The following is a 1,134,237-nucleotide window of genomic DNA, read 5'->3' as shown; positions in this document are numbered from 1 at the left end:
TGCGAGGCTCCCTCCTTTCCTGCTCCCCGCCCTCCGTCGTAGCGGCCTCCCTGCGCCCTTCTCTGCGCTCCTAAGGCGGGCTGGGAGGCGAGACCTGAGCTGGAGGGCTGCTGTGAGGGTGAAGCCCTCTTCTGCAAAGTTAATTGGGTGACTGACGTTGGCAGTAGGGTGATGGTTGGACCAGATGATCTTGAAGGTCTCTTCCAACCTTAAGGGAAGGGAAAAAGGGAAGGGAAAAAGGGAAGGGAAAAAGGGAAGGGAAAAAGGGAAGGGAAAAAGGGAAGGGAAAAAGGGAAGGGAAAAAGGGAAGGGAAAAAGGGAAGGGAAAAAGGGAAGGGAAAAAGGGAAGGGAAAAAGGGAAGGGAAAAAGGGAAGGGAAAAAGGGAAGGGAAAAAGGGAAGGGAAAAAGGGAAGGGAAAAAGGGAAGGGAAAAAGGGAAGGGAAAAAGGGAAGGGAAAAAGGGAAGGGAAAAGGGAAGGGAAGGGGACTCATAGAAATCAAACGCAGGACTTAGTTTTGCACAAAAATAGCATGACTAAGACAGCTTCTACACAAATCCAGCACAAGGGAGAGGAGCACAAGGAAAAATCTGTACCTTACACAGTGGATGAAAGGAAACAGAGAACTGATCAAGCTGCTCATTGCTCTGTGAAATGTTTGCAGCTTGCGTGACATCCTTTCAGACCAATAGCATTAAATTCTGCAGATTCCCCAGGACCTCTCTGTCCTGATCCCTTTATGCCTGTTCTGTGCCAGCCAGCCAATTCCAGAACAAATTGCCTATGCTGTCCAGCTAAAATGAACCACCATAACAGCTGTTTTTACACGCAGCCCAAAGAAACAGATTTCTCCGTCTGGAATTTAATTTCAGATTATTCATGACAACTCTGGCAGGAACTTCCAACTGTGTATCAAAAAAAAAAAACTGTACATGGCATAACATGGAGTTGGGGGTCACCTACAGAGAAGAAAACCAGCAAATAACCCTTTTGCAGCTATCCTAGGAGCACAGTGGTTTTACAGGCAGGCTTAAAAGGGCAGTACAAGAAATACCCCAAGAGAAAAAAGAAAAAAAGTCCTGTTAGTCTTCAAATATTCTACAATTTATTGTTAGGATACAGTCTCTCTCATTTAGAGCAAAATACTGGTTTATCTCCCTTTACAGAGTTGTCATCCAAATTAGCATTCTGTATTGTGATCATTCTGAATTGATATCATTTCTACTCAGCTCCATTATAGGAATCTGCACAAATTTTTGAAAAGTTACTTGATGAAATTCAAGTGGAGAAAATGAAAGACTGTTAATCGTTATTTGCAATCTGCTTTAGATACACACCAAACACAAAGTGATTTCTCTCTGTTAATTAGTAATGCTTACTGGAGCTTGGCACATGATTATAACTAGTCAGCAGCTATATGGCAACAAAGAACTTATTGACATTCTTGCATTTGACATATTTGCTCACAAAAAAAAAAAAAGAAAAAGAAAAGAAAAACAAAGATGCAGCCAGACCTTTTCGAAGATGTCAGACACTTTGATGTGGGGGCAAAGAAGCAGCTTTATCCTTTTTCCAGCAAGAGCATTTTCAGAGTATCCATTATATTGTCACCATCTCACCACCTTCTCCAACTGTGCCATTATTACAGTATTACTCATACCTTTATGTGGCATCCATAAAACGGTGACAGCTAAGCAACCTAAAGTTAATTTATTCCAGTAAAGTATGAACTACTTTTTCTTCCTCTAAGCAGTTGCAAATTCATATATAAAATCCTGAATTGGGTCCCCACAAAACAGCAGGGAGGAGATGGAAGAAATTGGATTGATTGAAATTCTTCCCTTTTATTTAGTGTTAAAATTTTTACCTGTTTCAAACTCCAGAATTACCTGGTCTGATTCTTTTAAGCTTTTCACAGAATTTGTTCCATTTCAGGAAGCTTAAAGTCAAAATTAATTGCTTGAATTCCTTTTTTCCTCAATCAAATCTATCTGCTCACTCATCTATTAAGCAAAATGGTTTAATTGTTTTACATTTCATCAGGAACAAGCCTTTTTTGGTAATATTTTCTCATAGTCAATGAAGTTTTTACATTTTTATTTGTAATAGAAAGCATAATAATGAATCCAGAGTTCACTCTCAGCCCACAGCAGTGCTTTGTGATGGCTTCAACATTCACTGCATTATTAGGTGGGTTCTGTGTGACATTCCCCCACCTCTTAAGTGATCTAGTATAAAATGAACACACATTCTGCATAGGACAAAGGTCTGCCAGGATTGCCTGCAGCCCTCACTTCAGCTTTCAGTTATCAGCATCATAGTTTGCTGGCAGCACTGACCTGTTCAGGCGGTATCAGGCACCACCGGGCCAGGCACAGCACTCACCTGACAATTTCTTAAGTTAATTTACATGGTCACAGATAGGTTTTGCTTCCACTGGAGAATGTCCACCATCCTCCTTGCCACCCTTGCCAGGTGCTGGCTGGAGCCACAAAGGCAGCCATCTACGCTAGTCCTGGCACTGCCCACAGCTGATGTGTGCAAACATCAGGATGCCCAAATTATTATTTTGAGCCAAAGGGAACACATACAGAGCTAAGAATGTATTGGTAGTCCAAGTACCAATTAACAGTCTGATAGTCTATTTAATACAGAAAAGACTCATGAATAATATAGCAAGATTTGTTATGCAAAAACAAAACAAAACAAAACAAAACAAACTTCTGAGTATCAACCCTTTTCTCCAATGTCATGCTTAACCTGCCCCAGGAGTTTCTAAGGGCTGGGAGAGGAGGATCTCTGTTCCTGCACAAATAAAGGCATAGCAGAGTGTGGGAAGCCGGCTTGTGTGGGTGTGCTGCCGGACACAGGCACTGTCTGACTGGGTAATAGGCAGTAATCAGAGAGGAAGGCAGCCCTAAATCACGGTCTTCGGACTTATATCATGAGGTTCTGTCACATAATGGCCTTAGGTATGTGCAATATGTGACAGGCCTGGCACAAGCATGTCAGATGCGTAGGGCGAGGGCTACAGGAAAAACACAAGGTTCTTTGGGAGGTATCGTGTCCTAGGGTTTCCACCGCAGCTGTGCTTTGTGGACATGCCTAGAGATGAACCATTTTTGAGCACCAGTTAACACAAAACATTCATGCAATCATTGATTTTTAAAATAAAAGAGATTTAAAAACAGAAGTTAGTAGTAACGGGCACAAGCTGCAGCAAATATAATTCTGACAAGACATACAAATAATATCCACAGTGATAGCAGTTAAACACTGGAGCAGTCTGCCCAGGAAAGCTGTAGGATAGCCTTGGAGATATTCAAAACTCAGCTGGACAAGACCCTGAACAACCTGACCAAATATTAAAGCTAGTCCTGGGTTAGACTATATGATCCCTTCCAATCTAAAGTTCATGCAAGATTCAAATTCAATGTCCTAGCCATTCATCCCATATCCATGTCATTTGGGCAGGTGAGAAAGAAAGAGCGTGTTAGCTCTTCAAGAATTAAACCACGTACGCAGATATCATGGACACCAAAGGGGAAAGCTGTCAAGTCTGCAGACACGGAGCTTTGCTGAGATCCAGTTGAAAAGAGCAAATGAAAAAGCAATGAAGCCACGACAGCTGCACGAAGACTTACAGCAGGAAATAGATGGGCAAAGCAAGAGATTCTGTTTGAAGTGGGAACGTAATACACCAACTCCCCTGCACTGTGCAGATGGCAGCTGCAGCCACAGCAAACACAGGGGCAGCCGACTGCTTGCCAATTACTGCTGTGCCCTGAAACACCACGGTGTATGGTGTACGTGGTGCTGGGGGGCAGGAGCTGGGGCTCTGCCATTAAGCATTTCACAGCACACCTTTCTCCCTGCCTAAGGGCTTCATCCCGAATGAAAAACAAGCATAAAAGGACTGGCAGAGCAGGTTAGCTGCAATGCTGAGGGCAGATGGAAGACAAGGAAGATAAAAGTGTACCTGAGAGGTGTTAAAGAGTCCAAGAAAAGAAATGGGGCTCAAGACCGTGGCCTTAATCCATTCATACATGCTGCCTTATCTACTCCTGTTATATCTTCCTATGTCCTGGTAAATTCCTAATATTTTGTAAAACAGGGAAAAAAAACAGACAGAGACCCGCTCTGTAGGATGAGAAAAAAACAGTAGCAGCACAATATACATATGTAAGATCTCTCAGCAGGATAGGCCCCTTGTTATTAACTGGAAGGTCACATCAGCGCAGACCGTATGCCAGGCTAGTATGCAGCTTTTGCTGATTTTTCGTTTGGTCCATATTGCAGACAGAAATGGTATTTTCAAAAAGTCATCTAAAAGATAATCTTTGAAGTTTCTGCTTCCTATTGAGAAACTAATTTACTGAATAGGGATCCACAATCCACATCATTAAAAAACTTATTGAAAAGCACTTCAGAGGCAAATCACATTAGAAAAGCAAGGAACATGAACAAACACAGTCATTTGCTATGCCTTTTCCTTTTAAAGCGCTCCAGAGGTTTGAAGTGCACCTGATGCTGTATCTGACAGACAATATTTTACAGAATGTCCTGGCAAAATACAGAAGCTCTGGAAAATCTGTTAGCCCCAGCTTATCTGCAGGAAGCCATTTTCCGCTTCTACATACAGCTTTCCACAGTAAACAAAAAGTCTCATAAAAACCAAATAGTGGCACCCGTTTCACTGCTGCTGAGAAGGGAGAAACTTCAGGGTTCAGCCTTTACAAACACAAATACATCTGCACAAAGAAGAAACTTGATAAAGGTTTTCCCTCTGCTACACAAAAGTTTAACTGCTTCAAGGTCATATAAATGTGAAGCCGCCTTTAAACCAGGGGTTTCTCTGGTTCATTTTCAACAAAACAATGATGTGGGTTCCCACATGGAAGACAGGGTTCCAGGTTATGCATTTTAGTCTTTTCTCCAAAAGGCATCAGGCCTCTAGTCCCAATGCAGGGGCCAAAGACCCCCTGAAGCGGCAAGATTTCCGACACACTCGTTGGAATTCCCTACCACTAATTAACCAGCTACTGCTCAGCATGTTGTCAGCTGAGGATCCCATACCGACCTTCCCCACAGGCAGCCACACAGAAGTCTCGCCCACCTCTTGGCAGGTCTGAGTACTGTTCTTGTCACGGGTTTCTTCACGAACCTAGCTCAAACTGGGCAGATCCATAAAGCAGGATCAATAGATTTCACTGTTTATTTAATGCAAGAACTTTGCTCTCCGAGAATACCCAGCTGCATACCTCTCTGTCAAGTAAGAGTTGAGATTTACCCATTGATCTGTTGTGACAGTGCCTGCCCGACACAGCGCAATGCCACCGAGGTGTCCTGCAGGCAGCAGAGCTCTTGAACGCCGGGTAGCTCTGAAATTCAAATCGGCCTGCCTTCAGTAACAAAATTTGACTCAAGCGATTTTATATGCATTTTTCTCACAGATTTTCTGTTTAACTTCAGAATTCAAATGGCTGAAAACAGGATAATTATAGTCCTGTGGATCAACTGGCATTTGATAACTCTGCTAAAGATCATAAAAGTCATTTTGCATTTATGCCATTGCTGCAAGCGTGTTTTTATTGTGCAAAATCATTGGGAGAAGCCTTCTTCTTCAGAGATCATGAATTCACTCTTCAACAAACAATAACAATTAATTAACTCCGCATTAGCGTACCATAGAATCAGGCCAAGAAATCTGTTCAGATATATCCAAACTAACTTGCTCTGGTCCCCTGAGTGATTAATTCACAAGTTAAAGTCTGGTTTGGCCTAATTTGAGCCAGCAACAAATCTCTCTTAGCCTTATGATTTTCTTTCCATTACACTTCTATTTACCTCATCCAAATTTAGGGAGGAAAAAAAATGCAAACCTTTTTGAATTAATATAAATTAAGAAAAACTAAAAATGTATGGTGAAAAAGATCTTTTCCCAAATCTTAGTATGGTATGGAGAAGGAATTAATTAGCCCAAGAGAAATATAATTGCCTTTGGGGGGAGGGATTGTGAAGGAAAACCTTGGTCTTTGACTTCCAAGTGTTTTCTTAATATATACCACATCAGTTCCTGTAAATTTAATCATAAAATCTACTTAGATCTTGCTTATTATGCATTGTACCAGCATGTTAGCATTTCATTTTCTGAGTGTTTCAGCTGTTTTTGTATTAGTATACCAATCCAGACAAACATACACCTCCTAACATTTTTCCAACACTTTCTATTCAAAACAACATCATGTTTCCTTGCTCTCCACTGAACTCTCCCTCACATTTTTCTCCATGCTTATTTATTGAGCTGAGTTTCACAGAGCAAACGAAATATGTCACCCATTAAATTATATCTTTTTCAAAGTTCTAGAAAGTTGTAAGCTAAGCAATACAATAAGTCTCCCATGGCACCACCATACAGCTTATTGTATTTCACTGGAACTAATACAAATTACTAGCATAGAAAATACATTACAACCATCAAAACAAAAACAAAACAAAAAAAACAACAGTTTTGATTGATTATTCAACCACACTTTTTCAGATCATTAAGTAAATGTGTGCACTAAGGTTTGTGTACCCTCAATCCAGAAACCTTTTCATTTCTCCTCCCAAAACAGTGGGGCTGTCTTGTTTAATGCTGATGTTTGAGGTATTTTGAGAGCAACACTGCCATAAAGTAATGCAGGATTGTCATAGCAAGTCCCTTTCCTTCCTGGCATGCTTTCTCAGCTCCAGTTTTGGAAGGCAGAGCTCTTCCATGATGAACCCTCTTTCTGGCTACTCAGTAGCCTGCCAAGGTCTGAAAACATGTGCAAAAACAGAGTTTCTTAAAACCATGCTTCCTTTCCCCATCAGAGATGATTTCCCAAGACTATGAGGCTCAACCTCCAAAAAACTTTATTTTTTTTAGCTCAGTCATCAGCCTCCCCCCCATCTACTTGCTGTGCTCAGCACTCCACAGACGTACCACACAAATCATCCCTCTTTCCCTCTCAAGATCTGGCAAGCGCAGTGCAACACACTCCTCCGACCAGCTGCTTAAGAGAAATGCAAGCCAAAGGGGTCTGCCTACCTCACCCAGAGGAAGGAGAGGACACTCTGAAATGCCTCCCAAGCCTTACAGCAGAGCTCCTCTTCTCCAGCTTGTAAGCAGCTGCTGCTGCTCCTTCCAGCAGAAACCTCAGGGGCTTGGGTGTGGAGCTTCAGGCACGTGGAGGGAGGAAATGGCGGCATTTCTGAACACAGCCAGATGGTTGACCGTGCAGAGTGAAGGAAAGGACTTATTCCCTTTTAACACCGAAAACCATGGCATGGTATGGCAGTAGCCTCACCTTGAATCCAAGGAGGACATAGAAACTCCAAAATCAGAGTTAGCCATACCCCAAAAAGGAGTGCCTTCTGAAACACACACAGCTGGCATGCTTGCACCACCACATACCATTCTTCACCCAGTTTTGCAATGGATGTGCTGAGGTATCTAAGCTAGAGAGCAGCCCCTGAGAAACAGGATGCTCTTCGAAAGCAATCTGAAGTACTGCAAGAGCCAGACAGAAAACCTATCACCTTCTTTGCTTAATTCCTTGTCCTATGTAAACTGAGTGGGAGATTGCTGTGTGCACCCTTCTCACACGTGTCAGACTGACCAGACATCAGGTCCTGATGCTGCCGACTTGCTCCCTGCAGCCATTTTATGACAATCACAGAACTGTAGGGGCTGGAAGGGGCCTCAAGAGATCACTGGGTCCAACCCCCCTGCCAAAGCAGGTTCCCTAGAGCAGGTTGCCCATGCTACATGCATATTCTGCATGTAGCATATTCATGCTACAGCATATTCTGCATTCGTACCTCATTTAGGTGGCCTCAGGACCTGGTTGTCAGGTTGATTAGGCTGGTGAGATGAGAATCCTGATGACAGAGTGGTCACACACGCCCAGATAAGAGATGTGCCTGATACTCCCTGAAAAGTGACTGCCCATACTCCCTGAAAAGTGACTGCCCACCTGATGTCAAAGTTAATGTGTTCCATGTCTCCTCTTTTCTTCCACCGCCTTCATGACTTCCCCCGTCTCCTCTCACTTCTTTGCGTCTTTCATCTCTGCAGGTCCTGGAAACAGTCATATACTGGAACAAGAATGATGTGTTAGGGCCTAAAAATCTCTGTAAAATATAAGTCGTGACTGCATATTAGAAAAGATAGAAAAGAAATTGAATTCAACCATAAGTCAAGAAAGGACATATTGATTATCTGCACTTACCTTTTCACGAAGAGCCACCCTTGTATTTCATGCGATTATTTAAATGTGAATTAGCCCAAGGCACTCCAATCATAATGAAGTTACAAGGAACTGCAGCTGCCACAGGCTAGATCTCTGCTCTCAGTTACTGTGAAGAAGTCACTGTTTCATACATAGACAGATTCTCACAGATTTTAAAAATTCATCATCATATTTGAGAACATCTTGTCCAGCTGGTCCGTGTTCTGATGCCAACAGCTACAGGAAACAGAAACCAAAGTGCCGTCCCTGAACTCACAGGAGCTGAAGCACTAAAACACAGTGTGCAACTCTGGGCGGAGAGGGAGGTCCTGAGCATCTCCACAGCCCAGAAAACTGGTATAGAGAAGAGATTGCCCCAGGGTGGGAATGGCCAGGCTGGGAGCTTCGTCACAGTGGAAAGGCTGCAACCCTGGAGAAGGGAACGAAGAGGCAGCCCCACAGCAGGTCTGGCCAGGTGGAGGCACCCCTGGCTGCATGGGCTGCCAGGGGTGCCACAGAGCCCCAGGAAGGAGAAACCCCAGCCTTGCTCCTTCAGCCCAGAGGAAGAGGAAGAAGAGCAGCAGATGGTTTTAATTTTATTAAAAAAAATATTCCCAAATGGTAACCGTGTCTAATGAAAGAGTAGTCCTAAGCCAACCTACAAAGAGATTTTACACAAATGGTGTGTTCAGGCATGTTGGAAGTCACACATTCAGCCTACACGATCCCAAGTTCTCAGTGATCTCCATCTCATTAAGAAGTTGTGCCATCTTGTTAGATGTGACATCTCACAGTTCACATCTGAAAATGTACCTGTATAATACACAGTATCTGTATAACAGAAGTGGTAGTTTGTTATGATCTAATTTCTAGCTATCAGTGCACTATTGGCATCTCCTGTAAGATATTCTGGCAAGTTGTGAAGTCTGAACAGCTGAAATTATGCAGTTTCTTGTTGGAGCATTTCCATCTGTCTTCACAGTTTCAACGCTCACCATCAATATCAAAAATGAGAAGAACTTTTATCTTCTGTGCTGGCAGAGTTGCCTCCTATTGCGCAGGTCCCTGTCAGAGATAAAGAAAGCACAGAGGTGGAGAAGAGCTATTTTTCCACTTTTAGCAGAGTGACTTCTACCAATTACTAATCATCTCAGGAAACTCTGCTCTTATCTGTTAGTGTTTTCAAGACCTCCCTCGGCTGGCAAACACACAACAAAAAATAAGCATTTATAGAATGTGCTGTTTGACGATTTAGGAGTTTATTCATCATTTAGCTAAGATCCATTTCCAGTTGCCCACAGCAGAGATCCATGAGCAGAACACCCATTTAGTTTTATCAAGCTCTATTAAGTATACTACAGAGAAGGAATTCAGTTGCATATAATAAAGTCAGATGAACCAATGCCAGTCAACAGCTGAATAAGACTGCATGCAGAAGTACCAGTTCGGTATATTTTCCAGCTCAGTAGTTCTTTCTTGTCTACGTGTAACAGTATTGCCATTAAAATGATAGATGAGGTGACAAAAGTTGACATCTCTCATACTTCCAACCAGAGTTCCCATGCAACGACCATTAGAAATTCACGCACACAATATTGACATGCCTCGTGTCATCAGTTAACATTTCTGCAGTGTTGTCAGCATTTTTTTGGCTTAATAACCATGATGCCAGAAAGGAAAGGAGGAAAACTCTCACTCACTTGCTCTGTGTCGAAACTGGACAAGACACTTGGATTTTTGCTTCCTTTTTCCCCAACTACAGAAAGAACAAAATTCAGTTTTCTTTTGCAAAAGGCTGCCTCATGGGTCATGGAGACAGATAAAGAGACACCTTTGTTGCAAATTCTGGTTGGTTTTCGGTGGGAGAGACTGAGCTATGACAGAATTGAGGCATTTCTGAGCATGTCCAAAGATAGATATTAAGCATTTAAGCACCTTTTAAGCATTTTCTGAGCTTGAGTATCTGTGACTTAGAGGTTCTCTTCAATGACATTACGTTCTGAAGTTGGCAGTGTATTTCTAAAGCAATGATGACTGCAGCTATTCACTTCTAAGTCCTGTTAATTACAAATAATGTTAGCATTAAAGTGTTCCTCATCTTTACTCCTCCTTCAAGGTGTTCCCGAGAGGAAACACGAGTGCCAAACCCCAACTAGTAAGAGAGAAGCCACAAATTTGGACTACACGATCAAGATGCAGGTAGCCAGCCTTTCAGAAGAAAATACGGAAGGCTGAAGAAGCAGCTCACATCTGCATCATCTATACAAGATAACACTAGGGATCGTCAGTGGATTTTCCATCAACAATACAGGAGTAAATCAGCATAGGATTAGGCCACGATTCAAACACACAATTATAACCCTTTCAAACCTACCAGGATCCCAATCACTCCATTATTTCACTAATTCCCCAAATCATTATCCACTTGGATTTAGAAATCCAAATTCACCCTGAGGTTTTAATATAATCATGATGTTTACGTCAACCATTTCTCTTCTTGCATTTAAAATCACAATTTTCACACAAACGACGCCCAGATTTTTAGCACCAGTCCCACTTTCCAATTGTTTTGGTTTCTGAAGCAATGAGATCACAGGGCAGCCACAGAAATCTGGTCAGAGGAACAAAAATAAAATAAATAATAATAAATAATAAATAATAGTGGATCAAACCTATGCTGCTTAGGCTACCTATAGGCTTTTATTGCAAGAGAATATACTAGGCTCTATTTTGTAAGTACGTAACAGTAAACTAATGGTCTTCTAAATAACTGGCAGTTCAGAATGGATGTTATTTCTCCCTGTTCATACTGAGTTTCTGTAATATGTACTCTTTGTTAATGCAAGTCTTGCTAGAAAAAGATAATTGTAAAAGTCAGATTACTCAGTCCGATACTGAAAGCAATATTTTCAAGCCATGATATTCAGTAGGTTTTCATTATCTGAGGATCACAGAGAAAGAAAAGCAATCAAAAACTGCTCTTTAAGTGCTGTAAAGCCATGGCTTGTTCCCATCACCCTCCTTCTCATGAAACTTGCCCACACTACAGCTTTCAGTGTACTGTGACTTGACACAATTTCTTAACCCTAATCATGGCTATCGTCTTGTAATTGCTTTGCCACACGGTCTGACTGCAGGACTGACTGCGTGTTTATAAAATCAAAACCACTTCTCCTCATCCCTCCCAGGTCTCTATGCTAGCCAAAGGGTAGTCAATATCCAAGATGCTGAACACTGCTCGGTACCCATCACTGCGGCACCTGCTACAGCATTACGGGATTTCTCCAGCGTGTACTAACCACAGGCACGTTCACAGGCTGTAGGAGGTACCAGTACACAAACATACTTTTTTGTAGTAACGCTTCCACACAGACAGACTGAAACGATGTATTTTGTAAATCAAAGGAACCATGTGAAACTACATCGAAAGGACAAAGGCAGACACGCAAAAAGAAATTTCCTGTGTGATCTCTGTGTAAAACAGATCACCTTCAGACATAGCTGGTCTTGCCAGGGATGCCACACCACAATAAATAGCATTCTAAGGTTTTAAAACAGACAATTTTTCTAGCTACAGTTCTGAAAATCTTGGCAAAGCAGTCAGTAAAAAGCTGAATAATTCTGTGCATATCTGAGTTTAGAGCACCTTTAAATTCTGGGTCTGCAGATTATGAAACAGCTGTTGAAAACTTCCCCAGGGACCCAAGTGGTAAAATGTGCAGAGTCTACCAAAGATTAATTCACTTGCCCAATGAAAGAGGGTCCTGTTGGTGCTCGCCACCAAACTGCATTCAAAATGCAACAAATGTAACAGCAAGTTCTGCAATTTAATCACAACAGGCGAAAATTTATTTTCAGTTTGTTTCTAAATTTATTACCTGGCAATGTTACTGAGCATCCCTGGCTCTTCTAGTGTGGCAAGAGTAAATACTGATTCCTGATCTTCTGCAGGTCATTTGTCTCTTCATTGTCTTCTCTCGTCCCTGGTCTCCACCAGCCACATCTCCTAGCTGCAGTGCCTGCATCCTTGCAGTCTCTAAGGAGCTTATCAGCCACAGTAATGCCAGAGCTCTACCTGCATGTGGAGTGAAGCAAACTGTGACAAGTTATCTTCTGCCTAAATGCAGTGCCATCTTGAACCACGCTTGCTGAGAGTGGTGCTTGGATCCCGCTCTGCAGAAGAAGAGCCTGCTAAGATAGATCAGAAAGGAAAACAGGGACTCCAAACCCAGATGAAGATACATCAGCCTTCAGTGAAGGTGACACAGTAGGTTCTGGGGCAAAGCAAAATGTTGTTTAAGCAGATAAAATAATTAAGCTTTCACGTTGACTGTTTTTCATTTACTTTTTCAAGAAGGTGCCTCTGATGGATATTATGTTTTTACTTCACCATAAATGGCATTAGGAGGTGGCTGTTTTAGTTTATCTTTAAGGATAATAGGATTTTTTTTACCAGTTTTACTACCTGTGCTCTTCATGAAGCGGCAAGTTAGATTTCCTGAAGACAACAGAATCTACAAAATGTTTTATAATCTTAGCATAAAGTGGGAGAAAAAAAAAAAAAAGGAAAAAAAAAGTCACGTTCTTCTCTTCACAAGTCACAACAATTAGGTCTATATTGCTGCTAAGGAAAATTTTGTCTGTGTCTAATAAGGAAAAACCTGAGACACCATTTCCAGTAAAGCCTGCGCACAGGTCAGTGTATAACTCAAGCAGTGCTATTGAGATGGCAAGTAAAATAAAAGTGTAAGGTGAGATTAAACTCTCATTTGCTCACTGAGTTTGTTTGTTAGTAGAAGTAAATGGCAACACTGGATAAATCAGCTCTACTCCTAAGCTTGTCGTTGCTGAATGACGCTAAAAATTAGTGTGCTACTTTTTTTTCTTTTAATATCCATATTCACTTTGTGGTGCCACCATCAGTCAGGATCTATAAACTCTTCCTCCATCCTTCTTTTTTAGAGAACTGCTCTTTGAAGGCAGATACAAAATGCCAGAAGAGTGGGCACAGATAAAAAGGTAGAACATACTTCATGAAGCTTTAGTGGAATCCACAGAGCAACTATGCTGATTTAAAAGGTCAGCACACAAAGACAAAGCAGTCAGTGTGAAAGAGTCTAACAGGGGTTGAGTACTTGATAACTAACACAGAGCAAGACTTCCAGCTACTTTTCACTAGATTTCAGAGATACTGTTGTGCCTTGTAGGCCTCGTTACATGCAGCCTGTAGCATGTCATTACTGAAAGAGGGTTTGAGAAGAGGAAGATTAAGAAGAAACTACACATACTGCAAGTTATGTGAAAATTGCCACCTACACAGGTTGCCTGTTTTCAGCTCCCTCGGGTTACCTCACTGTCACGACACACTTCATAGATGTATGTAAAAGCATGACCAAGACTCAGACATCTTGTGCCACAACACTGCTATCTGTTGAAATTAAGCATAAAATTAGCCAAAAAGTTGACCTACCAGACTAATCTGTGGATGAAATTCATGTACTACATACTCCAAATGTAGAAGTATTTAGCAGCCTGTTTCCCATGGGTATCAGTGGAAGATACACGTTGAATGTTTTCTTTACAGACCTGGGCTGAAACTTTGGCATACACAGAATATCACAGCATTTAACTCATAAAAAAAACTGCAGAAAAACCTGAGGCCATCTGTTTTACTGTTCCTTCTGGTAGGAGAAATATGCTTTTTCTCTGTGCATCAAAAAACTCTCCATAATTTATGTTGCAACAGATCTGACAAAAAATAATTAGGAATACAGTTCCTCTGACAATTGAAGCACGTTAAGTAGAAAATGACCAAAGCCTTCTTCAGACAGCAAACTAGATTAGGCCATATCTTGCAGCATCCTTCCTCTTTCCTATTCTAAGTTTGTCATCACATTGTAGAATTGCCATCTCTGTTACCACAAGTGCTTAAAATTCAACAACTTGTCTTTCCACTCATTTCTGCTCCGTTAAGGAGTGTTTACCTGCTACTTGCACAATGACCATTTAAAATATCAGATTCTCCAAGGTCTTATAATTTCTCTAGAAAGAGCAAGCCAATCACATTGGCACTTAAAGGATATGAAAGAATGCCATAGACTTAACTAAAGCATGTTAATAATCTGCAGACCAAAAGTTTTAAATCTCTGTATATTTAAAACAATACTGCACAACAAAATCTGTTCCATTCAACTCACAAATTGGAAATGTGTGAGTTTAACAAAAATTTTCTTGTTTCTCCTAAGTGCGAGGGGGGAGGAATAATAGATATTTTGTATGTTTCAGATTGCAGAAGGTAAGCATTCAACATTAAGAATGGTGTTGTGCCTAAATTCAGTTTCTATTTCTAATAATATATTTTGCTCATTATTCCCCACACGTAAGCACGCTCTTATTCTCTACTGAAAACCAGAGTATATTATAACATTCTGAAAATATATGGGGGGAAAAAAATGAATCCTTTTCAGACCTGTGTTTCAGGTTGAGCAAACGAGATAAAACAATCTGGGAGAAGTACAAAAGCCAGTAAAGAAGGGATAGGAGAAAGGAGCAAATAACCCCGAGCAGCACCGCGGGCTGCATGCGACTGCCTGACCAACAGCACCACCCGGTGCCCGCACGGCGGCTGGCACAGGCACCGCCGGGAGAGAGGAGAAGGCAGCTCTCCCTCCTTGGGCAGTGGGAAGAGAAGGATGCAAGGCCCAGTCCGGGTGTCCCACCTCATGTGGCACCGCCAGCCATGATTTTTTAACACGTGTAGATGCTTTGCTGAACAGGCACAAGAGTGAAGCTGATCAACAGCTTTACCAAGTCGAGAAGATGAAGCCTTTCATTTCTGAGTCAGAAAAGCAACACTGGTAATAATGAACTAGAAGCATGTAACAGGTAAGTTGCCTATGAAGTGCTTTTTGGTCACATTCCAACTCTGTTTGGGATCTTTTCAACACTAACATGTTTTAACACTTTTTGAAGGGTTCCCACCACTCCCCTCATTTAAAACTCGCAAGTCACAAAGGATTCATCTCAGAGACGGAAGTTACCATTTCCGATGAAAGCATCCCAGAGCAGCTGTACGTTCTGCACCGGTCACCTCACCTCTCTGAATGCCAAATGGAGGAAGATAAAAACCTGACTGCTCTGCCTGGCCTAAGCACTGGCGTGGGGATTTCACAGGAATGATAGGACTTGGACTTCATAACCGTGCCAGAAAATGAACACAAATCTTCATGAATCAAAATCAGAAGTTATACAGAGAAAAAACAAACACACGTATGATTAACAATTGCCATAAAGAGAGCAATTGATTCATAGGCAGCCGTAGTTCAAAGTTACCTTAGGATGAACTCTCCAATACAGTGCAACATTTTGTATTCCTAAAGGAAAGTTATATAACAAATACTAGAAACTTTATAATTGGATAAACTTCTTTCCATTTTAATTAGACCTGAGAGAAAGCACAAGTTCTCAGACTTTGTCATCTCTGTTTAACTATTTCAAAATGCAATTTCAAATGCTTCTGCACCGTTTACATCTTATAATTTTTTGTGTATGAGCGATACTATACTCAGTCCTACACAAAACTCCTATTCAGAGTTACTAATCATAGGTTCTGGTAGTAGTTTAGATCACTCAGTTTAAGCTGTAAGCAGCAGCTTTGTGACAACAGTCAACCTTTGCTGGAATACCTTCAGACAATAGTCAAAGACACTTCTACCTTTTGTTGAAGGAAACACCACAGGAGCCTTCTTTACATAGCAAACACTGGACGATCCATTTTCCGTATCAAGAAAAAATATGCAACCAAATCTACAAAAGGACCAGCAACAAGTCATGAAGACTCAAGTCAAGAAGAAAGTCTCACTCCTTAAACCTTCTCAAATCTTTGGAGAAGTCAATAAACATATGGACAAGGAAGACAACTATTTCTAGGTAGAACTCTCCAAGAAGATCTGGTCCCATGGAGACATTTTCACAGCCTTTCATAGCTTCTCACTAGCAGTTATTCTGTACTTCATTTTAATTCTGCAAATACTAACTCATTAAAAAAAAAAAAAAGACTTTCTATTATCACAAGATATTTCTCGGCAGTGGTCATGCTGAACTTGTAATGTGTGCAGCTGGCCATGTTATTCAAGGATGACTAACACGCTATCTTAATGCATTTTGTAAGGACATGACAGAAAGCAAAAATGCAAAATGCTGAAAATAAATCCTTGGAAACAGAAGAAAACAAAATCCAAACACATACTATAGATTTTTCTTCTGCCAAACACTTAAAGACCTAAATAAAAATATTACTGCTTGAACACTACTACCATTATATTATGATTTTTGAAAAACAGTTGATCATATTCCAAAGCACTACACTGTTCTGCTGTGACAGCCTGGTAAACACAACACAGATAAACAGAGTCTCTAACTGGTCGAGTAGCAAACCATACAAACAGCTTAGATATGTCTGGACTGACTGTATTTAAGTCTTCCCGTATTAAGCGTCAAATATATTTTATGCATATTTGCGTACATTATGCTTAAGTAGTTTCTCTACATCTATGTTTTGCCTCCATTTCCCTCAGAGCAAGATAGAAGTGGAAAAGGAAAAGATTTGATTAATGTAACAGTCATGAGATCCTTGTAATCTGATTTCAAGCACCACCTTTGACTTCACATGCAACCTAAACTTCGTAATTTGGGTCTATACCTGCAGGAAGAAATTTGAAGAATCCCTTTACAAACATTGGTAAGGCTCTTATAAGCCTGGGTGGTTTGTGACAGCAGACAGCAATTCAGGACGACCCAGCTTGAGTCCCATCTGTCTTCCCACAATTTTTTTTTGCCTCATCCTGCACTTTCCTAGCCCATCCATCCATCAGCAGCAGCCCTCACCAGATGCCACAGTGAGTTATTGAGGATACTGTGCTGTACCTCTGTGGCTGGATGCTGTCAGCCCAGGGCCCTGGATCAGCTCACCAGAGGGTCACAGGAACATGCAGCCTGAAAAACAGGGCAGGGCAGGATTATGGCAGCACCACTTTAGATTAGTTTAAATTACACAAGTGGAGATACAAACCGCACCCACTCCGTCCTCGCTTACAGGGAGTGACATGGAAAATTCAGCAAACTGTCCAGGAAGAGCAGAGAGGAGCACTTAACTGTCTCTAAGAAAATCACCTGTGCTGGTTTTAAGTCTGTAAGTCTCCAGTTTGGACAAAAAGAAGTGGGGAAGACGGAGACAGCGTGAGGGGGAAAGTGAGTATGCAAGAGCGTAAGTATGCAAGAGAACTGAAAACAAGGTTTTAGAGTAGATCAGGCTTTAGTTAACATATTTACTTATAAGAAGTTGTCATATTTTACATCAGAAACCAAGTACCTATTAACGAGACTTGACAGTAAAAATTCACAATTATAATGTCAAAATCTTAAAACTTCAATACTTATTCAATCTGAAAGTTTAAAAGCTCTTAATCTGTGAAGAATCAATTTCAATAGGACTTTAAAACATGCAGTTTCTACAGCTCTTGTACGTGACTAACTGATAAGCTAAGTTTAGAATCATGGTGTTTAGACTCTACAATGCATGAAACGGTTTATTCTTCACACACATCAATTTAATTTTCAAAGCCGTTCATAAATGGTAAACTAAAGCAGCACATTTAAGGCAGCTTATATAGCAGACGGCTGTTTCTCTCATGCTGTGCTCTGCTCCGTTAACTTGATCAGAGTGGTGCTGCAACATTCCCTTTTTTCCATGCAAGATTCCTAAAGTATGGATCACTTTCTTCCCGTCTTCATCAGCTGCCCCTATCACAGAAGTCTAGTACTAGGCATCATGACATGCAGCTGGAAAACATCATATATACTTATAAACCTGCATAGTAGCAGGGAAAAAAGGAACAACTGTTTAAAGTAGTAGAATCAGGAAAAAAGAAAAAGGATCTTTGCCCATTAAAAACCACATACAACTTTGCTGAGAGGGAAAAAATTTATTGGTTCTTTAGACTTCCAATGACTGGTTTTATTATGATCAGCAAATTCATTCAAATATTACATACAAAGGATACCTTTTCTTCATTTGCAATGTTAAAACTAGCTTAACATTCAGTGGAAACGTAGAGAATAAAAGCAAAAAAAGGTCTTTAAATTATTAGTGGAAATACATGATTTTTTTTTTTTCCCTATTTCAGCAAAACACTTGCAAATAACTGGGTTCTGTGTTCAGGACCCATCTTGCACGATGAGGACTTCTGCATACTCTCCAAAGGCACTTGAAGGAGGGACTGATTATCAGCTGGATAATACATTCGTTTTTACTAAGTGCAATACTAGTATAAATTCAAACAGCCAGAAAGCATTAAGATGCAAAAACTTAGCTAGGCATGCTAACTGAAGGGCTGCAAAGCTGGAATACAACAAATTCTTCGTGTCATTGTCACCATTACTCATCATCTCCACCACAGAGGAGCAGGAGTGCTTTCCTGTAGTCCCCAGACGTATCCTTCTGTTAATATAACAAACCAGTCACCGTGAGTCACAACCACAGAAATGCAAGGAAAAGCAGCCGCCAATGAAGACTAACGGATTACGCATTTGTCCCACCCACAGGAAATCCACTTGGATTACTCCCGGCTCAGGAATGATGAAAAAAAAAAATTCTCCACCTCTTCTGTTAGAGCTATATTTACACAGACAGACTTCCAGAGACAATAAAAGCTCCTGAAAGCTTCACTAGAACTGAGCTACCTATTGCACATTAAAAAGCATTCAACTGCAAACGAGAAAGTCCAAGAAAAGGAGAAGCCAGAAGCAGCACCAGAAGCACAGAACTTTATGTTGTAACAGACAGATCATCAAGTAAGGAGTAATAACAAAAAAAGGTAAAAAAAAGCAGCACTTAAAATAAAATATACCCCCAAAAAATTACAAGGAAAAAAGGCATTTTGGTCTAACTTTGCAGCAAATACACGACAATCCTGCAACCGCTGGCTCTGGATTTCCTGCTAGCTCTTTCCCTTTCTGCTCCTTCCCACCCACTCAAAGGAGATTATGATTCAGATAATGATTCCAGTGAAATTTCTTCCACTTTAAACAGTGCTAAAGGTTCCACACACCACAATCAGAGATTTCAGCTCTGACTTCATGGTAATACGGACTCCCAACCCCACTGCTGTTTCTCTGGAGCCAGCACCCTCTCTAAAGCATTGAAAATCAGAAGGAACCCAGACAAGAAAAAGGAAATGAAGCAGCAACTAAAAATGGAAAAAAATGAGTAAGTGTAATTTCAGAAAACTACATCTGCTCTCCTAGCAAACACTGGAAAGAAACGTTCAGCTTTTCTTAGGAAATGTCTCCCACTTAAATGACACTACTTGGTACTTCATAAAACTGCAGATCAGCCACTGCTGCTCTCAGAGAACACTGTGATGTCCAGCCCTACACACATCCGCCTCCCTCCCTTCCACAAAAACAAACAATGGAAACAATTGGGTCTTAAATACCCCTAATTTCCCTGACAACAAAATAGAAATTTTACCTGAATCATTTGATGCAACGATTTAGCAAAATTCTTTCTGAACTCTTGTCTAATATCCAACAGATCGATTTCACTTCTCGAAACCATAACTCTGATCAGGGTGTCATCATCAGTGCCAGCCCCCTACAAAGAGAAGTTTAAATATTACACTATGAGTTTGTCATGGACAGTTACTGTCATAGAACAACAAATAAAAACAAGCAAGTGGTGTCTCAAAACACTTGTGCTTTACATTTCTACTCTGCAACAGAGTATTTGGGACAGTATCACAAGGCATTCACACTGCAATGCGAAGAACAGAGGACCAACCATGTGAGGTGCTCTAAGCCCCAAGAGTTTGGTGAAGTGCCACACAGTCAGCCCTCTAATTTTGTGTTTCATCTTCGCAGATCCCAACTGCCAATGCCCAGATAAATTTAAAATAAGCCAGTCCCAAGATTACACAGTAGTATATCTGATTGCTACAATCAGAATCACATGCATATCACCATCTCAGTGAAGTCTCAGACTGTAGAAGTGCAGTCAGTTCTGGAAGGGGGCACATAAATCCTAACTAATGACTAAAACCAAGTATGTAACATTGTAGAGCAAGACACAGGCAGAGCAACCCATTCCACAAGTTAGCTATGCGTTTATTATGAAGACAAACTTCATATCCCCTTTCCAACCACAGAACTCTTTTATTCATCTTCACTGCTTTAAATATTTTAAGTTTCTGCACTAGCAAGCGGTGTCAGACTGACATACCGACCCCTCCTGCTCAGACAAGTCAGACTCCACACAAGCTGAAGCAATACACATTTTCACATGCTGACCTGCTAATGCACCTCAAGGAAGGACTTGGCAGAGCCCCCACGATCATCTTCAGCCTAATGTCCAGGGTCACTCAATCCTTCGACTGGCTGTAACATTCTTGGGTTACATCTAAAAATGCCCTAAAGCTGCTCAAAAGTTATGCCGTGAGTCCAGTTGTTCCTGAGTAGGATTTGACATTAAAATCTGCTAAAAGCCAGGCTCTGCCCCACCCTATCATGAAAGCAGACACATTGTAGAACCTTATCATGTCAAACTGCTAAACAACAAGAACAAACTCTTCTGCCAAAGTTATAAATAATGATTATTTTTTTTCTTACCAAGAGAGGTTAATGATTTTATTTTAAAAAATTGGATCTCACCAACAGGCTTGAGTCACGCTCTTCACAACAGAAATCAGAAAGATTCTTAAATCCACAGAAAAAAAGAGTTTTCTACCACATTCTTTAAAAAATAAAAATAAATAAGAAAAAAAGTGGTCCTCCTCACATAGTTCAGCATACTGGTAGCATGTTTTGGATTTTCCATCTGAACCATTTTTTAAACAGATGCTTATTAAAGCAGTAAAGCAGCTTTTAAAAATTAAGTTACCATTTCATCTCTTCATTAATTCTCATGCTGACACCTCATCAGCACAACCACCTGGTGACAAACACACCAGTGCTTTTTCAGGGGAAGGGAGGAATATATTCAGGGAAGATGATAATTTGCTTGAAAACAAAAGACTACCTACCTCGTCTCTCCTAGGGTTTTAATAACTATTAGTCACTGTGATTAAAAAATACGGATTTCCTGCTTCTCTCTTCCTATTCAAGGGAAGAAAAGGACAACAGAAACACAGCTGTTCTGCTGATGGGGTTCCCCTCCAGAGTCTTTCATAGCTGTTTAGACCTCTTTTCTTTTTTCTCTTAAAAGTTACTTTTCCTTCTCAAAATGGGATGGATAAGCCATTAAATTTGTGTTTCAAAGCTAACTGCACCTTCAGTCTGTAAATACTCTTTTCTAAAACAAAGAGCACTAAATCTACACAATCTGCAGTTCAGCTTTTGGTCATCTTTACTCCCTAAAGACATCCGTCACCTTAAGGCACTGTGGTCCTTATCTAGCTGAAGGCATGCAATGGATCTAGCCAGACGTTTTCCATTGTAAGAAGATCAAGTCCAAAAACAGCTGATGAGACTGATGTTTCCAGTCAAATACTTATGGTCTGATAAACTTACGATCAACCCAAAGAAAGGCACATGAATTGTTTGTAGCCTGTTCCAGATCTGCATACCCCAAACCTTTTGCAGATGCTTAGTGATACGGTATCCTGTTGGCATTTGCAGTGAAAGAAGAAATGAAAAACAAGCGAAAGGGTGAGGAACAGTAGTCAGGGGAGAAGGAAAGTGACATGCGGAAAACATATACATACTTTCATGGAATAATATAGAGTCTCAGCAAAATAGGCAGGCACACTTCGGATGCATTTCACTGAAAAAAAGGCAAAGGATTAAATTACTGATTGCTATTCAACATGAGACAATCTTTCACTGGCAAGACAAGGTGCGTGCTTCTGCACCATTCTCTCCAATGCTGACAATTGAGCACACAGCCAGCTAGACTGTTCCTCTGCTACAACTCTCTGGGTTCTAGGAGTTAAAATACTGTAATAGAAGAGACCTGACTAGCCAAGTTCTACTACCAGTCACAAGTCTACTGTAGCATTGTCCAAAAATGAGATGCCAGGAATACAAAGGCAGAGCTTTGTCTCACTTTCTGGTGGCGGTGCCCATCATGAACAGAATGCAGTTCCCACCACCACTCCTTCCCACCATCCCACCCTTTCCCCCATCTATTAAAAAAAGAGTAGAGGCTTATTCTCTAAACACAAAAATTGGGTCTATTAAGACCCTGCTAAGAAGGAACCATGTTTTCATGCCACTTCCTGTAACGGGTGGAATTCGCGGGATTAAAACAGAGAAGGCCAGTTTGAGATTTATTAATTCTGTAATTACCAACTGCCAGAAGCAGCTTCTCCAAATCACCAGAGGTTTCACGGTCAATGGTCTCTTCAATTTGAAAGCCGGAAATAGTCATATATTTGTCAAATACTGGAAAACAGAAAGCGTGCTTACTGTCACATGTATAGTCAGATTTTTCCCCAGTATCTTTCCCAGTACAGGTTAATGACATCTGTATCTCATCATCCACTGTTCAAATGCTGTTGTCCACTCATTCTTCCCTCTGACCTATTTTAAATGTCTATTTCCGACTGGATTGCTATTATACAACACGTTCCTACACCTGGGGAGGAGTAACCCCATGCACCAGAACATGCTGGGGCCACACAGCTGGAAAGCAGCTTTGCAGAAAAGGACCTGGAGGTCCTGAGGGACCAAGAACCAAGCTGAGCATGAGACAGCAATGGGCCCTTGCTGCAAAGGCGGCTAATGGTATCCTGGAGTGCATTGGGAAGAATATTGCCAGAAGGCTGCCAGCAGGTGATCCTTCCCCTCTGAGGGAAGATAGGAAGCTGTACGAAGTGATAAGCATTTTGTCGCAGAGCATAGCTATCATTTAGCCTGAGTCTAAGATCTTGTCTGTGCTGAGCTACCCCACCCACTTAACTTCATGCAAGCTGTCCTACTGGCAGTCTGTGTTCATGAGTATCGGTAAGACAACTTGTCTTTGAAGCATTACATTTCTATCATGCTAAGTACATGTTGGATGAATGTAAACAAACTTTAGGACTGCTTTAATGCCAGTAACACTAAAAATAAATAAATATTTAAAATCACAAATCAAATTAGCTTTGAAAATCCAACTAATCCAAAAGCTAAAGGAAAAACAAAGAGACTGGAGAACCAAAGCAAAATTTAGTGGTCCTTAATCCCAATGCCCTAAGCAGCTTAATAAAACAGACTTATGAATGGATGAGGAACAGGAAAAATATTATTGTCTCTTTATTAACAGCTAATAGAATATGCACCTATAAAGAGTTTGATCTTTTCAGGGCTGATCTCCATCAGATTGTGGTGACTCATAACAGGCTCTCAGAATCACTTTATTGCCATGACCTCTTCCAAAACGAAAAAAAAAATAAACACGCATCCAGAAAGAAGTACTCCAGCTGTTCCTCAGATCTACTGCACCACTCCAAGCAGCAGATCACTTCTTGCTGTGGAAGAAGTGAATTATAGGAAACAAAAATAAAGTAGAGGGAAGAAGTGAATAAAGGTTACCGGACTTGACAAATGCAGTACCAGAAATGGTTCTTCTACCATTTCTACCACCACCTGGGTAACACCGGGACTTCAGGCAGAAGTTTTCAGTCATACACGGACCATATTACCTACCCCTCCTTAGGTGGGAAACGCTTCGGGTTCCCAAGATGGTAATGAACTTCTCTTCATCCGTTCCCCATTTCAGCTCCCCAGCTCTAAACAAGACCTGTTGTAAATTGAACAGATTAAAACAACAGCATTTGTGATATGGTTGCACATCCTGTTAAAAAGCTCCATTTGTCTTACTCTAAGGAAGATTATTAACAAGTTATAGCTGGAGGAAAAAAAAAAATGTAAAATGGCCAAATACTAAACTGACTTTAGAAAGGAATAAATGATAAAGTCTGAAATTGACTGCAAAAGCATTTACATAAATAATACTGCTTAAGGCCCTAACTGACTGGGTACGTAGTCCCTTTCATAAGCCTCAAGTTTTCTGAAACTGTCATAATCCAAGAAATAAAATCCATTCCTAATACTGCTTTTTTTTTCCCTTCCCCTATTTTAAATCAAACTGGCAAAACTTTATTACATTATGACTCATCTCAATGGAAGAACCCTGCTAACTCTGCCCAGGAGGAAGTTTTCCAAAAAAGAGGGGCAAAAGGATTTTAAAGCCCTCAGAAACACGATTTGTCAGATGCTAAATTCTTAACCAATGTAAAACTAGACCATTAACAGATTTTAATCATTTTAGAGTACAGTGATTGCTCCTCAGGTTAGTCTGAAGGCTACTAGCAAACTTTAGGAAAGTGAAATGCTTCCAAAAATTCGTGTAAACAACAGAGGAAAAAAAAAAGAAGATGAAACTCAGAATCCTTTCTCCAAATTGCGTGCTAAACATCACACAATGTAAGGAGAAAGGTCTTAGATATTAGAGCATACAGCTTCTTTTCTCCCTCCTCAGTGAATAGAAGGCAGGCAAACAAGTTACCACCTGTACTAAGACAATCAAATATTTCCTAGAAAAACCCATTCAACCAAATCTCCTGCATAGCAATGCTGTTGGCCAGCTGTCTGTCCGTACTGTAAAACTTGAATGCAAAGCTACCAATTTTCTATTTATGTTTGCCCCACGATCCTATATAAAGTACATTTGTGACTGCTGATATATTAATGACACAGAGCACAGAAGGGGGGAAAAAAGGCCATTAAAGCATTGCAAGGATATTTAGTTTAAAATATATGCTAAGCTCTTCAAATGAATACCAGCACTCTCCATCCATGTCCCACCACAGCATTTAGAGACTCCAGGAATGCATTTCTTTGGAGATACCTGAAGCTGTGAATGGCATTTTATGTAAGCTCTAACAGTTACTAACAACTAGGCTGCATTTTCCCACCTTATATTCCCATGGACTAAAGGCACTGTTACAAACGTTCTGTTTTAGAAATAATGTCTTAAAACTACAGCATGATCATCTAGCCTGATCTCAGAGTTTCTTAATGGCAAGTAACAGATCTCCATACGTTCTCCCACCGTCATGTATAAATAAAAGAAGTTCTTCCCCTAAACTGAATCACCAATGTGGTGTAGTAGCTGTCTTAAGCAGTGTTCTGAATAACAGTTCAAACAAGCGTTAAATCAGGGCAGTGTCTTACAAGCAGGGACGTGTCCGTTCACTTACAAAGAAACTGGAAACAAGTGTTAAGCCAGGTGCTATTCATATTGATCTTATTGTCAGGAACAAAGTTCATAATTGTAAAAATAGCTAAACTGCATCAAACTTTCACTGGCCTTGCAACTACGCAATACCTAAAGTGTACTTCAACTGTATAACTTAAAAAAGTGATATTCACAAAACGTCTTGCAAGAAGTTACACTTCCCCCTTTAAGTATTCTCAGAAAAATCTTACAAGTTCCCTACACATCCACACCACCTCAAATGCCTTTTCCCCAACCACTTTGAATTAACTTGTATGTTTAGTGATCAAAGATCAAATAAATAAATAATCACTACTGAGTAAAAAGGTTGCCACCATACCCTTCCCAAAACATCGCAGTAATCAAGGCAAACATCTGGAAGCAAAAAACAGTCTTGCATTTTTACAGTCAGCTGCTGCAATTCAGATCACCTGCACCTGGCAATAATCATTAGAAAATGCTCTGAATCTATTCCAGCTATGTTAACAGTATCTTTGCATAAAACAGCTAACAGAAATGTGACAAAACACTTCTCTGTATGGGTCCCAGCTCAAGCCAAACGTACGTAACAAACCAGAGACACCATTTAGAAAACTACTTTTCTACATTTAGGTATGGTGTCTCCTTAATCTCCAGGCTCCAGTTTTCACAGTATGAGTTTTAATAGAAGGAGAATGATGCTTTCTGAATTTACATAACAAAGGATTGGCAAAATATATCTTATTGGCACAGGTCTCTCTCTCTCTCTCTCTCTCCGTCTTGCCCTGCTATCAAGAGAACGTTTTATTGATCCGGTATCCTGTTTTTCCCCCTTGTCACCTTGAACAATTCATACATTTTCTTTAATCTTGACTGACAATTTACAAGAGAAAATCTCTGACCCAGAGCTATCTGAAACAACTGAGAAGAAACATCCATTAGTTCTGTAATCGAATCTCTGAAATATTGACCACAACTACAACAACAAAGCCTACAGAATCCAGCAAAAGACTTCATCACGGATACAAGTTTATTGCTGGTACTTCTCTTCCTGTGTACAACATAGGTTTAGTGATCAGTGACAAAGTCATGGAAAATACTCACAAATGGCAATGGGTGGGTCCCTAGAAACTCCACAGAGGACAATTCTTGGACTGTCAATTTGTTACAGTAGCACAAAGTATTAAGAAGAAAATATTCCAAATATTTCAACCTCTCTGGATGTATCCCTTACTGAATAGCATTAGTATTTCTCTGTGACATGTATATGACACAAGATACATTTACATTAGGATTAAGTTTAGAGAGAAGCCCAAATCAGATGTTAAACAATGAACTAGTAACACACTGCTGAGTTTTTCAGCAGTCAAGGCCTCAGCATCGCACAGCCTCAACAATCACAACTCTCTCTTCTTATGACCTAGTCACTGTTCTGTTCAGGCACCTCAACAAGTAATAAATAAAACAAGACGTGGTTTACACTGAAACACAGAAGTGCCAGAAGTCTTGACCCCAACATTTCACCTTTTGTCACTTCTTTTGTTCAAAACATATAAAAGTGCAGCAAAATGTATTAAAAAAATAAACGCACACAATCATAAAAATTCTCTCTCACATGTGAACTATATTTACGCATGTTCTTTTTGAGGTAACTTGTAGAAATACCATCTCCCCACACAAAAAAAAAATCATTCACCCACCTGAGCATCCTGCTCAACAAGACCCTCATCAACTCTGCCATCGGGATCTCTATTTGCCTAAAAACAAGTATAAAAAATTGTTAAGCTGACAGGTGAATAAAAAAAAACCCTACCTAATATATCGAGATTGTAAAATTTGCTGTGAGAAGTCAATCCCTAATGTACCTTATCCAAAAACAGCCCCACTTTTCATTTCTGCTTGGATGTGTCTTCATGAAATAAACGTTCTGTTTTATTACCTTCAGAAACCTATGCAGCAGGCATTCTGCTATACCCAGAAGTATCATAGAAGCTTTTCAAGCCAGAGCTGTGGAAATGGCTCATTACAGAGCTCAAGATCATAAGTTCAGGGAGAGTTATTCAGTTTCTGAACCAATCTTGCCTATCACCAAGTCTGTCTAGAAACCCTAGTCAGTAAGCAGAAAGTAACAAGAGTACATCAGACATCAAAAAGGGAAAATCATACACACACGTAGGCATACAAAGAGATACTGACCTGCAGAAGGACCACCAGCATTCTCTGAAAATAGCCTGATGTTTCTCCTGTGATCTTATCCTCCAAGTTAGCCTCATACTCTGTAAAAGAACACCCATTCACCACCTTACAGACTTCCTCACTATTTTGATGAGAAAACAGGGAAAAGCAGAAAGTGGATTTGACTCACAGCTTGTGGAATCGTTTGTCAGAAACAGTTTTAACAATTGGACATATTCTGCCTTCCCTTACAACCTAACATTATTCTAAAACAGATGGAAAGGTGCCATCTCACACCCAGTTTCAGGCACAGATTACTTAAAATATTTTGAAATACAGAATGACGTACACTGGTTCAGCTCTTTAAGGAACTAAAGAGCATACAGATCTGGAGTTATACAGAAATATGGCAGTCTCACAACTGTCTAACAGAAAGGAGCTTATAAAAGTCTTGCTCCAAAAACTGTTGTCCTTGGGAAATCTAAGTTTTGTCTTGAACTTTGTTAAGATATGAGAATTTCTTGTGTGGAAGGAATCTGCATAGATACAAGAGTGTTGAAGTAAATATTGCCTTAAAAAAGTAACCCATGCATTCACAGGGTGAGAGCATGTACTCCTGTGGACAATCAAAAAAATGCAATACATTTGAACAAAATGAAAAAATAAAATAAAAAATCCTGTTTCTTTACAGGATGCCAGTTTTTAAAAACCCTCTTTTATTCAAAAGAAAGAAAAAAATGGGTGGAATAAAGAAATACATTTGAATGAATTCTAACTATGAAGCACAAAAAGACCAAACACTGCATATCCCAGTCATAGCCCCAAAATAAAAAGAATTTTAGCTTGCAATCCATACTCTAGTTTCTTGCAATACAAAGTTTCCAACTCATCAGAACAAAATTTCACTTGTTGGATACATGCCTCAGTTCACAGATATGTCCTGTTACAAACGCGTTAAAATCATCTTGAAAGAACTGAAAGGAGAACTCAAAACTTTATTTTATACTGAACTTTACCTTGCAGATAAACCTGTTTAATATTCCGCACTTCAGCAGGTGTTCTGGAGGCAAGAATTTCAGTCAACACTTTCTCATTGGTTCCTGCTCCCTACAAGAGTGCAAGAAGAAATCAGCTGATTGAGTAACAGAAGGAAAACAAGTATTCCCTTTGACAACCAAAGGCAAGCATCACCTCATACATCTGGATCAAAGAAAGAAAAAATATTTTTCTGGTAATATCTAGTCTATCCTGGGAGGCTTGGAAAGATAAATTTCTTTCCATTCTGCCATGGTTGTTTTCAAAATCAACCCAACACTTACAAGAAGCTCACTGCTGCAGGGCTCAGATGAGCCTCTCCACAGTCAAGTACACCCAGATATACCTCCGTTCTTCACTGTTACAGTTGATGACGTGACAGTAACTGAATGAATAGTTTCCATCTCGGCTCTAGTTCACACACTGCCCTTCACTGATTAGCACACAGATGAACAGTCACCCAGCATCCCTTCCACTGTAAGCAAACACATTTTACAATAGAATTGCTAACCCAGGCCCCCAAATAGTTGCTGCACTCTAATTATACATATCCATAACAGGCACTCTTTGCTTTCACAAGGATAAAATTTACAAAAGCCAAGGCAATATCTTCTTGCCACATATCTGAGTCTACTTTGCCTATAAGAATAAGCCATTGCTGGTTACACTCCAAAGGGAGCCCTTACCCTGTGTATTTTTTATTATTTTTTGCTGCGGTGTGTTATTTACAGTTCTTCCTATAGAGAAAACTTCCTATAGGGAAAAAAAAATCAATATACTGTGTACAAAGATATTCAAAATATAAATCTAACAGGATACATGTAAACATTTTCAAAATACAGATTGTTTTAAGAATATGCCTACTCAACAAGTAAGGCAAGCACTATTACATTAGTTCTCTAAGGAGCCTTGTAGCAGCAGCAGTAGATAACTCAATCTTCAGCACAGACAATGCCCTTAGCTGAGTTGTCATCCTGCAGTGAAGTTCCTGCTGCCACATCTTCTTTAGTGCTCTTATCCACTTTAGCTGAATTGCAGCTAGTGTCAACATTTCGTCCTGCGCAGAGACATTCCCTGAGATGCTATGATCTTGTGTTTAATACCATTTGTTGTAACTAACAAGAACAAAAACGCTCTTGTTCCACTCTCTCTGTTTTCCTCCTGTACCAACTGTTCTGTCATTTCCCTATCAGTCTTTGACCCTTAAGTCAACACAAGAAGCTTGGGAATACTTTCATTCCTTTCAGTCAGCAAGGTTTTTATCAGTTTATCTGTCAGGTGCCATGTTCCCTTCCCCCAGTGCACATAAAGACATTACAAAAATTTCCAGGATTACAGCTTCTGTTGTCTGAGACACTATTTGCTGGGTCATGGGTTCATAATCACTAGCTTGCACAGCTGACTACATATTAACCAGCTGCTCATCAAGGATTTGGGGAGTGCTAGTGTCACCCAACCAGGCACTAGCTGACACCAGTCAACTTCAATGTCATCTACTTTAATCAACAGGTTTCTGCAGACAACCCAGGGATATCCAATTCCTGAATTTCCACAGGCTGAGGATATCAAACAGGTGAGATCAAGGGGGACAAAATAGGAACACATGAAAAAACACACTAAGATACATGAAAAAACACACTAAGATATCTAAACATACAGACTGCAAATTGTTTTTTTTTTTCCTAGCCTTCCCAGAAAGGTAATAAATGCACTCACCAAAGAGAGAAATGTTAAAAAAAAGTACCACTGACAGGATCTGTCAACTCTTGTCTCTGTATTACTGGAGGGAGCTTTTAGAACACATTCAACACAGAAAACGTCCCCTAATAATTCTGGTGCTTGATGTGAGTTTACACAGGCATGCTAGCCCACCAATTTTGGAGTTGGACTGTCTTCATCAGGTGCTAAAAGCTCTCATGCTTAAATAACAGTCAACAAGAGACAACCGAAAACCACCACATTAATGAAATGCTATGAACTGATTTGCAGACCATGCAGACAGCTGTACAGCTACAAATCCTAGGTTGCTCACAGCAGAAAAACTAGCGTCCACTGGACTTTAGCAGCAAAAAAGAATTTAAAAACACCACTGATCTGCTTGTTAAACCTAAATCAAAACAAGTCTTATGCTATGCAAATTTTAATTGAAACAATTGCATTAGTGATATTAGCAGGTGTTAGTGTAACATTACTAATTAAAAGCCAACTTTATCATCATTTCCCTTACTAACTGAATGTTCATTCCTATACACAACAAAAGAGCAACAAACACTGTATATGATATACTCAATCTCTTCTTTCATTCTCCTTACCTTGATTGCATGCTTCAGTGCATGAGCATCAAAAATATACGTTGGTCTCATCAAAGATACCATCAGTGTTTCAAACTTGCCAGTGAGTTCTGATTTCAGGTCATCTACAAGATCCTAATGCGGAACAAACAGCACTGTAATGAATTCTGTAAAGAAAATTCTCTTCCTGCTATCACTTTACATGGCAGACTTCGAGCCAAAGTATTTGATAACTCCTTCCATACTGAGGATGAGGTCAGTACCAGTACTAGAAGCATACTAACAGGAAGCTATATAAGCTTTTGCACAAAAACCTATGGTGTATTTTAATAATGTGCAGAAAAAAAGCCACTTCTTCATGATAATCTAAATGGAATATTCCAACCTAGCCTGACTTAAGGATTTCCCATTTTTAAAAAGGGAAACAAAGGAAGACCCGGGGAGCTACAGACCAGTCAGTCTCACCTCTGTGCCTGGGGAGATCACGGAGCAGATCCTCCTGGAAACTGCTATGGCACACGGAAAATAAGGAGGTGACTGGAGACAGCCAGCATGGCTTCACTAACGGCAGATGGTGCCTGACAAAGCTGGTGGCCTTCTACAATGGGGTTACAGCACTGGTGGACAGAGGAAGAGCTACTGGCATCATCTACCTGGACTTGTGCAAAGCATTTGACACTGTCCCCCATGATGCCCTTGTCTGCAAATTGGAGAGATGTGGATTTGACAGATGGACCACTCGGTGGGTAAGGAACTGGTTGGATCATTGCCCTCAAGGAGTTGCGGTCAGTGGCCCAGCGTCCAGGCGGATCAGTGATGAGTGGTGCTCCTCAGGGGGGCAGTATTGGGACCGGCGCAGTTTAATACCTTTGTCAGTGACATGGACACTAGGATTGAGTGCACCCTCAGCAAGTTAGCCGATGACACCAAGCTGTGTCATGTGGTTGACACACACGAGGACAGGGATGCCATCCAGAGGGACGTGGGCAGGCCTGAGAGGTGGGCCTGTGTGAACCTCATGAGGTTCAACAACACCAAGGGCAACGCCCTGCACCTGGGCCAGGGCAATTCCAAGCACAAATACAGGCTGGGCAGAGAATGGATTGAGAGCAGCCACGAGGAGAAGGACACGGGGGCACTGACTGAACGAGAAGCTTGATACGAGCCAGCAATGTGCACTTGCAGCCCTGAAAGCCAACCACATCCTGGGCTGCATCAAAAGCAGCAGGAAAAGGGAGGTGATTCTCCCCCTCCGCTCTGCTCTTGTGAGACCTGGACCCAGAATCCTGCACCCAGTTCTGGGGCCCCCAGCACAAGAAGGATGTGGATTGTGGGGGAGAGTCCAGAGGAGGGCCACAAGGATGATCATAGGGCTGGAGCACCTCTCCTCTGAAGACAGGCTGTGGGAGTTGGCATTGTTCAGCTTGGATGATCAGCTGTGGATGCCCCACCCCTGGAGGTATTTAAGGCCAGCCTGGATGGGGCTTTGAGCAGCCTGGTCTAGTGGAAGGTGTCCCTGCCCATGGCAGGGGGTTTGCAATTTGATGACCTTTAAGGTCCCTTCCAACCCAAACCATTCTATCATTCTATATGGAGAAGGGGGAGACAGTAACTGAACTATATTTTCTTCCAAGGAATCTTTTACAGAGAGCATGATGAATCCACCTCATGGTTTTAACTAATCATCATAGGCCAAATTCAGCTCATTTCTAGAGTTTTTTGTTCGTTTGTTTTTTCTCACCCTGCCAAATAGTGTTTTAAAGGCAGATGCAATTTCTTGACGCTGAGCATTATTTCTGCTGGTAAGGATCTTCAGAATAGTGTCCTCATCAGTCCCTGAGGTTAGAAAGAAAGAACAACAACAGTTACAAGCACATTCTAAAAACAACAATAACAAAAACCAGCAGTAACACAAACTAAAAAGACAATGAAAGACACTTTGAAAATAAAAATCTACTGATAAACAGCAAAATCATTTAAATAACAAATGTCCACACATCAAGCTGAGCCACCAGGTTTGGTGTTCTGCTGTAGCAAGAACATGACTGGAGAATACGCATTGTTCTCCATCAGTGCCCTGTTCCAGACACTGCCCCCAGCACCCCAGCCATCAGGTATAAAACAGTTAGTTACAATCTTTATTCTATAAATTGGGCTGCTTTCAGGCTCCCCAAGAGACTTCAGAATAAATGCTCTGTCAACTCCCAGAAAACCGCAGTCCAGTAACCCCCCAAAAAAACACCCCAGAGTAGGGAAGTGTGGAGCTATTATTGGTTTTACATGCAGTAGTTTACAAATTTATCCTCACAACATAGCACCTTGCTAGCTCTATTGAATTTGTCCATAGACCTGAGGTTTACTGTACTCCGTTTTTCCTTTCCCTCTGCTTCTTCCCACAGGCAGCTTCAAAGAAAGTATCAAATTAGAATTTATTCTCACAGCAAAATTTTGGAGTAGAAAGCTACAGCGTGGGCTTACAGATCACTTGTTAGGCTACATTCCTTCTGTGTGCTTGTATTCTTTGGTCACAATAACTGCCCCGTGTTTAGCCACTTCCAGACTGAGAGAGCTGTCACCCCTTTTCCAAGCACAGAGCTTCTGCTATTCTGTGATAATTCTCCACAGTTGTTCCCTTAAAATTCATAGTCTATCTTACTGCACAATAAAACCACATGTGCAGAGAAGCCTGTGGAGCATCAAATTTTAAATGGGCGATGTCCAAACCATCATTTTTAACTCGTGCTAATCTAAAAATCAACACCCTTGAGAGACACTAGGACATGCCCAGACTCCTGTAGTCCCGGGGCTGTCATTCCATAGCATGTGGACACATGCCCTATCCTCATCTGCTAACATAAAAAATGAGTTCAGAAAGGATGTTTTCAAAGCAGGAGTGAGAGCTCTTTCTTCTTCACAAAATAAATTGTTCTTACCCATTCCCTTCATGGCCTTACGAAGGGCTTCTGCATCAGCTCTGGCATCAAAAGGAGAGAACGCTGTCACGGTGCCTCTTGTGGACTAGAGGGAGGAGAAAAAAAAAAAGGTGGGAAAAGGGAAAAAAAACATGAAATAGAACATGAAATAGAAGATAACAGCATCTTTCAGTTCTCCATACACAAGCTCAGGCTAGATTTGAATCCAAGATCCAAAAAACAATAGCATTTTTCATGCAATTGTCTGTCTAAATAGCAGTTTGTGGGTATTTAAACACAGCTCTACTAGAAAGGTTCGGCAGTAGACCAGCTAAGTTCAGGTTTATTTACATAAAGGTAGTTTGCAGGATTGGTTCTCACAACACTGGAGCATGAACGCAGGAAAATGACTAAGAAATTATCATTTCCTGGAATCATTTGGGAAATTAATTGCACAAATCACGTAGGCCAGATAAGCCATACAAGGATCCAAGACACATTCGGAAATAAGAACTTCCTTCCCTCAAGAAAAGCCTGATGGAGGTTTCAACCAGTATCACACTGATTTTTTCCATCACCCTGCAAACGAGACCTACTGAACTCCTCAATGACCTTCAATTTTTCCATCATGTTTCTTTCGGCGTAAGCACCTTTTTACTCATGTGATTCAGCTACATTGCTCATAGTAGTTCGCAGCCAAAAAGAAATAACAGTTCAAACGAAAGATAAAAGATGAGCCCATCCAAACACAAACAGAATTCCACTAGGTTTCCATGGAAAATGATTCTTCAGGGACTTTCTGCTTGAGACAAACACAAGAAGATACTCATCACCCTCACAGAACAGTCTTGCCTTTATTTAAACATGACAGTTCAAGAACCTACTGTGCTATACACGTATAGGTAATTTATAAACTACAAAGGCCAAGAAACAGCCAAGAGGGGAAACAGCTGGGTTTTGGGAATAGGGAGGCTTTCCAACAGCTGAAGAAGGAAAATTTAATGTAGGTATTGGCATACTAAAGTAACAATCAGTGCAGGCAGGGCATTTTTCCACTCTCAAGGAAGAACACAAAAGGAAATGCCAAGACTTCCACCGAGACTGACACCAGACTATTTCACAGGCAGCACAGCCATCTGGCCTCTGTGACACGGCCTTTCCCTCGAGTTAACAATTTCAGCCTCACAGTGCTGTGGTTTCAAGCCAATTTACTCATCTAGGGTAGGGTCAGCCAGAAAAGCACGGAGAGAAAAGAACTGGTGAGCACGTACCAGAAACTGCCCTGAAGCACTGCTGCCTCTCAGGCCACCAGTGTGTTATTGCCAACAGGGAATCCCTATCCCTCCCGCTGCTGCAGTAGTAATGGGTTAGGCTTACCCCCACTGTACATCAGAAATCCAGAACACAAAGTACCACGGTGTTTAAGAGCAACAACAAACTTCCTTCTCGTAGATGTTTTCCGATAGCCAGCCTATTTTAAAAACATGTCAATTCCCCTGGAGCAGTCTGTTTTTCCCATTACAAGTAAGCTTTTAGGCAGTACTTCAAATTTAGCTACAGTAATATGTACTTAGAGTCTTATTCCTAGCTTATTCCAAAAGCTATAATGAAGAAACCTCAAGGATCTGGGTATCAAATAAATAAAACGGAATTTAATCTGGTAGAACAGATAAAGTCTGAAAAGCCTCTATTTTCCTCCTCCTCCGTTATTACTGTACCAGCCAGAACGGGGTTATTTAGAAGGGTATTTCCTACTGCTTTCATATCATTGAGTATTATACAACTACCGCAATCCTCCTTTGAAAATCACCCTCTGGTCAATAGGTCTTGGATAAAACAATCACTTAATTTAAAGTTTTCTTTTGCTTATTTTGTTATAAGCAAGGGGCATTTCCTGAAGTGATTCCTAAGTCGTGTGACAACGGCCCAACATCGCTGTGTGGCTGTTTTAGAGCAAGTATGCGCAAACATTGTGCATACACAGATTAAAAGTCACTCTGAATCATCCTTCTTATTTTTATTAAGAAACTTTCTGCTCTCTTTCAAAGCACATAGTGGAAAGCCTTACCATATACTAAGTTTGATGAACAGTTCCTGAAATACTTCTGGTGCACCTGCAACCTAACAACAGCTTTCTTGATGAACCTTTTACATTCCAGGCATTCCCTTCTAACACGCAGCATTTACTGGAGTTTGGCTACACCATCCCCCTCAAGCAGTACTTGAGTGGCACTTAGCTTGCAAATCAGAAATAGTGCTGCAACTTGCAAATCAGAAATAGTGCTGCAACTCTGCCATCGGCAGGGACTGCTCGTACAAGACTATGTTGGATACAGTTTTGCAGGCACGAGTCCAACCTGCAGTCCAAAAGCACCTTCAGAAGCCACCTATGGGCAGACGTGACACTGACAATAGTAAATATCAACTTAGTAAATATCAACACTCCACATTGGGGTTAGTAAAACAAAGAGAAGGACAACAGGCCTCAACAGAAAGAATATTGCAAGACTGTAACACCCCAAACCTACCCACGCTTTTCACTTTCTACATACCCCAATATACTGCCTGCTGTTAAGCGGTCATGGGTAGCACAAGGACAATTTGAGATGATAGACTAGAAATAAACAGCGGCTTCCATTTTCTCCAGGCAGCTACCAACAGGACCAATGAAGACACAAGTTAGCGTGAAAAGAAAAGGAAAAAATATATATATATTTATATATATATATATATATATATATATTCATATAACATACGTATAAACATATAACTCTCAATGCAAGAGAAGATCTGGCTTTAGAGCTCATGCCCCTCCAACAAAGAAATTCATGTTGTTGGTTGAATTTTTCATATTTATTCTGCTCTAACAACAGCTTGCAGAAGAACAGGAAGATGCAATCTCACCAGGCAAATAGTTTCTAACCAGCACCTCAGCTATTTTAATTTCTCCCAACAGACAACTTTGCTTCACAGTTTGATGTCATGTGGCCACATACCCTGGCAACAGCCAAGGAAATGTGCAAAATCAACAATAGCCACTTAACAAGGTTCCTTTTAATTTTTCCCCACCAAGCACACACAAGATTTCCTACCCACAAGACATTTAGCCACTGTTCAATACAAAGCATTCATTATCAGCAAACAAAAGAGCATACTTGAACTGATTCAGACTTATTTCCAGTCGCCCTTGCTCTGTACCCTCTCACAGCAAGTTCATACCAGCCAGATATCCTATACGTGACAAGCTACCCCCTTTCATGATGCTGCACAGCAGCAACAGAAGTAGGGTCTCATCAATTTACCACTGGAAAGGCCAGTGTCTAGTGCAGAGTAGGTGATATGTGACATGATTTTTACCTAAATCAGCCACCTGTTTACAAGATGGCACAGGAAAACTGTGGAGTGCTGAGAATGGAAATGGAGAATGTTTTCCAGCACACAGGTTGGCAAACAGAATAGGCACGCTATTTTCAGAACACTGAAAGAACCCAGAAGGTCACGAGTTAGAGTAAATTAAAGACTAACTTGAGATTTTTATTTTTTTTTAAATGAGCATACCCATCTCGCAGATAAAGCACAACACAGTGTCCACTGGCAAAGCGAAAGCCTTTGTGGTCATTGAAGACCAGGCACAGAGCCCTGTTCAAACTATGCATTAAAGCCAATGCCATATAAGAATTAGATTATACATCCCTACCAAAATTTCAACAGCAGTAGGACATAAGTGATGTCGCGAGTGGATGCATACAGCCATGGAGCTAGTATGAATATGTAACTACTTTAAAGAGACTTCTACAAAAACCCTCTATAAGTTTAGCAATGCTTCAGATTGCCCACTTAAAGGGAAGGAGTAAGCTCTGGTCAGCAGACCATACTCACATCTGCCCTACTATATTTGCACTTCTGACAAAAAGACGGAATTGCACAACAGCTGTGCTGAACTATGAGTCAATACACCATAGAGATACCAAAGATAATGAGGACAGAAAGAAAGGAAAAAAAAAAAGCAGAAGCAGAAAAGAGAGAGTGAGAAGATAAGATCAAGCAATGGCAACTTGGGAACCAACGCAGGGACATTTGCAAAAACTGTCAGAGAACCTGTCCTTGCAAATAACCCCAACAAAGCCAAAGAACTGCTCAGGACACAACTCTAAAAAGGCATTTGTACTTCAGAATGTGAGAAATAATCCTCTAAAGCAATACTGGAGTTAGCAATACTACTCCTGTGCTGCCAGTCACACGCGCACTTTGGCAGACCGGGAGCTGCGGATACTGCACACAGCAGCCACACCTCCACCTTCCTGCCAGTTTATAAATAGACACACAACACGGTCCCAACTTCATTGCAGGGAAACCTTTGGGAGTAGCAGACCAAAACAGGCCAGTCCTCAACATACAGATTATAATTCTTGTTGCTTTCTTTCAAGGTTTCCAAATTAGCAAGCACAGAGCAGCACTTCCAGACGATAGTTCAGCAAGCAGGAAGAGTTCTGCATACACATCTATGCATTAACAAAGATCACTATGTACACAGATGTGTGAGAAAAGACACCTTGTTAGGACTTCAGCATTCCTCCAACGAAAGCAGATAAACACAGGCATGGAGGGACCAGTCTGTACAGCACATTATGGCATGCTGCAGTTTTCCCACAAAATGAATGAACCTTTTCTTCTGGACACGGAGCACATGCCATCCTTTTCCTAAGCAAAACCAGCAACAGAGACTAAAGATAGATAGACCAAAGATAAAGATAAAGATAGACCAAAGATAACTTACCTTCTTCAAAGGTTTTATTCTTCAGAGATATGTCTAGACTACACCAGAGTTTAGTACACTGTGCTGTCAAGTCTTTTTGAACATTGAACCTTCAATTGCACATATAAATAACTACTGTCAATTGATACTCTACATTTCATAATTAATTGATGTGTATTTTCATGTCTTACCATTACTTCATGGTGCAATAAAATTAAGAACAGATACCTGCCATGAGGAACAGAGCTTATTCTTCAATTTTTTTAAAATTTTATTAATTACAAGCTGCAAAGCTTTAACACTGTTTCAGTCTCTCTCTTTTTTGACTGCATAATCGCACAGGTAAAGAATGCTACTTAAGTCAGTGGGAAGCAGCCATTTGAACGTGGAAACTGGAGGGCTGGACCTACCTGGTACAAGACTACATAGTTCCAGTGACTTCAGCCCAGTACATCTCACCCCAGTCAGTAGCTCAAGCGTCACCTCAGGCAGCAGAAAGTTCTGCTGCACAAGGACAAGAAGAGCTGGTTTACACTAACAAAGAACGAAATATTCCTTTTAAAAAGATTGAGAGCTAGTGTGTCTGTGGAACAGACTACAGGTGAATTGCAAATTTGCATGTTTTTACTAAGAGGAAGTTAGCCCCAAACATATATGCAACATTACATGGACAGTAATAAAAGGCTGTTCAGGTAAATCTCTGCTCTGATGCCCTGCACAGACTTGGATAGGGGTCCTTATTTTCCTAAGATGCATCCTAAACAAACCACGCTTGATGCTTGAATAAGAAAACAGAATCCCCTCTTTATCCACCCCCCCAAAAAAAAAAAAAAAAAAAAAAGATTTAGCAGAACACTATTAAAAATAACTTTTTTGAAAACTAATTTCTTTCTCTTAAAAATAAATCCAGACAGAATATGGGTAAATATTTGCTGCAGTGTTAAACCCCTGCTAACTATGTTAGAATAAGAACAGATTAGCTTAGTCAGAAGGGACCTTTGAGGATCACCTAGTTCACCTGCCACCGAATTACTAGCACATAATTGCACAATCACCCAGACTTTTGCTAAGGCAGTCCTGCAATTTGATGGCTTCCCCTTTCCACAGCCGTACAAAGCCCATAAATAAGCAATCCAACCCTTGTACTGCTCAGAGCATATGGTGGATGTATTTGACACAACGCTAAAACAAACAGGTTTGCCTCGTACTGCCAGCCTCCATCCAGGTTCAAACGTAACACCGACACAAGAAAAAAGGCTCAGGCGATGTCCTGGTCTCGTAGCTGCAAAACTTTCAGAAAAATTAAGTGGGATGGAGCAAAGCAATAGGAGGAGGGCCCGACGAGGAGGAGCACCGCTGGGTTTTTCTCCTCCCTCGCCCAGCGGAGAGCGCCAACGCCCAGGCGCAATATAAACACGCGGCACCGAAAACTTGGCCAAATGAGTGGAAACTAACCGAAAAAAAAATAATAAAGTTGTGCCTGACGTGTTCCTCACATGACTGAGCCGCTTTCCCCGTCCTCCTCCTCTCCACGTCCCCCGCCAGGCTGATTTAAGGCAGAGCAGCAATAAATTAGTGGGGTAAAGGAAAAGGGATGGAGCCCAGAACCGAGCGGGGCGGCGGCCATCCCTCCCCTCACGGCGGCCGGCACCCACCTTCGCCATTTCGCAGCTCGCCGGGTCGGGACCGAGTCCGAGTCTGCAGAAAGCGAATGAGGACGGTCGGTGCCCGCTCACCACCACAGCCGGAGCCTCCGGGAGCAGGCAGTGAGGCGAGGGGAGGCGGGAGGCAGCCCCGCTCCGCCCGGGGGCCGGGCCGGCACCGCCCGGGGCGGGCCGAGGCTGTGGGGGCCCGGTGGGGTTAGGGGCTCGCCCCGCCAGGGAACGGGGTCCCAGGGCTTTAAAGCAGGCATTTTACTTCGGTTAGCTTCCGAGTAAAGTGGGTTAACAGAGTGAGCCCAGCCTTGTAACGGGGTTATAGTGCCAGAGCGCGATGATGGGTTTTACCTCTCCAGTTTTTACTTTTACAGAGGGACCGCCTCAGGGGAGCGGGAGCAGAGGACATAGAGCCGGGAGGGGACAGACGGGGGAAGCAGCGTGCACGGCGGTTCCATAAGCGTTTTCGTCTGGTGCTGAAAGCTTGCTCCCTCACCCATGCTAATGCAATCCAGCTGCGCGTTAGATGAAAGGAGGAAAAGAGACTACAACACAAATGGAATTCAGTGTTTCTGCCAAAATAAGGCACAACCTCATTACGTGAGGTTTTTAACATGCAGTGGTCACTTTTGTCTTAGAGTGAGTGGTGGTTTTTTTGCTCTGAAAATACTGACAGAATTGCAGATCATGATGTAAACTTCAATCTTTTGCCCATCGTTTCTTGTTGTCCCAGAAGAGTGCATACAGCTCAGGAAAAACAGGAGATCCACCCAGCTGGCTTTATTTGCAGGACCAAGAGCCAAAAGATTTGATAAAATGGCCTGATGTTCTTACTAAAATCTCATTTGCTTCTAATCCATGGGAAGTGGCAATCTAGATGAGATGACAGACAAACGAAGGGAATAGCGAGTTCCTTGTAGTATGCGTCTAGAAGTGCACACATGAATTAATGTAGGATCAAGGTTTTTAAGGAAACAGTGAGTTATGAAATGGTTTCAAAAATAGTGGTTAAAGTTCAGACTGGTTGCTTTTAGTTTAAGCACAGCCTAGCTCACACACACACACATCCCTTTCTGCAAGAGTAAAAGCCCTTTTCTTCTTACACATTATATCCAGAGCAGATGCGGGTCACGGTGGGATCACATTTCAAGCTTTGCCATCTAGAAAGTGCACCCACAAAACAACATAAAACTGCCCTCTTTAACACACTCCACAATTGTATCGATTAGACTGAGGCGTGTACACAGAGTACCAAAAGCCCCAGGTGTGAGCACAGCCAAATGGAATTCAAATTTCGTTGGTGACTCAGATGTGTGATAAGGAGCAGTTGTTGGGTAATGAGAAAGTTAGAAAGGCTCTATCAGTATCGTGTGAACAATTATCGACATATCTAGAAATTAACAGAGCTGTAATCCTCTTCACTTTGAAATAGGTTTGTAGAATCTCTCTACTACAGCAAACACACAAAGATAGGGATATTGCCTTTAATGATATAAATGTATCTATGAAGCTTCACAAACAATAAAACAAGCTCTTGAAAAAAAAATAGAAAAATATACACATATTGGTCTAGCAAGTTATTTAGCAGTTAGCATCTGACCACCTCGAATGTGACTGCACCACCTGGGAGAAACAACAGTCCTCGCTCTCCTTCCCTCCCCTCCGCTGCAGCAAGCCCCTCCTGGCTCCCGCAGAGCTGCAATACAAGCTTTGAATTCTTGGCTTTCTGTAACTCCAGGCATAGTTTAAACTAGGCAGCATGACACAAAATTTCTGCTAGATTAAACAAAGCATTGCAAAATGTTGATGTGTGTAATAGCATATTAAAAAGGAAGAAAAAAAGCTTGCTTTCTCCTCAGCTCTTCTCGTACCTTCTGAGCTACGAGGGTGGATTTTTCTGGATCATATGACTTCTGTTTCCTGTGTGTTATTTAATATTTTACTGATTTCAAGCAACTCCCAAATTTAAGAAAAGTATCAAATAGTATCAAATAGTAAGAGATGTATTTAATTCCACTTTCCTCCTTAAATATCGTGTTGGAGGTTGTGGATTTGGGAGGCTATTACTTTTTTTTTTTTCCCTTGAGGTAAGTGTGTGTACACTTTGCTTCTCATTTATTGTGGAGGAAGTTTACCTTCTTTCATTTCAAGGTGTTTGAAATAGTTTTCATATCTTCTACCTTTGAGCAGATTACACACAGTAGCTTGTTATTTCACCCTGTGTGTAGTCTTACCCCCAGCCAAACATGAGGTAACATTCAGCCAAAGGTAACCTCTTGATTTCAAATCCACAAAGAACAGGGAAAAGAACCTTGGATGTGCGAACAGAGCATTTATTTTCCCTCTCTGGATGAGGTCTGAAATACCTGCTGCAAGATGAACTGCAACTGTAGCAACGGAAAAGGTTAAAGTGAGCAGAAAACAGTGGTCTCGTTGCCAACAGATGAAGTTAGGAGTAGAACATCTAGCCAAACTAAAATGTCACCAATATTTGATTAAGCAAGTAAATATTTGCACAACTTCATGGAGTGAGGAGGCCTAGAGGGGGCTGAAATTAGATTATTAAAATTTGTCGGTCCATTTGCCAAAAGCAGATTTCTGAAAAAATCTAGTGACCACAGAACTTTAGCCTTTGCATTGATTTGAATGCAAGGAGAAGAGGTGAGAATAGCTGTACCAGCAAAACCAGAATCAACCTGAAGAAGACACGAGTGCATAACTGGAAGGGAATTGCCTTAACTGCCTTCAGTGGGAAAAAAAAGAAATTAAGTTGGGCTCGAAGAGTTACAGATGGTGACCCCTGACATCAGATACAGGACCTTCATGGACACCATGGGCATGTATTTAACCTGACCGCTGCTCTAGTATGAAATAGTGTTCACCTAAAAATAAGAAATAACCTTTTAGATTTAGGGGGTTGTTTGTTTCGTTTTCAATAAAGCCTAATTTTCACACAAGGAAAAAAAAAAAAAAAAAAACATTATGTGAAAACAGTTTTTCACCCACCCAAGCCCTTCCCTGTCCTTCAGATTTTCATACAAGCAGGATCGTACCAGGCTGTAACAGTCCGCTTCCCAGTGCTGGTGCTGCTGGCACATGCCAATATTTCCTTAGCCCAGGGTTGCAAACACCTGGAATAATAAAAACCAATGAAATATGGTGACAATCAGAGTAGCAATGCCTTAATGATTTATTTAGCTCTAACACACACAGTGACTGGGAACCAGCAGAGCCCTGCTTCCAAGCCCAGGCCTTGCCCACAGAGTGGGAAATTCTGAGGCTGGTCTCAAAATCATGCTCTCAAAGCGAAAAAACATGCTGAAATACCGCACTGAAGCTGAGACTGTTTTGGTTGGGCAACCAAGTGTTGAGCAGGCAGAAAACCAAAGTAAGCTCAGGAGCACAGATTACATTAGGTACCTTGCACTTCCTCGGGAGACAAGGGTGGGATTGTGTCAGTCTGGGGATGCATTCTGAGCTCAGCTTCGTGCTTTGGAGACACTGGCTGCTGTGTCAGAGCCTACCGCCCCCGGACCTAAGCTCTTGAAAAAGGTCTTTAAAAGCTACACGTTAATGCAAAACAGCACAATAACAACAGAATTAGATGATTAATCTAGATCAAGGCTTGCTCACTGAGTATTTCTGTTCCCCTGAGGTGAGGACCCGTGGAACACACGGTAAGTCTGAAATCCTACTTTGTGGTTATTCACGGCATCATCCTGCAGAGGAGGTGGTGGGAGAGGAGGACAGAAGACTAACCCAGGGCCCATCTTCACGTGTGAAACACTTCTCTACTAGAAGAGGATGGGTTCTGTTGCTTCTCAAAGAAGAGCTCTGCTTCAGGACAGGTAGCTGAAAGAGCTTCAGTCTCAACGGGCAACAACAGGACTCTGAGGAAATTATTGTGTTCTGGCTTCGAAAGGCTTTCAGGCTTCAAAAGCCACCTTCTGTTCTCCAAAGTTTTTGCTCTGCTTATTTTTTTTCTCTTAAATAAAGCTAAAAACTCAGTATGACCTATACTCCTTGGCCTGCAGGCAGGACTGCAAATTATGTAGGACAAAAATAGTATGTACACACTACCCAAAGAAGCATGAGCTCAGTAAACCTTTTTGCTTCTGTATGAAATTTGGATGTGCAAGTAGTCTAGGTATATTTGTTCATAATAAATAAGCAAGCAAATTTTCCCTGGGTGCTGACCACTGTATAAAGTCTAAAATTGCCGTTATGCCACAGTGACACAACAGAGTGGTTATAGTTGTAAAAGGGAAACAGTGATTGCATGTAACACCCACCAGGTATGTCAAATAATTAACTTGGCATGGGGTTTCTAAAAGGGGACTGGAAAGAGTTTTCAAAGATGGGTTGTAGTGCTAGGCTGCATCTGCATGATTTTTTTTCTCCAGAAACAAGGTAAAAGTATAAGAGGATGAAAACTCAGGACAAAAGCAGTTCATTTCAAAAGCATGACCTCTTACTGTCAAGAGCATGCTGCTGGATTGCAGCAAGAGCAATAGTTTCAAGTCTGTTTGTTTTTAAATAAATAAAGGGATGGATAGTTTGCAGTATTAGAGCAGTCTTCCACTGTGTGTCATCTCCTGCCCCAAAGCATCATTTTGCTCCCAACAATATTTCTGAGGTGTTATATGACACAACATAGGCAAGTCTGCTTTGCTCTGTATCAGATGGCTGCTAAAAAGGAAAAGGCCCTTCAGTTAACCTCACAGTCAGAGCACAATAATCACATAAGAGCCATTTACACATGATACAGGAAGGCCAAGGACAGTTAGAGTCCCAGATAAAATGTTCTCTCAAGAAAAAAAATGCCTCTGCAAAATATTTGAAAAGCCCATTGTAGAAGGACTGAAGGGCAATAGGCTTACCGAAGAAGATTTTCAGGCTTGGGAAACTTCATGGAGCAGACTTTAATGCTTGTAGTTACAGTTTCATTATGAAGTTATAACTGAAGATCAATCTTAGATGCTTTTCACATTTTAATATCTCTTTGGAAGTGAAACAGTAAAAAAAGCTTGATGAACCACGACTCAGAAGCAAAGGTGAGGTAGGGGGAAAAGTGCAATTTCATGTTCATCCTTTGATTGATACTAACAGAGAAGAAATTCTGTTCCAGACTGAATGCTGTAGGACTGCAATTTCTCAAAGCCTCATTTCCCCCAATGCTTACATGAGCCCAGCAAACAGTTCAACTGCTGGCACAAATGGAGAGAGCTTTACACTGTGCTCAAGCACCTCGGGTGGAAGGTACAAGGCAAAGAGTGAACAGTAACACTATTAAAATAAGGGAGAGGGCAGAGGGGTTACATTGTTTATAGGCAGGGAGAAAAGGTTCAGATTTTATTACTGACAGAAAGTTTATAAATTATTTCATGCTGCATGTGCTGGCATCAAGGGGCTGCTGAAGGACAGCCTAAGAGTACAAAATAGGGGAAGATGAATTTTTTTTTCAAAGCACTTTGAGACTTGCTTTCAAGACTAAATATTGGTTTATATTCCAGCAAAGACACCTTCCTGTAAGTGATTCATTACTTCTGATCCACAGCTCATTATGGAGCAGTGCTCTGTCAGGTTCTTGATTTCTCCTGGGACACCAGTACAATGTGAAAAGGTTAATAGGAGCTAGGAGCGTTCATACCAGTTATAGCAGCAGCCAGCTAAATTCACCTTACTGGAAAAATGTTTCATTTTCTTTTAGTCCGGGGAGGTACAGCTTTCTTTGAAATTGTCTTTATAGAAAGATATGTCACAAGGATGTCATCAATGCAATAATCTGAATTCAAACAGTTAAATCACTTGAGCCAGACTCCAACACTTGTCCTGGAAGCTTGCCTTCATTACCGGGACAGCCCTGCAGCACCATGCTAAAGCAAGGCTTGCTGTCCAGGCTGCCTAATTCTCCCCAAGAAACAGAATTTCCATCCCTGATGGCTAGGAATGTGGACTGACTCATCCAGGGCGAACAGAGACAAAAGGAGGCAGGCGCTTTGGTTATATTTCTGGATTTCTGGCTGATCTGCACTGCAGTTTTTATCAGGAGCAGATAACTTTGTGACATACACACACACACAAAGCGTGTATGAGGGGACATCCCATCAATAATAGCAGAACACTGCTTTTGTTCCCAAGGAGGAAGTTCTAGCACTGTGTAAAGAATTTAAAAGTAACTACAAACCTTTGAGATAGCACTAAGTAAATATCAGGATTAACCAGTGCAAGATCAGAAACCTATTTCCCTTAACCAATTAGGCCATTAATTATACTTAGGAAAGAGAAGCAGAGAGAAAAACATTCAGTTCTGTTTGGTGGAGGTTTAGCTTAATGGAAATTTGAAAAAAAAAATGAGAGAAGAAAAAAATCAGCCTTGAGTGCATGTCTCTCTCTCTATGGAAGAGAGAAATAAGAGTCAATTTAGCTGAAATGAACTGGCATAACATCACTAAGTAAATTTGCCTTTTGCATTTTTTTTTCCACAAACAGTTCTAGGTGAGGTCCCGTAATGAGACCTCGTTTTTGTCTAGGGACCTACCTAGCATCCCCATGAAAGTCTTGAGATACAGCAGCACTGCTATTCTCATTTTCAAATGGAGAATAAAGGTAAGCTCACGCTCAGTGGTTTCACCAAGGTGACAGCCGGTTACTGGTAACTGAAGCCAGGTTTCAAGTCACGAGCTACTGACTTGCACTGATCTGTTCTTTCTTTCTTTACACTGCTGAAGGGCCTCTGCCACTGAAAGCTGCCTCCTTGGTTTACATATTCACTAGCAAAGAAAAAGAAGCCATAAATTATTCTGAAGGTGTCAGGAGAAGAAGCACGCTCCCATCTCTGCATGGCCGTTCTCACCTGAAACAGCACAAACTGACTCCCATAAGTAAGAGCAGAATCAGGCCCACGAACATTTTACTTTAATTATGAGGAAATAAATCTGGAGGCAAAACCAAACAAAGCCTACATTGGCTTGTTTTCTCTTCAGCCTTTCATTACATTTCTAAAACATGTTGATCTCAATATTCCAAGCCACCATTCATCAGAAACCCATATAATAGAGTGCTTCATTTTCAGTCTGTGTGCAATCAACACCACCACCTAAATAACCCCACGGTTTTATCAGGAGGCACTAGTGTCTTAAAGAGCTTACATCATTTCCCTTGATCTTAATTTACTTCTTTCTTTCCAGAAGTTCTTATAAATCCCCCAGCTCCCGCAAACAGAAGGAACAACTCCAGCAATTAACTCGAGACCTCCAAAGTCCTTTTCCTGCATATGTTTTGACATCTGAACTAGGATAAATCTACCTAAACTGTCAGCACATAGATGTTATCTCTCAATTGCTCTTGATAAGTCATCACCACTGTGCTCACAGACACTCTATATTAAAACCACCCTTTTTACTCAATTTTGGAACTTTAAAAGACGAGCAAGGCTTTCAAAGGTTTATGCATGGACAAAGGCACACAAATGTGAGGATTTAGGTGTAGCCTTGTACAGGATGAGAGTCCATAAACCTTCTCTTGCTTACTCTCATACAGGGTTGAAGGGCCTGCCGTAGACAAAAGCCAAGGCTCTCCTCAAGAGGAATTTAAAAGACTTTCACACAGCACTTCTTAGCATTCTCCTGTTGCCAGCTTGACCGTTGCCAGGCACAAGGATTTTTCCTCCACGGATCATTGACCCTGCAGTCCAAAACCAGCACTGGGTTTCTAGTGATGTGATATGTGCTTCTTTCATAGCTACCTGGATCACGCCGCAAATCCATAGCCAAAACTGCTGGGTATTTGGGGGCTTTGTTCATTTTAATGGAAAGTGAGATTTCCAGGTGATAATATGGTTCAGGGATTCAAGGGGCCCAAGTTTTATCAAAGCAAGTTGGCAAATGCAATGGACTTCTGGTAAATTCTATGTGTAGTCAACAGAGGCAGCAGTTTAAACTTCTTAACCCCATTGTGTTTTTAACAGCTGACTGTAAGACAGAATATTTTTGTTCTTCCTAAACTACTTGTTTGCCTGAAAATAAAATACTGGTTTGGGAGTAATGCCTGTGGTAATATTGCTCTAAAAACCCTCATTGCCTCTGCATCTTGGAGGCTTTTGGTAGCGTTTTCATCTTCATTTGCATTTTCAAGCATAAGCTAATTACAGTAGCACACCACCAACTCCCAGTAGCAATAATCACAGCAAAGCTTTAAGTAAAATAGAGATGGGAACATAGTAATAAGTTGCATCCTGATGCAAGCTGCAATTCTGGTCATTTCAAAGCAGTTCTCCCCACCCTGCTGTAAGAACTGATATGTAGCTATTATTCACATAACAGCAATTAAGGGAAAATCTGATTTTCCTTGATCTTATTGACAGCTTTTTGTAATTTTTTTTTTTCCAGAGTCGAGGAATGAAGTAAGAGTCCTTTTCAAGATCCATTACTAGGCTACCATAAAGGCTTCAAGTCTCTTCTTCCAGGACTGATACATGTCAGATCTTGCTCCTACATAAACTGCACACCTCTCAGCTCTGCACTGGTGCGACCAGAGAAAAACCGGGGAAAAAGGGAGGAATTTCTGATCCCTCCAACCCTTTTAAAGCCCTCCAGCCCACTGACAGAGGCAGGATCTGCAGCATCAGGCTGTCCAACAGCAGACTTGCAGAAGCATGAGACATTTTCCCACGGAGCAGTCATACAGCATACAAACTGTGTGCTGGTATCCTGGCTGTCCCTGATGTTTATTTGGTCCACTGTCTGCTCTTCCAGGAAGGTCGTCAACCTCTGCTCAAGACAGAATTAGAAGTTTGCTGCTCTAACAGTCATTTTCTAGCTCTCATTTGCTAAACAGCCAAGGGGAAGAACAGCTATCAAAGCTAACCCCAGGCAGTCTGGTGATAAATTGTGACAATCCCACCTTTTTATTCCTTCTGTAATTTCACTAGCTCTCTCATTCCTGCCTGTACACTTCAGTTATCTCCTGTCATTAGGAACATATATAAAGCATTCCTCTGTACATTTTATCCTAGTTTTAACCCTTTTATTTCTGCTTTTCATACCAACATCTTCAGGAGCAAGAACTTTCTCTTCCACATGTACGTAGCAGGCAGTGTAACAGGTCCCAGTTTTGTCCTTCAAACACCAAATAGGCCTTTTGAAACGCATTTGCTGTTGTTCCATGTGTTTTGCAGAAACTTCATCTATGAGGTGTCAGTGAGAAGTCAGGGGCAGCTGTTAATGAAGAATCATCTGAATTCATTTTATAAAATGCTCAACACAATGATACGTGCCACTGAAGTGTCACTTATGTCACTGGCTTCAAGGCACTACCTAAGGAGTGAGTTATTAGTAAAAATAAACAAAGGTCAGGCCCTCAGACAGTTGCCATGAAAAAAGTCAAAACTTAGTTCATAAGAAAACTGACAGTAGCAAAAACTTCATCAAAAAAAAAAAAAAGCATTAGGGCACAACCCTGCCAACTGTCTAATAAAACTAATACCAGCAGGAGCTGTAAGTGCTGAGCACTATCTAGAATTAGGCATTAAGGAGAGCCTGCATACAGCTAGAGATGCATATTAGATATTATCAGAAATGACTGCAGTAATTAAATGAACCTGAATGGCAGTGTCCCTGATTTTCTCTAGTGAGACATTATAGCATCTATATACCTGGGAAAGTTACACTGTTTGCCTTGGGAAAAGGTGGTGATTTCACATTTGTGCAATGGGACTGGGTGAACCAGCACATCTAAACTTTGCATCCAGACTACTGAACAGGAACAGATGTATTTTACTCATTTAATACCAAACTCTTTTGCTTCCTGGTATGATATTACTTGCTGAAGACAGCTGCAACCATAAATTACCTTTTTTCCTTCAGCCAAAATAAATAGATATTTATGGCTAATTAGGACTTCCCTTTCCCACTTGCAAGCACTCCTTCACCTTTCTGAACTGCTGCTTTAAGAGGCAGGATATAAGAGAGGGTGAGCACAGCAGGGTACGTCCCGGAAAGGGAGAGCGGCCGCTGTGCCTCTCACCGCAGGAGGAAGCCAGCAGACATGCAGATATCTGCGCAGCCATCAATGGCAAGCACTCCATCGCAGCTCTGTGGGTCACAGCCGCAGAGAGCTCCCGTGCACACTGCAGGGGGGCTCAGGGCAAACTTCCAGGGGTGATGGCAAGAAAACCATGAAGCAGACCTTTGGGATCCAGAGGCCAGAATCCATATTGGCTGTGTCCACCTGGTTTTGGAGCCCTAGTGCGTGTAATCTGCGCTGGGGAAGCAGTGAATGTCACCATCGGGGTGTGCACTGGTTATATTTTGCAGCCCAATTCCCATACCTCTGCATGGAGACTCAGACCCACCCCCTGCTCAGACCCACACACAGTGCAGCTCACAGCAGAATTTACGCATAGCTTTGCCTCAAAATGATTGCTTTGGTTTTTGCTTTAAATTCAAAGGAACCCACAAAGTTTAGTTTATGCTGAATACCACCTGCCATTGGTTGTAGCTGCAGAGCCAGGAGTTTGGTTTTTGTACGAGGATTTCATTCAAATGTATATCCCAGCACAGCAGCACTGCTATACAGTAATTCCAGAACAAGTTATCACGAGTCACCCTGCTGAATACAGTGACAGAAGGATGCCGGCAGTTTGTGTCAGACCCACGTTCCCAGTCCCGGCCCCTGTAGGAAGTGTAGTTAAACAACATTAAACCACTCTTAGCAACGCTTTTGTTCAAAAATACCTACAGTAATCATCAAAGAGGAAGCGAAAATATGAAAAATGTAAATGCTGATATACTGACACCCCTTCCCATACTCCAAACAAAATAACACCAGTGATTTTTAAAGCAGCATTGACCATGTAGAAAATGGGACATCTAGTGGCAATGCCCTGGGATTGAAACTGCAGAGGAGAGGGTCTGAGCTCTCCCCTGAGCAGGTATAAAGTCTGCGATGAAGCAGAGGAATGACAGGGATGATACATGAGTCCTCCAAAATCCTGACACATGGTAAAACCTTATTTCAGGAGCCCCCTGGCAGCAGGTCCCCCGCTACCTTTTCAGTATGCAACCGAGCAGGTTCCTGACAGTAATCACTAAGTCAAATGCTCTGATAGATCATCTCATGCCAAGAGCTTGCATTTGAATCAGGAAAGCTGGCTTCTGAGCTGGAAGTGGGCCTGATCCAAATGAAGTAGAGTAAATAGAGGGGGAAAAAAAAATGCAGTAGAGTAAATAGAGAGAGAAGAAAAAAAAAAGTCCTGAGCTTTTGGATTATTTGTCAACAGTCCTAGGCAAGACTTTGCACGTAAGTTTGGCTCATGTGATACACACTGAGGAATTGGATTTCATGCCAGAGAAGCTACACACTAGCAAATCCTACAGTAGCGTGGAAAATGATGAACAAATAAGTAGAAAACAGTAAAGCCTGTAGATAAGGCTGGTTACTCCAGTATAGATTGCAACTGAATCCATCATAGTTCATAAAAGCATTTGGTTTCTTCCACCTCACTAGCAATAGATACAGTTTCAGTACCCCCTGGCATTTCAAGTAGTCCGTGTCTGCATAGTCGAGGCAGATTTCAGTCAAGCAAAGCTTTTTAAATTAATATTTCATAAAGGCATCAAGCAAAACGGCTTTCAAATGGTCAGTGAGAAACCAGACCATGCACAGAATATGCTCGAAGAACTGGGCTAAATTGAAGATACCAGATTTTAGAAAAAAAAAAAAAAGACTAATTTGAATGTAATTTCTCCTTAAATTAACATTGCAGTTACAGAATTATTTGTTTATTTTAAAAGCTGAAATATTTCCTACAGAAGCTCCCAAGCAATACTTCATTTTGCAGAGCTGCAGGCTAAGACAAGCAAGCAGATTAGGTTGTTACATGTCTTCTCACATCAGGTGGCTCTGCCTCTGACATGGGTATTTGCTTATGCTTGAAGCCTTTACCTTCTAAAGCATCGTAGCTGTCAGGTTTTCCCTGGAGCCTGACATTATTACAGAGCTGGCAGCGAAAAGGGGAGGTCAAAAATGAATTTATTTAGGGATTTAGTGCTACCACCATGAGCTAAGGCTCATCAAGCAGAGTCTCCTCGACTCCTCTCCCAGTAACCAGCCACCCACGTGGCAAAACAAACCTGTGTTGGGGTGAGCACTCCTTACCCCCTACGCAGTTTCACCTGGCATTCAAGCAGCAACAGGACGCAGGAAGAAAACACTATGCCTTCCAGACCTGACGGCCAAATCACAAACTTTGAGCCCACAGTGGGTGGCCCCTACCACAAGGTCACGCTGTAGCCCTACTAATAACCCTGACTTTCCGCATGCTCAGAGGCAGGTTATGCCTCAGTTTCCCACCTGAGGGATTGGGGTGGTGAGGTTTAGCCAACCACCACCCTCAGCAGCACGCACACAGATCAGAGGCAGCACCTTTCCCTCCCAGCTTTAGCCTTGTGCGAGGTGATTGAATTCAGCTGAGTTGGAATGAATTATCTGAATATAGGACAGGTGTAGATCACTGATAAATCATCTTTTCTCCATGCTTACTCTTTGGGCAATAATTTATTGAGGACCTCTAATTCTTCTGCTAAATATCCAGTGCTCTGAGAGCTGAAGAGTTTTCAGCGATTTCACATTTGGCCAGGGCAATAGACGCAGACAGGACAGCTAACGCAGACCTTAGGAAGTCAGTTACAAAGTCAGCTACAGACAAATTACCTAGTCTTTCAGCTACAGACAAATTACCATAAATCACTCTTGGCGAGATCATTTCATTGGGGGATTATGAAAAGACCGTCAAGACTTACTCTCAAACTAGGGAGCAAAGAGAGAGCAAGAGGGCACCTCACTGAGAGGCAGCAGGGTGCTGAGCTGTGCCCACAGCTGGGCAGAAAACCTCTGGGCAGGCCCCCGAAGTCCCGAAGAAGTGCCAGGCCATGTCCTAACAAGCCCCTTCACGTCTCCCTGCCAGGCAGCATCTTGTGCGCTGGCTTGGGGTCCCCCTGCCAGACACGAGGGCGTTGAGGCAGAAGGAGGCCGATTCCTCTCGGAGGGTCTGGAGCTGAAGAGCAAGGCAGCAAGTCTGAGCTGGGCTTTGGGAGGCATTTCTCAGTTTTGGCAGGAAAATATTGAGTTTTCATCCCATGTCCCGTGTTAACGTGGCAATTGTATCATGGCGATTGTATCATGTGGAAAGGATTGACTTGAGTACATCAGTCACCCCAAAGAAAGAAAAAAACAAAGAGGAAAAGTATGTGCTTAGCAAAGCTTAGCAGAATAGCTAAATTTGCCTTCAGCAATCAATCAAGGCACCAGTAAAACCTGTTCTAGCAAAGACAGCTGATCTTTTGCAAAAGAATGGGTACCTCTGAATGCTTCATTGCCATTAGTTAAGACAAAGAGTTGCCTCAACGTCTCCTTAATGCAGCATAAATATTAACAAGGCACACACACACAACCAGTTACAGTGCAGCTCGCAGGCTCTGCCGACCTTTAGAAATACAATTCTCTGACTCCTTTCCACCTCCTCTCCTGGCACTGCTGAAAATCTCTGCTGCTAATCACATACAGGAGAAAGAGCAGCAAGTGTGTACAGTTTCCAGGTCTGGTTTTAAGTTCACATCCATCATGCTCTTTCTAATAACTACTTGTCTCACATTAGCAGCTACAAAAGTCACTTAGATAATCCAAATTGCTTTTTTTTTGAACCATTAGCCACGTAACCAAAACACTATTAAAAGGAGATGTAGCCTCCTCCTAGGAGAGCATACCCAGCTGTATGCAGTACAGGTCACTTTTGTCGCTTTGCAAACTCAGGAATAATTTACTACTTATGATTGTATCTTGTGTTTCTCTCACCCCACAGTTTATTTGTCTACATCATCCCAAGAGGAGTCATCTGACAAATCTTTTAAAGCCATTGGCTCTTCATTGATTAAACAAAATGGTACGGGTCTTTCATTGTGAAGTTGGACACTGGGGCAGTAGAAACTTCTAAGAAGAGCTCTGGAAGGTGGGACAGGCACTCTTTACACAAGAGGTGGCCTTTCCTCCGCTCTAAGCAAAAGGACACGGGGCTACCAGCAGCATCAACCTTCATTTGGAAAGACAGGCGATCAGATACAACAGAGGAGCTGAACCGCCATTCACGTTTCTGCCCTGTGACCACACCAGCGGATGGGAAGGCATTGCCTCCACAGCTGTGCCCTAAAATTCATACCCAGAAATGGAAATCCATTTGAACAGTGAAGATGTTTGATGTTTCATGCACAAGCTGTGACACCTTCCCTCTAAGAAATAAGGAACAAACACGCTTACAGCTGTGCTTCAGATAGAGAGCTTGTTTAAGTGCTTCTTTGGATCAGGGCCAGAATACCCAGTGCCTCCCTGCACCGAGCTGCTCAGCAGGCTATCTACTGTTCCAGTCCTATTTCTGCAGGCTGCTCTGCTCACAGTGGTTACCTACCCTCCCATTCAAGTGGAGATGATGTGTTTCAAGGTCTCAGAAGCTTTTATAAAATCAAATGATAAATGATATTATTTAATCTATGTGAAGCCTTTCTTCCCAAGCAATTTTATATGCTGAATACTATATACATCACTCTGCGCACACATGTAAATGTGTATACTGGAGACACTGTGGAGAGCAGGACCTGCAGCTAAGTAGCATGGGGCACATTACAGTTAAGGGTACCATGAAAAGAGATCAATTATTTATCTATTTTTATAAGGCCATAAAGCATGGTTGCTGGAGGCTTGCAGTCAAGATGCTGAGATTCTGATGCAGTTTCTTTTTTTTTCCTTCAGTCCTCAAATGTGATTTTCCCTCATGGTTCAGTTTGGTAAGATAATCCAATTCAAGCATTTCAGCCTGAAGAGCACTCATCACAAATTAAGAAATACTTCTATGCAATATTAATTATAATAAGTACTAATAAAAATACTAATAGTAAAAACAAACAAACAAACAAAAAACCAGTAACTCCACTTTCCTTTCTTATTTGTTTGCACTTTTGTGACTGCATCTGTACTGCTTTACATCATGAAGATGATTAATGGTTTGGAACATTGGACGTATGAGGAAAAGCTTGAGACTTTCAGCCTCAACTGCTTTGGGAAAAAAAACCTATATCAAAGTGTGTGTGTATGTGTATGGGGAGGACATGACTTAAAGGATATTGTTTTAAAGTGCACGTACACATTCTAACTGCTTCAGTTCAGCCCCAGGTATGATAACACAGAACCATGTATTCTTATACACCCCTCTAACTGAATGCATGTGTCCCTCTAGTGGAAAAAAAATATCATTCTCACAATGATTTCTTTTCAAGGCTTTATATATATATATATATATATATATATATATATATATATATATATATGTATTTCTTGAACATGCAAATTAAATACTTCTTCAATACAACTGAAGTGAAATTTGTAGTGAACTTCTGTGAAAGCATTACAAAGGCTTTGGTAAAACAAATGAAAAGTATCGGTGTGATACAAAAGGATTTACAGTAATACACTAGGCAAAAAGTTTAAATTAGACATTTGAAATGCAAAGCTTACAGTTGCATCTCACTTCTTTAAGAAGACTCTCTTTTTGGTTATTCAACTTACATATTTACCAAAGTTTGACCATCAGCATTTACCAAGCTTTATTTTACACATTGTATCTTCCTGCTAATTATAAATGAAATTACTCCAAATATACTTATCTTCAGTGATTTAGAAACTCTACTTGTATATGAGTTTTCCAACTGTACACAAGTCAAAATGAACTCTATTAAAATTAACTCTTAGAAAATAATTTCCTTCTTATCAAGTCTTAAGGGATTGCAAGTCATTGTACCTAACGTTTCCTTTTCATGTAAAAAGTTGTTTCAGCCAAAGCACAGCAGGGTTTAGGGCTATGAATATGGAGCAAACTTGGTCCTAGTGCAGTGTTCTCCCTCAGTGATTGCAAAACTGCCAGAATTTAACCCCAAGACTTCACTAATGAATATCATCACTAAATTTAAGCAATGAAAAAAGTAGAAGCAGAATTTTCTACCAAAGGCCTGCTATTCAGACTCCAAGGAAAATATCTGATCGTCCATATAGCAGCAATGAGAGAGAATGTTGCTCCAAATGTTACTGTGTTTGTGGCTACAGGAAAAGTTGCCAGTGTTAAATCATTTTGTTCCTTAGTGTTGCTTCATATGTGGTACCATTTAGAAAAAATACTTGCTTATTTTTGTCCACGGAGCAAGGCAGTATGTATAATCTCATGTCCGTATTCTCTTCGACTAAATATTTTTGAAGTTATTGCTAATGAAAATATAAAACTAGCATGGAGAATCTGACAGCACTTGTCTTCACTCACACAAACTTGAAGTTTCTGAAGTGTGCCTCACTTTTTAGTTTGTCTAGAACTTTGTGTGTCAAGAAGGTTTAAAAAGAAAGTATAATTAAGATATTTCAACAATTCTGTGTGAGAAAAGGCTGATCGTCTGTGTTTTAGTAATGTTGGTGGGAAAACACAGTAAAGAAATTTCTTGTTCCAGCTCAAACTAAGCATAAAAGCCTCTTATGAAGCCTCGAGTTTTCACTTGCGGGCCGCATTTCAGAACGACAGGAAAGGGTGTTCTTCAGACGATGGGCGAAGGTAAACCCTGAGGGCAGCCCAAACGGCGGCCATAACCGTACCACAGCCCCGCCTGAGGCGCGGGCGGGAGGGGCAGCCGCTGGCCCCTAGGGGGCGCGAGGCGGTTGTAGCCCGCCCTCCTGCCCTCCCCCTAACGGTCGCCGCGCGCTGATGACGCCAAGGCGCTGCGCCACCAACGGCCGGGCCTCGCGACTCAACGGCCGCGCCTCGAGGCCAACGGCCGCGCCTCGCGACTCAACGGCCGCTCCGCCATGAGGGAGCCGCCGCTGTCCAACTGCGAGCGGCGCTTCTTGCTGCGCGCCGTGCGGGAGGGCAAGGTGCGGGGCCGCCTGCCCTCACCCCCCCCGCCCCCGCCCCTGCCCCTTCACACCGCCCCGGGGCCGGCCGCCCCCGCGGTAACCGGCCCCCCCATGTCTGTCTGTCTGTGTGTGTGACCCCCTGTCCGTCTGTGTGTCTCTCTGTGTGTGTCCGTTCCCCACAGCGGCTGGACGGGCGGCAGTGCTACGACTATCGGAACGTGCGCATCTCCTTCGGGCCCGACCGCGGCTGCTGCGTGGTGGAGCTGGGCAGGACCAGGTGGCTGCGGCCGGCACGGCTCTCCGAGAGGGGCACCGTGGGGAAGTGGGGGCCGCGGGGGTGGGGGGGTGGGGACACTGTGTTTGGGTGCAGACCATAGATTACAAATAATTTATATAATACGGATGGATAACAAGTCTAACTTTGTATCCCTTTATCCAGCAATCTTCTGTTATGTTTTATTGCCTTCCATGTATCAAACGCCCTTCTGTGTATGTGGAAAAGTGAAATACATGCACTTACATAAATGTTCAGTTACTGATTCCCCAGCGTTTATGTCCAGTTTTAATTCTGAAATTTAGGAGAAAGTGCTGATCTCAGCAGTTAGTTCTCTGCATTGTTGACTATAACTTAAACATGTTGACTTGACTGAGAAATACAAAATAAAAGCCCAAATGTACATATTTTGTTTCTAGCGGTAGGTTTTTCTCCTGCCAAATTCTGTAGCTTAGTGGTTTGTTGCCCTCCGCAGGGTTCTTGGCCAAGTATCATGTGAACTTGTGCCCCCAAAGCCAAATCGGGCTACAGAAGGGATACTGTTCTTTAACCTTGAGCTGTCACCCATGGCTGCGCCTGGTTTTGAGCCTGGCAGGTATGTATCTTTCTTAAAAAAAACTTATAAAAGGGCCACTGTTCTGAAACATGTAAGTGTGCAGAATAATTATATTCAGTTTGGGTTAATTTTGTTTTAACAGGCAGTCTGAGTTACTGGTGAAACTGAACAGATTAATAGAGCGATGCCTGAGAAATTCCAAATGTATAGATACTGAATCTCTCTGCGTTGTTGCTGGTGAAAAGGTATGAAAAACTATCAACTTCAAATGGTTTTAAACTAAAGGGTATGTGTAGTCAGTTTTTCAGGTGGTCTGTTTTGTTTTGAAAACTAGAAATTAAGACTTCAGGTTAATGTAAGGATCCATCTGACTATAGGTATTTTTAACTTGCAGATCTATACAGAATTTTTGAAATAATTGGAATCCTGCACACTTGAATATTTCTTTGCAAAACAAATTTTAAGTCATACTTAACTATTGTGTATCTTGTCAAATTAACCAGGTTTTAAATCTAGCACACTGGGTGTCTTGCGTATACCAAGATTTTTCATGCTAATTTCTTAAGGAAATAACCAAAGAATATATGTTGGTCCTTTTTATGATTCAAAAACTGAAAGTGTCTTGAAAAGCAATAGCTTCTCTGGAATCACGTTTACTCATTACAAAGCAGTTACGTTTGGTTTTTCTCAGGTTTGGCAAATCCGTGTGGACCTGCACCTGTTAAATCACGACGGTAACATTATTGATGCTGCTAGCATAGCAGCAATAGTAGCCCTGTGTCATTTTCGCAGACCAGATGTCTCTGTGCAAGGAGAGGAAGTGACAGTGGTAAGTCATACTAGATCCCAGTACAGTATCTCGGGTAGCTGTTCCTTTCTGTCTGAAAGGAAGGAATTAATTGTTGATATAAGCAGATGAATTCCAAGATACGTAGAGTTTGGGGGTGCATGTGTTCCTATTCAAAATGTAAAAGGGTAGTAAGCAAGCCCGCTGAGTGTAAAACTATATCAACTTCAATTTATGGCAACATTAATTGGAAAAAGATAGGTATTTTACAGACTGTTTTAACGGACGAGCAATGTTTCAGCCATATCTTGTATAAGAGTGATGAATGTGCTGAATTTGCCTATGTAGGTAGTAAACAGGATTACACAAGAAGAGCAGTAAGATTGTTAATATTTAGATGATGAATGTTTGCCTTTTTTCTTGCTTGTTACTTCTTTAAATACCTCTTGTGCGATACATCATTTTAAAACCAAATGAATTTTGTAAATAATTGTCTTCTGGGCTAATTCTTTTCCAAGTATTCTCCTGAGGAGCGTGATCCTGTCCCCTTGAGTATCCACCACATGCCTATTTGCGTCAGTTTTGCCTTCTTCCAGCAGGGGTAAGGTGGTTTTTTTTCTTAAGTCTTTTTTTTTGACAGAAACAACTTATTGTCAGTTCTGCAGAATTAACTTTAAACATAGAGATTTGTAGAAAAAAAAAGCAACTCATGTTGACAGACAGATTTCTTAAAGCATTTTATCAGAAGTGAGGAGCCACAGACATACGTATGTGTACTGTGTGGTGCTGGTAGCCAGCTGCTTTCACAGGTGATAAGAAAACTTTCTTGGGGGAGTCAAACTCAGCTTCAAACTTATATTGTTGCGTTATATTTAAAACTTTGATTCTAGGACATATTTGTTGGTGGATCCAAGCGAACGAGAAGAACGTGTAATGGACGGCCTCCTTGTAATTGCCATGAATAAACATCGTGAAATTTGTACCATCCAGTCCAGTGGAGGGATTATGCTACTAAAGGATCAGGTAAACCTTTTCCTCGACCGGTCTTTGTCTCAGGTGTAAACTGCTTCCTGGGTTGTAATCTTGATATTGTAATATCCTTAATATTTTGAAGCTAAGGAAACAGTTAGCTGTCAGATTTCACTGGAAAACATCAAGTATTTTTAGACCCAGTGGAAGAGTGTGCTACTGTGCATCTATGCTGAAGAACAGATGTAGAAAAGGACCATTGTTTGGTCAGATAGGCGTTTTTTTCCCTGTGATTTGGCTGTTGGAGGCTGTAAACAAATTCAGACTGCGTCTTCTTGCACAGCTAAAGGTTGTTGTATTAACCTGTTGGATCACCTCATCGTGTATCCGGTCCCTTTTCCTTAGATACCATATTTTAAGTGTTACTCCTGTGATCTGTCCTACAGCTCTAGTTAAAAATACCGTGCTTTCATGACTGTAAATTGTTGTTGTGTATGTAACAAACAGGTTCTGAGATGCAGTAAAATAACAGCTGTTAAGGTTGCTGAAATAACAGAACTAATTCAGAAAGCCTTGGAGAACGACCAGAAAGTTAGGTGAGTGCTTTGGGAAGGGGATGGAGACGAGCATTTAAGAAATACGCTAAAAATTGATGCTAACTTGTAACATGAACAACAAATTGTTTTTCTTTGTAGTTGTTTTAAAGAGCAAGTATTTGTATATTTGAACTTTGAGAGAAAACATTTATAAATGTGAAATAACCTTGAAATAATGTCTGTCGTTATTGACTAGGAAAGAAGGCGGGAAGTTCGGCTTTGCAGAATCTATACCAAATCAAAAGATCACTGCCTTCAAAATGGAAAGTGCTGCTGTAGACACCAACAACGTGGAAGAACAAGCAGAAGAAATCATAACTAAAGCTGACCCTCCTTCAGAAGTGTATGTTTTCTGTTTCTTGTCCAGGAAAAAAGCAGGCTTCCCCCTCCCTGCGTTAGTCCCACTAGCAGCTAAACACCCAAGGTTTCTCCCAGCTCAGGGTAGCCATATAGCCGTCAGAGGGAATATCAACATTGTATTGGTTTTGGTTCTAACTGCTTTTAGGTAACTTAATTCTTAGTATCTCCAAAATTTTTCTTAACTACTGCAGTTTTGCCACACCAATATTGCACACTCCTGGGACAGCCCAAATTGGGGAAGGAATAGAGAACTCCTGGGGAGACCTTGAAGAATCGGAGAGGGAAGAGGCAGTGGAAGAGGAGAGTGAAATTGATGCTGCCGCTTTTGAATGCCAGAGAATGGAAACAGAGGACACAAGTACAATGAGCAAAGCTAAGGGTGAGTATTCGTTTGTCTCAATACTGCATACACTTACACCACTTTGTTAATAGTCTAGAATTAAAAAGTGCAAGATGTCCCTATTGTAGCTCTGTGTGAGAGTTGGCTACTTTGACTTCACCTGGACAGGTCTTGTTTTCTTCAAAAGAAAACTTGTTTTTTCTACTATAGCAAGACTGTCAGGTTAAGCACTAGCAATTGTGAGCCTGCTTTTCCCCTTTCAATATCTTTTTTAAAATGCTGTGATTATTAGTTACAGGACTTGTTACAGAAACTGATCAGTTTTTTTTTTTTTTTTTTCCTTCCAGATGAACCTATTGTGCTGTCTGACAGTGAAGAGGAAGAAGTTGTCATCCTGGAACCGCAGGAAGTACCAAACAAAACAAGGTAACCGTCAGGTGAAATTAAGAGGGGGAAGGAGCTGGTAAGGAATACCCAACAACAGAACGATGACAATCTGTGCTGAGAACTTTAGCAAGGCCAAGAAAGGTCTCCGTTATTCGAGGGGATTATATAGCAGTGAGGAGCTTTAAATCAGGGCTAGTTTGTTCCCCTCTTGGAGGCCAGTCACCCAGCTGACCTGCAGCTGTCTGAGGTAGTTACAGAGACTTGACTGGTGTTAATCCCTCCACTGGTGTTAATCCCTCCAAAGGGAATGAGAGCGTATACGTGGATCTCAATCAGATGCTCCTTACAGATGCTGTAGAGACTTTACAGGCTATGCTACAGCTAACTTTAAAGTGTATCTCAGAGAAGTTAGTTTTACTGCTGTATCTCTACTCTAGCCTAAACCTTCACTGTTGTATTTAGAACGTTTTCGAGGAAGTGTTTGAACTTTGCACTGAGCATGGTGAGTGGTTGCCCAGTTACAGATGATCAACCCGTGTTCCTTTGAAATAAAACAATACATTTATTTGATTAAAAATGTTGTTTGCTCACAGAACACAGACCACCTTGAAACAAGAAAATACAAGTAAGAAAGCATTTAACAAAAGGAGGAGAAAGAAGAGAGCTGCTCGTTAGTCATCTCTCCTTCAGTAATGTATAATAAATAATCTGGTTTGTTATTACTGAACTTATTTTTGTAGATAATCCCTCCCTCCCCCCCAAGTCTGGTCCTGTTTCTATGTATATTTTATAAACGTACTGTGTGTAGGTTAAAATAAAAAGTCTCCGTAAGTGAAATGCTTTGGTAGCACCCAGCTGTAGCACAGAACACCCAGGTCCCAGGTGTATGATGCATAGTTTTCTTAACAAAACAGCCTCAGCAACTACTGAATTCTGAAGTGAGCTATATCTAGTCAAGAGGAATTACAGTTCTAGTTTAATGCCCTGAATAGCTGCCTTTGATTAGCATAGGTGTTAACACAGCGTGGAATTATTTAATTCCTTGGAACGGTCTTCATAGGGGGAAGTGGTGTGCTGTGCCTGTGACCTTTCCCTGGTTACTCCGTATCTTAAGGCTTTGTACAAAAAGCAGCAGAAATGCAAGTGCTTGACAGTGTAGGACGTCTGGCCAAATCCCAGGAGGCTGGCAACATTTTCCATATACAGGCAACCCATACTTCAGTAAGTTTTAATAAAAAGTTTAATTAAATATTACATGCAACAGACATGAATGCTTCTTGAACTATATTCAAAGAATTGTGCAGTTTAAAATGAGGCAAAACAGAAGAGGTTTCCACAGTAGTTCACCTGCCTGTTTTGTTTGAAGACCAAGTCACATTAGAAACGTGCACATATTTACAAGAGCAGTTAGGACTATTTTACATACAACCATAGATCTTTATGAAATACAGGCAAGAGAAAAGTTACGGTCACATACTATATCCCAGAGTTACTTTTAGAATTTAATGCAAAAAAACACAAAATTGTTCTCCCCTGCCCCTCCAGGAGCTAAACCAGTGTATTTGCTTAGTGTCAGTTCTTCCAATCCAAAACTGTTACCAAGAGCACGAGAAGTGAAGTGAAGAACAGAAGCGAAGATTTTCTTCTTCTGCAGCACCACAAGACCTTGAACTTCTTCAGGAAAAAGAATGATATTTTGCCACTGTTCTTTCTCTCTTCTTCATATGTAACAGCTTATACCCTACATCCATAGAGGCTTTATTTTGAAAGAAAGCAGAGGACTTATAGTGGATAGGCAAAACACTAGGACAGCACAGCCTGGGATGTTTTGGACCAAGCTTAGTCGCAAGAGCTAGAATTTCCTTTAAAATTAGGTTTAGAAAATGAAAGCTGTGAAGAATGATATTGCAGCAGGAAGAGCTGCTAATACAGATGAAGGGACATAATCATACTGGGCAAAAAGGCCAGCCTATGACTGAGGCTTTTTTATTTTTTAAGGCTGTAGAGGAAGCTGTATCAGACACTGTATGCTGAAAACAAAGCTTAGGGAGCAGGGGAGAACTTTTCTCTGTGCTATTAGAACAATAGTAGAATGGCTTCCATCCAAAACAGAGCAAGGCAACATTTCTCAAGTAGTAAATAATACCATGAACTGAAGCCTTTTCACTTCAGTACTAATACGTGCTCTTTTCTGGGGTTCATGAGTGTTTCTTAAACTATTCATCTTCCACAGTTACCAGTAGATGGCCAGCCACCATTTTAGGTTGACTTTCCAAGGTCACCAGCTGCTGTCACAGCTGTGGCACACATGTTCCACTATGTACCAATTCCCTCTCCTGCAAGGTTAGAGCATTTCCAATGCTAAGCACCAGACATGATACACGGTGTAGTTTTTCCCCAACTAGTTTTAGCTTTTTCCAGTGGCAAGGTACTGAAATTAAGCTGACAACTACTGGAGAACATGGTAGCCCAATGAAATGTGGCTCTCCATTAAACATTAGAACAAAGCACATCCTAAAAAAGCTTAGATTAGCCAAAAAGGCAGCCTCTGCTGCATCCATCTGCCTTAACCGGATGAGCTGCCGCCCCGTGGATAGACCAGTTTTGTAGCTGAGTTGGTCCATGAAGGGCTCAGACTGCAGAGCAGGGGGGAGGCAGGACAGCAGGTTCTTAGTTACCACATCAAGGCATGTAAATTGTCTCACCATAACTCATGCCTGTCCACTTGATGGAGGTCTGGGTATTTATTTTCATTACTTTTTTTTTTTAATATAGCCCTCGCAGACTGCTTCACACCTATGTAGAATTCATACTGCTACCATTAGCTGTGCAGATCCCCAGTGCTGAGTCAACTCTTAGTTAAAGTGGCACAGGTTTCTGCCCTTCCACAGATCTAGAAATGAATTCCGATTTAAGATGGTAGTACTAACACTCAGTGATTTTAAGGTATTGGCAAGACCACTAATATCAGATGTAAAATTTGTTTATTTGCCAACCTGGAAATGGCTCTGTTAAACCCACTTCCATGCATTGACTACTTTACATACACAAAGAACGGGGTAGGGGGCACATCACTCACTCCATTGATACAGGTTGAAGGTAGTCGTCCATTTCATCTAGTGACAGTTATGTGCTACTTTGCTCATGTAACAGTTCTAGTAACTAAGGAGTAAGACCAGTTGCTTTACATTTTTGCTGCACGCCACAGAGGAGCCCCTCCCCCGTGAGAAGGATGTACAGAATTTGTACCATTCTGCACATCGCCCACACACCCCCCGAGGACATCATCTCCTCTCAGGGGCACAGAGCAGCAGTTCACGTACTGCAGCTCTGAAGAGGTGCAAGCTCAGCAGGCTGGTGGCTACAGTGTTCTTACTAGACATAGACGGGCTGCAGGGACAGCTAACACATTAGTGGGAATATTTTCTGCATATCCTACTCCCAGCTGTGCAGTCCCTGCAGCAGAGCACCCAACCTGATGAAGAGCTGGCAATCATTAAATACAAATCATGGCACATCCTAGGCAGTCTCACAGAAGTCACTTTCAGGGAGGTGTTCTGCTCGTAGCTATACGGTTTCTTCCAGTATTACATCTGTTAAGCCACATTTTGGATCTATACTAAGTCTCAACATTAACTAGACAGTACAAAAATACTGCTGTGGTGTCCAAGTCACTCTTGGAAGGAGAACAAGCCCAACTATAATAATGCACTGCTAGTGGTACTGTCTAATCTCTACTTAGATAAGCCATCTCAGACTTCACTTGGTCTGCATGGTTAATCCTGTGCTTGAAGACAACATTCTTATTACAACACAGCGAAGTATTTTAACAAGATTGCATGTACAAAAGATTTACATTAAAACCACATAAAACTAACTTCATAATTAAGCTCATCAGAACCTGTATTAATATTTTGAGTGATCACACCTAGAATTTTGAACCATTTTTAAAACTGTACATCATTTTCTTGTAATATACATTTCTCTAAAAGATCAGTCTCTTGATCATTACAATAAATTTAGTGTCTCTGGTGGGTCAATAAGTGATACTCCATGGTACCTAGAGAGGAGGGAAAAAAAAGATGCAGGATGTAATCTCGCTCAAGTGCTCTCTGCTGTAAAGAATAACACAGATACTGCAGCAAAGCACATTTCTCACAAGGCACAGCCAGCAGGAAACGTTTTGGAGCTCCTCAGCCACCATGCCAATACAGATTTTTAGGAGCATTAGGTACCAACTCCTGCCCACCAGTTGCAGGAATTTCAAGAGAACTCCTCCGGTGTCTACCTGACCACTCAGGCAGCGCTTTGGGTAGTGCCCGCAGGCCTGCTGAACAGGAAGCACTGCTCAGCAAAGCGTTGGGCAAAAGCCTTGAGAAGTCTCGCCGCCATTTCACTTACAGAGGCCTGGTTTGACTTTAGTTAACCCCCCCCAGCCCTTGTTAAGCAGTCACATGCTAGAGCAACTCCAGCATAACTACTGGCTTGCTGCAAGGCCCTACCAATACTTACTTTGTACTCTTGTACTTTTCCCTTATGGACTGTTGTGTGTGTTGTGCTGCTTTGAGGTAGGTCCTGTGTAGGTCCACGAGGCAAGGCTTGATGTGTTCAAGGGTGTAGCCTGTCGCTTTGCACAGAGATTCAGGCTGAGAGAAGAGAAAAGCAAGAGGAACGTTTGAAGACGTTTGTCACACAGATGAGCTGGTGGAGGTTTTCAGCTTCCTATTAAAACTGTGCTTTCCTAGTAGGTTGAGATAAGGAGGCGCTGCCAAGCACTGAGTAGCTTAATACCTGCTGCTCAGATTTCAGCAGTTCCTGTAGATTTACGGTACTCCTGAAACTCTCATATTCTTTACAAGGCAAAAGCTGAAGTATTCCCTTGCCCCCTTTGTGCAGGCTTTCTGCCCCCTTCCTCATCCCAAGGAAGCTGCTTACAGCTTTGAGGAGTATCCCCAGAACAGTGCCTCCACAGATGCCTCTGCGTTCCCAGAAAAGGCTCCCCCCCACTTTTTCCAATACCACAGGAAGCAATCCCTCGTTAACAGGCTACTGGTGTGGAGGGGCTGCGACTGCTGCAGCCCAAACTGAGAGCACAACTTGGGCTCAGCGCTCAGAACGCCGCATAACACACCAAGCACACGTGCGAAGGCTCAGGGCATAGTGCTACGTACCCAAGTTTGTCCAGTGATCGTATAGCCTGCTAGATGAAACGCTGCAGCAGCGATGACTGACGGCAAGTATTTCAGGTAGGGATCAGCATCAATGAGAGTGAGCTCTCCCAGATACTGCAAGAAGACAAGAGTGAGAATCATCTGCTTCCGAAGGGAAGTAGGAGAGCATTCAACAGCTTCACTAGGACCATTAATTAAGCTTCCAGTCCTGCCACCAAGTGGAGGAACAGCTTTTACAAGTTTCCACGCAGAGCCGGCCCACAGGTTTGTTCCTTTCAATTAATGCCGCTACTCTCTTCAAGACAAGGTTGACACCAATAAAAGCAGGCAGCGGCACAGAAAGAGAGCGAGTGCACCGAGCCACCTCTGGCTCTGAGCATCTCTAAACAGCAACAAAACATGAGGAGTACAATCAAAAATACTTCTCTTTTAGCCTCTACTGTTAGCCACTGTCAAACACTGTTCTCATGCATGCTTTTCCAGCACCACATCTTCTCTCAGAGGCATCCAAGACCAAGAGGGAAGGGTGCAGTTTGGTCTGACCTCTGCACAATGAGACAAAGGCTTCCATTTTTAGGAGCTCTGGTACCTGCGATACAGTTAGGATGTCAGATAACTCCAGCTGAGACTTTGTCTGTGCTCTGCTGGGAAACTGGCCTCAGGACTTAGGGCTCACTTCGAGTTAAGGGGAAAAACAAAAGTCCTTTCTGCCAAATGGGTGGGCGGGTGCGTGTGTGGCAACGTTAGATAGGAACGAGGGAAATACCCAGCAGTGAAACAAACCCTGGATTAAAATTCATCAATCTTGGCCTGCTTTGAGTAAGCATTAATGCTTGGGCCCGGCCAAGTGCCAGACCGCAACAGTAATGGAGTATCTCAAGCAGTAGCAACAAAACCTTTGTCTCCAGGAGTGCAGCACCACTTCTGGAGGAGCATGCAGCACATCGTGCACACTCACGTGTAAAAATACCAGGAGATGAGAAAGTCTGGACAGAAGAACCCCATGCCATTTGTTTTCTACAAATACAGATCCTGTAAGGCGCGTTAATGATTACGTAACTCTCAAGTTGCACAGACCAAGCTAGTAATTCTTACCATCGATAAGCTCTCAACTTTAGCATTTGTCTGCTGATGCAGGAAATACTGAGTGAGGAACTGGTTGATTGTTGGAGCTGCCAAGTCAAACGACAAAACCTTCAAAATTAAGTGCTCCATCCTTAGAACTTGCTTCTTGTTGTAGGTGTCATCCGTGATGTAGACGAATTCTGCTACTTCAGGAGGGTAGATTTCCTCAAATTTTCTGCCATGAGAAACAGTTAAAAGCAAATATTTAGGTACTAGAGAATCAGTCAACTAGCAACATTTAATGAAAACCAGCATGCCAAATTAAATTCTGACTTGTGAAGTAGTCAGGTACAGTTACTGAGTAACTTTACTGCACTCAGTTCAGTAGGTCTTGAATCACCAGAACTTGAAATTAGAGAGCGCTACAATAGGCTGCTTTTCTAGGACTAAGCCATCTGGGACTCAAGAGTTACTAAAATTCCAGAAGAACCCACTACACTGATAATTGATGCAGACGAAATTTTCTTTTATGTCTTTGTGCACATTCTCTCAAATACCATTTAGAAGCCCTTTGCTGCTGTAGCTAGAAATAACAAATCCTCGCATTAGGCCAATCTACAAAGATATCCCAGAACCATGCTTGCAGTGGTTCATATAAATTGCCAAGCTCAGAAGTAGAAAACTGCTGCCTTTTCACCTAGTGTGAAGCCCTCCCCAGTCAACCCAACTACACAGGCATCAAAAACGTGACAGCCGCAAGATTTCTGCCTATATGAGACCAGCAGAAACACTTTTAAACTAAGGAATTTCACTTACGATGCAAGCAGCATAGCTGCAGTACCCACAAGCTGAAGCTTTCCTCTCAAAACAGACATTGAAGAAAGAAACCTATCAATGTAGTTTACAGCTAAGTGCAGGGTTTCGTTCTGCAATTTGTATTCTTCTCCAACTTCCACCAGCCAGTCCACAAGAATAGCCCGCATGTTGTTTGTGATATCAGGTTGCTTCTTCATGTAGCCTATTTTAGGCTTGCATTTCACCTGTAGGTTTAGATGACAGACAAGACTGAGTTTGGACGAAGTGCCTGTAGGGAAACACTTATTTATGCTCCATTTACCACAGGTAAAGAGATTTTTAACAGGTCAGAAGTAAACATTGGTAAATGTAGCATCAATTACTTCAGTTTCTGTAATCTTCCTAACTTGTGTTGAGTGCATAGCACAGTCAACTTTACCACAAGAAACTGGTCTTGTGTTCACAGCAATAAGCACAGTATTTAGCTATTTCTACCAAGCTTTACTTTAGTCACTCTAGCAGTAACTAGTGTTTAGATTCTTTACTCAGCCCCAAATTTCTCCCCCCAGTAAGCTGCATGCAAACAAGAAAACAGGCGGCATCTCACCTCCATTTCCCTAAGGTAGGTATGGATATCACTGATATAGTCTGGCACATTATTAACGTTTGGTCTTTTCTCTTCCACTTCTGAGGTTATTGAAATATCCATAATACTTGGAGAATCTACATGGAAGATAACAGCTACATGAAAACAGGCACCGTCAGACCGCTCCCTGGCAGTGCAGGGAACTACCCTGTCCCCTAACATGTGGATGGGGGCTCTCCACGAGCATTTGGGCTGTCACTCAACCAGGCTGGGAGTTGAGGAGACTATAGGGAAGCCAAAAGGTTACTGCAAGAAGCTTCCTGTTCCCCTTGCTCTTCTTTCCCCTAGGAATAAAGGGATGGAGAACGCTTTTGCAGATATGTAGTGCTCAGTGCACCCTGTGCTATCTTGTTCCTTAGATGTGCATCTTAAGGACGCAACTATTGAGACTGGAAACGGGTCAGGAGAACCAGAACTTTCCGTAGATGCAGAACTGGAGCATGACGAAACCAGCCCTCGGGCATTCACAGGGGCACTGCAGAAGGCTGCTGCGGCACCTCCCGCTTGTTATGTGCTAGGAAGAGCTCACAATGCCCACGCAGGACGTTACAGGGAGAAAGTTTTGTCAAGCACTGCCGGAGTAAAGCCCCCTCCAGCGCTACGCGGGTAGCGAAGGGGGAAGCTCAACCTGCGGCCAGCAGCCGAGGGGCTGGGCCAGACGGCGGTGCCTGGGGTTCCCGCTCTGCCTCCCGCAGGCAGCACGGCGGCGCCACGCCGCCCCCCGCCCCGGTAGGTCCCGCCCGCCCCGCACGTACCGAAGCTGAGCTCCATGGCGTTGCCCAGGGGCGCCAGGGGCCGCCGCTCCCCGAGGGCCCCGACGGCGGCCCGCAGCCCCATGCCCAGCGCTGCCTCCTCATCCTCCTCCTCCTCCTTCCTCCGCCGCTGCGCCGCGGGGCCGCCCCGCCGCCGCTCTCCGTCGGGCTCATCCCGGTACACGCTGAAGGGCTGCGGCTGCGGCTGCTGCCGCCGCCTGGGGCCGTGCTCCCCGCCGCCCCCGGGCGCGGCTGACAGCTCCCCGCCGCCGCAAAATGGCGCCCGCCCGCCGCCCTGCTGCGCGCCCCGCAGCGGGCCCAGCGCCACGCGGGCGGCGGCGGCGGGCGGCGGCCCCCCCTTGGAGGCGGCGGCGGGCGGCACGTTCTCCTGGTCCTCGCGGGTCTCCTGCTCCGCCAGCATGGCGCCGCGCGGCCGGCAGCGGGGAGCGCGGGGAGCGCGGGGCGGCTGCAGCCGGCGTCCCGCCGCCGCCCGGAGTGGCGCCGCGCTCTCGCCGTTCAAGCGGCCCGCGACTATTGAACGGGCCAATGGGCGCCGGGGGCGGCGCGGACAGAGCGGGCGGGGCCGGGCGGGCTGCGAGGCGCTTTATGGGAGCGGGAGGGGCGCGGCGGTACAATGGGGGGGGCGGGGACGGACGGACCGACTGTCCCGGGGTAGCGCGGCTGAGGAGCCGTGCTCCGGCTCAGGCCGCCGCCTCGAAGAAAGCGATCAGGCCGTCCTGGTCGCAGCCGTCGAGCATCTCCAGCAGGAGGGGAACTTTGGTTTTCACGTTGGTGCCTTTGAACTTGAACTTGTCGATGAAGAGGTCGGTGATCATGCCTGCAACGGGACATACAACGGGACATCGCACCTGTCCTACCCCACAGGGGCTTCAGAAACAACTTTTATAAGCTACGTGCTTTAAACAATGATTTTCTTTTAAACTAACCCCAAACCATCGTAGTTCTCCAGGGGGTATTTCTGATTATCTGAGACACTGAGGAGGAAGGAGCCAATCTCACGGGGCATGCAAGGAGGACTACGTTCACACTGCATAGACATGGGCTTAGTACAGGTAGTGTCTGGCAGAGGTTCCCTAAGCTGAAGGCTGCATAGAGAACACCACAAAAGGTCACAATTTCCTGCACTAAATTTGATGTTCTCCTAACATTCTCCCTTTCCATCCCACCTGCATTGTTCTGCTTTTCTGCTGTTTTGTAACACTTCACCACCCAGAACTTAATCACTCACTTAACTTGTATACGCTCTTAATGCCACCCTGGTCTCGCACGTGTTCCTCGATCGTGTCCAAGAAGCCAAGCATCATACAAATTAAAAATGCTGCCCAGCAGAAACTGTAACAGTCTCTTGCAAATAATCCTCATACTTCTCAGTACTATGCTTGCGATAACAAATCGATTTCAGTAATTCTCAGGTGAACAATTCTTGAAGGCCTTTAGAGAGTTCCTCCAAGTTAACAGTGGCATAAAACAACCAGTTTTAATACATGCTGTGTTTTGATGCCTTACCTTTAACTTCGGAGTTTCATGATCATTTACACGTTTATATTGTGCAGACATGCAGCCTTAGCTTAGCTTTGTAAGCCCACTTACCAAGTTGTTTCAATTCTACTAATGCTGACTTCGTAACTATTTCAGTAACGGGCAGTGTGCTCTCTGGACATTAATTTGCATTTAGACCAAAAAGTCAAACTGATCAACAAACCATAAAGTCTCTCAAGATGTGCAGGCTGTTTCTTGTACTCCTCAAGCAGCTGATCCGCCTCTTCCAAAATACTGCGGTATTTCGGCAGCAGGAAGTCCACATTTCCTTCATGAACTTGTAATTCCTCAAAGAGATTTTAAATCATAAAAATCAAAAGGCAGTTAAGTATAGAAACATAAAAGTAAAACAGAAATGAAGCTTTGATTTGACAAGAGGAAGTACTTCAGAGACGAGACAATCCCCTTCTAAACTAGCAAGAATTACTTTCAAAGAGCCTCATTTTTTAGGTCTTCTAATGAAATGCCAGATGTTACTTGTCACTTCATACACTCGATTTGCAAAATTCCGTGTATTAGAGCTTCCAGCTCCTGCCAAACAGCATTGCTCCACAGCTCTGCCCCTACAGAATCACACCTATTGAAGGCTCAAAGCCTTCACCATGCCTTCATTTTTAGGCAAAGTATATTCCTGGAAAGTGTAACACATGTTAAAAGTCTGAAGGTAAAAGTAACTTCTGGAAGCATCACCAAACTCATGAGAGCAAAAGATTTTAAAGACTTCTTCTAAAATGCCCCTGGCTACTGTCAGATCAATTTAAGATGGTCAATAGGGCAGTCCTGCTGCCACCCACAGAAATACCGTTTTCTAGATTAAAGGTTACGCACCTCGAGTCTACTGGGATAATGGCTTTCGTCAGGCACTAGATTCTTTTACTGCCTATTATCCAAAAGGTGAGTGACAAAAAAAGATTTGCTGACCAAAAGAGAAACTACAAGCACTAAACACTTTCTCTAAGACGTTCAACTTCACTATTATTGCATAAGCAAAACATGCATTAAAAATAAATTCTCTTATCTTCCCACTTGGTCAAATCAAGCTTAAGTAAAATACTTTTAGCGATAATAACAAAGATACACACAGTGATCATTGGTAGTCCTTTTTCCTACTGACTAAAGAGTTCCGACAATTAGTATTTGATTCCACCAAGAGATAACTGGTTGTCCGTTTTCTCTCACATCCACACCAAATAATACACCAAAAGAGATGACAGCAAGTTTCTGACTATAAAATCCTGGTTGTTGGAGAACTCCGACAAGCTGCCTAAGTGGTACCTCCCAGAGACTAATCACTGAGGAGAGAATTAAGCAAAGACTAATAAGCAGATAGAGAAACTTCAGAAATTATGACACACTGGGATGACATTACAAAGCAAGGAAGACTTATTTAGCGTGAATGATCACCTCCAGATCTAAAAAAAAAAAAAAAAGGACTTTTAAAGGTTAGTGAAGAGAGACAAAGATGGAACTGGAAAATAACAGCAAGCAAAAAGAATGTTAGATGGCAAAGCTGGCTGCCTTCTACTCTCTGATTTAAGCCTCCTCAACATCAGTCAGTAATCCTACATGTTATTCACTAGTTATATGGTACAAATCGGAATTTTACTTTGAGAAGGCTGTCTCCCAGATAATTAAAGTACATGTCCTGGGAATAGAAACAGAACAGATACCCATATGACACGCATCTGACTTTAGCTATACAGCTTGGTATCTGACAACATAATCCCCACAAAAATCCTTCCACAGGAGTTCAGATACTTACTCTCAAAGCATCTATTAAGTGAACCTTCTTGGCCAACAGCTGCTGATACTCTAATTTGGGGTGGATGAGCTTTAATGTGTGCCTCACGGATTCTTCATTTATATCTAGCACAGAGTCAGGAAAAAAAAAGAATTTATTTATGAGAATATAAAATGAAACCAAGGATAATAAAACACCTAAGCAAGTTTTACCATATGATATGTTGAGATTAATCTTCCTTTTCGTAGCCTCTTTGGAAAGCACATCTTTTAGGATGGATATTGTAGAAATGTTGTCAGACTTAAAACATCCCTCACCTTTTCTATAAAGGAAGAAAAACTTCACATGAACAAACTTACAAGCGCACGCATGCATTAGGTTTGTCCTTATATTAAGATGTAAGATTTACAAATGAATGCTCATATTAATTAGCCTCCACATAGGTCATAATGACTCTCCGTACATTAGGTGGCTGTATACACCTATGCTAGTCTTTTCTTTCCTATTCAGACTGTAATCCTCTCAGAGGACATTTGCTCCAGGACACAAGACAAAGCAGCATCTGTATACAAAGACAAAGCAGTTTTATCTCCTACACATGGCACTAAGGTTACACAAGTAAGACTTCTGATGGTATTCATTCCTCCCAAGTTTTATCATTACAATACTTTGAAGACAAATAGCAAGCTTCAACATCAGAAAGGAGGAAAACAATCAATCAGAAACATATTACCCTCCTAAAGCCCACCACCCAACAACTTTCTACGTTACGAGTAGACAATACGTATATTAAACTGGATGCAGGCTGGAATCCATTTAAGTGCAATAATTATTTTTTTCCCCACTTTGCAGCTCCATTTCCAGGCAGAAATATATAATTTGCAGAAGGAAGATATAACTAATCAATTTGTGAACAGAGTATTAGCCTTGAACACATGAAACATCAGTCTAATCTAAGTTGCAAAAATAGCTTTTCAGCTAAATGCTTATTAATGTTTTTGTTTGCATGAATATTAAATGCCTTTCAAGTTATTTCTGCTCCTTAGTACAAAAAAAAAACAGCACGCATCACAAAACAACTTCACTATATTAATTATTTATGTTCTTCAAATTCCAAAAAAAACCCAAGCCACCATCCTAAAAACATATCAAGCCTTTCCTCCCTGGCAATTTTGGGTTTGGAGCAACTTCAGGAGAAGCCTATTAAAGATTCTATTAAAGATTGTAACCTTACTGGATAGTGCTCACCCCAGTAATGTTTGACGATGGTTTCTACAAAAGATTCCTGTTCTCACTAACAGGAGTTCTGCTGGAACTGGAGAGGGCAACAGCAGTATGTGCATGAAATGGTACTCACAGACTGGTCGAGAATGAAAAAGACAAAAAGCCAAGCACAGACGCATTGCGCTTTATTAATTGTATTTTACCTGTAAGAACTTTCAAGCTGGGTTCCCAGGAAGGTATTTTGAAAATAAAAGGTGACACTGTCTCCAGCTGGAGTCTTTTCAGGGATTTCAGGCAAGCAAAACACAACCCAAGAGTGAATTTCAGCGAAACTGAACTGGCCTTTGAGCATCAGTGTGTTCATTGGTCTATGACATCATGAAAGTAAAAAAAAAAAAAAGTCTATTAGTTACAAAGGATGTGCATTGTCAGTGCAACCCATACGTGAAAAGAGTTTAGTTCCCAGTGGTTGTCTCTTAAATCAATATAGGGCATGAAGTCAGGAACCTTGCTAAGCAGTTGTGTAGCACAGGTCGGACATACAGGTAGTTTTCTGTATTTCAAGACTAAGAGCTGTGTGTACACACAGGTTTTATCTCACAGTAGGCACGTCAGAACTGGATAACAAACCAGTTGGAAGCTTTTGGCATATCCCATTTCAAACTGTTAAACCTGAAACTTATGTCAAAGGTAAGTAACTAACAACATAGAAAATATGACTAAGCCTCAACGGTCTCCCATACTGTAAACCACAGATGTAACATTTATATCAAGAACAAGGCATGAAGGAACACATTTGCATTTCAAGTCAATGCATTTGGTATCAGTCCTTCAATCTTTCAGTTTTGTTTTAATGCAAGCAATACCTTGGCAGCAACACAAGATGTTAACTGAGGATAGGGAAATCAAGTTGAAATTGAATAAAATAGTAGATTCCAAACACAAGAATAAGGAAGAGAAGTCTTGGCTCAATTTTGCAGTCAAATTAACTATGGGAAAAAGTTACATGAAAGGGGTGGAGGGAAGACTGAGGCCGAAACTGAAAAGACTGCGGTTACTGTCACAGGAGGGTTTCCTTTCTACCACGCCCTCAGCTCTACTAATACATGGGGCTGCACAACAGCCCAGGTCAGCAAAGTGAAAAATAACCTGAAAACAGGTTAAGAACAGCAAGGAAAACAGGAACCTGTTAAATCTGCTTTTTTTTTTTTCCTGAAAAAAACATAAAACCCATAAAATCCAATACAGGCTCAGAAGTGTAGGTTAGGAATGACACACTTATGTGTATAGAGTTAAGCGTTTTGACTGGACTGTGGTAGTTTTTCAACACAAAAAAGGATCAATTTCTCTTTGCAGATACCTGTCATGGTCAATAGAATGAGTTCTCTGATGAAGTGAAAGTGGTTTAATTTGGTATTGATGAACTTGGCAGGTTTTGGGTTGAATTCTTGGAGTTACGTATGCCTGAAGTGTTCCATACTGTCCTTCAATTGATCGGATCTGAAGAGGAAAAAGTAGAAACCACAAGAAAGAACGAGAGGAAATAGATTGATTTACCAAGATTTGGAAAACTGTTGTTTATTCAAAACATATTAAAGAAAATTTGGAGATTTTCTGCAGTACTTCAAGAATATTTAGAGTACTACATTTACTTGATAGTGCCACTATATAAAGAGCAGATCAAGAAATGTTTTTCTTTAGACAAAGTGGTGTCTAATGAATTGCTGTCATAATAGTTGAACACAGTAGGTTTTATTTTCTTAATTTCTGGTTAGTTAAAATAAGGAGTTCGTGACTTGTTTTTAATTCTTCAGTGGCCCCATTACTATTACCTTTTATTTTTTTCCTAAAAAAATAAAATCATATAGCTGTTAAGGAGTAAGATAGAAGAAATTTAAAGAGTCAACAGAATTCAAAGGTATTGTCTGTACACCGTTCACCTCATCCTAACAATCAAAGTTACCCATGAGCTGTTTTTGGAAAACGAGGAGACCGGATTTAAATTCAATTCTCAGAATACCCAATAAGCAGGATGTGCGAACACATTCAAGACAGTATGCACTCTCTGTACCTCTGAAGAGGCAGCACTGCGACAATTGCTTATGTGCAGAGACCAGTTGCACAGGCTGTGGAAAGAAGTCTGTCACGTGCCAATAACTCACGCAGAATCAACAAGAAACAGTATCCCATATATCTGGGTAGCTTTGAAACCAGGCAGAAGAGCAATTGAAACAGCTTTACACAAACAGAAGACCAGACTGGAGTTCAAGTACAGGTGTGCTTTCTAATCTTGATTATGTCACCTGGGAGACATCCACCTCAATACGTTTTAGTAAAAATAAATTAGTAGAGAGAGTCCTTTTTGAAAATGAAATCATCACAACGAAGTTCTTGTACAGTTTGTATGTGCATATAGGAAATAAAAAAATAAATAAAAATAAACACCATGTGGCAGGTGCTGGGTAACTCACTCCCTGGGCATCCACAGTGTACTGAGGTGAGGTGGCAGGAGAACCCGCGCAGAGCGGATCCATCACAACAGGATCCACGTGCAGGAGTGGTACTACAGCGTTTTGACAACAGGCTGCACTATGACGACACATGGCAGCAAGTTTACAAAAGTTTTCGGTGGGAAGGTAACCAAACTTTTTTAATGTATTGTGAAGACTTTTTTTTTTTTTTTTTAAACTTGTGACATTTACTCTTTAGCTTCTATTTTTACTAGTAAAAGTGGCCAGGGTCATATCCCTAAATTAAAAGAATAAAGACATGGGCAGATAAAGTGACCTGCTCAGAGTCAAAAAGCACCCAACAGCATTTCTTAAGAAAGGAACCCAGAAAATAAGTGTCTTAATTCTGTCCACTAGGCCTGTGATTGTGACCTCAACAAAAACAAACCTGAACTCTCTGAGATTTGATGCCTCTTATACAGGCTTGAATTTCTAAAAATCTTTAGACTGCTGATTTTACATAAATGCACTTCAGATTAGGAAGCTGAAGAGTCATATGAGTGCACGAAGTGAAAACCTACAGTCTGTGTGCACCTTGAGGATTACCTTTACTAAGCATAATTTTCTTTATTATTTTCCCCAGTGGAAGCCATAAAAAAGTTTCGATCTGTTGTGTTGTCAAAAAGAAACCCAACACCCACATACCTTTAGCATAAGCATGGAACTACAGGATTTGCATCCTCTCCAAAATATAAATACTGGTTATATTCCCTGGTCAGTGTAACTTCCCTCAAACACTTCTGAGGACAAAAAGTGCCAGAGCTTTTCTTCCCACACCTCTCCACTTTCAGTCCCACGCAGTCTCCAGAATCAAGTACTTTCACTACTGGGGATTTCCCAACTGCTTTCCTTCTAGGGACACTCAAAGGATTTCAGGCTGTCCTCTGAAGTAATACATTTTTAGAAGCCTTTAGAAACTCTATACACAAATATAAAGGAATACTAGCCCCAGACTAGAAACTTCTCAGGAAACAAGCAGCAGCAGAAACTGGATAGATCATTTGCTCAGGTTAAATAGTCAGTCCAGGTGAAGATCTCTCCATCCCACAGCAGAATTTCTTATGGAAAACATTTTGGAGCACTTTACCTTAAGTTCAAGTCTTGTAGTATTTGCTTGGCATCGGTAAGTTGCAAGAAGGAAATTGCTATTGGGCTGTGAACACAAAAAAAGAAAAAAGAGGAAAGATAATACAAAACAGGTCTATTATAACCAAAGATGTACCGTAAAGTTTTTGGTATTTATGCACAGCTATTTTACACAAGTTAAAAGCGAAAACTGTAACCTTCAGTTCCCTTGAAAATTCCAATTAGTTTTAATGGTGACAGAGTTTCAAAAATTTCTCTGTATACACACAAATCATCTGAAGTCTCTCTTATTCCTAAATACCACCACAAAAATTATACAGATAGAAACTTTTCATCTGACGAATGCATCTGTCAGCCTTACCACTCATCTGCAGTATTATCCCAACATCCAAAAACTAAAGATCAGTAAGAAAACACAAAGGAAAATAAATAAATAAAAAGCTAAATCGAATGACAAGAAACAAAGTAATTTGATTTCTGAAAGCTCCAGTATAGACCAATGATGTGCAAAATTCAGTTCTTGAAACCAGAATACTTCAGTGGACCATTACTAAAGACATTAGGAAAGATTTTGCATAATACCAAGGTAGTTTCTCGATTCCCAGCTTGCCTCTCCTCCCCAAAGAAGCATCATAAATAATTCTGTAAGTAATTTAGTTTATAATTATTAGATTAAAAATTCACTCAAACACACGACTCTTCTCACAGCAAAATTTTCATGCTTTAAAGTGTTTTTTCCGTGATACAGTAAATAAAAGGATACTGACAAATGACGAAGACTGGAGAACAACACTGAGTGTGCCTTCAACATTCCAAATTAGGCAGGAAAAAAGTGCAACAGCAGTCACTCCCAGATCCTTTCATGCATATTTTGCTTTGCCCTGTGTCAAGACCTGCCACAAACACCTAATTCTGCAGTATTTCTAATCAAATTAAGCTCTCCAAATTACCAAATAAGTAGTTTTGTTCCATGTATTTTAAGTTACAAATATATAAATACAAATTCTGTTTTCATATACTGTATTGAGATCTTTCATCATACCATTCATATAAACATCATTATCTCCTTTGTTTCACTTACCTCAGAATCACAGCTGCTAAAACTAACAACAGCAGAATTTTTATCCACATCCAGCAAGTCTATTGGGACATCACTCTGCAGAACATATGAAGAAAGAAAAATAAAGAGCTTAAGTTCCTGCATAGCTTCTAATGCACTTATCCTCTAACTGTCATCAGTTCTTTTAAAAAGGGTGATTGCTTCATCATCTATATGCAAGTGATAAAAGCTTAGTAGACATGCAGCTTACTCCTGAAAATTTAATCCCGGAGTAACATGATCTTTCTCTTATTCTTGTATGGTGCCCTGAACTCTTGTGTGGGTGGCTTACAGCAACGTCAATGTAAGATGTGCAACTTTATCTTTCAGACATGCATGAAGTATATACTCAGGACTGAAGTGTTTCTCTATTTTCACCAGGGGATTACAGCACTCATTCAGGAAACTACGGATCACGTTAGATAACTATTAACAATCCTTTTACTTACACTAATACTTCTGACACAGACCACTTCTTATCTAGGTATGTTTTTACTGGAATTAAAATGAAATCTAACACTGTTTTGAAAACAAGATTGAAGTGTTTTAAAAATGATTAATTACTTGATTCGATACTGCCTTGTAACTTCACAGAAGTGCCAGGAAATACTGATAAAAAGACAACATACTTCCTAAAAAAATTATAAACAGTTTTATTGCCTTCTTCAACAGCAGAAGAATATTGGGCAGAACTTTTTATTTCTTTAAAGAAAAAGCCTTAAGCTTTAAAACCTATAATAAGTTCAGGCCTAGATCAAACAATTTCATTATTCCTTGCTTAGGTAAGGAAACTGCAGATATTATAGACCTGAAAATTAGCTGTAGTTTAGCATTGCTCTAGTAACATCTTTATTTTTTTTTTAATTAAAAACTTAAAAATACATGCATACAGTAGTTCTCTTACATTTGTTATGGCAAGTTCACCTAACAAATTCCTCTTTCTCAGGTTTCTCTCCATCCGTATCCCAAAAGAAGTTAATTCAGTCCCACTATTCTTTCTAAGTACCAAAGGTAACATTTATTTCAGCTGATGCAGCAGCAGGATGTTTTGTTACGGCTACTTGACTTGCCAGAAGTATTTGTCACAGGTAACATATAGATCAAACGCTGTTCCACACTGGAAGTGCACACATGGCCCATACCATTTCAAAACTAATTTTCCTCTACAGAATGTACTTAAAAAGCTAGTGAGAAGCTGCACCCCTCATTTAATAGTTACTGAGCTAATTGCTATTTAAATAAGAAGGGACAGGCAAGAGTAAACACAAAAATTACATATAAACCTGGTAGTACTACACGTGTTTTGGTCTACTTTGGCAGATTAATGTTGTTCTGTTCATTAAAGATTTAAGTTGCATTTGTTCCATAACAATATACAAGTTACTTCAAGATTGCAAGGCTATTCACATCAATTCCCTCCTACAACTCTTCAGATAGTTAAACACAAACACATACTTAACCTATTATCACCTGGCTTTTTAACCAGGAAGGGTGATTGTTTTATTTATAGATCAAGAAAGCCAACAAGAATAGAAACATGCTCACCTGTACTAGGACATTATCAATAGCTGTCTGCACCTCCAAGATGAGACTGTAGCTAGCATCATCCTTATTTAACGTAAACTTATCGTTCACGCTAAATGCAGGTACTGAAGAAACAGCAGTACTGGACTGAGAAGACTGCTGGTACTTTTCACGCTCCTGAAGTACTTTCATCTGTAAGTGTTCCAGTTCATTCCTAGAAAAGAGTAATCAGGTATAATGTCTTCAAAAAAAATTAGCAATAAAAGCTACTATAGAAATTAAGTATATTATGCTTGCAAGGCAACCATGTTTCTTTTCTGTCCACTGTTTTCCAACCAGAAGTGACCGGTAACTCCCCTTCCACATACGTAACATCAAAGATAAAACAAACTACATAACATGAAAATGTAGATTCTACTGAACTTTGACAAAATAAATTTCCTTGAGCCAGAGGAAGGAGCAACGTTTTCCTTCAAGAGGACAACGTATTTTTAAAGATACACTAGTGACTGCTTTCCTCCCATCGTTTAGAAGCTATAGATCACATGGGAGAAGGGAATCTCATCCTGCTGAAACTGAATAAGGCGGCTTTATAACCTCACTACCTGAAGGAAAGATAGAAAAGAACTATGAGATGAGACTGCTGTTCATTTCTACTTTGAGAAGGCCTGGTTCTACTTCTAGATACACTCATGATACAGAAAATCTAACGAGAGAGGAAGGAAAGATGACAGCTCAGCTTTTAACACTTCAATTCTTCCATTTAAATTTATTTCTAGTGAAATTACCTTAAGGATGAAATCTTGCTCTGCATTTCTTGACTTAATTTTAGTTCTTCACCTGATCCACCTTCTCTATGGACAGGTTCTGTAGTCAGTCCTGTCAGCCAGCCTAAACCAATATATGAAGTTTATATTCCTTATAAGCTATAAAGAAAAGTCTACACTCAGCTTTTGTACACGTAGAGTGATGTTCATCTCTGACACTAGGTAGAGAGAATCAAGATTTAATTTTACCCTGTTTTGGAGGATTAACCTAGACAACAAGCAAAGAATTTTATGGTCAGTCTTAATTTACAAATTGGAAAACATAAATTATCATTTTTCAGAAAGTACTTTGAGCAATAAATACCTCTATAGCAGTTTTTTTTTTTATAAGTTTCATTTTTCCCACCTCTGAAAAAACCTTCTCTAATACCTTGAATAATTTGCTATTGTTAATCAGTATTATTGTTGAAAATAAAACAAAAAAAATGTGCAATGTGAACACAGCAAACTACATATTGCACAGTGCATTTTGAGATAGAACGCTGCTGGCTGAAGAGAAAAAATCTTTTATTTTCTTAACTACACTTACTTACAAAAGCAAAAATTAATTGACTATGTCCTGACACCTCAGATACGATATGCTGACTTGATTAAATAGGCGTTTCTAGCTCCAGTTACCTCCTCTAATGAATAAAATCCACCCTAAAAGTTGATATGCCCACAGTCCTTAGCTACCCAGTTTAAGTAACAAGAAAGCCTAACACTGTGAAAACCCACAGGTGAACACTGGGTTTTTCTTCTGTGATTGATAGTTTTTTAGAACATTCCCACAGGCACTAAATAAGCCACCAAGGACTTCAGCCACAATATTGCTGCAGCCTGTCACACCAAAACAATCCATACCAGCTCACATATAAACACCTTTTAATCCTACTTAGACTATTAAAATACAAAAAACTTGAACACCATTATTATTATTATTATTTTTTTTTTTTATAAATGATTGAGAATTGTATCTTGGCACGATACACCATTTTGAATTTGAGAGGTTTCAGTAGGCTATTTTTTTTAGCCCTGAAGATAAGTTAAGTCAGGGAACTGAGTATTTTGGCTCCCAGCAGTTCACATACGTAGTTTGCTAATTATGGCCTCTGACAGGCCAACAGTTGGGAGGGGCTGCTGAAAAGCCTCACTTGCAGAAGCTCTACTTTCTACTAAAATTAAAATCATTCTTATGCAGAGCCCCAAAAAGCTGAAATGAATGGAAAATGATGACAAATGAAAAAAAAGCATATCTATCAACACTTTTAATACTACAAAAAAAACAAATTCCTTTGGACATAAGACATTTACGTCATCATAGGCAGCAGTCTACACTAGAGAATAACGAATCACTGTGTTACAGTGTAGAATACATTATAAATATCTTGAAATATATTTTAAATGGAGGAAACATTTTTTGAAGTGGAAAGATCTCTCTGAATTTAATATTTACAACAAAACATTATCCCGGTTCCCATCAGGACAGAATTTTGAGATACGAGCTGCACTAATGACACAGCTTGCTTCATTTTTATCACTTCACCAAATCCAAATCTTATTGGAATAAATGATATGAAGCTTACCTGAATACGTGGACGCTAAAACTTCATCATACCCATCTTTTCCTACACAGCCACCCTGGATTGACGCAATGCTCTCTGATAAAGCCTTCAAATAAATACATTCAAGCAGAAAGAAATATCACTGCACTTGTTTTAGAAGTTTGTGGGTTTTTTTGTGGGAACTTTAAAGGCTTCTCTCCTCCTTTTACCTGCACCACAAAATACCTACATAGATGCAGAGTATCTAGACCCACAAAGGAGTAAGCTAGCTGATAACTATTACAGATAAATCTAGACGTTTTAAGAAATGCATTCTGATTCTACTCGGCATGACACAGACAGTAAAAGATAGATAAAAGCAAAAAGCTGATGGACAATATCTTTGCAGCACGAATTAGCAGTCTGACTGAAGGCTGAAGTCATCACTGTGGATCAAATCCAGTATTTCAACAATTCAAACCAAAGAAATTACGCTCAGTAAAGTCCTAACAGCTAACACATTACTATTTTATAAGCAAAACAGACCACATGCAATATGGTGTTGCTTTTTTTTTCCCCTGAGAGAGAAACACCGTATTAGGTTTCATTCAGTAGCTTTAGCAGTTAGGAGAGCCAGAGCTTTAACATATCCTCCACACAACTTTGATTTTTGCTGTAATCAAGACCATTTCCATTTCTGTTTCTTAAATATTAGCATAGTGCTACAAAGTTTGTGCTGTCAGCATTACAGAGCATATCAAATTAAAAGCAAAAACCAAAAAATACATTTTAGCAGTAGTAATCTTGTAATACTTGAAGCTTTGAAACACAGAGTTTTGAAATTAATTTTTCCAGCAAATAAGAGAAAAATGAATGTGGGCCTACATAATCATATCGAAGGACAGGCTCATCTACATTCTCAAAGCTGTAGATTTCCAGCACTCCATCATCTCGTCCAATAAGCAATTCTTTAACTCCATCTCCCAGAATGTCAAAACTATCAATACACAGGATACCTAATGGAAAAGGAAACAAAGTGTTTATTTTGTCTTAATTGTTTACAACACAGTAATATCCCAGCTAAACTACTGTCCTGGTTTCAGGTAGGACAGAGTTAATTTTCCTCCTAGTAGCTGGCAGGGTGCTATGTTTTGGATTAGAATGAGAAGAGCGCTGATAACATGCTGATGTTTTAATTGTTGTAGAGCAGTGCTTACACCAAGCCAAGGACTTTTCAGCTTCTCGCTCTGTCCTGCCAGCGAGCAGGCTAGGGGTGCAGCAGGAGCTGGGAGGGGACAGACCCAGGACAGCTGACCCAAACTGGCCAAAGGGGTATTCCATACCTTATGGCGTCATGCTAAACAATACATAGGGGTGGCTAGCCGGGGTGGGGGGCCGGCTGCTCAGGGATAGGCTGGCCATCGGTCAACAGGTGGTGAGCAATTGCATTGTGCATCACTTGTTTCGTACACAGTATTAGTAGTAGTACTATTATCATTATTATTATTATTTTCCTGTCTTAATAAACTGTCTTTATCTCAACTCACAGGCTTCACCTTCCCGTTTCTCTCCCCCATCCCAGAGAGGGAGGGGGGAGGGTGAGCGAACGGCTGTGTGGTGTTTAGCTGCCGGCCGGGTTAAACCACAACAACTACACAGAAATTCTTGGTTGGCTTTATCGATGCTATTTCCGAAAGGGTCCACTAGAGGGCTGAAGTCTCTCACGAGTGCCTGAGGTTCACGATCATGAAGGGGTTTTAAGGCCACCGAAGATACTACAGTTCCCTCGTGAGAAGCAGTGAACAGACTCCCTTCTACTGTTCAAACAGCTCACTTCTGAAGGGTTTAGCACCCCACTTTAAATTTTCCTCCGGATTAAGTATTTGTCTGTCCAACTTTGCCAGGCGAAGAGGCAAGCAGTCAACCTCCTACAGCTGACAGAAAGCCCCTCATAAATGGACTGCTGTGAATTCTAATTCTGGCTGAAGAGACAGACACAGGGTTCAGGCCTGCGTGGACATGGGTTAAGTTTGTGCTGCTACACGTCATCTTAGTGGAAAAACCCACAAGCAGGCCATTACAACAACAACTAATCATGGCTGGACTGGACACAAAGATAGGGTCTGGAAGAAGGAGAAAGCAGCACAAGATTTTGTACAAAAAAATGAGATGGATTTTAACTTTTATGCCTTGTTCCTATTCCATATGAAAAGCAAGGACATACTAAGAGAGGCATTTTAAGAAAACAGGTTAGCAATATATTTCATGAGATCATTAAATTTAAGAAAAAACATCTATCCCTGTTCTCCTTTACAGAGGAATAACTACTGCAAAAGCAGCGTATCAAGGCTAAAATGGGGAAAATATTGTACCATGCCCTAACAAGTTACATCACATTACGGAGGTTTAAGGAGGCCCTTATTCCATCTTCAGACAAAAATCCTAATAATGGCTTTGTTTTGGACATCTTCCACAGAAGATGCTAACATTGAATCTGAAGGGACTTTTAAGGCCACTGCATATCTGAAAAAATCTGGCAGGTATATTTGCATTCAAAATAGTCACCAAAATTATAAAAACCTCGAGTGATCGTACAAATAAACTGTTTTACAAATGGCACTTTAAAATTATATTTAAAAATAAAAGTATACTGAAGTACAGAAAACCCAATGCAAAACAAAACGATTAGAATTATAAGATTATCAGAAGAATGAGAGTTTATTCATTAATATCACATATCAACAAAATTACAATATACCTCCTAAAGATCTATGAATTATATTTCCTGATTATTATATTGTAATAAAGCCCCAGCTGCGCCTGAAAACATACCTCCTGAGAAACCTGAGAAACATACCTCCTCTCTTTTTTTCATTTCCTATTTCCCACTTATGCACAGGAGCGGAACTGGTAATCTGGGTAAGACCTAGTTTACCATCAGAAGTTCCATATACAATTTCTTCTCCAGAATCACCTAAAATCATAAATCAAATTTAGAATCAATACTATTAAGCACACCTATTTAAAAGGCTTGAAAATATTGTGTAGTTACACTCTACATCCCATCTGGGGAAAAAGAAAATACTAATATTAATACGGTGTAACGGAATTGTCAGGCTTTAAAAGAAATGGTGCCCCTGTACTAGAGTTCTGCCTAAAAACCATTCATAATCCAATACTTTAAATTTAAGGAACAATAGGCTATTTAATTTCCTTTAGAGAAGAGAAGAATTTGCTCATTCAGAGCACACATCTAATCGTGAATGTTGTACCAAGACTTAAGCAAATAAGAACTATTTTCCAAAACTAGACCTGAACATTGTCAAATAACCTAACAGAAACTAAATTAAGCACCACATTAACACACTAAAGCGATTTATATCAGGTTAGAACAGATTACCAAAAAGGATGATCAAACTATTTTAAGCCTGATCCTTTCACAGTCTTAGCTGATGTAAGGTCTACTCAATATTCTCATCCATCCAGGGACAGATGGAAGTAGTGATTCTAGTCCTGAAAATCCACATGTACAAGAAACCCAATCCCAGCACTTTGGCAAGACCCCAGAAGTCCAGTTCTCCTCTTTACACGATGAGATCACCTTACATCTCACTGCTGCACTGAGAGGCTTTCAATCAAACATGAATAATATTTAGAATTAAAACAGTCGTGTGCGTATATACGTATATATAGAGTGTATCTGTTTTGTGTATGTTTATAAATACACACATATGTATCAACACGAGAATCAAAATTAGAACAGAAAAACAGAAGTAATCCCTACTTCCAAACCTCCACAACAATTTTGCTAGCATCTCAGCCTAAAACTATTGTACTACTCCTCCCCTCTGCCTCTCAAATCTAATCTAGAGCCTCTCACTCTTGCCTCATGAGTAGAAATACTGCAACTGTGACTCAAACAGTGATCTTTTGCATGAAAAAGGAAACTTCAAATTCAAGATTTCTATTACCCTCAACACAATTTTTATCCTATTTTCCATGTATGAACCTTTTCTATTACAAGAACAGCAACAAAAAAGTCAGTATTATTATTAAAAGTGGGTTTGGTCCTCCACTTTTCTAAATAGGAGTAAGTTATGCAAGTAACTTCAACTTTTTTTTCCCTGAAAACTTACTAGTTGTTCAACATTTCTGTTTAAGTATACAGTACAAGATTCCAATCTAATCAGAATAGATCTACATAGATACACTATCCTGTATCTTTGTTCTATAGATAGAATACATATGTAAGAAATGGCTTCACATAGTTTTCTATTACATTTTCAAAATCAGATTCAAAATCCAGGAAAAACGTCATTAACAAATAGAAGCTTTTAAATCTCAAAAACACATTAAAAGAACATTATTTAGTAGAGTGTACATACAAAATTCCATTACCTCCATTTCCATTGTTTAAAGCAAGAACAGTAGGTGGTCCAGGGACTTCTACTTCATACAGTAAATCAGATCCCTAAAGACGAGAACTATCTTGAATAAGTAAAAATGCACAAAGACAAAACAGTTTTATGTATATGGCGATCTTTCATTTTTACAAATTTCCTTGTGGGAAAAGCATTTCTAAGCCAAAGCAGAGTAAAGTTTATATAAATGTGTTTTTTTAAGATCTTGAAACATGTTACCATTAAAAAAATTTATGACAAAATCTAAGAACGTCTGTCAGTAAGAAATAATTGTTACCATTTGACACCACTGAGACTTGCTACAAAAGTAATTTGCAAGTAAGATTTTCCAATGAATTGTACATTTAATTCCCTTGTGTAAGCACTTTCTAGGTAAAAGTGGAAAATGGACCCATTTTTTAACTACTTCCATAATGACTTCCAAAGCCTATTCGTAGCAGAGTTTTATCAACCCTCATTTTGCAAGTTTACAACCATGATTTTCTATTAAAAAGAAAAAAAAAAAAGTACCAGCACTATAGACAGCACTGCCAAATAGGGTGCAACATGCATATATTTATAGCTAAACCATGCTGATTCCCATAAGAATTAATCCAATAATACAGCATCAATACATAAAACAAAAACAAGCAAGTATTTTAACCTGTAGAACTCTGAGGAGTCTATCCTGACATGCAAGTACCGGTGTAATGGAATTCACTTTATCTACAGGAAGGCAGAGAACATCATTGATTTTATCTCCTGATAGGTAGTAGTGTTTGTCTTTGCAGTCGCAGTAATGGTTATAGATATAGCTCGCACAAAGAAAGAGGTCTGCTCCTGAAATATGCCTGAGAAAAAGAAAACACTTCCTGTAGCGTTTTGCCAGAATATTTGCAGTGATATTCTTTTAGGTATAGTAATACGCGTACATTACTGCTTTGAGCCCTGCAAGCTACTTCAATTAAAATAAAAAGTTTCTTACAAACGCTAGTATTATGTGATTTCTATAGCTCTAAAATTGCGTATTTTATCTTCACGTAAAATCTTAAGAATATCTTTACAGAAATGCCATTAATACACTCTTATTATATTAATTTTTCTCAAGCTGTTTATCACAAGGCAAGCATCTTAAATCGAGATCAAAGAATCAAACAAAAAAAACAACAAAGGTAGCTCCTGGTCTTCTACAGCAAGGGTACAGGGACATAATACACAAAGCCAATAACCCCAGCTATGCTCATCTACATTTGCACTGATTAGAAGGCCTCTAGAACGGCCCCGAGCCTGCATAACCTTTTTCAACTTCACAATAATTTTCTAAATTCCTTCCTTCATGTCAAGGCACAAGCTAAAGCTGGACTGACATGTAGTATTACCTACATGTACATAATATGGTTAAAAAATCATGAAACTATAAACTGACAATCTGCTACAGGTATGAAACAAATACAAAATATTATACATACATAGCTTTGATATTTTCTGTGAGGTTAGTTTCAAAGGAAAGGAACTGCTTTCCTCTTTTTGTGAAACCTCTAACTTCTGATCCTGTAGCCACAAAAATTTTCTCTTGCGGTGTATTAAGAGCTCCTCCCAACTCCAATCTTGCAATTTTTTGGCCTGGCAGTGTTTTGAACACTGGCTATAAAAAAAGAAAAAAAAAGAAAAGCAATCACAATTTTATATTTACGGTCATCTTTTAACAAAAAGGGTAATAAATCTGCTTTAAAATTTCTGGCAAAACTATGGATACTGCAGAGTATATACAGAGAAAAATCATCTGTATGTTTCTCTTCGGCATTGGAAAGAAATCTAAGTTAAGAAGCATAAAAACCTGTAATAATAAATAAATTACGATTTGTTATTAGCGTTACTCATCTGTAGGACAGCTGGCAGCTATAAAAAGCACTTTGTTGTTTTTGTTTTCCTTAAAAACAAACAGCAACAAGCTCTCTCTCCCTCCTGTGTGTTCCACTCTTATTCCAGAGGACGTACAGATTTCTTTCTGTTTCTGTAGAGTCTTTGCGAACTGGCTACCAACCTCAATAGGGGAATAATATATATGTAATAAAAGGATAATTTTTCATTAAGCTGAACCTTGGGTCACAGAAGGGAAAAAGAACTGAAACCACGTAAGGCAGGTTAAAGATATGTATATATAAGGGAACGTTTACACTTACCACAGGTTCTCCCTTTTTCATGCCGAAGCAGGTAACGACCCCATCCTGATCTCCGACGACCACCTTCAGTAACAGAGCACACCGTTACGCCTTACCCCCCCCTCCCCAGCCCCCCAAAACCGCTGCCCCCCGCTCCCCGCTACCTTCTGCGTGGCCGCCCGGCCGGAGGCGGGGAGCAGCCGCATCGTCTTCTGCGCCGTGACCCCCACCTGCAAACACAGCGGCCCTCACTCACCTCCCCTCACCTCACCTCCCCGACCCCCGCAGGCGGTCGGTCGGTCGGTCAGGGGGCAGCCCGCCGGCCCTACCTGCAGGTAGTCGACGCGGGCCAGGCTGAGCTCCATGCCGCCGCCACCGCCCCAGCCGCCGTTACCGCGGCAACCCCAGACATGGCGCCGGCCGCCTCCCCTCAGCGCCTCCCCGCCGCCGCCGGGAGGAGCCTCCAAAGGGGCCGCCCCCCCCCCGGTGCCGAGCACCCTTCCAGGCCGGTGGCAAAGCAGCGGGACAACAGCGCGGATGAGGAAAAAATGGAGGTTTTTATTTAACAAGTAAGCAGCAGAGGCGTGGGGCAGAACAGGGTGACGGAACAGCAGCCCTGCGCGGAGTCGGGATCTTAAAAAATCATCTCTACCACGTGAAGAGACTGAGATCGCGGTACCTTGGAAAGTCATTAAAAATACACAAGTCTAGTCCTTACGAGTGAAAGTCAGTATGCTGAATTAAGAAACGGGAGGGCAGGTACGTGTATGTACAGAGGCGTTAGACAGTGCTACTACACTTACAGTCACACTTACCCGATTTTCATTAACTCCTTGTAATCATACCGTGAGGTCTCAGCTTCTACATACTACTAGCATCGCTAATAAAGAATAAAGATTTCAAGTAACCCTTCGCTGCTCTCTACTTGATTTACTGTATTATCAAAGGTCCTATTCATACAAGGAACAGAATACTACACTGTAGCCATTATTTTAATTTTTTCTTGCAAATTTAGTGCAAAGAAGTTTCAGTATGTATTCAGAAACCTGTTAAAATATCAGCAACTCATAAAATTACCTTCTTAATGCATAAGTGCCAAAAAAAAGTTGGATAGTTCTTGCTTTTAGATGACTAAAATTAAGACAGCAATCTTTTTATGGTGTGTTAATAAAATTTCCTAAGACTAAATTCCAGAGAAGCTGTACATAAAGTTATTGAGTGCTAAAAATCTACAATACATTTTTCAAGTATAAGATACTGAAATATTATTGCCAATAAATAGTTGTGCTGTAGTCGAAGCCACGGTTCGTTTGTTGAATCATTCACATCTCAACATATTAGGATTTAGTTTCTCGCTGAGTTTATGTATTAGAATTGCTAACTCTTCTGTTGCTTGGGACTTATCCTCTAAGAGTTCGTAGCGAAGACTGGAGATATCTTGTTTGATTTCCTTTAATTCACCTGTAGTGGAAAAAAAAACACTTGTTAGCAAAGTCTGTTTAGCGTTCTTTAAATAATGTTAAGTCACATCAGTGCCCGCTTCAAATTATTCCCTGCTGGTTGAAATGTCCATGGGAGCAGGTGGTGGGGTGGGGCAGAAGGCTTTACCTCTTCCTCATTCTCTGAGAGATGTCCACCCCTAGAGAGCACCAAAGGTATTTTGATACTCCAGTGTTGTGCTCCACATGTATACAGAACACCAAGGATTCAAAAAGCCCTTTACATAGGTTAATGCATTAATCACAGCAACACTGCTGAACAGCTGGTAAATATTAGTACCCCCCTTTTAGAGAGAAAAGGCAGAGATTTTTTTTCTGACGTGATATGCTGAGATCACACAGGAAAAGTGTGGCAGAGCTGGCGATAAAACTCACAGCTTCTGGGTGTCTCTCCTCTTCCTTACCAATAGCCTTTGAATTAGAAAGAGTCAACCAATTTAAAATTGTTAGAATTTGACACAAGGACAAAAACAGCATTTAAATGGAAACAATAGTGGAGGCCAGGCTAGTAACACCCCTCACATCATACATGCGTGCAATTGCCTGATCCATCTGTGCCAGTAAAAGCTGTTCTTGTCCCAAGTTGTTCATCACTCCCACCAGTTGGAGAGCACACACCCAAGCTGCTCAGCGGGCAGGTAACTGAAATCATCCCAGCTACCCAGACTAGAACTGCTCATGCTAAGCACGTGTGTCTTACTGGTGGCCGTCAGCTCCATGCTGCGTGCACCCTCATTATTTCATCTGGTGGCCTGCCCAGGCAAGGACAGGACGTCAAGGACAGGACATGCCTTAGTCTCAGCTCAATGGGAGCATGCACCAGGGATGCTCCCAAGGCCCTGCAGTTCTGACACAGACACAAACCTTAGATACATCATCTCTCAAAAGATCTCTGGTTGTACACTAAAAAAAGCGGCTACAATTCTCATTTTTCCCTCACCATACAGGTAAGTACACAGCTTTTTTTTTTTTCCTCTCAAAATGATGTGCAACAACAGATGAGTATTCCACACAGCTTATCAAAGATGGGAACACGAGTGGTTCGTGGTCTGGTTAATTGTGTGTTCAGTTAAATGAAACAGAGAGAAAGATATCTTGTAGCTCTGACAAGGACTGTGGAAGCGTGAATACTTTGTGAGTTATTCCTCACAAGTTTCCTCTATGACTGCAGGTGTGTCACATGTGTACCCCAGTTTTCCGTCTGTAAGATGGAGCCCATAACATTTCTCAGAAGTTCTACTTCTTCAGTCCTAATTGTCTATTTTTATTGTTACAGGGGTAACTCCATTATTATCTATGTGAGTTGGGTGCACTTGAAGTAGGCAAACTCATTTTAACTGAAGCCTCCATGCACCACTGTAATACTTCCAAATAAACAAGACAAAAATTCTCTGGAATTTGGAAAATGCTGTCTTACCTTCATTTACTTCGTCATTTTCTCTGTCCACTTGTGCTTTCAGAACATAACGTTTGATCAGTCTTTTCATTATTTGCTGCCAGATAAAAACAGTTATATGATCAGGTTAGGCACACATTATGAAACTATTCACTTTTCCTTCTGAGGTTGTGAGAGAGGTAGGCAAGTGAAAGAATGACTAGCCCCAGATGAAGCAGTTGCTTCGTATGTGTTTTTTTTTTTTTTTGGTGGCATGCAGAGATTCATCATTACAAATAAGCACCTTTCTCATCCAGTTACCTCTTAATTTACAAAATACCACAATTGTTGGGATGGAACAGGACAACAGGAAAATATAGAATGTAATTTTGTTTCTTTCTGTGCAGCTAGCAAGTGGAAACGAGCAAGTTTGGCTTTTTGTCACCAATTCGCTTTTTACGAAGTCATCAGATGCACCATCGGGCTGCAAACTGATGATGCACGGTAGCATGGTGTCTAAGCATACCTAATTTAGACTTTAAGTAGCTTCAGAATAGGTCTACTCTTTGTTAAACTCAGTTCACGTTAGGATTTGTCTGAAATAGTAATAAATAGATATTTACCTTTAAAAAAACACAACAGTATGATAGTGCAACATCAGCCATGAAAACTGTATTTTTTTACTGCAACTGCAAGGATTCCTCATATTTACTAATACTCTTGGTACTGTGCTATCATAATTAATGTAACTTGCCTTACAGAATTTGTACAGGTGCATTATGTATCTTCCACATGCTCACTAGGGGAAGAAGAGCTTCTATTTACTCTTTTATTTCTAAACTGGAAAGAACACAGGAAGTTAATATCCAGCAGGCTCCTCTTAATAGACAGGAATATTCCCATCTGCAGAATTTCTGAACGTCACATCATGAGAAGAAAGGAAGATAAAGTAATGCTAACCTACGCAGTCCAATGCTTCCATAGCTCTTTCCCAGAAATCAGTTTCCAAAGTTTGCTTCCTAGACTTTCAGAACTGGGACGTCAAAGAAAAATCTAAGTTTTGTCTGGGTCAGTTTTTTTAAATGCTTGCAATAATCAGGCTTGAACAACGACAGCCTTTTTTTTCCAGTAGCATCCTGGGGTTTGTTTTCTACAGAATGTTTTCTTCATCTCATGAAGGCAAAAAATCATTCTGCTAGTACCTTCACACACTTCTATTACTCAAAACAGTGACCAGTGGATGTACTTACCTGATAGCGTGTCGGCTGATTGAGAATGCTGTTAAAGCTGTGTGATTCAAAAACTCTGGAGTTCGACTGAGTGAAAAGGTTTAACTAGAAAACAATAAGAAAAAGTTAATACACATGATAGAATTAACATTTAGAAATCAGCCCCTCTGACCCCCACCACCACTTCGGTATGTCTGATTTTATAAATTGAAAAAAAACAATTATTTTAGCTATTCTGTTCACAGCACAGCTCCAAAACAATTATGTTTACACAGCTGAGGAAATGAACTATGTCTTGGAGGTGAGGATGAGTGACCATAGCAAGAAGAGAGAGTCTGGCTTTAACAGAGCTGTTGTGCTCTGTGTTTAACATCCACACACTTAGGCGTATATTTAACTGCAAATACATGCTCAAAACCACTCCCCTGCTCAGTACAAAGTATTCTTCTAAAGCACAATTATCAGGAATAGTAATACAGCTAGGAAACAGTCAGTGTTCAATTATTTACAGATCAGCAAATTCCACCACAAAGTCATCAGGTCCCAAATAATTCATTATTTTTGTACCATTGAGTGAGAAACAGGAAAAAAGTCATTTCGGACAAGATGCTTTTGTGACTAAGGCCAAAGGTTTGTAATTACCAACTCAGGGACCTAATTCTTACCTCAGATGCACCGATGAGAGTGAAGTAAAAATGTGTATCCATAGAAGAAGGCCCTAATCTGTATCTGTCATTAGTTTTCTGTGTGACCAGTTAGTCATTCAGTCAATGATGGCTGACCTCTCTGGTGGGCTAGGGGAACAAAGTGAAGTCAGCCTGCACCTACACAATAAGTTGGATGCTTTCACATATATTGCGCCTATAATGCACACAGCCTGTCACTTAAGGTGGGCCACAAGTTGGGTGTTTCTACCTACTCCAGGCTGCCCGCTTTCCTGCGGGCAATCCATGGACTGGGCCAGGATTTATCTTTGTACACAGTGTAAAACTGTGCTAGTTCAGCCTGACTCAGAAGAGGCTGTGGGCTGCCTTTCCCAGAGAAAGATTATTTGGTTTGTAGTTCAAGAAAACTAGTTCAACCTGACTTGTCTCAGCAGTGACTCAGACAGAATTTTTGTTCTTTAGTGACTTAAAGTCTAAGCTGCTGCTGTATGATATGGAAGTACTACTGAACACTTTGTTATAATAGCATATCTTAGGGAATCAAGGATTTTTGTTATTTTAAACACCTCTTCTGAACAGTGAGCACAGAGGACTTCTGAAGTTCAGGCATTTGGAGCACTAGAGAGTGAGTGAGTAGTTAGTATCTAAAAGAAGTGCTTTCAGCTAAACTGATTAAAATTGACATTTTAGAAAATATGTATCTACTTTCACTGCCTACAGAAAACTGGAGAAAATATTTTCTTTATGGAAGATTCAGTAGCACCAACAGATCAAAACATCCAGGCTCTAGAAAAGATCTTTTCTAAAAGATAACTGGACTTGCCATTTCTGGTAATTTACAGTAAACCAAATCAACATGTATCTTCAAAAATATAGAGTCCTTATAATATACAGGACTTCTAGCCTAACTTATTAAAAGAGAAAAAGAAAAAAGAAAAAACCAAATGAAACCTCTTTTACCTGAAAAATCAGAGAAATTATCCAATTCTCACATGGGTGTTGTGACACTGCATTCATTAATGTTTGTAAAAAAACACTTAGATACCTAAATTCAGAATGTCATGGAAGTGCTAAAGATTATTACCACCTATTTTGCCTCTTTCCTGTTGTCCTCTGTTGAGGACATAGCTTGTGGCAGTAGGAAGTACGTATCATACAGCATTTTCTGTTTACCTAGTTTAGTGAAAGAAAAAGTTCTAACTTTTTTTTTTCTTCCATCCTGAACTAAAAGTCTTTCCAGTGGAGGATGAAAGCATCTTTGTTCAATATTTAGGTCATTCCTTGTGGGAATTAATTGCATCTTTGAAGAGTCAGTTATTTAACTGTGTTTTTCTAATCATTGGACATTGTCGTCCTAAGAAAATTTATTGCCATTCTTTGCCTAGACGTACTGGTTCAAAACAATCTGAGTTACAGATCTATAAATATAAATGCTTACATTTATCACTGTACTATCATCAGAAGTACAAATTACACACTGAAATTTAAAGAAAAGTAAAGTGCTGGAATGGAAATACATTCCTTCATGATGATAAAAAGATTTCAGTACCTACCCTAGATTTGGAATTGCCCATTCCCATTTCAATGTCCTTCTGTAGCCGTCTTCTCCTGCACTTAGAAAAGTTAATGATCCTCATGACGAAATAGAAAAAAGATTTGGGGCTTGGTACAAGACTAAATGGTGGAGGTAATGTTTTTCCATCATCAAAATATGATAACCAAAGTTTAGAACGAGCAAACTTCCACTCTACATCACTGTCATCCTGTATTGAGGAAAAAAACAGTATATACTTTTTAAAAAATGAAATGCAAAAACTTCCTCCCAAATAAAACTCTTTAAATACCTACTCTCTGTTTTCGTGTAAATGTTATCTGCTTGCTAGTAAGAGTCCCAATAGCTCTGCAAAAATGTAACCATTCTATCAAGACTATTTTAAATAAATTTCAGCTGTCTCTTTATGTCAACATCTCATTGTCAGTACTTAGTTCAAGCATCTGAACAATTTAAACAAGTGTTATTTTTGCACTGAGTGAAAGCTACCATATAAACTCCTTGCTATTTAAAGTCAAACTTTACTTTAATTAAATCTTTTTTTTTTCTTTAACTTGGTCACATGAACCTGGTACTCAAACAAGTGACAAAGTATTGGCTTCAAGGCAGACGTTGCTTAAAGTGGTAGTACTCACAGCTTTTCACATAAACCATGAAAAGTAATGCTGATTTATAATAGAGCACACAAAATAGGAACTTCACTGTCATGAAGAAATTGTTAAAAAGTGACAAACCCATTTTGTCCTAGTACATCCTTACTGAAGTATTGCAAGGCTCAACTTGGTCTACTAAAAAGTGGAAAAGCTGGTTTAATATAACCAGCCTTCTCCAGCTGAATTCCCTGACGTTCCCCAGAAGTCACTGAAAGTACTGGAAGCATCATATTAATTTGTACACTAAGTCTGAGATTTTCTTCTTTTTTTCCTTCTGCTGATGCGTGCACACGTTCATGAATGTAGTACTCTGAATAATATCAGGACTTATGGTCTGGAAAACTATAATTATCCTTTTATTTTCATTTCAGCAACTTGGGTTTGATTTCTAAAAGCAAGTACCTTCTCCAATTTGAATTTTCCCAAATTTTTAGTGGAGATGTATGCTAATTACCCTGCTTTAATTAATTACCTTTAAAAATGAAGATATTTTATCATCATACTGAAATTCAAATAAGACATCTCTCTTTTAATAAGCAATGCAACCAAGAACTTCGAATTCTGAAATTCAAATATTTGTTCAACCAAGTCATTTGGTAGATTTGGAGAAACACTGCTGCCGTGTTTCAGGGCATATGGAAAAGCTCAGCAAACCTACAATCAAATTTTAATATTGTATCTAAAGCAGAAAAAAAATACATATTACAAGCAAAGCTTGTAAACACTGCAAAGTGTGACTCAGTCACAACAGCCATGAAGTTAAAATACCTACATCAGACTCCAAGTACAAGCAGGCATATAAATGTAACAAAGTGTGCACAGTAGTGGTGTAAGGACTGAAGTGTCTAACTCCTGCACATTTAGATAGAAAGGCTAAAGATTGGTACTGAAAACCAGGTTTCCATTAAAGAACACATCAAAATACATTTAATCCATATCCTAATGATCCATCAAAGATTGAAGTGCACTACATAAAGAAAACATGCTATATGCACCCTAAGCGAACAGAGAATGAATTAGCCATGTCTAAAATGTTATGCCCAGTAGCTTTGTTTTCTACTTCACAGCAGTCTTCATTTGAACATTAGTTTTTTTTTTTTTTTTTAAAACTTCTGGATGGATGCCATCTCCTCAGACGCATACATTTGCTGCAAGATGAACTACTTGTTCAGATCCTGTAAGGATTCACGGCTTAGCTGGATTGTTTGAGTCAGTCCAAAACCAGTGTTTTTTGTGATCTCTTTTACTGAAGTAATCCCTTGATCATACTTTTGCATCATGTAAAAGATGCAATCGCTAAAATAATAATTAATAATTCTGCCCTTTTTCAACATGAGAAGAGAGAACAATTTGAGAACAGAGCCCTACCTCAATTTCTTGATAGGAACTGTTGATCATAGCGATCAGCATGTTGAGCAGAACTACCACCATCGTTACATTGTATATGCCATAAAGAACATAACCAATGTTCTCTATGAACTTATGATCGTATTTCAAGACAACAGAGGTTACTTCAGACAAGCCAAATATTGACCAAAATAAGGTTTTGAAACTTTCTTCCACTCTAAGGGAAAAAAAAGACAACATTATTACTACTACACAAATAAATATAAACTGTGTTTACAGTAATTGATAAACAATCTCAAGCAACTTGTCCATGAATCAGGTTTGTAGAGAATTGATCAAAATAAATACGCAAGAAAATATTTTTCACAGTATGCTCAGTTTCCTCACTGAGCTCCATCTACAGCTAATATAGGTGTGACACTGATAAAACATGCAAAAGAACAGGAATTAGAAAGCCATCATATTTTCAGGTTTCGAGATATTCTCATTATTTTCCAGTCTAACTCTGCAGGGGGCAGACCTTCCCTGTCCTAACAAAGGTAAAAATGGGACTGATGGGAAGAAGACCACTGCACTCCTTTCAATAGTTTCTGATTAAACCTTCCATTAAGAAGGGTGCACTCCAAAATGGGTAGCAACAGGTTTAGCAACAAAACCAAGAATACAAAGAGATCTCACAGGATTTGCTCAAGACTGCTGTTGAAATCAGCGTAACATTGCTGCTGGCTGACTTCCACATCACTGGGACACAGCTATATGAATGGGTATATTGTCTAGTAAAATAGCACTGCTGTTTAAGCAATTAATATTAATGGTTTGATTTCTAGATGGTCCTGTGTGGAGCCAGAAGTTGGACTCGATGATCCTTGTGGGTCCCAACTCAGAATATTCTATGATTCTAAAAAGCATTCAAATATTATGCATATTAGACACCTGATATCAAATACTGTAAAATAAATTACAAGTGCAAAAATCATATTCAAATTAAGGAAAAGTCATGGAATTAGCTACATTAAAATGCAACAGTGTTCAAGGAAGTCACACCTCCTCCTGTATGAACATGGGAAAAAGGGAAGAATTCAGAATTTTATCATCCTGTGGAACTACCTCTGGTTTGTAATACCCTTAGTAGTTTCCACTTCCAGCACCACTTTGTCACGAAGTAAAATAAATAAGGAAATGAAAAAAATGAAAGCTTCAGAGAAAATCATGGCAAGCAAACCATCTCATTGCATGAAAACGGACATAATTGTCTTTCTTCTGTACTCACCTAATGATAAGAAGTTACCATGTAGACTGCAAATCTGATCCAAAAGAATCCAGTGCAGTTTATAGATTTGTTTCAGTACTGAACTAAGATAGAAATACACCATCTACATAACCAGTAAGTCCCTTTCTTGAAAAACTAAAGTGTTATTTGGAGACTTACCATTGACACCTAGGCTGAATCTCTCTGTTTATCACATAAGTCTGACAGAGCCCATATGGAGATTACAATTATAGCAATTGCTTTAGGAAAATGTCATTCAGGAGAAATCAATAACAGTTTGCTGCAGTCAGTTGTCTACAAGCCCGTATGATTATCACAATATACTAGTACAATCATTTTAGAATGCAGTGACAGTTTCCATTATTCAAGTCGGAAAGAATTGGTCTTTTGTATTCTGCTTTCCACGCTTTTGAGATACCTGATTTCTCACAAACTCCTGTTGTCTTCAGTTTAATTTTAACACCAGGAGAGAGCATATAGTACCTCAGACTTTGTTACCTTACTGGTAAACTCAAAATTTCATAGCTGCTTTTTAATTAAACATTATTGCGTACTTACGTTGTAAAGGCTGGGTTTAGCTTAGCTCCAAGGTAGTAGGAATACAGTATGAACATTCCAATCATAAATGCAAGAAATACCATAATAAAAAGGACCATAAATTTGAAGATGTCTTTAACAGTCCTTCCAAGTGAAATCTGCAAGGGCCCAAAACTCTCATTTGCAGGCAGGATATATGCAATCCGAGAAAAGCTAAGAACGACAGCAATTGCATAAAGGCCTTCAGATATTATCTGAGGATCAGATGGGAGCCATTTATCTCTAGCTGGAAGATACGAAATACAGAGGTAAATACAAAGTGTTACTCCTTTATCGCAATGTTTAAAAATAAATCTTGATAGGATTTGCCGTAAACATGTCTGAATTTAGCAAAGGCAAATATTGGAAGAGTCTAGCAGCTGCTACTCTCTTCCTATTTCCTGTAAGTAACACAGCATGAAAATAAACTAAATTACCTTTTACTAGAAGAAAAATTATACTTGAAAAAACACAACATTTTCTTCTACAGTTTGCACTTTAATCTAAACTATAATAAGAATAAGCAATGCCTTGTTGCTTTTCTTAGCATTACTGTTTTATTAGCTATGTAAATAAGCAGTATGCTAAGGCCAGGAATTTATTCATATTGGGGGTTTTATTCATGAGAAGTTAACAGTGTTGGCTGACGAACAATATCACTCATTAACCACACCAAGCTTTTGCCATTGTTAAAAATTTAGGATATAACCAAGGCCTCACTGAAGTCACAGACAATATTGCCATTGAAAGTAGACAGCAGAGGGTGTAGGATCATGATTTTTACCCACAATATACACAGAAACAATAGTTATATTGAATCATATATATATATATAGTTATATAGAATCATAAATTGTTTATTGCATAAATTACTGTACCATCTTAGCACAACACTGCTGACTGAAAGCTTTTGATATCAAAATACCACATTTCTAAGTGTGTATTTACATAGATCCAAAGTCAAATTGATTATATAGCAATTAAAGTAAACAACAAAACCAAATTTGCTATTGTAATATATCGAAGGAGCCGTCAGGAGCAAATACAGCCTTTGCTGCTGCTGCAAATAGAAATTCATCACATCTCTAATTTCTGCACTGCAATAACCAACTGTTTATTACTTCCATTCTATTTGAACAGATTACTGGGTCTCGCATCCTTCCTTTATCAAGAAATATTGAATTACAATATTGAAACAACTGAACCAAGCAAAAAAAAAATCACATGAAAATTGTATCTGCTGTGCATTATGTGGAGAATAAAATAAAGTTTGCAAATGTTTAAAATTAAGACAGTCAAATTTAGCTCTGTATAAATAGTTACAACAAAAGGCAGTTAAATAATGAAGTTACATTTGAACTTTTGTCCTTATGCACATTGTTTGATTTGGTAAACATTTGCCAAATTAGCATCATAACAACTGTTGTTTAAATAGTATAGAATGAAAGATAGGGAGATAGGAACAGATAGTCACAGAATCACAGAATTGTAGGGGTTCGAAGGGACCTCGAGAGATCATCAGGTCCAATCCCCAAAAAAGCCAGGGGAGAGCACAAACGCAGTCCCCAACCTCCCCCCCCCCAAATTCTGCAGTCGAGTTTCCCGCATTTGGGGAAATCGCAGGGGTCAGCACACCCGGAATGCAGGGGATGAGCCTCGCCCTGGGAAAACCACCGGCCTGATCATGGTGTCTCCCCTACCAGGTAAGCATAAACAATGCTATGAACACAAACACAAGCGAAAATCAATTTTAGGCTTCAAATGCTAGTTTTTCTACTTTAACATCCAAGCTGCAGAAAATTTAAACTCACCATAAGTAAAATACTCTATTTCTGGAGGAAGCGTGACCTCAGAGAGGTCACTCTCCACAATGTAGTTGTCCACATATTGTTGTGCTTTTGTGGCCTGCAGGAATGCTAGAAGCCTCGCCGTGAAAGCTGCAATGAAAATGGACAGCATCCCAAAATCCAAAACATTCCATAACTGCAAAATATATTCCCTGGGTCCTTCCAGCCACAGCTCTTTGCATTCTGACCACATCATACCTGCAACAAGAAATGACAAAACATAGCAAAGCTGGCCACATCATTTCCATTTAAATTTCCTGCATTCTCCCATTCCATGAAACCACGTGGCACCAGCAGAACAAAAATTCACTTACTTGCAGCATCACAGGGTTGTCACACACCTTGAGTAAGGCTGTCTTGGTTTCAACAGGATTGATCAAATGGCAAGACATAAATAAATATGCAAGGATAAAGCTCAGCTGTCTCCATACAGGATAGTATAGAGCCACAACTTCGCACTGCAAGTGTTATAGCCCAACAACATGACAACATGCTAGGCTTCTAAAGAAGAAAAATGTTAAATGTGGAAAAAGAACCTCCCATTTCCTTACCATTTGCATTCATAAAATGCTCATGAATCAGAAGGATTTTTTACTTATTTATTTATTTAACACAGAGAAGCACAATAACCCAGCTACAGAGATGCCCAAATATAAATGGCACAGTTTCAATACTGGTTCTCTACTTTACAGAATAAGATGCTTTTCAGCACAGAAAGTAGAATTTGGCTGTAACTCAGCTTTCTTACTCAAACTCCTCAGAAATTCGTTCATGTGGGATTAATCCAGGTCACAGCCTGATCAAGACTTTGAGATATAATTGTTGTGAATCAAGACCTTCTCTTACTTCAAAAAGGTTTGTTAGCAAGAACAAAATAAAAGAAAAAACTTTCTCCTTGATTCCCTGGCTGTGTAGTTCGGAGGGAGTACTGCTCTGCTGCAGGCTTGAGCCATGGATTCTCCAATCTAAATTGCAATTTTGCTGTCACCCCAACCACATGCATAGCAGCCACAGATTGGATTGGCTTGGGGCTGGTTGTCTCTTGAGTGTCTAAGAAATTTCTCACAGTGACTGAGTCCTAAAGACCACCAAAACCTCAGTCCTTGCCTTCTGTCACACAAAGAGGCTGCTCTCCATCAGGATATAATGGGACTACCACCAGGCAGCATACCAGGTATGCTGATCTCCATACCCTAACAGAGTTTGACATTAAGCAGTGCTTAAGCCAGAAGATACAGATGATTCAAAAGGCAGAGTGAGGAACTTGTAGCAGCCAAAGAAGTATTCCCTTTCTCTTCTGCAGCCTCTAAAAGCTGAGAATGCTACATTATCAAGTAGCTGTTTTCCTACATAAAGCACCTAACTTTGATGAAAAGCTAGAAAACGGCATTTTCTGCCATACATAGTTTCAATCAGACCAACAGCTGATTAGCTTTTGTGAAAAATATTGAGTAATGAGAACTGACTCATTAGCCCCTTGACACGGGTAGAATCAGTGATTTCTCCAAACCCTACCTAAGCAGCAAAGCCACACAAGCACTGATGTACCAGCTCATTAACACTGAGGTCACCTTCTCGCACACAGAGCAGCACAGTACACTTGCTGATCCTACTTAAGAAAACCAAAGTAAAATTTCTCTGGTGTTCTCTTCAGCAAGCCTGTGTTCCTGTTACAAAAGCCAGAATTACTGAACTGCAGCAAAGTCACTGCCAATCAACAAACAAGTATTTACCCCATGCTACGAGAGGGGCCAGCACAGAGATGCTTTCACCAGTTCCAATGTACTGTTATCTGCCCTAAGGACTTAATTTTAACTGTGCTGCAGCTAGAGCGAAGGTTCGGGACCTGGGCTTCTCTCCTTTCTTTTAGGAATTTCTACCTTCAGGCAAACAGTGACAGAGATGGAAGGGGCATTATACTTACCAAGTACCCACACCATGATCAGCATTTCTGTCCAGGTGAACTGAGTAGTCTTCACCCTAAAGATCTGCTTAGGGTAATCAGTAACGGTGACATTTGGTAGCGTTGTTATGCCTTCAAATCTGTCTGAAGCATTGAACACCAGCAGGCCTAGGAAAATAATGAAGGATGCTGCATGTGCCACAAATTTCATAAACGGGCTTCGAAGAATTCTTCCAAGCTGCAAAGGCAGAATGAAAGCAGTCATATTTTTTTCAAAGAAACAAACTCTTTTGTCAAGTATTTCAGAAGCATTTATGGCACTCAGTGCTCAGAACAGTCTGAAACTTTGTTTTCGAACGATACTCCTTCAAGTGCCCTGAACTGTGGTGCTTTACCATTTCAGACAAAACCCTCTCAAACGCAGTCTCATGGACTATATTGTCCTGTTAGTGTGTGTTTATGTTATTCCATAAACTCTAAATGGCAATATTTATTGGGAAACACTCCAAGGAGTTACAAGTGTACACTGGCACTCTCAGAAAAAATTAGATCTAATGCCCACAGATGCCAATGGGGGGGCTGGAGCAAGCCTATGGCAAATAATTAAAAGCCCCAAGTAGCAGAACACTTCCCCTACCAACAAGAAAGTATTATTAGCTTGTCTGTGACTATAACCTAACTCTAGGAAAAAAAAAAAAAATCAGACTCATCTTCTCATCTCTGGCTACTGTTTTCCATCCACTGAACATTTTTTCAGAGCAGAAGGTCCCAAACAAATAACCTGCAAATGTCTACTAAAACTAATGACAATTCCATCACAGTGGACTAAGAAAGAAAGTATCAGAGATATTACTTCCAAATAAATTCAGCTAATTCATTTCAACATCTGCACCTGCTAGGACAGAATAGACACAACATAGGCAGCCCTTCTGTAGCTCAGGAGAGGAACAGCTGACTCCAGAAGACAATGCTGGGAAGAGCAATGGGCCTGTTGCTGTTACTCGCTTTACAAAAAAGAAGAGTCTGTGATTCCACCTGTACTAGCCTCATCCTGCAAGCCAGGGTCAAAAGTGCCAAGTCCATCCCTCTGAGGGCGATACTGCCAGCGCCCTTAATTTAGACAGTGAAGGTCTAACGTTGCCAATGCTGCTTGGACTCCCCGAGCCCTGTCCTCAAAGAAGGCAAGTACCAGTGAGGCTGCACCACAGGCAGCAACGCGTGCATCAGCTCAGGCACAGAGATGGAACTGAGATCCCCTAGCAGTGCTCTTCAGAGACCTCCGGACACAACTGCACGTTTGAGTTGGCATGTCCCTCCCACTATCATAAAATCCCCTGTGGAGTGCTGCATTATCAGCAGCATTGTATATGAAGAAAAAAAAAATGAGTTCAGCAGGTGGGAAACTGTAAGTAGCATTCTTATTTCAAGGAGTGGCTCTCAGAAACTGGGGTCAGCTACTATGCACTAAGCAGACCAGCACACACTAAACAGCATTTACTACCTGTGCAAACAATCCCAGGTTCCTTTCCTGCTGATGACCTTTAGAAAGCATTTTGAAAATACAATATCAAATAACCCATCTGAAGGTACACTGCATTTGTTTGACATGAGAACTATGAAAAATGTCAGGTGTTTCTGGTACTGAGAATTAAAGCTCAAGCACAAATGTTACTTTTCCACATTAGACACTACCAAAAAAAGAGTATTAATGTTTCTATGACATGGAGCTGTGAGGAATATCTTCACTAAAGATAAGCACAGAAAACAACATTTCAGATAATAATCAGAACAACAATTATACTATTTCATACACATTTATCTTAAAAGTAAACAAATATTTAACCCAGAGAAAACACCAGGTTCCCCTGAAATATGCAAGAGATGAGCAAACTTCCTTTTTGAAGTGAATTGCAAGGAAAACATAGGAGTGAAATGCATTTCTTTGCTGTAGACTAAAAATATCATTAATCGGTTAAAAATTGGAAACAACAGAATTAGAGGCACATCTTTAAATTTTGAAAGCCATAAACTTGAAAACAGCACCCAGAATAGTATAGGATACACAATTTATAAGAGTCAGTACCCTGCTACATGGCGCAATCCAATAACCAATGGCTAGAAAAGGAAGGCCCAACGCCACAACCAGCACAACCAGACACTTGATAGCTATGGTCTGCTCCCGCAGTCCTGAGAGATTTTCATACCAGATAGTCAGTAGTTGTTGCTGACAGTTTGGATGGGCCACAAACTGCAGAAAAAAGACAGAAAACCAAGACATTAAATTTTATAGTATGAGTTATATGACTGCTACGTACAGGATCAGTAAACCTTAAATATCTGATGTTAATTCAGACCTTAAGAACCACGCCTCTTTTTCTTTCCTTTAAAATAATGGTTAACAAATAAAGAAGAAACTGCTGAGCTCATTAAAAGAAGCATTTTGAGGACAGAGTCACACACATGGACAGCAATCACCGACGAAAGTCTTTTACACATCGTTAGAACAACTTTGCATACCCAACTGGATCGGGTCAGAGTTGAGCCTTATTGCTAACTTCCAACAATTTTTCAGGAAATCCAGCTGATCCAAGGTACATGCAGAGTCTGAGTGGAGCTCAGACATTCTGGGGGACCCAGAATTCACCTTGAGCCCCTCCCTTTCTGCACATCCACTTCCTCAAACATCACTGCCCTGTGATTTGGTTCTTCTACAAAGGCTCCAAATATCTCCTTAACCATCTATACATTTTAAGTCTAAAACTTACTAAGGCAAGAAATAAATGAAGTGAAACTATAGCACAGAATTTTAAACCTCAACAAAGGCACAGAGATGGATAATGAAAGGGTTTCTTCTCTTATTAGCATCAATGGTGCTAGGTACCGCTTCTACTTGGATGCACCTGGGATTAGAAATACAGTAAGAAGCCAGGTCCTACCAAGACATTTTGGTGTGTTGTGGAAAATAACAGTTATTATTCAGTGACTCAAGGAAATTCTATTTTGTGAGTCAGATGAAAAGACGCTCCTATGGTTTTAATGATGCTCTAAGTATGCTAATAGATTGCATTTTGCAATAGATTGCATAGTTTTGTATATTCTCTATTTTAAGTTCATACCTTTGATACTCAAATTTCACATTTTTGAAAAATAATTGTTCCTTTATACTACTTTAATACTTTAGAGGATCCTGAGTGTATACAATCTATAGCAAGCATCAGACAGAATTGGGGAAGCCACAAGAGTACATTTGTACAAATATTTGAATAAATATAGTTTCTGATATAAAGACCAAAGGTTGATATTTTCAAATCTGCACACTTAACTTTGAGAGAATATTTAAGCATTTAAACAAAATGTCCTGATTGTAGTAGTCTAAGCATGCACAGCTACCACTTATACTCAAACATGGACATGTGAAAGACAACTGTCAAATATATGCTTACTCTGTTTTGACCTGACTCTGATGTCCACTGATTTCAATGATAAAATTTCAACTGACTTCAACCAAGCAGGGCCAAGACATCATCAAGCACTTTTGTAACCATGTGCTTTAAGACAGAAAACAAAACACGCCCCCAAAAAACAAACAAACAAAAAAAGAAAAAAAACATACAACCACACAAATAAGCCAGACAAACATTAAGACCATTAAGACAAAGAAATTGGGCATTCAAGTGAATTTATCAGGGTCTACTCAAGAAAAGACAAACAGATAAGCAGAAAAATGCACCTGAGATTAATGTTCAGCTTCTTCTCAAGACAGTTATTACAAAACAAACTTGCTTTCCTGAGCCTTTTATATTGTTTCACTAAACAAGTTTCATTAGTCCCTAGTTTCCACAGATTCCTCACTAAGTGTCCAAAAATTGAAAGCAAGCACTGACTGAGACGTTTAGATATTAAAACGGCAAATATTACGGATCTAGTACTCACAAAAAAAAAAAACATGCAACTTCCAACTTTCTCCCGTGCAGCATCAGGAAGACTTCACCATGGATATATTTATCGAAGCAATTATGGAATGATAAAAAAAAGCTGTGGCCACCTACTGCACTTGTTTTGATATGCTTAAAGCTTAATTTTACTGAGAACACTCTTGGTTAAGTTGAAGGATGAACATGTGTTGCCCCGTTTTTAAAGAACTGTTCTAATTCAGTAGGATTAAGCAATGGGATACTTGCAAAGAAAAGACCATACAGTCGCTCCCACGTCGTACAACCAAGAGCGTGCAGAAGAAACGCAAGGAGTTGGAGGGAATAGTCCTATGGCTGCCTGCGCTCCTGTTATATTTACATTTCTGAAGTATTACCACACTCATCAGTATTACTGTAATTATGCCATGCCCCATGAGACTGCCACATTAGAAGAGCATGTGGGACACTGGTTAAGCACAAGGGTAAAAAGCCTAGTTATCACAGCCCTTTGAAGAAATCAGGTAACTACTTGTCAAACTGGTTGACAGTTACTAGTAAATTGGACTGAAGAATGCTAGTTGGTATCACCAATTACTAGTAAATTGGAGTGAAGAATGCTAGTTGGTATCACAAAAAGGATTTGAAAATAATTCTGATAACTCCACGTTGGATTAACAGTGAGATTTGACATGAGTTACTTATAGTTAAAAAATACTGTAAATGTCGTATATCAATTTTATTAGGCTTTGTACTCTGTTGAGATCATAACGTACTATATACACTTTTTTGCCAGGTCTTTTCTGCAAAACTCCATTCATATTCCAAAACTCATTAATAAGTGCATACAGTAGGGCAGACTTCTTCAAAAAATAAAATTAACTCATTGGCAATGAGAACAGGGAACCTTAAATCTCTCAGGAGGAAAAAATTGAAGCTGTTGCATGTACTTGAAACAGGGAAGTAATTTGCATATTTTAATCTACTTTTCTTTAAAACAGAAGTCCCTAAGTATTTTGGTGCGTGATTCGGTAGCCAGTTAGATCACACATAAACACAGTTTGTTCCTATAGTTGCATGGCCAACAAAAAACAAACAAACAAAGAGATTTTAGAAGTCCTTCAGAAACTGATGTCAACTCGAATTGTATTTTTATTCTCTTTAATAGGCTGTCACCTTTGAAGCTTATGTACCATAGAAGCTTCTAACCTGGCCAGAGGAAAAGAGACTTTTTTGTCTGTTTGTGTAAAGCACACATTCTGACATACTCGTCTCCTCTTTGGGAGCATACGTTTCCTTTTCAACTCAGGCCATCAAAGGACAAATACCTCAGCAGATTAACTGTGAGCAAAGACAGAAAAATAAATAATAATTTCAAATTACAAAGACATGTTTAAAAAGCAGACTTAAAACTGTAGGGAAGAGGAGAGAAAAGAAACACCCACGTTATTCCTCCTGTTGCCAGAGGAAATGGGAAAAAGCAGAAAAGGAGGTTTAAGGGAGCTTGCCGAAGGCTATGAATCAGCCTGAGGGCCCTCTTTCATCTATCCAGAGCTGTGTGCTAGTTTATTTCTCATGGTCTATCAACATTCTCATCTGACGCCGAGAGGAGATCTGCCTGGGCTATAATTTTCCCCAGAAAAGGGAGAAGTTAGCGACTAAGATGCCAATGGTTACAGCGAGTTCTTCTTTGGAAATAAGTCTAAGGGTTCTTTAAACATCTTAGCAATGTATTTAACTGTTGGTAATTGCAAGAATACACACCACTTCCAGTTCCTCATAGCAACTCATGTCACTTGTCCCATCCATAATAGCTCAGCAATTCATCCTTCTGTCTCAGTTAAAGTATTTGATTTTTATTTATTTATTTTGAAAGCAATTGCAACCTCTTCTGTTTTTTTTCCCCTGCATATCCACCTGCCCCCCTGCTTCATCTCCTCACAGCACAGTAGTTCACGTCACCTTTTACCTACCAGCCATATCATCCTGCAACCTTCTTCCTTCTGCATCTCTTCTCTCATCCTACTTTCCATGCAGTCTCTTATTTTTCATTACTTATGCTGATTTTACTTAATTATTACGTTTGTCTAATACGTTACGACCCAATCCAAACCCCAGTGTACAATAAAGACGCATGAGGCCTGTATCTGGTCACTAAGGAATTCCCAAATTTAATTTATCTGCTTTAATTTTATCTGTGTGTAACTGACTGTAACATTTTAGGTGCATTCTGTTTTATGACCATGAACCGAATGATCAGTATGTAAATATTTTTTTCTGTATGACTAAGGGTGATTAGAATGTTATTTATTCCTAACATCCTAATGACTGAGTTGGGACCTAGCAGGAGCAGATCCTCGCATACTCTGATACACAAGCACATAACACAGAGATTTCCCAATTTTCGTTCCTATCAATGAGAAACTTCAGTGTCTGAAAATTAAACATTGTAATTTTACTCAAACCGTATTGGTTTCACTTGGAAATATCATTTTGATTAAAAATTGCAGAATGTGGCCCTATGTCAGCAAGTTCTCTGAAATTGTGTTGGCATTCTACAGAGTTAAGATACAATACTAAAAGCAATACTGCAGCAACAATTCAGCACAGAGCACAGTACTTGTAACCAATTTTCTTGGCTTCTGATTCCCTTAGATGTTCACTGTTGGGGTTGCAGTTCCAGCCTGAACCTTAACACCAAAAATCACCACCTGTTTCCAGGATGGGCTTCAATTAGTGCAGTGCCTAGGGTATTAAGTGCAAAAATTTCATTACTAACAGAATTAAAATCTGCATTTCCCAGCAGTGAACATTTGAGAGCATTTGCTCACTTGTCATATGCTGTTCTCCGTCTCTCCTCCCTCCGCAAAGGACACTCTGCTCATTAACCGTTCCATGAACTGCAGCTCCGTTTGGCTGCGTTACCTATCTTGCAATGGTGAACTGACCGTAGTGCTCCTGACCCAGAAGCATAGCTAGAAATACTGCAACCTAAGAAACATAAGTCACATCCTTGCCTGCTTCCTATAGTTTCAGGGTTCAAAGTACCCCTTGTGGAGTTCCCACATCTAAATCTGTTCTGAAGTCAGAGCATTGCAATGATCTGCCACAGCTGTAGAGAGCCAATCCCAGCATCAAAGGACCACAGCAGCAGAGAAATGTCCTGGCTTGACCTTTGCCATGCCCTCTGTAATGGCCACTTAGACAGAACAGCACGTGTATGAATATGGTAACAGCCCTGCACCATCTGTTTATGTCCTCCCACCACGATCATTAGTCTTGTAGAGTCGGAACTGTATTTGTCAGGAACTGGAGCCAAAACCCTGAGTTCATCTACAAATAACTAATCTCTTGCAGGAGACGCGAACAAGTTTGCTACATGGAACTGTCTTTTTTGCACCATGTAGATCTTCGCTATTCTTAACAGACCTGGGTGGCCCTTTGCTCAGCAATGAATTTAATCAGCAACAACGAACTCTCAGAAGAGAACCACGGTCTTCAGCAAGAAAGCAGAGACGTGAATCTCAGAAAAGGTTTGGTACACACCGAAACACAAAACAAAGAATCCATACATTATTTAGACATGATAACTTATATGCTTATGTGCTTTTATTTTTCCCTGTTCCACTCTTTTAATTAATGTAATGCTTTATATATATTACTTTGGATTTTGGCAATTAATATGCATTTATCAGCTGTAGAACAATTCTATACCAGAAACAAGGATTTATTGTTTGGAATCCGTCTACAATTTGTTTCCATATTTTGGGGACATGATAAACACCACCGTTTCCCAACTTGGTGGAACCTGTAAGCAGGTTGCTTACAATTAATTTTATATGGCAGATTGGCTCAATAGGCGGCCACATAATACAGTGTTTTTTTATTCTGAAAGGCACAAGACTTCTTGCAGAGATGATGAAAGTATAATGTCTGTTAAGAATGGAAACTATAGTAACTATGTAAATAGGTAGCTGTAAATAACGTACATAGATATCACTATTTCTTGAGTCTTCTCACAGTAGGACACTATATTAACTATTTTCTGTGCTAGTGCTGTGGGATCTTGAAGAGAACGACACGGGTAGATATCAAAGACTGCTACAACAAATGGATATGCATCACATCAAATGTGTGAGACTGAGCTCCATTTTCTTTTACGTAACACTCATTCATAAAATTTTAAATGAACTCACGTTCCTTAAAAATGCTGACAAATACCAGTGCATAAATGACAAACTGAAAGTAACTGATGAATTAACCACAAACATATTCCCTAATTTTCAGGACTGATTTTTAGATTTTTTAAAGGAATACACAAAGTAGATCATTCAAGATTTCTCACCGTAATACCACTTCTTGAAATCCACACAGTTGTTTATGAGCTCTTTGATTTACTGTCATATTTTAGACTAAATGGAAGAAAAATATATTTAATGGCAACTTAAATGTTCTCTTTTCCATTTTCAAAGTAGTAAAAGGAAGTCCTTTCTTTCCAAAAATACGTGTTCACAGAACACTAGTAGAAAGCTGTCAGACTTTCAGAAATCTACTTTCCAGAATTTACTTGCCCTATTTAAGTCAGAAAACAAAGGTAACAAGAAGCAATAATGAACATTCCTGGTCTTTTCTTTGGTTGAAACCAACTCGTTTATAAGAACAGCCTTCTCTTTTGAGTAGATATTATCACAGACTGGCAGGAAGATACATCTTTACTTTCACTAAGTGAAAATCTGTCTCTGCTTTTTTTTTTTAATCACTAGAAGAATCTGATCAACTGTGCATAACCCTGCTAACACAGCTGATTTATGTCATTAAAATCTCCTGCCAATTCTCAGCTGTGCAATATACATTAAACATAACTCCTTCATTGTAGCCCCCTTCTGCCAGCTTCTGCCTTGTGAGAATCTTGATTACACACACTATGGCTGCCTCTAATGCAACAGAGCATCAGTTCGTAACCTGTGGGACAGTGAGATGACATGGTGTTCCTATCATGTTGTCTGAAAGCACTTACCTTTTTGACTTCATACTTGATGGCCAGTTTCACACGGCTCAGTGACGCTCTGTGTCGCTGCGTTTCAACTGGCTCTGAATTCAAATCCCCATTCAGAATGGCCTCCACTTCTTCCGAGTCTCGGCAGAGATCGAGAACACCAACCACAAAATCCTTGCATTGCATAGACAGCTTGCGATAGTCATTCTGAAACAGAAGGGTTAGAGAAAACAGCCCATGAGGAACAGGCTTGAATCAACAGCAAGGAAAAAAAAAAGTACCTTTGTGCTGCTTCCCTATAAAGCAACATTTGTGGTTACTTTTCAAAAACTTAAGCTAACGGTTTAACATGCAAATTCAAGTCTTTGTTTGCACTTTTTAAATGCTTGCAGGTCTTCCACCACCGCTGTGACATTAGGTTTAAGCTTTTATCTGATATCTACCTTGGCAGAAACCTCAATCTTCATGCATATCTGTGACCTCTCAGCCAGATTTCCGTGACTTCGTGTGATGCAGCCTCCAAACTCCTCACAAAAAGCTATAGCTGTAGGAGGAAACTTGACTGTACCTGTTTTGCCCTGTTATATCAAATGTTTCAGAATCCAGCTCAAAGTAGCATAGCCTTCTTTTTTGACTACTCCACAGCTTTTCTTCATTTTTCCCCATCAGAATGCTATTCTGAGTCCTCTGTCTCTTTGTTTTTCCTGTGTTCACTGTTCATCAGTGAACTGTTCATTTTCAATCACTACCTTTTTTAAAATCACTTTTGGATACACTGATTTTTCCTTTGTGGCTCCCACTTTCCCAAAAATACTTCATTAAAACTTCTGTCTTCATCATGTGAAAAAAAATTCAATTTTTCTTCCCCCAAAACCTAATTTCTCTCCCCTTTGCCTAAGTACATTGCTTATACTGCTAAGTTTTATTAAATTTTTAACTTAGCATTTATAAAACATGATAGAGGAACTAACATGCTCTCACTAGCATCAAATTATTTTGGGAAAAGAAGCTGCATAGGGTAATTGCAGGAATCAGCTAACAATCCCATAAGTCAGATTCAGATACAAATCAAAATGAAACATTACTGGATACAGAAAAATACTACCAGGAATTATCTTACTATGGAAGACTGACATCCCAGATACAGAGTTGGAAACAAGCAGTCCTAATCATAGACCTAAACAGGACCCAGTTATTTTCTTTGGTCATAGATGAGCTTGAACAACTTTGAACCAACAAAGCTATTTTAGTTTAATTTTTGGTAATCAAGGGGAATAGCACAGAAGAACCAATTATAAAAAACCAAGGTGCAGGATCAAATTCAGTGAAAGGATAAGCAAGCAACCAAGATTTAGGACTTCAAAAAAGCAAAGTCTGGTAAGAAAGCGAGTCAAAGGAGTTACACATACTTATAAGCATGGAGGTCTGAAGGTAGAGAAGGCTTTCAAGTAAAAGATGTGAAAATTATTAGTCATCAAATCCTACATAGCTAAAGGCCTTGCAGAGGAGGGCTCCGCAACTGTCGGCCTCAATAGCAATCTTGGAAGAGACAAGAGGGAGCCAGTCTACTCAAGAAAGAAAGTTTCATCATAGAAGCCAAGTACTATAAAGATAAACTCTTAAGAGCCAGGCTTGTGAAGGATATTAAGTAAAGCACACACAGGTTCTTTATCATATTAGCAAGACAACATGAAAAGAAGATGAGTATTTTGCCAGTGAAGACAAAGCAGAGATTAAAGACAACCATAGTAGGGGCAAAAGCAATACCTTCAGTTCAGTTTACCTAAGTCCTATGTTCTTAGCATTGTTTATATGAAGTTGCTTTCAAAACGTAATTACTATGCATCAGTGATTGAAAACTTCCCCTTCAATTTCCCATTTCAAACAGGAGTTGCTTCCGTATTTTCACTACAGCTAGAAAAAGCATTTACTGAAATAGTTCAGAAAAAAACACACACACAAAACAAACAAACAATAACCCACAAAAAAAATCAGATGCAGCATAACATTAGCCAAACAGGAATAAGATTGATAATCCACTTTCCTTTAGCACTATAAAGTAGCTGTAAAATCACTACTCATGGCACATGGGAAGATACAGGAAGTTCACTGACTTCAGTAGTAGTACTATATAAAAAGAAACCAAAAAGCTGAAAGAAGCTATGTTCTTTCTCACCTGAATTTGCAGGCACTTGTAAATTTACCAGAGAAAAAGAGATCCCTGTTTTAGTATTGTTATTTATCCTATGCTCAAAGGTGACATCTCATTAAGGTTTAATAAAGTTTAGTTTGGATGGTTTTGTATTATTCAAGTGCTTTATGACGCATCACTAATTTTGTCCTTGGATGAATGAGTATGTGCTGTCTATTTGTGAGACGTATCTTCATCCCATCTTAAAATATTTTTTCCTCATTCCTTTGCTAACTGTGAAGAAACAGAAGGAGAAGTAGTAACTCTTGCTATAGGTTCACTGTTTTCTTTACCATTTAGTTATCCTCTTTTTCCTTAAAAGAGCACAGAAACATTGTGCAAGAAGTTACATTCCCAAGAAGTAACTTTTCAACAAATTCCAGTATAGAATTTTATTTCCCTGCATGTAAGTTGTCACCAAATCTCGTACACGCACAGGTACACAAGTATACCTGGCATCACTTTCATAAAACGTGAACATCGAAGTAAGTTTCTGCTACAGTCACACACAGAGCAACTGCTCAGTGAACACAGTTTTCTCAATCAGCATGAACTAAGCAGGCAGAATACATTTTTACTGGTAGCTACAATTGTGAAATATTGCCTGCAAACAGCAAAGCGATGTAAAATCATGCTACCACAGTAAGAAGGGAAATGAATTGTGACGGCAGTAGCATCACATGCAGACTGCTGTCTCAACAGACTACACGATGTTTCGTTTCGCCGTTCTCTCTCACGAACAGGGACTCATTCCCACATGCACATCAGGCTTCCTGACTCATCCTGGCACAGGGTGCAAAGTTTCTTTCCTCGCAGCTCAGGCTCTGCTATCTGGCACTCCAGAAAATACACCTATCTGCTCCGTGAACAGCCCTGCTGGTTGCTGGAGGCCAGGCTGCTTTGCACAGACTATTTGCCTACTATACAAGAGTTACCTACATTTCAACTGAAAAAATTAACAGTGCTAGTGATTCTTCATAGGTGGATAGATCACTTGCTTATAAAAGCTATGCTTTTGCTAGGCAAGGTAAGACATACGATGGATTAAGCTTAATTCTGTGAATTTAATTATTAAATATAGGCTATAATATTTACAGATGCTGCTATGAGAACTGAAAACCAGTCTGTGCATTGTTAACATCCAGCTGAGGCTTTGAACCTTACAGTAGGAAAACTTGCCAGATTTCCCTCTCCAGGTCCTTACTTATTTATTTATTAGTAAAATCAAGTTTCTCTCAGGATATTTGATTGCTTCATAGAATTAAACAGCCAAATGTTATCCACACTGTAATCACAGGACCCAATTCTCAAGCAATCTTCTGCCTCTGGGGTGTTGCGTGAACAGCAGAAAGCAGAATCTGTGGTCTCAGTCATCCACACACTCCTTTGCTTTCTCCTGAGAAGACAGTGAGCGTGAACAAAGCCACCAGATCACTCGTTCCTTCCTCGTCCTAAATGATGCCACCAGAACTCCTTTTCTGAAGCATCCAAGCCCATGTTTGAAAATGTTTGAAAAGCCCTGCTATATGCTGCACAAGTTGCCAATTCCTTAAAGTGGAGCTACTCTTCAGGGGAATGCCAAACCAGGAGTAATGCACTAACAGAGCTGCTTATACAGCGGGGCTCTTTGCCTGTTTTTCATGATAATATGGGGACTCTGCTTCCCTGATCAACAAAATGCTTCTTCAACGAAGTCACAGCCTGACTCACCTGGTTTTGCTAGCTTTATCATCTTAAATGATCTCTCTCCAAAAAATTAACAACTATGTGGACATCTTTGTAACATCAAAAATATCAGCCTGTATTCCACATCTCGCAGATACCACAGCTGACACCGGTGGATAATGGCCAACTGCTCACGAGTGGAGCTGCAGAACCATGCCTCACTGCCAGTTCATCACATACCACTCGTTGGACCTCAGCCCGTCCACCTCTGCGTACTCTGTTCTCCTTAACGATACTAAAGATCACCTCATGAGTTCATGCAGAATTTTGTACAAAGAAATTATTAACACGTGCAAAGAATGAATCAAATGAATACAACTCTTAAGCGGATTTCATCCGTAAGATTTCAAACTGTTCTAAAGAAAACGTAACAAGTAACTACATGTAGCCAAGCAAAATGTATGTATCTGTTTCCTGTTATCCAAAAGGCACATTTCTGTGAGCACCATAGTTCATGACTATGCACAACTGCAGGACTATTTCAAACACAGCATATACAATTATTCATACACGCATGTTAAGCATAAAGTATTAAATGGCCCTTTTGAGATCAACTACTTCGCTAGCCAGTTTGCATATATAACTGTAGGAACTGTATATGCAAATCAAGGACATCATTGCACTAATGATTATGGACCTGAGCCCTGTCATTTGAAAGTTGGACCTAAACGTAGCTTAAGCTTGAACAGTCTTTGTTAGTTCAGCTGAGATAACACTATGTAAATTTACTTGGAACAGAGACAAGTGCCGCTTTTAGATGCACGTCCACATCTTCCGCTGGTTTCAGTGGGAGCTTTTAGCAGAACTGGGAACGGGGATTTATCCCATATATAGGATATATAAAGAGCTAGGACCTTTGTGATACTTGCTCTGGTCGACCGAATTTGGATGTGTCATCAGTGAGTGCAATTCTCACTGACAGAACTGAGCTGGCCTCCACAGGACTGCATTTAGCTGAGAGCTGCTATACACACACCATCACGTGGCTTTTCAGTCACCTTGCCCTGCATCCCTCTGGTCACTCCAAAGAAAAGTTCCATCAGCTGCTCTGACTGCTAGAAATTCTCCCATCACCGTGCAGTAACATTTTCAAAGGTCTCAAGGAAGAGGGTAAATATCAATTAACTTCAGGAATCCATAGCAGTGCAGTGGCCAGGGTCTGCTAAAAGTAGAACAAGGAAACAAAAAATTGGAATATTTGTATCACGCAGCATTTTGTGGTGCTACTGGGATTTGAAAACCTAATTCTCCAACTGTTGTAATGAACGCTTGTTTACATTAAGACAAGATATAGCTCCAGATTGAGCTTCTCTAGCCAATCTCTCAAGTACAAAGCAGCACACCTTAGAAGTCTCTAACCACTCATAAAGACAGATACCAGTAGAATGTCACTCCATAACGTTTTCTAACTTAATGGGTTTTGTCTTTTTCAACAAAAGAACAGAATCAAATCATCGGTTTCAGCACATCTTGAAATCTGTTTCTGAGCAGGCACGTTGGTTATAAAATCACTTACAAACATCAAAGTCAACGAAGAAGCCTGGAGCGATGCAGAATTCTGGTCCAGAATCTTAAACACAGAACTTCATCAGCATTGCTGCTTTCTAATTATCTCTACTACTAATGTAAAACATTCCTGAAAACATGACAGGAGAGAATTTAATCAGCTCCTTTTATAGACTGATGTTTAGTGTGAAAGCAATAGGTATGGCGGAGTGAAGGGATTTTTCTTTATGATTTGGTAGCAGTCTTGACTTGGACAAAAACTGAAATTTCTGAAATCCTGCTGTAATGAGGACTGAGATCAGCAGGGAAGAGAAACGCTGCAGTTCTTGCTCTGGCCAGAGGTACGATATGCTGTTATACCAGTCACTAAAACACCATCTTGCTGCTTTGACTGCCAGGCACTGATAATCTAAAGAGGAGTCACCAGCACATTCAGACAAGCTATCCCAATTTTACCAGGACTAGAAAGCCCAAGATTAAACCTAAGGGGAGGATGACAGATTTTTATTTTTTTTTTTTAAATTAGAGAATTAAAAAGAAAAAAGGAGAAAATTAGAAGAGCACTTACAAGGGAGACAAGAAAAAGAAAATCTGAGAAGGTAACTAAATAGTAGAAAACAAAAAGATAAGTGGAAGCCAAGAACAAAAAGTAGCAACAGGATCGAGAAGAAACTCTACAACGAAATAGATGAAGAGTAGCAAAACAAGCAACTGGGGCTTAGAACAAGGATTTCACAAAGAAGTACAAAGTAGGGAAGTAAGGAAGGACAGAAAAAAGAGTAAAGTGGTCTTCAGGGCTCCCGTTTCCCCATCTACTTTTTTTATTTTATTACTCCTTTTCAGTACTTTTTAGCTACATGGCTTGCATCTTCCAAGAAAAATGTGGGTTCATGGGTTTCTTTGAATCCTTTCTCATGAGGTAAACCTGGTATCGGCATAATTAAGTTTTTTAATTGCACTGGAGAACTGACTGTCCTGACTGAATGTCTTAAGCTACTTTCCCACATCTTCAATGCACTTGTGCAAACGCTGGTTTGCACGTGAACATCAGAATTTGTTAGTGCAAATCCTAACTGACAGAAGCAGACTGGACTTTGCATACACAGAAGATGTAAAGTTCAGATCAGCAAGCATATACTGGGAAGCTTTGTCCTCAGGCATTTTTAAGCAGCTTCACCTCATATTCTTCCTCTGTGGGAAAGCCACCTAGAGAGGAATTTGCTGTGTGACTGCTCCATGCCCAGGAAGTGCAGTGCTGAAAGCATGCAGAGGTGATGTGATGGGCCATAGATAGTAGGAATAAATAATGAATGTCATTAGAAGTCCCTTTAAGTAGATCCATCCATCCATTTTCTGTGGGAAAGTGATTTCGTCCATTTTTCTCTCCCCTGAAACAATTATGCTCAGTGTTGTGCAATGGTTAGAGTTTGGCTGGAATAATTAAGCATTTCCCATGATGATACTAAAGGAGAAGGCACCAACAGCCTATCAGTCATTCTCCCTTGCAGGGTGTGCAAATGTCAGACTAGAAGCCTTCTCCCATGGGACATGACAATGCACACAGTTATTAGCAAAACACGTTCGGATGATGTACATACAGAAAAGAAAGCACTGAACATACAGCTACAAACTGGAATTGCATCAAACGTGGCAAGCTCTCACAATCGACTTCTGTCAGACACAGAAACACTGCTTGATTTCTCCTAAATTTACCTCTGCAGCTGTCAGCACAGCGTCTTGTATAACATTCATGCTACCACCAGCCCCGTAATACCTGTCCACAGCCCCAGAGGAACATGCATGTTCCCAGAGGAACATTCTCGTCAGTTGTGCGATTTCAGCCTTTCCTGGACTGAGCGCGACAGCGATGCTAAAAAAATTCCTTGCTCATTTTTCCTCCTCCTCACTTTTCCATTCCCCCTTCCTCCAAAGAAGGGCAGCTAACAACAGATGCCGGAGACAAACAAGCACCCCTTCTGCCTGGGGTGAGGGAACAGACGAATGCCCTGACACTCATAAGAAACAGAGGGAAAAGTGATCAATGGAAGGCCAACAAGGAAACCAGTGCTTCCACTGGAATGCTGTCATTTTGGTAAGAAGCTAGAATTCCCAGACTAACAAGGAGCCAGGAAGTTTCTACAATAGGAACTGAAACTGAATTATACTGTACACGTGGGAAGGTTAGCTACTGTGTAAGTGGTATTCACAAATGGAAAAATCTGTGTGAGCAGTGGATTTCTTGGGTTCTAGGCATCCCCAAAATATCAAGAGGCTAAACAGTTCAAGAAAACAAAAACAAAAAAAATCAGAATATTTTTATTCTGTGTCAATTTAATATTTAAAAAATTAAAGCAACTTAAGTTCTATTTTGAAATAAGTCCAACTGAAACATGCTGCTTTTTCTCCTTCAAAATTTCATTCTACTTCTTAGACTAACCTCATGTCAACGGTATCAGTGCCAAGGACACGCAAGTTTCTCGTGACTTTATAATTTTATTGAAATTTTTCTGTTCAGTTCTTGTCATCCACATCCTCCCCAAAAACAAAAACAAAAAAAAAAATCACCATAAGGCTTGCCTTACTTTAGCATTTGGTGACAGAGGTTGTATTTTGGGAGCCTACAAAGTTGTGTGATGCTTCAGTTGAGGCCCTGAACCCACCAGTGTTTCTGAACAGCTACGCTCACACCTTATATGCAGTATCACAAAGTAGACAGATAGTAGAGTCACTGAGGTGTCAACCCAGAGAAGTTCTCCCTAAAAAACTGGGAGGAAAAAAAAAAGTTGCATCCCCAACTGCTGAAGCATTACTCAGAAGCCCCATAAGTTTCCATCTTAAGCACATGATTCTGGACACCCTGTGGCTCTTCAGTTGTTGCCCTAGTTGAGAAGAAATTAATGATAAACCAGACTGAGTTGCACACATCAGAGATGGAACCTTCTATAATGGCCTCTAAGTGAGGCATGTAATTAATTCACTGTGTGAAACACACAAGCCAACAGGCTCTGCATATATAAAAATCTCCTACTCTTCAATTTTACGTTCACAAAGAGCTTTCCCAGTTTAGTACTTTCTCAGCAGAGGATAAGAAAAAGCTGACATTTTTGCTATACTCCTGAATAAATACATTCCAGTAAATACTCAATCCATTTTCCAAATCACACAATACGCAGCATGGTATCCAGAGGTTCCTTCAGCAAAGGAAGAAGAGAAAAGGTTTAAGCTGACTTTTATACTTTATTAGTGAGTGGTAATATTTGAACCTTCCTCAACACAGGAGCTTCCTTTTTTCCCCTCTTAGCTCTGTCTGGAGCTTTTCTTTTTCAGGCGTCTAAATCTGATTCTTTCTCCTGCGATAAAGTTGACTTTTTTCATTTCTGCCTATTTTCCTCTAGGTTGTTCCATGCTTCTTCTGAGTACTCCAGCGTTAGCAATGCTTGCTGTTGTTTGAAAAGATTAATGCATCTCTTGCCTCTCTCAGATCAGTTATGAAGATATTATTTAAACAAGTGGCACCCAACACTGACCCTGAAGAACCCCATTAAAATTTTTGCTACAGCTAGATACAGTGCTATTAATATCACTACTCACTGAGAACAATCTGTCATTCCCCAAGCTAAGCTTATCTTATTACATGCAGTCTGCTGCTGCTACGAGGGCTAAGGTTCATATGTTTGGGGTGTTTTGTTTGTTTGTGGTTTTGGTTTATTTTTACAACGCAGGGAAAGCTGTACTTTTCAAGGTACTAAACAGAAGTGCAAATCAAAAAAAAAGTCAAGATGCTGACATACTAAACCAGATATAGCTCTAAACCAGTACCAAGAGCTACATCTTTAATCAGCTTAACAACCAGTTGTGAACAAGTGACATTTCTAAAAGACTGATTAAAAAAATCCTTCCTGTGTTCTTAACAATTTAGAGACCTCATTCAAAAATTAGTATAAATAGCAAAATGGGAAGAAGGTCAGTGCTGCAGTAGGCTTAAGAAAAGCACAATGCTTCTGCTCCCTGCATTTATGCTACTCAGCATCTGTAACTAAAAACAGTATTTGTCTGCTACAGCAAAGTCGGTTTTCATCTTATGCAAGTTTATCAGAATACACTGTGCCTTTCTCCATTTTTCTCCATGCACAGCAGGCACAAAAGCACTTTTATTTATTAAAAATTATTTTAAAAGGCTTATGTATTGAGAATTCAAAATCAAGAGCGAGAAAGAATATAAAAGCATTTGCAATTGAAAAAGTTCAGGCAGGAAATAATTTCAAACACCTAAGGACATTATAAAGTACCATCAGCTTGAAAAAAATAAAGAGAGAGAAGAACAAAACCAGCATTACCTTGAACTCTTTTTCAATGTTGGCCAACTTGGCAAGCTCATTGCTGAGTTCCAGAGCAGTGAGTACAGGATCTTCACTGGAGAGGGACAGGTAAGCCGGACTGGCCAGTCCTTTGTAGGCATTTATTCTTGACCTAGAGTGACTGAAAGAATCATGCTTTTGCTTCTCTGTGCAGTCATTACATTTGCAGAAATAATCATGAGGTCTTTCTATCCTTGCTCCTTTCATCAACAGCATGTGCACAACTTCGTATTTTTGGCAGTGGGCAGCTAAAATGATGGGAGTGATGTCCGGAGAAAAGCGGGTGCCGTCTTCATCATAGGAATAAAAATCATCGTCCTGGAGCTCCTGCTCGCAAGGGCTCAGAGTCAGTCGCTTATTTACTGAAAAGCCAGGGTGATTCAAAATTGCTTCCACTATCCTAATGTAGCCCTTGCTGATTGCGAGCAGCAGGGCATCTCCAATCCGTGCCAAGTTCTCTTTTTTTAACAGAAGTTCTGTCACTTCCAAATGTTCATTCCCTACAGCAAGCTGCAAGGCGTTTTGGCCCATGTAGTCAACACAGTTGACATTCAGTGTTTTTGACTCCTCTAGCATTTTGCGCACCACAGGTATGTTCCCATACTCTGCTGCATCCAGAAAGCGCTCTTCTTCAGCAGTTAGACTAGTGCCTCTGTTGTTGAACATGAATGCCGGGCCTCTAATGGCCTGCCGCCTTCCCTTTTCCCTCATCATCGTCATTCGCCTCAGAGATGGACTTTCTTCAATGTACCTAATGAGGGAGAGAAATAAAAAGGTCACAAAATTTCAGTGTTGGCTATTTGCAGCTTCCACCTCTCCCGAGGCTACAAAAACAGCTACGTACCTCATTTTGTCCTGTGTCATTTGCCCACCTATTAACTAGAAGCGTTCCTTCAGGGATCTTTCTGCCTTCAGGTATTTTGTATGCAATCTAAAGGCACTCACAGGTTCAATTCCACAGGCCATTTCTGTTCTGTTAGTATGGTCATTTTTTTTTCTTCAATATCAGATGTCACTTCTCTTCAGAAATCCCTCCCAAGACGCTTTTATATATAAAATATAAACACATCTACTATACCAAGCTGCACTTTCAATAGCAATTAATAACCTCCACCATAGGGATTCAAGCTGATGGTTCAAGGTAGGCAATATTTACACTCGCCATACTGTACTTTGCCTAAGTTAGAGGTGAAGACAAGTTTTCTTCCCACTGTTTTGCTGAGCAACACGCAGTGAAGCCTGATCTCATGCCTTTTAGTGTTTACTACTAGAAACGTTAAACGAATCTGGAAGGATCTACTCACAGGTGAGCGTGGTCCAGTTAGATGTCTTTGAAGAACAGAAGTTCACACATGTCGAGCAGACTTTCTGGATACTAGTAACTAAACTGCTCACAGATTCCAGACCTTGGGTACTATCCTATCTAGATGGGATCAGCTCTCACTCCAACCGGAGCTCTGCAATGCTACGCGCTATGTGGGGCCTACCTCTATTAGAGCATCTACTTTTCAAGGAGCTGAACGGAAGAAGCTGTCTAATGTCACCATAGGAGCATATATTAAAAACAAAACAAACAAAAAAAAGCATTCTTGTAATATAACCCCTTATGACCCCCCCCAAAATAGGAAAGTGAGTTACTGAATGAAAATTGGGATGGCAGGTTACACTGGGAAGAAGAAATCGAGGTGTAGTGATGTGAGATTGTTTAGGAAAGGGAACTGAGAACCAACTGGGAAAGCTGAAGAAACGAAGAAATTAGATCTATGAGGCAATTAAAAATAAATAAAATACTGGCTAAGAGCAACAGGGACAAACGTGAACAGGCTGAGAAAATAGCCGCATCAGATGATAAGCTGGAACTAGCTAGGGAAGAAAACTACAGAGGAAAAGAGAGCTTCAGAGAAGCGAGTCTAGGAGCTGGCATGAAAACTAGGCCTGAGCTAAGAGATTGAGGAGCAAACATTACCTAGCTGGAGAAAACAACAAGAAACAATTGTCTGGAGAGGTCTGAAACAACAGAATAGATGGGATCAGGCTGAAGAGGTCACAGCTGCAGGGGGAAACAAAGGCATTTTTGCCTGCCAGAGCACAGGTCAAAGACCTGAAAAGGTACTTTAAGATACCATAACCTTCCTTGGCTACTGCCTGCAGATAGACATGAAGCCTACCAGCAGTCCCCCTTTCCTTTCTAGTCCAGCTCAGCATTTGGGAAGACAGCCTTCAGCTGCTTTCAGTTAATCCACTAACTGCAGGGACAGAGATCACCTGAGCTGATTTGATGGGCACAGAGGCATCAGTGCAGCTGATAAATATGAGTTAATGGAGGGTGTGCTTAGAATACATATAACACAAATATATGTGTACATATATATATAGATAGATAGATATATAAAAGCTACATAGTCTGAGACAAACAGGCCTTATAAATCTCCGATTTGGGCCTCGAGTCCTCTGTGCCTCTGTTCCTCATCTATAAGAAAAAGAACAATTGCCTCCCATTTTACAGGAGCACTGTGAAAATGAATTTATACACCTCACTGAAAAAAATCAGATATGAGAATAAACAGCCATGCAGAAAAACTGCAGAGGAAATTAATCCTTCCGCCCTCAGTGCAAAAGCCAAGTAAGGTGCATTGGAAAACGGGTCCACATAAACACTGAGAGCAAAACAGAATAATAAACAGTGCTTTTTAAGCAAACCCTGTCAGTCTGCAAAAAGACCAAACCAAGGGAAATAACGGCACTTAGACCTTGGGCACACACAGGCTATGCATTTAACAGAACACAGGGGAAGGTGCAGACAGCTTTAAAAGTTGGATGTCCTGAGTGCTGTGTGTTGAAACCCACCACCTGAGCAACGTTCTCTCAAATGCAGCATGCACTTGTGTGGTTTTTTTTTTTTTTTTTGACATACCTGGATTTCCCCATACACTGCAATGTCAGCCCTCCTGGTTTTCATTGGGCTTATCTAATTCTATTCAGATTATAAGAATATGCTTGGCCTCTCAGCTATCTGCATCAGATATAATAAATTTAGCAAAATATTACATTTCCAGCACTTTATCAAAGCTCCATGCACCACAAAAGGTAGCCCCCACACAATATTGCAGTTAGCACAAATGGGAAGTTCCATTTCACACCAAGTGAGGAGATTCATTACCAAGGGCAGCGCCCCCCTGGGATGTAGCACTGGATCTACATTTTGTATTTTCATGTGTGGTTGGTATTTCCAGACTGCCAGAAATGACCTGGGTGGCACTGTAGTGTAAGTAATGCTAAATGGTACTTACTTCTTGAAATAAGTGCCAAAACTCCTTTGCCACATATGACAGATATTTTTTTTCCTCATTCTTGTACCACCTTCCTTAAATCTATGAAAATTTATCTTGCATAACAGACAGGATTTGTGACTGTGTTAAACACAGAATTGATTTAATACCTAAAGCTTGGGTATATTTCACATTTGGAAACATTCAGATATGATGCCTTGAGCCCAGAGTGCTTATAGTGAACTGCCACAGTATGCTACTGCCTTTTTCCCCCCACAAAATCAAGAAGTATAATAAGAAATAGTCTTTTCATAGTTACCTTTCAAACAAGGTAACAAGACCTTATTGCCTGCTACGCTATTAGGTTTCCATTCTTCCACCTCCTAAAACATATAGCTACAAAAATGTATTTGTTTACTATCATATTATACAGGAAAAAAAAGTGAGCATACAAAACCAAGAAATAAACACAGAACTGACAGACTCATGCTGATTTCTTGATTTAAGACTCTGAACAGTCACCCTGAATCTCATTTATCTTTTTATGGAATACAGAACAATATATTCAGTATAATTTTTCAGTATAATTTATAATATGCCACTTTTATTTTCAGTTATATCTATCCTTCTTTCAAAATCCATTGTCTGACTGAGGTGACTCATCTGACATCTGTATAAACAGATACATCGTTCCAAAGGTGTTGCACTGGAATATCTTCTCAACGAGGAAGATTTCCTTAGCTATAAATCTTGTTACAGAAATGATGTATTTGAAGTGACTGCAATATCTTATCAAAATAAAGATGAAAGTTGCTTGGTGTTTTCATGACTAAAATATCATCAAGGCCTTCTGGAAAAAAAATGAAGAGAACAAAAAATTGTGTACAGCTCCACATACAGCCAGCAAACTGTCAGGGTCATCCATACCTCCCTTCTGTCTCCTCCTCCTCTTCCTTCAGCAAATTCAAAGATCTTGAAGGCAATGCAGCTCTGGCCAGAGTACTGCATGCAGCAAGTATCAGGTACAGGGCCGCCTATTCCATTTTCTGCTTTCCTGTTCTTACAACTAAGATTTTTTAAGCTATCCCAAAATATCAAGAAAATGGTTTAAGTGGCTTATTTAAGAAAAAAATATTTAAGTTTTAATCAAAAAAAAAAGTATGCTGCATTTGTCAACTTCAGTAATCAAAACAAAATGTCAACCCCTATCTCTAAATATCATTAGAGTGGCTTAAAACTGAGATTAAAATAGAAGTAAATTTGTATTGTGTTCTATTTTCTAGAGCTTTTAAAGTTCATTTTCTCAACCCTGACTCTGTAAGGGGGTGACAACTCATATTAAAAGAAAGAAGAGATGGAGAGCATGATGTTCTTCCTGCCTGATGCCAATAGTTGAAGAAAAAAACAAAAAAACAAACCACACCAAAACCAACAAAATAAGAATCTGTGGCAAACAAGACCTGAACAGAACACCAAGCAAGAGAAGTGTCCAATTATTATACCTTAATCCTTCACCAGAGATGCACCGCAGCGTTATGTGAATTCCAGTCCTAGTACCCAGGCTGTGTAATTACGCTACATACTATGCAGCACAAAGGTAAAAAAGAGCAGAATTCAGCCTCCATTTGCTGACGTGAAGCAGCAGCTGAACCCCCCCATTTTTTCCCCACCCGTGTTTTTCACATTTCATTGCAAGAAAAGGGGTCTATAAAGCCTCAAGCCTCTGTTTGCTGCTCAGCACAAATAAGAAGGATGGAATTGGAAAAAAGCAATGATGTTAACTGAAGCACACCAGTTTCACCCCATCAGGACATGTTTCCCTTGGCCCTAAGCACACACCAGTTCTGCTGCTGTTCTGAGGAGCCAAATGGCTTCACTGGCAAGATGGAAGAACTCCAGTAACTGTACAGAAAACTTCACAATCTTTCAGTTATCAGAATAAAACAAGGATGTTCTTGCAGGTTTTATTTTCTTAACTATTCTGTATCTAATACATTTAAGTTTACCTTAAATGTTTTGTCTAAAAAGCCTGACCTTTATATGTGCAATAAAAAAAGAGAGGTATTCTTTTCCCCACTAAGCAAGCAATGACCTCTCTGTCTCTTGTGCCTTGCATGCATCACACTCACTACGACTTTATACCGCTTTGTAGTGTTGCCTGACACTGGACAGTATTCCTGAAATTGATTATTTTTTCCTCTGGATGTAGTTATTTCTAAAGTACAATAGTAGAAACCTGAGTAGCACACTGACTAAGGACTCAAGAAGCATTATGATTCCTCTGCTTCTACCAAGGATTTTTGCTGATTTCTACTCTGTTAATCTACCCATCTCTTTTCACTTCCAAGCTTTCAGAATTGTAGCAGAAGGGCAGAAATGTGGGACAAATGACATTTGCCTGTGTTCTGCTGTTTATCTTATGAACAGCAATCCAGAAGACTTATAATCACGCTTCCAAGTCTACTTTTTAATGCTGCAAACTGTATAAGCCATTTTTAAAAAGAGAAAAGTTGGAGAAAGAAGTTTCATCCTGGGCCTTCCCAAACCTAAAGAGCAAGTTTACAACATTCACGCTGAATAACAAGCTGTTATTCTACCTGAATTATTCAATGCAATAAAAGCTGGCATCAATGACTTAGAAGCATTTTACTCCACTGCTAACCTGCGGTACAACACGAGCAATCTTGGTTCTGTTCTAGCCCTGAAAAGGAAGCACAGGCTTGTGATTACAGGCAGATCAGACAAGCACATTGCTCAAACAGCAATGCACACACACATTCAGAAGCAATACACTATCACCTGCCACACAGCAGACACAGACTGTGCCTCTAGTTCTGCCAGAAGCAACCTCTGAGATCCCAGCTATAAACCTAAAGAACGATAACTGCCTTACTCCCAGAACTAAGCGTTCAGACATGCACATACGCATGAGCAGCGTTTTAGCTCATTACTCCTGAGATCTTTTAAACTAAGCGATCTCAAACACGTGCTTTGCTACCTCCACAAAGAGGCTGTGCAGTTCCACATGCAGTGCCCCAGGCCGCATTAGATGGGCAATCCCTCCAGATGACAGCCTCGCTCAAGTGAGGCCTTTGCCATCCCTCCAAACCCTGCTACAGTCACGTGTCAAAAGAGGCTGTTGGTTAATTTTTTTTTTCAACCAGTAAAAATGGTGTCACGTTCCTACATCTTTGCATACTGCACTCTGAAGAAGCTTGCATGTGTTTCACACAATTTGGGAATCTCCGCACCAAACGTAAAATGTATTAAATGACAGCTTCTTTCTCCCTTCTGGGAAGCCCAGGCAGTAATCTGCAAGAGACAGGGTAATTCAGCTGAAGAACAGAACATAAATCAGGCCAGCTGCAAAATCTGACCCTAGTCTATGCACTCCCACTGCTCCAAAATGACATAATCCATCATCCAAAACACCCTCATGTCAGCTTACAGAAGTTGTGGCTCAGAACTGGAAAGAGCTACAGTCAAAAATGGAACAAAGCCCTATGAGATATCGGGAGGAGGTATACACAACACTTAATTTGTTCCTTGCCCCCGCTCCCCAAACTATGCAGAGCTTTTTCCTACCATTACTCACCACTAATTCCTCAACCAAAAAAAATACCACTTGTCTGAACTCCTGTGGAAATGAAAGCTCTGCATTTTGGTGAGAACGAATCTGCATGCATACAAGAAAAGGCAAACAGGCCTCAGCAGGAAAGAACCAAGCAAAGAGGGCTGCGGCAGCACACAATTTTAAAGCCACTTTTACACTGTCTTTCATTTGTATTCTCTCATTCTGCTCAGGAAAACTTCGTTATGGTTTTGAGAGAGTCTCAGGAAGTCAGGCGTGAGATGCCCACTACACTTAATTTGCAATTTTTGTCCACGTTTTTCTCTCTAGGACATATCGTACCACGTGTAACAGAAGCATTACATCCAGTCTGCAGTCTTGGTGGAAATCCAAGGTTAATTACTTTTTCTAGCAATATTTGGCACAGGAGTGAGCCAATGTACATTGACAGGTACCTTGCACAAGTTACAAGCTTTCAGGGTGAAGACATTTCAAACATCATCTAAGTGTATCTCCCCATGCAAACCGCTTCATATTCTCTTGCCTCCTTCCCCTTCCACTTGTCAGTGCTGAATATTTAGATCACAAATTCTTCCAGTCTAGGACTCTCATATTCTGCACACACCAAAGCCTTACGCGTATCAATCTGAGCACATCACAAGCAAACTGGTGCTCATCCTTCCTATTTACGGACACTTTTAGGCTTTAGCAGCAAACACAAAACGTTACTCTGGAAGAAAAAGCCTAGTGCTATACCATGGATGACCATGGGTATGTGACAAGCAGTGGGTCTCTCACTGATGCCCTGTCACTTCCACTGCATGGCTCAACTGCAGCCATTTCATCAACCCAGAGGACAGCAGCTTGCTGTCACTGCTGCGACAACCCCCAGGACAGGCTCACAAGGGTTATGTACTGGTATGAAACTCCACCAGACACAGCTCACTACAGGCTGAGGACGCACAGCTACATACGTCTGAACTCCAGTTTCAGTCCTTGTTGGCATCAATTTGTCAAGGAAAAGAATACACCAACAGTTCTGAGGACGCTAACCAAAAAGAGATCCAGAAATTTAAGACTGAAGGCTAACAATTCGTCTGCCCAGCTCCAGCTGTACCAAAATTAAGTGTCTGAGCCTGAACTAATCTTCTAGGCTCCTTTTATGGTGACAGGGAAAAGACAGGCACCTCAAGGAAGAAGATAAATGACTAAGCTGGCGTACCCACTGCCATTTCCTCTCTCATCCCATCGACTACAGAGGAAGCTTAGACAAACAACTTGAGCACAACTAACTTTCAGGCAGCTATATGCAGGTGAAAGACTCCTTCGCTTGAGGTCTAGATTGCTGGGTACAAGGCATTGGTGCAGAATTTCTGCACCGGCATGGCAGAAACCACTTTAATTGCGATTATCACATTCTCAGCCCTACTCTAACTATTCCTGTACTTCACAGTCATCTCTAGGGTGATTTTATTTAAGGCTCTTTCTGTATATGCTATGTTATCTTAAAACTCAAGCCAAAGCATTTGTTATTTATTAATCAAGATATTTAATTAAGAATCAAATGTTGTCCTGCAAGTATAAAATACCCAAGAAATCCTCAGAGGGGAGCCTAACTAAACTGCAGCGCGTTACAAAATGAGTGAACCCATAGGCAGGCAACATTCAGTAAATCAGAGAAAAGAAAGTTAACGTTCCTATTAGTAAAATTGAATTTATCCCTTTTACAGCAAGTCCTGGTTGCAGGTGCTATTCATATATATGGTTGTGTCTTTAAAACCAAGGAACTGAAACTCTTTAAGACATCAAATGTAGATGGAGAAAACATATCTCAAAAACAGGTTTTCCAACACAGGCGTCCTAGATTTCTGTGAGGAGTCAGGTTTTCATCTCTATCCAAATTATTTTAAAAGATACAAAAGCAAATGTGTGAGGAGGACTGGGAGGTGAGCGAGGCTGTGTAAACCTTTGCCGAGCCAACAATTTGGATTTCCCAGCACCCACGCCGGTGGTCGGCACAGAACGAGCTGTATAACACACCGCACGGAGACAAGGTAAACCAAACGTGCTCACAACCCCGTTTCTCCAAATCGCTCCCGAACAGCCAACAAAGTTTTAGAAAGCGCTGGGCTGCGGATTTAAGCAGGGCACCTCGTTACAGGAGGAAAAGCGCAGGGGAGAGGCGGGTGTGAGGGGCGGCTCGGCGGGGCGCGGAGCGGCGCGAAATGGCCGCCAGGGGGCGCGGCGGGGCCGGGGCGCAGGGGTGCGGGTGCCGGTGCCGGGCTCGGCGGGGCTGAGCGGGGCTGCCCCGGGGAATTTGGCGGCCGGCACCCCTCTAACCCGCCCCCCGGCCCGACTTACATGGTGCTGGCAAAGGGCGGCGGCGGATAGTAGCCGAAGGGCTCCCGGAGGGTTTTCACGGCGCGCTGAGGTGGCGGAGGGGGCTCCAGCCCGCCGTTGACGCCTCTCCAGCCGCGGCGCCGGCGCTGCTGCTCCTCTTCCTCTGCCCCTTCCTCCTCCTCCTCCTCCTCCTCCTCGTCCTGCTGCTGGTGCTGCGGGGGGAAGGTCACTCTCCCCTGCTCCTTGCTCTTCCGGCTCTTGCTGGACATGGTCGGCGGCCCCTACTGCTGCTGCTGCTCGTCCGGCAGCACTGGGGAAGGCGGCAGGAGGAGGAGGCGGAGGAAGAAAGCCCTGCCCGGCGGCGGACAGAGCACCTGGAGGGACCAAAACCCTCCCCGCAAGCCCCCCGCCGCCCCTCTGCCCTCTCCTCCCGCCGCCGCTCCGGGAGGCGGCGCGGCGCGCAGCCCGGCGGGTGCCGGCGAGCGGGGAGGCGAGCGAGAGACGGGGCTCCCGGCGGCGGCGGCTCTGCCCCTCTCCTCCCCCTGGCATCCTCCTTCGCTAGGGCACCATCGCTACTGAGGCGGCGGCACCGGGAACCGGGCGAGGAGGGGCCGGGGCCGCCTCCGCCACCTGCGGCCACCACCAGCAACGACCCCGCCCAGCGGCCGCCCCGGGGCGGGGCGGCAACCACCCGTTATCGAGCGGCACCCCTGGTTTTAAGAGGCTGGATTCGCCCCTGTAGGGAGCCCTGGAAGGCGGCGACAGTTTTGGGGGGGGGGACCCCCGGAGCAGCGCCCGGCACCCCAGCCAGGGGCGGGCAGGAACGCCGTGAGGCGGTGTAAGGCGGCGGCTGCCTCGGTGCTCCGCGCCTGAGGGGCCCGCGCCCCACAGCGGTGCCCGGCCCCGAAAAGTCCCCCAAAAGCTAACTTGCTCCTCTCAGAAACAGTTTTGCCCCGCGCTAGGGGTAGTCGAAGGAAGATTTTTCTAGTGAAAATAGCGGATTTTTGTCTGGCTTTGCCGCTGGTGAGAGTCCAGCTTTCCAAAAGTATTCCGAGTACCTGGGTGACTGATTTGAGGCTACGGTGGTGTAAAGCTAACAACGGTGGGAGGATGTGAAGACGCCTATTGCATGCAATCAGAGCTAATTACGCTCTATAGATACCCGTCGTGAAGGTTCTTGCTGTACAGAGACACGTTACAACTCTGCGAGATTTTCAGTGCATTATGCGGTAGGGAAAATACTCTATCACAAAACTGCGACCCCATTAAATTCAAGGCAGACTATGGGTATTGTCATACACAGAATATGCAGAAGAGTAGGTACACAGAAACTACATGTGTTGATTTACATATACAATTCAGCTATTCCTTTACCTGCATACTGCTGAGGTGACATTTTTCTCTCGCTTTAAACTTTCTCAAAGCATTCTGTGGCCGTCAGCGTGAATTTGCATGAACCTGTATTCAAAAACTCCGATCCCAGTGAAATCGAAATTCGTGCAGGTTTTCCAATTACTTCAGAGAAAGTGGACTTTAAATCCAAATGCAACTGCGTAGATGGATTTCTCACTGCTGAGCAACAGTAAATAGACACAGAACCAAATGCTCACTACCTCATGCTGTATGCTTTTCAGGATCAGCCAAGCTTTTGCCTTTATTGTTTTCCATACATAGAAAATTTGTACTGATGAAGCAAAGGAAAAGGCAACCATGAGTTTCAAAAAGATGATTTAGTCTGCTGCAACTTTGAAGAAAGAACTGCTTTGGATTTTTTTTCGTAAGTTTAATTAGTTTGCATTTTAAACTATTTATGGAGGTGGGTTTTTATGTCTTTCGTCTCATGAAAAGCCCATTTAGCTTCACTGGAATGACATACATGGTATGTATGGAAAGAGGAAATTTTGCTTTCTAAGGAACTGATGTATTATACAGCTCCTGTAACTTTGAACTACTTGGGGTTGTTCCTTTAGGACAGTCTAGGTGTCTAGGCTAGTTATACATAACAAATAAGTGTTATAGAATATAGGCATGCAACAATCTGTTTGTTTGCATCAAACTTGGTGTTCTGGCAGGGGCCCTTTGGCTTAAAACAAGGATACTGCCCATATTGTATTCCGTTTTCCTCTGTTTTCACAGTGGGTTACACAAATGTGCTTTCTATTGCCTCTACAGTTTCTCCTGAGAACAAAATATAGAAGTAGAACTGAAAGTAGATGAAAAATGCTCTTGCTTCCCAAATGTATGCTCAAAGTGAGGTTCCCACATATCACAGTTTATTTTCTTTTCTTTTCAGAAACAGATAAAAGGATTATTTAATGTTGTTTCTTTGCTGTAAGAAAGTCACATTGCTGCTTTGTCTGTTGTGCTTCATATCACTAATTTGTATTAGGTGTTCTACAGACTGTATTTTTCATGATTTGAGTATTGTCTAAAGAGAAATTGGTTTGCTGTTTCTACAGTAAAGGTTAATGACTACTATCTATTCAATTATCCAAGCCACTAAAATACTGCACTTGGAAGGGATCCTTGCAGAAGCCTTCTTGATGCATCCCTCCTTTTTGAGGGGTAAATTGCTGATAACTCTCCAAGCAATTACAATGCTATGTATTACAGTATATAATTCATCCCACAGAACTTTCACCTGAACTGTTTCCAAAGTCTGGTAACTTTTTTACAGCGTAATACCCTAGCAACATGGACTTCTGACAAATCTGTTTCACCTCACCACAATCACTGTGTTCTCCTCAATGTCCATGTTAGAGGGGAAGTGCCGGTCAAGTTTTTCATAGAGGGGAACATTTTGTCTTGATTTTGAAGAAGGATAATACAAGAAAAAATGACCAAATCATCTTTCTCATCATACTGTTCCAAAGCCGCCCAGCCAAAATGCAGTGCTCCTAATGTGCATTTAGATTAAGTGCTCTTCTTCATCCTGCCCTTCCTGCTTTGCTTGCTTTCTGGTCAATTTTGGCCAGAACTTGCTTGCATGTGAACTCTCCAGCCCAATAACGGTGGAGAATTTTTTCTCTTTGTTTATTTGAAGGAAATGCTACCCAAAAAAACAATCAGGATGGCAAGAAGAGAATGCATTATATATCTCAAATGCACTTTGTATGGTTATAGTCTTAGAATTATTTTGTATTCCCGACCGAAATATGTAGAAAAACAACCTCAGTCATATTAAAATTATATATAGAAAATTTACCCCAGTTTGAAGAATCAGGCTGCTACTAGAACGCAGTATCAGGACAGGGATATGAGAATCTTTGATTAGACTTCAGCCATTGCTGCCTTTACCTGATGGTAAGAATTTAAGAATCATTGCTGTGTCCAAGTGCCAGATTCAGACAAATAAGATGCATTAAGCTACAATTTTGAAACACCAGAACAAGCAAGGAACCTGTCTAGTGAAACTGCACCTTCAAAATTCAGGGCATGGCCAAATGTTCTTGAAGAAGGACTTCTGATCATGAGTCATTTACACATTTTTGAAAATGTTAATGATGTTAGTAGTCCTGTCTTCCAAAATCATTATTCTTCCCCAAAATATTTAATGTTATCAAAGTATCAGATGTCAATGCAAGCAAGCTATGAAACATGAGTGAAATACCAGGCAGACCAACGCAGGAAGGCTTGTGCCGTCTGTTGCTACAGCTGGTTAAAGACTGTACAGTCAATGCCAATCTTGTACATTTTGTGAACACTGACTTGAATTTACAGGGTTTTGAAGTGATGTCATTTTAATTTAGAAAACCGTTTCCTGGAAGTTGCTTAGACAGAGTTAAAAAAAAAAGCATACTACTGTAAGGACAGAGACTGATAGAAAAGCCTGACAGATTTACAGCAAACAGTGAAGCACAGCAGATACAATATGATATTACCAAAGGTGCTGTTTGCGAGATGATTCTTCATGCTTTTGTTTGTTGGGGACATTAAATCCATAGTACTAATCCATAAGTATTTCATGTTCAAATTGTACTGCAGCCAGAATACACACCCTTGTTCTTTTCACCAGGTGGGCTTGATCAAGACAGGTTGAAGTAAGATTGAAATAGGGTTTTGTTTGCATGGATCAACTACTCTGCTGGAATTTTTCTGTCTCCAACATTATGAAAAATATACAATTCAGATTTAAAAATTTCCGTTGGTAGTATTCTTCAGCTGAAAGTGAGTCATCAAAAATAACATTTATAAGTAGAAGTAAGGTGTCTAAAGAACCGACAGTAATAAATTTCCTTGAAACACTGTTGAAAACATGAGTTCCAAATTTATCTTTCTCTTTTTTTTTTTCAGTTTCTTTAAAGTAGGCAAATGAATGGCATAAATATCTGAAATGCAATAACAGGTATCACAGCTGGCATTCATGAGCCAGACATATCAGGAAATACATTCAGATTTTAGCCTAAACTAGCATAGCAGTAATGCTTTTCAGATCTGTGAAGCACCTAGCTGAGTGGAGATGCAAATCAGTAGGGCTGTGACAAGTGATGGTGAAAAAGGTCATTTAATGAATATGCTTGGGGGGTTTCTTGTGGCAGAAGTTTTCTGGGAGGCACATTTAAAAAATATTAATTCGAAGATAAATTTACCCTGCCTGTTGAAACGTGGATTGTTGACATTAAAACCTTCTTGTTGAAGCAAAGTGATTTAGATTTAACACTCAGCAATATACAAGAAACCTCTAGTAACAATTTCCCTTGCAGAATAACCTTGTATGTCATACAATTATGCCAAATGATTGTTTTGCAGCTTTATAAAGAAGTCAGATTATCTTCTCTCAAGAGACAAAACGGTGTTTCTTTATTTGCTTGAAGGGATGGGTAAAGAGAGGCAAAAAGACACTCACGGTAATGCTAGAAATAGAATCCAGGTCGTGCAGTACACAGAACCCTTCTCTAACGTGTGTGTGTACTACTTTCATGAAAATTGGGAAGTTGGTGGGAATAGCAACAGTGTAATGAAAGCAAAATTGGCCTTCTTTGCCTCATACTGGGAATTTGCCTACTTGCCAAGAACCCAGTGTTTTCAAGGACATTTAGCTCCTACACCAAGGACTTCTATGAAAGTCTAAACAGGTTAATCAGCATGAAGAAAAAAGAAAGAGTGATGTGATGTCACTGATCTGTAAGCAGATCTCAGCCTCAGAACTAATATTATGATTTAAGGTTTTAAAATTAGATGAAAAGATAAATTCCTGAGGCTTGAGCCTGTATTTTCATGCACACTGTGCAGCCGTTCGGGCCCAGGCAATGTGGGGGGAGGTATAAAATACTGTCAAATCACCCACTTGAAACCAGGCTCTCAGAGCTGGGTATTGCAGTTGTATTATGTGGTCTACTTTATGATATTAAAAAGGCTACTGAAGTCTCCTGCCAATAAAACCATTAGATAGATACTAGCTACATTTCCTAAGGCCTGCAAAATGTCTATCTGCACAAAATGTGCAAATATCCTTATTTATTTATTTATTTATTTTTACATTAAGTGGCAACTGTGTGTACATTTACATATTTGCACCTGTTATTTCCATTTTTCTAAGGCAAGCCAGATACTTCTTTGAACACATCCAATGTCTTTGCACACCTCTGAACAAATCCACAGGATCCTGAACCTATATGAGTAGTTTTATTCCTCTCTTTCACCCATTCTAGTAGAAACTGGAAGTTAATGAATGTGCTACTAGGAAACGGACTGCAGAATCAATTCCCTTATCTGTACATTGCCCCGAAAACTGTATATAGCTTATAAACTTGAAAAAGTACACTTTTCTATGCAGTAAGAATTCCTTTACTTATCATTTTTGTATAAGGCTGGATTTTCTTCCTTGTATTAGTTTCTCTGTCCCTGTCTCATTCAATACTCCTTGCAAATGCAAACAGGAACCTTACCCTATTGCTAAGTGGATGCTGGCAACCATGTGATAAGTAAAATTTTTGTCGCAGGACAACATCTTTAACAACTGCACGTTTTTTCTGACAGGGTCGCAAATATGGGTGAATGAACACTATGCATCCTACTACGCCCTTGCCAGTTGACAGAGAAAAGTTTATCACATGGATGTATTCAGTGTTTCAGTTTATTATTTGATGTATTTATTTTTTCTGTAATTAGACAGCGAAATAGTCTGAGCTGAAGACAATCTACATGATATTTATAGGGTGAGCACTAGGTAACATTAGCAGCAGGGACTCATGTAGGATACCAAAATCTCAGTCATCCACTGACTTGAATGCTGTGTAAGATATGCCTGGGCTGCCATTTCTGATCGTTGTTACTGATGAATCCTCATCAACTTGAATTTAGAGAATACACTTAGTCTGCCTTTCCCTAGTCCTGCATTTTAAAAAGTCTGATATGTGTTCTGACCCTCAGTGTGGGACTAGCATCCCTTTCTCTTCAAGGTCATCGAGTTGAGTATAGAACAATAAGAGAACCATGGTGCCTCAAATTAGCCCCAGATACAGGTAATAAGGGCCAGGTCTGGCAAGGCACAAGCTGTAATCCCCTAGAATTTTGTCAGCATTGGCATCATGAGACCGCTCCCCACGTGAATGCTAAATCAGGAATTGTAAAGTTCAGGAGTTTTGCTAGGATGATGCATTTTGCAGGGATAAGCTCAGGAAAGACTGTTATCGTGAGGCACATGTACACATCCCGGTGGCTCTGTCATACTCGGGTTTTGTTCCTCTTCATCACTGCTCAGTGTAAAACCCCTGAGTTTTGTGTGAGTAAGGAAGGCACACTGGGAAAATCACAACTGAACACACCCTGTTTTTCAGACAGATTTCTGAGGAGTTGCTAGATTGACAGCCCCAAATCAAAGTCTCATGGAAATCCTTGGGACACCGTTTGGGAAGCAGTAGCACCATGCTTCCCACTTTATCTTGCTGATACTTTGTCTTGCTCTGGAGGGACCACTTCTGACAATAACTGATTTATTGTGTGCAACTCTAAGGAAACGCTCTGAAGGCACAGACCATGGTTAGGCATTCAGCCCTACCTGAAACCCAGCAGAAGTGGGGTTCGGAGCCAGTGTCTGTCATCCATCTCTGGCTTCCAGACATTGCCCTCCAGCGTGCCGGTGGTACCGATAAAGAAGACAGGCATTTGCCTTCGGGAAGTGGGCTACAGTGGTTGCTTCAACCTCATGCAGGGCATCGGCTGGGGAAACCTTCTGGCCACCGCCATGTTTTACCATATTTCAGCAAGGGACCTCCAGCTGAAGGGCTGTCCCTTCTGCTTACTCCGTACCTTGCCCTCCATTCTTGCAGGACACATTCTGTAAACAACTAATGAGACTGAGTGTCACGGTGGATGTATGGAGTGCAGAGTAGCTCCTATTTTAGCAAATTAGCAATGATTTCTGTCCAGTGTGAGTAATTAAGTCTGAATGTATTTGGACACAATTCAGTCTTTCTCTAATTGGGGGAGCGGGATCTGAGTCACTGTGGGGATGAGAATAGGAGAAGCGGGACATCATAAAAATAATAGCATGTTAAACAGGCCATGTAACAAACTATAACAGTGCACAATGGTTTTTAGATTCAGAAACAAGTAGATTTTTCAAGTTGTTTTTTTAATTGATACTGAAATTTATTTTAATTTATGAGCACATTTACTCTCGTGACACCTTAAAAGAAAGAAACTTAAGTAGCAGCTTACTGTTATAAAAGACAAATCTGAGTGACAAGCATGGCTCCCTGAGGAGGAGAAAATCCTCCATCCTGGTTTTCACCACTGAAAGCTCCTTTGCCCAGGATGGCTGGTGGTTGGGGTTGGAAGATTACCTGATTCTGTCATAGTTTTCTGCCTAATTTTCTTAAATCACATCAGAGCCCCTGGATGAATACCATATGGTACAAACTACTTGATGTACCTCAAAGCATTAGATTCCTCTTGTTGAAAGAGAAGCAAAAACCACAGCGCAGAGTGTTTTGTGTGCTGATTGAAAATATAATCCTTCCTTCCATGAACTGCTGCGGGACAGGCGATAATACACCGCTGCTAACCACGTGAGTGACAGCAACCCAGTGGGTCGTCGGAACCTCTTTGTTTCTGTACTGGAGGAACGGACAACTAACTGCAAGGGGAGTAGACTGAAGGAAGATCCCGTTAAGTAGTGTAGCTGTGCTGTGAAGGGGCAAACACCCTCCTGCAGAGCTCCCCAGTCATTTGCGACTAAGTGAAAAAATAGTTCAGTATCTGGTATGGCAAAAATCAGGCTTCCGACTCTCCCAGATAATTCTTATTCTTGAAACGGTTTGCTGCTCAGTGTACAGGGAAGCACAGAGCACTTTGAATATCATCACTCCCAAGTGACCAGTAGATGATGATGGCAACTGGTGGATTAGTCTTAAGCCTGTTGGTAATAAGCTTATTATGAAGAGGGCACATCTTATCTCAGAAGTAAGATGTGCTCTGAGATGTTGAATAGGAAGTAATCAGAATCCGTATGAGAGACAATGAAGCTACATACGCATCTGATAAAAGCAGCCACCAGCTGCCAGCTGTCTGCTTTTGTATAGCACACAATACCTTCAACTCCCACCAAGTTCATGCGTCCTACAAGGTTGGGGATCCCATGTACATATTCTGTGCTATAAAATGAAATAAGCTCCCATACGTACCTTAATTACAGCTTCCCTCCTTGTATGTAAGAGAAGACACTTTTCAGAAAATGGAGTGAGGAGATGCCAAAGTTTCTAGCAACTTAGAAGTGCTCAATAACAGAAAAAAGAATGGAAATGAAGAAACGGGTTTCTGTGCAAACAGACTTACTTGCTGGCAACTGTCTTCCAAGCAACAAACAGGGAAAGTGTGAAAAAAGAGAGATATGACTGTACTTATACATTATTCCCTGAAGCTTATCCAAAATCTACTGACAATACAATATCTTCTCCCATGAAAATCAGCAAAACTCCACTGCTGTCAGTAAGAGGTAGATGTCCTATTCAGTTAATACATATTTTGGGGAGGAAGATGGTTGGAAAGGTAGAAGTAGGGTTAGAGAACCTCAGTGCTGCTGCCTTCCAGCAGTCTGCGTGTACCATTGCATGTGTGACCAGGTGCTGACACAGAGAGATGGAGGCCACATTTCCCCTACCGGTATTCTCAGGACTTCATTTTCAAACTTCAGGAATTATTTAGGAAAGAAAACCTAGAAGGATGTTGTCACCTTTTTGGTGAGTTCAGATCAATGGCAATGTTGCAGCCACTTTCAATGGAGTTTGAATTTCCTATTTTTCTTTTCATAAGAACGGTAACCCAAGCTCATGAAAAAAATGGAAGAATTTTTCCCGGGATTTTAGAACACAGCCAAATTCAACCAGACTGGTACCTCAGACAAATCAAGGAGAAAAAGTAAATCTCAGGACACCCTTGCAGATTGCATTAATTTTTAAAAGGCACATGTCCTGGTTTTTAGGAGTAAATAGTAACTACGGTTCCCATTAAAACTCAAAATGAAACCAGAGATGCTTATTCAGCAAAAGAGCAGTAGAATATGAACTATTTTGCAATAGCATGACAGACATAAGAAAATGTCTTTCATGTAGAAAGCATTTGTATGTCCACAGTAGAGGTATTTCCACTTCCCTTAGTACTTTTCAATCCACTAACAGTTGAGTGTGAACTGAATGCAACAAAGGAGTCTTTGTCTAGGAATGCCCCCCTCCTGGACTTCTAAATTCAACTAAAGGGTACTGTTTTGGTACTACTAGAGAGCTCAAATAAAGTTTCTTCTTAATAGCAAGAGGCAAGCACTGAAAAATTGGAATTTGAGCATCTATATCAGTCTATGAGCAAAAAGCGATACAAGTGGTTTCTTTATGAGATGAAACAGTTGTTGATAGAAACATATGACTGGCAAGTCAGAAATTTTGCAAAACTGGGAATCTGTAATTTGGACTTTGATGTGGGCATCATGTGAAAGCCATGGAACAGATCCAAAGGCTTTTTCAAGGGTTTGTTAAAAACACACATGCAAATATACATTCTGGGTGTAAAAATACCATGTTAAAGGACATACAGGATTATTTTAAAAACTGGTAGAAATAAAAATATGGCTTAAATCGGATTCTGAAATTAATAAAAACACTTTTATAAGAGTAGTCTTCAAAAAATAACTAACCTGTAGTATTAGATGAAATAATTTCAAGAGCCTCACACTTCCTATTTTCAAAATTATATCATAAGCCATCAAAGGGGAATCCTTTAACTTCTTAACAGTGAAACCACTTTCACTTAAAAGCAGCTATTAGATTTGTCCATTTAGAATAGTCTATTTTCAGATTCAGGCAGTGCTGAACATAATTCAGGATAATTTGAGCAAACCTTTTAATAAGAGTGAATCCGTTGTGTTACCCACTCTGTATGACACTCAAAAATGGAAAGGAGTGATTGCAAATCAGTGTATGACTATCTGATAGAAATGGTGTTTCAGTCATATATGAGTGATAGCAATGTTTCTTGACTTACCTGCTTTTTCTTCTTGACACTTTGTAATGCAGATACTTGTGTCAGATAAAAATGACCCCAAATTATAAACCTAAGCGTTTTAAAAAGGGAAGGGTAAAATAATTGTGAATACAAGCAAAGTTCTACGATGATACAATGACTTTTCCAAAACCAGTGCGGTGCACAGAAAAAAATGAAAAAATTTTGCAGAGAAGACAATATTTGGTTCAGTCATCTTCAGAGATGACATTACCACAGAAATGAAGTAGATATTTAGATGGAATGGAGGGAAGAAAGGATCAGTGTCTGGGCATTTTCTTCCTTTTTTCCCCGTGAACCACCTCCCCAATTATCACTATGCAGCTCATTAGATCATGAAAGGGCTGCTGGATACTTTCCTTAATAGTGCCTCCCTGTAGCCCTATTACATTCCCCACTGTCTGATTATGCTGAGCCAATTAAATAGTCAGCATTCAGTTTTGTGAAAACCACAAATGATATCCAGATAAATGGCATGAGGATATCTTTGATTTTTGCAGGAACTTTGAAGGAGAAAAGTAAGAGGGAAATTTTGCGTAGAAAATCAAATAAAGCTTCCCATACCCAAGTAAGTTTCCTCCTTACATTTCTTTACTTTACCCGTCTTTCCTCTTCCCCCCTACCCTGCCATCCCCACGCAGCAGAGTAACAATTATTAGTAGCCCAGGCATTTGAAGCTCACTTCAGCAGCAAAGCCCTGGCAGCAAACACCTGGCATTGCCATGAGTTTTGTCGGAAACTGGGAAGGGAGATGTTAAGGGAAATGTTACCTGGGCATTTTGATCAGTCCTTGCTACATTCGATGTATTGTTTAGCTGTCCTTCAGTCAAAGCTGTGATTGTTCTCTTCTGTGTTCTCAGCCACTCCATGTATTGTATAAACCTTTTCTTCATTTGTCTCCTCTATATTTTTTGTCTCCCACGAGAGTTGTCTCCTCTATATTTTTTGTTTCCCTTAGAGTTATCAGATCCCTCAGATACTCTGTCATGCAGTGTTAAACAAGAGAAGCTACACCCTCATTTAGCCTAGATGAGAAAAAAAAATTGTTATTGTTTCCGTTTGTTGTCTCTTTCCATGTAGTTAATCTTGAAAGATTTTTGCTTCTGCTTTTTAAATGCATATACTGTGATCGTGTCATAGCGACCACTTTCCTCTATTGCAGGGAGTCAGAGCACAACAGTATAGAATATAAATTATATTGATTCCATTTATTTTGTATAATCTATATATAGATATAAAATGTACCGCTCACTAGAGTACTGCTTATGGCCTTCTGATACCTGTGCGTTGCCCAGAATATAAGATACTCTTGTTGTAGGAGAGTATACCTAGCCAACATGTCTGAGATGGCTTGACAAACCCCGATTACTAAGTTATAACCAAAGTCCAAGACAGCGAGAGGAAAAGAAAAGTGAAAACATTGCAAAATAGATCCCAGGCCCTAAAGCAGTAAATGAAATCCTGAAGGTAAACAGCAGAGAACAAGAATAGAAAAAAATATTATGTTTATAAAATGATAAATAGAGAAATAAGCAAAATATATCAAAAGAAATAATGAAAACATCTTGTGTTTTCTAGTATCTCACAACACAATGTGTCCCTTAGCCAGCAATTTACTAGCACAGGTGATAACTGTGAAGTAATGAGCCTTTTCTCCCCTCAGAAATGAAAAGATACTCATGTCCAACATTAGAATATAATTCAAATGAAGGAACTTCAGTGGGGCACTTGTGTAACGCTCTGATTGGTGCATAATGGTTTGTAATGCCGAGCAGCTAATAGAAATGTCCCTTAATTGCTATTTACAAATCATAACTGACTTTTTAGTAGATGTAAATTTGTAAGGACTTGTGAATACACTTGATTTGCTTAGCTGCTGGATTGAGGTGTAGTAGAAAGTGGAGATGTAATGAGAATGAATGTGAGGAGCATTGGACACAAAACCAGTTGACAGTTCAAGAGAAACAGACCAGATCAGAGCATAAATGTAACCCTAAATACTATTAAAATAGTACATTGGGTCATTCATGTCACTTGATTACTTTAACATTTGTAGCCATATGGGACAAGGACTTGACATGAAGAATGGAGTGGCTTTTGCACAATGGCCTACTCAAACTGAAAAATTGGCCAAGTGCACGATGGGCACTTTGCCTTCCTTTGAAGCGTCTTGCATTTGCCAAGCAGAGTGGAGAATATTGGGCTTGATGGATCATTGCCTTAATGTAGCGTGGCAGATTCCATGTTCCTATTAAAAGTGACGGGAGGAGGGCATTGTTCCAAACTCAAATTTGATATTAAAAGTAAGTGTATATGTCCTTCTGAACTTCCATATATTTAAATTACAAGATTTGTGTTAAAGCATATTTATTCCGTGTAACCTTGTGGTTTCAGTGCTGCAGTCTGGTTTACAGATGACCTCAGAATAACTATAATTTATTAATGAGACTGAATGAGAAGAAAAAGAACTCTTCGGAAATCTTAAAGGGAAAAGTGCTGCCAGTGAGTTATTTTATTTAAGTCACATTTCGAGCCTGCTTTGCTAGAACAAGATCAGGCGAGGAGGCTGCTCTTCTAAATTGCCCTGTGAAAAATGAGACACAATTCAGTGATCACTTGTCTCTATTATCATTCAGGAAGTACAATGCCACAAACCTACTTAGCTCACTTCCATAAAACCTCTTCTCAGAATTAACTCAGCATTAAGAAATAAAAAAACATATAAATGTTTTTGCAGGTGAAGGCAGGGCTGGATTAGGTACATATCTCAGAATTATGTCATTCTCCACTGTATTCTCTGTGGCGAGTCCATGCCCTTAGAGAAAGCGCAAGGCAGGGCATCTAGTGTGGTTGCCTGCCTGCCTGCCAGTTGGTGTGACAAAATCCTCTCCCTAAATTTACAGGGAGCTGTCTTGAAAGTAGTTAGGTGTTCTACCCACCTCTCTCTCCTCCTTTGTTAGGAAGCTGTTGCAGAATATTAACCCTTTGTCCAAATAATTCATTTTCCATGGCTGGTCCCCTGCTGAACACCATCATCGTGGTCTAGTGACTACAGCACCTCCATGCAGTAATGCAGCACTGTACAGCTGATCTGTGCACATCATTTTTTCAGGGCACAAATTATAAAGCTATCACAGTAATAAATGCAAAAAGCCTTTAGAATCCATCTGCCTCCAAGTCACTTACATCATAATTATTAAATTACTTCGGAGCTTGGGGTGGACATCCTGCAGTGAGCAGTTAGAGGAGCAAAGGAGACTGTTACACTGCCTAGCTTCTGGTATCCACTTAAAGGAATTAAGAGTCTGTCTTCCTAGCTTCTTTATATATCATCGAAAGAAAGTCTCCTCCAAACACTCAGTCTAGATGTCCACATTAGCGAATCTAAGAAGAGCTTTCCAATTTAGCCACCTATATTTGGTCCCTGAAGTTTGGTGGTGCATTGTAGTGACTAAGTGGAAGCTCTTAAAGAAATTGTAAATCTTACAATCTCTGTCTTACTGTGACAGAGAATATAACTTTTCATTAGCAAAAAAAATGGAGATGGAAGAATTCTAGAATTTTATGAAATAAAGAAGTGCCAAAGTCACTGTATTTTAATGCGGATTTTATGTGATATCATAACAGAACTACTACTTATATAACTGTTAACACTCAATTTACAATTGTGCCTTGGTCCTTCTTACTAAGAAATCATATTTTGAAATCTTGAAACATTGACAGAATTAAAGCCAGAACTGAAACACTATGGGAATTATTTGGGTCCAGAGCTCACTTTCCAAACACTTGGTATCTATTCCTAAATGTTTTATTTTTAGTAAGATGAAAACAAGTGCAACTCAAACATTTATGTTAGTCTTGATACTTCCTTTTCCCTCTGTGCTGTCCTCCTTCCTCTTTCTCATATTCGTTAAAAAAATATGTATATATGTTTTAAATATATATATATTATTTATATATATAATTATGCAGAGGTTTTAAAAGAACAATTCTGTCTGACAGCCTCTGAGCTGGTATCACAGGTCCTTGCTAGGAAGGGGAGGAATTTGTTATGGTAATTCTTGTTCTTTTTTTTTTTTTTTTTTTTTATCAAACTCAGTTCTATTATTAATTGAAACAAGGGAGAAGAATTTACAAAAATAGAAAGAAATCTGTCAAAGGCTACCATAAGTGAAGAAAAAAACAGCTACTGTCAATGGTGCTTGCACTTAATCCATTCTTGAATCATAGAAAACTGGAACAGAAGTTTTGTTTTTCCAGCTTTATCTATGTTCTTTTGTATTATCACAGACATACTACTGCCGTATTAAGAACTCTGAGACAGCAACCATACTAGAATCCATCACTGTAAGTTGATTTTTAGATGCCAAATAGGTTAGCACAAGGTTAGTTCTGACTTCTGTCAGGCTTGGGCACTTCCTTGGGAGAAGGAAGCAAGAAAAACACAAGTAGAGGACATGAGGAAGAAGATGGAATAGAATCATATGTCCTAGAGAGAGTATATGAGATAGCCATCTTTTGACTGGTATGTCGGGAAAATGCTGATGGCGTCTGGTTCAACATTTGCATCTGAGCAGGATATCTGTCAGCTATAGGTAAAGGGAAGTTGTACAGCATCACGTTCCCTGGATGGAATGTGCAATGTTCTTTTTTGATAGTGAAAGATTCGAGAAGGTGTTGGCTACTTCCAGTTAAATCTGATAACAAGAACAAGGTTCCAATGATCAGTTTGGAAATTGCATGAAAATTCTGGTGTCATACTATATTATAAGCTCTCCAGGGTGCTTGAATACTCTTGAAGTGGCAATTTTCATCAGACCACTCAAAAGTGTTTTGTTGTTGTTTCAGTACGTGGCTCCTTTCAAATATAAAATTATACAGTGTATTTGCAAAATAAAATCATATTCAAACACCTTACATCTCTTTTGAGCATTTAAAAAATGCAGTCTAGACTACTAGTTACCATTCTGTTGCTGTTCAGAAATGCAGAGATAGCGTAGCTGGATGGCATTTAGACAGGCAGGAGAAAATTGCCCTGATAGAGTCATTCTGCCAGCCTTCACTCAGGGTGTTAACTGCCAGGTATTCCAGTGTGTTGAATGAGGGTAGAAACAGAGAAGTTTCGCAGCCAGCTGAGAGGCAACAAATAGAGCCTTTATGTCTCCCTGATTTAACAACTGCTGTTAGAAAAATCACTTTACATATCACCATTTGAGAACTGGAAATATATTCCTCTGAATGCAATGGCAACAATTCTCTTCCCTACAAAATGCATACCAACATCATAAGCTTTTCTGCACTGGCTATGGTATGAAGTGATCTTTGTATAACACTTCTAAGTCTGTATGTGAAACTTCAGGTCATCTAGTTGCTGAAGATTTTACAGGGCAGCAGCTGCCAGCTTTTCTTTCTAAAATCCAAATAGTAGAGAAAAACTTTTGAGAGCTTCCTTTTATAGGGTCCTCAAAACAAAACGAAACAAAACAAAACAAAATAAAACAACCCCACAACAAACAAACACAAAAAATAAGCAAACAAAACACCAACCCAACACCTAAGCTGTACTGACGTACTGAAAGGCAGATGTGTTTTTTTGTTGTTGTAACTTATCTTTAATAATTGTCTCTTCTCACCCTAAATATTAATTTTGTTCACCATGAAAATGGCAAAAACAGAAAATCACCAGGTACTTTTCTTCTGTATCAACGGTCTACTTGCAATGAATTATACTTCCAGAAATCTTTCATTTGAACGTCACAGCATGCAGAGACAGTCCAATGAGTTTAGCTTCAAAACCCTATTTTTTCACTGATAAAGTACTTCTGTCCTCAGTGTTTATGTACGGAAATAAACAACAGCTTATATCTGTAGGGACAACAAAACACAGCTTTGCTTAATTGTGAGACCATTGTATGTGGCAGAAAAGATTTATTCTCACTTCAGGTGTTAAAGGGATACATTTGAGTCTTGTCTGGAGAAGTCTGGAGCACAAAATCTGCTTTAAAGCCTACTAAAATCTGTATCTGCACAAGACTAATTCCCGTGTAATCACCCGTTGTAGGACATGGAGACTGCAAATGGATCACACCTGTGTTCGCTGATGACTGACTTTAAAGAAAAATGCTCTGTTAAATTTGGAATTACTGAAATGAATAGTCACTTTCTCTTACTTTCATTTCAAGAACTAAACTCCTTACTTTTTTTTCCCCCGTCTCTATCTATTTATTGTGCAAGAGATCATTTTGGATTCCATTTCTCACCTTTTTTTCTGACTTCCTACCAGGCCCCAAGTACAAAGCTGCTTCTCCTTTCTATTCAAAGCTGGCAGGATTTAGCTCCCTCTGTTCTGCTAATACCACACTCAGGCGAAGATCTTCATTTGCAAGGAATGACATGGACATGAGGAGTGGGCATTGCTTAGGAAGGCAAGCACTTGCAGGTCTGTGAGCAAAGTACAAAAAGGAGACCTGAGTGTATCTGAATTTTTGCTGCTTAAAAATGTTTTCCTTCAGACCTTTCAATGCTGTGCAAGAATTAGCTTGGGAATGGTTGGATTGCCATACATACAGATTTTTAATGCTTGCAGAATACTTTATATTTTTAAAAAGTTTAAAGAACATAAATAATTCCTACAATGCACCCACTACTCAAAATGTTAGGCAAAATCTAATTTCATAACAAGTTTACGGACAGATCATCTCCTCCACAGCGAAAAAAGTCTTGGAATCGTTTTCAACAGCAGTCGTATTTGGCTGGTATAAAAAGATGAGAGAGGACAACAAAAAGGCATAAGCTGTCAGAGCTAACAACTTCCCTGTCATAGGACACGCAAGATTTTGGGAGAGGTAGAAAACAATGAGCAAAGTGGTCACTTTTCAGACTGATGATGTCTCGGGCACAAACTTGAGTCACTTCTGAAAACTGTGATGATCAAAGTGGGATAACAGAGACGATTGTGGGTAATAAGCCAAGACAGCTGCATGAAGAGGTTGATTCTCAAATTGCCTGGCCTAATGCCTTCTGCATTTTGAATCTGTTTCTTTGGAGCTTGTGGGTAAGCAGAATTACATTCCTTGATGCTGCATATGCCTGCAAACCTCTCCCATCTTCCAGACTGTAGTTAAACCTAAGGTTTACTACAGCTTTCAGGTAGCAGAAATTTATGTGAGGCTTGCCTCCATCTGTGCAGTTCTGTGCAGCCAGGGAATATGGGGTCTCAAGGGCTTTATGTCTTGTTCTTTGCTGTTTATTAGAACAAAACCATTAATTTTATGAGCTTTTAAATAAATCATTGGCAAATATATATATATTAGTTGCTATAAAATATGTACACATTTTTATCTCTGCATGAGAAATTAAATTTTCATTAATTTTCAAGGATAAAAAATAACTTTGACATACAATTAAAATCAGGACAGGCTGGGGATAAGGCAAATAAAGCACTCCGTGTGAGAGCTGATCTCAACCAAAATGCTCATTTCTTGTTCATCAATTCACAGCTCAGGAAAAATATATTTGGGTCATTGCCCAACTTCTTTTGCCCTGAATTTGGATTGGCCATCTTGCTGCTGTATTAACAGGCCCTGCTCTATTCCAGGGAACACTTCTGGGAATATGTTTCTGTTTTGTAATTGCAATAACAGTAAATACAACTGGTCCTTCAGATTATGAAACACTGAATGTGTGCAGTTCACTCCACTTAGTGCTGGCCACTTTTAAAATGTATTTTCTCTCCTGTGTTTTTAGGCAGTGAAGTGAATAGGTTTACAAACATGATAAGAGTTTCACAGTCAGATTGTGGAAATGCATGTTAGTATATATCCATCACCAGAGTGCAAGATATTTATCAATTATGCATTAAACTTTCTTACCTAGGAAACTATTCGATGACCATTTTATGGTAATAATGTAGTGTAGCTGGAGCTGATGATACCTGTGGGTCACTACATTGCTAGTAGGTGTAATACAAGATACCACATTTAAATTAAGGTCTAATTCATTAAATAGAGGTCTCAGAAACCCTAGAAATGTAGTACTAGGTATAATCCAATCCATCAGTTCCGTTAGCTGGGATCAAGCGTAGTAACTGTCACAGATACCTGTAGTCTGTTCTTAGGCATGTCCAATAATACAGATTCCATAGATTCTGTAAATAATCTCTTTGCTAAATGCTAAAACACAATTAGAAAGTTAATCTTAATATTTGAGATGATAGATTTTTCCCTTGCCATAAAGAAAGTAGATTGATTCTTGTTCTATTCTTGAGGGCGTAGAGAATAACAGATGGTCACCATGCTCTTTTAACTACTTTTTATCCATCTGATGTCACCTTTCTTTCTCCAAATCTTCACTTTCCTATGAAAAACAAACAAACAAACAAGACCACCAACAAAAAAAACAGTTTTTTCAACTCTCCTTTGTAGCCCTTATTTTCTAAACCTCTCAACACTCATTCACCAGTCCAATTTGTCCTAATCATTTCTGAGATTGAGATTGGTACTCAAATGTGGAAGTATTGTGTTCTGAATCAGGTCATGTCGAGTTCCGAGTACAATGGAGTATCTCACTTACATGTTACGTTTCTTTTGAAACATAGAGAAACTTCTGTTTTTCTTTGGAAAGAGTGTTACATAAATGCACTCCCTATGCTTTTAGGTTGTTAATTAAAACATTAAATAAGCCCACATCCAGGTCTGACACAGTCAAGACCCAGCTTTGGAACTCTTTTGAATATGAGCTTTCAACTCTCACCTGAACATGTAAGACTGTGTCAATGGTCTTAATTAAAGTGAAGTTACACCGTGCTTACAGGTTAACCCTTATCTATTAGACAAGGTGTTGCATGTAGGAAACAGAAGAGCCTGGCTTGACCTCTACTGGATGAGTCCACGTTGGCTGATTTTATCCCCTTATTGTCCTCTGGATGAATACAGAGTGAGTGCTTTATAATTTGTTCCATTATCAGAGTCCCACTGACTGGTCTGTAATTCCTCCACTCCTATTCTCCTGAGCTATCTCCAGCGAATATTAAGTAATAACTGGGGAGCAAGAGAAAGGGCGGTGAACCTGAAACTAAGGGGTGACCACAAAACCAGCAGGGTGGTCACCTCACTGACTCGGGCCCAGTCCTCCAGGGCTCAGGCACAGGCTCATTCTTATCCACCTTCCCATATTTGAATAGGCTGGTATATACATAATTACATTCATACTGGATGGACTATTATACTGTTATTATCCAAGCACAGTGATACAGCTTTTTACGCTTAAAAAGTGTTTTTAAGTCTCTTCCTTTAGCTCTTTTTTTCATTTACATCTTGCTTGCAGTAGGGAAGTATCAGGCTGCTTCACTATCTCTAGACAAGTAATATAAACAGAAAGATTTTAAGTGTTCTTAAGAACAGTGAAACAATTTTTCTAGACATTAGTAATAAGTAAATAATTATTGAATTAGTAAGTCAGAAGATTTAGTCTATTCAAGCATTATTTTTAAATGAGTGCAGTCCTAGCAGCTTGGTGTTGGACTGCTTCGCCTTAGCACATGCATTTATCAAAGTTTTGAGGCTAATATCACTGTTTTAGCAAGAGAAATATTGTATGTTTTCATTGGCAGGCAGGAAACATTTTTCACTAACAATGTAAGGACCTGTATTATCAGGCATGGGGTTGAATGCACAGAGATTAACAGTGTAACTCTACCATCTGATAAAGCTCACAAGCACTTACATTATATGCTAACCAACTAGCTGAAGGAGATGCAAAATATTTGGCCAAATAGAATATGTGCATACCCTTTACAGAAGCATATAAAATAAACTTTTATTAAAAAACATTTCCTTCAGAATCTGGAGTAGAAGAAGAGACTGCCTGCCTCGACCGCCAGATACATAAAAGTGGAGCTGTACGAGGGCTGTCACCTGCTCCAGTTTGGCTGAAGACTTCAGTGACAAAAAGTTGTTACCACCTAATGGTTGTTGAATCCCCCATTCAAAACTAGCTGGTAGTTAGCTTAGTTAGTTCTCTGCGGGCAAATACCCACTTCATGAAGATCCCAGTCCTGCCCTACCCTACAGTTCTGTTAGCAACCTTGGGGCAGTAGCTGAGTGACTTGGAGCACGAGATCTTCTCCCAGTACTACCTCCAGGCAGCTTGGAAACGTGCTGGCAGGTCTCAGCAGTACTGCTGCTTCTGCTCTACCTGCCCATGAACAGGCAGTGTCAATCGATTTCCGGAACTTTTAGTCAGGCTTTTCAGAATTAATACATCCACTCCTTCACATTTCTGAGAAAAAATGCTTGCTGGGGAATTGCAGCTTTGCCTCATTCTTTCTTCCTGTTCTGCCACAAGTCTTAGGGATGGGCTGAAATAACGTCAGTCATCCCGATAATAGGAAATGCTTATTTCCTTGCCTCTGTGAAGAAAACAATAAGTTGCTTTAAGATAATATTTGCCTCTAACCACACTAACAGAATGCACTGAATTTTACTGAAAGGCTAAACTAATGCTTTAAACTCAGCTCCATGGGTTATTTTTAGATCCTCTGCTGGCTGGTGATAATGATCCTCCTCAGGCTTAAGTCACAGGCAGAATAATCCTCTGAATTCTAGACCCTTTATTAATCATTCGTGTATTTTTGCTTTGTAGGAGGAGAGCTACATCCCACCTGCGTGCTGGGATGCTATTAACAAAACAACTCAAAGTATTGTATTTTTCCAAAGCAGTCTTACCTCAGAGATCAGGGAACTGTATTATTTTGGATCCTGCAAACGTAATCTCAAGACACTGCACAAGCAATTGTTTTTATCTTGAGAATGTTTGTGCTTGGAACCACCATTACTGTCCTTCACGTGCCCAGATGCAAAAGTTGAGAGTAGCTGTCCCAAAACACACCATCTGGTATCTTACAGAGAAGTACTTATCTGGTAAGTACTAAACAGATAATAGAAAGGATTGCTCATTGTTCAGAAAGACACAGAGCAAATGCTCCCTCTTCTCTAAGATGCCTTTGAGAACAAGGAAGGAGGCAAATTGGAGCAGAGAGCCCTATGCTCTTCAAAAGGGAGGAATGATGTATAGCTTTCGCTGTACAGCTTCTTTTGCCACCCTTGTGCAAGTTTCTCCCATGCAGTCCACTCTCATGGAGTAGTACAGGTCCTACACAGACACTTTGGAGCAGGAGCGTAAATGGCAGTGCGAAAAGTCACTGAATTTCATTGCCAGGCCAGCAAGCATTTGTATGCTGTGCATTAAACCTTCACTACTCATATTGTTTCAGTGAGACTAGGAATCTCCAGAAGGCATCGGTTTCTGTGTGTTGCATTGCATGAGCCCTCATATATTTCTTGGAGAATCAGCTGAAAAATGGTTAAGAAAGTCATATTCTGGTGTTATCCCCCTAAGATGTGTATAAATTTATAGGAGAAAAATAAAGTTCTTTGTGCTGAGCTGTATCACACTGATTTCTAGAAAAAGGATATGTTTATTTTTATTTTTTAAATTTAGCAAGAATTTATTTTCAAGTGCGTAGCATGCTAGAAAACAAATACTTTCCTAAGTTATAAAAAGTGTTGTGGTTTTTCTTTTCTTCAGTTTTCCACATATGTAAATGTGGAAAAAGAAAAAGCATTCAAGGAAAATTTGAAGAAGATGGAAGCATTTGGAAAATCATTGGCAAATCATTACAGAGTCCTTACCAGCAGTTCCACTGTGACTCTTCAGAAGAGCAAACAGTATTTAAATCTTCTAGTGAGAAAGAAAATGGCAGATTACTTCCCCTCACTTTTCATGATGCTAAACTCTGCTTAGAGTTACAGGTGAGAAGTAATATCATCATAAAGACAGTAAAAACTAGTCTCATTTTGCTCTGCAGAATAGCAAAGGTCAAATCACTGATAGAGGATCAGATTCTACACTTAAGGTAGAAAACAAAAGTAGATTTAATTTATTGACCAGAGGTTAACCATACCAAAAGCAAAGAAGCATGCTGAAAAACAGATCAGAAAATGGAGATTGAAATACCCTGCAAGGTACTCAGATCTCACAGTGAGCAGGGGAAGCTGAGGAAGGTAAATTATCAGACGATATTGGAAAGTATTAATACCACAAGAACAAAGAACAGCAGGAAATACAGATAATGATCGCGAAACTCTCGTTATTTAGTCCTTCACAAGACAGATTATCTCCTCAGCAGAAAAAGCCTCAGTGTGTACAGAAAGAACTTGGCCAAATGTTGTGGTCTTTAATCAGAGAGATTTCTGGAGGGCAATTGGTTGGGGCAGACAAGTTTTGAGACCATCAGCAATGCATGCCTTCCAGCATTAGTGATTTTTTCCAGTTGTGAACATCCCAAATTCTGTAATCAGCCAATTCATTGGTGACAGAATGCTACTTGCACCAGTAATAGCTGCTAAAATGCTGCTCCAATCAGGAAAATAAGTTTAAAATTAATTTCTAATAGGCCATGCTTGCCATACAAGAACAGATAAGTTCTGATAAGAATCCTTTAGAGAAACGTCTTATTAAAGGATATGAGGATAAATCTGTTTGGAAAAACTCTTTAAAATTGCATTCAAAAATAGAATTTTGTACAACCAGATAAAAAGAGAAAGATAAAAGTACCATTTGTCAGTTCAGCTGACAGGAACGGTACCTACGGAAATTTCTTCATGGTTTCCCATAGAAGTTGAAAACATACACATTCCAAATGTTGAAGGAAAGAGTCTCTGCTACTCGGCTGCAATATTTGGAAGAGACAGGGGTTGTATACTGGGGTGCTGGACGGGATCCCTGCTGCAGCTGTTACAAGGCCTGAGGGGAGCGGGCTTAGGGCCGGCACACGTGCTGGTGGCAGGCCTGGGGGCAGCCAGAGAAACCTTCAAACTCAGTGAGATTTGGCTCTTTTTTTTTAATGTAGAAAGCAGAAGGCCCATCTGTGACACAAAGACTAATCTCCAGGCAAATTTAAGCCCTTAGGCCGCAGGACGGGGAGACAACTAGAACTTTCCAAAGAAAAGGAAATCCTAATTTTTTAATACCGACCATTTTCCCTGTGTTCCACATAGCAAAATTATTCTATCAAGTTTTCACAGAGAAGGACCCCATTAACCTCACCTGGAGAAGCTGGCAGCCCATGGCTTGGACAGGTACACTCTTTGCTGGGTTAAAAATTGTCTGGCCGGTCAGGCCCAGAGAATGGTGAACAGAGTGAAATCCAGCTGGTGACTGGTCACCAGTAGTGTTCCCCAGGGGTCAGTGTTGGGGCCCATCCTCTTTAATATCTTTATTGGTGCTTTGGATGAGGGAATTGAGTGCACCCTCAGTAAGTCTGCAGATGACACCAAGCTGGGGGGAAGTGTCAATCTTCCACATGGTAGGAAGGCCCTGCAGAGGGACCTGGACAGGTTGGGTTGATGGCCAGAGGCCAATGGGATGAGGTTCAACATGGCTAAGTGCTGGGTCCTGCACTTTGGCCACAACAACCCCATGCAATTCTAGAGGCTTGGGGGAGTGGCTGGAAAGCTGTGCAGAGGAAAAGGATCTGGGGGTGCTGATTGTTGCTCACCTGAACGTGAGCCGGCAGTGTGCCCAGGTGGCCAAGAAGGCCAACGGCATCCTGGCTTGTATCAGGAATAGTGTAGCCAGCAGGACCAGGGAGGTGATCGTCCCCCTGTACTCGGCTCTGGTGAGGCCGCACCTCGAGTATTGTGTTCAGTTTTGGGCCCCTCAGTACAAGAAGGACATCGAGGCTCTGGAGCGTGTCCAGAGAAGGGCTATGAAGCTGGTGAAGGGCCTGGAGCACAAGACCCATGGGGACCGGCTGAGGGAACTGGGGTTGTTTAGTCTGGAGAAGAGAAGGCTCAGGGGAGACCTTACTGCCCTCTACAACTACCTGAAAGGAAGGTGTGGGGAGCTGGGGGTCGGCCTCTTTTTGCAGATAACTAGTGATAGGACTAGAGGGAATGACCTCAAGTTGTGCCAGGGGAGGTTCAGGTTGGAAATTAGGAGGCATTTCTTCTCAGAAAGATCAGTCAGGCATTGGGACGGGTTGCCCAGGGAAGTGGTGGTGTCACCGTCCCTGGGGGTGTTCAAAGAAAGGTTGGACCTGGCGCTTAGGGACATGGTTTAGTGGGTGACATTGGTGGCAAGGTGATGGTTGGACCAGATGATCTTAAAGGTCTTTTCAAACCTTAATGATTCTATGGTTCTATTTTAAGAATTCAAATTTAATAGAATTTGGTTGAAAAATGAAAAAAATTGAATCCGATAAGAATTGTTGGATGGTATTGCTGTTAGTTAACATCACAGAAAAATACATTTGTAACCATGTTTGTTGTGTCAGTGTTGTGTTGTGTTGGTAAATATGGAAAGGAATCACGTAACCAGAGGCCTCATTTGATTTCAAAGGACTAAGCTAGTAGCAACACAGTGAACATTAAACATATTATTTGGTCACAGTTTTGCAAAGCTTCTGCAAAATAAATACATAAATAAAAACCCAGAGATTCTGTTAAAATTCTTCAAATGAGCTTACAAAACAACACGTATCATAGAACTTCATTAAAGAGAATAAATCGCATAATCTCTGTGTGTTTACTTCTTCAGAACAATTACTTGAGGCAGGAAATCTTTAGATAAAAACATCTAATGATGCTAAGTCTCCTATCTAACCTCCTTCCCAAAAACATTACAGTTAATGATGACAAATTCTTTCCTTTTGTATCATAATAAAATTCAGTCTTTGTATATGGTTCAATAAGAACAATAGCCTGTTTGGCCTTCTTCTTCCTAATTTTAAATTTCAACTGGTAATTAACTTCTAAGAATCTTACAAAGGTGGAAAAATGTTTTTCTTCTTTTTTTTTTTGCTCTAGTTTTTATTTGTTCTGAACTTTCAGTAACTAACAAATCAATTCAAAAAGGCCAGTGAATTCACAAGTTCAGGGGCATAGCAAATGTGGAAATCCGCATGTGCTTTTCTCTTTCACAAGCTGCAGAGAAAATGAGATGAACCTACAAGGTATGGTCATGGAAGGCTCTGGAAACCTCTGGTAAACCATGATATTATCATGTACTCCTGAGAAAATGGTACTGTGTTTTAACTCCCGACAGTAATTTAAGCGTTTCCTATACTAAAGCTGTGAACTGACAATCATTGCTGGAAAGATGGAGGTAGCTTAAGACATAGCTATCCACAGCTGCTTGTTCCTCCTCTGCCAGAAATTACCCGTACAGTTCAGCTCGTGGAACAAATCACTTGAGTGCTCCTCATCAACAGCTTTGCAGAAGTCAGCTGATCAAATTGAAACTGATGCCGTGGCTGTGTCAAGTAACTCAGCTGATTTTGTGCTGGAGTGGGTGAGGAGAGCTCCTATACTCTGTTCCCTGGCTGAACTGTGAGGATATGACTGTCTGCAGATAGCTGCTAACAAATAGGAGAGAAGATAGGTTGTCTGATGGTGGCCTAATGCTGCTGCCGGTGCTACCTTTGGCAGACTGGAACCAATAGCAGTTGCTGTAAAGAGGCCTTATCAGTCTGGATAAAGACAGAGACTTTACAGAAGCAGCAACTTAAATGCTTGAAAAGCATACAGCTGATGTTTGAGGCAAGGTAGCTCAGCAGATACCGCGATTCTTTATGAAAGCTTTTACTGAAACAGTCTATGAAATTATGCAAAATAGTTTGTCTGAGTGTGCCCTTTTGCATTTGCACCTGAGAAGGAAAAAGAAATATGTTTAGTTCAATATTGCATTTGTCTTTTACAGGAATTGTGCAACAGTAAAGTGCTGACAAAGTTTTTATAAGGTCATCTGGAAGTTGCTAGCTGAAAGGAAGGAGGGCCGTTGTAGTCACTTTGTTACTTGAACCAAGCTAAGAGGACAGAGGAAGAACTCACACAGCCCAGAGAGTTGCCGTTTTTGTTGTGGTTGTTGTTGTTTGTTTATAAGAGGTTTAGCACAGAGTGTAAAAGAATGTGTTTTAGCATCAGATGTATGATAATCTTTTGAAGTACGTGCTGGAACTTTCTACTTTCTGAATCTAAAATCTAAAACACAGCTCAGTTGTTAAGGCAAGAAAAACAAAACAGCACAGAAAAGAATATGCTTTGTTTGCAGAGACTCTTCTGAGCCCGAAATGCAAATACCCCCACTGCATCCCCCAGAAAAATACAGCCCTACAAACCTTGTGGTATTGCATGAAGAGGGCCCAAGAGCAGCCATTCTGAGGTACTGAATTTTGCTGTTTTCTACAGATGTTAGCAGCTTTTATTAGTTGTGCCTGGTAGATTAGCGCTGGAAGTTCTCATCACACGTAGCTGCTAGGCAGGGTAGACCTCACCCATATGTCCCAGGCAGACCCAGTTTGAAGAAAATATGTCCTGAGTGCAGGAAGGCTCTCGATGCCCACAAAAGGCCATGTCAGGGTGCCAGGCTAGGATTGTTTGCAATACAGACCAGCAATGCAGCTGGCAAACCTCACCCCTACTCTCACTGCATCTTTCCAGTCCCTCAGCATCAACCTCCTCCATCCCAAACTTGCCTACATCCACAGATGTGCAGGGCTCTGGAGCTGGGGATGGGGTGGTGAGAGACACAGCAGCAGGTGGCAAAAAAAGAAAATCATGAAGAAAATGGAGAACAATTTAAAAAAAAAAAAAAAGTCAGCCCTCAGGAGGGTTACATGATTTCAGATAGTTGTACCAAATCCATTACTTCCATCATTTGTCATCAGACCCCGTCAGGGCCTATCCCCATCGATTTCAGTGGGTTTGGGGCTAGGTCCAGAATCAATATGAAGTATTGAAAGAGCTGGTTAAAAACAGTGGTGATTCTAGGGGCTCTGCCAGTCAAACGCCATCTTAATGCCCGAATGATATACCCTGCTCAGCAGTCAGCTGCATCGCTGCCGGGCCATTGGCTTTCAGAGGAAATGTCTGTGGGTGACAGTGACAAAGACAAATACATCTGGGGGGTGACCATTTGATCTAAAGCTTTGACAGGGCTGCTCCCTGCCAGCAAGAGCTGACTCTGGACTGACGCAAATGTTCATTCTGGATTGAAATATGAACTTGGCATATACAGTGCACCGAAGCCAAAATTGAGAAGGTTTGCTGTTTAGTGGAAGTGCTGGTGCTAAAGTAAGCAGTTCTCCTTCTTGCTAGGTCTGCAAAACTAGTGACCAATATGGTCAAAATCAGAGGAATGCTGTCAATTTAGCACAAGCATAATTCTAAAGAATTTTAAGTCGTACTTGTAAAATCTGGTACGAGAAGAGTTGTTTATACTGTACAGCTAATACTGGAAACAGTTTCCATAATAAGTTTGCTTTTCAATTGCTCTCCTTCCCTGTCCCTTGCAAATGTAAATTTAATAATAATAAAATGTAAACTCTGTAAAAAGGCTTCAAAGCAGAAATCTAAAAACCTCCAGTGTTCCCTGAAACTTCATGTCACATCTTGTCTTCTAGTAGCATCTCTAAGGGAAGTTCACTAAAGAAATATACAATGGTTAGGAAGTGAATCTTTAGACTTTTTAACAGTTTTCTACTATTTTTTGACTCGTGGCAAAACCTGGTATTTGTTGGCACTTGTGTGAAAAGCCTAGATTTGTTTTGTTGACTGACAAAATAGTAAAAGGCTGTTTCTTTAGCTACCTATTGGGCATCTAAGGGAAAATGTGTTAATGTTTGACACATTGTTGTCACATTTTTCACAACACAGTGTTATCTGAAGTACAAAAAAACATCTCTCTGGAAAGAATAATATGATTTATTTCTGTGAGAATTTACAGATGTTTATGAAGAACCCTTAAGAAACAGGAAGGACATTGAAACAGAGGTGAAAGCAAACAACTTGCGGATCTCCCCCTTTACAAACTCTCTGGATCAGTGCTGTGCCGATTTCCTAACACATTTTTTTTTTAATTATACTGCTTGGAAAAAAGCATAAACATTTCCTGAAAGTGCACCCTAGAGATAACCAGTTCCCAGAGTGTTACTGACTCTTTCCTTGCTTAAAAATAAAGCTGTCTTTGCATCCTGGGCAATGGGTAAGTCTACAGACAAACTCTTTTTCCTGTGCACTTGTTGGCCCCTGGGAAGGAGGCTAACCGCACGCTGAAAGGGAAATGGTGCAGCTCCTTTTGCTAGGAGATAGGCAGCACTTCACTGCCTCCCCAGAGCCAGCATCCATGTGTTGCTCCTGCGCTGTGTTGCTCAGAGACCTGGAAATGTGGGAATGTTTGAAATGCTGGACAGAGCCCAATCCAAGCAGATCAGCTGTGCTGTCTTTTGCTCTCTCAAATAAATGTAGTTAGCTTGCTGTTCAATTTTGTTTTATGTTCTTCCAGTGCTGGGGAATTAGCCTGTGGTCGGAAAGGTTCCCTTTCACCCTGAGCTGAAACCTGCTGTCATAACAGGGAAAACTGTTTTCACCACTGTCAGAAGAAGCATCCAGCATTTGAGAAAACAGCTTTTGAAACAGCACAGAAACAGTTATCAGTTTTGTCTTTTTAACACTGGCAGTTTAAATAACTTTCACCCTTAGTTCAGGGATACTTGCTGGTGAGAGCTGTTTTCAAGGGTAGCTTAGGACCTTCAGGTAGGCAGAGAGGACACAGTGTGCAAACAGAGAACGTTGAGCTATCGTTTTCCAATTACATGTGAGAAAAATAAAATGAAGAGAGCAAAAGGCAAAAAAACCTTATATAAGGCACCCAGCCTTGCACAGTGGCAATCACCACAATTCAGGGTGCAATACAATGTTCAGGGTACAAGCAGGGAAGCTACACAGTTTAACAAAAGCAAACCTGAGAAGTTGCTTATTTATAAATTGTTTGTTGCTTGTAAATACAATTTGTGAAGTATTTATTAGCTAAAATCCTCAAAATCAAATGTGCCTAAGGTTATGAGCTGAGTGTTAGCACTGGTTGCCAGATTATTATTAAACATTACTGCTGGTCAGTTTTCATCATATTACCAACAACGCACATTTATTTGTACTGCTTTACGAACGACGTGGGGTAACCGGGGATCTGGTCTGGTTACACAGTGATCCTGTCAACTGTGCTTGGCCCGGGGAACACGACGGGCCTGTGTCCTGCCTCGGCTCACGGCCAGACCTTGCGGGGCCTTCGCCGAGAGCAGGAGCAGGCCCTGCCCCAGCTGCTCCGCTCTCCTCACCCGGCACCGCTGGGTCAGTGAATTCACTGAACACAGGGAGTCTTCAACCTGCTCCTCTTCTATTTCTGTCACTGCTTGCTGTTTCAGTGGCATTTTAAATGTCACCTTGCTCATTCTTAGGTGTTGTAAGCCCTGAAGGTGAGAAGCACCGCACCTCGCGTGAAGCTTTCTAAGGGGCAGAGAAGCATGACTGCTACGACTTTCTGTAAGCTGCGCTATCTTTCCAATCCAATGCTACAGCCTTTGTGTGTGGAGGTACCTACAGTGAATTTAAGACACTGCTCTCACAGTTTTGGCCATGCTCCACCAGTATTTCTCCCTTTTAACCCAGAAGATTCTCAGAAGACCTGGAAAATGCCTGCATGGCCATCGCTTCCCCCACGGACAGGAGCAGGCGCTGCTCTACTCGAGCGTGTTCATTGCTGTGCCCCAGTACCAAAGCTGCACAGGCAGCTGTCCCAGGAGACGAGGAACAGATGACACTACCAATGTACAGCGTGTCAGAGGATCTCCCGGGCAACTTCCAAAGCCACTGGTTACACAGGGCACAAGGATTTCAAGCACCAAATGTGGGTAAGTTGTATGGCACTATAATTTGTTGCACAGCCGACTATCTACTGCCTCACGTGTTCTCCATCGGCACCATTTTGAGAACCTCTGGTCTGGTTCTCAGTGCCGTGATTATTGCCTTCACACAGTTACCTTTCTTCTCCTTCCAGTATGTTTTATTTTTTCCTCATCATCTCTTCTTTCCCCTCTAACTCATTTTCATAACAACTGCACCTAAGTGTGATTATTCCTTCATTTGCGCAAGTACATCGCCCCTTAAAATCCATGTTATATTTGTGCATGGAGAATTCACTGTTGGATTCCCCCACCCCTTCTTCTTTTCTTAAAAACAAAAATGAACAAGCAATGAGAGGAATAAACCCCCACAAAGTCTCAGTATTATCCTGCAACACAGCAGTCATTAAGACAGCAAGTGAAATGTAGCTTCTCCAACAAAAACGCTAGAGGAGGTTGAAAAAAATGTAGGTGGGTATTTGTTCTTACAAAAGGCTTATTGTATAGATCTAGTATTAAACATGGGGTGGTATCCTGTGTATGTCTTTGTACACCCAAACTCCAAGTCTGTGGGAATTTCCAAAGTGCAAAAGGCACGGAGTCTAAGTCAGAATTATTTGTAAACATGGGATAGATGAGATTTATGTAACAGGCTACTGCAGATTTATGAATCCGGGAAAGGAAATAATTACAAAGGAAATTGAAGTTAAAAATAATCATGAACCACCAAAAAGCCTGTGCTTTCTCCTCTTTCTCTGGCAACACAGTGTTACACCCACTTGCTGTGTGCCAGTTCATTCTTCCTTATAACTACTGGGGCCAGTAATGGAGGCTCCAGTTTAAAAAAGAAACTTTACCTGGTGAATGATTATTATATGTTCAAACTAGGTTTTAGATTACTTAGACAAAAAACATATACAATTTGCCTATACATCTAGCACAAAAAGACTTCTAATAGTGTGTTTTGGTACAATGCACTTCTTCTGAGAGCAGAAATAACTAAAAATAAGTGAAATTAAAAAAAAAAAACTAGAGCTAACCTACAATCTCACGAAATTTATTGCCAGGAGAACAGCATAAAACGTAATCAGCAAGACACAGCTGCACTGTCCGTTGTACTCGAGACAACTTTCTAGGCAACTTTTTTCTTTCTTTTATGTAACAAATTCCTCCCTTTGCGTTCTCTGCATGTGGTCCCATTTTAGCAGGGACCAAATGCTTTGCTCTCTTCTGTGCTGTTGTGAGCCAGGACCCGTCAGTATTGCCGTGGGAGCTGCACAACCAGGCAAGCCCGGTGCCTTTCTGCTGGAAGGGGTTTCCGAATTGTGCTCCGCGTTCTCCTGGGGTGTCCTGGCTCTGTGGTCTGGAAAAGGATAATTGATAACCATCCCTAAAGGGATGATTGATAACCTTTCCTCTAGAACAGGTGCTAGATCTAGCCAGAATTTGCCCCTGGAGGGCCTTCTAGTTTGTAGACCTCTGTAGACCACTTTTCGTATTCAAAGTAAGAACATGTTGATAATAAAGTGACACGTGGAGCTGTGATATGCGAACAGTGAAGGAAAGAACTGCTTATAGTTCCCCAACAAGTACTGGTAGGGTTACAGGCACCCAATAAAATCGAATCTAAACCAATACCACAGCTAGACAGAAACTAAATGAGGAGAAAAGCTCAAGGCATAACTCCACAGCGCTGGACACTGATGTTGCGCACAGTGCACGTGATAATGCTGGTGGCCATGCCAGGGAGCAGGGAAATGGTGCACCATCCGAATGCACACCCAAAGCTGGGCACAGGTTTTTAACGGGTTCAGAGGAGAGATCGCAGGAAAATGCAACAGGATGAAGGAAGTCTCAGGGACCGTAATAACAACAATAACTTCCTTAATAGCAACAATCTCCTTAATAGTAAGGAAGTTGTAATCTGCACCAAAAAAGGAAGCTGCAGCACCATTAAGCTTCCTGTGTGCATGCCTAGCAAGTGATGTGGGGGAAAGCTGAGGAAGGAGGGCTTTTAACATACCATGTGAAGGATTTGGGGAAAAACCTGTACAGGTGCCACATAAGGACACTCAAGTGTGTTTTAATAATTGCCAAGACATGGTGATGGGTTTGATGGGATCTTTAGATGTTTGCGTGTTTTCACCTGTCTTATTTTCTGAAATTAAAAGTAACAGTTTCTTCACAGGTATGTGATTTCTAATGCTGTCTGAAAACGGTTTTGATAGAAGAATTTTAACAAGTTGTAGGTAAAGGCTTTTGGCTTCTGCAAGCTAATTCCTGGACGGGCAGAAATCAGTGTTCATTTTAGAGGGTTTGATGCCTGGTTCCTCACAGAATAATCTGCACGACAGAGGTCTGAATGAGATGCACGAGATCTTTTCTGCACATTTTGCTGAACAGTACCTGTCTAAAATACAGATTTTATTATAGGTGTTGGTTTACAATCACACTCGCTAGTGACATTGGAAGGAAAAAGTTTGCTAAAATGATTCTTTGAAGAAAGTAAAATAGCCGTGTGTTGTCAGCAACTTTAATACACCACACTTACTGCTGATTGACTTTAAAACTACATTATTTGGTTTAGAGGAACATGGCAGCATGTGGAGTAAATAATATTTTCTTACAGATTTTTTTTTAGCGATTTATTGAAGAATAGCTTTAACCTTCACTGTGTTTCCTATATTCATTTAAGATTTGGGAGCACAGATCTGGTATGAACTGTTCAGAGCTAGGAGGATTTCTTCCAAGGGAATCTGTTTTGGAATCAGTTTTCAGATACAACAGGAGACTAACAACTTCCACTGAAAGGCTGACAACCTTCCGTGAAGCTACTTGGATGAAGCTACTTTGCAATAAAAACTAAGACCCTGCAAGTACCGAAGGTCAAGTATGAACTAAGTTAATTCTGTAATTGGTAACAAGCGACTTCCAGCTCTGGCAAATTATATACTTAATACAAAGTATTAATATTTGTTGTTTTGTTGAAATGAGTGTCTGTGATTTTATCCTCGAAAGAAAAGAACCAAAGAACTTAAGATTTCGCCACTAAGCTAAGGCACGGGTGTGTTTCTGGGCCACTGGCTGCTGGCTTTTGGCTTATGCTATAGGGAGCATCTCAAATATTTTGTACAAAGGAGTTGGATATGTATTTATACAACTTATACAGTATTTATGCCTAAGCTCAGTGTTTGTTTTGAATGCAATTGAGAATGAACTCGTACAGTAAACATTGGTGGCATTTAGAGATAGCACAAACCAAGTAGCACTTCTGTTCATATGCTTACTGCTCCACCGGCTTCAAAGCACTCGCTGAAGCACAGCTGGAGACAGAATGTAGTTTCATAAAGCACAGATCCCGCTTTTTCCCTACCGATCTGTGATAATTTTCTCAGAGCTAGGAGAAAGAAATGTTTGAAATTCTGAGCTGGTTACCATGCTGCTCTCAGTCCAAGTGAGCCCAACCCAAGATGTGAGACGCCCGCATCTGCACTTCAGCAGCCTCTTGTGATATTGAGCACAGCATCAGGAAAACAATTTCCCAACCATATATCATTAGAGAGCTCAGTGCAAGAGGATTGTCTGACAAAGGCTTTTCAATCTGATAGAGACTGTGAAGGCTCTTTACAGTTTCCTGATTAAATGAATTGTCTCTTAAACCGACTGATGACAATGAATCAGCTTCCAGCTCCTCAACCACAGGTGCGTGATCCTGCCCACCCTGCTGGCAGAGGACTTTTGTAGGCCCCTGATGCTTTTTGGGGTGAGGAAGGGTTGTGGTGGTGGTTGGGGCAGGAGGATGCACGGACTGGAGGCTCTGCAGCTGTGTTTTGGGCTGGCTCCCTGCCCTCTCTGCCCGCTGCTTGGGGAGAGGATCCTGGATCTTGGGGAAAATACCTCCGGGATTAGTGGGCTGAAGGGGGAAACAAGATCCTTGCTGCTCAAGCAGTTGCATACGGCAGCTCAGTGAAGTGTTGCTTGCTTAATTTGTTTTCTTTTTGACTTTCTGTCATGTTTCTGTTGGAGGAGCACTGATGTGCCCAGTGCTGATCCTTAGAGGGGCTGTTCCCGCGGGCTGGAAGGTCACATCAGCTGGAGCAGTGGCTGCTTGCTTCCCTTGGAAACAGCGGTAATACCCAGCTGCCTTAAAAAGGTAAATTGTAAGTCCAAGAAATGGGAATTAAAGTTTCCAGTCACATTTTTGCTGTTGTTAAATAGTGTCATGTACCCAGGATCTTCTGTTTTTGTATAAATACATTCTGACAACCTCAAAATTAGCTTGACTTTGACCCTTGAGTGGCATCAACCAAAGACAAAACATGAATTAACAGACTTGGCAGCATTTAGAACAATGTTTGGAGAAATGTCTTTGGCTGAAAAACAGAAGAGGTACAGATAATTTAGAGATGGTGCTTTCACTCAACCACTCCTCTTTCAAGAAAAAACACACACAACCAACCAAAAAAAAAAAAAGGAAAAAAAAATCAAAACAGAAACAAATGAAAAAAAAAAAACTCGGAGTCTTAGGCACAAAAATAAACATTCTGAGGCAAATGGGAATGCCACCTCATTTAAAATAAGTTCAAGTGTAGAGGACAGGGTTATAATTTTCCTCAACTTGAAAGTTATATGATGAGACAACATTTATAAAATCTCTTGTCAATTCCCATGCTGATAACTGGAGACGCAACATCATTCGCTGAAAAGAATTAAGCATGAATGATTCGCTGTTTCCTAGACCATGAGAAAAATCTGGGCAAGCCTGAAAAGTTATGCCCCAGGGACAGCGTTCAAGCCGGGGCTGATCGTGCTGTGTGCGTGCGCGCAATGCCATCGCAAGCTGTCTGCTTCCCCTACAAAGCGGCTGAGCCTCTGGTACAGCCCAGAGAGGATGTGGTGAAAGAACCCCCTGAACTACCTCCCCTCTACGGAAATTTGAATCTAGGTGTGACAATCATCCTGTTGCACGACTTTTAAGGTACTGAATTGTGTTACAGTGCATTGTGTATTTCATCTGTTAGCCTCCAGGCACCTCGAGAATGGCTAGATGTGTCAGGAGAAGCTCTCTTGGTGCTTCAGATGTGAATCATTGACTCATTGACTGGGTTATAAAAGGCAAAGTCAATTAATCAGCTCCTCCCTTCTGTTACCCGAGAGTTTTTGTTTATGCAAATAACATATCTTGAACCTTTGGTTATTTGTGTACCCTTTCAAAAGTAATTTCTACAAATGTCAAACATATTTTACCATTTAGCATCAGTGTATAGCAGGAAGAGGTGAAAGAAGCAATCCAGCATCGTTACTTATTGGGAAGAAAATTAAGGGAAAATTCTTTAAAGAAGAGAGAGAAGAAACAGAAAGCTGGAGGAAAATATCAGGAGCTCATTTGTGGACACTCCCCCGAAAGGTCACGGGAGGCAATGGAAGGAATGAAACTGTTGATGGAAATCAGCAACACAGACAAACATCCAAAAAAATGCAATCTTCAAAAAAGCAGCAGGCAATCAGGCAGGGGTGCTGTGAGAATCCACAAACCTCAAGTCAGTGCTAAAATAGGACAGCCACCCAGCTCTGTGGAACAAGGGGCGTCAGCGCAGCCCCAGGCGCCCACCTGGGCAAGAAGAGAGCCCGCAGGGACAGGGTTTGTCCAGCCCGCCTCCAAGGACACTGGCAAAAGAGCACCGACCTCTCAGGTGTGGAGATGGTAGGGGCCAAATACTGGGCTCCAAGACACACAAACCTGAAAGTGAAATAAGGCTGTTGCCTCTGACTGCTAAAACTGCTCCTGTTATCAGTTTTGGAAATAGTTCCTACTGCTGCTGCACAAGCAAAGGGACCAAAGACATTTTACACAGAAGTACTGCAGGCCATCGTAAGGCGAAAGGAAGCATGCTGTTAGAGAGACTGTGCTATAAATACACACGTGTATTAACTTGTTACATAAACTCAGTGGCATGTTGGACTTAAGCTGGCCTTTCTGTGAAAATACTTTGTGGAACAACTTATCTTCTTGATTCGATCATGTGCAGACCCAAAGACCCTGCGCTTCCTCCCGGTCACTGCCGCAGTTATGGCCCAGCAATCCAGGCTCTTGGGGTGTGATCTCGGTAGCTTTAGATTGTGGTATCCCTCCAAGGACAGCAGCAATTTCTGTCTCGACTGGATTTTGGTTGTTGTGGCTGAGAGAGCTGGGGCTGTTCAGCCTAGAGAAGAGAAAAGGCTCCAGGGAGACCTCATTGCGGCCTTTCAGTACTTGAAGGGGACTCACAAAAAAGATGGAGAGCAACTCTTTGCTCCATTGGATAATGACAGGATGAGGGGGAATGGCTTCAAACTGAAAGAGGGTAGGTTTAGATTAGATGTAAGGAGGAAGTTCCTCACTCAGAGGGTGGTGAGAGACTGGCACAGGCTGCCCAGGGAAGCTGTGGATGCCCCATCCCTGGAGGTGCTCAAGGCCAGGCTGGATGGGGCTTTGGGCAACCTGGTCCTGTGGGAGGTGTCCCTGCCCATGGCAGGGGGGTGGAACTGGGTGGGCTTGGAGGTCCCTTCCAACCCGAGCTGTTCTATGGTTCTGTGATTGTATGATTGTGGGACTCACTCTGCCCTGTAACTTAAAGAATTTAAGAAAAATTTCGGTCTTGTTTTTCAAACATGAGAAGATTTTCCTGGGAAGAAAGCCCAAGTTTCTCTCACAGAGAAGGCAAGCATGGGTGCCCCTTGTGATACAAACAGCCTCTAAGCAGCAGAGGGGGACAGATTTTTCTTCAAGCGAGCCCTGTGCACCATGTTCCTGGCCAGGAGCATATCAGCACCAGAGCTTCCCTTTTCCTTTTCCTTTTCCTTTTCCTTTTCCTTTCCTCTTATCCCTTTCCCTTGTCCTTTTCCCTTTCCCATATCATTTTCCCTTTCCCTTCTCCTTTTCCTTTTCCCTTATCCCTTTCCCTTGCCTTTTTCCCTTCCCCTTTCTCCTCTCCCTTTCCCTTTCCTTTCCCCTCTCCCTCTCCCTCCCCCGCCCACAGCCCCGCCCTCTCCCAGCCTCCTGCCCCCGCGCGGAGTCACCCCCCGCCCCGCGCATGCGCAGCGCCTCCCACAGCCGGGCGGAAGAAGGGCGTGGTTTCTCCCCCCCCACACACACACCCACCCACCCACTCCTCCACCCGCGCCTCGCGATTGGCCCCCTCCACCCCCCCGTATCGCGCCTCCTCCCTTACCGTTGGCCCTACCTCCCGGCGGCGCTTACCCATTGGCTGCGGCGGCGCTGCGGCCGGGGCGGGGGCGGTGCCCGCCGGGAGGTGCGGGAAGGCCCGGGCCGCCGCCGCTTCCGGGTCCGTGGTGGAGCCGCGGCGGAGGAAAATGGCGTAAGTGCGGGGCGTGGGGGGGGGTGGGTGAGGGGGCGCGGGGGGGGCCGTGAGGGCGGCGGGGCTGTGATGGCGGCCGCGGCGCGGGGCGAGCACTTGTTGCTGCCGCCCCAAAAGCTGCGGGTCGGCCTGGCGCAGCCCCCGGCGAACAGCCCGGTCTGGTTCGCTGAGGGGTGGTAGCGCAGGTGGCTGGGGGGGCTGCCTGGGGGCTGTGCGGTTTGGCAGGCTTCTCCCCTTCCCCGAGCTGCGGCGGTGTGTCAGGGAGGCGTTGGGAGAAATGCCGGAAAAATGCACGCGTGAGGTAGAGAGTGTTAGTTTCGGAGGGTATTCCTGAGGTACAAAGCTCTGGTCCAAACACACACATAAAAAACGAAGTCAGTCTCCTCACTGAGACCAGCCCCAACAGGGATTTTACCCCCTAAATAGAGGAGCATCCGTAACAGAAACTTCTATTTATCCCCACTGTTACAAGCCTTTAGGTTCTGGTGTGGTTTTGCTTGGTTTTTCTTCCTCAGCAGCCAAAACTGGCAATGTTAGCAGCAAAACAACCCCCTCCCCTGAAGAAGCCTGGGACACATGGCTAGGCATTTTTTTTTTTAATTTGAAGTAAAAGTAAGTGAAAAAGCAGTCAAAGTTCAGTTGGGCACTGCCTGACAAGCAGTGAAGTGATGCAAGGGGTATGTTGCTTGCCACACCAGGAATTTCTTTAATTCCTCTTGTGTTAAGATTTGTGTCCTGCACTTTGACAAATAAATGAACAAAAATGGTCTGTTCTTGTTTTGGGGGGAAGGAGGGGAAATCATCTATTACAGTAACTCATTTTTTTGTTATAATTTTGAAGTACTTAGAGCATCAGTGTTTTCAAAAGGATTGAAATAAAATAAAATTGGATTTTTTGGACCCTGAATCAGTAGATGTGAAAGGTTTTTTTTTTTTTTTTACTCCTTTTGGACAATGATACTTGTGTAAACCACTCAAACTAGATTTTTTTTTTCCTCCTCAAGCAGCGTTATATATATTTGCAATGTAGATGCTTTTCTAGTAGTTGCTATTTCTCTGTTAGATAAAATATATCTCATCAGGTAGACTGCTGCAAGAATCATTTTTGTATCTCACAGCTTCTTTGAACAAGACTTTTAATTTTAACTCATTTTCTAAGCACACACATTATTTACTAAGGTAAGCTCCTGTAGTGCAAATGTGGTGTAAGTAATGCTGTCCACACAGCAGTTTGACTGGGGTGGCTCCCAGCTCTGCTCTGTTTGGAGTTGAGCCGTTTCCGCTTGAGGTCGGAGCAAGATTTCATTAAAGCAATTAACGCAGTCGTTCAGCTTGTTTACAGTTTACCACTACCGTTGCTTCAAGCACTGGCTCAAGGGTAGGAACTTGGGCCCGAATCTCAGTTCTTCTGCTGAAAATGATGCCAGTCTTCAATTGCCTGTAGGATGTGAAGCAAATGCAACGCTTTGGATAGTAGAATTGCTGTGTAAGTGCTATCCCGTAGCTTATTTAGTGTGTGTGTGCTTTGAGAACAACTTCTCTTCCTTCCCCTTTACCATACTTGTTGATTAAGGACTTAACTGAGCTTCCTACACTGTCTGGGGCTGGCTTGAAGTCTCCAGACCTAGCCGGAATACTTTGGGAAAGACGCCAAGGTTGGCAGCTTTTTGTTTTATAAAATGTGCTGAAAGTGCGCCTAGGTGCTGATAACATCGCGTGCCCTCAGAGGGAAGTTCAGCTGAGTTATGTTTGCATTTGTGAGACTGCTGTTGAACATCGCTGAATTACGTGAGGCTCTGACTTGGTACCAGCTCTTGCTGGAGACCCTTTAAAAGAAAGTGACGAAGCGGGTAGGACATGGAAACGCCATTTCTTTGCCTTAAGGACCTCTTGTGGGCATGGCTCCCTTAGTGGAGATGTGAAGCATCCGTGTGTGTTTCCTAAGTTCATTTATTTAGACTAGGGGAATTTACCTCCTCTGGTTTAATCTTATGTCTTGGGCGCAATTGCAGCTCTGCTGTCTTGTAAATGCTGCAGAAACTGGGAGTTGTGCCCTCCGACTGGAAGTTAACTTTTAAGGAATTAAATGTGGACATTATTTTAGAGAGCAGATTTTGCTTTGCTTTCCAATTAACAAATACTTGGTAAACACCTGATTTCTCTGAACTGAAGATCTGAGGAATGTCCCTGATAAACTTTAACTCCCATTTATTTCCCCCATAAATTCCAGTCATAATAGTAAGGGGATTGGCAGCATCCTTTACATCACTACTTGCTTCATAACCGTATAGAAGTTTTTTTTCCTCAGCCTTACGAAATGTTAGTTTTTGTTCACATCTTTGGATACTGTTTTAGTCAGCCATCTCTGCAAGGTGTGCCAGAAAAAAGGAGTATTCCAAAGGATGGGATTAAAAAGACATTTCCTTTTTTCCTCTCCTTTTCTATCAGCCTGAGACCGGTATTACTCTGACGTTCCCAGGCACCAAGTAAAATACCTGTTGCTTTCATCTTCAGTTGCAGGTGTAGGACAGAGCCCTTGCGGCCGCGTTGCTGTTCCCTTGGCTTCAGCTCTCCGCCAGGCGGAGAGGATGCTGGAAGGCCTCTGTCAGCAGCGGGTCCGCCGGCTCCTCATCTTGCTCCCCTGCCCCTGCAGAGCTCACGTGCTGGGGGCTTTGTCCAGCCAGCCGCCTGAATGAAGCCAAAGTATGAGACGGGATCTGCAGTGGTTTTTTGTGTTGACCATCCACCTTTTGGATGGGCTTCTATTTTATTTTTTTGGGGGGTCAACCCTTTTATACGTGCGTGCTTTCTGTAACTTTTGTTTTGTTCTAGCAGGGTTTTTTTTTTTTTCCTCAGGCTCAGTGTTAGCACTTCATGCTGAAGTTAACACTAGTTTATGTATTTGATGTAACTGAAATATATTTATAAAGGCTTGATGCAGGTACTTCTGAGTGAGTGGCTTTTTCGGGAATGGAGTGTTTGCTGAGAGCCTGGTCCAGGTTGGAATACTGGGAGCAGGCTGGAAATAAAGCACATCCCCCAGGACTGTCAGATGACTTCCCTCAGTTTCCATCAATTACATCCTTTTAGTACTGATAAAATTTGAATAATACATGACTCAAGTAATTAAAACTTGTACATTTTCTGTTAAGTGTGTGTTTCTCCTCTAAAGAATGCCTGTCTGACCGGGAGGAGCAAGTCTAGGTAACATCGAACCCTCACATCTTCAATTCAATCTAAACATGCACCTGGAAAGCAGGCCCCAAGTATTTTGTGTGGGCATCACAAACCGAGGGCTGGGCCTCCTCTCTCTCCTCGTTCTCATTTGCAGAAGGGTGACTACACAACACCTTAAAGGACTGATGTGAAAATAAATGAGTGGTGTGATTCTGTCACTGCAGTGCCCCGAAATCCCGTGCTTCTCCTTTCTTCCTCTCAGGAGAAGTCACACAACTTTCTGTGTGTAGCACACCAGGCAGCTGATGCAAGCCACAAGTGACATTTGGAATAGTAAAGATGTTTTTAAAAAAAGGGGGGGGGGGTCATTATAGTTTTGGACCATATTCTGGCTTGTTTTTGGGGATCATCATCACAAAACAGTAGAGACTTTGAGAACATACTGTAAAAAATGCAGAGATGCATGTGGATTTCTGGGTTTCTCTTTCCCACTGATATGTGCTCTGTCTGGTACTGGCAGGGCTGGTAAGGGTCAGCTTCCCATCCACTCTCGTGCTTTCCAGAGTACTCCCCTAAGACTTGTCAAGTGTGCTGTTCCTTCAGAAGAACACGCTGGCAGCTTGCTTTGAAACCGCAGGCACACCAAGCCACCAGTCAGTGTCCCTGCAGAGTGCCCAGTCAGCGTTCTGTTGCTGCCCTCTGAGGGTGGCAGAGACACCGCGTGTGTGAGGTGTGAGCAGGTGGACGACCTGCTCAGCCTGGTGGCGGAGCTCAAGGGGGAGGTGGAGAGGTTGAGGGCTATCAGCGAGTGTGAGCAGGAGATAGACCGGTGGGGCAGCTCCCGGCCAGGCTTGGTGTGGGGTCTGGAGAACAAGTCATACGAGGAGCGGCTGAGGGAGCTGGGTTTGTTCAGCCTGGAGAAGAGGAGGCTCAGGGGCGACCTTGTCGCTCTCTACAGGTACCTTAAAGGAGGCTGTAGCGAGGTGGGGGTTGGTCTATTCTCCCACGTGCCTGGTGACAGGACGAGGGGGAATGGGCTAAAGTTGCGCCAGGGGAGGTTTAGGTTGGATATTAGGAAGAACTTCTTTACCGAAAGGGTTGTGAGGCACTGGAATAGGCTGCCCAGGGAAGTGGTTGAGTCGCCATCCCTGGAGGTCTTTAAAAGACGTTTAGATGTAGAGCTTAGTGATATGGTTTAGTGGAGGACTTGTTAGTGTTAGGTCAGAGGTTGGACTCGGTGATCTTGGAGGTCTCTTCCAACCTAGATGATTCTGTGGACTGCAAAGGAGTTTTGCCCTTGGGGTGAGCATAACGGAGGAAGGATGTGTGCAGATAGCTGGGCCACGTGCACAATGCAGAGGGCACGGAGGGTGGAGGCAGGTAGGAGCAGGACTGTCAATGGAAAGTAGCTCATGGTTGTCCTGGAAAGGCTGCATCTCTGCCTCCTAATGCTGCTGATCCTGCCTCTGCATCCTCCACGCCATGTAAATGCCCAAGGACGACATCGGTAGCTTGTCCTGCTGAAGTCTCTGCCTGCAGCGGCTGTCTGTTGCCCTAAGTCTTAGAGGTGCAGTTGCTTCATAATCAAAATGGATTAAGCACTTGTGTCCTCTGAGACACATGTGCATCCAGTGCAGGTGGTAGTGCTGCCTGTTTCTGGAAACTTACGCTCCCATCCTCTTCCTCCTCCTTCTCAGGTGCCTCAGTTGAGGGCAGGGGGTGCCATCAGCGGGCCGGGGCCTCAAAGGATCCGTGGTGGAGCTCCAAAACTTGCAAACGTTGTCTGATGCGGGATTCCCTTGTTCATTTGCGTGTGAATAGCAAAAATATTCCAGAAAACTTCCAAGGATACCCATCTTATGGTTGGGCTAGTGATGGCAAAAAGCGATGAACGCAGTCTTTGTTTCAGCAGGCCAATATCAGCATCCCATCGCTTGCGGTCTCGTCTTGCCACAGTCCTACAGAGCCATAACAACATTCAATTTCCTGCCTTAGTGTTGTTTAACAATAGCTTATTTCTTAGGAAGTATCTTAGGAAACATGTAATTTCCTAAATTGATAAGAATTTTGATGATAATTTCTTAGGAAATTTATTAGGAATAGATAAATGTCTAGGAAAATCACAAGTTGCTTTCTTAGGGTTGTTAGTGTTGTTCACTAAGGTGATCCTGACCACTTGACAACACTTCCACAGTGGTCTTGATCACAAAAGGAGGGTTTGATTTTTCTCTTGAATGGAAGAAACAAATTCTCCCTGTTGTGCTGACAGCTTGGTGTCTCAGTTTCCCTGGTTCCTCTGCCATTCCCAGGTTAAAAGCTCCTAGAGGCTGCCTGCGGAGCATCATCTACTTTGTAATACAAGCTGGCATGTGGGTTTTTTATTAGGGTATTGTGAATGTCTTAAAGCAAATCACGGTACCATTACATAATTTAATTTGCCATTGTAACATCCCTTTAAAACAAGGACTTATTCTTAAAAAACATGTGTGTGTCATGCTGCTTAGTCCTGCTGGTAGGGGAGCTGCCATGGCGGCTGCTTTGTCACCACTCCTGGAGGCAATGAATGGTTTTTCTTTTGGTGGTTTTTCTTTTGTAGTTTGTTTAGTGTTTTGTTTAGTACTTTCCTCATCTTTCCCCCCCATTCTATTCTCTCTCATCAGAAGAGGTAGGGAGCAAATTGCTAGTGCTTGTTAGTGGGACTGTACTTGTTTTACTTCAAAACACAGGCTCCTAATTTGAGGTACTACTTACCCAGATGCAGGACAGACAAATGCATTAAAGGCAAGTTTTTTTCAGCTTCTCTTCCATGTTTTGTTCTCAAGTTACAACAGTGAGAGATGGCGTGGATTTATTTATTACAGGAAAACCTGGATAAATATTAGTTCCTTTGCTAACACTTAGAAATAGTGACATTTCAGAAATGTTATCACAGAATCATCTAGGTTGGAAGGGATCCAAGATCACCGAGTCCAACCTCAGACCTAACGCTAACAAGGCCCCCACTAAACCATATCACTAAGCTAAATGTTTATGCTGCTCAAAACCCAAGATCTTGTCGATGACATTTCGTTTTGTGTTCCCCATCTGATGGAGAGCGTCAGAGACTTCACAAGGAAAGGAAACGAAACCTACCTGGATTTGTTTGAGGGTTGAAGGCTGACAGCCAGACAGGCTGCCAGAGCTGGAAGGTGTTTAAAAAAAGAAAAAGGGGAGGAAAAGGAAAAGAAAAAAAAAAAGAAACAAAGCAGAATGATCTCCCTGTAAGAAGGCTTGACAGATGATGTCCAAGGGAGAAAACTTCAAATGAAAGTAATGCAAGTAAAATAGTGCCGGATGATTATGAATGTTACAGAATTGAGCTACTCCCTGTTAATCACAATTAATATAACCCACTTGCGAGATGATTTGTGCATGTTTTGAATAAGCGCGTGAGATCAGAAGGACTGGGTTTCTGCGCTCCGTGTAACAGTGACATGATGTAGCCAGTTTTTATAAGCTGATGCAAATCCATCACGAAGCAAGGGAATTAATGGGCACGCCGGATTAAGAGGTTATGGAAATATTTCATTGCTCTTGAAGGTTGCCTGGCCGTGCACCACCCGTGATCCTTGCCTTCCAGGAGTGCAGGGGTCTGCGCCGCTGGCCCCAGCGTGTGAGGAAGTGGCTGTGGGGTGCGGGATGGCGGTGCTGGAGCAAAGCCCCAGAGCTGCCTCAAGCAGCAATGCCTGAGGGCAACCTTGTGCTGCGTTAAGCAGCGATACCTGAAGGCAGCTGAATTTTTCATCCCTGAGTTTTACTGCGTGCACAAGTGTGGCCGTATAGGCACTTGCTTGGGGAGAGGGTGCGTGGTCAGAGAGCCGCGTGGCCGCTGCTGCTCTGCTGAGCGAGCTGTACTGCTCTGGGACGGCTTCAAGACGAGGGATTGAACTTTTTTTTTTTTGTGTGTGTGTGTGAATTAAACATTGGTTTAGTGCAGTTCACAAATGGGGAATGAAAGCTTTGTAACAGGTTTAATTACCTTTCAACTCTTGGGCATCTGCATGTATCCATAAACAGTCTGCAGCCCCCAGATTCTGAGATATTTATGTACTGCTTTCCTCACCTACAGAAACAAATGGACTAGATGAGCTTGGAGGTCTCTTCCAACCTAGATGATTCTGTGATTCTGTGAAATCAGGTTTCCTTACTTAGTTGCTTAAAGAAACCATCAGACGTGAACAAATACTTCCATAGGTCTCTGTTCCCTTAGGAATTAAAACCCGAACTTCTGAATCGTTGTCCTGGGCTAGGACTTTTGCCCCTTTGTTGGTACGAAGAACTGCCGCCTTTTCACTCCAGTGTCACCCGTTAAAATGAGGAGAAAAGTTCATATGTAAGCACTCGGGGGGAAAAAACAGGAATTACGCAGTTGGTTAAGAAATGTAATGGTACATGAACAGAGGTTTGAACAGAAATGACCTTTAGGGAGTGGTTCATCTTTGCAAGAAATAGCATGTGTCCTTTTTGTTTTCAAATGATCTGTTTGCCATTCTGCATGTAAGAAGTAAGTGGTATAAAAGACATAAGTTACTGGGGGATTAAGTTACAGCACTGAGTCGAGAGATTCTTAATGCACAAGTGCAATAGAGCAATTATCTTGAAATAAACTGCAATTAATGCTTCTCTGACAGGAACATCTTATGGAACAAACCTCTACTAAGTGAACACAGTGTGCACTTAGTCTCGTGTTACATTTTTAGAATGTTTAACAATTTTACTTCTATGTTCAGTTGCCTTTTAACTTAGTGCTATGGTACAACAGCCTTTTAAACTTGTTTGCTATTATATGCTGTATAGGGCAGTCAGAGTACTAAATTTAGAGAGCATAGTCTGGGATTTTGTTGATCTGCACTCTGTTTTAGGGAAGCACGTGCCTGGAAACTTCGTTTCAGCAGATAGGAGTGTTCTGCTCTGGGTGGAAACAGTTCTGCTCTAGAGGAGAAAAAAAGGGTAGCTGAGAATCATAAAGATGCTATTAAAGGAATAAAATGTATTCATATTTGTTTGAAGCAGACTGTTACACCACGTTAAACATTCCTAAAGTTCTCCACGCGGTACTGTGCTTATTACTCTTTTTTTTTTTCCCTTCAGTTCTATAGGTGCTGACACAACAACAGTTTAGCAATGGATCAAAGGAAAAATGATAGTTTTGTCCCAAGTATCACACAGTTGGAGGACTTCCTAACAGAACATGACTCCAATGTTGTTTGGCTGTTAGTAGGTAAGGTGAATTTATTCTGTTTTGGGTAAGTGTTGTTTTTTTGTTTGTGTGTACTTTTAAACACGCTTCTCAAAACGTTGTTATACCAATAGAGAATTTCTTGCCAAAAGACATCAAAGCATTGAAAACAGATTTTTACTTGCCATATAACTGCTTAGTGATGTACGACAATGCTATTTAAGTAATTCAGAAAGAAAATACAGTATTGTTTCCAATACTAATATTGCTGGGACCCTTGGGAGTGAAGTCCAGTGTGCAAAGGATGATGCTGTACAACTGCTGCTCTGCAAAATAAGAGCTCAGTGAGAACTCTCTGCAAAGTAAGTTTTTTCTAACACCAGAATAAGCTGTTGATTAACTGTAATGCAATAACAGGATTGGCATTGTAGCACACGACAGGCAGATACAGTAACTTCACTCTACAGATATTTAATACAGTATGCATCCTTTGAATCATGATACCAAAGGCACTTGCGTTCAATGACATAACTTTTACACCAAATTGTGTGTCACAATAAGCCTTTAAGGATAGGGTTCTCAGTTATAGGTAGTTTTTGTAAATGTTCTTTAGTTAGACTTACGTTAGTCTTCATAACACTGGTGTTGTTGGTGGTGCTGTTGTTTATATTTGTGTGTACGAACTCTTATTTCCTGAAAATGTAAACAACTGGGGCAGGGAGAGCAAAATAACGATTGAGTTACATTCAGGTCTGGATGAAAGCTTTAGACGTGTGTTGAATTGAGACTTTTCCAAGAATAGGTAATACCTGCTTTTCAGCCTTGATTCCTGGACCCAGAGCAAAGGGCGGCAGAGAAAAAAGCAGAAAAAGTTTCATTTTTGACTTTTGGGAATTGGGTGCGTATGTGTTGGCTATTGGTGCACTGCAATTATTTTTCAGTGGGCCAAGTTGAATGAAATGGATATAGGCAGATAGCTTAGGCTGCTTCCAGAATATTATTCATTTTCACTTTTAATACAATGAAGTGGAAAATTTGCTCTCAACGTAAAGTTTAAGTGTAATCCAGATGAAAATAAGAGAAGTCACCATGCCAGTAGTTGCTCGTGATAAAATATGGAAAGGACATGGAACAGATCTGCAAATTCTGTCTCCAGATGCTTTGAATTAAGACCTAGGGATGTTCAGGTCTTTCACCAAAGAATAAAAGTGTCAAATGGCAGTCTGCAGATTTTTTTTTCTTCCTCTGGTTTTCACTTTCTGCACTGGATTCACAGAACAAACAATTAGTAATACTACTCGGGAAGTATGTAGGACATAAGCAATTCCATTTAACAACTATAAATCAAACCAAAGGCTTTGCTTAGCTTTCTTATTTGCTTGAACATATTAAACTTACAAATTTATGTTCCAAGGAAGAGTGGGTGGAACTTCAAGACATAATCTAGTCTGTTCCCTTTTTCTAAGGGCAGATCGATCTATGTACATCTACGCAGTTTTGGGGAGCTGCTGATCTCTTCATTCGTAAGAAGGTGCCTGGTATTCTAAAAACAAGGACACAAACAGAAAATTTTGGGTAGCCTCCTGTTATTATGAAGTTTGGTTACAAAGGCATTAAAGTAATGTTTATTAATCTTGACCCAGTTTCAACCAGTCGGTCCTTCCCTGCTTTCATCTGCTGACCTATGGCATCCCGTTATAAGAGAACAAAAAAAGACGTCAACAGTTTATCTTCTGTTTAATCCTGAAACAGCTAAATATTGATTCAAGTAAGAGGTGGTGAATTTCAGAAATGAACATGCTCTTCAAAGAGTTGTTGCGCAATTCTAGAACAATCTGTTTAAGAAAAATCACATGTAGTAAAATGTTTCAAATGTAATTTCCAAAAATGTAATTGCAGTGAAGAGGCTTTTAAAATCAAGGAATATAATAATGAGATTAATAGAGTTTATAGGATCTGTCATTTAGTAGTGGAGACCAAATTTGGTGAGTGGGGAAAAAAAAAAGGGGTGAAATTTGGGGCAGATGTGAGACGAGTTATATAGGCAGTGGATAGGACCGTGGTGCCTGGAAAGTGTATTAGTTTGCTGATTTTCTTCAGAATGTCACCTTGAGAGGAGACCTTCTTGGCTTTAGGTTTAGTGCCTAGATGAACTTTAATCTCAAATTAAGTTTTACGACTGGAATGAGACCCTTTGAGTGTGAGTCATGCCACCTTTCTCCTTCACTGATAGAGCAGCTTACTCATCTAAAAGCAAGGTGAGGTAAATGCTGCCCTTGCAGTATGCCTTCTCTGAATGCCAACAGCACTTTCTTTTCTGGAGTTTAGTTTTAACCCTCCATGCCTTGTTCCTGTGGAATCACCACCCGTGCAGAGCTTTGACCTAAGATTTGATTTGTTTTACATGGCAAGCAGCTTACTTGCCCAGGTGTATGTGCTACTTCAATTTTGATCAGACTGGATCCATTTTCCAGTAACGAAAAGACAAAGTCATACAAGTCTTTCTCTTCTCCCTTTTCTTCCTCATCTTTCAACAAAGTGCAGGCACTGTGGTGGAACAGATGACTGCAAAAATTTTAAGGTCTAGTAAATGGACAGGTTGTTTTTGTAAATTTTTTATTAATTACCTGAAATCTCTGCAGAGTGAAGACATCATACCTGTATGTTTTTCTGCACTTCAGTTTTCCCATAAAAAGCACAATAAATCTGAGTTTTTAAGTATAAAATATATATAAAAGGAAAACTTTTGTTATAAAGGTCAGTTAATATAATGAACAGAGGTACCTTAAATACAAAAATTGCATTATTCCCTATTCTGCTCTGGACTAGCAGGTTGATAATTTATAGAGTGAGAGTTAGAAGTAGTCCATTCCCTGGCAGCCCCATTGCTTTTGGGTTTGTCCTTCTGGAATCTTTGAGAACCCTTGTAGTTAGAAATAGGTTACCAGCTCTTAATCAACTAAAGTGAAAATTACTTTGGGGATTAGCAGACCTAATTCTTTTTTTTTTTTTTTTTTAGCATGTTTTTCACTAGATTGCTTTTTCCTCTTCCCCCCTACCCCCATCAAATTCCGTGTTCAAACTGCTGACAGATTTCTGCTATCCCAAAGACTGGTCTGTTTCTCTCAGGGTCCAGCAGCTTAGGAAATAGTTTCAGGTGTGAGAGTAAAATTTTCTGTGTTCAGGAAATTTAAGTTACAGTTCATGGTTTGGAAAAGGATGGAGAAGGAATGTAATTTGACTTCTGTAGATCATATTTTCTTCAGGTATTTTGAAATAAAATGATTGTGTGGTATAATGCTTGCTATGATTTGATCTGTGAAATTTATCAGCTTGGGTGATAGGAGATGACAGTGAAACGTATGGTACCTGTTGCCTGCCCTCAATAGGCCAGTTTTTCAAATTGGGGAATAACAGACTATACTTTTCTGAACTTTGCATTTTGCTTTTTTCCCCTTTTCACACCTTTCTCATACCCTCTTTCTGGAAACACACATTAAAATGCCCCATCAGTTTTTTTTTTTTTTTTTTTTTTTGGAGAGTGGGAAGAACATTATGCTTTATAGTTTTAATAGGTAAGGGTTTTATAGTCTTAATAGGTAAGGCTTTTATCTGGGTCAGAATGCTTTAAAAATATTTTAATTCATTTTAATCTTTCAACAGCAACAATATTGTCTTGTGGATGGATTATCTACCTAACTTATTATAATTCCCGGAACATTGGACTCATTTTAACATTGGTTCTTAACAGGCTATATAAGCATGGCTACATCCATATTGGTAAGTTACGATTGCTGTAATGCTGTTGCTTTTACCTACTGCTTTTAATTATACTCTTGATTTGCTGAAAACCAAGTGGAGGTAAACTCCATGTTCCCTTGTTACAGTAATTTGGAAGTTATCAGTATGGTTTTAATTTAAGAAGGAAACAAGTTCAATGACATGCTTCAGGAAATGATTTCTGGTGTAGGTAGGAAAACACCCTCTTTTTCATTGATGTCTAATTGTTTTGTATTAAAGTTCACTTGATGGATTTTTACTGTCAGGTGTACTTTTTTCTGTTTAGTCTTTATACTTCTGTATGTAAAGCCTGTACGTTTCCCATTACCTTTTTCAAAGCCCTATATCATAACGGTCCACCTCCTAAAAGGTGAAGGTTGGCCCCAAGGAGCCTACTTGAGCCGCTTGACTTTGCCTGGTGATTTGGTGTCCAGGAGCACAGCTTCCCACTCCCCCACACCTCTGGGGCTGGTTATATGGCATCTGAAGCAGGCAGAGAAACTGTTTGGTTGGGCTCAGAGGAGCATGGTGGAGTCTCAAGGCTTGGCTCCTTGTTATAGCAGTGTCCTTGCTTTCTAAATAAGCTGTCAGAACAACTAATGATGTTAGTCCATACCGGGAATGTGATAAGTTGAATTTATACTGGCTAGAACATTTCCATCAAAATCCATTAACTTTTTTTTTTTCTTTTTTTATAACTTTAAAACACTTTTGAATAAAACAGGTCAGTACAAATCACTTGGGCACTCACCCACATTACAAAAATATCTGATGTTGAGTCACAGAGGGCTGTATCCCACAACCTCACTCTGACTGCACTTCTGACTTTCATTTATTCTTCCATGCCTTCCTCTCTCTGCTTTCCAGAATGGCTACTACTTTACTTCTGGACTTTTTCTGCAACTATTGATCATAAATGGAGTGATAACTTTAAAACAAACAACCAAAAACCACAACCTCTGCCATACCCACCTACCAAAGAGGCCCCTGTATTAATTTACATATGTCCTCAAGAATTTAAGAACTGTAATCCAAACTATCTTGAAATCCAGCTTTTTGAACAGCAATATAGCTGAAAATCGTACTGGCTGCTACACTTGATCTATAGGCTTTTATTATAATGTCTATGTGAAATTGCTATTAAGTAAAGACAGCTGGACGTAGCTAGCCAAATATATGGTGTTTTTTATCAACTTAATCAGTAAGAAGAACATAACATGAATTAAATCCCATGATTAACAGCTTGGCTTCAATCGATTAATGGTGGTTTTTTGCTTTAACAAATCATGGTTTACTTAACTGTTTGTGAGTGAAATGAAAAGCGTTAGGAAAATTATGGGCTATTGCACTACCTGCTGATCTTTTCATACTTATTAATTCCTTCCTGCTGTAAACACAATTTGTCCAAGCAATTGCACTGAAAACTTGATAGCTATTTAAAATTTGAAAAATTCTTCAATCAGGAATCTTTATTTCTCTAACATAGTTCTTGCATACAATAGCTTGATAGGAAAATTATTCAAAATAGCTTTCCTAAATTGTCTTACGAGTTTTGTGAGGTACTTGGGTGTTCCTGAGTGACTCGTGTTTCTCAGATGGTCCGTTGTGTTCTTGGATGATGCCAAACCTCTTAGAGCCCTGTACTTGTCGCGTGTGTTCTGAATCTCTGACTTCCCTTCTCCTCTGAATGTCAATGTGTTTTTGAAGCTCAAGATACCAAGTAAACACATATCAGATAATTGACCACTGTATTCTTCCTGTTCAGAAGTTAAAATATCAACAATTTCAGACTAACACCCTGTAAATTCTCTCAAATTAGGTTCCTTTTCGTTCTCTGTGCTGTCTGGAAAAGTCATGGTTCGGGAAATCTATTTCATCACAGAAGACATGTCTATCAGGTACAGATTTCCAAGGGAGTCACTGTTCTAAATACTGATATTAAATACAGGAAATGTGTATATCGAAGTAACACATCCAAGTGCCATTTTACAAATGAGTAGTACGTACACTCATAAATGTTAAAAATAAACTATTTTGATGAAAGTGTTTTGACGTTCTTAGAGATGCACGTTTTGTTAGCTGATTTGCTGTTTGAGCATTATCAATTGTGAGTGAGTACTGAATAAGATTCTAGTGGCCCTTAATACGTGTAAAAGAAAACATTTTAGAGTTTAAAGGAGAACTGTTTTTAATTAATGGCTTTCAGTCCACGCTTCTGTGCTTAAGTCTTGAAGATTTGCTTGGGCCAAATAGTTTTGCATTTGTAGCCTGGAAGCGAGAATAATTTGTTTCATGAACTGCTAATTAGCAAATAGCTTATAACTTTGATTCCTATCGTAAAAGTTGTACCACCTGAAGTAGACAATGGATATAGGGTTCTATACAAGTTCAGCTAATGTGGTAATTGTATAACACTGTACTATGAGACTCACATTTCTCTGTGCTTTACTGTTGCTTGTACACTGTTGAAATTGCAGATCTCTGCAGTGCGTAAGGCAGAACATCATGCAGCTACACAGAGGATTTTGGATTATTAATATTTTAACTTCTGTTTTATCTAATTTATTTAACTTAGAATCCAGGACGGATTTATCATATTTCGCTGGTGGAAGATGTACAACCCTAAGCAGAAGCAGCATGGTAGGCATCTCAAAAAAGCTTAAAATTTTAAATTAAGTTTACGGGTAGTCTACACAAAAATATTTCCTTTGCACAATTGCGTGCATGTAGTTCAATTGTTATTATGTACCCGAAGTACATCGAAAAATTGGAAGGTATGAGTTCTTTTAACCGGTTCACCTACATTAGTGGATTAGAACAACACAATGAAATAAATAAAGGATTTATAGTCAGGGACTCAAGGCCTTCTCAAGACAACGCTATTAATCTTAATAGTAGACTTCATTAGCTGTAGTCTAAGCATAATTGACTCGGTATTGAAGTTTATAACCATGACAAATAGAGACTTCTGAGGTTCTGAAACTTGATTTTAGTTTTCAAGTTCTGCTGTTTTGTCAGTATTTCAGCAGAAGTGTTACAATAAGGGATATTCTTTACTATTTGATAACCCTGTGTCTTGATGACATCTGTGGTCATAGAAGTGCAGAAGTGGGGAAAAACTCACTTATTTTTCTTCCTTATCTATGGCTGAAGAAGGAGGCATAACACTGGATACAAGAGATTAATTGTATCTGCAGAAAACACTTTGAGAAAACATAAATAACCTTGTGATGTGTGCTTAGACATTTATAGGATTAGAATCTAGTTGGATGAGTGTCTCAAGGGCTGCCTCTCTTGACTTCTCAAGTGTCACAGTTCCATTGCTAATTCAAGGAGGTCCAGAAGTGGCATTTGTATGCCGCTTGAGGAGGGCACTAATTGAGAAGGCGACTGAACTTTGGAGGGCCTTCTTTCCCCTTGCTATGCCTCTCTCCCTTGGAATGGCCTCTGATGGCATGATGCCTCTTAGATTTGCCAGGAAGCTTATACAGCTGTAGCTTTTTCAGGACCAGCTCAGCAGTGGTAAGAGTACTGCATACACGTTATGCAGGTAAATATGAGACACCTTTCAAAATATTGATATAAATTGGGAAAAGTCTCCCACATTTTTTTTGATCGAGACATTACATAATTCAAATTCTTTATACTGTAAGAAGACTAGTTCAGGAAGTAGAAGCTAGTCTTAAAGTTAATTACATTCTTGTAACCACAGGTTATCATCCAGCAGGTTTTCATAGAATTTTTTCCGTCTGCTAGTTAAAACATATTTCTCTAGTGGCTTACAGAATGAAAAACGAATTGAACTTATTGCAGTAAGGATAGCTGTGTCTGTCTTTGGTGGTGTTTTTGCTTGGCGGTGTTCCAAAACTTTAACCATTTCTGCTGGCATTTAAGACTGCATAATTAGCAGACAAATAATCCAAGTAATTGAGGAGGTCAGAGGTCTATAGGTCTGACAACAAAGTAATGTGAATAAAGTGCTCTCTTAAATAATTGCTTTCTCTTAGGAAAAATAGCCTTGCTTACTTTACATTGCAACTATTTATCAGAGATTATTTCATTTTTAAAAGGAAAATTAAAATCTTCAAAAATTCTTAGCCCGTTGTATTATATTCTTCCCCATACTTTTTAATCTGCTTCATCACAACCTAAATACCTAACCAAATCGCTAAGGCTGCTGGTAAATTGCATGCTAAGGATTTCTCTGGTTTCTTTGAGGATTACTATTGCAGCTGTCACAAAGTGATTGGTAAACCTGTTGTAGCTAGACATTACTGATGCATACCTTTGTTTCAGATACCTCATAAAAGGAAAAACAGAATAGACATGAAATGTTCCTATAGGAAAATGCATAGACTGAAACGGGCCTATTAAATATTTAAAAATGCCACCAGATTCTTATAAAAACACAAACCTTAAGTCTTTTAAGATTTTTGCTTGGAAAAAGTAACATCTTGTGAAGGGTTAATGTAAGCAGTAGTGATTAGTTCATGTTTTTGTGTTTTGTTTTATTTTTTTGTTTTGAAGTTTTACACCTGAGGTGCTGAGTGGTGCTATGATGAGAAATGGAGCAGGAATGGGAATTTGTTGTTAATAGTGGTGATAAACTTGGTCCTGCTGGTACAGAAATGATGTGACCTCAATCTGTTTTCATTCTGACATATTTAAGGGTGTTAGAAGAGTTGGGTTTTTGTTGTTATTTATTAAGAGAAGGCTAGTGAAGGATCCTGAAGTACTCATAGGCCTCACTAAGGCGTTCCTTCTCAGTGGCTCCTAGCACGTACTGTACGGGATTATTCCTCCCCAGGTGCAGGACTTTGCACTTCCCCTTGATGAGCTGCATGATGTTCCTGTTGGTCCCTTTCTCTGACAAGTAAAGTCGAGATCTCTAAACATTGGCTCTTGGGCACAAACGCAATGGGCTGCTGGGTTTCTTCTCTTGCCCCTGACTACAGCAGCGGTAGCTCTGACTTTCTCATTTCTAGTGTCTGTGGGAAATGTTGCCCTCAGTTTCATCCCCGATTGGTGACTCCTGTGATAAGCATTGATGTTTCAGTTACCTAAAGTGTGTTTGGCTTAGAAAGACCAGATCAGCTTTTAAAGCAATTGAGATCTCTTGGGTAAATGTGTAGTGGGCACTCTTTTAACTAGGTAATCAGGCGGACGTTGTGTGAGCATTTTCCTCACATTAACTACGTAATTAGGTCATACTATCCAAGGTGAAAGTAGGTCACAAACAGCTCTATATGCAACCAGCAGATGTTAAACTCATTTTTATGTATTAAAGAGCCAAGTTGATATTACAGTTAAAATCTTAAATTCATGAAAATGTTGACTGACTGCATGAAATAAGTATGCTTCTTGTTAGTTCTCCGTATTTATGCTTTATGTTTCTCTATAAAACGAAGATGCTTCTCGGTTTGGCACTGAGGATTCAGTGGTGTGTGTCAAGTGATTTTTTTTTTTTTTTTTGGTTTTATATATGAGACTGAATAACCCTCATTTACCATTTTGTGCAGCTCCTTTCTGGATTTATTTTTGCATTGTGACCAAAGGGTGAAATTCCCTTCGGGTTTTATGTTTTGTATACAACTGCTTTACTTGCCAAGTTTCACTGATTTGCTTGGAATGGCATAAATATTTTGTGTGTTTTTTTCTGTTTCTTGATATGTAGTTCAGCAGCTGTTAACTACCACATAGACAGTTTTTGCAAAATGTACGTATCTGTAAAACTGTAAATACGTAAAGGAAATGTTGGGGTAGAATTTGGAACTCTTTTCCTACTGTTCATTTAGATCCAAAGGCAGAAACAAGACTGTATATCATGGTGAATGACTTTGAATTTCACGTGTACAACCGTTCTGAGCTTTATGGACAACTTCAAGAATTATTTGGCTTGGATCCCACAATAATTCCAGCAAAGAAAGATGATGAAAAAGCACAAGTGAACGGAAGGCAAAGAACACATGCCAATCTTGAAAGGTAAATTATTATTCATTTTGCTATTTTGTTGATGCTTTGTTCTGTGAAGTGCTGAACTAATTGGGTAATGTTTTGTTAACATATGCTCTGGAGGCCAAATGGTTGAAGCACAGTGGAGAGAGAAATTGCATTGACAGGTCTGACAGTCTGAATATTTTTCCTTCCCTCAGACTTTCTACCACAACAATTAAAAAAAACACAATTGAACAAACCAAATACCCCTTGCTTAATGATCAGAGAAAGGTTGGAAAATTTATTTGAAGCACTCCGTAGAAAGGGAGGATGTGTTGAAAAGGATTATGCTTGCAGAATAATAACGACATTGCTCAGTAGAAGTAACAGTCCCTCAGGACACTGAATAGACAAAATGTGAGGATCCATATGGTGTTGGGAGGACTAAATGGTTTTTGAGCTTTACGCTCAGGCTGATTTTCATCACATTTTTAGCAGTGTGTGATTGTGTCTGTAGATGCATAAACTTAATTATTTTTTTCCTCTTTCTGGGTACCCCATAAAACATGGTGTGGACGTACAGTGTTTCTCTATTTAGGTTATTTGTAGTGGTGTCAGGTATTCAATCACAAGCCTCTTTTTGGGCAGAATCACATCACACTGATTTATTGGCAGGAGGAGAGACGTTCTAATGAGACTTGAATCCTTCCAATGCTGCTGGCCAGGCCAGTATGTGTTACTAAATTATGTAGTAGGCTGCTTGCAGCATGCTGTGGCAGTCCTGAATCTGGGTAGGGGCTGCGCCTTCGAGCCAATCTCTTCATACTTCTATTTTAACACCCCTACCAACATATGCATGAAGGACTTCTCCCTTTGGGAAGTGACAGATCCTTCACCAAAGACTTAAAAGGAGTATTTGAGGTGTTTTTAGAACAAACCAAGTTCCCCTTAGGAAGATGTATTTAACTTGCTCTGTGTTAAAACATGGCATGTTTATTTTCTACCTGTGTTAGCTCGCAATACACCAGCACCAAAGTGTAACTGCACGTGTTTCCAGGCTCTGAGTCTGTCGGCTGCTAGCAGGTCCTTGAGAGGAGGCACCCTCATGGGAAGAAGTATTCCCCAAGAGCTGTGCACTGCAGATACCTAGAAAAAAAGCTTGGTTAGTTCTTCTGCAGAAAAGAGAAAATAATAAAAACAATTTTTTCCGTAGTGTTAAAGTAAAAACAGAATCTCAAGACCCTTCTTCCTCATGGAGATCGCTTATTCCTGTCATTAAAGTCAATGTGAGCACGGTAAGTCAAACAAGTCCCTGATACATTCATAAAAATCAGGCTTGTGACTCATTTTTCTTTTACATTCTATTTAATTTTTGTTTTCCATCATGATTTATAATAGTTTTGGTGCTCATAGAAACAAAGTTATGTTCTCTGTTTTGGGAAGGACTTGTTTCTTAGGCTTGTAATGATTTCAAGAATATCACGTAATTAAGCTAGGTAATGGGTGTTACACATTTTTTTCTGTTTGTTTCCATACATCTTTTAATAGGGATATTTGGCCATTTTGCTTAAGAGTTAATGCTGCCTCACAAAAACAGGGAAACTGTTACTGACATAATAGGATATTACCTTGCACAAAATTCCAATATTTTATATTTTAGTTATGCACAGATTATGGACAAGATTTTGGTCCCTAATCTTTGCATAGGGATGGTTAAACTGTATTATTGTAGGTGAATTATATATACATATATGCAATAAGCAGTGTATTACATGCAATTGGGTCTTCTTTTTAATTTAGGGTCGCTTGGCGTTTGGGAATCATTATCAGCCACAAACACTTTGTATTAACTTTGATGATGCTTTTTTGACATATACCACAAAACCACCTTCAAGCCACCTTGATCAGTTTATGCATATTGTGAAAGGAAAATTGGAAAATGTTAGAGTCATGCTGGTTCCGAGTCCAAGATACGTTGGTCTTCAAAATGATGAGTAAGTTTTGCTGTTTTTTGTTGTTGTTGTTGTTGTTCAGATTCCTTATTTCATAATTTATTTTAAGAAAATCAAGAAAAAGTTGGTTGTGTTTCTGTGACTTTTGTAGTGGGTTTAGGTGGCTGGCATTTTTAACACCCTGAAGTTATTAGATGTTGGATCTTTGAAACTATTTGCTGATGAAAAAAAGTGTTGGTTTTCTGTCATTGCAGATTTTTTTGTCTGTTATGCTGTATGATTAGTATTCTGTATTTAGTTATTATTTTCCTTCACTTGGATATTATAGCTATATGCAGGCTTTGACAACAGTAAAATTTTAGGATTTACGCAAGATTTAAGGTGTTTAGTTCTGTAGAGGTGATTTGCATATAGTTTGGAAAATGATAAAAAAAAAAAAAGAAAAAAGGGAAAAACAGCACAATATTTGATATAGTAGAAATGAGGTTATCTTCCGAAGGCAGATTGCTGATCCTTTTACCTCTTCGTATTCTGTTCTTAGACAGCCAGGTTTATGAAGCTTTAACAAACTAAATAATACTAACACAAGCAACCAAAAAATGGGGTGCTTGCATGACGTATTTTGCCACTAGGTTTCAGGTTTTATTACACTTGAACCAGACAGACATTCATGTGCATGCTATATTAATACTCTCGATATGGTATGAATTTCATAGCCAGAATTTTCAACATCATCTTATTCAATGGTTATAAAATTATATATTCAACAGATAATTTGGACAAAGCTGCTAAATTTCAAAGTCTTTCACAGGTATTATTTGGTCAACAAAAGGTATATAATGCATACTATCCTTGGACAATTGCATGTATGAATTCATGTTAAATGGTTTTATCTATCTATATAGCTTCTAAGCAACAGTATCCAGAGAATTAATTATGATGCTTCGAAGTAAACTGTGCTTCATTTGACTTTACCTTAGTTAGATTTGTATCAGCCAAATCCTGCCACCTATAAAATACCTTTATATTTTTTCAGTTTTAAATAATACTCAGTGGGTATATACAGAATCTCACTCTTCAAACATGACAACAAAGGAAACTTCTCCAACTAATAATGAAAACAAGCTAACAACATTAAAACAAAATAGGATTAAGATACTGAAACTATTAGCTTTTTCTCGTGCTTCCGCTAAGTATTTTCCTTTTATGCTATTACCATCCCTACAGCTCCTGATGGCTGAAGGATAATGTGCGCAGAAAACATGTGCCCTAATTTACTGCAGATTCAACAAATGACCCAGTTCACTGAAAAATGGGAATGCTTTTGAATCTTGAGAGCCTGCCCTCTTGTGCTTCTTTGGCTTAAAAATTAAGCCACGTGTCTTAACTTTCAGAAATTCCTGCAGGCAATATATGTATAGAAAACAGTTAAGTGACAACAAAATTTGTAGCAGACCGACTAATTAATACAAACATCAAAAAGCAGCCTTGACAGCAGTGATTTATAAAGGAATCCTCAACACCTCCATCACTTTTTACAAATAAATACTCCGAAACACAAGTTAAAAAAAAGTGCTAGGAAAAGCAGGTCAGGATGAGTTTGGAGATCTGTGACTAAGTCAGCATGCTCAAAGCGGAGGCTTCAGGTAGATATTAGGTAATAGTCTTGGATGACGATGGTAATGACAGTGGAGGAGATGATTATCTAACCCGTCTTTGTGAATGGCCTGTGGTGGGGTTTCTAGGGTTCTGCCACCTCAGTCAGGCGAGGTGTAACTAACTATTCCTGCTGAGGGAGGAGAAGAGATCAGGTCAGATGGCCTCATTAGGTCTTCCTCTCCCATGTTATTTGCAGATAGTTTCAGGTGTGCTTTAGGTTGAGAATACTGGTAGAGGAAGCAGTGCTGTTGTCTTGTTTGCATGGCTGTGCAGTGAACACTGATAAGGGAATTCATCTTTGTTAAGAAAAATGCATCTTGGTCTTAAATCTGAATCAGTTCTGGGTTCACTACCTGTCACTTGTCACCCTAACATATGACCATCCTAGGACTGGCATAAGCAAAGGTATTATGAAAGAAAAGACTGGTTTTCTTGGCTGCTGTGTTGTTTGCTGTGGCCTCTGACTTCTTGGTAATGTAAAATGACAAGTTGCTTGAGTTACCTACTCTGTATTTTCGTAGTGTCCTTCAGAGAATCAAACCGCTGACACACGACAATACAGAACTGAACTTTCCTTTTTGTATATGAACGAGGGAAACACATTGAACAGGCAAAAAATTTTTTTTGTTTACAAGTGTAGTGAGTTCAGACAGGTCAAAACAAGAGCAAGGAGGAAAAGGGTTTAATTGAATATGAAGACCCAGTAAAGATTCGCTCTAGAAGAATGTGAGGAGGAGGACCGAGGAAAGTGTCCAGCTACCATGTGCTAATCCCTTCTCCTCCTCCACTTCTGTTTAGTGTAAGAGCTCAGAGATGTTCTGCAGAAAGTGGAGCAGTGCGAAGGTGAAGAGGATGGTGTGAGCCCGGGTCTTTGATGGGAGGGTTTGGCCCTTCTCTCAGCTGCTAAGGCTTTCCTGTCAACACTTCCCGCTTTTCTTACAGCCAAGTGGCAGTGGCTGGCAGGCCGTGGACTTGATGAATTCAGATTGTGTTGAAGAAGGCTTAGCTCGAAATCTTTATATATAATTCTATATAAAATCTTAACAATTTTGTTGTAAGCTTTAATCTCAACGCTAAGTCTGTATAGGTGAATGCTGTTGGGAAGGCAGAAGTAAACAGTTGTTTGGCGTGCTGTATGCATTCATATTGTACAACTACACCCAGTTTTGTTAAAACAGGGAGCACACTTCATGTGAGAGGGGTGTATTATTCTGTACTTTACAGAGCAAAATGCATACCAGATAGAGCAGAAAAGTAAAATTTGGCATCATACACAGGCCACCTCACACAGCAGCTGGTTGACCTTCATGGTGAAATGAAGTTTCTTAAATAAGACACAAACTTTGCCTGACAAAAGGTGGCCTGCTAAGGTGGTATAGCCAGACAATAGCAGCTGGTGGCATTGCTCAGAGGAGTTAGTTGTGTGGCAGAGGCAGGCAGCTGTTACGCTGTGAGCTTCTCCTCTCCTGCATTACAAGGCAGAGCGGCTTCCTTGAAATTTGTGAGGCTGAAGTGACCGCCTGGTGCTGCTGAGCAGCAGTGAGCTTTTTGGACTTGCTGGCCCGAGCGTGTGCGTTGTGGAGCAGAGGCGGAATGAACTGAGCTCCCCCCATAAACTGCTATTATTATAAATCTCTAAGTACTTTTCTTCCCTGTTCTATTCAGGAACTGCTAAACAATTGTTTTTCCAGATCTCGCTATATTTACATCTCATTGGGGAGGCCAATTCAATTTTACACAGGAAAAACAACTAATTGGAAAATTAAAATGAATAGGAAGTATTTCATCTTTTGCTGCTGCCATTTACAGTAAAATTGATTTAGACTTTCTCACTCTGCTGCTTATGAAGCAGAGAGTGCGTGGGCTCTGCGTCTGCGTCTGCCATGTTCCCCGAGCTTTCCTGCCTTTGAGATGAGGTGCGGTGCGATGAGCAACATGCTTCTGCCAGGTCACAGTCTTTGACCATGTATTTTTGTCATCAGGTTTTCTTCTTTTTGATAAGAAGTGCAAATATATAGAAGTGGTTGAAAAGTGAGAAAGATGTGTCTTGCAGTGAAAATATGAATTTCACATTATAATGTTTTTATTAGGAGTATAAAATATTATGTATGAATGTGTATATGTTGTAATACTCTGAGAAATGTGTCATAGTATGGCTAGCATACTAATGTTGGGGAAAGTGTTTGATTTATTAGTTTTAGCATTTGGGTCCTTTTGAGGGAAATGCTATTAAGGAAGAAGGGAGCGTTTCTTTCCCCTCTTAACTAATGGTCTAATTACTGAAGATGGCTTGTCCCTCTGGTTCTGGGTGCTATTTTAGTAAGAAAACAATTAGCAGGTGAAAGAACGTGTTGTAGGACAAGGAGAAAGGAACTCTTGATGAAGAAGAAACAGTGAAAGTAGAACTTTGGTAGCTGATTGAGGGTTATGACGCTTGAGAAATGTCTTTGTGCAGAGGGGAACCTGTGATTTTAATGCATGAGTTAACTAAACCTCTAAGCTATTTTATGTAGTAATAATAATGTAATGATCAAATAGTTTCTGCAATTTGGGGTAGACACCGCCCAGCAATATGACAGCAGCCTTTGTCGAGGGGAGACTTGAGACCAGACTGAGCGTTCACCATTTATTTTCAGAAGCCCATTTAATTTAGGTAGCACATAGACCTGGAAGAGCAGCAGTGATAGGGAGGGAAAGAGAGTAACCGAAGTTATAACCTGCACTTGGAATGGACTCCAAAACAACTGCATCCAGACAGCCTGTGGTGTGTGCCCTGACTGGGCTGTGCCCCTCCACGTGCTATACCTACCCTTCTGGTCATGCCTTGTGACCAAAGCCTAGCAGATAAGGTAGCTCTGGCTCTTGTAGTCACCCTAAAGTCAGGCTGCTGCCAAGAGTGGCATAGACACATAGAGCTGCTGTCTAGAGAAGGCATCAAATTGGAGTCCTTCCCACAAAACCCTCCTGGATGCCATATACAGTGTATCTCCAGCGCTACAGGTCTTTTTGTTCAGCGAACATAATGGGCATCAGAGGTTCAGCAATAAAGGCAAATTGCACATAGGTGACTTCTGAAAATGGGTTTTAATGTGTCTGTGTGGTTTTCTGCTTGGATCTGGCTTTTCTTCAACCTGCTCATATGTGGACAAAACTGCATGAATGCTTGTACTTGCCGTGAGGACGTAGAACTACGCATAGTATAGCCCCTTCTGTTGTTCTTTGTAGATATATGATGTGGCTTTTTTCAGCATGGCTGCTGAAATCTCTTGAAATCAGAAGGCTTTTCCAAGTGTATGACATGTTGCTTGTGGGTTAGCATTGGCATTCAGTTTGTTCAAGCCTGTAAAATACTTTGGAATCTGATTTTTTTTTTATTTTTTTAAATTGGCATTATTGAGCAGAAATGTATGCAACATGGTCTGCAGTGACATTCCACTGAATTGGAAGACCCTGGAGGAATTGATCACTAAGAGGTTTTCCACAAACCTTTATACCTTCTCAGTTTTTAAAAATAATAGTTGTATTAGACTTGTGTAAGTCTATACAGATACTCTCAGTACAATATTTTTTAGAATGGCTTGTTTGATGCAGTTAGCAATTTTATTCATGATACTTAAATAAGTACTACGTGCAAGTTACAAGTGAATCTGACCTATGTTATTTCTACCATTATGTTTAACTTGTTACATTTAATATTATTTGAATTTATAAAGGTGAATCTCAGTGTTTTTATTTTTAATCTTTGCACTTTTTTCCATTACAGACCACCGAGGCTGATGGGTGAAGGTTTTGTGGTAATGCAGTCCAATGATGTTGATATCTATTATTATATGGATGAACCAGGTACGTTCTGTTAAAGTTTTAAGGGATGTGAAGGTTGTTTATTTAATTATCTGCACTTGCTAGATAATTTCTTTTCATACTGAAACAGTTACTGTAATGTTTTGAAGCGAATAAAAGCATTCATAAGTATTACTACCTAGGTTTGTACTTAATTTTTTCTGCAAATTAAAAAAAAAAGTCCCCCACCTCCCCAAATTTCTTGGAAACAAATGGGAGACTGGTGCATTTCATAACTAGGAGATTGTGAAATTTTGAAACGTTTTCTTTTTAATGGTTTTTGTCAGCATATAGACCGGTCCGTCTAGGAGGCCTGGGGAATTCCAAGGGTGAAATAACTACATGTAGAACTAATGGTTTTATTGACGAGTATTTTTATATAGATGTAGGCACTCAGTCAGCAGTGCCTTTCTTCAGTCTATATGCAATGTGCAACAATGAATATTGATACTTAAAACAAGTGTTTTTTTGAAGATGTAAACTTAAATGATGCAGGTTTCCAAAAGGGGCAGTTTATATTTTTATTGCCTATTACTATATTTTGTGTTTTTTTTTGGTGTGTTTTTTTTTTAAAGGTTATTTGATGCCTTTATTTCTGAATGTTGTAGTGTCTGTCTTTTTCACTTTAAATCCAGTGCATTATGTTACCGCTTTATTTTGCAGGTTTTTTTTGTTTGTTTGCAAAAGCATTTACTGTGAATCCACTTAAAGCATTTTCTGAATCTTGAACAGATTCAATAAAACAAATAAAAAGTAAAACATTCAATAAAATAAAAAGTAAATCATTCAGTAATGATGTTTATTGGTAGAGGATAGGAGGCTACTTTGGATCATTGCTGAAAAACTGATTGAATTTTTACTAGTAATTCTGGGTCTACTGTAGTATATTTTTTCTTTTTATTTTCTTGTGTTGTCTGTGGAAATTATTTTTACTTGGTCATCAAAACTTGGTTTTTAAGTAGGACTGGGAACTGAATGTGGGTACACGAAAGCCTGTACTGGTAAAAAGCATACTTACCAGATAAAACTGCTGTTTATGCCAGCATTTCACTGACATTAGTGAGCAGTACTTCAGAAAATCCCAAGTATTTTTGGTCATTTCTTGCTCTTCCCATGTGAGTCGGTATTGAATTGTGGCTTGATAACTCTGTACTATAGTGGTCTCAAATAAAACTGACATCAGAATACATTAATTGTATTGTGCTTAGCGAACATTTTTCATGCTAACTTGAAGCAGCTTCCTTTGATAATCTGTTTATTATATTATGTAATATAGGTCTTGTACCAGAGGAGACAGAGGAAAGTAATGATGGAGAAGCAAACAACGAAGATAGCAAATTACAGGATCTGCCACCATGTTGGGGTTTGGACATTGTTTGTGGAAAAGGAACAGATTTCAACTATGGGCCTTGGGCAGATAGACAGAGGTATTATGATGATTTATGTCTTCAATTTTATCCTTAATATCTCTTACTATTATGAAACATTCCAGAGTTTCCAGTATGTGATTGCTCGGTCTTGGCATTTGTAGGGGTTTGGCTAGGGAGCCTAAGAGAAGAGTTTTGCCACAATGGTTTAGGATTAATAAATTCATTGTTGTTTAGGATGTTGTCCTTGTAAAGCTAGTGAATTTTTATTATTAATTAATCATCCATGTTCCTATTTTTGTTAAGTAGTTTTATTAGTTATCAAGTGTTACATACTTAAGGGTTTAATCTTGTAATTGAAAGTAATAATCTGGCTATGAAAATGAGGTGTTATCATTTATCACTGCTTGGGAGAATGAACCACTTTATGCAGTCTCCAAAGTATTTATTATCTAGATACTTTAGTGATAAAATACTAGGCCAGAGCTCTATTGCTGTTCTTCACTCAGCCTTCTATATTTCACATAGGAATATTTCTGTTGGAGACTGTAGGATTGTTTAGAGAGTCAAGGACTATTAAGTAAAAATGGCATAATCAGTGCCTTCCCTTTTTTTCCCTTACTAATTACAGATTAATACTTCTCTTGGCTTTGTTAATTCTCCTGTGAAACTATTTTGATTAACTGTCTCTTAGGAGTGTGAAGATGGCAGACCAAAGAGAAGTCATTAGATACAACAGTGTCTTACTGAACTTAAGAGAAAACTCCAATTTCTAGAAGAGTGCTTTGCTAGGAACATGAAGTCAGTGAATCATTAACGATATTTTTAAGAAATAGTACCAAGAAAGCTGGATCTTTGATGATATGTTTTTTATAATTTTAACTGGCTAGGCAAAAGGCAGTTTGGTGCCTATGTAATGTGCATAGAGTTCATAGGTACGTACCTGGGAAAACTTTGTCATCATGCCATAGATAGAAGATAACTTTGGAAAGCGCCTGAACTTTTTAGAAGCACTAATCTGTAGAGATTCTGTGGACTTTGTTCTCTCAGTTCATAGAAGGGCTTCTAAAAATATTTGTTTTTGTTCCTTCATGTAATAATGAGTTGGGTTTCCCTGGGCAGGTGTCACTATTTTAGATTTGACTGTGTGCATGTGTTGTGTTGTTAGTTTTTCGTTGTTTAATGTTTATGTTGCTTTAGTGGTCAGGTGCTGGGTGCACGGAAACTGTTTAAAGACTTGCTTCCTCCCCCTTGAGAACCAAAGAAGCTAAGCTGTCTGTACTACATCGCTGTGGCTGTCCTTTCATGTAGTTACATGTTCAGATATGAGTCTGTGGAAATGTAGGCTTCATTTCATTCCCATTATGAAATCCCAAGCATTTTAATGTTTTGTTTATTTCTGACAGTACGTTGATTATTTATGCGCAAACCAAAGCATAAACAGATTACTTATGTTTTTTTTTTTTTTGTAGTAGATTTGTAAACCAAAGATTAGGAGTAAGAAGAAAGACATAGTTTGCCATCTGAGTTAGGATATTTTTGTTCTAAAATTTTTAAGGTCTGACTTACGGCTTTCATCCAATAGGCATTTCTTACAATTTGGAATTTTTGGAGTTTTATTTTGGTAATGAGTTAGTCTCGTCATCAGGAAGTCTTCCAAATAAGCAGTCTTTTTACACTATTTACTGCTTGTCTTAAGACTCAGCAGCATAACTAAGTGGGAAATCATTAAGTGAACTAAATAAATACATAAATGTATATATATTTCTGTTGTGAATAAAAACATTTTTTTTTCCCCACTAGGGATTGCTTGTGGAAATTTTTCTTCCCGCCAGACTACCAAGTTATGAAAGTCTCAGAAATCGCTCAGCCTGGGAAACCAAGACAGATTCTCGCTTTTGAGCTGCGGATGAATATAATTGCAGATGCCACCATTGATTTGCTTTTTACCAAAAATAGGGTGAATAATGAAGTCTTGTCTGGAAAATCATTTTTTCTACTGTGATTACAGTGTGCTTTTTGGCTGTACATATTTTTAGTTGTCTCACGTGTTTGTTATGTTTTAAAAGCTGGTAGGGATTGTACTAATCTTCTGTGATTAGGTGTAAACCCTTCAAAGAGAAATATTGGCTGAAAGGCATTAATATTTGTTGGCTTATTTTAAGTTTCTTTTAGCCTTGAAGCTATATCTTAAGCTATGACAGCTCCTACAGTCATGGAAATATTTCATCTGGACATTTCCTGTGCATTCAGTCTTCCATTAGGATGGAGCTCACATTGATAAGAGACAATCTTTTCTGATATTGGGTGAATACCTGGTATCACTGGGGAGAGAGAATACAGGGGGGAACAAAAAATGCGTATACGTGGTGGGGTTGGATTTTTTCCTTGTTGCTATTCTTATAAATAGGGTTTAGTGTGACTTTATGTCTGGTTTCATTGCACATAGTTAGTTCATTAGTAATTTTTCGGCAGACAAGAAAGACTTCAGTTATCAGGTTCTTTAATCTGGGTGTGGATAATGTTAGCTAGAGGCATAAAGTACACACTGGTTGATGTTGATGGCCTAGAAATAACGCTTGGACTTTTTTCTTTATTTTTTTTTATTTTTTTTTTATTTTTAACCATGTAGGAAACTAATGCTGTACATGTAAATGTTGGCGCAGGATCATATTTGGAGATAAATATTCCCATGACAGTAGGTGAAAATGGTGAGTTAAGGCTAAGTGTAATTTGTTTCCTTAATGTTTTTCCTGAGCAGTTGTGTTAATTCACATAAGTGTGAGCATCTTGCAGCGTTTTACCTTTAACTGTAAGATACATATATGTTCTTATGTAAGTTATATATAATTCATACATATGCAAAGAAATATATATATATACACATATAAATATATACATACAGTTAAATAAGGAAACAAGAAGAATTTCCTTGTATGTTTCACTGCAAGTCATTAGATCATTTATGTATTTAAATGATTAAGTCACTTTCATTATTTATTTGGGTTAAGAAAACCAAAAGAAAATTTTTAATTACTAGAAAGTTCATCATTAAACTGTGTGTGTATTGAAGCAGGTTACATATACAGTGTCAAATCAAAGCGGGAAGACATCTTTGGTAGGATTAGTGTAGTTGTTGAATCATGCTGAGAAATGCATACTAATAATTTAGCAGTATTTTTTTTAAATAAAGCAAATTCCAAAGTTGGAGATGAAGATAAGATAAATGTAAAGTTAAGGGTTTGTTTTTGGATTTATTAATTTTGTTGGCTGGTTTGAAGCCCTTTTGCTGAACTGTTTGTTCTCTTGATTGAGAATATATTTGTATATTTAATTTTCATTCATGCATTCTGCAATTTAAGCTGAGATCTCCAGAACCCAAGCCTTTCCAGACCCAGCGAGACTTCTGTCATCCCTCCTATATGCAGACAGAACATGTTAATCTCTTGATTGACTGAAGTCAGAGGACAGAGTTATCACAGTGCTAATTTCCACCATGATATTTCTTAGTTTTGTTAGGAGACTGTTGAAATCACTGGTTATAACTTCTTAAAATGTGTGTAACTGTTACATTGGAATATTTGTTTTATATTTTTTATCTACTAGGTTATTCACCTACAATTAAAGGACAGCTTCTACATGTTGATGCGACCAGCAGTATGCAGTACCGCACTCTCTTAGAAGCTGAAATGCTGGCTGTAAGTTTGCATTATTAAGCACAAAGCTTCAGCCTTCGAAGAATTTTTAATAAAGAGCATATTTTTCTGTCTATAGGGCAGTTCCTCAGGATCATAGGCAGTGCAGAAATATGCCTTTTAAATTTATTTTACAAGACTTTGATATCTAAGGAACTTTATATATATACACGTAACTGTATACATGTAACTGGGGGAGCAGCCGCTACTCGGGGCTGGCTGGGCGTTGGTCAGTAGGGGGTGAGCAATTGCATTGTGCGTCACTTGTTTTGTATATTTATTATTTCTATTGATAGTTTTTAAATGACTTTACTAAAGTAATGAATTTAATGTTTAATTTTTGAGCATCATATCAGTTGTCGGGTACATCTAGAGTAACAGATGGTGTATTCGTTGAGCAGCATCAGAAGTTTGTGGTACCCCTTTCCACATAAATGAATACACTAACACTTGACCTTCAAACACCAAAAGACAGAGTGAGATTAAATTATTAAGGAACTGGAGAGGCATTCTGTTCATCCCAGCAGGAAAAGTGTTTTAATTATTCAGCAGAGTACATGTGTGAAAACTGCTGAGCTACAGGGTCAAGCATTGTCACGTTTTCAAATAATTCTGATGCTTTAATATCTCGTTCACAGTTTCATATTAATGCCAGTTATCCCCGGATATGGAACATGCCACAGACATGGCAATGTGAACTTGAGGTTTATAAAGCAACATATCATTTTATCTTTGCTCAGAAAAGCTTCTTCACAGGTATGTGCTGTATTAAATAAGTTATATATGAAATTAAATATTATTTCTTTAAAATTTCTTCAAATTTTACAAAGGTATACAAAGGCGGGTGATGTGTTTTCACATATTTAGGACAACAGATTATTTCTGAGGACAAAGTTCCTGATGTCTTTTGTGGGCTATTATTGTCTAATTGCACAGTAATCTTATATATGAATAGAGATACTGAATAATTGATTTTTTAACATCTAAACTAAATTTGATCTGCAGTTTTGTTAAGTGATCCTAAATTTCAAATTAATTTATTTTACCAGAGCTATTGATTTGTTTAATAATTGTCACCGAGGATGTTGATTTCTCTGATACTTCTCTTCTTTGGTTGACTGAGTTTCAACTATTCAAGGTTTAGGTCATGTCCCTGTGGCTGACAGATGATGAGAGAAAGTAATTTGCTGCTTAGGATTTTGGCTGTGAAGAAGAATACATGTACTCAAGGCAGCCCTGCATCACCAAATTATGCTGAATGTTCCAGCTGCAGTAATAGAAAGAATATATCCCCATCAATGTGGCACTATCTGCGCTAATTAGCCCTGCTGGATGGAGGATTAATTAGTGCAGGCATAGTGCCATGCTAATAAAGTTATCCTCCTAGTTGGGCCAGAGTCATCCTTTGTAAAGTGCTGTAGTACACAGTATAGTCTACCAACATGTGCAGAGCAAACCCCTGAGCTTCTACAGCAACATTGTTTGCTGTATTAGACCTGGTGGTAGGGATATATGACTCACGTACATGTTCATAGTATTTGAGGGGAAAACCGAAGGATTTGGTAGTCCATTTGGAAGATATTTGGTAGTCCAGTGCTTATAGGTAAATGGGTAACTGCTACTGAATAAAGGTGAACTAGAAAGCACGATTAAACCTATGGCATTCTAGCTTATAAAGCAAGCGAGAAATAAGAGATGGATTCAGAGCAAGTGTTGATGGAATATTTGCCTGAGAAATGGATGTGATGCTGCATGTAGTTATATTAATTTTCACAGAATTTCCTTTTTCTATAAAGGGACAAATGGTTAAGATTTACAATTTATGAAAAGCCAGGTTAACTAGAAGAAGAAATTTTTCACTTGATTGCTACTAACTTATCTTTTATTACTTTATGTAATTTTAGATTTGATCCAAGACTGGTCCAGTGATAGTGCACCTGACATTTTTTCATTTGTTCCTTATATGTGGAACTTCAAAGTCATGTTTCATCAATTTGAAATGATTTGGGCAGCAAATCAGCACAACTGGATTGACTGTTCCACCAAACAACAAGAAAATGGTGAGGTCAATTTTTTTAATTTGAAAGAAGTGTATGTACAAGTGATAAAAATGGTAGGATATTTACTATGAAACACGTTCAGTGATAACCACCCATTTTGCTACTGTTGTTATGCATAAGCCAGCCATCCTTCTAGTGCTGCATGTCCTCACTTATTTTGTGCATTTTGTACAAATATATACCTTTTCTTGGGAATGTAGTTCTAGATCACATTTTAGCATTCATTTTTGAGGACACTTTGAATATTTGACTTAATAAAGCAGATGGCTTGTAAACAGAAACCATGAGATCTTGACATCTTCAGTAAGACAGCTGAAAGCATCAAAAAACTTTTTTTTTGTCTTATTGTTAAAAATACGGCTCACTACTTTATCAGAAGCCTGGAACTTGCCCTGTGTTTTGTTGTTGTTGTTTTTTGTGTTCTGTTTTTGTCCAAGAACTGGTGTGTGAAGCAATAAAGAAAGTCATGAGATATTAGTTGCAGTTGACTTTCTTCTGCTTGCAGTTTCCTTGTACAATGCCCTTATATAAGGGACAAGGTGTGGCAGGTAAATACTTTCATAGTAACATAGTAATTTATACTCTAAATGCATAGCAGTTTCCTTTGTCATGAGTTCACAAACATTTTTTTCCTTAATTTTTACCTCTATGTTTGATAATCTGCCTGAGAACAAAATAGGGAGTGATTCTAACAGTGTTTTTCTTGTTTTTCTTCTCTCACAGTTTATCTAGCAGCTTGTGGAGAAACATTAAACATTGTTTTCTCTCTGCCTTTCACTGACTTTGTTCCAACTACATGCAATACTAGATTCTCTTTAAAGGTAAGTTCTCTTCCCTCATTGCCCAGCCCCATTGTCTTTTAAATGTGAAACAGTTTCACTTCATTTTCTTCTTCAGTTAGGAACTTTTGCATAAACTCTTTCCTGAAAGAAAAATAGTATCTTTCACTTTCTGTTCATAGAATTTTTCTTTAACTAACCCAGAAATAAATTTATTTGCCTTGATTACATGAAGCATCCAATCATAGGCTGTTTTATTTTTTTTCATTGTATACACGTACATACAAACACACATACATGCATGTAATATTTATATATAATATATACACACACATACAGTATGTATATTTATTATATATAGTTATATTGTGGGTGTCTATATATATATATTTTATCACTTGGAAGTCTGTTCTCCTTAGAGATTGAAAGTCAAACACATGTTTAAAGATAAAATTCTGGAATGGGTAACCGAAACTATTTTGGAAAGTTGTCCTCAGATTTTTCACAGTTTTTTTTACATACACAACAAATTCTTTGGAACACTGTAATTCTTGATTTGTTTTACCTAAAATAGAAGCAGTGTGGGGTTACTAACAATAAAAACTATTTGAAGGTGATGTTGTTAAGTTTGTATAATTTGATAGCAAAGTAAGCAAGGTTATTTTTGAAAGAAAGGAAAGAAAAAAAAAAGTGTAGTTTATTTAAGGTGCGGGATGGTCTTGTGCCAGTCCCTAACTTTGCATTATGAGTTGAACAACAGAAGAACAAGAATCCCTGAGAGCCATGCACCTGTGTTTTACAGCTTATGATGTGTTCTTATGTTCAAGTTACTGGACTCGAAACTGCTAAGAACTACAAAGCTCTTAGGATTTTATTACAGATTGGAGGGAGCTGTGGTCAGCAATCACATGAAAATTCAGACTTGTGCATCGCTTTGCCTGTTAAAGTGAAGATGATGGTACATATGAGCATGCAAATAGCATGAGCAGCATTATACGTAAAGTGAATGTACATAAACTCTTCTGTTATTAATGTTTGGTTTTAGGGAGAAGATGTTGATCTTCGCTTGTATCTACCAGATTGTCATCCTAGTAAATACTCCCTTTTTATGTTGGTGAAAGATTGTCAGCCTAATAAAATAAATCCCGAATCTTGCATTTCTGCTGAATGTCAGAGTGGTCAGAAAACAGGCAAACCCAAGTGGCGCAACATCACTCACGAAGAGTGAGTTTTATTTTGATATATGTTTATGTATCTATATTGGCTTGTGATAGTTACTTATTTTGTTAGTAGAAGAAACAACCTCATGTTAATGGGAAATTATTTGTGCTTCAAATAAAAGTATGCTGTTTCTCCTTGAAAGGGCTGGATGGGTTGAATGCTGGACAGTCCCGAGTGTTGTGTTTACAATTGACTACTCGTGGCACCCAATTTATCCTCAAAAGGCAGATGAGCAGTTAAAACAATCCTGTAAGTGCCAATACCTTCTTCTTAGCATGTTTCATTTCAGGAAGTGCTGCAACTTTGTTGGGTTGGGTTTAACTGCTTAAATTTACAGAAATTGATTTTGAACTGTACTATTCTTTTTCCAAATGGGAGAATGCTAATATTTAGAATGCACTAGTTTTGATTTAAAACCTGTCAACATCTCTTTCAATGCAAAATTTCAGGAAGTGTCCCAGTTCCCTGTGGAAAAAGAGGATACTGTCTGTAGTTAATTTCTCCTTGTCCTTAGCAAAGTAGATCTCTTACATGGGTTACTGCATAAAGTATCACTTAGTATATTAAATATGAAGTACAGTATTTTGGGCAGTATTATAGTACTTAAACTTTCTAAGCCTTTTTTCCCCTGAATGTTATGACATTTGTCTTATGATTTTAATATTAAAAACTATAAATATGAGATACAGTAACATCATGTTACATTTATGTATATGGAACTCTGAGATTTCATTGTAGCTAGCACTGTTGAAGTGAACCATGGCAGGCAGGTAGGAGTGTTAGACTAACAAGTCTAAGAATAATTTCAAAATTCAAAATTTAAATTTAAATTTTGAAAATGTTTGAATGCTTGTTTTGAAGTTCTAAAGATGAAATATATATATATATATGTGCTTGCAAAAAAAAAAAAGCTACGGAATACCTTACTTTTATCTCTGTGTTCAAGTATTTTAAGTGCAGAGGGAGGTATGCAAGAAGTTATGGGGTTATATAAAAGTCTTTCAGGTTGAGAATAAAGAAAGAAGAACTGAGGAAGGAGAGAGGTATTTTCTAATAATAATGAGAGCTAATTTGAATGGGCCTCAATGAGCAGGTGTTAGAAGACAGGAGACTAAACAGGGTTTTTAGGTTTTGAGTTCCAGCAATTCAAATCTAAAAACTCAAATTTTAGAGTATGAAACAGGATAAATAAGATTCATCTTGCAGATGTTTATTAAGTGCTCTTTTGAGACTCTGTCAGTTTGTGTCAAATTTGCATATTTGAAATTTGAAAACATTCACTTGTAATCATAGCAATTGAACCTGGTTTTGGAAGTTTGTGTATACACAGGTAATTTCACCTGGAGCTTCCTTCAAGGAATAATCCTTCAAAGAATCAAGTTGAGTTCACTTCTACAGTTGGATTTGATCCTGTGTTGCTGACACAATGTGTTTGTTACAGTAATATCCATCTGTGCTTTCTTCTGTGTCAATTGACAGAACACTAAGCTTCTGAGGAATAAATATGTTGCATAACAAAGAGGTGCAGTTTCCAAATAAGTGGTGTCCTCACTGTGGCATTTAGCTAACTTCTGTAACATAATGCAGGCACTGAACAAGCATTATAGGCAATAAATGGTAGGTTAAAGCCTTGAAGGTAGTTTGCTGGCTACATGTGTGTATTCAGTGTAGTTCTGCATGTGCTGGTTCTTCCAGTTAAACTAGCACCTGAAGTCTAACTCCATAAGGAGCAACAATTTTATATCGTTTTCCCATAAAGTTCTTTGCTTCTTGGCAATCACTTCCAGTTATTCACTTCCTTCTATTGGCCTTTCCTCACTTAAAGAAGACAAAGCACTTCTGTTTTGCTCCAAGTAAAAAGAAGAAATGGAAAATAAAATTTTGAATTTCTGAACTCTTTTGTGACTAGAGTAGTTGAGTTGAGGGGAAATGTTGAGTTGAGGGCCTACAAAATTGTTGGTTCAGAATACATTTCTAATACAACTTCTAAAATGTGCCTGCCTCTTTATCCACTTTTGTTTGTTCTGCGATAGATATGTGGTTGTGGGAAATCCACTGCACTGAAATAAAAGCAGGTCTTTGTTTAACTTGAAAAGCAAGATAAATAAATTGATCTTTTTTCATAATTTGGAGGATTGTTTTCTCTTGCATAGTTCATGTTGACTAAAATATTCTCTATTTTCCTGTCTTCTCATAGCTACTAAGCATGAGAAACCTGTTCTGTAGCATAGCTATGTTAACATAGTTATAGAATCCAAATTAGAAAGTTGCAGAAAGTTGTATATTTATTACACGTTTGTATTTGTAGAATTTCATCCATTAGAAGCCTAACATAATCAAAATCTGTTTTCTTCTTTCTTTTACTCCCAAGTGTCAGAAATGGAAGAAACGATGTTATCTGTGCTGAGGCCATCGCAGAAAACAGCTGAGAGTGTGATTTCATCTCCCACAGCTTCAACCCGCCTTCCCCTCGACCCCTCAGAGCTGCCCCCGGATAAGCTCCATGTGGAACTGGAACTCTCCCCAGATTCCCAGATAACCCTGTACGGACCCCTGCTCAAAGCCTTTCTGTCTATAAAGGTAAGCATGTAAGCATGTAGGAAACAGGAGTGGTTCGTTTGAAACAGAAAAATGAGAATTCTGCAGAATATGTGGACTTAGATGAAAATTTTCATAAGGGCTTGTTTGGAATGATTTTGGTGATAGGGCATGGCTGGGATAAGTTCAGTTGGCACAGGCTTATGAGGAGACTTGCAGTATAGATGTGGAGACTTATATCAGCATAATTTTCCTTTTGTAGAGTTCTTTATATATAAACGTATAGGATCATAAAAATCCATGGTTATGACTAGAGTTTACATTAACAACTACTTTTATGCAAAGATGTATTAGAACCTGTGCCTTTAGGGCATGTGAAGTTCTACAGAGCATGGCGCTGTATTTCCATGCAAGCTCACGTCTGCAGTGCTCATTTCCTCTGGAGATATATGTAAGCAGTGCTATGTTAGGTCCCTTGATTCTATGATGATTTAATTTTTGAAGTGCAGATTTCTCAGCTTTAAACTGGCCTTTATCTTCTAAATCTCAAGAGAAAGTTTAGATAACTCGTTTTTGAAAATGCATATTTACTGTACTTTTTAATATTTTTGTTGCTGTTTACATCTGTTTGTCCAGCTGTGCTGGCAGCATCTTTTAGTAGATATCTAGGTTTGTTTTCTTTAATGCTTATTTTCCTGTCTTGTGGTTCAATTGTTATTGTCAGTATGTTTTCATTGATCTTTTTAAATACACATGGGAGAGATTCCTGTATGTGCATTGTTTGTGCAGTTTTGAAAAGTTTTCTGTTCTTTGGAAGTAGTTTGTGGTGTAGTGCACTGTGCTCCGTACTGGATGGCTTACTGGCTTGGAATGAATGATATATGAATCTCTGCATCCCTGGCAGAAGGTACCAGGAGTAAGTTACTGGAGTTCATAGCACCCTCTGCTGGGTCTGCATAGTAAAAATACTTCATGGTCTGTCTCCTAACGCTGTCTTTTATCTTTTCCCTTTGTTAAAAAGCAAAGCCAGTTAGCTTTGCTTAACTTCGGAGAGATTTTGTTCTGTGTACTGAGCAGTGCTTAATTCATACATAGTTTATTAACATGAAAAATACTGTGGAGACTCAGTACAAGATAATAAAATCATGTGTCCAGGGCAGTCATCATTTCAAGGCTAATAACGCCTGCCTTTTCTGCAGACCTTTTTCAAGGACATGGATACTTGGCAATTACTTTTTTTCCTCTGCGTTGCACGCTTCCTCTTTGCTTGTTTGCTTTGTAGACTTGTGCTTAGAAAAGGACGGGGAAGTCTGGCAGGCAAATGAGGCACAGAAAAGGGAAGAGGGAAGCAATACACTTTGCAAAATTCAAATCTGCTTCAGTTTGATCTTCTGTCTAGTATCAGTTGGTCTGTATCTCACAAATCAACAGTGGGGTTTGTAATAGGTGGAATACTTCTGTCAGTGTGAGAGGCTGATGGACTGAATGACTTTCTCAGGACGAAGGTGGGAGCAGTGTTCGTGTCCACGTCATAACCTCTTTGCTTGGAAAGGATTTTGCTCCACAGAATGTTTAAGCCCCAGCACTTGCCACATACTGACTTAATGTGAAAATACAATTTGCATCATTGAAAAAAATTGTTCTCGAGAGACTTAATTTGCTCATTACATTTGCTTTTATATCAGGCTAACGTTTTGAGGGCAGGAAGAGCAACAAAATTTCAGAAATTTCCAGGTGGATAAGTGTGACTTCCTTTGTGTTCTTACTCTCTTGAAGTTTTTTATCTTGAAGAGCACAGAATGTATTTAAAAATGTCAGTAATAGTGCTTCAGGATAGTTACTTGTACTGCATGCATCTGGAATACCACTGCTTTGGGAACTGTTAAGAGCCAGTTCTGCAAAGCACATGGCATGAATTTGCTCACTTAAGTTACCTATTTTTCATAAAATAAAACTATTTATGTTTCTTCAGCTACAGGTTGTAGATATATGGCTTATTTTAAGGAGGACTGACGTACAGAAGAAGGTTGGATTTGTATTTCATTATTTGCCTGTATGTTTTTAGTTTGTTTTCCCTATGGTCATAGTAAATAATTCCTTTTCTCAGGAAAATTATTTTGGAGAAGATGACATGTACACTGATTTTGAAGAAGTTATTTCAAGCCCTGTTTTGTCACTCTCTACGTCTTCAAGCTCTGGGTGGACAGCTGTTGGAGTGGAAAATGACAAAAAGGAAAATGAAAGTTCAGTCAAGCCAGTTCACCCTCTTACTTTACGTCCCTGGGATATTACTGTACTTGTTAACTTGTACAAAGTGCATGGGCGGTTGCCAGTGGTAAGTGCGTTAGAATCTTAAAATATTTTGCTGCTATAAGCAGCGGGTTTTTTTTTCCAGTTTTGTAATCTGGAGTTAAATGTAACTCCCTGGAACATTAGGTTAGGGAGGTGCTTTTTAAAAGGTCTGACTACTCTTTAGTACGGTTGTGGCTATCTAAAGCAATTTGAGATGTGATTGGTTTTGCTTATCTGGAAGGTGAACTGGAGATTTTTTAAAATGACTTTGTTTTTCAATAAACTTGATTTGTGTCATCAGTTGTTCATTATTTTGGATTGACCATTATGATTTCTCTGCTAATTAACAATGCTGTCCTCTAATGGTGCATCCTGCTTTGCACAGCTGCATTGTGAGGGATCCCCAGGAATTTAAATAATAGTCTAGATAAAGGTTTGGGTTCACCCAAATGGGTTTGTATGTAATTGTTGAAAAGTTTTTGAAGTTGCATGGGCTTCTTTTTAAGTATCAACTTGAAGGAAACTTAGCACACTTCCAGCTTACAGCTTTGCTTCTAATCTGACAATTTCAACAGTATTGTGTGTTTTCAGTTTCTGAAATGGTTTTGTTTGATTTCTACTTTAGCATTGCAGTCCAGATGGTCCTGAATGCCCTACAGCTTTCTTGGAAAGGTTGTGTTTTGAGATGAAGAAAGGTTTTAGAGAAACAATGCTTCAACTTGTACTGTCTCCAGTGAATTTGTTTCTGAATGACAACTATCAGGTAGTAGTCCAGTTGGGTGTTTTTGTGGGTGTGTATGTATTGGGGAAGTTGTAATGATCTTAAAATTGAATTTTGGGGAAGGAAAAGTTGATGATGGTTGCTGTTGGTTAAAACAAACTTGGGTTAGATGAGGATCCCTTCCACCCATAGGATTTGCATATATGTTGTTGCATGCTTAATGGTGAGAAGTCTTGGGACAGACTAAATGTATAATCATAGAATCATAGAAAAATCAACAGGATTTAAGAGGTGAAAATGAATGTGTGCGAAATATCTCTGACTACAGTTTTTTGCACTTTCTAATGATATACTCTTGAAAATATTAATTGTAACTTAAATGTTACCTTGTCTTTAACAGAGACCTTCAGTGGATGAAGTTCTTCGAGAGGGACACATTAGTCTGTCAGGTCTGCAGCTGCGTGCTCACGCGATGTTTTCAGCAGAAGGTTTGCCTCTTGGAAGTGATACTTTGGAATATGCATGGCTGATAGATGTGCAGGCTGGAAGTCTCACAGCCAAAGTCACAGCACCACAGGTACCATCTAGCAATTCGCTATAAAGTATTACCTTTTTTCTTCCTTGCAGAACTGGCATAGCATGGATTTTGGAAAGCATGTGGTCTCAGTTGAATTGGATGCATTAACATATTTCCAATGCCTTAAATAACCTTAAGTTTATAGTTTGAAAATACAGCCATTTCTATGGATAGAAGGTGCCAAATGAGCTGAATCTGATGGTCATCTTACATCTAGATGTAACAGGGTGGCTGGTGTTTTATGAGCAGTTGGTTACGGTGTTTTATGAAAGGGTGATCGTAACAGAGTATGAGCAAATACTGTTGTCACTGTGTAAACACCTGCATGTTACATCTATATAAGTTAATGTACTTAAATACTGATTAGAAAAGCAACCACAGTATCTGTGTGTACTCTAAGTGATTTAATTGTAGAATAAATACTACTATTCTAAACAGAGCCGGTGTTTTGAGACCCTTTCAGCCATAAACTAGGTAACATGACAAAGAGGAGAAAGAAAAATCTATTGAATAAATTTAGATAAGAGATTTTAAGATAAGTTGTCTTTGACTTCCTCTCAGGTTACTTTGATTTTATGATGCTGAATTCTGGAGATGCAGGTTTGTTACCCTACTGGTTAACACTCTGGAAAGGGCAAATGAAGTACCCAGTTGTGATTGCAGTCTGAAAAGCGATTTGTCATCCCTCACATGTAAGGTTCATGCAGATATGTAGGCATTTGTTTGCAGGGATGCTACCAGTAAGAAGGATATCAAATGGAGCAGCTGGCAAGGATTTATCTTGCAGATGAAGTTTTGGCATTCTGCAGAAAGCTACTGACAAAGCCAAGTTTTAAAGTAGGAGATAAATGAGATGATCTGTTGGAAGACAGAATGGGCAAACCTCAGCAGAAGAGTAGCTAGTAGCTTCATAACTTTTGATGCTTGGTCTCACTGGACCATGGTTTGCTTTCACAGTGTTCAAGTTTCTTAGGTCAGTCTTCGTATTAACTACTTTTAGTTCTTGCCATTTTTGCTGCTTTCATTTTTCAATATATAGTAGTGGCTCCAAGCACATATTAGACAAATCACTTTGATTTCTGATGTGCGCTGTGAGATCTTTAGAAAAGATTGTTTTATCACTGTGTTCTGAAACGTGAGAAAAATACATAAATTCTATTTCCTGGTTACAGTTTGATTATTAAGGCACTTCTGCATCCTCTTATTAATTGAAACAAAAAGGCGTTTTCTGGCTTTAAACAACTCTTTCAGTAGAAGACTTCTGCAGCAAATAAAATAAAAATCAGGCTTACATGTAATTTCAGTAAATTTAAAGAAGAGAGTCCAGATACATCTTCGTGCTGCATGTACAGACTTCTGTAGAAATGTATTTCCCCAAATGCTACTACTGATTTACACAAGCTATTGCTTTTACTCTAGTGCTATAAGCTTCAAGATTACACCTAGTAAATCAAAAGTATTATAAGATTTAGAGGACTCTTCTAAATGTTTGACGGAACTTGAGGGTTTTCTTCCCATAGAAAGCCATTCTCAATTTTATATTTAATACAGGAATTTTATTTTACTTTCTTGTTAGCACGGCTGTGAAGCAGAACTTGAACTTGCTCTTTCAAGGTCATTGTCTTTTTCCTTCCCCAGTGTGATGTATTGCAAGAATTTGTGAAGGTATACAACTAAATGGAGAAAGAGAGATCTTGCGCAGGACAGTCATAGCTATATTAAATTCCAGTTAAATTACTCCTGATTTAAAGTGCCCTTTCCTTTGGTTAGCCAAAGAAAACCCATTTCCCTCTCATAATAGAGACAGACAGTTATGATTCATTTCCTTTATGAATAAGCTAACTATATAAAAGATTTAAATCGGCAATTGGCTAATTACCAGATCCAGAGAGATTCAGCGGTGTTCTGTTCGGCCAGTTTCCTCCTATGCTTTCTAAATGTAACCTTGTTACTTATATGCAAGGAAGTCTGACATTTAAATTATGAATGGTGTTAGGGTATTTAGAGGCGTTTTATGAGGTGAAATAAGGTGAGCTGTGTCTTTACAATGAGGAGACTGGTTGACCATAAGAATAAAGCTATTTTCTTATATTAAGACATGATTTAGAGTTAGCCATAGGCTAGGTGTAAGCAAGGTAATGAAGCCAGAATTATATGGTGGTACTTCCGTTTGATTTTACTCTTGCTCACCTTCTGACCTTTGGTGATGTTCTTTCAGTAATCTGTTGAATCCTGTTCCTAAGTTCCTAAGTTCATTTTGCATACTTACTATTAGACAACATCTTTCCTTACAGCTTGCATGTCTTTTGGAATGGGGGCAGACCTTTGTGTTTCATGTAGTGTGCCGTGAGTTTGAACTGGAAAGACCAAAATCTGTTATAATATGCCAGCATGGAATTGATCGTCGTTTTTGTGACTCTAAGGTAACCTTTCATCCATCTTAATTGCTCACTATATTCGTGCAGGCTCTTTGGAACAATTTCCAAATCCAGTCCTAGTTATCAAGACGCATGGAATATGTACTCAGATTGGATATCCTCTTTGATAATTGATGTGTTTTAGAAAGAAAAGCGATTCTATCTGTATTTTCCTGTGGATTTACACCATGTTTTAGTGCTGTATGAATTATTTTGAGAAACAATGCCTGCAGGAGTCATGCATGGTTCTTACCTGTACAGTGACAGTTAAGAGGCACGTGCCATATTTCAGTTTCTCTTAAGAAACAAGGATCATACTTCCCTTTGCATTCCTTGAACACTTCTTCCCCTTACCCCCTCTATCCCCTCTGTTGATGAAACTGTGCTTTGATGAGGGACTTAAGTCAACAGCTTGTGGCTTCCACGGACCTTTTTTTTAACATGGGACTCCTACTGCTATGCCCCAAGCAAACAGATAACAATTTGTCTGTCATCGTGAATTCTGCTTTTGGTGCTTGTCTCTTGGAATCTATATGGGCAATCACTTGAAGACTTAAGGAGACTTGTGATATATAAAGCATGATTCCTGAATTTCATCTCTTGACCTCCTCCTTGTTTTAATGTATAGGTTCCAGTTTATGTGAAGTTCTCTATTAGGGGGCTTAATTTTCTTTTTGCTGGTGGAAGCCAGGAGAGCCATGTGGGTCTGCTCATGTTGCTGGACAGACGGAACATCCCATCTCATATTCATGCTGCAATTGTGGCATAAGTAACTTTTTATTGCCCTAGTTTTAGGCCTCTGTTAAACAGAACATAAGTAAAAGGATAAGAAATAAAATTCAGTTTAAACTCCTTATGTATGTTTAAATCTATTTCTGTTTTTAGATGAACTGTGTCCCTGGGCCATGCCCAACATCTGATGACTTAAAGTACACTATGACACGCTTAGCCATGGATGGAGCAGATCTGTATGTGGTAGAACATGGCTGTGCCACCAATATAAAGGTAAAAAATATTTATCTTTACAGCACTTAAAATATTTTGGTCAGTAGAGTTCTTTGTATTTTTTGATAGAATAGCTGCCTGATTTTATTGCCTGCCTACATGCAGTGGACTAAGCAGAATATTCAAAACTAAATGGTAGAAGGTTGGCGTTAAAATGGTTGGACTGGGCCAGAAGTAGGTCAATTTGGGTCATATTTAATACTTTCATTAATGATATTGGAAAATGGTTAGGCGGGGTAGATGTCTGCCAGAATAAGAATGTGAGCTGCAAGACTGGTGTAATAAATTAAAATAATACTGGGCAATATAAACACTAGTGTCTGTATGTGATGGTTAGTAAAAACTTCTACTGTAAGTTACTAACTCAGCAACTGGAAATGTTTGAGAAGGAATGTATGCAAGTCACTGTGCGATAACTCATGGTTGTCTTATGTGAGACAGCTGCTTGAATTAAGATATATAATTGGTAGAGCTGGGAGAAGTATTAGTGCTGCTGCCTGACTGAATCTGGAATACTGCATGGTGTCTCTGTTCAAAAAAGGATGTGGAGAGAAGAGCTGATATTCTCTCTCATCTTATATAAGAGAAAATTGTAGCTAAGTAAAAGTTAAGAGACAGTAAAGTACAGTAACACAAGAAAAGGAGAAAAGCATTGTACTGCTAATGACTAATAGTTGGGCTGTCCATTAATAAATTCAGTTTTAAAAGGTAGGCTTAATACGTGACACTCTGGAGACAGCTTCACATTCTGAGCAAGAATCTAACTGAAGGAGAGCAGCAATTATTTTATACATTTTGAGTGATGTGATATCTTGTCATTTGAATGGCTTGCTACCTTGTGGCAGTTAAAAAAGAAAAAAAGCATTTTAGTCTTCAAAATCTTTTGATTCTAATATTATAAAGCATCAGCACAAATATCAACTGTGTTTGCAGGCATAAATATGAATGTCAGTATTTTCAAAGGCTGCTTAATAACCCGAACCACTATAGAAAATTATATCCCTGATGAGTTTCATTCATATTTAAAAAAGGATTTCCGGTGCTTCTTTTATAGTTTGTAACAAAGGAGAGAAGTAATAATTTAATATTAGCCCTATGAATAGCTCTTCCATGGGTGGGTTCTTTTCACAGGGCAAGTAAGGACAGCTGCAAAAGTTGGAAAATTAAATTGGAAAAATTCAGGTACTTCATGGTGACTTTTTGGAGATGACTGAAGCTGTGCAGGGAGCTTCATCCGCCTTCAAGAATAATTGAAGGAAACTTCATATAATTCGAAGTTTTAAAATTAAGCATGTGTGGCAGGGCTACATCATCTTTTATGTACCCTAATGTCGGGGAGGATTGGCTGTGTCTGGGCAGGTGTGCTGGTTGTACAGTGATGTGTTTCCACAGCTAAGTGTGAGAGCAAAGCAAGAACTTCTCCAGATACAGGAGAGAGGGTAGCCTCCTGTTTGGTTCCACAAAATTACTGGAGCTATACCAATAAAAGAAGTAGAATATGATCACGGAAACAAAGGTATTATAACACAAAGGATCAGAGTTGAGGTTCAGGATTTGGAATTTCTTGTATCTAGAATTTTGCACCATTTAACTCAGTTCTCTCACTGAGGTGTACATTAATTGTGGAGTTGAATGTCCATGTTCCATCAGTTAATACAGCTGTGTATTTGAAGTATATAATCTATATTTTAGTCTAAATTATAGTAATAAATCATGGATCTGTGAATTCAGAAATTGAAGATATATTGTTTTTTATGATTACACCAAAGAATTTAATATTGATTAAATTTTTCAAAGGTTCATTATAACATGTCTACAGTTGGGAATTCTCTTTGGATCCCTTTACAGCAGGAGACTCCCAAGTACAGACTTTATTTTTGTTATTTGGAAACTGTCTGAAGCTAATTTCTAAGCTTGCTTTCTTATGTGTGTATGCCTGTGCGTGTATATAAAAAGCTGTTCCCATGTCATCTTTGGAGAGAGTAGTTTACTGAGACTTTCCTGGGTTGTAATAGGTGATGTGTTAACTGGATTAAGGCTACTTTATCTTTGCTTCACTTGTAAGTATTCAGACTTCATGTTTTTACTCGTGTTTTCAGATGGGTACTATCCGTATTGCAAACTGCAACCTCCACAACCAGTCTGTTGGAGAAGGTGTAAGTGCTGCTATTCAAGACTTACAATTGAGACAATACGTTGAGCAGGTGAACAATTGCAGAACTGGTCTTCAGCCAATATTAAGGAGGGCGTATTGGTTGGAAGCTGGATCTGTCAACTTGGGGCTCATCACTGCTGACATTGCTTTAGCTGCAGATCATCCTTCCAAACACGAAGTACAGAGACATTTCTTGGAGACACATGATAACCGAACAAAGAGGTAAGAGATTGATTTGAACGAGATGGATTTGAATGTTTTTCAGTGTAAGTTAATAGAGTCATCTAAAGATGGATTTTTTTTTTGAAGTATGTTGACTACTTAGCTATCAAGTTGGTGGTTTGAATGTGCTTGGACTATACAAAACTATTATTTTTGGCAAAACTTTTCTGTCTGTTTTCCCTCATCTCCCAAAATTAAGGTCATGGAGAGGAAGGGAATTCCGTTTGTCCTTTTTTCTCAAGCTGGACTGAAAATAGGCCTTACAGATTTCTGAACAGACTGAGCAGCTGTGAATAAGATGTCTGGTCTAACTGTGACTCTGCGTTTCCCCTAAGAGTAATTGCCTCTGCCATGAGCAACACACACGAGCGTGGAGTGTTTGCAGTGCTTGCTTCTGTGCTGAGAGAATGAGTTGTTACTATTAATGTATATTGTGGCAGGTGGATATAATCTGTGGCTGAGCACAGTTGCATCAGCATCGCATATGTTTTTGATTTGCTCCTTTCTGGAGCTAATCATTCATTTTGTGTGACATCTGTGTTTCAGATAGAAATCTTGCTTAACTTGTTTCATGCTAAATTAAACAGGAGCTTACAAATAAGTGTGATAGATTTTAATCTGGTTTTCACTGAATTTAAATGTACTAAATCTGATGTGGTCTCATTGTTGTTTTTTCTTTTTTTTTCTGCCTTTGTGTAGATTGTGGTTTTTGTGGCCTGATGATAATTTGAAGAATAAGAGAAGCAAGAACAAGTGTGGCTGTCTTGGTGGTTGTCGCTTCTTTGGTGGCACGTTAACAGGACTAGACTTTTTCAAACTTGAGGAACTGACGCCTTCAAGCAGCTCTGCTTTCTCAAGTACAAGTGCAGAATCTGATATGTTTTATGGGCAGTCATTACTGCAGCCAGGAGAATGGATTATTACTAAGGAGATTCCTAAAATTTTGGATGGTGAGAATGCATTGTTCTCTAACTTAATTCTTATTTGCCCAAAAGTATAATTCACTAACAGCACATTGGTTTTTGTGGTCTATCTGATTCTGGTTAATGAGTAGTATATGTTGCATTCTTGTGTAAGAGGTCCTGTAGTGGTATGGGCCCTTCTGAGTGCAGACAGTGCCTTGATAATAGTGAGTAAACTTTCATATGCTGAATTTTTGTATCAACATGCAGATCCTTTCTGAGTAAAAAGAAGCTTTTTGACTTGCATTTGTTTTACTTGTCTAGAAAGCAGTCTGTTAAGAGAATTTGATGTTTTGCTGCTATGATTTTATTAATTTTTATTAAATATGCTAGTCTACGTTTTCAAAACCAGGGCTTTTATTTAATAAGGATTTTTATTTGAATGGGTGGAAAAGAAGCCATTGTAGATGTGTTATCATATGTTCAATTTTTCTTTCCTGTTTCATGATCCTAGGCAAAGCAAATGGTGTAAAACGAAAAGATTGGGATTGTAGATCTATGGGTATAGAAATAGAAAGAAAAGCGCAACATCTAAGCCTACAAGTGCCACTGCGCTCCCATAGCTCCTCATCGTCTTCAGAGGAAACAAGCAGTTCTAGTGCTGCTCTCCCCTTGCTGGCAGGTGAGAAAGACAGCCCGTCTTCTACTACCGAGGATCACTTGGGACAGAAGGAGTTCTTGTCTGGTGCAAAAAGAGAAGATGGTCGTGGAAGGTTAGTGCTCTCTGTGTCCGGGTGGGAGTATAATTGGACTCTTGAATATGTTAATACAGAACATACCTTATATTTAGCAACTTACTGAGTATTAGTTATTTTCAATGGCACTGCCAACATCCATTTCCTAGTTTGAATGCAGATTTGGATAACTAATAGGGGACAATTATAAAAATAACAATAGGAATCTGGGTAGAAAATATCCCTAACAATAGGGATCTGGGTAGAAAACCCAGCATGTATGACAATAACACTTGCCATTACCATTTGTTTATATCTCCTCTTATGTAGACAAGCGGACTAGCAAGTGGCAGAATTTAATATGCCATCAGCGTTATGAAAATAATTGCTATACTAACAGAAAATCACAGAATCACTGCAGCATTTGACAGCTCTTATAATGTAAAGAGAAGCACAGGGAATAAAATAAGCAAATGAAATGTCCATTGTATTTTTTTTTCCAGTGTTGCAGGTGAGGGTGTAGAGGGTAGCCCTGCATCCCCTAGCAGCCAGGAAAGGCCTGTTGGTCAGTCTCCCATGAGGTCTCCGCTGAAACGGCAGGCGTCAGTGTGCTCCACCCGGCTCGGCAGCACTAAGAGCCTCACAGCAGCCTTCTACGGAGACAAGCAGCCTGTTGCAGTTGGTGTGCAGTTCAGCAGTGATGTGTCTCGCAGTGATGAGAATGTCTTGGACTCCCCAAAGCAGAGGAGGAGCTTTGGTTCTTTTCCGTATACACCGTCTGCAGATTCAAATTCATTTCACCAGTACCGCTCAATGGATTCTAGTATGTCAATGGCTGACAGTGAAGCCTACTTTTCTGCAGCAGAAGAGTTTGAGCCAATAAGTAGTGATGAAGGACCAGGAACTTATCCGGGGAGGAAGAAGAGAAAAAAGCAAGCTCAGAAAATTGAATACAGTAGAGGGTCTATTTATCACAGTGTGGAAGGGCCCTTAACAAGTACTGTCCATGGAGAAATGAGTCAAGACATTAAAACGTTGCCAATTAAGACTCATCCTTCACAGGCTTCATTTGTTTCGGCTCTAGGTGGAGAAGATGAGCATGTTGAGAATATGTATGTTATGGAATCTGAAAAGACTGTAGAAAGTGAGCAAATAACTTCCCAGCAGCCTGTAATGGCGTGTTATCAAAACTATCTTACACAGTTCCAGGTGATCAACTGGTCGGTAAAGCATCCAACTAACAAAAGAACTTCAAAATCCTCCTTACATCGCCCCTTAGACCTTGACACGCCAACCAGTGAAGAAAGTTCATCATCTTTTGAGCAGCTTTCTATCCCAACTTTTAAGGTACGAAAGATAGAGGAAGGAAGAGTAGAGAAACAAGTAAGAATTCAAGACAAGTTCAAATTGTTTAATATACACGTTGTATAAAGTCATGAGACACTTGAAACTTTCTGGCTTTTAGTCAAGAAATACTTTGGAATTCTGACTTCAAGTCTTCAACTGTGTGGCTGGGAGACTGGAAAAGAAAATGATTGTTAGATTATGTGAATAGGATGCGTGTTCTGAATTATCGTTATTGTATTAGAAATGCTACTTGTTGAACGATATACAGCTGAAGGATATTTACATGAGTTTTGTTTAAAATATATATTATAAAGAAATTTTAGTAGCAGTACATTTAATACTGACAGAATACATGCTGAGTGGTAAATGAGTTACTTTAGAGTAAATTTGAAATGAATAGTTTGATAAAATTATTTTTGTACATTTGCATTTTTTTTCCAGTGTGATACAAGCATACGTATTTAAGGAAAGAACTGAAATGAAATGTATGAAACGTAAGGGAAATGACTTGATAGATAATAGGTGTATAAGCTCTGAATTTCATCTTGTTGTCACTTTGTAGCAAAAGCTTTATATGTTTATGCAGTTCTTTCGTAGAATATTATTTGAAGTCCCTTTTAAGCAATTAGTAACTATCCACCTATGATTTAACTTTTTCAACAGCTTGAGATTAGATTATGAAGTTTTTGCAAAGTTTTATTTTTTTACACTATATTGGAGTATGTGCATATGAAGGATTCTTTTAAGAAAAAAAAAACTGTAAGGAGAATCTTCATTTGAATATTCCTTGGGTAATTTTTGATATATAGAAGGAATGTAATATATTTCTTTGTACTTTTCTCTTAGATTGTTAAGCAGGGTCTCACAGCTAATTCATTACTGGACAGAGGCATGCAGCTTACAGGATCAACATCCAAGTAAGTTGAAAATTGTGTAACATTGTTAAAACATTTTTTTTCCTGATACTCTAGTAAAGTATTTTGGCTCTTGCTAGCCCATTCAAAATTTGATTTGTAGCATTAGTTTTAGTACAGGTCTATTTCAAAGCAGGGTATTTTATTACAAAATGTTTGGTTTTGGTCAAAATGAAAGTACAAAGGCAATTTACTTACGTGATTTTGGGAAGTGCTTATAGAAAGTGCCCATTGCATTGCCTAAAGCTGAACTTGAATCTCAGTAAGGGCCTTGCCCTGAAATTGTTTGTTTGCTTTCTGAGCTATGCAGAAAAAGAAACCTGTCATTGTATGCCTTTTACTGAGTATTAAAATGATACCTACAGTGCTTCAGGAGAATTTACACAAGCTGAAGACCTGTTTATACGTTGTTCATGACAAGGAACATTTTCTAATATGTGGCTATAACCTCACATCAGTTTATTATGCATAGTCTCATTATTAAGGAGTTAACTCTTTTAATGCCTGTAGACTCTTCCCTTGGATTGGATGAATTTTGATTTAGTCTTGGGCCTACCATCCAAGACTAATGTTTTGGTACTGTTGGAGTCCTATTAAAGTATTAAAAAAATATACAAGATGCAAGCATTTAGTGATGTACACTTTTGTATTTCTTTCACAAATCTGGATTATTAATATGTATTTGACTTGTTTAGTACACCTTACACTCCTTTGGATAAGAAGTCTGCAGAAAACACAGATGATGAAACAATAACAGAAGAATGGACATTGGATCACCCAGTCTTCCAGACAAGGACAACAGCAATAGTAGAAGTCAAAGGAACTGTAGATGTAGTTCTGACTCCTCTCGTAGCAGAAGCGTTGGACAGGTAATTAATTTTATTTTTACTCCTTTGGTGTTAATTGGTTATACTAAAAATTGTCTCAAAACTGTTAGGCTGAGCAGAGGTTTAGGTAAAAGGATTGAATAATACATGACTGATGGAACGGCAGTGCCTTGCAGCCATTGAATATTATTCTGCTTGTCCTATAAAGAAGCTAGAAGGACGTCATTGTGACCTTGAAAGTACACTTTCTCTCTGTGTGCTTAATTTTTCTCTTTGCAGTGTTAATTAAATACTACAGATGGTGTGTTACGTGAAACTGGAAGTTTAAGTGTCCTGTTGTGGGCTTGTTCCCTCTCACAGGTATATAGAAGCAATGGTGCATTGTGCGAGCTCTCGACACCCAGCAGCTATTGTTGATGATCTGCACTGCAAAGTTCTTCAAGATGCTGTACAGAACAGCAAAACAAGCTTCTCAGAAAACGTAAGGAAGGGAACAAGAAAATTATCCAAAATTTTGAAAGAATAGTCATTTCTTTATTTTACATAGGAAAAGATTTAATTGAATTCATTTTTTTGAGGTACAGTAGCTAAATGCTATATTAATCTAGCTTGAAAAGAATTTTGTGGTAGTTGTACTGAGTTAAGAGTTCTTTCTGTCCAAGTTAATGACTAAATTTATATATTTTTTATTTGGCGTTTCTTAGACTTCACAGTATAATTGACACTACTTATTTACTTCATAACAACTTTTTCTGTATAACTGATATATGTAGGACTCAAGCTTTTAGCTGAAATCTGGTCATTAGAAAGTTTATTTTAGAATGACATTGCTACCCTTTGGTATCTAAACATAACATACCTGTACGTGCTACAGTCCTTGTTCTAGAAATGATGGCATTGTGCTTTAAATGCAGTCAGAATCTCTTTGTAGTTCAGTGCTGCTGAACAGTTCAGAGCTGCTCAACACTTCAGCTTAGCAGTTCCAAGTTTCAATGAGAATAAATTATTAAGTGCTACCACCTTTTTCCCCTCCAAGTTATCTTCCAAGCAGGATATTAGAGGAACAAAAATAGATGCCACTACTACAGGAACAACAAACCAGGGACCAGCACAGACAAATCTCTCACTTAAGCAAGATAATGTGACAATTAAAGGCCTTCAGGCCAACGTTAGTGTACCAAAGGTAAGAATTTTTGTTTAGCTTATTGGTAGACATGTAACTCATAAATTACCCTTATTGTGTGTACTGGAAAGCTTAAGTGAAGTTACGTATTTGTGATAGATAACTGATGTGATGAGTAGGGTAGACTGTTTTGGAGATGTTCGATCTTAGGGTAGGTAAAGGTATGCAAGTTAAATAATAATTGCTATGGAGATAACTGACTGCAATGTCTGTAAGTGATGTTTTTACCTCTTGGTGTGGAGGTTTTATCTTTAAAAGTTTGATTTTACTCATAAGTTTAAGACAAGATTGTATCAGAAGTTTGTGATGTATGATTAATGTAACATGTTTTTCTAAATTTCTTTACTCTTTGGGGAAATTTTACATATAGGTGAACCTGTGTTTACTACAAGCATCCGTTGATGAATCCCCAGGGGTTTCTTCTGGTAAAACTGTGACTCATGTTTCATTAGTAGCTTTGTGCTTTGATAGAATTGCTACACAAGTTCGTATGAATAGGTAAGAATAAAATATGTCACTGTTGGTGGCTTTTTTATTGTTATGTTAGCCAAAAGACTTAGTGTTAACAATTTTTTTTGAAATATAGCCTGCAGTTCTGAAAGGAAGTGTTTTAAAAAGTCATGAATGAATTAAACAATAAAATGTCTCTTCAGTGTGCTATAAATTAACACCTAATATCTAGTTAAAACTGCAGTTTCTTTGAGAAGTAGAGGAACCCTTCTGGAATCATTTTGGAACCTAAGATTTAACTCACATTATGCAGGATAAAATTGAAATTTTCAGTAATTTTCTACCAAAGTATAATTATCTTCTGACTTTACAAAGAATTCTTAATACTGCTGTGCTTATGTCACTTAATGTCACTCAAAAATTTTTTAAAAAAAGTAAATAAGAGTAGCATGTCTATCAGAGATTTGCTTAATTGTTTTTTCTCCCTTGTTTTCCTTTCCCCCTTGTTCAAAGGGGTATAGTGGAGGAGTCTTCGAACAGTGCAGAAACCGGGAGGAATTCTGTCACATTTGATCGTTATATCCAAGCCAGTAAAATGCAGCCCCAGTCCTCTGGCTCACTGAGATCCAATGCTGGAGCAGAAAAAGGAAAAGAAATTGCTGCTAAGTTGAACATCCATCGTGTTCATGGACAACTTAGAGGCCTTGATACGACAGGTAAGCCTTTTTTTTTTTTATTGTGAAAATGTCATTTTTCATAGAAGCAAGTGGTGATAGTTTGCCTTAAGCTCATTTTTTATCAACACAAATAAAAAGACATTTGAAACTAGAGATTATGCAATAGTCCAAAAAGAAGTTTAGGATGGTTACTCTGAATTGTTTGCTGTTATTTCACTAGTATGATGATTTTAAACGTAGACAGAGGGAAAACATCGCCTGATTTCTAAGCGTTTTTTGTGGCAAACAGGTTGCATGGTAAATATTGACCGATAAAATTTCATGTCTAGGCTCCCTTCTTTCCAGTTGATCTCCTTTCCTTCTCAGCTGCTGTTTTTTTTCACCCAACGCAGCAAATGAATTACACTTACTAGCTTTCTTAGTACTTTCTAACTATTTCAAGATAGGTATAACATGAATGTACTGGCACTTTCAGCTTGACAAGCTGTAGATTTTTAACAATAGTGCCTATAAAACAGAAAATGAGATCTACGTGATTGTGTTCATTCTTGTTTTTGTTAAGGAAATGCCTTCAAGAGCTCGTGAATTAACTTTGGTTACTATAATTTCTGATCATGGAAAAGATGAAGATAGGCAAAAGTAGAGACTGTTCTTATGTTGTGGTTTGGCAAGAAGTCTTGAGTACCTTTTACATGCTGACATTTTTATTGCTTTCTAAGTTAAATCTGACTCAGTTTTGATGCAATCTGTATCAGCTAGTGCCATGTTTTACTGTGTCCCATGAAGAGCAGGAGTCTTTAGGACATGAGGAAATGCACTGAAACAAGTATGAATAAAAACCACACAACAAAAAAGCCTGTGTAAAGATGAGTGAGCAAATTAAACTGGAGGAAAACAAAATAAATTGGAGAAGATAAAAGGGATTAGCTCAATTTTTATTTAGTTGGGTGAAATCTCAGCTGTAGTGTCTTGTGTGAGGTATGCTGCAGACTTCTGAGAAGGCCAGGTAATTCTTGACTTGTAACCAAAAAGCTCATCTTCTATTTAAAAGGGTTGAGGAATGTCTTTCTAGAGAACTTAGCATTTCACGTATGCTTTGAAAGTGATTGCTGTTAATCAGTTGGGGGCACAGATTGAGGATTGTATGGACAGAATATAAATTGACTTAGTGTGGTTCTTTTCCCCAGATATTTGACATTTAACTCTGTGTGAGAGGTAATAGGAAACAGGTATAAATTTTCTTAAAATGTTCCTTCAGAAATGTCACTAGAAGAAAGGATTTATATTTAATCTACATCCTAATATCAAAGAAATGAAGGTGGCATAGTCCCCTCCTGGATCTTAGATAGCAAAGATCGTAATGAATCAAAAACTACTTGAGGCAGTGTTTTCTTAGGAATCAGTGAGACTTACTTCTTTCTGTTCTTCCAGTATAGACAAAGGCATGTTTCCAACCGAGAAGCAGTCTCTGAATTAAATTCAGAAATTTATTTTAAAATATCCATTAATTATGCTATAGTTAATACCAAATGCATTTCTATTCAAACATATTATCCAAGAGCACTGTCAGTATTACTGTTATTTGTTGCTGTTAAACTTTAGGTATTTATTAAGAATGTTTTTGATAAAAATTTTGGGCTAATAGGCACTTTGAGATAAAAATCTGAAGAGCTTGTTTGTACGTATATCTTTGGAACCATGACTGTAAAAAGATGAAGAAGGCAGATATGTTAGGATTGGTAACATCTAAAAGTTTGAACTTTGAGTTGCTCCATTCTTGCTTTTCCAGACTTAAAAATTACCCTGACCAAATAAAATAAACTTTCTGGGAGGAAGGGTTTTGGGCTTTATGAACAATTTTTTTTTCTTGCTTGTACTTTGATTTTTTTTTCTTTTTTTTTCTTCCTGTTTGAGGAATACTTAAGAGTATTCCAAAATACTTTACTTGCAAGTAGATACTGTAAACTTGAGGGCTGTTTGAAGATACAAAGTTTTTCCATTTTGTAACAGAATGCTAAATGTGTTTATTTTAAGATATTGGAACTTGTGCAATAACAGCTATTCCCTTTGGGAAATCAAAAGTTCTTTTTACTTTGGAAGAGTTGGATGAGTTTGCTTTTGTGGATGAAACAGACCAACAAGCTGTACCAGATGTAACTCGAATCGGTCCTAGTCAAGAGAAGTGGGGTTGGATAATGTTCGAGTGTGGAATTGAAAATTTAACTATAAAAGGTAAGACTATATAGGCTTTGTATTACTTTGTATTATGAAACTGATAGCAACTATGTTGTTGAGTCTTCTATTTTAGACATTATTTGATTTCAAATACATGAATATAGGTGATAATAAATAATATGTCTATAGTACATAAATTATATCACACAGTAAATTCTATAATACAGGAGCTTTTAGTCCTTGCTGCTTATGACAGTGTAAGAAATAATTCCATATACATTATTTTCAACAGTTCTGGAAGCTAAAGTGAAGGTAGAAATTTGTGCTTTCACTGATTATTTAAATCCTGACCTTGCAATCATACCCACACTAAGTGTCTGAATGTAGGACTGGAATTCTGCTTTCAGGAGGAAAGCTGGCTTCATAACGAAAAAGAGCATATATGTATTTTCTGTCATTCAAGTTGTTCTTGTCAGGGAATAGTGTTTAAAAGCAGCCTCCATGCATTGTGATTACTCTTCATCTACTTGGAACAAACTATAGGAAGCTCTACAACTAGCTTTTAAGTTGTACATAAAATTGGTAATGCATCTTGTTTAACCAAAATCATATGTGTTTATCTTCTAAGTGTACCTTTTTTTTTTTCTGTGGGATGTAACTTATAGAAGTTTGTGCGTGGCAAACATTTGCAGCTGTAGTGTGTCTGCTTTTCTAGGAGGAAGACAATCTGGTGCAGTATTGTATAATACATTCGGAGTCATGGGGAAATCAAGTGCTACAGAGAGAGGTGGATTGCTTGCATCAAATAACTCTTCAGATTCTCCAACTGGTAGTGGTTATAATACTGATGTGTCTGACGATAACCTTCCTTGCGATAGAATAAGTCCCTCTTCAGATATTAATGGAAACTCAGTTTCAGATGAACAGGTATGTATACTGGGCTGAATTGATTGGTCTTAGGTTGTGTTTCTTTAAAGTGATTATGATTTGTAGTATAAAACTGAAAATTGACAGATCTGTTGCTGTACCAACTGATTCAAACTGCCTTCTTGTGCATTAAATTTTAAGCTTTCTCTAAGGTCTATTAGTGTTGTCTTGGGAGAGTTGATGAACAGCATTAGGTTATTTTTCTTTGCCTAAATGGATATGAAACTATTTTTTGTGAACAGTGCACAGCAGGCTAGTGCCTTTAAATACTTTGTAAAAGACTTTGTGTTTTGTTTTTTAAGGATGAAGGGGTTGAATCTGATGATCTGAAAAAAGACATACCCTTGATGCCTCCTCCCCCTGACTCCTGCAGCATGAAGCTAACAATCAAAGAAATTTGGTTTAGTTTTGCAGCTCCTACCAATGTGCGTTCTCCAGCCCATGTATTTTCAAGGTATGACTCTATCTGATTTAAGAGAAAGAAAATAACAATTCTGGTTTGGTAAATTACAGTTGTATTTGGTAGATTCTGAATGTAACTTCAATAATTGTTGAAGCTTCTCTGGAAATGCTGGTTTTGGAATTTACATATGTCACAGTAGTTCTTGCTTCAATTTGTAACAGCCATCATGTATATGAAAGTGTTGCTAGAAAAAAATTAATTAGATATGATAGAAATAAAAAAAAAAAAAAAAAAAGAATTACTTCCAGTGAGAATGAGATGTATGAAGGAGAGCAAGGGGTGTGAGTGAGAATATTTGTTTTGACTAGGAGAGAACCACTCACTGCTTTGGTCTTCAACATAATGCTTAAACCTTGATCTTATTGACTTTGCACTCTAAGGTTCAAGATAAATCTTTCTAAGATAGTTTTTTCATACTCTGTGTCAACACTTGAAAATTTCTGTTACATACTCTAGAATGGATACTAAGCATCTCTAAAGGTCAAAGCAAACTTAATGAAACTTTGTATGTGTATAGAACAAGTACATTGTAAACATACAATTCAACAAACTAAATATTCCTATCTGTCAGTATATAACTATAAATTAGAAAGTCTTTCTGTGATTTTTTCCCTAATATTCTTGCCTCAGTCCTTCAGCAAAATCTCATCACAATACCTTGTATAACAATTAACGTGGGATTCAATTAATGTTCTCATATTCCACCTATTTGAATGTCGTTCGTAGCAGTAGTAGAAAATCTTGCTAATTGCTGCTGCTGAATGTGAATACCTAACACTTGTTATTTTTCTCAATTAGGCAACTGAACCTCCTGAGTACTGCAACTCCTGCAGTTGGTGCTTGGCTTGTTCCCATTGATCAAGTGAAGTCATCTTTAAATAAGCTAGAAACTGAAGGAACACTGCGAATCTGTGCTGTTATGGGTTGCATAATGACAGAAGCACTAGAGGTAAATGACCTTTCTAAAATCAAGAGGCCAATCAGAACGGAGCAGTGTAATATGTAATATGTATTCATTTGGGGATCTGAATATTTTCACTGAAACTTACAGTGCCTCTTAAGACAGTTTTTCAAGAATTGGTTACAAGAATTTACTGCCTGTGCTTTTTGCACGGAATCTAAATTTCAGTGGGGGAAAAAAAAAACAGCTATTACTAGTGATGAAGTCTTGTGCTTCGTACAGGTGTGCATCTCCATGTAAAATAATTGGAGATTCTGTCTGTTGAAAGAAGTATGGCTTTGATATCTGATATATCTTACGAAATATGAAAGTGTGCTTGAATCATGAAATATTCAGGGTATCTTTTAGGAGAAAATGTGAACTTCTATGCCCCTGCAGTGTATTGAATTACTGCGCTCATCAGATCCACTTGTTAGAGAAAGCAAAGTGAGGGTGAACAATTCTAGTGAGAAGAGCAAAATAGACTTTTTTTCATTGTTGAAAACTATTATTGGTAGAGCTGTTATAAAAATTGGGTCTTAGTGTGATTTGCTAAGGAGCTTTTGTGTGTGTAGGCAGTTTTCTGCTGTTTGTTTAATTAGCACCATCTAGTGGGAAGATTTTGAGAAGTGATACCTCTTGGTGAGATCCCATCTTGTATTGCAAGACTGAGAGCTTAGTGTCATACTAGTTTTATGCTCTACTAATTGCCCTTTGCAGCATTCCCCTATTGTTACCTCCCTTTATTTTTTTCTACTCTTTTTTCTACCAATAAGCCAAATTAGAGAAGTATTTTTTTATCTAACTAGGAATTCGCAGTTCATTTGGAAATCTCAGCTAGTTTAGCAAATATATTCTTTAGTCCAGAAGTAACTTTGCAAAAGCGTGGGATTTGAATCCAGCTTTATTACTGCATATAAATAAACAAACTTCAAATATGATTATTTTCAGATAGCACTTTTAAAAATACGGTAGTTATCCATGTGTCAATTTTATTGTAGAAGTTCAAAATGGAGTTAAAGGTTTGTGCTATCGTAGCTGAAATTATAATTCATGTGCGTGTTCTTTTTGCGAGTACGTTCATGTGTGAAAAATATTTGCATTTTAATCTAGAATAAAAGCGTGCACTTTCCCCTGAGAAGCAAGTACAACAGGCTAACCAAAGTGGCTCGTTTCTTGCAAGAAAATCCTTCCTGTTTACTGTGTAATATATTGCACCATTACCTTCACCAAGCAAATTACTCTATTATTGAGGATGCCACCATGGTGAGTTACCCTGTAAACATGTAAATAACTCAGCATGTTAGTTTAAACCAATTCTAGTATCTCCAGTTAGGTAACTGCATAAGGAAAGCTGTAAAACAAGGAAGTAAACCTAAACTGGTGTATATGTACTTCATTTGCTAAGTAGACATGGCTTCTCACATGTCACTTTCTTTTAGGTCTGCTGTTTTTCTTGTGGCCTGTGTGTATGCTTGATTTTTGTTTAGCTATTTTATTGGCAAATATATATGAAATCATAACAATTTTAAATACATGCCTTTTTATTTAGTGGTCTCTTTAATAAAATTTATTTTTTCTTAAAGCTAAAAGTGAAGTAGTAAAAATTTGTAGTTTTAAAATGAAATCTCAGTTATTGATGCAAGTACGTGGAAGAATTAGATTATATTTCAATTATTTTTTTCTGAGAACTAGACTTCATGTCTTTTAGAAATATTTTAATAATACAGGCACTTCACTGGTTTAAAAAAGCTAGAATTGTAAAAAATTTAAGACTTAAGGATCTAATCTTTTTGGTGGCTTTAGAATGTAAATACTTGGATTGTAATGGTAAATAGTTGTTTGGACACATATATTGGGCATAAGGAGGAGTGTTTGTCCCTGATTTTGCATCATTTTCATAATCCATTTGCATGGCCGACAGATTTCAACAATATGTTTTTCCCTGTGTTCAACTGAGAGCCCAGTGATCAGAAATAGCACAATTTGTGGCAGAAATAGCCCTGTTTGATTTGTGGTAAAAATAAAGGTGTGTGTTTTTTTTTTTTTTTTAAGCACTATTCAGTGGTGCAATCAAAACAATCCCTGTTTTTACCTCAGTTCTATGTTTTTAAATGACTGCTTACCAACAAAGGAAAAAAATAGTTTTTAATTTCAGTTGTTTCTACAGACACTCTAGGGCTGCTCTGATTTTTAGTTTATAGTTTAAAGCCTTATAATTACTTCAGCACTTCTTGTTTCATATTTGATAATCTTGTTTCCTGTTGTTTGTTCTTGGCCCACTGGGCTAGATACTCAGGATTGAATGTATTGTAAATGAATGTATTTACTGTGTTTAATGAAGCTATAGTTCTTCTTATCTGTTAGGCCTGTGACTACTTATACAGGTAAAGTGTACTGTGCAAGCTCAGTTCTATCATAAGCTGGGAATGGGAGTATTTTGTCTACTAAAAAATATTTTTATAATGTTGATTTTTTATACACAGTTTGTTAAAATGCATTTTTGTTCACTTTTTAAGAGTGATGGCCTTCCTGCCCTAGTTACCTTAAAGAAAGGTCTAGTTGCACTGGCAAGGCAATGGATGAAGTTCATTGTGGTGACCCCAGCCTTTAAAGGAGTCAGCTTACACAGACCAGCTCAGCCAGTGAAACTGCAGACAAATGCCTGCCACGAGAATGAGGATGGGCTTGGATTAGACAACGGAGGGGGTCTTCAGAGTGACACAAGTGCTGATGGAGCAGAGTTTGAATTTGATGCAGGTATTTTAGTGTTTTTGCCCTCTAAAAGTTCATAGGAATAAGTAGCTCCTCTCAGAGCATTTGTATCTTACTTAGTTCTAATGCCTGAATGTATGATATTCTTTTCTTAGAATCATCAAGCTTCTTTTATAAAATCGTCTTCATTTTGAAGCTGCTGGTAATAATATTATTGTAATGTTGTAATTGTCACTCATTTGGGGAAAAACAAAAGAGAAGACCTCATTTCTTGCTTCACATGCCTTGTCTTATTATTTACAGCAGAAAATACATCGACCTTATTATTTGCTAGCTTGCAATTAGCATTTTGTTTTGCAGCTTCTGATCTTGTTTTAGAATTGTAACACAATTCTATGAAGTCTTCCAGGAGTAGCTTCAAATCTACCTTCTTACCTTTGTGAAGACATATTCTCATAAATCCTATTTTTTTCCCATTTTTTACTACTTTGTCTATGGTATATTTTGTTGCCAACTTACACACTGCCAGTGTAACAAAATCTACTGATACAGCTCTCTATTTGATATAGAGCTGACTTAAATAAGAACCACAAAAAAGGAAGGGAACAAATATATGTTGCTAGAATGCTCTTTTTAGCTGTCTTGAGTTGGCTGACTTATTTTGTGTTTTTAGCATCTATGAGCAGTGTTACTGTTCTCAGAAATACAGTATTTGTTTTTCTTTTCTCAAATATGAGTTACGTAACATTGATGAAAAAATAGTTAAAATCAGGAGAAGAATCTGCTTTTGCTTAAGAGTCCAGCAGCAGCCATGAGCTTAAAGACAACAACAGTGAAGATGTACTTGTTTGAAGCTTTTTAATTATACTGTATGAAGGAATTTCTTGCCACTTTGTATGTGGCAATTTTGCCTTCTTGTGTAGACTTAATTGTAGAAGTAATTGATGGTACATGGAAATGCCACAATTCAAAAAATGATCAGCCATGCCAGAAGTGGCAAAAAAGTGAAATTTGTTTCATTATGGAAAATTACATTTTGGTATTTTAATTGTCTGTGTTCTCCGGGCAGCTCTTCTAAAATAACAAAAAAGGTATGGGCTCCCCTGTATTGAAATTTGAGGTAACAGAAGCATCTTTGTCTTCTTGAACCAAAATTTTATTCCCCCAGCTATGAAAAGATAGAGAATAACAGTAGTATGTAGTAATAAGTGTACCTGTTTATTTTTGCAGGTGTGAGATTTGACTGGGCTCAGCATGAGGATAGGTTAAAAGCAATCCTGTAGTGGATGCTGCCCCCTGTGAGAACTCTTAGGAAGGGATTAGTTGCAAAGAGAGAGATACGCAGGAGTTTTGTGTGCAAATGAGCTCACCTACAGTATAGCAAGTTTATTTTGGATCTGTAGCACAGAGCAACAGTTGTATGGCGTTTGAAGGACAAAAAGATTTGTACTTGTATTATCAAACAAATTCCACTAAGCCGGTGTTTGAGGTTTTCTTATGTGTCTTAATTCCCTTGAATTCCCTAGATAGTTGTGTGTCAGAACCTGGAAGTTCATGACTGCTTGTAAATAAATGTGTCTAATAATAGACAATCTTGGTTCCTTATAATATATCCAAATGAGGAAAAGTCGTTTGCTTGGTTCCAGCTACTGTCAGTGAGCATACAATGCTCTTGGAAGGAACAGCTAATCGTCCTCCACCTGCTGGTGGCTCTTCTGGGCCTGTAACTGGTGCTGAGATCATGAGGAAGTTATCCAAGACTCACACTCACAGTGATTCTGTTCTGAAAATAAAGGTAAGCTTATAGCATAACTAATACATGGAGGGTGTGCTCCTTATCCCATAAAAGCAATGTTTGTGTGCTCCTTATCCCATAAAAGCAATGTTTGATTAGTTAATATATATTCTGCATCTGTTCTTTATTGGTTTTCTTGCCAGTTACCTTCAGAGTCCACTTAAAAACAACATAAATGTGCATCATGTAAGGATGTGTATTAACTTTACTGGCTTTCTGGCTTTTAATCTATGGGAGCAGAAGTGAAATTTTAAACTCTCATTACACAAAATATAATTGACAAAGCACTTCAATAATTTGTAGTAAAATAATTTTTTTTTCTTTTTCCACAAGATGTTCAGAAAGCTGCAAGATTTTATTTTTATTTCTAGTTTCTGAACAGAAAGTTTGTGGATTTTCTTTTTAGCCATTTGTTGTCTTGCAGAGCACCCCCCAAACAGCAAACCTCTCTAGATGATAAGTCAGCTCAGCGGATGTGTGCCTCTGTCCTCTGCAGCAGGGAGCCATCCACTGATACCACTCACTGCTTCCTTCTGATGGTCTTGCATGGTTTAGGGTTAAGTAGCCCAGATGCTTTGCACATCTGGCTCCTCTTCAACTGTGAGGGCAGAGATCCTTTTTGCAGTTGTATGCCTTCAGGTGGAGCATGAGCCTTCTTGGTGTCAGAAGTCACCAGCTTCCATTCTTTGCTTTTCCTGGAGGCTGCACTTACATTATACTAGGGATGCAAGGGATTCAAACAAAGATTAAATCCAAATGAGGTTTATAGTCAGTGGTTGGTATTGTTTCTTCTGGAGATTTGTCTTAGATGAATTCTACACATCTGCAATTTCACTTGTTACATGTCGTGGCTTTTTAAACTGTTTTTGCACTTTAATTTTCAAGTTTTAAAATAATTTTGCTAGCACCTTTATACACAATAGTTGTATGGCATATAACCTGCCCCAAGTGAAATGCTACATGACTAAACTTTCTGGGAATGAGACTTTGTAGTTACTGTGTTCCAATCTTATATTCAGAACAAATTTCACTTCCATTTTTACAGTTTACACAATACTTCATTAGTTTCTTTGTTTTGTCTACAAGGGTATACATCCATATCATTCCTTAAGTTACACTAGTGGAGACACAGCTACGGATTCACCAGTGCATGTTGGCCGTTCTGGCATGGCAGTCAAGGAAAGTCCAAGAAAAGAGAGTCTGCTCAGCTATCTTACTGGAAGCTTTCCTAGCTTGCATAATCTTTTGGAAGGAACTCCTCAAAGAAGTACAACTGCAGTTAAAAGTAGTTCTTTAACAAGAACAGGTATGATGTAGCTGAAATTGCGGGAGGGAGGGCAAGAGAGGGCTAACTTTAAGGATTTAAGTAGAAAAGGTACTATATTTTCTACAGATCACTGCACCATATAGTTACGTATAAGTAAACACCAAGTACAGCAGGTTAGGAAAAAATATGACAGCTAATGAACTAAAATGTTTTCCTTTTACACAGCTTTGTTAGTTTCTGAGGGCATATATGTAGATACATAATTACATAAGTAAGTCTTTCTGAATTAATAAGGAAATTAAGTGATCAATCTGTATTTGTTAGGTGGTTTTTGACCTTGTAAGTAGGTCAAAAAGTGGACCAAAATGAATGTTCCAGTAAGTTAGTTTGTATATAACAGTAATTTGCTTATTTTTAATAATGGTTCTTCAAACAAATGTGCTTTGTAGAAATTTGAAATGCATGTATTGAAATTTTTACATTCTGTGTTACTGTTCACCATGCACTGTTACTATTTATATAAAGACAAATGGGTAAGTTAGACGTTGCATTTTCTCTAAAACCTCTTTCTTTTGGTATCAGGGGATGAAATACAGAGAAAGAAAGGTATTTTGGTTTCTTAATGAGTTCTTTGGCCTAATTATGGTAGAAATGAACAAATGCAATGACATTTGTAGTGCAACATCTATTAGTGTCACAGTGGAAGTTCTGTGGTAGCATATATAGTTTGTAAGGGTTCTTCCTGACCCGTAATTCATTGGAATAAAACTTGAGGGCTAGCCTTACTGTTTTAATAGTAGATGTGTATTCTCAGTAAAATTGTGCTGTGTTTCTGCTTTTGCTGACTTTGATTCAACAAATGCTAAAGCTTCTGATTTGTTTGTATAGGAAACATGGTGGCCACAGATATGTTATCTGAACATCCTTTGCTGTCTGAACCATCTTCTGTGAGTTTCTATAACTGGATGTCAAATGCCGTGGGCAACAGAGGAAGCGTAGTACAGGAAAGTCCAGCCACCAAATCTGGACACAACAGTCTTCCAACAGGTATAGTTGTTAACAGCTGGATTTAAGATATGACTCTGGGTTGGCTGTTCCTGTGTTTATTACTACTTTTTCTGAAAGTAATAGAGCAAGTGACTTAAGTTTAATAGACATAAATACTACTTGTGGGACTTCTCAGCAAACCAAAAAATGGAAAAAAGTCATTAAAACATTTTTTTTCATTTCTCTCACCCTCACTCCAAAAAAAATTCTTTTCCTTACATCTGTAAATGTTATTGCCAAGACCATGTGTAGCTGTGAAAAGGTAAGCTGTACAATCATCCTTAGTTGCAAGGTTCCTTGCATTTTGTTAGTTAGTTCTCATCTGTAATTTGCATATGATGTTTTTGCAATGAAGATTTTGAACATTGGAATCCTTGATCTTTCTCAGTTCAATTTTGAAGCAGAGTATAAACATTTTTTGGCTATGTTGAGAGTAGTGTTATTCCCTAATCTTCAGGGATGGGAAATAGTCATCAGGTTTAAAGGAATGGAGAAAAGGAGAGATACACTACTGAAGCACTTAAGTGTACTGGAGAAAGATATGTAACAACTTGTTGCAGCTTATTTATTATTATTGTATGCCTGCCGTTTATAATTTTCAAACATGTCAATTTTTATTCTCTGCAACACTAAATTTGAATTTTTCTTTGATTAACAGTCTTTCGACCACTTCTTGTTTGTTTTCAATATTGAACGAATAGTCTGATTCCACAAAACATCTTTGTGCTTGACTTATTGCTCAACCAGTGTGGCCCTTCTGAAAACTGTAATGTGCTTTTCTGCAAAAAGAATCACAGGGTAGAAGTATAGCTTTCAATTTTGCTTTCAGAGAAAGGAATATTTTTTTCATGCTGAGATTGTCATAGTTTGTTCACAAGCTTACACTCCTGAAATTAGACTTAATGATTCTTACTCAGACACAGATCTATCCAGATCATTCTTCTGTGAACACGTGTAGCCGTGGCTCTCTGATAAGTGCTGTAAACTGGAGTTCTGGAGATTCAGCCTGGACATACACTGGCAGAGCAGCTCTGTCTCATGCAGGCCAGTCCAATCCAGACTCAAGGCACAAATAATTCAGTATTGCAGAGCATGTTTTCTAAAGACTAATCTATAAAGATCTAATTAGCGGGTCTTGCATTGGTCCTAATAAAAAACAGACATAGCACATTGAAAGCTAGAAGTAATTACCTGTAACTGTGGTTGATCGTTGCTTTTTTTTGATGGTACAGGCAAATTAGTTTTTTGTTGCAGCTCAAACACATGTATTAAATACCCTGTAGAGTGCAACACAGACAAGAGGCCGTGGGAAGGAGGAAAAATCTCTGCTTTTCAAATATGAGTTTTGAACAATATCAGACTTGATACCCTGAATGCCATTTTTGTGAGGTTGTGGACCAGATCAGGAGTCTGATGTCCTGTGTGTATAGCATGTGTGTCTGCATTAATTAACTTTGAGTTTTCATTAGAGAGTTGGTGGTGTTGAAAATTGCTATGGTGTTAGTGTTCCATGGGTATTTATTTTTTAGGTGTTGCACCAAATCTTCCTACAATACCCTCTGCTTCAGACTTCAACACCGTTTTGTCTAGTGACCAGAACACCCTGGATGGCACACACTCACAGCACAGCACCAGTCAGGATGACATTGCAGGTGTAGAAGAGGGTAACCAGGGGTTTCCTGCTGTCCAGCTAGCAGATGCACAGGTAGGGGTGGTTTACAGATGTATTTTGGAGTTCTATAAGAGAAAACTAGTTATTATTTATTAAAATCCTAAAATGATGAGTGTTATCCTGGTTTTGTATGTGTTTATCTTATGCATTCCTATACAAAGATGGATAGGTTCAAGAAACCTCTGAGGTTTCTTTAGCAAATTTTGTTAATGGTGAATAATGGAACATGATTTAATAACTTCAAAGAATGTTTGGAGCATTTATGAGAACAGCGTAGTTCGCCAGTGTACTTTTTACTGGGGGGAACATCCAACTGTACTGCAGAAAGCTTACTCCTAAAGCTAAGCGCTCAATGTTAGCTTGCTGTGTAGTCAATCTTTATACTCAAAAAGTGCATAAAACTTCATTTTTTTCCTTGTTTGTTGTTTTACACCAGTGTAATAATATCTTACTTTTTTCCATATTACATAGCTAATTTACTGTAAATATTATAGGTCAACAAATGATGGAGTGGGGAAACGGGAATATAGGAATAATCTAGACAGTGAGAAATAAATTGGTGGATTTTGTTTTTGTAGGTTGTCTTCAAACCTCTTCTAAGTTACACAGGAATTCAGTCTCAGGATGCAATGCCACTCTGCTACAGAATGTACTTTGGAGAGTACCTTTCTTTCTCAGGAACTTTGGACTGCTTAAGAGCAGATATTGTTGATTCAGATACAGCAAAGGAAAGAAAAAGCAAGCGAGCTCGAAGGTATGTCATGTATTTGAAAATACATGTATTGGTTAAAGAAGATGAATAAGGGCTTTCATTGTGAAGTAGAAGTCAAATGGAGTTCTAAAGCACTTCCAGAGAATAAGGAGCAGGTTTTTTTTTTTTTTCTTCTGATCTTACCTGTTTTCTCTTCTGTTAAAATATTTTCTTTTTTATCTTCCTGTGTAGTGGTTTGGAAATTTCAAGTCTTTGAATCTCACCTACTTTTGTAAATGGGAGACTGGGGTGGGGAAGGGGGTGCAGGTGGGAATAACAGTGGGAGAAATTTGAAAGGCTATGAAGTGCTATTTTGTGATTAATCCTATAACGAGATTGTTATTTTGAGTGTAAATGCTGAGTCATTTTTCTTTTTTTCTTCCCCTTGAGTGTTTTGGGTTATAAGTTTCTATCATAACTTGATGTTATGATAGAAAAATTGCATGCCAAACTAAGTTTTCATAGAACTAAATGATTATTGTGTTAGTAACACACAGTGTGGAAGTATGAAAGTTCATTTTCAATATTTAAACTGTGTTAAGAATGTAATACTCTAAGGGAAGTGAAACTTTGGATTTGGTAAATCAGATGTACCATCATGTAAAAAGTATTTGACTCCATGCTAGCCATGAAGAGAAACAAAGTGTAACTTTTACCTTCTCTTTCCTAGGCAAGGAGCTGTCAACCTTCCTCCTCTTGAATTCAAACCAGCTTTAATGTTGGAAACTTTCAGTATTAGTGCTGTTGTAATGGAGAAATCCATGTGCACGCCTCATAACTCCACCAATGCCCTTTCTTTTCATGACTTGAATAAACGCTATTACAATACTTTTCACTGTAACTTTACAATTTCTTGCCAGTCCATAAGCCAGCACGTGGATATGGCACTGGTTCGTCTCATTCATCAGTTCAGTACAATGATTGATGATATCAAAGCCACACAGACGGACATCAAGCTTAGCAGATACACAGCTGGATCAGCTTCTCCAACACCTACTTTTAAAACCCGCAAACACAGAGACTTCCGCTCCTCTGATTTTAGCCGAAGCTCTCGAGGAAGTCTTAATGGAGGTAACAGGGTGAACAACACCAAGAGCAAACGAACAAACAATGAGAACAATAAAAAAGAATCTCGAAACAAGAATTCCCTGGGCAGGTCAGAAAGAAGAACTTCTAAAGTGTCCAGGAAAGGTTCAAAAGATGTAGTTGACCACGTGACTATTCATATGGATGACTCTGACTCTATTACTGTGTCAGAACAGAGTGAACCTTCTGCAGAGTGTTGGCAAAATATGTATAAACTGTTGAACTTCTATTCACTCATTTCTGATCCAACCGGAATTTTAGAGAAGTCTTCAGAAACTTTCGGACCAACAGGTAAACCAGTTCACGAATCCAAATAATTTAGAGTGCGTGAGTTTGCAGAAGTCTATTCTTTTACAGCATGACCAGAAGGGGTTTTTGAAAATTGTCTACCTCATCTAACTTTGAACAAAGGAGCAGGGGGTGGGACTGAGGATCTTGTAGTTAACTCACCAAGATGGTGTACAAAGACAAAGTATTTTCCCAGCTGTATATTATGCTTTGATTCTTTCAATCTCAGACTTAGTCAAGTAAGTGTTAATCAACTGATTTTAAATTCGATCCCTTGATACTCTTGTAAGTGTATCATACTGAAATGGGAGTTTGTTAAAGACAGGAATATCATTCTTGTACAGAATACCATACCCACAAATATGATACCTGCAGAAAATGTAACTTTTCTTATTGTTTTTATTCTGAGTGTTGAAAAGGAAAACTTGCTCATCCAAACTAAATTATAACAACCACCTTTGGGCTCTGACATGATCCAAAAAGGTCAAGGAAATCTAATTAAAGACTCCACACCCCCCTCCCCCCTCAAAAAAAAACACACAACAAAAAACACAAGAACAAAACAACAACAACAACAAGCAAACAAAACAAAACAAAAAACACAAACAGGGCAGTTGGAAACTGTCAGAGCTGTATAACAATAAAATGGCATAAATATGAATGTGTAAATAAAGTGCATAAGAATGTCTATGAATAATAAAGGAGCCACATCATTTATTCATTTATTATTGTCCCCATTGTGTCTTGGATTTGGTTCACTTGCCAACATTATTAGAAAGGAATAAATGATTTGCCTAAAGAGTTCCCTTTATGTGCAAGATGTATGGTCTTTGGTTTCAAACACAAAAGTAAATCAGATATGTTAAGGATTTCTTCTAAAATATCCTTAAATTACTGATTTGTGTTTTTGTAGGTGTTCGAAGCCCAACTGAACCTGCTTGTAGAGTTGTGTTTGAAAACGAGCAGGATAATGGCAGAGATGCGCAGAGGAAGCGCAGCCTGGTGACTTCGGAGCCACAGCACGTGACCCTCATAGTCTTTGGCATCGGCATGGTAAATCGAACCCACCTGGAGGCGGATATTGGGGGTCTCACAATGGAGTCAGAGCTGAAGAGAATCCACGGCAGTTTCACCCTGAAAGAAAAAATGAAAGGTGAGATAAATGAAGTAAGATGTACTCTGTAGGTAAATTCAGTAGCAGCTTTACCTTGTACGTGTGCCTGTGCATACCTGCATATGTATTTGTAATGTTTTATTTGTAAACAGATGTACATTGTGTCTGGGTGTGGATAGTATAACAGTCAGTATGTTCTTTTTAAAAACTATTGCTAAGATGCTGAGAAAATTAAAAGGATGCAGGATTTTCAGAAAATGACTAGTGAAGAAAATTCTTTCGGAAGATGAAGTTACTCCTTTTGTTTTCAAAAGCTTTCTTCTGGCCAGAGTTTAAATTTGATATAGCATAATGTGATTACCAAGACTCTAATTTTTGAATTACTTTGTTGCTACTGTATTTTTGAAAGCAGTAGGCATACCTGGAGGTATTATACTGAATCAAGTACTGTTAAATATCTTTTTTTTTTAAAGATGTACTGCATCAAAAGATGACTGAGACATGTGCCACTGCTCACATAGGAGGTGTCAATATTGTCCTGCTGGAGGGAATCACCCCAAATATTCAGTAAGTATGAAGCCTGATGATTTTAAAATAACTCAAGTAGCAATGCTTAGAAATGGTATCAGTTGTGTGACCGTAAAGCTGTGTAGCTTACTGTGGAGAAAGCCTTGAAGAAATGTTTCTAGATAGAATCCGTTAAGTTACAGAGTCTGACAATCATGCAGCTGTTGCAGAGCTTGGCCTGAGTTTGCCTCTTGAATCTAATGGTGTGTGCCTGTTGGCAGGAAGCTTTTCTATGAAAGGCGTATCTCTGAGTGAGCTGAGGATTGTGGCCTAGAGGACATTGGTAGGTTTCAGTCTAGGGTGCCCAATCACAGAAGTTTTACTTGTAATTCTATAAACGGGAACACTCCTGTTCCTTTTTATTTCTAGTGAAAGGTATTCGTAAGTTGTAGGATTGTAGGTTCACAGTGTAAATGGGTGACATGACTGGAAAAAATGTAGGGTCTTTTTATATAAATGATCATACAGTCAGATCTTACTGCACCAATTTTATTCCATGTGATGTACACATAGAAACTTTGGTATTTACTGTTTCTGCTATGCTTCTAATTGTTTTGGAAGCTTGTAGGTTTGTCTAAACAAAACAAGATTTTATAGGCAATATTTAACCTAATGACACTGTTTTACCCTATTTAAGATCCGTATTGTTACTCAAACAGGTATCTTTTTGAACTCCCATGTTGCATGATTCTTTTGTTATTTTTACCATTCTAATATTCATTCTCCACCCTTTATGTAAATAACATAATCGGAGAAAGAAAAGAAAAATCACTTTTTGTGCATGAACATCTCGAATGACTTGCTCAGCATCCACATTGCTGTTTTTGTTTTGCCAGGTACACAGACTTAAAAAAGGCGTGCATTTATTTTTCTTCGTTTCTAGCTGAATTCTTTGAGTTGCAAAACAACAGTTAAACCACAAATCTTTGTAACATAGAACACCCTCACACAATTTGAATGTTAGTTGGGTAACCCTCAGTATGTGATCTGGTTTTAGGATATTAATAATGTTGTTGAAAAGGGGCTAAATAACATGACTCTTTCTCTTTTTTTCTTTTCTCTTTTATTTATTCCTGCTTAGTTTAGAAGATATTATAAATAAGTTAAATAGTACAGAATTTTACTAATACCCCCAGATAAATTGTGCCTGATAAATGTGTTTCAGAAGGATAATTACAAGTTCTAATCTGACAGCCATGTAGTGTTTCTGAAGATGGCTGGGGTTCTTCAGGTCTGTTTTATGCTGTAATCTTACTGAACTTCTATATAGGAGTGGTAGAAAAGGGGGAAAATAATGATTAAATCTTTAACAACGACAAAAATTAACAAACACCAAACCTTCAACTTGTTAACTTTGAAAGTGTCATATTGTGGGTTACAAATAATTAACTGACTAATTTTGCATGAATGTTTATTCTTTATTTGCTTTGTTTTTGTTTTTCTTGCTTTCTCTTCAATCTTCATCTCTAGACTGGAGGATTTTCCTACATCTCCTACAAGCACAGCCAAACAAGAATTTCTGTATGTCATATTATAATGTTTAATAGTCTTGCAATTACCTGTGTTGTGTAGCTAATGGCTGCATTCCCAGTGTGTGTGATTGTCTAGGCAGATGTTGCTTGAATACATTTTAGATTAACATCTAATAGTAGCTAGATAAGCTTTTCATGTAGTCTGCAAATATCTGTCCAAAAAAACTCCAACTTTTAAGTTTTCATTTAACAATCTAGCTTTAGGGGCAGACATTATAACACTGTACTGTCACTACTGTAACACTAGAACGGCTTCACTGACTGTTCAGTTCTTTAGATGTGCTTCTGTGCTTATTTTAATGAGGCGAAACAATGCTGATAAATGTGGAGGACCAGAGAGGTTAGATTTATTTTTAATTTGGTAAGAAACTGCTGTGCTTGGAGTGATAATACTGATTGTGATTTGATCAGGACCACTTCTTTTGTCTTTACATACCTCAGTGCTGGGTTAAGCTACCAGCTATGCTGACTAGGCTGTGCTAACAAAATGTTTTCCTTAAAATCGTGCCTGTGCATCTACTGCAAATGAAGGTGAACCTTTTCATGTCCCCCAGTTCCCTATGTGTGAATGCAGGTGTCTTTTTTTTTTTTTTCCTCAGGAAAAAATGCAGTGTTTTCTCTCTAGTTGCTTTCTTCCTTCCTGATGCTAAGCTCAGAGGAGGGTCTCACTGGAGTAGTGGTCAAGGTGGGAATTGGTACATCGGACAAACTAGAAGCCCTCTTCTTATAGTTCCCTAACATGGGTTAGGCTGAGTGGAGGCCTTGTAGCCAGTTCTGTAGTGGGACAAAGCCTTTGGTCACGGGTTAACCCGGAGAGTTGTCGTTTATGGAATTGGTGTAAGAACATAGGATTACTTCTGAATGTGTTCCTTGTCTGTAACTTAAATGTTATTTTTTATAACGATATTCAACGAGGTCTGTTATAGGTGTATCACCATATGTAAGCAAACTACAGATAAGTAATGTGCAGTGCTCGTTCAGAATAAATACACAGCCACCCAGGTCTGCATTCTGTTCTGTCATGGAAGTAAGCTTTGGGTAGACTGTACAGTGAAATTCATTAGTTACATGAAATAAGCCAATATCTAAGCAGAGAAGCACAGTTAATTTTGCTGAATACTTGGGAAGTCCAGACTGAGGAAATTCTTTTCAATCTGATTCTTCCATGACAGCTGTATTGGTGTGAGTTTTTTTTCTGTTTTCTTTTTTTTAAATTAAGGAAATGCTTAAAGTGGCATGAATTCATACCTTCAGATTTGATTATAAACTCAGTACAGCCTTTAACTCCAATTATATTTGCTTTTAACTTTTAAGCAAAGCACAGTTAAGACTACACTGTCTATCCAGTATGCATCAGGAAAAGATCTTGCAGCTTCCCATGAGTTGAAAGTTGTCCATCAAACCCTAAATACTTCAACTGTTAATCTGGTACTATTTTGCATTATTGATTAGAAAAAATACATATTCTTGATTTGCTACAATAGTTCAATCAGAAGCTTAACAGGAGGAGATGATTTGTGCAGGAAATACGGAAACATCAACAGAGATGCAATTTTTTCTTTTAAAGAGGTGGAATAAAATAAGCCTTCCCTTTTCTTCAGTATATATTTAGGTAATTTTATTTTTTTCTGAAAATACTTGTGAATTAAGATTTCATTCCTCCTTCGTATTTATGTTAATTCTTAAAAAAAAATCGAAATAATTTCTACTTGACCTTCCACCGTGAAATTTTAATTCATATCTGCACTTAGATGTGAAAATCTGAACATGTTTCTAGATCTTCAGTAAATTAATCCACTGTTGATAGGCCTGTGGTTGCCCAATAGTGCTGTGGACTTCTTTGTTGTAAGCAGAGGGAAGATGGCTTTTTTCGTATTTCCACACCAGGGATGCTTTGGGCTAGCCAATGTTTAACATGCAGTAATTGGCCCTTTGCTAGGGCTTCAAAGAGGAAACATTACTTAGGGAGTAGAATTCATAGAATAATGTAGCTTTCAGCATGAAACCAAACTGTCTACATAACAGCTTAAATCATGATGCAAAAATTACTTTGGTTATGTCCATTAAGTTAGTATTTGAGAAACTTTAGTTGAATGGTGCAATCTTACAGAGGCTATTTTTTGGTCATTTTAGCTAACGTCCTGCATCTCCAAAACTGTGTGTCTTTCTCTCTGAGGCTGTTTTTCTCTCTGCTGGCTACATAATATATTCCCATTGGGCAGCCCTCCAGTAATTAACCTGAAATGAGAAACAATGTGTTACCCCTTGTGTTGTTTTTAATAGGAGTTTAGTGAAATCTGATAATGCCAAAACTTCATTCTGCAGTCAACAACTGGCAGCTTTGTACAGTTGAATTTCTATCTTATGTAATCATTGTGGACCAAATCCTCGTTCAAATAACATTAAAATCAAGTTTTGACTCATACTATTCCAAAATATGAAGTCTATTAAACATCAGGATTAATTTGTTAAGCCATTTATCGCTTACTATGTATATCACATTGCTAAGTGAGTGTTTTTTCCATTGACCGTTTTGGATGCTGAAGTCAGATTTTACTAAGTCATCTTACCCAAAGGATGAGTTGGGTATATCCCTGAAAAGGAATAGAGATGGAAGGCTCTTGTTTCTGTATGTGAAAATTTGTCTGTGTCTGTGCCTAGTGTGCATAAATTCCACTGGTCTTTTGTTATGCCAGAATAACAGTTTAACAGGTATTTTTGCAATGCATGCCTTGTAGTTCTCTTATAATTTAGTTGTCTGTGGCATGTAGTGCATCTGTGTGTGTAAAATGGAAGAAAAAGTAATGTGTATGTAGCTTATAAACAATCAGCTGAATTTCTAAGTATTCAAATAACTCTTAAAAACCCATTTTAACATAAAGCTGTAACTATTTTAAAGGGTGTGCAAGTAAGTCCTATTTCCGTTTCTGTTAGAACTGTAGTGAAATGCAGCATTGCCAAATCCCAGGCCCTGTATAGTGCCCAGAGGGGGCTGAAAACAAACAACGCTGCTGTGGTCAAGGTTGGAGCCATCAGCATCAACATTCCTCAGCACCCCGCCACACTGCACAGCATGATGGTGCGCAGTTCTCACCAGCTCTCCAAGCAGATTTCAGATCTCATCAGGCAACCATCAACTGCGTAAGTGATGTTGGCCTGGCATTTCTGAAGACCACCAACTGCGTTGTGCTACTTGGAGCATATGTGGGGGAGTCAGGCTAGAATAATGAGGTGTTTTCTGATCTTTGTCTTGGTATCTAGTCCCCAGCCTACAAAAGAAGACGTTGCAACTCCTTTGCCCTCTGAAAAGACTCCAACGAGTATTAATCAAACACCTGTTGAAACAAATGAATTCCCACAGCTGCCAGAAGGCTTAGAAAAGAAGCCTATAGTTCTTAAATTCAGTGCCATGATAGATGGTATAGCTATTGGAGCAGCACTCTTGCCCTCTTTAAAGGCGGAATATAAAATGGGAAGAATGAGGAGTCACGGAATGACAGGTAACAGCTCTCTGACACTTTAGAAACGTTATGGCTTTTCATTTGGTCTTGAAAAAAGAATCCAAGAGGACTGGATATTTCCGTTGAGTCATTTTGATAGGTTTGACTCTGTTGCTGTTGGCTTTTTTAATCTGTACTTCAATCAAGTGGGGCCATAGGGAGAACTTACCCTGCTTTAATACATGATTGTTGAAGGCAGAATACAAGATCAGATTAAGAAATGTATGCATTCATATACATAGCTTTCTCCCTCTGTTAAAATCAGTTTATGATGCTTGATTAACTAAATTCTGATTGGTAAGGCTAGTCAAGAATACTCTTACAGAGCCTCAGTACAGATGAGTTAGACTCACTTTTCTGTCAAAGTATAGTCAAGTCTTCATTTTCTTTAAAAATTAAGAGAACCCAGAATCTTGTGGGTGGATATGTATAGCTGTAGAGATATGTGCCCTTTAGTAACACCTTCAGATTTTTATTATCCCAAAAGTGTTCTTAAATTTAAAATAATTAAAATTCTTTTGCCAGATCATATGTTTTTCCCTGTTTTCCTTTTACAGGTGCCCAGACAAGATTTAATTTTGAGCTTCCAAGTCACAGATTGCGCTTCACTTCAAAAGTCTCTGCCACTGATATGTCAACCATTCCTCCTTCAGCAAGTCTTAACCTTCCTCCTGTCACTATGTCAGGCAAATATATCATGGAAGAACATGATACTTACTCAGACCAAATATGGAGCATAGATGAACTACCTGCTAAACAGGGTTATTATCTACAAGGGAACTACTTACGTTGTGTGGCTGAGGTAGGTGTTCAAAAGAGTAGACAGCTTTGATAAGTTATTTCCATTCTGTTGGATTTCTGTCTGTGCAACTTCACCTTATTTTAATTATCTGCCTTCTCTAAAACTCTTGGGTTTACGGGTTGATCCAAATATAACATTTGCTATTGCATGAAATAGAAATAGAACTTTGAGTTCTTAGTCTGATGAGCAACCAACATATTAAACAGTCAAGAACGCTATATTTGGAGGATTTTGAATATATTACTTTGTGCAAATAAATAAGAAAAATTTATTTAGTAACATTTTTTTGTTTTTATTTTTGGAATGAATATTTCTCATCAGTCAGGTTGAATAAAAGCATAGTACGCTGATGATTCAAATAAAACTTCTAAACTGGTATCTTATGCTTCTATTTCAGATAATTGTCATACACTGTGCAAAAGATACTTAAAGATTTGTATTTGAATTGGTTTATTTCTTTATGCTTAGGTAGCTGCATAGATAAAAAGGAGCAGATATATACACCCTCAGTGAATGATCTAAAATTTTCTGTTTGTACACAGTGTTAGACACAAGTTCTATTTGCATACCAATATGCACAGATACTTTTCACAGAGAAAAATCTTGCTGCTTAAAAGAAACTGATCTGGTGGGGAAGAGTGGCGCTTTTCTGTATTTCTTCAGTCAAAAAAATTGTTTAGCATGTTTGTGAGTGAGATTTCTGATGTTTGCATCCTTATGGGAGAAGATTATGGGTGCTGCTCTTTGTTCAACCCATTTGGGTTATTTCCTGGCTGAAGAAATACCCACAGATCACTGAATTTGTTCAGTGTATAAATCTAAGCAGGGAGGCACTGCTTAGCAAAGGCAAAAGCCAAGCCCAAGTAATTTTATAAAATATCTATGTTTTGATTTTATTTAAAAAAATATCTAATGAAAAACTTAAACAGTCTCAGGAAGACTCTAGTTCCTTAGGAATATTCTTTAAGATTGGATTGGACACATTAAGTTTACCATTGTAGATATCAGTAATCTTGTTCATCTGTAATAATTAGAAAAATAGACTTCTAGAAGTGGACAGCTCACTTCTATATTTGTTCTGATTTACTATCTGAAATTAAGTAGAATTTTGCATACTTTTCTGAACCTTAATGAGCTCCTGCATTTTGGTGTTTAAGCTAAACTTAAGCAGGAGAATAAACTTTTTTGTATAATAGTGTATGTCCCTCAGTTTTCTCCTGTGGTGTTCACAGCAGAAAAATTGCAAGACAAAACTTTTTTTTTTTTTTTTTTTAAATGCCAATAATGTTATGATTGGGATTGAAAATATATATACCTGAAAGTTTAAAAAAAAAAAAAAAAAAAAAAAAAAGAAAGAAAACATAGCTGTGATAACTGTTTTAAAGTTTTGTTTTGCTTTTATTTCTGTAGGTTGGTTCCTTTGAACATAATCTCACAACTGATCTCTTAAATCATTTAGTATTTGTGCAAAAAGTGTTCATGAAGGAGGTAAATGAAGTCATACAGAAGGTTTCAGGTAAGCAGAAACACTTAAAACCAACTTTTCAATAAAATCTTTAACCCTTGTTTGATGGCAACATTATATAGTTGTCTAGATAAGCTCTTTATTTCACAGGCACCATTACTTTGCATCTAGCACTGAACAGAAGGAAGCAGTAGAGGCTGAGTTTGAAGTAAGAACAGAGGCTCTGGAAGTTTTTGTATCTATTTCAGAGTCAGGATGTTTTATTGGGAAACCTGGTAACTTGTTATTCTGGACACAAGCCTCTCTGTCTGCTTTTGACAGACGTGATTACGTTCTGTATTCGCTTTGCTCCCCTGCAAAACAAAGGTCATAATCTACTGCATTATGTAAAATAATTTCAGCATATTATTTTAAGGAAAACAGCTGTGTCTGGGGAAAATGGTAAATACCAATAGTGATACTGGTATTTTTCCAGCATCTCCCTATTCCTAGCTCTTTGTTTTTTTTTTTAATTATTATTAGAGAATGTTTCAGTATTGTATGAAAAAGACACTTGGCTATTCATTAGGTTGATTTGTCAGTCATGCTGTATACTGCAGAAATGGCTGTTTTATTTCATCTTTTCCAAAAATGTTTCAGAAGAAACAAGCATTATCATAGAAACCAAAGCAGAGAACAGTTGCAAAATCACTTGATGCTGTCTCTTTTTCAGTATCAAATGGAAATATTTGTGTTCAGCTGTTTGAGTAGACAGCCAAAGTTACAAAGCGTTTATTTTCTTACGTAACCTGGTGGAGGGTTTTTTTTATGTAGGCTGAATCAGAATTTGCACAGCATTTAAAAATAGGTCCAAGCGCTTCCAGCTGTTAGTGTTAGAGACTTCATCTGTCTGAAATCTGAAAGAGAATTCAAAACCCTCCAAAACTGAAAGAGAACCAAAAATCTCATGCCATGCAGGGGTATTTCACTTCAGCAAAAAAGTTCTGTCACCCCAAAGACAGGAAGAAAAATATAAAATAGTGTGGTTTTTTGTTGTTGTTGTTGTTGTTGTTGTTTTTAAACTGATATGGGATTACCCTGAAGGGAAATGTAAGGACTGGAAGCTTTGTTTTACAAACTAGTTATCCTTTGGTAGTTTAAAAAATACATGAATGAAATTTACTGTGGATATTACACAATAGATGAGGAGGTGAACAGAAAAGCAAAGAAATAAAGAACAGTAGAAATGGGGTGGAATTTCAAGTAGTTGAATTTTAATAGTTTTTTTAGTTATCTTAAAAAACTCTTATAGAAGTATAGCTGCTTTTTAGTGGAAAGATTCATTAATAGTTGGAAACATCATGAGGAAAGGTAATCTAGAAAGTGGTGACTAAATGAAAGGTGTGTGTGTATACACACTGATGTACAGGTTTGTATGCGTATGCATATTCACACACACAAATATACATAAATGAAATCTGCGGGTCAAGATGACATACACTTGGGGGGTTAAAAGATGCAGTGGAGAAAAAGGAACATGTCAGAATCTCTGAATGGTAGAAAGAAACTAATTTTGCCCAGCCAGATGTTTGTTTCAAGCAAAATGTCAGCGTTGCATACTAAGAGAACACTTGGGGGAAGAATAAACCTTTAACAGCTGCCATTATTCTATTAGAACACTTTATATAGAGGAGAATGAAGTGGTATTTTAGGAAAGGCATATTAGATTTAGTTTACATGATTCCTCAGTCTCTAGTGTTTAGTCTCTTCTCTGTTTTTATGTGAGGGATTTATTACCATTTGCTGGTTCTTTGCTTTTCCAGACTACAAATTTGTATTGGGAATAGCAGCCTGATGTTGTTTGAAATGTGACTGCTACCTTCTGTACTGTGGTAATTCAGCAGGAACGTGGTTGGGTGCCAGCAATCCAGACCCGGGGTCTGGATGCAGAATGCAGAACGATGTGGGAGGAAAAACAGCTTTTGTTCTTCCAGCTTGTAACAGAGTAATTTACATGGCTGGAGCTTCCCAATTAGTGTAATATACTGAAGTGGATTTTCTAAATACGGTTTCTGTTGCAGTATAATACTGATTGCATACTACATAAGATGGAGTTGCACAGATGCAAATCTAGTTAATGAACACAGTAGTTCCTGCTATAAGACGTAGGGTAGTGTTGATTTTAATACAATTGACCATTTGTAGTAGGTGGCTGTTAGCTGCATTTAATGAGGTGAATCTGCACCTGTGTACATCTCATCTTCTGTCTTCAACCTGTATTTGTTTTTAGAAATCTTTAGCAAATTACTGTTTGAAAGGAGGCTGAATTCAACGTCACCTTTTTTTATATCTACATGTCTTAAAGTGCTTTCTGTGTTAGAACTCTGAATGTGAATATTTGATGTGTATAGGAGGGGAGCAGCCAATACCTCTTTGGAATGAACATGATGGCACAACTGATGGAGAAAAACCAAAAATTCTTCTTTACTCATTGAGCCTACAGTTTAAGGTAATCCTGTAATGGCAAAACTGTGGTTCTAGATGCTACTAATGGCTGAATAGTTTGGTTTCTACGTGACAGCTAATTGCATCAAGAGTATCTGCATGAAGAAAAAGATCTAACTCCAAGTTTGGTCCCTGTAATCTTTTAAGATAGCTTAGTGGCATTGCATAAAAATGAATTAGAAAAAATCATTATGCCCTCTTTTTTTTGGCTGTGCAATGAAAAGAGTTTTTTGTTTTTATTACCCCCTTCTCTTTCTGTCTCTGAACCACATCCTAACAACTGTCTTCCTTATTCATTAGGGAATTCAAGTGACAGCTACAACTCCCTCAATGCGAGCTGTGAGATTTGAAACTGGATTGATAGAACTTGAACTCTCAAACAGACTACAAACCAAAGCAATGCCTGGAAGTAGCAGCTACCTCAAACTGTTTGGGAAATGCCAGGTCGATTTAAATCTGGCACTAGGACAGATTGTTAAACATCAGGTTAGTGCTCAACATCCTTCCTTCCACGTGGTGTTCAGACCCAGTAGAGCGTGATCCTAAAAATACAGAACCAAGCCAAGAGGCTGTCCTAAACTGCTGTTGTGTTTTGTTTTGTTTTTTTTTTTTCCTTTTTTCTGATCAGGCTATGGAGTAAGTATAAACTGTGGAGGGCTTTCTTGTTTTGTCATTTTTTTTTGTTTGTTTGATAGAAACTTAAGCATTCTGCAGTGCACAATTAGAGAAATGCTTCCTGAATATACTCTTGTTTTTTTTAAATAGTTTAAAATAAATCTTCTCACTTGAGTCAAGAAGTGGCTGAAGATAGCTTTTCAGAAGAAATAGAAAATTTTCAGCTACAGGCATCAAAGTAGTAAGGAGTCAACTGTGGAATTTTGTTCCATACTGTTAATAGTCTTAAAATTTACTAGTTCTTTGTAGCAGTAATGGCCTTGCTATAGAGTCAAATTCAAAATTTTCATTGATATTGTTATCATTGTTAGGGTACATGCATGAAGTAATAAGGTTGGATAAGATCCAAGGTTTGCTAGACCTACATTCTGGCCTAGTTTGTCTGTCATAGTCTGACAGTTTTAGCTTTTTCATTTTTAAACCCACTTGCACCTCTAATCGCCGACTCTATGATACAAAAATATTTTGTGATGCCTAGAAAAAAAAACAAGTCTTAGCATCTATAAATGTACTGTCTCCATAAAGGATATGGATATATAAATAGTTACTTTAGTTAACATTATATGATAAATAAGAAAAATAACACTGATTAGAATCTAATAGGAGGAAACTGAATATCTTCAAAGGAGGTTTGGATAGAAAAGAAAAAGGGGAAAGAAGAGTTTTTTACTTCTTGTTATAATCTTATATTTTGTCAAATAAAGTAATTTATTTTTCCTCCTCTCTGTCACAAACCGTTCCCCCTTCCCATTTTTGAATGTTCTAAGGTATATGAAGAAGCTGGCTCAGATTTTCATCAAGTTGCATATTTTAAGACAAGAATTGGATTAAGAAATGCTCTCCGAGAAGAAATCAGTGGCTCATCAGATAGAGAAGCTGTCCTTATTACTTTGAACAGACCAATTGTTTTTGCTCAGCCTGTGGCCTTTGATAGAGGTATGGAAGAGACAATTGCTACAAATCTGTTTTCATACTGAGTAAGCTACATTTTTTTGCAAAGAGGCTTGATTATTGATGATTTAGTTTATTTCAAGCCAAATCAAAATGTTTGGTAAAATAAACTAGCTGAGAAATTGAGGAGATCTACTGCATGCCAACAGATCAATAATTGCTAATGTCAAAAATTTCATTTGCTGAGTGATTAGTTCTCGGGTGGTTTGGAGGAGGTTACTTCTGTAAGTATTTTCTATATATGAGAACAGCATTGTTTTCTGTATTTTAGTGTTAGTCTTGTCCTTTGCAATATGAGCCTCTTCAGTACATCCTCAGTGTGTGCATGTGTTTGTATATGCACTCGTGTCCGTTGTTGCACATCTACAGTCTTAAAATTGAAAAAAAGAAGATTTTTTAGTGAATGTGCATTTTTCTGTTATGTTTTCATTTCAATTAAGCATTTCTGTTTTCTTTGTAAAGCTGTGCTGTTTTGGCTGAATTACAAAGCTGCATATGACAACTGGAATGAGCAGAGAATGGCTTTGCATAAAGATATTCATATGGCCACAAAAGAAGTAGTAGATATGCTGCCTGGAATCCAGCAAACCTCTGCGCAGGCTTTTGGGACCCTATTTCTTCAGCTGACTGTCAATGACTTAGGAATTTGTCTGCCAATCACAAACACACCTCAGGTAATTGTGTTTACTAGAAAGCAGCAATTCAAGATATTGTTTGGATAGATGTGATGCTTTTGAAACTTTCTGCAGAGGAAGAAGGAAAAATAGAGAAGGAAAAAGTACGAGAAGATATGCGAACAGGATTGGTTTTCTAAGTGGGAAAGATAAACATTATTGAATGTATATACGACATCACTTTAACTTTGCAATCTTCAGTCAATTCTCTCGGATTTTCTTTTTCCAGTCTAACCACACTGCAGATCTTGACACTGGCTCTGCTTTAGTCCTGACTATTGAAAGCACATTAATCACTGCCTGCTCCTCAGAGTCCTTAGTTAGCAAAGGTCACTTTAAAAACTTCTGTATCCGCTTTGCTGATGGCTTTGAGACAAGTTGGGATGACTGGAAACCAGAAATAAGAGGAGATCTAGTCATGAATGCATGTAAGTGGCTCTGATTTCATACTGCGCAGTAGTATTTCAGATGTAAATCCCCTTTTTTACCCCTTGCTGTGCCTTTTAAACTGCTGATTTTTCCCCATAAATGTAAAGAAAAGACTTTGGCCTGTTGAAAGCAAAATAATACAAGTCTAAAAGGTTATATTACTGTTAAAATATGTTGCTTTCCTTTATTAAGAGATTTGTTACTGTATGTCTTCCACAAGTGTTGATTTTTTAGTTTTGTCTGAGATGTTGGAAGAGGTACTTTTATGTAAGAGGTAGCTTTTATGTAATGTCATAAGATCCAAATAAGTTTTTAGTGTTCTAATATAGATCTTAATTTACATCACACTGAAGTTTCAAACATTTATATAGAATTTCAAGTTGATATAAACTTGGATGTAACCACATAAATTCACTTTACCAAATAAGAATGAAGTCATTCAGTGGGAATTAAAACTAAAACTCCGATCCAATACCAACTACACTTAAGTTGCAGAGGGACTTGAGGGGGGATTTTGAAAGGCTGATCTAAAGCAACTTTGACTCTGCCTAACCAGTATATGTGCTTTGTATATAGGTGTTGTACCAGATGGTACATATGAAGTATGTTCTAGGACAACAGGGCAAGCTGCAGCAGGTAATACACTTTTAAAATAATTAAATTCCTGTATAAATAAAGCTTTCATAAATCATGAAAATTAAATCCTTCAATAACCATGTTGTAATTTAATTGGTGCTTTTGTTTTTTGTGGATTTTTTTTTTTGTCCTTAGTATCTTGTTTTCTTTTGTAGAACTGCTCTGCTATTCCAGGTTTTAAGTCCAGTCAGTAACACTGGCTTTAGATTTTTGCCTCTAGGGAAACACAGTGTGTGTGACTTTGCCCATTGGTTGGAGGATAGTCCTTTATAACAGCAGTGCTGTTCTTCCAGAGACAGCTCCTGGTCTTCCCAAACTCGCTGTCCTGCTGAGTTCTGACATTCTTCAAAGTCTTGAAAAATACTTGGCACTGTCTGTCTTAGTCATCATATCTGCTGCTTGATGGTTCTCATCTGTCTAGCCAGATGTTGAACCTGCGATGTCTCCTATCCCCATAGTTTTGCTTGGGATGACACTCACTCATGGTGGCACTCATTAGAAAAATCCGGGGAAGATGTGGTATCATGGTATTTGACAGACACATTATATGTATATTATAACATTTTCAAGCATCACTGTTAAAGGACTTAAAATGGTTTAAAAAGAAAGGAAAAAGTGACTGTTTTTTCATGCAGATGGACATCCTTTAGGCTTCCTGCTGCTAGAAATCCTGTTCTGCACTCTGAGTTCTACTGAGTGTATATATAATATATATATATATTTATATATATATATATAAGAAATATTAACTTAGTACCTATGAAGTAGTTAAAACATGCGTTTCAGCTGTAGATTATTTTTTCATCAAAGTTATTCCCAAGTGGGCAGAAAAGACAGAGCTTCATAACTGACAAATGCTGTATTGTCTAACTCATACAAAACTCACTGCGGGGAATTTTTTTTGTTTGTTTGTTTTCATTTTGTTTTCTTTTAAGAGGATAAACTGGTTAAGCATTACATATATATTTTAAATAATTACAGAAAGTAGTAGTGCTGGAACCTGGACACTGAATGTGTTATGGAAGATGTGTGGTATCGATGTTCATATGGATCCAAACATTGGAAAAAGACTGAATGCTTTAGGCAACACCCTCACAACACTGACAGGAGAAGAAGATATTGATGATATTGCTGACCTCAACTCTGTGAACATAGCTGATCTGTCAGATGAGGATGAAGTTGACACTATGTCACCTACTATACATGCAGTAAGTGAATCAACCAAAATAAGTCCTATTGATTGAAGAAGTCTTGACAAAGATTTCAGTCATATGGAAAGGTCTTAGTCTTGAGTTTTTTGAGCATAACATGGTAGTCTTTATGGCTCATATAACTTGTGTTCTAAAAAAAAAAAAAGTGTTATCTTTCTAACACCGTACTTCAAAGGCAAGAAGTCACAGAATGTATTTCTGCTGTTGTTATATATAAATTTGGATTTGGAAACATGGAAGTACGGCACGTAACTTAGGAACCTGAACTGGAAAAGCTGTGACTATAGATAGTTCTTTTTGATAGTAAATTATTAACATAAGCAAATTAGGAAAACTTTTTTTGGTACTTCTGCTCAATGTGCTGCTAACCTTGTTTTTTTGGTTTCACATTAAGCTATTTTAACAGGTGTTCTTTAATGGCTGTCTTAAATGTCTCTTGCCTGCCAATGTTGAAAACATCCCAGAACACTAATGTTCCTGTTTGTTGTTTAGAAATCAGGTGGAGGTTCATTATATGGAGATGCACGCAAGCTAACATTTGGGCAGCGGATTGTAAATCACCTGCTGGGTTTGAGCCCCCCAAACCATCGATACTCTGTTCCTGTAGAATATCTGTGGGGGTCAGCGAAGTGTGATTCTCTTCAGTCTAGCAGATCACATATGAAAGCAGGCAGATCCTGCTCATGGGGACATGTATGTAGTAGTTACAGTGTGTCTAACTGAATGATGGGGTTTGGATCACTGGAAGAATTCCAATCAGCTGCCTTTTGAGTTGAAATGATTCTTTTGCATGCACTAGTCCAAATTTTAAGGTGTGAAATTCACAGTTGAATCATATTCATGTCCGATTTTTGATGAGGGCATTAACTAAATCTTCATTTTAAATAGGAAATTGTTGATCACCGACGGCAGGGAGCTTCTACTATCCAAACTGGAGAACAGCGAGGAAGAAAGTTTGTGAAACGTTTAGTTGATATTAGAGAACTCAATGAGCAAGCTAAAGTTATTGATGACTTGAAGTAAGTTGGATTTTGCTTTAACTCGCACAAAGTTTGGGAATAACAAACAGTAGCTGACTTCTTTTCTTTTCTTTCCTTATCATGTATCTTGCAGCGCTCTGATTTTCAAGTGTGAATTGCTTTTTTTCTTCCCTTCTTTATTTAATAAATACAAAATGTCCTTTCTGATTCTGTAACAAAAAATTATGTATGCAAGTACTCTATCAAATTTCTCAAGTTCTTTCCCAAGTGTCAAATTAGTCTATATTCTTTCTGGTTCTCCATTACAGCTATGATTATGGTCAGTTTCCTGCTGATTCAAAGTTGTAGTTACTCCTTGACTTATTATTGTGACTGCTTTAACAAAGTGTATTGCTTTATAACTGTAATAAGCTTAGTCTTCTTCACTGGAAGAAGAAACATTATAATCAACTCTTTGTATAGTGTACGTGATATTTTAAAATTAAATCACGTATGCTGTACTTAATAAAAACCCCAATGAATGAATTATGTAAAATTTCTTTATCTGTGAATGTTAGTATTTTTCAGTCATGGTTTGGGCTTTTTTTTTTTTTATCATCTAAGACAGGCTAAGACTTACTTATTTATCTGTCTGGGGTGGGAATATAGAGCGTGGTGATTGTGCTAAATAATAAAGTGGAGATGTTCACTTTTTGTACTTGGAATAAAAGCGTTGTTAGCATCCACCAGAGAGCACTCATATCTGAACTTTGGATTTTAGGTTAAATGTTTCTTCTAATGTGAGTTCAAGAATCAAAGTTATGTTTTGTCTCTCTGTCTTCTCAGTGTACAAGAGCTACAAGAAAGTGTGATTCTTTGAGAATAGCAGAAACTTCACAGTTTTCTAAATTATTCAGTGGTGTGCGTTTTGTTTTTCTTCAGAATGTAGTCTGCTGTAGAAGGCTGTCATAGATGTGACAGGACTTTGGACTATTACAACAGAAGGACTTTTCTTCATTCTGCTGAGGAGTCTCAGATTTGCCCATCATGTTTGGGTGTAATTAAACAACTGTCACATGATTGAAAGTATATACGAAGTTCTTAAATCTAGTGTTACAGCTAGTGCTTTTTGAAATAAGAGAGTTGCATAGCCATTCTTATTCTACACCTTAGTTAGCATAATGTTAGAACTGTTGTTTGTGGTCTCTGTGCATGCTGCTTTGTTCTACGTCCTCTGTCTACATTGCTAATTGATTTGGAGACCAAAACGTTAAAATCAAAAAGTTCTCTTCAAGGACAAAATGTACCTGACAAAAAGTTGTGTGATGAAACAAGGATAAATCTTTCTAGAGCTGTATTTGGCACTGATGAAACTACTGAAAAAATGAGAAAATGGGATATTTTCCAGGGAAAGCAGAACATCATTGCAACACAGATTTTGAAATGGTGAACATAGTGCTACATATTTCTAAGATAACCCTCCCATAATTTTTCTCCAGAAAATTAGGTGCAAGTGAAGGAACCATAAATCAAGAAATTCAGCGCTATCAGCAACTGGAATCAGTGGCTGTGAACGATATCCGCCGAGATGTGCGAAAAAAGTTGCGTCGATCCAGTATGAGGGTGAGCAGGATGAATTGACTTCAAAAATATAATAGCACTTGCATTGCATATTTCTTTTCTGGAAAAACAAACAAACAAACAAACAAAAAAAAAACAAAAATGCTTTAAAAAAAGATTAAGAAAAAGATTAAGAATATCAAACAATTTAGGTGCCCTTTTAGCCGTAGGAGGAGGTGGGAAAGGGTGTTTTCTTCCCTATAATAACAGGGATAGAAAGATGGAAATTTTACAAGTACTGTAATGTAGATGGGTTTATTGCACATTCACAAGATCAGAAAATATGTATTTGAAGATGTAGCCTGCCTTCACTCTTAGAGCATTTTGAAATGGTTCTTTATTGGACTGATGAATACAAATGCAAGCACATTAACAGCCTGGGCAAGCGATAGATACGTATTGTATTCCATTTGGTATGTATGTTTTCTCTAAGCAAGTTCTATATATAAATGAACATTAAATTTCTAGAATTAAGTGATGTAAAAATAAAAACAAGCTACTAAGGCAGTAGAAGAAACTGCACAAAAAAGCAACAACTTTTGCAGCTAGTCCACAAATTCGTGGCTGTCACCCCAGACCATGGTAACAAAAGTGACAGAACATTATTTTCAGCATGCACTAGTGCATCAGCTTCAAGTATGATGCTTCATTAAAGAGGGAAGTAAAATAATAATTTGTTTGCAGCTCTGTCACAGGTGTTCTCATTGTAGCTCATGTTCTTCTGTTGTTATAAGTGGTATGTAGGGAGGATGTCTGTCAGAGTGGTTGGATTATTAACTTTGGGCATACTTTTCTACCAATTCCAGCAAGTGTAAAAGGTGAAAGTTTATCAGCATTTGCCAGTGTTTCCATCTTTGCCTCTGGATAGAGATGCATTTTAATTATTATGGAACAAAAATATCTTTTTGCTTTACTGCCACACCTGCGTAAAGTAAGACTTCAGCTTTCCAGAATTTCTTTCTCACTAACCTCAGTGTTGCATTTAAATATTCTTCTTGATTTAGGCTGCTTCATTGAAAGACAAATGGGGTCTCAGCTACAAACCCAGCTACAGCCGATCAAAGAGTATTTCAGCGTCAGGAAGACCACCTCTGAAGAGAATGGATAGAACAAGGTAAACCGGGAATTTCAGATCTGTGATGGCAACAACAGCATGTGGAAGAGGAACCATTGGTCTTAGGCCATTAGAATTTTCTTACTATACAGCAGGAGTTGTATGTGGTTGAACTAGATAGGAGGAGGTCATTTTGGAAGATGGACAAATTCATTCGAAAAAGTAATTTTTCACTCTTAGGCAGACTTATGTGGCATGTCAAATAAATGTTTCTACTTGCACACAGAGAAAAAAAAACACGGCTTTTTTATAGAATCCTGCTTTTGTGACATATTGAAGAAAACTTGCATATGAGGCAAAAAAAGCATAGTGTAAATAAATTTGATTTTTACATTTGATTCTCGATCGTCTACTTTTGAAAAGGGCTGTTTTAATGAGAGAAGGGAAGGGGCATTCTTTTAGTTTGTGAATGATAACTTGCTGTTAGTCTCCTCGCCTATATAATATGTGCATTTTTTGTTTCATCATTTAATGTCTGCTGAGCAAACTGCACTTGCATAATGACACCTTTCAGTAAAGTATTTGCATTGGTTTTAGAATATCCACATTTGAGTCTGTTGCTTCTGTAGATCCAGCTGTTGAGTTCAGAGTTTGGAATTAAAGATATGCTGTGTAATTATGTATTAAATATAAAAGATTTTAAAATAAAGGTGGAGATGAATGTTAGAATTCTTTGATTTTTTTTTTAAATATAAGAATAATAATTCTTTGTAGAAATTTGTTTTAAATTTGAACACTTAAATAAGTGAACGGAAACTTATAAATAATTCAGGTGTGAAAAATATCAGACAGCAGAAATTCCAGAATAAAAACCAGCTTTAAATAAAGGTATTCAGAAGTTTATTTTTCAAGGTACCTTTGAAAAGAAATTGTTCTTCTGAATTAATTAGCATAATTGATGATTAAAGCCAAATAAGAGTTGAAGATATGAATGTTCTAGTTCAAGATCTGTTGGATGAAACCCACTTTTCTACCTTTTCACAAGGTTACCTGAAGAGAACTAGAAGTTGTGTAGGAAATATAATTAGGCTTTTGTGTTGCTCTGTAAATTATTCTTCTGGCTAGGATGATAAGAAACAAAGCAGTGGAAAAACTTAAGTACTTTGGTTGTGAATGAATAGTAGTAGTATGTATGTAAGGCCAAATAATTCATTTCACTTGGATGAGAAAACGCATAATCTGCCAATGTGTTTTATGCACTATGTGGTAGATCATGTGTATCTTGCTTTTTTCTATAATTTCTGCATGTTGGCTCAGGATTAAAAAAGTTACATAAGTAAATAAGGCAGATATTGTTTAGCGATAGACTACTTGCCAAGTAATGTGTAGCTGCCTTCTCTCTCCTTCGCCCCTCCTTTTTTCCTTTTTGTGTACCATTTCATGAGTGCTCCAATTATGATATAATACTTGTCTTCTTAACAAAATTTTAAGTATTGACTGTGCTTTTTTATTGCCTTGTATTTGTGTAGGTAAATGTTTGCATGAATGTAAAATCTTGTAGGAAAACTAAACAAGATGTTGTGTTTTGGTTTTTGTTTGTAGCTCTCGACTAGGAGACAGTGAAGATCTCCCAGATATCCGGGTAGATGCTGCATCTCCTGGGCCAAGAGTAACTTTCAACATCCAAGATTCTGTAAGAATTACTTTATATGCCATACAATTGTATGCCCTATGCCATTTGATCGCAAGTTCCATGAGATGGGTACACCTAGACAGACCTGAATTGCTTCTATGTTTTTTTGTGTGTGTGCCTCAAATGATTGATGTTAGAAAGATAGGTTTGTTTTGACAGAAGATAGATGTGTTTGGAGTTCCTAACGAAGCAATCAATTGAAACATTAGGGAAAATATTAGTATTATTTTGTTGGGTTCTTTAGGTTGGCATAATAATAATACAGTTATGTTGGAATTTTTACTAGATGTGTGCAAAAATCATCTAATAGCGTTTATGTTTAAATATATTTAAATTTTGGAAACAGGTATTAATAAGTTTGGTATAGCCCTACAGGTATAGCCTTTTGTGTGTCTGGGACTGATTGTTGAATCTTCAATTTTGTTTCAGTTGCTATGTTTTCTTATTTTAAAAATGTTCCTGTTATGTTGTTTTTTCATGGCTGAGATTACTGCAATTGTTTTAATTTTTCTTTTTCTTTTCACTTCTAATTAAGTTGAATAAAACAGTTTTGGGGATTGCACAACAATCCAGCTGTCCGGGGGAAGGGTATTTTCAGGTATTTCTGAGAAGGAACAATCTTTGCCAGAGAACTAATTTATCTTGCAGGGAGCTGCTTTTCAGTATTCCATCTCTTTAGCATGCAGCTAAACAGAATGTATATCAAATCTAGAAGTATTTAAATATGTAAAGTAAGCAGAAGAATATGATAGGCTGTTGGTGAACTTTCCAGGTCTATCCTTGCGTACACCTAAAACTTAGTAGCCTATTAAAAATGAATTACTGGACTTTTGTTCATATGTCTGTGCTTTGGACGTGCTTTGGAAGGATTTTAGTGTGTGCAGGTGTCCTCATCTGTTGCATTGTGTTAAGATTGCAGTCATCAACACCAGTACGAAATAACTGGTAGGTGGGAGGATGTCTCCTCACACTTCATTCTGTTGGAATTCCTGTATTTAATACAGAGAAAGACATTTTCAAGTCCTAGTGAGCAAGAAATGTTTCAAAACTTAACACATTGAGAACAAATAGATTTTTTTTAACATGCTTTAAAAAAACAAACATGTTTAGGGATAACAACAGCAAAGTTTGTAGTTTTTTTTTTTCTTTAAATAAATGAAAACCAAAAAGAACCCCCAAACAACTTTAGAGATAGCAACATGCCTTTTACACCTTCCAACTCACCTTATCCTTTTAGGAAATAAATCCTTGTTTCTGAGAGGGAAGGAGAAATCAAATGTAGAAATGTGCTTTGCACATTTAAATATCTTCACCATCCTGCCTTTTTTTGTTGTTGTTGTTCCTTAAAGCTATCCTACCTTTTATATATATAAAATACATAAAATAAACTATATATATATATATATATATACACATAAATATATATTAAAAAAAGCCCAGTTAGGTTAAGTTTTGTTGGTGTAACAAAATGTTACCAAATACTTAGAAGTGTCAAATGTTGAATATTCCTCCCTCTCATGCCCCCAAATTCTTACTGACATTATAATGCCAGTTCTTAACTTCAGCACAGTTCTCATTTGGATTTGCAGATGATGACTGTGTAGCTCTATAATAAGACTGTATAGGTAGTGCTGGTGTTATTTTTTTAGATATTTTTTCACGTACATGTTAAAGAAGTTAACGTTTGAAAATTCCTTGTGGTGTTCTTTATGGTAGAAATAAAGATAGGACCCTTTTAGAAAAGTGACCTGAAATTCATTTCATGTCAAAGTACTTTTGTTCAAGATGTTGAGGAGGAGATCAGCCCGGAATTGCAAATTGAGACCGTACATTCTGTGTTAGCGTTCTGCATGCACACCTCACTAACGCTTCTGGATACTTCACCCCTTTACAAGGTTGATGATGATTTTTCCTTTTGTTCTTTTCTTTCAAAATATGTTTACAATTTACGTGAAATGTTTCCATTCCTACTGATTGTATGAATTGATCAGAGCATGATACATCTTTAGCTAACAGCTTGAGCTCAATCACTAGGTGATGGCAAATGTCTCCACACCAAGCTTTCATTTCTTTATTTTTCATAATCCATCTTGCAGTTTCTATACCTGATATCACTGCATTATGAGGAACTTGGGACTGAGAGTTTCTCATAGCACTCTTGCTTTTTTTCATTTCCAGAGCTATCTAATGCATTCTTAATTGAAATACCTGTAGAAATTTAACTACTCTTTGTCTCTTTACAATCAGTTTCCAGAGGAGACAGAAATGGACCTGTTGTCTGTAACTATTGATGGTCCCTCCCATTACTCATCTACTAGTGAAGGCTCATGTTCGGTATTTGGTTCACCCAAAACTCCAGCAGTCTTCTCACCTGGCATTCCCTTCCAGCCTGAAGAAGGACGTCGGGATGACAGCTTATCATCAAGCAGTGAGGATTCTGAGAAGGAGGATGACCATGAGAGAGAGAGGGCATATTTTTATAGGAAACCACCGTAAGTAATGGTCCTAAGGAATAATGTGGAAATTTCAAAAATGCATTTGAAATATTGAATTTAAGTATGCAAAATTTGAAGGCTAAAAAAATCTTTGGGGCACCACAATGTGGGAAGGTTATAAAACTAATAGAGTGTCCAAAGAAGGTCTACAAAGATGGTGAAGGGTCTGGAGGGGAAGATGTGTGAGGAGCAGCTGAGGCCCCTTGGTTTGTTCAGCCCAGAGCAGAGCAGGCTGAGGGGAGGCCTCATGGCGGCCTGCAGCTCCCTCACGAGGGGAGCGGAGGGGCAGGCGCTGAGCTCTGCTCTCTGGGGACAGCGACAGGACCCGAGGGAACGGCATGGAGCTGGGACAGGGGAGGGTCAGGCTGGGTGTTACGAAAAGGTTCTGCACCCAGAGGGTGGTCGGGCACTGGGACAGGCTCCTCAGGGCAGTGGTCACAGCACCCAGCCTGCTGGAGTTCAAGAAGCGTTTGGACAATGCTCTCAAGACAGAAGGTCTGGTTTTGGGGTGGTGTTGTGTGAAGCCATGAGTTGGACTCGATGATCCTTGTGGGTCCCTTCCAAATTGTATATTCTGTGTTATAGCTCCACAAAACGGATGTAATAATGTGAGCATCATATTAAAAATTAAAAAAAATCTATTGTATACGTTTTCATGCTTTTTCTTGATTGAGAATTTAAGCTAAGAATGGCTTAGTTCTTTGTATTACCCTAGCCTAAGAAAGGATACTTAGTAGTATATCAATAGAAGATGCATCATTGATTTGCTGTATATCAGATAAGGCTTTCTCCAGAAAACTTCTTGAAATGTCATATACTTAGTGTGAACATAGTCTAGAGTGCCTCCTACCATCTGTTCAGGTATATGCTGTGCTAATATCTAATCCATTATTGTGTCGGCAGGAGTACCTCCCGCAAGAAAGCATCAGGCTTTGCTGCTGTCCACCAACTCTTCACTGAGCGCTGGCCAACAACACCTACAAACAGAAGTATGACTGGCACAACCACAGAGAGAAATATTGACTTTGAACTTGATATCAGGGTTGAAATTGATTGTGGAAAATGTGTACTGCATCCCACAACACTTCAGCAAGAACATGATGACATTAGTTTACGAAGGTAAGAGTCTTATTACATAGTTGCTTCGTGAAGAAGAGTATTGATACTTTATTCTGCTTTAGCTGATAAATTCATCCTGATATTTCCATCTCTTAAGTTATTGCCATATAATAATTAATGATTAAGTAATTAATGATTCTTAAGCACTGACCTGTTTGAAAAGCACAGAAGATGTATAGATTAGTTTTCTACTACCAGTGTATTCCAAGTAACAATCACTACATCGTAGCATCACCACAGGTTGCAATTGTCATGCCGGAGTATGGCACAGGGAGTTGCACTGCTTTAGCAAAAATCAGTGTATGCCTCTCTTCTGTTTTTTTTTTTCCCCTTTGGCTTGTTTTTCAATCATTTTGTTTTCCATAAAAAAAATTTGAGGCTTTCCAAGTACATAGATTCTTATTTATTTTTTCCAGCCTCCAAACAAGTAACTTTACAACTTCATGAATAAACATAATGGTTTGACTAATAGTAGGCTATGCATTTCCTCATTGGTCCCTAAGGACTCCCATTCTTTCCTGAAAAAGCGTGCTAATATTCTCACGTTGCTTTGTTCAGTTAAATGCTTTTTTTTTTTTTCTAAAACCATATAAGATGAAATGACATGAGTGCTTTTCTTCTGATCTTAATGAGTTTTGATCTCATCTTCAGTTTTTAAATGCTTTCATTTCTTCATGTGTATATGGTTGGGAATCTAGTGGCAGCATTACATTCTTTTTCTAAATTTGGTATGGTGTTTACATATTTGTGAATTTTAAGAAGCACATTACTTCTCAGCAAAGATAATTCTTACTAAGTATAGTATAAAGAAATGAGATTTACTTGTTTTAACTAAGAATAGAAACAATTGAGAAATTCTTTTTCTTACTAGGATGTATACATAGGAGATACAAAATCATAGAATAGGGATCCATAAAGATTTCTAATTATAAAGCAAGTTTTTCTCTTCCCATGACATTTTTTTCTGAGATACACAAGGAAAAGGATTCTCATATGTATTTATATGAAGATAGCCTTTACTGCACAGAAGAAAAATTGCTAAGCTTTCTGCAAATCAAGGAGTTGTTTTCAGATAATGCAGGCTAATGTAGATGAAATTGACTGTAAGAGTAAAGAGCGTTGGACATCTTTTCTCTAATTTATTTCAAAGTTTTCTCAACTTTAACAGTTTAGTAGATTTTGCTGCTTGAAATAATCATGTAATAAAAACAGTAAAACCAGAGTGGACAGACAGAAAGGAAATTGAGGTCACTGAAAATAAAAAAGAAGGCAGATATTGATATGCTTCCTTAGGTAATTGATACTACATGTTTTGTTTTAGAAGTCCCTGTTTTTTACTACCAGAAAATATAATATTTTTAATAAGAATATTAAGTTGGTGTTTATAGCATCCAATATATTTATTTTAGGAGTTATGATCGGAGTTCCAGAAGTTTGGATCAAGAGTCTCCTTCAAAAAAGAAGAAATTTCAAACTAATTATGCATCTACTACTCACTTACTTGCTGGCAAGAAAGTGCCATCATCTCTACAGACAAAATCTAGTGATGTGGAAACAACAGTGTTTTACATTCCTGGGGTGGACGTAAAGGTAAAAGCAGTGTATGACTGAGCAGGGAAACACTTGAGTCTTTCTCTCTGCCAAAATCTGATTTCAAAGTATATCCATTGGTGCAGTATATGCAATTTCATAGATGCAGAGTGACTCACCAAAGTCTTTTCAGCTCTGTAGGTACTGCTAAGATAGAAATAATGATTCCTGTAATACTACATTGAAAACTGATGATTTCCCCTCATTTTCTTAGGGAGGGAAAAAAAACAACACAAAAGCTTGTTTGTACCATCACAAATAGAGCTATGTCAACTGAAGCTCTGTACAAACAGTGTTTGTGATACTACATAATGAAAAGAATTCAGTTCCACTTATGTTTTGGTGTCTAAGCATTTGTCTTGGATATTTTGTTCTCTGACAGGGAATTTATATTCTATGCTCTTTTAAAATAAAGATGTATCTTCTTGGTGTCTGTAACTCATAGGAAGGGCAGCTTAGTAGTTGGCCTACATAACATACAAAGCTCTCATGTTCTTGTATTTGTGATTTGAAATCCTATGGAGTAAGAACAGGAAAAACAGATCGCTGCTGCATGGAAGCTTCAATGCCATAAATCAAATGCTCTTCAGATGAGATAGCCTGTTTTTCTAGTCTTCTTCTACTGGAAAGACTTTGTACGTCCACCTTCTAGTATTCCAGGCTATTTTCAGAGATAAGAGTTATGCCTCAGGTCCTGCCTGTTGCTTTTAGTCAAATTTAGCAATAGCTGTAGATTGTCTACAGCTTTTATTATGTTCTGTAATTTTATTGACAGTGTATTATCCACATATGGGAGGTATGAGAATTGTTTTTATTCTTTTTTATTTTTTTGCGATTTTGTGTATGCAGACTTTTAGTAGATGATTAGTTTCACCCTGCAGTAATACAGAAAGAAAGCTGTGTGGACAGGAAAAATAGTTGGTTGCACAGGAGGTGTAAGGTTTTACAGAGAAATAGCTCATTTCCTCTGTTGCTCTGTTTCCTTTTTTGTTTTCTTTTATAATTTACCTGTGTTTTGTACAAAGATTTCAGATCTTTATGTGCACTGGCTGTATCTGTAGAACATGAATTGGAATGTATCATCTTACAACGATATTTTTGTAAATAATGAAAAAAATAGAAAGGCGTGGCATAAAACTGCTGTACAGAATTCAGCTATGAAGAACATTAATCTTTCTTTGCTTTCAGTTACACTACAACTCAAAGACTTTAAAGACTGAATCGCCAAATACTTCTCGAGGATCTTCGTTGCCAAGAACCCTTTCCAAAGAGTCCAAGCTGTATGGTATGAAAGATACTGCCACATCTCCTCCTTTATCTAGCACTATCCACAGCAAGACTAACACCTTACTTCCTCCCCAACCCCCACCCATCCCATCAGGTACTTATAGACAATAACCTTCTAAAACTGTCATGGATATATATTTTTCCTTCATATAATCTACCAGCTTTAGATCTGTCTGGACATGAGTGAAAAACATGTTTATCAAATCTTAACTTTGACTGCAGAAACCTGATCCCAGAAGCATGAATGCAGTTCATAAGGCTGCATTTTTAGAAATCTCTGGACAAACCAGTCTCAGTAATATCTGTTAGAGACTCCGTATCACAGAGAAAGACTGTACTGCCTTCTCCCAGTTTTCACTTAACAAAGTAAAGCTTATTACTGGAAAACGAAGCTTAAGTATCTCTATAAAAAGTGAGTGCTGATTTACTTTATTCTTCATAATCCAAGAAAAAAGAAATAAATCAGATGAATCCTTGCTTTCATACACTATAACATTTGAAGATCACTTTTTAAGTTTTCCACTGCTTTTTCCCAAACAAGTAGTGTGTGAAATTCTTTCTGGAATTTTGAGTTTTGTCAGTACTATGTGGAATAACCCAATTCCAGAAAGCAGTATTTGTATTAAAGATATTTGTGTTAATCAAAATACCAGACTAGTGTCCTCAACTGTTGCAGTCCATTAAATAACCATGATTTGAAATAACATGAGTTCTGAAACTTCTGTTTTATCTCAAACGATTCCTGTTTTCAAGTAGGAGCCTGTTGTTACATCATGTCAGATCTAGAGGTATGTAGATTGCACCGCCAACCTCTGAGACATTCACTCTTCTCGCCTTTGACGTTGGAGTATCACTTTAAAAACAAAGTCAAAATTTTGTCAAAATTTGTTAAGCAGGAAAAATTAATAACTGGTATGCTGGGAGAGAACAGTGAAATGTGACACTTTTCCTTAGCTGTCCATGCTGTTTAGCCATTAGCTCTTACTCCTTTAAATGGCCATCTTCTTCATAATTACTGAGTATTGTGTTATCTTGGTTTATACTACTTCTCAATTTTGTTGCATATTTATCTATTCTCTTTCCAATATTTGCCTTTTTAATTTTAATCATGTGATATCCAGTTTTATATCTGTAAGCTCTAGATTTGGGAGGACTTCTGGAAATTACACTTGTAGGATGATATGAGTGTCTCCCACAACTAAGGATTGCAGTTAGTTTGCTTCTCTATGTATTATATTTTTATAATAATTAGTTTTGGTTTGTTTTAATACATTATATTTATTATTATTTATATTACTTTTCCCCTCCAATGGAAACCATCTTCTCTTGCTGTCTTTGGTCTGCAATAAGGGCAAGATAGGACAGTCTAAACAGAGGGACTGCACAGAATAGTTTACATAGCATGAAAATTTAGTGCTGCTTATTTTAGCAAAGTAAAAGTATTTTTCATCTCTGTTTTAGTGATTCATTTTTTATATTTTATTTGGAGAGCTTCAAATCAGTATCTCTTATTTGAATATAAATGATATAATTTGTCTCTCTTCATTCTAATTGTGGCATTTCATACAGATAGTAATTGAGCTAGTTCTAATACCTTCTGTGAATAATTTGCCAAAAATATCTTTATATTTTTAATGAGCATGGTTCCAAGTGCTAGCCTTTTCCATACATTAAAAGACAAGTCTTTTCTGTTATAGTCTTGTTATATCCAAGCATTAAAAAATGTAGGTGTAGAATCCTCAGTTATTCTTTGCATAAATGTGGTAGGACTTGCCATTTACAGTTTTAATCTTTGAATGTCTTTTTTTTTTGTGTTTAAACTGTCATTCTTCCCAAACTCATGTTATTTTCTTTTCCTAATTCGTCTTTCCTTTCCAGTCAGCTCTGTTTACTTTGCATTGTGTTTGGAGAAGAATTTTGTGTGGCTGATTTCGGTGTTATTAAAAATTAAAAAAAAAAAAAATGTAGGAGTGCTTCATGAAGAACAAGCACAATGCAATTAAATTCAAACACGACAGACCAGTAGTTCTTTTTTACACAGTTTTCTTAGCAAAATCTTACAGTTGAATTTTTTTCTAACTGATCTGATTTATGCCTTTCCAGATGATGATGCTGAAAATTAGAAGAAACAGCTGTTAGTTATGAAGTATCTTCTAATGTTTATCAGTTACAGTTAAATGGTTTTGCATTAGACAAATTTATCTTTCAATGTTGCAGCCAAAGGGAAAGGAAGCGGTGGAGTGAAAACTGCTAAACTATACGCATGGGTTGCACTTCAGTCATTGCCAGAGGAAATGGTGATTAGCCCATGCTTACTGGACTTTCTAGAGAAAGCTCTTGAAACCATTCCAATTACACCGATTGAAAGGAATTATACAGGTAAGTTGCATCTTCATACTTTAGTATTCTAGCATTTCTTTATTGTGTTCTGATGGCATTGAGCTGTATTTTCTTTAAATTCCACTTTCTAATGAGTTCTTGTGCTTCTTAAAAGCTGTTAGTTCACAAGATGAAGACATGGGACAATTCGACATACAAGATCAGTTAGAAGAGTCCACGACATCGTTAGTATCGTCATCAACATCAGCATATTCATCCTTCCCTGTAGATGTGGTGGTTTATGTACGAGTTCAGGTGAGGCTTTAAATCATTTAGTATAGTAAGTAACTTCAGTCACAGTCTTTGAGACAGTCTTTGCTTCTGTTCGTTTTTTTAAAAGTTAAAAAAATATTTTCAAGCGCCTGTTTTGAGATACTGATGTCTAGTGTGATAATAGGTAAGACTTATTTCAGTAGAAGTTCTGACATCTTTCAGTCCCATGGAAACCAACAGAAATGACTTATTCTGAGAAATCACAAGAGTTCCAAGCATTTTTAACCTTTACATCTTCCTTGTCTCTTTTGGACTTCTTTTTGGAAAATATCTTTCGTAACTAGTATTTACATCCATTATTTGTAGGTACCATTACAAACCAACAGATTTTCTCAGTTTATATGGTAAATGTGAAAATACAGGAATGTACAGTGCTCATCTACATACATGTTCATACTGCTTCATATTTGATGAGTCTAGACTTTTTTGTTTCAGAGGGAATAATGCTACCCCAGACTGAGTCAGAGCACTTGAGCTTGATCTGCATGTTGCTGTTTTTTTCTGCTTTGCTAAAACATTTTTTCATGGTACAAATTTGATTACATTCCCAAATTGAACATCTTCTAAAAAAGCTTGTTTTATGCTTAGGAAAATTAACCACAACAATCTGTAGCTCCTCTCAACTTTTTCTGTAATCTCATCTAGCCAAGCTAATGAGTCAATTATAGTTCTTCCATAAGGTGAAACTATGAATTGACCTGGGGAGGAGGAAGAGAGGGGTATGTACATGTCATATGCTGCATGCAGGATTCCTGTGTTTGTTTTCTAAAAACTGTTTCCAAATAATACTCCTGTTGTTGGAGGGATTCCCTGTATCTATACAGACTTGTATAGAGTTATTTTACTAATTCTAAAACCAGCCTGGGAAGGTTGTAATTAGCTTATATTTTTAGATATAAATTTATATATATAAATTTACAAGCCAAATTTGGGGTGGTCTTAGTATTTTATATGCTTTATAAAGAAGTTGAATGTGCTTTATTTCCTCTGTGTTTTAGCCCTCTCAAATCAAGTTCAGTTGCTTGCCGGTATCAAGAGTTGAATGTATGCTCAAGTTGCCATCCCTGGATCTTGTTTTCTCTTCAAATCGAGGAGAACTGGAAACATTAGGTACAATGTACCCCTCAGAAAATGTGTCAGTTGGTGGCAGTACTTCACAGAGTGGCTCAAAGAATTCAGTTAGTAAATCTGGAACACCAGGTAAAATATATATGAATGGCTATACTATATGCAGCTTGTAGCAAAAATAAAATGTTCTTTTGTCTAAAATTGGAACAAAAATAAGCTTTTACAGACCATATGGCTATTTTTCTGTGTTACACTTATCTTTATGTTCTACCACTTCAGTAGGGTTTCTTCACGCTGTATCAGTTCTTTACCTTTTGGTAAAAGCTTGCACAGATACAGTATACTGGAATTTTTCTTTCCTTGGTTAAACAAGTTTAGTTACCTGTTATAAAAGGCTACCGCCAATACACAGAATATTTAAGCTACAGTGCTACTACAAGGGTGTAATTTGGTGTACATTTGGTTTGTTTAATATTCCTGTTATCAGTATTATTTCCTGTTTGAAAATGTTTTTGTATTAAAACTAACTTTCAGAAAAAAAATATTGACTTTAGGTTCATCGCCTGGACTAGGCAGTCCTCTTGGCAGAACACGCCACAGCAGCAGTCAGTCAGACTTGACTACTGCTAGCAGCAGCTCTTCAGGCCTGAGCTTTACTGCCTGCATGTCTGACTTTTCCCTTTACGTGTTCCATCCATATGGAGCTGGAAAACAGAAGTCTGCCGTTACTGTTCTAACTCCTGGATCGGGAGCCCTAGGTACAGTACAAGTTTTCATTTGCTTTGGTGAACATAGTAAGTTTGGCATGGCTTTCTGAACTGAAGGGTTGAAAAGGCTGTGGAAGATTAAACTTTCTCCTTTCTATTTCTAGGTAATGTGGATGAGGAATCAACTTCGGTCACTGGTCGGAAGGATTCTTTGAGCATTAACCTAGAGTTTGTGAAAGTCAGCTTGTCACGAATAAGACGCTCAGGAGGTTCTTCCTTTTTTGAGAGTCAGTCTGCAAGTAAAGCTACAAGCAAGATAGATACTACCTTGATAAACATATCTGGTAAGTGCTTTTTTCATTTTAATCTCATCTATTTAGCTAATTAGGGAAATGCTGTTGTAATAACATACTTTATGCTCAGCAGCTTTTGTAGATGTTATATAAGAACCATATACCTGTAAGTGTGCAGTAATTTTTTGTTCATTTTGAACGAAGTAAGGCTTGATACATTATTTAAATAGCGTACTTGGAGTACCTATTTGCAGATCCACGTTGTTGTTCTCCTGATTCATTTAATGTAAACAAATGGGCTTACTCAAACACATCTCTGATATCAGTCTAAGTGGCTATACGTACCCTTGAATATTTTGATATTGTACTGGCTCTGGCTAGGATGTAATTAATGTTCTTCACAGTAGCCCATGTAGTGGACTTTGGATTAGTGGCTGAAACTGTGTTGTTAACACTTTAATGTTTTGACTATCACTAAACAGTGCTTGCGCAGCTTCAATGCCTATTCTCTTTCCCACTTTGTTTCCTGCACAACCCAGTGCGTAGGCTAGCGGGGGGTAAGAAGTTGAGAGGGAATGCAGCCAAGACAGCTGACCTAAATTTGCCAAAGGGGTATCTCTGTACCATGGGATGTTGTGCTCAGCAATAAAAGCTAAGAGGAAGGGAGAATGTAGGTGGCTATGGCATTTGTCTTCCAAAGCAACTGTTAGTTGTCCTGAGTCACCATTTTCCAAAAAATAGCTAAACATCTGCCTGCCAGTGGGAAGTATATGTATTTTTTTCTTTGCTTGCACACACCTTTTGCTTTCACCTTCAAACTCTTGCTACTTTGACCACAAGTCTCCTTGCTTTCCTTCTGTTTTTTCCCTTTCCAACAGAAGAGAGAAATGAGCGAGCAGCTGGATGGGCATTTGGTTGTTAGCGAGGGTCATCCCATAACAGAGATGAAGCCTAAATTGTTTCTGGTTAGTCAGATTTAAGTTACCTGTCATTCTGGTTGTATTGCAAGTATTTCTGTTGGATAGTATCAGGAGAAAGTGATTTTAAACCTCTATTTAGTAATAATCGTAGTATTTCAACTTTTCTACTTTCAGTATTTCAACACCCCATAGTTAGTATACATTACCCTTCTGCCTGAGAGGCTAGAGTCTTTGAATAGTGTTGGCCATCTACACATGCATCTCCTGAGCACCCCAAAAGTCTTTATGACTGCAGTGTCGTAACATACAACTACGTAAAAGGCAAATTCTCATTTATGAGATTTTTTTTCCATGGCAAACTCAGTAGCTTGCTTAGCTTTTAAATATTTTTGTATTAACTACACCTGTAGTTCTTGTTGTGCCTGCCCTCCAATTCCTTCTTCTCTGTCATGCATCATTTAAAATAGTGGTTTTGAAATCCTCAAACACTCAATGTGCCATTTCACTTCCACATGCCCATTGCTCATCTGTGAACATTTCTGGTGATAAAAAAGAGCATTAGTAATCCAAAAGAGTACGTTTATTAGAACAATCAGTTGAAGTGACTACAAATCACAAAAAAGGGATATGATGAGCCTTTCGTACAGGGTTCCTGAGCTTTTCAGATTGAGAAAACACAGTGGAATTCTACCTAACAAAGTGTTACAGAAACACTCCATTAACTTGCTTAAGTCAAAAAGCAATCACAGTATGCCCATGATGCCTATACGGTGTAGCTTCAATAAGTCTATGCATGCAGGAGTCAGAAACAAGTGAAAGAAATTCTGTAGGCCACCCAGTGCCCAGCTAGGAATGCTCTTTTATGTCGCTGTTCCTTAGGACAGAACAGTGGGCAAACTCAGATTGTTATTGCTGATTGATCTCTTTATACATTTTATAACAGAAGTAAAACAATGTTATTTAACTTTATGCTAAATTTATTTCCAAAGTTGGTTTTCAGATGGATTTAGTCTGTTAATCACTAACAGTTTTCATAGTCCTCTCTTCAGAAACAGGTATTTCAAAGCTCTTTTTTGTTACCTGAATAAGACAGTCTTTTACAGATGTTCACTTTTTTTTTTTTTTTTTAACTTTATAAGAATTAGAAATATTCAAGCCATCTCCCCATGGAGAAAAACTGAAGTGGACTGTGTAGTGCAATTACTATGTAGTGCAATTCCCTATGAAGCTGCAGTGAGAGCTGGACTCCTGAACATTCAAAGAACCTTGAAGTAACAGTGGGTTTTTATGATATTTTTTTCCCAGTGCACATGGGATCCTGAGTTAATGGGCAAATAGCAGAATGGTTGTGATTAATCTGCTATTAAAGCCCTCAGAGTCTAAGATGCAGATACTACAAAAGTAGAATCCAACATAATTTATATTCTTAGATTACATCTTTTCTCCAAGAAATGTGTTTGTATCATATTCTGTATTTGGAGAAGTTGCAACACCTCAGTAAAACTGCAGGTTTTAGCAACTGCTTTTCATTACAGCAAAGTCTGTACTGCTGGGGTAGAGAAGTATTTGATTCAACTGAAGGCCTGTTAATTACATTTGGTTACCAAAACCTGTTACCAATGAGAGTTTACAGTTGCGTATATGTGTATTTTCTTTTTCAGCTGTCTGTGATATAGGATCTGCTTCTTTTAAATATGATATGCGGCGACTCAGTGAGATTCTAGCCTTCCCAAGGGCATGGTACAGGAGAAGCATTGCTAGACGGCTTTTCCTAGGTGATCAAACAATAAATCTGCCAGGTAAGATACAGCTTCTTATCAGGGAAAGCCTTCTTGTGCAACGGATTATAGTAGGAACTGCATAAACACATATTATTTTTGTATTATTACATATGTGACTAGATACAAATGTAGAAATAGAAATGTATTATAATTCCATATGCAGTCATTCTAATGAATTTAATACAAACAAATCTAGAAGTAAGAAATGGAGCAAATAATAATACATACATTAAATAAACTGTATTTATGACAAATGACGCTTATTTTGAAACTCTCCAAACACTGTTTAGTATGTGGGAGGGTATTATTAAACAAAAAAAAATAATTTTGCTGCCTTTCATGTCCGTCTTTTTTTCCAGTAGCATCTGGTCCTGGAACACCAGATTCAATCGAAGGGGTAAGCCAACATCTTTCTCCTGAATCATCACGGAAAGCATATTGTAGGACGTGGGAGCAACCCTGTCAATCTGCTTCATTTACACACATGGCACAATCACCTAATGTTTTTACTGAACATAGTGCAAGTAGTAGTATGTCACCTGGGACAGCATCTCATAACTTAAAGTCTCCAGCTGTTACAAGATCCAGGAGTGTGTCTGATTCTTCAGTGCCTCAGAGAGGTTAGTAGACAACTGTTTTTTATTTTTCTAAATATTTTCATCAGGTGGATGAAAAAAATTGTTACTACTTTATGTTTTACTATAGGAAAAATATCTTTAGAAAAGAAAGAGCAGTTATTTTTTTTCTATTTAGAAAGCAAGATATTAGTATGTGAACAGTTTTTAAGACAAGACAGATGGAGAAGGATACACACTGGTACAGTGGCTTGTTCATATGAAATTTTGCACAATCTTATAAGAGTATCTCTAGGGTTTTTGTGAGGAAAGAGTGAGGAAAACCCTAATTCTTGAACTCCTGACTTGGCACTTGTGCAAATAACCACTACCTGATTATTCTAATACTAATAATTTGTTTTCTGTGTATACTTTTAATCAGTTAAAGAATATAAAACATACTCCTGCATGCTGAACTGCAAATTTAAAATCTTTTCTCTAAAAGATCTTGGTAAAACTAAACATGTAAAATACATGAATTTCTATTACAGCTAAAACAACATGTACCACAGATCGTCTAGTTCTCCTATACTTACTTGTGGCTTTGTAGTGCTCATTAAATAGAGTGTTAATCTGTCCTTTTTTAATGTCTTTCAATGTATATATTCTGCCAGTTTTTCCTAGTATGTGGAGTCATTTAAATTTTTGCCTACTTATTTGTTTAGATGCGCTCTCAAAAACGTCAACTCCGTTTAATAAGTCAAATAAAGCTGGAAGCCCACAAGGAACACCATGGGAAACACTAGTTGTATTTGCTATGAACCTGAAACAATTAAATGTCCAAATGAATATGAGCAATGTAATGGGCAATACGACGTAAGTATAAAACAAGTTCAAGCATACTGTAGTAGACACTGTTATTGTGGGGGCAAAAAAAATAAAAAAATTAAAAATCACCACTGACCATTAACAGCCTGTTGTTTTCTAACTTTAAATTCCTAACTTTTCCAGTTTTGAACTGTGAAGCCCCTTGTGAATACTGGCAGATGCTTTATCATAAAGCCCCATATTTACTGCAAAGTAGTAAATACTTTTCTGTTTTTCTTTTGAAAGCCTGGAAAATTTTTGTTTATTTTCATCTCTGTTCTAGGTGGACCACCAGTGGTTTGAAAAGTCAGGGTCGCCTATCTGTGGGCAGTAGCAGAGATCGGGAAATTAGCATGTCTGTTGGTTTGGGAAGATCCCAGTTGGACTCCAGAGGGGGGGTTGTTGGAGGTACCATAGATGTTAACACCCTGGAGATGGTGGGTAAGTTGGAAAGCTGCTTGGTAGTAGTATATGCTCTGGACAATAGCTTTGGAAAGCTAAAGCAGGGACACAGTTCTCCTGTTTTGTGAACCTGGTAGTAGGCAGCATAAAGACTTTGCATTCTTATTTGTGCTTTCTGACTATGAAACACATTTTGAATTGAAGGAATAGCATCCTGATCAGGGGTGCATTCAGTGTCAGGGCTGCCCTAAAATTGCACCAGCTAGCTGTGCGACCCTCCAGCCCCTTTCAGCTGTTTGGACAGATGTCAACTGAAAAGACTGAGAGCATTTCAGCTCCTCCTAGAGTTTCCCAAATGCTTAAGGTGTAGGAAAAGTGGTTTTGGAAAGAGACTGGGTGTTCTTGCTGTAAATCAGTGTTAGGATCTTCCCATGCATCTGGAAGAAACCAGTGCTTCCTCAGTCTCTCGGTATCATGAGGATGGCATAAGGGTGATGTTTCTGGTAAAACCGGTCTTCTTACCTTTAATGCTATATTTCTGTGTTGCTTTTGTTCTATTTCAGCTCATATTTCTGAGCACCCAAACCAACAGCCCAGTCATAAAATTCAGATTACCATGGGTTCTACTGAAGCACGTGTTGACTACATGGGATCCAGTATCCTAATGGGGATCTTCAGTAATGCAGATCTTAAACTACAGGATGAATGGAAAATTAATCTGTATAATGCTTTGGACTCGAGCATCTCTGATAAAAGGTAATACTGTTTGCTGTGTTTCAAGTTTATCGTGTTTGGTAATGCCGAATTCTGTGTGTATGTAATGTGTCCAATGTTGGTAACTGAAATTGTAAGTCTGCCAGAAATTAAAGGGTCTATTTTTTTTAGTGTCAGTAGGAAATAGTTTAACAGCAAATGTTCTCCTGGTTTTTAATATCTAGTGAGATATTTGTCCATGGGGACTTGAAATGGGATATCTTCCAAGTGATGATTTCAAGATCGACCACACCAGACCTAATAAAAATAGGAATGAAACTCCAGGAGTTCTTTACTCAGCAGTTTGACACAAGCAAGCGAGCTTTGTCTACCTGGGGACCAGTTCCTTATCTCCCACCAAAGACAATGGCCAACAACTTAGAGAGAAGCTCACATGAACAACGTAAGTGGTACAAAAAACAGTATAGTTTCCAGCTTGTATGTTTCAATTGTGCAAAATAATCTGAGCAACTTCATGTATGTAAGCACATCTATTTGACTTAAAATAATTTCTTCAATATGTTTATGCCCTTTAAATTGAGGCTTTTCAATGAAGAGGACACACATCTCAGGAATCCTGCTATACCTGTGGTAGAAGAAGGAACTAACTTTTAACATTTTTCAGGTTTTAGTTAAAATGTGTATTTTTGTTAAAATATTCTTGCAGTTTGAAAACTGCAAATTTATGAAGTCTATTTCATAAAAATTATTTCTGCTTTGAGTAGCTGTGTGGTGCTATGCTTACTTTATATTAATTGTGAGCTGAAGACATCATTTATCTGAACGCAACAAGTCAGATTTCCAAGTACGCTTGTTCAGGTTTTCATAAACTACAATGACCCTAGATGGCAAAGATGAAACAATGTCAGTGAAATCCCATTCATTATTTCTAATCATACTTCTATTTTTAATAAAATATGGAGTTACGGCAGCAAACTTTTCTGTATCTTTGTCTTTCCTAAAGTTTGTTCATGCCATTGTGTGTTTCCTTTCTAGTGTTGGATGCAGCCCATCACCGTCATTGGCCAGGAGTTTTGAAGGTGTTGTCTGGGTGCCATATATCCTTATTTCAGATGCCGTTGCCAGAAGATGGAATGCAATTTGGAGGATCCATGAGTTTGCATGGAAACCATATGACGCTGGCTTGTTTTCATGGACCTAATTTCCGTTCAAAATCTTGGGCCTTGTTTCACCTTGAAGAACCCAATATTGCATTTTGGACAGAAGCACAGAAAGTTTGGGAAGATGGTAATTTAAACCATTTCCTTATCTCTAAAAATCCTTTAAATGAACTTTAAGAATATATTGGTATATCAGAATAAATCCAAGGAAAACTTATTTTCTTTGAATTCTGAATTGAGATTATTTCCCTAAAATATACTGTTTACCTAAAATAATAATCTCTTCCCTCTCCATCTTTATCACCATTTCATTATCTGTGGTAAAATGCAAAGTATATCATTGTATAATTATAGTATATTAAATATGTCCCTGATAATATATCTAGAAAGGGAATTGTTTGCTTGGTTAATCGCATGTCTGTGTTCATAGAATCCTTCATTTCTACGTGATGAATATTGGAGGTCTTATTGCTTATTTTTGTCTTTATATTGAAGTTTTTACTGTCTGTAGCTACTTAGAAATTATTTTTTTTCGGTTGTTTGCAACCATTACATGAGGTTTTTCATGCTACTGGCTTAGTAATTATTCATGGTAGATACCTGTGCAAGTGATATGAAAAACCCTATGACCCTTACCAAGTTTTTTTTTTCCATTTTTCTTCTCTCCCAACCCAATATCCCTCACATCTTCAATACAGGTACTAGTGAACATTCTACGTACATTGTACAAACACTGGACTTTCATTTGGGCCATAACACCATGGTCACCAAACCATGCGGAGCACTCGAAAGCCCCATGGCAACAATCACAAAGATAACAAGGCGCCGCCATGAAAATCCCCCACATGGAGTTGCTAGTGTGAAGGAGTGGTTCAATTACGTTACAGCCACAAGGAATGAAGGTGAGGTTCACGTCCATTAAGTTTTGGGATTTTGCTTGTCAGTCAGTACACATTGTGCTGTTAAAAGCTGCTATATTTCAAGTGGGCTATGAAGAAGGGAACTAGAAATAACAGTTTTCTTCTTAAGAACCGTACAGTAAACTATGGAATAAAACATGACAATATGCTGAACAGCTGGAAGTGTTACTGAGTGAAGACCTTTTTCAAATTGTGCAGTAAAGCCAGAGTGGTCTGTTAGTGAATGGGATGGTTATGTATGGTATTGCAGTAGTTCCACTTTTAATCCTTTGCTTTTTCCTCTTTCACCCCATGCAGGGATATTTCTTGTTGCGTGTAGTTGTCCAGTTCTGATTTTCTAACATGAGGATGTATTTAGTAATTTCACTGTACATGAAGAACTAACAGATGAAGTTAAAGTGGGAATATATTTTAATCTTCTGTGACCACTGCTTCTAGGAATCAAAACATTTTGAATCATATACTTAAATCACTTGGTTGGAAAATAAAACTTTCAAAACCAAATCCTAAAATACAGCTATTGCTATTGTGTTCACAAAAAAATATAGAATCAGTAGAAGAAATCAATTGAATTTCTGTGAAAGGTGAATGGCAGAATATGGTATGTAGTCAGAAATGAGCAGTTTACATTGTCTTGAAAAAATATTTTCAAGTTATCAATATACTGTACTAATATTTATACCTTTTGAAAGACACAACAGGATGTAATGGTTGAAGTTAACAAGCAGAGGCACATTCTGTTAAATGCTTTTACATAGCTCTGTTTTGCTACATGCAGAGTGTTTGTGTACATCAACAAGAACAACATCTGATTATTTGACCTTTTGGAGCCATGCTGTTGAGAGCTGGTTAAAGGACATAATGAACGGTTTTACAATCTAGTAACTTTCTTAAATTTTTGTCTTGTCACAAGTTTAACAACTGAAAACTAATTAAGTAATTCAGATGATATCGCATGTGTGCTATGCTATAAGTATCGTGACAAAGTCAGATTCCTGGTCAATAGTAATTTACATCAATGCTGCCTCTGTGAATTTAGGTCTTAGTCGTATCCATTGGAAACATTTATTTTCATTTTAAGTCCTATCATATTTCCTAATACAGAGGGCATGCTTTTGAACGTGGTCTATATTTTACTTAACTGAAAGTTCATTATTAGAACAAACTTGTGATAGGGTGGTCAGATGAATAAAATCTGGACTGTAAGCTTGAAAAAACAAACAAAACGAAAAACACCACAAAACAAACAAACAAAAATGATTCTTAGAAGTACTTGTATGTTTTAATACCAAAACCTATTTACCTATTTCTTCCCCGCTTCTTTATTATGAGATGTATTTCAGTGTGTGAAAGTGCCACTACTAATATGAAAATTTGTCACTCTCTGTGCTGACAGAATTTATTTTTAACAAGGATTAGTGAATTAAGGTATTTCCCATTATCCCTGTAGAGTTAAACCTGCTTCGAAATGTTGATGCTAATAACCCAGAGAGCAGCACGACTGTGAAAAGCTCAAGCTTGCTAAGTGGCTTTAGAGGCGGTTCCAGTTACAATCATGAAACAGAAACCATCTTTGCATTGCCAAGAATGCAGCTGGATTTTAAATCTATTCATGTTCAAGAGCCCCAAGAGCCATCATTACAAGGTACAGTAAAAATCATTTGCGTTTCTTGACCCAAAGCTGTTTCTCGTGAACAAGGGTTTAAATACAAAGATACTGTGCCGATAAGAAAAGAGGTTTTAATCTGAAAATTATTGCAGATGTGCAAGAAAGTACACAGTTTAAAATGCAGAGGGAATTCTGATGAGAAAGTGAAGATCTAGTCTAGAGACCAATCACTGTGAAAATTAAAAAAAAAAATGCTAAGAAAAATGAATAGAAACATTGCAGCTAGTCTGGCTGCTTTTTTTGTTTTTTTTTTGGGGGGTGGTGGAGGGCATTTCACAAAATCACAGGAGGCTCTTTATGTACAGGATTATTTTTTTTTAACCTGCCAACTACTTCTAAGCTTCCATAAATGGCAAATGCACACAAGATTCTTCCATCCTATTATGTTCTCTACGGAGAAATCTGTCCTTGAGCTGAAAGAGAGTTTTTTGGGGTAGAGGAATTAATAATGGTCTAACAAGCACAGGTTAGTAAGATGATACTGGCTGAAAACAATTTGCCATATTCCTGGACCATGAACACCATGAATAAAGGCAACTTCCCTTCAAATTAAAACCCAAAATGTTGCAACAGCTGCTGCTCCTGATTAGTGTTACAGAGGTAAGCTAAGAAAATTAAAGACGGGCTACATTTGAAAGAAAAAGGTTTTCTATTACTGTGATGCAAGAAAAGTGCTTGCAGTATGCCAGTAATTCTCAGTCTTTCTCTGCAGGCTCCTAAAACTGTTCCAATGGAGATGAAGACTCTTGTACAGTTAATTCAAACTTGCTGCCAGTTGCCTTGCTTTTTTCTCTTAGATCAATTCTGTGAAGCCCTTAGAAACAGTCCATGTTACCTTGGGTGTCTGCAGTTCCAGGCTGAAAAAGTACTCCACCATACCATTGTCAGAAAGGAACTCAGAGGTCTAACAATTACATTTATTTCAAAGGCAATACAAATATCTTGTCAGTTCATTAGCTTACCAAACCAGGTGGGAGGAGGTATAAATAGGGACCACTTCAGTAACTCACTAAACAATAGCCTAGAAAAATCTTAAACAAGTAAGCTGTTATGTGCTACCCAGTAGAAGATCTGGGTACTGCAGTTTTCATGCTTCAGCTGTATTCAGTGAAACGGGAAATTGTAATACAGTGTAATACAAACAACTCTCCTTCCATTCTCAGATTTTTTTGGTTAGTAGGATAAAAGACCATACTAGTACTGAAATAGCACCACACCAGGGATCAAAGGTCACCAGGAGGAAGAAATCAGACCCCTTCCCTGCAGAGCTGTTTTCCAGCAGGTCAGCCCCCAGCCTGTACTGGTGCAGGGGGTGATTCCTCCCTAGGTGCAGGACCCCACACGTGCCCTTGTTGAAGTTCATCAGGAGTTTCTGCCCAACTCTTCAGCCTGTCCAGGTCCCTCTGAATGGCAGCACAGCCTTCTGGTGGATCAGCCACTTCTCCCAGTTTGGTGTCATCAGTAAACTTGTTGTGGGTGCGCTCTGTCCTTCAGCCAGGTCACTGATGAGTAAGTTGAACAGGACTGGACCCAGTAGTGAGCCCTGGGGAACACTGTTAGCTACTGGCCTCCAGCTAGACTGCACCAGTGATCACAGCATTCTGAGCTCTGCCCTCCAGCCAGGTCTCAACACATGGCATTGTCCACTCATCCATCCCACACTTCCTGAGCTTCCCTATGAGGATGTTATGGGAGACGGTGTCAAAAGCCTTGCTGAAGTCAAGGTAGACAGCATCTACTGGTTTCCCATCATCAATCCAGCTGGTATTTACTTTCAATAAAATGTTAGAGAAGGGTCATTCTGAAAGAAGGGAATATGAGATAGGAACCTAAATTTTATGCTCTTCTTTTCAAAATGTTATCTTCAGACTGCAGTCAGAACTGTTGGGAAAAGCCTACTCGGTACCAGCAGTTATATTTGCAAGTAATCTGTATTGAAATTCTGTGTACTGTTCTGTATATGGCATGTGCTTAAAATGCATTAATACTATTTTTATCTGACTGTAGATACAAGTGTTAAACCAAAGGTGGAATGCAGTGTAGTAACTGAATTTACAGACCACATTTGCGTAACTATGGATGCTGAATTGATTATGTTTCTACATGACTTGGTGTCTGCTTATCTAAAAGAAAAAGAAAAAGGTAAGCTGTTATTTGTGGTAAGACTGGCCTGACAGTCTGTAATTGTCAGACTACTTGATAGTAAATATTTGCATACTTTCTAAATACAGTTGACTTGTTTAAAAATTTATTTAATTAAAAATAATAATAATAAAGTGCCTAAATTGCTTCTATTGAAACCAACAGAAGTAGTATTAAATGTTTGTGAAATTGTTAGTGCTGTGAAAAGGTAGCTACCTCTTTTGATCACTGGTAAGCGAAGTTTAACTACACAAAAAGCGCAGAGTTGTCCAGGAATATTTGAGCTGAGTTTAAGTCAGGCCCCGTAAGACTGGAAGCAGGGTAGCTGCATACAGAGTTAAGAACCCAGCAGTGCCAGCACGCTGCTATGCCACCATTGTTCAGGGCGCTCCGTTGGTATCTCTGGCACGTGGCTCTGTTGTGTACACACAACTGGTTGTTCAGAAACAGCACAGCACCTCCAACACTGTACCTATGTGCAGCATGCTGCTGAGAACAAACATGATCCTGGATTTTTGTTCCTCACCCACTCCTGATGATCTTGTGCTAGTTGAAGTTGTAATCTTGCTCCAATTTGGCCACCTGGTGTTTAATTTATTTTTGTAAGATGGCACATGCAGATGAAAACAGTTTCAGGAGGCTACCTTACTTTCATGGCAGTCCTTTCATCAGTGGAGTTTCTTTTCAAGACATATTTTTTCTGACTTGAGAGTGCTTTACTTTAACACATGAACACGTTTAGTTACAGCATTCAGATTTGTCACATGCATTCTTAAAGAATATGTGGTCTTTGCTAAGAAGAGTGAATTGAAGACAACAGAATTTGATGTATACGTGAAGTGTGACAAACAGTGACTTTGGTTGTTGTAAATTTAATGTGAATAAACAATGACAATACAGTTTTTTTTCATATATTTTATTAGCACTTTGCTTAAACCAAAAATGTTGGCCAGAAATTCTGTAAAAGTGTTACAGTAACAAGCTGAAACATAAGGTGTTTTTCTCTTGTTTGAGATTTGCTCTGGTGTTTCTTTTAAGATGTCCAGAGGTTTCAAATGAGATGCTCATGACTGACTGATGATTTGTTGTGTGTTTTTTTTCCCCATCTCCATTTTGTAGCTATTTTTCCTCCTCGCATTTTGGCTTCTCGTCCAGGGCAGAAAAACTCCGTTGGTGTACTTGAAGACAGCTCCACTGAGAAAGAAGCAGAGGAAAGCATTACTTACACTACAGTTGACTGGAGAGAATTTATGTGCAATACTTGGCACTTGGAACCCACGCTCAGGTAACGACCATGTTTATCTGCAATCTCTTTATGCATTTTATCTGTGGGTACTGTCCTTCAAAACACAAGCGTTTCCAAGTTGATTCTGTTCAGCTACTAAGAGGATTGATCACATGGATGCTGTTAGAGATTCATCTTTGGCTATTAGTGCTGGTATGAAAGATGGTCAGGACATGACAAAAGCTGGATTATGCAATTATCACATTAATTAACTTCTAGATTGCACTTTTGGAAGGTAAACTGCTTAGAACTTAGGTTAAAAGAATCTTTAAAGGCTCTTCAAAATCAGGACAATGAAATTAAACTCATTAAGAACCACAGATGACTGTTTTTCACTTTGTCCTTCATTCACTTTCTACCATGTAACTTCTCACCTTGCAGTTTTCACAGAATCATCTAGGTTGGAAGAGACCTCCAAGATCACCTAGTCCAACCTCTGACCTAACACTAACAAGTCCTCCACTAAACCATATCACTAAGCTCTAAATCTAAACGTCTTTTAAAGACCTCCAGGGATGGTGACTCAACCACTTCCCTGGGCAGCCTATTCCAGTGCCTCACAACCCTTTCGGTAAAGAAGTTCTTCCTAATATCCAACCTAAACCTCCCCTGGCGCAACTTTAGCCCATTCCATGTATTTCACCATTTTTCTTTTGAAGGGCTGTCTTTCTGTTCTTACAAGCAATTCTACAGAAGAACTTCCTTTATACTCTTGCATAATATAAAAATTGAGTTGCATGTTAATGATAAATATGAATTATTTGAAAAATTCAGGTATTGACAAGTTAACTCTTCTCCTTTTCTTTTTTCCTCACATGTATACTTTGCTGACACTTGGCAACAAATTCCTTCCTACCGTGCCAAGAGGGAAGATTTTTTTTTCTCCAGAGTAGGAATTTAGGTGGTTCTAGTTATTACTTCAGCAGTCACCTTAAAATAAAAAAAAACACAACACTATGTACAAGTTGCTATATAGAAGTTTAAGCATAACACAAGAGAACAGCATATATACTAGCCACCCACTGCTCTCAATACACACATCTAATCCCTAAAAATGACTTTTTTTCTGTCAGGGTTTGTTTGCTTTCTAACCTCTGCTGACACTACTAGTGCATGTAAGTGTTCCTTCACTTCATATCAAAACACACATCAACCCAGGCCAAACAAATTCTTATCTCCCTGAGCATCCTGTTCCTTTGAGAGTAGGTTATCTTCAGCTATGTGTATATATTAAGCTTGAAGCCTGTTGGGCAGAAGTAACAATGGGTGTTTATATAGACAAATGCTAGTTGCTAGGTAAATTCAAGATCCAGTAGCCTATTATTGTTGTTGTTGCTTTGTTAGATTAATATCCTGGACTGGGAGAAAAATTGATCCTGTTGGCGTTGACTACATCCTTCAAAAGCTGGGTTTTCACCATGCAAGGACTACTATTCCTAAGTGGCTGCAGCGTGGTGTCATGGATCCTTTGGACAAAGTTTTGTCAGTTCTTATAAAGAAACTTGGTACTGCACTACAGGATGAAAAGGAAAAGAAAGGAAAAGACAAAGAAGAATACTAAAACTATAATGTGACAACCATAATTCCGTTTGATTTTATCGAAGTGTTTTATTGTAAGAATTTAAATATGGTTTAAAGAGAAACCTAACAGCTTTTTGCTACTCTATTTAAAACTTACGTTGTGAGTAACTGTTTACTGTGGTACATGATACCATTCTGTATTTGAAGTATTGCATGATTAAGACCAATGTACATTCTGTGAAGGAATAGCTGGAACACTGTAAATCTGCTCCTCAGTCTCCACTGTTTTATTGTGTGCAATATGATTCCTGCATCTTCAAAATATTTGCAGATTAACTGTGAATTTTCAGAAACTTTATTTGCCATAACACAAAATCCTATGTTGATGTGACTGGTAAATTGATTTGTCAATGTAGACTCGTGTAAATTATATATATACATAACTTATGAAACTGTGATTGCTAAAAATCATTAAGTTTATTACACTTGTATTAAAATTTAACTATTGTACAGATTTTTTTTGTTCAACCTCTTTGATTAAAAAAGTGTTTTAAGTGTAACTTTGCATCCAGTATCATTCAGGCGGGGGGCGTCTGCCCCCCTCACCTCACGGGCGGGAGGCCGCACTTCCCCTCAAGGCGTTGGGAAGAGGCGGCGCGGGCTCCCGGCGCCCGCAGGGAGGAAAGAACGAGAGGCGGCGGCGGCGCCCAGCCGCAGGGAGAGGGCGGCGGCCCCGCGGCCCGGGGAAGCACCGGGCCCCGCTCCGGCGGTTTCAGGTACCGCCCTGCCCCGGCCCCGGCCCGCGGCACGGGAAGCCGGCGAGACAGCGCGGGGGCCGCGCCCCGCCGCAGCGTGGCTGGGAAGCTTCGCGCCGCGGCCGATGCTCGGCGGCCATTTTGCGGCGGGACGAGGCCCCGGCCCCTCCCTCGCGCCTCGGCCGCTAGAAAATGGCCGGGCTGCGCCGCTGCCTTTGAGGCTCTGGTCGTGGGGGCGGCGCTGAGCGGGCCTTGGGAGAGCTCTGCTCAGGGTTCTGCTTCGCTGCTGCAGCATCCTTGAGAGCCGGCCGGGCGGTTGTCCTGCTCCCGGGGGTGGTGGAGAGATAAAACCCCGCAAATCGTTGTCGAAGGTGTGTGCGTGTATGTGTGGGGTGGGTGGTGAGGTGGCTTTGAGCTCGGTCACGTTGGCTGCTAAAGGGGAGGAATTGGAAGGAGAACGTGTATTGGTTCTTCTTTGGTCTGTAGGGAAACGGGGTGTGGCTTCTGTGTAGGTTTCTTCTGTGGAATGGTTTAGCTAAGAAGACAAGTTTATTGCGTGCCTTTAACATCTGATAACACTATTACTGAATGTAGGTTGATGAAAAATGGCTAGCAACAGTGACTGTTTCCAAAGTGCCAGAGCACCCACAGCACCCACCTGTGACCCGATGCAAAAGAAGATTTTGCCAGCTCAGACTTCTACAAAACAGCTTTTAGGAAAGTCTGTGGCTGTAAGGCCAAAATTCTCACCTTCTGAGAGGTACAGGGGACCAGGTTTCACTCGGAAGATGGCACAAAATCCAGGTATAGTTTTCAGTTTATTCATTAGGAATGGCTGTTGTAATGACCTGTTAATGCTACCGGGAGTAACTTTTATGACTTTCTTGTTTTTGGAACTCTGCAGCTTTTTCTTATTCCTGCATTTTCTCAAATGACTTTCTTAGCACCTGCTTGAACTTGTTCCTCCTTTTCCGGTTTTCTTTTGCAGTGCAAGTTTGGTAGCATAAGAAAATTATTTTAGGGTAGACTGACTACATAGTCTGTAGCGTTTCATAATTTCAAATTGTAGGTTTCTCATTAAAAATGCTGCAAAGGTTGCTAAATCAATGTGATAGATACTGTTGCAAAAATTTTAACAGGTCATTGAGAAAAGTTTAACTGCAGTCTTGGATGTCACTGGATGCATTTGGAGTTTTATCTCTTCAAATAGTTGTAATAGGGAAAAGGCACCAATTTATGGGACTGGGGTTTTGAGATACCATTTTATTATTTTTCTAATTTGTTGGAAGACACAATTTTGTGGTTGAGTATATGGCGACCCTGAACCTGAAAATCCCATCCATCCTGGAGCTGATACAGGGGAAAAGGTTTAACGTTGTCTTTTTTGCTTAATTTTAAAGACCAGAGCAGTCTTCGCAGCACTAGATGCTGCAGGAAACGTTGCTGGTTATGGTAGAGGAGAGCTCAAAGACAACTTTCCAGATTCACTGTGCACCTTGGAAAGAATTTGTCTTTTGAATGAAACTCAAGAGTTGTGAGCTTGTCTCAAGGATACCCGTCAGAATGCAGAAAAGCCTCTTGGGACTGGAGGACTTGCTCCACTTTGACCACTGCAGCGTGTGTGGGGTCTGCTGGGGCAGATGGAGCATCCTCCCCACCTCGCTCTCCTGGTCGCAGGTGTGGCTGACGGTGGGGCCCTGCAGGGCGGGCTGCTCTCAGCCTGTCCTCCTCTTTTCCACTTCAGCCAGAGGTGCTGTCCCTGCGTTAAGCAGCAGTTTGTAGAGGGTGGCTCCTCTTCTGAGGAGTTACTTGCTTTTTGAATGGATGTGCTTGCTGCAGGTTTAGGGTGTCATATGACAGGGAGTTCCACTGGTTGTTCTGTGTGAAAAACCACATGCTTGATTGTTCTGAGTGTGCCATCAGCAACTTTCACTTGATCTCTGGTTTGCAGTTGGGGCTGAAGTATATTTTGTATTTACGTGTAGTATCTGTCAATGTGCAGAGGTTCGTGGACTTAGTACTCACAGTAAGCACGTTGGTGCTTTTAAAAGAGGAGGTGCAAGCCACGTCAGGATTGCTTGTATTTTAATGGATTTAAAAGGATTCAATACAAAGCAATACCGTTCTAGAGCAAATGTTTTTGGTTTTTCTTTGAAGAAGTGTCTAAAAACCGTTTATTTTAAACAGATGTAAACTGTTGGGGAGGCTGTTCAGTTCTTTTCTTAAATTTATTCTTTGGTTTTATTCCAGAGCCTTTACTGTCAAAACCACCCCGTATACCTCCACAGTCAGCACTTCCCTCAAAGGAAGTGCTAGCAGAGTTTATTGAAACATACAAGCAGGGTAAAATAAACCCAGTATCTGCCTTGTATCAGTTTGCACAAATGCACTGCGTACAACTTGAATTGAAAGAAACTAGCGCGCCAGGTAAATACTTCTTTGCTTAAATATAATTGTGTTTCCTTATCCTAGAGATGATGTCAGTTTCCCTGGCTGGTATTAATGGCACTAATACAGATTTTTTTTTAAAGTGTTGGTTGAACTACTGCCACATACGTTGCTTTTTGTTTACCCTTTTACTGTCTACACAGTCACGTTTTATAATTAATTACCACAGAATTTGATCAGATTAATTGTATGAAGTTCTGGCTGCTACTTCTTGACATCCTTTTCGTTTTATCTTGTATAGTCAAGCAGTTAGTCTTCCTAGGTAGTTACTGTTATAGAAGAGCTTAGTATGTCTTTTGGCTTTCTTATTAAATTAAGAAATCACTGTTCAGCCTTTGTGAAGCTGTTTACATCTTGTCTGGGTACATTAGCTGTAACATACGCCCTTTGTTGCCATGTGCTTGGAGCAATACCGATGTCGGTCCTGGCTCTGTTTGTGCAGGAACCAGGAAGGGAAGTCCTGGCCACCAGTCAGATCCACTTGCTGTCACAAGCGTTTTCTTCTCAGAACTGTAATCATTTTTCATCTTAGAAGAGGTTGGCTTTCACATCCCCATGGCTGCTTGTTGCTCACCTAGTACTGTTCTGATTTCAGTGGAAGCTGCTTCTGACTTCCAGACTGAGTTTCCTCGTGGCCAGTTTATTCCCAATTTTGCATGTTATTCTTGCCTTCTACTTACTGTAAGCAGTTCTTTCACTTTCTCTGGGGTGCAGCAGTTGTATGCTGTCTTGGTATTTTGTTTTTGCTTTTTTTTGTCTGAGAGGGCAGGGTTAGCAAACCCAGGCATTCCTGTATTCTTTGTAAGAGAAGGTGTCCTTTTCCCTGGTCTTCTTCCCCCTTTTTCGTTCCAGCTCGGGCTCTATGTTGAGCAGAGCTGGGTATAACATTCAGAGTGAGATCTCTCTCTGTACAAGGGCATAAGGGCAGTTGTACCTCTGTGGTCTTACATGGTGTTGCCTAAAATTGTGTTTGCCCCTCTTACAGTTCATCTGCTAACAGGTTATCGTAATTTCTTCTGCAAAGGACTTCAATCTACCTCGTTGAGACCAGACACATTTTTCCTTTTTTTTGGAAGTCCACTATTCATCTAAAGAATGATGAGTTCAACCAGACATGATACGCTTTTGTATTCCAGTTTCTGTCTCTGTGGATCTTCATCTTTCACAATTTGCTACAAAGAAATGCCTGTTAATTGTTGTTAAATAGAGGTCTTTGTAGCCATTTCAGGTCTTCATTTCTCCTCTGTAAAATATAGGTCCTGCATTTGCGAGTTAGTTGATAGCATTCCTGAGCTGAATTTTTTTTAATGTGATCTCTTTGATTCCCTTTTAATATTTACCCAATCCACACCATGTAGTAGAAGTGCCTCTTTGTTACGGAGCCATAGGACTTTTTCTTAGTTACTTTCCTATTACTGAAGGTGAAACTCATTTAACTTCAGTTTATTTCTGGGAGTGTTATCTGATCTTTTTTGGTTTTGTTGTTCTCTTCAGAAATTATGTAGCAAAGGGCATTGTCACTATTGATCTGGTTAGGGGAAAGAGCTCTTTTAAAACAAATTCTTTTTACTCTTTGTCATGAAAGCTTCTCATAGAATATAGAATTGTGGAATGGTCTCCTCCAGGGATGGGGCATCCACAGCTTCTGTGGGCAACCTGTGCCTCTGCCTCGCCACCCTCTGAGTGAGGAATTTCGTCATATCTAATCTAAACCTACCCTCTTCCAGTATAAAGCCATTCCCCCTTGTTCTATCACTACGCTCCGTGACAGAGTCCCTCCCCAGCTTTCCTGTAGGCTCCCTTTAGGTACTGGAAGGCTGCTGTAAGGTCTGCCCGGAGCCTTCTCTTCTCCATGCTGAACAACCCCAGCTCTCTCAGCCTGTCTTCACAGGAGATGTGCTCCAGTCCCTTGATCATCCTTGTGGCCCTTCTCCGGACTCTTTCCAACAGGTCCCTGTCCTTCTCATGCTGGGTGCAGGACTTGAGGTGGGGTCTCACAAGAGCAGAGCAGAGGGGGCGAATCGCCTCCCTTGCCCTGCTGGCCATGCAGCGTTTGATGCAGCCCAGGATACGGTTGGCTTTCGGGGCTGGAAGCACACGGTGCTATTGATAAAAGTACATTAAATAGATTTACTAACTGTGTGCCTTTTTCTCCTTTAAAGGCAATGTCATAAGTCTTTATTTTGCCTTTTGTGCTGTGTTGAATGGTGTTTGCTACAAGACTGGATTGGGAAAAAAACAAGAAGGAAGCTAAATTCAATGCAGCTAAACTGGCTCTTGATGAGATACTAGAGTTGGAGTATGCAGGGGCAATGACTTCTGACAAGTCAGGTAAATACTCTAGCAGTACCTAATCAGAACTTGAAAAGCCTTGCTTAAAGATTTTCTATGCAAAATTTCTGTGTAGCTTTATGGAGTGTTTCTGTATTGTGGCTTCTGTCAGTTCTCTTGGATCCTTTGAGTGGCGTTACTTGTCATACAGTTCTGAAACTGTCTTTTCCCTTTGTCTTTTATATGCTAGGAGTTGCATCGGAGTTTGTAGCACAAAGAGGAGAATTACTGAAGGAATCTATTTGTTGCTGTTGCACTTGTTTTGCTGCTCATGAATTTAATGCAACATGAAGTTGATCCTAAGTGGTTGAGAACTCTTAATCAAAAAAATTAAAACCACCAAGTTACTACTTCCAAAAGAATTCAGCTACCGTAATGTTTGCCTTCTTTTAAGGGTTGCTACCTAAACAGTTCTATGCTTGTAAGGACTTCAGAATCAGAAAAACCATTTGTAGAGAATTGGAAAGTTTAGCTTGCTGGAAATAATGTGTCATCCATGTTTTGAAATCTGTAATGTCAACCCCAGGTTGAAATTTTGTTAAATTCTTAGGTCCTCCCTGTATTCCTGTTGAGCCTGAAGCTCCAGCAAAGTCCGCTTATGTTTCAAGGATCTGTTTTGGTAAGGAATAGTCTTGTTTTTCTATGTTGATTCAGATTACCCATCAAATGCTTTTGTTTTTCTTTAATGCTGTTCCTAAAACATTGGATGACCGGTGTGAAGTTACTCTTGTTTTAGACATCTTTCTGAAGAATGCCGCAAGTTAGTCGCAGAAGTGGGAGACTGACCATTGCTTCTACAACTGGCTGATAGATGCAACTTCAGTAAATTGCTTGAATTGCAGTCTTGAATCTGTGACAGAAACAATATTTCTGTCCTTTTTTTGAAATGCTCTTTCCAGTAGATGGTCAATCTTACTCCATATCCCCAATTTGTCATGACTAGTAAAACCATGAAGTGTTAAGGTATTCTTGTCCTTCATTTGTTCATGCCCATCCTTATAATTGTCAGAATCGCAATGTGTGCTCATAGTAGTGCTTTTATTGTGGGTTTCGATTAATAATTTGGGAAGTGTTTGCTGCTGCCTGTTTTTCCCCTGCAAATTTGTGTCTTGCTGGCTTTTTTTGTTCTATTTAGAAGGAAGACGGCTTATATATCAAAAATTTTCACAAATGTTGGAAAGACTATTTAACAGCCTGACTACCAAATACCCGGAGTACCAAAGTTGTGGCAGTTCACTGGCTGCCTTCATCATTGAAAAAGGCAAGTCTGCTTTAATCCCGAGTACAGGGGCTTGGGCAGCCTAGTCTGTGTTCCCAGAGAGCTTTGCTTTAATGTGTTTCTGATCTCATACATAGACATAAATGGTAGCTGTTCTCCTTTGACATGCTCTCTTCTGATGGCTCTATCACAAATATTCTATGTAAGGAGAACTTGTGTGTTGCTCTTAAGCTGATGGAGTACTGTCAGTGGATGAGTAAAGAGGTCCAAGGAGAGAGAATTGGATGAGGTAGAAATGACAAGGTGGGCCTCAAAGACGGCTAAAAGAATAAAAAGAGGGATCAGGGCTGATGAAATGTGGGGGAATTCTCTTCACTAAGAGTTTAAGTGATTTTTTGAAAGAGATTCTAAATTCGGGTGTGGCCATGTGAAATGTACTGCTGTACGGTAGACCGTCACTGTTACTTCTTGTCATCTTACATCAGTGTCATCGTTGTCACCTTTTGTATAGTGAAGCACTGATGTGTGGTAACATATGTTGACATGAGCAGTGGACTGCTGCGAGAACATCAAACAATCTGTTCCAGGCTTCGTTTTCAAGTGTGCTCTAGTATGCTGTTGCCTTCAGCAGGTATGAGGCCTTCCATCAGCATTCTTCAACAGCCCATCTGTGTAACCTGTTCCACGTGGCTTGCCCTACCTGCATTAAGGAAACCCCCCCAGCCAAATACTACTTTTCTCCCCGTGTTTTTTAAGCGTGATGGTGCTGTCCTTGATGTCAGAGTTCTTGAGATTATTAAATGAATACCTTCATTAAACTGAAAATATTGATTCTTGGATCTGTTTAACTAGTTTTAAAGGAAAAGTTTGAAAAAGGCAATTCCTTGATCACATAAAAATAAATGTGTTCTTTTTAGGTGGACGGTATGAAATTGTAGCTCTAGGAACAGGAGAATGTAATTACAGTAAGGACTATCAACCCTGTGGAAGAGTGTTACACGACAGCCATGCCATCGTTACTGCAAGGCGTTCTCTCCTTAGGTGAGAGTGTGTACACCAATAGTTACCACTTCTTTTGCAGCCAGTTCTTAGTTTTACTTTTCCTAAGGTAAATGTAAGTGCCTTTGTATGTTTTTAGGTAGTACCTTCTAGATTATGATCAAATCATACAGAACAAAGTAAATTAAATGTGAATGTCCACATATTCGTGAACAAGTTAGCATTTCTCACGCTTGTTACTTACCACTTTCTTTTAGATATTTTTATAGACATCTTATGCTGTTCTATAATAAAAATCCAGCACGCACAGAGAAATCCATATTTTGCACAGCGCCTGGCTCAAAGCTGCTTGTCCTAAAACAAAATACAAATATCTTTCTCTATATGAATCAGCTGCCAAAAGGATCTGCGCAGTTAAAATCACAGTTGTAAGTACCCAGCTGTTTTCAGATGTGTTGTAATGGAAGATGAGTTTGTTCACATTGACAAACGTGAGTGTGAAAAATAGGCATCATTACGTGTTTTTAATAGTGGGGGGCCTCTGCTGAATATTTTTTCAAGTTTTGGAAGCGTTAGTGTACAGGGTGGTAGTGATAAGTGTCTGAGATGCAGCTTAACATGATGATACACAAAACTTTTACATTGGTTATAATTTCAGGATGATACTCCGTTTATTACGGATCGTCTATTTACCTCTTAACCCTTCACCCTGAGGTACTCTTAATTTAACCATTGAGGAAGCAAACGTGGTAATTTAACGTCATCCTTTGTACCCCAGGACTAGACTATAAAAAGTTTTGGATTGCATACTTTAAAAAAACTTTACAAAGCTGCTCTGCTTTGTAGAAAAGAGAGATAACAGAAAAGGAGTATACCTGCCTCATCAAGTCTGTGCTTACCTCTATACTTCTAACTTCTGTTGTATTCCTGAAATTTTTGTAATAGTCTTGAGACTTAACAGCAGCATTCAATGGCTTAACCAAGTTATAATGAAGAATATTACTTTGTTTCCCCATTAGTGAGTGGTGCAGTGGAATAACAAGGCAGCCGGGTACTTTCATACCCTATTTTGATGCTCAGAAGGTAGACTTCTGGACTGGAAGTCACAGTCAGTTCGTTGTTAGTTGTACTGACTGGGGGAATCCTTCCTGCAAGAATTGCAGAAGGTTTCAGATCACTTTCTCTGTGTCATAGCCTGCTCTTAGAAGGAAATAGTTCACGAGACTGGATGCAGCTTGCCAGCTGCTCTATGATAGTTAACAGATCACAGATCCACCGTTAGTTCTTTCTCTCGCTTTTGGTCTGTTCTGGTCAATGCGTGTACACTACTGTCACAAACTCGGAAATAACTTATTCTAATATGGCAGATCAGTTTATATACAAAGTAAGTTACTTTAAAGATATATATATATTTTTAAAGACAGTTACAAGTAATCCATTAGGTATTTTGGGGTAAACAGCATTAGATACCGCTTTATAATAATTTTTGACTACTTCCTCACTGAAATTCCTTTTCATGTCTTAACTTTAGACATCTCAATCCCCAATCTCTGTCTGCTTATGAAGCTAGTGAAGAACTGAGTCTCCATGTTGCTGTAGAAGGCAGGATTTACCTTTCGGTTTGTTGTCCACCTAAAACTGTTAGAGCAAGGAGCATGTCAGCCACTGACAAATTAACAAAATGGGAAGTGGTTGGTATTCAGGGGGCATTGCTGAGTCACTTCATTGAACCAGTTTATATCAACAGTATTCTTGTAGGTAAGCTCAACAAATGCACAATTTTTTTGTATGTCTTCATCTTCCACTTTCGTTATATTTTATAAAAAAAATGAACTAAACAATGGTGTTTTTTTTTAAAGATTTGCAGAGTTTTTTTTTTTTTTTTTCTGAAAAGCTACTGGATATGTTTTGTTTTGTTTTCATTTATCTTGGAAATGGCCTAATGTAAAACTCGTTTCTTTTTAGTTTTACAGATGGCCCTCCCTTTATTAGTATAGTGGAATTAGAGTAATACCAGAAATTCAATATTGTTCTATAACAAATGAAATTTTAAATATTAAGAAAATACCAAACAAGTGTGATAAATGCTGTGTTAACTATTTGATCAAATATGGTGACTTTAAGGTGATAGTGTTAGTCATTTAACTGTAGAAATGAGCAGTGGTGGAAAAACTGCTCCAGTATTTGACTGAAAATATAAGAACGCTCAATTCTGGGTAAGCCTCACCCTGGTTTACCTTAGCAGCTATATTAGGAAGTATTTTTTTTTAAAACTTTTTTATTTCACTACTTTGTATTGGTTATTGCAAATAAATGTTTTGTTGTGCAATAGGGATTACCAGGGTAATGCTGAATTCTCAGGTTTTTGTAGCGTTCAGGAAGACAATGCTGCTATTGGAACTCATTTCAATAGTTTTTATTTATAAGGCGGAATTAAATTAATGAGTATTATCCTCGAGTTTTTAAGGTGTTTTTTTTCTCTGAGCCTTTGTATTACTGAGTAGTATTGACATAGTACACATATATCTGAGTTGCCCAGACACTGAAGCTGTATCAGCTTTTCCTTTTCTAAAACTGAAGAAGGTTTCTGAAGTTCTTCAAAAGATTTTGCGATAATTGGTGAATAACTGCATGTTCCTTCTAAGGAAGTTGGGGCACTTTTGCTTAAAAGAAGCAATAAAAAAGCTCCTCATGCTCACTTGAGTGCTGTTCAAAGTAAGCATAATAATCTATAATATGTATTAAATAGAAGAGTAACATATTTTATGACTGTTCTTGAGATGCTGTGGACCAAAATATGTTTATTTAAGTAGGCAAAGTAAACAAAATATGTTTATTTGAATGTTTCTAATGTTTCTTTAAGTAGTTTGTTTGTTTTTTTTGAACATGCGTAATTGAAATCTGAGGTTTGTTAGTTTCTACCATAAGAAGTCTGGGATCTTTTCTTAAAAAAGATGTTTTAGTATGGAGTAATGTGAGCACATTGGCTAGTGTGTTTTCTGATGGAGAACATGGAAGTTCTATTTTAATGGTGTCTTCTGTGAGGTGAAACATTAATGAAGAGTTAATTATTCCAAACCAGGAAGTATCCAATGATGATGGCTCTGGAGAGGGGGGGAAAAAAAGTGAAATTTTTCAGTTTGCTCAGATCAGAGCAATATATATGTTAGGCATTTCTTACTGAGTTTTACTATGCTTTTTGTCATTTTAACTAGTTCACCATTCAAAACAGAACAGAAATATTGGGACTGATTTTTCTGAACATTTTTTTGTAGAAAAATCGATGTAACGTCGACTGATGGAAAATTTGTTGATTTTCTTACATGTGACTGGTTTTGTTTTAACAGGAAATGGAAATTGCAAGGATACGAGAGGGTTAGAAATAGCTATAAAACAGCGTATTGATGATGCACTCACAGTAGAGCTTCCCATGCTTTATGTGGTCAACAGATCTCATATTTATTTGGTGAACGCTGCACAGCCGATTCAGATGGATATGAAACACAGGTCTCTTAGTTTGAATTGGTCGCTGTCAGATGCATCAGTGGAGATTGTGGATGGATTAAATGGAAAAACCGCTGAAAGGTCAGAATTTTATTCTCCCTTATGTTGAAAATAATAGACTTGCTGTTCTGTGTTGGTCCATTTGAATGTTCGGTTTTTAAGCTATGCATAGAGCCTACACTGTTATCAAAGTGAGAGATTTCTCTTCCAGTTTGTAAACAGTTCTTAGTCAGCTTATTTTATCTCTTACCTGCATTAGCTTTGCTTATTCAAAGTGGAAGCAGCATCATATGATTGAATTCACAAAGCGCTGGGGCAAAAAAAATGCAATCATGATCAGAGCAATATACCTGTTAGGCACCTCTTACTGAGTTTTACTGTGCTTTTTGTCATTTTAACTGTAGTTCACCGTTCAAAAGTGGTACTTACATGGCAAGTCGTCTTTGCAAGGCGGCAATGCTTAGTCGTTTCAAATTGCTGGCTAAGGAAGCAGAAAGAAATGATTTACTTCAAATCGCTACATACCACGAAGCTAAGGTAAGCTGGTAAGGGAGAAAAAATATATTAAATCTCTGAAAGGTTTCTCTCAAAACTGCTTTGGTAGACTGGGGTGATCTTCTGGATTGCTGAAGACTTCACATGAACATCTAGATTCCTTTATTGCCCGTAATCTTTGCCTAAGAATCTCTGAAATTGCTGTATTCAAGTAAAGTCAAGTGAAATTGATCTTGATGCATCCTCTATGAAAATCTTTCATATTTTGTCTCAGGATTTGAAGGCTGCTTGACATTTTGCTTACAGTAAGATTAGGTTCATATTGGAAGTTTTTTTTTCTTTTTCTTTTTAATCTATTTTATATTCAGTTCATACATACATACATATTTTTCTGCCACAGAGTGCTTTTGTGTAGGAATTCTTACTTTGCAGAGGGAAAGGAAAGTAGGAATCATTATCACTAATTTCTAAGCTTTTCCTTGTGGTATAAAAAGACAGAGAAATGACCTAAAGGAGCTACTATGGGTTTTGATTGCTGTAAATAAAATTTACTCACACATGTCCCTGCTTGGAAGAACGTAGTCTAATCTTACTCCTCAGTATTCTTGTTCATTGAGTGACAGCAAATGTTAATTTATTTTCTGTGTAAAGATGATATTGGAACTGAAAAGATGCTGAGGAAAAAAAGATCACATCGTATTTAACAGAACAATTCTCCTATTCCAGTAAATGCCCAAAAATATACAAATAGTAAGTTCTTAGTTTCTGTAACACTACTTCACTGTCAGCAAGTAATGGAATTGTAAAATCTGTTTGCGTTTTTTTCTCTGAGGTTTGTTGTCACGCATATTATATGACAGTGTTGAAGAATGCAGATCTCTGGGACCATGGATCTTGAAGGATCTCAAGACAATGCTTTTTCATTTTTTAGGTTCAGTCTGAATCGTATCAAGAAGCTAAAAAGTTGCTGCACAGCTACTTAGAGCAACATGGTTATGGATCCTGGATTGTGAAGTCTCCGCATATAGAGCAGTTCATTGACTAACTGCAAGGCGGATTGCGTGTGAAGTTAGTGTGTGTGATTTCTTTCAGTGAAATGCAATTCTCGTTAGTAAAATGTTTAACTGTTGGGTTCATATTCACAGTGAGAAAATCATTCTAGAGCTTCCTATCATCAGTTTAAATACATGTATTAAGCTGAGTGTAATACAGTTTTTTCACAGGTAGGAGTATCTAACAGCATTGCATGTCTATTTTGGTTTGCCTCACCTCCCAGCATCACCTCATCACTTCCACCTTCCCCCCCTTCCCCCCCCCCCCCCCCCCCCCCCCCCCCCCCCCGGGGGAGTCACTGACATGTTTTTCCTGTTAGTTTCAGGATTGCTGTGCATCAGTCTCTTTTTCTCTTTTTTTTTCCCCTGCATTTTTCATAACTGTCTGTCTTTGAAAAAAAAAATAATCAGAAGTGGAATTTCTTAAAAACAAACAAAACTATATCAATGTGAGAATCATTGACAATTTGTACTTTATCTGTAGGCATCCTTTGGTAGAATTGTTCTTTTTTTTTTTTTTTTTTTGGGATTTAGCATTCACTGAGTGTCCTGTAGTTCACTACCTACTGTTGGTGGTAGAATGGTTTAAAAAGTCATTTGTGTACTTCCAAATGTGAAACTGAATTATCAGGCTGTTATCAACTGTTTTCTGACAATCAGTATTTTTAGTAGTGGGTTTAAAGCATTCTAAAGGTGTCAAAGCTGTAAACAAGAGTAGTGTGATGTAGCATAGAAGTTACCAGAAACAAGGTTCCTTCAACTTCTGTGGGCTGCCCCAACAGCTGTGAGATGTGAGACTAGTTGGACACCTCCTTCCGCAGATTACTTCATCACTGCACTCATTCGTCCTTGCAAAACTGTCTCTATAATGATCTAAAAAATACTGTCTGTTGAGAGGAAAATTGCTTCCTTGTAAGTTATGATAACCTTATGGTAATATTTTGGTAATGTTTAAAAAGTTGTTGTTAATTAAAATAGTCGGGTTTTGTTTGTTGTGAAATACTAGTGTACTTATACTAGATACTACGTTTTCATTATGTTGATTTTTGTATTTCATACAAGTTTGGGAAGCTGTTATATAAAAGTTTTCACACATGAGTAATAATACAGTGCTGTAGTTACGTTTTGGGTTGTTACTGTAAAAGAATTATAAAACAAAAAAACTCTTCAGTGCTTTATTCTTAATCTGTTTTTCTAACTAGTATATGGAGTCTTCACTGGAGGCAGTCTTACAGTGAATTTCAAGTTTCAAATATTCAATTGATGGAGGGCCCTCTGTCAAACTTACTGACTTGTAACTATTCTATCCTTGACCTTTTTGACCTATTCTGCTATTTTGTTTTCTGGTACAACCTTTTAATTTAGTAGGGTTTGGGGTTTTGTTTCTTTTCCTGAGGGGATGCCTGCTCGACGTAATGTTTGTTCCACGTAGTGTTTCCTTTCAAAGAATGCCTGACAGTGGCCATCATGTTTCAGGTTAGATTGTAGTACTGTCTTGAGGGGGGAGGAGGTATTAAAACTTTCTTAAATTTCCTTGTCCATGTGTTAGCTTTTTATATACTTTCGGACAGTATCTCTGTGTGGATTTAGACCTCTTCTGAGACATCACCAAGGTATTTTCTGTTATTAAGCTTGAAGGATTAAATATGTACAAGTAACTTAGATTTCTTTGTGTACTTAAGACTTTTTATTAATTGAACAGCACCCCAGAACATCTGTGAAACTTAGGTTCTACAAAGAGAGAGGTTGTGTTGTGAATAAGATGTATTATGATGTGCATGATAGCTGTATCCTTGAAATGTTACTTAATAACAACTGCATGGATATAATTTTCATATCTAGATTGTTCATTGTTTAATTAGCAGCAGATGAAGAATACATTGAGCTAGTAAATTTAAGCATATACTTGTTCTGTGAGTTTTTCTTACAAAAGTTTTTTTTTTTGAATTACATAGGTAGAGATGATTCTTCAAGTTTCCAGGTACCTAGGATGCCATATCTATTAGAGGAAAAACAAGTCATGCTGGATCCAAGATGCTGAGAGGCAAGGCTGCATCTGCACCTCCAGTAGTTGAAGATGTATTCCTGGCAGGCAAATATACCTCATACATCTATAGCCAGCCCCAGCGATTGTAGACAGGCACACAGGAGCGCTCACATGAAGACAGATAGCACCAGCAGCCTCGGGGTGGGAGCTCAGCCTCACCCCGGAGATGGAGGTCTGGGGGGGCAGAAGGTGGATATGTACAAGGTGGCTTCCTCCAGCACCCGTGTGCAGACAGTGTCAGCCCAGTAGTTACCCCTAGATCCTACTCTCCCCCTTTTCTGCTAGAGCTCTGCGCCCGTTGCTGGTACAGACTGTCACAGGTGGAATCACAGGGCTGGTGGGGCTTCCCTGCTACCCACAGCTGGCCCCTTTCTGCTCTCACCCCTAGATCTATGCTATCACTCACACACAGCTGACCCCCCTGTGCTCATGGCCCTGGAGATACACAGGTGCTCTTACACAGAGCTGTCCCTTACAGCCCCATTCACCCCCTTGTTCCTAGGCCACTTGGTCTACTCGACAGCTTGTCCAGCTTGTTTGTTGCTAGCAGTCACATGCTCTCTTGCACACCTGCACTTGCTCTGACAACACAGTGGCCCTCTGTGTGGGCATGCGGATTGCTGTACACAAGCATACACAGAGAATGGAGAGCCCTCACCCAGGAATGTGTCGGTGAGGAATTTTAGAACAGACCCTGGTGATTAAGTGCTAGACATAAGACAAGCTGGCCAGCATACTGTTATATGTGAGTGGCCCTTTTTATCTCCTTACCCTTTTATTTTTGCACGCTTGTTCTTCCCCAGATCACCTAAACACCTCAGTTTTCCTGCCTTTGGTTCTTTCCCCAAAACATCCCATAGTAAGTCCTGTGCAATCCCCAAATGCTCATGCCCTTCATCCCATAATGTGTCCCACAGCCGTAGGCAGTGAACCCTCCTAGTCCAAGAAGGAGAGCTGCTCCCACTGACTCATCCTGATGGGTTTCATGGCTGGGCAACCAGGGTTGGAGGCTCTGCCAGGCCAGCCCTGGGAGGGGCCCATATAATGTGATAGCTACTTGGGAGCCTTTATTTATTTATTTATTTTCAGAAGCTGTATTGTATGGGATTCCACTGAGGTGGGTCTTTTGTTGTTGTTGTTTTTGTTTGCTTGTTTTCAATTTACAGGAAAAGTTATGTATATTAAAGTTCACCTTGGTATGCGTTTTCAGATGCTTTCGGTTTAATACTCTATTTCTTCAGAGATTTCTTTTAGGAATTAGGCAAATAGAGAAGCTGATCCTGCAGCTACTAAAGTATATGATACTACCTACCATTGGTTGCACATTTGATAGATGGGAGAGTTTACTTATTGTGCGCAGAATTTTTGTCAATATTTTACAAATATTGATAAGAATATAAGATTATTATTTTTTTTTTTTTTTTTTACTTTTTAACAGTAGGTCAAAGGGCAATTGAATGGACTTTGGTGATAGTATTGCAAAACAGGTAGGAAAGTACACCTCTAGTTTCATCAAAACAAACTAGATCTATTCATTGGCCAAATCTTCATAAACGTTGTATTCAAATGTTGTGTTTGCAAACATACGCATTTCAGTGAGAAATCCATTGTGTGTTTTTTCTAGAAATTCTGTGAACAAACATAAACTAACCTTTGTCAGTTTTGCCCAACTGACGTTTTGCCTGCAGTATATTTTTATTTTGCTTAAGCTTTTACCTTTTCTGTTAAACTCCATGTTACCCAGCCTTATCATACAGTAATGTCATGGCAGTCTAAACCTCTTTGCACGCAGAAATGTAGTGACCACCGCTGTATGTCTTTGACCCAAAATAATAGTTTTTTGCAAGATTCTGCTGCGTTGTTGTTTGCTACACTTGCTTTCTGTTGTTCTATTTTTTAGCTCAGTATTAAGTTCTATGTATTTTAATATATGCATGGATAACGCACAGGAAAAACTGTTCTTATCTCATCATATCAGTACTGAATTTTTAAGAGTCCTTAGAAACAATTGCTGTTTTGTATGCAACAAAATCAACGCAGAATTTTTTTTTCTTGTAATCTTTCTCACTGCCTTTTTCTGTTTAGAAATGGAATTTAGAAATGAATGTCTAGAGTACGGTTTCTCAAGATGCTGAAGACTTACAGGTATTAAAATAGACTTATTTTCGTTCATATGGAATGCAAAATTACAGCAACTTGAGTATGAATCTTCATCATAATGTTAAGTTTTGATCAGAAATTTACTCGGAAACCTACTTTAGTCAAGAAATTGCTGGTTAATAGTCTACATATTTGTAGGCCTTTGTAACTTCAGTTAAGTAAATACTTAATCGTTAAACATACCAACACTAGTATTTGTATTAGGTCTTTGAAATCTGTAGTGTTTTTCTCGTAGCATTGCTTACATTGGTTGATCCGTACATAAAAGAAAGTATGTATTTTCATCATAAAGTGTATGTATGGCAAAAGAAATTTAGGTCTAAGTAGTAACATTTAGTTCTTAAGGTTTTTTTTTGCACTACCTTTTGCCTTAGTTTTTCTACAGGATGTCGTGATTGTGTTTACATAGTTTTTCAGCGTGCATTTTGTTAACGTGAGATAAATATATAAAAAAAAAAAAAAAATACAAATACAAACAAAAAAAATAAATATATAAAAAAAAATAAAAAACTTCCTTCAACTACTGACTTGCAAAGAGCTTATATTGCAAGCCAACATTATACCCATCTACAGAAAGGGCGTGAGAGAAGACCCAGAAGACTACAGATCTGTTCATCTAACCTCAGTCCCTAGAAAAGTTACAAAGATTGTCACGAGGTGTATCAAAAGGCACTTAAAAGAAGAAAGCAGTTACCAGGCATAGTCAACATGGGTTCATGGAGGGAAAGTCTTGCGTTAGTAACTTGATCTCTGTGATCCCTTCTATGACAAGGTCACCTGCTTGGTGGATGAAGGGAAGGTGGTGGACATAATATTCGGGATTTCTGTAAGGCCTTTGATACCGTTTTCTCACGGCATCCTTCTGGACAAATTGTCCAATTGTGAGAGAACCAGGTTCACCCTATGCTGGGTGATGAACGGGCTCGATGGTAAAGTTCAATGGGATGTACTAAATGGGGCTACATCTGGCTGGTGGACAGTCGCTGGTGGTGTTCCCCAGAGCTCGATTTTAGGGACAGCCCCGGTCAACATTTTTATCAGTGACCTGGGTGCAGGAGTGGAGTGCATCCTCAGCAAGTTTGCTGATGCTAAACTGGGAAGTGCTGTTGACTCCCTGGAGGGATGAGAGGCCTTGCAGAGGGATTTACATAAATGGGAGCACTGGGCAGTTAGCAACAGCATGAAGTTCAACAAAGGAAAATGCTAGGTTCTGCACCTGGGGTTGAGTAATGCCAGACACTGGTGTACAGACTGGGAGATGAGTGGCTGGGAAGCAGCTCAGCGGGAAGAGATCAGGCGAGGCTGAGGACACATGGGGTGCCCAGCCTGGAGAAGAGGAGGCCGAGATGCAACCTCCCTGCCCTCTGCACCTCCTGAGGAGGGGAAGCACAGAGGGAGGCGCCAGCCTCTGCTCCCTATAACTGTTAGTAGTATTCAGTAGTCCATCAGTAGTATCGTGGAGGTCACTCTTACATTCTTACAGGTGTTTTTAAGACTAGGCTCTCTTTACTGCTCTCTCATAGGCTCAGTGCTTGTTGTGTCTTTTAATATTGTCCCACTTTGTTTTAAAGATTTTTTTTAAATTTGTTTGCATGCTGCTTTTAAGATTTTATCATGTAAAAAAGAAAGCATGTAAAAAGAGCTAGTATTCTATAAAGGTTGACAAAGGAGAAAGAATTTGTTACAAATTTCTTGCTTATTTTCTGATCTATGTCTTGCTGTATTTAGGTCTTACTGTTATTACAGGCTGTCATTTGGAAAGCATCTGATTGAGAAGAGGGTGGAGCTGATCTGTTTGTGGCTAGGATGACTGACAGTATTTTGCTTTTCAGAGTCCTTGTGGGTGGGGACAAAGCACTTGACTGTGGGAAGAGAAGTTAAGTAGAGCAACAGATATCAACTCTGTAAGTATTTTCCAACTTTTGGCAGAAAGCTATCATTAAGGCTTATTTTCTGTTTGCAGCACTCAAGAAAACTGCTGTTTTTTCCATTGTTAGTCTGTTTTTAAGTATGACTCGAAATACTCCATACCACACCCACCAGCAAAACACATCAAAGACTAAATGATAAAATGATAACTGTTGTAGTACGGCTTACTTTCATCCATTACAATTTGCATTGTTAGCATGTCGTGGTGGTTTTTGGATTGTAGAAGATGCTCCTCTTAGTCTCCTTCTGCATAAAACTTACAGTGTCACATGACTGACTCCATCTTCATTTCAAGTAAGCACGTTTCCGAGGTTCCACAAAAAGATTTTTGTGAATAATGGATGTAGTATATGTTCACTTGGATTTATACTTATTAATCATGAATGTTATGTCAGTCATTGCTGGAAAGAATTGGCTATGTAAGAGTTCCGGGATGTTGGCGCCTAAGTTACTTGTATAGCTGTGATTTCAGGTGCTTTATTGTTTTAGTAATGTTGCCCTGCGTCTGGAGATTTTTGAGTACCACATATTTTCCTTGCAACAATGAGAGATGTATCCTGCAAAAAATATAGCAGAAAGACTGTGTGGCTAAGTAGAACAAGTCGCAAAGAAGTTTGGAGGTTCTCTTTTTTTTTTTTTTTTTAGGAATTTCATACTTTTTATTCTGTTTTTCCATGCTACACCTCTTCATGCTATATGCCAGCATAAACTGGTATTTTATATCACTTTTAAGAAATTGGAAAGCCTTGGATTGTCTGCAGGTGTCCTATTTTGAGTATGGTACGTGAACCCTTGTATACTGGTAATATTATTTTTAAAAATTATCTTTTTAAGAAAAAGCAGATTAGTGAGTCACCAGTGAAAGACAGTATCATTTAACAAAGAAGACTCTAAATGTATTTTTATAATTTACTGAAATTTATTAAATACCATCTACAAGTAACTTTTAACAATTCTTTCAATAAATAGTTGTCATTTTAAGTTTACTGACAAAGTGAGAACCAATTAGTTTTCCAACATACATTTTGAGCCCGTAGGGCTTACAGAAAGGATCAAATGTGATCTTAGAACAGACACGTTATCACCCACACTAAGAGCATACAGTGGTCCCAAAATGGACAGCAAGTTAGTTAGCCCCAGGGTAAAATATATAAATTATTTGTAATTAAATACTTAAATAAATAACATAGCAGTAAAAATATAAATGGTCATCTGCTTATTTTAGCATAGATCTCAGAAAGTTGGTCAGCTCTCGGTGAAATTCAGGAAACTCCTTCTTGTCATTAGCTTCACAGATCTTGCATCCCGTTCCTGGGGGGATTAGGTCCTGCAATACAGATATTTTTGTTGATTGGTGATAGCTATGTTATCAGCTGGTTTTGACAACGATAGGTCAATTTTTGTGTGCTAAGTTTCTCTTTTAAGAAGAAAGAAAACCTGTAATATTTCAGGAGATTTTTTTTTTTTTCCAGTGGGCAGCTGTTAAGGGATGGTATAATGAAGGACACTGCTTATAAGGGAGATTCTTTTAAATGTAAAAATATTACAAGCTAAACACATGCACTTTCTATGATAAATACTGCAGCAGATGCAAATCTTAATTTCTAGCCTGAGGAGGAGTTCTGAAGTGATACAAGGATCTCTTAGCCATGGAGTTTAGTTATGTAGTTTATCAAAGTGTACTTCTGTATCATTTATTTTACATTTATTATTGGGCCCTTTAGAGTCACAAGTTTATGGCACAGTTTTCTAAGCCATGGCTTATGTAAATAATTGTTACCCTTCTAAAAACAAGTTTTTGTAAGCATGAGGTGCCTTACGCGATTCAGCAAAGAAAACAAATTTACTATTTTTTTAAAATGTTGACTTGCATTATTACTATGGCTCAAACCTGCTTTACTGTGTTGGATTATTACATCAATAGATGTTGTCAAATAGTCTAACGTTATCATATTTTGGTACAAAATCCTGAATGCTTTAGAAACCATAACACACAAACCTCGAGGCATAAAAATGCTGACTCTAATGTTGTTTTTCATTAGCACTAAAACGTGGTTTTGTTTATTTTTTTTGTTTTGTAATTAGGTAAAAAGGTTACCTACCGTAAGTTTTTGGAGATTCTTTTCAATATTCCTAACACTAAATACGTTCTCATCTTCAATTTCATCCTCATCTTCAATTTCACTCTCCAAGGTGACTATTTCTTTCAAGTAACATTGCAGAGTTTGCCAGCTGCACTCCTAAAACAGTCATCAAAATCGATAGATATGTAAAATTGTTACTGAGGACAACTGAATTCGTTTTTGTTTTTTTAATTGCACATTCTTATCCTTGTATGAGGAATTAGGCTGTTTTTTAGAAGATGTATATTTCATTTTTCCCCTCGAAATCACATTTTAAGATTTTACACCTGGCCTTAGTTCTGTGTTATATTCTTGTAGCTTTTGAAATGTAGACAATCTTTGTGGGACATTTTGAACATTGGAGTATCTTATGACAATGTGAAGCTGCTATATTAGCTCCTAAACTGAGACTTATTCCCAGTTGTGTGGAAATCACGTCTTAAGGAGAAGGGTTAATTAATAGTAAAACCTCTCAAGTTTTACAAGAGCCTTTTTAGCGCCATCTTCAGTCAATGCACTCTGGTTGCTCTCTCTAGTTGTATCCAATCTCACTTTTGAATATGGGTAAGTATCTTTACACATCACTCTTAAAAGCTATTTCAGGCACTCTGATAAGTTATTAATCAGCCTCATACATTTGCGTTTAAGCACTGGAGCTCTGAGATAGTTACATCTTGATCTTGCCAGAATATGAGAAAAATGACTCAGATAAGGAAGTGGTTGCAGAATCTGGCTTTAAATCTTCACTCAAACAAAATTACTGTTAAGTGAAAATTCTGTTGGATTGAAAGTTTAATTGGAGGGTCAAAGTAGTTAACTTGCATAAGGATTAACTGACATACTTGCACACTATATCAGAAAATCAGTACAGATCAGCAGCCTGTTGATGGTGAATAGCTTGTAGTCCAGCTGTACTTAGAATGCTGTTGTACTCAGATGCACAATGTTTTAGAAAAAAAAAAGCAACCACGATGAGTTTTCTTGTGGAACTAAGTCTTAGGTATTAAGCGAATACCATAAAACATGAATGTACAGCTAAATATATCTAAGCTGGGTTGGTTAAGTTTTGCTCCTGAAAATAATCAGGTAAAGCATAACTGAGTTCCATTATTGATGGGATATACAAGATTTGTATCTTCTTAAACAGAACCTACTAGTATCTCTGCATCTCATTTCAATAAAATATGAGTATTTCATATAGATATTTTATTAAAACCATTTCTAAGTCTAGCTTCTTTTTCAAAATTGTTCTTGGGTTAGTATTGATACAACTATATTGCCTCCTGCAAATATAATACAACATTTAAATGATTCATAAAATATTTTTTGTGTGTATTCAAGTGTGCATTAAGCAAAATGAATGTAACACAAATAATTTAGTGTTACATATTGTGCGGACCAAGAAGGTAATACTGTACACTAGTCTGTTAATGTTTGGGAATACAAATCAAAAGCAGAAATGTCTTTTAGGAAACTATGCTATCCTCACACTAAGTTCAGACAGCTCAGATTTGTCTTTTGTATTGGACCTTCTGATAAGTGAATTATTTTGGTCTAATTCAATAACACATAACTTTAAAATAGCCATATCTTAGCAGTCCTTCTGAAGACAGAAAGCTTGAACTCACCTGTTTCTCATTTGGTGTGTAGAGCTCCAGATTAATCTTCTGTAGAGAAGAGGGAAAAAAAGTTAATTTTTGTGAACAAAGTTCATAGACAAAATAAGTAGAAGAGACAAATAGTAAAGAATTAATACAGGAAAACCATCCACTTACCTTCATGCTTGTTCCCAGGTTTTCTAAATCTTTTATTAAAGTTGTAAGTGTGTCATTTTTCTCTGATAGAGGTGCTCCATAAGCTGTAGTCATAAGCATTACTACCGAAAGGCAGCTGAAGATCAGTGCTTTGCACATCTTGTCAGTGTTCTGGTTGTCTGTATGCTAGTATTTCAGTTGTGATATATAACGAGAGCTGGTAAGTTGTCATTAAGCTGTTTAGTGTATTTATACTCTTCTTTCTGGAGGGAAAAAGATGGGGGCGTCATGTAAAAGAGGTTTTATTACACATTTTTTCATGTGCTTTACCTGTATGGCAAGAATCATTACTTTTGTTTTTCCTCCCCTGATGACACTTTGGAATTTTTTTAAAGCAAGAGGGATTTTACCTACATTCACTGGGGAAAGAGAAGCCCACACTTACTTTTGGCAGTCTCTTTGTGCTTTCTGCATGAAACACTTTTTCCCTCATGCGCTGTCCCACTCCCCCATAGAATAAGCCATAGAGTACGCTACTGGCACACAAAATGTTCTAAACATTTAACCACTTTGTTTATCTGTATATATTTGGCCTTCCACAAATCCTGGGGCATTGTTGAAGTGCAGAAGAGAGAAACAGTCTCATTTTAGTAATTGTTGATTAAACAACAGGAAGAAAGTTGGCTTCCTGTTTGAAGGTGGTTTTACCTGTCATCTTTTGCAAAGACAGTTAACGTAAGCTGAGATGCATAGGTCAGTCTTCATACGATCCACTATAAAATGTGTATGAAAAAAACCTCCAGCAGGATTCTTTGTTTTGGGACGTTAAACCAAGTCGTCTGCTTCTGTATATCTTAATGCTCTTTGTTTTTCCTTGTGTGTACTTTTCCCCTCTCTCTAGGTTAAAATGAAAATGCACTGCTTTTAAAAATATTTGCCAGTTTTCTTCATGATAGCCAAACCACTGCATTTCATGGTGTGTACTGCAGTACTGAAGTTGAGAGTCAGCAGTCATTTGACATTGGACTCTTGCACAATACTGCTGAATTGTTTTTCTTTCCTGATTCAAAGCACTGTTGCCTGATAATCTTGGGAATGCTGTGAGCAATGTTTAAAATTGATCGTTTTCTTCACTGAGTGTAGTTCTGAGCCAAATACTCCCCCTGCTGCCCAGAAGTCTCTAATGTTATGTGAAACACATTGCTTCTGCTTCGTGCGTTTTGCTGCTGAAGCCACATGCGATAAACTCGGGTTTTGTACACTACTGTGGGTCTGCTTTGTAACGTTCAGCGTGAGGAGGTCTCGGTGGGTGACTGCTTCATCATCTGTTGCATATAAAACTGTATGTGGAAACCGATTCTGTAGGTTCTGACCATATAATGTGTGTGGTGGGGAGGAAGGCAGTTCTGTCCAGCGTCGGTTAGAATATGCTTTTGCTTGGGTTAGATACAGTACATTACTGTAACTTTTTTTCTTAGTGTCTGTGTAACTGTCCACAAACCATTAACCTGGCGTTAATCAGCAGTATGATCCCAGCTCCTGGAGAACTCTTCATTTCCTGGTTTTGAAATAAGTACAAGCATTTAATGCATGCAGTCATACAGAAGTCTTAGTAGCTATTGAAGCTTGCAATATATAGTAGACATGCAGTTTGCAACCTTTCCTGGCACTTTATCTTTTGTCTCTTGTATTTATTCCTGATAGCAACTGATTTCAAACAGGAGTTACGGCTGCAGAGCTCAGCTGCTGAGCAATAGGTTGTGAACTTTCCACCAGAGTGCTTGTAAAGTTAGGTCATTTTATTGAAGGGTTTTAGTTGTTTGTTTTAAGTTGATGTGTTTTGACAGTCTGAAGCGTTAAGAAATACTTCAGTACTGGGCACAAAACAAATTGTTGTTTGTAATTAAATTACAATTGCTGCTCGCTGTTTTCTATGCTATTCAGTCTTTGCTCTGTCAGTTCTATAAAATTATAGAGATTTTTCCTCTTCTTTATAAAGTATTCCATGGAAATACACTTGGAACAGCTGAATTTGAGATTCTGAATCTGAAGCATCTCTGGAGTAGCTTTTACTGTAGTTTAGGTTGGAGGTTGCTCCAAGCACTTCCTTTGTGCTGGGGTATTTGGTTTTGCATCGGTGCTGAAATCACAGCCCAACCAGCCTTAGGTTATTGCTGTGTTTTCCCAGCGTTCTACTGTTCTCTTCTGCAAGTCATGGAGAACTTAAAAAAGAAGAAAAGATCTGAATATGCAGTATTCAATAAATTGCCCCCACACAGGAATTTTCACTTTGGTTGAGTGATTAATTTTCCCTTAACCTTTTGCTGTAGGCTTTGTGGTCCAGAAGGAGAAAGTAACGGATCTTGTTTTGACCGTTTTTATCAGATGCCCTCTGTGAGGGGGAAATAATGTAGATTATATGGGTAACCTCCAGAAACAGCACACACTCAGTTAATGTTAACACACGACTTCGTGTTTGCGTTATTCCTTAAGTTTTGGGAATCTGTCCTGTTTAGAAGTTTTAATCTTCAATGTGCTAGCTAAGTGTTTCCCAAAGTAGTTAGATCACTCCTAGAGACTGTTCTGTCTTCAGTGTATACGTGCAAGACAACCAAATCTGACCACAGGTAGTCATAAGGAATCCCCAGGGACAATGGCAGAATGTTTGTGGCCGTGGTACTCCCCAAGGTTGTAAGTCAGCTGTGGTCTTCTGTGTGTCACTGAGATGCTGACATGACGGTTTGAGCCTCCCAATAATTCTCAGTCATACTATTACTTTTGAATAGATCTGTGTCCAAAACAGCTTTTTGTTTTTATCATAGAATAATAGAATGGCTTGGGTTGGGAGGGACCTCAAAGACCCATCTAATTCCAACCCCCCTGCCATGGGCAGGGACACCTCCCACCAGACCAGGTTGCCCAAAGCCCCATCCAGCCTGGCCTTGAACATCTCCAGGGATGGGGCATCCACAGCTTCCCTGGGCAGCCTGTGCCAGTGCCTTGCCGCCCTCTGAGTGAGGAATTTTCTCCTTATATCAAATCTAAACCTACCTTCTTACAGTTTAAAGCCATTACTTCTTGTCCTATCCCTATGCTACCTGACAAGAGTCCCTCCCCAGCTTTCCTGTAGGACCCCTTTAGGTACAGGAAGGTCTCTATAAGGTCTCCCCAGAGCCTTCTCTTCTACAGGCTGAACATGCTGAGCTCTTGCAACCTGTCTTCGTAGGAGAGGTGCTCCAGCTTTTCGATCATCTTCAGGGTCCTCCCCTGGACTCCCTGCAACAGGTCCCTGTCCTTGTGCTGGGGGCCCCAGAGCTGGGTGCAGGACTTGAGGTGGGGTCTCACGAGAGCAGAGCAGAGGGGGGACAGTCACCTCCTTCACCCTGCTGGCCTCTCTGCTTTTGATGCAGCCCAGGATATGGCTGGCTTTCTGGGCTGCAAGTGCACATTGCTGTCTCATGTTTGGCTTCTCATCCACCAACCCCCCAGGTTCTTGCCCTAGTCTTCCTTTTATCGCTGATGTGCCTGTAGAACCCTTTCCTAATGCCCTGGATGTCCCTGGCTAAATTTAATTCTGAACAGGCTTTGGCTTTCCTAACGTTATCCCTGGCTGCTCAGGCAATGTCTCTGTACCAGCCCAGGCTATCTGTCCTTGTTTCTACTCTCTGTATGCCTTTTTAAATGAGGTTTGTCTTGCTTCCGTATTTTTCACTTCAGTGCTAGCTTCCAGATTATTACAGACCAGTAGGTCAGTGTATGCTAGTGGCTCATATACTGTCAAAAAACGGATAGCTGTTTTAGATAAGAATATGATGCTGTCCCGAAACTTTTAAATACACTTGATTTTCCTCTCTGGATGGTGTTGGACTTCCTGCATTGGTCCGATTTCAGTAATTCCATTCCATCTGAGCTCTTACATTCTCCTGGGCAAGGAGTTACCTGGGGTTTTATTCAGAGGTATAGTGATTTATACAGCCCTCTCTGCTTCATTACAGGGTTGATTGTATTTTAACAGGAAATTGCCTTGGAATCATACAAGATACAGTAGTGCTGACACTGCTGGACTTCAAAATCCTGTCTTAAAAAGAAGTAGCAGGGGCAGATACCAGTGACCATGTCAGAGCGCGTTTCTTTTGTTTTGTTTTTAATGCCCAGTTATGAAAGGTTAGTTGATTTATATCTCATTTTCTTTCTAAATAAAATATTGAAACACTGAAACAACATTATGGTATGACATTTAAAAACACTGTAAAATAATAATGAAAAAGCTTCAAAAAACATGTCAAAAGCCTTACCTAAATGTTCAAAAAGATGAATTAGCAGTAATGCAAATATGTTAAAGGGAAGCATAGTTGTGGATTGAGGGAGCTGGGAAAGAAGAATGTTTATGTCTTGCTGTTGTAGTGGATTTTTTATACTTTTTGTAGTACTTGTGCCTAACATAAAGAATAAAGACTCATTTCTCTTTTAGAAGTTAAAGTAAATGAAATAATGATCACACTGACTAAACCCCTTACCTGCACAACTTCAAAGACTGGAAAAGATTTTACATAGGATCTGACTCTTCTCAGTTTTGGCGCACTTTTTTTTTTTTTGCGTGTCTTTCTGAACTGAAAGCTTGCATTTTTTTCATATTTTTTCCTTACAAACCTGATGACTGGTGAATTCTGGAGAGAAGTTGTGGTTTCATTGAGGTATTAGACATCTTGTTCATCAAGGTGCTTGCCTCCTTTCTCCATCACCAGAACAAAGTGGTATTCAGCTAGAGTAATTGTGTTTGGCTTGTTTGGTATATTTTAGTTCGTGTGCAGGAGTTTTTCAGACTCCTACTGCAGTGGCATGCTTTTACAGTATTACTGTCAATAAGAGTTCTAGGAACCACAGCAGAGTTCATATCTCTTATGAAGGTGTTAACCATCAACTTGTGACCACAGGCTGTTGATTTAACTCTCTCTTCATGTTTTCTATTCCCCTTTTATAGAATTTGGAATAGTAGAGATCATACTCTGTCTACAGATCTCACAGTTCTAAGCAATAACCCCTTTAGTATTCTGTTCAGTAGGGATATGCATGTAAACATGTCAAAGTAAAGATTCGAATAAAGGGATGAGTAGCAGTTGTTCTTCATTTGATTTTAAGCCATCGAAAGGAGATAGCCCTTTCTTTCCTTCTTCAGCCTTTCCTCAGTTTTTCTCTTCACTCAAGCCATAGCAGAGCCTCATGACCCCACCTGCCTTGAAGAAATAGAGAATTGATTCTATAGAAGGAGCTACATCAATAACGAAAGAACAGAAGCTTTAAAAAAAAAATTAATAGCACTGAAGTGTGAGGGTTTAGTATGCCCTGTAGGATGGAGCACTTGCTTCCAAAGTCCCCATGATCCTAAAACTCAAAATCTGTATTAAAGAGTCGGCTGCTGTATCTCCTGTTGAGCAAGAACAACCATGGCAATATCAGTTACAGTCAGGAATCTGCATCTCTTTTGCAGCACGTTTTTAGTAGATACTGCAAGTAGAACACTTTTCAGATAAATGCAAGGAATTCCATAACGTATTAGTATTTACAGGAGTGAGTTGATGATTGTGTTTATAAGGAAAGATAAGAAAAGGCAGGAGAAATCCTTAAATGAATTTAATGTATTGCTTGATTCTCATAGGATTATAGCGTTAATTTGCTGATTCACCAATGCATGTGATAACGTCTTCGCTGGTATGTAGAGGGTGCAGGAAAGTATCTTTTGGATGGCTTGTGTGACAGGGACACGTGAAGCAAGGGGTAAAATAAGAAGCAAGAAGCTGCCATATTGGATTAGAAGAATAGTGGTTTTAGCTAGATGAATAGCATCCCTCATTAAGGCAAGTACCCACTGTTTCAGAAAAGTGCAAACCAGAAAAAACAAATCAAGGAATTCCTTCCAGTAAAAGGGGAAATCATTTTTTTTTTCCCTCAAGAATATCAGTTTTAACAACGAAGCTTTTGGCTTTGCAAACTTAAGTAAATGGATCTGAAAATACTTGAAAACTGGGAATCTCTTCACAAAGCCTGTTCTTGAAGTCATTTTTCATTGAAAGGACCAACATCAGTATGGACCACTTTTAAAAAAATAAAAACTGTTCTAATAATTCAGAGGGACACAAAGATGATACGGGGCCTGGAGCATCTCCACTATGAGGAAAGACCGAGAGACCTGGGTCTGTTCAGCCTTGAGAAGACTGAGGGGGGATCTTATTAATGTTTACAAGTATCTTAAGTGTGGGAGACGGAGGGATTTGGCCAGCCTCTTTTCAGTGGTCTGTGGGGACAGGACAAGGGGCAATGGCCACAAGATGGATCACAGGAAGTTCTGCACCAACATGCAAAAGAACTTCTTCACGGTGAGGGTGACGGAGCACTGGAACAGGCTGCCCAGGGAGGTTGTGGAGTCTCCTTCTCTGGAGATATTCAAGGCCCGTCTGGACGCCTACCTGGGCAACCTGCTCTAGGGAACCTGCTTTGGCAGGGGGGTTGGACTCAATGGTCTCTTGAGGTCCCTTCCAAACCCTACAATTCTGTGATTCTGTAATTATAGATTAGTCTTTCCTTGGGGAAAGTAAATTTAAACCTTTCATTAGAAACTATCTGACACAAGTTTCTATCCTCCTAAGTCTTGTCTTGTTTGTATTTGCCTGATAGGTGTGGATTTAGTTAAAGTTTTTGAGGTGAAGGACTTAAGGGAGCCTTAGTGCTCACCATCACCACTATTAGCATTGGCTAAGTGCGTGCTCCCGAACAGCGTAGAGAGATCTGCGTGGCCTGACTGTCATTTTAGAGAAGTGGTGTCTTACCATGCATGTCTTCTCAGTCCATTTTTTTTCTGCGCAAGTCATTATTTCTGCACCGTATACCTCTTGAATGCTGATGATGGGGTTCCTTGAGAGAAAGCTCCTCTTGAAATGTTGAGGACCATCTCTAACTGAACTTGCTGAAGCAAATTTTGCCAAATGCAGGGTATTTGACATAACTCACCATTACCAGATTTCCTGTTGGTAGCAGTGTGTTCTGATTATTCATTTCTATTGGTATATGAAATACAGACAGCCAAAGACAATGGTGATTGTGGATATCCATTGGCTAGTAAAAAGCAAGAGCAACAACAAAAAGCAAAGGGTGAGGGGAAGAATCTGAAGAAGTAGAGGCTGTTCAGCGTCACCACTGTCCCTGGGGAAGTTACAGAGCAAGGCTTTGGAGAACTGAAGGAGAAGAAGGTGACTGCACCAGCACAGATTTGCCAAAGTTTGACTGCATTCTGTAATGAACTGACTGATTGTGTGTGAAGGAAGAGCGGTGAATGTTGCTTATTTCAACTTTAGAAAGTACAGTTGCTGTTGATAGCCTTGTGAGATTGTGGAGATGTGGGTTGGAGAGTGGATGGAAAAACTGGCTGGACCATCAGGTTCAAAGTGTGGTCAATCATTTGAAGCCTAAGCAGTAGCCAGTTACAAGTGTCATGCTATGGGGCTTTACGTTGGCTTTTTTATGTGAACAGTTGATGGTACCTACTAACGATCCAACCAATGGGTTCCACATGCATGTATTACGGCCAACAGATCTTTATGGACCTCTTATAAATCAGCATTTTTTTGGTCACATGAGGGTGGTGACTTTCAAGCCAACATGCTAAAATATGTATGTGGCACACAGAATTGTTGGTGTAAGAATTGCTCTACAAACTTTTGGAACAAGAATGTGAAATAACTAAAAAGCCAGATAATGGTATGATGTAGTTGTTGTCCATTCATAACTTTTCTCGTTTAATTGTTGGCCACTGTAAATATAATGCAGTTAGGACATCACAATATGAAGAATAGTGACAGGGGAAAAATCTCCTTTTCAGAAAGTAAACTTATTAAGATTATGAGCTTCAGAGTCAGTATTTCCATTGTATTTCCATTTTATGGTAAAATTCAGGGTAATTGCAAGACTGAGTGAGAAAATGAATTAGTCTAAGTAGGGTTGATTAATAAAGGCAAAGATTAGGACTGGACCTAATACAGAATAAGATGGTGTGCTGTATTTACACAGGAAATAATTTAACTTTTGCAGGATTTCTGGGTGAACTTCAGTGGGTTCTTTTTGTGTAGGTATAACCTGTCTTCAGGAGGCCTTGCATACATTTACAAGAATGATCAGTCCTGTTTGTTTTCTCCTTTTGGATCCAAATGGATTTTGTAAGAGCTGTCTCCACACTAAGTGTTGCCGATATCAAAACTTATTTACCAATTGTCATTTAGTTAGATGTACACACAGAAATCTGCAAAAAGTGTTCCTGATACACCCACAAAACAATACAAGTGTTAACCTCTGCTAGTTTTGTTTCACACGTCCTTGTAGGTGAAAATTTGTAGAGACTGATACAAGCGCACTGCTGGTGAGACACAGCTCTGTGAGTTTGGCCCATTGATTTTGTTGGCATATGGGTGGGAAGCTGAGTAGGTCCTTCAGGTTCCTGTTCTTTATGGTTTCCAGCAAGAAATGTGTGTTCTGGGCATAGATGTTGTGTATTTCTCTGTTTAAAACAAAGGAAAGCAAAATGGGAGGTATTCTGAAGAAAGGAAATTAAATCAGAGCATTGTTCTTGAGTGGTGTCACTGTGGGTTAACTATTACTGGTGCAGCGCGATAGGAAGGAACTGCAGAGTGAAAGTGACATGAATCCTCTGTTTTGTTGTGGAGATCTTTTCTAAAGATGTTGCGCTCCTGATATAAACCAACCCTTAAATGCTAAGGTGATGTTCTAAGTGTAAGTTACCTTTAGGAGTAAGCATTGGTGACACTTAGCTGTTTGGAAACCAATATATTAGCCCTGGTGGGCTTAAGACAAAGAGGTTCTTTGTTATGGCTGGAAAGAAAGAGAGATCTGTCAGACACTCCAGATAGCTCATTGGAACTGTACTTGTTTTCATTGGGGATCAGGGGAGGCCATTTAAGGGCTAAGGACACTTCAGAGCGAGAGATGAGTGCTTTCTTCAATACTTTCCTTTCAAAAGCAGGTAAATACTTCAATGTTTTCAGGGAAGAATCAATCTGTGGTATCTCACTGGACCCTTGCTTGGTGAGTGGTGTTAAAAATTTAAGAAATTCTCACCAGTAAGCATCCCCACGTGGAAACCTGTTGCGCCATTTGCTGTCGCCATGCAACGTCTGACCTTGATTTTTTCCTTCAAATACTTCAGGAAGATACCACAGACTACTTTTGAGGTGCTCTAGAGAAATGCTAAGCTGCTATGCTGAAAAACACGGTTACTGGATTTTATCTCAGGTGAGATGTTGTGTGATGTAGAGCTCCAAGCCGTGTTCTTAAATACTGCTTGTTAGGTAACAAACATAACCAGCTAGGAAAGGCTGTAAGGATAATTCTTCAACGTTATATGCCACTATCTGGTGTCCATGACTGCTGTCATCATGCATGTGCAAAAACAGACAGGTTGGGACAGATGGGCTAAGTGAAATTTTTTCTGATCTGTAAATCAAAGAGAGGATGTGTCGTTGTTCCCCACCACCCTGTGTCCTGGAACCACAAATGGCAGGTGACTTCATGCCTTGCCCAAGTAAGGCTAGTCTCTGACTAGTTACTTTGTGAGAAAGCAAGCTGTCCGCTCAGGTGAAGAAAACTTGTTAGCAGCTTAAGGCTCTAGTACTGAGGTAGGTAGATGGAGGTCCAAAGTGCTTTCTCGGAGGAATTAGCGTGAGCTGCAGACAGTGTGTCTTTGCCCAGATTGTGGATTTGCGTGGGTGGTGGTGAGCTTGGCTATGGTAGAGGGGATGGAGTTGAGCCTGGTTTTATAGCAACAGGGAAAGGCAGGCTAGATATTAGCAGTATGGACAAGGACTGCAATGGGAAGCTTCCAGTTTCAAACTCCCAACGTGTAAGCAGCAGCTGGCTTTTACAGGTGGATTCACAATCATAATAGCTTTTTAGCCGTGCGAGCAATCTAAAAGGAGGAAATACAATTGTCTGATACTATTGATTTGGCTAGTGCTGCTCTCTGTGTGGCTTCTCAGCCTTTGTTTGCATAAGTTTAAAAAAAAAAAAAACAAAAAAAACTGGGAAATTCACAGAAGATCATCTTGTTGATTTTAAAGCTTCTGTTTTTTTTTTACTGTGTCTTTTAACTGCTGTAGTGGTCCCTTGAAGAGGTCTAGGTGGTCTGTGTAGGCCCTTCTCTGACAGAGTGGGTGTGTGCCCCATGTTGCATTGTCACTTAATGATAGCACTACGCAACAAAAAGGAGGAGGCATAAGTTACTTTTCAACCCCCTGGCACTGATAATACAATACTTGCTTTACTTCTGTAGTTAGTATTTATCCAAGTGGGGATACACTGTGCTATAGGGGACTTAGTATGAAGTTTTCAGTGTCAGGTCTTTGTCAATTTGCAGTCAGCCACAGGGTGATTCCTCTCTGCATTTCTAGTGCTCAGGTTTTATAAACAGGCTTTAACAAGGGCTGGCTATATGTTTCAGTTCTGCAGTTGTCTATTCAGGAATACTGGTGCAATCAGAAATCCTTTCATTTTTCTCTTCTCATTCTAGCTTTTGAAAAAAAAAAAACACAAAACAACTGAAGGGAGATTTCTGTTTTTCAGTGTTACTGTTTTACAGTGGGAGGGAGGCAGGTATACACAGGTAAAACACAAAATCCTTCCAAGGGGACACACACCAGAGTTGTAGATAACTGTTCTCAGTCTCTGGATTTAAGAAATATATGGTGAAATGAAAGTTAAAATTTTCCTGCTAGGTCAAAAGGCCAGTGTCAGATTATAACAGAACAGGATGTTAACAAACCACAAACGAAGAATATTGTTTTACCTTACTGGATGCTGTGACAATGCACATGCTAAGCAGATGGCCTAGATTCATCACTAGATAGGGACAAAAGCTATTGAGCCACAATCTTGGTGTTGGTGAGCAGTAACCAAGGCTCAGCATTGTTTATAGGCATTTTTATAATAATGTATCTGTTCTTTTAAAGTTCAGTTTTTTGATTCTGTTTTCTTTTTGCCCACTTTTCCCACTTGGTTTGGATTAGTTACATGGGATTTACTGGAGAGGATCAGGGGCTTACCCACACTAAATTGTTCTGTCTACAGTTGCAGCCACAGCCACTGCAGTATTCTAGTACTTCCTAGAGGATGCGAGTTCCTGCTTGAGTGTTGCAAGCGTAAGCACAGGAGGAATGTTTGATCAGAGACTGTGCTCGTATTGTTCTGTCCATGTTAGCCAGTCCTTCTGTCTGCACAGACCCTGTTGAATTTAAAGAAGTTGTTTTGAAGATACAAAGGATTTGTTCTGAAGTACTCTAAATAGGAACACCATGACAAGAAGAAGTTTAGTTTCCTTAAATTCTGGAGCCATGTTTCATCAGGTGGTATCAATTTAATTCATTACTCTTTCTGCAGGAGTGGCCATGGTCAGACTCCTGGGGCATATGATACTCCTCAGAATCTTCCCGAGTACCAGCTATCTTCAGCTCAGAGGAATTACTCAGAAGCAGTTCCTTTGTATTTCCTAACCCACAGTGGATATCCAGGCCCTGCCAAGCAAACTCTTAGCATCTACGGCATAAATGGTTGGCAAGTTCCCCACTGGCGGAGTCTACCTAGCGTGGCTTTGCTTGTGTTTTGATCCTGGTTCTGCTAAGTTTGTTCGATGCCACTGCCTTTAAGTTTTCATAGTAGAAGAGGCAGGGAGTCGTCTTGTCTGTACTGAGACACACAGAATTTTGTAGAACTTTGCGTACAAGAATTATCTCCTTTCTAGACTATCTCGTGCCCTTCTTACTTGTTGTACAACAGAACAGAAATTTGGTTGTTCTCGTTGCCTTTCTTGGGAGCCCTTTGAAGTTCTGCTATTCCTCTTTGGAGATGAGGGGACTGGAGCTGATCTTTATTTATTAATGCAGTGGCTTGATAGTATTTTCTGGTTTGTTCTGTATGACTTCATTTTATGATGTCAGATTTGCTCTTTTGACATCAGCTGCACACAGAACTGACCTTTGCATGGCACTGTAACTCCAAGATCATGTTTCAGGTTGGTGATCATCAGATTAATAGAGGCCGTATCTTCTTTTGTCTTTCACATATTGTCTTGCTTTCTTTGGTGAAGCTTCTCCAGCTCTCAACAGCACACTGGTCTTTTAAAGCGAATAGATTTTATCAATTGAAAATGACCTATATCGTATCATTCAAAATCTGACTATAATCTGTCATCAAATCTGTTGGTTTACACTGAATGTTTATTGCTCACATTCTTGATTTCTTAAGGAATCGCACAAATACTTTTTTTTTTTTTTTTTTTTTTTAATTCTCTGTAGTGTTAGTTTTGATTTCAGTGTAATGCTGACGTGAACTTGGGTATTGCCGTTTCCATAGAATCATTAGGGTTGGAAAGGGCTTCCAAGATCGTCTGGTCCAATCATCCCCCTGCCACCAGTGTCACCCACTAAACCATGTCCCTAAGCGCCAGGTCCAACCTTTCTTTGAACACCCCCAGGGACGGTGACACCACCACTTCCCTGGGCAACCCGTCCCAATGCCTGACTGATCTTTCTGAGAAGAAATGCCTCCTAATTTCCAACCTGAACCTCCCCTGGCGCAAGTTGAGGCCATTCCCTCTAGTCCTATCACTAGTTACCTGCAAAAAGAGGCCGACCCCCAGCTCCCCACACCTTCCTTTCAGGCAGTTGCAGAGAGCAGTAAGGTCTCCCCTGAGCCTTCTCTTCCCCAGACTAAACAACCCCAGTTCCCTCAGCCTCTCCTCACAGGACTTGTGCTCCAGGCCCTTCACCAGCTTTGTAGCCCTTACTTTTGCTCTGATCTTTAAAATCCTGAAAAAAAAATGTGTTGTGCTGCTTTTTTCTTCAATGTATCTTAGAATGTAAGCAAAAGCCTGAAAACAGCATCCTTCTAGAATGAAGGCTTAATTTAGATGCAGATGAAAAATCAGTCTCTTTACTTGCCAATAAATGTTTCTTTTATTTGCTGCTGCAAGACTCCCATCTGTTCAGTAATGAAAGGATGCTTGTTACAGTCCCTATAGATGCGGTTTGTAATGCAAGTTGAGGAAAATAGCATTTCTAAACTTCTATGCTGTATTTTTAATAGTTAGTGAAAGATTTTGCTAGAAGTTAACCTAGCTCCAGAAATGAGTTGGGTATTTTCCTCCAGGAAAAAAATAAATGTGAAAAATAATATTTAGAGAGAATAGTGTAGCTTTCACTTATTATCTAACTTACCAGCCATTCTGCTTGAGGAAGTGTGACATGGAGTCTAGTTTCTTGATATCTAATTTTAGGAATTTCTGTAATGAAATAATAACCGAAAAGGTGATGTCATCTCAACTTTTTTTCCAGGTTCAGAGGTAAAAGGAATTCCATTTCATTGCTCTTGTGAGATGATTTATGTAATAGTCATAAAGAGGATTCTTTTACATGCGAACCTGTTGTTTGTGGTCTCTGAGGACTTAGTAATTTTTTGGTGTCTGGAAGATAACGTTTTTACTCATTTTTCTGGTCTGCTCAAGACAACTAAATAGTTCGTGACACTGTAAATAAGAGTAGGCACAAGTAGAACTGTGTTCAAATGTTCCAGTTTGTGCCCATTGCATCTTGTCCTGGTACTGGGCACCTCTGAAAATAACCTGGCTCCATCATCTTACCTAGTGAGAGGCAAGTAGTGTACGAGCCCCTTATTCGAAAGTTCTGAGAACAGGGTATGTGCACCTGTGAGCAGGAGATGTTCAGAAATTCGGAGCTAGGTGGTTACCTGTTTCTGCTGTACTTCTAAGCCCCGAAGTGTGGAAGGCTATGTGAGCCTAGAGTGATCTGCATGTGCCATCGTGTTTCTTCCTATTTTTTTCATGTTTTGTTTTTGTGTGTGGTTTTTAGTTGAATGTAACATAGCAGTGGCTAAACACGGTGTTTGCTGGGAAGTAAATTAATCTCTGTCTCTTTTATCCAGTGTCTCAAAGAAATGCTGGACAGTGTTGTCTTTTTCTACCTGTGCCTTATAAATCAATTCTTAGAGGAACAAAGTAATGAAATAGTAATAAATATCAAATGTATCTCAAGACCCTAACAAAGTTGAAAGCTTCTTAAGAAAAGATTGTGCATAACCTTATTTCTGTTGCCATGAAGAAGGTGAATCTATGCGCTAGGTCTACTCAAGCCAAAAATAGCATTTCTTCCATTCTTTGCTCATTTTCCTTGACTGTTACCTGCTCAACAAATTACTTCCCTTACAGCTTGTGGAATGGAAGGAAATGCTGTGCATTTGACTGTCGTCTTCACACCCCAGGTGCTGCGACATGGGAGGAAGGGGAAGGGACAGGTGACTAAATAGAAGCTAACTATTATAGTAGGGTTTATTTCCACAGAATTTTTGAGGTTAGAAAGTACGTCTGGATATTGTCTAGTCAACCCCCCTTGCTCATGGCAGTAGGCTGCTCAGTGTCATGGCTATTCAGGTTTTGAGCACCTCCAGGCTGCTTCATCTCCACAACCCTTCTGGTCAGCCTGTCCCACTGTTTGACAATTTAAAATACTAAAATACAAATTAAGAAATAAAATTTTTCTGTTTAAGTGGAATTTCTTGTGTCTCTTGGCCTGTCACTGGGCACCACTGCAAAGAGTCTGGCTCCATTTTCTTTACTCCTCCCGCCATGAAATAGTCGTACACCTAGATAGATCCCCTTTAGATTTCTTTTTGCTGGGGAGGGTTATTTCTTCCCAGGTGCAGAATTTTGCATTTCCCTTTGTTGAACTTGGTGACATTCTTGTTGGTGCATTTCTCCAGCCTGTCAAGGTCCCTCTGAATAGCAGCACAACTGTCATGTCCATCAGACATTCTTCCCAGTGTTTTTATTTGCCACAGATATGCTGAGAGCACACCAGCATCCCATTGTCCAGGTCATTAGTGAAGATGTGAAGTAGCGGCCCTGCGTTGGCCTCTGTGGATTAATGGTGCCATCGCTGATGAAGGTACTTTGTTGAGCCTTTCACCTACTCTCTGTAGAAGCTGGCTGTCATCTGCCCAATGCATCATAGCTACGCTGATTGTGACTGTACAGGTAGTCTGGATGCCAGTTGGGGATGTCAACACTTCAACTCATGTTTAATGTGAAGTCTCTTTTTAATAAAACTTTATTAGGTGTTAGTGGCCTAAAAATGAGATTAAAATGCAAAATAACACCACCAACAATAAAAATGTAATTGCCTTCTTCCTAGTAAATGTTTAGGTGACTGTCTACAGCTATCATACACAAGAGATGATGTTCATTTTGTGTTTGGGTGAAGAGGAGCATATTTTGCAAAAGATGTCTATCGTGATGGGGAAGGGAAGATAGGGTGCAGGACAGGAAAGAGCTGATGGCTCGTGTGCCATCTTAAATGTCTTTTCTTCCAAGTCAGTCTGCCATTGGTACCTATGCTTACCTTACCATTACATCAAAAGCATTTTTATCTATTAAAATGTTGTACCGAAGGCTCAAAATAAATGCCTACAATGAACCAAAAAGTCTCTGGGAGGAGAAAACTCTGGAAAAAACAAACTAGCAGAGCTGGTAAGGTTAAAATATTAGGTAAGAGAGCCTATTAGAAGGAAAAAGTGTATTCCAAAGGTGAGTAGAGGAGGTGCAGAACCACTGGCATGCTGTGAGTGCCTGAGCTCAGAACTGCAGTGAGGAATCTCATGCTTAGAACTTGTTGATCGTTGGAGTAGATGGTGGCAAACTTTGTGTGCATTTCTGAGAAAAGCTGCAAGAGGGGTCTAGGGAACTTGTAGAATAGTGAGCTTTGGTCTGTAAAATAATAAAGTAATGGGTTCATGAATATGGTGTGTAAGGAGAAAGACAATAGGTCCCTTGTGCAGCGAAGTTATACTCCAGAAATCTGGGAGGAGTTTTTTGAATTCAGCGTATTTACCAATAAGAAGCAATTAACATAGGTGCTTGGGTCTCCAGGAGGTGGGTGACAAGATTCCTTATTCAGGCTTCAAAGAGAAATGAAGTTAAAACTGCTCAAAGGACAAAAATTGAAGGAATTGATGATTAGGTATCCTGGCAGAGAGAGTTCACTAGTGAAATCCTACAAGGATTGTGCTAGTTTCGCTGCTTTATAGATACATAATGGGAATGGCGAGTAAAAGGAACGAGACAAATGTGACAGACTGGTGTGTCATTAAGGGTAGCTGACACTAAAGAACTGTAGAAGAATATCATAGTATTGAGTGACTAGTGAAATATGAGATGAAATTGAATGTAGATAAATATGAACTACGGAACTTCAGAAAAATTGCTCTGATCTTACTTGGCTGAAAGGTAGCTGCTATCACCCCAGAAGGATATCTTGGCATTGGAGTAGATAAGTTCAAATCTCACTGTAGTACTTGGCATTAATGAAAAAGCAGAATGCTACGTAGTGTTAGGAAAGGAGAACAGAACAGCTGTGTAAATGTGAGATGCACCCACATCTTGAAGAGTGTGTGTTTCTGGTCGTGCATCCTGATACAGACGATGGCAAAGCAGATGAGCTATGGAACAAAAATGCAAGAGGCAGTTAAATGAACTATTAAATGTCTCCTCAAGCTAGAAGAGATTTAAGTTAGGAAAAATATTAGAGGCCTATAAAGTCAGCAAGCTTACAGAGGGCGAAAAGGGACTGAAACAAACTGAGATGCTGGGTTCCAAATGAAACCAAGGTTTCCTTCTTCTAACTCCGTGTAGTTAAAGCAGAGGAACTCCTTGATACAGGATGTCGTGACTACCAAAATCTTCATGGCTTCAAAAAGCCATTAGACAAGTTCATACCTCCAGTAGCATTCTTATTCCTTTAAAAACAGAGATACTGCCTTTTGTTCAGGAAGTTCTTAAGCCACAAATCACAGGTGAATGAGAGAGTATACTGGAGAAGTTTTTTTCATGGGCATCCTCTGTTGGTCCTCTCAAACTGTCAGATGCAGCAGGTGTTTTTGAAACAGGGTTGGAAAGGATTATTTGTAGCTGTTGTTTGTAACAGGACCCTTTCTTAAAATGGTTGTTGAAGTGAGTCCACAGGAGGGCCATAAGGATAATCAGAGGGCTGGAGCACCTATGAAGGCATGCTGAAGGAGCTGGGGTTATTCAGCTTGGAGAAGAGAAGGCTCTGGGGAGACCTTACAGCGGCCTTCCTGTACCTAAAGGGGGCCTACAGGAAAGCTGGGGAGGGACTCTTTGTCGCGGAGTGTAGGGATAGGATGAGAAGTAATGGCTTTGAACTGCAAGAGGGTAGGTTTAGATTAGATTAGGAGGAAGTTCTTTACTCTGAGGGTGGTGAGGCACTGGAACAAGTTGCCCAGAGAAGCTGTGGATGCTCCGTCCCTGGAGATGTTCAAGGCCACGTTGGATGGGGCTTTGGGCAACTTGGTCTGGTGGGAGGTGCCCCTGCCCATGGTGGGGGGGTTGTAACCAGATGGTCTGTAAGGTCCCTTCTAACCCAAACCTTTCAGTGGTCCTGTGGTCTTCACTGTTAATGATGCTGAGTGAAACATGGTCATGTTTCATGGTCATAATGATGGTCAGTGAAACATGGAGGCTGATCAAATGAGGCTGTGGTTGCTTTTTCACTTGGCATCTATGGCACTTAAAATTCCGCCATGTTAGTACATCCATTTTGTCCCAAATGCAACATGTGAGATTTGTGGTACTGCTTTAGCAGATAAATTCATTTATCAACTTTAAAAAAGAAAAATTTGCAATCTCTTTCAGTCTTCAGAGTGGGAGTTTAAGGATTACACCACAGAAATAATGATTAAAAACGCAAATTTAATGATGATTACGAAGGCAAATTTCCATATTAGTGGCCTGGCATAACATGAATTTGAACATTAAACCAAAGAAAAATGTATCATTTGCTAGGAAAATCCTCAGTGGGTGTCAGTGGCTTATTCAGAGCTAAGGAATGTTCCTGGTTCTTTCCCTTTCACTCATGTTGAAAATGGTTTCATTACTAATAGATGGAGCAAAGCCAGCTTCACTCCTAACACAAATGCTCTAATAGGCTGAATTTCACGCGTCTGCAATGCTTTGTTACTGTTATTTTTTCCCCTATCTAGATCACCGCATTTATTCCTGTTTGTTTATTCCTGTTGAGGCACGGGAGTTCACTGTATGGTTCATTTAAAGTCAGTAGCCGTGACACAAGTGTTTTCTTTCTTTCTTTGTAGAAAAATCACCAAATCAGTCGATTTGCTATAAATTCATCAGGATAGTGATCAGATTTAAATTTTTACACTGATCAAGGTCTAAATAGTACAAGTGTTAGCACTGAGCTTTTTTTAGGTAACACTATAGAGACTTGATGCTTCCACTTGCAATATGAAGCAGTATATATAATAATCCCACAGGTTATTTCTGAGACATCCTATTTGTGCCATAATGGTTAATGTTTCGGTGGTGGTGGTGGTGGTGGTTTGTTGTTACTGGTATTTGTTTGTTGTTGTTTTTTAACAGACTGATAAGCTTTTCAAGATGTGCATCTCTTCGTGAAGTGATGATACGGAAGGCGCCATTTCACCCAGCTGCTTTTGAAGAGCTAGCAAAGATAACTTTTTTTTTTATCTATTCTTTCTGTGACTTATATTCTGGAGTACTTCTCATATGTAGGCTGAGTGGTACCACCACACTGTGCACTTATCGTAGGGTACAAGTTATATCTTCCTCATTGAAATTCCATTGAATTAATGAACTGTGAATCATCATTGTTCAGTTGTTCTCAATGACATGGGACTGCTTGAATCATATTAGTGCTCATAGTGAGAGTTGAACACGGTAACTCCAAATCTTGCTAAGTCAAACACCAGATAAAATACCATAGTTATTTTCTTGTGCCCACAGAAATGGGCACACTTTTCAACAGAATCCTTTCATCAGATCTTTGTTCACCTCTATCTGCCTGTGTGAATTTTTGGGCAGATACCAATGGCATATTTAACTTAATCCAGCAAAAATTTTGTATTTCTATACTTACAGAACAGCTGATGTAAATCAGGTAATGTGTATATTATCATCTTCAAATTCAAAGATTCTTTGTATGTTTGCAGTATCATTGAAGTGTTTTACTTTCCAGATATTCTGGATCCGTTTAGCAATCCCACGCTGTAGTATGAAAAACACTTCAGGATAACCACAGATCTATGGAGTCTGATTCCAAAGCAAGTAATGTCTGGAGTTCTCGTTTCATTTCATCTTTGCCTTGCCTTGGTGTTAGTGTTGTTTTTAAAGCAAATACTTCTAAATACAACAGTATTAAAAAAGGAAAAAAACAGAACTGTTTTATATGTATTGTGGTGAAGAATAAATACAGCAGACTCTGTACCACTCTCTCCATCTGTGTATTGAGTGGACAGTCGTGACAATATAGGCGTGAGAAAGAGAAGGCTGAAGTTGAGGAGACAGCTCCTTTAGGTCCTGCTCTGCAGCCCCACTTTGCAGAATTTTCCTGGTATTTAGCAATCCAGAAGGGCAAGATTTTAGCAGACCATCAGGATCTCAAAGCACAGCATTCATATATATTTGCATAGGGTATATTTCATAGCTGGGGGAGTACTGTGTGCCAGTTCTCTGTAGCGTGGAAGAACATTTGGCTGTTGCCCACCAGGCGTCATAGTTGACTGTTAACCCCTAGACAGGAGGTAGGAATCAAAAGAGCTCAAGGAACCAGTTCTAGTAAAAACAAAGTACTCCAGTGTATGGATATTTTCAGTAAAATAAATGTAAAATCAGTCATGGAATACAGTAAATAAAATAGTCATGGAATCACAATGAATTTGGTAGATGGAATCTTAATACGGAAATTTTCATGTTTCTAGGATGCTAAAAACATGATTAGATGAGTAGCTTGTCAGGGATGAAGTTTCAGATGATGACATGAGGAAGCAAAAGTATTTTTTTTTTAACTGCAGGCGGACCATACCCATCGCAAAGTTAAGGCCACATGAGCCCCCCTTCAGTGAGGAACCCTCTTTTTATCTAATTCTGCCTATATAGCTGTCATTTTGTATAAGTTGGCAAGAGGATACGCCTAAACTGTTTCTTTCTCAGCAATTAGACCTCAGTTTTACAGTCTTACTTAAAGTGTGATCTTGCTCTGTGGTCGTTTCTAGCTGTAGAGGTGCTTCTGCACTTAGGATAATTTCTTTTGATCCTTCTTCCTTCCCTTTTTGACTTAAGTTGGGGTAAAAGTCTTCTTTTATCTTAAGACTATTAAAAGTTCTGCCAAATTCTTTACCATTACTTCTACTCAAGCTTTTTTCAGTGTAATTTCTGACATTCTCTTTAGGTTAAGAGTGTCATTCTTGTTCTGTTTTTAAAGCCCTTGGGATGACAGGAACTTCGGCTCAGAGGTACTGTCTGAAGCAGCCTGTTTGCTGGGGGTGATTTGTTGCATGCTTGAACAGTTGTTCCCGTGCAGTTGTTGGGAGGTAAGGGTATTTGCTGCTGGGTCATTAGAGAAGTTGGTTGATTCTTACAGGTGATTTCCACAGTTGGTCATTCGTGGTCACTCCATAGTCTTTTCTGCAATGAAATGAGGAGTGTGTTTTCCTTTTGATTTTTGTCTGCGTTGACAGTTTCGCTCTTTTGCAGCTTCTCTGTGACCCAGCTTCCCTTGCTTGTTGGGCTGAGGAAGCCTTTTGCTAGCCACAGCAATAGTAAAAGGGGTCCGTGACGCTGCTACCTGAGCACTGATGAAGTGCAGAAAAGCAATGGAAAGACCATTTGTGGGATCGAAAAGAAGGTTCTCCTGTCTAAAGCCTAGAACAGAGACTGATGAGAAGCAGCTAGGTTAGTCATTAGCTGCATGCGGTGTTATTTGCAACCTTTGTGCAAACAAAGGGGAGAGTTTTGGTGCTGAGCTGGAGCAAAAGGCTAGGACATGACCTCATAGCTGTGAAAGGCTAAAAGAAAGTTTCCACCAAATAATTCGTCTGTGCAAGATAGCAGTATCTAGGATATTCTTTGCACCCAATTCTTGCAAAAGTAGAAAGTATGTGGAAAAATTACAATGAAATAAATACTTCAGTAGAAAATGATAGTTTGTACATCGTAGCACGGTAGTAGCCTATTTCATAATTCAAGTCCTATGGTAGCTTTAAATGAGCGCATGCCTCTAAATCTGCATGTATGCCCCAGCCACGTCATGACCCCATACCCGTGCAAGACCCATATGTGCGTCACCTTCCCTCCTGTACCTTGGTTTTCTCAGAAAGGAAATGCAGTTGCGTGGGCTGGAAAGGAGATGCTGTGCATTCTAGCTAGGTTGTGATCTGGATGATTAGTGTAACACCCGTATCAGCTCGCTGTCATCACTTGGTCTAAAGGCAGAACTCAGAAATTATACTGTAACTCCGCAATTTAATACCTAAAGAACGACATAAAATGCCCTGAAAAATTGCTAAAAGCAAGTTTTTCCAAGGTTTGTGGTGGAATGGGGGGAGCAAGTTTCTATAGTACTAAGCCAGTTTGGAGACTGGGAGCATTGAATTCCAAAGCAGCAGAGAGTACTTGCCTGGCAAAATGAGGGGTGTGAAACTCCTCAGACCCAGAACATGTGATGTGTTTAAACATTTTGTTTTTCATGTTCCAATAATGCTGAGTCATGACAAATTAAATCCAAATACATTGTATTACCTTTATAAAGACGGAAGGAGAGGAACAGCTGTTTTATTACATCAAAAGTTCTCCTAAGTTATAAAGAGCAATAATCCGTAGAAACATTGTGTTCAGTAGGGCTCAGGTGTTAAGTCTTGCACCGCTAGGTTTGCTGGAGTTTGAGAAGAGTGTCTCTACATTTCTGCAGCTCTGGAAGCAGTTCTCAGAGAGGCAGGACTGAACAGTGTAGTAGCAGAAAGACCATGACTGATTTTCACAAGAGAAAAAATGCTTGGGGGTGCAGCAGATTAGAATCTGAGGAAAGTGGACTACCATATCCAAATTCCGTAACTTCACTACATCTGTATATTACCATTTTTGTTTGCTCATCAGTAATAAAAAGTTCAGGAAACTGAAACTTTGATCATACTGTTAGAGGTTTCTGAAAGGACCACAGTGATCTGATTAGAGTTGATTCTAGTCTTGCTTTATTTTTTGCAATCTTGATTGAATATGAGAAGTCTATTAAACCACAGAGTTTGAGTTTAAATTGCATACGAGTTGTGCACGTGGTCTATAATTATTTTGCATGATTCTCCTGTTCGATCGGTAGGTATGAAGGTCAGTAGACGATATTGTGGAAAGCAAAGTTGAAAATTTAGTGCTGAGTTTTCACTTGCTCTCTGGGGTTTCTTATTGAAAAATTTGTCAATGGAAGCAAGAGGGATGGAGAAATTTGCTTGGGTATTGGTCTTCCCACCATTATTCAAATTACTGTACTTTTTACTTTCCATGTCTTGCTGAAGGAAAGATTGACAGTGATTTATTGGTGTCAAATGCATCATAGCAACTTCAGTCATATATTCCGTAACCGAATGCGTGAGAGAGTAAGCATTGCGCGCCCTCACCCCGTTCAGACCCAAGTTTAAATGTTTTAGTGATGCGAAGGTTTTCATATAAATGAGTAGGAGCAGAGAGGCCCTTGAACGTGTCATTTCATCCCTATTGAATTTTAAAGCTTTTAAGAAAAATATCTTTTGGATTTGCTCTTCCATGTTATGGAAGCCTGGCTTCCGTAAGATAAAGTGGGGAACAGTGAACGTGTGATCGGTGAAAAGTTCCCTTTTTAACCACAGAGAATACCAGTCACTGCAACAAGTCTAAAAATGACTGTACCTTTCTAGATTGTACTCACCTAATGGTTTTCCCTATGGGATGAGCTGTCAATGGAATGGACCAGACGTTTACATCCCGATGTTAAGGCGGTGCTTCCTGAAAGGCAGCACTGCAGCAGAAGAGAGCCTGGGATGGGAGAGGAGAGTGGGTGGGGAAAAATGCATACAGAAAATGTCAAGGCACCTTCCATCTCTGGAAAAGAGATAAGCAAAATACTTCAATCTGATGCAGAATATCACCCATTAGTACTACCAATACAAATAGGACACAGTTCTCCTGGGTGCTTCAAGATTTCGTAGAGGGATAATTACACCATAGATGCAGAGTGTATGAAACGGCTGCCATATATTATCACAATAGGCATAAAGGATTCATCTATCCAGTGCATTCATTTAAAACTGAGGTTAGAGGAGAAGTGAAGATGTGATAATGTTGTTAGACTCTTGGAAGATGTTTGCTATTATTTTAATGCTAAATCTACGTAATATATTTATTGCACATCATTCTTCTGTAGTATTTTTCAATCTTTAATGGACAGTGTGACCTATCGCGAGCCATTTATTCCTAAATGGAGGTGTGAAAATTTGAGCCAGATACTAAAATAAAGTAGTAGACTTTAGCCACTGGCTTGTAATTTCTACTTTTGTTAGAAGTCTTTACTTCTAATAAGCTTTCTGTGCAAAATGGATGGCTTTGATCAGTCTTCGAGTACCCCAGGGGAAAAGCTCATGACATTTCCAGAAGGAAATGAAACATTACCTCTGTGAAACAACTCCTATTTCAAAAGATTTTGTGATTAAGTGTGGTATAGGTTGGTTTGTTGTTTTTTTTGTTTGTTTGTTTTATTTTCAAAATGTATTTTGACATGAAATTAGCTTCAGGTTTTTATTCTGGTTCTTTTAAAAAGAGATTTAATGCTGACGGGTTGTCCTGTTCCCTTCGTGGTACTGGACTGTAAAACTTTGTCGTTAGTATGAACATCTGGAGATTGAGGCTGTTACAGTTACGTGTGTTTATGGGTGATTCTCTTCCCTTTTTGGTGAGAGGTTTGATTAAAAAAAAAAAAAAATCACGTTCCTCGATCGCAGAGGCAAGTCATTATACCTTTTAAAAGGCAGCTGATATCACCTGATAATAGTAGACATTAAAACCTGTCTTTAAAGAAAAAAAAAAAAACAAGAAAATGTGAAAACTTACTAAGTAGAGGCAAGAAGTAATGGCAGGAGAAAAGGAGTTCCTTCCTGGGAAGGTGCCATTTGTTCAGATGGCAACACCTAGAGGAAGGCACAAGAGGTTTTTTCTGACTTTTTTTAACCCAAGAATCCATTTTCTAGTTCGTAGGAGGTATGAAAATGAGCTATTGAATTTTAGGATTTGTCCTAATATTGCACCTCTTTTCTTCATTTTTGTAGACGTTATGCCAAATTTCTTACTTCAGTAGATGCCAAAAGCATTAGAAGTGACGGTCATGTTGGAACAATTGTGATTCTTCATGTGGAAGATCAAACATGATTCAAATTCTGTAGAAAATACTGAGTAGTAAGAGAACTGTATAGTCTTCAGTGTGCTTTTTTGAAACACCGTGACATACATTATACAAAAGATCGTGGTAGTTGGATTGGTTGTTGGTTGTTTTGTTTTGCTTTGTTTTCTCTTGTTGCATTTATTCCCAAATGAAAAAATATCACTTCTTCAAAAATATGGTTGAGGCTTCAAAATTTGAGTCCACTGCTTTTCCGCTTTAAACCTAGACTTCAACTATGTTGGTAGGTTCATGGAGAAACCCTGTTATTTTGATAGATCCAAATTGATAGTGCACAGGGTAAATAGTAATACAGAAATAGCGTGTAAGGGAAATCTGCATCAAATTTCAGGTGGAGATTTTCACCTTGAATCTTTCAGCGCTTGAAATTTTGTGCATTTGTTTGTGAAATAAGATGTTGCTGCGTATCTCATGCTATTAATGACTGTGATTTCAGGAGAATCATTCAGCTTGTGGAGCACAACATGCAGGTGAGGTATTTTAAGAAGATAATGGAGACAGGTTGTGTCATTTCATAGGCTACATTTTCCAAGGATAGAATCAATGTTCTGAATCAGTTAGGACTATGACATGTAGAGGCTCTCCGCAGCAGTTTTCTCTGCAGCTGCGTTCATGAGCATTACGTAAAAAATAGTTAAAAATATTGGAGTTTTCAGATGCTCTCCCTCGTGTTGCATACACTTTACAGCTTAGGTTACGGTGATATGTAGGGACCCCAGTCAGGGCCCTGTGACCCAGGGCGTTCACAGAGCGGCCGTTCCTGTGGCTTAACGACCAAATGTGAGAGAAGAAAAAAGTGTATGAGTAAAGGGCCAGGGGCTTCTGATTCAGGTAATGATGTAGCTCTAGTACAGTGAAGTGTGCTGTGCTTTCTCGTTTGTTTGTTTGTTTGTTTTCTGTCAGTTACTTTAGGCTAAATAGTTATCCTTGATTTAAGCACCAAGAAAACTGTCTAGAGTTTTGTTTTGTTTAGAATACTCATTTGAAATACCATCTTGTCTTCCCATGCTAAAGCCTGATCTACTAGTACCTCACAAACATCATGTCCCATGTCTGTGGGATTGAGGCAGTGTTCTCTTAGAGTGCAAGAAAAATAACCATTATGACCCCGTTTTCTACCTTTTTAATTAGAAAAAAAAGTTTGTCAGAGTGAACACAGGATACCCTTTGTGGTTTGGGTTATAATTTCATTATTAACAGATGTGATTCATATGTAGAACACAGGGGTTTCCCCCTATGGCGTATGGTATATCCCTGCTTGTGGTAATTCAGGGTTTTTCCTCTCATGCCTGTTCAGTTGGATGCACAGTCTAATGCTTCTTGCTCTCCTAGATGACTGTATAGTAATTTCTTCCGTTCTGTCCAATCCTGACAGGTTTTTGTAGGATTGCCTGGTGAGGTGAACTCTGACTTTAAGCAGGGATGTGGTTTAGAAACTCCCATGTTGTCATTCTAGCTATGACATTGCCTCCCCTGTTACCAGGGGAAGTTGCTGAGTCCTGCTTTAATCTTCCTCGTGAGTACCTGAGAATGAAATTTCACCACTACTTTTTGCAGGAACTTTGTGCCTACTTGTGAATAATCCAGCCCTAATCCTGATCTCACAGAAACCAAGAAGTGCTTTGCATTGATAATTTGCTTCATTGTAATGTACAGCTTTGGACATTTTATCTTAGAAATATCTCCTAATGTTGGCTCTCTTTTTTCCCACTGGAATTGGTGATAAAATAATGCACTTTAGCTTTAACAATAGTAGTAAGGGTGACATGTAGTTCTGAAAAAGCCTACCCCTCTAGAGGAAATCTCCCTTCGTTCCCCAAAAAATCTTGTTACTTTATTACGTTTCACTTTTGGATTGCAAAGGTAAAAATTACAATTTATACACCAGCATGGAGGGTGCGGTTAGTTATCTTGTTTGCAACTTACTGATTTAGCAACTAGGCAGTGATAATGCTAATGTGTAAAATTACTCTGTGTACACTAATGTGTGTACTGATGTGTAAAAGTTTGCGTAATCCTGTAAGCAGCTCTTGAAAGTAGATGTCATTGCTCTGTCTGTCAAGGTCCAAAGTTAAATTCCAGTTCATAGCCCAAGAGGAAGAGAGAGTATGTGATATGAACACTATAGTAATGCATAAAGGGTAAAAAAAAAGTATTGTGTCTCAGAACAGTCTTCAAAGTGACACCTCATACTTGAGATTCATTCGCTGCCTTTAGTTTAAGGGTAGGAGATTTGAGGGTCTGTTGCTGGTCTCTGTTACACTGATTATGTCAGGTTTTGGAAGCTAGTGATAGGAAATCTTTATCAAGGAATTTCATGGGACTTAGAGTGAAGGTAGAGAGCAAAAGTTGGGTTTTCTTGCCTCGCTACCGAAACTCTTCCTATGCAGCATTATCTGGAGAGTGAGTCTGGTTTTGACTACTAGGAGTACTTGCACAATTTTACATCTGTGCAGAATAACGCTGTCCTGAGCGTGCTGTAAGTCTCTCATGTGCCAAGAGTGCTCGTAACAGTGCCTGGTCAGCCAATTGTATATCCACATTCAGACCATTAGCAGGCTTTTGCAAACTGAGATAGTAGTACCTCATCCAGGGACTGTTGACTAGAGGGGCAGTACTGCTACCTTCCCAACCTAGGTCCTCTAGTAACATTCAAGATGTTATTTTTGGAGTGTTTTCTATTATAATGATTTTCCCTACCACTGCTTCTTTATTCTTGTCCTCTTTCTTACTAGTGATTACTGCTTCTGTGGTAATAAAGAGCTCACTAATGGTTATTAAATGTATTCTGGTTTTTATGATCTATTACATGACAGAGTCTGTATAGTCATAGTTTAAAAAGATGGGGAAAAAAGCCAATAATCCAGCAGTCAGATCATAGAGCTAGCAGGCAAGCCTATGTGTCTTCCTTGCAAGGCGCTGTGTTTTTTTCCAGTCCTGTTGATTCACTGGGAGTTTACGTATTCAACACAGGGACCGTGTAATTGATAGCTTATGTCTATTCTACATGTGGTTAGTGCCTAGGGAAAGAAAGGGGAAATCCCTTTGTTAAATGTGAGACTTAATTCTCCAGTTGGTGCATGAGGTATAACAAAGTCTGATATCTGTGAAAATAGGTGTTCAAATCCTACATTCAAAGAAACTGGAGGAATATTTTTATACGATACTGTATATTTTATGGCTGTCTCATAAAGCAGTTTTATTACTGTGCCTCCAAAAACCTTAGCTGTATGTGGCTAAACAAAAATGTCAAAAGATGCCATTTAAATGCCTAAGAAAAATACAAAGAATGAAACCAAGATCCGGGAGAGACAAATTTCTGATGTTAAACAGGAAGCATAAATACTCAGCACAAGTTAGCAAAAGCATAATTAATATTATAGGTGATTAATATTATTATAGACTCGTTAAATTTCTCACACACTTTTTTCTATGGATTAGTCTTTCATTAATGGGGAACTTAAAGTAGGCTAGGCTGTCTAATTTAATGCTGAAACTGGAAACTACAAAAGTGAAAAGAAGTCATTATTCTATGTGGTTGAAACAGCAAGCAAGAATGGGTCTGCCACTTCATAAAATAAGGCCAGCACAAAGTATTGTATTATTTCATGATTGTTTAAATAGTCTTTTTTACCTTAGTGACTATCAGCATGAATCATCAAAAAAAAGCTCTAAGGAAAAAAAATTGGAAAAAAAAACATACTTTGTTGTGAGATTTTAAACAATATTAAAAAAAATAATTCTTTATGTTTAAATTTGCATTGTTTTCAATAATATTTAAAACTGTCCTATAAGAGGAAACTAAAACTCTCCAGTTCCTAAATATCTTAACCTTTTTTTTTTTCCTTTCAATTTATTTCCAGTCTCCCTCTCTGCAGAAATGGTTTAGCACCAAGAAGAAGTTGTATTCTTTTTTGGAGGCCGATGAGTTAGGAAACAAGCTCTTCATATCTTACTTGAAGTGTTCCTTGAGCTTGACTGAGCTAGAGAAGAGAAAATGAGCTATCCTTGGCTGCAGAGGAGAGCAGACTGGGAACGGTAATGGGGTATGTAGTGGAGGGTTGAGGGAGAGCAACTGAGATTGGGAGAGGAAGTGGTGCTCGTGCGGTGGGGAAACAAGACTCGGAGGGATGCCTTCAGGGTGTAGGGCACAGGGTGCGGCAGGAGGCTTGGGGCTCCAAGAAAGGTGAGGGCTTGTGTCTGGGGCCTGCCTTAGGGTGCGGGGAGGCTGGTGGACATAGCTGGGCAGAAGGATGTTACTGAGAAGGGCTCTGGCAGTGGCACAAGGAATCTGGGTTTGAAGACTGAAAAGCTGATCAGCTCTGGCAGCTCCTGGGAGGGGAGGTGCATTAATACTACTAAGTGAACGTAGCCATTCCTCAGAAAATACAGAATTAAAGCCCTTGCAGCATGTCTGCACAGGAAACGCATTGGCAAGCAATAACGTTTGAGTTCTTCTCTTTTTCATGCTAATATTATTTAAATATTCCTCTTTCTATGCAATTCATTATTTGTACAGTAGCATAGAATCCCAAAAATGTTGAGTAATTGGAGAGTACTAATGGCAGGGGGGTTGGACTTAGGTGATCTTTAAGGTTCCTTCCAATCCAAACCGTTCTGTGTTTCTAATATTAAGCTTTTTAAACCATGCTAAAATATGCTTCAGGTAACTGCCATTGTACCAGTGATTAGGAGCTCACAGACTAAATCTTCAGCATGCACACAAGCAGTGACTGTCACTGAAAAGAGTTTGCCTCTTTCTTGTCAATATATACATGCAAAGGCTCAAACATTTATTTTAAATCTGTGTGCATCTGGGCATCCTCTGTACATCAGTGGATGCAGAGAGAAAAGCTCAAGCTCATTGAAAGTGAGTTCAAACTCACTGGATGTGGGAGAACTCCAGATGTACCAAGCAGCGCACTGAAAAGCAGTTCTCTTCCTGCTGTAGGCAACGGGGGCCTCTTACACTGCAGCGCTTGTGAGAATCCTGAATTCTAATTAAAAGTGAAAGGACTTTTACTTGTATTCAGAAACTAGTCTGATGTTTTTTTCCATCCAGAAAATGATTGAAAGTTTGTAAAGAGAAAACAACAAAAGAAAAAATCAGAAAATGAGTAGGCCTTGACTCAATGTTTTATAATATTTAAAAAGTACAGGTACATTAGTCATATTCTCTGAAGGATTTCTTGTAAAGGAGCTTTGCTGTTTGCAAGCTTTTCCTATGATTAACTTTTTAATAAAAGCTTTTTTTTCATTAAGTGAATTGGTACTTTGGAAATTGATAATTATGGAAACTGAAATGATCTGCTCCTGACTTTCAGGGACACTAACTGGTAAGAAGAGCACCTTGCAGAGGAACTGCTTTCTGCTGAGGATGATGAGCCATTGCGCGGTGCTCAGCAAACCTCCAGAGGTGTTGCAGTGCCTGTTCTAGGGCACCACCTACTGGTGCCTCCTCATCTGTCTGCTGAATATGGGTGTCTGTTATATGCAGGGTTTAGTCTGTGTGTTCTCTTTATGGCATGGAGCACCAGCTGTTCTCACTTTAATCAAATCCCAGTGCTTTCAGAGAAGGTGGTTGTCATTACCCCTGATCTTGTACAAACCTGTCCCAGGGCTGCTCCACAGCAAAAAAGTAATGGCTACTGTATTTTCCTGCAGTATGTTTCAGTCATCTCATACGTTGTCTCTGTAGTGTTTTAATGATTTCTAAGTTAATTCCCAAGAGAGGAAGAGAAAAATCAACTCCTTTGCTCCCAGCTTTTCCTGTGAGGAAAAATAACTCTTACCAGATGCAATAGACTTATCTGTGCTATTATGTGTAACAGCTTTTGATGTATTAGCATCTCCAAAAGGTGAGGGATTGTATGCAGAAGACTGCAGCCTGTTACAAGATAGTTACATTACTTACGCTGTGGTGCACCTGCTAACTCACGAATCTGCTGATTTCCTCTCTTTTGTGCTAGAGGGCTGGATATTATAGCAGATAGGAAGGCCAGAGACAGTAGTCTAGAAATCAGTTTGAGAGAGCTTGACAGTCAGAGCCTGCTGCTGAGAATGGGAGAAGTAAATGGAAGCAGAAGAACCCCCATGACACAGGTGTGAGGATGGTAGTTTAAAGGAGTGGTGTAAAGGTGACTGCCATTAACACTTGACTGGGCTGCTTTAGAAAGTCAGCAAAGGGTCCCTGTAAAGCCAACCAAGTGTGCTCCACACTGGAGCATTTCAGCCTGAGATTTCAGGATACGTTATTTTTCATTAACCATTGGATGCTTCCTGAATGTGCGTATCCTTGCTGTGATCCCCTGCTGAGGGGCTACATGCTAAGCTTTGTCTCACAAAGTGTCCTGTTATCTTAGCAGCTCATTGTCAGGTTAGACTTTTAACTAGAGTGACACAGATACACGAAGGGAGAAAATTTCTCCTTGGAATTATAGAATTCTAATTAGATTGTAGTACCAGCCAGGGAAGTTTGAAATTGTGGAACTTGAAATCCCATGTCATAAAAATTTTGTTTCTTGCTTCATATCCACTTACAGGAGTCAAGAAACATGCAGTGCATTTATACCAGGATACCAGTCTGTCAAGCCTGTCTGCAATCTCTGAAATCTAAGAAAACCCTCAGCCTGAGAACTCGTACATGCTTAACACTACAGCCATGGCTGTAGACAGAAACTAGATACCCTCAGGCAGTAAGACATTTTCTCCTTCCACTGGGAGTTAAGCTGCTGCAGTCTATAAGATAGAGGCTTGCACAGGAGCAGTTACCATCAGGTAAGCTTCCCTTTACTGAGCAGTGGGTTACAAAGGGGCAGTTGATGTACAGTATTTTGTTTTGTTGCCTCTACTGAATGCAAGGCCTTCGGACATGACCCTTGTGTGGTAAAAGCATCCAAAACCCATGCCTTGGTTTCTCCCACAGATAATCGTAGAATCATTAGGTTGAAGGAGACCTCTAAGATCATCAGGTCCAACTGCTAACCTAGCACTGCCGTGTCTGTCACTAAACCGTGTCTCTAAGCACCGCATCTACATATCTTTTAAATACCTCTGGGAATGGTGACTTAACCACTTCCCTGGACAGCATGTTCCAATGCTCCACAACCTTTTCAGTGAAGAAATGAGTGAAGCTGATGATCTTGGAATAGTCTTTCCAGAGCCTTTAGATGAAATGGTCCTACCATTAAAGAACAATTAAAGAAACAACTAAATCATATTACTAATTTTTGAGAGTCTCTGGTTTAAGCTTACTATTGTAATGGCAAATAATATGTGAAGTGAGATGTATGACAAGACAGCAGTCCTTCTACCCTTTCCTCCTCCAAAGGCACAAAATGTCACATTGGTTCCTGGTGAGCTGCTGTTCCCTTAACTGACAAGGCTGGGGAGTTTCAGCCAGCACAGCTAACTCGCTGCTCAGCCTCCTCTTGTAGTCTGCTCTGACCAGAAGTGGTGTGTGATGGCATACATCTGTTGAGGCTGCCTCTATGGAGAACGCAATCAATGGAAACAGCAGGGGCAATCCCCATCGGGTTGTTTCCTGAGCCTGCCTTACTAAGCCACTGGCACACTGGTAGTGAGAAAGTCACAAGAGCAATATCTCCATCCAGAGCCTCCTTTGGCCTGCTTGGGACCACCTCCCAGGTTCGTTTAACTTCTAGAGTGGAAATCAATGTAGCTGTAATAGGGACGTCTAAGCAACTTTCTCTTGTCAGGTGAAATTATCCCAGTTTGCTGTATATCTGACACTACTAAGACTTGCTTTTTTGAGAGATGTTGACCATGGTGCTTCTGTTTTGCCAGTGAGAACCTATTCCCTTCATTTAAATCTTGCAGGATAAAATGGGAATTAAAAACCTTAGAGTGCAAAATCAGGAGTAAATAGAGAGTAATTACTAGGAAGGTCGGTTGGTACAGGACAAATAAAAACGTTAAATGGGTCCACCTGGTATTACTTCCACAATACTGATTGAAAGAGGTGGTTAATTTATTCTTCAGTGAGGCACACAGAGGCAGTGTCAGGCACAAGTCAAACGGCGTTAGCAAATTATCATGCTGTGAGTTTAAAACAGATCTTTTGCGTACATAGTGAGAGAAAGTGAATTGGGCATGTATCCTTTGTCCAACTTGCAACACTGAGAGTAAACTACTACTGACAGTGTTCAATAAGATACCTTCATTAAGATGCTAGGGCATAAGGAGGACACAATCCACAAAACAACCACTCTTTCTCAGTTGTGCCTGTTCTGTGAGGCGTGTCAGCATTTGTGTCTTCAGCTCTTCTTAGCCCCTCTTGCTCTTTCTCGCATGTAGTCTAGAGGAGAGGAAGCCTTTGCTGATGGGAATGTAGCACAGATAAAACAGCTGAACGCATAGGAGATCCTGCCTCACAGCGAACAGCGGTTATGCAGAGAGCTGTGGTTTTGATAAAGAAAGAAAAAAATCACTGAAATTGCTGAAAACTTTTAAAATTACAAGCGAGTTTTTCACTAGTTTAAAAGCTGCTTCCCTAAATGTTCTTTCATCTGCTTTTCTTCTTTCTGAGGTGTCGTAATGGCTGCAATGTAATCCTATAATACACATGTTGCTAGATGAGACAAAGCAATATGATATTTTGGATCTCCCAGTGGTTTCCTACTGCTTTTCCTACTGCTCTTATATCGAGATGTGTTAGAAAGCTTGGCAATTTAGCTTTCTCTTAATTTGCCTTCTTAACATTTTCAGGCAGCTCTAGTCACGTGCATGTTACTGTTTTTGTGTTTGATGACTTGGACAGTCTGTTTGGAGGAATCTGAGTATTACAAACATATTTAATACTGTTGAAAAGGGTTTTGTGAGGCTAGGAACACTTCGCATGAATTTCCTTTGGAAATGATTTTTGTATGCCACATTTGAATTCACTTTCAAATGGCAATTTGAATTACACTTGGATGGCTGAGACGAGAACTTACTCTTGGGTAGGTCTGAAAGTGATATTTGGTGTTAGAAATTAAAAGGCTTAGGTACACAAACAAACATCCAATTTGGATTTACAAGCAAGGTCTTAAAACTGTCATCCAATCCACAACTGCAAGTGTGGTAGGGAAGCTGCTGTTCCATGTTTGTTGTGTTGCAAAACAGCTGAAATTGATAAAATGCATGTAAATAAAAAAAATAGAAGTGGGCCACGTCTGGTATGATTTTGGTTATCACAAGTCTGAGTCTGAGATCTAACCACTGTCCGCATTTAGGGACATGTGCTAGAGCCCATCAACATGACTGATTTTTATTTGTATCCATTAACTTGGGTGTGGTGAAAAGGGAAATTTGGAACTCCAAAAACTCAGTAATGTCAAAAGAATTAAAAAAAAATTAAGTTGGTATGTAGCACTGAATTACTGTTTCTGCAACTGTTGTTGCAGTGGGATTCGAAGAGTGTACAATTCAAGTTGGCTCAAAACCATGCTGTTTTGAAAATTCCCCTCTACCAGTATTTCAGTTTACCCCTATAAAAACACATCCCCAGACATTGAGCTTAGAGAGAGAGATCTCCAAAACATCTGCTAGAAATAATTACAGAAATAGGAATGTAATTTCTTGCACTAAGGACTAAGCTGAAAGATCATGTTACTTACTGTATAACACCACTTATAGACTATGTGTGGGCCTGGTGACAGCGCTTAAAGGAAAAATGCTGTTTTTGAAATGACACTGGCTACGTGATGAGTAAAATACTGCCAACTTCATTATTTTTCACGTCATAATATTGATCTTTTTTTGTCCTGTTTATTTACCAGTGTAGTCCTAGCTCTTTAAAGATGCTGTCTAACTAATCAGTATTAATTGTTGGAGAGGCAGTAAAAGAGTGTGCCTGTGACAAGTGAATATGGCACATTCACGTAAATTGTTTAATTATCCGTCTCTAGGGTTAAGAGGATTTGGGGCATGTGTATGCTGCATTATGTGAACTGTGAGATGTTTAGCAAGTCACCTATGTCTGGATAATTTTTGGTACGTGGGCAACATTCAAATAGAACAAGAGAAGGAACCACCATTTTAATCATAGTTTATGACTAAAAGCATAAAATAGTGTTCCATAGGTATAGAGCTATTCATCTGAAGTTTGAAGTAGTTTGAAATATGTTTATGATATATTTTAAAGCATAAATCATCGTTCCTTAACTTGAAAACTGAGCATGAGTTATCCAAAGTCATGTGACTGCTGATATCTGACTTGGTGCTGAAGTGAATTATTTGTGTTGGTGCTTCGTCTTGGTGGAAAATAAGGACATCCGTGGGGGCTGGGAAAACACCTTGGGTGCTTTTGATTGTGAAATGGGTTATTGATGGATTGATACTCATATGGAAACTTTCATGGAGAAGTTTTAAATCAGATTATTATCCATTTTGGTTCTCCCATTGACTTTTCAACCTCCAGCTTGTTTTATTCCATAAAGGGATTTGCTGTTGGTGCTGTTATACCTCAGCTATTCTTCGTTTGACATTCATCACTGTGCCGCCCACTGCATTTTACTTAAAGGGTAAACAAGGTACGTGTATCAGACTGGGAAATTTGCCAGAGCATTGTGTCAACCATGAGATAAAGCTTATGAGAACCAGATAGAACTAGCTGGAAAATAGTTTCCCATCTCACAGAAATGCCATTTTCTCAATTTTAACATTTTTTTCCCCTATGTCACACTGAAATGAAGTTGGACACTTTCAACTATTCTAATTTAAAAAAATGCTGATCAATGGCATTCATTAGCCTGTTAAGTAGGCACCTCCTCAGGGATGTTGGTGGAGCATGTCCAAACACACAAGCCAAATCAAGCAGAACAGGGATTAGACCCCAATTCCAGCAGTCACTTCCCTGTTGAATGCCCCACACCAGAAAGCTGCTGTCTGCTCTGGTGCACTGGCTCTTGTTTTTAACAGAAATTCCACTCTGGACCTGAGAAATGGTTATTGTTGAAAGATTTGTCAAACTGTTTCAACGAAAGTTGCAAAGAAAAGTTTCAGTTTCAACAAATTTGTTATCCTCCAGTGGAAAAACTTTTCACTAAAAAATTCCCAGCCTGTTCTACTTCTGAGTTTGCCTTGTAAAAAGTCTTTTTAAGGAAAGTCTTACTATGACGCAGAACGTTTATGCGTAAGGAGGACAAGTGAGCACTCCTTGAGCTGACTGGGCTCATCTTCTTCTGGATGCTTGATTCTTGATCCCATCCTTTGGCTGCTTGTGCCATTGTACTGCTTCACGTGGTTGTGCAGTTGTCTGGGCCAGGGAAATGAGATGCAGATCAAATGTAGCCTGCCTCCTCACGTTCCTCCAAGCCTCCCACCCAAAAAATGCAACCGTAGTGGGGTTCCTGGGAGGGTAGAACTGGGAACGGATTAAAACCAGCCCTGCTCCAGTTCAGCAGGAGCTTGATGCAGTAAGTAGTTTGTTCTTCAGCACTATTACTGCCAAACCACGTTGTTACTTGGTACTTATTCAGCTGTTTGCAGGGCCATGGTGGAAAGGATCAGTCAAAAAAAAAAAAATACCGCCCAACTAATCCCCCACAAATACTTCATTTTTTTTTCCAAAGGGACCAAGGCTTTTTTTTAATTTGACCCATTTCAGGTTTGAAGAGCAGTGGCACAGATACAGTTGTCCAGCTAAGACAACAATGAAGGGTTGGGATTGAGCGAGTTGAAAGAGGTTAGGGGAGGAACAAGAATTTCTGATGCTTGTGTCTCCAAACAAAACTTGATGATGTACATTTGTCTAAAAATACTGCTGTAAACATAGGAACTGAAAAACCATGGTGGGTAGAGTGTAGCAGCTCTCTGCCTGCCAGAGCGTGGGACCCCGGAAGAGACTGAGCATGCGAGCAGAAACGTTGTGTCCATCAAGGAGGCAGGCAGCAGGTCGATAAGGAATGTTTGGCAGGTACTGTTGGGCTGCAGGCACTAGGTGGGCATTTCAGCAGTGGGCTGACAGCTCCCCGGCCGGAGAGCAGCCGTGCTGTGCCGTGCCAAGGGTGGCCACTGCAGCGCTGAGCACCTTGGAGGCCAGGTTTAGCGCTGACTTGGAGGTGTGTTAACCACTGAGCCCTCCCACACTTCCTGCCCCGGCGCACTGCGTGCCGACTGCGGGCCAGCTGTGTTTCCTTGCAAAAATTAGCACTTGGTTTGGGCAGGCTCTCATGATTGCTGTCAGAGAGAAAATGTGTTAGAAGCTGTTAGAAGGAGAGTGCAGTGCTTCCAGGGATAGCAAAGAGCTCTTTTGGCTTGTTATTCTGTGATTTATATGCATATTTGGTTTTAAGTGCTATTTCTCCTAATCATCCAGTGTGGTATTGATGTTTCAGAGCTTTTGTGAGTGTATTCCAAAATACAGATGGCTTCTGCCATTTTATGATTGTTTAACAGGCTATATTTAGCTGAGAAGCTAGCAATGACAACAGATTCTTTCTAGCTGTTCGGTATCCCAACAGCAAAGGTTTTATGTATTGCTAACACGCCATTTTCACTTTCTTATAAAAGCAGAGTGTGGTGGTGACAGAATAATTTCAGTGCTTTGCTGAACACTGAAGGACCTGTGACTTGGTTGGGCAAGATGTGCTAATGCTATCTCCTATCAGGTGTTAACACAAAATGGTTGTAGATGTCATGCACCAGTAGTTAAACTGATTTTATCTAAGGAGAGAAGGAGGGTAGAGGAAAGAGTGAAAACGAACGGGGAGGGAGTAAACTAGGGCTGGGAAAGAGGTTGATGTGGGAAGAGGAAATAGAAATTACTTAGTAGATAACATTTGAACTGGAGAACTGTCTCTGTGAAAGAGAACACAACAGGGAACCGACAGCAGACTGTCTTAAAACTTCGTAGTGGTATTTCCATGTAGGTTCATGTCTGTTTTCAGTTAAAGTAAACTTGATATCAAGGTATTTTCCACAAAATGAACTTAAAAAAAAAATCAATTTGCAAAAATGAAAAATGTTCGTTCTCATCACAGAATGTGTTTAAGTGGCAGAGTAAATTGTCATGGGCCTTCTGGGTCTCCTGTGTGTTCTTTGCTCACAGAATCCAGGCAGATGGCCTTTAGTTTTCTTGATGTTGCTTGTAATATACCAGCAGTTAAGCCAGATGTTTCTTCCTTCGTTGACGTGTTTACTGGTGTCTTTATATACTCCACTTATTAAGCAGTCTTGAAAAGAGAGATAATAGGTGTCAGAGGCAGCAAAACTGTAGAAAATTCTAGCTTATTTCCTTACAGATGCTACGTATTCCACCTGAATTTAAAATTGGCTTTGCCATTACCAAGTGCACGTTGTCTGAACACAGTATCTCATCCCCTTGTGAAAAGTACTCATAGGATACTACATGAGTCATTAGGAGGAATGTGGACACTTGGTGTCATGCTTATGTGTCTTCTTACATACCTGGCAAAGGCACAGTGCTGGATTCATTAGCTTCAGTTGGCTTTACCATATGCCTCTGATACAGAGTGCATATAAGGCTTTGGGAAGGCCGTCTAATGGCTTTGTGCCTGAATTATTTCCATTTGTAAAATAGGGAATAACAATAATACTGATCAGATTAATTATTTATGAGGTCCTCAAACACAATGACAATATGCTTTAAAAATACCTAATGCATAAAATAACGTTTTCTGTTGTTTTACTCATATTATTCCTTGTTTTTAGCCTATTGCAGTTAATATTTTCTGTGTAGACATTGTCCTCTTAACCCAAGAAAATTATCTTCAGGGCTGATCAGATCTGTTCCACTGAGTTCAGGCCGTTGCAGGTAAATGTTAGATTTTTCTCCTAAGAAGGAGGTACCTGTATCCTGAAGTATCTTAGTTTGTATTGATAAAACCAACTTTGTAACTTTTGGTCATTAATTATTTCTCAGAAATGGGAGCATTGTTGCTCTTTCCAGTAAAGTTATATTTCTGAATATTATTTCCCTACGTTTTGGGGGTTAGAGAGATTAAATTTAAAAAAATATATAATAAAATGTTAAAGGCAGGGAGGGCTGTTTGCCGTTTTCAGTTGCCTGCTGCCCTCTTGTGCCGTGATTTGGTCTTTGCATTTGTATGTTACCACCCATTCAGGCAGTCATAAACTTTGAGTTGCTTCGTGATTTGATGAAATGCTAGATTTGATGTACCAACATCACAAGTTTTTCTGTGTCTTACTCCCTGTAGATACTGTCCTCCATTCAGCCCCTGTCGTACTGTAAACCAGCTCCATCCTTGCCTGCTTTTTCATTAGTTATATCTATATTTGGTTTAAGGTTTTAAGGATGGATGGAGAAGCCTGCACCCTCGTAGTGTTAACACATTTGCCTGATCTATTGTGATAAGCTTGCTATGAAACATCCTATGTCTTCTGTTACATCTGTTTGTAAGTGGTCTCCTTCCTTCTGTGGCTTAAAAATGAAAATGCTTCTGATGTCCTTGTACATAGGTTCTCCTGTGTATGATCCAGTGCTGTTCAGCCTAGAGAAGCAGCTGTGAATTCTTGGCCAAGCTTATTTTTTTCTATGAATTTGCAGTGGTTGATAAACAGCAGTTGAGATAAATAAGGAGTTTAACACTAATGCCTACTGACCCTTTTAAAGTTACGTTCAACTGTTTCTCCATTTTAATAAAATTGTACAGCTTACTCTGTTTTGCATTACACATCGTGTAAATGTCTGAAAATCCTTGAAAACAGAAAGTGGAGGGATCATAACAGAAGGAAGAAAGTGGAGAAAGTATAACCGAAGGAGTAAACTGAAGAAAGTATAACAGAAGGAACAAAGTGAGTTGGAGGTGGAGAACAAATGTGGGAAACAAGAAGAATGAAAGAAGATGGAGAATCAATGATTGGCATGGAGAAGGGACATGAAACAGTGTAGAGAGAGGTTTAAGAATAAGCTCATCTTCAAAAGGTAGAGTGACATAGAAATGACAAAGCTCTTTGCAAAGAAGCTAAAAGGGCAGGAGAAATCCTGATAGGTCGTTATACAGTTAGTGAAGGGGAGCACCGTACTGTGAACACAGCACTGATGTGTTCAGTGTCTTAAAAAAGGGAAAAGAGCAGGAGAAGCTAATGAGGCTAACTGGCGTGGCAAGGAAGGCTGTTGACATCCTTCAGTGAAGAAAAAAGAAAAGAAGATAAAATGGAAGATATAATGTGAAAAAAAAAAAAGAATAAATAACAGGTGCCTACCCCCCAAAGAAAAAAAAAATCTAGCAAAAACTAATACTGAATTGTTTTTTTACTTCTATCAGGAGAAAGAAATGTTCCAAGAGTTTTTAAGATAATGATCAAATACAAAAAAGACTGATAAAAGAAGATGAGACTGCCAAAGGCAAACTAGTTCATTACTTGTGTAGAAGAAGCCAAAAGGTTCACTTTGGAATAAAGTGAGAATGTTGGCAACTTTCTTCATGAGGAAATCAAAAGATCTCTTTGAAACTGAAGTGGCTAAAAAGTGTCTATGGACACTTTAAAACAAACAATAGCAGGCCACTGACAGTATTCACCCAGGAGTTCCCAAGTAGCTGAATTGCTAAGTAGGGTATATAACCTCGCACTTCAAGATGCCATGATATGTGAGAATTGAATGGTGACAAATGGGAAGCCAGTGTTTAAAAGAGCTTCCATGGGGAAACTGGGAAAATTAGCAGATGTTACGAGAAAAAAATTGAATTAGCAGGTATGCGAATAAATGTAATCTGCTTAAGAAGAGTAACCGTGGCTTTAGGAAAGAAAAACCCTACCTTAAAGAATCCATTGGAAATCTTTGACAGAATTAACAGTCGTATGGATAAAGGTGTTTTGACTGCCCTAGTCACTTGGATCCACAAAACTGACAAAAGTATCTCCTGAAAGGTAATAATTCTAAGGCTTGAAAGGAAAATCATTGTATGGCAAGCTATTTGGTTAAAAGGTAGCAAACAGAAGACAGAACTAGATGCAAGGCAATTCTTCTAACAGAGATAACATTGGGAAAGTTCACTTGTGATAGAGTAGTGAGGACAAAGGCAGATCATAAGAAATTCTGGAAAGACTTTGCAAATTTACTGGACAAAGGAACGATGAAATTCAGTGTTGAACGACATAAAGTCATGTGAATGTGTCTGTGCAGGGAAGATCCTTGCTTCTTATGTAAAACAGCAGACTTTGAGCTGCGCATAACCACACATGAATGAAACTTGCAGGTAACCCGATACTTCCACAAAATATTCAGCTCATGGCTCAGGAGCAGCCGGAAGAGCAAGTTAAATATTAGAAATTGAGAAAATAATAGAGAACAGGACAGAAAACATCACTATGCTTACCGCACTTGAGCAAGCAATACATCCTTGTGACAAAGAAGGCCAACAGTGTCCCGGGCCGCATTACAAAGTGTTGCCAGCAGGTCAAGGGAGGCCAGTGTTCCTGTCTGCCTAGCACTGGAGAGGCCACAGCTGCAGTGCCATTTCCAGTTCTGGGCTCCCCGGTAGAAGAGACATGGAGCTACTGGTGAGAGTCCACTGAAGGGCCACAAAGATGAGTAAGGGACTGGAGCACCTTTGTACAGATGAGAGATCTGGGACTGTTGGCCTTCAAAAGAGAAAGCTCAGGCGAACCTTACTACTGTGTAGAAATACCTCATGGGAGGGAATGTAGAAGATAGAGCCATACGCTTCTCAGTAGTGCTCGGTGACAGGCCAGGAAGCAATGGGCACATAATGAAACTATCTGAAAACGAGGAAAACCTCCATTATCCTGAGGGTGGTCAAACACTGCCACAGGTTGTCTGAGGTACTCAGAACATGACTGGACATTATCCTAGGCAGCCTGCTCTACCTGACCCTGCTTCTGGAGGGTTGGATTACATGATCTTAAGAGGTCCCTTCCAACCGAAATGATTCAGTTATTTATTTTTTTTATTTATCTGTATGTTTTGTCCAGATCTTAATACAAAAATGCATGTACCAGACCTGGAAAATGGCGGAAGATCAACAACTATGATCAAAACTAAGGAAAAGCTTCCATAAACGGAGCAATCAAATAGGCTGGAACTTGACACAGAGAAGAGACACCTGAAAGGGGAGTATTCTAGAAGTCTGGTCTGTGTGTGTCAGAGCATGAGTAGATAACAATCCTTTATACATTATCTTTCCCAGAACAGGTAATGGGAGAGTCTGAAATAAAGCTAGTAGCAGCCAAGATGAAATCAAAGGCTCATATGCAATGAGTTAAGCATTGTGTGGAACTTACGCCATGCTGTGCTGTGAATTCAGAGAGGTTTGTATGTTCAAAAGGAACCTGATAAAGCGCTAGAAGTCTATTGAATCTTACTAAGTAGAAAGAAAACGTATCTGGATCAAGAAGTCTGAGCAGAAAATGAAGTCTGGGGAAGCATTATGGGGCATCCTACATCTTAGTTCTGTCTTTGACTTTCCTTAGGGTTAGCTCATGGATTCTGTTGTGTTTAGAAAAGAAACAAAGAAAATGTCCCATGCCAAAGCAGGGAGGAAGCGTAGAGAAGTAGACTTATGGAAAACCAGGTGCTCACAGGACCAAAAAGTGGAAGAAGTGAAGGGGATGGGGATACTAGTGAAAAGTACATAAATGTGAAATATAATAGGAAATGTAAAAATAAGGAGGGTGATGTTGGGCATGGAGTAGAACACTCAAATAATGCTGACTACTCCTCATAGATGTGAGACATCTCAAATTTATTCATTTATAGACTGCTTGGGATATGGCTGGTGAGGAACAAAAATATTTTTTACAGTAATCAGGATCTTTGTGGTGCTGCCTGTGATGGACTGCGTGGCCAAGGCCAGAAGGGAGGACCTGCAACATGATTGGACCTCAGCTGATGGTCTGTAAATAGAAAGGTGAGGGAGAAGTGCATTCAGTACTCTGCAACTGGAGGTGTGTGAAGGGGGACTGCAGCCTGGGGTGCTGAGTGTACATGTGTGTAAGGGCTGCCTCCCATCCTGTGGAAAATTAAGTTGGTCTTGGCAGCCTGCATATGGACGTAAGGTTGGCACAGCAGAAGCTCAGCTAGGAAAGCTACCTCCATGGCCCCAAAGGATGTGCTTGCTCCATCAGAGTGTTTTTGTGCTTTTGCATGTGAAGAGGTTCTACAAAAAAAAAAAAAGTAAATCAGAGGTTTTAAGTAGTATCTTGTGGGTCAGTGGTAAAGAAGTGCTAGTCAGAGAGGACTCCTCCAAGACAATAATGAGTTAGCATCAGTGCACTCTTTGCAGGATGGCGCATTGTGTGTGGGAGAATCTGCAGGGCTTGGAAATGGAAGAGTGAGACCTGGCTTTCATGCAAATTGTGCCCTGCACATCCTTTCTCCAGAAGGAAGTTTAAGTCCTGGTCTAAAGAAGTCCAAAACCTGTCTTCTGGAAGCTGACCAGGGTTATGGGCTGCATTCACAAGCAGTGTCAGAGTGTGGCTCAAACTAGCTGATTAATGACCCATGTTCTCTCTCCAAAGGGAAAGGTAGTGCTGAAGTCTGGTTCTCCTCCACAACTACTCCGAAGTCCTGGCCCCAGTTCATCTGAGTTAGCGGCTGGCGAGAGGTCAGTGGAACTGTGGCAGGGCCGTCTCCTGATGGGTGATGGTGATCTCTGCGGAGGACAGATGCCCTGCCTGCTATCTCCAGCTGCGACACCACACCTCTTGTTGGCATGAATGAAGTTTTTGCTGAAAAGGTGACCTGAGACACCACCATGTGCAGTGGGTGCCTTGGGACCTGTGTCACAAGAAACACGTAGTCAGTGTGTCAACAGGATTGCTCACAAGTCATGCACTTAGTGCCAGCTCCTTCACCTCCCCTCAGAGGAAGGACTTGACAGCGATTGCGGAGAGGTGGCCATGCAAAGAAAGCTGTTATGCCTTTCTTTGCCAGTGTTTGTGTGCTAAATGGAGGGGAGAGAGTACTCCACCAGATAGATGGAAGCTGTCAAAGATGCTCTGGCTCAGGATGACCATGCAAGTCTGGACTGAACAGATCATACGTCATAGCACAGACAGCAAGGTGAGTTTTTCTACAATCTTGTAACTTAGCACTGAGAACATGATAAATATTCAGAGGAAAATTGCGACTTCTCTGTATTCCTTGTAAGATCATTTAAGATGTCCATGTTATTTCTCTTGTGATTTGAAACCAGCGCTTGCTTTTGATCTCTTCAAGTCTCTCGTCAATCAGTCCTTCACCGGTCTGCATGTCATGTGATCAGAATACAGCTTTTGGCATCTAGGAGTAATGTGATGTGACTCAAGATACCTTGAGTAGTGCTTTATCACGTTTCCTATTGTTTGCTATGCGGTTAACCAGTTTGCTGGGGGCAGTTATGAACTGCACTGGAAATAGTGGAAATTTGCAATGCAGTACCAAAGTTGCTTCTTGCTAGTGGTGAGCATGAAGGATTGACTGAAGAGATGACTGTCTTTATGGAAATGGTATTCCCAAATCGGTCGTTGGTGTAACAAGCATTCAGGGGTTGTGCCAACAACTTCTCCCTTACGCTGCTGTGATTGAAGAATCACAGGGGAGGCTGCTGGACATAAGGATGGCAAATTGCATAAAGGCAGGATATGATGAATATTTGGCATTTATGTACATTCAGAAGTAATTATGTACATTCAGAAGTAAGAATCTTATTCCCTTCCAATGACAGTGATAAGAACAGTGAGAATATTCCCTGCTAACCTTTTAAAGCTCCTAATTTAGGAGGATAGTCTTAAACTCAATGTACAGAAAATACAGAGGCAGATGTCCTAGATGATCTCAGTTAATTATGTATGTACGTATAAACTGTTATCTGCTAGCAAGTTGGTACCAGCAATGAGTTTTGAGGACTGCATTGGTATTCTCTTGCCATAGCATACAATCTTTATTGTGATCAGTGTTGCTCCAGAAAAAACGTTTTGGAGATATTCATTCATTTGGAGGGATTATTGTCTCTGTTTTCTTTTATCTGGGAATGCTACTGCCCACAGACCACACTGCAAGTAGCTGCTGAGAAAGAAAGCTTCCATCATAAATGAACAAATTATCCAGCGTGAGTGGAGTAATGCCTGATCTTTAGTGTTTTTAACATCTCTGAAGCCTAGAAAATAGAAACTTTTTTGAGTAATTGTTTGGTTGCGTTCACTCTGGTATTTTTAAACGTGTACTTCATGGTCTTACAACAGTAATGTAATTGGACAAGAAAAGGATGCTGGGAAGTCTTCAGCTGTGTAAGCAGAAATGGGGTAAATAAAATGGGAAGTGAAGAAAATAATTTTCTATGTAGTGCACATCAAAGCATACTGCCATGAGAATGATTCTTTCAGCTCATGTGTTTGTTATGTAGAACTGTTCTGAATTTCCATAAATTATCAACAGGTGGCAGTACAGCAATTCAGATTATTAGTTTAGAGGGAAAAAAGTTTCAGTAGATGTTCTCTTTAAACTTTGTTCCTTTTACAATATGTATCATCAGCACAAGTGAAAAGCAAGAACATTATAGGACAGTCTTGCTTTGTTGCCCCTACCCGACAGCCATTGGGACTATATGCCTATGGGGGTGTTTAACACAAACAAAACCTACTGAGAGAAAGAGTATAGCATGTCTATACAGTACAAACTACCATATTTGAGATGTTCTTAATCTGAAAGAAGGTTCTGACAGCAGTGTCAGTGCACAGATATGTGGGTCAATATGGGCAAAATTGTGCCTAGACTTCTCAGCGGGATTAAATAGTTGAGTTATTCTAGTGTTAGTATGATTGTCTTTGGTTTTGGAGGCTCTTTGGTTCTCTATTGCAGAGCAGATGCCCATACAATGCGTAACGTAAATGTGTTCTCTGCTTGAGCAAATAGTTTCTGAATGTACTGGAAGCCTCAAGTATTGTTGTAAAGCTGTGAGATCTCTTTCAGATTCTGTGATGCCTATGTCATTATAATAGGAGTTAAGAGACCATGAATGAAATATGTTTTAGGAAGATGAGATAGCCTTGCCACAGGACTTCAGGCTATTTGCTTTCCACAATACAGTGCCAAGGTTCTTATTCACACACTGTTGGCTGCACACAGGAGAGACACTTAGTACCTTGGCTACTAATAATATTTCTGAAAAGATAAACTTATATATTTAATCTGTATTTATTTTTCAGTTTCCTTAGACTTTAAAAGCAAATATATATATATATATATATTTAAAATATGGTAACAGCAAAAGGAGGACTAGAGATAACATTGGTCCATTACTTGATGAGGTTGGTCACCTCACAAATAGGGACGTAGGTAAAGCAGAGAAATTTAATGCCGCCTTTGCTTTTCTTCAACACTGATAATGGGCTGTGGAACCCCGGGTACCCTGAGTTTGGAAAACCATGACTCTGGGAACGATAAATTCCCAGCCAATTCTGAACATGTGCAGGATTTGCTGCTCCAGCTGAATGCACATAAGTGTCTGTGGGGCGTGATGGGATTCATCCCAGGCTACTGAAGGAACTGGCTAATGTTATCACAAGACCTCTCTCAGTTATTTTTCCATTGTTTTGGGAATCTGGAGAGGTCCCATTTGACTGGGACACATGTTGCCCCAGTTTTCAAGAAGGGTATGAAAGAAGACCTTGGTAATTACAGGCCTGTCAGTCTCACTTCAGTGCCTGGTAAAATTATGGAGAAGGTTATTCTGGAAGTTAATGAGAAATATTTGAAAGATGATGCAGTCGTTGGTCACAGCCAACATAGGTTCACAAGGCGAACGTCCTATTTAATAAAGTTAATTTCCTTTTATGACAAGGTCACCCATCTTGTTGACCAAGGGAAACAAGTAGATGTGACCTTTTTGGATTTCAGCAAAGCTTTCAATACTGTTTCGTACAGTTTCCTTCTGAACAAAATGTCTGACATATAGCTAGATAAAATCATAATATCACATGTGAACAATTGGCTGACAAATCAGGCTCAAAGGGTTATAGTAAATGGGTTTACATCAGGCTGGCAACCAGTCACTAGTGGGGTTCCCCAGGGCTCCACTTTGTGGCCAGTTCTCTTCAGTGTTTTTATAAATGATCTGAACACAGGACTTGAATGCATACTGACAAAGTTTGCAGATGATACTGAATTAGGAGGAGCTGTTGACTCCCTTATGAGTAGGGAGGCCTTGAAGACTAGCTGTATGGTGAGCAAGTGCCGGATTCTGCATCTGGGACAGGACAATTCTAGATATACATATAGACTGGGAGCTGAGAGGCTGGAGAGCAGCCCCGTGGAAAGGGTTCTGTGGGTCCTGCTTGACAGCAAGTTGAATATGAATCAGCAGCATGCCCTGACAGACAGAAGGGCCAGCTGTGCTCTGGGGTGCACCAGGCTCAGCACCGCCAGCTGGGTGAGGGAAGGAATTGTCCTGCTCTGCTCTGTGCTGTGCAGTCTCACCTCGAGCACTGTGTGCGGTTTGGGGTAAAAAAAACATAGGAAAGGCATAAAACTATTAAAGAATGCCCAAAGGAGGGCTACAAAGATGGTGAAAGGTCTGGAGATCTGAAGATGTGTGAGGAGCAGCTGAGGTCCCTTGGTTTGTTCAGCCCAGAGCAGAGCAGGCTGAGGGGAGGCCTCACGGCGGCCTGCAGCTCCCTCACGAGGGGAGCGGAGGGGCAGGCGCTGAGCTCTGCTCTCTGGGGACGGTGACAGGACCCGAGGGAACGGCATGGAGCTGGGACAGGGGAGGGTCAGGCTGGGTGTTACGAAAAGGTTCTGCACCCAGAGGGTGGTCGGGCACTGGGACAGGCTCCCCAGGGAAGTGGTCACGGCACTGAGCCTGCTGGAGTTCAAGAAGCCTTTGGACAAGGCTCTCTGAAACATAGTCTGATTTTTAGGTAGTCTTCTGTGGAGCCAGGAGTTGGACTTTGATGATCATTGTGGGTCCCTTCTGACTCAGGTCATTCAATGATTCTATGAAATGCCTACTCCAAATGTTTTCTCTGTTATATTTTTTAATGTTGTTATAGCTGTAGAAGAAAATACTGAGACATGTAAGTAAAAATAAAGAATTGTGTATGTTCAAAATTTGATGTTATACCTGAAATAAAAGGATATATGTATATTTGACTCAGATGACTCAGATTTGACTTGTAGCTGACTTGGGTGAATACCAGGATCTCTGACTCCCACTATTTTCTTGTGTGGAAAGGTAGGAGCGATTGCTTGGATTAGACCCAATCCTTTTGCTTTTTCCCTTCAAAGACTTCTACAGGGTGATTTGGGCTTCAAATTCAGGTACCTGCCACCACCGAGTTGTTCAGGAGCCAGCAGGATGCATCTAGTTAATGCAGCACCTTGGGAGTCAGTCTGCTGGCTCTTTTGTGAGAGGAAAATATCTTCTGGGAGGAGCAGAACTGCCTGTCTTCAGGAGACGCGTCATAGCAGCATTGTCCTGCATATCTACTTCTATCCTGGATCAGTTCAAATGTGAAGTTTTATGATACTGTCTTTTCTTGTTTGTTTTGAAGGATTTTTTTCATGAAGAAAAGAAGATCTTTGTTTTTGTTAGTTTTCTGCTTTATTGTTGGATCAAAGTCCATTTCTGTTACATTTTAGCGGAAAAAGCCTTTTTATAAAAGATGAACTATAGCTATCCTTATAAAGCGTGATAGCAGAAAATGCTCGTTTTTTGAGAACTTCAACATATCAAATTGGAATGGAAAAGGAAGAATGTAAATTTTAAAGCAAGAGAAAAGTTAGGGAGAAGAGAGAGAGAAGTGAAAAACAGAGTGGGTTACTTCTAGCATTGTGTTTTGAGGTGTTTCCACTTTTTAATCAGGCAAATGAGGTATTTGAATTGTGTAGACTCGAAACATGAAGTTACTGGATTTTTGTTCATGTCAGTCGAAGGAAATCTCAGTGAAGTGATTGAACGTGCTGTGAGTTTGCCTGAAGGACTTTATTAAGTCTGAAAAGGCAATGTTTAAAAAAGATTCTTAAATGAGAGATGGGCACAATTAAAATAATAATAAAGTAGAATCCCTTCTTCACAATTGAATAGAACAGTTGCTTGTTAATTTTAAATCAGTAAATTAATGTTTACTTTGTGTATTGAAAGCATGGATGTTCTGACAGTACTAAGTGTGCAATCAGAACTTGATGTAGTCAACAAAATTTAAGCTATATGGGCATATGCAGGCTTGTGTGTTGAACACCGTGCTCCCCTGGAAGATACCCTGTAGTGGTGGAGACTTCATATGTAATGGGTAATAAAAATGCCGTATCTTGTGGACTGCCACGTACTCATTACTTTCAAGGGAAGAAAAACATTGTATATCATGTCCTTGATCTGATCTGGCAACATCTATGACAGAGTAGGCTAATAAAGTTCATTGAGTGGTCTTATGAGTTATTGTGAGGGTAGGAATTGCTAGAAGCTCTTTTTAAAAAAAACAACAAAAACGAGAAAATCATATTAGCTAAATTATTTAATATCACAGGCATATAAATAAATCAGACCACATAGTCCTTAGTATGAACATTCCATTCACAAAATGCAATAAATAATTAAATTAAATGAGACAATTAGTATAAAAATAAAGCATCTTCTCAGGAAAAGTATATATTATACAGAGTTGTGTATACCATGCTAAAACACATATTGAAGTGCCTGCAACGGACACTTATGACCAAAATCATAAATACATTGTTAAACCTCCCTGGGAGGTAATGAGCTTTTAGGACTTACTCTGTGTACTCAGCTAAAGAAACATACATCGTTTCTGCAAAGAGTGCAGTTAGTACAAAGAGAGTTCATCTTACAAGTAAAAATACATCAAGATTGTTACAGGTCTGAAATTGTGATAACCAGTCCTTCTGCCATCGTGGGTTCCTCCTGGGGCATCTTCAGTTCCGCCAGAGACCAGTGTTGAACAAGATGATGTCGTCTTGAAGACTGATCTGTCCTTCACTGATTTCACCTTCCTCATTTGGGATTCTAATAGCACACCCCTGAATAATATCTTTCAATCTTTCATAGCTTTGACAAATCAAAAGTTAATACAAGGCCTCAACATCATGCAAGCCTAAGTGTACAGAGATTTCCAGAGTGATTGTGCTAATGCTTCGCAGAAGTGGCGTTAACTAAGATCAACAATGATAATGTTGTGATTAATTTTTTCCAATACATATGTGGACTGGATTATCCAGTAAATGTGGTTCTCTCCAACATCTTGGGACAATTAACCCTCTAAGTTACATTCGTTACAGCTTCTCACTGTTTTTTTTTCAGTCATATGAATAGCATTTTGATTAAGTTGTTCTGCAGGTATAAGAAATGGTCTTAGTTTACAAACGAGTTTAATAATTTAAAAAAAAACAAACAAACCAAGCAACCTTTAACCACTTGGTGTGATAAGATCCAAGATTAAAAACAGGGGAGCAAGTCACTAAACAGAAATAGCTACATTACTTACTTCATTACATGCTGCCTTGTGTACAGAAACCCAACAATTGTTTCAGTGTAGGCAAGAGTAACTAATTAGCTTATGATATTCTGGTGAGGCAATTTTAAAGGCTTTTCTCTAATAAGTTGTCTGTCCCAGGTACAAATGCTCCTTCTCAATGCTTTATAATGATTACTTATAAATATGTCATGTACAATGTTCGTGACAGGGCATGCTAATTCCATTTCACCTGCGCGACAAGAATTCTAAAGGACTTTTTTAGAATATTGGTTTGAATGCACATTGTGAATTACTGGGAAAAACATTTACAAATAAAAATATATACTATATACTTGGTACAAAAATAAAGGTCCTTCCCTAAAATATTGCCCATGAAGTGAATGAGAAGTGCTATTTTATTTGTTGGCTTTCTAGCCAACGACAAAAAAAAATTCAACTACTCTCTCTCATATTTTCCTCAGTTTCTGATCCAAATCAGAAATTCAATTTTTCCTAACTTTCTCTACTTCTCTAAATTCCATTGCAGTAACAGCAGCAGCTTTGCATATTGCTTACCAGTTGGTCATTAAGCAATGTTATGCATAATGAAGTCAGAGAAACAGAGATAAAAGGGTACAGGATACCATTTAAACTGAGTAGCTTAATTCCAAGTGTCAGTTCAGTTTTAGAATATTAATTTTCGTGCCATAATGTGGAAATATTGAGATATGATAGAACGTTACTCAGAAGAAAAACATTTTTTGGTTTTTGAAACAAAAATATAAAAGACAATCTGGATCAAAATTGTCATCAGCCAGAAACAAGGAGATGCAAGGCAAAAAAAGAATTCACTGTGGAAACTTTGTTCACTGTTGTCCTGAGGATCTTCCTTCCTCCTCTTGACATATGTTTTGAAGAGATGCACGTTTCAGGACAGTGAAAATGTAGAGGCAAAAAAAAAAGCTTTTGTATTAGTTTTCCTTTAGGCTAACTATTGTAGGAATGGAAATGTTTTTATTAGTACCCTCATTATTTTGGAGGTAACTAAGCTTGCAATTTTCCGTCATAACACTCAATGTAGTTTTCCAGTTTCCTCTCTATACCACATTTCTACTAAGTAACGAGAAAGTTTGATGAAAGGTTAATTTTACTGGAAGGCTTTACACTCCCTTCCAAGAGCAGTTTCTTGCGGGGCTAGTATCTCTTTGGGGGGTAAATTAACAGCTACTTCTCAGCTGGAAGAGTCTCAAGGTACAGAATGACTGCAAGCAGAATATTGTTGTATATAATTAACTTACTAAGAAATAGTTTTAAGGGCTGTGATACTTGCTTTTATTTAAAAATAGTAATAATTCAATGCTAAACTGGCCAAACTTCCACAGAAACGTTCAAAATGCTGAAATGCAAACAGTGAAGTTTCCACATAACAAAAACTTGACAGTTTAAAAAAAATTGCAATTTAAAACCACTAAAATAAATCAAGAGTAAACAGAAGGAATAGTGTTATGGTGCATGAATATAAGTGTAAAATATTCTGAGAAAGAGCAATATGCTTTTGGGCTGCTTCACTCTGAATAATCAATTACTGTATTTGTTGGTTCTCTTGCAGTGGCCAGTCATCCAGCCAGTCATGCCTCTGCTGCATTTAGCCTGTTAAATTGAAGGAGTCTAGGTGGAATTCCATCTCCAGAGAGATGTTTTTCCACCTAAAATTCTGCATCCCCGCTTGGAGATTTTGAGTTAACAAGTTGAAACCCATGGCAAATGTGCCATTAACTTCAACGTGGAAACAGGTCAGACCCATATCATACTGTATAATCTGTAAATGTTTTTCCAGTAGTTCTGTGAGAGTTAAATGCAGGATATTTTTCTCTAGTTAGCTAAAATACAATCTATGAACTTAAAAATAGTTGTGTGTGTGGTATTGTTTTAAATAAGGAAATCAATCTAAGTAAGTACTTCTTGAGTCTTCAAAGCCTCTGATAATTTTTTGTTTTGTTTTTTCTTTAAAAAGTTTCAGACACTTCTGTATGATGTTCATTCGAGATGAATGCAAAATAGAATAGCAGCCATCTCATGTATTTCTCGTTCAGCATAAGGTTATAGTTAAGTCCCCTATGTGAACCTATTTTTGTGAAATTACAATGTAATTTTCCTCTGTAAGGTGAGGCTTGGATCACTTTTAAAATAGCATCTGTCTTAAGAATAGCCATCCAAATAAGCCTCCTTAATACTGGGGAGAAGCTTTCACTTACCACACACACAGAGCACAGCACAGTAGCAATGAAAATATTTACATTTTTCACGTTGTCTTAAATAGTATAGTGTCTGCCTTAAATAGTAGATTTTCTGTAGCCTTCAGGTCTCATGTGTCCTGTATTACTCCTTGAAAAACTGTGAAAACAACGCAACGTTAGGGATAATGGAAAATACAGACATTGGTTCTTGTTTACAAAACATCAAAAAACAGAAGAAGTCAACTCTGATTGATTACCTTTTTCATCAACTTTGAGAAGCTCTTCAAAAACTCCTTGGGGATTTTTCTCGTAAGATTCACATGTAGACTCACACTGCTGAAATATAAAGAAATTCATGCCACTTCTAAAGAGCTCATCATAGTCATAAATAATGTTTAAATATTTCGTACTGATCAAGCAGTAATCTTTGTAATCAAAGCTTTTACAAATGGAAGAACTGAGAGACAGGCTATTTCATAAAGGGAAAGAAAATAATAACTACACCTTTCATTCACATTTTTTGCAGTAATCCCAATCCTTTTGTCCTGCACATCACATGGTTGCCATTATTAAAGTGCATAGACACAACTGACTGATAGGAACAGAGTGAATGTCTCTCTTGGAAGTGCAGAAAAATGGATATTTTTAATTTCCAAAGTATAAAGACTGATCTGTTTTTCTAACAAGCTTGGCTTTTACAATTTCACTGTTGTAGGTGGTATTTGTTACAGAAAGTAGGGAGCAATGGTCATGATTATGAGCATTGTCAGGAAATCCTACCTTTCCAGAGTCTTGAGAATGGGTCTTTTCAAGATGTTAACTGTTTTGATGAACTTAGAGTTTACTTGGCTGTTCTTTGGCTGTAATTTCAGTGTGCCATTCTGGAAGCAGGTCACAGCTGTGAACAGGCATTCGTCCTATGGGCAAGAACACAAGGAATAATTTAAAATGAATGTTGCAGCATTTTTTTCCACATGTTAGGTTGTGATTTATGCTCAAATTTAATTATGCAAGGTATTCATTGAGAAGATTCAACAGTCCTTTAATTGTTTTAAGTTACTTTAGAAGTATAAGAGATTATTAACCTTTGATCTGCCTGTTCTTTGATAATTGCTTAAGTATTTCCTCATCATATAAATGCCTAAAATCTCCCTTTGGATTTTGATCATTACATTAATTAAAAGAAAATGCTACTAAAGAGTAGATCCCATTATATGCAGCAGATTTTCACAAGCACAGGCATGAATATTTTCTTTTAAAAATATTCCTAATCTCTCTCAGGGCTGTTCCTCAATAGTACACCTGAGAATATACTTCTTTTTTCCTATTTTTGTGCCATTTCTCATATTATCTACTTACTAATTAGAACTGACATAGAACTGCATGATTTAAAATGCTACTTAAATATTCTCCCTTGATAGCATGGGACATGGAAGCGCTGAAGTTAGTAATTTTACTGAAGAGAAAAGAGAGAGTGAGGATGAGAGATAGGATAAGGAGCCAGGCTCCTAGCTCGAATTGTCTTGCCAAATTGCAGGAAGTTCAGAGCCATGTTAAACCTGAGTCAAGGCCAGTGAGCATCATGTGTGTCTAACTTGAAAAAGAAGCCATCACTTGGTATGCTGTATAATGGTGGTGTAATTCTTTTGTTGCTGCTAATTATCTGGAATTAGAGCAACTGCCTTTTTCCTTTCATGGTGCAGTTACGTATTAATTTTTATTATGCTAACAGACTACAAAGCTTTCCAGAATTTCCTTTCCTGTGCAGTGGCTGTTTCCTTGCTGGGCACGCAACTGTGGAAAATACCACCAAAACCAACCTATTGTCAATAGAGAAAGAAAAGCAGTGTTTACTGAAGCCAATTTCTAACATGTTTTCCATTTTCCAAAGAAAGAAACATTTAGAAATGCTGATTATGCATGTTAGAAAGGCTCCAAAGACATCATCTTTGTTTTGCATACCAACTGCTACCAAAGCTGAATCTCATCTGGTTTATTAGATGCCACAGCAGTTCACTGCTTTTGCAAGGACAAGGCAACCTCCGTTTATGTTGCCTATAACAAATGTTAATAGCAACATCTTATATTGGTTAGATACATTTTATTTTTATTAAAAACCACACATTTATGTTTGTTTCAGGTTTCTTACCGTAACCAGACTTGCTTACTGGAAAAAAAAAAACACTCTTTTTAAAAGAGATCGATTTTCCAGCTGAAACTGAAAACATTTTGTGCCTCATCCGTGATGAGCTGAGAAACCAGCATTTCTCATATATGCTGCTTTTTTTTCTCTTTTGCTGAGTTAACAGTTAACTGTAAGCAGGCCGACAGTCAGAGGGCCACAAGGACTGCATTTTGTTTGTCTTGCAATGGATTAAGCACTTTGATAAGAGGCATTTAAAACATGGGCTGCTGGTGATGTCTGAGGGGCGCTAGGTAAATGTGCAAAATAGCTGTCAGGGAGAATTTGCAGAAATGCTCTGCGCGAGACTCTTAATTGTACAGATTACCCTGAAAAGCCTGTACTTCCTGAACTAGCAACCAGCAGGGTTAGATGCTGATGTGATGTAAATGAGCATTGTGCCATTGGCTTCAGCTGCAAGAGCTGTCACCAGCAGCAGATCGTATTCTCCCTCCTGTCTTGAACCAGTTCAGTCTCAAGACTACTTTCTCAACCTCAGCGTGTTTTCCTCCTGAGTTGATGTCCCCTATGTTTTATTCTTACCTCCTAATGTATTTTTTTAATAATTTCACACTTGAGTGTACAGGGAAATGGTGTGGGTTTGAAGTGGGGCTAACAGTCCACACACAGGAAGCTCAAGGAAGTCAAAACCAATAGTGATAAACCACTAAATTTTGGATATTATAAAAGGTAGTCTTCTTCGTTCATATTCAAGGTTAAATTCAAATCTGGTATAAGCAGCTTGTCATATAAATAATATTTTGATATTTGAAATACAGTTACATGAAAGACTTTTTGTTAAATCCAGTTTCGTATATTCAGGTGTAAATATACCCAGTTACCTAGTTATGAGTGCAACTTTGGCATGCTACAATTCATAGATAAGCATTTGGACAACTCAGTAAATGCAAATTTCACCACGCAGGATGAAAACCTTATTAATATGATTGCTGGTAATTCCTACTGTTAGCTTTTCATCAGAGATCAAACCTCTGTCACACTGAGTACCTTCTAAATACCTGAATTCGTTATCTCCTATATTTTATGATGGAGGTACTCAGGACCTCCCAGAGGCAGCCTGTAAAGCCCTAAGCTGCAAATGAACTGTTGTCTTCCTTCCTGAGGTGACCATGTTTTTTGAGAGAGAGAAAAAAAAAAAAAAACACTGATGAAGCGATTAGTCACTGGCTCTATTTGCTTGTTTCAGAGGTAGTAGCAACTCTGCAGTAAAATGACAGCTAATCATCTGATTCTTTTCACTTTGACACTACAAGTTAGAAAGAGTGTTAATGAAAAAAAACAGCAATTAGCTAAGGTGCATTACATTTTTGCATTGCAGTTGTTTCTAGCAATGAGTTGTTTCTAGCAATCTTTTTGGTCATGCTTCTCTATGCTTTTTGGCAAGTAAAAAACGCGCCCAACTGTAAACCCTAGGAGGAGGCTAATGAAACCTGTATGAAATGAGGTGAGTTTTTTTTCCTTTCTGCTTGTTAGTATTTTGCAAGAAAGTTTAAAGCCCTGCGTAAATAGCTTTATACTCTGCAAGTTGTTTTTTAATAACTACACGTAGTGAATACTTTTATCTGTCAATCAAAATTGCTTGCTTTCTGAAATAGTTGTCAGTGCCCAAAACCAAACATAATGGGTAAATTTAAGACAGCAGATAACAGGAGAAGTATTACATTATATCATCTGTGGCTAGTTTTGGACCTTCGTTGCATGTTTGGGATTACCAAAAGAAGGCAGAATGCATTTAGTTTCTAAGCTAGTATGTTACTGGTTTTAGTATTTAATGTTGGTGTAAATCCCGTATCCTGCCACTGTTAGGCATAAACACACTTTCTATGACTCTAATGTAACTTACCAAGAAGTTTCTAACCTTGGGTTACACCAAATATCACCATTAAAAAATGTCTAAGTATTAACGTGTACAAAAAGGGATCTACGGAGACCTGTAGTTGTTCTTTTAACTAGTCATAATGTAAAGAGAATACTTTCAGAATGCACTTTTTTCTCCTGTTCTACGTGATAGCACAACCCTTGCCCACAAGCAGTCTCACAGCAACCAGTGGGGCTACATGCAAGGAAGCACTATGTATACGGTCTTACGGTGGGAGGGAAAGGGGGCTCCCTTTAGGCTCCATGCAGCGATAATACCAGTGTGGTTGGAGCTCATGGTAGCTGGAGACGCTTCCTCTCCCCAAAACTGCATCCCCAAGAGCATTGCTAGTCATGGAGGTCTTGTATGAATCCCCTACTCTTAGCATTGAATAAAAGGAATATGTACAAATTGGAATCTGTGGGTGTGCTAGAATACACACAGAGTAGTAACCTACTAATTAAGATTGCATAATATAAACACTTCTGACATTAAAAACCCAGGAATAAGAAACTTTTATCAAAGCATTTCAAACTAGCTTGCATTAAGAGTTCTAGGTCAGAGATACAAAAAAGAAGACATCTGCCATTTGTCAGTGGAATTAACCATACAAAATAAATTTGATATAATTAAAAGGAAATGTTAAAGCAGTCTCACCACAGGGTTTTCTGGTGTATGCAGCAATTCAACATCCTACAATAAAACAAATCTAAGTTAGAAAAGTTTAACATTGCAGTAATACCCCTCAAAAGTTACATTCTAAGCAATATCTAATGCTTGAAAATAAGTTCAGTAGTAGACAAATACTTTGCTTACCTTATCTTTCACTACATCTTCTAACTGACCAATTGTCTTTACAAGCTGTTTGTATTTCATTGCTTTTTGTGGAGTTGCAGTCAGAACCATACTGGAACAGAAGAAGAGCACACAGAAAATAATCATCCTCCTCCATGCTGATGAGTTTTGTTTTAAAATGTGTTAGGAGCAAAGTTGTGCTATCCAAGATGAATGCTTGAGCTTGAGCTATGCTCAGGTATGCTGCATGGCTACCTATATATTGCTCCTTGCTGGAGATGTAAAACCCACCCATTTCAGTTTGAAAGCTTTGTAGAATGGATTAATGAGTAACCTTTTTTTCTTTTCCACTGGCTAGGTGTATGTATGTGAGCTTGTGCGTAGGGGGCAGGGATTGATGGAGTGAATGAAAATGTGCCCCATCTGCACATTGGACAGGAAAAAAAGAGAAAAGGGTGAATTCCCATTTTCGCTTTGAGTCAAGAAATGAACGTAGTAAAAGTAGGTACTTAGAAACCACAGACCCAGGTAAACAAAGATTCTGCATTTTTTTCCTGCTTCTTGCAGCAGTGAACCTCTCCAATCCAACTGAAGCTCCATTTCATGCTGATGAAATATGGCAGGACTTCTTTTAAACAGTTTTAATGTATTTTTCCTACTTTATAGCTCCAAAGGATGTGTAGCTTGTTCCCCTGATGTCTGTGAACTGCCACTTTTACATTTGGCTTGGTTTCTGTGACAGCTGTGAGTAAAAGCTCATTTTAGCGTTCAAGCAAGCTGAAGTGCGCTTTATATTTACTTCAATCTAATTCCAGATATTTTAATAGCATTTTAGAGAGTATGTCCGTTGGGGTGTGAAAAGCATTTGCAGGAGTCTGAGCTCAAGGAGATGCATTGCCATGGGAGAGGTAAATCCCCATACCATGTCCATTCCCAGATGAAATGATACTGGAGGATCAGGGGCTAAATCCCGGTGAGTCCCTCAAGACGTTACCATTTGTGCTGTCAGTAGACCAGTGGTTATGGCAGCTAAATGTTCAGTTAGGTTTGCCACAGTTAGGCTTGAGGTTAGTTTTGCAACTTTATGCAACCCTTTCAATGGAGATGTGATAGTGAGACCAGAGAACTCTTTTGAAAATATAGAAGTGCATTTGTTTGGTGTGAAATCCATTGAAAATATATACTTCACAAAATTTAAAGCCAGAATAAAACCATCAGAATGATCTAAGAAATAAGGCATACTCCTGTGATTGCCTTCAAAATTAATTCCTATTGTAATTAAGTACATAGGCTGCTTTTGAGGAAATAGTTTTGAGATTATTACTTGAAAGATGATGCATTAATGACAGCATTTTTTTCCAACAAATGCTGGTAAGGAATGCTCTCTTATGGGGACTTCCACAGATGCCTCCTTTCTCAGTGAGTTCCATGAAAGTTAAAGGTGTTTGAAGGTACTCTTCTCAAATGTGCTCTTATGTATTTATTTATTTTAATTTTTTTAGATCAGTTTCCTCCAGCCCAAGCGCAATTTTTGTCACTGTCTCTGAGCTGCACTGTTCTCAGAAGGGCTCCGTGTGGGCACTAGGGACTTACTGTTCTGCCACCTCTAGGAATCAGATGATTTCAAAATCACTGTTCCTATATTTCATCACAAGGAGGAAAAATGACTTTTAAGTGGCTGTTACGTATTATCACTAATAAATGGTTGTAAACACTGTGGTATGACCATTGAAAGGTTTGTATATAGAGCTAGTAGAAGGCAGATAGAGTCACCTGGACACCTTCACTAAGGTGAATAAAAAGGTGCTTAAGAGTCCTAAATCTTGGGCTCTGAAAGTCCAGAGATTCCATGTGGCTGTGGCGATGCCTTACAAAATCTACAGTGTATGGGACTTCAATTTAAGGTTGTCTTTAGCTAGAATGCTAGTGTAATAAGCTAGCATTGTGTAAAATGCTTCTGTGTTTACCTGTCTGGTGAATCTGGGCAGTCAAGTGGGATGACCTATTTCTGGCTGTTCATGTCAAAATGATCATTTCAGCTGGTGAGAGATTTATCTGGCATACTCAGGTGAGTTTGTCTTCTGTATATGCATGTTTATTCACTGTACACTGTTTCTGTGCTTAAGCCATTTATAATCTTTAAGAAACTGGATAGCTTAAAGGAATAATTCTTATAGGTGTATATGTGTCTACACAAATGCACTCACGCTCTCAAGTATGCATGCACAAAATCTCTCCTGGTGAAAGGGATAGCTAATCACACCTGATAGAACAGAAATCCTGAAGAATGAGAACAGAAACAAGAAAGAAGAAAAATTTTCTTCTATCACATAGTCTAAATTTAATTTCTTGAAGAAAAGGTAGTGCAATCATTTTTTGTATGTCCCTTTTGAGGGACGTACTTTGAAATCATTTTAGATAAGCAGCCCAGCTGGACTGTGAAGTGGGGGGTGTCTCAGGTTTTATTCTGAAGTTGCGTTAGTTTATAGCTAAGGTTCATTAATGGAAATCAGAAGCAATAAAGACATTTTGTTTGATAAACCATGAATTTATCTCCCTTTTCCCCATCTTATTCATGAGAAGCATTGTAGGGTAAGGTGTTTTTTAAGGTGTAAAGCTGCTTTTTTAAGCAGCTTTTAAGCTTTTTTTTCAAGGTGTAAAGCTGCTTTTTTAAGCACCTTTTTTAAGGTGTAAAGCTGCTGAGGCCATGGAGCAATGACTTCTGATAGTAGTGTTTTACAAGAAGGTTGTACTTAAGTCTGCTCCTCTTTACCATAAGTGAACCTTCGTCATCATTTGTAGGTTATCAACATGCATTGTATTCTCAGTCCAGTTTTTGACTATGCCATTAGAAGTGTTAATAGTAAAGGAGCAGGCTGGTGGTAATGCCTGCTGCTGCTTTTTGTTGTCAGGAGTTCAACTTTGAATTCTTTTGAGGAGTTCCTTTGAACCCAGCTACTGTAGGTGATAGTGTTAGCCCTGGCTACTTTTATTTTATGCAGCTGTATGTGACTGATAGGTTGGAAGCTTCCCATTGGATGTGGGATTGCCTCTGTTAGCCATATCCTCATTAGATGGTTGGCAATTACACATGCAGAGATGCTACTGCAGAGAGTCGGCAGTGATGAGGCAACTTCAGGACCACTCACAAACTTTGGTTAGCGCTCTCCTTATATTTTCAGAAGTGCAGGACTTGAAGGGACAACATTGAGGGCATCAGCTCCTGTCCCCTGCCATGACAATATATCATAATTATTTTAACAGTTGTGTTTACCTCTGTGGCTGGTGTGTAATTTCTCTGTATTTAGCTCAGGAGCTTTCATGTTGCCAGCCTAAATGCATTGACTGTTAGTTTGGCCTCTTCTGTTCTTATGCTGATGTTGTCCTTCAGCCTAAGTCATTTGTCTCCCCTGCTCGATGCTTCCTCATCTGCTTAGCTTAGAGAGAGCAGTCATACTTTCTTTGACCCTGAGCTAGACAAAACAAGGTTGGTTAGTGTACCTTTCCCCAGTCATCCCATCAGTTCTGCCCTGCACACCTCCAGTTCATCTTTCTTCACTGAAATGGTAGATGTTATTCTGGATGAGGTCCCAACATCTCAGTGTGCAGTAGCTATAATATTTTATCGTACCAGCTAGAAATGCTTCACCTACTATGGACTAATGTTGTGTTTTTGTTGGTCCTTGGTGGTTTGCTGGACAAGAGTAATGCACAGCTGCATTCTGGATATTGCTGTATCTCTGGGAGTCATTTCCAGATACTGGCCCTGACCTTTACAGTCACGTTTACCAAGATACTACAGCTCTATAGTAGAATCATACCTGTGTAGCTAACAGCCATTTAAATTTTCGTATTTCGTGTTTTCCCAAAATTGTAATAATTAGGGATCTAATGCAGTGATCAGGTCTTAAAATACTGCTGTTTCTGGAGATACAATATGAATAACAAAAAACAATGAGATAATTGTGAGGCTTAGCATTTTTCTAGCCTGGATGGTCCTGAGATGCTGTTGCTTTAGGAAAGACAGCAGTTATAATGGTAGACAAAATCAGATTTAAATTCACTGAACCAAGCTCAAGTGTGATGAGAACTGTTATAAAATTCTCTCTTTGTTTTGAGGAGATTGTGTCATTGCAAGGTTCTCCGTTTAGCAAAGCTGTGTTGTTGGGCAGTGGCTATCCCTTCACATTTAGGTTTACTTAATGATTTGCAAACTAAGGGAGAACCCTGCTGATGGCCTGGCAGGTTGTGTGTGCTGATTTTGTATGGTACTGCACCGTAAAAGGCACTTTATGGTATTAGAGATGAAATTTTTTTATGTGAAAGGTAGATGGTGGTCAAGATGACTGCATATTTTACAATGAAACCTTCTGTGTGAAGGAATGTCTGTACCACAACACCAGAGGCGGTTTGTGCAGCAGGCAGTAAGTGAAGCATTATCACTTTCTGCCCAGAAGCATCACAGAAATACGGCAGCCCTCACTCATTTACTGGTCCAGCAGGATAATCCATGGGTTTGCTGGAGATACACCGGTGAGATGGCTCTATCTGAAATAATGCTCAATTAAATCCATTATATAGTAAATCAGTTATAAAGCTGGTGGAGCCAATAGAATGGGAAGCTAAACAACCGGTATTTGGTAATGTGGTAGCAGGTGCTCGCATATCATTTCCCTAAAACCGTATAGTCCTCTGTTTTGTGTTAGAGGCTGTAAAGGCACAATAATTGCTTGAAGAAAGGCACACTGACAGAGAAAGTGAAATATAAGGACAAAGAACTTCCTTTATGTCTAGGCAGTGGAGAAAACTCCTTGATATCCCTCTTATCAGATAAGAGCAAGCAACATGCTTTGTGTATACGTCACTTCTCTTTTGTGGCTTAGGAACATGCTGAGTCAAATAATGACACTCTCTCTCACACCATCGCTTGCCTGGCCCTGGAGGGCTGGCTGCAGAGTGGAAATCTCCCATCCCTGGCCCACGAGGCTGTCTTCCTCTTTCCTCTTTGCGACATTGCCACTCCACACCCAAGTGCTGAATGAAAGCCCGGTTCCCCCCACCCACATTTTCCTTTACAGTGTAGCTGAATGGAGGCTTTTCCCATAGCTTAGTCATTGCTATGGCTCAGCCAAAAAAGAAGCCTGTAACTCACAGGGCTGCTTTCAAAGAATTTTTGTAACTTATGTATGTGACATTTCATGTAGATACTGTCTGCGACATGGGAGGAATGTAGGGGAGAGAGTTATGCTGGAAAATGAGAGACTTGGAAGAGGACCTCTGTATATCAGATTAAGGAAAACTATTTTTCAAAATATTTCTGACAGCTCTGCAAGTCCATTCTGCCATCTCTAAATCTTATTTTCTTATTTGTAGCTTTTGTATAATTCTTCCATCTTAGCCTTGCTTAGAAAAGAGGAAATCAAACCACAAAAAGCAGGGAAAAATATTACTAACTCCAATTTTTATTTACTATAAAAATCAGAATAATTACAACTCTGAATGTGGTGCATAGACACAGAAAAATTAACAGACTACATATAACACTATAAAACCACTGAGATTCTCCATAATGCTTCTCCACAGTTATGTTATAAGCAATTTCTAATCCATATTAAGGTGGGCCTAACACTGGCTAATAAAAGGTTCCATGCAGCAGATGAAGGAATTAGAGGAATAAACAGAACAGCTGTTACAGGAGATTGTGGATTTCTGTCCTGAAAGAATGTGTTGAACGTAAAAGGAATGCCAAGCAAGAGCTTTTATTATGCAAGATCCTTCTTATATCATGGAAGGATGATTACATTGAGCTGAGTGTTCAAGACAATTTCTAGTTGCTGGAAAGCAAGGAAAGGAGTACAACAAGCACTCGCCTGGCCGGGTTATAAAGTAAAATCGTAGAGTTCATCATTGACAAGTCAAATTAAAGTATCTATATTGTATTCCATCTCTTCCGTGCTTATGAACACTAAAAGAACAGAATCACTCTCTTATTCTCCTGTTTGTGATGAGAAGTGCAGTAAAACTTCCATTGCCATACTTGCCCAACCAGATCAAACTCAGGAGCAAGAAATTCCCCAAATGCATGGAATGTCTTCCACGTGAGGGCTAAATATGAGACTCTCCTAGCCCCAGCACTAGTGTCTTTGAACTAATAAAAGAAGATGGACAACTGGAGCACAACTAGTTTGCAATCCTGAAGCCAAAAAAGTATCATATCTGTCCCATTCATTTTTCAAAGCCAAAAGCCATTGAGAAGAGAAAAATATAACCTGCTATATAGTACAGAGAAATCACTGGACGGATTTCTGCTGTCTGCAGAGAACTTCTGTGAGTGCCAGGGAAGCCCCCTATCAGCAGTTTGTGGTGGGAGCTGTGAGCTGGTACCTATGTACCGTGGGCATGCCTGCATTCAGCCTCTAGCTATTTCCAGATTTAAAAATCATTATTTACACTTCTGGTTGCAAACATCACCAACATTAACATTATAATCTGTGGTTCTCGATTGCAGTTAAGGCTGAGATACAGTGCCACGTAACAGAAAAGAGGCAGTGTAAGAATGAAAGAGACTTGGTGGATGGAAAGTAGAACCAGCTTTCAAGAACAGGCAAAATCTTTCTGAATATAGTACAGCCCTGCTCAGGGTTTTATCTAGGCTTTGGAAACTGCTTCAGCTAGTGAAGATGCAAGAGAAATGCAAAGCTGTTTGCAAATGTTCCTATACTGCCTCGTTTGCTTTGTACAAGGCATTATTGTCTTAGTTCTCCCTTGTTCAGCAAAAGTGGGTGACTGACTATAAAGCAGAACAATTTAACGTTAACAGTAAATGTATATATGTTAAATACCAGGTGCATCCTGCTCCTAGGTCAGCCCAATGATGATTGTTATGCACATAATCTTCTTGATGTATTTGCAGCCTTATCAGCTAACAATGACAAGCTGTATCAAGAAGACACCCTGTTGTCATCCAGAGCCCGAGACAAGCCTGGGCCAGCTATGCACAGAACAAAATATTGAAAAGAACTGTCCTTTGGTGGTCACATGCTAGCAAGTCTTCCTTTTAATGTTGGAGCAGCCTCCCACCTGCTGGGTCACACCTTCCTCTGCATGTAGGATGGAAGGAGCCTTGCTGGGTCACTGAGTCTAGGCTTCTGCCAGTGCAGGCATCCACGTCATATAGTCCCTTTCACATCTCTGCTAAAAACTTCTGCATGGGGCATTATCACTTCAATCTTTGTAACGATAAGAGATTAAAGCTTTTTCTGTGCTTCTGCTGTGTTCCAGCTTTATAGGGCAATTTCATTTTATCTACAGTACTACTAATAATCTTTGCCCGTTACTAAAGGACAGCCAGCTTCAGAAGACAAGGCAACAATTCACAGGAAGTCAAGATTCTACAGTTTCTTTAGCAATTTGAGGGCAGAAGGTAGATCTTTGGCTTAAAGACACAGGTGTAAGTAGAAGTGGAGGCAAAAAAAAGAGAAAAGTCAGTGTTCCTCTTTGGTATTGCAACAATGGATTCTCCTGCAGCTCTGCTGCTTGGTGGCATTGCACTGTGGATCTCTAGGTCTTCTCAGGAAACACGGTCAAGCAGCACGCAATCTTTCTACCACAGAACTGCTCTCTATATGTAACGCATTTCCTGACAACTCCAGTAAGAGACAGCATGGCCTGCAGTGTGAAAAGCAGTGATGTGGTAGTACTGAAACCCAGAAGTAAATGTCATGTTCATTCAAAATGTTCAGAAAGAAAAATCAAAAGAGATATATGCAGTTGTTGGACAGTGAATGGAGGAAGCAGAACGATACAATACAAAATGCTGCCTTTGTTCATTCATTAACGCTAATGAAGAGAGGGAACAAAAGTTAGAAGAGAGTTGCTTTGATGTTACAGTATCAGTGCTATCAAACAAGTTAAAACCAAACCATTACAGGTTCAAGATGGACAAGTCTGGTGCAGATTATGCTGCAGTCTCTGGCAACGTGTGAGTTGCATAACTAACTACTCCGCTGGCTTTTGGACATTCCTATAGCCTGACATGCTTTGCATAGTGATCAGCATGACATTACAGCCTGTGTTTCACTATCAAAATTAAAGGCTTGATATGGATTATTTTGGAAGTCACTCTCCAGGTTTAGTGAGGCTGCTGTGCTGGTGTGGGATCTCTGCAGCTGTACAACTGTTCCCCTGTTATGTGGTCTGGAGCAAACGATGGGGCACAGATGGTGAGGGACTATGGCCTCTTTCCCCTCCTCTCCAGCAAGTCTGCACTGAATTTTACCTTCCTCACAAATACATTCTACATTAAGTTATCTTTAAAATCAAATGCAGCTTTTCACTTTTTATTATGCTTTACCTTTGGGCATGTCTTGGTAGAAGCAGATGACTGAGTACTGCTTTTATTTCTAACTAGTTTCACTTTCTGGTTCTCATGTATTACCAAAATATTGCAGTCTTTTGATTGAACCAGTCTTCATATATGTGTAAAAGTTTACGTGCATACTCAGTTGTTGGTAGAATTATTTAATGATAATACTGGTTTAAAGTTCTGTAAACTCATTAACATTGTTCTCCTGCCACGGTTTTTGTTTCCCAGGCCCAGGAACTGTCATGTCATACCATGCTAGGGCGCTTCTGTAGTACAGCAAGATCTGGTGAGGGCAGAGCAGCAGCGTGAGAATGCACTGGAGGATGTGGTCTACCTTCCCTTGAAGTGACTCCACGTACCAGCTTGCAGACCAGCTTCTATGTACACCACTGTGATGAGTGCTGCGAGCCACTGGATCAGACATCACATGCCGTTTACACTTCAGCTCCTGCAGCAGAAAAGACACTGCAGTGTCATGCTGCATAGCCAAAGGGAAGGCTGAGGCCAGAGCCACCTCTGCAAATCTCTGGATGTAGTAATGCAAGTGCTTTCTTCAGCAGCAAAGCCATTTAAAGAACTTGCTACTCCAGGGCACCACCACTGTTGTGGCTCTGCATCACAGTGTATCACACTGTCAGGAGCCTCTGTTAAAGCTGCTTGGATCAATGAAATGATCCAGGTTAAAAATCCCTCTCGGAAACAGCTTGAGAGTTTGTTTTGCTTTGTTTTAACCAGAATCATTTCACTATCAATTCTACTTTCTCCTTAGCACAACTGGCAGATTTACAAACAGCAGTGAGTTGCTAGAAGTCAGAAACTCCTCTTCTACTGGCTCTGTTGCTGATCAAAACCATGGATCGCCTACGCAACAAGTACCTCCTTAGCACACAAGGCTGAGGGGGCCAGTGAGTATCACTGAGCAACAGCATTCCAGGAACAGCACTTCAGTGCCAGTGCAAACAGAATTAAGTCCTTTAGTTGTGGCTGAAATATGGTTTCTGACAGAATCATTTCAAGGAAGAGGATTTAGGAAATCTTAAACTCTGCAGACTGGTCTCTATTTAAAACTTGCAGGTATAATTTTCTCATTCAGGCAGGTATTGTTGGTTTGCTGATTTTTTTAATTTTTTTTCCCTATGGCAGTTATACCAATAAAGTCTCTGATGTGGTTGCAACTATACCGATCTAGAATTATATAGAATAGAATTACTGGAGTAGAATAGAACTATTATCTGTATATAGTCTAGAATGCTAACTATCCTGTTTCTCATACATGAATTACTCTGTGAATATAATGCACCTTGTTATGACTTCATACTTAAACAATGAAATAGCAGATTTATTTACAGGAGGTTAGGGAGTGCTCAGGGCTAACTGCCTCATACAGTCCTTAACAGATAAAATTTAAATACAGTATCTCTGAAATAAAAAGCTTCTCTCACTAAACTTTTTCAGAAGCCTTTCTCTCTGCCTTCATCTATAACCAGACATATAACAGACATGAATGTATGTGCCTGCATCCCCAGTTATATCTTTCATATGCACACATAAAGAAATGTAAAAAGCTACACAGCACAGTTGCTTTGCATAATGAGTTTCATTTTTTTTCACAGGTCAGCACCTTAAGCGAACCTTGGAAAAACTATTGTGTGATCAGTCATCGCACTGAAGCAGCAGCACCCGTTCGGTAAAGGCAGTCTTGGATAAAAAGCTGAATGCTGTGGTTTCAGTGACTTATCGTTGAAACCTTGTGGTTTCTGTGTAGGAGGTTATACAAGCTGGACACGTTTTGACATCCTTGTTTCTGAGCTGTGAAATCTGTACATCTAATTTATGAAAATTATCTCTGGTTTAATTTTATTCTTTTTTTTTAATGAAGTCAACATATTTTCCCTGCATTCAGTGGAAACAATAATGGAAATGTTTTAAGATATACTGTGAACCTGTTTTGACCTTAAAAGGGAGGAGAATCAAGATATTCTTGATTATGATTAAGGTCTAGGAAGGAAATAAAAATTAAATACAGGGAGTTGCAAGTGAGAAGAAAGTATTTTTCAAGTGTGAAGATAAATAGAGAAATTAGCTATGGGAAGTCAGATAATTTAGAATAAAACATGATACTGGTACTACTTAGGATAACATGCAATATCTGTGGGCTTTCAGATGGTCTAAACACACTAGTAAATTTATACACAAGGCAAATGCAAGACTAATGGATCTGCAGCAGAAACAGTTGAAATCACACACACACAAACACAATTCATCACTAGATCAGTTAACGTGCTTTTTTCTTTCCTAGTTTAGTTTACTGCTAATTCCCATGAATTGGTTCAGTTCTTTGCCAGTTGAAATGTGCTAATGTTGGTGCAAAGGACAAAGCAGGTATGCACAGCTGGAACTCGAAGGAGAGGAAAATATATTTCTTGGCTTCTCTGTGCTGTGTAGTTGTAGAAGAAACGCGCCATGTCTGCATTGCCAAACTGGATTTGTGAGAGTCATGGACCCACCTGCATTCCCATCTCTTCCTTACTTGTCTGCTGCCTTCTGCTCTGGTGAGCACCTACCATCATGTAAATCCCCAGAAAGCTGAGCTGTGGCAATAATGGATACCCAAGTCTGTAATACTGGCAAATCATGATCCCTTCTCTGCCATGAGCAGCAGAACCACACAGACTAACAGCAAGTTCTGCCTCTGTCAGGTAAGTTCCCAGAAGCACAGACACCATTCCCTGTGCCCAAACATGGTAAGTGAATGTACGGAAACGTATTTAAAATGATCAAAAACCTGATCAAAGAACTATTTTCTGAATAGAAAGCAAATGTGAAGAAAAAGAACATGCAAGGTACAAAACAAAGTTTCTTGCTAAAATGTAAAAAAAAAATAGACTACCTAGGTGAAAAATAACTACTCAGTGCATTTGTGGGAGTACAAAAATCTGTCTGGAAGCATTAGTCAAAGATTATATAATACTTCTGTGTAAGCAGAGATTGAAAGTGTGACCACCCACTATCAATTCACTTCAGGGAGGACCAGCAAGATTCATAGTAATAATTTTAAGTAATTTCTATATCGAAAAATCAGTAGAAAACAATAGATTTTAATTGGTCCTGGTCATTGGTCCTGATAGACCTGTTCCTTTTCATAAAGGGGAAAAAATTTTTACTCTAATATTGTGCTGTTTACTGGAAAATGTCTTGTCCTGCTTGTGTTTCTTTCCAGAAACCTGAGCCAATAATTATTGTAGCTACAGCTGCAGATAAGTATACAAGAAAATAATAAAATTACAGTCTGAAGTTACTTTTCTGTATGAATGGTGTTTTTCTTGCCTGTTATTTATGGGCAGACTTAACACTTGACATGGGGTTCCTTGAGCAGACAGTGCTGTTTGTCTGAACTAACTTACAGGAAACTGAGAGAAAAACGAGGATGCACTGAAGACACTAGTCCAAATCAGTGGAGGCTATTGAAAATAATATTTTCCCACATAATTATTTTAAATGTGGAAAATGCAGACAACCAAGGAAGAACCAACCATCTTTTGAGCATCCAAAATTTACTCAGGTGCAATATGTTAAGATTCACTATTCCTCTCCATATATCTGGATTTTCAGTCCATATCCTGTTCCTCTAATTATCACAAGGATTACACAGCTACTTTGTAATTGAACTCGAGCAAAAACTGTATTCCTGTTCTCTCTTTTGCTGTGTAACCAAGCCTACAGTTCTTCAGATGCTTGGTTGGCAGCATTTTTAGGTGGCTTCTTAGCCACTACGCTACCTTTCCACTTGCCTCTCTGGGGCTGCTGTCCTCCTACCCTATGAGCCTGTTGCTGGCCAGGGATAGACAGTGATACACCAGCGCTGCACACCTTCACCAGGCATGCCTCTCCCTTCCGGGACTGTCATGGATGTAGGGTGCTGCAGAGCAGAAACAGCAGCTTACATCTCCCCTTCATCAGACTTCATCCCCCAGTGTTGAAGACCCAGCTCAAAAGCCACAGGAGGCTTTTTTTTCCCCCTTTTTCCAGTGCCAGCCACCCACCAGCTTTGTGTTTGCCTTTCAGGGAACAAACTCGCTCACTGATGCAGCCAGAAACGAGCCGTGCTCTGGTAGGGAGCTGTTAGACTGGACCAGCCATCCCAGTGGTCTGGGTACAGAGACCCTGTAGCAGCCATGGTGCCTTCCCAGTGAGATGTGCTTTTACCAGCTGAGGAACGCTGCTGTAGGCCATGGGCAAATGACTGAGGTAACAGTGGAAGCCCCTTGGTGTTTTCATATTTTTTTTTTTGAGGGTATTTTTTGTTACCCCACAGCCTAGAAGGCTACACCTCTTCTGTCATCCTCTTCCCCCTTTTCGGAGTACTCATTTTAACTCTGATCATTCTGGCCATTTGATTTACGAGGGCGGTTGTCTTTGCACCACTGGGCATGGAGGGCTGTGACAGCAGCAGGCAGGAGAAGGAGAGGGTGGATGTGACAGTGTCCTAACCAGCCTTTACCTTCAACCCAGACCTTCACCTACTGCTGTCATCTGCAGAGCCACTCTAGCAACTGTGTATGTGCTTGTAGCCCAACCACAGCCAAAACAGAGTCATAGAACAGCTCCGGTTGGGAGCGACCTTAAAGATCATCTAGTCCTAATCCCCCAGCCATTGGCAGGGACGCCACCCACTAGATCGGGTTGCCCAGGGCCTTGTCCAACCTGGCCTTGAACACCTCCAAGGACAGGGCATCCACAGCTTCTCTGTGGGCAACCTTTTCCAGGGCCTCACCACCCTCTGCAAATAAAACACTAAGAGCTTAAATCAGTAGGAAGCTTGCATTAGACTGGTCAGAGAGTGCACAGGCAACAGTACAGTTAGCCGCACCACCTTGATCTTCTGTAGTTGTGTGTCTATGTCATGCACCACACAGTAAGGAAATATCGATTGAACTCCAGAGTCTGCAAAAATAATTGTATTTGATGTTGCTACACAATGGGTGACAACACGAAGGGAAGTGGAAACACTAAAGCTGAGAACTCTTTGCTTATGTTCGGATGAGAATGTCAGAAACAGCCTGAAGGAAGAAAGGAGACAAAGATGCAATTTCCAAAACAGTAACTGGAGATCAAAGGAGTCTGAGAGGTTCTTTCAGATTGCTGTTTGTGGCGGAGCTGCATGAGAAGATTGAAGATGAACATTATTTTGGAGTATTTCTGCATACTGCAGAAAGCAGTAAGCTCTGTAGCTTTCCTCCTGGTTCTCTTCTTGCCATTGCCCTCTGCGTTTTCTGAGTTGGCCATGCTAAGTTTTTCTGAGAGAAAAGCCACCATTCACTTCACTTAAATCATCTTTAATTGACCAAAGATTAAACTATTTTACCTTCTGACATAGTCACATGCCATGGAAACTCTCCTTACTCATTCCCTGACCTGCCTCGATTTCTCCTTTATTGCTAGATCTGGTTTGATGCTTTTAAGGATCAAACAAAACATGTTTTCCCTCTTACCGTTGTACTTCAGCATTTTCTCTTTGATTTTATTGATTTTTCCAATTTTTGTCAAAACTAATAAATTGAAACAGCAAAATATTTCATGCTGACACTTTTACGTGAGCATTTCAGTTTTCTGTTTATAATATTTCATTCTGAAGTTTTGTTTGTAATTGTTTTCAAGACCTAGGAAAGAAATCTTTCTTCATAGTCTGATGCAGAATTTTCAATCTGAAGTGAGCTTTTTTTGCTTGATCATCTCAGTAACTGCAGTGCGATTTGTGCCCCTGCAAGTGTTTTCTGGTAAACAAAAAGGGCCCGTGCTCACCCTGTTTTGGGTGACCAGCCTAACATTTACCAGTCATTATCTGTCTTTGTTAGGTCTTTATGATTTAATACACATGCCTGGTGGCTCTGAAACATAGCTGTGCTTGATTTTTTATTTTTTTTTCACAAGTGGGGCACAATGCTACAGTTGTATGCAGTGGGTAATCAGTACTCCAGAAAATAAAGGACAAATAAGTAACTGCTTAAGTATACAAGGAAAACTTCACCTTCAGCATATAGAAACTCGGAAATGAGTCCTTACCCTCACAATTTTAGGCATGAAGGTTAACTGGGAAACTTTGTACTGGGGGAATGTGTGGGCCCTTTACCCTAACCACCCATGTGTATCTGTTTAGGTCTGGGGGCTGGACAAAAGGCGGTGTCCTTCTACTTCAGTGATGCTTATTTGTTTCTAACAAGGCCAGAGCACGTTTCATTGACTTACCAGACCAGGCTAGGGAATCTGGACTTGCCAGCTATTATGACAGGTAGTTATTTCCTTTTTTTGTTTCTTCGTTTAGAAGAAATTAAATTGTGTGCCTTTTGGAATTTGATGTGTCTTTAGATCTAACCTCTCACTGATGTCTACAGAAAGACAAATTTAACTTTTTTACTTTCAAACATTAATAGTCAAGAGAAGCCAATATTTTATTTGATAAAAGCTTACCTTCTTACTTAGGTAAAACATTGTTCAGTATTATTACATCTGTAAGTTTAGTGGAAGATGGCCTAATACAGGTTGATGTGGACTGCTGTGCTATACTAGTTCTGTGGGCTTGTACAGCACTCTGTGCACAGTGGAAAGGGTATATAAGAGCTTTATTTATCTATTAACGATTCCTGTTTTAACCCCTGATCAGAAAGGCCAGGCTAGGCACTGGAAGCACAGCGAGCGCCATGGCTGCCGTGGGCTTCTTCCAAGAAATCTGTACTCCTGCCCTTTCTGAAGGAGTCCAGGGCAGGCCACAATATGGGGCTCTCAAGGCTTGCTTGAGGAAAAGCCTCTAACCCAGCTCTGCATTTCTTCAGTATAAAGGAGATATCCCAAACTAGAATATGAACTGAGCTTTCTCTAAGACTGGTATTGTGCATTGGTATGAACAAGACCAGATCGGTAGTAAGAGAGAGAGATTACGCTGATATGAATCAGAGCACCCTGAGTCCACCCCTCCATCAGTTCAGTCTAGTACTGAGAAAGCTTTTCAGGTCTGATTAGTCATTTGTGTTAAGTGCAATAAATGCCAGAGAAACTAATTAAAAAAAACCAAAACACCAAACACCTCAGTAAATGTGAGGCATAGCTGCTCTCTAGTGGACTTGTGAATAGTGTCAGCAATGTAAATACAGTTAACATCCCCAGAAGATAACCATGTAGATGCTTCTGCTGAGTGACAGAAAGAGGATGAAAACTTCCTACACAGTCTTGCTGTCTCTCACCTCCTTATGTAGCTGACTTACACCAGGGTTACAGTGAAGAATGCAAAAGCAACTTAAAAAAATACGTAGTGTCCAGTGCTGTGGTGAGCGATATTTCATTAAGCATGTGTTTTCCTTGCAGGGGCCAGTGCTTCCATTTAGCATCATGCAAGAATGGCAAATATCTTACAGCTAAGGAAAACTCATGTATCAGAAAAGGTGAACAGGTGTGCAAAGTACAAGTGTTTATTTCCTTGTGCTAATGCCGTACAGAAAGAAAGCAGAGAAGAAACCAGCTACTGCATGTAGGGCTTTGACATTTGGGAAGGTGAGGTCTTCTGAGTCTTTCCCAGGAGAAAAACTGCTGTTTTCAGTGGGTTCAAAGTTAAGTGTATCAGCATGTCCCCATATAAGTGCATGCACACAGAGGACCTCAGGCAGGCTGTCTGCCCAGCAGGGTCTGGGCTGGCTGTGGTACACAGCAGCACTCAGCCTGCCCACGCTCACAGGGACAGCACGGGGTGAAACGTGGCATTTCTGCTCCTGACCTCTGCAGCAGCAGCTTCACCGGCTCAGTGCTTAGGTGGCTCCCCTCTAGATGTCAAGGAATTCTCCTACGTCCACCAAATGCTCCCAGAATGAATCTGCTGCCTGTATTTGATTTCTTGATGGGAAGTCCCTGAAAGAATTTCAGAACTAATCTATTGGCTGCATTCCTTTATTGCAGTAACTTCAGCAGCAATCAGTGTCAGAGCTCATGAGCAGCCTTGCAATAACTTAGGATTCAAATAATGTAATTCAAACCCATGGAAGGTTTATGGATGTGCCTGAAAAAAAAAAAAAGTCTTTAATATGAACAAAATGATGTGTATGACAAAATAACCAGTACTTAACCCAAAGTAGTGTTTATACATTTGCAAGAAGGTTTGCTTACGATGTAGGATATATTGCACAAGCAGCTTTAGAAATAACCTGGACATCCCATTTCTTAGATTTCAATGTAAATTATTGAGAAAAATAATCACACCGTAATGAAGTCTAGCAAAGCACTGAAGAAATTAAAAAAGTAATCTCTATTATGAAGTTTACACTATCTTAATTGTTTATGTGTGTGTTAACTTTACCTTTAATATTAAGGTATTTTGGTGCAGTGCTAAATACAATGTATTTGGAATTTTATTACTTAATTCAAATTTGAATGGACAATAGCCACCTTAGCCCACAGAAACTTATTTAAAAAGAAAGAAAAAAAGGAAAAAAAATCATTTGGCTCCTTTTGGGAGTTCTCTGTTCCACTCCAATTAGGAGCATACTATGCTGCCTGGATAAAGTCCCAGGCCTCAAGAAGATATGACTTGCTTTGAGCTGATTCCTAGAGTATTTTATAGTAGCAGTAGTGGTATGCACTTTGTATAATGGAAAATAGATGTTGCAGTAAATGTATTGCAATCACTTATAAGACTTCTAGAACACAAGTATGGAAGGTATAAGGAAGGGCTGAGGGCACTTCTAGTATATACAGCACCCCGTGTTGATGTAATTACATCGACAGAAAACGTCCTTTATCAATACAGCTCTTTCTACCTAGAAAAAGGTTTTAATACGTTCTGTTGGAAGAATTGAACCATGGGTTATCTGTCTGCTGTTGGTACAGTATAGCTATATCAGCAAGTTCTATTAAGTACAGAAAGTGTGCCACATCCTTCTTCCTGGTGGTCTGTTGCTGAAGAAGAAAACTGCCTGAATGATGACTGGGGAATCTAAGTGGAATTTCACCTTGGCTGGTGCTGTTAAAATTTCCATCTAGTATCTGGTAAGGGTTTTTTTTTTTTTTTCATTATTGACCGTAACAGGAAACACAAAGGAAAAGTGCCGCTGTGTTCCATTCTCACGCTGGCACTGCAGAAGTACCTGGTTCTGTCACGCCATGGTCTGGCATGGCGTCAGAAGGTATGGAATATCTCTAGCCATTTCTGCATGAGAGCTGATGCTCAGGGGAGCACCAGGGATTTTCCTGCCAGCCTTCATGCTGCGGCTATCCCTCTTCCCCAGGGCTCAGACACCATGCCAACTGTGGTGCATTGATAGCCTGCTAATTAGAAAATGCCACACAGAAAGCTGCCCTTAGAGATAGGAGGTAACAGCATCCCAAATCTTAAAGGCACAACAAAAAGAGGAGTTATGGGTGAAGACATCTGCTCTTCAAGTACATTGTGATGACACCACGCTGTTCCAATTCATACAAACCCAATTCATATTCAGTTGGTTTCAGCCTTGTAAGCTGATAAAATGCCTTCATGATCATCTCAGCAATGTTAAAGCAATTAACTTCCCAAGTCCATGCATCCTGTGAAAAGAGGACACACATGCATATGGCACTATGGCTAAACCAGAAGGAGGATGCGTAGAAAAGTGCATACTCATGTTGGTATAGCCTGAGTGGTTCTCAGTACCTTGATATGAGAGAATACGAAGTCCGAGTTTGCTACCCTTATTAACCACCAGATCCATCTGTTAGGGATGGGACTGGGGTAACAAAATGGCTTAGATGTGAAAGTTTTCAAAGATGAAAAATAAAAATAGGGAATGCTTTTTGTCTCTAGTGAACCTAGTAGGCTCTTCTGAAGGGTAGCCTTGATCTGTGAAAATGTATCAGTCTGAGCTGTGCAGAGGTCAAAATATATATTTGAAAACTAATATTTTCTATTTCCTTTTTGTTCAACTTCCTGTATGATGAGCCCAAGTTGTTTATTCTTCTGAATGATGCAATGGGTTAACGGATAGTATGTGGGTTATCAGTAAGGAAATCTGAAGGTACAAGGACCATAACAGTACCTTATGTTTCAGTTTGATTAAACTGGTGGAATTCCGTGTAAATGGAAAATTGTGAAGGCGTATAGCCTTTATTTTATGAAGAGGATACAGTAGGAAGTAACTTAAAGCACAGAGTATCGTCTTATTTCTTACTTGTAAATAACGAAATGTCTTGGAGTCTTTCAACTGAAAATCCACACATTCCTTTTACAAAACATAAAATAAATGCTTAGTCCTTCCTGCAAAGGCGGAGATTTAAGGAAATGTGAATGCTTAGAGGGAAGATGTAATGGATTTATTTAGGAACTAAGATAAGTCGCTAGGAGGTGGCCATTCTCTAATTTAACTTGGACAAATGGCTGAGTTTTCTTCTGGAGAGTGCCTTGTGTGGCAATCAGCCATTTGCATGGAAAGGTACTTTACTTGCCTTAGAAATCTAAGGAGGTGGAGGCTATCAAACAGTTTTTTGAAGTGTATCCATGTTTTGTTTCTTTGCTTCTTTATAGAATGCAGCAATGCAGAGTAAGCTCAGTGGCCTTTTAGAAATAAAGAGTTGTTGCTCAGAGAAGCTGCCTCACGGGGACCTCCACCAGGCCAGGCATTGTCCAAACCCTCGGTGCAATGCAGTCTACTCCCCTCCAGGTAAGCCACGAGAGGTGCTTGAGCATCTCTCCAAAGGAGAGACAGACAGACAACAGTACGAGCAGTTACATTCACCATCGTGTTAACTTCATGGTTCTGAGCTACACGCAGATATCAGGAACATGCCCTTATCTTATGTAAAAATAGATGATATTTATTGTATGTGGATAGCAAGAAAGGTTTTCTTTGAGGTGGGTCTCCTCACGTTGTTTTTTTGTTTGTTTTGTTTCGCTTAACTGCTGTTGCTTAAATGGAGATCAATAATAATGTTTATTAAAAAAAGGCAGGGAGGGAATGCACTTGGTTTACCCCACCTTAGGACTGCACGTTGGTGTTCTGAAACTAGGGTGGGGCGGTTTATATTTTGATAGACCATTATCTAGGAGGGAAGCAAATAACCCGAAACCTCCCCCTTTCAAGTGGCCATGTTCTAAATAGTGTTTTGTTCCTCGCTGATTACACCGTTGCTGATGTGCTGCATGGCTGTGCGTGAGAGCAGCTGGGAGCTAACAAGGTCATTACACTCAAGGCTTCAGATGTTGTTTTATTTGCTGTGACTCAATGTGGAGGACAGCAGCACAAACACCCGTGTTCTCCTGGGCTACTTTTTCCGTATGCTCCGTTCACAGTGTAATGCTGAGCAGATCAATAATTAATCCTAATAGATTACACACAAGGGAGTAAACGAGCAGTAAGAGGTTTAAAAATAATGAAGAAGCTGTAGCAGGTAAATCTTGTGCAAACTGTTTTTAAGTGCTGGTGGTTTATGCCCTAGCACCTCATGGGGCCACTCAATTACAGAGGCCATGCTCTTTGTGCCACTCCTGTCTTCCCTGGGCTGTCAGAGGGGGAAGTGACTTCTTTTCCTTTTTCCAAGAGCTTTGAGTGAAAAAAATAAAATAAAAGCCCCAGCATTACATTTAAACCATTAATATTAAATCTTTTACATGACTGAGGACTGGACCTAACTGAAGTACATGATCTAGGACGTAGAAAAGGAGAAGAGTAGAGAAGAGTAGCCCACAGCTTCCTTTCCAGAAGCCCTGACTCTGTTGATGAAGGGGTTACCCTAACTTTTGATATACAGCCCAGTAGAATAAGCAGGGCTTGGAGTCTGTGAGCTGCAGCAATCCTGTGGGCAGTGCTGTACTGCAAAGGGTGGGTGGAACTGAGCTGGAGCTTACTTTGTGCTAGAATTAAATCAGTCTTGAGCCAGGTTCCCAGCAGCTGGCTTGTGGTAGCGTAGACATCACATCAGTGCAAGAAACGCAGTCCACATGCACCGCTGGTTAAGTAATCCTCAGGTACCTAGTTGGAGAGCTCAACAATGCTCTCAGGCTTACAGCTTGATTTTTGGGTGGTCCTATGTGGAGACAGGAGTTGGACTCGATCCTTGTGGGTTACAACTCGGTTGATTCTATGATTCTACAGTCACTGTAGGATTTTTGCCTGAATGCAGTACACATTTATGGTTTGATAGACAATCTTGGCAGGAGTTACTTAAATATGAGATGAAAATATGAGAAAACTAGATGAAAATATGAGGCGACTTGAATATGAGAAGAAACTTTTTCATGGTGAGGGTGACAGAGCACTGGAACAGGCTGCCCAGGGGGGTTGTGGAGTCTCCTTCTCTGGAGACATTCAAAACCCGCCTGGACGTGTTCATGTGTGACCTGATCTAGGTGCTCCTGCTCCGGCAGGGGGAGTGGACTAGATGATCTTTAAAGGTCCCTTCCAATCCCTAACATTCTGTGATTCTCTGAGTTTGTACATTGAGAGGTTTGAAGAGGAACGCAACTAACTGAATGACATTCTAGCCACTCTTCAAACTCCTCCCATTGTTAAGATTGTTGCTTACATGTGGGTTGAAAAGGAGAAATATTAGGTCCCACATGAGGATGTTTTTGCTGCCACTCTCGTTCAGAAAAAAGGATTCATCATTGGAAATATTGGGGATGTGACGTAGTCTTAGGAGAGGACTGGAAGGAGCCCTGAGAGGTCACTTCGTCTTCCCCACATCTATACTTGGTGTCTCTTTCTCATGTTTATTCACAATAGGTGCCGAGAACAGGCAATCTAAAGCAAGAACCAGGGCTCACGGCCCTCCAGGAGATGCAGGAACATCATACACGGGCCAATGCTAACAGAGGAAAGGAAGGCTGCTGTACAACTCTCCTGCAGCCCTGCTCCCCAAGGTCTGCGAGGTACACAGGCGTGAACGTGATCACGTTATAAATGGCTAAAGGGAAAGACAGGAACTATATGTTAGACCTAGGGGGACTTTTCTGATAGGAGGAAGAAGTACCTTGGTCTGTTTTTGGAATTTTCTTCTCACCCCCATTCCCTTGAGTTTTCCTCCCTCTCTTTCTGTTCTTGCTTGTGTGAGGAAGACTCTTTTCCTTCTTGCTTTTTGCCCTTTTACCATTACACTGGCAGCACTGGGGCCCTCTGGCATCTTCCCCCCCACACCAAAGAGTAAATGTCCTTCTCCTGGTTATGTGAGGTGGCAGTTGTTTGCTGGGGAGCCATGTGGCTGAGATCGTGTCTCGTGCTTGTGAACGTGGTCTTGTCCATGCTGGATGTCACCAGCTGAGGTAAGAGCAACACCCAGGGGTCTGAGATTGGTATAGGACACTTACTGCACAGGTCACGTTAATATGCAGTTTGTAGGGGTGAAGATAAGGTTATAGAGGGTGTCTTGGAGAAAAAAGGTGAAGCAGAGTCCCACATCCTTTGCATCTGGAAAAACAGCATTGTGACTCAGCAGTGCACTTGCAGGAGATAGCTGCCCGTGGGGAGCTGAGCCCTGGGTTAGATGACCAAAAAGGTTCTTTGAAATTTGGGTTTCTTCTTAAGATTTGCAAGTGGGTAAAGACAGTCCTGGGTGGTTGCAGAGCGCTGGATGCAGTCAGGGCCCAGCAGCAGAGGGGCAGCTCCTGGCTGGGCACCTGCACCTACCCAGCCCCTGCCTGCTTGTCTTGCCCTCGCCAGGAGGCATCCTCTCCAGCACCTTTGGGAACGGCTGCTGCAATGGAGGTGCCAAGCCACCCTTTTCTCCTCCATGAAATCCTTCCTGACAAACAGTTTTCCCGGGATAATTTCACCAAATAAGTCAGTTTTGTCAAGGCTCTGAAAAATAAAAGTACAGGCAATATTTTTCTAATGACTTTATAGCTGAGAGATACGTAGGTACGTGACTTCATTGCCCTGTGTGTACCTCCTGCTGCAAGACCCAGGACCTGCATGTTCTTAGCATCGATAAAAATATCTATGGCATTAGTCACAGCTAGTGCCAGCCTGCAGTCATGCTGGCGGGCTTGTGGTTTTCTTTCAGCTTCCTTGCTACAAGTCTCAAAGTCAGGGTTCCCCGTTTGGGCAAGAGATTGTCTCCCAGACCTGGCTTATCCCTCTTACTGCTTGTTATTTTAGCTTCTGTTTCCTCCTTATCCTGCAGTTTACACTCCCCCTCACTTTGGCCCTGCGAGCATGTCAGGGCTCGGTGCTCCCACAGCGTTACGTGCCGCATCGATGGTATCGGTGCGTCCTCATCCACCGCTTCCTTTCCCCTCGGCCCAGCTCCTGCCACCCCGTGCAGCTGCGGCGTCACCGGCCGGTGCCTGCAACGCGTCTGGCGTGTCTGTGTCAGCAGCCCCGCACTCCTCTGATGGCTAGGAAACGGCCCCAGATGCCTCACTGGTTTTTAAAGCCCATGTCTCTAGTTCTCACCTAATACTGACCATTTTTCTGTCTCCGTCTGCCTCATTGATTCTCCACTTATTCCTAAATCTCAGAGGGAAAATGTTTCTTCCTTTCCCTAGACTTGTTTTTGTCTTCTGCTGGGGATGATTTAATAATAACTGGGTTATTATTCTGCACTTCCAAGATTGCTCAAAAGATGTTGCAGAAAACAAAGCTGTATTGTATTGAAACAGAAAACAACTTCAGAATAGAATGAATCACCCTTTCTTCAACCCCCAGCTAAAAAAAAAAAAGAAAAAAAAGATGATTCACTGTAGAAAGTCTGTGTGAGGTTTCTCAAATTCAGTTCTGGTTTATTATCTGTGAGGCACTTCTGTGCTTGTCATTCTGGCAATGCGGTATCACTTTACTTGAAAATGGCCTAGCGGTTTTATTGATTCATTCTGGGAGATGACTTTATTTTGTTGGTAAATTTAAAGGCTATTTTTGCTTATATCATCGAGAACGTATAGCATAGTATTTGAGACTACAGACTATTTTGGAAAATTTAAGTAAATGTATAAGAAATTATAACAAGTAATACAATAAATATACAGCACAATTAAAACCAGTGAAAGGAGATGCTTCTTAACACTGTAGGAGTTTTTGCCTTAGCAGTACCAAGGGCAAGACCTTGGTGAGAGTCCAAGCAGCTAGGCTAACTGGTAACTTACCTAAAACAGATAAAAAGAAACCATCTGAGCTAGTGCATTCCCTGGGGTGCAGAAGCTGTGCCCGGTACAGCGGGCTGCTGGTGCTCCCTCAGCTGGGCGCTGCTGGGTTTCAGTCCCCTCAGGCTGGGTCCCCAGCTTCTGCAGCCTCTGTGAGGCACTCCCTTGGCAAGCAGGGTTTGTGCAGGATTTGGTGGGCTGTTGGCTAACTTGCAGTATGTTGGGGTTTCAGGGACAGCACTCTCCCTGCCTTTGCCCAAATTCATGACTGCGTTGGTGAAATCAGACCAAAAGTCTGGTGCGGTGTGAGGTTATGTTCCCATTTCTGTGTAGTGACCGGGGGGAGCATTTTGTAATCCATGTGAACACATACATTGTTCACATGGGCTTTCGGTCTACTTTTATTATATTCTCTCGCTGTCCTCCAAGAGGAGGACCACAAAGCAGCTTTGGTGGAAGTCAAACTGTGTGCATGAGCTGCCGGAGCCCTCTGGAGACCTGTCCTGGGGACTGGTCAGGGAGGGTGAGGGAAGTTCTTGAGCTCACAACAAATGGCACTGGATTTAAACAAAAGCTTTAAATGCAGTATTTAAATGCTCTTTATTTTGCATTTCCCTAACAGGTGTTTTTCCAAAGTTATTCCAAAAAGACTGCGAAGTAACCAAGCATTGCTGCAAAGGAGCTGAGAAGTGGCCCATGCTCCTCCCGAGCCCCGCTGCAGCTGGCAGCCCCCGGGGCATGTTCCCTGCGTGCACACATCCTGCAGGTCAGTGCAGCACTGAGTGACTTCTGGAGGAGGTGTGTTTAAGAGAGTGGCAAAAGTTAGCAAAACAAAAGCTGCCATGAAGACCTATCATGAACGAGGTGTGATAATTGTGGCAGTGCTGATGTGGGTGCTGGGAGATGACGAAAAAAGGGCAAATGAGGTCAAATGGTCCTGCTCTTTGACTCTTTGTTGAAGGCTGTGTGGAGCAGAAATCAAAAACTGCTGTATGGTGAAAGCTTTCAATGAATGGCTTTTGATTAATTCTTGTGAAGCTGCTGGGAGGTGGAAATATGAAGAGGAATCAGCACCAAGTGTGGCCAGAAGCACCGCTGACAGGGCAAACTTTCTCTGTTGGCAGAGGCACAATGGCAGCAGCCTGCAACACACACATAAAGCATATGCATTGGCAGTTTCCCCAGACAGACTTTGTAAGGATTGCCAACCAGCCAAACTGCCTCTTAACCTAATTTTACCAGTCTGCACACTTTGTTAGATGCACTTTTGAAGTACCTATCAGCCAAGTTTAGCATAAAACAGCAAAAGTGATAGATTTGATTTGTAACACGGAAGAGAGAGCTGGTGTGCTTTGTTCTGAGGAAATTGCTTTTCAGAGGCGTTCTTCCCAGTGTGCTAGTGTAGTTGTATTCATGTGGGAAAAAATTAGCATTCCTTAGCCATAACTGAATTTCCAGCTGGATATATCATGGGGGAAAAAAAAGATACGTATCTTTCATGCCTTCAGTGTGTTCTTTGACTATGAGATCTCACACCAGTAAATGCCCATCTCTTAGGGGCAGAAATGGCAGTCTCAGTCCTGTTTCAGAATGTAATGAATGCTTAGCCAGGCTTATGCATAAGATAGTGAATGTTAATCGTGAGCATTGCTCTGCGTACGGTCAATTTGGATGTCTGAGTTTTGCCATGAAAAGGTAGAGCACAGCAAGATGAATGTCTGCAGTTACAGCCCTTAGCTGAGCCGTGATAGCTGAGGGTATGAGCACCCGTGGTTCATCTCAGTGCTAAATGAGTTGGGTAGCTTCAGCAGCACACCCGGGTACTGTGCCTCTTCTTCCTCTCTGCTGTTTGACTGCTATTAAAAGTCGGGAACAGGATCTTTGGTTAGGTCAGCTGTGGCCATTTTATTACTTAGCTTATGTGAATAAGCTATATATGAATTGGTAAATCCCAGTGAAGCATAATAATGTGTTAGATATCTTGCATTACAATGCACGTACTCCTTTGGTGCCACCTCAGTCCTTTTTTTGCGGGGCATGACATTGGCATGTGAGATGGGAAACCTGGCAGCTGAGATTTCGCCCTGGAATTGACACACCAGGCTTCTCCAAGTACCACATCCACATTTCCAAGCTTCAGTTTCCCAGGTAATTTTGTATGTCTGTCTGCTATGCTTGTACTTAATGGTGTTCTAAGTCAAATGTGTTTGTGCCACTTGTGGAGTGATTTTTTCAAAACACTGCTAGAAGGCGGCATGTCTGTTCAGTGGAGGGCAACAAAGCTTAGAAAAAAGATGCTAAGGTGAGCCTAGACAGCAAACTTCAGGTGTGTTTACTATACTGTAAGGCAGCAAAAGTGGTGGGTAAGATTTGTCACGTGGAAGAGAGAACTGGTGTGTTTTGTTCAGGGGAATTTGCTGCCATTATTGGAGTTGGATATACTGCACTGAGTTCAAAACCAGCAACAACAGAAATAATTGTTCAGCCTGAAAAGAAATAGTGGGAGATCTTCAGTCAGACTGGCAAGCCACAGCTTCCCTTCCCAAACCTTGATTCACTTACCTCCGTAAGTCTTCACAGCTACAGCAGCACGAGCACTGCAGTTTCTTGGTGGGTGTTACTGGTTTCTCATGTGCATGTCAGTGCCCCTTTCCTCAGCAACTGGAGAGCTGAGATATCCAGAAGCTGCCAGTAAACGACTCTACATGTGCAAGTGTCAAAACCTGCATCTCCAGAAACCTCACTGGGCGTTGTGGTCACAAGTGCTAGCACCTGGGCGCATGCTGATGTCAATTTGTTCACTGCCGGTGTTTTCAAAACGCAAGTGTCAGTGTGCAAACTTGGGCTGTTTTGTGGCTTAAGGGAGCATGAGGACATTCACACCTTGTTTTTATGGCTGCCCAGGCGATGTCTTTTGCTTGATGTACCCCTTCAGCATCAAATAATGAATAAGCTATAACTAAACCTGGACGCTGGAACTACCACCGAGAATATCAAGCATGTGAGCAGTAAGGCAGCGTTTTAAAAAAAACAGTTAAGAACAAGACCGCATAATGGGAGTTTTTAAGAATATCTTCTTTTAATGAAGTTATAATATAGAAATGTAGGCTGATCTTCTCTCTCTTGTACCGTTTTACAATTTGCAATCCCATACAGTAGATTGTTATTCAAAATCTGACTTGCTCACACACTTGATTTTCTGAGGATAAAATTTGCTCCTCAGTATAGAGAGAGATACTTTGTAAATTTGTCCTTAACCATCGTCAAAGACAATCTTGACTACCAAAGCAACGTTCAGCCACTGGAAAGTTTTCCAGCACTGGATAATTCCCGGATATTGAAAAAGTTGTCAGACATCAAAAATTCTTGTTCAAGGTTGCTTTAAAAACGATATCTATCTGCTGCAGCTGGAAGTGACATTAAGAGGGGTTTTTACTTGGCTGGTATTGTAGAAGGTCAAGTTTCGCTTATCAGCCTCGGTCTCAGATATTCCATGCGGTTCTCAGTTGAATTCAATAAAGCCACTAAACTTTGATGACTGTGAAGTCAACTTAAATGTGTTCTTCTGTGAACTTAAGTCCTAGATAACCTAAAACAAATTATTTTGCAGCTACTAAGTAAAAGGAATAGCAGCAGTGCAGTACAATTTGGAAAGGTTCTGTAGCATAACCGAACGAATCCCTTTCCTTTGCAGATATAATCTGGTTTAAGGTAGAAACTTTGATTTCAAGCTAATTACTTCCATTAAAAACTCTGCAATACTTCAGATTGTAACTTGATCTTTGTAGTTTGCTGTGCTGCTGCTGCTTTTGTCACATGGAGTTTTACTTTAGTATTTGTTCCTACAGATCTGCCCTTTGCTCCAAATCATGCCTGTCACTAAGTCACCTGCAGTACCAGGGATGATTTCTGCAATCAGTTTTGATACTCAGTGTTTAAGCCGTTCGGCAAAGTATCAGAAAACACTTGTGTATGTTTTCTATACATAGTAATAAAATGAGAGCAATAGCAGAAGGTTTAGGACAGAATGATGCCAACCATGCTATGTGCCTTAAGGAATGACCCAAACAATGCGATAGGTTTGTAAATAGAGGGAAGCTGTTGAAGAAAAATGTGTTTATCTGTATACTTGTGGAGTCACATTAAAACATGGCCAATCTTACCAAGTTTCACAATGAATAGTAAGTGGGAACTGAAAAAACCAAACTGTTGCCTGAACATTGTTACCGTAAATGAAGAGGAAAAGAAACACTGTAGGTGGGGATAGTAGTTCTGAGCCATTCCTTTGGTGTCTTATATGTAACTGTCCCAAAAAAACCCCAATAGGACTTCACCGTCAGAAATCTCCCGTTCTGCAGACTATCTGTCTATTCTTTTCTTGGCGGCCACAATCTCCAAGCACCTCTGACGACAGAAAAAAAAGAGTATCATTTGACGTATTTCACATTTCCACTTCTGTTCAGTGATCATTTTTCCTTCTGTCTGCGGTTCTTTGACCTTGGTCCAGTTATTCAAGTGAGCACAGAGAAAAGTGGAAACACGTCTACATTTTTTTCCTCCTGCATGCCAGGACGCAGCACAGCTCCCATGGTCAGAGATGGACTCAGGAGCTTTGAAGCTAAACTGTTCTTTAAAAACAAAACGATATTGTGATTATGGCTCAGAAATAATTAATTTTTTTCAGCCAAAGGCCATTATTTTACAGGCTGGTCAATGACGATAGTGAGTGTTGAATTTTTCCCAAGCTTTGGCTTTTGAACCATGGAGGAGATGGTAGGAAAGCACCAATCGGGTGCCAAACAGAAGCTACGATGCAGCCAACAATCAGCACTACGTTTTGGAGAATTTTCCCCTGCATGTGGTACGTTGTGTGTGTTCAGGCCTTCTTATCTGCCAGCTGCTCAGCTGCAACAGAGATTTCAGTCCTGGTGGAGCAGGGAGCAAAAAGGGATGGATGTTTCGGGATAAAAGCCGACCTGCTGTTTCCAGCCCACAAGCTGGCTGCTTTGCACAGGCAGCTGTGGATTTGGTGACTCAGTCCTGAGCGGTCACAGGCAGTCAGAAAATAGCAATGTTGTGGTGTGGCCTCTGCTCCATCCTATTTGGCAAATCACCGTTTAAACTGACCACTGCAGTTTTCCTTTCCCTTTCTCAACACTCAGACTGCTCGCCTGTTGAATGTCCAAGTATAATGGTACTACTTGGGCCAAAATACTACTTGCTTTCAAAAGTAAGTCTTGGAAATTGTGTGCGAAAATTGTCCCCTGCATGTCAACACCTAAATAAAGTGCCTACCTTCAGAAGCGCTGCTCTGAAAACCCCGGACTTTATCTTCAGTGACATTTTGCTGAGATCTGTTATCTGTGTGGTTCTGTGAGTGACCTAAAATAAGAAGAGCAGGATTCTTGTTTTTAGAAATGGAAAAATTGCCCTTTAGGGAGTGCTCCACCACGCAGAAATATTTGGGGACATACGAGGTGGCCGTTTGCCTTTGCTTCAGCTATCTTCGATTAAGATGCTCTTTCTAAGCAGCAGTGGAATTGCCCAGTGCCAGTGGATAGGCTGCAAAAGCGTCTGGAGATGACTGAGGAGGTTTTTGCTCGCAATGTTACCGGCCTGGGGCAAACACGGTCAGGGCCAAAGCAGATTTTGTCATGTCAGCTGCAGCAGGGTGCAGAAGCTTGAGGCTGGGCTCCTGCTTAATACCTGGGAGCAGAATACAAGTCCGGGGTGCTTAACGGTCAGGGGACTGGTGTGGGCAGCTAAGGATGTCAGATGGGTTTGGGCTACGCAATTCTACTGATTCACGCTGCACAGAGGCTAGCTGCATATTTGTATCCATCAGAAGTCATGAAGCATGAAAATACTGTGCAACCATTTGATATTATCATTTCGCCACTCCAAAGACACTAATGCTAGCTTAGGGGAAAACCATCCCCTGTCTTATCTTCACTAGGATTTCATTTTGAGTTAGCCAACTCCCATTAAGAATTATTTTTTCAGAGGTAAGCCAAGGCCTAAAGAGCAAAAGGTATAGCTTCTACTAGAAGGAGGAGGATCTTTAAAACTATGGGATATGGAGGGGTGTTACAGGACTCAGTCTTGTGTCTTGAAGAGTTGGTCAAAGCTGACTAAGAAAGGGGTCCTCTTGCAGTTTCCCAAATGTAATCCTTTTCTGATTAAAAAATGAAGGAGGAAAGGCTTTGCTGGAAGGGCACGTGAGAGGCAGAGCCCTGTCTAATATTTAGTCTGGACAATCTTACATTAGGAAAAGAAAGATTTACAGGATCCGCTGGACTATTGTTCCATATCAGAAATATGCAGGAAGAATTTCTGTGCTGGAAAAAATCTGCTTTTACATCCTAGAAGTTAAATATTTGGAAGAAGTTATCATCAGCACAAGATCTTCTTCCTCTCTTCGGCAACCTACACAAGGAAAAATAAAAATGGACAAACTGTACTGGGACCCATCAGTCTTAATCCAGAATACACTGATCTGCACATGGGCGCTTCAACAGATTCAGCATAGAAATACAAAGCAGGAACATCAGCTTAAATAAGGACTAGAGTCCTCCCAAAGCCAAAAAGACACTGTTCTGTAGTCTTACCTTTTAGTGTGCATTTTCCCCCCGAATTACTCATCCATAAAATGCAAATGTCAGTTCTGAAATGAAAGCTGTGCAAAGGAAAAAAATAATGATTAAACCATTTGCCTTTGTCAATGGTTTGAAGAGAAATGCTCATGTCTGCAGTGCTGCATTTCTTTGGTATAGGAAGCAAGTGGGTCTGCAAAGAGGCTTCTTAAAACAGTATCAGTCTAACCGCTGGTTCCGCCTGTACATTGGTACATCGGCTGGCTTGTGGGGGCTTCTCTTACTCAGAAGTGAACTGAGACTGACAGTAACGTTTGTTTACTACGCATCTGATCAACCACATATAACCTTTGCCAAAGGAGCTAAATTAGAAAGAAAGAAAAAAAGAGTAATGCATTGTTTAGGGTAGGAACATAACTTTTAGGGATTATTAAAGATGAGAAACGAGCACAGGTCATTAGCACACATGCTACTGGAATGAAGTTTTGCAGAAACCAGAAGGTAGTTGTTTTTTCTAGGTAAAGATTGCTAAAAGGAATGCATGATACGACACTGAGATGATGTGGCAGTGAAGAAGACAATAGAAAACGAAAATAAGGAATATTGGTACAACAAGATCTGAATGAAGAAGTCTCCAGCTACAGACCAGATACTTTACTGCTTAAATAGTGTACTTGATTCCTTTTAATTTAGATGTGCAGATGTGGGCTTCAAAATTCCTAAAATTTGCATGAAAGAGAAGATGTGTAGCAGAGAACTCATCTCATCTCATCTCATCTCATCTCATCTCATCTCATCTCATCTCATCTCATCTCAAGAGAAGATAGTAGTCAAAGACCTGCTGGGAGAACCTGGAATTGTCCTTGGGGAATGTTTTTCCTAATAGCTCAGTGCCTGCTTTGGAGAGATTTATTCTAAACAAAAAAAAGTAATGATTTTGCTTTTAGGGGGAAGAAAGGGAGTGGATTTTTTTGTTTGCATTGCTTTGGAGGCTGGATCGCAGCCAGTGCAGGTTGAAATGCCCACTGTTACTTCTACCCAGCACTTGCTGCTTGTGGCTCACAGAGGCAGAAGTTGTCATGTCAGGTAGCTCAGTGATTATGGCTGTTATTAAACTTCACTTACAATAATTGACCCATTTCCGAGTACAAGAATATACATGTATATTTAATCATCACAGCTCTTTCGTGGAGAGCCTCGAATGGCTCTGGAACATGACTGCCATGTTTTGCCTGAGGGAGAGGGAGGGTGTCATCCATGCTAGCATCATGAAAATCCCTTCCTCAAACACAGCCAGGTGACAAACCCCAAGCATCTTGCTGGTAGGGTCTTTCTAGAGGTTGACAAGGAAATTGCCCGAAGCACCTTCCACCAAGGCTGCTGTGGCTGAAGGTAGCATGGCCAACCGTTATCTTCTTCATCAGGAGGAGTTGGCTGTGGCTTCAGAACTGAGTTTCTCCTAATATCCCCTTAATAACCTGTTCTGTAATTTCCTTAGCAGAAAAAACAGTTGTGTCAGAGGAAGAGAGATCCAGAGAAGAAGGCTGGAAGGCAGATGTTTTGGGTAAGGCAAGAGGGGGCTGGACAGGAGAAGGAGTTGGCAGGGCTCCATAGTGGTGGGAGCAGAAGAGGAGAAAAATAAGGCAAAAAAATAGGTAGTGGCAGAAGAAAGACATAAATAAAAGAGGACAGGAGGTGTCTGTGCTACAGAGGTAGAGGCATGGCAAAGCAGAGCCAGTTCATCCATCCCTCCTGAGGCAGGTCCACCCAGAGGTTGAAAACCTTCATGCTCTCAGGAAAGAGATTAAGCTCAAGGGACAGAGGCCAGTGCTGGGGCTGTCTGTATCCCAGCTACCCTGGTCACAAAGAGCAGGTGTCCGCGTGATTTCTGAACAGGGAGTGCAGGCTTCCCGTTTGTTTTAAATGTTGGAAACCTAATCAGTGAAGCAATTCTACCTTGCCTCAAAAGAAATCCCCGAAAAAGCTTATTCAGAGTTCAGAATCCTTTGTACAAAGTTAAGAAATGCCCTGACAGCGTTACAGATCCTTTCTTCATGATGCTGGTGTGTTTATGCCCTTCCCACCCACCTTTCCTTTTTCAAGGCTGTGGCTATGGCTTGTACTGTGAGAAAAGTCTTTAAAAGTCCCCAAAAATTTGAAAATCATGAGTCAGACTCCCTCAAAAGAGTGGGGAGGGGATTTTTTGTCGTCTATGTAACCATCACTTCTTGTTTGTGTATGTGCACAAGACAGAACTTTTTGGCCTGTGGATAGGGGACAATATCTGTTTGATGGTGAGAGGCTTTCAGCTTCTCCCTAGATTGTGAATGCTGAAGTCAGGCTGTGTCCTCTCACTCCCCTCCCGCCTGCCCCTCATCCCAGCAATTAATTCTACCCTGATTTCCTTATCCTCCACTGACCTCCTCTATTAAGGCATTTGTAGCCCTTTTGCTTCCCCTCATAGGCAGTTTGTAATGCTCAGAAAGCTGCGAAGACCAAGAATTTTGCAATGCAGAGCCAGAAATTGTGTGTTTTCTGGATGCCTAGCTTAGGATACCTGGGACTTGGATTAAGAGGTGAGCGATACAGGTTTCGGAAAGTGGGGCCTTGTGCTAGGAATTGGTACAAAAACATGCAGACTTGGAAAGATTTGGCTCTCAGCATGAGAATCTTGCTGATTTTCTTGATTGTGTTGCTTTTGTTTTTTCTCTGGGCTTCGTGTTGTGAGAGAAAGATGGAAACAATACTATGCTGCTTTTCAGCTGTTCGCAAGTAAGTGGGTTTATGTTTGTAAGGAGTCGGAAGGAGATTTGGATGAGCTCACCTCATAACATTATTTCTTTTATATACAGAAGCTTATGCTGTATTTACATAGTACACAAAATAATGCAAAGAATGAGAAGTTAAATTGAGTGAGTAATTTTTTCTATCAGTAGCAAGAATTGTATAGAAAAGTCTGTTAAAATTGTGTGATTAAAAACTAGTAATGATACTCAACAAGGGGCTTAACTAAGCAAAAATAGTTATTGCTGCTCTTAACTATAAAAGCTTGGCTTTGCAAACATACTGCTCTTTCCTGGCAATTTCTTGTGTTTCCAGAGAGCCAGACAGCTTCTGGTCATGTTGAAACTGCTCTGCCCTGTATCTGGAATTTCCTTTTCAAGCTGCCTGATGTGGAAGGACTAAATTAAACTGCAGCAGAGCCGTAGGTAGTATTGTGGTATATGCCTCCACGGTCTCCTCTAAAACTAGTATTTTTCACCCTTAGCATCTCACTACTAACCTCTGTTTTCCTCCATTTCCTCTTGTCTTCATACCTGAGCGAATTTTGGTTTTAAGAGATAGGGATGAAAAGGAGGTACTCGAAACTATTTCCCAAGGTTTTACGCTTCCGTGTGAAAACACTTCTTAACCACTTAAAATCCTTTTGTTATAGTAGATCAATCTTTGCCAAAAATAATTTTTCACGTGCACTTCTACAGCCACGCAAAATAAGTAGCAACCCATGGCTGAATCGTGCAAGTGGCACAAGCTGCTGAGCGTGTCCATGATCCTGTTTCTCCTCATGCTATTCTCAGTTATGCCACGGAAATTGCATTTGGCCACAATTGCTATGCCATGATACAAGTATATCAGGCATTCTTAAACAGGTCTGCAAATCGTTACTTTATTAGCCACTAAATATCAGCAAATGGTCTTTAAAAAAACATTGAGAACAACTTCCCCCCCCCCCCTTTTTTTTTTAAAGACATACAGTCATAAGGTGGCGTGGTATGCCTCATTTTAGCAGCACGATTTTCATATATATAATTAACATACGTTGTCTGGTCTGCTGACGAAATTATCAGGGACTTCCATCTTTTACTCATTAATAAGAGACTTACTTGAGTTAAAAAGGAAGTAAAAAGCATTGATGGAAAATAATCACTGAAAACCGCGCTCTCCTGCATGCCTGCAGACTTCACAGGGTATCCAGTGAGCTGCTGAGTCGCTAATGACAGATGTGGGGCTGCAAAAAGACCGAGGCTGCCTGCCAGTGTTTAAAAGGTCAAATGGAAAGCTTGACAACTGAATTAAATGTACTGCGTAAATGTGTAATGCTGGCCAGAGCCAGTGGATGAGAGGAGCTCGTGTAGTCTTGTGCTCAATCTTTAATACTACTTTGAAAGAAAGCACGTGTAAATGGATAAAGCAGAAAATACACATACAAAAGAATAAAGCAGAAAATGTGCGTCGCTGAAGATGCTCAAGAAATAATGAGTTGAAGAGTGCTGAACAAAACCCTCAGCGTGTCAGTTCCAAAGCCAGTCCCTGAAATTATACCGCTGCTGTTAGTTTCAGAAAACTGTACTATTTCCCTGTGTTCTTGCTTGTGCATTTTTGAATTTTAACATGTTACGAGATCTCTGAGAAGATGTGGAGGATATGATATTTGTTACCTCTCACTTGGTGTTTCAGTCTGCCAACTAGAAAGCTTGTCGCTCAGATAAAGAGTAAGAAATGACAGTGTGTGGCATAGCCATCCAGTGCCAGCCACTGCAACCACGCAGACTTCCCGACTGAAGGGAACTGTTCATGATCCATTCCTGGGCACGTGGTCTCTCATGGGGAAAAACTGGTGATGAATATCATTTGCAGAAGCCAGTATTGGTTTGTGAATGATTCGCATGCAGAACCCTGGGCTAAGATGGGTAGATGATGTATTAGCAAGTAGTAATTTTGCAATTGAGATCCATTTTCTGCTCTGAGCCTGGAGGCATTCTAAATGAGCTGAGCCCTGCTTTCACCTGGCTCGTAGAGTGAGAGAGGGCAATGTCTTGCCTTGCTAGCAGGAAAAGAGTTTTCCTCCCTCAGATTTCTGCTGGGGAGCCCTCAGCTCCCATACAGCCAGTGAGTCTTTCACAGTTTCATAAGTTGTGTGAGAGGAGTGGGAGAAACAGGGAAATAATGTAAAATCATTTGGGGAGAAGCTACAGCAGGGACTTCAGTCCTGGTCCTTGCCCTGAGAGAAGGCTGGGAGCTCCCCTGGGACTGGTGTGTCCTTGCTGCAGGAGATGGTGTTAATGCAAAGCAGAGGAGGGGGGAGATGCCAATCACCTAACTATGCAGAGTACATCGCCTGTTTGAAGGTGGCTTATACCTTCACGCCTTTCAGTTTTAAGGTGATAAAGGGGTTTGGGGTCACTTGCTCAAGTGACCATCGTGGTTCCATTTTTTTTTTTTTTTTTTTTTTCAGCACTCCCCTGTGCCCTAGTTTTCCTGGTAAGGTTTAGGTATCTTATCTACACGTGTGGTATATATACCATATACCATGCGTCCATCACTGTCTGGTCAATGGCTCTTGTTTCTAACTTAAAGTGATTTTCTGTTGTGTCGTTCTCAGCCAACTGAAAAAATTAATCTAAATCTCTTTTAGAATTCAGTTTTTAACCTTTAAAGGAAAATTTCAAAAGTGTTGCAGATATTTACCATCAGAAGTCATAGTGAGGGTCAGCAGAACTTATGCTTCCAAATCCTGTGGATGCTTTGTAAATATTCCTACCCAGCGCCATGACCCCCTTTGGGGGCAAACAAGTGGAAGTGCATCTTGAGGTATATATGGAGTTGTAAGAGTGTGGACTCTGAAGAACAAGCGTATCTGCTCCTGCTAAAAGCACCTGGTGCCTGCCTCTGCTCGCTGCCCATCTCGCTATGTGAAGGTGCTTCAGTTCACCCATCCCTCGTCCAAAGCTGGGTTTGGGTTAGGTTCCTTTATGCTTTTCTAGGCAGGGATTCTTACTGAGTGCTTATGTAGTTACTCATTGCCTGTGTAACTGCCAAACCCTTTCCTTCATCACCTATGAAGGAAGGGCTCTGAATTTGGGGTTGTGCTCCAAATCAGCTGCAGCTCGTCCCGCAGGCAGCCGCCAGCAGTGGGTTTTGCCCTGCAGCACACGCGTATGGGTTGTGTTGGTCAAATCGAAACCCAGTTAAACCGAGCAGCAGGTTGCAGCACCCTGAGGGGACCCCGTCACGTCAGTTCAGTAGTAGCTATATCTGGTCAGCTCGCCACCGTAAAGGACACGGGTGAAAAAGCCTCCAGTGCTATTTTGAAAGATTGTATTATTTTGCAGGAACAACCTGGTTCTTGAAATTGGTGCAAATCCGTGTAGGGCAGAGGTGAGGTGCAGCGAAGCAGCTCACAGTGTGGGAGGAGGCGGCGGTGCAGAATGAGCTGGAGAAAGAGCCCGGCTCACTGAGCTTGAAGGATGCGGCCGGGCAGGGAGCTGCTGGCCTCCGGGGTGGGATGTGGACAGGAGGACAGCCTTGCAAAAGGCACAGCAACCCCGATGCAATACTTCTCTCCAGTTTGCTGTAAGTTTTCTCAAGGTGCTCCATCATATTACATGTGTATTGCTGCTGCTGCTGCTGCCCACACCTCTTCCCAGCTCCCCGCTGGCTGCTGCACAGGCTTCCTGAGGCAGCGGGAGAGCTGTGCCCGTCCTGTCCCACCTGCCAGGCTGTCTGGCTTCGGAGAGGACCTGACCGTTCTCACGAGCGTGCCGCGGTGTCGCGTTAGTCATAGTGCTGTGGTTGCTGACAGCTCCGCAGCACTAGACCCAGGGAGGTACAGGAAGCACGGTGGAGGACGTGACCCAGCACGAGACGGTAAGAGGGCACGTTCAGTCCCTGACACCATAGCCATCCCAGATGCTTACTAGGTCAGTGTCATGTTGGGTGCTTCTAGCCCCAGGGTGATTAAGACAGGATCTGGTGAGCTCAAGCTCAGCATAGCTCACGTGTCTCAGCACTTACCACTAGTCTCTCTGAGCTGCAGCCCAAGCGAAGAAGGGGCTGGGAGGCCCGTTTTGTGACAGAACCGCATAGCAGACAGAGTATCGGAGGGTGCAGTGTGGCCATCTGCAGGAGGTGGAGCAAGATGGTCACACCTGGCTCAGCTTCAGCCTGCCCGGCGTGTCGGCTCCACAGCAGTCACAGGCATTGCTCTGGTGCCCACCAAGGCTTGTCGTTGCAGATATGCCACCAGATCCATGCTGACTCCACGTGGTTGTAAAGCCTTTGCTTGCTTTCCATAGTGCTGTTGGAACCCAAAATTCTGAGCAGCTCCGGGCAAAAGCACCCAAGTGGCTTGGCATCACACCGACTAAGCCGCAAGTTGGTGATTTAAGAGCAGCCCTACCCAACAGCACAAAAACTGAGTTTGGACCTCTCTAGGCCTAGAGAGCTGTACAGCTTCATTTGCTTCACCCATGCCTCAGTGTGCTGGCTCTGCTTAGGGACTTCTGCAGTGCCTCTGCATTTGCAGCATGGCGTATGGATCGGGCACCTACAGACACCTGAGAGTTGACGGTACTTGCTGTTTGAGTACGAAAGCCTCAGCATCTTGCTTCTCACTCAGACTTTCGACTTGGGCATCATCTTTGACAGGAACACCACTGAATCCAGAGAATGCTTAAATCTGGATGTGTTTATTCAGTAATGTGAAGATTTTATTCACAGAACGAAACCTTTCTTCTCGTGTATCTGCTATTGCAGGATTCTTCTTGGCTTTCATTCAGTCATTGTGTGCTGCTGCAAAGACAATTTTCCAAGCCTACCACTCTGCTTAAATAATTTCTGTGATATCTCACTGCTCTATTGCATTGAATGCAAGTAAAATGTCTGTTCATCCAAGGCTGGCTGTGATGCACTCACAGCCTCCCTAGCATCTCCCACTCAATCTCAGTATGTTCCCTTCTGCCTCTTGCTGATCTGTGCTTCGAGGCTCTATGGCTTTCCTGTTACATGTTTTGAGTACACGTTTTTTGGTATTTCCAAAGCATCCCAATTTCAGAGATTTCCCAGAGGCATTGGAAAACTCTTTCTTAAGAAAAGAATATCAGAAGGATGTTCATATTCCTTGGATTTCTGGCCAACACTGCCCTATGTGTTCTCTGCTGTACTGTTCGTGATCAGTTGTCTTCCACTGAGGCTGAAGGCTTTCTAGGGCACGGGGCTATTCTGTTCTGCTTGGATAGTCCCTAAAATCTCATATGCAAATAATAAATGGTGGTAGTTGCTAGGAACTTGGTGAGCGTTATCAAGCAAAATCTACAGAAGTTGATGTAATGTTTTTAAACAGATGGTGCCTTGAACGAGACAATTTCTTAATGGAAACTGCTGAAATAAGTGTCAAACGATTTCATTTTTGTCAAAGACTTATGCCACCTTTTGAACTATGAAAGTTTCAGGATGGCAACTATGCCACAAAAAATACTGTCCTAGCCTCCATTTTCCATTAAATGTATAGATTCAGTTTCAATCAGTGTTTCGGTCTTTAAAAACAGATTATTTTCTAGTTTACAGGGAACTCATCTGCCACCTTTACGTTTTCAGGGGTCATTCGAAAAAAACACTGTAAACTTCTGAACTTAAGGACAATGAGGCAGCAGCTCACATCCTATTTACTTATGTACAGTCTTTCCAACTCCAACTTGTGAAAACCAATTCACCCCAAGAACGCAGCCGCAGGCATTCAGAAATATCCTAGGCGGTAGCTATGAAGTACCGGTAAAATAAACCTGCTGTCATCGGTATTAAACGTTGGGTATTAAACGTTTTACTTCACAGTGAGTGTGATGAGCCCATGGTGTGACCAGCTCTTCCCTAGGTGGCTGTGTCCTCCCCAGCCAGGCCGATGGCACAGCTGGCCGTGTGATGCCCCCTCGGAAGAAGTTGGTGTTGTAATCCAGTGCTGAACCATCCACGTGGTGACCCAGTTGTGGTAAAGTGCTCCTCCTTTGTTGGCATGGATTACAAAGGCAGGCTCTCTTGTCTGCGCGCGGTCTGGGCACTTGGTCTAGTCCAAGAATGCTTGCCGAGATGGAGCTGGGAAAGGATGGTTTATTTTTCCCCTTGAGATGTAGCTGTTTTCCTGTGCCTGTGCTTTCCTGTTTTGTGCAATGTGAGCATGGAAGAAATGTGACAGGGTATGGATGCCAGAAAAGGTTTTCTCTCCTTTGTTTACTGCATGGTACTCCCTTTCTGACCTTCCTAGGAAAAGTACAAGTGGTCAAACAGAGCAGGAAGACAGTGCTGGAGGTGCAGGGGCAGCAGCTTTGTGCCGGAGGAAAAGGAGAAGCCCCTGCCGAGCTCTTAAGCCATTGGAGACTGTGTGGGACGGCTTGTGCTGCAGAGGGCTAAGGGGGGCTTGTTTAATTGTGTTCCTAAGGTAATCCCTGCTGCTGCCAGCTCTGCTGCCACCTGTGGGCACGAGCACACGTTTGGGGATGACAGGTCTCTTCTTGTCAGCGTTACAGGAGCAGCTTCTCAAAGGAGCTCTTGTCTGCAGCAATTGCCCAGACAGCCAGGCAAACCCATGTCAGTCTGCTCATGTGTTTTCTTTCCAAAGAGCAATACTTAGACCGGAGAGCCAGGCTCTGGCTGCCTGACCCAGGATGCTTGCGGTCTGCGCAGAGCAGCAACGCTCTTAATGTGAGCTTGGGAAGTGCCGTGAGGAACTTGGAGAAGGAAATAACACCGATCCGTGAGCACCATCCTCGTTTGCTCTCCCAGCAGTATGTGTGTGGAGCCACTGTCTAAAGCAGTGTTGGCAGTGTTCAGTTGGGATCGGGTCACCCTGGCTGACTGCACCCACCTCTTCCATCTTCTGCTCACGGGGAGTGGCTGAGAGCGAGCTGAGATGGGTGGGAGATGAGAGGAGCATTTCTGGTGACCTCCACAGCAGCATGGCAAGGCTTGACCTAGGTAAGACCTTGCACCCAAAGGTGAAAGCATGGGGGAGACAGGCAAGGGCTGGATGTACCGTGCCCCTCACGAAAGAGCAGAGGAGGAGGTTGGGGTGGGACAGGAGAGGCCACTTCCCAGGGAGCACGGCAGATCCCTGCATGGGGACCTGCCCCAGCTCCCACAGATGGCTTCTTGTGCCCCAAGACCTGGGCTGCTGGAAACGAGGTCCTGAGGCACTGGCCCTACGCCCGCAGACATGGCCCACACCACAATCTCCCCTTTGTTTTTGGTGCCGACGCATCCAAAGGCTGTAGCTGCGTTTCCTACACCCACTGGGAGGATGTGGGATTTTCTTGGCTGCGAAATGCAGCAGCGAGGAGCTCTGCAGGCTGGGCCAGTGACTCAGCCGCTGGCGATGGAGATGGGACAGTACAGACAGGCTCTCGCCTCCTCATGCGCCAACAGCCCGCGCCTCAGTGCCTCTGAAATTCTTAATCCTCTTGTTTTCCATCCTGCTCTTAATTTTGCCACCCAGGAGGTGAATAAATTCATCTCGCCAACAAGATACACTCTAATCGGTTTGGAGAAACAAACAAATGATTTTTATTTAAAAAATATTTCATTCCTTTCATCATAGTCATTTCTGCAGAAACACAGTCAGAAATTGCTGTGTAGGAGTATGGATTTCTGGTAACAAGGCCACCTACACAAATCCACCGCAGGAAATAGGAAGCCCATACCTAAAGCCTTCATTGTCTAGGGCCCAATTTTGCAGAAGTGCTACGCACCGCTCGGTCCTGTTGAAGGCAATGGGAATAGATGATGCTCAGCCCTTAGCAGGAGGTGGTCAGGATTGAACCATCCTAGATCTTGACTTAGTGAGTCATAGTGCTGCATGGCACTTGATAGTCAGGAGAATTCTGAATATTCACGCAAAAATCCCCACGTAATAAATAATATCCTGTTTAATACGTGTATTACATCTTGTTTTGATACTAGGAAGAACGAGAATACTTGCGTCTTCCCACCACGCTTCTCAAAGTTGCTATATTTCTGGGAAAAGCTCCTGTAATTTTGATACGTAAGCGTTTTCGACTCGTATTTTCTCTTGGATTTGTAACATTACTATTTTTAATAATGTAAGCAATAGTGAAATTGCTTTCTGCACAAGGATCCCAAGCGTTTACTCCCCCCATGTAGTGACCTATTTTACCAGGATTCAACAATGAATATTTATTTGTTTTGCAGCATGAACAGAAATAATACTTAGGACTGTTGGCCGTTTTGTTAAATACTTTGGTCCCTGATATGAAGGAGAAAGCTGAGAAGTTGCCAGGTAAGGAATACGTTGACCAAATTCTGTTCTCAACTCCAAGTACTTTTCTGCTCACAGAAAATAACTGCACCGATTTCAGAAAATGTTACTTACAAAAGCATACGTCTGCTGTAGACAGACTGTGCATCCACTGGCATATTTCAATTTTCCTTTTCATCTTGGAAAAAAAAATCTTGGTTTGTTTGTGCAAAATGCACCTTTAGGTCTACCGGTAACACCTTGGACTACCAGCACTGAAAACATTACTGAAAAATCTTTGTTTGCTGTGTTCATTTGGCAGTGTTGTATACAAAGCTGGTTTCTGTTTGCCTGTGTAACTAATTAGCCATCAAGAACTGAGTAATTGACAGTTTTGGAAATCAGTCACAGGGAGAAACACTGCAAAAAGTTGTGGATTTTAACGTGGGACTACCAATCCTGCCTACTTGAACTTGCAGAAAAAGTCATCAGAAATCTGAAACAATGAACTGAAAAAAAAAACCAGATGTTGGTTTTGATGGATAGCTTTTTAAGATGGAAAGAGTAGCTCTTCGTGGCCCACTCTTTTGGACTTCATCTCTACCTGGGCTTCATTTATTTTATTAACTTCTGGGGGAGGGCAAAGAAAGAAAACGTTTGGTAAATTTATGCACCTCCCTTTCCAAAATGAGCTACTCTGCAGCCATCATCTTTGACCTTGCATAGCTGACTAAATGGTATGAACTGATTGACACAAAGCATTCAAAAGATGTGTGGAAACAACACTTCTGTCGATTTCACCTTTGTCTGATCATGGCATAAGCTATCTAAAGAGAAAACACCTGGACCCATCAGCTTTTTTTTATAAAATGGGGAACACAGATTTTGAGAATCTGAAATTGAGATGATCTGATATGACATTTAAAAGTCTGTGTAAATGTGGCTTGTTCCTAGTGAAATACCTTCTTGTGTTTATAAATCAAACTTGCAATGTTTGCAATTGTTTTTTCCTTGATGGTTAGATCTTTCATGGTTCTCATTTGTAAGTCTGAAAGAACTTACGAGAAAGCATACATCTGTTTTCTCTTTGTGGAGGAAATTGAGTAGAGGCAGGTGAAGAAGAAACCGTAATAGGAAAGAACTTCATACAGTAGTGTGAACTTCATACAATAGCGTGGATTTGTAAATTTTGCTAGTTTTATTTGAGCTAAGCTATATTTTTAGGCAGAGTGCTCTAAAATAATTTGACAAGGTGGCTAGGTTAGCCATTTTATGCGTCTCCTACGGAAACCTATTTTAAAATGTATTTAATGTTGAGGGAAGCAGGGGAGGATTGTACTTTTTGTAGTGAGATTTCTGTCACCAGCCAGAACCGATCAAACTTCCAAAGGGAATACAGCGGCCTTGAGAAGAAGAGCTAGCTTGCTGAGACTGCGCCAGCTTGCTGCAGCCCCTGAAGCCGGTACTGGGACTTCCCATGCCAGGTACCTGCAGCTGGCTCACGTGGCGAGTTCTTTTCCCATCTGGGAGCCCCACATGCTGATGTGCTCATGCTACAGGGCAGATGTTGCCTTTGCCTGTGCTGTAGGGACTTGTTTGCCACAGCTACCAAAGCTAGCTATTCAAAAGCTTGGTGAGTCTGTCTGCGATGCCTGGCAGCACAGTTCTGCCTTGGGGTCCTTAGCTATAGCACTGGAGTGGCAATATCCATCCTACCCTTGCCTCAACTTTGTCCGTGGACTTAACCCTCCGGGTTTTCACTCCAGGAAAGTAGGGGCTAGATTTCTGCTCCGTAATAACTCCACAGTGCACAGACCCTATCCTATATGGGACTAAAATATTACAGCAAATCCGTCCTCTTTCCTAAGGATACTTGTAAATGTATGCTTGCATTTGTACTTTTTGCATATCAAAAGTATGTGGAACTTGAGTAGTGGCAAGATGGTGAGATTTGCATACGTGCATACAGCATGCACATCCAAGCACAAGCATCAAACATTGGGGGAGTAAATGCATGTGAAGGTTATGGTTGTGCCTCTGGTTGTGCCAAGCATCCTTCATGCTTGCAACTCAGGTTGGACAATTTTGCTTTGTTCTTATTCACAGCATCAAATCTCATTCAGACCAGCAAAAAGTGGCTGAAGCAATTTCAAGTTTGTGTTGGTGGCAACCAGACCTCCAAAGAAGTTGACAGCTACAGTTTTAGGTCTCCAACTCTATGCCAGTGGACCCCCTAAAATTATCAAAGAGCAGAGGTCGAAGAAGGGCAGAGGCTTTGAAAGGTAGGTGCCCCAGTCCCTACTATTTGTGATCAAGTCTGAACCGCTCATGCATCTTCTGCTGACTGCATGGGAGCACGTTTCCTATTAGCCAGCTCTGCTGGGCTCCTGACTCAGCAGGGAGACGTGGCTTAAGGCCCTCTGTCTGCCTGTGCTGCTTAAGGAATCGGGCACATATAAATCAGGTTTTGGATAGTCAGACTTCTCAGGCTCTCTGTCTTGCACCAACCCTAACTCTGTGTCTTTTCCTGATGGGGCCCCCATCTTTTTGCAGCAGTAGATAAGTACAAGCTCTTATGCCCCAGATATTCTGAGCAGCCTTTAAGGCAGGTGTGTCCATCTGCCTTGCTTATGAGCTGTGGCGGGGCAGTTTCCTGAAGACTTATTTCTTGGGTCACTCTCCACCCCCAAAAGGCCATTGAGATAAGATACGTTCATCCCAGTATAGACATTCTCTTAAAGGTCGACGCACTCACCTTGGGGCAAGAGTCTAATTCTCAAATCCTTGTTCTTCTTGACTCGAAGCAAAACTGTCATTCCAACTTTCCTACATCCCAGGAGGAGGCCACAAGCATCCCACAATGGATCTGTCTCTGTCTCTCCGCTTGAAGCGGTTCCATTTGAGAGCAGTATTCCCCAAAAGAGAAAATGAGCTTACAGAGAGTAGTGGGCAGAGCACTCGGGGGGACTGTGTGAAAGGCAAGTTCAGTTCCCTGCTCCCCTAAGAGCATGTCTGTAACTATTGATACAGAGTGGGAGTTTCAGAAAGTGTGGTTTGGGGGTTTAGCTCTGAACAACCAGCTAATAATTACAGTATTTTGTACTGCACTTGTGTGAAAACTGTTGTGTTCTCTTTTTTTTAAAAAAAAGTATCCAACCACATATTTCAAGCCCCAGCTGGATGGTGTTTGTTAGCCTACTTTTGATCGTCATTAAAACCCACAGAGGAGGGAAATCAGCATCACTCATCTTAGATGTTAGTAACTGGATGCCCTCTAGCGAGACTGTGTCACGCTCTCAGATCTCTGTTCTTTACTTCCTTGGGGAGAGATGAAAAACGTGTGTGTCTTTCCTTAAAGTAAAAATGTAGGAGCACATCCTGGAGGTGAGCAGTGTGCGCAATGCCCAGAAAGTCAGAAATGAAATGAAACTTGTATGCCCACTCAGCAGAGACCTTCCTGGTGCCTTTGCGCTGAAGCGAAGGGGGCTCGTGGCCCCGTTTGCTGGGGTGATTCGGACAGGGGCGTGCCCAGGCTCCGAGCACACTGTGTTTGTGTCATTTTCCACTGATCACTCACGGGTATGCTATTGATAGTTGTATATGGATGGCAAAAAGGAGTTTTTTTTCCAGAATTATTCTCATAGGAATGCCTTCCTCAAATGTCAAGGATCACCCCAGGCCGTAGGCCGAGCAGGCTGTTTGGTCCCTGCTGCAGGAAGGATGCACGAGCCCTGTGTGTGGCTCACGTGTGCTGAAGGATGGCTGCGCAATAACTCTGATTATTTCCTCTGTCTGCCTGAGTGCTGTAAATTGCATCAGGGAGCTGTGGTTGGTTGCTGTTAGCACGTCACAAATTTTGAAATAAAACTTGTGTGTTGAAGCATCTTAGGAGCATTATTCTTTCTCATTTTTTATCTGGGTAGGGAAACAAAAATAATTTTCATACAAATTGTAGCAGGGAGAATAAGTTCTGAGTGAGCAGGAGGGCCGATAGCAATGATACTGGGACGCGGTCTCAACACCCCTGATTTGGCTTTGACGTTGCTATTTTGGAAGAATGGACGTCTGCAAAAACACGCACCACCCAAAGCCTACATTGGGCCAGTAGGCTTGCAACGACTGCAAAAAGCACCAAGCAGCGAATGGAATGAATTTAAGTCTTATAGTAACGTGAGTTAGGTTCACAGAAAGATTAACCCATGTCAGAAAGATCTGTTCTGCCAGCGTTTCCACGCTGCGTGTGGTGATGGTGAATTCTGGCCCAGAACACTTTCCATTGCCTGAGTCTTTCTCGAACTCTGCTCACCATGCCCAGAGGTGCTGAAAAGCAAAGGTACTGCGTCAGCGTTCGATGTGTATCAGCTCAGTAAGGAGGTTCCCAGGGAACGGGTTCTTAACGCTTCAGATACGTGGTGTGACCGCACTGGGCAGTCTGCAGGACATGAGAGTTGTTCTGCAAAACTGTAAAGGGCAAATGTTTTGACATCAAGTGTCTCATCGATGCAGAGATACTTAGGCTCCTGCTGTAACTGTTCATAGGGCTCTTGGCATGTGAAAGTACACCAGCGTTTTCTTTTCTTACTTTCCCCCACCCTATTTTTAACACCAAGATTAGGCTTACCTAAAAAGAAGCGATCGGTTTTTCGTTAGAAATCGGCCCTGTGTTTATTCCTCCAAACCCAAATGCGTACCTAATGATGTGAGCGATAGCACCCGTTTCCAGTTAACTCCGTGGGCACCTCCAGCAATGAAAGGTTGCTCCTCGAGCTTTTGCAGGCACCTGTGCCTGGCTAGCATGCTGTTTTATACACGTTTGGCACGGGTGCACCGGGAAGCAGTTCCTTCCTTGCACTGACTTCAAGAATGTGAGAAAGCACAACAGTCCAGCGTCTGAAGTTGCCAGCTCAGATTAATTAAAACATCCTTGCAAATCAGACTGTCACCTTGTGTTTTGGTTTTGTTTTGTTTTCCAAAGCTAACTGAAGGTTTCTTTCTCTGTACTGTGGGACAGAGAGATAATGAAGAATTTCAAATTGCACAGGGGAGGTAGCAGTAAAGATTAATTTAAAATCGCCGTATTTTGTAATGTTATTTGTAAGTAAATTATTTTCTTTTGAACTACTTAGTATTTTCTTAAAAACGCAGTGCATTTTTGTTTAAAGACATTTTTCATTGGAAGTGATTTGCAACGTTATCTCCCCAGCAGCTATCATCCCTAAATGCTTTGATATTTAGATGCTCGCCGATACAGACTGTGGTTACACTTTCCTTTTTGTGCAGCATCCGACCAGCATGAGCGCTCAAACTGAAAACCCAGCCTCACTGACGTGGCAGGAGGGAGAGTCCCAGCTGGAAATACGTGCTGCAGCCGTCCATCCGAGGGGACCTTACACATGCAGGTAAGAACCCAGCCTCCCTGTCACCACCAAGGGGTAAAGGGGGGCAAAGAACAGGGCTCGCGGCCGCCTGCCTCTGGTCAGGCTTGGAGCCGTCCCCGCTGCATCACGTGCCGCTCTCTGCACCCACACTGATAGCTTCTCTTGGCTTCAGGTGTCTTGAGGGACGGGTCCCTTCATGCAAGGAAACCCAGATCACTGCTTTGCCTCCTTTTCAGTGCTTTAGTGCAAAGGAATTCAATCCAAGTCTCCTAAAAGTGCCCCAGCTTTTGTGTTAGGCATATTTTTTACTATAGAGTGAATGGGAAGAGTAGGAGAGGGGTGCAAGTAATCCATCTCATCTAGTGACGCTGCTTGATTTAGGGTAAGTTACTTGAGCAGTCACTATCACAGAGCCAGGAAAAACATCTGCTTGGGTACGTTCCCAACTCATCGAGCCGAGCGTCTCCAGCCCAGTAAAAGGGTGAATTACTTGACTGGGCAATTGAGTTCCCCACAAAAGCCTAACTCTGAGCTCAGCCCTTGGCTCAGCAAGGCTCCTTTTTCCCCCACCATGTACAGAGATGTAAACAAATACACTTTTGAAGGTGTGGGAAGGATTCACAGTGACACTAAAAATCATTTGCAGCGAACCACAGCACAGCTGTGGGCTGCTGTCGGTGTTGCTGTTAGTCTTCCTACTGCGTGTCTGTGGCTGAAGGGGGGACAAGCTATCCCTCGCCATAACACAGACTAAAGCAGCATGAGACGCTTGTTCTGTTACGTTACCACTTGCAAACTCTGCACTAATTGAGGCACCATCCAACATTCCAGACTCAAGAGATTAATGTGCAAGCCAGAAATAAAATTTCCTCCTCAGTAGGTGTGACTGTGTGTCTTTTTCCTACTTTCAGAAGAAAAGTAACAGGATTAGAACAGGAAGAGAGCCGTGACATGCATCATAGGTAGGTAAACAACAGTCATCAATCTCTTCCTGTGGCAGCACTGAAAGAAGTACAGTCACTCTAATAGGCGCTGGGATTCCCCATAATCAACTAGAACTTGACATTTCCCTTTCTGATTATAAGTGGTTAGTACTAGAAACTTTTAATCAGCGTAGTGGAAGAGGGAGAAGAATTATGTGATAAGACTGTTGCACCTAGGAATTTATCTCTTAGAAAGAGAAGATAAAGCAAAAACGTATTTGGTAAACTGCTTAACGCTTCAAAGTTATTTTTGAAAAACTTAGTTTTCATTGTGAGCATACAACATCGTTAACTTGCAAAACAGTTTTATTTCACACTATACAAAGTTAACAGACACACAAAAAAAAGCGTACAGTTACATCTACTGCCACCGAACATGTTAATTAGGGGACTTCACAGATAGATCTCTGGTTTTTTAGGGCCCTATGCAATCCCTGTTCCCCCACAGGTTTAAGCGTACTTCTGTATAGGTTAGAGAGGGTTTATTCAGAGAGTGTAGTTCAGAGCACAAAACTCGGAGGACTTGGAGAGAATGTGCCAGCTCCGCATCTCTATGCCAGGAAGAAATGTAAATGAACACTTCTCCGTTCCACTGCTGAAACTAATTCTCCCCCTGCTGGGCCCTTACAGAAGCAGCTGTAATAGGGAGCTAGTCCAGGAGCTGTCTCTTCCTTTCTTCTACAGAGTTCTCTAGAGACAAACCTTGCTAGTGGCTGTGAAGCATCTGGAGCTGTTTGGAGGAAAGAGGGATGGGATCGTAACCCATACTGGTGAAACTTTGTCTTTTCCCTCCTCTTCCCATGGAACCTTTCCTGACATTTCGCTACCTGGCTGCCACTGTAAGCAGTAACAAACTCTCCTTCAAAGAGGTTATTAGAGGGAGAGAGGTGGCTTAGGGTTATAGGATTTCCTTGCAGTTTTGAAGCTGATTGATTGTCTAATCAGGACCCAAGGATAAGCCCTCCTTGCAGGAGGGCATAGTTAGATGTCATGTTGTGCGTCACTGCCATGTCGTCATAGCATGGATGCTAAGTCCTGGAGTGAGAGCATATACAGAAGATACTCAAGAAAATGAAAATACTCCTTAGAAATTAATTAAAAATAGTGACGTCTGAAAAGAATTTGGATTGCGTGGCTCTAAATTTCTTCACTGTTTCACAGCTGTCTAAGGTGAGCTGTTTTTTTCACTTCAGATGCCACTCCTCCCTGCAACTTGACTGTAAATAGCCAGGGAAATAATTTACCATAGCATGCCCTAGAACTGAGCCTTCCTCAGGTACTTAAAATCTTGGCATCATAACAAAGCTGCAAAATCTTGGGAGTAAGAGCAATGGCACAAGATGTTGACTGGTTATGCAGTAAACTTTGATACTCCAAGCAGGCGAGACTCAATTAAACCAGGTTTCAGATCAGATGTTGGAATAGTTAAACAAAAGAACACCTTCTGATGGCACGCTGCTCCGAATGAAGAACTAAAACTGGTTGCCTACGTTTGCTTCCCTTGAGGTCCAAAACCAAATCACCACGAGAATAGAAGTGTTTCATACAGAAATAAATATGCAACTGCTTTCAGAGTCTTTTATGGAAATCAACAAAAGGACAGAAATACCACAAGATAACCTAAAAGCCTTAAAAGGAATAAAAATACTGTGCTCGTACGTTCATTCTTTAAGGTGCTATACGCTAATCTCTTTATTATGTAGCCTTAGGAAAGTCAGACTTGGTGTTTCCCAGCAGCAGTGGTAACCTTCATGTCTCAGGCAAGATGTCGTTCACTTTTTTCAGTTAAATGGTTAGGACACAGCATTCTTTATCCAAGATGGCATCACTGACATCCTCATCTGGGGGCCAGGGCTAACGGGACCTTACCTTGCAGGTTCAGTTCATCCTTCCTTTTCATTTCTGCAGTACCTCACTTGAACAGTTCTTTTGGGTACTGAAGACCCCCTTCCCGGATTAACTTTGCTGAAAAAGAAGAATGAGCCAAAATTCTGTCGTTTCAGACTTGGCATATAATATGCAGGGGAGGCAAACCCATTTTTTAAGTCTTTTCCTGGTTATCTTTCACAGCGGCCGTAAAGCAAGGCAACAAATACTAATATAAGCTAGTTTTCTTCATGATTCTCAAAAATTCTTGCTCGCTCACTTCTCCATCTCCATCTCGATCAGCTTCATCGATCATTTCCTACAAAACATATTGTACACCTGGTCAGGCACGGCGCTTGACTCTAAACACAAGACCTTTTCATTACAAAACAAATCAGAAGTACTTCGTACAAAACCATGACTATGTATTTGATTATTCCGCACATTTCTAACCTCTCAGCTCTTTTTGTATAGGCATGAATTTCCCACAAGGATTGGTCCATTACTACTAGAAAACCTCTGGCAAATCAGAATTTACCTGAAGTTCTTCATCTGTTAAGTTTTCTCCCAGCTCCTTGGCAACTCTTTTCAAGTTTTTGAATGAAATCTTTCCTGTGCCGTCATCATCAAATAATCTGAAAGCTTTCAAGATTTCTTCCTTTGAATCCTTTTCGCTCTAAAATGAAAGTACAATGTGTATGAATTAAACACCTGCTATTGATATGTCCCTTCATGGTATTTTTTAATCCAAGATCTTTTTTTAACAATTCCTACCATTTTTTGTGTCATCATAGCCAAAAAGTCTTCGAAGTCAATGGTGCCGCTTCCTTCTTTGTCAATATCTGCTATCATTTTCTTAATTTCTTCTTTCTTTGGCTCAAAGCCTAAGGCACGCATCGCAACCTGTGCCAAAAAGCAATTCTGTTAGGAGGCCACCAAAATTCTAGTGGCAGCAGCTGCATTAAAGCTCATTTAATTTCCTCATCCAAAACTGTAATGACAGCTCACTGCGAGGAAGACCTTCTGACAGCTCTCACTTGCTTGTTTCATCTTTCCAATTACTAGTAGCGTGGGTTTGATGTTTGTAAGACTCGAGATTTATTTTGTCTTTGGATTTATGGGGAACACGGATCTATTTCTGAAACTAAGGGAAACTTTTTGTCACAATTATGTAAAAGTTCCAACTACATCTCTGAACTACACATTGATTTTCAGCTTAGTTTCTAAAAGGGCTGGTTTCTCAAAATGGGACACCAAGGGAGAGATCAGGGATGTGATTTCACTTCATCTGAAATTTAGGGCAGAATGCCTATTAGTTTTGATTACATGTGGTTAACTTAGGCAATCCAGTACACGGGTAGAAGAAATCCAAATGTATAGTTCCTGGCACTTTTGGCTACATGGGGAGGCAACTGACGATACTCCATAAATTTCTCAGCCTCAGCAAATCAAAGGGTGAGTGTTGTGCTAGTCAAGGAAAGAGACTCTCTGAGGCTTACACAACACAAACAAAATACCACTGTAAGAACAGGTAGTGCTTAATATTAATGTTGTTTAAAACCAAGCTCTGTAACAATAACTTCAGTACTGATAAAACTATTAGTAATTTCCCAATCCTGGTTCACCAGATAACTTGAGGAAGATTTGACCTGTGAACATTCATTGTTCCTATATGATCTAGTGGAAATACAGGGCAGGGCAGAAATTTTCTTGCTGAACACTTTTCTAGTGGAAAGCGCCAACTCACAAAAAATTTCACATGCTCAGATATTACAAGCTACCTGGCCAACTGTCCATGTATTAGAGAAACCTGCCTGCTCTGTATTGTGATAACTGTGAAATACACCCCAAATTCAGCCATGAGAGCAAGCCGTTACTGTTGTTTATACACTAAAGCCATTTTAAAATAGAGCAAGTCAGGGCTGGGCACACAGAAAAAGCAGCTACGATTTTGTGACCAATGATACTTCCATCCAAGGAAAAACAGTGAGAAAACCTTGAGTTCTTTTATGTCGATGCTTCCAGATCCATCAGTATCAAACAAGTCGAAAGCTTCTCTTATCTCCTGCTTTTGCTCTTCTGTAAGTTCAGGTTTCAAGCTGCTTTTCTTCCGCTGGGTTGTGCTTAAGCCAGGTTTCCTGTAGTTGGAGGCCTTCAGAAAGAGGAGAATGAGAGATCACCCCTTCGAGAAAATTCAAAACACAACTAATGTGTAAATAGCCATAGTGAAGCTGTACGGAAAGTGAGAGATGTTCTTTATGGCAACTGGTAGATTGCAGCTGGGTGTCTTGTGCGTTTTCCTGGATGATTCTGGAAAGAAACCAAGCTCGAGACTTTGTTAGGAGGGAAGAAGCGTCTGGCCTTCGTGTTTTAAACAGATCGCCAGTCGGAGAGCAGCCAGGCAGGCTGCAAGTGCACCGCTCTGGCAGTGACTAAGGCCCCTCGCACCTCCCGCCCGTCGCTTTGGCCTGTCAGGGCAGGTTCCAGCCCCGTCCCGCCCGTTTAACGGCCGCACAGTTATAACGCGGCCGCCCCGCGCCCCTCAGCGCTCCGCGGCCGCCGGGCCCCGCCCGCCCCTCGGCGCTCACCATCTGCCCGCCGCCGCCGCTTCCCAACGCCGGGCGGAAGACGCTTCAGCGCCGCCACGAGCAACCACCAATGAGCGAGCCGGGGCGCGCCGGGGGGCCGCCCCCTTCCCTAGTCCGGGCCAATGGGAAGCTCGGAGGGCTCGTGAGGTCAGCGCGAAGGCGGGGCGGGTAGCAGGGAAATGGCGGCCGGGCCGGTAACCTAGCAACGGTGGGGGGGTGGCGGCGGCGGCTCATGGCGGTGGCGGTGGCGGGTGCCCCTCTCCCTTGGCTGATCCCTTCATTTTGACCCCAAAACCTCCTCCTCCCTCTCGTTATGTTGCACCCTGACACGGGATGGAAAAAGGTAAGAGGTCAGGGGATGGCGGGGAGGGAGAAAAGTTGAATTTGGGGTCTGTTGGTTCCTACCGCGTGTTAACTTGTAGTAGGAGCTTGCCAAAGTAACGTGCGTAAGGCAAACTGGGGAAGTATCACAAGATCCGAGAACACGCACGCCACGGATTGCGCAAGCAGCGAAATAAAAACAGTCTGTCCCATCAGCATGTGCCATGCCCTCATCTGTTTTTGCAGCCAAGCCCTTGGTCCGTTTGGTTCAGGTTTACATACCTACAGGAGTATGGACTGGCATCCCAAACGAAGCGACAGTTTTACAGTATGAATATAAGGTGAAAGTGAGAGGCACGTTTTTCAACTACGACTTCAGAAGATTTTGGGTAAGTGACTTGTAGTTGGCTGCGTTGAGATTTGGTGGCAGCACACGGCTTTGATAGAAGGAGCTGCACAAACGCTGCTCTGGCTCGTAACCAGCCCTGGCTCCACGTTCATCGAGATAACGATGCCATACTGGTACAACAGCAGCACGTGTTGCTGAGCCGAACCCTTGTTCGGAACTGGCTGAAGAGCACAAAGTTCTCTGTGCTGGAAAATGGAAAGCCATTCCCAGCAGTCCTTCTGTGTCTCCCACCCAAGCAGCGGCATGGCCTTCTGCACAGAGCTGGGTGTCCAGGGCCTGGATAGCAAGACAGCATTATTTAGCTTGTCCACGTAGTTACTATTATCTATTTCTCAAATTTTATGAAGAGAACCACAAATTGGTTATCTAATCTTCCTGTCAAAACAAGCATGCTCTAAGAAGCAATCATTAGTAGTTGAGAACTTCTTGAATTCTGAAACAGTGATGTCAAAAACCCACTGTCTTAGTACATCCTTAAGAGAAATCAGCTGGAATGAGTTTTTAGGGGGGTAGGGGAAATAGGTTTCATTATCAGATTCTGTGGGCTGATGATTTTTTTGTTTGTCTGTTTCAAAACAAACTAGCTGTGGTATTAAACTAAGATTCCCATTAATAAAAAACAGGCTTTTAAAAAAACAGTATTACTGGAAGTACTGATATGGATACATAGCATGCTGAGACTGTTGTCACAAGAGACTGCCAAGAAAAATTTCCAGAAAAAACCTTAAGCACGTTGGATGGAGATTTTCAGTGCAGCTTCAAAGTCAAAAGTAGTGATTACAGATAACTTTTAAAAAAAATAAATTTTTTTGATTAATGGTTATTTTGGTACTTGAAGATACTTCTAGTAACTAAAGGGAATTTTTTTGTCAGTTCAGGCTGGACTAGAACTTTGGGGCTGTTAGCACACAGTGGTTATTTCTGACTGCCTACTCTACTTTTTAAATTCCTGCTTTGTCTTCATTTGAGTTAGTATTTGGATGGCCTTTCACTAAGTGGGGTAGCAAAAGAGGTTTTGATTTTACAACTGTTCTACAAAGAGACCTTTAGGGAGATGAAATATTTGAATCTGAACATAAAAGGTGTATGAACTATGACTTTTTAATTCTTGGTGTGTGTACTTTTTTCATTTAAAAAAAAAAAAAAGAAGCTTTAGTTTAATCCATGTGGTCTGCCACAGGAGTGTGGTATGGAGAGTATTTCAAGGGAGAGAAGATGTATTTTTGGCACTTTAAAACCAAGTAGTACACCAAAACCTAGAAGTCTTGGCAGTTTGCTTTGTGAGGTATAAAGAGATGGCATTCCTTTTCATGCATATTAAAAGGAGTATTTATGTACGTTAAATGAATAAATAGAATTTGGAATAAAATAAATTTGCTGTAATAAAGTAAGTTTTATGTTTGTCCAGATTTTGAGGGTAAATTCAGTGGTATCGCTATTGGTACCAAGATGCATCTGTACAGAGCGTTTGGTTGTGCATGCAGTTGTCCATTCTGCCCTAGGGAACTTTTGCCCTAAGGAGGACAGCTGAAATTCCAGATAGCAAGTCACGAGAGAACTGGTAGTTCTGTAAGATCTGGACTGCTTCATGTTTAAGAAACCACTGGAATTAACAGCATTTTACTGTCTGCCAGAAGAAAAAAAAATCCATGGTATTTTAGTAATGCATCATTTCAGCAACTATGTATCTCATAGTAAATGCACAGCATAAAGGACTGTTTTATACAGAGTGCCTCACAGGAGAGCTCTGTTCAGTATTCAGCTGTTAATTTAGTTATTTTGTGATGTGTCCTCTGGAGTACTGTGAGGCTGGGACAATAAGTTTGTGTTCTGTTCACAGATGCTGCCCGCTGGCCATGGCTTTCAGGGATGTGAATTCAAGAAGACATATAGGACTTCAGCAGCTCTCATCCTTGGCATCAGCTGGAAGAACGTTATTGGGGCCAGTGAAATCCTGTAAATTCATTGTGGATGAAAGCACCAACCAAAGCATGTTGATTTGTTCTGCTGTCAGACTGATAGAAAGTTTGGATTTAACTAGTGCTGCCGGACAGCTTCTTAACGAAACCATTCAGGCGCAAAACAAGGAGTTTAAAACTGGGATGAGCACCCTGTTGTTTCTTGTTGGTGCATGGAGCAATGCCATCCTGGAATGCCTCCAGCAGAACGTTCCTGTTTCAGCAATAGTGTCGGTGATGTCTGAGGGGTTGAACTCCTGCTGTGAGAAAGTCCAGTGTCTTCAAATATCAGTACATGATGTAAATAAAGAGCTGTGTTCTAGCAGTGTTAGGCCAAACACTTCTAACAGCAAAACTTACGAGATTGCATGTGACAGTTTTCTAAATCCTCAGATTTTTCTGTGCTTTCAGAAGGAAGTTTCTCCATCAAAAGAACTTGTTCCAAGAAATTCTTGTTCCCATCAAGAAGCTGACAGTAATTTTAACAAGGGCCTGGTTTCACCTTTGGCTGGCTTTGGATCAATAGCTTCCCCTGTCAGATCAGCAGATGCTAACAATGCATCTGTGATTTCTGGAAGTGGTGTTACTGCATCCAGCTGCAAACAAAAAAGATTAACCCATAGCAGATACTTCAGTGCTCTAGCGACAAGCCCTTTCTCGAGTCAGCTCGATGATTCTCGGGTATGCCTCTCAGGACAGTCAGCACATCCATGTGAATGTTACGGTTTAGGACACCTGGCAAGAGCTCTGAGCCATGGAAATGAGCCTAACACGAAATTGCTTAAAAGCATCGTTGCGTATCAACACAAGAGAGCAGAATGTAGTGGCTCTTCCCAATTCAATATTGCAGAAATTGTGACATGCTGTTTACCTGGTCTGCCTGAAAGCTATTCTTGTGTTTGCCCGGGTTTTGTCACTTTAGTATCACCAGAACAAGCCACAGTTATCAAACGCTTTCGAGACAAACCCCTTCGGATTCTGCTGATGGATGGTGACCTAACTGAAGAGTATCGTCACCTAGGTTTTACTAAGCCACGTAACGTAAGGACCGTGTTGGAGCGTCCTGACCTACAGGAAGGCAGACCAGGAGACTTGTGGCTAAATACTACGTTAGATATTCTAATACGCTCTGAAGTGAACTTAGTTTTGGTCAAAGGGAACGTGTGCGAGAACCTAATGGAAAGGTGCATGGCGAACAAGATTCTGGTGATCGGTTCCGTGGCTCAGAAGGTGCTGTGTGCCTTCGGGGAGGTCAGCGGAGCCCGGCCCGTGACATACCTCACCCAGCGGAGCGCCTCCTGCACGGGGAGCGGCGCCCAGCTGGATCTGTGGACGGCCAGCGACGGGCGTACGATGGACCTGGGTGAGCTGGTGCCCGTCAGGATAAAGGTGCGAGGGATCGCCCTGCTCACGGCCGTGCTTACTACTGCCGTGCCTGCAAAGATGCAGCTTGTCGAAGACCGGTTCTGGACTTTTGTGTACCGACTGCATCACGCTCTCAGTGACGGGAAGGTTTTCCTCGGTGGGGGCGCAGTTGAGCTCTTATGCCTTAGTCACAGTCAGGCGCTGGCAGAGCAGTCTTTAAAGCTAGCAAATAAAAAGCCTGTGAAAGAATTTCACGGCCCTTGGCTGGCAGCATCTTCGGCAGAGTATAAATCAGTTGTGCTTCAGGCGTTAGCAAGTGGCTGGAGCCAGTACCTCTCAGCGGTTATGTGCAACACTGCAAAAGCAGCATCGCTTTTTGAAGCATGGACCTTAATTGAGCATCACCTCAAAAAAGCAACTGACTGTGGCTCTCCCTCAGCATATGTACTGAAAGAGTTTCGAATGGGTGGTATGTTCCGAGGTGGTCCTGTTCCCTTCACAGGCAGTGCAGAGGGTTTTAGGGTTTATGATAACGTTACAGCCAAGACAGAGGCGTGGCGCAGAGCTCTAGACCTGGTGCTGCTGGTGCTTCAAACAGATGCTGAAATTATCTCGGGTCCCCAAAGTAATCAGCTGTTAAATTCACATGCCTCAAGTGAATTTATGTTTTTGTAGGACTTGTAGGATGTTTTTTTGTTGTTGTTTTGTTTTGTTTTTTAACAAGTCCATGAGTCGGTGAGTGGAAGAAGTCCAGGTACGATCTACATTTCTTCATCAAGTCATAGAGCAAGCATTTAGGTGTGGTTATGACTTGAGCGTGTGGAACAGTGGAAATCTGCCTGTGAAACAGTAACGAGGTAGATCTAATTTCCCATTTCTAGAAATGAGTTAAATAGCAAACAAAACTCACTTGTGGGCTAACCTCTAACTACAGCTGTGTGTTTCTAATTAATGATATTGTCTGTATGGATAGATTAATCCAGTCTGATGTCTGTAACATTCAGCAGAGCAGATGTGCCGTTCTGTTCTCATTAGAAAGAGGAGTGCTGTCAAGTCGAAAGAGGCAGTATCTGTCGAGTTGGAGAAAAGTTTGCTTCCTTGGATAAACTCCTATTCTGAACATGTGCTGCCCGTATAAGGTATTGGGACTTGTATCCTGTGAATTATTTAATGTCTTTTACTTCTAAAGAAGGGTAGGGATTTCTTACATAACATTCTCATACTTGTCTGTGTTATATGAGAGTTATATATAAGATGTAATTAATTTCTAATTATTACCTTGCTCTTCATTTCTGTACTCACAAGTGTAGAGATAATTACGATTACGATAATTTATGACTGTTACTGTTTAAGCTAAGAGATTGTATTGGTAGATCCTACTTTCATGTACTTGTATGGGCAATATATTTTCTATTTTGAAATATCTATCTTTTGAAACTTCTGTGGCTTTGATATACATTCAGGCTGAATCCCTCCTTTCGGTATTATGGAGTGGATGTATCTCTACACAGTTTGGTTTACATAACAAGTTGGATTTTTAGATTATTTCATTTGGGTTCTTTCAGTTACCCTTGCAGAGAGGAAAACTGTAGTTGTATCAGCTATTGGCTAAAAACTGAAAATTAATCTTCCCGGGATGTTTGAAGCACAACCATGGTACCGTGTTTTTGCACTTAACGTCTAAAAGCAGAGCAATTCAGAAGTGGCACTTTGTCGCAAGAAAGAGTTATGTAATTCTAGGGATATTTTTTTTCTGAAATGGGCAATTTGAATCACACAGTGAGTGTCTGATGAGTCAGGTGAAAATGGGATGGAAAAAGAATGGAAATGGTCATTATTAAAGCGAATTCTTGCTCTTAGGAGTTGATTCTCATTAAAATAGTGAATTTACCCCTTTTAATTGCTGGTGGCAGACAGTCCTGTGGTGGTGGGAGCTAAGAAACGGGATGGGCTAAGAGTATGTGTTCTGCATCCTGCTTCAGTGAAAAGGCAGACAGAAAACAGGGTTGTTATTTGATTGTTAGAGCCTTCGCTACTCATTTACTCTTGTAAGTGGATGTTTTTTCCCTCTGGGCTTACTTTCCTTGCTGTAGGTCCCCACCCCAGAAGACGTTTTAGAGAAGAGCCATCAGCTACCTCAAATCCCTGTGATCTTTGGCAGTGCCCAAAGCAGACTGGTACTGAGCCTCAGCACCGTTCTCTACCCCTGTTCCCCGTTAGAGTTGCTCTTTCTGCCTGGGAAGGCCCTTCCCCTCTGCCTGGGCTCTTCAGGGGGCTTGAGTTAATGAAAAGGAAAGAGTTCCTAAAATGTTTCCCTCATGGTGCCAAACATCACTAGATGCTACAGTATCTGATATTTTCTGTCGCTCTGATGTTCTTGATTTTTATTTATTTATTTTTATTTTTGCTTCCCTTGATGTCTTCATCTCTATAACACATAGCTCCATAGCCTACAGCATGCTCTGCAAGAAATAGCCCTTCTTGAGACAGCTTCGGAGTCTGCACACATGGGAGCTCTGAGAGAGGTGGAATCCTGAGCTACTAATTGAGAATTGACATTCTTAATTATGCTTAAGCGTGGGATGGAATTGGGATCCCTAGAAACAGCTTTTGAGCCCTGACCTGACCAGAAGCTCTAACTCAATTTTTAGTAAGAAGAAAATCCACCTACCTGCATTTTAAGCTGGAGCTTTCTTCTACACTGTACATATTCTAGCATATTGCATATGCAGGTCTTTCATGGTGCTGTTTACCTGAGTGGTTCACACGAAACGAGTAACTGATAAATTCAGTATGTAAGGCAAAGAAAGACACAGATAATGAAGTTCATCCTCAAACTTGTTTTAGATGCACGTAGGCATGTTTGTTTATGAAAGTAGTGTTGTATGGTAAATGTTGCACTGAGAGTTCTCATTGCTGAATTTAATATATTTTCTCATTTAGTGTAAATGGAAAGCTCCTAGAGAGGCTAAGGGAGCATATGAATTGCAGTTACTTCTCAGAAATTTTAGAGAAAATAATTTCTGTGTGTAGAAAGCTACGCTTACAGTATTTGGCCATCTCTGATCTGAAAACATAAATGTTTTGTTTTTCTAACAAACTCCAGAATTGAGTGGGTTTTGGCAAAATCTCTTCAGTAACGTACAGACTTATAATTTTAATTTTAAACCATACTTCCTTGCAGGATAAGGATTGAGTTAGATTATAATTGTAATCATACTCCAATTACATCTTCATTATTAATCAATTGGACAATTGATGTGTAAGAGCTCGGCCACACTCTTGATACACCAAGACGAGAGAGAAAAACGGTTCGGTAGATCAAAAGAGGCAAAAGGAGCTAGTGAGTGTTAGGTGAGAAAGAAATCAAAGCCCAGCATATAAATAAATACAGAGAAACTCTGCTTCTTTGCAAATGTTTGCAGCTCAGATTTGGCTTTATACTGTTTTTCTTGAACCTCCTATACTTAGCATTGCATAATCCCTGTTCCCAAGAAAAGATCCAGTTGCACTCTATTTGAATAATAGAGTTAAGTGGATTATGGAAAAATTTCATACATGAATTGTACTGGAGTGGTCCAAATGTCTATTTATAGGGCTCTAAGACACCGAGAGCTGACGCACCAAATGTTGAGAAAATCCCAAATGATGTAATTTTTCCAATCAGGCTGTCTAAAAGTCTGTAACAGTGTATTTAAATATTGCGACGCGGAGGTTTTCTCAAAAGCCCTCGGACGTTTTATTTTGATTATTTAACAGTTGCTTTTCTACAGGCCAACAAAATGGGCTGTTTTATAAAGTAGCTAGATACTGCATCCTGGATTACTCAACATTATTTGTTTGATATGCACAGAGGATGAACATGCAAGCTGCCCTCAAGGCAATGTGAAGTACGGTGTGCACGTGTGGATTCCTCAGCACCTCATCTCCAAAGAAGCAACGCAGAATCGGGTCCTGTGCGCGTCTGGCACGACTCTCAGCGCGGGAATTACTCCAGCAGCTGCCACAGGCGATTTCAGCTTCCCTCTTGGCAGATGCTCCTCCTAGGGTACACAGAGGTCGTTTGTGTCGGGTATGGTGTGATGGAAGAGCTAAGTTTTCGCTTTCGACGTGCCTGGGGTATTGGAAGGCAGAAGAGGTTTTATAGGGAAGGGCTTGGCTCAGGAAGTGGACAGGATCTGACTCCCTGCTGAAACCCTGTCCTAGCCAGGTGCCTGGTTTCTCCAGTGTGCTGCTCTGAGTGAAGAAAATCCTGTGTAGGCATGGAGGGGGAGCAGCTAGGACGCTACCACTGGTGTGACTCTGCTGAAGTATTTCGGCACTTGTCAGCTGTAGCTTCTGAGGCTGTCGTGGAGGTTAGCAGCAGAAGGGCTAACGATGCAGATTGCACGTACGGGTGTGCTCCGTGAAGGAAATAACCCCGCAGTACTTACAGAGGTGTGCCCATCCCTAAGCGGAGTTAACTAAGGGTTCAGGTGTATGGCACCCTCACTCCGTCACTTCCTACTTGTTGTTGTACTTTTATTTTCCTGGGAGAACTGGGACAGGCTGTGTCTCAAATCGCTTCTGCCATGGTTCCCTCTCTTTCCCATTGGACTTTCTCTCTACATGCTCACACAGAAAACCAGCAGTAAGAGTAAATCGTGTGTATTTAAGGGGGTATGGTGCTCGCAGTAGGCTGAATGCACCACTGGGGCTTGCAGCAGCCTGGTGGGTGCCACCTGCTGCCCCAGCCGGCCATAGCACCCGTGAGCTGCCCGCTGCCTTGTCCAGCTCCGTGCTGCCTGCCCTGCCCTGTCCGAGTCCGGGAGGCAGGCAGGGGGTGCTGGGCATCTTCCACCAGAGGTGAAACTCCACATTCCTTAGCCAGGAAGTGTGGGATCACGGATAGCTGGGGCTGGCTTGCATCAGGCCACGGTGGTTTGGGTGGGTTTGGGGGGAGGCTGTGGAAGCAGACTGTTTGGGGAGCTCTTCCGGGCTGCACTAGCTCCGCTTCGGTTTGTCCTGGAGTGCATTCAAATGTGGGGATTGGGGTGGAATTTTTTTACCAGATCAACATTTCAAAAATCAGTCTGCTGTCCTGTGTACCTCATTCAGTGGGAATAACATGGTTTGTTCCGTTACTTAGAAACACCACCTGCCTGATCTGTTCCCTCTTCACATGCTGGGGTCTGTCCTTAGTGAGACTGTGTAAATTTGGGAAACTGATACTGACAAACTGGCTCCAAAAACAGACAAACAAAAAAATCCACAACTTTTTAAAATGTTAATACCAGGTATAAATTATTTTTGTATGCTTTCTAAGCACCCATAGCTTCCTCCCTCCCATCTCTGGAGTTATTAGTAGCATCATCTGATTGAATAAGAAATAAGCTTACTCTGGTGTCTGTGTATGGAAGCTGACTAACCTCTTTCTTTGCTTTTGAACTTCTTCATTTACTCCTGCCAGTGTTTGATTTACAACAAATGTTCCCAGCGTGCATTTTGCCCCGTGATGTTAAGAATTTTCCTTCTCTAAGGCTGGCCGCAGTGGATCAAAGTAACTGGGGACCTTGCAGCAGGCTGGCATCAAGACCTGGCCCTCTGCTGGGAAAAGTAGGTCAGCTTCCCATAAGCAGCTCAGGCAGGACATCTAAAATTGCACCAGCTCTGCCAGGTAATGAATGCATTAAATGTCTCACTATTGATTAAAACAACAAAACAACAAAAAACAAAACCTACTGTGTTTAAACTCTGTAACACTCTGTTATATGCCAGCATTGTACTCAGATGGGTCTGAGCTTCCACTTAAAGGGTGTGTGTGCTGTTACTGGAGCCTGAATTGCTGCCAGGAGTGCTGTGCATAACAGGTACGTTTGGCTGAACCTTTAACAACAGAGACATTACAAGCCAGACATTCTGTACATATGTACATAAGGAAAATTGTCAGGGAATACTATATTGTTCAGTAGTTTTTCTGTCAGGGAATATTAAATTGTTCAGTAGTTTTTCTACAGTGAATCTAAAACATGGATCCGATCCTGACCAACTAGAAATGCTCTTTTTTGTGTGTCAGAGCCACAGGCTTTATGGGATATCTTTCCTTTTTGAAGGGATTAGGGTGTGACAGGATGTTCAAAAGCATGGCACTGTGTTATTCTTACTCTGCCCCTTGCACAAGTTCTTTGTGTTAATTCTTCACCTTGGGAGTTAAGCTAAGCTTTAAGCTTTTGGTACTTTCCAGAACGTGGTCATCCCTAGTGCTATTTCTACAACTCTTTCCTCAAGTTCAGTTGTAGAAATACAATTTGCTGATAGCATTTTGAAGCAGAAGGACTGTATTCGAGTTTTATTCCCCAGTCTCTTGGATCCTAGATCAGCAATCCTCTTGAGATCAGTTCCACACGAGTACAATTAGAGCAGTTAGTATGACACACATTTGGAAAATCAAAAAATCTCAGACTAAATTCTGCCGCTTGCCACCAGCATTGCTGCATCAGCTATTGTGCAGGTGCAGGACCAGACCATTTTCCCTGCAGTGTGTCAACATGATGTAGATAGATCTGCACTCAGTGGAATTTTTCTTTGCAGATAAAAATGCTCCAAAAACTGATGTTTGTAGGGATGCAGTTGAAGGGAGAGTGAGGAAAAACTCAGGCAAGTGGACAGACTTGAGACTGGTTTTGATCTTAAGTGGTGGAGAAATAAAAGAACACTCTGCTCCATCTATTTTGGCTTTCTGTCTGGTTATTCCATTAGTAATACCCGTTTCTTTAGAATTTGGGAACACCCACAGCGGTGCTAGCACTGTGATTCTGTTTGTTGCATTATGTTTCTGAAAGCCATGTTATTTTTGCTGTTTCAATTCTGAAAGCTGCAGTTGGTGTTAGTGTTTGTGGCTGTCCATGCATGCAGGTTTCGCAGATTCTGCGCTGTGTATTGCACAGTGCCCTGCAGAGCTGGAACTGTTACGTGCTTTACAGTAGGCCCTGAGGACATAATCAGAGCTGGAACCTCTGGCAAATACTTGCAATACTTGCAGATACATCAGGGAGTAGAGAGGAGCGTGTAAGCAGAGGAGCAATGTCTGAGGCACAACTGCACTTCTGTTCCCCTGCAAGTACTCCCTTTCCGGGCATGTAGCGTGCATTTCAAGACTTAGCAGAGGAACAGCAATGAAGTCAATAGTCACGTGTCTACAGTGCTGAGTGGCTTCTGAAAAGCCAGTTTTTCTTAGAAGGGAGTTTCTAGCTTTAGCTTTTCAAAGACATTGTCAGGGTAAACACTAAGCACAGTGAAGAACTAATGTGTGATCTGTATGAGCCAAGCGCTGGCCACAGCGTTCACCATCTCCTTACATTAATGCCTTTGAGTTCAAAGCACTGAATCCCCCTCAGAGGACACGATGAGGAACATCCTGAGCAGTGAAGAGGGATGTTACATAATAGACCGGTGGTTTGGCAGGACCATGTAGGAGAGTGGTTAGTGAGTGCATAGATTTACAGGCTGAAACCCTGCAGAACAGCTGCAGCAGTCCTTAGAGCAAAGTGGGGATGTACAGTGGGATTCAGGGGAACAGGTGCTTCCCAGAGTGAGTGGATTAAATAGATCCATCACTTCTCCCTGCACATCAGGCCCCAGGTGGCCCCAGCTTTGTGTTGTGGTTGGTCTGCCCCAGTGTTTGCCAGCACCGTCCTTGGAAGCCGCGTGTTCATGTGTCCTTCTCCTTCGGGACCTGCGATATAGGGGTCATGCTGCCGGACAGCTTGCTCCACTGAAGGCACAGGAAAACTGCAACGTGTTTTTTCACTGATGGCCACGATTCCTGCATGGCAGCCAGCTCTTGCAGTGGGAAGGTACCCGAGATGTTGTTTTCGATAGTGGCATGTAGGTAGAACAGAGTAATGAGAGCTGAGGTTGCTGTATTGTACAGAGATGTTGCACCACTGAGTTAAAGGCTGCTGTTCACAGAGCTGCACCTTTAGGGAGGATGATTCTATTAAATGCTTAGTTGAAAGGTAACTGGATTGCTGGCTGCCTGATGTCTCTACAAAATACACGTCTTCCTTCAGATTGGGAAATGTACCTCTAGTGAGTGGTGAATAGACACCTGTATTATTATTATTATTATTATTATTATTATTTAATGTGCGCTAATAGATTTCATGGTACATATACTCTGCTTATTAAATCTAATATACTGTAAAAAGGCTCCCAGGTAGGTCTACCCTCCAGGGTCAGGTAGGAAATACTGCTACAGCATAGGGTGCAGGTCAGTAGTGTCACATTAGAGCTGTTTCAGGGGATGTAACAAGGATATGAGACATGTTTGAGAGGGATTCTTGCGTGCTTTTCAGAGGGATGGAAGGAAAGGCTGGGCCATGATCATGCACAGATGGCGAATGAGCACGTGTGAAGGGGAGGAATCAAGTGGGGAAAGCCTGTTGGGTTTCTCTGCCTTACAGAGATTGAAATAAATAAATAAATAAAAGTAAAAATCTGTTTAGATGTAAAGGAATTCTTTCCTTGGGGACCTAGTGATACTCCAAACAATAGGATTATTCTTTAATAATTGCAAGAGCATAAAAGACAGCAGGCAGTTTTTATTTAGAAATAGTGGGAAGATTGCTCCCTGACCACTTTCAGCTCAAATCAGTAGGTTGGAGTCTAGTGCTATTCACAGCTTTTGTCTGCTATGTTGCGAGACCAAATATTTAACCAGCATTGCAGATTTTGAGAGACGACAAAAAATAAGACAGAACAGTTGCTGAGGTGATTTATTTCCAAAGTGTAATCTGTCACCGCTTTCACTGACTAAATGTGACTTTAAAAACAAAACATCTGTTTGTTAATGCTAGAGAGCCAAAGTAACTCCAGAGGAGTTGTAGAAAGCAGATATGATACAGGCATTCTGCAGCAGAACAGACATACTTTCTCAGCGTCACAGAAGACCATCTATCTCTTTTTTCAAACTGTTATCAGTAAATCCTAATTTTGTCCAAGAACAGTCTTTTGCCAAAAAAAATAAAAGCCACAGAAAATGGAAAGGAATTAGGTCTTGTTTTCGGTATTAATTCCTGTGTTTCATTTGCTGCCACTGCTCATACCAGCGTTCCAGTTCCTCAGGTATGCCTCACTCAATGTAAGAGGTAGTCAGTGTTCAGTACCCTGCTTCTCACTCCCTTCATCTCTTAGTTTATGTAAGCATGGTTTAAATAACCATCCCAAGCCTATTATTCAAGTTCATGTTCTTGTTTTCTGGGGCCGTTTAACTGTGGCGGTAAGTTGATGGTTGCCAGAAGCCAAGAAACTCAGTTGGAATCAACGGTAAGAGAACTTGACTGGAAAAGGATCCCAAATTTATCTCTGTTTATCTGAAATACCAGGCAATTAACTATTAAAAAAAATGGTGTGTGAACCTGGCTGTGCAGTTATTCTAGCCTTTATTTTTTAAAGCATCTGACATCTCAAAGCAGTGCTCTAAATAAACTTAACAGAATTACCAAATGTCAGCGCAGTAATTAGCAGAAAATAGTATATGTGGTTAATACAAGAATACCTTTTAAATTTCAGCTCCAGTGGTGGATTCTAGGGACTGTTTCAAACAGAGCTTGAAGAGCACCTTCTTGAAAATAACCTGCCTTCCAGGTTATTTTCACAACCGTTCAGAAGAGCAGTGAAACTATGGAAGAAGAGAGGAGCTTCAAGGCCAGGAGAAACGCTCTTAGTAACTTACTATAAGCCCCCTGTGTGGTGTTTGGAGGCAACAGGTAAGGAAGGATTTTGTTGTCCTCACCTGCAACTGAGTGCATTAATTCACTTGAAACCTTAGTAGAAGATAATGTATATTGATCCTTACTTGTCTGGGAGAGTGGCAAGTCATGGCAAAAATGAGTAACTGTGCAAAAGCTGGAGGAACTGACTTAAAGTTGATTGTTCCAGTGTCTCCTATCTGCTCCAGTCTGATTATTAAACACAGTTATTGCTAAATTGCCTAAGGAAGGTCTGCCAAAATACAGGGGCTAATTTAAAAGTACGTGACTTCTGTATGTGCCAAGAGGTGCTGCTTTAATTAATTATATATAAAATAGGATGTTAGACTGCCCTACAACTTGATACTTGGAATTTAACAGGTGGCCATGATATGAGGAAGCATTATACAAATAACATGTTCTGTTCCCTGCCCTCACTCAAATGTTCATGTCTGATTACCTCAGTTAACAAGTTAAAATAGGACTTGTCATGAATTGGATTTTCCTTTAAAAGGCCAGTCAGGTTGTTTTCTTTCTGTTTTATGTGTTGCTATGAGCCTCTACCACAAATTCAGTTTTTGAACGAGAATTTACAGATGCTTTTGCTGATGTGCATGTGTGACAAGATGTTCCTTCAGTGATATGTTATTCTCAGGAGGCTGAAGGGGAAGGGGGAATCATGCTTTGGTTGTAAAGTAATACAGGAATCAATCCCTTTTTCATTAAAAACATCAGTAAAGTTTCCGTTGCTTTGGGGAGTAAAAGCCTCGGTCCCTAACAAACAGGTTATTTCAAAAAACATGGTTGTCTTTCCCCACTCTTGCAAATGCTGGAAAAGGGTCACTTTCTGATCATTTCTCAGGGGAAACAAATGTAAAATCGTGGACTGCAAATTCTGATGAGGAGTGCAACATTCATTAAAAGCAGCTCTTTCTGTGATGAACCTCTAATAAGCTCTAACAGCAATAGGAATTAAGTGCTTAATGATGACCTGGAAAAAAAGTTGCATCAGAGATACAGGAGGTCAAACCATCCTTTCCACTGAAGAACGTGATGTGGAGTAAGAGCCCGGCATCCTTAGTGGTAAAAGGATGTCCCCTGCAGGGAATGTCAGGTAGAGATCAGCTTTGGAGACGATCTTAATTCAGCTCTATCAGTCTGTTTCTTATTTCTAAAACTGCAAACTCTGTAGAAAAGAAACTCGGTTGTGTTCATATAGTGCATAATAGAATGAGGCCTTGGATAATGCCACAAGCCAGAATTATTGTAGTAATGAAAGTTTTGATGTCGTCTAAGATTCGGCTTTTTCACCTTCAAAGACATTTTCAGATTTGCAAACCTGATAAAGCTGATTGATTTTGTCTAAAAGCCTTCTGCCTTGCTTGCCTGTACAGAATTACCACAAGTGTGGATTCTGTAAGGATTATAACAGGACAGAGTAATTATTGGAGGGTAGTAGTAAGCCTTGACAATGAACACAGTAGCTCTTTTTTTGAAATATAGGGTGAAGATTAAACCACTGTAGCTACAGTGTGCCAAGTAGAGCTACCAGAAGTCATAAAACATCCAGTGCAAACCTAGCACAGCAGAATGGTTTTTCTACATACAAATTGGCATACTTGGCAGGATGGAATGAATGTCCTCTTTTTAAATCATATGGAAATGAACTGAGACTGCAGTCTATGTGTTTCTTGTGTGTGTGTTTGGAGTTTCACTAATTCTTTTTAATGTGTTTTAAATGATTCCCTATAATCTGTGATCACTTACTTTAGTTAAGATCATTATTTATGGCTTTAATATTAATCTTCAGTGTCAGATCTCTGTTCATTAGTCGTGGTCTGGCAAAAGCATAAAAAGTTGCCTCTTGTCGTGTTTCCTGTACTGACTTTAACTAACTTGATTGCTGCAGGTTTGAGGAAAATCCTTACCTCTTCTCCTTGTTTCTTTCTTTCTTTTTAAAGTGGAAACTTAAATTATTTTTTTAGAATTATGCTTTCATCTGTGCCTGGCTCTTCTGCCCTGTTTGCTCGAGTCCCCAGAATTAGCAGGAGTAATGTTCTAGTTTGCAGTGCAGTAGGAAAGAATAACTTGACTTTTTAAAATAAACAGTGCAAGACCTGGAACAAATACAAAACCTTCAGACAAGGTGTAAGCCCCCAGAAGAATACCTCTATTCAAAATGTCTGTGGATGTCTGCAAGTACTGCCAGGAGCTTAAGTCTTGTCCTTTTCCTTTCCAAACATGTGTATTAGTTTTTTCTTTAAAAATACATACTGTATCCTTGAACTCTCCCATGCTTCCAGTCAAAGAAGGTAGTATTTCCTTTAGACTAGTTGATTCATACATAAAATAAAATCTGTGAGACATTATTTTGGTCTTGGTTATTTCCCTCTTGTGATACTGGATGGAAAACAGTCTTTTTGAAATATTCAGCCTTTGAAAAACAGCAAACGTTTCTAGCTGTTGAAGGTTTATACTCTGGGCTGTAAAAATAAAGTGCTCTTAATTATGCTTCCTCTAGGATGAATTCATACCATATTTTGCTCCCCTTGTTTATGAATTCATTGCTTTCAGCAGGAAGCCCTGAAAACCTACCAGTTTTACTTAAAACATTTATCTGGAAAAAAATAAAACAACAACAAAAATTTCCTGAGGAGAAAATATACTACAAGTTACCTTGACATCTCAGAGTTTAAATCTGTTTCTAACTCAACTAATCCAGCTTTGTTGAAATTTCACTTACCCTGTAAGACTTGTATGCGCTATACAGCAAATGGTTTCCTAGCATGGTCAGTGTTGTGCTGAGTTTCTCCTGTGCATGTTTTGTCATCCCCAGGAGCCGAGCTGTCACCTTACTGGGATATCTCCACTCCCCAGAACAGCCTTAAGGACAAGGATCTGACCCGGTAAGAGGCCTCATTCAGGCAAAATACTAGTAATGTGCTGTCAGTAATCAGATAAATAGCCTGATCAGCTGTTATGCTGTATGGCCATATCAGAACTGTGGGATCCACAGAAAAATGTACTTCCCACATGCATTATCAATTTACTTCCTTTAAGCCCACCTGCATTGATCTGCTGATTTCTCTTAAAGGCAGAAGCACTGTACATCTTCTGAGGTAACTCTATCTTTAGCCTGTATCTTTTCTTTCCCAGCACTTTATATCTTCATTGTTTGTTTGTTTTTAATTGAATTAATAATCTTCCCTCCTCCTGTTTGTGCAACCAAATACCTGCTTTACCGACAGATCAAAATGGCTTTATTTTGTATGGGATGCTCAGGCCACCAACTTACCTTTCCATAATACCTGTAGGGTAAATGAATGTAGTTAAAACCCCTATATCGCACCTATATCACACAATCTGCTCTGTATCTATTTCTAAATGTACACGGGATGACTTGCATAATATACATAGCAGATAATAGTAATTTCTTCCTTAAATTTGAGCGTTGTCATTCTTTTGGGGTCAAATGAGAGAGTGAGAGACTGTCTGTTGTTTAATGTGTCATCTGTTCCACCTGGGTGACACCCATCTGGTCGACCGTCATAAGCAGAGGCTAATTTTGTGCTGTGCTGTTGCCAGCAGCCGAAGAAGGATTCTTTGTGGCTCCAAGGCACTTATTTACTCATTTTTATTTGGCTTGGAATCACGGAGTTTCTCACTGCAGTCCTTTGAGAACAATAGCAAAAGTCCCACTGAAATTTAACTTTCTCGGAATGAATCACAAGTGGTATAGGATTTATTCTTGGATTGCCTTACTGTGTCATCATCTCTTATTAGCTTCTAATTTCTTGTTAATTACTGACAAGAGAATCAAACTAAGCCTGTCTTCTATGGCAGAGCTTGTTTCTACAAGAGTAATTTTCTGTATTAGAAATCAGACAAAAGAGGATTTTTCCTACGCCTCCAAAATGTGCATGGAAGGAAGGGATTAATACAAAAATGATGGCCTCATGATCTGATCTAGCCTCTAAAATCCTTTTGGACGTGCCAACTTCAGAAATTCTTCTAATTAATTTTCTTAAAATCCCCTCTGTATTCTGCATCTAACAAAGTCCTGTGACTACAACAGATCAGAAAATAAACTCCATTGTGAATCATATTTGAAATTGGCAGGAAAGTGAGGGACTTCAGGCCAAACCCAGGAACATCTCAAGTATGAAGTATTTACGATCAAGATCTCAGTATTTGCTTCTGAGAGGAACTTGGGCTACTTGCAGTTTGCTGCAATAAATCAGGAATTTTCAGTCCTGTAGAAGAAATTTCACCCCAAGTGGAGTTATGTAAGACAGTTTTACTAAGTATGTATTATGTGAAGTAACATATGTCAGGCTATAGAATATTATGAATCTTTTTTTTCTTTTTTTTTTCAGTACATAAGTTTATTACAAGAAGTTGGCTACTGGTGATATTTGGGACACCTGTGGGAGCCATATGACCTCTTCAAACTACTGGATTTTCTGTGGGAATGTCAAGGTACCATACAGGGAGCTGCCCATGGACTGTGCAGTCTCAGAAACAGCTGCTCCGGGAAAGGTTGTATTGTCATTCTTCCCAATCAGGGAGAAAATCACCATTCCCATGTTTCTAGTTTTCCAGCAGTCTGTATCTGTTGTTAACCATGTAAGCCCATACCTGATTCCTTGAAGTAGGTTTTCAAAGGTTTTTATTACCTCAGCCAAGAAGTCTGCTTGTTGCCTTAGGTATGTTTGAGGCAGTACAGATCCACTGCACTCTAGCGACTAACAATAAATGGCTATTCCTTATGAGAGGCTTTGTAGTTGTTGCAGTACAGCATGTTTCTGTTATGTCAGGCATAACTCTGAAGGCATTCAATATTGCTAATATTTCAAACTTTACTTAGATTTTGACAAGATAATCTGCATGCTGCTGAGTTTGTGTTAAACTAAAGCAACTCAGTTCCACAATACATTCTAGAGGCAAGTAATCACATGAAGCCTAAAACTGTTCCACTGTTGTTATTGTTCTTTCTTTTTCATTTTTTAAATCTTATAATTAATTTTTAAAGGAACTAAAAAAAGCAAAATGCAAATGCAGACCATCTGTGAATGAAAGCTGCAACATTGAGGATCTCTGGGCAGGGTTCCATAACACAACTAAGCATTCAGCCAGCATGATATAATTATAAATTAAACATCTCTGAATAAAACAAATTCTGCATTGAAAGCAAAATAGAAATCCATCAGACCTCTGCTTATTTTTGTGGCAGAGCAACACATTAACCTCATTTTTAGAAATTAGTGGCCACTCCCCTGTGTACTCAAAGATCTGTGGTGTCTGCATGTTCCCTACAAGTGGGGTTTCTTGCAGCGGGCACCTCACCAGGCATTGGCAAAATACTGGCTCCATATTTCAGTCAAAAGAGACTTCTGCAGAATTCAGGGGGTATTTACAGCAAGTCTGGAGCCTTCAGTCTTTTTAGAGATACTACACAATGGCACACAGCGATATGCTACATTTATGACGTCTATAAATCTGCTTCTTGTTCTTGAAAATGCTATATTCAGTTGATATCAACTGCTGTAATTTAACTAAAGGATCACTGACAATAATATGGAGAGACCGAATCACCTAATCTTTTTACACTTAAAGAAGTGTAGTGTTTTGGTTTTTTTGGTAACATATCCTATATCTCATTTTTATCTAAAGGAAAATTTTGCATCTAATGTTAGACAGAAGCTTTAAGCCAAACTGGATCTGATGACTCTTGGTACATGCTTGAAGTAAACACTCTTTCAGCAAAGTCATCTAAGTATTTGTAGTAACATTTTTTGTTATCATTTACTGCTGGATTTCCAGGAGGAGCAAGAGTAACAAATGGAAACTTCAGTTACTGAAAAAGAAAAGCCAGGAAAAGATCTCAAATCTTGTAAATAAATGAAATGGATGCTGACATGATGTTTAAGATTATTGCAGGACATTTTCTTTCATGTAAACCAGATTTATTTTTTAATTGCCTACACACGCCTCTATCTTTCAGAGAATGATGCTAACCATTGTTTTGGAGGTTAGATCCATATGGTAAGTAAGTCTTCCTCCTCCATCAAAAACACAAGTACTCATTAGAATTACAGATGACTATGACAACACTGTCCAAAATAAACTTTTATTCATGTAGATCAGATCCATTATGAGACTGAACAAACAGAGTACTTCATCATGAAGGTTTTAAATAGCTGCAAGAAAATGGTTTGACCAGTCAGCTACAAACTAGTACACCAAACATTACAAAATTTTGGAACTCTCATCACTTTTAAAAAATGCTGTCCCTTGTATAGATAATCCTAAATGTGTAATGGGTTACTAAGAACTTTTGATTAAGGAAAACTGAATTAAGTGCCTCAATGAGGAGTGTAAACCAATGGCTTTTAAGGGAAGACTAATCAAGTGAATTTTCCATGGACATTCTAAATCAATAAAGGTGCCTGTGGTAAACACAGTTACTGTAAAACCAAACGTAATAATTTAAATTTTTGTGCTTGCTGCATAGATTATTTTATTTACCCTTATGACATCATTACAGAAGTAACAAGTATTTCATTGTGAGTTTCTGTGCTTGGTTTTGGAACTTTAATCTTATTTTTTCCCCTTTTTCTTTTTTTTTCTTTTTTTTTGGTCAATACTGTGAGAAGATATGATTTAATTTCAGAATTCTGATGTCTGATGTGCATTGTAAGCTTTGGTTTGATCACAACAGCTTTTGTTTCCAATTGTAAGCCAAACTGAAATTTCTTCTGTTTTGTGACGAGTAGGGAAAGTGCTTTCTTCCACCTTCTTTCCTTTTTTAAAAAAGATGCAGCATTTGTAACAGCTTGTTGCTGCTCAATTTCCTAGAAAGTACGGGGAACTGGAGGTCTCAGATGAAAGTAACTTAAAAAAAAAAAAGAAAAGCAATGTAGTGCAGTGACAAAAGTTGTATTTCATGACCCATCTACTAAGTAATTCTTAAGCACTGACCAGGTAAGGTTCTTGGTCCTGTTTGAAGGTGGTGGACGTATACCACCAACATATTTGTGTACTAAAAGGTTCTGTGGGGAAGACATTGATATTATTTATATCTAGCCTGTTCATCTTCATACTCTAAGCTCTTCCCTTATTTCCTAGGTGTGTTAAATCAGCAAGTCATAGCACTAATGTCATCCAGTCTGTAATTTCTGGCTCCTTACCATCAGTAAAACTATTCTCTGGGCAAACTGGATTCTGGAGTAGCCTCATGGGATAACATGAGCAGCAGCAGCCCAGAGCCATTGTGCTTAGTCAACTTAAAATTACAGCTGCTCAGCTGCTGTTAATAACAATTAGAGCATGTTAACACCAATTGCATTGGTGAATCTTATGAAATAAATGCCTGCTTGTTCACTGGTTGTTTGACTGAAGTAATGTTTAGGCTATCAAGCAGCCAACAGCAGCAATGATCAGAGAAGGACTTGAATCCAAATAATTTCCCCCACTTTCAATGCCCCCGAGACAGTGTATTGAGACTTTTCACCCTTAAGTGAATACGAAATGCTGAGTAAAAGGATATTACATAAATTGGCTGACATTTGCAGTGGACTAGCTAATTGTTGTTGCCTTGTGCGTGTGGTGGCTGTGTGTATGCGCACATGTGCCTGGTATTGTCAGTGAGCTCCCAGCCCACTCCCCTCTGCTCTCAGCAGGCTGTTGTGAGACTGGATTTTGTGGCTTACGTAAGAGACGATCCAGGAAAACATGCTGAAATATTTGGAATTTGCCCTCAGCACTAACCTCTTTCCTCCATTGTGTCATAGGCTTAACATTTTTTGTTGTTGTTTTTGTTTTGTGGAATGCCGGGTTGCGTCTCATCTGAAAAAATGATGTGTCTCTGGCCTGGGCAGGGAATTGGGTGTACCAGATGACTTCTGCTTGCTTCTACTTTCCATGGGCTGTGACTATAGTCCCTGCAATCAAAAGTCTCGTCTTTTCCTAACCCTTAGGAACTGGGAATTAACAAGGGTAACCACGCGCCAAAGGGAGATGGAAAGAAAGTTGTTATGGCTGTATCTCTACCCTATCCCACTGAATGCTACAACTGCCACACAAAAGGCAGCTGTATCCTCAGAAGGGGCCAGCAACAGGTACAATGTCTAAGAAAAATATTCCTTTTTTCATTCTCACAAACTCTGTGCCTTAAAAAGTAATTTATGAGATTACAGCTGTTTTTGAGCCATGCACTTTTTATGTGCAGTGATTCCTAGTGAGAATAGATAGATTAGAAAATCATAAAATGTGTTCCAGTGAGTGAAAGCATGTCTCATGCATTTCATTATGATCATTGTTCATTTGCTATGTGTAACTCTCCTTTGGGTTGTGCTTATTCTTAATGTTGTTTTATATTACTGCACATCTATAAAGATTTTTTTCAACAAGATTTGATCTGTCTTAAAACACAGAAGCATGCTATAGTAGAATTTTCTTCTGTTCATCTGGAATGGTGCGGTGTTACTTCATTACATGTAATTTTTTGTTGTGGCCTAGAACCTTAATCCTGATTCCACCCAAGTTTCATAGCAAAGATCTGATGGATGTTTTTCTTTAAAAGGCGGTTGGGATCAGATCTATATGCCCTGCATCTACTTTATAATGTATTGAAGATAATGCTTTTAAAAGTGGGAAAATTCTTAACTATTCTGAGATTGATCTTCTTCAGGTTGAAGTCAGTGACAGTCTAGTTAACTTTGACAGAGTAAGGATTACAGCTAAATTACTCAAACTACTACTGCTTTTCTATGCTAAGGCAAACAGATCAAATTCAGACATGAGGTGAGCAAATGCAGCTCCTTTTTTTATACTTATTTGTACCACATTTGAATTCTGGACAATTCCATATAGTAAACTAAGCTAATTGCTTACAGTTTGTTCCAGTCTTTTCTTCTCATTGCTTACAGCATGATCTGCCTTTCTTGCGTGTAACCATTCTGGAAAAAAAGCCTTGTGTCGGAGAGGTCCTATAATTATGTTTTCAATTATCCCACGTGGTAGTAATTTAAACATCACAATACATGCTAATTTTTTTAATAGACGTTACACAAAGTTGACATAAAGAGACTGAAATAAAAATAAATAGAGGCTGTTTGTTGCTGATTTATATTGTATGATTGTATGTGAATAAAAGAACAAGGGTAGCCCGCTTTATTAATTTTAACAATCAAAACTATTCATCTTTGTCACCTCCTAACATATGATGTAGTAACACACAGCTTTTTTCCCAGAACACTAGGTTGAAGAATGTTGCATTTTGGACATGTGGCAGCTAAGGATTGTTTGCTCACCCCTTCGTGAAATTTCAGGGGCCTCCTGTTTTCCTTCAGAAAAATTACTTCCATCTGCTAAGTACAATTGCTTTAAAAATAACTGGATAAAGCTACTAATTATGCTGACTATTATTCTTTTATGCAAATCATTTAATCAGTATTTCTGTCCCGTATTTACACTACTGTCCTTGCCGACCCAGAACTAAGCTATTTCACATATGTGATGTGATGTATAGGGCTGGGACTTCTAGTGAGAAGTCTGAAATGTCCTAAAACCAATTGTGATCAATCGAAAGAGTCCAGTACAGTTTTAAAGGATTTGGATTGAGGCTCGAGTTGTCTCCAGTTTCAGAGTGCTGAGATGCTTTATTGATTTATTGAATTTAGGTAACATGGGAGTTGGCATTTGGGAATGGTAGGCAAAATGGAGATTCCCCCAAATAATTTCTTTTGAAAGTTATGCTCAAGGATGTTGAATGTAAGAGATTAAGGAAGAGTGACAGAAAATGATTTAAAGAGTCTTGTCATCAAGCTAACAATTCCTATGAAGTAAATTTAATTATAATTATCTCCTAAGATTGAAAATAACTCTGTTTAGTAATAGATTTGGACACAAGATTTTATTCTTAATCTGAAAATAAATATCAGAGTTTATGTTAAAAAAAAAAAAAAAATGGCAGAAGTGTAGCTAACAACATAAGGAAGAAGGAAGACCCACTGTTCAGTAACTAATCATGCTTTCTAGATTTCCAGAGGCGCTATTTGAAGTGCATGAGTGGGAAAAAAAAAAAGTTATCATAAATTCTAAACAAATAGGTGAGGTGGCCTGGGGATATATGCTGTGCATGTCCTGTTCCTCCTTCTGCATGCAGCTATGCAGGGAGACTTTTATAGACCTGCTAACAATACATTTAGACTTTTCCTTTGTGTGGTAGACCCAGCTTTCCCCACTTTGAGGAACAGCATGATGGTAGCTTCAGAGAGGCTAGGGAAGACAAAACCTCAAACTGTGGGAAGTAAATATCTAAAAAGAATGAAGAAATGATTTCATCACTTTCTCCTTTCTTTTATTCAAATCATTCCAGGGCAAATTTTCTTATGTCAGTAGAAATGAGAAGGGATGTTGGCCCTGAAATTTTAAAATGCAACTTAATACCAACACAGTTTGACTAACTGTGTTTGACTAATTGTAGTCTGTGAAACTGACTGCGACCACCCTCAAATTTATTTTCTGGACAAACAAAAGGTTTTCTGTCATTGCGTTTTAAAAAGTTTACCCCCAACAGCTGACAGCCACAAGCACACACTCTGGCAGACTGGAGTTCCTCCAGGGATCCATTTCATCTGCGCAGCTGAATATGGATTGTTGCTGTTTGTATAAAACTCACCATATGAGAGATTACGTCTTCCTTTCTGCAGGCCCACACAGATGGTGTGAGTGACTAACATCCCTCGATTTTTGTACAGCCTACACACTGATGTCATAAGAAGAGACTAATACCTCGGAGGTGAGTGTCCTTGTTTGTTGGCATTCCAACAACAACAGTATGAAATGCAACAATGGATGAGAAATTAATAAACAAAAAGCCCTACTTCATACTAGGAGAAACTGACATAAATTATGTGTAACACAATTAAAGGAATTATCAATATTGACTTGGTCTTTCTAAAATAAATGAAACAGCAGATGACAAAGCCTGCAAATTGATTCATAAACTGCTGTTGTTTTAATGTAAAAACTCTGAGATTATCTTTTTGAGAAACTGCAATTCAATTATGAATGGAAATAACAGTTAAAATCCATCATTCTTCTTGGCCAAGATGCCCAGTAAATTTTACAAAAAAAGACTCGAGTACTCATCTGTATGTATCCTTGCATGTATAATGTATGTATGCAAACATATGAACTAAAAATGCTAGATGACTACCTTGATTTCATTTAATTAATTAATATACTCAATTTAATTTAACTTGTTGGTCTTAACGAAAGGATTTTACCATTATTTGCTTACTGATTTTTGTTGTTGTTTTTACAAGGTACTTGTTGACTACAGTGAAATGACTCAAGGTGTGTGATTAGTCAGAATTAAAGCCCTTCATATTTATGGCAGTAAAGTTAGCCAAATGTGTTTTTGTTATTTTTTCCTTGCAGTGAAGCACTCCTGGATTACACACTAGCTTGTGGTTGGTTGCAGTTGCTGAGGAATTCTGTGCAATAGTATCTTAACTTCTTAAAAGAAGAGTTTTGTAATAAGAGATGTGTGTGTTTTAAAAAATGTTTCAGTTTTGTTGCCTTTTTGTCAGACTGGAGTTCAGGCAAACTTGAAACTGAACAGTTAAAATTTCATCTAGTTCCACAAAATTTCAGAGGAAGCCTTGTGACTGATTTTTTAATTAATATATATATATATATATATATATATTAAACTGGTACAGATGTTTCAGAACAGCCTTGTCTAGAACCGAAGAGTTGGAAAATAGTTCAAAGGGAGATATCAGGCAGGCCAAACCAGCCTCCCTTTTCCTCTGAACCCCTCCTTCACATTCTGGGGACGGCAGGACCCAAAGTGATCTGATGGTGTGGAGTGGTGTCTGGTGCCCAGGGCTGGCTTGTGCTGGGGGAGAAGGGCTGAAGGGTGGCCTGAGGAGCAGGGCTCCTAGCAGAGCTGGTTGGAGACTCCAGTGTTACCCAATGTATGTAGGCAGGTACACCAGCGTGACGGTGATGTACAATCTGATGGGACTGGAGGCTTCCAAGGTGCAAGGAGAGTGAAATGGGGAGTTGGGAGCTACTGGGAGGAGGAAAAGTGCTAGAGGAAAGGAGAGGGAAAAACTCTGTGGAAACAAGTAAGCTATAGAGTTGTGACGATTGGTTGGAGAGAGAGAAATGGGCTTTGAACTTCAAGAACAGAGGCAGAAATTAAGAAGTGGGGAAAGGAAACCTAGCTGTGGAGCAGGTGGCTGGGAGCCATGGTGAGATACAAATGAAAAGTAATCCAGAGGACAGAGCTTGGCATGAGTTGCTGAGGAAAGATTTAGAAACAGGCTAGAAACCTGCGACTGAAATCAGAGGATGGGAAAGGAACAGGGTGGGGACAAAGGATGAGGAGATGAGACAGGCTGGGGGTGGAGGGTGGATCAAAGAAGAGAAAGGAAGACATGTCTGTGCCTATTTCAGTGTCCTTGTAGTTTTCATTCTTGGGTCCCAGGAGGATTACAGAGCCTTTCCATTCATCTGCTGTCGAAAGACTGTGAAATACACTGCTGACACGCGTATGCTGACCCCCACTACTGTTGCTCACTGCAGCGGGGGACAACCTTTTAATGTCATAGAGTAATCTGTGGCGAAGCCAGTGGGCCTAGCTTTCTCTGCATTATCAGCTGATAACTCACTGAGGGTGTCAATAGAGAATTTGTCAGTTTAGGTTAAGGCAGATTACCAACATTAACAGACCAGGCTTCAGATAAAAGATTCAGAGTGGTAATGGCACCTGTAACTCCTACTTTTCACCCCCTGAGTCTTTGTTGCATGGAGTTTGCACCTTCAGTGTTCTTTTAAAGGTAAGGCTAGGTTTTCCTGCTTGTATTTGCAGCATTACAGAGATCTGCAGCGTCTTCCCAAATGCCATCCGAAGTAAGAAATGAATGGAATTCACGGCTGGCAGCTGAACAAGGCAGAGCTGGTAGCTGGCCACAGTAATGTTGGAGCAAACTTCCTGTTTAGCATTCACTGGTGGTTCTTCAAGCAGGTAATACAGCTTCTACAGAGGAAAAACAACATAAAACCAGTAAAGTAGGAGGAGGTCCTTCTCCTGCCACTTTACAGATTATCTGCTGTGTCTGTAAGTAGCAGAATCTTTACAGGGTATTCAATTAGGCCCTTTGATTTGAAGAAGGACAATCCATTTGCACATCTATTTACTATCACTGGGATAAGAACTATGTAGCGAAGTTTAAACCTCTTTTTTTCTGGCTGCTTTCAAAGATAGCCATATTTTCACAAGATTTCCATCAAGTGTTTGATGGAAGATTGCATTCAGTAAAACTCAATTCATTCTCTAATATTTCCTGAGGGAAAAATGAATGTAACCTAAATAGTGATTCTCATGTAATACCTATCACTTCTGAATACAAGAGGAGAGATCACTGAGCAATTTAACCTCCCAGATGCTTGGAAGTTAATTATTGTGGGTCAGGTTTGAGATAATAGCCTGGACAGTATTGGGAAAGTCATTTTTTTGGCAGATAACAAATTCTGTTTTGGCATGTGGACAGAAGATTACAGTTTTTTAAACTGCCACGAAGAAATGCTGAGTGTCTCTCCAAGAAACAAACGATTTCACAAGAGCCAGTTGGCTTAAGTTGCTCTTACAGTACTTGTAACTTCAGATATTGTAAGAGGTGTAGGTTCATGTGCAGTAGAGGTATACATACAGATGTATAGGAATGATTTTATAGCAAGGAGAAGGGAGAATTCCAGAAAGCTCTTCACCTAAGATTGCAATTGCATGGCTGGATGAATTGGGGTGTAGTGGAATGGTAATTCTTATGTCCACCCCAGCACTAAATGCTTCCTCAAATTTGTTCAGAATAGGTCTCCCTCGCTAGAACTAAAAGCTAATGCAGCACAAGAGACTGCATACTTTCTTTGCACTTCTAAGAGTATTTCCAGGGCCTGTCTCTCTTTCCACACGTACTAGTGTGCTAGTATCCTGAACTGTATTTGCAATAGTTTTAATGTGTTGACAGTGCTACTGGAGCTGTGTTTGTGTTCTGCATGTGATGCTTGGTCTGTGACCTGCTGCTACATGGCATTATGCTCTGGGGAGCCCTTCACAGGGGCCTAGGTTTGGGGATCCATGGAAACAGTCCTGAAACAAAGAGAAAACAAACTGGAAAGCTGTTGTGACATTCCTTCTGGAATACTATCAGCTAGTACAGATTGTTACCAAGAGAGAGATTTAGGGTTTTGTTTTCTTTATTCTTGCTGTTTTCTACCTGCCAGCTAATAAGTTCTACAGTAATAATGCAGAGCAAGATTTCAGTTGAACAACTGGTAGAAACTAAATCCATGATACAGTAAAATAACATTTATTATTTTGTAACATCTCGCTGATCTCATCTCTCCTTGCCCTCAAATGTGAAATGATGAAAGCTGCATGTTGTGGTAACTCCTGTTCCTTGGGAATAGTCTGTCTTTGCTGTATTCCTCCGTTAATTTAGTTTGATTTTCTCCTATAACATACCAGTGAATGGAAAGAATATTTTCCCCACCCCCACCTATATTTTTGTATCCTGTGGATAACTTGACATTCCGCATAATTAGCCCAGATGGAAGTTTTGAATCTTATGAACCTTACAAGACAGGAACCTCAGTTAAAAGGGGAAAAAGAATTTGCAGTAGATTTTCCACTATTTTCTGATCACTTGCTGGGCAGTATGACGCTATGAGGTAGACATTGTTTTCCCAGAGTAGTCTATAGTTGATGTGGAAATCTTTATAGTGAAAATCCTTACAATGGTCCCAAGTAGAATTGTTGCAACGGGCTCCAGGTGGCCCTGCTTGAGCAGCGCTGTTGGACCAGATGACCTCCAGAGGTCTTTTCCAACCTCAGCTGTTCTGTGTTTATGTGAAGATCCACTTCTTAAATGTTTGTATGTTTTATTCAAATGTGTTTCTTAAATGCAGAAACAAGCAAAAGCCCAGACAGTGGCTGTATTTCTGTACTTGCCTTACAAGCACTGATTTTTCCCCTGCTATAGAGAAAAAGATCTCCCTATAATGTCTTATGGCTCCAAGCATTTCGGTGCAGCAAGCAGCTTCTCTGCCCTGTAGTGATAGAATGAAGCTAAAACACGTCTGAGTCATAAGCAGAGATAAGTTTCTTTGGGACAACTCGCAGGACTACTAACTTAATATAAAGGTCTTTAAACTGCCTTGACCCATAGCCCATGCTGGGGCACCACTGTCCTGGAGGTAGGACAGCGGGACCAGAGACCTTTCAGCCACTGACCTTCCAGTGGCATCGGGTTAGGAATGATACATAAACGATGATCTTATGGTTGTAATGCAGTCCTGCGAGAAGGAGGTGTTTTTATGATTGTTCCCATTCAGGAGTCTCTCACAGTAATAAATTTGGATTTCCTTGAAATCCAACGTTAACTCAAATTCTTTGAGTCCATCATGTTTGATTTCAGGGTATTTTTTAAAACTGTATTTTTTTTCCTGTGTAGTTTCAATCTTGACTTTATATTGACATTGTTTATTTTCTTAGTCCAGAGTAATTTTGCTGATTTGTATGTTCTTATGTTGATTGCTATAGGTAATGTGGATACAGAGAAAGAGTAAGAATGCACATGTTTATATGTACATTAGAATGGTGATTTTACTAATTCTGAACTCTAACCTCCATAATATTTCTACTTAGAACATTATTTCTTATTTCTCATAAGTTGAGGTCACTACTATATCTCTTACATCTGCAACAGCTGTCAGTGCTTCTAGACAGTCTAGTTCTTTTTCCAAGTGCAATCATTTTGGACCATAACAAACTTGATTTACTTCCAATTTAAGCCTCATCGGTTTGTTAGTCCTCTTATCTTCAGCCATCCTGGCCTGTCGTGTTTCCAACATCAACCATTTGTAAAGACAGCCCAAAACAAAGCTCTGGCCGTCTGTGGTCATATTTGGACTAAGCATATATCCAGAAATCATTACTTTAGAAAGACAAAGTGCCCACTGGTGCTTTATTTTTCTGAAGTACTCTTCTGAACTGGAACGGAGACTGTAAGAGGTTTGTAATAGAAAGGATGTATGAATTCTTTCTGTTGTTTGTATCAGAGAAAAAGATGAAAAGGGAAGATACAAGCCTCTGTTTATAAACAAATATTGATGAATAGTGCCATAAAATCATCAGAAATGAAAATGAGATACTGAACATGCATAGAAGAAAAAAGTGGCTGTGCATGAGGACTTTCTCAGGCAATTAATAATATGCGTTAATACTTAAAATACAGAAACTATTTGTCATAATCTGCACTTACAGAAGTAGGCGAGCAAAAAATGAGGCTGCTTGCTGTTGTAATTAATGCTTAGAAGAAAAATTCAGTCTGTTGTAAAGAGACTTGTGGCTGTATGCTTCCATCATACAAAGCAGATGAAGCATGTGGGTAAGTTCCTGAGAATGGGGATGTTGACCCAGAAAATAAGTATCAGCTGTTGATGGTGAAAGAGTTAAGCACTCTGGGGAATAAGTTGCTACTGAATTCTTAAACACATGCTCAGACTTTGAAGGAAATAATTATATTTAAGAAGTATTTTTTTTCCCATGTGTGTTACTTCAAGCATGAGCAATTCACTAGAAGATGAAGGCAGTTACTGTATTTCTCCTATCCAGGTATCTGTCTGGACTGCCTGAACGAAGCCATTCTCTCACATTAAGGCTATCTTCTGCTTGGAGGGAGCACTCCGGTGGATTTACTCAGGGGCCATCCACGTCACACATATTTTGTCATTTTTTTTCTAAGCTAGGGGAGACATCTGGAGCAGAGAACTGTAGAGAAGAAGTAGGGTGAGAGTGAGAGGGAGGGAGAGGGAAGGAACAAGAGAGCAAGTGAGGGAGCCTGAGTGCTCTTTCCCTTTTCTGATCTTAACACAACTTTTTTCTTCGCACAACACCCAAACTACAAAATGCCGTTCTCTCACTTTGCAAGCTCCTCTTCCCTCAGGGCTATTTGGAGGAAAAAACAGCGTTACTTAATGCTAAGGAATGATGAAGAGAGACTGAATTAAAAGAACTGTGACCAGAGAAATCCTGCTATATCTCATCTGGATGTAAGATTTCTTATCACAGCATTCTTGAGATTCAGGAGAGGGTGTGTTGTATAGCACTGACGTATATTGATGATTGGACAGCATGAGGCTCATCCTAACTGCGGCACTGCACAAGCCCAGACAATGTGTAGGCTACCACCTGCTCCGAACAAGACCTGCTGTGGTGTTAGTGGGGGTCTGGCAGCTCCTCCAGTCCTATAAACCTAGCATAACACTGAAGTTGAGGTTGCTTACAGAAGATTTGGCTGTGAGTGGCAAGCTCTGGAGGGCTGTTGCCTTTGACAAACAAATGCCTGAGTGGGAGGCAATCAGCTTTGGTAGTGCCAGCAAAGTGAGAGAGAGTTTTTCCACTGCTGGCTGAGTGCTAGACAACAGAGGAAAATTTCAAAGGAGAGACAGCTTATCTTGCTCCTTTTGGCTAATCGTTACTTGGATGTGTACCAAAGAGAGAGATTGTGAAGCCAAGAAACCCAGAGAGCCGGGAACTGCTGGGATGGACTGACAGCCTGGGGCTGGTGCTCCTTTTCTAATAACTGGAAGCATTTCCTGCCTGCTGCATTGACACAAACCACCTGATGTTATGTCTTAGGGGGGGGAAGATAGATGAGCTGTGTTCATCTGTGCCTTTGCTTTCCAGGAGTTTTAACTCTTTTCAAAAGTCAGGGTGGGCTTATTTTTAATTAATTTAATTCCATGTAAATCAGGTCTTCTGCAGGTTAGTTTACTGTGCCTTTCAAACACCATCTTGCGTGGGTTTCTGTGGGGACGCAGTCCTAGCAGACTGAAGGACATGTGGCTGAAGCAACTTCCATGAAAGGGGATTGAAATTTCTTAGGGTTGTGGTATGACAGGATCTGCTGGAAAGTCTGGGAAAGTTGTAGATGTGAGTCTTGCACTTTGGATTAAAAATTAAAAACTAGAGCAATAAAACTGATGGAGTTTGTTACCCCCTATTTGAAATACCTCAAAAATTACTCTCAATTTTTTTTCTGTAACTAGGCTAACAATACAATTTATTTGTTCCTTTTTTTTTTAGGTGTTCTGAGTATGATGCTATTGAGGGTCTCAAGAAAATGTAAGCATTGTGTACTCAATAAAGGCAATGTTTGGACATACACATGGCCCATCGTTATCTACCATCAGAATGGGCTGTCTGTCCCATTTATGAAGTGCCTTGTGTTCCGAATGAGCCATAACCATGAGGGCAGCACCGGATAAAACAGGTTTGTCTCTCTAAGGGGTAAGCTATTAAAAAATCTAGCTGCATATGAAACAATACAAGGCAAACACAAAAAGGTAGGTAATTTAGATAAATGGTACGGGTTACAGAATAGGTTTTTAAGATTTATATTTGGAATGTAGAAGGAAGGTAGGGTTCAAGGCATTCTAACATGGAATATGTTTTAAGCAGGCCAAGAGAATGAGAATTAATGGGGTTGAAAACAGGGATAATTAATGGCTTGGGTGGAGGGGAAGTAGCTCTATGGGTGTAATTGTGCACAAGATCTGAGTTGAGGAAGGGTGGTGGTGGGGATAATGTGGTTGAGGCCACAAGAAAGGAAAATGCTACTGCCAAAATTGTTTTAGTCAATGTTAAGAGAAATGTTAATGACCATATCGCAAGGTTGGAGTGCAGAAGAAGTAAGTATGGAGAAAATAAAAATTGGTATGTTTTCCATTAGAAAGTGCGAAATGAAAAATATATAAAAGAGGGACAGATCTTGAGGTGAGTGGAAATACCTGAGAGAATATGATCTTCCATTTAGCTCTTGTCTTTTATTTTGAGACCCTACAGATAGAAGGTCCAGTGACAAGCTTCTAAAGAGCTCTTAAGCTCTGTAACTTTACTGGTAGCCACTTACAGCTGCACAAATTGTTAAAAGGATAATTTGGTAAGTAATTTGAGCTGATTAAAGAAAATCCACCCTGCTACCACCGGGTTGGGCCCCACCACACGGGCCAGGGCTCGGAAGAATCTGAAAAATATCAGGGCCCTGTCTTGTGAGATGTGCATTTGGGCTTCCAGCCAGTCAAGGCAGTGCTGCTCCAGGGTACAGGGATGTCCCTCTTGCCAAACGAAGGAGTGCTGGCTGACAAGGTGCTGAAATGTGATTTCCCAGGGCAGTGCTCAGAGCTGCATGAGGGCTGTGAAAGGCCTGTGTGTAGGTGGAGGCTGAGGAATGGCTAAGTGAATCTAGGAATGTTCAGTCTTTAGAAAAGTGGTTTTGTTGGGTTGGGTTTTTGTTTGGTTGGCTGGTTGTTTGAACTTCTTCCAGGTTTAAGAACAATGTTTCTTTCCCCTTTCCCTTCACCTGCCTGAACAACTCTCCCTTCTGAGAAAGAGACAAGGACTTGGGAAGAATTTATAGAGCAAGGACACAAAATGTCCTCATTACAGCTTCTCTTGTAAAAGAAGAGCAAGAGGAAACCAGGAGCATCTCCGCCATTGGTTTGACCATCTAAAACTCTCAGGTACAGTGATAACATTTGGATTTCAGGGAGAAATTGCAGAAAGCGTCAGAAGCAGACAGGCAGCAAGAAGCAAGAGCTGGAGAACACAAGGAGAGGGGGGATGCCTATGAGCGACGGGGCTGAAATCCCCACGTGTGGACAGAATGACGGCAGGGGTGTGATGCTCGGCAGTGCCCGTGGTGCTGCGAGGGGCGGCTGGCTGACACAGGGGTGAACCTGCGCCGGCCCCGGGCTGGGACGCGCCGTGCTCTGCACGCTCCATCCATCATGATTAAGCCTCTGGAGTGAGGGTGTGGGAAGCAGCGTAATTGTCACCAATTCTGGTAAAGAATTAGGATTTACGGCTTGCGAAGGAAGGGTCAGAGTTGGGACAGGAAGCTGACCAGCAACGAAATTACTTTAAATACGTGCTAGCAAAAAAAACAACATTACAAATGGCGTATGCAGGACAGCGGGTGTTGCTTTTGTGTTTGTTTCCCAGTGCAGGTTGTGGTATGTTGGCTCTGTGAAATGAAAAGGCCGGTGTAGCTGTCTGGGTTGGCGTTGTCCAGGGCTGCCTGTGCTGCCACAGAGGTGGGAGAGCGTGCCAAGGTGCAAGCAGCACTGCCCTGCTGCTGAACAGGAGACCGAGGGTGCAAAGCAGGGGTCTCGAAACAAAGCTCTGCATCCTCCCAGGTGTGTGCCGTGGTGGTGCCAGCCTCAGGCACAAAACACATGCTCGAGGGGTTTGTGCTTTACAAACTAAGTGCTCAGTTGGTGCAGAAACACTGGTCGGGCAGCTGGCGGGCCCGTGCCAGGGTTTTGTCGTGCTGCCCTTTTCGATCCGCTTTCTGCCGGTGAAGGGGCACGGAACCAGCTTCGCCCCGGTAAGTGCCCCCGAGCGAGGCGGCAGCTCCCAGGTGGCTTCCACGGCTCCGCCCGTGTCCTGTCACGCTGTCATCGAAGCCACCGAGGCCACTGCCTCTCCCCGCGGCCCACCAACCCCTGCCCCGTGCCGGGGGCCCTCAGCGGCCCGGCCCCGGCCCCAGGCCGCCCGCCGCCCCTCCCCGGCCCCGCGACACCCCTCCCCGGGGCGGGGCGGCCGGGGCCGGGGCCGAGGCCGGGGGAAGCCCGGGCCCTCCTCCCTGCCTCCCTGGGCGTCCCGGCCGGCCGGCAGCGGCGTTGCGCAGCTCTCGGGGCGGGCGGCGAGGCGAGGCTGGACGGCCGCGGCAGGGGACGAGGCCGCCCGGGCCGGCGGGGAGCCGCCGGGGCCCGGCGCATGGCGGCGGGGGCGGCCGGGAGCATCACCACGCTGCCGGCGCTGCCCGACGACGGCGGCGGCGGCGCCTTCCCCCCCGGGCACTTCAAGGACCCCAAGCGGCTGTACTGCAAGAACGGCGGCTTCTTCCTCCGCATCAACCCCGACGGCAGGGTGGACGGCGTCCGGGAGAAGAGCGACCCGCACAGTGAGTGCCCGTGCCCGAGCCGCCCCGACCGGGGGGCTGCAGGGGAGCCCGGAGCCTCCGTGCTTGTGGAGGCTGTGAAGTGGGCACGGGGGTCCTGCCTCCCCCGCCCTGCCGCGGGGAGTGTGCTGGGTGCCTCGGGGTAGGGAGGAGGTGCGGTTCTTCCTGCAGGACCACTCTCGCCGCACTCCGAGGAGCAGCGGTGTAGGCGTCGCTTCACACTCGGGAGCACCCTTCGGGCTTAAAACATTGCGTGTCGTGACTTTGTGTGTTCTTCATAAGGACGCACAAAACGCAGATAACCCCCGCGGATTCCAGCAGAAGCAACTCGTCCCCTGGCACCTGGTGCTTTGGGGAGGAGGAGGCTCCGAGCAGGGAAGGCAGGCTGCCCGCGGGCTGAGCGGGCGCTGCGGCCGCGGGACCGTGCCCAGAGCTCGCCTCTGCTTCTGCGCTGCCCGCAGCCCGCGCCCTGGCAGGTGGTCTCGCAGGGAGCACGGGGCAGGTGGCTGTTAGGGAGATGCCTTTTGCAGACCACAGGGTGCCTTGAAAACGTTCAGTGCGGACTCTTTTGCTGATGTAACATCGAGTTTTTGAAATGCACGTTGGCTTCAAAGCAGGTGCAAGGGGTTGCTGCTTATTTGTCTGATTGTCTTAGTGCAGTTCCTGCTTTCAGAAAATTTGTTATTTTACAAGGCGGGCGCCGTGACCAGGCAGTGGCCTGCCTGTGGGCTTTTGGCTTAAAGAGCAGGTAAAATGTCTTACTGTGACTCTTGGTCTGTTTCCAACCTGTCCTCTGAGCAATAGATGCACAGGTGGGGCTAAACTCCAAGAGACAAGGAGGAGAATGATGTGTGGAGGTGGATAAAAAGGCAACAGAAGTTTCTGAGACTATTCATATTCCTTTCCAGTTAGAACATTGCGCATCTGAAAAAAAAGAAAAAAAAAAAAGCTTTTTGTACAATTCCAAAGAAGTATTGCAACAGACTGTTCCCGAATAACAGTATTGCTAGGTTGGGCTTCAGTCAGAGGCTATTTTACTTTGTCACTCTTTGGTAAAATTGTTTTATGTAAGATGGGATGGATGAAGATATATATGGAACAGTACATGTAGAGGAAGTTACAATCCCTTGTTAGTCTGACTAATATTCTTACAAAAAGCTAGGAAACTTTCAGATTTCATCCAACGTGTTTTGCATTTCTGACTCTCTCAGGTAGTGGTTTAAAGGGAAGTGTTACTTGATGTTGCATGAGCAGTAACAAAATATATCTATTTCAAAACAAATAAAAAAAGTTGTAAACTATTGCACATGGACTTTTCCAATGTTGGTGCCTAAAGCAAGGCATTAATGTACCACATACCAGCCAGTGGTCTGGTCTTCACACGTACCGGTCAGTTACTGCGTGGGATGAAGTCTGTCCTGGAAAGCACACAGTAATATATTCAGCTTGATTTACCTTTTTGTATTTGGGAAATGTGGAAATTCGTAAAGAAGTGTGTTTGGTTCATAAAGCAGGTCTTCTTACCACGAGAAGTAGCTATGAGAATTTGCTGGAAATTTGATGCAAAGCAAGCCAGTGACAGGGGTACATGCGAGACTGAAGCTAGGTCTCCAGATGCTGTCAGTGCTCGCAGGTGCTTACCTCGTACAGTGCTCTGCTTTTTGTGGTGAAAAAAGCCAGTAGCCCTGCGTGCTGTTCTGTGCTGCCCTGGCTGGGCCAAGCTGCCCTGAATGTTGTCGTCGTTCTTTTTCATCATAAGGCTTGCCCGTGATCATCCCCCTTTTATTTTTAATGTTCTGCCTGAGCAATTCTAGTTTTTTGTTCCTGAGTCTTTCTAATGTGTGTTTTCTTTTCCCATTTAGCCTTATCGATACTAGAGTTTTGAACTGCCTTCTCGTGCTGCTTTCCTAGTAGGGAATTATGTTTGAAAATCTTTCTGGTGTTGATAATACCTTACTGATTCCATCCTATGCCTTTCCCTTTTAAGTTTCTCTGGTTTCCTCTATTTTTTTTCCCTGTCATTTCTTTCTGACTCCCATTTTGTATCTCTACCTTTTTCTTCTCTGTTTCTTCACTGTTATCTGCTGATTAGTATTTTTTCCTCTTTCATTGGATGCCTGTCTCTCTTTTTGAAACCCCTTTCTCTTCCTACCCTTTTTCCTGTTTAGTGAATGGTGGCAACAGGTAAAGGAAATCCTGAGTAATTAACCACTGATGTGGCCTCTGCCCTGCTCTGCAGAAAGTCAGCTACTGGGCGCTCTTCAGGTACTCCTTAGCTTTTCACTCTCTGGTCATCTGCAGAAAATGCCTTGTTAAAAAGAACGATTTGTAAGCATGGTACAGCTGGCCACTTCTCCCACCTGGTGGGGCTTGCTTCCAACGGTTGCCTATGTGCACAGGAATGCCACCACACGTGAGCTGCTCCTCTCCTTTTTTCCCTGGTGTCAGGCTTTGCAGGGACACTTGCTTGGGGACAGTCCCACTCCCTCCTCCTTTCCTTGCTATCAGAAAACAGCTTTTTTTTTTTTTTTTTTTCCTGGAAGAAGTCAGTTCTCAGAAGCAGAGAAATTAGTGCTTGGCACGTCAGTGAGGCGTGTTGCTACGACATTACATGGGTCACATCTCTAGCATCTTGGTTTTAAGTACGTCATTCAATACAAATCTGTACAGTGTTGAACTCTGATCTGGTGAACGCTGCTCTGTGGAAGTCCCTGTGAAATCTTGTGGTATTCCTGGCGGGTCACGTTGGCATGACAGATGGCAAAGAGAAGACGTAAATCTAAGACAATGTGAAAAGACTTCAAAAAAAATTAGCAAAGAAAATAAACACCTCAAATCATGAAGGCTTTCTAGGTTTAAATAAAAGGTTTTATAAGATGATTTTGAAAAAAGAAATGTATTGGGTGCCGAGAATTTGGTTTAGAAAACTAGTTAAAGGACAGTTAGGAGAGATTCTTGTGGTAACTGCTATTACAAAGTAATTATACAAAATAGCATTTGATTAGCAGATCCTCATTTTTACTTTTAAAGGGAACCCTTGTTTTAGAAGGTGAATGACTCTCCCTTTACGTTTCAGACCCAAGTCTAATCCTGTAAACAAATTTCCATTATCCATGTCCTTTTTTGCCTCCCCCATTCTGCCGCAAACACTAAGGACAGCTTGTTCGAAGTATATAGTCTGTTTTATGTCTTGGCATCAAGAGTTTTGACTGTTTTACACTCACCCCATTCACTTGGGTTTATTCATAATTGCGTCGTCAGTGAAATGAAGGAATGGAAGTTTATGCCCTGTGTGCTGGAGGAGAGGAGTCATATGATTCACGTAGCGAAAGAGCAGGACAATACATCTGCGATGGTCGATATTGCCACATCAGATGCGTGCTGCACAGTGACATCAGTGAAGTGCCCCTTTGGACACACCCGAGGGATTTCTGTTGAGTTTTTTTCCCCCAAAGAGGTATGTTTCAGACAAACAGAAAACAGAAGGCACTTTCTTAGGGTTTTGTTGTGTAAAGCAAAACAAAGAAACATGTCTTGTTGTTGATCAACAACTTTTGGTTTATATTGTGGAAAAAGTACAAAGAAGCCAGTCGTCTTGGAAAGGCTTTCAGAAACTCTCTGGAGGTGTTTGCCTCGAAGAGACTACAGTGCTGGTGACGGGGAAAAGCAAGGGGAATGGGAAAGGAACGCTTAGCCATACATTTTATGAAATGTCTCATAGCACAGCTGGTTTCCCTTCGGTTTCCCTCACTGAGGAATGGTCGGCATTTGTATATTTCCATAATTTCTCAAGCTGCTCTATTTCATGACAAGTATAAAACAAGGCATCCAAGGAATCCTGAGCCATTTTCGTCCACTTGTTAATGAGATGACAAGGCTCCAGTCAGTCACTCAGAAGGGATTCAGCAGCGTGAGCTTTATCAACCCTGCAAATGTCCGAAATACCTTCTTTCTGCTCAGTACCTAATTACCTTTCCAAAAATATGTCAAGAAAATGTAAAATAGGGTAATATTGGTCCAGGAAAATTTCTTCTGAAGAAAGTTCTTTTCATTAGTTCATTAGATTCTAATCATAGTTGTTAATGTTATGAGTTATTTGTATCATAACATTTAAATGGTTAAGCTCTAAAGGTTTTTAAAATAATGTATTGAAGTATATGCTTTTAGAGCATAGCAGCTTAGTGAGGAAGATACAAAACTTACTGGAAAATCATGCAAATGGAAGAAAACGAGTTAAGTGGTTTAGTGTAATGGTTCAGTACCCAATGCTGAGTTTTATATAGGTGCTTAAGTTATTTAGGACTCAGAAGATCTCTCCTGTTTTGGTGTCCCATGGACGTGGCCAGAACTATTAACAGGGCATCCTGTTCCAAATCCTATTGGTAGGTGAGAGGTGACTTTTTTTTTTTTTGAAAATCTGGCCCTAAATCTAAACGTCTGAATATATTGCTTCTACCCACGTCTCTCTGAAAGCAGACTTATTTTGCATTACCTTTGATCTATTGCACAGACCTTAGCTGTTGTGCCAAACACTAATGCTTTGCGACATAGTCAAGACAGAAATTCTTCCCGGCTCTCAGATGTAGTTGGCTTTAGGGAATGAGGTAGCACAGAGCCTGCATGCAGGAAAGTTGGGAATGTTTCCTGTGTGTCTTTGGCTTACTTTATTTGTCACTGAAATTGTCACTGAAATACTGGCATAATGTTTTCTCCATGGCGCTGCAAGGTAAAATAATTAAATGAGGGACAGACGGCCTACGGTGGCTTGGCACACCGAGGCAAGCATGCTGCCAAGGGATGGGATGGATGTTCCCTCATCTGTCATCACGTCTGCTAATCCTCTTACTCAAAATTGGGCAACTTTTACCTACCCCAGAGGTGTGTGGTTGAGTAGCGGGTGCGCTCTGAAGATGGAGTGAGGCAAATGAGAGATGCCCTCAGGCAGGCAGGGAGTTGTCCTGTCTCCTACCTGTTTTGTGCCTGGGTTGGATAACGCTGGTTGGAGCATGGAAGGTTCCCAGGGCACGGCTGTCCACGGGTACACTAGAGGGCAGGATTTAGCCCTTAAAAGTTCTTACGGGCCTTACAAATTGGGAGTGCTGAAGGTACTTAAATACTCATGTTAACAGAAAAAACAGTCCAACTCATGCGTAGCCATTACACAGCTATAATGAATGGCAAATGCAGATAAAATGCAGATAATATGTAGGATTCTGACAGAATATACTCAAATTATGGAGGTATTCACAGAAATGCAAATATTTGCAAAAGCTATCTTTGTGGTCCCCTTCTGTGGATATATTAAGGCTTTTGGTAAAAACTCTGCAGCTACACAAATATAATATTTGGTGAAGACACAGTGAAGACTTTCGGATGTTTGTCAACTTGCTAAAATAGAGCTACATACACTTGAATTGCTCATCAAGCAAATGAGATCAAGCAGCTGCTAATGTTGTTTGTTTTTTTGGCTAATAAATGCTCAGAATTTTGCAGCTGATCCTAAAAAGTTTATCTTGTGGTGGAGGTACATTGAAAAACATTTTACAGAAGGTCAAGTATTTTAGTAGCGATTTTTATATGTGATTTCTTTTGACTTACTAGATCAAGAGCAAAAATTGCAGTTATTGAATTAAAAGCTGTTTGTTTTTTTCTCTTTTTTTTTTTTTCCTAATGCAAGTTTGGTGTATATTACCAAGGATTTTTTAAAAGGTGTTCAAGTTCATCTTCTGTAATAAAAGCAAGAGGAGTGCCAAGTACACAGGCAGTTGAGTGGGCAAGAAGAGATTTAGCATTGGTTTGGGCAGTTGAATTAACAGTCACAGGAAAAGCCTGGAAAAATGCCCTAGTTTCTTGTTCAGTTTCCACAGATTACATACACCTATCGTATTTTCTGAAAGGCAGGGACCTGCTCCACCCCTGTTTTGAGGGACAGAATTCCATTTAATTATTCTTCAATTAATTAGGCTTTCAATCTGAATTTTAAATCGTCATCTTTTCACTGACATCTTGTTTTGTAAGCTACTCCCAGCTCCCTTAGTTTGCCATCATATGTGGCAAGCAGTTTATAAAAGTAATTATCCGGTGGTTTCAGCACATTTAAGGCTGTTAACATGCTGAAGTGAAACTTGTAATGAGACAGTTTCTTTGAAAGTTTTTTTTCCCTGAGCTCAGTTTTTATTCCCCAGAAAAATATTTTCTGGTATTTCCTCATTCGTTCAAGCAGTTAGAACTGAATCAATGAATCTATCCGTAACTTGTGATTTGTGAAATTTGTATTCTGATTATTGCTTTTTTCTTTTAACACTCTTGGGAGCATTCTTCTCCGATCACTGGCTGCGTGTTTCAAAATACTTGGGAGGTGATCAGCTGTACTACTGATGTATAACCCTAGAAATGGGGGAGCTTTTTGACTGTTTGTAGCATCGTGTTTGGCGTAATTACCTACTAAAACCAGAATGAGCTATATAACTGTAGTGTAATTGGAGAAAAAAAAAAAAAGAATCCTGAGGATGCTCAAGTTATCGTTCCTGAAAAAGCAGATAGTTGCATGAAATCTCTGATTTGGATATTTATAGTAAGTGATATTTGAAATATTTATGGCACAACTTTTGAAGCCCAGAAGCTTGTTATGGGATTGCATTTCAAGTCTGATTGGGAGTAAATAACCTTTACTCTTATTAGTATCCATTTAAGACGGTGCATTTCAAAATAAAGTAGCTGTCATTATTTATCTTTTTCAGTATTTTGTTTTGTGACAATATGTGGGTAAACTGGAGTTCCTGCCTGCCTCTTCTGTTGCCTCCTGACTTTTCAATAAAAATATCTAAAGGGTGACTGTCCGGAGTGCTGATGCCATTTCAGGATTATTATCTTATGTATTTGTTTTGTTTATTCAGGGTAGGGTCAGATTCTGACTACAGGCTGATATGCTTGTCCGAGTGTATAAATGAGATGATGTCTACAAAGCTGGGTGGAGGTCATCTTACACAAACTACCATGGTACACTTCTGGTTGAGTGATCCTGTATGATATTATCACTCATGTTTGACTTTTAGAGCTCAAAACCACATTTCTTGAGTCATTCAAAGGGGAAAGATATTAAGGATTGTAGGAGAAGTTAAATTAGGAACTAGACTCTGTAGTCATTTGCAATAACAATATGATGTCGGGTGATGTTCCTGTGTTACGGAGCTTGTAGCTTACCTTTTGTGATGAGACTTGAGCAGGTTTCATAAAATGGTAGTCATCTGGATTCCAGCTGTAATGTGAAAGTCACAAAATCCTGATACTCCTGGCTATAAAATCCTGCGTGGTGGTGTGTTTTGTAAAAGCAAGGAGAGCTATCAGCTGCGATACAGCTTGAAATATCTGTAGTCTGTTTCTCAGATCTTTTCTTTCTGCTCTCCAGCTGACCAGTGTGGTGCCCATGATGCTCGGTGCCCCCTTGGAAAAGTTTTTGCACCAGTGTGTTTTATTAATATAAGTCCTCTTGCCATTCTGTGTGTGGTGTAGCCCTGGGGTTATTTTTCCTGATAAAGGGTGTCCTTAATACTCTAAATGTACTGGCAAAATAGGTGAGGCTCTGGAAGCAGGCGGCACAGCATCTTGGCTGCTGTGTGGTATGCCTTGTTGGGGGAAATGTCGGTAGCACCTCTTGAGACTGGCACCATTTTTTTTGGCAGACTCTATCTTTTCTTGGTGATTCTGGATACTGGGGAGTAAGTACTCAAGTCTCTTGGGTATTTCAAATTTCCGCTTTTTGCTTTTTTTTAATCTTTTTTTTTTCTTCCTCAGTGTTGTATTTGGACGTCACCTGTTACTCTGTCAGTGCTGACTGACCAGGAGGTCCTCTGGCTAGGTACTTCGGCTGACCTAAGGAGTCTCTGCTGCTAAAAGGGGTGGTCTCTTCCCTTTCCCCCTGCCCAGCTTCAACTGTGCTGTAGTTGGCACCACTTCTAGCACCAAGTTCACCAGCAGGCCAGAGGTTGCACCTCTATTACTTTTCAGGTTAGAATAGTCATTTTAGGGCTGTTTTACAGTGAGTGTTTGCACAGGCCCACAGCTCTGGGAAGAGCAGGGCTGACTCTGATATTTCTGGATGTAGAGTTCGCACCTGTAGAGTAGTTTTGTGCAATGCTTCCCTAGGACAGTCCTGTTGATATCTATGGGTATCAACACCTAAGAGGGGTACCTAAGAGAGAGGGATACAAAAACGAAAGCATACTTTAGTGTGAAGAAGCAGGCAGCAAGGGTCATATAGAAGATGTATGGGGAGAGGCTGTCATCTGTGTTGGCAGGTCTCTTAGGGTATCCTGCTGCACAGACATGTCAGGCAGAACAGTTTCTGGGAAATAGCATGTGGGTTCAGTCCATTGGCATTCACTAACTTGAGTGGAGCAATTGGGATGAACAGCTAAATATGCATCTGGCCTTGCCTCTTAATATGTATATGTGAAGGATTCACTTCATGGTTTTACAAGTGTTTACAGGATCCGTATGGACGTTTTACTGACAGAAATGTAGTTTATTTGGGAAAATTGAGGGAAAAAAGGCCCACAATGTTCATGTCCTTAGAAGGTTCATAAAAGCTGAAGTGGTCTACAGCGCTGTCCTGTGTTTGCAGTTTTAACTTATCACCAAGAAGAAAATGTAGTTGTTTGGAGGGAGAGACGTCAGGCCTGCCTGGTGACTTGGTGTGGCACAAGGTGAGACGGTGCTGTTGGTGGTGCCGGTAGCCATAGGATACATTGGGGGCATGTTTTTTGCAGTTAAGTCAGGAACAGTGTGGAGATTTAAACCAACAAACAGACTGAAACCCTCACAGTACTGGTAGTGGGCTGGCTGAAGCAGCAGAGAGCCGAGCAGGCTTGTTCTTACAGGCTGCAGATTGTGAAGTCTCTCTTCTCCCGTCAGGACAGTGCTTATGTCCCTTCCAGTATGATATGAAGGTGTTCAGAATAAACAATGCACACTGGGTTTTTATTTGGAAGAAGTGGAAGACAGGGAAGTGACTTTGTCGTGAGTCTTTCTGTGAAGACTCTGGTTTGCTGTTATTTTGGGTCGGCAGTGATTGACAGCTGCTGTCCTTTGTTGGCCTCATGGTGTGCAGCCCGCGCTGTTCCCCTGAGGGTGCGTTACTTAAATGTCACTATAGGGTGGGTACACAGCCTGATGGAAGGGGATAAAATAGATGGAGGATGAAGTAAGGCTCTGGGCTCAGTGTTGTCTTTGCATTGTCCTTGCAGCAAACTAGGTGAACAGGTACCAGTGAAATGCTGTGTGCATGTGCGTGGATTTTGATTGCTTTTACTTGACTTCTCACAAATATTTATCGAAGAGTCAGCAGTTGATTCTGATAAGCCATCTTTTCATTGGTGCTGGAGACTGGGGAAGTGCAAAAACCAACATGGTAACTGTCTCTTACCCTTTTGGCTGGATTCAGAGCAAATAGCTCCAAAGGGCAACTTTTCAGCTCCTTATCTATCAGCTTGTTGTTTCTTCCTTCTCCCTTCAGCTGTGCTGTGTCCCTGGCACCCTGAACGCATGACGCAGTTCCTCTTTTACCACTGTTTCAGACTCTCCTGAAATCCAGCTGATGATTCTTCTTGGCATTTTCGAAATCCAGCTTTTCCTTTCCATCTGTAACACTTGAAGCTTATTATATCTATGAGGTACTATGTCATACTGCTGCTGTGGCAGCCTTTCCCTTTCATCTCATCTGAATCAGTTGTCCACTGCTCTGACATCCCTAAAATACTGTGTGCTACTGAATACTTACTGTGTGAGCATATGAGCACTGAAAAATACCTTTTAAAAGTGCTGTGTTTTACCTTCTCTGTCTTCCAAGTGATGTTCTTTGCTTCACCTCATTTTGTCACTGCTTTTATGTGTGTTTATTTTGCTGCAAGTGAAAAACAGTTCATAGCTGTCATGACTTTAGTGAACACACAATAGGCATAAAGAGCTTAAATTGTACAAGTTCCATATGCATCTGCTGACATTACTCAGTGATGTTATGTGGGCTAGACTGTTACAGCAGCTTTGCTTTAAAGCTGACCAACTGAAAGTGGTTATTTTACCATTTACTTTTGTGAATGCTAAATTCACAGTTCAAAGTTTAAAGAAAGCAGTTTAAAGAAACGTGAAGAATTACCTTGTTCTTGTTAAAACGGGTCCTTCAGAAAAAGTCCTAAAAAATGTGTGTACATGCATTCATGGGTTTGATAATGAAACCCTAAAACATTGTTCTCCGTCAAGTATTTGGGGTAAAGCCATTGGTACTTAGAGGTTGGGCTTTATTACCAGTACCCAGTAATGGTTCTTTGGTAAAGCTGGCAATTTTTTCTGCTTGGTTTTGCCCTCCTGACTTGAAGTGATGCGCTCAGTTCATCTGCAGTGACAAGGAGACTGCAAACAGTGGCAGCTAGGTATTTAGAATACCTTTATAAGATGTTGCATTTGCAGTGCTGGCACTTGAAATCCTTATGTAATGCCAAGCGATCGCTGTTTACTTGACTCAGCAGCACAAAATACTCGAGTTGTGTTTTGTAAGCAGCACATGGGAACTCCAGAAGTGTTACATTATTCTGAAATTATCCTTCTGCAGGATGACTTTACCATCTGTTACCTGAAGTTTGTAGGGAACGTTTGAGGATGCTGCGCGTTTGATAATCAGTGTTTCCTGAGGAGGATTCCCAGTGTGATAGGTATGTCTTAGGTGGAGTCGGATATCTGTAGGAATCGGAGGTGGGGGATAAATGAAAATAGATAGAGAACCTGAACAGGGAAATAATTTTCATTGTGCTTGGTATTTGTAATGCTTTGATTAAAGCTCCTAAGGCCTGTGAATGCCGGCTTTGTGTGGTAGGCTGGTTTAAGGGCTTGATACCCAGTTCCACAAGTTGTTATTCTGTTTAAAGCGTTGGATTTACTCTTAAGTGTAACCGGAACTTTTCAGAGTGCTCATAGTTCAGGAGTGTGTATTTTTGTTGTGGATGTTTACATTTTAAAGACCTTAGGTCTGTCTGCAAGTGGTTTTATGCCTCTGGCTGGCAAAAAGGAAAAAGATACACTTGGGATGCTGTCATGCGAAAGCGAAGAAATGTGCCTTTGTACGGGAGCGTGACTCACTGTTTCTCAGTGTGACACTTCGTTTGCTCGAGTTTTTTTGGTGGCTGTTCTGTGGTTTTTGTTTTTGAAAAGACCGCCTCTTCTGCCGAGGCTCGTTTGCTGTTTACGCGTGTTTCTCCTGTCTGCCCTGTGCACGTGTTTGGGGGTTTAGGCGGCATCTGCTTCAGCAGCTCTGCCCATGGCGGGGTTCTTTTACAACCACCCTATGAAAGCGAGCAGAGAATTGCTTTCACGTTTGCAGCCTCTGGACTGGGGATGCCTTGCATGCAAAGCTTGTTGGCCAGCGGAAGGCATTAAAATGCCTGTGAGAAAGGCACGTCAAAAAGGGTTGTAGGCTACATAAGGGAGAAATGCGGCCAAAGATGTTTCTAATTCCTAGAAATAAGGTTCAGTGGGCATCACCGGCACGTGGGTTGAGGTTTGGATCTGACCCACAGGGCAGTTTTGCCTGGCTCTGGAAATGCCAAAGCGGGGGTATTAATCTGTGTGTGTGTGTACACGTGTGTCTTTGAACCTGACCTTGGGTTTGGGAGGGTTTAGGACGCTAGGTGTGGAGCAAGCATGCCCGACTGCGCCTCGCTTGAGCACCTGGCTGGGGATAGAAGCTGCGCCAAGCACGAAGGAATCGGCAGCTTCTGCCACCGAGTACGCGGGAGGGCGTTGCATTTAGCAACACATCGTCCACTGCTATTTTGCTCCTCGTTTTCTGAACTTCTTCGCATTTCTTATATTTATTCCCTCCAAAGGTGAACCACTGCCACAGCAGCGAGGCAGCAGAATCGTCGCTGCTCTGTTCCTTTCTGAGCTGCAGGAGGACAACCGGCGTGGGGCTGGCGCAACAGCTTCACCACGGCGGTGTCGTTCGGGGGCCTCATGGAAGGGTTTTCCTTACAGGGCCTCTGCAAATATGTTGGAGATGGGCCCTGAGCCTTTGGCTTGGATTTAGCTTTTCCGTAGCAGCAGAGGCTGCAGTAATACTAGTCATTGATCCAGGGACGTGCAGCCTGGGGCTTTTTGGGGGGTACAGAAACTCTCCCTTCTTGTAAACCGAGAGCGAGGTGTTTGGCTCATGACCTTTGCAGTTCAAACAAAGCAGCTGTATACTACTGAAAACAGGGTTGTGGTAGTGTTGGATTCCTCCTCTTTTTCCAGGGTCCCTGAGCTGCTCTGTTACTTGCTGCATTTGGGTGCTGTGTGTTTGCTCTCAAGATGTTCACTATGTGCACATAAGCTCTTGGAGCACTAGCTGGCCATTGTTTTGGGGCCCAGCTTCCCCTTGGTGAAGCGTTGTCCTTCCCATCGCGTTCTCCCAGGGAGTTAGTAGTGATGTAGTCATGAAAAGAGCTTCCCTCTCCTCCTGTGTTGAGAAGGCAGTTCAAGTGAGAGAGAGGCAGAATAAGGAGAGCTGTATGTGTGCAATAACCCTGGTGTTCGTGTCTGGGACAGGCAGAGGGCGATGTCCGGGGTCCTCCAGGGAAGGGTGGCCACGCTGGAAGCGGACATCCCAGTTGCCTGGTCCAGCCCTGGGAGCAGCATTTTGGGGTGGGGAGAAAACTCTGCAGAGCATGAAAGCATCTTCTGCATGTGTGTGTGTACGGTGGGCACCGTGAATTTGTCTTGCAGCAGGACGAGGTGTGACTGCAGGAAATGTGGGTGAGCCCTCATGAGCTCGGCTTTAGCTTGTGTGTTTGACTGTAGTGAAAACGTGGCGGCAGGGTTTTCACCGTGAAGTGACAGAGGAGGTGGGGTTAGATAAGGTTCTGTCGGACCCACATTTGGTGCGGTTCTGTGAGGCCATGGGTATGCCTGCACTCAAGTCTGCAGTGATCTCTGCTAGGTTGATTGTAGTGCAGGAGTAGCTTAGGCTTTAATCACACCTTCATTTGCTGTGCAAGTGTAACCAAAGCCAGGAGCTCCTGGCATACTTTTATTTTAGGGTTGCCCTGATGTAGTAGGCAGATTTCCCATTTCCTTGTGAAGCAGTAGGAAAAAGGAGATGTTACGAATCCCTGTGGCTAACACATCTCAAATCCCACTTCCTTGAGGTGCAGGGCTTTGCCTCGAGCTGCAGTACTGCACCCTCAGGTACTGCATGCCTACCTGCCCCTTCTCGTTGCTGTTTGCTCTTTACATCTCTCAATTTTTTTCCTAACATTTTTCTGTTCCTTTCTTTCCCCGCTGTGACCTTAGCTTTCGCTCTTCCTTTGTGATATACTGTGGCATCTTAGCCAGTGCAGCTGCTCTGAGCAAAACACCAGCACACGCCGTGGCGCCCGGTGCGTGCCCCAGGCAAGGAGGTCGGGACGCAGGAGGCTGGCGGCACTGCTCCGCCGCAGCTGCCAGCACACGTCTGACTGGGAATGCGTGAGAAAGGTGGTACTAGCTCAGCAGCGAGTGACTTCCAGAATGGGCAGCTCCTTCTTTCTGAACTATTAGGTTGCTAGATTTTGCCAAGACCTTCTAAACAAACAGATTTTCAAGGAGTTTTTTGGATGAACCCTTCATGATGCAGAGTAATGAGACCATTTGGGATTATTTAAGTCAGTGCAGTATTATTTGGTCTGGGCTGTTACAGAACCTTTGTGGGGTTGGGAGAGGGAGAAGTCCCTTAAAAGGACTTTTAAGAGTTTTCATCTTACACGTAACATTTCAGTTCTGGCACTCAGGACAATAAAAGACCTTTTGGAAAATGTACACAGCTGCTGCATTCTCCACATCTGCAAGCATCTTTTCTGTCTGCGTTGTGCTACTTGGCCCTACAGCTCATTACTGGACTACACAGAACTGAATTGGAAATTCTTTCTGAGCTCTTTTAAGCAAGTGTGGGGAAGATGCAGTTAGTGCAGAGATGTGATGGAAGCCCTGCCAACCACAGGGCTATTGAATACCACTTTTCAGCTTTCGTATTCTTAGAAAAGCTTCTCGTAATTGTGAAATAAATGCCCGTTTACAACCCTTTCTCAGATATACTGGCCAGTTTAACCCGCAGTTTGTCAATCTGCCCTGACCATGCATCCTTGGTCACGTAGGTGCAATTATAATCTTTTGTCCGTGGTCTGCTAATAACACGAACGCATGCAGGAGTCTCTGCTGGTCACAGGGCAGTAACACATCACTTGCTATGGGATCTGGGCCTGATCTTGGGGCGGGGGGGGGGAGAAATTCTTGACCTTGCTGAAGATGCACGTCAGGGAGTGGCCTTGAAGAGGTTTGTTCTCTTTGGATTGCCTTAGAATTAAAAAAAAAAAAAAAAAAAAAAAAGGCCACTAACTCCTCCTGTCTTTCACATCTTTCAGATGCCAGTGAGAATCCCTTTGCCTGAGTGTCACTAGTTGAAGAGTGCACCTGAACATTTCCTGTGGTAATGGAAAGGAGGCTGGCTAAAACAACAAAAAAAAAAGTTGTTTTTTTTTTCTTGTATAATCATTTGTGTATATATACATCAGTGTATACATATTCTCGCGACACGCGGAGGCTGTGTTAACTATGTCCCACCTCTGTCCCGTTTTAGTACTTGTGGAATGCGCTCAAGCCGCATCCAGAGTGATGTCTTTTCCTTGTTAATGGCTGCTTACATAATGTGCTGTATAGAGATGGAGGTAGCATGATGAGCAAGGAGTCATTTAACTAAATCAAAATCAGTACTGGCAGCTCTGAGGATGAGGTTACCCGTACAGCTCTAGAAGGCATCACTAAGCCCTTAGTGATGGCTCGGATGTGCATGTCAGACAGCTGGGTGCTGGGTTAGGGCTCCTTTTTCCCAGTCAGACCCCCTGGAAAAATGTCCTGTCAAAAATGAACGTGGTCAGAATTTTCATAGGACCTAGAATTCCTGTGTTTTGGCTCAGCTATCGTTCACGTACATTTACAACCACTTTCCACAGCACCCTCCTAAGTTCTCCATTTGTCTGTTGCATTGAGATGCGGAGGTTGCTGTGGATCCCTGTGGGAGAGCTCAGGCTCAGTTAGCTCTCAGCTCAGCTGCCAATAAGGTGCAGAATTGCCGTACTTTGGAAATGGGATGCACCACCCTCAGCAGCTGGAGAAGGGATTTGAATGCAGTCTGCCTGTGGAAAGCGCTTTGCGGTTCCAGAGGATGACAGACTGAGATTTATTTATTTTTTTTGTATGGGAATCCTTTCGCAAAACTTGGGAGAAATTCACGGTAACAGAATGACTGAAAAAAAATAAAAATCTCTGGACCCGTAACTAAAAAAAAATCTCCTTTGCATGTTTCCCTGTGATGAACACTTGAAGATCTTTTTAAGATCTTACAGGGGCTTGGCAGTGCTGCTGCTGTCTGGGTGAAGTAACTGCAGAAGGGTTGTGGCCAGCTTGCGGCACCCTACCTCAGGGTTTACTTTGGCACATGGGAATTGGAAAACGTGGCTCCAAGGAGAGCAGTGTGAAGGGATCTCCTGATGTCACCTGTAGGGTGAGCAAGGAGAGATTTGTTCATCGTGTACCTTCTTACGGTTCTTTTCCCTACGGTTGGAAAGTTTATCAACACTGTTTGCTTTGGGCCAGGTATTGCTGTAAGAAACAACTTTCTGGTTAAGGACATGTTTAATGCAGCCTGTCCCAAAGGCAATAAATATCTATCAATTACTTTAATTTTGTCTTTCTGTGGCTAGTTATCTTTCTGTCGTACAATGTCAAGGCTTTATTTATTTATTTGTGCTTTTATCAGTTTGGTTTATCAGAGAGCAGTACTGTGGCTTCTTCTGGGCTTGCCATCTTGTCTTCTGGGAGCATCTTCACTGCAATATTATGGATCGTGTTGTTATATCCACGCATGGCAGTTTGTTAACCAGTTCCTTTGCGTAGGTAAAAGTGTTGTGGTTATGCTAAACGCAGGAACAAGGAAACTGCTCAGAGGAGAGTTTTATTGAGGATACTTTTATAATCTTGGCTTCAAGTTTAACAAGGTTGTGGCAGGAGGTTTCGAATTCATCTATTGTCGTGCAGTGCCTTAACTTCATCTTTCTTCCATTCATGTTTTCTAACCCAAAATTTTTTGTATCTTCCCAAAGATACCTCTTGGCATTCCTCACAAACTAAAGGGCACGCTACGGATGTGAGTAGTGAGATACGTGATGCTGTGCAGGAGGGGGACTCTCCCAAAGGACTGCAAAAAGAACTGGGAAAACGTGCCTTTGGGGCCCCCACTTGTCAGTTCGCTGGTTCACAACACTCAGTGCTACTACTTTGGGTTGCACGTTCCTTAATTGATCTACCTTTTGTCAAGGGGGAAAGAAATCTCCCCTGCCGTGGCAGCTGGTAACTGCAGTTTTAAGGTGCAGGGTGATTGCTATCGTGTCTCAGCGTTACCCACCATCGTTTCTAAAGGTCTTCATGCAGCTGGTTTCGAGGTTCAAGTATGCTGGAGACAAACGTTGCGGCTAGGTCTAGAATGATGGCTCATGTCTGAACCATTGCTGCTGGTGACCTTAGGGCTGTAAGAGGTGCAGACCATCAGTGTCAAGCATTATGTTGCACTAAGTTGCATTTAGCTGGGCCTAAAAGAGTTGCTTCTGGGGCTGATGGCGTGGTCAAAATGCGTTTCATTAGCAAATGCGTATTATGTCTTGGCATCTCCAGATCAACGTAGCACTGCTGCATTAATAAATCCTTAAAGTAACGCTGAAACCTGGAAGATTTAAGGTATTACTTTGGCTCAGCTTATTCATGTGTTTTTCAAGTTGGAAAGGGAAATCCAGAGAAACTGGTTTGGGTTTGGGGGCATTTAGTGAGTATTGCAGTGCATTTCTGACTCGACGGGATTTTAATTTTTTTTTTAAGCGGAACACTTTTTGCTTCTCTGAGCCATGCAAATATTTTTACAGACCTCACAAACTTCTAAAATGTTTGTTTTTACAGAATGTGAACTTCTGGCCCAGTATGAAATTGTAGGAGTTTTTTTTTATTTATTTTCCTTTTGTCAAGAGAAAGTCACGAAGAGTAATATAGCCATGCTCCAGTAATTAATGCTGCTTTTCAGATATTTCACACAGCTGTTTCTTGTTAAGCCTGCGGTGAAAGCTGTGTGCTTGGGCACATTGCAGAAGTCCATTCCCCCAGTCCCTGCCCAAAGCACTTCTCCACCTTCTGGTTCCCCGGCAGGCAGGGAGCTGCACTGACTGCTCGTGAAGCTGTTCACAAGTCTGATCTGGGCCTAGTGATACGGGGAGAGCTGTGTGTTGGATATGGCGTTCTGGGCTGAAACGAAACATTTCAACCACCTTTTTATGACTGCAGTTTCGATATTCCCTGGAAGTGTTATTAGTGAATTCCGAGTTTGTTTTGTTTTTTCTTGCAGAAAATGGCAGCAGGCACGTAACTCATAAGAGACCATTTTAACACAAACGCTGCACTATAAAGAAGATAATGTGGCTTCAGTTTTATATAAAAAAAAATAATGGGCTTACTAGAGACTCCTATGTCTGCCCGTACCTACAGAAAGATCAAATGGAATAATTACAAAGCTTGACAAAGGGGTTGCAGCAGTTATCCAGAAGGTTTCATCTTCTGATATTCTTACAGTTGGGATTGCTCCAGTCCTGTCTTTCGCAAAAGCAGAAATAAAACAAAAAGTCTTTCGCTTGGGCCGCAAAAACCGTGTCCCCCCCAGACCAGAAAGTCAAATAAACAGCAGCCTCCCTCTGACTCTCCAGGAGTTCTTCCACTCCAAAATTTACCATTGTTTCAAACGTTTACTGCTAGCTTAAAAGGTGAGGCTTTATAATAATGCATCTTCACACAGGAGAACCAGTAACCCTCCCTGAAAGCAGGTAGGCGAATGAAGCTTGAATACACATGATGCCCATCAGAATTGCCCTGCTGAGCCACAAAAACAACCTTGCCATGCAGACCAGACCCGCGGGTGAAGCAGACCAGGGGCTGCAGGCTCTTGGCAGCGAGCCTGGGCTGATGCAAGGCTGTGGCTGAGTGCTTCCGAGTGAACGGAGCATAGCTGTCATTTCCTCCCTCTGGGCTTTTATCGTGGTCAGATCTCTGCATTGCATCTCCAAAGATATTTTTTTTTTCATATTATTATTATTAATACTAATTCCCAAAATAATTTCTGGAATGAAAACAGAGGAACGAATAAGTTCCAATCCCGTTGGTTTGGAAACGCCGCCAGCCTCCCTCCAGCTGAGTCATATCCTTCACTCTGACACCTGACGGGGACGCCGCCAGCACCCGCTTGCAACACCCCGATGCTTCTTTCTTTAGCTGTGGCAGTTCTTTGGCAAAAGTGTCCTTTCTTTTTTCGTGCCCCGAGAAGGTGAGAAGCTGTTCCTTAACTGTTCCTCGTTTCGGATGCCTGTGTTGCAATGAGCTTGCTTCCTGCTATGGGAGTACTGTTGCTCTTAAAAATCCCTGTTCAGTGCGTGTGGATGAAAGCACAGCATTGTGCAGAGAAATTGTATTTATCTGGGAGTGCTTCTAGGTGTTAGGAGGATTTGTGGCTCCAGTATGGTCTGGAAGTAGTGGCCGTCCAGAATAGAGGGAAAGCTAGGGAGTTTGGGAAATCCAGTTGTGCTCTGCTGTTTCTGAAATGTTTGTTTTGTAGGAGAAATCTGATTGAATCATACTGCTTGTGCAAGCTATCTCGATGGACTGGAGCTGCAGGGAACAGGCTTATTTTTCTTTTGAGGGCAGGGGGCAGGGCCACATGTAAAGCTGCAAGCACTCAGAGTACCTGCTGCAGTTGCTGTATGCACCTTTTCCCCTTTTCAAGAGATGTTTTAAGTAATCGGAGTAAGGTTTTTCAGGGGGAGATGTTCTAAAATGGTTGGAATAGAGCAGTACCTCCTGTGAGGTTTAGGACAATGTGCCCGTGGCTTCCTTTCCCTCCGTTCTCTCCCCAGAAAAATGGAAGTTCCAGCACAGCCTTTCGACTGCTTTTGAGCCTCAAATACCTGAGGCACGTAGAAGATGCTTGGTGTTTTTCTCTGGGGTACTCAGTGTAATTTCTTGTATTGTTGTATTCTCAGGCCTGTGTAGCTAATGGTTGAAAAATCTGGACTTGGAGCTATGCAGTCACAGATACGTGTGTCGAAGTGAGGCAGAAATGCAATGTACGTGCAACTTCTGGCTTGCGTTCAGCTCTGCCAGCCACTGACAGGCTTGGTGCGTCTGGTGTTCTGAGGGCAGTGATGTGAGCAGTCAGGGAAGAAGAAGGAAGGAAGCTTATCGTCACAGCTTGAAACAGGCCACAGGCAAAGGGGAAAGTGTGTCTGTGTGTTAATCTAAACTACTGGATTTGCCTCGTGACTAAAAAAAATCAGTTCAAATTTTGTTCTGATTCATAGGCACTAGCTAAAAGCTATGGGGTGTCATCCTACAGATTCTCAAGAAATGACTGGTCAGAGTTTTTTTAAATAACTGATTTCAATGCGTCCACTTTTCATGTTCCTAATTTGTATAACACCAACTATTGTGGCTTTGCTGTCCTCATTTACATCTGCAGTTCTTTGTTTTCTTACCGTAACCACCGGTAGGATGTCATAGTGTAAACTAATTGACACTTTTCTGTCAGGTACTGCTGGAACATCTAGTGAGTTCCCGCAGGGGTGTGGTCCTGAGTGGCCCTAAGCCTTAACCATAGCACATACAGACTCGTGCCTGTAAGCACTGACAGTCCGGCCATACAGAATTCCCTACAGCATCCCATCTCTGATGCTGTTCTATAAACACTGAGAAATATCTCCTTAAGAAAAGTAACATGAAAAGTTCCCGTCTATAAGCAGTTAATGGTGCCATAAGAGGTCCTGTAAGGAATTTTGTGGGGTTTTTCTTAATTGCTTTTATATCAAATGCATTATAGGAGAATAACTTACTGTTGCCAACTTGACAATAGCTACTTACTTTGTAATAGGCTTTTCTTTTTTTTTTTTTTTCTGAAAAAATGGGATCAGAAAGCTAGATACAGATAGTTTGCTAATCTTGCTGCAGGATTGCTTGCTACCTTGGGCTTGCTCTGGTTTTAAACTTGAAGTAATAGGTTTCACTGTCAAGTGCTGAAATATCACTGTGGACGTGAAAATTTACTTTGTCCTTTTTTTTGTTCACAGTCAAACTGCAACTTCAAGCAGAAGAAAGAGGAGTGGTGTCGATCAAAGGTGTAAGTGCAAATCGCTTTCTGGCTATGAAGGAGGATGGCAGATTGCTGGCACTGGTAAGCTGCACTTCTGAATGTATCTCTGTATCCGCATGGTGAGGTCCTCCTCTCTGTGTTGAGTAACCTCTCCTGCAGCAGGACTTGCTGAGCTACTGCATGTGTGTCATATCAGGAGGATTTAGTTCTGCAAAACTTGTCAATTAATTGAACTATGACCTAGGAAGAGATGGCTGTTTCTGCCCTCACCTACAAGCAGCAGAGCACGCTGCAGGATTTAACTGGAATGGCATTGAGAGAGAAGAATCATAGTGACCACCTGGGGAAGGAAATTAAATGATGAGAACAAACAAAGAGTAAAGTCTCTCCCTTTGTTTCCTCCAAAATAATTTTATTCTCTTCCGCTTACTTTCACATGAAGTGATGGTAAAGACTTTTGAAGTAAAGCCAATTTTTAAAAAACTTTGACTTTTGTTGTTCGGTAGTAATCTATATAAATTGTTTTGTCACTTTCCTTTTTGTGGAGAATCAAGTTTTTTTGATCACATACCTCCAAACTAGAGAATTGGCAAGAAAAAACATTTTTGCAAATTTTAAGTTAATTAAAACTAGTCCAATAAGACTAATTTCAGTTTAAACTCCATGCTTTTTTATTGCTATCACATTACTTTTTAACTGTGTTTTAAAGCCAGTGTTTAGCAGAATCTGAATGATAATAAGATCTCCTAGGGCTAGATTTTAAATCGTGCTTTAAGAGCTGCAGTTACAGTCATTTTGCTTACGAGACACAGACGCTGTAAATCTCTTGTCCATGTTCATAGCTTTGAATACAAACAAACTTTAAATGCTTGTGTCCAGTGAAATACCACTGTGGAGCATCCCACTAGAATTTTAGTTTTAAATTAACCCCGATGCTTTTGTATCTGGAAGATGGCCAGGTTTGGGTTCTGAGTGTCCCAGCTGACAACATGAGGAACAGGTGTTAATGATAAAGCCAATCACTAATTCCAGCTGAACTGCAGCTCTCCCTGCAAAGGGCTACAGAAATTACCTCTCAGCTCAGGCACTCCCTAAATGAAATAAGTCCGAAGGCAAACAAAGTATTTCAACAGCTTTATGTGCGCTGGAGCCTGGGTGTGCTGCTCAGCCATGTAGCGCACTGTCTCCTGCTCCTGGAAGCAGATTTTGTTTATGCCTGGGAATACAGTTAAATAACCTGTTTCAAGTTACAGTGTTATTTACTTGGACATTGTGTGACAGCTCAGTTGAAGAAAATGTGAGTAGTGCTCCGCAGAGCTATTCTTGAATTAAGGATAATTGGGAATTTCCTGTGGCACTGGTGTGCTGGCGTTCGGCTTCCTGTTCAAATCGCCCTCCTTAGCCCAAGCAGCAGCGAATGGTCAGAATAGACATTTAGCATCATTTGCAAAATTACAAACAGTCACGCGTGTTTATATTTGGGATTTGCAGCCTCCCGCTGCATAGTGGTTCTTGGTTGTGCTGTTTGTGTAGAACATGCTTCTGCTATATGCAGTGGCTTTTCTGCACACCTTGTGTAAGGTGATGGAGAGTCATGTTGGAGGCTTAGAGAGCCTTTTACTTGGAATTACTCTCTCTCAGTCTCGTAAAGTTACCATGTTCTGCTTCTCATTTGAACTTTTTTTCTTCATTTTATTTGTTTTTGGAAACAAATATGACTTGAGCCATATTTGCTGCAAACATTGCTTCCTGCAGCTCTTTGTTTTTGCTATTTGCAGATGAAAACTCTAAGAAGATTTTGTTCTTGGTCCAGCCTGTTTCACATCTACTGAATACTTCTGCAATTTCATGATTATTCTCTGAAGCGCAGACAATGTTTTCCATGAGGAATTCTGTAATATGCCTTCCAACATTTTGTGGCCAATTGTGCCTCTACTGTTTTCTGCCTATAAACATGTTCATGGAACTGTTAATAATTGCCAGGATTTCTTTTTCAGTTTGAGGAGTGGTGTTTCAGTGAGAGCTTTGTAAGAGCGTATTCTGGAAATCTTTGTGGTGAGGTGATCTCATCAGTGCACATGAGTTTGTATCTGAAATCTTTGGTTATTTCTTTTAAAACAGTATTGGCCTTTCACTTCTGAACACCTATTTAGTTCTCCATTCCAGTAGTCGTTCAAGTACTATTCTGTGCTTTTCCATCTGTAGTTTTCAGTAGTGTACTTTTAGATTAAGAGAACATTTGAGAGGTACATTTGTTTGTGGAATGAAGAATCCTAAACATTATGAAACCTTCACAAATTTCTGTGATGAAACTGCTGAAAAAAAATTTCCTTTTTTTTTTTTATCATCTGGTAACATTTTTAATCACCAGTACATTAGCGTAAGCCGATGTTTCTTCCTTGTTCAATTTTGTGTTCACATACACTGACATGTTGCAGAGACCTTGCATAATGAACAGTGTGCCGATCTTCGAGGGTCTGTTATTTTGGGATGCTGTGATTAAGAATCTCTTTGGTATTGCGCAGTTGCACACTGACTTGAACATCAGATAAAACAGTCTCTTGTCCCAGATACATTTGGCACTTGGATAATAGCAAGCTCTCTTATCTGTATTTGCATGTTGCTTTGTTGTGGAAGCCAGCTTTCCGCTACGTGAAACAAACTTCTTAATACCCAGCAATCAATTCTAATTTGGAGTGGGCTTGCTGTTCTTCTGTAAACACTTTTTAATGTCTGTCTTGTTTCTTCTTTTTTATTACTTTCTGGTGTCAAGGATCAATTTGTGTAGTATCCTTGTTTTATAAACATACTGACATCTTCATAAATACTTGAAAAATTATTGTCGGGCTTGTTTTTCTTCTAGTTGGATGGCTTTGTAATTACTGCGTCATGATGTGTCTTCATGGTTTGCTCCTAGTTCGATTTTGCACAATGGTTTATTGCACAGGCAGCATATCACTTCTTGCATGGTGGGTCATGTTCTTGTCTCGAGAGCTGAATGAGACTTTTAATTAAGCTGGTTTGTGCTGTTTGCTAACAGATTCAGTTTTTTAAATGAGATTTTTAATGGAAAAATTGCACCATTTCTCTTCTGATGTGGCTACCGTATCTCATTTTGACTTTGCAGTTTCATTAAATTATTCCAATTGAAATATTTTCACTTTCTGGAATCAAACATTTTCGATTATTTCATTTTATGAAGAAACTTATCAATTTCCCATGAAAGGAAGAATTGTCATCTTGACTGACTTCTATATTTCACAAGTAACTTGTTGCTTAATTATGCGACCTGTCCAGTCCATCCGTAGTGTTTATGTGGCTGAGCTGTGACCAGGCAGGCTTTGTCAGACTGAGGGACTCGAAGGGAAGATTTTTTTCTTTTGATGCTAGGGATTAAGAATGTGGCACAGGAATATTGTGAGAACAGTGTTCATTTCCTGATCTTTTTATAGTTTTAAAGGGTAAATTTGATCACAACCTTTTTCTAATCCATTGGCTCTAGTAGTTCCAGGCTACCAGAACCTCCCTCTGGTTTCAGTTTTGAGAAGGAACAAGCGTGAGGAATTTTAATTCCTAATTAGCGTCCGAACCGTCACAACCAGTTAATGCTTATAGTGTTTGATATCGAGGCAGATGCAGTTTGTGCTGAAAACGAACCTGTGTGAAGGAGGGAGGGGGAATCCTGCCACAGGAAGCGGCCTCCCCTTTGGGCTGCCACGATGTCAGCCGCGGCCGAGTCAGGGTGAGGAGCTCTGCTGCTGGTGAATACTCCTGCACCCAGGGCTTTATTATTTGCTCGCTTGGCTTTCTTTTGGCTGGAGGCCTTGCTTGGCAGTAGACAAAATATTTACTGGCGGAAGGGGAGGCCCTGCAGTCCTCGCTGGGAGCGCTGCTGCGTGCGGCAGCCCCAGTATTTTCCGTTTGCCTACCCCTGTCAAAAAGGGCCGTACAGTTCGGGTGTTTCGTGTTGAGCTGTGAAACCTTGCTCTGCTGGGCCGGCATGCGTTAAAAATGTAAACATGGGTATCCAGCTGCTTGCTGGTGGCTGTGTTTAACAAAGGGGGTGGCTGGCATCCTGGTCCTGCTGGGCAGCAGGCCTCCTGCCTCCCTGTCACCTCTGGTGAGCGCTGAGGGACGCGTGGCTCGTGAAGCACGAACCTTCATTTGTCACCTAAATGCTGGCTCTTGTGTCAAAACATTTACAGTGGTGACATACTACAGCAAGGCACTCATGTCATGTGTGCTTTGTCGAAAAATTAGGACTTTAGTGGCCAGAGTGAACCACGTGGCACCTTGTAAACTATCTTTATGAACCCTAGAAAATATGTTTTTCTTTTTCATTTTCCTTTTTTCTTTTTCTTTCTCACCCTTTTTGGTTCTAACATCTATGAACTGCCTGAATGTGCGTTTGGGGAGTTGAAGCTATTTTACTTTTTAAACCTGAAAAATATGAAGAAGGTGAAATAAGCATGATGCATTTCTTTGAATTCTGGTTGTGTACTTTGAGGACTTAGTGCGCAGGGGTGTGTGTGCAAATTTGCCTTTCGTCTGCACTTGGAGTCTGCAAGTGCCTGCTTAAATTCACTGTGGTTTTCCTTGCTAGTGGCAGTTGAAGCTGGGCATGACAGGGTATTTATAGGGATTCGGTCTCAGTGCTTCTGAGTATTTATAGGGATTCTGGTCTCGGTGCTCCCAGAAGCACCCCTGGGTTGATGAGGCAAAAACAAGGTGCTCCCCAGCCCTTCTCTTGGCCTCAAGTTCCAGTTTGGGCAGTTGTACTGAGCTCTGTTCAAAGGTTTGGTTTGGTTTTAAGTGCTTCTTTTTCTTACCCAGTTTGAGTCCTCCTAAGGCTGCTATAATCCATTTCAGACTTGGATCACTGTGGCTTGAGATGATTAATGCATCTGTTTTCATATTGGTAGAACGAAAGGCATTAAAATATAATTTATCTTGAGAAAGATTATTTAAAATAGAAATCATATGAAAATTATTCGATTTCTGCTACTTTAAATGTTAAAATAGTGACTTATAGACATGAGAAATTATATATATATTTTTTTTTTTTCTTGTAAGCTCTTTTTCTTAGAGATCAAAATTCATACCTGAAAATGGTTGGAAGAGCTGTATTTCTTTATTGCCAAGACTTACATTTGAAGGCACGTGTTTGGAGACAGATCGCTTTATTATGGACTGCATTTGAATGACTTAATTGCTTGTAGCAACAGAAACTTGGCATGTGTAAGGAGTTAACTCTTGCATGTTTTCATGCGTTCTCTGTGAAGCCTAGTTCTTCCCAGCTCACTTTTTAGTTCTGGTTGGATACTTGATACATTCATGAATATAAACAGAAGATTGTAGCAAAAAGCAGCCTGCTCATTTTGGGAATTTCCTCACGTTTCCTATTTTCTCTCCAGGCTTTTACATGCTCTTACTTTTGCAGCTAGCTTTCCTCCTCCTCCAACCCTCCCAGAATCGTTTTCAAGGCAAACAAGTACGACTGACTTGATGGGCTGACAGATGGTTTATATGAAAAGATCGTTCTCCCTCGCTCCCCCAATAAGTTACTGCAGTGTTGGGCTTCAGCCATCTTTTTATTTGAGAAAATTTCTCTTGCTTAAAGTGTAGGTTCTGCAGGGAAATTTGGCACTGCTTTCACTATTAGAGCAATGTTATCCATTGACGAGGTTTTTGCTGTTGTCAGTATGCTATGGGATAACTGCAGTTGAATACTGATTAAACTTCCCTGTTTTATCTTGACTGGGAACAGCCACAAATACTAGCCATAGCTAAACCATTAGGTTTTAAGTCCCCTTGGCTGTTATAACTATCCAAGAATATTTGTGAGTTAAGTTCTTGCAATAGATGGTACTTTTCTTAAATGATCTCACTGGTATGAAGGGATCATTTGACAATTAAGACTCTCTTCAGTATGTTCACTGTTAGGGAGCAGTGGTTTCTGCTGCGTGCAGAGATGTGCAGGTATCTCACACCGTATTTGTTAATAGGCTTGCTCTTTGAGTGGTTATGTGCAGTTGAGTATATTCTATCAGATAGTGACCAACTGCAGAGTGGTAGAGAAGGCAGACGTAGCAATTCCCTGTAGCAGCCTCCAACCAATTTCAGTTTTGGGGCCTTCTGAGCCAGGAATGGTTTCTACGTATTTAGTAAACCTCAGTGAATTTCTTTTCCATCAACTTGTTCAAAAGTCACTTGAATCCTTGTAAGCTGGGGGAAACTGTAACATCCCATAATAAGGAGCCTGACTGCTCATTTTCTACCCCTTGAGAGAAGAACCACCTTCTTTTATTTGTAAGTGTGAAGGCGTGCTAATTTAGGCCAGGTACAGGAGTTTTTGCAGACCTACTTCCAGAAGTAGAATAATTCTGTAGATGTATTTCTAAACAGGAATGGAGTACGTTTGGTTTCTGTGTGGAATATATACCTGTTTGCCAGGTCTGATCTTTTCTTAAAATTGTTTTTAAAATGTATTAATCGAGTAAAACTTTGAACAGATGCATGCAGGCTTGCTACTGTTTGTTTCTGAGTGCTGTTAACAAAAATGTGCTAAGCTTGGAATTCAGGATCTGTCAGTAAGTGCCAACGGATAGGGCTCTTCATTTAACTGACCAAATTTCAGACAGGAACAAAGAAGTACACAGTGGAAATAAACTAGAATCTGCTTCATCTTTATTAAAGACGACAAATGAATCATAGTTTATAAACTTTTTGTAGGTATTTTAAATAATATTTTAACAATAACTGTATCTCAATTTAAACATGAAGCAATACACATTTCTTAAAATCAGATGTGTTGGTAAGTTATTGTCTGGATAAGTTAGTCCCATGAATCAGACCACCTGATTTGTTGCTATGAAATACCAATAATCCTTTTCTTTTTCCCTTTTAGAAATGTGCAACAGAAGAATGTTTCTTTTTTGAGCGCTTGGAATCTAATAACTATAACACTTACCGATCACGGAAGTACTCGGATTGGTATGTGGCACTGAAAAGAACTGGACAGTACAAGCCTGGACCAAAAACCGGACCTGGACAGAAAGCTATCCTTTTCCTTCCAATGTCTGCTAAAAGCTGATTTCCATGGCAGATTCTGAACATACGCCACACTACATTTTGAGGTAGAGTTTCTTGCTCCTCTCCAAGCTAGCAAAAATAGAAGCAATTATTTGCTGATACTAGCTGCTTTTGCAGAAAGATTAAAACATGAATGTTTTATACTGTCTTTATACAGCTCTTTAAACCTATTGTGCCAGTGTGTGTGGAGGTAAAGTTACTTGGAAAATATATTTTCAGAATCAATAACACTTCTGTTTTCTGCTAGAGATCTACATAGAGCTATTTTATTTACTTTACATTCACTTTACAGAGTAAAGGGAAACTAATCTGATGCACGTGTGCAGAAATATTTACCTTTTAAAATAACTTATATCTTTATAGCTTATTAGAGAATAAATATCGATTTTCAACCTAAAATCAAATGGTCCATGAATAATTTTAATATGGTCTAAATAACTCTTAAAATAAAAATTCTAAATTATTAATATAAGGAAATGTGAAATCTATTGCTATCATGTCATGTTTCTGTAGGACTCGGGCAGCTCCCTGTGGTATAGTTTGTAGAACAGGCCTGTGTAAACAGCTGGAAACTCTCTCATGGTTATATCAATCTTATCGAATCCTTCCCGGTATCCGTAAAGTAACAGCTTAGCTACGTTGCTGGTGATGGGAGTAGCGTGCTTTGTCCTGGCAAGCTCATCGAGGTCCATCCACTCACACCTCAGGCACTCCTGCTGGCAGAAGTTGATGTTGAAGGAGGAGGGCTCCAGGCGGCAGATGATGTACATGTCCGACTTGCCAAAGGCTCCGGGGTGCTGGTGTTGCTGTCTTATGCTTAAGATGGACTTGAACTCTGACTTGATGCCAGTCTCTTCGAAAACCTCTCGAACTGCTGTGTCTCCTAGATGAAGAGAGCAATTCTTACAATGCACACAAGAATAGCTTAGCACTCTTTAAACCTTTTGATCGCAGAATGTTTCTAACTCAAAGCATCCTCTGTTTTGCTTCATCAGCTTTTCAAAGCGTAAAGCCTGTTTGCTTCAACACAAGGATAAGCTAATTTTTTGTCCCTGAACAAAACTAATTGCTACGTGCCTTTCTTGCGTATATCCTACAAAATGATGAAAGAAAAGCTTTCCATAATATTGTACAGGGTATGGTTTTGAAACTGATGGTCGCTGGCTGTGCTGATCTCTTACCCCAGGGCAGCACTGCACCACCTTGTCAGTCCCCTCAGCCTAGCCCGCATCCCTCTCCTTATATCTGTCCTCTTGCAGGCTCAGACCCTTTGCAGCTGAACACCCACCTGTGTGTGTCAGATCACTCCATCAGATCACGACTGTCATTCCACATTGCCACAAGGTGGAACAACATGGGGAAAAATAGTGTTTGAAGAAGGTTGGCACCAAGTCCTTTTCAAAATGTATCTCGGTCTAGTGGCATTTCAAATAGGCTATAACGCCTGTATAACATGTACCATGTTCCTGCAGAAAACATGGTGCGTGTGCGTACATCTTGTGTACACCAGCCAAAGCGATGAAAACGTTAACATTTCTCATTACAAAACTAGGCTATAACTTCAGAGCTTTTAAGGGTCTGCATACTGCAATTAAGGCCCCAAATTACCCAGCTATCCAGTACTCTTCAAAAGAGAAGTTTTACTCTTGAATAATAAGTTGAAAAGCCCAAATAAGGTTTTTGATATTCCAGTTATTTCCCAAAATTCTGCAGTTTCACTGTAGTTGTCAAAGCCTACCTGCCCGGTGTAGCTACTGGTAGGTAAAACTAACTAGGTTATTTTTTTAATCTAAGTAAATTCATAGTTGTGTCTTGTTTAAGTATTAACTGCATATACAGCTGTTTTGCAGTGTTACCTGCTTCAGTTTGGTTTTGGTAAGACATAAGTGTGTTGGGTAGCTTCAGAAAGCAAAATGCATTTTTTAAGACCACGTGGAGATGATCCTTCCTGTGCAAACCACCATCCTGACTGGTGAACAAAACAGACCTTTCAGGTGCAGTTTCAAATCCTGAAAATGATTTCAGCACATCCAGTAGCTGGCAATAAATACATAAACAAAATGATTTGTCCGACAGAGGCCAAATAACTTACCCTGCACATACTTCTGCACTAGATAAACTTCTATCTTGCAATGGAACAATCTCTACGAAGTTAACATCAAATACAAAGAGGTCTTTGTAGGATTTGACACCCATTAATACATGGTGTCTGCAGATTTGTTTGTGACTTCTACAGTATTAACTAAAAGGCTACTGCATATGGGGGAAGATACGAATGTACTTGGGGACTGTGTTTTATGTTGCCCAGAGCAGCCCCTTCAGTCCTTTGGTGTAAAAGAGCAGTTACAAAGCAATCTCCCTGTGGCAGGTGGTTTTATTTTTAGGCAAAGGGCTGTTTTAAATGTAAAGGGTCAAAGAAGGTAGGGATTTCATTTAAGCTTTGAGCTTTTCTTTTAGACAAAGTGCCTTTTGCTTTAAGCTTTTATTTAAATGTATGTATTTGATTACTTAATGACAGTTAAACTAGAAGAAACACTAGGGCTTGAATTTCAGAAATAGGCAAATGCAAATATCTTCGCTCTTTGCTTAATCTGCATTATGAAGCGATTCAAATTACTTGTGCAAATCAGTTTGTGCTCATTAGAGTAGGCAGTCACATATTTTGTTGCTTTATATAACCACAGGATTTTTCAAGCATTGTAACTCTAATTTGAAATTTAGGCCCTTGAGTGAGTGCGAGTTTGTAAGATTTGATATAAGTGATGGAAAAAGGAAAATTTAGCTCTGTTATATTTTATGCTTCACTAAGTTATCTCTTTTTGTAATTGTAAAATGTGATGCAGAGAATGATAACATTTATTATGATACTGTTAAATAGTGGCAGGAGGGGAGATGTAAGAGCTTTGTTGCTCCCAGGTCTTTCTTACTACCTACATCCAGGCTCCATCCATAATCTTACCTGTTTCTTGAGGGATGGCCACTGGTACACTCAGTGACAGTACTCCCCTGGTGAAGCTGTTGCCCATGCTAGTTATCCTCTTCCTGCAGTGTAACAATTCCTGTGCTATCTCCTGGCCTAGATCCTTTCTCTCTCTCTGTCTCTCAAGGTGACACAGCTAGGCAACAAGCGCAGTATTTGGGATTCTTTGAAGTAGCCATTCCACTACTTTGTGTGTTTGCTTTGTTGCGCAAATAATTATGATTTCTGCCACTGTGCTTTACAAAAAGATGTAGTCGAAATGTGACTCAGAAGTTAGGAACAGTACAACTCAACCCTATCACATTAGCCAGAAACTTTTTCCATGTGTTGAAGTAACGAACAATGTGTGGAGAGTTTGTGTATTCCAGCTAGAGGTTTACTGCTAAGACAGCATGGAGAGATTTCTAAGGTATGGACCAGATTCAGGAAATAGGGTCTCAATACCCAGTTGGTAGAGCTGCTGCATTGCACTGGGCAATGTTTTTGAGCCATGGTTTATTTATTGGAAGAATATTTTCACATCTGAGTACTGATGTGGGGCTAAATTAATGTGAGCAAATGTAACTTTTGAAAACAAGACCAACCTAGTAACTGCAGTGTAACTGGAGAATTAACCAGTCTTCGGATCTTAATTTTAAGGGGTGCGATCCAAGGAGAAAGCACAATTTTATTTTTTCATACACTTCTGCTCATTCACCTTTGAACATAACTGCAGCTGCTGTATTCAGCATCACCTGCGCTATGCTAGGTAGAAATGACGGCTTTCCTCAAATCAGCACTGTTTTTAATACAGAAGTGCCTTCTGCCTCTGGTTGGAAGGAGGTGTCCCCAGGGGTCAGGACCTGTACTGATGCTGGTCCTGGGCCAAAGAGCTCTTGGTCTAAACAAACAAATGGACAAGGGTGGAACTAAGCAAGTGTATTTATTGCTGTTTTGCACATAAAAATTGAAAGTTGGAAATTTTTGCTCAGTATATCAATGAGCTCACTGCCCTGGATTGCAGTGTGAGCTGAGAGCTTGCTATTTCAGTTTTATTTTTGGTTATATACAGATTATCTTAATCCTCTGTGCTTCTGGCTCTTACTGCAACATACTCAACAAGCCTGCAAAACAAAAGTTGGCCTCAAGCCCTCCTTTAAGAGAACTGATGGAAAAGCGTAAATGTTACAAAGCTGCTCTACCCTGAAGGTGATGTTACGCCATTAACTTTAAGGTCATAGGATCACATCACTGCACCTATCAGCCATTATTTCAAAGAAGGGAGTCCTCATAGGAGTGATGTGGGTCACCGTGTTTCAGTGCTGTTAACATCTTTGTAATTCTGTTGATGTCTGACCTGTTATCCTCGGACTTACCAATGTCTTCACCTGGATTAGACAGACCTCCTGGAAATTTCCATGCATTTACAGTCTGTATTGGAGGAAAAAATGTTAATGTAGTATGCAGCCTATTTTGTACTCTGTAATATGAAGGAGACGATTAACACACGAGTTTTTTGGTGAAGTTGCAGTATTATAGTTACCCTTACAAACGTCAGTAAGGCTTTAGGTAGGAACTACTTTGTTCTTGCTAATGTGATGATCAGAGACATCTACAGTCTGTATGAAATATTGGAACAAAACAGCTACTGATTGAAAACAAACTGTCTAACAATCATTAGACAACGTTGCTGCTAGATAACTAGAGTAGTTGAATATTTAAAAAAGCTGCTATAGACTATATAATCTTGTATTTAATCACTGATGTATCCCACTTCCATGGTTTTAGCTTTTAAAAAAAGTGTATATATTTAATCTTACAAACAGGTATTATGATTGTAGTACTGTTCTATACTGCACTGGCTTTAAGATGACTTTGTGTGTCTGTAATAACCATTTTGTATAACTTGTCATTTGTTTTTATGGAACAAAACCTGAAGCCTTGTGTGTGATTTGTGTATAGAAGCATTTATTGAATTGCAATAAAGTTCAGTCATTAAAACAATACGACTTGATGCTGTAATTAATACTCATCAAGAAGTCTCAGTTCCTACACCTCCTCACAGATTTGTAGATTTTACCTTTACATCTACATACTAGTTTTTTTATTCCTTTCAATATTAAACATGTTTGTAGTAGGAAGAAGTTAACCTTCAACTAGAAACTAATGCAGAAAAAAAAAACACTATAAAAAAAAAAGTAGCTTTTCTTGAACAAGCAGCAAAGAGGGGGAAGTTGTGAGCCTTGCAGTGCTTTGAAACCCCACTGATTACGTTGGAAATGTTTTTTTTTCCTGGGCACTCTTAAAGAGCGTGGATAGGAGTTTAGAGTAATAAGTTAAAAATAGTGCAGATGGAAAATACATATATTTGCTGGCTTTCAGACTTGATTTCAGTTCCTGGAAATCTTGCTGTGTATGCAGTGAAATTGTCCTTTCAAGATAAAACCCAAATAACTCTTGAAGTTCAACTAGCACGCATTATAAAGCTGCATGTAAACTTAAAACTTCTGAAGCTTTCGGAACATAATTTCTATTAAGAGAGTCACCATTTCAGGGAAATAGTTCGGTGGGGGGTAGGGAGGACAGGACTGTCCTGCACTGAGATATTTGCTCACTGCACAAGAAATGTATGGGTGTTCGTACACCTTGATTTTTATACCTAATTCTGTCCACTCAGTAAAAAGAGTTGTAAGGAGGGGAGTCAGAAACAACCACTTTTCTCCTTTCAACTTGGTCACCAGCTGTGTTCTAGAAAGGTAAGCTGAAATAAGCTGAGATGGTTCACCTGGAACACACCATCCCTGCTTTCAGACTGAACTGGAGGGGGGAGTTGTGCCACGTTTGGTCCTGCTACATTTTGGGGCCAGAGGCAAAGGAAGCAATTTCTGGTGAGTATGGACTTGGACCTAGAACCTGAATAGGACATCGGATGTCTCACTGTAAAACTGCATGGAGATATTTGCTCTTAAATGGCTGTGGGTGAGCTTTAACAAAAACTCTGTGTTAGGAAGTTAAACCTGAACGTCCGTGTTACCTCACGGGCTTAGGAAGCTGTTATTTCCTTCTAAATCTGCAGAATGTGCAATTTCCATTTTTATTCTTTGAGACCTCTTTATTTAAGGTATTTACTGAACAGTAAGCATGCCGTTTTTTGTTTTTATCCACACAGAAGTTATAACGAAAAACAAATGCAGTATTTCTGAAGTCCATTGTGTGCTGTTCCGTTCAGAGAGACTCTCCAGAACTAGAACCATTTTTGGAGCTTGTATCTTGCAAGCTGCATTTATGCTTTAATCGGTAATTATTGAATGAAAGCTTGAAGGTCCTGCTATATACAAGTCATTGAAATTTTACTTTACAGTAAGTAACAATGTAAAAGTGGTAGTTTATTGGGAACAAATGCTTCTCTTCTTCTGAACTCTTGCGTTACAAATTGAGTGACTGGACATGCCTTTTCCTTGAAGTTCATTAACTGTGTTGTAGTTACCAAGGAACTGAAGAGTTGGTTAATTTGGTTTCTAAGAAAAATATCTTAGTAGTTATTTCAGGAAAGGCTGAAAAACCACCCAGTGAGATTCTGGTTTAGATACAACCATATGAAATGAAAACGACGCAACCCAGTATACTTCAATTAGCACATACCAGTGTTGATTGTTTCCATGTTGTAATAGCATTTAACCTCGTTGTACTAGAGACACTTAATTCGTTTGTGAATGTTCCTTCATTTACTCAAAGCACGGTGTAAAGCGAGTGTATTTTAAGTAGACTAGCATGGACAACTGCAGATGAGCTAGTGAGCTTTGTGCACTTGCTGTGCTAAATTGGGCCAGCTTGATAGAGGCTGGAAGGCGTCAGCCGTGATGGCTTGCTCACCTCAAGCCACATCACACAACCCACCGCCACCACGCTAATACTCGCTGGTTTGGCATCCTCTGGAGCGAGGTCAAGCACTTCGGTTTGTGTAAAATTAATGATCTTTACACCTGCTTTACAAAAGTGGTTTCCAGGTCATGACCAACCATGGTATTACTTATTTAAAGCCACAGATATGCCTGGAATTTTAGAAACCAAACAAAACCAGAATCTCCCAAAATCTGCTTCAAGCCATGGGGGTTTTCCAGAGGTCTGCATGGGTCCAAATGCAAGACTGGGGACTCTTGGGTCGGTTACAGGAGAAAAAAGAAAACTTGAAGCAGAAAGGATATTGGGTGATGAAGCCAAGAAAAGTATGGTGTTTCTTGGGCTCTGTTCTAACAATACGTGGTGTGGAAGAAGGGGAGCAGAGCGGAGCTGTCTTTGTTGGCAGAATGAGCTCAGACATGTACAAAGGCAGTGATTTGATGCATCCTCATGGTATTCTGGGGAACTGCAAACCAAACTCTCATCATCTTCATCAATGAAATTATTTTGAGGAACTAGGTATTCTTTTGTATAGGTGTGCAACTGCTTTAGAACACTTGAACTGTTTTGTTCTTTTTTTTTTCCTCTAGGACAATGTGAATATCATGTTAAGAACGTTGTGTGACGTGCGTTCTACCCTTTCTTGCTGTTAAGGGATTACTGCTCAAAACCAACTTTTCTAGAAAAAAGGTTTTAGCATGCTTAAATTCTGCATAGGCTTTTGTGTCCCTTGCAACAGTAATCCGCAATAATCCGCAACATACAATTTACTTGTTAACCAGAATGACAGCATTCTGAATCACAACTTTGTCACTGAACACTTTCTTTTTCCTCTGAATGATCTCTTCTCCTCACTTTATATTTACTGTGGTTGTCTAGTTGATTGGAAGGGAGGAAACCTCATATAAGGGAACTGTTTTATTCTTGGGTCTGCTTCCAAATGAAAACTTGCGTTGAAGCTGCGCTTGCATGACCCAGTTAACTGTCTGAAATCCACTTGAAAATTTGAAATAATTTTTGAGACATAAATTATTTAAAAATCTGTACATGGAGGAAAAGATCTGTTCTGAACACGAAACCATATGCTGAAGTAATTTTTATAGTATGTTTGCTTTTAAAAGAACTAAGATCATCTCTTCTAAAATGATTTTCAAAGTCCATCATTTATTTGTGTGGGTTTTTTTGAATTTGAAACGCAAATACAGCAATCTGTTGATGGATGTGTTACAAAAGACCACTTCAAAGAAGTAACTTTTAACTATCACAAATTTGGACTGGAATGAAAATAAAAAGACCTTCATTTTATACTGCAGAGCAGGCTTTTCTAAACGAACTTCTCTATCTTATAATCCTATAGCACACTTACCTTATTTCTGTCTTGTACAACCAACACCTTTCCAGTGTCTTCATCTAAAACAGCACCTATTAAAAAGAGAAAACACTGAATAAGGTTAAAGTGCTAGATGATTATGTTCAATCCTAAAATCTGTTAATTTAACATGTTTTGATAAAGCATGACAAACCCCTAACGATATTCAGTTTAAAGTTCGCAAGATTTGCCTGGATGATTTGTGGAAGGCAGTTGGTCAGTGGAAAACTGATACACAATAAAATACAAAAAAAAAAAAAGACTAAATATCCTGTATAAAAATTCAAAATTAACAGTACCAAGGTAAATACTGCCCACATTTAAGTTCCAGATTACTGCATATGTTAATATTATCAGCACTAAAGAATGCTAGAATCAAGATGTCCCCAGATAATCTAGCAAAGCTGCTTTCTTCAGCAGAGCTGTGCCTATAATCTTGCAAAACCAGAAAATTTTCCAGTGGTTTTGGCCAAATAGACACGATAGGCAAGAACTTTTCTCCAGTGGAATTCATCACAAAACCCCTGCCTACTGCAGTGAAGACTTGGGTGTTTTCTGGTTAATAACAAATGTTATTACTTGACTCAGTGGGCTGTGTTGATAATGAAAACGTTCAGATAGTTGACTACCTGTGAATTCATCATGTGCTGCCCATCCGACAACTGATGACAGAAAGTGCACAGCGAGTAAGCCTGTTAATTAAAACCCATTGCTCCCGAGTAGAAAAATGCTTTCACTTGATTTAAAAAACTCTACATACCAGCATGTATGACTGAGAAATTCAGCTTTTCACTTTGACCTCATGCTCAGCCCAAGAATTTCTCCTGCCGAATATGATTTTCCCCCTTTTTAAAACCCAAGTGCTCATATGTCTAATCATCATGTCACTCTCATTAGTCATACTTGAAAAACGTCTTCCCTTTAAAACAGGCATTTTGTCAGATTTTACAGTTGTGCACTGTGGTGAGCAGAATGAGCACGGTGGCAGCTTTCCACGACAGTCAGGCATGCGTTTCAAATTAGTAGGTAATGATAAAAAAATGCTTCTATCATTTTATAGCAAAAGGAAGAGCGTATGGATAGGTCTGATGATATACACGTTTAAAATGCTATGGAGAAATACTTCCGCAGAAGGGAATTATTAAGAAATGAGTGTCCAGCTCAAAAAATCCCGGTTTTTAAATAACAAATGGCAGGCTTATGCGTAGGAGGAATATTTAAAAGATGAAATACCAGTCTTCCTTCAAGATACGCCAGAGGACGTGCTTTAAGAGGGTAGTCACTTATCTGCCTCCCCATTTGTTACTTTTTGATTTAATTCCTCCTGTAAATATTTAGCAATGCCCAGGGTCAAGTACTGTACTGATTACAAGAGGGGAGAAAGGAAAGCAGGAGCAGCTTTGATGCATGTTGTGATTACAGGGATTATTTTATAGAAAAGCCATTTTTCAGCCTAATGGTTTGTTGAGAGCAAGGAGGACTGCTGAAGTCACAAAGCTGCCGTTTGAATCAAACAGAAAGAACCTTTTCTCTCCCTTGTTCCCTAGAAATTGATGCCCATGAATATAACTTTTGCCTGTGAAATTCCCTGAGATATCCAAGAACTCTGCTAGATGCTGCTTAAATTCAAAGCGAGAAGAAAAGCCACTAACGGGATTTGCTCTCTGCTCTCATCTTCCCAAGTCTAACTCAGGAGTCCCCAGCTGAAGCTTGCTGGGCCACACGTGTTTCCTATCAGTGATATCACACTTTGGCTGCGGAATCTGACCCGTGATTTTAAAAGCTTTCAGTCTTGCTACAAACGTGGTACCTAGAGCTTTAAATCATCCAGCTCCGGGATGGCTTTCTGGAAAGGTCTGCACTTGTAGCCTAACCAAGTATTCGCTATTACAACACTGCTTTGTTTTGACTGTTTGCTCTTTGGAAATAGGTAAGATTCATATTTTTTAAAAAATCCCTTAGATGACTCCAGACAGTAATGGTGGGGAAAAACATCTTCACTCTACCTTTTTATTTATGATCGGTGTGAAAAGATGTTCCTAACGGAAGAGCACTTGGCAGGCAAGGGCACATGACAGCTTGCATTATAAACATCACTAGGCAGGAATAACTATTGCTGTGTAAAACAGCTTCAGGCCTTCTTTTTAATCACTTGTGGTGCCTTGGACAGCTGTAACCCCCCTAAGGCCATCTTCCCCCAGTCTGACATTTGTGCAGCTCTTGTTTTACCTACTTCCTTAAGCAACAGGGCTGGCCAAGGCTCACTGATGGTCATGCACCTGTGTGGAGACCCTTCTCTCACCTCAACACCCAAGGACTTCCTTTCAACAACTAGACTAAGGTAGGTAACAATGAAAGTCATATCCATGTTGTAAGGCTTTCACTGCACAGGAGGGAGAAGGGAATGACTTTTTCTTCCTTTCATTTTATACTTCTTCCTCAACGTGCCACTGTTAAGGAGCGTATTTACAAATGTGTCACTCCCTGGATGGCAGTGAATTTGGGAAGTGCTTTTCAAAAACATCTTAATCATTCCACCCCATCGGGAGCTTTTCTGTACCTTTACACATTTGGAGAACTCTGCCACCTACAAACGGATGCAGTAACTCAGCTGGAAGACAGATCACACATTCCACTATTTCTAAACAATAATGGCCAAGCCCTATGAGTAACATTTGCTACTCTCTCTTGGCGACTCTGATCTCGTCTGGCAAAATAAGACCTGACCTTGCTTATTCACACCTTTGTCATCCCTTGGCTGGGTGACGATGGAAAGGCAGCAGCCCTGGAGCGTTCACCATGCGGGGAAACTCCAGACAGTACAAAAACAGCTGCTGGTCTACTTGGCAGCGCAGGCTAGCTACCTGTCGTCTGGCTTCCTGCAGACCTCTCTGCAAACCTCCCTCAAGGAGAAACCTCCCTTTCTATTTGTAGCATGCTCAAGGGACTACGTACTGTACTCAACTGACTGGCCACAGCTTAGAGGTGAAGACTCATCGGTAAACTTGCTCCTCTTGATTGCAGAAACTTTCTTAAACATGGAGATTTTTGCACAAGAAATAAAAACGCCTACAGTATGGCACATGCACGCTTACAATGTAAAGTGTGAACATATTTAAATAATTCAATATTTCAATAAAATGAGTTACAAATAGAATGAAACACTTCTGCTACCCAGGCTCTGTCTCCTGAGGTAGAAAGGTACTGGAATAAATACGTGCCAGATGGTATCCACGCTACCTGGTGTATTCCTGCTACTTGTTCCATACCCACTGATAGTGCACGAAACCGGAAAATAAAAAGTATTGTAGTCATTATTTCACACACAGAAATCTGTTTACATGACCAAATGCCTTCCTGAAGTCTTCACCTCTTGGTAAAAAAAAAAAAAAAAAAACAATAATTAATAAAAATGTACAGATTTGAAAAGCAGTAGCACAGTATATAAGCTATCTGTTGTGTAATACTTAAATCTGTGCAAAAAAATAGGAACTCCATATACCTCCATTTATTAAACTCTCTTCTCAAAGAGTTTTTTCCTGTTTGCACAGACTGTAATCAAAGTTTATCTCAAAAGTACAACAGCAAATGGTGTTTTGAAAGTGCATTTTTTTTGGAGAGTGTTTTCAGTTATGATTTTTCTTACAGCATGCCCTTCCTGACAACCATCAGGGCCACAACACTTGTATTAGGATTTTCTTTTAGCATTTTCAGCTGTACACAACCTACTTCAGGAAAATCCCCTTTCAGTTATTCATACTTCCTCAAATATGCAAGAAATATAAAGACTAATAGGGTGATTTTTTCTAGGGAAATGCATTACCTTACTCGAGTTTACTGCCACATATTTTAATGGTGAGATTTTCATACCTCAGGAAAACATGCTCTAACATGTCCATTGAAAAAAGCCAAGCCCGCCGTCAGCATCTACACTGCCCTCTGCCGGTTTTGTACTGAACAATAGTTGTGTAACTGAAAGCATTTTTTGACAGCTTTCTTTCACCTGATCTACCGCAGTAAAGAATAACCCAGCTCTTAGAGTCCCTTCGAGCTACATTTTTCAAAGAACTGCTTACAGGGCTTAAAACCACTCAGTGAAGAACTAGTGTCCCACATGGTCTGCGTTGCCAAGGCCAAACAAGCCAAGCTTGAAGAGGGCGAGATTTGCTGTGCCTTTGCTGTGCTCATGAATGCTATATAGCCAGGATGGCAGGGCCCAAACCAACCTCCAGATTACAGGAAATTGCCAAGTGATGGGACTGGTAGCTGTGTATCTGTGCAAGACTGCTGAGAGAGATGGCAAAAACATGCAAATTTGGTGAGGCTGAGTTCAAGATGACTGTATTTTTGGCTCAGTATTCATTCCTTGTATTGTGCTGTATAAAAATGGGAAACTGTCTTATCTTGTTCCTTGGGAGTTTCCTTAGTTTTTAGAGCTGCCCCTTTCCAACTCTGGTTGTGGGAGGTCTAGATGGGTAAGAGTATGGTGTCCAGATGTTTGTGAAATCTACTTGTTACACAGCTAAGAGTTAGTTCAGAGCCTCTTTTGGACTGTTCCAATTTTTTCTAACAGTTGGGCTACCTCCTGAGCAATTCCTCTTGGTTCAAGTTTACCCTATTCACAGGCCTTAAACGAGCATAGTTTAGGCAGATGCAAGTAGTAGATGCACCCAGTTATGGGCAGGGAACATTTGAACAGAGGTGAACTTTCTTCTAAGAAGTTTGTAGCTACTTTTTTAAACTTTAAACAGCTGGAACCAAGGAATTCAACCTCTCTCACCTGCAAGGTGAAAGCTGAGATGCCTCAGAAGGAAGAACGAAAAGCAGTACTCATGAGTCAAAGCTTCAGGGCCACGTTTCCTCTCCCTGAGCTGTCCACAATTTGCTCAGACTGGTAGAATTTTGGAAACTGGAACAGTTTGAGAAACTTCTCTCTTCATTGGCCTGTCTACTATTTTCTCAAACTGCAATAGTTTCAGAGGCTGGAATAGTTTGCGAAGCCTCTCTCTGGATCAGCCTGTTTCTAGATGGCTGCAGAAGCACGTTTATGACTGAAACACTTGGTGAAGCAACCCAACAGCAGGCAGCCACTTCCCTCATGCCTGCCGATGCTCGGGGCTCGCAGGGCGCCCTGTGGGACTCACCTGCGACTCCCAGCTGGTGGGTGGCGTACCCGGGCAGCCTGCTGGGCCCCTCGCCCAGCCACCGCGTCAAGGTGGCCGAGCCTGACTCAGCATGGTGGAAGGTGAAGCCTTGCGACGCGGCCACCGCCGCCAGCCTGCTCTGGAGGATGGGGACGTGCAGCCAGACAGCGACCCGGCCTTCCTCCTGCCACTGGGCGACCGAGGCTGAAAGAGAGATGCAGGGCCGCCAAGTCAGGCGTGAGATTTGGGGGAACCAGCACAGGGCGGCCGCAGCAGCCTCGTGCTTTCTGGTTTCAAGCTCCATTGCTCACAAAATGGGTTCCTGCGTGGCTGGCTGTATTTAGACCCAACGGGTGCAAGAGACGTGTTAGTATGGACAGCAGGCGAGGGAGCATGGCCAGCTCGACCCTTTATGTGGTGTTTACAAACAGAAAGCCACCTCATTCCCCTCAGACCAGCCAAACAGCCCCGGGGCCGTGCCCTGAGCCCCGATCCCCCGGGGGCCCCGCTCTCCCCGGGTCCCCTCCACTTGCCCCGCAGCCAGCGCCCGAAGGCGGCCCGCTCCCGGCGGCGAGGTCGGGGCAGCTGGGCCAGCTCCACGCTCACCCCCCCGTACTTGTCGGGCCGCCCCCGCAGCCCTGCCCAGCCGCCCGCCGGCGACCCCCGGCCCCGAGCCCCCCGCAGCGCCCGCAGCAGCCCCGAGCCCAGCCCCGCCATGGCGCAGCGGGAAGCGGCCGCCCCGGGGGCGGTGCCGGCCTCTGCCTCCGGAAGGGCTGGGCGCCGGGCCGGCATGGCCGCTGCCTGTCGCCGCAGGAGCAAGGGGCGGCCGGCCCCGGGCGGCGATGGCGATGGCGGATCCCCGCGGGCAGGCGGCGCCCAGGGCGGGCCGCTGGTGCTCGGCGTCGCCGGGGCGGTGGAGGCAGGTAGGGGCGAGCCGGGGGCTGGCGCCCCGAGAAGCCGCCTTTGCCCGCCAGGCGGGAAGCCACGCCGGGGCGGGCGTGGGCAGGCTGGTTTTTATTTAAAAATTAACAAAATAAAAAGGGAAAGCGGAGGGAACGCGCTGAGCCGTCGCGTGGTGGTGTGGCCCCAGGGGCTGCGGGCGGGGCTCCTGCCAGGGGAGCGCGGTGGTGCGGGGCGTGCTGGGGTGCGGAGCGGTGATGTGTCTTCTCCGGGGGATTTCAGGGGACGACAAGGTGCCGAAGATGTTGCGGGCAGGCCTGGCGCAGCTGTCGCTGAGCAGCATGAAGTCGGCAGGTGCATGCATAGGCCGCCCCGTCCTGCTCAGCGCCGCGGAGGGGAGGCAGGAGGTGAGCCCCGAACTGCTCGGCCGCGGTCCTTCCCAACAGGCAGCCCCAAATCCCCGCTGGTCAGCTCGGACCTCGATCCACCAAGCGTGTAGAAACACGACCAACGTGCTCTTCCACATCTCTTACGGTGTAGTGCCATGTTTCCTCGCAGTACTGGCAAAAACCCACGCTGCTTATCCTGGCAAGTAGGTTAGAAGTTGTCTATGTGAAGGTATGCGTTACTTACACCAGCACATACATCTTTATTGTGAAAAATGAGCATAGACCTTCCTCATTTTTCATTGGTTTGTACCATTTTCTAGCCTGTACAACGTATACTTTTGTGTCATCTGTAGGATGGCTGTAAAGTTCACGTGGAATTTTTGTGTCTCCTTTATAGGCAAAATACAATCACTTCCCTTTAGAAAGCTATCTTCAGAAAAATAATTTGAAAAGTACTTACTAGTATCTTATTTCTCCGTGGAACCACATTGCAGCCTAATCCTCCTCCTTCCTCAGCCCATGTTTTTGTTAACAAAACATTGCTTACTTTAACTGGAGGACTGAAAACTGGGGGGAAATATCTCTTAATTAACAGCTGTTTGCTTTGAAACTCTTCCTAGGTCTGCACTGCTTGGCCCACCACAGGCTTTCCAGGCGGCAGGGTTGGACTGAGTGAAACCACGCAGAAGAGCCTGAAAGTAAATCTGGGTGATGCTGTCACCGTGCAGCCTGTGACCGGGGCAGTTATCCAGGCAGAAGAGGTTGATGTGAAGTTGAGGTATGGAACTTGTCACGGCCCACTGATGTACCTACCGTGAGGTATCTGCTTTGCACTGTGGTCTTAAAAGACACCGCTTTTCTCTCTTGCTTTGATGGAATTAGTATGCATACAAAGTCAAATATGCCTTAATCTTTCAATCATCTGTGCTGAAGTTTAAAAACTGGGGGCTGATACCTCCTCTGTGGGCTGAAGAGTGGCTCAGCTGCTGTACAAAATCTCAGCTGAGCGGTAGAGATATCGCGAGACTGTAGTGCCACCAAGACCACTAGTCTCAAGAGGTTCTTCATTTTATGTTAAATTAACTAATAGTGATGTTAGCCTAGCACCTCTTGAAGTGGAGATCAGGCTTTTGGCAGGTGTGTATAACTGTGTGATCAAGGTAGATTCTTTATACTTGTAAGTCACTTGTAAAGGATGAGGATGATGCCAGGCTAGAAAGGACCAGAAGGAACCTGTGTTGTGGCTGTTGTCATTAGGAAGTGCGCTGCTAACTGCTATCTGAAAAGCTCGTGATGACAAGTCCTGTCACAGTTAAGACAATTTACTGGCTGACAGGCTGGGGAGAGCCCTCAAAATGTCACCACTGTATGTATGTGGTTTCTGTTTACTGGAATGTTTTTTCGGATTGGAAACTCTCACAAACATTTCTTGTTCTTTTTTTTTTTCCCTTGAAATTCATCAACGATGGGGAGCAGAAGGTGCAAATTAAAGCTGTCTTGAAATCACAAAGGCTCTGAAAAATCAGCGGTTTATTAATCTGCTGAGTGACTTCTTATCTTTGTCGTTCTCATAACATTCCACATATCAGCATTTGGGTCAATGCAGAATTTGGTTATGGTTAATTCCTAACTAAAATTATTTTACAACTACTTTTGAAAGTTACTAACACCTCTAACTTCTATAAGTTAACTTCCCTTCTTTTTCAAACCTCCGTTGTTGAATGTGACTGTCCATTTTAAAGGGGAGATGCTGTCTTTCAGTAGGTTGATTCAGAAATGTTGGTGAGGCAGCCTTGCTTTCATTGGTAATATAACCAGCCTATCTTATATTACGCTTTTACTGGTTAACGTGGCTGCAGATTGTATACTAACTCCCCGTAATCAGCATGCTTTACCTTCCATGCCTCCCTTCTCACTGGAAAACGAAAACAATGATGTAATTGCAGCTTTTTGTTATGGCTAATTTAGTCCTAGAGGAAGTTTGATTATTATTACTTAGTGGTTGAAAATACTCGGGTCATTTAAAAAAAATAAAACTAAAATAATAGCTGTGTTAAATTAAATAATAATACTAATCTAGATATATGTTGCCATGTTAATATGCAAGGCAGCCCTTCTTTAAAGCTGTGACTTTTACTGAAATACATGAGCTGGCAGCGTGCCTTGGGGGTGCATCCGGCTCAGCGCTGCCAGTGGGGCGAGGTAAGGGATTGTCCTGCTCTGCTCTGTGCGGCCTCACCTCGAGCACTGCGTGTGGTTTTGGTACCACAATATAAGAAGGACATAAAACTAGTTGAGAGTGCCCAAAGGAGGGCTACAAAGATGGTGAAGGGTCTGGAGGGGAAGATGTGTGAGGAGCAGCTGAGGCCCCTTGGTTTGTTCAGCCCAGAGCAGAGCAGGCCGAGGGGAGGCCTCATGGCGGCCTGCAGCTCCCTCACGAGGGGAGCGGAGGGGCAGGCGCTGAGCTCTGCTCTCTGGGGACAGCGACAGGACCCGAGGGAACGGCATGGAGCTGGGACAGGGGAGGGTCAGGCTGGGTGTTAGGGAAAGGTTCTGCACCCAGAGGGTGGTCGGGCACTGGGACAGGCTCCCCAGGGACGTGGGCACAGCACTGAGCCTGCTGGAGTTCAGGAAGTGTTTGGACAACGCCCTCAGACAGAGGGTCTGGTTTTGGGGTGGTCTTGCGTGAAGTCAGGAGTTGGATTCAATGATTCTTGTGGGACCCTTCCAACTCAGGATGTTCTATGAATCTGTGATAAGCTAAGGACGAAGTCAGAGGAATTATATGTAACTTCTGAAATATTTATGGTTAGGGTAATTTTTTTGGAAAGTGTTCCAAAACCAGAGTTTTCCTCTCAGGCAGGATTTTGTGTCAAGAGTCAGGCTCCTAGAACTGTTATACGTAGTGTACCACCAGGTTAAAAGTCATATGAATGGCTTTTTTTTTTTCCTTGATATAATCAAGGGGAGAAAACATTGAAACAGGAAATTGTCTGTTTTAAGTCTGCTAATTTACCTGAAACTATTGTAGTAAATTATAGTGAATTAATTGTCCTAAGTTAACAGTAAATCAACAAACTTCCTATCAGATAAGAATGTTAATTATTAAAAGAATAAATGGAAATACCATTATTCCAGTGTTTCCTAATTTTCTAGACACTTTACAGGTGTAATTTATTCTCTGAAAATTACTATCTCTGTGGATTTGCTTGCATGCATAATTTAGCTCTATTTTCCAAGTCAGTAATCAACCCCCAACCTCAGACCTTAACAGTGTAATTGAGTGTGTGTTTATTTGCCAGGAATGGCTGTGATTTTATTGAGAGCTCTCCTGTAAATTAGCGTAATATCCTGCTTTCCCTCAAATCATTAAAGTTGAGAAATTAATGTTTATTTCTAGGTTTAGAGCTCCCTCTCTTGATCATAAGTTTATTTGCAGCTGCTCTAAATGCCTTTGATGATGCTGTTCACCTCTCTGTGTAACGCTTTTCATTACACGTATCAAAGAGCTTACAGAGGCTGGGGACTCCCATGTGCAGAATGGGCCTTGTGAAAGCTTCATTTTCTTGTGAAAACAGAAGGGCTGATGTGTGAGGTGCTTACAGGTTGGCTGAGTGGGATAAATGGTAATGAATTATAACGATGGTTTAATGGCTTTAATAAAAGGTAAAGCTGCCAATGAAACAGGATAAAGATTGTATGGACAAACTGTCATGAAAAAGTGATTGAATGACCACGTGTGATGTTGCAGGGTATCTGAGGAGCAGGGAGAGTTAATGACATCTGTGCTCTTAATGAGTCATGTATGTGATGTAAAATGTGTCAATATAAACACTAGTGAAAGCAGTTCATATGAGACAGCTTTTACTTTTCATTTGCTTTGGATTGAGAGCACATGTGCTCAGCCATGTGTTAAATCCCAGCGATGAGTCTGTGTTTCAGAAAATGCTGTACGCCTGGCCAGGGCTGGCTCGGGAAGGGGCTTAAGATCTCCTGAGTCACTTAAGCTCCATTAAATAGAAGACTAGAAAATGCATTGTGGAGAAAACTTGTGTAGTATTGACAGTGGATGTGCAGTGTTTAAAAGACATGCACGGTATTGCAAATGTTCAAGGTGCCAGTTTAATCAGTAGATGATACGTATGTGTGTTTGCGGGGGTGAAAGAGACCTTTCTGATCTGTAAACGTAGCAGTGGCCATTCTGTGTGCTGAGATGAGAAGCATGTAGTCTGTATTAGTAAATATAACTAACTGTATTGATTATCACAGCATTTTGTATGGGGAAAAAATGAAACAAGTTAAATATGTGTGCTTCTTATTTAGCTGTGTGACTACGATATGAGCCAAAGACTGTAAATAGTATCGTGAAAAGTAGGTAGTAGTTATCATCAGGTGCCTCAGTGATATCGACTCTTGTTTTGTTTTTGCAGTAGTTATTGATTGGATTTTTTTTTTCCTTTTTCTTCCAATCACAGGGACAAAGATGCCTGTATTAAAGCTGAGGAAATGTCTGTCTGTCTGCTGAGAAACCTAGGTATAAATTTTGTTGCATTTTGTTTGACTGTTTAAATTTGTAGTGGAAGGTCAGGTTTTGTCTGCTCACACTTCTCTCAGGGATCTGTTGTCTTTTGGCCGAATCATTTTACTATGCTATAAATATCTAACTTGCCTTAATCCTGTTTGTTTATTCATTGTACCTATTGCTGTTTCCAGTTAGTTGTTTAGCTATTGTTGTTGGCCTTCTGGCTGATACTGTGGTGCACTTCAGAATTTACTTGTTTTGTGACGAACAAGAGTACAATGTTATGCATTAAAAACAAGATAAAGCATCAGTATTAGCACGAAATCCCATACTCTGAATCTTTTCTACATTGGTAGTAAATAACCAAAATTGCTCTTCGTTGTGTGGTAGATATGTGTAAGGAAAAAAAATAAAACAGGGTAAGTTTTATTTCACGGTATTGTTACTGGGAGGTGTAGTTTTTCTTCTCAGTGGTAATCTTCTGGTTCAGGAATTAATAACGCTGTTGACAAGCTAAGAAACAGTAAACATGAACTGGATTCCAAATCCATGAGTTTGGCTGAAAATAATAAATCTTGTGTACATTTTTGCTTTTGGCGTCTGTTTTTTTTTTTTTTTGTGCCTGTAGGTTGCATTTAGTAGATCCCATTTCCAAATCTGTCTGTGTCAACACAAAGGCTAAAACCTTCCCCTTTTTAGGGCAAGACTCGGGCTAAACATGCAATATTGTGAACCTATGAGGCACACAGCAAATACAAAATTTTTACTTCTTACAGCACTAATTCCCTAATCTCAGCTTATATGAAGTTCAAAAAACTCCAAGTAACGATGAGCTTAGTAGGGAGTTTATGTATGATGACAAATGTTTATCCAGTGCAGTCTGCTTGTGTATGGAAGGATCATTTAAATTACCTGAAATTACCTTTAAATTACCTAACTACCTTCTGTTACGTTAATTTGTAGCACTCTTCAGGCTTACTTAGAAGAAAGTATTCTTAAAAGTCTTAAAGTTCTTGCTGCCAAAATAGATTGAAATTTCTTTTTTTTCTTTATCATAGATGGGAAAGTGGTTTTACCGGGAAACCTCCTGGCTTTCTCTTTCTATGGCAAACTTTGTAACATCGTGGTGATGAGAGTGAAAGGAACTGATGGCACAGAGCTGACCGCCCCGGCCACCTCCAGCGAAACGCAGGAGCCAGACCTGGAGAAATCTGACCTGGAGGCGAGCGCGCTAGATTTGTCCTTGCAGCTCAGCGGGCTGGACCTGGACGAAAACCCCGGGGCTGCGTCCGTGAGCACACCGAGCAGGCGGATGGACCCAGCCTCACCAGTTCCCCCCAGCTCTGCCGCGGCATCCAGCAGGCACGGCTCTGCTGAGGGAGCCCCGACTGGCAGCCCGGGGGTCGGTGCAGACCTGCCCCATGGCTCACAGCCGGCCGGGCCGGGAGGCAGGGAGGGACTCCTGCCGCCTGGCAAGGCGGGAGCAGCAAGCAGCACAGACAGTTTTTATTACATTTCTTCGAGAACTAGAATCCAGTTTGTTGAAACCAGGACCGGCGTAGCAGACGACGGTGACTGTGAATCCCGAGTTACCTATGATATGATAGGAGGTTTAAGCAGCCAGCTCAAAACTATTAGAGAAACAATTGAACTGCCCATGAAGCAAGCTGAACTGTTCAAGAGTTACGGTATGATGCCTAAGAGTTGGCTTCCTTCATTTGATACTTTTTTTTTTTTTTCTTTAACATGACTTCTTTTTTAACCAAGTTACTCTTCCAGAAATATGCCCTGGATTTTATGTAACGCTAATTCAGTACACTTGTGTGTCCAAACAATGTCAAACTGTTTTATAGTTTAAAATGTATGGATGTAACGGAGATGTAATTATTAGCTTTGTGAAAAATAATTCAGTAGGAAAGAAATATGTATCTCCAGGAAAACTCAGGTATGCATACGCAGAGTTTATAGCAAACAGCAAAGAGTTTTATACTTGGATGTTTGAAAGGTACATATGTTTCTTGTGGCTTCCTAAAACCTTTTTTTTTTTTTTTTTTGGCAGAGTCAACTAATGACGTATTTTTAAAGTTGATAAAAATTAGGACAGATTAATTCTTCTGCTGTCTTTATCCCTGTCTGTTGTAGGGTTCCTGTAAAATATTAAGGAAGTATTCAAGTCTGTTAAGCCAAACTGCTTGCTGAGTTTAGTATGGAATTACAGGGTTGAAAAATTAATATGAGTACTGCTGCCATATTTTAAATTATATCTAACATATATATGAACTGAGAGGACTTTCGTGACAAAGATAAAACTGTACTGTGTATTTATTACAAAAGGATATGCACATAAAGCAGGCATGTCTGCTCACTGTACTTGTCTCGGTGTGCATTGCTGTGAGACAGGGCTCTTGCCTATAAATATTTCTTTCGTATCGTGGCTTTGAGGCTTTTTATTTCTCTGCCTCCCCTCTTCCCACACACACCTGTTAAAGAGGAGGTGAGTGCAGTGACCACGGAGACGATGTCCATGAGTCACGAGTGGTTCTTTCAGTGTGCGTGGCGTGGGCACGGCCCGGGGGTGTCAGTGGGGTGGTGCGAGGAGACTTCAGCCCCGCGTCGTCCAGCTCTGTGCTCTGACCTCCAGCCTCTGCACCACCACGTGTTTCTGTGCTGGCAGAAGCCTTGCTTCAGCATCAGCATTCTTCACCCTTTGTCCTAAAAGGGCTTGATCAGATTCTCTGCTAATTACATGAGAGAAGATGATGCTTCCCTGCCAGCTAAGCTTTTGGTAGCCATCCAAGTGCCGTGAGCCCTTGCCTGCCCGCGGGTGAGGCAGCGAGGATGTCGCTGGAGGCAAGACCTTTGGTTCAGCAGCTCCATTTCTTGCCAGCCCCAGAAACGCCACACGAGGGAGCAGCACATGCTGTAATGGACTGTTAGGAAGTAACCTGTCTGTACAGACACTTTATTGCTAGCCTCTATCGATTAGCAGATACTGTTCTTTCAAGTAAAGTAGTTCTTAAGATTCAGGCTTCCTGTCCTCACCAGGTGACTTACCCATGTCACCGCTGTCGTGTAACCTCTCCTGCAAGCATCATTCGATTGCAGCACCCAGCTGGTGTTTCTTCTCTGGTCATGCTTCAGCACTGCCTTCCGTGGCACGGTCAATACTTTGTCCACAGTTTGTCTCTTCTTTTTGCTTTTTAAATTTTCACTTTCTGCTTTTGGCTTTGTGCCCTTTTAATTTGCCTCTGCTGGTTTGAAATGCTTTTTCCAGCTGTTGGCCTGGGATCATAATCTTACTTTTCTGCAGTTATCTGTAGTTTCTGTCCAGTTGTAACAATATCCAGGAATGCCTGGTTCTTCCATTGTCCTTTATGTTCTGTGCATGAATGTTTCTGTCTGTTTTGGCTCTCAACGTTTGCTTGTAAAGAGGCAAATTCATCCTTTTAAGGAGTGGATGTGTATTTTTCATCTTTTTTCAAAGTATTTAAGGTGTAGCTAGGTACTTCAATCAAGCCTCGCAGTATTTCTGAAACTTTTGGACTGTTGAAAAAAGTGGTTTTCTGTTGGAAATTTTTAATAATGACACTGTAACAGTCGCAAGTAACTTTATTAAGTACATTCATGAAGATTAGGTGGTTAGTTCAATAATTTTTCAGGAAAAAAAAAGCACAAAGCGTGGGGAAAATGATCATATTAAAACTGAAAAAATAAAACAGTTTAAATTGTTGCAGTTTAAACAAAATCATTTGGACTTCAGAAGTATAAAACCTAGATGTGTGTCCTATCTAAGTGCCACAAATGTTTTGTGCAGAGGGCTGTTCCCCCTGAAGGCATACCATTTAATCACAATGGTAAGAATAATGTTGGCTAGAGAAGTTAATTCCGAGTTCAAGTTCTAATCGGTAATAACTATGGGGCAGTGTAATGTGCAAATGGAGCTTGTTCAGTCAGGCATTTATCACAAGTAACTTTCTTCTCTGTTTGTGTGCATGTGCTTGTTCAAAGGAATCCCTCCTCCTAGAGGAGTGCTGTTGTATGGCCCTCCAGGTACCGGGAAGACGATGATTGCCAAAGCCATTGCAAATGAGGTTGGAGCTCATGTAACCGTTATTAACGGTCCTGAAATAATAAGCAAGTAAGTCCACCCAATTTATTTTCATTAATTCTACAAATATATTAGCCCTAAATCTGTACTGGCATCTACCCGTTGGCGATCCACCATCGATCCATCATCCTCTCTGTAGAACTGGCTCTGGGCTATCTGTCCAAGAGTCAAAAACAAACGGGAAAAAGGGTCCTCTCAAGTAGAGGTTGTGTTTGTTTTTGCAATCAAAGAGTTTCATTGGATTTGGCTTAGAAATTTGGGTAAGGCATGGACTAAATTAAAAAGAGGGCTAAAGCTGCATTCACAGTTATGTGTTAAGTTATTTCTGCAACAAGAGGAGTGACTTGTTAAAGAGTATTTGAAATTCAAAGGCGACAATGCACAGATTGATGACTCCAGCAAACTATTTTTTTTGTTTCTTTAAAAATACAGATGCAGAATCAGAAGATACAAGCTTTTCCCTTAATTTTTTTGCTGCCTGGAAAATAGTTGTATCTTTGCCTGAGCCCAGTTTTACCTTAATTTTTGTCCTTGCGGAAATGAAGGTTCTTGTAGATTTGCATGTGCTTCATAAATGTGCTGGAGACTTTGAAAGGGTGTGCTGTGGCTTTTTGGAACACACAAGAGCAGTAATTTTCCAAGTTGCCTGGAAAATACCGATTAAAAAAAAAAAGTTTCTTATTAAAATGTTTTAATTATTGTAGGTTTTATGGAGAATCTGAATCAAGATTACGTCAGATATTTGCTGAAGCTTCTCTACGGTTTGTTCTTTTCACTAATCGTATTCACGCTCACTTATTTGCGGTGCTGGTTCCAGCGTTCATGTTAACGTTGATGTTTTTGAAAGAAAAACATTTGCAAGAATCTTTGAATCGTAATTTTTTCCTGCAGCGGTTTTTAAAAGGAAATAAATGTATTTATATAGTGCTTAACTGAAAGGAAAGCAGTGAAATTCTAGTATGCCTGTTAAATGCTTTAGGACACTGCCCTGGTTCGGGGACTGTTACAGATGGTGCCGGATTGCTCGATCTGTATCATTAGTGCATTGTACACTTATTTCGGCAGATGGAAGCACAAGCCAGAGTTTCACCCGGATCCAAATTTTTCTGTCTAGTTTTATTTTTGGAGAGCAGAGCAGTGCTGAGCTGAGACACGGTAGCTGGCTCTAAATGAGCTAGTGTTGGTCCTGGGTATAGCGTGCCTCTGACTTAGGGTGGCGTTCTGCCCAAAATTATTCGACCTGGTCAAGGCAGACTTCAGACTTCCAGGTGGTGGTTGTTCACAATACATTAGTAAAATGCTATCACGTCCTGTATTTGTGGAGATGGCAAACAAAATGCTGAGTTTTTACTTATGAAAACAGTATTTTTAGTGTTGAGTCTTTGGGAGAGAGGCATAGGAACGTGGGCTGGTCAGCGTTAAGGTGTTGTCTAATTTCTTACTGTAGTTATCTCTTAGAGTAGTGCCACGTTCAAGGCTGAAACTTTCAGTTGCCTGAGGGAGTGGAGTGCTTGTTAATTTTCATTGGGCCTGGATGTTTTCCTTAAACTGCTTTGCATGTCTCGGTCTTGATGTTTTCAGTCCTCCTGAGCTACTGAAGTTTTTGTTTGTTTTGTTTTGTTTTTCCCAGTCGCCCCTCCATTATATTTATAGATGAGTTGGATGCACTATGTCCAAAAAGAGAAGGGGCTCAGAATGAAGTTGAAAAGAGAGTTGTTGCTTCCTTGCTGACGTTAATGGATGGCATTGGCTCGGTAAGTAGACTTACTGAGACAATTAATGCATATGGGGACTAACTGAGCAAAATAACTTTGCTTCTATAGTGCAGCCAATTTTAGATGCATCATCTAGGGAAAAGAAAATAGCCTTAGGTGAAACTTTATATAGTAATCTAATGGTTTTTGGATGCTATGCATAGGAAGGGAATGTTGCCTGATAACTGTGAAATTAAAAAAAAAAAAGTGAATTTTCCATTCACTGCCTTTCATTTGCCTTCTCCAACTTCTGTAGTTTTAGAGGTAAAACTGAAATTTTAGTGATAGCCTACCATTGAACTAAGCCAGAGACTTTGATTGCTCTGAAATCAAAGAAGTCAAGATACTTCTGATGATAGGCGGTCTGCATTACTGAAGGAAATGATGATTTTACGATTGCCATAGTAAAATCTAGGATATAAACAAAAGCCTACTGAAGAAACAATAGATTTAATTGACATTTGTGCATTATGAATTAAGGCCATAAAGTTTGCCGATCTCTCATTTATTATTTTCTGATTATTAGCACGAAGGATTAAAGAACTCTGTCCACGGTGTGAAAAAGCAGTCTCTGCTGTTTATTTAATCTGCAAACTTCTTGCTATTTTCCTGCATACTTGTTTTTGCTGACCAGTCTGGGATTGTTCACAGTCAGAAGATATTTTCTGATGGTGGTGGGCGTCCTCCATGGAGAAGTACTTCATTCTCAAAACCAGAATAGCACTGCAAGCCACCTACCTGATTTTGCCTCCCTTTAACAGTGAAAAAGCAGAGCTTGAGGAAATCGGTTAGGATTTTTGACCTTGCTTTTCCTGCTGAGCCTACAGGAGGTTTTACAACCTGCTGTCTCTGATGGTTTTTATACCTTAAATGATGTGCTTCCCAGCCTTGCTTGTTCAAGGCCTGTTGATACCTTTCTGATCTTGTGCCAGCACTGCCTTTTTGCTCAAACACTTAATTTTTTTTTCTTCAGTGCTTACTCTCCTGATACAGGAAAGCAAGTTCTTGGGAATTAGAGTGGGATACACTGGGATGAGGGGATCTTGGGGTAAAGTTTCTTTTGTGTTATTTGTATGTACATAAAACCTAAGGTAGTGCTACATTGCGGGCACAGGTTGGGTGGGATCACTTGTGGGGTGTATATTAGGAAATGTTTGCTTTGTTCCTTGAGACCTAGCATCAGGATTTAATGTGTGTAGTAGCTGTGAAAAGTAAGCAGGAAATATGCTTATAAGCTACATGACTATTAATTTAGTTTAATTATTTTCTGTTATTTGACATGTTCAGGAGGGCAGCGAAGGGCAGCTTATGGTACTTGGGGCCACCAATCGTCCCCATGCTCTGGATGCGGCACTGCGCAGACCCGGCCGTTTTGATAAAGAAATAGAAATTGGGATTCCTAATGCCCAAGACCGTCTGGACATACTCCAAAAGCTTCTGAAGAAAGTTCCCCATTCGCTCACAGCTGCAGAGCTGGTGCAACTGGCTGATAGCGCGCATGGCTATGTAGGTGCAGACTTAGCAGCCTTGTGCAAAGAAGCAGGTAAGGGGCTGTGTATCTTATTCAGAATCTTACTTCATTTTTAGTCTTTTTCTTTTGTGTAAAAAATAAAAATCCACAGTCTAGTAATGGCTTTTAAAGGGATGAGACCTGGTAATTTTTGTGTCGAAGGAAACATAGCCGATCATAGAGCATGAAGAAAACCAGCTGCTCCTGGGCAGACCGGGAAAACACTTCTGAGTATTCGTCAATTTTAAAAATAAATGTTAATAAGACTAGGGATTCCCATGTGCCATCCCTAGCACACCAGATAGCTAGCTGTGTCTCAGTTTACCAAAGGTTTAGCGAGTTAACTGACTGACCCCTAAAAGTTTTTCTGCTTGTACTCCAGCCTCCCCCTTCTGTATGAAAATCCCAAGCGTCTCAGGCTGGACAGCTTGTCCTGCAGGTCCTGATCACCAGGATGCAGAAGCAATGAGCCTGCGTGGTTGCTTCTGTATTTTGTGTCGTTTGTCTACAGACAAGGAACTTGTGAGCGGTGCCGTGGGACCGCGTGCTCTGGGTGAGGTTGGGCAGTGGAGCTGGGGCGTGCAGCCCGGGCTGGGGGCTGGAAAGCCTCCCGTGGCCTCCGGTGCAGGCACAGCTCCGGAGAGTTGTCCACGCGTCACGCAGCAAGGGTTCGCTATGTTCCAGGCAACACTTAAACACGAGTTCACTTCTGTATTCACTGGATGAAATACTAAAAGTGCGCTCTATCAATTCTTGTATTTTGCTAGAATGCGTCGGCGCGGTTTAAGTGACCTTAAATCTGCCCATGAGCAGCTGCCTAAAGCAGTCTAGTCAAAATATGACTCTTCAGTTCTGCTTACGCATATTTGCTCCCTTGTAGTTGGCAAGTATGTATTTGCTGTATGTGCTGGTTACTTTTATTTCCTTTGGCACCCAGACAGCATCCTCTGGCAGTGGCATAATGCTCAGTTAATTCTTGCATCAGAATTAACTATTAAGCTGATGGAAATTTTATTAGGGCTGATGGCACCTGGAACGGCAAGGCTTTTGCTTGCCAGTTTCCAGAATTTTTAAGGGATAGTCCTCAAATACGAATTTGGCCTTTTGTATGGATCAAGAGGAAGAAATTTGTATGGACTGAGAGCATTATTTTTATAGCATTCTTCTGCTGCTTAGGGTTGTGTTTTAAGCTCTGCTTTAAGATACCAAACATTCTTTTAAAAACAAATGTATACAAACAGCAACAGAGCAGACCCCTTTTTGTTTTCCTCCCTCTGTTTTTGGGAGTCTGTCAGTCTACCTGTGTCACAGTCCTGACATAGTAAACCCTTAGCTCATGTAATGTAAAATTTTGAGTGAAAATGTTGTGGCTTGAATTCCAAACACAATCCAGCCTAGGCGCTGCTCATGCATGCACACATTGATTTCATCTGGCTGCAAATAGGTGATATTTACCCACTTCATGAGGGCTTTTTAGACAATAAATTCTGAATGTTGTGTAAATTGAATGTTACGTGTTTTCTGAGCTCTGTGTAGATCCAAAAGCTCTGGCATCTAGTGGTGTCTGACTGCAGGACACGCTGTCATCCGGGAGCTTTGCATCCAAAGTCAGTGCTCGGAACTAGGTTCGTCTCCTTTTTATTAGCCTTCCCTGAAGCTGGAGTCTGTGCTGTTACATTTCCTTGTCATTTGCTAACTTGGAGTGACCTCTGCTGGGGAAAACACAGTCCAGCTGCTTTAATTCTTTGCAGCCGACATGTATTTTTTCCTTTTCAAAAAACTGCATAAGCATGATTTGGAAGCATTACGCACACTGAATTTAAATTGCTTTGTGGTTAAGGAATGTTCTTAGTAGGGTTTTTTCTTCGCCATTTAAGCTCTCGAAATCTATTTTTTTTATATTAAATTTTCAACACCTTGTAAAATATTACTACTTTCACTGGAGTTAAACTTAGAAAAGACTAGCTTTTATGAAGCAATATTTCTCCTTAGCAGCGCAGGGTTATTCCATATGGCAAGTTTTCCAGTGTTTTGTCTAGTCTTGTTTGTTGTTGTGAGCAATGGGCTTCTATTGCTTCACTAACTGTGCCGTGGGCCAAAATGGCTTGCTGTCCAGGAATGTTCTCTGATATTCATCCTAAGTTTTCCTTGTTTACTTTTATCCCATTATTTCTATTTGCATCCTTGTATAACACGTCCAGTCCCCCTCCGCAGTGTTTACACCCTTACGATATCTGTGGGCTGTTGTCATGTCCCCTACCTCCTCATTCATTACTTCGCCAAACTATAAATATTTAGCTCGTTTAATCTTTCCTCATAAATAAGTCCTTCCTGCCTTCTGAGAACTTCTGTTGATTTTCTCTGAACTCCCTCCAGTTTGTCAATAACCTTTTGGTAATGTGGTGCTCAGAATTGAACGTAATATTCGTGTATATTAAAATATAAAACCTGATATAAACATGTAGTTAGGACTGCTGATGCGCGCTTCTGAGTAACCAAGATGTTTAGTATTCAGGCAGTATCTGAGTTGGGTACCTTCACAAGTTTTCAAGTTAGATGTAACTTTCACTCATGATGTGCATGTAAGTACAGGTAAAATGTGGAAATTAATTTAGAAGCATGAATTCTGAGCTCAGAAATACCCGTTCAGTTTTTAGCACAAGATTATCGTGCTTGCCAGTTGTATTGCAGCATTGGTCTTTGGGAGACTCCGGAGTCCCAGTTACCCCATTTGCATCTTTAGTTACTTTCTTTGTGGCTGGAAAGCCTGAAAGTTTACAAGCTAAATATGTTTATATTCTTAATACAAAGTTTAGATAATTTTTAAAGGACTCGTCCTTCCTTATCTTTATACTTCAACTCTGTTTTTTTATACGCAATATTATATATATTGTGTATATACTGCTTATATAAACCAAGGCTGTAGAAATTAATATGACATGGTAAATGGAGTAATTGTAGGGCTACGGCAGCCAAAACTTTCACTTTGGCGTCACTAGTTAGGTTTCCGAAGATACTTCGTTATAAAAGCTTTTGTTTGTCTTCTATACAATTCTGAAGAACGTGGATTAATGAAAAGTAAATAGCTCTTGTAGCGTTAACCATATTCCAACTGGTTTCTTGGCAGGACTTGTTTTTTCTTCCATGCAAGGAGTGCTTAGCGATACTTCTGGGGTCAGACAGGCCAGTTGTCTGTTCTGTTCAGCAGCTCAGTGCATTTTCATGGAAGTGATTAAGGAGTTTAAGGAGCTTTTAAAGTTCAGCTTGCACTGAACACTTCTCAGCTCCTGCGTGTATGGTGCGTACGAAACTGCAGTGCTGTCTATGCTGGAATGGGCAACGGGAGGAAAGGAGGTCAAGAAATCTGAGAATCAGTGCATTGTGCACTGAATTTTTCCAAACAGGTTACTGTGACCAGGCACCTGTGAAATACTGAAGTACAAATGGTCGTAATCATCGGTTAAGCACTGTTTTGATTATTTCAAGTATTTGTGGATTTTTCTTTCAATACCTTCTTTGCTGCTACAGAAGATAGAGTTTTAGCATTTTATAAAATGAAATGACAAAATTACATGAATGTATGAAAAAATTATGAAGAATTATGAAGCTTATGGTATCGTTGCAAGAGCTGACAACAGGGTGACAGGCATCAGCTCTGTATGTGTATCCCAGCCCGAGACGTTGCACAAGGTACGTGTCCTGTGGACATCAGCATGTGATGAGTTGACTCTTGAGGGCTTGAGTGCCCTCTGAGGGATTCACATGCACAGAATTCTTGCCAAGAAAATGGCTTGCTTATGTGTGCAGCTGGGAGAGTCATGTTCTCAAGGCTGGAAGAGGTTTCCCGTGTCCTAAATTGGTTAGTAGGCTACCTTTTAGTGTGAACAGCTGCATTCTGAATTGTTTTATCTCGAGCAGAGGCAGTGTTCAGGAGATAGACTCTGCCCTATCCTTGCATGTAATGTCAGCATTTGTATGCCCATGAGATTTCATTGCTTCTGCTTTAATTAATTGGCCACACAGCCTTTTATTAATTCCCTAAAAAAATTATAATGGTTTTAATTCAACAACAAAGATAAGCACTCCACTTTTTTTCAAAAACATATGAAATGTTAATTATGTAGCAGGGACATGAATGGTATAAACTGTACTGAATGTTAGAAGATGCTTAGCAACAAAGGTTTCCAAATATAGCAATTTATTATAAACTTATCCTTCTATGGCTGCCTGTAGCATTTCAAGAGAGTGAATATAAATATAGCTTGATTTCTTCAAGAAGTGGGTTCAGTCATCTTGTTTACAGAGAGAGGAAGTATTTGCTTTGTAACTCTTAGAATTTATCTTGAACATCCTTGTTCGCTACACATAATTTCAGTGTGCTGATATAAAACACTTGGACTGTGATAAGATAGCATCATGAGGAGAGGAAGAACAAATGTCTTTGTTTAAATTGTGGTTGCTCTTGCAATAACATCAGTTTGGTTCCAGTAAGGATGCTGCATTGCGACCAGTGTAACTTTCAGACTTCTGTGAAAGCAGCAGTCATCCTTCTGCTTTACCTCAAAGCTTTGGAAGTTGTCCGATTGCAATACAGGTAAAGGCATCACCTTGCTTCGCCTTCAGGTTTATAACGCTTCACTGACATGAGCTGGCTGTTACCAAAATGTTACAGAAAGAAGAAATTGAGCTACGTTTTTGACCAGTGTAACTCGGCATTCCTGCTGAATTGGGGAAGCCACGCAGCTCGCGTAGACCTATGGCGTAGTCTGCTATCTTAAGGTCATGATGTTGAGTCCTCTTGTTTCGAGGTATTACTGTCCTAGATATTCACTTGGCCCTTTTATTGCCCCTGCATTCTGATAAGTAATATGGCTAGGATGAAAAGCCGTTATGCTCTTTAACCTGTACCTCTGAATATTGATTATATATGCTACTAGATCTTTAAAAATAGAAGTCATTCAGTAGGGTACTGTATTTGTATTTTTGCTGGCTCTGAGACACTTTCTGCTGCATCTTTTATGAACCAAAAAAAACGTCTCTAACCCACCCTGAAGACCTGTTCATACACCTTAGCCCTCTGGCATTATAAAGAAAAAGGAATTGAAGGGCTCCTAGGTTTTTTGTTCTTCACCGTAATCAATGGGGAGGCAAATTCCCCTGAAATCCAGGACCATCTTTGTTAGATCAATGGAGTTTTTCTGCAGTTTAGGTAAATGGGCCATTTGCAGGAAGCGTGAGCTGCTTGGGCTAACGGGATTAGTGTGCATCTCTGTGTGCCCCGAGGCCCAGCCTCTGGCTGCCCCCTCCATCTGACAAACTTTGTGTTCACTCCGTGGCTTCTTGGCCTCGTAAGGCAAAGCTGAGCCCTTCATTCAGCTCAGCATGGTCTCGGTGAAGTGGCCTGGTGTGAGGGCAGCACGAAGCTGTATCCTTTCTCTAAGCCTTGAAGTTCGTGGTTCAGCTTGAGCCTTTCCCAAGACAATTTAGGCCAGAGTTCTGCCGGGGGTGTGCAGTAACTGTAAATATTTTTCTTGGATTATATTCCTAAGCGTAGGAATTTAGACCCAAGATGCTGTTGAAAATGAAGACTTTGATAAAGGCACTGGATGGCCAAGGCAATGGGATTGTTTGTTTTGTAGGGCATATTTGGAGTTGTTTTGAAATTAACTGGTCACAGTTACAGATTATGAAGGGAAAGCACTGCCTGACATGCTATAGTTTATTCCTTTATGGAAAGTGACTGAAAACACCATGTCTACTTTGTTTTTTTGGAAGCGTGGAAAAAGGTTGAGATTGAGCTGTTGCAAACTACTTACTACTGCATTCTCTGACTGAATCCTGATTCCCATGGGCCATTCAAAATGATGTGGGGAAGGGCCTCTTGCTTTTTGGTATAGAGAAACGTGGTTTTCATGGTTTTTCTTTAGAAAACATGGTTTTCTAAACTCAAGGGGATATTAATAATACTTACATTTTTGATAAGCCATCTCTTTGTATTCTTAGGAACCGGAGAGATTTTTGCAGAAATGGCAGAACACTGGACTTCAAAATGCGGAAAACCCAAACTGGGAGAACTGGGAAAAACCCAGGCGTGATACAGATGTAACACTGCAATAGATATTTAGACTGGAACGTTTGAGTTTTCTCATGCCGTGTTCCATCCCACTGATTTGCAGCGTAACAAGACCAAGACAGTCAATCTCCATCTTCAGCACTCACGAGCTTTAAGCCAGACATGACCAGCAGGAGCGTGTGGAGCCCAGGTGGGATGTGCCCACCTCGTTCCTGACCCTGGGGTTTCTCATTGCTCACATACAGCATTGTCTCTGTGAAGCAACTAGTATGCAGCTTTTTTCCTTTCTACTTTTGTGTTGAGTCTGGTTTTAAATGTAACAGTGATGGTAGTAGATTTGGTCTCAAATCCATTTTGACCCTGCCCATACTAAAATCAGTGGGGGTTTGTTTTCATTGCAGTACATGGGGAGGGACCGAGTGCTCTACAGAGCGGTTTGTCTCGCTCCATCTTTCTCGCACCTGGAAGGTGCCAACTGATCTGTTCAGAGTCGATGCTCATCATCAGGTTGCAAAGGTGCAGGTTTTCTCAGTATCTGCATCAAGAATGCTGTTTCCCATAGCTGGTGCCAATTCAGGCAGAGAAGGAAGCATCCTGTGTTTCAAGCATGGCTATAGCTAGAGAATGTGTCTCTGTAAAAATGGTGCAGTAGCAGAAAAGGTCAAGGCTTTCTGACTCCCTCTCAGGCTCCCGATAAAATGGTTTCTAGGAATATATAATGGCAAACTTGGGGTTTGAGAGCAGTCTTAGTTCTTTTTGTAGTTAATAAAGTTCACAAAAGATTCTCTGGTAAAATGTAACTCAAGTTGTAGGTCTCTGTTAGTCCTGCAGGAATAAAACCGGCGATCAGTAAGTATCTGTGTGTTGAATGGATGCTGCTCTTGGGATGCAGAACTTGAATATTTTTAAGGGCAGCTTTCCCCTGGTTTCCCCACTCTAACTCTCAGCTGTATCCTGGCCTGAGAGCGATCCTAATTACAACTGGACCAGCATTTAGGTGCTCTCTGTGGCGTCTTGCTGTTCAGGTAGGCGGGCAGGCCTTGTTTTCCTTCTTGCACACATGGGTCTCACCTTAGCTTAGGTGTGCCGCACGTGAGAGCGGGCTACAAACACGGGCAGTCTGGGATTCGTTACTTCCCTGTGCTGTCATTCCCTTAGGATAAATGATGTGTGCGTATCTATCTGTGAATAAACTGTTTCCTGTATGAAAGGAGTTTTGAAAATATAGTTCCTCCTTCCTTCCTTTCCCTCCTCCCCTGCTGCACCTCCCAGCGACTTGCAGTCAGCTCCACAGACATGTTCCAGCAAACGCCAGGGCTCCTCACAAAGGGCTATAAATTGCGTATGCAATCCCTACAGTAGATCAATGCTCAGGTTAGCTGAGGGAATTTGCAATGTTATGGTTACAAGGGATTTAAGGGCATTATCTTTCCTGTGCAAACAGTATATGAAAGTTCTTTGGGGATTTTACCATACAGCGCTGGCAGCTGAAGACAAATTGCAGTATGTGATTACAAGAGAGGGGAAAAAAAAAAAGCTCAGGGTTTCTGCTCTTTGAAAAATTTCTACATGGGCATGCATTTTTATGTAGAGAATAAAATCACAAGAAATAAGTTTTAAAAACATATTTATAGTAGCCTTATCTTCAGGTATTTTTTTGTTCCTCAATAAATTTATTGCTGTGTTTGAAACAAACAAAATAAAACAATCACCAAACAAAAGAAAACATTCCTAAATTATAGAAGTTTCTTAGGATGCAAATGGCGGAACACACCTCAGCTAGCCATGGTGAGGGGTGGTTCCTGCAACAAGATACGTGTGGTTTTTTTCTTGTAAGTGACCATCCGATATCATAATAAAGGACTATAAACTCCATTTATTTATGAGGTTACATGTTCAAGAATACATGCGATTTGTAGTCAGTGATACATGAAGTTCTGTAAAAGATTTCCTAGCATAATTTGTCAAATAATAAAGAAGAGATCCTTATCTTAAAATTATCAAGCACTGGAATAACTTTTGTATCCATTGCTTGTGAAATCAGGTATACCCCTGTTAGGGTTTCTAAAGTTCAGAATTGATTCTAAGTTATATGAAACGTTCATTTCTATGTATAAAACTGTTAAATTTTGAAGTACGGTGTCTAAAGGCCTAGAAGTAGAGGAAGATGCCCCATGCAGTGCCGTTAGGGAGCTGAAATCTCTCTTGTTTGCTGTTGAGCATTCCTCTTACAGCCAGGCAGGAGAGCATGGTGGTGGATCTGAAAGCTGTCACAGCAAGGAATGGTATGTGTCTCCAGGGCTTGGCCAGAGTAATTTGGGAGGGAAATGCCGGATTAGCAGGGAAAGAAGAAACATTTCCTCTTGTAAACAAGCTTGCATGAAAGTTACAATTTTTGTGAAGCCGCTTACAAATGCTGGTGTTATGCCTCTGGTAGAGTAAGTCCAGGCAAGACGGATTTGTGGAAGAAGTGGCTGATGGGCAGTGAAAGAAGCGTGTTTAATGATTTTGTTTGGTTTGGTTGATTTCCTCGTGTGTTGTGTGTATTTGGTTTAGAAACCTAAAGTATGAATGTTCATTGTTTTGGGTGGATGCTTTCTATTATTTACAGTAGGGTGTAATTATACACAGACTGACAAATGTAGCAGCGTGGTGGAGTCTATTTTTAGACCCAGGCATTTGCGATTATGATCTAATGTGCCAGCACTTAGCCAAGCTATGAGCAGGAAAATCTTGCAGGGGAACAATGCTATCTACCTCATGCTCAGCCCCGTACCAAAGGAGGACCAGCTGTACCAGGACAAGGCGTTCTGCTGGTCTTTTCCCCTTCTGTCCGCTTAATTTCCTCTGTTCTAGACAGGCAGGATGAGTTAGTGAGGTAGGGCGCACGGTTGCCAGACTAGAACAGATTGTTTATTTTCCATTGCTGGTAATCATGCATGACTTATTATGCTTGTTTCTTTCCTTTTTTTTTTTTTTTTTTTTGTAAACTGGGATTTTCCATTTATACTCTGCTGAGCATCAGCGCTGCTCACGGTTGCAGATGCTGCCTTCCGAGTGGCGTTTCAGTGACAGAGGCCGCTGGCATTCAGCGATCCCTTCAGGTCAGCTGGGTCTCAAAAGGAGCAAGCGAAGCTGAACCGTGCCGTGCTCAGAGCCAGTTTGCAGCGGTGCACGTGCTCCGGACAGCACATCCCCATGCCAAAGGAGCCAGATGGCCAAGCCGAGCCGCTCGGTGTTTTGTGGGGCAGATCAACTTGCGTTCGCTCTGGTGTTACACCTCCCTTGCCTGTGCGCCGCTTCTAGCGGTGTATTTTGCACCCTGCCCTGCATTTCCTTACATTACACATATCTTTCAGTGTCTCTAGACAAGGATGTGTTTTCTTTCCCCTCAGGCAAGCCACTGGCTGTATCCTTCTCCTGTTAATAAGACTTTCTTCCCCCTCTGGGTAGAGGTCAGTCTGAAGTGCAGGAAAGAATGATTATGATAACAGGAGGAAACAGGAAGAATCATGCTTTCTTTTCCAATCTGTTTTTTATTATTGTTTTAATGTAAAACATTGTTTCAATTAAATGCTGACCTGTGCAATGGTGTGTGCGTGCACATGCTGAAATTAATTCAGGCTTTGTTTGGAAAGCTGTGACCTCTTTATTCCTGTTCTGGATCAGGGCTGCTGCATTTCAAACCCGCTGCTGATGGCTGAAACTTCACTCGGGTGCTCCTGGCAGCACTGGCAGCACAATGCTCGAGAGTGATCTTCTCTTTGTGCCTTTTACCTGTTTTTTTTTTTTCCCAATTTTTTGAAATAAACTTGTTCATGTTAGGAATTCCTCATGTAATGAGAAGAAGATAACCATGAGGCGGTTAAAATTCATCAGACGGGCCTTGTGCTAAACTAGTACGTGATGGAACAGTTAGGTACAGAAATGAGGAACAGCAATCAGTTACTTGCTTTCTCTATGCCTTAACTTCATGCTATGCTATTTATTCTTTCATTTTTTTAGATGCGAGTGCCAAATGAATTGACTTCACCAAAACCAAACCGTAGGACTTGGCCCCCAGTACCTGCCTCCCCTCCATGGCATTGCTGCTCTGGCTCTAGAATAACCTGCCCGCTTTTTTATCTGCTTGGATGCAAATTTTAAATCTATGGAGATGAATCTGTGTCTTCTCACTTTTGTTTGCTTAAAATGAACTGTTTTGGAGGAAGGAAGAAGTGGGGGAGGAAGAACCATGAAAATTGTCTGGGTTGTTAAAATGAGTTGTATTTTATGCATGTCCTCTGGTGACCAGATTTTCATTTTCTCCTTGGCCTCATGGAATGTTTTTATTTATATATCTTATTAGTTCTGGATGTTCTGCACTAGGGGAAACCTGAATTGCAAACTTTTTTTTTCATTATTGTATTAAGAGCCTGGGTATTGAATGCAGGTGCTCTGACTCTGTCATAATTGGCAGTTTATGGAGAGACACCAGCTGTACCGGTGCACAGGGGAGATATTATATCTCTTCACACGCTGTATATATTGTAGGAAATGCAGAATTCCTGTCATTGTCAGAAACTTTGTATGTCCCCATCTACCAGTGCCTCTGCAGAAAAAAGACAATAATCTGCTGCAAGTTAAAACCACGTCTATTTTCAGAAACAGCTTATCCCTTTTATTGTGCTTTCCTGTAGCACTAATTGATGTTTTCTCTGGTTAAATATAGAAAAGATTTAACAAATGTTTGTCTTTTTATGGTCATGCAAGACAAACTGGTGCCGTACTAACTGTCCTAGTTTTTTGTAACACACGTCAGGCTGTGTACTACATGTCTGCGTGTGTACATGTCTGCGTGCCTGCATATAGGATTATACTCATCACGCATTAATATATCACACATTTCACAGCTCCAAGTCATAGAGCTGGATTGGAAATAGCAGCAATACAACTCCAAATTGTATTAGACCCTAAAAGGCGTAATTTTACGGTGGGAAAAGCATGGTGCTTCTGGGCGTCTTGCACAGCGGGCGCTGTGGTTGCTTGGTCTGAATGCGCGGGGCTTGCAGGTGGCACTGCTGGGGCTGCTGTGGGGTGAGTGGGGGCCACCTCTGCAGGGTGTGAAGGACTGGATTTTAGGGAGAAGCTAGGAATTGGCGTTAAGATTCATAAATGGTGTGTGTCAGTGGTTTGGCCAAATGAAAGAGAAGGTCAAAGCTAGGCCTGTGTACATCTGGAAAGTACACTGATGGCTGGAAAGGAAAGAAGAGCTATTCAGAATTGCAGAGGTATAGAAAAGAGGGAGTGTTTGTTGCATATCAAGAAAAATAATGGTATTTGGCATCCTACCAGGTAGCAAAACAGGATCCCAGTGAAAGCAACAGAAATCACATCAGTTGCATTATTTTTTTAAGAACAGCAAAGGGAGGGGAAAACAAAGTCCTAATAAATAGAGGAATGGACACGTTTACGGGTATCTTGCAAGTGTTAAATCAGTACTTGTCTCAAATACTCATTATCCTTCTTCCCAATTTGTCATTTAAAAATGTTTGGATCAGTGTATGGCTGTGTGCAGGTTTTGTCCTGTTAGCTTCATCTCAGGAACACAGGGATAGGGCTGTTTTGTTCTGTCTTTTGGAACTGATTTAGTTTATATTCTGTCTGTGGTCATAAGATCCCCTTTTTCTTCCTCTCTCATCAGAAGTGTCTTGCATGTTCCTTGACCTAGTTAAGGCCTGGCGCTGGGACGTGCTTTTGACTATCATTTCCTTTCCAACGCTGCCGTGTGTTTGTGTGTTGTGCACTTTGTGTTTGTGAGAAACAGGATGAAGTCTACATGTTTTTATGGGTTTTGTTTTTAATAGGTTTGTACGCACTGCGGAGAGCTCTGGGGAAGCGAGCTAACCCCTCAGACAACGAGGTGGCTGGGTCAGTGATGATTGCTTTCAATGACTTCCTGCAAGGGATGAATGATGTCAGGCCCAGCGCCATGAGGGAGGTGGCAGTTGATGTGCCAAAAGTAAGTTATTTTTTTGCAGTACACTAGCAACATTGTTAGAGTCACAGTTATGCATTGAAATCTCCTACCAAAAGAGAGTCGTTTTGTAAAGTGGAGGTCTCAAGTTGCCAATAAATGTTGTGCATCATCCTTTTGTTTACGTATTTATTTAGTTCGAATTTTAAAAACCCGTTTACAAAAACTTGAGTTTTTAACGCTCTAGAAAGAGTTGGTAGTGCAGAAGCATATGTCCTGATCCATAGTTTTACGTGCTGAGGGGGCAAGCGGTAAAAAGCTTAGGATGTCTGCTCTGAGCAGATCCTAAATAGCTGTGTAAGTTGGAGCCTTTTGCAAAGCAGACACAAATTTAAGTAGAAACCAAATGTTAGCATTTGTAATCAAAGTGTATTGAAACGATGCTGTGAAGAGTGATTGCTCTGATTTGTGTAAAGCAGTTGAGTAATTTTACATGCAATTCCTACTGCTGTGCCCTCAATGTCTTCAGTGAGATCACAAGGTTTTAACAGAGAGCAGAGCTGGATGCCGTGGGTAGGTGATCGCTGCCAAGCAGTTACCCATCAGGGACTGTCATTACATGGACAATTATTCTGGCAGTGCCATCTTCAGTCATCATTGCCCCGCTGACAACTCTTTCGGTTCTGTTATAGTAATTCAGTAACAGACACAACATAAATAGAACTGGGGAGCTGATCTGCTTTAAGAAGACTCTGCACTGGTTTAAGAAGATTGAGCAAAAGAAAATGTATTTGCTCTTACTGGCTCTTGACTCTGCAAGCAGTTGTGCTGGTGTTTCTCAGCAGCTCCCCAACCCCTTGAAGAAAACATTTCTGTCTTACTGCATGATGATGAGTCATCTGGGAATTGGGCTGCGCAGCTACAGGCCCTCGCTCCCAAACTATAGGAATGGGAAATGAAATCTGTGAACAGGATGCTGCACGCAGCCAGCTCGGATGTCACACTTGGCTTGTTAAGAGTCCGTGCTGTGCAGCGAAGTGCTGGGTGGAAATGCCTGTGTCGGCCCCAGACAGCTTTTCCTGGAAATGGTGTAGTGCCATCAGCACCTGCAAGGGTTGGTTAGTTCTGCTGAGCACCAGAGCTACTAATCTCTTGTTGCTTAATTTGCTACTGTCTCTCGAGCTCATGTCATTATCACTGTGCTGTGCCTTCTGGCCATATCAACCCATTTGGAGCTGGATGGAGTGCTGCTAAACAGGGCAATGATGACATACATAAGTCAGGTCTCAAGGAAATCTATTCTGAATCCAGTTCAACCTGCTATGACAGTTCGCCACTAAACTATCCTGCCAGTGGCTTCCTCAAATGTCATTTACTTTTATTTGTTAAACATCAGCTGAGTCACTGGAATACTACTGAGACTCATTGTTTTGTTGAAGGGAAGGTAACAACATAGTGCAGATTCCTTCTGTGCTTACAGGACAAGTATTGTAGCAGAGAATGTAGTGCAGCTTCTGTTTCCTTGGATACATTTTTAAGAAGAGTAAGCAAAATTTTATGTTGCGTGCTTCTAGTAATGATTCCTAGGTATGTCTTAATCTAATTTTATAGACTCAGTTTTGCCTCACCAGTCAAGGTTACGTGCCTAACTGCTCTGGCTGAAGCCACGTGTTTGACTGATTGCTCCGACACTTGTTGTTAACTGGATATTGAAGTACTTGGTTTCAGTAGAAATCAAGCCTCTAACAGCTAACTGGATGCAGTGGCAGGGCCACTAATTAGTCACAGCATCTCATGTTGGTGGTGCTATGTCCTAGAACACTTTGCTGTTTTGTGTTGTTCACGTGAATGTCTGCAACACGCGCTGGGAAACCTCAGTATTGCTCACTTGCTGTGGAACTGTTGCTTATAGTCCTAATTTCCATAATAAATTCCTCTCTACTAATTTACCCCTCTTTCCACTTATCCACCCAACACTTTCCTAGCTGGCTGTTAACCTGCTGCACTGTGCTATGTTGCGTCGGTGCTCTGCGGTAATGTACACCCACAGGGCTCCCTTATGTAGCCAATCTGTTGTGTTCTTAGCAAACTTTTAAAAATATGATGGGGGGTTGAAGCAAAAGAAAGCATGAACGAGATAGGAGTCCAGCTTTCTTCAAGAAACATATATGTATCTGGTTAATGGATCTGCTTGCATGGTATTTTGTGAAGTCATCCTGTATTGATTAACCTTCAGATTTTTTCTTTCTGTAAGGATAGGTTTTTATTTGCCTGCGCTCCTTGTCCCAGAACTATGCAGCTAGACAGTTGGTTGTATGGGTGGATTTGTTAGAAAATCAGGGATCGCATTCCTTCATCTTTTGAAGTTTGACCTTAATGTTGTTTGTTATCTAAAAAATTTGATCTGAAAATATTTTCAGTCATGAAATAACTGATCAGCTATGGGATTTTTTCCAAATAGCAGACAGAAGTCTGATCTACGTTAACAATAACCTCTTTTTTTTTTTCATTTGTTATATATACATTATTCACTTGTCAGCCCCCTTGGTGGCTTTTAGGCTGTGCAGTTGGTGACAAGTAAATCCACTGATGCACATGCTGAATTAAGCTGAGACTTCTATGATTTTTAAGTTTCTATTCTTGAGAAGCTGTTATTTTTTCCATTTTTAACTGATTTGAAGTAGCCGTATGCAAACTGAATAAGAAGAGTGCAGAGTCACTTAAAATAAAGCTACAAGTAAAGGCATTTTGTACAAGTGCTCCATCCCATATTGTCTTGACACCTTTGCCATTTATGTTTTTTGAGGCTGGTGTCACCTGATACCGAATGAAAATAATTACTTGTTTTAATAATGAACTCCAAATTGTTTAGACAACGCAGAGCTTGTTCTCTGAAATCTGCAGAATTTTAAGTAGGCTGTAAAGAAAATGTAATTTTTGAATCAGTCTTCACTTCTTAGGTTGTAGAGTAGAGCGTTAACTGCTTGACTGTTTAGGAGGCCGCTGAGCTAAATCCCCCTCTTGCAGTCTTTTGTTTAAGACCTGGAAAAACCTCTGTTATACGTATACTTGGGGTAGTAGCTAAAGAACAGGGATATGTGATAGAAGCAAGTGGTTTGGGTGGCCTTGTGCAAGTCACTTTACTTCTTGGTTTTGGAGGATATGTGCTAACCTTTACAGAATGCTCTGCTGTCTGCTTCTGAAAGGTGCTCTATGGCAAGCTAGTTAGGAATTTTTTGTTACTAACTCACACTTTAGGTGATTCACAACCTGTCCTGTTGCCCTTTGATTGTAAGACCAGTGTCGTTCACACGTTACATGGATAATGAAAGAACTGTCATTGACACATCTTGAGCTCTTTTTTTATTCCAAGGGTATTCAAAGTTATGGATGGGGAAAGCAGCTACAAGTGAGTTTGGGGTGGCAGATAAAGCGAGGCTGTGTGCCGGAGGACGAGGAGCTGCTGAGGTGGAGGTGTCACCGTGTGCTTCTCCCTGTGCTTTGCCTTTCAGCATTCCCCTGTCCTTCTGCTTACGTCCAGACTGCCGTGCGCATTGCTGGTGACCAAGACACGTGCAAAACCCTTGTCTGCCCGGTTCCATGTGGGATCTCGTTTTCTGTTTTTACAGAACCTTTCTTGAACTTTGCTATGTGTTACAACCTTTTTAGAAGGCTGCTTTTTTTGCAGCAGGGATTTAGGAGAAAGGGGATGCACGTTATAAATCAGAAGTTAATATTTCATCGGTTTGGAGAGTTGCGCTGTAGTTGTTCCTCCCTCTCCTATGGGTCTTTCTGAAATTTTTGTAGAGTGCTATGGGTTTTGCTTGCCCGCTTCATTCCCTTTACTGTAATTCAACACTCAGATTTGTGTCTTTGCAGCCAAAAGGTTCTGGATGAGACATCCTTTGCACGTCTGCTTTATTTCTTTACTGCTGCTGGTGAACAACCTCTGGGGAGTTGCTGTTCTGCATCATATTCTGAGCTCTGTTGACCTAGGGAGAGCTAAAGATTATGGCAGTAATGAAATCTTGTCGTCTTACAGACTGTAGCAGAGCACTGTCTCCCTGTGTGTAAGCTCAGCCCTAAGGCTAGTCTTTGCAACCATTTCCACAGTGACAGAATATCACACTTCATTGCTCTGCTGCGAGACCTTTCCTTTCAGTTCGTGTACAGGTGAAGATGTGTAGCTGGCCGTTCCAGCGTGTGCACCGTAATTTGGGTTAATTGCAGTCAGCAAGTTCCTCAGGATGGTATGCAAAAACAATCCACCTAGTTCTGTCGAGCATATACTGCCTTGTGTGAATCCAACTGAATTCTTCCTTCAGAGTGCATTGTTGGTGGGGGACTGTGGTGTTTTTCCCTACTTTTCTATATCCTTTTAAAATGAGGAGACACGTACTTTGTTTAGGACTTGACCAGAATGTGAACATAGTGTGTTATTAGCTATTTTTGCTTTTAATACCACTGCTTTTTTGAATTCTACCCTGCATTATAGAAATTCAAAGTAAGTTGACTGAATTTTTGCCTGGTGAACTATTTTCTTTTATAACTCGTACCTTGCAAGCTCACATTTAGTGGTCCTATTTGTATGGCCACTTCTGTCACTCTTGTTGATGCTAAATGACATGTAGGGGGTCCTAAAATTCATTTGAATAGCACCTCAGAAGGCTTGTGCGATAGTCTGCATATTTGAAATGGGGTGAAAGCAACATGTAGGTGTTTTCTCCCTGGCTTTTGTGTGCGCAAAGTGCCACTAATGGATTTTGCCACTGTTCCTGAAAGTTGTAGGAAATTTGTGGTGTCTTAATTCATTTTAAGAAGTTTTTCCTTTGTGTTTGCCAAAATCTCTGTGTCTAGATAGAAGGACATTATGATAGGAATGACTATCTCTTTTTTTCTATTTATTATCTCTTTTGCATTTATTAGCTCTTATTGTGAAAATTTAGGCAGAAAGGGAGGATTCTTTGCAACTTCAGGCACCTTACTGAGGTGCCTGAGTTAGACATCTCATCATGATGTTTGTTCCCACTGAAGGAAAGAGAGAGAAGCTGGGTGAGAGATGACCACGTGTGGGACTTCTGAAAGGCAGCTGATAATCGGGCTGAGTTGCTCTGTGAAGCTCTGTCTCTCTCTCACTCTCAACTGTGTTGGGACCCCAAGGCACCGAGGTCAATTTTAGGTGATATGAATTTGTGCTCCTCTTTTTCTCTTCCCTTCTGCACTGTTGTGGAGTTTCTCACTTACCTGTTTTTGATGAATTCAGACAAATGCTTTTATTTCAAAACTAGAGACTTGTGTGCGGCCCATTTTCATCTATTCCTTTAATCTGATTTGTGCAGCTAGTCTTGCTGGTATTACGGAACAGCAACAGAAGGGTGTTGTGTTTGCATTTTTTTCCCCACAATACTACTTTGAAACAGCAATTCAAAAAGCAATATTGGCAGGTTGCAAAAGCTGGCTTTCAATCTGTGGGAACTAGCCTGCCACTTTGATAATTCCCCCACTAAAATCCTAAAATCCTGTCCTCCCTTCTGGTACTGGGTTACTCTGCTGTATCTGATTCAGTCTTCTCTTTGCTCTGACCTTACTGAATTCATTTCTTTTCTATTTTAGTGTTGTCCCATTCCCCCCACCCCCCCCCATCCCCCAATAAAGGAATTCAACCCTTGGCATAACCCTCTGCCCTCAGATCCTTCTCAGTGGGCAGTGGCTATCAGCTCTACATATTTCTTACTTCCTCAGGCTTATAAAGTAATTATTTATTTAAGAACCAAAGAACCAGAAGCTGTTAGTCACTAAGAAGAAATACAAGGATTGTTTCTAGAGTTCCTGTAGCATGTTCCCAGTATGAGGGACAACATGTTCTGCTGGCAGCAGATCAGCAGCTCCTCACCTTCCAGCTAGCCTTTAATCTCAGAGTACTTCTGAGGGGTTGACCCCTATGTGTTGATTTTCTGTGTTTACTCTTCCTTATCTTTGTAATTTTCTTCTCTTCAATTGTCAGTCTTTGACATAGAAGTTTTATTTGGTTTGCAGTTTGCTTGTACTTACACAAAAGTGCTTGCACCACTCACAAAGGTTCTTTTTCTTCCTCTTCAGTAGTAGACTGAATTGCCTGGTTCAGGGACTTTCCAGTTTGAGTTTCCAGTTTGTTATGGTATCAGGCAAATAGCAATTGGGACGAGCCAGGAGTGATGGCAATTTTCAGAGTCAGGTGAGAGGTGATGCGTTGTGTCTTGGTTATACTCTGCCAGCCTTGCAAGTTTAGCTGTCTTTCTGGAGTTGAAGGGTGACTTACATCTTACAAATTTTTGGAAGAGTGTTTTAAGACACCAGATCATTTGATTTAGGTCCATCTTGATATGTTTACTGTTTGAGGTGGACAGGAATGGATGGTGACAGAACAAAGAAAGGGCTGGGGTAAGTTCTTAGGCTTGTGTAGAGATAGAGAAGTGTAGCAGGTTTTAGATCCATCTGCTGTTTTGGATAGAATGCATTGGTGGTTTCCCAATGTGTCACTGATGAGCCTGTCTTGTGTCTTTAGCAGAGCAAATTTAAATGCAGTTGTGTTTGGACGTTATTTATTTATGTAGATAGTTGTCTGTTTGGTGGCTTGTTTATTTTCAAGCTTCTAGTCGAATCTCTAGTCATATATAAGAGAGGTGATGTTGGCAAGTGGAAGAACTGCCAAAAGTTCAGCTTAGTGGGGTCATGCAGCTGGGACCAGGGCTTTACTCTGCAGCACTTGGTAAAACCTTCTTGGGTTCATTAAGTCTTTGAGGAAGACAACAAAGTCTAGTAATTTAGAAATTACTGAGAGAGAGAAAACTGAGTCGTGACTCACTAATGATCACAGAAAGTGTTGTTGCCTGTATGATCATGCTGTCATTTTATTATTTTTAATTTTTATTAATTTTGTTCCATTGTGTGAGTTCAACAAAATGGTCTGCTTTGCAGGTATCTTGGTCAGACATAGGAGGACTAAAAGATGTCAAGCTGAAATTGAAGCAGGCAGTTGAATGGCCTCTCAAACATCCTGAAGCCTTCATCCGAATGGGGATTCAGCCTCCAAAAGGTGTACTGCTTTATGGACCTCCTGGATGCTCAAAAACGATGATAGCAAAAGCTTTGGCTCATGAAAGTGGCCTCAACTTCTTGGCAGTGAAGGTAGGCCATTTAATCTTATGGTTTCTTAACTCTGGGATAACAGTTGACAGTTTACCAATTTTCAGTGCTAGAATCCAGTGGCTCCTGGCATTTCTGATAATTACCTCTGCTAGAGAAAAATCCCTTGTAAATATCAAATGAGGTTTGTGTTTTCTTGTGAAGAGAACTACTTTCTTCCTGTACACTTGTTTTTTTATGTTTTGTTTTTTTTTTAATGGGGGGTGGGGTAAGCCATACAGAGGCATTTAAATGCTTCTCTTATTCTGGTGAAAAATAGTAATTATTAGCATTATTTTAAAAGCTTTTTTTAAATGGAAACAAATTCTTAAAACAATGGTAGCAAAATGCAACTTTGGATAGTGGATAGATATTCTTGCTACAATAATTGCTTGCATGGAAATAATACCATCTCGACTCTTACATTCCTTTTTATTCATTAACAATAGTTGCTTTCTTTATCTTACTACTCGTGTTATATTATAGATTTTTCTTGCCCTATTAGTCTTTTTTCAGGGGAAATCATTCTATTCCATTATTTCTTAGAAAGTTTGCAAAACCAGTTATATCTGGAGTACTCTTGGATAAGCGGTATGTTCTCTCAGCATTAAGAAACACAGAGAAATTGCCTATGAAGTTGATTGCTGTGGGTCATAAGGAAAATACATGAATGGAAGTTATTAAATAATAATATGGAGCTTCAGTGCATAGGAGGGAAGAAAGATAGTAGAGCGATTCCACATGGGGTAGTCTTGCAGCTGTGTCAGAATGTTAATGAAGTGCAAGAAAAAACATTTGTTTAAGTATTTTTCTTTTAAAAGTACCTCCTCCTCAACAGTGCGATCACGTACTCTTTTCTGTTGACCATCTCTTCGCTCACAAAGCTCTCTGTGTTGCTAGTTCCTGCGCGGCTTCCTCCTCTGCCTGTCCTTTCAGTCGCATTGTGAATGTAGCTCTGGAAGCAGAGGCGGTTGCGCTGACCCTGCAGTCAGCAGCCCTGCGCTGCCTCTGCCTCCTGGTGCTGCAGACAGGCCTCTGGGTCATGGTCACACCAACAAGAGCAGCCTTGGAAACCTCAGCCTTTAAGAAACGCTAGCTTTCCTGCCCCTTCCGTGAAGACAAAGTCGGTCTTTGTACTCCAGTTACTGGTAAACAAGGTAACCTTTTCCTCCTGCACCGCTTAAGGAAACATTCTTTCTTTGTTTTGCCCAAAGCACTGAGGGTTGAAAGGGGAGGAAATAGAAGTCTCGATCTGGAAAACAAAAACCAAAACCAAACAAAATAAACAACAACAACAAAAAACCACCAGCAAAAAAAACAGTTACAACTAAGTGTTGGCACTATGTTGGCACTATTCATCAGTCTAACTTAATCGCTGAAAATAGCTGATGCAGCTGTATCGTCCATACGTAAAAGATTGGGAAGGTGCACTGATATGAAATACTTTTATACAGCAATGCAGCGTTTCTTCAGGGTGCAAACCCCCATCCATGATGAGCTGCAGCAGAAAGGGCTGGCTCGGGGAAAGTGCCTTTTATTCCCTGTCGGCTTAAATCCCTGGGCCTGGAACTGGTCGAATATTCAACGTACAGATGTTCTAAGAGACACATCTCTGGAGTGTATCCAGCATTGGATATGTTGACTCCAGGAAGGGAACACAGCCCACTTTCCCTAACTTCACGTTTGCTTCCTGGACAGAAAAGGGAACATCCATCATGTACTAAATGTGTTAAACATCATTGTCCGTAGTACTTCTTAAAGCACAACAGGCATGAATTCATTTCCACTGCATGTATTCCTGCAATAAATCCAAAATAGATGAATATGATTTTGAGAGAGAGAGAGAATTTTTCTTCCTAGCTAGCGGTTCTGTTAATTTTCCCTTTCTCTGCATTGTGTCTCAAATATCCATCTCTGGAACTGATACCAGGCTCTTTGAAATGGAAGCCTGTTTGTGATAATTTACTTTTCAGACCTGCATTTTCCTTCCAGTCGGTCCTGCCCTAAATAAGCAATCCTGATGAAAAGTGTCTGCCATACAGCCAGAAGGACATGTGTGCTCTCGCGGTATAGCTCAGGGGGCTCAGGTTCTTGGTTCGTGGCAGGGACACAACGTGGGCAGGAGGCTTTGCTCTGGCGATGGATCTGAGTCCATGGCTGGATGCCACCTCTCCCCCCTGTGTCTGAAGCCTGAGAGGGAACTGCTTACTTGGTTCAGTGATTTTTTTGGAAGGTGGCCCCACTATGCACACCATGTTTAAGCTATGTGGACACAGTAAGTCTGTCCCTTTCCAGAAGGGGTGACAGCGCTCACCTTGGCTGGTTGTGCCACTGGGGTGCAGCTGGCATCTCCCTGGCTCCGGGAGGGCTTTGCGCTCCTTGTCCAGATGTGTCTGTGCAATGTCTCTCCAGCTTGGCCAGCTGCCTCTGTTAAGTAAGGTACTTTGTCTGGCATGTCTGTAATCTCCTGAAACGTGATGTTTCCATATGTCTTAGGAGCAGATGGCTGTCACAACGCCATATGAGACGTGGTCAAACGGCGTGCGTCTGACTTCTCTCTAACCCAGTCTGGGAGATAGGCAAAGTCTAGATGTAATTTCTGGGCAGAGGAGACGAAGAAAATAATGTGATAACAGATGTTTGACGTTGCATCCTGTTCTCTCCTAAAATCTATTGTGAAGTTTGAATGGTTAGTATTACAATGAATGTGCCCTTTTGTAAACATGCTCTTTGATATCTGGCCAAAACCTTTTTATAGCTGTATTTTCATCAAGATCGGTGACCTTTCGCTTTTCCAGAGAAAAGTGGTTGTTTTGCTTGTTTGTTTTTACAAAGCAATCTTGCATATAATTCCTAAGGGGAATCATGTATTTTTATTCCTTTACTGGACTGTCGCTCTTTGTCTCCCTTACAGTATATCTGCAAAATTTATTGGAAGGGAGGTTGTCAACTGCTTTGCAGGAGATGGCTCCTTCTGTTCCTTCCTATCACCCCTTTGTCTATATCTCTCACAGCATTGAGGCTTTTCAGGGGTTTAGTGATCATCTTGATACTTTTTTCCCCAAAATCTGTTATCAAAAGACAGCTGAATTGTTCTCAACTTCTTGGGAGTTTTCGGTGTTTTGCAGTCATGGAGGTAAGCAAATAGGAGACTGGATGAAGGAGTGAACTAGGATAATTTTTTCATTCTTTGGTGGTTGAACATCACTCTTAACTTATTGACAATTTCTGATCTGACTGAATTCTTATTCGTATCAGCTGTCCATGCACTCTTGTCCTTCTTCATGCTCCTCTTGTGCAGGCCAGGCCCAAAAGCTTGTAATTTTCCTCAGAGATGTAGTTTATGTGTCTTTCACCAATGGGAAAATAAAATTGTATGCAGATATTAGAAATATTAATAGGATGGGGGATATAATTTTCAACATCTGCCAGGCTGATGACACCTCTTTGTTATATATAACTACATGTGACATTTTTGCTTTAGATGTGATCTAATTTTCTGAAATTGAATATTACTGCATTGCTTCTCTGATTTTTGTGCGTCATTTCACTGTTTACTTGGTGATTATCTCTCTGTACTTTTTGACAGTTCCTGCACTTAGGGTCAGCTATAGCTGGCTGCTTTTTAGAGAAGTATGTTATTTTTTATTTTTAGGAAATCCTATATCATTATGTTGTGCTAAGAATCTAATGAATAGTACATTTCTTCATGGATTTTCTGTTAGCCTTCTGGGAGACAACTTGCAGAGAGAATCTCTGATTATTTTTTTTTCTCTCCGTTGTTATGATATCTATGTGATTAACTTTACTAACAACAATGCCATTGTACTTTTTTGTATTAACCTGTTTTGAAATGAACGCTGAAGCTTGCTCTTACATTGTAAGGCTGATGAGGCACAGCTGCAGCACCTACCCAGATAAATTCCATCAGCCAGGTACAAGCTGTTCTTTGGCTGCCAGTCCCAAAAGGGCCATGGGGATTGGAAAATCCTTTTGCCCCTTTTGTTGCCCAAGATGCAGTGTACCAGAAGGGATGTTTGTTGGTGATGGTATCCGGCATTACCTTGTACTTACTCAGTCAGAGGGAGACTTTCTGCTAATATCAGGAGGCTTTTGCTCAGGGTTGTATCAACAAAGGATTTTGAGTTCTGCTTTCTGTCCAACAAGCAGATTACCCGAGTTTACAAAATAAATACCAAGAAAAATTATGCAACTTGTATATGTTTGTAATGGTTTTAGAAGCATCATTTTTCCTCTTGCTGCTCAGTGCTTCTTAATATTTTGCTCTTTCAAGGCAAAACTAAAGCAAAAACTCATTTAGTGATACTGACAGAAAAACAGTTTAGACATACAGAAAATTAAGATTTCCAAAAGTTAAATCTCTTGGAATTCAGCTCTATAAGTGAGACACAATAATTGTTGTAAACGTGATAAAGCATGAAAACAATATTTAAAAAAAACAACAACAAAACAAAACACGATGGTAAGTAACGTTTAAGGATGTTAACAGCAAGCGATATGTACTGTACTGCTCTAAAGTATTAGTTGTGTTTGTTAGGAGCTCCAACTGTGATAGACAAAAATAAAAAGGTTAGAAATTATTCCCAACATTTTACTTTCCGTTACTTAAGAGTTTGGGCTGAAGGCATCTTTTCTTTTCTTCAATTAGAAGTAATTACAAAAATATACACTGTTCTCGGAGCTCTGACTTCACCTTGGCTTGATTTAACTTCCTGTATCACACTGCAGATGCTTTTGTACCACTACCCGTGCTTGACATGTGCTTAAGTTTAGTTTGTCATCTGGGTCAATTACGTCAAAATATTTTCCAATTGAAGTTTCCTCTGCTTTTCCCTTCAACTCTTGGCTGGGGCAGTTAAAACAGATTAATGAGGCTTGGAAAGGCTGCCTGCTTTGCTTTGTGAAGAACTGTCACTGAATTTTGGGAAGATAGTTTAGCCTTCTGACAGGGATTTCCGTGAGCAGAAGCATGAAATAAGAAAGCTGGGTGGTTGTGACTGGCTGAGAGATGTGTATAAGATTAAAAAGGAAGAAGCGTTGTGGTTTTATGGGAAACTGGCAAACATTCAATAACATTTGCAAATTTTATTTGCATATAGTTATATTTGTGTAGTAACACATTTACAGCAACATGCTAGTTAATTAGCACATAATGAGACAACATATTTTGAAAATGCTCTAATATTTAACATTTTCCACAAGGGAGAGCGATTGGAGATACTTTATGAACACTGTTGATGTTCAGGCTATCTGCATGTTTTACTCAGCTGAAAATAAGGCGTTCTTCCATTCTTACCCTAAGCTTTCCAACAGTGAACGTGCAGACAGAAAATGATTTGGAAATAATCTCCCATCTCAGTTTCCTTCTCCCTTCTCAATTACCTTGCAAGATTAATGAACGTAGCTTCCCCCTCTTGAAGTTGCCTGGTTTGTCAGCAGTTGGGATGTGGTAAAATGGCAGTCACGGGATCGGGCGCTGCTGGAGCAGTGAAGTATGGCTCTGGGTATGTTTTGCAGCATGGACAGCTGATTTCCTGCCTTTTTTTCACCATATTGCTGTTGATCCCACGTGGATGTGCCCTCCTGGTAACAAGCCTGGTCCTAAACAGAGTAGCGGATGGCGGCCTTTGGGCCCGAGGGCTGGCACTGTAGGGAAATGCGGTGCTGAATAGGAAGGGGTGCTGAAAATCCGTGTTGGACACGAGTGACTTGCAAAGGGGCCTTTGGGGTGGCTGGGATGGGGTGCTGTTGGGTCTGCTTCAACTCTGCCCCCACACAATTTCTCCTCTGACTTGATACCGCGGTGCCGGTGCCCGCGCCGAGTCCTGACAAATCATCATGGCGGCTGTGCCCAGCAGGGCCCTCTCCAAATGTGCCATGAATTTTATTCAATGTTTCCTGTCAGTTCACTGCACACTACAAATCCTGGCTTCTCTGTTACATGAAGAAGCTCAGACAGGTTGTTGCTAAAGTTTGCTGGTCAAGACAGAAGGCAGACAAGTCGATAAAGGAAAGTGCCTTAGCAGTTTGATGGCGCTGCTGTTAGAAACTTAATTGCAAGGACCACAGCTCACAATGTTTTGCCAGTCTATTCCCTGAGATACTTTGAGCCCGCAAGCACCTGTCTAATTTGAAGTTTTTAAAACACCAGACAGGTGCCAACAAGTTTTTTTAAGGTCCTTTGGTATGCAGGGCAGGGGGAGAGGAAGTGAATAAAACGGTGAGTGCGCTGAGCCTGGGGTTTACAGGCTGCTGAGAGTCTGAGCAATGCAGCTTAAGTCATTAAACAGCATTAAAGAGAAGAAGGAGGCTTTATTCTTAGCAAGCAAATATACTGCATTTTATTACTAAATGTTTGTCTAAAATGCAGCTTAACCAAGATAACTAATTTCTGAGTTCTTCCAAATGAGTTGCTGATGTGACGATAGGTCATCTCACTTGCATCATCATGAGAGTGGGGAGGGGGAAGCCGAAATGGTGCATCTAACTCCATGAAGGCTGTACTGCTGGTGGCTGGGATCACACTTTGCTCATCTGAGCTGGCTGTCGGCGCTACTCTGGCAGGCTGAGAAATTAGCACATCAGAGTGATGTGGATCGCATCTGCAAGGTAGATGTCTGTCTGTCCAAATCAGTTAGTGTGAATGTCTAACTCAGATGCAGATGTCTGCATGTGGGCAAATAAACCTTGCCCTAGGTGTGCATTTTAAGCAGTTGAGAACTGCTTTGACATGAAGCTTCGTTTTTTTTTTTGAGGTTCACTGTGCAGAGCTCTGTTTCTATATACTTAATTTGAAATTAAACATAAATTATTCGACTGATATTTTAATGTCTGTTTAATAATTTCTACAAGCATAAGTACATAACTTACCTGATTGTCACAACAGTTTAAAAAAAAAAAAAGAGAGAGGAAAGTCACTGATTAAGTTTCTTATCAGTTGAAAGGCATTACCCTAGTATTTTCAGGTGGAAAAAATCCCCAAGTGGCTTTAAGCACTCATTAGAAAAATTACTGATACTCTCTGATACTCTTTAACTTCAGGGATACCAGATGTTGCCCTTGCAGTTTAAAAATACTGAGAACTTCTGTCATAACAGTGTGTACATAAGCTTATCTCGTGTTGCAGCCTGTATGCAGAGGTTTTATCTTTTGAGCAGTTAGTCTTTCAAGAGTTTATTCTGATCATATTTAAAATGTAAGGATGTTTTTCTTTTATATATATAAATATATATATTTATATATTATAATATTTAAAAAGGGTTACCAATATAAGAGAAAAATCAACACCCAGTCCAGAAGATAAACACGTGGGAGGTGTCATGACAGAAGGGGAATGCATCTTATAAAGGAGGATGGGATAGTCTTTCAACAGAGCATGCATGGAAACTACTCTCCCTATTTTGAGGCTGAATAAACAAAACTCAGCAGTATACAGCGTGCCTGAATTGGCAGATTTTATACTATTGCTCTGGGTTGTAGCTCATAAATGGTATGCTTATATGCATGGCTAAGCTACAGCTACTTCTGCCAATTTCCTCCTCCAAATCTTTTGCTGGTTTTGGAGTCACTGTGCAAATGACCAGAAGGAACAGGTTTTATTTCTTCACATCCTTTCATATGGAGGATTCCTTCTTGCAGAAGAGAGCAGAGCTATGCATCATTAAACTGTACCATTTGTTACTAGCACCTCTAGGTCAGTATATCAACAGCTGCAAACAGCTTTTAAAGGAATCATTATGGTCACCTCCAGGCCAAAAATGATGTTTCACCAACTGTCAATTTGCTGAATAAGTGCGGTTCATGTCATTTGATTTTTTTAAAGCAATAGAAAAGCATTGAAAAATAATAATAATAAAAAATCTCCTGGCATTTCTTGAATGGTCTTCAACTTCTAAACGAGTTTCCTGAAAAGAGAAGGTGAACTTTCAGAAAATTGGAAGCAGTACTTAGCTGTCAGCCAGCAGCTTGGTGATGGCAACTGGGCTGCTTCGCGTACAGACCGATCTCTGGGAAGAGCGGCCAGCAATCTCAGCTAAAGGACAACCTGTTTTCACACAGGGTAAGGCAGACGTTCAGCTTGGCTTGGACCAGAGCTAACCCAGTTCAGTTCCTACATCCAGCTTCTTTGAACGTTTCTAGTTTTTGTGTTGTGGTTTTAAGTGTTTGCATTAGATGAAACGTATACCAATTCCTCTTCTTTGGTGTGCTCTTTCTTTCACTTTGGAGTCTTTTCCTTTTATTGCCGTGTATTATAGGAGTTCCAAGCTGCTTGTAATAAAAGACATGTTTCTGAATGACAGTTCTGGTATTGTTGGTGAGTGGTAAACTATGAGACCTTCTTCAAATCAACTTTGATGAAAATTCTCCATAGGGAGGCACAGGTCATTAATACATAGTGGTCTTTCACCCGGAGTTGCTGCTTAATGAAGAGAAAAATGGAGAAAAACTTCATGTTAAAGCTTACAGCAAAACCATGCATTCAAAATAATTCTCTTTGGAAACATTTTAAACAGTATGTATTGCTTTGATGTTGCCTTGATCATATTTTAATGTGTAATTAAAAATAAAACTCCATGCATCTGAAATTATATTGTACCTTAAAGCACAAAGGGAGTAGTTTTGGTTTTAAGTATTTTTTGCTCAGACGAAAGAAGAGAAAATGTCAGACTATTTGATGTTGTTTGTCATACTAGAGGAGTACGCTGTTGGCTCTGATGTATATGATGTTGGCTTCCATAAGAATACTGATGTGGATGAAGACAGTTTGTGGGAATAAGGGCATGAGAGAGAAGCTCCAAGAAAAAGGTAGTAGGAGAAATCTGTAATCATGGGTAGAATCTGCAGAGGTTTGACAAAAAGCTGGACAGAAAGTGAAAGCTGCTGTCTTGTTACTTCGGCAGTTGCTAGGCCCACTCTATCACATTTCTCATCTGCAATGAACATGGTGAATGGCAAGAGCCCAGGGCAGCTGGATGCTGTCTATTCGAGCTACAAGCCTGTTCTGCACAAACGGCTGCTTGCTCCTCATCTTTGATGTTCACGGTGAATATAGGAAAAGGCCTTGCATTACTCTCTCAGCTTCTCACCTTGTTTTTTTCCTTTTCTTCTTCTTTCCTTCTTCTTTCCTTCCTTTTCCTTTCAGCCCTTACACAGTTGGCTTTACCTGTATGGTATGCTACAGCTGGCTGCTGCTGTATCTCACCTGGCCCTATGGGTAACGGCCAACACTAAAAAATAAAATAAAATAAAAAATAATAATGTGGCATAGCCAGTATGCTTTGCTGATACCACGTAACTTATGCTTTTCTTATTACAGTATATATCCATTCCCAAACATTTGCAGAGGTGCCTTCCAGTGGTGCCAGTGTCAGGATAAAGTCAGTGCGCTAACTTACTGCAAGGTTGAAAATGAGAGTGGAGAGGGGAGGCTGCAAGAAAAACAGTGTGCTACATTTTCAGAGTAAAGAATCTGTGTTCCGCCCATCTGGGTACAAAGACCAGGTGGTCCTGCTGGAAGAGGGGTTGTGCCAGAAGCTCTGTCACTGCTGGTATATGTCTGCCACACATTCCTGGTTCCAGCATAACTGCTGTTTGACGCTGCCTTACTGCTCAGAGCAGAGCATTGCCCGAAGGTGCTCATTGCACTGAAGCACAGGAAGGTTGTGCAGTTTTCCAGCTGTGAAGGACGTTGTTTCTGCTGGTGAAATTATGAGGGCACCTGTTCCCTGGAAAACAGACCGAAGCCACTGGCTCGTTTTGTTCAGGGCAGTGGATAATCATCGCTGGTCATGGCTGTAGGTCAATGTTGATGCAAACCAGGCTGAAGTCAATGAGTCATTACCAATCCCATGAGAATCTTAGCCTCATTAAGAAGCGTTATTTTAGCAGCCTGTCCTACGGGATACAGCAAAACAGAAAATGCTCTGAGAATTCTCCATTGTTTTGCTTTTTGTAATTGTAAGTACTTGCTCAAGACTTCAGCACTGACCCTGTGGTCTCCGGTCTTTTCCTGGTGGACAGGGCTGTGAGTATAAACAGGCACCGCAGCAGCTGGCACTAATAATTGTGCTTGGCAGAGAGGAGAAGGAATGCAAATCAGTGAAGACACTGAACAGCTTTCTCGCAGGGGATGGAGTGCCTCATAGATGGGTTTCAGGTGTGCAGCTATGGCAGCTGCTCCTCTCTGGACCTGCAGGCTGTCTGGTTCAAAAAAGTGCTGTTAAACGTGGTTTTAAGTCACTGCTTCAGTGCTTGGCTAGGTAGGATGCATGTTGAGTGTACAAGTAAATGCTTTTCCGTAAATCATCTTTTTGGCTGACTTGCAGCCCCCTTGTTGCTGCTGTTGATCCAACAACTTCTGAGAACCCCCAAGTGTTTATTTTTTTGATTAATGCTGTTTCTCATTAAAGTACTAGGTAAGCATTATAGTAAGAGGATTAACCTACAGGCATAGTTACTTGCATGCGCAGTGCTATAAATGGAAGAAACTTGGTATAGGTAGAAGGTAAGCTGAAAAATGCACAAGTAAGACTTTTGCAAGTGGCAAATTGTCAAAATTCCTTGTAAGTTTATCAGTAAGGTAACACTAGCAGATTTTGACAGTCATTTGGGATGTAAATATAATATGTATGTAAAACATTTTTTTCTTTATTTTACAGGGACCTGAGCTGATGAATAAATATGTTGGTGAGTCTGAACGAGCAGTGAGAGAGGTGAGAAAGTGCAAGCTATACATGATGTTCACTTTTCTTGGCGTTCAAATTCTTCTGTGCTTATAAGGTTATCTTTAAATTTTGCAAAAAATCTTTTGATTTAAGTTTTTAAAATGACCAAACAACAACCAGAAGGGATCTTTGTGCTGTTTAACTTCATCCTGCACTGGCCTAGTGATGCGCATCAAATTAGGGATCCTGTGGCAATTTTCACTGTAAGCCTGTGTTATGCAGGATCAGGAATAACTAATAAAAGGTCTGTTTTTAAAAAAATGACCACAAAGCTTATGTCTGTTCTTTGTTGTTCTGTAGCTTTTGAGGTGTGCAGGGGGTGATAGCAGTATGTAAAAAAAAATTCAGTGCCTTAAAACTGAGTGCTTCATTGTTGTTTTTCTAGATCTTTAGGAAAGCCAGAGCGGTGTCTCCTTCAATTCTTTTCTTTGATGAAATAGATGCGTTGGCAGTTGAAAGGGGAAGGTAAGTAATCCTGCTACAAAAATCACAGGCATTATTCTCTGATAATTTACTTGTACATTGTGCAATCACAAGTGTATTGTCTTTCTAGAATTATTTTATTAAATAAATTCATTCCACATGCAGAAGAAGTAGCATTTGTGACTTAAGTATAAGCGTATTTCACTTGGCATAAACAGGTAAGTTGGTGGAGTTCATCCTTTCTCATGTCATTAGCGGGAAGGATTCTACTGGTTCTCATGCCCTTTGGCTCTTTTCTGTGGTTTTAACTTGCATTTATTTCCAGTAACTAACTCCTTTCTTTTCCCAGGGTTGTTGCACTGTCCTAATATAGTGCCTCCATCAAGCAAAGCAAACGATCATATGCTATATAACTCTGGGATTTCCAAAGAGACTACTCATATGCTTAAATTTAAATTTATATTGAAGCATTTTGCTAGACAGGGAAAAACTTCACGAAAAAAATTCATGAAAACTTTATGAAAAAACTTCATACAAAAAAATTAGGAGCGCTTATGTCGTTTTATGTGTTACCTTAAAAAGGGATTCTTGAGCAAGCAGCTAACAATCTTCTTACAATATCCTGCTTTTTGTTGATTATTAGAGATGTTAAGCTTTTGTCTGAGGGAGTATTATAGCAGGTTTTATTTGCTGCTGTGGCATTTAAGATTTGACAGGCTATGGAAGTAGTCTTTCTTGGGGGACGCTTTTTTCATAAAATACTTTTTCTGGTGAACAACTACGTATTTTTTTCTGTTTTGTTTGATTTGCATGAAGAACTATGACATATATGCATGTAGAAAGTATTTATCTAGTTTAAAGGAGCATCAGTTTTCCATCATGTTTCTGGAAAAGAAGCTACCTTGGCATCCATACAGATCCCTTTGTATTGTGAAGGGGCCATTTGTATCCGCAAAAATGGGTTAAAGACGTCAGTCATTCTGATGTTTCAGCAACTAGAGTTGTTTACTTAAAAGGAGATGTCATCTTGTGTAGCATAGAGCTGCCCTGTGAAACTACTAAGAAAATGAAAACATTCTCTGTCGAAACTGCAAAAGCTGATATAAGACGTCCCCATCCTTCTCATATGCAGTGTATGCAACTGTGACATTGGTAAACTTCCTAGAAATGCTAGCCACCCTGTGGTATTCACTGAAACACCTGCCTGCTTTTCACAATAGAGAAGCTGCAAAAATGTGTGCTGGAATCAAGCCAATAGGAAACAAAATTCCCTCTGCTGCAATACTCATGTGTTTAGTTTTCAGAAACACTGCTTCATCAAGATAAAACCTTCTGGAAGAATAAGACATAGTATGTTTTAATCAGCCTTTTCACCCCATGCCCTAAAGGCATTGAGCTTGTTTATTTGTTTTATTCTTTTAGGGGGTAAATAACCCAATTTTACCTTACCTGGGACTGTCTGTGGGGGGTAGTAGGCCTGGCACAGCTTGCTGAAGAATGTGGTATGACCTGCTGCAGTCATGTTGCACTGGAGACATCTGGTTTTGGAGCTTTAAAAAGAACAGGGTGGGACGCACAAATATTTCATTGTCAAATCTGAACCAGATGGGAGGTAAAATATGTAGCAGAGTTCTCATAAAATTCATCTGAAATTAAATGGTGTAGGAAACCAGACAAGGCACTTATTAGAAATGGCCTTTTTTTTACAGGCTGACTTTGCACAGTAGGAATTTGCAAATGCATTAGAGATGCTAACGATTTGTGGCCTCTGGAGATCCATTTCCTGTACTATTACTAACCATACTGAAGTTTTCAAGGAAACACCTGTTTATATTGTCTCCCTGTTCCCTCTGTTGGTTGAATTGGTTTTCTCCATTTTGGCAGTGAAAAACTGTGATACAACTTTGGAAAAGTTTTACCTCTTAGTTTAAATCCTACTTAGGATTCTGTAGGCTGTGGGTCTTGTGCAGAAAATGCACTGCATCCCAGAACTTCCTGGGTAGGTACCCGCTCCTGATCCTCACAGGATGTGTCCAGAGATACAGAAAAGCATAAACTGTTAAGCTATGCGTGTAGTTTTATGCACGGTTCAGATCTGATATACAGATGTGAAATAACATTGAGTAATTGCTTGCGCTCTACAGAGCACTTTGCCAAATATTCATTAACCCATTATTACTTGTTTAGATTTGACTAAATCTTGTGGGTTTAAAACATAAACGTTTTGCTCCCAACCCTCTATAGAGATCACTAAACAATCCCATCTCATCAGCAGATGCAAATTAATATCAGGTAGATCAAGAAAGCTTCTTGTTTGCACCATAATGTGCAATGTCTCTTTTGCATCATGTGGCAGAGTCTCTGTCATTGCACAAGCCATTGCAAACACTGTAGGTGCATTCAGATCTGCCACAGTGTCTTATTTATTTTTCAGTCCCAAGCCATAATTCCTTAATTTTAATACAACATCTAACACTCTACCTAATATATCCAAGCCCTCTTGGAAGATTTTTCACTGTGGTTTACATAGAGGTATTAGAGGAAGCTTAAAGAGAATGGACCAACAGTGAGGAAAAAGGAAGACATTTACTATAACTGATTCTAAAGAAGAAATGATAAACCTACTGATGAAAAAATGGGGAGAAAGTAGAGGTACGTAATGAATTTAGAATAGGAAAAATGATTACATTAAGACAGGAAAAACCTCTGAAAATTAGGAAGAGTTCAGATGGCGAATTCTTCACTGTGAATTGGTCCTATGGGAGAAGCTCAGGCAACCTACCACTTGACATATTTCAAACAAAACTGACGTTTCATGGGTTAACGTGCGGCGAGGAGCAGTCTTGTGCTGGGAGAGGTGAGCTACATGATGCACGAAATCTTTTCCACTGTCCTGTAAATTTTTCCTGTGGCTGTAATTAGTGATAGGTTCCATGAGCTGGTGACGACTTTTTTTTTTTCCTTACTTTTGCAAGTTGATGTTACAACTCTTTGGAGGAGAGACTGCGCTGAAGGGAGACTCGCAGGGCTGGTCCAGATACAGCAGCACACGGGGAGGAATGTTTGCCTCTCAGTAATCCCTTCCCTGCTCAGAGCTCGAGACTCTTAACAAATAGCACAGCTGCGAAGAATTATGGGTATTTGTTATTCCTTGCTATCCTGACCATGTAAAACCTAATTCTTCTGGCCATTAGAGGTTGCCAAGAGGGAAATGGCTTGGTAATTAGACTTGAAAGTGATGAATGAACATGGCTCTGTGTAAATGCAGCACAGACAGTCTGTTTGCTGAACTTAAGAAATCTATGTGCTTTGGAAATGGGACATTGTTTATACAAGTAGGATTTTTAGGATTTTTGGGCAATGGACATATTTGTTCCTTTTCTTGTTTTTCAGAAGCAAAAAAAAAATCCTCTATAACTGCAAATCTTTGTAATGTAAGATGGGAAATGTAGGCTGATGTGATACTGCTAAATACAGTTTTCCAAGGTGGAAAATAAAGGACAAGGGACAAAGATCTGTACCTTGCATTTGATTAGTGAAGGCCAAAACAAGTTGGTAGATGAACAATACTAACCTTTTTTGGAGTGAAGGTAGAAATGACGAAGTGAGAGGGCTTTGGTACCAACCCACTGAAACTACAATATGGTGATGCTCTTCCAGGGATGTCTGTTATCCTGTATGATGGGGTACAGTGGAGTGGGGGCATGGCTACATTCCGAAGCCACAAATTAAAATGCTCAAAATGTCTGAAAGAGGTACTGTTTTCACTTCAGGTGTTAAAATATTTGCAATCTGAATTTTTGAGGCACACAGGCTTCTAGGTGAAGCTATAAAGAATGGCAGCTTCTCTTCTGTAGTATGGCAACTGTACTTCTAACAGGGACTGTGATAAATTTTCTGATTTTAAACCGAGATGTATGTCTTTCTGGAGTATTATAGCACATATTTACACTTTATGCTTGAACATACAGTCACACTTTTGTATCTATGCAAATTTCCTTGTGTAATTGGCAGCCTCCCTCATGGGAGAGGTGAAGTCTATGGGCTGGACTCTGCAGGGATACAGCAAAATAGCATTAGATAGGCTACAGGTTCTCAGCAGAAAACCGCTTGTGCATTTGATAAATCACCAGCAGAAGAGCTGAAGGAGGTATTGTCACCCTGACATTACGTATGCAAAGGCCAAAGGATATGAGCAAAGAGTAGATGGAAGAAATGCAGTTTTCCTGTGCCGTACTTGAGTTGTGATGGACCTGATGCTAGCAGCTGGCTGTGTTAGGCAGGGAGCTTGATCTTCTGACTTACGTTGGCACTGGTTGTCCCTGAATCAGGGAACATCAGCTGATTCCTGGCAATATCACCTTTGTTTGGATATGATGGAGAGCTGAGGCACTGGAAAATTTGTGATTGTGGTCTGAGTTCTGTAAGGTACTTGGTATCCAAAAAAAATTGTTGTCTGGGGAAAAAAGCTGTAAAAAAGCTACTTTAGGCCTTCACAAACGGTGAAGAAGTAAAGTTTTGAAATAACTGAATTGCACAGTAAAGCTTGTAATTTGTTTTGGAATAGCAGTTTTAACAGATACCATTACCCATATGTTATGTATATGTGATAAATATCTGCACCCCTTTATTGTTGAAGCAAACTCATGAAGATTCTTGTCCAGCAAAAAAAAAAAAAAAATCCTTTATCACAATGTGTTTTAAATCCGTGTTTCTTTCTGTGTGGACTATATATATATATATATATATTTGTAATTTTGCCAGCCTTTGTTGTAATTTTGACATTTGAAGCTTTGTGCCCAGTTGAAGTCAGTAAGACTTGCATTGGCATCAGTGGAAGCAGGACTGGATCTACAAATCTTTTTCTTGCAATCATTCAAATGCATGGATATATTTACAGGATTTAGAGGAACTAATCAAGTCCATTAAGTAGGTAAGCATGTTCTGCAGTGCCCAGGAGGGCTGTGGCAAGGCTGACCTGCAGCAAGGTGCTTCAACCAAAGACATGAATTTGAGCCTTTTGTCTGGATTCCTGACAGAGGCTCAGTTGAAATAGATACCAGGACTAAAGGGATCAGAAGTGGCCATAAGTGGTGGCCACTTTGCTTCCTGGTATGGTGTTGGCTATGGCTATGTTCAGCTTGCCCATGCCGTGGGCCCAACAAGGAGGCTACAACTGCTGGCAGGGTTAGGACTATAATTATTGAATGCCTTTTTAAATGAAATCAAAGGAGAACATAATTGTCATTAAAACTTATAAATGAAACTTATTCCAGGTGAATGTAAGCCTCTCATATTTAAATACTGTTATAATGAAACGAAATCCAGTCTAGTTACTTCTAGGTCTGTAACGCTTCCAATTTAAACTGTTCTAGCTTCCCTGGTAGACATGATTGATTACAGTTTTCAACTTGATTAACTTTCAGGAATGCACAGAGGAGAAATGTTGAGGGAAACAGAAAGAAAGAAAATGGGAAATATACTGTGCATCAGGTGCATGTTTTTTTTTAAGGTGGCAACTGTTAAAAAGAATAAGAGAGCTCTAGATGTCAGCATCTTCCTGTTTCAGCTGGGTGGTGCCAGTGCCAGATGAAGGCAAGGCCCCGTGTCCGTCTTTCATAGACGTGTGTCTGGTTGCAGGCAGATGGGAACGGGCCATGGATCGCCGTCTAGTATTTAAGGATTTGGTAATGTGCTTAAGGAAAGCCCTCTGGAAGAGAGCCTGTTGCTTCCAAACCCATCGCAGACTGGCTCCTCTTCTCCTTTAATTGTGTTGCCTTTTTCTGGACCTACTTCACAAACTTCTGGAAGCTGCAGTAATAAGAAATGTGGGCAAAAGAGGCTGCTTGCATGAACATGGAGATTAATTAGGATGTAGCTAAAGCAGTCTGGCCGCTTGTTATAAAGTCACCTCCTGACAGCTGAGCACTATTTCCAGTTTTCACAAAGCTCATGTTCTCTTTTCAGGAAGCTTGTGTAGACATTGGAGGTCAGTCAAGGAATAAGAATTCTTTTATATTTCAGTGCTTTTCTAATGCTTTAAAGACCAAATGACATGAAGCACACCATTTTGAGGCTGGAGGTAACCATAAAGTTAAATGTTCTACCCAGTCTCAGAATTTCAGTGACTTCCCCCAGTATTCCTCTGAAGATGTCCTTTCTGTAGGGCTTGAATCTTGGTCTTAAGGCAAAAGGGAAGATGTGGAACAATATAGTGGTTAAAATCTGATAGAGGTGCATGTAACGTATGACTGCATCTAATTGTAGGGTGCTGATGGAGGAGGGAAGGGTTTAGAATTATCTTCTTCCAGAGTTTTTCTGATGATACAGGCAGGAAAATTCCCTGCTATGGGGAGTGGGTTTTTGTTTTAGCACTTAATAGTTGTTGGTTTTTTTATTATTATTTTATGAATAGCCAATATATTGGAGAAGACTGTGAGGGGACCTCTTCAAATTATACAAATATTTGAAGGGCGAGTGTCAAGAGGATGGGGCTAAACTCTTTTCAGTGGTGCCCAGCGACAGGACAAGAGGCAATGGGCACAAACTGAAGCACAGGGATTTCTGGCTGAATATGAGGAAACTTTTATTTACTGTGAGGGTGACAGAGTACTAGAATAGGTTGCACAGAGAGGTTGTGGAGTCTCCCTTCTCTGGAGATACTCAAAAACCCGCCTGGATGCCATCCTGTGAGATGTGAGCTTGGTGACCCTGCTTGGCAGGGAGGTTTGACCAGATGATCGCCAGAGGTCCCTTCCAACCTCAACCATTCTGTGATTCTGTGATTTAACTGATAATACTATGCACAGGATTTGCATGCTGTGTCTCTTTCCCAGATTTTTAATAACATCCAAGCCTCTAGCATCTGTAGCAGTCTGAATTAATAATATGCATGGGAGTTGTACTGTACATGTGCCAGATGTCAATTTGGCCCAGTGTTTTCATAATGATTACTCGTGCCTAAGTATGCTTGCTATGCCTTTTTGTTTTATGAAATACCTCATTTGCTGTGTGTGTATGTGTGTAGAAGAATCGATTAGTAGTTCTGGAGGACGGTTTTGCAGCTTGTTGGACCTGGTGCTTAGAGACATGGTTTAGTGACATTGGTAGTAGGGTGATGGTCGGACAAGATGATCTTGAAGGTCTTTTCCAATCTTCATAATTCTAAGATTCTATGATAGATAAGCAGAAATACGTATATGATGTTAAAGGTGTTCTGATTTTTTTTGGGGGGGGGAGGCAGAAAGCTGTTATATAGGAAAAATAGTGATATTGCGCTGCTTATGTAAACATGCGTATCTCTGTAAACCCAGTATATTTAGTAAGGTTTCAGTTTTGAAGCCCCAGTAGCATTCAGGGGAAACAAAGTTCACAGCTAAAATACACCCCGTCTGGACTGATAAGAATATTCTGACTGAATTACTATTTCAGCGAGGGATATTTGCGTGGAGGAGCCTGCTTTTTCTAACTGGCACGGCAGTGTCCGTTCAGCTGGACAGAATGCCCTACTGATAATTTTTGACTGAAATTTGCTGTCAGGCAAGATGCTGCCATTATCGTTCTTTTTCTGGTATTGCTATTGGAGTAGATATTTTATTTTCTAACGCTGTGGAAAACCTTGAACTGCCAAAGCTGTATTTCACTGGGTTTTGTGAGGGAAGGAAGTAAAACAGTGTGACAGTTAATTACGGCCGTGGCAGTTGGACTGAGAGGACCGCCTTGGCAGGTGCTCCTTGCTGACAGTTTACCCCTGCAAAGCCCTGACAGAAACGTCAGACTCGATAAAACCCCGCAGACGGTACGGGTGAGGCGAGGCTGGTGTGGTAGCATGATGGCAAGGGGCTTCGGTTCGTCAGGACCATCTTGCCTCCCTCGTCTGTGGAGGCCGAGAGCCCTGGCAGAAAGCTCTGCTTCAACCCGTGCTCATTTTTTGATACCAGCCGTTCTGTCGTGTCAATGAGTTTTGCATTTGTTTTGATATGAAATTATTTCCAGAGATTCCAGGGAAGGAATTATTTGAGATGATATCATGTCCAAGAGTACTTTTAAAACCAGTAAATTTTGATTGTTATTGCAATTCTTTTGTTAGAGAGAAAAATAAGAAAGGCAGCTTTTATCTGTGTGTAAATCTTGCCTGATAGGACGTTTTGGAAAAGAGGGTAGGCTGCACTCCCTTCTCACAAAGCCTGTGTTACAGATTTCAGCTGTGTGGAGATTAATCCCCCTGCAGTAATTTATCCCGGCTGCATCTCCTGAGGCCTGCCCCTTCGGCCCCTGAGGTCTGCCTGAGGTGGGGTCATCTGGGCAGCGCTGGGCTCCTCGGGATGGGGCCTCCCACATTTCCTTCTGGTTTCCCAGCTTCACAGTTGCTGTGAATTTAAAAGTGCTCAGAAGGTTGTGGTGTGAATAGTTTCTGCATTTTCACGCCTACAGTTTAACAACGTAACTGAATTAAGGTCCTGATTCTGTACCGAAGGTGTTCAGATGGGCTTCAGTGTCGCTGAAGTCAATAGCAGATGGAGAGTCGCTGGTTCTCCTTGACAGGATTTAATTGGAGGTCTGGATTTAAATATATTTTCCAATGAAAATAACATCTGCTGTTCTGAAAAAAACATTCATTGTCTTGGCTTTGGAAGTGTTCTAGGTTTTCAGCCGATGTAAATGTACATTTGCATCGGCTTGCAGTGCCATTTCATCATGAGGTGAAATAGTAAGCACTGCTTTCTTGTACTTCTATTTCCAAATACGAAAATAATCTGTTAGATAAAGGGGAGAAAAGAAGAAAAGGGTGCTAAACAAGTAAAAATGTACAAAACAAGAAAGCTGTTTCAGTCAGCAAACTACCTGTAACAAGAAAGGTAGCACTGAAGTCTGAGGATTAGATACATCTAGTTGTGTCTGGAAGCAGTCTCCTTGTGGATATGCTGATGAGTTGTAGGTACTCCTTGATGCAGTGATAGAATCAGGTCGCAGTTGCTTTTATATTCACGGGAAGAAATATGAGAGTGGCTTAAGGTGTTCACATGGGAGGGACAGTGCCTGTTGACGTCTGAATCTGGGTGGTTAGATGGGCATTGGATGAGGCTGGAGATGAGAAGAAAGGGCGCTGTGGATGGCCCTCACCTGCTCGATGCAATTTGGAGCTGGGGTCCGGGTCTCTCAGTTCCAGCAGACAAGGCCAAAATTATTTCAGGTTAACGGTGACGCTTTGGTATGCTGTAGCAGGTGTGTTTTCTTCTGCCAGAATGCACACTGGAAGCGCCTTCAGCTAAAATAAAATACTGAGGAGAGGTTTCATTTTCCCTATTCCCCGTGAAGAGCCTGTCATAATCCGTGGGCAGTCTTGGCTGGTGGGCTCGGCAGTTCGGGAAGTTTCTCTGCTGGTCGACGGCAGTGCGTGCAGGAGTGCAGGCATGCTCGGCCTGGGGCTTTTGGGGTACTTGCAGCATTAGCTGGAACCTTGTGTAGGGGAGGATATCTGGCTCTGGCTGATGTGGTAAACTAGTACAAATGAATACCTTTTTTTTTTTTTTTTGCCTTTAAAACTACTTCATCGAGGATTTCGGAGTTGGCAAAAAGATTAAAAGAGCACGTAGCCCACAGAATGATGGATTTTGTTACGTGATTATTTCAAATTCTCAGGCCCGTGTGAAGCAGCCGGGCTCCTCTTTCCTCACACGTTTTCATTTTGAAGTTCAAGGTATTTCTGGTCGGGGCACGGCTCTTGCATGCACACGCCCATGCACACATGGCCCTGCGTGGATTATGTAAGGTTCCTGATGCCGACCGCCGGGATTTGCAGGCAGCGTGTTGACAGGAAATTAGTTTGTACCCGTACGTGCCTTTTGCGAGCTATTTCCATGCGGTTGTGATGATGACATCGAGGCACGGAGGTCAGGTAGAGAGAGGGGGGCAAAGACGCCACTCGGCTGGAAGTTGGTTTTGGCAGCGCCTGCCTGGGACTGGAGGGTTAATCATCATTTGTAGCTCTGACTGCTGTTTGCGTCAAAAGTCCAGGCAGCCTTAATGAACGTTGCCTGTGTTAATTCGAAACCCTTGCTGGGAAATCATGGGAAAATGGAAAAATGCATACTTGCGTGTCACCCTTCAGATTAACGGCTTAGGCAGCGCGAGAGCTCTCGGTGCGCGGTGCTGCGCTGCTCCAGCTCTGAGCGGCTGGTAAAGAGATCTGGCTCGGTAAACGCGTGCCTGCCCCTGATTTCACGGGGTATCCTCGTAAGCCAAAAGCTAATTTGCTCTAGACTCTGTGCTAAATATGGTGCATCGTATGACGGCTTAGTGAGTTATGTAAATAAAAGCACTAAAATTGAAAACTTCTGGTCACAGATCCAGACGTGGCTTCATTTGGTACTGCTGTTATTATTGGTATTTTTGGCCTGTGTGGTTTTAAAGTCTTCTTACTCCTTTTAACAGCCCCTAGTAAAAGCCCCTAGTATTACCCTTGTAAAAGCCCCTAGTATTGTGTTGGTATCTCCCCTTAATTGTTTATTGGGTATTATGCCATCAATGATTGCTTAACTGCAATTTTCTGATTATACCCTAATTGTGTCAAAGCCTTTGCAATGTACGTTCCCCTGTAACAGCAGGGGTTTTCTTTAGAGTAAATATTTTTTTTCTTTTTAGTGCGATACTTGTAAGAGAAACGTTTATATTGGGGAAAGATGTAATATCCGTTCTAGCCACCTCTCTTTATAAACAAGCATTTCTCCTTTGTTTCCTTTAAAAAAAAAAAAAAAGTTTAGCATCCCCCCCAAGCCTTCTAGCTTCAGATCATCTCATGTAATTTTAACATTTTGGTCCCAGCCTTAATACTTTTTTTCCCTTTGCTTAGCTTTTTCTTGTGTGTGATCCACGGGGTATAAAGTTGAGTGAATGTGAAACTTGTGCAGGATGGGAGGCCTGAATCCCTCCTGAGACTAGCTTATGTTACAAAGTTGATTTTAATTTCCTTTAAGTTCAGTGTACTTCGAAAAGCATTTACTATCCTTGCACAACACCTGAAGTGTTTTATCACATGCAGCCCCCTGCAAGTCAATGGGGCTGTGACCCAGGGGTATGTTAGAAATGCTCTGATCCCGCTCGGGAGCTCCTAACCTGGCTGCAGCAAACCAGAAAGCTGACAACGAGCTAACCCAAGTCCCTTCTCTAATATTTCTTAGCAACCTAAATATTCTGTTAGCCAACATTTATTATAACCCCTCAAAGATATTTTCCAGGCTAGGTCTGATAAGTTAACTGTTTTGCTCTGGAAAATTACAGAACCAGTTGTAGAATGGGAAAGTTGGAGAGATTATTAGGAGAAAATCTATTGCTTCGCCTCCGAGGTGTTTGGGAAGCTGCAGCAGCTCTGTGGCTAAGTGGGTGCCTCTGGTGCCACATCCACCGGGAAAGCTCTGAACGCTTCTATTTCAGAATGAATATTGCTTTTCAGAAATCAGGAGACTTATTTTGTTAAATTGTACTGGAAAACGTCCGTTTGAGGGTGGAAAAAGTGAAGTTGCCCAGCACGCAGAGAGGGAAGCGGCACCAGCAGCCCCTTCCCAAGGGCAAAGGGAGAAGTGTGGCTGTGGGCTTTTTCCCCCCAAATGGCACAGGTGTGTGTGGAGGCAGCTGATGTCTGAGCAGTGCCAGGAGCCCTAACTGTGGCTGCCGACAGTGGGGGGCAAAAGCCGGGCTCACGGGGGCTTCACTTCCAGCACCCAGGCGCCAGGAGGAGCTTTGGGGTTGCTTGCCCACAGCCTGGCACCACAGCAGGCACACATCCTGCTCCTTCCGAGCACCGTCCTGGTGATGGGGCAGCTTTTCTCAGCTTTTCTTGCTTTGTTTCTCTCATTTCCTCTTTTTTTTTTGTTTGTCCTTCCCTCCTCCACCACCTCTCTGACTAGGGGAGAACTGACATCTGTTTACATTATTCCTATAGCTAATGCAGGCTGTAATACACTTCTTCTATAAATACATACTGAAACACACAGTTTCATCTGTATGTACCTAGAGCTTGGCACTGAAAGGAACACCCATACATCGTTGGTGTAGTGCATCTGTATCTGAGCATATACAGTTATCCGTGTGCAGTCCCAGTGTCTCTTAGGCACAGCACCTTTTCAAAAGTAAAACATGAGGTGACGTGCAGTCACCTATTTTTATAATATTTCAGAAATAAAGCCTCTTTATGGAGAATGAGGAAGATGGGATAGTGTAAAGAACACAGCTGTTCATAAGATTTATTACTTATTGCAACATAGGTCCTTGGTCCCTTGGTGTGATTTATGCATTGTCTTCTGCATCCTTCATTATTCATGTGAATATATGCACGCACGCGTGCATATATATATATGTGCACGCATACATGATAAATGTCTAGGAAGAAGGTGGTACATCACTTATTCTTTTTAAGATGTTAGAAGATTTAATGAAAGTGAGTTTATTTCTGTGATGTTTTGCTACATATATTTAAGCAATTCAAGCAATTTGCTGTGAACATTGACATTACCAGAGTTAATTCCAGACTAAAATAAATAAATAAAGCTTAAAATAGTTTATGCCTGGCCTGTTTAGGTTTTTCACATATTGGCGATTTCAAAACTGGAACTTTCTGTTTCTTTTTTTTTTTTTCCTGGTATCTGGAAAATCAACTGACCTAAGGACTGACAATGCCATTATGAAGGAGTTGGTCAGCACTCAATTTTTACTCGTTTGATGGGAAGAATACAAAAACGTAGAGCAACTCTGCAAAATACATAACTACCTAATTTTTATACTTCATGGGTTGGTGTAAGCACTGACTTGGATGGTGCTGAAAACTAAAGTTTGTTTGACTAGTAAAAAATCTGCATGGATTCAGTTGTTATAAAAATGTTTATTCCAGACATCCACATTGTGTTAAATCTTTATAGCCTATACAGCAGGGTAGAAAGTAGCAAACCTCAGTTGCTTTTGAAAGATGGCGTGTTATTGAGAAAGGACTAATTCTCTAATTTGCATTTTCTCACTTCATATGACTGATTATTTTGCCTTCAGCTGTTTAAGGTGAAAATAAACGTCAGAATTAAAATAAAGAGAAACTAAGTTTCTGTTGAAACGCTTCTGAAAATTGAAAAGAAAAATGTATTCTTCCTTTTCTCCAAATTTCTGGGAAGGGCAAACTAATGCTAATACTAATTGTTTTTCAATCAGCTCTTCAGGTGCTGGAAATGTAGCAGACCGTGTCTTGGCTCAGTTGTTAACGGAAATGGATGGGATAGAGCAGCTGAAGGACGTGACAATTTTGGCAGCTACAAACAGACCGGACATGATAGACAAGGTACAAATAGATGCAGGGTGGTATATACTGTTCTCTTGAGAAGACCAGTTTCTGGAATAATTCAGTTCTCTTTGTTTACTCTCCAAACTGTTGTCTAATAAATTAATGATTAAGAGTAGATGTTGGGAAATGGTGACAAGGTAAAGGAAAGGTTCATGTCCCTGCCTTTTTTTTTTCCCTCTTACAAAATTTTAACAGAAACAAAATGTTCTGTGACATTTAAGTATCTGTTTCCTAGAAGAAATTATTCCTAAATCAAGCTCATTGAACTTGTGCAACAACATTTCTGTCAAACTGCTTTTGTGGGTTTTGCTTCTGTTGTGTTTGTTTATGCAAGGGTTTGCTGGACTGTCGGTTTCATTAGTTACTTCCTTTCAAAAGATTAAGCATCTCCTTGGTGCTACTCGCCTGCTGCCAGCAGTAGGGGTTCCAACTGCAGACAGTGCAGTTTCTCCTTAGGTCTCACAGCAGCTCTTCTGGAGCACAAGTTTGTAAAAACGAAAGGGTTGTAACACAGCAGAAGGCCTCCAAACACAAAACCAACCCAGCAGCCCTCTAGAAAATCCACTTTAAAACAGTCTGTTGCTGCTGGGTCTTCTCACAGCTAAGCGCAGCAGATGGACTGGTCTGGAGTGATTTCCTTTGATATGTTTTGTAGCATTGGTAAGGTTCTTTATTCTACAGTTTGTCACCTTCACAACATTCATAATTTGATGACAAGCTAATGAAATTTATTTTTCCTGATCTTTAATAGTGTTTCTTAAAAGTTTTATACATATTTTCCATGTTCCATTTTAAGATATTTCTGGAATAGTGTTTTTTCTGCTGGTGTTGGAGCATTCAGGCATAAAATAGGTACAAATGCATGCTTTTAAAGTAAGGTTCATTTACACATGAAGTCTTGAGGAAAAATAAAACTGTATTTTGGCTCCTGAACACAGCCTCTTTCCTTTTGAACTGAAGGAAGCCACCCAGCTGACAGTGACCTGATAAACGTTCATTTTTGTTAGAATTTTCTAGGTATATGTCAACTGTATTTCCATCACTGATGCAAACTCAGATCTCTTAAAGACGTGGCTGAAAGTTTTTATTTTCATCTGATGGTAAAAACTTGACTTCTGTGCATCTGAATTTGGTGAGGTTGATGAGGGGAGCTGTTGCTTCTGAAAAGACCTGTTGATATATCCACTTTTCTAGGAATACTTTGTTTTAACTAAAAGCCAGGAGATGGAGAGGAATAGCATATCACAGAATAGGTGGCCCAGTCAGAGGAGAGATGGGCTTACGCAGGGATGAGCTAGGTCCTGCAGTGTCACTGAATCAAGGCACCAGTGATACTTGCAGCCAGAAAGGATGAACAGATAACGTGTTGTGGAAACTGCTCTGTCAACTCCACCTTCTTTCCTTTCTTGGGTTTATCAGCAACATCTGAAAGCTCTGTGGGTAACAACCTGTAGTAGTCACCACAGGGAAGACTTTTAGGCATTGTGGAGGCTGAGAGGAAGAATATTATACATATGCGTCCCTGCAGAGTGTTAAGGAACTCCCATGGTACAGGGCTGGAAGAAAGGAAACGTAGAACAAGCAGCACGCTTGTGTTCGTATGGCAGTGTTAGGCTGGTAGATTTTAACCCCAATAAAGCTGTTAGTCCTGACCCTAAACGTAAAGAAAAGGTCTATGCTGCATGAGACAGTGCCCCTCAGAGTAGCAAGTTGTGTGATTATAGAAATTGTATTAGCGAGAAACCATAAATGGGTGTTTAAGATATTTTTATACTATTTTTGCTAAGATATAAAGGAAAAAAAAAGTTCTGATAACTTTGCAGAAAGAGTTCACTTATAGAATAACAGAGCAAAATTTCACCAATCCGGAGAAGGGGTTTACACTGATGTTTAAAGGGAGCGGAGAATCACATTTGTGTTGGTATAATGCTCATCATGCTTCATCCAGGCCACACAGGCTACCCCAGTGCAATAGTTGCACATTTTCTTCCCCAGAAAAAAAAAAAGAAGACTGACACCAGAAAGCATTTGTATTATGACCTTCACTTAATGGGCAGTCTTTCAGTCTGGGTTTATAGTGATGCCCTTGAATGTGTAAAATTTTATTAAATCAATTAATATTTTGTATTGAATAGTAGTTCAACAATGTAGTACAATAAATAAGTGTCCTCTTTGCATAGATGTATTGTGACTGTACGGTAATTTTTAATGCATGAACTTTACATGTTATAGAAAGCCACAAGGCAATTCATATTCTTTACTTCCAGGTACTGAGAATATGTTGGGTATAGTTTTTTATGACTATGTTTTAGATTTTCAAACCAAGAAATGTTTGAGGAGTGCATGCTTTGTAAGTTTTAAATACTTACAAAATTGGTAATAATTGATTCAATCTTCATTTATGTCTGCTTCTTAATTGATAAATATGTGATGATTAATCTTCTGCACTTTTGAGAAAAGCACATGGGAATATCACATGTAAGGGTATTCCCCTGAGCCTAGTGCAGACACTGTCATCCCTGCAAACACTACATTGTGTTGCTTTTGTATGGTGAGTAGTTTTGAGTCAGCCTTTATAGAGTTATGTTTAATTTTAAACTTGTTTTGACTTGTTACAAATGTCTGTTAATAAGAAAATTTCTCTAAGATGTCATGATTTAATTGAAATATTATTTCACCCTCAAGTTGTGTCCTGTGTTTGTAGCACTTAGCTACTTTGCATCCCATTCATGCGATGCTGAAGATATTTGGGGATAGTTTCCTTTATTTTTGTAAGAAAACAAAACCAGCACATACCGTTTTCATCCCGTGTATGATGCAGGAAGAGCAGTTTCTTCTAGAAGGGAGATATTCTGGAACAAGATGTTCTGAACACTCTTTGAAAGTGATACAGAAACATAGCACTCTGAGTCAGTAATAATAGTAAAACTTCCCTTCTATTCTTGATTTATTTATTTATTTTACTCTAGACGTAGAATTGATGAGCAATAGTAGGAAAAATATTTTTATTTTTGGTGACTTCTACATTCAAGAGTGATTTTTTATGCCTAAAAAAAATTTCCAGTAGTTTTATGGAGCTGCTTGTGATTCAGAGCTTTTCTGTATTCAGATATCAGTTGGCCTAACAAGAGATTTCACTTATGACTGCAAACCTCACATAAGATATTTTGAGCACCATGGATATTTAGATTAGCTTGAATTAAACGTCTTATGCAGACATACATGGATGAACTTTCTGGTGTAGTCCAAGAGATTTCCACGAAAGAAAACCTATGCAAGTTCAACAGGATTTTGTGGCCTTTTTTTCTCTTGCAATGGTACCTCTGTTTTGCAAGACTTTTAATACCGGGCTTAATTCTTGGGTGAGAAGGGTGAATTGCTATCATTATCTGCCCTTGCAGATATCTTTCTCCTCTTCAGCAGAATTTCGATCTCCCTTAGCCAGGGTATGTAATGAAGGAAGGGAGGCTGTCAGATCCTCGGGGACCTTGGTGAATGTTTCAGCACAGGAAGCAAGATGCGTGCTGCTGCAGCATCAGATAGTTTTACCTCCTGCTGGGTCAAATTTGAATGTCAAACACATTAGCTGAGATGTAAAACACGAGGCGCTGAGTGAAGTGATGGCCTGTGGTATAGGATGACATCCTGGTGCTCCTGACAGCTTCACTTCTCCTTGTCATGGGGTGCAGAAAAGATGTATCCTCAAATATTCTATTTGCATAAGAATGACAGGATGTGATAGGACAAACGAAGATTAACGAGATGCTGTGCCGTCAGTGTTGCCTATTGTCTCTAGATTGATGATGGTCTGGATTTCATCGGTGTTCGTGGGCTCAAATCAGAAACTGTACTGGTACAGTGAATACCGAAGAACTGGATCTTTAAAAATGCTGGTTTAGTGCAGGGGAACTTGGCTTCTCATCTTGAAGTATCCTGCGTGCTAGTATAAGAGCATGTGCTCTGTGGTTTGTGCCAGCACAGAGGATTTTTGCTGCCTCCTTTTGCACTTTTATTTTGCTTTCAAAAACTTTGTACTCCCCAGCCTTCCTCCTCACTTTCTTTCTCTACCTTCACCCCCAAGGCTTGGGTCCATGCTGTTCTGCAGAGAAGCACTAGAGAAGCCCTGTTGGCTTCAATGTATTAGTCACTGGGGTTGAATTCAGCTTATTTAGTTTAAGAATTGTGTGGATACTGAGTTGTCTGTTCTGCTTATGTGAACAAAATAAAACTGCAGCCTGTATTCTTCCTAGCAACTGCCAAGTATGGTGAAAGAGAATAAAAGTCTCTTCCCCTGTGGTTCATTTGGGTTTTGGATGAGTTCTTTTGGTCAGAAAAGTCAAACAGAGGTTCAACAAGTTGATCTGACCCTTAAAATGTTGATTACTGTGTAGCTTTGGGACAACCTTAACTTAAAGTGGCTTGTTTTGATGAAAATAAAAAAAATGCATGATAGAGCCATTTGGCAGAATCAGTAAAGAAATTATAATTTCTTGCCTGCAGCAAAAGTAAATAATCTTTCCTCTTTAAAAACATCAAAGTTCTGTCTTTCTGAAGGCTTATGGAAGAAATTCAAATATTTCGGTTTGCCGTTTTACAAGTTAAAAGAAATAGGAAAGAATCTTGCATATTTATTCCTTATTGTCTGGCAATGTGTGTGTGCTGTTATAAAGCAGGTGACACTGCAAGCATGCTTAGCAGTCAGATGCAGTGGCACTAACTCAGCTCACTGCCATGTTCTATATTCTTATATTTACATATTTACCTATCTGTGATACCCGTTTTGGTCAGATATGTTTTACGAAAGGGCCTTCCTGTGTTACAGCCTGACTTGGTAGGATTTCAGTCTTCCCAAATACGGTGTGGGACTGTGGAGTTAGGAGCCGCGTTACCCACCAGCTGTGTGCTGTGTTCCTCTCTGTAACCCCCTGCCCTGAAGATTGGTCCAAGATCATAGCTCCAGGTTGGAAGGGGCCCTGGGGGTCTCTTGGTCCAAACTCCTGCTTGGGCAGGGCCAACTTCAGTGTTGCTCAGGGCTCGTCCAGGAGACCTCTGAGTTTCTCCAAGGATGGAGATTTCTCAGCCTCTCTGGGCACCTGCTCCATGTTTGACCATCCTCACCATGAAGAGTGTGTTTCTTTCTTTTCCTTCTATCTAGCAGTCTAGCTTGCTGCAACCTGTGCCTCTCGCCCTGGTGTGTACCTCTGAGAAGAGGCTGGTGCCATCAGCTCTACGAACCATCCTACCTCTCCCTGCTGCTTTAGGTACTTCAACATGGGTAGAATTGTACATAGAATTGTGAAGGGGAACTGCTAAACGGCTTTAGGACTCTAGAGAGGGAAATTTAAGTATTTCTGCCTGTTCATCGTGCTCTGCATTGGGTTTGGTTTGAGGAGAAGCAGTCAGGTGAGCTGAGTCCCAGCCGGGGAGCTGGGATATGCCTCTGACTGCCACTTCTCAGTATTGCCTCTATGCCGATTTCATCCAGGTTTGGAAGACCAGTGGCACAAGAATTGGGTGCCTTTTAGAAGGAGACAGCGTTGGGATATGTAAGGCTTGGCAAAATATTTCATGATAGTTGGATAAACTAGTACCAAGTAAACACCAGTTAGTTAGAGTGAAATCTTGTTATTTATTTGATTTGGTACTGCTAGGTTACTAGAGTAACCTACTCCATTCTGGGGACCACTGGGGATAACTAACAAGTAATTTTTTAAACTACATGCCTTGCCTGATATCATATTACTGAAATCAGTCTTCATTTGTATATGGGCTTTGTAGTCATCACTAGAATAGGACAGGTGGGAATGTATTTCAGAATAGCAATCAAAGCATGTAAATGCAATCACCATGCCTCTCCATACTGCTGAACCATTATTTTTTTTTCTTTTTTCAAATATATATATATTTTTTTTACTTTAAACACTGAAATGCCTCTCTGCTCGTCAAAGGGCACTCCTCATATTATTCTAAAGCCCTGGGATTAAAAATAGAGGAGAGAGATTTTGTGTCTTGTGACTTTTTAGTCAGCCAGCACCTAGAGTGCTTACATCATTTTGCCCAGGTGCAAGCATGGTTCTTTGAAATAACAGAAGATGTGGGATTTCTTTTGAAGACAAGATTGTTCTGGAGCATATAATAAATTTTCAGAAAATGAAGCTTTAGGGAAAAATGATATCGAACTACATGCCATTGAAAAAAGGATCTGATATTCTGAAATCGTTTCACAATCTTGGCACCATCACATTTTCCTTCAACTGGTTTTCTCTGGTATGTGTTTGGGTTTTACCCTTAATGCTGTTAAACTTGCAATTCTGACCAGGGCCAAGAGGTGCTCTGGAAAGTAGCTGTTTCTCAGAGTCTAATCTTGCCATTACTAATATAAGTTGTTTACATTTTAGGGTGATTAAGAGCTTTATAAGTTTGTTTAAAAGAAGAAAGGTAAAAGAGTAAGTGAAATGATTTTAAGATTGTCACAAATTCTTTTCACCTGCCAAACTGAAAAGTCTAAATAGACACAGATGATGAGCACCGCTGTTTACTGGCCAAGACCTCTAAGTTGATGATTTGAGGCTGGATTGCAGAGCGAACCGAGAATCCCTAAAGAGCTTTACCACCCTGTTTGAATGTTGAGGCAGTTTCTGTGTTCGTGGGCATATTTATGAAGTTTCTCTTTAAGTCAAGAACTGGGTTTTAAGATTCACCTGAAGCTCTCTCCTCCCCACCCCCCTCGCTGATGAAAACTTTGTTTTCTCACCAGTACAGCAAATAAAATATTTCCAGGTGTGCAAAAGTGATTTTTGTTTCCAGCATCGATTGTCAGAGTGTGGAGGACTGAGTAGTAAATCAGCCTTAAGGCTGCTCTGGTTTTAAAAAACAAAATCTTAGTGGTGACAGCTGAAGAGCACAGTGACTTTTTCACTCAAGATTTATTACTTGCCTGAAAAGAAGGGTTGGAGGGAAAACTTGCTGGGCTGCATATTTTCTCCTTTAACAGATATAGTATAGGGCCAGGATAAATTGGCTTTATTTTGTCTGTGAAAACATACAACTAAACAGTGTATGTAAAAATATAATAGTTTTACTTCAAATAGAACAGAAAAGTAAATATGCCTGCTCTTATTCTTTATAACGGAAAGCATTCCTTACATTGACAAAGTCGTGTATTTTAGCATCACTAATAACTTCCATAAACTTCTCTGCAACACGTGCCAGAAAACTGATTTGAAGGTATCAAGGCGTATTTATTTCATTTGGAAAAGTAAAAAAAAAAAAAAATAAATAAATAAAGGGAGGGTAAAGGCCATGGGCCAAAGTTTGTTCTTATTCGTACCTCCCAGCCTCATGAAGTCCAGATGAGGAGCACAACAGGTCAGAAAGCGTCCAACTTATTAACAAAGCAGGAAATTTGAAAGGTTCTCAGACTGGTCTGTGTGTGAATAGCATCCTCAGTTCAATGAGTCTGTAACGGTGATACCAGATTGTTATGTGGTTTTATGTTTCTTTCTTTCAATTGTATCATGAAAATGATGCTAAGAGAACATGAGAACGTATGTTTTGAGGTTAACATGAATCGTACCTCTAAAAATGAAGTGGATTTGAGCAGTACCTATAAACGAGGTATAAAATCCTAAACATTGGGTTAGGTCATCTGTATTCTTCATGTGCGTTTAGTGCGAAACAAAGCACCTTTATCTAGAGAAGCAATACCAATTTTATGGTGAAGTTTCATGTACCTGTACAGTGAGTTTTAACCCCTAAAACTTGTGCAACTGCTTGTAAAGGCACAGGTTTTAGCTTCCTATGTGAATTACTTGAGAACAGCCCACGGGATGCTAACCTCTTCCTGCTAAATCCTTCCTATTTGCTCGTGTCAAGTGTTGGGGTCGCGTGGAGGAGGGTGCAGCTGGGGTGCTGGGCTTGGCTCGGTTCCTGAGGGAGCATCCTCAGGAGCTGTCGAGGCCTCGGTGACGTGTGGCTGGGGATCAGTGCTCCATGGCAGATGAGCAAAGCGCAGCGAAGCGTATTTCACAGTCAATGTGTTGGACGGCATGAGTCTCGTTATATTTAATAAGCTTCATTAGGGTAGCGATAACAGTTAAGGAAGAGACGTTCCAAGAGGACTTGCTTTTTAAATATTTGTGGAATGACTCTGGAAAGGATGTTAGTGTGGTCCTTTGAGCTACAGAGCTAGAGCAATGGCCGCAATTAGCGTACTTGGGCTGTGGCCACAGACCCATTTAGGGCTTGGTTTGCGCTTGGTCTTCTGCCCAGCCTTCCTCTTTGTGGATGAAGCGTGCAGTATGCATGTAGTTTTTTGTGTATGCTATATTAAAATCGCAGTACAGAGCGTGTTGTGCTTGTTGAGCACTCGTGAATTCAGAACTGCCATAGGTGAGGTTTCATGTACAACCTCCGTTCACTCTTCGTTGTGCATGTGCATCATCATGCCATCTTTAATTACCTTAATTAAAGTGTTATTCATTGTGCATGATTAATTAAATTGCATTAATTTAGAAAATTATTTTTACAAGTCATTATGATGGCCTCTGCTTTAATTGCCCTACTACTCACATTTCCTTACGTTTAAGAGCTTTGATTTACACTGTTTCAAATCAGGTGAACAATTACTAGTTTCTGGAGTGAGCATCCAGAGCCCCTGGTGTAGTATCCTATTGGTATCTTCATGGTTATCAGCAGTACAGGACCCTCTAAGTCTGCCATAGAAAACTTGTTTGCTTGAAATAATTGGTAAATTGACAACAGTATTCAACTCCTTTGCTGTTCTTTGTGGTGCCTACTAGGCGAGAATGGGACTTTCACCTGCTATCCAAGATGTTTTCTGAGAATATAGGAATAGGTAGATAAATGACTTTTTCAGTAGTAATGTTTCTTCTAATGTTCCATAGCCGTTAAGTCTTTCCTCGTATTCTTTCCTCGTGTCATCTCCATATTCAGTTTGCCTTCTCTCTCTTTATCCAGTATCTTCTTGGCTTGTTTTTCCTTTATCTCCTGACCTCTTGACCTTCAGCAAACTATCATCTATCCTCAGTATGATCCTTGCTCCTAGTTTTTTCGCTCCATTGATGTCAACTTTTTCGCCTGTTCTTGCATGTGTTTTGTTTTTCACAGTCTTTCTCCCAAAATCTGTAGTTCTTCTCAGTCATCTGAATAATCTCCCCAGGTTTCTATCTCATTTGATCTGCCTGCCCTGCCAGGATTCTCCATTTCTGTTTCCTTCGGGGTTCCCATAATTAGTCCTTTCTTAATCAGCCTTGGTTTTGCCCCAGTGTTCAAACTCTTGGTTTCAGTGTTTTCATTCCTCATATCTGTCTCTTGTTCCTTCCAGTGTCAGCTCTGGTATCCTCTTTCTCCTCCTCCTGCTTGACTAGATTCAGGCAACTCCAGTGAGAGGAGAGGTCATTTTCCTGCTGTAATTTTGGGAGCCTGGATGCAACATGGCCTGCAGACTCCTTGAGTCTTGGTAGTTTCAGTCTTTCAGTGGTCAAAACTTGGAAAATGTATCTGCTAAATGTCAAGAAACCTCACAAAGCTTTTTCAAATTAAGATGTTTCAAATCCTCCTAACGTGGTCAGATCTCAAGACCTCCCTCCAAAGGTTAGGGTGAAGTCATTTTATTAAGTTTTTAAAATTATAAACAAAGCGACATATTTTTCCTGGTCTCCTTCTCATGCAACAGCTGAAATGTTTTGACTGGAACATTACAAAACAAATCAGTTGAAGGCAGTCAGCCAGTTTGGAAAGGACAAGAAGGTCAAAGCTCATAATAGCATAAACTACTAAATGCGTGACCTTATAGAAGTCACCCATCATTTTACATAATAAAAAGTGCTGATACTTCTCTCTCCCCTAATAGAGTGAAAGATGTTTTAGTAAAAATGGAAGTCATGGTGAAGCAAAAGGCTTAGCATTGTCCGTACCCCTGGTTTTGTATTCATCTCACTTGAGTACAGCTTGGGACTATGCTGGGAGAGAGGAGCAGGAGGTGGCTGGTGTACAGTTTCACTGTTTGCTTGTACACGTTAAGGTGGTGACCTCTTATGTTTTAGTTTTAGGTTTAGAAAATCTCTGAACCTCAGAGCTTTATAATGAGCAAGTTGGAACATGATCAAACTTTCTACATTAGCAAGGGGCTCCGAAGAGCTGTTGAATGTAGGGATTAGTTGATATGCACTTGTTTCTCAGTAACGATATCGGTAAGCTTTTGGTTAAGGCTCTTTATGGATATTGGATGTTATCATTAGCCTATTCAGTTGATGAGTAGTATCTTTTTTGTGAAATTTCTACGGGGAGAAAGAAAAATAGGACTTTATAGGCAGTTTCCACTAGCTGTTTTTTTTTTTTCATGTTGAAAGAGCTCCAACTTTACATTTTATTTGCTCCAGCAGTGATAAAAGCTGATGTCTTGCACATCTAACGTACTGCTTAGGCACAAGTAGAAATACCAGTCGTGTGCAGTAAGTATAACAACAAAAGAGAATGGGTTTGTTTAAGAAAAACGTGTTCTTTCTATAAGATCTTAGTTATTAAAAAAAGACTTAACATCAAACTAAATGAATGCAGTACTGTAATAATATAGTATTAAAGAAAAAAGGAACGATCTGAGTCATTGATTCATAGTATATCATTTTCATAAGGTATGTGGAAGGTTTGTTATGCATATGTGCAGAAGCACAAAGCTAGGGCTCTGTTCTCATCCAAATGAGACATTAACATCTCTTGTGATCAGTGCAAGCTTGGTGGATGACTTTGTAGGTCACCAGAGTACCTCAGGGTTGCATATGCCAATGTAGTTTAATAACAAAAGCTTATTTGAAGCTCCGTGTATTTGATGTATTTACAACTGTAGAAACTGTCTCAGAATCACAAGTGTTTCCTAAATTTTTAAAATAGCCTAGAAAATCATGTAAACTACAAGGTCTTTGAAGCTGCTTGAGAGAGAAGTGTCTGAAAGTCAAATGCGTATTTTGATTCAGTGGTGCCAAGCAACGGTCGATACGAGTCCACTCTTCAGTTCTGAAAATCCGAAGTGACTGCTCCTTTTGGGGCTTGAGTCTGTTACACGTTCTTACTTAGCTGAAGAATTTAATTAAACAGGGTGTAGTTACTTCTTTTGTTGTAATTGCAAGTGCACACCATCCATGGTGAATTAAGCTTTGTGTTACAGAGAAGCATGTTTATGCCAGGCATACAGAAAAGAGTTTAAAACAGCTCTTGCTACTTCAGATAGGATGCATAGTTCATTTTCCCATTAATATCTTCATTCTAAATTATAATTCCAGCATAACAATTATATTATAAAAAGATATTTTGGGGAAGAGAAAAATCTGTTATGAAATTAATTGTATGCATTAAATTCACACTGCTAACTACTGGTATCTTTTCCCTGTAAACTCATATCAACACCTGTAACTTTGTAAAACAAGTCTTTTTCATTCCTATGCCCCTCCAGTTCTTTTTTTCCCCACATCTGCTTTGTTTTTTCCTGCACAGGGAGTTTTGCTTTGGAAACTGTGTTTGGAAACTGGGTTGGCAAGATGATAGAAAAGGATGACAGAACTTGTACCAATGCCACCAGAGGGGTTTTTTTAGGTGAAGACAAAGAGACAGAGAACTAATGAAGTATGATGATAAATAGAGGTAAATAAACCTGTTGAAACATTGGGCTGTTTCTTCAGAGGGTTGCAGCCATTGCTGGCTTAGACATTATGGCATGTGTATACGAATATGCTTCTGTGCCGCTTGCCAGAATACCTTCCAGAACCCTGCTAAGAGAAGGGAAGGCAAAGTAAGTACCTATCGCTTCACAGATGGAAGAGATAAAGTGAAACATCACTGCAGTGCTCTTGTTGATGTTTCATCGACAAGTCAAAAAAAAAAAAAAACACAAAAAAATCTGACAAAAAACAAAACCACCACCAATAAACAACAACAGAACAGCTCTGTGGGTATTTTAGAGCGTGTTTCCAAACAGAGGTGGTGATAATTTTTCTTATTTTCTCACAGAAGACTCATGATTTATGCTTTTCATTCCAAACTATGCCTCTGTTTCCTAGTTGTATGTTTCTCTGTGCTCTGTTTCTAGCAAAGCAGCTTGCTCTCAAAGTAGCTGATATGCAAATCTGAAACTTCACCTTTCCCTTGTGCACACCCTTCCACCTTGCTATGAAGTTATGTAATCCTTTCGTTAAAGTAAGTCAACTTCTGAAAAACTGGAATAGGTGAGCAAGGTGGCTCTATGCAAAATGAGAGGAAAGCCAACTGTTCCTTATACCAAAGCTTTTTTATGTCTTTGGTCATCCTTGCTGCCTTTTCCTGAACCTTTTCCAGATTTTCTATATCCTTTTTGAGAGAAATGCATACATTTGAGTGACTGCATACAATATCCAAGGATTGGGTGAAACGTGGATTTGTATGGGTGCGTAGTGGTGCTTTCTGTTTTCGTTCTTTACTCTGTTATTAGCAGTATGCAATTTTGAACACTTGATTTGCTTGTTTGACTGCAGCCAAGCATCAGGCTGAAGTTTTCATGACTGTTTGTTAAAACTAGAAAGTCTGTCTCTTAAGTGGTAATGGTTCATGGAAGCCTATCCTTTTATACGTGAATGGAAGATTGAATTTCCCATCTTCATCACTTCACATTTACTTTTACTGAATATTGTTCAGCTACGAAGTCTCCTGAGATTGTTGGAGGGTTCTTCACCCTCAGTCTTCCTCCTTGTTACTTTGAATAACTGTTTCATCAAAAGTCATGGCTCCTGTATTATATCATTTCTTTGGTATTAACCTTGATAAATGAGATGTAAATTTTATACAGGAAAAATAGATGAGACAAAAGGATCTGTATTGTGTCTCTATAGAGAGGTAACATAGGAAAGGCCTCTACCCTGCCAGTGCATGCTGTTATCTGAAGACAGTTCCTGAGAAGCACAGCTGGACTTGCTGAAAACAGAGTGAGAGATAAAGCATCGCACAATATAATGAACTTAGAGAATTTGAATTCCTTCACACTGTTGTACAAGGATTCCGAAAAGGAAGGGGAGAAAAACAATAAGCATGGCAATGTGTTTTCTTTCTACTCTGTCTTATTGTCAGAAATGACCACGTGAGGTGCAGGTTCTGGTGTTTATATCTCTGGAGTTAAGTCTTTTGACTGGAAAAAAAAAAATCATGGATTGGCTTCCAGCAGGCTGAGAAATCTATTGTTTTCTACAAAGCATGCTTTTCTGTTAGAGCAATTGCAAACTAGTCAGCATTTATTCAAAATAAGCATGCTATTTCAAGTAGAAGAAAAACAAAACAAGAAAAAAAGATATTTTTTCTTAAAGGGGAAAAAATATCCTAGAAGGAGGCTGTCTTCATACCACAGTCTACCTTGTCATTGTGTGGAGAACATGAGCGTGCCGACCTTTTCGTGAAGGTGGAAGTAGTGAAACAGCCAGCCAGTGGGGGCAACTAGCTGGTGTGGGAAAAAGGTATCTGTAAGAAAAACCATGTCTTTACGGTGGGCTCCCGTGCGTGCAGAAAAATGCTGAATGCCAGCCCAGTCTGGGGGGAAAAAAGCACGCCTGACAACGGTACAGCAAATGGAGGCTAGCACAGAATTGGGTCTTGTAGACGGAGAGAGTATATTTAAGATTGTAAATAGCTTAACTCTGCTCCAGAAGTTGTTTTTCTTAGCTGTGAATATTTTCTGCAGAAGTCACTGAGCGAGAAGAGGCAGCGTTAGCCAGTTCGCGAGGCAAGTCTTATTCCATTACTTAACAGGGAGGCACGTGAGATATGTAAGCAAGAACACACGCCAGGGTGTGTGTGTTCATCAGTCAACATATGAGGTGTGTGTAATTGGCAAACGCACACCTTGGAACATGTTACTGCACTTATAAAATGGCCATTTATTTTAGTTTTATTAAGGAATGCAAGTACTCTGTGCTAGCTTACAAAATTCTCTCTTAAATTGGAACACATTCTTTCATACATTAAATAGTGAAGTGTGTTAAAGTCTTTAAATACTTGGTTTAGTGTTTAAGTACTATTTTGATCTGATATCTGAGCTTCTGTATTGTCTTCATGCACTAACGATGCCTTTAGAGTGGGTGTGAGGAAATGTAACTGGCTTCGTCCTAAATTTCCCCACTGGTTCCTCTTTGTGCTTCTCTGAACTTCCTTGCCTACACTTAGAAACAATATAGTCCCCAGGAGAGCTAGAGTGCAGATCACATTCTTCAGCCAGAAGCATCGTCTTCACAGGATTTTACTCTTAATGGCTTGGTTTCGTGCAGCAGAATTCAAGACAGTTGATTTCTTAACTGAAAGGTCTGTCTTGGCTAGTTTCAGCAGCGCTGGCGTATGCTAAATAATGCACTTGTTTTTTTTTGTCATGCTTGTGTGTGCATTTTACTATCAGAATGCAGACTCGTGCATGAACAGGGAGGTATTTTATGTCATTGCTTCAACTGCCTGCTCTCCTAGAAGCGTTGTCGAGGGCAGGAACAGTGCAAGGGGTAGGTGTGAAGAGGAAATAGGCTGTGCTCCTCGCTGCAATTATGGCTAGCACAGCAGCTGTAGAAGAATGACACCTTATTGAAGACCTCTGTATCCTTTGTGCATCCTAGATAAGAGTGATCAAAATCGTGATGAAATCATGATGAAAGCAAGGCAAAATAACTGTAACTGCTGTAGAGACTATAACTGAGACATTAGGTGCTGTTCTGTGACTGCTTCTCAAGAATATTGCTGGTTAACATTCACAAAAACCAAAATCCTTCCCTTTTCTATGACTGTGCAGTCCCACTATGTCTGAGGAGATTTCAGAGTCATGACTGAAGGGGAATCCTCTTGCTTTCAAGTATGCTCCTTTTTATGCATAGTGCACAGAGAATGAAAAGCAAAGAACCCTCCCTGCCCAGCATCAAAGCTTTGTTTGCACGTTTGGTACTAGATCATTTGCAGGTTTTACAGAGAACAGGAATCTGTTTCATCATTGTTTTGAGCATGAAAACAGAATATGTTTCACATAAGATGCCACTTCACAAATAAAGAAATTGTTTAAGCAGACACATTTCCATAAAACGCTGTGTTTTTATGTGATCTGCCAGCAATGCTGTGACAACACAAGTAATTTAAGTTCTTAGAAAAGACGAAATTTGAATTGGACCATTAATGTTTTGAGACACTGAATACATTTTAAATGAAATTATTTTAATTAGTACTGTTCTAAGAGAATAAGAGTTGTGGTTTCATTCAGAATCACCAGCATTTGTGTACCTGGCGTGCCACCTGAAGTTCTGGGCTTGTAGAAAAATCTAAACTCCTTATGCAAATATCAGCCTGTTGTTTGTTGTTTTTTTTTTTTGTGGTGAGATTTCCATGAGTTTACTTTTTATTCAGATGGATCTTATAGAAATACTGTTACAGAATATCTCAACCTGGAACTTTGGTAAACTTGTTGGAACTCCTTCAGTCCACACTCAAACCTTTGTAACTGTTTTCTTTTCCTATAAGTCAAAGATTGCATTTTTTTTTTCCAATGCAGGAATCATTTATGCATATGTTTTACTTTAAAGCTAAGCAGATATTTGAATGTTTGCAGAACTGGAATTTCGGGAACTAGAAAAAGGTGACTAGGGTTCGTATCAGATCAGGCAAAAATATACCATGGATACAGACTGGGTTGAAACAGCCAGTGTTTTTGGCAATTCTGAACCCCTTTGGTTTTAACGCTGTCTACTTGGATACATATACTCACTTGATTTTTCTACTTGCTGACACTTATAGAAGCTAAAGTTGTGTAGCCAAGACAGCCATTCCTACATGGAACAGGAGAATAAACATTTTACTACTTCAGTTTCATCCTTGAGCACTAGTAATATGAACGTAACGGTGTGTTATACTGTTAAAAATAGTTTTGGTTAGAAAAATCTTTTGAAGTCCTGTCCTCATCCACGGTATGGTCATTTCCAAATGGGCTGGTGGGTTTGATTGTATTCTCATCTTGTATTGTCTCAGATTGTATTCTCATCATTTCAGGATCAGCAACCTGTTCAGCTCTTCAAGAAGTATAAGCTGTTTTGAAGGAACGAAAACAGCAAAATGAGAGTCCTGAAAGTGAATTTGTATTTTGTGTGTGAGATTGTTGTTTGTTTTTTTTTCATTTGAACGCAATGAAACTAGGACTTTATATAATATCAAATATTTTTGTGGCCAGATAGATTGTTGTGATTTTCACCCTTGCAGAGGAGTATGAAGGTACTCTATTACTATTTTATGTTTTCATTATTTTTTTTAATAGTTGCTACAGTTAGGTTTTTCTTTAAGAAGCAGCTGTTGTACCTGATTCTCTGTTTTATGATCACGATGGACTTGTTAGATGCTTTTGTTTCTGTAGTCATTGTATTCATACACACGGTTATTAAGTTTTTGTTTGTTGTTTGTCTGAAAATTAGCAAAAGCGTAACAGATATCAGGACAGTTGGTCTACTTTGTCTTTAAACATAAATACCTTCTACCTCTAATTCTCCATTTTTTTTGTAACCAAGATCTGGAAGGAGAAAACATTGAACATTTTGAAAGCTTTGTGCACATTTTCAAATGATGCCTCAGGTTCACAAAACATGGGATCAGCAGGTGGCAGTCAAACCAAAGTTCAATCTGTTAGCTTGCATGAAGATTTCAAAATACTGTGCATGTAAAAGACAGTAGAGAAAGGCAGACTGTGTGACTGAGTTGTGGCAGAAGAGATGTTCTTATGCATTGGTAAACAGATATAGGTTTGTCAGACCTTAGGAGAAGAGGAGCCTTGATTTCTGCCCATCTGGGATTTGCATGTGGTTTTATTTCACGTCTTTGTACTTAGGAAGCTCTTGATTGTTTTTTTTTCACTGCAGCTGTGACTGTTTTGCAAAGAACAAACTGGTGATTGGGTTGCCTTACTTGTATTCTAGAAGTCTGTCTATTTAAGAATATTTTGTTATCCCACATGTGTGGGGAAAGAGCTTTACTTTTATGCCTGGAGTGTCTGTCTCAGAATGGGGTAATATGTTTTTTATTAATTAGTTGTTTTTTTATATAAAAAATATGTTTCTCTAACTCAGTGCTTAATGCTTATAAAAAAGATATTTTTATTCATTTTTAACTTTTTAATCATGCTGTTTTGTAGGATACTAGCTAAGTGGCTGAAGAATGTTCACTATTATATGGTATTTTTATTTGCATCCTTTTGTAAATAGTTGTGACACTTTTATAGTACTATAATTTTACTGTATTTTCATGCTTTTTTCCCCCACTTCAACCCTTGCTTTTTCTCATTTAGAAAATTAGTCGTCGTCTTGGATTGCAAATTCTGGCCTCTGTGTTTTCATATTAGGATGGGAAGGAAGAAAAAAAAAACAAGCCAGTGAAACAAAAAACCTTGTGGGAAAACTACTCAAAGGTTTTATCATGAGTCAGTATTTTCAGTTCACACTTCACATCTCCCTTTCCCCTAAAGGGGTTAACACTACTTATTAATTGAAGAGCACAGTTTATATACTAAGCATTATTTAACATACACTGGTGGTATTACTGTACTTCCTGTTTTGTATTCACAATAATAGGTTTCTGAAGAGTTGCCTTTGTATAAATACCTTGCTGACATTTTAGGCAAGTATATTCATGTCTTGGAGTAAGCACGAAAGAGTAATGTGTTGGAACACTGCTAAAGAAGGAAATCTCTTTGTGTTTCATAAATGATACCCCTAAAGCCTTTTAAGAATATATGTTTTTAAATGACAGTTATGCAGTTGTTTTGTTTCTTTACTTTTTATTATTCTGGCTTGGATTGGCTTTAATAAGCCATCAGGGGAAAGTCGTAGCTTCGGCAAGGAGACTTCTCTGTGTGGTGCTTTGCCACTGAGCCTGAAGTATTCTCATGTGGAAAAGCAAATCTGCAGAATGCAGCTGTGTTAAAAGGAATTGAAAGGTCAGGATGAACTTGTGCTTGTTGCAAGTACTAATTTCCTTGTAAATCTATTCTTCCTGTTCAAAATCACTTGCAAAAAATAGGGAGGCTGGGGGGACACAAGGAGTAAGGGTTTTCACCAAACTTTGTGTCCCGGTTTTGTCTGTAGCAGTCATGGAACTGCGGAGTTCTTACGATGGCCAAGGCTGATAAAAGGCAACGGAGATCAAGTCAGAACTAATTAACATTGTATTATCAAAAGCCCATTTCTGATGCATACTGACAGTTTGGTTATTGTTGAAATTTATTTTGCCTCTAAAGAAGAGAAAGATTATAAATAGAGGCAATGGAGACTTTTTTTTTAATTAACTTTGAAATTAGTTAGAAATATTTAACCTTTGTTTAAGGGGCTGAAAGTCTTTTGATAATAGTTTTCATTTGATACTTCATCAGAACAACAAACTTTGCATCTTCGCTGAAGTGTCTAAAAGAGTAATTTTGGAAATGACTCTTTGTGTAGGCCCCTAGCTGTTCCTTGCACGTGCTGTTTGCACCATCCGCACTCCTATGCTCTTCAGCGCTGCACAGCTGCTGTGGTCCGGAGGGAAAGGCAGTGAGGGAGATGCCTCTCCTTCCTTCTAGCAGTCCTCCCACACTGTTAGAGAAGTGTGGTGCAGCTTTTGTGTTGGCTAGGAAGATGAAGTTCTTATGGATTTTTATGGGCCTGTTTTGGTTTTTGAAAGTAAAACTCAAAAGTGTGGGCCCTCTGGGCATGATCCCTGCATTTTCTCCTTGAAGAAAGGCAAGATGTATGCAAGGCTGCTGGGAAACCATGCTCATAATGGCCACTTGCCCTTGTCTTGAAAAGGACTTGTATCTCTATCTTCTAGCAGTAACTTCCAAGCAGTACTGGTGTTAAGATGGAAAGGTTACACCTTGCCTCATTTTAAGTCACTGGTGATTATTGCAAGTGCTGCTTGTGGTGGTAGCAAGTGGTTACCCTCCATTCCCCTCTCTGCCTGCTCTCCATCAGCCTCTTATTGAGGAGCACTGCAGGATTTTCGCCAGCATGCCCTGGCTGCCCGTTATTCCTCATACATTTGTGTATGAGCAGCAAGAATCCTGTCTAAGCAGATATCCTGTCTAAACAGATACTTGAGTGGTAAGTCACTGTTGTATGGTGATGGCAAAGGATGTGAGGAATTGAGAAGGGAAAAGAACGAATGGGAGAAAACTTTTATTTATTTATTTATTTTCTCAGTAGGAAGATGGTGTTGCCGTTATGGCTACGTTTTGAAGTACTGCACTTCTCTCTACAGTAAAGGTGCTTTATACAATGAGACAACAGGTGGTATCCAAATGCTTGTTGGTGACAGGAGAAAGCAAAGAAAGAAGTGTGGGAAATAAAAGAGAAAGTAAGTTGTGTAAGAGTTAATAGCACAATAATACTGCTGTTGTCTGACATGACACTGTTTAGGCTGGGCCATATCACTGGTTCTTCTTTCTTTACCCTTTCATTAGTTTTTACCATATGACATAGGCAAAAGACTGTTCTCCAGAACACATGAAGTGGTTGCTTTTTTTCCAAAATACATGGAAAACGTAAACCAATTTTCAGGAAGATAGATTTTTCTCCTTCAAATTGAGGTTGCTGGCTGCGGCTTTACATATTTGTCAGTTAAAATCTCTGATGAAAATACTGTGAAGAACCGTCTCTTGTCTTTGTGCTCTCAGTTGCACTTCAGTTTTCATCTGGTCTGTAAATGACACCCTAAAGATACAGTGTGTTTAATCTTGAAATCATCTTCATCCTGTTTTATGATCTGAGAGGAAAAACAATGTGGGGAATTTCCTTTTAAGATACCCTTGTTTCCTTCTTTCTCTTTAATCTCTGTACAAGATATGCTTCCTAGAGAAATGTCAGCTGGCAAAAGACTAGCAGTAGCAATGTTGTATGTGAAAAGAAATTCAAACTGATGTTGCGCTTTCGTGCAAGTTAATGCAAATTACATCAGCTTGGATTAATGGAAATTTAAGTGACTTAGAAATAAAGCTCTGCAGTGCACTGATTTCCATCCATCAGTCCAAAATCAGGCTTGGATCTTGTTTGCTGTCGAGGTTTGCACAGTTGTAAGCATGCTGGAGCAGTCGGATGGGTCTGGTGCCGCTGGTGTGGCTGCAGCTGAGGTTGTCCGTGAGCTCTGTTTCCACTGCTAAGCTGGCAGAGGAGGAGATTTTCTGCTGATGTAGCTATATCTTTTCCCTGAGTGATGCAAGCCAAGCCCCAAAAACAAACAAGGTAAAATTTGTAAAGGTAAAATAGGCAAGAAAGAAATCCAAAAGCCTCACTTCTCTTTCTTTGACGGCTGTGGTACCCAAACCTGTAGATCCTGCTAGGAAATAATGTCAGGTGTTAATCACTAAATGAAAATTCTGTGCTTGTGCTTTGTTTCCGTAAGTTTTCACGACAGTGTTGTAGCTGATTCTGAGAATTTAAAAGAAAAAAAAAAAAAAATAAATAATTTGTCAAGGTTAAATCAAGTCTGTGAAAAACTCCAGGCTCTTCATCTTTGGAGCATTGGTGATGGTCCAAACAGGAGAATTGCTTTCCCTGGGAGGATTCACCTAGATTTGGCTGTGGAAAATGTATTTGCTCAGCAAATTTAATAAGCTTATCAGAAAATTCTCCAAACATCTTCTCTGTATTTTGGGTAGTCTGGACAACATACTGCTTTCTGTGTGCTAACTGCAGAGTCTCATTTTCCATGATGTCTTTCGTCTGCAAAGCACAGAGCTAGACTTTGGGTTTGGGGAGAGGAAAGAGGCGAGATTACAGCAGCACCCCCACTATCCTTGGTGGTAAAGGAAAGGGCAAAGTAAAAGTATCTGGGGAAAAAAAATAAATAATAATAAAAAAAAAAGCAACTTGCATGTTAATCTCTTGAGTGAATGTTAATTCCCTGCATTTTATGGCCGCTGTGGAACAGTATCTCAGACAGAAGGCAGGCAGGGAGCGCTCACCCTATTTGTAAATGACATAATTGAGATGTTGCTTGTGGTCATATTAGATACTTGTGGAGAAGCAGGGGTCTAATTGTAACTGCACTAGAGCTCTTAAATAGCATCCATTTAGTCACCCAGCCTTTCAGAGAGATCTGTGTTTGGTTGTGATGCTGGTAACCACTGGACCACATTCCTCCTTAGGGGCCAGAGGAAGAAGCCAAGTCTTGAAAGAAATCAATTCTCCGCTGCCTTGCAAACAGCAGTGCAATCCGCAGGCTGTGCGGCTGTGGTGGGGCTTTCGGGTGGCTGGTCCGTGTACGGAGCAACATCCTCCTGCTACCACAAATTGTTCTCCTCATCCAGATGGAAAGTGTCTGGTCTGTGGATTGGCTCCTTCCCCCAGTGTGTGCAGGAAGGCTGCTGCGAGCCCGGGTCACAGACCAGGACCCTACTGGGTCGGGCACCGTGCAAAATGCTGAAGAAAAACCCTGTCCCTGCCCACCGTAAGAGGCAGTGACCCCGTGTTCCTGTTCTGTCAGCGGTGTGCCACGTGACAGGCTTTCTGCTTTTCCTCGCAGAGGAGTCTTCTTTTAAGCTTTAGAAAACACATAGAATCTGATAAAAGCCAATTTAAGGTTGTAAAGGCAGATGCTGGGAGTTTACCAGAACCGCATGGGCAGCTGCAGCCTTATTTTGTTCTCCTGTGTGTGTATGTTAAGAGGGTCCCGTCTGCGATTTCATGAGCACAGTGTATTTGTTTGAGGGATTACTTATGGATGGCCCAACGCCAGTGAAAATATCTGCTCTGAGTGTAGCAACAATCAAAAAACAAACAAAGTGCCGAGATATACGCCGAGTAGTATAGAGATGATATAAAAATAGGTCAGCGCTCCGCTCGCGCATGGAGCGATGTGGTCAGCGCTGATGCGGTGTTATGGAGGAGGTTCAGAGATCAGCAATCTCAATCGTGTGGGGAGTACAGCAACTTTCCGATAAGGGAACGGGTCTTTTATCGTTATGATTGTAATCTTGGCTGAATGTGGAGAAAACAGCATCAGAGAGCTATCACAGCAGTCACTGCCATAGAGCATCACCGAGGTGAGCATCTTAGCCAGATTACAAAATGGATTTTCTATTAATCCAGATAACAAAACTGTCCAGATTTTCAGAAGAAATATTATATAAATGTGTTTTGTCACATCTACATTTTAAAATGAATGCAAGTCCTTGTAGTAGAGATATTCATCTGCTTCCTGCAGCTTGCAGGGTCCTCACAAAGTGAAAACCAAAAGCTTTGGTACACAAACAACAGCGGAGGTGGTCAGCTGCGCTGTGGAAGCTGTTCCATGGCATGGCACATCCGTCTGTGTGCTGTGGTAAACGTGTGGTAACTTACCCGTCTTGATGTGAGTCATGGACTGCCTCAAATTTTGCTTGCATCTGCCTTGCCACATACGAAAGGTAAAAGCAATGCAACGTCTTATCATCACATAAGTCATGGCAGTTCCAGGTCTGTAAGTACATCCTCAGGTTGAAGGATGAAAGTACACAGGTAAAGTTTAACTGATGACGACCTCTCTTTTGAAGATATGTGTGAAATAAGATCTTAAAATAAGATGGGTACTACTACTGTGAAAAAATGACTGCTGACTTTCTGTTTAGAACAGTTTCTTACTTTATACGATACTCTGTGAGACAATATGTTGTTCTGAGCTTTTCTTTTATTATTTATTTTATTATGTTGGTTGCAGAAGTATTGCCAAATCCTTCATGGTGAGCTGTGGCAAAAAGTGCATATGATTAACCAAGATGCTAAATAATATAAACTATTTCACTTTTGTTTGGTAGGAATCCCACGTGTGCATGCCTATTAGTTGTGTTCAAGCAAACATATCTACTCACCAGAGCTGATATCCTATTATTGCATTTTTAATCTTTTCTAACTTTTTTTCTGTGTCCAACTCATACAGTGAAAGGAAAAATTTTTGTTGATAACTTACTTCTCTAACCCCCCCGCCCAAAAAACCAAACCAAAACAGCAACAACAAAAAAATAATAAAAAAAACAGACCTCGAGGTAAACTACTTTCTCCTGTTTTGTTTCCTCCTCCTTCCTCTGCCTCCTCCTTCCATTTGCTTTGAAATATTGAATATTTTTCCAACAACCTTCTCCCCTTTGCTGTGTTAGTTGCTTTTGGATCCCTTTCCTGCAATACCCCACCTGTGATTAATGGGCAAAACTAAAAACTGCTTCTATACGGTGTGAATAGGCAAGCTGAAAAGCAGTGCAGAACTGTTTCCCTCTTCACCCCGTGTGCAGCAGGTGAATGTTAACACACGTTTGTTTTAGCTTCAAATACCTCCATACAGTATAGGCACGTACAACTTACGTTTATACAAGCCCAGATCTATCTGATGGCTTCTGAAGATATGGGAAATGGTGCAATAAGGAGCTGTACTCCAGACTTGTGAGATTACAGGCAGGATGTTTTAACGTCTCTGTGACTTGGACAGGTTCATACACAGTAGAGGATCAGTATCTTTTGTAAATAAAATAATGAAATAAATGATGAGCAGTTAGTGAATTGAAATTGTCCAACCCAGACAGCTTTATAATGGACAGTCATACGGCACATCATACAGCATCTTCAAATATTTTTTTTAAGAATTAAAGGAAAATATTTTCTTCCAAGCAACATTTTTAATAAAGTGGATTGACTTTTCAAGAAAGCTCAGTTACACGTATAGAAAACCTGGTAATTTGCTGAGTTACCTCTTGGTTTTGCTGGCATGAATCTGCTGTGGCTGCATTACTCAAATTCTGTGGATGTAAGGAGGTTTTTCTAAATGTGTCAATAGAGTCTTTAAACTGCACCACACAAAACAAATCATGTAGTGCCATTTTCTTGTGTCTATGCCATATTTTTGGAAACAACTTTGTTGAAGGAAGATTTATTAGTTGTCTTTATGACTGTTTCTGGTTTATAGTAAGGTGTACTCCTGCCAGTGGTTGGAAGAAGGGATGATATTTAACTAAGATGTAATAAGAACTAAATCCAAAATCTCTTTTCTGCTTATCAGGGTGTTTTGCAGCCTTGCCAGCCTAGGAAGAAAAACAGAAATGCAGGTTCCTCAGTGAAATGCTCAGGTTCCCCAGTGAAGTCACTCACATTTGGCTGTGGTGGTTTGCAAACTGATGGTCCTTCAGCTTAAATCATTGGCCCAATATTGAACATCACAATTTCTGAAATTCTGGCCCCTGAAAAGGGGAGGGATGGTATGCATGTGCAGCAGGGAGGCAGAGTGAGGATTTTGCCTTTTTTTTTTTTTTTTTTTTTTTTTTGCGTTTCAGCAGTGGCTGTCTGGAATAGGAGACAAAGTTCTTGAGAAGGGTGACGGGGCGACGAGATGGTGTGAGACAAAGGTGACCCATCCCTTCCTCTTTAAGTCTGCCTATGTGGTTCTGGAAAACTCATTTGCAAGTGGCAGTAGGAGCCAAATGTAGATAGTGATTAAGTTCTAATTACCCACATTTGAATAATGCAATTCTTCATATTTTAGTAGGTACCTGTGATTTTTTTTACTTGAGTTCTAAGACTATCTGCTTGCCCTTTATCTCAGCTGTTTCCTTTTAGCACGTCAAGGAAGAGGAAGAAAAGAGACTGCAAATGTGTAGGGACAGTCTTGTGCCTGTGGAGCAGATTACCTCCGGGATATACAGCTGAAATGTTTGAAACGCCTTTGAGTTTGGCAGCTTTCAGTTTGCTTTCCCTTTTCCTTCCTTTTTTTAGTCCTCCAGTAATAGCTCCCTTGTTCCAAAGAACAAAACCAGCACTTAGTGGTCATTGAGAAAGATTCATTAAAAACAGGAATGGAGTAATTGTAAACAGGCACCCCCTCCTATCTTCCCCCCTTCCATTCTAGCCCAGGGCACAGCAGTCTTATGTTGTCTGGCTCCAGACAATTTTTGGGGAGAAAAAAGGAACAATAGCCTTTGGAGGTTAAAATAACCTTTCCTTATTCAGCTGTTACAGTACTTTCTTAGAAAACTGAGAAAATAACCCCAATTTTTATTTTCTAGAACGCACACTTCATCAGTTGATAAATATTCTTTTGTAGCAAAATCATAGTATGACTCTTACAGCAAAAAGAAGTAGTAATCACGCTAAAATTTTATTACAAAAGGTAAGAAAGGTTAGGAACAGCAATGGGAAAGCTAACTGTGATGGTTTTCTTATAGACCAGGGTAATGGGTGGCTCATAAAGCTATGATTCACTTGTAGCTTGTCATTTTTACGAGAAATATTCAATAAGTACTGCAGGTTCGCTAACCTTTGTGCTTACCAAGAATTATTGGCAGTGGTGCGCGCCGTGAGGAGCAGCAGGAATCCTCTGGGTGGCTGACATTCGTGGAAGATACTTGGTTGCCATTTCTTTGTTGCAGAGCTACAGAAGGGGCTGAAGACCTGCTTGGGGTTTCCCTCTCCCTCCGGATGCAGCCGAGGAGATGCTGCGGGCGGCGGGGTGCCTCCTGCCTTCCCGCTGGTCTGCAGCAGTGCCCAGGGCTCCAACTGGGGCTGCTCCAGCACCAGAGTTTTGGGTGCAACCATCGCCTTGTGCCTGGGCTGAAGGTGCAGCCCTCTCTGTTATTGCCTGTCATTTGTTACCGAGGGTCTGCTTTCTTGTGGTCTTATCGTCTTGTTTTGTCAGAAGCTAAACCCAGCTTATGGCTCAGCTCTGCTTGGCTCTTAAATGCTTCTCCCTCCTGTAAATGCACAAGGCTACGAGGGGTAAACACATGCAGAAGTGTTTTAACACTTGCAACTGCCCTGCTGTAAGATAGAACTTATTACTGGCAGCAGTTGGTGTGCACTGAATAACAGGTAGATATTTTGTATTTTAAATATTACAGCATTTGCCAGAGACAGATGGGTTGGCAGCACTTCTTGTGTAAGCTGTTTTGGTGTCTGTACCAGTTTGAGAAGCGCTCTTCAGGTGGAGAACCAGATGATTTCAAAGCAGAGCGAGGAAGGTGTCTGACCTGCCACGGGGCTGCACGAAGATAAACTGATCTGAGAGAGCTGGAGCAGGGAGCGCTGCAGCTGCAACAACAGCAGCCTTGCTGTTCGCATGGCGTTGTGGAGAAACAGGTTTTTAGTTAGTCTGAGGGTTGCATTAATCAAACTGCGTGACTGGTGCCTGAATTAACTTGTTCTGAATTACCCTGGGTATCTTTGCATGACCCAGTATTTTGCCACAGGGGTGTAAGTGGAGTTGCTGTGCGAGGACTGTGCTGAAAGGTTCAGGTGCAAAAGCTGCTAAGTCCCAGTTACAGCAGTGTTGGTGCTGTCACAACTGGTAGGGTAACCACTTACAAATATTACCATTAGAAGCAACCTAAATTTGTCTGATTTATTTACTCTTCTAGCCAAGTGATTGGGAAGAAATTAAATAGTTAGCATGCTGATGAAACTTTTCTGTTAGCTAGGGTCTATTCCATTTATTTAGCAGCTTCTGAGTGTCTTTTTATTCCTTTTTTTTTTTTTCCTTTTTGCTGATGCAGAAGAAGCCAGAGCAGGAGCACATGGGGAGGGAGGACAGCACATATAGGGTCTGTGCATATAACAAATGCAAGGAGACAGGTTTTGTGTGCACGCTGCCAGATTGATAGGATGTGGCATGGCTTCTTTCACCTCCAGCCTAACCTCGTGGCAGAAGACAATATAAGTGGTCCCGTAAGTGATGGGTGTGTAATGGGAAGTCGTGCGTGGCTGGTGAGTCAAAGCTCCACACCTGTTCTGTGTTACAACAGCTTCCTTTGCGCATGGCGGAGCAGCACAGGGGAAGCCGCGTGCCCTACTTTCTCACAGCATCGCCGGAGGCATGATGTCTCTGAGTCGGTAAAAGCTGCCCAGTTAAGCAGTGGCGCTGAAGAAATCAGCTTGCAGCTTTACAGCTTGCACTTCACGTGCTTGAGAAATGGCTTCATAACTGCTACTTTGTTACAGCGTGGCTTTTTTTTTTTCCACGTTTTATCATACAATCCTATCTGAAGCGCCTCGGCTTTTTGCAAAAATTGCTGTCAATTGAAAAATATACTGAGGGTGTTTTTTTAAACAATTAATTTAAGTTGGATAACCAGGTCCTGAGCTCGCTCTTCTTTTTGTGGAATCGGAACAGTTTTCTGTTCTGTCAGCAGAGCTTTGACATAACTCTTCGGCTTGTCCTCGTGAGCTTCCTTATAACTATGTGAATGTCTGCAAAGACCATTATTATAAAGGCTTCTGAAATCGTATTGCAATGAAGGATAATAATTATTTTTTGCACAGCTTTTTTGTTTTCTTTTGCCTTCTTTCAACTTCACTAAGCAAGCAAAAAGTTCTCAGGAGAAAGGTTTTTGTTTGTCTGTTTTTAATAATGGGGGTTAACTTAGTGCTGTTAGGTAACTGGACTCCTGCGCTTCAGGGAATGGATGTCTTAATCGATGAATTATCAAAGTGTACACCAATCCTAGACTTGGCTTTCAGTGATGTTATCCCGTTTTGCCCATGTTTAGTTCTGGAGTTGACCTGATTTGTCTGTGCCAGGGCGGTGTTTTCAATCAGACTGAAACAGCATCAGAACTTGGAGGCATCCTCACACTCATACACAGCCATGTTTTTCAGTGTTTTTATTATTATTATTATTGTTATTAATCTCAACCTTTCATTGGTTCATTCCTTGTTAAGCAAGTGGTTCCACTACATCTTCTGAGAGCAGCATCAGAGCACTGCAGGTACTGGTTAGGGAGGATGGAATTTCTCTCCGAATGCGTACAAATCACATGAAAAGTGAGCAGTCATATAGTGTATTATCATCATCTTACTAACATTAGTTCGGGAGAGCGTTGTGCACCATAAAGCTATTATGTCATAAAGCTAATCGGTCATAAATCCAAGTGTGGCCAGGGCATGTTACACTCTATCTTGTGAAGATTTGGAGAGTGGTACTCAGAAGGTTTCTTTTATAATAATGCAAATGTTAAGTTTTTTTTTGGTACAAATATCTTAAAGCTTAGGTTACAGTAGTATTATGTATCTGCATAGCTCACACTCATCTCTCTCTCCCTTCACCTAGATCTACTTTTTAATTGTTTTCTGTTGTGTGTGGTAGAAGAGACTTATGTTAGGAGTGACCAAGCTGGGATTCAGTGATTAGGACTATCTTGGGGCTGCAGGTACCATTTATACAGATGAACCCAGCTGTTTCTGTCTGGTTCAATACCAAGCTGCTAACTGCTGAGCAGCTCTGGTTTTTAGTGCTGTGATACCATTTATAGTGCTTGTAGTTACAGACTGTCAAAATATAAAGGCTTTGGGGCCTTGGTTCTTCGTCAGAATTGTCTCGAACATAGCACAAATGAGATGTTGCAGAGATCATCTGATTTGTGGATGTGAGGACCTACTGAAAGTTAAGGCACGTGGCATATGAAGTATGAGCATATATGGAAACACGATCACTTGGCCCAGAAAATCCAAAGCAGAAACTTCTACAACCTGACATCTGCTTGAAGTATAAGATTTTTGAGAAAGTTAACCTTTAACTTTTAGAGTCTATCAGAATTTCTAAATGTGTTATTAAGAGAGGAAAATGTGTTTTAAAAAAATAGTCATTGCACATTATTGCTAAGACTTTGTGATAGTCCCGTAACATAAAGCGCATGGTCTTCTTTTCATAGAAATTGCTTTCAGTAAAAATTCCTTTCAAATATGAAGACGTATATGGTGTATTTTGGCTTTCTGTATTTAGGACCCACGTTTTCAGTTTTGACTTCCACTGTTGACATCTAGCTAAATAGCTTCTGTAACATGTAAATACATAGAGTCCAGTAAAAGGGTTGAGGGGAGGTCATAGGCTCACATAGAGAAGATAATACTAGATCTAAAGGGAAAAATAAAAATAAAAAGCACAAAGGCAATGTAAATTATACTGACACAGTTACTTTTGAAGTGGTAAGTGCTGTAGTATTACCAAAGTTGCTCTTCCTTGCCTTTGTTCTGTCATTACCTAAGAAAAGATTGTTGTTTGATAAACAACGAGCAGCATTGGATGCCAGATGAAAGCATAGCCAGGAGATTAGATTACATTATCAAGGGAGAGAGGAAGGAAGATGCATTGAGAACGGCTGTTACAAGTCACCAGGTAATTATCAAGCTCCATAATTATAAAGGGGTAGCCTCTCCTTTCTAATGTCTGTTTTAAATGTTAGTAGTGATTAAAAGCAGATCATCTGGGGGGAGAGGAGTGGGAAAGAAGGAGAGTGCTTTGGTTTTCCTCCAGGTTGGAGTTGAAACAAAGAAAAGCTGCAAAAGTGCAAAAAGTCCTCTAATGGCGTGCATATACGTGCATGTTTGGAGAGCAAAGACGAAGGGGGTTGTGAGAGCTCTACATTATACTTTGTCTTGCCACTTGTGGCAGAACCATAGATGTTGATAAAAATATTAACTCCTGGGTTCTCAGACCTAAACTTCTGAAGCACAGTCTATCCAGCATGTATCTTCTGCACTGTGAAGGGCTGAGCTCTGCTTCGTGTTTTCTTGGGCACTGTCTGGAGATAACAGCAAGGAAACTCTTCAGTCATCAGTCATTTGCGGGTTTGTACCATAACACTGGGTTGTGCCCTTCTGTAGAAGAATTTGCAGAGCCAGGAGGATTTGGAAGAGAGGCTGCTGAAGTGAAAAGCTGTCTGCTTGATGCAATTGCAAGCTAAAGTTCCTGGGGCGTGAGAGGTGATAAGCCACGAGTTCTTGTCAGTTTCCCCTCTTGCACAATTGGCCTAGAACTTGGAGCATGATGTCTGAGTTCTGGGTTACTGGCTCCCTTTGCCTGCCAGTCACAGGAGCAGAAGTTGCTGACAGCACGGTGAAATGTCTTTATAGGTTTTCAACCTAAAAAGTGAGGAGTAGCCAGTATTTTATGAAAGAAATTCCAAGGCAACCTGCTGAGCTCTGAGGCTGTTGGTCTGTCTAAATATTCACACAGAGGGATCTGTATCATTATTTTTTATGTAGGATGTTCAGAATTTAGGTGATTTTTTTTAGGAGTTACTTGCTGTATGGAAATTCCAAGATGATTATTGTATATTGCCTGTATAAAAAAAAAAAAATTAAGAAGAAAAATCAAGAAAATAGTAACTTCCTTGTCAGTGGTAATTCTTTCCAATAGCATCTTTTTCGATTGGAGTTGCTTGCATTCTCTGTTGTGGTTACTCAGCTTTAATCATCCATGCCCTTTCGGTATGCACCTGACTTCTCATGTAACGTTACCCACAGGAAGGAAATCACTCCTGAGGTTGTGCGAGTTGTTCTGCAGTTTAAAAGGTGAGACTGTAGTATTGCAATTCTACCAGGTGTATAAAACTGCTAATATTAAAAGAACAGGGTGGCTCTTCCCTCTTTAAAATCTCTGTGTGTAACTTGAATGGAGGTAATTTTTCAGGCTCATTAGCTGGTCTGTTACCATGTTTGCTCTGAGGAATACTATAAAATGAAAAAGGTTTCCAGCCCTGTAAAACCATCTAGAATCCCACAAGTAATGCTCTGGAAATGCCTGCATCACAACCACTCTTCTGAATGCACTGTGTCATCTTAGATTTTGGATCACAATTTAATTTTTTTTAAGTGCTAAGTTTTTATTTGTTATACCTCAAATATGAACGTTTTCAACTACTTTTTTTTTTGTAAATTATAAACATGAAGTATAAAGTCTAATGGTTGACAACTAATAGTTGCTTACTTGTTCCAATTTTGCTTAGAAGCATTAAGCTAATGTACTTTGGATTGAAAAATCTGTAGGCAATAATTTGCCTTTTTAAGGGAGCATTTCTGTTGTAAAGATTAAGTAGATGACCAAATTCCCAAATTTGTATCCATTTCTATTGCTGGCCAAAAATGAAGAAGAATATATCCGCTCCTTTCCAAATCTCAAATTCTCACTGGTGATCTGTGATGATTATGGGAGAGAAAACAGCTTCAAAATTATGTCCAATTCTCCTCCAAAAATTTTGTCTTTTATCATGACAGTTTAGGGAACTCCCTCTTAAATCTTCAGTATTTGTAACGCATGCTGTGAAGATTGCCAGGTTGATGGGAATGCAGTGGCTTTCAGATGGATGGCTAGAATTCTTTCTTTTCATTTGTGTTCACTAACCTTTTCACTAATTTTTGCCTGTTTGTCCCCAGTGGTGAGTCTGTGGTCTCTGTGGTAGCAATTTGTCCAGAGACGGGAGGCACATTTGGTGCAGAAGGCTTGTCACTCTGAAAGGGCTGGCTAACACTTTTCCATGGGTCCTAGAGATCCAATAAAAGTCAAGGCTGTGGCTAGAAGCTTACTTTAATGGGAACAACGTAAAGGTGCTGTAGCTGGAAAAAAAAAAAAAAAAAGTAGCTTTCAGAAAGGGGGAGGCCTTCTGATTTGGGCTCAGATCTGTCATGTCTTAAATCTCAGGCTATTTCCTCAGTTACGCTCAATTGCAAAAGAGAGCGGGCACCTCTGGAAACGTAAGAGAAATATTGGTGAAGTTGCATTAGATGGTTCTTCCATTCCCAACAAACAGTGTTGTTAAAAAAAGGGCAATGAGGGTACTATTTTGATGAGATTCTAAACCACAACTGGAATAGCTTGGCTTACAACACTAAATTTTGCTTTGGCGAGGGTCTGCGAAAGGTACTGAAACTGTAGTGCCAGTACTGTTGTGAGATTAGAGAACCTTTGCTGTGAGATTTCACATGCTCTTTTTCTGGTGGCACGTGAATGAAGAGCCCTGTCGTAGTTGGAATAACAGGGAGCAAATTGGCTTGCCTAGTGCCAGGGACTTCAAGTAGGGTGCGAATTGCTGTGAACTCACCAGCACTGCTATTTATTTGCATGGTCTGCTGTTTCTAGCCTGTTACTAAGAAAGAGCTTTGAAATACTCCAATTTAAAGTCCTACGTGAGACAAAATTCTCTTTGAATTACTTAACAAATTACAATACAGGATGTTTTTTGACATTTACTATCTATCCCATACTGTGGACTTGTCTGTGGGAAGCAGCCTGCCTTGATTAAGTAGAACTTAGGTCCCAGCCTTACTGAAAGGCTTCTCCTCCTCCCCAAACTCTTTTCCTTTCTCTTCCTTTTTTTTAAAGTAGGTTTTGTGGAAGTTCAGTATTCCTATGGTATTTCAGAGCAAACTGTGCAGTTCTTAGGGGGGAAAAAAGTGGGGGATAGAGGGATGGAGGTAGAGAAAAGCTCCACGTGACAAACCATTGTCTCTGGGAATTAAACATGCCCACCAGCTATTTTTCCATCGGAAACGATTGAATTAGTCCTCAGCATCCTGATCAGAGAGAGAGATTGTCAAAGTAGGACGCTTGCAGTGAATAGACTGGTTTTTGTCAATAGCTTTGAAACTGCCTGACAGAGCTCACATGCTTTTGTGTGGTAATTTGTTTATCATTACTTCCTTCCTATGAAAACAGAATCAAAGGAGTGACAAACAAAATACACATTTGAATGAGATTTAGCAGTGTGAAGACTGAATTGTCTTGTAAGAATAATTTGATGGTTTTTTTCGTTCCGTCCTGCAGTGGGGACCTGGAGGGAAATAGCTGCTAGGGTGTGCTCTTCAAGAGTGGAAAAGCAGCAGGATGTCCCTTCTCTACAGGGGACACAGTCACTACTGAAACAGGAGAGAGAGAAGCAGGTTGCCTTGAAATTGTTCCTGAAATACTTGCACATGATGCAGAAAAAAAGGTGTTTGGCAGCACAGATCAGCTGCTTCCCATGACTACAGCAGTACGGTACTGTACGCAATAAAAGTATGGATTGGCATCACAAGCCATGAAGTTATCAGGTTGCATGACTTTCCTACCAAGAGCTTGAAGTTGCTGTGGAGATAAAAATAAATGGATCATGAGTGGGTTCTCCTGTGCCAAAGCAAGCATCGTGGTTTGCACCGTGAGGGTGGTTTAACTGAATTCACTTTACTTGACGTTAATTGCAGTGGGTTAGGAGTGATGAGGTCAGTCGTGGTGTGTCAGGGGAAGGGCAGTAACTGCACTGAGATTCAGCGACTCCATTGCTTTTTTGTTGTTTCTGCTTTCGTCAGGTGGTTTGACCTAGACCGACCTGCTTGAGTCTTGCTGCCAGTGAGAAGCATTTCTGGGGCCTACACAGGAACGTGCCATTGATCTCATTGTCCCTTTTGGGGGAAAAGAAATCTTTATACCAAACTTAATTTAAATTCTGAAAAAGGAAAACAAACCAACAGAAAAAAAAAAAAAACCTTATCTCTCTGCCTTCCTCCCTCAACTCTGCCAACGAGTCTTAAAATGAACTTGAGGAGACTGCTTCCTACAACATACAATTTTAGGTGTCAAACAAATGGGAAAGTTTGCCTTTATAATCCCCTGTATTTAGATTATCATTCTGGCATAAGGCTACTTGTTTAATTTTATCTATGTTTTTGGCCTAGCTGAACTGCCTTTGCCAGTAATAGAAGTTAAACACAAAAATGCTGATTGTTAACTGGAATATGTCTCTGTGGGCAGTGTTAAGTTTAGGATTCAAGTCTAGGACCTGAGTGTATATTAATGGAAGCACAAATTTTAACTGGGATCAGAATTAGGATGTGAAATGTGAATTTAGGTGGATAGTGATATCTTCAGGCGGAAGCTTTGGTCTCCCTCTTCTTTATCCCTATGTTTACGTGAGGAATCCCTCAGCTCATTGATGACGGGTAGTATGAATGAATTCATCCCTGCTGGTGAGCTGGAGCCAGCACATTTAACCAAGCAGCTATGAGGTGATGGCTACAGCTTCAGATTGCTGTTGGCTGTAGGCAAGAATAAGACAGTGACCCTCAACAGTCAGCATTCCCTATTCCATCTCTGAGTTGCCTTGTCTTTGGAGGGATAGCTGTGTTCATGTATTATTTTTTTAACATTCACAAGAGAAGCCATCATTTCAGGAAGTTCATCTTTACAGAATAACTTCTCTACAAGCAAGTGCAGTACAGACTTCATTAAAAAGGCTGATAAGCCCTATTTTTTGTAAGTATTTATTACCCATTCATTTCAATTCAGATAGCATGTATTGATTTTTATTTTTTCTATGTAGGCTTGATGTAGTCAATAAAAAGCACATAGTGAAGTCATAAACCAAAGCAAAAATCATTGTCCTGGAATATAGGTGGTTTTTCACTGCATATTGATAGAGAGGGAGAGGAAGGGCCGTGGCTACCCCATGCATGTGTTCCGTGTGTGGCGTCAGAGGGAGGTGTTTGCTTGGTGGTGCTGAGACCATCGCAGCCTCACAGCTCAGCACTAGCACTGTGAAGGGAGCCTGGCAAGTGTGATGCGTTTTCCGTAGCGAGTCATGGGTGATTTGCAGTTGGCAATGAGCTGATACGAAACGATAATGCAAGAGTGGCTGTGGTAATTGTTGTGTTGACTGTGTCTCAGGAAGAGGTGTGGCTGCCTCTTGCCTGCAGTAAAATTGATGACATGGTCTGATAGACAAGTGCTACATAAAGACTGAGAGGAATTTATAGGCACCTGAAGGCAGTACATGCCGATGATGAAAGGCGTTCTCAATGTTAAACACTAATTCATAGTGAAGTGAAATCCTCACAAGGGCTCTGAGTCTGCTGTACAGCTTGCCAGGATGAAAGCCCACCGAAATGGCAGCAGGTTGTAATTCAAACATGATTTGGTGCCATACTGAAGTTCACAAGAAAAAAAAAGTGGAAGTATTAATTAGACCTTAGCTGCAAACGTTACTGCAGCTCTTTCATAAGCATCTCCTTCTGGCTGGCACTGTACTTGCTACTCTTTGTTTATTTTGCTATGTGTCTTGCTTTTTTTCCTTTTGGTTTTCATAAAGATATGTATTCGATACACTAATATCAGGAAATAGTTCTGAGCTAGCATAAAAGATATATCTGAACTAATTAGAACTGTTTAGAATTTTACAATTACCTCTTTTGTAGGTAACTAAACATTTTGTTCTGTGGAATAATGCATGTTTTCTCACTCTTCTCCTCTGCCTCCAAAGCCTGATTTCTTTATGTAGTTCATTAGATTTCTGTGAAATCGGAGTCAAGTGAAACGCTCAAAAGATTCAGCAGTGTTTCAGAGCCATTTCATTTCTTAAAATGTTGATCATGATGTAAGGACTACTATAAACTACTACAAGTTTTTGTTGTTGTTGTTGTATTTTGTTGTTGTTGTTTTTTAGGAAAATACCATTTTCCAGTGATAAGCCAACAACCTGTTATAATCCGAAACACAGAATAAATGACTAGGGCAATTTATGGGAGCAGATTAATTACCGATAGGTAATCGCATTCTTATTGGCATCATGGTCTAGCTCTGTAAGAAAGGCCAGACTTGCAGAGAAATACATTAAAAGAAATGGAAGAGCTTTCAGGCATGTGTTCTCTTGACCTAGAGAGTGGTATGTGTGCCAGGAACCTTATCTTTTTTTTCCTGTGTCAGCTGATTCATAAGAGACAGTACTTTTCCTGTACCCTGTTGAAGGGAGGGTTACGAAGTGCATTTTGGATGGTTGCATCAATCCTAGCATTAAGTAGTGAAGATTAATGTCTGCATTGCATCGTCCTTTCAGAAACATCAGATCAGGCTTTCAGTTCACTGGTGAAAGGACACATTCTTGAATTTCTCAGACAGTAGCTGCTGAATTTGCACCCTAATTCTGAGACTGAAGTTTCACAAAATTATAAATGTAAGGGCATTGTGTAATTGCCTTTGTGCTCACTTTTTTTCTCATGTATTCAAAATCTATTTGCTTTCCTGCTTATGGTCTGTATCAGTAGATTTGCTTGCAAAGCAAAAAGCAGTGGAGTGACAGTTATTTCAGAAACATCAAAAGTGCGGACAGTTAGGGTGATGATACAGAGGTCACGTGTTTGTTGTGCTTTTTTTTTTTTTTTTTTAATTTCAAAATGCATTTATTTCAGAGCCTTTCTTTACACTTCATCTTCCTTAAGTCGGAAAGACGTTTTGACAAAGTCATGTCCTGTGAAAGGGCGCCAAGTTGTACTTCGATGCCTGAAGTTCCCTGAGACCCTTCTCAAATATGCCAAACAAGTTCTCCATTACCAAGGTCAAAATCAACTAGATTCCTGCATCTCTGGAATACTTTCTTTTTTTTCCCTGAGCCATCTTGTTGTTCTCTGATTGGTATCTCCTGTACGCTCTTTCAGTTCAATCACTTCAGTCAGTCTTTACCAAACTGTGTTTTGTGTGTTTTCTTTTTTTCCTCCAGATCTTTCTCAATTGTTTCCCTCTGAACCACATCTTGCCCTTTTCCACCACTAATGATGCTTTTCCTTCTGACTTGCTCCTTTTGTGAACACTGGTCTATTCAACAGCTGAAATTCTCTGTTGCTCTCAGCTTGACCTTTCTTCATTCTCTTGACTTCATGGTTTCAAACTTTAGTCTGCTTTTCCTCCCTCTCTTTTTGTACTCCTCCTCTTGTCTTTTCCTTGGCACTGTATTTCTCCATCTTAGTGTCTCCCTCCCTTCCTGTTCACATTAGCTACCTCTCATTTTGTCGTATCTGACAAAATCAAACATCTTTGAGGAAGCTTGCAATCATAATGTATTTTCTTTTTTCTTTTTTTGCTTTTTATATGTCTTCCCTGATTCTGCTCCTGTTTCAGCAATCATTTGCTATCTGAGGTTTTACAAATTAATGTTTTGTGATAAGGGAGGTACTGAGTCAAAATAGTTATCCTAAAAAAGTGAAAATAAATGATAAATTTAAAAAAGGCATTTTGAAAATAATTCATGGCAACAGAATCAACTTCCACACCAGCGTCCTTTCCTCCTAGAGCTAAATCTGACAATTCCACAAGCAACTACAACTAATGAAGCTTCTGATGGATTTATTTGTATCTTGGTTGGCCGACCTTTTCCTCTGAATTTCTGGAAGGCTACAGCTGAACTTATGGTGTATTAAACAGCATGGGAAACCCATGCAGGAAAAAAGCATTATGCCCTGCCAGCAGGGAGGAAAAAAACTTTAACTGGAGTTAGGGCCAGTCTAGACACTAGGTAGTTGATGTGATAGAGCAACTGGCTTTGGATCCTGTTCAGGTATATCCAGTTCGAGAGAGGACTCTTGATCACCTCCTTGCTGCTAGTATCAGAAAAGCCTTTGCCTCAGGAAGTCTCAGACAGGTGGTGAAAGGTGGGAGGGTGCTCCACAACCTACCTTGCCATGATGCTGGTGGTTTCACTCTCTTCTGTCCACTCTTCTTCAATCATGGCACAAGCAGGAACGTTGTGGCTCTGCTCCTGTAATGGATATGTGTAATGTAGGTGAGCAGTAGGGACAATATGTGTGCTTAGTTATCGTTGGATGTGGTGTGATGACATAAACCTAATGGCCTGATGAAACCAGACCAAAACATGTCAATGGGCTCAGGACAAGTGACACTGTAAAACACATTTCAGGAGGCTAAAGACTTGTATGTTGGGTTTTTGTTTTTAAAGTGGTTTGTTCCAAATTTCAAGGCTTTGGGTATTTTCTAAGTTGTGTTTTCTCTGATTCCTTTTACCCACTCCCCAAATTTTCTTCAGTTTTATTTTATTTATTTTTTTTTGCTCTCTGTTATCCTTCTCCCCCTGCACTTCCTTCCCAGATTTCCCTTTCCTGGTGTTTCTTGTTTTCAACTGGCAGTTGCTGTGGTATATCATCAAATCTTTCTTCTTTTCCTTTCTGAAATGTTTTTCTACCTTTGTTTCTTATCCTTTTATTTCTGTTCTTTGTGACCTCTTCCTTACTTCTGCCTCTTAAAGCAGTCATTGTGTTTTAAATGCGCATTATCACTGTCTTCTGACTGTTCAGATCCTTTTCTGAAGTGGGTAATCGGTTCCTGTGATAACAAAAGCAGTGATGCCATCCTGTTCTCCTTACCCCTCGCTGCAATACCTAGTGAATTAAAGTTAGAGGGAGAAATGGAAAGGAACTTGTGATGGCACAAGTGGGCAGCAGTCTTACTTTGCTTTCCATAGAAGTTCAGTTGCCCATTTTGGCATGGAACGTGCACGTATCCAGAGAGGTAACTCATGACATCAGTTAAAATACACTGTGGGTTCCCTGCAAGTTGGCAGTAGACTTGCAGCATTATTTTTGGCTAGCTGTTTTTTTATCCACTCTTGTAACCTTCCTGGTTGAGCTGCTTGCCAAAGGCTTTCTGTATCCAGTCACTCCTTTCCAGTCAGCCTCAGCCCTGGGGGAAAAATTCGCTGTTTAATTCCCCAAGTGCTCATGGACAATGCACATTACAGCAATAGGTAGAAAACTGTTGTACTTGCTCTGCAGTGTTGATGCAACTAGTGTATTTATCAAGGGGAGAAATAGAGCTACCCCTGTGGAGAAAGCAAGCACAGTGACTGGAACTGGATGGGGAAGGTCATAAGAAAAAGTATGTATTAGGAAAAGAGCATTATTAAGTCAATTCCCTCCTGGCCTGTAGGATATATATACACTCGGTGAAGAATAAAATGACAATTTTAATTTTATATTACCACTTTTAAATGACAGCTAAAGCTTGGCATGAAAAATAAATCACAGAATGGAAATAACTTTGTTTTTATGATGCCTTGTAAAAATTCCATTTACTATTTACTGTATTACTGTATTACTTCTTATTTACTGCAACTGTAGCATTTGCAGAATTTCCCATACTTGAGATATTAAGCTCATTAAGAACCTTGTAGGAATATACTGGAGATGTCTCTCATGGTAGAGATGGTGACTTACTTTGTTGGGCCAACTGCTGAAATACATTCTTGTGTTGATTTGGACGTTTGATCCTGTTTACAGGTGTATCTGAAGGTATATTTTTTTCAGAATGTGATTTTTTTTTCTCTTAGTAGCAGTATAACTCATATAGATATTTAACTGTATTTCATTTATTTGTACTTTTGAATCTCATTATTTTTGCCAACAGAGGGAACCTTAGGAAACAATTATGGATATGATCATAACATAATGATATTAAAGTAAGCATCGATTTTTTTTTAATCTAATGTACTCAGTAAGTGATGTAAATGGAAAGAGCATTTTTACTTTGTAAATACTTTTTTTTAAACTTCTGTGCTGACAAATTAGGCTATTAAATACAACAATATTTTTATTTATAGCCCCGTATTTTCTGACCGAATGGACAGCATTTGCTACAGTTCATTAGAAAAGGAAGATTGGATCTTAGCTGTCTGCTACGGTTGCTTGTGGCTACCAGAAATAAATAAGTTAAAACTCAGGCTGAATGGTTGAAGAAAATAGGAGATTAGCCATAGCACACTACTCGTTCTTTGGTGTCAGCCTAAAGTTCCTGGTAAGGAACACTAACGCAGAGTCTTCGTGTAGATCTACTATGAGAGCTAGATAAATAAGGCTGCTTTGAAATTACACGCAGCTTTAAACTGTGAGAGTGCTTCCCATGAAAATAGCTAATTTTTCTCCTTTACTTTGTACCCATTGCACCAAATAAAGCTTCCCCTCTATTAACTATTACTTTTTACAGTTGCTAAAGGAGACGCTTTTTTGTGTCTCATTTCTTGTAGCTATTGGCAGGGGGCAACAGGGACTAAACATGTTTTGAGTCTAATTGCAAATGATTGGTTTTTCATTTTTCCTTACATGTCATTGTTTAAATTCTGCTCCTTTGACATGTTTTGTCCTAAAGCACTGCCTGTTTACAATTCCATACTTCTATCAGCTTAAGACCCAGCTAAGCAAATCCTGTTCTGCGTTAGTAAATGTCTTACTTCTTGACAGATGTTGCAGGAGAAATCTGATGGATCTGACAATCTACGGTGCTACAGCTGCAGCGATGAGAAGAAATCTCTATCTTGTCAGATTATGGTGGAATCAGACCTCTCTTTTAGTGGAAGGAAACAGTAGCTGTTTCTCACTCTAAGTAGCAGATACATTTTAATTTTTCTAGTTTAGTCAATAAAAAGCAAGTCTCTCCCACAATCTGAGTTTGGAAAATAAGTTGTAATTAAAAAAAAAATTATCTTGAGTGTTAGGGTACATAAGCATGTAGAGATAAACATTAGTATTTCTGAGACTCAGGAGGCTAACTTCTAGACTTTGTTTTATTCACCCAGATGTTTTGGATTTACTAGGTCTACACTGAAAACTGTGGGCGAATTTGGCCCAGAAACTCCATGACCTAATCATAAAAAGTTGTTATCTTATGAGAAAGAAAATTTTCACGATAGATGTAATAGTCCCTGAGCTGTCCAACGGTTCCCAAACTAGCAGTCAGGAGAACTGCTGCACTTAGCTTTTCTTTTCGCTTCAAGTTAACAGGAAGGGAACAAATGAGCAGCAGAGATAAAGACTTTATCCTCCAAGGAAGTTCTTTGATGCAGTTATCCTGTGGTGGCTGTCCCAGTGCAACTCCTCACAGGGACACTTGCAGGTCAGGAGGAAGATTCCCTTCTCTTCTGTTTTTGCTGTGTACAAAGTACGAGCAGAACAGGGTAAGGAGCATTAATCCTGGAATACAAGTGTCCCAGCAGGATTAGTGAAGCCATTAATGTCTCTGTAGACAAGCTGGAGAAGAGGGGGAGAGTTAAAGCAGTCTGTATTCTCTGTCCTTTATCCTTAATGTTCTTCTAAAAGTTCAAAACACTCATTATCATGCCCGAGGCAAAGTTCAGAGTTGAGGGATACTTTTTTGTGATCGTTTTTCCATCCAAGCCATTGTCCCTCCCCTGTGGGGATCAGGAGGAGGTTCACGTGTATCAGGAGAGGCAAGGAGCTGTCTGCTGAAACGTGCCCTTTGCTATAAAGTGTTGTAAAAAGCTGTTCACTGCTTCAAACACGCCAGTGTGGGAGAGGGGCAGGCTGAATTGAGACAGGGGGAAAGGCTCTGGGGCCTCCCTCTGATACATATCCCACCCAAAATCTGCAGCAGGCTGTCCACCTGCTACGATGGCAGACTTTGGTGCTAGGGAGAGGTTGCTGTGAGGTGAAGTAACATGAATACACGCCATCTTCCTACCGGAGCTCGGGAATATTTAGCATGTACGGTCATTCTCAGCTTTCTTTCTTTCATTTCTCTCATAGTGAGGACGTGTTCTTAAGGACAGAAATCACAGTGGCCTGAATAAGAAGGGAGCTGCTGACAGCTTTACTATTCTTTTTAATTGCTGTTATTCTCTGCTAGCTGTAGGACAGGACTGCTCCAGAATGCTGCTTTTCCAAAAGTGTGTCTGCAGGCTGAAGTATTCTGAAAATCACACCCCAAGAGTTTAAAAGGGGCTGTATTTTCGTGGTAAATATTTCTTACTACTTTTATTTCAAAAGTTACGCTAATGCAGAAGCTTCCATTTGCATTTTTGAGCATACGCTACCCCCAAAATAGCACCGAGCCTGCTTTATAGTTGACATTTGGATTTGTGCGCCGCTCCTGGTTCGGCAGGAATATTAGATCCCCAGCAGTAACTCCTCGAATTCCGAAATATTCTTCCAACCACATGTACAGGCAAAACAATATTCTTGCTTTATAAAGAAATGGCAAAATAAATCATGATTGCCAATCATGGGAGCATTCGTAAAACTTGCGTGACAAATTCAGTTATACTGAGGGCATGAATTTTTTCAAGGTTTTCATGTTTCAAGAAAGAAATCTTCTGAAGCTGATTACATTTGTAATGTATACCATGTGTGGAACATTGTCCTTTATTCTTAATTATACTCTGCAGGTTGCTGATTACATGTACCTTTTGAGTATATCCTTTGGCATCCACAGGCATAAACAAAGCTGCAGAGACTGCGTTTTCCTCTACCAGCAACGTGACGTGTTTGTGAATTAACCAAGTAGGCTTGGGTTCTGCGTGGATTTCCCCATCACTGGAAAAGGAACGTAGTCCGTTAATAATAGTGAAGATTAAGAACTGAATTAAAGAGAAAACGTGGGTTCATATAAAAGCCTGTTAATAAATAAGGAAAATTACTGGTCTTTTCAGTTGGAGGTTTTGAAGGGACAGTTTTAATAGCTTATGAGCTGTTTGCTTTCTTTTGGCAGTTGGGAGTAATTGTTTTCTTATGATTATAATCTCTAAGGATTACAGTGCTCTCGGTTTTTGGTAACTGAGAAACCAATGAGCTAAAAAAGAAAGCAGCTCCAGAAGGGGCAACGTGTGATTTAGGAAAGATCACGTGAAGATCGTATGGTTTAGAAAAGATCAAGCTACGGGGAGGAGAAACCACTGCTTTTTCTAGAGCGGTGTCGAAAGATTTGCAGCAGGAGGGATGTTCTGCAGCCTTACCCTGTTGCTGAGGGAGCCTCTTTGGCCAGCCAAGTTAGGTGTCTCGCTGCACGATGCCTCAAGCACAGCTCCCAGATGCATTCTAGAAACGGTCAGATGTTGGTTAATGGACCGTACTTCTGGCTCCGTCCTGTCTACTGTGCTTATCCTTTGCCACTTGGTGTTTCTGCACATCCTGAAGGGAATTCTGTCTCGCAGCTGGGGCACTGCTTACCCCTCCCGGCCGCCGGGGGTATGTGTGCCTTTCCCCCTCCCTCTTCCCCACATCTCCCTGCTTGAGAGAGGGACCACTCAGAGCTAGCTGCTCTTGCCAGGTTGTACCTGGCAATAGAGGAGAAAACTATTCGAGGCTGCGTGTAGGAAGAGAAAGGGACCCTCTAGAGACTTTGGTTTGTGTTTAATAGGCACGGCTGGCAGGAGGGAGCCCGAGGTGTGTGGGCAAGAGGCTACCCCATGGAGCAGGCAGGGGAAGCCAGGAGGCTCCTGGGGTGTCTGGGACCAGTTAGGCATGCCCGTGGATTTTTCTCCTTTCTGTTTGGAGGTGGTGCAGGTCTCCTTTGTAGTTGCAGAGGAAGTTGCTGGCTGGAGATAAGGTTGCTGAAGATCCGGACCAGATCAGACTGCGTGTCTGGCACTCGGCTCTAACTGCACAAGGAAGTCTTTCAGCATCAGAGTGAAATGAAACGCAGGTCAGAGACTATGGGGTCAGAAGACAAAAATTGCAAAGCTAGCTTGAAATTCCAGGTCAGGAGTTTTTCCTCCTTTCATTAAACAGAGCAAAGGACATTTGTGATTATCAGTGATGCTGATAATGCAGTAGTGTCTAGAGACCAGGATCCTTTTGTACTCAGCCTTGCACTGACCGCCTGGGCCATGAAGAATGCTCTTGGAACTCTCAGCAGTGCATGAAAACACCTCTACTTTTACCATGTTTTTGTGCAAGTAACCTGTGACTTAATCTTCCGAAAAAAAAAAAAAAATAGCACTGAAAACCTTCATATCCAAATTCCTTGACGCTTTGTTTAAATTATTCTAATATACATAATAAAAAACTTGATCATGTGCAGGGTAAACAAAAACGTGTGTTCCAGAGGCCACTGTCTCATAACCACATCCATCCTGGAAAGGAGACGGGGGATAATTCCTTTGAGACCATCCTGTCTCCTTCCCTGCTTCGATCTTGCAGTTTGTCTCCCTGTCGATGGCTTTTCTTCTTCTTTGCCTCATCCTCCTGTCCACTCCTTGCTCCTGGAGCTGCCCACATGTGGGGCTGTGAGCATTTGCCCTTATTGGAGATTCAGTCTTTTTGGTCTTTTAACCATCCTTCCTCCCCCAAAATGGACTTGAGTTTGTCTCTGCAACACGCCAGATTTTGTTTGCTGTTTGACTGGTTTGATTTGCTGTCTTCGAAGATCTGAATGATTAACTTTCCAAATCATTTAGCAGACATATCCTCCTTATTTTTTTTAATTTTTTAAGTAGTTTTAAACCATAAATAATAGTAGTATTGTGTATTTGCAATAAAGGTACAGCGTATTAATGTCTTGATGCCTTCTTCCCCATCCCCCATTGCCTCTTGTTGGGTACAACAGTGTATTTTCTCCAACGTTGAGACCCGAGTGCTTTCCTCCCATCTGATTTAAACCTGTGGGACTGTTTCCTTTCTCAGGTAGTGGAGGCTTTCTGCACATTGTGCAGCCACACATGTTGGTTTGTCGTTTTGAATTTACCCTTTGTTACCTGTCTGTGTCTGTCTGTGAAGTAACACACTTGATGAGACAGCAATTCGGTGGCAGCTTGCCACATATTCTTAGTTTTTCTTGGAACATTTAGTTTAGGAAGTGGACTAATTAGCGCGTAAACATTGTTTAGCAGAAGAACTCCAATTAGCACTGTTTGGCCTGGCTTCAGTGATAAACAAAGTTAGATGCACGTCAGTGTTTGTCCTAACAGTTTATAAAGACTATTTTGTGGTCCTAGGGGACAGCACACACCAGATACGTTAAATAGTCATTGCTGTCAAGGCCATGAGAAAAAGCTTACTGTGTCAAGCTTAATAGGCTGTGCATGATACATTAGCGGGCTCGTTTGGAAGCCTTCCATCAATCTTAATTACTCTGAAATACCAGCTACATCTTTCCAAACTGTGTCTTTTTCTTACTATTGTTTCTCTGCTACCATATGAAAAACATGACAAACCTACTCTGCAATTACTGTAAAATAATGGAATTTAGGTTTTCAGTGTGCATTTTACTATCATCGTTGTATTTTGCTCATTTTGTTAGATCCTAAAACAAGCTAGATTCGTACCAGCACAAGTATAGGCAAGCTTCTTGCTACAAGAAAATCACTGTCCTCATTTTAGCATGACAAAATTAATACCAATTAAAAGGTGGGATAAGGTCGGACTACCCTTATGTAGTAAGTACCCTTAAATTGTGAGCAGCCAAATGTAGTATCGTAGGCACGCTTTTTAAGGGAGAGGTGTTTGTTCAGCTACGGGGAACTTAACTATAAGAAATTGGAAATTAAAAGGTGATTGAATTGTGAAATAACCATTCTTCCTTTCCTGCTCCAAGTATTTTAGCCGCACTTTTTGTTGTCCTGCCAATTCCAGTCCTGTAGCCTGTAACGGAGCACAGCAGTTCGAGAGGATGGGTACATTTTTGCTCCATTCCTTTGTGTTGTGACTTCTAATAAATGTCAGGCAAACTGCAGCTGTGCTCGAGATTAGTAGTGGTATCTCTGGATTTTTTTCAGTATTTGATAACCAAAGTAAATCTAAAATATTTTGTGTGTATTGAAACTACTTAAGCTAATTGAATTAATCCTAACTCTGCCTGGAAGAAGGAAGCAGGGAAGAAGCTCTTAAAGCTTTGCTGGATCAGCTGTATTTGTATTTCAGAAGTTGCTACAACTAAGGGAACCAAACAAAACAGGTCTGTTCTTAACTGTACACTGGTTTGGAAAAGGTAATTTGCATTACCTTCCTCCTTTAGACAACGAGGCCAATCCAAAACTTAGAGATGCTCAGGATGTTTATTCTTCACGTTCAAACTCTAGATTGCATGTATGTTGCTTGTCTTTAGACAGTGTAAGAGGTAGAGCTGTCTCTTTACTCAGCCCCCTGTGGTTAACAGAGAGTGAAACTGTGCCAGCAGCAGGGAGGAGGGAAGGCAATCTAATGATTAACTATTTATTGCACTTGATTGTCACCTGGGCTCCGATGTGCTGGTTTCCTGGTGTCTGAAATCAGGTCTCTGCGGCTGATGTTCTTGCTACTCCAGCTGCAGAAGGATAATGTGTTCCTCAAATGAAACTTTTTACAAGTATTTTATAGCAGTTGGAGAAAACCCTTCCTCCAGAAATAAACACAGGAATTTACTGCTGAAACCACGCTGTTGCTGAAGAGGATGGGACATAATTGGTGCCTCCTGGGACAGGATTTAAGTTACTTGTTATATTTAACGAAACACATTCATGTTTTCTAACACTTATTTTTCCTTTTTTGAACACTTTACCGCAGTTTAATATATTCTAAGTCACTGAGTAGCTATGTCTTCTCATTCTCTTCTATTCTTTCATTGTCTCCCTCTTTCCCTTTCTCCTCCTCTCGCTGCTCCCCTCGCAAGCTCCTAATAGTTAACGTGTGGTAACTGGCCAGATCCCAGTTAACAGAGGCTTATGTCTGATGCTTTACTCAAACACTTGAGGAATTAGCAAGTGGATGATGCTCAGGTCATATGGAAAGTATTGCTCCTCAGATGTTTTTTGTCTCCTAAAACCAGATAAAATAAATTAGATGATGATTTCATTAATTGGAAATAATAGCCTCTTCCTACCCGCCATTATGTGAGAATACTTCAGGGGAAAAGGCTTGTAAGATGTAAATGCTTTATTTGGCTGACAGTAATGAGTTTAGCAACAGCACATCTAAAACCAAGTCTTTCAATATATGCCATATTAATAGATGCACAAAAATTAATTCAATTTTAGATGTCCAGATTTCCTAACTATTCACTTTTGCAAATTTAGCTCTCGTGCAGAGAATTAATAAACGTTCTCTCATTCATTTCCAGTTTGGTCAGAGTTTTTTGTTTCATTTTTGTGCTTGTTTTTTGTATTAAAAGGGAACGCCCTTGGGCAATACCCCAAAGACTAGGTTCACAAAGAACTGTGATAATAAAATTCCCATATGAGATGGGAACTGATTGATGGCAAGGTAAGTTCATAAACACTGGTCCCAGAGTACTGACTGCTTGACTTTTCTAAAGGTCTGCTTGCTTTTCCCTGTGTCCTTGGAAACTTTGCTGGGGTTCCAACACCAAATCCATGCCTGGTTTCACTCCAGCATGTACCAACGTATGGTGTTGTGTACTTGTGGAAGTTTTAGAGAGATTGCAGGTGTTCTTTATGAGGGACAAGCTTTTGCAGCCTTAACTGTCAGGCAGCTGCTGTGTGACCATGTTCATGGAACCTTCCTTTACAAAAATAAATCTAAGTAGCAGAAAAGATACGAACAACTAGTGGAAGGCATGTGAGTGGATGTAAGGAGGGTACCTACAGATGTACGTGGTACTCTCCATCAGAATATTTGTGTGGATTGCAGTTTCTGTGATGGCTAAAGTCTGTTAACAGGTGAAAGTGTGAGCAGCTGTGGTAGGGTAGGTAAAATGCATCTGCTCAAAACCATATGGGAAACTCAAAGCAACCTAGGAATTAGATCTGAGTTTCTTTAAGTCCAGTTACCCATTTTGCTTGGCTACTCTTTTATGCCTTTTTCCCCCTCATTGATTTTTTTTGTTGTTTTAAAAGTGAGCTATAGAACAGGGCTCTAGTGAATTGAGCAGCAACTCATTTCCTTTGCAATCGCCAGGAAATACACTGAGCAATTAAGGATGGCTGGATGGGAAAAGGTCTTTCATTTCACTGAGATACAAAGGTTCCCAGGCCTTCCTGGCTTTTCAGCAGCCTACCAGGTGGTCCGACTTGGAGCTCAGTTCCCCGTCTTCCTACGTCCAGCGCAGCAGCAAACTTGAGGAAACGGGAATGAAGGCCTGAAGGATTTTTTAAAAATGTTTCATCACTTAACACTTCTTTCGCAATTCTCAGTTTCTGTTTCCTGTCTGCTTCTGTATTATCTAGATCAAGAACAGAGAAAAGCACTGCCACCAACAGCACATAGCTGATGCACGGAGTATTCCGTATTAAGAAGAAATATCTCAGCAATCCTTGCACTCTCAATGCATGTAAGGATTAGTAAGTACAATGGAAGTTTTAAAGGAGGCAAAGGGAAGGTGACTACCCATTGAATCCATGTGTATTGCACAGAGATGCTTAACAGCTGTTTTTCTTTCAAATGTTGACCTAAAAATGTAGCATGTCCCCAGCAATGCAAGCTCCATTTGGCAGCAAGCTGCAGCTTGTTGCAATGCAGCATGCCCACTAGTGCAAAATGAGACTATTAGTATTTCATGTGGAAACATGACTTTTGGCTTGAAACTGATAAGAGATCTACGAGATAAAAACAACTAAAAATTCCAACAAGTCCTAACAAAATACTTTTTAAATAATGCAGACTGAATAAATATTGTTCTTTATTGAAAACCTGTTCACCATTAGCAGCCATCTTTTGCCATTTACTTCTATAATATCTGAATAGCAATGCCAATAGTATTTATTAGGAGAAAAACAAAAGTTTGTTATTCCCAAAAGAATTAGGATCTCTTTATTCATTGCTGATTTATCAGTCCTGAAAGAAACTGAATATAGACATATATCTACAGACATTCATATCTAAAACGTAATCTGACTTGAACTTCTGGTTCCTTTCCTCCAGTGTGAACTCACTATCTCTTTTAAAAGAGACCTCAAGGTCATAACAGCTGGTAAATGTATTGAACTGTTTTATTCGTTTCTTGATAGTGCTATGGATTTATTTAGTGTTCCTTTGTGTGTGTGCACGCGTGGGTGGATTGTCTCAGTTTTGTCTCTCCTTTCCTTCTTGTTTCCCTTCCTTATTTTACTGTTCATGCTGTGGCAGTGCCTTCACCGTGGTTTTGAACTCTGATGTTCATAGCCAAATAATGCTATTCTAAATTTTAAATGTTTTCTGAACAGTAACATAGCTTCTGTGTCCTTTACCTCCACGGCTTTAAGTGCCCTGTGATCTATCTGTGAGAGTGATCACAGGATTAAGGCAAGCAAGAAGTGCTTGGCTGGGCTTTGCCCCTTCCTGGCTCTGTAAGTTTTGTTAGTCAACACATCTCCTGCCTCCAAAGGGAGAAAGCCGACTTGAGTGTCTCAACAAAGTGATGTGGGAATTAATTAATCGCATATACAAATTGTTATAGGAATGCAAAGAATGTTTTGGCAAGATTGTCAGATGGTATAAATTGGTACAACTCAGCTGAATGGAGCAGCAGCTCAAACATACATGGCGGATATTTTGGTATATGTTGTTACAGTTCTTCTCCTTTTGCTTTGAACTGTTGGGTATGTCATCCTCGACTGGCATTTTCATGCTTGAGATATGTAATTGTTTGAGAGAAATATATCTGAATTTTTTTAGCTCTGTAAAATGCACAGGAACAATTTCTAGAGTATCTCACTGTCACAGTACGTACCAAGTTTCACAGTTTGCCTCCACTTGTATTGGCATCTAAGAGGATTTTCTTTCTAAAAGGGAGGAGTACAGTACGTTACCTGTAATTGTAGAAGTCTTGTATTCATTTGAAAAGACCCCAGCTCCTCATAAAGAATGCTGTCTTGTTATCTATGGGGACAATCTTTTGTCAGCCTTCACAAATGACAGCAGGAAATTTCAAATGCGGTTCCCAGGAAGCCTCCGCAGCCTGGAACATCAGAATGCTGTGCTGTGGGAGCTCTGCTGCAGTCTGCTAGAGCTTTTGGCCTAGAAAAATGTTTATATATATATATTAATTTGCCGCATTGGTTTGCGGAATATAATCTGGTATACTATAATATTACTCTTCAGTTGGAGCAAAGAGCAGGAAAATAGGAAAAATATGTGATCCCCTATAGTTATTGCGGAGGCTTGATAGCATAGGCACAGATAAAGCTGTACTCCCAGAGTTGTGTTAATGTCATTGGAACACCTGATTTTTGTATAATCTCATATTTTAGAGAGCAAAAGAGACAGAGGGCTCTATATACATGTGCACATAATAAATGTCAGTCTGGTTTATTCTTTTAGAATTAATGTATGTGGAATGAGAGCTTCTGTGAAAAACATTAGCCTGGGTGAATATTCTTGCCAGTACAGCATTTGCATGATTGATGAATGATGTCTTGGTCATGGAAGCCCTTGAGGAACAGAATACAAATAGCCTTTTTTTTTTAATACTTTTTCAGAGATTTTACAGGTAAATTGTTGAATTAAGTGGAATTTTAAAAATGTTGTCTTTTGACCACAGTGGTAAAGGGTGCTACATTTCCTTCTCATGAGTTCCTGTTTGGGACAGACAAAGCAGATGTTTGGCTTGGAAGCAGGCTTTATTTGGCATAGTGGCAGGAAGTACTGAGAGATTTGCTATTGACATTTAATCCCTGATGTTTCTGTAGACTGTAAGACTTTTTTTTTTTGCTTCTTCTTTTTTTTTTTTTGCTTGCTTGAATCTATGTAAAATGAACTGAAGTCATAATACGTATTTGGCAAGAGAGCTGGAAATACTGTATTCTGTTTCTTATACTCTTGACAGTCTTACTCATAAATCCCAGTCCCCTGATTCCTCTGATCAGACTCACATTTTTTTTATGCAGGTGTTTAAAACGTGAAATTAGATGTTTCCCCCCAAAGCTGTACGTCTGATCTCCATCAGCACAGCAATTGAACTAAAGGGCCTGTCTTCCCAGTCGTTCTGGCTTAAGGAAGTTTCCTTCTGCATCTGGTCCAAAATAAATAAATAAACAAAAGCAGCTGAGACGATAACTGGTCCGAGAAGGCAATCAAGCTGAACTGCTTGGGCGCACTGAAATGAATTACTGTTCTAATAAACTCCTGTGGCTCGTCTGTAAAACCTCCATGAGGGGAATTTTCATGCACAAAGTTAGTTTGCAGAGATTTTTGCTGCAAAAATCTTAAGTGTAAAAAAAAACTTGACCTGTTTCCCTACATTTGCATCTTCAGCTAATAGTCTATCAAGGTACTATGGGTCTTGTTAATGTGGATTTAAAAGTAATTATTATGGTTTTAAAGCAATGCAGTATTGCAGAATACTTGGTAACTTGTTTCTTTCCTACATGAGCGTTACTGTCCCTTCTGGGTGATAATCGTGATCTATTACCTAGATAATACAGGAGTCTGATACCCTGGGCCATGCTGAAAAGGGCTCTTCTGTGCAACAAGTAATGTCGTCATAAACATTTTATATGCGGTAGATTTGAATCCTACTGAAGTAAAGTTATGGGGGGGGGGGGGGGGAGCAGAGTGACAAAAGAATTCAGCTCATGAACTTCATTTTGCATTGACACCTGAAGTACCTCCTTATTAGTGGACTGGATTCAGATAGTTTCAATGCTGTATAGTGCTTTGAAAAAAAATGCTTTGCAGGCAGGAGGGAGCCAAACTGAACCTCGCTTTTTGCTTCGTTGCTTTTGTTGACTGTGTTGGGAGGAGGTGCAAAGGGAATGTGAAGTTTAGGAAAGGAAGAGAAAATGATAGGGCTGTACCTCACCTACGTGTTAACCGCGCCTTGAGCTGAACATCCTAATGGTGATAGGTACAGTGCTACTGCATTAAGTGCAGGACTGCCACTTCCAAGGATGCTGCTTACTGCAGGAGAACCCAGCTGCTTCGGGGGCGGAACAGGGCTGTAGGACTGCTGCAGCTTGAACTTTGTCTCACGTGGGATATGCAAGAGCTTTTTATGTTGTACAATGAGTGTTCTGGAACCAGAATATACCTCCTGCTATTAGGCAGTCAATAGGAATTTAAAATGCTTTTTGTTCTTAGGGGTAGTTTTATAAAATCTTAACAACCAGTGGTTTCCCGTTTAATTTGAAGCTAGCTTAATTTACGAGCCTTTCCTTTCAAGATGGTCCTGGATTTACCACCTGAGCCACAACTTCCTTAATGTCATGCCAGAATAGTTTTAAGGGTAGGATATATTCAAATCATGTGGAAGATGTGTCCAAGAGAATGCGTGTGATAGCTCCCAGGTTGTGGTGTGCGACAGTCTGCAGGAGGTGACAGGTATTAGCCATTAACACTTTGCAGGAAGGAGTCCTGTGGAATTAGTTATCAACAAGAAGGAAGACTAAAACAAAATAAGGCTAATTACCAGTTTTTGCTCACTAGCTCTTTTTTCCTGCTGATTCCTAGAATGTAGGAACTCTGTTTCTCAAACCAGGTTACCTGTATAATTATGCAATTCTGTTATTACATAATAAATGTATGGTTACAACAGTTGTGTCACCTGTAGCTGTTCCTGGGTGGCACTGAAAAAGGCAGTGTTACTCAAAAGCCGTTTGAACCAGAAGAAATAGCGAACCACCTAGCGCACAGGTGAGGAGTACTGGGCACGTGAAAAGCTCTTCTTCTTTGGAGCAGAAGGCTTCAAGCAGTGCATCGTGCAATGTGAGTAATTAAAACATTATAAAGGCTTCATCTGAAGCACAGTGCTCCTCCAGCCCTCCTGCAACTGGAGTGGTTTTCATTCTGTATTTTAGTCACAGGTCTTGTTTTTGTTTAGGTAATCTTTATATCAGCTTTCAGGGTACGTTCCTGCGCATAGTCTTTCCTCGTTCTGACAGCCAGAAATGGTTTCCAGTCCATTGTTTCTAAAACTTTGCTAGGATATCTAAGAATGAAATGAAACTGCCTCAGGTCCAAGAAACGTATGCATTAATGGTGTCAGAATTAGGGTTTGGAGCACTTTGAATTTCCGCTATTCCCACTGCAGTCTCCAGTCTATCATCAGGCCTTTCTGTGCAGGACGAGCTGACAAAAAATCAGGATAGGAAAGAATTTTATGACTCAGGTTGTAGTCACATTTTTCACAGGCACGTTGCAGAAGCCAGCCTGCTGATGGCACGGCCATCCCCCAGGTCAGGGCGAGGACTGGCAGGAGAGGGGGCTGCAGCTCGCCTTTTGCGTAAGACTTTGTTGTTTCCCTTTTAAAGCTGCTTTTGAGGTTGACTTTTTCCGCAAAGTTAAAAATAAGTAAGTGACATAATCATGTCTTCTGCCTGCTTGAGGAGCTGGAGCACGTCAAGAGCTTACTTTGCAGACCTCCCCTGGTGTTCGACTTGTGTCCCCCAGGCTTTTTGCTCCCTTGTCCACCAGCCTCACTAGCTGGAGAGCAGCAGGATTGCTGCTTCCTCAAGCTCCCCCTTTGCTCCTAGCTTCTGACATCTCTCTGCTCCCTGAGAAAAACAATCCTCAAGGCAGAAATGAGATTCTCCATCATTCCTGCCACTGCTGCTCAGCTGTGCCCGGCCTGCCCACGGGCCCTGATTGTTTGCCCATGACTGGTGTGATGGGAGGGGATCTCAGCAGCTATGGCAACCCTGTTCTCTCAGCAAAGAATACATATTTCTTGGCACGGGCATATGGCTGTTGAAGGCTTTGGAGCCCTCAGGTGTCCAAAGTCCAGTGCTGGCTAATTTGGTGACTTAAGTATCTAAAGGTAAGTGAGCTTACGTGAGGAAAGAGATCACCAACTCCTGAAAGAGGAAAAGTGCAGCCTGCTCTGCTGTCTTAAAGCCTGCTGCCTGTGCTCCTGAGCTCACCGGTAACTAAAGCGGATCATAAATGTCAGAAGCTTTTTAGGTGGGCCTGCACTGCCAGCATCTAATTTGCTCTGGGAGACTTCACAGTTGAGATACCTGAGGAGAAGGGGTAGAAATTTATGATTTTCTCCTGCTCCTATTACTTTTGATCAGAAGCTTTTTGTGTCTGGGAGCTAGCAGATGACAAGAATAAGTTTAAAATCTTTTAACGTGATTTTTATTTTCATTTCCTTTTTTTTTCCTGGTAAGACAAGTTAGCTCTCTGATACTTTTATCTGCAGTGTTAACATGACCACCGATCATTTCCAATCCCTGTAATTATTATTTTGTGGTCTTTTGGGAGCCTGCTGAACTGAAGCATTCTCTTCCCGTTGCTTTGGCACCTGGGAATTCAGGCTCCAATGATATTTTCCAGCAGATGTGACTATCGGTGCTTGTTTATTTTTAGCTGGGGATTGTGCACCTTGATCTCGGTGGGAAGCTTCCTGTCCTCATTGTCTTTTACAGCCGCTTGTAAAGGCAAGTGGCTTATAATGACCTACCCTTACTTCCCCTGGCTGCTTCCAAAAGACACAGGAATGTCATCATCAAATGTTATAATTTACTCAGGGACTTTCCGATGAGGACCTCACAGGTTTAACCTTTCCAAACGCTGTGTTTATTCAAGAGGGTAATAGCGTTGGTGGCTTGGATGTCGAGGCCAGGAAGTTTCCAGATCATAGCTGAGAAGTTCATTGATTTTTGTCCACTGAACAGTTTTTATTTTTGTGGAAGTGAACCTGTGTTTTGCAGTGAGGTGCGTATTTTAATCACCCCATTCCATTATCACCAAATTTCAGAAGAAAACAATTTTTATTTTTAATGTTACACATGAAAGTAGGTGAAGTTTTCACTGTCCTTAAAATGATTTTAAATAATGGAGAAGCATAAAACTTCAGAAATGTGTTTTTTTTTTTTCCATCATAAGTGGTAGAAGCCACATTTTCTAAAAACGTATTTAAGAACATTGTAAAATTTTAACACTTGTGTACGTGTGCCTGTGTTTGTTTGTGTGCATGCTACTGCACACAGCTGCTTATGTGTAGTTTGTGAGCTTCTTTATGCTTGTGTGACTCGACTGCATGAAAGCCTTGTGTACCAGGTTGTAATGGAAAGTTTCTGTCTTTAGTTTATATGCACCTTAACAAAATCTGGCATAATACAGATGTACACCAGGCTGTGCATTGTTACTGAAAGTGCAACGATTTCAACCTTTGTTAAAGCAAAAAGCATTCAGCAGGGAAAAGTTCTGATTTCAAGATCAGTACTTTTCTCCTGCCTCTGTGAATGCTGCTGCAATGCTATTTTGTCTGTTTCCTGCTACATGAAAAACAGTTTAAGAAGCAGATTTCCATCTATTATATTCTTTAGAAAACAGGCACGATGATCCAGCTAATGGTTGGGTTTAATATATAGGGGTTTTGGAATAAAGCCCAAGCTCACGAATCATTTCATCTTGCTCACATAACTTGTTTTGTCATTAGAGGGGAAAGAATGTTTGTTTCCTAAATACTCCATGTGGTAGATAGCGGAAACTACATGCACGCTACCTTTCCCCCAGGAAATTTTTTTCACTAACGATATACAGATTATATTTTTGGCAACTATTTTCAATTTTGGAAGAGTGACATGATACAAGGAACCCTTTTTAGTATTCAGTTGTTATGAAAAAAGAAAACAAACGTCTTTTTCCTTGCAAAGTAAGCAATTAATGTGAGTGATATTGCTGTTGATGCTTGCCATGTGATATGTATTATTGAGTAACATTGTGGGTAGAAATCACCCAGCTAATTCTTCAGGACTTTTGTGGAATGCTTTTTGAGGACCACGTGAGACCAGTGTGCTCTGCCATAAAGCACAGCTCCAGGTTACATCGGAGGAACCTTTCCACAAGAGGCTGAGAGCTTGCCTAGTGTTGCTTTGCAGGCAACAGGTATGACTTCTGGTTGTTTTGGTACTTGTTTTGCCTCAGTGTTGGATTGCAAGCTGATAATCTTATTAGTTGCATTTTGGGGAAAGGGCTCAGAGACCTTACATTCCCCTCAGTATTCTTAAAGGAAAAAGAATCTGTAGTTTCAAACACCTGTCCCAGTAGTACCTCCAGTGAGCTGTAGTATGATTCTCAGTGTACATTTGATCTCTTGGCATTTCCTGCAAAACTCTGATGTTTTCCTAATTGTTGTTTCATAAAATCACCAAATGGGAAAGAAGCAAAGTGACCTCCTCAAAACGTCTAAAATGTTTTTTTTTTTTTTTTAGAGCAGCAGACTATACAGAAACTTCTCTTTTCCACAGGTGATTCTCAGTTAGGCCATCCTTTTCATCCTTGACAAGGGGACATGATGCCTAAACTGCATCCTGTTGTCAGTGTGGATGTTGCAGAGCTTTTGCTTAATAAAATTAGACCATCTCTTCTATCACAGAAAAAACTGATTGATATTTTCCAGTGTCGTAACCTCTTAGAGGCAGATTTGTTATTTTGCAGCTGTTCCAAGAGTCACTTTCTTAAAATTTTGTCAGGTAAGGACATTAAGGACAAAAATGATGATTTTAGTGATGTATCCTACTCCTTGAATTCCGTTTGCCTTAGCCACATGGCAAGGATTGAATTCTGTGTAACCATGGGGTGACGTATCAGTCCTGCTATTTTGCTGACTATTTCCTGCTGTGAGAAACTAACTGAAATACATACTTGGGGACAAGCTTCTTGCCCTTAGATGTTCACAGTAGCATCCTAGGTGTGTGGTAATACTGCCTCTTTCATCCTCAGCTACTGCTGTTCTCATCGGACTCTGTAGGTGCTTGCTCCTTTAGCCGTAGAAGGCAAGCCAGGTTACGGAGTAGGGTAAGCACCCTAACTCCCTCTTGGGTGTAGGGAAGCTGATGGGAGACTTGCCCAAAAATTGGTCAAGAAAAAACTCAACTCAGCTGTATAACTGAGATTCCTCTGAGGTTGTCGTTCCTCTGTCTAAAATAGTATTGCTGGTGAATGGAGATATGGGACTTTTTTCTTCTTTTCCTTGGGGTCTCTTGTGGCTAACATTTGTCAAAACAAGGACAAAAAGCAAGCAGAAGGGAAAAATCTTTGTGTAAAAGCAATAAAATGGTCTTTGATGACTTGGTAGGCTGGTACAGATTGCTCCCTGTTTTGTTCTTAAACCATTTGTGTGCACTCCTGGTACAGATGCTGGGGGAAAAAAAAAACAACACCCTCCCAACATGTACCTACAAAGCTCTGTTGAATGGCACATCCTGACATGTGAAAGGAGAAATGGTGAGGCTGAGCTACCTGAAAGAATGGCTTGGAATTCCTGTGGCTGAGAGGAACTGCTTTTGAGGAAAGAAAGAAGGTGGGGAGGAGCCTGGGCAGTGATGAGTGTGCATGGGGGGCTGCAGGGAGCTGGGCTGGAGCTAAAAGACCACATCCGTGTTTTTCCAGGTGTCCCTTTTGTAATCATTCATTTTTTAGAAGAAAAGAGGCAGCAAATCCAGTCATTCAGAAAAATAAGTGACAACAAAAGAGAGAAACCAGACTTGTGCTGTGCTTTCGTTAACTGTTTTACTGCAGTTATTGCAGTTGGTACCTTGGTTTATAATGCTTTCTCAATTACAGTGTGTCTCCTACGTGCTCATTGCCCCCTCATTTATTCTCCATTACTTTATTGCTTTGTTTAATCCCTTATAATGTGTCTAACCCAACGTTAAGGCTGCCTGCAAAGTTCAGGCTGCTGTTGAGAGATTTTTGCTTGAAACAAATTAAACAGTTCCAAGTCATTGGGGTTTTTAGCGTGACAAAAAGATCTTTTAAAGCCTCAGGTTGTGCCAGAAATGAATGACTTCTTCACGGAGCAAGCAGGACCTCCAGAATCCGCGCTCGTGTTCTACCCAGGGAGATTTGGGAGGCCCCCTCCGTACTTGAAACATATATAAATGATGAAAACAATTAAATGTGTACATACTTTACAAGATTTAACTTGACAAGCCTGAATAAACTAGCTTCTGCCCTGCACCTTTGTTCTTGCCCTAGGTCTTTCTGTGTACTTGCGATAGACTTTCAACTCAGTCAGAAAAATTCTTCCTAACCAAAAGGCTTGGCATCAGAATTAAAACAACTGTTTAAAGAATTGCTCATACTTCTCCCATTGCTGTGGCAATATGACTATTACAGGTAGAAAAATCAAGCCACAAAATTCTTCAGAGTCCCTCTTGGTACAGTTTTTCTGTGCATGTATTTTCACAAAAGGATGTCCTGCAAAACAGCTTGCTGAAGAGGGGGAAAAAAAAAAAGCTGTGTGTGTGGTTCATTAAAGGTCTGTGTGTTTTTCAGGTTAAGTTTACATCTTTACTTTACGTTGTTTCAAGGTGAGTTTCAGTTATAAATAGTAAATCTGTCTGGAAGTCTGCACTGGTATGTCTTGCAGGGTAGGTGTAGCTGTTGGCTAGAACTCTCATTTTGGTATCTCGCCAAATTTATTTTCATTTTGATTTTATATGATTGCTGATTAAACAGAAACTATTTATATGTGGATGTTTAAATTCAAAATATTGCAGTCAATACTTGCAGAAAGGCAAATACTGGGCTGAGAATGTTTTTTCAAGCTTTCTCAAATGGGACTAATTTTACAGTGCCTGGCTTTGCGGAAGTGTCTTTTTTTTTGTTTGTTTTTCTAGAGATGAAATCTATTTCCATGTTGCTGGCCTTTTGATTTGGGATTTTTCAAGGTGTAGTTCCAATAGCTTTTTTTTTTTTCCTCCAATTGTGTTGCTCGTGAACTTGTTCAAGATGTCCTGCTCATTAGTGCAGATTAATACGTTGATGCAACGTTGTGAACCGGTACAAAAGAGAAGCCTAGCGATGCTCAGTGATAGATGAGATGTTTACATTTGAGTTAACAGGTATTTCAGCTTTCTGAGACGGCTCTACTGGTTGCCTGTCAAGAAGAGAATCACCTTCAAAATTGCTTATGTTGAATTTATTACCAACTTTACCTTCCAGCAGTAATAATGGTGAAAAGCCCTTTCTGATTGCAAAATAATGGCTGGATTACACTACAATAAAATAGAGACGGTGAAGTATCGTGTTTCTGCACTAATTTGCATCCTTCCTGTTTATGTTAAACAGGCAGTATAAAGGAAGGGATTTTGAGTGGTCCCTTTCTTTCCCAGCTGAAAGAATGCCCTTTATTGGATTAGCAGGGTGCTTTAACGATACCCTTGTTCGCTTGTGGAAAAATCGGTGTGTGCTTGGTGTGAAGCTCACAGGGACTGTTCTGTTGCGGCCCAACTGACTCGTGTTCTTGGATGGGCACATAACAAATCAGTCCAGCAAAACCGCAGGATCATACCATTATTCCCTCAAGTTTTCCCATTAAATATAGTAACTGTAGTGGCTGTAAAACAGAATTTCCATCTATATGTAACTCTCTAAGTATCAAAACTATGCAGGTCTACGTACATACAAAAAACTCAAATAATATATAGGTGAGGAAGAAGCCTGGTGGTGTTTGTTTTTATTTGTAAGTGATGCTGTAGGCTTCCCCAAGAGTTATGACTCCTTTCTGTTTGTAATGGTTTAACAGCTTCTGGAAAGGTAAAGTGACCCCACTGCCAGAGTAAAGGTGTATCAGGTATGAAGGATGTTACCTTTTAGCATAAAATGAGAAATAACAATACTTGCTTTGTAATTCAGTAGTGCAATATGATATATAGAAATGCTATTTGTTGGTACACAGCATGGCCAAGAAATACTTCTTGCATGAATATACTTACTCAGAATTTAAAATCAGCTAATGCAAAGTGTTGTTTGTTTTCATGGAATACTGAATGGCAGGGAAATGAACGTTTGGGGGGGACTGAAGGAAAATCTTACGCTGGAATTGCTGGTAGGCCAAGATTTCTCCCCTGTCTCCCCCTCATCCCCCGTCTTCCTTTCTTTTAACTCAGATATCTGTTTCTGTAGCAAGAATTTGTTGTTTTTTTTTAAATATGTTTTTTAAAAGATAATCATTCAAAAATTGTCATGTGCCTCTGTCTCATTAACCTGCAGCGCGCGATCTGACAGAACCATCTAGGTAAAAGTGTATTAAAGGATTCCTTTCTGACTTCTTATACATGTATTGTGTTCTGTATTATTTGATGACAGACTAGGAGATACCCAATGATTTAAAAGATGTAATAATTTGGAGGAAAACTTGTCTTAAAAAAAACACTTGCTGTTATGATTGTAAAGAAACCCAAGACATAAAACCGTATAGGTTGCAAATAGTATTCAGCTCAGTTTACAGCATATCTGTGTGCAAAGCTTCTGTCTGTCATATGGCTGTAAATTAGTATTACCTGTCAACAGGTTATTATTCTGTCTATTTTGCCTGTAACTATTATGGAGGGGAAAAAAAAAAACCTGCTTTGGTCCGGACCCAAAATCTGATGAAGATAGTAGAAAAAAATTCATTGACTTTATTGCACTTGAGGTCAGATCCTTGGAGGTTTGAAAAAGCCTGGAAAGAACAAAACCAAAGTTTTGAAAGAGGAGATTTTTCCATAATTTATTTGGTTTCTGTGTCAAATCATAGCTTAATTCAGAGCAAGTGTTTTAACCATGAGTCAAGAGAAAGTTTTGACGTTTCCTCATAAAAAAAAAACTTAGTTAAATCATGGTAATATGAAAGTTTCAGTATTTACAATCTAATCTTACCGGGATGGCAATCATGTTTTTATTAAAATAAGCACTCGTTTAAAAGGAACTGAGCATGCACCAAGAGCTTACAACTGCATGTTCAGTAGTGGTCCGTTGCTGCCTCCTGCTCTGCAGGAGCACGTGTATTTGCATGCCTTCCTGGTGGTGTGTGGCGAGGAATCGGACCCGAAGAGCAGCAGCTAGCAGCGTTAGCCTGAGCCCCCATTTCCCCCGGCGTGGTGCACACAAGTGCTTGGGGCAGCACGGAGCAGGGGGATGTAGGGTGGGAGCAGACACCGAGGAGCATCAGCATCGGTTCCACAGCTGGTGAAGCAGCCACCAAACTGTGCTGGGCACAGCCCTTTGACCAATTTGTCAGATTATTTTCAAATTTTGGGAGTGTAAGAGTAGCCAGGCTAGTGATTCATCTAAAGCCATTTCCAGTCCCTCACAGCTGCCAAAGAGTAGAGTCTGAAAGAACAGAAGAATTACTTAAATTCTTAAGTCGCTCTTTGGCGGTACAGAGCACTAACATGCTTATCAGGAATATCATCTGCAGTTTTTTCTCTGTTGTGCATTGCAGGAATTGCTGCAATACCATAACCAAACAGTATACTTACCAAGAGAACTACCAAAATAGGAAAAAAATACAAAAAGCAATGGTAATGGAGCTTTCCACTAAGAGTTAAAAATGTCGTCATACTGCACTGATAGAGTTTTAGTGTTCACCTCTAAAAATCCTCTGACACAACTGTTAGCTATTGTTTTAAAACCGTGCCTGTTTTTTCATTACAGCCATTGTCTTTTGCAATTTTGTTTTCAGGTATTGTCAGATTCGCTCTTTTAATAAAGGTGCCTTTGGGATATTTGCAGCTAGTTAGGTGGTGTTCTGGGTACCAATCCAGCACTAAATAAGAAACTATTTGTTACTTTTTTGTATGCAGCAGTAACAAGTTTTAACATTAAAGTATTACGGTATCTGATTGCCTACAGGAAAGGGATATAATATTCACTTAGCAGCCAATGAATGAATGATTAAAATCTTAAAAGCATTTAATAAGATTGAAACACAGAGCAGGGCTGTTCTCCGGTGTAAAGTTACAGAAGAGGTTCACTGGGTCAGAGAAAGAGTACTGGAGATTGATTTTTTTTTTTTTTTTTTTAAAGCAGTGTTACTTCTACTATCAAGTCAAGACAGCTCTGAGGGGAAAACCATACAAGAGTGGTGGCATGTTAAAAACAGCACAAAGCAAAAGAAAGAAATTGGTTCCACACCTGTAATAGGTCAAAAAGTAAAAAAAAAAAAAAAAAAAAAAAAAAAAAAAAAAGTCATTATTATTAGAAGTGTGTTATATGTATTATTAGTGTGTGCGTGCAGTTTCTATCCTGACCATTAGATGAAAATTCTCCTGCCTGCCTCACACCCATATACCCCTATTACCAAAGGCTCAGAAGGCTTTGTAATTCCAAAGAAAGCCTCGTGGTTTGGAAACTGGTGTCCCAAGTGCATGACAGCAGGGCAAGATTATTCCCTCAGACTCTTCTTCTACACCTTACGGTCCTGGTGTGAGACTGTAATTATTCCACTCTCATTAAAGACACCATACCTTCTGTCTCAGGAAGACTGTGCTCTGGCAGTGACAGTTAGGGTAATGTAAATAGAATCTGAATTTAAGGTAAGTACTCAGACAAAACTGTCCTTCAACGAGTTACTTAGGGACAGGGGCAGCCTTGCTGCCTGTGACAAGCCATGCAGTGTGTGAGGGCTGCATCTTGCTTGCTTTCCTGTTCTCTGTTCAATACAATGCATTTCTGAACCGTTGCTGCACTTAGTGGAGAAAACTCTTGAAAGAATGCAGTAGCCTGCATTTCCACACATCTTTCATCTAGATTCAGCAAGAGACTCAGGAAAGTGACACCTAGTCAAATGAGCAGAGGGAGAGCATCATAACAGCTGTTGGATGCAGGCTTCTTGGCACTGCTTGAATTTTGTAAATAATCGTTGAAGGATAGATGGTCTCAGCTGATAAAAGAACATCAGCTACATAACAATAATAGTGAACCATAAAGCTAAGAAATAGGTTTACATTGCATGAGAAAAAAATATAAGGTCGCACGTGTTCAGCATTTTACAGGGGTCTTCACACACCCACCCCTTTTGAATGAACTTGAAAAATGACAGGCTGGTTGTAAATGACACGTGAAAAGTTCAATACATCAGTACATTGAAAATGTCTTGTGATATTCTGTGCATTTGGGTTTGTGATACCAAGTTACATTACTCTTGAAGATTAGAGGTTGTAGTTGATTCTGTGAGGGCCTTAAGTTTGCCAAAGATTCCTGCTAAATAATTTCTTGGGAGCAAGGAGAGAACCTGATGTGCCCAGCTGCCATCTGTGCCAGCCGCTATCCGTGCCAGCCACTGTCTGGAATCGCCAGGGTGAGGAGGAGAGAGAGACACTGCAAAGGAAACTGGGAGGAGATGGGACGTGGAGAGGTAGGAATGATCGCCGGTTAATCCTCCATCGTTTGAAGAAACTTTGTGCCTGCTGAGTAAGTTATGTGGGAAGCCTGACTCTAACTGAAAGTATAGAGGGATGTATCTCTCAATGGGAAATTATTTTCCGGGGAATATTCCTTCTTCCATTCAAGCTAATTCTTAGAGGTAGAGATGTCAGGGCTGTGCAGTTCGAAGTCAAAAGGTTCCCAGTAACACCGAAAGGTGTTTGAATGCCATGGCCTTCATCTGCAAGTGCTATTAGAATGAATTACATAGTAGGTTGTTTCATTTCTGAGGTTAGAAAACTACTTCATTTTTTCCTCCATTTCAATCTTCCTGTCATACTAAACCTGCATTTTGAGTAGAGAAGTTGGATTTGAGTGGAATGGGAGCTTCTGTTCATTCATTAGTTCTTTACACAATCACAGCTCAAAACCGTCAGACCAGGAGAGCACGTGTGCGTGCCATATCCCTGGTGGAAATGCCAGCCTGAAGTCGTCAGCCTGCACCCAGCACACATGAACAAGCCCATGCTTTCCAGACCATTTCTCCTCCCCAGGTTCCATAACAAATGTAGATTTTCAACTTGAAGAAAATAGCTCAGCTGAGATAAGGATCTTAATCCTGTCGATAAAATAACAACGGCAGCGCACGGCTGGGCTAACAGGTTTCTCTAACCCAGGAGCCTGAGAGGTATCAGAAACACGATTTTGCTTCTCTCTGTCAGGCCGGCCCTCGCCCACCGAAAGGCGAGTGTCGTGGCTCTCCCTGTCCCTGTCAGCATCCGAGGCGGCAGCCAGTCTGACCTGGAAGGGAGCTGAGGCTCCAGACGTCTCTTTCCAAACCCGGAAATGTCAGTAATTCCCTCCCTTGTCCAGCGCTGTTTATTTAGGGCACCAAGTGCCTGTTTCACCTGATGGCGTTGTCAGGAGGCAGCTGGAGGCTTTCGTGTAGCAGTGCCTGCGGCCGGGTGCGGCTCGCTTTTGGTGCGCGCTCGGGTGCTGCGTCAGGAAGGGGAAACTTCAAGAGCCTTCCTTAAGGCACAGCGCAGCTTTGTCTTTGCTTTTACAAGTCGGTGGGAGGTGCCCAGAGCATCCCCAGCAGTCAGGCTGAGCTCTCTTTGTCCCCCCATGTCCCTGTTCTCATGAGCTTAATTTAAGTTTTTGCCAGTTTTGAGTGCCAGCTCTGTGCTGAAAGGTGACTATGTGAAATTCAGTAACACAGGGAGGTGACTTGTTTTGCTTGAAAGTCTTAATTTATGTTACCTATGCAAAGTAATCCTATTAACATAGGTTCCGGCCTGGAGACGGCTGATACAGTACCATAGATGGTGACGCAGTGCTTCACTCTTTAGGAGCCCTCAGTGTGAAATGGGCTAATAACTCTAACTAAAACTAAGTAGTTTGTCTTGCTAATATTCATTGGCTAAGAAGCTGATCGGAAGCAGCACATCAAGACGGTATTTTTTCATCCATCTGGTTGCTCAGTCTAAGTGAAGAGATGAGACTCTTAGGCTTTGTTGTACTTCAGTTGCCTTGCTCACAAAACATTGTGCCCCTTTGCTCATTGTAGAAATGTTTTCTATTTTCCTATTGCACTATTTAGGATTCCCTGCTTAAGTTGTTGGGTAAAGCCTATCTGCGTCGAAGACCAAATGAAGAGACATCAGATGGGGTTATATTTGAAAGACTGTTGTTCAGTTTGTGTGATTTTGCTGGTAGAAACTAATTGAGTTTTCTACCTTGCATTACTCCATCCATAAAATGGAGGTTCTGATGTTTTTGTAAATGCTTGTGCTTCTTGAAAATGTTCTTAGGCTTACGTAATGTTCTTGAAGACGTCTTGAAAATGTTCTATGCTTAGAGAACTGTGTTTGTTTGCTTTTAATTAGCGTGAAGCACTAACCAAGTGGCATACTTGCTTTGTTTTTATATTTTTGCCAGTAGGAAAAAGAGGCATAACACAGGTATTAAAGGGCTGCAGAAATTTCAGAAATGTGGATTCTGGTTAGGCTTTTGGTAAGCTAGTGCACAGGAGAGAAGTACACATTAATTCATTTTGAAATATTGTAGCTGGGCTGAAACTGTAGTTTTTCTTTATCTACCAAATGGCAATCAATGCCTTTGGACTTCATTTGAGGACTTGGGCCCATTGCTCAGAGACAGAGCACCAGTAAGGTTTCTGACCAGAAGAACTGATAATCTCAGTACAGGGCTTGAGACAACAAATGGCTACAGGCAGAAAGGTGAAAACAGAAGAAATAACAACAACGTCATGGACTGGCCTCAGCATGTCAACAGACCAGGTTTTGTAAGGACTGTGGGGTTTGATGTGGGTGTGTGTATTTCATAGCCATGAAGAATCCAAAGAATTATTTGGAGGACATGCAGGATAAAATTATTGGCAAAAAGCACTCCCAAGTCCAACTGTTGGAGGACATGTAACGTTTTAGATTTTGATCTGTGTGTGTGCTTGGTTTTAAGTACACCAAGCATCTAATGAGTCAGTGATGGAGGACTGCAATATGAGGTGTGAGGCAGGCATTGGTATTTTGACAAAGAATAGATCTATTTTAGAAATATTTTGCAGAAAGAACTTGCAAAGTTTATATTTCACATTAGTGTGAAGAACTCAGGAAATGGGCCAAGTCAGAAGTGCTCCTGTTATAACGTTGACTGACAGGGTAATTTTTTGGCTCACACTGAGTGGGAAAGTGATGGAGGTAAATCAGTGCCATCTCTGTGTCACTCCTGAGCTGATGGTGGTGCTCTGCAAGGTTTTTTTTGAAGTGCTGCTCAAGATTTTGGCTTGACAAAGAGAGTGAAAAGACTGAAGCAGAGAAAAATTTATGAGTAGTCAGTGTGAGAATAGTAGTTGTGTTTATGTTTGCAGCTCAGTGTATTGAAAGACAGTTTGCAAGGGGAGAAGAGAGAGAAAACAGAGAGCCAGCAGCAAGACTGCTGTGGGAAGTGAAAATGTAAGAAATTGGTGGAAGGGATACCTGCAGCCAAGCCTTGAGGAGACAAACATGCACACCTGTATTGATGTCAGATGACATCAGCGGAAGATAGGGAAAAGTAGTTTGAATATTGGTGAGGAAGATGCTATCAGACAATGCATGTAAAAGATTGTGGTAGAAAAAGTTAGTCAGAGACAGCCAGGGATTAGAACCGGAAGAATGGAAAGTTGGTAAAAAGGAGTTTAGGATTTTGGAAATGGTTTTCACTGAAGTTGGAGAAGCAGAGCTGCCTTTGCTAGGAATATGGAAAAACTATAAGGGAGAATGAACTTGCAGTGGAGGACATCAGCCAGATCTCAAGATTTACAGCAAAGATGATCCATAGCACAAGAACAAGCGCAGAGGAAATGGGTGTTGGTCCGGCTGGGAACACGCAGGTTGCATGCCAGATGTGTGGTTATCAGTTTGTCAGTGAATATAGATAGTGTTTCTTAATTTACTGTTTGAAAAAATGTTGCTCTGAAAAAGCCTCAACCATGCTGTCCTCTTACAAAAAATTATTCCTGTCCTAACATGCTGTAAGTTGGCAGGAGAAAGTGTGACTGTTCCTGCACTGTCTGGAATTTGGACAGTTTTTGGCTGTAACCTCTCAAATAAAGGTAACAATAACAAGAAGTCATTGCTTTTTTATTTTTTTAAAAACTATAAATTACAGACTTTGGTTTGTAGTGTCAGGAATTTAGAGCTGGAAGCTAGTTTCTGCCACCTTGTTCCATTTATTCTTTGAATCTTATTTGATGAGTAATAGAAAGAACAGGCATTCAGAATGAAGCAGAATTGAGGATTGTTAGATTTCTAGAAATTGCAGTAAGGCCGTGCTAAGGCAAGCAGAAAAGCAGATTAAGATACTTCAGGGAGTTGTATTGAGAAGCTCACAGTTACATAAACCAACAAAATTAAGAAATTTAGGTCTGGGAGTGGTAGACCATCCTTAGCTTGCTGATTGCTGGCTGGTAGGAATAACAGTAGTTTTCTTCCTCTCCCATTTCTAGTCTACTAGAAACTTGGAATTTAGTCTACTTAAAGGCAGTGAAAGAAATAAAATGATACTAGGTATTACACACATCCATGAAAAGTGTCTGTGCATATATGCAGATGTATTATTTGTTAACTCTCAGTAACTGTTTTGGACCTATTGGGACTATCAAATACTTTGAGATTGTTTTAAGTGAGAGGAAAATGAGGCTTACTGGGAACATATATATGAAAATCTTTCTGATGGTCATCAAACCAAGACTACCCATACAAGTTGCTTCTGTTTCTTGGAGAGTTTCCTTTTCTAATGGAAAGTGGGTTTTTGAGAACAGTGCTCAGGCACACTGGGTGACCTATTAACAACGGCTTGTCAAGTTTCAAATAGGTGTGCTTGAGCCTTCAAGTGTTCTGGCTGTGCTCTTTCTCTGCCTGGTTTATCCATGCAGAAGACACAGAGTGACTATTGGCCTTTTCATCTTCAGTCAGTGTCTCGGTGGAGGAGAATGGTTCTCTGTAGTTAGTTCAAGAGAGGGAGCAGCTTGTGCTTTTAACATAGCATCTGCAGTCATGAGCGGCAGCATGACCTGCGCTGAGGCTTAAGCTCAAGTTTGCAGAGATGCTTTGCCCAAGCTGCTCTGGCTTGCAGTGGAGCTTGTGTGTCTCCATCTCTGCCTGGATTTCCTTGGTTCAGTCTAGAGGCAAAGTGCAAACTCACCTGTCTGAATTGGATGGTACGTGGGGCCAGGGTGTATACAGCTAGCCTGATCACTCTTCAAGATGTTTTTTCTGCAATACAGGTCTGCCTTTTTTCTGTGATACGAGTCAAAGCTGACCTGCAGTACTGTGCTATTATCCAAGCTGCTCACCAGCAACTCATTACTAAGCCAGCCACTGCCTCTCGCTTTTCCACTTCAGTGCTTTATCACAGAGCTGGAGTTGCTGCTGATTACTCTGTGGCAGTCATTTAGAAGTCTGTAAGAACTTAGAAAATGATTGAGGTGTAGGAGGGATAAAAGGCTGCACACGTATGAGACTAGAAGCAAAAAATGGATGCTAATTCTCATTTGACCAGACTCCCAGGATGCTTCTGACAAAGCACTAAAAGACTGTGCTCCACAATTTTCACAGTTGTAAAACTGCCTTAGTTTGCAGAGATGCTATGAATGTAAACTGTTGCTGTTAATATTACAGTATTTTGAAAATGTGGATATATAAATTATTAGTCTGATTGTCCGATACTGTCTTGCACCATCCCTCTAACAGCATTTTTATACCTAATGCCAGCACTTGTAGCTAAGGATAATAGGATTAACAGAAATACCACAGAAAAGGATTTAGTCCTGACTGTAAGTTTTACATCTTCTGATTTTGTTTCATTTATGGAGTAGTTTGCCCAACAGAACATCAATTGCAGTTTGAGACTGGGATCCAAGCGCAAGTCTTTGCCAGGTCTTTGAAGCAGTGATCTGCCTAGGTGCTGGGTTTGGGGAATGGCACAAGAAAGCAGAGCACTAAAAGGTTGTCAAATAGCTCCAGAGGGGCAAATATTGGGGGGGCTGCCTTTGTACCTCCCTGCTCCTCCCCTCAAACAGTGCTTTCTTAAATGAATCATTTTCTGCTCATTTTCTTTCCCGGCAATACCGCGTTTCTTTGTGTTTGGTGTGAAGTTACAAATGAAACTGAATTTTTTTAATGTTGGTCATCTGGCTTTAACTCTCCCTCCCTCCATTTAGCAATTTCAAGCTGCTCGAGCCTGCACTCTGTCTGCTGCCTATCTGATTCATTTTGCTTCCTCCAGATACGTGTTTATATAACCTTTTAATACTGAGGACCTGGGTGACCTTGGCATGACACCATGAATCATATATGGGAAATGTAGAGTTAGGAAGAAGAAATGAAGTAAGTGTATTTATGGTCAGAAAAGTAATTGTAAAAATCTCGTCTTACGAAGCAGATATGCTTCCTGTGTATGTTTAGAGTTGTATCCGCTGACTTTTTTGACAAAAATAAACCCACAAGGAACTTAATTGGCTTTCAAAACCCAAGCTGATCTTGCAGGCTGATAATTAGCGTGTTTCTTTATATACTTGTTGAAAATAAACCTAAAATATTTAATTTAGATAGTATTGAGAGACACAAGACAGGGACATCCCGCAGTGTGACTTCATTTCTATTTATTTATATAGATTTATAAAACTCATTAAGCATGCATTCTGGGCTCTGGGCTCCTGACACATAAATCTCCATGTAGAACGGTAATTTATTATTACTTTATATATAGCCTGCTCAGCACATCTTAAATCAGAGCTGGGCACCAGCAAACAGTAAAACCAACAACAGACTGTAGCCACATAAATCTCTCCAGCCTCTGTCCATCTCCCTTCTGAAGTTCAACTGTACTTTAAACCCAAGATCATTTGTGGCATATTGCTGGATTGCAGGCAATCAGGAATGAGTTATCCTCAAAATGAGTTTTAAAAATTGATTTTCCTGTAAGGATTCTTCTTTTACTCTCTCCCCCTCGTCATCCACCTGGTGAAACTTTATTAGCAACTTGTACTGTGTTGAAGGTGTCCCAGAAAATTGCCTGAGCTCTATCCATTTCTTTAAAGATATTTTATACTGGATTATTAATTCAGTATGATACAACCTCACTGAAGGTGAAAATTCAATAAAATAAAACACTTTGCTCAAACTCTTTTAGGGTGGAGGGCTTGTTGCGTCAGGTATTTGGGACTCATACTCTTAAGGCACCTTGAAAAAATTTTAAATGTGGTGTGAAATTTAGGTATAACTTCCCTATCTGATTTTTATCTACTCACATTTTTGAAATTTATTGTAGTTAAGCAAACTATGATCATGTTCAAAAGATATTTGACTTTTCTGTACCCATTGCCTTTAACTCCCTTCAGATGAGAATTTCCTTTTGCTTGACAATGCAATGTGGAACACTTCCTGCATGCTATATCCAATAGTCAGTTGAATTTAAATTACTAATAATTAATTATTTTAATATGTAAACAGAATTTAAGAAAAGCAGAAAATCAGTAGAAGCACTAACATCTATGCGGTCAGTAAAGGACTGCAGAGCCAAATTCATGGGAAGGGCAAATGCCACACCAGTGCATCCCCACTTACTGATAGACATCTCCAAATTTGACCATTGAAATGCAGAGACACAAACAATCCTCTCAGGTGATGCCAGCCACCTCCCGGCTAATGCACAACTGCTCTCTGTAGCTGAAGCAAATCACAGGATAGTGTTGTCTGTGCTTAATGCAGAAACTTCCCTTGCTTCTGACAGCGTGTTAGAGATTTAGCCTGGCTGGGGTTGGCATCTCTTCAGAGGAATGACATGCAACAGGTACACATAATTGTTCGAAGTCACACCTTGCTGGAAGCAAATTTCGGTTAACAGGTACGTTGCAGCTTCATGCTCATGTCCTTTTATTTTGGAATGAAAAACCTTTTAGGCTTGACATTTCTAGAGAAATACAAACACTTGTATAAAACCTGTGAATTGTGAATGCAGGCATACACCAAATTATGGGCTATGAATAACTCAGCCTATGTACGAGAACAAAGTTATCATTATCATGTGCCCAGCTTTCTGTTCTCCAGACTTTCCCTATACTTTTTAAGCTTTGCCAAAACCTGACCAATTATTTTTGAATTTTTCATATGCTTTGCCAAAGTATTATTTTAAAAGCGCCAAAGTATTACTTAAAAAGTGAGGAAGGGTGTGTACAAAAATAGAAGGTGCATATGGAAGGAAGGCTTTTTGTTTTGGCGAAAGGGGTTATATTATGTCTAAGAAATCCTTGGAGACTCCAAATATATTTTTTCCCAATGACTGCTTTCTTCCAGTTAGGCAGCTTGGAGTGAAAAGCCTACTTAAATTTCTTGTCTGTCCTCACACACTGTGGATTAATTTTACCCATGCTTGATACTATGCACATAGGCAAGATTACCAGTGTTCTGTACAAACATCAGTTAGGACTATCTTGTCTACACAGAGGAAGTTGCAGAGCAAAACAAAATGAGACTGTTAGCATTGCCGAATAGTCTTTCTTTTCTCATAATTTTAACCCTCAAGTCCATGGAGTTTGCCTGAGCAAACTGCTTTTACTTTTTCTTCTTTTTCCAAGGTGATACATGCAAGTGCGTAGATGGATTTAGAGGCAATTGTACTTGATTTTGAATGGAGAATGTTTTTTCAAGCAATTGATTGATGTGCTGAAGTTATCATAATTAACTGTTATATTGATTAGTAGGGATAGAGACGCATTGCTTACTTTGAAGCAAGTGGCTACATCTCTGATTCAGATGCGTGTGAAAGCCGTTTGCTTTTCATAGCCTGTTGAAGTCTCTCCTTCCCTGCTTGTGGATTCTGCTATTGGTTGTTTTTATTTCATTTGTTTTCTATTTTGAGACAGAGTTTTAAACCAGGCAGAGCGAGAGAAAGAGTTTACAACTGCCAAAACCTCCATGTTGAATTGCACATCCAGATCTTTCATTTCTATTACTCAATATAAAATTAGATGGCAGCATTCTAGGCACTGGGAAATCAATCTAAAACATTTTAACAGACTTAATAGGTGGCTAGTAGTGTTCTAGACTTGTAGGTACACCAAAAGCCTTTAGGTTCTTTGTAAGACCACATTATAACCATTGAAGTAAAGGCTGTGTATGACCATACTGTACTTAATATATCTGCTAATCACTTATTACAGCTACCATCAGGTCTATATTGACAAGATAATTGGTAGATTTTGCTATTTGTGCAGCTCAGCCATTTTGCTATTGCATCTGCTCCTTTCAGACAGCTAGTTACCTCCCGTGTGGTAACCTTCTGTGTTCATATATGGTGCCTGCTATGCTTTTTTTCTTTTTACACAATTTTGAATTTTTAAGTTAGAACTCCCCCACGTCATTCCTGAGACATTTATTCTCAAATAGATGATCCAGTGAGAGCTTAGAGCACTAGCAGATTTGCTGTAGAGGCTTGAGGAAGAGAAACAAAAGATTCTCAAAATGGTGATCTTAAACCTCTCCTTAGACCATGGTTGGCCAAAGTACTTAAGTGTTTTAAGTCCTTTATGTTAAATAGGGTCTTTCACTGGCTTTTAAACACTTCCCTGAATGACAGCTTGACATCCTTGATTTTAACCTTCCCTGTGCTCTGAGTGGTCTTCCAGGGTGCTGATATATTTTGGAAACCAGACTGGTTATGCTGGAACCCAGCAGCAAGTCTTGCCCACTGCTGGCAATCCAAAGATTTTAGGGAAAAGAGCGTGGATTTTGGTGTCTGACACGTAAAAGTAGGACACAGTTGTGCAACTCTTTAAGGTCCCTTCCAACCCAAGCCATTCTGTGAACAAAGAGATTAAATTGTAGAAATGAAAAACCTGAGTGCAAAGGTACAGATGGAACAGCTGTTAATTGTGTTTACAAAGTAGAACATGTTCTCTGTCCTCTGTAATCTGCATAATATTTAAAGCAGAGCCAAATGGTTTGCCAGACTTTTGTGGCTTCCAGGCACCGTAAGATGTTCCCTGGTACACAGAGGAAGGTGATTACTGAGGTTCGTCATAGTGCACAAAAAAGGAGAAGCAGTTGCCATGTTTTGTGTGGTGATGTGATGGGCCATCGATAATCCACAAAAACACTTTATCTCAGTCATTCCCCATGCTGCCGCTGTGTTTCCAAAGGGGGTAAAAACATCTAAATACATTTACATGGCCATACACCATTTTGTCAAAGGCTGTATGTATATCATTGTGTTACTGGAAAGACTAAGAGCACCCATAAACAAAGGATAGAAACCTACTTCAAAAATCTTCTGTTTCAGTAGAAGGCAGAGGGAAATATCAAGCAATGCAATAAACAATGTAATAATTTATTCTGTAGAAAACTCCTTTTCATTCATATTTGTGTGTTGATAATCCTGTATATGTGAGGATATTCAGAAAACAGCTATAGCTCATTAGATTTCCCCAGTTATTCTCCTGACTGCTTCCCTCTGACATCCCTCTACTTTTTAGTCTGAAGAGGAGAAAACCTTCCAGATTTTTTTCTGTACACATTTCTTCTGCCGTGGAGATGCATTTACATCTGCTTCTTTGTAAATATCTGTACTGCCTTAATTGTTTATTTTTCCACTTAATTTATGCACAATTTTACAGCCAGAAACCATTCTTTAAAATGGTTAAGAAATAGTTTTGAAATGTTTGATGTGTGTGACTCTTCCAATTTACGTTACAAAGCATAGAATGTTTTGTTTAGATTTTTTTCTACCTGTTTGTTGGAGAGAAGCAGCATGACTGTTTTGTCCAGTGTTTCTAGTTATCTTGGAGGAAAGAGCACAAAAAGGGTCTCGCTCCTGCATTCCTGCAGCACCCTATGGTCCTTCTGGAGGTGACTGGGATAGGAGTAGGCAGTAAGATGGGATGGGATGCCCTAAGAAACCAGTCCTCATTTCGGTGATAGCACGTGCTCCTAAGAGCGATGGAGGTAATTCCCGTTTTACTCTCCTCTGAATGAAGCCCAGAGTTTCAACTACCCCTAGAAGACTGTAGTTTCTAGTTATTGCTGTGTGAGTGCCTTAACTCCTCAAAGAGAATGAAATGTTCTGTGATGGCCTATATACAAGAATAAATTTCTTAATGTTGTATTGTACTGTATTCACATCCATTTATTTTCATGTCCAAGTTGGTATGTTTTCATCTCATAATCATCCCTTACTATCTAGGCATTGCTGCAGGAGGAACCTCTTATTTCTGACAAATATTCAAAGCCAGTTGGCAACTAAGGCATACCAATGTAGTTAACAGAGAAAGATCTGGCCTCACTTAGCCAACAGTGTGCGAGCATACGTGTAACTGGAAACATTTGTTTTCCCTCTGTTTGTGAAATGGGGGAAAGCTTATTGCCAAGAGAGGAGCATCAAACAATGTTATAATGTCTTTTGATGTTTCTTTCTTGGTCTTAAATCATGCTCTCATGTTAATTGGTTTTGTGGGGTGTTTTTTTTAATCATTTAATGACTCAAGTATATAAAATAATCTTTTTTTGCCTACACCAAAATATTGCAGACTAGTGAGATGCTACTTGAGGTTAGAGAGGTTAAAAAAAAAAAAAAAAGCCAGGGTCTTAAATGAAAAGTCAGTCAGTAACAAAACAAATATCGCTACAAATCCTTTAGCAGCGTTAGGCTCTACAATGCCAAGTGTCGATAGGAGCTGAAAAGTGCTTTCAGTAGATCCTAGAGAATCAGAAACCATCCAAGGCAAAAGGCTAAGAGGTGTCACAAGGTTCGTAAAGCCCTAGCAGCTAATATCTGTGCTTGATGACTTGTTTTTATTCTGAACCTTCCAATATTTCTTTCTTTACTCAAATTTTCCTCCATCATTACGGCCCCCCTTGTGTTCAGTAAAACTTTCTTAAATGAGCCACTGTATAGAATGAGCTTTAAACCAAGAAGAATGATAATTCAGGGGAACTGGCCACTAAACCAAGATCAAATGAGAAAAAGCCCTATGACAGAGCTATATATGTTTATTTTTGACCACACAAAATAAAATTATATTCGTTTGGACTTTTTCATCTATATCTCACCACTAGTCAAGCCTTTTAGAGATTTAAGGGTGTTAATCACTTTCTTTATTTAGGTGTCTTTTTCATGGAAAAAAAGAAAAAAAAAAACAATTGCACCTCAAACTCCCCTGAATATCAGTGGTGCACAGGTGATTAGCTGGAATCTATAATTAGTCAGAAGAACCCCATTTCACAGGGATTCATAATCTGACACTTAAGATGTTTATGGTCATGACACAATACTTAAAGACCCTCTTAAATAAGAAAAAAAAAAATCACTGGAATATTCAAAAGAAAAGGTTTCTTTGGGCCTTGGACTTGCATGTTTATACCATTGCTTCTCTCTCAATATAAACAAAGCCCTGAAATGTTTTGAAGAAAACTTTCATCAAAGTGAGCACATTCCTGAAAAAATACTTCGGGTTTAGCAAAATTATCAGTTTTATCTATGTGGCCATCCATCAGGAAAAACTGTTATTATTGTTAATCAATAGTTTATAGTTTATATATAAATATTATATATATGTACACACTATATATAATACTTATATTTTATTTCTATATTTATTTATATCTATAGTTTTTATATGTATATAATATTATAGTTTAATAATCAGTTTAAGGTACTGTGTTTACAGATGCTCAGTTTTGTAGCAATGATATCCTGCCTGAACATGGCAATTGTGAATTTTAAGTATTCCCTTCTTAAAGTCTTCAAAAGCTTTTGCCTGTATAACAGCATTCTGAGCTATTGGAAGAAAAATGCTTTAAGTGTAGCTAATTATTTACTTTCTTCATCAAAGGTAAGCAATACTTAATGTGGATACATGATTCAGTATACTTATCCATACCTGTTACCTTTTCCTCTGCTTACTATAATCTTTTAAATATTTTAAGTAGAGCGGAATGTGAACATACTTCCGGAGCTATCAGATGGAATGTCAGTGTGCTGGAAAAATAAATAAATAAATCTTAAAATAATCCCAACACCCCAAAACACTTTGGATGCAAACTGTCGAATCAATTGCATGTAATTTATAGCAGTGCACAGAAGGTGGGTATCTACCCATGACATTGTTAACATGCATTAACTACAGTCTGACCATTGTAAGACCCACTGGCATTTGTAGAGGCTGTGTTTTTTTATGAATGTTTGGTAATAAGGAAGGTACAAACTGGGGAATGATGTGTTCCTCTTCACACGCTCTGGGTTTTTGACTGTTGTTGAGGCAACAAGTGTTTGTATAGCACCAGGGCTGAAAAGAAGTGGGGCATGACTCTTGGAAGTGATCTGCAGCAGGTGCTTACGTTCAATGAAAAAATATATTTCCAACTTGCCTGCTATTTTCTATTTGAAAGGATGCTTCAAGCTTTCTTAAACTCAGCAAAAATACCACATTTGTATTTGGGACAAAGCTAACAGGGGAATGAGCTCTTCCCTCAAGTGCTTAGTTTTGACCATACTGATATTGGTCTCTTTTCAATACTGGGGTTTGATTGCGGAACTTTGTCGCCCCTTGTACGCTGGAGAAGAGATTTCAGACTTTTGTCATCTAGGTGCCTTTTGTTATCTTTGTGAAATACCTGTCTAGATTTGGTCAGGTGTGACTTCTAGTAATCCTCGATTTCTCCATGTACACTAGAGCCTTAATGAAGTTTGGTAGCTAACCAGTTGTCATTGGATGGGATCTATTTTGACATTGCTGACATTTTGGTTTTCCCACCCATATCACCCGAAGGACTAAAAGGTGAGAGTGGGGCCCTCAGCAATGTGGAGTGGAGAGCAACGGCATCCATGGAGCTGGGTATCAAGTGGCTAAGCAAATTGGAATGAACTGATGTAGAAGGCGATATTAGTAAAATCACGCAGATGGATCTTGTAACTGGTACATTAAATGTCTCGTAGAATCTAGGTTTCTCTGCATACTTCTGAAATGAAAACAGAACTGTGAAACCCAAAGGCGCAATATATACTTCATTTTCCTCTGGTGAGTGGCCCATGTAATAGACTGCTACTGTTTTATTAGCTCCAGTGGTAGATGTCTACTGATATTTCACATAAAAATCTGTATTATTCCATGTGGCGGAGGTTTATTCTACTGTGCTTCCTTTTCTGAAAACTCAAATGAGAAAAATTCCTGTAAATTTTGTACTGTCTTCCCCAAAACAAGAGTAATAGTGGGAACAGTTTTGCTTTTGCATAAGTTTAGAGCATGTTGGGCAATTCTGGAAAATGTTGACCTAGTTCTTTTAGGTTAAAAAAAGGAAAAAGGAAAAGCCCAGAAATGAACAATCTGTTTAATTCCATATGGATCTCCTTTTGCATTTTTATATATAAAATAGCCTTATGGGTAATAGTAAATAGAATTTTAATGTGCGAGGGATTTAGCCTCAGGTGTTTGGCTACCTTCCCAAGTCCTGCTTTTAATGCTGTGGCAAACTATACAAGGATAAGCTGTCATTGTATGTTATGTGTAGAAGATAGTAGAGGCTGAATGGTAACATGTTTAGACGGTAGAGAAGGTTGGGCTTATTCCCCGGAGGAGTTCTAGGATGTGCTTATCAAAGGAATTTGAAGAATAGGCATTGTTACACCATTTATCTTTCAGATTAATTTTTCCTTATGTTTATATAGATCAGGTCTTTTATACTAGACTGCTGTGCTTTCTTTTATGAACTTCTGTGCTAAGAGGTAAGCCATGTTGATGTGGAATAATTTGGAACAATTCTGCTATCAGTAAAATATGAGCAAATAGTTTCCATAGACCAAAAAATATCAAGAATAATTTCTAAAATGATCTGACCTTAGCTAGCCTGGATAGCAAAAGCTAGAAATTTTTACCATTCCTGTTGCTAGAAAACCATCAGCTTAATTGAGTTAATAGTTCCCTTTAGCATGGAGAGGACCTGATAGAGTGTCTTATCATCCTAAGGTTGTTTAAGAATAGTTGAGATGTACAGAGCCATATGACTGAAGAAAAACAGGTTTCCTTTTCCTCTTATGGCAGAGAACTTTTTGAAGTTGCTCCTTCAAGAGCAACTCTTTGTGGTAAAAGAGTAAGATTTCATTCAGTGAATGAATGATCAACATGTGAATAATCAACATTTCTGATCAGTTTTTTGTCTCGTTTTAATAGAAAAACTAGGAGTGTTTTGACTAACCAAAGTGTCTTTTACATAAAATACCTACTTCACTGGGAGAAGTACTTTGGTTTGAAAACAGTTACCATATGGTGCTAGGTGCTGTAGCTCAGGTGTTTCACCTCTCTGCTCATGGCCAGTGCTGGGTGTCCCCACGCTCGGGGGCTGTGCTGCTGTCTCTTGTCCCTACGGCACTGTGTGGGGTTGCACAGCAGCCAGGACAGCCACATGCATCCCGAGGGACCTAGCTTGGCCAGGAAGCTTGCATGGTTTATGGTCTCCAGGCAGGAACTCCGGGGAGGCACCATATAAACATTTCAGAGTCTTTTGCTTGCTTTTCTGACCCCAGAGTTCTTAGCCTAAAGTCTTTTTGAGGAAATGAAGGGAAACAAAAATCTGGCCAGTTCTAACTGCTTGTGTTCATTTTCATTCACTGTCAAGCTGCAATGCTAATTATGGCAGATCCTTTCAAGAACTGCTTGTGTGTGTGAATCTTATTGACATCTTTGGCTCTTTTGACAGATCTTAATGGAAAATACTCTATTTTCTTCTTTTTGGCTTTTTTTTGTTCTCTTTGTGCTCTTTTGTTTTCCTGCTTTTCTCTTGTTCGCTCCGCCATGGTCTGGGTCCAACTCCAAGCTCTTTTCGTCTGTGGTAGAAATAGTTAGTGCCGGTTTCCATTTTAGTTGGGATTCCTCGGTAAGGAAGCTCTTTGACCTGGGCTTTAATTTCCCTGGGCGGAATAGACCTGTCCTTAATTCTTGTGGATTGATCAAGGTTTGTTAAAGATCCTTCCCTAGTTTTGGAATTTTCTGGTGGCTGAGTGAGTCAGTGATGGACTTATCAGTAAGATTCAACTGCCCAAATTGTGTTATTTTGAGGTTATATAAATTTTGCTGACTCATATCACAGAGAAACTACTGGCCACTGCTTAATTTTTGGAACTAGCCTCTCTGCTGCCCTAAATATTATTGAAGTGCCAGGAAAAGCCAGTGGAGCTATGCTGGCTTGCTACAGCAGACTGTGGCTCTTCTTAACAAGCTGTACATAGTTACAGCGATTCCCCCTTCAATAGACTCTGCACTGTGGAATTTGGGGAGGTAATGGAAGCTCACTATGAATAATAATCAAAAGCAAGCTCTACAAAAAAAAGTATCTCTGTAGTCTAATTCACAAAACTGAGCAATCATGACTCTAGTTGAGGTCAACACACATGAACATGGTATTACACATGTGAGTAATATATAACCTGTGTGTATTATTAAATCTCATTTTAAAATGATGACTGCTATAGAAGAGGAGGTTTTTGTCTTCAGAAAAGCATGTGCATGATCCAGATTCCTCCTGGAAGAGTGAAAATCATAGAGATTAACAGCTACTCTTTTACTTTATACATTTGTTAATGTTGCCTGAGTGATATTCTCCCATCAGTTATAAATGGTAGATGAATAGCTTTCTTCTGAATTAATTCTCAGGTTTTTAGAGAGTACTGTTAAATCAAACCATTGTTTGGAGAGAGTTTTAAAAAGTGAAGTGGGTATTTTAAGAGCATTAGAAAATGGGATTTGGAAATCTAGTCAGCTCTTCAACTCCATGGTTTTCTCTAAATATTTTAGAGCTGTTTGTAGCCTCTTGTAACTGATTTTCATTAGTTTTACTGCATCAGTCCGTTCCTGCCAAGTTCAAGGCTGATGTAGACTTCATCATATGCAGGATGGATTTGGCACATGCAGCTAGTCTGTGTGAGAGCTCTGTCACGTGCCCGGTGTAGGTCCAGTTCCTGCCTATTGTTCCTGGTGGGACTGCTCATTAAACTTCCTAGGAGCACTGTGGAATAAGCTGCATCTACATTACCTTTCAAATAATGTATTGTAATTAATGTAAAATGACTCACACAGAATAATTTTCTTTGATAATCATACCATTATTTAACAATAATTCCTGTGGGTTTACTTTTAAGTAACTTCATGTGAGGACTGTATGTGCCCACAGGTACTGTTTAAAACCTAGTTGGGTAATTAAACATTTTTGCTGTAATTGTTACTTCTTAAAGCTGCTACACTGAAATTCACAAGAATGAAAACCTGATGAGAAAAGAGCAGGAAATATGTAATTGGGGGAAAAAAAAAAGGAAAGAAAGAAAGAAAAAACTCTTCTGGGATATTCAAATAGCCTGTTTTAATTTAAAAAAAAAAAAAAAAGGTGGAGGAAGTTAAAGGAATTATTTCTGATACAACTTACAATGTGTCAAGTTTCATTTCATCAATATAAATAGTGACATCATCTGCATTATGATAGTTTAGTGTCCATCACATACATAGTAGATAAAAATTCAAAGGACGCTTTTTATTTCATTCCTTATTTATCAATTCTCATTCAAAAATATGTGAGCAATAGTCCTTCATTTGATGAATTCGATATAGTTTTGTGGTGAGTATTGTAATGAATATGAGAAGTTGTTTCATACTGTTTTATTTTGAATTAGGTAGGTTTGGGTTAATGGATCTGAATGATTTCTGCTTACTTTCTGCTTACTTTGTCTATTACTATCTGCATGGATCTCTAAGCAGTAAGTAGTGTTTATATTACATTATAACAATAACAAATTCAAATTCAGTTCTTAGAAAATGGTTTTATTTGTGTGCATTTATAGTTTGAGCTCAAGAAAGGAAGGTGAATAATTGAGAGAAGCTGTCTTTTCATAGATTTCCATAGATTGAGATTGTCAATGTGGTCCTTCATAAAATGGAAGTATTTTCACTTTGAAATCACTGGTAAAATCTGTTTTTCGGGGCATACGCTATTTTCTTCTTATATGTATTTTAACTGAAACTTACCTTCTTTGTGAAGGAAATGTCAGATGTGATACCAAAATCTTAACTAAACAACCAATTGGAAAAAATTTTGGGACTTGGTAATTAGCCCTTCTGTTCCTGTGCTCAGTAAATGCTTTGAAGTCCCATTTAGATTGATTTACGAGGATATACGAGGGCGTAGCTGCAATTAACAGTGCCTCTGTGATCCCTGTGCCTAGCCGCCTACTCCATCTTCTTTGTTAAAAATATTTTTGTTTATAATAAATATTCATAAATAATAAGCAATAAATGAATGTATAGATTTGTGTTTTTCTATAGTGTAGATCTGTGCAGACAGAGGACGGTGGGTTCAGTCTCTCATTGTGCAGGTGTGCTCTGGCTGTGTCATGCACCATGCAGAGGTCTTTTTGTCACAGTGGCACAGGCTGGGAGGACAGGAGCGCTGCCCTTTTCCATTCAGTCTGGCTAAGCAGATTTATGGATAGGAAATTGAGTAGAGATGCTGGTAGGCAGGAGGATGGAAATAACGTTTTGGGGCTGCAGACAAAGCAAGGTGTGGTACAACAGTTGTGCATGGCTGGGGCACGCTGCCAACATCATGGCATATGGTGCCTGCCCCCTCTACACACAGCCTGGCCTGCGCTCGGGCTCTTGTGCACCTGTGTTTTACCACTGATCCTCTTAAATGGATGGTTAATAGTGAAATCCAAGCAAGTTAAAAGCAGGTGTAGCCTGGTGTTTGAGGGGACACTGCAGAAGGCCCCAGAGCTTCTGCTGGGTTACCATGAGTTGCAGTGACCAGGCCCAGGGCTGCTCGCCACGCAGGGCCCTGCAGCTGTGCGCAGCTGTAGCTGAGCGGGCTTTTGTCAGTCTCTGGGCTGAACTGATATGTGAGGAAATAAAATGTGAAGTACTGTTCCACAGGGGCAGGCTCTGCCTTGTGTACAAGGCCTTAGAGGTTTTTTCTGGAAGCGTTTCCTATCTGCAGAGTGGAATAAAAAACAATGTTAACCTGGAGATTCGTTGCCCCTCATCATCTTTGTAGGGTGGATGTGTGTGCTTTTGGAGAGGCTGATGGCTGTCACATTGGCCAATAAATCTTCCAGGAAGTCCGAAGCCCTGCAAGTTATGAAACACTCTAGTTGGTTTCTGTGCAGGTGTACCACAAACAAGTATGGAATCTGTGGAGATCTCAAGTACTGCTGCAGCTAGAGGCTCTGTGTGGCAGAGGAAATTCTCCAGTGCGGCCACTAACACCCATATTGTTAGGTTACTGTAGAGAGGCATTTCTTGTTTTGCTTACTTTCCAATGCTAGCGGTTTGATAGCTGCATTTGGCAATGGAAGGCTTCTGAGTTTTGAAACTATGTTCTCTGTTTTGTGCAAATACTGTTTTTAAAATATCAGCCTTCAAAAAGAGAGATTGAGCCAAGTGTTTTTTACAAAGGAAAATTTAAATCATGCATCATCAACAACTGAATTTTAACTTACCTTGGGCAGATGAGAAGTTGTAGTTGCATCAAAATCTGACATTCATAATCCCCAACTCTGTCTTGAGAGCAACTTATTTTGGCTTATATTTTAGTTATCTTCATTTTTATGTTTAAAAACAGTTTTTTTGATTCATTGTCAGCACCCTTTGTGGCAGAGAAAATCTGCCAGCGCAAAGAAATCTCTTAAGTAATTCCTGTTGAAAAGCAAACTGTTTCCTGTTTTCTGCATCGGAAAAAATGTAGAAGTACAGATATAGATTAAAAGAGTAACTGCTGGGAAATGCCATCATGTGCTGTGCATATATATAGGAACATTCTCTGCAGAAATCTTTTTAGTAGGTTGTTCAGTCTTGAAGTTTCAAGAACTGGAGCTTCTGCCACTGTGTGTGGAAAGGTGTTCCATAGCCAAGTGCATTTTGCTGCCTGGAAGTCTACAGTAAAATGGTGTCATTACTTAGCCCCCATCCTCTACATGCTGTTAGGGTACTAAATGGTTGTGCATGTCCTGACTACTGTATACCAGGACCCCTGTCTCCATTAAGTGGAGTTCCTCATGGGTCAATGGTGTCTTGTGACAACAATGTGGTTTGTGTCAAAAACTAAATTTAGACCAACTTAATTCCCTCCCGATGGTATCTGGTGTGTGATAAATTCAAAATGGGGTCGCTTTCGTAAGTGTCAGTGGCCAACAAAGGACTTTCTTCTTCTGTTTGGGTCCACTGTTGTCCCCTTAAGTCCCTGGAGGGTACTTCTTTTGCGGATGTGTGCACTTCAGTGTACTGTTTACACAGAGCCTGTGACTGTGGCAATTCTTCATTGGGATTTATTATGTGCCAAATCTGGATTTTGTGGAAATGTGCAAGCCTTCAGGGAACATGCATGCAGTTCTCCCCACTTCTGTCATTGTTCTGGTTCTGGTGCTCATCATGAGAGGAGCTGAGTTCCCTGACGTGGACTTCCTATAAACTGATTTCTTCATGTATGTGCTGTTGAAGCAAATAACATTATATCTTTGCATCCCCAGAAAGAATCTGAAATTCTGATTTTTCCATCTGAGCAGCTTGACTAAAATGAAATGTTTGATCCTGCATATTCTGGCCTTCAGCCAAAGCACAGCTTTGTGGATTCAAAAACTTGAAGAATGAATATGAGGATAATTTTAAAAACTAAAAATATGTGGGAGGAAATCTCAATAGTTTTGAAGCACTCTGTCAGAGATGTAGTTACTAATATGAAGTAGGTTTTTTTCTTACATTCCTTTGCTAACATTAGAGTTCAAGAGTTGTCCATATCCAGAGGGTAATCATGCAGATTTTCTCTTCATTAGAGGTCAGCTTTGAGTATTGATGTCTGATACAGATGTCTGTTGATACAGTTCCTGCAATTTGCAAATGCTTTGGGAAATCCAGATCAACAGAAAATAAAGATAGATGTCTCCTTACAAGCCACATTGTCTTTGGGCAACATCAAACTCTGGGCATGTTATTCCTAACTGTATCCCGAACTGTGCTGTTGTTCGTATTAAATGATACATTGCATGCCTACATGGCACCTTCTGAGTATAACTACAGAAAGACAAATGAAGTAATCAAACGGTTATGTTAAACTGACTACAGCTCAAATCTATTTCTAAACAATGATCAGAGCCCAAAATAAATCTCATCGTTCAAAGTGACTCCTAAGCAAGTCACTTAATAAGCTTTCAGATCAAATGCCATCAGGTTCAGGGAAGATCTTAGCTAGGAACACTGAAGGTATTTTTATTTCCCATTTCCACTTTGCAAATGAGCAATCACTCACCCATTAGGTTTGGTAGGGAGAACACAGAGCTTCTTTTAGATGATGGTGTCATCCAGTATTTTTTTCTGCTTGGCTAATAAATTACAGTTCCTCGGTGCTGTGGAGTGTGATTCTGTGACACTGGCAGCAGGATACAACTGAAATGACTTCTCATTGTAAGATTTGGAAAAAACAACAAACAAACAAAACCATACAGATTGGGTATGGCAAAAACTTATAAACATGTATGTTTGGGTATTAATGGAGGCTTCCAAAATTTGCATTCCATAAGGAGTGTAGGCTTGTTCATTTAGAAAGCTTCCACCTATTTGAACACCTGTAAACTAAAGAAGAGTAATACTCTCACAACACTTAACTAGAAAGCCTCTCTGAAGAACCAAAATTCACCTCAGGAGTTCAGTTTTGGTCCTTTCTGCCTGGCGGTTTTATAGCTTGCACAGTAAATACAGCTTTCCAGACATCCAAGCATTAAGAAATCACAATGGGTTTGTAGATGTAAAAGTTGAGAAAACTGTGCAAATTAAACGTTTAGAAATATCCTTCAGAAATTGAAAAAAAAAAAAAAAAAGAAAAAAACTGTAAGTTAGATAATCTTAAAAGTTTTATAAATGATTCACGAGTAAATGCGTTACAAGAAGAGATACACTGGTGACCTTATCAGAGAAGCATAAATGAGCATTAAGAAGGTGATTGGGAAGTGCTTTACCAGCATATGTTTATATCCTTCAAGAGGCCTACTAGGGAAAAAACAAATCTTAATAACAAAAAGGGATGAAAATAAGCAATGGTAATACTAAACAGCTGAACAGTGCAGTAATCTATCAGTCTTATCAAATAAAGTATCTGTAAGTAGATATTAAGGTCACAGCATGAAGGGAAGGACTTGATACAAAAGCTAAAAACAGGGAAAGCTATAAGTGTAGACAGTCCCCAGAAGATGTTGAAAAAAAAATTGATAAAAGTAATTGATTTTTTTTTTTTAAGTATGGAGTCAGTAGAAAAAGTGTTTTTTCCATTGGTAGAAAAGACTTTTCCTGTGCTGTCTCGGGCAGAAAAAAAGGCAGTTCAAGTTCAGTAGAACAGAGATCATTTGCTGATTGGATTTAATCCCTACCATAACTCAGGAAAAAACTAATCTAAAACACCCCTCCCCCCCCCCCCCCCCCCCCCCCCCGGTTTTATAACCTAGATTATATTCCTAGATTTAAAGGTAATATTTGACTTTGTCCATCAGGATTGACTCTGTAACATCTTGGAATGACAGGATATGTTAAGAGAAGTAATTGCCTCATCAAGGCTTTAGATCAAGGAGCAGCTTACTTGCTTGAAGTATGTATTGACAGGATGAATACTGTTTCATGCAGACAATGGTGTCAAGCAGAGGTGCAATCTTTCACCTCTGCTATTTGGAGCCACTGTTCTTTTAACTGGGAAAAAAAGAGTGCGAGAGAAAAGGTTGACTCAGGTAGATCATGCATTATGTTACTTAACAGAAACCACAGCTAGGTTATTTTCCAGGCAGCCCAGATCCAGCAGACCAAACAGACACTCATGCACAAAGGAGGGAAAAAAAAAAAGTTAAAAACCAAATAGACATAATGAGAACCGCAGTAATTTTCAACTCCAATAATGTGATACAAAAACACAAAAACAAGCCATACACAGAACAGGCATATTCACGTTGCGTGGCATTAAGTGTGAACTAACAGAATGTCTAGAAAGAAATAATAATATATATCAGTAAGAGAGCAGCTGCATTTACCAGCATAAAGAAGATTCAGGTTTTGATCATCTACAGTTTAAAACTGATCTATGAGTCTTCCCCTGAAATTTTGTTTCCACCTTAACAGATGGATGTGAAAGCTGGAAATCCACCAAAGGTAGGTACAGACAGACGTCTAAAAGCTTTTGAAAGTAAATGCCTCAGGGAAATACTAGGCATTAAATGAAATGAATTTATAACAAATACTGAGATTCGTCAGGGAGTTGAACAAGACTTAATCTCTTAAATTATCCAGAAATGAAGATGGAAATATCTAGGATATGTGGTAAGAATGAAGCCAGATCTGATGCCAGACTGTCTGTCATGGCAGGAATGCCTTCCGGCTGACTGTAGATGATGTAAAAGGGGCTGACCAAAATAATTCCTCCATTGAAACGTGCTTGGAGATGGAAGCATTACAGGTGACTTAAAAAGTAGGGGACAGTCAGGAGAAAGCCAGGTGGACAGTGGTCAGCAATCTCATGTATGTTTGAGGGAACTCCTGCCAATATAGGGCAAAATCTTGAGTTGGTTGGCACCAAATTTTTTCATCCAATATTTCACATCTATTAGGGTCTATAAACACTTGGCAGACCTGTAAAATGATTTCGGGACTTGTATCAGCAGTGCTCCAGGCCTAATGACTAGGAAGTACATATTTTAATCCCAGAGTCCAAGCTGTATCTGTCACTTGCGACTGACAACTACAGTAAGCACTGTAATTTATGTAATCGCAGCACCACCCACCAGTTTCTAAGATCAACACACAAAGTGGTTTCTGCCTATTTGAGGGAGAAAACCACCAGGTTGTCTTCCTGCATCCGGGTGGAGGAAGTCAGTGATTGTCTGCTTGCAATAATAAGAGAAGGCATGTCTGCCGAGGCCTTTTCTTGAAGCAGAGTATCTTGGCTTCTGACCCAGCCAGCACTCTGCTGTTCTTAATTAGGCCGTGTCTTGACTATGTTAATATCCTGGCATGTTGCTGTCTGGGGTTTTGTAGTTGAGCGTGCAGTTCTTTTGCACGCCCCGCACTTTCTCAGCCTCTGGAACCATGTCACCTGTGCTGTGAGGGCAGCGGCATCCTCAATGACCACAGCTGGCTGTTCCCAAAGGGCCCGTCTTCCTTGAGGTGCTCCTCCAGCCCCAGCAAGGCTCCTCAGCTGCGTGGCTGTGTTTGAAGACTCATGTTGCATGTCTGCTGCCAGACACCCTACAGCAAGCAATGCCTTACCATGTGCCTGCCTCTTTGCGGATGCTGGTTAGCGGCTTCTTTCTGATTGTATATACCGATCTGTTTCTTTTTTCTCCTCAGGTTATAACTAAAAATTAGTTAAGAGTGCATTTTCTGAAAGGGGGAGGGGGCTTTATTGGTGTTCAGACATCTGGACTATCAGGTATTGAGTTAAAAACCTAGTGTGTGTTTTCTGATTGTTCCTATACCAAAAGCATAAGTGGGACTGGGTGGCCTGAACACAGGCATCTGGAGCTATTTGTTATGCTCAGAGAGCTCCTGGCTAGCAAACAGCTAATCCCCCTTGGCAGAGAGGAGGCCTTATTGTAATACCTGCTGGCTTTGTGGAGATATCTTGGATGCCTTAGGTGGTCCCAAATGGCAGTAGGCAGCTGGATTGTACCAAATATGTGTGTGTTAGTAAGGGGCCGGTGGGCTGCACCTCCCCAAGACAGAGGTTTAAACCAAGATTTGTTTGGTTTGCTCCTTGTCTTGTTGGAAAATAAGTCTTGAGAAAGATTTTAAAGAGATCACCTTGGTTTCCAATTACAAGAATAAATGAGTGATGTTTCTTCTTCTTTCGTGACTTTGTTCTCTCTACAAGTTGAATGACTTTTCCATGAACTTACAGTTATTGTGACCAGTACCTACTTCATTGCTTCAAATGGTCTTCCATGATAGTAAAATGACATCTTTCAAATAATGACAACCAGAAACTATTTCTTTTCTGCCATAGTGTTGGCTTTAATGATGGAAAGTTATTGATTTCCTTTTGAAATTTCTTCTGAATTGTTTCACTGATGTTGCTTCCATCCCTGCTGATCTGTTTTTTAGAAGCAGCTTGTTTCGCATACCTATGTTGGTCTGTGAACATTTCTTGTACATTTTATTTATCTGTAGTTTGTTAGACAGGTTTGTAAAATTTGGTCACAAGCCAGGGAAAGTCACCAAGATTTTTGTGGTAGGATAGTCACCAAAGTAACCAGGTGTAAGCAGTACAGAAACCGATATGACAAAAGGTTATGTAACGTGGATCGTGCAGCTTCACAAATATATCTTCTCAGTGTGCAATGGATTTTTAGTGCTGTTTGTCACGCACTGAAGTGTTCAATCCTGAGAAGTGTTTAGAGCGAATTCTGTTTATGAATCCTATGAAAACAGAACACAGAATAGGAAAAGGTGCTGCTAGGCAGGTCCTGATGGAGCTGACCTGCTGTGTGATTTGTCATTTCAGGAGAAGTTGTTCTTCTAAACAGAATCTCCTCCAGTGCTGATAATTTACCCAGTCGGTGCAATGGTAATATGGCATAGGTTATTTGTGGAAAATACTTTATTATGTGGTAGATCATTGTTATGGCTTTCAAAAGCTTCTGAGGAGAATTGTAATATTTTGGCAGGAGTTCAAAATTCTCTTTCCTACAAGGAACAGGTTTTGTGTTTTTTTTCGCTAACATGTCATTTTGAGGTTATATGGTAACATCTGTCAGAGCTATGCTAACCTCTGTCATCCAGCTGTTATAACTGTGGTATTTTCCTTCCTTTTCCTTCCCTTTCCTCTCCGTTCTGCTTTCCCTTTCTCCTCCCTCAGAAAAAAAGAAAAAAAGAAAAAGAAAAGAAAAAACCACCTCCTTTTATGCTGAAACTTCAGGTGGAATGAAGTGGTTATAAAAGCATCTGTCAACACAGGAATAGTTTGCCAAGCCAAGTATTTGGGTTGGAAGTCATGCCTTCCCAACTGCTTGAAAACAGGAAGTATCTCTGTTAAGTGATGGATAGCTCTACTTTGCTGAGAGGAAGAAAAGGCTCTCTTTCTTTCTCTCTCTTTCTTTTTCTTTTTCTTTCTTTCTTTTTCTTTCTTTCTTTTTCTTTCTCTTTTTCTTTCTTTCTTTTTCTTTCTTTCTTTTTCTTTTTCTTTTTCTTTCTTTTTCTTTCTTTCTGCCTCTGGGCTAATGAATGAGTTCTGCAGTTGTTCCGCATACATGTATGCAGAGAGAGAATTCTGTATAAATGTGCATACGGGTGCACACGTTTGTGTGTGTGTGTATGAATGTACAGACTAAAAAAAACCCCAAACCAACAATCCACTTTGTACATGATCGGTCCCTGTCAGGAGCCAGCCCAGGCACATCTTATCCCAGTGATTCCTGTAAAGCTCTCAAAATCTGTCAGAAACAGCCTGCAGGATTGCAACGGCTCCTGGGTGATTAATTGCCAAAAGAGTCTGGTTCCAGGTTCCATTACATGTAATTGTTATCTTTTCTAAAGGGGTTCTTTTATTAAACCCCCACCCCAAAAAAGAGGGAAAAGGAAAAAAAAAGAGCTGACATTCCTGAGGTTTTGCACCTCTTAGACGGGAGCATGAAGGACTCCCTTACGTAAACATACACTGAAGAGGGTGTGTTACATTGTTTATTAGCTGATGATAGATTTTTTTTTTCTTCAGTTAACTTTACTAAAAATCATTTTGTTAGAAACCAGGGAGGAAGCGCTGCAGAGCATTTAGAGGAGAAGAAGGAGAGCTGCGATTCCTCGTCCATATCCGAACCTCTCCATGCAACCCAGCAAGTGGCAAAATCCTAGGTCGCTCCTGCTTCTTACTAACATTGCGGGACAGCAGCCAAAACCTGGGACATCCTCTCTCCTCACGCCACTGCAGTGAGGCTGCTCAGATTTGCCATGTGGCAAGAACAACAGCTTGTGTCTGAAGTTCGCCTTGCAAATGAAGCCAGAGCCTCAGCCCTGAGCTGAGATTCTGCCGCCCTGCGTGGGCATAAGGAAGGGACGGGAGCTGCAGCCTGAGCAAGAAGAAGCAGCAAAGCCAAGCACCTTTTTTTGCAAAGAGTTTATGGCTTGAACACTTGTATTAGGTTGTCCTGAAAGTATGGGCTGATTGTGGAGAATGTGCTAAATTGCCTCAGTTTTTCTAAGACCGTATTGACGACATAGAACAGAGGAGAGCCTGATTCTGCTGTCAGAGTTTGCCATGTCTCTGAATACACTCAAGAAGCTTGATTTTTGAGCTGAATTTCTGTTGTGGCGAACTGGAGTATCTGGAATCATATCAGTAGGGTTGCTTGGATTTGCACTGCTTTTATTGCATTGAAAATGTGGTGTGTTACTGACAGGTTTAGACTTTTTATAGATGGAGGCCTGGGCAAAACTTGGCTCCCAATGAGCACTGCAGTAAGTTGTGCCAACTGGCCAATTTAACTGTTTGAAATATCAGGGAAAAAAAGCATGGAGATACTAGTTCTGCAGCTGCAGAGTATCTGCCTGCAGATGTTTCTGCCAAGAGAAGTGATTGAAACGCCGTTTCTTGAGATATTTTAATCCTATCTGAACAAAAACACATAAAAACGTGCTCTGGTATTGTCTGCATAGGCCAAGGAGCACATTGTTCCTTGCAGTTGTGTTTACATGGTCTCATTGCTGCAAGGAAACAAGTCTCCTCAAGCCCTCTTTCTCCGCGATTCCCCTTGAATTAGCTATATTAATCAAACTCTGCGGCAGGACTGGGATGCACGACGGTTGGGATGATGTTGTTACTCTGATCAAAAAAGATTGGGATATTTTGGTGCGTCCAACTTTGTGCAGGCATGGAAATGCAAGGCTGGTGGGTGGTTTTCTTTGTTTGTTTGCTTTTGCACAGTTTTTCTGCTGTTTTCATTATCAGCAAGCAGTTTGGATAGATGGCGGAGAGGCCTTAGCCCTGCCACCCGTCCCCCTTGCACAGGAGGGGCTGTGGGAGATGAGCTCAGGAGGCGGCAGGAGGGCGCAGGAGCCTCTTCCCCGAGCTGTATAGGCAAGATAAGGCAGCTGAATAATCCCCGGCGCTGCGCGCCTGGTGCCATATCCCCAAGGGCAGAGGCACAGCTACTTCGCACCTGGAGCAGCCCGAAACCCCAGTGTTTGACAGCCAGGTGAGGGCTGCAGAGCAGACAGCAGGCTCCTGGCAGCATCGCTGGGTGCCAGGGCGTTTGGGTTGGCTGCCTGGTGGGAGCATGGCTGCGGTGCTCGGGGACCCAGCCTGCAGCGGGACCTCGTCTGTGCCTGACAGCAGGTGTGGGGGAGAGAAGATAGCTCCAAATCTCAAGCAGCTCTGAATGCTTTGGCCATGTGTAGGCTCAAAATGCTTTCACTTTTAGCAATGCCTATTAAAACCTAGTCATTTAAGTAACACACTTATCTGTTTCAACTCACCACCGTTAGTGGGAATGGCTGATTTGCTGGATAAGTTGCAGAAGCCAGGTATGTCATTCAAACAAGGGACACCAGTGTTTTCTGTTGAGTTGAAGTTCTTTCGCCAAGTTTCGTTTCGTAGGAAAAGATGAATTTTTAATTTTTCTGCTTACTAGAACTGTAGGGTAAGCTCAGTTTTGCTGTAACAAGTTAAGGGAACAATCTGTAATGACAGCTGAAGGTGTTGCTTCCTGTCGGTAGCTAGCAAAGGGAGCAATTTCAGAGTATGCTGTGAATTACATGGAGAAGGTTCCCTCTGCTGATGACATGAACTGCAAACGGGTAAAAATCAGTGGTTGAAGTAAAAAGATAAACTACTGGTTTTACACCTGGAGGATAAGAAAAGCAAGTAGATGAATCCTACGCAAGCAGGGGCATTTGCTTAACAGTCAAGGACAGGTTACATACTTATTTTTCAGATGGTTAACTCCCTGTATCGCTTCATCTGGGTTTTGACTCGAACAGGGAAACAGTTTATATCATCCGAGTTGTCTTACTATTTGTCGGCATATCAAACTGTATATTTGTTCTCTGCCTTTAATTAGTACTTATGGTTTATGCCTGAGTAAAATGTTCATGCTGTGCTCACTGCCACTTGATAGTGCACATTCTTCCTGAACACCTGCTGTCAAACATATCATGTCTTTTCTTGTCAACTTGCACAATGCTCCAGGTCTTGAGCAAGACTGACATGACAGAAGGGTTGTATAGCCTGATTTTTAGAAATCTATGCAGAAGGTGAAGTCTTTGTATAGGGACTGATAATAGGAAAATGCAGCATTTTGCAGGAGTTAGTCTTCAGTAATATCCAATAAAAATCTGTTCGCAAATGAAGTTTTTAAAATAGTGGATATACTGTAAGGTAAAGACACAAACTACTCCACCCCAAGTGCAATTGTAGATGTTGTGTAACGAGAACAGAGAATAATCTGCACAAGTCTTGGGAGAAGTACAAGGGTGGTGACCAACAAACAAGTCATCAAAGAGGGGAACTGGTTAGAGATGTTGGCATGTGCTGAAGGTGGTGACAGCCTTTGGCACAGAAGGAGGAAAGTGGGGAGGAGGAATAGTGTGGGGAAAGGGGCACTTGGCAAGAAAAAAGCAGTATCGCTTGACTCAGGAGCCTGTAATTACAAGACTCCATCCTTGTGACACAGCACATAAGTGTGTCACCTGAAACAGACGAGCTCAGGGTTGCTTCCTGAAGAAGCTTGTGCTAGATGGAGCGGGAAGAAAAACCTTGTAGAACAATAAAATTTGGCTCTCCAGTGGGCTATAGTTTTTAATAGTGATACTCAAACATTTTTGCTTGCCTGTCTTTTCCCCTCAGCACTTTCTAATCTTGCTTAGTTAATCCATAGTTGCAAAGAGATTCCAGCAGCATGTCTAATGAACAGCATGGATGAGCTTCCCTTACCTGAAACTTTTGATGATCCTAAAGTGCTAAGCGCTTCCTGGCTTGTTGCACTGGGATCTTGACCTGCCCTGGCACAGAGTAAGAATGAAAATATTAGGAACGGAGGTGAGCTTTGAAACGGTAGGAGAAACACCATCATGGGAGCTGACTCCAATCCTGCAAGAGATGAATATGATGGTGCAGGAAGGCCCTTTCATCGTTATTAACAAATTCACTTCCTTAGAGTCTCTCCTGTCCCAATACTCTCCCCACTTGCAATACATCTGTCCTAACATGTGGGCAGGAACACTGAAAGGATCTCACAAACAGTTATGGCTTGTGCAGGCTACAGGAACTTACTTCTAAATGCTTTACATATGTTCAAGTAGTGTAATGATGAAAGTCAACAAAAGATTTGCATTACTAAATTAGATTACAAGTTATAAAGTACCTCTCATAATCAGGAGTTTGTGTAAATAGGGACCACAACCAGGGTTCATAAATAGCAATTGTTAATTCAAGTTGGAAGGATTTAGTTACAAAAGAAACAGATTGCTCTGTTATTTCCAGTTTTCTCATTTTCATCTGTAGTCTAATCCCAATGGACTGTAAGGGCAGGATTAAATTTTTAGTTGCATTTTGTAGGTCCTGTATTTTAAAAAAAAAAAAAAAAAAAAAAAGAAAAGCGTGTACTTGAAAGGAAAAGCCTTAAATTTAATATAAAAATCTGTTCCTACTTGTGGAGATTGATTGCAGCAGAGAACAACACGCAGTAACATTAATTTTCCAGGTGAACTTCCGTTACCTGCTGAACCTACTTGCTGTCTTACACACCTCAGTCTGCAGTTTCCTCTGCAGCATATGCTTTGCTATGCAAGTTACGTTTTGCTATTGAAAATTGTCAGTTTGCTATGTTTTTGTAATTATATTTAATCCATGTAGTTTTGTTATAAGATCCAATCAAGAAAATTTTGGTGAGTGTAGACGTGGCTGAAGAGGTATGGCAGTAGGAAAGCGTTTTTGTCCATCCCAGACAGAGCTCATCATCTGTGCATGTTTCTGTCAGTGTTACAATTCTGCATTGTTTGACAATGTAGTTCTTGAAATGGGTAAGTGTTCTTTGAAAAAACTAACTATGTGTGGAAAAAAAAAAAAAAAAGAGGAAAAGGAAAAGAAGAAAAAAATTAGCAAAGCTCTGAAGTTAATTCTAGTCCATTCTTACCAGGAACCACAAATATTTCCTTGGCTTTACATATTTAAGTTTTCTTTCCTGAAATAATTAACTTCATAATTGCGCACAAAATACACATTTTTGAATCGGCTATCTTTTCCAATGCTGTATTTGGAAGTAATGCTCTCTTTTAATTACTAAAGAATTTAATCATTTCTTTTTGAAAGGGCAGTATTTTCTTCTTAATTAAAGTGTGTTTTTACTATTGATGATACCACGTATTACGTGATGGTTATCTCACTTTCCTGAACCCTGTTGCTCCCCTGAAGAATATTGTGTATGTTTACTACTAGTAATCTTTCCATGTGTGGGCACTCAGACCCCTTTCATAACTGTTGTGGTAACAACAAAAAAATTACATAAACTTGCAAAAGAATTGCTTAATGGTATGAAGCGTTCTGGTTTCTACCAAAACCCCAACTACTTAATTTTGTGCCCTTTCCTGGCCTACATAAATTATGCAACCCTCACATCTCAACATCAGTGAATTATGTAGCTCTGCACACACATCAATTAATTTTGGCCCCATCAACTTCCCACCTTCTGTGTGCTCCTAGCCTCAAATCAGTTTTGCATCTCCCAGCCGCAAGCAGTTAATTTTGTACTCCCAGCAGCTCATATCTGCCCGAACCTGCAGCCCCGCTTCAACTCTTCACCCTCCCCCAGCTGCCTCTCCTCTCCTCGCCTCTCCTCTCCTCTTGCACAGACAGCCAAGCCTCGCTCCTGCTGCTGCTGCTGCCACCTTATCTTACCAAATTTCTCCTCCTCCAGCTCAGCAGCGAAGGTCAATTCCAGGTGGCTTCACCTCCAGCCTATGGTCAGTGGTGGGTCCCCATGCCACCGTGCCTGCTGCGCCCTGAGGGCTGTGGGGCGGTCCTGAGGTGACCTGGGTGTGCTCATTGCTCCCCGTGCTGTTTCCAATGAGCAAGGTGCAAGATGGAAAGTCTGTCTTCCTGAACGGCCTGTCAGTCATAGCACTTGGAGCAGCCACCTCCAAACACCTTCTTTATTTTTGCAGATAAAGTGGCGCTGAGGAAGAAGGTGCCACCATCCATAAAGGCCTCAGTATTAAAGGTACTGCAGATGTCTGCACCAAATCCTACAATAGGCTTCGCTAAGCAACCTAGAAAGAGCTCATTTTCCTCCAGGAGAAACTTTAACAGTGTGCAAAAACATCAAGAAAGATCTTATTCCCTTAGTGCCAACCTCTATGTGCAGCTCAGTTCTGATTTCTGAGTTATTTAGGCCAAAAAAGAAAAATAAGTCTGTGAGCAGTACACAGAGACCAAAGGCCTCAACATCTAGCCCAAGAGGATGAGATGATGGCCTGCAAACAAGAATGGCCTCGGCTTGTCATTGCTCTGTGTGCTTTCAGACCAGCGGGCAGCACACCAGCTCTGCAGCCCACCTGTGGCCTCTCCCTCTGCTCTTAGCTCCTTTGGAGCTTGCCCAAGGGAAAAGCAATGCAACAGCGAAGCAAGAAGCAGTTGGGCAGTGCCCAGGGTCTTCCACGTTTCCCCATCTGCCTGTCCTGTCATGAGGGCTGGTAGAGACCAGTTCTCGGCAGAATCTGTTTTTCTGTTTGGAAGTAAGAGGAAATTTGATTCTTCTCTCAAGTCAGGTTAGCGAATGTTTTCTCTCCTCTCCTTTTTGTCTATGTCTATTTAAGCAGGAAGTGCTACAGAGGCTGACTTGTGCTTTTTTTGTAGGGTTCCCAGCACATCTGGCTGTCTTGGATAAGGTCCCTAGGCCTGACTGTAACAAAAAGTAATGATAGCATGTTTTAAACTCGGGCCTCCAGCTAAGACCGTATATAGAAAACACAAAGCATTTGGGACAAACTGGAAGAAACCCAATTTTAAATAACTGAGGAAAAAAAAATACTCATTTTTTGACATCTGTAATTGTGCTTTGTAAGATCGGGTGCTGCATCCTGTTAAGAGACTGTATCTCAGCAGAAAGCTGCTAGCTCCAGCTCTCGGTCCCAGATGATCAGACTTTCTTTCCATCAAACACTTCTCTGTCCCACTTGTGCAGCCTTGGTCATTCATTAGTGTGAGCTAAGCTGTCTCTAGAAAATGTTCTAATTATCTAGGCTTCCTGATTAAACCTGCTTTGACTTAAAAGAGGTGTACCACTGTATTCTTGTGAGCATTTCATGTTTCTTCTAAATAACAGAATTTGCTATGGGCATTTCCTTAAGAGCATGCAGAATGCAATTGCAGTATAATTCCGCTCCCTCCAAGCCTAGTCTTGAAACATGTAAATTTCTCTTTCAAGTGTGTTGGCAAAAAATGGCAACATCCCGATAAATGCATGGCTTAGACACCAAATTACACACTGGTTGAGCTATCATTAGTGTGTCGAGTTCTTCAGTGGCTATACCAAGAGTGCTGTGGCAAGTAGCACCGTCTGATTAGGAAATACGGGTGGATGGCTGGCTTCTCACTCTTTTTTTTTGAAGGGATCCAGCATTGGCCATTGCCAGAGATGGGGTACTGGGCTAGATATGGGCCTTTAGTCTTCCCTGTGGAGCCTTGCTCTGTTCCTGCGTAGCTCAATGAAACAGAGCTGTGCACTTTCTGCTGAACGTTTTCACGTTCTGTTTTAAAAATAACAAGACATCTCTTAACATTCAGGATACATTTTTCCACTCTGAAGCACCACAACAGTCTTTTTAAAGAAACTCTAGGAAGGGTGTTAACTTGATCAATGCTGTGCAGGAAGGAAAGCTCTTTCCTACTATTTTTTCAGCATGACTTTCACTGACATGATCAGGCTGGGAAAAGACTTATTGGCTGACAGCCCAGGACAGCCATGCAATATCTCTAGTCATCTGGAACTCAAACTACTCTGCCCAAGGGAGAACCATAACATAAAAACAATTTAGGTTACATGCTGAATCTTATAAACATTGTTTAGTTTTTAAAAATACTTTTTAAATACTATTTATGCACATTTGCAATGCACATTTTTTTCTCAAATGTCAAGTAGGATAGGCTGGGAGGATTTTTTTTATTTTATTTTACTGTAGACAGTTTTTTTAAAAATCTTGATTTTTAGAAATACAGGGACAGAGCTTCCTCTCATCTCATAAATCTAAGAGCTTGGCTTCTCCTACATATCAGATATAATTGTTTTATATATAGATAGCGTTTACTTTTTGAGCCAGTCCAGAAACCATGGAATCACAGACAGGTTGGTTGAAGGGGGCTTCCAGAGGCCTTGCAGCCCCCCCACTCACCCAGCACGGGACCAACACAGGCCAGGGAGGGCATGGCTTCGTCTAGCCAAGCCTCAAAAACCTCAAGGACAGAGTTTCTGCAGCCTCCCCAGTGACCTGCCCCAAGGCCACACTTCACCTCTAGAGAAGAGATTTTTCCTCCAGACCAGTCTGAACCTTTAAAGCTGCCCTTTGTGGTCGTTGTCCCATATACACATATGAGGCTGCAAAGTTGGGGCTTTACCTTGTAACTATTAATTTGTTGAATTTTCAACTCTCTTGTGGCACAGGAGAAAGGTTCTTCTGACAGTCCAAAGCTGATGCTAAAAGGTGTTAAACTACAGTGCTTTTGCATGTCTGTGGTGGTTTTTTTTTCTTTTTTTTCTTTCCCTTTTTGAAACATCTCTGGCCTCTGTCTATCATTACCTTACTGTGCGTGAAAGCCTAACAGAGTAATCTGCTCTTCTGTATACAGCACTAATAATGTGGGATAAATCAACATGAATACAGAATATAAGCTTAACTTCAATTTCTTTTTCCTCTGCTTGTTGTCTTGATTGAAGATCTGCACTTGGGATATGTCCATTGCCACCTGTCCTTTTGCCAAGTCCTAACATTCCAGCACACCTTGTAACAAGCCTAAAATTATTATTTTAGGAAAATGACTATAGTTCCTTTATGATGCCTTTTTTCCATAAACTGATATTTCACAAGCTGAATGGCATTACTGTCTTTTCAGTGACTGATTCATTTTTGCATAAGAGAACAACCCCTTGTGCACATAAGCTTGATTGTTCTTGTGCAGTTCTTTGCTTCTGCTGAAATTGTTGGTTATTTGTTTGGGGTTTTTTGTTATTGTTTTTAATTGACTTATGGTTTTTTACTTTATTGATGTGATGTGTCATTTGTTATAACTTTTCCTGTGACATTTTCATTGCAGGCCTTGCTAAGACCAGGAAGAATAGATAGAATTATCTATGTGCCATTGCCAGATGCAGCCACTCGCGAGGAGATCTTCAGACTTCAGTTTCGGTCTATGCCAGTCAGTGAGGAAGTCTGCTTGGTGGAGCTCATTCAGCACACACACAAATATTCAGGAGCAGAGGTAAAACTTTCTGTATGGTCATGGCCACAGAGTCAATGCACAAAATGGTGTTTTTAAAATTGAAATAGAGCATCATCCAGGTATCATTCCTTGAGTCTACTCTAAGTGGTGGGGAGAATTATAAGAAAGACTTTGACAGAGTACACTGTGATTTCTGTGTTTCTGCTCAGAAACCAGACTACAATCTGTTTGTTTTTGTTTTTTTCTTTCAAGATCTCCATCAGAGTACTGCTGCCAGGGAAAGTGTGAGCCATAGTAAGGTCATGGGTGGCTCTATTAAGGGTGTGGTGCCAGGCTGAGTGCAAGGAGATGGGGGCAAGTGTTCCCAGATGTCCACACAGTTCAACTGGGCCTGCCTACATCCCCAGGGAGGGACCCTGTTGCATTCTATGATTTAGGATTGTGGCAAACAGACTCAGATTGAGGAAGGAGAGACAATTCTCAGACAGCATAAGGGAATTGCAAAGGAGTCACCAGTCACTTTGAGGCTCATATTTTCCTGTTCCATATAATCAAGAGCTCACAGCAGCACTTACTGTTATAGCTCATTGCTGTCAGCTTCTGACAATGGCTGTCAGGCTATGATGTCCTGTCCTGGGTAGGGGGAGAAACTTCTTCAGATGCTGCTGCCTGGTAATTATAGTTAGTGGTCAGCACAGTGGTCCCTGAGTATTATTCATGGCAGTGCCTCATGAAAGAATATTTCATGTTTTCTTCATTTTGATTAATTGAAAGTAATTGTATTACTTCAAAATTCAGAAAATGTCATTAAGGTTGCCAATTCGACCTCTTAAAAGGTATGAAATACCAGAGTTAAAGTTTCCACCTTACTGTAGCCAGTCCTAGTGAATGCATTATCGTACCATCTCTAATTACATAGTCACCTTTTACTTTTTCCATAGCAGAGTGGAAAATGTGATTTGCTTTCCTTAGCTTCCTCCATCTTTCTGTATGCTGTTTACAAGGGCAAAGCTAAATCTTCGGCTTGGTTCAAAAGAGAGGGTGACTCTGAAGCGTTCGTGTGACTCCTGTGATACTGATGGCCCATCTCAAGCGACTGGCCGTTGGATATGCTGTATGTCTTCCAGGGAAAACGTTGCTCGTTTAGCTACCACGTAAATGCTGGTATGTTTTACGATGCAGCACTGCCCACAAGTAACCTCTGGCTGGTGAGGACACTGCTGTGAGTACTTCTCCAAGTCAAAGGAATGGGGTCAGACCTTGCCATGTGCAGCTGTGGTGTCCAGACAAGCCTCCAGGCTTGTTCCAGGAAGCTGTGTAAGGGCAGGGACCCAAGTCAAATCCACTACAGCCTTCCTCCTCCGCAGCACAGGACAAACTGTGCTCTGGGGACAAATGAATGGGGGCAACGCAGTGAGCAAAGCTGTTCTGTGTAGGACTTCAAAGGCAAAGCAGTGAGCAAAACTTTTTTGTGTAGGACTTCTATTTGCAACAGAATGTGGGATCTTATAATGAAAAAAAAGAAGGCAGTAATCAACTTCTTATTGCAGGCTTAAAAGTTGGTCTAGGGAACTGTTGCAGCTATACCGCCTATGTGCTGAAGAGTAGTGACTTGAACCATTACTAGGTTTTTACCCCGATGTCAGTGATAAGAGTTTTGCTGCCCTGGGAAAATTTGTCTGCTTCTGGCCAAGTTATAAGCCTCCGAAAACATAAACGTAAACATATCCTCTGTTGTGTATGGAAATTGTTTTCTTACCAGGCAACAACTGTAATGCTTGTATTTCAGAAATTCCAAGCATATGGGGATTTCCTTTGGATCTGGGTCAGCTGAGGCTCTAGTGGTGAATTCCTGTGCTTAGCTTAGATAATGAGTCGCAAATGTCTTGGTGCTGGCTTTCTACAGAACCAAAAATAAGTTAATGGGTCATTGAGTACAAGTACAGACTAGTTGCAGGGGAAAAAAGCCTGCCTGTTTCTAATATGGCATTTCTCATGAATTTTGTTCTTTGGCATCATTCAAAGAGTTATAATAATTGGGATGTAAAGAGTAAACACAGAAAAAGCCTCAGTCAGTGTTCCTTGGAAGAATATATAAAACGTCTTGACAGTTGGCACGCACAGTGGCCAGTTTCATTAAAGCCTTTTCTTCCTAGTGTCTCCAGCTTCCCAGCTTTAGAAATAGTTTCCGCTGTTGAATGGCAAGTTCCCATTCCACTGTTATACCCTTTGTTTGGAAAAGGAATGGAAAATGCTTAGTTTTGTGACTAGAAGATGCTGTATAAATAGGGAGTTTCACGTAAAGATATGTTGAATCCTCCTACCATGAGCTGAATAAACTGCAAGTAAAGCGGATAGTTTAGTACGCATCTGGCTTCCAACTTGGCAATTTTTCAGATCAGATATGTGTATATTTTTGCCTGTCATCACTTATGACCAGTTATCTCTATTCACCTGCTGGATGTATGTTTATCTTAATGAGTACGTTAAAGATATATCGAGATAGCAAAATAGGGTGTTTACTTCCCACTGTTTCATTTGAGAGAAGATGGAAGATAATTTATGAGGGTGAATTAGAATTCCCTTCTCTCAAGTGCAGGTGAAGTCTAATGTTTTAAAAAAAAAAAAGTGTATTAGGGGAGCAACATCTGTACAGTTAGCTTTTATTATACCAATCGGATAGGTCAAACAAAGCTTCAGCTTTCAAGAAATATTTGGATTTGCACTTGATCTTTGTTTCCAGGCCCTTCTGAAATGCATGCTGGCATCTCTATAGCTCTGCTTTGCAGTGGTGCTTGAGGCTCGTCTTCATGGATACCTGAAATCTGTAAATCAGGACAGTGAGAAATAGCTTTCAGAAGTTTCTGAATAGCAAGGTTTGGCCTTGGAGCTGATATTGACACCAAGAAGCATGCCATCCACTCACTCTGGCAACTTCTTTGGCTGCATCCCTGCCCTGAAGGCATCTGCCTTTTCCCAGGACCGCCTCAACCTCTTGTTAGCGCAACCGGAGCCTTGCACAGGGTAGGTCTGTTTGCTGTACAGACGGATCTGCAGTAACCGTACAGCCTGTTATCTCTCACATGCTGGCCAGTGGGTTTCTCCGGTGTGGTGGTGGAACAGTCAGAGCTGGTCTTGCCCCTGTTTTTTTTTTCTAGGAAATTTCCACTGAAGGCCATGCCCAGGCATCTGCCGCCTGGTACGGTTCAGCTAGAGGCTGTGCTGTGCCGTGCCATCGGCTTCATTCTCCTCTCCTGACGCAGTGGCATTAGCAAGGAGCTCTGATAGGCATGGAGGAGAAATCTCTAGTCCTTGAGAGTAATGAAAATGGTTAAAGCAGCAAATGTCTCGCTGCCTCAAAACTTTAATAAGATTAATTCTAGTGTTTCTGCATTTTATTTTGAGCAAAATTGCACCATTATATAACTGAAGGTTATTTTTAATAGTTTTGAGATGTCTTCATCCAGGGATTGTTCAGTCAGATGATAGCTAAATGATCTAGAGCATTTTCACTCCTATAATTCACGTTGAGGAGTTTTATCTGGTTCATTTCTTATCATGTTTCTGTAAAGTATGATTAAAGATACAAGCACAGGAGCATTTAGAAACGAAGTGCAAGTAAAGTGAGTTGTTTGGGTCTCATTAGTTTCCTGTCATGATGTCACTACAGCTAGCTTGCATTCCACAAGATGGGCCTTCCAAAAACTAAGGGGCTCTAGCTTGTTCATTTGGGGATCAGTTTAGGTTTTTCATGCTTATTGGCTGCTCTCTGTTACAATAGAAAATGCCAATAGTCTCAGTATGTCTCAGAGGCATATGAGGAGTGGCTGAGGGAACTGGGGGTGTTAGTCTGGAGAAAAGGAGGCTGAGGGGAGCCTCATCGCTCTCTAGGACTACATGAAGGGAGGTTGCCGTGAGGTATGCATCAGTCTCTTTTCTCAGGTGACAAGTGATAGGACGTGAGGCAACAGCCTCATGTTGCACCAGGGGAGGTTTAGATTGGATATCAGGAAGAATTTCTTCACAGAGAGGGTGGTCAGGCATTGGAACGGGCAGCCCAGAGGTGGTGGAGTCCCCATCCCTGGAGGTATTTAAGAGCTGTGTGGACATTGTGCTTAGGGATGTGGTTTAGTGGTGGACTTTTGGTAGTGTCAGGTGGTGGCTGAACTTGATCTCAGGGGTCTTTTCCAACATAAATGATTCTGTGATTCTAAAGCACTTCTTGTGTAAAAAAGAACACAATCACGTGGACAGAATCTGATAGGAAATTGCTTGTCATGTGATTTTTAAATTATACATTATCTCAGATTTTTTAAAATGGTTAGAAAAAAGGTTAAAGTTGGAACATGTTTTGGCCTAGAAGAAGGACACCAACCTTTATATATGCAAAGACTGATGTCTTTATTAGATTTGTGTTGTGAAGAAAAAAAAAAAAAGATATAATTACAAATGAAATGGAAGGGGTATTCCTTACCTCGAATCCTTGGAGTTTACTTTGTGAAAAGGGATGAGCAAGGGAGTAAGACTCTGTTTCACCACTGTAGAAATATTTTATTCCAGTAAGTAGATGGTAAATAAAAAGGAAAATAAACCCAGTAGAGTGAGGGACCTTCTTTTATTTTGTCGGCCCCTGTCAGATTATGTTTTTGTTACGGGAGAGAAGGCAGTACAGAGAGGGAGGTTTTAGGTAGAAACTGAAACCAAGTGTTGAGTTGTTTTGAGTTTAAAGTTGGTTAGAAATAATAAAACATTAAATATTCTGGATATCATTGTAGTATTATTAAGACAAGTGTGGTTGTAAAAATAAGCTAATGGGGCTGACTGTTTTTAAATTGGTGGAAAGCAGGTCATGGTGAAAGCAGAGGCTGACATTGTTTCTATAGTATTATCTGTTTCCATGCTTACAGGAAACAATAGTAAAGCGGGAACCTGGGAACCTGTAAATCTTTCACTGGTTCTTAGTCGAAGTAGAATAGTTAATGTAAAAAATATCTTTCTCACTTTGCAATAACTCTCAATGGGAACACAGAGAGGAAAAAAAAAAGCTAACGAACGTTTGCTCTGGCTCAAATGAGTGCGCGTTTGATGCCAAAAAAGTATCTTTGCAGCAGCACACTAGCTCTAATCAGCTGAAGCCTTTGACTATTAAAATATTTATTTTAAAACATACATGTACTTGTTTACCAGATACTGACATATTTAAACTATAAGTTTAAAAGAAACCAAACACCCAAACCAACGAAAACCTTCCAAAGCTCCTCTCTTTCTCACACAGGAAGCCACCAACTACAAAAGAAGTGAGGATGTATTCCATTATAGGTGTGTGGGATGGTAAACAAGGTTTTACGAGATCGGGAAGAAAACAGTCTCTCTTTCCTAAAGTGCATCTTAAATAAAGGTGAGGGAGGGCTTAGATATAGGGAAAACAAGACATCCGGCAAATTACGATGTGTTATCTTCTTTATATCTAGCTTGCCATGAAGGAAAAGATCTTCCAAACCTAAGGGAAAAGCTTTCTAGTTAACATTTTTTAAGGGCAATGGATCTAGTCCTATATAGCAGCCTACAAAGACAGACTTCAGGGGAAAAAAAAAGGCAAGAGTAAAGGTTCTGTGACTCTGGAAATCATATCCTAGCTAAAGCTCATGGTTTTCATTTTTAAGCACGAGGATGTTTGTTCCTTTTATGCTTAATTATGCTAGATGCAGAGCATGTTCAATTTCCATAGACTTCAACAGGTGTTGAAAGTGCTTAAGATGTCAAGCTTGGGACTGGATCCTCAAATTTTGACCTTCTAAGATACATATATATACACACACACAAAAAAAAAATTTAAAAAAAAATCTTGTATCATCAGAAATGTGTGATTTGAAAATATACTTTGGTAGTTAAAGCATCTGTGGCTGAAGTGACTCTTGCTGGACACTTCTGGATGGCCTTGCCATCTGAAGGAGTCCTGCTTATCCTCACACCAGGGTACAGTATTATCCTGAAATGCAATTTTCAAAATGAAGGACACCATCAAATTGAAATGCAGCAAGATTAAGGCCTCAGATGAACCTCTGAAGCTTCTCTTGGATTGATGCATAGGATCTATTAATTTATATCACTCATTGAAAAGTGAACATTTTTGTGTGGGTGGGTGTGGAAAAGAGACTCAGCCTTCATCCAATGTGGGTAATCAGGGATCACCACCTTCCTACACACGTTTATCAGCACCAAGGATGTGTTTGGCACAGGTGGCTGGAAGGTGAGGAAATACCTGGCATTCAAAATGTTTTCCGAGTGTCAGTGTTTGGTATAAACGAGATGAATCACTTGAAAGGAAATAACTAACTACACGGGACTTCCCATGGGATTTTGCTTACTGCCGGTCTCGCAAGAACCTCGTACGTGCAGAATGTGCTTGGACAGACTGGGATCGAGGGCAGTGTGAGTGCCTGGGTAATCACTCATCAGCACAAGGGTGTCGTGGCATTGCGCCGCATCTCCCCGTTCTCCTCTGTAGCCGCTGCAGAAAGATCTGGTTCCGTTCCCGCGTTTTGCAGAGATGGGGCTGGGGGTTGTTCGCCCTAAGCGGGCTGATTTTCATCACGTCTTGTCTCAGCCGAGACCCAAAAAAGATCTGTGTTCCTCCTGTATGCTTTCATCACATGGATCTATAAAACCGGGTCGCAAATTGGCATGTTTATGTAAAATGTAGGGCTTGGTATACAGAAGAGTGTTTGCACTGAAATTTATGCATGGCTTGCTCATCTGGGAAAGAACATTTTATCCTTCAGTGAGATAATGATTTGCTAATAGTTTAATCAAGCAGAGGAGATTTAATGCATCTGGCTGAAGGGACATTAGCGTTTCTGAAAAGGTCAGACCCATTAACAGCTCAGGAGGATACCGTCGACACTGCTTCCTAAACAGCTCAAAGAACAGCCATCCTTAGAGGAACTTGGGGAAAATGCCAGAGGGAATTTGAATGAGCCCCTGAGTGTGCACCGAGCAACATTTAGGTATAAAATTTAGCCTGCTTCTCAAACCTGGGATTTGAGTCCAAAGAGCTGAAAGTTTGGATTCTGTAATTGCTGAACCCCTTGGGGTGCAGGGACCTTTAGAGCTAATTTCAGTCTTAGTTAACTATTTTAATGGTGTTGTCTGCCCAGATTCTGCACACAGGTACTTGGATTTGCATTTATGCTTGCCGTGCCTTTGAAGGGTTGATTTGTGTTGCACGCCCGTCTGGAGGGAGAGCCTGCAACACGGGCACCTGTGGTGCACGGGGTAAGCAATCCTCAGTCGGCGGAGCTGCTCACTTGTGATGAGCTTTTAGGGAGCTACTGCTAAATGTGGTAATTTCACCGAAAAGGCCAAGGCTGCAGGGGACAGCCGCTGCTGAGCGTGGCCTGCTGGCTACACCGTTTGCCTCCTCCTCTTTCCTTTTCCCTCACTTTTCCAGGGCACCTTTTATGCAGCAGAGTTGCCAGGAGCTCCTCTTTGCTGAGGATAGCGAGGGAAGTGTGTTGCCAGCACAGCGGGGGGCTGTTCAGCTGTCACTACAGCAGAGGCGTATAAAAGAGGGACCTCGACTGATACTCTGTCAGCCAGCTTCACTTGCCCTCTGCTCTTGCCTGTGGCTTTGCTGCTTTATTGTCCTGTTTTTGGCTGTGATTCCAGTAATGGAAAAACATGTTGCTCTTTAAAAGCAGATGGGAATTCATTCCTGAAGGAAAAAATGTCTCTTTAGGCTACTGCTATTGTTTTCTTTTAGTTTTATTTTTTGCCTATGAGTTATTTCTAGCAACTTCTAATTTAATTCATTCTTCTTCTTCTTCTTCTTTTTTTTTCTTTTTTTTTTTTTTCAATCAGACAGCAGGGATTATTTTTCAGTGGCTTATATCACACACTTTCCATACACCAATAATCATAAATGTGGGTATGTAATGTTCAGAGTCAAAACAGCATGTGCAGTCATCAGGAAGGAATTGAAAACATTGATTTATTTATACCTTTTGAAGTATTTTCATTTACATAATATAAAGGCTCATATCAGTGCAGAGTGCTAGAATTTGCCTTTATGTTTAAAAATAAAAAAGGAAGAAAAATAAATCCAACACATTTTCTCCCAGTGATCTGTTTTTCTGATTTAAGCCTGTAGTGTTGACACTTGATCTTGTAAGTTATGATGTGTAGTAGTAGAGTATGGAGCTAGAAAGGAGCTTGCTGCTTTGAGTTTGACTCAACTCAAGTCCTAAAGTATAAGACAAGGCTTACAAATTAGAGAAAGTCAGCAAAAAGTCGTTACATTTCTTAGACAGTGAAATTTTGACCCTTGACTCTTATGCCCTAACTTCAGGGCCAGATTCTTAATGTATACGAGTTGTAAATACTGAATATGTCTTAGTACATTAGCAAAAGATCTGTCCAAAGTTTTTTATATCATTTTCTGTGAAACCACTGTTTTGTACTCATCTTTTTCATAAACGGGGGTGGGGGGGGAAAGTAAATATTCTTACATCTCTATTGTTATTTCCCATATCCTGAGATTAAAGCGTGCCTGGCTGGCTGAAATCTCTGTTATGATTACTTTTAATAGTATGTAATGTCTGACTGTCAGTGTTCAGTCTAGCTTTGTCTATGTGTATGTACGTTTTCCTCGTTGGATATGGTGAGGATTGCAAGGGGCTTTCCCACAGAGACAGCACCGAGGCATCATCTCAGGCATCAGCTTGGCCAGGAGAGCTGCAGAGGGCTCCCTGCTTCTCTGGTAAAATTGCCTTGTCAGTCTTAACAGAATCTGTCCTCTGTAAACAAGGGTAGTTCTTGGACAATAATATCCAGGAGAGTTCTCATTATTATTTTAGTTGGCACTAGGAATATTTAAATGCACTACCTGAAGGCTAACTCAGGTAGGATGTTTATAACCTGTGAAACTATACAGAGGAACACCTTGTGCTGACCTACTTGTGTTTCTGGTGCTGTGCCAGCTAAATTGCCATCAAGGTGGAAGAAATGTTAATGAATGGCAGAGGAATAATAGAGCCCAGGAATAAAAGCTTATTAATCTAGCTGAGTATTGTTCTTGTGAATGAAGAACGTGTGTTTTAATAACAACGCTGTTTACACTTCACTGAACTGCAAAGATTGGAGGTGTGTGTGTGTGTGAACTGAAATATTTGAATATATAGTGGTATCTTTGTGTAAACATAAAATTAGATGTTGGCCTTTTGCAGTCATCAGTGAAGTAATTGTTTCTTCTGAAAATTTGGAACCTCGTAATAAACAAATAATAGAAAAATAATAAAATCAGTAAGTCTGCCTAAATTAGACTGTGAATATCTTGAACATTAGATATACTGAATTTCAGACTTAAAACCTGTCATTATTAAAGCTACATTTGTACAGAACATGCACCAACTATTCTGCTTCCATTGCTTTCTCATATAATAGAAGCAAAATTTCACTGCAATAAAGTGTTGAGTTTATTTTGGGAGAGATGATCACTGACACTACAGTGACTGGAAAGCTTTTTTGTTTGTTTGTTTTTAACATTTTAACTGTGATATTTTTAATCGTTCCCATCCAAATAAATGGGTATCAACCATGAGCTTGCACTCTTGCTGTCATCCCATTTCTTTCAGAGGGGTTTTGATTAGGCATGATTTTTTTGTTTTTGTTTTTGTTTTCTTCTTTTCAGGGGGAAGGAATATTTGAAATATCAGGCTTTGTTCTGCTTTTCCTTTTTTGGAATTTCAGGTTCTTTGGTGAGATTAAGCTGTTCAGCAGTAATTCTGAAATTATTTGAAAAGTTGTTAGCAGTTAAGATAGTCATGAGGCAGAATGCAGGAAGAGGGAAGCAGCCTTCAAGTATTTGCAGCCATACCTACATCGTCAAACAGGAAAATTTTCCCTTTTGTCATGTAACTTCTGTTTTGACAGTGTGCCTGAACCCTGGGTTTTCTTGAGAATGAGAGTTGCAGCCCTATTGAGGAAGGCACTTTAAGGGGAGCTATCTGTAGGTGGCTTTGTGTTCTGTACTTGGATCCTAACAAGGATTTTGCATTTGCACAAAACTTTGGTCTTAGCATTCAAGCCATTGCCTGGAGTAGAAGCTGTCAAGTAGTTTCTTAGCACTGCTGGAATGCTGATGGCTGTGTGTGCTACTCTAGCTCAAATTTTTGTATATCAAAAATTGGAAATTGTTGTTTCCAAATTATTTTTTATGGTTTCCCTAAAATACATATGGAAATACATAAAGGTTTAGATTGCCTTTGGCAGAAGGATTAAATGGTTATTGGCAGATGGAAACAGCACAGTAATAGCTCTGCAGCAAATTATTAGCCATGGTAGATGCAGACCTGTGGACCATTTTGCTTTTTAATTAAACTGGTTCAAACTATTACCTAGTTCTCAGTCTAAACTTTTGTCTCCTTGCTTTGAGTAATGAAGACATCAAGGATACTCAGGTAGAAAACAACTCTGAGGTCTTAGTCTTCTTTGTTTATGACACCGCGTGTAGAGAAATGAGCCGTGGGAGCTGGGTTGACCACTTGCAATGGAAGAAAACAGAGCAAAACCCCAGATGACTGCAGTAGTTAATTGGTCTTGACATCCCCATTGTTGGGGAGGAGAACTAAGAGCATTTTGCTCAGTTTAAAAAGGCTGCTCTGGATTTTGTTTGATGGGTTTTTCTTGGTGGTGGGTTGTTGGTTTTTCATTTTTTAGGGAAGGGGGTTAGTTATGATTTACAGAGGTTGGCTTCATACTTCATTTCCTAGCAAACAAAATTAATTTGTCACAAAAGTAGGCTATAACTATTTTACGTACATTGCACAGTGAAGCATAGCATTGGAGGGAAAGGGGTGGGAGAGCAGCAATCTGTCTTCTGTTTTGTCTCGTATGTTTTTGTCTTTCTTTGTGTTTTACTGGGATAAACCAGCTTTGTCTTTTTCCGGAACTGTTCCCAGTGAGCACCCGTTTGATGAAAAACTGATGAAGAGGGGGGGAAAAATAATGTAGCCAGCTCCTAGGCTAGATTCTGGGTATATGCACTGCATGTTTCCAAGTGTTTGTGAGTCCGTGTCAGGAAAACTTGATCTCTCTCCAGCAGCCACTGTCACTTGCCAGGACTGGTTTTCTTCGCTCAGCTGAGAAGGAAGGAAGGACTAAGCAGAAGAAGCCAGGAGTCAGGTTTTTGGGGATTTTTTCTCAATACAGGTGCAAAGCATTTTCCCTCACAGAGCTGCAGCAGCAGGTTCTGCTTTGCAAAACAAAAGTCACGCACCTAACTGGGGGTGCCCAGAGCATGTGGGAGTGAGCCTGGCCCGTGGGGGCTTGGGGCTCACGTCATGCACTGCATGACTGCATGACTCTCTTTTGCTGAGAGGAAGCAAAAGGAAAAAAAAAAAAAAAAAAACACCTCAAAACCAAAAAACTCAAACCCATATAGTGCTTGCATTCTTGATTAGCTCAGTGGTTGCAGTCGCGGCTGTTTACACGAAGAGAGGTGTCTGGGGGAGTTTCCTTGTCGGGGGGCGTACAGCATATCTGTGGGGATGCAGGCACACTGCAGACTTGTGCGAGCAGACGTGTTATCGCTTTATAGGATCTTGCCATTTCTGTGGTCATTTTTGCTTATTTACATGATATGTGATCTGGGGGGGAGAAGCAAACCGCACTCCTTTATTAGCGAAACAGAATTTGCAGGCAAAAAAATGCATTCAGTAATTTGGTATAAACAAGAGTGAACAAAACCTTTCCTGATTATGACTTCTCTAGTTTGAGGCCTGAGGACTTCCAAAGAAGAACGGGAAGTCTTGTTTTAATATTCATACAGTAAGCACTCCTCATAATAAAACGTCAGTTCTCTTCAGAAGAAAGTATTACAGTGGTTATGATCCACAATGGAATATAATCAAAATGTTCAAAACTGAAAACTTACTTTTCATTCCTGACATTCAGTGTTACTAAATTTGCAAAAGTATTTGTGAATCCAGTGAAGTAAACTCAAGGAAGAAAAACTGAGACTTTTTTGGATCAGTCAGCTTTTTAAGTCATCTTCTATTTTTTCTTTTCCTCTTCTTTTCTATATACTCTTTTTGCATTCTTGTGATCTAAAAAAAATCATCTTTTGAAACTTATTGGTTTCTTTATATTGAAAAAAAATCTGTATTTTGCATTCATTAACCCCTGTTTATTAACAACAATATTTATGTAAGACCAGGTGGAGAAAAAAAAAAGCATGAAATCAATTTATCATCTGTCAATGCTTGGAAGTTGGAGGAAGAAAGTGAACTTGAGAATTCAGACACTATCTTACCCTAGGCTAATTGTTTATCATTAAAAAGAGAGCTTGCATGCAGGAGGGAGTGTTATGTTTTGGACGTACTTCCTTGTAACTCATAAATCTTGGCTGTGTAAATGTTCAGTCATTAATTAAGGGTTTCAAATTAATCTGCTTCCTGACTGGACTTGGCTGTTTTTGCATGGAGCAATGCTTTTGCCCAACTTGACAGTTTAGGAACACTTTCAGATGTGTGATATGGAAGTACGATGTTTATTGCAGAGAGTTAATGAACAGTGTGCATGGCGGTGGGAGAGGCGTTTCGTTACTGACACGGACAGGAAATAGCGTGGTGGTATCAGAATGCTTCTGCGTACTTTAATTACTTCCCTTACTTCAAACAATGGCAAAAATGTCTATTTTGGATCGATAAACGTCAGTGCTGAGCAAAATGTTTTTCTTTTCATTATCCTGAGATAATGTTCCGTATTTGCAATTCAACCGGTTTACTCAGGAGGATCTATAACAACAGCCAAAAAGTCGCTCTTACGTTATGGAAAAAGATTTCAACTTTTGTTAGAGGCTTTTTAAAGATTAATTGGCCCTATTATCATGAGGGCATTATCATTGCATTCATTTGAGCTGCTCATATAATAAGTGTTCATTTGGATTTTGTGTCCTCCTTGTGTTACCCTTTAGAAATTTGTGTGTATATATATATATATATATACACATATATATATATATATATTTGTGTCTCCTTTCATACTTATGAAGGCATAGTAGGGGCTTCTACCACGTGTTTAATTCTTTCACTAAGATTTAAGATTTTTCAGAAATTCACGTTTGGATGACAATGTGTTTGACATTATATATTGTACTGTAAATGTCTTAGCACTTAGTTATATGCAGGTCTGTCTTTGCAGCGTTGAAGGTGAGTCTACTGGCTCTTCCTCTTAAGTGAACATCGCTTAGCTCATGCAATGAATTTGCTATTAAAGGTGGAGGAACAAAATCTGCAAATGAAGCATCCAGCCAGGTAGTCCTGGAGATGTACTACATTTTGCAGCTATTTCGAACCAAAAAATGTTTTCGTTATATGTGTTCCAGCTGACTGGATATGTACTGCAACAGTCAGCTTCCTCCAATTCTGTATGTGCAACAGATTTCATAAATAACTCGTCAGGTTTCTGTTCCAAGATATCTGGTTTGTACATGAAACCTAGAGAAGAAGGAATTAATCATAAACATGAACTAAAAAGATCTCTAGTTAGCTATTTGAAGCCATACTGTTCCATTTTGGAAAGCATGTTGCTGCTCTTGTTTTCTTTGTCTCAGAAGTGCAAAGGGATGCCACAGCTCCACCAAGAAACTCACATACTGTCTTGTGAACCTGCCTTTCTTTCATACGTGTTGCACCGGGGAAGAGATTTGCTGTATAATTGCTAACTGCTAATTGGAAATTGGTCTGACCCAGTTTCAAAGCTTTGAGGGGGGTTTGAAATCTGCATTTAACTCTTCAGCTGAATTTCATCACCTTCATCACTTCAGCCAAAGCCAGACTTTTAATACCAGCTCATTTCTGGCCTAGTCAAAGTTGAGGTTGTTACCCTACAGCATTTCTGAGATCTCCATGTGCATAAAAATTCCCCTGTAACCAATGGAATTATTTAATGCACTGAAAATCAAATTCATGTTTAAGCTTGCTAAATCCAAGGATTATTTATTTAATTCCTAAAGATTAAAATGTCTTCTAATTTAATGTATATTATTAACTAGACAGCAGGAATAACAGAGGATGTATCAAGGTAAGTTGCATTTTTGAAGGCATATTCCATTGCTGCCATTTACTTGCCCATCACTTCCTAGCAGTTCACTTCTGTAAATCCGGCTGATCATGAACTACCCAACATACTCTGTGCCATTAGGCTGTGATACAGCAAAATGATGTCTCCATGATCAAGAAAACTCCTCATGTTTTAATTGGATCAAAGAGTTGACATGTTCCCCGTTTCATTTAGTCCCAAGCGAAGTCATTGTAAATGCTCTGCAAGTTCCAGGTCTTTCAGGACTGCTTTTTGCAGATTTCTAATATGAGCCGTGACTATATGTGTTTGTGAGACACAGTGGCCAGGTGAATACCTCTTCTTTTAACCAGCGTTTTGGAATTGAACACAGCTCAGCTTAGCCTTGATGCTACTGTAGGCACGCTCGAGGACAGCTTTACTATTAACAAACCTGCCGCTCTTTTCACATCCTTCTGAAGCAGCAAACTCCTTTTTAGTTGCCTCTGTGGGATTCCTGCCATCCAAGACCTTCTTTCAAAACCAATTTCACGTGCAGGAATCACCTCCAAGGTTGCGTAGGTCAGGAATAAGCCACCGGCTCAGGCCAGAAGTGTAAATTCAGGTGAGCTGCCAGGTGCATGCCGTGCCAGTGCCATGGATGGGGTCGTTTCAGTTACAGCTTTCGTGTAGGTGCACCCTGGTGAGTGCCGACCTTCACAGGAAATGCCAAGCCTGCAGCCTGCCTCGAGTCTTCTTTTTCTTTCTTTTTTTTTTTTTTTTAACGAAGCATCACAGGAAATAAGCAGTAGTGTTTAGCGCTGTGTGTCATGATGACGAGTGTGTTTAACTTTTTAGATTACTTTTGACTATTTGTTAAACTGATAGCTTTTAACTTGTTAAAAGCACCATGTAGAGCACGATAGGAAGGCTTGCTGAAGTATGAAATATAGAATTAAGAAACTGTGGCAATAAATCTCTCTTCTGCCAATCCTGCATTTCATTGGAAACAGCCCTGGACTTGCAGGGAGATGGTTGGATCATATAAGAGGTTTCTTCTTTCTTGTGAATTTCATAATTCATTTGACACATCATATTCGGTAAGAGGTAAGCTGTATTTCAAAGCCTGAAACAGTGCTGGTGTTCAGATTTATCATTTGAAATCTGTTGTTACACAAGGCTCGGAAGGCATTCAGCATTGGATGTGGTAGCATCTATGGGCCACTGACGTAACAGGAGAAACACTTGTGTTGTGATGCCTAGTTCCAAATACAGCCCGGTGCTGGGGGCTGGTCTTCCCTGTAGAGGGGCTCTCGAAGAAATTGCTGGCCAGTTATACCTGAGAGAAGCATAAGCAGAGGACAGCAATGACAAAGATGATGATCCAGTCCTCTTCCTATACATGAGGTATTTTAGTTCAGAGTTGTGGTTTTGAGCCCCTTGCGTTATGAGGTATCATCACCTGTAAGAACTGAGGATAATTTTCTAGCCCATTTGCCTTATTTCTTCTTGTATACTAGGTTGGACTGTTTTTGCAATGTGCAGACTCAAAATCAGGATCTACATTCAAAATACCATTGGGGCGTTATTGTAAATTGTGTCTTCGGCAGGACACACATCTGTTTCAGCACCTGCCTCCTGTGGGATGTTCCCAGTAAGTTCCCCATCAAAACCAGTGTAGATTGGGCTGGTACTGGTTTCACTGCCACTTTGACACCATGTCATTGAAAGAGAGACTTGGACAGCATAGCAAGGGAGCTTTGAAAGTTGATAAATTAAAAAAATAAAATATTTAAAGGGGGGAGGGGGGAGAAGGCAGACTTACCATGCTTTAAACAAGGAGTCTGTTTTAATAAAGCAGAGGGTACTGAAGAAATTCATGTGGATTAAAGCAAAACAAAAACAAAGAGACAGAAAATAAGGAAAAGAGTAGCAGGGTTAATATGGGAGAAGCTGAGGGATTATTAGAACCAAGCATGCATCTTCCTGGAAATTGTAATCAATATAAAGAAACATTCATAGCAAAGAAAATGGCTGGAAATTCAGAGTGAACATGAATAAATAAATAAATGAGGAGGGGGGGAAGAGTAATGCAGCAGTTGAGCCTATAAAAAAGTGCTTAAAACTGCTGTCTGTACGAAGGTAAATAAAGAGGGCAAGTTACGGTAGGTGCCAGGGCCAGTGACAGCACCGGGGACTACAGGAGCTGCTCTGCTCATCTCGCGGTGCCGGGGCTCCTGAGGCTTTTCCTGCCGAGCCAGTGCAGATCCTTGCCGTATCCCCTGGTGAGCGTCACTCGTGCTGTGGTTTCTCAAGGTGAACAAAACAACGTTGTTGGTGTTAAAATGATAAACCTAGTCCAGTCCTAGTCCAGTCAGGATCCGCACAGAACAGGTTGTTCCCTGCAAGTCGGAACAACGCTGATAACATTTGGCAGGAATAGCAAATACGCATTAATATTTGCACTACGATAACAGAGGGATTCTATTTTGAGGCTTATATTTGATAGTAATAATTCATCCTTGTTTCTGATATGATTCCTGAAAGAAAGTACCCCCCTCCTACTGTGAAGGGGCTTTCTCGAAAGTCTCCCCTTTTTACAACAGAGCTTTTAGTCACTTTATTTTTACCATTGAAAAGCCAGCAGTTTTATTGTAGTAATGCTTAGCCTGCCAGGCCTTTTAACACCAGATTTTTTTCATTTGAAAATAGTGAGGGTTTTTTGTTGTTTGTTTCTTCTTAATTCATATACAGCATTTAAGGAAAGCTTAATTAATCCCAGCATGCAGGGAGAGGGAGAGGAAACAGTGTTTCAGCAATTGAGAATATAATTAGCTACATTTATACAGAAGTGATTGTATTACCTAAATCCTTTTATTTATTATTTATTTATTATTATTTATTTATTATTATTTATTTTTTCTTCATGAGTTTGGGACTAGGGATGGAGGGCAGGCACAGGCTCTGTAAGAAAGCAGGGGTAGTAAAAATACTTTCACGGAAAAAAAGAAGTCTGACGAGCTATCTCTATTCTTCTGCAGAGCTGAAAACCTGTACTTACTCTTTGTTCTTACTCTTTACTTACTCTTACTCTCTGTTCTTACTCTTTTTCTACTCTTTGACAGAGGTGGAATTTAAATTTAGGCTTAGGAAGTTTGCAAAGCTTGGAAAATCCACACGAGCTGAATCCTGTTCTCAAGGTGTAAACATAGGATGATAGGGCTGGTACTGGGTATGAAGGCCAGACTTTTTACTGTTTTTTATTAAAATATTTTGTTACTTCTGCTGCAAGTTAGCATTGGTTTGAACATTTTCTCTCTTAAGTATTGTTCAGTCTACCTCATTAAAAAAACATTTCCTCAATAATAATAGATTCCATATGTAGATGTACTATGTAAAATGATACATATTAATGTAAGTAATCATACATGAAAATGTTTTTTTGCTTTTCACCAAGTAATGATTCATCTCATTTCAGCCTTCTGTCCCCCAAACAAACAGAACAACAAGCAAACCTGTTGAAGGGAAATTGTTGTTTCAAATAATTTTCCAGATACCACATTTTCTCAGTTCAGATGGAGCTGGCGAAGGAGCCGGCCAGCAGAGATCGACCAGTTACTCTTCCAAGAACAACTTGACTCTTTCAGCAGCGTGGTCAGTACCACGCGTCCATGTGTGCCTGACAACTAACTTACTGAGAGGCCTCAGTTCAGGAAAGCTGTTACCCATGTGCTTGGCTTAAAAAGAGAGGGCAAGTCCCTTCTGGTTCAGAAACCTTTGCACTGACTGGGAGTAAACGGACTCCTAAGTGTGCTTACAGCTGAGCATTTGCTTAAGTGTTTTGCTGAACTGCACTGTTGTGGTGAGACAGAAAGACTTTATAGTGCCTCGCACATTGTCTCAGAAACATATGGGGAAAACATTTCTTAAAAAGAAGGAAAACAAAATCCTTTCCTTTTTAAAGGTTTACTACAGTATTCCAACATTTGCCTGTAGAAATAACACTCACCCTCAAATTCATACAAAAAAGAGCTCTAAAAGCAGAGTTCCTTTATGAAATCTATTTTTTCATCTTTTGTGCATGATTGTGAGAAAAGGAATATGTTCGTGTGTTTTGGTTAAGCCTTATAGCACAATGGAATCAAGCAATTTGGCTGATGAGATGTTCTCCAGCTCTCCTGTAGCAGATGAACTTCTGGCTTCTGTGTGGTGGATGGCGTGGGGAGAGCAACAGGCGCTCTTCACTGCTGGCAGCTGCATGTGCAGCAGCACTTAAAAGATTGTCAGGACTGTTTCCCAAAACAAAAGAGATGCATCAGATTTTTCTTCAGCCCAAAGGTGGATGATGATAATAATTAAAAAAAAAAAAATCCTGAATAAACTAAGGTAGTATAGGCCATTGCTGTCTCATTGCTTATGTAGAAAAAAAAAAAGCAGTTATGATTTTCGTTTTTTTGTCATTGATTTTTTTTTAACCTTAGAAGATTTCAGAATGTTTGGCTTAAAAAGATCTTAAGTGTTTCAATTCAAAATTACCTTTTCAAGATTTCCTTTCAATTCTGCTGCTAAGTGTAATGGGTGAGGTTGAATTTGAACTGCTGTTTATTTGCTTTTGGATTAAATGACATATTCTGCTAGAGAAATATTCTGTTCTCTGTTCAGCAGAAAATGTTTGCAATTCTGCTTTTGGATGAACCTGAAATGAGAGGGAGTTTGGTTTTCCGAAATAGGAAGAGAATCAAAAAAAAAAAAGGTTACTTTGCACATGTTGATAAATGGCACTTTTACTTCAGCACGAGCATCAATTTTCAGTCTTATGTACTCTACTTCTTCATTGTTCTTTCATTAAGAAAATGGAGACGACTGGGTAGCACGAATACTTTCATGTTTATTTCTATTTTTGCACAGTACTTTAGAGGGAGAACTCAACTCTTGGAAGATAACTCTTTCTCAGGTGGAAATAGTAAAGTTGTAGGAAATAGGTGTTAGAGAGTCTATAGAGGAATATTTAGTTGATCTGTATCTTAAAACGTACTCTGTTTTGAAAACGTATTTAAATGATTGCATGATTATACATAGTTGTGGGTGACTAATCTAGTCTATTGCTGCAGGTCATGGGAATAGTCATAAAAAGTATTTATTCTGAACATGAACCCGGATGCATGCTTTCCCTGCATGTTTCCCATATGTTCCACAAGTAAACAGTAAATCAGATAGAGAGGAATTGAGGAAAGAGACACAGTGGGTGAGTGAGGAGTCTGCAGCACTGAAGCTGCAGCCTGACGTGGTTGGAAGTTGTAACTTGTTTCTCTGAGAAGAAAAGAAAAGAAGGAATTAATCTAAGGGGAATGAACGTGCTTCATAGACCTAGCAACCCACAAAAAAAAAAAAAAAACTAATTAAAATCTTTATCAGAAAAGGATTGATGGGGAGGTGCAGAGAAAACTGGCAGTCTCTATGCCATTTGCTCACGGGTACTTAGTGCTGCAGCAGAGGCTGGCACTTCTCTGCAGACTTTAGCCTTCATTGTCCTCTTCTGAAACCAAAGTATTTAGGGAATTGCTGGTTCAGTTTGACACCTCCCTGTTCCTGTCACTATCGACCTTGCCCGGTTGTACCCCCCCAGGGTATATCTGCCTGCTGTGATGTCCTGTCGGAGAGGTGCTTTGGTCCTCACTGCCTCTGTCAGGAAACCTGAGCCTCTTTGCTGACTTGTCTTGGGGAGACAGGAAGAGGGCAGATGAGCTCTGTGGGATATGGTTAGAGGTTTGACCTGCGAGGAAAGCAAAAATGCATTTTCTAATATAGTTCAGGAGCACTTGAGAACTCCTGAGTTACAAATTTTGTACACCAAGCTGTAGGAGTGGAAGGGTGGTAGTTCTGTGTGGCAGAAGAAACCATGTTTTGACATTTTCGCTTTAATATACATGAAAAGCTTCAATCTCTACTTTTTTTTTTTTTTCCTCCGAGTTTATCAGTGTTACCTGGCTTACCTTTAATTCCAGCCGGGGACCAGTCCTGAGGCTCTGCAGCATTGTTTCTCAGTACCTGTAGCCTACACTGGTTTTCTCTTCACCACCCCAGTAGTTTCTCAGTCACCGAATGAGGCCATTTTGTAGTTCCGGTGTCTTGGGCTGGGAAGTCTGCTCTTGGAGGCAGCTCACACAGGCTTTCCATGCCCTGCAATCCCTCTGATTTTCCTAACGTCCTTGCCTTCTTTCCTGGGCTGGAGAAAGTACATGCTTTCTGTGGGAAATGATTGGGAGATTAGAGAGAAAAAGTTGGTGTCGTTCCAAAGGGTGGTGATATATATATTAGCACCATTTATAAGATAAAGCCAGATCTCTATTCTCTGTTACCTCGTGAGACTTCAGCCTAGGGCTAAATGCAGCCACAGACGAATGCTCTTTCTTGTACTTCTAAGGGCATGTCAACGTGAGGAAGTTATCCTGGAATGAGATAGGGCGTGAATTTAAATGCGGTCGCAGTTCCAGAATAACATCCTGTGTAGACAAGGCCTTGTCGAAGTGACTCAAAGCCATGGAATGGCTTCGGTGGGAGCTGAGGACAGCGAGGCCTAACCCCACGACACGAGGGCCGCCCAGGCACCACATCCCCGCACTGCCTTTGTGGGGCCACCTGGGCACCGGCTGCTCTTCCCCTCCATTTCTCTGTGGAAAACGTGATTTCCTGCTTATGTGATCACTTGTCAGTAAAATGTGGAGGGTGACAACCTGCAGTGTTACTTTCCAGATGCCAACCATCGTTTAATGCCCAACGTGTGAGTGATGGGGACTGTTTTAGCTCTGCCATCACTTACTAGTTTTTGAGATTGCTACAGATTATAATGTAGGCTTTCGTCGTCTCTGCTCTGTTGCTCCTGAAACAGTAGAAAAGGAAAACTTCTGCAAGAGGAAAATGCATACTTACACTTCTCTTTTAGAAAAAAAAAATAAACATTAATGTACTGTTTGCAGTGTCGGAGGGGTACCTGAGTGCACACCCTCTCAGAATGGCACTGTGGGAGTTAAAAATCACCTCCTTTGGTGCTACAATAGCTTTTAGGCCTTATACTATGTGATTCAGTTGTTACCTATTTTTACAGTCTGCTGAAAATTAGTGTTTATTTTGAAAGTGCCTTTCTTGAGATTAAGTACAGCATTAATTAGTCGGTGTGAGGAACCAAGTGCATTTTTCTACCACAGCTTTCCATCATGTCAAAAGCTCCTTGCCAGATGTAGAGATCATAAACAAACACACATGGCTGCTGCATGTAAATCATCTGCAGGATAAATTACTGCTGATCTCTTCTGATTAGATCATTATGTCTTCCAGCTCATTAATACACTTTCAACCATGCAGAGGATCTAGGTACTAATAACTCACAAAGCAATATACAGGAGAACGTTAACTTCCCATGCCACTAGAAATACAATTTGGTACAAGTGTATAATGTAGTTTGCTGCTGCTGCTGCGAAGTTGATGCTTCAACATAGGCCTCAACGTAGTTGAGGCTGCCGGTACAAAGGCTGTGCTCCATTTCTGGGAGATCTCTACTTCAGTGAGTCACATGTTATTGTCAAATAAATACACATGCAGCAAACTATGTTGTAGGCTGCAACCTCACACTTGCAGCAAATTGTATTTCTAGTGAGAGCTGCGCTGCTTTTTGCCTGTTTCAAGTATGCATTAACATTTTTCAGCTCGGGTCGGGCTGCCTTTGCTCTTCAGCGCACGAGAAGAGACGTGAGAGGCAATGTCCTGTGCTTAAATAATGAACGGTCGTGCAGACAGTAACAACCTCAAAGTCACTGCAGGTCATGGTAAGCCTTGTTATTTCCAGAGGGAGACAGTCGATTTTTAAAGAGTAAGTAACTGTATAAAGATGATTACCACAGGACAGACATTAACCATACAGGATCTAATGAAATGGAGCAAAATTATCCAGCTAGCCTCACTGGCAAAGGGTAGCCTTCTACTAGACCTTCACATTTCTTCATATTTTCCTTTTACCGTAGACATCGGTATTTAAATAATAGGTGGAAATCCTCACTGGTTAATTCCATTTTAATGAATGGAAGAGTGCGTGGTGAGGTGGCACTTATCATTGCCTGTGCCCTGCATGCATTGCAGCTCTCATGCAAGCCACAGGCCTCTTGAGTCAGGTATTTAGCATGTGTAGATGTGAAATGCAAATGGTTTGCGCCTTGGGAACAGAGGATTCGGGTGACCAAGAAAATGAAGGATGGTAATTTGTAGAAGATCTTTGCATACCACATCAGAGATTGGGAACCCAGGATGCAACTACTGCTGGTAGGTGCTTTGCATGCAGTAGTCTAGCTGTAACTACTTTATTTAAAGTTAATGCTGTGTTTAAGGTGTAAAGCACCAAAGAAATGTGACACATTGGTGTTAATCATGATTTGTTTCTGTTACCAGTGCAAATGTCTTAGCATTCTTAAATTTATTAATTGAATGAGTCTTGTGCTAGAAACTGTCTCTTGTTCTAATAATGGACACTAATGAGTGTAAGATTTTGCAGAACCGGTAAGTACCATCACCTTAAAGATGAAAAGTGTCTTGTTTGTTGATTGAATATGTTCTGTCACTGATTTATAGCTCCCACTTAGCTTCCAATTATACAGAGCAGATAAGTGTTTTGGAATGTATTTAAGCATGTGCTTTACTTCAGTCATGTTTACTGACGTCAGTGGAGCCCGAAGCATATGCTTGTATGCTTTAAGGGATGCTTCTTGAAACAAGGAGAGAGGAAGAGAGAGAGAAGTCTCTCCTTCCCTTGCTGGCTCTCCTCTTCTCATGTGTGAGTAACATATTGTGCGTCTGGTTTTGTTTAAATTCAAGGATGGCAAACAACCACATTCTGTGAAAACTTCCTATTCTTCAGTTATTTTTTTTCCTTCTTGTTATTGATATTTGGTAACCTGCAGAGACAAAGTGATGAGAAACTCGGAGGTCTTTACAGAGGCATTTATTCTAGAAGTGTTTGTATAAAGCCCTGTGGTCCCACTAAAGCCCCAGTTCCTTTGCTTGCTTTCCTCTTTCAAACACAGCCTTGGCACAGGCTAACTCTTCATTAGCACAGGCTCTGTTGAGAGAGAGGTAGTGTGGAAGATGGATGGGCGAATCTCCCAGCTCATGGCAGTTGATTGAATTGCCTCTGTGCTAAAATAGCGCTCCTGAAGCCTGGCCTAATCTTTTATAGTGATCATAAAATATATGGATACTTGTTTGTAAATTATACGTCTTTGAACCCAGTAAACCTCTTGGTTTTTCTGAATCAAGTGTGCTTAATGTTCAGATGAGTTTGTGTTCTGAGATTTAAAATGCAGTAGTACTCATTATATACTTCAAATCTAAAACAAATCTACAAAATAACAGTGTGTTTACAGACACTATTTTTTAAAAGGGAAAAACAAAAAAAGAGTGGTTTTGTGTGAGGATTTACTTTTTTTTTTTTTTTAAGCTGTGAAGCATTTCCTGACATGTTTGTAACAGCTAAGCAGGATGTTTGAATTCATATGTAACTGTTATGTGGCTATCCCTGTTTTGCCAGCTGCCCAATTACTGTTGTGACAGACCAAACAACTGCTAAATGACAGCGCTGAAACTAATTTTGCTGGTTTCTCAGGAAAGCATAGGTATTAGACTATTTTTAAGGGCCATTTGCATGACATTTAAAATATTCTGTAGCCTTTGAAGGTAAGGAGAGGAAGATTTTGTAAACAGCCAAGGACGTATGTAGTTATAGCATTAACAGCTAAATGTCACATCATTTTCTCTCCATCAAAGTCTGGGTTATGTGACTAGGGTTATGCTGACCCTGATTATGAAGTCCAGGGCTGATCTCGGACTTCAAAACCACTCTTCTGTGTGCAAAAATGTCAGTGTAAACTCTTGTTGGAACCATGTAAACTTGATCAGGATCTTCTTTTAATAGAGAAATCATGTTACGAAATACATCTGTTCCCAATAGTTTTATGAAATGCCTTGTGGCAATTATAGCAATCTCTTGCTTAGCAACTAATACCAGGAAAATATCTAGCACATTTTTACTGTTTTTCCCCCTTCTAGATATATACTGTGTTAAAGAGAAGTATCAGCAGTCCATCACTAGTACATAAATTAAGAAATCCCTTGGTGGCTGCCTTAATAGCCCTAGTAGTACGTATTTAGTGAAAGAAGAGCTGGAAAGCAGCATGCACATTTACTGCATAGCTGACTTGCTGTAAAGTTGTCAGGCAGTACTTATTTATGAATCTTGCAACCTGAAAAAAATGATAAGATTACCATGACATGACAAACACTGGCTATAAATAGATTTCCCCTTCCTGCTCATCTCCTCTTCCTCCTGCCCTTCATGCTCCACTCCAGCGTAACAAGCTGCCGGGGCCGCACAGCTCCCCCAGGTGAAGGTCAGCTCCTGATGGGTTTTTGATCACCATGTAAAGTTCTCCTGTTAGTATGTGGTCCCAGTTTTAACCTCTTTGCAGATTCCCTCGATTATCCCAAATCACTTTCACATGGAGCTGAGGTTAAGCTTTATTTCTCTTGGCTTGTCCCTTCTGTAGCAGACACTTCCTCTTCACTTTGAAAGGACAAAGCGATGTTCAGCTGCCTGGGCCTGCGCCCAGCATTTGATTTATACATTATTTAATTTCCTTTAGAAAATTGGAAGCAGAACTTTAGGAGTGGAAGTCAGTCCTTTCCGTTTGTTTAAGGATCTTTTAGAGCTAATATAATCATCGATAGTAGATGTCAGCATGATTAGGGTGACTTAAGGTAAAGCAAAGAAAACTGAATACCAGGGGAAATTCTTTCGTAATGAAGAGGGTGCCAAGATTTATAGCCACTCACAGCATCTCTGGGTTTGGTACTGTGGCATTAAAACATGAAAATGGAAAATCATCAGATTTTTGAGCGATGTGTTTAAGACACCTGTTTCCCCTTACTGCATGGCAGACTGTGGCAAGAAATGTTTGTGCCCTTTACCTTATATTTGCAATTGGTTTTTTGGACGGCAATGCTTTCTGGAACTTAATTTAACCAACCAACTAATTTTGCAGAAATTCTTCAGTTAGTCCGGAGGTTTGCATTTGGGCTGACACTGCATTCACTTCTGCAATTAGGTCTGCACATGCTGTCAAGTGACTGCCAAGGCAATTTGAAAATTTCTCATGCAGTAGAGTCAGGAAATTAAAAATTAACTCTGGAAAGGACATCATATAATATTTGGCAGTACGGTTTGAATACTGTGTCCACTGAGGGTAGAAGGTCCTCATTAAAAAAAAAAAAAAAAAAAAAAAAAGAGTATGAATGCTGAAATATTTCTTCTGTGGGGTTTTGAATGATCCACAGCTGAGTGAAATATCGAAAGAGGTGAAACCTGTGGCATACATGGGATTATGGATACGATATGAGTTATTTGTGGGCTTTAGTTTAGTGGAATAGCATTTAACAAAGGAGAATGAGAGTCCTGCGCTGTCCTAAGGCTCTGTGGTGCTACGGCTGCTCTTCCCTGCTTGGGTCTGTGGGGAGAGAAAATTGCTTCAGTGCTGGAGAGGGTCACTGTGACTCCACATCCACACCACATCTTGCAGGGTTAGGGATTTGTTTCGTAAGTCGTTACCACACTTGGTAAGTCGCAGATGCACAAGCACAACTTTGTGCATTACAGCTGCACTGTACAGCCAGCACTTCGTGATGCAGCCTGCAAACAAGCAGGTTAGGCACTTCGTATCTCTGCTTTTGCCTAAAACAAGCGTCTTCACCAATCTGGGCTGGTGAGGTAGTTGTGTGGCATTACAGGAGAAAAAGGGATCAACAAAATCCGACTTCCCCGTGACACTTCACATCTTTAGGACTATCTCATACCAGACAAAGCAGATCATTAGTATTACAAAGTCTTCCAGATATCATGAAATGTATTACATTTATTATCAATTAGGAAATGCTAAGAGCGTATCCTGATCTTTAGAATACTGAATAATTTCAAAGAGTAGAGAAAATAGCGTTTTGGTTTTTGTTTAGTATGCAAACCAGTGCTCCTGTGCTAGCATCCTGTATGTGCTGTTTTCGCTCTTTTGATCATCTTTTACTGTATTCAGACAGGAGTTAAAACACTCTCTCTTTTAGAGGGAAAGGGAGAAAACCCAAGAGACCAGGGAGGTTTTTGTAATAACGTGGCACAAACTGAGGAGGATTTTGTGAGTGAGTACGAAGGAGAAGAAATGAAGGAATTTGCTAAGTCAGATCTGTTATCTTAGGAGTAGCAGATCTGGTTACCCAGAATACTGAAGTGACTTTCAGACGTGACATGGATTCAGTTTTTTCAGCTGCAGGAGAGCACTCAGATGACATGTTTTAATGTTAACAATGCAAACGCAGATGCCATTTTGATCCAGTCACTCATACCTTTTCACTGAATGTAAGTGGCAGCTACAGGTTCTTACAGATGAGCATTTTATCTCATGTTGCCTCACTCAGTCCTTTGGCTTGTTCCCAGCGTGTGAGGTGCCCACCACACTAGGGACAAGCTGTGCCACTTGGGAGAGAGCTCCTGCTTTTGGATGGCGTTGTGAATCCCTCACCACACGTGCTCAGTGATTCAGTCGACACAGCAATGATATACCTGAGATAAATTGCTCAAATTTTTTATTGAAACTAGAAGTAGTTAGCAAATGCACTGTTCTTGCCAACAGAATTGTATTAAATGGTTTATGTCTGAATAACTCAAAATATCCTTCTTCCCTTGCTATTCATGTTTCACTTATTTATGTCATTGTTTTTTCTTGCTAATTACTTCTTTGCTTTTCTTGCACAATCAAAACTTGACTTAAAACTTACTTTAAGTTCTTTACCAGCCTTTCTGCTCCTTCCTTAAGGAGTAATAACCTTGCAGGGAGGGATCTAGCTTTGGCTGAGAGCATTGCTTCCTAGGTCTAACTGCACTCCCGGTCATATTCTGCCTCCCTAGAAAACAGGCATGCAGTCCTCCAGTTTTCTTGGGAAACATGAGCAGCTGGGTACCATGGGAAGCTCCAAGAGGTAAACTTAGAAACAGTCTGAAATTCCTCTAGCACTCTGCCAAGGAAATAGATACTCCATGTGAGACATCTCGCACCTTTCAGGAACTAAGACCCAATAAATGAAAAAGCAAGGGAGCGTCCATTAAGGACATTATTCATCTTGCAGTCTAAAAGCCCTACACAACAAATGTCTTTTCCCACTCCCTGCCTCCACTCAGGATGTGTATGCACGTCTAAGTAGCCATGCAGAAAAAAAAAAAAGGTATTATATTCTCTTTTATTCTCATTATCATATGATTTTTATGTTTTCTATCCAACTGATAGAAACAGTAAGACTCAGAAGATTTCCTAGAGTTTCTGACCATTATTTTTAGATGGGTTTGTTTGCATTTACTGTATTGTAGTACAATATCTCATACATAAGTAACTACGAGTACAATTGCTGTTAACCTGCTAGACAAAGACAATATTTGCCACAGTGGAAGGTCTAAAAGCAGGATGAAAGGGAGAGTTTAAAAACCCACAAATAAGATGTATTTTTTTTGCTTTTCTTTTTGCTCAGTGGTTTTAGAAGTTTAGGGCTCTAGCTGTCATTCAATGGTGGCATAATGTAATAGAAATGCTGCTGGAGCTGAAATGAGTTGAAAGACAGTTCTAGACTGGCTGGGTTCTACTGATGAGAAAAATATTTTTAGGGAAGGGAGCACACTGCTCCCAGTTCCCTTTGCAGAACTGCATTTATTTGCTTTGTTTTGATAGCTCCTATCTAAGGCCTCTCCACTCTTCCAGGTTAAACTTGAGAAAGGAATTGCTGGCTTGAGAAGCAAAAGCTTGAATTATTTTTCAATGCAAGAAATCTGGAATATGCTGAATGTATCTTCTCATATCTGTGTAACTCAACATCTGAAAAGAGGGCAAGCAAACAAAACAACTAATTAATACCCATACTGTGATAGGTTTCATAAGGTAGAAGCTGCCAAATCTGTTCTGTTGTTTTTCTTTTGTTTTGCTTTTCTAGAGAGAAACCTATGACATGTACAGCTAATGGTCTCCTCCAACTCTTAGTTTTTAAAATTTTAGTTGCATAATTCAATCTGTCTTGCTAGCGGCATTCAGCAAAATAGCATTGACTGTATGTACAGGTCCTCTGTAGTAACAGCGTACTCTGAGTGAGAACACAGTATTCTGTTAATTACTTTTAATTAAAATGAACACACGCGCACACACATATGTATTTGTACATATAGAAAGACTCTGCTTTTCTAGTGGCTTGGCTTCCTTTTCCTCATTGAAGGGAAGAAGTTAAACTTTCTCATTAAATGTTTATATAAAAATGAAATAATTCTGAGGTTAACCAGAAATGCAGCTTAATCTTGTATAGAAACATGTGTGTGATTTTTTTTTTTTTTCAGTTGCACAAATATAGCTGAAACTTGAAGTTGGCAGAGAGTGCTGTTTAAAAATATTTAGTCCCAGCATGTAAAAACTCGTTTTGTTACGGAATTCCTTTGTGAAAGGTGTAGCTATGCCATGTCTCTGCCAAAGTGATGGGATCCATATCGACATAGTACGTTTTGGAAACTAGCTGCATTTTGGGCTTGTAGTTACAAAAGTTAAATTGGAATTTACATGTTTTATATATTGCTTGGAAGGATACCACATCTAGTAATATTTTTAAGAGAATGGAAAGAAATAAAAAGAAAGCTTACAGATGGATTCGAAGTTTTGCTCTGTTAGAACATGTCAGGATGAGTAGAGGTATGTATGATGACACTTAGCATGTACCACTGAAGGCTCCAGTTTATTCTCTCTAGCTGTCATCATGTGCTATAGTTATGATACATATGCTTAATTTTGGCTACATACCTCATCTCTTCCTTCTCTTCTCTGGGTGTGTTTAAGCTTTATAGAATAATAAGAGCTACTGATACACGTGATACTGTCTGCTGCCCAGGCACAGCCCCTGCTGAGCTTTTGGTCCTGTGAGAGCAGTTACATGCAGCGTTTTGTGGCCATTAATTGTGTCCCACAAGAGCAAAGGGCCAGTTGCCTGGCTCAGTCCCTCACCAACGTGCCAGGCTCTGTGACAGCAGGGGACTGCAGCAGGTAGATGAGGCGAACCTGAAGCCTGGACCTCCTGGCCGAGACCAAGAGGAGGACATGGTCTCTGTTGCAGCCTCCCAAGGGAGTTGTGGCCACCACAGGAAGATCTGAGCAGGACCCATCGTCCTGGTCAGGTTGGGTGTATTCAGGTGGCACGGCCACTTAGTGTCCCTGTGCAGCACCTCGGGTAGGTTCTGGGCATACACATGCATGGTCACAAATGCATCGATCAATCTGTGAAATTACATAAATAAGCAAACTGTAGATTAAATACTAAATGAAGACTTGAGCCTGTCTGTTCTAAACTAAGGTCACCTACAAATATCATTAAAGGAGCTGGTTTTGTTCAATTACATTTCCTTAACAACCTCTCATGAAAGAAATCAGGAATAGCAGAGATTGTTTGCTCAGTTTGTTGGATCAAAGACACAAGATACACATAATACCTGTCCTCTTTATTGAAGAATTGCAAAGGTGCTTGCTTCTTCATTACTACAGACCTGTTTTAAAGTAGATTATCCAATGTCAGCTCATATTGAATGTCTCTTTAATAAACAGGGAAGAAGGAAGTCCATCTTCTTAGGAAAAAAAGTTTATAGTTTTTTGTTGCACAGGATGGTTTCAATACAAATAGGAACTCATCTGTTCCAAGGCAGTGTTCATGAATACAGAACCAGACTAGAAGTATATGCTTTAACTTCAGGAAAAGCAATAATGTTTTAAAACAAAGCTGCTTTGAAATCAAAGAAGCATCTATCTCACTGAGGCACTTACATGGCCTGTAAGTGCCTTGCACACTTGTGGTGTGTTTTTTTTTAGCATTGCTGTTGCAAGCCATGTAAAGTGACAATCGGATATTCAGTAAATTCCTCCAAAATTCCAGTGATAGGGGCAGCATGTGAGTCTGAGGAATGAATGGGTACTGTATGAAAAGCTAATATACTATGATTGTCTTCTGTTTAGAAGAGGTTGTTTTCCGTTTGCAGGATGGCCAAACATAGAATCCATTTAAGTTAATTCTGCAGATCACAGATGTGGGTGGAAGGAAGAGGTATACATATAGGGTCAATTTTATGTTGTTCAAAGATTAGATGAAAATTTATAGCAGAGTAATCGATTATTTCCTAGTATTGGAAAATTTTCCTCCTAGGCAGAACAAGACTTGTAGTAGCCTATAAGACTTTCTCTTCTCAGAGAAGAGAACAAAGGCACGTTATCATGTATTTCCATATTTTTTTAAATATATACAACAGGAAAATTGATTCATGAGAGAAATACTAAATTGAAACCTTTTTGAAATGCTTCAAAAAGTCCACCTCTCATGACTTAAGATCCTCTCAATTTAAGTCTGTTTTCACAAAGAAAATGGTAATTGTGCTATCTCCAAAGAGTATTTTTATCTCCAAAAGCAGTACCACGTACGAAAGCATTATCTACAGCGCATCTCCCTCGCCCAGCCAGCGTCGTGCTGCGATACCCACAGCAGGCTGCCTTGCCCGTTGGAAGCGGGGTGGTGGTGCTGAACCAGGGTGAAGCTCAGTAATACAGTGGTGAGCTGGTGTTGGTTTTTCTGGTTTGGTTTTCCGATGGTCTGGTGATTTGACCCAGATCGGGGAAGGGCCAGCCTTGTGCTAGCGCAGGCACAACAGGGGGGTGCAAGCCGGCAGTGGGTTGCATCCACACAAAGGGGAAGGGGCAGACAGGGGACACCATGTCCCAGGGGTCACTCCCCACCACGGAGAGACCTGCTGGGGCTGGCGATAGCCTCGTGGAAGCACACACAGAGGTAGGTGCCATCCGTGCCCAGCACTGCCCGGAGCCCTGTGCCAATCCCGTGCAGAGGCTGTGAGCTGCTGGCATGGCGCCGAGCCGAGGTACTTAGGGCAGCTTTAGAGTAGGGACAGCAATCTTCCCCTACTGCTCCCTTTTAGTTTCTGCCTGGTTGATTTTCTGCTCTTGCTTTGGAAAGACTTCCATGGCTATCTCTTTTCCAAATCGGGTCCTAAATCCCTGGGCCCTAAGAGCCCCCAGACACCCCCATTTTGGTGCGGGACGAGGTTGTTGCTCCCAGCGGCTTCGGGCTCGGGCTAAGCAGGATGTCTGACCTGGGCGGGAATTTGCCCGAGTGAGAAACAGATGTCCTGACCCGGGAGCCATTCATGTCTTGTTAAAAGGCCGTGCAGGACCCCTTTCTCTCCCCGGAGCAGAGGGGAGAGCTAACCCGCTCAGCCTCGCCGGCACGCACCCCACCGGCACGCAGGCTCGCAGGTAGCTGGCAGCCAGGAAGCGCCACAATTCGCGCTATTCACAAACCACAGGGTACTATTCTGTTTGCAGGCTCCTAATCCCTCTTACACACAACCCCTTACAACTTTAACTGGCGGGGTGGAGGAGCGAGTTAAAAAGGAAGGAAAAAGGAAAATGAAACACAATGTACAGCCAGGCAGTGTCTGCCAGTGACTGCACACACAATCGACACCAGCTGCAGCCCAATTAAAGCCGACATTCACAGGTGTTCCCCACAGACCCTGCACGAACAAAACCACTTTCTTGAAAATACCTAAGGTTTTAACACAGAAGCTCATTTCTTTTTTTTTTTTCTTTTTCTTTCTTTCTTTCCTTTTTTTTTTCCTTTTTTTTCTTTTTTAAAGATTCTTTAAAGCTATTTAGAGCACTTTAAACACAAAGAAGCTGAAAAGGACTTTCAGTCCCCTAGAAACAGTTGGTGCTTAATGCCAGGAGGGGGGAGAGTCAGCCTGGCTGAATCAGGCAGCAGGAGAAAGATGGGTTATGCTGAATGCTGCTTATTCAGGGAGCTGTAGCTGGCACTGGGCATTTTATTGTTGCCAGGGGTGAAATGGGGAGGAGAGAATAACTCGGTGTAAATCCATTTCTTTTTGGTACTCAATTTTATTTGGACCATAGCTGTGAGCTTGTGTGGGGCTTTGCTGGTTGCTGATGGGGGTGTGTGGTTCGGATGGCGTGCTGGAGCTCTCCCTTCCTCCCAGGATAACTTGACACAGTTCCCTTTTTGACTCTGAAGTAGGACTCTACTTGAGCTGTTTAGTTTCTGATCTTGGAAGCGCTCAATCAGATGACAGATTATTCCTTATGTTTAGCTCCTGTTGTTAACCAAAAAACCCCGATTATCTGCTTTTTAAACATGGATTGCAAATTATTTCCATGCTAAGAGAGGATTCCAGATAGCAGACTAATGCATAGGTCAGTAATTTGTTCTCATTGCGCCGAAAATGAGAATCGCATTTGTTATATTTTCATTGGTAATAATATTAACAATCAAAATAGAGTATATTATGGTATTCAGAGATTCAACAGTATTCAGCCACACCTGGCCGCCTATTCATCTCTGCAATTACACCCCACACCTCAGTAGTTATTGCTTAATTACCTGCTGCCTGGCCTGTTGCTGTTTAATCAGTGTTGTCTCTGACATTCACTTAATGTCTTCATTACTGCTCTAACAGCTAGTGCTGAAAGCCACTCTATATTCAGATGCTGTCAAGAATATCTATTTTGTCCTTCAGGGGTTTGAGGTGCAATTTTTCCTGTGGAACAGCACTAGGACATCATTTCTATCCTTTACAGCACCCTGAGGTCTGAAAGTCTTTTTATACTAAAAAGGTAAAAATGGTGGTCCTTTGGATTTGGATTTGAAAATAATTAAGAATTATCTTAAAACTGGCAGGTAGGTAATGGTGCTTCACAGTGTGCACTTACAGAGGCAGGCAGATGCTAGTCATGCCGATAAGTGCCGTGAAGAGAAAAGAAAGTCAGCCAGGCTTCGAATTCACAAGTATAAGATCTAAATTAGACATCGTTGCTCAGTAAAAAATACTGGAGGCGTTGTGGACAGTTTTTCTGAAAAAATCATCTCGGCGCAACCCAGAAGCCCTGCGGCATGGCTCCTTCTAGCCACAAGGGGCTAGGGCAGAGCCAGAGGAGCCGTGGCAGCTGGTCTGAGGCATGGACAGGCTCTGCAGGGACTGAATCACCCAGGGCTCCTCAGCCTGCAAAGACTTGACTGAGAGGAGATGAGATAAAAGGCTATAAAACCATCGATGATATGGGGAAGGTGAGCAGGGAACAGCAGATGAATCACTGTTCTCAGAGGACAGGAACTAGGAGGTACTTGTTGAAATTACCCGCTTCTAGACAAACAAAAGTGCTTTTTCATACAATGCATGATTAGACCGTGGCACTTATTACAGGATGTTGTGGAGGCCAAAAGGAGAAGTGATTTAAGAAAGTAATTGGATGAATTCACTGAGGATAAATCTATTGCGAGGTTTTAAAACTGGTGATCTAGGTGGAACGCTTGGTTTTGGAGTGACGCTAAGCCTGGAAAGGACATGTATCCTGCTGCACAGCCGTGGGTCAGTCCCAGCCAGTACCTTCTGCTACCTTTCCCCTTTATCTCACTTGACCCGGCTTACGTTGTGTTTTAATCCAGGCAGAAATGAGAGTTTAAAACCTTTCTCTTGCTTGTTCTGGTATGAAATGTCTTGATGTGACTGTGACAAAAAATGTCTATTAAAAACTGTGGGCCTCAGCCCAGTCATACAGCAGATTTCACCAGGTGAATTCAGTCCCATTTCCATTTGGCTAGACAAAGGCAAACTTATGTTTGCTTCCCACAGGTGATTTAGCTTTACTAGCTAGTGAAAACACTTGTGAGGATTTTTTTTTTTCTTTTTAGAGTTTGCATATTTGAATGAAGAAAAATAATTAAACCTGCTTTGTTCAATCTCTTACCTAAGAAACCTCATCTCCTCGGTTAGCAAAGGAATGGAAACAGTGCCATGGGACTGCTGTGACCAGGCGTAAGGGCCCAAATTTCAAACATTGTGCCATATTGCCTGCCTTTTATTACTGAATAATATATGAAAGATGTAGTCCACAAAAATTCTGAGTGCAGCCAGGAAAAGAGAGAATGATAATTGATACCTTAAAATTCTTCCTCTTCCCTTAAATACTCCTGAATAACAAAGAAAAGAATATCATTTTTCTGGTGTTTTCTCGTGTCTAGTAATTTTCAGTTATCACAGAACTTGTGTTTCAGACTTTAAGAATACAATTAAAAGAAAAAATCCTGTGGAGGTTAATTATGGTCACGGTTGCTGATACTCTTGGCAGAGCACAGAGGAAACATCCAATCATCCTCAGCAGTATTGGCTTATGCGCAAATTCCTCCTAAGAGTATCATTGTACAAATGAAACAGGAAGAGATAGGACTGGCTGGTGTTCCTTCTTTTTTGGATCTGCTGGCCTGACAGTCTTTCCTTCCGCTTCTCCTTCCGTGAAATATATCAGCACCCACCAACTGAACATCTTGTGCTGCGATAATACCCTGCACCATCATTTTGGTGCTGCAGATAGTTGGTGGTCTCTGTGAGCAGGCATAATGGACAAAACCTGCTGTGCTGTGTTCTGGGCTTTTTCAATATTGCATATGAAAACCCACAGAAGGTCCTCTTCATATTGTGGAAAAGGTGCCCTTAGTGCTGTATTTGTGGAGGGAAAAGGGACCCCTCCTTCAAGGACCAGCACAGCTTTGCAGTTCAGGATGTTTGGGATCTGTTTTTCTATCACCACTCTTCTCCCTTCTGAAAGATTTCTGGGTTTGGTTTTAAACTGGGATGGGAGGGCTGATCTTCTTTGTGTGTGTGTGCACGCTTTGTTTTGGTTTTTCTTTTTTCCTTTTTTTTTTTTTTCTTTTTTTCCTTCTTCAAGTATCTTTGTATTTGTGTTAGCAAGTAGGAAATAGTCACACCGTCTACTTTCTGAAAAACCTGAACGGAAGGACCAAAGCACCTGCATTATTTGTAGAAGGATGCGTTGCCTCTCTCTGTAAGAAGCTGGTGCACTAAGTCCCAGCTCTGCTTCCACCTTTATCTGTCTCTAAAGTCCTGAAAAGCATTAAAATGCATAACAGGAGTGTTTAGCTTCACTGCTCATTAGAGCAGCACGGAACTAAAAGTAATATTGTTGTAGCTTGACAAAGCCATCTAAATCCATGCATGTTTTCTTGTGAAAGCTTCCTAAACATGCTGCTAAATCCTCTAAAAAGCTACTAAACGGCTTTGGCAACCATTAGCACAGCATAAGCAGGGGAACTCTTTTCAGTAAGTGAACAAACAGAGAAAATATGCTGAATAGCTGGACAAATGTGTTTCAGCTGGCTCTTTCATTTACAGATATAAGGGAGCAGTCAATATCAATCACTGTTTTCCCTGTTGCACTGGAAATCACAATATCTCTTTTCATTCCACAAGGTCTTTTCACCACAGTAATGTGTCTTTAGAATGACACTGGCATCAGTCTGTTTCCGCTGTCTGAAGTCCGGAGAGTTTAAAAACACATTTCAGGGTATGAGACCTTAACCCTTCTCCCCTTCCACGCACCCCTCTCCTTCGAGCCTTCCTTGCTGAATTAATTGTTTTTACTTCTTTCCCAGCTTAAAGTTTAAAAGGAAAAGTGCCCACAGAGCCTGGGAATATCTGCTCTTGTGCTTTGGGTACAGAAAAATGTATTGCTGCTAGTTGGGGTTTTAATTTATCAGGTGTTGCAATGAGTTTAAGGCAAGGTAATATGATTATTGAGTTAAAGTAATTTGCAATGTCCTCTTCTATGAAATGTAAAGTTACTGTGGTTTGAATTTGGAGCTTTATCACGTTTCTGGGAAGTGCTAATCACCCACAGCTTCATTTAATTAAAAAAAAAAAAAAAAAAAAAAAAAAGTATTGGAGAAATTCTGTCCTTGTAAGTATCTGGCATTTAGAGCATGTTGATATTCTTGTGCTTGCCTTCTTCATTTCAACTTAGACATTTTATAATAATAATAATAATACGGTGCAATTTTTGTTTGTTTCTTTGCAGATAACAGCAGTCTGTAGAGAAGCAGCCCTGCTAGCTCTTCAGGAAGACATAAATGCCAAATTTATCATGGGACGGCATTTTCGGTATGCACTGACTGTCGTGACACCAAGAATTCCCGATTCCTTAATCCAGTTTTATGCAGATTATCAGCAGCAAAGTGGACTGCATGCACTTTGAAAGGCAAATTAATACATATGCCTGCTCATAGTGTGAATAGCAAATTTCCTTTGTAAAGCTGTCAAGAGCTAAAGAATTTTGTATTGTACATGGAGTGTCCAAAGTTGACTCAAATGCGGAATCATCATAATAAATGCCCATGTGGATTTTTTGAGTGTAACAGAAATTGTGTAACCTTTGTGTTTTACAATTCAAATGGTATAATCTGCATTTTAGAGGTAGTAAGAGTGCTGGTGTAATTCAGTGTTTCTGAGTGTACAACCACGTGTCAAAAAATAATTACCAAATTCTGAGGTTTTGGTGGATTTTTGGCCCTAAAAAGAGTAGCAGTGAATGTCATGACTGCCTTCGTTTGTTCATGCCTTAACCTCAGTTTAATCCCAGGGACCATCCCAGCGAGGCAGAGACCTGGGGAGTGGCCTCACTACAAAAATGCTGAAAATTATTCTGAATCTTTTGATTTATGATCTCCAGAAAAGCTGCCAAACAGGCTTGCCGACCATAGAGCTTTCCAAGAGAAAGCGGAGGTATCCTGATTGATTTCGGTGAAACGTTTATCTTCAGTATTAAGCAACTCCTTTTTACACATACTGTAGAGCAGGCATGTTAAAAATTGTACATCACGAGGCTTCCTTTGCATTTCAGAAAAGTGAATTGCATCCAACTCTTGGCTAACCTGAAACCACTTCGAGGCATCAACAGAAGACTTTTGTTGTTGTTTGTTTCTCTCAAAATAAATACGGGTGGTGATTGGTAATTTCAAGTCTGCCAATGGAAATCCTGATGACTCCTAATGAATAAGAAAACCTCCTTGCAGAAAGTGTTATAAATGAGCACAAAATAGTTTAGGGACGGATAAAAACTTTTCAACTTATTTCTTGTTATATCACCTGCTGAAACAGTGACAGATCCCTATGGGCTCCCTACTCCTGCATTCGATGTGAAACTTAATGAAGCAAACTTATTTTCAGCATTTTTCCCCACAGTGGAAGGGCAGCTTTTCTATTCTAGACGGGAAAACTAGAGGGAAAAGTAAAGCAAAACCAATAAGAACTTTAATAAAAACAAAAAAGGTGACTAAACCTTGCATTTCAGTGGGTAAATCTCTGTTTCCCTGGTGTTTTGCAGGTAAGTAAAAGAATTTGTAAGTCAAAATTTTAGCCTAATCCTGCTTTTACTTGTCAGAGTGAAAAAAAAAGATCATCATTTCAGGCTTTACCAAGTGTAAGATTATTTTTGGGTCTGTTTATTGATGGTTGTGAAGACTTTTTTTTCTTGCAGTCATTATATATCTGTTTGCAAATGAGATATGATTATTTAGAAATTTCTGTCTTTTGTAAGGAATATACTTGTCTAAGAGAGTTTTCTACCACATTTAATTATAGTATCAATATGAAATTTAAGAAGTAATCTCTTGGCCTTGATTATGGTTTTTCTCTCCTTAGTTCCACCGTGCCCACAATTTGTAGCTCTTAAAAAGAAATCTTATTATATATTATTATTATTATAACTTTAGCTTAACCTCTTGTTGCTATAAATAGCATTTAATTTCATACCACTGAAAAGGATTAGAGGATGTAGAAAAGCAGGTAGTTTACTTAGTTCATCTGATGTATGTTCAGGTTTTGTTTTTTTATCTTTTTTTTTTCTGTCATTGTTTGAGTCTTTAATAGTACATCAGACAGGGATTTAAAAAAAGAATGGTTAACTGGAAAAATTGCCTTGGAAGTAAAGGTCATATCTGAAACTACTGTATCCTTCTTTTCTAAATTGTGTATGCTCCATCTTGAAGCTCAGGATGAGAACCATTTATCATAACAATTACATTTTAGATGTTTCTAAAAATGAAATCCAATGAAACTTTCCTTCAGTGCGTGTTCCTGAAAGAAGAAATGAAGGATCGTAGTTTTTACTGCCAACAAAAAAATTCTGTTGGTGATTTTGTATCCTAAAAGTAGCACTGAGTGGTGCTCCAGGTGAGTAGCAGAACTGGATTGCCTTCTTTGGGAAGTGCTGAGATCGCTTGGGAACATGCACCAATGTGAGAATCTGAACTGAGACAAAGAGAGGGGCAGGTAAGAGCTTGCTGCTCTTCCTGTAAGTGGACTTCTGTTGACATCAGAGGGATTTTTACACATTGTCTTTTAGGTCGATAGGAGAGAGAGAGAGAGAGAGAAAGTGCTGGCCCATGACTGCTGCTTGTGCCTCAGGAAACAAACAAACAAAAAACTCCACCACCATCTCTGCAAATATTTATCCTTTTATCCTCTTATCCACATGGTACCGTATTTTTCCCCATGATACTAAATCTCTTGATACATATTTATATGCATGAAGTAATTTTAAATGTAGGAAGCTACTCATTGGGTTTGCAGAACTTGGTTTAAAAGCCAAAAAACAAAGATGCTCTTTATTTAAAAAAACTTAGTTATTGCAAATGTGTGAAATCCATCCCCAGAAAGGTTCTGTTGCCCCCAAATAGTCTATTTGGAAGGCTTGGCTATTCTAATGCCACTGAAAATCTTACCCCATCGCAAGCCACAGATAATACAAGACTTAAAGGAAGGGATGATCATTTCCCTTCTGGTTCCTAATGATAGATCACTCTTATCAAGGAACAGAAACTTGAAACCTTTTTATCAGAATTCTGGAAAATAACTGAAAATTTCTCTTGGAGTACAGTTTTGGTCCAATCTCATCAGCAACATAGTCCTTTCGTAATCATTTTGAATCCTCCTTGGAAAATACTGCAGCAAAACAGCTACTGCATGTGGCTTGAATCTATGTGCCGGAGATCGCAGTCCAGTGAGCACTTTTGCACCCTCAAACTCACTGGTATTTACTGATGAGGGCACTGTAGGACAGAGCACTGCAAAAGTGTCTTCTCCTCACCCATCATTTAAATTAGTGGTTTTTAATTCAGAGCTGAACTTTTCACAGTATGTTTTACTGAACGCATCGTGCCTTGGCACTGAATCAATTTGCTTGCAGTATGAGGCCATATAAGCCCGAATGCTTTGACACTTCAGAGTAAATCAAAGATAGGTGTTCTTTCTCCTGCTGGGTTAACCACCTTTATTGTTGTTTGGGTGTTTCTGTGAGATTTAATATTAATAAAACAACAGAGGCTTGGTGAACAGAAAAGAACACATCTGAGAAGAACATCTCTCTCCCATCTCCTCCTTACCTCTAGATGTGATTTCTGTACTTATTTCTTTACATTCTTTAGAAGCACAGTTCTTTTCCTGTCGGCCATTATCTTTTGAGCTAGTTTTTGGCGCAAATACTGCTTGAGTTGCAAAATTGTTAACATTAAATCAGTTTTTCAATGTTTCAGGCAAATTTTCTTTAAATACGGAGTTTAACTTTTTCTTCCAATAACAACGTCTTGCAAAATGGCATAAAATGTCTTTTGACAGGTTTGCAAAAAAATGACCGGGAGAATATTTACAATCAAAATGCAAAAATGTCTTCACTTAACTTGAAAAAAGTCCAGCCCTGTGTTTTCCCTAATGCATAAGACAGATTTGCTCTGCAAGTACAGTATACAATTCTTAATCCTGGAAAAGGAAGGAATGAAGTTTATTGCGGATAATTCTCCTGCAGTCTCCGAGTAAGAATAGAGCAAAAGGCTTGCTTAATTCAGGTGCAAGGGAGAACATCAGGGACAAAAAAAGATCATTTTCAAAGACGGTTATTTAAAATCATGGAACTTAGACTTGTCAGCCCATATGAGTTTGGTGTCCTTAGAGTAGATTTTTCTGGTTTGTGTATTCTGGCTCTTTCCTTTTAGATTCTTTACTTATTTTCAATGTCAGTGTGTGGTTCTTCTCCTCCAGGAACTGGGCACGTGCCAAACATAATGCTCCTATAACTTAGCATCGGTTGATTAGTGCTGTGGAAAGGCTGTGTGGGGATGGTTTTTTTCTGGGAAGCGAGCTTCAAACTCCGTGCTGATGGGGCATGGAGGGGGTACAGAGAAAGTCAAAACGTGAAGCATGGTGCTTTGCTGTGTGCCGTCCAGTAAGCTGAAGTTAACTGATGAACGCTTGCAAGTTCATGGGTAGGAAAATCATCGTTCCTTATTGCAACAGGCAAGTATGAGGCCTGTGAAGGAGACTGACCATGAGGCTTCTGGTTGTCTCTGGCTCTCCTGGAGAGAAGGTATGGATTGGGTGGCTGAAGCAGTGTTGAAAATAGAAAAGCAAATGTTCAGTGGTTTTGGTAGCTCAATTTTTAATTGCCAGCAAGGAGTGAACTTAGAAGGAATTGTGTTTGGAAGACGAAGGGACACGCAAGTGCCCGAAAGTCAGTCACCCCTTGTCAAAACCGTGGCGAAGACCCCTGAAAGAATTTGTACAAAGCAGCCATAAAGAACTTGCCCTGTTTTTTGTGATCACAAAGTTGGGACAAAACTGCATGTGCTTCCTTCTCAGTTCTGTGCCATGGTAATGCAGCCGGGGCTGTGGGAAGGGGCTTGCAAAGGGAGCTGGCTGCAGAGCGAGCAGGCACAGAGGGACGAGGTAAGGGAGGGTGGACAACCAGCCAGTGCCTTCCAGCTGCTCCAGAGTGCCGTGCTGGGCACCGGGCACAGTGGCCAGATGGGCCGTGTACAGCTTCTTGTAGCAGCTCCGAGTTTTATCCCGAGGTCTGGGTTAAAGTGGAACTGGCTCTCAGGAGAGTTGCAACTGGGATGTTGTTTTACGTTGTGACCCGTCTGTATTTGTGTTTGGTGTTGTTGTTGTGTGGTTGTATTGAATTACAATCATTTTTATCTATAGTGAACCTCAAAATCTTTTGCTTTTGCTGATGCCTCTTTTTTCCTTTGACATGAAAGAAAATGCTGTGGGTGATCTAATGTATGCAGTTCAATAAAGAGCTTTTCCTAGAGAGTGGGTGCAAGAGGCATGCAGAATTGCAGTATTTGGGCATGCTTTTGAATGGCAAGTTAACATCTGGAAGATAAATATTTCAGTTGAAACCCACTCCTAATGTTGGGTTTTGTCTGCTCCGTCTGCAACTTCTACCTGTTAATTTATTAGTCTTTTCTGTAGGAAACTAAGCCATGCATTTTCTCCAGGGCTTTACATGTTCTGTGCTAAATATTTTAAGTTGTGTCATTCTTCCCCGCAGACTTAAACCCAATGCTCCAGCGTTCTGATAGGAGAAGGAGATGTGTGTTTTCTCTGTTAGCTAGTCTGCCAAGGATCGTACCGGTGAGGGGAGAGAGCCCCGGCCTGTTTGCATGGCAGGCCTCCAGCACGAACGCAGGTGTTGCAGGAGAAGGCAATGGCAACCAGATGACATTCCTTCCTCTTGAACTAGTGCGGAGCCATCGCTCAAACAGATTACGGGGCCTTCCAAAGAAATCTGCGGCTAGAGCCTTGCCTGCATGTGACTGTGCGAAAGCCGTGGCAGTAAAGCTTGGATTCACCCAAGGGTACAGCTGGAGGAGAGGAATCACTCACTGTTCCCTCAGCAGTCGTTGGAGGTGGCTTGGGAGATGGTCAGGCAAGTGATTTATCCCAGCTAAGAGCTGAAGTACCTTCGTGGAGGTGCAGGGGTGGGGGCTGATGTCAAGAGAGGCCCCTAAGGCACTCATCTAGACAAAGTGCCCAGAGGTAGACAGCAGGAACTGAGAGCGGTAACTCGAAATGCTGAGAGCACTACTTTACCAACCCGTGGAAATATATCCCGTGTGCACAAACAGGTCTGGAAATGCTGCTGTTCTCTTCCTCTCCATACCTGCACCTGTGTGCCACGGCTGTGTGGTCTTAACCACAGCCCCCCCCTGACTTTTTTTATCTCCTTCGCTAACACAGAGCAGTTTTCACATCCCTGTTTGGGGAAGCGAACGCCTCCGCATCAGCAGAGTGTGGAAAGGGCTTTGATAACCTTCAAGGTGAAACACTTGTCAGCTCTCTCTTTATCCAGGAATGGATTATCTGGGCTGTGGAATAATGAGGTCATGTCTTTTCTTCACACCACTGGCAAGAGCTTCAAATTTCACACAGGGGCAGCTGCTTACATAGAGCTTGCTCTGCTTAATGCGGTTTAAAGCTACCCCTACAGTCAGCAAGCTTTCCTAAACCTGAGGATATGAAATGTGTTCGTAGGGCCTCATCTGCATTAAGTGTGAGGCATTTTCATGGTATTTGGATTGCCGTGTTAGCTGAGAGTTGGTTGTGCTTGATGCAAGATGCAAGCAGTAGCACGAGTGTGTGCAGCACTTGCACGTCCTATTGCAGCCTCGTACAGGCAGGCACTGGTTATGCAGAAAGGAGAACAGGATTTGGCAGGTGAGGGGACAAAGCCATATAGCTCTTCTGGGGTGAATGTCCCTTTAGTCAGCGTGCTCCACTGCCGTGAGTCTAAACCCATGTACTGCAGCTTTAATGGAGAGCTCTTGCATTGATAGTGGCCATGGAAATGAAAGATCCCTAAAGCACACATGCTGGGGGGGCGTGAAGGCCAATGGGTGCTTAAGTAGATTAGCACACGAACAAAACCTGTAATATTCTGGAATGCTTCCTCACCACCTAAATGGGGATTATTCCACCAAACCAGTGAATTCTACCCTTCTACCCTGTAAATGTTGCCTTTCAGATAATTATCCTCTTTAAAAAGTAGTACCCTTAGAAAAGTGGAAATGTAAAAGCCTATCAAAAACTGCTGCATGGATTTCAAGAAAAGCACAAAAATACTACAGAGACCCTATGAATACTGAGGTTACTAGTGCTGGCAGTGGCACATGTTGGATGCTACAACAGAAAAGTCACTGCAACAGAGAATGTTATCTGTAAATTTGTTTTACAGAACTCACTACCACTTTTTGTACAGACGTAACCGAAGTCATCCACCTCTTTCTTGTTAGCGTTGTGAAAATCTTGGTTAAACTGTCTGCTTTCTCTCTGAAACGTGTAGAAACAACTGGTTGCCTTGGTCTAATTCCACTTCCAGGCTTTCATCATCTGTAATTTTGGTAAAAAGCTGCTTTTGTTAATGTAGTGCCTCATAGTAACCAGTTACACTTTACTACAAAAGGGTGTTTTATTTTCCTGGGGGATGAATAGTAATCAAGGATCAGCTGGTAGTGCCAAGTGCCTTGATAACACAATTGGCTGCATACAGCTTTGTTAGGCCTCTTCTTGCTCTTGCCAGGGAGACTTAAAAGAAGATGGTGGGAGAGCTGCTCTTCACATACCTGACTGCTGTGGATCTGAATTTTTGGCTGCTGGGTGAGAAGGTAGGCACCTGAATCAGCAGAGCACGAGAAGCCCTTCTTGGTTAACAGTGATGGAGGGAGGGGGGAAGAAGAGAGAGAGAAGAATTTGAAAATAAACATGAATGATGAAGATTACCCCAAAATTAAACAGTGATTTTAGCTTGGAAATGTGAGGGTTGATGAAGTTAGAGGGAGACAAAGTAGGAATCCTGATGGTAATCAGAGCAAAGGCTAATTTGTGTTATTTTGATGCTGATTCCAGTGTGCTTGTGAACTGAAGTAGGGCTGTAGTCACCCTGCCCTGTGTTAGGAGGCATCTCACTGCTAAACACTACGTGGAGTCTGGCTTTGATCTCGTTAACCTCATCAGCACTGGATGAGCAGATGTGTTTCTGGAGCTTGACTCTTTCAGCTACTTCAGCTGTACATGAAGTGGCAGACATTACAGTTTTGTTTTTTTTTTAAAACATCAAAGACTAAGCTCTGCTAGGCCAACTTCAGCCTCGGCATTGCTCTCATTGACTGCTTCCCCTGGAGCAGGAAGAACACCCTTGCAGTTGCCGTCTTCCAGGAAAAAGAAATTCTCACGTCTCCTCCAAAACTGGTCTCTGTGTCCGCAGAGGAGTGGCCTGCAGACGTACTCATGGACCTTTACTACTGGGGTGGAAGCCAGTCCCCAGACTCCTGATGTCATCCTTAACTTAGGGTAATTAAAGAATATAATAAAACCCTTTCTCAGCCAACCTGAACACCATGATGGCTTACTTGTACGCGTTACTTGTACCTGTTATAGCTAGAATGGAATGAAATAATGTTTTTTACAGATTTTTTTCCTCTTGGAAATATTGTCATAACATTGGCAGGGGAAAGCATTGTTGCAAAAACTTCTAAAAAAATTAAAATGAATTGTCTGAATTTTTCAGAAATTTAGTATCAGCTAGTGTGAGTGAGGAGGGGGGGCTTTGCCCTTTTTCTCAATGAGAACAGATGGAAAAGGTGAAGGAGTAAAATTTAAGAAAAAGTGGAGAGGAAGAGAAATTAATAGAAAGCATGTGTGGAAAACTTCCTTCTTCTCAGTCTGCTCATTGTTTATTTCTAAACCCCACATGAAAAACAATGAGATGGAGAAGAAGGAAAACCCGCAGCAACATTAACAAACTCAAAGAGGTTTTCTTTTTCTAGTAGTATTTGTAGCCATCAAAAGGATCCTGTACCTTCAGCTGACCCTTTTGTTCCTCCCTGCTGTCTTCCATGTGACGCTGCTTGGTTTTCCCCTAGGAGAACGTGACAGAGGGTGGTTGGCTTGTGGGAGAGCAGGCGCTTGGAGGCTGGTGTGCTAAGAAGCTGCATGAGACAGGAGGAGCGGTGGGGGAGACATGCTGCAAGGCAGGAAGGACAGAAGAGGTTTCTGTCCTTTTCGTAGAAGAACAGTTGAGGAGAACAGGAGAACTGTGCAGAGTCGTGGTCCCTTTGCAAAGGAAAGGAGCTGGCTCAGGGCAAAGACGGAGGGCTTTGTGAAAGGAAGATGAGCAAGAGCTTTCTCTCGAACCATAGGCAGTTGCCAGTGGAAGGTTAAAAACACGGGTCCTGTGAATCAGGGAAATACAGTTTGCTTCTCGACTGCATGACACCAAGAATAGGGTCCCAGGAGAGCACCCCGAAGAGATGGAGCCAAGCCCTGCCCTGGGAGAGAGCAGCTGTGTTTCACTGCGGAGGCAGGGCTGGAGCAGAGCACCGAGAAGAGTAGCATCCCTGTGCTGCCGTGCTCCATGCTGCAGGAAGGCCCAGCGAGTTCAAGAGAAACCGAGGCAGTGCCCTGGGCCATTTCTGTGGCCTTCACTGTTGGCAAGCTCTGCTACAGTGACCAAATGAGCTTTAGACCATTTGCAGTTCTAATCCCCCTTTTTTCCCCAGCCAGCAATGCAGCATCCGCCCTGGCATGGACACAGTCACTATTTCAAATTAATCTGGTATGTTTTCTGAGTTCAGGAAGAAGCTGGTACAGTATGATGACAAAATCAGCCTCATGCTGAGCATCAGCTGGAGGACAGAGAGGAGAGGATTGTTGGTAACCCCTTAGGCTTTCTTGCTTTCTTTCTTAGGCTTCACATTTTATATTAAACATGAAATGTAAAAGCCCCAACCCCATTAAAAGAAATCACTGTAGATTAAAAAGGAAAAATCCATGTTACTGCAGGTTCCTATTATCATGGTATCTAAAATGAAAGTATGTGAATGTCAAGGACATTCAACAAAAACAGAAGAGTTTCGCCTGGCGGTTCCTCCAGAACAAAGTGTGGTTCACTCTGCCTTGGGTGCGCTTTCAAAAGCGTTTATTTGGGAAGGGCATCTTGTAGATGGCTTTGCACAGAAATGTGCTCTGTATCTTGAAGTTAGTTCTGTCAGGATTGGACTCAGCTTGATTTTTTGTGAATAGTAGTATCTTTCAGTATTATTGGTGCCCTGCAATTTTAAGCTGAGTTTATCCTGTTATATTATCTTGGGAGACCACAGAGGAAACAAGAGTTGAAGTGAAACAGAGCTGTGCAGACCAGGACTATCAAGGTTTCTGAAGTGAATTAGGAGCCCGTGGAGCTTGGCAGTAAGAGCAAAATGTGTTCAGGCTAACTTCTCCTCTGGCACACCTTGCCATGCACTGGAGCAATTTGAGTTATTTTGGTTCCACTCAGTGGTCTCTGGTAGGCAGATAGTCAGACAGACTGACCAATAGGTCCTCACAGGACAGGAGAAGAGTTCCCTAGGCAAGAAAAAAAGGGAAAAAATGTTGTCTGACCACTGTGAGAGCTACAGTTATCTGGCAGCAGCAGGGACTACTGCAGTGAAGGGCAGTCACAGCAGGACAACAACATGAGGTCTGCAGCTTTCATCGTTTCTCCTTTACAAATACCTCCAAGTGCTTTCTGCTTCATGCAAGCCATGTGTTCATCTTCCCCCATGTTAGTCTTGAGCTGTCTGTTTTTCAGCCTCCCGGTTATTTCCTTCCTTGGGTCGTGGGGATGGCATGAGTTAAAACACATCCATCTGCATGAAATACATTAAACTTACATTTCCACTGATGTCTTAAGCTCCTGAAAATTGCACTATGCTTCCCAATCACACATGATGTTAAAATTCTTCTCTATGGGATAAAATGAAATAGCCATCTATGAAATGTTTTCTTTTTCTGAAACTGAGACTGTTTTTCAATGGAAGCTCTCTTATTTTACCCAGGCTACTTTCCCACAGCTGGAAACTGTGGTTCTGTAGGAAGGTTTTTGGGCTGGGAGTCAAGGAAGTTGAACTGCAGTCCTAGCCTGCTCTTCTTGTGACACCTCTGGAAGTTATTTCTCCCCCCTGAGGCATTCTCCCTCTTCTGTAAAGTACTTTAAGATATCTGATTAAAAAATAGAGAATAGCAATAAAGTTCTGTACTAGCTCTAAACTCTTCTGTTATATCAATTAAAGGAAAGATTGCTCCTCCTCACCCCCCTCACCCCCGACTTTGATAGTAATAAATATGGAAAGAGAATAATGGTTGTTATGACTTGCTAAGACCCTCCAGTTGTAACACATTTGTCCTGTGTTATGTAAGGGCTGGAAACAAAATGTGTATAATAACCTTGGGTTTTTAATCTCTACAAAACGTAATTAACTGTTTGAAAAGGTGGTTGGAGGGTTAAGCTAGGAAGAAGAAACTAGTAGTATAATAACATCTATATTAAAAAAAAAAAGATTTAACATGTTATATAATCTCTGTTAAACTTGCTCTGGGAAATTCTCCAACAGCTAGTGTCAGTCTCAATTTTGTACAAGTCTGTACATAACCTTTATAAGAATTTGTATGAAGTTGGGTGGGGAAACAGCGAAAGAAAAAGTTAGAACAGAATGTAGTCTGGCTAAAGTCTTGCTAGGATGGAGCATTAAGTGTAGTAATGGAGGTTTTCTCCTGGGCAGGTCTTTGGGTGAAACAACCCCCTCTGCACAAGGGATTTCTGGTGCCTCGTCCCCAGCATTGGACTTCCCAGTGCAAGCTCTTTTCACTTTTGACATCAAGTGGCAACTTGAAAGGCTTCTGGGTGTATTAATCTCATAACTAATCATTGATCTTGAGATATTATGTTAAAAAGTACTCACACTGCTCTCAGTTGGACGCAGCACTGTCACGGGAGCAGCTTAGTGTGTGTATGGCCCTGTCAGATGCATCTACGGTACCTATCAATTTGTGTTTGCCCCGTTGCTTACAGCACCAGCAATTACTTTAATGACTGCTAGTAACACAGAACACAGGCCGTACCGCAGAGGTATTTCTCCTCCAGGAGCTCAGCCACAGCCTCTTTTATACATAGATGCTGTTCACTTCTCTCGCCAGGAGTAGCTGGGAGCACGGCAGTTTGAAGCGCAGCGTTTAGATATGTGGTGCAAAGGTGCTGCAAATTATTTTTGCATTATTTTTTCAGCACCTTAGGAAAAATTATTCATGCTTCTTTTGTGAAATGTGGAATGAATAGTGAATCACCACCAAGAAGACAAGTCCAACTCTATTGATCTCTTTCTGCTGAGCTTTCGTTGTCTTTTGTTGTGCCCTTTCCACCTTGCGCTCTCCTTGTGCGCTGCTACGCTTTCACTTTGCCGCTTGCTGTCAGAAAGGATCCTCTTCCTGTACGCAGCTCAGCAGAGCGGAAAGCAGTGCTGAGAATATTTGTCATGTGGAAGTGATGTGAAAGATGGCACGTTTCACCAAGCAAGCGTGTAATACAGTAACGTCCGCAAGCTGTTACTGAGGCGCACACTCTGGTAGAGTCGAGTCAGTGGGAGACCGGTGTGATAGGGAACTGGATGAGGGTATCAGGATCTCACTTTTCTGCTTTTATTTTCCTATAGTCAGACTACTCTTCTGCTAAGGGTATGGAGTTCACCTCAGGAAAAGTAAATTGTGAAAAAGTGTATTGCAAAAAGTTACATTGCATTTGGGTTTGCAAAAGGAGGCACAGTCCAACTTCCACTGAAAACAATGTGTGTGTATTGAATGTCGTAAGAGCTGGCTCCTACTTACAACTGTAAAATACTTCATGAAGGCCTCTCTTTTGTTTCCCTCAGAGGTTCACTTTTTGGTAATGATCTTTGTCGGGAAACCTATTGGGAGCTAGATAAAACAATGCACTGGTCAGGTTAGCACCGAACGTTAATGACATGTCCTAAACCGTGGGCCTTGCTTTCATTACGGGCGTGCTTCAAGACCCGATGGACTGGCATTGAATTCTGAGCAGGCTTTGAATAGCTAATTTGATGCACATTCATTTTATTTGCAGTGAAGCTGATTTTTTTTTTTAAACCAATATTAATAAATGCATTTAATGTTAGTGAAGCCCACAGCACTGGGAACTCCGTCTTTTTTTATTTATTTATTTTTTATTTTTTATTTTTTAATTCAGAGCTTGAAAGGGCATCAGGAAATATGGGCTCTCTTTCTGGAGCGTTGCATCTGCAATCCTTGTCAAGGATGAGGAAGAAAACGTGCATCCAAATGCTGACTGGAGCCTCCTGTTTGAAGGTTTTGCTCTGGAGCCTGTTCTTCAACTTGCCTTTAAAATACACTTGATGTTTTAAAAAATGTTTACTGAAGTTGCCTGCCCCTCTTTTCACTCGAAATCAAGCTGATCTCTCATGACATGCACTGAGAAAATCTTGATTTTTTTTTCCTGTAATTCAATGGCTAAACTTATAATAGAGCCAATGAACAGTCTTCTGTCTATACTGCCTGTATTGTCAGCAGTTTACCTGTTCCACAGGGAGCAAAGTTGAAACAATGTTTCCTATTTACTACATCTCTTGCACTTTGCATCTTTATAGGTACAAACTAGCATACATACTGGTATCCAGGTAACTAACAGTACAAGAAAAGACGTGTGTAATTTAGAAAATGCATACCTTCAGAAGTTCCCAGCATCAGTTAACAGGGAACCTACAAACGCACTGGAGATTAAATAAGCTTTTATTGATATGTCTACGTACCCAAGACTGACTTCCCAGTCTTACTCCTACTTCCTACTCCAAAGTGAAAGACTGTCTTTCAGTGCTCTTTCTTAGGTTCCCATACTCCTTTTTGAATGTTGCTCCTTTGACGTGATAGGGATATCATATCCAGAGGTCAGTATAATAAGTTGTTTTTTTCCCTGTAAGTGGTAGTGTTTGTTTTTTTTTATACTTGAAAATTTCCCTGACATTTTTGAATGCCCATTTTTAACCTGATTGGTCCAAAGATTATTGTTGATGTGTAAGAGCTGATAGAATATCCTAGTCAGATATTTTGTGAATTAGGTGGTGAGTTGTTTTTAACAAGTAAACTCACTGTCACTTAACTTCCACCTCCACTTCAATCACTTGTGTGGTTCATGGCTCTCTGCAGCCTTCTCAGCATCTCCTCAGTGATGCGTCCACCTGATCTTCCTCTTTTAATTGCTGCTCATAGATGTGCAGTCTTCTGCATGCCTTCTCTGTTTGCTGTCCACATAACAAGTAACCTGTTTGCTTTTTCTGCCATGGTTCTTCCTTTCTCTCTCTTTTCTTTGGAGTGGAGTGGTGGGAGGATATCTCCTGGAATGATGGAAAGCCATGATAAACTAATTTGTTCCTCTCAACCACAGAAAAGATCTGCACTTTCTACTAGTTTGCAATTCATGTGGGTATGGGATGGTTGAAGATTCAGCTCTCTTAACTCTTTCAGTGGCTGACTGAAACTCCAAGCTTATTTTAAATATCAAATATTTCCTATGATTCAGGAAGAAACTCTTTCATAGAAGTTCTATTTATTTTTTTTAAGGTTTTTCACCTACCTTTCACCTGAGTTATCTTCCATATTAACTATTGCTGTGACTGGAATATACAACGTGGTATCAGTAATTTAATCCAACTGAGACTGATAACAGCCATAGTATTTACTTGGTACTGTTTAGTGCTCAGGCAGTATGTTTCAATAACACTGCTAAGAGTAAAAAACCAACACTTTCAAGATCTGCCTCAGGAGGTTAGATGATAGAAATTCTCCCTTCCTGCCTTAGTAAGAACTCTGTAAGCAACTGGTTCTTTCTTTGGCTTCCTAAGAAGAGCTGAGCCTTGACTTTTAAAGCACGTGGCACCCTGGAAATTAGGTCTACAGGAGCTAATGAGTCTACGGAAGTGTTAGTAATTGACTCAAAGTTGTTTTTTTTTTTTTTTTTTTAAATGTAGCAAGTTAAGAAATGATCGGTAAAGTTTTAAAAAATAATCATTGACACCAATCCAGTTCCAAAAAAAAATTGTTCTCTATTTACTTTCCATGCTTTGCAGCATTTATGTGATAAAATATGAGTACCACTGAATTTTGACAGTCCTGATGCGCAACCTGTACCATACCTGCGTCAAAAATTCAGAATACAGTAGCAACATACTGAAAAATGTATCTTATCAGCATAAGAATGTGATAGGCTTCTTTTTAAATTTTATATAGATTGGGCATTTGGAGAAAAATTAGAAAAGCAGGCTTAGTGCGCTGTAAGAACGGGGTGGTGTTTAAGTTCTTACAGACTGATGTTTTGCTAATTACCCTCCATGGGGCTGAAAGCCAGTCCTGGATGGCAGCTGTTGCACTTGCTTTAAGAGGTACGGACTTGAATAGCAGCTGAGCAGTTGACCTCAGTATCTGCTGAAGCTGAAGAAGACCTTTCTGAATACTCTGAGGTCTCTGTCTAGTCTTTTGTGCACAAAAAAATAGAACCCACTAGGGAGATTTCCTTTTTCTTTATTTAGCAAATAGGACAGGAAACACTGAGTTCAGTCAGGCAATGATGTCTACACTTCTAAGCTAACATAAAAAGCACTGGAAACATGCTCAGTAAGAACGCTGGAAAAGGCACTGTACTTTCTATTTTTCACTTCTTCCCTTGGATGAGGCTCTTAATCATTCAACTGGGTACACTTTGTATTTTTATACTTTTTCAGATCCTTCTTGGGGGCCAGGTTATACCATTGTAAATCTAAGCTAACAGCTGTAAGCAACAGTACAGTACCACCCTTGTGAATACTTCGGTATTATAGCAATGATCTAAAAAAAATGCATCTGAAGTAGTGTTATTGCAGTGCTTTGGAAGGGTATTATACCATTTTCTGCGTATCTTTCAAAACTACTGAACTTCAGTTTCCTGAACTTGGGAAGGAATAGATGCAAGATCCTAATTAGGCTTTGAGATGTTTTAAACAGCGTATGTTTAACAGGAGACGTGGCCTTTATACATCGAAGCTCTTTGGCTTCACAAGAGCAGCATGTTTAATAAATCTGAGAAAGAAGAATCGCTGTGGTGGTTTCAAAATAGAGCATGACGGAGTGAGTCTGACAGAGGGACACCCCTCCCACCCCCTCCCCCCAGTTTTTGGTGTCATAATGTACACGTGTTGGTGTGCGTCTGTACATGCTCCTCTGGGTGCCAGCCAGCAGGAGAGGCAGTGCAGGCTTTCATATCAGCTCCTGTCGGCTGGAGCAGCACGGCTCCTGCCTCAGCTACAGCCTGCCTGCCAGCCTGATGGGAACAAGAAGGGTTTCATCAGTAACGTGACAGCATGTGCACTGTCACATGTGTTTTATGTTCTTTATTGTCAGGGATTTCCCAGTCACTTTCAGGGAGAGAGATCTCATTTTTTCGAACCAAAAACTCTTGAGGGTTGATATTTCTGTATATATGGGATGTATAGGCATAGAGCAAAGAGCAAACAGACAAACTACTCCCAAAATACAGAAGTCTCCTGACTTTGTGAATCCCCAAAGAAACCAAGATTAACATTTGATTTCCCTAGGAACAGATTCAGGCCTTTGGCACTGACTATACCTTGTCAGACAGTTGTTATTATGGAGCAAAATTTCAAGATGTGACTAGCAAGCTCTCACTGAGTTACAAAAAGCAAAGTGCAACAAGCCACATCAAACACACAAGGGATATCTTGGCACTTAATACTTGAATTGCCAAATGCACTATACAGTCTTTCAAAGAAGACCCAGAAAATGGGACAAGGATAAATACAGGTTAATAGCAAAATAATACTGTATCATTCTCTTATTGGGATGCAGCAAACTGCCAGTGACTTTGTACTATTTTAGAGTGGCAGTGAGAGACATTTTCCATGTTTTTTCAACCATAAAAGGGTGAAGGAAAAGTTTCTGTTCTTTTTTTTTTTTTTTTTTTTTTTTTTCCATGAGAAGTCAAAGTCCTTAAATACTTATTTGTTGAAGGGGATGATGCTGCAACCAGAAATGCATGCATCTCTGCCTGCAGAGACATTCAGTAGCACGTTCATTTTCCTATAGCCAGTTTTTGGTCCCAATTCAATGACAATGCCAGGTCTATTTTAGAACTGGGTCTCTGGATACACACTTTCATAAGCACCATTGGGTATTGTACACCTGTGTGATGGTGCAGAGGAAGAAGTATCACTGAAAAACATCATCACTCTGCACAAACTTCTTTTCTAGGGATCCACGGGAAAAAAAAAATCCTGCTTGCATTCCAGGGAGTCGAAGACTGTGCTCTAAAATCTCATTGAAATGCCTTCCAATTGGTAAAGCAGAACCAAGAATGTGACATAGACATAACTTACAGCTTCTCTACAGAAGCTGTTACAGCTGTGGAGGGAATCTAAACTTAGTTGTTGACACACTGTTCTGGAGAACAACAAAAGAGATTGTGTTCATTAGGCCAACCCCACCATTCTTGCTAAAAGCATTCTCAGGTTTCCATGTATATTTTCAAATCAAATTAGAAACGCTGCTCCCGAGCCCTTCTTTGGCTGACAGTGACAAATTGCACAACCTGACAAATAGTAGGCATTCCTAGAGATGTGCTGATGTACTAATACCCGAGTCTCCACAAGTGGTTAGATAATAAAAACACGCACAGAGCAATGTCTTTAAATTGGCACAGAGCTTTCTCTCTTCCTCTGATAATGCAGTCCACACCCGGGGAGTGGCCACTTCTCAAACAGAAATGGGAAAGGTTTGTTCCTCGGTTGTTTTTGAAGTGAAAGGCTATTATTCAGTCATGGTGGATTTCCTCTGGCTAGTTTTTTTATCAGCTATTATTAAAACTGCCACCTCCTTTCACTCAGCTCTCAGCACATACACAGCTAGACCTACAGTACTTAATCCCGCTGTGAGAAGCTTTGTAGCTCTACCTGTTTGTTACCTAACTCAGCTGTGGCAGGCAGCAAGAGAAAAGGAAAAGCAGGCTTAGAGAACCTACTCAAATTCAGATGGTTGCAGAAATCAAATTACCCAGGTTCCCTCCGTGCACTGAATCAGTCCAGTCTTCACATAAATGTTGGGGTTTTCTTATTTCAATTGTATGTTAAAGATGCAGCAGAATAAAACTGGGGAGACTGGGATTTGGGTTTGATGCCATGATCTGGGAGCCCAGCACCTTTCAAAAATATAATTCCTGTTGGAATGATCTGTCTCAAAGGAGAGAAATGAGAGTTACTCCACTACATGAGATCTTTTGGATTTTTTGTGCCCTCTGGCATAGTAATGGGCTTTCGTGTTCAATATCTGCCACTTCCTTCTTGGGAGCTGGGACTTGCTAAGCCTCCTCACCTCAAGTGTGGACTAAATTTTCACCTGGTAAAATTGTAGAAGTTGAGCATTCAGGCCTTCAAATAAGAGGTAGGTCAAAGAAGACACCAAAAGTCAGGACCAAGACACTGTGAAACGTGCATAATCCAGAATCGTAAGAAAGAAGAGCTTTAAACATTTAGCTCTGTTCTCAGGTTCACAGAACCTCGTTTCCTTCTACTTGGCAACTTTAAAACTACGGTATGTGTACTTGTGATAAAGCAGTTCAACACGTGTACCCTCAGTATAGGTGTGAAAATTGAAATGAAACAGATTATTCTAATTTCTGTGCAAGGAGTCATGTCTCAATGGATTGTAAAAGTAGTTTGCTTAGTGCTCAGACAGGAATAAAAGAGTTGCAGATAATTTCATTTACAATAGATGTGTATAAATGATTATCTGTGTTAAGCAATGACAACAGGGAAAGAAGGCGCGTTCTCTGAATGTACTGTACAAACCTTTGAATTTTCTTTCTTTTTAATTGGTGTTATTATTTGGGCATTGGTGTATAAACATGGTCACAGAGCAAAGCCCTCGTTCTGCAGCACTTCCCCCTGTACCTCGATTCAACATTTGAATGCTCGTGAAGCAGGTTCACGTCGAGGTTTGTCCCTTTGTTCTCGGAGGCTTACCTGGCTGCTGCCTTGTGCTCTCTCTTCCGTCTCTAAGAAAAACTGATGTTATCTTCTAAAGAGAAAAGTCAATACTATATTTGCAGCTGAGAATTTCCCGTGTGCCTATCCCCAGTCTGTGCACTGACAGCAAGGAGCAGTAGCTGTATGTGGCTGCACTTCTTCGCAGTGCTCCGAGAACACTCCTTGCACAGGAGCTGAAGAAATCCCCAGCCACAGGTTCCTTTGATCTCAGATAAAGGTCAACCTGTCGAGCAGAAAGTGTGATCGGAAATGCTACCTCCCGTCATCCCTCACTTTCTCTTTCTTACTCTGAAATGATTCACCCTATCTTTCAGGGCACGCCTTCACCACAGCAGGCATGGTTTTCACTTCAGCTCTGTGGCATATCTTTATTTGATCCCACGCATCAACCAGCTTCAGCCAGGACTGCCAGCATTTTCAGTGAAATGGAGCCGGGACAGGGGAGGGTCAGGCTGGGTGTTAGGAAAAGGTTCTGCACCCAGAGGGTGGTTGGGCACTGGGACAGGCTGCCCAGGGACATGGTCACAGCACTGAGCCTGCAGGAGTTAAAGAAGGGTTTGGACAATGCTCTCAGACATAGGGTCTGATTTTGGGGTGGTCCTGTGTGGAGCCAGGAGTTGGACCCAATGGTCCTTGTGGGTCCCTTCCAACTTGTGATATTCTGTAAATCTATGATCCTGTGATTCAATGAGCTGATAAGAAAATGTCCACAATACTTGTGTCCACAATATCACAGCAATGTCTAACAGCTATGGTAGTTTTATTTACACACATATATATGTAGGCGTACTATCTTAAAAATCCACAATTACAGCGGTCTTCTCCTAAAGAATGCATGCTGTCTCCCTGTGCTCGGTTTGAGGCTCTCCGAGCACATTGTGGGGCCTGAGCTTTCCAACACTGGTACCTACAAAGTGCATTTCGGAGTTTCTGCCACACAAAGGCATTGGGAGCTGCAGAGCCCCGCTGTTCCTCACAGCACCTGCCCCGGCAGGCTTCTGGCTGCACAGCATGGGGGAACGCGGCCTACACGTGCTAGGGGTAAGACGACCGGCACAGCGGTTTTGTTTATAACTGTATGCGGCTATAAATGCTAACGTGCATTGTTGTTTTTTAAATCGCTTTTAAATTCCCGTATAACTTCAGCATTGTTGTTACAGCTGTGAAGGCTGGTTATTAACTGACAAATACCTTGCGCAAAGGTAGACACTTTCTCTGCTGAGTTTCCTCAAAGCCATATTGGCTCAAGATAGTTATCACCAAGGAAGATGAGTGACGGGAACAGTAATATCGAAGTCTTCAAGTATAGGCCTTGTCACCTGTTTGGTCTGAAATGATAGTGTGTGATGATAGGATAGATTTTGCTTTTCACAAACTAAGCCACCTCGCACCGCTCAGGAGGCGGAATGAGGTGCTGACGTCTGGGACCAGGTACGTGTCCCCGTTCTCAGCTGGGAGCTGAGCCCTAGCATGAGCCAGGAGATGCTGCTTAGGGGGAAATACAAAGGTATTCCCAGGTGGGATGCAACACAGCAGCACTGTCACTAAGTACTGATAGTGGGAGGACCGTGGTTTATTCAATCCATCTTCACAGAGGTGTAGTTCATTACCTATAAAGCTCAATCAAGTGACTTAGGAAAGCTGCTTCTGGGTGTAGATTAGGAAAAAAGGAAAAAAAAACCACGGAACAACAACAAAAAACAACGGAACAACCACGGGCTTTGCTTTTATTCTGTGCAACATGTCTTCTGGCACCCTGAAGCTTGCACAAGGGAGAAGCAGTATACGACTGCAGAACATGGAGATTATCTCCTGTACATGATCCTCAAAGTGAAAGCGGAAACGGGGACTGAATCATGACTATCAGCGGTCATTCAGTCTCCTGGACCTAATTCTGGGAGGTTTGTCATGAGGATTAGCACTGGGCACAGAGGGCTGGTCTCTCTTGACTTCTTTTATTGTCAGTGAAACAGAGAAGCTCCCTCGGAGGACAGTTTGGATTCCCGTCTGTCTGTCAATCCTCAAATTAAGGTTGTGCCAGGATGTAGTCATAAGGTGTGTCAGTCCTCTTCCAAGCTGCCAACTTTTTCTCCAGAATTTTAGCTCTCCTTTTTCTAACAAAAGCTTCTTACTGCTATCATTTCCAAGAAAAATCTAATGAGATGACTTGCGTGAGATGCAGGCGTGTTTGCTTGAATCTGTGGAGAGCCTTCTGATTTAGCTGTAGGGTTTTGCCTCGTTTCAGTGAAGTGCTAGTCCTGGTGCCAAGTGATAGTAAACCGCTGCCAGGATTCTTGATTATTTTACTGACCCATTTAAGCCTAGTATTGTATTTCTAAAATCAAGCTGTTACGCTTGGCATAGTTTTTTAAGGTAGTACCCGCTTTGGAGATGTGCATTAAAAGGTGTTAAGCAATGTTTTCACAGCAGTTTCCTAGGAAAGAAACACACTGACTTGTGTGAGAAGACAGTCGGTTGCTAGATGTGAGTGTGCCTGGCCGTGCAGCAGAGCCCCGCTGACCCCAGCAGCACGGTTATCTGCAGTTTATCTGCAGTTTACCTACTGCTGCCACCGATGCTCCTCCCGTCGACACCGCTGCAAGAATTAGTATGTGTAGCACACCTACATAATGCTGTTTTTTCATCTTTACTTAAAACAGAGGGCTGTTTTTTTGTGTGTGAAATAAAGCTAAAATATAGTGGGAGATGATAGATTTTCACAGCGAAGCGCTACACTCCCATAGTAACTTCTGTTAATTTTTGCTGGTTATTTTTGTTCTTCAGCAGGAATTACTGTTAGTTGGAAGAGTGGTAGGTTCCAAAGGTTTCAGATGGGTTTCAGAAATTCCAGAAGTTACTTTTTTGCTTTCTGCTTGTGGTGTGTCTGAGAGTGCTTTTGGTGAGAAATCACATTTTCTAATCCCCCTTGCAATATTAATGATGAACTGGCATATTTTATGGCCATGTTTGTCACTTGAGCCTCTGTGATTGGAAGTTCATCTGTATGATTGATAGTTCATCTGTATCAGATGATACAACAGAATGATATATCAGAATTGATAGTTCATCTGTATTTATTTCATGGAGAAATACATTGTAGAAATCTTTTTTTTTTTTTTTTTGTATAGTGATGGAAATAAAAAAAATGTAGTTTGGCTATTTTCTTTCCAAGCCTGGTGAAGATTAATGAAAAGAATGAAGAATTAATGAAAGAATGAAATGAATGAAAGAATGAAAGAATAATGAAAGAAAAAAAGAATGAAGATTAATGAAAAATAATTGCACTGGGACAGTGAGTGTGATCTGGGTGGACAGAGGATGTCACAGTAGAATACTGTGCACGGGTATTTTCTTGTTTGTAAGGATTATTTGGTCTTGGATGGAGGTTCCTTCTAAGCAGTTTTGAGTATTTGTAGTGTGTGTGTGTGTGTGTGTCTGTGTGTGTGTGTGTGTGTGTTTAATTTGGGACAAAAGGTGGGAGATCTTCAGTTTCCTGTAAGAGATTGCAAAAAGCCAGTTAGAATATTTTGGATAAACATGGGACTTTAGGGATGGTTAGCCAAGTCCTAAAAAGCCTCGCATGTCCCAGTGCGTCGCATATTCATAGAAATAACTCCCAAAATGCTTATTTCTTTTAATATCATTTTCCCGCGTTCTTCAAGTTGCCTCTAAATGACCTGTGGTCACGCAATAGGTAGCATATATACAGAAATAAGGGCTGTGAGGACAGCGCTGTGATTCCTCCACTGATCAACATGTGACGGGAACCTGCAAGGCAGGCGGGTCAACGCCGAGCTTCGACACCGAGCAGCGGCTTCCCTCTTCTCGGCAGGACCTCACCCCTGCACCGCTGACACCCCTGCCCCCTCCGTGCGGGCCGGGCCCCTCGGGGCTCCCGCTCCCCCTGCTGGCCGGGCCGGGGGCGGCCACCTGCGGCCGAGCCGTGCCGGGCCGGGCCGAGCCGGGCCGAGCCGCGCGGGAGGGAGGCGCGGGGCCGCCCCGTGCCGTGAGGGACGCGGGGCGGGAGGCGAGCGGGCGGCGCGGCCCCCGCGGGCTGGAGCCGTGAGCGGGCGGAGTCCAGTCCGGGATTTCGGGGGCGCCGCGCGGTGACACATCGGCATCACGGGGGCGCGGCCGGGCGGCGGGCGGGGGCTGCGCGCTGAAAGGCGGCGGAGAGCGGCCGCGCTCACTCCGGCGCGGCGGCGGGACGGCGCCAGGCTGCCTGCACTGCCCGGGCTGGACTCCGCGCCGGGGCCGCCAATGTGCCCCGGCAGGCAGGCTCTCACCTCGCCCTCCGGTAAGCTGCGCGCCTGCGGGGCCGGGTCAGGTGCGGGGACGGACGGACGGAGAGGGAGGGAGAGGGAAGGGGGCGGCGGGGCGAGCCCCGGAGCCGCTGCGCTGCGGCCGCGGGCGCTCCGCGTTGGCCGGCTCCGATCGCCTGGCAGCGAGGCGGCGGCCGGGCTCGCAGCCTGTCACCCGGCCGCCGACGGCAGCGCCGAGCACATGGCAGCCGCCCGCCGCACGGCTCCGGCCGCAGCCGGCCCCGCAGCCCCGCTCCCCGGCTGCCCCCCGCGCTGCGGGGCCGCGCTCAGCCCTCGCCGGTGCCGGGAGCGAGCTGCGGAGCCGCCTCGGCGAGGCTCGAGCTGTTTTATTGTCGCTATTACCGCTTTTATTATCGCTATTGCTATTTTTTATTATCGCTATTAGTGTGTTTTTCGCCTCGGGCGGCCGGGCAGAGCGCTGCCCCTGGAAGCAGCCGCGGGGGAGCGAGGGGCAGGCGACCCCCGAGGGGCGGCGGGGTGGGCTGGGAGCCCGGCCCGCCGCAATTAGCGCCTCCCGGCGTAATTAAGGAGGTAATTGGTTTCGGGGCGTGCTTTTTGCGCCTGTAAGCGGCGGGGCGAGCAGGTGCCGGGCGGCACGGAGCGGGGCGGAGGGCGACGTCCGCGGGGGCGCCCTGACAGAGCCCCGGCGGCCGTTAGCGGCCGGTGGTGCCCGGCGGCCGTGGGGCTCCGGACAGACCCCGCGGGGGCTCGGGGGGGAAGGAGCCGTGCAGAGCCGATCCGAGCCGTGCCGGCTGCCCGCAGCCGTCTGCGGGGATTCCCCGCCGCGGCAGCGGCCGTGCCGCCGTGCGCTGGCGCTTTAAACGCCGGGAAGTCCGCCCTCCGCAGGGAGCAGCGACCTCGGGCTGCGCCCTCCCCCTGCAGAAGGCGGGGGGGAAGCCCTTGTTTTCATTCATAACTTTTTTTTTCTCCTTTTTTTTTTTTTTTTTTCCCCTCCTCTTCCTTCCTCCCCGTCAGCTGCGCGCCCCGCGAGGCTCGCAGGGGGCGCCGCCCGCCGCAGCACCTCAGGGCCGGGGCTCGGCCAGCCCCGGAGCGGTGCGGAGCCGCCAGGTCCCTCGCCCCGTCCTGCCTCATGCGGCCCCGTGTGACGGGGGGCAGCCGCTCCTGCCGCCCGCAGCGAGGGGCGGGGGTGTCCTCCTGGCGGCTTTCCTCGGCCCCTACCGCCCTCTGCCTGCCCCGCAGCCGGGCTCGGCAGTCTGCGCGCGGCGCTGGTGCCGCGCTTTCCCCCGAAGATGGCACTGGATGTCTTTCGCATTTTCGTGGGATGTTATTTTGCCTTCCCCCGGGAGCCCGGCTCCTGGCTGGTGCGGCTGTAAATCTCTCCTCCTGCGCGTTCATTCAGCCTTAGCGCGTTGTGGATTTGTGTTCAGCGCTCGGGAGGGACGCTGCTTGTTGTGCCGAGTGAATCAGAAGTGAGTGCGGTTTTCTTCTGCTTCTCTTTCTTGCTTTCTTCCTAAGCCTGTGACCCTAAGGCCCTCACAGGTGACATTAAATGTAAAATGAAACCTTCGGCTGGTGGATCAGCACAGAGACTTTTGCGTCCTGATAGGAGCTGGTACTGAGCTGTTGCAGCGGTCAGAGTGATACAGATGCACGATTACCTGCTAGGATAAGTCCTGCTCTGTCCTTCTCCGTGCGTCCACAGTGCCTGTGTCGCTTGCGTTGCAAACAGCTCCGTGCCACCTGCGGGCTGGAGAGGTGAGACAGACTTTTCCACGGTTGTTGGATGGGTTCTTTGGGAGTGCTTGATCACCTAGCACTCATCTTGTTGTTCCTTCAGGTAAAAGTACGTGACATCTTGCAGGGAGTTTGTCTAGGGCTTTCGGTAAAGGAAAGCAGTTTGTTTTATGGGTTCTCTCTATAAATCTGGCTTTTAGGTAGTCTCATGTACGTTTTCGTGTGGGTACAGAACTGTCACTGCAGTTTTCCAAATCGGCGTTTCCAGATCGGCAACCTGTGTGTTAATAGTTAAAAAGACTGAATAGAAGAATTTGTATTTCGGAAGCTTTTAATCAGTTTATCTTGGGAAATATTATTTGTTCTTTGTTTTTCTTTTTTTAATTCTGTTTTTTTAAAAGTGCCTAACTTTTTTTTGAAACACGTCCTTATCCGACACTTAATTTGTCTTATTCTCTTCTACCTGTTTTTCTTTCACACTCTGCCCTTTGGTCAGAAAATACTTGAAAACAGGCTTCTGTTTGCACCCTTATTGCTTCTGTTTGCACCCTTATTTTAGTTTTATGAGATTTGCATGCTGAGTTCCTTACGGAAAATGTCTCATCCACTTGACAGTGCTTATTTCAATGCTCTATAGTGCACGTACCTCACCTTAAAAAGGATACTTATCAAAGCATGCTAGCAAGCAAATCTGTTTAGCTTTCTGATGCTGCAGATTAAGCCAGAAGAGTGAGAATTGTGCGTACTCTTTATTCTGCCCTGCAGAACGCAGCCTGGCATTGCTCCTTAATGTTTCCAACTTAGTTTTGGGGGCAGGCAGAATTGCTATTGCTAATCAGACATTGAGCTCGGTAGCAAGTGAGAAGCACTTGGTTCCTGTGGCTTGCCAAGTGAGCTTGCAGGTTAATGCTGATTTTTATAGTTATTTTCTTTCTGAATTGTAATTTTAATGGCAAGGGGTCTCCCTTAGCATTCCTCACCTATGATGCCATACCCAGGTTCTCCCCATTGCTGGACTTTGGCCAGATCCTCAGCGTTGTTGTAATCCCCTGCTGAAAGAGATCAGCGCCAGGTGGCTAGGGCAATTTGTGGTTTGCCATATCACTTTTATTTTCAAAAAGTATCCTGTTCTTTGTTCCTCCTTTGCGCTTGATCTTGTGTCTGTATGTATATATGTACACACGCAATGTTTATTTACACTTTCTGACTTCTTATTGTTATTCTAGGGTTTCAGATGCATGCCAGGTTCCCGCTGAATGCCAGAGGTAGAGATCGCTACAGATGGAGCCCCAAAGTCAACATAGCAGCGGTGGTGGTTCGTTAGTAGTGATTCAGCAGCCCTCTTTGGACAGTCGGCAGCGGTTGGACTATGAAAGAGAGAGCCAGCCAACAACGATCCTGTCGCTGGACCAGATCAAGGCCATCAGGGGCAGCAACGAGTACACCGAAGGTCCATCTGTGGTGAAAAAAGCTGGTCCGCGGACAGCACCAAGGCAAGAGAAGCATGAAAGGACTCATGAAATTATACCGATTAATGTGAATAATAATTATGAACACAGACCCAGTCACGTGGGACATGTGGCACATCAGCATAACGTGAGGGCCCCGGTCTTGAGCAGATCAACGAGCACGGGGAGCGCAGCCAGCTCTGGGAGCAACAGCAGCGCCTCTTCAGAGCAAGGACTGCTGGGTCGGTCGCCTCCATCCAGGCCGGGTTCAGGCCACAGGTCTGACCGGACAATCCGGACACAGCCCAAGCAGTCGTCTTTGATTGTAGATGATCTGAAGGGTCCTCTGAAAGAGGACTTGACGCAGCACAAGTTTATCTGCGAACAGTGTGGGAAGTGCAAGTGTGGTGAGTGCACAGCCCCGAGGGCCCTTCCTTCCTGCTTGGCCTGCAACCGGCAGTGCTTGTGCTCCGCGGAGAGCATGGTGGAGTACGGCACCTGCATGTGCTTGGTCAAAGGGATCTTCTACCACTGTTCGAACGACGATGAAGGGGACTCATACGCGGATAATCCCTGCTCCTGCTCCCAGTCACATTGCTGTTCTAGGTACCTGTGCATGGGAGCAATGTCCTTGTTTTTGCCTTGCTTGCTCTGCTACCCTCCAGCAAAAGGATGCCTCAAACTGTGTCGAGGGTGTTACGACCGTGTCAATCGTCCAGGCTGCCGATGCAAGAACTCCAACACTGTCTATTGTAAACTGGAGAGCTGCCCCTCCCGGGGTCAGGGCAAGCCCTCATGATTTTTGGAGGGAGGTTTACTTCCTCCAACTTTGATTTTCAGGTTGTAGCTGATTTTTTTTTTTCCTTTTTTTCCTTCCCCCATTTAGGGGGGGTGGGGAGACTGCTCTTTTGCTTTCTCCCTCCACTTCAAATACACAAGTTCTTCCCTTTGCATCTTTGTTCTCCTCTTGAGTATTCACTCAACTGAGTGTGGAGCGTTTTACGTAGTCATTGCTGCTCTTTGGTAAGTGTGGACTTAGTATCTGCGTCTGCCGCTCACTTTGGCAGGGTCGTCTGAGTTTGTAACTGAACCACTCCTGACAGAGACAGTGAGGGCTCACTGGGCTCTTGCAGCTTCTTGCTCTGAATATCTTCCCAAAGATGTTTTTCCTTCTCAGCAATTTTTTTGTCGTTAACCCCCTGGGGTACCAAGGAGTAACTTTTCATGAGTGAGCTGGATTGTGAAATAACTTCTTGAGTGTGCTCTTCCTGGAGAGGGATGTAAAATAAAGGCTTTACCAAATGAAAGGCCTGATTCTTCTGTAAGCAGCCTGCATTTTTTTTTTTTTTTTGCCTCCACCTCTTTTGTCTTAACTTTTGGAATATTCTCAGTCCTGAGAGCTAGCTGATTGTTTCTCCCCTTGCTTTTTTTTTTTTTTAACTTGAGTTTTTGCTACACTATGTAGATCTTCACATTGGAGACATTATGGCTGCAACTGTACTCATTTGTTTCTCTTGCTGTCAGATCTTTGAAGGATATTGCTCACTCCACCTTCCTGCTCCTGTTTTATAGTCCATCAGTATCATGTTGATATTAAAGTTGGTGGTGTTCATATATCCAAACAGCCTTCAGGTGTCATTGAGTCACCTAAACGTTCTTGAATCTTTAATATTTCTTGTGATCCTCTGGTTTAGTGAATTTAGCTCTGCTCTGTACTTTATAATTTTATTCTGCTCCCTGTTTTATTGCCTTAGCCACAAATTGTGGTCCTTTTTTGTATATTTTATGTATAAAACACAAAGTTGAATCCCAACTATTTTTAAGACAAAAGTCTGTTAAAACTTTTTTTATTGTAAAGAATATTTATTATGTGAATCTCTATTATTTTATGATATTTATTGCAAAAGACTTTGAAAATGTACTCATGTCTGAATATAACAAAATATCAATACTTAACGAAATAAGAATGACACGAAGAAAGTACATATGTTAACTATAATGCAGAAAATATATTAATTAATGAAAATGGCTCTTGAGTTCTTTTGTTACAATGACAGGTTGTAAGCTACTTTTGCATATTCTGGGTTCTTATTTTCTTCCTCTGGTCAGGTGGTCTGTCAGGTAGCAAGTAACTTCCTATTGATACTTCAAAACCACTAGTCTGTGCTCTAGTTTAGTTTCCCTAATTTTAAGTTTGCTAACCATTGATCAAGTAAGTTTTTGCAATTGAATGTATGCATTGTGCTCAACAATGCCAAGAGGTGTAGGCCCTATTTATTTACCAGAGCATTAAATGTAGTTGTGGAGGAGGACTTCAAGTTTAGTTTCCTAAAGAATACCAAATTAAGATGTAAACCCATTCTAAATTTTCCCATGTAGACCTTCTTGGCTGGTTAAATTATGATATAAAGTAGAGTTTGGGTTGCTGCAGTTTGCTAGCTTTGAGAGTTGTGTGTGTATGTGCACACATATATATGCGTGGCTTATTTGTTTCTCTTCCGATACGTTTTCCCAATGTCAGCTGAATCCACCTTCTGCCTTTAAATTAAAGGCTCTTAAGGGTGACCCAAGTGTCACAGCTACTTGTGACCATTTAACACTTACTCAACAAAACCCCTTTTCATTAAGAGTGAATGGGGAAACCTCATTCTTCTGTCCATGTGTGGGTCAAGGCTAACACCACAGTTCTCTTGAAGTAAAAAGTTTATTAAATGGATGTAATTCCACATGGTATTCAGAGTAAGTGGTTCTAGAGAAACCCCACTTAAGGAACACTAATAATCTGACAACTGTGTCATATTGCGTTTTGAAGTCTTCTGCTTTGAATTGCCATGCTCAAGCTGTTCTAACTCCCAGTATGCTGATGATTGGAGTAAGCTGGGCTTTTGTAGTTAACTGCATCAAAGCTGACCAAAAAATGCGTTCTGTATTAAAGAGCATGTATAATTTCTGTGAGGTACACAGCAAAATCATAATAATGTTACATCTAAGAAACAATTTGCTTTACAGTATGCTCTTGGTAATACTGCTCTCTCAATCTCAGTTCTGCACATAAACGTGACAAAATTTACAGACGAGGAGCCTTGTGGGGTAGCAGTGTGTATATATAATCTGCCTTCCACAATTTATTCTTCGTGAGATGAAGCAAAGCCAAGAGAAGAATGAGGAGTAAATGACTTGCTCAGCACTACTTCCTTATCACTGATACTTCTCTAACAGTGGCAGCTGCAAACAGCCCTCGGGAGACAATGAAATCCTTGTCAAACAGTCACCGTTGGTCAGATAGGGCCATTTTTAAGACTGTGTACTGACACTCAGAAATACCGAGCCAATTGCAGTTTCCTGACTGGATGCAATCCAGCTCTGTGTTGAGTATGTTTGCTTGAATGGTGTTAATTATTCCTCTCTTCAAAAAAAAAAACAACCAACCAACCAAAAAAACTATTTATGTTGTTGACTTCTGTCTCTTTTTCAGGCAGGTGGATTATGTGGGGTTTTGTTAGGGTTTGTTTCTTAGCAGAGCAGAAGAAAGCCCAAAGGACTCACTCGCACATAGCCTTTCTGTGACCATCTTCCATTATGAGCTGCATCACACCATTGGTCCAGATTTCCTAAGAAATCAACAAAAACATGCTCTAGTTAGATTAAATAATCTTTACTAACTGAAGTTGGGAATAATTTAAGATTGTTGTTTCTTAAGAGGAACATTTGACTTTGACCTATGCAGAAATTAGGTGATAACCATTCACTGTGTGTCTGAAGCAGCACTCTAAGTGCCAGGTGTTACCCAGAGAAGGCAGCACTGAAGAAGTAGAAGTAATAGCTCATTTGTTTCCTTTCCTTTCTTGTTTGAGATATTGCATCTTTTGTACTTTACATCTATCTCTCTGAGTTCACTTTTGGTTCTGTCAGGATGTGGGATGATTGCCTTACTGTATGGCAGTGGCCGTGACGTCTCGGGCAGACAGACGGCTTTTTGCAGTGTAGAACCAAGCAGGGTCGTGTGAGGGCAAATGGGTGTCTTCCTGGTGGGTGTGTGGTGGTAAGTGAGCTGACAGATGCACAAAGTAAGCCTCCACACGTTGAAGGGACAGTAGTTAGTTCACATATCCCCAAAGCATCAATCACTATGATCTGTTCTACTGCCTACAGTGCAGTAAGTGGAATGACCACCTACAGATACAGCGTCTTGTTGTGAGGGGGTGAACAGATTTGCTAAATGCTAATGGGACTTCTGATAACTGGGAGACTGAAGTGTAGATTTCAGTCCTTCAGTCCAAACTTTGTCAGCGTGCTGTTCAGGTCACTTCTTACACATCTGTATGGTGCCTACAGTGTCCGAGGTCCAGCTGCTGTAATGATGTAGGTGAAAATTATTTCTTAGCCATTTTCAGGTAGCTTTGATAGTTTTTATTTTGAAAAAAAAGAAGAGTACATGGTATAAAAGAATTTAGGCAAGAAGCGCAGCTGACCTAGTAACCTAGTTGTATAGGTTGCTGATGGATGTGAGCAAGCTGGCCATCTGGTTGTACACGGCAGAGTGCCGAAATGTCTCGGTGTAAGATCTGGGAGGAAGGGAAAAGGGAAGCTTCACCAGGCTGGAAACAGTCTCTGTTTGCCTAGCATCTCGAACCCGGTCGTAGGAGATGAGATTTGGAAACAGATGGTAAGTTTCCATGTTCCCTGCTGCAGGAACACATTGTTAGGGTGAGAACTGGAGAGTTAAGGTGTTCCACTAGAGACAGCTTCGTTACGCTAATGCTAGTGTGGATGATAGTGTTGTCCGAGGGGGAATAGTACTTAAGAAATGACGAGTGCTTGCTCTTGTTTATGGTTCTGTATCATAACGACAGGTGGGAGAGGATTAGCTCCTCTCCCTGTGATAAAGCAAATCTGTTAAGAGGGATTAAACAGGCTATATGAAGTGTTTTAATGGACTTATATGAAGTAATAGATTTTTGTCCTGGAGGAATGCTCAGGACTCACTGATACTTCTGTGTTTCTTGTTCTGCTGAAATTACCTCCAAATGCTGAGGAATCCTGATTAATTGTTGGCTTTCTTCCAGCTGGAGCATTTCTGTCAGTCATGGTAGTGCTTCGAAAAAAAAACAACCTGGAGTACAATGTTGTCCTACTATCACACAACTGGATTTACCAGCCTTACAATGTGCGTGGTTTGCACAGGTGTTGTTCTGATTAGCCTTCATCCTTGGGCAAGCGCTTTCAGGGCAGCTCTTAAATGTTTCTCCTTCCTAGCTGCGGTTATTTCTCATCTTGCTTTCCCTGATGGGAGTAGCGTAGACGTGGCTTCAACCCTAGCCAGTGGTTACATGGCCATGGGGGCCTGTGTGAAGTTCTGTACTTATTGGAAGGATCTACCCGAAAAACTTCAAAGCTACCCAGAAAGTTGCCTTCATCGTGTTCTGCCTCCCCCGTTAGAGCGAGGGCTCGGCCTGTAACCAGTATCTGGGGCTGATGTGCCGCTGTCCCGCAGGGAATAGGGCTGGGCTGTGTGTCAGGTGGTCAGCACAGCCCCTGGATCTGCTTTCTGGTGCTGCATCAGTGCTGTGAAATCCCAGCACAGGATCATTTGGGCCCTTTGTGTTCCCTTGTGCTGTGACTACTCCCTTGCAGCAGGGAGATGGGAGCTCTTTCAGAGCACATCCCCACCACCAACCACAGTGCCAAAGCGCAGGCCCTCTCTAAACACCGCAGAAGGTGTCGATTCCTGCAAGCATTACACTTTTCAGTTGTGTTTTCACTGTGTGTGCACTTTGTTTTCATGTGTACAGGTAGCAATGTATAGGTGTGGATCTGCTCTCCCTTCAGCTGGACTGGGAGTACTTGGCTATGTCTGGGTAAGTGCATTTTGTTAGATACTGCGGGCTTTGGCTGTAGTGTTAACAGGTAAATCCAGACTTGGTGTTTCTTAAAGGCTGAAAAGGAATATGTACATGTCGGCCACTATATCAGAAGCCAATACAGTTGGAAGAAAGCTCAGTTCCCGGAGTGGTATCTACTGCTCAGTGTGCGTTTGTGACTGAGAGATGCAATGCCATCATTTTCCCAGTGTAATGCTTGCAGCTGCCGCTCCCGCTTCTCCAGGTGAAGGTGTCTTTAGATGAGACACTTCCTCGTGTACTTATTAGTAAATACAAATGAGGGACAGATTTCCTGTAGGCCACACATAACCTTACTAGGTTAACGTATAGAGGGGTGAAACCCTTTCACTTTTTACTTCAAAAAGGACCAGAAAATCCCTGTGATCTTTCAGTATTCGTGATACAGTGCATTTGGAATGGAATCTAAGCCCGTACTGTAAAAGGAAAGGAAGCAGTGTGCCATCCCAAGGGGATGATATTGTCACGCATGTTACAAAACTAGCAATCTTCAGCTTGAAAATGTAATTATTGCCAATTGCTTGGTTTTGAAGAAACATCCATTTGTTTAATCCTCAGAGAAAGGTGTGCGTGACAGCCGTGCCTCTCTTGCACTGTCAGCACGCCCTGTTTTGTAAACCTTTGTATACATGTACAGTGCTATGAATCTGAAAACAAATATCCTACAGAACACATTGTCAAAAGGCACAAATGTTCGACAGAGGCTCTACCCCAAAGGGCTGAACCTTATTGTGTTTGTGCAATAGGGAGCACAATGGAGCTCGCATACTGCCTGACCGTTCGGGGCTGCTACCGTAGTATGACTGGTTTTATAATGCAGAGTATTCCTTCTGAACGAAGCCAACGGGTTTACACCAGTGACTAAGTTTGCCAAACATAAGTGTATGTCCACTAGTGTCTCATGTCACAGCAAGCAGTTCTGAATGGACTCGATTCTGGCGGTAGGGTGTTTTCCTGTTTTCTTATTTTGTTTTTATTAATTGGGATGGTTCATACCACACACTGTCTTATGAACGATTAAGATTCGTAAGTGTTAAAGTGTTCCTAGTTTATATGATAAAGTAACTGGGAGAAGCAGCTGGAATGTCCTAAATACATGCTAAAATTATCTACTTAATGGATATTTTAAATTGCCTTGCCCATCTTCTGGAGAATACTTCAACTTCCAGACCATATGACAGTTCTTCCAGTGCTGTGAGAGCTCCTCTTCCACATGTTAAGCAGGAAGAAAAGTTGGCGTTATCTGACATGGGAAAGATCCTTTCAAAAGCATCATTTCTTACTTTTGTGGTGTTCGATCTGATGCTTTTGGATCTGCACACTTTGAGAAAGACACTTTAAAATGAAAATGAATAAACCAGTTGCCAGAGAGAAAGCGGAAAGTTCCATGGCTTTTCCCCAACTTGATTTTTAGGAGATGGCATGGTACCTTCTTTTTAACATTGAGGTTTCCTAGCTGCTCCTGCTCAAAAATCCATTTTCAGAAAAATCTATTTCCTATCATAATCTATTTCCTGTCATGTCATGCCCCCCTCTTTATAGAGAATAACTGTATGCTTGCTCATTATTTTACACTGTGTGGAGTTCTTCCGGATGACAAATGCTCTGGCTGTATGAGCCATCTGTGCTGCTCTGCTGCTGAGGCACTTGCTGGTTTAATGCACTTCTGCATGCTCTGTCTCTCTTACGAGTCACAGTGAAGGTGATCCTGGTTAGTCAGGGTGGGAAATACAGTTCAGTTGGATCTTGGGATTTTGTTTTGGTCCAAAGTTCAAATCTGGATATGAGCTTTGCCAAAGTTTGGCAGTACATGGTACCTGGGCTTGAGCTTACTGACCTGCAAGAGAACGTATGGAAATATATTATAGTTGAAAATGCATCAGTTCTGCTGCATTAAACAAAGGATCACTGTAAGAGCAAGTGATAGACTTATACAAAATCTTTCTGGAGACTCCACATCTCTCTCTCTCTTTTTTATTTTTATTTTTTTTTCTCAAATCTTGAGTTTTAGAGTCCATGGGCTTGTTTTCCCCTTTCCATCTCTTGCCTCACACTGGAGCAGGCACACTTGCTGTGGTGCTTCCACAGTCATCCATCATTGCTGCCAGGTGCAGATAACATCCCCTGTAATTGTTAATCTGCTTTGCTCTTCCTGCTGACAACTCTAACATACTTGATAGGGGATAACTTTATCTGTTCAGGTGGCAAAAAGTGCAATAGTACCTCCTTACCAAGTAACTCAAAGCATTTTGCGCTTGTACTTAAATTCTTTTAAATGGACTATGCCTGATAAAGCAGCTCTGAGGGAAATATTTCTCTCTTGCTGCTGGGAAAGCCGAGACCTGAGGGTTGTGTGGTGTCACGCTGCGAGGCACTAGCATCTTTGACTGGCAGTGTGGTGTTTTACTGTTAAGTCATTCCTCCATACAGAGAGATGAATGAACGGTGAAAGTGCTTAAGGTCTAAACTGTAGCACTTTCTAGAGGGTATTTGTAAACTGGATGTTGTAACATGCCACAGGCTGTGTGCGTGCATGCATCCGACTGTGATGATTTAGAAGCAATGTTTTTACTCTTGGTTGGAACAATTTGTAATCCTAACACGGGGACCTATTTAAAATGCTCTTGGTGCAGCACACTGTGCAGTACGATCCATCTGTAACAAACAGGTCCACGTTTATTAATATATATGTATTTTAATATTTGAGAACGGCGGTGATCCTGATCTCTGGATGCCTGCATTGGGAGATGTGGGAAACGAGGCGGAGGTACAAATAATACATGTTACTTGCGGGGCTGGAAACCAGAGCCATATCCTATGGCCTTCTAATTAAAAACCTTTATTTCCACAGATTTAGTCTGTGGGCCTTACTAAATAGATCAGCCTTGGGTTTCTAATGGTGAATATTTTAGGAGGAATGTAGCCTTTGTTACTATGAATAGTCGGGAGCAGATTACCGGGATGCCAATTTCCTGTTGCCTTTCAGAGCTGCAATTTGAGCCCTATTTGCTCCTGGCTCTTGCACAATTGAAAACAATGGGTGGCTTCTTTCAGGTTTCACTTCAGAGCTCTTAGAAGCTGGGGAAGTGGCTAAAGCCCTACTTTACAGGTAATTAACAATAGATAATGTTTGCTCTGCGTTTTTTCTTTCTTTCTTTTTCTTTTCTTTTTCTTTCTTTTTCCTTCCTTCCTTCCTTTTTCCCCTCCTTCCCTCCCTTAAATGTAGGCAGAAGCCCACCCTGAGCTCCCAGTGCAGATGCCGTCTTGTGGATGCGGTCCCAGGCGTAACCTTAGCGAGATGGGTCAAATTTACATCCAAGCAAATAAAGGAAAAAGCAGAGTGGAGGAGATGTTTGGTTGCTAGAAATGATGAAGGATAAGCAGCAGAGCCTGGATGGTCTGCCTGTCTCAGTCAGCCCAGTATGTGAGTGTTTACTGTTGAGAACCTGCTCTTTGATTTAGGGCCCCTTTTTATTGTATCCTCTATCTCCTTTATTAGGTGCACACTTCTCAAACCTTGTTGACATTTATGTAGGATGGTTAAATATTTTCTTATGTATATTCAGTTCTAGGAAACCACTTGTTCTTTAAAGTTTATCTTAAATACAGAAGCTTGTTTTACCACATAAAGCTATATATGTCTTTTGTTTATCATTATCTTGATAATTATCTGTGGGCACCTAGGAAGAAGCTGGAAAAAAAAAAAAGCTTCTCTCGCATCATTATTAGTATTTATCTAAAAATACACTGCACACGGCTGGGGCAGAGAGGAAAAGTCTGAATCGGGATGCTTGAGTTCCTCGCGGGTAGCAGGGAAGAGATTAACATCAGGATAAGTGTCACCTGCTGCCAGCCTCAGAAGTAAGCTCTGTGCCTGCATGTTGCAGGCTGTGAGGCAGTATGTGGGCAAGTTTTGAAAGGATGGGAAAAATAAAAATGGACCTTTGAACGTGCTGGCACAGACGTCTCTCTTTTTGCCTGTAGAGCTAACTATTTATTTGGCCTTGCTGCGTATATGGAAACTTCCTGAGTAAGCGGGAGATTCGTGTATGCACATAAAGTAGTTGCCCAGTATGTAAATGCCCTCTTGCGTTTCGCATCTGCAGACATTATGCGTGCAAAAGCTGGAGGAGAGATGGAAAAGTTTGCTATGGCAAAACCTGCTTCAGTAATTCCCGGTTGTTACAAGGAGCCTCGCTCACGTTTTTGCTCTGGGTGAAACCCTGCATCTCCTACACTGCCCTGCCCCAAGGCAGCCTCTCGTTCTGTTCGTCCCTTTGTCAGCCGAGGGCAGGGTTTGGTGGTGGGACTGCTGGCCCGAGAAGCTGCTGCCTCTGTTGGTAATGCTGATGCAGCCATTCATTAAATACAGGGCACCTGGACTGAAGGTCCAGGGGAAGAGACTTCTGGTGCTGGTCTCTGGCACCAGGGAAAACTTCACACAGTGCCATACCTGGAGGCTGCAGCCTTAGCGTTAGGGCTGCCTCTCTGTGTTAAATGAGATCTTAGGCTCCAGGACAGTCATCTGCTCTCTCACCTTACTTCCTGGCCTGAAGGTGCAGCTTTGTAGGTAGTTACTGAGACTACACATATGGATATAGGGCTATGAGACAAAAAGGAGAAGTTTCTAGCAGCACCTGATGGAATTCTGTACATGCACGCCATCCACATGAATTTGAACAATTGAGAAAGTACTAAAAAAAAAAAAAAAGGAAAAAAATGAGAAGCAATTCTGCAGTTTATGCCTGTGTTTCTGAGTTTCCTATGAGGCGTGTAGCGTTTCATTAGCTTTAACTGTGAACACAGCTTTTGCTTCTTGTTCTCACCATCTGCAAGGCTATCGGAAAAACTGTCTGACTCATTAACCCACTTCTGTTTCTCCTTCTTCCTGTTGTAGCTCTTACTTCTATGACCTAGGTGATGTCCTTTTGACTGTAAATTTTGCAATAGAAACAATCCCCAAAGGAAGTAAACGTGGCAGCAACTTTGGATGTGTTTTCTTCAGAGCTGGGACAGATGAATGGATGGGCCTTCTGTTGCTGATCTTCATCAGGAGCTCTGGAAAAGAAGAGGGAGAAATTTTGGGCAGAGTCTTAAAGCCAAGCTGCAAAACTGCCTAATTCATAGCTTTGTTCTTGTGATTGTGATAATGTCCTTCTTTCTCCAGTTCCTTGTTGATAATTTAGGAAGACACTGGAGATAGATGTGAAAAAGTGGTTTTCCTTTTTATTTTTTTTTTTTTTTGAGAACTACAATACATTTTAGAAAAGTTCAATAATTTTGCCTCTTACTACTACCACTGGTAAATCTTGTTCCCTTGCATTAGGGAAATGTGAACTGCTGTAGCGTCAACATATATTTGTACACGTAACTTACGTTTACAGTGCAGTTCTCTATTACAGCTACCTTTCCCTAATTCTCTAGCAGCATAAGCCCCTCCTGTACCCCCACTTGTCTCAGGTTTATTTGTTGTTGTCCCAGTTCTCCAGAGGAAAAGCTGGAGTGGCCTGGGGTGACCTGGGGTTATCCCTGCAGCTGCAGGGATCGGGGTGCCCCAGCAGAGCGGTCCCTGCTCCGTTCAAACCCACCCCAGGTGCCCTTCATCGTCCCCGCCTGATGCTCACTCCCAAGGTTTCCAAATGTGCTGGTGAACTTGGCAAGGATCGCCCACACTGTATGTCTAAGGGAAATACCAGCCAAAGTGGGAGGGTGCCCATCTCCTATTTGCTTTATTCCTGTTTCCAATGGGATTTAATCCAAAGAACCCAGGAGTTCCTGACTTACACATGGCTGTCTCAGGAGTGTGCCGATGGGCAGGTTACATGAGCCAGCCGGTGGTTGTCCACCTGAGAGGACAGAAATGCACTTTGTATGTAGACTCAGCAGCTCCACAGGTAATAGGGAAACAAGTGCATCAGGTTTAGCTGCAAATTCTGCTCAATGTACTCTGTCAAATGGGAGCCTGCAGTGAAGCTCATGAAGGATTACCTAAAATTTGGCTTTGTTCACTGGATGATGCAACCTGAAAATCAAGCTTAACTCAGTTTCTACATATGGATTTCAGAAACTAACTACAGGCTTTTAAAAATATTGACCTTGTTAGTTCATCTTGCCTTTAATTTATAACTTGGAATAGTCAAGATAAAGCCAAGTCCTGACCCTGATGTATAGGGCTCACACTAGAAGAGGAACAGAACAATTGCAGGGGTGCAAGTGAACAGGAGCACTTTGTTGTATTTTTTGTCTATCTACATGCCTAGCATTTGAGATTTGTAAACCTTAATACTCTTAATATTTTATTTCGAAGTTTCAGTGAAGATAATTAAAACAATGGGAAAAAAAGTGATTGTATGTTTTATGTGTGTTCAATAAAGACTATTTCTTCAAATCAAGAGCTTAATTATAACCCTTAATTTTCTCAATTTGTGTCCAGCTGGAACTCGACACCATAGGCATCTACTGCATTTTTACTTCTCTTACAGGAGTAAGGAGTGTGGTTTTTTTTTCGGTTATAAATACACACACTCATTTTCTTTCAGACAACTCTCCTACCTTTTCCTGGCAGAGGATAATGTTGAGGAAATGCAGTGCTTCTTGGCACCTTGACTTAGAAATGCTGAGATAATATATTTTCCTCCCTTATTGAATAATTATTTGCCATTGCACTGCAAATACTTCTTCTTACTTAACACAGAGGGGCAAAACTCCAGGATCCGGGCTGGTGTCCCTCAGCTGGACCTGTTCATCGCCTCGGCCAGACCCCTGGCAAGGCAGGGCTTTGTGAAAGCACTGCTGTGCAGGCTGGGATCCAGCCCTGCTGCTGAAGGCACCCCGCTCTGATGGCTGTGGAGGAATTGCAGATGAAAGCAGAGGCCTAAGAGCTAGGTGGCTGGAGTTACGTGAGGTGACTCCCACCCACTGCCACTTAAACTCAATGAAGTCCTTTTTTCCTGCATTTTTCATCTCTGCCTCTGGCTCGCTTTCTGACTTTTTTTTTGAGACATATTTTCAAAGAGACACTTTTCTGACTCTTCTGGAGTGTTTATATAAAATACAACTCGTGATAAAAATATGTCCCATGACATGGCCTGTATGATAGATAACCACGTCCTCTCTCTGCTTTTGCCTTCTGTGGGCACAGAGATGATATGTGGGGATATTTGCATACACAGTCAACATAAAACAAAGTTTTTCCTCTCGCAGGTCAAAAATTTCCTCTGTGACTTTGGACAGACCGTTCTGTTTGTCAGCCTCGCTCGTACATGATGTTCTGCTGCAGAAAATGATGCCTCCATCGTGTTTTTCAAAGAGGATGTAAATTTGCCAAAACAAATGATGGGCAGAGGAATGCCTGCCTACTCTGTTTTGGTTATACGTAACCTTTACAATATCCTCTCACAATGCCTCCCAGATAAGTGGGTGGTATGCCAGAAGCACAGAATAGTTAAGACGTCTCATGATCTCATCTGCTCTCTGCTTTAAACAAAGTGCTTTTGATGGGTTACGAGACATGACATCGCAGCCTGATGGACAGAGCCAGTTGCCCCAGGCCCTGCAGCTACGGTGGTGGGCACCCCACAGAGCTGCTCTGCAACGAGCGCCGAAGAGAGGAGAAGTGTGAATGACAACACAGAAACAATGGGTGAGTTGGATGAGGATGTGCGATGACACATCGGAGTCAGAAGGGCAAACAGTTTGTAAAATTCCCCATCCCGACTCCAGCCTTGGCGGAGGTACAAGTGCAAGGGGAGGCCAGCAGACCCTGAGACTCCAGGCCTTCCTTCCAGAGAAACAATTCCCACTCCTCATCCTGATCATAAGCGGTGGTGGAACCTGTTTCACATTCTTACTCCTTCCGTTGGAAAAAGTCAGTGTCCTGATAAAGTGGTATTTTATACTTTATGTATGCAAGAAGCAGTATGAACCAAAAGCCTGAGTCAGGAAGGCCTGCCGTCAGATCTCAACCTTGCTCTGGGACAACAAGGAAACCATCCCATCTTCCTGCCCATTTCCCCCCAGAACAGCTAATGCTGACATAATGGGTACTTTATGAGATGTTACTGTGTCATTCCTGTACTTAAAATAAACAACACACTATAAGCAATTAGATGTCAGGAAGAATTTTTTCATGGAGGAGGTGGTCAGGCATTGGAATGGGCTGCCCAGGGAGGTGGTGGAGCCGCTGTCCCTGGAGGTATTTGAGATGTGTGGATGTGGTGTTTAGGGACATGGTTTAGGGGTGGACTTGGTTGTGCTAGGTGATGGCTGGATTTGATGATCTCAAGGGACTTTTCTAACTTATTACATGTATTTGAATTGTATGAAGTATTTTTATTATGCTTTCTGGAGTCATTAGTAAGAAGGTAGTATGGAAAGGGAACCACTGGGTACAAAAATTATGGCCTCAAAGATGACTGCTTTAAAAGCTCATTACAAAGGGAGCATTTTGGGTGGGGGTAGCTGTCCTTTTGGAGCTCCCCTGCTGGGGAAACAGGGGATGCTCTCTAAGGCTGGTTTGGAGAAGCTCCTCCACCATGGGACCTGAGCTTTAGCTTCAGCAGCTGTCTCAGCACTTGGGCAGCCCTTGCTCCTGGCTTCGGGCTGTCGTTCTGGCTGGGCACACCGATGTCCACACTTGGTTACTGGTCCCTGACACCCCTGACTTCCACTTTCTAAGGGACTAATAGTTTCTCATGCTTGTCTCCATGAGCTTAGCTCAGTCCAGGCACACAGCAGAGATGCCACCTGGCAAAGGGAAACAGGTGAAAGCACTTAGTCATCTGCAATCATTTCCTTAACAAAAGGACTTGATATTGTCAGCTGGTGCATAGCCTAGGGGTTATCCTCTTATCTAGGCCTAGGCAGGAAACCGTCTGATTTACAACTGGATGTAAGAAATAGTGATTGCACGCCTAATCTGCAGAGTAGATTACTGCAGTGTATTTCCCTCAGGGTACAACCCTGCAGGATCCCAAGTCAGCAAGATCAAGCAGTGCACCTGTGGGTCATTGGCTAAGCAAGTTAGGGTACTGAGGACAAGGTAGACTGGTGCTCCAGGATCTGAAAGCTCAGTGTGAAATGGAAAACTTCTGCCCTGAAAGCTGTGAGCAATCAGAGGCTCCTGCGCAGGCTTGTTTCTGCTCCTAGGGAGTAGCTGTGTTACTCCACAAAATCAGCAGGTGCAAATTCATCTCAGAGGGGCCACACCTAGGAAAAGAACCTTTGCTCAGATGTAAGGGTAAGTTTTAGGTCTGTTCTTCTGGATACAGCTCACAGTCTGTCTTGATCTCCTCTGGGCCTTCCACAAGATCTGCAATATTAAGCTTTGGGGGGTTGTTTATTACTTTAGAGGGCTAATATGTCACTGTATAGCTGTGGGAATCGTGCTGCTGTCTTCTGTTTTGCTGGAGCTGCCCTGGAGCACCTGGTGTATATTTGGTGAATCTATGCTATGATGCTAGAGTCTGCAGTAGCACGCTTCAGATAGTGTGTTGGTGAAAAAACTGGCCTTTGACCTGTGGTTAAGCTTCAGCTATTTGGTATGAGAATTATACTATCTGCTTTTTGCAAAGTACCTGTTCTGCATCTTCTGGAGAGACCACGTTGAGGTACTTACCAAATGAATGTACGCTTACTCGTTTGGTGCGTAACCAGAGATGATCCCTGTCCAGGACAGGGCCTTTGGGTGGCCTCTGTGATACAAAGGGTACACATTTAGAACCTTGTAAGTGTAGCCCTGTATGTGGCTGGTGATGGGAAGCTGCTTGTTGGAGGGCATTAACTGCTTGATAGCGTACCTTGCCCCATCCAGGTGGCCCCTGGAAAGCAAGGTAGTTTGGAAATGCGTCTTGCAATTAAAACCTCTGTTTTCAAGTGCAACTTTGTTGCTTGTGCATGCTGGGAACAGCTTCCCATCTTTCAGTCTTTGGGTTGCTGGGCTACACTTAATAGGATATATTTGTTTCTTTCCTCCTTGAACCACAAAGCTGCCAAACTATCTAAGAAAGAGGCTCGTAACTAATGCTAAGTGGAAACCAGGGTGGCTGCTTAGCATAGGGCTCTTGGGGCATGCTCTGGCCTCAAAGGATGCTGATGTGGCTCTGAAATGATCTTTTTTTTTTTAGTTACTGTACTTGGGACTAGAAACTGCCCCCCTGCTCCAGATGCTTGTCTTGATTGTGACTGAAATATGAATATTGCACTGCTGTAGTATGGAAGCATCCATTTGGGGATTTTTAATTTCTTTTTTTTTTAGGGCACTCAAGGAAATGTTTAAGTTGCTTCTCCTTAAAAGCTCTATGTAAATTCCCGTCATAGGTTTTGCCCTGGGATTTTGGGCCTGTGCTCTTCCTGATGATAACCTCATCATTTACTTTTGCCTTGTCTGTAAGGCGACTGCTATGGGGATGTGTTTTCTTAGTTGTCTTCTTCTAGGCAGAATTTCATTGCTCCAATAAGTGTTTTTACTTTCTGAAGTGCTGAAAGTGTTGCTATCAAAGCAGCAACACACTTGACCTGAGATTCACCTGCTTTATATATATATATGTATATATACACACACACATTTGTATATAAATATAATATATATATATGCACACTTTGCCTTCAGGTTGTTTTCCCCACAGGGTTTGCACAGTGAGTGGAACACAATTTCCATGTATGCTGCGTGGATTGAATACCTTGCCCTGATTAACCATGCAGTGCTTTTTGCTCAGCCCTTGAGGAAATAGGGAAAGTAGAGGCACAGGCTTTTGCCTGTGCTTTTCCAATACTTTTTGAGTGTTTAAAATCCTTAGAGAAAAATGCTTTTACCTGATTAGAAACTTTTAGTTGGGTAAAAAATGAGAATAGGTACTGAATGGCAAAAAGGAGTACGGGGTGGGTAAGTGACACTGGTTGTGTGTGTGTGTGTTTTTTTTTTTTTTTTTTTAATTCCACTTTACAGTGATCCATTTTAACTCCAGGCTTTTCCTTTGGCCTCGTCTCCAAATTATATTCTGTGTGTTTCCACGTCTGTTTGATATCTAGTGTTTTGGTGAGACTGTAGTGGAAGTGCTGGTGTTTTTGCCCTGTGACTTAGCTTATGATAAATACTGCAGCTGCTGCAGCCCTGGTTTTGCCATTTGGCCAAAATGATGTTGGTAATGTTGTTTTCTGACCTGTCACAAGCAGGCTATGGTGGAGGGCCTGTTCTGTCATGTTTCTGAGTTTTAATTCTTGCTTTGAGGATTTTTTAGGTGAGGGTTACTTTTTAATGAAACCCTCAAGTGTCAAGCTGTGTCAGACACGTTCAGAATTCTTGAGTTCTTCTTTTTGAAGCTGACCTTGGAGAAAATCAATGCAAGGAGTATTTTTCTCATCCGATGTCTTCATGGCTCTCTCTAAAACATACGTCAGTGTTTCCCAGCTGCCCTGGTTTCTCATGCATATGAGCCCTGCCAAACAGTTTCCTAATGCACCCTGTTAGGACAAAGGCTCAGTTGTTGTTTTTCTGTTGATAAACTGGACATTTAACTGCTTCGTTTCCCTCCTACTGCAACAGGATTAGCTGGAGGCTATTTGCTCAGGCCCCAGTCCTTGGGCTGGCTGGGGCAATCGCTCAGAGGTTCAGATTTAGAAACCAATGAATGTCAAGCTGCACCTCTGAACTCAGCTTCCTTTCAGATGAGCCAGGGTGACCCACAGCCAGCTGTAAAGAGGAGTGCAGTGACCACCCCCCTGCCTTTTGGAAAGGAGAATATTTCCCAAAGCACTGGCAGCGCTCCTGACTTCCTCCTCTGCGGGCTCTGGATGAAGGCGACTTGCGTGATCCAAGTTAATTCCTGAGGAGATGTCCATCCAGGCTTGTGTGCAGGCATGGGGGGGACGAGTGCTGAGGCGTTTAGGGGGATGCTGCTAAAAATCTCTTTTGCTATTAAAAACACAGCTGGTGAAAACAGCCTTGCCTGGTCCAGAGCCCTCTGTTGCAGCCGGCCCCAGATAAGATGTGGCTGCCCCTTGGGAAAGTTCCCCTTCTGAGTCCCCGTGCCTGGGAAAGCTGCTCTCAAGCTGGGGGGGGGGGGGGAGGCGGCTTGAATCGATGCACGGAGTCAGCGGCCCCGCTGAGGGGGCTTTTTCTCTCTCCTCAAGAACAGACTGCTCACAAAGCCAGATGGTTCCCGTCTGCTGGCTGTATTCAATGCACTTCCTCCCACAGACAGGAGCCCTTTTGCCCTCCTTCCACCCCCCCCTTTCAAGCATCCACCATGGGGCCTTTCTGTTCTGCGGCTGGAAATAATCTTTTATTGCCCAGTTGTTCGGAAGTGACCTTTTGCCCTTGATTAGATAGCACCAGGCTCTATCGCCGGATTGCTTTTGAGCTGGCAGTTGCTTTTTTGTGTTGGCTGATCCGGTGTCAGGGGGAACAATGCAGGGCTTTGCAAAATTTCAGGCCGCATGGGGGCTGGCTGGGGGCAGGGAGGCACGGCGTGCTATAGAGCAGCTTTCTGGACCGTGATTAATTGTAGGAAAACATTTCCGTTAATAAACTGCAAAACAAATTGTGTATTTGTCCCTTTTTTTTTTTTTTTTTAAATATTCATCTCGCGCAACGATGCCTATTGCTGTGCGCTCCTTCCCAAGCTTGTTGGTGGTGAGGAGCAAAGCTGCTCCTTGTTCCTCTTTGACAGCATTTTCATACGTGGTTGTTCAGGCAGGTAAGCTGAAGCCTGCACATAAACAGGAACCCCAAACACTTCCGCTGGTTTTGAACTTTGAATCTCTGTTTCCCCAATGGGGTGGCTGGAGAAATTATTTCTTGGGAGACCCTCTCAGGCCCTGGAGGAAATGATGCCTCTTGTTCTGAAAAGCAGCTTTGATAGACTCAGAAAGAAAACTGGAAAGCCTCCTCTTCAGGCAGATAAGTGTGTTTAATGAAGGTAAAGGAAATTCAGTAAAATGCAGTAAGAAGCAAAGTAGGGGGGTTTACAGATTCTTTTACTAAAGAAACAAACTAGAATTTGAATGTACATTATACCTCACTTGGCATATAAATCATATACTAGTCTGTTATTTTCTGCTAAAGAGAAAACATACTGCATCTACTTAAGGTGGAAAAAAATCTCTTCCCTATAGAAAAGAAATGGGTAAGTACCCTTGAGCTTAAGCCCAACCTCAAGCCCACCTTCTTCCCTCCCTCCCCTCCAACTTGTTCTAGACTGACTTAGAGATAAGAGAGAAGCTGTTATTCTGTAGGTTATTTGGTGATCCAAAAGCAATAATCAAGAAGATTTTTTTAATTAATTTTTCAATATGTGTTCAAGATGGCTTAGTTTTCAGCAGTCTGGCAAAATGGAGGAAGAAAAAATACATCTGGCTTCCAGTCCTGTAGAAGTTAAAGGAGGAAAGATCACTGTTCTGCAAGGCTTTTAGTGTTTATTTTTGTTTTTTTGAATTTTATTTTTTTACCCTGATGGAATTTTTTCTTTTGGGTTTTGTCATTACCCAACTTTGTTGGAATTTTCTACAGGGGATAATTTGTTGGTTGCCACAATCCCTTTGTTACTGATGCGTGCTATACTGCTCCCTTAAATAACATATTTTAAAATATATTTATATATAAACTCTCTTGGACTCGCTGATTCATCACCAGCTTTGTAACTCTGACTGTTGCTGCTCCATCAGGGTAACAGCGCACATATCCACAGCATGAATTGGCTGCGTCCCGCATCATGATCGTGGTTTGTGAGCTCTGTTCCCTGGGCTGCAGCTGCCCAAAACCTGGGCTCAGTGGGAATGGTACCTGGCTGTGGTGTCCCCATCACGTGGGGCTGGGGGCTACTCCTGGCCTCTGCTGCTTGAACACCATCCATCTTTTGCACAGAGGATGACTTGATGGCATTGGTTGTGTTAGATTGCACGTCTGGGACATAAAGGTGTGGCAGGTACATGCAGGACAAGAAGGGATGGAGACTGGATAACGCAAATGGTTGTTTCTCTGGGCAGTTTTATATGTCCTATTCCTGGTCACTAAAATTTCATTTTTTGCAGGTGGTAGATAACGCTGTGGGTTGGTTTTTGTTTTTTTGATGCTTGGCTTGCAGCACTTCTGAAGCCACTGAGGTAGCTGGAGCGCCTTTCTATCAAGTGCTGCTTCCCAGGCGTCTCAAACTGAGCACCTAAGCTGATGGATGGGTTTGATGCTGGTGAACCCTTCCTTGCTGTGGTGTCCTTCAGGCTAATGACAGACCCTCAGAGCTGGCACTTGCAGCGGAGGCGATTGCTTGTTATGTTAAAAGCAGTAGGCAAGTGATGGAGGAAGGTGAGGGATGTGCGCCTTTCTGTCAGGCCGCCTGCTGGCTATCATGGCGGCAACCGACACTTACTGGAATTTTGCGAAGTGAAGCCAATTAGCTTCATGCTCCACCTTTAAAAGCTGCATGTTAGTGATATCTGTCTCACAGGGGTTGTTAAGACCAATAAGTGGAAGTGAAGTAGGTGGTTACTGGGGTGAGCAGCATCATGGGGAAAAAAATGTTGAAGTAAATAATCATTCCCTCACTGTGGGGCCTGAGTGTTGTGCTACTAGGCCTCAACACGGGATGGCATGGAGTGGGAGTCCAACCTTCCCACTAAACATACGTAAAATGAGGCAGGGATGCTATGTTAAAAAAAAATAATAAATAAATAAATACCCAAGTGTGTGATCCAAGATGCGCAGTGCATGTACATGTGTGTTAGGTATGTGTTTTGTGTGCTGCATGCAAGTAGGTTACATCATGTTTGCACAAACAATGTCAATGTTGCCATTTCCTGTGTGCGCTTAAGTTTCACAGTGCTTTTCACCTCAGAGTCTGTTTAAGAGCTCCTTGTTAAGTAACGAAAGTTAGGCCAAATACGAGGGTATACGAAGGTTTTCACTCCTACATATTTCTCCATAGAAGAACATCCATGTGTTTTCACAGTCTTTCAAAAGTACCCATCAATCAAATCTTCAATCACTGAAGAGCAATGTATTTTATTTATTTCCAAGGTAAACTCTGAAGTGCTCTCTGTCAAGGCATCTGCATGATCAAATATATTTGGAGAGTTGTGGGTCATCCCTGACACTGTTATCCTGCAGGGGGTTTATGTAGCATTTGGGCCTTTGACATGAAAGCATGAGGGAGTTTGTGCTGAAGTGGGGGGCGAGACTTGCTTCATGAAGCTGATGTCTGGAAGAGCTTTGGCACTTTTTTTTTCTGTTCTAACTGTTCCCCAAGTACAGTAGGTAATGTTGTTACTGAAGTTCCTTTTCCATTTTCCCCTTGCCTGATAAATCAAGAGTATTGTACAGGATAACTTGTCAGGGGGCCTGGGCTTGGCTTGTGGTGGGCTGACTGACAGTGTCGGCAATAGCTAAACTTGCACGTTATCAGGTAAAAAAGAAAGAACCTTGAAGCAGTAGCTCTGTTCCAAGTTGCTTTAATAAAGTTTTTAGTTTGTGCACATCTAGGATCCTTTTATTACAAGAATCTGATGAAGAGCAGTTATAGGAAAATTCATGCTAGCAAATTTATTTTCACTCTTTCCACTTGTTAAATCTCTCATGCAGGCTCAGTAATAGCAACATGAGAGTTACTCAGGTTTGAAAGTTTGATAATGGCAGAAGAAACTTCAGAAGGAGTGGTGCTTTTTATCAAATGGAAAAAGCATGACCCACTGTCGGGCAAGACAGTGTATCTAGTTATCATCCTGTAGAGGAACCCACGCATGTGCAATATAAGGCTATTTCCACTTACTAACATCTTTGCCACTGTCAACAGTCATGGGCATCTTATCGTGTGCTAGCAATGTTGTTTTTAGATATCTGTGCATGTTGTCAGATTTTTTTCCACCGATAGTGACAACCCTCTACCCGCTGAATACATCTTGTGGGCCACTAGGCCGGGCTACAGCCTGCAGCTCTCACGGTATGCCTACACGTGAAGGGTCTTAAATATATGTCAGCACTTCTGGCTGCAACGTAGTACAGGGATATGCAAGCCAGCTGAAGTTTCAGCAAGCTAACCACAGCAGTACAGGGTTTAATGTGGGCTATCTTACCTAGCTTCTCTGCAGCATCTGTGGTAAGATGTTCACAGAGGAAGTCATGTTCTAACCCACATCAATACATGGTCATTTCATGCCCTAAATCAAGGGTCACAGTCCTCCTAAAATAACTTCTATCCTCCCAGAAGGCGGTGCTTGCTTGCAAAGTCATAGCTTGTGCCTTGTTCCTCACTGATGGTGCGCAAGGGTCACCTGCTTTTGGTTTGGTGTCATACTTGGCACACACTTACTTTGCCTGCCTCCAGTGCTGCAGCTTTGACATGGGTTTTAATATGTCAAGTTGGCTGCTGAAGTGCTCTTACTATGTGCTGCCTCGATCAGGAAAGCCATAAACCACAAGCTTCTCTTAGGCTCAGTCTTGATCTTTCCCATCCTCTACTGGGGATGGGCTGTTCCCCTCTGTGGCTAGAAGTGGCACTCAGCATTTCTCTTGTGCTCAGCTGGAGGTGGCTCTGGCTGGGCTGCTTATCATTTTTCACTGCTAGGTCCAAGCCCACTTTCAGCTCATGCCAGGTTGTAATTCGGGCCCAGCCCTCATGCCACTGGATTGACAGCAGCAATATTGTTTTCATCTGTCCTGCCAGCTGTAGCAGGGGGTGACTCCATTTGTAGCAATACACCTGGGCTCATACGCAGCAGAAGAAATGGGGATGGATCTAACCAGGAAGCTTAAGGGAAGCATGGGATTATTTAATTTCTACAGAGTTCAAATACAGTTTTCCTTCATGAAGTAGTCGTTCAGTGTCCGTACTCCCCCCCCCCCCCCCCCCAAAATAAATAAATATATATATATATATATATATATATATATATCATCAGGATCATGGAGGCTGAATATCAAATGGAGTGCTTCTTTGGTTGTTCAAAATCTTTTAAAGTTGTACCATATTAGATCTGACTAAATAAATTGCCCTGGAGAATTAGTAAAAACGTTAAGTCCCTGACAAAACAGGTTACTTTTATAGGAGAAATGTTAGATACCTGAAATCACTTCACAAGCTTCAGTATATGTGCATGTGGTAGGAGAAGGGAAACGAGTTAATTCTCTATATTTCTATTTTGTTCCTTTCTTCTCCCGAACTGTTTGCCTGGGAAAACAATGATTCTCTTTCAGTCTTTTCTTTCTTTTCAAAGAACTGGGATTTAGTCAATGGGACTATTTACATGCAAAGCATGAAGCATATGCGTAAGTACTTACAGGATTGTGGCCTTTTACTGTTGCAAAAGTATCACTGTTTTCCGGTCTCAGATGAACTTGTCATTTTAAAACTTGTAATAAGCAAAATTAAGTCATTGCGGGCAGGTAATTAGCCTCAAGAAAAATAAACAAGCTTTAAGGAGCTTAAATGTTTTCCCCACCCTCAGCCAGGGAAAATATGAGGCACTGCCCTTTAAATTATGTTAGTGCAGGAATAAACGTATTGAAATACAGTAAATGATGCTAACAAACAGGGTAAAAAATCTGTACCTAGGTGCAATCAGAGCAAAACTTTGAGTAAGACCTCTGAAGGTGTTGGGTTCTCTCCACCTAGCTTATATTTAGCTGTGGTTTATTTATCTTCCCTCTGTGGTGGGAGACTATTGCAAATAGCACAGTGCACTTCCCATGGTTTGCTGTGCTGTTCAGTTTGTGTTGTAGGGCAACAACAAAGGCGTGTCACCCAAAATATCAGACCCCTCTCCTGTTGTTCAGCTTAATACCTCTGACTTTCTGCTTTAGGTAGAGTAACCAGGGCACTTGTGTAATGCCTAACTTGGCAACTAAGAAAGAAAACAGCGACAGGAAACTTGTTTATAAAGATAAGTGGTAGAAATAGGTGTAACTGCAAGCTGATGTTGTAGTGCTTGGGAGCAGCTGGACATGATTTAGTGCTCTTCTTAAGGCTCCTTGTGGTAGGTAAGGCTTTGTTTTAACAAATCTATTTTCTATGTAACCTTCATGTTATTGCAAGTATCATACACAAATAGCACTGGTATCTGACTCAAGATATGTGCATTCCTTGGGTGTTCAGACAGGATTTTACAGTGCGTAAAAATTCAAGTCAGAGGTAGGCTGAAAGTTACTGGCTTTGCAGATGGCAAAATAAGCCTCCCGTCCATCACACTCCCACCTCCTCTCCCCATTGCAAAACCCAAAGCCATCCAAAATAAAGCCAAGAAATCACTTTGTGCTCCTTACCATGGGCTCTGCAGCCCGCTCCTTGTGCAGCGTTGAGCACTTTCTGAAAGCTAAACAAATAGCTCTATCAAAATAAACCCATTTCAAATGGTAGCAAATACAAGAAGAATCCAATAATATTGTGCTCCTTTGCCTGACTAATGTTTCTAGGTAGTCAGCCCTTAACATTATTGCCTTCATGAGATTTACATAAATTAGTCATCACATTTTATCATTTTCCTTTTACATATGTATGATTATTAGATGTGTGTGAAAAAATGTCATAAGTATCAGAGGTCTATTTGCATTAGAATTTCCAGTGGAAATGTCTAGCATGACCTTTCCCTTGTCCGGGTGGCTAATCCCATTTGAAATTCCTGCCATGCTCCTATGGAGGGTCAGCACACTTGTGAATTGAAGCACCGCACCTGCTGCAGCCCTCTGCTCCTCCTCTTCCTCCCCAGGCTCGGGCTGATGACAGGGCTGGCAGCCTGCAGGCTTGGGCTGATGCTCTGCCTCACTGCCCTGCCTGGCTGCGGTTCACTGCAATCTCTACGCCTGAGTTTGGGTCTAAAATGAATTTTTTTTTCTTGTTAATTTTTTTTGAAGGATTTAGAAAGTGTCAAGGAAGGACACAACAGACAGCAATGGCAACTTCTTACTTTTCAAATAAAGGAATAATGATTAGGAATTGAAGTTTTAGGGCAATAAAATAGACACTTTTCTCATCTCAAAAGACGGAAAAAAAAGGGAAAAATAAAGAAGTCTGCACATTCATAATGCTTCCCAGATTATTGGATAGGAGATACACCTTTTATGAGTGACTTGGAGTATTTTATTATGGCAAATCAATCTGGATACTGTAAGCAGGTGCAAATAGGCAGGATATCCAAATAGGCACTGCTCCTTAAAGGCAGTGCTAAAATAAACTAACCCTTTTTTGCTGTTATGTGTCTGTTGACAGATTCCCATTACAAGAAATATTTTTTTGCTATTAATAGGAAATATGTTCTTAGATTTTAATGTCCACTTCTATCATAGTGATTTTTTTAATCCCATCATATGTTGAGGGGATTTGGAAACAAAATTTCCTGCATTTTATGGGAATAAAGTTTATAACCTTGCTTATCTCTAATTATGTTTTATTATTTTTTAGATGTTAGTTTATTTAAATATTTACCTTGGGAAATAACCATCAGAGATTAAGTTCTTGGTTCCTGTAGTAATGTGGATATTATCAGTTTATGGCTCCTTTCTGAACCAGCCCTCAGTCAAGCAATTTTCTATCAGACTAGAGCTGTATTGGCAAGAACAAGAGCTACTGGTGCCTTTGTAATCAGTTCCTGACATTAGAGATAGTAAGGCCAGTTCCTGGGCCTCCTCGGTCTTCTATAGAGTTTGATTAAAGCACAAAGCTAAGAGAGTGGCGATGCCAAACTTGCTCCTGCTGCTCCGTGCACAAATAAGCCTCATGCTTTGTGCCCGTGGAAGAATTGAGAATAATACCCCAAAAGGTGTGGAGAAAGCTTGGAATATGAAGATTCTTGGACAAAAATCACTTTGATAAATAAAATTCATTTGTGGTGTGTGTAATACTGTTGGACATTTACCATTCCTGCTATGTCCTATAATCATCACTAACGTGCACTGTAGGAACTCCCTATTGCAAAAGCATTAATTGTTAGCCCCCTCGGTCCCGTGAGCCAAAATCTGTGCACATCAGTGGCATTTTGCAGTGAAGGGAGGTGCTAGGATTGTTTGGGGAGGGGAACGGCAGCAGTTTCCTAAGGGGAGCAAGGGCATTGTGTTGTGGAAAGCCTTGCACACTGGTGAGGCTTGGAGCTGTCAGCTCTCCTGGCTTGGGTGGGGACCTAGCACCCACAGGGTCTTACAGACGGCTTGGGTGCACGGGGAGCTTATCTGTTGCTGTGGCAAAGAGCAGCCCGATGGGGTGACTCATTAGCAGCTTTCCATACACGCTTTAAATTGCATCGTGGTGCATAAAACCAGCACACTTAGAATTACAGAACGATAGCAGGATGTTAACTCTGTGTGACAAAACTGGTCAGCAAGCCAACGGAGTTATTCCCTTTCCTTTTCAGCATCAGAGGACCTCCTCCCCACAGCATCTGATTGAAATAAGTCCCTGTGCCTTTTATTGTTTCCAGGGATACAGTATAAGCATGTGCCTTACAGCAAGGGTTTTGGTGGATGATTAGCATTTTCTTTAGAGCATAACCTTCAGCAGTTTTCCTGAGGAAGTGAGCTGTACTGACAAATGAAACATGTTTATCTGTTGAATAGGAAAAAAAATCCAAATAAGAAACGTGTTTAACTGGGAGGTGACTCAGTATGTGACAGGTGGGATGCTGGTTACATATTTTCCTTAAGGAGTGGTAGAAGATGACGGGAACAAATCTGTCATGTCCTCCCAGGGTGTGTATGTGGGCAATGTGAATCAATATATTACAAAGACGGAGATTATGGGGGGTGGTTTTTAATTCGTTGCTTTTAGATCAAGAGGGGCTAAGGCCTTTAGGCAACCTCCTACCCTAGTGCACTTTACAAAAATACTCCCCTTGGGTTTCAGTGAAGTTACTTTTGGCTCATGTCAAAGCAAGCACAATCAAGATGAAGTCCACTGAGAGCTGTGCTGGCTTCCTTTGTGAAGATGTCCTGTTTCATCAAGCAGCCTGTTCCACGTGTTTATCTGAAAACAGAACATACTCTTGAAATGACAAGTTACTGTCTCCTAACGTTTGCAGTAAGGAGCACTGCTTGCCTCCCTGGGGAGCAGTAGAGCCCGCTGCCAGCAGAGCACCTGCAGGGAAGGCTGAGAAGGCTGTGGACACAGCAATTCCCCTTCTGTCTCTCCAAAAGTCCAGATGTGATATAATCTGCAGTCCATACTGTCAACTACACAGGCCATAGGGAAAGAACAGACACCTTCGCTGTGTGTGCTAGGTGGCCACGGGCTCACTAAAACTTTAGGAAATAATGCCTCTTTGTTACCTAGACAAAAGCAGAAGAGGAAGCAATTCTCAGAGGCATGTAAGCAGGGTTTGCCTTACCAATCAGGGGTGGCAGTGGCCACTACCCCATTTTCTTCCCCTTAGGCCCCCAAATAATCACCTCTGTACCGGTGATTGCTTTTAAGGGCAGGGATTTGACACTGATTAAAGGACAGAGATGATTGCTGTAGTTCCCTGAGCCCCTCAGTAGTCTCCTCTTTTTGCCGCCTGGTCCTTCCGATAAGCTCTTAGGAGGTTTCCCCACAGGGGACAGATAGCTCCAGCCAGCTGGTCTGATGCAAGGTGACCTTCCTTTTTGACCTCAAATCTTCCACAGGAAACTTCCCAGAAGTCTAGCTTCTCCTTTAACGCAGAGCGTGCGTCCTTGTATAGGAAATTCAACCTCCCCTGTGAAGGTTTAGAAGCTTCTCTAGGCTACATGCTGTATCTTTTCCAGGTACTGTGCTGATAGAAACAGGCTGGGTTTTCTGATTTTTGTGGAAATGTTATGAGGTAGCAGCCAGAGTCTCTGTAATAAAACCTTTCTGTTTATTAATGGCTTCCTGTAGCTTTCACAAGCCATGATGCAAGCAGACAACTGCCTTTCTCCAAGAACAGCATTTCCAGTGGCTTCAACTACTCAGGTTAACTATTTGAGTCAGATCTGAAACGTTCTTCAACATTGCATTATGAAGAACAGCTTAACAATATATCAGTTAAATGGCATGGGCATGACACACAGTGATTATATTTAAGCAAAACAGAGGACAAACTAGGATTACAAACAGTCTTTATAGTACTAGGACTGGGAAGAGAGACTTTAATATTCTAATGCATGCTATTATATTGGAGATACATCTCTGCCCTCCTCCTCCTTTTGCCCCATTCTCCTAGTACTGGAATATAGTACAGCAATCTATTACAAATCAGCAATCATACTGAATAGCCAAGTAAAATTCTTCAGGCTGGGGAATTTTCTCTTGGTACAATGTTGGCATAACTTTTCTCCTCCTGACATTTTTATTTTGATACAGGTTTTATAGGTACAATAAGGGGACTAGTTGGCTTGCTGTTGTTCTCTAGTTGTCATCAGGACTTATTTATGCTTCCCCACTCATCTGAAAATAGATTTACCTCTGTGCTGGCTGTAGGGCTGAGGAACAGATGTCATCAGTAGCATTGGTAATCTATGTCTGGTCCATACCAAAGCAGTTTGAGTAAAATTGAGGTGTAGTCCATTGCTTTCATGACTCATTTTGATAAACATGAGCTAAGTAATTCTTGTGCTGGCTTGCAAGATCACTCTCAAGCTAGGGAAAACCCCCAACCGTTTTGACCTCAGGACAGTTAAATCCTATTCTGCTAATTCCATCTTCCAGATGGAGGACCTGAGACAGTCCTTGAAGTCACAGCAGGCAGTTGGTGGCAGACACCTGATTAGCAGTTCAGGCTCTGTCTCCATTTGTTTCTCAAAAGAGCAGGCAATAGTCATCTGTCCTGACATAGCATCGTGCTCAAACACTGTCCAGGCAAGCAAGCCTTTTGACTCTGTAGGGGCTACTCACGTGTTAAGTATCTTCTGGGTTGGGGAGTCTTCTGGGTCAGTACCTTGCTGAAGATCTACAAGATACTTCCTTGTGCTTTCAGACTTTTGGTCCAAAGTTTCCCCCAACACATGATATTTGACAAATGTTGCTAAGTGCTAGGTAAAATAAATATTAGATTGCTTGACAAGTAGTTTTTTTAAGTTTCTGTATTTTATATTACTCTGATTTCAAACATATGTGGTTATAAGCTTATCAGATTTCTAAAAATGAACTTTCTATAAAAATCACACTGGGCCCCTCAGCTGTGTTTTCCTCTATTATTTATAGACAAATTGAAAACAAATGTTCTTCTTTCAAAAACAAAAAAGCACAATGAAATGGAAACAGCTGGCAGAATGTGCTTTTCCTCCAGAAGTCATCTGCAATACAAAGTAAATCAGGGATTATTTCCTTTAATCTGAAGTACGTTGCCATTTAATGGTGGCTTCAGTGGCAATTCAAGTGGAAGCTGAAGGGAAAAGTGTCAAGCCTGCTGCAATGGGATGTGAAAGGTGGTCTGTTTAAAAATAAGCCCCAATTAAACGCCTTTCATAAAATGAACAGGGAATTCTCTTTGTCTGCAGCTGGGATTTGTTTCTGGGTAGCTATAACTCGCTTTGGAGTTTGAGCCAGAATAATCAACCCAAGCAAGTGAACAGGGTTTGGGCAACCTTTTCGCTTCACAAAGTGACTGACTTCTCCTCCCTTTTCCCTTTCTCTTCAACTCCCTCACCACAAAAGGCTACCAGTGCTTACTGACAGTGCCCTGGCTTCTTCACTTCTGCTTCATCCTGTGACACATCCTGACTAAGCTAATGTGCCTGTTTGCATGAATAAGGCCTGCTGCGAGACCAGGCACACAGTTAGAGCTCCTTGTGTATTGCCTCACTGAAGCAGGACACTGCTGTCTAGTTTGCTCTTTTTTAAATGGCAAAACTCATTGCAAGAAAACTCAAAGCCCCTTTCTTGGCAATACAACGTCTATACAGTATTATACTGCTGCTACATGAGATGTGAGGAAGATTCCTTGGTTATTAGAAAACTATAGATAAATACAAGTGACTGATATGTCTTGGGTCAGATTCATGCCTTCACAGGTTTGTTGGAGTGAGGTGGTAGACTTTTTCTCCTTCATATCATGCTTTTAATGGGGTCTGTGACTAATAAGTAGGGACTAGGGCTTGTGAAGAAATGCTAAACCTGTTCTCTACCTCTTTAGAAAAAGAGGTCTTCTACTTCTCTGCTGACCATGGTATAGTCAGTCGGGACTCAGCTGCATCTCCCACACGTGTGAGCAAGGATGTTTTATATTCACTTTCCAATTCACTTGTCCCAGATACTGACCCGTTGGCATGCCACAGCATAGACTTTCTCCCCTCGTTAGCCATAACCTGTGTGCTGTAAGCCATGGCCTCTCTTTGGGCCTGTGAGAAGGGTCTGCAGGAGAAAGGAAGACAACAGCACAGGGAGCACTGTCCTGCAGGGTGATGTGGATAGCTTAAGGAGTTGATCCCGTTCAGACAAAATGTGCCTTACTGTACTCAAATGCAAAGTTATTCCCCTAGGAGCAGAAAGCTGAGGTTTTGACTCCTGAATGGGAGCTGTATCCCACAAAATGTATCTGGGAAATGATTTGGAGCTCAGAAGGGATGAAAGAGTTAATCTAATCTTTGATGTATGAACAATGCAGTGGTGAAGTGGGTTGTATACAGCCTTGGTGAGACTGGCACTGGAGTACAGCACACTCTGCCTGCCTGTGCTTTTAAGTAGATGCTAACAGACTGAAGAGTGGCAAGAAAGCCAGCTTTCAAGCTTGAGTTTTGCATGGAGGGAAAGAGATCAAGAATTCCATCTATTTAGCTTATCACAAAAAAGGCTGAGGAGCGACTTGATTGCAGTGCTTAAGCACTGTTGTGGAGAGGAAATAGGTGCATAAGGGCTCTGTACTTTAGCAGGAAAAGGCTGAACTTGAAAAAAAAAAAAAAAAAAACAACTCGGAGGTCAGGCACGTATCGTTACCAGTGAGGTTTAATAACTACCAAGCCAAGTGATAAACTACCAAGCAAAGTGACACCCAGTATCTTGAAATACTCAGATCAGCACTGCATGCCTATTTGAAAGAGTTGCTTAAACCAAACAAACTACGGGGATGAACAGAGATTGAATGGCATGTTGTACAGACCATGTGATCATAAGTAATGCAAGAGACTTGTTTAGCTTTAAATTCCGTGAATTTAGGAAATAAAGTGACTCTTTTGCTGGGGTCATCTGTCCCAGTAATAAATAGCAGCTTGAACCTGGAAAGTAGATCGCCTTGCATACAGAACATGTCCATAGAGCAAACTGAAGTAATCTGTGGAAATTACTAAAAGGGAATGGCAAGTGTTATATAACTTCTTTCTGTATCACAAGACTACTGTAATTCTTCCGGGTTTAGGTCCTGTTGGAAAAGATCCAGTCCGAGCTTTTATTTCTATCCTGACTTTCAACTCAGATATTCAAGCTTCTACTAGCAAACAAATCCATCTTTCATTTGTATGTACATATAGGAAAGGAAACTACTTATTTTTATTAGTTATCTTTTATAAAAAAAAATTGCATTTTTATTTTATAAAATAAGCATGCATATAAGATCTCTGGTACCAGATGAAATAACTTGCGTGACTTACTCTAGTGCCTACCTTCCTCCAGACAACCTTCGGTGAGCCTGCTAGGAAGAGCAACTGTACAAAAGTTAGTAAAATGTAGTCAGAATAACATTTACAATGGGAGGGGCAAGAAATCAAGATGATGAATGAATGCTTTGATAGCACAGAAAGTAGTTAAATTTCTGAAAGCTGAAACAAGGGCAACAGGGAAAAAAATCCACCCTATAACCTTTGTTTTAAACTAAAGGGTGTGTCACTTGCAAGATGTCTCTATTCCTGAGTTAGAGCCTTCAGGGAGAGCTGACTTAAGCCCTCCTGCAGGTTAGATAGCATTTTGTGTGCTTTAGTCTCCCTCTTAACATGCTTCTACTTCCCTGGCATCCAGCTTTTTGCTCCATGTAGTAATGTGCACCCACTACATTTAATAAAAAGCCAATAGCTATGTGCAGATAGGTGACCACAGGAAGAACTCTGACATATATTTATATAATAACACACTATTATAAACACGTTATATAGTGTATGACGTACTATATAACTTATAAATATAAATATACAGATATAATTGTTTTTTAGATAGACCTTGACTTTTTGACTTCTTCATGTAGAAATTGTTCTACTTCTGAGATGTTCTTGTTTTGTTTTTCAGCAGTAGAGAATCTGATACCCAGGCTGTGGGGCAATATCCGAGAGTGGGGCATCCCTCTGTGGAATCTGTTCAGCTGCATTTTCACAGTGCTTCCATGAAGTTCAGTGGTGCGATCTTGTGGTTCTTTCTCCTGTTCATACAGTGATGAATAGAGTAGGATTGTGGCCTAAAATCATTATCTCTAGCTACTGAGTAATAGTAAGAGTTAGTCATATATGCCTTCATATTGATATTTTAGAGACAGAGGAACTTGAGTTGGGAGGTGAAGGATACTCAAACTAATTAATACTTTGGAATTAGTATGTACTATCATAGGTGCAAGGTACTATAAGACTATTCCTTGAGGAATAGAAACCATACTCTGAAATGCTGGCCTGGGTTACTGTTGGAGGCAAGCTTATAGACAAAAGGAACTATTGTTCTGATGCTCTATTGCAACTCCAATTTTCCTCACAAGAAAAAAAACACATTAGAATTCAAGTTTTTCAAATACTTGAGCATGCATTGGCCTGGTTATGCCATGTTTTATGAGGTTTTTTAACCATTTATTTTGGTGCACATGTGTATGCATGTATGTTTTTATAGTTCCACAAATATTAATTTCTGTGTAGTTATTTAACTTTTTACCTGTTAAAAGGATAAAGTAATTAACAGGTTTGAAATCTTTGTGGGGTCCAAAATCTCCATAGTCCTTTAGAAGGAAGATAACATCTATTGAATTAGGTAAATTCTTTGTCCTTTTCCTGCTTACTCTGTTCTTAAATATTACTATTATTTTGCAGCTATGTTCATGTATCATATTTTACAAACCTTAAAATGTGTTAAGAATTAGTGTCTCTTAACTACAGAAGGTGCTTTGCCACTTCTATTTTTTTTAATCTTGCCAGCAAAAACACACAGTTAATGGCGATGACTGAAGAAAAATATCCATTAGAGCAGTGCTACTGTGTTATATGCTGTTATACGCTCTGTAGCTATTACTTTCAGAAATCACTTAGTTTTGGGCACTTCCTTGTGACTTTTCTCTCAAACACACCCTATTAACAATGCACTTTGTCTCAGACTGTATTGCAGCTGATGATAAACAGATGGATCTTGGTCACAGGAAGAATATGAGAAAGCTGCTGGAGCATAGTATGTTTCGTATTCCCATCCAGCTGCCTTGGGCTTCTGTCCTCTCAAAACCCTGCTGAACAGTGAAGGCTTCTAATCTTCTAATTAGGTTTGAGGGTGAGGGTCTTTTGCTGTCCATATATCACTTTCCCAGGCAGGACTTCCCCAGAACTTACAAAAGGGAAAATGCACTACGCTGTCAATACATCATCTTCAGAGTGCCCTGAATTTTTGCTGCGTGTATGTGAAATTTGGTTCTTTTTTGGGGAAGTGGAGTGGTAGGGGGATGGGTTTGGGGCAGAATGAGGAGGGAGAAGAAGGGAACGAGGGAGGAAAGATGATGACAACTGCCAACATCTCCCATAAAACTACTGCCTGGCATGCTGATCGTTCCTTTCCAGATATTGGATTTACCACTGTCGTGAGCCTCAAAAAGCCCTTCACATCTGCTTGTGGCTCTGTCTTCATGCCAAGAGCGTGGTGGCGGTGTCTCTCAGAAATGGCTGAGAGGGCTGTGGTGGCGGGGGGTGCCCTTCCTGCATCACAGTGCTTTGTGGGCTCATGGAGCCCATACAGCCCCATCAGGTCTGGCAGCAACAACTGGGGGACCTCTCCAACCAGCCTTGTGGGGAAGGATGGTGTCCCTGGGCTCGTGTGTGTGTTCCCAAATGGGGGATGCAGCTGAGGCCTTCATCCAGGTTACTCTGTGGGAAGCTAAGAAGGTTATACACATGCCTTATGATAGCCTCGTAAGGAGCAGGGAGAGACCGTCCAGGGCTCTGGAGCATTTCCTACAGTCATAAATGCCCTAAACTGCAGGTTGGGGATGTTTCCGCTCCCTGGAGAAGGGCTCAGAGCCGTGCTGATAACCCTCACCTCCCTGACAGCAAACAAACCCTCTGGTTCCCCGAGCATTAGGACACATCCTGCGTTTCAGCCTGGAGCAGGGTCAGTGGTCTGTCAGTCACTGACCCATTTTCCTGGCTGCTGCAGAGTGCACTTAGCCATGAGGAAGCCTGGATCTGAGCTGTGTCCCTCTCCCAAACCATGTTGATGCAAGAAAAAAGAAATGGGAGTTTTAACAAAGCTGTGTTTAGTAGAGGAGTCTGGTATCTTAGTAAATAATACTTCAAAACCAAACAGAGGTTGAGGTGAATGCTTAAAAAGTCTTCATGAAACCACAGAAACTAGTTCTGGAATAAATCTGTGCTTTTGCTGCATTTCAGCCCACTGTAGGGGTTTAGATAAGTTTAGGTTTAGATGACTATTTTAAAATATCCAAATCTTAATGTATTTTGCATAGCTTAAAGATTGATTCTGGGGGATGGATGGGGTGAGCAGCTATTTAAAATGAAGTTCTCTCAATTTCCCTGAGAACTTGGTCTGGTTTGGTTTTATCTTATCTGGGTAATAGATTTGCTAGATATGTGGACATGTTTGTGCATTAAAAACTTCCATCTCAACAAAATGTATTGATACTGCATACAGAAATTGAGTGTCCTTCCTAAATGATTATTTGAAGGACCTCTTGTATCCACATAGCTTCCTTGCCCCTTTCTTTTCCAGATCCTGTCGTTCTCTTAGGCAAACCCAAGACCATCGTTTTTGTATGTTTTTCACTAATGTCTTCTGAGTTGTTCTTGGAAAGTGACATAAAAACCTTAAAATATTTTTTTCCATCTTCAGTGTGATATGCTCTTAATACATAGATAGAGTTCAACATTTTCAAACACAGCTAGATAGATCATATATTTCTTCTGGGCCATTAGAAATAACCATAAAGTCCTTCTTGGAGAGTGTTTTGTAAATGAGTTTAAATAACTTGCACTGCAATAGAATTTAAAAAGTGTGCTACTGAAATAGAAAAATAGTATGCTGGTCCTTTTTTTAAAGGTGTGGGAAATATTATTACATCTTTCCTCTTTCTGATGAAAAGTATATGTGAAAATTTTTGTATGCATCTCCCAATTTGTTCCTCTTTTTTATGCTACAGTACTATTCCACTACGCTCTTGTATGATACAGTAATCTCAGTGGCTCCCTTTTGCCTTGGGAGTTAAAAAAAAAATAAAAATTATATATATATATATATATGAAAAAAATAAAAAAAGTCAGATGTACATCTGTCCTCTGTCTCAGGATAATAAAGCCTCTATGATCCACTGATTTTTTTTTGGCCTCCAAGCATTGACACCAAACTCCTCAGATGGGGCTGCATAAAGAGTTTAGAAGTGGGATGTCCTGTGACAGTTAATCATAGCTAATGGGGAGCTCAGGAGGAAGAGAAAATAATTTTATAACTGTAAGTGGAAAAAAGACAAACAAATGGGTCTGGGAAGAGGAATTGTTGTGTGCAGGGGAACCTAAGGCTTCTGGTGTGGTTGCAGGAAATGGGCTGCATGCATCATGAGGGGTGCCCACAAACACACTCACGGCTTTCAGAAATGTATTTAGGTCACTGACACTTTGAAAGCTTTATACATTTTGATCCTAGGGGCTGTAACAAAGGCACATGAACTCAAAGTGAAAGCTAGCATCCATCCGTGGCTGGTCTTATTGTATCCACAGGAATTTCAGATCAATGAAGGATGTTAGCAATTATGTGCTGAAATAAGTAAGTACAATGGGATGAGGTAAGAAAAGCGCTTCAGCCTTGAATTTGAATTTCTTTTGGTTTTTGTCAGTTTGTGCCAACGCTTCTTGCAACGCTTAGTGTGTGTCTGGGGCTGTCCTATATTGTTCAGTACAGGAAATCTGAGAGACAGAAGTTCAGCAGCAAGCATCTAAGTTGCATGTGTGGATATGACCTTTTCCCGTGTGTAAGCCATTCACTGCATGGGGCCGTTTCACTGCTGGACTTGTGGAGGTACTTTATGAATGTGATGGTTTTACTTTTTTGGCACAAAATTGTTTAACACAGCATTGTCCTGGATTTTAAGGTTGTGAAGAAATAACCATTGCATTGCTTGGCTTTCTGAAAAAACTCCAAGCCTGAGCATGCTGTGAAGAGAGTCCCAGGTGTCACCTCACGCTCTGCTTGTTGCCTGTTGTTCATTCCCCTTGTAATTCCCAAAAGGCTGAACCCAGGGCTGTGCGCCTGACCTTGGTATCCAGGCCACTGAGCAGACTGAAACAAGGAGAAGGAATGCCTTTGAAGCTGTGGAGTAACTGTGGAGCTGCTCCCCAGAAGCTGACTTGAGCCCAGTGGTGGCTGCAGCTTCCTGGGGTCCTCATAACACCTCCCTGAAAGGGATCTGATTCCCACTTCTCCCAACAGTACTACTGCCTCTGTTCCAGGACAGTGCAGCCTTCACCCGCTGCAGAGCAGTGGGCTGAGCTGCCTCTAAATTATCCCAATGACAGACACTTGCAGAAAACCCCATTACTAACTTCCTTTCTTAAAAGCCAAAACACACGCTAGGAGAGCCTATAGTCTATGACTTCTAGTTAGGACAGTTAATCAAAACGTCTGCCATGTATTGTGTGAGCTCCTTCACAGTTTGTGCATTTATCTTTTAAACATCTGCAAAACAGCACGGCTTGGTTAGGTTTCTGTTACTACCCTAAGTCTTCATTGGTTCTTGAGGCTGAGTGAAGAGGAGCCAGACAACATAAAGGGCAGGCAATCAAAGCAATTGACTCTCAGATCCTTGCAGATGGGCCTTCTGATGAAATGACTAACAACTGTTGCCAGATCAGCAAGTAGCAACCACAAGGCACCTGTATTTATTTAACTTTCATTCTGTCAGATAACTTGTCTTTATGCTCTTGTAGTTTTAACTATGGATTATAAGTCACGAGGCTTCCTTCTGATCTCCCTAACAGAAGTGTAAAAGGAGTCGCCTGAGAGTGAATGTCGATGAGGTTCTTCTACTATAAGAGCAGCGTATGCAAAGGCAGGATCAGGCTGAGGTGTATGGGAAGAGTTCATTGTTGAGTTTGCTTGGAACATCTTTACTGTCAGCCTACAGGGTGAAATTTTTGAGGGTACATACTAGAGGGACGACAGGTTTTTAGCAGCAGCTTTTGGTTGTTATTATAAAAAAAAGTCAATGACTGAACTTTCCTTTTCTGAACGGCTACACATCTTATGAATCTAACTGTGAAATACCAAAGTGATAATATCTGCAGCCATGGCCCCTCAGCTGCTTCGGCCTGTCCTTGATGAGCCTCTAGATGAGGGGCAGCCAGCTTTCCTGACCTTACAGGCAGCCTGCCAAAGTCAAGATGTTGCCAGATGCCTCAAGCTACAAACCGCACACCTCAGTGTGTTTCTCTGTTTCTTCCAGGAACAGCTTGCAGGTGGTGTTGCCAGCAGATCCACAGGAGCTTCCTTGCTCTGTCCATAATGGAAAGGAACAAAGCTGTGTATGCATCCATGTCCCAGGATGACCTAGTGGCACTGGCTTAAGTAGCTCCTGCTGTCCTGCTTCCTTGCACGGATTCTGATTGCCCAGTAGCCCCTGTGCCAGCCTGGCCTTGCTGCCAGATGCCTCAGTGTTGCCCTGGCACGTGAAGTACACTTCATGCTCACAGGCTATGTGAGACCCACCTTATTCTTGCCCATTCCCTTGGCTTCCTTGAAGGCAAATATCCAAAGAGTGCAGTGCTGAATATTGGCTTCTGTTGGAACAAGCTAGAAAGTGCCCTGAGATTCTGCTTGCTTCTGGTTTTGGGTGCTGTGAAGGGGCCGAAGGTGGTACTTGACTGTTCCTGAAAAGCAGTCAGCTTCTCTGTTCCTGGAGTTAGATATCTGAACAACAGCAACTGCCAAATCTGTAATTATTTCTGTATGTATAATTCTATGGTTTTGTAGCTGATATTTCACCTGTGTGCTCTTGGTGACCAGTGACTTTTGTTCACCAATTACCATCCTCCTCACACTCATGATACGGCTTGTTGACTCAGGGTAAAGTAACAAGGTGAACCTGTGCAAGTATTAGAAGCAACATTGCTACACTGCCATGAGACTTGGCCCATGTTTATTAGCAGTCTGTGTCACTGTGCCAATAGCTTCATGATTTAGGAATATAATTCTATGTCATAAGGAGCAAATGCATTCTCTTTCTGGGAATGGATACCTGGTTAGGACTAAGTGTTCGATGAACTTGGTCTTCCTTTGCTTTGTGTACCAGCAAAATAAGCTCATGATCTGATGGTTTAAAAAGGCCTTTATGTGATTTTTGCTGAGGGTATTTTTCTTTGGTCATTTCTATCTAGCTTTCTTATGATTCCAAATATGATGAAAAGGATGATTTGGAAAAGGATGATTTGGGTATTTCAATCCAATGAAGTTAGATCAGATTAAACAAGGGCAAGTGTGGTAAACATAGCACTTGAAGGCTAAACAGGTATTTGCTCCTGAGAAATGCTCTTAGAGAGGGACTTGAATTTCAGATTGATCTCAAGTTTTCAGTGTCAGGATTATTTAAATACTTAGCTCTACCTTGTTGCCTAACTTTAGCCCATAGAGTGTCATCTCTCTTCAAGTTAAGTAAAACTTAGTCTTGCAAGGAAATCTGCTGAAAGAAGTGAAATAGGCCACTGTAGCCTATAGTGCATCACCAAAAGAAGAATGGTCCTGTCCTTCTCCAGTTCTCAAGTTAATGGCCTGGCTTCTCTGTGGCTTCCTTTTCCAGAGTCATCTCCTTCAGGGATTGTCTCAAATTTCAGTTTATATTAACATGGGAGCACTAACCAGTGCTATATTTTTCAGACTTGTGATCGTGAAATGAAAATACTGTTTTTGCTCACAGACTAGAACTAAGTTTAACTGTGAATTTCCTGGCCTTTGTGGATTTTAAAAATCAAATTTACCTTTGCATTAACATCACAACTTAAAATCAAATTTCCTTGTTTGTTTTTAAGATAAGGAGAAAATCGGGAACAGGATTTTCTTTCACCAAGAAAACACGGTGAGGCCAGTTATGATTGGATTTTACTAAAACAAGCAAATAAACAAATTGGCCACACTTGCTGATTGTAAATGAATCGACAGTCTCAGTCAGGAATAATACCTTTTTTCCTCTTACAGAAGAAAATAGCTGCTGTATGCTTCTGTGCAGAGACTTTATTAATATTACCATTATCACAACACTTTCTAGAAACATTTGCTGTCAACAAAGTTATATAAGGGTGTACCAACCTGGCCAGTAACTCCAAACAGACTTTCTTTCCCAGTAAATGTTAGATAAAACCTTCAGCTAGGACATAGGGGCTGAAAATGAGACTACCTCCTAGTTCCATAGCTTCTTTTTAATAGATAAATTAATTTCTTCTGGAAATAAGCATTCTGTACGTTATGAGGCAAGGTTGGATGAAGCCTCTTTCATTATCCTGTTTGCTCATGATGCTTTAATCAGTGATAGTGATCAAGAGTCAAAAGTGAATATACACATCCCAGTGTTTGGATCGTTCTGTGCCCTCTTCTGAGCACGTCAGCAAAGAATGGGTGAAGGGCTGGCTTTGGGAGAGCACGGCTGCTGTAGTAAATGTTTTTTTTTTTTTTTTTTTTTTTTTTTTTAGTTGTGGCTTACATGGGATTTGCTACTGTTCTGTGAAGAGCTGGTTTGTCCAGCTTGAGATAAAATGTGGTATTTGCTTATCACAAAAAAATGCGTGAAGGAGGTTGACAAAGTTCTTTTTTCCTGTGCAGTTCCTATACTTGACCAAAAGATTTTGAGATGGAGAATGAGGATATGTGGTTTCCTTAACTGTATCTGAGAGGAGATGGATTTGCCAGACAACTGTGCCAGTATGTTTATCGCTATAAAGGAGCATTTGGGACATCCTGTTTTGTGTGTATGAGTGTGACAGTCATCCTGACGCTCTTCGTCATCGCAAATCGCAATAACCCCGACTGGGATCAGAGCACTTACTGCCCCATTTATAGCTAAGGTGTTGAAACCCCTTCTGCAACAGTTTCCCCAGCCTGGCAGCCGGGGCATTGTGGCTGATTCAGCAGTGCTCCTCTGACAGCACCGCACACGGCTGCACCCAAAGCCACGGCAAAGCTCTTGCTCCTAGCATGGTGGGCAGGGAAAGGGCACAGGAACAGGAGGGCTAAATATGAACAACATAAGCACCAGTGACAGCATTCCAGTTTATCTTCAGTGCTGTTGCTTGATGGGTTGCATGGAGTAACGTGAACTTCATTGCCCTGCTCTTACTGCTGATTACATGGCGGTGTTTCCTTTACTTTGCCATTAGCTAATTCTACCTCAGCCTGCCTGTTAGCAAAATAATTTGCTGCACCTGCTTCCACTTTCCATGTCATGGACAGTCGCTGGTTTTACAGAATGCTTTCTGTTTGCCAAGCTGTTCTGCCTGCCTGGAAATGTTTTGCCTGCTCAAATTTTTCAGGCTCATACCTTAAGGACTTGTTACTAGGTAACAGAGTTCCATTTGCCAATTGCCCACTATTTCCTTCTCACCGTATTACAGGCCTGATTATTAACATTTAGTTCAGAGAAATTGCTGTCATTATGTGAAGTAACTTCCTTTAGAGGTTACTCATTAACCTTAGGTATTTTACTGTGCGATTATAATTGCTAAATGCCATAGGCATGGAAAACCTTTGAACTCCTCAAAGTATTAGTGTATGGGAGAAAGGGGATCAGCTGTGACTTTTACATGTTCCCCCCTCCTTCGCCCCACCCTGCTTATTTTTCCTTCTGACCGTGTTCTTGTTCCATTCCTCTGTGTGCTTCAAACCGTGAAGAGCCTGCTCTTCTGCTAGAGAAGAAAGAAATGTTTCCTTCCAAAAGGGAATTGGTCTGTCCTGTTCTCCTTTATGGTTATGATACAGTTCTAGCAAGCTCAGTGAAGTTATGGTACTTGTAATCTGCTTACTAGGGCAAGGTAGAACAGAATTTGGTCCCTTGACCTTGCATGAAAAGTGACATAACTGGGAAGCCAGCTGCCTGGTGTGGCATGGGCTATGTTGTTACCATGTGCAGTCTTCCAGTATTTAGGATGGCTCTTCCATATGTGTTCTGGGGAGATCGTCAGTCAACTCTACTGACAAATATTGTCTGAAAACTTCCATTCGCTGAATACAAAACCACCATTCCACTTGTTTTTCCATCCATTCTCTCTGCAAGCAGAATGAGCTGTGTACTTCAGTGTTTGTCTCAGGGCAGCACGTGCTCTCTGGAAAGATCTTAAAAGTATTTGTCTTTCTCCCCCTAACCCACTCCTCCCTTCGAAGGGCTTCGACATTCCTGGTAACTTGATGCCTCTGGCAGGGTTGACCAAAGCTGCTGTAGCTGTAGAGTAAGGCTGTGTTGCTATGTGACTTCAGTGAGGAAATATATATCATATTCAGGAAATTAGGGGATAAGTGATATATATATATATTGTGCTGAAACAAAACAAAAAAGAAAAAGTACACAGGCAATAGGTACATTTTACATGGAGTCAGAACTAGTTTTGATGGTGGGAAATGAAATGTGGTGGTGGTAAGGATACCTTAGTCTTGTAAATTTTCCAAAATACAAAAAATGTTAGAATAATCACTACTCTAAATGCAAAAAGGTGGGGGAAAACTAAGGTGGCATTAAGAAATGAGTCCTTCCAAGTCTGAGCTGGGCAGGGGGAGACAATACAACAAAATCATAATGACTGAGCAACTTCTATCAAACCCTTGATTTAATATTGGCTACCCCCACTCCCCTCTGACCTTTTAATAACAGCATGAGTTTTTTTTAAAGGGGAAAAAGTAAGGAAAAAAGGGGAAAAGAATTATTTTCATTGCACGCATACAGTCTCCGTGATAGAAGTGACAGCTCGGTACCCTCATAACAGTGCTTGTAATAATGAAAAATGGTTAATGATACAGTTTCTGAAATTGGCCTAACTCCACCCAGCCTCCCCACCCCGGTAATTTTTCTTCTTTCATCCTTCAAAACAAACCTTCTTCCCAACTTCAGTGGATTTTCTCATTTGATGATGTGTCAGCTGTAACTTCAACTACTATGTGTTGCAATGAGCTAACCAGCAGAATTTGTGTTGACATCTAACATTACTCCCTGGGATAAATTCAGTGATTCGTGAAGTCCAATCAGTACAGAAGGTGGGTAATGCTTTAAAACTTTTTTTTCAGCAAAACTGTGCTTCACTGAATTTCTGTTTACTCCTACTTAACCTGCTTACCCACAGCTCCAGATCTGATCCATGAGATACATAATTCAGCACTGGGGGAATAACTCAGCTTTTGGTTTTTGCTTTATAGCTTTATTGTCAATAAACCTGTGCCACTTAGTGCAAACTGCTAATAAAGTTTAAAAACAAGCAAAGCCCAGACCAGCATTAACTACTTAGAGCCGTTCTTGGGAAAACACCACAAAGTAGAATTTGCTTGTATGTAATGGGAAAGTTGTCAGCCCAATTTTATGGATGACACAGCTCTCAGTGAAAGCCTATTAGATGCCATAACCACATAGCATATCAAAGATTTGGGATGGCACACAGGTACTAAAGCATGCTCCAAAATGTAGTTCCTTACTGTATGTGAAGCAAACGCATGCAGAAGAAACAGGGAAGCTGGGCTCTGGCATGGTTAACACCTGAGACGAGGTATGTTACTGCCAGCTGTGGCATGTTTCTTACATTCAAGACAGCCAGCAAATGCCTAAAATCATTGATTTATTTATAAAATGTCAAAACTTTTCCATCCTCTGCTGTATAAGCAGTACAAAATATTTAGCCTTATTTAGGTAATAGGACATCATTTTGCTTGAGATGATGTCAAGGAATAACGTTTAGTGTCATGGATTGGGGATCTAATGATGTCATTTTTGTACAGACATATCTATGGTAGTACAGACATTAATTTTTTTTTTTCCATGTGTTAACTATGGAAGTGAAGAAGAAATGCAGAATTAGTTTTAGAGCGAAATTAGATTTCAACTTAATACATAGTAAACTGCTTTCTCCCACTGAAGATGTGGCAGGTTTATGTTAAACAATGATTATAAGGTTTGCATAGAAGACAGTGCGACCAGGAAAACTACTCTTGTAGCAGCCTGCAGTATAATGTCACTGGAAAAAAAGAAAAAGAGGCTCAGAGCACGGCATAAATAGTGCTGTCCTTATGACATATAATAATGGGCTGAAACCGTCATGAGCACTCTGTTTTTGTAAGTGCCTTTGCATGTCTCATTGGGAACAGGATTTATTGATCTGGAGCCTCTACAGAAACATCTGTGAGGTTTAGTGTACTATTTTCTTATACAAATTTCTTCCTTTTGAGAATGAACTCCATACCAAGCTTCATAAAGCTCAATAAAACATTACTGATTGACCTCCAGAAAGGTTATATTTAAACTTACTGGAAAAAAGATCTTTTCTTGATAGCTGCTAAGATGTTCAGGCTTTTTTTTCTTTTGGTCATTCCTTTTCACCAGTCCTGATGTGGTCATGTTTTTTTCCCTTCAGCAGTAAAGAAAAATGGAACTTGTGTTCAGCAGCTGTGGACCTGACTGAGGGTACATTGCTCCCTAGGCTGGTGTCTGTAGGAGGAGTGACTAGATGAAACTTCAGGATGATTGTGGGGAGGGATATGTGTAGATATCCTTAAGGCGGGAGTTGGTGTCAGTTGTGAGGGGGGAGGCAAACCAAGGAAACACAAATGGAGAAACTAAATACCTGGCAAACGCTATGGTCCTTTTTCTTACTATGGTCCCTTTCTTGCCTTTTCTTCATTTTGAATCTCCAAAAGCAGTGAGCGGAGCAAGGTTTATTTTATTTCCTCTCATCCCCACCCAGACGGGGGAGAAGGGAAGAAGAGGAAATCCTGCTCTCTTAAAAAAAAAAATAAAAAAAAATTACACATAATGATTTGTAGGATCAAGAAACACGGTGAGGTATGAGCAGTAACATCTGATTTACTGGTTGTGACTACAACATGTGATAGCATTTTGCCTTTTATTTTGCCCCTTCATATGCAGAATTGGAATCTGTTGTTCCTGATTCAGTGTGTGGTGAGCTGTGTGCCTCTAGAAAATTGCAAATACTCTACCCACACCTCCATTCCCCTTGCTCTCTATTGCCCAATGTGGAAGTTGTGGATCTATGGGGATTTACCATTTCCTCCTAGGATCACCTGTGCTGTGGCTTAAAAAAAAGTTTGTTTCTTCAGCTGTCTAACTTTTGAGTTTATCTGACTCAGGTTGACCCCTTAGTTTTATAATGAGCTAGTTTATTTGCTTGTGCAAATTGGGTTTTCTTAGGCAGAAATATATCAGACTGTAAAGAGACCAATCTTTTGATCACTTCACCTCCGGAAAGGGGAAACCTACAATGCCTTTCTGCACTCACTCGGCACTCTCTTGGTTGTTAATAACATCAAGTTACCGTTCCTGAGCACTTTAGTGTAGCTTTTTTTTTTTTTTCATACAGAGTTATGGAAGTCTGATGTGTGGAAAAATGTTGTTTCTTCTGTCTGTGCTAGAAATATTGATAGAGTTTAGAGACTAATTACCTCTCTAATCACAGGAAATCCAGAGTCTTTGCTTAGTGACCAGTCTGGCTGTTTCTAATTCTTCTTCAAATATATCTTTAGGTCACACCTATAGTCCTGCATACAGGGAAGCACGAGGCCGAATCCTGGAAGAAAAGGAGGAGTAAACAGTTTGTGAAAATGGTGCCAGTTTTTCCTCGATGGGACTTAAACCTCTAATATAGCACAACAAAGCTGGGAGCGACGTGCCAAAACATCTTTTTAATAAACAACATAGGCAGTAGGAAATAATACTGGTCAGGGCTTGTTTTTCTGGCTCAGGGCCTCATTCCAACCTGTTGCAACCAGCTATTGAACGTCTATGGGGACACCCCCATACAAGAGGCCCCACGGAGGAAAGGAACTTTTACATTTCTGTTTGCCTGGGATCCTTGCCAGTGGCTAAGTTCAAAGTGCAGTTTCCAGTAATTTGCTGTTACTACTCCGCATGTTTGATAGGCCAGGACAGAAGCATGCAACCTGAAGTAATATTTCCTGATTTCTGACATTTCTCAAGATATGAATGGAGGTCGCCGAGGCACTAAAACTTGGAAGGGTTTTCCTGACTCCAGCACCTTTGACGCTTTCCTTTTCTCCTCTTGTGTAGCCCCCTTCCCTCCCCCATCTCCTTCCTTAGGTCACATCCCCTGCTGTTGTCAGTTCCGTATTTGGATGAAATTCATATTGATTGTTTCCCTGTGCAAACACTGTGTGGCTGCTGTTCTTATGCAACCAGAAAAATCCTATTGATTTACTGAGTGTGAGGGTTATTTAGATTGATATCATTCTGTAGTAGTGATAACACTTTCATCTCTCCTTAGAATGACAGTTAACCTTTTCATTTTGGGGGGAGAGGGTGTAAATGAATTTCTTCTGCCCTGTAAAATGCAGGAAGAAGGGGGTTAGGCACAGGGAGAAGCCAGTGGAATAGCTACTGTTCTCTCTAACATGTAGTTGTAGGCCATGTGTATGCCGTTGTGATTATAGAAGAAGCATCCTCTATAATTAAGATTATATAAGCAATCCTATTGTAACTCTGTTTTCAGCTTTCTAAAACTTGCCTCTTTTGGGCTGATATTTTCCTGGCTTGTTCTCTGCCATGTGACAGTTCATAGCATGTTTTTTTTTTTTTTTTTTTTTTTTAACTTTTTTCTTCCCCTCCCCAAACAGGGATGCAAATGCCTGGGGGGGGCTACCTCTTGAAAATTTTGAAAAATAGATACAGAGTCAAAGTGAGTTTTAGGCAGAAAGTTGCCTGGATGTAACTGTCAAAGAGGGAAAAGTCTTTCAGCGACCACTATTTTTATTGCTGAAGAATCTGTGCAAAAAGTAAAGCACATGCGCAATGTAAGGGTAGAGCTGAGGTTGTGAAGGCAGTCTAGTTCCTTATTTTCTTGGTCCTCTCCCTCTTTTTTCTTTTTCTTTTATTTTTTTACAGGTTAAGTGTGCAGACTTCCTTGATATGCAGGGATGCGGGGGTATTAGTACAGCTACGTACAAGAGCAGAGCAGTGGGAAACTTAAAGGTGCAGTACTTGCAGTTCTGACTACCTCGCCTACAGGACAGTGAAATCTTGCATGAACAAAAGCTAAACAGTGAAACTGTACGTGCTGTTTTTGTACTGGAGCTTTGTACTTTTCTCCTGAAACTGTCTTTTTGAAAACCAAACAGAATTCCTTTATCTACTATATATCTTAGAGTTTTCAAATAAACAAGCAAGCAAATACCTTCTCTTCCAGAGTATGCTAACAGGTGTTCACACAATTCAAGCACTCATGAGGTTTTAATCATTAAGCTAAACAGTTCCTTGAAAGCAGAGGAATTTGTAGTTAATACTGGTCTTTATGCTTACGCTGATCACTTCATATCCAGTCCAGTGTGCACACTGTGGTGACATGGGTTGGCCTACTTAAATAGCAAGCTGAAGAGAGAACTGAACATGTTTTTGAACTGAATGTTTCAAAGACTGTAATTGGAATTCCATTATTCATGATTAAAGCTTTATTTATTTTTTTTCCCAATATTTAGTCAAAATTCTCTAGGGCTATGGTGGGAGAAAGCACTGAGGAGCAAATAAACACAAGATGACCTACGGTAGCAATTTGCCCATGAGCGTAGCACATCACAGGTATTGGGGTGTTTGTCATGTGGCAGGCAGCTGTTCAGCCCTCTTCTTTAACCTGCTATAGTGTGTGGTTCCTCTGTTTCAATTTTTGGAAGGATACGAGTGGAGAGGAAGGTAGAAAACCTGCAACTTGGTCTGTAGCCTTTTTTTTTTTTTTTTTTTTACGTATGAGAATTATTCAACAAAAGCTGACTGCTCGGATTTGTGAAAACCACAATCTCCTGTGGTAACAAAACCTCTGACTGTTATAAGCATTGTGAAGTGATTGAAGAAGGAGGGCGGGTTGCACCATGAGACCAAACAGCAGGTAAACAAAAGGAGCATGCCATGTTCAAATGAAACAACTCCTTGTAAACCCGGAGGATTCCAGCAAGCTGTGCAGCTGTTGTGCCAAGTAGGTTCCTGGCCAAGAGAAGCGCCAAAGACGTTATGGTGAATGTCTGTAATGGGATACTAGCACTAGAGCTGCAAACTAAGGCCATTGCGAAGACTGCAGGGCTCAATGGATCAAGTAAGAAGCTTTAAATTAGTTGTTTGTGTCTTCACCATTGATATGTGAAACCCAAACAATATTCAAGAGGTTTTCTCTGGTCTCCCTAAGATTTATGTGAATGCAAATTGTATAGAGGGAGTTGGTTTTGTGCTTTGAGATCATCTCTAGAAAATGAGAAATTATGAAAGAAGGAATGTATCCTGTCACGCACTGTAATAATAAGTGTTGAAAATGATTCAATGGTCTGTAAAGTTCAGTGTGAAACTTACTCAAGTAACGAAGTTTATGAGAACAGAGCAACTGTCATTCTAGATCAAAGGTTATTGTGATTGAGTATCCTGTCTCCAGCAGGGGCTAGCAAGAGAGGGAGTGGGAAAGAGCCTGAGAAAAGGGGTATATATTTGAAGTGATCTTTTTAGCTTCCGACAGAGTCGTATAGCCATGTGCTAGTCTGAAGTTTGCATTCAGACCGCTGTGCTTGGTAGCAGCTGCTGGACATATTCCTCATCCATTTCTCTAATCTCCACTTGAACCTGTAGGTTGCTTTGCTTGATAAATCCCTGTGGCACTGAGTTTCACACTTCTTGTTTTATACGAAAAAGCACTGCCCTTGGCCTCTCTTTCTAAGTGGCTGCCAGTTTAAAAACAGGCTCTCTAGCTTCCTTTATTAGATACAGTAAATAATATCCACCTCCTGCCTTTTTTTTTTTTTTTTTTTTACCACTTCATTCCATTCATAATTTTCTAGATGTTGATTCTATGCTCTCTTAGCCAGCTGGTGTGTCCCAATTTACTTAGCTGCTTCTTGTCTAGAAGTTGTCCTCTACTTTTAACTTTTACTTAGTATGTTACCATTTTCTCTATTCTTTTCTAGTTCTATTGCATACTCTGAGACACGCAGTGTGGAGATGAATGCAGCAGTGTAATGAAAGGACCCTGATGTGCTGCCCATAGCGTGTAACCCCGCAAGGTTTCTCGTGTGAGTAAATGCCTGTGGACTTGAGCCAAAGCTAGAACTGATTAGCCTGAGAAGACCAGTACTATCACCAGACCGCGTGGTGTCAGAACAAGATAAAACTGTACAGGTAATCCTTGTTCCATGCATTAAGTTCATGATCTCTGCTTTGAGTTTACAACTGTGATGCCAATGTTTTGGGTAAACCACACGAAAAATTCCAGTGCCTAAAACAGAGGGTACCAAAACGAAAAGATGATGCTAGCAATCACAGGGTGATGAAAGACTCTGATGTGTTGAGACAAAACATTATTGCTCTTGACTCGTTAATAAAAAGCTATTGGATCCCTCTCCCCTGAACCCCCCAACCCACAAGTCAAGGCAGTCTTTTGTGCGAAGGAATTTGGAGTTCTCCATGATCTAAAATACAGGACTGATTTTGGTTATTTGCATCTGGGGATTTTAGTCTGTGACTGCTCTTAAAAAAGGGATTTTGTAGTGGAAGATATGTTTGAAGTATCTCTCAAATCTTTGCCTTCATGTAGCACTTAAAAGCAACCATTTACGCAAGCCTTATAATGCAGCAAAAATTCAAGTGGTTCCTTTCGTGGCAACATTACAAGTAAATAATTTGGGTTCAGATTGTGGGCATGTCCAGTAAATAGAGAAGAATACGTCCCACCCCCCTTGCTGCCCTGCATAGCAAATCCGGACCCATTCCCTGCAGGGAGCTGAGCAGGCGAGAGGAAGGGAGTGTCGTCCTTCTGGGAGCTATTACGGCATCCACTCCCCCCAGGAAAGAGGAGGGAGGAATTCCGACAATTCCTTGCCAAGCTATTCCAAGGACAGAGCACTTACGCCCCACCAGCTAATCAGGGCTGTTCCCGAAGGCTTTATTTTAGCATCTGGACTTCAGTAACTTTTTTAAGCCTAGTTTTGTACTGAGGATTACTGTGAATTTAGATCCAAACCATTGCTTGAGTTGCATATCCAAAATAAGCACTGTTAACAAAAGCCAAGTGCCTTATGCATTTTATTCAGTGCTAAGAGCAGTTTGACTGCTAATATTTCATGTGCTGAAAGAAATGGAGCTGTAGTGTTTCAAGCTAATTCTGGAACTTTGAAGCATATCCTACATGGCAAACTAATGCCCATGATTATGCTAGTGGCCACCGGTTTGATGCCAGTGAGACTTGGGTGCAGAAAGATACAGGAAAGAGTCTGGATAAGAAAACTAATATGTTCATTGCCATGTTTGTTTAATATTATAATATTAGTTTTTTGAAGTGCCTCTGTATATAATGTCTGCCCATGTTACCTTTTAAAATTTTTTTCCGGGTCTGCTACTGTTCAAATAAATCATATAGCAAAGCAAGAACTTATCCAGTCTCCTCCTAAAGCATGTAGGCTTAATACTTCTGCAGCCTAAGTCATTCTAACAGTCAGGGTGTTAGCAGGATTTCATTTAAACCTTTCTATGTACTTTGGAGTCACAGTTACTTTGGAGAAAAGTGTTTGGAAGGGAGGAGCAAGGTGAAAAAGGAGAACTCTGAACTAAGAGAAAGAAGAAAGCACTTAACTCTCTTTTCTCACTGTGCCAGTCTAGCCTGAGTATAAGCTTTGAGTTTTTCACTTTGTAGGAATCCACAAACACAAGTGGGTAAAACCAAGCAGGACTGAACTAGCCTGGAAACGAAATTGCTTTGTGCCACAACAGTGTTTCTCTCCAGCTCAGGCCAAGCATTCTGGCTTTATGCAGTAGATATCTACACAAAGAGAAGTCAAGCTCATTTCTTCTTGTGTTGCTTTTGCCCTTTATGCTCTAGATTTGTCAAGGAATGTAGGAATGTCTTTTATTTTTTATTTTAACCAAAGAGTTCCTAAGTGAAGGAGCAGATTACTTGTTAGAGAATGTGCATGTTAGTGAAAAATGAAGAGCAATGGGTGTAGCTCGCTCAATAGCTATTAAGCTGTATTGTACACGGTGGCTTTTTGGCAGATGTGCAGATACAAAAAGAAAGGGAACAATTCTACCAGTGTGTAGGGACATGAGTCCCAGATAAGTAGTGTTATTAACCAGTAAGGAGAACAATTAATGACCAGGTGGAGACCATCCGTTCCAGGTGCACAATCCAAGTATTGAAACGGCACTGACATTGGGAGTGAGTACACTCTCAGATGACTTTTACAGTAGCATAATTAATAAGAATTGAATACACAGATATTTGAAAGGTAACTTGACATCTGGCTGTAATGTCCTTGTCACAACCCCCTTTACTGTCTAACACACAAGTGTGTGGAAATCAAACTGTAAATGTGAAGGGATTCTGAATGGTGTCTCTCATTTGTCACCACTTCTAGGGAGAAAACTCTGTTGATGACCGTACAAATCTGTAGAGGAGTGAGACGAAAATTTGGTTGTGTTTAATGTGACATATTGTTATTTCTTGAAAGGTAGAAAAATGTCTGTTACGAGGTGATTCCTAAAGTTTTTAATTGCAAATTGGGATTCCAGGTGATTGCATTCTGTGGGGACTTGATTAGATTTGCTGTCTCCCCTCTCAGCACCCTGGGATAATGAACAATTCACTATTTCAAGCCGTTTCTAATAACGGGACAAATCTATTGGTTGGATGTTTCTGTTGAAATTATTTGTGATAAAATGACTCCTTAGAGTTACATTTGCATGGTATGGCTGAGGCTGTGCTGGGGATGCCTGCTCTACATACCTGATGCCAGGAAGTTTTCCTGAAAGATTTTTGGGGCTAGATTTCCTCTTGTGTTTGGAGCCAATGTGTTTACTGTAGCAAGGTTCACAAGTGCAGTAGGAAGAAGAGAAGTTAGCCTGAAAATGCCATCTGCAGAAGGAGGAAGTGAGAAAATTGGTGTCTTGAGAGTTACATTCTGAATTTATCTGCTGATGAAAACCTAGAGACCCTCAGGATTAGGATTAGATAGGTCAGGACTTGAAGGCAGTTAGTATTACCAGAGAGAGATGCCCAAATCCCTCTTTTGGATTTAGCTTTGTGTAGTAACTCCTAGAAAGATGTGATGTGCTAACCACACAGTTAAGCTCAGAGCATCTTTCCTATTTCACTTGGCAGCCAATTTGTTTAACTGTAGGTCACGCCAGGAAAGGAGGGGAAAAAAAAAAGGAAACAAATCAAAGCTCCTCTTCATTTTCTAGTCAGCTTTCTCACCTGGTACGTTGTGGTGCATCACCGTGGGGAGCCCGAGTTCTGCCCTAAGTTGTGGGCTGCCATACAACACCACCTGACTAACCCAGGCTGTGTCAGCTACAGGAAGTCTGAAAATGTGGTTTCCTGAAAAACAAGAGAAAGGAGGCGAAGTACGTATTTTTTTGTTTTGAAGATGGCATTATTGGAAACTCCATGAGCACTTATGTCAAAATATCTATGAAGTAGCTGTTTAGTCATAGGAACACTTGCCATTTATTTACAAGGCTTCTGTGCGTGAATTAGGAAAAATCCTTTAACACGTGTCAGACCTCAAAGAGATGAGTAATTTTGTGGAAATACAGTATGTGTCAGACGTGACTGATCGCTTGTTACCCTGAACTCTGTCCCTTGTCTTTGAGCAAGGCTTCACTAGATGTGCTAGAAATAATTCAGTATAAACCAGGCAGTGTTTGGCATAACCCACTTGCCCCTTGCATTTCAGGAGAAGAGGCAAGATTTTCTTATTGAGAAAGTATTTCCTTGACAAAAGCAAATTGTGAGGTAGCTTGGCAGTTGGTGTTTGTCTCATAAATGCTGTTTTGAATCAGGCATCTCTTCACTTTCAGATTAATAGCATCTATCTTAAGAATGCTCTTCCAAAATGCATCAGCGCTTGTTAGTGAAGCCGCCCTGTGCTGTGCAGGGGTGGCTGTGATTGTTCTCCCTCCCTGATTTCTTAGTTTTATGAGTGGAATCTGAAGCTCCAAGTTTCAGGACCCATGCTCCAAGGTAGTGGTGGGCCAGTAAAGCAGTAGGAGTGGGATTTGTAATCAAAGTCAGTGTCCCTATTCAGGCTCCATGTGTTAACTTAATTACTTTCTGAAATGATTCCCTTGAAATGTTTCATGATTTTTCTAGTGCTTTAATACTGCATCTATTATTTCCTGGACAAGTTCCTGAGCAACCTGATCTAACTGGACCTGCTCTGAGGTGAAAGCGGGACTAGATGACCTCCAAGTATCCTTCCCTATGTAAACTATCCTGTGAAAAGTAAAAGATGCTTTTGGGGCTAATATAGGATACCTAGAGTGAGTTAGGGAGCTGGGGAAAAGTACACGAACTGTTATTTCACCCAAAGATGTGAAGAACTGTTGTTTCTCTGTTTTTCTGTCTTCTCACAGTAAATTTCATGATCACTGTGCAAGACTTTTTCACAAGGGTTCTGCTAGAAAATTATCTGCAGAGAAATGAAGATAGAATTTTTGTTTGGCAGTTTATGCTAATTCAACCTTTCTTAATATCAACTCTAATTAAATTGATATAACTTTTGTATCTGAGTGCTTATAGTTTAAATTTACATGTGGAAAGTAAACATATGGCATGCAAAATGATGCATATGTGCCGAGGGTTTTAATGTGGAGTGATGCAACTTCTTTGAGTAATGCAACGTTTGGAAATTCTAGCAAGTAGAAAGCAGAGCATAGATTTCTGTAAACAGGCAGAAGGGTTAGGGAAGATAAAATATGTCACTTTTTCCCCACTAAAGATACTGACAGACTGAGGGACTACAGTGGACCTCGCTGCTCCATGCATTTCTGCAGGGATTTCAATCCTGTCAGGGCAGCATGATTTGCAACAAGGAATTGCAGGAAGTGCAATCCTCTTTGCAGTGAGCTGATTTAGTTTGTTTCTTATCTGGTTGCAGCCTACTGAGCAGTTGCAGTGCAGATTTTTGCCCTTCTCTGGATATGTGCTGTTGGAAATTGGTGAGACAGTTGTAAAGGAGAAATGTTTCTCCTGGGCCTCTGTTAAATCCCTTTGCTTTGAGCTCCCTGCTAAAACAGGTGGCTTATGGGCATATATTGGCAGGCAAAAAGGGCTGAACTGTGCACCTTGAGCATTTATGGGTATGCGATACATGCAGATTGGAATAGCACCAGTGCTGTGAAAGCTCAGCTGGAATTTTGCATTTCAAAATTTCACAGTCCTTCAGTGTTATGCTTATTTGGGACATTATAGACAGGGGTGATTTCAGTGCTTTGTGAGATCAGTGTTGCAGACACCTAATAGAGCATTTTTATAAGAATATGTGCAGTGTACGCTTTTATTGTAATTCATCAGTCAAGGACTGATGTAAGCACAAGTAAGCACTTGCTTGTATGCTTGTGAGTTCTCCTGCATGCTTGCTGTTCCAAGTGCATCTATGCCTAACGAATATGTATGGTAACAGAAGTATAGATGCACAAGGATAGCTGTTAACTCCCCAAACTTCAGTGTGTGTACTTTGAATTTTCTCAAGCAAATGTCTAATGTGTTTGTTACACAGTTCAGTTGTAGCATAAATATTAAGACTAGTACTTTGCCATTCACCAAAATGTCTGAATCCTATATCATGCTTTGTATAAAACCCCTGTAAGAGCACAGCACTTGCAAGTTTTACCTGCAGAAAAGCTTCCTGTTCAGACTTTGTCAACAGATGCACGAAACACAAGAATTACTGTTGACAGTGAACACTTTATTATGGGGCAAAAGATCCTCTTAAGAATGTAAGGTCAGCAGTCGGAGTGAAGAATTTCTTACACACATCAACACTCAAATGTTTGATGCCTAATCCTTTAATATGATTTTTATGGATTGATTTCAACAGGAATTCAAGGACAAATCTTCAGTAGCTGAACTGCCTTCTAGCAATAAGCTGGTTTTGTTGGAATTCATGTTCAAAAGTGATCTTACTCTGGTTATTTTTTTAATTTTTGGCTACTATATGCCAGAGGCCCAATCCTGTAGTTCATCTTCTATTTCTTTTTACTATTCCTTCCTGAAGTAAACTCTTGTTGACCTTTTTGAGTATTTGGTAAACCAAATATTTATATTTATAGAGGGACTTCATAGGGTGATTTTCAACTTTCTAATGCAGATGTCTTTAATGCTTCAATTATTACATTATACGTGGAAACATGCAAATTACTGGAAAGTTGCAGAAGGCTTTGTGAGAAAAAATAGTTGTGCATATCCAAATGCTTCCTTTCTGTTGAAGTTACATCTCTCTCAGGTAAGAAGTGGAGCTGTCCTGATCATTTGTCATTATTGAATATTAAAGAGCATTAATGAGCAATGTAAGTCTTCACTCTTCTGGCCAACTAAGGCAGCAAAGCTGTGCTATCTAATTCAAACTTGTGTGTATACATGCTCATGAGTGCGTGAATGCTCGCATATTGGTATTGCAGCGACTTAGGATGGTTGGGATCAGAAGCAAAACTTGCAGTTATTGTGTGTTAATTTTATTGGTAAATTCGTGGATAATTTCCAGCAGACATTTCCTAAAAAAAAAGTCCACAAACACCACCATATTTTCTTAGCCTTTGTTTTAGTGGTTGAAACTAAGCTAGGCAATTAAGTAAACTAAGCTTTTAAAGTTAAGCATGATAGTCTACTTTCCTCAGGAGTTAAGGGAAGTCACTGAAGTTAGGGAAGGAATAAAAATAAATAGCATGTCTTTCGTAAAATGGAATCAGAGGTTACTGATTTGTAAACTTAAAAACACAAACAAAAAAACAAACCACCAAACCTGTCCAGATATAGCATTTCACTGTAATTTATTTTGTGATAGACGCTCTCAGTGAGACGCAGCTGTAAATCTCTCCTTCAGGAACTACTCAGCGGGGGTCTACTTCATTCAGTATTAGTAGTCTGAGATTTCAGTGTCACTTAGCATGAAATCCCTTATAATTAAGAGTTTTGAATTTGTTCACCATTTCACTAAAAGGCACCTCTAAAATTGCAGTTATTAATGGGAAATGAAGAAAGATTTGCAAATACTTACTATCGAGCTATTCAGACAATCTGGATAGCAGTTCCTGACTAATGTCTGAGGTATTGTGTGTTGTGCATGCAGTTGCTTTTTGTCCCTGTGACATCAACTACACTGTTGCAAGATGGCAGCTTACCCCAAAGGTTTTGGTTGTGTGATATCCTGGCACCCTGGTATCCTAGGGCAGACAGTAACAACTGGATGACTATCATAGATACTTGTCTGGGCTGGCAGTGTTTAAATTCTGTAGGGTTTGTCAATCTTGTAAAGCAACTACTGATTCAGAACAGTTTCCATTGTATGTGTGCCTAGAACCCTTTTCACTTACAGGTGGACTAGGTGACTTCTTTTGCATGGCAAATGGTGTTGGGTTTGAGTAAACTTAGTTCTTCATTAATTTCTCTGTGCGAGTCCATTCTGAATGTCTCTAGAACTTCGATTTGTTATCCGGAGACTCAGTTAGTCCTTCTTCCCTTCCAAAAACAGCCTCTGCCTTTTATCAGTAAGTCTTTCTAAAGTTTTCTAAGCTGTCACTGCTGTTCTGTTCTGTTTTAGGGTACCTTTCTCTAGTAACACATTGTGTGGAACATCACCCTTCTCTGAACTGCTGTGTAGTCTGCAGTGAGCTCAGGAAAAAGAGGCATCTGAAAGCTACTAAAAACTTCAAGTGCTTCATAGCCATCTGTTGTCAGAAATAAAGATACCTCTAGATTTATGTGATTGCTAAAAACTTTTTTCCAGCTGTTGCTCATCAGTGAATTTTAATCTGGAAGAAAGCAAAGGCTTTTCACTGGACCATTGTTCCACCTGAGGTACTGCCTTAGTTCACTGCACTTCAGATATCCACTGATCTCTCTGAGCAGAGGAGCTGGACACAGGTTTATCTTGTTTAGTGTGTGTGAGTTCTGCCTGATCTGCTCTGTTTAGTGTGATCTGCCTGTTCAAGGACAGTGAACGTCTTAGACTATGCCGTAGTACTTGAAACAAGAAGGCTTCCCAGTTTCTGGGACTAGGTGCATGTGCTAGACATGCCCTCAGTCTTTATCAGGGTGAGATTCTGGGCTCAAACTGAACTTCCCTTTCACCTTGTTTCTCCTTAGAGGCAATCCAGGTGAATAGACTGGATGTGAGCCTCAACACACTACAACAGGTCCCAGACCTGGATGGTTTGAGGGCAAAGAGGGAATGTCAGGACTGGAAAGCATGCCAGGGTATCATCAGCAGGGATCTGGGCAAGACCTTAGAAGACCTGTCAACTACAAAGTATCTAAACAGGTTTCATCAGTTTAATTTCTCAAGTTTCTTGAGGTTGTTCTATTGCAAACCTTCTCATCATTTTTACATAATGTTGCCTCTGTATCTCCATGTTATCCTTGGAAGATGTGGGTAAGGCTCATGGGAGGATAGATTTTTAAAGATCTCTTGAGGAGCTCAACATGAGTTGGGCTTTCTCTGTTGGGGCATATTCACCACTTTAAATTCTGAACATCACCTACCTGTCTGCTAATGCCTGAGGCTTTACTGTCATTGCTGATACTGCATTTATAGCACTGTATTGGCTTGAATACTTTGTCCAAAATAAAATGAATAAGTGCTTTTTCCTTCTTTCCTTCTTTCCTTCTTTCCTTCTTTCCTTCTTTCCTTCTTTCCTTCTTTCCTTCTTTCCTTCTTTCCTTCTTTCCTTCTTTCCTTCTTTCCTTCTTTCCTTCTTTCCTTCTTTCCTTCTTTCCTTCTTTCCTTCTTTCCTTCTTTCCTTCTTTCCTTCTTTCCTTCTTTTTTTTTCCCTAGAAATGTTTCTTATACTGAATTATATGGCTTTTTGTTTGAAAATCTGAGCTTTATACAGAAACTAGTCCAGGTTTCTTCTTTCCTGCTGTACATGAGAATATTTAACAATATAGGAAAAATATTGAACATGGGCTTGTTTTTCTTGATTTTTTTTTTTTTTTTTTTTAATTGTGGACGATTGGGCAGAATAGAGAACTAAGAAGCTCAGAAACGTATATGCAATGGCTATGAAGCAGATGGCTTGAAAGGTTTGTTTTATTCTCAGGTTCTATTTGTGACTTATTAGACCTGTGCTGAAACTATTTTTATTCTATAATCTAGGGGTAGAAAATTACACTGACAAAACTTTCAGGTAATCTTTAGTAGCAGCTGCAGCAATCAAAGGCATCCAGTGCCTTTCCTGCAAGGAAAGGGTTATCTATCCTCTCAAATGTGAGAGCACACCCTGCTCTAGCCTGCAGGCACAGAGATAATAATAGCATGGAAGGATGGCAGCCGGTGCTCTGGAACGGTTTATGAGGAGGAAGTCCGCAATTACATATTTCTGGGCAAACATTAACCAAGACTGAAGCCTAGCTTCGAAGAAAAACAACAGACTGGAACCTCCAGTAATATAGCTGTTATGTGGACTGAAAACAGCAGTCAAACATTCATGTAGCATTAGAAGCAAAATAAGAATAGCCTGATGACAAAGCAAAAGGCTTGATAATATTAGCATATCCTGGTGTGCGCTTGCAGAAAATATCTCTTTCCTGACCCTGCCCTCCAGTGATATTGGAAAGAGCAAGGAGATTTTTTTTTAAGTACTGTCTAGCTTTGTGAAAACAGACTTAAGCCAAAGTAATGGAACTATTGTTTGCTGTGCTCATGGCCTAGTCCATTTATACGTGTGGTTTCAGAGCGTACCACCATGCACTGAAGTTTCTCCTTTAAAAAACAAGTTACTTTGGGCATCTCTCAATCACTGCGGTTACCATGCTAGAAACAATTGCTATTCTGTGCTGTGGTTTTGTAAAGTAACAGTCTTATTTAGAGCTTTGTGTGCTAAACTTGGATATGTCCACTCTATTGTAGACTGTGTGTACCTAAAAATGGAATTGTTACGCTAAAATTAAACAGACAGCCAAATGATACACACTTCCTCTCCTTTGTTTTTTCTGACAGACCACAATTACTGCAAAGAAGTTGTCCACTCATTACTGCGAGCTCTGGGGAAAAGGAGGAGTGACAGTATGTAGACCAATATAGCGTTAGTCTAAAGAGACACTTGCTGTGGCAAGCATAGCATGTAAATTCCAAAGTTAAGCACTCTGGAAAATGTCCAAAAGATGAAGATACAAACATTATCCCTGCTAGGGGGAAGGAAGGGAATCTAAAATATTCTCTATGAAGATATTTAATTGGCATTTTTTCTTCTCCCCCCCCCCCCTTTTTAAAGGGCGAGACAGCTGTGAGTGAGAAACAAGCTTGGGTTAGGCTAATGGAATCAGGTTTGATTGTAAAAGTTGTAGTTCATCTGTTTTTAGCTGAGCTAAAATAGACTAGGTATCTCAGGAGATAAGTTCAGTGTTCTATCATTATTCATTGCTAGGCCACAGGCATACCTTCTGCTACTGATCTGAAACCAGTAACATCAGCTACAATGAAGTTACTGGCTCAGATTACTTCATGGTGGACAGATATTCCTATCCTAGTGCCCATCTTCACAATTAGTACTGATTAACAGTCATCTGGCAACCAAAAGTCCACAGAGACTGGAATGGAAAACGCGGTTTTGGGTACTCTGTTGTGAGGTACCTCTTTCAAGAAAATATCTTCCTAAAACAGCTGCTCCTGCTTTGCCTACTCCGATGATGGAAAACTGTGTTCTTTGGTTTTGTCTCTTCTCTCTTGTGCCCCATACTAGTTATTTGTCATTTTGTTAGGGCCAAAGTAACTTTTAACAACCCCCCCACCCCAGGTGTTTTAGCAGGTTAAGGTTCTAAAAGTATTTTAACAAAAAAAAGTAAGCAGTGAATTCTGTCATGGAATGATATCTGCTGTGTTTATGCTTGCATTTTAAAAACCCAGGATATTGCTGGATAATTACCAACAGATTATTTTAGGTACACATGAAGAAATATGCTTCTGGCACTTTTGGAAAGGACCAGTTCTAGGGAATAGGAAGAAGAACTGGCTTGTTGTGATTAGTATAGCTGGAATTTATTATAATAAAGGAATAAAGATAGGCATATGTACTAATATTTTAATCCAACTAAAATAAAATCATTTTTGTGTAAAATAGGTAAATAGGCGAGAAGAATACAGGGAGAATGAGAGGGGACCTGAAGTACCACCTGTTTTTGAAAAAGGACTGCAAGCCTAAGTTTGATGAAAAGCCTTATGTGTGGGGTTTTTTTTTTTTTTTTTTTTAATGGTCAAATCATAGCTTACAGATAAAAGCTGCATAGGTCTTTCAGACTTTCTTTTTATAATTTTCTTCTTTCAGATGATGTTTCTGAAGGTTGAAATTGCACTTAGATTAAACATTTATATATATATATATATTTAAGCTTTTGTAGGCCTGTTATCACCTGAATAGCAGCAAATTTGGTCCTCACTGAAGAAGACTGTCTTCTGCTGGTATGTCCCTCTCCTATTGGGAATCTTGGCATCACCTCAGTGAACCAGCAAAGGATGGGAATCTAGGTGGAATATTCAAGTCAGATTTTTTTCACCTTTTTAAAAAGTTACTCATCACATTGTCATTCATAATCATCTTCCCGTGTGACAGGATGGGATAGTCAGATCCCAGAGAGAGAAAGCTAAATTTGTCAGCTCCCAGAAGGCTGAAGTAAGCATCCTTTTGACTAACAGTCTTTGAGCACAGCCGGGAGCAGTATGAATTTGGAGTTACATGCTGTTGAGCGGCACTGAAAATATGGTTGTGTAAGTGTAGCTAGTGGTTAATGATTTTTCTTTTCTCATTCTCTTTGTGCCTTCTGTGCTCCCTGCTCTGTATGTGAGAACAGGAAGGAGGATTTGGATGGAGCAGTCCAACCCCTTCAGCTAACTGAATCAATGTGGTTGTTTATTTCTAGAAGTCTTTAGTCTTCTCTTAAAAAAAAAAAAGGCAAAATTGGACAGACGTCTTTTGACACTACAGAGTGGAAGGTGGGACTTTAACAGTCTTCTGCCCCCTGGGAGCTCTACATGATGGCTCTTCCAACTTTGCTTACATTGAAACTTGATGTTGCCTAGGCATTTTTCTGTATAAGCTGTCTCCTTAAAAGGACAACTTCCCATAAAGAATCTGTTTACAGTCTCAGGGCCTCTATGATCAGCTGACTTCACAAGGCAAAATGAAATGCAAAGACTTGAGAGCTTCCAGAGGTAGAGAGAGGGAGCCCTGAACTCCACACTGGATGTGGAAGAGGGCTTTCTTCATCTTTGTGCTGGTGGTCAGAGTTGACAATAAAGATGAATTAAACAGATCCTCAGTAAGTGCAGTGGTTACATTGCAAATGAAATGACTAAAAATTGCAAGAAATCTTATCACTGGGAGTGAACATATATTACATTGTCTCAGAGTCTCATTTTGACTCCCTAGTGCATTGCTTCATAGTGCAAGCCTCCGCAATAGTGGGTGTGAGAGAGAGCCTTGTGTAGGCAATGTGGTGTTGACAAGTGCCTTGTACCATCTGCCTCCTTCCTCCACAAATCCATCAGCATCCATGCAGCAGCTTGTACTTGGTACGAACACTGAAAGGAGATGTAATTTGGATTTAATCATTAGCAAATGTCCCTTGACTGTTTCTCAGTTGCCCATCTGAGTTTAATTCCAAGAGAAGGAAACCCTGATGTATTCCTGCCTTCAGGTATAATTACTTCAAGACAGATTGACCGTTTAAGCACACACGACACTGCTTAGCTTTAATTAGAGTAAATTGGCAGAATTTATATGACCGGTAGTTTTGGGGACTGTCAGATGTATGAAAGTATATTTTGCATATCATTTCCTGCTGTGGCTAAAACCAAGGTACTAGCTGAAAGGCTTGTAATTAGGATAAAAACACTTTGTAAATTTAACCCTATATCCATTAGGAACAGAAGGTAACTGGCTGGGGGAAAAAGGTGGTGGTGCTCTGGGAAGAGAAAAGCAGCTGAAATGGAATATGAAGCAAGAAGTTGTTGGAGATTGTGCTGTAACACAGAAAAGTGTTATTATCAGAGTGAAATCTTTGTAGACAGTCACAGGTGATTTGTAAGTGAGTAAGAAAGATTTATAAACCTAAAGTTAATTTTTTGGAAGGGTGTTCTGGAATATCATGTAACCCCAGTGTTGATTATAACTGAGATTAAAAAGAAAAATAGGTTTGGCTGGAAGTCCTGTTACAACAGGTTCTGATGCATTGACTCAGTGTCCTGGACTACCATCAGCCTTTGCTATGTTTGCTGACTTGACCCTCAGCTGCAACTTGCCTGTCAGCTAACAGCTGTGCAAGCAGCGAGTGTTTAAGACAAAAAAAGATCCCCAGTCATTGGACGGTAGGTGAAAATCAGAAGTGCTATTGATCCCCTTCTGCACTGAGCATGGAGAGGCATTGCTCAGAAATCTGAAGGGCAGTGTCCCTAGCTGCTGTGCTCTAGATCTCTTGATTAGAGAAGCACCTTCCTTCGAGCTGCGTGGTGCAGAGAGCCTGCTGGTGCGTGCTCGTGGATGTTGTCAGTGTGGTTTGGATGCACTTTCTCTGCTGTCTGACTGCCAGTGAAACTGTTCTCAAAAGTTAAGGAAGATGAATGGTCCTCAGTTCTTCCACGGAAAAGGAACAGCTGGGGTCAGGATGGCATTTGAGTTTGTTTGCCTGAGGATGCTGCAAATATAGTGGGCCCAGAAAACTTAACTATTCTGCTTTCCCCTTTCTATTTTCTTCATTAGTTGTCCTGAGACATGTGAAGAAAGCAGGGGGTCTCTGACCTTTAACACTTGGGTCCCAGTCCTTAACTTGCTGAACAGCTTGGTATTTTTCTGAGAAGAGAGTCATTTCCATGTCAGCCATGCTGGCTAGGACAAAACTGTCCTTTAATGTGTTCCAAGAGTGCCACTTGGAACGTGATATATCTGGATCTAATGGTCCACTGACACTTTCTTTTTCTACTCAAGGTGATGGAGTCCATATGTGGATTGAGGTGAATTTCTTGTGTTAATCATGAGATAGGCTAGTCTGCTTGCTCCTTGTTTCTTACAGCTTTCATAGAATTTTTTTACTCTGTGATCCAGCTTGAAAGCAATTAGCAAGATCTGCGCCTGCTGATGAGGTAACAGCTTGCTGCCAGCACCCATTCTTCCAGTACAGCATCAGTACTTCAGATTTCAATCACCCTAATGTCTCTGCTTTCAGAAATGGAGTCACAGCATTAATGATTTTCATCTTTTTCCCAAGATCATGCCTTAGCAGAGTGATGGCAGAACTACAGTAAGAAAGTCTGAGGGAAAAACACTAGAAATTCCTTGCTGTTCATTGTTCTCTTTTAATGCATGTGTTGCAGTTGTGGTTTGTGCGAAGGAGCAGTTTTTCTGAAGTTGAGTATTCTCGGCTAAGTGAAAGGGCTGAAAGAAGGGTTCAAGATGAGCCAAGAGGGTTTAGTGCAGCAGAGGAATGGTGACCTTTTTGGTGGTTCAGCTGCGCACTTGTAGCTAAGCCCTATACAGGTGTATGCATGTTTTTTCCTCTTGCTTTTATTTTTAGTAGGGTGCTGGGGATGCAAAACAAATATGAAACATTTAGGACAGCAGTTTGCACTGTGGCCAGTGTGTCTTCTGCAAAGTTAATCCTCCCAAATACTTTTACAACGGAAATCACAGACTTGTATTTTTCACTGCATGGCATGTCATGAACTAGAAACTTGGTTAATGGCTGCTAATAATTCCTGAATTCTCCTCTTCAGGGAGTCTTTGCTCAGGGGAGCTGTTATCGTTAATCTGGTTAAATCTGGATGTTTTCCCTTCTTTTCTTATATTGTTTGTTCTGCTTTGAGCTAGTTACAGTTCATTTATGTCTGGTGAAGGAACAAGTGGTATTCGCCACAGTCGGCTGCAAGGGCTCCTGGGCATCCATTTGCATAGGCCTTGTTACAAAGGCAGACCACATCCTGGCGAGGACAAAGTGCTGTCTGATACACAGCCTGCATACACCAGTGCCTCCCTGGAGGGGAGCCAGGATGTGGGCAGGCTTTGTAAGAAGGCACTGTTTTAGGCTGTGTGGAGGTTGAGGGAAGGGATAAACCAACTAAATTAATCTTTCTTTCCATTCTCTGGCAGAGCTTCCACCAGTCAAAATATGCATATGATTCACTCGGTATAAATTTTTCCTGTGCTTTTTGTTTGCTGTCATCTAGGAGAACAGCAGGGTGTCATTCACTTGGCTGTGTTTTGCTTGGAGCACCGAATATTTAGGGAAGACTGAGGACCCCAGTTTAGGTAACTTCTTGCAAAGATATTCTTACTCTAAGAGGTATATTTGCAACCAAGTGATAACTGTAACATGTTCATCATCTTCTGTACAACAAATTAAAACAACAGCAACAAAAAAAACCACAAACCCATACAGTGTAAGTATTAGGATTTAACCTTCAAGCTCTCGCTGACAAGGGTAGGTAAACAAACATATGCTTGTCAGCTGTGGCTGTCTCTTACTCTCGTGTAATAGAAAACCTAGGCTTGTGGGGAAGAGGGTGAAGATGCTACTGTGGTACAAATACAAATTGTTATTATCTGCAAATTAAGAACAATAAGTCCAATCCACAAAGCATTCAGTAGTTTGTCTGAAGTTACAGTTGGTGACAGAGTTGGAGATGTTATCTCAGATCTCCTGATTCTGGTTGTGTAAAAATCATGGAAACATCTGTAGTACTGACTTTATGGTGCTTTTATTAAATGAAAATATGAATTTGGCAGAATGCTGAATGCAGCTCAGAAAGGGTGTTTTTTAAAAGGAGCAGGATTGCATCGATTTTTTTTTTAAGCCTCACACTACACTTCTCAGTTGAGAGAGTTATCATGTGGCTGCAGGATTTTAATAAACCTTTTTGCAGCTAAAATAAAACATTGAGGTTTGATGGGAAAGCGGATTGAAGTGGAACATTGGTTGCATCAGTAAATGTGCCTTATTCTCAATTGGCAGTGGTGACTGTGAGTCAGTATGTTTGTTTCAGCCTCTAAAAATACCATATGTCTTTATAATTCCAAACAAGTTCTTATGATGGACAGAAGCAGTGCTCTTTATTGCTTAAATATGGCACAGTGTCTGCTGCATATTGAATCTCTCTGAAAACAAACTAGCCCACATCCTGATAGACCGCTGTTTTGCTGCTGTGTACCTCATCAAAAAGGGTGAATTGACAAAGGTGTAAAACTTCAGTTAGTTGTGGGAAAGCAGATCCTCTGCTGTATGTTTGCAGATGCTAGTGACCAAAGTTAGTCCTGGCATAGGCAGGTGAGTTTTCCATTCAAGCTGAAGGGAGGTGTCGCCGTCTGTGCCAAGAATGAACTCTTTAAAAGTGTAGTTGTGGGTGAACTCCTCACAGATTTTGTTTATCCACTTTTGGGTAAACACGTTTTCCTAAAAACTACTGTGTAAGACTTTACCATATGATTCAGTATCAAAACTACGTGAAATTAGCCATTTTCCTTTGGATCTTGTGGTTTTGACCTGAGAATTATTCTGAGGTTTTTAGTTTATGTGAATCTTGAGTAGAGCAAAAATGGAGTAATTTTGTTTAAACCAACAAGAGTGCTTCGGGAAACTACCTATCTCCTAGAATAATTTCTGGGATCCCCGTTGGCACAAGACATTTAAAAGTAGGCAAATACACAGGATGAGACTGTGTTTTTCTTCACTGACTTTGTTCAAGCCTGCTTCTGGACAAACTCTGAAAGGAGGCTGTTTTTATATTTTATTGGGAACTATCCAGCCATTCACTGGTGGGATTTAAGTCATATTGCCTTGAAATGCTGGAGATCATTTGCTGGTATATATTCTGGTAGAAGCCACCATACAGTCTAATGTTCTGGACATCTTATATGTATTTTTCTGCTTGACTGATCTGCAGGTGCTCCAAAGTTGTGAAACTTCCCTTACAGTGAGGAGTCTTTTGTGTTTTAACAGGGAAAAAGCCATAAAGTCCCCAAACACACACAACTTTTGATCTAGAGCTTATTTTCTTATTTGTTCTGCAACCGTTAGGGTGAAATACTACAAAACATCAGGATGTTTTTACAGTCTCTCTTACATGCCCAAAATCCAGGAATAACTTCAGATTACCGCATTTTAGCTGGAGTTTTTAAATTTGTAGTTTTTTTTCTTTCTTTCTGTATGGTTATAGAAAGATAAACAGAAATATATGATAAATCTGTTGAATTGCACAGAGTAGCTGTCAGAAGCATTGTAGAGAGGATTCCTTATCCAACTGTCGAGTGTCATGGAATATTGTACCATTTTTTTGTCAGTATAGCTGTATTTGAGGATACAACATTTATTTAGACAAGTGCTGAACTTAAAGGCACCAAACTAAAGATGAGGGCTGTTTATGTATGTAAGAGTTGTCCAAATATGAACAGCTGGCAGAATTTAGAGTTCATTTATAATACCATGCAAAATAAATTTCTTCCTATGGTTGGTGAACCCTTTCTCTCCCAGATAGTCCCAAATCAGGTTAGTTATATTTACTTTCAGAGGTGTGTGATATGCCTAATGAGGTGCATAAAATTTTACTTTACTCTTACATCGTACACTTCCAGAACAGTCTCAGAGAAATTTGATAATGGGTTTACTGTTGCTCTAACCACAAACCTTATTGTGGGTTTTCTGTTCATCTTATATGGTGAGTGTGGGAACATCTGGAGGAAAAGTGAAAATAATTTTTCTCTTAGCTTAATTAAGCTGTAACACACTATCTCCACTTCTTCTGAGTGCTAGTGTAGCATTGCTTTGATGGTGTAATACCAGGAAGAACAGATGCAATGGAGCAGACTGTTGTGTTCTGTTCCAGCTCTTTATTATTCTCTAACTGCAGAAAGTGTTTTTTACATGCAGCATTATTACTGCCTATTTTTTTTCAGTGTAATACTTAAAAATTGGTATCAGGTACTTATCAGACACTTGAAATCAGGTAAGACTCATGAAACGGTTAAAGCTGAAAAACGAGCCTCATCTCCCCACCCTGTCTTGTAGCTTTGCCTTTTCAGCATGTATTTATTTTTATTTTTAAATTAGGGACATGGCCAGGCCATAGGAAGTACTAAAGCTTTACTAGAGTTGCATGTGAAGAAGGAAACTTTATTTTGCGGGGGAGGAATCTGCTCAATAAGCCAATATATGGGTTCCTATGTCAGCTGTACTACCCTTGTTAAAGTCTGTTACTATAGGCCTGCCTCTCCTCCTGTTATTGTCACTTGAAAAGCTCTAAAGCCATCATTCTCTATTTATCTGGTTTCTGAGAGAATGGGAAGAGCTGTTTCAAATCCCCAGGAAACATGATGAACAAAGGATATGATTTGCTAGGTCAGACTAATGGCTTATCTCCTAGCTGCTCTCTGCCTTTGGCCTTAATCAGTGCTTCAGACAACAGTGGTATTTCTTTCTAGGTATCTATCCAAATGAGAGGCTAAGGATTTTTTTTTTCCTCTGGTCAAAAAACCACAATTGTTTTATACCTTGAAGTACACTTTTTTTTTTTTTTTTTTTTTTGTAGGAATGACTTTGTTTATTCAGCAACAAATGTGGCTTGCATTCAAAGCTCTATTCCAAATGTTTGCCTTGATGTGCCAGTTACATAAAAGCAAAAAAAAGTCACATCTAAAATTGTGATTCAGAGACAGAATTAAATTTCATCCAGAGGGTGCCTAAAGGAAATCCCAGCTAATGCCACAGGGCCTACAGACCTTCAAGCTGCAACTTAGGAGCAGCCAGGATATTGTGGAGACTTTTTTTTTTTTTTTTTTTTTAGGTAGACTGTTCTCAGTCTACCTCAGGACACAGAGAATTTCATTTTGCACTCTTTTTTTTCTGGAAGAATCTATCTCCTGTTTTGCTTGATTTAGAAAGAGAGGGAGAAAACAACGCTAAGAATTTCTTTTGAGTTCTTTATGAGAGGATCACGGAGGTGAAAAGAGAGGGCAGTGCACCTGAAAACCAAACTCTCAAAATCACACTCTGAAAATCTTAATTAGCTAAAAACTGAAGTTAAGCGTAGTTTGGAAAAACAGTGGGTTTTATTTCAGTGTCTCTTGTTCCAAATACAGCCATTTTGTCTTAATTGTTGCTACACTAAACAATACAGCCATGTTTTGAGTCTATAAATTATTGCTGTCATAAACTGCTGTAGAAGACCACTCACTATAGGTTTGGGTGCATAACTGTTCAAGACCCCAGCATGTATAAAGCTTGTTTTCCCTTATTGGAGAGCTGCACTGTGTGCACTGTTTAGTGCAGTGGCCTCAGCTCTTGAATAGCAATTTTGAGCAGAGATATATTCATAAGAGTGAAGGATGATATGCAGAGCACAGCTGTCCCCTGAGCGAATGTGACCTGTGTAGCAGTGGTGCAGGCTCTTGGAGAGAAAGGAACTGTCTCTCTGCATGAGACATCTTTTGTGCGCCCGTCAAAACACAAAATATTTGTTACGAATGGAATACTTACTGGAAAAGTAACAAAATAAGTAGAGAAATTTTATTCTCTTATTTCTCTGGATTTTTCCATCATCTTCTCTGACTTTTAGGGGAGATTCCCAGTGGTGTGCTGTAGAAGTAGCAGATTCATCAACGCTGCTGGTGACAGAAGCTAACGTGTGTCAGTGCGATATGCTTGCAGGCATAAGGTTTTCTATTTTTAGAGAGCATGAATTCCTGAGCAACAGGTCTGCATGTAGAAGGCTTGTCTGTGGCTCTGGGATGATATTACTGGATTACATGCTGTAGGAATCCTTGCAGTGCTCTGGCTGGCTCAGGCAGATTTCTTCCAGGGGTCTCTGGACAGTGTAAATCAGAGACAGCATTAACATCCCTACCAAGAATGAGGCATGTACACTGGTGCGGAGCAAGGGTGAGATCATGACCTCTCCCTCGCTGTCCTTTTCCAGGCAGCAAGAAACTTCTCTGCCCGTTTTAAGGGCAAACGGAAGATGGTAGGCGATCTGCATAGGTTTTATTCTGTATATGTGTTAGGAGGATCTCATTAAATGTCTATGACTTGCTTTTTCCTCTAATATTTCAGTTCTCAGGCCTGGATTAGCCATTTCTGTCTCACAGTCAGAGCTGCCCAATGCAGAATAAATAAAAGAGGTCTGCAAGAATCTCTTTGTACTTCTGTAGTCAAAAGCCTGGGCTGCCATTCGGAGACCTTGCCAGCTATTTCCAAAGGGGTTTTCTGTGTCTTCAACTTCTTCCTTCTTCTCTACTTCATTTTGAATTCATAAAACAGAGACAGTAATCTTTTTGTCATAGGATGACTAGCTTATATATATATAAGGTTTCTGAGGTGATATATAATATTTCTGAGGTGAAATTTATATATATATATAAATAAATTTCACCACAGAAAAGACATCTAGAGAGAAAAGTATCTTGTTCGGTTGCTGTTTGCAGGACTGAAGATGGCCCACTGAGCAGATGCAGTGCTGACTGGTTTCCATGTTGAGCACAGATGGTAAAATTCCCTCCTGTGCAAGGGGTGTGCACGGTTGCTTTGCATCACTTCAATCCCACTTAAGGGCTATTTATGATGCTCAAGTAAGACTTAAGTGCTGCAGTTCTGGCTGGCACAACAGGAAGGAGGAACGTGGGTGAATCTTTCAGAAGTGCCAGGAGACAGTAACTTCTGCTTTGATGCTTCTTGTGGATTTATTTCTAGTTTTATGAGATATTTCTGTAATGAGAATCAGCGGAATTTTGGGTTCAAAATCACAGTGGTGTGTCTGGATCGTTTCTATGCCACCTCATTTCTTTGTCTTCATTTACTGTGTCACCACAACCAAGTTTCTAATGGAGGACTAATTAAAGGCTATTAGTCAGTGGTTTTGGTGACTGGTTTCTCTTTCTTGGATTTGGACTTAAGAAAGTAATTCCTCTCTGTGTTGTCCTCCTATAAATCTTGCCATTGTGAAATTTATATCACTTTAAATAGAGATGTGCCTGCAAACTTCAGCTTCCATTAAGATACTTCGGAGGCTGAGCTCAGCTATCTGGTTATAAAACTTGAATCCCGAGTTGTTTTCAGGCTCCCAACTGCTGTGTCCCTATGAACTTGCAGCATTTAGATGTGCAGATTTCACCTGTCTTATCGAGTTCTCTTGTTACCTGTTGATTCCATCACGTAGCCTGCGTGGCGGGGGGTGGTGGTGGTGAAATCGTGAGCTGCTAAGCATGCAGTCTTGCAAAAGCTCTTGGTTTGCAGCTTCCTCCCTTCAGTAGCAGTAAAATGCTGCTGACTCGCATACCGTGGATACCTGTCTATCTACTTAAAGCAACCAGATAGCGTGCTTTATGGGTACAAGGGTCAACTGGACAGGTTCATGAAAGAGAAATTAATTGAGGGTGACTAAACAGATAAAAAGAAGTCTGGCACAGGAAGTCTCTGATCCTCAAATGGCTGGCTGCTGGGAGACTGCCAGGGAGGTATCTGTGCGCTCACCCAGTTCTGCTCTTTTTTATCCATCTGCTCTCAGCTGTTATCAGGGGACAAGGTGTTGGCATAGATATCTTGTTCTGAAAAAGTGTGGTAGCTCTTACGGTCTTGTACATAACCTCTTGCTCCAAATTAGAAAATGTTACTGTATGAGCACCTGCTTTAATCAGGTGAGACCTTTTGACTCTAGAAGGATCAAGAAGCAAACCTGAAAGATCTGATACTGACATATACTTTGTTTCAAAGCTTGCTTTTTCTTAAAAATATCAAAGTATTCAGCTTCCCATGGAGCTACTATGTTCTTTCACTGCGAATTTGCCCTTATTGTGTTTAAATTTTTTGAAGCAGATATATTGTTTGTTTTTGCCTTTAAAATTCAAACAGAATTGGACTCTGAACTTACACCTAATGAATAGTCTGCCTTATGTGAGGGTTATGTTTTTTGAGGTCTTTATAGCTGGTTTAATTCTTCCTGTGCTGTTTGCTGTGACTCGGAAGTGGAAATGTCCAGTGAACTCATACTGTCTTTTTAAATCCTAATGTGTTAAGGTACTTAGGTGCTTAATTAACGTAGTAACTAAGTAACTAAGCTGTAAGCAAGTTCAGTCTGAGTGGCGCCCTATCAGGAGCATGAGTGGGCACTGTTAGTAGCATGGAAAATGAGAGGTGCTGCTTGATTAGCAATGAGTGAAGCATTTCTGATAGATAGAGGGCTTTATCTCTGTATTAATGAAGCCTGAACCAAAGTCAGCAAATCTGGCTGCTTAGCTGGCAGCTCCCAAATAGCGAGTGCAGGTAGAGCAGGAGCTGATGAGCAGGTAAGCGATCACCCAGTCTGCCTCCCCACCCGCTACCCATGCAGCTGGATGCAATGAACGCGTGCACTGTGCTGCTATCGCATCCGTGCTAGTGTTCTGCTCTCTAGTTCTTGGGACTCTGGGCCAGATTCCGTCACTGACACTGCTCTGCAATTTGGTGGCTCCATCCCATGCTATCCTGTTGACTTCGGCAGCTGGAGTTAATGGGGTTGAACTTTTCTGCAATGGTTGTCCTTGTGGTCTGTTGCTACCTTACTATGGCAAGTTGTCAGAGCTAGCCTCAGGACTGGGAATCACAGCGCATCGCACCACTACACTGGTGACCTGTCCCTGTACCACACTGGGTAGAATTTATGCACAGGGGCATGTGTGGGTGTAACTTCCTTGAAGGTGGTGGAAACATTTGTTTCTCACCAGTTTCTAACTAAGCCGGACACTGCAGAAAGGCCTCGTGTATGTATTTCAAAGGGTCAGTGTGTCAGAATTAAATCATCTTGAAGGAAATTTATCCAGCTGCAGTGCCTACACACCCCTCAAATCTTGTTTAATCCCTTAAATACTTATGCAATGCCTTGGCTGTGTGCTGGCCTTCAGCACAGGGGAGAATTTCACCCAGTGTGAACAGGTCTAGAGGAATGTGAATGATCCCGTGAAGTAGGTAACACGTAGGGGTGACTTAATCCCTTGCTGAAATACAGCCACAGCAAACACCTTTTCACTTCTAAAAGGAAATGAAGAGGAATATCTAAATATCCACTTGAAAACTGAAGACATGCTTTAAACAAGTGAACTATAATGACCAGAAATGGAATTCCAGCCAGGATACCTGGGCTTAACAACCTAATACTACTTTTAATAATGCCCTAGGATTTTTGCGATCACAAGTTGCTAAGAACTTGTTTTCAAATGTTGTCTGAAAGTCTGTGCCCTAAATCTTGCTGTTATCCTGATATTAAGCGACATAATTAGAGGGAAGTTTTTTCTGTCTTTATGCTGCTGTAGCTAAAAAGTTTGGCACGGTGTCAGCACATGTTAAAAGCAGACTTCTAGAGTCTGTGGTACCATAAAGAAAGATCATTTACTGTGTTTGTTTCTGTAATGGGGACGGCTCCCGTCTGAAACATTGCCTCTCTCTGTAGCCTTGTGAAACCAGAGGAAAAAAACACAGTAACATTATTTTTCAGGAGTTTAAAATATAGCCTAATGTAAACATATATATGTAAATGCAGACATGGAAAGATTAAGGGTACCAGAGGGGATTTCATTGTTTTTAACAAAGCTAAAAATGAATTATTTTTTATTGATTTAGATATGGAGTTGTGTGTTTTTTTGTTTTGTTTTAAAACACCCTTTTGCAATCCTTACTAAATATAGTGACCTCACAGTTCAGTTGGTTAGAGACCATCTCCACAGGACTTTGATTTTCTTTTACTTTGCATCCGTTAGTAATATGACTTACCAATCCATTACATATTAAAGTGTGTCTATGGGTGAGTAGGGCTGGTGATGGAAGTCTGTGCCCTTTTAAAAAAAACAACAACACCCAAACAGAAAAAGCCCTCCCTCCCCCAAACCCCAAAACAACAAAAAATTCCCAAACCAAATCTAAATCAAAACCAAACTGTGCTCTTGCACATGTTGCATGCTCTTTCACATTGCTTGTCTGGAGCAAATCCCTTCATAGGCGATCTACCGATCTGAAAATTTCTTAAAGCCTCTCAGGATGGTGAAGTTCTTGTTACTTGCAATGTGTTGTTGCACTGCCTTTGGGGTGTTATGTCAAATGAGAGCTGTTGTGAGGAGACTACGTTTGTTGTTGTAATGCACCTTTTCATTCTTAGGTGCAGTAGTTATTTTGTGTGAGGAGTGATGCCAAATGTAGTACAGTGGTTTGCACCTGTGAATTCCTGTGCAAAGAAGAGTTGCAATGTTTATCGTGTTCATGTTAGGATGCAAAGATTTTCTTTGAAATCACAAAGGAGACTTTGTTACAGATGAAGGGGAAATGATGGACAGTTTGAGAGGCACTTTCATGGTCATAACCTATGCTTTTATGTTTTGCCTGTGAGGTATGTCAGTGCTAGAGATACTGCTGAGGGGTAGATGTTAGTCAGGCTTTGGATTCCTCTCCTTCTTGCTGCTCTGGAGTAATGAGGTATTGTGGATAAATCACCTTGTCTCCCCATTGCTTGGTTTCCCCTTCTGCAGAATGTGTGATATTTCTCTCTCTTGCGTGAGGAGCGCAGGATCACTTCAAGATGGTATGGTTGCTCAGCAGGAGAGTTATGTACCACTACATTTCCTGTTCAAATGCGTTTCCTCCCTTGTTATTGACTGACAAGAAGGAGGAAGGGAATTTTTCATAAAGGGTGAAAATGAGCCTTAGGAGACAGCTGCTTTCCAGATTTCGGAGAAAACAACCGTTTTTTTTTTTCCCCCCTTAGAAACATGCATGTTTGCTCACTACCACTGCTGCTTTGCAGTACGCAATACTCAAATGTGCCAGAAGTTTCTGAGAGGCAAGTGAAGAAAGCAACTTGGTGGTGTGAGAACTGCCTCAGCTGGAGCTGCTGCAGCAAGCAAGGGTTAAAAATGGGCCAGGGACAGCTGAAGGTGACAAGAATAAGCTCATGTGGTTATGCCACAAGGAACCTTCCAGCCCTTATGGTTGGACTGAAACAAAAAACTTTTTGTCACTTTTCTCTGTGGTTCCCCGTGGGAGCATGGGGGCTGTGGGAGGGCTGAGTAAGGCGAGGGAGACGGTCTTGTTGTTATGTGGTCTGGGCCGCCGCGTTCTGCCTTCAGTGTGGTGCTGTATCACCTTCCTGGGGAGGGAGTGTGTTTTTTGGGTATATGCGAAGGCCGGGTCTCGAAAACAGCTGTCTGCTGGACAATGGTGTACTAAACATGGTGAGCTTGGGAACAGAAAGGAGTCTTTTGAAACAAACGTGAAAATCCAGCCATCTACACAAAATGGAGGGAAGAAAGAGAATGGCTTCTGGAAATGCAAGCAGATGAACTTCTAACAGCCCTGCCTCAACTTTCTTCCTTAATTTTAAATTAAAAAAGACAAACTGTATTACTTGCTGAGGTGCTTTTTGTGTGTGCATTTTTTTTGTTTGTTTTTAACAGGCAGAGCAAAAAGGAGTGAAAAGTGTTAACAGCCTTGCAAGGTCACTGGGACCTGAGCAGAATTATTAACCGGTTCTCTCGCTGTCGGGCACTCGGCATTCACTGTATTGCAAGCTTGAAGCCAGACCTTATTTTGCTAAGCAAAAAATGGTCCTTTTGTTGCTGCTTTTCCCCTAGTGTCATCTCTCATGGTTGCCACGGAGACCAGTGTGTATCCTTTCAGCATAGGTTATTGGGCCTCAGGAAGGAAGTGCTCCAGCGCTGGCCTGCTATTTTTATAGAACCGTTACATAATACAATCTATTAAAGCTTCCTCTCGGTGTTTTATTGCACAAAGGGGAAATTAAGTTTGATGACTCCGAAATGTTTGATGGAGGATGTCAGGTGACTTCTGGATTGTTTTGTGCTCGCCGCATAGCAACAATATTTCTGTATGCAATTCAAGAAGAACAAATATACATTAGTGCCATTGGCAATATTTGCCTGCATGTAGATCGCCAGAGGAAATTGAATTCTAAGCAGAGCAAGTACAAACACTGTAAAAGTGCAGTGTGCTCTCAGCTGGGGAGGATAAGATGGCAGAGTAGTTGATGTTTTGACAGTATAGGGAAAAGAGGTTTGAAGGCGGATATTTTTTCTTTGCCTTATTCTATCTGAATGCACAGAAACTGGGAGGCACCACAATGCCCTTGCGATTGCCATGTACATCTATAAGATGTATATGATAGTAGCTCTTTCTTTACTGATACTGTGATTTCTCTGAATTTAGTAGTATCAGAGGACTTGGATTACAGCTCTGGTGTCACAAGTCTTTACTACTTAAAGTAAGAGGAAACTAAATTTGACAGTGTTGCCTGTACAACACGCTTGAACGGCTCTATTCCCATTCCAGGTAGGCTGGTACATTTCATATGTAGGCTGATGGTTTGGAGATGTGCTTCAGAATGAGTAATTCTGATTGTAATACCCGGGCAAGAAGAAATCTGCTTGGAGACTGAGGGTTCACATTTCCTTTGGCTACTTCTTGTCAAAGTCAGATCAACTATGTCTTGACTGATCAAAAGCTACAAGTGTATGGGCTTAGCGTGCAAATGTACTGCCATGGAATAACACATTACTGCACTTCATTTGCTCCAGGGGAACTGTCCATGTACTTACACTTGGCCTACATCAAATATGAGATAATTCAAGACAGTTTAGCCTTCAGTGTCTGTTCTTTGCCTGTTGCCACATAGGAAGTCATGAAGATCATTAATTTCTAGTGCCAATATGACAACTGTACCATATTTCAGCCCAAATTTAAGATGGATCCAGGGTTTATGGTAAGAATGGCATATAAGTGGAGCTAGCTTTGTGCTAAGTCCTTGCTGTTTTCCTCTAAGAGAAGGAAATAATGGGACTGTGAAGGGCAAGGTTGCAAGCTTTACAAAGAACAGGAAAAAATCCTCCCAAAATGTAAAAGTGTGGGGGCCTAGACTGCCTTCTGATCTTTAGTGCTCATGAAAGAAAACTGTCGTTTTCACTTGATGTTGAAAACTGCCAAGAGAAAATGACTTAATTTCTATGCAGGCAGAAATTCTATTAAAGCTGGGAATTGAGGTTCAACTATTTGAATTTGCAGAATTAGTTCAGTCATATCGTGCACTACATTGGAGGGAGATTCACTGCAGTTTTCAACTGACTCTGCTTATTTAGAAGACAGCACTACTCTTCTGAAACAGCAGAAGCAAGGGAAGAATTTGAGTTGCTTGTAACCCTTCTCAAGCAACAGAAAATCTCCTATGCTTGTGAGGTCTTTGCCACACCATTCAGGCAGGACAGCTGAGATGGCCTTGCTTGGAGAACAGCTTGGTAGGACTAGGCGAATACAAAGGAAAGTTCCGAAGACTTGGGTCTGGATGCTTTGCTACCAATAAATAACATGAGTTTGTTACCCCCGCCCCCCCCCCAAAAAAAAAAAAAAAAAAAGTACTGCATTTTTGACCAGGAGCTTCTATAGGACCCAGAGGATGCAAGATTTTACATGTCCCAAAGGAGGGGTGGAGGAGGAACCATAGCTCAGTACAGTTTTACTAGGCTCCAGTCAACATGTGTGGAGCAAAGTGCTGTAAATCTGAGGCCATGATTTAACATGACAATTAGAGCTGGCTAGGAATTTTCCAAGAGAACATTTTTTCATCAGAACCTTTCACGGAAACTTGTCACTTTGGATGAAACTTTTGCGAGGAAAAAATTCTGGGATCTGGCACTGCGTTCCTGTGCAAAGCCAGACCAGAGAGCTCAGAATAGCCAATACCCTGGAGGGTAAAGCTTTTCCTGGGAATGCAGGAGATGTGCATGCCAAACATGAGGTCTTGATTCTCAAGTTCCTGCTCCTTAACTGTTACGATCTATGACTACTGGGCTTGTAGCTGTTCTGTGTGGATGCCTCTTTTCCTAAATGGGGGTGAGAGGGAGATCTCTCACTCTGTCTCCTCATTTTTGTCCTCTTGTGGAAGAATTTGTCATTGTAATCTGAAAACCTTTAGCAGGACGGGAAGCAAATGTCCCACCCTGTCCTAATGACGTATTTCCATGTGTTCCCACTGCACGCATTTTTTTTGTACTGCAGCATCTCTAGGCTTTGGGGCAAGTGGGATCTGATCTGCCCAGTCCTGCTCACCTGCAGTGGTGACTGGCTGGAGAAGTTGTGTCACTGCCTGGATTTCCTCTGCGTTGGAGCCCGGCTGGGTCAGGAGGCCGGGGCAGAGAGCACGGAGAGTACCTGGGTATCTGACATGGGGCTGGGGCGTTCTCTGCTGCTCATCCGCAGTGGCTCAGAAAGGATCAATGCTGACCCCAAAAGGGCTAGCTACTGTGTTCCCTGAGGTAAATACTCATCAGAGGGTGTGTCTGTCTGTAGAAATGAAACATTTTTATGGCTTGGGTTATTTAGGGATTAAGAATGAAGGAGGGTATAGCAGCCACGTGAATAGCTGTAAGACTGACCCTGAACTGCAAGGAATGTTGGAAGGATGGTTGTCTCCCTCCCTTAGAGGCTGGGGATTTTTTTATTGGCAAACAGTTTATTCATTAAAAAATTAAATGAGTGCAGTTTTGATTAACCTGGAAATATCTACGTACTTGGACTAAGTTCCTAAACTAAGTTTACTTGGATGAAGAATTAAGGAGAAAACAACTTGGCAAATTCAAAAATACACATTATGACATTTCCCCTCACCTCAAAATTGCCTCCAAAAGTCTTGAATTTTATTGTCATTTCTGATATAGATTGTGAATGGCAAGTCCTCAGTGGAGTAGGCTTTGGAAACCCTAGATTACTCGTTTAGATTGACTAGGTCTGCGTTGGTCCTCAGTAATATTTAATTTAAGTGGAACAACTTAAGAAAGACATGCTGAGGCATGTAGACAGAAAGCCTTTCTAGCCTAGCAGATGTGACCTACTTTGGGCAGACAGGAGACTTGTTTGAATCATCATTGAAGTGGACAAAGAGGAGAGAGCAAATTTCTTCAGAAATGGCTTTTTTTTTTCCCCCACTCTTTCCCCTTCCTTTCCTCCAGTCATGTTTCTGATTCAAGACAATTTATTAAAACTGAGTCTGACTTGAAGAGCTTTTGGTATTGATAAAACAGTAATTTCTGAAGGAAACTGATTTCATGAGTGTATATACAGTAACTGCCCTGGTTTTGTGCTGTCCAGGACAGGACTGTCTAGTGAAAAGAGCAAAGCAGCAGGCGAAGTAGAGAAAAGACCATGTAGGAGACTGAAGAAGATACTTCCTGTGTTTGCTTTGAAAGCCTTGATGTATAAAAAACCTTGTTTGTTTTTACAAGGAGCCTCTGGAGGAAAACAACTGTGGGCAAGAACTTGCAGAATGTAGAGCTAGAATTATCTGACTTTGTCCTGTCAAATGTTAAGCCAAACAGGAAGGTTTATTTTTCTCTCGTCTTTTTTCTTTTGGCAACTACTTCCCCAAGCTTCCTATGGGGTGGAAATGGGCAATAAATAGCAGGGTATCTAATGGCATCATTCCAGGCCTCCCAGCTACTGGTGTTGGCAAGGAAATGGTTCTCCTTTTGCTTCCTTCTTATTTTTAGTGCTGAGTTTTCAGGGGGCGGAGGGAGGGTCGGCTATTATCAGTGAGAGAGAGTCAAACCACAGTGGCTGCCTTCCGCAGAGCTCTTACCACCCTGCCAAGCTGGAGGAAGTTGGAGCCGTATAATTCATACCACTAGCGGTTTTGCCTTGTAAGTGAGACTTCCTTTAAATTTTAAAATACATGCACACAAAACTGAACTGTCCCACTGCTATAGAATCCTTGTTTTAAATATGTTCACATTTTTGTCTTCTGACCTCTCCTTTTTTTCCCCCTGCCACTTCTTCAAGTTTAAAAATGTTCACTGGAGAGACGAATTGCAAACAGAACCAATGTTGCTCTTGGAAAACATGCTCAAAGTACAAGCTCTGGAGGACAACAGGGTGAAAAAAATCTTCTCTGATTTGATGATTTCCATATAAAAATGATCTTCTCCAACATTCTATTTTGAGTTTGCTGTACTTGAAGATTTCTTTTAGATTTGTCGGTCACGCAAGCTGTAGAAAATACAACTGTGTCTAGGCAAAATTGAGGGGGGTTTGCTTGTCATGAGGTAGTAAAAAGAACCAAAAAACAAAACAAAAACCCCAAAGACTCCCCTCCCCCCCTGCCTTTTTTTTAAGTTTCAGAAGTAAAGCTTTTTTTTATTTTTTTTCTGTGAAACTTTAAACTCTTAGTTTTTGCACGGGGGTGCTTGATTTTCATTGTAAACCTGTAAGCCAGCTCAAATCATTCAGAATTCATTCATGCACGATAGGCTTGTATTTCTGTTTGGCTGTGGAGCAGAGCTTTAAACTGGAGAAGTTCAGCTTGGTTTTGATTTTGACATGAACATTTCAGGCAGCTCTATTTCAATAAACTTAATGCAAGAACATTTTTCTCTGCTCTTTGTTGCGTATCCTGGACCTAGAGTAATTGTTGCTGGAAGCTTTGATCTATAGCAAGTTCCCTGGGTTGCTCCTTCCCCAAAGCTATACCAAATCCTTTGACTGATGTTTGTCTGACCTGTTCTGAAGAGGCTACATTGATGGAGATTCCACATCCTCCTTGGGTAATGTCTTCCAGTTGTTAAGCAGCACTCGCATTCCTCTGATGAGAAAATTCAAGCCAATATTCAGTGGTTTGAAAAGGGGGGGTGGGTGTGTGAGGGTGGGAGAGAAAGCTGTTCTGAGGCTGTCTCCCAGCTGTAGATCCCAGCTATGGCTTTAGCATACATCTTCTGGTAGGGGACATCGTGGAGAATACAGTGTGCTGGCAGCCTTCTGGGTCACAAATATTGGATGCAGTCACAGTACCTCCCCAAGAGAACGTGGGAAATCTCCCAACCACCAGCGTGACAGGATTAAGTTCATTCAAAGTCACCTTCCACAGTAGGTGTTATAGGTGAGGTTGGTGACCCCTAAGGTTTTCTCTTGTAATATTGTGCACAGCTTTTTGTAATTTTGCCAGACGTCTCACACTTTGGGATGAAATGTTCAACTGTTGGGTGCCTGTCTCAGACGTGACATTTTTTTGGGAAGACTTGAGCCAAAATGCTTTGGCCTGCTGTCTTAAAAACCCAAGTGGGATTTATTTTTAAGGAAGCCTGGTGGTAATAAATGAATGCCAGAAACTGTGATTTGGAGTCGGATTTTGCAACTCCATTGCAGAAGGTGGTGTCAGTGTCAGATTTTTAGAGATCTCTCTGTTCTGGTCTGTATTCTGCCAGGTTGTATGCAAATAAACAGTCTGAAATTTCTTCTAGCAAAGGAAAAACCAGCACCTAGGTTAGCTTGTTACTTGACTTGGAGTTCTGAGGTAGAAGACAAGGTATGACACTTTATGTCACAGGAAAGAAACAGCAGAAATATCTGCTTATGCAAGTCTGAATTCTGTTGGTCCAGATTGCACTGTGGAGTTTAATTATGGTAGAGACACTCAGTTGTGTTATCTACCAATGGTCATTTAAATGTGGCCTCAGTGGTTTCAGAAGAATAATTTTATATACATTTAAATATCTCCAGGTGTCTTGCTAGGTCTGTGTTTAATTGATCTGTCCCCTTGGGTATGTGTCAGTATGGGACTTCGCAAGACCTATGCTGTAGCACAGATTTTCCAGCCACCCTGTTCTGGCAGAATGGTTCCGTAATCCATGGCTCACCATTTCATGTAGTTTCTGATGCAAGGGCTGAGAAGGACCCTGGGATCAATCCTTGTAAGGTCATGATGATGAATGGAAAGTGCATGTTTTGTTTCACTTGTGCTTTTTGTAGAAATGTGGGAGTGTAGACACTAGACTATGAGGCTTACACCTCGGTCTGGTACTTGGTCTCCCACAGACATTCATTTTGAACTTGAGTATAGATAGATTTCTGCTTTTGTGTGATGATACTTTTGTACAAGCCTGTACATTCTACTCAATGTGAGATTTATTTCACCAAAAAAATGCAACCCTCAACTGTGAACGAGTAGGAACATTGCTAGAAATTATTATTATTATTATTACTATGATTAATTTGATGACAAAACGGAAGATTCTCCAACCATAGACTCAGAAATGTGGTTAGTATATTTATCCTGGGACCACTGAATATAAGCTCCCCAAAATCTCTGTCTAAGTACTGACCTGAATTCTGGAAGCACACAATACAATTACTCTATTACATTAAGATATTCCTGGGTGATCCCCCTGTTGGGTTCTAGATGCACTTTTTTTCCAAGCAGAATTTGATGCTGTGAACAGGTAAACACAATAAATTGATTATAAACTTGCTTTACATTTATCTTTGAATGTAGTGCTCTTTAGACCATGTTAAAGACAGTATTTAATAATCTTCTATACTTAATCATCATTCTCATTCACTCTGTAATAGGCTTTTGGAGTATGTAAATGTCTGGTTATTAGAGAGTTTGCTGAATCCATAGTGAAATATTACTTCTACCAAAGGCTTATTTATGATTGCAAGTTGTTTATTATAGCAAGTATTGTCTCACATATCTTTAAAGATTTAAGAGCTGTCCCTGCTTCCTTTTTGTTTCCAGGTTTTGAGCCCAGATTTACTGGGATAAGGCATGTTGTTTCCTGAGTGGTAACATTAAATGTATTATCCTCTTGGTGTGCTTGAATAGGACTTACGATAGAGGAATAGTTTTTGAAGTAAGTTTATTGTTTTGAGCATGAGTCCTGAGACAAGGAGACTTGGACTGAACCGCATTTTGGTATAAAGTAGATCTTCAGCTTCCAAGGATACAGTGATATAGGACCCTTTTGAAAAATGGTGCGATTTAAGTGATTACCTGGCTTATTTTACACAAACAACACGTGCATCTTCTTCAACATGGATTAATAAAATGTGATCTCATACATGGACACGTGGCTTTCTGTTGAATACCATAAATATATGGGTAAAGTACAGCACATATAGTCTAACCATGGCTTTGAAATAAGCAATCTGTATATGAAGATTAATTTAATGATCTTCAGAGTGAGAATATTTGCTGATTAGAAAAAAAAAAAAAAGAAAAACAATTGTTCCAAGCCCCCTCCCTCAATAACTCCCCCCCATTCAGATGATCTGAGTGTATTTAATTAAACAATGTTTTACATAACACATAACTTGGCAAGTGTTAAATCTCTTTTAAATGTATCTTTGGTGCCCTCTATAAAAACTGAATAAACTCTTTTACGTGTATCTATCACAGCCAATAGTTAAGGTCAGTTATTTTCCACTTATACTGTTTGGTCTTCTAACAGGCACGGTGAGACTTTATGGGAAGCACTGTGGAAGATTATTTATTTTCATGTCACTTAACATCATAGTCCTTCTTATCTTTCCATAGAAATGGGGTCTGGATTTTCCATGAGGGAAAATTTTCTACTGAGGTAACTCTTATGGTTAAGTATAGTTAAGGAAATAGTACAGGAAAGAACACAAAAGTATTTCCTCCATAGGTTTTGTTGGATTCAGGAAGAAAGCTTATTCTGCTGGGACAAAGTACTACAAAGTGAAGTATTATGTGTCGTGCTAGTGTCTCCAAAGTGACTTGTAAAAAGTTGACAGAAAAAACCCCTCTGGAAGGAACCGTTGAGTGGGCTTGTGAGGAGGTGGCTGCTGTTCACATAGCCACTGGGGTGTGGTGTGTAGATTATGTAGCGGGGGGAACACATGCTCTTGCCATCTTTGATAAAAGTGGCGAAGAGCTGGTTAGACTGCGGCCCTTCAAGCTGCCATCTCGGTCCTCCAGCAGCTGGTCTTGAGTAGAGTACCTCTGGAGGTACTGCCTTGGATTGCTGTTCTCCCAATTTTCCTAGGCAGGTTGCTTTTTAGCTCGTAGATTGGAGCTGTTTTTTTCAGCATAGTCATTTTTTTGGTCTTGTTCGTTAGTTTTAAGTCAACTTATCCAAAAGAGGAAGAGAGAACTTAAAAAGCTGCCTAAGGAAGGAAGAAATGGAAACCTGTTGTGCTAGGCCAAATAATCAGTGGTGTAACTCCATTAAATTCAGTGGAATTTGAGCATTGACCACTGAGAATTTCACCCACTAACAGTGTATGTCCCTGCCCAACAAGTGTATGGTCTAAAGATCCCATCCTGTTACGAAGTTGCTGGGCCAAAACATTTGGCTCCCTCTAATGGTCTTGAATGCAGCTCGGGGTAGCTTAGATGTTAATTTACAAAAAGGGTGGGGATCCATGAGCTTGGGCTGCAGACGGAGGGAGAAGAGACAGCATCTATCTGCCCAGTTTCTTGCTCTGACTTTTATTTTCTTCTCTTGCTTCCTTTCTGAGTTCGGTAATTTTGAGGGAGGTTTGTAGATCAGGGTTTACTACCAAAATGGAGATAAAAATTAAACTGATGAGATCAGATGGCTTACATCTAAAAATATTAAAACTTGTAGATTTCAATTAAGTGCAATCTTTAGCAGTTACTAGTGGATACTAATGGACATTTCTCTCCCCCAAAGGAACACAGATATAATAATATCTTCTGGTAGACAGAAAGTCTGACTGGCAGTTACCATATTTGTACGTTATACCTGTATTTGTAGTGCAGGGTGAATACACAGTGAACCAAAAAGCAGTCAACATGGTAAACTCTTTTGAGATCTGAGAAAGTTATTCAAATTTGGGATGAAAATTTCAGTTAGTTCACCTCCTATGTATCATGACTACCTTTTTTATTTCTAATTATCTTTCCTTTTCCTCTCCCTGTTCAGAATTTAACTCAATGCACCTTTAATAAAGGTGGATCTATCCAAAGGTTTGGAAACTCTTGCATGCAGCACCTTATGGGGATTCTCTTCTCTATCCCCATAGTGAAAAGAAAAAAGACAGTTCTGAGGCATGCCCAGAGATCTCAGTGACCTGAAAACAGTATGAATTTATGCTGCTGCAATTTATCTGAAGCCTTGTCATCTGCCTATAATTTTGCAGTGAGATGCTAATCTTCTCAGATTTTGTGCACTGTTAGTACTTGTAAAAAGCTGTCCAAAATGTTGATATCAGCATTGTTTGATGACATTTACAATGAATGTTTCAAAACATATTTGCACTGGTTTAGAGTAAGTTTTACAAATTGATTTCAACCTTTGTAAATAATACTAGGAAAAAAGCCCAGGGTAAACACTCAGATTTCTGATTTTGGATGAGGGCAGTACAGTGTGAGCTGAATGTGCAATAATTAAGTAAGAAGGTAGAAGTCCTGTATGTTGAAATGGATTTTTTCTGCGAGGCTGCTTGGTTAATTTGGTCAAAAGTCTGTGGGATTAGAGAAATAAACTTTCTGATAAAATGAGAAACTTAAATGAAAACTTTTCCACTTGGGTTAAATTTCTAGGCTGTCTTCAAAAATGCTGAAACTTACTGAAGTGAGGAAAGGCTTTAGTTACCAAAACCAAACAAAATTTAACTTTGTATGCAAAATGGAAATTCCAATTAAGTTGAAAATTGTTCATTTTCCTAAAATGCTTTTGTGTGGGTTGGGAAATGGTGGTATAATTTCCTGACTAGCTCTTATACAGCCTCACAGCACTGCTTCTATTTATACTTGTATGCAACTGGAACTGGTGACTAAGGTTTCGCTAATATTGCAGATTGTATGAGCTGGTTGTTTGTGAGCATGTAGCTGACCTTTGCTGGCAAGCGATGTGAAGATAAGGAAAGGAAAAGGATACGTTTCCATTCACTTATTTTCTCCATCCTGGAGGAGTAAACACCGAAGCTGCCTCTTGTTTTAGAAATCCTCTAAGTGCAGTTTTGGTAATTGTTTAAGTAGCACTTGAGGCCATTGAGTGCCTAACGGTGACTGGTTAACTGCACACCTAGGAACCTGAAGTTATTCAGTGAACATCTTCAGTACCAGGAAGACTACTGATATGTGGTGATCTGGTAGTAAATAATTTGGTCTCCTATAGACAAGCAGTGTCCCTGATCTCTTACTGTCCATGGATTCCATAGGATGCTTTTCCTGCGAGGTCTCTGGGAGATGAAAGGGAGAATTCTCACTCCCTACCTCATTCTTTTGCACTTTGTCAAGAAGCTAGATTTCTTCCCAAGTAGAAAGCATCATTTATCAATGGAAAAAATGGGGAAAAATGACAATTTATTCAATCAAATCAGGGATATGTGTGCATGAAACTTTTTTTTTAACCTAAATTCTGACCACCTGAAATGTGGTGATGTCAAATGAAATATACTACTGGGGGAGAGGGGAGGGAACTTATTTGTATATTGGCCCAAACTGGCAGCTTCCAAATAACTCCTGACTTTGTCCAGTGATTTGATGTAGCTGAATGACACTAGACTTCAGTGTAAAGCTGCCAAACACAGCAGTTGCAACAGGGCTTTGAACAGTACTGACTTCCAGCCAGGTGGATGTCACTGGGACTGAGAGAAATGCTGATGTTTACATAGGGGAGGAGAAATAAAATTAGTCAGAAGAGAGGAATAAAAACTTCATCTGCAGCCATATGTCATCTTAAATGGTCTAAATATTTCTCAGTTTTGGAGTAGCAAAAGATCCAATCCTGCCTTCCTGTAGACTTATTTTTAAATGCTGCATCCACAAGGCGTTGTGTTTAAAGACTCTAGTGGCTCCAGTGACTGAAGCGCATACATTGTTTTATATCCCTCACTGGCTATATGGCTATTTTCTGCTCATTTTTGCTGGTCTGGATTTTGATGGCAAATAGGTTCTGAAGATAGTGTGTGTTGTACAACAGCGGGGTTATTTTTCCTTCCATAGCAAAAAAAAAAAACAAAACAAACAAAAAAACATTGAAGCATCTCCTAGTTTCTGTATCTTTCCCCTGGGGTAAGAAGGAAGGACAATTGTGAGGTGCTGGATGTCCTTTGCCTGTGGTGATGTCAGTAGTGGCGATGTCTTCCTTGTGCTTGTAGTACTGTGCCCAAAATGCATTTTAACTTCAACACTGCCAAGGTAGGAGCTCAGAACAGGCTGTTTTTTCTCATTGTGTTTATTCAGCCGTCTCTTGTTTCTGAAGACTGGGTTCAGGAGCAAGGTACCGTGCAGTCAGCTTCTTGACTTGCTGATGTTTGCACTTGCCTTCCCCTGTGACTCATTCCAAACACATCTCGTTCATTCAGGAGGGTAATTTCTGTTTCCACTTTGGTGCACTTCTCCTCCTCCTTTGCCCCCCTCCTTCCAGATCTAAAATGTCCTGTCAGCTGCTGTTTATCTGATGGTTTGAATGTCCATGCTTGGTTTCTTTTTCCTCCTTGCTACGTTTCCTCCTTCCGCTCCAAAGACAGTTTTACTTGCCATTTCTATTCCCCTGTCAGCAGCATTCGTCGTTGTCTCTGGCTCGGGCGGTCTGTCTACATGGTTTTCTTTAGAGGTGTTTTTGTACTAAATGAGTGCCTCCTAGGAAGCCCAATGTAGCATAACATAATTAAGTGACAATATATGAGGTGCCAGCCCTTTACCAGGCAGTTAATGACTGGCTGGAAGATTTACAGGCATGAGGTAGAGTCAGAGGAAGTTTAGCACACCAGCTTGCAATTAAGTGATAGGTAGAGGACACTTGAGCACTCCTGTATACCAAATGGGTACTATTTTAGACATAGTCAGTGGTGAACTTGCTTATTTCCTATATTAAATTGAATGAATGTTAAGCTTATCAAGGTTGTATGATGTTACATGATACCATTCCTCTTCTCTAGGCTGTCTTGGTGAGGTGAAGTGGTGGCTGCAGGCTTTGTTTCATTCTGTATTTTCCAGCACTTGCATGATTATGTCCATGAAGATTTAGCTTGGGTTCTCATTGTTTCCCTTCTTCATTCCTTTAATTGTAATGTAGTGTATGCCCAGGATCTCCCCAAAATAGTATGTGCACTCTTTATCCTTTATGCTTACAAGTCTTGCCTTAGCCGTGTGCTCTGGATGTCATGCCTTGTGCTTCATGATCTGCATACTGATGATAAAAGGCAAAGGCAGGCAAAGAAAAGTGCTTCTTGGCCCCATGGACAGTTTGCACATGGCTCCACCTTCTTCAGAGTCCATGTCTTTCTAGGCAGAAATGGATCGTCTAACTCTCTGGCAGCCCTTCACAGCTTGCAGAAATGAAGTGTGGGGATGTTGAAAATAACTTTATGCTTTGTTATTTTTAAGTATCTAGATAGACTGTAAATGTATATGTGTCCCATTCCCCATGTGCCCCTTCTGCAGCCCAGGTGGAAAGGAATATGAAGGAATATGAAGATTGTTTACCTTGGTTTGGAAATTTCTTTACATATTTGAAATGTTTCCAATGGCTTCTTTTCTTTTAAACACATTAAACATGAATTTTCAAGACCTGGGGGAATGATGGTAGCAGGACTTGTGGAAAGTGTGTGCATGTGGCATACAGAGATAGGTTGAGCTGTATTTGTTCACATTCATCTTGTCAAAAGATGAAGGAGGAAAAACAATCTGTTAGAAACACTGCCTCCAAGGTTATTCCGGGTAGGGTACCAGATCCTTCTACTTTGCCTTATTTCTATTTTTTTTTTTCTGAGCTCACTAATGTTTCCACTCATGACTTGTTTTTCCTTCTTGTTCCCTTTTTTGGTAGCAGATTACTATGGCCACTAAGAGGTACTGTTGATACAGCTCTAGTTACCGCAGTTTAGTTACTGAAACGAAGAGATCTTTTAATGTCCTCTTTGTATACTTGAGCTGCTCTTTCATTGCATCCTTTTTTTTTCTTCTCTTTAAACAAGTAGGCTGCTTACATTAGCTAAATATTAAGTTATTTTTATGGTATTCTGCTCTGTGTGCATGTACCATCCATGTGTATGGGTTGCACACAAGTCTTACGGGCCAGCATTAGCAGCATGGGGCGAGTAGCTGGCATTCAGCCCCCTGGTTGCCTTTCCCAGATGCTGCAGCTGGAGGTGCCAGATGCTTTGCCTGTTTGTCAGCCCATGCTGACAACATGTCCGTTGGGGTGGTTTTTATTATGCCTGAGGGTGATGCGCAGGCACTTTGCACCTGTTTGCAAACATATGTACCATCCACAGATCACCCTCTGCTCCCAAAAACTGCTTGAGCAAAAGTTCCTTCCCCCTAGGCTTTTAACAAAGGTATGCTTTGCCTAGAATTTGCAATGGGATCTTTCTTGGTACATTGTGTGATGTTTCTGTGGGGTGGTTTGTTGAGCAATGTGAGACTGAGTTGGATTGTGGAAGGAATACTGAGCATACCCAAAGGAAGAGTACAGGTTCAACTGGGGCTGCTCATTTCAGGGTTGGGTGCTTTTGGTGGGAGGGGCTGGTATACCCAGATGGTACCCAGTCTCCTAGGCTTGCTTCAGAACAACTTCAACCACTTGTTTTAGCTGGTTACAACCTTATGTCTCTGAGGGCTTGCTGACCTGGTCAGTAGGCTAGTGGCTTCTTGCTTCTAGACAAGAAGGCATTGGGCAAACTTACTCCGTTCCTATTTTTTGCATGGTGTAGGTGATCCTATCCTTTGCTGTGGCTCCTTTCAGACAGAAGAATATATATATTTGTATTTTGTTTGTAAGACTATATACTAATTTCTGACTCCTGAGCTGAACTCAACTGGATCACTGTCTTTGAACATGTAACCTTTAAGTGACTTGTGCTGTATGAACACTGCCCTGCTTTGGCAGTGCCCTGCAGGGCACTCACCCCTGTCCTGTCTGTGTCCATGCCCCGCTCTTCCCAGGAAGCCAGGGTGCTGCTCCAGTTTCTCTTCTTGATGTGCTTCTGTTTTGAGTAATGCTGTTTCTGGAGCTCTTTTCAGTTGTAGGTAGCAGTTTTGTCTCCAGGCCTGCTTTTGTTCTAGCAGTGGGTGAGCACTCCCACATAGCAGGTTTTCCTGCCTCCCGCAGTTGTGAAGCTTTACCCTTAAGACGTTTTGTGGGATGTACTGGACTTCTCAGTGTGCTTGTTAGGTTTCCCCTGTAGGCTGGCTGAATACAAAATTTGTTACTAAATGAACATTTGTGCAGATTGCTATTGGTTACCCTAAGATATGTGTTTAATGTATCTTGGTGGTGCTAGTACTGGACACATGAGGGATGTGCAAATATCATTTACTTGGTTTTAGCTTATCTGTACTCCTTTCTGTGTGCACATTAGTCCACTTTAAATCATGCTTTTTAGTTTCTGATCTTTATATTAAGGAGTATTATTTTTTCTTAAGGTTTTCTTTATGAGCTCTGTATTAAAAAGGAGGGGGGAAAAAGAATCAACCAAATTACAATCCAGATAAACATCTTCAGCCTTGAGAAGAAGTTTGAATATTTTCCAAAGTATAAGTAGAGATATTCTTGAAAGTTCAGTAAACAGTGTTTTGGGAACAAGTCTTTATAGGTTTTCCAAGTCTCACTAACTTGCTATTGAAATATGTTCAAGATTCAGATCCATGCTGGTGTTTAGATGACTAGGTTTTACTGCGTCCAATGACAAAATGTCTTGCAGATTTCAGCTTTGGATACTTTGCAAAGCTCCTTCCCTTTTGCTGTTCTGATCATGTTTGTGGGTGCCTATATGAAATCAAAATTTGAATTGTCAGCTCTCAAAGAAATGACAAATTGATGTGGATCTCTGCTTGCTCCCAAGCAGAATCTGTTTCTCCCACCTGAATATCCTGTACCTTTTACAATTGTTTTTCAACCCCAGGCATTTATTCCTCTCATTTAGCATGAAGTACTTGCATTCATTTTGAGTCTGCATCATGAGGTGGTTGTATGCCATAGTGACATCTCCCTTGATTTAATTACATGATGATGAATAGCTTCTGAGTCGTCAGGAGAGTCATGCACTTGAAAGAAGTGTGTCCAAATGCACATGCATTTAATTGCTAACCGTGTGCATATGTATATCACTGCCCTCTCCTGCATGAAATAGGTACTGCTCCAAGATATGCCTCAGGCCATCTTATTGAGAGCCCTACAGGCCTGCTGTCATCATGCTGAAGGAAAAGGGTCTTGTGGTTTTGGCTTTGGAGAAGTTCTGACTGTTGGTTCTGTGAAGCTCACAGAGCCTGTGGTGAGTGGCAATAGGGTAATCCTCCACGTCTTCAAAATGAAAGGGGGAAAAGAGGAGGAAGACTTACCTGGTCTTGTCTCAAAGCAGGTTGGGTTGTAACTATTGAGTTGATGTGGTTGTATTTTTAAAAGTACTAGAAAATAAATGATGTTTCTTTAGTGTTTTTCTTAATGACTGTTGGATAGTATTCTCCCCTGGGAAACACACTAACGGGCATTTGTGTAATATTTTCATGACATGGAAAGGTCTAGTTAGCTGTTGGATGTAAAATGGGCCCAGCTGGCTCAAATGAAATAATTTAAGTTAGAATTGGGATACTAATCCAAAGCTGCTCACAATTGCAGCTTCTTGGCTCTAGGATTTTGCAGTGGAACTTAAGAAGTAGCATGGCCAGATCTGAAATCCAGAAAAGTTCAATGCATGATTCCATAAAACTAAGTGTTTTCTGAAAGGAGCTAATTTCTTATTGCAACTAAAGAAGACGCTCGTAAATCTTAGTTCTTTGTTACTTTCTGAAAGAATTCCTATCCATTACCATACCTCTACAGGACAATTGAAACCAACTGAGTCATGGTGTCTGTCTGTAAATGTTAGAAGGCATATCGACTAGCAACAGAAAGTTAGGAGTAATCACAGAAGTAGTAGAAATTCAGTTTAGTTCCAAGACCGTGAGTAAAACAGCTGTGCAAGAGCCACAGGGCAGGGAGCTCCAACAAGAGAGTGCCAAGTGTGGGACCACATGCCTTCAGGGGTTGGAAATGTAGTATGAAGTCATTTGTGTGTAGGTTATGAATTCATGGCTTTCATCCTGGCTAAAGGTCATGGCTATCTGCAGTGGTACCGAACTGAGCTTTAAGGTTCTGGGATATAAAATAAAGAAGAAAAAAAAAGGCACCTAATGAATGAAGAAGAAAATGTGTTACAACTGATGTGATAGGCTAGATTTCTGAAAAGTGCTCAGCCCACTTGGTACAGAGTGGTTTGCAAATTGGTTTGCTTGTTTAGGGATTAAAGCTAGGCTTCTTTTCAATGATAGAAATATTTTCTGATTTAGTAGCACTGACTGGTATCTAACATTCTTTGATTCCTTTGTCAAAAGTTGCATTCAGGACTGAAATGTACGAGCTGAGTCATTCTTAGCATGGAATGTATTTTCCCTCCATCTTTCAGGTTAGAGTTGGACGTGGGAAGTGGGTATAATCAGGCACCTAAAATGCAGACAAGTACGTGGTCTATGTATTCTGTGGAAAACTAACCTTTTTCTTATCCTGAGTCAGGAGAATGTTAGATATGCTTTCTCTCTTGTTTGGGATAGATTGATGTTCCTAAATGAAAGGAGGCTTGAAGAAGGTTGTATATTAATGTTTGAATTTGGATTGTAGGAGCTGTTTTCCCAAAAGTTGTATTCACAGAACAAGGAGGGAGGTAGTAGCAACGCAGGCAGACTGAGATGGGAAATGTAACTTTGAATGGTTTATACGTCAGGTGTGGATTCACGGGGATGGGTAAAGAGAAGGGGTTGTTGATATGATTCTGTTGCATCTCAACTGGGCTGTTAGCCAATTCCCACTTGATGAATGTTGAACAATGCTAAGGTGTGTAAGAGGTGTGTGATCCTCTCAGGGACACTATGCAATGCTAGAGGCAACCTGTAGGGCAAAATATCACTTGTGGCCCGTGGATGTGGAGGTTTGATGCACAAGTTTGCATCTGGGCTGTGCCTGAATGTGCAGTATTTGAGGAGGCCTTGGCTATTGCCAGTGGTCTCTGGATGAAACTGGAGAAAGTATGGAAAGATTAGGAACTTGGGACAGTGAGGACATTTTTGGAGAAGATTCAGTTCAGTGAGCCATTGCCAAGAGGCTTGTCCTGTCCAAGACAGACAGACAAGGGGGAGAAGAGTGATGATTCAAAATGGAAGGGTGACAGAAACGTGGCAAACTGAACAAGCTTCCCTGTACGCTTCTAACTACAAAAACAGCCTTTCCCCAGGGATTCTTGGAAACATCTGCCACCAAGTTTACATCTACTATGACAGCCAGATGCTGAGGTGTGCTAGCACAAACAGATAAAGCTGCACATCCTGTATCGTATGTACTTTGCTAGCCAAGTATGAATTGGAGGTTCATCGATTATTCCATTTTTTTTTTTTTTTAATTATTCTTTATTTTATGCTTTGGGCTCATTTTCCACATTCCTGAGCTCAATCTGGCTAACAGAAATCTTTTATCCACCTGCTGCTGCTGTGCAGCCAGAATTTTGGGGCAGTGAATGGAATACAAGTTTAAGGGAAAAAATAATAATCAGTGATTCTTTTGCCCCAGTAAGTTCCAGGCATTTTTCAGCTCAGACTTCTCAGTTTACCTAGGAAGATGACTTGGAATTTTATTAAATTTGCCTCACAGATTAATCCAGACATTGCAATGGTTCTTGAATATATTATTGTAAAAATGGTCAGCTAATGAGAGTAAAGCAACTTAGATGAGTAATTTATGATCTTCATAAAGGTAGATCATAGTGATTAAGTATGGCCAAGTTGTAACTGAACAAGATGACTAGAAATCTGATAACCACTGTATTTGATGTCATAATATTTTTTTGAAATTTTGCTGTGGAGACAATATAAAGACACCGGTGTTCTCAGTTATATCTATCTGCTGTCTCATTTCAGTTCTTTGACATACTTATTCTACAAAAGGTGTAGAAAAAATAACCTGCTCTATTGCTTTCCACTTGATCTTGCTGTTTTCATGGCTACAGTGAAGGAAACCCTCTTGGGAAGGTGAAGGATTCTGTGTGAGGGTTGTATTCAGAGAAAGTAGGTATGAGGAGCAAATTATCGATATTTGCTTGGTATGATGTGAGAGAGAAGGAGAGAAGTGTTGAATAACAGCTTTTAATGCCGGTTGACATGAGTCTTTGTGCTGATTAGAAACCATAAAACAGCGAAAGCAGGGTTATTTGGGAGTAAAAGACAGATTTCTACTTTTTGTTTTGTTGCCCATTTTTTGTGCTTTACATGGTTGGTGCATTGTATTGGTGAATATTTCCATGCATTCTGTGTAGTGTTTTTTTTCATATGATCAAATGTAATTGCATTTCTATTGATCTGAGGGAATAATAACAATGTCCTTTCAGCAGTGAGGTTTCAGTCTCTGACACATCAGTGAGCCACATCAAAAATGGGACTTCAAATAAGAAGAATAAGGGAACTGAACACAGCATCTCAGGTTCTGAATGCAGAAATAGCAAACAGGCACAATCTCTCTCATTATGTTTGGATGTTTGGAAAAAGAACATACCAGAAATATTGCTATTCTTTGTTTTTGGCATGACTACTAAATTGTACTAGTCAACTGGATGTTCCTTTGGAAGGTTACAGTAAATCACGGAACTGGACATAAGCCAGCATTTCCTTCCATGATGCAAATCTTAAGAGGTACAAAGAGTCTGCGATGGGCTATTCTCAGATTCAGCTTCCTTGTGAAAAGAGTCTGCTCACGAGTAACAGAGCCACAAGAGGGCAATGGGTCTTTTATACAAGCTGGATGATGCTCGAGGGAAAAAATAATGGGGGGAAAAAAAAAGAAAAAGGTTAATTCAAACAGTTGAGTCCTTCAGACAATGGTAAAAGGTAATTTAAGGCAAAACAGTTGGGTAAAAGCAGAGCAGCGGGATCCTAAAGAGCTGTGTTCTGCTGTTTATTTTTTGCTGAGGTGTGTGTTTATTATTTGCTTAGTGGTTTTAAAAAAAGTTGTATGTGCTTACAGTCCACTTCTTAATGGAAGAAGTCTCAGTTCCTGTATGTAGTTCTTACACTTGTGTGCTAGATTTATTATCAAGCTTACTAAGGAATTGGCACTTAGCGTGTATCTGGATATACTTAGATCCGGATGAGACCTATTTGTGCAGTCTCAGTTCCACTGGTTTATCCACCTCCTCCTGTTCTTTTTTTTTCCTTTTCCTTTCTTTTTTTTTTTCTTTTTTTTTTCTTTTTTTTTTTTTTTCTCTGCAGTATGAACAAGGTGCTTTGAAAAGGTTTGTAAAATAGATTCTAAAGTTTGGCTTCTGATTGTCGAGGAAAAATTCTTAATGTACTAAAGAACTATACAGACACATTTCAAAAATCCCTACCTAGAAGATCCCCTATCAATCTATTAGATACCATTTCTTTTTAATGGGAGCTCATACATTTCTCTTTTGAGGTCAGTGGTCCCTTTTGAAGGAAGACTAGCATGTTAGTCATGTTACACTGAAATAAAGTTGACCCACTAGGGTGTCTTGTGTTCATTCTTACTACTTTCACTCATCCATCAGTTTTAACTCTTCACAGAAGGTAGTTGAAGGGAAACAAATCTCTGAAAATAGTCTTTGGAGGCAAACAGTTTAGTTCTCCCCATTTCATCTGGGTGACTTACGTTGTCAGAGAAGAAGTGGTACAAGCCTGTCCTTCCCCATGAGTGCTGCAGAGGCAATATGCTAAGCCCAGAGCCCTTGGTGCAGCTTTCCCTCACCAAAGAGAAAGGGGTGGGCACCAGAGCCTATGTTCTGGTATTCAGGAGGGAGCCATCTGGCTACAAATGTGCTGTGTAAATATTGTGGTGTGTACATACTTCACGGACTGCTGATGGAGTCATGACATGAACAGTGTTTTTTATTTATTGTGAGGTCATTTTACACAAGTCTACATACTTCTCTATGTTTTCAGAGTACACTATGTATTAAATATAAAATATCTAATTTGTTTTTCAAGCGTAGGATGTTGTTTTGAAGATCTTTATCAACTGAACTGGAAACCCAGGTTTTCCTACTTGGTCTTCTGGTTTTAATTCTGCATTTTTATTTTTTATTTTTTAAAGAACAGACAACCAAAAAAAAGGTGTCTTGTAAAGGGAAAAGTGGTTTCAGAGCCCCTTATTTGTTAGTATTTGTAGTTGGACTAAAAACAGAAGTTAACTTAGGACCTTTTGCATTTTTCCATTTTTGTTTGTTTTGGGGGTGGGAAGGAGAATCTTACACATTTGTGATTCATAACCCATGACTTGTCAAATAAATAACTATACTTTTAAGTAATAAGACAGTTATAACAAGAATTCAGGGAGTGAGATGTATTACATTTATATTTTTGAATAAGAACAATTAAGTGTTTTTTTTTTTCTTTTTTTTTTTCTTTCCTTTTATTACAAAAGCTACTAGCAGCTTACAGAATATTTTCACAATTGGAAGTTCAGTAGCCAGTAAACTGAGATGCATTATGAGGCAATTGTAGATTTCCTTTACATGCAAAGGTTGAACAGCTTTTGCTGGAGAATGGAGGCAGTGTGAACATTTGAAACTGGAATGGGATCTGGGCAGGGGATAGTCCTGATGCTCTTGCTCTGTCCTGTTGCCCCTCTATAGTAAGTGTTGGAATGACACAATGACTTATTTTGACATCTACACATGTGTAACATACAAAAAGAAGACAATTCCTCTTCCCCTCACAACATCCCATCCTTCTAGCAGGTTTCAGAAATGGCAGATGGCAATGGATTTGTGGTATTGCTGACATGGCTGTAACTGAGCAGCGCTGTTGTTGAAGCCCAATCTTCAGAGAATCTCTGTCGTGTCAAACCTCATGACAGTTGCTAATTTTGGAAAACTTGAAGTACTTACCAGCTCAGCTGAATTTTGGTTTCATCTATTAGTAATTACTTCCAGAAGTTAGCCTGAGTGAGAATAAAACCTCAGCCTTTCCTGAACAGGATAATGGCTCTGTGAAGAAGAACTCCATCCTTGGAGATATTCAAAAGCTGTCTGGACATGGTCCTGGGTAACCTGCCTTAGGTGTCCCTGCCTTGAGCAGGGAGTTGGGCCAGATGACCTTCAGAGGTCCTTTCCAACCTCAACCATTTGGTAAGTTTGTGACTCTGCTCTGTTTTATTGCTCTAGGAGGGTATGTTAATATATCTGGCATCCAGAAAGGCCAATTGCTCATGTTAATCACAGAATCACAGAATTGTAGGGGTTGGAAGGGACCTCGAGAGACCATCAGGCCCAACCCCCCTGCCAAAGCAGGTTCCTTAGAGAAGGCTGCCCAGGTAGGCGTCCAGACGGGCCTTGAATATCTCCAGAGAAGGAGACTCCACAACCTCCCTTGGCAGCCTGTTCCAGTGATCCGTCACCCTCACTGTGAAGAAGTTATTTTGCATGTTGGTGCGGAACTTCCTGTGATCCATTTTGTGGCCATTACCCCTTGTCCTGTCCCCACAAACCACTGAAAAGAGGTTGGCCAAATCAAGGTTAAGATTTGGACCAAAAATTAAGGTTGAGGTCCAGAGACAATGCACAAGATCTTCAGAGTTACGGTTCCAAGATGCTTAGCAGGGGTTGCCAGTTGGGCTGGTCTGTTCTGCAAGACAAGCTTTGGGCAGTTGGACTGTCCCACTTTGTCATCCAGCTTGCTACTTCACAGCTAGTATTATTTTCTCCTTTTCTGACTATTCAGAGCAGAGTTTCTTCAGCTTATTTCTAAAGCTTCTTGTCCAGTGATAAGCCTAGAAGGTCCCTAGTCCTATGTCAGTGTTTTCTATTCTTATTTTTCTGTTATGTAAATTTACTCAAGAAATCCTGTGAACTAGCTGCCCGAAGTGGCTGGGAGACTGAGGAGGTATAAAAAACAAACTGCTGGGGCAATCTTCCTGCTTCAGCTTCTTGGTGGCAGCAATATTGATTGGTTAGGCTCCATATGCAGTAGTGCAGGCTGATCTGTTGATGTTAGCACAGTGAAGTCACTTGCCATGTGGTTGAATGCAGATATGAACCCGTTGACTGGTGCAAAGTGAGTGTGCTGGAAAACTGAAGTTGGCTCAAGATGTGAATGTTCATTTAGTTAAAAACATACTCAATAGTGACATGCAACCTGGTTGGGAGAGTCTTCAGCTTGCTGTGTTCACTGACATGTAAAAAATAATAATAAAAAAAGAGGTATAAACATGTGCAGGAGTCTCTCAGTTACCGAGGTAGAAGGAAATCTTTATGTAGCTTTCAGTGATCTTGTAAGTCTAGACTCACTCTATTATAATAACAATAAAATTAAGTAGGAAGGAAGTGAGCTTTCTTGAGTTTCAGGTTCTTTTTCAAATGAGTCAGCACAGTCTAATCTATACTATGATTAAGTGCCTCTAGCCAGGAGATTTAAAGAAGAAACAAACAGAGTGTTGTTAGCCCCCTTCCTCCATCCTCCCATTTTACCATTTCTGTGCCTGTTATTTTTGCAGACCTGACAGACGTGCCTCAGTGTGCAGAGGCGCACACACGTGTACACATTCTCACACTCACACCCATCCTGCCCCGCTTTAATATGATGTGGTGATGCAGAGCCTGCTGCCTGGCCTTGTCAGAACTTGATAGCTCTCTAAATATTGTATTCCTTGTTGCCATAACACCAGGAGAAATAATATGGGACACAGCATTATAAATATAACTGGGGCCTTGGAGAATGGGAGCATTTCTAAATGACTTTAACCTATGTCAGAGCATAATTCTTATAAATAAGAGGGAACATAATTACTGAATACTAACTGGATTCTTGCCTGCTGTGGCACTCAATACTGCTAGATAATTATTATACTAAGGTTTGTCTTTTAACAGAGCACATTTATCTTCTATGTTTGTTTTTCTTATTTTACTCTTACAGACACAGATTTCTAGGTTGGAAGAGACCTCAAGATCATCGAGTCCAGCCTCCGACCTAACACTAAGTACTCCACTAAACCATATCGCTAAGCTCTACATCTAAACGTCTTTTAAAGACCTCCAGGGATGGTGACTCCACCACCTCCCTGGGCAGCCCGTTCCAATGCTTAATAACCCTTTCGGTAAAGAAGTACTTCCTAACATCCAACCTAAAACTCCCCTGTCGCAACTTTCGCCCATTCCCCCTCGTCCTCTTCACATAAGCCAAGGGAAATGAAAAGCTTCTTAGTCAGTCACAGGTCTTTTTACTGAATTAGTTCTAGCTTCATTTAATAGGCTTTTATGCAGTGCATTCAGTTTACATCTGGAGGAAGGTTAAGGTTGAGGAGAGAATTTGACAGGTGTATTTTACAAAGCTACCTCAGTAAGGACATGAAATGTGAAAACAGATAAACATCATGCTAAACTGGGTTATAAATGAAATATAAATTTGACTATGGAAACCAAAACACATTCTTCAGCTGTGGAACTATGACACATGAATTGAAATATATTGCCCCAAAGCAATCTTTTTATTTCAGACTTCAAATGTAGTTCTAACTAAGATAAACGTATAAAAGGTATCCTAAAAAAACCCTGTCCATCTTGCTTACTGAAGCTGGGAGTCTAAACTGGTTGTGACATTGTGTGTGAGAAAAACAAATCTTTCTTCGGCGTCTGCACATCTGTACGATTTTCTAACTTTACTTGCCTGCTATTGTCTCTTCATACCAAAGAATTTCATCAACCTAGTACAATTTTTCACAGATGGTAAGTATGCTGCAGTCTCCTAAAGCTTTCTTGAGCTTTCTTGAGAGTGAATAGTGCTGTGCATTACTGGAAGCTGTATGTCCTGCTATAGTTTGGACAGTTGAGCTCTAAATATTTGACACTGAAAATGTCAACCCCAGTTGCCTTTCTTATACTGACTGTCTTTTAACACTTTAAATTGCAAAATATTTAGAAGGAGGTTTAATAAAAGAAACAAAATAAACCTGCAGCTTTTAGGTTTCTAGTATGCGCTCAGAGAGGAACTCAAGTAGCGAGGGTCACAGTATGGTTTTGATTCTTTACAGAATTTTTATTATTCTAATAATCTCAATACAGAGTTAAATAAAAATGCATGGTGGGTTTTAGTTCTGTTTCATTCTGTTCATAAGGGCACCAAACCTTGATTATAGTGCACTAAAACAGGAGCGATTTCTGATCCAAGTTAATGGTCTGCATCAAGGTGTCTGCCATTTACAACATGTGGAAGACTTAGCAGGTGGGTACCTGAAAGCCTACAGTTGTACTGTTCAGAAGGAAACCAATATTTTTGCAAAATACTGAAATAATCCAGCCTAAACTTAAATATTTTTATGTAGTTAATTCCATTTAATTTTGGATTTTAATCAAGAAATCTAGACAAAAGTGGAATCTTTTCTTCCTCAAGTGGTTTTACTGAAACTTCTTCACTGGAAGTCATAGCTTACTGTTAGTCATTTCCTAAAGGATTGTTAGAGATGCTCTAAACAGATTAGTAAAACCTTGGATGAAAAATTTTTGGGTAGACCTGCATGGTGCCAGGAGTTGGACTCGGTGATCCTTATGGGTCCCTTCCAACTTGGGATGTTCTATGATTCTACTATCCTAGAAACAATTCTTCAGACAACACTGCTTCCCTGGAAATAGTTTAGTTAGGAATTTGGAGTCTGTGGAACCATTAGGTTGTATGTCCAATGTCTTGTGAAAAATGAAGAAGGATCACAAACTTGGTCTTGAATGTTTTCTCATCTTCATGTGTGCAAAATGATAGCAAAAGTGGTGAAGAAGCCTCACAGAAAGTCAGTAAGGACTGGTAATCTTTTTTCCCCTACATATGTTGTAAGAGTTGTTCTGGAGCAGGAGGAATGGAATGGTTGTCTTGGCACCAAATTTTGGCAAGAGGACATCTTTCTTCATACTACTGACTTGTTTTCTGGAAATGCTAAGAGCCTTTCCTCACAGTAGTCTTTGCAGTTACATGCGAGAACCTGGTGAAAGAATGAAAAAAAATTGGGGCCAAAGCATATGCTGCTCTAAAGTCTATTAATTGTACTGAGGTTGTCTCACTTTGCCTTGGAGTCTAGCTTTAATTTGATTGGTGAGATATTGCAGAACAAAATACCAAAGTGTTTTATTTTCAAGTTCAAGTGTACTATGCAAGAGAATAAGAAATGCTACAAACTTTACAGGGAAGTCCGTGAATCATAGAATTTCTGTGGTGGTTCCAAACAAGGTCTGGGTTGCGGTGAATGTAGCTGGATTGTTGTTGTTATGAACATCCTACTTCATGCCTTAATTAGGCAAGCAGAGCCCTCACCTCCTAGTTTATCAGCTACCCTCAATCTCATCTGCAAATGACATCTGTTTCTTGTTAAGGGAGGCTTAGCTGAGGGAGTTGAAAGGGATTTTTTGACTCAAGATGCAGCTTTGAATGGAAAGAAAGGATTTTTGTGGACTGACCCCAGCATTGTGTAGAGAGGAGGCTTTTTGGCCTTGTTCAGAAGTGCAGTTGACAAATTAAGGACATTTTAAAAAAAATTTCAGCAATTCTTAATGAAAGTGGTGATATTTTCTTACTCTGTTGTTTTTAAATGAAGAACCTTGTGCTTCAAAATCAGGAAATTCATGAGGTCTAGAAAATTAGCATCACTAGTAGGTTTAGTCCTGTAGGTCAGTTGAGGTGTGCAGAAACAAAAGAATTGAGCAAAAGCTGTCCACATGCATTTTTACTGGAGGATCTCAAGGGGATTTATGATCTTAAGCCTATCTAGAGAAGAGATTATACTGGTATCCCTTCCTCCTTGGAGAGCTTGAATAGGAAATACTAGGCTGGGAAGGTTTTAGCAGGATAGCCTAAATACCTAATCCAGGGCTACCTGGCTATGGTTAAACATGGTTTGAGCAAACAGGTGTGAGGAGATAGTCCCGCCTCCAAAGTGAAGGGGCAGTAGGGAACCAAATCAGTCTGTGATGAAGATGGCAAGAAACTACTGGCTTACAATGCTCAGCAGACAGTGGTGAGTGCTTGGAAGCTCAAGAAGCCACATTAGAAAGAATTTGATGATCTTTCCTACCTCATGATTTATGAAGTAAATCAAAGCCTGTTAGTTTGTGAAGGCATGCAATTATGCTGGTTTGTTTCCTGTTGTGCTCTGTGGCCTTTGTCATCAGAAAGAAGGAATGGCATTTCAGTAGCTGATGTGCCCCGTGAATGGCTGCATTGTGCCGCACAGCCCTGACCTTTTCAATATTCTGTTGTCTAAATGCCAGTCGTCTCTTCAGAACTTCAATAGCTCCTGGAAAGTGTGATGCTATGGAGAAACATAGACTGCTGAAAAGACAGAGTAGCGTGATTCATTGTCCTGCACCACAAAATATGAAAGATATAATTCTGATGCAGCTTTCTAAAGAATGACTGCAATGGAAATGGGCTGAGGGTGAGCAGCTCTGGGATCCTGGGTTTTCAGAGACCTTCCATGCAGAACAATGCGGTTAGATAGAATAAGTAGGAAAATGGCATTTCTGCTCAGGGGTAAGGTATGGATCATCTTCAGCAGAAAGATTAACACTGTGGTCCTCAGGTGCTGTGTGCTGCTGGTAGGATGTGTGATGATGTGTACCTCCCCTTGTCTGTTGTCTGGTCTACTTGGATTGTAAACTCTTCAGGGGAAAAATATGGTCTTATTTGGTGGGGGCCCATTACAATAGGCCCTCCTTGTTCTTTGGCTGTTACTGTAATAAAGAAAAATGGTATTAATTGCATATGGAAAGCAGTATTTTTTTTTTTTTAATTGCCTTACAATTTTGCTAGTAAGTCCCTATCAGTAATCTCTGAAGAAAGCTTGAAAATTATGTAGGGAAGAGAGCTCACCTGAGTGCTGGGGACTCATGTCTATCCAAATCTTTGTCTCATTATCCCTCCTCATCTAATGCTTTCTAATTATTACTAAATGTGCTAGCTTTCCCTTTGCCAGTCCTTGAGATCCTCCTGACTTGTAAAGCCTATTTATTAGTACAGTGTATTAGCTTTTAACCTGTGGAAAGATTTCAGGGGCATATGGAATAGGATGGCACTAGATATTAATTTAATGTACTAAGAGTGTGTGACCAATCTCCAAAGCAGATGGCCTTTCCAAGCCCTGGATTATCAACACTTCCAGTTGTGGTGGTACGATGGCCATAATGGCACTGCAGTGTTGCCATAGGACTGTTCAGAAAATGTGGTGGCAACAGTGTCCTTTAGTATAGTATTGGTAGCCCTGGTAGAATTACTCGCTGAGGATTACTGGTATTAAAAATCAGCCTTGAGGAGTTTAACTGGACATCTGTCATCTCAATGAGCACCTTATTCTATAGCTGGAATAAGTCACTATGGAGAAAAAAGCAGAACTTTAACATGTATGCAACAACTGACAAAGCAGCAAATCCCATGTCAGGAGGACTGGGTGTTCTTTCTGTTTTTCTTGCTTGCTGAGTTTGTCTTTGACCTTAGTAGCTCACTTCACCTCTGCATATTAATTTTCCAAACTGTAAAACGAGGTTAATAATCTATACCGAACTGCACTTGTTTTTCCTTGATAGGTGTAGACAGAGAAAGTCACATTATAGTTGCATAATTTAGAATTATGTTGAAAAATGCTAGAAGCTGGGAATAAGTATGTTTTCTCAGAGACTGTATTCTTGCTCACAAATAGTATTTAAAGAACTTTTGAGTATCTTATTCTGCAGCAAATTACAAGATGCCAAAATTGTTAGCCCATACTTTTTCCTACAGATTCCTTAATTCCTACATCATACAAAACATCAGTTCTTACTGAATTCTATATTGTTTTCTATTTTTTTGTTCAAAAACGTGGCCTGTGACTCATTCACTGCGTATTTTTCAAACACTGCTTTGAATACTAACTTCTTAATTTTCTCCTTGTTTTTTTTCCATTGCACTTATTACTGCAGAAACCATGCTGGGAAACAGTATTTGAGCTTTGTGGTAGTTTGGAAACTTGAAAAATGTTTCTATTCCAAGGCAGTGTTTTCTATAGAACAAAATTCTGAGCTTATATGTTAGAAGAACAAATGGAGGGGTATGTATTTTTGTGTACATAAATATACACATACGTGTGTGTGTAAATATAAAATTCTTCATAAAAAGTTGTCTGATTTCATTTTGCATTACAAAGTTGAATTTTTTTTTTTTTTACTTTTTAAGTCAAGCTACTGTAATAGTTTTAGACTTATTACATTAAATATTGGTAATTAGATTTGGTAATTAGCATGTTTGAATTTGGTCTTTAAAAAAGAGCAGAAAGATTTACATATATTATGCTATACTATTAAGACCCTGACCTTGCCCAGTGAATTTGGGAACCTACCGTGCCTGTTGCAAGAGAACATTTTAGGAGCTAATACTGGAGGTAACTCAGTTCACCTGGTTTCTGTTGAAAGGTTACAAGGAGTTAATGGCACTGCAGCATTTGTCCCTTCTGCGGGATCACAGTATTCTGACTATAATTGACTAATTATATGCATATTCTTTTTTTAAAAATGATTCCTGCTGTTGTAGCCAAAAGTGTTGGCAGCACAGTCTAAGTTATTGAAGATAACTGTTGGACAACAGCTTTGCAGGTCGGTGTGTGGCCTCCTTCTATATATGCCATCTCTCTAGTATGACCACGCACCTGTTTGATGCATGCCCGATTGCTTTAACAGTAGGTCTGCAAGGTGCTTAGTCTTTGCTCCAGTGGCTTTGCTCTCTGTACTGCAGAGCATCTGGGAAGCTGCCTTAATGAAAGAAGGGAAGATTTATACTGATTTAAGGGGAGCTTGTGATGTCTGTCACTGCGTTACAGGAAGGAAGAAGGGTGGGAATGGGAGGAGCGCTTGGTGGTTATGTGTTATGCAGGGACTGTATTTACTTATTGGCCCAGAATTAGGTAGCAACAGAGAGAAGATGATGCAGAATGGCTTAGAGACCTTATTTCTCTCCAACCTTTGGAGCAGGGAATTCAGTCCTTTGGGAATACTTGTGTTAATCTTGCTGTTTCATCTTGAAGCTTGCATGTATGTGCGTGTCTTTTGAATGTAAGCATGTCTGTAAGAAGTACTCTTGGGACACGAATGGCTTCAATTGCTGGAAATCCCTATGTAGTTTACTTTGTTTTATCTTAAGTCTTCATCTTTTCTTTTTGCTTAATGTTAAGGCTTCTGAATACCTTTCACCCTTAGACTTATTCCTGTCCAGTTTTTACTGACAAACATGGAGAGGGAACATTTGTACTTGAACCTATACAGGGTTTTGTCTTTTTTTTTTTTTTCCTTGTATTGATATCTTTTCTGTCCCCTCATCCTCTACCACAAATCATCAAATGTTCTTTCCTAAATATAAAAGGCTCTTCCCAAAAAAGAAGCCATCTTTTCTTCAAAAACTCCAGCATATTGTAACAATGTCCTTAGCAGACAGCAACTTTTACGACATCAAATGGGAGTAAGTGGAATTAGACAAAATCTTAGAGTTTCTGAAGTGGAAGTGGTTCTTTATGAATGTTTTTCATATGGTTGATTCATTTTGGAAAAGCAGATTCAAATAGATACTAGTTCTAATTGTAGGGAAGGACAAACAGCAATCTTTTTGAAAGGCAAACATAATGAAGACCTGCATATTTCATGATATATCATGTGCTGCTCAGGTGCAGAGGCAAAAATTCAATACTTTACAAGCGTGTCTGCCCAAACTGGAGCAGAGGTAGCTATTTTGCATCCCACCAAAGTGTGTTTGATCTTGGAAGTTATAGAATATTTGTTTTATGACTATAAGAGTGCCAAGAAATTCTTTGAAGCAAAGTCTGTAACCTCTGAGGCTGAGATGGAAGAGGATGAAACAGGAAAGTTACTGGAAGATGACATTGTTTTAAAAAAAATAATACAAGAAAAACCAAAACCCAAACACAACAATCTTTCCCTCCAACTCCTTTTAAGCCTGCCTTTTTTAATTATATTGCCTGTCATGAGTCTAATTCTTTAAATTAATTATGGTGACTGATATGGAGCCTGAAGTACCTTTTCCAATGTGCATGATGGATTGTGATTAATTGAAATATAGAGGTCTGAAGTTTGTTAGCCTGTGAGGTACCGATTGTGATATAATTTCAGCCTCCTTTTTTTTTTTTTTTTTTTTTTTTTTACATTGAACTGTGTCTTTCTGAATGTCATTAGTCAGAGTATTAGTGCCAGAGGGAAACCATATAAATTACAGACCACTGAATGAATTTCCAAGTTTTCCGTTTTTTCTTCCAGACAGAGGCAGCATAGTGTACAAGTACTCTGACTGTGTTTACAGACAGGGAAAAAGAAAAAGATAAAAACTTTAATTTTAAAAAGAAATCTGTACTTGGGTAGTAAATCATTTGCTGTATTGGTTCTTTGTGGATTTGCCAGGGTAGCACAGTGTGCAGGTATAACTGAAATAGGTAAAGATGAGTACATTGAGTACTTAAGTCAGTCCCTTGGGGTGTGTGTGTTTGTGTGTTGCTGTTTTGTCCCTTGCTTTTGCTTATTGAGTTCATCATACTGCGGTCAGACAGCAAATTGTACCTTACCTGTTTTGTGGCACCATGCTGGAAAGGCTCAGTAGAGGGAGTTGTTTGGTGAACTGAAACAACTTCAAATATAAACTTGCCTAAATGACTCTCGTTCTAGTGTTTAGATCTAAAGTCTTGCCTTCTGTCCTTCCATCCCAATAAAGTAAGTTCTGGACGACTCAAAGAACACTGATAACTTGAGCAACTTGATTAACTCTTATTTCAAATAAACTTATAGTGATTTTTTTTTGTTCTTGTTGCTTTAAATAATCTACAGTGAGAAAAGTATTTGCTTTTTTTTACAGCTGCTGAGACAGTCATCTACAAATCTTGAAACTAATAGCTATAGAAATTAAAATATTTAGGACTTAAAGCTACAAAGCCTTGAAACTTCCAGAGGTTGTTGCTGCTTCTAAGCCATTCTGAGGCTGGTTTTGTGCCACTGCAATTATATGTTGCAGGGGTTAAAGATCTCTGCTGTGTATGAAAATCTAAGGGTATGAAATTATAATATCTTTGTAAAGAGATCTGTAGAGTCAGTATGCATATTACAGACACAGCTTTAATAAAATGTCTTTACTATCTCTTACTCCTTTTCTGTACCTCTACAGGCAGCTAGTCTAAACCTGACAGGACTGCACTTCTTTTTAAAGATCAGGGGTGATGAAAGGGGTTATCTGAAAGACGATTGCTGGGGAGAGCTATTAAGAGACTTCAGCAGAAGGTAACTGTTGTGTTGTGCAAGTAACCACGCTAAATAGCAGCGATGGCTGTGGAGCACAGGTACACCATAGAGAGGCTTCTGTCAAAAGTTTTGAGTGATTACTGAACAAATACACAGTGGCAAAAATGCAGTGACGAAAGATAAATATTCTCAGAAGAACTGAGCAGTTACCTCATCTACCACCATTGAGACTGGTGATACAGATGACAAGTAAAGAGCACATAATGTTTCCAACTGTATTTCAGATAATGGCTACTGACAATAGGCAGTTCTGCTGCAATAACTGAAAACTGTTTAAAACCTTTGGTAACTTCAGGCAAAGGAAGCAAACTAAAACAGTGTTGTAATGTCTGAAGAATAATGACAGCACAGACAGTAAGGCCTTCCCAAGCCGTTAAATGCTTTAAGGCTGAAAAGCCACTATTGCAATTTTGGGAGGTTAACAGACTGTCTGATAAAATGCAAGACTGTTTTGTGGAACATAACTTTCCTGGGGTTGCTAATGAACACTCAAATTTTTAACACTAAAGAAAGCAATTGAGATGTGCTAGAACTTGACAGAAAATCCATGATACAAAAGTACTGATACCTGAGAAAGGCATGTGAAAATCAGAGCATGCAGAACAGCCCATGGAACTGTGCCAGCTCTGATAACCTGCGCAGGATGATGCCTGATATTTGGAGAACAGCAATGGATCATATTATGTTGCAAGAATTTGTAGGGTGTGTGACCTGGAGAAGGGGATTGAGAATTATGCTATTGGCCTCAAGGAGTTCTTCATGGGGGCAGCACCATAGAAGAAGATGAACAGAGCATTGCACAGATACCAGAAGGGTCATTTATTAATTTTAAGTTGAGGATGCTGGCATTTAGAAGTATGAAATAATGATCAGTGCTGAAAGAAGAGCAGTGGTTGGCAGGAACACAAGGAAGTAAAAATTTATTTATGCCCTGTAAGAGAGTTTGTGAAGTAATAGGGAACAGCAGTCTACCTCTAAACATACAAAAGGCATTGTTATCTTTTGGAGGATTTTTTCTCCAGTGACTGTACAGGGACTGCAGACTCCTAGGTTAAGATATAAAACAGGTCATTGTGTGATTACGCTGCAAATGACGTAGTAATGTTTGGACATCATTGCCCATTTAATCACATTTTCACGGGAAAAGTACCCATTATATATATAAAAAAAAAAAAATGAACTACCAAATCTTCAAACTCTTTGGATAGGTGTACGCACCAAGACAGATTTGGGAAGATGACCTTCAAATCCTCTTTTGAGCAAAGAAGTCTCAAAATGGACTCGATATGGTGCAGTTGTGCCCCAGTTTGCAATTCTAGTAAGATTTTTTAAAGGTAGAAATTAAAAGTAGTGCTAGCTTGTAGATCTGAAAGCAAATACAAAACCAAAACAAAACACACACACACACAAAAAACAAACATATGTTAGTTAATTTTAAAACTGGTATCTACAAAATACTTGTTGGTATCAGTAAACAAACAATTTTCGTGAATGTTTTGGTATCATTTTGTGAACAGACCCTCAAATAACTAAGTTCAGTGAATTACTTTCCAGCAGTTACCATAGTAAGACTGGATGATGTGAATAGCTTGTCTCCAACTGCAAGATCCTGCTAGGTGGCTTAGAAATGCATGACTGTATGGGACATGTTGGGGTTAATTGAACAGTTGCTAGTTTTAATTAATAGAAGAATAAAGGTATTTCAAGCTGTAGATATTAGTATGTTATTAAGAGAAAAGAGTATGTGAGGAAGTATAACCTTAAGAGACATAAGAATGAACCAAGCATATGAAACATCCCTGGAGACAGCGTCTAAAATTACTTCTTATACCACGTGCACTGAATAAAGCAGGGCTACAGTAGCCATCTCAGTTGAATAATGAGCTCAGTATTTCTTATATCTGGGCTTTAACTTCCATGCCTCTGCAGGCACTACAAATCTCTTTAGATCTTCCAAATTCACCATGCAAAAGAGGAGTTTCCTGTCTAATCCTATCCCTATTTAATATTTTACATAGGATCATTAGTATGGTTAGCTGTAAGGTGTTCGTCTCATTAGCACGTTACTGAAAGGAGTTAACCCCAAGAGCTGCAGTTTTACTCTACGTTAAAATGTTATGCAAAATCCCCATCTCACTCAGGGAATCAGAGTGAAACACAGATGCTGTTTTATTATTCTCAGTTCACTTTTGACTTGTTTTACTAGGCTTCGGGTGCTCAACAAGCCCAAATGTAATTAAATGCTTCCTTTGTGCTATTTGGAAAATCCTTCATTAGCAGTGTTAGCCTCCTTCAAAATTGATGCTGTGCATGCCAAATTCTTTTGTATAGTAGAAAAATGTAAAAATCACTCTAAAACCATTAGTGGGTGAGAACTGTTCTGTTTCATAGCACTGTCTTAAGCCTAACACAGGTTACCCTTACATACATCTCATCTGTTAGAGGGGCTATTGGGAACCTGGTGTTCAAGGTTAGCCTGGGGTCTTCAGTGATTTTGTTAGGAGGAAAGTTAGAGCAATCTTCTAAACAGTGAGCAGGCAATGTAAAGATTTAGAAAAGGGGAGGAAAACATGTGTGAATGTTTTCATGATAATAGCTCAAACTGAGTAATATGGAGTGACTTTAGCTGTCTTGCTTTTAGGTTTGAGGCTATCTTTACTCACAGGCTGAAAGTATGGCTCAGGAACATTAATATCTACAAATTAAAATTAGGTGTACTTGAATCATCTGTATGACAAATATTTTAGAAACAATCTGCTGCATTAGTGGTAGTAGGATATCACTGAGCAGGGGTGCTTTCCACCTGGTGTTATTTTTAGGTTAACATAACCAATACAGTACTCACGACAATGTTCAACAGAACTGCTGTTATAATCAAGTCAGTTGGGCTTCTTGAGTAATCAAAATCCTGCAAGTGTAACCTCATCGTTGTCCCCTGCCATGCAGTAGATTTGGAGCTGTCTTCTCATAAATATTTTGTCATAATTAATAATAAAGTATTCATATGTTGACTCGGCTATTGAACCTCTGTCCTTCTGTGACTGTATTGACTTTAGTCAAGAGATGATTGTATGTTTACATGGAGTAGCTGGGAAAGGAAGACTAGTTCAAGACAAGATGCCTAGTTTGGAAACTGCTTGAAAAACCTGCTAAGATGCCTGATTTGTAATATATTTATTCCTCTTGACCTGATAACAGATTCTGAGATGCAGCTCAATAAGATAAATTTAGCAGAAGACTTTCTCCTTCAAGTTAGGGGGACTGTTTTTTAAGGGAAGTTAGTCTGTTGAAACTCATGTATTGTCTGAAGAAACGTCTGCTTTGCTGAACATTTACAGATGGTAAACATTTTGTCAAGTAAATGTATACAGACTGTCTAGGACCAAATAACTAATTAAAGAATGCTTTGGTTTTGGAAAGGCTGTGTGTTTCCTGCATTGATCAGGGGGTCTTTTAGAGTTTATTAGTTATCCAGCCTACTCACTTTGTTTGGTAAGACAGCGTTATAGACCTAAATGCATAGGCTGTCTGGGTGAAATACACAGTTCTATTTGAAAATCATATTAATAAACCTGAACAATGATGCAAGCAACCAGCAATGCAAATGTGATGTTGTCTTGCTGAAAGCTACGAACATCTTCAAGAATCTTTGGAACACAGTCACAATTGAATTTTCTGGTAGTTTGGCAAAGTTTTAAAGCGCTAAGGTGACTTCTCTCCTTTTGTTTCCAGGCAAGTCATTTCTGAATTCAATGCAGCGACTTGGTATTATCTTCCTAGATTTTTCTCATATGTAAATGTCAAAATGTTACCATGTCAGTACAGAAAGCATACTATCACTGCATAACGTCTAGAATTTCTGGAATCTTTCTGGGGAGTTTTGCTGTGGGCTTCAGTTGGAACTTCCTACTAATTTGTATAGAAATACAGATGTTGACCAATGCTTCCTAGTGGGATGGCTTACAGGGAGTAAATATAATGAAGTTATACCAGTTAAAGTTATACCAGAAGTATACCAGTAAAAGTAGTAAGAGTGTTTCAACTGAAATCAACTGGAGATACTAAAATCACTTTAAAACTAGATTTAAAACTACTTGGATACATTTAACTGAAGTATGTTGAACTCTGCTGTATAGGTTGTCTGTCATGTGCCAGTGAAAATGCGAAAAGATTATTTTCCTGTGCAATTTAACCTCTTTATGGCAATTACAGTCTCTGGCAGCAGAACATATTATGAGAACTTTGGAAAAGCTGGAGGAGTGGTTGTGTTCGACCATCTTAAATAGGAACACATGAGATGATTTGTATAAAGCAGAAGCCAGAGTGGAGATGGCAAAAAACCCTAACAAATAAGCCTTTGATGCAAAGCCCTCCTATGAGTTTTTGTCTGTAGTGACATACACATCTGATTGTGCAGATAGGTTCGTCAACACAATAGGAAGATACTCTGCCAGAAGATTTCCTTATCTTTGGAAAACTGTAATACAAAACAACCTCTTAAATCCCACAAAGTTTCTATTAGATACCCTTCATCTCTAGATTAATAAATTATAAGATTTAAATCTACAATGAAAACTAATAAGCCATGGAAAGATCAGCATGACTTTTCCTCTTGGATGAGTTTATGGTCATCGATAACAGGCAATGGTATATTGTTATGAGAAAACAGCATATTGAAATAATGCTTGGGAGAGTCCATCAAATGAAAAGCTATTTGGGTACTTGGCTATTTGATCTGCAGAACAAACATTGGATTGTTTATCAAGGGTTATTTATTAGGTCAGTCCAAAATTTCTCATAAAACTAGTGAGAAGACAACACTATGGGAAAATAAATTTTCTGTTAGAAGCATAAGGTTGCTCTTATTGGAAAATAGTGTTGCTTTTTAAAATGATATGTTACTGAGTTTTAGATGAATTTAAGATTTAGGAGTTTAAGCCCACTCAGTGAAAATGTCTGTCTGATATACAGTGGCAATAATAATAAAGTTAGACTAAGTTAAAGAAAAGGAGAAATGATACATTATGCTGTTAAAAACACAAGTGAGGTTCTCACCTTTTAAATACTACTTTTTCCTCAAATGTAGAAAGTGTTGACACAATTCTAATTCTGGAGTCTAACTCAGAGCTGAGTCTGAACCCTCAGCTCCCACAGTTGCCCTAGCACCTCAGGTAGAGCCAGCACAGAGTTGTCTCCAGTAGCTGCAGTCACACCTTTAGTGTCCACCCTGTCAAGGATGCACAGATATAAACAAAGTGGAATTTTGTTGGTTCTAGAAATTTTAAGTTGCAAACTCTAATAGTATGTGTTTTTTTTAAATATTTCTAACTAATGGTTATGAATCATGCTTCCCTTGAGGCAGAAATCATTATTTGACTTTAACGCATCAAACAAAGAAGGCTGTATTTTAATTCTTTTGAACTGTCCTTGGTTTGATCCTTGATTGGGTTAAAATGCCATACGAGAAAACAGCGAGGGTAATTTCGTGTTGTCATCCATCTAAGTAATAATGATGCACTTTAATTTATTGGCATTTAAACTCAAAGGCTTCTGAATATCTGAAGAGAAATAAATAACTAAAATCAAACATGACAGAAACAAAAAGCATAGAATATCTGAGTTGGAAGGGACTCACAAGGATCATTGATTCCAACTCCTGGGTCCCCAAATGACCACCCGAAAAAAATAATAAAAAAATCAGATCATGTCTGAGAGAATTGTCCAAACGTTTCTTGAACTCCAGCAGGCTCAGTGCTGTGACCAGTTCCCTGGGGAGCCTGTCCCAGTGCCCAACCACCCTCTTGGTAAAAAATCTTATATATTTTATTGGTCTATGAATTAAAATATGAGTAGACAAAACCCTGTTTTTTATTTCTGTCAAGAGATGAAGGGACATCATTTTGTATTGTTTAGAGCCTTGAATGGATACTGTAAGCAGAAAATTGATGAATATTTTCCCTATTTTTCTTCTGCGGTGACCACTCACATCCTAGACAAAGCTTTTTTTTTCTGTCTGATTTCAAAAGAGAGGTTCTTTAGAGTTTTCTGTGTTTTGTTTTGAGAATGCGTGTAGATAATCCTAGAAATATGGTATAACCTCCAGAGGCTGTGTAACCTGCCCAGTTATTTAACCAAGCCCAGTTAGGTTGCTTGCCTTTGCGTTTGTAGCTTTAAGGCAGAGGAATGCAGTATTTCAAGAGTTCATAAAGCTGTAAGAAACTCCAAGCTTGGAAAAGCAATCATTTTCTCAGTGCAGTGGAAGCTTAACCTTTCTAAGCTTACAAGCTGGGTGCCAAGATTGTACCTCCTCCTATTCAGAAAGCTCTATGAGTATGCCATAGGCAGGGGAAGACACTAGTTGGCTGGGTGTGCTCAGCTCCATTAGAGGCCACGGTAAGGTTGACCATGTATTTAGGAACTAAGGCAACTTGACAGGACCTTTTGCAGCATCTCTACTGTCTCATTTCCTGACAAAATCTTGGGGGGGGGAAATTGAAATGTTCACTAGTGAAATCTGTTTTTGCTGACCTCAACTGGAATGCTTGCTCTTATGTTGATTTGGAAAATAAAACATCTCCTGAAACTTAATGCAGGGTGTAAAGGATTTTTTTTTTAAAGCTACAAAATATACTATGAAAATACCCAAACCCTGCTATTTACTATGAACTGCCTTAAGAACTAATGCAATTTCTGTGTTTCCTCTCCAGTTCTGTTTTGTTATTTTGGCCCATGCACTTCTCCAGAGGTGCTATTCTGCATCTTGTGAAATGAAATATCTGAATATGTAAATGAAATGGAAATGGAAAAAAAAATGTTAAGGGCTGGCACCGTGCTGCTCTTCAACATTAAGATTTCTTTTTTCTCGCTTATTATAGCGATGCACTGGTTTTTGTTTTGATTTATTGTCAAATCCTAAAAATATTAGTGTATGGTGCCCACACCTTTAAATAATAAAACATCTATATTTGTTTGCAGATTCTCTAATCTGCCGTTAATAAACTTGAAAGAATACAGTCTTGTCTAATAAACACAACAAACTAATGGGTACCAAAGCAGCTCAGAAGAGTGTTTGTTGTTTGGTGTTTAGATTTCAGTCAAAATTAATCAACAATGGATGGGGCCTGCTGTATTTATTAGCAACACAAATCCCTGTGATTCAATGCCAGGTCTCTTTGACTCGTTCCAGTGTATGCTGGCAGGGGTACAGGACTGATAAATACTTACATCCTTGTGACTGTGAAAGAAAGGGGGGTGGTGGTGGAGGAATACAGCAAAGAAAACAGACGTCATGGTTGGCATGAATTCCTTGAGAGCCATTTTGAATCTCTTTCTATACAGCTAGCTTGTAAATGGGAAGTCATTGATTCAGGAACAGTGGAGGCTTTTCTTTCTTTGTGAAACCTTCAGCTTTGCAGATGGCTGGCTGCATAAGCCTGTGTGTTTTTCTTCTCACTTCCCCTCCAGGATACTCTTTCTCCCCAACTTTAACTTTCATTTTTATTTTTATTTTTTTTTTTATTTTTTAATTATTGGATTTCGTAAAGAAGCCTCAGTTATTGAGGGGAAAAACACTGTTGTAGAAATACTTCTTCCTGGGAGCATCTATAATGGTCTAAGCCATCCCTTGTCAGAGAAATAAAAGTGAAGGTATTTGAATTCTTGATGTTCAATTTTTTTAGAGGCAAATAATAGCTCGTTTTGTGGAGAGTAAAAGTGAATTACTATAATCAGAAAAGTTTCATTCAAATTAAATGAAAATCTTCACTGTTCCCTTTGTACCAGCCACTCACAGAACTGGAGATCCAGAGGTTCCACTCATGATGATTTTCTGTCTTGGAAAAATGGGGAAGGGTGTTTTCTGACTCTCGTTTTGCTTCTGGAACCCTAAATCCTGAATCTAGGAAGTGAAAATGCCCCGATTCTGGGCAGAAGTCTGTTGAATTGCTTGTAAGAGGTACTTGGTGATAAACTGTGCTAGGAAACATGTTGCAGCACGTTGCTCATGCAGAGCCGGAATTTCAATAATGTTATCTCTGAGACTAGCAATTGCGCTTGATACTGATAAATAAACCAGTCAAGTCACAGTATCTGCTACAAATTCTGGCTCTTGACATGGCACTTGCTGTTTTACTGCTTTGAACCCAATTTTCTTTTTCTACTGCATGAATGACTCATCAAAGTTCAGGACACTTTCTGATGAAGAGGGGGGTTGCAATGGAAGGGATTTCTGAAAAACTGTTTGAACACAAAGAATTCATTTATTAACTATGGAAGAAATGATGCAGAGGAAAAAGGTAATTCTGACAGTTTATCAGATGGTGTATATCAGCCCAGTCACACAGACTTGGTAGCTATTCACTGTCTACGGTTTCAGGGTTTGCAGTCATTTTAGGATATGACCAAAGTGCAAAATGTCTGTCAATTAAACAAAATATCTCTTTGTAAGGAAGTTGCATGAAAATAATTTTGCAGCCATTCTGCAAGTGTAAGATACTTGCATGAATAAGGACAACCAGGTGAGGAGTCATGTTAGCATGTAGCTTGCAAAACGAGAAAACTACAAAAAGGAGGGTCAGTGTCAAGTTTGTGGTTTTAATCTTAATATTTTTGTGGTTTTAATCTTTAAGGTAAAAGGATCATTGTATGGCGGCATTATTTATTTATTTTATGACAATCTGGATGCTGGTGTCCTTGCAACAAGTGTTGGGAGGTTTCAAGTGGGTGGGAGTCACAAGAGAAGTGTTCTCTAGACTTGGAAGAAAAAATTACTATTTTGATTTAGGGAAGAAGAATTACATTTGGAGGAAACAAGTCTTTTTTTTTTTTTCATTTTTCTTTTTTCCCAAAATGAGTTCTTGGAGAGGAGGAAGAACCAGTCTTTTTGTCAAGTCATCCTGATATTTGGCATTCTCAGACTCAATGTGAAAAAACATATAAATTATATTTTCACAGAAAATTAGAGCTAACTCCTTTTGAGTCTAGTTCTTAACGTCATTGTCATTTGTCATCTGAAATAGAAACAGAGGTGATTCTCACTTATAGATGGCAAGAGTATGTGGATAGTGCTTGCAGAAATATCAACCAACTTTTCTAAAGGCTGGTGTGTGACTCAGGCTAGTTCTCTGCTAATAACTGCTCTGCATCAGAGACTGCCCTTTTCTGTTTTCTTTTTTTCTAACCCCAATCCCCACCCCAGCTTTTTTTCCCCCTGTGAGAAAATCTACATAGCTAAGGGAAGAAATTAATTCTTGCCACTTGAGAGCTTCATCTAACAGTGATGGTGCTCATATTTTTTGCTTTACTGAAGATGACACTGAATGCATACAATTTTTGTTCACATTACTGGGACTAAGGCAAGTTGCAAGATTAGTCAATTCATGTCAACTAATAGTAATCACCTCTATTCCTTGGGGCCATTGGAAAAACATAATGATGGGGAAGTATAGAGAAAGTGAGTTAGCAACTCCTCATGAAAATTGTCAGGGAAAGAAAATGAGAGGCTTGGGTCTCCTGTAGAAGCTAACAGCACAGCTGCTAGTGACGCCAGAGCAAACACAACCCTACAGCCACTAAGGTAGGTGCAGACAGACTTTCATAATGAGTCACAAAAACTGCAGCAATGGGACACTGATGGTCTAACTGCTTGAATTTTTGCAAGTTTTGTGACTAACATTCAGCACTGGACTTGTCTTTTCTCTGATCAAATAGTAGCCTTTAGTGTACAGGTACTGAGTTCAAATGTATAGGAGTATAGTGTACAAAATAAGCTGGTAGGATGGACATGAAACGGTTTTACAAATGTGAATATGATTGATTTTCCTGGAAAAAAAATTAGTTTTCAATTCTATTACGAGCATAAACCTTCCTACCAATTTTAGTATGAGTGTTCAGTGACAAGCACTATAGCGACGAATGCCCTAGCTGTAACTATCATGCTAAACTGAGTTTATGCCAAATGGATCATTGTAAAAAAAATGAAATTCCATCCCTGTATTTTGGGTCCTTCTGCTGTCTTTCCATTTAGGAACCCTCCCAGATCCATTGATGAACAGATTTATCTATGTAGTATCATCTCTTCCTGGGCTTCAGGAAATCCATTCTGCCTGGCTGAGCCTCATAAGAGCTGTGCCTTCAGTGTAAGAGGATTTGTAGGAATATGACCTGTAGGCCCCTCTTCCTAGAGAGATTAGATCAGTGACTTCAGGACTAGGTTTCAAAAGGTGCCAAGGATTATCCAAACAATTGACCTGTTACATACATGAGATGAGATCCTTCTGTCTAAGGAAAACCTGGTGTAAATGGTACAAATCTTACCACGTTAACACTCTCTTGCAGAATTCTTGCTTTGGCACTTCTGCATTCTTTACTCATAAATTAAGTAAATCTGAAATCTTACCCAATCCTCTGTGATTAAAGCAAATTCCGCAATTATTATTATTATTTTTTAATACAGACTTCCTAAAGAAATAGCGAGGCTGCTTGTGAAGGAGTTTGGTGGGTGGAATTACTCACAGAGGTAGTTGAGTACCTTGCATTGTTTGTTGCCTTGGATATAATTTGGCATTTTGGAGTTTGAGAATATATATATATATATATATATATGTATATATATTTACTATTTTTCTTCCTCTTTTAGTGTTGTTTTAATTGGCGTTCTCTCAGGCATGAGTTAAAGTGATGTTTGGTGAATTAGCAGTTCAGGAGAGGAATATTACTATTCTGAATGTGAGCTATGTACAAGTTACAGTTGTCAAATACTTTTATTTTTCAAAACTGTGTAGCAGGTGATCTAGAAGAATTATTTTCATAACGTACATTGTTCTAGAAATCTTCAATGAGACATCAGGCTGAAACATCCAATATTCAGTTGTTTCAGACTTGCAAGGATACGAAATTTATGGTTCTGCATCCTGTGGTATCATATCCATGTCTTGATTATCTGAGTGCAACACAAGGAACAGAGTCCTGATTTTGAAGTGTACATTTTAATTTGATTTTGGTTAATACATAAACATATTTTTATAAAAGGTTCCTTTCCTGCTGCCACTCCTTTAAGTAACGTTGTTTACTGAAGCTACTGTGAAAAGCAATTGTATAGAGGTCATTTTTGCTTTTTCCTTCCCCACTGGTGCTTCTTTTTAGCTAAAGCCTATGGAGCAACCATGTAGTTTCATTACATGTACAGCAGCTATAAAAAGACTTTGTTCCCAGACTGTGCAGTAGCAAGGCTGCCAGAATACGTAGCAAACAACTATCCTCATCAGCCCTAATGTTAGTGACAGATGGCTTTGTAACTTAGAAATAGAGCTGAGATGCTCTTTTTTACTTGTTTTCCCTTTTAGAATCATTTGGGTTCTCTCAGAAAACTCAGTTTCAGTGAAACAGAAGCAGGTTGTGAAATTGTTCCCATTAAGTGTTCTGAAGAAAATGAGGAAGGCTGAAATGCCTTTTTGATATTATGAAGCAAAATTTTGATAGTCATGGATATTTTGCTTCTAACTGGAATGAAACTAAACTTCAAAATCTTCAATGAAATGGAAATTTGTTACCTGACAACTGTTGTTCTGAGCATTTACTGTACTTTTCTGATGAGTAGATATAGCTTAAAATTTGGTGGATGCTATGAGGAAATGCAACTGACCTCTGTGCAACAATTCAGAAGGTGGGGCTTAATGTTTTTGGCTGTCACATTGATGAAGTTCTGTGTGGATCAGGTACCTGACCATCCTTCTCTTCCTCTTTAATATGAAACAATATGTATGCATGCCAGACTTCCCCTTCCCACTGCATTTCCCCACACAAGTGCTTTGGGCACTTGAAAGTGAAATGAAGGACTGGACTTATAAAAGCTGTGTTGTGACTGTGAGAAGACTTGGATCATTAGCCTGACCTGTGGGAGGTCCAGGTGTGACTTATCTGCCAAACTGGTGCAGGTTGTTACCCCCTTTTCTCCAAGAGCAAATGTGCTCACTGCAAGGCTGTTCTTAATCTCTGGTCTTCTTCAATGTTACTTCAGTGGGAGACCACCTACCTGTTGAAACAAGACCTGGGACAGTGATATGTCATCCCTGAATGATTAACCAAAGCAAAAGCTGAAAAGTCTTTTGCCTCATTTTGCTGTGTCTCAGCTTTACAACGTGTATCAGCTTCAACATGATGAACTGCAAATATCCATAGCCAGAAATGTATTCCTCACAAGATGAGCATCCTAATATGGGTTCCCTTTAGCAGAGGAAGGACAGTAAATTTTGAGAAACCCAAGTTTAAGCGAACAAAACAAAAGGAGGGAGTAACAACTGTTGTGTTTATCTACTCTTTCCTTCCCCCCAAACAGCTAAAAATATTTGATGAGTTCAGAAACAAGTTGGTCAGTTTTTTTTTGTATAGTCTGAGTTATTTTTTGCCATTCTGGTGAAAAATAAATATTCTCTGGAAAAATAACTGAATAATTACCCAACTCTATTCATTATTACTAAGTGTGTTGGCTGCTGTCCCTATTGCTTTGCCACTTTTCCATTATTCTTTTTCTTCACCGACTTCCTTATATAATTCCAAGGAAGATCTTACCTTTCCTGGAAGGAACCCTAGAAATCGTGGGTGGGTGGGTGTAGGGTGGGTGTGGGGGGAATCTTATTTGAGTCAGAGCCCTCAAGGACTCTGCAACAGTAGAACCATACTTTTGCCCATGGCAAGCTTCTCCAGCTTTTAGAAAAACCGTGAACAGCTGTACATACATCACTGCCCTAATTCTACATACCATGTACTAAAGAAGGAACTTGCCAAGGTGAACTAACATTCACTGTATCCACACAGACCTTTCACAGTAGAGAGTATGACACGTTGCTAATTTAGATGTTGAATTGTCTTTTTCTAAACACATACATACGTATATATATATTTGACCTGAACAATTTGCAGGGTGTATGCTAGCTGAAGCCTCATAAGCAAAGAATTAGGATTGAAGAGGCAGGATGAATTCCTAAAATAGGATTTCAGGCTTTCATTGATGGGATGACATAAAGTAGTTTAGAGAACTAGAAGCATTTTCATTCTACTCTTCAAAGATGCCACTGTAAACCATAGGAAGTTTTCAGAAGCACATAGTCTTGTCATCTGGGAATGGGATTTCCAGACAGGAATAGAATTTCCAGCACTTTCCTTTTGATAGCATCTCTGCAAGATGCTGAAGAGCTTCTTCTCCAAGTGAAAATTAAGGCCATACACTGTTTTTAAGGACTACATTTTATGCAAGTTTTATGCCTGCACATTAATATAAGGCTGACACACAACAAAATAAAATCGTAGTTATGAGTGGCAGTGTTCATTTTAATAACATTGATCTATAAACTATTTAAGACAATTAAAAAATCCTGCACAGCACAGAGCTCTTTTTTTTTTTTTTTTCCCCTGTATCTTGTCACAAACATATAATGCAAGGTCAAAGAGAAATGTCTCTATGTCTCTGATGCTCTTTTGGACATCATAGTGGCAGGAAAGCAGAAAATGGGATCCAGAATACTTACTTGGGCAGACAGACCTCACAGACTGACTTAAAATCTACGTTGGAAATTTATTTGCTTAAATTTGCAAATATTAATGTTGTTTTATATGGTTTGGGCACCCATGACTTGCTTACAGATGTCAAAGTTACAGTGTCAAAGTGATTAAGCTAAAGAAACACAATGTACCTAGCCAACCACTAGAAAAATGAGGCAGTTTATAAGCTCAATAACTATCTTATGATAATAACACGAGGCCTAAGGTGCGGAAATATTATTTGGTGGTTAGATCAACAGAGGGAAAATACATTACCCTGAACACAAAACACCTTTCTTTTTTTACATGTTTCCCTTTGTTTGTCATTGACCACAAATGAGCTAACACTACCTTGCTTGGCTGTCTAATTCTCTTTGGGGACATAGTAAAATATTTCATGATAAGGAAAGCCAGTTTAGGGCTTATGGGTTCTTTTCTAATTCTTGCCAATGGTAATGTTGCAATATCAGTTCAGAAAAAACATTTGAACAAATTAATGGGAGGAAAACACATTTAAGGTTTTGTTTCTGGTTTGAAGACCCTGACCCGTAATTCATTCAGGGCCAGGAGAGGATACCAGGAAAATACCGTTATTTTTCCAGTTCTGATATTTTGCTATTAATATGTTACTGATCACTGTTGTAGATGTGACATTACAAACAGTGGGCCTTTGGTCAGACCTTATAATGCAGTCTTCAATTCTTATCTTCTCTATTCCCTTATTTGCATACTTAAGCAGTTACCATTTAGGTCTCCAAAATCCCTTGTTCATTTGCCACTGAATAGCATAACTGCTTGAGAACTTCTGGTAAGTTTATTTTTGCCAGTTCATACCTGCACTGCCACCAAAATCTTGAGAGCACGGAGTTGTTAGGCCTCAACTAGTGCAAAGTCAAAGCAGGTATTATTATCCTTTCCTACTCATCTCACCTGGCTTGAAGTGTGCCAACTGTACGAAGCCAGAAAGTGCTTCCCATACTGTAAAGGGAGACTCAAGTATAATGACACAGGGAAAAACAGGGATTTGAAGAGGTTGTCAGAGCCTGCATCAACATATGTTGAGATGGTGATGTAATGTTCTGGCTCTTTCTCGTGATATATGGCTCTTCAGGATTGCCAAGGGGAGCTAAGCTTATGCTCTGCTTTACCTCTGCTCGTTTCCTTGGCTTGTAATTGAACATTGTAAAAGGGCAGTTATAAAACCAGGCTTAACTGGTTAGAGACACGCAAAGAGAGGACTCATTGTCAAGTAAACTGTTAGTGTCCCACTTCATGGATCATCTAAAACTGGGCTAGAGAGACCAGATACCAAGCCATGTCCTGTGATGAGAGTCCTGATTGTGTTAAAGGTCCTGGTAGGAGCATGTGTAAGCTGAAATGGTGTTTAGGACTGACTGGACATCTACACCATATGCATTATAAGAGAGGGATTCAGGGAGCACACAGATGACCATGACTTGATCTCCATTAAGTTAGTGGGAGTCACGTACAAGAAGAAGGTGTGAAACAAATCAAATGGAAGCATCATATCCTCAAATCATTTCCTTTTTTTTTTTTTTTTTTTCATGTCCCTGAGGCTCTGTCACTTTCCTTCAGTGTTTATTTAGGTAACTGTATGCAACTCTTCCCTACCTACTTCTCTGAAGTACTTCCTTTGAAAAAAAAAAAAAAAAAGAAACAAGCCCCAGCACGGAAGTTCCCAATGGTATCTATTTGAAAATGTGTCCTGGCTGAAAGCCAGACTTCCCAAGTTTGTGTTAAGTGAAGATCTCCCCACATTATACTGATTATACTGGAAATGAACATAAAGAGGAAAAATATAATTTGCGTAGTAACATCTTCTGGAAGGGTCAACTGTGTAATGTGTTGGGGGTAGAGTGGGAGGAAACTCTGTTGTTAGTTTGGTGATTAAGTTCCAGGAAGGAATATTGCACAGTAGCTACGTGAATAGAGAGGAAAAATATCTTCAGGGAGGTCACCCACTCCCCACCCAGGTCTTAGCTGCATTCTTTCCAAATGCCATTTGGAGACCCCCCTTCAATAAACATGTTCAGTACAAAACTCCTCATTAAACAATCTGAGATGTAGTAAGGAATTTATTTCTTGAAGAATGTTTTAATTTTCTTTTCAGCAAGCATAAAAGCTTCATTGTTTGTTTGTTTGTTTGGTATTTGTGAAAGGAAGTTTTGGATTCCAACTATATACCAGTTGGTTGAAATAACCCATTTGCATTTTTAGGACTGTAGTTAACAAAAATGCCAGTTGCTACCACTAATTTCATCTATTTTCGTCCTGAAGGCATATTACAGATCATTCTTTCTTTGATAGAAAGGATGGGTGGGAAGGAAATAAAGCTATAGCATAGGCAGACACAGGCTAAACAGCCTGGGATTTGGGTGTCCCCCTACCCTGCGGTATCTGCAGCTCTAAGTTAGGTATCCACGTGTCTTATCAACCTGAGGCTGCAATCTGGGTGGATCCAGCCTAAGGGCAAAAATCTTGCTGACTAAAAGAGGTAGTAAGAGATGCCTAGGCAAAAGATATGGGATCAGGCCAGAGGGAGAGAGTAAGGGAGACTAACATCACCGTTAAGGTATTCATTCATATGGCATATGGGTATCCACTGAATGTTAGGATATTTATACAAAGTGGAATGAAAATAAGAGGAGAATCAGGTTGTAGAGTCAGGCTCATTCTAGAAACCTGGATTTAAATCCTGCCTCTGAACCAGGCAGAAGATGTAGAATCAAGGTTTATGCACTCTCATGGATAGCCAGACCTCTTGTTTGTATTTAACTCACAGCTCAAGGAATGCAATTTTTCTAGACAATATGGCACGTTAGCTGGGAGGAAGCATATATGCATTTAGCCTGCAGCTGCTAGAGTTTGCCTGAGAATCAGATTGTCTGGGAAAGAGAAGGGTTCAAAAACTTATTGGTGAGAGGAAAAAAAAAAGAAAAAGCCTCTGGTTGTGCCAGGACTGTCTAGTAGTATGTGAAATGAGAGTTCTTCTTGCTATATCAGATCTTCCAGTGAAGAAGATAACACAGCTACAAAAACAAAACTTGACAGGGGAACATAATTGTGTAGGAGGGAAGAGCAGTGTCTACAGCAAGGGAATGATGCAAAGTATGTTGGGTAAGCGTTGGCCTGAACTACTCTGGCAGAGTGAATCTTTGCAATTAGTTACACTTTGCTGTGTGTACCTTCAGACTGTTCAGCTGCAAGGAGTCAGGAAAGCAAGGTATGAGTCAAGGGTGGAACTAATGCTTATTTCTATCCACAAATGGAGAAGAAATTTTTTTCTTAACAGTGGGAGGAATGGAATACAATCATGGAGGTAAAAATCTATCTGACTCACGGCAAGGAAGTCATACGCAGTTTGATAGATTCTGTCACATTTCCTTTGTGAGTATTCAGTGCTTTCAGCACAAATAATGTATGACCTGCCCACAGTCTTTTCCATGTCCGGTAATGCTCCTGCTCCTTCTGCATGACACATGCTGGAATATATTAAAATTAAAGGTAGGCTGTTAAGATACCTTTGGTCAAAAAGGTATAACTGTTTCCAGAACAATTTTCTTGCAAAATGGAATTCAAGATTTTTCCTACTTGCATATACTTAGGTATATATTTTTCTGTCTTTTAAATCATAAAAGTTCCTAAAAATACATGCATCTAAGCCACATCAGTTGAGGTTACAGAAAGCATGATTTCCAGTAACAGTAATTATTTCTTTCTGAGGATGATGACTTCAAAATAATTCCTTCTTGGATTTCCAAATGTCAGAACTGGGAATATGTGCATCTTTTCATGCTAATATCAACTATGCCCTGATTCATACCCCCCCCCTTCCCCCCCAATTTCTGCTCCAGAGGACTTAACTGGCTTACAGAAACACATTTTAATGATGAACCAGGCCAAAAGGTTTGTGGGTTCATTACAGATACTTTTACCTCACTGATTCCTAGCATTGGTACTTTTCAATTTAGAACATGTAATCTTTCTCCTTTTCTCTTGGGTCTCCAGCTAAAGCCCTTAGACTTTCTAACTGCAGTTATCTTTTGGTCATCAGGTGACAGTCAATTGCAGACACTGATTCTTTGTGCAACTGTTCAAGGATTACACCTACACCTATTCTTCAAACTGGCCTGCAGTGCTTCACTCTGTTGTAGTAGAAGAATTCCATTTGCTACTTGTGTAGTAGCTGTTCTTCTGCCAACTAGAGTGTGCTACCCTCCGGGGGAACGGCTGTGGTTTCCAACCTGCCATTTTATCAGTTTCTCTCTTTTTTTTTTTTTCCCTTTTCTTTTTTCCTTTGTATGAAATGGAGTGGTCCAAAAAATTGGGTGGGGATTTCCTCCTGTTCTCTCCTCAGTGGCCCCACCAGCAGGAAGAACACCGGGACTTTAGGTAACCTCAGAGGCTACATACGGTTTAGCTCTGATTTCAGCCTGCACTTTCTGTTCTGTATGAGGCCTGTGATGACTATTTTTACTTCTTATTTTGAAGGAATTCTGGCAATATATTGCTGTACTTTCAATATACATGAAATATCCGTACTTGATTTGCACCGTTTCTTTGCCAATAATGGGCAGTGCTGCCATATATCACTTTTCTTTCATCACTTTGAGATTTTGAAGAATCTAGATACAAAATACATCACGCACATCAGGAAACATGTAGAGCAGAGACTTTCCATGGGAATTCAGTTACTCTAGAAGTGAGGAAAACAGTGAAAGTCTACTAGCTTGGTACTTTTGCTTTCACATTGTTTAAAGGTTTACACCTACTACACCTCAGGACTCCTCTTCTCTGAGAAAACAAGTACCAAAGGAAGAAAGGGAAATCAAGGTAGTAGAAGAGTTTTGTCAGTTTAGAGATGGAGTTTATATCTGGAGGACATATAGACTGTTATGTTTGTAAGTAAATTTACTTGTCTCCAGTCTGAGTGAATATATTTTTTACATTGTTTCTTATTAAAATCACAGTAATAGATAGGGAAATTACTGAAAAGGAAAAAAGGTTCTAGTTGTTTTTTGACTGCATGCTAGAAAACTATGTATTAAAACTGAAAGATACTGAATAAAATATAAATCATCTTTCATAATCATCGTAGATGCAGTAAATGATGAGATCTAAGGCATCCAAAAAATTTTGGAGCCCAAACTTGTGAAAGGCAACCTGTGCTCCAAAACATATTTTCTTGCTACAGAACTCATGCTTCAGGATGGCATAGATAATTTTGGAATTTTCTTCCACATTATTATTTATTTTTAAAGTAACTACAATGTCCTTATGCTAAAAGTATACTAGATCTTGGGAGAATATCTGGTTAGTGTGTGTAAACAGTTATTTCCTACCTCTGTTTCTCACTATTTTGGCATGAATGCAGTAGGGTAGAAAGGCATGAAGCTGACAGTATTAGCTATCCTAATTCTGCAAGAGTATGAGGTTTTATGTTGAGACAATGTGGAAGGCTCAAGAGCTCTCTTCAACAGTAGCTCTCTTCAACAGTAAGACTCAGTCTGCAAAGACAGACTGCTTGATTTGAGGAAAGATTTGACTACTCCAAGTTTTCTTGGGTGATTTTATAATGCACCTTGGTGAACAAAGCAGTGACATTGCAGACATTGTCTCCAAAACTGTGCAGCCGTCCACAAGATAGGTGCCACATTAAATTATTTCTTCATTTTACTTAACAAATAGAAAGCTGCAGCAATCCTCACCTGTCATGAATTAACCTTCTTGATTAGCATGTAAGAAAGCCATGTGAACTGGAGCCTGGCTTTGTGTTGGGTTGAGGAATTCAGCATGCCACAAATCCCCAGAATTGTGATCCTTGTGGGACTGGGCTCCAACCAGTAAAACATCCTATCAATCAGGAGGACCCCTGCGTGGTATGGCATTAACCTTTACAATTCAGACTAGTGTGGGACTCTGCTATACTCAATCCATCAGTCAAGTCTGTCTGCACAGTTCCTCCACAGGGGATACATCAACCTTTATAATGCTGGTCATTGACAAGCTGAGTTGTGATCAATCAATCAGTCTCCTAACATCCTGTACAACGGCTACAGGATAACATAAGCCAGACTGCCCCCTCCCCCAATAAATTAAAAAAAATAGGTAAAATAACATAAAAAAAAACAAATCCACCTATTCTTTACATATCATCCCCAATGGCGTCCTCCTCTCCTCTTTTGTCAATTGCTTTGCTCTTTTTTTTTTTAAACTAAAATCTGATGTTTTTTTTTTTATTTCTTTTTTTTTTTTTTTCTTTTCATTAAGTTTTGTGTGTATGTGAGTGTGATTACCTAATCGTTTGGCACAAAGAACTGTCTCTGATCGGGGCCAGGCCTAGAATAACAAAAGTACGACAGGTCAGGATGGAAGAAGGTGGATTGGCAGAGCAAATGTGTTTACATCATCCCTGGCTCTAGCTTGGTTTATCAGTAGATTTGGCCCTATTTACCATTTCTTTACAGCTAACGGTGAAGTATATCACATAAAACAAGAATGATTTACAGGATAATAATTGGTATGAAAAGCTAGTAGTGAATGAAACTAAGTTAAAAAGGGAGAGATAATATGCATGGTGAGCTCCATATGTGGACAAAGGATGTGGTGGTGGGTAGGCATTCAGATAGCTACTAATTTTTGCAAAAAAGAAAAGATAAAAAATAGTAGTTTTTATTTATATATATATTTTAAAATCTATATATTTATGTGACTCAACCTCATTTTTAAAAAAATCTGAGTTTTAAAGAAAATTTATAGGGAAATAAACTGACTTCCCCAGGCCTTGGTAACAATACAGTAGTCTATTTGATAGCATGTGCAATAATAACTTCTGGCCTCTGTCATAAAAGGCATCCGTTTGCCAGTATACTGGCAAGTATGTATTTTGAATTGGCTTTAGAAAAATGAATAAAATAATGTTCCATGTAATTGAACCTGTTCCTCTGCAGTTTATCACATGTTAGGAACGGGGGTGGCATGAGGGATAGGATCAGTTGCATAAAGGTAACATTCACATTATGGGATTTGTACTGAGGAGAGCAGTTGGAGCAGCTTAGCTTCTTGGTTCAGATGTGCTACTTTCTAGGGTATGGCACAAAGTACCTTTAACTGCTGTGTCTCTATAGCTTGTAGGAACAATGCTTCTTTAGCAGTTCAGAGTGAAGCCAATGCACTATTAGCTGACTGCAGTTAAGAAAATTAAGTGCTTGCAGATTCGGTGAAACGATTAAAAGTGTTCAGAAAAGTACCAAAGCTTTCTGCTTACCCCTCATACCAGAGCAATGTGATTTGGGCAGCTATTTGGAAGTGGGGTTGCTCAAGGTACTGCTCCCTTACAGTCCCTATCAGGTGTAGAGAAAGCCGGGATACATTCCCAGCCTGGGTTGAAAGCTTTGCTATCTGTTCCTGTCTCAACCACAGCATGCTTGGTGACCTTGGCCAAGCAGCTGCATTTCTTATGCTACCACTTCATCTTTGATATAGTGATACCCATTTCAACTGTGCCTGGCTTTGGGATTTTCAAGTGAAAGGTAGCAGAAAAGAAGTGGGCAAATTTTATTGAAAATCGTAAACATTTCTGTAGTATGTTTTACAGCAGTCACAGCCTTTATGTAAGTTGAGTATTGCTTCTATGGAAGGAAATTCCCTGTCCTATTTCATTGTAGGAAACACACTGGAAATTTTCACATTTTGGGAAGAGATGAAAGGGTAGTAAATAGCTAGTGAGCCCAACCCTACAAGTATTTAAATCTAGGAGAGGAAACTTGCTAATTTATATATGTGCATCTTGGCAGGGGCAGAAATGTCTGAAATCTCTGTGCCAGAGAGGCAAGTGGTGCTAATAAGAACAGGCAGGCAGATGTGTGTGAGGCCTGGGGCATCCTAAGGCAGGGACACGGTAGATTTCCAGATCTCAGCATGATAGGGAAAGGGAAGTAGTGCTCAGATAGGCCATGGGGAGGAAAGTAAACCAAAGAAGAATTAAACCTTATCTACCAAAAGCTGTCTGTATAAAACACAGGCCCCTGGATCAATGTGGAAGAATTCCAGGAAAAAAATGTAGTTGTACTGGACTAGCTCCTTTTTCCTCCTCTATATATGTTGCCAAAAATGCTATTTTGCTTTAATTTTGTTTTTGTGTTGTTGTTCATGATGCTAAAGCATTGCTTGAGCACAGATGTAAAACATCAGTACAGTACTGTAAGGCGTGGACCACACAGACATGCAGTTCCTTTCAAAATGCAAACCAGAGGAAACAATCTGCCTTTAAAATTAAGCTTCCTCATTAATTTCATTAAAAACTTGTGCAGCTTCTAGGGAATGGCAGAGGGTGACTTAAAACATGGCATTATCCCTTGATAACTGGCAGGCAGTGAATGTGCTCTGGAGGAGGAAAATAAAAAAGCCATCTGAAAGAAAGGTTGGGAACGGGAAGCGGATCTCCTGCAGTGGTTGCCATTTTTCTACTCCTGTCTGCTTTGCTGTGCTCTGCAGACACACAATAATAACCCCAGTGGGCCTGGGGATCAAATGACGTGTTGCTGAAGGATTAGGAGCAATTCTATCCCCCTGGCATGGGCTTTGGAATTTTCATTAAAATGACCTTGGGTGTGGTGAGAAAGGAATTTGGGCTGCGTGGACGGAGAGCTAAACATCCTACCTGGGGGACAACAAAAGGGTCTCTGCAATGCCCGCCGCCCTGGGCCCCAAGCAGGGCTGTCATGCTTTTTCCCCTCAGCGCAGTTGTTCGTGGATTAGCTTGGAGATACGTGGAGGGCCAGAATTAAAAGACATCTTTCCAGTGAATGGAAGGGGGAGATGGGCTGATGGAGGGGGAGGAACATGCAAGAGGGCTTGTTTCCTGGAATTGCTTAAAAACAAATGCTTAGAAATAAATATGTATTTGGTGGAGAGTGGAATTGCATTTAATTAACAAGAAAGCATTGTGTCTAAGTGCTACAGCAGTAGAAAGTGGAAAATCAGTGTTAGATTGAACAACCCTGTCTTGCCTATTCACATAAGCAGGCCTTGAGCAAGTTTCCTTGAGCAAAAGCTTTTAGTCCTAATCTAGGAGACCTCACATCTCCTTACAGTCTGACTGAATGTACTCAGGTAGGCCATGTCTTGTACCTTACACTAGCACTTCTCAATTCGTGCTGGCTAAACACAGTTGCTTGGGAAGAAGCAATTCACTCAGAACTGGAATGCAGCTACCTATGAATTATGCAGTAAAGTCTTCGGTTGGTAGTAACACTCCAGAAAAAATGGGTTTATCTGAACAAAAAGAAAAGCTTGATGTTACAAGCAGCTGAACAAAAGTGTTAAAACAAGCAGAATGTAAATAACTGTGCTTAAGTTTATAGGGCACGTAGTTGTACAGTCGCATGCTTGCATACACCGTCTTGACAAATTTCATTACTTTCTGGTGAAAAGTTCCTCCTTACCTTGTATTCAAGGTAAATTAAAAGAAATGGTGGGAGCAGGTGTCATTCATCTAGGGCTGGTCCATTGCTTTGTCCTCAAATTCCACTTCTGTGTCACTGTCTCACTTGAGTGTCCTACAGGCTTTGAATCTCAAGCCGTTAAACCTGCTAGGCAGGAACTTTAATGCACAAATGTAGTTACTCCATGTAAGAAAACTAATTAAATCGACTCCTGTCAACCCTTCTACTCTGTAGGATCTACTCTATAGGACAAACTTAGCTAGGGAATAACTATTGTGAGATATCTGTGAATAACCACAACCATGATATTGAAATAACATTCCTCCTTCCTTTTTGTCCTTCACTCCATCCAAGAGAAAACTATTATTAGAAAATCTCATCCTCAACGGCTTGCTTATTTGTATTGTGAAAATATTAAAGTGTCCTGTCAGAATTGGAGATGGCTACAGCAAGGTATTGCCTCTGACCCTAAAACTGAGCAATTGCCATGGATGAAGATGAACTTTACAAGACCAGCTGAAACTGTGTGGGATATTGATAAATGCAATATGACAGCTCTGAATTACTTGGACAGTATTTGTTCCTTAGAGCTGGTAATCAGTACCTGTCTACATTGAGTACTTCTGGTCAGACCAATGGACTTTTGTAACTCGGGCTGTGGGCTAGCTGCCTGAGGACTGCCTAATGCAATTAGCTCTTTGGATACTACAGCCTAGATAAGGAGGTGGTAAACCTCTTGTCAGACTTACTGGAATTTTCTATACTCTTATGCACATTGGAGCATGAGTTATTTATACCTTCAGAGAGTCTGGGGCGAAAAGTGCAAGTGGTCATTTTATGGGTTGGGAATGCCTACCAAACATCAGGTGAAGAAATACAAGCTGCCTCTACACTTTATGGCAGCCCAATGGCAGCATCAAAATTGAGAATTTGGGAATGGAAAAAAAAAAAAAGAAAAAAGAAAAAAAAAGGCAGCTGTGACAAGTGTTGGCTACTTCCACAGGCCATGCTTCAGTGATGCTGTCAAGTGTGAAAATGAGCCAAGATGGTCACCTAAAGGCTTTCCTCAAAATACTGACGGAACTGATGAGAAAAGGAAGTGGTAAAACTCAATGACTGACAAATGGGCTGCTGTGTTAGTGTCCTCCTGATCAGAGTAGACACATAGTGAGCACATAACGCTATAGCGTATATTCTTGGTGACAACAATTCTGTAATATTTTTAAAAGAAAAGCTGTTAAGAAGTGAGAACTGAAATAGCATATATTTGTAATTCACTTTTGTTGTCTGATTTGAGAGGTTTGTTTTGGTCTGGAAGTGACTTTGGCATTTTGAACTAATTCTGGAAGATCTCAAGGAACACTTCATGTCCCAAGATACGACAGTCAGGACCCAATAGACAGGTGAGCTTTAGCTATGTCATAGGTATACCTGTGCCCAACCATGTCCCCTCCTGGTCCTCACTGGACTTGTCAGCCTGACTCCTGCTGCTTCTAGACATTCAGTGTGGGCAAGGAGTGACGTTAACCACTGGGTTAGTTTTAGTGGGGTTCCTGGGCCCATAGGAAAGTGCATGAGTGAGACAGGTGAGACTGGTCAGGGTAACTAAAACCTATTAGCACCCTCAGGATCCTGACAGCCCCAGTTCTTTACAGAGAATGAGGGAACTACAGATCTCTGACTTCATCAGGAGAGTGTGTGTTGATTAGATGGCTTTTTGAGATAATTCACTGCTTCTCTGTTGGGAGAATGCACGTTTCCTCTTTTGATAATGCCTTAAGAGAGAAAAGTCATGAAGCTGGCTTGTGCTGTCATGTCACAGTGGACTTGAGAAAAGTGGGCCATGGCTACTTGCAGCTTTCTGAGACTATTGCCATGAGTGCAACCTCGTTGGACCTAATAGACAGTTAAGTGCCCATTAGTCCTGTTTCCTTCAATGGCCTTCTACAGAAGATCAGTTTGGGCTTGGCCTGTCCAAATACTGTTCCCTGGGAGAAGCCACAGCGCAGGGATGGACTTTCCTAGACCAGAGGAAAGGCTGAGCCTTTTGCAGCAGGCACTGTGTGGTCGACCACCCAGATTTCACAAGCTAGATGCTGATTGAGTGCAAAGCCCTGTCATGTCCTCAGAGGGTGCCCTGGGTAGGACTGCCATGGCAGCCACAAAAGATTATCTATTCCAGGCCTCTCTTTCCTGAGCCTAAGGAAACACAATCCATTACTTCAGACTAAGAGTTTATTTCAGCCTGATAACATTACAAGAAGATCCTGGAGTAAGTTCATGCATGAGTAGCAGAAACCTGTCACATTTGAGAAACTGTCAGTATGACAGGCCTGTACCCCTCAGCTCAGCACCTGGAGGCAGAAGGCATCGTGGGTAACGGCGGGAGGCCTAGAAATTTTAATCAAAGTTGTAATCTCCTGCAAAGATGTGTGTTGGCACTGCTGTTGAAGACTGTTATTCTAGACACCTTATTCTGATCTCTTGTAAATGTGACCAGCCACCAGTAAGTGGCTTTCAAGAAAATATGCTGAGTGATTTTCCTTTTACAGAAGACCCATGTAATCTACATGGCTTTTCCTGAAGTCTTTGGAGATCACACTGCAAGAGCTTGATGGGGCCCAGATTTGTGGAGCTGAGGACAGTAGGACTTGTTTTGGATTTTCTCCATCCTGTACCCACAGGTTATCTGGTACTAATTAAGGACTCTCTCCCCTTCCATCACAGGGATCTGGGACACTGAGACTTAGACTTCTTAGTACCCTTGGAAATATTTTTAGTAATCTTTTTTTTTTTTTAAGAGACTCCTTAGTCCACCTGTTATAGTAGCTAATATAGTAGCTAATACAGCTGAACACCTTAACCTTTCCTTCCAGAAACGGTTCTATGGGAGAGCAAAGGAATCAACCTTATTTGTGCCGGGGCTGCTTGTTCTGGTGAAAGACAATCAGAAACTCTGAAATATCTGTCATTCCCATTGAGCAAGGAAAGCTGAGTGTGATACGTTATATTGCTGATCTGTCAACAAGCACTATTGCTTAAAATTTTTGCCTGAGGTATGCAAGTTGGTATACTTTTTTTTCTTTGCAGGAAGAGCGATTTGCAGCAGAGAGAGGTTAATCTCTTGTATTAGCCAAGTCATATTAGCACTGGCCAAAGTGTTAAATAGAGTTTGTTTGCTCACTGTCACTGTGCATAGCTAAAAGCATTGGTATGCACTGCTTCTGCCTGCCTATTATGGGTTATCTTGGGTGGCCTGTCCAACCCACTGATAAGGTCCAGTGGTGACGCTGCTGTGACAATGAAATTGCCAGGGAAGGGGTCTCCAGCTCAACTGTGAGTCTTAAGCCTCTGGTAAAGTGCCCAGTCTAGGTTTTCCTAAGCTGACAAAGATAGTCACCATGGCCAGAAAGTACAGCAAAGCTGGCTAATGGTGCCAGCCACTTTGGTGCCCCGTGATTTTCTACACACAGAGAGACCCAGTTCCGCTGATACTGTTTTGTTGGTCCTGGAGAGACTGGTTTCCTTTGCCTAGTCAAACCAGGCGACTGTGCTAGTGGTTGTTAGTTTGGTTTTCTTGGGTCTCCATATTAAGATGCATTGCTCTCATAGCAAGCACAACTGTGTTGTGTTCTTCCAGATATCTCTCAGAGTGGAAGGTGTCCAGTAAATATTTACTGTATGGGAAATACATGAATAACAGTGAAGGGGAATATTTAGTGTGGATGAATGGGCCTTTGCAAAAGATAAAAACTATTTGACAGAATTTTAGTAGCTTTGCCAATATGAGAATGCACTGAATCTGAAAAAGTTGTCTGCTGACTGTGAGGGATGGTTCTGGCTAGTGAAAGCTGTGCATCAGTCTTCTCCTTTGGTCCATCCTGCCTGAAGACAGCACACAAATCTCATTCAGGAATTAGAAGCTGAACTGGACAGAGCACTAGAAGTGTCGCAGAATAGCCAAAATCTTGCAAGAGGATATGGGAAAGGTTACACAGATCTGGGCATCTTTTCTATCTTTAATTCTGAGTTTTGCACATATGAAGACTTCTGTGTTGTGTTAACACATGGAAATGAGGGCTATATTTGAAATCCTGGCTGTTATAAATTTTTTAATCCCTTTTATCCATGTCTGCCATGTTTTACTGTATAGTTAATGCAGTCTGAGATTTTTTCCCTTGGAACCTGTGTGATACAGCTAGCAGGTTTAAAAAGAAAAAGGAAAGCTTTATTAAAGCAGCTTGACCAGAAGTGTAAAAAAAGAGGCATGAATTGGACATTCAGTTGCTGCAGAGGTCTGTTGTCCCTGGAATACCTTTGCAGTGTGTGCTAAACGGTCACTCAAAGTCAGCATGAAAAAATGATTTCCGAAGCTGTTGGACAAATAAGGAGACTCATTCTGAGCAGGGACTAAATTGGTTTGGAACATATGCTTGTGCTGTGAAGCCAAAGTACATAATCAGGTTTAGCAAAACAAAGCCTGATACCGAACTTGCCAGGAAAAATTGTTTTGTCATTTTGAAATCTGCTCAGTTTTTAAGCAGACCTTCCCAGAACAGAAAACAATATGTGTTTCATGCCCCACTTCATCTGCCATCGCTGTATTTTTCCTCTGAAGATTTGTAAGGAAGGGGAAGAATATATAATCCCTTTGTTAAGATACTTAAATTAAAAGCTTGCTCTTGTTGAACTGCCCTTTCAGTTGGGATTAAGATTTGTTACCCAAGTCTATATACCATGTAAAACAACGACTAATCCAGACATTAATCACAGGAAATATTCTGGACCTTTTAAAAATAAGCCACGACATTCTGTAAAGAATACATAATTGAGAATATCCTGGACAGGTTGAAAATTAGCCCAGTTGATTGGTTACATAATGATCAGCTGGGTAAGCCAAGGGGAAAGAAAAGAGCACATTCGATGAACAATGCAGCAGCCTTGTGCTATTGTCTGCCTCTTCCTGTCCTCGAGTTCAGCTCGGTACAAACATTGTCATTCCAAACCAAACGATATTAACAGGAGGTGTCTGCACCCCACATCAACCCTCTCTTCCCCGCTCTCCCTATTTTCCGACCACGGTTTGTATTTTTTCCCCTGCCCCCTCTGCCGTTTCCAGCCAGTGTTTCCCAGCACTGATCTGTTGCCCAGAGCAACTTCTGCAGCAGTTGGGGTTGTGACTGATCCCTTTCTTCAGGCAATATCTGTCAATGTCCCCCCTCCCTGCCAAAGGCCAGTTACTCATGTCAAGGTCAAACTGTGGACAGTCATTCTGTGTCTGCCCAAGTTAATCCAAACCAAACATACCATGTATAAGTAGCTTATCTCCCAAAATAAATAGATGATAATTAGCATAAGCCACCACACCCACTCCTTTTCCATTCCTCTCTGAAAAATCCCTCCACCTGAGTAAATCAGGATGCTTTGTCTGACCAATTCTTGTTCTGTTGAAAAGAAAGAAAGGTCTGGCTCTAAGTGGGATCACATTTGCTACCTGGCTTTCCCAGACCAAGCCAGTCTCAGTGACACACAGAGAGACAGATGCATGCAAATGTGCTTTTAAAGGAGGTGAGGTTATGACAGGAAATCCTTAAAAAACTGTCATTTGCAGCAGAGAACCCCAGCTCTGGGTCTGATATCATCGATTGTGCTGCTGTTGCACTGCTAGTCCAGGCAAGCATCGCTCCTCAGGCACAAAGGTCCCATCACCCTTTTCTCAAAGGTGGCAAGCTAAAGCAGACTTAATTGTGTGAAGAGACAAAAGTGCCTGGAGTTACATTATGGCTATAAGAGTAAGGCATGTTGTAATTCCCTGCATTTTGTGTATGGGATGTTCACTGGGGACCTGCCCCATGCCACATTCTGCCTGGTGGGCTGTGCCCTTGTGATGTGAGGCTGCACAGTGAAAGCACTGTGTCCCTTCCTCCTGCTGTGGAAAGCGTAGGTAGTGATCCTGAGGGGAGGGAGAGGTAGGGGTTATTGCTGATGCTGTCGGGAGGGTAAGTGAGAACAAGTGATGTAGAGGGGGCAGAGCAGTGAACAGCCAAAGGTAAAGGAAGCGATGGGTCTGAACTGCTCTCCCTGCCCAAAATGTGAAGAGGTACAGAAGTAGGCAACTGACCATCAATCACTTCTGTGAAAACAGTTGCTGGTGTTTAAAAAAAGAAAAAAAAAAAAAAGGAAACTGATGCTGGTTGCTGAAACGCAACTGGCAATGGAGTAAGAAGGTGGGATTCTGCTATGCTGGCAGATGAGAAAAGATTTTCAAATTGCCCCAACTTCTCTTTTGTTTTTAAATACTGTACAAGAAGAGAGAAATATAGGAAACAATCCCAGTGTTTGTGTTCAGTGCGGTAGAGACAACATATAAGTAACACTAATTATTTCATAAATGACTAATAGCATAAGCAAATTCTGTTCACAGCACTGGATTTCCTCTCTCATTTAGGCTTGTGTACCTCCTTTCACCCTCTTCGAACATGTGTTTTGTTCTGAAAGTGAGTGTCTCAGAGAGAAGGGAGGTGAGCACCCGTGCCTCAGCTATAGTTATCACGTCTGTAACTTCTATTTAGATAGTGCCCTTTGTAATATGGGTTTGTGCCTCTGTCACTTAATGCCTACAAATCAAAACTTGAATATCTTGCCGAAAAAGGTAGATACTGTAGGCTAAACATGGTCTATAGGTTTCATGAAGAGTTAGTGGATGCAGTATTTTGGAGTGAAGATAGAATGAAATGTAAGTGGTAAGAGCCAGGACACATGGGCTCTGCTGTGGGCCCCCAGTCCAGGGCTTTCCAGAGGGAGAAGTGAGGCACAGGGTGACCATGGGCCGATTGAGCCAAGCCCTGTTTGGACCAGGTCCCCAGTGTGCGTAGAAAATGAGCTGCTTTACTGCATAGAGGTGGTTTGGGTTTAATGGTGCTCTTGTGCTTAATGTCACCAAACTTCAGTTTTATGAAACTATTTGCAAGCAGAGAAAGGCACATGTTTTGCTTGTGTTTCTAGCCAACAACAAAAGTGGATCAGAATACAGCTTTAAAAGCAGTATTCATCCAACCAGGGAGACTGTGTCAACTATAGCAGGAGTGACTAGGAGCACAGCAGAGGTAATGTGAAATGTCTGGGAGGGCTGCATTTGCTTTGCATAATTTCCATCAACATCTACACATCCTTAGCTTTGGAGGCTCAACCCAGGTGTGCTCAAATGCTCCCAAAACTTGGCAAAAGCTTCTGCAGAGCCGGTGTGAGCCCCTGGGATGGGGAGAGGGAGGGAAGGAGGAAACGGTGAATTTTCACCTGGTTTCAGGTTTCACAACAAGCCTTCTGCATGAGTAACACTTTCCAGCCTCAAGAGCCCAGTGACAGCCTCCCAACCAGGAATCCAAAATACTGGATTTGTGTGTAAGACAGGAGCTGTCAGGCAGAAGAATGGGATTTTAAGGCAGAATTGAAGAATAGGATAATGTACTTATCAGAGTACAGGATGTGCTTACTGGAAGACTGTGGGAAACATCTTCTGGTTAATCACCCAGCTTTGGCCACCTTTCTGTCTCGAGGTAGGGGAGGGGAGGGCAGGCTTTGAAGGCAGTGGAGTTGCTGCTGTTTCCACCATTTTCCGAGGGAAGAGAGTCATCTGGCACGGAGCTTGCAGCCTGGCTGGGGGCTGCGTTTCTCGGCGTGCAGCTGGCTGCAGCTGTCCGCCCGCAGCCTGAGAACTGGCTGCTCCCCCAAGGTGGTTTAGGAGAGATTCGCAAGTGGTGCCGGGCTGCTCACGGGCTACCTGCCAAAGTCGGCTCTGATGGCAGAGGGTTAACCTTGTAAAGGAATTACATTGATCGTTGGGTGTAGCTAAAATGTGCCCTTGGTTGAAAAGTCGTACATTAATTAAGTTGATGGCCTGTTTAGCATGTAACCTCAGCAGCAGAGTCTCAACCTCTTTGTGGTCAAATAGATTTACCTAATGTAATGAAAGGCCATACCCTTTCCATTTCCTTCTTTCAAAGCCTTTTCACCACAAACTCTTCTGGTAAGGCCACTTATCAGTGACAGCACATTTTTCATTACTAGTGGAGTATGTGTTAAAATGAAATTTTGAAATACTTTTTCAAATGTCACGCAGAGCAGGCTGCATATTGACAGGTCACTAATCAATCCACCGGTTAGCTGTCTTTGAATAACACTGATTTTTTTATATTTGTTTTCCCGAATAACATTTATTTGAGACAACACTCCTTATTCCAGGCTGACTTGCAGAAAAAAAGGAGAGAACTGATTTTTTTTTTTGTTTTGTCACAAATTGAAACATTAAAAAAAAATTAAAAAATTATTACTTTTATAGATCTAAAGTTATTTGGTTTGTTCGGCAGCTCTTTGTGGACTAAAAAGAATAAGGCAATAAATAATATAAGGCAATATAATTTTTAGATACTTATATATATAAACCAACAACTGCAAAAAACAGTTTTCTGCTTTTTTAATATAACATGCTATACCATGAGACAGCCTGTGATTGTGAGCTCTATTTCATATATTCAATGAATGGTTATAAACAAAGTATGATTTTAACTCATGTACATACATTCGAAATAATCCTGCACAGCTCACTGACTCTGTATGTTACAAGGCTGCATCAAGCCAATGAGATTCTTTTTGTTTTGCATTTGATTTCCTAATAGTGTTGTACTTGTGTCATTCCATTTACTGTTATTTATTTTATGACAGAATTAATGATTAAAGAATCTTTTATTGTTTGTTTTAGTTTTGTTATTTTTTTCTTGAGGTGGTATTTTTATTTTATATTATATTTTATATTTTATTTTATTGTGACTGTAGCAATGATTCAAGGATCTGTTCTGAGGCTGAGATGGCTAAAGGTCATGTACTTAATGTTTTCTATAAGAAGCAGCAAGTGTCAAAAAGAAAGTGGAAAGATGTAAAAACAAAAATTTGAAGATGGTAGGATAAGTAATCTCTGGGAAGTGTTAAAAGATGAAAAATTGTGGAAAGCATTTATCAAAAAGGAAGACTGTAAGATGGTCATTTGATGCTAACAGTTATCCTCTCTAGAATGTTCTGTTTTATATTCCATTTATTTTATTCAGTTAAGCATCCCTGTGATACTCTAATTAGAATCTAGCATCAATTCAGTAAAAATAATGAAGACCTTATTGAGTTCATATAATCTGTAACACTTCTGTAATTTCAGGACTAAAATCTTGAGATATTTTTATTTTAGCCGTGGTTATAAACATTCACTTGGTTAGAGCTGATTTAGTAGAGTAGTATGAGTGCTTATTTATTGAGGATATAGTTGTTTCAAAAAGTATTTAACAAAAGAGTTGCCATTCTTGTTCAGACCTCAGGTCTTTGTAGCCTAATATGCTATTTCCAACAGTTGTCAATAGTGGCTTCTAGTGAAGACTGCCAGACCAGGACACAGATTTAGTGATACATCCTGAAATGGATTTTGTGCATTTATGTTTAATGATCCTGAAAGAATTTTAGTGTATTTTGTAAGATTGTCACACCACCTTCATCTTTTTTCTCTTTGACAAATATACCAAGGCTTGATAGAGCTCCTGTGAGAGAAGAGTTTTTCTCAGCTCTCCAGTTCCTTGGGTTTTAAGTTCTCTGAAATCCAGAAGAGTCTTTCCTGATTTTTAGTATTCCGGATATTCGGAGTTTGGTTATTTTTTGTTTGTTTGTTTTGAAAGAAGATCAAGGAATTAAAATGACACCGGAACTGGTGTCCTGTGGAAGGACTTTAAAGCAGGTGATGAAGCAGGCAGCTACAGGATAAGCCAGCTGGAGTTTCTCACTGCCTATACAACTAGCAGACCCCATGCCATGTGGGAATTGTATAGATCACGCATATGGGAGGAAAGGGCAAAGCAAGCCATGATGAAACAAATCTCACTTACATGTCGGTGTCATCTGGCCATTCACACTTCACGAAGAGTTGAATTGGGCCTGGAACCTTTGCATCACTGTGATTGGTGAAACTTTTGGCTTTCAGTAAAAGAAGGAAGCCACAGATGGAGAAGAAACAGTGATCTAGCCTCTCAGATTTTTTGTCACCAAGATATCCCCATGAGGGTGAAACCAAGACACATTTATTTATTTATTTTGTCTTTCCTGAAGGAAGAGCAAGACTTTTCTGAGTAGTTAAATAGTTAGTCCTGTGGTTAGTGCACTATACTGAGGGAGAACCTGGCTTCAGAATTAATCCTTTCCTAGCAGAGAACACAGAGGTGAACTGCTATCTTTGCCATCTCAGGAGGATGCACTCTAAATGCTGTACTGAGTGTTTCCTAGGTTGTCTCTCCACACTGCACAAGTAACTATGTGGTGGTCATCTCTTTTATTCCATCCCAATTAAAGTTCTTTGCTGAAATGTACATCATTTCCAGGAAGTCTGGCAAATTTCTGGTAGAATAAGCCACGTCACTGAGAACCATTCATTATCTCTTTCTGGAGCACTTAAACCTGGAGCGGTCTAACCACGCTGCTGCACTGGGTTTAGCTGCCTCATAGCCATTTCAGTTCTCAGATTTGTTTCACATTGTTAATGGGCTGCTGTTTCTAATGCTTAACATGTACAATTACTGCTCTGTTAAAAAATAAAGCCTGCCATGGAAGCTGAAACCAGAGACTGGAGCCTGTAAGAGTGAAAACAGCTGAGAGCAGCAGGGAAGGGCAGCATGTGGCCGGGTGGCTCTGGTGCTCTGTGGTGCCGAGATGCAGGGTGCTCCTCGCTTCTTGTTGTTTGCTGGGAGCTAAACAGAAGCAAAGCAATCTCTAGTTTTGTATGTTGCTACAAGTATTTGAAAAGTCTTCACAAGCAGAGACAAAGAAGAAGGATGGAAAATCATCCAGGATCTATTTCTGATCACTTTCTGACCCTCTCTGCGCCATCACATATTGAAAAGCTCTGGAGCAGAGCATGCTATTGTGATTTGTCTTTGTTTTAGAGAAGGGCTCACAGTGGGAGGAGGATGACTTTGAACAAGATGTCAGGCAACTGGTTTATGTGGGCTACCTGAACTTACACATCAGCACAGGTAGGGTTGTAGCAAAAAGATGATGCTGCAAGGTTCAGTGAAATGTCTTTGGGCTCTCTGAGGTCTTAAATGATGTGTTATTAAGCAGGATGTGTTAAGCACCCAGGTAGAAAGGGCAGCAGTAGAAATACAAGCAAGGGAACATATTTTCTTACAGAGTGGGCAAAAGGAAACGCTGGTTCATGTGACTACGCCATAACATCGGCTGTTCAGCTAGTAGTGTGCAAAACCCCAATCATTTTTAAAAACTTTTGTTCTTTTTAAACAAATACATTCAGAAAATGTTCTGAGAGTACAGCAGAGGGTGACAACTATTTTGCTCGTAGCATTCGCCACTACCTGTGAAATCAGTACGCTTCTGTGTTTTGTTTAATCACGTGTGATGGCTCCCACCACATGTGACCTGGTTGGTGGGGAAGAAGGCTGTTAAGTGTCTATTGTGTCTGTATGAGGGAAGCTCGCATATGCTGCCAATAGGAGATTGCTCTCAGCAGTCTGTAGATACAGGCTGTGTCTATTAGAAGTTAGTAATCCCAGTAGGAGTGGATCTGGAAAGTGGAAAAGTTCACACTGAGGACCTGGTGCCTGTGCTGTATTGTATTTAATTTGGATCTAGGGACTCAACACCCTTTAGTGATAAGAGTGCATTAGGTACGTTTCTGGAGTATGTTTTACTGTATACATTATACTCTATACTTTTGATATGAATGACAAAGTTAATGTAAATGCAGTCAGAGAGCCTAGATTGAAATGTTGTAGATCCCTCCTCTCTCACTGAATTTCATGTTTAAAGTAGAGTAATAATAAATGTTATTGCAAAAGCCCAGATAGAAAATGTACTGGATTGCAAATACCGTTCCTGCAGCTATTGGAAAGAAGGATTATATCCTATTAACGATAATATTTAGTTCAACACAGATTTGATGATTTTTAAACTCAGCTCTACAGAGGCCTGAATACAGCTAATACAGTGTCTTTCTGCTGGCCTCTAAAGCAGTATGAAAGCATTGAGCAGCATGTACTAAAATGCTGAAAATGCCTGTGTGCTATGTAAGTTTCCAAATCAACATTCCTCTTGAGAATCCAGCCCCAGCGTAACTGTGGGAGCAGCAGCCAGGGATGGATGATTTTTATCTTACATATTGATGTGAATAAAATGCATTCATACTTAAGGAGTCAGGGCTATCACAGAAGAGAGGATATGCTGGAATCTATATATGTAGCAAAGGGTTACATTCCTGCTCTTTGTGAAAATCCCACTGTAATTATTTAGCAGTGGCCAGTACCTGAATAATGAAAGAAGAACAGAATTGTTGACAGTATAAGATAGTGTCTTATATAAGTTTTATCATCCCAAGGCTGAGTGGTAGCAGATGTTCCTGGTCATGCAAGCAAGTTTCCTGCTGGATGAGAAATCAGTGATGTGGAGTTTGGGTATGTTCTTAGTTTACTTAAGACTGTGTTCACCAGTTGTGTGACTGGTGAGCATACAAGATGTTCCCCCTCATCATTGTTTTCTTTCCTATGCTGCTGGAAGAGCAATGCCAGTGCAATGACTCTATCCCAAGAATTAATTCTAGTTAGAGATACTACAGCAGAGAACAAATCCCCTTGTTACTTGTTACAGCTCTCTCAAGAAAAAAACAGCAGCTTAAAACTAAAAATATTAGCATTTCTTGAAAGATTGGACAGTACTTGCCAGTTAAATAAAAGGAGATGTAAAGCGACGTACAATGGCATCCCTTGACTCCCCCTGATAATGATATTGAAATTGAGGATCTTGATTACAACACAGAGGATGCAAGATACAGCATGCAACACATGGTGGTTCAGTGCCAAAATAATTAATGAATTATAATTCTTCTGCTTTTAATGATACAGTCATTCTTTTTTTTTAATCAGTTCATCTCTTCCAAGTAATGACACAGTCCAGTTATTGTTCTAGTGTAGGCAATAAGTGATTATCAAAAGCAATTTTTGTACTTGCTCTCTGTCTTTCCAGATGTAAGAGATTTAACCTTAACTCACATTGATAAGAAGATCAGAGAAAAAGCATGCCGTCTGTTTAATGGCTTGAGTCTTAAATATGCATCTTTGGTGATTTTAGTAAATCAGGATATTTCTTTAGCACATTAGAAAATGAATTTGGGAATCTAACCATGAGACATTTTGCACAAAAAGTTTACATCTGAGTTCATACTTCAGTTTACATCTGAGACTTCCTTTGTTTCATCTGCTGTGAGTCTTCTGTTTGTTGTTGTTGTTTTTAATATGTGATTGAGGAATGAAAGTTTATAGTAGTATGTTTTCAATGGGAAGTTTCTAGGGTAGAACGTCAGCTCCAGTTCAATAACATCAACTGGAAAAGTCCAGTTGTCTCCATCAGAACCAGAATTTCACTTCAGTTGTCATGCAAACTAGGATTATGTGCTTCTTCCAAAGTCCAGTTGCTTTCAGTATTGGAAACCCTCTTTCTCTTTGCTATGAGAGCAGAATGAGGTATCTTGAGCATGATAAGTGCATCCTTGAAAGTTGTAAGCTGTTGGTTGATTCAGTGTTGTGACATTTAACCTTTCTGTGCCGCCTTGTGGAATTTGTTGTGGGCTGCATACTTGTGTGCTTGGTGCAACATGTGGGTTGGTTATCCTTCAGACAGGATCACTGTGTAGAACAGAGTTGGCTAACATGATGTGCCTTTCTGAGGGACATAATAATCGTCTTTTTCCCCTTTGGGGAAAAGTAGGGTGAACCATGAGGCTCAGAAAGTCAGTAGCAGTTTTGAAAATGTCAAATAATACCCAAATGGAGGGCTGAGGTACCTGGAGCTTCTGGTGTGTCAAGGTAGTTTACAGGTAGCTTGCAGTTTGGACTCCTCAATGATGGCACAAGTTCACACAAACAGTATGTACTCAGTTAAGAACTTTTTCAATTGTAATGCAGAAAAGTCCAGGATAAATGACTCTTGCCATTAAAAACAAACAAACAACAACAAAACACTGTTATGTGAAACGTGGTGGCAGATTCATCTTTTAGGAAAGCTGGTGATGCAGAACATCTGTGTTTCTCAGCATCAGACAGGAGACTGGTTGGTAGTGCGATGGCTTCTTGTGTTGGAATATAGTGTCACACTGCAGATGGTACAAAGCAACTATTTATCTTTGATCTTAGTGTTTAATTTCCTTATTAGTTACAACTTTTGCTTGTTTATCTTCATTTTCTTTGGTAGTCTTTGTCTGTCTCTTCACTTTCTAACGTGCTAAGCTGTAACCAGAAGCTCTTATAAGAGTGATAGAGTATGCCAGCTCGACTCATACTCGTCCTTGGAACAGCAACTCTGGAGGTACTGAAAAATAGGCACGTAATTAGGGACAGATAAACAGCCCCACCTAAACAGGGACTGCCTCTTTCTGCAGAGGACTTGTTTTCCGTAACTAGCTCCTAAGAGTTGGAGCCCAATACTGTGTCGACCTTTACATAGTGTAAGTGCATATTTGTACTATTTATGTTATAAATGATGAATAATCAATTTTCTAGCTCTCCTCAAGTTGGGTGGTGTTTTTCCTCCTTTTACATTGTTGTATGTTTTCATATTTCTCTGGATTTTTCTCTTACCTGTTTCCCATGGAAGCCAAAGTGTTAAATGGCTGTTGCAAGAAGGAGATTGTACCACAAATAACATTTACAACTGGGACAGGATATCAACCTACACAATACTAATACAACAGTCAGATGACTCCCATCGGATGGTTTGCTGATATCCTGGACACCAGAAATGCTGGGTTATTGCTGTGTACTGAAGACTTTTTATTTTTCTGACATAATCATTAACGTTATCTATCCGGTACCTGTTTGACAAAGAATCTTAATCCAACAGCATCATAGTTTTGTTGGGACCATTCCCAAAGCCAGGAATAATGTTTCTCTTCTTCTTTCAATCTCTCTCTCTCTCTCTCTCAAAAAAAAAAAAAAAAGAAAAAAAAAAAAAAAAAGGTAGCCTTTATCTCACAGAAATTTAGTCTAGGCTTCCTTTATAGGCACTTATAGACTGATTCATTCACTTGACCTATGTTAGGTTTTACCTTAGGATGACATGAGCTTTGTTTCTCACAACTGATTATACAAGGAACCCAAAATGTTAACTGATAAATCTCTTTAGACTTGCTGAGTGGGTGTAGTCATGTCAGTAGAGAAGCAGACATTCCTTTATGTAAGAAAGTTGTACAGAAAAGTCTTCCTGGTATTTCAGGAACCTATCATAGAAAGACATGAACGGAAACATCAAAATGTCTGCTACTTGTTGTCAAATGTCGTCAAAAGGGAAAGAAAAATGTCTAACAAAACTGGCATTGTGTTTCAGCAAGAAAACAGGGCTGTGCATGTTCTTTGTAATTAAGCAGGATTGCATAAAACTCACTTGGCTCCACTGCTGGTTTTTCCTCCTCCTGGAAACAGCCCACCTCATCCTGAATTTTGCCTAACTGCCTGGATGAAAAGAATAACAACATGTGTGAGGGTTTGGTTAATCTTTAGGGGTCAGTTTAGTCGTTCTTTTCTGGTATTTCATGTTTTAGAGGATCTTATTTAATGCTTCCTCATCTGTGTTGTTTTATGCTGAATTTGGGAATTGATTTTTTTTTTTTACAATTTGAAACCACTTAAACAGACTCACTGGTATACATTGGAACAAAAATTGTGCAGGTTTTATCAGTCATCAAGCACCTTGAAAATAAAGGAGGATTGGTGAAAACAATGGAGAATATTTTTCTATAGACATTCTTCAGACATCAGGTAGATAGTTCAAAAAGGTCCATCTCAAAAATCCTAAAATGCTAGGCAAAAAAAACCATTCTCTCCATTTTTATAATTTACTTGAAATAGATATCTGGAATGTTTTTCTTCTCTTATGTAAACTGGGGTAAATTAAGTGTATCTGGTAACATGATTCCTGTAGAAAAAATGGTGTTTGTAAGACTTGGAACTTTCTTTAATATTTTTGGGAAGATATCTCGATGCAAACTTGGTCATTGTGAAAACTCATTTTATTTTTACTTTCTTATGTGTTTTTTCCTTTTTCCTTTTAAACAAATAAATATGTATTTTGCTAGTCCAACATATAGCCAGTCCAACATATAAATATGTATTTTGCTAGTCCAACATATAGCTAGTCCAACATTAAGCAAGTACAAACTATTTAGGCAAAGCCTTTGGGTTTTGCTTTAGAAAGGCAAGCTCCACGTGGCCCTTTTTCTGGAGCAGTCAGATGTAATAATGGACTAGTAATTACAGTTGTAGCTTTGTAAGTATTGAAAAACACATGTTAAAGAAGCAATCGTAATGCAAAGCGTGATGTCTGTTAGATCAATTTTAAACTTTGCAGGGTAGATTTGGGAAGTTGATGTCTTATAACTCCCTTTTTTATTGTACTAAGTTTTGCACCAGGAATTAAAGTGCCCAGTAGAACTGGCAGCTGCAAGTAAAGTGTTTACCCTGGGTATTTTTATTTTTGCAGATGCTACATGATTATCATGTTCTGAATTTTGAAAGATCCGAGAGGCAAACAGCAGTATCCCAGTTGAGCAGTGGTGATCCATAGATAGAAACTTTGAATTTAAAGTGTGTAATAGAAAGAAAATGACAATCGGAATAGGGCTAGGAATTGGGTTTCTTGGACCCAAGGTATGCAGTTGTAGAAAGGCAAGCAGTCTTATGCTACAGAGTAGCATCATTCATTCATTGTGTGTGCTTCTGGTGATTCTGGTGAGATGGTCATGGTGAGAGAATGGTTGCTAACAGAGCTATCTATTTTCTGCAGTATCATCTAAGACACACGATGCTACCTTCTCTTTGCTCTCTGAATTTATGGCCCTCCATCTCCCTCCATATTTGCTCCCTCCCCAACAGCAGTGAATAAGACTGGCAGTAAGATGCATTAATTTCAGGAGAGGGTTGTGGATGGTAGCTGGCCTGTGGTACGGAGGAAATGTCTGCTTTGATTTGAGTGAAGTCAAACCTGGGCCTCTCACATCCTTGGCCATAGGTAAACATTGTCACTCACTTTTCTTAATTGAAAAACTCAGGTCCACACTAGGAGAAAAAAAAAAAGTGAAAAAAAAAACACAACCCAAAACCGAATTTTGTGCTAAGTTTGTCTTTTGCATAAGCACTCAGAAGATTTTGGTTTTGTTCCTAAAAGGCCTAGCATCAGATGATAAAATCTCCAAAGCCGGTGCCAAATTGTAACCCCCCAGTCATCTGTAATGAGGCTCATAACCATTGGTCCCCCAGCTCAGGGAAAGACCTGTGTGTTGAATTAACAGCAGCTTTCTCATATTATGTGCTTCCTACTCTAGGGTAGTGTATCCAATTATCATCTGTTACCAAAAGCCAGGAAAACAGCAGGGTAGCGTGGTGAAAAGGCTGTATCCACAAACCATGTTGATCCCAGAACAAATTTGTCTAGAGTCCTCAAATACACATACACACATGTGCGTGCGCACACACAAATTCCTGTGGCTTTGCCACTGCTGCTATTTACGTGGTTTGCTCTGAGCCCCCCCAAAGCTTTCTGCCTGCACCCAGTAGTTTTTCTGAAAACTGGCAGTGCAGGTGTTCCAGGAAACGCCTGCAATACGTGAGTGGGGATTAGAAACTTGCTTCCTGATAGCTCCCCTGACAGCTGATGGATGGTTCTTTTATTACCCAAAGTTTTAAAAACAAAAGGATCTTGTAGTGGGGTGGCTTGGAGTCTAAGAAAGCTAAATAAAGCTGAAATTAAGTGTATACATTGCACCTCAGTTATTCTGAAGGTTGAAGGTTCTGCTTCAACCATTCAGAAGGAAACTGTCCCCCTTTACTGAAGCACTCTCTTTTATCATTCTCTGGGATCTTTATGTTTTAAAGAAAAAAAAAAAGTCAATACATTTATTAGTATGTTTACTGCTGGTGAACTTTAGTAACCCTGAGCAGTGATGAAGTTCTCTGAGTAAAGTACAGAGCTTTACTAAGGGGGCACATCATGAAAGGTGCTTGTTTTCAGGTGAGCAATAGTTTGAAGTGGCCCCACTTTGAAATGATTCGATTCTGGGTATCAATGTCACTGTCCTAAGACTTGTTAAAATAGGTGGGATGTTTTCTGCCAGTCGGTGGGAATAAAGGGAAATTGAATGAAGAAGCAAAACCATGGCATTTGTGGGTCATGAAAATGGTTAAATGTGTTGAATAAAGAACAAACAAAATGTGACTCTCCGAAGAAATTGTCCTTCTGTTGTACTTTTCTTGGTTTTTCTCTACTGGTCTCTGTAGGCAGATTTTAATGAGGTATTAGATTTCAGTGGGATGCTTGCAATGATGCCTGTGATGCAAACTGGTTAGTGAGTCCTTCATCCCACAGTGAGGAGAAACAAATCACCCTGGGTAAATATGGTGGCTAGCACACACACCTTGAGCCACTCTGGGTTTGTAACCAGTCTTTAGACAGAACTGTAAGGTACTGAAATGCTTGTATATGAGCTCTTTTGGCTCCCTTTGTGGTTCTGTTTCTGGCTGAGGCAGAAAGCAGAAATGCCAAAAGTATTGCTGTGTTCTTCCTAAGTGCCTTTTAAGCACTTTTGGTAAGCTGTGCATCTGCTCAGGGCAAGCATCCAAACAGCGCCTGAACATCACATCTTTTGACACTCGCCTGCTCCGGCTGTGGACAAATGACCTGGCCTTCAGCAGCCCTTGTGGTATGGGATGTCTCAGTTATTTTTCATCAGTTCATCAGTTGTCTTTCTACTAGAACAAAAAGGAAACAGGAAATCTAGATGTATTACTCTGGTAGTGCTGTCACCATGCGGTATGTGCGAAGCCAATGCTTTGCTTCTAAACTGCCTTAGATTTGGGGTAGTTCCAGTGCTTGTGATGGTGTGACTGTGTAGTTTAACTTACAGACTATCACCTGCAGGACAGTTCTGCTTAAGAAGTTTATGTTGGTGTATTGATGACATTCATTGTGCAAGGGAGAGTCCATAAAGTCTTCTGGCTTTCTCAGCTTCAGTGGTGAAAATGCAGCACTTCTTGATATGAAATCATTTTAAGCTCTTGTGAGTACCTGAATACTTAGGTAGAAGGCAGGTAGAAGATAGATTTCTTTCCTTCTTTTTGCAATATATATTCTTTGTAGAGAAAGAGAAGTGTGTCCATCCCTGAATATAAAAAACATCTTAAATACAATCCTGAATTGCAAGCACAAATCATCAAGAGTAGGATCTAAGCTTTTAGGAGTTTCTAGATTTCATATTTGCAAAATAACACCCTAGCCATAGACAATTCATAAAATCAAAACCACTCCTGTTTTCTCTTTCCATCTCCAGTAGAAAATATCCCATTGTAAATAAGGATCTGGATTCAAAATAAGGTACTTTGCATACAGCTACTCATGCAGAGCTAGCTTACTAAATCTAAAATTGAAAGGTTGTTGTGAGATGCAGAGGTGAAGTGTAAGTGTAATACAATAAAAATGTGAAACAAAACTGAACCCTTTAGACCTTACCTGTCATACTTTCAATAGATAGGTGAGTATTTGTAGCATTTGCTTTTTGTTGTGAATACCCAAAAAGAGAAGAACAGAATTTATTTTGTTCAGTTATCTAAAACAACAATTAAGGATAAGAGCTGTAGGCTCTTGTTGTGAATGCAATTAGTCTGACAGCTGGTCCTCTGTGGTAACAGCCTGCTGCTTCGTGCATCTAAACCTGTTGCTTCTCTAGCTGGGATCTGGAGGCCTTGTGATGGCAGGGTTGAAAGCCCAAGGTCTGAACTCTATGTGCAGAGTTCATTGTCTGTACATGTAAACACAATTTTTACTTTAGCAGGCAGCAGAGCAGGGTATGCATGCTTCATGCCAGCTACACTCTCCAGTTCTCTAACAGAGTATTTGGCTATGGATCAGCCTTTTTTTCCCCACTAAAACTCTTTTGCTGGTTGAAATGGATTTTAATTTTTGTTTTGATCAGCGTTTTTATTATTTTTCAGTAAAAGCGTGGAGTTATGTCTTTTTCCTTTTTTCCCATGTGCAGTCAAATAGGGTTAACTGTGAACTAGGGGACCAGTGGTGAGCAGCCTTTCAGAGTGCTGGTTACAGTGATGGTGTTTTGGGATCTGTCATAACATATCTGTGATAGGAGATGAGCCTTCATGGAGATCTTTTTTTTTTTTTTTGTCTGCAGACTCATCAAACCAGAAGTATCTTATTAACTCCAAAATGCCTGTATGAAAGTGTTGGGAGTCTCTGGGGCTATGAGGTCTAGCTTCAGGAACTAAAGGATTTTGTAAGGAGAACGCTGCTTATTTGCCTGTTGTTGCATTGCAGTTCATATCCTGTTCGGCTGCATGCCAAACCCACAAACTCCCTCTATCCCTGGTAACTGAGAAGATTACTTGCTTATAATGCTGTGAAATAAGTGCTGTACCATTGTGAGCATATGTAAGGAAAGCCTTTAGATTTGATACTCTTTATGTAAAGTCTCCGAACCTTCTTGCAACTCAATAAAGACTCTTATTCCTGATATAGGATCTATTTTTAAAAACTTAAAAAATAGAAGTTTACCATTTTTACTACATTTAATAGATTAATTTATGTAGAAACCTCTTAAATTCTTTTTGTGGCATGTTAGCTTCATCCTCAATAACTTCTAAAGGGCTATTGTATGGAGGTTAATGCTGAGCTGTCTCTGATTGAAGAGTAAATGCCCAAGGAAATGACAAAAACCGGTACTTTTTGCACACTTTATCACTACCAGTACTGAAAGCATTCCCCAATACACAGAGCACTGGTAGTGGTAGGACTGAACAGTCTAGCAGATCTTTCCTACCTTTAACTTCTAGCATTATTTAGCAGTTCTCTGAACTTGAGCCTTGCTGTCACTTGAGTTAAACGAAACATCACCAAATGTCCCGGTTCAAAATGAAGCATAGTTCATTTATTTTATTTATCTGCTTTCCTTGAGATTTCCTACTTAAATCCAAAAAAGGAAGACTGAAAGACTGGATAGAGATGCTGTTCTAAAGTTGTCCTTTTTTTTCTTTCTTTTTTTTTTTTTTTCTCCTGTTGGTCATGTTTTTCCTTTTCTTTTTTACTTTTTTTTTTTTTTTTTTTTTTTAAATCAAGTCTGAAAATTAAAATATATCAAAAGACTACTGTTTTTTTTTTTCCTGATTTGCACCAGAGGAGGACCATGAATGAATTACTCTGCCCATTGGGTAGTGGGTTGTTGAAAAGACCCCTGTGGCTTTGTGTGAGCAGTACAATGAAGTGTCCCAGTGCTTCTGATCAGGCTGAGATGTGTAGGGGTAGCTTCTGGCAGAGCTACTGAAATACAGTAGCTGAACAGCTGTTTCTGGCAAGTTTCTGGCATTCGTTGCCCCTATTTTTGCAGTAATAACACCTGGAACAATAAAGAATATTTTCTCTTCTTACCAGCCCCTTTTGATGTGAAACCATCTTGGATATAGCAGTGTTAAGGTAGATGTATTTTGAATCTTTTCAGGTACTGTGTGGTTTGCTTTTCTGAGAGAACGTGAGGCACAGCATAAATGAGGGTGCTGGTCTTGAGGAACAAAGATAATTTTTTGCCTCATCCTACTCTGGCACGACTGAAGTCCGTTACAATACGAGGATGTAATTCTAGGGTATTAGATGGCTGATAATATCAGACCAAATACAGCTGAGTTTAATGAGGTCTGATCCTAATTGCTCTGTCATTAAGAATAATTTAATAATTTCTTTCACCTGCTGCAAGACTATATGAATAACTGTTGGGCTAACCTTTTTCTTTTGAAATTATGATCTTATGACTAAAAATGGCGACGTTACAGAAAAAAGGTAAAGCATTGGCACATAAATGGATTTTAAAAAGGGCTATAAGCAGATTTTTGTCAGTTAGGTTTCTCATGTTTTTGTCTGTGATTTCACAATAGTGTTTGATCTGAAAATCCACTGTGCCATGAGGGAGAGGAAGAGAAGATTAAACTAAAATTCTGTTGAACTGTCAGTATGTCATGCCCTGTTTAGAAAAGGAAAAGATACGTGTATACTAATGACTTTCTGTTATGCAATCAAAGGCGTAAGAATTTGCGCAGCCTCATCATGGGAGGTTGATTTTCCCTCATATTCTACAAAAACACTTTAGTCCAAAAGAACAATTCCAAAAAGTTTTGTTCATTCCCAACTTAAAGCTAACTAGTACGAACCAGCTGATAAGATGGCCATGAAACATGCTTTGGTCTTATGGAGACTTGCGTTATGGGCTCTGTGTGCTGGTTCGTGAGACAGTGTGCAGGGCTACATAATAGAAAGGATTAATAGGAAGCATTATTAATTCTGTATTTCTAGAATCACTGTGGCAAGAAGACAAGCTCTAAGTTGGTTTTGGTGGGGTGTGGACTTTCAGTAATCTACTGAAAATGTTGATTGTTCACTTCGCTTTGCCTTGTTAAAGCTTCTGTGGCTCCTGTGGATTATTGCTTCATAATGCTTGGACAAACATCAATTTAGCATACATCAAAACTTTTCTCGTTTGTGTCCCCTGCAAATGGAGAAGGCCTAAATGATGCAATGCAATTGAAAAGAGCAAATATGCAGATTACAGCCTGCCAGCTAATCGGTCAGACTTTGTAGACAACATGATTTTGCTGATACAGGTTTGTTAGAAATATAATATTTCTTTTTGAGGCAGGAATGATTATAAAAGCAGATCTCAAAAGAGCTGCTTACTGGAAACCTAAACCGTCCTGAATAGTAAGTACTTTTACCTAAGGAAGTTTGCCTTTTGCAAATTGCCTCCAATTTGCAAATGTTGCTGCCATGTTTATTTTGGGATTACTGTGGATATTTTTTTCTTCCTGTTCTGTATTTCTGTATTTTCCAAGCCACATCTTTTAAATACTCTTTTATAAGCCTCTGATAGTTTACGTCCCAAGATACTGTGTTTGTTAACAGTAATGCATTTGGTACAATGTAATGTAAATTTTACTTTACTTATCTCCTTCTACTGAAAAAATGGTAGGTTATGTAAACAAGTCTGTCTAGAGTCAGATGTGCAGCTAGATCTGTAGAGACAAGAATGTATATATGCTGTTGGTAGTGTTGTCTAGTTTTAGAACAAGTCAGTTCAGTGAGACAAGCGTTAGGGAAAAAAAAAAAAAAGCTTACATCAGTCCTCACTCAAAATTTTCTGAGTTAAAGCAAGTGGAGGTGACAATTTGTCCCTTGGGAAACTTGGTGTCAAGAGAAGTTGTGGATTCTGTGTGAGGAGGTCCTGCTAAGCATGGACCTCTCAGCCTGGTGCCACTCCTACTCTTTCTTTGTCATATCACAGGTAAGCTGAGAGATGGTCTTGGTATGCTTCATCTTGTCTACTCAATGCGGACTTGCTCAATGTGGGCAAATGAAGGTGTTCAGCAGAAGATGGAGTCCTTGGGTTGAGGGAAGTAAGTAAAGGGATGTGGGGCTGTCTGTGCTGGGCAAGGAGCTCTCAGAGCAGCTCTCGGGTATATGGACAGGTCCTAGGAACTGACAGAACAAGACAATCTTCTCAGGTCAGCATTGGGATAAACTGATTAAAAGTGGTTCTGTTGTGCTAGGAGCAGGCCCTGAAGATTTAAATGTTAGTCTCCGAAGTACTTTTTCCACCCACTTGCTCTTTTGCTTACATATCATATGGCAGTATCACTTTTAGATACCAAATGAAAAGCATGTGTAACAGAAAGCAGAAATGTTCTTCCACTTGGTGTAACCAAGGGTGATGTCCAATATAAAAAATGGATTTTCCTGAAGTAGAACATGCTACTTTAATTATTACATGCAGTTTGGAATCATGACTATTTATACAATTAGAAGTTTGGAAAGGCTGCTACAGTTTCGTTCTACTTATGCATTAGAGAGAGATTTTTTTTTCTATCTAAATGCAGACTAGAAAATGAATACTGAAAAAACGCTTGGAAGTCTTCTTGGCAGAACACATCTCTTTAGTATTGGCATCACCTGACGTTCAGCAAATATTTCCTAGCAGAGGATTCTATACTCTCTTTACCTGTTAAACATGTGCAAGTTTCCTGTGTAGACCAGTGTTGGAAAATAATCTTATGTAGAGGGGAATGGCTGCTGTGGTGAAGCACTTTGCAGCTTCTCTGGCATTCAGGTTGAATATGTATGCCCATATTGGTGTTATACATTTTTTTTGGTAGCTGTTTTCTTTCTTTCTTTTTTTTTTTTCTTTTTTACCATCTTTATTATGTATTAGCATGCAAGTTGAATTCTGCTCTGCATTGTTTGAAAAAATGGACAGAAGTGGGACCTATTATTTATCATGTTCTTAAAAATGGATGCTCTGAAACAGTGTTGTTATCACATTGCAAACACATTATTGAAATGTTATAATCTAAAGAATGGGTGAAATTCTGATTTCTTTGACAGTTGTATAACTCTAGGTGAGTTTACCTGAGACAAAGGTAACTCTGTGGATTTATTCTATATTTTTATTTTTGAGTTAGAGTGCTTAATCTGCCCCAGTGATATAACTGAAAGAGTCACTGATCACACAAGAAATCCTCTGCTATTTGATAAAGAAAGTTTATCCTCATGAATTCTGTGTATTTTTAATGCAACTTCTCTTTTGCTGAATTGATTAAGCTCTGTTGAAAATTATTGAATATGGAAGCAAATCAGCTGTGACTGTGGGAGGGATTGTCTGATAATTTACTAAGGAAAAAAAAATAGCATGTCCATAGACCTGTGAAAAGAAGGCTTCCAGTAGCTGTAATTTTAGAAAGATTGTTTTGAAGCTTGATAGCATGTTCAAAACGGAGCTCTTCCTTCGCTTTAGGCTCTTCGCGCACTTCACCAAGGGTCAGGAAGTTTGCATAAAAGCAGGGGCAGTAGGTAAAATCCCTCTGAAATCAAGGGTAAAACTCTCAATTAAGCAGAGTCAGGATTACAAACCATGTCTAATGCAGTAGGCAGACTAATAATATCTGTGGAGAATTTGTCTATTAATAAGGTGTGGCTAGTTTTTCACACTAAAAAGAGAATTGTACTTGATTTAGTGTACTGTCATTCCCTTTTTCTTAAGAACAATGTGGTACGATAATCTGCATTAATGACACCAACCATTACAGTAGTGTTAGGGTAATGTTCTGGTTCATTTCTTAGTCTGCTGTAATATTTTATAAGGATTGCATATAAAGGACTCTATCCTGGGAAAGCAAAAACTGATCTGTCGATACGTGTTCCCAGGAAAACTGGGAAAAGCAAATGGAAGTTCAAATGACTGGTGCTATACCAGTTCTTCACACATTTCTTGTTTTCTTTCTCCTGTGCTGATGATTGGAGGACTTCTATATCCAGGGGCATGACAAACGAACAATTAGACTTTGTTTTTTTAAGATTACATCAGCTCTCAAATATTGCTGCTTCAGAAAACAAATCAGTGTGGTTGATTCATGTTGATTATAGCAATTGCAAAATGTATTTTATTGCTGACGTTCCCTTGGCAGACTTGCATTAGACCTATTGATCACTGGATGAAGAGACTTTTATTCAGTGACCTATGAATTTTTTTTAATTATTTTTTTTCCCCTTTTATCTTTGGGATAGGTTCAGAGCTACTCATTTCTCTGTCTTTCCAGAGAAAATTCCATCTGGTTGAGTGATAAGAACTTTCCAGCTTGATGATCCGATCAGTTTTCTGTGCACAGTTAAAAGAAGAAAATCTGGGAATAGATTAAGAAATACTATGTGTCTGTGGCTCCCTGACTAAGTGTTTGCTGGCAAAATCAACATGCAAGCAATTTGTATATGAAATCATGTCACTTTACAGTACTCATTCAAAGAAGGAGAAACTAACAAAATCAGAGAAGAGACTAAATGACTTGTCTTTGTCCTTCCTCTGAACCAGATGTGTTGGGAAGGGAAGAGACAGTGGTGGAGGATCATTGAGCAAAGTCTCATACCAATGTATGAAGTATCTCCTTTCCTGGCATGCTATATTTCCATTTGCTTTCCCATCATTTGTGTTACTCAGTGTTTTGAAATAAGTGCTGTGCAAACGGTCCTTCACAAAATCCTTTCCTAATGCAAAACCACAGGAGTCTCCTCTTAACTCCTTTACCTGTGTGATGACACTGTGGCTTGTGAACTGACTTTCAGGTATGACCTGATGTTGTCAAAGAAAATCTAAGACATGTCTGAAACATATTCCAAGAGACCACTTTGTTGTCTGGTTTGCAATGCTATGGGTCAACACTCAGGTTATGGGCACCTCCTTTAGGAACTCCTGTATAAGTACAGGAACTTCTCTCTATATATACACTTATATTTAGTCTGGAGAAGAGGAAGCCCAGGGGAGACCTTATTGCTCTCTACAACAACCTGAAAGGAAGTTGTGGTTAGCTAGGGGTCAGCTTCTTCTCGCAGATAACTAGCAATGAGACAAGAGGGAATGGCCTCAAGTTGTGCCAGGGGAGGTTCAGCTTGGAAATCAGGATAAATTTCATCTCAGAAAGAGTAGTCAAGCATTGGAATGGGTTGTCCAGGGAGGTGGTGGAGTCACTATTCCTGGGGGTGTTTAAGGAAAGGTTGGACCTGGCACTTAGGGACACTTTTTAGTGGCTGATTGTGGTGGTTAGGGGACGGTTGGACCATATGATCTTGGAGGTCTTTTCCGACCTTGATTATTCTGATTCTACATACCTATGAGTACAAATCTGAAAGTGTGTCTTACCTACCAAAGCAGTATACAATTATGTATGTTTGAGTATACAATTATGTATATTTGAGTATATATATACAAATATATATATACAAATATTAAATATTAAAGCATTTAGGACAGTATACAATTTATACTGACACCTGTGTGTTCGAGACAGTATTGTACTGTGATATTTTTTGTATGCTTGGATAAAACAACTGTTTGTGTCTGTATGCTCCAGCAGTGCAACATACAGTATCCTTTACAATGACTCTGAATCAAAACTAGAACATCTTAAGCCTGTTTGCAATGGAGGTCAAGAATTATCCAAGGTGGCATGAGGTGAGATCAGGCATCCTCAGCTGAGGAAAGGCAGATTAATAAACGAACAATTAATTTGTCTCAAAATATGTTGTTTGCTCTGAAAATCATCAGCGGACGAAAGAGACAAGAATGACTAGTAATATTCACTTAGCTAAATGTAGTGCAAAATGGGCCTCAGACATATTTGGATGAATTAGAAAGTGGTAGTGATCATCCAGCAGAGAGTTTCCTTCTGCATAGTGCTAGATAGTGGAGTTCTTTTTAGGTGATATTTAACACAGTGATCAGTGCAAGAATAAAGATAATTCTATCTTTGCAGGTGCAGACTTCTATAAACCTGAACAGGTTACATCTGTAGATACTGGTTATAATCTTCCAAGTATGTGTATGTGGGGGATTTGAATTATTTTGCGGTATCAAATATGACATTGTTTTTCAGTGTTTGATAATTATACTGTCCTTCATTTAAAACACATTTTGTAGAGCTACATGCATGTAGATAGATGTTTGTTAGATATATGGTAGAACAAAGCAGCTACAGTTCTCTAATTCAGGACCGGCATTCTAAAGTAGACAAAACATTATTTTTCTTCTATCTTTCTGCTTAAATCAGTCCTTTCAACTGCCTTTACATTAAAATGATCAATGAAATTGTCTTCTCTTCTACTCCCATGAAAATCTGGGATAAAGTACAACCTCTCTAGCCCTCCTCCCTTTGACAAAAATGGGAAAAGTTTTCAGTATAGTTAGATTTTACCAGACACCATTACCTCTTGTTAACAGTCTTTGCTGATAAATTTAGACTTACGGTACTTTTCAACTGCTTGCAAGAAGCCACAAGTGTGCCGACTTGAGTCTTTATAATTAATGTACTTCTAATTTCCCAGTTGCTCTTCCCTCTTTGCTACGTGGCGTGTATGACAGGCCCACGCATATATTGAGATCTGCTTTCAAGTTCTCTAACCAGTCCTTTCAGTGCTGCTTTTGGGAACAAAAGATCCCTTTGGATTCTTCTGACAACAAAAGATCCCTTCTGGAAACTGGGGAAAGCACTTGCTCCTAGTCTCTCATCATCAAGTGCATTGCATTCAGATATTGCTGAATCTGTTCTTTTACTTCATTTTATACTACTACTACTGAAAAAAATGTAATGGCTATTCTTGCTCATAAAACAGGGTCTTGCTAATTTCACTGTATAAGATGGATGCACTGTATATGCAGGTGGCTTCATGGTAGAATGCAATATAATAAAGTTTATGAAACACTGTGTGGAGTACTAACAGTAATTGAAGAAGACCCATGTGCTGGGAGCTTTCTCATGCTGTTGAGGTTCAGAAACATTCAAAAGCCTGTGTTAGTCTGGGCTGTTTACTACACTGAAAAAGTTATGTGTAGTGGAGGTAGATCTCTAAAGCAATTTTTTGATCCTTCTTTGCCTTGTATCTTAGCAATTTTTGCACACAGAAAGTAGGGTTTCCCACATATCAGAGAAGCCAAGACTATGAAGTCCTTGGAAAGCACAAGACTGCAAAGGAGATAAATATACCCACTCTTAGTGATGTGAAAATAGGTGTGTAAAAGGCCCTGAACTTTTTCTTGCAAGTAAGAATGTCAGAGGGGGCCGTGACCTTTAGCACGACCTGGTGTCTTATCTGGGTTCTGGAGAACAGGTAACAAGTGAATCCATGTGGGATTCCTCATCTTGGGCATCCAGACATAGCAAAGTCGCTTACTTCTGCTGTCTACCATTTTATAAAAAATGGATGAGCTTTGCGATTTCCTGTTCTCAGACCTTAGGGAAATTGTTCTTTCTTTTTCTTTCCCCCTTTCTTTGTGTGTGTGTAGGTGTATGCACGTGCACATCTGTATTTTTCTGTGCTGGACGTTAGCTGCGACACTGAGTTGTAAAGAATGCATGACAGCCATGGCCATAGAGCTGTGATACAGCTATGCTGTGTGAAATGGGGCTGGGAAGGGAGGGCGGGAGACCAACGGTACACATTGAATGTACAGTCATTCCCTCCTTTCCTTGTCTGAAAGGCTTCCAAATCTCATATATTCACAGGCAGACCTCAGCCAAAGCCCGCAGCTGTCATGCATTTTCAACAGATTCCACAGGGCCTAGATGAGGTTTGAAGACATTCCTTTGCTCTTACACATTAGCTAAAAGGAATTACCGTAACATCTGATATTGTGGAAGTGGGAAATTTGCCATCCTGACCTTGCCCAAAGCATTCCGGAACTGGGGGTCCGAGGATTTATTATCTCAGATGGCCTCCAAAGGTCGTTGAGGGCCTGTCTAGTGGTGCTCAAGTACAACTCAGACAACCAATGTGCTACTCATTTGGAGGGGCTGCGCTGCGACAGTTTCTCTTTCTATTCTTTTCTATTCTTTTCTATTCTTTTCTATTCTTTTCTATTCTTTTCTATTCTTTTCTATTCTTTTCTATTCTTTTCTATTCTTTTCTATTCTTTTCTATTCTTTTCTATTCTTTTCTATTCTTTTCTATTCTTTTCTATTCTTTTCTATTCTTTTCTATTCTTTTCTTTCTTCTTTTCTTTTTTCCCCCTTATGGCTGAAATAATGGGCAGACACATGTTACTGTTACTGCTGCTCTCTGGATCTTTGTCATAGGAAAAGCATGTTCCATTGGAGCAATTCCCAGCTGTCAGTAATGTGCTGAAACACCACAGCCAATCATCAGAGAACAGTCCAAATAAACAGGATGTTCACAATGTGTATGATTGCATGAGTGTGTAACAAACTTTCTGCACATTTCACAGTCTCATAATGAGATTGACATGCATTGCTTAATCTGCATCTGTCTGTTTAGGGAAGAAACACATAAACACCATGGAGACCATGTGCAAGAAAGCTCGGTTTCTTGGCTGCGTGGCTGTTGATATGATAGGACAAAATCTGGTATTGAGTTGGAAATGAGCAGTACTTTAGAGCTATTCATTTAGCTGCTGGGAAGTGCCCAATAGTCAGCCAAGCACAGTTTGGTGAGTGTTCGTGTAATCAAAGTGGTTATTATAGCAACAGATGACAAAAGTGCCTGCAGATGATGCACAGAGCTATTTTTTAAGGGAATATTTGAGGCGCCATTTGTTTTCTCTCTGTTTTGATTCAGAATTTATTTTGATTGCTTTATGTATTTTGAAAAAAAGTGTGTGCGCAGAGCAAACCACCAAAGGAAAGAATGTTTACAGAAATCTATAATTACATAGTGGAATAGCAAAAGCTATTGTGTCTTTAATTTGAAATCAGGACAGTATAATTAGAATAGCAAATATAAAAAGGAAGTTAATGTCTTCACTCTCCAAAGCATGCATTTTTTCCAGCAGCCAGTGTCCTTATCCTAAAAAACATGCATTTTTTGAGCAGAGTGAATGTTAATGCACATTAACTATCTAGCTGTGCAGTCTTTGAGATGTAAGACACAGACAGAGTATCACACAGGTGGGCAATGCCATCTTCTTCCTTGATCCCTTTTCTCCCTGCTGCTAGGCCTTCCTATGCTTTGCTTCTTAGAGTGTTGTAGAACTTATTTGCATCCTGTGCACATGAGATGGGGAAGGTCTGATACCTACTACTTGCCTGAAAAAAAAAGAGATTAAAAATAAAAAATAAAAAAGCAAAGATGTCCTCCCCAAATCTGTGAAACTGTCTGAAAAGATTATCATCTACCTTATCACAGTGTTCACAACTGTTGCTAACTTTTCATTTGTATGGGAGAATGTGTAAAGTACTATGAACGCAGAAGAAGAGACTGATTTCTGATATGAACTCCAGAAATAAAGTCTACTGCCCAAATATTTTTGAGTGAGCTGCTGCAAAAGACATTTTAAATGTTGCTAGTGTTGGATGGTGATGAGTTTATTTGCTGAAACAGATAGACTACAACATAAGAAAAACATAATAAGAGTAAAACCTGACTGACTATACCTAGCTGAGCCATGAAAAACTGACTGTTGCATTATATGAGACTGAGGAAAGTGATCAGGAAATTAAAATTGCACTTCACAAGAGAGAGTATTCCAGACATGGTATCTTACCGTTAACTTTCAATTTATCTCTGGAGCGTTTAGGTCATGCAGAAACTTACCTCCATCTCTCCCAGAAAGTCTGTATAAAAACGGTCAGGTGGTAGTGCAAAATATTAACACACTTTTTTTCAGACTACTTTTCATTTCTAGTGTGCAGGAATACTGCTTCCCAAGGATGCTGGTGAGGAAGAACCCCTTTACTAATAAGAGAAGTCATACGATGGCAGATAAATAGGGTTGGGAAGAAGGAAGGAGTTGAATTATTGGCAGTTCTAGCCCAAATCTCTAGGATGATGTAGGAAAAGGTGACTTCTGCACCTATTCTTAGGTTATGGCTGTTGTTCAAATGTAAGTGCTGTAGCAAAAATTCAGGCAATATGAGTCAATAATCAGTATGGGAAAGAACAGAAAAAAATCCCATGATGTATACATCAAAATGCCAAAATTTCAAGTGAGCATAAAGTCAGAAATAATTCCTAGTTTATGGGATTGGAAGAGAGTCTAACAAGAGATGGGTTGCCAACTCTGAATGTCTGAAATAAATCTGACAGTTTATTTGAAGAAGCCTTTTTGCATCAGTGGCTATCATCTCACAGCATAATCTCTTGCCTTTGTGAGTTCTATAGAAATGAAATTTATGGGAATTTGTTGTTGCTGACTTGTTTGTAAAATGTGGGAAATGGAGGGAGATGGTAATATTCCAGGACAGGTCACATCTGATGGGGCATCTAGAGTTTGGGAATAGAAACTGAAGGGATTGCCATGGGGCAAACTACGTAGCAGTTGGCATGAATCTCTAGCTGTCTGGCCTTAAATGTGCCCTAAACTTTTTTTTGTTTTTAAACTGTCTTGTTGGTGTTAATTTTTATAACCTAGTCACATCTTTCATGTTCATGCTCCTCAATACTAAGAATATTAAGAATTTTCACTTTCATGTATTCTTCCATTACATCCAATTCTATTTGCATTTTATCTATGAATTATGTTCAAGTTTCTGTTGATTGAACATAGTCCCGCATTATCTCTTTGGATTTGGAATCAGCAGGGTTGAGGTAAAAGTGTGGCGGTACGGACTGAATGTCACCATGAAGGGATACCTTGTCATAGCAGCTCTGTATCCCCAGAAATCAGTCAAGCTGTGCAGTCTGCAGCTAGCTTCATGCTCAGCACACACATCCATGTGTGCATCCGTGGTCTTGCTTCCTCTTCTGCTGGCATCTTCTCCCTGCTACATTGTTCTTACCACAAAAGATTGGACAACTTTCTTTTAATGGCCTTTAAGCACTTAGATAAATCTCTAATTTCCCACCAACTGAGAGAAGGCCATTGCTACTATAACAGATCTGTTCAGGTACCCCGAATAGGGTAGTATTTAGAAATACAAAGGCCGAATGTAATCCTGAGCTGTATAACGAAAACTAATGTAGCATGCGGGGCTTTGTTTTCCTAGTTTGATTACGTTATGAGTTGCTAAATGGATGAATGTTGGTACAGGCATAAATAAATGAGGGAAAGTCTATTGCAGTACTCTAAACTTATATGTAGATTATAAAATTAAACCCCTACAATGCCACCACCCTGATTTATTTAATTTGACCTGAGATATTTATTAGCTTGGACATTCTAGATCTCTCAGAATGCTGCACTCATGAGAATTAAATGTTTCCACTAAGTTGAACTACTTCAATATTGACATTCTTTGCTAGAATCAAAATGACCACAGCTAGGATTTCCGTAGAAAAACACTTCTTTCACTAAGTATTTTTCTTGTTTTGTTTATTGCCATTACTGCAAACTAAATCAAGCTCTCTTTGTATTCCTCCTCTTTAGCTTCTGAAATTCTGTTTAATTGTACTTCCCAAGAGCTTGTTCAGCAATGCCAATACATTATGGAATCGATGTGGAACAGGAAGAAGACAAGCAGGAAACCGTAAGTGCCCAATACAAATGTATTTCTATGACTTTATAATGGCTTGAGCAGATGTGTTATTTTATATTCATCTAGGTGTATTTGGTTATTAATACTTTAAGACATTTCCTGACCAGAGTTGCTGCTCTGTTGCTAATCAGTAACCCTTTGTTTCTCTTTCAAAATGAACTATCTTTTTAAAAGATCCTTCTGAGCACTTCTATTTGACTATGTAACCATGGGTATATGGTTAGTTACCAGTAACAAATTTGGGGGAGTGAATCATTTGGCTTAGTTTTAGACCTAAATAAAAATTGTGTCTTTGAGATCTGAAAAATCTAAGGAGCTATAAGTTTACCATTGGGATTTTAACTGAACACTGTCATAATCATCATCATTGTTAGCAATATATATCTGTGTATGCGTGGGGTGTGATGTTCTTTATTTTCATTTTATTAATGATTCTGTAGCACCCATTCATGTGTCTTCTCAAATGCATCTACTAAGGTTTTGTAAAAGAACAGAAATTAAATAGAGAGTAGGATAACAAATCCAGTGATTTTTATACAACTAACCTCAATTAATGATGAGCAACATGGAGAAGGCGAGCTTTTAAGGGGGCATTAAATATCAGTAGAGAAAGAAACACACATAAGGCCTTATTCTATCCAAAGAAGATACTTGCAAAACAGATAATAGAACTGATTTGCAAATGACAGAAAGAGCAGTAGACAAAATTGAACATTAGCAAATGTGGATGGTAGCACAAAGCTCGACAAGGAGAGTCAAGAAGATAGTACCATATAACTGATGACAAGGAACTAAAATTTAAGTTTGCAACTGATGATTAGAAAGGGCTCTGAAAATGAAGGTTGATAAGGTCAAAACTGATGAGTCAATGTACTATTCTTTGCTGTGATAGTTAATTATCTTCATAGAAGCTTGTATGGTTCTATGATTTGGATTTGTGACCAAAACTGTGTTGATAACACATGAATATTTTAGCTGTTGCTGAACAATGCTTATATACCATCAGAGCTTTCTTTGTTTCTCACCCTACCCCCACCCACAGCGAGTAGGCTGGGGATGGACAAGAACCTGGAAGGGAATACAGCAGAGACAACCGACCCCAACTGACCAAAGGAATAGCCCATACCATGTAACATTGTGCCCAGCAATAAAACTGGGAGAGGCAGAGAGAGGGGTTATTTGCCAGGGGTTGCTGTTTTTCAGGGACTGGCTGGGCATCATTTGGCTGATTTGGGGAGTGACGTTTTTTTCCATCACTTGTTTACATTGTTTTGTTTTGTCCTTTTTCTCTTTTACTTATTAAACTGTCTTTATCTCAAGCCATGAGTTTTCTCACTTTTGCCCTTCCATTCTTTTCCCCATCTCACTGGGTGGGGAGTGAGTGGCTCTGTCATATTTAGCTGCCTACCTGTGTTAACCCACCACAGTCAAAGAGACAGACTTCAGCTGTATTTTGCATGTTGAGAAGAAATAAGACAGTAGTAGACTTGACATAAAATTTAAAGGAGATGGAATAAAAATACCAGGAAAAAGGAGGAAAAATTTACCTGGTCTGGTTACATAGGTAAGGGTAAAGATAACGAATCAGGTTATTCTCGATCTAAAATCTGTATTTTTAGATGAGACTATGGAAAAAAAAAATGGTATTTTTTAGATGGTATGTTTGTACAACATACAGAGATACAGAGTAAGATGTTAAGACCAGTGAGGGAAAGGGGTGGGAAAGAAATGCACAAACTCCCCATATCATAGTTTAGGAGAGAAACAAAAAATGTCCATTTTCTAGGCAGCTGTCTCCTTATTCCTGGTCTCTGTTTTCCTTTTAGAAATTACTGCTGGACACAGAGGAGAATTTTGTCTTTCATACATTCACGTCTGTGGTTTGTGTGTACATATGAAGAGTTATCTTAGGCCAACTTTGGAGAAATTTCAGGCAGTAATTTTTGGTGAAGCCTTTTTTTTTCAATTATGAAAACCTTTAAGTACAGTAAAATTCTCCCTGCTAATGCAGAGATTGGAAGAATGAATCAGAGATATATATTTTTAAATCTTTTAAAGAACAAACCAAAATGGAGAAAATATTCAGATTTTGATTTTTTTTTCAAGGTGGAAGGCCTCTTAGGTAGTCATATGATGTAGCCTCACAGTTTGAAAACATTCTGCTAGAATTAATTTTTATCTTCTAGATGTGTTTGCTACTTATTTGCTCATTTGCTTAATAAAATAAGTTTAGGTCCTCAGGCAAAAACTGTTATTCAGAATGCAAATACTGTACTTACAATTCTGTACTTACTTTATTTAGGCAGTTAAAAAACTCTCTGAAAAGAAGGACCAGACAAACCACTGTAAAATTTCTATTCCATTACTTTGGAAAATCCTCCCCTTTGACTTCCCTCTCCTAACCACAACCACACTTATATTTGCTATTTTGAGGAATGCCAACATTGTTCTCGGCTGTATTTTCCTTGCAATCTTAGTGGTTATAAATTGAATTCTTCGTCCTCTGCTCTGGTTCATATTTATTAACCTAAATCAAACTCGTATGTCAATGTCCAATTGACTAATGCATGCCATATAAACTTAAGCAACAAGATTGTGAGCCGTATACTGAGAAATGACATAATACTTGAGAAAATATCAAATATTTACTATGCTAAAGCCAGTGAAAATGGCCATCAGTGGTAGCAGCAGAATCGTGAACGGAAGGAAACATCAGCTAACTTAGCTCATTTTGAAAAGAAAATAACTTTGTTAGTCTAAAAATAATAGTCCTTTAGTGCTGTAAATATACAAAGTGCACTATTTGTTGATGATATATTGTTAGTTAATGAGAAACAGGGCTAAACCCGCCAGGAATTGTAAATTGCTATAGTTCTGTTGAAATTCATATAGCTCCTCTGATTTCCATCAATTAGACATCTGTCCCCAAATCTAATGACGAGTAATTCTTGCAGTGTGAGCCAACTGATTTATTTTTTTTAAAATCAACATAGATGTTGGTTCCCGCAGATTCTCTTTTTACATGTCCTCCATGTGCCATCCACTGCTTTGGCTTCCCTAAACCGAGTAGAACCCTTTCCAGTGACCATGAAATGCATCTGCCTAGCTTTTGCTTAGCTTGATCACACTGTATCCCTCTTTTGTATCTCTCTACTGGCTCCTCATCTGTTAACAGGGTCAGGTTTAAACAGCTTGACACCACTTTCATCGCTTTGCGTGTAAGAACAGCTTGCCCTCCTTAGCTGTCCTCCCACATCAAACTTCCTGTTCCCGGTCTTCCCCATCTGCTCCTCCAGTATTCCCAAATCCATCTGCTTCTCATATTATCACCATCTTTTTTTCATGTCATCCCTGCTGAACAGAACAGCCTGCCTGAGTTGGCTTGTAAGTTTTGCCTTATATGTTTATACTCAAGTCTTTTTAAGGTTCCTGTTTCATCTGCGACTTGCACTTTAAAAGACCCCTTTTTGTTATTCTGTGTTATTTATGTCCTCTGAAATTTGTAGACCTGTAAGTCAGGAACAATTCCTTCCTGAACATCCATTGCCTAATGATGATAAACAAAAAATCATTATTGTGTAGGAAGAAGAGGCTGGGAATGTCCTCTTAGATGCACTGTGAGATAGTACTGAATTTTTTTTTTTTTTTTTGTTAATTAAAAGCTCCTATATTCTGTCATTTCTTGCTTGAAGACAAGATCTTACATGAAACTCCTCCCCTTCACTTATGAGAGGCAATGTTTGGATATTTGTATGGTACCAACCCATTCAGCAGTACGTCCTACAGGTCCTTCTGGGAAGTGACATAATCTGTGGTAGGACCTAGCACAGCCATTTGCCCATTCCCTTTGCAGAAAGGAACATAGGAACTGCCTTAAAAGGGGGGTGTTGTGAACAAAAGGGGGCCACAGCTTTATCAAAGACAATAAACCCCTGTTTACAAGCCCTGATTTGTTTGAACTGATTGGCTTCAGTGGGTCTAGTGCCTGCCCAGTACAAGTTAAGGAAAGTCGAATCTAAACATTACACAGAATTAAGTTCTGACATAGCATTCTCTGAGGAATAGCACAGTAGGAGCTTTTCACCAGGCCATCCTTAGAAAAGGACCATCAATGGCAATTAGTGTCTACCTCTCAGTGATGCAGAGATGAGCCAACATAAGGTTTATACCTAGTTTTCAAGTCTCTTACATATTTCCTCTAACTAGCTTGGAAAAACAATTTTGCTTCACTCATATGCTTATATAGCTTAATACAAGAAGCACCACAAGACAATCTGTCAACTTCTAATAGTTGATTCTGTATTGAACCCTATTAGTAACATAATGTTTGACTAAAGCATATCTTCTGGAAAAGACCAATTTTGATTAGAAAATATGTAGAGATGGAGAATTTTTTCCCCTTCCCCATCCCCTTCCCCTTCCTTTTTCTCCAGGAGTAAATAATTAGCTTAAAATACCGTATTTAAATTTAAATATGTCCAGCATAAGTTTCTTGACATTGGATCTTAAAACTTTTTTTTTTCTAAATTTAATAATTCTTTAGTGTCTGGTATTTTCTCTCAATGAAGGTATTTATACATCACTATTCTGCTCAAGTATTGTCAGTTGAAATGAAGAAAGTGAGGTCTTGAAGTGTATCCCATGTCAGCGTAAAGAATTTTTATCCAGCCTTCATTTTTGTAGCTTTTTCCCTTTAATTGTTCCAGTTTTCCTATCTTCTTTTTAGAAAGTGAACATCAAAACTGTGAGCAAATATTTTGCAATGGATTAATCAGCTCTACAGGTTAAAACACACTTCCACTCAATACTTCTCCATTTATATATCTAAGGTTTCTTTCTTTGTATTTGCTAAAGCATCAAGCCCAATTTAAATTTATACACTCATGCCTAAATCCCTTTCTATTCCTGCTTTTAAAGATCTAGCATCCCACTGTATAGGTCTGTAGTGGCCTATATACATGTCTCTGTGAAAGTCCCACTATGGAGGTCAGTAGAAATTAATATTAGTAGATCACCAATGAAAATGTTGAATTGCATTGCACCTAATACCAATTTGCCAGAGCTCCCCCTCAGGTATCTTCCATTCAATGGTTATTCCTCACTGACAAACGATTCTAAGCTACATCTTAATCCATTGATATGTCTCATTGACATTGGGTAATGCTAAAGAAATCAGAACTGCATGTCTTACAGAAGTCCAAGATTATTGTATCTGTACAGTTACGTCCATTAATAAAATATATAATCTCCTGAAAAGAGTGAATGGGATAAGATATGTTTGACAAGATCTGCTTTCCAGTAAAACATGCCAACTGGCAGTAATTATGTTCCTGTCTGTGAGTTCTTTATCAATTCAATCCGTTATTGGTTTTCCATTATTTTGCCTAAAATAGATGTCACACTAACCAGCCTGTAATTACCCGGGTCATCCAACTTGCCCTTTGTGGGTGCTGGCAAATCGTTAGCATTCTTCCTGTCTTGAATTTCCCCATTATTAAAAGATTTATTAAAATTACTTCATCGGGCCAGATGTATAGTCAGCCAACTCTTCTAGGAGTCAATTGGTTTTAATGTGGTTATAGGTAGCTGATACCATCTTCCTTGACCCTAAACTTCATCCAGTGATGTCCTTTTTTTTTTTTTTTTTTTTTCCCCCCCCAGCTTTGAGGCTTATGCTGTTTCTGCCTTGATATTAACATTTTAACCATTGCTAACTATGGTGGACCTTGATCTCAGTACTAAGATGATTTATTTCGTTGTTTTGGCTGATTTATTAAAAAAAAAAACAACACTTGCTGTCCTTTACACTGCTATCATTCATTTTTAAGCTTTCTTTGACAAGGTTTCTGCACTGTGTATAACTCCCGATTTCTATGGATTGCTGACTGCTATTTTTCCATGAGTTATGTATTGTATCTATTCTCCTCCATTATTGTCTTAATTTTGACCCAGCTGGTGGTTTAATCAAGACACTGTCTTTCTTTGTGTATGGTTTTGTGGTCTTTTCCCATATGATACACTTTTTCCTAAATAGTTGCTGGTTCACTTGTTCTTTCCCTTGTAACTTCTCCTCCCAGTTTAGCTTTTTTTTTCTTTTTTTTCTTTTTTCTTTCTTTTTCTTTTTCTCCTCGTCTCTGGGAAGTGAGCTGTTTTAAAGCAATAGTTTATATATGTATAAATAACCAACTGTGTCCCTCTAGCCAATCCCGCTTGCCAAGCAGTATGATTTTGCCATGCAGGCTAATGTGCTAGTTAGCTCAGCATGCCACCAGTGATTCTGGATGAAATTAGGAGCTCTTGCTCTGGAAGCAGACAAGCACAAAAGTATCTCAACCCCATTCTTTCTGATCCCATGTGTGGTTCTCAGAATGTTTGTTTCTGGAAGTAAATAATACTTCCCATTACATTGTGATATAGCACGAAGTAATGTGGCTGAAACTGCAGTTCTGTTACTATTTATGATGATTATGTCAGGCTTTTTTCATAAACTTCTGGTGTGTCCAAACCACTGGAGGTAGTTCTTGTTCAATAATTCTTGAAGAAAAAATATTTTAAAAACAGTTTAAATTGGTGTTAAGCTGTGGCTGATGGAGGCAGCCACATTGGTTTTAAGGGTGCAATAAAAGGATCAAGGTGATCTCAAAAACTGAATCTTAAAATGTTAATATTGTAATGTTTCCCATGACTTCCAGAAGGCAGAAAACACTGTTTTCAAGAGTGCTATCTGCAGTAGCACGCACTTCATGTGTTATTTTAATGGGGCTGCTTTCAGAGATGAATGCCTATCATGGCATGAAACAAGTTCTTGTAATAGTAACTCTTGTTTGTAATGCTACTGCACGTGTGTGTGGGTGACAGTAAATCCTAACTGTCTTCACCTGCTTTCAACATTAATATGGGATACAAACAAATACTTGTTTGTAATAAAAATAAATAACACATTAGATAGCTTCCAGAGGATGTGCAGCTCTTTTGGTTACTGGCTTTGGTTAATGAAATAAAATTGACAAAGGAAAGCCCAGAAAAGATTTATTGTTACATAAATCTTAGGTATATTTTGTACATCCTTGGAACAACACAACTTTAGACATTAGCTTTAAATAGATTTACAGGAGTCAAAGGTCATAGTTCCTGAAAACAGAGGAAACTGTGCATAGAGATCATGTTTATTTTCAGTCTCTTAAAAAAATCAAATGAAACCATTCAGTGTATAAAGCAGAAGCACTTTGTTATGAGTAGCAGAACCAAAGACCGTGGATATTTTCATCTCCCTGGTTACCATGTGTAACTAAAACAGATGTAGAAAACTTGTGGCTTTTTTTCATCATTACTTGCCTTAGCAGATTTTTTTTTTCAGTTTGTTTAAATAAATACAGTAATTCTCTTGGAACATCTGCCCATAGGGTATGCACCAGAAAATCCCACAGCAGATCGGAAGAGAAGGCAATATGCAGTGGCTTCTGAGGAGGGAGTCCAGTAATAGATCTGTCCCACCTTCCTAAATGAGTGACAGTTGAATTACACAGTTTTACTTAGGACAGTTGAAGATAGATTTACAGGATAGATGAAAACCCAGCACCGAGACGTTTTTCCACAGATCGAATGCCAACAATTTAATTTTAAATAACCCGTTTTTAAGTTATAAACAGTTTTTAAATGAAGATTATTTTCCTCAATTGTTGAATACCAAATGTCATGGTTATTTAAAGCTAAAACACAGAATGATTCAAATCCCCTTTCTGACTAGCCTGGGCATAGCACTAGGCTCCTTTGGACAGGCTGCATACTAGGGGCTGGGTCACTGGTACTTGCTTAGTGATTTCAGTATTTTTCCATACGGAACTATCCAATTTCCATCCATTTTAATGTAAATCTCGATCTGTACGCTAAGTACCATTTCATGTCTTTCCTAATTTCTAGTCCTTCCTAGCTTTTTTTTTTTTTTCTTTTTGGAGGGTAGTTAATTAGTTTGTGGTTATTGTAGAGAAAGTTTCACTCGATGCCTCTTACAGGCTTGCCGTTTATAGTGAGTTATAAAGCTGTTCTTCATAATGCTGATGAATCAAATCTAGCATTCCCTTTTTTTCTGCTACAGAACAGGCCAGTAACCAGTCATAGGATTGTTTGTGAACTTGCATCTTGGCTTTCCCACAAGGCTTTCAGCAGTATAACTCTTTTATCTGACTGAGAGAGAAATTGGGTCATTTGGGTTACGTCAGTTACTGTATCTGTGGTTCATCAACTGGGATGGTAATGGGTTCCTCCCACTGAACAGTTGCTTTTGGAGTGTATTGGTGCATAACCTAATGTACTAATGTATTTACTTATTTGCAGGGCTCTTATCTGAGTAGGGGATAGGTGTTTATTTACAAAGTAAAGCTAAATTGCATTGAATTAGTAGCATGGGAGTTGCTGCAACTGCTCAACTCTGTTCTGAATACATTTGTGAGTGGAAATATTTAGTGGAAGTATATGGCTCCTTTGAATGCACTGGATGTGGTGGACGTTAAAGGTGCCTGAAATACCTGGAAAGTGTAACACATGGGAGAAAATATGAGAAAAAATGGAGGGAACATGAATAGAAACAGAAAAGGAGTGAGTACAGTGGTTTATAGGCCTGAAAAGGCTTATGTACATGTTCAGCACTTCTGCTTGTGTGTTCTGAAACATGGTGCATTTTTCTGTTGTGGACACAGGTATAAGAGAAGTCCTGCCACATAGATTCTGTTTACCACAGCTTCATGGGCAGTATTAACTGGTTATTCTTCGGGCCTAATTCTGGGCATGCCAGTCAGATGCTGGTTTAGAAATGTTGTTTCCCAAGGCTCCCTGTGTATCTAATGCACAGAAGAACATTAATGTTGGCAGCAAAACTGTTCTCCTAAGCTTTCCTACACTCCTGCCTTTCAATCCTTTAGCTAGAGTTTGCCGGAGTATCTCCTTTCAGCTTCAATTAGGGCAGTTGGAATTGTCTGAGCAATGTCAAATATATAATGCACAATTGATGTTTAGGAGCTAAACCTTTCAGTGCAATTAGGCTTTTGAAACAACGTTTTCTGAAGCACCTTATCCTGAATTTTCCTTTCTTTTTATTCCCTCTGTGGTGCTTTCTGAAGTCATTAACAAGACATCTGTCCCCAAAAGCTGGCTGCAGATTGCATTTGGACAGAGGGCTTCCTTAGAGGCCGACAATTTCATACTGGTATCTCTCTAAGTCCTTTTTATTATTGTGATCATCAACAAAGTTCATCTCTGGGATCAGTGACTAGCCAGCACTGCTGTCATGTATGCAGTAAGTCTCATAGCAGCTAGCGATGCTTGTACTCGTGTTTTGTCACAAAGGAAATACTTTGCATCTTTAATATGCTCACCAGTCCTTGGCTCTCACCAACAGCTAGGACTGGGGTCTGTCCTTCAGTGCTGGAGGAGAGGAGAGGAAGAAGGGAGGGAGGGCGGGAGGCACTGGGCATTGTGGAGAGTGTTTAAAGCACTGTATAAAGCCAGATTTAACTGCTCTTGGCCAGTTTAAATTGACCCTATAGGTATACCCAGGGCACATTCATAAAGAACAAAAGGTCAAAGTGTCAAAGACTTGGAATAATCAGCCAACAAATGAATGGAGAAAAAAAATACTGGTTCCTTTTCTTTCCTTCGGTTGGGGATCGGATATTTGCCACCAAGCTTCAGACATAATTAAAGCAGGGGCCTTATTCACAGCAGGTACAGCAGAATACCTTCTTTCATAGCTGCTGGACTACGATAATATTGTTTCTCTGGCATTAGAAAGATTATTTTGTTCAAATACTTCTTTGGGGCATAGCTTTTCCTATGCTAGGGAGAAGCCCATGTTTCCAGTACAGGACATCTCTTCCTTCCTTTCAGGTTATGCCTTTTTAACAAGGCGCGGGAGAATGTCCCCTAATTAACAAGGAAGTTCTGGAGAGATGAGATTCCACAGACATAGCTATTGGCAAAGTAAATGGTAATGATGTAGAGGACTGAGATAATCAGACTACAGTTCTGCTTTTGGAAGACAGTGAAAAGTCTGTGATGTAGGGAGGGATGATATCTGCATTGGTGTGTCCAAACATGTCCTGTAACAGAGTAATGAAGGTGTGAAGAGTTGTTTCTCTGCAAAAAGATGTAATCAGTTCCTGGATGTAGTGAAGCTGTTGGACATATTTCCACTTGAGCATGTTTTGCAGGAGACCTGCAAATATAATGAAGTTATGAAATAAGTAAAATATATAAATGAATAACATAATAATCAATCACTAGAAATGATTTTTATCTGTCGTGCAGTCATATCCATGTCTTACATGGGAGAGAGTTAGCATCCAGAAAACGTCTTGGGGGTTTTAGGCAAAGCTTTCAGAAGACTGTGCTCTCCCTTTATGATTGTACCTCCTGAAGCAAAGTCAGTCTGTGAAGACAGTGATGAAAAGATTGTTTGTACTTATATTTTGTGCATGGAGCTTGGGTCCATGTCCTTAAAAAGGTGCTTTACAATGCTGCAATTTTGTGAATATGTCTACTAAGGTTTGAGGAATCCATGCTGAACTGGCTCAGTTCAGTATAGTGGATTTAAGTATACTTTATTGTTTATAAATCCAGCTGGTTTCCAAATGTTCTCGGGTCCAGTCTAGCCTTCTAATATGATTATGAAAAAAAGGTCAGGCTAAATGTCAGGTGTTGACAAAGTACTGATTGTTTCCACTTTGTAGGCTTCATAAATGTCAAGAGAAAAGAACTCTGCTGTCTTGCCTTATTAGAAAAGAATTCAGTGAATGTAATGCGTCTGAAGACTATTAGTGTGGCAGCACAGCAAACAGTCTCAGTCTCCCTCTGTACCAGGTAGCTCGTGGGGGGTGGATGGGTACCCAGGTTTCTCCATTTTGACTTTATGCTGTGTATCTAAGCTTACTCAGAGAAGTTGGGTATGTGCCGCAAAATCTTTTTCATTCTCATTTTCCATTCCAAGTTTTGGCCTTTCTGCAGAAGTTACTCACTACTCTGTGTTGGTTTTGTTTTCACCCATCATTCTGTGTTTTTCCTTTAATTTACTCGAGCATATTTGCCAATATGCTTACAATTGCCATCACCCTTCACTCAACTTTTTCTGTCCACTCTGCTAGTTAATACCTATAGTAATAAGGTGCACATTCCCAGGAAGTCTTCTTCCTGCAGCACTCTTTATCGTCTTCATCAGTCATTAAGTTGTATCTACCAAGTAAATACTTAGCACCAGATTCAGGACTCTTGAGTTTGGTGGTCCTAACAGGTAGTAAGGGATTCTGAGAAAGTGAAGTACAGTACAGTAACTGTTCTGGAGAACTGCAATATGTGGTCACAGCGTTTCACTTTTTCTTTAACTGAATTGTAGCATTATTTAATGGTTCAAAGCCGGAGAGAGGGATAAGAGAGCATTTCTTTATAACAGTGGTCCAGAGTTCTAGGTGAGCCCCAGAAAACGACAACACTATCATTGCAGCCAAGTATTTGTCTGTTCTTTCTTCATAGAACGTCTCTCTGAAAATGAGCTGTGAGAGTATCTCTATGGTATTCTGCCTATATAACTTTATCGGTGTGTCCATGCATGTGCATAGCTATGTACACACACCCATACACCTTTTACTCATTTGAATCTGTGTGTTTTGCTGGATATTCCTTAAAGTAGATGGTCCTTAATCTGGTTGCATGTGTGCATTTCATTCCTTAGATGCTCCTTGGCAAAATGTGAGGGTGAAACAAAATAACCAGTTACCTTGAAAATAATCTCCACCAAATTACTATTAACCTCCCTCCTGTGTTCTGCCTTATAGTCTGATCTCCCAGAGATGCTGTGCATCTGTAACACAGCAGGACAGAATACAAGTTTTTCTTTCTGTCTTGAAATTTTCTAAACCTTAGAGATCTAATCTTATCTACATTTTCACTGAAAAGAATTGAAATGCGTGACTAGTTCTGTGCTTGCAGGTCTAAGCAGAGGGAATAGGAATTCCACTTTTTTTTTTTTTTTTCCAAGTTTGATTTAATTTTGTTTTGCTTTAGCAGAATGTATGCTAAGACTAGCAACAGGAGAGCAAAGATGACAAAGATGTGCCCAGTGACATTCTGCTCTGTTTGTGAGGTCCTTGGTGCAGACTGCCAAATTATTATTATAATAGGAATAGTTATAGTAGTGACTGGATCTTGTGCTCTTGAAACCAGAGGTTAGGCATTGTTTGAATGATAGTATATTTGTAACTGAATGTGTTGTTCTAGTTTAGTCCTGTGGTATCTATCAGCAGTAGCATGCTGAGTTCCTAAACATAGAAAAGTCTTTTGAAGAGATGTAACATGGAAGTGTAAAATGTCCTATGATCCATATCAACACATACACTAAAATGAGTAAGAATAATACTTAATAATTTCCATTTTGTTTATCTTCTTGTGTAATATTTAAATTAGAAACATTTAAATTACCATCATCTAACCTTTTGTTGTTTCTGATATATCTATTATAAAATTAATGCCATTAGGTGAGGACCATTTTAGGGTAGAAGGTATTATGTAATGACTTAGACCTCTAAGTGTTATGGTCTTTCCTACCATGCATGAAGACACACGGAAATTAAGGTTAATCCTGAGAAAAAATGTATGAGTATAGGTGAAATTCTACTTTCAATATGTACTATCAGCACACAAAGACTAGGGCTGTCCCATTTGGATCAACGGGGTCTTTTAGGTGACAAAGAGTATTCATGCACTTGATGGATTATCCCAAAAGCTATACAAGACAGCTTTTAAAAGTTTATTTAAAATACAATTTTATTTTATTTTTAATGAATAAAATAATAGTATATGTCTAAGCAGTCACAAGAAGAAATCTTCTCAGTTATGCCATTATGAATGAATTTGAAGTATATCATTTGCCTTTTAGTGTATGCTACTCCAATTTGTTTAAATCTCAGTCAGAAGAAAAGTAGGGGAAATGCCTTTTGGCAGGAAGCTGCCTCTGCATTTTAAATACATACATTAAAGGTAGCTATCACTGTTTGTTCCTTTTATATCTGTATCAGTGTGCCTATCTTTTGTGTGACATCTTTGTCTATTACTGTGAAGTATGGCATAAAAAGGGTATGTGAAAAGCAGGAATGGATAACATAGATTGCTCTTGATCTGGGAAACTAGAACATAGAGAGAGAGGAGTTTTTTTCTATGCCACTTGGGAGACTACAAAAGGCATTCATTTTAAAAGTAGACCAGGGTAATTACCACTACATTTATGTTAGAGGTTAACATTAGTGTTATTTCCTCTATTGCCTGGTTTTACAGAATGTTATGCCCCACTGCTTTTATTAGATCCAAGCAATGGATGAAATAAGTGTTATTAACCTCTAACACTTGAAAAAATTAGTCTTAAGGAAAACAGAGACAAAGCTAGGCAGTGACTTTTCTTTGCTAGTTGGGCAAGGTGCTATAAAACTTTGCAAATTTAATAGTTATTTCATAACGTATCCATGGGGGAAAAAAAGTGAAACAAAGTAAGAGCAACGGAAGTCAGTAAAATGTTTGCAGCTTTTCTTAAGTTATTGAAATTTTACATAAAATAGAACAATAGAAGGTTTTTTGCTGAGCACAAGATCGTTAGAATCAAAGAAAAATGACTGAGTCTGAGTCTTAACATAAAATGTAAATCAGCTGTATTCACTGACATCATATTTGAGAGTCAAAAACATTTTAGATACTTTACTTAATGGTTACATTCAGGACCTCAAACAATGCTAGTTAAAACTAGTCCAAGTCCTGAGTGCTTAGTATAGAAAGGGAGTGGTTACAGCATCACAAGAAATAAGAGCTGAAGAGGTTCCCAATCAACACAGATTTAGCACAACTGCATATCCTGTCATTGTTAGGGAAATCCCCAGGGGATGAAATCAGAAGAGATATGGCTTGATATACTAGAACACGGATTCCTGAGGTCACATCCTAGGCTGGTCACAAACCTCATGAATTTATGACCATGGATGCACAGCTCTCTCTTTCTGTTCCTCACCTGTAGTGTTAAACAGTGGTGTTTCTTACCATACTCTTCTGAAGTTAATTTGATTAATAAGGTAATTAGGGAAAATGAAGAATAACATAGAATAATAACATACGGGGGCCATAGACGTGCCAGTGTCCCTGGGCTCATTTGAATTATGATTTTGAAATTTTTTGAATATATTTTTTGAATGTTTTTTGAAAAATTTTGAATGTAATTTTTTTTTTCTGAATTTAAACTTAGATTTAAGGTCTTCTAACCAATTTAACTGTAACTAAAAGTAAATAAAATCTTAAAAAAAAAATCTAACTTATCTTTCCCATTTGCCACCACAGCCTTTGCTAACCTTGCAAAGAGTTAGGCATGCCCTACTCTCCCTGACTCCAATCAGAACTGTAGATTTGGACGTAGTTTGACTTTAAATGTCTGTTTAAACTCCACTTTCTTCCATCTGAGTTAAGTCTATACTTAAGTACTCTTTGAAATACAATATCTTTTATCATTATGTTTCTTCATTTCTTACTGTGAATCCTTCATACAGAGACCTTAGGAATGAAAAAGATTTTGAGGGAAAATAAAGGTGTTGTTCTAAGGCTACAATCATTGTTAGGAAGAAATAGAAACAAGAGAACAGATCTACCAGAGAATTTTAATGTATTAAATACATGTACACAACAAACTACTTCTAATTACTGGTGTTTTTGTAAAAGCTGATATACCTGCCTTACAGAGCTATGACAGTACTCAACATTTTGGGAAAATGAACCAATGATCTCATTGGTCCTTCCTGTCTCTAACAGCTACATGGTTATATTTTATTCTGTATTGGATTTTTTAAAAAGATTATAACTAATCACTGGTGATAAGGATATATGTTATTGCTTGAAATGAAAAATCTACCATGGATCCACGTGGAGGGGGAAAAAAAAGAACGCTTTTAAAGGTGATTTTAAAGGATTCTGTAGGACTTGTGTAGTATAATTTCTGTGGGGAGCAATTATGGTAGAGAGCACTCCCTTGAAATATTATTTCTATATTCTAGCATTTGTTACTGCTCTTCTTTAATATTGCTGAAGTTCGGAATGTAAATACCGTCATTTTCTAAACACCTAGAATATTCAGTGACCCAACTAATTTACTTTCAGAATATTCAGTTTCTACTTACTTTGTTAACTAGCTCCTCAATTGCTTAATTGAGTATTTTAAGCCAATAAATTACCCTTCAACATTTCTGTCTGGAAGCTCAGTCAGTATCCAAAACAAGCTAGTCATTAATGAACACTTCCTCGAACAAAAGAAAGGAAAGCAGCAGATCTGAATTGTGGACCTTGTTTGGTTCCCTTATTCTAAACACATTAGTACACTGTATTTCCCCACTTATATAGGCTTTTGTATGGTGAGCATGTGACGGTTTAAATGTCCCAGCAGGGCATCCAGGGACTGCAAAAAGGAAAAAAAAAAAGAATGAAAAATAAAAGAAAATTGTTTGGAACAATTTGCATTAGTTCAAGGGCAATGTTAAGCATTTTACAGCTGGTTTATTGCTATTCTTGTGCTGTTTAAGCTGTCTTTCATGTCAAAAGTCCTTTCCTGCTTACAAATCATCAGGAAGAATTGCGGCCACCATGCTGTTCGCCTAAGCTCCTCCAGGGGTTCTGGCCCTTTGATCACAGATATCGTTTGCAATCGAGTTAAAAATAGGGGGCTGCTGAGATAAGCCGCGGCTCTGACAGGAGAGCAGCTTTCCTCTTTCTTTCGGACTTTGTTCGCCCCTTCCCTAGTATGGGAACACGTAATCTGGGCACAGAAGGAGTAGTGTTATGGCTTTAGAAGATGCGTTTGAAGGAGCTGGGGAGGTCATTAAAGAGCTCAGCCCCTTGCCAGCACAGGCCGGCTTTGCAAGATCCTTGGGTTCAAAGGCAGACTTGTAAACCAGAGCCTCAGTACATAAAATTAACAAAAGCGAGCTTGCGTCCATCTTTGAGGTAGATTCAACTCAATACCAAAATTTTAGCATTTCCCAGTTCTTTTTACTGGGGAGTCTTTTCCAAGCCGATGAACATCGCTTCCCCAATAATTCCATTACAGTTGTCAAAGAACCCCGTGTGTATTAAACCTGATACAAAATTGTGGTTGACAGTGGTGGGCATTAGATCGAGTTTGAAGTAAGGGGCTCTGTTGTAGGGAAAATCTCCAGAACAGTGCGTGTGCTTTTCTCCTCTAGGTGTAGTAGAGAAAACTTTTCTTGAACAGTGTCTATGTGTGTGTGATTCTGAAGAAAGGATGGCATGACAAGTTAGGTTAATAACCCCAAGTAAATTCATTATATTTTTGTGCCATTTTCTTTTACAGTTATACCAGCACCTCCTTTTGGAAACATTCAGTTTTATGATACAGAGAGAGGTCTTTAATTCCAACTGATTTTCTTTGTCCTTAAAAAAAATAATAAATCCAAATAACCCAAGATGTAGTCCACACAGAGATGGCCCAGGCAACATGCAGTCTACCTTTATTAATATTATTTATTTGTTTAATTATATTGCTTAGGAACCTAGGTCATGAACCCAGAGGCCTGTTGGACTAGATGCAAAACCAGATAAACGTATAACGAGAAACCAGTTTCTGCAGGCCTTTTGTAACCAACAATCTAAATACAGGGAGAGGCAGACCAGCTGTCACAGCACATCAGCAGCCTATGTTTTTAGCAGTCCTCATGGCAAAAGAGTTGTTTTAGAAGGGATTTGAATGTGGATGCAGAGGTAGCTTTACAACCATTTTTTGCAAGATGTGCCGTTTATATTTCATTTGATAGAGGAGAGGGAGTCAGAGAATATATAGGAGAGCTCAGTGCTGTTATAGATATGATGTTTAAAGGATATCAGGGAGGAAAGATACGAAGGGAGAAGCAGATTTTATTAGTTGTACAGATTTATTTGGGGAAAAAAACTCGCAAGATCTTAAAAAGGGCATTTGTGCCTGGAAGATTTTTTTTTTCCCCCAACATAGCAATTAGTATAATAGAAAATATAACTCTACCCATAAACTTTTTCTTGTTTATAGGGAGGACTTGTGTGGCCTATGAAAAAGGCTATAGATATGATCATGCTGAATTTTGGCTTCACTGATTAATAATGTAAAGTAGCTCACTGTTGTCTAAGAAAGGACTGGATGTTCTTGTCCCCCAAAATAAATGGGGGTGGTGGTTACTTGCTCTGCATTTTTTGCTGAGCACAGTCACATAGGAGCTGTGATCTGACAAATCAGTAATTCTGTAAGTACATGATATTTTATGAAATCAGGAAAAGGTGAAGTTGGAGAGAAAAGTAAATCAGACTCGAATTTTAGGTGCAGTTTAACTGTTACAGAGCTGCCTCAGTGTATGCAAGATTAACAGGTCAAAACTTCTACTGCTGAGTTTTGCATCTGGGACTATTTTAGCCGTATAAATACTACTAGCAGTAAAACTAAATAAAAAAAATCACTGGAAGCTTTGTGGGTAAAAGTTGCTTTTAGTCTTTTCCCCCTTTTTTTATTTTTCTGGTAAGATAGAAGCTTTTTTATCTGGATAGTTTTACTGGTATATATCTGGACAGAAAAAGAATCAAATGGCTTCTTTTATCTTTACAACAAAAGATATCTTTTCTCCAATGTGCTCCAATCATTCACTTAAGATTTATTACCTATAAAATAAAAGGAGAGCCTTTATAATTTTTCAGAGACTGCATTAATATCTCAGATTCATTGGTCACCTTGGCAGCTGAAGGCAGCCATCAAAAATGTGAAACAGAACCATGAGCTGGAATGAAGAGAATTGTTTTTCATAAGCAAAGCACAGGTATGGTCAAAGAAGCTGTTGAATGTCGAAGTGGTGATCCAGGAAAGGAGTGGGATCACCAGGTTTGCTCGTGGTTAGCTGAAAAGGTAAAGGAGTAACATGACCAGGTGCACATCTCTAACATCTTTCAACTTATTGTACTCAGCCCCTTTCACAGTAAATGGGGAAATACGGGGACTTCTGCTATAGGACAGGCTGGTTCTGTAGTGTAGTTGATGCTAAAGCTGAAAACTGATCAAGTGAACCATGTATGTAAAAACTCCCATCTCTCTTCGTTGACCCTGGAGGGGGATCTGAGACAACTAGCTTGGCTGTAGATATGGCAGTGTACTCATCTAAGACTACATGACCTGAAATGCAGTCACCCACACCTTAGGATTGGGGTCTCACCTCCTTCTGTAGATGTAATGCAGGGAATAAGCTTATGAATGGTTTCCTTTTGGTGGAGAATGAATGTGTCTACTTCAATTTTTTCCCATCTCTGCTGCCCTTGAGGACTGGAAGCCTGCCCTTGGCCTAGGGGAAGGAGGTGGGCCAGAAGATGGCTGGTTGTGGAGAGATTCTTGTCCCCTCAACTGCCCCTCTTTGAATCGGTACCATGTGCCATGGAGCAGCCTACTTTGGGGTGCTTTGTCTGACTGTGAGCAACGGGGACAGGCAACCGCAGAAGAAGCAGGTGAAAGCTAACATCTGCAAAACACTGAATAGCCTTCACTTGGGCAGCATCATGTGCTCTCTGAGCTTGCTTCTGATGTGTCCAGTTACAGAACTGATCCAGTTTTGTTTGACATAATACTGAAAGAAAAACACAGAGCATATTAATACTTGTCCCATGTGGAGAAAGCAAAGCATTTATTTTAAACATATGTAAAATATATAATTAATATACAGAGAAAAAATATTTATTGCTCCTTAATACAAAACATAATACAGTAAGTGCTAATAGCAAGCCACCATAAATCTATATTGTTGATGATGTCAGAACGCTCATCAGATTCAATTCTTATATGGTTTATGGTAATTATACAGCTCATTTTCTAGTAAAAGGAGTCCCTGTTGTAACTTCTAGTAGTGGGGTGATTGCAATTTGTGTTAGGAAGCTGCTTAACTGTGTGATATTAAACTGTTGTACTTACTTGTTCTTGAGGCAAATGTAAGCAAAATTGCTATACTCCTGAGGCAAACTTTGGAAATGTGCTATACCTGCCTCTGTACCTACCTTCTGCTGTCCAATGTGAGAGAAAGTCTCCTCACCAGTCAGGAAGATTAAGATATACTTAGAAAATAAGCTGTGTGGTGTGTATCTTTGAAGGAGACGATCTTTCACATGGCCTTGAATTTAATACATTTGTGGTTTTAAACAGAATTAATTCTGTGGCTGTGGAAAGCATAATTTCCACTATGATCCTGTAATCACTAACATGTAGGTTTGACCTACCATATATGTAGGCTTTTGAGATGGGAAAAGTAATGTAATTGGAGATTTTATGTAGGTATTCCTCTTTGAGAGGAGATGTAGACTCTACACATGAGCCTCAGCTTTTAGAACAACAGTGAAAAAAGACAAGAGATGTTTTGCTCTTGAAAAAAATAGCCTGTCTCCTTCCAGCCCTTTAGAAAGTGCTGCTTGAAGGTGGCCTTGCTTGCAACTTACTCGTTAGAACTAGCACCTTCTGTGAAATGGCTTAGCTCTAACATGATTGAAAACACCAATTCCTAACGTATTGCCTTTGTATCTGCATTTGCTTCCTTGTTCACTGTTGTTTTTTTACTCAGTTTCTAATATATTGCAAGGTTATGTGTAGTGACATCTATGGCAGAAATGGCATTATGCCTTTATATAGGGAATAACATAAAAACAGTCTCCGGGATTGTTTTAAATTTCCTTCTGATGATCTGTGCCTCAGGGAGGGAAGATAGGGAAGGGATAGAAAAAGACCTTTGAAGAGAATGGAAAATCCATTTGCACAGATGTCTGGAAAATCGGTTTCCTCCCAAGCTGTTGTAATACTTTTGAAGAAATCATTATATTACCTTTTAATCCCCTAGTGCCAACAGTTGCCTGTGTGACCAGATACTGCCAGCAGTGGTCTGTGTCTGACAATCTTTCCTCAGTGTGCACATGTTAATTAGATTTGTTCCTGTGGAGAAGCACACTCATGCACATAAACACATGCATTTTTTCATTTTCAAATTTTGACAGAGATTAAGAACTGTAAGGACATGTCAAGCCATATGGAACACCATTTACTTCCTTTTAGGCACCAAGTATATCCTGTCCCTATAGAAAGGAAGAACTGCTGCAAAAATGTTGGCATGTGTATTGCTTGTGATAGTCCATGCACCAAGAAAATGGGATACTCAGGCTTCTTTCTTCTTTTTGCAAGACATGCAAGACAATATAAACTGAATATTAGTTCAATATTTTTTGTATATTCTATATTATTTATTTCATATATCTGTATGAGAGTTTGAAATCTGTGATGAAATAATCTGTGGCATTACTCTTGTTTATGTCTAAGATGGTGCTGTATAGATAAATATGGATCACCCATGAATTTACTTGCATTTCTGTATACACATTACACAGTTTCAGCTTCTTAGTTTTGTCGACTTTGCAGTCACATCCTGGGGAAAAGAAACTGTGCAATCTGTTACTGGAAAATACATAATACTGTCACAAAGGCACCTGGACTACAGGGGGGGTCTGCTGGGTGCACAATGGAATATTCCTGCATGCATTTTTGCATGTTAAACTTTTGTCATTTAATGGATTAATAGATTATCTCATGCTTTGAATACCAATATCATTTGTCAGCCAAATCTCTGTTCCTTCAGTCAAGGAACTGTATATAAGTTAAAATGTCACACACTTAAGTAACATTAAAAAATAAAGGGAGGGAATTAAAAAAAGTCTCATGATTTGATGACTAGTTATTAGATCAGTATAGTTACTAATGTAGAGGTAATACTATGTAATTAGTATGATACCCATGTAAACAATATTGTCTTTGTAGTCATAATACTGAAGGCACAAATCCATACCACTCCTTCAGTAACAAGGCTTTGCTTCAATTGCTAACAAAATCTGGAAAAGTTCTTGTTGAGGATGTGTCTTCATATAAAATGCTTTATTGGGCACCCTTGGGTAGGAAGTGGTGAGCCAGACTGATTGCTTAAGCCTCAGCCACTGAAATTGTAATTGTGTGTGTTGGTGACCTTGGGATTAGGATAAGAGAAAGAAAGTCGCTCTGTTTTTGAGGTCACGTTGCTATTCAGATTTCTTAGAGGAGACTATTTTCCAGTTGTGAGGATGTCCCCCCCCCCCCCCCCCCCATTTTTTTTCTGTCTATTTTACAGTTCCTTTGAAAAAGTGATGCAGATGTTATCTGAGCTTTGTTTATTTTGCCATAGACAAAGATGATATGTCCAAAGTCAGCTAAGTAACCTCTCAAAGCCACTTAAATGTGCATTATCTCACAGACGTGAGCAGACATATGGTAATTGGCTTTCTCCTGGTAGTAAGTAGAGTTATGTTAAATGTGGGCCTGAGGGAAACCCCTGTTTTGGGTTGTAGTTTATTATTAGGTGAGGAAATTACTGGACACCTCCAGCTGCCATTAATCAGCCATGGAGCCTGACTGGAGCCAAGTGAGAGGCCTGTGGGTGGATGCCGCTGAATGGCAGGGAAATACAACGAGACAGAGACAAATGTTTTCCAGCCTAGCAGCACTAAACTCTGCCCTTTCACAGTCCTTAACATGCATGTTCAAATTGATTTAGTCTGTTTACCCCCTCAGCCTAACCATCCATTTCCATTGAAGACTGACAGTTTTATGTGTTGCTACCATGTTATTATGTGTGGCTGTGCTGCCAGTAGCTATAGGATTTCAGAAGGGCTCACTTCCAGACATAAAGGGAGAGGGGGGTGGGGAGCTTGAGTCATTTAATTCCCTTTTACAGGGTGCAAAACATGTTGAGCATGATACCAATTCTCTCTCTCTCCCTCCCTCTTTCCTTCCTTCCTTCCTTTCTTCCCCCCCCCCCCCCCCCCCCACTTTATTTGTTTATTCATTTATGTATTGACTTTGGGTCAACACACGCCATGAAAAAGCCTTAAATAAACTTGCGTGCTTGAGAAACACATCTGTCAGGTGATGTAAGTGTCTGGCTTATTCCTCTTCCTGTTTAGTTTACAAACATGCCATTCCTTCAGGGCTCTGGTATGCTGACAGAGAGGTGGGTGCTGCTCAAGCGAGAAGGATCGCAGGTAGCAGAGCCATGAGCTTCAGCCGCCTCCTGAGCATACTTGAGGTTCTTCCCCCTACTCAGCTGGGAGGTCAACGTGCCGAGGCTGCAAGAAATGCTGAACTCATTTGTTGCATGCATGCAAAAAATGGAAACACGGGGAAACTAATGGGAGGAATTGTTTTTCTGTTTTGCAGTTTTTAAGGCAGAAAGCATCAGCTCTATAGAGAGAGCCAGGATGTGGCTCTTTCTCCCCACAGAATGATCTGTATTGAAATTGCAAAAACAAAAACCTTATGATTTGATCTGAATGCAGGAAGCTCAGGAAGCCCCAAAGAGAAAGAATTGGCAGACAGTGAATTTTGAGCAGCCCTATGTTCAGGTTTTCCTCATGGGCTCACTTAAATCTGTCTTACGAATTCTCAGGTTCATAATTTTAGTGCAGTCAAGTGATTTTGTCTTCTAGTTTTGAATTTTTTTTGCTCTTTTCCAAACTTTTTTCCTTCTAGGGCAGCCTGTGTCCAAATTAACAAATCATTAAATTTTAAGAAGAACATAAGATGATTCCTTCCTTCCTTCCTCCCTTCCTTCCTGTGTCCATATGTAAAATACATGATTACTGTGGAGCAATTGCATCAAAGTTAGCCTGCAATAATGGCATCATCCTCTGGCTTCTCCTTACATCGCCTGACTTCATTCCTGTTGAATCATACCAAGCTCAGAAACCGAAAATGAAGGCAAAAAGTACTTACACAATCAAAATACTAATTTCTGTGCTGAGGCTGATATGTGCCTGTCATGCTGCATGTCAGGCCCTGTGTACAGACAGGCAGATTCCCTGCATGCTGCTTTGCATTGAAACATCTGCAGAAATGCTGCAGTATCTTCAGGAGAGTTTTAAAGTTTTAAATAATACAGCAAACTAATGCAATAAGCAGAACAGCTGTAATGCACAGTGCTGCATATACAAAGCAGATACATCCCTTGTGGTAGTCCTGTCTCTGTAGGAGAGAAGTTATGTGCTAAGATGTCCTCCAAAGCTAGCTTTCACACGCAGGTGATCTTGTCTTACATAGTCTTTGACATCTTTTAGAGGGTAATTCCTGAGAGACATAATTCCTTTAGGGGTAATTCCTGGCATACATGTAAAATTCAAATTGGGTAATATAGCATTCCCTAGATAAACTTACAAAAATTTAATAAATAAATGAAAATGATGGTCTCAGAAAAGCATTGCTTGTCTGTTTAATGGCAACTGCCTGATAGGTTTATATTAATCCTTAAAAAGAAAAAAAAAAAAAGGAAAGAAAAAAATGTATGTCTTGTAACAGAGTTGGCATAATTTCATAGCATCTGGTATTATTATATGAATGCACTACTACAAGGCCAATTTATTGGAAAACCCTCCCATTTTCAATATAAGTAGTACTATGTTCCAACATTTTGCATTAGGAAAGCTAAAGGTGTGTCTTAACCATTCTAAACCTTATGTTTTCAAAAATGGATCAATTTTTCTTTTAAAAATTACTGTATTTGTATTACTACACAATTAAGGCATTAAAATCAAAATGAAATTATGATCTCCTTTTGGAGGTGGAGGAGAAAGGAAGGCAGGTGCTGAAGAGGCAGGTGCTGTAAAAAAAAGTTTCTATTTTGATGGATAGTGACATTCTCCAAACTACATTTTGGTACTCTTTTTAAAATGACATTTCTACTGTGTTCACCACTTGCATTTATGCAGGACCTGTGGTGTGAAGTGGCTTTTCCTGAGTACTCTTTGCCCATGATCACATTCTATCTGTGGATGGTGGGGTCACTGTTTACAACACCTGGCTGTGTGGTTCTGGAAAAAATATTTAGGAAGATGGTGACACAGTTTGTGAAAGCCTCTGTCAAGTCCCTAATGCCATAAACACTGATGAGTAAGTCAGGAAGAGCTTAGAGGTCAGAGTGTTTTCAGTTTCTTTCCCTGTAGTGGAACCTCTGCTTTTGCAAAAATAGCTCTTTGTGGCTGGCTCTGCAAATCCTGTCATCCCCTCCTCCCCTCCTCCCCCCTCCTTAAGGGCCAGATTGGTGAGATTTTTTGTGTGCTAGGACAAACACAAGCTCTTAGTCCTTCCCGAGGCGTGCAGACATGGCAACCAGTCCCTTGCAGAGATCCTGTGGGTATTTCAAATTAACCACTTCCATTTTGTGTCTCTTTTCCCTTGCTGCCCTTTTCAGCTTCATTTTACTGATCATTCTCATCTCCAGCACTGTTGGGTTCTCCAAAGTCAACAAAAGATGTCCCTGAGTTTTTCCGCTGCTCTGATGTTGTAGTTTTTATGTGCCAGCATGAAAAAAAAATAATAGTCAAACTTCCTTTTTTTAACTTTCAGATTGTGAACACTGAGATACAAAATACAATGTCTTTTCTGTTATATCCATTCATCTATTCTATGACAGTTGCATACAAAATAACCCTAAAAAGCCTGCAGAAGGCCCAACAGTGGGGAAGGCAAAAACAAAAAACAACCAACCAACCAACCAAACGAAAAAACAAAGCAAGGAAGTGGAGGAGAAGAGAAAGCAAAAGCCCATTATTAGTGGATACTTCTTTTCTTGGACCTTGAACATGAGTAAAATATTTGTAAAAACATTTGGAGCCATTATTCTTATTTGTAGTAAAAATCATCCTCAGACTTCCTCCACATCAAAGGTAAAGTTTCCATTATTCTGTCAATGCTATGGCATAAAGGAACCCTTGCCATTTAGTAATTTTATATTTTAATTGTTTTCCAAATGCTTGATGAGGGAGTGGGGTGAACACTGAGGCTGGGGAGCTCTGAGTGAGCTGCAGTTGAAAATGGGGGGGCAGTAACTGCAGGAATACAGAGTGGCTCTCACTATTGATCTTTGAACCAAACTGTTGCAGAGTCACTGTATTTACCTGCCGTATAATGAGTAAAATAGTCACCAGGAATCCTTTGTGATGTCTTTGGTTCAACTACAGAATTGACCTCTGAGTGTGAATGAGTCAAATATTGTACATTATAACTCTAAGACTTAGTGTTTGTAAACAAGTATGAAATTATCGTGGCATCTTATGCCTGCTGGTGACTGGCCTTCGTCTGGGTATCATGCTGCTGATTTACAACCCTTTGAGCCCAGCGGATTAGCCAGTTTTCAGTCCACCTCTGTGTCCGGCTATCTGGGCTGTTCTTCATCAGTTTGTAAATGAGGATGTTGTGGGTGGCAGTGGGCTTGACTTTCCGTGTTGTGTTTTACTGACTTAACAAGAGTATAAAGCAGAGAGACAGGCCTCTCTCAATTGCAGATTTGGCACTGGTCATTATTAGTGGATTTTTTAAATGTATTTTTTGAACATACAGCTATGCCAGATTAAAGCAATTGTCTTGAATTCATGTATACTGCATATACAGTTCTCTTTGAACTAATCTTGTTTCTTAGCACTTTCCATTCCCGGTTGTGACTCTCAAGTCCTTATTTCATGAAAAGTGGCGTTCACACTGCAAATTGTAGACATTTTTCTCACACACATTGCTAAGTACTGCAGTCAGTATTTTAAAAATTTTCTTTCAAAATGTGATTTGTGAAGTGAGAGCATCTGTTCAGTCCCTGTCTCTACTGAAATATTGCTATGTAATTCTTCAAATGAATGTGCATTGAAAATATATAAAACATTTTGTTCTTGAGGAGCTAAGACTTACTGTTCATATCATTGCCTGACATCATTACCTTTTCATTGCTAAGAATTAAAAAAAAAAAAAAAAAAAAAAAAAAAAAAAAACCACCCCACCTTTTTAATGGTGTGCCTGTCTGGAGAAATGTATAAAATGATGCTGCGGTATTTGAAGATATAAAATGGTACTGGAAATAGACCCTAAGATATTTAAAAATTGTTTTCCATTGAAAAGGATATGATAATACTTAAAGTCCCAGCTTTAGATTCTATAAAAACTTACCCACATGGTGAGATTTAAGCATGTGAATTGAAGGGACAGTGCTATAGGAACAGTTTTATCACGTTTCATTTAAAAGCAGCCTTTTCTGCTCGGGAAAGTAAAGCACAGCATCTCCAACATTTTCCAGCATAAGAGCAAAGGAGGACAATAGAAAAGCCAATAGTTATCAACCTATTAATAAATGCTCAATGCACAGGTAATTTAATAATGGCCTTCCCTTAATTCTCCCTGCCTTCAGCTTGTTCCTGTAAACACGCAGGCAACTGCATGCTATAATGTAAGAAGTAGCTATTTCTTTATGTAATGTAAATCTAATTTTTGATGGTTTACATGTAAAATTGCCTTGGTTGCTGCAGGATGTTTTAAAATTCACCCAGTGAATTTTCAATAGCTGGCCTATACATCCCTTTCATTCAGCTGTTTTTCCTTCTGGAGATACTTAAATAATATCTTGAGGGTGTTTCCTCTTAATGAGGTAATAATACCCATATCCTGGGCTAAATAAACTTGAGGCCAAAGGCCTAGGTGTTTATTAGCAGAGGATGTGGTTATTAACAAAGTTAACAGGAAGCACCCTCGAGTTATTATTTTACTGACATTTCTAATGATTATGCATTTGAGAAATAATTGTTTGGAAAATAATGCTTATACTTTTAGGAGGGCAGGTGAAGCAGAAGATGATTTATAGAAGCTTTGTTTGTCATGAGCCGATGTCTCAGTCTGGCACCTTCTGAACTGGGTGTTGATAGCAGAGGTAGGAAGATCAGCATGCTTTCAACAATTGCTGCCTTGGGCACTTCGGGTCAGCACAGTACTTCCCTTCATGCAAGAATGCCAATGGAAGTTTTGGTTTTCAGTTCAAAGCCAGTTAGACCATGCATCCTCTTAAGACACTGCAGTTATTTGTCAACAACAAAGGTAGCAAAAGCACGTGGATTTGCTACGTTTGTGTCTTGTTAGCCTTGATAAGTGACAACCAGCAACCTAATCCTCTCTAGTAAGGGAATCGTGCCCCCAAAGGAGCAATAATAATGAACTTAGCACTTAGAGAAACTGGTTCTCCACCCTGGATCTTAATTGGTTTTGCAGAGATAGACAGAGGAACCGAGACAAAGCAACTTAAATAGCATGCCAAGTTTTTGTCACAAGTAAACAGCAGTTTGGAGAAGACTCTGGACTCAGTCTGGTGTTCCTTCTTCTGTCTTGTAATACCTCCGTCCTGCATGAATAGACTCAAAGGCCTTGGCTCCACTTTCCAGGCATCTACCGCTATGAATAGAGTTTCATTTACAACACTTCTTCTAATTTGTTTTGTATGATGCAAATGCTGTCAGGGTGCAAACTTTACAGATGAGAATGCGCAAACTACTCACAACCTGGAAGCTAAATACATGTACATGTTTGCAAGACTGGAGTCTAAGAGAGATCAGATTAGTTTTAATTCACTCATATGAAATCAACAGCTGTATAAAATCTCACCAGCTTCCATTTATATCTACAGAACAGAAACTCATTGGATTTAAACATAAAAATAAGGTGATTCAGTGAACTGACATGTCTCTGCTGTTTGTTGGTTAGGGCAGAAACTGTAGCAAACTACTTTTGAGTCAACTGGCATCTGTGATCCAAAATTTTGCCAGGCTTAATACCCTCTGTTGAAGATATGGCAGTGACTAATTGCTATGCTGACGGCTTGTTTAAGTTGAATATAGGATGTTTCTCATGTTAGAACAAAAACAAAAATACAATGGCTAACTATGTTTTGCCTACAGTTAACAGAATAAACATCTTATTAGGCATAGAGGACACAAACAGATGTTCTAATTGCACATCTGTGAGAAATTGGTATTTGCTAGTTCCACTGTAGCTTGACCTCTGTACCTCGGGAAGTTTCAGTCCCGCAGGATTTAAATGATTTATTGATCTGGATGCAATGAATATTGCAGAAACAAGATGTATTTCTAAGAAGTTAAATACATCCTCATTCTGTGTAGCACTAATTCATGTTTGAAGGGAATCTATGCTCTGCTTTAATCAGAGCAGAGACATCAACAGTGCTTAGTGTGTCCTTGAACAAGTGGGAGGAAAGATGAAATATGCAAAGGATATACCAGGGAACTGGGGGAACATGGAAACAAGGAAATCAGTTCCAGTAGTTACATCTTTCTCTGTAGAGTTCTGAAAAACATTTTGTAAGACTGACCAAAGAAAATCCTCTCAAAAAAAAATTTTTTTTTTTTTTTGGTAACAAGCTAAACAAGTTAAAACCCTCACACTCTACACTGAAGATTAATTTTACATCACAATTCACTATCCATAAACTTGACAAAGCTTCATATATGGTATGAAGAGAGTTATGATTTATACTGACAGATTTTCTTGACAAGTTTAAAAAATAGCAAATAATGAATAGCACGTGGCCTTAACTCCAAAGATCAGCTGCAACATAGGAGACTACAAAATAATATGCTTACCTCTACATTGAAAAATTAGCCATAGTGGATTTGTTTTTATTTTATTTTATTTTATTTTATTTTATTTTAATTTTTGATACCTGTGCCTTTGGCACAGGAAATACTTGCTACTGTGCATAGTTTTGAGCATCTTAAGAGTTCCACTGAAGGCAATGCTGACATCAGAAGCTGGAAGACTCTATTCCCAAGCCCAGTGCTGGTTGTCAGGGCAATGTTATCAATTTAGCTATCTATCTGTTCCTGCCAACAACAATTAAACCACGTTAAAATGAAGGACAACAAACCTCTACATTTTTAACTACACTGATTTTGTATACAGCCGTCTGAAATCAGCACAGAGGAATCAACAAAGGGCATGGCCCTTGATTTGTTTGACCTTCTAGAGATCACTCAGAAAATTATTATTTTTTATTAAATGTCAAACAAAGCTGAAGTTCATTTTGCTAAAAGAAAACGAGCTAGAGGAAAGTAACAAATTTATTGCAATGGAAGAATGGTTGGATCTTACCAGCTATAAGCAAAATGTTTGTAATCAATGTGGAAGTGCCCAGAGTACAAGTTCCTCATCTGCAGCTCAGCTCTGGCCAGTGACATGGTGGTATCCTTGTTTCGGCGTGCTCATTGCCACAGTCTGGCAGCACCTCAGGAAAGTGAACTCAGAAAACAAAATGGTGAAGTGAAAATGAAATGGTGAATGAAAAATGTAGAAAGAGCAGACAGAAGATAGCAAGATGATAGGGGAGGAGAATTAAGAGGTTTGAAGTGAAATGGTGGAGTGGAGTGATTCACTGAATGAGCGGTGAGGGAAGGAAGACCTTCCTCCTGCTCATCTGAACGGGGTCTCAGGCTGGTTGTACCAGTGGCTTGTTTTGCAGGGATGTGAATGATGATGAAAGTTGTCTATTCTCATTGTCGTGCTGGCTCTCTGTGATGTTATAAAGTTTGTTAAGGGGTGGGAAAACAGAAAGAAGTGATCATCTGAGTGATCATCACACAGGTCATTGTGCCATGTGATGGCTGGACCTTTAACCAGCTCTGAACTCTTCCACTGGGCAGGCTGGGAGACTGTTAGTTTCACGGAAAACAGCTTCTTTAACAGAAAGTTATAATCCCTTTTTAGGCTTTAAACTCAGCTTACTCCTAAGGAGAACCCCAGTTAGTATTAGAAAATAAGCTCTTATCATTAAAATACTATGGTAATATATTTCCAATACAAACAAACAAACCACAAAATTGATAGGAAAACACACCCACACATTCGTGTATACATATATAATTTATGTAAATCTCTATCCAAAGGATGACTTCATTAATGATGGGTATTCAGTGAGAATTCAGTACGGTGTATCCTATTTATTTGTTTCATATAATTTCATAACTTATTCTTTATGTCACCATTTTTTCTCCCTTTTTAGGAAGATACGTTCTACCTTATAGTTTTGAGAATATTTCTGTGGTGCTTTATGGGTTTTGAACTATTTTATGTGGCACATAGAAATGTTGAAATTAGAAGGCAGGTTCATTCTTTGTTATGTGTTTGAGAAGCTAATTCATGGCTTCTGAATTTATACTTATCTTTTATTTTAGGCTGGTATGAGGGCATCCTCCAGGTATTTTCAGTTAACTATTTGGTATATTGCAAACACATTTTATACATTTTGTGTATTGTCTGTGTACTATCTGTAGCTATTGTAAGACAGTATTTACTGAGGAAATCTTTCAAGAGTTCATATATATGGTTTTAATGATACTATTTCCCTTTCCCAAGAAGTGATTTATACATATATCAGATTTAAAATATATGACTCCTAGAAAGGCAGCCACAAAACACAAGACTGTGGTCATATAACGCAACTCCAGTGTCAAAGAAAGGCTGTATTTTAGTGTTTTGACACGATTGTAATGAAATATGGCTTAATATAAGACTAACTGAAAGTCAAATGTTGTTTTGCAAGAGAAAGACACAGTAACTTGTTGTTCTTAAGTAAAGTTCTGGTGGTGATTTGGTTATGTTACATGCAAACCTTATGATTAGACACTGTTAATACTAAAAACTGAAAATTAAGAAACAAGAGAGAGATCATGCAGATCTTCAATTCCAAGGCAAGTTCAGCTGTGAGCTGAAAGCCTTCATTTACCTTTATTATTGTGTGAATGACTCTGAATCTGGAGAATCAAAGTCCTTCTGTCCTACAGAATGTACATAATGAGAAGGGGACACGCTTGTCTCTCTCATTCTCTGTCCTTGCAGAAATCTCCTAAGGCAGCAGAGCTGGCAAGGTTCCTATTTTAATTTGTTCCCTGCACACTGATGCACTTGTGCCCTTTTGGATGCTGTGACTGCTGGGTTCAAGTAACAACACTCCAGTATTTCTTTACCTTCTAGCTAATCTATGGACGAAAGCATTGGTATTATTGAATCATTGTGTATAATTTTATGGACAAAGCAGACTTATAAAACTTGTGGTTATTATAGATTGAAAACAAACTTAATTTCAGTAAGAGCAGGTCCTGGATTAGCACTTTGAGTGTGAGACAGTCTCTTAGGTCAGCAGATGTTTTATTCAGAGTTTATTCTTACATATGGGCAAAAAGATGTCATTTTATCTGTACCTGAAATGAATACAAAATAGGAAAATGAATAATTATTCTGAGCTTGTGGGACAAAAATGATGCATGTAACAAGTTTCACCTCAGAAGGCTACTGATAGTGTGAGGAGCTTGTCAGAAATGTAATGCTAGTCTTATGTTGCTCTATGTTTTTAAAGATATTTTTTATACTCTAGCAAAAAACAGGTTATTTACTGAAACCTGTGCTAATGAATGATAGAACTCAGATGCAGTAAAAATCAGACCTCTTCATTACTGTGGTTGATGACAGTCTGTAATCTGTCATTATGTGTTGATCCTTAAAAAAAAAAAAAAAGTACAGTAGGGTTGATCTTGTAGTAAAAGATATGAGCCAGAGTATAAGGACATGGAAAAAACAAACAAACAAAAAAAACACTTCAACTTATGTAGTCTGGAAAACGCACAGAGATAATGTCAACTTTAATTACTGTTTTCTTCCGAACACAGGGAATAGGCCAAAGGGCATGAATGGAAATTAAAGAAAAATGGAAAACAGATGGTAGGAAGTATGCTACAGGAACTGGAATACGGGCAGCACTGTACATAATTTACCAAAAAGAAAAGGAGCCTTATGAATTATTTTGTCCCACTTTAAACAACATCTTTTTATGGTCTGTTTCACAACAATGTTATTACTAAATCAAGTCTGCATTGATAGCTACAGCTGTAATGTTGCCAGAATTTAAAATTCTTCCTTCTCCAGCTTTTATAAGACATCTTTGAAATATAGGTCAAGCAAAATGGGATGCTGAAAGATAGCCACATAAATTAACGGCCTGACATTCAAAAGTGCTGGCCACCATATATTTCAGGGGGTATTGGTTGAATACTTGCCATTTTGGAAAAGGTTGATATTGATTTAAATGCTTCAGTGTGGGATTAGGAACCTAATTTTAATAACCATTTAAAAATAAATCATGTCAATATTTATGATGATATATAGTAAAATGCTGTTGCATTGTTTAAGGGGCTTTCATTTGGATAGGAAATAATTTAGTCCAAGCAGAGTTTCTTCCCCTTTACAGCAGATTTTTCTAAATTGAAGGAGCTGATTAGGGTATGGCCCTGATGTGTAGTGGGGAGGTTTCAGAGTCTGAAATTGGGAAGACTATAAGTCACACAAAGCCATAGGCTGGTGAAACACACAAAAAAGAAATAGCAGCCATTGAAATAAATCCTGAAATTCCTGCTTGTTTTGAAACCTATCTTTTCTCCTTCATGTCCAATCCTGCTGCATGCAGCCGTGGGGTGGCAAGGCAGGGCAGGTGGTAGGGCTGACCCATATTCTCAGCATATGGCTGAGAACCCCACAGGCTGCCCCTACAGCTGTGCCCACTTACTTGCCCTCCAAGTGTTTTGGCCACCTTCAGCTGGCCAGGGGCATGGGGCAGCCCACAATCTACTTTCCCAGCCCTGTAGCTGCAAACATGTCTCTCTGGAGCCGCTGTGCCTTTCTTTTTGGTCATTGTCTTCTTCCAGGCCAGGCCCTTTGACTCCGTACTGGCCTTGTCTCTGCTGTATAGAGGCATACTGCAGTCTAAATACCAGCCATAGGGCCTTAGTGGACCTGCAGCTAAAAGCTGCCTTGACGTTGGCCTTCTCCTGAATTATAGGTTTGGCAACTAGCTGGTGTGCCCAAATGAAGGTACTCAGCTGTCTGGGTGCTGCCCAGGGTAACACTTGTGCCTGCACCATGGTCAGAGCTACTCGTGCTTGCTTGAGCTTCTGAACCAGGTTTTGTGTGTGGGTGTGAGTACACAGCCAAGCCCCATTTGGGTCAGCTGAACACACAGGCACTGCTCTCCCTCTCCTGTCAGCATTACCTGCATTACTCAGCATTGTGCAGGCCAGCAGTAGATTTAGTAGCAGACAACTCTCCTCTGGGCTACCTCACATAATCTTTATGGGGAGCAAGGTCTACACTTTTCAGGGGAAGCTTCTACCTTGGGTTCTCAGGTGAAAGAGATTTGCATTCGAATCATGTATAAAACATCATGACCGTTCTCTGAACAGCCTTCATCAGAAGACCAGTTTCAAAGGAGAGGAAAAAAGGCTAATTGCTATTGCAAGCATGTTAACATAAGCTCAGTCATCCCTAGGCTTCCAGCACCGCGATGGGAGAAGGTAATGAGGTCATGGGTTGTTTTTTTAGGTTCTGAAGACTGACTTTGAGAACTGAGGAAAAGTAAACAAAGGATTATTTATTAAATGAAGAAAGGATTATCCATTACAGGGTAAATCTTGCTTGCCTTACATGTACAAATAGTTCCCATTGACTATGAACAAGACAAATACTTACATAAGACATTTATAACTTTTTATGTAACCTTATAAAACCACACGTACTTCTGTATTCTGGGTTTAAGAAGCACGCAGGAGTTATTCAGTTGGATAGGTGTGTAGTGAAACAGAGTAGCCTCATTTTTACTACAGATATCTTCCAAGACAGGTTTAAATGAGAAAATTTCTTATCTCTTTAGCCACAAGGCTGATTTATCCAGAAAAATATCCAGATAACTAAGCAAGTTTCACTGGAGAGTCTTGACTGCTGTGAGAACAGGGTGGCTGGGAAAAGGAGAGGAGGACCAAGGCAAAGCGTGAAAAAATTCGGAAGCTATTCAAATAAAAAGTTTCTCGTCCTCCTGTGCATTCCTCAGTCTTTCAGAACATGGGGCAAGGCTGGCCCAGGAATGCTTCTTGCTGGGTAATGGTAACCCTTATTATAAGACACTACAAATTCATCTTAGACTAATTCTCTTCTGGCCAGCCAGCTGCAGTTACTCAAGTAAGATTAACAAGAATGTGATTGGTTTCAGCCCCTTTCCAACAACTTGAGCTAAATGCCACAATTATACAGAATGCAAAGACAGATAATGTTAACTGTTAACTTAGTGATATTCCTGGCTAATCCCAACTGTACCGTCTGTGGGCTGAGCTTTTCCCAAGTACACGTGCAGTGCCACTGAAGTATCAGGAGGACTGAGGTGCTTCTGTCACCCCCTGCACAGGTGGTGCATGGATTTGTACCCACAAGATACTCCATGACATATAGGTGTTCAGCTCCTGCCTCGACTTCTCTGTCAGCTGTACATGACGTGTTTGTACTCAGTGACTGTTTGTGCACCAAGTACGTCTGGTTATTAAGTCACTTGGCAGTTTGTGCAGCTTTTAACTGATGCTATGCTCTGTATACCAGATACAAAAACTATTCTCATCATTTTTCATCCTTATTGATTCAGTTAGAAATCACCCTGCTTTATGTTTCCCATAGTTTATCTCAGGAATGCGTAAATAATGGCCTGTCATAAACAGAGAAGGAAACATTCAGCCTCCTATTTTAATTTTATTCAGAGGAACAGCTGAATCCAAAAGGAAGATTTGGATGTTTTCCCCTCTTTCTTTGAAAAGTCAGCTACAGAAATTGAGAAGAGCAGACTTGAATCACCACTAGACAAGTGCATTCAGTGCTTCTTTGGAGTAACTCACAGACATTCTTTCCCCTGTGGTGAAATATTTTGAAATCCCTCATTTTTGTCTGAATGGCAAATGCCAAAACCTCAGTGTTTTTCATGAGGAGGAATTCTTGTCTTCTGGCCAGGTCAGTTAGCTTCACAGCAAGAAGTAGGAAGTTAAGGTTATGGCAAAGGGAGGATTTCCACATTCATGTGGAAGCAGACAGCAGTTGTGTTCAGGCCTTTGACCTCCTGTAGCACTAAGATGTCAAGCACTGGAATCACGACACTGTATGGAGAGTTATCGAATTAACTAATTCCTCAGGGCTTTTTTGACCATTATCTTTAATTTTTCTCTGAAGATGGTTTAGTTAAGCCTCGACATTCTTCATCTGCAACTAAAGATCATGCCAGGAAATTGTCACAGCAGCTATCAAGTACTCCATGCTAGCTCTTTCAAAAACAGGGAGGGGTGGAGGGGAGGTGAAATGATGTGTTTGCCCAGTTCCAAGTTGGAATGTATTTCCTTTCTCGATCACAGTGCATGTTGCCATGGTCCAACCTGTCACCCGTAATCTGAGTTCAGTCTTCAGCTTGACCTATGCTTGTGCTGTAACTTTTGTAGATTCTCTGTTTTATATTAACTTAATGGTAAAGCAGTTTTTATCCAGCTAAAATATTTGACTAGGCTCTTCCTTGTGTCATATTCTTGTTCTCTTTCCATGACAACTGCAGCCCTCCCTTGTGCAGCTCCCCCAGAGCGTGGTTGCCAAGATTACGCTCCTAGATCGCTGTTTCGAGTACAGCCCCCTTCCCTTGGCATCTTTTTGCTATCTGCTTGTCCTCAGGCTGAAGGCTTTTCCTCTCCCCACTATTAGTCACTATTGTGATGTCTCCATCCAGTCTATAATGCCACGTTGATCTCTTGTTTTGTCCAACAAGCACTTCTTAACTACGTGCGGGCTTGGCAATTTCTAAACATGCGGAAAGTGACTTCACTGATGTCCTTCAGACTCCTCTTCGTTAACATGCTACCAGTCCACGGCCTTGGGAAGGGTGATGTTGCGGGTGTGGTGACTAGGATTGTTTCACAGTATTTTTGTGCTTCCATGCCTGTCTGACATTATTGTTTGTTTCCTGCAGCTTGTGGTGTGGCCTTTCTCTTTGCTCTGTGTCTGCGTGTCACCTGGCATGGGTGTTGGTGAGCAGGACTACCTTTTGAGGTACCCTTGGGAGGCTGTGGCTGAGCACCAATTCTCCTCTGCCTCCCCAGAGTCTCATCAGTCACCTTTGGCCCTTCAATCCTTTCATCTCCTTAATGGATGGGCTTGTAATCATGATCCAAGAAGTCTTCTGGAGTCTGATTTTCTTCTACCTTGCTCTGCTCCAATGTGAGTTCATAGGTAACTGTCCTGGAAAACTAACCAACCTTCCTTCCCTTCCTTCCTTCCTTCCTTCCTTCCTTCCTTCCTTCCTTCCTTCCTTCCGTAATTCCTTTCTTTCCCACCTTCCTTCCTTCATACCTTCCTTCCTTCCTTCCTTTCCCTGAGATGGGAAGAGAAATCCTGTGGCCATTTTTTTTTTTTTTTACTTTAATTCTTCTCTAAAATTGGCCACAGCCTTCATTTGACCAAGTCCATCAGGTGCTTTCTTCCCTGGCTGTTCTGTGTTGAGATTGTCCCATTAAATCTGGATGTGATGGGTGCCTCAATAACGTAGGTTAAAATCTGCTATCAGGCAAAATACACATCATGTGTACTGTAAAATGGATCAGTTGAGAGGCTCTGTCCTACATTGAATGCATTAGAATAAACATTTTTAAAAGGGTGCTTATCTTGTTCTTGTTAAAGATCAGAATGTCAGATTAGAATCCTCTTCCTGCCACTGGGATGTGCTCGAGTTTCTGTTGGTAGTTTTATTTATATTACATAAAGAAGCCCTTGTCCTCCATACCCCCACATAAGCTAAGGGAAAGTATATCATGAGAGCTGTTTCCTTGAGGAAGGTCTGGGCCTTGGTTCTTCCAAGCAGATAATTACCCGGAAAGGGGTTGGGAAGGCTCCCTGAGAGATCTTTCTGCAGATGAGAGCCACGCATGTCGCTGCGACAAGGAGCCCAGCAGTCTGCGACCCAAGGTGACCTGCATCCTCAGTGGTCTGGGTGTACTTAAATGGCTGGTCACCCACCCTTCTGAGTCAGATGGGAAGAGCTACGTAGAGGAAGGAAAATAGAAAGAGGTTTTGTCCGCTCTCTAATTAGCCCCTGAATCATCTTCATTCCGCTTCCTATTCCTTACTTGACATTGGCAGTTTATACCCGTTTGGCTGCTCTGCAGAGAGTAACTGTGCATGTTGTATTCCTTCTTCCATTCTCTCTGCCGTACAAAGAGTGCTGTCGCAGGCATAGATCTGGGATGAAATGTTCAGCCCCTTTTTGAATTTAAGGTTGCATCTATCACTTTGTTGGCCAGAAAGTCATCTGTGCAAAATTGAGGTAGCAGGCCTCCTGGTTCCCATAGCTTGCAGGTATGAACTTGAGGGGTGTGCACTGTCTACCACAGATGAATATGGGGTTTTCTGAATGGGGCTAGAAATTAAACTTGTGCTGGGTATATTTTTTTCTTATGTTTGATAATGCAAAGGGAAATTAAAGATTCAAATTTAGTTTAACTGGAATCATTTCTCTGGTTTCCCCTGGATGTTGAAGTCCTCCAAACCAGAACTATTACTTGTATGACCCGGTTAGGATATAATTTATGTAAAGTAGTGGAAATGCTTTTCATATTCACATTTTATCTCAGGTTCTTCCTCAAAGCTAGAAACAAGAATGAAGATTTTGTAGTACTAATAAAGCACATGTTGATGTGTGCAATGCAATGTAGAGACCTGCCCATTAAAACTGTCTTCCAAGAGAAGGTGGGAAAAAATCTTTGTGGTTTATTATATCCGATTAAACTTTCTAACCAGTTATAGCTACTAATTCTAAGGAATTTGTATTCTAAAACTTACCTTATTCAGTCTAGTCCTTTTTCACAGTTTCAAGTATAGTTGTTACTATTACTGAACATTGCTTCTGAAGTGTCTGCCACTACAGTCTGTAGAGTCTGTAATTCTTCCAGTGGGAAGCTTAGAAGGGCAGAGAGCCCTTGTTCGATGGATGGTGTCAGCTGTTTTCCAAACATGCAGTAGAAATGAATGATGGACTGTTTTTCTTTAGAAAAGTTATGGATCTTTCTAGAGAGAGAAGGATTTTGAAGCCACTGGGAAGAGGTGAGGGAAACATAGGTGTAAGACTGGAGATAAAGGCCTGAATAGTAGCAGCAGCACTCTTGAAAAACTCTTAGAAGTGAAACTGGAAGTTTGAGCCACTGTAATGTTGGCCGAGGCAAACGAAACTCTTGATGGAACAAGTTGTTTACATGTGCTTGGTTCCCAGGACTGACGTCCAGCCTAAACACCACTTGGTTATGGTATCTTCTTGATCAGCACTCAAGTCCAGGTTTCTTTTTTACCTTCAAACAGTTTCGTGTTGTGTAACAGGTCTCACACCCCAGGCCTGTCCTGCATCCCTCGTAAACTGAAACTCAGAATCTGGAATTCAGTCCAGTGAACTGGAATCTTTTTGGGGTGGACACAAAGCACTGCGAGGATCTGTGTAAGAGCTGAGAGTGGGTTAAGTGCTTTGCCATACCCACACTAATCGAATGTGAATTCAGCAGCTGTTTGGGATTAGGTCTCTCTTATTGAGAAAGAAAGGAGCTTTCCTGGAGTCATGAAATACTCTGTGGAAACAAATTAGTCCCAAGAAAAGTGATTTTTATTCTTGGACTCATTAAAATCTGTAAGAGCTGGATTCAGCTTGGTACTTAAGGCTATGCAGATCTGGGTCTCAAGCAGTGCCATTTATTTGACACAGTTTAAAGCCACAACTCTAGCTGCAATTCAGAGCATGAAAAATAGTTTCCACTGGATTCCTGTAGTTTTGACTTCATCACTTGAGTTACAATGATTTCTTGTTGTGCCTGAACAGAGTCCACAAACTCTGCAATTTACTGCTTCCTGCAACAGTCTGACACAGTCCCCTGTGGGAGAAAAATAAGTTAAACACAGAACTTTTTCCTCTTAAGGAATTATATTGATCTTGCAGATGCTGAGTTGACTTACTGTGTTTTTCCTTAGAGTACTTGGCTGCAGATCCACTTAAGAATTAATATAAGAGCCCTATCATCTCATTTCCCCTTAAGCCTAAGTATTATAATCTGTGTCAGTCAATGACATGCAGTTTTGTTCTAAAGATGAGATTTAATAGTATGAAGCAGCTCTTCAGTGCTTGCTAAATTCTGTGTCATTATTTCTGAACTATGATAACTATTTCATTTCTCTCAAAAATCTGTGGCTTATGTGCAGCCTGAATTTCAAGTGCAATATATAGAAAATATAAATATTTAAATTTAAGATATGGTTTACACTGTTCTTTGCTGGAGTATCTCTTCTTGTTTCAAAAACCACAAGAGTGTAGCTCAAGTAGTCCACTCGAGAGAGAAAATTCATCATGTGTCTACTTCAGGGCTCTCTTGTTGTTTAAGGGCTAGCTAGGCTGTGGTAAATAATCCACAGACCTTAACGGCAGGCAATGCTGACTCACATTCCTCTGGAAGAGCACCAGTTTACCTCTCTTGGTATCCTCCTCCTCCTCTCTTTTACCCCTTTCCCATCTCATTTTCTCTGAGATGGGAACAGTTTGTTTATTTATTTATTTATTTTCTTCTCTGGAGTCTTCAGTGTTGTTTATTTGGCATAGAACTTGATCGTTTTATTTCAGCTTGATTGGGCTCCTCAAGGATGGTTTCTGTACATAACAGCTAGCTACAATACAGTTCTTCCCTGTGGACTGTTATCTGTTGCTTCCAAAATGAGAATGGTCCTTGGCATCTGCCCAGAGACCCTGCACAGCACAAATCTGTCACCTTTCTGTGAGGGAACTCCTCGTAGGCTTTTCTACATGTGAAGCTCAAGCCAGGTCAAGCTATGAAGAGCACATAGCCATTAGTTTGTCCTCAACCAGGTAGTGTGCAATGATTTTTGTCTTGTCATCAGATGAACTGTGGTAAGGCAATGACACATTGTTAGTGCAATATTATTCTATTTGGAATTAATGTTTGAGAACTGATCTTTTGTGCTTGGTAATGTTAACAAATAATAAAAGAGAGAGTTTTGGTCCCAGAGGTCTGCAGTTTTAGCATGTGAATCTAATGTGCTAGTCTCTTACGTGTTGTTGATGTGTGCAGAATATGTAGCTTGAAGGCTAAACACACTGCCATGGCACTTCCCTTAAAGCTCAGTGTGTTGTTCACCGTCCACAGTTACTCTTGTACTCTGCTAATCGATTGCTTTATTACAAGTTATTTGCACACCAGTGCTGAGGTGATTTTATTCTGTTGGCAGTTTTGCCATAATTCAGCAAAAGCAAGTAGCCTTTCCTGCAGAGCTCATGTGGCTAACACAAGATGGCCCTGACATGCAACTGTTGTATTTCCACAGTGAAAGAGACTGTGTTTAGGGCAAAAGACTTTAATTTCCCTTATAAATAAAGTTAAAAAAATAAAAATCTTATAATCTCTGACACTGTTTTACAGGTAATAGGTTTAAAAAATTGACTTGGCTTCCTTATTTATGGCTAGGAAGCAATAAAACCACCAGCCCATACAACTCAGAAATTCACCACAGAGATGTTGCAAGTAGAGAGAGCCAGGAAAAGAGAGGGTGTAAAATACCTTTTAAACCAGACATCCCATTTCTCTACAATGGTGGATTACTACAGTCATTTTCCCTTCCTTCTCAGAACACAAGGGGTATAATGCTTATGAGAATTATGTCCCAGCCCTTCAAATGCTAGCTAAGTTATTATGCAGTTTAATCAGAGATTGTAATTGTTGGAGTGAGTGAGCTGCAGACAGCCACTGGGCATTACTGTGGAATGCAGGAGCAAAGGAAAGTCCTTCCTCACATTTGGCTTTGAAAATGGGACAACCTGCAGGGTGCATTGTGCTCAGCTCAGGCTTCGGTGACAGAGGTTCAGATACCTGTCCCTTCTCTTGGGTTGCTATGTTGAGGTTGGGCTTTCTTTTTTTTTTTTTTTTTTTTTTTTTTTTTTACCTTTCTGCCCAGTTGTGTATGGGAGCCTTCTGTGGTCTTTGAGGATAGCCCGGACAATCATGGTGGCAATGAAGAGATGGTTCTCCTGGAGCAGTGCACTGCACTTGGGTAGCTGGGAAAAACAGGGGAGAGGTCAAGGGCTAGGCCTTCCCAATTTAAGCAAAGAAGCATAACCTAGAATTTAATAAAAAATCTGTGACAACACTTTCTGAATTTTCATTTCAGTGCATGTGTCTAAGGTCTCACAATGACTGTTCTCCTCTGCTTTTGGCAAAGCCTTGATGCTTTTAATTGTGCTCGTGCACAGAAAGTTGCATTCTAGCTTTTCTCTAGGCTAGCTTTTCTCTAGCAGTCTTAGATGCCAACTAGAGATGCACCAATGCCTCTTGGAAAGAGGAAGGAGCAACTGAGTAGGTAGCTTGTGAAGAACTAACCATTCCCAAAAGAAGTTTAATAGGTTGATGTGGTCTGTGAGGAGGACTTGAATTTTCTTTTTTTTTTTTTTTTTTAATCTATTAGAATTATTCAGAGGTAAGTGTCCAGCAAGAGGAGACTTACGAGGGGAAGAGGAATCAGTGATATCCACTTCCATCTCAAATCACAAAATGAGCTTTTAGAGGAGTTTTCATGGGCAGAAACATCTCACAGGACAGGGAAATGTAAAGCAACTTCCCCAAGTCTATCCCATGTCTCCTGTGAATGCTAGTCAAAGCTACAGTTTGTTTTTCTACGGTTGATAGTGGTTGCAAATGATTATGGGGTTCTGTGACACAGGAATTAATGAATTGCAACTTCTTTTTGAAACTCAAGTGGGAAAAGACTTTGAACTTCTGCAGTGACTGCTTCTGCTTCTTCTGTCCATAGCCATGATGGCCACACTCTCTCCTCCTCCTCCTCTCCTTCTTCTCTCCTTTGACCCCATTTTTGGCTCTGCTGAGTTCATAATAGGATACCAAATATTGTAATTGAATTAGGCTAGCAGTTTCTGATACATGTGAGTCCAGGAGACTCCCTAAATTATATCGGAAAACTGCCTTTTGAGAAGTTTGTTGCTGGGGTGAATATTTTGTAACAGTGGACAGCATGAAAGGCAAAGTATCGCAGAGGGCTGTGGTGTTCTTCAGATTGTGTTCCTTTTAGAAGGAGTCTTGCTTCTTAGAAAAACTGTTTGGTGCCTGTGTAACATCAGTTTTTCAGTTTTCTCTTTGACACCTTATCCAAGTTACTATGACAACTGAGGCCTTAGACTTGTTCACTTTATGGGTGGACAAATAATGCGATCATTAGAGATGTATGCTAAGGTCAGAGGGTGGCTGGCTGATGTTTGTTTAATTGAGTCCCATGACAGAAGCTGGAAAATCCTGAGCAGGAAAGGTTGTCTTCCAGGGCACATAGGAGCACTGAAATAGGCCAAATTATTTGAGTCTGACCTTCCTGCATCTGGTGGAGCTTTGGGGTTTGGAGCAACAGTGACTTTAAACCACTTTTGCAATTTCCTGATACTAAACCTGGTAAATCTATTCCTGTGCAATACTGTAACACAACTTCAGGGTCCTAGCATGTAAGATAGTTACTACCGGATTTGGTATTTTTGAATTATAATAAACTGGATTTTACAGTGCTTTAGCATTTTACTTCACATCCAGTTAATGAAGAGGGGAAAAAAGAAAAAAAAAAAAAAAGAAGGCAAAGCATAGAAGAGGACAAAGTCCCCTTAATTGAAGACAAACCATGGCAGTTCTGAAACTGAATGAGCTACTGGCACAAATCGTTGATGAACATGGACCCAGAACAGCGTGCTGTTGCTCCTGATTTTGCAATGCAGACTGAAAAGGAAACAGAGGTATTCCTAGTTAAAGAGGTGGGAATTTCATGGTGTGCACCTTGTGCCAGTTGGTGTCAGGTAACACCAGAAGATCTTTAACTCACAGAAAGGGTTTAATAACTTAATGAACCTGCTGTACAAAACCAGTCAAAAAACAGCATGTAGAGGTTTTAGAAAAACATTCTGTCTTCTGGCAAGAACTGCTTATTTATTGGGCTTCACTTATTTTCTGGGCTATGACAGATCATTGCTTTCAGATGCTATATGACAATAATTACCAGGATATCAGTAGAGTGGCCGTTTCTTGATTTTTTTGGGAACAGTTCATGTATATAGAGAAAAATGTTGATTTATGTGATTTCCCTCAAGAGTACTCCAATGCCTAAGGATGTTTTACCAAAGTGTTCTTCCTCTTGAAATTTATTTCCATGAACATATAGATCTACTGTGTGCTATACCATCTAGGAGAAGATTAATAATGAAAATGGTGAGAAAAATATATGTTTTTGCACTGAGACTGTAGGGAGGCAGTCTACTGTCTGAAACAGAAACTTGGGATGTTTGGATTGTATTACTCTGCCACTACTTACCATGTTAAAGTGTAAAATATTATTTTTGCTTTTCACATGTCATCTATATTAAGAACATTAGATTGAAAGAGAAGTGAGTGTACCAGAAGCTCTAATGAAAACCTGGGTATAGTGATGGAAATGGTGGGCATGTGAAGGCAAAATCAGGATGCTTAGAGTACGGTCATGGAAGTGAAAATGCTGGCTTAGATACTTAGACTGTGGTGCTGTCCTGCAATGTGAGCAATACACTTACAAGACAGTAACGTGTGACATTTGACATCTACAGCTGAGAAGTATGGGAATTTATGCACATTCTTATAGTTATCTATATGGTGAAGATTGCACATAAAACTCTTTGCAAAATAAGGCAAAAGCATATTCATATATCATAAAGGTCAGACCCGAGTAATCTCCAACAACTTTTCAGCATAAGTAGCATTGCATATAAAAATGGGTTTGAAATTTTATACTTAGAGTCACATCCTCCCCTTGCGTAAGGCAGAATAGATTCCGTATGTCCAGTTGAGCTGGGACCATCTATAGCATCTGGCAGCTCAGCTATCAACATTTTAAGTACGTATATAAATCCAGAGAGGAAATTTATTTAAGAAATATGCAAATTTTCACAGCAATGGAAACAACAGTTATGTATTACAAAGAACTTCGGCATGCCTCAGTTTCAGTTGCAGAGCAAGCCTTAGAAACCTGGCCTGTATTCCCTAAGTGGTTTGCAACCACAGACCAACTTTCAAGGGGAACACGCTGCTCCCCATGGGGAAGGATTTATGATTTTATTTGGGATATATGAAACGCGATGATTTTGGCTGGATTTCAAGAAACAAAGGAGCGGGGCAGAATCAGCATTCATTTGCACCCCTTTCAGTCTGCTTGCTGTCAATGAAGTTGTACTGAGAATGAAACAAGGCAGAGAATGGGCTAGAGAGAGGGAACCACTTTCTTTATAATCATGAACAAAAAATAATAGTTTTCTGATCCCTCTGTGAGCAGAAGCTGCTGGTGCTGGCAGAGCTCTGAAAAAAAAATGCTGCAGCAGAAAACAACAGCAGACTCAGACAGCCCTTGTCCGGGACCTTTCTTCTGGATTCTTAAATTCTTATTCTCTCTGACCTACTGAAATGATCTGTTTTAACAGTGTGAACTAAATCTTTGTAAATAGGTGAAATCAGTTGTGTTGCCAGAATTCAGCTATGTGCAGACAAGTAACTGTGTTTCTGGAGTAAGCAGGAATGTTCCGTCCCCTAAGCTGCAGTAATAGACATTTATGCATTTTGAGGAAAACTGCTTGAAACTAAATTTCTAAGACCTCAGAAAAGTGCACGGTATCCAGTCAGTTGAAGGAAATGCTTCCCAGCGTTCCTTGTCACTTTTAGTTGAATGCTAGCTAACACCTGGTAATTTTTTACTTAACGGAAGCGGAGCGCACGGGGAGAACCACTATCTAAAATAAGCAGTTTCCGAGCTAGACCCCTGGCTTGCATCCATTGCCTTTGCACCACTGGTGCAGGAGGGAATTCCTCGGCACTGCTGAGCTGCAGGAGCCTGGCCCCCAGCTCCCCCCGGCTCTGCCTTTCACAGGGGGAGCACGCCTGGGACATCTCTGAGGCGAGGCGGGAGGGATTCTTAAACCATTTGTGAACTCTGGCAAGTCCCAGCTGCTGCAACAGCCCTTGGGAAGACGTTGCAGCTGAAGGCAATGTTGAGCGGTCTGAAGCGGCCCCGTGCTGCCGAGTGGGGTCCTGGCAGGCCTCCATGTGGGACAGAAAGTCAGGGGCTCGTGCAGATTTGTGTTGTGGCACTGGGATCTTGCTGCAGGAGGTGATACCTGAGTATCTGTGCCCAAATACTCTATCGGTGGCTTCAAAAGAGATGTGCAGGCTTCTCTGGGTGGGAGTAAAGACCCCTGCCTGTTGTCTAAACATATCTGCATTTTGTAAGCAGAGCAGTAAGTTAATAACACGCTGGAAATAACAGGTATTGCCTAGGAGGCTGAAAGTGAGAACTGAACTGGTGAGCTGTGTTCCACCTGGGATCTGTGAGAGCCTTGAGGTCATTGACAAAGATGTCTTGACTTGAAACTGTAAACTTTCCTTGGGATGTGCTCTGTGCTTGAATAGTCAAGTATGGAATGATTTATTGACATTTTATGCAGGTAGAAGACTGGGTCTAAAGGGAGACAAATACCCTATTGAAATAGGTTTCTTTTTGATGGAAATAAAAATAAAATGCTTGGCTTGCTTCCTATCATGATGTAGCTTGCAACCTTCTACATGTCCTCAGAGAAAGAGGGTTCATGCACACTACAGATGTATAATGTTGGCTAGCTTTACATTTTTCACATAGTATCTCACACATGTTCACTGTAGTCTTTGTTATTGCTCAACGAAAAGCTTTCATAGCCTAAAATTAATTAAAAAACACAGCAGCAATGCAGCAGCATGCCCTCATGGAATGAGAAAATCGCTGCTAGAAATGTTAGCCACAACAAACTGAGATCCTGACAGTCGCACCGTACCAAGCTGCTCATGCCTTTCTTCCTTCTCATGTAGTAATATTCCTAAATACACGGTAAAATATTACAGTGTAATTACACAGTGGATATTTGACTGGAAAACTTTCCCTCACCTGTAATATATGTCTAGCTGCTTGGTTAATATTGCCATTCAGGTACAATTTAAAATCAACGGGGAAAGTTATTCCAGAACCTACACAAGAAGGTCACAAACTCCCTTTGAAAGCCCTGATACTTCCTTTTGTCCGCTCTTATGTATCTGATTACAAATTACTAAATCCTACTGCTATTTGAGAACTTTTAGATTCTAATCAGCACTTTGATGAATGTACAGCACAATAATGCAGATGAGTGATGTCACCATTTATGCATACAGCAGCATGCATGGACAAAATCGCAGAGAAGCCATTCAAAAGCACTGGGGCCTTTGTGATCTAGGAGCTTCCTTTGTAATCAGTCCTGACTGTAAATTATTGCCTAACAATTAGGCATTGTTAAAACATCTAATTAAGCATTTAAAAAAAATCACATAAATAACTAAGTGTTCTGCTTCAAATGTGACGAGTTGACTTTACGATGATAAAATAGAATGAGAATGTGGAATAAGGAAATACTACAGAAATTTGCTTGAATAAACAAGAAGGAAACATGAGTAAATCCCAGTAATACCTGCAAATTAAATATCTCGTCTTTGGCATTTAGGCATTAGGTAACGTCCCAACATTTTGTGCTACCAGAAAGAAGACTTTTATTAAATGAAGCTGAGATGAACATCATAACACTTTCTCATGTAAGGAAAGAAAATCAGTGTAGATACCTGCTAATAAATTAGCAAAATAAATCTTTAAAAGTTTTTAAAAAATCTTGAAAGGTTGTGTGTTTTCGTAAAAGATAATGAAACTGGGTCATTGAAGCAAAAATGGTAGTATAAATGTAAACGTCATGCTTTTTTTTTTTTTTCTTCCCCGATGATATCTTCCTCAGATCTTTTTTAGTCTGTTTAGCACACTTATATTCAGTCTTTTCATTGGCTGTGAAAACACTGTAGGATTATTCTTTAAACTAAAAGCTATGCTGAAGGGATATAAGGATGCTCTGAGTTTAAAAAGGGGAAGGAAAGCTGAGAACTGCCTTTCTGCTATCTTTTCAACACCAGATAAGGTCCCAAAAGGGACAAGGTCTGTCTCTTCTTATGTTGTCTCCATATTTCTTTCCTGTGTGGTTTTGCATTATAATGTCAATATTATTTTAATGTGAATTATGAAGGAGTGACTTTTTTTTTTCTTTTTTTTTTTTTCTCTAAGTATAAGCCTTTAAACTAAGATGATTGGGAAATTTTCTGTAAAAAGGCCCTTACTGCCACTTTGCACTGTGTATGGGTAAAAGTGTGTGTTGGTCTTCTGAGGCTTCCCATGCCCATGGAAATGATAACAAGAGGAAATGTAACCCGAGCAAATGTACCAAAATGCTGTGTAGTGCAAAGCAGAGGGTTCTCTGCAGAGGTGCTGGGAATGGAAAGCTGCTGCCGTTTAGTAACCTTCCTCCTTTTCTCTGCCAGGGATTGCTGACAAGTTTGTCTCCAGAGCTGAACAAATCTTCTATGGTACCAAGCTGTGGTCATAGTTATGTGGTTAGTGTAGTTTATTGGCAGTTCAAGAACTAGAAACCAGCTTCTGCACTGATTTAAAATTAACATATATCCTATGATTTTTCAATCCCATTCTTTTTGTGTACGTATATGTATTTATATAGCTCCAGTTGTCTCTGCTGGTTTATCTGGGAAGTCCATTATTCAAACCTAATGCTTTTGCCAGCTGCAAATAGGTTCTCTTTGCAGTGTGTCACTTTCCATTATCATGGGCCGCTGTCTTTTCAACACTTAAGAATGTCATGTCACCACATGATTAACATTTAAAGCAGTTGTACGCTGCTTTTAGCAGTGAAAGTCAGAATTACTTAGGTAGTCGGTTCCCTTGTTGATTGTAATATGGGAAGTCACTATCCTCTAACTGGACAAATTTCTTCCAAGTGAGGTTGAAGTAAATACGGGTGGTAACACAGTATCAGTTCTTTTCATTCCCCCTCCTTCATTGTCTTCCTTCACTTCTAATGTAGCTGATGCACTTCAAAAGATCATGACCATAAGATAAGCTTTAAATAGTCTCCAGTTATTTCTAAAGATATAAAGAGAGTCTGAAACATTGGAAGAGGTCGCCTTCAATCTGTGTAAGTATTCAAAAGTCAGTCATTCTAGCCCAGTTGGCCTTTCTTTATTCATTTTATGCCATAAAGAGAGACATTACAATTGCTTGGAAGGAAGGTTTTTTTATGATCAACAGCAGAAGAAAAGGATTTAGAATTGTTAATATGCTGCTTGAGTGCTTAGCCATCTATATTTACAGTAATTGCTTCTGGAAAAAAAAAAGTCCTTTTCCTGCCAACATGAAGGAAAAATAAAGGCTGATTGAATTAAGTCTGGAAACCAGTTTGATTAGAAATTGAAACAAATCTCCTGGGACTCTAGGAATCCAGTTCATTCATGGCATTCCTTCCATACTCTAATGTGCTTTAATGCTTGATACTGAACAATATGAAACGCTAGTTTCTGAAACCAGCTGTTGTGGGTTTGGTAGTTTGGAACCACATTTCAAGAGCTGAATGTAAACCATAAATACGTGCGAAGGCAGGCGTTTCAGCTTATTCCTCCAGGTACAAACCAATGGTCATTATTTCGAAAAAGTTATTAAAGGCATTAGAATCACGCCTTTCACTTTCAGAAAGACAAGCAAGAAGCGTATGGATAATGCCATTATTCCAGTGAATGATATCATACAAAATGTCAGTAATATATAATAACATAGGTAAAACATAGGACTTTTAATAGACGCTTGGAGGCACTACTTATCAGCATTTTGGTGTTTTCTCTTTCCTGAACTGAAGTCCAGTGGCATTTTGCTGGAACAGTGCAAGTATTGATTCGGAATCTGATTTAACAAACAAACAAAAAATAAAATAAAACAACACCATTTCTGTTCTACATTCTTGTTAACAAAAGTCAGACCTTAAATACCTGAAAAATCAAGACCCCGATTTCTCACTTTTCCATCATTCTTTAAAACTTGTCAGAGACGCTTGGATATCATCAAACAGGGCTTGGGGCTCTTTACCTCTAGCATCTCTCCCAGTGCAAAGAGGAAAATGACTTTCTTGTGGCATTTTGTGTGCCATAGCTTGTGAGCTGAAAGCAACAACATCCTTTGATTACTAGACATAGCAGCTTGCTTCACTTCCCCACTTCCTTGCTCCTGTTACTTCTGCTCATCACAGTTAAATTAGGTCAACTCCTTGGGCTGTCCCTGACACAGTCTGCAGTTTGAAGACTCATATATCACAGCCTCACAACTGAGGCTTGCAAGGATGGTGGTAAACACTTCCTAACCCACAGCAGTGTTGTTGTTCCTAGGCTTTGTGATAGTGTATGCAGAGACAGAAAAACTGCTCAGGGACAACAGGTCTAAATAGTGAATGTGGATTTCTGGTATTTTTGCCCATTTTGTGAGTCATGGACAAAACCAAAAATGTCACATGTGAAATTGTTCCACTAAATAGTAGTGGAAGTATACAAGCACTGAAACAAAGAGGGATGTTTATGGTGTATTTATGAATCACGGGTTAGGAAAGGAGTTTCTCCTCTGTCAGGCTTAGAAACGGACACTCTACTTTTGCATATTTTTTTTTTCCAGAATAATAAAAGTTTCCACATATTCTTCTTAAACAGAAGTTGTGTAATACCAAATATATTGCACAGGTAGCTCTGTTTTCCAAATACTCTTTGAAAATGACAAATTAACAATGATTATAGTTTTATATAATGTATAATTATCTATTATTTACAGAATAAAGAGTGAACAGTGAAAGTAGAGGTCATGCCATAACATGCAGTACATGAACAGTTGGAGAAGAATACTTTTTTATGTGGCCACTTCTTTCATCATTCGGAAATTGTGGGAAAATATTTCTAAAATACAGCCTTGGAAGGCATTATATTTCAAACTGAATTTTTTGAAGCAGACAGCACAACAACTGATTAACATTGACTTCATTTAAAAAAAAAAAATCTTAACTCCTGATTTTTGTATCAGCTAATTGTTGTGGAGTCTTGTTGAACATAATTTTTTACAGGATTTTTTATGACTTATGACATATAAAATATGTTAGAACCAAGCAATGTAAATGCAGCCCACATTTTGGAAAAAAAAAAAAAAAAAAGATTTTCTCTAACTTCATTGTGTGATGGAATAATATTTGATAATTTGCAAAATGTTGTTAGTCAAATAAAAATATGTAAAGAATTGTATGCAGAAGTAGTGCAGTAATAACTTACATACAAGCATTTTGTGCAAGGACAAATAAGAAAAAAACCAAACATATGGTGCAACCCAGAATTATAATGCATGGAAACTGTATATGTACTTCTGAAAAATGTTTTTATAACCTGGCTTCCTTAGGGCAAATTCATCTTATACCAGGATGATTTACTGAAGGCAGATCTATATATCTTCTGCCTTAGGAACACAAAACTTCTTAAAAAAAAAGGGGGGGGGGGAGCTAATCTGAAGCATTTGAATTATAAATGTTTACAACTCATTGAATTTAAAAATATGAAATTTTGCAGTTAAATTAAAGTAATAAATACAATAAAAAGCTGATGAGCTTACAGGTTCAAAAGAAAGTTTACCAAATGTTTTCGTGACCCAAATCTGTGGACTGGATGAGGCAGATAAGGGGAAGAGGGTGATGCATAGTTGATGTTTCAATCTATTCTTGTACATTTTCTGTTGTTTCTGTTTCATTTAGATGCATGTTTAATTAGATCTGCATGCTCACTTGGACTCTGCATTTTTGGTTGTTGGTTAAAACCTGCAGAATACCTAAACTACATACCTAAAAGAGCTTAAATGATTTTTACAGGGTTTTATGGTAATGATTTCAGTTTCAGGCTTAGGAACAGAATGGATCCATTTATCACTGGAGCCTGAGCAGGAAGGAAAGGGAAGGGCAAAGAGGTTACACTGGCAGTGGAAAGGTAGGCAAGAGAAAGTGGGAGAAAGCGTCAGGTGTAGAGGTATGGAGGGATGAGACAAGTAGAAATGAAGCAAAAAAATGCAGTCAAACACACTGGTTTTCTTTGCTTTAAATGCCCTATAGGCAGAGCAGTCAACAGGCAGACAATTGTACCACCGGGCACTTTTGATTACATTAAGGTGTCAGGCAAGCTTTGCTGTCCATGGTTTATGGTATCAGCTGAGCAACCTGAAAGAATAAATGATATAATTTGTGATGTGACTCATACAAGAAAGCAGATAATCAGTAGTGTGCCATAATACAAGTGAGAAAAAGACAAAATGAAACTCAAGGAGCAGTTATGGTAGACATTGTATTTCTTCTATCTTCTGGATATGTTTATCATATTATTATTATTATTATTTACTAATGTTATCATATCACCTAGTGACAGAAATTCAATGCTCAGAGCCAAGATACTAGGCAAAACAACCTAATGCTTATGGCAGTTTCTTCCTTTGCTGGTTATTAAATTGTTTCTGTGAATGAAAATAATGATAACAAGGAGAAATGTACACCATGCTGTGACAAATTTCCTGCCGCACCATGAGTGGTCTGCATAACTGCCTCTTGCAGCTGTAATGATACTCTTAGGTGGAGGGAATCTGAATGTGGGCCTTAAGAGTGGCTGGAGTGACCTCCTGAATTGCATTGTTAACACTGAGAATGCAGATGCCTAATTTAGTACTTCAAATTGCACAGATTACTGCATACTGAAAAATGAGAATACAAGAAAAGAGGTCTTAAAGGGCTGGTAGACATTCAAACTGAATTCCACTATTGATTTGCTCTGGGGATATCAGTTTTATGATGAAGTTAAAAATTTCCAAGCTGACCATCTTCATCTTCATTTTGCTGCATGTTCTTTTCCGGTTGTTTATCAAATTACACTGAAGGGTACCAGAGCAAATTACTGATGCAAATGAAGTGCCCTCATTTTTCCAATAAATGAGTAATAGTAATAATAAAATAAAAGCTATCATCTGCAATTTTATGCAGAGCCTTGAGCTATGTTTTTCTAAAACCTTTTTGTTAATACTTTTGTAGGCAGACTTGAGAACTCCAAGGATTAGCTAATGTTACGCCAGTAAAAATGATTCTTGAAAATGACAGATATAAGCAACATTACTACCGGGGATTACGTTTGGTCATATTTTTTTCCATTAGATCATGCTTCTGTGGAGTTCCTAGACTCTTACTGGAAGATCCTGCTAGCTCTTGGACTGTGGTGCAGAATGTCCCTTATGTTCATTAGTAGCTTACATTGGAAGCAGAAGGCTTCTGAGCTTTTCAGCTGTAATTCAACATTAGTCTTAGGCAGGAAAGCGAAAATGTATTTACTGAAAGTAAAATATTTATTTTGGCCAGAATACAATTTTTGGCACTGGTACTTATGCCTTTTAGGTCAAATTTTGGTAGTAGGCTAGTAAGCCTGTGATTGCAAAACACAGACCAATTTAATAAAAGTTCAGTTCAATTTCATTCCTCTTGGTGTAAATCCAGAGTATTTTGCAGAAATCCGTTACCATCTGACTAAACTTTCGGTTTCTAGGGTCTGCAAGTGCACGCAGTATCCAGTGTTATCAGCCCAGAGTAGGTATATATTTAGTTTCTCATTAGACAGTAAAGACAAAAAAGCCAACCCACTTTATGATTAACTACAAGTATAGTGGCAGCCCAGCAATCCTAAGCAGGTGACATAAGCTCGTGTTACTGATGTGAAAGTTTTCTGGTTTAGTAATAATGACCAACTGTAACAGCAACAACAATAACAAGAATATCCTCCAGAGGAAAGTGAATATTAATAGCCCTTTTACACAGACAAACTGAATCCAAAAGGTTAAATGACCCATCTAGCACTCCCGTGTAAGATGGAAATGAAACACGTGTAGACCAGTGATGACTTATGCCATGTGCATAGTGTTACTAGTGACTTTTAGATCAAGCTTTGCTGTACTTACATATTAAAGCTGGTGGAGGTAATCAAACCAAGTCTGAGCACTTCCCTTCCTTACAAGATGAAACTCCATGTGCTACACAAATTAATATAGTAAAGAACCTTTGTTTCATTGCACTCAAAAATGTTTTCTGCATGTATGTAATGGGGTGTCTTTTTCCATTTTTTTCTACTTTGTTACCATTTTCATGCTTCCACTTCCACGAAACAGCTGCTAGCAATCTGACCTTTGATGACTCTGAGAAGACAGTGATCATTTGGAGTCCCTGACAGTTAGTCTCCATGTTTTCCAAGAGACTGTGTAGGCAGTAAGTGCTGAGATTTCACATCATGGTCAGCTGCTAGAGAAGTGTGAATACCTGAGTGCTGGGCCATGCAGAGTTCTTGTCACTCCACAGAACTGTAATCTTATCTAGAGAATTCACACAGATTTTACTCAATCCAGAATTTCAACCCTCTTTTCAGTGTCCCAGCCCTTGGGCCAGAATTTCCAATTGTGATTCCCTGAATTGAGACATTAGGAACTGGAGCTAGACGCTTACTAGAGTAAACTTGCTCTGGAGGTTCTGAGCACGCTGCACTGACAACGTCAGAAGCCTAATGCAGATTTTTGCACACTCAGCTGTGGGTGCCTGAATTTTGCAGCTAAGCCTATGAGTTTTGGTTTATGCTTTTAGATCTGGCCTATGCTTTTAGATGTCAGAAATGATTTAAGCAGCTATTAGGCCTGCAACAAATTGCAGTGGAAAGATCAACTGAGCGTGGAGAAACCAACGTTCAGATTATACAAGGGATATATTATACAGGGACCACTTGCATAGCAAACCTGTCAATGATTTATAAAGTGTACAGACATAGTACCAAGGGAAGTCTTGCTCAAAACAATTGGTTACTCATTACCACGTTGTTTCAATGATCTTCTCATCTTACTGAATGTACTGGACAACAGGAAAGATCTGCCTATCTCTTTAGCACCCGATGACTCTCGGACAACTTTGTTGCCCTCTGTAAATTAATGTCAGCCATCCTTCAGAAGTATAGGACTGCTTACTGAAGTACAATGCCTGTTTTATTTGAGAGTTTTCTGGGAAAAGGTTTAGAGAACATCCATATCAAACAATTTCTGTACAGCAGTATTTGTACCTCGAAGAGTTAGGTCAAGAGTTTTGGATCAAAGCCTAGCTGAGATCCAGAGACTGCATACATCATGGGGCCCAAAGAGAGAAGCATTAAGTTTCTTCCTTAAAATTGGCTGTTAAATGTGAATGCATCATCTTTTGTGTTATATAAAATCCAAACTGAGTGTTCTGCATTTTCTTGAGGCAGCAAACTGTTGAACAGATGCCCCTTCATTTCAAGGTCTTTGGATCAGGCTCTTGATGAATTCATTAAACTATATATTCATTATAGGTGGTGAAAAGTATATAACCTTTCCGGGAGGGAAGTGGTCCACTCCATAAATAAATCTACCCCTGTAAATTACAAATGTGCTAGAAAGAAATACCTGGATCCAACAGTGCTGTAACTTGAGCAAGGCAGCTGTTGATAATGGTAGCTTTGGGAAGGAGGTTGTTCACAGTGGAATGGATGAACGTTACGAAGTGCCCTGATGGTCTAAAAATCCAGGCTGTACTGGATCGGGGGAAGAAGTAAATTCCAGAATGAAGGTCCCTCAGGGAAGAGGACCTGCCAGAATTTCTCTTTTGCTATATATTGAGCTCCTGTCTGAGCATGAACAAAGATCAAAACCACTGCATTACTACGCTTCCACAGAGGCCTAACTAACAAAAGTTGGAAAGTTTGAGATTGTATTCTGAGAGGTCATCTCTTACAACCTGTATCCTTTAGAAGTCAGAGGATAGACTCTCACAGAAGACTCTTCCTAGTTACTTGCTCTACTAAATACCAAGTCCATTGCTTTCTGTGTTGTTTGCAGTTCCTGATGAACATGAAAACTGGCTCCAGCTTTGGAAGCACTGCAGTAGTCTAAGGAAGAATTAATGGTGAGTTTCCTATATCCATGTTGACCAGAAACAGAAGAGAACTTTGTCTTTCTCACTGTGGTTTTCAAGCCAGTGACTATCAGGTGGCAACTAAGTTCTTAACCGGATCTACATCCAGTAATTTTCAGTTGACAAATAGCAGATGTGCTTCAATGGAGAAGGGTCAGGTATAGTCTTTGCCATAACTTGCTAGAGATTTTCCTCACTTTGGCTTTCTGTGGATTACACCCCATGTGTATCCTAAAAGCAAAGCATCACTTAGTCCCTAATTTAACCTGTGACTTCAAACAAACAAACAACCCCCTTCCCCAAAACCCAACCCCATTCTCTGCTTGCATTTTCAAGATTTCAGCACTTTATTACTATTATTATTTCCCCTCGTTTCAAATGGACTGTTAGACTGCATATTTTGGTTCTAAATGTGAATGCACTTCAGACACCATTCCAAGGCACAGTTTTCTGACCTTTTTCTTAGTTGCAGCTTGTTCATGGTGTCATTGTCAAATTCATTGGCACAGGGAATTGGCCACAACTGGCTTATTCCACAGCACTTGCTAGAGCAATCAGATGCCAGTAAAGAATGTTTTATAGCAGTGACAATGTTACAGCATCTCAGTGTTTTGTGTTTTTTTTTTTTTTTTTTTTTTTTTTTTTAGTCATCGGGCACAGTCCAGTCATAAGCATGTTAGAATATAAATGTAATCTGTGTTTGTGGAAAAATAAATATCCCAGCTAAGACCTAGGTAAATCCTGCTCAGTACTGACTGTGACCAAGGTATGAGCCAGATCAAGTATGGAGAAACAAATATTATCCCCGTATAATGTCATATGACAGCTGTAATGTATTAAATCTGTAAGGGCATTACATTTGGGTACCAATTCATGATACAACCAGTTTGCCAAAATCTATTAATTGCTACCTTCCTTTTTTTTTTTTTTTTTTTTTTTTTTTTTTTAAGTTGGGACTCTCCCTCCCCACCCTCTCCCAGTAACTGTATTTTGATCCTGTGGAAACAATTCTGCTCTCAATGAACCTCTCAGGAGCCCTGCAAAGCTACTGTAGACAAAGGGGCTATAGTGGGTCACTCACCAGATGCTTTTTTTTTTTTTTTTTAACAGTTTAATGTCGACTCAAAGTAAGAGCCACGTTTTTTAATTTTAGCATGACAAGTCATGTACACCCACAAATCATGCTTTTGTCATCAAGGTCTTAAAAACCACACTTCTTGGAGAAAAAGTAGACTAAAGCAGTTAGACAAAATACATTACAGAAAGAAGGGGGGAAACTCACAGAGGTGGAAAGGAAAATGAGTGTACTGCTTTTTAAAATCTCATTTCTGTGCATGAAATACTAAACAGTAGGCTGGAAAAATGTAGCCTCCCTGCAAGAATGTCTTGCTTCCTTCAGCATAGTAGTGTCTTAAAATGAGAGTTTGTCAAAGTGTGAACTGTACCCTTTGTGGTGCAAGCAAATGCTTCATGCCATTGAAACAGTTTTCCTTAATAAAATGCAGAGGCTAGAATGGTAAGTCTTTTGAAGTTGCTCCTAAACATGTAATATTTAGCTTGAGAAGCAATAGTGAGGAAATGAACATGATAAGAGCTCATTCAGTAACAGCCCTAAATTGATTATTTCCTTCCTTATATAAACTTATCAGTCAGCCCTTTGGGCTCACTTCCGAATACCAGCTCAGCACAAGGGGCTTATCACAAGGAAATGGAATGTAGAAGCCCTGACAATTTTGATAAGGCACGTACTTCGGTTATGATCCTTGCTCTCCCCTCCTCCCTTTTAAATAATTTGGCTGCCCTAGAGTGAGAGATACCCTCCCTCTTTAACTTTGTATAAATATAGTTTGATGTTGTTTTATTCAGAATAAACCCCACTTCCTTATTCTGCTGGTTTCTCAGAATATTCTTAGGTAAAGAGACTAGAAGATATTTTGTCAGTTAAAGGCAACCTTGGGATGGGGTGGCGTAGTACTCTGAATAGATTATTTCTGAGTTTTTAGACACACTCATTAGTCTTAGCACAAGCTAAAGATTCTCAGTACAGGGGGTGTCACATTTAACTAAGATTTTTATTTGCTACCTATAGTCTTACCTCATCCGTTTTGCTGTGGTTCTTGCATCTTCACATGATGGCAGAACCCAGTCTTAATAAGAATCCATCTGCTCACAGTACAAAAGCCAAGCAATCAAACCTAAAAAAACAACCAACCAACCAACCAAAAAAACCCACCAAAAATACCCTACCATGGAAACACCAAGCCACACACAGAAACACACATACCTATAGGGAAAAGAAAACTGACAGGAAAGCTCTACTGCCAGCTGCCACAGCCTGAAACTTCACAGAACTAGCAGCCAAAAAAACAGCAAAGCACCCCAAAATACAAATTTGACTTCATTCACTTGCCTCAGTAATAATTTAAAAGTGTATGTAACGAGTTTCATGGTTCATTGCATGCCAGGACAGCAAAACCTGATAAAAGTGCTCAAATGACAGTACTGTTATCATTTGAGATGTGATGACATGCTCCTTAAGCAAATGTCATAGGCAGCAAATCCATGACCCAGTAAAATACACTCCAGACCAAAGTAGTTCTACAGCTTGATGAAATCCACTTGTCTCTAGCAAGAATGACCTAAAACTCTTTAGAGGGGAAAAAAATGTGTGGCGGAATTCAGAAAGAATGTTTTTTAAGCAAACAGTGACATACCAGAGTTGAGAGTAACTTTTCCAGCGAAACCTAAACCTACCTGATTTATTTTCTCCGCAGAAACTCAAATTTTGAGTCAAATTTTATGCAAATTAGGGAAAAGTCTTGACTGAAACTGAACTGGCATATGATTTTCGTTGGCTGCTTAGCAAAATCTCCTCTCCGTGATACACATCATTAAAACAACAACATAAATAAAGAGAGGGCTTAGTCCTGAGTCTGTTGAAGTTAGTGGCAAAGATTGTTGATTGTAATAGTGTTATGATTTCTCCAAAATGTTCGTTCTTGTTAGCAAGCCCCTAGCCATCTCCATGAAACATCCTAAATGTTTACTGTTCAAGAAAAGGTCTGTTGCAATGGTGAGTACATCTGGTGAAGCAGTGTGATTGTGACAGAAACAGGACTGGAAAAAGGTTGTGGAAGCCTTAGGGCCAGAGATGAAGCAAATCTATGTTGTCTTTGCTCTGTGTGTGCAATATGTGCTTTCATAACTCTGTGCTCTCTATGCCATACTGATACCACCACACCTGTAACAAAAACTCTATGTACCAGTAAGAAACTGTTGTTAATGTTTGGAAAAACAAAAGATTAGAATTAAAAGGGATAAGGAAACTATACATTTGCAAAGTGAGTGAGTGCTAGGTAGCAAAATAAAAAGGGTGTAACTGTCTTTTTTTTTTTTTTTGGGGGGGGTGGGAGAGTACGTACAGTCTTCAGGGAAAGGAATTACAGTAGGAGATGTTATCTTCCTTTAGTGCTATATTTCCTATCTTAAATTAATAGGGTGTAGGATTTTTATTATAGTTGATATAATCATTTGTGAGGCTGTTTTGTTACACATGTGAGTAAAGAGCTCTATACTTCTTCATGAAGTCTGGCTTATTTTATGATGTTTAAATAAAAATCTACAATATATTAGTAAGGTAGACAAAATACTATTTACTTATTTTTATATGTGTGTGTTTTCTTGGTAGATGAAATTTTCAACCCAATAGCCAAACTAGTGTTCAAAGTAGAGAGCCCATGAAAGGGCTAGGACTTTGCATCCTTTTCTGTAAAATCTGATATTTATGTATAACTCCACAGGGAGAAAATTTTAGTGACTTCAGATAACCTGTAACAACTGGCTATAGGATACACAGGCTTTGCTTTGTTACACAGATCTCAAGCACTGGAGAAGTGCTGAACAAATAATGAGAAAGTCTGTAACACAGCACAAGCTCTGTTCATAGTAGGCTTTATTGATGGTGATAAAAATGAGGGTGGCGTTATAGTCATCAGTCATTGATTGCTCAGATGTAGAGAATGGTAAATTTGGAGAGGGCTTTCAGAGGAAGTTCCCAGCAAAGCTGTCATCCATCTGTGCTGTGCATGGACAAGCCTCTTTAGGTTGGATTCTGCAACCTTTACTGAACATAGTGCTGCTACACTGCGAAAAGAAATGTGTTGGAAAAATTTGTGGTCTGCTTAAAGGTGGCAGAATTGGGTATTTATTTAGGTCAAATAGGCTTGTGTACTTGGAGACCAAGGGAGCTTCTGTGATGCACTGGCTAAGTGAGCGTGGTATGAAGAAGCTACATGAAGGAGCACAGCTGGGGAGAAGCTGAGACAGGATAGCTGCACATGCTCTGAGGAGGTGTCTGCTGACATTTTATGGTGGTCTGGAGACAATTGTGTGGCCACAGACTTTCTAATAAAAAGATCTGCAGAGTCTCAAATGAAAAAAATACAACACCAAACAGCAACAACAACAAACTCATGAAAGGAACCCAGCACAGAAAAAGAAAGACTTCCACAGCCTGTGCTTACTAATAAGGAGGTTCTGGAAACAAATGAAGATCGCCTACTACCTAGGCCAGCCTTCGGGCTTCTGTACTGCTGTGAAAAAGGTTGGGGTGAATTCAGATCTCAGGTGTTTTAAAAGATAAAACAGTACAATTTATTGCCTTGAAACTTGCATAAACTGTTTTAGGGAATTCAGCTTGTCTGTTTGTGTTAAGTAGAAGGGCAAAAAGTCAGTCTGGTTTGTTAACTAACAATAAATGTGTTTCCTTTTTTTGCTAAACAGGTACACATTGTAGGAAAATAATACAGAACACGTGTAAGGATTCCTTCAGGTATAGCCAAAATAAATTGCAAAATAGTTTTCTGGTGGCTGAATTCAGCTTTTAATAGAGCATTTCCATTACTTCTCTTGGTCTTTTTTTTTTTTTTTTTTTAAGGTACACTTCCACTAATTAAAGCTATTTCTTGCTAATAGATGATACATTTTCTGCAGTGTTGCCAGTCCTGAATAGTTGCGGAGAAAGATGCAAAGTTTTGAATCAAAAGTATTTATTGTATACTGTAGCTCTACAGCTAGTTTTGTATCTATAAGATATGTGAAGCTGCATTGTACATTGTCATCTGCATTTCCAACAAGCAAGTAACAGGTCAGGTGAGCAACATATATCCACTTTTGTGCATAATTGCAAGATTCAAGGGAGTGGTATAGCTCCAGAACCTCTGCCAGCAGGTGTGATAAGCTGTGAGGTGACGTATACGTAGTGCTCTGTGCCAGACTGACAAACTCATGTGCTGAGGGATAGTGCAAAGGTTGTGTAACATGGGGGCAGCATGTAGCTGCTCCACCAAGAAAATTCCCAGGGAAGGGTTGTGGCCTATCCTACCTGTATGCTTCACAGGGCAACATTGTGCTGTGTAAGCAATTCATCCTCACATCCTGGGGCCATCTCCTCAGTGCCAGTTAGAGTCCCAGGACTGGAAGGGTTATTGTCCGATCGGGTAGAGGTTGTCCTTTGTATGAGAGCCCTTTTCTACCTGCTTACTTGAGTTCTACTGTTTATGGCTGGCCTTGGGGTATAAGCTCATAGTTGTTTTTTTGTTTGTTTGTTTTTTTTTTTTTTTTTTTTCCTGTGGACAAATTACAAATGCAGCTGAGACAATTGGATCTGAATTGCTGCCAACATGGTGTGTGTGTGCGTGTGTGTGCATGTGTGAAAATAGCCTGGTGCAAGCCAGATTCTTGTCCATCTCAGATAGTATTGTGTGATAAGCCAAAATTGTGGTCTACGGTGGCCTTACAACTGAACTGGAGATAGGCATTAAATTGACTTCCAGCTTAGTATGGTTGTTCAGTGTTTTTTTTTCTCATGACCCCATGAGTGATATAACAAAGAACATTACACACTGAAGTTGCTGAGTTTTAAATGTATGTTAAATTCTCCACTCTATACAAGCTGTACCATCCAGCAGGTATGTTTCCTCTTTTGGAGAGTTAATCTCATAAATTAGCATTACAACAAAGCCTGAAGAAATTACCTCTCCTTCCATTTCCTTTTCTTTTGTGGTAGATCAGTTATTCACAGCACATTCTTCCTTTCTGGAACCAACTCTTTGTTTTGCAAAACCTCGTTCCACCCTTGCTGTCTAGTAGAGACCTGTTCCAAGCTGTGTTCCACTGGCTGGGAACAGGTACAGGCAACAGAAATGCTTTTCTTACAAAACTGTCTTTGCAAGTATTGTATCTGCTCCCCGCCCTACAGAAGACAGATTTTGTTGAGAACGAGTATAGTTATGTGCACTTCCCTTGGGAAATTCTCCTTAGCAGCTTCAAAAGCTATTACTGAAAATCCGCATTTGATGAAATAACCCAAATATCAAAATGAGTGAACATCTTTCTCAGATATCTTCTACATGATCTGTGACACTTCAGTGCTTATCGTTTGTGCTACTATGGGAATACATTTCTAAAGTAGCATACATTGTTCTGATTTTAATGATTCCAAAGTCTTGAGTCAAGTCTGTGAAGTACGTTTTGTTTAACTGTAGCTAGTATTAAAGAGTTGCCATGCTTTCAGAAACTGGATTACCTGTTAGTGATGGAAATTACACCTTTCATCTCATAACCAATAATCATAGTAACTATTATCTATGTTCTGTACATTTATTTTGTGTGGTATCATTGACTATTGAGGTATGCATAACTACAGGTGACTGTCCCAATGCAAATATATGGATGTTCCCAGGGTCTGCATTGCCTTGTGTAAGTTTCAAGAAGAAAATTTTTGCTAATGTAGAAGACAAGGAATATTAGAAATGCTTGACAGGAAGTTGGATAAAAGTCACACCAACCACTAGATACTTTTTTTTTTTTGATAGAATGGAAATAGAAAATATGTTTCTAAGGAAAGGACTGTGCATAAGATGTGATTCAGGCTCATTGAGAAATTTGTTTAGTACAAAGTATTACATTTTACTACAAAAATAGTATGAAACAGAAGACATGGTTTTGTTGAAGGCAGTGAAATAAATGGGATTAAGATAAAAATAATGTTTATATATTAAAGTCAGTAACCTCTGTGTCTAATCCTTATGCACCTGTCCTGGTGACGTAGGTGTAGATAGTTTCTGCATCACATTCCTGTTATATATAAACTGAACGTGCTTTTTAATGGTCTGAGGGCTTGCTGAGAAATTGGTTTGTTAAGGCAAATAAAAGAAGATCTCATTAGTCAATTATTTCTTTGTCTAAAAGAGGTCATTACATTTGATGATAGAAACTGTCAATATATAAAAATATACAGCTGAATGGAAGGTGAGAACAAATGCTGACAAGTGTTGTATACAGCCAGTGTTCTTGACAAGACACAGGATTGAGTTGAGCAAATGGCTTATAAAGCCCATTTAGCAGGAGGACAGTAAAATCCTTCCTTTAAGGTGGCTTAGTTTTTTCAGTAAGCATTTATGTGGAGACAGGGATCTACCCTGACAGGTGTGGGGGTGCTTGCTTTTACTAGGCACTGCAGACACCACTGCAATATAACTTCAGTTTATTATGGCACTAAAATGAAACTGTTATAGTCTTTTTTTCTTTTTTTTTTTTTCTTTTTTTTTTCCCTCTTGAAATGAGGTTTGTATATACCAAAAGGGGGTAGCCATTCATTTCCTATACTGGCTATTGTTTTTGAAAGACAGTCATCTCTGTGTCTTTTTTAAAAGCATGAGTTCACTATGTGCTAAATGGTTGCAAGGGAAAATATGTTATTGGTTAAGAGAGGAAATTATATGTTATATTATATATAATTACAGGGGTTGATTGGTAACTCACAACTACAGTAGTCCCACTTAAAAAATGTTAAAACAGCTACTCCATTCTTTGTCTTCATTGATTAGCTTCATCCAGATGATAAAAATTAGTGTTGGACAGCCACAGAGCTGTCCAGCTCCCTGAGGCAAATAACACAAGAGCTGTGGTAGGTGCAGAGAAAGCCTGGGTTAGGAGCCCTCCTTCCAGGGTGGGGCTCTGATACCCTAAGTAGCAGATAGCTTTGGTGGCTGCAGGGCAGGATGACTAAGGCAGGGCATGCCCCCAAGAAACCATTCACTCTGCGGCTGGCTGTGGGTGTTGGGTAAGTGGCATCCCTAGATCCACTGACATCAATTCTCCAACAAGGCAGCTGATGATGTTGGACTAAGATGGGGGGCTGTCTCGGAGGAAGCAGGTCCTCTGACGTCCTGGCCTTCTTGTGTCCACCAGTGGTGCATCACCACTACTTGTGGAAACAGTCCTTTGAAAATTACTACCAGAATTTTCTCTGACCAGATCATTATTTTTTTACAGAAAAGGGGGATGTTTTGTAATATTTATACATTTTATGTCAAACTGAATGGGGGTAAAGGTTTTGCTGCATGCAAGCTCTCATTTGGACTCATTTAAAGCTCAAATTTAAATTCATGAGTTTATTGGAAAAAATAATAATCTGAGAACGCTTACAAATCAGTGCTTTTAAAAACAGGTTTACAACAGTGTTTGAATCTCATGTAAGCTTTAGATCAATTCTTTATTGATTTTATTCAGCTGGCTCTTTGGATAGAGTGTGTAAATGAAATGATATTGTGAGGAGTTGAATTTGTCTTTGCCTTCCTATAACAATCCTTGCATTGAGTAAGAAGAGACATATGCACTCTGTTGTCAGGAGCCTCTGTTAACAGAAGTACTCTCATATCTACCTTGTTTAAAAAAAAAAAAAGAAAAAAGAAAAAAAGAAAAGAAAAACAAGAACATAGGCTGCCATTACAACTCCTGAAACATAGGCTGTCTGACTGGTCCTAAATCAAGGTCAGGTGTTGTGGATTTGGTTGAATGTTTTTCACTATATTTATCTCATTACAAGACAGAACAACAACAACACAATTGTAAATGGTCTCATCTATCCCATGTTAGCTAGGCCAGAAACCACTGGTCATATCATAAAGTTATATCATTCATCTGGTAGATCAGTCTACCATAGCATGCTTAAATTTAAACCCATAACTTTAAACTCTAGCATGGCAGTTCTGTTCAGAACAGACCTTTATGACTTCAAGCCATCCTAATCCTTCTGATGACAATTACTAATCTAGAACTTTGAGACATTTCATGTCTTTTGTAGCTGCATAATTAAGCATTATACAAAATGCTTAAAAATGTATGGAAAAACTGTCTGTGGTTAATAGCTAACAACTGAACAAAACGAGAGCAGCAAAATAGCAGGTAAGTTAGGAAGACGTGGCAGACTTGCACAGAGAGTGAGGTCTGCTTCTTAGTGGATGAGACAGACAACTATTTACTATATTTTGAGAGCACCTGGCAATAAGTCTATTGGCTATCAGGACAACTTAAGTGAAAGCGGTGTTTATTACTGTGCCATGTTAAGTGGATTTGAGTGCAACAGAAATAAACAGAACAGCCTCTGGAAAAGTTTCAAGTTGGTGAGTGCTCTAGTGTTGCAGACAGCTCAGGTCATTTATTAGAAGCCAACTAATCAGCACAAATGACAATATGAGCTTTTATGTTTGTTAGTTTCCTTGTAAAGAAGGTGGCTTTCATACAGATGTATTAGCATGAAGTTATGTCCTGTTTCACTTGAAAGCCAGCTCTAGCTTGCCCATCTGACAGATCCTATATCTTCTTTCAAATACACTCCTTTGCTTTTCCTCCTCACAAGGAAAACTCTTCTTTGCTTCTCTACTTCTACTACTTCTTTTTTTTTTTTTCTTTTTTTTTCCCCCCTGTTATTAGCTAGACAGTTCTGATTCCCTGTAAGTGTGGTAAACCATTCTTATTTTTTTACTTAGCATTGTGATACATGCTCAGAAATTTCAGAAGGGGTACCTAAAAGGGATTGCATGCTACTAATTCCAAATGTAATCATCTTGCAATCTTGTATCTTGCTTGCAAAGGATACAAGATTTGTATATTGACTCTTTTCTGCAATTAGAAGTCAGCTTTCTAGCCCTAGAATATGCCTCCCATTACTTCTAGCCAAATATCAGTTCTTCATTTCAAATGATGAATGTCAAATCATTTCTGAGTCCAGCAGGTACCTGATTTACCCAGTGCTGCAATTTCAAGGAGTCCAAGATAGAAATCCAGGACTTTGTTTTGGGGTTGATGATGATGGTGGAGAGTTCGTAAAACAACCACTCAGCCTTTCTGATCTACTAAAAATTCTAGGTAAGATGTGGAAATTGTCTCTATGCTGCCTTAAAAGTTCTCTGTTGCAGACAGAAGCTTAGTGGTGGGAGAAATCTCTTGTAAGCATTTTCTTGTCAGTAGTCTGTTGTGACAGTTGCAGTTGCTCTCCCTGAATGTGACATGGAAAGATGAGTATGGATAACTGGGAGAAGGTTGTGGTAAAAACCTCATTCTGCTGCACTTACTCCTCTTCTGCCTTTAGATTCCCGATTTACCTTATTCAAGTGGTAGAAATTACTGCTGGCCCTGGAAAGAATTCAGGCAAAAAGTGATTAAAAATGAATAAAAGTAAAATCAGTGAATATAGACAACTTCAGGATTTTTAAACAAACAAACGAACACAACAACGTCAAAAAACGAAAACGTATTTTACTATATTGCCTTCTGTAGTTAAAATTTGAACATTATTATAGTTTTCATTCTTAAGAGTTAAGAATTTTACCTTGAAGTCTAAGAACAAGTTCAGGAGGTTTGTATAAGATACCTTTTCAAAAATTTTGGCTGCTATCAGTATTGTTACTGTAAAGAAAAAAGGCAGCATGTTTACCTTTTAATGGCATGGTATGAGTCTAATTTTGATCCTTAGCAATTTCTAATTTTTTCATGTAAAATGTATTTGCATCTTCAGTTTATCATTTTGGAATAAAAGTTTGGCATCTATTTGGCTTTGAAGTCCAAGCATAGTATTTCATTCCTTTGGTTTTGCTATGAGATTCATATTGTCTAATATACTATTATTATTATTTGCTATTATCTTGTTAATTCATTGTATTTATTCTAGAAAGAGATAATGGCATTTTGATCAATGATACATTCCTACTATCAATTACAGAGTCTTCTGGAGGTTTACAAATAAGGAAATCTAATAGATGCAGTGTCTCATATACAGCTAATTGGTAATATGCAGTAACTTATCAGATAACAATTATCCCCAGTAGTTTTGCACAGTATTTCTGGAAGTCATCCTTTGACACTTTATTTAGGGCGTCTGTCAGCATATATGTTATTAGTCTCATCGGGTCATTGCTCAGCAGCCACCATTCCCCAATCTGCAGAAAAAGGTAAAGAAGCCTGCTAGATGATCTGTAGCCCCGCTTCTTGAAAGATATCTGCTTTCTCTTGTCTGATTTTTTTGGGGGGTCTTGTTACCTTTGATGAAATGAAAGCATGTACAACATTGCTGCCTACTTACCTTCAGTATTATTATTGAAATATTTGGTGATTATGATTAAGTTGTTCTGGTGATTAAAGAAGTAAAAGAATTCACTAGACAGGGAACGTATACAAAGAATACCTTAGGCTGGAAAGGAACTCCAGAGAATTAGTGCAATCCCCCTGCTCAATAACGGTCCAACTAGACCAGGTTGCTCAGGACTGGTTGAGTCAAACTTTGAGCATCTTCAGGGATGGAGATTCTTCAGCCTCTCTGGGCAACCCGTTCCAGTGATCTACCTTGTGGTTAAAAACTTTCCCTTATATCTGATCTAAACTTCTGGTGTTACAACTTGTATTCATTGCTTTTTTTCCTATGTTTGTGCTAACCTCTAAACTGGGGACATCAGACTTTGTAAGAACTCTTACATGGGCGTCTACTGGGGAAGGAAGACAGGTTGTGGAGACCATAAGGATAAAAGAAAATACAAATGTGGGGGAGTATCAGGTGCACTTGTTGAGTCTAGTGTGGCTGCTGAAGGGAAGGGATGAGTAAATGAATCTGCTTTCAGGGACTGAGAAAGATCAGAATTAGGATGGGTGTCATAGAGTAAAATAATGTCTAGGCAATATTTTAAAGCTTTCCTTGCCTATTTCTGTACCAAAGAGAGACAAAACTTCCACATTTCCCAAGAGACCAGAAATTCCACCAAAATAAATTCTTATTGAAGTGGTTGCAGAAATAACATGTAAGATATTTCATTCTGATTTTGATTAATTTTCTATTCTTACTGTATGATAAAGAAATTAAAATAATTTTGTACAGGAAAACTGATGAGAAACATCTTTTTTTCTTTCCCTGTATTTGTTGGTAAATACTAATTAAATTTCAAAGTGAAATATTACAGAAATGGATCTATTTCTGCAAAATGTGTTTCTGCTAATGGTCCATATTATCTGTTGATGGATATCGGAGCAATTGTACTTTAGACTATGTTCTTGAAAGAGAATGGGAAACCTTTACTAGTGTGCTGAATATTAAATACTTGACCTTGAAAGGGATGTTCTCTGTTATGCCTGAATTCTCCGTAGGCCATGAAAATTGTTGTTCCCTTTCTCTTTCCTTTTCTGAATCCTTTAATGACTGCATTGCATTCTGCTAAGTCTAGCTGTAAGGTTAATGGCCTAAAATGTTTTTTTTTTTTTCTTAAATTATTACTATTTATTTAAACAAAGTGTAGTTGATAAGAGGATGGAGAAAAGAGAGAGGACTGAAAAGGTATGGTGTCCTAAGTCTACTGCAAGTGAAGTGTGTATGCTTCTTACATAGTCATCACCACTGTGCAACGTTAGCTTCTATTTGAATGTTGTAAACTATCTTAATAAAGAGTTTGTGAGGTTTTGAGTGTTAAAAGCCAAAGGGTCCTCCCTGAGTTTTTCTATATTGTTTTTTTTTTTTTTGCTTTAAACCAGTGAAGATTAGGAAATTGTCTGTGCCTAAAGTGGGATGCCAGTTTGACATGATGACTTGAGTGACATGTTGAATTGTTGAATTGCAACTAAGAAGGCTGTGCAAAGTGGTTCTCTGAAGTGTCTCATGCTTATAAATTTAAGCAGGTAAAATTTGGATATTTAAGTCATTTTGGAAGATTTTGTCAGGGCCCCGCTTCAGCAAAGTCCTTAGCCCTATGTTTAACTGCAGGTAAGGGAACTCACTATGTACTAATGCAGTACATACCAAACATTTGTACTAGAACTAGTACATACTAGTACATGTACTACAAACATTTCCAAAAACAGTTGCTGAATCACTTTGAGGCTATGGTAATTCCAAAACCTAGCAGTTTGTTGCAAACAGACTGCATTGTTGCAGTAGTATTGAAAAGTTATACTCTAGACCATGGTTCATCTGAACCTCTTTGTAACATTTCTTGTAGACTTTTCCCAGACAACTAGCCAGTGAGAAATGTATGTTGCATTAAAAAACCTTGCAAAGAATTTAACCACAAGCAAAGTTACAAAACTAAATCCACCTTAAGGGGAAATAAGAAACAAAAACAAAAATCCAAGCCTGGCTCATAATGTTGCTTTTCTGTATCACAAACTCATTATGAAGGTAGCTTTTACTTAACCTCTTAGTTCTCACATCACTCATGTTAATGGCCAAGTTTCTGATACCGGTGACATTTATCAACTGATCATCTGTGACTTCATGAGTCACTGTCTCCAGGCTTGACATAAACCACTCAGACTTTGTGGTAGGGTCACCTGGACTTTGTCACTATTTAACAATTGAAAAAGAACAGTATTTTCTTAAAACACAGGCCAGGCCCTGCAGTGATGTAAATGAGCACAAGAGAAGCAAAGTCAATAGAGCACTGACATTTCCTATGGCTCCAAGGCAGTTGAGCAAATGGTGAAGCTCTGTTTTCCCTCTGGTTTCTTTTCTTTGCTCATTTGTTCCTTTGGTCTCTTCAGTTAAATCAAATATACCTAGATTTATGCAGTAGTTATGATATGATAAGCAACTGTCCATTTATTGCATCTGAATAGAAGGATGAACTGACCATATAATAGATGAAAAAGGTTTTCAACTGTTTGTTTTCTGCTCTAATGTAGAAGTAATGACAAGGTTATTTGTTTTTCTGACCTTATTTATTTATTTATTTATTTATTTATTTTTAAAAGGCCTTCTGAATGCAGGGAATTAATGTTTTGGTGCTTCATTCAGAGTATAGAAGGATAATGTAAGAGTAGACTACAGGAAGGGTTCTATTTACTTTGCTTTTTAATACTGGATTGAATTTTAGCTTTGCGAATGCTACAACTCAGTGTAGAAGTTTGGATTTTTGAAGAGGGAGAACTTTCACCTAGCCCAATGGCTATTATTTTCCACGCCTCCATCTGTGAAGAAAATGCTGTGGACAAAGAGAAGTGAAAAGGCACCATCTCTTTAAAGACAATTCATGTCTTGCTTCTTGTGCACTTTAAATTCTGTATCAAAACTGGAACTTGCAAACTGCCATTGCCCCCTTTAAACACATAGGCTGCACTCCACTGTAGAGCTCTCAGACAGCCACTGGGGCTCTGGGTAGCAGAGGGCCTGACTGCAGCGTGGGGGCCAAAGTTTAGCTATGAACCATAGCAATCGGCAAAATTTTGTTGTAATTCATCCCTCGTTGTGGTGGCTAGTTTGTAAATACATACTGACTTTTTTTTCTTTTTTTTCTTTTTTTTTTTTTTTTCCCTTGATCACCTGAGGCTTCAAGCCCTAGAAGGTAAAAACTCTGGAACCATTTGAAAATTGCAGTTCTCTAAGGGTTCTTGTAGACCCCTTAAGTAAAAGGTATTGATGGCATTCAGAAATTTATAGTAGGTGAACTTTCATCTAAGTGCCCAATATGTATCCCTTTAGTACGTGTAGTCATTAAAATATTAGACGAAATCAGAAGAATCAGACCCCTGGCTCAATGCAGGGAGTTTCTCATTGTCAAAACACTGTCTGAAACTGCTGCTGGGAACCTTGTACCAGTGCTAGCATGCAACTACTGGCTAGTCAAAGGACATGCTTATCCATGTGTCTCTGCTACTGTAGTTCAGTCCTGCCCTGAAATATATGTCACAGGATCTTTAAAGGACCAATGACCAAGAAGTCACCAAACAATCCTTTCAAATTATTTTGTTGACCAAATTAAGACTTAACTCTTCTCTAAAGACAAAAAAGGCCAAACTAATATTGAATGCCATAATTAGCTCCATATGTTTTGAGGCATTAGTGTAGAGTGAAATGACCAGAAGTATACTAATAAATAAAGACCATATCCTGGTATTGATCTGCATGTCGAACTCACCTCTGAAATCAATAGGGAGCACTGAAAAAATCAATAACAGGATATGACCCTAAGATAAGCTAGTTTCAAATCATTCTGTCTCTTTCTTCTACGAGAAGACAGGTTATTTTGTGTTATCTAACTCCTCAAGCATCCTCAAGAAGTTCAGGAAATTGGTAAAAAAAACAAAAGAAAAGGAACTGCTATATAAAGATTTGCATGAAAAAAATACATGTGTTTTGTAAGATACTGACTAGTGATTGCTTTTTAGTATCAACTCTATGAATAAAGAATTTAAATGCTTTCTTGTAATTGAGACTGAAAGACCCAGAATACCTTGGGGAAGAGTGAGTGATGCAACAAAAGGAAACTGTTTATGTGCACTTCCTGCTAGCATTTTTGATAACCTTTCCCTGCATTATAACATGGTGTAAGCTCTATAGAAATAAGGCCTCCAGGCAATTGCTCTGCATGAGAATTCAGCCATGTGTTGAAGAGAAAATGGGGCTAGAAAGCTCAAGGGGCAGCATACCTACTTTTCTGAGATATATTTTCACAAACGAACACAGTATAATGTATTTTTTTTTCTCCAGTGGGTAGTAAAAAGGCCTGTTTTTGCAACACATGGATCGTGTTTCTTCACTATATTTGCTTGTGTTAGGTCAGTGCTGTGTGGAATCTTCCAAAGACTTCAGACAGGGGCCTCATTGAAGCACGTTGCAGCTTCCTTTGGGCTCACAAACTTGACTTCCTTCCTTCAGAAACCAAAGGTGTACATATGGACACCTGGATGACTGTCTAATACAGCACCAAGATGCAGCTGAAACTTATATCCAGGGCTAAGTGCTCCAGTCCTGGTTCACTGACTTTGATGCCCCTGTGAGCTGAATCAACACATCGCTCTAAGATGGCTGCACAGGTGCTCCTCTATGTTTTCTATTCTTGTGAGTATTCCTTTTTTTTTTTTTTTTTTTTTTTTTTTCTTTGCTGTGAGGGAAATCATCAGGCAAATGTTTCTGGGAGTGAAAAAAGGATTTTTTGATGCCCCAAAGTTTTTATTTGGGCTTACCCTGACGAACATTGTGAAATTCTAGTAATTTGTTAGGAGACATGCTCAATGTCAGCTAAAAAGAAGAGTTGCTATAATATGTAGAAAACTGTAATTTTGAAGCTGAAAAAAAAAAAAAAGAATCAAATGCATTTACCCAAAGAGTTTCCATCTTCAGAATAATTCTCTTTACTTGCCTCTGCTTGTCTTCTGTCTTTTAAATTGCATTCACATTTAACGCATGTGAAATGTTTCACGTTGCCAGACATGGTATAAGCCTTGTGGACTTCTTGTTCCTAATGTTGGAAGATGTAATCTAGCCAAAATCCCCTCTAGATGGCTCTGATGCTTTCATTACATTACCAATCTTTGCTTAGATCCTTGTCTGACCCCTTTCGCTTATCTGAAGCTTTGTTCTCATTTAGAATTGTAAGTTTGAAGGTTTCTATTTCTTTTTATCCATGGAGGAGATCTGTCTCAGTAATACAAGCTTTTGCATGCTGCTCCATTAGTGTCTCATCTTAATCCATGCCTTGAGGGTCCAAATCTAGGGAGGATAGAATAATTCAGTCTCCATACAGATCTTGGACTCTCGTCAACTGTGCCAACAAGCGTGCCAATTAAAATTGTGTTTTCTTGACATTGCAGACCAGCCTATTGCAGAGAATATAGATACATAAAAGATATATAAAATGGATTTATAATTTAGGTTTCAGAGAAATAATGATTTTCCCTCCAAAATTTTCTGACTTGTATCGTGTTATTGTTCATGATTTAGTCAGAACCTGGAATGCTACCTTCAGATTATGGAAGCTGGCAAAATTCATAACCTGGCAAAAGGGAAAATATTCACATAACTCTCGGCAAGAAACCAAATCAAACTATTCTTTTTAATTGCAGGTGAGTAATAGCACTCTTACATTTCATACAAATAACGTCAGCACTCTCCTGCTCTGTGATTGATGGGATGTTTTAAGTGGAGTGCTTTAATTCAGCACAGCTGGACGTCTCTTGTTGGATCCCCTCCTATACTCAGAAAACTTTATTTTTAGATGTATTGGCAATAACTTGCCCTGTTAAAGCAGAAAAATATCCCTCAGAGTGTAGATGTTGTATGGTCAACTCTGTTTTGTCAGTATCTCTGCTAATGAAAACTGGTGATTGCTGTTTGGCTGTTTGTCTGTTTTTTGTTTTGTTTTGTTTGTTTTTTAACGAGGCCATTTGGTCTTCAAGGTATTGTTCTAGTTTTGTACTGACTTGTAATGGTCTATCACATGAATTACTTCTCTTTAAAGGAAGTGCATCCTTGTAGTGGTTTACAAAGGAGCTTTTCCTTTTCCAGGATCTCTGACTACCATTTTGTTGGTTGTTGGTGCCAGGATTAAGCATCTGGTTGCAGCTTTAGGAGAATGTCCCACACTCCTTTAACCCATGCGCATGGCAAGTGGCAGAGAAGGGACATAGGAAACTGCTGATAGGGAAAACGTTTAGGCTGTGCAGATGCTTCAGTGCCTAGTTTAAGTCCAGTGCAGATTTGAAGGGGATTATGCAGCAGTTGTTTTTGGTCCTTCACAGCACCACAGTGCTTTGCCCAGCCAATGAAGTGTGTCTAGGGAATGATGACTGCTGGGTGTTTGGAGAAAGGAGGAAGACATTAAACTATTTCTATTAAGCTTCCAAAAGAGAGGACTTCCATTGTTCAGTAAATGGCAGGGTTCTTCAAGGATTGGGCTCTTACCGCTCTGCAGACTATGGAGTTCATTTAAACTAGGCACATATCTACTTAATGCATTAAGTTCCCCAGCATCAGACTCACATGGATTTATTTACAGTCTCTGACTAGAATCAACATGAGCTTTCAGAGCCCTGGAGTACATAATAACAGGAAAATCGTGTCTCTAGTTAAACATATCCCCAGGGAAAGCCTGGTAAATGTCCAGGGTAGTGATTAGGAAAGGTTAACTTATGATGTGACAAGGAAAGTAGTACAACTAAGATAACACTAATAAATGACACCAGTGCTGAAAAATGATAGATTATTCTGATATGTTCTGTTAAAAAAAGAAATAAATAAACTGAGCAGTTTTTAGAGGAATATTCTGAATCTATCTGTGGCTATGTGCAGTTACCTACTATACTAGCATATCAATTTGGGTGTCTGCATGTGGAAAATGTATTACCAAAGGAATTATTTAATATGTAAGGAATTGTCTGGTGTTCTCCATGCAGGAAAGGACATTATACTAACTTCCAATTAGGACAACTATCATGAGTGGGGAGCCACAATGTCCTTTGCACTGGAGGAAAATTCCAGTGATAGAAAACATTTACTGAATGACTGAAAACAAGTTTGCAAGGGAGAGACAATTTACTCTTTGCTCTGGTTCATTTTATGCTCCATACATTGTAATCCTTAGATTATGGAGTTAGGAAAACGAATCATGGGGAATTATTACCATAAACAAGCAAACCCCCAAATCTCCAATATTAAAAAAGCCTTCTTTTTTAAGGAAGAATTTTATTGTTGTTGATTATTTTTTCTTGTGTTAGATTTTACACCATAATCTCCTTTCCTTCTGCTTTAGTTATACCCATTATTATCACTGTGCTTCTGGCAAATATATACTTTTAGATTTTGTTCCTTGTTGCACTGCAAGTGATTCTTGTACAGACTTTCAGATGTGCTTGCCCTCTACTACTGAAATCTGAAATACAGATTTCATTGGGAGAGTTCACAATGAAAGAGATTAGGCAGCATTATAAAGTTTGGGATCTAAATTGTTTTGTCTTGCTCAGTATTTGAATAATCACTCAGTATTTGGGACTTGCTGTTACTCTGATGGACTCAGTGTTTCTATTCAAAGCCAAAGACTTCTATGGCATCCAGTTCAGTAGTTATTTTAGCTGCTGTTTATTTGGGTGTCTCTGTATTATGCTCCAGTGCACTGTGTAGACATACTCAAGACATATTTTTTAGGGGAGTAGATGGAGACTTTAGCACAATGAAATCAGAGACTCATTACTGATGCATTGAGCTCCCATAGGTATCTGTTAAAAAAAAAAAAAAAAAAAAAGTGTTTCCTTAAGTCTGTTCTTGAAGTCTGAAGCAGTAGTTTCATTACACTTTCACTTAATTTAAGGAAGACTCTCTCCATTTCAACAGGAAGGTAAGGCTTCCTGACAAAAAAAAATGTGTTTTGAATTATATATAATGTGTATTCTATGGCACTTAAAGAGAAATATTCTCAAAATACTGACTAGAATACTCTTTCCTTACCTCCCCCAAAATGGATAAACTAAATTTGCCTGGTTGATGCTGTTATAAATCATACATCTACTATGCAGTAATGCCAAAATGTTAGAACTTGAGTGTATACTTCCAGAATGAGCTAATATTCAGCAAGGTATATGTGCTTTACACCATGATGTATGAGATGTCTCACTAAAGTGTAAGAAGCTGATCACGGTGTATGTCTCCGACTCCTTTCCACATTCAGGCACTTAGTAGTGAGAGTCTAATTTTGGGAGTCAGTGAGGTTTGTAGACCTCTATATCTCTGAACATCAGGCTAATTCTTCAGGGCTTTTGCAGGCATAACAAAATTTGTATCAGAAATAAGCTAGACAGAGTTACAGGTTGAGAAGGTCTCTTTTATATTAACCTAGGTATGTACTTAGAATTGCTTGCTTTCTGCTGCAGTTTCTAGTGCTACTCTTACTCTTACTTGATGGTAAGAATTTCAGTACCTTTACTATGTTAATGGTGTTCTCAGTATTGCTACGTGAAGTATAAATAGACACCTATGGCAGATGCCAGCCTCTGTTAGGACCACAGTCTTTCACAGAGGCAATGGATCCAGCCCCTGCAGGAAAGTGCTTGGGCAGAGGACATCCTATGTTGGAGGAATAGACCCTACGTAGACCCCAAGTCCCACCTGGCGTACAGGAGGCACAGTTATGTGGTGCTGGACTGGGCTGTAGGAAAGCAGGGCTTTCCCTTTCAAAGTTTTTCCGAAACAGCTTTCATGTCCTCTCATTCCCAAGATGGTGCCATTCCTCTCTTTCTTCAGCTGTGGTTGCCAGACAGGGAAGCAATTCAAACCAAATTGATGTCTGGTCTGGGCTCCAGTAGGCTGGTGGTCTAAAATTCAGCAAGAAAAATAACACCATAAGATTTGCTTTTCAAAAAGTCAGCTAAAAATGAATATATTTGCCACTGAGACCAAATAAGACCTGATATTTACTTTATATCAGCTCTGTTTAAAGGCTACATGAACAGCCTTTGTTTACATAAAGATGCCAAGCTGAGAAGAAAAAGTTAATTCTAGATACATTTCTCAGGAAAACTGGTACCTTTTCACTTTTGCTCTGTAATGATAGAATTACAAAACTGGAGCACAACACAGAAAAATTTTGTCAGAACTAAGGACAGTTTTTAGCTTGTTTTTAGTTTTAGCTTAGACAGCTTTTTAGCTTTAGACAGTTTTTAGCTTTTTTAGTTTTTAGCTAGACAGTTTCTAGCTTTTCCTTTAGTTACAGATGTTTGTAGTAATACCAAAACTCTTTTTCTCCAATGGCTGCAGCCACAGCTATGATTCTCTGAGCAGTGAATTGGAGCTAGAATGCTATGTGTTTCAACCAGTCAAAAATGCTAAAATTACTTTCTTCCCTCTTTCTCTTCCATGCTTTCTTCTTTGCAGATGGCAGAGGACAATATGCTGGGTCTGCAATAACATTGACTCAAAATTCCTTGCTAATTATGAAATAACTTCCTAAAGATTGCAAGCAAAAGGAAGTCAGAGAACAAAGCAATGTCAAGTATGCACATGTCACAACACAATGTGCTGATTCCAAGCCTTTGGAAACATGCTGAAAGACATGTCTGGAAAAAAAAAAAAAAAAAAACAAAAAACACAGGGAAATGCTTCCACACAGACTTTCAGCATGAAAACAACAGCTGAATGCGCCTGCTCCCACCAGGAAAAAATACCCTGAAATAACAAAAGGTGGTGGAAAGCTAGAAATGAAATCATCAGATGGCGAGTATGCTTTTTTGTCTGTTCCTAAATCTTACATATACTGTACATCCACTACATTGTACATCAAGGGATCAATCTGGAGTAGTGTTTGACTGCAAGGTGCCAAGAAGACCAAGAAAAATGGAATGTATAAACAGGTCTCTTTTACAGTGAAGGACTAGTAGAACAAAACAGAAGGAAAGCAAACAAAGGGCAACACTTTCAGATAGTGTATCTGAAGGAATGCAAACTCTGTGCATTCCTGATCACTCCTCTAGGTACTGAAGGTATAAAAGACACACTCTTGAGGAGAATGGCATACACAGTGTTTCTTTGTGAAAGAGTCCACGTATATTCCCTTCATAACCACAGGTAAACCTTTGTATTATTGGTATACTCTAAAGATTTGTTTTCAGTTAGGTCTACACTGTTGGCTTGCTGAGTCCAATTTTCTGTCATCTTAAGAGCTAAGGGTTAAGTAAATTCTGGGGGCAAATTGCAGGATCCCAGAAAAGGTTATATGTACAACATAAATGAAACACTGCATGCATCTGACTTTATATGTTGCAAAATACCACCTCAAGAAACAGAGGGATATCATATATAAATGCAAATGAAGCAATGTTCAGTAATGAATAATGATATGACGAGACATTTTTCTTTCAAAGCCGACAGAAGAAAATAAACTTATCCCTAGTTTGTGCAGGCAGAAACAAATACTGAGATGAAAAGCAAGTTGTCTAACATTATATATCAGCTCTGGAATAAATACTCCATCTTCAGCTTCTCAAGTGACTTTATAAAACTGTTGCTCTTTGTTAACTGCTAGACCCCAAAGAGCACTCATGACAAGTGCACCTGAAAGGCTTGTTTTGCATTCGTTGCTACTAGTTGTGCTCCCATAGATGCATGCCATAAAATGACCTCAGGGTTTGTTAGTGTTTCCTGCAGTAGGCTTGATATGCATGACAAGGAAACCCAACCTTACTTTAAGCAAAAGTTATTCAGATATGTTTAACCAAAATTTTCTTGATATATGTTAAAATCTGGCATAAATGTTTCTGCTGAATATATAAAAAGTGCTCCTATGATTATAAAAGCTGAACATGGAATAAGCTGAGGAAATATTTGTTTACCCTGGCTGCAAACTGGAGTATGGCTCTTAAACATATTTGTCTGTTCCATATTCCTTGTCAGTGTAGTTTCTGGGATTCAGGTTATTCCGGCTGATTCAAATTTAGACTCCAACTCTATAAAGCACCATTTACATTTGGTGCTCAGCCATCTTTTGTAGATTTTCATGCAATTAATGGATTTTTCCTTCCCCTCTTGGGCTAAACTGAGAATATCTGACTGAGTCTTGCTATGCAAGTGATGTTCATGGAAAATGTGACTGCTTTTGAACTAACACTGCATTTTTTTTATATTATTATTATTGTTATTTTTAGAGTAAACAAGAACCTGACCAAAACCTGAGCCTTCTATTTTTTAATCTCACTGTTTGACATGTAAGCTTGTAATTCACTCTTCTGAACTGTAGCCTGTTATGCGTACAGGACTTTATGCGTATATTGTGTCTCCATAGGCAATGAAATTTGCACTAGTTGCCGGTCCCAGGCAGGCATGATACATGTGTAGACAGTGAGGTGATGGAGTACTGGTGTCTGCACTGGGGGCATACAACTAATGCCCACGTGTGCAACTTCACCCTACCGACACAAGGCAAACAGCTTTGCACCAGTGGTGAACTTGAGAAGATGCCAGAAAATGCAAGTATAGGTGGTAGGCAAATTGGCAGTAAAAAGAAACCTTCTGTCACAGTAGATCGCTAATGCAGATGCCCTTTGAGGCTGAGACTATGCCTGACTGCAATACAGTCAAATGAGAGAGTGAGATATTCCTTTACGCTGTGCATGGCCACATAACATTTGGGAACTGGCAGGAGCAGGCGGGTAATTAGGCATGTGGAGCTGTCAGGCAGTCAAGGGAAAGAGAGATAGGGAATGAACCTTTAAAAGAGCTTTTGGTTTGCACTTTTGTTGGGCCTGCCAGAGGTTTGGAAATAATGCAGAGGAAGAACCTGTTGTCATGGGTACAATACTCTAGCAAATTGCTTTTCCAGAGCCAATGGAATAGTGATAATTCTTCTCAGACCCCTGCATAAATTAATTGAAAGCTAATGTTAGCTTAAAAAAAAAAAAGAGAGAGAGAGAGAGAGGAAATAAAAATTTGAATCCAAGCCATCTTATACTGTCCAAAAACACTGAATAGATTATAGCAGGTGGCCTGACCACCTGTGCTTGTCTACTTCCATTCCAAATAATCTCCTTATCGAATGCAGGGAGGAGCAGACACCCGGGAGGGTCTCACAGGAAGAGCAGAGGCTGAAAAACAGAGTGACTAGCCGGAGAGATAGGAACCTGCAGTGCAGGGAATACATAACTTGGGGAAAGCATTACAGACAAATCCTTGTCTCATTTACAACTTGTATATCTGCAGGGATTTTTCTGGCTTCAGGGGCAGCCCTTTGCATTTATGTCATGTTAGTAATGGATGGGAGGTAAGAGGTCCTGCAATTCAAATGTATAAGCTACCATTTTCTAATGGCTTGCAGAAAAAAAGACTAGTCAAACAGGGCTTTTGTAATAGCACCTATTTTCTTTATCCGGCCTAGATTGCTACAGGAAATGCTTTAATTTAATAGAGGAGTAAGTGGATGCATTGCATGATTTCCAAATGGCACACTAACAACATAATAGTTCCTACCCTCTGCATTGCAAGGAGAAGTGTGGTTTGTTTCTTAGTTGGCTTCAGCTACAATAGCTTTTTATGACTGTCACTTTGAGTAAAAGAAAACAAAGTGCTGGCTGAGAAAAAAATAACAATAAACCCTGTTTCTGTCATGTATCTGAATATTCCCTTTCACTCATTCTTTTCCGTGCATGAAATTTCTTAGGTAAATATGTCTAGAAGGGGAAAGGTACCTCAAAGGAGCCTGCTGTTGCCAGCATATATCCTTGCATTCAAGTGAGATCTTTTGAAGTGAAAACATGCTCAAAGTTGAGGACTTCTCTGTCAAGCTGCCTGCTGGGCATGTCACACACCCCAGAGCTGATAGCTCTACCTTTTCACAAGCTGTTCTTTAGCAGAGTGGAGTTCTTGCTCCTCAAATGGCAGCCAGTGCTTCTTTTTCATTACGTCTGCTCACCACAGTGCAGCATTTCACTGCTACAACTAAATGGCCTCTTGTGTGGGAGCCAGCTCGGTACTGGTTTGCACCCAGAAGTGGTCTCTAAGTTCTTTATAAATTTCGCACCTCAGCCCAGAGGCTTCTAGAGCTTCCTGTCTGCTTTGTGCTGTATAGAATAGTTTGTGATAACTTCTGAGATCTGCTATACAGTCCTCATTGCCATTCTTCCATCTGGTCCTCATTGACAGGATATTCTGTATCCTTTAAGGATCAGTTTGGTAACAGCTCTGAAGCTGGATTTGCTGTTCTGCGAAGTCCAGCTGTTAGTCCTAAACTTTCCTTAATTCCTTTTCCATTTAGCAACACAAGAGGATACAGACAGATGTGAAGCCAATTTAAACCAATTGGAAAGGTTGACTGGCCGTCTGGGTGAGGGTGACAGGTGACAGACCCCAGGATCTTCTTTTTTCATTGTGATAATTATATATTAAAAAGAACATCCAGAATAGTTTCTACAACTTTTATAGCTTTTTTTTTTTTCTTTTCTTTTCTTTTTTATTTTTTTTTCTTTTATTTTTTTTCCCCCTTTTTCTTGTTTTCCCTCAGTGGAGAATACCTTCATTTTAGATTTAACATTGTATTCTCAAAGTAAGGTATTGTTCATCTTGATAGATATTTGGCTGGTTCATTTCGAGTGACAGTCCTGAGATTCTTGAGTAATTCTGAATTAAAAGAATAGTGCTACTATTTTCTTTCATGAATCAAAAGTCTTACATTTCCTGCATGATGTTGTCAAGACAACAGTGTCCTAATTTCACCTATACTGTTTGCCACAGTGTTTTGGAGCACACAATATTTTGGAGATTCAAGGTGTTTTGGAGTTACTTTTGTTATGGAAATATTTCCCAATCTGGACCCTCCCCCATCTCCGCCGCTTCCCTTTATTTTTTAAAGTATTTAAGATCTGTATGTATTATCTATAAATATTTATTCCTGGTTAGAAATTGCTTGGCATTGAAGAGCTACAGCAAGAAGCATTTTTTTTTTCCTACGACTGTCAGAATATACAGAGTTTGTGCTAAATTTTCAACCAAAAATGCCACAAGTGCAAAATAAGGACTAAGGTTCTAGAAGGATAGAATTCTATTCTATTTCTGTTATTCTGAAGGGTGATGACTTTATACATTCATATACTTGTACAGTGTGGCCAACTTTATAGTAACTTTTCATTCATCAATTTGGCACTTTTACAGGCTCAGCTAGCATTGCACTAACATGCTTTTTTAATATTTAATTTCCTTGACTGAATCCATAAAACAAAGAAGAGAAAGATTAAAATAACAAGAAGTACATTGACCTAAATTCAGTTCAAAGTTTATTCTGGCTTCCGCTGTGTACTTTTAGCAGAGGAGCAAGAAGGTTGTTGGTGAATGAAGCAGCAGAAACGCTTGTGCTCTCCTCGCTTGTGAAAGAGTCATGTCAGAACAGGACAGGCCTAGAAGGATTTGCTGTGAAAAAGTGGCAGCAGTGTTGGTGCCAGCTTCTTCAGACCTTCTTATTCCTGGAAATGTGTTATAATATTGATCAGGAGGCTTGTGGTAGTAATCTGTAAGGTTCCTGACAAAATGAATCTTCCTAAGAAACTCTGAGCAGGCATTCAAAATTGAGTAGGATGAAACAATTGCTATTGAATTTAGTTTGAGGACTTTATTACTGGAGTAATTAACACAAGAAGAAGAATGTGTGTGGTACGATTCAGATCATGGCTGCAGGAGTATTTGTTTCAGTGTTGTCATTTCCATATTGGCTTCAGCAATGGCCAGGAAACAAAGGATGAAGAACCAACTTATATTAAGTTTCTGTCGACAATACTCCAAGGCCATAACAGTTCCTATTTTAGGAAGAGCATTCTTTTCCAGATGAGTTTTAATCATTCTTCAGTTCAGGTAACGAGAAAGCTGTTCTGTCAGAGAAACACCTAGGGAATCACACTAGAATTAGTTTTTGCCTATACATAAAAACCATCCAAAGATGTCACCTGCCAGAAATTCTGTGCTAATATTGCAAAGACCAGAACTTAAATGTTAGGAAATGTCATATTTATAGCTGCCAGCAGAACCTTAATTTAGCCTCTTTCTATGTTAAGATATAGTCTTTAATTCCATAATCACATACTATTTTTTCCAGAGGACCTCTGCCTCACTCAGGGCACAGGACCTACAAGAGGGCTGAGTAGAGGTTATGCAGGCACACATAAATCTGTCACTTCCTAATTTGGCTGTGCTTGACTTTGCAACCTAAATAATTTTGCTTTCAGTTAGATGCATTTGATTTTTTTTTTTTTTCTTAAACCATGCTAGAGGACCATTCTGTAAAAGGTCTCCTTTGGTGGGACTTTGGACATCCGCTTGCAGACTCCTAAAGGAGACATAGTTAAGAAATGGATAATCCAGTAAACACAGCCTCCATGCATTTTAAACATGCATAGACTAACACTTCATTTGCTCTCAGTTTGGAGTGTCACATGGTGTTTCAAGTGCTAAAAGATTTACTATGGTTTATGGCTCAAATATTTCTAACTCAATTTGTCATTTAGCACCAAACTCCCCTGTCCTGCAGCACACTCAAAGGCTAAAGGGCATTGAAGCATTCTCCTGCTTAACTGCCCATGGATTGGAATAGCTTTTGTGACCTTTCTATTGCTCTTGGGATCTTTTATGAAATTAATTATTAAAATGCTAGGCCTCAGGTCTATCTGTGACGTAATGCTTGAGGTTTTCAGAGAAAAAACAGACTCCTTCAGTCACAATAGTTTTCATACATTAAACAGTTTCTACTTGAAAAGAGAGGTCCTTCAGTATAATTTTACTTTTAAAATAAACCTTATTACCATTTTGCCCTTATATAACACACTATTAACTGAGTGCATTTCCATTAAATTTCAAAGTATGTCTTAGTCTTTATGACTGGATGTTACTTTTAAAACTCTCAAGTTCTGGCAGGTATGACCTCGGGTGCAAGCATAAATTTATTTGCGAAGAAAAAGCTATTTAGCTGTGAAGCCTTGATTATGATTCCATAATTAAAGCATTTGGACATTACTACAGTGAATGGGCTGAAAGTACAAGTGTATGTCAAATAATGAACAGGAAACAGAAACACAGATAATAAGAATAAAGTTTGGGGGATAGACTGTCATATCCAATTCTGGTAGCCTTGCAAATGGCAGAACATCTTTCCCAGTCAGTGCAAGTCCACCTTCAGACAGTTAAGTGAGGAGAATGTTACCGCAGTGGAAGAACTGGAAAGGAGAACAATAAAGTTTAACAGGGAGGATTTTGGAAAATACCTGCCCTTGTTTTGCACTGTATGTTAAACCACAAGAGAATGGGTATCCGTCTATACTTACCAGTTACCAGAAAGAGTCCTTAAGGCCAGGAGGATTGTGTTTAATCAGTGGCCAGATCAACAGGTATGTCATTTGTAAAAAGAATATGCTACAGGACTGCACATCAGTCTATCAGAACCATAAGTACTGAGTGGCAAATGCATTTAGAGGCAGGTCTGAAATTGATCCTGCAAGCAGATATATTTTACAATCAAGGTTTTCATAGCCTCAGTGAATGCCGATTTTGAGTGGCGATTCAGCTGTGAAACACTAAAAACTTTCAGTATAGATAACTCTGGGGCACACGCTAGATGAGCAATCTGAGGCAGCACAGATAGAATCCTTCATTTTTCTCTTTCCAGTTTCTCCCTGTCTGGGTTTACTAGATTACCCAACAAATATGAACTAATATTCTAGTCTGCAGAGAGTTCTCGTCCTCATGTTTGGAGGACCTAGGGATTTCATAACAGTTTTATGAGATGAGTTTAGAGTTGCTTTTTGGAAACGTGTTTTTAAACGGAGGATGTTTTATCTCTCTTTAGAACATATTTTCTTGATTAAACTGGCAAGGATTCATATTTTTGGAATAATTTAAGCAGTGTGGATCCAGGGTCCAAATTGTGTTGACCTTAAATAGAATCCTGGTGAAGAGAATGTTGAAATAATGAAGAAAAGTTCAGTTTTGTGTTGAAGAACAGGGTCAGTGAGAAATATTTCAGCTGTTATGCTATCCTGATTTAGAAAGCAAATGAAAGGCTTCTGTGCATCATATTGACGTGATGTGACTGAATGAATGCAGATGCATCATGATCTGAAGTCTGCTAAACTTATGTTCAGAGGGGTGTGAATATATAAGAGAGGCTGTTCCTTGGAGAAGCCAACCACTAGTTCTGGAAAGATCCCAGCAAATCACAGTGAAGTTATGCAACTAATCTTTATTGCTAGGATGTGGTGCAAAATAAGATGACATCAGTTTATTCAGTTTATGGGCATGACAGATATTAGAGGTTATCACCAGTGTCAGGTCAGGCACAGGGCCCAGGACCTGCCCGAAAGACTCAGCCAAAAGTGTTCTGGGCATACAGTTTGTGGTCTATTGTGGGAGTTGTTTTTTATACTATGATGATTTTTTGAGTTTTCTGTTAGGCTACTCCTTGTGCAGTAGGCATAAAAGAGAAGAACGTGATCAAAGCCAGGCCTAACAAAGAATGATTACAGTATCTGATGATGTCTAAGACCTTATGCTCCTGCAGTACTGGGGATAATATCAAGAAAACTGATTTCCCATGGAAAGCAGAATCTCAAATTTGTTTTTCTATTAACTCAGTTGGGCAAAGAGTGACAGGTGACGCCTAACCAGTTGCCTGTTTTCATTCCTTTTCTGAGATGTCCATTCATTCTCTCCGTTCACTGCATGGGAGCTTACAGTTTCAGTCTTGTGTACATGTCCAAGAGAGTGGCCCCTGAAAGATTAGTTATTATTTCCCTGAATTGGTAGCCTTCTGAGGGCTTAAATGGATCTAGCCCTTAGTGTAGGAAGTCTTGAAAGGGTAAAAATGCTACTGTCACTCAAATAGTTGCTTATATAGGTGACCAACACTTGCAGTTACTATCAATCAGAGCCTAAGCAACACCTTCCAGCCCACGGGGGTTTAAAGGTAAAATGCTATGGGTAGATCTGCAACATACAGTTCTACCTGAGGTCATCTAGGCATACTCAGTGTAGGTGGTATTTCTATGTGGTCCAGACATGATGCCCAGCAACTGTATAGCTGCATCAGCATGGGGCTGTGCATGGGGTAGTTAGCCTCACTCAGCAGAAGCATTTGGTGTGAAAAGTCTGTAGCATGACTGTTTTTTGTTTTTATTTTTAATTGGATGGAGGGAAAATGGAACGCAGTGTGTTGCCCATCAGATTTTTGTTATTCAAAATTATTTCTAGTATTTGAAAAATTGCTTGCCTAGTGTTTAGATAGTGTTGGTTGTCCACTTCCATGTGTTATTTAGAAGGACTTAGCACAAATAATGTTTCATTTTTCAAGTTTCTCTGCTGCTTGAAATTAAAGTGGAGTTAGGGAAATGCTGAGATTTTTGAAGGAGGTCTGAAAACAATGGAGTCTTCCTGGAAAAAAAGAAATCAATGGAATTTGTTCAGTTCCTTTAGAAACTCAGCCTCTGCCTTCAGAGTTTTCTCAACAGGCTATGTTTTCCCCAACCACTAGCAAAACAAACCTAAAGGCTTTCCCAAGGGAAATCTGTTTAAGCCTGTTGCAATGTCTGTGAGGAGTATGGGTGCTGGTGGAGAGTGATACAGGGAGGAACTGTGCTGTCAACAACAGGAAGTTGGTGAAAAATGAGCGGTGCCCCTGGGGAGGTGAATGCAGAGCAGATGGCTCTAATTGTGAGTCACACTGTGACAACTGACAAGAGAAATTCTGCACTCTTGACACTTTAAAGATACCAAAAATACCAGAGAGCACATTCCACAGCTTCTTGAAGCCTTCCATATCGAGGGAGTAGGGGAGGAAGAGCTCCAACTCCTCCTGTTTCCATCACTAAACAGCCCATAAAATTTGCTGTTGATAAGCTTCCAAGCAGCCAAACATTCTAATACTTAGATAAGTCACTAATGTTAATAAAAGCACTGAAGAAATAAGAAGGAAGAGGTGCAAAGGGGATTCATACACAGGACACCACCGGTTGCTTTAGATACTGATCCTTTCAATTAAGGGTGGTTCTGGATAAGAAAAGGGAAAGTAACATCCTCGTTTATAAGCACTGATAGATTTTGAAATCTCTTTCTTTTTTCTTTTCTTTCCTTTTTTTTTTTTTTTTTTTCATCCGGAATGACTGCAAGCATTTTCTTGATTTATTTCAATTGTTGCCCGGATACAGGGTTGCAGATTTATATTGTGCTTCTTTAGTGGAGTTACAAGAAGTCAAGACCAGAAACCATTCATACTTGGTTGCCAATTTTTTATTTTGGGATGACTGCCAGGCTTGGGTAGGTCTGCAGATGTCAACAGAGCTACTCCAGAAATAAGTTGTGTTTGCTGTATTTGCTTGCTTAGTGCCACTGCTTTAATACCAACACTATGATAGTCAGTCTGTCTCTTGAGCATAATCTGGTTGTTTCATGTTCACCCTAATAACACAAGGCAGCTCTTTTACTTGAACTGTGTGACCATTAATATCAGGCTGAGGCATTATTGTTATTCTCCTTGTACTATGAAAAGAAATTCCCTGGATATTTGAGGAGGGGAGGAAATTTCATAGTGTTAGAAATGTTTTTGGGAGCATCTCGTTCTGACTGGATTCAGATATCTGATATTTTGGCACTCTCTGCTGCTTTTCAAATAGTTGTTATTTGAAAGTTACTAACAATGGAAGAGTGCTTCTAATCCCTTGGGAAGGAAGCTAAAATGCACAACTTTTCCTCCTGCAGATGTTAAGCTGCTGTTCAAGGGCGTAAAACAATTCAGTGTTGTTTCTTGAATAAGTGCTTGCGCACTGAGGTGATGGGTTAGCTTGGGCAGGTCATACAGTTCAGGAGCTCTAAGTTCAGTCCAATATTTCTGCATGGGACCTATCCTTACCATTTTCTTTTATTATTATTTTGCTTCATGTTATGTCAGTAAGATAGACTGCAAATTTTTCTGTGAGGAAATTCTGCTATATAGAGATATCTAGGATGAATTAAGTTACATAAGAATCCAGCAGTATACTCTTTGTGTGGTGTTCTACTTGGCTTGGCTAAGTTGCTCCATTGTCTCTGTAAATTGCAGTACCCATGGCACTTTGCACTGCATCATTTGGAAATCCCACTATGTAACTTTCTCCTCAGTACTGTTATGTTACACTCCTAAGGTTGGGTACTACTTCTGTCCAGTTCTTTTGCGTCACCAGCACAGCCTGAGGTGAGAATAATATTACTCCTTGGGCATTTCAGAACAAGAATTTCCCTTTGTAACTGCTGTACCAGATGGACATTTGACTTATTTGCTAGCAGTTATTTTATATAAAGTTGGCTGTTAGTGCCTTTTTTAAGATTTTTTAATCTGTGTGAAAACCCCCCAGTTTATCAGTATTTGGAATAAACCAATAAAAATACTGCTGTTGTCATACCTTAGAATTTATTGTAGGTTGGATAACACACATGTACAATAGGCTACATTTTCTAAAAACATGAACAAAGTCATGAAGAGCTGCACAGATGCACACATCCTCCAAGTTTCCTAAGATATGCAAAGCCAAATGCATCATTCTATGGTATCGCCATTGCCAGAGAAGCCTCCTGTAACATAAAGCCAATGAGCAGGACTTAGGGAGTCCCCTACTTTCATGTTTGCTGAGAATGTCAAGGTTTGTCTGTTATGCTGTTATTTTTTTCCTGCTGATCATAATGGAGGGAGAGAGAAACAAGTAACATGTGATCTTTGGTTCTTGAATCCTTGACAGAGATTTGAGACCACAACTCTTCTGTCCTCTGAAGCGCTTTCACTTGGAGAAGTTGCATGATGCAGTGGAATTTTTCTTCTTTATGTCTGTCTTGGCTAAAGCAAGACAGACGAGCTTGAAAAGGCTCGCCCTCCTCAAGGAACGCTATCTGATTCGTAAGCATTCCTAGAGGTTAAGGCTGGTGACTATCAAGAAAGCAAATACTTCACGCAAGGGTAAGTCTTCTAATTGTGTTTGTGTTGAATAGCTGCCAGATCCCCATGTCAGGATGTCTGCAGTCACGGCTCTGATCTCACCATTCCTTCCTAGGCTGTTGCACAATTGTGTTGCATGTTTGTGGTAGGAGAGAAAGCTGGAGAGCTGGGCTATGAAACCATCTCGGGGAAGGAAGCCATGTTTTATTTCAGTTGCTTGGTTTGGATATCAGCCTGTAGAAGATTGAATAACATTAAAAAAACATAGTGCAACCCATTCATGGAAACCCAACCTGGTCTGCTACACAGATACGTGAAATATGAGGTTTCATACTCAGGGTGGAAAAGGAAATGTCAATGAAAATGTGTTCACTGGTACAGCAGAAATCCTAGTTTACATGTGTGATAACTCATTACTTGTACAGAAAATTTCATCTGTAGTTTCAGGATCTGTTGGGCTTGTGCTTGTAGTTGCAATTAGGAAATTAGGAATTTGCATTTGGAAAACTGGTTGTGAATCTGTCCCTCTGATGGATTGCTGCAAAGATCTTTTGTAGCAGACAATTGAGACAAAACAGTGAGAGAGAACAGGTTATTTGTGAAAAAGGAAAGAGACGCAGTGATATTGCAGGCCATGAGCTTAACTATGGAGAGAGAAGGAAAGAATATTTATAACTCCTTCCAGTCAGAGCAGGAGAGCTTTTGGGACTCTCAGCACATGTAAGGATTGAAGACTGCTTTGGTTACAGAAACATCCAATTTCTGAGAGAAGACAGAAGTTGTCTTAGCCACAGAAACACTGGTTAGAAGTAATATCCTGATTACTCTCAATACCATAAATCTTTCTTAGATGGTCAAACTGTGCATTATGGCTGTTTGGTTACAGAAAACCAAATTTCACAGGAGTTTAATTTTACTACTGAAAAAAAATAGTAAGAGACTGGGTTAATCTATGACCATCTTGTTGTCTCACATAATAAAAGATGGTGAGCTGGTAGTGGTGATCCAAGAGGATGTCAGTTCCACTTCCTAACCCATGAAGTGGAGAATTATCCAGAGCAATAAAGAATTTGTACAAATAATACTGGGGAAATCAGAAGTTAATCTGAATACCAGTTCACTCAGTCTAATCAGTATAAATAGCTCCCTGCCAGCTGCTTCATTACCTGAAACAGGGGTCAACTGATAAACATCAGTCCGTCCTCTCATTAAAAAAATCCACCACCAAATCCCGCCCCCCCCCCCCCCCCAAAAAAGCCTCAGAATCTCAAATTCCATCATTCCTGATAAGCACTACGATGTTCCTTATCTCTCATTTGCAGTTCATATCCTGAGCTACATAGATTTAGTGTTAGAGATAAGGATATGAAAAAGTAAAGTGATATTAACACGCATGTCACAACCTGCTAGCCTCTCTGGCTGCTACACCTTGTGTTGTAAACAGAAGCGGTCAGTGAGTCTGCTCAGGAGCTTAGGATCTGACCACATGTCATTTAACATTAGACCAGCTGAGCACATTCAGGGAAAACAACACGAGCCATCTCAATGGAGAAAGAGATGATGCAAAAAATAAAAATAAATAATTAAAAAAAAAAGGAGTGGGGACAGGACGAGAGAAAGAGCAGAAGTGTGGAGGACCACTGTATCTCTGCTAGCTTCTTCTGTAGCAGGCAGATAAAATCTGCTAGGTGAAGACAGAAGAAGGGAAAGCAAGCCATAAAGCCAGGCTGTTGAAAGTTGTCACCCAAATGATATCAAACCATACAAATTATATTTTGATGCTTATATTGTGCTCACTGCTGATAGATACTTGTCAAAGTTTTAACCAAGACAATTTTCTGTCCTTTTTTTTTTTTTTTTTTGTATAGGTGACATTTTGATGTCCTAAAACATAGGTAACAACAAACAATGGTGGCATTAAAATAGCACTCACAGTAAGAAATGGTTCCTTGAAACAATATTGTGGTGTTTGAGTCAAGTGCTTACCTTCACAGACCTATGTGGTATTTTTCTAAATTTTTTGGGAAGGCACAGAAGTTAACCTTTGTGCTTTTCTTGGGAACTGAGAGAAAGAAGGATTGAGTCATCTACACTATGATGCAGAATTCTTCTTTACAACAAGTTAAAGGTTTCCCAGAAAAAAAAAAAGAAAAAGGAAAAAAAAAGAAAAAATAAAGAAAAAAATTATTTTCCTTTCTACAGACTTTTTTTCTTTGTGTGTTTTAGATTTACGGTAAACTAATCAAAACTAATTGAAGGCAAAATAGAGCACAAACAATATAATATCCTCAACCATTCTTTTAAAGGTCACTGACACAACTATATTTATTTTTAATATATTTTTAATTTTGTTGTGTAATAAATAAGCAGAGATTATTTCCTCAAACCAACCAAGGTTTCCTTAGCTTGTTTTCTTGACTTCACATTTAGAAAAAAACATTGTGAACTTTAATTAGTTGGGAAAAAATGCTGTCTTTCCTCAAATCATTATTCACTATCGCTTTACCTGCAAAGAAAAAAACAGCATACTTTTTTGAGTGATCCCCAAGTAACTTAAATTTAACTCAATTCTGTGATTGAGGATAGAGCTCTTCTGGTGAACAGCTGCCTGTTGCAGCCTATATATGTTTCTATTTTTTAAAAGTCTACTTCTAAATTAGAAGCAATTCAAAATGATTTGGGTGAAATGTTGTCCTTTTAAGAAATTATATTGTCAAAGAAAAAAAAAACACATAACATTGGTTAATTTAGATCATTGTTTGTGGAAAACAGAGTTACTGTTTCATTTTGTGTTTCTCTGTAAGGTATCATTTTTTTCTTCTTTTTTCTTTTTTTTTCTTTTCTTTCCAAACACACACAACCTTTCTCTCTCCTTCCACAGTTTATTTTGAATTTCAAAGTGGGAAATAATGGGATAAGGATTTTTTTATTTTTTTTTCAGTTGAAATGCCTAGACAGTAATGAAATAAAATATTCTATGCATTCTTAAAAAGCCAGACACCTGTTATTGAAAGGGAAATAATGGCCAAGAAAAAGAAAGAAAAGAAAAAAAGAACAGGTGCAGTTAATGGGCTGGACTAAAGTATCACAGGAGATTTTCAAAACCGCAGATGAATTTAGCTGTACCAGTTTAGAGGAATATAAATGAACGTTGCTTACTTTTTTTTTTTTTTTTTTTAAATTTTAAAATTCTCCTCCTGAACATGGCTTCTAGGGGGAAGACCACTTGAAATAATTATAGACTTTTAAGAAAAACATGTTGCTACCACCTAATATGACAAGGGTAAATGCCAGTCATACAATAATTTTTCACAGACAAACAGTATAACAGAAAATGTTACCAAGCATTGTCAGTTAGAAGAAAGAATAGCCTTGCCTTGCACCTCCTCTTTTTATTTAATTACTTTTATTTCAAAACTGTCTTTGAGTGGTGATCAAGTTCTGGGCATTTGTCCCAGGTAGGCAATATTATCTTTTTGTTCCCCTCTTTTGGCCTAGCACAACCTTTACTCATACCTACACTCCCTGTAGCATTTGTTTTTCTAAAGCTGTACTGGAGAATGATGAGTTTATAAAGAAGTAGATTGCATCTTAGTGCATGAAATCATTATATTATTAACTAAAGAGTCTTTTGGTTCCCCATACCTGTACTCCAATTATATACATGCATTTATTCACATCTTTCAATTCTGTTAAAAGCAAGTTTCGAAGAAGTTTTGCAACTATACAAAAAATAACCCTCTAGCTTATTAATGGACAACTCTTGCTCATCTGAAGGCCTAATTCACACATTGTGCTGATTAAAACACACAGCAAATTAATTTAGTGAGATGGTGCGCTTATCCTTATTCTAAAACCTTCATTCTTATCCAAACATATTTTGTAAGGTCTACCATTTGAAAAGACAGTGAAAATTGTGTAGTGAAGTGATTTTGGCTTATTCTAATAGCCATAGTAAGGGAGCTTTTTTATCATGTTTTCCACCCTTAGTAGACCATCATCTCCCTTTATATTCAGTATCAGAAACTGTTTTATGAAAAAGCCTGTGTAGTCAAAAATGCAAACTGCTTTTCTTGGACTGTTTTGTTATTACTTTTATTTTCCATGAAATACCTCTCATGTATTCTTCCTGCACAATAACACACTGCATGTGAATTCAAAGCAATAACCGTGTTATTTCTTTTGTTCCAGTGACTCATTTTTGTTCGGAGCAAACTCTGTGGTGTTAGTCATTACCCCTGAGATAATATCATACATTGCATTCCAGCATCTAATGGATTTTAATTTGAACTTATGGAAAATAAAGTGATCAAAAATAACACATAGGTGATACATACAAAATCATCTTCAGGCCTGGATTAATATGTCTGTCTTTTCTTCAGACCAGGGTGGCCTTTTTTTTTTTTTTTTAAGACAGTTCTTAACGCTTGAACAAATCTCTTTTTCTTCCCCTTGGTAATGTGGTTAACTGTCTGGAATGTGAGCCACTGGAAATTCTTCCCCACAGAAGAATCCCCATTAAGCTTTCAAACAGAGTTACTTCATCCCCACAGCTGCATGGATAGAAGACTTTCTAGTGCCTAAATACTTACTGTATATGTCATCCTTAATTTTTTTTTTTTCCCCCCAGCCAGAGCTTTAGGAGCAGGTGCTAGCCTTTTGCTTCCTTTCTGCTTCCTCTGTGGGGAATGGGCTGGAAAGAGCCAACTAATTAGAAAATTCTACAGGGAAATTAATTCTACAAACAGCTGAGGAATGGCATTTCAGTATAATGCTCACTTTGTCTGTCAGCAGGGCCCTGGCTGGCTTGACGAGTGGCAGTTCTCCCAGATGTTACACATGTTGTGATGAGACCAGAACTGCATCATACGTTAGCCCATTTACTCAAATATGTGATGCTCTGGAAGAGTAAATGCACTAAAACTAGCATTCAGGACATACTATGTTGCTGTCACAAGGCAACAGCATGGTAGTTTTACATGGGCTTGAACTGTAGCAATGAACTTGTTTTTAGTGACTTTAGTTCCAAATGTTGTCTTTGCTTTCATGTAGGGCTAAGGCACAGAGGAGGGCAGTGAAAAGAGACGTACTAAACTGCTTAGTGTGAAAGGGCTAGATTCTCAAAGTTAGGCTTGCATTGTGTACACATCTAATGTAGGTGCAGATCTGTAACATGTCTGAGCAAAACACTTAGACTGTTGGCTTGTTATGTGCATGTGAGAGTAGTCAGATCTGCATACACAAACTTCCTTGTTCAGAGACACTGGTGACTTAAAACTGCAAAGACCATCCACTCTGAAGAAGCCTGTTGTCACATGCTTTAGGAAATGCACTGTCTTGGAGAAGATGATGACAGTCTACTCTTTTTTCAGTGATCTTACCAGTACCTGTTTCATCATCTTAATACTTTTTACTTACAGACTAAAACCCCATTTAGCCACTTACCCTATCTTAAGTGATGTCCAGGTTCTTAGCTCTCTTCTCATGGAAGCCACAGCCCCTTGCAACCCTCAAGACAAGAACAACGTAAGAAATTCAGTCCTCCTCCCAGACGTGTTCCTTATCTATCCCTTCCAAAACCCCCAATTTTTTCCTCAAGCTATTTTTAACATGAGGTAACCCTCATCGGCAGGCTTTTCATGTACACCACTCTCAGATAGACTTGACATTTGTTGTCTCTGTCCTGCCAGGAGATGGCCTTGGGCTTTGCTCTAGTGTTTAGCTATGCAGAAGCATTCCCTAGACTCCTGATGTCTGGGAATTTACCCAGGACTTAACATAGAAAAAGGGACTTGTGGGTGCCCGTTAAGTAATATAGAACTTCTTTTCCTATTTTTTTGGTCCAAATATGATGTTGAAATTCACAGTATTGTGTTTATCTTTGTGGGTGGCAGTGGGTTCATTTCTTTTAGATCTACTATTTTCACTCTTGTATTATTGAGCTCTTTGTTGTACTCTATATCTCTGTCATGAGTATCTAAATCCTTTCCATTCCTGTGTCTCCTATAAACTAAGAATATAACAACTAATATGCTCATGTACAAGTCCCATGAAGAGATGTCAATTTTCTGTAGCTGAAGATTTTCCAGTGTTTCTTTTTTCTTGTGTTTGTTCTATTGTATCATGATCCTCTGCCCCTTCCCATTCCCTTCCTCTTCCCTTTTCCCCTTCCCCTTCCCTTTTCCTTTCCTCTTCCGGTTCCCTTTCCCTCCATTTTAATTGTCCTGTACTTCCTGAGTGTGGTAATACTCTATATTTTGTCTCAGTCAAAAATCTATTTGCTCTTGATTTTTTTTATCAGTCTGTTCTCTCCAGCACAATTACAGTACATTGCACAGTATTGGATTCAAAAACTGTGTTTAATAGTGAACAATCTATATCCTATAACCAATTCAATGTTATCATGCATAAGGTATTTGAGAGTTACTTGGATGTGTACTATTTTTAATCAAAAACTCAAAATTTTTGCTATACTCATGCTGAAGTATGTTCACCTTCCAGCACTAAACACTAAGTTAACTAAAAGGCTTTGACTTAATACAGTCATTTTCATGGAAGAAGATCACTCTTGTAGCTGCTAATAGTAACATTCCATCTTTTTCCTTTAAGATAAATCAAGCCCATTTCTATACCTACTAAATTTACTTCATGTGATAGCAATTATAGGTTTCCTAATGAGATGTAATTTCCTATTAAACCATTGAAATTAAATCACTACTGAGTATTAACACCTTCCCCTTTTCTAGTTAATAATTAAAAAGAAAAAAAAAACACTATTTCTATGTTTTGGTTAATTTCTATAGTTACATGTATTAATAAATTGAAAGGATTAAAGGGTGGCAATCTCCAAAAGAGGTGCATGGACTGTAAAATGCAAGCAACTTGATAATTCTAAGACCTCTTTGAGCTAGAGAGGTCCTTATGTTCACAGATGGAAGATTTATTTTGCAATCGCATTTTCAGAATTAATTGACTTTTTAATTTTGAAGTCCTAAATGCATCACTACTTGGCAGTTTTCCAAAGTGCATTGTAATATATCTGATGCATGCATTATGGAAATTTGTCAAGTGGTCCATGTTTAAAATGAAGGCCTGTTTGCATTTAAAGGAAGAATACAATTGCATTATTAAGTATTATTATCACATATTCTTCTTGAAGAATTGCAACTTTTATTGTGGATTGCTTAGTAATTACAGGAATACTGCCAGATGAAATTTTTAACGTCAAATGAGAAACAAAATGGAAAAGGTGTGATATTTATTGCAGCTAAATGTCTAGCTAGATTGCCTTTACATGTTACCTATATAAAAGTTCTAAGTGATTTAATTTTCTACTTACTGCCATTCAGATGTTCAAAACACTGACCCAATTGTCATGCAATTTTTTTTTTTCAACTTATCATCATGGATTAAACCTATAAAAGCTATATTATGGAGATTCACTTGAATAATTTGCATTAAATGGATTTTTGTACAGGATATATTTTTTTCGAAAGTTCAGCAAGAGTCAACATTACCTGTATGTGCTTATTAGCCAAAAAATGTAAATACAGGAGAAAGCTGCAGCTGCCTGTATAAGTTGGTGAATAATTGCATGTTTGCACCATTAGCTTAATTTTATACCTGATGAATCTTTATGAGTTCTCCTATATGGTGCGACAGAGCTAGAGTGGCATGAATAAGAACGTTTTCATGTGAGGGTCATCATAAAGACCAGGAGAGTTCAGTCAGGAAGGAAGACATGTTCTGTTGTGGGGACATAGGGATGGCAGGGAGGTCAGGTACATTGGACAGTGAATTCAAAACCAACTCCCAGTTAATCAAAATACTTCCTTATGTTCTAAACACAATGCTTCTTTCCTTTGCAGTAGACTGAAATGCTTTGTTTTGTCTTTGTGTGTTCAAGAATACTGAGCTTCTAATTTGTTTTCAAAAGATCTACCCTTTAAAAAATGTAAATCTATTTCAAAATGATAATGCTTGTTTAAAAATTCAAAATCTTATTTATTTACCTATTTTCACCTCAAAGAAAAGTAGTTCACTTACCCCAGTTTTGGGAACAATGCTACTCACAGAAGTTGATTTGAGTTTGTAAAAGGGTTTAGCATGTCCCAGCCTCACTCCACTTTTCAATTAATTTTCTAGTCAAGAAATATCTTTCACCTCTATCTGTAATGTTTTGTTCTGAAAGATTTTATTTTATTTTTTGTGGGGGTGGGGTGTGTATATGTTTGTCACACATATTGCAAGAGTTAAACAAAACCAGTTTGATTTATGACTTGTTTTGTTTGGATGAGTTTGTGAATAGTAATGCTATATATGTTTTTAATTAAATTCTTTCCTTCCTCCCAAGGATGTCACTATCCAAAACAAATTGAGAATTTTGTTTAGAAAATTTGCACACACCTTGTATTATTATGAATACTCTTGAGACATACTTGTACCTGGGGTAAATATTTACAAGAATGGTTTCCAAAGTTCATAATCAAAACTTGTACATTTTCATCATGTCTCTAAACTTTAACATATACTTGGGTTAATACCACATTGCAATATTAACATATATTCTGTATTTTACATAATAGACACATACCTGCAAAATTTAAACCTTTTCTTGATACACTGTTCTAACAACTACAGACAACACTCCTGGCAGAATTTCTTAGTTGTTCAGTAAGGTCAACATTCATAAAGCATTTTATCTAGTACACTTTAAAAAATTTCCTCTAACTACTCTAAAAAATGACTGTTATTCATTTCTCTGAAGTCCCATTAATTTGTTATTTGTAGGCATGGCCTAGAAAGGAAGGATAAGGAGATAGGGGGAGTGAATCAATATTTTATTGTAGTGACACTCTTGTGTTATTTCAGCTAGTCAATTTTACTTATAACCTTCTGACTGCAGTGCTATCCATTGCAGTTGTTCAAAACTGAAAGGCTATATCTTTGCTGCTAGTTCATGTGATGCAACACAGACGAGAAAATAGGTAGATATTTACTCCAGTTTAATTCTCTGATCAAAGGCTCTGAAAATTAGAAGCTGAACCACCTTCCTCAGTGATGAGGTATGCAGGGGGATGGACCTGTGCAGAAGGCAAAACCTGCTAACCTTTTTGTGGTCCCTATCCTCTTCTTCCTCTTGAAATAACGCCTGCCTCAGACTTAATGTCTTAGGAGGCCTTGGAAATTTTATGGGTTTTTCATCTGAGCAGCTGAGGAGACTTTTGAAAATGTACTTTCAGATAACTCACACACATTAAATTTATCAGAACCTTACCTGTGTTTTTAAAACAGCATGAAAGCACGCATGTCAGCAGTACAAGGAAAAGAGGTGGGTGTTGGTGATCTAGGCTACCCTCTTACAGAACAGGTAAGCAGACCTCGGCAAATACCTCACCTCCCTCGCAGCAGGCCACGAGAAGTGTTATTAGCAATGCCATGTGCCCAGTGATACTAATATTAATACACATTTGTTAGCCTTCAGAAATCTCTTTTGATATTAGTTTTGTCACTCATAGCTATTAGAGATATATCTCTAAACATGAACACGAACAGGTACCTTAATATTTAGATGGTGTCTAATTGACAAGTTATGTAAAAGTTCTTCACCTACAGCGAAAAGAGATAAGCAAGAAGGTTTTACAGAAGGTTTTTACCTGACTTTCAGTTTTCTTAATTTTAATCTGTCATCTAATCATTTCGCTGTATTTATCAACAATGTCCAGAAAGACAAGAGCTTAATTGTGCTAAAGATTAATCTAAGTATGCTATTTAAACAACTGCACATTGTGGCCAGAAAACCATTCTGTGAAACTCATCTGATGGCCTGCTGTTGTTTTAAGAGAAGTGTATTGAGGGTGGCTGAGTATACTAGGTCAGGTCCCTCCTGGCTGAAAGAAATAAAGACATTGCATTTGGGTTAAAAAAAAAAAAAAAGAAAGAGAGAGAGAGAGAGAGAGAGAGAGAGAGAGAGAGAGAGAGATTCCCCAAAGGACCATGATTCTCATGCCATCAGTTAATAAAAATTTTACTGGTGACTTCCACAGAAACAAGGTTAGGACAGTATTGACTGCTTCTGAAATCCCAGTCTTAATCCCAGCCTTCTTAAATATCTGATAGATAAACAATGATGTACAAAATCCCCTTGGCCTACCTTTCCAAATAGTGGGGGGAAAATGGAAATCTCTGCCTCTCAGTCCCACTGAAATCAAGAGAAAATAAATTGTTAGTTGTTTTTTGTTGTCTTTGTAGAAAAAAAAAAAAGGAAATTAGATGAACATAGAGTGATTCCTGACACATTTGGCAAATTGCACTGTTTTCAGAAGTTTGCTCAGAAAAAACTGTTGTGTAAGCATCCACTCAGTCTGAGTACAGGAATTTCTTGCCAGAAAGGGGAAAAAAAGATCACCAGCTGGCAATATTAATCCTTTCTACTCATATTTTCTTTGCCTATGACTCCCAAAGTGTTTGGTGGAAATGGCAATTAGTCTTTTGTTGCTTGTATTTTTGCAACTAAAGGACAGGAGAATTAAAGTGAAGATATGAAAATATGCATGCTTGAAAAGTTATGTTCCTGGAAAAGAGAGAGACAGATGAGCTGACGGAGAAACCCGATGCTCAGATCTACGTGAAGAACATTCAGATGCTTAGACTTTATGAAAGACAAATCTCTTATTTAATAACCTAAATTATGCATTAAGCAATTGCCCCAAACTTTCATAACTCACATAGGAAGAGAGCAGGAATAAAAAGAACATAAAATATTCAGTAACCTATCCCAACTACTAGACAATATACCTTGTCTTTCATTTAAGGAAAAGACCTGTATGGCCTGAATTCCTATCTTCCCCCCTTTTTTATCCCTCCCTCTCCTTTTTCTTAATAGAAATGGATAATCTGAGGAGCAATTTTAATTCACCCAAAATGACTTTAACTGAGTTGTTAATGATGAGCTAGAAAAAGCTGCAAGTCTGACACTTTGCTTTACATAGCCATTGTTTCAAAGATTGATAATTGCTTATTCATTTCCATTCAGCTGTAGATTATGCCGTACACAGCCATGCAGGATTTGTCCAGAAGTTGACATGTCCTTTCACTGCCAAAAACTTTGGTCAGCATGAAGTGGAATGAAGTCAAATACAGGAAGGAAATTGTTATTGATACTGAAAGAATTTGAGACCTCAGCTATCATCAGACACAACAAGTCATTTCTTCCTTTTTATTGGAAGGCGTGTAATTATGGATCAGACAAAAAATGCTAAGAAATATTTCAAGAAGACATTTGGCTTCTTGAAGCTAATTCTGCCATCAGGGTTCTTGCCAGACATAAGCAGAGCATCAAATTGTGGGTCTTGTTGTGTGTGTGTGTTTTCTTAGATGAAGAGAAGTTCTAGATGTAAAAAAGGTAAAATTTTGGAGCTCGGCCTGTTAGTGTCTGTTTCAAGGGGCCCTACTAAATATCTTTATGCCCTCAAAAAACCTTTTGTAAAAGAAAGATAAATTCCAAACAATGTTGGTAAACTCTATTTTGATTTACTTAAGTGGATAAGATTATGATGGAAACACCTGATTACACTGTCAGAGTCTAGGAATTTTAAGAAAAACTCAGGTACCAGATAAACTCAAGCTATCATAAGTCAAATTAATTTTCAAATACATCAATTAAAAGATGTTACACATGCAATGCTTATGCAGAGAATTTTCCAAGTTAGTTGTAGAGATTTAAGTATGGCACTAGATGCATGAATTTAACCCTCTTATGGTAACAGTGTTGCTTTCAGCTGGAAATGAGGACATATACAAAATATTTGCTTACCTAAAACTAGACTTCAATGAAGCCATTTTCAAAATTTTATTGTCATGATCATCCTAAGTTAAAATGAAATTTTATGCAAAAGATTATCAAAATTACAACAGGATTCTTTTGCTAGTGTTACAGGACAAACGTGTATAAGTCAAAATACAGAACATTTACTGAACAAAAAGAGGAAAATGTGTTGGACATAGATAGTAGTTATTCAGAAAATGTTAGCATAGGGGAAAACTAAGAAATGTTATGTATCTCATCTTTCTTAACTGTGATTTCAGTGTAAGACACATTTTTCTTCTGAGAACAGCCAGTTGTTATTGGTGCCTGCATCTTAAAACTACCTTGAAGAATGTTGAGTGAAAGCTAATTCTAATTAATTGCTATTTAATCAATTAATATTTAAAAAGAGCAGCTTTACATGCAAGAAATTCAGGGGTAAATCTGCAAAGAATACAATGCTGGCTAGTGCAACACCTAACTTGAAGGCATCCTGCCAGCTGGTAGGAATTTTTGCTCCAAGTGTAGGCACTTCTCTTCCTTAATGAACGGACAGGAAGAGCTAAGTCAGCTCAGAGTAATGTCATTGGAGACAAGCGAGCTGAACTCTTCCAGAGAAAAACAGCAAGAAGTCAGCTGTATCCCTCAGAGTAAGGCATTTTACTCTACTTAGGTTTCTCTACCGTGAATCTGGTCTTTGAATTAAACATGTTCAAACTGGCCAAAGGAAATCCCATCCCAGTATTTAAAGCACTCACCTAAGTGGGGACCTGTTTTCAAAAATCTTCTTTGGCCTGAAAGCATATTTCTCTGGCTCCCAGCTTCTGATCTTACTGAGGTTTTTTGCTTAGTGTGTATTGCTTACTTTGAGGGATGAGGAGGAGAGTGCAACTGTTCGATCAACTTAGTTAAATGTTCCTTGGCAGAGGAGGGAATGGTACTCAGGTTTCTGTTGCAATGAGTACTTTATTAACACAGAGTACATCAGATTGACAGGCAGGTACTTGATGGTTGCAAACTGCTAGGATTACTGAGGGACAGCTGTATCATTCAAGTAAATTAGTGCAATCAGTATTCAATCACAGGGTCATATACGTATGAGGATGGAATATCAAGCCAGGGACCTGTGAAAATCATTTTTCTTCACCCACACCACAAAGAACACTGTCTCAGTATATAGAATGAAATAACAGTGAGTCGTTCTATTTTTTCAGAACTTTTCAATTAAATTCAGAAAAATCATGGAAGATACCATTGTCTGATGAGAAAAACTTTATTAAGATGAATAAAAGGAAAAAGAGAAAAACAGCAAAATCCTTTACTCTGTATACTTCTACAGGGAGCACAGAGAAAGCCATATGTGCAAATTGGCAGAGAGATCAGATTGTTTTGACTACCTCTGCAGTGAGCTGAGCTGTAACAGCCTGGCAAAGTGAGGAATCACTGCTGAACCAAACTCATATCACATGGAGAGGTACCATTCTCCTGCTATTTCATGAGAGCACATAGTTGAATGTTTGTGTGAACGTGTGGCTGGAGGGGCACTCCATTTATGACAGGCTACAGATGTCTGTGGAACGTTGCTCTGGAAGAATTTGCAATGAGATTTCCAGCAGGAAGCACAAATGCTAAGCAGATGTATTTTATTCCAGACCTAAACTGTTGGACTCTTCAGTTTTAGGCTCAGATCGGCAGAAAATCTTCACTTTCTAGTTTATCATTTTTAAGACAACAGTAACAAAGCAATGACTTTTCAGTCCTATTAAGACTGGAAGCCACTGGGGAGGTCCTGTGGGTCTGTATTTCCCTGAGGGCACACAGACTGCTCATTGAATCTGCTCAGTCATCTCACTTCTGCATTGAACTTAAAAAAAAAAAATCGAAGCAAAAAAATGAAAGAAACCCTACCCCCAAAAGCAAGTAGCACTCCTGCTCAAAGGATGTTCAAGGGAGTTATTCCAACTTGATCTTTCTCCCACATACCCTCTATGGGAGGAAATATTTATAGAGGAAGGAAACTGGAAAAGATTGCAAAGATCCTACCACATAGATTTCCTGGTGTTATTCTTTAGAGGAAGAGGCAAAAGTTCTTTCCTCAAATTCCTTTTCCCATGCAAGCAGTGGGAAGAATATTGCCTTTTGTTAACTTTTTATTTTGCTCATTTGCCATTATCTTCAAAACATGCTATATAAAGATGCAATTTATTAATCATGACTGTGTTGTGTTCCATAACAAAAATGATCCTTTGGGACCATATAGTAATATGTGCCAAAATGTATTGTTAGCTAAGTAGCCTTATCTATAATTCAGAGAGACTTTGCGTGCTTTGGAAGACTGTTTGGCAAACTGTGCAAGGAAGTCATTTAGTTATCTGGCTACATTAAGGATGAAATCAATTTGAGATGAATTAGTACTTCTAGAAAAGTGATATGAAAAAACCAACCTAAGCTCTCGGCTTTGGAAGAAGTAATTAGCTAGAACTGCAAAAGTCTTGGTGAGTATGCAATCGGATATCCTTTAGTGGATCTAGAGGAACAATTTAAGAAACTATTGTCTCAATTTTTCATTCCTATTTTTTATCTAGTGGTTACGTTTTCAACAGTTTAGATTTGTTATATACCCTACCAAGTGCTTCTACCCTGCTTCAGTGACAAAGTGGATTAATTTAAATCACTGTCTCAGATTATTTAGCAGGCAGAGAACAAATTACTTTCAAATGGTCTGAGACTTCTTTTCAGTTTGATTCCCTGTCTCCTCCTCTTGTTGCTACATGGGACGTAAAAATGTATGGAGAGGGTGTTGCAACACAACTAAAGGCAAAGCTCCAACTGAGATTGACTTCAGTTCCAGAAGGCCCAGGTTCATAACGTAAATGTAGTGTATTAAGAATGCACTGCAAAGCGTTTGTTAAATGAAGATGCAGTTTTCTTCACAAGCATTTATTTCAAGTCCTTTCCAATATAACAATAAATCTGTGCAATTTTATTTCTACTCAATGGGACATTGGACATTGCAAATCTGTTTAATGTACATACCTTAGTATTCTATCATAAAAATGATCCATTAGTGAGCTGAGTGACAAAAAAAGCATGTCTAAAAAAAATCTTAAGGACAATCCAAGATCGTTTGCATTTATTTTAATGATATCCAAATGGCGTTCTAACTAAAGATGTTAATAATTATAATGAGCAATAAAACTGTAGAAAGAGTTAAACTTACTGGCAGGCTTTATTCTCCTAGTGTTCTGTTTGACATAATTCCATAACCTCTTCCCTTCAATAAATGTCAAGTACTTTGTTTTATTTTTTTAATTTCTTAAATGTCCTAGCTGTGAAGAGAGACAGAGCATGAAAATTGTCAGGGATATATCACGTTTTGCATTCACATGCTCATGTTTTTTGTTAGGGTGACTGAAAGGCCAGAGAAGACGCTGCAGGACGACTTCCAAGCAACAATAAATATGGAAGTTCTTTCCAACTCAATGTTTTGAAATGTTTTAGAAATTTACTCAAAAGGCCTTGCTATGATCATCTCTTGTAGAGGAGTAAGAGTAATATTTCCACGATAAATATTTTATTCTTGATGGTACTTTCTCTGAAAACCACCAGTGGAGAAGTGGTGGGATTTGATGACAACACAGATTTTAAAAATGTTATAAACTTATCTAATGGCAGAAGATGATGACAGTTTTCAAAGATATGCCTGCCAGTCAAGAACTGCTGCAGCCAGATGAAAAAATTCATTGCTTTTGCTTTGAAGCTTGATTAGCTCATGAAAGGATTTTTGTGATATAGTAGTATCTGACACAGGGCACCAGCCTCAAAGACCTTTGATGTGCTTTCAACTCAAATGTCCTTTAGAATAACATGTTAAAAATGATGATTTTTTAGAATAATGTTAAAAAAAATGATTTTTGTGCTAGGTCTACATCAGCTGCAGGGACCCCTTTACCCATGGTCATGGATTTCAGTGCTCCTCTCTGTGACTGTTGTGACAGCTTGGGACTGGAGCTAGTCTCTTATTTATGTGATACGCTTTTGCAGACTACATGATTCATAAATGTTATAAAACGATTGAATCGTAATGGTCTAACCCAACTTCTACCAAGAAACATGAGACTCCTACAGCTTCTCTGAGGCTGAAACTGAGTGAGTTTGTGAACAAGTCACAGAAAGCACCAGGCATGGTTTATATTCACACCCTGCCTCAGTGTTTGGTAAATGACAAGCAGAAAAAGACAAATTAAGAGGTTTAATTTCTATACCTATTTACAGTGTTATTGATACAGAACCTCTAGATGCAGGTGCATCTGGATTGGAAAACTGTGTATTTTGGAGTGTAAATCCAGGAAAATAGACTATGCCCTAAATAATCACTTACCATACACATCTTGGAAGAAACCAAGAAAATAATAATCTACCATTTTGCACAAGCATGAACTGGGAACCAAACGGATAATGAATTGCAAATGAAACTCATTGTGATAAGTGAAATCAGATTAAAAAGAAAGTTGTCCATGAGTGTCTTTCTCCTGCAATGAAGACTGACAGAAATAAGAGAAGTGAATAAGCTTAATCCTTGATTGAGCTTTAATAGTATTTCCAAGGGCTGTTTCATAAAATATAAACACATTAAAAAATAGCCAGAAACCTAATCTGTCCAGCAATCACAGATTTCTCAGCTGTGTGTTGAAGACATAGCAACCCAAATTACCCTTGAAATGACTCTATTTCAAGTCATACACTTTTCTGAGTTATATTTTTAGAAGACTTCTACTAGTAGTCCAAGAACTTTTTTCCAGACAGGGACTTACCTTGGGTTTATGTTAGCATATAATTTGTAAAAGTTTGTAATAAACATGCCTCACTGGGATTGGCAGAGATTATAGGAAGGAAAAAAAACACTGCTAACTTTGGGCTACTTGCTTTGGTTCAGACCTCAGGTTTGTTATATTAGCTTCAAAACTGCAGTGAATTGATGAATCATTTTGTAACTAAGACCAGACCTTCCAACACAGCCTAATCTTTTCAGAAATTCTCCTTTGATTAAGGATTTCTATTTCCAGTGTAAATATTAAAGAGTTGCCTGGTGCTTAGACTGGGAGGTATACTACCAGACTTTCATTCAGATAGAAATAAATACACAATGAGTAATTCAAAACGTTAGGCCTGAGCTGGCTATATACCCACTGAAGTCAATGAAATTTTAGGATGTACGAGAAGTGCCAACTGAAGTCTTACAAATAAACACTTAGTGAATGTTTATATAAATATGATAAACAGAAAAACACCATTATGAATGCGGGTGGTCGATCTTAAGTTAGTAGTCTTCTTGGGCTAGTTTTTATACTTTTTTAGGATAATAGAGCCATCATTATTTTTCCAATGCTTTTCAGTTCATGGTAAGTGATAATTTCCCCTCTGTTAGTCACACAAACTAAAAGCAGTAATTCAGTTTAGCTGCATCTGGAAAGTAATCTTGTTTGTAAATGATGAAGGGAAACAAGGCAGGAACCTATTTACAAACCTCCTCTGTAGAAGCATTCAGTTTTTCCAAAGTCATTCTTTTCAACAAAATGACCTGCTTCTCTGCTCCAGGTGAAGTTTTCAAATCCTTCAACATACCAGTTAATCACTGGTACAACTCAGAAGCTGAAAATTTAAAGCATGCATCGATGTCTTTGAAAGTAGCATTTAGAAATTACTGTGATAGTGCACTTTTTTGTGTTTTGTTTTGTTCTTTTGTACATGTAGATGTTTTTGTCGAAATTGTCGAAGTGTGACACTAAGACACTGAGCAAGCTCAGAATGGGACAATCCATTGCTTTGAGGAGCCAACACTTCTGATTGTTTAAAGGTATGAAGTTTTTTTTTTCTTCAGAAATAAAATTTGGTTTGTTCTTTCACTGTCTAGGAAGTTACTGTTCTACAGTGATGGATAATTTTGTATTAAGTGGAAAAAAATTTTTATATATTGAATAAATATTTAATTATAATAAATGTTGGCATTCTGATAACTAGTGAGAAGTCTTGTGTTTATTGATTTTTCATAAAATGGTATGTAAATAATGAAAATCAAGTGTTGAAAAAATCAACAAACAGAAACAGTTTTAGAGGTATGACATGAAAGATACCATAGTCAAAAGAGAGTGAATATATAGTAAAAGTATGTGACAAATCATGTAACAAAATTGAATGGAATATAAGAATTCACAAGCATTCAAGTAAGTTACCTTCTGTTCTCACTGACATGGAAGAAACAACTGTTTCCCTATTTAAACGTGCTGTTTGGAAAACCATTTATTAATGCCAAAAGCAATAACATCCATGACCAGCCTCAAACTAGAACATGATTTGTGTGATAACAAAGTGATTATGGGGGCAAAAAAAACCACAGGAGTTCTTCCAACTTGCTGAAAAATTAGAAGTATAACCTTGTGCTTCATAGGCATGACCACACCAGTAACACAGAAGAACAGGGGAGTGGAAAGAAAAGGGAATGACTGACCTTTTCATGATCACAGTGCTTGACAAAGCTGGAAATAGGTCCTACTTCTCCAAGTCGTGGTCTCAAAAGGCTACATTCTCCCTTTAAAGAAACAAATCCATTAAAAAAGCCTTCAAGAAGAAGACCAGGGACATGTCCAGTAATGTTTGCTGTGAGTACCTGCAACAGTTTAAGTCCCCTACAAGTGAAGTTGCTTTCTGAATTAATTCCTAAACTATTACTTTTCAGAAAACTATTAGACACATTGATTCATTTAAGAAATTACTTCTGGGACTGATGGTCTTGATTGTAAGAATGATCACCTCACTACAAAGCATTTAAGCAGGTGATACTTTGTCACCAATCTCAAAAGGCTGCTGGTCTCCCAGGGATGAGTTACCTTGTTGTACAAATCTGATAGAGTTCTGAATGTGGAAAAAGCTGGTAGCATGCACTAAATACAGATTAGTAACGGTGGGGTAGTCCCTAGGGACTTGACATCAAAAGTATAAATTATTATGATAAATAATTTTAAATGAATGAGCTTACATTCCTTATTACTGTTTCATCCTCAACCACCACACACTCTGGCATATTCTGAACAAAAATCATAAACAACAATCTCAGCAATATTTGAAGATTTTTGAGACAGGACCTTTACCCCACTAGCTGTCTGTATTAGTTGTTTAGCTCTGTAGAGCCTATGTTTTATTTGGAAAAGCTATTATCTCAGCACCAACAATAATAAAGACTTGCAGGGAAAAAATGCTGTTCCTTACAGGATGTGTGACACAAGTAGTGGTGTCTAGAGCTCATGCAGATGGAGGGAGTGGAGTGTGGGACCCTGGAAAGAGCTGAGAGGGGAATTGAAAACCTAGAGATATATGTGTATGTTTGTGTGTATACATACATAAGCTAACCAAAAGGCTGTTTATTTGAGGTGTTTCAGTATCCTTGATGCTAGGTACTGCTTTGTTTTAAATCACCTCCTCCAGGGGCTTTTCATTCAAATAAAGACATTAATTTTTTTAAGGGCATTGCATGTTCTCTATTAAATGGACAAACAGATGGCGGCTGTGCCACAAGCAAAGCCAGCCAACCCCTGCCTAAAATGTGCAGGTCACAGTTTTTATTGGCACTTGCTTTCTGATTTGCTTTTGGTAGCGTACTAGTGACCAAACAAAGAAACAAACAACAATAAATAATAAAAACAAAACAACACAAAACAACAAAAAAAAAAACCTTGATATATTCAGGGAAAAAGAAACTACCAAGAACCATCTGCAGTGTTTTCTCCAATGATAACTGTAGTTAGGCTTTCCATTTTCCCAGAGATACTGCAAATACCTGTTGAACCTGCTCCTATCTTCTGGTTCACCCCACTCCAAACACCAATGGAGATAACGCAGGCACATCTTTCTCTTTATATCTTCCTCTTTACAGCACCTTTCTGCCAAAGAGATGGAAGACAGCTTTCTTATTCCCCAGTCATCCCATGAAGTCCTACATGAAATAGACTCCTCTAGCCTACAGGTCTCACAGCAATAGTTCAGTCAAGAGCACAAATTCTGCTCTTGCCCCTGTGTTTCTTATGCTAATGATGACAATCTCTTTGGGAAATGACAGCAGGAGGCTGAATGGCTTGAGGTATAACTGATGGGCTGCTGAAGGTCTGGCTATGTTTTTTATAGATTTATCAGGGAAATGACTGTGCAGTGTCTGTTAATCTCTGGCTAATTCAGCTCATGGCTGAATCCCACAGCTAACTGTGAGGAATGCAACCCTCCATTTAGCAAATTTGGTCAAATACAGGCTAGTGGCAACTGAATACAGCTAATGGCTATATTGAATGGTAGTTTGTGGAAATCGTGTTAGAGGCCTCCGTCCAAATTTTACTGACAATACATCAATATCTCAAAGGAAATCCCTTCAAAATAACTGCTTACTGAAGACTCAGGGACAACCCAGGGTTTAAAAACAAGGCGGGCGAATGTCTCTTCCCTAGAAGTACTCTCTGTAAGCCAACAGTGAAGTGCAAAGGGGCACATTTGTGTTAGCACCACCCAGGCTGTCAATAAAGAACTTCTGTCCTCCAACTATCAAATCAGATTCATATGAATTTCCCACTCTTCCAAAACCACTTTCCCACCAGGCAGAAGAGATCACAAAATTAAACATAATTCCCTCCTTCTCACATCTCTGCAGTTTGTAAGTGCTGTGCATGTCACAATGCTCCCAGGAGGCTTCCTCAACCATAATGTCTCATCTCTGTAAACAGCTGCTTCCTTTTTGCACAAGAGTTCTTGGAGACTTGCTTCGCTTATCAGAACTGAACTACTGAAAAGCTGGTAAATAACCAAGTTCTGCTGGGAAGATGAAATCCCACTGCAGATGGACAGATTTGCTTAACCTATAAAATAATTTTGGACTAGCTATTGTTTTGGCAAAATTCTAAAATATAACAAAGTCTGATTGTTCTTGGCTCCTCCTAATTTGCTCACTTTGTGGATATAGCTGACCCTCAATATGCACATTAGTCCCATTACTGTTAACATGAGCTATATGCACAGACATAGCTGAGAGAAGCTTGACCATTTATTTTCAGTGTTCCAAAGTCAGCTGCACTCTGGACCTTTTACTTTCTCTATGCTCCACTAACTGAGACCAAAGCTTATGCAAGACTTCCTTGGGGAACACAAGGTCTGAGGTTTTCACCTTCCAGAAGGCTAAAATTCAAATATGAACCACAGCTGTTTGGATAGGAGTCCTGGACCTCTTTGTTTTGAACTGTAGTGACCTGCTCAGCCCTACCAACATGTGAAACTCTGAAATCCCTGCACAGCTAATGACTGGGATGTGAACATTGCCTGCCAGGCAGACCTGGGTGAAGTGACCAATTCACAGAGCACTGGGATTTGCAGGTGGAAGGGCTGTTCTCTCCCACTTTCTCCCACTGTCCCTGACCCCATTTCTATATACATCATGCATATATGTATATTCCACGTGCAGATTTGAATACACGTTCATCAGCCAAACAGCTGACACAGTTTTCTTGTTGAAGATGGCAAAGTTCCTCCCTTCTGCCAAGTACAGGTATTTTTAGGACTCCTCAGTAAGAGGTAAAATGAGAAACAGAGCATGGGATAAACTAGTCACTCAGTTTAAATGGTGATAGACCTCCAGTGCCCTAAAAGCTTTAAATACATTGTCTTCACTCAGCTATGCTCTGTCTAAGTAGAGGAATGCTACTGAGATAAATAAGCTTGGACTTTGGCCACTGTGAATTATCACACCAAACTATTTGTGAAGAAGTGGTGGAAAAAACATTTTTTGGATCACACTGCAAGAGTAGATATACAAGAGCTTGTGGTGATGCAATCTTGCACTGCTCCACACATGATAGGGTTACAGTTGGGAGCTCAGATGCATCTGTTATCTGTTTCTGTTCCGGTAATCAAGGAAAATAATCAGGATTGAAGAAGAATGAGAAGTCTCTTTCTTCAGTAAAATGGTGCAAGTCGGAAATTCTGTGACAGAAGGTACAAAAGCTACAAAAAAATGAACTAAGTCATGACTCTATTTCCATGCTGGGGCATGCACTTTGAAATAATATTATGTACAAAAGTGCCTTTCCTTGGGTTTAACTGCAATTACATAAATATTTAGAATAACACTAATGAGTAATTTTGCAGAAGTGAAACATGATAGGCAGGATGATAGCTAACTATTTAAAGGGACTGGTAGCCCACCTTCCAGTGGCCACTGTGACTTGCATCAACTAATAATCTCAGTAGAGGGTGCTTGGCTGATTGTGTTTTTCTTGAATGATGGATCTTCTTATACCCCCTTACATTTAGAATCCAATTCCATTATTTCATTTACAAAATTAATAATAAGTATTTTTCCATATTTATAACTGATTGTAGCAAGCAAGATGAAGCAGATCTTGGATCTTGGTCTGTTTTGAGTGTCTGACCTTTCACATTCATTTTACTATTGCAAAGCACATTAAATATTGTGGAAGTCAGAAAAAGAGAAAAAAAAAAAACAACACACAATTTCTTATTTATTGATATACTAAATGTTTTTGTGCATCCAAGGTAATAGGAATTCCAGCATTCATGCTTACAATAAAATATAGCACGCAAAGACTAAGTAAATTCTGTTTGTTTTAATACGGAAATAATTTTGACTTCATCTTTGGCTTTGTATGACATGGAAACTGATGATTGTCTAGGCTTTGCTACTTTTTTTTTTTTTTTTTTTTTTTTATGGTCTGCATTAAAATCCCACATGAGAAACAAATTTTTCTCTAGGAACAAAATGTTACTTTTTTGGGGGGACTGAGTTCTAACTAGTTGTGTAGTACTTCTGCTTCTTTTCAGTTGGGAAAACACAATGCATATGAAATCCAGATGGATAGTACATGAGGCTGGAGGCATCCCTAGCCAATTAGCCACGTCACTTGATTAAAAGAAGCTTATAAGAATTTAAGTAAAAAAAAAAAAAAAAAAAGGCAGTAAGAGAAGCAAACTGGCTGCAATATGTGATTTCATCATAGCTCTGATAGTGCTTTTCTTTTGCTAGTTGGCCTCTCACAACCTATTGCAAATTAACCTGCAATTTTATTTAAATTAAGCATGCATAGGATTTGTGATTAATGCCCTAAATACCAATGATGGAAGATATAAACAGGATGGGGAGAAAATTCGCCATCAGACTACAACGGGCCACAAGGACCACAGCTTTAGGACAATCAGCTTCTTGAAGCAACTCAGCTGAGAGCAATGCAACAGAAATCTACTGGCATGAGCTGTAATATCACAGACCAATTCATTTACAATGGATTTTGTTAGCGTTTTTCAGGAAGCAAGTAAGCACATTGTTATAGGAATTACAGTGTCACTGTGCACCAAAGCTCCTGAGTATCCCAGGAGGCTCAGCAGATTTGAGGGTGACATTTTCCAAGCGGTCTAAGGCAGCCTATAAAGAAGTCCAAAGAAGTCACAGCCATGACTTGCAGAGGGATGGAGCCACATCTGGAATCCCTGGACAATTGTAGGGATGTTTATTATTCTTTGTTTATTATTCTGAGTGTGTGCTCTCCCTCTTCCTCTCTTTGTCTCCCTTTGTTATTTGTGTAATAAAATTCCTTTAGGCATATAAAGTAAGTCATCTGGAATTGTGCAATTCCCTCTGCCAGGAAGCTGGAAAAGCTTCTCTCCTGTGCAGAGACAAAAATGCGGGCTCATCTCAACCATTGAGACATTACAGAAATATACAGCATTTGTCTTTGGGTTGTATATTTATATAGCAAAGAACTGTGGCAAATAAGTGTGGTTCTTGCTGTTAAAAATTTGGTTTTTATCCTGTCCAAGGTGTTATGTTTATTTAAAACTTGAGAAATAATTTGTACATTTTAAAATAAAGCATGTAAAATACATTAAAAAGGCTCAGTGTCAAAGTCATTTTTTCTGCCAGCGGGTAAAGAGAAGGAAAAGGAAATGTGTAAGAAGAGAGGAGTGTCTTTATAGCCACATGGCTAGTGAAATTTTCTATTTATTCTTTGGGGAAAAAGCAAAGTAGCTGAATAGCTGCTGGTTGGGTAGGTGCCGGTACTATTTTTATTGGCAGGCAACTCTGAGTGGCTGAAAGGTGGTCATTAACACCCTGACACAAAGTGCTGACAGGGCGATTATAAGATTAACACCCTATGTTATATTAACAGTGTCAAAACCTCCCTGTACCTGTCAGTGAGAAATAATGGCATGAAGGAAAACATTATAGACATTCTGAGATTTTAACATTGAAATACCACACAGCTATTAACTTTTTGAAGTTGGCCTAAATATCTAGATAACCTACTGAAGTCCCTGTAAAATAAAATAATGTAATTTAAATGATAGGTTCACAGAATCAAAAAGATGAACACAAATGTTAAGCCACCTGGCTTGCTTACTGTCTTGCTTACGGTTTTTAGACCTGATCTCCCTGGGAGAGGGTCTTTCACTGCCTTTCACTAGTCTTCTGGTTTGAGAGCTCAGAAACCCCGGGTTTGACCTTAGGATTTGACAAATTTGACAGAGCTCTTGTGGAGAATCTCATTGCTGATGTACAAGGCAAAATTCAACCAGGATCTTCCTACAGGTTCACTAGTTCAAAACCCACACCTGGTTTTATCAGTGAAAGAGTTGGGACTCCGAGGACTAATTTTCCTTTCGAAAGTGTTTCTACTCTATGTCCACTGGAACAGGAAGGTCAGATCCTCTAGCATAGCTTCAGCTAGACTGGTTTATACTGCACTAAATTCTGCCAGTTTGGTTAAACAAAATAAGCTAGGGGAAAAAGTTCTTCCTGTAGCACTAGACTTACACTTTCACTAGTAAAAAAAATAGTCCAAGTGTTGCCAGATTAAGCATTCTTTCTGTATATTTTTATTATTATATTTTATGTTGTATATTGTGATGCTATAGCCTATATTCTATATATTTTTATCTGTAAGATCAATAGACACAATGCACAACATATATTCTTTAAATATACTTCAGTTTCTAAACAAGATCAGGTCATGGTCTAAGCACCCCAAATGCCAGGAAGTGCTCCTGAGTTGTGTAAGAAAAATTTGGTAGTTTTAAGTAGGATTTTGGGTGCTTACAGAGTGTTGCAATACCATCATACCTTCAGGTTTATTGAAATCCCTTAATAAAAAAGTGTATGTAATTAACTTAGCACATGTTACAAATGACTAAAGCTACATCTGAAAAGTTCAAATGTCTCGGAAACAGATCCAACAGAAACATTTAATAACTAAACAAGGATAAAGGATGGATTTATGACTGCTGTTTAGTTTGGGGGCTATTGGAAGACAATGCAAAAAAATTCACAAACTCCTTCAGAGCTTCTATGAAATGAACACTGTGCCTGCAGAAAATTGAGTGGCAACTGATGAGAATTGCCAAAGGTAGGGAGTTTCCAATAAATAGGATTCTAGTTTTAGGATATTGGAAAAACCTGTTAAAGTATTTGTATATGTAATTTTATTACAGCATCTGCTTTGGCTGAAACCAAGGTCTCCAGGGCAATTTTGAACTTTCAAGTCATCTATAGAATGGAGTTTTTTCATCTAAATATCTTTTCTACTTAAAAAAAAAAAAAAGAAAAATATGACTTAATTCAGAGAAAATGCTGTTTAATCATGCTTTATTAATGATATGCATGCAGTTTTCCATTCTGAGAAGAGTCTCAGAATAGTTTCTGAGATGTTAGAAATGCCTTTAGAGATTTTTGGCATTTCATATATTCGAGTGATTTTTCAAAACAGGAAAAGTCAAGGAATGCTATCAAGATAGCTGAGTATTCCATGTTCTAATTTATAATAAGACCAGGTGGCAATTGAAAAGACATTCAGGTGGTAATAACTTGCATGCATTGCAGTTTTGGGGGAATTCATGTAATATAGAAGTGCTTTGTTTACCAAATGAATGGCACTGTATTGCTTTCCATTGACTTTAGCTGTCAATTGCATGACTGCAGTGTTTCAGACGTTCAGTGAAGGCATACTTCACTCTGTTATTTTACCTTTCTTAACAGCCCTGAGTGAGTTTATGGGAATAAGCAAAGCTCAGAGACGTGGGCTGTTATCCTGTTTTAGAGGAAAGGGAAGATTCTGCAGCGCTCCTGTCCAAAGGGCCTCTCTGTCTGCTGGGTGAGACAGAGACGGGCTCCTCAAATGTTGCTTCTGCTAGGAAGAATTAGGAAGGGATTATGGCTTGGTAGAGCTAAAACCAGCGGTCAGTACACTCCACAGCATTGCTGACTCTGTGCTGAAAGGGAGCAGAGCAACAGGCTCTATCTGCTAATCCTTATCCCTTTCTTTCTGCACATCTTCTACATGATGAGAAGAGAGCATGGGTCACGTTCTGCCCTTGCCTCGTCCCTTCTTTCACAGTTGTAGATCAAGACACACTTCAGCAAAGCCTGCATGACAGTCAACAAAAACAGGCACAGCACAATCAAAGCTACCAAATAGTTAATAAAGTATGAAATCTGGTGTAGACAGAAAAGTAGGAGGAGAGCTACATAAGGGCTTACTTACAAATGAGTAAAGACATAAGAGATGACCTCCTGTGACCACTAAAGGGATAACTTCATCAGGCTATACTTGTGCCAGAACATAAACAGATTTTTGCACGTCAATCATGCTGAAGGGACAGAAACTTTACTGTAGTCATTTGCAAGGGTTTTCAAATGAACAAGGTGTATTTTCTTTTATTTTATTTGGAGTACTGTGCTTACCATTGATAGGCAGTTTGGAATCCTCAACCTTAGGTTCCCTGTCTTCGCTTTGATGTCTTTACACTCCGGGAGGCAAATTAATGTGTGCTCTTCAGCTAATATTCATGCTTCAGCAACCATTTGCATCCTAGGCCAAAAAAAAAAAAAAAAAAAAGAGTCATTTTAAAGTGTTAAGTGTAAATCTGTATTGTTTTAGAATTATTTGGCAAGCAGTAAATCATTTTAGTGCTTTTTAAGAAAATAGCTATATACTGTACCTTTGTCTCAGACAAACTGCTGAGTGACGTAAAACCCATCTACACTAAAAATGAAATATCCTGCTTCTCCAAAAGAACCATGTCTCTATTGTTGGGCGCACAGAAATCATGTCTTCTGCCACCCTGACATTATTCTTGATGTAGGGTGTACTTTATCAGCTAGTAACACTTTGCCCAGTGAAAGTACTGAATTCATTCTGATTTACTTAGTTTTATAAAGCTGGTAAAAATGAGAAACTTTGCCCTAGATATACTGACGTGTGTTGTGCAAGGTCGCCTCTGTGCATTAAGAATGCGGAGGGAAGAATTGGACCAGATCCCACAAACTGTGTTTGAATACTGAATAGCTAGTTGCCTACCTATGTGCCCTCTCATCCACAATGTTTTGCCTTCCTTGGGTAGGATAAACTGGATTTTAAGCGTGATATTCAGAACAACATTCAATTTTTTCATCTCTTTCAAAAACACTCTGTACACTAATAATTAGGAGACTCATTTTTTATAACTGCTTTAGGTGGATCAATTTTATTTTTTCCTCTTTAATTTCCAGGCTATATTAAGCACACAAGCAGAATGCTCTGGGAATCCTATTTACACTAAAAACACCCTTACACATATCAGTGACATCATGGTGAATCACAATAGCAATGGGAAGAAGCAGAATTCCTGCTTAGATTACTGCAATTTTGAGATGAGTCAAAACTGGACAAACTACTGAACAGAGACTACTGTTGGCAGCTGGTTTTTTTGCCAAAAGCATACAACTTTCAGAACCAGAGTGGGAAGTTTACATCATCCAAAAAAATCCCACAAACAGTGACGGATGAAATTCAACCCCGTCCACGGTACTGTTTGGCGGCACAACAATATTTGGCACACACCACATTACGTCAACACGAAATAGCTACACGGGTACATGCCCGTGGACCTCACCATGCTCTCCGTGCATGTTGAAGTCGAGGTTGTATAGCAGACAAAATACATCCGCATTTGTGGACAGGAACAAGGTGAAGAGCCTGTGGTAGCTGTGTTGGCTCCATTGTTATTGTTGCCATTTGTTTGTTATTGTTTGTCAAGATTTATGTCTGTTTAGAACAAAACAAGCTCTGAAAGTCTTGAAGGGTTGCTTAATGGAGGGAACAAGTTTCAACTTTATTCCCTGCTTTCATGCAATCAGAGGTTATGTTTATTTAGAAAGCTAACATTTATACAGATTATGTACTCTCAGTGCTTCCACGCCAAAAAATACATAACTAAAATGGGTCTTTCCATCACTCTTTCAGTTTTTGACCTATGATTGTTTTTACAGGAACTGGATCTTTTAAGCAATAGCCTCTGGTGGAGTAAGGGGAAAGCACAGCACCTTGTGCAATAATTTGCAAACAGTGGCTTGAGCAAAAGGATATGCAAAATGCATTTAAATCACTCAACTCTCCAGACTACCCCAAACTCTATTTGATTAGAATAACTTCCAGTGAGAATGGGAAGGGTCAAGCAAAGCTGGATCACTGTGGAGAGGGCCACCAGTTAAGAAAGTCAATTCTTTTATGCAATGTGAGATTTTAATTGATAAAGCCTCCCAACAAACTTGTCAAGGCATTAAATGCAGCAGAATTAGAATTATTAGAGATCGAAAATTGAGCCTCAAAACTCAGTGAATAATTATTCAAGCTGTAAATTTGCTTTTGTTGTATGTGCTGCTCATTATCCTGCTCTTGAAAATATTTGAAATGTTGCTGTTCTGTAAGCAAGTGAGCTAAGTGAGCATTTCTAAGAAAGAAATGTTTGTGTCATGTTTGTATGTGAATGCGTACTTAAAACTCATTTTTAAAATTTACTCACAGTAAAAATGGAAGATTACTATGGTCAAAAGGCTCTACCTTGCCGCTGTTTCTTTTAGCATCTTGTCTTCAGGTGTAGATATCCAGCCTGATAGATACCTTGCTTATGAACCACTGTGTAGAGATCATACCAAGCCATGTGCTCAGAGGGCTAGAAAACGCATACAGTTCTCAGCTGAGGCACTTCCCTAGGAGACAATGGCTTTCCTATGGAACCATTCAACAAACCAAGAATGTGTGAAAAAAGAAATGTCCTTCTACTTTCCAATATTTTTCCAGCTGAAAAATAGTGACAAAGCTTAAGGATGTGATTTTTTTTTCCTCCCTATTCTCACACTTTCTAAATGTTTTCCAACTGGCAAAACAGTCGATGTTACTTTGTGTTCTTTCCTGCCTTTACAAAAGAAAGTCTGAAGTACAGGAAAGCCCTGTTTGGAAATAGTGCTAGTATTCCTGTGTTTTGAACTATTTTTGGAGAAAAGAGTAGGATCAGATTATTTTTCTTTTCTTAATGACAAAATGAAAAATTCAGAAGCATTTGCCTCTGAAACATCTTCCTGAGCTTTTCAGAGGTGTATTTTTAACTGGCAGTTATTTTTCACTCGCCTTTACGGGACCATCTTTATTTCAGCCAAGTCTATCATACAGAGTCACTGCCTCTCAACAAATTTTTCAGTATTTTGCTTTAAATAGAGGTCTAGAGGCTGATTTGCATCAGCAAATTGTTCATTAGGAAGGATTAAGCATGGTTAAGTGCCACGGCTCCATGAAAGATAGCAAGGCTAAACACCATGCACCTTGTTTCCATTGACAATGACAACCCAAGCGTCATAATCAGGGGCTTTTTGCCTCCAATACATAGGGAAACCTAAAACTTTCATAATATAGTGCAAATTACCACTTTAGCAGCAGAGTAAATAATCACCGTTGACTTACTGCCTGCACCACATTCACCCCAGGCTAGTGTGTTGGTGGCATGAAATATGCTGTGCTGGGGGTGACAGGGGGTGTAGGGTGGTCTCAGCCCTGGGGCACCACCGATCAGCAAGACTTTAGGCCTTTTGTCTCACCCGTTTATGATGGGGTATGTATTTTGTGGCCCCACAGCTTGCGCTCAGCACACCTTTGCAGGGGGGGTTGGAAGCATGGATGGAGGCAGACATGCCTCTCCCCACCCTGGGGAAGTCTTGCAGGGTGGAGAAGCTCCTCCAGGCCCAAGTGAGTGAGAGGAGACCTTGGCCTGAAAAAAAGAGGGCAAGGATTTCATTCTTCTCATCTCCCTTGCTTGCATTGCCACTTGGGAGGAAGTACTGGACTCATTTTGTGAGTAGGTCCTGCCCATTTCAGAGCCAGAGGTAAGTGATGCTTCCGAGAGCTGGATCTGGAGCCCACTGAATGTGCTCTGGCTCTTTACTCAAAGTGCACAACTGCCTCCAAGTGAGGACAATACCCCCACGTATATCTGACTACTGAGCTGCCGCATTGCTTTGTGTTGGGCTACCCTTCTCTGTTCTTTCATGTAAGTGCTGCAATTAACTGGCATGCTGCTGTTAATGAAGATCTTTGTTCCAACAAAGGTGAGGAGGGTTCTGACTTTCAATAAATTTCTGATCACCTACAATCCTACCAAGTTTACCAAAGTGGCTGCAGGATTTAGCAGCCTTTCATCCTGTAATTACATGTTTTGTCTCAAGACTTATATTAAAGCTGGGGATGGAATGTTCTCAGAAGACTTAGTAAATAACTGGAATGTGTAAGACTCTCTTTATTCAGAAAGTCTGCCTGGAAAGCTCATAAGATTAGGCTTTCCTGCAACATTTTCTCTACTTCCTACTTGAAGACTGGCTGGAAATCTGAGAAGAGCCTTTCTGTTTCAGCTAAAGTGAGTAGGTGCCAAGGTTTTAGGAGGCTGAGAGAGGTGAGGGAAGGAAAAGGGAGTTACAAATTTCTTCAGAAATTCAGGTTCATCTTGACTTTTGGGAAGAAGTTACAATTCCTTTTTGTTTTGTCTGAACAAATTTATTCACTTTTATTTTGTCTAAACCATCTGGCTGAAGTACAGCTTGGGCATGACTTCCCTGAGATGTCACACTGAATTAATAGGTTGGTTCACAAGTCATAAAATGAAGCCTGTTTGTAAATCTTTGCAAGAGCTCGTCTACTCCATGCACCACTTGCCAGGCACACAGGAACCTCTTCTGCAGTGCACAGAAGACCAACTCAGCCCAAATTATTCAAGATGTGCTTGCGCTGGGCTTGAACCAATTCCAAATCTGAACTGTGCCTCCAGGATGACCTTTGGTACAGGATCATCAGTCAATATAGAATCATTCTGATGTGAAGTGCTACATTTTCCAAAGGAACCAGCTTCATTTCTCCCTGCTTGTGTTAATACAAGTGCAGTTCAGTTTTTAAAGTATTGAAACAACCAATAACCATATAAGAGCTTTGGAACTATGATCTGAAACCAGCTAGTCCTTGAATGGGACATCATCTGAAAATCCTTCGCAGAAATAATGGTGTGGAAAGCAAAGCACCTGGCAAATATTTTACCATGTTTTCACCACCAAAGAGGAGCATGCTCATGTATAGAAAGGTGTGCACTGTGTGTGTACATGTGATATAGAGTAAGATTTCACTACAAGAGAAGCTGTGCATCTGCATGTGCAATTTGAGTGGCCAAATAAGAAGACATATAAGAACATAGTGTCCCAGTCACAGAGCAATCACCTTGAATCATGGATAATGGTCAAAGGCATTTCAATTGCAAAATTTAAGAAGCTAGGAAAGAAAATGGGAGTTAAATTGCAGGCAATTTACAGAACAACCAATTTTTCCCAACCAAGCTTTGGAGTTAACTTTTCAATAGCAGGAAATGTAGGTTAAGGACATGCAATGTAAACGAGCTCAGAACAGCCGCTTTTTTTTTTTTTTTCCCCTCAGAGACATCACACAGAATAAGCGTGAACACTCAGGACATCTCCTGGACGCTCCAACCCATATCATTGCTAGACTTTGAGACCAGAAAATCAGAGAGAACAACCTCACTCAAAGCTAAAGAATAATTCAAATGCCATCCTCACAGATGAGAGATCCTCCCCCCACCAAACCCCAAAAAAGCACCATCAGTAGGACAACAAAAACATTTTTTTTAAGAAGAAAGGTATATGCCCTCCAGTTTTATTTTTGCTTCAATGATAGTCAATGACAGTGTAATTAACATATGAAATCATTTCTATCAGCTAGTTGCTACGACCCTTCTCCAAAACAGTGGTGGGTTCTGCATTTTTCAGGTGCCCATCTTGAAATAAGGCGTAGACTTTTTTTTTTTTTTTTTGATCCTCCTAGTCTTCCCTCTCTCAAAAACCAGTCCCAGGTAAGGTGTCTGAGCCTGACGGCCACAGCTCTTTCAGTACAGAAGCTCTGTCCTATACTGTGCTACCAAGAATAAACACTGTATTGAGCGTAAGAGCCAAAAGAGAGGAAAAAAAATCCCTCCCTTTCAATTTTTTCTTTCCTTGCAAGGCCAAACATGCTGTCTTTGGACAGATTTCAATCCTGCTTTAATTCATTAAAAAAGTGAAACAAAATCACCATTTACATCCTTGACAGCTGGCAGGTTTTATGTGTTCTTACTGCTCTTGCCAAGTCAAAAAAAAAAAAAAGTTTTCATTCAGCTCTGTCATGGATTTTTGGAGTGCTGGAAGTGTGAGAGATGTCAAAATGTACTCATAACAATGACATACAGTACCTGAAGGCAGGAACGTATTATGCTAATGTACTGGTGTAAAGGAAGTTACGATTCTCCTTTTTTTCTTAAAAAAAAAAAAAAAAAAAAAAGGAAAAAGACCCACGACAACATCAGAAAACATACCAGTCCTGAAAGAGGGAGCATTTTGCTTTCTACAAAGTCATCTGACATGTTCCAAGATCTTTCTGTTCATCAGGTTGCATTCCAACATATACTAGTGAAGAAGGAAAGAAAAAAAAAAAAAGAAAGGAAAAAAAAGCCAAAAATCTCATGTTTTACTAGCATTTCTGGATTCCTATTGCTTCCATAAGAGGAGAATGGTCATGCAGTTCAGGTGCTGGGAAGGGCTGCCAAAGTGCCAAAGGTGGATCCTGCCATGGCCACAGACCCAGCCGGTGACATGGAGAAATGTGCTCTTGGCCGCTGTGCATCAGTTGTCTGGGTAGGAAGAGTTCACTCCCCTGTGTGACTATATTTGCACCGTGCAACACAAGAGGACACTGGATGCAAACATTATAGTGGCAAGCAATGCGTTGAAGCTATTTCAGCAGAAATAAGGAGCAGAAATGGTCTCCAGCTTTTATTTTCTGCAGCCATTCCCTGGTCCTGGTAAGACAATACGAGGAAGAAGAGCCCTTCTGAATAAAAAACACTCATGTAGAAGGCCTGAGGCAAGATGCAAGCCCCCAGTGTTTCATGCCACAATACACACAGACCACAGCCTGTATTGCATTGCACAGAACACATACCTTGTGTGCATGCAATCCAATCGTATGCACCCGAGCTGTATACAGTCAATTTTTTTATTTGTGAGAAAGGGGTTGTACAGAAAAGCTTGGCAGCTGTTTGAACTCTGTGGCATTAGGAAGAGTTATCTAGATTGTAGTTCAACGAAACCTTAGCTGCCCCTTGAATTATGATGGGGGCAAAGATAAACCAGAAATTGGACCTGCTGCTATTGCGTTTCCTTGTCTCACTGCCCATCCCAAGGAAATGTAAGTTAAATCTGCTTCAGTGCAAGCATACGAGATTAAACCTCCCATTGCAGCACTGTGCAGCTGTTTACATTAGAGAGAATTGCTACTGAAAAAAAGAAGAGAGTCCTGTGATATAATTACAATCCACGAGCACCCCATCACTATCATTTCCAGAGGCATTTGGGAGGCAGTTGTTGCAGATTTCAGAACTGAAGCTCACTCAGGAAGGACAGATGCCAGATCATTATTCTTGGCTTTAAGATAGAAAATAGCTTATGGGCATAGGTGTTATTTACTGCCTGCAGTACATTTCAAAGAACAGCTATCTTGTCAATCATATACTCTTTGTGTTACTTGACTAGGTCATTTTAATTTTGCTGTGGTTAGTTACTTTAAAATCAGTGTTATTCTATGATCAGCTACCCCTTATCTATGGTGGTGAGAATAGCTTGGGGTTGCGAGTTAAAGACCACAAATATGACTAGTCTTGGCTCTGAAACTTTGAGGCCCATAGGCACAGTCTTCTCTTACAAAATGCAATCATTATGGCATGCATATAGCCCTAAGCTATTTCACTTATTAAGCCAACAACTGCTTAAAATGGCAAGCTGCTCTTGGAAAAATCAACTTGCTGCTTTTTGCCTGTACAAGATCCCTTCTGATACACATAAATTTTTAGAAAATCTAAGCCTAGAGCAATTGTCTACCTCTGAGATACAGTTACAACAGAATAATAAGTAGACTCTCTGTTACACTTCTGTGCTCATCTTTACCCACAGTATGTGGGTGCAACAAGCAGAAATGATTTTTCTCTGCAAGGCTAATTTTAAAAAAACACCAGTGGAAATGTGGCTTTGTGTGCATATTTGGTGTGAGGGCAATCAAGAAAAATATTAGCCTGAAGGAGCAGAAATAGTGCAGTATCTTTCTCCAGAGCTGGTTCTGAGAAGTGTGAAAATGCAATTGTCTAAGATTGAGACACATCCAAGCTCATCACGTTTAGGTCATTCCTCTGTAGGAATGAACGTGGTACCCCAAATTTCAGTCTACAGCAAGACTGTAAAGTCCTCATACAAGTGCTTTGATCATGTTACAAAACTGGTGAGGTAAAAATAATCAGAAAATAGAATGGACAAAGCTGGAAAAGCAGGGAAATGCTGAAATTTATTTCTCCTTTTCCTTTCATTGCACTTGTGAAAGTTGTATATAGCAATAGGAGAAGATCCTGGCTACCAACAAAAAACTCCACACTAAAGAGCAATCTGAAGCATCGCTATGAATCACTAACATAGTTCTTGATAAAATTAGACCTGTGACAAGCCAAGGCTCATCAACGGCATGATGAACACACTGTTGTGCCTAAGCAGATGCTATCTGCTCTCTGGATGAGGAGTTTGGATAGGTGCTAACTTCCTCCAACCAATAAAGCTTTGAAAGTATATATTCAAAGGAGGAAAATCAGAAGTGGAAAAATATGGTGGCATTGTGTCATGGTGTTGTCCCAGGATGTGGTCTTTGGGACTCTGAGACTCTGATCTAACAGAGAGGTAGGCAAACTCCCCACTTCTTGTTGTAAAAAGAGAGAGAGGAAAAAAAAAAGTCTTGAGCTAAAGCATTTCTTCAGATTTCTTTTGTTTTCTTGTAGATTAAGTATTAGGTTGATCAGGTTGCAGATTTTTGTAACCTCAGTGAGAAACCCCATCAGACTGGGAGAAATCCTCATTATCCAGGCTGCAATCATGAAGTCCAACATGCTGTATACAAATCAATGCTCAAAGTGTCTATGTGGAAATACAGAGCTTTTAATGCTGGTGACCCAGCATTTTACTATGAGGGTAAAATGTTGGTGAGGGTAAAATGCCGGTGACCCCATTTACTCTGAGGGTGGTGAGGCACTGGAACAGGCTGCCCAGAGAAGCTGTGTATGCCCCGTCCCTGGAAGTGTTTAAGGCCAGGTTGGATGGGGCTTTGGGCAACCTGATCTAGTGGGAGGTGTCCCTCCCCAGGGCAGGGGGTTGGTATTAGATGGTCTTTAAGGTCCCTTCCAACCCAAGCCATTCTGTGGCTCTATGAGCCAGCACAAGGTACGCACAAGGCCTCTGCAGTGGCTCTGATTGCACCAGCACTCCCTTTCTGAGAAACAGCACTGATAAAAGTCGTGTTCCCCTCCCTACGCTGAAACTGGCTTTCAGTTCCCCCATGATCGGCAGGTTACAGTGCATGCCACGACGAACACTGACCGTCCTCCCCGTGGGAAGGAGTGCCTTTCACCAGCGGTGATGTATGGCTGGACACGTGCAAAGTGCTGGCAGCTGTGGAGCTCTGGAACTCTTCAAGATAAAATGCACTTTCTGAAAGTAAGATTACTTTTATTACCGAGCTGATGTGGAACAATTCATTTTATGAGGTATCTTTTCAAATAATTTAATTATCATATTAGCTGTTTTTATAGATTGTATTCTAAGGGCACAATTTTGTGACTGGATGAAAGATTGCCTCTCACCAGCTTCATTGTACAAACAGCCTGAAGCTCTCTCTGCCTTAAATATCTACCCAGAAGTGGGCTGAATGTGTGTGGGAAGTGGAGAGATACTTTGGAAACAAAATGAGCTCTTGCACAAGCACTGTTTTTTGAGAGTTTTGTTCAGACATTCACATTTTCTAAAATAGCTAATAATCCTTTGGAGACTGAAAAATGAGTATTTCCATACTCTGTTTAATACTGATCAAATGATTTCACAATTGTTTATGGTCAGTATAATTTTGCTTTGGCTATATCAAGGTCAATCTTAAAAATCACAAAAATCTGTGATTGCATATCTGGAAAAGTTCTACTTTTCCACATGAAATATAATGGAACACTGGGACTGCCAAAAAGCATATCTCTACACCTTATAAATGGTGTAGTGGCAAAAATTATTAACCTATGGAACTTGAAGCCAGAAGGGTTATAGAGAAATTATATAGGGCTATGAAGAAATTGGTCAATAGCATTGTTATCAAACTATTATTATTATGTATTCTAAAGTTATTATCCCTTTAAGGGATAAGGGAATTAAAAATGTCATAGCACAAGAACTCTAAAACGTTTCTAGTAAAGATAAAACAACCTCTAGAAGATGCAATCCACTATATGACACCTCTGTATTTCAAAATGGTATTACTCCTTTTCTTTCTTCCAAACATAGTTTCAGTGTGGTTGGAATTTTGATCACAATATGATTGCATTTATCGAAACTGCATTTTGCAGGTGAAATGATCTTCTTGGAAGAAGTTTAGTCAATACCTTCCCTTTTTCCTCATCTGTTGGCATATCACACTCTCAGGAAAACTATCTCCAGTGTGCTGGGAAAACCTGTGGTGGCCACCATGTTTTCTATTCAGAGAGCCCCAGAGGGCATCAGACACATAAGCTACAGCTCCATGTTGTCAGCCAGTTGTCCCTTGCTGGGATATAGGTCTCACCATAATGGCAGGTGACTGTAAAGGAACTGCATGGAAACTGTTCTTCCTTTCCAAGTGACTGCAGCTGCAGGAGCATCGCTGTTTGCTGAAGTACTGAACTGTGCACTCAGAGCAGGCACTCCAATATGCTAACCCAGCTGTGCGCCACTGGACACTTCATTAATGAAATGAAGGAAGATTGCAGATAGCAGGGTGACACTAACATTGGCAAGCTGACAACCAAAAGTTGTCTCTACACACCCTCAACTGGACTCACTGTCCTTCCTTTGACCCTGAGCTCCTTCCTCTAGCTTTGAGTAATGCGTGTAAGCACTCCCAGCTATTTCAGTATATCTTCTTCCTATTTTTCTTCCAGCATAAAAGATACTCCTCCCTCACTGCTCTTACTCATAATTGCCTGCCTTCCTTAGAAGTGAACACAGCTTGTTGCGGTTGGTGAGCCTGAGCTCCATCCACTGGGAGAGATTCGTGAAATAGTTGAGCCCAGATCTGCAGAAACATTCATGTGCTTGGTTTCCAATGCAGCCTGTAAGAGTCAGCCCTCACCCTCAGCCCTCAGGAATGGCAGCTTCTGCCATGGCATTAAACTCCGTACCACTTTAGTAGATTGTGATATCAACATCCTCACAGCTGGAAGATTTTCTTTACAATATCTCAATGAAAAACACCTGCTGAAAAGCATGATCCTACACTAACACTACCTGCAAACTGTTCTGTCTAGAAGGACATGTTCTTTGTGCTTAACCTCCCATATGATACCAAAAAAAAAAAAAAAAGTGGGGGGGGTCTGTGAAGTCTTACCTAGCTTACTGAATTTCCCAGGGGATTATGGCTGAACTTCTTTGGGTGAAACGAAGTATGCAATGAAGTCGTTTGCCTTTTCACCCTTTGAAGTCTGTCTCTGAGGATTATACTTCATACAGGTGTTTGGATGGTCATATGAAATCTAAGCCATTTTGGGAACATGAGATGCTTATTATTTCAGTCTGATATCTTAAGTACATCACTAGCATGTTTTATGTTCGGTTAGATGTGCCGGAACTGGCATACATCTGAAGTTGGTCCTGAGATGCCTCCTGTGCTCAGCTGAAGACACCCAGGAAGAAAAGTGGGCAAGGGGAGCCATCCAGTGAAGGACCAAAACAGGTCTCCAGCTACCCAAGCATTTGGTAGTACGGCTGGGGAAAAAAAAAAAAAAAAGGCCCATGGAGCTTTCCTTCCTACCATGTAAGATACCTTAATTTCACCTAGTATTCAGACTGAAGAGATACTGGCTCCAAGCAGAGCATCTGCCAGTGGCAGGATCACCACTCCTGTGTCACTCACACAGGGAGGCAGGTAAGAAAAAGCTGTGTGTTAATCTCTAAAGCTTTGTATGCAGCCAATAAAATCCATAAGCAGCAAACCCTTTTTTTAGTTTTTATTCCTCAGACGTTTACAAGCTAAAATCAATTGTATAGTCTTTGTGATTTAATTTCATGTTTTTTTGGGGTTCCCACTGCCAGTAGTAGAGAAGTCAAGGATGGCTGCAGAAGAAAAACATGGGGGGTATTGTCACAAATTGCCACACGTTATTACAGCAGCAAAAAGCTCCTCCACGTTTCTACATGGGAAAAGTCTTTAATGCAAAGACATAAACCTCTGTGATAGACGAAATTTCCCTAAGTAGCTGGGGAGCAGAGAGAAACCCCAAATTACCCCCTGAATTATATCGTGTGTTTCTGTCTGAACAACAAAAAAGACTGAGAAAAAAAATGAAGAAATTAAAGACAAATGCAAACAATTATCAAGTGAATATGAAGCTTTTCATTAATGTGGGGCCAAAGTTACACAGTAGCATATAAAATCAGACAAATACACAAACTGCCAAATAAAAATTGCATTGTGGGAAACAGAATCTTAATTACATTTTTAAAATGATGATGCTTCATTACATAACAATTTCTTATGTTGCTGCTCTGAGATCCTATCCTAAAGTTGTCTGCATCTAAAAATCCAAGGACCAGAGCAAGAATGTTAGTGGTGGCCAAAAGGGAAGGATTTTTCTCTTCCTCGGTTTTTTGTCATGGAAAAATATCTAAAAATGAATGTAAGTAACGAGGCAGCAGCTTGCAAAAATGCAAAGTCAAGCTTACCTGTGGCCCACCTCTACACCAATCTTGTTTACCCATCAACACCTCAGGAACAATTTCTTCTTCATTCACATTCCTCAACAGCAGCCTTTATTATATGGTGTACCACATCCTAACATTAATTAGCACTTCACTAGCAGGCTAAGTATCATTTTTCAAAAGGACTGCAATTAACAAAATAAAACAAATCCCTTTTTAGTTCAAATAGCATTGCTTCTTTCCCCTTCTTCAAAGTGATGGTGTCAAATTGTTGCTTTCCTCTCGCGGTTTGCCATAAACTAGCAACAACGGAAATATTTTCCAGTGCGCGATGGTTTTCACTCGCCTAATGCCTTTCACCTGAATATTTTAAAGCACTTAGCAAAAGCAAAGGGTGGGGAAGGATATTGATTTTCTTGGATTTTTCTTCAGTTTATATGAGGAGTTGCAGGCAGAGAGGTGGTAAGTAACTTGCCTCAGGTTACAGAATGACTCATCAGCAGAGTCAATAATAAAACCCAGTCTTCTGGAGTCTCTGATTATTCTGTTCACAAGATAATCCAAAAAATGCGATGATTTCACTTCAACTCAAAGTTTGGTAATGTGTGTTTCTTGGAAAAAAGTGTTCTGTTTGTGTTGGGGAAACATCCTGGTTTATTCATTGTGTTGATATAGTAAATTGCTAGCCCATCCAGTGCTGGAGAGCAGTGCCAGTGACGTTCTGGGCTTAGAGTTCGTGAATGACTCTCACACAGTCATCATCTTGAAAGCTGTATGGCAAACTCACAACTGTGAAGCTGCTGGAAAGGGCACAGCAGTATTAGTCTGCAACAGCTGGGAACCCACAGAGTCTTAATGGCAAAGAACGAAGCATAGTCACTTGAAATAAATACTCTTTATTTTTTTTTCATGGACTTGTTTGCAATATGATCTTCTCTCTGTGGAGGAATGCCTTAATAGATGCAGCTTAAAGGTTTCTTTCCCTATCTTTGGAAACAAAATAACTGAAAAGAAAAAATTGAGCTCTTACATATAAAACCAGCTTAGATTTGTCATTAAAATACTATGGCTGAAAAGTGTTGATAAAACATAAAAATATTGACTGGCAATATTAACCCTTGTGAGCAGTCTGAGATCTTTATGGTATCATGGTCTTTGGAGAGAATTTTGTGGCTGGACTGGCTCTCCTAAGGGGTGGCATGGGCTTCCCCATGCTGTGGCTATTGCAGGCCTCCCTGTGGAGCACGAAGACCTGAGATTGCCACCCCAGCACTCCCACAAAGTCTGATGAGAGACTTGCTGGTGCTGTCTGTTTTTCTGAGGCATGTCTCTCAACTGGTTTTGTACTTAGAGGTGGGCGAGAAGAACACAGTATTGCCTCTGAAACATAAATTTCTCTTTTGGACAAAAATTGTATATATTTTTTTTCAAAATAAATAAAGAAAGAAAGAAAGGGAAAAAAAAAAGCGCTCCCCAGTAGTGTCTCTAGAAGGCCAGCCCCATTTTCTTGGGGGAACTAACAAGGCAGCAGCTTCAGTGACTTGTCCTCACAAGACAATTAAAGGTTTTCAACAGACTTCCTAGACCACTAAATAATCTTAGACCATCACAAAGAAAAAGACATTTGTAACATTCAGATCCTTTCTACTTCTATTTGAGATGAAATGCAGCAAAGCCACATGGCAAGTGGGGTTGCTGAGCCAGCTGCCAGGTAGTACCTCCAAAAGCCTCCTGATGCATCCCCTGACATAGCAGCTGGTGGGATGTGCACATTGATCTACCCAGGCCTCAGTGAACTCTAAGGCTGGTCCAAAATTGTGGTACTTCAAGAACTGCTTCAATTGCTGATTGTTGCTCTGCAATTCTATACTTTGTCCTCCTTTTCAAGACTTTCCTGAATTTGGGTGTCCTGAAAGCTATTGCAGATAGCACCATATCTGTGCTTTGCAACGAACTTTTAGGGCCTCCATGTGGAGAAGTGTGCTGCTGACAAGCACAGTCCCCTTCCCATTAAATACTCCTGCGCTGTGAGGAAGTATGACTCCTAGTGGCTTTTTAGCCCACAGGAAGAAGGGTGATGCTACTTCTCTCTTTAACATGAAACTTGTCCCTTGGGCAGACCTCGTGCTGCACACCTTGGAAAACATTCTGACTTTTCAGGACCCAGACTTGTATGGCACAGCTGGGTCTTAATCAACCCTGTCACACAAATCTCTCAGCTTCATTTCTATACCAAAGTTTTTGTTTTAAAAAAAAAAAAAGATCTGGGAGAGACATCACAAAGGGACTAAAAGCTGTACTGGAGGTATCTCCCCTGCAGGCATTATTCCTCTGAATAGGGCAGAGTTTAGCACAGGTCAAAAGAGAACTGCTGATCTGGAAATAATGGTGCATGCCGGAAAGACCCCGCCGTCACACCCGGCCCCCCGGCTGCGCACCCCCACCAGCCAGTGCCACAAAGCGAAACACAAACAAGGATTAGCTGCAAAATTGTTATTACAGCTCTGTGGAAGTAGCATTATTATGATGGTTATTATCACGCTCAGGTCATTAAAGACTGCAGCTCTGTGCCAGAGATGTGAAGCAGCAGCTTCAGAGATGCTCTTGGGAGTGATAGGTCCGTGCCGCCTCAGGCTGCTCACTGTTGCATTGCTTTCCAGGCAGTCTTGTTGTAAAGTAACCTCTGATAACGCATTCTAACAATATTTTACCATCAAATATAAAAAAGTCATGTTTGCAAAAAGCTGAAAATGACGCTATCTTACACAGCACGTGTATATGTTGGGCAGTCCAATGGATATTGCTCTGGATTAGCTTCAGTGTATATCCCCTTCTAAAAAGAAAGTGTACTAAGAAAGTCCCTTTACTTTAATTACATCATGATGTGCACTACAAAACTCTATCCTAAAGGCATAAACTATGTTCAGGGGTGAACAACATAACAGGCATTACGCACAGTAGTGGTGGGACAATTTTTTCAACTGTCAGGTGTTTTCTACCAACTGTAGATATTCCATACCAGCCTGCTACTAATCCCTTCCCTTCCCTACTAAGGCCTTCCAGCCAAATGTTAGATAAGGCCACTGAGTGAAATACTAACTTTAGCAGAAGTTCCAGGAAGGAAAGCTCTGTGAAAATCTGCCTGGTTAAAACTTCCCTGAAATGAAGGTCAAAATGCCAGACTGAGTTACATCGGGCTAAGGGAAGGGACACAGCCAATCTCCTCCACCAGCTGGTTCCCAGAGACTCACACTCAGTGGAGAAGGGTCAGGAAAGGAATGGAAAAATACTGAGTGCTGTTTGGATTTGACTCACCCCCATCTTAAACTTCAGGTTTTTGGCCACATACCTGGTGGGTGTAAAATGTCATGTAAAGGAAATTACAAAGAAGCAGGGAAGTAAATCATCACCCTGAAGTCCCAGCCAAAGCGAGGGCAGTGAGCAGTGGACATCATCCTTTCTTCCAGAGGTGGTCTCAGAGATGCCTCTCATCCCTGCCATCCCTTCCTTTTAAATTCTTTTTCTAACAAAAAAACAAAACCAGCAGAAGACTCATTTGAATTTACACCACCAAGCCTAATTTACCTGTTGACAAGGCAAAACCTACACTGATATTATCTGTCCTTAAAGCAGGCCAGCATGAGGCTAGCTATCATGCAGGAAGCACTCAGTGATGGGAAGCATTTCCTAGATGGATCTGTTTCAATAAGAGAAGAAGCACCCTGCCATCTTGACATCTAAATGTGGTAAAAGACAACAAGCAACGTAGCCTCCACTGGCATGCTTCATCCCCACAGACCGAGGTGGTGACGGCAGACTGATCGTGTGGTGTTTTACACTAGAAACCTTCTCATCCTGGGGTCTCTGCTTATGTGAACACAAATCTTAGATGTCTAAATACATTTAAAGTCTGCTTGCACTGTTATATCTGTAGTGTTCTGTGTGACCCTCTTAAGCACTAGCTGTATATATTGAGGCTATCAGAAATGGAAGACCTCCATGTCACCTTGTGTTATTAAAAATCCCTGTAAAATAATACAATAGTCACTTTACAGTAATACTTGCGAAGATACACTTGGAAAGCTCCCAAGATCTGTGGAAACAGACCAAGAAATAAAGATATATATATTTAACGGGTAAAAGAAATCCCGTAGTATATAGCCTGCATCCATCCAGGAGAGCCAGGAAACTTGATCTGTAAACTCCTGCAAGCGTGAATGGAGGTAACTACTTCTTTATACACAGAGGAAATCTTGTGCTTGTTAGACAGAAGGAGTATTCCAAAGCATCCCTCACCTGGTTGTGAATCTTGCTTTTCCATATACTTTCATCTTGCCAAGGAAAAACAGGCTTCAACTATCCTAAGGAGATTCCTTCAGACTGCATGCTAGTGTACACAGCAGGGCAGTCATGACCGTAGTGAAAGATCTGTATTTCATTGGCAAATATGCTTTCTGCAGTACCACTTGCCTTTTGAATATGTTTGAAAAATACGCGCTAGAACAGAGTGTTCCTGTTTGCTTTTCACACTGACAATTACCAGAGCTCAGGTTACAAGTACATTAAGTCCCCTATACATATGCCAAAGAGAAAAAAATGTGCTGCTTCTAAGGGAATATGGGTTTTCCAAAAATCTCTTCCTATTCCCATCCGGGGCAGTGTTGCTCCCTGCACGATATTCTCCCCTCTAAAATTGGGTAACAGAGGGTGATAATGGTTCATACTGGGTAAGCCTGGTATTAGTGGGCATGGAACTATGCTTTCAGAGAAAGTGTTGTCTCTGTAAGAGGAAAGGAAGAAAGCAAAAGTTTTGCAAGACGACACAAGTCCTAGGGTAAAATCACACCATGAGAGTGAGCGAGTAATGAAATGATGCCCTGGTTTTAAGCAGAGGCTGGGCCCTCCTTGAACACAGGTAATAAGAAGGGTGAGTTATAAAATAACATTGGAATGTCATATGCTTCATACATGCACCCCTTTGAGGAAGAAGTCAAGCAAAGGGGCAGGAGACCTACAAAGGACCTGCATGGATGAGCAAGGAGCTCTTGGAAAAACTCAAACAGAAGAAGGAAGTACACAGAATGTAGAAAAAAGGGACAGGCCGCTTGGGAGGAATACGGGAACGTTGTTGAGAGAGTATGCAGGGATGTGACAAGGAAGGCTAAGGGCTATTTGGAATTATATCTGGCAAGAGATGTCAAGGACATTAAGAAGGCCTTCTTCAAATGTATCAGTAGCAAAAGGAAGACTAGGGAAAATGTGGGCCCACTGCTGAATGGGGTGGGTGCCCTGGTGATGAAGGATGTGGAGAAGGCAGAACTACTGAATTCCTTCTTTGCTTTAGTCTTTACTGGTAAGGTCAGCTTTCCGGAATCACAGACCCTGGAGAGAAGAGAGAAAGTCTGGAGAAAGGAGGACTTTCCCTTGGTCGAGGAGGATTGGATTAGAGATCATTTAGGCAAACCTGACACCCACAAATCCATGGGCCCAGAGTGCTGAGGGAGCTGGTGGATGTTACTGTTAGGCCACTCTCCATCATCTTTGAAAGGTTGTGGAGAGCAGAGTAGGTTCCTGAGGACTGGAAAAAAGCCAGTGCCACTCCAGTCATCAAAAAGGGTGAGAAAAAGGATCCAGAAAACTACAGGCCAGTCAGCCTTACCTCCATCCCTAGAACAGCTCACCATAGATGTCATCTCTAAGCATGTGGGGGAGAAGAAGGTGAACAGGAGTAGTCAGCATGGATTCACCAAGGGGAAATAATACTTAATGATCTGACAGTCCACTCCAGGCATCTCACCAAAATGCTCCAAACTGCTTCCCAGGGATCCTTGCCCACATTTACCCACTGTAGACTGAATTTATTCTCCAACCTCTAGCTCCCAGCTATGCAAAAGGAGTAAATTGGCTGCTGCATGTTTCCTCTACACTTCACTGGGCTGTTTTTAAAACCACATAAAACTACTTTGATGGAGCTGGACTCAGCCGAGCAATCCCTGTGCTTTTTGGGAAGACTGAGCTAACGTTGGTACACAGTGTTGATGTCTCCACCTGCAAGCAGTGCTGGCTTTTGAGCAGGAACTCAGGTAGTGGATTTAACCAGTCTGTCCTGAGAGGAGGATGAACTTAAAAATGGAATTCCAGCTTTAGAAATTATTTCCAGGATTAATGACAAGGGATATGTGAGCACCAGATCTACAAAACTGCTATGGAGCATTCAACAGAATTTGCACCTCAAAACATGCACATAGGAAACAATGCTTCTCAGAGGATAAGTTGTTGTCTAACTCTGTAGTAAAGTATCAGAGGCACGTCAGTTTGAATAGAGAGAGAAAGCCTCAGATGATCTGATCTCAAATGCTATGGATAGGAATAGATTCCTACTTTTGTTTCCTTTTAAAGAAACCTAAGGCACATCAGCCTCAATAAGAAGAAAAGTTAGCCCCCCCCCCCCTTTTTTTTTTTTTTTGATATTTTATGTATGTTTAACTTAACATGACATTGGGAAAGATATTGATTCACTTACATCAAATTAACTTGTTGAACATTAACATTAACCAAGCCCAGTAATTCCTGTCAAGCCTCACGTGTTAATAAGGACACAATTATACAATCCTGGTCTATGCCACTTCGAGTTAATTAGAGCACAAGCCTTAACAATGTGTGACACTTCATGCACAACAGCCGCCTTACTACATCCAATGCTCATTTGAGACACCAAGTTTAATTTCAAGCTGTGGGGTTACAGCAGAGCCGGCAGATGAAATGTGTTCAGGAGTACAAATGATGACCCTGGGAAGATGCAACAAGCAGCTAGGGGCGAGCCCCCACACCCCACTCTCCACTGGACCCATGTGCCCCACTGCTACCTTCCTGCCCCGTGGGGAGGAACAGCACAATGGTTACATTTTTCTGAATCTTTCCATCCGTTGACATTAACACTAATTCCTTTGATTACTACAGCTCAGACCATTCTTCCCCCACCCTTTTTTCCCCTCTTTGTGCTGCCGAGAGTGTTTTACTCACTGTCACTGTTTCCTCTCTATCACCCATTAGTCAGCCAGCTCTCCCTGGTTGTGTGGGCTCTTCATGTGAATGTGAGAAAGCAGGCATGAAGAAACCTAGGAAAATGTGAATGCAAAACCACAAAAATAATGGCAGGCATCGCTGAGTCCAGGTGCAGCCATTGAACATGCATTTAACTTATTTCTGAGTTATCTTAGCATAAACTTGTGGTTGATACCGTCACTGTTGTCCTGGCAGACTCATTATGCTCTGAACTCTGCGTGTTTTTTTTTTTTTTTTTTTTTTTTTTTTTTTTTTAAAAGAACATCCTAGGAGATTCAAGTCCCACCTACCAAAGATATTCAGAAGAAAACATCTTGCTGTGACATTTCTCAGGGAACTTGACTGCTGCTTATTCATACGTAAAACATTTATACCTCATTATTTCCTACCAGCCTTTCTTCTCTACCGCTCTTTTTCTTCCTCTCATCCAAAGAAACCCTGCCTGAAGCCACTGGGACAACACCCTCATCCCCTGACAGCTGTGCACCAGGACCAGCTCTGGAGGCCTGCTTGGACTGCTGGGGTGTATTTGTGCACAGCCATGCACCTCAGACACCAGCTGCACCCCTGTCCTGCTTCCCTTCCCTTGTGCAATGGCCACCAAAGCTGCCTGGTGGTGTGAGGACGAGATGGCTTGTGAGACACACACTGGCTAAAATTTATTTTTATTTTACCCTCCCATTTACCCTTGTGGGTGTGCAGAAGGAAGAGCACGCGAGCAATGCTGTGGAGTGCTGGTCACACTATGGCTCCTTCAATAATGTAGTGACTCACTAAAGCAGATCACTCTGATTTAGTGCGGGGTACCAGAAATCCTTTGGATGGCTGCTGCTATATGATCTCATGCAGACAAACCACCTGCTAGTGGGCTGCAGCAGCCATAAATTGGTCCTGGGGATGTTTGGATGAAAAACCGCCTTCTCTGTTGTCCGAGGAGATCTGATTTACCTGGATAAAATATCTATTTACTGCACATAAATTACCATTAACATATTAGCTTAATAATAACTTCCACTAGTAGCTCCTGAGCTTTCTATACTCCCGTTTTTGTGCGGATATATGCACCCACAAATGTGCAAACTATAGTGTGTTGGAAAAAAATACAAGCATATATAGCACGTATAAATGCTACTAATAATGTTCATAAAGGATAGGAAACCAAGCCCCACTAAAAAAAAACAGCAACAGAAAGAGATAGCAAGGAAGATTTAAGGTCAGTTGTATACTTGTTTATGGTTCCAGTTCAATTCCTCTTTTTTTTTCTTTTGTTTTTTTTTTTTCTCCCCAGATTACAAATTTTGATCATTCTTAAATTCCAGTGTTTTGATTTTTATATACCTTTAACAAATTATTAAAAGCCATTTCTGCTTTATTTTTAATCCTTCATGGATCATTTTCAGAAAAAAAAAAATGATGTTTTAAATTTTAAATTTTTTCCCCTCTCTCCCCCCCAACTTTTTTTGCCATCATCTGCAACAGAAAATCTAGTAGGCTTGTATAATCTCTTTCTTTTTCCCACTCTGCACCTTTTCTCCTTTCTTTTTTTTTTTCAGGTTCTGAAAAGCCATACTGGAGAGAAATTGTATTTTTCAAACCTTAGAGAGTTGCAAAGTGGCCCAGAAAAGAAGCAGAACCCCACTCTACCTGGGATTGTTCAATTCACAGCAATCATGAGCAAAGAATATCAAAGAGAAGTAATGATAATGCTGCCACTGCTGCCAAAGTAATACTCTTTTGAATATTGCCAAATAAAAATAGCTGCAATGATTCAGAAGGTTTCTCGGGAACACATTCCTCTTCTTTTGTTAAACATGCATGAAAAAGAAAAACCTGGCTTTTGTAAAACAAGTGTGTTTCATTAGAAACATCAAGCAAACTTGATGATAACATTGCACAGTGCATTTATAAAAATGCAGGCCAGGAGATGTGCTGGCCAGAAGTGAGAACCCACTGCACCTCTCAGCTCTCAGGCAGAGCTGGTGCTCTTGGAACAGATCTGTGCTGTGGAAAAAATACACCTGACCCTTCCCCATCCACACCAGCATCGTGCCAGCTCTGTGGAAAGCTTGCTGGGGTCTGGATCCAGCACGGCTCCCTTTTAGTGCTCAAAATCAGGGGTCTTTGACTGCATTTCACCTCAAATCTAGCAGAAAACTTATTCCTCAGACACAGATATTGTGCCAGTTTCAAGACAGATATTCCATTTTGTGTTGGTTTTGGATGTGAAACCAACATTGGTCTGATCATGGAAACTGAGTTGCAGCTTTAAATTTGGAGAGGCACTCGGCTCTCCTGAACGCTTTTAAATGCTCTCAGTCCTTTGGATGAAAAATGCTCACACCTGTTTCACCATTAGTCACTTGGCAAAATGGTGGCAAAAATGCCACCACTGTCTCCAGAGGACCAAACCCCAGGGCTAACCCTTGCTAGATGCATAGCTTCTTCTTGAACACCCTCTTCATTGTACTAAGTACCCAAAGAAAAGGTAATTGTACAATTGAATCACAGTCCAAGTGGCATTTTCTTTCACTCCAAACAAAGCCACGAGGTTTACATATATAAAACACAGCTCCCTGCACAACATTATTCCGAGGGTGTTTTAGGCAAAATAACATGCTGGATGCCAAGACTATGAGCTGCTGAACAGAAAATCCAGCTATCATTAATGCAGGTATCCATCCTCCAGTGGAAACAGACTCCATCAACAGCAGACAGTCATGGCTTTTAATATAATTCAGCGGCAGATAATACAAAGCAGCACTTTCACAACTGGAGCATGGATGAAAAATGACACAGTCCAGGAACATGAAAAGTAACAGGCCTGGCGGGGTGAAGTCCTGACTGGCTTTAACTGGAAAGCCTGTTTTCTCTTGAGCGCACGTGTTTGCCAACTTCAAATGGCACTTACTATTTTTGGTAAAGTTGTTGCAAGCCCTCACGCATGCTTCATCCAGCACCAGTTCAATGGTATATGATAATCATTTGGTATTAAATGCTGGCAGCAGAGCCAGAAGGTTTCCTTCATGCATCCTCCTACAACTGCCAAGGCAATCAAATTAATTCTGTTAACAGCCCGCCAAGTCAACCAGCCCACTAAACTGTCCCGTCTTAAAAATGAAACCGAGACATTCATATCAAATCATGCCGTTTCCCCACCGAGTGCGATCGCTGGACCCCAGCCAGCAGGAATGACTGCTATCATCATATGATGCCATACGATGGCTCTAACGAGCTGACATTTCCTGTTGCTAAATTGCCATGTCTGAAAGCCAAACCAAATAGCGTTCTACTATTGGAAACCAGACGATGGTTTCTGACTTTTCCTTTTACCTTCTGTTTCCTCGCTTTCAAAGTTTCTCCATCCAACCCTGCCTAGATAAAGAGTTGAAAGCTGCTCTCACACCATATGGAATATATCAGACTGGTCTGTAAAATGAAGCTGTCTCGTGTTGCTTCCCTAGGCCCTGTTGTCTGCTCGAAAACTGAGCCATTCCTGTGTTAATGGAAACAGGGGGCTGCCAGGAGTGAGCACCGCTGTGGAGGTGACACACAGCTGCCCAGCCATAGTGTTGTGCCCAGGGTCCACACCTGAGCTTGATGCCAGCCCATTTCCCTGTCCTCTGGCCATGCATTTCAGCAATTAACAACAGTGGCAGAAGAGAGATTTCAAATACCCTTTCTAGGATCTCAAGGGAGTCAGTGGAGAGCATTCGAGTTACTGTCATTGTTACATCTTTTGAGTCTCCCGTAATCACCACTTGGTATAGCGAAATGTTCATGCCTCTCTTTAGAATAATTGCCTTAATTTTTCACCATACATTTTTCATCCAAAAGAATACTATTTTGGAGGTCAAATCACGATTGCATGTTGAAATCATTGCGGTCTTAACATGGTGTCAGTGATGCAGATGATTCTATTGAAGCAGGAACACAACAGATACACTCCAGGAATACCAACAAGAAGAAAAATTACAGGCTCAGGCATCCCATGGCAATTCAGAGCTAAAAAGTAACGTTCTGTGATAGGTTCTTAACACATGCTACTTGGCATGGTTAGCAAGATAGCAGACAAATATGAATTGAACAAGGAAAAAAGAGATATTTTGCCAGAAAGAGGATGGAAAGTGGGAAGAATAGCAGAAAAGTGATTTTTATTTTTTATTTTTCCACTCGTATACAAAAGGCAACTAGGTATGGGGAACTGTAATTTTTCTAGTTCTCATTTGCTATGCTAGGGTATAGTCAGAGTGGGGATTTTATCTAGTTGCACCAAGCTGCTCTGTTAAGACTATGAATGAAATAGGAGCCTGTTTAGCTGGCAGCATAGCTTTCTTCATAGCCTTTACTTTTGCTCTCCAAATGGTGTATGGATTTCATGTACCTCAAGCTGTACTTGCAGACTTTTTCCTAATCCGCTACACTGGTAGTTTTGGCTATCCTCCATCAACTTAACTATTAAGTCTCAAAAGTCTGTTATACATTTTATAGACTTGGGGGAAGCTCATTTTTCTAGTGTGCAGGCTACTTGCAAAGGGCTGACCTTCATCTGTTCAGTTTGGCTTGCTCTCTTTTGAAGTAACACATTTCATGTTAGCAGCACTAATAACTAATAAAAAATTATTTCACTTATTTCTTTGGAAGAGATCTAATTTGAGTAATGAAAACTCTCTACCACAGGAAAGTGTTTCCTCTGGCAGTAACGCCCTATACAGCAGCAACACTGAAAAATCCTTGCTTGTAACAATCCACAGCACTGGTAGGCACTGAACACGCCTTTACCATTTCCAGTTGTCTGTGTCATGAGCTGAAGCAAGTCTCCTCTTTGAGGTTGCATGAGGTGACAAAAAAGGTGAACAGAACCATGAACACTAGGAATAAGAACTCTTCAGATTTTGCTAATTTAAGAGGTTTTCAACATAGGCCTTTTTCTGAGAAGGAAAATAAAATGGCGGTACCCCAAAGGCATCTCAAATAGACTTTTACCTAGGCTTTTACTGTAAGATAATCTATTCCTTCCCTGCCTGTTCTGGGATACAGAGGTCAGTGCACTGTAGTTCAATACAATCACCAAGTATGTCACGTGTTCCTTATAATTTTGAAAGCATCCACTTTGTTCCTTCCTAGTGTGACAAAGATTTCTAGGAGGTTTAAGGGATATTTAAAACTATTGAAGAAAATAGGTACTGGCTCAGATAAAAATAATTTTCTTCTCAAAGCACTGAGAAGGGCTACCGATGCTACATATGGTCCTTCCCACCCCAACCACTTTTCTTGGCTAGGGATTTCTATTATCAAGACACTACAATCTAAGTTACAAGCCTGTATGGTTTCATGGAACCAAACCAGTCATCTGCCTTTGTATTTAATTAATTTTCATCTTCTGGAATTACTAATTAGGAAAAACAGATATTTTTCCTAGGTAGTGACGCATTTCATTAAACCTGACTAAAAGTCCATGGTATACATAATAGATGTTTTGTACTCTGTAGTTTAAACAGAACTAGATATTGTGTCAGACAATCAGAAAATAATATTCACATTCAACCATCACATAGTTTTTGTTTAAAAACATTGTGTAACAAACAGTAAGCATAGATATAATAGTGTACACAATGCAAATGAGAATGCAGGGTTGGGTAAATTAGTCCATTTAAAATAGGAAGTGTCCCAAATCTCAATAGGGTACTGAAAAAACAGTTCAGGACAAATTTGCTTAACTTAGCCATAGGGAGAATTATTTGCAGTTGTTATGTTAATACAGATAACATGTTTTTCAGCAAGTGGGCTATGATGTACGCTACTTTGTGTTGACACTTTGTTTTCTAATGCAACAGCTGGGTTCATATGGAATGAGTTTAATTACAAGAGGTGATCTTTCAAACTACTGTTTCTCAGAGAAGTTCTGGAGAAGAAAATGGGATCTTGGTATTAAAGAAATGCCCACAGGATTAGTTCTGTTCTCTATTGGCCAAGAGGAAAACACATGAAGAAAAATTCAAGCGACTTTCCACTCCTATTTTCATGATGCTTGCATTCATTAACAGGCACACGTAGACACACTGACCTGTTGCTGGAAGGGTGAGTACATTGAAAAGAATGAGAGAAGGAAAGTTATATCGCAAGCTGACAATGTCTGTTAATTAATTAAGAGAATGCTAGGTCATTTCTGAATAGGCTTAGTGTCAAACTCATGCTTCCCTCAGACTCTGGCAGCGTTTACAGCATGTTGTTGATAATATAACTTGAGGTCTCACTGGCTTTGACAGCTCTGCAAGGGTATTTTGGAAGGATTTAGTGTTTTTGAATAGCTCATTTCACTAACCCATAAAGAAACACTTTCCTTCAACACAAGCACAAGTGGTTATTTTCTATACTTAATAAGGCCAAGGTAAAGAAAACCCAACTGCATATTTTTAAATATTTTATCTTTACACAAGCCTAGGTTATGCAGAACACAGAGCCATATACATACTTTCACAGAGAAGGTAATAATATCTGACAAAATCTCAAGAACTGCCTAACCTGAACGTCAAATTATTCAAGAAGGATTTAAAAAAAAAAAAAAGGCACAACAGAAGCATTATTATGGATAAGAAAAACCCTGTCAGATGAAAAGCTGCATCTTCTGCTTGTCTCTAAGGTAGAGAAGCATCAGAAGGTCTAAAACTTCTGTACATTTCCTACAGTACAACATATAGTATTAAACAACCACTTTTCTTTGAAGTATGTGTGGAACATCTATGCCTATAAGTGGTTCTATGACCATATACAGGGCCCAACTAATTTCCCCTAGAGATTTCCTTACTTACAGGGTAAGTGTGTGGGGAATATGGAGAGACTGAGCTGCAGGAGTTAAAGAATTTGGACTTTTCCCCACACTTCTAGCAAGTTTTTAGATGTCCCTATTCTGTGGTAGACTTCTCTTAGTGTACTGAAGACTTTCTATCCACTACAATAAAATCCTCTGTAACCAGTATTGTAAAGTTAGGTTTAACTTATTTTCTCTTATTCTTGTTCTTATTTATTCTTATTCTTGTTCTTATTCCACGTGAAAGAGTTTAAAAATGCCTCCACGTTTCACATAGGTTTTCTAACATGAGATGAGAGACATGAGCAGACCAAAGACTTCTATGAAATATGTTACTACAGAGTGAAATTAACATCCAAATCTCTAGCTCATCTGCATGTACAACCTGGGGAAAGAAAGAATAAGAAGTAGAAATAATTATAAATAACCATGATCTTCTACTTCCTGGCATTCTCTTTTTTTTTCACTAGTCGCTGAGTTTTTTGGTTGTTATTTTTTCATTTTATTTAGATGAAAGGTCATGGTGATGTCCTGTCTTCATCACAGCACAGCGCGTATGTGTCCCAACAACTCATACATCACTGTACTTAGGAAGCTAATTAAAAATACAGTAATTTACTACTAGCTTTGGATTTCTTTTAAATTAACCTTCACCTCTACAAGAGCCTTTAAATGCTTTCTCATAAGCACCCAAGACCTCTTTTAGTGGATCAGCAGAGGCAGTTGTGTCCCCCTTTCACTGGGGCTAAGAGTAGTTTCAGATGTTAGCATCTTCATATCCTGTCCTGCACTGTCCCAGTAGATCTGGGATCCATTTAGAGCCCTGCACTTAGTCATTACGTTAGTCATAGACGATGAAAACATTCTGTTCCTGTTAGCCGTCCAAGCTCTAAATCCCAGCCCTGGAGGATATGCAATAAATACAACACAATTGTGCACTGAGAGAGCCCGGCTGGGTTGGGTAGTGCAGGAAGTGCATTGTGTGATTAATAAACACACATAAAATGCTTTTTAATGGCAAACTTCTGAATCTGCAGAATCTATATAACCTCCCCTAAGTTTCCTAGCATGACCTTCCGGGGCATTAAAAGTGAGAACTGAAATGCACCAAACAGGATTCCACCTCAAATTGGCACCGTGGAGCAGTGCATGTGGCATTCCTCAGTCAGCTGCGTTGACACGCATTTATGCTAGGCAAATGTGGTAAAAGAAAAAAAAAAAAGTATTCCAAATGCAATCATAAAACATATTCTATTTTAAACACTGCGTTTTACAGAAAAAGACTGTAAGCGGGCATAGCCAAATGCAGTCTCCATAGCTTTGTCCAAGTACAAACACTGAGTGTACTTTTCACTTCCAGGATTTTCTGTAGCCTTTGACAAATATCTTTACTCACTGTTTGAAAATAAAGGATAAGCACTGTGGTAAGACCTGTGAAAGGCAATCAAATTAAATGCCATCTATATAAACCTGAGAAAAATCTGAAAAGTCAACAATGCCTCCATCAGAGAACTGTTACAACACTTCACTGTTATAATTATTATAACGTTATAATATCTTCCTTAGCAACAGCCTACAGTTTGTTTAAGCTAAATAAATTTTAAGAGGTTGACATTGTGATGATTCAGTGGATAATATAGTTGGGTGCTTGTTAAGCTACAAGTAAAATTTAATCCCATTTCATTTCATAAATGACACCTGATTAAGCTTGCCCAGCATGTCATATGCCAGAGGAGAGCCACCCTCATACAAGAGCTGAACTGACTGAGAAAAATGATGGGAGAGGGCCGAAATAACAGCCACCATAATTCATTCTTTCAGTTAGGATAATAATAATTCAGATAGAAAAGGAGGTGACTATTCCTGTCTTGCAGAGACTTGAAGAAAGTGACTTTCCCAAGATCACCCAACAAAGCAAGTACTTGAGTCCAAACTGATAGGATCCTACCCAATGCTCTCCCCGTTAGGTCACAGAGGATGTGCTTCATTTTGACATTCCTTTGTGTGCAATGAATGCACACTGTATCTCCTCATTTCAATTCAACATGCTTTCTGTTTGCGTTTTGTAACTGAAGCACCTCGTTACGGTCTTGTCACAACCTATTCATTAGGCAACAAGTAGTTCACTATGCATCATTATCCTCTTTGCACCCATGTTTCACAACACTGTTGGAATTTGCAGCCCCTAAGCATTCACAAAACAATTTATTTCACTGTAGAAATTACTCCAGTAGTTGTGGAAACCCCATCGCTATGTTCTCCGGAGGGCCCCCAGCCCCAGATCCCTGGTAGCTGGAGCGTGGTGCAGCCATTTCACACCGGCACTTCTGCAGCCATGAAGGGGGCTTGCATCTGGCTCTGCTCTGAAACTTCCTCTAACTCAGCCACAAGTCCATTCACCTAAGTTTCTGGGGTTGTTCAGCTGTTAAAACGTAAAGGTTGGCATTTTCGACAAAGACTAGCTGGGAAGGTGCCTGGCTTTCAGTGACAATCCCTAATACAGATATTTTTGTGATTTCCTAAGAGAGCTGTGTTCAGCTTCACAAAAAGCAAACAACCTGAGTCAGTTTAGAAAATACAGGAGAGGATTGCTTGGGAAGGCCATGAGAGCACACGTTCACGTGTTATCAGAATAGCTCTGGTAAGGCCCTTACACTTCTGTACAACACAGCTGCACTTAGAGACATTGAAAGAGAGGTGCGTGAAGAGGCAGCCTGTATGACCTCGATCTTTTCCAAGCACTTCATTTATCCCCAGTGCAGCACTAAATCCAAGAGATTCCTGTGGCCCTGTAGTAAGAGCCAGCTCTATTACAAGCATAGCTAAATCTTCACTTTGGTATCAGTCGTGCTGTGGTCTGCTCCCCTGCTTTACCATCTGGAATTACAGAGCAGAGGCCTGAGAAGTTTCCATGGTGGCTTCAATAACAACCAATTGCTTCTGACTGGGAACCATCTGATCTGTTTTGTATTCAAAGTCTTTGCTGGAAGGAATTATGGTTCTGTGAATATTATTGTGTTCTTACTCACACATTTATTAGATACAGAATATTTTTACTGAGCACTTCTTAGAATCATTATAAAGCACTTTAACACTTTTATATGCTTTAGCCAGCCCTGGTCTCTGCCTTGGCAACTGCGCCTTCCACTTTTTCCCTCCCCCTACCCCCAAATAAAAGAAAATAATGATATAATTCAGGAGACAAATGCTGAGAGTATCAGCAGATGTGTTTGAGATCCTCCACGTTCTCTCTGACTCAGGGTCTTATCCAAATCCCCAGATGAACTCTATGCAACTGATTTCACTGATTTGAAAGGGTTTAGATCAGGCCTTTTTCACTGACCTGGGCAAGTCCCTTTGTCCCCTCTACTTGGCATACACTTTTGTGGAACACAGATGGCAACAGGAACCCTTCTTCAAACTTCTTGCCTGGGAGCTGCCACATAACCACATGTTATAAGGATGACAGACTAGGAAACAGTTAACAGTCCAGCCACTATTACTGCAGGTTGAAAAGAAGTATTTTTGTTTACATTTCCCTGTTGCTTACAGCACTCAAAACTAAAAAAAAAGAAATATGTGATGATGAATGATGTGTTTATGTGTTTGTTTCCCACCCACATTTTCCTACCATAAAGAAATACTTCCTCACCAAGAAATGCGGGGTTAAGAGCAAGGTGTCAAAGGACAGGACAAACGTTGGAAGCCTCTTTTGCACAAGGGCTCTGTTCTGCAATTTTTGGGACTCGAATGTGAGGAAGAAGCCATTCCTCTTGCTCTGTTAGGGCTGCTGCAAACATGCTTGGCACCAGTGGTGGTGGGTGGTTGGGTGTAAGACCCTCTGGGAGCTCCTCACTGTTCCTGGAGAAGGTACGAAGCTGTGCTGGCCCACTAGGGCCAGCGGTGGCTCCCCAGTGCCGGGAGGCTAGGCTTGCAGGGGCTTTGCTGCTGGGAGATTCCTGGTCTCTCCTCACCCTGCTGCTCCGCATGCCTCTGCCTGCTTGCCGCAGCCCAGTCCTTCAGCTCCACTGATTTATTTGTTTCCCAGCGCAGAGCTCTCCGAGACCAGCCCTGAGCCACGGGTGAGCTGCAGGACGGCCAGCGGAGCAGGAGAGCAGCAGGCTCTCCATGGTGATTTTCTCCAGCCGTCACAGGGCACGCTGGTGTCACGACGGGAAATGATTGCCTATCTGCACTTCTGGGAGGGCGCGTTAACAGCTTGTGGCTCCATTCACACTTCCGTCCGTCTCCCTTCCCCCTTCCCTTTCTTCCCCTCCCCTTCTCGCTCTCTTCTGCTGCCGGATGCTTCAAGGAAAATAAAATTTATGGAAGTGGTTCCAAGAGCTGTTTTTTCTGTGCTGGTGCTAGTCGGTGCATGCTCCTCTCAGGCTCAGCCCTCCCTTCCTGCTGCTGCCCGGCTCCCAGCTTGCTCACCCCGTACCAAAGACGGCTCACATTTCCATTCACTAGCTGCTCCTCCTGCGCCACAGCCCCCAGCTCTGGGGAGCACAGCCTTAGCAGTGCCAGGTACTCGCAGCTCCCTGCCTCTCGCACCTCCTTATCGGATAAACTTCCCTTGGTTTCCTCCCTGGGGAAAGCTTGAATCTCAAGTCTGCTCTGAGACAAAACAGTAAATGATGTTAACTTTCTATGTGTGAATGAGCAATAAGAGAAAGGCAGGACCCCTTGCTTCCTTCAGCCTCTTTTCCTTCCTCGGTGTGCCACAAAAGTATCTCGCTTTTGTGGATGCCAAAATTCATTTTGCCAGGACTTCTAAACTTGCTCTGGTCATTTAAGCCCAAGGAACAACTGCAAAGAGCAGTTCCTTCCCTGTCCTCCTCCTCCTTTCCTGCTCCAGACTCTCCTACATCTTTGTCCCTGTATTTTCTCCCTGTATCCCACTGCAGGGCTTTTGGATTGCTCTATCTCTGTCAGTGATAAGATTGCAAAGTGCAGAACTTGCAAATGCTATCATAGAGGTGCTTTCTGGGTATCATAACACATCTTAGCATTGATCACATGGTGATAGCTGTTGTTATTAAGAGTACCAACACGAAAACTATTTCTTTTAAGCAATGTTAAATATTTGTCATGATTGATTTTCACCAAGAAGGATCCCCAAATGGCCTAGTCTGAAATAATAACCAACAGCCTGTAAAATATTTCATGTAACAAAATGATAAGTACACAAAGAATGTGTTTATGTGACTATAACAAATATAAAATTGATATTAAAACGAGCTCAGAAATTAAGATCCTGTCTGACAGGAGCCAAATGGAAGTGGTTTTCTGGAGGTGTCCTGGAAACCTGAAACTGGAGCAACTGTGCCAGCGGGCCCTGGGACCAGGGACACTCGTGGTGCCATTATAAGGATTGCCCAGCTAACAGACAGAAGCAATATGAAAACAAGTCCGTTTTTAAGGCTTGTTTCTTGGCCTTCCATCTGCAATGATGTCTCACCTCCAATATAGCCAGTGAGTCATCCTGCAATTATTGCTGCTGTCATTCTGGTCCAAATTGCTTGGAGGAAGGGAAGTACTGATAGAGACACTTCAGAAGATTAAAATAACTGTGTCTGTGATGCTTTATAAAAGCTTTGCTATAAGGAACCCACTTTCCCCATGATTACTTTGTTTTGAATTCACTTGTGCAACACATTCTTGGAACAGTACAGTTTGTCTCTGGAAACGGGAACTAGTGACAGGAGATTCATTATAGCTGGGGAATATTTTCTTTAAAGAAAAGCTGTCAGGTCAAGTCAGGCTTTTATATTACTGATTGTAAAACAAGGTGTTTACATACCTGTAAACCTGCCACATTTTTATTTTTTATTTATTTTTTTTATTTTTTTCTAATGAAAGTCACCTTTAGAGAACTAGGTGGAAACGGTGCTTTGGCACTGGAGGCAGAGCACGAGGAGCAGGAAAGGCCAAGTGGAGGGATGCACTCCCCTGCCCCATCCTCCCTTTGCAAGGTGCCAGCACCCCAAACTTGGCTGTGAACCCTGCCAGCAGCAGGGATGTGCCACAGGGAGCTGCACGCACAGTCTGCCCCAGCAGTTCTGCCCACGGGTGCAGGGCCAGATCCTGCCACAGCCATTCTGTGTTTTTGGGGTTACGTTCCCCCTCTGTGCCCCACCATCTCCAAGGGGCAAGACAAGGTGACACACAGACATGTGGCAGGGCAGGAGCACAGCCTCTACCAGCATAAATCATATATCTGTCCCCAGCTCCTCAGGAAATGCCTGAGCCTGTCTAATGCTAATAATTAAGATACTCCAGATGATAAATAAAAGCGCTAGGAACTCACCCTGCTGTATATTCGTCCTCTGGAGGCAGCTAGCCAACTGCTTTATCTAGATTATCATCTCTGAAGGAAAGCATTTATAACTTGGCAGTTGTGGTCAATGTGTTTAGACAATTCAGTCAATGAATGCCCCTGAGAAAGCAGGAAAACTAAAACAACAAAATGAAGGCAGAAGGATACAAGGGCAATGCAAATCCCATTTGATAAACTGTGTCTTTAAACATCGCCTAGTCTCTCTGGCCCACGGTGAATTCATGAGGATTGCTGCTTTCTTGGCTTCGGAGTGTTTTGCCTTCCAAAGGTGAAGGAAAGCAGGCTTCCTGGATAAACAGTATAAATTAATATATTAAATGTTGAAACCAGAAACAGGAAAATTGGAAGCCATGCAGGAGCTCTGCACTTCTGCTTTCCTCACTGCAGGACTGGCAAAGTCAGCACTAGACATTTTTATCCTGGAGTGCACGCTCCTGCCCCCTAATTCATCCCGCCCACCCCCGCAAAAACAAAAAGCGTGTTCAGATAAACACAGACCTACTTGCAAGCCTAGGCAGACTATTTAATTAAGAGCTTCCAAGTGGAAACCACACACCATTTCCCCAAATTAGGGCTGCTGCATATGAACCCTCCAGTCTGCCTTCAGAGAAAATATGAGGGATGTGTCACCCCCTCAGATTCTATCCCCCGAAACTTCCACCCCCGTACAAGGGACCCACAGCTCTACCAAATGCCCACTGTGCCAACTGCTGGCTGGGCTCCCAAGGGCTAGAGGCAGCTCGGGGCTGGGATCTGCTCCCCTCCCTGGCCTGACTCTGGTCCTGGTCCTTCTCCCCCTGGCCCTCCTCCTGCTGCAGGGAGGAAGGCTCTGGAAGGCAGCAATTAGTAATCCCACTGCTACCAGGAAGGACCACTGGGAAGCATAAATAGGGCCACTGTTTATATGCAATTTAGAGGAGGAAGTTGTGTTGATTACAGTTGTTTGTTTCCCCCCCCCCCCCCCCAGAAAGCTGCCAAGCTGCCTACATAGCAAAGGTCTTGGTTTGTGGGATTTGCAGCACCTGGGTGAGGAAGAACTTCATGAGATCGTTATGCACAGTGGAGGTTTTTGTTTTTTTTAGGCATTTACCTCACCACTATTACACACATATATAATCCTGCATTAATGAGCTCCACAGCATAAGAAGCAATGTGTTATTAATCTGAATTAATTAATAAATTCATTAATACTGAATTTTATGCTTACATCGTGGTTTGTAGGGGAAGTACCTTGGACTTTCAGAGTGATTGGTTTGTCTTTTTCCTTTGTCTTAGTGGCATTCAAATATTATCTCATGCACAAAGATAGTCCACAAAGGTCCCTTAAGTTTTCAAGGGATAGGAGCTTTTCCAAGTGTCATGAAAAATAAATTCATACATAATCCACAAAGTAGTCATCATAAGCATAAAATTAGGAATAAGACAGTATGGGTTTTAGAAAGGGGATTGCCTCCTTAGCATGGCAATACAGCTCTCAAGAAACTGTTAGCAACATTTAATGACCCAGAGCCCTGAGATGAAGAGAAAATAAGGATCACCTTCTCTTTCTCTAGAAGTGCAGCTCCTCAGAAAGTCAGAGGACTATGCTGCTGCTATGGAAAACTGTGGGCATGGTGACCCCAACTTTAGGAGGTAGACAGAAGCTGGGGGGTAATTGCAAATAAAACAGTAAGAAGACAAATGCTAAAATATAGAAAGTAGAAATGGGGAAATCAACTTACCTATCTATCTGACTGAAGGAAAAAATAGATGCCATGGGGGGCAAATTGGAAAAGAAGCACAATTAAGAATTTCCCCAAGTTCTTATGAAATATTAATGCTAATTTTTAAATAATACTCAAAATGAACTATATTAGGCTAGAGGACAATGACAAAGTATCTCTTTTGGAACACTGTCTCATACTTTTCATTGCAAATCTGAATGTGAAATCAGTCTCTCATATATACCAGCCATTTTCCCCCTGGAACTCACAGCCATGTGTAATTTGGCTGTTTCATCTAACCACTGAATTAAAGGGAAAAACAGACATGCTGTAGGGTGCAGGAATTATTAGCGATGACATGTATCACATTTGGAGCAGTGGGGCAGAATGACAACATGCCATAAGAAGGAAATTATCTCTGACATGCTCATTGCTTTCTTTAACTGAGTATCATTTCTGGTCCAAATTATGTAAGGACCTCAATCGCTATTTGACAGTACCTGGAGGAGACGTCCTTAGAAATCTGGCAGTTTTGTCTAAGATAAATAGATACAGTTTCTTCAGTATTCCCTGCACTTCCTTGTACTTACTTTAGAGAATACTCCTAATACTGAGGCAATGATATTTAGCTTTCAAGCAGTTGGCAGGTTTTTATAGAATCATTGTATGTTTTCATACTCAAGTGATATATCTGTATGTGAGTTCCTGGCATGGTCAATGAGAATGTGGATGTGTGCTGCAGAAGACAGGTTTACAGCATTAAAACCTGGGAGAAATAATTATGCGAGCCACTTTGGATGAAATAATAATTAAGCCTTATTGGGGTTTGAAAGTTTGGATTTACAATATAGTTCACTCCCCATTTTTCATTTTCACGAACCTCTGGCAGTTTCTGCTTCCAGCTGGGACAAAAAACAAAGTGGCTAAAAGTGCTATGAAGAAAACTGTGGGAAATCCATGTGCTTTCAGGAGGGCATGCTGATGACTCAGGAGAAACCTTCCTTTGAGACGTGGAGCTCCACCGTATTTCTCAGGCTGAATGAAGAATATGAAATAAAGATTAAGAAAGCTATGATACTTTGGTGGTTCATTCAAAGCGAGACCCTTTTTCATGCAAGGGAAAGCAAATGTTGGAGGTTCAGTTGTGTTTTCCTCAAGGAATACTTGCTTTGAGTCAGGGCAAAACAGAGGTTAAGAGTTCTCATCCCAGGCAATGGTCAGAGAAAAATGGGCCACATTTCCTCAAAATGAAAGCATAAAACACTGCTGTGTAGCTTTAACAGCAATCACATGCCCCAGTATTATATTCTCCAGTTTCTCTGCACTGTGCAAGCAGGAACAGTAAATTGCCTAAAGTAGGAAGGACTGGACTGATAGCATTGCTAATAAAATTGTTCATATTTCAAACAGCACAGAGAGTGGTTTATTTACTGTGTTAATGTAAAAAAATTGCAATATTATTCCTTGGATCATTAGAATATGCTACTATCCTTACCTAAAAATTGCCATTTTAAAGGCAATTTTAGATTTCACTCTAGGTAGGTAACACTCTCTGAAAAATGCTGCAAGAACGAATCCGTGATATCTTGCAAAGGAGAATTAAGTAGAAGTCCAGGAAAGGGACCATGTAAAAATATGTTCCATTGTCAGACATATGGGACTGGCAGGTGTTCAGCTTTGTGAAAAATCTGGGACTGCTTGCATGCTCACCATAGCTGTGAAATGACTTGGCAGAGCTTAACATCTTCATCCTATCTAGGCCTCTAATCTCAGTGCACGTGCACATAGAAAAGTTGATTCTGCTCACTATCTCCTTCATTTCTCATATGGATTAGGGGGCAAAAACTCCAAGGTTAGGCTTCAAACAGTACGACTATGCACTTGTTTGGAATTTTGGCCAATATGTTCATAAACAATGTACATATTAAAGAATGCAAAATATTGTACAATGGCAATACCCATTACCTCCAGCACTGGCAAGGGTTATATTATATAAACATTTACCTAATACTAAAGTTCCATTAACCTAGATAATAAAGATTAATAAACTAATCTAAAACCACATACACCTAAAAAGATCTTGAAAGATTTTTTCCATTAGGTTCTGGAGAAAAAAAAAACAAACAACAACAACAAAAACACCCCCACCTTCTGGTTTCAAATGTCTTGCATAGAGATTAGCTTTTTGAGTCATTTTAAGCCTAGAATTTGCTTTGAAGCTGCCTGTGTGCCTTTTTTTTTTTTTTTGTAGAATTCATAAACTGAGACTGCTATCTCCACAGGTAGCTGGGGAAGGCTGAAAAGAGTAGACTTTCTGGTAACAGAAGCAGAAAAAAAGTGGTGGAGATGAAGGTCCTGAGTCAGGAGGGTGCCTAAGCACCTCCTCAGTGGTGCACCTTACTGCGCGCGTACTGAAAGCTGAAGAGATGCTACCTTATCTGCTTGCTCCCCACACAGGAAACAGGTAAAAGAGATCCACTGGGACTATCTACTCAGGCAAGAAAAGGAACAATCAAGAGGGAAAGAATCACAGTGTTTGGCTGTGAAATGTAAGTACTGGATAATAATGGGGCAAATGCTCTGCTAAGATTAAGAATGCAACAGGTATTTCAGAAGAGTTAGGTTAACACTATTCGCATGGTGTTATGCTCGGATAAAATTACTGGGACTTCCCAATTTTCTTTTTCTGATAGCATAATCTAGGCTTGGGAGGAATCACCTTCCACAGGGGCAAAGTCAGCCTCCCCACAAAGGCAGTGCCTGGTCCACCCAAGTTGTTTTGCTCCCACAGACTGTGATAACCCCATTACATTCAAGGAGATGACAGTACATCTGAGGTAAAACATCCTGAGTCTTGCTCAGAGGAGAGCACCCTATCAATTCAGATGCCAAATTTCTCATTTCCAGCCATGCAAATCAAGGAGTTGAAAAAGAGGTGTAGGAGGATGCAATTAGCTTGGTGCATGGACATCAGGGACTCAGCCTTCAAACTGAGGCCTGTCGTGAACTTCTTTCTCACCCACAACACATCCACAGCTCATCTACGTTATTTCCTTGCTACATGGCATTTAATTCAACAGTTGCTTTTATGTTGCTAAATTTAAGTACATGTAAAATAATATCCTGTGAACTTCTGTGCTTGGGACTAGGCAGGAACGTCACTGCCTCCAGAAACAAGATTTAAAAGCATATTTTAAGAACTAAAAAACATGCAATACAGAAAGGGTATGGAATTAGGCTTCCACTTCAAGTGTCTTAGTAATAAAAGCAAAGTCCAAACCCTTCATCTGGTTTGGGCTATCTGGAAGTAGTCCAGCATGCTTGATTATCAAGATAGTGAGTTATGTATGTTAACAGGGAATTTAAATAATATGATTTACAAATGGCAAGTATGCACTCCAATGGTTTCCCAGCTAAATATCAGGAATCCGTTGCTTGGAATTTCATACAGCAATCATAACCCCCACCCACCCACCCCCAGTACTTGCCTTTTATTCATTCTTAGGGAAATGCAGTACTGAAAATCATTATACCTCCCTCTTCAGAAATTATTTTTCTACTTAGGTCTAATTCTATAGAAACAACATCATGACACATGATAAAAAAATAAATCTTTGCACTTTCTTAGTCTTTGCCATTCATGTACACACAACAAATAGTACACAAATGAAGACTAAAAACAACCAGTGGAGTGAGAAAAACAGATTAATAAAGATTTTGCTAATAAAATCCCAAGCCATTCAGATTCAGACTGAGTTTAATCCTCAAACTTACAACCTCACATAGTCATGGCAGTGTTGGCTGCTTTCTTTTAGAGACAACATCACTGGCTATCGCTGGAGACAAGGTATCTAAATTGGATTGTCTCTCAGCCAGGTATTGCATGGCACCAAAAAGAGTGGAAATAGCCTCCCTGAAAGGATAACACACACTGTAAACTTCTACTGAAACTATACACCTTTCATTATTCTTCTATTATCAAAATCAAGTTTATAGGAATTTTATTTAGGAGTGTATCAGTTATCTTTGCTTGTAACATTAGCAACTGCTATTAAGGATAATAGGTAAGTGGTTAGTGGTAACAGGGAGAAGGTGATAGCTCGGACTGACATCTTTACTGGCATGGGGTAATGGAGCAGTTTATGAAGCTTTTCTAGCGGTGGCCCAGAAAACAATCAAGATTGGCTCCATGATGTCTTGCCAAGAGTACTATAGTCTTCCCCTACAACATCTCCAGCAGGAGTGTGTGACATAAGAGCTTCACAGGAGGTCGCACTATTGCATCAGAAGATGTGCATAGGCACACTCGTATATGGCCCTCTGTGGGGAAAATCCCAGCATGCAGCATGGTAGGAGCACCCTGGCAGGTGGCAGAGGCTGTCTGCTGTGGGGGGTGACTTCTGCAAGGAAACAGTGATGTTCTGCTGGCTATGGCAGGGACAAGGGAAGTCTCCCACAACATGAGAAGGAGAAAGCCTTCCTTTCATCCCCAGGTTTGTCCAGAGCGCACAGCCCTTCCCAACAACCCAGGGGTCCCCAGGCTGAAAGGATGCCCACTCCCCTTTGAAGGCCTCCAGCCCATTTCTTCTGCCCCTACATGCAGACGAGGCTTTGCCCAGAGCATCCCCTTAACCCTGTGTTCTCCTTTGGGGGTGTGGGAGTGTTAGGGGAAGGTTCAGTGCAGGGGTAAAGGGTTTATGCAGGTTTATTTCTTTTTTTTTTTTTTTTGAGTAGATTGATATGGGTGTGCTACCATTGATGAGAATAAGTCTGAGGCTGGAGTAAATTTTCATTCAAAGGATCAAGGAGAAACTGCTTTTCTGATGCACTATCTCTTCAAGGCCATATTGTTTGCATTTTCTGCAACCTCCAAGTGATAAAAGGAGTATAGTCATCTGTCTGTTGCCTCCTGGCCAAACTGCCAGCTCAGCTGGTCCAGCAGACCAGCAGCCACAGAGATTTTCTAAGACAACTTCCAAGCCATACATATGAGATACAGAACACTTTATAAAGCAAAACCAGATCATTTCTCAATCTAAAGCCACCCGTAAAGTGTCAGTCTACAGGAATCAATTCACACGTGTTTTAATCAACTTGTAACTTACACTAGATATATGGGAATAGTTAAATTTATAGAGCTTGGAGACTGGCCCATTAAACTCTGTCTATACTGTTTTAGCACTTCTGGAAACCTACATTCAAATTTGCCTCGGGTCATGACTGAAATGAATACCCAGTTCCAGTGAAGTACCCAGCACAGACCCATCAGCATGTACCAAATCCCAAACAAAAGCTTCCCTATGCAGTCTGTGGGGGATACTGAAGGAGAGGGGAGTTGGATGGGGGCACATGGAGCTGCCCGGCTGCGGTGTGCCTGGCTCTTCCCTGAGCCCCTAGTTACATACTTCAGGCAAACCAACCTCACCAACCATGCATGAGCAGAAACACGCACTGGTATAATTGGCTGAGATGAGCCCCAGCTGTTTTGGTGAAGCAATCTCTGTTACTGGCTGCTAATTTGGACATTTTCTGAGCCTCTGCTGCTCTTATCAACAGTGTGGGGTTTTCTAGTGCATTTTTCCTACTTTCTCTTGGAGCACATTTGGCTGATAGCATCAGCGTCTGCGTGGTAGCAGTAACGGCCCTGCCTATGCAGGCAGGGCTGGAAGCAGAGACGGGGCTTTTGCCAGTCGTGACAGGAATGTTTATTTAAATGTAAGGAGAGAACCAGATCTGCAGCTGCTCTATCTGCCATGAGTCTCTGAGGGGTACCCAAGGCAAAAAACAACTTACTTGGAAAAAGGCATTGTGCTCTGTGGAGCGGAAAAAAAAAAAAACACAACAAAACCCTTGTGAGAGTGTGCACTCCCCATACTGGAAATGCATTTTGGGTTTCCAGAAAAGACGGCTGCAGTGTGCATGCCTCAGGTTGCCCAACGACAGGCAGGCTGACATGCTGCGTATCAACAGGAGACTTTGTGGTAGTAATTACTTCAATTATCTTGTTGCCTTCGTGACCACATAACACACATAGCTGGGCTTTAATGAGTCACTGGGACCCACCGGGCTCCCCAGCATGGCAGGAGCATGAGCCCTGCCGTGCTGGGGGCTGGCCAAGCCGGGGAGGGCAGAGGCACTGTCCCCAGCTCCATCACCCCACGGCTGGACAAGGGAGCCCAGCAGTGGTATCCAGCTTGGGGTGGTGAAGGTGCTTGGTTCCCTGCCTCTGACATGTGCTTATTCAAGTGGCAGCTGATGTGGGTGATACCCATTGGCCCAACAAGTGCATGTTTGTTCTTCCCAAGAACTAAGCAATTGCAGTCTTTAATATATTCCTGGTGACACCGTTGTGAGGGTATTGGATTGGAGCAAGCATCACTGTCACCAAAAATGCCTAATTTGCATTAGCACAAAATCAAGCAAATATGAGCAACATCAATGCAACTTTTCAGGTATGTGGGCTGTATATAAAATTGTCACCACTGAGCCAAAATCTGACCCAGATGCTAGCTGTGTGAATCTGGAGCCCTGTCACTGAGTCACTGCAGCTTTTTTGTGTACACTCGAGAGCACCAGCTGATCAGAGATGGATAAACAGTCATACTGCTTTCAAAACGCTGCAGTGCATAGCCTGCATAACTTATTTAGTGTATTTTAACAACAAGATGCAGAATATATGGCTTGTATATTTTAACTACAGGATGCAGAATATATGGCTTTCATATCTCCATATTGTATACAACTATATATACTCCTATGTGCCTAGGCAAAAATATTCTGAATATATAGGTTGGCTTTCATTGTCTTATCTTAGTTACATAGCAACTGCAAATATCCAGAAAGAGCAACAAAAATGATCTGAAGTTCCTGGGAAAGTTTGTACTAAGATGACAAGTAAGAAAAATATGTATTCAGTCAAAGATTTGAGTAATAGGAAACATAACAGAAATATATAAAACAAGGCTTATGATAATGAAAACTGATCTGGGCTCTTATTCATCTCTTTGTGCACTTTGACAAGGAGAGGACCTGAGAATAAAAGCAATATACGCAGAGATCCATTTTTGGTGTGTGATCCCTTGCCACATACAATCCTCACACGTACCTCTGCAGCAGTATGTGCAGGTGATGGCGTTTTGGGGAACACCATCTACTAGAGCTGCTAAATCAACAATTTTCATGGAAAACCAAATGCCATACACCAACAGACCAAGTGAGAAAGATTTGAAAGGAGTCTCACTGCAGACCAGGTAAATCACTATCCAACACCCTTAGATACTCCAAGGTTTCTTCTTTGAAATGCAGGGGGCAAGGACATGGGTGATCAGGGTGAGGATTCAGAGTTAGATAAGTGGTCATCCCACCAGCTTAATAAATTGAACTAGTAATAAAGTTAAGAAATTCAGCCTGATGTAAAATCCCTACATTTAGTACACGTCTGACTGCAAGAAATAAATGCTTTCCCTTATCTATTTCTCTCTCTTTCTTTTTAACTTTTGCTTACCTATCTTTCTTTTATTTTTCTAAGTTGGAGAAAAAGATCAGGAAAATCAGAAAATAAGTTTTCAAGTAAACTGGAATAATTTTGATTACCATCCTATTAATATCACTGGCCTATTTTTAGCAAGATGGAAGAAATGCTGCTACGGTAGTGGCATATATTTTCCATGAAGTTGGTAGCAGAGGAAGAGCTAGGAGCACACACAGGTGATGAACAGCTAGAATCTTGAAAACATACTGCATCATAGCAGCAGCTATGGGGTACTAAAGTAACAACATTTCACCATATAATCACAACAAATTATTTTTAATCACAAACAGATGGGTTTCATAATCAGTTTTATAAGGTCAATCTAATGAGAACCCCAGTGACTCCCAGCTGAAGAATTACTTTAGAGGGCAAGGGAATACCCACAGGTCAATTTACATACCTTGGCAGCAGAATGCAAGTCAATGGGGATATCCAGAAGGAAATAAGGTCACAAATTGGCAGGGCGGCAGCTGCATTTACTAGTTTAAACAAGATTTGTTTGTTGAAAATCTACAACTCAAAGGCCAATCAGCATCTCATTGACCAAACTATGAATCTATGAAATAACTCAAATGTTATTTCCATGTGAACATATGGATCTGAAACCTGGACATCCCCCAGAGGCACACAGGCAGGCATCTTAAAGCTTTTGGAAGAAAATGCCTCTGAAATGCTAAACGGAATGAAAATACGAAAGAGAATGGGTTTGTAATAAATGCCAGGAGCTACCAAAGAGCTTGATAGCTCTGAACCTCTGACAAATAAAATGGGTGCATCTCAGACATGTCTAGAGTGAAGGCGAACATCTGCCATGTTAGGGATGCTGTTGGGTAATAGAGAAATGGATGCGCAGAGCTGACCACACGACTCCATCAAACACTGCTCAGAGGATGCATGAGAGCAGCAGTAGGATGGACATGCATGGCAGCATTGCCTGTAGCGCCTGAAATTTGGTGACACAGGGTAAAGTCTGAGTCAGATTCTTGTATGACTCTTCTATCAATTGATCAATCTTGCTAGCCAGCTATCTCCTGACATGCCAAGACATGATACGATGTGTACATATACTCTTGGTCCTAACTGATATAAAGCTTTCCTACTATTTGCATGTTGTTACAGGAGTGAAACTCAAGTTTTGCAGGTACTGTGTAAACTGACAAAATTTTCCTTGACTTTTTTTTTCTTCCCCCCCCCCCCCCGGCACTTAGTTAAAATGATTTCTCCTTTTTCTGGATGTTACTTCAATCTACAGGTTCCCAGAAATATTAACACTATATAGAAGAAATACTGGAACTACCGAGTTTATAACTGATTTCTGCTTGAAGGGAAAGATAATTATTTCAGCAAACCATCCTATTCTCTCTCTGCAGAGGTGTGAAAGTGACTTTCTCATCTCTGACTATTATCATGTTTCTAGAAAGCATGGCTTCTTGTACAATTATTTGCTAATACTCAACATTGACTCCAAAGTTCTTCATGGCAGTAGCTGAAAAAAAATAACATTTTTTTTTTCTGGTATGTCTACATCTAAGGTGTTGGATTTTCCTTACGAGAAATAATGATAGGGCTCAAACTTTGTCATTATCAGTCAGAGCTGGTGAAAGGGCTGCTTTCCAGGTAGCACAAACAAGCTCTGTTTGGAAATCCTTTCCTAGCATGGTTTCTTGTGATTGTGGGAAAATATTTTTTTTTGTTTTCTGTTCTCAACATGAGGGTATTTCAGATGCTATAAGCAACCCACCATACTGGGCTAGATGCATATTCAAGGAGAAAAAGAGAGAAAATAATGAATTACTGGAATTGTGTTGGCCACTTCAATAGGAACACCAGTAATCTAATGAAAATATTGACATTTATGGGAATCCACAGACAGAGTTAGACATACTTGTGGTCTGCACTACTGTATCACTTTTCATAATGTTTTATTTCTGTTTACCTTCCAAAACAAACTACTGTAACTAATATGTTTATAATAATTAAGGAGGAGACAGCCAAGTCTGAGAAAAGAATGGCCTCCAAAATTCACGCTTTTCCCAGATGGATTGTTTAATTGGGCTGGGGACTTCTTTTCTGTCCCTAATCAGATAGGAAAGCTGGGAGAAATGAACGGGGGCCTTAATTATCTCTGGTATAACTTCATGAAAAACAATGTGCTTACACAAGGGATTCATTTAACGCATTGTCCTTTGCTAATCATCCAATTAGCAGCTAAATAACCAGAACTAATATATTTGCTTCTGTGTGTACATGTGTTTGTAAGTGTATATATATATATATATATATATATATGCATGAGAATGTCATACAGGACACCCTGATTCCTCCTGGAGGTTGTGAGTGTTGTCCTGAATTGCTCTGATAGTAACTACCTCTGGGACAGTCTCTCTTCAGGCCTCAAAGCAGCTTTTGTGGTCTGCCTTTGCACTGGAGCTGACAGTGCACAGACCATGCCTGCAAGGAAGGGGAAGACAGCCTTCTCAGTGAAAGCTCTGTGACTATTTTGCAACCAAACATTGCCCCCAACCTGAGGGGTTTCACTCCAGGAAGAATGCGATTGCACCCAGTGTGATGAAAACACCGGTGTGAGGACATGACTGTGCTGCAGTTTTGCAGGGCTAACTCAGGCTGATCTCCGTGGCAGGAAAGTCTGTCCCATGCCTATGTCGACTCTGATCCCTTAATCTCACTGAGAAAAATATATTCCATGCACATTCTCCTCATTACTCAACAGAGGAAGCCTTATTCAGCGTGTAGCAGAATTCAGCAATTCAGCTTATTATACTGCCTTCACTCTTCTTCCTCTGGGAGAAGAACAGAGCTACCCTTCTCAAGCTACTGGTGGTGAAGGCTTCCTCAGGTTTGCCTATATGATGCCAAAACAGCTGGCTGTCACCACAAGGCTAAGCATCTATTCCTCTCATCAAAGGCTCTCTCATAGCTCCTCACCTTCCCAGCCAGGCTCCGCTAGCACAACACTCTAGCGAGGTTACTGAAGAGGTGATTTCTTCAGGATAATCATGACATGGATCTGCCAGTTATGAAGTAATGTTAATCCTTCTGGATCAGAAAATGGTCAGGAGAACATGGTTTCAAAGCCAAGGCACACACATCTCTTCTTCCAAAAGAGCTGTATGCCATTTCAGTAGTCAGCAATCTATTTTTTGGCACTAGACCTTTGTTAATTGTGTATGTCAGCTTGTTCCTTTAGAGTATTGATCTTGTTTCCAAATAAGTGACCAAGTAAATTAATAAAACCTGTCAAACCAAACCAAACGGTGAAGGTTTCCTTGAATGAAGATTGAAGGGTCTAAAATGAACCTGACAATCAAGGTAACACTCTGTTTTGCTAAAAGAGATTAGCTGACATGCAAAAGCAGCATGCAGAAGAAACGCATTTCTTTCTGTCAACATTTCTTTCAAATTTTAAATTACAGGGTGTGCACAAAAGTTTTCCTCAGGTTCAGTACAGAGCATAAGGGAAAATATTGACCTTGGAAATGTAACTTTCTTTCACTACAGTAAATATTCTCTTCTACAGCGTAATCACTGTTGTCTGAAGTCATTTATCGTGTGTAGACTACCTAGCAGCACTGACAAATACTACATTTCACATTACCTCTTAACAAAATGTTCTGTTATTTGCAGATCCTGAGTGCTTTATGCGGTGGTCACAATTAAAGCATCAGTTACCACATAGGTATGGGATTAAGTCTCTCATTCTAAAAACAGGCAGGAATTCTGTGGCAGCTAGAAGTTTAAATAACCATATTTTGAAATAGGCCAACCACACTTAGATTTGGGAAATATTTGAATATTTGAAATATTTAATTTTTAAAAAAGACAGTAGGAAGGATGAAGTTTGCCATTCATCCAATTTGAGGTGGCCGATTTGACTTGTATAGCTTTCTATGTTATGTAGGAGTCATGAAGAGAAGGTATATCTGTGATACCGTAACTTTAGAAGAATCACAACAGAGCTTTAAATCAAAGGTTTTTACCCAATTCAGTGCTAAACCTGCAGTGATAAAATATGGAAAATAAAAGGATTCTATAACTGAAAAGGGTTTCAATTAACATATTTATAAATCCAGTGCATCTTCACACCTCCTAATTTGAGTTGGAGTTGTGTTTGCATGGCTAACACTGTGAAATGTTACTTCTTAAAAACGCTCAAATTTACTTAGGTCTCCTGTTCTAAGGGCAGGACTTTCTGAGTCTGGAAAGCATTTAGGTTTCACAAAAGGATATGAGAAAACATTCCTGACAAAGCTGCCATGCTCCCACTTGATGTTAACTTTAAATGGCATGTTGCAAGCTGCTGAGCTTTCTAATTGAGACTGGGAGGGTGGTGCACACTCTGGTTTTCAGCTTTCTGTAGTTCTTGGAACTTGATGGGTTCTTTACTGTTCTGCTGAGGTATGGTGGCATGAAGCCCTGTCCGCCTTGCAGGGACCCCTGTCTCATTGCCTCTCTGGAAAATTGCTAGCAGACAAGAATTAGGAGAACCTGTTTCTTAAATCTGTTTTTGAAACTTCCTGTGCTACTTTTTCTTCTTTACGGGGTTTATCCCATGACCAATTTAGGAAGTTGATGGTTTGCATGTTGGAAAATGATCTTGCTGGTTATTTATGCCCTATATCTCCATTTCAGTTATGCATTCTGCAGCTGGAGTCCATATGGAAATGTTAGTCACTTTAACTTAGTGAAGACCTTCGCAGATAAGAAGTAGGAAATAAGATCTTTTTTTATCCTATTTGGTTTCCAATCATATATTATTACAGAGAAGTATATATGCAATAAGATTTTTTTTTCCTAATTCTATGATATAGTGTATCAATTTCAACCAGCAACTTAGGCACACAAACAAATGTTTAATTTTAGAGTTGTGATCAGGAATTAATGGGACTGAACATTGCACTACCAGTCTGAAGGAGCTTGGCCTTGAGCAAGACCTTGTTCCTGTAGGAACCTTCATTTTTTATTTTTTTTTCCAATTTTCTGCCTCCCTCAGAAACATTTCTGCTTAGGAACCAGCTCCTAAAAAGCCCTGTGACCTCCAGGCGTCACACTGGTTTGCTAACACCCACTGATGCCAAAGTGAAGCTTTGTTTGGTTAAGTACCTAAGCACGGTACTAGACTGGCTGCTTTATTTGGGTGGCAGATAATGGTAGCTCAGCTGTATACACAACCCTGCAAAGATCCAGCAGAGATCCAGAGGACACACCTGCCTTCCCAACAAGTGTCCCACTGCAAACACAGTTGCTCCTGCTGAGCCCTGCTATCTAGAGGGAGAAGGTGACGTGGCAGCATTGACCTTGACTGTTTGTTTGCAAGGCCCTCAAAAGCACATGAGATGTCCTGCAAGAAATGGAAGATTCTAAACTTTGTCCTGGAAAGCTAATAATCCTTGGCGAGATACAACAAGTGATAGGATGAAAGACAACCAATAACATGAGAGACAGGGAGAAAAAGATTTAGACATACAAGACCCGGAGACAGTTCAGTGAGCATGCCTCAGGTGGGAAGAGAGGAAACGTATATTTTTACTGATTCAGGAAGGCTAAAGTCATTTCTGCACAGGGGTCCAGCAGAAGGAAGCATGGAGTGGCTGTTAGGGGTGCGGGCTCCCACAGGATGGATTTCACCCTGCCCCAGGGAAGCTGAACACAGGTACTGCTGGGAAGAATGGGACCTTTCCTCAGGTATCACCAAGTTACACTGTGGCCAGTTGAACCAAACAGACATCGGAAGAAATGTATTTTTCCATCCTACAGTCATTTAGTCTCAGATACTGCAGATGTTCTTTTCTCACAGAGCCTGAATATTTGATTTCGATTAAATATCCATGCTCTTCGAGCCCCTATTAACCTTCAAACCCAATCTTAGGTGGCTTTATCATGACAAAGTGATGCCTTGTTGCCCTTACTAGACTCCAGGTTTGGTCAGCAGAAGAGGCAGAGGATGGTAAGAGGATGGTAAGAAGTGAAGCAGACTTTGTTTAAATTTCATTTTATCTCAGGAATGTAAATGAATTTGAGTTTCCAGTTAAGTATCAAACATCTGTATATTTTACTTCCTCGAGAAGCTGACAAAATAAATTCAGCATTAAAAGCAAGAAGAAAATGAGTCTGACATTCATTCTCGTCTGGGCATCCTTTCCTGGTTTACTCTTTGCCAAGCCATGATTGCAAAAGCAATTCCTTACTCCCTTGAATAAATGCCATAGAGCTATTCCAACAAGTACAACCAGATAAATCAACATGGGGGTGCTGTATTTAATATGGTTGATAGTTGCGTGCAAAGAGTTGGGAGCAAATGGCACTACTGGAAGTCCAAGGCAGCATTGGAGCTGACAGGAAAAGCAATTACAGAGCCACAGTGAGGCAGTGGAAAGAGAATGATGGAGACTTGAACATTAAAAAAATATATATGCTAGGATTTCAATTGAATAACCATCTTCCACCTGCTATGCCTACTCAGAAGAAGAATGACTTGAGCAAAACCTTCTCAGTGAGAAAGAAGGGATATAAAAACCATAACCTAACGTTACAAAACTTTTGAGGCCATGTGGAAAATCCATGTAATAGTAAAGAACGAGCTAGGTCTCCTGGTTTTCAAATGTAAAGAAAATGAACTGCACATTAGCTTTATTAAACTTAAAACAAGTAATTATTTTAGGTCAGTTTAACACAAACAGCTCTAAGATGCTGCTGAAAGAAAGTCAGTAGAATCTTTGCAAATCCCATAACTTACAACTTGAAGTTTTTTTTTTTTTTACTGACAAATTCAAGTCTGAGAATTCTGGACTCTCCAAACAGCATTTTTTCAATAGCAAGTACCTACTAAAAGTCATTATTTGCTTTCAGAAGCATAGAAACTGTTGCATGTAGAAGAGCAAATATTTTCCTAATAAACTTTTTGGTGAGAAATCTCTTGGACAACTTTTTTTTTTTCCTCCCCAATTTGATGTCAAGCCCATTGTTTGCTTCAGGTGGAAGAAAAAAAACAAAAGGGAAATTTCAAAACAAAGTTTTTCACTTTTCCATTCCATTTCATTATGCATATTATCTGAATTGCTTGAATATTATCTGAATGGAGAGAGAGAGGGCATGTACACACAAAGACAAGCACAAAATCTAGAAAAAAAAACAAAACAAAACAGAAATTAAACTGTTTAATTTGCGTTGAATTAGTCATTTTCTTTGACATGATGTAATGTTTTAGCTTTCTGTTTTCCTTGGAAAAAAAAATTATATTTTGTTTCAGGTCAAACAAAATGAAATGCTGTTTACTCTCCAACTTGGCCAGCAAACCAAAGAAAATACACAGCAGTGCTTGTGGGTGCCATACCTGCAGGTGCCAAGAGGCATTAGACGGCCACTGCTCCTGCCCAATAGCTGTTCTTTAGCAGTGGGGCTCTTTGCCCTTGCTGCAGCTGTCCCTGGGCAGGTTTGGGCTCCTGCACCACCTGCCATGCACACAGACCATGCCATCCCAGAGGCAGCCCTGCCTGTGGGACCTTCCCACCTCTACACAGCACTGAGTGTCCCAGCTCCCCCGCTTTGGCTACACACACTCAAACCATGCTTGGGGAATGGTATTTACAAAAGTCCCAGGGAGCAGGAGCTAGCACAACCTTTGCTGCTGGTCCAACCAAATTGTGATGTTCTGACCACAATGGTGGGCCCTACTTGGCCATCAAAGACAAAACCAATGGCTGAAGGAGACGAGGCCAGGAGCAGGCCCCCATAGCCCTGGCTGTGTCATGCTTCCCTCACCGTGCTCCTTTGGGAGCACAGCGGGGGCTGCCATGTCTCACCAGAAGACACGCATGGGTCTGAAAAGCACCACTGAGGAGCTTCAGGGAATGGTGTGGCAAGCACCACAACACCATGCTGAAGGTCTGGCTGATATCAAAAGGCAGCTTTTGCCTGCCCTGAGCCTGTTCTTTCATAGACTTCTGCAAGTACTGTACTGAACTAGTGGAATGTTATCAGACCAGCTTCACTGAACATTCTTACACCTAGGTGAGCTGACTGCATCACTGCAGAACTTGGCCAACAGAAGGACTGACCATGAGCCCAAGGTTTTGTGTAAATAAAATTCCTTTTACCATGCCAGAAAGCTTTAGAGCAAATAACATTGCTACTAATAACGGCAGCTCAAAGGAGCAAGACACTTTCCTATCCAGAGATAAACTTTTGACTTGCAGTGCTTTAACTACATGACTCTTTAACAAGAACATATGCTTTTTTTTTTTTTTTCCAAAGAGACACAGGGAGTTTTTAATACATACACACAGCAGGATCCGATATTTATGATGCACTAGTTTTCTAGCTATATAAAATGTGTTTCATAAATATAGACATGACAAAATGTAATTGTTAGAACTGAATGGGTTTTGGTATCCTTACTCATTTTGAAGAGGATACGAATAAATGTGAACACTGCTTCATCATGGAATATTTTACTTGTACAGGCAATTAGGTGTTTTCACAGCCTCAAGATACATCAGGGTGGGATTGTTCCCTGCAGTGTGGTTTCAAATAGTTTGTCTAAGTGATTTTAAGGGGCCCAAGTGCCAGCATTTTCTACACATTCTCCTTAGCACATTATTCCAGATCTTCACAGCTTTTACCATTTGGAAGTTGTTTTCAGAAGCCAGTCCTCATGCTACCTCATTCAATTCTTCTTAACATGTGCACAGATTTACAAGGAGGAATCCCAAGCCCCTATCTAAACTTAATAATGGAAGAGAAATTGAGAATACAGTAGGGAAAGAGAAGGATCCCAAGTCCCTATCTAAACTTAATAATGGAAGAGAAATTGAGAATACAGTAGGGAAAGAGAAGGAAGAAGAATGAAGACGGAGCACCTCTTTCCAAGACTGATATAAACCTCATGATAACCAGCAACCGAGACCTGGGATTTTGACAAATCCCCTGCCCAAGTATAATCATCAGAAAGACTTCTTGCTTTTCAGAGCTTTCTAGAGATATCAACCACTGTCAGAGTGCCTGCCTTTTAACCTGAGTATTGATGTGTTTGTTCAGGTGACAATTATGCCACTAACACTTTCATCATGCTTTCCTGCAGACAGTAGAGGGGTTGGGAAGGAGCAGATGTACATGACGATATTCTAACTGGTCCACTGATCACCTTTGGATCAAATTGATCCACCTAGGACACGTATGATACAAAAAAAAACATCAAAGTGATGTGGCATGATGTCCAGCAAAGCTCAGGTTTTTCTCTTAGCTGTGAGCACCTCTGTGAATTGCTTCAAGATCATTGATTAATTTAGGAAGGATGAACAATGGAAGAATTAGTCCTATTTGCTAAGCTTACTGAAGCCCATTCTTTGTATAAAGTCGCTACCTGGAAATGGGTATCTGGAGCACAATTTCTAATTAAATGAGTTGCCTAAAGATTCTTGGGACCACCTCTATTCTATGACTCATAGACTTATAGAGGAAAACACCTTAACTATGTATACTTCAGCCTCCCACTCCAGTGATTTCTCCTTTACTCAAGGTCCCCAGATCAACTACTCCTTGGCAAAGCCAGAGTAAATGCATCAGAGACAAGTAAAGAGCTGTTGACAGAGCTCTGGTTCAGCAAATGACTTTAGTTTGATTTAGATCAAGTCACGGGAGTATCTTTAGGTCTGATCTGGAGGAGGCATTTGCTAGCTTAGCAGGGAGCACTGCAAGCACCAATCTTCTCCCCAGCTCCTGCCACAGACCTATTGTGGGGATTTGTGCTGCCCTGATGCAGCGGGGCACTATGTGGAGCTCCAAAAAGATGCCTGTAGAGCATGCCAGGGAACACGACCTTTTCTCCTGTCTGCCAGCTCAGAGCTCACAGAGGAAATCATTAAATTGGAGCCAAGCATTTTTGTTGCAGCAATGAAGGACCTGGTAGGACAAGAGAACAACAGCCAGGCAAGTCTGAGCTGCAAATTGTTTAGTACAGGGTAAATTCGTTTGTTCTGGAGTTGCTAAGTGTCCTAATAAAAGATTGCATCATTAAAATGGAAATAAATACTAGGCTTATGGCCTCTTTACTGCAGAGTGCAGCTGCCTAGCTGCCCCACACACCCGAACTGAAGATGAGATAAAAGCGGATGCTGAAGCTCAGCACAACAAAAGGCTGAGCTTCCTCTCGGCTAGGGTGTGGCTGATGCAATCACTGAACGTCAAAGCATTTTGTTGCAAGAGAAGCAGACGCCATCCTGAATATTTGCTGCAAAAAAACAGGCGGGTGTCTTTGCGTTTCAAAAGCCATCCGTGTGGAACTCCTGATGGCTGCAGGCATCATGCCAGGATCCAACCCTCTCAGGTGATCTGCACCCTGGTCTCTGCCCAGCTCAGCCATCCCCATGGGGCTGCTGTGAGCAACAAACCAGGTGCAATCACTCCTGTAGCCAAGCTGGGGAGGGACAAGCTTACAGCTCATTTTCTCACGTGTGCTTGAGCATCTGGCAAATTCTGTCATGTCACCTACATGTCTCATTTCCCTTTTTTTTTTCTTCTTTTTCTTTTTCATAGGCAGTTTCACAGTATGAAGTTTGCAGAGCTGAAAAAATATTGAAAGAAAAAAAAACCACCTTCTTTGCAAGGTAATTTGAACTCCAAAAAAAGTTTGGATATAATGATGTTTGCAGGCCTTTTCTGTTCATTTTTTCCCTGTGCATTTCAACACTCCAGCCTTCTTTGTGAGACTACTCATGGAAAGTGAATTTCAGGTAACAGCTCACTTTGGTCTGTATAGTTGACTTTTATGCTTGCCCTTTGCAAATCTCATTATAGCAATTAGTTAGATAAATGGCGGAAGAACGAAAGTATCCCATGAGGGAAAATCTGGTTGAATGAAATTTGGGAGAGCTTTTACCAACGGCAGGATTTCAGCCCACATTTGTAATATAGCAAACAAGACAGCTGCAAATTTCAACTATCCACAACTGTCGAAAAGAAGATTTCCACTCAGGAGAAATAAAAAAGTAGTCAGGTAGTGAGTGCATCTAAGTCATTTACGGACAGGAAATTTGTGGACAAGAAAAGAGCAGTAGTTGTTTATTGTAACGCGAGTTATTGGCTCAGGCTAGAATTCCAAACCAAAACAATTTTGCCAACTTTATACAGAATTTGAGTGAATTAAATCTGTTCCATATACATGGCCCCAGTAGTCGATCTAAAATTCCTGGGATGCATAACTTATGCTATGACTCTCTTTACAGTTTGTGAAGCTGGCAGTTGAAAAGAAAGCAGCCCTCTTCTTGGGTTGCATTTAAAAACCCCAAAAAGTGTTGTGAGGAATTGTTGCGTTATTGTTATGACATTGAATTTCAAATTGACTTACAGGGTCAACATGCAGTATTAGTGTGTGTTTGGGGGACGGGGGGTAGGTGTTACACCTATTCCTTCTGATATTTCGTTGCTATCATTGATAGCAAGTAGACAATTAAAACAAAGGCTTTTTTTTTCTTTCTTTTTTTTTCCCCAGCCATTTTTCAGCTTTGATTTTGGATTAAATTTGGAACAAGTTTTGAGATTATTTTACCTTAAATACCCAAACAAATTTTCTCTGCTAAAACCCCTTTTCCTATATACTGGAGTTTGTTTTGGACCTATTTATTTCTCCCATCAGTGGATTGAATATAAATAATAAAGAACTTACAGAAAATAGTTAGTCATTTAGTCACCAGTCGCTTGTTTGGATAAGATGGTTAACTGGAGGGCTTACGGTTTTCTCAGAGAAATATATGCATAAAGCAGCCACGTGTCTGAAAGCAGCCAAGTCTTGAGACATTTTTTCTCTCTGCTAAATAACCAAGCACTCCACGTACACCTGCTCATTAATGCCCATCCTTGTTACTCACTGGAAAGCATTCCTGCCCTGGTAGTGCCCCACACGGCGCTATTCCCACCTGTGCCATTTGGCAAGCACCCAAAGCTACCAGGTCTGTGCAGCCACAAGCCACGCGCCCTGAAGATGCCGGCAAACCCCAGCACCAGGGCTGCAAAACAAGCACCTTGAGCAGAAAATACAACCATGTTCTGAGGGTATGGTTTATAGCTCCTAATTACGCTTCAAAGCCCTGGAGAACATGACAAAAGACAAGTATGGGCTATAAACTGACAGTTCACATATGTTGCTCAATTCTTCCAAAAGCTTTTTTTGCATCAGGAAAAAAATCAGTGTGCAAACCCAGCAGTTAAAAGGAGCTGGCACCTGGTGGCTAGACCATAGGTCCTCTGGAGGTTTCATATCTCAGCGCTCTTTTCTAGAGTAGGAAAACAAGATGGGCAACCTAGACGCTTAACACAGAAGTGCAGTGTATCATTTTATAATCTCTTTACTTTATTGGCTCTAGGGAGAAGGGGAATTATTCAGAGAGGAATTGTGTAAGTGCTGTCTTTGTCAAACATGTGCAAAATGAGAAATAAACATTTAAAACAGCTGAAGGGCAAAGAAGGCACTGCCAAAAAATGCTTGTTGGAAAGAAGAAAATTAAATTTAAACCAAGTGCTACTAGTATTGCAAAAGAACAAGAAACAGAACCTTCTCCTATATACAGCACAGGAACCACCATGGAAAACCTGGGTGGGGAGGTGAGGAAGGCACCAGCACTGAGCAGAGGCACAGCTAGCCCACGTGTGCACAAAGCTGAGTGCCAGCCAGGGCAGGTTTAGGCGCCCTCTGCTGCAGCTTCTCTTCCTGGCCTCCATCTGCCCGTGGTGGGGGCTGGCAACCGGGCTGGTCCCAACGGGAGTCACCCACTCTGTTGCAACTGCTTGGGCAGCCCCTTACACCACCTTCTGGCCGTCCTCATGCATACCCCAAATGCCTCATACATCCACATTTCCAGAACGCAGCCTTTGTAGAGCAGAACCATCCTGCCTTGCTCCACAGCAATAGGATATTTATCCCAAATCGTAGGATGCACCAGACTGAAAGCATTCCCCTATGTGCTTTTTAGGAAAAACGGGAGTCCCGAATCAAGGGACTCTGTGGTCTGCAGCAAGGACAAAGACACAAACAGTAAGACTGTGAAGCAACTGCAGCATAGCCTGTTTTCCTCTACAGCCCCCTATACGTCCAGCAGAATAGCATATCTTAAATAACATCTTTTGGGGACTCCTCCGCGCTTCTGCAGGCTCCAGACCCACCATCCCATACCTTAAACTTCTGCCCTGTGCAAGGAACCTGTGCCATCAGCATGGAGAAGTTCCCACGTTTGAATATGGAACTGACAAGGTTTGGTAAACTGCATTTAATGCTGCCCTTGAGTTTGCAAGACAGTCTGGAAAGGTCAGCCCTCAGGAACTGTAGAGAGTGTGCCGAGGAGACTAGGCTAGCTGCTGCAAGAGCAGCAGGAGTCCCTGGAAGATGTTCAGTCGTATGGTGCCAGCACAGCTCACTGGGGCCCGAGGTAATAACAACCATCTGTCTAAGTCATTTTTGGTATTGTCAAGTACTGTAATTGTAGGTAATTTTGTGCCTGAGTGTTTGATTACCTCTAGACTTCAGAAGCTAGTTTTACACCTTTTTTCAAGACTGAAGTTCACAGATCCTCCGAGGTGGAGGTCGCTTCCCAATCAAAACCCTGATGCAGGATTGCCAAACTGGTGTTTTTATATAAGAGCATTCAGCTGAGTTTCTGAATTAAGTGAAAGGGTGGTGGTACAGAGTGCCCTGTCTGGGGAGGGCTGACAGGAAAGCATCAGCATTTCAGGAAAGGTCATGTCTGTAATCATGCCTTTGTGCACAGTTGACTAGAGGCTTGATTTCAAAGCAGTTTATAAATAAAGGGGAAAAGTTGAGGAAAACAACATCACTGCTTTGAGCCCTGGCAAAGGTGTCTCTGGCAGATCCTTAGTCCAGGATCCAGAGGAATGGGACCAGCCACTCACCCCTGACCCATCCTGTAGAGCCACAAGCTGCAAGAAGCTCCTCTCTCAGGACGAGGTATCTGCACTTGCCTTACAGCCTAAACTGTGCTCATCCTATCTGACTTTCATCTTTCCATCCTACAGATGGACATAAGAACAGCCAAGACATAATTTGGCCCCATCGCTGTCCTTTTGTTATGATTACAAAATATCATAATATCTTGGTCAGCCGAAGGAACAGGGTGTTTAGTTTCTCTCTCTCATTCTTTATGGAGATGGGACTGAGCCATGAAGCTTGGATCCGGACCCAGGACTGAGCATTTTTGGAGCTGAGGGCTGTTTGGATGTGGGCTTCCGGCTCAGGCCTCTCTCTTAATGTTTCACCGGGGCGCTGCCAGACACAGAGTCAGTTTGCAAAAGGACATACGTGACGCTATGTCTGACACTTGCGATGAAAAACTGGGGTATGACACCTCCAAGCAACATCCATCTGACCTGTAACGGATTTCAGGTTGTGTGTGTAATCCCTGCCCTAGCACATGTTTTCTACAAGCATCTGACAACTGATGCTCCACTAACTGAAGTACTTGGGGCAGAGGAAAGAAGAATTATGAACACTCAAAATCAAGTATTTCCAACTGCAAAACAGACATAAGCTTTTAAGGGACCAACTAATTTTACTTGCACTACAAGAGGCCTCTGCCTTCTATATTCTAGGTCTCTAGCAGGGAGATGAGGAGACAAAGCAGCCAGAGACCTGGAGAGGCTCAGCTCTCTGCTGCTGGTATCGCAGTCAGCAGTGGAGCTGGTGCTTACCTTGGTAGGAGCAAAGAGGGAAAGGCAGCCATGCAGGCAGCCAGGAGAAGCTGCAGAGCAAGCAGCTGCTTCCTTCCTGCTGGTTACAGCTAGGGCAAGTAAGGGGATGATCTGCTCTGTGACTGCCACCTGCACCCGGCGTAGGGGATGGACGATATTCAGATACCTGACATCTGCTGTGGGGTGGGGGCCAGGTCAAGGGGGAGTTGGAAATAGCTTTTGTGGGCTGTGGAAGAAGGCAGCAAGATATTTCTTCTATGCAGAGCAAGGCAGAGCCAAAGAGGTGAGGGAAGTGACGCTAAAGGTGGTCAGAAAGACCCAAGGAAAGGGAGGGAATAGAATAAAGGGTAGATAGGAAGGTAGGATAGAAGATAGGAAGGTAGATAGAAGGATCAGAAGCAAGAAAGAGTAAAGAGTAAAAACCCTGCAGACAGTGGAAGGGAAGGAAATATCTCCTATGAAAAGAAAGAAAAACTAAGGAATAGACTGAAGGGAAAATTGTAAGGAAAAAGGCATTGTGTGGCGCATGCTGCCAAAAAGGGCAGAAAGTGTACTGGATCTATCAGAAGAGTGAGTCCAGGACATTTGTTTCCTACACTTCCTAGGGACTGGTCCCCAGAGAGGAGCTTCTGCTCTTCTCCAGTGTCTCAAAACTGCAAGATGAAGAACTGGATTGTGTTAGGCACTGACCACAACTTAAAACACACTGCAAACATATTCCTGTTAATAAAAACCAGCTACTATTATTCAACCTCCTTATCCGACAAACTGGAGGTATAAATGAAGGGGTCCTTCACAAGAATACCAGAACAGGAGGTGAGAACAAGCTGATCTTCAGAGATGCTCTTCCTTTACAGTTCTGATTTTGGGAATAGCTCTTCAAACCCTGCATCCAGTTGTAAATTGAGCTATCCGAGTTCTGCCCCTTCACTTATGTATGTCATATAACCAGGAAACGGGAATTATACAAACTGCCTCTGGCTGCTGTAGCTAAGCAAAACACTGCACAGGCTTACTGCAACAAACTAAAGAATTCCTTAGTAACCTGGAATGCAAATTAAATGAGATAGTTTCCCCTTTCCGATGATAGATGTTTTGCATGAAGAAAAAAGCTAGCATTTGAGCACACAATTATGTGTGAATTCCTCACTGAGCTGTACTTAGTGTGTTTTAAGATGGTTCCGGTATCCTAGTCAGACGCTTAAAACCAAAACATAAACTCAATTTTTTTTTTTTTTTTTTTTTTACTTTTTTTCCCTGAAGTAGGTGGATATATTACCATGTAGAGGCACACAAATCTGTACAAATTTATGGATGTGTTTTAATTCAGTTTATTTGTTGATTTATCCATTCCACCTCTTTGAAGAAAACAGAACTAATGGCTCTTCAAAAGCCGTGTTTGTGCCAGAGGATGACAGCTACAGACACTCACTTTATACGGGCAGTGGTCAGCTCCGTGGACTTCCCACACAAAAGTCTGTCTTGTTTTAAAGCCTGCATGCAATAAGTTAGTACCATCTAATTCCAGGAGCAAATACAGTGCACAGCAAAGCAGCACACAGCATGTTTTGTCTGCACGTACCAAAATAGAGATCTTAAAAGAATCTTTTATTTGGGGCATGGGGCTTAAAGAGAGGAAGTAGGTGTGTATTTTCAGGCACCCTGGCTTCTGTAGGGGCTCAGCGCTGCTCCCACCCTGCTCCTCTCCTGCAGTCTTCTCCCAGCCAAGGGGGGAACGAGGCTTGCGAGCCTTCCTTGCCGGCTCTCATCAGCATCACTCTGGGGGTCAGGCAACAGGGTGTGATCTCAGCTGCCTCCTTCCTTCCCTCTGCTCTGCGGGGACCCAGGGCCCGATGTAAATCCACTGACGTCAACAGGAGTCTGATCAAAGAGGCCTGGATTAGACCCCAAGGGCACTGCCGCCCAGAACTATTTATGGCAAATTGATGTGACTTCGGGGAAATGTCTTGACTTTGAAATTAAACAATCTAATTTTAAATATCAGGTGGAGCAATCTTCTCTTTAGGTCCTGATCCAGGAAATCATTGAGTACTTATTTAACTTTAAGCATCTTGTTAAGTCCTATGCTGTCCAATGCAAGCCCAGAATAAGAGCATTACGCAAGTTCACAAGTCCTTGGTTTAAGTACATAATTAAAGGTAAGCATGTGGCTAAGTGTTTTGCTGAATAGAGATGAAATTACTTGCATGCTTAGATGCTGTGCTGAACCAAGGAACAGGGGCTGCTTTGTGCTTGCTGAGAGCAGAGAACAGGGAGCACGTATGAAGAAGCAGTGCAAATAAGAGAGAAAGGCACTGAGGAAAGTTGAGGAGCAGACATTTCTTTGAGAAATCAGGACTTCAAGACCTGCTGCAGAAATATTGATGGGTATATATGGAAGCCTGTGCATACCCTGTCAGTATGAGTGATTTCTGCAGGCTTTCCCCTGGCTGGCTTCTCCTCAGTCTCCGTTACTTTTCTAGAGCAGATTTGCAGGGATGCTAAGGCACGTGTGGTTAAACACAGTATGAAGAAGAGTTAGCACAAAAAAACAAGACGGAAAACAACCTTAAATACACCGAGGAGCTTATAGCTGCTGGCTATTCCATTCCTTCTGCAAGGTGGCCGGAGAGACCCGGCGGTCCTTAACTTAGCTACACGGGCGCCCCCCAAATCTGCAGCTGCTCCCGGAGCAGGACGAGCACCGCGGCTGGGCGACGCCGAGCGGGGAAGCAGAGAAGGGCAGGGCTGCGGTGGGGAGCCTCCGGCCGGCCGTGCCGCGAGTGCCCCCTGCCGCTGCCGGGCTGCAGGGCCAGCCCGGGACTCGCAGCCTCCACCGCCCCCTGGCGAGCTGCGGCCGGCTCTTCGCTGCAAGGCTCGGGGAGCCGAAAGAGCCCTTCGCCTTTCGTGCTTCTTTTAGATGCTCGGAGCTTTTTACAGCAAGCGATGCTCAAAGGCAGGCTCGCCATGCTGCTAAGGCCTGGGTACTGCTGGGCGCGATGGCACGCTGCGTCTCGTTTAGCTGCTGTGCCTTCGGTTATCGCACGGCCCTCTGAGCGCTGCCGAAACAAACCTGCAGCCCCCCTGGGACGGGAGAGCTGCACAGCCCTCACATCCACGTGGAGGGTGAGAGCAGTGTCCTGTGCCATCAGCTAAACCTTCCCAGGTTCCTTCGTTAACTTCACACCGGTGCTGGGGCTGCCAGGCATGCAGGAACACGTTCTCCCTGGAGTCACGGCAGGGATTGGAAGGCACTGCCACAGTGCAATGCCACGCAGCGCACAGGCAGGATTTGGTCACCTTGCCATGCTGCAGTAACAGAAAGAGGCAGCAGTAAGAGGAAGGACAGATTAACACAGAAGCAAACTGGTGTGAGAACAGCGTGGTGGTGGTGGACACTGCAGCTTGGACAGTGCGGGATGCCCAGATTGAAACCTCAGGTCAGTTAAAACACTGTAGCCACATGAACTTTAGCTCCGGTGACTCACGCAGGACCCAGGTCATCGCTCTCTCTGTGGCGCAGCAGCTCAAGCAGTGGCACATAGCCACCAGCCAATGGATGGAGTTGAGGAGGGAGCCTTCCAAAAGGCCTCCCTCCTGCAGGACACGCTTTTCAGGAGTACAGCTTCCCTCAGTCACAAGATCAGTTTCTGGGTGATGGTCACAGACACAGAAATATCACCCACACTTCCTCCCTGACAGAGCCACCCAGTGGTTTTTCTCATAAGGAGGAGAAAAAAAAAGTTTTAAGAAAAACATAGTAGCAAGCATTACTATGTTTTTCTTACAACTTTACTACTATGACCCCTGCAAAACATTTGCTGGGTGATCCTCCTCTTGATCCTCTGGTCCCACCCTGGGGAAATTAAGAGTTATCTCGACAAACTCAAGCTGTTGTTGGACCCCCCCCCCCCCCCCGCAGACCAGCCATGAGGCAGGGTGAGGGAGCAGAGCCAGACCTTGCAGGTGCACCCCAGACAGCAGCTCCTGGGGGCCTCACCCCCAAAGGAGGACAAAGAGGGAGAGCAACATGCCACTGGGTATCACACTGTGTCAACAAGCACGGGAGGTTCAGATGGGCTTTTTGAGAAATGCTCATTCAAAATATTTAATGCAGCGCAGCATGCATATACCAACAGGACAGGGCTACGCACACAGAGGGCCCACTCCTGGTCTGACACCCAGCTTAGTGTCCAAAGACACTTTCCTTCAAACGCTGTGCACTCAGATTTACTAGGCAGCTTTATGGACTGATACTTCCTTACACTTTACCAGTCTGATTAATTCAGCTGGCACCTCTGATCCCACTTCCACCACTAACCTTTTCTCTTGAATGGGATGACTCTGTAGTCTCACCATTAATGTGTTTGAGTCAGATCTTACATCAAAGATGTCCTGGGTTTTATACTGTCAGAAGCAATTTTGTCCCAGAAGAATGAAGATTGTGATTATCCCAGAAGGAAAGCTGTCAACTCAGCTCTATGTAGAAAAACTGCTGTCTACAAAAGCTTATATTGGACACCCTTTGGCAGACTGCCCTCCTAAAAAAAAGTCCACTGTTACCTACATGAAAGACTTTGTCTAAGAGCATTTGGCTGTTTGCTGACTTGGTTCATACAGCAAATTCAGATGAGAAGGAAAGGAATAACAATATCATGTCTTTCATAAGCATTCCAGTTCAGGACAATGCACAGAAAAGCGATAATGGTGTAAGGAAGAGACCAGTTTGGAGAAGGGACAGAGACGCTGAGCTTTAATGATGCCTTAATTCTCAGTTAGATACAAAACACTACTGGATCACACACTCCCCAAAAGTGACTAAGCCTCCGTTCAGGCTCTCCAAAGGCCTCCTTTTCTCATTTCACCAGCTTTTGCCCAAAAGTTACCACTGTGGGTGTCTGTGCTTCAGAGGACAACACCATGCCACTATCTGCCAGGGAGGCAGCTTTGGTGGCCACCTTTGGCACAGGATCATGCAGTAAGCTCTCACCTGTGAGTGGGCTGACAGCAAGCTGGTTGGGAAACACCACCCACCATATGCTGTTACCATCCCAGCAGCATTTCTGTCATGCTGTGGAGGGGAAGAACATCTCTTTTTGCAAGAGGAGCTGCTTCTGTTCTGTATTTCAGACTGGGGAGTTGCAGTGGTTGCTTTTCTTGTGTTTAGGAGTGTGTGACACTTCCCAGCCCTATAAACCAGGTTTGTCTCCAGCTGAGCTAGCATGGCCATCCAGGAATCTGCATGCCAGTGAAGTCTCAACAGGTTCTTTTCCTTTTGACGTTTTTTCTAAACATACCCCAGAAGAAAATGCTGCCAGTGAGCAAACCTGGCTTGTCCATATTGATGCAAGGTCTATGTAGCTTTGAAGCTCTCCAAGCACAGTGAAATACCCTGTCCCCATAGTAATAATGCCTAAGAACAAGGATCTTGGTTATGATTTAATGGAGCACTTAGGCAAGACCTTAATACCCACTCATTTCAAGAGGACCAAGTACAAGCTTACAGTAAAATACGCATTTAAGTGTTTTTACTTTTTACTGATTCTAGACTTAATTGCACAAAGTGCAGTAAAGGATAAGGAAAGAAGTAAAAGGTTGTGAAGAACGTAATAGTAAGAAAACTGAGCAAATGCAAAGTGTGTAAGACCATTAGAAAATAGTTATTTTGAAAATATTACAAAATGAAAAATATAAACTGTCACGCTGTTCAGAAACACAGGTTTCTCCCTTTAAATGCATGCCTTCCAGGCTTAACCTAATATGGCGGTATTCTGTACAACCTCAAAAAAATGTCCGCTCAAAAGATGACAGGATGGGGTACATTTCTATGACTGGAAATGGAATTTTAAGCACCGAGTTTATCTTGTCAGGTTAGCTCAGTGATGATGTGAGCTCGCAAGGGGTGAAGTGGATCACTAATTGCCAGCAAGCATGACAATAAACTGATAAGCACAGAAGCTAAGAGTCTTTAGATGGGAGACGTTTCGGTAAAGCGGGGACTGTTTGAACAGGTACTCCTTCTGTGCGAATTTGCTTCTCCCACAGTTCAGCAGTGATTGCCTGACTTTTGTTCTCTGATCCCCAAAAGGAGCACACTGTGGGTTGTTTGGGCCAAATCAGAGAGACAGGTATATACCTGTACACCTTGCTGCCATGCCAGCTCCACCCTGCAAATCTTGCAGCTCTGTTTATGCTACATTTTTCCATGGCTCCAGACAGCCACAATTTTAATTGGACTGGCTGATTATTTTTTTTAACCCTTTTTATTTACCTTATTTCATTTTATGATGCTAATCTTGGCACCGGAGCCTCCTGTAATTCAAATTACAATATCAAAATATGCATCAGCTAATATAACAAATGGCCATTCACCTAAAATTAGGCAGCCTACCCTAAACAATAAACCAAATTAACCCCCCGCCTCTCCTCTCATTCTTTTGGCCTGAACTGCTCCCCACATGTCTAAGGAAGAGGCTCCTCGCGCACAGAAGGTTAGCAGATGAAGAAAGGCAAGAAGGGGAAGTACCAACTCTGCCCTGGGCTTTTAAACCTTGCCATGCATTTTCCTCCTCTGGAAGAGCATGTAGCAGAGAGCAATACACTTGGCCAGCTGTAAAAAGGAAATCCTAAAAGAGACAGGGGACTGATTGGATATAGGTTTTTCCTTCTAAAGGTTCGCCACCACTGGCAGGAAGTAAATAAAAGGGAGGGAGAAAGGGACTGGCCCCACTTTGGATGCTTTGTTGTTGCCTCCTGAAGCTTCCTCCACATCTCCATTTCTCAGCTATCAGAAACAGTCAAAAAAAAATCAGAAGCACATGAAAACCCTAACTCCCTTCCCCTAGACCACTTGCAATGGGCACATGCCACAACTCAGCAACTGCAGAAAATGCACGTGGATGTTTTTCTCACTTTCCCACCACTTTTCCTGCATCTCTTACCACAGAGTAGCCAGAACTAAGCTCTGGCCCTGCAGGCAGTTTGTGCTGGTGGCACATTTAGGGCTGGTGAGTCAGTGGCCATACCCATGCATGCAAATCGAGGATTGTGAAATGGTAAGACCTTGCAGCCTCCGTCCCTCAGGAGCAGAAGGCTGGGTCTTAAACATGTTCTGGAAAGCGCTCTCCAGACTTGAGCTGCTTCATAAATAACAAAGTTGACCTTAGGGAAAGCTGGAGTAGGTTTCAAACTAGATCCGTACATTTTTTTTTTTTTAATTGGCTCAGTCAGAGCATATATATAGCCAGGGAAGCAACCAGGAACCAGCGTGAACACCTCCTGTGGCAGCGAGCACATGCTGATCCATCGCAGCGCACATTGGTTGCCCCAGAGAAAGGAAGCAGTGTCTCTGCGGGGTCCACAGGTGGCGGACACAGTGCCCAGCCATGACAGCAGGACAGGGGAGTGGTAAGCCGACACTCTGCTAGGGTGTATTGTGTTTTTCATCCAGGTTTAGGCGAAGGTTTCTCTCCCTCCCTCCCATTTGCTCAGAAGGTTATTTATGAATTAGTGAGCTGGTTTTATGGCACATAACATCTCATAAATTCCCTGAGATCCCACTGGGCCACTCCATAAAATACTTACGTATGCTACCAACTGTCAGAATAAGGAATGATTTCCAAATAGTCTGAATGCTGGCTGTCACTAAACCCAAACTGACTTGCCATGGAGGTTCTCACATCTTTGGATATTACCTCGGCAGTGAAGCTCACCGCCGCATGATACAGGACAGCAAGCATTGCATTTCTCACCCAGGTTACAGTTCTGTCTGTATGGTTCACACTCCAAAGGAAAAGTGCAAAAATAATGCACTAGACAAAACTTTAAAAGCATTTTTGTTTAAGGTAATTATGAACTCTATTTATGCCTATTAAATTACAAAGATTAATATTAAAGAACACACAAAAACCGCCAGAAGGCAACACCTGACCTGTGTATGTTTAACACCCAGGCTGTTTCTAAAGTAACTGCTCACTCATCTCCTTAAAGCTGCTTAGATAATTGCAACTTTTTTTTTTTGTCTAGAATTCATTTGAAATGAAAGAAAGCAGGGATTTCCTATTCCCTTGCCTGGGAACGCTTACTTTTTTTCCCACATATTGTATCTTTGATAATGCGTATGGTAAGATTTTATTCACCTAAGTATGATGAGATGTTTACTGTAGCCATTCCTGTGCCAGGATTTTTTTCCATCCAAACCTTGCACACACAGATGTGCATATACAAAATTGCTGTATTTTTCTTGAATCAGAAATAATCATTCATACATAAAATTGTGTTTTATGTCACTCAGGATACATGCACTGTAAAGCTCCTAGGGACAGCAGTAGCAACGACATTTTATAATTTTTCTTTTAGGTATTTGTACAAGGGTCATGATCAATTCACTCAATTTCAGCTCAGAAGCTATACTGTAAAGTGAGTATCAAAAACCTTGACACACTGCCTAAATTTTGTGTAGGCCCCAAAAAACCCCTCTCATTTTGCAAGGAAATATTAGAAATTAAGTTATATGAGAGCAGATGAAACAATTCAGATGAATCTTTACTGGGTTATGTTGCATTAAGAAAAGGTTGAGAAGAAAAATAAGTCAGCCAGATATTAAGTATTTCCAAAATGAACTTTTTTCTATAAGATATACCTATTCTGGAAAAAGCTCATATCAGGCAATACTATACCTATCTATAGCAGATATAATAAGCATCTTGAAAAAAAAGGTATTTGTAAATTAAAGTTTATCAGATTTTGAGCAATTGAAAGTAAAAAGGACCAACACAAACAAATTCATTTGCACAGGCTCAGCAGCAGCAGCCAGTGCTGTTGTATTTGTGCTACCTACACCACGGCTTTTCCCCCATGCATCTCCCAGTGATGGAGAAGATGGTGGCAGTGTGGCCAGACAACACTGTAGGTCTGGGCAGAGGACAGAGCTGTCACCAGGGCTGCTAATAGGTGGTGAAGGCCCACAGGGCTTCAAAAGCAAGCAAAAGAAGTGATGTGGGGTCCTGTCGTGCCTTCCCAAAGCACTAGCCCCCAATGAAAGGGAAACAACATGAGTGGACTGAGCTTTAAATGTTGCTCATCACCAAGATTCACCTGCAATAGATGCTAAAGATTCTTCCCCAGTTTCAACAATTTATAGCCGATTTATTTCTCTTGCTACACATTTTCAATCCTTGAACATGTCAGTGTCCACTTCGGTCTGTAAGACACAGTGAAGAGTCCCATCTAACATGCACCAGTCCTCCCAGTGAAAGCTGATAGCTGTGGCTTGTTTACAGACGCTGCCAATGATGTGTAAACCTTTGAGGAGCCATACTGTTTTTTGAGTGTTTTTAGCAGCTGCTTCAAGCTAAAGTTGAAAGAAGAAAAGGAAAGAAACTTGGCATCTTCTGCCCCTCTGCTTGAACTGGAAACCTCGATTGTGGAAGCAGGATGGATAATAAATGGCTCTATCTAATTCTCATGCAGACTAATGTGATTAAAAAGATTAACACATCACACAGCATGTTTATTTGATTCTTCATTAGTGAAGGATAGCTACTTATTCAGCTCTGTTGGTATGGTGTTTTATCGAATGCCAGAACTTATATTCTGCTTGCCACTATTGATTTAATCTTTCCACAGTGTTTATTTGTGCAGAGCTACTCACACTTCATCACAGACACAGGAAATAGGAAGAACAGCTGGATACTTCACGCATTTCTGTAGGCAATAAGAAAGCCTAGCCTGACTGGTATTTGCTAGGAAACTGGTTTGGGTATTAGGACTCAGCTTTTATTCTCTGACACTGCACAAATCTGTTTTATCAATGCTTTTAGGAGCTGGGTAGGCAGGTTAGCAACATACCACGGTGAGTGCTTGTGCTGCCAAACTCCAAAACCAGGATCTGAAACCTCTGCCCAGGCACTGTGAATGTTTACATCTGGTACTTTGTAATACTTGTTGCTAAACAGATGGTACAAGAGAACACTCACATGAAAAGAGCAGTTTGTGGAATGAGGTATGTGAGTTCATGGGGGAATATCATATTTAATTCCCCCACAGGACCTTTTCCTCACATTTCTCCATGGATTTACCTCTGTATTGCAATTGTGGCAGAGCTGATGTAGCAACAGAATCAACACCAGGATGAAGAGAAGTGGGAGGCTGGAGTTAGATGGGACAAGGGGTAATGAGGACACTAGGCTGAGATTCCCCACTTGCACCAAGACCTCTGTAACCTTCACTACATAAACTGTGCATTAGACAGGTCTTTAACAGGCAGTTTTCAGAAGACCAAACCTGACAGAAGCATCCAGAAGAAGAAATCTGGGGCTCTGGATTTTGAGGTGAGGGTAAAGGGCCCTACTGGCTCACAGGTTCTTGAGATTTACTGTCCTGCTGCTGGGAGTGTAGGGGTGCTCCATGGTGCCCTCAGGCTTACCCAAGAGGCCAGGCCACGCACACAGCCTGTGTAAGAGTAAAGGGGGTGACAGCAAAGGGCTCGGCCCTTGCCCTGAAGAGATTACATGACACCTGACAACCAGAGCCCTCTCACACATCCTTTCACTCGCTGCCTTGGGCAAGGCTCCTACCTGAAGGTACCAAGATGGTGAGCAGCACAGAGGTATCTAGGCAGTCTTGGGGCGTGCTGAGGGCTTTCCCTGGAGGAGTGAGCAGGACCCCTCATCAGGGGCTGCCCTCAGGAGCAATGCCTCCATGACTGGTGAGGTCCCAGCCCAATGCCATTGCAAAGCCCATGAACATTTCAAGTGAGTCGTCAGGAAGAAGAGAGTAAATTACCTATTTATTTTCAAATGAAAATAAATGCTGCTGTATTGTTTCTACTATGAGCAGCTCTCTTCCCATAACATTTCCATCAGTGCTTTGGCAGCAGTGACTAATTGCACGTGCCAGAAATGCAAACTGCTCCTTCCTTATATCCTTTCCTACGTTTTCTACCTGCAGATAGAAGAAAAACTTCTTCAATTGCCTGTTTCAAGGCTGTCATCAGTTAGCAGTTTTTCTTCCTACCAGATGACCAGGCATGGTAGAAATTATAAAGCTACATTGGAAGATTACACGTTTAGCTTTTCAGAGTGTGGAGGTATGTAACCTTTCTTTCAAGCATCCCTCTGTCACCTTCCCACCCTCTCCCCGAGGCTCATTCCAGCTTGTTCACAAATCAGAGGTAACTGACAGCAGCAAATCAGATCACATAAATTACTTGGTAGCGGCTGAAGCACTGCAGCAGGTAAGGAGAGGGTGCATAGTGGCTGTGTGAATCAGAGGTCACCAAGATGCTCCTCACTGCTCACATGGGGACCCTGGTGGTCCCCAGTCCCCTCACTGCCATATGGGAACATGCTGGGGAGCTCCACACTGGCCATGAGAACTGGTGATTTCTGAATTATGGCTGAAAGGTCAAAGCCGTGGGTGTTAAGAACTAAATCCTGACTTGATCCTCATCATCTTTCCAAAATAAGGCCACTTCTATTAACATGCTTCAAAACAAGTTTTGACACCGAGCTCTGCATGTTTGTTTCTAACTCCAAGTTATGGAGGAGTGCTCAATAGATACTATGTCATGCTACACTGACGTGACAGTTTTGTTACATGGTGACTAATACACAACACAGCTATTGCTTTAATAATATCTACCAACCTGACATTAATGAAAACTGTGAGCATAAACTCACAGATGCAAGAACCACTGTGCTAAACCAATAAATTGGAAGTATACAAAGTAAGCAACATAAACCTCAAAAGTAATGAGTGACTGTTTACTGGTTAAAGGCCATCAGTGAAATGATGTGCTTCAATGGATCACTAAATTACCAACTAAAGGAGGAGGGAATTAAAGGTGAGCATCTTAACACTGTTTTTAACATCAAAGTGTTTTCTTTTTAACAGGTACCCCCACCACCTGCAGACTGACATGTCATTTACAGAGTTTTATACCATATCAAAACTTGACTTTTTTTTAAAAAAGAACATTTTTCTCCACCATGTACCTAGGTCCTTCAATTTAATAAATGATAGTTTTGTTCAGAAAATCCCTAAAGGTATGTAGGTAGAGGTGCTGAAGTGTAGTTACAGCTGTGAATTCTCTCCAAGATGCTCATCTCTTCAAATTGTGTTGAAAGTTTCAACAGGAAAGAAAAAAACACCCTAAAAACCCAACTTTCTGTGAGGATTTAGATGCTTCAAATCATTTTGCAAGTTAAAAGAAAAGACAAGAAAATCCTGAATGCTAGTATAACACTGATATACACTGATGTTATTGGACCTGGAACCAGGAAAATAAAGGAAAATAATTAAAAAACAAACTACCACCCCCCTTCCCCCCGCGCCATGCTCCTGAATTGTAACAAGCTTAATGTGTTATTTCTTATTCTGACCTGTGCAACTTTGTTCTAGGAAGTCATATATTGTTTTCAAAGGATACCTAACCATCAGCACTCTGAAAACTCCATGTTGTCAAATAGCTCACAGAACACAATCAGTATAAACTTGGTTTTACAAAGACAAGATATTAACTAGAACAATGTGAGACCCTACAATATTATTTCCCTTCAAGATCTTTCATGAAGCTCTACAACATGGATTCATGCCATTTGTGAATGCAACACACTCATTTCCCCTTTGAGAGTCCTCCGTCTTACTAATTAACAGAGCCAAGTGCAAATATCTTAAACAACTTCCCAGGGACTATACAAAACTGCAGAGCCACTAGATAAATGGCTTTTTTTTTTTTTTGATGTTGCCTGAACCCTGTACCATCAGGTCATCCTGTCTTATTAGGCTGAACATTCAAGCACAGTGCTCCCTGAAAACGTCAGATTCACTCATAATGAGTCTCATTTTGTTTCTAATGCTGTGGCCAAGTGAACATTTTCCTTTTCATCATTTTTATTTCTGGCTTAGTTTCAAGATCAGATGTTGAAATGCGTTAGTACTAAGAAGCTCTTGTGTTATACTAGTTAAAGCAAGGATGTTCAGAATCTTCTATCAAATTTCCCAAAGTGAGGGATGCTGTATTGCTGTATTAAAAATCATAAGAAATCATACTAACCATGAGAAGCTACAGTTCCCTTTTTTTTTTTAAAGCTGTTAATGAAATTAAGATTTAGGAGAAGCTGTGTAAGGCCTGCAATTGAACATCAGAAAGCACTATGAAAGGCTAATTTGTTGAAGCAATGGCAAAGAAAGAAAAAAATTAGTCTGGTGAAAGGAAAGCTCTAGGAAGCTCAATGGAGACCCTACATTTAGTTTGAATCCCTGCATTTCCCTAGTTCCTTCCTGATGCCTTTTTTCTTTCTCACACCTACACAGAGACTTTATGCTATGTCCTGAAGCAACTGTTGGAATGCGTAAGGAATTACTAGTTTATACTTAAAGTTATGTTCTTGCACAAGAAGATACGTCAGTTAGTTCCATACTGTGTCCTGCTCTCATGTGACACACAAAGAAATTCAGGTGTTGATGGTGAAATAGAAATAGTCCTACAACAGTATTTCCATGAAAAAGTTATTATCCCTCTGCTTCTCCAGTTTAGCAATCCCCATTTGTAGGTGGGGTAGCTAGACTTGAGGAGCATGAGTTGCTTTCATTGGATGTATTCATGCGCCACATGGCCACTAAGCAAGAGAAATTGTATTCTTCATTATTATAATTGATTAGCATCAACTTGGTGAGTCTACTACCTGCACAGTTAGACCATCTTTTTTCCCCAAAGATTTCCCTTCCCAATCTCTTCAAACTTTAGAATAGTTGTACTATTGAAAGTGTTGTACAGTATAGCTGTACTGTATTATTTTCTCAGGTGTTTATCTCTAATTGTAACTTGTTGTAACCCAATCATTAATACAGGTTTCCCCCATGTCCTTCTATACTTTTTTTCCCCTTTGTCAGATGTCTCACTGACAAAACTCTGCAGTGCAGCTCTCAGACAAGGCTTGGAATATCTCACCTGCTCCTTTCTCCTTAAATACCTGGTGACTGTATTAGTCTCATTAAATCTGTCCTTGAGAGAAATGAAGCTGCCCCAAAGCAGCTAAATCTAAAGACCCTTCAGTCTTTCAGGATTAAAAAACTCGGTTTAGAATCATTGACAATTGGTAAGCAAAACGTCCTTGTCCAGCTTATTTTGCACAGGCAGTTTATTGGCACCATCAGAACAAATAAAAATATATTCTTTACACTGGAAAACTGAAGTGCCATTCAGTTTTTTTTAGTATCTAAAGTAGTACACAATTTCCTGTTGAACATTTATTTCAAAGTGGTTAAAGCCAAGCAAACAGAGAAGAAAAGAACATGCCATGTACCAGCTGCAGAAGACAACCATGTTTAGGTGAAGGATTAAGTGATCTGAGTCCTCTGCTGCTGGTCATTTTGATTTTCCATCATATTTTGTATCTTGGAGGAATTTTGACAGGTTTGTGTGAGACACTAGGTTACCCCGTAAAGTGGAAAGCCTGTAATTAGATGCTGTGTAATCAGCAACCTCCCATTGGCAACCACTCCGCCTTAAATCTGCCATTGCACTTAATCAAGAAAGTGCCCCCAGGGAGACCAGTGTCTCCACAAGCCATGAACCTGTCTGTCGTCTGCGGGATTTACCCTGACGCATACTGCCACCTCTGTAAAGGACCTGTCCCAAAATAGACAGGAAGGCCATGGATGAGGACAAGCACATGACCTGTAAAGCTAAAGCCACACCAACAGAACCCTTCACATACTGCAAGAGGTGTGACTACATATCTCATGTAGGAGTGTGTTATGGGATATGTTTGATGGCTTCAACAAGAGTTTAGTCTACAATTATTATTTGAATGAAACATTTTTAACCATTCCTAACAGTATTTGAAATAGCTGGAACTACACAGTGTAAAAAAGACAGTCATAACAATAACAGCTTCAGGAATGTGACAGGACAGACTGCAATGAAGATGAGAGTTGAGAAAGATTTTTTCCTATAAAACCATTACTGTACTTATATTATTTTTGTCACTTCTTAAATGTCAACTACAAAAACACATTATATAAGGGAGAGATATCATTAAATACCCAAACACATTCACAAGTCAAAAGAGTACCATAAAACTTCAGAAGTGGGTAACTAATATTTTTAACAAAATTTCTTGGAACTGGTTTCAGTGTGCTCAGATAAAATTATATATATATATATATATATATATATATATATATATATATATATATATATATATATATCTGCTTACTTCTCAGATAAAAACATGCAAAAAAACCAAGTCTGCTACATGAATGTAGCATGCATTTCATTGTTTTTGACGTAGTAGCCAGTGAGGAGAAAAATGTATTTAGAGGCAAGAATGAACTGCAATTATAGATAGCAACTGAAGGCTAAGAGGACCATAAAGGTCCTGAGCTCCTCCCCAGAAGGTTTATTTACTGATACCTCTCTGAGAAAGGGATAGTCTTGTCACAGACCTTCCTCATTACAGTGAAAATAGAAATTTGGACCTGCATAGGCAGTTGCTGGTATATGTCCCCCATGACACACAAGTGGTACAAAATGACAGTGATTGTTCCCCTTGGCACAACACCATAGTGCAGAGCAGGCAGTCATGGGTCCCTGTAGGGAGCCTGATGACTCAAGTTCCATCCCTTCCTCATAAATACTTTTATCTCATGTTTAATACAGAAAGCTCAAAGGCCAGTCATATAAAACAGCTCCAGCCTGAGCTGCTGCTCCCTGCTGGCACCAACCCGTGCACCTGCCAAGGTGGAAAAGGCAGTGTGTCGATGGTCTTGAATTGCAGCATAGAGATGAAGTGGAGGTAAAAGTTGTTTTGTTTTCACTGATTAATACCACTTCTTAAATTACTCTATAAGAGAGTGATTGAAACCCCCAGAAATTAGGCATTTCTCTGCATCTTCAAAATTATTTCACAGGAAGCATTTTTTATAGCTACAAGAAATTTTCTTAATCATAATAGATACCAACCAACTGGTACTGCTTTGCAACATGTCTTGAACATGTGACTACACTTTCCTTCATTTTAAAGTATTCTGTTCAGATCATTTCATCTAGCTTCAATAACTCATGCAATATTTACCTTGCAACATTATGGAGTCTGTTTTAAAGAACACTAAAACCCTTGGGGGTGCAGATTGACCATTAAAATCTTACTAAAATATGTTGATACATATATTACTAAAATATATTGATACACACACATATATACACATATAAAAGGAAAGGCAACATGAAGAAACAAGCACCTTATTCTTTGGAGAAAAACTGATCATTCAAAGCTTTAGATATGTCAATATCCAATATACCAATAGAGGAATTAAAAGTGACATATTTGAGGAAGACCATATCCAGAAATAGATGTCAACCAGTCTCAATGGCAAAGTTAAAAAATTATTAACCTTTTCAAAAGTTAAGTTAATCATATTTTGAACAAGGAAATAGTAAATAAAGAAAAAGTCACTAGCTTCACTCTAAGTCTTTAATTAGAACTTGAACTATGAAACTTTCTTAGTCCCCTCCACAGCAATGGTCAGTTTTGACAACTTCCACTCTCTCCCAGTGGTTAACTAAGCAGAGATTACCAAGATCAGCCAAGTGGTTATGCAAAAATGTGAGAACCAGCACAGATAACTGCTAATTAGCAATCTCTATTTATGTTTCGAGATGACTGCTTTGGCAAATTATTTGAAAAGGCAGATGGCACTAGGTTATCTTAATGATGTACTATTTCTTTCTTTTGTTATTGTGGCAGTGGCAACGCTCAAAATTATCCAATTCAGAGTACTTCTGTGCCCTCTAGTGGCTCCATGATCTAGTGACAAGTACTTACTGCTTCATTACTAGAGCACCAAGTTCAAATGCAATCCGGTGTGTTGTATGTTATTAGGACCTGCATTTTTGTTTCACTGTGCAGAAATCAGAGGGAGAGGAACACCAGCCAAGTGGAACCACAGGCCGAAGAACTCCATGGTCAGCCCTATATCCCTCAAACACTACAGAGGAAGCAGTGGCTTAGCCAGAATCCACCTTGTATAACTTTCTTAAAATGATAGCAGATGCCAGCATCCTCTGCAAATCACCAGGCTTCTTTCTGTTATTTCATTTCTTGCCCCAGTAGTAGGCTGCTGTGCTCCCACCTTTGGGCTGGGAACAATGAACACATCAGGAGCAAGGATTATTATTATTAACAAGCATGTTTATCTCCTCAGGTGAGATGCGCTACATGGCCACAACTCCCTCCCCAGGTTTCTTGTGCCGGACAGCAGCTGACCCACAGCCTACTGCTGAGGCCACCATCACCACATCTGCACTCAGGGTTTTGCTCATGTTCCTGCCCACCTGGCATGGCTGGCAGGGGAGGACAGTAGGGAGCAGCTCTAGGGAGGCGTGAGTAGGGGACAGAGCCATGTACTGTGTTAATTCATAGTCTGAATCCACCACTCACAATTTACCTTGATATCTAAGCATCTGAATAGAGAACACTACTTCAGCTGTAAAGCCTTTTGTGAGCCCTGACAAACTGTGGAAGGAATCACAAGAGATTTTCCTGGAGCTTCGCAGGTAGAGTGTTTGCTCTTGCATTAATGGAGAGGAATCACCATGCCACTGGGACTAGCTACTTATGAAGTCCTGGATCCTAATTTTACAGGGAGCTCTTGGCAAATAATAAATATATTAAAGAAAAAAAAGCATTTTATAATCAAGTATGATCCTGAATATGATGGCATTCCCAGACAAAAAAAAGGAAAGAAGGAAATGTGAACAGGACCTGATGCATCAGGAATATGAGTCAGATCTCATGAGCTACTACAGAAGACAGAGATGGATCCTGCCTCTACCACAGCCCTGCCATAGTGGTATAGGTTAGTTTTCAAAGACACTACTTCTCTCTGAAATCTAACAGCCTAGCACCTCCAAGTACTAGGACTTAAGAGAGTTCAGGACCACAGGAAAAGTGTGTGGTCTGGGACAGCACTGGTGGACCCACAGCATGCCCCACAGCTACCACAGAGCAGGGAAGACTCTGTTCTTGTTGATGTCTCTGGCTGACAGGGGACCAGTGACTATCCCCATAAATTTGAACTGGCATAGTGGTGTCACTTGAGTCCCGCTGGAAGGGCCCTGCTCTAAGAACTAAAAACTGTGAATCAAAGTTTTTTCTTTACCACCTATGAACACTGAGTTACATACCACGCTACTAAACACTCATATATAGTTCCTATACAGCTAGATTATATTCTTTGCTTCTTTTATATTCTTGTCTGATGAAAACAGTAAGAATTAAATAGCCACAAAGAAATTAAAAATGCTACCCATATCAGGAATGTACCAAAGTGACAACTACAAAGTGATCATGCTAGGTGCAGGCCTAGGGGGTTAAAGAAGAACATGTTCTTCTGTTCTAGAAGTGCCAACATGGCCTTTGTATCCTTCTAAGGATCTCCTCTTAACCTGAGGGTGGCAGGTCTTTTCTGGAGGTGGGATGACATGCCTTCTGAATTAACACCTTGGTGGCCCACATTCTCCTCTCTGTAACCTAGAAGTGTTGGAATATGGAAATGGCTTCCAAAATAATTCTGTTACAGCCGAATTTGACAGTTTTCCTCTGGCCTGATGAAAAATTCACAGCTCCAAAGGTGTTTGGAAGAAGGACATCACTTCCAAAAGGCACAGTACTTTCCTGAGAAATTACTGCATGTTATTTGTAGTATAGCTGTGATAGCACCTTAAGAGCCCCTCCATCAGAAAGCAGTAACCTGACTTCGCTAGGGACTATAGGGACACCTAAAAACATTGTCTGGGAATAGTGCCAGTGGCTGCACACACTGTATTCAACTCCACACACAAGAGTCAGGACCCGATCTTTGGTATGCTAAGCACTGATTATCCTAACATTCATGGAGGAAGAAATTAACTCCTGCAGTTATCTTTCTCCTACCTGATTTACTCTTTGCTGCTAAAAAATAAAATAAAAAAATCCCTCGTACTCCTTTCCTTTCTGCCTGCAGTCACGCTGACAGATGAGTCAGTGCCTTGGGTAGTCTTCTCCAGGCACTTTGATGAATTACCTGTCTGCACTGCAGCATGCAGCCTTTCTGCATGGTCCTGAAAGTGAGTTACACAATTATTCTGGAATATTTTATGTGGTTAGAAGACCCGTCCCCCCTCTTATAATAGACCTGCCAAGAGAAGGGTAAATAAAGCAGCTCAAACTCTACTAAATGTTAGCAAAATCCCTCTCAAGAGTACCTTTAAAAAAGACTAGCAGTGCATAGTGCAGTATGAAATGAATAAATCCCATATTTTGTTTGAAATCTCTGCTCACTTTTTAAATCAGAACAATGAACTCTGCCTTACATGGCAAGATTTTCTGATTTCTGTGAAATGCCTGCCAGACTTCACAATGACTTACCCCTGCCTCCTTAAATAAGTGTTATACCAGCCTACAGTAGCAATCCAAAACTTGATGTAGTTTGACTAGGAGAGTGTGCATAAGGAAATCCAGTGCCTTTAAGTGCAACTAGGAGAGCTGAAGTTAAAATAATTCAGAAGCCAGTGATCAAAGTGAAGGTGGACTTCAGGAGCACATCAATTGCAAACAGGCCATCAGCACATGGGAAAGCAAGCAATTCTCACTGAAGCAAAGGACAAAAAAATGATAGTAAAGTGGTAAATAGAAAACCTCTTAGTACAAGTGACAAGAACTAGAAAAACTGTTCTAGATGTAGAAATTCAGTGTAGCTTATTTACATGTTTAGTCTTAGTGTTTTGCTGATAGAGCTGGAATAAAAGTGAGCTCTACCTGCAGCAACAAAATACAGAACACAATACTGAGACTCATTCTGGTGACAAAAAAAAGAGATCAAATAACTAAGTTACAACCTTATTTCATCTTTCAATTGCCCTGAAAGACCACCTTTGCATTCCTGACCATTTCCACTGCAAATCCCAGTGTGACTGGGTGGTGGTAGGTCTGGTTTGCACACCTGGGTGTGTTTCAAGGCTGCAGTGAAATGCGGAGCCAAGCAAGTCCAGCCCTGTTTCAGGAAGGGTTTTGTGCAGCTCCAGCCGAAGCCGGAATCCAGAAGTACAAGCTAAACAGCATTTAAAACAGTATGGCTGCAGCTACAGTCTGCTGGAACGAACATTCAAACACTAATAAGCTCTGTTTGAATGAAAATGAGCAGTTACAGTACACTTGCTTCCCACTTCCAAAAGCAAAATTCCCTCTAATTTCATTTAAAATAGCAAATCATTTTCCCCCCATCTGAGTACAAACAAACATCTGGAACTGCTGTGCTTTGGTTTTTGTTTACATAATTATTTAGTGGATGGCCAGATGGTTAGAGACTGCCAAATGATTCTAGTCTTAGCAGTTTACAGTAACTAATTTCTGTGGGATTTAGGATTCACTCGCCAAGTTTCAGACACAAGCAATGCTTTTGCAGTTGAGTTGTAACTCCTAGAAAGAGCAGTCAATAAATGAAAGTGCCAGACGTGCATCCCAAATTCATCTCCACCCCAAGCATTATAGTACTAGGCAAAGCTGCAGTATTTAACTCTGCAGGAATCATACTGAAGAACTGGAAAACAGATTAAGTCACTCTGGAGGTCCCAGAGACTTGGGAGATGTGGAAGTAACCTCACCATGGTTCTCCCCTATATCTCCAACTTTAGAGATAATTAAGCTTCCATCTGAGTTTTTATATGGACAACCCATCTCACATCATCACTGCTAAAAGCAAGTTTACTTGGTCAGCTCTTTAGAACTGTGAAAGTTTAGAAAGAGGGACTTGAGCCAGTATTTGAGAAACAAAAGGTGCAGGATTCTGAGAAACACTGCATGTCTACAGCTGCTTGCTGAATTAAACATTTGATTGTTACAATCATTTGGCTGCAATGCTGCCTACAACAGTTGGCCTGTGGGGGATCACAAAATGTTGGGAACAAATGTACATCTTGGAAAAGAAGGTTAAGAGGTAAAAGCCTCTTGATATAGATACCAGAGGATCTAAATCTTGCAGAAAGCCAATCACCCAACAGCCACTCCAGCAGAAAGAAAAAGAAACACCTCAACTCCAGAAGGAAAACAAAAATGCTTCTCAGCCTAGACTCAAAGCTACAATGGTTCCTAGGGGGAAATGGAGGGTGGTCCACCAAGCTAGACTCAAGACTCAAAAATTCCAGAAAAAGCCCTGCCACCTGAGACTTAGAGGTCCAGAAAAAGCTCCTCCAAACCCTACAGACCAGACTCAAAGCTTCATAAAAGTACCTCTAGAGAAGTCTCCATTCTAGACTCAAGTGTCTAAGAAAGCTCCAGAAGAGCATCACCAGTCCAGCTTTGAAGCTCAAAAAAATCCAAAACAAACCAAAAAAAGAAGCTCCAGGAAAAAAAGATCCATGGGGTGACCAGCCTCAGAAAAAGCACTAGGCTATATCCAGAGCACCAGAAAAAAGCACCTCCACAAGACGAACCTCAAGAAAGAGTGCCTCTAAGCTAGACTCAAAGTTCTAGAAGAGCACCTCTAGGAAAGTGCGTCTAGGCTAGACTTGAAGTTCCAGGAAAAGCACTAGCAAAAGTACCAGACTAGATTCAAAGCTCCAGAAAAAGTGCCCCTAGAGAAATCATCCACAAGAAAGCGCACTGAGAAAAAGCATATCCAAGCTAGATTAAAAGCACTAGAAAATCGCCTCTAGGAAAAGGTGATTCTGGAGCTCAAAGCTCCAGGAGAGGGAAATATATATATATATATATATATATATATATGCAGAATATTGCTTTCTTTGTACAGAGTACCATTTTTAGTGCAGGATTCATAGTAAATGGATTTGTTTTCCTGAAGATATATTTTTTTAAAATCCTCATGAAAAGAATGCATTTAAATTCTACGTAGAAAGTCTTCTGAAGATGTCTGTATTCACCCCCCATGTTATAATACTGATTTTTCTCTTCCTAGGTACCCAATCTTCAACACGTGAAGCAGACTGTACAGAACAAAAATGGCATTCAAGAGTGACAGATTTTTTTTTTATGAATTAAAGTTTCCATTGTGTCAAAGTTACATCATTTTAACTTTTCTATGTACTGTATTTAAGTGTTTGATTTTGGATTCTTGATTGATTTCTTTTTGTATTTGTGACAGAAAAAAACATTTTTCCCCCAAACTGATATACTGAACCATGAGTAGAAGAGTAGTGTATAGTTCCTTTTTTGGCTGCCTCCTGTTTTATCAGACTATTCAAGACCACACGAATATAACAGCTATGAGAAAGTAACAAATCTTCATGGTAACTACCCAACTGCATATTGGATCACAATTCACTGAACTTGTACCTAAAAAAGCATTATTTCTGTATGTAATCCATCCTGGTTAAGTGTTAAACACAGACACTGATCTACATTTCCAAACGCAGTTAGCAAATTGATTCATTTTTGAAAAACTGTTTAAAAAAATGGCCTTAGTGTTATGTTTATTAGTCTTCAAGTGGGTTGCTGTAGTGCACTGAGAACAAGAATTGTTACTTGATTCTCATATGAGATATGGCAGAGTATTCGAATGGGAAGATGTATGAAAAGGAAAACAATATAATTGTTGTAAAGAATAGGAGTCTATTAGAGAAACATAAGGGAAGTCTTTAAGTTCTCATTACTAATGTGCTGTTATTTATATATGAGAAGTGATTTCCAGTACTTTTCAAAGTAAAATAAAATTCAAACTTGGAAACTCTCCCGTTTAGCGTATTAAAAGTTAAGCTTCCAGAGAAGGTATGGGGGAAAAAAGCCTCTCATTACAGATCCTGAAGTCAGTCAAGCAGAAATTTTAATCTGAAGAAAAGCAGCTTTTACAGAAAGTACAGACCTGCAGTTTTCTTACCCCCACCTTACACTTACTGAAAGATTTTTACATCTCACAACAGTTCAATACCATTGAAATGATTTAATTCTTTATCAAGCCTGCTTATTAATGCATATGGAGAATTGATTTCTTATTCCAAGGTTTGAGAGCCTAGTACTCTAGAAAAATCAGAAAAGATATGGTTGCTGTATTTATTTTTTCCTTCCCTCTTCCCTTTGAGTATTTTGTTACTTGATCTTACATTGATGTGCTGATGCTTACATTACACTGATGATGCTAGTGATAAAAATCCCTCTAATGAGGGCAGAATCCCAATGTTATTCACAAACAGTAGAAAGCACAGGAGACTGCATTTGTAATGCCAATGAAACCCCCCAAAGCATTCAAATAGATTAAGAAGTCTAAAACCATAAGATTTCAGACTTCAGACTTAAGTGGTCAGTTTAAGAAGTCTATTTACTCCTGAATTACTTCCTTCCCTTCAGTTAGATCTACTGATTGCTCAGTATTTCTGAGCAATTTCTGAGTCCCACGTCTCTAATAGCCTACATATATACCCTGTGCCCTTCGCTCCAGACCCTTTCTTGAACTGAAGTTTTCAGAGAAGACCTAAGGCTTATCAGTTTTCTTCTCACAAGACAATAGCAGAGTCCGCATAATAGCGGAAAGGAAAAATCCTCAAGTCAGTAATATGGAGGGATGAAGGCTTGTACTTTCTGTAGACTAAGCCACCATTTTTTGAATAAGATTTTTCTATACAGTGGATTTCTGAGAATACCAAACATTACCATGTTCTGTGTAGCTATGACCTAGCTTTACACCTTCTGAATTATTCTTAAAAGTACTTGATCCCTATAAATTGAGCAAGTTCAAGATGAATATTTCCACCTCACCTTTAAGTCTGTCTCAAAAAAACCCACCCCAAAACAGCATAAAGATCGTTTTCATCACTTGATCCCCCTAGAATAAGCAGCCTTCTGCCTTCACCTTAATGTTTTTCCCATTTTTTGTGAAACAATTGTCTTTCTTTAGCTATTGTTCACTTAAGTCATAATAATCTGCCTTGATAAATCCTTCCAGTCTTACTGATTTTTCCCTGAATTCCATTCAAGTTATTCATATTTTTCAGCGTAAAAGTTTGTTTTTCCATAGATTCATTGGCAATATTATATCAAGTAGTTCAGGAAGTTCATCACTCATTTCTCAGATAAGCAGCAACTGTCTTTTGCATTACACATTTTGGGAATAATGTCTATCAAAGCAAATATTCATTTTAAATATTGGTGAGACATTGAAAGTGCACTGCATCAGGAGGAGGCTGTACTAGTTTGCTGCTCATGCAGTATTAGCCTCCCATTCACTCCAAGGCTAGTCCAAAGTCTGAGACAATAAAAACAGATCTGCTAACTCTATTAAATATTTTTTGGCTGACTTCATTGAGTTCAACTCTAAGCTAAAGTTGTGTGCTTGAAGAGTATTATGACAACACTAAAGCTTTGTAATTAATAATGCTATATGCCTGGTCATTAGGATACTTACTGTTTAAGCATTAACTTGGCTACTTGGAAATTACTGGAACAATTTTTAAGAACAGATGGAGAAAAGCCATTTCACACCAATACAGGAAAAAACATCTTGAAATATGGGAAAGTGAAGGCAGCTTTAAGTTAGAGCACTTCCCACACCGAAAGCGTTCAGAAATATTGTTCATGAGACTGAAATCCCCTTGCAGACTTAACTGTAGACTTTGCATTAGCAATTTAATAGCAGCTAGTTGTCATCTGCTCTGTGGTTCCCCCTTTGCTAGGGCTGTTTCCTCAGAGGTGTGCATGTGTGGGGTGGTTGGGACACTGATCTGTGAGGTGCAGTGGTGGAAGGGTGCAGAGAAACCCTTGCACCCTACAGCCAGCAGAGTAGAAACACCTCAGTCCCTTTGGACAGCTAGGGACAACAGATTTGTGAACTGTCAGCAGTGTTCACATGCTGGAGGTCTTAGGCCTGCAAAGGTTAAAGAAAAATCTTTTTGGTATCCTGAGATCAGTGAGAAATAGAAGAGGAATAAGCTGGATAGGCTTAAATATCCACCAGAGAATGGACCTACATGCCCACTCCACCGGTGTTTGCTATTGACAAGTTCCCAACCACAGCTGGAGTTGGGAGGAATATTCTGTGCATACACACACAGTATGCCTAGGAACACATTGCAGAGATGCTTGAATCACAGAGAGAAATCCTATTAATTGCTCTAAGACTACATTCAGCTACCATGCACAGCAGTTAGAGGCACTCTGCTGCTAGGTTCACATCTGCAAACAAAACTAAGTACTTGTTAAAATATTCTATTGAACTGTCATTTAATGATTTTTTTAAATTTATTATTTTTTTTAAACTGTCTCATGCGCTTGTAGATTACTTTTCCTACTTTTGATGATAGGTTCTCAATACATAAGCACTGGGAAAGGTGTGAGTGCCTATGGAAGTGCTGAGAGTGGATAGTGAAAACAGCCCCTGTATAGACATGTGGTAGTAAATTGGGCCATTTCCTAATAGGTTAAGTCACACCACATTGTTATTTTGCTTATTTATACAGCAGCCTATGTCAGAAAACTGGAAGGCGACAGAAATCATGTTTCTTTATTACGGAACATGCAGATTAAAAAACTAGCACATTAAGAGAACAACTAGATAAAATTCATCACACTTTAAAAAATGCATAAACAGCTGCAAAACAAATACCCAGTTCCTTGGTCAAACCTGCCACAGGTATTTTCAGAAGGCTTATCTCCAGTTTGTTTGCATTTGTTGTGCTGAACCTGACATCCCCACCGTTACATTCCCTAAGTACCAGAGCAAAACCAAAAAGTATTTCTCATGCATATTTACAGCCATTGCAGAAACTCATGACAACATTTTAAGGTTTCACATCCAGAAAAGCAATTTTCACTAGCTGCTTCGGCAAGTAGAACCAAAATATTTTTACAGCAGAAATGTGAGGAACTAGAAAGGCCCATTAGTTCTCTATGCAGTTAGACACTGCATTGACAAGAGACAGCCAACAGACACATGCACTTCATCCCTGAGGTGGAAGCTTTGTACCACAGGCACTTAGGCTGATCAAAGAGCATTCTGCTGTTCATTGTGATCACAGGGTGCCTGACAGTCCTGGTGAAGCTCTTCACCTCACAGCAGACCCACCCATCTCCTCTTGCTCCACAAGCGCTCTGGTTGAGCCCCAGATGTGGTTGACCACTTGCCATGTCTGGGGCTGCCAGCAGACCTCATCAGCAGCCCCCTCTGCCCACCACATCCCAGTCCTGGGGGATGTTGCTCCACAGGCATGGGCACAGCCAGCACTGCTGTCACCCTCAGCACTACTCTCACCACTGTCTGGCAGAGGAGTTGGAAAACGCGATGGCACAGCTACCAAATAAGCTCTCAGAAGTCACCAGTACTATGCAAAGAAAAAGTGTTTACTCACTAGCAGCACATGGCAGGAGTTCCTGCTAAGCCATTAAGGAGATCTGTAAGCACCAGCTGGCCCCCAGAGTGCCTGGGCAGTAATTGATTTCATCCCAAATGAATGCACTAAAAAAAAGTAGGACAAGTGCTTACCTAAGTTGTCTATGAAGTTCCCTTCAGTAAACAAGGGCTGGAATGATGGAAATAGATCTAACTGGAGAGGCAAAGCAGCACAAGGAGTGTGTGATTAAAATCAAAGTGAGCTATCTTAAAACCCTGAAAGTGAACCTTTCTGATCCTAGAGACCATTAATTTCTTGTCACTCTTTTTATACAGACAAAGACACATGTATTTGAGATTGCCAGCTGCTGGTTCAGCATTTGATAAGGAAAAGTAAATTCGGATACTATTTTCCAGATCACCATCCAAGAGCTTAATGGAACTACATGGGATGGAGAGGGATCTGTGCACACTCCCCCCCACTACACTTCCCAGAAGTTACTGAGCAACATCATGCTTCCCTGTGAGCACCACATTCAAAGCCCTGTTTCAAACAGGTTGAGCTCAGGGCACAAGGTGTTCCAGCACCTTTTGGGTAAAAAAAGATCTACTACATTACTTACATCCTTATTTGCAATTAGGCTGTGCAAGGCCAACCAAGAGGGCCCAGAGCAGCCCTACCCACACCTGCATCATTTTGTGCAAACACGAACAAGTATCCTTACCCTGGTTTTTACCAGAAAAAACTTGCAGATGAGGCAAATCCTACAACAGCATCTTGAAACATTAGCCAGGCCATCTTGCAACTCCACAGAAGTTTCTTCTGTTGCCATAGGACTGTAACCTCATAATCAAGCTTCTTGTTTTTGGCATCCTTTCAATTAACTGCTCTAAAAATAACTTATTTTCAGGACCAAGTGCAGGTTCTCCTCTGACAGCATCCTTTCTGACCTTGTTGGCTTAGATGGACTGATAAATCGCACATATATCTGTTGACCATTTCTAGGTATTTTTCCTAATTCTTCAATGATTACTAAACGTTTATCTAGGGAGACCAATAATGCCTTGCAGTTGTTAGTGTAATTCCTTAATTTGCTAACAGTCCACAATTGTCTGGACATACAAAAGAAATTATTTTCTATCCACCAATTAGCAAACCAGAAGTTCAAAAGCCTCTGTGACTGTATTAACACCGAGAATCGCTTAATCCATAAAAATTGAGAGATTATGGTTAAAGAGACTTAAATATTTAAATCCTTTGCCACATTAGTCACTCTCTTTTATGTGCAGGTAAGTCCAGCTGAAGTCCTTGGGAGCACTGTGTGTGTGTGGCAGAACAAACTAATCTCCCCAAGTGAGAAATCCGAGCTTCAGACCAGCTCTCCCCCAGCAACAGTAGGGGGCTGCTTGCTCCACAGCTTTTGAGGTCGGACTTTGCCCTCCACCGAAGCCTTTACCATATGACTTTAACATGCAGGCTTAATTGGCTTCTGAAATCCTAAGTGGAACCATTTCTAGTTGTTGGGGATGGTTGTCCCGGTTACAGGTAACTACAGTGTGCAATTAAATACAACTGACCTCATAACACCACCCAGCTGCCAGACAGAAGTTTGGGTTTTCAGTTTTACTTGGACCTGAAATTTGGCTTCCCAACTGTCTTATACCAGTCCCAGGACAATACTACCCCAAAGTATACACACTGCACACAGATACTTTACACTGCTCTTTTTATGGCTACATACTTTTAACTCTAGTTAATAGGTGTGTGTGAATTTAAAAGGTTTGGAACCAACTTTTTCCTCTCAACTTTAAACAAACACATTCTCAGAAACAGAAGAGATTTTAGAACAGAGTAATTATCATTGAAGATGAAAAAAGTTGCGTTTCAAAGATTTGCTAGAGGGTATTTTTTGAACTATACCTGCCAAAGAAAAAAAGTTACAGAAGTGGGATTTTTTCTCCGTCTTCATTTCTCCTTTCTTCCTGGCCCTTGCATGCATCTCTCAAAATATTTGGTTTCTCTTGACGCCACAGAGACTCCTTGTGCAAGCAATCAAGGGGCAGATTTCCTATCATTAGGAAGATGAAGAACCACATTTTCTCAGACAGGTCCAAACCCAGATTCACAGCTAACCTGGGACTCATTTTCTCTGAGCAGCTCTGTTGCCACCAGCAGGAACAGCAACATCTAAATTCCTCCACCACTCAGAGACCACACTCATATTTCCACGCTGCATTTCATTGGGGTGCTTCTCTCCCTTTGAGCCCACAGATACAGAAGATACTGCCTTCCCCTCCTTGCTGGCAGAGTTTGCACATTTCCGAGGGGCAAAGAGCATCAGCTGCAGACATACAGTTACATCCAAGAGCAGGACCATCCATATACATTCAATATGTGTGTGTATATATATATATGCGCAACTACATAGATAAATACACACGCACACACTCCCCCCTCCCGTATGATTTTGCGGAAACAGGACAAAACACATCTCAGGAAAGTAAGAAAGCGTCTCTGAGCTCTGGAAGAAACCGCCGGGGTCTGGTCTCTCACGCAGTTACCACCAGGGGTCAGCTGGAGCCTGGCAAATCCCTCGGCAGAGCCCAAGCCCTGCGGCTGCTGGCCCCAGCCGGCCGTGTGGCTGGGTCTGACCTCCCAGACTATTCTGATAGGAATTGAGTATCAGGCAAGGCAGCTGTGAATATGATGCTTTGAGCTAGTTTACCTTGCTACCTTTGAAGGAAAAAGGTTGAAAACAGCAAAACAAGCCATATAAGGTGAAGATGACAATTCTTTTGTGTGCAAGAGGATCTTCTGCTATAGCTTCACAGCACAAATTCAGATAGCCATGACTAGGTGTTGCACAAGTAGCAGTTCAGCACAGCGCTTTTCCTGGCAGATTGAAAAAAATCGTAAAAATTTGTGCTGAAGTCCTAATGGCTTATCACTATTAATTTAGAATAGTTTCGTTATTATCCAGGACAGTCAGCAAATGCAAAATATCATCCTGCTCAAGATATTTGAATTGCACTCCCACACTAGTTTCACTACCTTGCAAGAATCCAGAGTAGCTGATTGCTTTGACTCTAGTGACAATGTTATATTAGTTTAAACACAATGTGATCAAACATAGCAATAACATACTGTAAGAAAACAGATTTTATTCTGACATATTACAGTGTGCATTGCACTAATGTACAGCACAGAGCTCATGGGAAAGGTCAAATATTTTCAATGTATTTTTATCAGGCCAAGTTTTCTTCCTACTAATTTGATGTTTACAAATTGGTGTTCCTTCAGTGAAGGAGTCATGTACAGATTCTAGTACATCATCTGGGGAATATGTTGTTCTGCTCATACAGCTAAATAAATTCTTATATTCTTTTCCAACCTTTAACGAGGATTACCCTAGAAGCTATTAAGTTACACGAAGAGTGGCGTGTTTTCATACTGGATTTTTTAGAAGCCTTGAAGACAAAAATCATGCAATACACCAAAAACAACATTTAATCCTTGTGAAGTGAGAAGTGATAGTGATGTTCATCCAAGGTGTGAGAAATTCAAGAGTCCTGACCTCTTTCTCAAACAAAGAGGAAAAAAGAACAAGAAAATGATAGATATGTTTTGGTGAAACAAAGCTTTGGACTCGGGAAGCCTCAAGTTGCCATTTGTGCTCCCTCTTAAAAATTGCTAAGCCTCCTACTATAAATATAGACCACTTTCTGGCTTCTTTTTCAGAATTAGCTTATTAACCAGAAAACAGAAGAAATTCAGGTGAGGACTTTTCACGGTGAGACTTGAATGGTTTGAACATTTGACTAGGTCACCTGCAGTTCACTTTCATGCAAAGTGGGGAGGAAAAAAATATGTTAAGGTTAAATTGTGAGTGCTTTGAAAGAAAAAAAGTATGGAAGACCAATAATAATAATAATAATAAAATCTTTTAGCTTTGGTGATCAGAAAATATGTGAATGGTAGCACATGCAACAGAGCCTCATTTCTGGAAAACAAGTAGCTTTTAAGTAGTGTCTGCCTTGCAATTACAAGTCAAGCAGTAAACTACTTAGCTGAATAAACCAAAAATGAGAGCGCGCAGCAGGACGTGTTTCTCCATCTAATCAAGTGCTTTGCAGTCTTCATCAGATGTGCAAAGCCAGGAGAACTGGGGCTGGGAATTCACAGAAGGCAGGGTTAGACTGATCACTAATCCAAAACTGAGCAGTCAAAGGATGGTCCGAAACATGGATCACTCCCATTGCATAAGCACTCAGACAGAATCTAATGACCTTATCTAGTGAGTTAATGGCAAAGACCTTGCCTGCATTGCAAATACCTTCCTGAGTGCATTAGCAACAGAAGTAGCTGGTTCCTCAAACCAAATAAAGCCACTTAATTCTATAGTTCCACTCTTGTAGACCTCATCTGAAACAAAGACACTGGTAGAACAAACCACTTACTCTGCCTTTTGCAGAGCAAGTCTATTGTAGTTCATTAAGATCTGTAATGGCTCTACAAGCTTGTATACACTAGGCATTTCATGAATAACAAATTTCTGGCAGCTGACCAATCATCTGAATATTTCAAGGCTTGGCAATATTTCAGCACACTCTCCACAGCAAAGGAGGTCATTTTCTCTCTATTCCCTGAAGTGGTAGCTTACAGTTCAGTTAAATTCCTTCAGCTGACCTTTCCATGTATTTATTTCAAATATTTATCTTTTAAATAACTTGTCAGTCTGCTCCATTTTCTGTTGAAGCAGCTACAGAAGAAACCCCCAAACCTGGGATAAGGTTCTGGTTATAGCTCATACTGTTACTGAATCCTCTCTGACAGACACTGATTAGAAATGACCAATTAACAGCCATCCTCCAGTCTACGGAATAGAGCTAATTAGCAAGACTGAGGCGTGCCTAGGAAACTAATGACATTTTCCCCTATTTGCATAGGAGGGGAAGCCTAGTCAGCATAGTTTGGCATGAGCAGCCAAAAGACACAAGTGGTTGTCAAAAAGCAAGATGACTACTTGAAGCACAGACTGGAAACATAATATTGAGTGAAAAGAACCTTCAATATGAGAAATTGTCCCAGTATAGCACAACATCTTGCTTGGCAAGGATAATCTAGCATGGTTTCACTCAGTGTAAAGAGAACTGATCAACTGAAATAAAACTAGAGTAACTGTTAGATTGTCACGTAAGAGCTTAGTAAACTCTCTGTGGATATTTTTGTAATATACCGAGAGGTAAAAACATTACACTGACTGCCACCAAACTTAGCATGAAGGTACCTTCTCACTTGCTAGAGCCTTGCTGAGAAATATGCAAGATCCAAGAGAAACAGAACAAATCTCACACCATCCTAAGCACTACCTCTTTCTGTAGGCTAGTGGTTAGATGACTTCTTTCAAAGCCTGCCTAGATAACTGCTTCACTCCAGCCTTTAATATCTTTGCAAGCAGTGGCATTGCAGGACTTGCTTAGGCTCCATCCTGGTAGGTGCTCTGCAAACACTTTGGAAGACAAAGCTCAGAGTCCACAGTGCTTGGAATGATCAATCTACTCCCTATTTCAATTATGCTGAAATGACTAGGGATATAATAATTCAAATGATTCCCAGATGAGAGGCCTGGGGCTTCCAGAAGGACAATAGGGTCAAGAAGAGGAAGTACTGGGGGCAAACATTTTAGCTGGGTGTGAGAACCCCTGCTATGTGTGATTTGTTCTTTTTTCTCCTTTAGATGCAAGTCCAGTTTGGCTAAACAGGATCAGACTGCTTTCCACTTGAATGAACAAGCAGTTTTGTAATAAGAAACACTCCTCCGTAATTTCTATGAAGCTGTAGGACTGACCAAAATCATTTTGCTATTGTTAAAACTACTAAAATAGGATTCTTTTTTGACTGTTTTTGCTGACTTATGAAATGTTTTTTACCCAGTAATAAGAGAAACTGTCACTTAGGACTGGAAATTCCCACAGTTGAACTGAAAAAGGCAAAATCTTTTAAACATCATGCCTCACACAAAAATATTTAACAATTAACAGGCTCAAGTTTCTTGTGCATTTTTCTAAATATTGCAGTTGTTTTGCAAAGACCACTGTGAACACAGCTGTGCCAAACCAACAAACAGTTCAGACCATTGTTGGTATTTTGGCAAAACTATCTTATAGATAAGCACGAAAGCCAGCTGGGTTTGAAACTGCAGATTCAAGCTTTAAAGCTTTGAGGAATGGAGTATATAAAAATAAAAAGACTTTATTCTGCCATATTTCCCCATGCCAGTAACAGTCCTGTGAGACCATTCTCAGCAGGGGATGTATCCAGACTGCAGGGCAGATATGCTCCAGGAGGAATGGGGAAAGACAGCCAATGCATGTTGAGGACACAGCCCAGGGCTGGAATGCAACCTGGGAATACATTGAAAGTCCCAAGTTTTAGGTATATTCACGGACTCTAAGTCCATTAATGGAGAACTGTAGTACTCAACATATACTGGCAACAAGATCTGCCATGGAATATGTTGTACCATCCTGCCCTATGCTGCACTGTTATCTGCAAATAGTCCAGTGGTTTCAGCAGCTTTAGTTATGGAGTCAAAATACCCTTTGCAAGTAAACATATCAAAACTAGATTTATCAACCACATCAGCACACAAAACCAGCCAGAATGCTCTAAAGCATACCAAAGTGCCTGTCTGAGCAGTCACTGTGTATTAGTACACAGCCATACTAACCATATTTGCAGTTCATTGCTGTGTAAAGCACCTTGAAGAGCAAGATTCAAAGCACAAAGTGTGCTGTGCAGCAACTGCCTGTGGGACTCCTAATAAAACACCGCTCATTGAGTTTAGGCCATCAGCAAGTCTGTCTGGTGACTGGACAGAAACAGACGGACACAATAAGATCCCTAGCTGGTGCCACGTCTTAGAGATGATGCCATGGTAGCAAAAGGTGGCATACAAGTTGTAGTCAGTTGGTCAGTATTCCTGTCACCAGCACCAATGAACAGAGTATGGACTCCTCCATCCCACTGGAAAACAGATAAATGTAAGGGTTTAAGACAAGTTCAGTTTTGATAGGCAGTTTTTTCCTTCTGAGAACATGCTAACAGATGCATATGTGATGACTGAAGATGCTATTTTTCCCCATGACAAGAGTCCTTCTGATATTTCTAGTGGAGTTACCTGCCCCATACCTCACCTACTGGAAAGAATCACACAAACACAGCTCATCTGCTTCAGTGCCCAGTCCACCAGTCCAAATTACCAATTTGCCAGAGAGTGTCATCACAAAATCACTGCAGACTATGTGAGATGTACATCACGTATGTAGACCCAGCGGATTACTGGCACCACTGACAGTCCTGGTGGTTGGCAGAGATTTTAGTGTTTTCTATAATGAGAAAGACAAGTCACCAGCTAGACCTAATAAAAGCCAGTCCTCATAAGGAGAGCAACATTGATGCCAATATTCAAAGCGCTAGGGAGTATACTTTTTTTTTTTTAAATAGGAGAGGACAAGAAAACATGATGCAATTTGTGTTGAAGGAAACCGATATTCTGCTGTGATGTTTGATCTGGCAAGAAACTACATTTCCTTCCTGCAAGCTGGCTAAACACTAAACACGGGGAATGCCATGCACAGATAGCTTAATTGAGACTATCTTTTCCGAGCTGTAAAACATCACTCGGCACACAAAACAGCAGAAAACACATTGGATTCCTCTCCATCTGCACAGGCATATATAGTAATTCAGACTCACACAATTTACAAGACAACAGGAAAAACAAACGTGCATTTTATGTATGTTTAGGACCACCTTACCATGTATTGGCTACTGGCTGCTTTCATTTTCAAAATGAGTTGGCAGTGGCAACCTGAGCATCCTGCCTTCAGATGAACTGAAATCTGAAGCTAACAAGTTCATTAATCACAGCCTGTGTTACCCCAAATAGAGCACAAATACAACAGAATTGCAACAGGGTGTTAGGCAATTAGCATGTACCAAAAAAAGTCACATACCTACTGCTTTAGCTCCTAGTCATGGAATTAAATTAAGCAATGCATTTTTAGAGCTGATGCAATACCTTTTTATAACCTTTAAAACTGACAACATCTTGGAGGCTGACAGATGTAATTTAAGCAATAGGTTACCTAAAATTATAGCAGTCCATGGCATGTTAAGTTATTCTACAGCACTTGTGATCTGATGAAGCTGATTGCATCAGTAGCCCTGACAAAGTAATATGCATGCAAAGTTTCAGACTGCTGCAAGACTGAAAAAGGTAAGCTTTCACCAACTGTCACAACAAAAGTCTTCTTACTCGATATTTTATGTTTTCTGCCCATTCTGCCTATGGCTATTTCCACAAATGTTTGTTTAAAATCCCACTGATGGTTGTTGAAATTGAGAGATTAGACCAACGCCTAGCCAAAAAGAAGAGCTATTTGTGAAGTGTGCTAGTTCACTCACTACAGCTACACATGGGTACAGTCATCAGACCAGACTTAGCATATGTAGGGAAAGGAACAGAAATACAAGGAAAGAAGAAAGTATGCAGGTAGGTATATAGTATGGCACAAACATGGGGTCTTCAGTACTAAGTTTGAAAGCTTTTGAGTTTGCGTATGGGTTCTTCAATTGACCAGCCTCCAGCAGGAGATACAGGGAACCTGAAATTTTGCTGGTTAAGTAGAGAGCACACAAACTGAGTTGGGAAACTAATTACATTAGTAACCCCTTTACAGCCAACTACTTCTTCCACAGTGTTATTGCACTGACACTAGTCAGCAAAACACATACAATATGATGAAATGCAAGTTATTACCTATTAAGAAGAAATTTAGTTCTGTATTTTTCCCTCTTGTATAACTAGAGCCTACATGATTAGTACCACTCAACGATAAGAAGAAAATCACGTTCAAATTCACTTTGATCAGCAGCACTTTTCCTTTACATGAGAAAAAGTTCACTGTGGGTTTAGCTAGTGCTTTTGAGATAAACAGAATTCCCCTGCAAAGTTGCTGGAAAGTTTGTACAGAACCAAGCCAATATTCAGCTAAAATTAATATTTAGAATTAAGATATGGGTGCTTCACCATTTACTCTCCTCTAGATTTTATGCATTAGAACTATAAACACAAATTTCATAAAATAAGCAGCATTCTTGTAGATGTTTCCAGGAATTTCATCCTTGAAAATGGACTATTTTAGCTGCATCTTTGTTACTGTAAAGCTGAGCCTGAGAACTGCCCTGTTCTGAGTATCCCACCTATTCCACATCCATGGCATGTTAAGCATATCTTGCCTGACCTAGACACAGTCAGGGCAGAACTGGAAAAAGCCCAGGTATCACATCTATTCCACGAGCCTTTTGACACCCCCTATTGCTTCCTTACAGCACTTGCCTTGGCTTTGATATATGCATAGCATATGAAACTACGGGCTTTCTGTGAAGAGCAATGCTTGACTTGCCCATTTGTCCAGAAATGCCCTTTGGCAAAAAAAAATGGTATAGAGATCCCAGGCCAAAAACCAATCTTTATGGCTCTTTCTCAGGTCTCCTGTCTACCTGCATGTGATAGCACAGGATGGATAAGTAACAGCCACCTGCCATACTTAGACTACCCTAAGAGCCCTCACAGGCCATATTCCTCCCTACAGTCTGGGGCCAGGAGGTACCTGTGGAGACCACAGAAAGCACCTTATCAATCTGACCTCTGATGACATTGCTTAAATGTTTTCTTCTTTAGAGAGAACCTGTCAGCCTGTTGCACCCAGTGCTCAGTAATAGCAGAAGAAAAACAGATGCTCCCAAAAGCAAGGGTGCTGTAGAGCACAAAAAAGGCAGGAAAGATGGAGCACAAAATCTGTAGTCCTTCCCAACAGAACTGAGCCAAAATACAAAATGTGTTATTCCTGACAAGTTCCTTTGCTCTCCTCGGATAAACAAATGTTAGAGAAAGCATAGACCTTTATTTCCAGCCCACAAGCAAAAGCAGTAGCAGAATTTCAAACAGAACTTATTTCAAGGCTGCCTTTGAACTGGCTCTTTCTTCTTTGTAGTATTAAGGAATGCACATGTCTATCTCAGCGGTCATGCGAGCACCGTATCAGCTGCTTTTATAGCAAATCACAATAACTTATTGTAGATTTATATGCAGTCAGATTCCCCTCTTGTTTATGGCAGGACTAGCACTTTATCCCCTTAAGCAATAACCCAGGGCTCAGACTTCCTCTCAAAAACCTCATAGGATACAGCTAGTTTCAGTTTAGAAAATACTAGATAATCTATACTAGGATCTAACTGACAGTCTACCAAGACTCAAATCTCATGTAATCCTGACCTTGGCCAGAGATGAGATCAACCTATTCCCTTTCAAAACTTGGCACAAGCAACTTCAACACAGTAGGATGCAACTTTCGTAACTGCTAACATGAAAAACCTGAAGGCACTTGAACAAATGCTGGTAAGAAACTGACAGAAGGTGTTGGCAGAAAGTGACTTTCCCAACCATCAAATTTCAATTGAGAAAACAAAAGTATAAATCCAAGATGTGGTATTAAGAAACATCATCTGAGCAATAGCTGTATTTTAAGACAGCTGATTGAGACAAAACAGGATTCAGTTGTGACATACAGCTGACAAACTCAAGCAGATGTTTTGGTAAAAACATCTATACTACAGCCCATATGATACAGTAAGGGACATTTTAAAGATGAAAAGGATATACCACCTGCCTGGGGAAAAAAGAAAAAAACAGAACTATAGTGCAGTGACCACATTCCTTCCAAGCTTTTGGAAAATTCACATAATCTGGATTGAAAAACCTCTATTTTACAACTGAGCCTGTGATGTGGACATGCTAGAGAAAGACACTAGTTCATTTAGTTTAGCGTAGAACTGATCAAAAGGAAACAGAAGTAAAACTTACTAAAAGGTGCTTGCCATAAAATGTGGAACATTGGCTTATACAGAAATATCCAGCAATTCACAACTCAGACCATTAGGTTACATATATAGACTAGAAGACCAGTCCCAATGCAGTGTTGTTATAAGTATATATTACTCTTTTTACATATTAACTGTTTCAGAAACATGAGCCCTTTTGCTTCTTCACATACAACACCCAAAACAAATCAGGTCACTTAAACATCCATTTAGTAGCAACATTCATTAAAGCATAGAAAAACAGAACAGATAATTTGGCTTCCCAGTATTCCCAGCTGTTCAATGACAGGGAGCAAGCCATCATTAACCACATATTTTGGCAGTGGTACCAAAATAGTGAACCTTTTTTTCTTTGATAAACAGCATCTACATCTTCTTGGATACACATGAAGCTGTTTTAGACATGACACAATGATACCTGTCATCCACGAATCAATGACAAGTTTTGCAAGGAGCACCTTTTATTAAAGAAAAGAGTCTTCTGTGCCCAACAGAATAGCACGAAACACTCAGGATGGAGAATAAAAACTCTGGATTCACAGCCACTTCTCTCTAAGGGGAGCCAGATACCCCTTACTCCAGTCATTCACTTCTCTCCAGCTGGGCAGAAGATTCATGGCATTCTACTTGGGGACTTGTAGCAGATATCTTCACCATGTCCCCTGACCCCCTTTCATTATAGGGAAGACTACATTTTATTTTCCAGAAGACCTCATCCTAAGACAACATAGACACTGAGCAATAGTGTGTAGTTTTTTCTCACAAACCCATTTCAAAAGTTCCCCCTCCCAGTTGAGGGAGGAAAGAGGAGTCAAACGATTATAATATTTTAAGGAGAGGCTCTTGGATTCCTCTCAGCCCCAGGCCCTTCCATTACAGAGGGGGCTTGCCAGCACAGAGGAAGCCAGCAGAAACACTGTCCATGCATTCCTAGGACAGAGTGACTTCTTTTTGTGAGGTCCTGGTAGCAATTAGCATCAGATGTCTAGTGTAGAACAACCATGACAGGGACAAACGCTCTTTTGTCTATCTTAGTAACTTGGTTACTATCTTTGTGGCTTCAACTAGTACAATACTTGAATTCATTATGGTGGCCCATGCACTTCTACTATGAATAGCAGCATTTCTCCTCTCAGTACCTCTGAGAAGGGGTACATTACCTTTACTTAGACAGGGGAACAGAGAGGATAAATGTCTTGACCAGAGTGGCAGAAAAGGTCTACAGGGAGAAGTTAAGTCCAGAGACCCAGCTGACCACCTTAAGCCCAGACAGGCTTTCCCCTTTGTATACCAAAGACACTCCATACACCCAAGGATGTTTTTCCTTCTGTAGGGCATTTTACAAGCTGCTTAATATACTGAAGTTAAAATGGAAATAGGGAGCTTCTACTTTATTAGTTTCTCTTTTTATAGCACTGAATCCTCAGTTGATTAGAAATTATTTTTGTTAGTCGAAGGTTTTATGGCCATCATGGGTATTTGGCAACTCTTGGGATAAGGTCATTTCTATCAGCCCATCCCTCCCCCCCCCATTTATAGAGCATCCATCACAGCAGTACCTAAGCACAAGCTGTCACCTGACTAATGGCCTGTGGCTTTCAGATTCCATAGCAATTTAAAGACACATCAGCATACACATCTGTCACTGCAGTGATACTGTGCATTTAATACACAGCACCCACAGAGCATGCTCTGCTAGCTTTTTGCACAAGGTCAGGATGATCTGCACCAGACCTTCCGATCCCCATGCCTTAGAGTTTCTACACAGTAGTTAAGATCATTTCTCCACACAGTACAAGTAAGTTACTCAAGGCCTAAGTGGCTTTCCTACAGAGGAAGGGGAAAAACCCACCCACTCCAAACAAGGGTGCTAATGGCAGTGAGAGGTAGTTTCACCTTGCCCCTTCACAAGCAGGAAGGGGCAGCTGGCACACATAGCAGATAGGAGGTGGCTGAATCAGCAGCATCTGCGTTTAATTGAACTGTGCATCCTTCTCCCAGAAAGCAAGGGTGCACCGAGGCCACTGGGGTGGCTCAGGACACCAATCTGTCCTCCACACAATCTGAATTGTTCAGTAATACACAAGACAAAACTCTTCTGGTATGCTGCCTTTCACAGACAGCATCCCCCACCCCTTCTTCTCTGCCTTCCCAGCCACATGGTTATTTGGTATTCAGCCCCTTTGTCTCCTTGCTCAAGTCTACTCACATAATTGGCAGTGGAACAATTTCCAACTGAAACTCCAGCCATTAACATACAGAAAGCAGAACACATTTAGAGTGCTTCGCTGCTCTGCTTGAGGGAAAGGAAATATTAGTTCCAGGAAGACTTAAGAATAGAAGAACGAGAATGGCTTTGAACTGAATCGAGGCATTTGCATCTTGTTCCCCCCTTTTATTATATATAACAGTAGGATTCTATTACCCTAAAAAAAAAAAAAAAGACGTGGACAGCCCTTACAAAACACCTAGAAAAATGACTATTGCAGTCTTCAGCTGGATGCTTATATCTGCACTGAAATACTCAGGCATTGTAATCACAGTATAATCGGTATTCTCATCTGCATTATAAACTGATCTCGCATTCATCAGATCAAACCCAGTGCTTAGCCTGTGAGTTTATGCAATGCTGTAATATATTCTATTTCTCTTGATCCATCTGTCAGCACATTTCTGACATTTACAAAGTATGAATGGCTACACAAGGATCTGAACAGAGGGGATGGATTTCTTCATCCTCATGGGGAATCAGATGAAACAGTTTGTTTTATTGTCATGCTTCTCTTTCCACCTGTCTTGCAGAAGATCATCATATGATGTACAAGTACCAGCACCTTTGCAGATACTTTTTGCTGAATTGTCTCGGTGACTTCTCACAACCCATGAACTGGACACTATCCCAGAGTGTAGTACCTTCCTTTTGTCCATTTGAAATTCATTCCTTCCAGCTATCAGCATCCTGATAAGATCAGGTTATTGCTACCATCAGTCACTCCCCATTCTCTGTTTCTCCACCAGAACTTTTTATTTGAAGTCATATAGTAGTTTTGTGTCTTTGAGCCTCATTATGTTTTTGTCAGGTCTAGAACACATGGATGGCCACCTCTTTCCACAAAGGAAGACTTTGAACTTTTATGAATTACAGACAGTAAGAAGTGTTCTGCTGTTTCAGCATCTTCCTGTCCCCTCCTCCCCTCTTTTTGCAGTCATTTAATTGCAGAGTCAAGGCCTTTCACCAAGCTGGGGCTTTCCTTCAAGAAGCTCACACACTGTTGCACACAAGACAGTATACCAGCCAGCTTTGCAGCCTTCTCTACACCAATACAGGTTTCCTACTCAAAGCACTGTTTCCTGAGGAAACAATTGCTGCTTTCTAAAGGCGATTTACCATCACACAAAGTTATTTTCTTTGTTCAAACATTCACGGGAAACTTACCAGTTCACCCCACAACTATTTACCTTACAGGTCTGCAATCCTGCAAATGCCACAACACTGAGGGTAGAGCCCAGCCTCCTAAGAGGGAGCTACAGTGGGGAGAGGGAAGAGCAATGAACACAGCTTGGAGTCAGCTGGTAAGGATGCTTGCACCATGATTGCATGGATTTGGAGGTTAATCTGCCCAGCAGAGCTATTTAAAGTTTTAGGATGTCACCTGTGCAGACTGCAAATGGAGATACTATAGAACTAGTTTTGTTTTCCAATCCTTATAAGTCTTCATCCCCCACTGAAAGAGTATGGCCAGCAGACTGCCCATGCAGTTTGGTCTAAGGAAAGAGACCTATGGCCTGACTGTTTCGATGCTGCCCATCTGCCCTGCGGGCAGCCTTGTCTTCTCTCCTCCCAGTCCCCCACAACTCCCAGCTCTCCAGGAGCACAGATGCCATTCATTAGTGGTTCACTGCAGCAAGACCCACACAGGAGCACTACGCTACAGCAACCCAGGCAAGCAAAAGCCACCCCACTCCACATCACCATTGCATACCACTACACATTACAGGGGTATCAGCGCTGCCACAAGATAGCCTTGTACACACACTGTTACAAGTGAGGTGCTTTAGAGCCAACTGATAAAATTCCTTTCCATAACTGCAGTTCAGGAATTCCATATCTATCCATCTTCCTTATCAAACTCATTCCACCCAGACACATCAGTTAAGGTGCTGCTTGAACTGGGACATGAATACCAAAAGCAGCTGAAAGTAGGCTTCAGACAAAAACGAAGCCACAGATTTACCCGTGAAATGGCTGCATAGAAAGCTTCAATAGCTTTCGCCATCTATAAAAAATAAACTAGATTTACACAAAGAAATGTCAAGCTACTTTCAAAGTGTGTTAAAAATATCATGAAGGACATCAAGGTTTTTGATTTTTACTTTTATATTTTAAAACATTTTCAACTCTCTAAAGGAAACTTCAGTTATCACTCGCGGGATACTTTACACAGTTCAATTGATCTTATTCTTTCTCAAACCACTACAATTCCTAGATAAGAAAACTAAGTAAACAAACATTTACCAAATACTCCAGGAGTAGGAATATGTTTAAATAAGTAAGCGTAAATCCCAGCTGTAAGAGCAAAGATGGAAAGCAAATCACATTTATTACAACCTTAGATTAAATGGGTTTTCCCAAGTGTACTGCTACATTTTTGTCAGGTTGCATTTAGTCTAACCTCTTGGTTAAAGTTTTTTATTGAAGAATGAGAGAGGAAAAACCTTGAACGTGCTCATTAATCCTGGTTTACTTAAGCCATCATATGGATTATACTACAGTTCTCACCAACATTCGGATACCCTTCCCAACCAAACTTTAAAAAAAGACCCTCGTTGAGCCCCATTGTAATTACCAGCTGTGTTTCAGGAAGGTTAGAAGGGAAGAGGGCAAGAAGCTATTATCCAGCAAAACTTACCTCCTCTATCTTCCATCACAGCAGACAGTCTCTTTGCTCTTCAGGAGATGCTGAACTGCCTCCACAAGTTGGCAGACTGAACCCTCTGCCCCCAACTGCAAGAACCCTGACTACAAGACCCCCAAGCATCCCACCTGCTGTTCCTTATGACCTCACTCCCACATTATTGCATCACTGCAATCACCTGAGGTCATCAGCAGTGCAAGCCAAGCGTGGGGCTAGGAGTACTCCCTCCTTTTCCCTACTGCTGAAGACAAAGGGTTTGGAGAGAAGTAAATCTTGAAGTCTTTGTTATAAATCTATTGAGATTTAATTTCTATGGAGATGAGTTCATTTAGCCCTGCAGTTCCAGTGCATGGTTAGTCCAGGAGGTCAGCTTGGTTATGATAGTTGGTCATGTTGTTCCTGGTCTAATGTAATCTTTTCCTGTCTATAGCACCTTTCGTTTTTATTTTTTTTCATGTCAACATCATCCAGCAAGTCAATTAATGCAACCAAACACACAGGATGTGTCTGTAACTGAGTTTCTGAAATCTATTTGAACTAGCCAGTCTTTAACCACTTTTATAGGGTAACTGCTGACTCTTGCTAATGTTACGCATCACTTTTTTATTGTATTAAATATAAATCAGTATTAAATATAAACAAAATTAAATACAATATGGCAGATAATATAATCATATATTTCAATACACTTCTATAATTTAAGTTTCTGTAGCATTTTATAGCTTTTAATTTTCTTTGTATGGGTTATTTATCTCAAAATTCTGCTTTTTCTTTTTCCTTCTTTTCAAAAAAAGTCCTGATAGTTTTCCTATCCTTGAGATAATTAAATTAGATTTTCCAGTCCAGGTGTTTTCACTGACCTGTGCCCTTACTTTCTCAGTTTTTCTCTCTGAAATCCCAAACCTGTTATAATTTAATTCTGTTTAATTTAGACCAAATCAACACATGATGGCTTGATCCAAAGTTATTTCCAATGGTGATAACTCAGTTGACCTCCTTCAATTCCCTGACCAGACTGGATAGTCATGTATGATTAGGTATCACCTACATGATTACAGCTTTCACAAATACTTTCTTACAAGAGGCTGTTCTCTGACAGTCCTACCATCTCAATAAACAATTCTGCTAATGGTGTACAATGAAGATGGAAATGAATTTCAACTTTTTTACTAGTTCATTCTGCCACTCTAACAGGAATTCAGTGGTAGTAAAATCTTTGGTTTTGTCAGTAACATGCATGCATGTATCTTTTAACGTATGAAGCAAACAGTCTGATAAGCATTCCACCTACCTTTTGGGAAAGATTTCTGTAGTATATCTCAGCTCCACATTGGCTCTGAATTTGCTCATCCTATGGATTTGAGTCTTGTGGTGAAGTGAATTTGAGGTCTAAGAAAACGCAGTCTGGGACTGTGAATTCTCTATATAGCTTAACACCTGTAGTTACACAAAATTAGACTTCTCTCTTTAACCTCATCTCTTACTTTCACAAGGCATATAAGAAGGTTATGAGTCTTTGGAGACTATCTCTGACAGCTTTTGGCTGCATCTGCCAATGGGCACGTAATCTAATAAGGTCTGGGAACTAGATGAAAAATAGATAATCATCTTTATGTGATGCTTATTTCTGTAGGAAAAGAAACAAAACAAACAACAGGGTGGAATATCTTAACATAAAGTACTTTTATGAGGTCCCTTTAGAATCTAGTCTATATTAGAATCATAGTGAGATGGACCAGTGTACAGCAACTCATCTCTGATTGTTATCAAAAACCTGGGGTGAAAGGAAAGCCAAGTACAGAGGATGGCTAATGGGGGCTTTTTGTGGTGGTGAGACAGGGATTTGTGTTAGAGTAACTGTGGTTTCTACTTGTAGTTTTATTTGTGCTGTTCACTTGGAAAATACTCATCAAGCACCCCCTTATGGCTCTTCTGTACAGTTTGAGTTTCCCAGTCTCTCAGCATCCAGCTGCTAGACATATGTGGTAACTAACACAAAGGCTGTTAAAATGTACTTTGCATGCATGAAGGAGGCATTATGACACTGAAGTTTGCTTTCAGCTGGGCTCTAAATTTGTACGTGCATGTGAGTGACTGTGAAGTGCTGCACATTCTCAGAGCAGCAGACCGCCCTATTCACAGTTTTGTGTTCATGTCCAAAAGGTTACAAAGAAGTCTGAGCATATGCACAGCTGTAAGTATTCATCACCCTAATGAGGGATAATGGTATGCACTGTCATCGGTTGGTAGGAACACACAGGTATAAACAAGCCCAACTGATTTTTCTTTCCAAGTGAGGCAAGAGCATGTGGATAAAGAAGCTCGTGTACTAAGGCATCAGAATGAGGAAATGGGAAAAAAAAAAGAAAAAGAAAAAAATAAGAAAAAAAAAGCTCAAAACAAGTAATCAAGTGTCTCTAATGAACTACCGAGCCCAAACCCAACCAAAACTCTTCAAACTGTCATTATATCTTTTAGCTCCAGAATAGTACAACACAACTTCTCTTTAAAGTATGGAACTAGTCCAGGCCTTTTTATTTCTTCCCTGACTGAGATAATTCCATTCAGTGTTCAACCTAATACCATTTTGGGCAGATACATTATGCTAAAAAGGAATCTTTAAGTCTTGTCTTCCTTATGTGAAAAAAATAGTGTATTACCCAACCTAAAGAAATCTATATGATGTCAACCAAAATGAAAGCCAGTTAGTTCATAATTTGAACATGTTAACAGGCAAAGATGACATCGTGTTCTTAGGATACAATGAAGAGGCTTTGAGATAGGCACAAATGCAAGTTAAGCATTAGTAAACTCATTTAAAAATGAGTTTCAAATTCTCAGGATTTGACGACTTGGCTTGGAAAACTACTGGGTATTTCAGCATCACAAGACTCTCAGGAATGTTTGCAGACATTTGAAAGGTAACTGTGATATTTCTGGCAGCAAATTTGAAAAGAAATATCCTGCAAGTGCTCTGTTCTTGCAATAGTTACAGTTCCATTTTGCTGGAGAAGAGCTACAGAGCAGCATTGGCTAGACTTTGGTGATGCTACTTTCTGAGCTGGCTGAATTTCCAGCTGAATGTCATGTCATATTTGCTATTTCAATTATTTTAGATTCAAGTAAAAGCAACTGGCTGGCATTCACTACAGACATTCAAATTCTTAGGTCTCTAATGAAAAGTGGAACAAAACTACCACTATTTGTTTTCTCACTGGAATGCCTGGCAGATGTAACTAAAGGTTTTAATATTTTTTTTTATTATTAGATTTTTTTCTTTTTTTTCTTTCTTTTTTCTTTTTTTTTTTTCAATTAAAGAATGGAGTTTTTCCTTTAGAACCAAATAAATGTCTCTATCTTGGCTGTCTGTGTGGTGTCCCAAAAGGGAAGATGAGAAGTCTCACCAGACCCTCCTGAACTGAAGGCTGTGCATGTCATTAGGAAAAGCAAGTTGTGGAGAGAGCTTTCTCCACAGAAATTCAAACTGAATGGCAGCGGGAGCTGAGCAGAGCAGACTTTACAGCTAAGCAGCTGGAAGCAGGATATGTGGACGAATTCTCCAAACCCGGGAGATAAAAAGACAACTGCTCCAGCCCCGTGCAGGCTGCAATGCAATGCCTTAGCTCAGCCTTATTTCTCACTTCCCAGTTCCTTGGAATGACAGAGGGGGATGAAGCATGAGAGGCAAAAACGGGCTTTGGGGGAGGAAGGGCATTAGCGAGAGAACTAGAGCATCTGTTGCTTGCACCCAGGGTCTTTCAGACACGCAGACTGGAAATTGGTGTACATCTGGGGTGGGTGTGGGAGGGCAAAGGAAGTGCGTTGGAGGAGGCACATCGCAGGAGGCTTGCAGCACAATGGGCTGTTTGCTGCCCTTGTTGCCAGAGGGTGCATGGGATCAGCTTGGTGATAACCCCACAGCCTTTCTGAGGGCAATTCTGCCTGGGGAGCAGTAGCCCTGGCTCCTACAGACAGAGCAGGCACTGCATTGCTCTCTCTCAATTAACCAATTTGTTGCCTTTCATGTTTGGTCAATGAGTTACAGTGTATTATGGCTTCAGTGGATACAAACTAATTAAGGGTGAACGAACGAGCAAACATTCCTTTAAGTTCAGATTCCTCATTCGAGCGCCGGGATAGCTTTGGTATCGTGCATGCAGGGCCTCATTCCAAGAGCACTGAACCCTTCTCCGGTCAAGAAATGTCATGCACAGCATCTGCATGCTGTATGTCACTCCTCTCTAATGAAGAGTCCCTAGGCCTGTGTTCTCTGTTCAAAGCAACAACACATTCATAACCATCAGCAGAGCAAGAAAGCCCACGAGATGTTCCCAACAGGAAAATAAACAGGCGACGCCCCTGCTTTTATCAGTGACTCCAAGCACTCCAGTCAAATGTTACGTTTAATGCTGCAATTCGAATCTTCATGTCTGAGGTGAACGTTTAGTTTTCAATAAGCTGCCAAGTATTCCCACAAGGTCTGGTCTCCCTCACTGCTGACAGTGAGGGACACCTCTGGGGGCAAGATGAGGCATTTCTGGTTCAGTATCTCACATCAGAGGACATCTTATCAAATGTGAGACTCCATGAGGGAATGAATATATGTCAGCATGTAGGTTGGGGGACTCGATGGAGCGGTGTCTCATGCCCCTGACTGGCACAACAGCCTGGTGGAAGTGAAGCACAGCAGAAGCATGAGAGAGAATTGTATTAGCCTGTGTATTTGGCCTGTGCCAGGTGGAGGGCCCAGGGTATGGCAATGTGTGGAGGTAATCCCACCTCCCCTGTGAATGTGCTCACCACTGAGGTATTTTCCTCTCCGAGGTGGCTCTTTCTGGGAAAATTTCCCCCCTTTTCCTTAAATCTCTTTGTCTGGTATGTTACTTTTCCCCTCAGGAAGATTTTATTAACATCCCACTGGAGGACGTTTTAGCAGCTGGCCTACAGAACATATAAATCCCAACATGATAACAAAACTCCTGCAGAATATATCTAGCTAACTATCTTTCTTGCTCAGGGAGTCCTATTCTATGGAAGTATTTTTTTTTTATTGTTATTATTTTTATAGTTACTTATATAATCTTTTTCAAAGGAAGAAGTTGCCACATACCCGTCTCAGCATTGACTGGTAAGTGCTGTGTAACCATGGTGTGCAAGGTAATTGAGTGTGATTTTTATCAATAAAAATGTCATGTACTTGTGTGTTGGACAGTGTTACTATGAACGGTTTAAACTCAGTGGCAAGGGCATGTAGCAGTGGCTCATGAATGCTGCATTTACTTAGATGGCTTTGATTTAACACATAAACACAGTCTAAACAGCGTATGTGTCTGGTTCAAGAAGATGTAATGGTCTCCATAGAAGAACAGCTCTATATGAATGTTATTTTCATTTTTTTGGAGTAGCAAACAGTTTGACCAGCATTTAGCAGGCATGCAGATAATGTACAGCAGTTTCAGTCTCACTTCTGCAAAATATTTGACCTTTTTATTTTACTTTAAAAGGTAAGTATACTGGCTGTTTTACAAAACATTTTATCAACATTCAGTGCATGGTTAAACCCTGAGGGCTCAGTCTGTACCGTGCAGGGCATGGGCTAAGAGGCACTTTAGTCCTAGGACTGCAAATCAGTGAGTGGGCATGATGTGTCCATGTATCCACATCATTGGCTGTATTTTGCTACCACACAGCTGGAAAAACAATGAATAGCTTACACCCTGGCAGGCTACAAAATCCTACTGCCTTTGCAGCAAAAAGATAAAGGCCTTTGTAAGAAAAGTCCCATACTCCCATGGCCAGCCTGTCTTCTCACTATTGATAGCGCCACTTCACCCCAAAAATAGATCGCTTGTGTCTGGTGCATGTCTGTGACTGCCAAGGGCCAGTCATGTTCTGGTAGGAACACACATGGGCTTGCAATAACAGTACATGGACCCCATTAAGTTTTCTTCCTCAGACTTACTCCCAAACTTACTAAAAGCACTCATATGAGAATGGCTTTGAATCTAAATAGGGTGGGTTTGAGGAAAAATTGGAGCTGCAATTTTGCCAATTACACAAAATAACATTAGACTTTTCCCTAAGATTCAGTCCTAATATGTCAAAGGGTAAATTCTCAAGTGAGCTCTCTCAACTCTGGGATTAGAAGCCACTATTTTAAAAATAATTTGTATTTATGTTTTGCTTAGGATATTCCAAAGTTTTCCAGGAGCAATTACCCTGAAGTCTGTGACTTGGTTAATACTGACAATGGTTATGAAATTCTGAAAGGCTAAAGAATTATGGCTTACTTCTGCTTCTTATTTTTGGAATTATAGCTTATTTCTGTCAAGGATACAGTCATAGTCATGTTTTCCCAAAATGGGAATGCAATTGTTTAACACCTCCCTAGTTTTTACAGTATGTGAGGTTAACAGTCATTTTTTATACTGCCTCTGCCACATAACGCAGATGTTGTTGCTTTCAACATTATTATTGGAGTACAGCTGAAGAATAATTTTAGTGCCGTTTTACATAGTTTCTTTCATGTGCTGGTGCTGCAGCCATCAGCCAGACAAGACATTTGACTAAGCAAACTGTCAGTTTATTTCACACATCCATGGGACATGAGTAAGATCTGATTCCAAGTTTATGTATGAGATGTCTCCAGTTTGTTCAGTTCTGTGCCAGACTTGCTTTCCTCATTAGTTTCCCTTTTGCTATAATTGGTAGATTTTTGACAAAACAACTTTTAATCTGAATATTCTGAAATGTTTCTTCAAAATAGAAATATTTCACACAAATATCTCAAGTTTTATGACATCCAAAGATTTCTTTTTAATTGGTTCTTTTGAAACTGCAGAATTAATGTACCTCAGAAACTTGGCTATATTACCTGTAAGATGAGGTTGTGCATATATGTTGTATATCGTCAGCCTGTTTGTATACATGTACACATACAAAAATGTCAGGCTTTTCTGGAAGAATACAGGCTAAAGAGGTGACTGTTAAGTCCTAATCCAGTATTTGGTGCAGTGCTGGGTTTTCATCAGACCCTGTTTTAATAGAGAAGGGACTTCAGTATACTACAGAAAGCACATGAGGCAATGCACTTGCATAACTGGATCAGCAACTAAGGGCTGAATATGTCTTTATGGCAGAGCAGTCTGCCCCTGGGACACCAGCATCCTGACAGTAAAGACTTTGTCTACCCCTTGACTGAGAAAATTCAGGCTAAAAGAGGGGCAATCCAAAACACTCAAGACTTTCTGCCTGGATAAGAATCAACCAAGAACTAGAATCCCTTGAAGTCTCTTAGCAGAGTGTAATTTGTGTGAGAAGCCATCTATTTCAAAAGATTTCCTGTACTGTGTTCCCCAGCAGATAGTGCCAAGAGAAGGCGCTTACAGCATCTCAGTGCTTTGCCTTTTTCTTGAAACCTGTGAGTATGGGAATGGAGGAATGGAAGCTGATTTTTAGAAGCATGATCTGAATGCCTCCAAAGCTTCAGAGTGATGGCTGCTTGTACATTTGGAGAGAGGAGAGGGGAATCTATCTCTGGTATAGGTCTATGAGCCAAAATGATCTAGATATGAAATTGAAGAAGGACATACAAAGAAAGGGTTTTCCTTCCCATCCCCAGAGGCTGAGACACTGGGAATATGGCAGTTCACAGTTTATTGCTTCCTGGCACCAAAACCCACAAATGTGACAATAATGCTATATGGATTATCAGCCCAATTTATATTCCAAGTGTGAAATGTCCAAATCCCGCACAACAGGGAGCCTTTCATCGTTTCATCTGTGTGCAATGAATGCAGAGAATAATTAGTGGAATGAATGGAAAGGCTTTGGACTCAATTTTAATCCACCTCTACCCAATGGTAATAACACCCCAATTCATTAAGCATCAGATGCACATTAGTGAAACACAGTGGCAACTTAATTCAGCTGGGAAGGGCATATCTCTAGGGAGAGCTGAAGCACGCAAGCCCATCATTTCTCCATAGGCAGTTAACTTTAATTAGACTTCTCAAATCAAAAATTCGCACTTACCTTGAAAGAAAACGTGGGAGTATAACTTCTTAAAGCACCTTCCAGTTGCATTTTTAGGTGGTTTCCTTGTCCTGAGCGAGTTAAAACAGTAGGAGCAACGAACATGTTGATGGAAGACAGTTCAGTCTCTGGAAGAATGTATTCAGGGAACCTGTGCAATAGTCAGAAAAGAATTTGTGATATTTTTAGGGAATATTATTATTAAATTTCACAGCTTTATTTATTCCTCTGGATCGTTCTGCTCTTGCTCTTGTCACTTCTGATCAAGTGCTCCTTCATGTGTTCGTTTTCTCATTTATTAAAGGCCAAACAGTATTCTGTTTACCCAGTTCCATGGGAAAACACAGAGTGACAGATTGCTGTGGGCCTTGGGTTTAAGAACTACAGCCTGAAGTTTCATTTCCTTCTATTAAAGCAATAAGTGGGAAGAGTGAGCCAATTTTCTTTTTCTCTTAATTTTCCCTAAAGGTTTCTTTAGTGTCTTTAGCTTAGACAAAATCTAAATGGAAAACACTCGTGCGATCTGGTTCTTGTTTTCTTGGTAAAGTATCTTGGAACTTGGCAAGTGCAGGGAATGGGGGGAGAAGTTAATTTAACTGATATCCTGCTCAGTTGGAATCTTCTTGTCTTCTCAGTTTGCAGGTCTCAGTTTGCAGTTCCAGTACTGTAAAAATTGGCCATTGCAGAAACTGCTTATTAATTTTCCCAGGGTTTTGTGTTGCACCCCTGACTTCTTCAAAATTCTCTGGGATACTATGTGAGGGCGAGCAAAGAAAACTAGGATGCAATGCTCCCAGGGTCTGTCCTTGACTCCAGAGCTGACTCACTCCTCAGTTCTCTGCAAGACAAATCTTCTTTGCCTTGGCCATAGCATGCAGAACGAAGGACACAGAGTAACTGTTGTCCCCAGAATAGCACAGGCACCCTATGGCCAGTCCAAGGAGAGAAAGCAGCGTTTGAACAGCAATCCTCACTTCCCCTTTGTTTCTATACAAAAGACATTTGTGACTCAACAGCAGACATAATAGATCTGTGTCACTGCTGGTAGTTTCAGGGAAAGTTGTTCCTCTCTTCTGGGTCAGCTGAGAAAGCAGAAAGCTGGGGAGCCTGCTGCTTCTTGCTCCACCAAAAGCTGGAAGAAAAGGATAGGCAGGAGTTCCTGGCACCAGGATACAGGGTATGTATTCCCCTGAAGATATAATCAGTTGAGGGGGTTGTGCTGGCACCCCCAGCTCTGTCTGTTCCACATGTTATCACCCCCACAGACCTGGCCTGAGCAGTCCCTTGTGGACTTCTTCCAGGGATTACAGAGAGAATCTCACCCCAGCCCAGCTTTGAAGGAGTGGCTCCTGCTCTTAGCCCACAGAGGAAGCAATGTACTGTCTGATTTACCTCTAAAACTGCCTATTTCCACACATTGAGAGAATATAAGAATTTATTTCCAAAGAGAATCTTAGAGAGGAAAATTAGACATGGCCAGGAGAACCAACAGTATCCAAACTCTGTCTGACAAACGCAACTGGAAAAAACAAACAAAAAAAACCTGCCTGAAGATCTAGCTATTACATTGCTTAATAAATCAGGGGAAAAATAATGCTATGTCTCTCACTGAAAACAATCATTGGACTCCATTTTGAGGCTTGGGTTTCTCGCATGGTATCAATATGCCACAGCTAACATAAAGGAAGACATGGAAGTGTAGTCCAGAAGGGATCGATTAGGGCAGAGATGTCGTTCCTTCATTACACTTCCTGCACAACTCTGTGCCATCCGAGACCCTTCTACCACCAGCCTTCTGACACAGGGCACATTGGGCACACTCAGCAGACATCAGCTACCTTGTCCAGAGCAAGTGGCCAGGTTTGGTGTTTGTTGTGAAAGGGTAAATCACTACCTTCCATGTTGTTCCCACTGCCACATAAACCACTCCTTCTGTAGGAGCCCGTTCTGGGAAAAGAGTGGTTGGGGCTGCATATCAGGGAATGAACATGCTGCTGCTCTGGGTCTGTGACCGGCCCTGGGGAATGTTTCTTGTCTGTCCTTAATGGTATCAGACATTTCTGACACCCATAATAAATGTTTTTCCTATTCTGATTCCTTGCCGCATCGCTGTATGTGATGTCTCCCTGAACCTTCTCCAACCTGTCATGCAGGCCATGGATGTCGCAAGAGGTGGGGACCCCGGATGCTGCAGCAAGCTTGGTTTTCAGTAGTTTTAGTCTGGCAGCTTTGTCCCTCTGTATGGGCTAGGCTGAGGCGCTACTAGGGGTTAAAGCCTTTGGATGTGGCAGTGATGAATGGAGCTCAGCATGGAAAGCACCCAGGTGATGTTAGGGGCTTTTGAATTCCTCCCCTTTTTAGCATTTCACTCCCACAGGAAAGCCTTGAATTGAGCATGATAGTTGTTGTCAGTGACAGGGAGGGCTGTTTATAAACATGTGCCAGGGAAAGGCAATTTAGGGGACAATAACTCTGCGGACCTCAGAACTTCCCTTTTGTAGCTGCCCTTCTGCAAACCACTGCGGGCAACTAATGGGCAAAATAAATGAAACCCAGAAGCTGTTCTTGCCCTTATAGCCCAGGCAGGGGGCTGACAATCCCTCTTTCTCCTTCTCAGAAGGCACTCCGGCTGCAAGGGTCTGAAGCCAACCTCTCTCTTTCCCCCCTGCAGGCTGCAGAGGCCTGTCTTTCTTTCCCCACCTCCTCCCTGCTGCCCAGCCCCATCTGCAGATCCTGGGGCTGGAAATGGCTAAAAGGACAAAGCAGGCTTCCCTTCCCAGCAGGAAGAGGAAAAGGCCTCTCTCAGACAACAAAACCGGGCAGCTTGATTAATTGGGGGATGGCAGGATATCAGGCAGCAGAGCTGCTGGGAGCTCAGGGAGAAGGGGAGCCTCAGGGGGCTGAACGCTGCTTTTCAGTGCCCTGTGGTCAGCTCTGGGTGGGAGAGAAAAAGGACCTTTCCACAAGGAGACCTACATAACATCTTCGAGATCCTATTATTAGCAAGCACTCTTTAGCCTTCCAAAGCATCCTGCAGCCCAAAGCATCAAAAGCCACTCCCCCCAGCTGTTAGATTACATGCATAATTAGAGTCTGCAGATGCTAACGTAAGGAACGGATGTCACTTTCGATACATCATGATAAAGGATGAAAGGCTTTTTTGGGGCTTCAGAATGGCAAATTGTTAGTCTTTATTTCCTCATTGATTTTATCCTGTGGAGGTAGCAACCTAGCCCCCTCCATCAGTTCATACTGAATTAAGTTTTAAAAAGGGATGGTGCTCAGAGGCTATCTGAGGATAAACATTTTGCCTGTGGCCGTTGTGCGAGTGGGCAGTCAGAGAAGAAAGCACCTGGGATCAACCCTAATGTGGCCTCTCAGGGACACCACTCAGCTTTGCCATCTTTTACAGGCAAGGCCAGGCTGCAGCAGCTCAGAAATGCCCCAGGGGAAACCCTGGCACACTATCACACACCTCTCAGTGCCGTGGCTCCCCTCTTCGTCCAGCCTCTTACCTCCTTGTTTGACTGTATTTGAGCAAGGCTGAAAATACCCTAAAATCTCATTTATCCTTTTTTTTTTTTTTTTTTTTTTTTTTAAAAGGGACACATATTTTGCATATCATCCTATGGGCATGTGCAATCTCCTTTTTCCTCTTGTGCCGCAGCCGCAAGAACAGTTGGTGACCCATGATTATAGGCTTTAACTCAGCCTGGCCAAAAATAATTTGGAGAGTATGGATTAGAGGGCTAGCCACCCTACAGAATTTTAAACTGCTGAAAGTACTCACAAATGTGTCTCCAAATCAGAGAACATTGAGCCAGCTTTATTTTGCAAGAGGAAAGTCATAGCACATTCCTTTGATGGAAAGCCTTCTGAACACTAAAGAAAGGAAAGGCAGGCAGGCACATTTTAAAGACATGCTCCTTTTTATCATTTTCAAAATGAACACTATTAATTTAACATTCACACATTAATTTTTCAGAAGCTTTTATTTGAAGCATGGGGCTATAATTTTGTCTCAGATTTCTGGTGACTTGAGGTTCATTCTGTTTGTTTATAACATCACCAGAAACACTTGATGGAACTATCTCTGTAATTCATGCTGCCTTGCAATTCAATCTGCCTCTTCAGTATATGGGAAGCCTCTGTAAAAGTCACAGAGGTAATTGCACTATTGAATTTGTACTGCGTGATTAAATGTGTGTGTATATGAAGTTTGTCAGGAACAAAAACAATAAGACGACATTCTAAAGAAAACTCTCACATACATAAGCGAGTGGATATATTTCTCCTGATGCTGACATTTCAAACAATCATAGTTCAAGGCTGAACAAAATCAGTAACAGACTGTCTACTAATGCATTCACCATTTTTCTTGACTTTCTTTTACCTTGCCCAGAGACTGCATAGTAACCGGCACTGTATAGACCAGAGAGCATAAAGAAAGCTTAGAATAGGTGACAATAACATTAATTATAAAGTACTAGAGAGAAAAGATGCATGCAGGGAAGACTTATCACTTTAATTAATTTATTTTTTTCAATTCTCCTGTCCTCTGAAAGAGAACATTAAGGATTCAAATTGCCTGTATTCTTTGTACACACACAATGCATTACATATTATTTGCATTAGATGAGCGCTTTTTTTTTTTTTTTTCACTCTGAGGAGCCAAGGACAGTATAAAAACCATTTAATGTGGAACACTTTTTCATTTTTTTCCCTCACACTTTAACTGCCGTGACATCAAAGATGATTTCCCAATGAGCATTTCCCAGACCATAAATGAGGTGCTGAGAATAGCTTTAATAACTTCACCCCAACGTCTGCTTCCATATCATGCTAATGCTTGTGCAGGTTGATGACTGGGGCTTTCACAATATCACATCTCTGATCTCTGACTGCCTATGTCATCCTAAGCTTGCTTTTATTGTTAGCAATAAAGAAGGAAGCAGGATGCAAACAACAGAGCCACATAGACTATGTTTCTGTTTTGAAAGGAGGAGAAGAATAATTGCTGCAGGCTTAAAGCAACTTCCCTTGTATACATATGCCTTCCTTCTATATTGGTGTAGTTGTTAAAGACATGTCTATAGTGCACGGCTAGTATGCTTTGTGGTCCGAATACACCAGAACTTGTTTTCAAGTGTCCTTACTAGAGTTCCCCACTCACAAAAAGGAGGATAAGATATGAAGGCAATGCATGCCCTTGTCTCCCCCAGCACAGAGATGTGGTGGGAGACATTAGCAGACCCTGCGAGCTGGGAAATGCTCTCCAGTATCACCATTTAGAGATTACCAACTCACAATGACAGCGTGGCTCTCCAGGCTGCTGGCTGTCACCCAAATCTTGAGCATTGAAGATGACATTCCCTACAGGTAAACTGCTACTAATATTTGTTTTCTGGTAGCTCCAAAAGAGGGTCAACATGTTTATATGACATGAGATGGTATTATGTTCCTGCGTTTCTGAGAAATAATTATTTTCTAATTTTCTGGGTTAGAGCGGTTAGTGTATTTGTTAGAACAGCTGCTGTGGTAGGTGGCACATCCTACCCGTGTATGCAGTATGAAAGTAGGGCCTCACCTTTGTACCTCTGAAGTAGCATTTTGGGTAGCTGCTGTCACTTAAGAGAGTGTTTTCTGTGAAGAGCTTAACTGATGTTAACTCAAATAGCAATAGTTACCAGCAGGTATTTAATAAAACTGAGGCATTCCACATACACAAAAAGAAAACAACATATGCCTTTTGGATCCTACAGATGGAGTTTATGGGATGCATGGTCTATGCCCACTAAAAAAAAACACAACAAAAACCAACACACAAGTATTCCTTCTCTCAGGAATTTACTGCCTCACATAATATTCCTTCTGAAGACTGATACTAAACTACTTATTATTTTTCATGCAAGAAGCCTCTTTCACAGTTCCAATTCTCCTGGTTATTGACAAATCTCTTGCCATTCTCTTACATCCTATATCCAGTTACCCATCACTGAAAAACAGATTTAATGATATTCTGCCCCTTCCTGGCTACAGAGAAAAAAAAATGATGACATTAGCTGCTGTGAGAAATACATATGGAAGCATTTATGTTGAAAATATGTAGTCTTGATAAGTGTGTTTTTTTTTTTTTCCTATATTTCTTTCTAGTGAGGAAAGACAGGAAGACAGAGGGGGATGAGGAAAAAGAAGATACATCAGACAGAAAACAATACAGCTACTGCATTCAGTCTGAAAATGAATTAAATTCTGGACTCTACGCTAGTTTTCTTTTTTCTTTTTTAAATAACAGAAACATTAAGAATCTTTGTAAAACACACATTGACCTTCATCCTTCAGACACAATTAACATATTCATTAACAACTGTTGTATCTCAACCTTGCTGGCACTAGATGTGTACAACACTAATGTCTACACCAGAGGTAAAGCTACCTTTAACCTTGTGGCAGGCAACTGGGAGGATGTATGACATAGCTTCATTGAACCTGAAGCATTTGCAAATAGTTCTTTTTTACTGATTGCCTTTTAAAAAGTAAAGTAGCATGCAAGAAAATGTTTCACACCTTGTTGTCACACCACTGATGTGACCAACTCAGACGTATTTAGAAGGAAAGAGACTTTTTTCTGACAAAGCCATTTGCAGAAGAGATCTTTGCTAGATGTTTGACACAGAAAGACTTCTTATGAATCTCTGGAATGAAAAAAAAAAAAGCCCACCATATCAAGACCAACCCTCAGGTGGCTGTTCTAGCTTAGTGGAAGGCTGTGGGACTGAGGCAATTTATTCTTTTAAACCATGGTCATAGGTACCAAGTGCAGGCAAGAAAATTTCTCCTACCTGTGCTGGTTCACCTGCTGTTCTGGGATTGGAGCATGCTAGTGATTGCAGGCACTCTGAGCTCAGGAAACAATCTCACATTTTCTGCTCTGGTATTCTGGTCTCACCTGAATCAAATTCTGAGGATCCTTTATACACAGACTTAAAAGTCAAATGCATTCATAAAGGCACAGCATTGCTCAAGCTAAGCTGCATACATTCATATCTAGATGTAGTCAGATGGCTTCCTGTCATTTACTGTTTTTAAGGAATTTTGTCCTGATGCATGTGCTACATATGCAGCAGGCTGGCTCCATTTGCAGCTGAGGTTTTATCCTATTTTTCAAAGGTCATGGCAACTCACAAGGGTATCGCTCATTCCTTGTAAGTGTTGCTTCCCCATTAAACATCCTCTTTCCTTCCACATTCTCAGCTGAAACACGGTGAATAAAAGGACATGCCAATGATCTAAGCTACGCAACAGAAAGGACACTACGCTATTTGTCCCTGTGGATCTCCACGAGACCCTACATTCAGTAGTGCTGGAGTAAGCCTACTCTCCAATATTGCATGTGAACATTTCCATAAGCTGCCTTGTAGGACAGTCGCTAGTGAACTGTGACTGTACAGGGTAGGCTTTCTTTGTAAGTGTGGCAGGAGCATGCACTCTGTTATATCTGAAATTCCCAGGCTGGAAAGCCATGCAATGCTAGGGAAGCACTGTGATAAATTTAGCAAGTGATAATGTAAACAGCATGGAAAAAATGCATGTTGTACTGGAGGGCACAGGCACATATGCTAGCTGGGATATTACTGAACATTTGGGAGCAGGATTGCTGTACATTTAAACTTGATCCAAAGACTTGCATGAGCCCTCAGTTTTATGCTCTACAGGTCATCCCGCAGAAGTCTGCGAGACTCCGTGCAGTCAAATGCTATAGAATTATTTATTTTCATAAGGACTGGGGATTTATAGGGTAAAATGTCCTTGGCTTCACCTCCCAGATAGATCAGTAATGTAAATAGGCTGTTACTTTTACTTTTGTCAGTGATTAATCTGCCTAAGGAGAACCCTTAGTTTCTCTGGTAAGCTTTAAAATGTCTTTGTTGGTATTTGACTGACGTGCCACTTTTCCTGAAACAGTAAAAACTCAGTTTGCCAGAAACCAGTGAACAGTCTCACTCCCTTTAATTTGTGTATTTGTTTTCACTGTCAACTCACTTAGATGTCTAAAAATTTGGCCTCATATTATATTTTCCTGCAGCTGCATTCATATCCCCATCCATAAACTTGATGCAAGTGATTTTCTCAGGAGGAGGATATTTGAAATGTCACAGATAGTTAGTCAAATTGCTAAACTGCAAGCATTAACAGGAAACAATTATATAAACTCTCAAACTGTAGCCAACCCTGCCTGTGGCAATTTATTTGAACTCCTCTGTTTCTGTGTCTGTTGCTTTTCTAATTGTCTTTAACCGGTAGTTTTATAAAGATCACCCAATATTTTCATTGCATCCTTATATTATACTGTAGACAGAAATGCGACTGCTAATTCACAGTTCTTACAAGTATTACTTTCTTGTCATTGTTTTTCCACAGTGACCTTCAGTGCCATTTGATTTTTATTGACAGAATGATATCGCTTCCTCTTGTAACTAGCCATTGTTCAGAGCTGAGCTGGGAAATACCCATGCAGTCAAATGCAGTAAGCCAAGTGTACAGTGAATGTGTAACTTTCTTCATTAAATAATCCTTCCACAGAGCTCATCTACTTAAAGAAAGCAAGGTAGTCACTGTGCACATATACATGTATGCATATATACAGATACCTCTATAGGTATGTGGATTTGCACACTCCTGTGCACACACGCACACTGGGATCCAATTGGTACTTACAATACTTCTCATTTCCTTCTGGAGTTGTTTGTTCTTAGTGACATTAATATGATAAAACCCTCTCCCTTAGGATATAACATCTGCACTAATATTTTGTTATCTATGAGATAAAATGAGAAGACCATTTTTTTATTATTATTTTTAAGAGATTTTCAGACTACAAAACTGGTGAGAGGAGAAATACAGAGTCTACAGCTGAAGGATCTATTCTTAGTTTAAATCCAATTAAAACTGGAAGCCACTGAGTTAGAAGACTTTAAAAATTGTAGTGGAATATTTTGGTGGTACATGGGTAGGGTGATGAAGTGAAGAGGAAGGATGCGACAGGGAAACAGAAGGATGCAATAACTGAAGTCAGCATGGAGCATCATTCCTAAAACTTAAACCCCTCAGGGACTTTATTGAGTTTGAGATCTAGACTTGAACAAATTGCAGGGTGTAGAAAAATTTCTGAAGTAGCTATATCCTTTCTCACCCTCATCCCAAAAGAAGCAAATTTCTCAGTGCCTTGAGAGAAGTAAAACCATAGTATGCTCCAGCTGGAATGAATGGGAGCCTTTGCAAGGATTTCAGCAGATTATGGATTAAGTCACGTGTATAAACATCTAGCACATGTAATTTTGTAAATCACTCCTCCTGTTTTAATGACAAAAGAGCACACTTCAGTTTCATGCAACTCCTTTTGTACAAATTGTATGACGAGAGAACATTCTTTCACTGTTAGCAGGAAGTTGCCTTGTTCTGATTTTCTTGTTTCACTCATCTACCTCAGCAGTAAGAGACAGCAAATCATATGCGTTTTCTCATGTATAATGAACAAGTTTTTTATAAAACCAATGAGCTCCTTGTTTATTTCTTGTGGTAGCTGGTGTCATTGCTAATTGTGTTAATTAGTTCAAACATGTCCTGCTCTCTTTTGATGTGACAAAATATAATGTGAAATGGTATTGTGAAACAGAATGCACAAGAATCCTCAACAGTTGATTCAAGGCTATGCATTAGCATCAGAAAGCAACTAGTTGTTTGAACTCAGATAATTGGTAGGGTCATAGTTAACCTACTGTAAAGAAGGGGAACCACATCAATTGGACAGAAACTTCCCCATCAGACTGAAGCAAACACGTGGCAGATAAGGCCTTGATAATTCAGAAGGATGCACACTGACAAAAGGAAAAAAAAAAAAAGGTACTGAAGAATCCAGAGAAGGAGTTTAAGTAGTCATCTTGGTGAAGGAAAGTATAGGAAAGGGAGAGGCTGAGTAGTCAAAAGGGCAGAGGGAGGGATAGTATTTTTTCTGTCAACATCATTGTAAAGAAAAGAAAATGTCAGTGAGATTGATAGGAGGAAGATGAGAAAGAGAAAAATGTCTGGTTCTGTTAAACACTGAACAGTGAACTGTGCCGCAAAGCTCAGCTACACAGCAGAGATACTATAATGGGTATGAAAGGCTGGACTGTTCGTTTGGATGAGAAGATGACAAATTGCTAACAACATGAGACTTGCTCTTGTTCAATTGCATTTTAATAACATTTAAGTGCTCAGTGCAACTGGCAAGAGGCACAGAACAGAAATTACCTTACAAAAAATCATCTGCCTCAGTATCTGTGACTGCCAAGCAGGGAGAACACAACAGCAGGGTAAAAGATCAGGGTGCCCTTACTGTTTTTAAACACAGTGCTGTGAATTCCCAGATGCACACGGATGTGGTTAAGGCAACAGGCTGACTGATTTCAGTACCTATTTTTGTCAGAGATTCTGGACAAAAGCTACTGAGGTTGCCCAGAGACAGAGGGAGCAATGGCAATCCAGCACCATGCAGGAACCAGACCTGCGCTAGCCTCTGGTCCAGCTTCAAAATGAAGCTAAGGAGCTTGCTTTCTTTTCTCCCCCGACCCCCCATTGATTGAGGTCCAGATCATGTCTCCATGTTTTCAGGGATAGGAATTCTTTAGTAATTGGTTATAAAAATAACCAGAATAACAATGAAGGTGCAAAAGCTGTCCCCCCTCTTCCTTGACACAACCATCTTCCCTGTCTTGTTCTCTCTCTGAACACATACAGAAGAGGTGCGATGGCATTCTGGCTTTCATTCAATATAAAGTTAGTCTTTTCTTAGTGTTTTGGATGCACAAGTTGCTGAAGAGGAGGGAGAAAAGATTGTGAGACCGTCTGTACCAGTCCAGCTTTGATTTTTGAGGTGGCATTCTCACTTCTTTTGTATGTGCCAAGAGGCACACAGCAGGAGACCACATCTGCTGATGCACTGTCCTGCAAAACACTTTTTCTGGTGCAATAGCCCAGATACTCTGGAATTTAACTCTGCTGCAGACCCAGTCAGAGAACACTCCACATCCTTGTTGGCATGCCAAATGTGGACAGCATGTTAACTTTTGGAGACTTTATTGAGAAAGGAAATTCCATGCCTGCCAGAAAGGCTTGGAGATGCTACACATCAGGGCTGCACTCTGTTGCTCCACACTGGCAATGAATGAACACAACTAGGCTAGCACCATTTTGGTACAATATCCACATCAAAATTAAGGTTCAGTACATGGCATACAAATACTCCTTCAAGTCTGTTAGAACTTCAACTGCATGGACTGAATACAACTGCAATACCTAGCTCTTCATGCTGAAAATAGTCTGTTGTGTCACCTGTGAGAACAGCTCATACTGTAATTACAATATTCACACACTGAAAGCTTCCCAAAATCTGGAAAACTATGAAGAAAATAATAATATATATCAAATATCACCCACCAGCCAACGAAATGCCTAAATTCTCCCTTCAGCGTTGCGCTGAGCCCTACACTCTAGACAGAGAGCATCCAGCCTGAGATGAGAGGCAGGAGGTTTGAGTAAGCTTTATGGTTCCCTTCCCAAAGACATTCAGGCCCCAGACAGCTCTGTGTTTGAAGGGGGTAACAGATTTCCCAGTGATGTGATAGCTTTCATCAGCAGGTCTGGGGCTAGACAAAAGAGCCAATACCTGTCCCAACTTACACCTCCGACAGCCCTGATGAATCTAGTAAGATTATGCAGCGTGTAAATCAGGGCAAAACCTGACCCCAGAGTATTCTTTCACCTTCCTTAATAAAAAAATGGGAAGATATAAGGTCTAAGCCATATTTTTCCCTGTCACAGCCATGGAGCACATACCAACATAAGCCAGTCTTTTTTTTCTGAAGGAATATTCCACGCTCAAGTCCAGATCCTCAAATACAAAGGCAGAGGAGAGCCATCCGTTTACAGATGACCGCATGCCTACCAAGGGCAAGTGCAAAACCCCAGCACTTTAAGCCACACTGGGTTTGTGACATTCCCCGAAGGCTGTCTCATCAATGGGAACAAAATATAAGGATAATGATTCAAGTTCTGAGGGAATTTTTCTCTGATATTCTTTCACTTTTTTTTTTTCTTTTTATATACTGCTGGCATAATTCACTATGAAATACCTTTTCCATTACTGCACGCACACTGTGGCAGCCTTTCTTGGAAGGTTCCCTCCGTGCTGCAGAGCAATGTAGTACTAATGGGATTACTCACAGGGTAGAGCTAAGAGTTTATATAAATCTTTGCAAGACTGGGGCGTTAATTAACAGCTCCCATACCCAAACCCAAATAATGAAACATAATAGCATACACATTTCCCCAAAGTTTTCTGGATTCCTCTTGGTCAGAGCACTGGTGACACGGGAAGGGCTCTGCAGGAGCCCAAGCTCCATTTGCTGCCACTATTGTGTATAGCTCAGGGACCTTTTTTTTTTTTTTTTTTTTAAACACAAGCACGATATTGAGTAGTACCGAATGTGTAGATCTGAAAGTCCGACAGAATGCATTTAGAAAGTAGTTTTCTCTAAATAACTCTTTGAAAAATACTAAAGGCGTTTGCAAGTGTTCCCTGTCAAAGTCCTGTATCAAGATTTTAATTCAGAGGAGCATGCTGAGGCACACAAAACATAACGATAATTATTATTAAACAAACAAACAAACAAAACCCTCAACAACTTAGAAGTTTGCTTCAGTTTGGAAATGGAAAAATGTCCAGTTTCCGTTCCAGGTTTCCTTCCTCCTCACACCCTGCTCTCCCCATTACAAGGCAAAGGGAAGGAAGCGTGCAGGGACATATTTTTCATCCTCTTTTATTGTTCTTTTTCTCTGACATGTATAAACTTTACTGAGCTGGAATTCATTTTCAATAGAGTATTTTTTTTAAACGTGCTTTTGAACATTTCTGCTGGGTTACAGTCTGTAGAATGTTGCTCTGTCTTATCATTTTAATGCAAACTGCTCTCCCTCTCCCTTAATGTTATCTTTGATGTTATTTCTGAGGAAAGTAACTTAAGAGAACTTTGCACTGGGCAGATAAGAGAAGCAAGCTGTGGCACTTGCAAGGTTTTAACAATTATGAATAGTTTCATTCTGTGATTAACCTATTCCTCCCACATCCTCCCTCTTTTCAGTACTGGACCAAGAGATGCCTTTGAAACTCTGTGGAGATTTATGAATTCAGTTAGGAATGCCAACTCTTACAACTTGCACACCAGCATTAGACAAAACTGAGGAAGCGTTCACATTGCCTAATGCAATATGGAAATCAATTATAACCAGACACAACACATGCCAGCAACTGCAAAATATGTTATGAGAGAAAGGAAAACTGTAGGGACAAATTATGTAAATAAACTATACAGGAGATATGTAACTGACTAAAAACATGTTATTTGTGGACTCCTAGCAAATTCCCCAGGGAATCGTTAACTATGTGTAAAATAAGGAAGATTATTTCCAGGTTCTTTTCCCTATTGTATCACTGTTCCCATTGTCTCATTAATTAACACGCTTCTCACACTTTCATCTTTTTTCTTCAAATTATCTCCAGCTAAGAATAAATGAAAACTACATTATAAACTAAATTTTATGTCACTTGCAATCAATGGGAAGTGAAAAAGAGAAAGTCAATGGAGTACCTTTACATGCACTACAAATAAATGTTAATGACCAAATATCCTCAGTTGAGCATTGTCATCATTTTGAGTTTGGTGCCTCTTCTGAAAGCAGGACTGGAGAGTTAAATCTGCCTCTTCCAGGGTTGAGTGAAACCCTGAAAAAGCAAAATGTCCTTTCTCTACCCAGAAGTGTAACAACCTCCCTGGTGGAGCAGGAGAACTGGAGCCCGTACCCGGTGGGCGTGTGCAAGGCTGGGACAGTGCTGAGCTGGGCAACTGGATAAATTTCCCTTCTGCTGGGAATCAAAGCCCAGCCCTCAGAGTAGGCATTTTTCAGTGGAGACCAGTCAGATATCTGGTGGGGAAGGCAGCAATGAATTAAACCATGAGCACACGGCAAAGATGGAGGGAGGGAGGGCAGGGGCACTGGGGACACAATCCTGCCCAGCTAAAGGAGGCTCAGGAAACTGAGCAGAGTCCTATCCATCTTCCAGAGATGAACTTCCTGAAGAGTCATGACTGCACACAGGAAGCACCCAAGCAGCAAATTCTCCCACTTAAACCCAGCAGCAAAGAAGAAAAACAACACCCTCACAAGACTCCGTCTGTATGTGGTTTTTGAAAGGTGATGTGCAAATGTCATCAGAAATGACATTTCAGAGCTGTAAGATGCAGTGTAGTTCCTTCAGTAGTGCTTATTGACTGGCCATTCACAGTCACATAGCTTCTTGCTTGCCAGCACCAAATCAATGAGATCTGAAATACTGTATGTGCATAAGGGTTAATCCCAAGTTTTTTTTTTTTTTTTTTTTTAAAGCCCAGGAAACATCCAGTATCCCTTTGCTATTCATCTTCCAAGAGGTATCCCGTGCAAGGTGAATGCTCAAATTGTATGTAAGCCCTTTCTCAAAGATGCAAGAAAGAATTGGTAGGTACTTCATATTAGGCTTTATATTAAATCTTCAAGTTTTTCCTTAACTAATAATCTCCTGAAAGTTTCTCTCTGACACACTGTAGAGGCAGGAAAAAAAAAAAAAAAGCATAATCCCTCATCAATGGTATGACTCTAGTATAGCTATAGATGCACTGTAGTTTTTCAGTTTTCATGAAAGACCATCAAAATGACCGCTGCTCCATGACTTAATAGATCCGTCTGACAGTGGGGCCCGCTTTGTTCCTATTGTTTTCTCATGATCCAGAGTATCTGGGTGCAGACTGAAGTCTTTCTGACTGGGCTGCAAATGCCTCTCAGAGCAATTTCGAGCTGAAATTATCCAGACATTTATCCAGACATTCTCAGGACTGTATCAGCCAAATGGCTATCTCCCAATGTAGAATTGAAAGACTGATACTGAACAGATTATGTTTGGGAGAGTCAAAAGGATATAGAGCGTATTCTTCTGTAAAATTGGAATGTAATTATGACTTCTGGGGCATGGTAAAAATAAATTATAGCATTTGTCAAATGTTTTGAAAAATACTATTTTGTATCCAATCCAATGGGCGTGCAATATTTCAGTAAACACAACAGTGCAATTTCATAATGCCACAGCAGATACGAGAGTATGAATTGCCATGCTGGAACAAAGAGTCAGTCTGTCTTCATCTTCAGCCCCTTTGCACAGTGAATATGTATAACTCTGTAATGTGTATTTTACAGCAGAGCACCTTCCAAATCCCTAGCAAAAGCTGATGAAATGAATCATATAAAATAACTAGATGACCTGAAAGCTTTCTCTCTCTCTTGAGATTTATTTATTTTTAAGTTTGTGTGAACAGGGTGTGACTTATTCATAGCTCTGTGCTGCAGCTACTTGGGGTATGAAGGTTGGGGTGATTTTATTTATTTACTTTTAAAATGCAAGCATAGTGGTGGGCTGAAGATGAAAAAAGAAACAGGGAATCTCAGCAACCACCATAAGAACCTGTTCCCTTGTGGACTGAACAAACATGTGTCTCTTGCAGGACTGCTACAGGTGAGCAGAAGCACAGGCTAGCAGGAATCAGCTTGTAGGTTTCACATCTGAAATTCCTAGGAAATGCAGGAACTTTCCTCCTTGGTGTGTTTTTTTATTTTTATTTTTATTTTTATTTTTATTTTTATTTTTATTTTTATTTTTTGCTGTGTTGGGGGTTTGGCAATGTTTAAGCTTAGGATAGGCACTAAGAAGAAACTGATATAATCCATCAGTGTTTATAAGCTTCACTTTCTCCTACCTTCTGTTAACATCAAGAGAAAAAGATGAGCAGGAAAAGGTCTGAAGCAGCACTGAATCTGGCATCTCTCTCCTGTGTCCTCCAGTGTCCAAGATATAACCAAGTCAGAAAAAAATGAGTCATGCTAAGGTGTTTTTAAACAGAATAGAGACATTCCTAGCTTGTGAAGAAAGAATTAAATTCTCCTCAGAATAAGTAAAAGCAACATTTTTCACCACGGATAGCTAGAAAAGGAACAAAACTGCACAGCTTGAGCAGCCAGCACTGCCTGACTGGTGTTCCCTCTCCCCCCACAATGAGCCTGTACCCACTGCTCTGCTCCTTGCTTCCCTCCTGCTAGAGAATAACAAGCCTCAAGGACACAGGTGTGCAGCGATATTAAAAATAGACACTGCCTTTCAAAGCAACCCCTAAAAGAGTCTTATCACAGAAATGAGCCTCCACCTGGGTTAGCCCATCCATTAAATATTCTGGTTTTCAGAAATGAAATCAGGCTTTTAGAAATACAGCTGTCTCCTATATAAGGTAACACAGCCCCTGTTCTTAGAGGAAGGGATGTCTTCTTCCTTCCTTCCTTCCCAAAATAAAAGCACCACGGACAACTTAAAAGACAAAAATGTAAACACAGCTTTTGTTAACTTATATAAAGGAAAGTAAATACATCGAGACCAATAAAAGATGAAGAAATTCATCTATCTGATATAATGCTTTGATGACACCCCTTGGTTGCTCAGACAAGAGTCGTAGACTGGTGTATTTCACATCTCATAGAAAAATAGCAAAACAAGACCAGAGATTTATGTTTAATCACTAAGGAACAACATTTAGAAAGATGAAGCCTGGAAATGAGTCTTCTATTGAACTGCAGAAGGACCCAAGTTGGAGGATTGCACAAAGGAACCAGAAAGCGATGGAAAGTGAAGGGGAAATGAGCAGAATTAGATATAAGGAGTGGCAAATGGTGGGGAGGAAGGTTGGCATTTCCCTCAGGAAAATTACTTAGAAATATTAATATCTAAGAAAAACAGTAAAGGAAGAAGACAAATAGATAGAATTGCATAACTGAGGTATAAGATATCGTATAGCTGCATTTGCAGCTGGTGGAGATTATGTGTAACATACAAGCTGTTGCCAATCCCTTTGATGAAACCAGTGCTCCCTTTAAGCTACACTTAGAAATAAATGAGCTGGTGACCGCTTACCATTAATCTTCCGAAAATCACAAATGAAGGCCAACAGTTTTCTACCAGCCTCCTCATGAAAATACAGTTGAGGTTAAGATCAAAACCCCCATAGTCTGAGCAGGAATGCCTGATTTTGACAAAATCTGTCTGGAGTGGCAGGAAATGAAGGACAAACCCAGGATTTAAGCAGGTGCCTCACTGTGCCTGGCATAGACAGCACACCTAGGACTCAGTGTAAATTTCCCCCAACTCTTGAGGACATGGTCCCTTCCCCAGAACCTCTTCCTCTCTCTTCTTTCCCCTTCTCACCAACAATGAGAGAGGCTCCAAAGGGCCAAGCAGAGCCCTTGAAGTGACTGCAAAACTGAGGTTCTCAACACCAACATCTCCTCTTGGCTGACTTACAGTTTCTCTCTTTGCCTTTCCCGTTTGTGCTTCCCCACTTCTTAGACTGGTCTTCCCCGTTAGGCCGGGTTAAGCCTCTCTCCAGATGAGATGGAGTATGATATTTAATACGGAAAAAAAGAACACAGCAGCATAGAGACATGAGAGCTTGAGGTCGCTCTCATTCACACAGATGCAGAGTCTCATGAGAGACTTGTGGGTGCTGTCTGAAAGAGGTGAGGGACAGCAGGCAGGTTTTCTGCTCTTGTTTGGCTGCCACGGTGCATGGGAAACAGGAATTTGTGCATTCCTGGAGAGCAAGCAAGCAAGCAAGCTGTTGTGAAGAAACACCAAACTCATCAGCCAATTTTTTCCCCCACGTTGGGACAGCTTACCAGACTTTGAAGTTTCACTAACCAAGGAGTATTAGTGTGCTGTGACAGCTGGCAACACATTCCAGTGGGTAAGTGATGGACTGGCTCCATAGAGAGTAAAATAAATTATGAAGTGGGTGAAATTTCAGCCCTCTGAATAACAGTCAAATGATTTCATTGGAATGGCTGTGTCTGGCAACGTATTCAAACACATACATCTGGGCAGAGCACACAAACACTCCTATATAAAACAGCCTCATGCATGGGAAGAGAGGGAGTTGCTCTTGCGTGAGTCCAAGGCAGAAGACAGAGAGAGGGGCTTTTCAAAATATGTTTGCAAGAAAACCAGCCACTTATGGTTCTATATACACGCAAATATCGGAGCCAGCAATGAACACCTTATGTATGTTACCTTATGCTCAAAAATATCTTCATGGTTACTCAAATGTTCTGCTTAGCCTAGGGGATGTCATCTACTGGCTGCATTGTCAAAGCACCAGCATTTCCAAAAGACTGAATTTTTACCTCGGTGAGCACAATTTAATGGATTTTTTTGCACCTGGAAAGATGAATATGCAATGCAAATCAGAGCCTATGCCTGGGAGTTTTCTGACAAGCAAAATGAAGTCAGGTGTCTAAGTCCCATTTGGAATTAAATAGGATTGATAACACCAGCCCCTCAGGACCCATGTGTTCAAACTCTCAGACCCACGCCTCTTGAAATGACCAGTCTGTGGCTCTCAGTACAGAGTGAATAATATGGAGTTAATTGCCTTGATTTGTACCTGAGACTAGGAGGAGGGCTGGTGGTGGGGATGGAGAAGGAAGAGGAGAGCAGCTTTTCAGGTCAGGAGCCTTTTCTATTTGTGTCCATGAAGCTGTATATTCTGAATGTACCATCAACAAATGGTGAGCAGCCTGCTCTGCTAATATTCGTTGTTGTACAGGATCTTATCTTCTCTTTTTGTCAAATATAGTCATCATAATTTGTTTTGAACAGAAAACAACTGTGGAGCTTAGTTTTCCAGAACTCATAAATATTTTCAGTCGGTGGATGAGACCCATAGAAGTGCACAACACTCTTATGAACAGATTTCATTGGAGGTGTATTCACTTCCATCTCTTGTCTACTCCCATTTGAATAGCTGACCAGAAGTAGCTAATGAATGTGTTTTCACCAATACAGAAAACACATGTACGAGGAATTTCTGCAAGTTTTACATTTGGCCACGGAGGCACTAAGGTCTTTAGCAATCCCCATCAGTGCAAAATCGTCTCCATACTTCCAGTGATCGCATGGGCTGTGTGTGCTGGGCTGACCCCGCTGCAGAGCAGCTGGCTCCTCGTCTTTGCCCCCTGCACTGGGATGACACTGAAATCCTGCAGCTTCGTAGCTTGTGGGTCAGCTGGCTGAGAAAGAAAACTGCCCTTGGAAAAATGGCTGCAGAGCTTGTAGCTGCTCACATTCATTTTGCAGTGGTTTTACTCATGGTTAGCCACAGCTAATGGATATATTGACTGAAAAAAAAATATAGCTTCTTTCTATTGTTTTATTGCTGTGTTGCAAGTTCCATCAGGAACTTAACCTTCAGGGATAAATCATTCTTGGCTCATGTGACACTGCCCCATTTTCTCTCTTCATCGTGCACTGGCATGATGACTTTTGTCTTATTTCAGTCTAATTCCTTTCTCTGACATAAGGTAATTACTAAGTCTTCTTTGAGGAATACCTGTCTGTAAATACATGCTTTTGTTTTGGATTCATATCTCTGATGCTTCTGCTACTGAATGCCTACTAAATTCAAAGCCAAACTAAATCACAACAGATTTTATGTTAGCTCATTAAACAACTCAAAGTATATGTACTTCTGCAAAATCCTAGAGGACTAACAACATAAAATCTCTTTTGTGCCATCAAATTTCCAAGTTTAAAGTCTGAGAAAAATGTTTTGATTACTTTTAAATGGTCTGCAATGAGGAAAGACTAGCAAACAAGAAAACAATCTTGAGGTTAAAAAGCATATGAACATTTTAACGTCTTGTTTCCAAAGGTGCTTATTTATGTATTTATTTTCCACTTTTGAAAATGAACGGATCTCTTTCACGGTTAAACAAGAGGACTGAATAGTCCAGAATAGCTAAAATATTTCAAGCTGACTTGCAATGAAACAATGGTTGGGGTTGAGGTTTTTTTTTATACATATATATTCATATTTATTTTTACTAATTTTCTTTCCAAAAATTTCAGCTATCAAATTCAAAATTATTCTTCAGTGATCTCTGCCCTTATTTTTTTTTTCATAGAATCATTTATGCTGCCAATTTCCTTTGCTATATTGTGTGTTTCAGTTTCTCCTCTGCCCTCTTGCTGTTAGACCTCCTGAATATCTCTCCAGCTAGGAAGTCCTAAGATCATGAACTTGCATGAATGCTTTGATAGTAATCAGGAGCACTGAGAGCAGCACTTCTGTTTATTTAAACAGAACATGTAATTATTATCTTTGGGATTGTTGCAAGAAGAAAAAAAAAGCATTAAGATACTATTGGACCCCATCCCAGCTCTGCTGGAATTCTCCGTGGTTTTTCAGGGTTTAAAATTACCAAGATGTTAATTTTCACTGAGAACAGTCAGCTCTGGATAAGGAGGTACATCTGTATGCTATGCTTTAAGAGAGTAAATTACTAGAAACATTCTGAGGGGCATTTGCTGACATTCAGACTTGCGAAATAACAATGGGGCTGTCACATTTGTTTCACTCTCCATCAGCTCTCTTCTGTAACATGCCTCTCAATTAAGCTCTATTCACGACTGCGTTATTTTTAGCCTGGTTTCCAAAGGAAACACAGTGCTCGAGACCCCACTGTCTGTCTGTCTGCTTATCGCTGTCCCCATAACAAAGCACTACTGCCCAGTCACAACTGAAATTGACAGTGGGGTAAAAGTCTCCAGGATGTGAGGTAGCGGCGAGTTTCCAGAGAGCAGGTGGCTGATCAAGAGGCTCAGCTGCTGCCTGGTTCCTGGGGCTGGCCAGCACCTCAGTACAGCTGGCATGTGCTCCAGTCACAGCACCAATTGCCCCGATGACAAAAATTGCTCACGGGCATGGGGAAGGGACGGGACATCCATACATCAGGCCTTGTTGCTTCCACTGCCCTAGCTGAGACCCGTCTGGGTGGAGGGATGAGAGCTCATGGGGCCAAGCTCAGGCTGGTCCCAACCTGGCTGTTTCCTCCTGGGCTTCCCTCCCTGGAATTTCTCTGCATTTTTTGTATCTATGCACAAAAATGAACCTTCCTGCCATTATTACCACTTTGCATGGCTTTAGCTTTCCATCTCACTGCATATTGCCACATATGTTACACTATACAATTTGTCATTGTCACAAACAGACTTCATTGTGCTAAGGTGCATGTGAAATGCTCAGATTTCCCCCCCATTCTTGTGTTTGCCACTTGGTCCAGCTTCAGTCATTCCATCTTTATCAGGAAAAAATATAAACGTGAATCCTAATCCTACTCCACTGCTGGTGCTTCGTTAGGCAAAACATAATGATAGAGAGAAAGAAGATTGAATTTACACCAGGTGTCTCCTGCTACACTCACAGAGGGTGAAAACCAGCCAGCAGAAAAGTCAGTATCTTGACTGGCTGGGCAGAAATCAAGCTGACAGGGTAACTAACCCCAGGTGTGGCTCCTGGTGTGAGTCAGGAGGCATCCATCGTCTCCATTGACACATATGGCTCAGAAGACTGCTCCACAGTGCTGCCACGGTCAGAAAGACCAAAACATTTCAGTAGAAGCCCCCCTCCCCATTCTGTTTCTCCTCTTAGAAGAAAAATTTAGTGCTTCACAGCCTTATTCTTTTCATACTTTGCCGTTTCAAAGCAGGAAGCTTGGTTTGGCTGGCCCAAACCAGGACACTCTCAGCAAGCAGGAGCTGTCAGGTTTAGGTGCCTAGAGAATAACACTGCCCATGGAGCAGCAGTGAGCAGAGCAGGGGTGTGTGAAGTTTGAATCCTCCCCTGCCTGAAATCGAGCTTCCCAGTCCCACCCAGCATGAGAGGTAACATCTGCATGAAGAGCTGTTTGTGGCACCTGTAGTTTAAACATTACAAGGCTATACAGAACATCTGTTTTGGTCAAAGTGAACAGACCTGGGAGCCTGCCTCCTTTGGGGATGGTTTTATTTATCTATTTATTTATTTCTGCTTCACCCTTAGCGCTCACCTCAACAGAACAAAGATCCTGCAGAACACTGTGGGGCGAGAGATGCCCTCCATATCATGGCTTACGGGGCTCTTTGCTATTTGTATTACAGCATATTTTGGCTACCATAACATAGTGTGATCAAGTACTGAAACTGTTAATTTCAGTGACCCCTATGCAAAACATAGGGTTATTTTCCCAGATATTGATCTTTTGAGCTGAAAATGTCCATGCTTGATCTCTATCTGGAGCTACATTCTTGGAAGCAAAAGCAAAGTGCTTTCAGCTGTTTGAAATAAATAAATAGAATGATTTCTAAAGTTATTTATTATTTTTAATCACATATAGTTGCAAATAGTATTTTCCAAAGCCACAAGAAAAAAAAAAGGAATTAAGTTTGACCACTGGTTTGGGCAATGCTTTCATGGAGATCTTCTGCATTTGTTGGACCTGAAATAAAACAAGAATCTGCCAGGTGAAACATGTATCTCCTGGATTCACATGAAGTACATCTTTACAAAACACACATGAGTATATAGTGGGTGGTAGCACAGACACAAGTACAGAAAAGACAGAGCATATAGAAATCAAAAGGAGAATCTGGCACCACAGCTGTGAGTTTCTCATGTCTTTTATCCTTGAGACAAGGTGAATTGGTGGGGCAGTGGAGGAAATAAATCTATTAAACTTGGGTGAAACTAGTGCAAACTGGGAAGATCCAGATTAAATAAAGGTGAAAAAGGCCGGCGTGCATCCTAGTAATTACCAAACCAAACAGGAATATTAACTCCCTGCATTATGAGAAGTAAAGTATGTATACAAAATAGATGCTGAAAATTTTGGAATGAGTTTCTCGGGCTTGAGTTCTTATTCCCTTTTAAGTTGAATGAAGAGAAGAGGTGCCACATGGTTTAGCTACTGAGCTAAACTTAGAAACACCCTGTACACAAGCTCACTACCACACCCCAGATGACCATTAGCTAACACACAGTGCACTGTGTCATCTGTTGTCTGTATTTCATATCACTTTAACAGAGGCATACTGGTTAACAGAAGCACATTATTTTTGGAGGTAGGGGTGGAGTGTGGAAGAGAACAAAAGAAGGAAACCTGAGTCCCAAGAACAAGGATAGTGCATTAAAAAAAAAAAGTCACTTTTAAAAAGAGATGCTGTAATATTCTGGAAAGCAGTGATTAACCTTAGAAATCTTTCCTCTGTATCTGGAATTTTCACTGGGAAATGAATACTGAAATTACTAAATTCCTTTGAAAATCTCCATGTAAAATCTGTTCCCAGAGTGCTGGATCTTGCACTTGTGCTCATTAAAAGTGGGAAGATATGAAAAACTTCTGGTCTTTTATTTTATGTGCTTGTGCCAGGAAGCCTTTCTAAAACATTCACAGGGTGACTTTTCCCTGATTTCTTCTCTCCAGAGTTAAAAAATATCCATGTTAATTCTGTTTATAGAATTGTTCACTGAAAGCAGGAGAGGATACACGACACCACCAGCAGTGAAATGACTCCCCCTTTCCTCATGGAGCACAGCCTGCTCTGTGAAAGTCACTGCCACAGGACATGATGGAGACCGGCTTGGTCTCACCAGGGACAGTTCGGTGCTTCCCACGAAGAGTGGCTCTGGGAGGCCCTGCACAACTGCTGGCCTGGAGCAGGGAAGGATCACAGCCACAGAAAAGACCCTAAGCACCTTGCAATCCTTGGGGAAAGCATCTGCTGGTGCACTGACCTGTGTCCATGCCTGCACAGGTGGAATTGCCCCAGTTCTGTCTGGTGGCAATGCTTAGCTCCTAAGTCATGCTTTTCCTGATAAAGTAGAAAAGCCTGAGAGGATTTTGTCTCATGGTGGAGGTGGGGTGCAACCTCTGACTGCTGTCACAGAGTAAGTTGTTATTCTCATTAAATCATCTCTACAACATTACGTGGCATTTGTGGACTGCTGCAACTGTCTCTCTGAGAAATGCTCAAATGATTATAAGCAACCATATTGTCCTAAGGTCATTCAGGAAGCCAACAGCCTCCCTTTCCTCCTGCCCCTCTCATCGGCTTCCTGCTTTCCCCGTGCTCTTCCTAATACACTTGGCTGACTTCAGCACAGCACTGCCCTGGGGCTAAGAGCTGCTCAGAGGCTCATGTTGCAGAGATTACCTAAGAAATAAGTTCTTCCTGGAGCTTTCCACTAGCCCCTTGGGTACAGCATCCTTCCTGAACACAGCCAAACTCCTCCTTCACTCAGGATCATAAACATCTGTCTTGCTCAGCCCTGATGGGATAGCTGTGCTCCCAGGAATGCCAGCAAAGCAATTAGTTCCAGAGGAACCTTTTTGCTACACCCCAAATTGCATCTCTTTGTTTCCCTCAGAGTACAGGGAAGACGAGGGGTGAGCAGGCATTTGCCTGAGGGCATTGTGCTGACCAGCAGTGGGGAAAGTGACCCATGTCCTTCATGATTTGCCACCACCTGCCTTTCCAACCTTGCATTGTGAGTCTTCCCCTCACTGGAAAGACAGGAGGAAGATTGGAGCAATATTGATAGGTGACAATTCCCTGGGACCTCATGCCTTGCCTCTCCACAGGAAAGTAAACTCAGCTAGGCACAACAAAAAATAGGGCATTACAGAAAAGCTGCAGAGGGCAGTTGTCCCTTTGAGGCCTAGTGCCTGTCCCATGCAGTAATGAGGAGCCAACTGGTGGAGGAAACGAGAGGCAGTGAGCTCTATGAGGGGAATGATGGGGTGATGAAGGCAGTTTGGACCTGTGTCTGGCCTTGGAGTGACACCTTGCAGGCATTTGGAAGGCCACCAACATTTCTGCTGTGCCAGGCACATGCCTCTGGGGACAGGATAAGGAGGAGCCAAGCCCCAAGACTGGCAGCGCGTTCACCTTGTTGTGCTGACCAAGCCGCAAGCAATTGTGTTGCTTAAACAAATATCCTGACAGAGCCAAGAAGAGCAGAGCAGCTGTAGGCACGTCGAGTGCCTGCGCCAGTGGGAGCAGCTCCAGAGAGCAAACAGGAGAGATGAGAGCCACTGGCATGTGAAGGGCTTGCTAGGAATGGGCCTATGGACATGAAACCGCAGCGAGAGGGAGAGCGCAGCCAGGCAAGGGGAGGGGGGAATTCCCACGGAGCACCTGAAGATGTTACAAAACGTTCATTAAATTAGGTTTTCGGTGATTGTCAGCACTTGAATTATAAGGACCAAATGCAATTGGAAAACTACCTTTGCTTTCATCTGCGATGGTAACTGCACATCAAACGTTTTAATCTTCTCCAGTGACTAAATATGTGGAAATCTGTAGGTCTATTTATATAAAAACTTCCAAAGGATATGTTATCTCTGTGATTTCTTCCCCCACTCTTTCCCCAAGGGATTTTTCTTTCATGTCTTCTTGCACCATCTACATTTATTTACCAGTGAATATCACTTCAAATGAATTTAGTAGCAGGGATGTTTATAGAAATAGTACATTTTCAATGACTTGTGGAGAATACTTATAAAAAGTGAATGTTGTAAAACACAAGTGTGTTTACATTAGAAAACCAATAACAGACTGGTTAACAACCAGTCGAGGCGTGGATCAAAATAAGAGGCCTGCTCACCCACTCCAAACCAGCCTACAGCCTTGAATATCAAAATGCTCTTCAGTAGTTTTACTGCTTTTGTAACAAATCTGTTTCCAAGTAAGCCTTAGACCAAGAATTTTTCACTGAAACTATCTGAGGATCACTTGAATAATAATTTGAATAATCATTTGAAAATACATTATTCTGGACTGCATGGAATAAAGCAAACCTTTTCCAATAAGCAATTTGGCAATAAATTATTCAGTCATCTCTAATCAAAAGTGCATAGCCTGAAGGAGAGTAAAGAAAAATATCTCAAAGCAACAATTAATCTGTTATATTAATGAAAGGAATGATGTGTGACAAGTGTACAAAATGAACTTTCCCGGAAACCCTGGTACATTCTTGTTCCGCTTTGGAGAACAATGATTTAGATATTAATTTCTTTGACAGGGAGCATTTGCTTCCAGGTCATCCGGTTGCTTGGTGGTTTGTAAGAGGAATGAAGTGACAAAAGAAGGGACCACCTGGTTGCCCCCTTCCGTAAATGAAATTTAACGTAGCTGATGAATCCTACATCCCTTTCAGCCTTATGGAAGCCCTCTACCATCTGGCCATCAGGTTAAACTATGTAGCTGGCACCCAGAGTTTAGATAACTAGTTTTACTATGTGAATGGAACAGAGAAAAGGTCAGCAGCAAAGGGTTTTAAATTCTCAACAACAGACAGCATTCATGACCCTCTTATGGCCTTGCCCTCATGCCTCAGCGAGGAGACGAAACCTTTGTAACCCTTACAAGTGCACGTGCAGCTCTGCAGCACCTCCTCCCCTTCCTTCCTCCCAAGTGAGGCTGTTCAGCACATCAGCTCTCTATTCACAAACGGCTGCAGGATGACAGAAGCTCTGCTTTTCAGGATGTGTGTTATTGCTGGAAGTATTTCACCAAGCTTTTAAATGACGAGCAAGTAGATGTCTTTCGTAGCCCCTCTATGGCTCTGCCCACCCTGATTTTGACTTAAGGAAGTAAAATAAAAAGAGAAAGAAGCCACTGCACTTCTTGATTTCTTTGACGCACCTCAGAAGGAAACAAGTCATCAGGTTTCACTAGATCCTCAGAGTCCTCTCCACTTCTTTTAATGATGATGTAGCCTTCTGGTAACCGGACGTATATTCTTACTATGCTCTATTTTGAAAGCATAATCAACTAGGACCTAATTCTGCAGTCCATTAAAAGACAGCTGAAAGAGGGACCAATTATACCTCTGAAGAATATCTACAGTATCAAGAATCAGTTTCACTTGAAATACACGTGTTTCCACATACTTAGAGAAAAAAAAAATCAAGTAGAACCATTCTACTTCCAGATGTAAGAACTCTGACATCTGAATTGAAGCAAATTGAAATGCTCGCTGTAAAGGAAAAGTTGCCATGAACAGGAATTAATTTCAACAGCTCCTGGGTAAATTGGAAACAAAATCTTTATTGTGAGAGGAAGAAAAATAGTTTAAAACATACTGAAATGCAGGAAGCATACTAAAGACACCAAAATGGGAGTATTTCCAGTTTGGGATAGATAAATAGTATGGATTCACTCAACAGAGGAACCCTGACCATATTAATATCAACATTAACCAGGCAGAGCATGTAGATGGACGTAGTTGACATATTTCCAAGATGAGTAACACCCTCCTCCCTTTCTGTCCACCATAATATTTGGGAAGCTAACTTTTGTTCCTTGTCTTGACTTAATTCCCCTCGGGCCAAAATGAAATCAAAGTTCAATCAGGGAAGAGACAGCAAGCAGAACAAAGAGGGACATGCTGGAAAATGTGGTCTCCAGTTATCCGAACATCCAAGGCAGAAACAGAACACAAGTCAGAATTAACATGAAGGCATGGATTGTTTGTGCTTTCATCCAAAAAACTGGAAAATAATCAACACATACTTCTCTATAATTCATCAGGATGGAGGTGCTACTGAGACACTGAAGGAAGCTTTAAGTGTCTCAGGTACATCAGGGATGTTTAACTAGCAAGCCACCAGACAGGCTACGGATATATCAACACAGTGTTGTTGGTAAGAATCAGGACAAGTCTCAGCTGGGAAAATCAAGAAAGTCAAAATCAGATATACTGAAGCAGTGACTTTCAAAGCACACTAAACCCTTCAATAAGCCCCTTTTTTCAGGGAAAAAAAAAAAAAAAAAGGCATAATTTCCACTTTTTAATCACACGCCACTGGAAGAGCAGCATTTAATCTCTTAGCAAGCACAGAAGCCATTCCTGGGAGGCTTAACAAAGCTTTCCAGTCCTCCCATATCCTTGCAAATTTTCAGCCCATCCAGCCATCATCCTGCTTAAAGCAGAGAGCTTCTTTTAGTTATGCACTGACAAGAAGGAAGCTGCTACCCAGAGGTCAAGTTGTAAAACAGTTCTGATAGGAAACAACATTAAGTACCCCAAAGCAGCATTATCCTCTGACTGTTTGGGGGAGACACTGCTACCACCAACAGCACTTCAAACACTCCAAAAGCAACACACCAGGGAAAACAAGTCCTAGCATTCAGCCAAATACAAAATGAAAATCCCCCTTCCAGGGCCCTGTAAATTCCAAACAGCAGAGACGGCTTGATAACGTCCAGCCAATCCTCCTAAAGTGGTGGCGTCACTGATACACACCCCTGCTGTCGTACTAGTACACAATCCCAAACTAAAGTAGGCACTGATCTGAAAAAAAGAAAAAAAAATCCTCTGGATCCATCATATTCCTTTTTCCAAGCCTAAAACAAACAGTCATGCAATGTTCCAGCCCAAGTTTCTAAAATGAATAATTACATTCTTCAGAGCTTTGCCTTATAATTATGGACACCTTCAGAGAAATCAGATATCCTTGTAGGTTTGGATTAAACTACTTGCAGAATGTTTACACAGAGTACAGATACCTCCTTATGTTGTTAAATCTAAATAACAGCAGACACTGTTCACATAAAAAGAAGAAAAAAACCCCTACTATCTTTCGAGGACAATTTCTGTGGTGATTCTGTAGTGAGTTCCAGAAAATCAAGAGAAACAGAGATATTTAAAAGAGTGGAATAAGAAGTGAAAAGAGCATTCCAGAAAGTGCCCCTGTTTCACTGACACAGTACATGCAAATGAGAACACTGCATCCTTGTTTCTTCGAGGCAAAAAACAAAAACAAAAAAAAAAAACACTACCCTTCATGCTAGATGAAAGGAGTTGCTAAATTATAGCTATAGGTTTTTAACAAGAGTTCACAAGGTTTCCTTCCTTAAGCTCTATTTAGATAAAGCACTTTAAAACAGAAATTCACCCTTTCTCAAGTTCAAACGAGATCGTAGTTTCCTGTCATTCTAAACTTCTCTGTACCTCTCTCAAACCACCACTGCTTGTTCTCAGCAGCAAGGGTTCACCAGAAGCTAACAACCCAGCCAGTGCCCCTCACACAAGGTGGGATGGTGGGGACACTTCACATATTTGAGACTTGGCATTTCCATGGATGGGAAAGCAGGTAGAGATAAGCATTAAGAAAATGAGAGGGAACAATGCCCATGCAAAGCCTTCTGTATAATGTGTTAGTCCCCCTTGCTTTTGTTGCTGTACCCATATGGATGAAAACCAAGTCTATCTACCAGAAATTAACAGCCATGCAAGGTGAATTTCCTGAATTGCCACTGTCCAGGGCCAGGAAAGGAACCTGTGGCAGTGTCAACAAGCTCTCTTGTCATGCCATGCCTTCATGAGAAGAGATGCAGAAGATTGTACATTCACCTTTCCATCCCTCCCTACTTCTAAGCAGTAATTTCCCCTCATCCATCAAGTGAGAGAGCAGTAGAGCACCAAGGTCCACAGCATTCAGGAATAAAAGGTGGGGGGATGAGGTTTATTAGAAAACTGCTCACATTTCATTCAAGTAATCCTGTCTGCTTCCAAGCAGATTTCAGAAAAATATCTGTGTTCTGCTGAATAGCTTTAATGGGATTACCTTTAAGGCTTCTCTAATAAATGGTGTTATTAAGTTGTCTGGCTCATACTGAGACTTATACATATCCACTGGCACTCCCCCCTTTTCCAGGTTTTGTTACAAATTGGAATTAGTGTCTATCTGGTGTTGGGTTTCGTGTTTTAAAGAGGACTGGGTTAAAGGAAATCTTCTAGGTAAAGCCCTTTTTAAAATTTTCCCTATGTTAAAAAATTTCTTTCAGCCTACAGAACATGTCCTAAAAGGGATTAGATGCTGTTCAGTACAAATCTGCCAGGAAGTCTAAATCAAGATTTCACAGATCAAACACTGGTACAAATGATTGTAAAGAGCTAAGATTTTGCAGGAAAATAAAATTATCTCAGATTTCTGAAGGCAGTCTGAAAGTCCAATAGAAACTAAAAAGAGTGGGCAGGGTTTGAAATGACATAATGTAATTCTTTCAGCCTCTTAAGGTGAGTCATTTAAAATATATATATATATATATTTATAGCGAATACTCTTAGAGGGCTGGGCTGGAATGTTTTGAACTTGATGAAAAGTCTCTGTAAATGAGAAAAAAAAGACATTACATTCAAGAAGGTCTTGATTAGATGCCCTCAAAATCAAAAATAAATACATACTTGTGGTATCCTAATACTGAAACAAACACAAATGAAGAATTGTTAAAATGGTTCACCTGCATTAAGGCAATCCATGGAAACAACACAAAACCCTAGAGCTACTGTACCAGATCAGGTTTTATTGAAGGAAATTCCCTACGGCATTACATTTAAAGGGCCTATCCTCTTGTGGGATGTTCTGCAGTATAAATGGGGATCATAAGGAAGGCTATGGCTGTGTCAGTGGTGCCGGCATCTTTGACATACATCTCATTTACCCATGGCAGGAGGAAAACGGGCCCTGACTCTAGCATGACAACTGCCAACAAATTTTAGGGCAAGACAATTCATTTTTCCTTTTATGGCTTGATCCTCCTCCTCTGTTGTCAGGAGAAGCTTTTGTTGACTCTAAGAGGTGTCTATTTCAAATAGTTTTACGTGGCATTGCTGAAAGATGCAGAACTGTTGACTGCTTCAAAAGCTCTTCTTACTTTAGCTTGGATAGCTAGGCTTACAGAAGAAGATGCTTTCTAAATAGTTACACTCAGTTAACGTGTTGGTGTGTAGAGCCAAACCCCTAAACCAATGAATTTTTAGGCAAAGATTTTTCTTAATTATTTATTGCCTTAGAGAAACAAGGAACACTGTTGATTTTTTATTTTTTTTTTTAATTTGGGGTCTCCGTTTTGATATGTGGGATCTCATAAAAAGCTGGAACTTCAAATAGGAGAATGCTAATATAACACAAGAAACCTGCGTGGGTTTTGTTTTACACGTGGAAATAGAACAGATGAGTTTTAAAACTGCAGTAAAAATAACTGAGCGATTGCCAAGACCTGTAGTCATGATCCGAAGATTTCACTCACTGAGCAAATACCCTTGAAACTCCCATTACAGTTTGTGAATCAGCCGCTGCCTTACTTTCTTACAGATATCATCACTACAAATAAAAATGCTGAATCTCTGCGGAGATCAGACGATTCAGGTCTCTGTTCTCTGGGCCTTTTATTTTCTGGGGTGCGCATGGGATTCCTATTCTATTTCTTGGAAATAGAAAAAAGGCCCTCGAGATTTAATGCACCAACCAGCCTCCTGTTTTCTCAATATAAACCTGACCTTTCCTACCTACCTTGTAGAAGGAGGAGTTCAAAATACAAGAAACCATACTTTGACAGCCCTATACGTTCTGCTCAGCATTTTATGCTGAGGAATCTCATTGCTTTTAGTTGGACTCCTTCTGTTTTTCACTATTTATATCGCAATCAAAAGCTCACCCTACATATATCAATCTAGTGTTGTATCAAATATCCTGTACATTATCAGTTCAGTCTGAAGATGCCAGTAATCAAGGAAAATATATCCTGAAAACATGATTCTGAGCCTTAAGTATACATTTACACTACTTCACCTCTGTACACAGCATAAGGTGAAATCATTCTTTTTCCAGTTGCATTGGAAAAATCTACTCATGCACAGCTTTTATATGTTTTTCTAGTGACTCCCAATGGACATTACCAAGCCAGCATCACTGCTGAATTTCCAGGCAAAGATGTGGGTCCCTGAGGTAAAAACGGAGCTGTTCAAGAGAATGAGTCCTTTTTTGGGGATGACTCCTTTCAAAACAGCATTGCTACTATATCTGAAAGATCAGAGAGCTGTTATCCATGATTCATTTTTCACTGACTCCTCCATACAGATATTTAGACAAACAAACAAACAGTGGAAGAGAATGCAAAATAAAAACATGAGTAAAATTTTCATAAGCACCTGAGGAACACGGGCCCCTATACTCCACTTTAAAGAATGATTTATACATCATGGCCATGTTAAAACTCATATTTGTGATCCAAACAAATTTTCATCATTTGACCTGTGTTTCTAACTGGATGGTACAAGCAGTGAGTCATTTCTGAAAGCAGTTCAACATTTTTATTAATTTATCTCAGCATATTTATGGACTCAAAGTTTTATTTATTTTTCTCTCTCTGATATTTAAACATCTTTGTTGCACATACTGCCGTAGAACATCACAGCTGTTCATTCAGAGCTGGGCAAGGGGAGGTAAGTATGTTCGGATTATGGAAAGAAAAAGGAAACAAAGTGATTTTATTTACTTGCAGAGGTAAATGGAGAACCTTTCCATATTAAGAAATACTTTCTCCCAAGGGAAAGAATCTGGCTATGATCAAGAGAAGCTGTGAATAATCACTGGCTGTGATAAATGAATATACGGAGATGGAAAAAGAAGGTATTACTGATAAAAAAAAATCTTTTGCTGTAATTCAGTGTCAAGTTTCAAAACTCAGCAGGACTTTCCCGATATCTGATCAAGTTTAGAATGTTCTGATGACATTTCTTATTCTTTTTTTTTTTTCTGTGAGAAGGATGGAAAGTCACAAGTATGAGTAATAGAAATGTAATAGTCTTTTATCCAAAGGACTCTAAGTCCAGGCCTTTTTTAGATGTGCTAGAAATTTCCCTCTCTGTTCCTCACAACCTGTTTACATTTCTAATCTTCATGTGGTGCCTATTAGCAAGAGCATAAATATGGAATGTTAAATTTCTGTGTATCCCAAACTATCTACAGCCCTGAAGGATTCAGGAAAAATTAAACAAGAGAGTAGGCATGCTTCCAGAAATAACACAGCTTTAACAAACACATGAAATATTTATAGAACATGTAAAGAACAAAGGAAATGCAGCATTTCCTCCATGTACGACTTCTATCAGTGTTTCAGGAATACTAGTTCCCTCCCATGTTGCTACTCTGAGGAGAGGGACCACAGCTAATAAATTATCCCAGATTAACCTGATTTTGTAAAGAATACACATTCCAGTGACATATCAATTGCAATCCATAATTGCTTTGTTAGTTTAGTTAAGCTTTTGGAAAAGGAATCTTCCAGTATATCTTTTGGCTGTGGAAACACGAGCCTTACTGGTAGCAAAACCCGCAGCAGAGAAGTAATTGCATATTGCTTTGTGTAACCAAACAACGTTATAACTGAATATGCAAAGTGTCTGTTGCTGTAACAGCAAATACTTATGTAGTGTAACCTACAGGAAATAAATAAATAATAATAATAAAATATATATGCATGACCAGAGTCTCATTCAGATACCTTGGGCCACACAGCATCTCTGTAAAGGACTGGAAAATATTACAGAGGACATCCTAATATTATTTGAGTTACCTAAAATCGCTACATTGGTCTCATCTAGTACAGTGCATGTAGGATTGCTCATTTAATTTTAAAATGGCATATTACAAAGGAGAAGGTACCTTAGAGAAAGTTTAGAAGATGGGGAATATAAGTAAAATATAAATAAAAAGCATGGTTATGGTTCCAGGGACACAAGGTGATTGGCATTTCCACTATCAAAAATTTAACAAACTTCAAAAACAGTTTTAATATTTATATCAAAGCCAAAGTTTCCAGATTTTTTATTTATCTGTAAGAATATTTTTAACAATTAAGCTTTCGTACTTCAAGATTTAAGCCATGATCTATTAGAGATGCAGATAAGGCCAATTGAGACAAGTGAATTACCCTGTATTTGCATGTAGCAGAGTTCTTGCACAGTCTCCAGTAGTGCTTGCGGTAGGTTGTGGACTACCAAAGCAAAGGTGCCTTGATTCGAGCCTGAATAGCAATGTATGCCCATTTCTGCATCTGTTAAATGAGGCACAAAATCAACTCTAAATTTAAAGATGGCCACTCAGTGGTAGACCAGAAGAAAGTCTAGACTGTTATCTCAGTTATGTAGTTCATCAAGATATTAGATACTTGGATAGCAAATAAAGATGTACCCTAGGGCAAGAGGGGAATAGAGATGTACGTTGGACAGAAAGAATTCTTGAGGATATATGGATGGAGGCCACTGTTCTTGATGGTGAAGAAGGGTGAAGTTGAAGTGCTACAGGGTGCTTTCCTATAGATTCAAATGCTCAACAACCCAGTATCCTACAGTTTATGGGTAAGTAACCAACACCATGGGGCCCTGTAATCATGCTGCAGGTGACTCTCTCCCATAAACATGAGAGGATAAGTTATAGATCCTCTGCCCTTGTCTCCCTCTTGCCTGACAAGGGGAGTCTGCTTATAAAACATGCAGGTCAACTTGCATGCAAAGCAGCTCTTCAGCTTCTGCTCAGTTATGATTAGGTCTAAACAGTGCAACAGCTTATTCACAGGCACTTAAAATTTCTTAACTCTATTGTCTAGGCACTGCTTCTAGGATGGAAAAAGAGCCTCATTTACACATTTAAAATATACCTATAATAATGAACTAGGTCAATCTGAAAGTCTTATTCCTACAAGCACAGGAGAATAAACTTTAATTAACTTTTCTTTTCTCAAAAAGAAAGAAAGAAAAAGGCAAAAGAGCACATCGCCAAAGAAGCTACAGCCTCCACAAATGCTCACTGTCCTGATAGGACATAAACTGAAGGCACACGATCTTCTCTCCCAGACAACAATCCATGACACTCAGCAAGTCACCAAGGGATGCCCTAGGACTCCATTTGTCAACCAGGGACTGCTGCACAAGGAGGTTGGAGCTAGTGAGCTTCTGCCAGTGCTCTTTGCTGAGCTGGTGCTGTGTGCTGAGCTTTCTGCAAATCCATGTGTAGCTGTGACTGTTCAAAGCTCGAGTCTCACATCAGAGCTTTCTCACAATTCCTGACCTTGGAAAAAAAAAAAAAAAGCCAAAAAAGGCGAAAAGATAAAAAACTGGAGCCAAAATCTGACCTACACTGAGAAGTTTGAGCTTCTTTTAATATATCTAAAAATGAAGATGGAAAGAATTACAAGTAACTATTTGATTTTTCATGTAAGTGAAAGATTATATACACACTTACAAATATCTTTTGCCTGGGCTAATGGAAATCTTTAGGCAACTTTAATTTAGCTGCTGTTAACATTCCTGCTACAACAGAGTCAAGTGCAAAGTGCATTGTAAATACTAGAGCTGTTTATAACCTGAAGGGCAAATTCAAATCCTGTTTAATTTCCTTACCGTTGTTCGTAAAAGTCATTTCAAGAATAGAAGCATGATGTGCAAACACAGCAAATCTCCCACTTTTATCACCACATCGGAACAAAGCAGTCCTCTTTTCCAGCTTCGCTACCATTTTTGGAAGAGAGAGAAAATTTTATTCCTAATGGTGGAGAGGGACTCCTGACAATCCAGAGGTTCCTGGGCTTAACAGCGACAAGAAATCCCTCTCAGATGTGACAGATCATTCGCATTGGTACTTCTCAGCATTGAAAGCCACGAATGGTTGCTCAGCACATTACCCTGCTGATAGGAAAGACAGTGCAGCCAGCAGCATTGTGGCCCATGGTACTGGAGGCTTGCTGGCACTTGAGAGCAGGAGAACCCAAGGGACCCAGCAGAGAAGTCAACACTTTCTTGACAAAAATAAGTGGTTGCTAAAAATAAGTGGCTGTACACATTCACAGGGGTCCAGGCCTAGTTGTGAATGATTCATGCACATGGAAAGGAGCCAGATTCATGGATGCATGAGGTTGCAGCAAATAGTTTGTGAGTTGCGCTCCTAATGCTGAATGATGCAAATATCTTCTGGACAACAGAGATATGGATGGAAATAATCTGATGTCTTTTTCATTCTGGGAGACACAGAAAGGTCTAGGATGCTTGAAAACAAGGTCTAATCTACTGCGGGATTTATAGACAGTCTTAATCCAGGAACAGGGACTAAACAGAAGGTAGAATGGAAACTGACTAGTCATCACTGAGAATATATCTAAGTTTTAACTTGAAAACAAACAAACAAGAAAACACTTCAAACAAAACGTGGAAAACTATTAGAAAGAAAAAAAAAGTGAAAATCCTGGGGGCAAATTGGGATTTTGGATTCTATTTATGCCCAAAATAACCCCAATACCTTCTGCCTGGCTCTTTGATCATTAAAAGTTCTTAGAATACTTTGTCTACTTGCCAATTCGTCAGTCATCATTTTTATAGTCAAACTTGTAACTTTTATTCTAGCTCTTTTTTTTTTTTCCTCCTTACTGGGGATATTGTTGGACCACTTTATGGATCTAATCACCAATTATCAATGCCTTTTGGCTGTGTGAAGGAAAGAGAAACATTAAAATAGCGATGAAGGTTTAGTTAAAGATGACTGAGTTCATTTGAAAGCACTGTCATTCTGTACTTCTAGGGTAGGAGCATTTTGTTATCCATTTGTTATGCTCTGGTTTTGTAGCAATGTTTACTTCTAAATGGACTGGATTAAGAACAGATTTCCAGCTTTTAAAAAGATCTTCACAGTTGGCCACACAGAGAAGAAAAGTTGGAAGCAAAATCATCTGCAGGAGATAAAATATCATCTGCAGCTCTTGTTTTCCATGCTGTCTGTGATGAAACTATATTTAGGTGACAATGGGGCCTTTTCTATCCAGATCTTGGCTGTTGCTCTGTGATGCCCTTGTGAGGTCACAGGCCATACCTTTCTGATGACGCTCTGCTGCTACGGCAAGCGTCCGCATTCCTGGACGAGCATGCCAAGCTCAGAATGGGACCACTGGAGAAAATGTGGGTTATGAGGGTTAAAGTCCTTATTTAGTCACTGACAGGACTGAAGAGCAGCAAATGTAGCATGAAAAATGACATGCAAAAAGACGACAGAATCATCTGCAGAAGTACTTAGTTCAAAGGTTACCCCAACAGAAAAGACCCTTGATAATTTGCTATTAACAGAGATCTTGCATGTAGTTCATGCTTTTAAACTGAGGGAAGGAATCCATTTCTTTCTTGGAAAGATATTTCATTTCCAGAATTTCTAAATCTTTGAACTGTCTGGACAACATCACATGTTGGGATGACGATTCCTTGGAGGTCCTCTGCTCGTGTCCCTTCCCAAGGCCCAAAACAGAGCAGGGCAAACAGAGTCAGGAAAAGAAGGCCTTTCTCAGGTGGCGCCCACACTTCTACTGCACAGGGCTGCAGCTTGCCATTTCTGACTATTTAGGTGTAGTGACCCCCACTGGGTGTCACGCAAGCCGTCAGAGAGCTCCAGGGAGGCGGACATCTCTTGAGAAGTGGGGATACTGCAGCCGTCTGCTCCAAGGAAACATACTGAGAGGCACTGAAAAACGTTATCTTGCTCCTGGAAGAGGACCAGCTAAAGTATATTAATGCCACACGCAGCCTGAGGTGCAAGTCATCAGACACTGGGTGCCAACAAAATGGCATTGCTGCACTGTCTCCTGCCTAAATCACATACAGAATTCTCATTCTCAAGGAGAAAAAATTGTAAGTGCAGTAGCCTAAACAGATTATTGTCAACTAGCATACATGTTGATGTTGGGTCTATGTAACGGCACCTCTGAAGTGACTAAAAAAAAAAAATAATACCAAAAACCAATACAAAGAAAAACAACACACCAACAACACCAAACCAACAACAAATATGACACACAATGAAAACAAAACAGATTATAGTTGAGAATTAGGTTTACTATCTCTGATGGATTTCTTTCTGTGTAATGATCTGCAGATGTCTGCTTATAATGTAAGTTAAATACAAATGAGGAACCTCGGACTGTTTGCTCCTTATTTGCAACTGCTTACATTTTGTAAGTACTGTACAGTACAAGTGGGCTTGGTAAAATCCTGACCCACGCTGCAGTCACCATGTAGGTGTTGGTGCTGAGCCTCAAGAAGGCCGGCATCACCCACAATTTGCTAATTCCTGAAAACATCCTGTAATGTGTTTAAATAAACCCCTGAGCTCTGCAGAGACGTATTTATACAGACATTTATATTGTCTCTATTGATGTGAAAAGAATGACCGGATTAGGAATAGAAAACCCAAACACCATGCACCAGCTTTTGACAGTTACTCTGTTAGCCCAGGTCACAGATGCAGCATGAGTTCAGGCAGTATTTCAGGGAAATATTGTTTGAAAGCCATGGCTCCTCTCTGTCCAGACCCATTAGCGTGAGAGACTATTGTCCACAAGAGATGGTGCCTGCAGACACCAAAAGCAGAGGACAAACTGAGGACCCACCATTGCAGACCACACGCGGACACTGCCCCGCACCCTATGCAAGCGATGCCAGTGCTGTGCATCCCAGAGCCCAGGCAGAAGAGGAAGCAGCTTCCTTTGGGAGATGAAAAGCTCTGGGGATAGGATGCTGCCTACCTTTCTTTAAACATGCAGATTTGTTCGAGGCTATTAAAGAGCTACTGCATGGCCTAAAATACCAGCATCTGACCTGGTTACTTTAAAAGTGAGCAATTGGAAAGAATAATCATGGCAGAGTTTGCAGAATGGCTAATGTCTCAAAATGAGCCATGCTGAAGAAACTGGAAGTAGGGCTGTAATACTGTTTTATACTGTACTTATTTTTATGATCCTTGCATAGCATATTGGAAGCAGCTGTGCCATTTTTGAACACGGGGGAAATGTGATGGACCTATTTATTAAAGGGGGTTAAGAGCCCCAGGTGGTCTGGAGATTTAAAGACCAGGAAATACCAGAGACAAATGAGAAAACAGGACGATCTAAGCCATACCAGTTGAAATAGATTTTGATAAGGCACAGCTATACGTCTTACAGTCTAAGATGGATATGTCACAGCAGGGACAGCATTACTGAATGGTATTGTGAGCGATAATTGCACAGTCTCATTCCAGAGGTTATATGCCCTCTCCCTCCAGATTCACTGAACCTTGTTATACACTGCTAACAAACCTACAGTCTTTTTCTAAAAGCACAAAAATACCTGGGATTTTTATATCCCAGTGTTATAAAGTAACAGTAATTCATAGACTTTGTGCAAGAGTGTTTCCTTGCCAGGAATTGAACCCCGAGGAAACCCAGCACATTCAGATCAACACAGAAACACACAGACAAGGTCAGCCTCCACATAATACACTGACGTTGCTGCTTAATGCTAAAAATCAGGCTTTCCTCCTTCTATCATTCTTATTCCATGGAAAATACACATGAAAGAGAGAAGCTTTTAAAATGTGTTTTAGTCCATCAGGCATCTGTAGGTCATCTTGTTCTGGAAGCCTACATACTTTGCAATACTGCTGGTTTTTATCCAACCTGAATTTGATCATTTATTCTTATTATGTAGAGAATTGTTTAGCAAGAAAATTGCAAATCCCCACAGAGAACTTACAGATCATCTCCATATATTTGCTACATTCCAAGCTAAAGCCATTCAGAGTGAAAACTGACGCAAAATTTAGACAGTGGAATAAATACAAAGCCTATGGACGTCAACTGATTTCAGAGCTCGTTTTGTAAGGCAACAGCATCTTGCTGCATTTTATGCCACTAAGTCTCCACTGAACTCAGTCAAGTGTTCTGAATAAATACCATCAGAAAGGCTAGTATTTGGCCAAACCGAAGGCGGTGGGAAAGCTGCCACCCACTTCAATGAGGCCATGATTTCACCGCAAATATCTCAACCGCCTACACGCGCATAATGATGCCACATAACTCTCAGCATATAGCCTGCCTTGCAGGCCTATCTGCTGCTGGCTGTTTCTTTGTTTGCAAACAGGCTCAGAGCAGCATCACCTACAGAAGTTTTCATTAACCAGATCAGCGATGGACCATTATCACTCCCACATGCAATTGGTATGCACCCAGCAATTGTATGCACTCAGCATACAGTGACATACTCAGAATGTCCAGCTGATGATTCATTTTCATACTGTCTGGAAACAGCAATGTGTGGCTTATAGTCAATAAATAAAGCCTAGGCACAGTGGAGTGAGTGTGCTCAAAACAGTCTCCATTTGACCATGAGATGGGGGAGTTTCAGCTGCTAGTCAGGATGGGAAGCAGAGTCCCTGAAATTTGTTGCAGAGGGAGAATTCTGTGAAAAACATTAACTACAAAAGCATGCAACTATGTGAATACAGCCAGGCTGCCCTGCAACTGCAACCCTGGCAGCTCCAGGGGAGTCTCTTGCTGGAAGCAGCCTGAAACAGTGGCCCCTGGAAGCTTGGGACACGGAGTCGCCCTCTGGATATGAGGGCAGCATCTGACAGGGGAGAGAAACCCACCCCAGGCACTTGCCTTTTGAACTGCGGTGGCATTTTGATCAGTGTTTCAATGTAAATACATGCTTTGGCCAAAACACACTTTCACTCTGAATAGCTTCAAGAAGAAATTAGCTTTCAGATGTTCATAGCACCAAGTTATTTCTTTCAGGGAAAAAACAGTTCTAGTGGCAATTTGTTCTAAAAAGTGCCTGTACGCTGGATTTACATCACTGGGAAATGAAGAATCAGTCCCTCTTATAAATTACTGCTATTTGGTAATTGCTTCCTGAGATAATCCACGTTATATTCCTTCCAGACATTTTAAACCAGCTGCTCAGCTATTGCAATTTTATACTGGAGCAGTCTGTGTGGGTCCTGGCAAATAGACTGATGTTCTGGACAACCAGAAGGCTTGGTACTTTCTCTATCAAGACTACCTTGTTCACAACAGGCAAAAATTAATCATCTGCCCTTTTAGTGCTGGGAACTTGTCATGAGTTTAACTCCTTACCTGTAAGGAAGAGTTATTGCATTAATGACCTCACAACATTTTTCTGAGTGAACAAGTGCTTCCTGATAATGGCTAGGCAAGGTATTTGTGCTAAAATGCTGTAGGTTTTATAAAGCTATGTATGAAATGGGACAAGAAAATGAAAGTACAATAAAAATAAATAATGAGTAGCAATGAAAGCAACAAAAATAATTTAGATAACAAGTATGTTTAGATAGCAAGCATATTCATCTTTTAAGTTCATAATAGCATATTTTAAAATATAATATGGTACTAGGTGAGGGTCCTGAGAAATCCTTCAAACTGGCATTCAGACCAAGATTTACAGATTTACACAGCTGGGGTTTGGTCCTTCTCTACCCCAATAAACTCATTTACTAGGAGAGCATTGTAGAAATGAGCATCCAAGTGTCTGCGTGCCCATGCTAACTATGTGTCTGGTGATTCCATTTTAAAAGCAAAACAAACAAAACAACAATTACGAATCAATACCATCTTATACAATTTTATTGAAAACATGATTACTATATATTTCATTTAAGTCTTTAAATGAATCTAGAAGGATTGTGAGAAACCTCAGCTAGGAGTATTTGTTCTTTGTTGTCAGAAGAAAACAAAGCTCATTGGTATTTATTTTTTCCACATTGCTATTAAACTTGCCTACATTTTAACCTGAACTTTACCACTTGAAGTAAGGTTAGATGGCCAACTGATCCTAAATACCTTAAACGCACATAGCAAAATTTACCATTTAAATGATCAGAGGATAGCGGTTAAAAGAAAACAAAGCACTATTGCCGATAATTTTTACAAAAGAGCATAAATAACACTTCTGAGGAAAAAAATGCATGCACCCAACCCAGTTTTGCATAATCCTCAGTCAAGTGGTGAGCCTTTCTCAGAAAACAGTTTGGCAGAGAAGGGAACTAGGTGCCCTTCTGCTCCAAATAAATAACAGCCTGCTGTTTAGCCTTTTCCTTCCCTCTTTCTCCAACAATGCTTTAGAGCAGAAAGGCACGTTTTCCTCAGTTACCCACAGATGGGGGGTCATATTTGAACTACTGAGACTATCCCTTCAATTAAATAAAAGAAGTCATCTCAATGTCTGCTATTTCCTCATGAGGAGTTGATGAGGTTGATATTGTGAGAACAACTTACTTTGATGGCATCATTTCATGTGGTTGACCAAACTGTAGTCTGATAGCCATGGCTTACAGCCACTACTGATTGCTAGTTGTTTCAGTTAGCAATCACCAGCTAACATTGCCAAATTTCACTCTCACAGTAATTATTTTACAAATCAAGCTATACTTTATTCATATTTATATGCCCTGTTCTGAGATATAAAAGAGACATATAAGTTCAAAAAGAGATTGGACTTTCTATTTTAGATGTCCTCAAAATGATCCATCCTGTAATTGTTTCTCCATTTTCAGAATATTTGGACTTTAAAATAATTTCCCAGTTACATAGGTAATAAAAACAAAAGCAAAGTGGTGCTGAAACTGAGGTAACTGCTCTGGCTAACAAAGCATTAGCCAAGCCTGGAGGTAATGTGAAAGGAGCTCTTTCCAAGGGATTATGTAGACATGATCCAGAAGAGATGTTTCTTTCAAGACTTCTTCCACTCTCCTGAACCACAACAGACCTTGTAAGACTCTTCAAACCTATAACATGCTTAGGAAGCGCAATCTCCAATGATCCTATTAAGAATAGCTAAGTGTCTGTTGGAAGGACAAAGAAAGCTTTAACGTACATTAAGGACAGAGGTTACGGAAAGTAGGATTTTAATCCCCAGAGAAGAGATTACAAGCACGAGAAAGTAATGAAAAGTCCTCTTTTCCCTGTTCCCTAAAATCTTTGATGGAAGCCAAGGCTCAGCATTGAAATGGGAAGAAGGAAAAGAAAAAGAAAAAAAAAAGAAAAAGACTAATGCATAAGGATCGGTTGGTGAGATATCATCCAGGAATGGGAAACAAGGCTAGGGAAGAATTTCACTTCCTAAATCATCTTTGGCTCAACTTTCTGTCTTTCAGGGGCAAGAAAGAGTTGTCCAAAAGTAGCAGAACAAACAGAAGCCTTTTATTTTTTATTCCACTCTCTCTCAGCTCCTTCTGACTCAATGTAATTTTAACAGCCCCGACAGGGAACAAACCATTCCTAGGTACTCCTCTTTCCTGGCTAACACAGAGTTAAGAGTTTGCAGATTCATACTCTCCTGCTGCTGCTGCTGCTGCAGAGTTCTTGTACAATAAGCATCCTAATATTTGCTATTAGAAAACACTCTTTGGATAGTCCACAGCAGTGCTTAGACTAAGCAAACAAACAAACAAAAAAAAAAGAAAAAAAGAAAAACAACAACAAAAATATTTTTTTAAGCTTTGCTGAGTCCTGAAAATTTAAGATGGTTTTTTGGAAGAACAATACCACATACTTCCACTGAAGTTAGCAGGAATTAATGTGTTATTTCAATATTCCATTTTCAGGCTCACACCCAAATAGCTGGGTTGATTATAACACATATGACAGTTTAATGAATAGTAACAAAATAAATCTACAAATTATTCCATGTCAGGCAATGGAAATGTTCTGAAATCCTGAAAATACACCACCTTGCAAACAAGGGGGAATAAAACCCAATGGTAATGAGATAACAGTTGTCAGAACCATGTGCTTTTGCTAATCAAGTTTAGAGAACTTTTCTTTGCCTGAACCTAAAAGCACATTTTGCTCACATTTTTTCCCATTCAGTATAATACTATAACCTCTGATGAAACAAAACAAAAGGGAAAAATTCCTAGTTGCACTACAGGCCTGTGCAATACAAACCTATACTATGCTTGGTGTCAGAAAAGGGAAAGATTGAAGCTGCAAGGAATATATTTTACAGAGATGCAAAATTCTGTAACCAAAGTCTAGGGTAGGCAAGGCCAATTAGGCTGACTAGGTTGAATGTTAAGCTAAATTTGAATATTTCTCAAGAGATTAAAATGACATGTAGAAGGTTCAGTAATATTATTCTTATGATTAAAAACAATATATTTGCATTCAGGTCATCATTCCCTTGGGATATGTACTCCTGGCAGATTGTAGAGATTGCAGCTAGATGCTGCCACTTTGAAATATCTATGCACTTTGAGCCAGTAAAATACAATCCCCTAAACAGTCTCTTATATGATATCAAAAATGTAAGCTATCACTTCGGTTTCCAGCACAACACAACCAAAAATGCCATGTATCAATTGGAGAAGGAAATTATGAACATTTCCATTTGCTTACCTTTATTTGCCTTTAACAATTAGGCATATAAACTGGATTAAAACAAAAAGCAACTGAAGGCCACAAGACAATTTCTTCAAAATTGGGAGAAGTATTTTTTACAGGTCTTACTTTCTGTTTCAGTAGAGTTACAAGGAGGGTGGGCCCTTTACTCACTCATAACAATTTGCATCAGCTGTTAACCAATTCAGCTGCAGCCTGCACATAAATTGTAGGTAAACATGGATCTGTTGTTTTCATGAGCTTTGAAATATCCATCCTGGGTGCATGGTTTTGTACCAAATCTACAAGATAGAATATGCAGTCCTAATGTCTGTTTGTGCCTTATGATTTACATTTAGAAGTAAACAACCACTCTGTATATTTCAACAAAATGACAAGTTTATAGTGCAAAAATCTCATCCCCCCGACCAGCGCATATATAAATATCTGTG

At 40.4% G+C, this 1,134,237-nt stretch overlaps 14 protein-coding genes, 11 long non-coding RNA genes and 1 other non-coding gene across 63 annotated transcripts; 14 read left to right on the top strand and 12 right to left on the bottom strand.

Moving 5' to 3' along the window:
* Positions 1 to 18,222: 18,222 nt before the first annotated feature.
* On the bottom strand, positions 18,223 to 40,591 carry ANXA5 (annexin A5). 2 transcript variants are annotated; one of them, XM_040555151.1, is made up of 12 exons: positions 40,312 to 40,591; positions 33,922 to 34,006; positions 32,730 to 32,824; positions 31,010 to 31,123; positions 28,679 to 28,769; positions 27,684 to 27,763; positions 27,188 to 27,244; positions 23,936 to 24,029; positions 22,595 to 22,690; positions 22,012 to 22,070; positions 19,785 to 19,907; positions 18,223 to 18,752 (listed from the first exon to the last, which is right to left on the bottom strand). In XM_040555151.1, the coding sequence occupies exons 1-12, from the start codon at positions 40,318 to 40,320 to the stop codon at positions 18,690 to 18,692; spliced, it is 966 nt and encodes a 321-aa protein (XP_040411085.1). In that variant the 5' UTR covers positions 40,321 to 40,591; the 3' UTR covers positions 18,223 to 18,689. The 2 variants fall into 2 exon arrangements, with proteins under 2 accessions (XP_040411085.1, XP_040411086.1); XM_040555152.1 differs by lacking the exon at positions 40,312 to 40,591 and adding an exon at positions 38,453 to 38,469.
* Positions 40,592 to 40,735: 144 nt separating this feature from the next.
* LOC121069210 lies at positions 40,736 to 44,490 on the top strand. Its single transcript, XR_005819339.1, has 2 exons — positions 40,736 to 40,950; positions 43,967 to 44,490. It is a non-coding gene; the product is annotated as an uncharacterized LOC121069210 (long non-coding RNA).
* A 12,600-nt stretch (positions 44,491 to 57,090) lies between these two features.
* EXOSC9 (exosome component 9) lies at positions 57,091 to 62,240 on the top strand. 2 transcript variants are annotated; one of them, XM_040556302.1, is made up of 12 exons: positions 57,091 to 57,270; positions 57,435 to 57,529; positions 58,002 to 58,121; positions 58,225 to 58,327; positions 58,774 to 58,911; positions 59,388 to 59,470; positions 59,760 to 59,892; positions 60,346 to 60,434; positions 60,631 to 60,777; positions 60,986 to 61,173; positions 61,482 to 61,560; positions 62,115 to 62,240. In XM_040556302.1, exons 1-12 carry the CDS (start codon positions 57,205 to 57,207, stop codon positions 62,194 to 62,196), a joined length of 1,323 nt encoding a protein of 440 aa, XP_040412236.1. In that variant the 5' UTR covers positions 57,091 to 57,204; the 3' UTR covers positions 62,197 to 62,240. The 2 variants fall into 2 exon arrangements, with proteins under 2 accessions (XP_040412236.1, XP_040412235.1); XM_040556301.1 differs by lacking the exon at positions 62,115 to 62,240 and adding an exon at positions 61,984 to 62,085.
* Positions 62,241 to 64,290: 2,050 nt separating this feature from the next.
* On the bottom strand, positions 64,291 to 70,386 carry CCNA2 (cyclin A2). Its single transcript, XM_040556303.1, has 7 exons — positions 69,954 to 70,386; positions 69,160 to 69,275; positions 68,574 to 68,797; positions 67,788 to 67,992; positions 66,693 to 66,806; positions 66,034 to 66,167; positions 64,291 to 65,581 (listed from the first exon to the last, which is right to left on the bottom strand). Exons 1-7 carry the CDS (start codon positions 70,369 to 70,371, stop codon positions 65,530 to 65,532), a joined length of 1,263 nt encoding a protein of 420 aa, XP_040412237.1. The 5' UTR covers positions 70,372 to 70,386; the 3' UTR covers positions 64,291 to 65,529.
* Positions 70,387 to 70,540: 154 nt separating this feature from the next.
* BBS7 (Bardet-Biedl syndrome 7) lies at positions 70,541 to 90,050 on the bottom strand. Its single transcript, XM_040556300.1, has 19 exons — positions 89,936 to 90,050; positions 89,771 to 89,836; positions 89,628 to 89,690; positions 88,914 to 89,089; positions 88,109 to 88,295; positions 87,443 to 87,515; positions 85,902 to 86,018; positions 83,930 to 84,060; positions 83,087 to 83,171; positions 81,483 to 81,585; positions 80,716 to 80,908; positions 79,153 to 79,227; positions 78,073 to 78,138; positions 75,836 to 75,975; positions 74,679 to 74,843; positions 73,464 to 73,573; positions 73,273 to 73,376; positions 71,674 to 71,797; positions 70,541 to 70,788 (listed from the first exon to the last, which is right to left on the bottom strand). Exons 1-19 carry the CDS (start codon positions 89,969 to 89,971, stop codon positions 70,652 to 70,654), a joined length of 2,151 nt encoding a protein of 716 aa, XP_040412234.1. The 5' UTR covers positions 89,972 to 90,050; the 3' UTR covers positions 70,541 to 70,651.
* Positions 90,051 to 90,144: 94 nt separating this feature from the next.
* TRPC3 (transient receptor potential cation channel subfamily C member 3) lies at positions 90,145 to 132,068 on the bottom strand. Of its 2 annotated transcripts, none has more exons than XM_040556297.1 (12): positions 131,411 to 132,068; positions 122,189 to 122,960; positions 112,451 to 112,636; positions 105,606 to 105,770; positions 103,544 to 103,760; positions 101,584 to 101,817; positions 99,755 to 100,019; positions 97,948 to 98,143; positions 95,928 to 96,137; positions 93,731 to 93,814; positions 92,523 to 92,598; positions 90,145 to 91,067 (listed from the first exon to the last, which is right to left on the bottom strand). In XM_040556297.1, exons 1-12 carry the CDS (start codon positions 131,656 to 131,658, stop codon positions 90,925 to 90,927), a joined length of 2,796 nt encoding a protein of 931 aa, XP_040412231.1. In that variant the 5' UTR covers positions 131,659 to 132,068; the 3' UTR covers positions 90,145 to 90,924. The 2 variants fall into 2 exon arrangements, with proteins under 2 accessions (XP_040412231.1, XP_040412232.1); XM_040556298.1 differs by lacking the exon at positions 131,411 to 132,068 and adding an exon at positions 123,514 to 124,364.
* On the bottom strand, positions 101,314 to 101,483 carry LOC121070275. Its single transcript, XR_005819981.1, has one exon. It is a non-coding gene; the product is annotated as a U1 spliceosomal RNA (small nuclear RNA).
* Positions 132,069 to 160,796: 28,728 nt separating the features above from the next.
* Positions 160,797 to 167,588, top strand: LOC121069816. 2 transcript variants are annotated; one of them, XR_005819633.1, is made up of 4 exons: positions 160,797 to 161,312; positions 161,389 to 161,630; positions 164,393 to 165,774; positions 166,876 to 167,588. It is a non-coding gene; the product is annotated as an uncharacterized LOC121069816 (long non-coding RNA). The 2 variants fall into 2 exon arrangements; XR_005819634.1 differs by having other exon boundaries at positions 164,317 to 165,774.
* Positions 167,589 to 168,866: 1,278 nt separating this feature from the next.
* KIAA1109 (KIAA1109 ortholog) lies at positions 168,867 to 284,820 on the top strand. Of its 19 annotated transcripts, XM_040556295.1 has the most exons (87): positions 168,867 to 168,979; positions 177,287 to 177,416; positions 181,038 to 181,154; positions 182,974 to 183,052; positions 183,730 to 183,794; positions 186,950 to 187,136; positions 188,302 to 188,383; positions 188,889 to 189,082; positions 194,463 to 194,542; positions 195,816 to 195,966; positions 197,710 to 197,866; positions 198,539 to 198,617; positions 199,513 to 199,604; positions 200,240 to 200,357; positions 201,506 to 201,661; positions 202,385 to 202,482; positions 203,486 to 203,664; positions 203,804 to 203,910; positions 206,033 to 206,241; positions 208,307 to 208,534; positions 209,117 to 209,254; positions 209,613 to 209,789; positions 212,084 to 212,212; positions 213,092 to 213,211; positions 215,311 to 215,588; positions 216,288 to 216,538; positions 217,005 to 217,263; positions 217,728 to 218,571; positions 219,418 to 219,488; positions 220,181 to 220,354; positions 220,673 to 220,793; positions 221,349 to 221,495; positions 221,866 to 221,993; positions 222,459 to 222,661; positions 224,657 to 224,854; positions 225,513 to 225,724; positions 226,027 to 226,178; positions 226,986 to 227,136; positions 228,241 to 228,393; positions 229,647 to 229,887; positions 231,489 to 231,637; positions 232,724 to 232,943; positions 233,793 to 233,951; positions 235,481 to 235,656; positions 236,202 to 236,377; positions 237,045 to 237,751; positions 238,662 to 238,901; positions 239,336 to 239,429; positions 240,900 to 240,950; positions 243,896 to 244,102; positions 244,223 to 244,461; positions 245,019 to 245,263; positions 246,674 to 246,779; positions 249,119 to 249,216; positions 249,513 to 249,698; positions 250,655 to 250,823; positions 251,301 to 251,512; positions 251,742 to 251,940; positions 252,518 to 252,577; positions 253,559 to 253,785; positions 254,281 to 254,481; positions 254,677 to 254,807; positions 256,247 to 256,370; positions 257,372 to 257,481; positions 259,024 to 259,114; positions 259,650 to 259,712; positions 261,362 to 261,606; positions 262,513 to 262,728; positions 264,138 to 264,318; positions 265,507 to 265,699; positions 267,823 to 267,984; positions 268,100 to 268,239; positions 269,256 to 269,457; positions 269,880 to 270,083; positions 270,197 to 270,376; positions 272,907 to 273,044; positions 273,389 to 273,646; positions 274,306 to 274,456; positions 274,731 to 274,888; positions 275,413 to 275,605; positions 275,788 to 276,005; positions 276,599 to 276,850; positions 277,422 to 277,625; positions 279,094 to 279,288; positions 281,320 to 281,454; positions 282,574 to 282,739; positions 284,084 to 284,820. In XM_040556295.1, exons 2-87 carry the CDS (start codon positions 177,320 to 177,322, stop codon positions 284,298 to 284,300), a joined length of 15,270 nt encoding a protein of 5,089 aa, XP_040412229.1. In that variant the 5' UTR covers positions 168,867 to 168,979; positions 177,287 to 177,319; the 3' UTR covers positions 284,301 to 284,820. The 19 variants fall into 19 exon arrangements, with proteins under 19 accessions (XP_040412229.1, XP_040412212.1, XP_040412218.1 ...); XM_040556278.1 differs by lacking the exon at positions 254,281 to 254,481 and having other exon boundaries at positions 235,520 to 235,656; positions 273,386 to 273,646; XM_040556284.1 differs by lacking the exon at positions 254,281 to 254,481 and having other exon boundaries at positions 265,507 to 265,603.
* Positions 284,821 to 285,190: 370 nt separating this feature from the next.
* Positions 285,191 to 298,968, top strand: ADAD1 (adenosine deaminase domain containing 1). Its single transcript, XM_040556296.1, is given in 13 exon segments — positions 285,191 to 285,386; positions 285,610 to 285,819; positions 287,266 to 287,442; positions 289,626 to 289,696; positions 289,698 to 289,794; positions 290,345 to 290,413; positions 290,930 to 291,055; positions 291,931 to 292,054; positions 292,270 to 292,440; positions 293,544 to 293,770; positions 295,360 to 295,597; positions 295,921 to 296,053; positions 296,943 to 298,968. Coding segments are annotated over 12 exon segments (1,746 nt in total). The 5' UTR covers positions 285,191 to 285,386; positions 285,610 to 285,620; the 3' UTR covers positions 297,057 to 298,968.
* Positions 298,969 to 302,992: 4,024 nt separating this feature from the next.
* On the top strand, positions 302,993 to 389,508 carry LOC121069875. Its single transcript, XR_005819703.1, has 12 exons — positions 302,993 to 303,174; positions 335,317 to 335,499; positions 337,996 to 338,230; positions 348,374 to 349,308; positions 349,919 to 350,462; positions 358,455 to 358,638; positions 370,852 to 373,377; positions 373,917 to 376,551; positions 379,663 to 379,739; positions 382,841 to 382,976; positions 388,011 to 388,154; positions 389,444 to 389,508. It is a non-coding gene; the product is annotated as an uncharacterized LOC121069875 (long non-coding RNA).
* On the bottom strand, positions 358,632 to 370,856 carry IL21 (interleukin 21). Its single transcript, XM_040556398.1, is given in 6 exon segments — positions 358,632 to 359,391; positions 359,393 to 359,443; positions 359,863 to 359,999; positions 363,801 to 363,836; positions 363,960 to 366,571; positions 366,617 to 370,856. Coding segments are annotated over 5 exon segments (420 nt in total). The 5' UTR covers positions 364,086 to 366,571; positions 366,617 to 370,856; the 3' UTR covers positions 358,632 to 359,321.
* Positions 389,509 to 390,361: 853 nt separating the features above from the next.
* LOC121069876 lies at positions 390,362 to 409,151 on the bottom strand. 2 transcript variants are annotated; one of them, XR_005819705.1, is made up of 5 exons: positions 407,760 to 409,151; positions 393,997 to 394,064; positions 392,863 to 393,814; positions 392,684 to 392,770; positions 390,362 to 391,792 (listed from the first exon to the last, which is right to left on the bottom strand). It is a non-coding gene; the product is annotated as an uncharacterized LOC121069876 (long non-coding RNA). The 2 variants fall into 2 exon arrangements; XR_005819704.1 differs by lacking the exon at positions 407,760 to 409,151 and having other exon boundaries at positions 393,997 to 394,477.
* On the top strand, positions 406,291 to 439,676 carry BBS12 (Bardet-Biedl syndrome 12). 9 transcript variants are annotated; one of them, XR_005819698.1, is made up of 10 exons: positions 406,291 to 406,488; positions 407,111 to 407,286; positions 410,285 to 410,403; positions 418,390 to 421,011; positions 423,057 to 423,226; positions 423,726 to 425,528; positions 429,500 to 429,621; positions 432,440 to 432,509; positions 433,980 to 434,082; positions 437,583 to 439,676. XR_005819698.1 is itself a non-coding variant. In XM_040556389.1 (4 exons), the coding sequence occupies exons 3-4, from the start codon at positions 410,297 to 410,299 to the stop codon at positions 420,545 to 420,547; spliced, it is 2,265 nt and encodes a 754-aa protein (XP_040412323.1). In that variant the 5' UTR covers positions 406,291 to 406,488; positions 407,111 to 407,286; positions 410,285 to 410,296; the 3' UTR covers positions 420,548 to 421,297. The 9 variants fall into 9 exon arrangements, 3 of the variants coding, with proteins under 3 accessions (XP_040412323.1, XP_040412324.1, XP_040412325.1); XR_005819697.1 differs by lacking the exons at positions 423,057 to 423,226; positions 437,583 to 439,676 and having other exon boundaries at positions 433,980 to 434,613; XR_005819699.1 differs by lacking the exons at positions 423,057 to 423,226; positions 423,726 to 425,528; positions 437,583 to 439,676 and having other exon boundaries at positions 433,980 to 434,605.
* On the bottom strand, positions 411,658 to 415,926 carry LOC121069872 (caltractin). Of its 2 annotated transcripts, none has more exons than XM_040556393.1 (5): positions 415,820 to 415,926; positions 415,228 to 415,383; positions 414,006 to 414,134; positions 413,770 to 413,907; positions 411,658 to 413,550 (listed from the first exon to the last, which is right to left on the bottom strand). In XM_040556393.1, the coding sequence occupies exons 1-5, from the start codon at positions 415,820 to 415,822 to the stop codon at positions 413,461 to 413,463; spliced, it is 516 nt and encodes a 171-aa protein (XP_040412327.1). In that variant the 5' UTR covers positions 415,823 to 415,926; the 3' UTR covers positions 411,658 to 413,460. The 2 variants fall into 2 exon arrangements, with proteins under 2 accessions (XP_040412327.1, XP_040412328.1); XM_040556394.1 differs by lacking the exon at positions 415,820 to 415,926 and adding an exon at positions 415,680 to 415,703.
* A 10,739-nt stretch (positions 439,677 to 450,415) lies between the features above and the next one.
* Positions 450,416 to 482,935, top strand: FGF2 (fibroblast growth factor 2). 2 transcript variants are annotated; one of them, XM_040556397.1, is made up of 4 exons: positions 450,416 to 450,650; positions 470,858 to 470,961; positions 477,788 to 478,016; positions 478,486 to 482,935. In XM_040556397.1, exons 1-3 carry the CDS (start codon positions 450,464 to 450,466, stop codon positions 477,971 to 477,973), a joined length of 477 nt encoding a protein of 158 aa, XP_040412331.1. In that variant the 5' UTR covers positions 450,416 to 450,463; the 3' UTR covers positions 477,974 to 478,016; positions 478,486 to 482,935. The 2 variants fall into 2 exon arrangements, with proteins under 2 accessions (XP_040412331.1, XP_040412330.1); XM_040556396.1 differs by having other exon boundaries at positions 450,420 to 450,650; positions 477,788 to 482,935.
* On the bottom strand, positions 477,551 to 491,976 carry NUDT6 (nudix hydrolase 6). The gene is made up of 4 exons (XM_040556392.1): positions 491,345 to 491,976; positions 486,198 to 486,253; positions 482,308 to 482,362; positions 477,551 to 478,855 (listed from the first exon to the last, which is right to left on the bottom strand). Exons 1-4 carry the CDS (start codon positions 491,646 to 491,648, stop codon positions 478,467 to 478,469), a joined length of 804 nt encoding a protein of 267 aa, XP_040412326.1. The 5' UTR covers positions 491,649 to 491,976; the 3' UTR covers positions 477,551 to 478,466.
* Positions 491,977 to 492,101: 125 nt separating this feature from the next.
* On the top strand, positions 492,102 to 681,911 carry SPATA5 (spermatogenesis associated 5). Of its 3 annotated transcripts, none has more exons than XM_040556385.1 (16): positions 492,102 to 492,267; positions 492,527 to 492,651; positions 493,254 to 493,411; positions 497,109 to 497,167; positions 498,214 to 498,843; positions 501,164 to 501,293; positions 501,968 to 502,024; positions 502,894 to 503,017; positions 504,305 to 504,560; positions 516,447 to 516,601; positions 523,514 to 523,723; positions 534,400 to 534,453; positions 534,851 to 534,930; positions 548,083 to 548,209; positions 645,339 to 645,503; positions 681,569 to 681,911. In XM_040556385.1, the coding sequence occupies exons 1-16, from the start codon at positions 492,135 to 492,137 to the stop codon at positions 681,743 to 681,745; spliced, it is 2,640 nt and encodes an 879-aa protein (XP_040412319.1). In that variant the 5' UTR covers positions 492,102 to 492,134; the 3' UTR covers positions 681,746 to 681,911. The 3 variants fall into 3 exon arrangements, with proteins under 3 accessions (XP_040412319.1, XP_040412321.1, XP_040412320.1); XM_040556387.1 differs by lacking the exon at positions 681,569 to 681,911 and adding an exon at positions 595,656 to 595,759 and having other exon boundaries at positions 645,339 to 645,454; XM_040556386.1 differs by lacking the exons at positions 645,339 to 645,503; positions 681,569 to 681,911 and adding an exon at positions 584,170 to 584,289.
* Positions 681,912 to 704,384: 22,473 nt separating this feature from the next.
* On the top strand, positions 704,385 to 709,750 carry SPRY1 (sprouty RTK signaling antagonist 1). Of its 3 annotated transcripts, none has more exons than XM_040555746.1 (2): positions 704,385 to 704,556; positions 707,503 to 709,750. In XM_040555746.1, the coding sequence occupies exon 2, from the start codon at positions 707,558 to 707,560 to the stop codon at positions 708,521 to 708,523; it is 966 nt and encodes a 321-aa protein (XP_040411680.1). In that variant the 5' UTR covers positions 704,385 to 704,556; positions 707,503 to 707,557; the 3' UTR covers positions 708,524 to 709,750. The 3 variants fall into 3 exon arrangements, with proteins under 3 accessions (XP_040411680.1, XP_040411682.1, XP_040411683.1); XM_040555748.1 differs by lacking the exon at positions 704,385 to 704,556 and adding an exon at positions 705,562 to 706,011; XM_040555749.1 differs by lacking the exon at positions 704,385 to 704,556 and adding an exon at positions 706,025 to 706,379.
* A 34,975-nt stretch (positions 709,751 to 744,725) lies between these two features.
* Positions 744,726 to 870,285, top strand: LOC121069485. Its single transcript, XR_005819453.1, has 4 exons — positions 744,726 to 744,843; positions 755,849 to 756,059; positions 868,969 to 869,068; positions 870,120 to 870,285. It is a non-coding gene; the product is annotated as an uncharacterized LOC121069485 (long non-coding RNA).
* Positions 870,286 to 904,698: 34,413 nt separating this feature from the next.
* On the top strand, positions 904,699 to 934,090 carry LOC121069484. The gene is made up of 3 exons (XR_005819452.1): positions 904,699 to 904,776; positions 923,808 to 923,874; positions 933,959 to 934,090. It is a non-coding gene; the product is annotated as an uncharacterized LOC121069484 (long non-coding RNA).
* Positions 934,091 to 955,857: 21,767 nt separating this feature from the next.
* LOC121069787 lies at positions 955,858 to 980,110 on the bottom strand. Its single transcript, XR_005819622.1, has 5 exons — positions 976,034 to 980,110; positions 974,708 to 974,788; positions 968,958 to 973,851; positions 966,547 to 966,594; positions 955,858 to 956,627 (listed from the first exon to the last, which is right to left on the bottom strand). It is a non-coding gene; the product is annotated as an uncharacterized LOC121069787 (long non-coding RNA).
* On the top strand, positions 963,509 to 968,681 carry LOC121069788. Its single transcript, XR_005819623.1, has 3 exons — positions 963,509 to 964,174; positions 965,688 to 965,763; positions 967,429 to 968,681. It is a non-coding gene; the product is annotated as an uncharacterized LOC121069788 (long non-coding RNA).
* Positions 980,111 to 982,926: 2,816 nt separating the features above from the next.
* LOC121069742 lies at positions 982,927 to 1,081,850 on the bottom strand. Its single transcript, XR_005819589.1, has 3 exons — positions 1,081,720 to 1,081,850; positions 1,002,407 to 1,002,501; positions 982,927 to 983,108 (listed from the first exon to the last, which is right to left on the bottom strand). It is a non-coding gene; the product is annotated as an uncharacterized LOC121069742 (long non-coding RNA).
* Positions 1,081,851 to 1,083,702: 1,852 nt separating this feature from the next.
* Positions 1,083,703 to 1,096,119, top strand: LOC121069744. The gene is made up of 3 exons (XR_005819591.1): positions 1,083,703 to 1,083,919; positions 1,086,818 to 1,086,853; positions 1,095,913 to 1,096,119. It is a non-coding gene; the product is annotated as an uncharacterized LOC121069744 (long non-coding RNA).
* Positions 1,088,592 to 1,133,970, bottom strand: LOC121069743. Its single transcript, XR_005819590.1, has 3 exons — positions 1,133,804 to 1,133,970; positions 1,089,760 to 1,089,910; positions 1,088,592 to 1,088,759 (listed from the first exon to the last, which is right to left on the bottom strand). It is a non-coding gene; the product is annotated as an uncharacterized LOC121069743 (long non-coding RNA).
* Between the last annotated feature and the right edge of the window lie 267 nt (positions 1,133,971 to 1,134,237).

Source organism: Cygnus olor, chromosome 4, assembly GCF_009769625.2.
Source record: "Cygnus olor isolate bCygOlo1 chromosome 4, bCygOlo1.pri.v2, whole genome shotgun sequence".
Lineage (NCBI taxonomy): Eukaryota > Metazoa > Chordata > Aves > Anseriformes > Anatidae > Cygnus > Cygnus olor.
Note: the sequence above shows the minus strand (reverse complement) of the source record. Positions and strands in the feature narration are given on the sequence as shown.

Bases quoted from the DNA above. Each gene is read 5' to 3' on its own strand.
- ANXA5 (XM_040555151.1), bottom strand. The intron at 27,245-27,683 runs GTCAGTATCTCT...ACTTGTTTTTAG, and splicing joins TGCTGGTGGTCCTTCTGCAG to GCAAATAGAGATCCCGATGG. The intron at 22,691-23,935 runs GTAGGTAATATG...TCTGTTTTCCAG, and splicing joins CGTTTCCCACCTAAGGAGGG to TATTTGACAAATATATGACT.
- EXOSC9 (XM_040556301.1), top strand. From the start codon at position 57,205: ATGAGGGAGCCGCCGCTGTCCAACTGCGAGCGGCGCTTCTTGCTGCGC. The intron at 60,778-60,985 runs GTATGTTTTCTG...TAACTACTGCAG, and splicing joins GCTGACCCTCCTTCAGAAGT to TTTTGCCACACCAATATTGC. The intron at 61,174-61,481 runs GTGAGTATTCGT...TTTTCCTTCCAG, and splicing joins TACAATGAGCAAAGCTAAGG to ATGAACCTATTGTGCTGTCT.
- CCNA2 (XM_040556303.1), bottom strand. From the start codon at position 70,371: ATGCTGGCGGAGCAGGAGACCCGCGAGGACCAGGAGAACGTGCCGCCC. The intron at 67,993-68,573 runs GTAAGTGAAATT...TTCTCATGGCAG, and splicing joins GCAGCTATGCTGCTTGCATC to AAAATTTGAGGAAATCTACC. The intron at 65,582-66,033 runs GTAAGTATTGGT...CCTCCTCTCTAG, and splicing joins GAAAAGTACAAGAGTACAAA to GTACCATGGAGTATCACTTA.
- BBS7 (XM_040556300.1), bottom strand. From the start codon at position 89,971: ATGGAGCTCAGCCTGGCCCGCGTCGACTACCTGCAG. The intron at 88,296-88,913 runs GTATGTATAATA...TCTTTTTCTCAG, and splicing joins ACAGAAAATATCAAAGCTAT to GCATATTTCAGGAGCAGACC. The intron at 80,909-81,482 runs GTAATTTCACTA...ACTCTTTTCTAG, and splicing joins AGCAAGATTTCATCCTTAAG to GAATGAACTGGAACACTTAC.
- TRPC3 (XM_040556297.1), bottom strand. From the start codon at position 131,658: ATGTCCAGCAAGAGCCGGAAGAGCAAGGAGCAGGGGAGAGTGACCTTC. The intron at 100,020-101,583 runs GTGAGTTTAAAT...CGTATCTTCCAG, and splicing joins AATAGAGTATTTTACTTATG to CTAGAGATAAATGGCTCCCA. The intron at 93,815-95,927 runs GTAGGTACTGAA...ATTGTTTTCTAG, and splicing joins TGGGCAATTCCAAATCTAGG to TTAAACCTTTTCACTCAGTC.
- KIAA1109 (XM_040556295.1), top strand. From the start codon at position 177,320: ATGGATCAAAGGAAAAATGATAGTTTTGTCCCAAGTATCACACAGTTG. The intron at 239,430-240,899 runs GTAAGTATGAAG...CTTCATCTCTAG, and splicing joins GGAATCACCCCAAATATTCA to ACTGGAGGATTTTCCTACAT. The intron at 282,740-284,083 runs GTAACGACCATG...TTGCTTTGTTAG, and splicing joins CACTTGGAACCCACGCTCAG to ATTAATATCCTGGACTGGGA.
- BBS12 (XM_040556389.1), top strand. From the start codon at position 410,297: ATGAGCGCTCAAACTGAAAACCCAGCCTCACTGACGTGGCAGGAGGGA. The intron at 410,404-418,389 runs GTAAGAACCCAG...TTCTGTTCACAG, and splicing joins AGGGGACCTTACACATGCAG to ATGCTGCCCGCTGGCCATGG.
- LOC121069872 (XM_040556393.1), bottom strand. The intron at 413,908-414,005 runs GTAGGAATTGTT...CTTTCATTTTAG, and splicing joins CTATGATGACACAAAAAATG to AGCGAAAAGGATTCAAAGGA. The intron at 413,551-413,769 runs GTAAATTCTGAT...TATGTTTTGTAG, and splicing joins TAACAGATGAAGAACTTCAG to GAAATGATCGATGAAGCTGA.
- FGF2 (XM_040556397.1), top strand. From the start codon at position 450,464: ATGGCGGCGGGGGCGGCCGGGAGCATCACCACGCTGCCGGCGCTGCCC. The intron at 450,651-470,857 runs GTGAGTGCCCGT...TTTTGTTCACAG, and splicing joins GGAGAAGAGCGACCCGCACA to TCAAACTGCAACTTCAAGCA. The intron at 470,962-477,787 runs GTAAGCTGCACT...TTTCCCTTTTAG, and splicing joins ATGGCAGATTGCTGGCACTG to AAATGTGCAACAGAAGAATG.
- NUDT6 (XM_040556392.1), bottom strand. From the start codon at position 491,648: ATGGAGCTTGAAACCAGAAAGCACGAGGCTGCTGCGGCCGCCCTGTGC. The intron at 486,254-491,344 runs GTGAGTCCCACA...TCTTTTTAATAG, and splicing joins CCACCAGCTGGGAGTCGCAG to GTGCTGTTTTAGATGAAGAC. The intron at 482,363-486,197 runs GTAAGTGTGCTA...CCTCCAATACAG, and splicing joins TTGTACAAGACAGAAATAAG to ACTGTAAATGCATGGAAATT.
- SPATA5 (XM_040556385.1), top strand. From the start codon at position 492,135: ATGGCCGCTGCCTGTCGCCGCAGGAGCAAGGGGCGGCCGGCCCCGGGC. The intron at 534,454-534,850 runs GTGAGAAAGTGC...TTGTTTTTCTAG, and splicing joins CTGAACGAGCAGTGAGAGAG to ATCTTTAGGAAAGCCAGAGC. The intron at 534,931-548,082 runs GTAAGTAATCCT...TTTTTCAATCAG, and splicing joins TTGGCAGTTGAAAGGGGAAG to CTCTTCAGGTGCTGGAAATG.
- SPRY1 (XM_040555746.1), top strand. From the start codon at position 707,558: ATGGAGCCCCAAAGTCAACATAGCAGCGGTGGTGGTTCGTTAGTAGTG.